The 1,113,484-nt window shown below is 42.4% G+C and overlaps 26 protein-coding genes, 5 long non-coding RNA genes, 1 other non-coding gene and 1 pseudogene across 56 annotated transcripts; 17 read left to right on the top strand and 16 right to left on the bottom strand.

Annotated features, from left to right (window-relative positions):
- Window positions 1-266: 266 nt before the first annotated feature.
- LOC106564205 (uncharacterized) lies at window positions 267-17,973 on the bottom strand. 2 transcript variants are annotated; one of them, XM_014130252.2, is made up of 20 exons: window positions 17,931-17,973; window positions 17,341-17,429; window positions 13,408-13,486; window positions 13,251-13,297; window positions 12,727-12,805; window positions 12,209-12,482; window positions 11,622-11,788; window positions 8,878-9,157; window positions 8,494-8,663; window positions 8,068-8,362; window positions 7,728-7,846; window positions 6,956-7,586; window positions 6,827-6,858; window positions 6,657-6,715; window positions 6,347-6,561; window positions 5,901-6,158; window positions 5,615-5,749; window positions 5,350-5,497; window positions 3,841-3,855; window positions 267-2,666 (listed from the first exon to the last, which is right to left on the bottom strand). In XM_014130252.2, the coding sequence occupies exons 1-16, from the start codon at window positions 17,943-17,945 to the stop codon at window positions 5,956-5,958; spliced, it is 2,754 nt and encodes a 917-aa protein (XP_013985727.2). In that variant the 5' UTR covers window positions 17,946-17,973; the 3' UTR covers window positions 267-2,666; window positions 3,841-3,855; window positions 5,350-5,497; window positions 5,615-5,749; window positions 5,901-5,955. The 2 variants fall into 2 exon arrangements, with proteins under 2 accessions (XP_013985727.2, XP_045566084.1); XM_045710128.1 differs by having other exon boundaries at window positions 5,604-5,749.
- A 3,031-nt stretch (window positions 17,974-21,004) lies between these two features.
- On the bottom strand, window positions 21,005-34,311 carry LOC123731439 (uncharacterized). The gene is made up of 4 exons (XR_006762551.1): window positions 33,183-34,311; window positions 30,500-31,726; window positions 30,310-30,381; window positions 21,005-21,539 (listed from the first exon to the last, which is right to left on the bottom strand). It is a non-coding gene; the product is annotated as an uncharacterized lncRNA (long non-coding RNA).
- Window positions 34,312-36,432: 2,121 nt separating this feature from the next.
- On the bottom strand, window positions 36,433-42,350 carry LOC106564213 (uncharacterized). Its single transcript, XR_001319431.2, has 3 exons — window positions 42,228-42,350; window positions 39,397-39,458; window positions 36,433-39,242 (listed from the first exon to the last, which is right to left on the bottom strand). It is a non-coding gene; the product is annotated as an uncharacterized lncRNA (long non-coding RNA).
- Window positions 42,351-45,712: 3,362 nt separating this feature from the next.
- LOC106564203 (zinc finger protein 239) lies at window positions 45,713-55,414 on the bottom strand. 3 transcript variants are annotated; one of them, XM_014130247.2, is made up of 5 exons: window positions 54,660-55,414; window positions 51,927-52,046; window positions 48,184-48,303; window positions 47,097-47,418; window positions 45,713-47,003 (listed from the first exon to the last, which is right to left on the bottom strand). In XM_014130247.2, the coding sequence occupies exons 2-5, from the start codon at window positions 52,030-52,032 to the stop codon at window positions 46,286-46,288; spliced, it is 1,266 nt and encodes a 421-aa protein (XP_013985722.1). In that variant the 5' UTR covers window positions 52,033-52,046; window positions 54,660-55,414; the 3' UTR covers window positions 45,713-46,285. The 3 variants fall into 3 exon arrangements, with proteins under 3 accessions (XP_013985722.1, XP_045566099.1, XP_013985721.1); XM_045710143.1 differs by lacking the exon at window positions 51,927-52,046 and having other exon boundaries at window positions 54,660-55,412; XM_014130246.2 differs by lacking the exon at window positions 54,660-55,414 and having other exon boundaries at window positions 51,927-54,038.
- Window positions 55,415-68,271: 12,857 nt separating this feature from the next.
- LOC106564202 (zinc finger protein 239-like) lies at window positions 68,272-76,084 on the top strand. Its single transcript, XM_014130245.2, has 2 exons — window positions 68,272-68,519; window positions 74,094-76,084. Exon 2 carries the CDS (start codon window positions 74,198-74,200, stop codon window positions 75,347-75,349), a length of 1,152 nt encoding a protein of 383 aa, XP_013985720.1. The 5' UTR covers window positions 68,272-68,519; window positions 74,094-74,197; the 3' UTR covers window positions 75,350-76,084.
- Window positions 76,085-80,931: 4,847 nt separating this feature from the next.
- Window positions 80,932-83,694, top strand: LOC106564201 (trichohyalin). Of its 3 annotated transcripts, XM_045710167.1 has the most exons (3): window positions 80,932-81,010; window positions 81,720-81,995; window positions 82,041-83,685. In XM_045710167.1, exons 2-3 carry the CDS (start codon window positions 81,726-81,728, stop codon window positions 83,025-83,027), a joined length of 1,257 nt encoding a protein of 418 aa, XP_045566123.1. In that variant the 5' UTR covers window positions 80,932-81,010; window positions 81,720-81,725; the 3' UTR covers window positions 83,028-83,685. The 3 variants fall into 3 exon arrangements, with proteins under 3 accessions (XP_045566123.1, XP_045566116.1, XP_045566120.1); XM_045710160.1 differs by having other exon boundaries at window positions 81,720-83,687; XM_045710164.1 differs by having other exon boundaries at window positions 80,943-81,199; window positions 81,720-83,694.
- Window positions 82,111-100,094, top strand: LOC123723916 (trichohyalin-like). 3 transcript variants are annotated; one of them, XM_045710172.1, is made up of 2 exons: window positions 82,111-82,151; window positions 98,234-100,094. In XM_045710172.1, the coding sequence occupies exon 2, from the start codon at window positions 98,452-98,454 to the stop codon at window positions 99,280-99,282; it is 831 nt and encodes a 276-aa protein (XP_045566128.1). In that variant the 5' UTR covers window positions 82,111-82,151; window positions 98,234-98,451; the 3' UTR covers window positions 99,283-100,094. The 3 variants fall into 3 exon arrangements, with proteins under 3 accessions (XP_045566128.1, XP_045566125.1, XP_045566127.1); XM_045710169.1 differs by lacking the exon at window positions 82,111-82,151 and adding an exon at window positions 97,122-97,200 and having other exon boundaries at window positions 97,910-100,094; XM_045710171.1 differs by lacking the exon at window positions 82,111-82,151 and adding an exon at window positions 97,133-97,389 and having other exon boundaries at window positions 97,910-100,094.
- On the top strand, window positions 90,323-92,221 carry LOC123731441 (zinc finger protein 239-like). The gene has a single exon (XM_045710157.1). It carries the CDS (start codon window positions 90,436-90,438, stop codon window positions 91,585-91,587), a length of 1,152 nt encoding a protein of 383 aa, XP_045566113.1. The 5' UTR covers window positions 90,323-90,435; the 3' UTR covers window positions 91,588-92,221.
- Window positions 100,095-119,451: 19,357 nt separating the features above from the next.
- On the top strand, window positions 119,452-127,910 carry LOC106591926 (zinc finger protein 135-like). Its single transcript, XM_014183193.2, has 3 exons — window positions 119,452-119,515; window positions 120,203-120,536; window positions 126,458-127,910. The coding sequence occupies exons 1-3, from the start codon at window positions 119,513-119,515 to the stop codon at window positions 127,474-127,476; spliced, it is 1,356 nt and encodes a 451-aa protein (XP_014038668.1). The 5' UTR covers window positions 119,452-119,512; the 3' UTR covers window positions 127,477-127,910.
- A 26,876-nt stretch (window positions 127,911-154,786) lies between these two features.
- Window positions 154,787-176,422, top strand: LOC106564211 (myosin heavy chain, fast skeletal muscle). The gene is made up of 41 exons (XM_045710200.1): window positions 154,787-154,813; window positions 155,221-155,266; window positions 155,398-155,625; window positions 156,060-156,206; window positions 158,280-158,436; window positions 158,765-158,792; window positions 159,253-159,367; window positions 159,453-159,545; window positions 159,722-159,782; window positions 159,953-160,051; window positions 162,532-162,635; window positions 163,071-163,209; window positions 163,437-163,555; window positions 163,690-163,839; window positions 163,934-164,104; window positions 164,335-164,638; window positions 165,263-165,327; window positions 165,423-165,510; window positions 165,627-165,744; window positions 166,447-166,570; window positions 166,794-166,930; window positions 167,457-167,712; window positions 167,936-168,178; window positions 168,509-168,685; window positions 168,782-168,927; window positions 169,079-169,169; window positions 169,890-170,279; window positions 170,401-170,527; window positions 170,715-170,833; window positions 170,981-171,177; window positions 171,302-171,485; window positions 171,633-171,798; window positions 172,117-172,241; window positions 172,406-172,714; window positions 172,935-173,138; window positions 173,276-173,401; window positions 173,539-173,709; window positions 174,933-175,037; window positions 175,134-175,229; window positions 175,555-175,686; window positions 176,290-176,422. Exons 3-41 carry the CDS (start codon window positions 155,410-155,412, stop codon window positions 176,308-176,310), a joined length of 5,820 nt encoding a protein of 1,939 aa, XP_045566156.1. The 5' UTR covers window positions 154,787-154,813; window positions 155,221-155,266; window positions 155,398-155,409; the 3' UTR covers window positions 176,311-176,422.
- Window positions 176,423-195,775: 19,353 nt separating this feature from the next.
- Window positions 195,776-257,348, top strand: LOC106593100 (myosin heavy chain, fast skeletal muscle). Of its 3 annotated transcripts, none has more exons than XM_045710194.1 (40): window positions 195,776-195,827; window positions 195,961-196,188; window positions 196,547-196,693; window positions 196,904-197,060; window positions 197,335-197,362; window positions 197,627-197,741; window positions 197,864-197,956; window positions 198,132-198,192; window positions 198,308-198,406; window positions 198,743-198,846; window positions 199,251-199,389; window positions 199,667-199,785; window positions 199,961-200,110; window positions 200,205-200,375; window positions 200,605-200,908; window positions 201,237-201,301; window positions 201,397-201,484; window positions 201,601-201,718; window positions 201,948-202,071; window positions 204,812-204,948; window positions 208,309-208,564; window positions 208,748-208,990; window positions 209,342-209,518; window positions 209,615-209,760; window positions 210,232-210,322; window positions 210,672-211,061; window positions 211,183-211,309; window positions 212,583-212,701; window positions 213,828-214,024; window positions 214,362-214,545; window positions 214,682-214,847; window positions 215,160-215,284; window positions 215,445-215,753; window positions 215,970-216,173; window positions 216,325-216,450; window positions 216,578-216,748; window positions 219,409-219,513; window positions 219,609-219,704; window positions 219,823-219,954; window positions 220,426-220,554. In XM_045710194.1, exons 2-40 carry the CDS (start codon window positions 195,973-195,975, stop codon window positions 220,444-220,446), a joined length of 5,820 nt encoding a protein of 1,939 aa, XP_045566150.1. In that variant the 5' UTR covers window positions 195,776-195,827; window positions 195,961-195,972; the 3' UTR covers window positions 220,447-220,554. The 3 variants fall into 3 exon arrangements, with proteins under 3 accessions (XP_045566150.1, XP_045566148.1, XP_045566146.1); XM_045710192.1 differs by lacking the exons at window positions 196,904-197,060; window positions 197,335-197,362; window positions 197,627-197,741; ... (32 more) ...; window positions 219,823-219,954; window positions 220,426-220,554 and adding exons at window positions 236,857-237,013; window positions 237,294-237,321; window positions 237,582-237,696; ... (32 more) ...; window positions 256,646-256,777; window positions 257,220-257,348 and having other exon boundaries at window positions 195,805-195,827; XM_045710190.1 differs by lacking the exons at window positions 195,776-195,827; window positions 195,961-196,188; window positions 196,547-196,693; ... (35 more) ...; window positions 219,823-219,954; window positions 220,426-220,554 and adding exons at window positions 235,760-235,779; window positions 235,912-236,139; window positions 236,510-236,656; ... (35 more) ...; window positions 256,646-256,777; window positions 257,220-257,348.
- Window positions 257,349-266,269: 8,921 nt separating this feature from the next.
- On the top strand, window positions 266,270-289,050 carry LOC106595831 (myosin heavy chain, fast skeletal muscle). The gene is made up of 41 exons (XM_045710195.1): window positions 266,270-266,379; window positions 267,286-267,331; window positions 267,464-267,691; window positions 268,062-268,208; window positions 268,415-268,571; window positions 268,852-268,879; window positions 269,140-269,254; window positions 269,377-269,469; window positions 269,646-269,706; window positions 269,861-269,959; window positions 270,297-270,400; window positions 270,806-270,944; window positions 271,212-271,330; window positions 271,505-271,654; window positions 271,749-271,919; window positions 272,131-272,434; window positions 272,742-272,806; window positions 272,900-272,987; window positions 273,111-273,228; window positions 273,376-273,499; window positions 275,578-275,714; window positions 276,256-276,511; window positions 276,696-276,938; window positions 277,226-277,402; window positions 277,499-277,644; window positions 278,112-278,202; window positions 278,550-278,939; window positions 279,061-279,187; window positions 280,358-280,476; window positions 281,579-281,775; window positions 281,913-282,096; window positions 282,222-282,387; window positions 282,731-282,855; window positions 283,016-283,324; window positions 283,546-283,749; window positions 283,900-284,025; window positions 284,163-284,333; window positions 287,949-288,053; window positions 288,149-288,244; window positions 288,363-288,494; window positions 288,918-289,050. The coding sequence occupies exons 3-41, from the start codon at window positions 267,476-267,478 to the stop codon at window positions 288,936-288,938; spliced, it is 5,820 nt and encodes a 1,939-aa protein (XP_045566151.1). The 5' UTR covers window positions 266,270-266,379; window positions 267,286-267,331; window positions 267,464-267,475; the 3' UTR covers window positions 288,939-289,050.
- An 8,849-nt stretch (window positions 289,051-297,899) lies between these two features.
- On the top strand, window positions 297,900-828,673 carry LOC106564162 (myosin heavy chain, fast skeletal muscle). Of its 4 annotated transcripts, none has more exons than XM_045710181.1 (41): window positions 297,900-298,009; window positions 298,914-298,959; window positions 299,092-299,319; window positions 299,690-299,836; window positions 300,033-300,189; window positions 300,466-300,493; window positions 300,754-300,868; window positions 300,991-301,083; window positions 301,260-301,320; window positions 301,481-301,579; window positions 301,917-302,020; window positions 302,426-302,564; window positions 302,832-302,950; window positions 303,125-303,274; window positions 303,369-303,539; window positions 303,751-304,054; window positions 304,370-304,434; window positions 304,528-304,615; window positions 304,739-304,856; window positions 305,004-305,127; window positions 307,205-307,341; window positions 307,883-308,138; window positions 308,323-308,565; window positions 308,853-309,029; window positions 309,125-309,270; window positions 309,738-309,828; window positions 310,175-310,564; window positions 310,686-310,812; window positions 312,034-312,152; window positions 313,255-313,451; window positions 313,590-313,773; window positions 313,899-314,064; window positions 314,401-314,525; window positions 314,686-314,994; window positions 315,216-315,419; window positions 315,569-315,694; window positions 315,832-316,002; window positions 319,617-319,721; window positions 319,817-319,912; window positions 320,031-320,162; window positions 828,541-828,673. In XM_045710181.1, the coding sequence occupies exons 3-41, from the start codon at window positions 299,104-299,106 to the stop codon at window positions 828,559-828,561; spliced, it is 5,820 nt and encodes a 1,939-aa protein (XP_045566137.1). In that variant the 5' UTR covers window positions 297,900-298,009; window positions 298,914-298,959; window positions 299,092-299,103; the 3' UTR covers window positions 828,562-828,673. The 4 variants fall into 4 exon arrangements, with proteins under 4 accessions (XP_045566137.1, XP_045566140.1, XP_045566133.1 ...); XM_045710184.1 differs by lacking the exon at window positions 828,541-828,673 and adding an exon at window positions 571,855-571,972; XM_045710177.1 differs by lacking the exon at window positions 828,541-828,673 and adding an exon at window positions 320,528-320,661.
- Window positions 331,482-337,197, bottom strand: LOC106593213 (uncharacterized). The gene is made up of 3 exons (XR_001325818.2): window positions 337,023-337,197; window positions 335,498-335,590; window positions 331,482-334,142 (listed from the first exon to the last, which is right to left on the bottom strand). It is a non-coding gene; the product is annotated as an uncharacterized lncRNA (long non-coding RNA).
- LOC106593196 (myosin heavy chain, fast skeletal muscle-like) lies at window positions 359,761-377,732 on the top strand. Its single transcript, XM_045710203.1, has 39 exons — window positions 359,761-359,988; window positions 360,365-360,511; window positions 360,711-360,867; window positions 361,135-361,162; window positions 361,338-361,452; window positions 361,583-361,675; window positions 361,835-361,895; window positions 362,009-362,107; window positions 362,444-362,547; window positions 362,876-363,014; window positions 363,280-363,398; window positions 363,565-363,714; window positions 363,809-363,979; window positions 364,156-364,459; window positions 364,821-364,885; window positions 364,981-365,068; window positions 365,184-365,301; window positions 366,136-366,259; window positions 367,973-368,109; window positions 368,806-369,061; window positions 369,322-369,564; window positions 369,904-370,080; window positions 370,177-370,322; window positions 370,503-370,593; window positions 370,936-371,325; window positions 371,447-371,573; window positions 371,761-371,879; window positions 372,027-372,223; window positions 372,366-372,549; window positions 372,686-372,851; window positions 373,161-373,285; window positions 373,449-373,757; window positions 373,978-374,181; window positions 374,339-374,464; window positions 374,600-374,770; window positions 376,456-376,560; window positions 376,657-376,752; window positions 377,168-377,299; window positions 377,615-377,732. The coding sequence occupies exons 1-39, from the start codon at window positions 359,773-359,775 to the stop codon at window positions 377,633-377,635; spliced, it is 5,820 nt and encodes a 1,939-aa protein (XP_045566159.1). The 5' UTR covers window positions 359,761-359,772; the 3' UTR covers window positions 377,636-377,732.
- LOC106593078 (myosin heavy chain, fast skeletal muscle-like) lies at window positions 396,238-418,411 on the bottom strand. The gene is made up of 40 exons (XM_045710208.1): window positions 418,395-418,411; window positions 418,034-418,261; window positions 417,553-417,699; window positions 417,203-417,359; window positions 416,042-416,069; window positions 415,674-415,782; window positions 415,470-415,562; window positions 415,242-415,302; window positions 414,951-415,049; window positions 414,524-414,627; window positions 413,981-414,119; window positions 413,121-413,239; window positions 412,803-412,952; window positions 412,538-412,708; window positions 412,019-412,322; window positions 411,596-411,660; window positions 411,421-411,508; window positions 411,195-411,312; window positions 410,922-411,045; window positions 408,442-408,578; window positions 407,727-407,982; window positions 407,281-407,523; window positions 406,836-407,012; window positions 406,594-406,739; window positions 406,323-406,413; window positions 405,679-406,068; window positions 405,431-405,557; window positions 405,096-405,214; window positions 404,628-404,824; window positions 404,306-404,489; window positions 404,004-404,169; window positions 403,649-403,773; window positions 403,176-403,484; window positions 402,751-402,954; window positions 401,059-401,184; window positions 400,753-400,923; window positions 397,601-397,705; window positions 397,409-397,504; window positions 396,865-396,996; window positions 396,238-396,357 (listed from the first exon to the last, which is right to left on the bottom strand). Exons 2-40 carry the CDS (start codon window positions 418,247-418,249, stop codon window positions 396,337-396,339), a joined length of 5,814 nt encoding a protein of 1,937 aa, XP_045566164.1. The 5' UTR covers window positions 418,250-418,261; window positions 418,395-418,411; the 3' UTR covers window positions 396,238-396,336.
- Window positions 490,083-507,732, top strand: LOC106593154 (myosin heavy chain, fast skeletal muscle). Its single transcript, XM_045710209.1, has 40 exons — window positions 490,083-490,128; window positions 490,260-490,487; window positions 490,819-490,965; window positions 491,161-491,317; window positions 491,658-491,685; window positions 491,927-492,035; window positions 492,200-492,292; window positions 492,470-492,530; window positions 492,679-492,777; window positions 493,113-493,216; window positions 493,743-493,881; window positions 494,116-494,234; window positions 494,403-494,552; window positions 494,647-494,817; window positions 495,017-495,320; window positions 495,682-495,746; window positions 495,840-495,927; window positions 496,044-496,161; window positions 497,208-497,331; window positions 497,755-497,891; window positions 498,539-498,794; window positions 499,035-499,277; window positions 499,618-499,794; window positions 499,891-500,036; window positions 500,216-500,306; window positions 500,649-501,038; window positions 501,159-501,285; window positions 501,473-501,591; window positions 501,820-502,016; window positions 502,162-502,345; window positions 502,456-502,621; window positions 502,932-503,056; window positions 503,217-503,525; window positions 503,747-503,950; window positions 504,092-504,217; window positions 504,338-504,508; window positions 506,193-506,297; window positions 506,394-506,489; window positions 506,936-507,067; window positions 507,615-507,732. The coding sequence occupies exons 2-40, from the start codon at window positions 490,272-490,274 to the stop codon at window positions 507,633-507,635; spliced, it is 5,814 nt and encodes a 1,937-aa protein (XP_045566165.1). The 5' UTR covers window positions 490,083-490,128; window positions 490,260-490,271; the 3' UTR covers window positions 507,636-507,732.
- LOC106593162 (myosin heavy chain, fast skeletal muscle-like) lies at window positions 549,716-705,506 on the top strand. 3 transcript variants are annotated; one of them, XM_045710217.1, is made up of 41 exons: window positions 675,391-675,488; window positions 675,910-675,954; window positions 676,086-676,313; window positions 676,652-676,798; window positions 677,010-677,166; window positions 678,137-678,164; window positions 678,413-678,521; window positions 678,680-678,772; window positions 678,948-679,008; window positions 679,148-679,246; window positions 679,583-679,686; window positions 680,057-680,195; window positions 692,059-692,177; window positions 692,345-692,494; window positions 692,589-692,759; window positions 692,988-693,291; window positions 693,656-693,720; window positions 693,811-693,898; window positions 694,015-694,132; window positions 695,238-695,361; window positions 695,808-695,944; window positions 696,404-696,659; window positions 696,898-697,140; window positions 697,468-697,644; window positions 697,739-697,884; window positions 698,064-698,154; window positions 698,460-698,849; window positions 698,971-699,097; window positions 699,285-699,403; window positions 699,819-700,015; window positions 700,163-700,346; window positions 700,457-700,622; window positions 700,932-701,056; window positions 701,218-701,526; window positions 701,748-701,951; window positions 702,093-702,218; window positions 702,339-702,509; window positions 704,198-704,302; window positions 704,399-704,494; window positions 704,941-705,072; window positions 705,388-705,506. In XM_045710217.1, exons 3-41 carry the CDS (start codon window positions 676,098-676,100, stop codon window positions 705,406-705,408), a joined length of 5,814 nt encoding a protein of 1,937 aa, XP_045566173.1. In that variant the 5' UTR covers window positions 675,391-675,488; window positions 675,910-675,954; window positions 676,086-676,097; the 3' UTR covers window positions 705,409-705,506. The 3 variants fall into 3 exon arrangements, with proteins under 3 accessions (XP_045566175.1, XP_045566171.1, XP_045566173.1); XM_045710219.1 differs by lacking the exons at window positions 675,391-675,488; window positions 675,910-675,954; window positions 676,086-676,313 and adding exons at window positions 549,716-549,756; window positions 621,802-622,029; XM_045710215.1 differs by lacking the exons at window positions 675,391-675,488; window positions 675,910-675,954; window positions 676,086-676,313; ... (36 more) ...; window positions 704,941-705,072; window positions 705,388-705,506 and adding exons at window positions 621,616-621,668; window positions 621,802-622,029; window positions 622,361-622,507; ... (35 more) ...; window positions 639,721-639,852; window positions 640,222-640,337.
- Window positions 549,890-571,788, top strand: LOC106593187 (myosin heavy chain, fast skeletal muscle-like; annotated as a pseudogene).
- On the bottom strand, window positions 578,879-580,686 carry LOC106593093 (partner and localizer of BRCA2-like). Of its 2 annotated transcripts, none has more exons than XM_045710292.1 (3): window positions 580,368-580,686; window positions 579,394-579,545; window positions 578,879-579,278 (listed from the first exon to the last, which is right to left on the bottom strand). In XM_045710292.1, the coding sequence occupies exons 1-3, from the start codon at window positions 580,494-580,496 to the stop codon at window positions 579,068-579,070; spliced, it is 492 nt and encodes a 163-aa protein (XP_045566248.1). In that variant the 5' UTR covers window positions 580,497-580,686; the 3' UTR covers window positions 578,879-579,067. The 2 variants fall into 2 exon arrangements, with proteins under 2 accessions (XP_045566248.1, XP_014039904.1); XM_014184429.2 differs by having other exon boundaries at window positions 580,374-580,682.
- LOC123731463 (uncharacterized) lies at window positions 581,846-582,207 on the bottom strand. Its single transcript, XR_006762597.1, has 2 exons — window positions 582,137-582,207; window positions 581,846-581,921 (listed from the first exon to the last, which is right to left on the bottom strand). It is a non-coding gene; the product is annotated as an uncharacterized lncRNA (long non-coding RNA).
- On the top strand, window positions 742,762-772,774 carry LOC106593179 (myosin heavy chain, fast skeletal muscle-like). Its single transcript, XM_045710304.1, has 41 exons — window positions 742,762-742,780; window positions 743,202-743,246; window positions 743,378-743,605; window positions 743,945-744,091; window positions 744,303-744,459; window positions 745,431-745,458; window positions 745,707-745,815; window positions 745,974-746,066; window positions 746,242-746,302; window positions 746,442-746,540; window positions 746,877-746,980; window positions 747,351-747,489; window positions 759,349-759,467; window positions 759,635-759,784; window positions 759,879-760,049; window positions 760,278-760,581; window positions 760,945-761,009; window positions 761,100-761,187; window positions 761,304-761,421; window positions 762,503-762,626; window positions 763,073-763,209; window positions 763,669-763,924; window positions 764,163-764,405; window positions 764,733-764,909; window positions 765,006-765,151; window positions 765,331-765,421; window positions 765,727-766,116; window positions 766,238-766,364; window positions 766,552-766,670; window positions 767,086-767,282; window positions 767,430-767,613; window positions 767,724-767,889; window positions 768,199-768,323; window positions 768,485-768,793; window positions 769,015-769,218; window positions 769,360-769,485; window positions 769,606-769,776; window positions 771,465-771,569; window positions 771,666-771,761; window positions 772,209-772,340; window positions 772,656-772,774. Exons 3-41 carry the CDS (start codon window positions 743,390-743,392, stop codon window positions 772,674-772,676), a joined length of 5,814 nt encoding a protein of 1,937 aa, XP_045566260.1. The 5' UTR covers window positions 742,762-742,780; window positions 743,202-743,246; window positions 743,378-743,389; the 3' UTR covers window positions 772,677-772,774.
- Window positions 828,674-834,110: 5,437 nt separating the features above from the next.
- On the bottom strand, window positions 834,111-850,123 carry LOC106593073 (partner and localizer of BRCA2). Of its 6 annotated transcripts, XR_006762574.1 has the most exons (15): window positions 849,210-850,123; window positions 848,941-849,027; window positions 848,765-848,824; window positions 848,390-848,573; window positions 847,553-848,183; window positions 840,584-841,104; window positions 838,926-840,478; window positions 838,637-838,789; window positions 837,767-837,849; window positions 837,434-837,583; window positions 837,224-837,340; window positions 836,767-836,860; window positions 835,799-835,950; window positions 835,418-835,683; window positions 834,111-835,210 (listed from the first exon to the last, which is right to left on the bottom strand). XR_006762574.1 is itself a non-coding variant. In XM_045710227.1 (14 exons), exons 2-14 carry the CDS (start codon window positions 848,986-848,988, stop codon window positions 835,473-835,475), a joined length of 3,927 nt encoding a protein of 1,308 aa, XP_045566183.1. In that variant the 5' UTR covers window positions 848,989-849,027; window positions 849,210-850,123; the 3' UTR covers window positions 834,111-835,472. The 6 variants fall into 6 exon arrangements, 5 of the variants coding, with proteins under 5 accessions (XP_045566183.1, XP_045566180.1, XP_045566182.1 ...); XM_045710227.1 differs by having other exon boundaries at window positions 834,111-835,683; window positions 848,420-848,573; XM_045710224.1 differs by having other exon boundaries at window positions 834,111-835,683.
- A 2,691-nt stretch (window positions 850,124-852,814) lies between these two features.
- On the bottom strand, window positions 852,815-866,752 carry LOC106593117 (oocyte zinc finger protein XlCOF6). 4 transcript variants are annotated; one of them, XM_014184474.2, is made up of 4 exons: window positions 866,584-866,752; window positions 865,290-865,417; window positions 858,566-859,317; window positions 852,815-856,428 (listed from the first exon to the last, which is right to left on the bottom strand). In XM_014184474.2, the coding sequence occupies exons 3-4, from the start codon at window positions 859,245-859,247 to the stop codon at window positions 854,873-854,875; spliced, it is 2,238 nt and encodes a 745-aa protein (XP_014039949.2). In that variant the 5' UTR covers window positions 859,248-859,317; window positions 865,290-865,417; window positions 866,584-866,752; the 3' UTR covers window positions 852,815-854,872. The 4 variants fall into 4 exon arrangements, with proteins under 4 accessions (XP_014039949.2, XP_014039944.2, XP_014039930.2 ...); XM_014184469.2 differs by having other exon boundaries at window positions 866,518-866,752; XM_014184455.2 differs by lacking the exon at window positions 865,290-865,417.
- A 12,149-nt stretch (window positions 866,753-878,901) lies between these two features.
- LOC106593144 (zinc finger protein 883) lies at window positions 878,902-892,120 on the bottom strand. Its single transcript, XM_045710251.1, has 3 exons — window positions 891,905-892,120; window positions 885,465-886,219; window positions 878,902-881,378 (listed from the first exon to the last, which is right to left on the bottom strand). The coding sequence occupies exons 2-3, from the start codon at window positions 886,147-886,149 to the stop codon at window positions 879,991-879,993; spliced, it is 2,073 nt and encodes a 690-aa protein (XP_045566207.1). The 5' UTR covers window positions 886,150-886,219; window positions 891,905-892,120; the 3' UTR covers window positions 878,902-879,990.
- On the bottom strand, window positions 888,667-888,741 carry trnav-uac (transfer RNA valine (anticodon UAC)). The gene has a single exon. It is a non-coding gene; the product is annotated as a tRNA-Val (tRNA).
- Window positions 892,121-905,698: 13,578 nt separating the features above from the next.
- Window positions 905,699-928,244, bottom strand: LOC106593107 (zinc finger protein 239). The gene is made up of 4 exons (XM_045710288.1): window positions 928,175-928,244; window positions 926,524-926,718; window positions 925,571-925,687; window positions 905,699-907,259 (listed from the first exon to the last, which is right to left on the bottom strand). Exons 2-4 carry the CDS (start codon window positions 926,654-926,656, stop codon window positions 906,391-906,393), a joined length of 1,119 nt encoding a protein of 372 aa, XP_045566244.1. The 5' UTR covers window positions 926,657-926,718; window positions 928,175-928,244; the 3' UTR covers window positions 905,699-906,390.
- On the top strand, window positions 928,173-932,074 carry LOC106586285 (zinc finger protein 883). Its single transcript, XM_014173416.2, has 2 exons — window positions 928,173-928,389; window positions 928,831-932,074. The coding sequence occupies exon 2, from the start codon at window positions 928,941-928,943 to the stop codon at window positions 930,780-930,782; it is 1,842 nt and encodes a 613-aa protein (XP_014028891.1). The 5' UTR covers window positions 928,173-928,389; window positions 928,831-928,940; the 3' UTR covers window positions 930,783-932,074.
- Window positions 932,075-938,177: 6,103 nt separating this feature from the next.
- On the top strand, window positions 938,178-956,723 carry LOC106586284 (zinc finger protein 883). 2 transcript variants are annotated; one of them, XM_014173414.2, is made up of 3 exons: window positions 938,178-938,445; window positions 948,599-949,350; window positions 952,908-956,723. In XM_014173414.2, the coding sequence occupies exons 2-3, from the start codon at window positions 948,669-948,671 to the stop codon at window positions 954,170-954,172; spliced, it is 1,947 nt and encodes a 648-aa protein (XP_014028889.2). In that variant the 5' UTR covers window positions 938,178-938,445; window positions 948,599-948,668; the 3' UTR covers window positions 954,173-956,723. The 2 variants fall into 2 exon arrangements, with proteins under 2 accessions (XP_014028889.2, XP_014028890.2); XM_014173415.2 differs by having other exon boundaries at window positions 938,178-938,375.
- A 1,875-nt stretch (window positions 956,724-958,598) lies between these two features.
- LOC106586085 (myosin heavy chain, fast skeletal muscle) lies at window positions 958,599-976,720 on the bottom strand. The gene is made up of 40 exons (XM_045710314.1): window positions 976,703-976,720; window positions 976,342-976,569; window positions 975,849-975,995; window positions 975,500-975,656; window positions 974,981-975,008; window positions 974,608-974,716; window positions 974,362-974,454; window positions 973,852-973,912; window positions 973,127-973,225; window positions 972,700-972,803; window positions 972,166-972,304; window positions 971,785-971,903; window positions 971,483-971,632; window positions 971,218-971,388; window positions 969,919-970,231; window positions 969,158-969,216; window positions 968,975-969,062; window positions 968,741-968,858; window positions 968,488-968,611; window positions 967,755-967,891; window positions 967,027-967,282; window positions 966,565-966,807; window positions 966,029-966,205; window positions 965,787-965,932; window positions 965,517-965,607; window positions 964,822-965,211; window positions 964,574-964,700; window positions 964,270-964,388; window positions 963,741-963,937; window positions 963,434-963,617; window positions 963,158-963,323; window positions 962,872-962,996; window positions 962,402-962,710; window positions 962,093-962,296; window positions 961,821-961,946; window positions 961,512-961,682; window positions 960,008-960,112; window positions 959,810-959,905; window positions 959,278-959,409; window positions 958,599-958,722 (listed from the first exon to the last, which is right to left on the bottom strand). Exons 2-40 carry the CDS (start codon window positions 976,555-976,557, stop codon window positions 958,702-958,704), a joined length of 5,817 nt encoding a protein of 1,938 aa, XP_045566270.1. The 5' UTR covers window positions 976,558-976,569; window positions 976,703-976,720; the 3' UTR covers window positions 958,599-958,701.
- LOC106591215 (uncharacterized) lies at window positions 967,864-970,018 on the top strand. Its single transcript, XR_006762596.1, has 3 exons — window positions 967,864-967,945; window positions 968,377-968,433; window positions 969,934-970,018. It is a non-coding gene; the product is annotated as an uncharacterized lncRNA (long non-coding RNA).
- A 35,202-nt stretch (window positions 976,721-1,011,922) lies between the features above and the next one.
- On the bottom strand, window positions 1,011,923-1,032,759 carry LOC106593408 (myosin heavy chain, fast skeletal muscle). Its single transcript, XM_045710222.1, has 40 exons — window positions 1,032,718-1,032,759; window positions 1,032,362-1,032,589; window positions 1,031,265-1,031,411; window positions 1,030,912-1,031,068; window positions 1,030,551-1,030,578; window positions 1,030,178-1,030,286; window positions 1,029,932-1,030,024; window positions 1,029,508-1,029,568; window positions 1,029,210-1,029,308; window positions 1,027,978-1,028,081; window positions 1,027,444-1,027,582; window positions 1,027,069-1,027,187; window positions 1,026,767-1,026,916; window positions 1,026,502-1,026,672; window positions 1,024,665-1,024,968; window positions 1,024,269-1,024,333; window positions 1,024,086-1,024,173; window positions 1,023,852-1,023,969; window positions 1,023,565-1,023,688; window positions 1,022,983-1,023,119; window positions 1,022,258-1,022,513; window positions 1,021,831-1,022,073; window positions 1,021,327-1,021,503; window positions 1,021,085-1,021,230; window positions 1,020,815-1,020,905; window positions 1,020,021-1,020,410; window positions 1,019,773-1,019,899; window positions 1,019,468-1,019,586; window positions 1,017,027-1,017,223; window positions 1,016,707-1,016,890; window positions 1,016,405-1,016,570; window positions 1,016,118-1,016,242; window positions 1,015,623-1,015,931; window positions 1,015,198-1,015,401; window positions 1,014,919-1,015,044; window positions 1,014,620-1,014,790; window positions 1,013,107-1,013,211; window positions 1,012,915-1,013,010; window positions 1,012,372-1,012,503; window positions 1,011,923-1,012,055 (listed from the first exon to the last, which is right to left on the bottom strand). Exons 2-40 carry the CDS (start codon window positions 1,032,575-1,032,577, stop codon window positions 1,012,035-1,012,037), a joined length of 5,814 nt encoding a protein of 1,937 aa, XP_045566178.1. The 5' UTR covers window positions 1,032,578-1,032,589; window positions 1,032,718-1,032,759; the 3' UTR covers window positions 1,011,923-1,012,034.
- Window positions 1,032,760-1,080,577: 47,818 nt separating this feature from the next.
- LOC106593387 (myosin heavy chain, fast skeletal muscle) lies at window positions 1,080,578-1,100,734 on the bottom strand. The gene is made up of 40 exons (XM_045710212.1): window positions 1,100,718-1,100,734; window positions 1,100,362-1,100,589; window positions 1,099,264-1,099,410; window positions 1,098,911-1,099,067; window positions 1,098,550-1,098,577; window positions 1,098,177-1,098,285; window positions 1,097,931-1,098,023; window positions 1,097,507-1,097,567; window positions 1,097,220-1,097,318; window positions 1,095,988-1,096,091; window positions 1,095,454-1,095,592; window positions 1,095,079-1,095,197; window positions 1,094,778-1,094,927; window positions 1,094,513-1,094,683; window positions 1,092,487-1,092,790; window positions 1,092,071-1,092,135; window positions 1,091,888-1,091,975; window positions 1,091,654-1,091,771; window positions 1,091,375-1,091,498; window positions 1,090,796-1,090,932; window positions 1,090,066-1,090,321; window positions 1,089,627-1,089,869; window positions 1,089,125-1,089,301; window positions 1,088,883-1,089,028; window positions 1,088,613-1,088,703; window positions 1,087,818-1,088,207; window positions 1,087,570-1,087,696; window positions 1,087,264-1,087,382; window positions 1,085,703-1,085,899; window positions 1,085,383-1,085,566; window positions 1,085,100-1,085,265; window positions 1,084,813-1,084,937; window positions 1,084,349-1,084,657; window positions 1,083,935-1,084,138; window positions 1,083,660-1,083,785; window positions 1,083,361-1,083,531; window positions 1,081,768-1,081,872; window positions 1,081,576-1,081,671; window positions 1,081,027-1,081,158; window positions 1,080,578-1,080,695 (listed from the first exon to the last, which is right to left on the bottom strand). Exons 2-40 carry the CDS (start codon window positions 1,100,575-1,100,577, stop codon window positions 1,080,675-1,080,677), a joined length of 5,814 nt encoding a protein of 1,937 aa, XP_045566168.1. The 5' UTR covers window positions 1,100,578-1,100,589; window positions 1,100,718-1,100,734; the 3' UTR covers window positions 1,080,578-1,080,674.
- Window positions 1,100,735-1,113,484: the final 12,750 nt, after the last annotated feature.

Consider the following 1,113,484-nt stretch of genomic DNA (forward strand, 5'->3'; position numbering starts at 1 on the left):
AGCTTCATGAGGAATGCTTTTCCAACAGTCTTGAAGGAGTTCTCACATATGCTGAGCACTTGTTGGCTACTTTTCCTTCACTCAGTAACAAAAACATTATATCCCATTTAGACAACTTCCTGATCAAAACATTTCAGTGCAATAGTGAAGGTGTAAACTTGGCAGTAGAAAGCCTAACAGTATATTATACCTTTCAGCTTCCCTATCAAATGCCACAGAAAGTATTTGACTCTATCGACAAAATTAAGGAAATTAAAAGCGGGGGGGGTCGGCAGGGGAGAAAATGGCCTTGCCCCCATGAATGTCAACTAACCAGATTGCAACCAGGTAAAGATGATAAAATAAAGAGCAATATACAATTTCTAAGACATCGTTTAACAAACAAACAATCAGAAACATTGTGGGGATGGGACCAAGTGAGCAGGTTGAGGAATAATTAGCCCATAAAAAAAATAAACCTACATTAGGATTATTGTTTTATTGAGAAATTATCATTATTTAACTGTCTACATCATTTCAAGGGCTACGCTATCAAGGACGGTTCTCAGTTTGTCAGCAAGTTGTGGTTCTAGTTGTGTGAAGGAAAGATGATGACAGTCAACATATAAACAAGGAACTGAACTTCTAAAGAACAGACTAATTGTTCCCTACTGTTTCACCTCTCTAACTTAGCCAGATCATTCTGGTTCCTCCTCCTCAGGGTCTTCAGTGTGATCTCCACAGCTCCCTCAGGACCGTATCTCTCCACCATCTGATCCACTGTGACCTGACTGTCAGCATTCCTCAATTGCCAAACAGCCAGCCCCTAATCGGGTACAGATTTTTAGATAAAGGATATACAGTATTTGTAATCTCAAGAGCGAGTTGCGTCTATATTTCCTGAACAATCACAAAAGGAGACCACTAGTCCCTATTGTTGTAAAATAATGTCATTACATTTTAAAAGATGCTCTTAAAAATACCATTATATAAACATATACACTATATCTAAACAGAGATATATCTGGTGTTCAGCCAGTACAGCTGTCCATATACACTATATCTAAACAGAGATATATATGGTGTTCAGCCAGTACAGCTGTCCATATACACTATATCTAAACAGAGATATATCTGGTGTTCAGCCAGTACAGCTGTCCATATACACTATATCTAAACAGAGATATATCTGGTGTTCAGCCAGTACAACTGTCCATATACACTATATCTAAACAGAGATATATCTGGTGTTCAGCCAGTACAGCTGTCCATATACACTATATCTAAACAGAGATATATCTGGTGTTCAGCCAGTACAGCTGTCCATATACACTATATCTAAACAGAGATATATCTGGTGTTCAGCCAGTACAGCTGTCCATATACACTATATCGAAACAGAGATATATCTGGTGTTCAGCCAGTACAGCTGTCCATATACACTATATCTAAACAGAGATATATCTGGTGTTCAGCCAGTACAGCTGTCCATATACACTATATCTAAACAGAGATATATCTGGTGTTCAGCCAGTACAGCTGTCCATATACACTATATCTAAACAGAGATATATCTGGTGTTCAGCCAGTACAGCTGTCCAAATACACTATATCTAAACAGAGATATATCTGGTGTTCAGACAGTACAACTGTCCATATACACTATATCTAAACAGAGATATATCTGGTGTTCAGCCAGTACAGCTGTCCATATACACTATATCTAAACAGAGATATATCTGGTGTTCAGACAGTACAGCTGTCCAGTACAAGTCAGTTGTCTGGTAGATGTTAACTCTCACATGTTGTTTCCTGAGACCTGTCCAAGATGATTCAACATTCACCATGTTCCAGATAGAAATTCAATAATCTTGTAGTCTGTAGCCAGTTTACCAGAGTAACACAGGTAGGTTGTCTGGTAGACAGTAGCCCTGATCTTGTAGTCTGTAGCCAGTGTACCAGAGTAACACAGGTAGGTTGTCTGGTAGACAGTAGACCTGATCTTGTAGTCTGTAGTCAGGGTACCAGAGTAACACAGGTAGGTTGTCTGGTAGACAGTAGCCCTGATCTTGTAGTCTGTAACCAGTGTACCAGAGTAACACAGGTAGGTTGTCTGGTAGACAGTAGCCTAAACTACAGACTGATGGGAGTGCTGGTGAGAATGGTGACCAATCACATTACACACCAACCACCTTTGGTCAGGATGGCTCCTCCTCAAAGTACTGCTCTCTGTCTCTGATAAATGATTTGATATCTTCTGAGGTTGTGAGGTGGTATCCATGGCTACCTCTGTCTGTCTGTCTCTTTCAGAGCATGTATTAGTATAGTGCTATAATATATCCTGATGTTGTTGTATCAGTGGCACTCGTCTCAGACGGGCAGCTCTTCCAGGTCTTCAACCAGGCAGGGATCTACTTCCTTCAGGACCTGGTAGAAGTGTTCCTGGGCGCGAGCCCCCTTCCTCACCACCATATCCAGCAGGGCTTGGTTCTGTAGGGTCTTGGTGGATTTACTGACCACCTCCTCCCTCTCCTCGTCATTCAGAACCCCACAATCCTGGAGACCACGGAATAAGGACTGTAAGAGTCCCAGGCGAGTCTCTAGAGCCATCCTCTGTCTTCTGATGAAGGCTCTACCAGGGGGGGCAGAGGGGTTGGCAGGAGGGGCTGCAGGGGAAACAGCTGAAACTGGGAGGGGGAAATTATGTATTAAAACCCTATCTAAGATGACAAGATACTGTCTAGGATTAACTTTAGTTTGTTATTGAGAGGTTTATAATGGTGATGAATCTCTAGTTTGTTATTGAGAGGTTTATAATGGTGGTGAATCTCTAGTTTGTTATTGAGAGGTTTATAATGGGGATGATCTCTAGTTTGTTATTGAGAGGTTTATAATGGTGGTGAATCTCTAGTTTGTTATTGAGAGGTTTATAATGGTGGTGAATATATAGTTTGTTATTGAGAGGTTTATAATGGTGGTGAATCTCTAGTGTGTTATTGAGAGGTTTATAATGGGGTGAATCTCTAGTTTGTTATTGAGAGGTTTATAATGGTGGTGAATCTCTAGTTTGTTATTGAGAGGTTTATAATGGTGGTGAATCTCTAGTTTGTTATTGAGAGGTTTATAATGGTAGTGATTCTCTAGTTTGTTATTGAGAGGTTTATAATGGTGGTGAATCTCTAGTTTGTTATTGAGAGGTTTATAATGGTGGTGAATCTCTAGTTTGTTATTGAGAGGTTTATAATGGTGGTGAATCTCTAGTTTGTTATTGAGAGGTTTATAATGGTAGTGATTCTCTAGTTTGTTATTGAGAGGTTTATAATGGTGGTGAATCTCTAGTTTGTTATTGAGAGGTTTATAATGGTGATGAATCTCTAGTTTGTTATTGAGAGGTTTATAATGGGGATGATCTCTAGTTTGTTATTGAGAGGTTTATAATGGTGATGAATCTCTAGTTTGTTATTGAGAGGTTTATAATGGTAGTGATTCTCTAGTTTGTTATTGAGAGGTTTATAATGGTGGTGAATCTCTAGTTTGTTATTGAGAGGTTTATAATGGTGGTGAATCTCTAGTTTGTTATTGAGAGGTTTATAATGGTGGTGAATCTCTAGTTTGTTATTGAGAGGTTTATAATGGTAGTGATTCTCTAGTTTGTTATTGAGAGGTTTATAATGGTGGTGAATCTCTAGTTTGTTATTGAGAGGTTTATAATGGTGGTGAATCTCTAGTTTGTTATTGAGAGGTTTATAATGGTGATGAATCTCTAGTTTGTTATTGAGAGGTTTATAATGGTGGTGAATATCTAGTGTGTTATTGAGAGGTTTATAATGATGGTGAATGTCAGTGGAAGGTCAACAGTACCTGTAGAGATGACATCTGTTGGTGAGGATGAAAAGAGAAGGTGTTTTACTATCTGATAAAAGGTACATTCATTATAACCAACCATAATCATATGATATAATATATGTTTTAATTCAGGGCTCATCTGTAAAAGAGACCTTGGTCTCAGTATGACTCCCTGATAAAATAAAAGGTAAAAAAAAATTAAATAATAATTAAAAAATGACAAAAACGACCACTACCGCTGCTACTACCACTGTTGCTACCACTACAACTGCCACTAACACCCCTACTACTACCACTGCTACTGCCACTACTACTACCGCTGCTACTGCCACTACTACTACCACCACTACTACTACCGCTGCTACTACCACTGCTACTACCACCACTACTACTACCGCTGCTACTACCACGGCTTCTACCACTACTACTGCCACTACCACCACTACTACTACTGCTGCTACTACCACTGCTACCACTACCACCACTACTACTACCGCTGCTACTACCACTGCTACTACTACCACTGCTACTACCACTGCTACCACTACCACTGCTGCTACCACTACCACTGCCACTACCACCACTACTACTACCGCTGCTACTACCACTGCTTCTACCACTACTACTGCCACTACCACCACTACTACTACCGCTGCTACTACCACTGCTACTACCACTGCTACCACTACCACTGCTGCTACCACTACTACTGCCACTACCACCACTACTACTACCGCTGCTACTACCACTGCTTCTACTGCTGCCACTACCACCACTACTACTACCGCTGCTACTACCACTGCTTCTACCACTACTACTGCCACTACCACCACTACTGCCACCACTACTACTACCGCTGCTACTACCACTGCTACTACTACCGCTACCACTACCACCACTGCTACCACCACTGTTACCACTACTACTGCTGCTACTACCACTGCTACTACCACTGCTACCACTACTACTGCCACTACCACCACTACTACTACCGCTGCTACTACCACTGCTGCTACTACCACCGCTGCTACTACCACCGCTGCTACTACCACCGCTGCTACTACCGCTGCTACTACCACCGCTACTACCACCACTACTACCACCACTGCTACCGCTACCACCACTGCTACCGCTACCACCACTACTGCTACCACCACTACTACTACCGCTACCACCACTACTACTACTACCACTACCACCACTACTACTACTACCACTGCTACCACTACTACTACCACCACTACTACTACCACTGCTACCGCTACCACCACTACTACTACCACCACCGCTACTACTACTACTACCACTACGACCTCTACTACTACCACTGCTACCGCTACCACCACTACTACTACCACTGCTACTGCTACCACCACCACCACTACTACTACCACCACTACTACTACCACTGCTACCGCTACCACCACTACTGCTACCACCACTACTGCTACTACCACTACTACTGCTATTGCTACTGCTATTGCTACTGCTACTACTACTGCTACTACTACTACTTTGTGTTACCTGGAAGCCAGACAAGTCTTTCCCAGACAGATTCTTCACCACCATTGTCTTTCAGAAGAAGATTAAGTTGTTCAACAACAGTTTGTATGAACAACTGAAATGTTGGGAAGTAGTTTCCATGGGATTCAAAATCCACAAATTCTGCATCCTGGTAGAAAGATAAAGTGTTAGTCTATCAATGATATAATAATGAAATATATAAAGGTAACAACATCATAAGATCATGTGCATGCAATGCCTCTTCTCTCTCTTACTCAGATATCACCTGTGGTTGAATTAGATATCCATCTGTAAGATCTGTGGAGAGCTCGTATTCTGTATTTGGAGTTAGTTGGCAGCGAGGATTTGTTTCAATATAGATGTATTTGTCTATATTCCTTCTTTTCCACTCCTCCTGCACCTTGTTTTCACAAAATCACATGTTATTATTTGTTTAAATCAGAAAACATTGTCCAAGCAATAACATTAACGAAACATGAATTCATGGTTTAATGTCCTGTGTGCTTGATTGAATTCAGCCAAAGTAGAGTTGACATTTCAGATAGTCTTACCTCCCTGATCACAACATTTCTGGGAAGCAACAACACATTCAGGATGGACCTAATTTTAGGAACAACTGGGGGGGTTGTAGAACAACAAGACAAGTGCTCTTATAGGAACGGTGAGTGAGTCTTCATCCTTGACGTTTCCATAAGCAGAGAATCCACTGATGTTTATTATGATGTGTGTTTCTGTTATCTCACAGGGAGGGATAAACTCTATGATGTCATCAGTCACATGGGCTACAGACAGAAAGTCACATCCACCACCTGGTAAAGAAAGAGAACATTTAGAGCTGTCTCTGACCAACAAGACAAACATAACAATGCTGAGACTAAAGCAGAAAATAAAATCACAATAATTAGTAAATGAATAAGCAAATAATGAGAATATGATCTTTCAGAAGAGTCCTGAAACATGAAAAGTGAAATTAACCCTTCATGATATGATTACTCACTATTGTAGATCTCACAGTGTGGGAGGTGTAGTTGACAGACAGACCCCTTAAGGCATGTAAACTTGAACAGGGGTCCTGCAGGTCTCTTGCCATTCTGGGCTAGAAGCCTCCAGTCCCAGGGGACTGTCCTATAGAGCACCTCTCCCTCTCCCTCCATCCTAAACACCAGGCCTGTTATACTGCACTGGAACAGACCTGCACGGGGGCACTCTAACCTGTAGAACAAACAAGGATTTCATTTTGTGAGATTTTCCTGGATTTAAGGTTTTATACAAACTACCAATGAGAAACATTAAATATATCAAGTTACCGGTACTCTCCCCTGTTGTCCTGATCATGGATTTTAGGTGTAAATTCATCTGGAGAACTCTAAAATGTAGAAACAATAGATACTGTAATTCAACCAGTAGTGTGAAGAATAGTTTTTAAATTCAAATGTTCTCTCCTTCAGTCTTTCTCTCTTTACACTGAGGGTCTTACCATGTGATGGTGATCCAGGAAGAGAGGAGAATCTAAAGAGAACCAGATAAACATCAATCATCATGTTTTACTATACAACTTCAACTTCATCATTGTTCCAGATTAAGATGTTTGCTGTATAGCTGTTACCCCTTTCTCTTCCCAACTCCTCATCCATCCTCTGGGTGTTCTCCTGGGTGTTCTCCTGGGTGTTCTCCTGGATGTTCTCCTGGGTGTTCTCCTGGGTGTTCTCCTGGATGTTCTCCTGGGTGTTCTCCTGGGTGTTCTCCTGGATGTTCTCCTGGGTGTTCTCCTGGGTGTTCTCCTGGATGTTCTCCTGGGTGTTCTCCTGGACATTCTCCTGGATGTTCTCCTGGATGTTCTCCTGGACGTTCTCCTGGATGTTCTCCTGTGTGTTCTCCTGGACGTTCTCCTGGACGTTCTCCTGGATGTTCTCCTGGGTGTTCTCCTGGACGTTCTCCTGGATGTTCTCCTGGATGTTCTCCTGGATGTTCTCCTGGATGTTCTCCTGTGTGTTCTCCTGGACGTTCTCCTGGATGTTCTCCTGGGTGTTCTCCTGGACATTCTCCTGGATGTTCTCCTGGATGTTCTCCTGGGTGTTCTCCTGGACATTCTCCTGGATGTTCTCCTGGATGTTCTCCTGGGTGTTCTCCTGGATGTTCTCCTGGGTGTTCACAGATACCTCTGTGTTGAGACTGTTAGCCATCTCCAGTGGTCTCTCCAGGATGGGAGGACAGTCCATCTCCAGCTTTGGGATTTTCTAGATTCAAATCAACAGAATAGATAGAGACATACTTCTATAATAGCAACATGTTCTATGTTAATTTGACCCGTCTTATGTTCTATTGTGAACATGTTGGTCACCATGGCAGCAGTGAGAAGGGCAGGGACAATCAGGCACCTTATGTTTGATGAAGAACGGGGCTCTGTCAGTCAGTGGGACACAATCCTCCTCAATCTTTTCGCCCCTAGAAACTAGACCAGGCCAGGATGGTTTCTCACTTGTTCTCCTTTTCTTTCCTGCAGGGATCATCAAAAAGAGAGAGAAAGAAAGTGTAGAGTGAAAAGAGGGAGAGAAAGAGAGAGTTTAAAGTGTTGTTAGCTGGTTAACATACCAACAGGCTAGTGTAATAGTCAGTTAAGAAACAGTCAACAGGCTGTGCGGGATCTTTGTGTGAATCTCTATCACTCAATATCCCAGATCTGAGTGTAATGATAAATCTATCGTCTGGTTGTGTTACCTCTACTGTGATATCTCTCAAACTTCTCTGCCACATCTACCCGCTTCATCATCCTCAGGATCCTCTGTGTGAGCTCCACAGCTCCCTCAGGGCCGTATCTCTTCACCATCTGATCCACTGTGACCTGTCTGTCAGCGTTCTCCAGCTGACTCTCTGGGATGGGAGGAAAGCCAGTCAGGTAAGGTGGAAGCTGTTTGCTTGGAGTCAGTTCCTGCTGAAATATCTTCAGCTCGTCTGTGCTCAGCTCCTCCAGAGTGGCCAGCAGCAGAGCTTCTCTTTTCTTCTCTGCAGGTTTCTAAGAAAACAACAACAGAACAGATATAATTTTAATTTGGTGACAACCCTTTCTTTCTGTCAGTATATCTGTCTCCATGTCTTTTACCAGGTGTGGGCTATGTGAACCTAAACATCCCCTCTCTTCCTCACCGTGACCAGTTCATATTTGTCCTTTCTGATTCCAGTGTCTTTGCTGCCTGCTGCCTCTCTGTACAAGGCTCTAGAACTTCTAGCCAGATGGACATGTTTGTCCTCTCTCTTTTCATCACTGCCAGTGTCTGATGAGTCGCTCCACCATTTTGTTTCTGTTATAGATACAGCTATAGAAGATGAAGTGAAGAGAGATAATGGTGTTATTGTCTCATTACATTTTCCTGTTTATCTACAATTATCATTCTACATCATGTTGTCTTCGTTTAAGCAATTACAATGAGCCTGTCCTCCTATAACTCCCCCAACCAGCCTCCTCTGGCTTAGACCTACACTGAACTGTGGTTGTGATGTATAGATTGATGTACATTCTTGTTATATTACCTCTAGTGTGATCTCTCTCTAAGTTCTCTGCTAGGTCTACCCGCGTCATCCTCCTCAGGGTCCTCAGTGTGTTCCTCACAGCTCCCTCAGGGCCGTATCTCTCCACCATCTGATCCACTGTGACCTGTCTGTCAACGTTCTCCAGCTGGCTCTCTGGGATGGGAGGAAAGCCAGGCAGCTGGACCGTAGTCAGGTGAGACTGAAATGTCTTCAGCTGTTCTTCAGTGAGCTCCTCCAGAGTGGTCATTTGCAGAGCTGGAACATCCAACATGGAGGATCTCTAAAATAACAAAGACGACAAGTTAGAAATAAAGGGATAGAAATACAGACTACTGATATAAAATAAAGAACATGAACATAGCCACACACACATACAAACAACGTGATACAGGAATATATTTTACGTACTGCTACTCTCTGTTTGTCATATATGCAGTCACTTTAACCATACCTACATGTACATACTACCTCAATTAGCCCAACTAACCAGTGTCTGTATATAGCCTCGCTACCGTATGTAGCCTCCCTACTGTATATAGCCTCGCTACCGTATATAGCCTCGCTACCGTATATAGCCTCGCTACCGTATATAGCCTCACTACTGTATATAGCCTCGCTACCGTATATAGCCTCGCTACCGTATATAGCCTCGCTACCGTATATAGCCTCGCTACCGTATATAGCCTCACTACTGTATATAGCCTCGCTACCGTATATAGCCTCGCTACTGTATATAGCCTCGCTACCGTATATAGCCTCGCTACCGTATATAGCCTCGCTACCGTATATAGCCTCACTACTGTATATAGCCTCGCTACCGTATATAGCCTCACTACTGTATATAGCCTCGCTACCGTATATAGCCTCACTACTGTATATAGCCTCGCTACCGTATATAGCCTCACTACTGTATATAGCCTCACTACTGTATATAGCCTCGCTACCGTATATAGCCTCACTACTGTATATAGCCTCGCTACCGTATATAGCCTCACTACTGTATATAGCCTCACTACTGTATATAGCCTCGCTACCGTATATAGCCTCGCTACCGTATATAGCCTCACTACTGTATATAGCCTCACTACCGTATATAGCCTCGCTACCGTATATAGCCTCACTACTGTATATAGCCTCACTACTGTATATAGCCTCGCTACCGTATATAGCCTCGCTACCGTATATAGCCTCGCTACTGTTATTTTTCACTGTCTTTTTACTGTTGTTTTTATTTCTTTACTTATCTATTGTTCACCTAATACCTATTTTTTACTTAAAAATTGCACTGTTGGTTAGAGCCTGCTAGCAAGCATTTCACTGTAAGGTCTACACCTGTTGTATTCGGCGCACGTGACAAATAAACTTTGATTTGATTCACAGCTTTTTTTGTCTGATGGTGTGTGTAGGGATGCCGCCTGACCCCCACCACTCATAGCGTATGTGTGTACTGTACATTTCATACTGTAGAACTGACTATGACAGTGAGTACAGGTGATGTAACATATGAGGGTAGAACTGTAGAACTGACTATGACAGTGAGTACAGGTGTTTAACATATGAGGGTAGAACTGTAGAACTGACTATGACAGTGAGTACAGGTGATGTAACATATGAGGGTAGAACTGACTATGACAGTGAGTACAGGTGTTTTAACATATGAGGGAAGAACTGTAGAACTGACTATGACAGTGAGTACAGGTGTTGTAACATATGAGGGTAGAACTGTAGAACTGACTATGACAGTGAGTACAGGTGTTTTAACATATGAGGGTAGAACTGTAGAACTGACTATGACAGTGAGTACAGGTGTTTTAACATATGAGGGTAGAACTGACTATGACAGTGAGTACAGGTGATGTAACATATGAGGGTAGAACTGTAGAACTGACTATGACAGTGAGTACAGGTGTTTAACATATGAGGGTAGAACTGTAGAACTGACTATGACAGTGAGTACAGGTGATGTAACATATGAGGGTAGAACTGTAGAACTGACTATGACAGTGAGTACAGGTGTTTAACATATGAGGGTAGAACTGTAGAACTGACTATGACAGTGAGTACAGGTGATGTAACATATGAGGGTAGAACTGACTATGACAGTGAGTACAGGTGTTTTAACATATGAGGGAAGAACTGTAGAACTGACTATGACAGTGAGTACAGGTGTTGTAACATATGAGGGTAGAACTGTAGAACTGACTATGACAGTGAGTACAGGTGTTTTAACATATGAGGGTAGAACTGTAGAACTGACTATGACAGTGAGTACAGGTGTTTTAACATATGAGGGTAGAACTGACTATGACAGTGAGTACAGGTGATGTAACATATGAGGGTAGAACTGTAGAACTGACTATGACAGTGAGTACAGGTGTTTAACATATGAGGGTAGAACTGTAGAACTGACTATGACAGTGAGTACAGGTGATGTAACATATGAGGGTAGAACTGTAGAACTGACTATGACAGTGACTACAGGTGATGTAACATATGAGGGTAGAACTGACTATGACAGTGAGTACAGGTGTTTTAACATATGAGGGTAGAACTGTAGAACTGACTATGACAGTGAGTACAGGTGTTTAACATATGAGGGTAGAACTGTAGAACTGACTATGACAGTGAGTACAGGTGTTTAACATATGAGGGTAGAACTGTAGAACTGACTATGACAGTGAGTACAGGTGTTTAACATATGAGGGTTGAAGTGTTCCAACACATTTATCTAACCGTCCTCTTACCTGTGAGATGAGCTGTCCTGAACTACCAGCAGAATCTAACGACAACAACTCCTTAGACGAACCAGAGAAGGAAGGAGGGGGCGCTGGAGTGAAAGGAGCCCATGAAGGGTAACAGAAGGATATGGGCCTGAGTTGAAATAAGGACAAGTAGGAGGGTGAGGCAGTACCTGAGAAAGAGGGGGAAACATGGGAAATAGAGGGGAAGATAGGAGGGGGGATAGAGAGTCAGTTAGGGTTCTTGTCTACAATCCTACTTCTCTGATCTCTCTAACTTCTCTGCCAGATCATTCTGGTTCATCTTCCAGATTAGGAAGCTCAGGAAGAGATATACAGTCATGATTAGAAAGTCTCATCTGTTTGTGAAATCTTCCCTACTGTATTGGTGATTGTATGTATGGAATGTAATGCATGTTGGATTGTTGTTTAATCATAATGGGGTCACCTGGATACATCATGAATAAAAATGATAAAAGAGGGGTCTGCTGAATGTTATTATAAAGTCAGTTGAATGTTGTTTCTGGTTAGACCTACACTGAACTGTGGATGTGATGTATAGATTGATGTACTGTACATTCTGGTTATGTTACCTTCTCCATGAGCTCTCTCTAACTTCTCTGCTAGGTCTACTCGATTCATCCACTTCAGGGTCATAAGTGTGATCTTCACAGCTCTCTCAGGGCCATATCTCTTCATCATCTGATCCACTGTGACCTGTCTGTCAGTGTTCTCCAGCTGACTCTCTGGGATGGGAGGACAGCAAGGCAGCCAGGCCCTATACAGGTACCACTGAAATGTCTTCAGCTCGTGTGGGTTCATCTCCTCCAGAGTGGTCAGTAGCACAGCTGGAACAGCCAACATTCTCTAAAACAACAAAGGTGAGGAAGGAATAGAAAACCTGACTACTGATATAAAATAAAGACCATGAATATATTCATATTGTTAAGACATACTAGAATATTTCTACTGGTCTCTCAATATCACATATCATCATGAAATAGATGACTAAATACTTTAACACACACGCACACACACACACACACACACACACAGTATGTGGTTTGATCACAATGACATTTGACCTCTCAGACATGACCACTATTGTTACCTTCATGAACCTCCGCTTCTCCTTCAGACTAGAGATCTCAGTCTCCAGATCACGACACTCCTCCTCAGACAGGGTCAAACTGGACACAAGAAACAGTCACACACTGTTCTGTTCCCCTACAGCACCACCACATGCTGTGGTCACTACACTGTTCTGTTCCCCTACAGCACCACCACATGCTGTGGTCACTACACTGTTCTGTTCCCCTACACCACCACCACATGCTGTGGTCACTACACTGTTCTGTTCCCCTACACCACCACCACATGCTGTGGTCACTACACTGTTCTGTTCCCCTACACCACCACCACCACATGCTGTGGTCACTACACTGTTCTGTTCCCCTACACCACCACCACATGCTGTGGTCACTACACTGTTCTGTTCCCCTACACCACCACCACATGCTGTGATCACTTCACTGTTCCATATTAATTTCACAGGTCATGAGGATGATTTCATAAAATATGTTATGGTACAGTTGTTAATATCAGACTCATAATACTTTTATTATGTCCACTCACCTTCCAGAAGAGGTGCTGGCAGACTGCTCATCCCTGTTGGCCACTGCCTGCAACACAAACACCCATAAACAAACACACACAGTATTCTTCAGAGAATACTGTGATCTGCTGTATGTGGTTTGCTCACATTGACTTTAGACATGGCCACTAGTCTTACCTTCAGCACCTCCAGGTTTCCCTCCAGCCTAGAGATCTCAGTCTCCAGAACACAATACTTCTCTCCAGACGGGGTCAACCTGGACACAGGAAACAGTCACAAACTACTCTGTTCCCCTACACCACCACCACATGCTGTGGTCACTACACTGTTCTACACTGTTCTAGAAACCAGTGGAGGCTGCTGAGGGGAGGACGGCTCATAGTAAAGCCTTGAATAAAGTCAATGGAATGGTATCAAACATGTGGTTTCCATTCCATTGACTCCATTCCAGCCTTTACTATGAGCCGTCCTCCCCTCAGCAGCATCCGCTGGTTTCTTCCTAGGTTCCTGCCTTTCTCGAGAGTTTCTGCATTTAATGCTCTGAGGGGTGGTCAGTCCTCTTCCAAATCAAATCAAATCAAATGTTATTGGTCACATAGACGTGGTTAGCAGATGTTAATGCGAGTGTAGCGAAATGCTTATGCTTCTAGTTCCGACTATGCAGTAACATCTAACAAGTAATCGAACAATCTACCTTATACACACAAATGTAAAGGGATGAATAAGAATATGTACATATAAATATATGGATGAGCGATGGCTGTGTGGCATAGGCAAGATGCAGTAGACGGTATAGAATACAGTATATACTGTACATATTAGTAATGTAGGATATGTAAACATTATTAAAGTTGCGTTATTTAAAGTGACTAGTGATACCTTTATAATGTCCATTTATTTAAGTGGCCAGAGATTTGAGTCTGTATGTAGGCAGCAGTCTCTCTATGTTAGTGACGGCTGTTTAACAGTCTGATGGCCTTGAGATAGAAGCTGTTTTTCAGTCTCTTGGTCCCAGCTTTGATGCACCTGTATTGACCTCGCCTTCTGGATGATAGCGGGGTGAACAGGCAGTGGCTAGGGTGGTTGTTGTCCTTGATGATCTTTTTGACCTTCCTGTGACATCAGGTGCTGTTGGTGTCCCGGAGGGCAGGTAGTTTGCCCCCGGTGATGCATTGTGCAGACCGTACTACCCTCTGGAGACCCTTGCGGTTGAGGGCGGTGGAGGGAGCAGCCCCCTATCCACATCGACGGGACAGCAGTGTAGAAGGTAGAAAGTTATAAGTTCCTCAGCGTACACATCACAGACAAACTGAAATGGTCCACCCACACAGACAGTGTGGTGATGAAGGCGCAACAGCGCCTCTTCAACCTCAGGAGGCTGAAGAAATTTGGCTTGTCACCTAAAACCCTCACAACTTTTACAGATGCACAATTGAGAGCATCCTGTCGGGCTGTATCACTGCCCCGCCCACAACCGCATGGCTCTCCAGAGGGTGATGCGGTCTGCACAACACATCACCGGGGGCAAACTACCTGCCCTCCGGGACACCTACAGTACCCGATGTCACAAGAAGCCCAAAAAGATCATCAATGACAACAACCACCCAAGCCACTGCCTGTTTACCCCGCTACCATCCAGAAGGCGAGGTCAATACAGGTGCATCAAAGCGGAGACCGAGAGACTGAAAAATAGCTTCTATCTCAAGGCCATCAGACTGTTAAACAGCCATCATTAACATAGAGAGGCTGCTGCCTACATACAGACTTGAAATCATTGGCCACTTTAATAAATAGATCACTAGTCACTTTAATAATGCCACTTTAATAATGTTTACATATCTTGCATTACTCATCCCATATGTATATACTGTATTTTATACCATCTATTGCATCTTGCCTATGCCACTCGGTCATCGCTCATCCATATATTTATATTTATATGTATATATTTTTATTCCATCCCTACTTAGATTTTTGTGTATAAGGTAGTTGTTGTGGAATTGATAGATTACTTGTTAGATATTACTGCACGGTCGGAACTAGAAGCAAACGCATTTTGCTACACTCACAATAACATCTGCTAACCATGTGTATGTGACCAATACATTTGATTTGAAGTGGATCTATGTAATATTTAAAGCAGCTCAGCTGATGCAGAAATCCAGCACCTTTGAGTGGACAGAACCAAATTCTTTAGAATTCTACAGTGGACAGAACCAAATTCTATAGAATTCTACAGTGGACAGAACCAAATTCTATAGAATTCTACAGTGGACAGAACCAAATTCTATAGAATTCTACAGTATACCATTTGTGGACAGGGAGACGGTCCACTCATAGCCTTACTTATTTTCTAATGGTCAAAGTTTGAGTCCGTTTTTATTTACATTTTCTCTTGTTGCCTTTTCTACATAGAGTAGAAAAGTTTGATTTTTGTTGCATTTAAGGGAGTTAATGTCTTATTAACGTCTTATTCAGGGGAGCTGAGCCCCGTAATTCACATCCTGGATTAATATACTCTATGTCCACTCATATCCACTCTGAGAGGTGTCCCTGGCTGCACCAGGTAGATAATATACTCTATGTCCACTCATATACACTCTGAGAGGTGTCCCTGGCTGCACCAGGTAGAGAATAGATAATATACTCTATGTCCACTCATATCCACTCTGAGAGGTGTCCCTGGCTGCACCAGGTAGATAATATACTCTATGTCCACTCATATCCACTCTGAGAGGTGTCCCTGGCTGCACCAGGTAGAGAATAGATAATATACTCTATGTCCACTCATATCCACTCTGAGAGGTGTCCCTGGATGCACCAGGTAGATAATATACTCTATGTCCACTCATATCCACTCTGAGAGGTGTCCCTGGCAGCACCAGGTAGAGAATAGATAATATACTCTATGTCCACTCATATCCACTCTGAGGGGTGTCCCTAGCTGTACCAGGTAGAGAATAGATAATATACTATATGTCCACTCATATCCACTCTGAGGGGTGTCCCTAGCTGTACCAGGTAGAGAATAGATAATATACTCTGTCCACTCATATCCACTCTGAGGGGTGTCCCTGGCTGTACCAGGTAGAGAATAGATAATATACTCTATGTCCACTCATATCCACTCTGAGGGGTGTCCCTGGCTGTACCAGGTAGAGAATAGATAATACACTCTATGTCCACTCATATCCACTCTGAGGGGTGTCCCTGGCTGTACCAGGTAGATAATATACTCTATGTTCACTCATATCCACTCTGAGAGGTGTCCCTGGCTGCACCAGGTAGAGAATAGATAATATACTCTATGTCCACTCATATCCACTCTGAGGGGTGTCCCTGGCTGTACCAGGTAGATAATAGAGAATATAATCTATGTCCACTCATATCAACTCTGAGAGGGGTCCCTGGCTGTACCAGGTAGATAATAGATAATATACTCTATGCCCACTCATATCCACTCTGAGGGGTGGTCCTGGCTGTACCAGGTAGATAATAGATAATATACTCTATGTTCACTCATATCCACTCTGAGGGGTGGTCCTGGCTGTACCAGGTAGATAATAGATAATATACTCTATGTTCACTCATATCCACTCTGAGGGGTGTCCCTGGCTGCACCAGGTAGATAATATACTCTATGTCCACTCATATCCACTCTGAGGGGTGTCCCTGGCTGTACCAGGTAGATAATAGATAATATACTCTATGTCCACTCATATCCACTCTGAGGGGTGTCCCTGGCTGTACCAGGTAGATAATAGATAATATACTCTATGTTCACTCATATCCACTCTGAGGGGTGGTCCTGGCTGTACCAGGTAGATAATAGATAATAGACTCTATGTTCACTCATATCCACTCTGAGGGGTGTCCCTGGCTGTACCGGGTAGATAATAGATAATAGACTCTATGTCCACTCATATCCACTCTGAGGGGTGTCCCTGGCTGCACCAGGTAGAGAATATAATCTATGTTCACTCATATCCACTCTGAGGGGTGTCCCTGGCTGTACCAGGTAGAGAATATAATCTATGTTCACTCATATCCACTCTGAGGGGATAGGACCACCCCTCAGAGTGGTAGATAATATACTCTATATTCACTCACATTCCAGAAGAGGTGCTGGGGAGTTCGCTGGACGGCTCTTCACTCTCCTCCCCTGCTGGCTTCTTTTCCTTTTCAGAGGCAGCTACCTCCTGCACACACCACACACAACTTTATGGATGAAACAGTCATTGTTGAGAACACTGTCTGTTGTCATGTCTCTTGCCAACATCTCTTGAATGAGATGGTATGCGATTGAAATCAAAAAAGTTTACCAAGTACAATGCAGATTATAACATATTTCAGCCTTATTCAGTCCTTTGAATGACGTGCAAAGTACTAGCTATGAATTCATAGGATATGACTGTGAATTCATAGCTAGATTATAACCTATACATTTTAATGTAGGCCTATGAACTATTAACTCACATGTCGTTACATTTCATCATGCAAGTCACTTTTCCCCATTATTCCCATTACTTTCATCGAGTCAATCTCGCACTTTCATGTTACTGTAATTGAAATATGAAATGGATACAATGTAGCCAACTGTACTGTTTATTAAAAACACCATTTTCCCGGGATATTTACAGATAAATGTAATATCCATGAAAGAACTGCATACTTAGTTTTCCGTCAAACTATTTTCTTACCCTGAATCCGTCCATTTTCACACACTACAGGCGCAGCCAGCTGACTGGTAAATAATGAAGCCTGACAGCAGAGCGCTACAGTTTCCTTTAGTTTTCAGCAGCCCAGCCCATCCTGTGGTGCATCCTCCCTATTGTCTCCAGCAAGCACAGGATGCCGCGCGGTGAAACACCACTTCCCATTCATTTTAATGGAAGGAAAGCGGTGAGAAACGGAGAGGGCGGGGGACCTTTGGGCGGTACGAAGGTGGCCCGGGAGGCGGTAAAAAATATAAACTTTTTCCAACTTTATTGTAATGCCCTGGCCATAGAGAGGGGTTTTTGTTCTTTATTTTGGTTAGGCCAGGGTGTTACATTGGGTGGGCGTTTTATGTGCATTTTCCTATGTTGGTTTGTTTCATTGATTTTGGCCGTGTTGCTTCCAATCAGGCACAGCTGTAGAGTGTTGTTGCTGATTGGGAGTCACACATAAGGAGCATGTTTTTCTTTTGGGTTTTGTGGGTAATTTTTTCTGTTTAGTGTTTGCACCTGACAGGACTGTTTGGCTGTCGGTTTCTTGTTTTTGTCTAACGTGTTCTTTCTTTAACCTGTTATGGCTAGGGGGCAGTATTTTCACGGCCGGATAAAAAACGTACCCAATTTAATCTGATTATTACTCCTGCCCAGAAACTAGAATATGCATATAATTATTAGCTTTGGATAGAAAACACTCCAAAGTTTCTAAAACTGTTTGAATGGTGTCTGTGAGTATAACAGAACTCATTTGGCAGGCCAAAACCTGAGAAGATTCTGTACAGGAAGTACCCTGTCTGACCATTTCTTGGCCTTCTTGATTATCTCTATCCAATACAGGGGATCTCTGCTGTTACGTGACACTTCCTACGGCTCCCATGGGCTCTCAGAAGGCGGCAAAAAGCTGAATGATATCGAGGCAGCCCCTGGCTGAAAAACATTAGCGCGTTTGGATAGTGGCCAGTCACAGTACTATGAGACTCAGGCTCGTGCACGAGGGGATCCCATGCTTTTATTTTCTCTCTCTTTTGTACGTAAACACGCTTTCCCGGTCGGAATATTATCGCTTTTTTATGAGAAAAATGGCATAAAAATTGATTTTAAACAGCGGTTGACATGCTTCGAAGTACGGTAATGTAATATTTAGATTTTTTTTGTCACGAAATGCGTCGTGCGCGTGACCCTTATTTACACTTCGGATAGTGTCTTGAACGCACGAACAAAACGCTGCTATTTGGATATAACAATGGATTATTTGGAACCAAACCAACATTTGTTATTGAAGTAGCAGTCCTGGGAGTGCATTCTGACGAAGAACACCAAAGGTAATCAAACTTTTCTAATAGTAAATCGGAGTTTGGTCAGGGCTAAACTTGGTGGGTGTCTAAATAGCTAGCCGTGATGGCTGGGCTATCTACTCAGAATATTGCAAAATGTGCTTTCACCGAAAAGCTATTTTAAAATCGGACACCTCGATTGCACAAAGGAGTTCTGTATCTATAATTCTTAAAATAATTGTTATGTTTTTTGTGAACGTTTATCGTGAGTAATTTAGTAAATTCACCGGAGGTTTGTGGGGGGTATGCTAGTTCTGAACGTCACATGCTAATGTAAAAAGCTGGTTTTTGATATAAATATGAACTTGATTGAACAAAACATGCATGTATTGTATAACATAATGTCCTAGGAGTGTCATCTGATGAAGATCATCAAAGGTTAGTGCTGCATTTAGCTGTGGTTTAGTTTTTTGTGACATTATATGCTAGCTTGAAAAATGGGTGTCTGATTATTTCTGGCTGGCTACTCTGCTGACAATCTAATGTTTTGCTTTTGCTGTAAAGCCTTTTTGAAATCGGACAGTGTGGTTAGATAAAGGAGAGACTTGTCTTTAAAATGGTGTAAAATAGTCATATGTTTGAAAAATTGAAGTTTTTGTATTTTTGAGGAATTTGTAATTCGCGCCACGCCTATCATTGGATATTGGAGCAGGTGTTCCGCTAGCGGAACGTCTAGATGTAAGAGGTAAATAAATTCCTGAAGATGAACACATCCTCCACTGCACCTTGATCTGATTTGAACGACGGCCGTTACATTTATGCAAATCACCAGCGGCGACCGCTGGGCGATGACCAATCATATCGAGTGGTTCCCATGAGGAATTTGACGCTATGCGACCCAAGGCTGGAGACTTTCTTCAGCAAAGATGGCTGACAAAAATATTAGGATGGAAGCAAATGTTAGTGATTATAACGTCGTAACGAATCATGCAACAACAAAAAATTTACAGTTGGGAGGAATATGTTACTTAATGTAGAGACAAACGATTATGCATATTTTTTATCGTAAAGTTCATTGACGAAAATTGCGATTTAGCAAGCTAGCTGACTAGCTAACATTAGCCAGCTAGCTGGCTAGCTTTATGGGTTTTGACATGAGTATGAAATTGTAACGTTAATTCTAGTTGTTAAATGTTTTAGGGACTCCTGAAACAACCAGCAAACCAGGCTGTTGTCTTGTGAGCTGAGCAAATTGAATGTACAATTTTGTAAGCTTGCCTTGCTGATATTTGCCATGCAATGCAGATTGAATGTACAATTTTGTAAGCTTGCCTTGCTGATATTTGCCATGCAATGCAGATAGATGAAATAACGTAGCTAGAGCTATGTTCTTGACTATTGTCCAGTGGAGGATAACAATACCTGTATGCCTATGGATGTGTAGCTAGCTATCTAGCCAATCTGTGTATGTACCCAAACGGTTGGTATACATATTAATTCAGAACCTAGCTATGAACCTCGGCTATCATTAGCAGTTGTATCAACTTCAAAACAGTCTGAATGACATTAATGAAGCCTATGGATTGAGTGGAATATAATATAACTTTGTGCCTGTCAAGGATGCAAGTCATATATACATGTAGTTATTACAATGCAAGAGATCCACACATTGTAGCCTGTACATTTAATATATTAACTGATCATGTACTCTACCTTGGCAAATACAGGTGCAGTTCAGGTATGAATGTCTTTGAAATTATTTTTCAGTCATATCCAATACCAGGAGTATCAAATTCCAGTCTTTGAATGATGCTGTGTCTGCATGTATGTTTTACAATTTAACACTTCAACAGTGTTTACCAATCTTGGTCCTGGGACATCAATGGTTACACATTGTAACTAATAGACTAGAAAAAGGATTTAACTAGTAAAAGGCTGATCTGTAATTCATATTTACAGAAATATATATATTTTTAAAACAGTACACTACACTTCCTATGCATCATGTAAATAATCTAAAACTGCTTCAATAAATATTATAAATACAAGTTCAATCTGTACTTCAATGCACATATGGTGTGCATTATAAAAAAAAGAGGAAGAAAGGAGGTGGGTAGAGACGTGTAAAAGACAGAAAGGGAAAGAGGTAAGAACATAGGAGTAGGGAAGACAGCATATGATTAATGAATCACAGTGCTACCCAAATATTCACTCAGTTCATCACAATTACATAAGTGTCTCTAGTTGGCCTGAAGGTTATCTTAAAAGTGGGTGAGGTGGCTGATGGGACTGGGGGTTGGCATCCTCTCACATGAAAACATATCTGCAGACAAGAGACAGATGGAGAGAGAGCATGTTTAAGCCTTGTTTTTATTTTTTATTCTAACATTATTAGTCATCATAATAATCAGGAGGTGAAATGCAAAACTGACCTGGATCATTAACTCTGGAAGTACTGCATCTCTATCTGTATTTCAATGTAAAACATCTCTTTAACCTCTCTAGGGTAGGGGGCAGTATTTTCACATCCGGATAAAAAACGTACCCGATTTAATCTGGTTATTACTACTGCCCAGAAACTAGAATATGCATATAATTGTTTGATTTGGATAGAAAACACCCTAAAATTTCTAAAACTGTTTGAATGGTGTCTGTGAGTATAACAGAACTCATATGGCAGGCCAAAACCTGAGAAGATTCTGTACAGGAAGTGCCCTCTCTGACCATTTCTTGGCCTTCTATACCCTCTTTATCGAAAACAGAGGATCTCTGCTGTAACGTGACATTTTCTAAGACTCCCATAGGCTCTCAGAAGGCGCTAGAATGTTGAATGATGACTCTGCAGTCCCTGGCTGAAAAACAGTAGCGCATTTGGATAGTGGTTGATCTGAGAACAATGACACGTGCGCGCGTGAAGAGTCCATTTTCTTCTTTCAGTCTTTGAACAAAAAAGACGTCTCCCGGTCGGAATATTATCGCTATTTTATGAGAAAAATCGCATAAAAATTGATTTTCAACAGCGTTTGACATGCTTCGAAGTACGGTAATGGAATATTTTGAATTTTTTTGTCACGACATGCGTCCGCGTGTCACCGTTCGGATAGTGTCTTGAACGCAAGAACAAAACAGAGGATATTTGAACATAACTATGGATTATTTTGAACCAAAACAACATTTGTGGATGAAGTAGAAGTCCTGGGAGTGCATTCTGACAAAGAACAGCAAAGGTAATCCAATTTTTCTTAAAGTAATTCTGAGTTTAGTGAACGCCAAACTTGGTGGGTGTCAAATTAGCTAGCCCGTGATGGCGAGCTATCTACTCAGAATATTGCTGTCACGATTCCCACCGACGGTGGCGCCCCCTCCTGCTCGGGTGGCGCTCGGCGCTCGTCGTCACCGGCCTATTAGCTGCCACCGATTCCCTTTTGCTTTTCTCTTTTTTATTTTAGACACCTGTGGTCAATTAGCCATTAGAGGGGCTATTTAGTTTAGCTGGCCCGCTCCTTGTTGTGCAGGATTAATTGTTGTATATCGACTGTCTTGTTCGTGTCGGGTTGGCATTGTCGCACATTGTATTTATTCCCCTGTGTTTGGGAACTTTGTTTTTCCTTCAAAGTGTTATTAAAAACACCACTCCCTGTGCTAGTTGCTTCCTGCGCCTCATTCCTACAAACGCGACTACCAACGCCGTTACAGAATCCCGCACCATCGTAAAGGCATGGAATCAGCGGGAGCAGTGGGCACTCCTCTGCCCTCGATGGAGGAATGCGTGCTCCACCACACGACAGTCCTACATCGCATCGGATCGGCAATGGACTAGATGATGGAGAGGATGGACCAATGGGAGAGAAGTGGTATCCTCTCTCCACCTCCACCTCCCCCGATACAGCCATCTTTGCCTCCCACTACGTCTGGCTCTGGCGCGCTTCGTTTGGCGCTACCGAGGGAGTACGATGGGGCGGCGGCTGGGTGCCAGGGGTTTTTGCTCCAGCTTGAGCTGTACCTGGCCACCGTCAGACCTGCTCCCACGGGGGAGGAGAGCGTGAGTGCCCTCATTTCCTGCCTGACGGGCCGAGCTCTGGAGTGGGCTAATACGGTCTGGAACGGTCCAGACTCAGCGAGGGACCACTACCCAGAGTTCACCCGCCGCTTTCGGGCCGTGTTCGACCACCCTCCGGAAGGAAGAGCGGCGGGTGAACGGCTGTTCCACCTCAGGCAGGAGACGAGGAGTGCACAGGACTTCGCGCTGGAGTTCAGGACCTTGGCTGCTGGGGCGGGGTGGAACGACAGGGCCCTCATAGACCACTACCGCTGCAGTCTCCGGGCGGACGTCCGCAGGGAGCTGGCCTGTCGGGACACAGCTCTGTCCCTGGACGAGCTGATAGACATGTCCATACGTCTGGACAATTTGCTGGCTGCCCGCGGCGTTCGGAGAGGGTCCTGCCCGTTCCACCCCCATGCACCCCCGCCCCTACCCCTATGGAGGTAGGGGGGCCGTGCCAAGGGGCACCGGAGGAGGTGGCTCCTCCTGCACCAGCTGTGGTCGGAGAGGACACACGGCCGACCGGTGCTGGAGGAGCCAGTCTGGTAGTCGAGAGGGCAGGCAGAACACTTCTCGGTCACCTCAGGTGAGTCAGCACCAGATTCACCCAGAACCCCCTGTTGGTCACGTGTTTTTACCTGTTTTGTTGACTACATTTTTTCCCTCTTCCCAGCATAGGGCACTAGTCGATTCAGGCGCAGCTGGGAACTTTATGGACCGTAGACTTGCCATTAAGCTGGGCATTCCGCGGGTGCCGATAGATTCCCCTTTCCCCGTGCACTCCCTAGATAGCCGACCATTAGGGTCAGGGCTAGTCAGGGAGTCTACGGTGCCACTGGACATGGTAACGCAGGGGAATCATATGGAACGCATTAGTTTTTTCCTTATTGATTCGCCTGCGTTTCCGGTGGTGCTGGGGGTCCCCTGGCTGGCTGGTCACAATCCCCGTATTTCGTGGAAACAGGGGGTTCTCCAGGGGTGGTCAGAGGAGTGTTCAGGGAGGTGTCTAGGAGTTTCCATAGGTGCCACGTCGGTGGAAAGTCCAAACCAGGTGTCCACCGTGCGCATTCCCCCTGAATACGCCGATTTGGCGATCGCTTTTTGTAAAAAGAGGGCGACTAAATTACCACCTCATCGACAGGGGGATTGTGCGATAGATCTCCAGGTTAACGCTGCGCTTCCCAGGAGTCACATGTACCCCTTGTCACAGGAGGAGACGGCGGCTATGGAGACATATGTCACGGAATCCCTGGGACAGGGGTACATTCGGCCCTCCATCTCACCCGCTTCCTCAAGTTTCTTTTTTGTGAAGAAAAAGGAGGGAGGTCTGCGTCCGTGCATTGATTACAGAGGTCTAAACGCTATCACGGTGGGGTTTAGTTACCCACTACCTCTCATCGCTACGGCGGTGGAATCATTTCACGGAGCACAGTTCTTCACAAAACTGGATCTCAGGAGCGCGTATAATCTGGTGCGTATCAAGAAGGGAGACGAGTGGAAAACCGCCTTTAGTACCACATCAGGCCATTATGAGTACCTCGTCATGCCGTATGGGTTGAAAAATGCTCCAGCCGTCTTTCAATCCTTTGTTGACGAAATTCTCAGGGACCTGCACGGGCAGGGCGTGATTGTCTATATCGATGACATTCTGATATATTCCGCCACCCGCTCCGCGCATGTGTCCCTGGTGCGCAAGGTGCTTGGTAGACTGCTGGAGCATGACCTATACGTTAAGGCTGAGAAGTGTGAGTTTTCCAAACGAGCCGTCTCCTTTCTGGGTTATCGCATTTCCACCACGGGGGTGGTGATGGAGTGTGACCGCGTTAAGGCCGTGCGTAATTGGCCAACTCCAACCACGGTGAAGGCGGTGCAGCGGTTCTTAGGCTTTGCCAATTACTACCGGAGGTTTATCCGGGGTTTTGGCCAGGTAGCGGCTCCCATTACCTCACTGCTGAAGGGGGGCCGGTGCGTTTGCGATGGTCGACGGAGGCGGACGGAGCCTTCAAGAAGTTGAAGACGCTGTTCACCGACGCACCCGTGTTGGCGCACCCGTACCCGTCTTTAGCGTTCATAGTGGAGGTGGACGCATCCGAGGTTGGGGTGGGTGCCGTGCTATCACAGCGCTCGGGTACGCCATCGAAACTCCGCCCCTGCGTTTTCTTTTCGAAGAAGCTCAGTTCGGCGGAGCGTAACTACGATGTGGGGGACAGGGAGTTGCTAGCGGTGGTCAAAGCCCTGAGGGTGTGGCGGCACTGGCTTGAGGGGGCTAAGCACCCCTTTCTCATCTGGACCGACCACCGAAACCTGGAGTACATCCGGGCAGCGAGGAGACTGAATTCACATCAGGCGAGGTGGGCCATGTTCTTCGCCCGGTTTAGGTTTACCATCTCCTATAGACCGGGTTCCCTGAATACTAAAGCCGACGCGCTGTCCCGTCTCTATGACACGGAGGACCGGCCCATCGATCCAACTCCCATCATTCCAGCGTCTAGGCTGGTGGCACCAGTGGTATGGGAGGTGGACGCGGACATCGAGCGGGCATTGTTGTTGTTGGAACCTGCGCTACCTACTGGGGTCCCGTGTGGCTCAGTTGGTAGAGCATGGTGTTTGCAACGCCAGGGTTGTGGGTTCGATTCCCACGGGGGACCAGTACGAAAAAAAAATGTATGAAATGTATGCATTCACCACTGTAAGTCGCTCTGGATAAGAGCGTCTGCTAAAAGACTAAAAATGTAAAATGTACTGCGGGTCATCCTGGTGAGGCGAGGACAGTGCGGAGTCTAAGGGGGAAGTACTGGTGGCCCACCTTGGCTAAGGACGTGAGGTCCTATGTCTCTTCCTGTTCGGTGTGTGCCCAGAGTAAGGCTCCTAGGCATCTACCGAGAGGGAAGTTACAGCCCCTCCCCGTTCCACAACGACCATGGTCGCACCTGTCCATTGACTTCTTGACAGATCTTCCCCCCTCTCAGGGGAACCCGGCGATTCTGGTGGTTGTGCCCGTTACAGCCCGTCCTGCCGTCTCCTCCCATTGCCCGGTCTCCCTACGGCCCTGCAGACTGCGGAGGCCCTATTTACCCACGTCTTCCGGCACTACGGGGTGCCGGAGGACATTGTCTCTGATCGAGGTTCCCAGTTCACATCCAGGGTCTGGAGAGCGTTTATGGAGCGGCTGGGGGTCTCGGTCAGTTTGACCTCCAGTTATCACCCCGAGAGAAATGGGCAGGTGGAGAGGGTGAACCAGGAGGTGGGCAGGTTCCTGAGGTCGTATTGCCAGGACCGGCCAGGGGAGTGGGCGAGGTATATTCCCTGGGCTGAATTAGCCCAGAACTCACTTCGCCACTCCTCTACTAACATATCACCCTTTCAGTGTGTGTTAGGTTACCAGCCGGTCCTGGCACCATGGCACCGGAGCCAGACCGAGGCTCCTGCGTTGGAGGACTGGGTCCAGCACTCCAAGGAGACCTGGAGAGCCATCCAGGACTCACTAAAGGAGGCCAGTGCGCGGCAGAAGAGGAGTGCTGACCGCCACCGCAGTGAGGCACCCGTGTTCGCACCGGGAGACAGGGTCTGGCTCTCGACCCGGAACCTGCCCCTCCGCGTGCCCTGCCGGAAGCTGGGGCCGCAGTATGTGGGGCCCTTCAAAGTCCTGAGGAGGATAAACGAGGTGTGTTATCGGTTGCAACTCCCTTCCTATTACCGTATTAACCCCTCGTTTCATGTGTCTCTCCTCACGCCGGTGGTAGCTGGTCCCCTTCAAGAAGATGAGGTGCCGGAGGTCCCTCCGCCCCCTCTGGACATCGGGGGTCCCCGGCGTACAGCATACGGGCCATTCTGGACTCGAGATGCCGGGCGAGGGGCCTGCAGTACCTTGTGGACTGGGAGGGGTACGGCCCGGAGGAGAGGTGCTGGGTGCCGGCGGAGGACCTCCTGGACCCATCTATGTTGAGGGATTTCCACCACCTCTTTCCGGATCGCCCTGCGCCTCGCCCTCCGGGTCGAACTCGAGGCCGGTGTCGGCGCGCTGCGGGAGCCGCGCGTCAGGAGGGGGGTACTGTCACGATTCCCACAGACGGTGGCGCCCCCTCCTGCTCGGGTGGCGCTCGGCAGTCGTCGTCACCGGCCTATTAGCTGCCACCGATTCCCTTTTGCTTTTCCCTTTTTTTATTTTAGACACCTGTGGTCAATTAGCCATTAGAGGGGCTATTTAGTTTAGCTGGCCCGCTTCTTGTTGTGCAGGATTAATTGTTGTATATCGACTGTCTTGTTCGTGTCGGCTTGGCATTGTCGCACATTGTATTTATTCCCCTGTGTTTGGGAACTTTGTTTTTCCTTCAAAGTGTTACTAAAAACACCACTCCCTGTGGTAGTTGCTTCCTGCGCCTCATTCCTACAAACGCGACCACCAACGCCGTTACAATTGCAAAATGTGCTTTTGCCGAAAAGCTATTTAACCCCTCTAGGGTAGGGGGCAGTATTTGCACGGCCGGATAAAAAACTTACCCGATTTAATCTGGTTATTACTACTGCCCAGAAACTAGAATATGCATACATATAATTATTGGCTTTGGATAGAAAACACCCTAAAGTTTCTAAAACTGTTTGAATGGTGTCTGTGAGTATAACAGAACTCATATGGCAGGCAAAAACCTGAGAAGATTCCTTACAGGAAGTGGCCTGTCTGACAATTTCTTGGGCTTCTACACTCTCTTTATTGAAAACTGAGGATCTCTGCTGTAACGTGACACTTCCTACGGCTCCCATAGGCTCTCAGAAGGCGGCAAAATGGTGAATGATGTCTTTGCAGGCCCTGGCTGAAAAACAGTAGCGCATTTGGATAGTGGTCAATCAGAGAACAATGAGACTGGGGCACGTGCACGAGGCGACACCATGTTTTTATTTTTTCATCTTTGAACGAAAACAGGGTTTCCCGGTCGGAATATTATCGCTTTTTTACGAGAAAAATCGCATAAAAATTGATTTTAAACAGCGGTTGACATGCTTCGAAGTACGGTAATGGAATATTTAGAAATGTTTTGTCACGAAACGCGTCGGGCGCGTCACCCTTCGTCACCCTTCCGATAGTGTCTTGAACGCACGAACAAAACAGAGGATATTTGAACATAACTATGGATTATTTTGAACCAAACCAACATTTGTTATTGAAGTATAAGTCCTGGGAGTGCATTCTGACGAAGAACAGCAAAGGTAATCAAATTTTTCTAATAGTAAATCGGAGTTTGGTGAGGGCCAAACTTGGTTGGTGTCAAAATAGCTAGCCCGTGATGGCTGGGCTATCTACTCAGAATATTGCAAAATGTGCTTTTGCCGAAAAGCTATTTTAAAATCGGACATAGCGATTGCATAAAGGAGTTCTGTATCTATAATTCTTAAAATAATTGTTATGTTTTTTGTGAACGTTTGCGGTGGGTATTCTAGTTCTGAACGTCACATGCTAATGTAAAAAGCTGTTTTTTGATATAAATATGAACTTGATTGAACAAAACATGCATGTATTGTATAACATAATGTCCTAGGAGTGTCATCTGATGAAGATCATCAAAGGTTAGTGCTGCATTTAGCTGTGGTTTGGGTTTATGTGACATTATATGCTAGCTTGAAAAATGGCTGTCTGATTATTTCTGGCTGGGTACTCTGCTGACATAATCTAATGTTTTGCTTTCGTTGTAAAGCCTTTTTGAAATCGGACAATGTGGTTAGATTAACGAGAGTCTTGTCTTTAAAATGGTGTAAAATAGTCATATGTTTGAGAAATTGATGTAATAGCATTTCTAAGGTATTTGAATAACGCGCCACGGGATTCCACTGGCTGTTGAGTAGGTGGGACAATTTCGTCCCACATACCCTAGAGAGGTTAAAAATCGGACATAGCGATTGCATAAAGGAGTACTGTATCTATAATTCTTAAAATAATTGTTATGTATTGTTTCAACGTTTATCGTGAGTAATTTAGTAAATTCACCGGAAGTTTTCGGTGGGTATGCTAGTTCTGAACATCACATGCTAATGTAAAAAGCTGTTTTTTGATATAAATATGAACTTGATTGAACAAAACATGCATGTATTGTATAACATAATGTCCTAGGAGTGTCATCTGATGAAGATCATCAAAGGTTAGTGCCGCATTTAGCTGTGGTTTGGGTTTATGTGACATTATATGCTAGCTTGAAAAATGGGTGTCTGATTATTTCTGGCTGGGTACTCTGCTGACATAATCTAATGTTTTGCTTTCGTTGTAAAGCCTTTTTGAAATCGGACAATGTGGTTAGATTAACGAGAATCTTGTCTTTAAAATGGTGTAAAATAGTCATATGTTTGAGAAATTGATGTAATAGCATTTCTAAGGTATTTGAATAACGCGCCACGGGATTCCACTGGCTGTTGAGTAGGTGGGACAATTTCGTCCCACATACCCTAGAGAGGTTAAAAATCGGACATAGCGATTGCATAAAGGAGTACTGTATCTATAATTCTTAAAATAATTGTTATGTATTGTGTCAACGTTTATCGTGAGTAATTTAGTAAATTTACCGGAAGTTTTCGGTGGGTATGCTAGTTCTGAACATCACATGCTAATGTAAAAAGCTGTTTTTTGATATAAATATGAACTTGATTGAACAAAACATGCATGTATTGTATAACATAATGTCCTAGGAGTGTCATCTGATGAAGATCATCAAAGGTTAGTGCTGCATTTAGCTGTGGTTTTGGTTTTTGTGACATTATATGCTAGCTTGAAAAATGGGTGTGTGATTATTTCTGGCTGGGTACTCTCCTGACATAGTCTAATGTTTTGCTTTCGTTGTAAAGCCTTTTTGAAATCGGACAATGTGGTTAGATTAACGAGAGTCTTGTCTTTAAAATGGTGTAAAATAGTCGTATGTTTGAGAAATTGAAGTAATAGCATTTTTAAGGTTTTTGAATATCACGCCACTCGATTCCACTGGCTGTTGATTAGGTGGGACGATTTCGTCCCACATACCCTAGAGAGGTTAATAATACTTCCTGTTGACCTGACCAAGTGACCTCTCACCTCTGATCATGCTGTGTCCTCTACGTAGCCAGTTCAGATGCGGGCGGTGTTCACCGACACAGCTGATATAACCTAGAGGATTTAGGGAGAAGAGGAGAGAGGGATAAAGTGAAGGAGAGAGACTGTTTTTGAGAAAAATAAGGTAGTTAAAGAGACCGTGTTCAACAGGAATCTGTGTGTGTGGCCTCACCTGATGTCTACACTAAGTGGCTGCAGAGTACTCTGCTGAAAAACATGTACAGACAGACGAGGACAAACAATACAGTGTAGTTATAGAAATAATGAAGTGTCTTAGAATTCTCCATGGTTGGCCCTCTTGCCTATTCTTTGAAGGTGGAAGGAGCCACAGTTATACAACTGAGCCTCCTTACTGCACAACGCAATCCATCAATCAGATTGATACATGAGTGTGTAGGTGTGGGTTATAGGGTGTCTAATTGTTTACATTTTTCTAATATGGGTGACTTAAAATAGCCCGTTTTGTTTTTTACAGACATCACACCCTTACCTAAATAGCACCCTCATCTGAGAAGTAGGAATAAAAGGGAGAAAAACTGGGATTTGAATAACTGCAGATGACATAAGTAAATGGAAGAATACTCTTATTGCAATGTGGATGGCTCTTAAAAGAGCCTTTTGTTATGCATAGTGTAGTCTATGGTGTTGTCAGGGAACAGCACCCTCTTCGTAGAAGTAGGAGGTGAAGATCTCCTGCACACGGATTGCCTCTCTTGCTGCGTTGTTGGCCCCCATCCTTGAAACATCCTGCAGAGCAGCAGACTTCTCCTCTGGCACACGGCGGCGAGCTGCAAATCCCCTCCTGGTCCTCGTCTCCATCCTCATGAAGTTATGCAGGACACAGGTAGCCTTCACACACCTGAATTCCTCCAGTAGGCAGTCCCAGATGACCCTGGTCACCCAACCTTGCAGTGCCCGACACGGTAACTGTAGGCAATTGTTTTGAAGGAATCTCCAGTTACAAGGTATCTGTAGAAATATGGAAGATCATGTCATTATTAGACTTTTACATCACCAGGTCATTGTGGATTACTAAAGTATAATATCCCTGAACCTGTCTGGGCTAGGGGGCAGTATTTTCACGGCCGGATAAAAAACGTAACCGATTTAAACTGGTTACTACTCTTTCCCAGAAACGAGAATATGCATATTATTAGTAGATTTCGATAGAAAACACTCGGAAGTTTCTAAAACTGTTTGACTGGTGTCTGTGAGTATAACAGAACTCATATGGCAGGCTAAAACCTCCATGCAGGAAGTGGCCTGTCTGGAATCTGCAAAAGGTTAGTTCTTTATTCAGAGAGCTCTGAATATCATACAATGTACACAGACTTTTATACCTAACATTTGGTCATAACATATGTCATACTCCTTACAAATGCCCCTCCTCTTCTTTAACCTGTTGAGGGTAGGGGGCAGTATTTGCACGGCCGGATAAAAAACGTACCCGATTTAATCTGGTTATTACTACTGCCCAGAAACTAGAATATGCATATAATTATTGGCTTTGGATAGAAAACACCCTAAAGTTTCTAAAACTGTTTGAATGGTGTCTGTGAGTATAACAGAACTCATATGGCAGGCAAAAACCTGAGAAGATTCTGTACAGGAAGTGCCCTCTCTGACCATTCCTTGGGCTTCTTGACTCTTTTTATTGAAAACTTAGGATCTTTGCTGTAACGTGACACTTCCTATGGCTCCCATAGGCTCTCAGAACCCGGGAAAAAGCTGAATGATGTCTTTGCAGCCCCTGGCTGAAAAACATTAGCGCCTTTGGTAAGTGGTCTATCAGAGGACAATGAGACTGAGGTGCATGCACGAGGCGACCCCATGTTTTTATTTTCTCTCTCTTTGAACGTAAACACGGTTTCCCGGTCGGAATATTATCGCTTTTTTACGAGAAAAATGGCATAAAAATTGATTTTAAACAGCGGTTGACATGCTTCGAAGTTTCCTAATGGAATATTTTGACATTTTTTGTCACGAAACGCGTCGGGCGCGTCACCCTTCTTTACACTTTGGATAGTGTCTTGAACGCACGAACAAAACAGAGGATATTTGAACATAACTATGGATTATTTTGAACCAAACCAACATTTGTTATTGAAGTAGAAGTCCTGGGAGTGCATTCTGACGAAGAACAGCAAAGGTAATAACATTTTTCTTATAGTAAATCTGACTTTGGTTAGGGCTAAACTTGGTGGGTGTCTAAATAGCTAGCCCTGTGATGCCGGGCTATCTACTCAGAATATTGCAAAATGTGCTTTCACCGAAAAGCTATTTTAAAATCGGACATAGCGAGTGCATACAGGAGTTCTGTATCTATAATTCTTAAAATAATTGTTATGTTTTTTGTGAACGTTTATCGTGAGTAATTTAGTAAATTCACCGGCAGTTTGCGGGGGGTATGCTAGTTCTGAACGTCACATGCTAATGTAAAAAGATGTTTTTTGATATAAATATGAATTTGATTGAACAAAACATGCATGTATTGTATAACATAATGTCCTAGGATTGTCATCTGATGAAGATCATCAAAGGTTAGTGCTGCATTTAGCTGTGGTTTGGGTTTATGTGACATTATATGCTAGCTTGAAAAATGGGTGTCTGATTATTTCTGGCTGGGTACTCTGCTGACATAATCTAATGTTTTGCTTTCATTGTAAAGCCTTTTTGAAATCGGACAGTGTGGTTAGATTAACGAGAGTCTTGTCTTTAAAATGGTGTAAAATAGTCATATGTTTGAGAAATTGAAGTAATAGCATTTCTAAGGTTTTTGAATATCGCGCCACGGGATTACACTGGCTGTTGTGTAGGTGGGACGATTTCGTCCCACCTACCCTAGAGAGGTTAACACTGTCAATGCTTATTTACAAGTCTTCTCCATCACATACATTGCTTATTATATCCTGCCCCATGTTACATAATCTACTGCAAGCCCAATGGTTTCTCCCCTCCCTGGGTGGGGAGACCTCTTTCCTGTTATCAGTTTCACAGTGGTCACAAGTTGTCTGCTGTCTGTTAACAGTTCCCCTTTTCCTTGAATGTCTTACTTACATTGCTAAATCATTAAGCTTAAACTTTTCCTACACACACATTAGTACATTCATCTTATAATCACTTGGTTATACATTTTCAGGGTGATATCATTTAGTTAAACCTTTAATCATATAATTTCCATTACAATCCACCCTATTGGCTAAATATTTCACATACACTATAACACATCTATTTATTTCCATTGAGTGGAAAGGGGATGGTTGTCAACTGAGGTTTGGCTGTTGCGCAGGCATAACATTCTTCTCTAGCTACTGATCTAGCTGTACACTGAATCCATTCCAGCCCAAGGTTGGAATCCCCAAACCAAGTCTCCACCTCAATCACTTCCTTAAGATCTTTTGTCTGAATTATTCTTACCGGTCCTTGACTCTGGACAGCACCATGGGGGACATCCATGTCCTCAGGGGTTGTGCTTGTATTCTGGCTAGTCACGGAACCATCTCCCACCTCAAGCTTTCCTACTCTGAATGATACCCGAGTGTCAACTGAAGTCTGGTCAAATCCCACAAACCATAACCCTAAATCCTCTTTCTTTACGCTTCTAATGGCTATTCGTACCTTTATGCAATACTTCACTTGCTCTGGATTGCAGTCAAAAACCCTGACCTTTACTATGATCCATCTGTTTCTATATTGGGTGTGTGGATTGACATAGCCCTCTCTTTCTGTGTGAGCTATGACCTGATTCCATGATTTACATGGGGATTTGCACAGATATCTTCCCCATGAAGTCAGAGTCCTAGACTGCCAGGAGGTTAGGGACCCCATTTGATCTACATAGAACTCTATTGAGACATCCTTCCCTAACTCTACTCTCACTTCCTTTTTATCCAGATCGAGTGACATGTTGTACTTAGGTAATACAAAAGCCTCCTTTTCTACACTATGGGTTAAAATAATTGTTACTGCCCCCTATTCTGAGTACATAGCCCGGCATCACAGGGCTAGCTATTTAGACACCCAGCAAGTTTAGCCTTCACCAAATGCCGATTTACTATTAGAAAAGTTTGATTACCTTTGGTGTTCTTCGTCAGAATGCACTCACAGGACTGCTACTTCAATAACAAATGTTGGTTTGGTTCAAAATAATCCATAATTATATCCAAATAGCGGCGTTTTGTTCGTGCGTTCAAGACACTATCCGAAGTGTAAATAAGGGTCACGCGCACAACGCATTTCGTGACAAAAAAAATTCAAAATATTTTATTACCGTACTTCGAAGCATGTCAACCGCTGTTTAAAATCAATTTTTATGCCATTTTTCGCGTAAAAAAGCGATAATATTCCGACCGGGAGTGGTGGTTTTCGTTCATAGAGAAAGAAAGTAAACAATGGAGTCGACTCGTGCACGCGCCTCAGTTTCATAGTACTGTGACCGGCCACTATCCAAACGCGCCAATGTTTTTCAGCCAGAGCCTGCAAAGCCACGATTCAGCTTTTTGCCGCCTTCTGAGAGCCCATGGGAGCCGTAGGAAGTGTCACGTAATAGCAGAGATCCCCTGTATTGGATAGAGATAATCAAGAAGGCGATGAAATGGTCAGAGAGAGCGCTTCCTGTTTGGAATCTTCTCAGGTTTTGGCCTGCCAAATGAGTTCTGTTATACTCACAGACACCATTCAAACAGTTTTAGAAACTTTGGAGTGTTTTCTATCCAAAGCTAATAATTATGTGCATATTCTAGTTTCTGGGCAGGAGTAATAATCAGATTAAATTGGGTACGTTTTTTATCCGGCCGTGAAAATACTGCCCCCTAGCCATAACAGGTTAATATAGCTTTGTCTATGTTTACTTCCTTTTTTAATAACTGCTGTGTCGACGGCTGCGGTTTAAGACCTGCCTTTTTCGCTTCCGCATCTGCTTTCCTAGTCCATTCTATCTTATCTCTGGCTGCCATAGCTTTACCATATATCAACTCACTGAGCTTTCCGGTATATAATGCAAAGTGGGATATCCACGCACAACAATAGTTAATCATTCCAAGAAAACTCATCATCTGTTTCTTATTAAGTAGTTTAGGTACTTCTAAAATGGCTGCTTTTCTGGTAGAGTTAAGTGTTCTCCCTTCCTGTGCTATGGTGTGTCTTAGATAGATAACTTCCCTTTTTCATAGTCGCAACTTCTTCTTTCTTACTTTGTGTCCCTGTTCTGCCAAAAACATTAATAGTCCTAACGTCTCTGCCTTACAGCCCTCCTGAGAAGGATTCGTAAAATATCATTTTCATAAATCAAAATTTAGCTTCCCTCTGGGGGCTCAAATTTTCCTAAATTACTAATAATTACTTTTAATAAAATCTATAATTTGACTTCAGGATTACTTATCCTAAAATAACTCCTTTAATTAACCCCACATCAACGGGTCCTTGGTACCAAAACACGGAGGGTACAGCTTCTAACTCTTCTTCCTGTGCCCAAGTTAAAAATAAATCATCCTGTCATTAATCATATGCTGCTCTCCACTCAGTAACTGTTATCTAACCATTCTGTATCACTTCTATCTTCTCTCAATCCTGGCTTATTATGAGATTCTTACCTTCTGCTCTGTATCTTGCTCTCCTCCTGGCACCCCCTCTTCCTACTAGTGCAGGGGAGCCCTTCTCCTTCTGCTTTTCCCTCTATCTTTCTTAGGTATCTTTTCTTTCCCATAAAAGTCAGTGTCAAATATATTTAGGAGTACCAGTTACAGGTAAAACTGCTTTAATAAATCCCCCATCTGTCACTCATTTTAACCATAACATTTTCGGTATTCCTGTGTCTAGCTTGAAACTTTCTTTTTGCTCTCTCTATGGCTCTATCACTTTCTTCTCAATGGTTCAAATGACAAATATGTCAAAGAACTATAAACTCCATCATAATTATCATTTACACAAATTACCTTAAAACCAGTATTACAAATGACCTTAAATTCACTATCCAAATGGCCCTCCCATGAGGCTGATCAGACCACAAAGGGGAGCCATGATAGAGGTCAAAAGTGTTAACCACCCTTTCAAAACAGTGTTTCTTATTATATTAGACAAATTAAAGAAAAACCATCACACATTTTCTCCATGTTGGATCCCAGAACATTCCCTTATCACATATTTAATTAAAACTCAGAAAATAAAACTTCTAAAATTCCATGTGTGCATGCCCCTTTAAGATATCGTGGCTTCTAGGAAACATTCCACAGAGACAATGAAGCACTCTTTTTCCCAGAAAAAGACAACCACTTGGTCAGCATTTCATTATACTACACCGATTCAGAAACCCAAAAGTTGACTACAAACAAAACCTAATAATACTTATAATTCCATTGTACTCCCCCCAATCATTAGTTTTCAACTTCCTCACTGGTTATGTGATTGAACCTGAGCTACCCTTGGATACAATACTGTACCTTAAATCTATGAAACTCCCATACCTAATATACTCCTTGACTAGTTTGGCCCAAGCTTGCTTTACAACATTAAAACCCATTCAGTCTGTAAACAGTCTCTCAAAGTGCTTGATAGGAAGCCCCATAGCCATCATCACTGTTACATTCTCAAAAAGCATGAACTCCTGAATTGAAAGAATATATCTTAGGCAATACACTGACGCATGTCTTGTATACAGGATTCTAAATGTCCAGGCTTCCCCTCCACTCAGAAGTTTTGTTAGACGGAAAACCCAAACCTTACGGCCGCAGATCCACAAGGTCCACCATGAGAGATGACTGTATAATTCCCTTAAGGAAAATCACCTTTAGTCAATCTGCTTTCAGTGTAAGAGCTTCCCCTTTCTGGAATACTTAGACACACACTACTGTGATTAATGTACACCGTCCCTGTAAAATAAAAATTAACTCAACCTGCAATCCACTTTACTGACCTGACATTGTTCCACGTAATGGAAACAGATTATAATGTTAGAATACATTAACTTCCTGCTCAAATTCACTATTGTTAGCTAAACAATCCCATTACTGTCAATATCAAATATGGTTTCTGTTCCTGTTGTAATGCTAGGTCAATGGTTGCCAATTCAACACCTCACAGTCTGTGTCCTCTGAATCCTCACTGTCATTCCCCTCATCTTTGTCTACTGTTACTTGGTGGGGCCTAACAATCCTCTGGCATGTGGCCTGTTTTATTGCAGTTGTAGCACTTTCTGTCCTGGGGTTCTATCCACTTTCTACTCTCCCTGTTTCCCCCTTTCTTTTTAAAATCTTTCCTGCTCTTTCCTGCAATTTCCCCAAGAGTGGCGATCAAATATTCTGCTCCTGTCTGTTCTTTCTTACTTTTCTTTTCCTTGCCATTATGCTCATGGTGTATAGCATACCTCTTTACTTCGGCCAATGTGGCTGTTCCCCACCCTATCAGAGTCTTTTTTATGATCTGGCAAATTTCAGGCTTCATACCACTCAAGAAGGCTATTTTTAACTGTTGGTGGTAAGGTCCGTTGTCTCCCTGTCTAGGATCTACCAGTCCACTGTTAGCATTGAACACGTCTCTCAGTCTCTCTAAATACTGGCTAACAGTTTCCCCATCCCCTTGTTTACACTCATGTATCTTTGAAAAGTCCGCATGTCTATGGTAATAGTCCCTAAGATTATTACAGAGCTGTGTCAATTTGTCTGCATAATCCCCATCTCCTGCATATGGTTAAACTGGTTCTCCTCCTTGCCCTGGAACCCAGGCTCCCCTCACTGCTGCCCAGTCTTTCCCCACTATCTGTTGGACAGCCCTTTCCAATTCTCCTGTATTTAGTTTAAAACTCTCGGTCAGTCCCTCCATATCTCTTCTAAACCCTTCTATTCCTGTTTTTGGATGTACCATTCCCTCAACTGCTCTTGCTACATCTCTCTGAGTCCAGGGTCGATACACTTGTAAGGTATCTGATTGATCAGCTTCGCCGGCCCTAGGATTAGGAAGCTCTATGAGAGGACACTGATCCTCCTCCCAACCTAATTGAATCTCCCTCAGCCCTGGCTTATTATACGGTGCTAATCGCTTTTTAAGGTTAGACTCTTGGTTCTGGCTCTTCTTTCCTCTCCCTGGCTATGGCTTGCTCTCTCTGTTCGTGTTCATATCTTTCTCTCTCTCTCTCTCTCTCTCTTAGACAGCTCTGGAACCGGTGGACATGATCAGAAGTATTATTACAGATGTATGGAAGTATGATTTATACAGGATTTATACAGGATCATGTGTCATCTGTCAAATTCTACTTGACATCTTCAGTTCAGAAACAGTCATCAAGATGGGTGATCTTTGTGTGAATATAATCTCTCTCTCTCTCATTATAAACTGGGTGGTTCGAGCCCTGAATGCCGATTGGCTGACAGCTGTGGTATATGAGACCGTATACCATGGGTATGACAAAACATTTATTTTTACTGCTCTAATTACATTGGTAACCAGTTTATAATAGCAATAAGACACCTCGGGGGTTTGTGGTATACTGCCAATATATTGCCAAGGGCTGTATCCAGGCACTCCGAGTTGCATCGTGCATATGAACAGTCCTTAGCTGTGGTATATTGGCCATAAACAACACCTCCTTTGGCCTTAATGCTTAACTATACCATCATGGAACCGATCGTCTTGCTGTGTTACCACCTACAGAGGTGGACCTCTAACTTCACTGCCAGAACATGCTGATTCATTTCTCTCAGGATCTCCACTGTGATCCCCACAGCTCCCTCAGGGCTGTATCTCTTCACCATCTGATCCACTTTGACCTGTCTGTCAGTGTTCTCCAGCTGGCTCTCTGGGATGGGAGGACAGTCAGGCAGCTGGAACGTAGTCAGGTAAAACTTTAATGTCTTCAGCTGTTCTTCAGTGAGCTCCTCCAGACTGGTCAGCAGCAGAGTTGAACCAGCCAAATATTTGGGTCCCTAAAATAACAAAGATGATAAGATATAAGAGAATAGAAATACTGACTACTGATCTAAAACAAAGAACATGAATATATTCATATTGGTAGGAAATACTAGAATCTTCCCACTGGCCTCTCAATATCTCATTCTCATATCTTGCACACACACTTACTGCTCTTCATTGGTCTGATCTTTCTCAGCATCTCATCAGCATTCTCCTCAGACTCGGTCAACCTGGACACAGGAAACAGTCACACACTGCTCGGTTCCCCTACAGCACCACCATATGCTGTGGTCACTACACTGTTCTGTTCCCCTACAGCACCACCACATGCTGTGGTCACAACACTGTTCTGTTCCCCTACACCACCACCACATGCTGTGGTCACTACACTGTTCTGTTCCCCTACACCACCACCACATGCTGTGGTAACTACACTGTTCTGTTCCCCTACACCACCACCACATGCTGTGGTCACTTCACTGTTCTGTTCCCCTACACCACCACCACATGCTGTGGTCACTTCACTGTTCTGTTCCCCTACACCACCACCACATGCTGTGGTCACTTCACTGTTCTGTTCCCCTACACCACCACCACATGCTGTGGTCACTTCACTGTTCTGTTCCCCTACACCACCACCACATGCTGTGGTCACTACACTGTTCTGTTCCCATACACCACCACCACCACATGCTGTGGTCACTACACTGTTCTGTTCCCCTACCCCACCACCACCACATGCTGTGGTCACTACACTGTTCTGTTCCCCTACACCACCACCACATGCTGTGGTCACTACACTGTTCTGTTCCCCTACACCACATGCTGTGGTCACTACACTGTTCTGTTCCCCTACACCACCACCACATGCTGTGGTCACTTCACTGTTCTGTTCCCCTACAGCACCACCACATGCTGTGGTAACTACACTGTTCTGTTCCCCTACACCACCACCACCACATGCTGTGGTCACTACACTGTTCTGTTCCCCCACACCACCACCACATGCTGTGGTCACTACACTGTTCTGTTCCCCTACACCACCACCACATGCTGTGGTCACTACACTGTTCTGTTCCCCTACACCACCACATGCTGTGGTCACTACACTGTTCAGTTCCCCTACACCACCACCACATGCTGTGGTCACTACACTGTTCTGTTCCCCTACACCACCACATGCTGTGGTCACTACACTGTTCTGTTCCCCTACACCACCACCACCACATGCTGTGGTCACTTCACTGTTCTGTTCCCCTACACCACCACCACATGCTGTGGTCACTACACTGTTCTGTTCCCCTACACCACCACCACATGCTGTGGTCACTACACTGTTCTGTTCCCCTACACCACCACCACATGCTGTGGTCACTACACTGTTCTGTTCCGCTACACCACATGCTGTGGTCACTTCACTGTTCTGTTCCCCTACACCACCACCACATGCTGTGGTCACTACACTGTTCTGTTCCCCTACACCACCACCACATGCTGTGGTCACTACACTGTTCTGTTCCCCTACACCACCACCACATGCTGTGGTCACTTCACTGTTCTGTTCCCCTACACCACCACCACATGCTGTGGTCACTACACTGTTCTGTTCCCCTACACCACATGCTGTGGTCACTACACTGTTTTGTTCCCCTACACCACCACCACATGCTGTGGTCACTTCACTGTTCTGTTCCCCTACAGCACCACCACATGCTGTGGTAACTACACTGTTCTGTTCCCCTACACCACCACCACCACATGCTGTGGTCACTACACTGTTCTGTTCCCCTACACCGCCACCACCACATGCTGTGGTCACTACACTGTTCTGTTCCCCTACACCGCCACCACATGCTGTGGTCACTACACTGTTCTGTTCCGCTACACCACATGATGTGGTCACTTCACGGTTCTACATTAATTTCACAGGTCATGAAAATTATGCTGTAGAATAAAATGTTAAAAGGACAAGTTCACTTTTTTTTTTTACAAAATCTGTACTTGGATGTAAATCACATGTAAACTGATTACTTTTTAATTTTTAATTTCACTTGGTTATGAGAAACGTACCCCATCAGTGATAGACTTCCTCATGCGCATTCTACAGTTGCAGGGGGCACAGATAAAACACGAACAAATGCTCCAAAAACACCCAAATATGTCGTTTTTGAAACGGCAACTCTGCGCGGAAGTATCGCTCAAGTCAAGTACAACCTTGTAGATAAAGTTAAGAATGACACAATTTCATGTATAGGCCTACAGCACCTAAAGACCCGCATCACTATACCGAGAGCATTGCCATTTCTAAAAAGGACATATTTGGGTGATGAAAACGTTAACTTATTCTTTAAAGGGACAATTCACTACTTTTAAAATGTATCATTATCTATCCAGCACCATACCATTAGACATATATACAATCTCACCAGTGACTACATTGTTTTTTATATTCAATTTCCACTCGCATCCTGTTTCCTGTCAGAAGCAGCCCACACACATTTGGCACTGCTTACATATCGGTGTCTAAGCCTGTAATAAAACGTTATGGATGAGTTATGAGTTAAGTGCTAGCAGCTATAGCTATTACAACGTTATGAATTCATAGCAAGATTATAACCTAGACATGTTATGGAGGCTTATAAACACTAACGTCACGTTGTTGCATTATTTCACCATGCATGTTATTAATAAAGACATCCTGTTACTTCTCCCACTTCCCTTTGTTGAAATATGAAACTTAAGAGGGACCTGTGTTTTAGTTAATCATGTCAGATGACCTAGATTTTTACTTTTATTTAAAGCTTTTTTATCAAACTGTCCCCTTTTCTTTTTATGTCAGATGGTCCAGACCCATCCTCAGACAATATGGTCTAATTCAAATTTCTGGAAAAAGCTCAAAATGAAAAGGTTAAAATACAGGTAAACCAAAACACAACGGGCCCTATAATTTACCCATGAAGTAACAGCATACTCAGTTTTCCTTTAAAAATGGTTCTTACCATCGAAGGGTGCATTTTTGGACACCAGGAATCTATGCGCAGCCAGCCGACTGGAACATAATGCCTGCTAGCACAAAGCTTCAGTTATCAGCAGCCCATCCTAGCCCATCCCAGCCCATCCCATTGTGCATTCTCCCTTGTTCTCTGGTAGTGCGTCACCCTCTTGTGGACAAACTGACACCAAACCAACTTAACATTAAGCTTTATTTTAAATCAGCTGTGTAGTGCTAGGGCAAAACCAAAAAGGTACCCTTGGGATGCCCAGGACCGACTTTGGGAAACACTGAGTGTTTCCTAATCCAGGTCCAGTCCTCCTGGGGAAAGTGCCCTGGCACATTAACAAACCTGATTCAAATAATCAAAAGGCTTAATGTTGAGTTGATTAGTTGAAGCAGTTGTGTGGTGATAGGGCAAAAACAGAAAAGTGAACCTTTTGGGTCCCCAGGATCAGGATTAACAAACACTGGTCTAGAGATCATGGTCTGACATTCTAGCGATGAAGTCGATAAAACATCTCTGATATGATCTTGTTCTTTATGTTTCCAGTTGTATCACAGGTTGCATTTGTAATGAAACAATATTCTGACCCCTTTAATGGGTTTGTAGGATTTATTTAAATATATACACCACCATTCAAAAGTTTGGGGTCACTTAGAAATGTCCTTGTTTTAGAAAGAAAAGCACATTTTTTTGTCCATTAAAATAACATCAAATTGATCGGAAATACAGTGTAGACATTGTTAATGTAGTAAATGACTTTTGTAGCTGGAAACTGACAATTTTTTATTGAATATCTACATAGAGGCCCATTATCAGCAACCATCACTCCTGTGTTCCAATAGCACGTTGTGTTAGCTAATCCAAGTTTATAATAAAAAAAAGGCTAATTGATCATTAGAAAACCCTTTTGCAATTATGTTAGCACCGCTGAAAACTGTTGTTCTGATTCAAGAAGCAATACACCTGGCCTTCTTTAGACTAGTTGAGTATCTGGAGCATCAGCATTTGTTGGTTCGATTACAGGCTCAAAATGGCCAGAAACAAAGAACTTTCTTCTGAAACTCGTCAGTATATTCTTGTTCTGAGAAATGAAGGCTATTCCATTCGAGAAATTGCCAAGAAACTGAAGATCTCGTACAACGCTGTGTACTACTCCCTTCACAGAACAGCGCAAACTGCCTCTAACCAGAATAGAAAGAGTGGGAGGCCCCGGTGCACTACTGAGCAAGAGGACAAGTAAATTAGAGTGTCTAGTTTGAGAAACAGACGCCTCACAAGTCCTCAACTGACAGCTTCATTAACTGGTACCCGCAAAACACCAGTCTCAACGTCAACAGTGAAGAGGCGATTCCGGGGTGCTGGCCTTCTAGGCAGTAAACTATCAGAGTATATCCTAGAATCCAGTAGAATCATGTTACCCATCAGAGTATATCCTAGAATCATTATGTAACCTATCAGAATACATTCTAGAATCATGTTACCTGTCAGAGTATATCCTAGAATCTAGTAGAATCATAATGTAACCTATCACGAGTATATCCTAGAAACCAGTATAATCATAATGTAACCTATGAGTATATCCTAGAATCTAATAGAATAATAATATAAACTATCAGAGAATATACTAGAATCCAGCATACTGTAATCATAATGTAACGTATCAGAGTATATCCTAGTGTCTAAAGAATAAAGTATACCCTACCATACAAAGTATATCATTGTATACTTATAGAATGACTGGGGCAAGGCAAGGGTAGCCTATAATATAGGGTCGATTGGCAACAGTGATGGTCTAGTCCATCTTTAAAACCTCCGTTTAGATTTTGAAGCCGAAAAATAACATGCCTAGCTAACAGCTAGATGTTGTTTTTACTTTCTATTCTAATTTCGAGGCTCCACATGTTGTCATGGAAAATATGAATGTTATTTCCAACAACCAAGGAGCAACTCCGCCGTAAATCCAGTGCATATTGAACACTGAGAATGCTGAAAGCATAGAAATAAGAATGAATAGAATGGGCTTGGAAGCTCTAACCCTGGCAAACTCATGGGTACACTCGCAAATAATGGCTGCCTTCTATTGTGATGCAATAATGTTCATGGTATTTTGGAATGTTCTATCAACTGATGCTGGGTTGCCATGGTAATGTAAAATGTTCATTCAAATGATACTAACTGATGTGGCTCATGCAATGGAATGTATTATTTATTTTTACGTCAGTTTAGTTCACTCAACAAATCACAGCACAGATTAAAGGGTACACTTCCTGCTTTTACTTCCTGGCATGGATACACTCAAAATGGCTGCCAGTCCACCCATTATGCCGTCATTGACTTGAATGGAGACACCTTTCTATTCATTCTTTTATCTATGGCTGAAAAGCCAGTCTCTTTGGTAATGACGAGGAGTGGCATGTTAGCTGAAGAGACTGGTACCCAGACTACATATAATGGGCTTTATTGCAGGACTTTTTGGGGACCAACAATTGATTCCCATTCAAAATCCTATTTTTCCTAACCCCTAAACAATAACCCCTAACCCTAACTGTAAACTAACCCATAAACAACAACCCCTAACCGTAACTGTACACTAACCCCTAAACAATAACTCCTAACCCTAACTGTACACTAACCCCTAAACAATACGTATAAAGAGCATTGTTCAGTGTTCATTAAAATGGGACAAGGCATAGACCAGAGGGGTTTTACTACAAAGCAGATTCAATGAGTTAGCTAGCCAGCTTGTCTAAATATTCTGATATGACCTTTTCTTTTTTTAGAAAGATAAGCTTGGAATTGGCATTGGCAACACTCTACTCAGCCAACTGGATGCAGTCTATCACAGTGCCATCCGTTTTGTCACCAAAGCCCCTTATACCACCCACCACTGCGACCTGTATGCTCTAGTCGGCTGGCACTCGCTACATATTTGTCGCCAGACCCACTGGCTCCAGGTCATCTATAAGTCTATGCTTGGTAAAGCTCCGCCTTACCTCAGCTCACTGGTCACGATAAGAACACCCACCCGTAGCACACGCTCTAGCAGGTATATCTCACTGGTCATCCCCAAAGCCAACACCTCCTTTGGCCGCATTTCCTTCCAGTTCTCTGCTGCCAATGACTGGAACAAATTGCAAAAATCGCTGAAGCTGGAGACTTATATTTCCCCCACTAACTTTAAACATCAGCTATCTGAGCAGCTAACCGATCGCTGCAGCTGTACATAGTCCATCTCTAAATAGCCCACCCAATCTACCTACCTCATCCCCATATTATTTTGATTTACGTTTCTGCTCTTTTGCACACCAGTGTTTCTACTTGCACATCACCATCTGCTCATCTATCACTCCAGAGTTAATTTGCCAAATTGTAATTACTTCGCTACTATAGCCTATTTATTCCCTTACCTCCTCATGCCATTTGCACACACTGTATATAGATTTAAATTTTTTTAATTGTGTTATTGACTGCATGCTTGTTTATTCCATGTGTAACTCTGTTGTTGTATGTGTCAAACTGCTTTGCTTTATCTTGGCCAGGTCGCAGTTGTAAATGAGAACATGTTCTCAACTAGCCTACCTGGTCAAATAAAGGTGAAATAAAAATACAAAAATTGTTTAACTGACTCAACCAAAAACGCATATCTAATTTTGAATTTATTAATTAGACAGAAAATCAATAGATATTTCTGGTTGCTTACCAAAGTTACCTGGATAACTAATTGATCCTGCTTTGTAGTATACCCCCTCTGTACACATATGTCATTTGAATACTCACAAGCAGATCCCTACTACAAGCTATTAAAGTGAATTTAATTATTTTTGTTGGTTCTGGATTGCTGAGATTAATAATAATAATAGTCATTTAGCAGATGCTTTTCTCCAAAGCAACTCACAGTCAGTCAGTCATGCATGCACACATTCACGTATGGGTGGTCCCAGGAATTGAACACAGAATTCTAGTATTAGTAGCAGTAGTAGAACACTACAGTTGCTGCTCTTTCAAAGCATACAGAGACGTCCAGCGTGTCCGGCGTGTGTGCTAGTCCGGTGTCTATGTTAGTCCGGTGTGTGTGTGTGTGTCTTCTGGTGTTTTCTGAGTCTCCAGATGTGCAGAAAGCATTTGCCACAGACCAGACACTGGAAGGGCCTCTCTCCTGTGTGAATGAGCTGATGCTCTTTTAAACTAGAAGATGTGGAGAGACTGGCCCCGCAGTCGGCACAGTGGTGAAGTTTCTCCCCTGTGTGAGTCCGATGGTGTGCCCTCATGTTACCCCTCTGTGAGAAACCCTTCCCACACACGGGACAGTGGAAAGGTTTCTCTCCTGTGTGAATCCGCTGGTGGGATTTCAACTGCTGCAAGTCGATGAAGCTTTTCCCACAATCGGCGCAGAGGTGAGGTCTCTCCCCAGTGTGGATGAGAAGGTGCCTCTTCAGAGTCTCTGACCGGGAATAGGCCTTCCCACAGTCAGGGCAGCGGTGCGGTTTCTCTCCCGTATGTGCACGTTGGTGCCGTCGAAGCTCGGATGGTTTGGGGAAGCAGATCCCGCAGTCAGCGCAGCGGTGGGGTCTCTCCAGCTTCCCTTGGTGAGCCTGCTCGTGCACTTTCCGGTGACGGTTGTCAGCAAAGCTCTTCCCGCACTGGGAGCAAGGAAACGGTTTCTCTCCGGTGTGTCCTCGCTCGTGCAGAACCAGGCCGGATAACTTCTTGAAGGTTTTGCCACATTTAGGACAAGGGTGGTCCATCCTCTTTCTCCTCTGGTGTATGGGCTGGTGCCTTAGATTAGAACACTATTGTTATTGTCTACACAGTTAATCGTCCATTAACTTTTTAACAGAACAGAAATGGATCTTTGGTGTTCTGGCTTACCTTCTGAGGCGCGATAGCTTCTCAAACGTCTTGCCACATTGTTGACACTGGTGAGTCAGCTTCTCGGTGCTCTTGTGTGTTGCACTGTGTTTCTTCAGGACTGAGAGGTTGCCAAAAGACTGGTTGCAGTCAGGGCACGGGTGCTTGCTCTTCCTCAAGTGTGATGGCTCGTGCCTCTTCAGACGCGACAGCCTCTCAAAGGTTTTACCACAGTCGGGGCACTGGTGAAGTTTCTTTACTGTGTTCTTATTCTTCGTTGGTGGTTTGGGTTCTCCCACCTTCACTACCACAGTGGGACTAGGTGTGTAGTCGGAGTCTGAACCTAGACAGACAATGGAATAGATTTAGCCTGGTTAAAACATTGGTTAGTGTCTGGATTAACAAGGCTAGAATTGTTCAGTTTAGAGTAAACAAAAAGTGTGAGTGAGTGAGAGACGAGACACAGGTAGTCATTGGGCGGGCGGGCGGTCACTCAATGTCGGGCATATTACACAATGTGACATATACTATTAAAAGGTCCAATGCAGCCATTTTTGACTGAATATCAAATAATTTCTCTGTAACAATTAAGTACTTTACTGTAATAGTTTCCCATTAAAGTTGTCAAAAAGAAAAAAATAGCTTTTTAGCAACAAAAAAAATGTAATGCAAGAATTTTGCTAGTTCTGTCTGGGAGTGGTCTGAGTGAGGGTCCTAATTGGGGGCCGAATGGGAGGGAAATGTCACCTGAAAACTATCTGCTATTGGCAGAGAGGTTTGGGACTCTTATTGGTCTATTAACTCCACCCACACAAAACCTGCTGATTAGGTGTATATCAGGGGTGGGCAACTCCAGTCCTGTGACACCAATCAGGCCCTTGAGGACTGGAATTGCCCACCCCTGGTGTAGATGGCATTTTCAACCAGCAACTATCAAGAAATAACACTGATCATATATATATTTTTTACACTTTTACAGTGTTAGTTTCATCAGCTGTTGTATAAATATGACACAAAACAAAGAAACTAAATTTTGACCGCAACTGGGCCTTTAACACAATGCTACCGACATTACTATGAAACTGCTAATGTTCTCCCCAAACCCAACCTCGGTCAACCATGTCCTCATCCTCCTCATCCTCTTTGACAATCACATTGAATGTTGGTTTTCTTGCTTCACTGAGCCCTGGAAGGTCCTCTGGTTCCAACTCAGACTTACCAACAGCACCTGGGGATGGAATAGAATTAGGTTCATTTCTAAATCCCCTTAACAAAATCCCAGTTGGAAGAATCTCAGAATCAGGTGAGAAGCAGGAAATCTGTGAATCCTCCAACTAAGATTTCTGGGAATTTTTGGAGTTATGGGAATTGTGCCTAACCGGCCTTATTGTCAACACTAGCTAGGTTTGTTACAATAGGGCATTTCCATGGTAATGGAATGACACAGACTCAAATTTTTCACTTAAAAAATGTATGCCTAACAAACACCATTGATTTCAAAGTTTAACAAACCATACCACTCTATTTTTAACACTGAACATTTTACTATAAAACACATTTACTAGAAGAACTGTTCAGATCCAAAGTTGGGTAACAGAATTTTGGTAAAATCTCCCTCTGTTTTTTTTATGTAACCAAGATAAAGTTTGATCATAAAGTTACTGTTCCCCTTCCCCACTTGGATTCATTATTAAGGGGCCATCACCATAACTCTCATTTTAATACACCAATAGTAACATGATATTCTCTTACTTAATTTAAATAAGTACCGCCTTGTAACCAACATCAGAAAAGGCACGTTTTCAGAGTGGCGTGGTTTATATAGCTCGATCACAGTAGGCTGCTGAGGGGAGAACGGCTCATAATAATGGCAGGAACAGAGCAAATGGAATGACATCAAACACCTGGAGATTTGATACCATTCCACTGATTACGCTCCAGTCATTGCCACGAGCCCGTTCTCCCTAATTAAGGTACCACCAACCTTCTGTGAGCTAGATAGCTACTCTACTGGTGCCAAAATGTGACTGTAGGATGTCAGCAAATATTATGAAAAGTGGACCCTGTTCATCTATGGCAAAGATACTTCTACATTTCCCCTTTCATCTGTGTCAGTTTGATGCTAACTAGGTATTCAGCCAGCATGGAACAAAGGAGGGGAGGGGAGGGGGGGGTCGTTCCAACCTCTGACACAGTTGTCATGTCAACACATTCGTCAGTGCTGCTGTGAACCGCATCACAAGAGACATACCAAATGGGAGATGTAAAAAAATGTAAAGCTAATATTGGTGATTTCCCGCCACCTGCAGCGTTGCAGTCTTGTCATTTATTTACTGTAGCCACTAGATGGCGGCGATAGAGCTTAAACCCATTTACGAACTATAGGCAACCCAATTTGAAGAAGGCTCACAATCATAGAGAATGATAGAGGCCTCTAGTGGCCAAAAGGCTTTGTTAGTATGGGCAGCACCATTGAGGGCTTCTACCATTTGAATATAGTCAACTGGGTGGGACTTCCAACTATATTGGCTAATCCCTCCTGTTGAAGTCATGTCCAACCGGGTCATCAGGAGGGATCAGCCAATCGTGAAGAAGAAAATGGACTACTTCACAAAAGGGAGATTGCCCATGCAAAGGTGCGTCCTCCATCTCTCTCTATGCTCCCAACCCATAGGAATCCCCACCCATAGGAATCCCCACCCAGAGGAATCCCCACCCAGTTGACTATTTTAAAAAATGGTGGAAGCCCTCAATGGCAACGTCCATGCTAAAAACGGGTGATATACATCTAGAGTCCATCTGTGGTTTGAGCAGAAATCAAAACTTTGCTTTTTCCTAATATTAAGGATATAAAATGGTTGGGGAAAGTATACAGTTGAAGTCGGAAGTTTACATACACCATAGATAAATACATTTAAAACTCAGTTTTTCACAATTCCTGACATTTAATCCTAGTAAAAATTCCCTGTCTTAGGTCAGTTAGGATCACATTTTATTTTAAGAATGTGAAATGTCAAAATAATAGTAGAGTGAATGATTTATTTCAGCTTTTATTTCTTTCATCACATTCCCTGTGGGTCAGAAGTTTACATACACTCAATTAGTATTTGGTAGCATTGCCTTTAAATTGCTAACTTGGGTCAAACTTTCAGGTAGCCTTCCACAAGCTTCCCACAATAAGTTGGGTGAATTTTGGCCCATTCCTCTTGACAGAGCTGGTGTAACGGAGTCAGGTTTGTAGGCCTCCTTGCTCGCACACGCTTTTTCAGTTCTGCCCACAAATGTTCTATAGGATTGAGGTCAGGGCTTTGTGTTGGCCACTCCAATACCTTGACTTTGTTGTCCTTAAGCCATTTTTCCACAACGTTGGAAGTATGATTGGGGTCATTGTCCATTTGGAAGACCCATTTGTGACCAAGCTTTAACTTCCTGACTGATGTGTTGAGATGTTGCTTCAATATATCCACATAATTTTCTTCCCTCATGATGCCATCTATTTTGTGAAGTGCACCAGTCCCTCCAGCAGCAAAGCACCCCCACAACATGATGCTGCCACCCCCGTACGATCTTTGTCCCCATGTGCAGTTGCAAACCGTAGTCTGTCGTTTTTATTGCGGTTTTGGAGCAGTGGCTTCTTCCTTGCTGAGCGGCCTTTCAGGTTATGTCGATATAGGACTCGTTTTACTGTGGATATAGATACCTCTGTACCTGTTTCCTCCAACATCTTCACAAGGTCCTTTGCTGTTGTTCTGGGATCGATTTGCACTTTTCGCACCAAAGTATTCATCTCTAGGAGACCGAACGCATCTCCTTCCTGAGCGGTATGATGGCTGCATGGTCCCATGGTGTTTATACTTGCGTACTATTGTTTGTACAGATGAACATGGTATCTTTAGGCATTTGGAAATTGCTCCCAAGGATGACCAGACAATTTTTTTAACTGAGGTCTTGGATGATTTCTTTTGATTTCCCCATGATGTCAAGCAAAGAGGCACTGAGTTTGAAGGTAGGCCTTGAAATACATCCACAGGTACACCTCCAATTGACTCAAATGATGTAAATTAGCCTATCAGAAGCTTCTAAATCTATGACAACATTTTCTAGAATTTTCCAAGCTGTTAAAAGGCACAGTCAACTTAGTGTATGTAAACTTCTGACCCACTGAATTATAAGTGAAATAATCTGTCTGTAAACAATTGTTGGAAAAATTACTTGTGTCAAGCACAAAGTAGATGTCCTAACCAATTTGCAAAAACTACAGTTTGTTAACAAGAAATTTGTGGAATGGTTGAAAAACGAGTTTTAATGACTCCAACCTAAGCGTATGTAAACTTCTGACTTCAACTGTATATGCCTTAATTTCTCCAAAATATAGACTCAGCTTTCATTTGACACCAGATTTCACATTCTCCTATGACCTTTACATGTTGGTGCTCATGGGTCCTTTTACATGGAAATGAGACATGTGGTCTAGGGTGGTCTAGCAGTCTAAGTCGCTGGCTCCAGAACAAATATACCGTCGGTGGTGTTCCGGCCCGACTAGCTGCGCAGGCGTTGCGACAACCAATGGTTTCGTGCCACATCATCGACTGCTCTGGCATCAAATTGCTATATCACATGATGTGGTTAGCTGGTATGTTAAACACCCATCCAGCCGTTGTGAGATCTGACATGTTGGCATGTTTTCAGGCAGTAACATCCCACCACCGTGTACTCCAGTAGAATTCAGAACTCTTTCCTCTCTACTCTATCCTACCCAATGAAACAGAACATATGAGAGGAGTAGCACTGCCCCACTTCTTAAACACTTTTAAAGTAGGATTTTTTTTATTTTTATATATCCTAGTTTACCTTCATGACTGTAGTCCATTTGTGAGGGCTGGACAGGGTTGCACCAGCTGTGTGTAACGTCATCATCACTAGTGGGTTCGTCTTTAACACTGATATGAGGATCCATATACAGTGCTTTATCTGTAGGTACGATGGCACGTACACACACACAAAATGAAGTGAAATGTTTAGTTTTGGCGAAAGTAGGCAGGTTTCCATTGACCCAGCAATGTCGCAAAAAATATAATTGCGACATGTGTAATGGAAACGGCAGATCTAGGAGAACTTTTGTAAACAACAACATTTGTATCTGTTCGACATGGGTAGATTTGTCTTTTGACAAACTTTCTTTACTACGAGACATGATGAAAGTGTTTTTTTTCAAAGAAATTATAGCAGGATAATGTTGAAGGTACGCGGGGCACGTTATGTCATCACGTAACTATATATAAAACTCCACATTTAATTGTAAATCCCTACTGCCTGCAAAAACCATTTTTTCAACTAAAAATTACATTTATTTTTAGGACTGATTTTCCTAACAGTTCAAGAATGCCTGAATTGCTTTGCCTTGCTTTTCTGGTTGGCTGGCAAGTTTCGCCATCCAATTATTTAGGATCTACAGGAGAGCAAGTTACCCAATGATCTACAGTATATATTTTTACACACACACTAGATGACAATAGAGGCCCATACATAGCATCAGCAATCCAGCGTTTACATACACATCATTGCACTTACCCCATTCATAGACGCCAACTGCTTTTGCTCCTATTTATGATAGTATCTTCTGACCGAGGGAGTTTTGTTAAGAGCCTAGCTTAAGGTACCGTTTTGGAAACATAAATAACTTATTAAAAAAAAACCTTCATAGGATTAGTGGTCCCACATGGCCATATTATATCCATGTTACAGCGTTTGTTTACAGAAAACAGAGGTGACCACCTGTGCTACATTGCTATGCTTTGAACACACCGACACAATGAAACGTTGAGTTTGCCTTGCAGCATAGGGTTGCGGAGGCAGTTGCAGTGCGTTCGGTGTGGTGCATACGTTGAACGTATGCGTCAAACTGTAAGTGTAGACGGCTTGACAGAAATGGTAGCAGAAGGTCAATGTTGAACTTTATCCAGATGATGCTGCATACCATTTTGCGCAATGACACGGTCGGTGTGTTCGAAGCGTATATGGGAGGCACCCATATCTGTATGAATCTGTGCAAATTCTTTTTTATTTAAAGTATTTTTTTCTCGCTAATGAAAGGGCCATATGTTTCGAGAGCGATGATTATCAAATCGTATTAGTCACATGCACCGAATACAACAGGTGAAATGCTTACTTACAAGCCCGTAACCAACAATGCAGTTTAAAAAATAAGAATAAGAGAAAAGTAACAATTAAAGAGCAGCATGAAATAACAGGGAGACTAAACAGGGCGGTACCGATACAGAGTCAATGTGCAGGGGCGTGGTTATTTGAGGTGGTAAGTACATGTAGAGTTATTAAAGTGACAATGCATAGATGACAGAGTAGCAGTGGTTGTTGTTTCTAAACGTTAAAACACAGTGTCGAGATTGTAGTTCACACGAACCAGTTGTTAGAGACGCTAATCACTGGAACATGTAGGGAGAAGGCAGAATGCCACCTAGAGTTAGAGAGAGCTGCATGGACCATAGCGATATGTTGGCACATTAATTATTAGAATATGGCAAATATTAGTCAATTCTTGCATTCTATCCATGCTGGCTTTCACGGGCTACCTGAGACATGAAACATATAGGTGGGTATACGGGCTGTCGACAACTTATTAATGCGCAACTTGCTTAAATGGGTAATGGAAACACAAACCACTTCATTTTTATTCGACACTGTAGGTTTTAGCGAAAGTGTTAAACAAAAGTGTGAAGTCATTATGTCCAGCTGTTTTTCTCGACAAGACAAGATAGTTGAATGGAAACGCACCATAACAGGCAATTGTCGCATTTGCCTGGAAACCCAACATGGAATTGGTTAGAATTCTATGTCAGCAAGAAATTAGGCTTTGAATCAGGAATGTTTCCTCTCACGACCTCCATTTTATTTTACTAGGCAAGTCAGTTAAAAACAAATTATTATTTTCAATGACGGCCTAGGAACAATGGATTAACTGCCTTGTTCAGGAGCAGAACGACAGATTTTTACTTTGTCAGCTCGGGGATTCGATCTTGCAACCTTCCGGTTACTAGTCAAACGCTATGCTACCTGCCGCCCCGCTATAGGCCAGAATGATGAATACAATTACATTTTATGTAATTATACTTTCCTATCTATGTCTCACATTCCTACCGCCAAAAGGACCAACTGCACGGACAACCGGTAGACCTACCTTAAAATATAATTGTATTCAACATTCGTGAGAGGAAACTTTCCTGATTCAAACGCTCATTTCGGATGGACGTAGAATTCTAGGGAATTCAATGTCGGGTTTCCAGGCAACTGTCGCATCTATTTTCTATGCGAACTTTGTAAATGTCGACAAATCACTGGACAAGTCCATGGAAACATAACTAGTGACAGGCAGAGGCATAATGTAGGCAGAGGCATAATGGTAGGCAGAGACAATGTTTAACGTTATTACAGATCTGATGTTTACAGACATACAAGACAGAGGGCTACCATTAGCAATGACATGTGGAGGCACAGGTGACATGATGACAACGGTGGAAATATCACGGTTTATTTCTGTGAACATGTTGCCACTATTTCAGCACTCACCAATAAAGGCCAGCTTCTGACGTTAACAGCACTGCAGGAAACAAAACAGCCACCCACCTATGCTAACGATGCTAGTACTGCTGTTAGCTTGCTCTCTCTGTGACTGTCCTTTTCATAGAGTTCTAGCTATTTAAATTATCTCGCATTCTAGTAGTGTCAGTAATCCTTAAATCAGCAACGTATCAAGTCACGTCTCATATATACATATATTTATTTTAACTTGGAAAACGCGGAGTTGCTAGCTACCTACCTGATGGCAGCACAAATATTACGCCACTTCCGGTTTTAGTACGGAACGGAAGTTTACTGTCCTACTGGAGCTCAACTTTTTCTCACCCAAACGATTAATAGCAAGGATGTGAGTTTAGGAGTTGATGAATAATGTGCGACTAAAGCTTGCATGGCGCACAGTAAACATTAGGCCTACTGCAGTTAGCTAGCTGCTAACCAAAGGTAGCTTTTTCTATTATTAGCTAACTTTAGCTAGCTGCACCAGTATCTTGTTAGAGGAAATGTTGAATTTGACGAATCTCCTCTCTTGTCCGGTAATGTACAATCTATTGCCCCAAAAGACAACTCTGCAACCGTTATAATGTCAAAATACATTCGCTCCGATTTGGAAAATCGTTTTGAACAGTCATCCAATTCGGAATTCCAAGACGGACACTATGGCATCTTTCTAGATCTCCGACATGAAGTTCACTAACGTCATTATTTAACCTCGTTTCAGTTGTCCTGAAAGCACCAGTACTTTCAAAAAAAGGTCGCTGCCGCTCAATATGGCGAGTGTGTGTGTCGAAAGCGCTCCGGTTTTGATTGAGCGTTTTTTTTCCCTCTTCCGTTTCTTACCACGCAATACTGTACATTGACCTAATGTACAGTGAGAGTTTGGATTTCTGTTTTGAAGCCAGAGGATGAGTCCGAGTCGCATTTCACTGTTAGTTTTATACAAACAATCACAAATGGGAAAGGGGGATACCTAGTTAGTTGTACAACTGAAATGTGTCTAATGCATTTAATCCAACCCCTCTGCTTCACGAGTTGTATGCATGTGCAGACTATGACTATCACCCTGAAACTAGGTAGCTACTTCCCACACCATTGCCGGACAGTAGTGTTTGTCAAGCAGGAGAGAAGGCCACTGTGTCCCGGTGTTGTTGCCATTCATGGCCTCCCCATTGAGTCGAATGTATCAAGGTGACAACAAGATGGTTATCAATATTAACTATCTAGACTGACACTACAGGAGTGTCAAGGCAAAAACAGACTGGCGAATAGCTTCTACCCCCAGACCATTTGGGCTCCCGAGTGGCGCAGCGGTCTAAGGCACTGCATCTCAGTGCAAGAGGTGTCACTACAGTCCCTGGTTCGAATCCAGGCTGTATCACATCTGGCCGTGATTGGGAGTCCCATAGAACACCGGTGCACTAGTCTACGGCTTATTGACTCGTTGTGCAGCCCAATCAGCCACACAAAATGGTCTTGAGTGGCAACAAATCTGCCCAATTAGCCGATTCGCTTTCCATACACCCACTCCTTTCGACACACCCACCCACACTGCAGCTGCAGCTACCCATACTTGCTCAATTCTTTGTCATCTTTGTCTTCTTCTTCGGTGGGGTTTTAAGGCAGACTACAACCTGAAAAGTTGTATTCCTGCCCTCTACATGATTCAGAAAACAAAGGGTGGAAATCCAAAATAGAAAAGGGGAAAAAAACTAAAACTTAACCCCCTCAAACATCTGAAAAACAACATACAAAACAAAAAAGTAATCCTCAGTCATTCAAATTCACTCGGAGCCCTACACAGATCTGGGGACCTGAGAGGACGGAACTGCTCCAGCCAGTATTCCATGCAGCTGTCAAGGTCCCCTGTCGAGCATCGCCACCTTGCTGTCAAAGGTCTAAAGAAAAATGTAGAAAACAACTATGTAACGTAGCTTGAGCTACCACCAGGGGGGGAGTAAGGCGGTACGACGTCCCCGGCAAAATAAATAGTGGGGGTAACGCCGTACCGGTAAAACATGAGCCTTTCACAATTATTAAAACATGAGCCTTTCACAATAACTAAAACAAAATGTCAAACTGTAGGCTAGTAGACCACTATTTATCACTACTGCCTGTCAGAGGCATGAACAACGAGCCAATGGCCTTAAACGGGTGGTGTAGCCTACGCTCTATAATGTCAGTGTTCTCGTCTGACCTCATCACATTTTGCCAAGGCAGAGATGAGTGGCTGACACGAGACTCATGCGGACAGCAGTGGACGCATAAATTCTGGCATGACAATCGCCAAATGTCATTACACTTTCTGGTGTTTTGTTTAACAGATGTCTCTTTCCATTCATGACTGTAGCCTAATAAAGCAGACCTTTTGAAGTGATTGTTTGACAATCAGATGAAAACATCATGACTGGTTGAGTTTATGCCACAATAAAAGGTAATACATTTATAAAGTCAAATGACAACTCTTTATGACTCAGAGAGATGCTATTGAATAAAAAGGGATTCTATATGTAATTATATGACTAGGCCCACAGAGATGCTATCGGAATTAAAAGGGATTCTATATGTAATTACAGTGGGGGGAAAAAGTATTTGATCCCCTGCTGATTTTGTATGTTTGCCCACTGATAAAGAAAGGATCAGTCTATAATTTTAATGGTAGGTTTATTTGAACAGTGAGAGACAGAATAACAACAAAAAAATCCAGAAAAACGCATGTCTAAAATGTTATAAATTGATTTGCATTTTAATGAGGGAAATAAGTATTTGACCCCCTCTCAATCAGAAAGATTTCTGGCTCCCAGGTGTCTTTTATACAGGTAACGAGCTGAGATTAGGAGCACACTGTTAAAGGGAGTGCTCCTAACCGCAACTTGTTACCTGTAAAAAAGACATCTGTCCACAGAAGCAATCAATCAATCAGATTCCAAACTCTCCACCATGGCCAAGACCAAAGAGCTCTCCAAGGATGTCAGGGACAAGATTGTAGACCTACACAAGGCTGGATTGGGCTACAAGACCATCACCAAGCAGTTTGGTGAGAAGGTGACAACATTTGGTGCGATTATTCGCAAATGGAAGAAACACAAAAGAACTGTCAATCTCCCTCAGCCTGGGGCTCCATGCAAGATCTCACCTCGTGGAGTTGCAATGATCATGAGGACGGTGAGGAATCAGCCCAGAACTACACAGGAGGATCTTGTCAATGATCTCAAGGCAGCTGGGACCATAGTCACCAAGAAAACAATTGGTAACACACTACGCCGTGAAGGACTGAAATCCTGCAACGCCCGCAAGGTCCCCCTGCTCAAGAATACATATACATGCCCGTCTGAAGTTTGCCAATGAACATCTGAATGATTCAGAGGACAACTGGTGAAAGTGTTGTGGTCAGATGAGACCAAAATGGAGCTCTTTGGCATCAACTGAACTCGCCGTGTTTGGAGGAGGAGGAATGCTGCCTATGACCCCAAGAACACCATCTCCACCGTCAAACATGGAGGTGGAAACATTATGCTTTGGGGGTGTTTTTCTGCTAAGGGGACAGGACAACTTCAATGCATCAAAGGGACGATGGACAGGGCCATGTACCGTCAAAACTTGGGTGAGAACATCCTTCCCTCAGCCAGGCTCATTGAAAATGGGTCGTGGATGGGTATTCCAGCATGACAATGACCCAAAACACACAGCCAAGGAGTGGCTCAAGAGGAAGCACATTAAGGTCCTGGAGTGGCCTAGCCAGTCTCCAGACCTTAATCCCATAGAAAATCTGTGCAGGGAGCTGAAGTTTCGAGTTGCCAAACGTCAGCCTCGAAACCTTAATGACTTGGAGAAGATCTGCAAAGAGGAGTGGGACAAAATCCCTCCTGAGATGTGTGCAAACCTGGTGGCTAACTACAAGAAACGTCTGACCTCTGATTGCCAACAAGGGTTTTGCCACCAAGTACTAAGTCATGTTTTGCAGAGGGGTCAAATACTTATTTCCCTCATTAAAATGCAAATAATTTTCTAACATTTTTGACATGCGTTTTTCTGGATTTTTTTTTGTTATTCTGTCTCTCTTATTCTGTAAAATGTTCAAATAAACCTACCATTCAAATTATAGACTGATCATTTCTTTGTAAGTGGGCAAACGTACAAAATCAGCAGGGGATCAAATACTTTCCCCCCCACTGTATATGACTAGGCCCACAAAGATGCTATTGAATTAAAAGGGATTCTATATGTAATTATATGATTAGTCCCATTAATTATTTTGGTGCATGCACAAGCGTGTGTACATATAGGAGGTCCCATACTGGAAATAAATGAAATATACATTCACCCCTGCCTATCACATAGCTAGCAAACACTATGGAATGCAGTGTGTACAGCCGTGGCCAAAAGTTTTGAGAATGACACAAATATTAATTTACACAAAGTTTGCTGCTTCAGTGTCTTTAGACATTTTTGTCAGATGTTACTATGGAATACTGAAGTATAATTACAAGCATTTCATAAGTGTCAAAGGCTTTTATTGACAATTACATGAAGTTGATGCAAAGAGTCAATATTTGCAGTGTGGACCCTTCTTTTTCAACACCTCAGCAATCCGCCCTGGCATGCTGTCAATTAACTTCTGGGCCACATCCTGACTGATGGCAGCCAATTCTTGCATAATCAATGCTTGGAGTTTGTCAGAATTTGTGGGTTTTTGTTTGTCCACCCGCCTCTTGAGGATTGACCACAAGTTCTCAATGGGATTAAGGTCTGGGGAGTTTCCTGGCCATGGACCCAAAATATCGATGTTTTGTTCCCCGAGCCACTTTGTTATCACTTTTGCCTTATGGCAAGGTGCTCCATCATGCTGGAAAAGGCAATGTTCGTCACCAAACTGTTCCTGGATGGTTGGGAGAAGTTGCTCTCGGAGGATGTGTTGGTACCATTCTTTTTTCATGGCTGTGTTCTTAGGCAAAATTGTGAGTGAGCCCACTCCCTTGGCTGAGAAGCAACCCCACACATGAATGGTCTCAGGATGCTTTACTGTTGGCATGACACAGGACTGATGGTAGCGCTCACCTTGTCTTCTCCGGACAAGCTTTTTTCCAGATGCCCCAAACAATCGGAAAGGGGATTAATCAGAAATGACTTTACCCCAGTCCTCAGCAGTCTAATCCCTGTACCTTTTGCAGAATATCAGTCTGTCCCTGATGTTTTTCCTGGAGAGAAGTGGCTTCTTTGCTGCCCTTCTTGACAACAGGCCATCCTCCAAAAGTCTTCGCCTCACTGTGCGTGCAGATGCACTAACACCTGCCTGCTGCCATTCCTGAGCAAGCTCTGTACTGGTGGTGACCCGATCCCGCAGCTGAATCAACTTTAGGAGACGGTCCTGGCGCTTGCTGGACTTTCTTGGGCACCCTGAAGCCTTCTTCACAACAATTGAACCGCTCTCTTTGAAGTTCTTGATGATCCGATAAATGGTTGATTTAGGTGCAATCTTATTGGCAGCAATATCCTTGCATGTGAAGCCCTTTTTGTGCAAAGCAATGATGACGGCACGTGTTTCCTTGCAGGTAACCATGGCTGACAGAGGAAGAACAATGATTCCAAGCACCACCCTCCTTTTGAAGCTTCCAGTCTGTTATTCAAACTCAATCAGCATGACAGAGTGATCTCCAGCCTTGTCCTCGTCAACCCTCACACCTGTGTTAACGAGAGAATCACTGACATGATGTCAGCTGGTCCTGTTGTGGCAGGGCTGAAATGCAGTGGAAATGTTTTTGGGGGATTCAGTTCATTTGCATGGCAAAGAGGGACTTTGCAATTAATTGCAATTCATCTGATGACTCTTCATAACATTCTGGAGTATATGCAAATTGCCATCATACAAACTGAGGCAGCAGACTTTGTGAAAATGAATATTTGTGTCATTCTCAAAACTTTTGGCTACGACTGTACAAGCTAGCTACCACATAGCTTGCAAACACTATAGAATGCAGCGTGTACTAGCTAGCTACCACATAGCTTGCAAACACTCTATGGAATGCAGCGTGTACTAGCTAGCTATCACATAGCTAGGTAGCAAACAACTTGGAAAAAATAACTAATGCAATATACAGTTTATTAGGTACACCCATCTAGTACCGGGTCATCTAGTATTGTTTCCTTGGCTTCCTTACTTCCTAGAATCGCGACAACACTAGACCACCGTTGTACTGCTCCATTATGATACTGTCGTCCGTGAAAAGCCAAGGAGGCCGGCCGTTTCTGAGATATTGGAACTGGCGCGCCTGGCACCGGCGATCATACCACGCTCAAAGTCGCTTAGGTCACTCATTTTGCCAATTGCAACATTCAATTGAGCAGTAACTGAATGCTGCCATACCTGTCAGCTTGCTTTATATAGCAAGCCACGGCCACATGACTCACTGTCTGTAGGAGCTAACCATTTTTGTGAACTGGGCGGTGTACCTAATAAACTGGCCACTGAGTGTATATTTATATCAGCTAGCCACCACATAGCAAACCACTCCATGGAATGTGGCTTGTACTGGTAGCTACCACATTTTAAATGTTACCTTTATTTAACTAGGCAAGTCAGTTAAGAACAAATTCTTATTTACAATGACGGTTTACCCCGGCCATACCCTAACCCGGACGATGCTGGGCCAATTGTGCGCCGCCCCATGGACCTCCCAATCACAGCCGGTTGTGATACAGCCTGGAATTGAACCAGGGTCTGTAATGACACCTTTAGCACTGAAATACAGTGCCTTAGACCGCTGCGCGACATAGTGAGGTAGCAAACAACTTTAAATTGTGCCAAGACTTTTTTCTGTTTCTCCAGTTTTGCCTTTTGCCTCCAGCACCTTCACAAATCTGCTCTGGTTGTGCAGTAGGTTCTACCCATTATCTACTAGCAAGCGACTTTAGAAAACCACTCTGTAATGTAGCTTGTACTATGTAGCTATGTGGAATTCACCTTCTGCTGTTTGGGCCTCTTGATCATACTAGCTACGGATCCACCTCATGGCCTAACACGTCTGAAGAGGAGGAGAAGATGGAAGTTAAAGAAGAGGAGAAGATGGAAGTCAAAGAGGAGGTGGAGGAGAGAGCAGTCAAAGAGGAGGTGGAGGAGAGAGCAGTCAAAGAGGAGGTGGAGGAGAGAGCAGGAAAAGAGGGGGTGGAGGAGAGAGCAGTCAAAGAGGAGGTGGAGGAGAACGCAGTCAAAGAGGAGGTGGAGGAGAACGCAGTCAAAGAGGAGGTGGAGGAGAATGCAGTCAAAGAGGAGGTGGAAGAGAACGCAGTCAAAGAGGAGGTGGAGGAGAGAACAGTCAAAGAGGAGGTGGAGGAGAGAGGAGTGAGAGAGGAGGTGGAGGAGAGAGGAGGTGGAGGAGAGAGGAGTGAGAAAGGAGGTGGAGGAGAGAGCAGTCAAAGAGGAGGTGGAGGAGAGAGCAGTCAAAGAGGAGGTGGAGGAGAGAACAGTCAAAGAGGAGGTAGAGGAGAGAGGAGGTGGAGGAGAGAGGAGGTGGAGGAGAGAGGAGTGAGAAAGGAGGTGGAGGAGAGAGCAGTCAAAGAGGAGGTGAAGGAGAATGCAGTCAAAGAGGAGGTGGAGGAGAAAGCAGTCAAAGAGGAGGTGGAGGAAAACGCAGTCAAAGAGGAGGTGGAGGAGAACGCAGTCAAAGAGGAGGTGGAGGAGAAAGCAGTCAAAGAGGAGGTGGAGGAGAGAGGAATGAGAGAAGAGCAGGAGGAAGAGATCAAAGAAGCGGGGGATATGAGCATTAAAGAGGAGGAGGAGAGACTAGTCAAAGAAGAAGAGGAGAACAGGGAAGTGTCTGCTCCAGGTCTAGAGGAAGAGGAAGAAGAAGTAGATAGTATCAGTGACACAGGTAAGTTCAAGTGTGGAATAGGGAGAGAGAGGTTGGTGCCTTGGTGGCCATAGGGGATTCCAAAACTATTGTAGTGCTTCTGCTTGCATCCAGTCAAGTTTTCAGTGCTCTGTTCCTGATTCTAACCCCATATATGTCCATATTCCCACAGGAGAGATCTCCAACCCAGGTTCAGACAGTGAGCCCAGTTCCACAGCATCAGGAAACAATAAACAACACAGACAGAGGAACTCAAGACAGAAACATCACCACTGCATGGACTGCTTCACTAGTTTCTATGAGCCAGAGGAGTTGAGAAGACACACTTGTAGGCCCCACCCCTGTTCAAATTGCAGAGGCAGCTTTATTTGTCCGACTCACCTGAAATTACACCAACAGACTCTCAATAGAAAGAAAACTTACCCGTGTGGTCAATGTGGAAAGAGTTTTCAGGCACCAAGCAAACTAAAGACACACCAGCTAACGCACACAGGATAAAAACATTACCACAGCTCTCAGTGTGGGAAGAGTTTCAGTCAGGAAGGAGATCTAAAGAAACATCTGCGAATACACAGTGGAGTGAAGCCTTACCACTGCTCCCAGTGTGGCAAGACTTTCATTCAATCATCAGATCTGAAGAAACACCATAGAACTCACACAGGAGAGAAGCCTTTCCACTGCTCTCAGTGTGGGAAGAGTTTCAGTCAGTCATCAAATCTGAAGACACACCAGCTAACTCACACAGGTAAGAGGACTTACCCTTGCTCTCAATGTGGGGATAGTTTGACTAGTTTATATTTTCTGAAGAAACACCAGAAAATGCACACAGGAGAGAAGCTTTACCACTGCTCCCAATGTGGGAAGAGCTTCAGTGTTGAAGGAAGTCTAAAGCAACATCAGAAAATACACAGTGGAGTGAAGCCTTACCACTGCTTCCAGTGTGGGAAACGTTTCAGTCGGGTAGGAGACCTAAAGAAACATTATAGAATACACAGCTGAGAGAAGCCTTACCACTGCTCTCATTGTGGGAATGAGAACTCTTGAGTCATCTGAGAATACACATAGGAGACAAGGCATACTGCTGTGATTAGTGTAGGAAATGTTTTAAATGGGACAGAGGCCTGAAAGAACATCAAAGGCAAAGGACAGCAGTGCCCAATACTGATCTTACAATGGCGTTACCAAACTGGTCAACCTCATATCTAACTAATATTGACTGCCAGTTATTTTTCATTATTCTGTAAAAAAAAAAAAAAATTATAAATGTTTTAAGTTTAACATTTTATTCAGACAGCTGGAAACAGAGGGGGAGACAGGCAAGTGGGAGATCAATAGGAAGGACACAGGGATTGATCCCCGGTCTCAGGTGGGGAGTAGAGTACACGTGACTCAATGTGAGCGTTAACGCTAGACCACGGGCTCTGCACATTATTCTGTGAAACCTGATGTTCTTTTTCAGTATTCTCATATGAAAATGTACTAAAGAGTATTAATTATGCCAAGAGGGTCACATTTGAATTAAAGTGTATTTTCTTCCAGACAATCAGTTCAGTTTCAATCTGCAAAAATCAATACTATAAATATTACAGTAGTACTTAAGAAGGTAACATAACAAATAACTTTTTGAATTTAAGTAATAAAAACTATAGCCACTGTAGTTAGCAATGCTTTACTTTCAGAATATATAGTAATTATCTGTAAGGTCCCTTAGTCGAGCAGTGAATTTCAAACATAGATTCAACCACATAGATCAGGGAGGTTTTCCAGGTTTTCTCAAAGAAGGTCACCTATTGGTAGATGGGTAAAACAAAACAAAAATCATACATTGAATATCCATTTGACATGGTGAAGTTATAAACTACACTTTGGAAGGTGTAAGGATACATCCAGTCACTACTAAGATACAGGCGTCCTTCCTAACGTTTCTGTAGAGGAAGGAAACCGCTCAGGGATTACACCATGAGATCAATGGAGACTTTAAAACAGTGACTGAGTTGAATGGCTATGATAGGAGAAAACTGAGGATGGATCAACAACATTGTAGTTACTCCACAATACTAACCTAATTGACAAAGTGAAAAGAAGGAAGCCTTTACAGAATAAAAAAATATTCCAAAACATGCATCCTGTTTACAACAAGGCACTAAAGTAAAACTGCAAAAAATGTGGCAAAAGCAATTCCCGAATACAAAGTGTTATGTTTGGGGCAAATCCACTACAACGCGTTACTGAAGACCACTCCATATTTTCAAGAAAAGTGGTGGCTGCATCATTATATGGGTGGGATTGTAATCGTTAAGTACTGAGGACTTTTTTAGGATAAAGAAATGGGTTGGAGCTAAGCACAGGCAAAATCGTAGAGGAAAACCTGGTTCAGTCTGCTTTCCACCAGACGCTGGGAGATGAATTCACCTTTCAGCAGGACAATAACCTAAAGCACAAGGCCAAATCTACACTGGAGTTGTTTACCAAGAAGACAGTGAATGTTTGTGAGTGGCCTAGATACAATTTTGACTTAAATCTGCTTGAAAATCAATGGAAAGACTTGAAAATGGCTGTCTAGCAATGATCAACAACCAATTTGACAAAACTTGAAAAATTCTGAAAAGCATAATGGGCAAATATTGTACAATCCAGTTGTGCACTGCTGTAATTGTTATCAAAGGTCATTCTAACATGTATTGACTCAGGGGTGTGAATACTTATGGAAATGAGATATTTATGTATTTCATTTCCAATCAATATGCAAACATTTCTGAAAACATGTTTTCACTTTTTCATTATGGGGTATTGTGTGTAGATAGGTTAGAAATACAACGATTTACAATACAACAAAATATGGTATAAGTCAAGGGGTATGAATACTTTCTGAAGGCACTGTACATATCTACCTAATATTGACTGACTGTTTTTGTCATTATTCTGTTAAACCTTTTATGTGTGTGTTTTACATTTAGCTTTTTTTTTTTTACAATGACGCTGTGAGTCGAGAAGTAGGTGCAGGTGAAACGTTTAATTAAACAACAAACAAATTTGCTTTCGCCGTAAAGCCTTTTTGAAATCTGACACTGTGGCTGGATTAACAAGAAGTTCATCTTTAAACCGGTGTATAACACTTGTATGATTGATAAATTATTATTATGAGTATTTCTGTTTTTGAATTTGGCGCGCTGCTATTTCAAATCAATCCCGTTAACGGGATTGGCGTGCGAATGGATCACTAAGAAGTTAAACCTTTTATGTGTGTGTTTTACATTTAGCTTTTTGTTTTACAATGACGCTGTGAGTCGAGAAGTAGGTGCAGGTGAAACATTTAATAAAACAACAAACATGAAAACGAGACAGCGTAACAGTGGCGATATAGCATGAACACAGGAACAATACCGACAGAGGAAGATGGTTAGTATTCCGGCGACGTCGAACGCTGGAGGGGAGAGGTAGACGTGACAATTTTATTCAGACTGCTGGAAACAGAAAGGAGATCATTAGGAAGGACACAGGGTTGAACTCCGGTCTCCAGTGGGGGAGTAATGTCGTTTACGCAGAACTACATTTCTCTCACAAATTTTGTCATTTCCTGTTTTACTTCTGGGGGGAATACCATTAACAATTGTGATTACCATTGTGTAATGGAAGGAAGCGAAGTCTCTTCCCTCGCGAAAGGGGTTCTTCAAAGAACTTATAGGGGTTCCCCCACAGTTTACATTTGAAGAGCCCCTAAAGGATACTCCAGGAACCTCTTCTTTTTAGATTGTATGGCGTGTGCCAAGTTTATAAATCTCATAATTTTTTATATGTGTGCAGATTTGTCAGAAATGGTGCATGCAGATATTTACTGTTAGATTTACGCAACAGTTATGAACGAGGCCCCTGTGAGTAGTAGAATTTTGCCAGTACAGAGTGACGTGCTTCAGTACGGTTGGCTAAGTTTGTCTTTTTAGTGTTCATTGCCATGGTTATCAACTGTACACTCTAAAAAGAAAAGGTTCCTTGTGTATCCTTTAGGAGTTCATCAAATTGAAACTGTGGGGGAACCCCTATAAGTTCTTCAAATAACCTTTTAAATAACCTTTTGGGGTAAAAATGTAACCCCCTCCCCCATATTATTATTAATATGCATAACAATAACACAATATTTTAGTTCTCAGTGTTAATTATGATTTTAGTGGCAAAGCAGAATAAAAATAATCGAAATATGAGGTTAACTCCCAGCAGAGCTCCAAGTCCAGTGGGTAAATCCTCTGGTGTGTTGATGTTAATGTGTTGATGTTCTCTGTATATAGCCAGAATGATTTTTCAGTGCATGGTGATTGAACAGGTTTCCTGTTATATTCAGAGGTGTAGGGAGTTTGAAGTCTGTGAATCCAAAAAATTCAAATGTATGTTAATTGGTATTGGTATTTTATGCATATAAAATGTACCATCCTCCTTCCTTACCTTACCAATTAATATCCCATAGGCCTCTACATTATGGACAATGTATGTGTATGAAAACCATTATCAAAAAATATTTTTTCATTCACATTCACCACAAAAACCAAGGTATGATGAATATAACAGGAAACTTCTTCCATCACCATACACTGCAAAATCATTAGGCTATGGATACGGAGAACATCAAAACATTAACAACATCAAAACATTAACATCAACAATAGTTATCAGGGTAATTTGTATTTTTCTATCACAAAGTATAATGGCTATATTCTCCAGTCCAGTTGGTGGCGCTAATGCAACATTATATTGGATGCCAACCGCCGTTAAACCCCACCAAAGAAGAAGGAGTTACGCTGTCTAGAACAACAACAGCTGCCAGTTCAATGTCAAGTGTCAAGGTAAGATCTAGATTTCTAATATTCTGTAACGTTTCCATATGTAAACATTAGTAGTCGGATTATTTGTCCACGTCCACCAAATGATGTGTAAACAATAGCCATTTGAGCAAACGTTAGCTAGTTTACTCACTGGCCATTAAAATGCCTACTCAAGCTAACTGACGTTTCTATCTATCGATCGATCATACCAAGCAACTCTTAAATATGCTCTTGTGAATGATACCGTTATTTGTTATTAAGACAGCAATGTCAACTGTGTTATGTGTGAATTGTCCATCTTCAAGATGGCATAAATCTATTGGCAACCCTTAGCTAGTAAGTTAGCATGGCTAGTTAGCTAGGCTGTTTCTAAGGCTGGCTAGCTAGCAAGCTAGTTAATTTAATTTCAGTATCTAATCACTAGCTAACTGGTCATTTTGTGAAACTCACCTTACGTTTTCGATTGTGCCTCTTTTGAATCCTACTATAGCCTTCCATGTCTGAACCCAAGTCCCTGGGTTCTTACTGTGGCTTTCCAGCACAGAGAAGCTCACAGTGGGGTCCAGAGATGGTCTTAGTGAAGCTGGAGGACTGTAGTCAACCACTGGAACTCAATGTGATAGTCAAAGGGGAAGAGGAGGAGAGGGAAGTCAAAGAAGAGGAGATAGGGATTAAAGAGGAGGAGGAGATAGGGATTAAAGAGGAGGAGGAGATGGGGATTAAAGAGGAGGAGGAGATAGGGATTAAAGAGGAGGAGGAGATTGGGATTAAAGAGGAGGAGGAGATAGGGATTAAAGAGGAGGAGGAGATGGGGATTAAAGAGGAGGAGGAGATGGGGATTAAAGAGGAGGTGGAGGAGATAGGGATTAAAGAGGAGGTGGAGGAGATAGGGATTAAAGAGGAGGAGGAGGCGGAGGAGATAGGGATTAAAGAGGAGGAGGAGGTGGAGGAGAGAGCATTCAAAGAGGAGGTGGTGGCGGAGGAGCGCGCATTCAAAGAGGAGGAGGCGGAGGAGAGAGCATTCAAAGAGGAGGTGGTGGCGGAGGAGCGCGCATTCAAAGAGGAGGAGGAGGCGGAGGAGAGAGCAGTCACAGCAGAGCAGAGAGCAGTCACCGAGGAGGCGGAGGAGAGAGCAGTCACAGAAGTGGAGAACAGGGAAGAGGAGGAAGAAGTAGATGGTAACACTGACCCAGGTAAATTCAGTTGTGTAGGATGGAGAGGTTGGTGCATTGACAGCCACAGGGGATTCCAGAACTTTTATTGAGTCTTTACACCAATCCCTAATATAGGGATTGAAGTAGGCTCTATCCGCCAATTAGGGCTGTGTATGTAAATGTATCAACATGCACAGAAGATCAGAACGAGCATTTCAATGGCAAATGGAGGCTCAGGGAAATCAATGATAACAAATATATTTGAAGTTTCATGAAATAAAAACACGCAGTGATTTATTAGACACAGTGATGATTTTAAAATACTGCTTGGGGGCTTTAACATTCTGGGCCTGTTTTCAGCTGGCGATTAGGAGGCCCAAGTGTCAAACACACGTTAGTTTTGAATTTCCTCATGTAAGAACATGAGCGGTGGCATTTTCCGGCCCTAACGCCAGGTTCAGCAATGTACCTGTCTAACATCAGCTCACTTGTGCTGAGGTGGGAGGGGTGGCAATATTTCAGACGTGTCATTAAAAACATGCAAAATTGACAGTTACATGCAGCACTAAAAGGAACATTTCAGACCCACAAACAGCAGGTCTTCTAGGTAATGCAGTTAATTTTGAGAGTGGAACCACAGCCTATCCAGCCATGACACACAGTGCCCATGGTAGAGAGATGTTCATTTTGTGTCGGTGAATCTCGTATATAGAAACACAGCCTACCCTACTCCTAAGTCCTGGCTGGTTTAGCAGCATCACATAGGTGTCTTTTTATCCTGGCCATTAGCCCAGTAGCCTAATAATAAAGGGCTTTTAAATGGTCTACTGAGAGAGCCTTGAAATATTTGCCTTAATGTTTTTTCATTATTCACAATTCACATACCAGTATACTTAATTTTCCTTGTTTTTGAGAAAGCTATCCAGCTTTATTTTCTGATTACCAAATACATGGGCGCTCCTCCAAACTATTCCATCCTCCTATAATGCCATGAACTATTGGTAGCAGCCGAGTATTTTGTAAAGACGTGTAAATGTTACGTGTAAAGACATTTAGGCGTGTGCACAGAGAAGCCATTTATGAGTTGATGTTTCTGACCCAATCCTATTTAGAAATATTGTTGTTGGTTTAACAAGTAGATTTTTTTGTTTGTTTAATTTGATTAAAACCCCAAACTTATTAGAAAGAGTCAGCATCCATGGGTTTATGGTGAGATTGTACATGGCTCCAATGCAATGCAATTTCCCCTTCTATTTATGGAAAAGTGCAAATTTGATCTGATAGATGGTTGAATGATGTTTATGAAACATAACATTACAGCAGTATAACGGTGAGTGGACATTCCCCGTCTCTCTATATTGGATCTTTATCCAGCTCCTGTGAAAAGTTTCTATGTAAAACCCTCCATAGTCTATCTTGTCTGTATTAAACGCACAGGGAACAATTTATGGTGCCTGTAACTGTATTTAGGCAGCCTATTTTGATTAGAATTATACACTGTCTTTTTAGGCCTTATCAATAGCCTGGTGAATTTAATCTTGCTTATTGACTGTTTGGCATGTCCAGACTGCAATTTAAAGTAGGCCTAGCCCCTATATCAGTGTTAATGCTATAGCCTATGTTTAATCATGTATTTCCATATTGAGACAATGCAATAAGAACAATGTTGACTGCAAACATGTTCAACGTATTTAGCAAGCAATTTAATGAACTAGGTTGTAAACGGACTAATATACGAATTGGAGTTGATGACAACGCAATAAATAAAACTGTAAATACACAACATGAAGGAACCACATATTTAGCCATGGAGCACTTACTGATTGGCCAGTGAGGGGCCAAGTCTCCAACCCCCACAACTTGTTTATTCAGCAAAACCCAGCTCTTTCACGCCACCACAAGCTACTGCGTCCATCATTTCGGTTCTGAAAATAGCACAATATTTACCATTGTGTTAGGTTTGTTAAAATAGAGCCCTCTGTCAAATTTGTAGTTCTGGAGTGGCCTATTCAAAGTCCAGACCTAATCCCAATTAATAGAGAAAATCAGAAAGGGGGCAAATACTTTTTCACGGCACAGTATGGGTAACAGGGTTGACGTGTTATTCTAAACCACTCAGTTTTCCACCACAAAACACCACAAAATGGCCATAAAGAGTAGAACCAGCTCATCTGCTTTTACATAAAGAGTAGAACCAGCTCACCTGCTTTTACATAAAGAGTAGAACCAGCTCACCTGCTTTTACATAAAGAGTAGAACCAGCTCACCTGCTTTTACATAAAGAGTAGAACCAGCTCACCTGCTTTTACATAAAGAGTAGAACCCTCTCATCTGCTTTTACATAAAGAGTAGAACCAGCTCACCTGCTTTTACATAAAGAGTAGAACCAGCTCACCTGCTTTTACATAAAGAGTAGAACCCTCTCATCTGCTTTTACATAAAGAGTAGAACCCTCTCATCTGCTTTTACATAAAGAGTAGAACCAGCTCACCTGCTTTTACATAAAGAGTAGAACCAGCTCACCTGCTTTTACATAAAGAGTAGAACCAGCTCACCTGCTTTTACATAAAGAGTAGAACCCTCTCACCTGCTTTTACATAAAGAGTAGAACCCGCTCACCTGCTTTTACATAAAGAGTAGAACCAGCTCACCTGCTTTTACATAAAGAGTAGAACCAGCTCATCTGCTTTTACATAAAGAGTAGAACCCTCTCATCTGCTTTTACATAAAGAGTAGAACCCTCTCATCTGCTTTTACATAAAGAGTAGGACCAGCTCATCTGCTTTTACATAAAGAGTAGAACCCTCTCATCTGCTTTTACATAAAGAGTAGAACCCTCTCATCTGCTTTTACATAAAGAGTAGGACCAGCTCATCTGCTTTTACATAAAGAGTAGAACCCTCTCATCTGCTTTTACACTATGATTTGACTATTAGATGGTCAATGTTTCTGTTGAAAAAAAAAATATTTAGAAGGAATAGTGTCTTTGTTTTATTTAAGCAAGGTTAAAGATCAATGTTTCAGCCTACATTGGCCTTCATCAGAATAATCCCACAATGGGAAGTGCCAGTGTTATGCCTTTTCTTTTGCAATGATGATACGGTTTTTTTTAGGTCGCACCTCCTCTTCTTTCCAAAAAGGAATAGTTTCACCATCTTAAAACGAGAGTTCAGTTTACATAACAGGGTTGACCTTAAAATGAGGGACGGTCGTAAATGAGTCACTAATCACATGAAATAAATAATAATGTTCAGAAATGACTTTCTATAAGCATCAACATCACTAGGGCTTTACAATGATGGTGAAAATGTTGATACATTTTGGTGTTAGATGGGTTAACATCTTCCACGATGCCACTGAGGTGCACAGGAGGGACATGTCAAAATGCTACATATCTCCACTTCTCTGTGGTCCTTTAATATAACAAGCTTTAAAATGTCATTATTGGTGCACAATTTCTACTTAAAATATCATGCGACGCAAAAGACACATTTTTCCTGGAACAACCATATTGTGGTTGTTTGTTTAAAGGGGCGGCCGGTAGCCTAACGGTTAGAGGTGAGCCAGCGACCAAGGATTGCCAGTTTGAATTCCGGGTCCTGCAGAGAAGTTGGTGCATTGGCAGCCCCAGGGGATTCCAAAACTCTGTCGGGAAGTGAGCTGTGCAACTGGAAGGTTGCTGGTATCTGATATCAAATCCTAGATGTCATCACCCGCTGTTGTGCCCTTGAGTAAGGCACTTAACCCTCCACAACAACTGCTCCACAGGCGCCATAGTATGGACGTCCCCTGCTCCAACCTGTGTGTGTGTCTTTCAGGGATAAAGCAGAAGTTAACATTTTCATTGGGCAAATTCTTAAATCTAGAGTCCTTAGTTGCTACATCCATTTTTAGACTTTGAAATTAATGATATATACCCATTGATTCTTGAAGAATGTAACTTAGAAATGGCCCATGAGCGTAGTTCAACAGTCGCTCCCCATCAGAACCCAACATACAAGCTTGTTTTACTCCAATATTTGTAAACAATGTTAAATGTAACCAAACACTGTATAGCCCCTAAACATGGTTAAAACTGTCATTTTGATATCATGCATGGTCAGTTCTTGCATCTTCAGATCTGTCTATATCATTTGAGAGTGGTTACATTTCTCAAAGCCTATCCCTCAGAGTTTTACCAAAACAGAGATGGGGTGTTTCTTTGTTATTGGTTTTATATCATTTTGTAAGACAGCTGATGAAACTAACACTGTAAAAGTGTGATTTAAAAATAATAGAGTTATTTCCTGTTAGTTGCTGTTTTACACAGGACCTTGTAATCAGCAGACTTGCATGGGTTGGAGTTTAGGCTTTCTATGGTGATATCACCATGTGGTAAATCGTGCAAAGTTCTTGGTGGAGAAATTGTTTTTTTGCTAAAAATGATTTTTTTCAATGGAAATCTACACTGAACAAAAATGTAAACACAACGTGTAAAATATTGGTCCAATGTTTCATGAGCTGAAATAAAAGATCCCAGAGATGTTCCATATGCACAAAAAGTTTATTTAAATTTGGGACACAAATTTGTTTATATTCCTGTTAGTGAGCATTTCTCCTTTGCAAAGAGAATCCATCCACCTGACAGGTGTGGCATATCAAGAAGCTGATTAAACGGCATGATCATTACACTAGTGCCCATGGAACTGAGGACAATAAAAGGCCACTCTAAAATGTGCAGTTTTGTCACGCAACACAATGCCAAAGATGTCTCAAGTTTTTAGGGAGCAGTTGGCATGCTGACTGCAGGAATGCCCACCGGAGCTGTTGCTAGATAATTTAATGTTAAATTCTCTATTATAAGGACGCTGGAGAAGTGTGCTCTTCACGAATGAATCCCGGTTTCAACTGTACCGGTCAGATGGCAGAAAGCATGTATGGTGTCGTGTGGGCGAGCGATTTGCTGATAACGTTGTGAACAGAGTGGTAATGATAGCGGTGGGGTTATGTTATGGGCAGGCATAAGCTACGGATAATTAATAACATTGCATTTTATTGATGGCAATTTGAATGCACTGGGATACCGTGACGAGATCCTGAGGCCCATTGTTGTGCCATTCATCCACCGCCATCACCTCATGTTTCAGCATGATAATGCACGGCCCCATGTCGCAAGGATCTGTACACAATTCCTGTAAGCTGAAAATGTCCCAGTTCTTCCATGGCCTGCATACTCACCAGACATGTCACCCATTGAAGATGTTTGGGATGTTCTGGGTCGACGTGTGTAACAGCGTGTTCCAGTTTCCGCCAATATCCAGCAACTTCGCACAGTCATTGAAGAGGAGTGGGACAATGTTCCACAGGCCACAATCAACATCCTAATCAACTCTATGCATAGGAGATGTCGCTCTGCATGAGGCAAATGGTGGTCACACCAGATACTGACTGGTTTTCTGATCCACGCCCCCTTGAAATTGTTGCTTCTTGCGTTTAGATTTTTTTTCAGTGTATTCAAGTAAAGTACTTAATTGTTACCCAATAAATGGTTTGATATTGATATAAAAATGGCTGTTAAAGACCATTTCAATGTTGTTCTTGATTCTAACCCCATATCTGTTCATATTCCCACAGGAGAGAGCTCCAACCCAGGTTCAGACAGTGAGCCCAGTTCCCCAGCATCAGGAAACCATAAACAACACAGACGGAGGAACTCAAGACAGAAACATCACCACTGCATGGACTGCTTGACTAGTTTCTATGAGCCAGAGGAGTTGCGAAGACACACTTGTAGACCCCACCCCTGTTCAGATTGCAGAGGTGGCTTTATTTGCCCAACTCACCTCAAATCAAAACTGACTCAAAAAATGTTGCCGACATACCCGTGTGGTCAATGTGGGATGAGATGTGAAACACCAAGCAAACTAAAGACGCACCAGAGAACTCACACAGGAGAGAAGCCATACCAATGCACTGTTTGTGGAAAGGGTTGCAGTCATTCGGACCATCTAAAGACGCACCAGAGAACTCACACAGGAGAGAAGCCTTACCACTGCTCCCAATGTGGAAAGAGTTTCAGTCAGTTAACAACTTTGAGAAACCACCACCTAACTCACACAGGACAGAAGTCTTACCGCTGCTCTCATTGTGGGAAGAGTTTCAGTCAGTTAGCCAACCGAAATACACACCAGTTAATTCACACAGGAGAGAAGCCATACCACTGCTCTCAGTGTGGGAAGGATTTCAGATCTCCAAGAGAATTAAAGTCACACATGAGAACTCACACAGGAGAGAAGCCATTTCACTGCTCCCAATGTGGAAAGAGTTTCAGTCAGTTATCAAGTCTGAAAAGACACCAACTAACTCACACAGGAGAGAAGCCTTACCTTTGCTCTCAATGTGGGAAAAGTTTCACCACGTTATCTGAACTGAAGCCACACCAGATAACTCACACAGGAGAGAAGCCTTACCTCTGCTCTCAATGTGGGGATAGTTTCACCAGTTTATATTTCCTAAAGAAACACCACCTAACTCACACCGGAGAGAAGCCTTATCTCTGCTCTCATTGTGGGAAGAGTTTCAGTCAGTTAGCCAACCTAAATACACACCAGTTAATTCACACAGGAGAGAAACCTTACCACTGCTCTCAATGTGGGGATAGCTTCACCAGTTTATATTTCCTAAAGAAACACCAGCTAATTCACATGGGTGGAAAGCTGTTCCAATGCTCCCAGTGTGGTAAGAGTTTCAGTCATTCATCAACTCTGAAGAAACATCAGATAACTCACACAGGGGAGAAACCTTACCACTGTTCTCATTGTGGAAAGAGTTTCAGTCTGGTAGGAAACCTGAAGAGACACCAGCTAACCCACACTGTAGAGAAGCCTTAACGATGCCCTCATTGTGGGAAGTGTGTCAGTAATTTACACCACCTAAAGTCCATTTAATTCACACAGGAGAGAAACCATACCACTGCTCTGTGTGGGAAGAGTTTGTCAATCAGCAAATTTGAAAAAGCATTTGGGAATTCACACAGGAGAAAAGCTGTGTCATTAGATCTAAAGACACAAGTTTGTTCACATAGGGGAAAAGCCTTAACTCTGCTATCAATGTGGGGATAGTTTCACCAGTTTATTTCCAAAAAAACACCAGATAATTATGACTAATAGTAACTTACCTGGTTAGTTAAAAGGGGTAAAAAAAAATACTTGCAAAGGAGTGTGGCAGCTTCTCCCAGTCAGTGAACAAATTTGAAGACCCACCATTTCACTGGCACAGTGTGAGGAAAAGATTCAGTCCCCTAGGCGACCTAAAGAAACACCAGCTAACTCGCACTGGAGAGATTCCTTACCATGTTCTTAAAATAAAGCTGGTGTGATAACGCTTTATTGTGAACATATCCCTATTTGAGGAATCACCAAAAAGGCAAAAAACTCAGTGAAGTTGACATTGTGGAATCCATAGCTAATATCTGTCCATAGAGAATCCTGAGTAATCGCAGACATCATATATTCAATTTGGATTTCTATAATCACTTTTTTTTTAATATAAAATAGAATTTAGTCACGAAAAATGTATACAACAAAAACTTCTAAATGGCTGAAAATAAATACAACTATTGTAAGTATCCTTGTTGAAGAGTCATTATTTCTGGTGCTTTACAGGTAGGCTATACTGTAAGTAAGGCAGTGGCGGTTGGTGCTGTTTTAAGACGAGAAGGAATATATTTTAAAAAAAATGTATGAGCCTTATTTCTATTACAGCATACTGGATGACTGTCATTCATATTCCATTCATCCAGATCAATGTAACATCGATAGGTTTAGGCTACTACATGATACTCACATTTTCCCTATACCCAACATGAGGTTGCTTCAACCTGGCCTATGATTTAAAGTTTAAAACATAGGTGCACAGGTCGAGATAATTTTGAGTAGTCATGGTGACAGACAGTGACACATTCAATACTGCCTTGCACACTTGCCTGCATCTAGCTGATCTAGGGTTTAATCATTAGTCATTAGTCCAACAGTTGCACATTAGAGTTTCTGTTGGACAAAGGTAAGTTTATCCCTGTTTTGTTCCATTTGCTTCCGTTTAAGAAAAGTTTTTCAACAGAATGTGTGGAATGAACACACCACTGATCACACTTAAACAGTTCACTTTCATAGCAGCCACATAAAAACAGCATGATCACTTTGCTTGTTGAATACATTTTACATTTACATTTTAGAATACAGTACCAGTCAAGTTTAGACACACCGACTCAAGGGTTTTTCTATATTTGTACTATTTTATACATTGTAGAATAATAGTGAAGACATCAAAACTGTCAAATAACACATATGGAATCATGTAGTAACCAAAAAAAGTGTTAAACAACTCAAAATATATTTTTGATTTTTCAAAGTAGCCACCCTTTGCCTTGATGACAGCTTTGCACACTCTTGGCATTCTCTCAACCAGCTTCATGAGGAATGCTTTTCCAACCGTCTTGAAGGAGTTTCCACATATGCTAAGCACTTGTTGGCTGCTTTTCCTTCACTCTGCGGTCCAAGTCATCCCAAACCATCTCAATTGGGTTGAGGTTGGGGGATTGGAGGCCAGGTCATGTGATGCAGCACTCTATCACTCTCCTTCTTGGTCAAATAGCCCTTACGCAGCCTGGAGGTGTGTTTTGGATCATTGTCCTGTTGAAAAACATGATAGTCCCACTGTGATTCCCACCGTGAAGCACGGAGGAGGAGGTGTGATTGCGTGGGGGTCATTTGCCTGTGATTTATTTAGAATTCAAGGCACGCTTAACCAGCATGGCTACCACAGCATTCTGCAGCGATACGCTATACCATCCGTTCACCTACTCTGCGTCTCACAAAGACACGGGGGTTGGAACCAGAAGTCTCAATTTTGGACTCATCAGACCAAAGGACATATTTCCACCGGTCTAATGTTCATTGCTCGTCTTCCTTGGCTCAAGCAAGGCTCTTCTTTTTATTGGTGTCCTTTAGTAGTGGTTTCTTTGCAGCAATTCGACCATGAAGGCCTGATTTACACGGTCTCCTCTGAACAGTTGATGTTATGATGTGTCTGTTACTTGAACTCTGTGAAGCATTTATTTGGGCTGCAATCTGAGGTGCAGTTAACTCTAATGAACTTATCCTCTGTAGCACAGGTAAGTCTGGGTCTTTCCTTCCTGTGGCGGTCCTCATAAGAGCCAGTTTTATCATAGCACTTGATGGTTTTTGCGACTGCACTTGAAGAAACTTTCAAAGTTCTTGAACATTTCCGGATTGACTGACCTTCATGCCATTTGAGCTGTCATAATATGGACTTGGGTCTTTTACCAAATAAGGCTATCTTCTGTATACCACCGCCTACCTTGTCACAACACAACTGATTGGCTCAAACGCATTAAGAAGGAAAGAAATTCCACAAATTAATTAACAAGGCACAGCTGTTAATTGAATTCATTCCAGGTGACTACCTCATGAAGCTCGTTGAGAGAATGCCAAGAGTGCGCAAAGCTGTCATCAAGGCAAAGGGTGGCTACTTTGAAGAATCTCAAATAAAATATATTTTGATTTATTAATCATTTTTTTGGTTACTACATGATTCTGTACAGTATGTGTTATTTCATAGTTTTGATGTCTTCACTATTATTCTACAATGTAGAAAATAGTCAAAATAAAGAAAAACCCTTTAATAGTAGGCTTGTCCAAACTTTTGACTGACACTGTATATATATACTTTTTTTCTGAGTGTAGTGTAAGATGGTAGAGTATTTGTTTATACATTTTTTCAAGCAAAGTATAATGGAGATATTCTCCATTCTAGTAGGTGGCTGTAATGCAATATTTATTGGATGCCAACCTCTGTTAAATCTCATTGGATAAGTTAAACCCTGGGATGACACTAGGGATGATGGCGGAAGCAGAAGTGTTGTGCTGAAAGTACATTGAGTACCAGTTAGCAAGAATGATGAGTGGACAACAGTGAAGTCCAAGAATGGAACAAAAAGGGAACAAATTGTTGTGGAAAATGAGTCTGATGAATCGTTACTTGTTGGAGTATGTTTTTTGGATAATGATGTTTATTTTGGAAACTCTTTTGAAGTCATGAGGATGGTGAAGAAGGCTTTGGGAAAAGTGGAAGCAGTCAAAGTAACCAGGAGTTGTATGGTGTTGATATCGTGTAGTCATAGTAACCAGGAGTGGTATGGTGTTGATATGGGGATGTGTTTGTGTAGTCATAGTAACCAGGAGTGGTATGGTGTTGATATGCAATATAGAGTGGGTATGGGTGGGTAGTGGGTATAGAGTGGGTATGATATGATAATTGGAGTGGGTCTAGGGTTTATGGGATAATGGTGTTGATGTGAGCCATGATCAGCCTTTCAAAGCACTTTATGGCTACAGACGTGAGTGCTACGGGTCGGTAGTCATTGAGGTAGGTTACCTTCGTGTTTTTGGGCACAGGGACTATGGTGGTCTGTTTGAAACATGTTGGTATTACAGACTCAGTCAGGGACAGGTTGACTGCACCACAGTCACTGTGGGGACGACGTCGTCAATGCACTTGATTGATGAAGCCAATGACTGATGTGGTGTACCCCCTCAATGCCATGGGAAGAATCCTGGAACATATTCCAGTCTGTGCTAGCAAAACAGTCCTGTAGCTTAGCATCTGCATCATCTGACCACTTCTTTATTGACAGAGTCACTGGTGCTTCCTGCTTTAATTGTTGCTTGTAAGCAGGAATCAGGAAGATAGAATTATGGTCAGATTTGCCAAATGGAGGGCAAGGGAGGGCTTTGTATGCATCTCTGTGTGTGGAGTAAAGGTGGTCTAGTTTTTTTTCCCCCTCTGGTTGCACATTTAACATGCTGGTAGAAATTAGGTAAAATGGATTTAAGTTTCCCTGCATTAAAGTCCCCGGCCACTAGTAGCGCCGCCTCTGGATGAGCGTTTCCCTGTTTGCTTATGGCCTTATATAGCTTGTTGAGTGCGGTCTTAGTGCCAGCATCGGTTTTGTTGGTAAATAGACAGCTACGAAAAATATAGATGAAAACTCTCTTGGTAAATAGTGTGGTCTACAGCTTATCATGAGATACTCTACCTCAGGCGAGCAAAACCTCAAGACTTCCTTACTATTAGATTCATGCACCAGCTGTTGTTTACAAATATACACAGACTGCCACCCCTTGTCTTACCGGAGGAGGCTGTTCTATCTTGCCGATGCAGCTTAAACCCCCCTAGCTGTATGTTATTCATGTCGTTGTTCAGTCACAACTTTGTGAAACATAAGATATAACAGTTTTTAATGTCCCGTTGGTAGGATATACGTGATTGTAGATCATCTCTTTTGTTATCCAATGATTGTACGTTGACAAATAAGACTGATGGAAGAGGCAGATTACCCACTCGCTGTTGGATCCTTACAAGGCACCCCAACCTATGTCCCTGATATCTCCAATATCTATCTTTCTCATGCGAATCACACTGTCCTGATATCTAGAAGCTATTTTCGGTCATAAGAGAAGGTGGCAGAAACATTATGTACAAAATAAGTTACAAATAACGTGAAAAAACACACACAATAGCACAATTGGTTAGGAGACCGTAAAACGGCAGCCATCTCCTCCGGCGCCAATGGCGTCCCGTTGGACATTGATAATCAATATTTCAGACCAAATATTCCAGGATTAGTTCATGCACGTTGCTTGACTCTTTTGGAGAATGGGGAAAAGGAGCTACGTTTATCTGTATTATTGATGTTTGATGAGCATTTACCACCCTATGTAAAGTTGGGATATATAAGATACACGGTAAGATCGTTCGTGAAAAACCCGATGCAATGCAAGAAGTGTAAAAAGTTTGGCCATGTGTCAAGTGTTTGCAGATGGAAGGAATATGTTATTGAAGAGTGTGAATGTAACATGTTGCAACTGTGGTGGGGATCATATTTCTGAATTCCCTGAGTGCCCTGTTAGGGTGCAAGAGCATTGAAGGTTGAAGAAGCCACAGTTCTGAAGAAGATATGGCGAAGGATGCACCACAACCAGTTGCCAATGTTATTCGTCAATCCAGTGATCTGGATACGCTTATTGTGAAGAAGGTGGATTTTGTAGCTTTCATAGCAACGGCTATTAATTGGACTGCACAAGTGTCCAAGAAGCTGGACATCATATCTGCAAGCGAGAGGTTTTTGGGCCTCCAAGACTTAACGGCAGATGCACTACATGGACTACTGTTGCCAGGACATGTCCTGCCATCACAGGATCCTTATGGGCCTGTGTAGGAACCTGATTAAACAGAAAAGCAGGCTGATTTAGTTTAATTAACATTTCGTTACTCATAGTTTTTTGTATACGTTTTATTTTTTACCTCGCATTTTTTCCCTTTTTGGATCCTTATTATCCACCTGTACAGTAGGTGGCGGAACGCACATATAATTGTTGCGAACGCCATTATACCAAAGAAGAAGTTAACCCTCACCGAATAAGTTACGCTAGATAGCTAGAACAACAAGAGTTGCCAATTCCAGTGTCAATGTAAGATCAAGATTTCTAACATATTCTTTAATTTTTCCTTAGGTTAACATTAGTAGTGGGATTATTTGTCCACGTCCACCAGATCGTGTGTAAACAATATCCATTTGAGCTAACGTTAGTTAGCTTTCTTACTAAGTTACTCATTAAAACGGCTAGCCAAGCTAACTAGCTATCTGTCATACCGAGAAAGTGAGTTTGTCTTCAAAACTTTGTTGTGAATGATAACGTTGCTATCTTAATAACAACTAATGTCAACTATGTGATGTCCATATTTTTTAAATGGCATAAATCAATTGGCATCCCTTATCTAGTAAGTTAGCATGGCTAGTTAGCCAGCTTTAGATAGCTACTGAAATTAAGTTCGTTAACGTTAATCATTAGCTAACTGTTCATTTAGAGATTACAAATGAAATTACATTTTGGTTCGCGATTGCGTCAAGCAAACTTCTTGCTGGTAAATTGTCTATCTAGCTAGATCGTTTCATCCTAGTGAGAAAGGTGACATTTGAATTCGTCTGTAAGTTAAAGCTAAACTAACTAACTTGACACTGTCAACGCTAGCTGTACCATTGCCACAGCAATGCCAGCTAGCAAAATGTATTAGTATATTCCAAGTGGATGGAATATGTCTTTGTTAGATAAACTGTTTCAGTATTTTGTGAAACTCATCTTACATTTTTGTTTGTGCCTCTTTTGAATCCTACTATAGCCATCCATGTCTGAACCCAAGTCCCTGGGTTCTTACTGTGGCTTTCCAGCACAGAGAAGCTCACAGTGGGGTCCAGAGATGGTCTTAGTGAAGCTGGAGGACTGTAGTCAAGCACTGGAACTCAATGTGATAGTCAAAGAGGAAGAGGAGGGGAGGGAAGTCAAAGAAGAGGTAGAGATTAAAGAGGAGGAGGAGGCGGAGGAGATGGCCCTCAAATTGGAGGAGATGGCCCTCAAAGAGGAGGAGGCGGCGGAGGAGATGGGCCTCAAATTGGAGGAGGAGGCGGAGGAGATGGCCCTCAAATTGGAGGAGGAGGCGGAGGAGATGGCCCTCAAAGAGGAGGAGGCGGCGGAGGAGATGGGCCTCAAATTGGAGGAGATGGCCCTCAAAGAGGAGGAGGCGGCGGAGGAGATGGGCCTCAAATTGGAGGAGATGGCCCTCAAAGAGGAGGAGGCGGCGGAGGAGATGGGCCTCAAATTGGAGGAGATGGCCCTCAAAGAGGAGGAGGCGGCGGAGGAGATGGGCCTCAAATTGGAGGAGGAAATGGAGGAGATGGCCCTCAAAGAGGAGGAGGCGGCGGAGGAGATGGGCCTCAAATTGGAGGAGGAAATGGAGGAGATGGCCCTCAAAGAGGAGGAGGCGGCGGAGGAGATGGGCCTCAAATTGGAGGAGGAAATGGAGGAGATGGCCCTCAAAGAGGAGGAGGCGGCGGAGGAGATGGGCCTCAAATTGGAGGAGATGGCCCTCAAAGAGGAGGAGGCGGCGGAGGAGATGGGCCTCAAATTGGAGGAGATGGCCCTCAAAGAGGAGGAGGCGGCGGAGGAGATGGGCCTCAAATTGGAGGAGGAAATGGAGGAGATGGCCCTCAAAGAGGAGGAGGCGGCGGAGGAGATGGGCCTCAAATTGGAGGAGGAAATGGAGGAGATGGCCCTCAAAGAGGAGGAGGCGGCGGAGGAGATGGGCCTCAAATTGGAGGAGGAAATGGAGAAGATGGCCCTCAAATTGGAGGAGGCGGAGGAGGAGATGGCCCTCAAATTGGAGGAGATGGCCCTCAAAGAGGAGGAGGCGGCGGAGGAGATGGGTCTCAAATTGGAGGAGATGGCCCTCAAAGAGGAGGAGGCGGCGGAGGAGATGGGCCTAAAATTGGAGGAGGAAATGGAGAAGATGGCCCTCATATTGGAGGAGGCGGCGGAGGAGATGGGCCTCAAATTGGAGGAGATGGCCCTCAAATTGGAGGAGGAGGCGGAGGAGATGGCCCTCAAATTGGAGGAGGAGGTGGAGGAGATGGCCCTCAAATTGGAGGAGTGATACATTTGTATCAACATGCCCACAAGATCAGACGGAGGATGTCAATGGCAAAAAGAGGCTCAGGGAAATCAATGATAACAAATAATATATTGGAAGTTATTTTCATGAAATAAACAGTGATGTATTAGACATACAGTGATTTAACCATTCTGCCATCACACTGGCCACCAATGCTCCTTATAGGACACATCACTGCACTCTATACTACTCTGCAAACTGGTCATCTCTGTATACCTGTCGCATGATGCACTGGTTGATGCTTCTTTAGAAAACCCTCTTTTGCCTCACTCCTCCTTATCTGAGATACCTACTGCAGCCCTCATCCTCCACATACAACACCCGTTCTGCTAGTCACATTCTATTAAAGGTCCCCAAAGCACACTCCTCTTGTCAGTTCGCTGCAGCTAGCGACTGGAATGAGCTGCAAAAAAAAACCTCAAACTGGACTGTTTTATCTCCATTTCTTCATTCAAACACTCGGTCATGGGCACTCTTACTGACAGTTGTGGCTGCTTCGCGTGATGTGTTGTTGTCTCTACCTTCTTGCCCTTTGTGCTGTTGTCTGTGCCCAATAATGTTTGTACCATGTTTTGTGCTGCTGCCTTGTTGTGTTGCTACCATGTTGTCATGTTGTATTGCTACCATGCTGTGTTTTCATGTGTCGCTGCCATGCTATGTTGTTGTCTTAGGTCTCTCTTTATGTAGTGTCTTGATGTGTATTTTGTTCTATGTTTTTTTATATCCCAGCCCCTATCCCCACAGGAGGCCTTTTACCTTCTGGTAGACTGTCATTGTAAATAAGAACTTGCTCTTAACTGACTTGCCTAGTGTCGTGTCTTTGGCTTTGCCGGATTAAGTGATATGACATGCTATTCTATAAAATCCTTTCTCTGTAATTAATATTACCTGATTGAGCTAATCATGTAAATGTAATTAACTAGAAAGTCGTGGCACCACGAAAGAGTGTTTATAGAGCTGTTATCTTCCGAATAAATTCTTAAAGACCTAGTAATATTTTATATCAATAGCAGTCAATATTAATCGTCACCTTATTTCACTCTCATCTGAAAGTTGTAAATTCTTGGTTATCTTCACGAACCATGGCTAACAAGTTGAATCAGCAATACAAAATTGGGTTTAATTATTTATTTACTAAATACCTAACTAATCACACAGAATTACATATACACAGAATGCAAATTATGTCATACAGGAAACGTCCCTGGTGGACGGAGCCGACATGACGGCTGGTTACACAAAGGAAAGGGGGTTGGGTTTGAGTGAAAGAGCGGGAAGACTGAGGAACAAAGGGGAAAAGCTATGCAATCGTAAATACAGTATCTTATGCATTCTAAATTACCGCCCATTTGGAAAAGGAAAATGCAATAAATATTTACTCTGAGCTGCGCTTCGGTAGGTTGGTCGTAGATGCTGGCCATGTTGGCCAACAGAGATCTTCCTGTCCTCGTCGTTGTGTGTTAGAATGGATACGTCGTCCGTCCTTTCCTAACCCACGTTTACAGCAGCTGCTGCTAACTCAACGGCTAGGAGGTATCACTTCTGTAGTGAATAAGAGTTCAAAGTTCATACCATTCGCTTAATTCTGTAGTTATTATCTGAATCCTTCTGACATCAGACTGTCACCCTAATGTACCCGGAACAACTTATTATCTGAATCCTTCTGACATCAGACCATCGCCCTAATGTACCCGGAACAGGAGGTTGCATTTTCGTCAAGGGCTTATATAGTGGAGGGAGAGAAGGGTGTGTTTCATAGTTTATAACCCATGTCTCTTCACAGGGGCGGGCCACTGATTGAGCAGAGCTCTAACCTTATGAAAACCCAATTCTCTCATTTGAAATTACATTTAATCTTTTCACAAATAGTTTCATATTTAAAATTTTAAATTGCACAACAATTCCATGTGAATCTGATAACTAGAATGTGTAGACTTTCCCAGATACAGTTTATGTCGTCCTGTCATCAGTCATAATGTCTCAGATGACAACCGAACTGACATCATATTCATTAAGTACCAACGCATATTTTCCACTGGTTGGATTACAGAAATATGGTTCCTTTCCCCCCACCGTTTGATGTTCCAAGACTCTCTATGTTTAACAAAGGCTATTCAAGAGTCCTTCAGTAGAATCAAGAGAGAGAGGGGAGAAAGGTATTTATGGGGGGTCATAAACCTTACCCACAGGCCAACATCATGACACTAGTTGAATAAAAACATTAAAAAAATGAAATTACTGCATGGGGGTTTTAACGTTCTGGGCCTGTTTTCAGCTGGCAATTAGGAGGCCCAAGTGTCAAACACACTTTAGTTTTGAATTTCCTCATGTAAGAACATGAGCGCTGGCATTTTCCGGCCCTAACGCCAGGTTTAGCAATGTACCTGTCTAACATCAGCTCACTTGTGCTGAGGTGGGAGGGGTGGCAATATTTCAGACGTGTCATTAAATACACAGGCAAAAATGTCCGTTTCATGCAGCACTAAAAGGAACATTTCAGACCCACAAACAGCAGGTCTTCTAGGTAATGCAGTTAATTTTGAGAGTGGAACCACAGCCTATCCAGCCATGACACACAGTGCCCATGGTAGAGAGATGTTCATTTTGTGTCGGTGAATCTCGTATATAGAAACACAGCCTACCCTACTCCTAAGTCCTGGCTGGTTTAGCAGCATCACATAGGTGTCTTTTTATCCTGGCCATTAGCCCAGTAGCCTAATAATAAAGGGCTTTTAAATGGTCTACTGAGAGAGCCTTGAAATATTTGCCTTAATGTTTTTTCATTATTCACAATTCACATACCAGTATACTTAATTTTCCTTGTTTTTGAGAAAGCTATCCAGCTTTATTTTCTGATTACCAAATACATGGGCGCTCCTCCAAACTATTCCATCCTCCTATAATGCCATGAACTATTGGTAGCAGCCGAGTATTTTGTAAAGACGTGTAAATGTTACGTGTAAAGACATTTAGGCGTGTGCACAGAGAAGCCATTTATGAGTTGATGTTTCTGACCCAATCCTATTTAGAAATATTGTTGTTGGTTTAACAAGTAGATTTTTTTGTTTGTTTAATTTGATTAAAACCCCAAACTTATTAGAAAGAGTCAGCATCCATGGGTTTATGGTGAGATTGTACATGGCTCCAATGCAATGCAATTTCCCCTTCCATCTATGGAAAAGTGCAAATTTGATCTGATAGATGGTTGAAGGATGTTTATGAAACATAACATTACAGCAGTATAACGGTGAGTGGACATTCCCCCTGTCTCTTTATATTGGATCTTTATCCAGCTCCGTGAAAAGTTTCTATGTAAAACCCTCCATAGTCTATCTTGTCTGTATTAAAGGCACGGGGAACAATTTATGGTGCCTGTAACTGTATTTAGGCAGCCTATTTTGATTAGAATTATACACTGTCTTTTTAGGCCTTATCAATAGCCTGGTGAATTTAATCTTGCTTATTGACTGTTTGGCATGTCCAGACTGCAATTTAAAGTAGGCCTAGCCCCTATATCAGTGTTAATGCTATAGCCTATGTTTAATCATGTATTTCCATATTGAGACAATGCAATAAGAACAATGTTGACTGCAAACATGTTCAACGTATTTAGCAAGCAATTTAATGAACTAGGTTGTAAACGGACTAATATACGAATTGGAGTTGATGACAACGCAATAAATAAAACTGTAAATACACAACATGAAGGAACCACATATTTAGCCATGGAGCACTTACTGATTGGCCAGTGAGGGGCCAAGTCTCCAACCCCCACAACTTGTTTATTCAGCAAAACCCAGCTCTTTCACGCCACCACAAGCTACTGCGTCCATCCTTTCGGTTCTGAAAATAGCACAATATTTACCATTGTGTTAGGTTTGTTAAAATAGAGCCCTCTGTCAAATTTGTAGTTCTGGAGTGGCCTATTCAAAGTCCAGACCTAATCCCAATTAATAGAGAAAATCAGAAAGGGGTCAAATACTTTTTCACGGCACAGTATGGGTAACAGGGTTGACGTGTTATTCTAAACCACTCAGTTTTCCACCACAAAACACCACAAAATGGCCATAAAGAGTAGAACCAGCTCATCTGCTTTTACATAAACAGTAGAACCAGCTCACCTGCTTTTACATAAAGAGTAGAACCAGCTCACCTGCTTTTACATAAAGAGTAGAACCAGCTCACCTGCTTTTACATAAAGAGTAGAACCAGCTCACCTGCTTTTACATAAAGAGTAGAACCAGCTCACCTGCTTTTACATAAAGAGTAGAACCAGCTCACCTGCTTTTACATAAAGAGTAGAACCCTCTCATCTGCTTTTACATAAAGAGTAGAACCAGCTCACCTGCTTTTACATAAAGAGTAGAACCAGCTCACCTGCTTTTACATAAAGAGTAGAACCCTCTCATCTGCTTTTACATAAAGAGTAGAACCCTCTCATCTGCTTTTACATAAAGAGTAGAACCAGCTCACCTGCTTTTACATAAAGAGTAGAACCCTCTCATCTGCTTTTACATAAAGAGTAGGACCAGCTCATCTGCTTTTACATAAAGAGTAGAACCCTCTCATCTGCTTTTACACTATGAGTTGACTATTAGATGGTCAATGTTTCTGTTGAAAAAAAAAATATTTAGAAGGAATAGTGTCTTTGTTTTATTTAAGCAAGGTTAAAGATCAATGTTTCAGCCTACATTGGCCTTCATCAGAATAATCCCACAATGGGAAGTGCCAGTGTTATGCCTTTTCTTTTGCAATGATGATACGTTTTTTTTTAGGTCGCACCTCCTCTTCTTTCCAAAAAGGAATAGTTTCACCATCTTAAAACGAGAGTTCAGTTTACGTAACAGGGTTGACCTTAAAATGAGGGACGGTCGTAAATGAGTCACTAATCACATGAAATAAATAATAATGTTCAGAAATGACTTTCTATAAGCATCAACATCACTAGGGCTTTACAATGATGGTGAAAATGTTGATACATTTTGGTGTTAGATGGGTTAACATCTTCCACGATGCCACTGAGGTGCACAGGAGGGACATGTCAAAATGCTACATATCTCCACTTCTCTGTGGTCCTTTAATATAACAAGCTTTAAAATGTCATTATTGGTGCACAATTTCTACTTAAAATATCATGCGACGCAAAAGACACATTTTTCCTGGAACAACCATATTGTGGTTGTTTGTTTAAAGGGGCGGCCAGTAGCCTAACGGTTAGAGGTGAGCCAGCGACCAAGGATTGCCAGTTTGAATTCCGGGTCCTGCAGAGAAGTTGGTGCATTGGCAGCCCCAGGGGATTCCAAAACTCTGTCGGGAAGTGAGCTGTGCAACTGGAAGGTTGCTGGTATCTGATATCAAATCCTAGATGTCATCACCCGCTGTTGTGCCCTTGAGTAAGGCACTTAACCCTCCACAACAACTGCTCCACAGGCACCATAGTATGGACGTCCCCTGCTCCAACCTGTGTGTGTGTCTTTCAGGGATAAAGCAGAAGTTAACATTTTCATTGGGCAAATTCTTAAATCTAGAGTCCTTAGTTGCTACATCCATTTTTAGACTTTGAAATTAATGATATATACCCATTGATTCTTGAAGAATGTAACTTAGAAATGGCCCATGAGCGTAGTTCAACAGTCGCTCCCCATCAGAACCCAACATACAAGCTTGTTTTACTCCAATATTTGTAAACAATGTTAAATGTAACCAAACACTGTATAGCCCCTAAACATGGTTAAAACTGTCATTTTGATATCATGCATGGTCAGTTCTTGCATCTTCAGATCTGTCTATATCATTTGAGAGTGGTTACATTTCTCAAAGCCTATCCCTCAGAGTTTTACCAAAACAGAGATGGGGTGTTTCTTTGTTATTGGTTTTATATCATTTTGTAAGACAGCTGATGAAACTAACACTGTAAAAGTGTGATTTAAAAATAATAGAGTTATTTCCTGTTAGTTGCTGTTTTACACAGGACCTTGTAATCAGCAGACTTGCATGGGTTGGAGTTTAGGCTTTCTATGGTGATATCACCATGTGGTAAATCGTGCAAAGTTCTTGGTGGAGAAATTGTTTTTTTGCTAAAAATATTTTTTTTCTCCCCAATTTCAATGGAAATCTACACTGAACAAAAATGTAAACACAACGTGTAAAATATTGGTCCAATGTTTCATGAGCTGAAATAAAAGATCCCAGAGATGTTCCATATGCACAAAAAGTTTATTTAAATTTGGGACACAAATTTGTTTATATTCTTGTTAGTGAGCATTTCTCCTTTGCAAAGAGAATCCATCCACCTGACAGGTGTGGCATATCAAGAAGCTGATTAAACGGCATGATCATTACACTAGTGCCCATGGAACTGGGGACAATAAAAGGCCACTCTAAAATGTGCAGTTTTGTCACGCAACACAATGCCAAAGATGTCTCAAGTTTTTAGGGAGCAGTTGGCATGCTGACTGCAGGAATGCCCACCGGAGCTGTTGCTAGATAATTTAATGTTAAATTCTCTACCATAAGGACGCTGGAGAAGTGTGCTCTTCACGAATGAATCCCGGTTTCAACTGTACCGGTCAGATGGCAGAAAGCGTGTATGGTGTCGTGTGGGCGAGCGATTTGCTGATAACGTTGTGAACAGAGTGGTAATGATGGCGGTGGGGTTATGTTATGGGCAGGCATAAGCTACGGATAATTAATAACATTGCATTTTATTGATGGCAATTTGAATGCACTGGGATACCGTGACGAGATCCTGAGGCCCATTGTTGTGCCATTCATCCACCGCCATCACCTCATGTTTCAGCATGATAATGCACGGCCCCATGTCGCAAGGATCTGTACACAATTCCTGTAAGCTGAAAATGTCCCAGTTCTTCCATGGCCTGCATACTCACCAGACATGTCACCCATTGAAGATGTTTGGGATGTTCTGGGTCGACGTGTGTAACAGCGTGTTCCAGTTTCCGCCAATATCCAGCAACTTCGCACAGTCATTGAAGAGGAGTGGGACAATGTTCCACAGGCCACAATCAACATCCTAATCAACTCTATGCATAGGAGATGTCGCTCTGCATGAGGCAAATGGTGGTCACACCAGATACTGACTGGTTTTCTGATCCACGCCCCCTTGAAATTGTTGCTTCTTGCGTTTAGATTTTTTTTCAGTGTATTCAAGTAAAGTACTTAATTGTTACCCAATAAATGGTTTGATATTGATATAAAAATGGCTGGTAAAGACCATTTCAATGCTGTTCCTGATTCTAACCCCATATCTGTTCATATTCCCACAGGAGAGAGCTCCAACTCAGGTTCAGACAGTGAGCCCAGTTCCACAGCATCAGGAAACCATAAACAACACAGACGGAGGAACTCAAGACAGAAACATCACCACTGCATGGACTGCTTGACTAGTTTCTATGAGCCAGAGGAGTTGCGAAGACACACTTGTAGACCCCACCCCTGCTCAGATTGCAGAGGTGGCTTTATTTGCCCAACTCACCTCAAATCAAAACAGACTCAAAAAATGTTGCCGACATACCCGTGTGGTCAATGTGGGATGAGATGTGAAACACCAAGCAAACTAAAGACGCACCAGAGAACTCACACAGGAGAGAAGCCATACCAATGCACTGTTTGTGGAAAGGGTTGCAGTCATTCGGACCATCTAAAGACGCACCAGAGAACTCACACAGGAGAGAAGCCTTACCACTGCTCCCAATGTGGAAAGAGTTTCAGTCAGTTAACAACTTTGAGAAACCACCACCTAACTCACACAGGACAGAAGTCTTACCGCTGCTCTCATTGTGGGAAGAGTTTCAGTCAGTTAGCCAACCGAAATACACACCAGTTAATTCACACAGGAGAGAAGCCATACCACTGCTCTCAGTGTGGGAAGGATTTCAGATCTCCAAGAGAATTAAAGTCACACATGAGAACTCACACAGGAGAGAAGCCATTCCACTGCTCCCAATGTGGAAAGAGTTTCAGTCAGTTATCAAGTCTGAAAAGACACCAACTAACTCACACAGGAGAGAAGCCTTACCTTTGCTCTCAATGTGGGAAAAGTTTCACCACGTTATCTGAACTGAAGCCACACCAGATAACTCACACAGGAGAGAAGCCTTACCTCTGCTCTCAATGTGGGGATAGTTTCACCAGTTTATATTTCCTAAAGAAACACCACCTAACTCACACCGGAGAGAAGCCTTATCTCTGCTCTCATTGTGGGAAGAGTTTCAGTCAGTTAGCCAACCTAAATACACACCAGTTAATTCACACAGGAGAGAAACCTTACCACTGCTCTCAATGTGGGGATAGCTTCACCAGTTTATATTTCCTAAAGAAACACCAGCTAATTCACATGGGTGGAAAGCTGTTCCAATGCTCCAAGTGTGGTAAGAGTTTCAGTCATTCATCAACTCTGAAGAAACATCAGATAACTCACACAGGGGAGAAACCTTACCACTGTTCTCATTGTGGAAAGAGTTTCAGTCTGGTAGGAAACCTGAAGAGACACCAGCTAACCCACACTGTAGAGAAGCCTTAACGATGCCCTCATTGTGGGAAGTGTGTCAGTAATTTACACCACCTAAAGTCCATTTAATTCACACAGGAGAGAAACCATACCACTGCTCTGTGTGGGAAGAGTTTGTCAATCAGCAAATTTGAAAAAGCATTTGGGAATTCACACAGGAGAAAAGCTGTGTCATTAGATCTAAAGACACAAGTTTGTTCACATAGGGGAAAAGCCTTAACTCTGCTATCAATGTGGGGATAGTTTCACCAGTTTATTTCCAAAAAAACACCAGATAATTATGACTAATAGTAACTTACCTGGTTAGTTAAAAGGGGTAAAAAAAAATACTTGCAAAGGAGTGTGGCAGCTTCTCCCAGTCAGTGAACAAATTTGAAGACCCACCATTTCACTGGCACAGTGTGAGGAAAAGATTCAGTCCCCTAGGCGACCTAAAGAAACACCAGCTAACTCGCACTGGAGAGATTCCTTACCATGTTCTTAAAATAAAGCTGGTGTGATAACGCTTTATTGTGAACATATCCCTATTTGAGGAATCACCAAAAAGGCAAAAAACTCAGTGAAGTTGACATTGTGGAATCCATAGCTAATATCTGTCCATAGAGAATCCTGAGTAATCACAGACATCATATATTCTAGTTGGATTTCTATAATCACTTTTTTTTTTTTTATAAAATAGAATTTAGTCACGAAAAATGTATACAACAAAAACTTCTAAATGGCTGAAAATAAATACAACTATTGTAAGTATCCTTGTTGAAGAGTCATTATTTCTGGTGCTTTACAGGTAGGCTATACTGTAAGTAAGGCAGTGGCGGTTGGTGCTGTTTTAAGACGAGAAGGAATATATTTAAAAAAGAATGTATGAGCCTTATTTCTATTACAGCATACTGGATGACTGTCATTCATATTCCATTCATCCAGATCAATGTAACATCGATAGGTTTAGGCTACTACATGATACTCACATTTTCCCTATACCCAACATGAGGTTGCTTCAACCTGGCCTATGATTTAAAGTTTAAAACATAGGTGCACAGGTCGAGATAATTTTGAGTAATCATGGTGACAGACAGTGACACATTCAATACTGCCTTGCACACTTGCCTGCATCTAGCTGATCTAGGGTTTAATCATTAGTCATTAGTCCAACAGTTGCACATTAGAGTTTCTGTTGGACAAAGGTAAGTTTATCCCTGTTTTGTTCCATTTGCTTCCGTTTAAGAAAAGTTTTTCAACAGAATGTGTGGAATGAACACACCACTGATCACACTTAAACAGTTCACTTTCATAGCAGCCACATAAAAACAGCATGATCACTTTGCTTGTTGAATACAGTACCAGTCAAGTTTAGACACACCGACTCAAGGGTTTTTCTATATTTGTACTATTTTATACATTGTAGAATAATAGTGAAGACATCAAAACTGTCAAATAACACATATGGAATCATGTAGTAACCAAAAAAAGTGTTAAACAACTGAAAATATATTTTTGATTTTTCAAAGTAGCCACCCTTTGCCTTGATGACAGCTTTGCACACTCTTGGCATTCTCTCAACCAGCTTCATGAGGAATGCTTTTCCAACCGTCTTGAATGAGTTTTCACATATGCTAAGCACTTGTTGGCTGCTTTTCCTTCACTCTGCGGTCCAAGTCATCCCAAACCATCTCAATTGGGTTGAGGTTGGGGGATTGGAGGCCAGGTCATGTGATGCAGCACTCTATCACTCTCCTTCTTGGTCAAATAGCCCTTACGCAGCCTGGAGGTGTGTTTTGGGTCATTGTCCTGTTGAAAAACATGATAGTCCCACTGTGATTCCCACCGTGAAGCACGGAGGAGGAGGTGTGATTGCGTGGGGGTCATTTGCCTGTGATTTATTTAGAATTCAAGGCACGCTTAACCAGCATGGCTACCACAGCATTCTGCAGCGATACGCTATACCATCCGTTCACCTACTCTGCGTCTCACAAAGACACGGGGGTTGGAACCAGAAGTCTCAATTTTGGACTCATCAGACCAAAGGACATATTTCCACCGGTCTAATGTTCATTGCTCGTCTTCCTTGGCTCAAGCAAGGCTCTTCTTTTTATTGGTGTCCTTTAGTAGTGGTTTCTTTGCAGCAATTCGACCATGAAGGCCTGATTTACACGGTCTCCTCTGAACAGTTGATGTTATGATGTGTCTGTTACTTGAACTCTGTGAAGCATTTATTTGGGCTGCAATCTGAGGTGCAGTTAACTCTAATGAACTTATCCTCTGTAGCACAGGTAAGTCTGGGTCTTTCCTTCCTGTGGCGGTCCTCATAAGAGCCAGTTTTATCATAGCACTTGATGGTTTTTGCGACTGCACTTGAAGAAACTTTCAAAGTTCTTGAACATTTCCGGATTGACTGACCTTCATCCCATTTGAGCTGTCATAATATGGACTTGGGTCTTTTACCAAATAGGGCTATCTTCTGTATACCACCGCCTACCTTGTCACAACACAACTGATTGGCTCAAACGCATTAAGAAGGAAAGAAATTCCACAAATTAATTAACAAGGCACAGCTGTTAATTGAATTCATTCCAGGTGACTACCTCATGAAGCTCGTTGAGAGAATGCCAAGAGTGCGCAAAGCTGTCATCAAGGCAAAGGGTGGCTACTTTGAAGAATCTCAAATAAAATATATTTTGATTTATTAATCATTTTTTTGGTTACTACATGATTCTGTACAGTATGTGTTATTTCATAGTTTTGATGTCTTCACTATTATTCTACAATGTAGAAAATAGTCAAAATAAAGAAAAACCCTTTAATAGTAGGCTTGTCCAAACTTTTGACTGACACTGTATATATATACTTTTTTTCTGAGTGTAGTGTAAGATGGTAGAGTATTTGTTTATACATTTTTTCAAGCAAAGTATAATGGAGATATTCTCCATTCTAGTAGGTGGCTGTAATGCAATATTTATTGGATGCCAACCTCTGTTAAATCTCATTGGATAAGTTAAACCCTGGGATGACACTAGGGATGATGGCGGAAGCAGAAGTGTTGTGCTGAAAGTACATCGAGTACAGTTAGCAAGAATGATGAGTGGACAACAGTGAAGTCCAAGAATGGAACAAAAAGGGAACAAATTGTTGTGGAAAATGAGTCTGATGAATCGTTACTTGTTGGAGTATGTTTTTTGGATAATGATGTTTATTTTGGAAACTCTTTTGAAGTCATGAGGATGGTGAAGAAGGCTTTGGGAAAAGTGGAAGCAGTCAAAGTAACCAGGAGTTGTATGGTGTTGATATCGTGTAGTCATAGTAACCAGGAGTGGAATGGTGTTGATATTGTGTAGTCATAGTAACCAGGAGTGGTATGGTGTTGATATGCAATATAGAGTGGGTATGGGTGGGTAGTGGGTATAGAGTGGGTATGATATGATAATTGGAGTGGGTCTAGGGTTTATGGGATAATGGTGTTGATGTGAGCCATGATCAGCCTTTCAAAGCACTTTATGGCTACAGACGTGAGTGCTACGGGTCGGTAGTCATTGAGGTAGGTTACCTTCGTGTTTTTGGGCACAGGGACTATGGTGGTCTGTTTGAAACATGTTGGTATTACAGACTCAGTCAGGGACAGGTTGACTGCACCACAGTCACTGTGGGGACGACGTCGTCAATGCACTTGATTGATGAAGCCAATGACTGATGTGGTGTACCCCCTCAATGCCATGGGAAGAATCCTGGAACATATTCCAGTCTGTGCTAGCAAAACAGTCCTGTAGCTTAGCATCTGCATCATCTGACCACTTCTTTATTGACAGAGTCACTGGTGCTTCCTGCTTTAATTGTTGCTTGTAAGCAGGAATCAGGAAGATAGAATTATGGTCAGATTTGCCAAATGGAGGGCAAGGGAGGGCTTTGTATGCATCTCTGTGTGTGGAGTAAAGGTGGTCTAGTTTTTTTTCCCCTCTGGTTGCACATTTAACATGCTGGTAGAAATGAGGTAAAATGGATTTAAGTTTCCCTGCATTAAAGTCCCCGGCCACTAGTAGCGCCGCCTCTGGATGAGCGTTTCCCTGTTTGCTTATGGCCTTATATAGCTTGTTGAGTGCGGTCTTAGTGCCAGCATCGGTTTTGTTGGTAAATAGACAGCTACGAAAAATATAGATGAAAACTCTCTTGGTAAATAGTGTGGTCTACAGCTTATCATGAGATACTCTACCTCAGGCGAGCAAAACCTCAAGACTTCCTTACTATTAGATTCATGCACCAGCTGTTGTTTACAAATATACACAGACTGCCACCCCTTGTCTTACCGGAGGAGGCTGTTCTATCTTGCCGATGCAGCTTAAACCCCCCTAGCTGTATGTTATTCATGTCGTTGTTCAGTCACAACTCTGTGAAACATAAGATATAACAGTTTTTAATGTCCCGTTGGTAGGATATACGTGATTGTAGATCATCTCTTTTGTTATCCAATGATTGTACGTTGACAAATAAGACTGACGGAAGAGGCAGATTACCCACTCGCTGTTGGATCCTTACAAGGCACCCCAACCTATGTCCCTGATATCTCCAATATCTATCTTTCTCATGCGAATCACACTGTCCTGATATCTAGAAGCTATTTTCGGTCATAAGAGAAGGTGGCAGAAACATTATGTACAAAATAAGTTACAAATAACGTGAAAAAACACACACAATAGCACAATTGGTTAGGAGACAGCCATCTCCTCCGGCGCCAATGGCGTCCCGTTGGACATTGATAATCAATATTTCAGACCAAATATTCCAGGATTAGTTCATGCACGTTGCTTGACTCTTTTGGAGAATGGGGAAAAGGAGCTACGTTTATCTGTATTATTGATGTTTGATGAGCATTTACCACCCTATGTAAAGTTGGGATATATAAGATACACGGTAAGATCGTTCGTGAAAAACCCGATGCAATGCAAGAAGTGTAAAAAGTTTGGCCATGTGTCAAGTGTTTGCAGATGGAAGGAATATGTTATTGAAGAGTGTGAATGTAACATGTTGCAACTGTGGTGGGGATCATATTTCTGAATTCCCTGAGTGCCCTGTTAGGGTGCAAGAGCATTGAAGGTTGAAGAAGCCACAGTTCTGAAGAAGATATGGCGAAGGATGCACCACAACCAGTTGCCAATGTTATTCGTCAATCCAGTGATCTGGATACGCTTATTGTGAAGAAGGTGGATTTTGTAGCTTTCATAGCAACGGCTATTAATTGTACTGCACAAGTGTCCAAGAAGCTGGACATCATATCTGCAAGCGAGAGGTTTTTGGGCCTCCAAGACTTAACGGCAGATGCACTACATGGACTACTGTTGCCAGGACATGTCCTGCCATCACAGGATCCTTATGGGCCTGTGTAGGAACCTGATTAAACAGAAAAGCAGGCTGATTTAGTTTAATTAACATTTCGTTACTCATAGTTTTTTGTATACGTTTTATTTTTTACCTCGCATTTTTTCCCTTTTTGGATCCTTATTATCCACCTGTACAGTAGGTGGCGGAACGCACATATAATTGTTGCGAACGCCATTATACCAAAGAAGAAGTTAACCCTCACCGAATAAGTTACGCTAGATAGCTAGAACAACAAGAGTTGCCAATTCCAGTGTCAATGTAAGATCAAGATTTCTAACATATTCTTTAATTTTTCCTTAGGTTAACATTAGTAGTGGGATTATTTGTCCACGTCCACCAGATCGTGTGTAAACAATATCCATTTGAGCTAACGTTAGTTAGCTTTCTTACTAAGTTACTCATTAAAACGGCTAGCCAAGCTAACTAGCTATCTGTCATACCGAGAAAGTGAGTTTGTCTTCAAAACTTTGTTGTGAATGATAACGTTGCTATCTTAATAACAACTAATGTCAACTATGTGATGTCCATATTTTTTAAATGGCATAAATCAATTGGCATCCCTTATCTAGTAAGTTAGCATGGCTAGTTAGCCAGCTTTAGATAGCTACTGAAATTAAGTTCGTTAACGTTAATCATTAGCTAACTGTTCATTTAGAGATTACAAATGAAATTACATTTTGGTTCGCGATTGCGTCAAGCAAACTTCTTGCTGGTAAATTGTCTATCTAGCTAGATCGTTTCATCCTAGTGAGAAAGGTGACATTTGAATTCGTCTGTAAGTTAAAGCTAAACTAACTAACTTGACACTGTCAACGCTAGCTGTACCATTGCCACAGCAATGCCAGCTAGCAAAATGTATTAGTATATTCCAAGTGGATGGAATATGTCTTTGTTAGATAAACTGTTTCAGTATTTTGTGAAACTCATCTTACATTTTTGTTTGTGCCTCTTTTGAATCCTACTATAGCCATCCATGTCTGAACCCAAGTCCCTGGGTTCTTACTGTGGCTTTCCAGCACAGAGAAGCTCACAGTGGGGTCCAGAGATGGTCTTAGTGAAGCTGGAGGACTGTAGTCAAGCACTGGAACTCAATGTGATAGTCAAAGAGGAAGAGGAGGGGAGGGAAGTCAAAGAAGAGGTAGAGATTAAAGAGGAGGAGGAGGCGGAGGAGATGGCCCTCAAATTGGAGGAGATGGCCCTCAAAGAGGAGGAGGCGGCGGAGGAGATGGGCCTCAAATTGGAGGAGGAGGCGGAGGAGATGGCCCTCAAATTGGAGGAGGAGGCGGAGGAGATGGCCCTCAAAGAGGAGGAGGCGGCGGAGGAGATGGGCCTCAAATTGGAGGAGATGGCCCTCAAAGAGGAGGAGGCGGCGGAGGAGATGGGCCTCAAATTGGAGGAGATGGCCCTCAAAGAGGAGGAGGCGGCGGAGGAGATGGGCCTCAAATTGGAGGAGATGGCCCTCAAAGAGGAGGAGGCGGCGGAGGAGATGGGCCTCAAATTGGAGGAGGAATGGAGGAGATGGCCCTCAAAGAGGAGGAGGCGGCGGAGGAGATGGGCCTCAAATTGGAGGAGGAAATGGAGGAGATGGCCCTCAAAGAGGAGGAGGCGGCGGAGGAGATGGGCCTCAAATTGGAGGAGGAAATGGAGGAGATGCCCCTCAAAGAGGAGGAGGCGGCGGAGGAGATGGGCCTCAAATTGGAGGAGATGGCCCTCAAAGAGGAGGAGGCGGCGGAGGAGATGGGCCTCAAATTGGAGGAGATGGCCCTCAAAGAGGAGGAGGCGGCGGAGGAGATGGGCCTCAAATTGGAGGAGGAAATGGAGGAGATGGCCCTCAAAGAGGAGGAGGCGGCGGAGGAGATGGGCCTCAAATTGGAGGAGGAAATGGAGGAGATGGCCCTCAAAGAGGAGGAGGCGGCGGAGGAGATGGGCCTCAAATTGGAGGAGGAAATGGAGGAGATGGCCCTCAAAGAGGAGGAGGCGGCGGAGGAGATGGGCCTCAAATTGGAGGAGGAAATGGAGAAGATGGCCCTCAAATTGGAGGAGGCGGAGGACGAGATGGCCCTCAAATTGGAGGAGATGGCCCTCAAATTGGAGGAGGCGGAGGACGAGATGGCCCTCAAATTGGAGGAGATGGCCCTCAAAGAGGAGGAGGCGGCGGAGGAGATGGGCCTAAAATTGGAGGAGGAAATGGAGAAGATGGCCCTCATATTGGAGGAGGCGGCGGAGGAGATGGGCCTCAAATTGGAGGAGATGGCCCTCAAATTGGAGGAGGAGGCGGAGGAGATGGCCCTCAAATTGGAGGAGGAGGTGGAGGAGATGGCCCTCAAATTGGAGGAGTGATACATTTGTATCAACATGCCCACAAGATCAGACGGAGGATGTCAATGGCAAAAAGAGGCTCAGGGAAATCAATGATAACAAATAATATATTGGAAGTTATTTTCATGAAATAAACAGTGATGTATTAGACATACAGTGATTTAACCATTCTGCCATCACACTGGCCACCAATGCTCCTTATAGGACACATCACTGCACTCTATACTACTCTGCAAACTGGTCATCTCTGTATACCTGTCGCATGATGCACTGGTTGATGCTTCTTTAGAAAACCCTCTTTTGCCTCACTCCTCCTTATCTGAGATACCTACTGCAGCCCTCATCCTCCACATACAACACCCGTTCTGCTAGTCACATTCTATTAAAGGTCCCCAAAGCACACTCCTCTTGTCAGTTCGCTGCAGCTAGCGACTGGAATGAGCTGCAAAAAAACCCCTCAAACTGGACTGTTTTATCTCCATTTCTTCATTCAAACACTCGGTCATGGGCACTCTTACTGACAGTTGTGGCTGCTTCGCGTGATGTGTTGTTGTCTCTACCTTCTTGCCCTTTGTGCTGTTGTCTGTGCCCAATAATGTTTGTACCATGTTTTGTGCTGCTGCCTTGTTGTGTTGCTACCATGTTGTCATGTTGTATTGCTACCATGCTGTGTTTTCATGTGTCGCTGCCATGCTATGTTGTTGTCTTAGGTCTCTCTTTATGTAGTGTCTTGATGTGTATTTTGTTCTATGTTTTTTTATATCCCAGCCCCTATCCCCACAGGAGGCCTTTTACCTTCTGGTAGACTGTCATTGTAAATAAGAACTTGCTCTTAACTGACTTGCCTAGTGTCGTGTCTTTGGCTTTGCCGGATTAAGTGATATGACATGCTATTCTATAAAATCCTTTCTCTGTAATTAATATTACCTGATTGAGCTAATCATGTAAATGTAATTAACTAGAAAGTCGTGGCACCACGAAAGAGTGTTTATAGAGCTGTTATCTTCCGAATAAATTCTTAAAGACCTAGTAATATTTTATATCAATAGCAGTCAATATTAATCGTCACCTTATTTCACTCTCATCTGAAAGTTGTAAATTCTTGGTTATCTTCACGAACCATGGCTAACAAGTTGAATCAGCAATACAAAATTGGGTTTAATTATTTATTTACTAAATACCTAACTAATCACACAGAATTACATATACACAGAATGCAAATTATGTCATACAGGAAACGTCCCTGGTGGACGGAGCCGACATGACGGCTGGTTACACAAAGGAAAGGGGGTTGGGTTTGAGTGAAAGAGCGGGAAGACTGAGGAACAAAGGGGAAAAGCTATGCAATCGTAAATACAGTATCTTATGCATTCTAAATTACCACCCATTTGGAAAAGGAAAATGCAATAAATATTTACTCTGAGCTGCGCTTCGGTAGGTTGGTCGTAGATGCTGGCCATGTTGGCCAACAGAGATCTTCCTGTCCTCGGAAGCATGTCTCTGGTGGTAAATTGGATACGTTGTAGTATCGTCGTTGTGTGTTAGAATGGATACGTCGTCCGTCCTTTCCTAACCCACGTTTACAGCAGCTGCTGCTAACTCAACGGCTAGGAGGTATCACTTCTGTAGTGAATAAGAGTTCAAAGTTCATACCATTCGCTTAATTCTGTAGTTATTATCTGAATCCTTCTGACATCGGACTGTCACCCTAATGTACCCGGAACAACTTATTATCTGAATCCTTCTGACATCAGACCATCGCCCTAATGTACCCGGAACAGGAGGTTGCATTTTCGTCAAGGGCTTATATAGTGGAGGGAGAGAAGGGTGTGTTTCATAGTTTATAACCCATGTCTCTTCACAGGGGCGGGCCACTGATTGAGCAGAGCTCTAACCTTATGAAAACCCAATTCTCTCATTTGAAATTACATTTAATCTTTTCACAAATAGTTTCATATTTAAAATTTTAAATTGCACAACAATTCCATGTGAATCTGATAACTAGAATGTGTAGACTTTCCCCAGATACAGTTTATGTCGTCCTGTCATCAGTCATAATGTCTCAGATGACAACCGAACTGACATCATATTCATTAAGTACCAACGCATATTTTCCACTGGTTGGATTACAGAAATATGGTTCCTTTCCCCCCACCGTTTGATGTTCCAAGACTCTCTATGTTTAACAAAGGCTATTCAAGAGTCCTTCAGTAGAATCAAGAGAGAGAGGGGAGAAAGGTATTTATGGGGGGGTCATAAACCTTACCCACAGGCCAACATCATGACACAAAAAATGAAATTACTGCATGGGGGTTTTAACGTTCTGGGCCTGTTTTCAGCTGGCAATTAGGAGGCCCAAGTGTCAAACACACTTTAGTTTTGAATTTCCTCATGTAAGAACATGAGCGCTGGCATTTTCCGGCCCTAATGCCAGGTTTAGCAATGTACCTGTCTAACATCAGCTCACTTGTGCTGAGGTGGGAGGGGTGGCAATATTTCAGACGTGTCATTAAATACACAGGCAAAAATGTCAGTTTCATGCAGCACTAAAAGGAACATTTCAGACCCACAAACAGCAGGTCTTCTAGGTAATGCAGTTAATTTTGAGAGTGGAACCACAGCCTATCCAGCCATGACACACAGTGCCCATGGTAGAGAGATGTTCATTTTGTGTCGGTGAATCTCGTATATAGAAACACAGCCTACCCTACTCCTAAGTCCTGGCTGGTTTAGCAGCATCACATAGGTGTCTTTTTATCCTGGCCATTAGCCCAGTAGCCTAATAATAAAGGGCTTTTAAATGGTCTACTGAGAGAGCCTTGAAATATTTGCCTTAATGTTTTTTCATTATTCACAATTCACATACCAGTATACTTAATTTTCCTTGTTTTTGAGAAAGCTATCCAGCCCTATTTTCTGATTACCAAATACATGGGCGCTCCTCCAAACTATTCCATCCTCCTATAATGCCATGAACTATTGGTAGCAGCCGAGTATTTTGTAAAGACGTGTAAATGTTACGTGTAAAGACATTTAGGCGTGTGCACAGAGAAGCCATTTATGAGTTGATGTTTCTGACCCAATCCTATTTAGAAATATTGTTGTTGGTTTAACAAGTCGATTTTTTTGTTTGTTTAATTTGATTAAAACCCCAAACTTATTAGAAAGAGTCAGCATCCATGGGTTTATGGTGAGATTGTACATGGCTCCAATGCAATGCAATTTCCCCTTCCATCTATGGAAAAGTGCAAATTTGATCTGATAGATGGTTGAAGGATGTTTATGAAACATAACATTACAGCAGTATAACGGTGAGTGGTCATTCCCCGTCTCTCTATATATTGTATCTTTATCCAGCTCCTGTGAAAAGTTTCTATGTAAAACCCTCCATAGTCTATCTTGTCTGTATTAAACGCACAGGGAACAATTTATGGTACCTGTAACTGTGTTTAGGCAGCCTATTTTTGATTAGAATTAGATTAGAATTATACACTGTTTTTTTTAGACGTCATGTGAACAGAGTGGTAATGATGGCGGTGGGGTTATGGTATGGGCAGGCGTAAGCTACGGACAATTAACACGATTGCATTTTATCGATGGCAATTTCAATGAACAGAGATGCCATGACGATCCTGAGGCCCATTGTCGTGCTATTCATCCACCGCCGTCACCTCGTTTCAGCATGATAATGCATGACACAAGGATCTGTACACAATTCCTGTAAGCTGAAAATGTCCCAGTTCTTCCATGGCCTGCATACTCACCAGACATGTCACTCATTGAACATGTTTAGGATGCTCTGGATTGATGTGTATGACAGCTTGTTCAAGTTCCCACCAATATCCAGAAACTTCGCACAGCCATTGAGGAATGGGACAACGTTCCACAGGCCACAATCAACATCCTAATCAACTCTGCGAAGGAGATGTTGCTCTGCATGAGGCAAATTATGGTCATGCCAGATACTGACCGGTTTTCTGATACACACCCCTACCTTTTTTTAAAGGTTTCTGTGACCAACAGATGCATACAGTGGGGGAAAAAAGTATTTGATCGCCTGCTGATTTTATACGTTTGCCCACTGACAAAGAAAGGATCAGTCTATAATTTGAATGGTAGGTTTATTTGAACAGTGAGAGACAGAATAACAACAAAAATATCCAGAAAAACGCATGTTTGAAATGTTATAAATTGATGTGCATTTTAATGAGAGATATAAGTATTTGACCCCCTCTCAATCAGAAAGATTTCTGGCTCCCAGGTGTCTTTTATACAGGTAATGAGCTGAGATTAGGAGCACACTTAAAGGGAGTGCTCCTAACCGCAGCTTTTTACCTGTAAAAAAGACACCTGTCCACAGAAGCAATCAATCAATCAGATTCCAAACTCTCCACCATTGCCAAGACCAAAGACCTCTCCAAGGATGTCAGGGACAAGATTGTAGACCTACACAAGGCTGGAATGGGCTACAAGACCATCGCCAAGCAGCTTGGTGAGAAGGTGGCAACATTTGGTGCGATTATTCACAAATGGAAGAAACACAAAAGAACTGTCAATATCCCTCGGCCTGGGGCTCCATGCAAGATCTCACCTCATGGAGTGGCAATGATCATGAGAACGGTGAGGAATCAGCCCAGAACTACACGGGAGGATCTTGTCAATGATCTCAAGGCAGCTGGGACCATAGTCACCAAGAAAACAATGAGTAACACACTACGCCGTGAAGGACTGAAATCCTGCAGCGCCCGCAAGGTCCCCCTGCTCATGAATACATATACATGCCCGTCTGAAGTTTGCCAATGAACATCTGAATGACTCAGAGGACAACTGGTGAAAGTTTTGTGGTCAGATGAGACCAAAATAGAGCTCTTTGACATCAACTCAACTCGCCGTGTTTGGAGGAGGAGGAATGCTGCCTATGACCCCAAGAACACCATCTCCACCGTCAAACATGGAGGTGGAAACATTATGCTTTGGGTGTGTTTTTCTGCTAAGGGGACAGGACAACTTCACCGCATCATTTGACGGGGCCATGTACTGTCAAATCTTGGGTGAGAACATCCTTCCCTCAGCCAGGGCATTGAAAATGGGTCGTGGATGGGTATTCCAGCATGACAATGACCCAAAACACACGGCCAAGGCAACAAAGGAGTGGCTCAAGAAGAAGCACATTAAGGTCCTGGAGTGGCCTAGCCAGTCTCCAGACCTTAATCCCATAGAAAATCTGTGGAGGGAGCTGAAGGTTCGAGTTGCCAAACGTCAGCCTTGAAACTTTAATGACTTGGAGAAGATCTGCAAAGAGGAGTGGGACAAAATCCCTCCTGACATGTGTGCAAACCTGGTGGCCAACTACAAGAAACATCTGACCTCTGTGATTGCCAACAAGGGTTTTGCCACCAAGTACTAAGTCATGTTTTGCAGAGGGGTCAAATACTTATTTCCCTCATTAAAATGCAAATCATTTTATAACATTTTTGACATGAGTTTTTCTGGATTTTTTTGTTGTTATTCTGTCTCTCACTGTTCAAATAAACCTACTATTAAAATTATAGACTGATCATTTCTTTGTAAGTGGGCAAACATACAAAATCAGCAGGGGATCAAATACTTCCCCCCCCCCCACTGTATCTGTATTTCCAGTTGTGAAATCCAAAGATTAGGGCCTAAATCTACTGATTTCCTTTTGAGTATAATTTTGAAAATTATTGCTTCTTCCGTTTTGTTTTTGTTCAGTGTATTGAAGTAAGGTACTTAATTGTTACCCAGTAAACAGTTTGATATTGATATAAAAACATCTGCATTAGGCCTTTAAACAAGTATTTCAAAGACCATTTCAATGCTGTTCCTGATTCTAATCCCATATATGTTCGTATTCCCACAGGAGAGATCTTCAACCCAGGTTCAGACAGTGAGCCAAGTTCCACAGCATCAGGAAACAATAAACAACACAGACAGAGGAACTCAAGACAGAAACATCACCACTGCATGGACTGCTTCACTAGTTTCTATGAGCCAGAGGAGTTGAGAAAGCACACTTGTAGGCAGAGGCAGTTTTATTTGTCCATCTCACCTCAAATCAAAACAGACTCAAAAAAGGATTATGACATACCCGTGTGGTCAATGTGAGAAGATATGTGAAACACCAAGCAAACTCAAGATGCATCAGATAACTCACACAGGAGAGAAGCCATACCACTGCTCTGTTTGTAGAAAGGGATGCAGTCATTCGGATCAACTAAAGACACACCAGAGAACTCACACAGGAGAGAAGCCTTACCATTGCTCCCAATGTGGAAAGAGTTTCAGTCAGTTATCAACTCTGAGAAAACACCACCTAACTCACACAGGAGAGAAGCCTTACCTCTGCTCTCATTGTGGGAAGAGTTTCCGACAGTTAGCCAACCTAAATACACACCAGTTAATTCACACAGGAGAGAAGCCATACCACTGCTCTCAGTGTGGGAAGGATTTCAGACATCCAAGAGACTTAAAGTCACACCAGAGAACTCACACAGGAGAGAAGCCTTAACACTGCTCCCAATGTGGGAAGAGTTTCAGTCAGTTATCAACGCTGAAAAAACACCAGCTACCTCTGCTCTCAATGTGGGAAGAATTTCAGCAGGTTATGTGAAATGAAGGCACACCAGATAACTCACATAGGAGAGAAGCCTTACCACTGCTCTAAATGTGGGGATAGTTTCACCAGTTTATATTTTCGAAAGAAACACCAGCTCATTCACACAGGGAAAAAGTCATTCCACTGCTCCCAGTGTGGGAACAGTTTCAGTCAGTCATCAACTCTGAAGACACCAGATAACTCACACAGGAGAGAAGCCGTTCCACTGCTGTCAGTGTGGGAAGAGTTTCAGTCATTTATCAACTCTGAAGACTCATCAGATAACTCACACAGGAGATAAGCCTCACGTCTGCTCTCAGTGTGGGAAGAGTTTAAGTCTGGTAGGAAACCTTAAGCGACACCAACTATCCCACACAGTAGAGAAGCTTTACCGCTGCTCTCATTGTGGGAAGAGTTTCGGTCAATCATCAGCTTTAAAGAAACATCAGAGAACTCACACAGGATAAAAGCTGGGTCATTAAATCTGAAGACACCAGTTTGCTCACATAAGCCTTAACTCTACTATCAATGTGGGGGTAGTTTCACCAGTTTATATTTCCCCCAAAAAACACCAGCTGTGGAAAGGTTCTGTAATGAATGAAATGTTCTTTGTGCATCTTATCTTTGATGTCATGAACTGGTACTTAGATGCATCTAAGTTTGACTGTGACCTCTCGAGCTTGCTGACAATAAAGGGTGATTCATTTAATATTGACTTTGAGTGTCCCAGTGTAAGAATTTCCACAACCCTTCAGTCAGTCATCAAATGTGAAGACCTACCTTTTCACTGGCGCAGTAGAGAAGCTGTACCTCTGCTCTGTGTGAGGATAAGGTTCAGTTGCCTAGGAGACCTAAAGAAACACCAGCTAACACACTGGAGAGAATCCTTACCAAGTTCTTGAGTTTGAATATTGTTTATTGAAATAAAGCTGGTATCATGATTAGGGGTTATTTTGAACATATCACTATTTCAGGCATCACCAATAAGGACTGCAGAGAAAAGGCAGTTTTACAGAAACTATATTTATTTTATTGGTGATTACGGGACATGGTTTGTCATTGTCAGTATTTCCACTAAACAGCTGTCTGTTTGGGAATGCAATACTTCTATACCTGCAGACCTTCAGCAGAGAACATCCAGATGATTTTCTAGAGGACGCTGCCACAATGGACTATTGATAAGAGAATTATCTAATAAAGGTAAATGAATCAATAAACCATGATGAATTATTAGTCATACAGCATGGTTAATGAATAATCAATGTAATGATCAATGTAGTGATCGATTGGTCTGATTAGTCCCAGAAAGTCCAGGAACCACTGGAGAGGGAAAGAAATGTGTGTATGTAATTAGTGTAGAGAGCAGGGGACAAATGGTAAAGGGAGTAAAACTTCAAAGGGTTCCTAACCTTGAGGGAAAGGAACAGGCTGAGCTAGGTAGTGATAAATAGTGTAGGAAGTCAATGGGGGATGCAGGTCACCAACAGTTTGTGTGTAAATGCATGTGCGTAAGTAAGCAAGAACTATAAAATGACTGTTTTGTTATCCTGACCTCAGAACGTTCTCTGAGTAAAGCTTGCCTAATTATTTAACCCATTGTCTTACAAACCTTGGGCATTAGTCAAGGCGAATTGATTATTGATTATTATCATCAAGATATCAAATGATTCTATCAACTATTCAGTGAAGTTGTATTTCGTGGTGGAATCCAGAGCTAATCTCTTGTAGTTGGATTTCTATAATCGCTCTTTTTTTCTTTCTTTTCAAGTTTAAAAAATACATTTTTATTTAGTCACCAAAAATATATGCAACATAAATGGCTGAAAATAAACAAAAATTAAAAAACATATTGTAGGCTCAGTCTCCTGTCTCCTGTTATTATGGAGGGTTGAAGGTGTGAAGGAAATTGTATTGTGTGAAGAGAGAGCCTTTGAAAATGTTAATCTTGTCTTTGGTGTCATTAACAATCCTTGGTTCCTGCCTGTGCATGGTAAAGATATGGGGGGGGTCCTGACCCCCATGACCCCCCCCCCCTCCCCCCCACACACACACATCCTGACTGATGGCAGCCCATTCTTGCATAATCAATGCTTGGAGTTTGTCAGAATTTGTTTTTGTTTGTCCACCCACCTCTTGAGGATTGACCACACGTTCTCAATGGGATTAAGGTCTGGGGAGTTTCCTGGCCATGGACCCAAAATATCGATGTTTTGTTCCCCGAGCCTTATGGCAAGGTGCTCCATCATGCTGGAAAAGGCATTGTTCATCACCAAACCAAAATTGTGTGTGAGCCCACTCCCTTGGCTGAGAAGCAACCCCACACATGAATGGTCTCAGGATGCTTTACTGTTGGCATGACACAGAACTGGTAGCGCTCACCTTGTCTTCTCCGGACAAGCTTTTTTCCGGATTCCCCAAACAATCGGAAAGGGGATTCACCAGAGAAAATGACTTTACTCCAGTCCCCAGCAGTCCAATCCCTGTACCTTTTGCAAAATATCAGTCTGTCCCTGATGATTTTTTTGGAGAGAAATGGCTTCTTTGCTGCCCTTCTGGACACCAGGCCATCCTCCAAAAGTCTTCGCCTCACTGTGCGTGCAGATGCACTCACACCTGCCTGCTGCCATTCCTGAGCAAGCTCTGTACTGGTGGTGCCCCGATCCCGCAGCTAAATCAACTTTAGGAGACGGTCCTGGCGCTGCTGGACTTTCTTGGGCGCCCTGATACCTTCTTCACAACAATTGAACCGCTCTCCTTGAAGTTCTTGATGATCCGATAAATGGTTGATTTAGGTGCAATCTTACTGGCAGCAATATCCTTGCCTGTGAAGCCCTTTTTGTGAAAAGCAATGATGACGGCACGTGTTTCCTTGCAGGTAACCATGGCTCACAGAGGAAGAACAATGATTCCAAGCACCACCCTCCTTTTGAAGCTTCCAGTCTGTTCTTCAAACTCAATCAGCATGACAGAGTGATCTCCAGCCTTGTCCTCGTCAACACTGTGTTAACGAGAGAATCACTGACATGATGTCAGCTGGTCCTTTTGTGGCAGGGCTGAAATGCAGTGGAAATGTTTTTGGTTGGATTCAGTTCATTTGCATGGCAAAGAGGGACTTTGTAATTAATTGCAATTCATCTGATCACTCTTCATAACATTCTGGAGTATATGCAAATTGCCATCATATAAACTGAGGCAGCAGACTTTGTGAAAATTAATATTTGTGTCATTCTCAAAACTTTTGGCCACTACTATACGGCTTTATGTAAGGAAGGCCCTTTTAGAGCTCACTTCAGACCAGTACTTATGCATCTAAGTTTGACTGTGACCTCTCCAGCTTGCTGACAATGAAGGGTGATTCATTTAATATTGACTGAGTTTCCCAGTCTTGAATTTCCAACACAATTTGGCATCACAAACTGGATCAGTGATCCCACCTGTGGAGCATCCTAGTGAAGGTCTGCGAGGGAGACACCGGTGTCGCGTTCCCTAGTGGGAAGCGTAAGGGAGTTTCCCGTCTGACCAAAGATTACGTGGACCCGCCCAGACCAGACTTTTACTGAGAGCTGCCCGGGGGAAGATACCTGATCCTCGAACCTCTGAGGGACATGTCTTCTGAATTTCAGTAAGTGAATTTAAATGAATCTGTATAAAAATAAATGATAAATAAAATTAAGGCGAGTAACGCATAAAAAGGTACCCATAGTCTTGTAGAGAGAAGGCTATTCACTAGTCATGAGAAGACTAGAGTGAGGGCGTAACTACTATGGAAAGCCCCGTTGACAGCTGTCTGTAGGCATTCATAACAAGTGTCTATGTGGTCTGCAGCCACTACAAATAAGACAAAGTGTTTTTGAATATGGGTGTTATTTAAATGTATACGAAGTAGCGGCAAGAGAACCATTGAAGATGCATATGGTACAAAGCAAGTAACGACAAGATAATTATTGAAGATGCACATGGGGTAAAAAGGGAGATCCTAAATATTTCTTGTGCTTTACAGGTAGGCTGTACTGTATGTAAACTCTGCAAAAAAAGAAACGTCCTCTCACTGTCAACTGCGTTTATTTTCAGCAAACTTAACATGTGTAAATATTTGTATGAACATAAGATACAACAACTGAGACATAAACTGAACACGTTCTACAGAAATGTGAGTAACAGAAATTGAATACTGTTTCCCTGAACAAAGGGGGGTCAAAATCAAAAGTAACAGTCAGTATCTGGTGTGGCCACCAGTTGCATTAAGTACTGCAGTGCATCTCCTCCTCATGGACTGTACCAGATTTGCCAGTTCTTGCTGTGAGATGTTACCCCACTCTTCCACCAAGGCACCTGCAAGTTCCCGGACATTTCTGGGGGGAATGGCCCTAGCCCTCACCCTCTGATCCAACAGGTCCCAGACGCACTCAATGGGATTGAGATCTGGGCTCTTTGCTGGCCATGGCAGAACACTGACATTCCTGTCTTGCAGGAAATCACGCAGAGAACGAGCAGTATGGCTGGTGGCATTGTCATGCTGGAGGGTCATGTCAAGATGAGCCTGCAGGAAGGGTACCACATGAGGATGTCTTCCCTGTAATGCACAGCGTTGAGATTGCCTGCAATGACAACAAGCTCAGTCCGATGATGCTGTGACACACCGCCCCAGACCATGACGGACCCTCCACCTCCAAATCGATCATGGCCTTATTTATATTACAGCATGTTGGATGACAGTCATTCATATTCCATTCACCCAGATCAATGTAACATTGATTGCTTTAAGCTACTACATGATACTAAAATTTTCCCTCTACCCATCATGAGGTTCCTACAACCTGGCCTATGAATGAAAGTTTAAAACATCGGTGCACAGGTCGAAGTGAAAGTAAAATAAAAATACAACCAGATATAGCTAGCTCTCCCTCTCGCTCACTTCTCCTTAATTTTTAAATAAATTAATTTGTTCAAAACTGTTTAAATATTGTCTTTCTCTCTCTTTGAGTCAACTACTCACCACATTTTATGCACTGCAGTGCTAGCTAGCTGTAGCTTATGCTTTCAGTACTGGATTAATTATCTGATCCTTTGATTGGATGAACAACATGTCAATACATGCTGCAAGAGCTCCGATATGTTGGAGGACATCCTCCAGACGGTGTCATAATTACTGTGTAAGTCTACGGAAGGGGGTGAGAACCATGAGCCTCCTAGGTTTTGTATTGAAGTCAATGTACCCAGAGGAGGACGGAAGCTAGCTGTCCTCTGGCTACACCATGGTGCTACCCTACAGAGTGCTGTTGAGGCTACTGTCGACCTTCATTGCAAAACAGTGTTTTAATCAATTATTTGGTGACGTGAATATATTTTGTATAGATTTACCTATAATGTTTCATTATTTACATTTTTATGAAATTCACTGAGGTGGCTCTTCCCTTCCTCCTCTGAGGAGCCTCCACTGCTCTCTGGGTTATAAACTTCCTTCTTATCCTGTTAACCTCTAACCACTTCTGAAGGCACTTTCTAACCGACGCTTAATATTGTATACTAGCCTCATAAAGTACATTTCTGTCCTACAAACACATTCGAAAGGTAAGAACTGTGGAATTCAGATAAAGAGCCCGAAATACAACAGATACTAAGATGTTTGAAAGTCTAGGTTTGAGATCAAATATGTCATCAATTAGTGTTCCAAAAGGAATTAAAAATATATTATTTTACCTAATGGTGGCACTCTAAACATGTGCAAATTCCCCTTGAAACACAGCCATTTGAAAAGTGCAGGGCTTGTGCAACGTCTAACAGGGATGATATACAGACGAGGAGAAAGCTGAAGTCTACTTATCCATTTATGTAAATATATCCTCTGTCTGATTCCCAGTTTGTCCACTAGATGGCAGTAGCAGATCACATGACATATCTTGGTCACTTTTTTTATTTATTTTGTAACTTTTTATTGCAACAATAATACCAATATTAAGTGTCAATACAGGGACATTCCTGTGAATACAATTACTAAATAAAATAGTAAAACACCAGGTGAACCATAGCACATGTCAATAGCACATGATGTATGGCCTTTATGGGGGTGGATTCTTATGACATTGCAGCAGTAAAATTTGAGTTTGATTTCTAAAATGACAAGGCCTGTAGCTTTCAAATGATATGTCACTTTCAAATATATTTTTTAAATAGTTATATTTTTTTATATTAGGGTGTCACAGGATGATTATTAATTTAGTCCATAATGAGGTACCATGACAAGTTACACTTTGTATTTCAGTAATAATAACAACAGTTACTACTTTAATGGATTTTAATGTAGGTAAAGTGGTGATAATCAACAGTTGTGTATCCTGAATGATACATAAACCCAGAACTAAGAAGCATTAAAAACATAACAGTAATGTAATACACCTTTTAATTGCATTTTACATAAAATAACGCAATTATAGAATATTTCCCAAATTAATGAAGAGAAAGATGTCTTGATTGCGTCTTGTCTTCAAACGCAAGAGTTAATACTGTGTGGAAGCACCTTTGGCAGCCATTACAGCTGTGAATCATTTTGCATAAGATTCTAATGACTTTGCACAACTCTAAGGGCAACATATATCCATCGTTTTTGTAAAAATGGCTCAAGCTCAATATATTTGGTTGGGATATATGGGGCAACAGGTAGCCTGGCATTGGGCCAGTTACTGAAAGGTTGCTAGTTCAAATCCCTAACTGTCTAGGTGTAAAATCTGTCCTAGAGCAAGACGTAACCGTAATTGCTCCAAGGTCGCCATCAATAATGGCTTATCCCTGGCCGTGACCCCACTCTTTCAGGGTGTCTCAGGTGGCGTGGGATGTACAAAAAAATTATCTATTTCACACCACACGCCGTACATATGTGAAACAGGACAAATAAACGCACCACCTATTTGACCTTGATACATTGATTAACAACAATATTCAAACTTTTTTCAGAACTTTGCTCCTTTCATATTTATTTTTATCCTGACAAACTCCTCAGTCCCTGACAGTGACAAGCATGCCCATAACATGATGCTGCCATCACAATACTTTCACTCTGTGTTGTGTTGTATTGGATTTAACCCAAGCCTGCAAGACATGGCAAACAAATTACCTTTTTGACCTGCAGTATTACTTGTTGCAAATGGAATTGATGATTTTGAGTGGATTTTTTTTTTTTACACAGGCTTCCTTCTTTTCACTTTGTCATACAGGCCAGTAATGTGGAGTGAATGCAATGTTGTTGATCCTCTGTATATTCTGGCTGGTGGACAAGATTACGTTAGTATATAATGCAAGACTAAAATGTACAGAACACACAAAGCTGCATACGGCATTTTAACCTATCAAAGACACATGCCTGACAAACTTGAGTAATTTGAAAGGTGGTTTACCAAACACAGATGAAGCATAATCCTGAACTGAACAGCATTTTCAATGGAGACGTCCCATTCATTTAGCTTTTTAGTCCTGGACTACAATAAAGCTTTGCTGAAATGAAGGGGTTTGTTGAATAAGACAATTGCAAGTGTTTAACCTTCCCAGCTCCTTCAGATCTACAAACACCAACATCTCAATGGGGTTTAGTTGAAGTTAGTTTCTGGACCGGACCATAGTTATATTCCAACGGTCAGTTATGAGGACAATGTGTTTGAGTGTGTCTGTTGGTCATGGGAAGAACACTCCTGTGGTCCTTGGAGCTCCATGGCTGGGGGTGGAGGCGGGTCAGGGGCTGGAGAGAACCCTGGGGCTGGGTGGGGGTCTGGAGGGAGGGGAGAGGGTACTACAGGAGGAACCCCTCCAGGAGACTGGTCACACTGGGTACCAGGTCAGCCCACAGCTCCCCCATCTGGAGAGAGAGGAAATTACAACAACACTCAGTGAATAGCACAGTCAATTCTATTTGTGTGTGTGTGTGTGTGTGTGTGTGTGTGTGTGTGTGTGTGTGTGTGTGTGTGTGTGTGTGTGTGTGTGTGTGTGTGTGTACTAAAGATCATGTTAAGAATTTCATGGCAGGTTGAATATACAGTGCCTTTGGAAAGTATTCAGACCCCATGACTTTTTACACATTTTGTTACGTTACACCGTTATTCTTAAATGGATAAAATAAAAAATGTTCCTCAGCAATCTACACACAATACCCCATAAACAGGTTTAGAATTGTTTGCCCATTTATTAAAAATAAAAAACAAATACCTTACTCAAAATTGAGTTCAGGTGCATCCTGTTTCCATTGATCATCCTTGAGATGTTTCTACAACTTGATTGGAGTCCACCTGTGGTAAATTCAATTGATTGGACATGATTTGGAAAGGCACACATCTGTCTAAATAAAGTCCCACAGTTGACAGTGCATGTCAGAGCAAAAACCAATCCATGAAGTCGGAGGAATTGTCTATAGAGCTCCAAGACAGTGTTGTGTCGAGGCACAGATCTGGGGTAGGGTACTTCCAGCACTGAAGGTCCCCAAGAGCACTGTGGCCTCTATCATTCTTAAATGTAAGAAGTTTGGAACCACCAAGACTCTTCCTAGAGCTGGCTGCCCGGCCAAACTGAGCAATCTGGGAGAAGGCCCTTGGTCAGGGAGGTGACTAAGAACCCGATGGTCACACTGATAGAGCTCTAGAGTTCCTCTGTGGAGATGGGAGAAGGTTCCAGAAGGACAACCATCTCTGCAGCACTCCACCAATCAGGCCTTTATGGTAGAGTGGCCAGACTGAAGCCACTCCTCAGTAAAAGTCATATGAAAGCCCACTTGTAGTTTTCCAAAAGGCACCTAAAGACTCTCAGACCATGAGAAACAAGAGTATCTGGTCTGATGAAACCAAGATTGAAATCTTTGGCCTGAATGCCAAGCATCACATCTGGAGGAAACCTGGTACCATCCCTAAGGTGAAGCATGTTCGTGGCCGCATCATGCTGTGGGGATGTTTTTCAGCTGCAGGGACTGGGAGACTAGTCAGGATCGAGGAAAAGATGAATGGAGCAAAGTACTTGAGAGATCCTTGACGAAAACCTGCTGCAGAGCGCTCAGGACCTCAGCCTGGAATCAGAAGGGTCCAGTGCAAGAGAAGCAGGTTGAGGTTGCCAGGGTCAGAGTTGTGGAGAAGGTGTCTTTTGCTGAGGCACTGAAGAAAGTAGAGGAAGATGGGTCAAGGGTGTGGCATCCTAAGGCGCTCCAGGGTCCTCATTTATAAACCCTTCATATGTACAAAATACACCCCAAAATGTGTGTGCGCCAGTTTTCACAGAAAAGTTAGAATTTATAAAAACACAACTTGGCATGAGAATGTGCTTTACTCCCTACAAACCATCCGTACACACAGTTACCAGTGGTTGAAGTATTGCATTGCAAGAAGGCAAAAGTAGCCTAGTAGCCTTGTGCAAATGGGGAATATATGACACTCTTATTCATAACAACAACAAAAAACAGGTAGCTAAATATAATAAGTAGATGAGATCATTTGCAATTAGTGAGAGGAGCGAAAATTGATACATTTTATTTTTGCATTCTAAAATAATTAGAAATAGGCATCTACTTCCTATTATTTATTTAATTTCCATGACCACTGAAGAATACATTCCTCACCTTCACTGGTTGTCATGGTTTCATACTCGCAACATAGTCTATAGGCCTACAACAAGATAGGATAGGCTACCTACCATTCGTCCCATCTCTAATTGGACCTACTTCACAGTAGTAAATAGAATAGTAGTAAACAGATAAGCTATTTCAAGTATTTAGCTCTATATAGCTCCGATCTGAAGTTAAACAGTAAAACAGACAGTTCACCTTTTACATTGACGTTTGTAGGCTACGTCTGAATACTGTAATGTCAAATTTATCAAGTAGACAATATTTCATTTATAAACATAATACATTATACATATATCATAATCAGGGGCGGAAATCCCGGGGGGGACGGGGGGGACACGACCCCCCTATCATGGGAAAAATATGATTTGTCCCCCCCAATATATAACTGAAACATAACTATGTAATTTAAATAATATTAATAATACGCAATGAAAGCAATTGTGCTGATTATAGACACGTAATAGCGCGTTTTTAAGTTTCAAAAGATTGCGACCCCCCCACCCTTTGCCTCACAATGGTTTGATCCACTGCCAGTTTCTTAGTTGGCAAGCTAACAGAGGGGTCGTATCTACTGTCTGAAAGGCACTCAACGAACGTAACTGACGTAAGGTTAATCCAGTCAATCGCGCACACACACTAGCTGAATATGCAGAGCTAGCGCGCAAATATGAACTATTAAGCTAGCTAGTACCTATTCCATTTATGTGGCCTCGTCAAAGATGGAATCTTTGCTATCGTAAATTTATTCCAAGAGCAGCATGCAGATGATGTAAGTTAGTGCTTCAAAGTCCCTATGATGAGGTTAGCGATAAACTGAAGTCCAAACTGAACAGAACTACACTCTCTTCTACCATTGTCTTAAATATATTTAATGGTCTCGTTGCAAAAGCTAAATTGTCGCAAGGGAACTTTTATTTATTTATTTTATTTAACCCGGGTAGCAAAGATTATAGCAAACACCACTGAAACGGAATTGGTGCTCGCTAGCTTTGCAAATTCAGCTATTGTTGGAAGCCAGCCAATATGAAACAAACTATTAAAATTACAAAAGGTTGCAGCATATGTTGTGTAAATGGTGAACTCATACAGCTGTCAACTCTTGTCATTTTAATCCGTTTCACATTTGCTAGCTACCTTTTAGATCGAAGCTCAAATAGAATGATAAAAGATAAGATGATAGAAGCCCATCTCCTACTGTAAATAACCTACACACTGTGTGTGTGTGTAGCCAGCCAGCCAGCCAGCCAGGTAGAAAAATGGCAGAAAAATAAAAGACGGACATCAGAGTATTTTTCAGTACACCAAAACGCAAAGTAAGAACCCTAGTAGCCTAATATCTCAAAGACTAGTTGATAAAATGTTCATAAGAAAGAAATCAAATTCTAATGGAAATGTTTCACAATGATGTCATTGGGCAGAGCAGGCAACAGATGGCACACAGACAGCAGAGTTGGGGACAGATATGCAGGGACAGACTGGCAGAGACAGGGAGTCTCAAGTAAGTTTGTTGAGTCTTTGTTTGGCAACATTATGAAAGGTTCTCCATTTTTTTGACTTGTAAAATAGGAACATAATTGGAAAATGCCATGGATACCCCCACTCTCAACTTAAACTGGTGACTGAACTAAGATTTGTTAAAGGCAATGGTATTGCTGTTGTGATTAGTTGTGTAGTTTTGGGTACCGGTAGTAAGGAGTACGGCAAACACATTATTTCTTTGGTTCCTCAATATACATTTACCATATTACAATGTAGGCTATGTGTTACAGGACTACTTTTGGTGTCCCCCTCAGGAATTGCTCTTGAGAAAATTTCATGTAATTGTCCCCTCCAAAGTTGATATCAGATTTTCGCTCCTGATCATAATCATTGCAGAATAATTTCCTCACCTTTTCTGGCCATGAGTTCATATTCCTGAAGTAGCCATACAACAAATGACCATACACATCTCCCATCTAATTGGGCCTATTAGATAGACTATTATAATTTCTAGTTTTTGCTTTATGCATTGCTTTATGCTTGTGTGGTCTACCACTTCGGGGATGAGCTGTTGTTGCTCCTAGATGTTTCCACTTCACAATAACAGCACTTACAGTTGACCGGGGCAGCTCAAGCAGAGCAGAAATTTGACGAACTGACTTGCTGGAAAGGTGGCATCCTATGGCTGTGCTACGTTGAAAGTCACTGAGCTCTTCAGAATGGGCCATTCTACTGCCAATGTTTGTCTATAGAGATTGCATCGCTGTGTGCTTGATTTTATACACCTTTCAGCAAATGGTGTGGCTGAAATAGCCATATCCACTAATTTGATCCACTAATTTGAAGGAGTGTCCACATACTTTTGTATATATAGTGTATGTCCTTGTCTTCTCCTTAGTTGATTTAGGGGGCATCTTATAGAAACATTGTAAGTCACATAAATAGACATCAAAATCACTTAATCATCCTAACATAATACATGTAATGGTCTTATTTAGTAAATAAGTGTTCAATTTCAACTTAACCATGATCATATGCAATTTGTTTGTCTTTTCAGGTCCCCTTAAGGATCCGCCCCTTTTTTTCAATTTTCGCCTAAAATGAAATTCCCAAATCTAACTGCCTGTAGCAAGGATATGCATATTCTTGATACCATTTGAAAGGAAACACTTTGAAGTTTGTGGAAATGTGAAATGAATGTAGGAGAATATAACACATTAGATCTGGTAAAAGATAATACAAAGAAAAAAACATGCGTTTTTTTGTATTTTCTTTGTACCAACGTCTTTGAAATGCAAGAGAAAGACCATAATGTATTATTCCATCCCAGGCGCAATTAACATTTTGGCCACTGGCAGCAGTGTATGTGCAAAGCTTTAGACTGTTCCATTGCATTTCTGTTCAAAATGTTGTATCAAGACTGCCCAAATGTGCCTAATTGGTTTATTAATAACTTTTCAAGTTCATAACTGTGTACTCTCCAAACAATAGCATGGTATTATTTCACTGTAATAGCTACTGTAAATTGGACAGTGCAGTTAGATTAACAAGAATTTAAGCTTTCTGCCAATATCAGATATGTCTATGTCCTGGGAAATGTTCTTGTTACGTAAGTCAAAATGTATGAACTAATGCATTTTGTCATTACCACCACATTCTGTCCTTACCATCACAGTTCATTATGTGGTGGCAATGACCTGTGGTGAGAATTGCATTTTTGCTGTATTTGGTCATAAATAGCAGGGATTCTAGCATGCTAACTCCAGTTGGACAGCTAGCATACAATGTATCCTAAATACACATAATTAAAACAATTTCAAAATCTGAAATAATTTGAAGAAATTAGCTAAATATCTTTTTATACTTGTGCAAATCTTTCTAAGGCCGAAAATGGAGACAATTCAATGGATATCAATCAACAAAGCGGTAAGAATATGTAGGTTATAAGAATATGTTGAAGGCTAGCTGTATTGGGTGCAGATGACTGAACTGCTCAGTTTTGTGTCTGTGTCTGCAGGTATACAGACGAGGAGGCATACAAAGTTATGTCAATTGGTATTGGTATGTTATGCAGATCACATGTACCATCCTCTTCCCTTACCTCTTCACTGAATATCCCATAGGCCTCTACATTATGGACAAGGCATGTGTATGAAAACCATTATCAAAACAAGTTTTCATTCACATTCACCACAAAAACCAAGGTATGAATACTGTCGTATGCATGTTTTGTTAATCATCTATATAATGACATTTTTTGGGGGATTCACAGACTTCACCCTCCCTAAACCTCTGAATATAACAGGCCATCTTTTCGATCACCATGCATTGCAAAATCATTCAGGCTATGGATACGGAGAACATCAACACATTAACATCAACAATAGTTGGCAGGGTAATTTGTATTTTTCTATCACAAAGTATAATGGCTATATTCTCCAGTCCAGTTGGTGGCGGTAATGCAACATTATATTGGATGCCAACCGCCGTTAAACCCCACCAAAGAAGAAGGAGTTACGCTGTCTAGAACAACAACAGCTGCCAATTCAAAGTCAAGTGTGATGGTAAAATCAAGATTTCTAACATATTCTGAAACATTTCCATATGTAAACATTAGGAGTTGATTATTTGTCCACCAGATCATGTGTAAACAATAGCCATTTGTGCTAACGTTAGCTAGCCAGTAAAATGGCTACACAAGCTAACTATCTATCCTACCAAGCAAATGTGTTTATCTTCAAGACACTGTTGTGAATGATAACGTTATTCGTTACTGAGACAGCATTGTGAATTGTCCATCTTCAAGATGTCATAAATATATTGGCACCCTTAGCTAATAAGTGAGCATGACTAGTTAGCGTGGCCGTTATCTAAGGCTGGCTAGCTAACTAGTTAATTTACTTTCAGTATCTAATCATTAACTAACTGGTCATTTATAGATTACAAATCAAATGTTATTTTGGTTCGCCGTTGCTTCAAAATAACTTCCTGCTGGTAATTTGGTTATCTAGCTAGATCGTTTCATCCTAGTGAGAAAGGTGTCAGTGAGCTAACTAGCTCAACATTGCTAAGGCTAGCTGTACGATTACCACAGCAATGCTAGCTAGCTAAATGTATTAGTAGATTCCTAGTGGTTGGAATATTTAGTTATATTCCTTTATCAACTAAGCTGTTCCAGTTGTGAAACTCACCTTACATTTTGTTTGTGCCTCTTTGGAATCCTACTATAACCTTCCATGTCTGAACCCAAGTCCCCGGGTTCTTACTGTGGTGTTCCAGCACAGAGAAGCTCACAGTGGGGTCCAGAGATGGTCTTAGTGAAGCTGGAGGACTGTAGTCAACCACTGGAACTCAATGTGATAGTCAAAGAGGAAGAGGAGGAGAGAGAAGTCAAAGAAGAGGAGATGGGGATTAAAGCGGAGGAGGAGGAGAGAGCATTCAAAGAGGAGGAGACGGAGGAGAGCGCATTCAAAGAGGAGGAGATGGAGGAGAGCGCATTCAAAGAGGAGGAGGCGGAGGAGAGAGCAGTCACAGAAGTGGAGAACAGGGAAGAGGAGGAAGAAGTAGATGCTAACACTGACCCAGGTAAGTTCAGTTGTGTAGGATGGAGAGGTTGGTGCATCGACAGCCACAGGGGATTCCAGAACTCTTTCCACCAATCTGGTGCCTCTTTCTGAAGAGTAACTTGCTTTCAACTAATTTTAAAGGGGCAGTGCAGTTAAAAATGTGACGTTCCTGTTTTGAAAATAATTCCTGGAATTTCAGCCTGTTCAGGTGGAATGGAGTTTTTGGCCCAGATCATGACATCACAATCTGATCTGAATGACCAGTCATCTTTTATTTGCACTTGTATCCTCCTACTTTGAAGGGGTTAGTGTGGTAGGCTCTGTCCACCAATCAGGGCTGTGTGTGTAAATATATTTTAATTTCTATCAACATGCCCACAAGATCAGACTGAGCATTTCAATGGCAAAAGGAGGCTCAGGGAAATCAATGATAACAAATATATTTGGAGTTATTTTCATGAAATAAGAACATAGTGATTTATTAGACACAGTGATGATTTTAAAATACTGCTTCGGGGCTTTAACATTCTGGGCCTGTTTTCAGCTGGCGATTAGGAGGCCCAAGTGTCAAACACACGTTAGTTTTGAATTTCCTCATGTAAGAACATGAGCGCTGGCATTTTCCAGCCCTAACGCCAGGTTCAGCAATGTTCCTGTCTAACATCAGCTCACTTGAGGTGGGAGGGGTGGCAATATATGAGACGTGTCCTTAAAAACATGCAAAATTGACAGTTTCATGCAGCACTAAAAGGAACATTTCAGACCCACAAACAGCAGGTCTTCACAATTGATTTTGAGAGTGGAAGCGCAGCCTATCCATGACACCAATGGTAGAGAGATGTTAATTTTTTTGCTGGTGAATCTCATATTTAGATAACATCAAAACATTTTTGGTTTCACCCCCATTTTGTTTAATTTGACTAAAAACCAATCATAGCCTACCCCCCCCCCAATCATGGCTGGTTTAGCAGCATCACATACAGTACCATTCAAAGGTTTTTTCACCTACTCATTCTTTATTTTTTTTATTTGTACTATTTTCTACATTGTAGAATAATAGTGAAGACATCAAAACTATGAAATGACACATGAAATCATGTAGTAACCCCCAAAAAATATTAATATATTTTATATATGAGATTATTCAAAGTACTTTGTCTTGATGACAGTTTCCACACTCTTGGCATTCTCTCAAACAGCTTCACCTGGAATGCTTTTCCAACAGTCTTGAAGGAGTTACCACATATGCTGAGCTGTTGTTGGCTGCTGTTGGCTGCTATTCCTTCACTCTGCGGTCCAGCTCATCCCAAACCATCTCAATAGGGTTGAGGTTGGGTGATTGTGGAGGCCAAGTCATCTGATGCAGCACTCCATCACTCTCCTTCTTGGTCAAATAGCCCTTACACAACCTGGAGGTGTGTTGGGTCATTGTCCTGTTGAATAACATATGATAGTCCCACTAAGCGCAAACCAGATGGCGTATCGTTGTAGAATGCTGTGGTAGCCATGCTGGTTAAGTGTGCCTTGAATTCTAAATAAATCACAGACAGCATCACCAGCAAAGCACCATCACACCTCCTCCTCCATTCTTCACGGTGGGAACAACACATGCGGAGATCATCCGTTCACCTACTCAGCGTCTCACAAAGACATGACGGTTGGAACCAAAACGCTCAAATTTGGACTCATCAGACCAAAGGACAGATTTCCACCAGTCTAATGTCCGTTGATTGAGTTTCTTAGTCCAAGCAAGTCTCTTCTTATTGGTGCCCTTTTAATAGTGGTTTCTTTGCAGCAATTCGACCATGAAGGCCTGACTCATGCAGTCTCCTGTGAACAGTTGATGTTGAGATGTGTCTGTTACTTGAACTCTGTGAAGCATTTATTTGGACTGTAATTTCATGGGCTGGTAACTCGAATTATCTTATCATGTGCAGCAGAGGTAACTCTGGGTTTTCCTTTCCTGTGGCGGTCCTCATGAGAGACCGTTTCATCATAGCACTTGATGGTTTTTGCGACTGCAAGTTCTTGAAATGTTGCATATTGACTGACCTTCATGTCTTAAAGTAATGATGGACTGTCGTTTCTCTTTGCTTATTTGAGCTGGTCTTGCCATAATATGGACCTGGTCTTTTACCAAATAAGGATAACTTCTGTATACCAGCCCTACCTCTTGTCACAACACAACTGATTGGCTCAAACGCATTAAGAAGGAAAGAAATTCCACAAATTAACTTTTAACAAGGCACACCTTTTAATTGAAATGCATTCCAGGTGACTACCTCATGAAGCTGGTTGGTAGAATGCCAAGAGTGTGCAAAGCTGTCATCAAGGCAAATGGTGGCTACTTTGAAGACTCTCAAATAAAACATATATTTTGATTTATTTAACACTTTGTTTTGGTTACTACATGATTCCATATGTGTTATTTCATAGTTTTGACGTCTTCACTATTATTCTACAATGTAGAAAATAGTAACAAATGAAGAAAACCCCTGCAATAAATAGGTGTGCACGGGGCATTGTCATGCTGAAACAGGGAAGGACCTTCTTCATACTATTGCCACAAAGTTGGAAGCACAGAATCGTCTAGAATGTCATTGTATGCTGTAGCATTAAGATTTCTCTTCACTGGAACTAAGGGGCCGAGCCCAAACCATGAAAAATAGCCCCAGACCATTATTACTCCTCCACTAAACTTTACAGTTGGCACTATGCATTTGGGCAGGTAGCGTTTTCTTGGCATCTGCCAAACCCAGATTCGTCCATCGGACTGCCAGATGGTGAAGCGTGATTCATCACTTCAGAGAACGTGTTTCCACTGCACCAGAGTCCAATGGCGTCAAGCATACACCACTCCAGCCGACGCTTGGCATTGCACATGGTGATCTTAGGCTTGTGTGTGGCTGATCGGCCCTCAACCCATTTCATGAAGCTCCCGACGAACGGTTCTTCTGCTGATGTTGCTTCCAGACACAGTTTGTAACCCGGTAGTGAGTGTTGCAACCGAGGACAGATTAATTTTACGCACTTCAGCACTCTGTGGTCCTGTTCTGTGAGCTTGTATGGCCTACCACTTTGTGGCTGAGCCGTCTATTACCTGTCTTTTCATTTGAGTGGTTACATATCTCAAAGCCCATCCCTCAGCTTTTTACCAAAACAGAGAAGGGGTTTGTTATTGGTTTAATTTAAGGATTCTAGCTATAAAGACCAAGTGCAAAACATTCAGTTTTTCCTGTGTTGTATATGATATTTTACAACGGGATGAAACTAAAGCTGTAAAAGTGTGATTTAAAAAAAATCTGTTACACAGGACCTTCTAATCAGCAGACCTGCGTGGGCGGGAGTTTAGGCTTTCTATGGTGACATCACCATGTGGTAAATTGTGGCAAACTTCTTGCTGGAGAAATAGTTTTTTTCTGTCCTAAAAAGCAATTATTTTCCCCATTTATAATGGAAATCTACGCTGAACAAAAATATAAACTCAACATGTAACATTTTGGTCCCATGTTTCATGAGCTGAGATACCAGGAATTTTTCATATGCACGAAAAGCTTATTTCTCTGAAATTTAGGGCACAAATTTGTTTACAGCCCTTTTAGTGAGCATTTCTCCATAGCCAAGATATTCCATCCATCTGACAGACGTGGCATATCAAGAATCTGATTAAACAGCATCATTACACAGGTGCACCTTGTGCTGGGGACAATAAAAGGGCCCTCTATAATGTGCACTTCTGTCACGCAACACAATGCCGCAGATGTCTGCAATTTTGAGGTAGTGTACCGTTGGCATGCTGACTGCAATTATGTTCACGAGCTGTTGCCAGAGAATGTAATGTTAATTTCTCTACCGTAAGCCACCTCCACAGTCATTTTAGAGAATTTGGCATTATGTTCAACCGGCCTCACAACCACAGACCACATGTAACCACGCCAGCCCAGGACCTCCACATCCGGCTTCTTCACCTGCGGGATCGGCTGAGACCAGCCACCCAGACAGCTGATGAAAATGTGGGTTTGCACAACCAAAGAATTCTGCACAAACTGTCAGAAATGCATGCTCGTTGTCCTCATCAGGGTCTTGACCTGACTGCATTTTGGCGTCGTAACTGACTTCAGTGGGAAAATGCTCACCTTTGATGGCCACTGGCACGCTGGAGAAGTGTGCTCTTCACAGATTAATCCCGGTTTCAACTGTACTGGGCAGATGACAGACAGTGTGTATGGGGTCGTGTGGGCGAGCGGTTTTCTGTTGTGAACGCAGTGCCCCATGATGGCGGTGGGGTTACGATATGGGCAGGCATAAGCTACGGACAATTAACACTATTGCATATTATTGACGGCAATTTGAATGCAGAGAGATACCGTGACGAGATCCTGAGGCCCATTGTCGTGCCATTCATCCACCGCCATCACCTCATGTTTCAGCATGATAATGCACGACCCCATGTCGCAAGGACCTGTACACAGTTCCTGGAAGCTGAAAATGTCCCATTTCTTTCATGGCCTACATACTCACCAGACATGTCACCCACTGTACATGTTTGAGATGCTCTGGATCGATGTGTATGACAGCGTGTTCTGTTCCCGCCAATATCCAGAAACTTTGCATAGCCTTTGAAGAGGAGTGGGACAATGTTCCACAGGCCACAATCAAGAAACTCTCCCTCAACGTCAACAAAACAAAGGAGCTGATCGTGGACTTCAGGAAACAGCAGAAGGAGCACGCCTCTATCCACATCGATGGACCACAGTGGAGAATGTGGAAAGCTTCAAGTTCCTCGGCGTACACATCACTGACAATCTGAAATGGTCCACCCACAACGCGTCTTCAACCTCAGGAGGCTGAAAAAATGTGGCTTGGCCTCTAAGACATTAACAAAGTTTTACAGATGAACTATTGAGATTATCCTGTCGGGCTGTATCACCGCTTGGTACGGCAACTGCACCGCCCGCAACCGCAGGGCTCTCCAGAGGGTGGTGCTGTCTGCCCAACGCATCACCGGGGCACACTGCCTGCCCTCCAGAACACCTATAGCACCCAATGTCACAGGAAGTCCAAAGCCACGGCCTGTTCACCTACCATCCAGAAGGTGAGGTCAGTACAGGTGCATCAAAGTTGGGACTGAGAGACGAAAAACAGCTTCTATCTGAAGGCTATCAGGCTATCAGACTGTTAAATGGCCATCACTACCCGGCTACCACCCGATTACTCAACCCTGCACCTTAGAGGCTGCTGCCCCATTTACCTAGATGGAATCACTGGTCACTTTAATAATGGAACACTAGTCATTTTAATAATGTTTACATACTGCTTTACTCATTTCATGTATTTTTGTCAATGCTACTCCGACATTGCTTTTCCTAATATTTATATATTTCTTAATAACATTGTTACTTTTACATTTGTGTGTATTGTTGTGAATTATTAGATACTACTGCACTGTTGGAGCTAGGAACACAAGCATTTCGCTACACCCGAAATAACATCTGCTAAATAGGTGTATGTGACCAATTTGATTTGAACAGCCTAATCAACTTATGCAAAGGAGATGTTGCTCTGCATGAGGCAAATGGTGGTCATGCCAGATACTGCCTGGCTTTCTGATGCACACCCCTACCTTTCTTAAAGGTTTCTGTGACCAACAGATGCATATCTGTATTCTCAGTCATGTGAAATCCATAGATTATGGCCTAATGATTTTTTTTCAGTTGACTGATTTCCTTATGAACTAAAACTAAGTATATTTTTTGAAATTGTTGCATGTTACATTTTTATATTTTTGTTCAATTTATTCAAGTAAAGTACTTAATTGTTACCTAATAAATGATTTGATATTGATATAAAATCTCTGCATTAGGCCTTTAAACAAGTATTTTAAAGACCATTTCAATGCTGTTCCTGATTCTAATCCCATATATGTTCGTATTCCCACAGGAGAGAGCTCCAACCCAGGTTCAGACAGTGAGCCCAGTTCCACAGCATCAGGAAACCATAAACAACACAGACGGAGGAACTCAAGACAGAAACATCACCACTGCATGGACTGCTTCACTAGTTTCAATGAGCCAGAGGAGTTGAGAAGGCACACTTGTAGGCCCCGCTCCTGCTCAGATTGCAGAGGCAGCTTTATTTGCCCAACTCACCTCAAATCAAAACAGACTCAAAAAAGGAGGAAGGTGTACCCATGTGGTCAATGTGGGAAGAGATTTCAAACACCAAGCAAACTAAAGACGCACCAGAGAACTCACACAGGAGAGAAGCCGTACCACTGCTCTGTTTGTGGGAAGGGTTTCAGTCAGTCGAACCACCTAAAGAGACACCAGAGAACTCACACAGGACAGAAGCCTTTCCACTGCTCTCAGTGTGGAAAGAGTTTCAGTTGGTTACACAGCCTGAAGACACACCATAGAACTCACACAGGGGAGAAGCCTTACCATTGCTCGCAGTGTGGAAAGCGTTTCAGTCTGGTAGGAAACCTAAAGAGACACCAGCTAACCCACACAGTAGAGAATCCTTACCTCTGCTCTCATTGTGGGAAGAGTTTCAGTCAGTTACACCATCTAAAGACACACCAGTTAATTCACACAGAAGAGAAGCCATATCACTGCTCTCAATGTGGGAAGAGTTTCAGTCATCCAAAAGACTTAAAGTCACACCAGAGAACTCACACAGGAGAGAAGCCATTCCACTGCTCCCAATGTGGAAAGAGTTTCAGTCAGTTATCAACTCTGAAAAAACACCAGCCAACTCACACAGGAGAGAAGCCTTACCATTGCTCGCAGTGTGGAAAGCGTTTCAGTCTGGTAGGAAACCTAAAGAGACACCAGCTAACCCACACAGTAGAGAAGCCTTACCTCTGCTCTCATTGTGGGAAGAGTTTCAGCCAGTCATCAACTTTGAAGAAACATCAGAGAACTCACTCAGGAGGAAAGCTGTGTCATCAGAGCTGTTGACACTAGCTTATTCACATGGAAGAAGCCTAAACTCTGCTGTCAATATGGGGATAGTTTCACCAGTTTATATTAATAAAATATAACACCAACTAATTATGACTAACAATAACTTTAACTGGTTACTTAAAGGGGGAAAACTTGCAAAGGAGTGTGGAACAAGATGTCTGTGTGGAAAGCTTCAGTCAGGCATCAAATTTGAAGACACACCATTTAAACCTGTTACGACACGAGTTTGACAATAGCCAGTGAAAAATCAGAGCGCCATATTCAAAACCACAAATCTAATCATTTCTATTTCTCAAACATAAGACTATTTTACACCATTTTATAGATACACTTCTCCTGAATGGAACCACGTTGTCCGATTTCAAAAAGGCTTTACAGCGAAAGCAAAACATTAGATTATGTTAGGAGAGTACATAGACACAAATAACCACACAGCCATTTTCAAAGCAACTACATGCATCACAAATACCCAAAACACAGCTAAATGAAGCACTAACCTTTGACGATCTTCATCAGATGACACTCCTAGGACATCATGTTACACAATACATGCATTTTTTGTTCGATAAAGTTCTTCATATTTATATATAAAAACAGCATTTTACATTGGCGCCTGACGTTCAGAAAATATTTTCCCTCAAATACTGCCGGTGAATCAGCACCACAATTTACAAAAGTACTTGTCATAAACGTTGATAAAATATTAAACTGTCATTCAAATTATAGATGAACATCTCCTTTATGCTAACGCTGTGAAAGATTTCAAAAAAGCTTCACGAGGAAAGCACTCTTTGCAATAATCTGAGTACTGAGCTCAGAAAAATACACTAGGCAATACAGACAGCCGCCATTTTGGGGTCATCTAAAATTATAAATTGCATTAGAAATATTCCCTTACCTTTGATGATCTTCATCAAAAGGCACTTCCAGGGATCCCAGGTCCACAATAAATGTTGTTTGGTTCGATAAACTCCATAATTTATGTCCAAATAACTCCTTGTTGTTCGCGCGTTCAGTTCAGCTACTCCAAATGTAGGAAGCGCGCGGAAAATGTGACGACGAAAAGTTTAAAAAAGTTGTTTTTACATTCGTTAAAACATGTCAAACGTTGTAAAACATCAATCTTTAGGGCCTTTAGAACGTGAAAATTCAGTAATATTCCAACCGGACCATTCCAGTGTCTTGAAAAACGTTTTGGAACAGAGCTACCTCTCGCGTGAATGCGCGCCAATGAAGTGATGTCCTTCCCTGGGTTACCAACTTCCCAGCCTTCTTGTTCGGTCTCTGTTCATCGTAGACGCCTCAAACAACTTTCTAAAGACTGTTGACATCTAGTGGAAGCCTTAGGAAGTGCACAATGATTACCACGTCACTGTGTGTTCAATAGGCAATGACTTGAAGCGAGCCCACGCATCCAGATTTCCACTTCCTGGTAGGATTTCTCTCAGGTTTTTGCTTGCCATATGAGTTCTGTTATACTCACATACATCATTCAAACAGTTTTAGAAACTTCAGAGTGTTTTCTATCCACATCTACTAATAATATGCATATCCTAGCTTCTGAGTTTGAGTAGGAGGCAGTTTAATATGGGCACATATTTTTTTCGAAATTGACAATACTGCCCCCTATCCCTAATGGCTGTACTCGCACAGTAGAGAAGCCTTACTGTGTTCTGGAGTTGTTTGAATATTGTTTATTAAAGTTAAGCTGGTATGTTCACAATAAGCCATTATCATCATATCACTTTTTCAGGAATCACCAAAAAGTCAGCACTGCAGAGAAAAGGCAGTTTTACAGAAACAGTATTTATTTTGTTGGTGCTTAACAGACATGGCTTGTCAATGTCAGTATTTCCACTATACAGCTGTCTTTTTGGGAATGCAATACTTTCTATACCAGCAGACCTTCAGCAGCCACAACGGACAGTTCGGTGAAGTTGTATTTGCCATTGTGAAATCCATAGCTAATATCTGTCCATAGAGATTCCTCAGTAATCAGACATCATATATTCTAGTTGGATTTCTATAATCATTTTTTTTTTTTAAGTTGAAAAAATTATATAATTTAGTCAGAAAAAATGTATGCAACAAAAACTTCTAATTAGTGTAATGTAACCAAAAATGAATAAACATATTGTATTTCAATTACTAAGCTCAGTCTGCTGTCTTAGTTTATTATGGAAGGTTGAAGGTTCATTATTTCTGGTGCTTTACAGGTAGACTATAATGTAAGTAAGGCAGTGGCGGTCGGTGCTGTTTTAAGATGAAGGTGATTAGAATTTGTATCTTTTTATGAGCCTTATTTCTATTACAGGATGATTTGTTTATGCCTTTTAGATGATATTGTCATTCATATTCCATTCACCCAGTTTAATGTAACATCGATAGGTTTAGGCTACTACATGATACTCATTTTCCCTGTACCCATCATGAGGTTGCTACAACCTGGCCTATGAATTAAAGTTTAAAACATACAGTCCCAGTCAAAAGTTTGAACACACCTACTCTTGGCAGTCACTCAACCAGCTTCAGGATGAATGCTTTTTCAACAGTCTTGAAGGAGTTCCCACATATGCTGAGCACTTGTTGGCTGCTTTTCCTTCACTCTGTGGTCCAACTCATCCCAAACCATCTCAATTGGGTTGAGGTCGGGTGATTGTGGAGGCCAGGTCATCTGATGTAGCATTCCATCACTCTCCTTCTTGGTCAAATAGCCCTTACACAGCCTGGATGTATGTTTTGGGTCATTGTCCTGTTGAAAAACAAATTATAGTCCCACTAAGCGCAAACCAGATGGGATGGCGTATCGCTGCAGAATGCTGTGGTAGCCATGTTGGTTAAGTGTGCTTGAATTCTACATAAATCACTGACAGTGTCAGTTGTCATTGGTAATGGTGAGAGGTTAGCATGTCTTGGGGATCCCCTGTTATTGGTAATGGTGAGATGTTAGCATGTCTTGGGGATCCCCTGTTATTGTAATGGTGAGAGGTTACCATATCTTAGGGATCCCCTGTTATTACAATGGTGAGATGTTAGCATGTCTTGGGGATCCCTTGTTATTGGTAATGGTGAGATGTTAGCATGTCTTGGGGATCCCCTGTTATTGGTAATGGTGAGATGTTAGCATGTCTTGGAGATCCCCTGTTATTGGTAATGAGATGTTAGCATGTCTTGGGGATCCCCTGTTATTACAATGGTGAGATGTTAGCATGTCTTGGGGATCCCCTGTTATTGGCAATGGTGAGATGTTAGCATGTCTTGGGGATCCCCTGTTATTGGTAATGGTAAGATGTTAGCATGTCTTGGGGATCCCCTGTTATTGGTAATGGTGAGAGGTTACCTTGTCTTGGGTATCCCCTGTTATTGGTAATGATGAGATGTTAGCATGTCTTGGGTATCCCCTGTTATTGATAATAGTGAGAGGTTAGCATGTCTTGGGGATCCCCTGTTATTGTAATGGTTAAAGGTTAGCATGTCCCCTGTTATTGGTGAGGGTGTGATCTTTGTACCATTTATATTTATCTTGTCTCAAATTAAAATATCACATTTTGCCATCTCCCAAAATAAATGCCATCTCCTCCATCTTGGGTTACAAACACTACACTGGTCCGTTCAGTGGCAGGGTAAGACTTCGTCTTGGGGATCCCCTGTTATTGCTACTGGTGAGGGGTTAGCATGTTTTGGGGTATGATCTTTGTGCCTCTAATTTTCACACTCACCATTATTATTCATTTGTTCAGGATGATCTGTAATCATGGTAGCATCCACATTAATGTAGAAGTGTTCAGAAACATATTCTATTATTTACAATAAGTGACTCCAAAATGAATCGTCATGTGTACTATGGTGCATTAAGTTTGTTGGAACCTCTCCAGCTTGCTGATAATAAAGAATGATTAATTTAAGATTGACTTCAGGTATCCCTGGTGGTAATTTCCACGACAATTCCTAAACGCTAAAACATATATGTATGAAAATACCCTCAAATAAAAGGTGACATTCTGTACTGTCGCCTCATATGAAACAATATACTGGAGTGTAGAGCCAAATGAAACGTTTTAGCTTCACTGTCAAATAAATAAATACGTAGGTGTGTATCGCAAATATCCAAACAACCGTGTATAGCAAATATCCAAACAACATGTAGTATCACTATTCTCCAATAAAGGGGAATAAACGCCCAGGCTAGAAGAGGCTACGCAAGGGGCCTTTTCTTGCCTGCCACTGCAAAGGTTGCTTAATGTCGTACAACTATCCGGAAGTCTCGCAAGCTTATGTTTTGTTTCGCTACATGGATTCCAGTGGTAATCAGTCTGGGCCCGGTTTCCCGATAGCGATGGAACTTAAGCCTCGTTCACATCACCCATAAACACTCCATTACATTGCCCTGGATTTCATGCATTTTAATGGGGACGTCCACAACGGAGTGAAAAAGCAACGCCCCCTTGTGGTTTAAGGTACCGTTGCGAGACGGACACGGCATACGTTGACATTTTTAAAACTTTTTGTTTGTTTTGTTGCTAGCTACAATGGTATCTTCAACCTAGCCTAGCTTTTAGCTAGCTAGCTGCTCTGCAATGCTCGCTGTGCCCTGAATTCCCCGTTTAACTTTTTTCACATTTTGGTGCCTTTAAAATTTAAATGTGAAAAATTATTCAATTAGACCATTTTTCCTACAGATTTACTCCATATTTTCAAAGTGAAAGAAGGTTATACAATTTTCCAAATTAAGAAAAAAATATATAGTAATTGGATAAGTCTCCACGCCCCTAAGTTAATACTTGGTGGAAGCACCTTTGTCAGCCATTACAGCTGTGAATCATTTGGAAAAAGATTTGACCAAATTTGCACAACTGTTAGGGCTACATATATCCATTGTTTTTGTCAAAATTGCTCAAGCTCATTCAATTTGGTTGGGAATCATTGATGGATTGCAGTATTCAAACCTAGTCTCTGATTTTTATTAAGCAAATTTAAATCAGGACTGAGACTAGACGATTCCAGAACACTTAACACCACTTGGAAATCCATTTTGGTGTGTCTTTGGCAAAAACATTTGTGTAATTGTCTGGCTGAAAAGTCGTATTCTATCCCAGGGTTTTCAGAAGACTGAGACTGGTTTTCCTCTAACTTTTTACCTTTCATATTTCATTGGATCCTGACAAACTCCCCACTCCCAGCCAACGGCAAGCATACCCATAACATGATGCTGCCACCACAATACTTGAAAATAGACTGTTTCAGTCTGTGTTGGATTGGATTTGACACAACCCTGTAGTTTTGTCTTGCAGGATTACTTAACAGCCTTGTTGCTAACAGAATGGGAGTGGATTCTTTAACACACGCTTCTTCCTTTTCACTTTGTCATACAGGCCAGTAACATGGAGTGAATCAAATCAAATTGTATGGGTCACATGGTTAACAGATGTTAATGCGAGTGTAGTGAATGCAATGATGTTGATCCCTTTTGGATTTTTTAAGTATTGTGGTGGCAGCATCATGTTACGTGTATGCTTGTCACCGGCAGGGAAGTGAATTATGAATAGGTTCTGAAAGAGGAAACATTAACTACTTGAGGAAGGAAGGTTAGCTAGAAAGTCACAGTCTGTATGCCACATTATTGTAGCTATTAGAAAGCTATTCATCACGAAACTTGAACAAAAATCGATTTAATCCACAGATGGGTCCTTTGGAGGAAGGATTGTTGACATATATTTGACATTTGTATTACATTTACATTTAAGTCATTTAGCAGACGCTCTTATCCAGAGCGACTTACAAATTGGTGCATTCACCTTATGATATCCAGTAGAACAACCACTTTACAATAGTGCATTTAGGGGGGGGGGGGGGTTAGAAGGATTACTTTATCCTATCCTAGGTATTCCTTAAAGAGGTGGGGTTTCAGGTGTCTCCGGAAGGTGGTGATTGACTCCGCTGTCCTGGCGTCGTGAGGGAGCTTGTTCCACCATTGGGGTGCCAGAGCAGCGAACAGTTTTGACTGGGCTGAGCGGGAACTGTGCTTCCTCAGAGGTAGGGGGGCCAGCAGGCCAGAGGTGGATGAGCGCAGTGCCCTCGTTTGGGTGTAGGGACTGATCAGAGCCTGAAGGTACGGAGGTGCCATTCCCCTCACGGCTCCGTAGGCAAGCACCATGGTCTTGTAGCGGATGCGAGCTTCAACTGGAAGCCAGTGGAGAGAGCAGAGGAGCGGGGTGACATGAGAGAACTTGGGAAGGTTGAACACCAGACGGGCTGCGGCGTTCTGGATGAGTTGTAGGGGTTTAATGGCACAGGCAGGGAGCCCAGCCAACAGCGAGTTGCAGTAATCCAGACGTGAGATGACAAGTGCCTGGATTAGGACCTGCGCCGCTTCCTGTGTGAGGCAGGGTCGTACTCTGCGAATGTTGTAGAGCATGAACCTACAGGATCGGGTCACCGCCTTGATGTTAGTGGAGAACGACAGGGTGTTGTCCAGGGTCACGCCAAGGTTCTTAGCACTCTGGGAGGAGGACACAATGGAGTTGTCAACCGTGATGGCGAGATCATGGAACGGGCAGTCCTTCCCTGGGAGGAAAAGCAGCTCCGTCTTGCCGAGGTTCAGCTTGAGGTGGTGATCCGTCATCCACACTGATATGTCTGCCAGACACGCAGAGATGCGATTCGCCACCTGGTTATCAGAAGGGGGAAAGGAGAAGATTAATTGTGTGTCGTCTGCATAGCAATGATAGGAGAGACCATGTGAGGATATGACAGAGCCAAGTGACTTGGTGTATAGCGAGAATAGGAGAGGGCCTAGAACAGAGCCCTGGGGGACACCAGTGGTGAGAGCACGTGGTGCGGCGACAGATTCTCGCCACGCCACCTGGTAGGAGCGACCTGTCAGGTAGGACGCAATCCAAGCGTGGGCCGCGCCGGAGATGCCCAACTCGGAGAGGGTGGAGAGGAGGATCTGGTGGTTCACAGTATCAAAGGCAGCAGATAGGTCTAAAAGGATGAGAGCAGAGGAGAGAGAGTTAGCTTTAGCAGTGCGGAGAGCCTCCGTGACAGAGAGAAGAGCAGTCTCAGTTGAATGACCAGTCTTGAAACCTGACTGATTTGGATCAAGAAGGTCATTCTGAGAGAGATAGCAAGAGAGCTGGCCAAGGACGGCACGTTCAAGAGTTTTGGAGAGAAAAGAAAGAAGGGATACTGGTCTGTAGTTGTTGACATCGGAGGGATCGAGTGTAGGTTTTTTCAGAAGGGGTGCAACTCTCGCTCTCTTGAAGACTGAAGGGACGTAGCCAGAGGTCAAGGATGAGTTGATGAGCGAGGTGAGGTAAGGGAGAAGGTCTCCGGAAATGGTCTGGAGAAGAGAGGAGGGGATAGGGTCAAGCGGGCAGGTTGTTAGGCAGCCGGCCGTCACAAGACGCGAGATTTCATCTGGAGAGAGAGGGGAGAAAGAGGTCAAAGCACAGGGTAGGGCAGTGTGAGCAGGACCAGCGGTGTCGTTTGACTTACCTCTTACATCTAGACGTTCCGCTAGCGGAACACCTGCTCCAATATCCAATGATGGGTGTGGCGCGAATTACAAATTCCTCAAAAATACAAAAACTTCAATTTTTCAAACATATGACTATTTCACAGCATTTTAAAGACGACTCTCCTTTATCTAACCACACTGTCCGATTTCAGAAAGGCTTTACAGCGAAAGCAAAACATTAGATTATGTCAGCAGAGTACCAAGCCAGAAATAATCAGACACCCATTTTTCAAGCTAGCATATAATGTCACAAAAACCCAGAAGACAGCTAAATGCAGCACTAACCTTTGATGATCTTCATCAGATGACAACCCTAGGACATTATGTTATACAATACATGCATGTTTTGTTCAATCAAGTTCATATTTATATCAAAAAACAGCTTTTTACATTAGCATGTGACGTTCAGAACTAGCATACCCCCCGCAAACTTCCGGGGAATTTGCTAACAATTTACTAAATTACTCACGATAAACGTTCACAAAAAGCATAACAATTATTTTAAGAATTATAGATACAGAACTCCTCTATGCACTCGATATGTCCGATTTTAAAATAGCTTTTTGGTGAAAGCACATTTTGCAATATTCTAAGTACATAGCCCAGACATCACGGGCTAGCTATTTAGACATCCGGCAAGTTTAGCACTCACCAATATCAGATTTACTATTATAAAAGTTTGATTACCTTTTGTTGTCTTCGTCAGAATGCACTCCCAGGACTGCTACTTCAATAACAAATGTTGGGTTGGTCCAAAATAATCCATTGTTATATCCGAATAGCGGCGTTTTGTTCGTGCGTCCCAGACACTATCCGAATGGTAAAGAAGGGTCGCGCGCATGGCGCAATTCGTGACAAAAAAAATCTAAATATTCCATTACCGTACTTCGACGCATGTCAACCGCTGTTTAAAATCAATTTTTATGCCATTTTTCTCGTAAAAAAGCGATAATATTCCGACCGGGAATGTCCATTTAGCTAAACAGAGGAAAGAAAACAAAGCTTTCGGTCGACGCGTGCACGAGCATGAGTCTCACAGTATTGTAACCAGCCACTACCCAAACGCGCTGCTTTGTTTCAGCCAGAGCCTGCAAAGCCACGATTCAGCGTTTTGCCGCCTTCTGAGAGCCTATGGCAGCCGTAGGAAGTGTCACGGGACAGCTAAGATCCTCACTCTTCAATAAACAGAGACAAGAAGAACGACACCTTGTCAGACAGGCCACTTCCTGCATGAAATCTTCTCAGGTTTTTGCCTGCCATATGAGTTCTGTTATACTCACAGACACCATTCAAACAGTTTTAGAAACTTTAGGGTGTTTTCTATCCAAAGCCAATAATTATATGCATATTCTAGTTACTGGGCAGGAGTAGTAACCAGATTAAATCGGGTACGTTTTTTTATCCAGCCGTGAAAATACTGCCCCCTAGCCATAACAGGTTAACAAACGAGGATCGGATGTCGTCGACCTTCTTTTCAAAATGGTTGACGAAGTCATCCGCAGAGAGGGAGAAGGGGGGGAGGAGGATTCAGGAGAGAGGAGAAGGTGGCAAAGAGCTTCCTTGGGTTAGAGGCAGATCCTTGGAATTTAGAGTGGTAGAAAGTGGCTTTAGCAGCAGAAACAGAAGAGGAAAATGTAGAGAGGAGTGAGTGAAAGGATGCCAGGTCCGCAGGGAGGCGAGTTTTCCCACATTTCCGCTCGGCTGCCCGGAGCCCTGTTCTGTGAGCTTGCAATGAGTCGTCGAGCCACGGAGCAGGAGGGGAGGACCGAGCCGGCCTGGAGGATAGGGGACATAGAGAGTCAAAGGATGCAGAAAGGGAGGAGAGGAGGGTTGAGGAGGCAGAATCAGGAGATAGGTTGGAGAAGGTTTGAGCAGAGGGAAGAGCTGATAGGATGGAAGAGGAGAGAGTAGCGGGAGAGAGAGTGCGAAGGTTGCGACGGCGCAATACCATCCGAGTAGGGGCAGAGTGAGAAGTGTTGGAGGAGAGCGAGAGGGAAAAGGATACAAGGTAGTGGTCGGAGACTTGGAGGGGAGTTGCAATGAGATTAGTGGAAGAACAGCATCTAGTGAAGATGAGGTCAAGCGTATTGCCTGCCTTGTGAGTAGGAGGGGAAGGTGATAGGGTGAGGTCAAAAGAGGAGAGGAGTGGAAAGAAGGAGGCAGAGAGGAATGAGTCAAAGGTAGACGTGGGGAGGTTAAAGTCACTCCGAACTGTGAGAGGTGAGCCATCCTCAGGAAAGGAACTTATCAAGGCGTGAAGCTCATTGATGAACTCTCCAGGGGAACCTGGAGGGCGATAAATGATAAGGATGTTAAGCTTGAAAGGGCTGGTAACTGTGACAGCATGGAATTCAAAGGAGGAGATAGACAGATGGGTCAGGGGAGAAAGAGATAATGTCCACTTGGGGGAGATGAGGATTCCAGTGCCACCACCCCGCTGGCCAGATGCTCTCGGGGTATGCGAGAACACGTGGTCAGACGAGGAGAGAGCAGTAGGAGTAGCAGTGTTATCTGTGGTAATCCATGTTTCCGTCAGCGCCAAGAAGTCGAGGGACTGGAGGGTAGCATAGGCTGAGATGAACTCTGCCTTGTTGGCCACAGACCGGCAGTTCCAGAGGCTGCCGGAGACCTGGAACTCCACGTGGGTTGTGCGCGCGGGGGCCACCAGGTTAGAGTGGCAGCGGCCACGCGGTGTGAAGCGTTTGTATGGCCTGTGCAGAGGGGAGAGAACAGGGATAGACAGACACATAGTTGACAGGCAACAGAAGAGGCTACGCTAATGCAAAGGAGATTGGAATGACAAGTGGACTACACGTCTCCAATGTTCAGAAAGTTAAGCTTACGTTGCAAAAATCTTATTGACTAAAATGACTAAAATGATACTGTACTGCTGGCTGGTGAAGTAGGCTAGCTAGTAGTGGCTGCGTTGTTGACTTTGTTTGAAAGTGTAGCTGGCTAGGTAACCTCGATAGTTTCAGTACTACACCTTTATCATGATACAAAGGCAACTATGTAGCTAGCTAACATAACACTAATCAAGACGTTCCTTTGTAATGTATTTAGTATCTACAATCCTGCTCGTCGGTAAAAGTTGGCTAGGTTTGGAAAATGGCGTCGCGGAGGACGAAAATAGCTGGCTAGCTAACCTCGATAATTACTCTAAACTACACAATTATCAAACTATGACAAAGACAACTATGTAGCTAGGTAACACTACACTAATCAAATCGTTCCGTTGTAATGTATTAGTTTCTACAGTGCTGCTAGTCGTATCTTAAAGCATATTTGAGAATAACTCATTGAAGTTGGAACATTCAGTAACAGCTGAACGGAACATGACGAGAGGCGGGGAGTGTGTTTGTGCACTTCCATTCAAGTTGATTGGCGAAGTTACATCGACATTGTTGTCATATTGGCTTAGATGTGATGGTAGAAAGACTCAAAGTTTATTTGTCACGTGCGCCGAATACAACAGGTCTAGACTTTACAGTGAAATGCTTACTTACAGGCTCTAACCAATAGTGCAAAAAAGGTATTAGGTGAACAATAGGTAGGTAAAGAAATAAAACAAAACAACAGTAAAAAGACAGGCTTTATACAGTAGTGAGGCTATAAAAGTAGCGAGGCTACATACAGACACCGGTTAGTCAGGCTGATTGAGGTCGTATGTACATGTAGATATGGTTAAATTGACTATGCATATATGATGAACAGAGAGTAGCAGTAGCGTAAAAGAGGGGTTGGCGGGTGGTGGGTGGGACACAATGCAGATAGCCCGGATAGCCACTGTGCGGGAGCACTGGTTGGTCGGCCCAATTGAGGTAGTATGTACATGACTGTATAGTTAAAGTGACTATGCATATATGATAAACAGAGAGTAGCAGCAGCGTAAAAAGAGGGGTTGGGGGGGGGAACAATGGAAATAGTCCGGGTAGCCATTTGATTACCTGTTCAGGAGTCTTATGGTTTGGGGGTAAAAACTGTTGAGAAGCCTTTTTGTCCTAGACTTGGCACTCCGGTACCGCTTGCCATGCGGTAGTAGAGAGAACAGTCTATGACTGGGGTGGCTGGGGTCTTTGACAATTTTTAGGGCCTTCCTCTGACACCGCCTGGTGTAGAGGTCCTGGATGGCAGGCAGCTTAGCCCCAGTGATGTACTGGGCCGTACGCACTACCCTCTGTAGTGCCTTGCGGTCAGAGGCCGAGCAGTTGCCGTACCAGGCAGTGATGCAACCAGTCAGGATGCTCTCGATGTTGCAGCTGTAGAACCTTTTGAGGATCTCTGGACCCATGCCAATCTTTTTAGTTTCCTGAGGGGGAATAGGCTTTGTCGTGCCCTCTTCACGACTGTCTTGGTGTGTTTGGACCATTCTAGTTTGTTGTTGATGTGGACACCAAGGAACTTCAAGCTCTCAACCTGCTCCACTACAGCCCCGTCAATGAGAATGGGGGCGTGCTCGGTGCTCCATTTCCTGTAGTCTACAATAATCGCCTTCTTAAGAAGCCGGTGGCCTCCAGCTTCTTGATGTTTTGTTACAGTGTACCTAATGAACACAACCATAATAAACACAACCCTGATTGTAATCCAACAAATGACATACAACATTATTGAGATAATTGCAATATTAAAGTTGACTGTTATTATGACTGTTTGAAATATTTTACTTTTTGGTACATGGCCCTGTTTGTGGGATTAATTGCAGAACTATAAAGCAGAGGCTCCTATCATCAGGTCTTCAGTCATCCCAGACATAACAGCTGCTATAGTCATCAAGGCTATTACCAAACCAGCAGTTAAACTGGACAACCTTCTATTCAACTCATTCACAGGCAGACATGATCATTTCTAATTTCCCCCTTGATTTAAATCAGTCTTTCAATTGTGCGACTGAATGTGAAGTCTTTCATTTCTAAACAGTGATCTTTGGTGCGGTCATCTAGTGGATTGGGCTGTCACTTGTCCTGACCCTTCAAAAGCCTTGGCAAGGAAGAGTCCCCTGCTCCCCCAGAGACAGACGCTTGTGTTCCAACAGCTGCAGCTGGAAGGAGGTTGTGGGATTTCCAGTTTTATTTACATTACATTTTACTCATTTAGGAGACGCTCTTATCCAGAGCGACTTTCATACATTTTTTTTATTATTATATTTATTTTCTATTTTTTCCATACTGGTCCCCCTTGGGAATCGAACCCACAACCCTGGCGTTGCAAACACCATGCTCTACCAACTGAGCCACACAGGACCAGTGCCACATGGTGATATTTATATTCTCTGTTATGGACTTTACTTATATTGTCCTTGACTGTGTCTTCCTGCAATCTCTGTTGTTTTTACATTTGAAAGTCTAAAAATAAAGCTGTCCAAAAAGAAGCAGGTATTTGACTGGTCCGTTTAATGGCCATATCAGTTATAAGTCTGTTTCATATATGGTCCTATCCTCTGGTGCACAGCTCAAATGGCATCAGATCTACCAATAAACCAATGACAAATTACCTGAGATATATTGCTGTGGAAGCTGGATGTATTTCTGATACACCCACTTCTGAACATGGACATATTGGGCTTGTAAATGATCTGTTGCTTTGGTACACTTGTGACTCTGCTATGGACTGTATGGGATCAAATTGGAGTTTCAAGAACAGCTCAGCAGGTTTGATACCATCTCTATGACGGAGGGTCATAAAGCAATCCTAAACGACTTTAGGCTGCATGTATTTCTGACACCCAGTTTTGGATCACGGCCATGTTTGGAGAAGGTTACTGACGGGGTAATAATTTGGACTACTTGTTGGTCCAAAGATCTGTACAGCTTGCTGAAAAACACAACAGCTCCCCATTTGATCCAAGTGTTTCTCCTTGTAAATGCATTAGATTCATATTAAATGTATCCCTCCATTGACTTCACACTGCATGCTGAAAGGTGAAGACCTCATACCTATACTGTAGACCACAGAGAGATCTGATACAGGCCAGCACATTATTTTGACTTTATTAGTCGACCATGAGGTCCTCACATTGCTGACACCGTAATAGATTTACAGTGAGATATGTGATCTGGGAAATAAGATCTGAATAAACGTAGCCAAGATTGGTTGTTTTGTGGATCCTTGCCACCTCATGTGACATTTCATTTCCAGATTTAGATTTTTACTGGCTGTGACATTTTAATGGATTGAATCATGTATAAATGTTGATGTGAGCCAAGGCACTGGGGTGTCTCAGGCAAACTCCTGTCTGTGGTGATAAAACTACTTTGCGAGCACAGACTGAGTAGTTTAAAGCACCCTTAAAATGTATTGGATCAAGAGTTACTATTCAATCCTCCCAAGGCCCTACTAAAATATATCAAATATGTACAATAACAGTTTTATAATGACAGTTTACTCAATTGCTTAATGACATCTGTCAGTTAATAACAGGATATCAGCGGCCTGTAACTGCTGTTCTGGACAGCCCATCCTCATGGTGTGCAGGCTCTTGTTACACACCAGCACCACAGCAGGTTCAGCTAAATCAGAGAGGAAGAGGCAAAGTGAGAGGTTTTCCTCCTCTCAAATCTGTCCACGAAGATAAGCCCACGAAGTAAGGAATTTTTGTATGGAGGTCAATGAGAGTGTCGAATTTGTGCATGCTGTCACAGATGCTTTAATGACACAAATAGATGTATGTATGTATGTATGTATGTATGTATGTATGTATGTATGTATGTATGTTAACCCTTATATTCATGCGCTCAGTTTATGCTAAATGCTATTGCTCCTTTCTTATGTTTATCCTGGTGGTCTCCTAAGTTTGTAGCTGTATGTTGCTGCAGTTGTAGCCCATTCCCTTTATCTAGTCACCTTGCGCCACCTTGGAATTCATTCACCTTTTACGTTGATGTGTTCCTAATATGTTTCCCTCTTGTTTATCTTCCAGACCACCACATCCTTCCACAACCTAACCTTCCTACCGGCCTTTCAAGCTCCAACTCTTAAACCCCAAACCTTAATCAAATTCCATTCCAAACCCTCCCCCATGTGCTCTGGGTTGGTGTTCAAATGTGTTTTATAAATACCATAAACCTGTATTCCTCCTCTCCATCTCCTCAATGCATTATTCTTGCCGATTCGCCATGTTGGCAGCAGAAATCCTAAACCAGTCAGTTATATAAAAAATGTCCTACTACATTTTGTTTTTAAACTCATAATCCTAAAAAAATCATCTTTAATGTAACGCTTAATTTCTTGAAATCAGGTTCAGTATGTTAGAAATACAATTCAGTTAATTCAGGAAATAAACTGAAATTAAAATCTTTCACAATACTTTGAAATGACAAGTACTTTTAGTTCTCTTCCTGAATTGACCTGAAATGACCCCAGCCCTGATCTCGATACAGTGCTCACTGCATTGTGAAGAGACCATGGTTGTAAAGTCAGTTGAGATCTTTGTGGCCAAATGCACAGTTGTCTAGTTGGGTATGACAGCTGTACATATTCCTCTGTCACTGATCTAAGGTCAGTTTTATCCCGGGGGGTAACTTCTGCCCAGAGCAAGTTTGGAGCTGAACATGCCCCTCAAATACAAAATCACAGGTCATATATCATGCAAGATCTTTGCACATTAAAATCAATATCATACATGTTTAGTCTGCATGGTGTGAATGTTCTCTCCATACACAAACACGTTAAGTAAATATCTTGTCGAATAACAGTGGCATAGGTGCCAGAATTAGGCAGATATACCAAACAATAAACCTTGGCTGCAATGAATATGAGAGCACAGTCCAAGAAATGAAAAGGCCTTGATGGGATCCTTCCAGATGGCCAGCCAGTATCCAGTAGCTCACCCATATTGGGCTTCTTGTGCTGATATGCTGGGTGGACACTGCACCCCAAACAAACAGGGTGTAGTCAGTGAGGTGAAATGTTCTGAACATTGCCGATAGAAATGTACTGACTAGAGCTGACATTATTACCTATTCTACCTGACTGACAGTCATAGTTGTTCTTCACAATGCATTTCTTTGTTTTTATAGTGAATGCAGATGATGTAAATCAGCTAATGAGTTAGGTAGTTAACTGTTAACTAGCTAACTGTTAACTATGCTGTTGTAACAATGTAACTACTCTTTACCAGTGATTGGAGGTAGCTAGCTAACAGTTAGCTATGCTGTTGTAACAATGTAACTAGTCTTTACTGTCACACCCTGATCTGTTTCACCTGTCTTTGTCACGTCCTGGCCAGTATAAGGGTTAATTAGTATTGTAGTTTGGTCAGGACGTGGCAGAGGGTATTCGTTTTATGTGGTTCGGGGTGGTGTGTTTGTTAAAGGGGTGTTTGATTTAGTATTTCCGGGTTTTGGTTTATGTATTTCGATGTTTAGTCTAGTGTGTCTGGTTCTATGTTGAGTTAATTGGGGTTGGACTTCCAATTGAAGGCAGCTGTTTGCTGTTGCCTTTGATTGGAAGTCCTATATTAGTTGGGTGTGTTTGTCTTGTATTTTGTGGGAGATTGTTCTGTGTTGAGCTTTATGCTTTGCCAGACTGTTTGTTGTTCGTTCGTTCTAGTTCTTTGTTATTTTGGTGTTCATTTTGTATTTATTAAAAAGCAAGATGAGCATACACATACCTGCTGCGTTTTGGTCCATTTCTACCGACGACAAGCGTGACAGAATCTCCCACCAACAAAGGACCGAGCAGCAGAGGAAAAGGGACTTCGAGTTGGACTGGCGGGAGAAGTGGACCTGGGAGGAAGTTCTGGACGGGGCCGGACCTTGGCACCAGACTGGGGATTATCGCCGCCCGCAGTGGGAAATTGAGGCAGCCAAGGCAGAGAGGCGGAGGTACGAGGCCATGGACGCGCTGAGGGAGAAGCACGAGAGGCACCCCCAATAATTTTTTGGGGGGGGGCACACGGGTAGTTTGGCTAGGCCTAGGAAGAGCCGGAAGCCAGCTACCCGTGGTTATATGGAGGAGCGTATGGGGTGGAGAGCGCCATGTTTCGCTGAGGAGCGCACTATCTCACCCATACGCACGCACAGTCCGGTGCGCGTTGTTCCAGCCCCTCGCAGGTGCCGTGCTAGAGCGGGCATCCAGCCTGGTAGGAGGATGCCTGCGCAGCGCATCTGGTCGCCGGTACGCCTCTGAGGACCAGGCTACCCAACTCCCGCCCTACGCACGGCTACCATCAGGCCCCTGCACAGCCCAGTCTGCCCTGTACCAGCACCCCGCTCGTACAGGGCTACTAGTTCCATCCAGCCAAGACGGGTTGTGCAGGAGGTAAGATCAAGACCGACTGTGCGCCTCCATAGCCCTGGGTTTCCAGCTCCTGTCTCTCATGCGGACCCGGAAGTGCGTCAACCCAGTCCGACTCGTCCTGTTCCCGCTCCCCGCACTAGCCTTCAAGTGCGTAAACCCAGCCACGCCAGTCAACAGTCACCGGAGCTACCCGCCAGTCAACAGTCATCATCAGAGCTGCCCGCCAGTCAACAGTCGTCATCAGAGCTGCCCGCCAGTCAACAGTCGTCATGAGAGCTGCCCGCCAGTCAACAGTCGTCATCAGAGCTGCCCGCCAGTCAACAGTCGTCATCAGAGCTGCCCGCCAGTCAACAGTCGTCATCAGAGCTGCCCGCCAGTCAACAGTCGTCATCAGAGCTGCCCGCCAGTCAACAGTCGTCGGAGCTGCCCGCCAGTCAACAGTCGCCGGAGTGGCCAGACTGCGCTGAACTGCCGGAGTGGCCAGACTGCGCTGAACTGCCGGAGTGGCCAGACTGCGCTGAACTGCCGGAGTGGCCAGACTGCGCTGAACTGCCGGAGTGGCCAGACTGCGCTGAACTGCCGGAGTGGCCAGACTGCCCTGAACTGCCGGAGTGGCCAGACTGCCCTGAACTGCCGGAGTGGCCAGACTGCCCTGAACTGCCGGAGTGGCCAGACTGCCCTGAACTGCCGCAGTTGCCAGACTGCCCTGACTGTCCCGAGTTGCCAGACTGCCCCGACTGTCCCGAGTGGCCAGACTGCCCAGACTGTCCTGAGTTGCCAGACTGCCCAGACTGTCCCGAGTTGCCAGACTGCCCAGACTGTCCCGAGTTGCCAGACTGCCCAGACTGTCCCGAGTTGCCAGACTGCCCAGACTGTCCCGAGTTGCCCGAACTGCCAGACTGGCTCCCGGCGATGCCAGAGTGGCCCGACTGCCCCCCGGCGATGCCAGAGTGGCCCGACTGCCCCCCGGCGATGCCAGAGTGGCCCGACTGCCCCCCGGCGATGCCAGAGTGGCCCGACAGCCTGGAACGGCCGGAACCAGAGCCACCTCCAGATATTGGTTGGGTTGGGGAGGGGGGGTGTAGCACAGTGCCGTCGTTGACGGCAGCCACCCTCCCTTCCCTCCCTTTAGTAGAGGAGAATTTTGGTTTTGTTGTTTGGGGTTGTTTTTTTTTGTTGTTGTTTTTTTAAGGTGCTTCCGAGGTTAGCACCTTTAAGAGGGGGGTACTGTCACGTCCTGGCCAGTATAAGGGTTAATTAGTATTGTAGTTTGGTCAGGACGTGGCAGAGGGTATTCGTTTTATGTGGTTCGGGGTGGTGTGTTTGTTAAAGGGGTGTTTGATTTAGTATTTCTGCGTTTTGGTTTATGTTTAGGTATTTCTATGTTTAGTCTAGTGTGTCTGGTTCTATGTTGAGTTAATTGGGGTTGGACTTCCAATTGAAGGCAGCTGTTTGGTGTTGCCTTTGATTGGAAGTCCTATATTAGTTGGGTGTGTTTGTCTTGTATTTTGTGGGAGATTGTTCTGTGTTGAGCTTTATGCTTTGCCAGACTGTTTGTTGTTCGTTCGTTCTAGTTCTTTGTTATTTTGGTGTTCATTTTGTATTTATTAAAAAGCAAGATGAGCATACACATACCTGCTGCGTTTTGGTCCATTTCTACCGACGACAAGCGTGACAGTCTTGTCGCCACCTCCCTCCAGGTGCCGCCCATCTTCCCCATTATCCCCAGTGTATTTATACCTGTGTTCTCGGTTTGTCTGTTGCCAGTTTGTCTTGTCTCGTCAAGCTTACCAGCATTTTTAACGTACTCCTCTTTTTTTTGCAGTACCTGTTTTCTAGTTTTCCCGGTTTTGACCATTCTGCCTGCCCTGAACCTGAGTCTCTCTGCCGTTCTGTACCTTGTGACACTGCCCTGGATTACTGACCTCTGCCTGCCCTTGACCTGTCGTTTGCCTGCCACCTGTTTTTTTAATAAACTTTTGTTACTTCAAACTGTCTGCATCTGGGTCTTCTCCTGAGCTGGCCCTGATGGACCCAGCAGACTCGGACCAGCTCCGCAAAGCCGTCTCCTCCCAATGAGTCACCATTGGAAGGCACGAGGAGTTACTTCGGGGTCTTATGTATGGGTTCCAGATCTTTGCCGAACGCCATGACCTCGCGTTGAACATGTTGCTGGAGCAATTTCGTGGGTTGTCTGTCTGGCAGCCTACCACGACCATAACCTCCCAGCCCCGTCCCAGCGTTCTGCCCTGGTCCTCAAGTTACACCCCTGCGCCTTCTTCTCCCATCATCTTAACACCACGGAGAGGAATTACAATGTGGGGAATAGTGAGACAGAACTGCCCCCACGCCTACCTCGGAAGTGTCCACCTCCACCACAAAGTATATTGTGGGATCTGGATGTTAAATCACTGGGGTGGAGGTGAAACGACCCTTGAGAAGACAGAAGGCCTCGTCGGCTTCTAGACCCCACACCAACCTACGGAGACCTCCCTTAAGGAGAGAGGTGAGAGGAGCGGCAACAGAGCTGAAATTCCTGATGATACAACGGTAGAAGTTGGCAAACCCCCAAAACCGGTGTAACCCTTAATGGTGGTTGGGACTGGCCATGACCTGACTGCATCTACCTTCTTGTCGTCCTTCTTCAGTTCCTGCGGCCTGATTTGGTAACCCAAGAAGGAAACAGCCTTCTGATGGAATTGACACTTCTCAGCCTTGACGAACAGGTGATTAGCCAGGAGGCGTTCCAGGACTGCTCGAACATGGGTGATGTGATCTTCAAGGTTGACCGAGTAGATCAAGATGTCATTGATGTATACGATCACCTGGCGTCCGAGTATGTCCCTGAACACCTCATTAACGAATGCCTGGAACACTGACGGAGCATTGGCTAAGCCAAAGGGCATCACCAAGTATTCGTAGTGACCAGACATCGTGCTGAACGCCGTCTTCCACTCATCCCCCTCCCGGATGAGGATGAGATTGTAGGCACTCCACAGGTCCAGTTTGGTGAAGAACCAAGCCCCGCAGAGCTGTTCAATGGCCGACGGCACCAACAGGAGATTTTATTTGATTTTATTAGGATCTCTTTTAGTCCTCATTTGGACTAATCTTCCAAGAGTCCTTAAACATTAAAATACAATTTATAATACGAACACATTTTCACATATACAGTGAGGGAAAAAAGTATTTGATCCCCTGCTGATTTTGTACGTTTGCCCACTGACAAAGAAATGATCAGTCTATAATTTTAATGGTAGGTTTATTTGAACAGTGAGAGACAGAATAACAACAAAAAGATCCAGAAAAACACGTCAAAAATGTTATAAATTGATTTGCATTTTAATGAGGGAAATAAGTATTTGACCCCCACTCAATCAGAAAGATTTCTGGCTCCCAGGTGTCTTTTATACAGGTAACGAGCTGAGATTAGGAGCATACTTTTAAAGGGAGTGCTCCTAATCTCAGTTTGTTACCTGTATAAAAGACACCTGTCCACAGAAGCAATTAATCAATCAGATTCCAAACTCTCCACCATGGCCAAGACCAAAGAGCCCTCCAAGGATGTCAGGGACAAGATTGTAGACCTACACAAGGCTGGAATGGGCTACAAGACCATCGCCAAGCAGCATGGAAGAAACACAAAAGAACTGTCAATCTCCCTCGGCCTGGGGCTCCATGCAAGATCTCACCTCGTGGAGTTGCAATGATCATGAGAACGGTGAGGAATCAGCCCAGAATTACACGGGAGGATCTTGTCAATGATCTCAAGGCAGCTGGGACCATAGTCACCAAGAAAACAATTGGTAACACACTATGCCGTGAAGGACTGAAATCCTGCAGTGCCCGCAAGGTCCCCCTGCTCAAGAAAGCACATATACATGCCCGTCTGAAGTTTTCCAATGAACATCTGAATGATTCAGAGGACAACTGGGTGAAAGTGTTGTGGTCAGATGAGACCAAAATAGAGCTCTTTGGCATCAACTCAACTTGCCGTGTTTGGAGGAGGAGGAATGCTGCCTATGACTCCCAAGAATACCATCCCCACCGTCAAACATGGAGGTGGAAACATTATGCTTTGGGGGTGTTTTTCTGCTAAGGGGACAGGACATCTTCACTGCATCAAAGGGACGATGGACGGGCCCATGTACCGTCAAATCTTGGGTGAGAACCTCCTTCCCTCAGCCAGGGCATTGAAAATGAGTCGTGGATGGGTATTCCAGCATGACAATGACCCAAAACACACGGCCAAGGCAACAAAGGAGTGGCTCAAGAAGAAGCACATTAAGGTCCTGGAGTGGCCTAGCCAGTCTCCAGACCTTAATCCCATAGAAAATCTGTGGAGGGAGCTGAAGCTTCGAGTTGGCAAACGTCAGCCTCGAAACCTTAATGACTTGGAGAAGATCTGAAAAGAGGAGTGGGACAAAATCCCTCCTGAGATGTGTGCAAACCTGGTGGCCAACTACAAGAAACGTCTGACCTCTGTGATTGCCAACAAGGGTTTTGCCACCAAGTACTAAGTCATGTTTTGCAGAGGGGTCAAATACTTATTTCCCTCATTAAAATGCAAATCATTTTGTAACATTTTTGACATGCGTTTTTCTGGATTTTTTTGTTGTTATTCTGTCTCTCACTGTTCAAATAAACCTACCATTAAAATTATAGACTGATCATTTCTTTGTCAGCCGGCAAACGTACAAAATCAGCAGGGGATGAAATAATTTTTTCCCTCACTGTAACACACTGTTACAAACAGACATAATACATTAACATATTGACCAGATAAACACTAACAGTCTAAAAAGATTGTTTCTTCATTTACCAATCTACCATGGTCCAGCACAACTTTCCTGGGGTACCGATACTTTGTGGTAATTTCATTGAGTCCTCTGTAATCAATGCAAGGACGTAATCCTCCATCCTTCTTGGCCACGAAGAAGAAACTAGCCAACGTGGGAGAACTGGACGTGCGGATGAAACCCTGTTGGAGCGCCTCTTGAATGTAATTCTCCATGGCCTGTTTCTCAGCCACAGACAGAGTGTAGATGCGTCTGCGAGGTGTTGCATCGGCAAGCAGGTCGATGGCACAGTCCCAGGGGTGATGAAGAGGGAGACAGGTGGCGCAGGTTTTGGAGAATACCTCCCGCAGGTCCTGGTATACCTCCGAGATGTTGGGCTGAAGGGCAACCACAGCACTCACAACCGACGTGGAACCGCAGGGAACAGGGAAGCAGGTCCTCTGGCATTCAGGTGACCAGTCTATGATTCTCATCCTCAACCATGAAATGGTGGGGTTATTGCGTTGAAGTCAAGGGAGGCCGAGGATGATCTTGTGACCTGGTGCACTGGTGATGAAGAAGGGGATGTTCTCCTGATGATTGGACTCCACGGTGAGGGTGAGTGGTTGACTGATGTGTGTAATGGTTCCGGATCCTAATGGCAATCGAGGCTTTGAACCGGAAAAGGAGAGGAGAGCGGGTATGAGGTAATATTGAGAGAGGAGGCAAGGGTCTGATCCATAAAGTTCCCCGTGGCACCGGAAACAGTCAACCAATGTGATGCGCACCAAAAGAGCCTAGCAGGAAGTGATGAAGATGGAATACTCACTCCTGTCCCAGGGAATGGAAGATCACGTGACCGTCCCTCTGTTCTAGGGAATCCTGGATTTGAAAGTGCCGGACACCACTGGAGCTTGTGCCCTCCTTGTACACAGTATAGACAGAGCCTCAGTTGTATCCATCTGCAGCGCTCCACCGCGGGGAGGCATGTGACCACTACCTCCATGGGTTCAGGCTCTGATCCTGAGTGTTCGCCGAAGGAGGGAGAGAAGTGATGAGAATGCCGGCGCTCCCGGAGAAGGTTATCTAGACGGATGACCATCGTAATGAGCGCATCCATGGTCAGGTTGTCGTCTCGACAGGCCAAATCCGTCTGGACCTCCTCACGCAGCCCTCTTCCAAATAGCGTATGAAGCGCCGGTTCATTCCATCCACTGGATGCTGCTACTGTCCAGAAGGTGAGTGCGTACTCAGCAGCCATCTTATCCCCCTGCCATACTTGAAGTAGAAGTAGACCTTCACCTCCCTCTCTGCCCTACGGGGGATGATCGAAGATACATTTAACAGACCCATGAACCCCTCATAGGAATCTAGCTCCTCCTCGCCTCCCTCCCAGATGGCCTTAGCCCATTCCAATGCCCTCCCCGTCAGCAGAGAAATAACCGTGGCAACCTTAGAGCTTTCGGTGGTGGGAGCTCCCATCTGGTGTGTAAAATAGAGGGAGTACTGAAGTAGGAAGCCACGGCGTTTGGATGGGGTACAATCATATTTCTCTGGCAGGGATAAACGGGTATCGCTGACCTGAGCGGGTTGCTGAATAGGCTGTTGTGCTGGCTCGCTGGGTAGGCTGGTTCTAGAGTATCCTCCGCTTGTAGGATGCAGCGCCTCCCGGGCATGTTCAAGACGCTGCAAACTGCCTCTTCCATGGCCGTCCCAGTTGTGCCAGTTGGTCATAGTGTTGACGCAGAAGGTAATCTTGTTCGTCGACCGTGTGAGAGATATCCGATTTTCCTGCTGCTTCCATTGTTTGAGTTGGTATTCTGTAATGAAGCCGCTGTGAGTCGAGAAACAGGTGCAGGTGAAACGTTTAATAAAACAACAACCAAGTAATTAGACAACAGAGGCGGAATACATGAACACAGGAATAATACCAACTGAGGAATGAATGGAGGGAGGGACCTATAAAGGGGAGGTAATGAGGACGGTAATGAAGTCCAGGTGTGAATCATGATGATGAGTGCCAGGTGTGCGTAATGATGAATTCCAGGATCGGTGGTTAGTATTCTGGCGATGTTGCCCGCCGGAGTAGACGTGACAGGTGCACATATTTCTCTGACACTATTCTATGGTCAGTTTTATCCTGGAGGGTAACTCCTACACTGGAGTTGCTTACCAAGAAGAGAGTGAATATTCCTGAGTAGCCGTATTACAGTTTTGACTTAAATCAGCTTTATAGTCTATGGCAAGACTCGACAATGGCTGTGTAGCAATAATCAACAACCAACTTGACAGAGCTTGAATAATTTTTTTAACAATAATGTACAAATATTGAGCAATCCAAGTGTGTAAAGCTCTTAGAGACATACCCATAAAGACTAATTGTTACATGTATTGACTCAGGGGTGTGAATACTTATATGAATTAGATATTTTTGTATTTCATTTTCAATTAATTTGCTAAAATTTCTAAAATATGTTTACACTTTGTCATTACTGTGTATTGTGTGTAGATGGTTGAGATAAAATTTTTTCCAATTTAATCCATTTTGAATTTTGTCTGTAACACAACAAAATGTTGACTAAGTCAAGTGGTATGGATACTTTGTTCAGGCACTGTTTCATGTAAGATCTTTGCACATTAAAATAACTTAATGTCATAAACATTTAGTCTGCATGGTGTGAATGTTCTCTCCACCCACAAACACGTCAAGTAAATATCTTGTCTAATAACAGTGGCATCGGTGCCAGAATAAAGCTGCGTTGGCAGATATACCAAACAATAAACCTTGGCTGCAGTGAAGACGAGAGCACAGTCCAAGAAATGAAAAGGCCTTGATGGGGTTCTTCCAGATGGTCAGAGCCCTGCTCAACTAGTGCATGCCTATGGAGGTTCTTGCACTGATGTGCTGGGTGGACTCTGCACCACAAACAAACAGGGTGTGTTCAGCAAGGTAAAATGTTCTGAACATTGCTGATAGAAATGTATTGAATAGAGCTGACATGATTCCATATTCTACCTGACAGACAGTCATATCCGTTTTTCACAATACATTTCTATCTAGACGTTTCACTCTATTGAGCAGTAGTTTAGCTGCACCATATTAGACACAACACACATTTAAACGACTATTTGAACTTAGAGTTTTGAAAACAGAAGAGGTGATCAACATTGAAGAATGTGAAATGCCTGACTTGAAAGAAGAACTTGCTCAGTTACATGTATTAAAATTAATTCGAACCAACGTCTCTGCTGATGGTGACTCCTTTACAAGTTCCGTGAGCTGTCTTTTAGAAAGATATACAAACTGTAATGTAAAGGATTAATCAGGCCAGGTCCTTGCTATTCTTCTTCCATAGATGAGACCAAAAAATGCTGCCCTTGCAAAAATAGAATCGTCCCAGTAAACGAAATTACGCTGAAAAGATGTCTAAAACACGTATTTTCCAGACGTTGAAGTTAGGCTCAACTTAGGTTCTGAATGAAAGTTGAAAAGGTATTTTCCATATGTTTAAAATACATATTTTACAGAACTTGAAAAGGCACATTTTCCAGAAGTTGAAAAATACGTATTTTCCGGACCTTGAAATCAGGTTTATTTTCGGTTCTGAATTAAAGTTGAAATATGTATTTTCTGGATGTTGAAATCAGGCTCATTTTTGGTTATGAATAAAAGTTCAAAATAAGTAATATATAGACATCTATGTTTGGGCCAAATCAAGGCTGGTCCAGAAAGAACAAAATCTGAACCAAATGTAGAAGTCTGTGATTGGTTCAGATTTGGTCCGGACCAGACCAAAAACCAATGTCTGTGGATGTGGAAATCAAGGCTGGTCTGGAACTTCACCAAAAAAATATTTTCAAAATGCATTGAGGTCGGTCTGTGCTTACTGAGATGTAGCCTACAGTGTTGCCCAAAATAGAATTTTATGAATGTCCAAGCCTACCGTTTGTAAAACACCAAAAAACGACGTCCAGACAGGACCAAAAAAAGACGTCCAAAAGACGTTGGCTCATTCGTACTGGGCTGTAGCCTACCGTGTCACCCTGCAATGGGATTTTATGAATGCCCATCCATGTGGTAGGCCCAGCGTTTGTAAAACAGGCCGTTACATTGGCTTTATTAATCCTGATTACTGTGACAAATCAATTTGGCTATTTAAGCTCTGAATATCAGCTACCCAACTTTATCAGGCGTCATCATGAGCCTATTTGCAATGTGTTTACACAGCGGGAAATCCAAAAGTAGTATATTTTTCGCTATGATCAGCTTACCACTGATCATGACAATGAGGTGAAACTCCTGGACAACAGTTGTTATTGTCAATTCCATATTGTCCATTTTACTTTGAACTGTCCTGTTTTTAGGATATGTTTGTTAACATGACAGCACATTTTTTTATTTGATTGAGCGCTATTTAAGTTAGCCTATTTGAAACCTGCATGATGTAAAAAGTGTCCCTCTTGTCATACAATTTGTTTCCAGCCAGTAGGCTACAGAAAAGGCCACATACTTTTTCTACCATGTCCTATATCTGCTACATGATTTATGTTAGATCATTTTTTTTAATGGAAAGTTGGCTTCTCTCCAAAAGAACCCTGGAGAGGCGCGCCCGGAATGGACAAGCAAAATATGTTGTGCCCCTGCCTTTGACAAAGTTGGCACTGGTTATCAAAGGGCGACATCAGAGCTCACCTAAAATGCCCATATGGCACTGGTTGAGAGAAATTGTCATGGTTTTTGTTGGAGGTACGTCTTGGTCAGTTTAGAAAATGCCGCCCTCGTCAATCTGCCAACATAGGCAGACGCCTAGTCCTGCCTAATGAGTGGGTCGGCGGGGGGATTCATTGAAACGTAATATAAATGTAAAGGAATCTGTTACTTTATTGTAACTATTCCCTATTCATTTTATATCAGTTTTATTGAAGTCAGCTCAGCTGCTAAGCGGTTAACCCCAGAGTGTAATTACAGTTTGAGGCAGATATATTGCTGTCAGCAATATGAGTGGATAAGATTATTGAAATACTGTACTGGTGTTATGTAAGTCATAAGAATCCTACTGGACAGTTTTAGCCAACTGAAATGTGAGACTAATAAAAGCACCTCCAGCATCTTCAATAGACCATACTGTAGATAAAAACTACACATTAGATTTAAAAGCTTTATAAGCTGATATAGAAAGCCTAAATGTTTCTGGTCTATATCTTTTAAATATTAATTTAATATGGTTCCACCAGGGTGATAAATCAAACTAAGCAAATCACGAGGTACCGGCCAACTCTGTCACAAGCATGAGGTGAGGAGACAGTTCAGATGTGTTTATAAGCTAAATAATATAAATAACAGGTGAACATATATATAAAGTTGTTGATGAGGATTAATGCCACTAAAATGGAACTAAATAAGGCAAGATTAGATTTTCATGAATTATTTTTGCGTAGTAGGGCAACATGGATTCCATTACAGTAGTTGTGTGGTAGTAACATTATAATCAGTTAAATGAATCAAACTTTTGATATTGTCATAATTATTAGGAATGACACCTCCAATTTATGTAAATTCAGTGAAATTCAATTCAGAGTCAAATAAAAAAAAGTCATGTAATGGGAATGTGGTGTTCCTGGAAGTGGGAGGTGCTGGTGAGAGACAGATAAACAAGTCTGGGGGGGAGGTCTCTCCTACAATCCATGTCCTTCCCCAGAGTGGTCCATAATTAACTTTTGCTTGGTTGCACTTCCAACCAGATATAAGGAGGCTGAGGCCCCAGCATCCATAAGTCAGATACCTTCTTCCTCTGTGGTAAGACCTCTCCACCTCGTTATATTTTTACATTTGTCTCATCTTTGTACTCAGCATCTGAGGCAGTAGCTAACTGCACTGTTTGAATTGACTTCTGCATTTCTCTTGTAAGATTTGACAATATGTAATCAAGTGGCATTGGTTTACACTGTCTTTTTTAAAGGTGTTTTACTCTAAATGTTTTACTTTAAATCAGTAACTTTCATTTACTGTCAAAAGTTGTGCTCCTGCACTTGTTTGTAAATTGAGGTGGTGTTCTAGAATGTAACTGGGTTTTCAGGGGTATTTATTTGAGTTATTTACAGAATGTGTAGTAAAGTGAGTTGCCACTAGGGAAATTAAAGTTATCAGTTGCACCTGTAATTGAATTGGACATGGCTGTAATGATTGAGTTAAATGTTTCACAGGGTCCTCTAAGAAGTACACATTCATCTGTAGGAGGGGAAAAAGAAGGTGAGACATGTTTTGAGTCTTCACATAAAAATGTATGAGAATGTTCTGAGAGATACCGCTCACCTAACTCTGTTGACTGGGGAGGAAGCACCACAGAGTCAATAATGTTTCTTGTTTCATCTCTTTCCTAGTTATCCGTCACCATGAGTACGGACGCGGAGATGCAAATCTACGGCAAGGCTGCCATATACCTTCGTAAGTCTGAGAAGGAGAGGATGGAGGCACAAGCCGCACCCTTTGATTCAAAGAACTCCTGCTATGTGACAGACAAGGTGGAGCTGTACCTTAAGGGTCTGGTCACTGCCAGGGCCGATGGGAAGTGTACTGTGACAGTCACGAAACCTGATGGCAGTAAGGAGGTAAGACTGATCTGAAAAGTATTTAAATTCAAGTCTGTGGAATTACTCTACTCATTGTAAAATCATCTAAGTTATGTAGAAAAAATGGCAATAGGCAATGAGACATAATTCGATTTGGGGAAAATGTAAGAAAAAAAGGATCCGATCCTAAGAAAAGATAGATTGAGAAGCGTTTAAAAAAAAAAAAAGAATTTAACTTTTTTTTTTATATTTTTTTTTTTATATATTCTTCATTTCTATTGCTGCTATTTAAAAATGACATGGAATTTCTCATGTTGACTAGTCAACAAACACCAGTTATGTGTCAGTGGGTGATCACAAAGTAGTTGGATTAAATGTGGATATGCATTTTTTAAATAGTTAAACTTGTATTTAATGAGCAAAAAGCATGTCTACTTTGATCTGCGTGTAATCTAGATTTCTGACTGTTTCAGGAAGGAAAAGAGTTCAAAGATGCAGACATCTATGAGATGAACCCCCCTAAGTACGACAAGATTGAGGACATGGCCATGATGACCTACCTGAATGAAGCCTCTGTGTTGTATAACCTCAAAGAGCGTTATGCAGCATGGATGATCTATGTAAGAAACCTGCACATAAAAACACACACATACATTAACACGAGATATACAGTGCATTTGGAAAATATTCAGACCCCTTGACTTTTTCCACATGTGTTTATGTTACAGCCTTATTCTAAAATGTATTCAATTGTTTTTCCCCTTGTCAATCTACACACAATACCCCATAGTGACAAAGCAAAAACAGGTTTTTAGAAATGTATTACAAATGAAAAACTGAAATATCACAGTTACATAAGTATTCAGACCCTTTACTCAGTCCTTTGTTGAAGCACCTTTGCCAGCGATTACAGCCTCAAGTCTTCTTGGGTATGATGCTACAAGCTTGGCACACCTGTATTTGGGGAGTTTCTCCCATTCTTCTCTGCAGATCCTGTTAAGCTCTGTCAGGTTGGATGGGGAGCATTGCTGCACAGCTATTTTCAGGTCTCTCCAGAGATGTTCGATCGGGTTCAAGTCTGGGCTCTGGCTGGGACACTCAAGGACATTCAGAGACTTGTCCCGAAGCCACTCCGGCATTGTCTTAGCTGTGTGCTTAGGGTCGTTGTCCTGTTGGAAGGTGAACCTTCGCCCCAGTCTGAGGTCCTTAGTGCTCTTGAGCAGGTTTTCATCAAGGATCTCTCTGTACTTTGCTTTGTTCATCTTTCCCTTGATCCTGACTAGTCTCCCATTCCTTGCCACTGAAAAACATCCCCACAGCATGATGCTGCCACCACCATGTATCACTGTAGGGATGGTGCCAGGTTTCCTCCAGATGTGACACTTGGCATTCAGGCCAAAGAGTTCAATCTTGGTTTCATCAGACCAGAGAATCTTCTTTCTCATGATCTGAGATTCCTTTAGCGGCCTTTTGGCAAACTGTCCTGTGCCTTTTACTGAGGAGTGGCTTACGTCTGGCCACTCGATCTTAAAGGCCTGATTGGTGGAGTGCTGCAGAGATGGTTGTCCTTCTGGAAGGTTCTTCCATCTCCACAGAGGAACTCTGGAGCTCTGTCAAATCAAATCAAATCAAAATGAATTAGTCACATGCGCCGAATACAACAGGCCTTACAGTGAAATGCTTACTTACGATCCCCTAACCAACAATGCAGTTAAAAAAATATATAAATAAGAATAAGAAATAAAAGTAACAAGTAATTAAAGTGCAGCAGTAAAATAACAATATCGAGACTATATACAGGGGGGCACCGGTACAGAGTCAATGTGCGGGCGCACCCGTTAGTTGAGGTAATTGAGGTAATATGTACATGTAGGTAGAGTAACCATCATGTTTTTGGTCATCTCCCTGACCAAGATCCTTCTCCCTCGATTACTCAGTTTGGCCGGGTGGCCAGCTCCAAGAAGAGTCTTGGTGGTTCCAAACTTCTGCCATTTAAGAATGATGGAGGCCACTATTTTCTTGGTGACCTTCAATGCTGTAGAAATGTTTTGGTACCCTTTCCAGGATCTGTGCCACGACACAATCCAGCCTCAGAGTTCTACGGACAATTCCTACGACCTCATGGCTTGGTTTTTGCTCTGACATGCACTGTCAACTTTGGGACCTTATATAGACAGGTGTGTGCCTTTCCAAATCATGTCCAATCAATTGAATTTACCACAGGTGGACTCCAATCAAGTTGTAGAAACATCTTAAGGATGATCAATAGAAACAGGACGCACCTGAGCTCAATTTCGAGTCTCATAGCAAAGGGTCTGAATACTTATGTATAAGGTATTTGTTTTTTATTTTTAATAGATTAGCAAAAATGTCTAAAAACCTGTTTTTTGCTTTGTCATTATGAAGCATTGTGTCTAGATTGATGAGGAAAAACATGTATTTAATTCATTTTAGAATAAGGCTGTAACGTAACAAAAAGGAAGGGGTCTGAAAGCTTTCCGAATGCACTGTATATGAACATAAGAAATACACACATACAGTACTACACATAAATGAATGGTAGAAACCAAAACATATCAATACAGTAAACCCACATCAGTATACCAAAGTACACCCACATCCTCACATAAATCCAGGTAAAAGTACATCTGACTTTACTAATCCCCTAATTTAATTTAATCACTTTCATCCAGACCTACTCTGGGCTCTTCTGTGCCACGGTGAACCCCTACAAGTGGCTCCCTGTGTACGACGCAGAGGTTGTCAACGCCTACAGAGGGAAGAAGAGAGTGGAGGCTCCACCCCATATCTTCTCTGTCTCTGACAACGCCTTTCAGTTCATGCTGATTGGTACGAGCTGTCATGGATGGATGGAGGAATGGATGGATGGATGGATTGTTGTGATTGATGGATGATGGATGTCCATAAGTGTATGTGGATCTCAAAGTCCATAAGTGTTTATGGATGGATGGATGGATGTGTCAATGGAAATTAAAATATGCTTCAGAGAGGTATCTACTGTTTTCTAGTCTAGGTAATAACAGTTTGCTGGGAATATCTGATTTACTACATTTGAGTGGAAAATGTTCCAAAATGAAATTCATGATGATACTATGAATTAAATAATGTCCTCATAATGTTGCTTGAGTATGATAAGCAATATGTTTTTGGGTTCCAGATAAGGAGAACCAGTCCGTCCTGATTACGTAAGTTGTTTACTAAAATGTCACTTTTAAAATATATTGGGTCACTTCCCACTGGGCACACACTGGTTAAATCAGTGTTGCTTCCAAGTCATTTCAAGGAAATGACGTGGAACCAACGTGGAACAGACGGTGAATTGACGTCGGTTCCCAATGCGATGAAAATAAATTATGTTTGGGGTTCGCTCAATAATGAGCCTATAAGCTATAAAATTTGTTCATTTAAGTTTTTGTCATTTAGTAGACACTCTTATCCAGAGTGACTTACAGTAGTGGGTGCATACATTTTCATACTGGTCCCCCATGGGAATTGAACCCACAACTCTGGCATTGCAAGCCACACAGGATTTACTTATGTTAGAAAACAGGTCAACAGTGTATTTTCTATGCTATTTCTTAGTGAAAGCCACTCTGACACTCAAACATGTAACTAAACCCCCTATTTCTCTGTCATATAAACCAGTGGAGAATCCGGTGCAGGAAAGACTGTCAACACCAAGCGTGTCATCCAGTACTTCGCCACCATTGCAGTGTCTGGTGGAGAGAAGAAGAAGGAAGCAGACCCCGGCAAAATGCAGGTAGGTTATTCTTATGTTTGCCATTTTAACACATTTCAAGCAATCAAGAAAAAATTACTGAGTAACTTGTGTTTGTCTCAATCAGGGGTCTCTTGAGGATCAGATCATTGCAGCTAACCCTCTGCTGGAGGCTTACGGTAATGCCAAGACAGTGAGGAACGACAACTCGTCTCGCTTTGTAAGTATGAAGGGCATACTGTGGAAGTTACCTTATATTGGAAAAATGTATTTCAGTGGTTCCCCATTGTTATGTCAATAAATGTCCAACAAACTGTAACATTTAAATTGGTCTATCAAAGTAAAAGTTTAGATTTATTTCGTTTACCTATTTCTAACCCCCATGCTCTACTATAGGGTAAATTCATCAGGATTCACTTCCAAGGTGGTAAACTGGCTAAAGCTGACATTGAGACCTGTGAGTTGGTATTGATTGTGTCTCAATGCTTTCCTAAATTCACACAGATTATTTTTTGGGAGATATCATCAAATTTAATATAATATTACAACCCCCCTCTTACTCTCTCTCTCGTTCTCGCTCTCCTCTTTCTCTTTGTGTCATTCACTCTCTCTCTCCTTCTCTCTCAGACCTGCTGGAGAAGTCCAGAGTGTCCTTCCAGCTGCCCGATGAGAGAGGCTACCACATCTTCTTCCAGATGATGACAGGCCATAAACCTGAGATAGTTGGTACGACAAAGTAGAGGTTCATGGGAAATTATTCCCACCCCCATCTATGGAATATATATATAATATTCATAGCCCGCACTAACAATGCTATTACAATGATTACATCCAAGGTAACAAGGCATCTAGACATGGGTCAGGTCTTTGGGAAATGTCTATCAAGTAATGCACTGTGATGCAGTAGTCCACAAATCTCAGTCCCCTCTTTTGATGCTATTTATTATATACTCAAATTAAATCAAATAAAATTGTATTAGTCACATGCGCCGAATACAAAAGGTGTAGACCTTATAGTGAAATGCTTACTTACAAGCCCCTAACCGAAAATGCAGTTTAAAAAATATGAATAAGAAATAAAAGTAACAAGCATTAAAGAGCAGCAGTAAAATAACAATAGCGAGACTATATACAGGGGGTACAGAGTGAGTGTGCAGGGATAATTGAGGTAATATGTAGATGTAGGTAGAGTTATTAAAGTGACTATGCAGAGATAATAACAGAGAGTAGCAGCGGCGTAAAAGGACGGGGGGACGGGGACGGGGGGCAATGCAAATAGTCTGGGTAGCCATTTGATTATGTGTTCAGGAGTCTTATGGCTTGGGGGTAGAAGCTGTTTAGAAGCCTCTTGGACCTAGACTTGGCGCTCCGGTACCGCTTGCCGTGCGGTAGCAGAGAGAACAGTCTTTGACTAGGGTGGCTGGAGTCTTTGACAATGTTTAGGGCCTTACTCTGACACCGCCTGGTATAGAGGTCCTGGATGGCAGGAAGCTTGGCCCCAGTGAGGTACTGGGCCATACACACTCCCCTCTGTAGTGCCTTGCGCCGGAGGCCAAGCAGTTACTATACCAGGCAGTTATGCAACCAGTCAGGATGCTCTCGATGGTGCAGCTGTAGAACCTTTTGAGGATCTGAGGACCCATGACAAATCTTTTCAGTCTCCTGAGGGGAAATATGTTTTGTCATGCCATCATCACAACTGTCTTGGTGTGCTTGGACCATGTTAGTTTGTTGGTGATGTGGACACCAAGGAACTTGAAGCTCTCAACCTGCTCCACTACAGCCCCGTCGATAAAAATGGGGGCGTAGTTCCTGTAGTCCACAATCATCTCTTTTGTCTTGATCACATTGAGGGAGAGGTTGTTGTCCTGGCACCACACGGCCAGGTCTCTGACCTCCCTATAGGTTGTCTCGTCGTTGTCAGTGTTAAGGCCTACCACTGTTGTGTCATCGGCAAACATAATGATGGTGTTGGAGTCGTGCCTGGCCGTGCAGTCATGAGTGAACAGGGAGTACAGGAGGGGATTGAGCATGCACCTCTGAGGGGCCCCTGTGTTGAGGATCGGCGTGGCGGATGTGTTGTTACCTTCCCTTACTACCTGGGGGCGGCCCATCAGGAAGTCCAGGACCTTAGCTTATTAATGAGCTTTGAGGGCACTATGAGCTGTAGTCAATGAATAGCATTCTCCACATTGTCCAAGTGGGAAAGTGCAGTGTGGAGTGCAATAGAGATAGCATCATCTGTGGATCTGTTAGGGCGGTATGCAAATTGGGGTCTAGGGTTTCTGGGATAATGATGTGAGCCATGACCAGCCTTTCAAAGCACTTCATGGCTACAGACGTGAGTGCTACGGGTCGGTAGTAATTTAGGCAGGTTACCTTAGTGTTCTTGGGCACAAGGACTATGGTGGTCTGCTTAAAACATGTTGATATTAGAGACTTGGACAGGGAGAGGTTGAAAATGTCAGTGAATACACTTGCCAGTTGGTCAGCGCATGCTTGCACGTCCTAGTAATCCGTTTGGCCTTGCGGCCTTGTGAATGTTGACCTGTTTAAAGGTCTTACTCACATCGGCTGCGGAGAGCGTGATCACACAGTTGTCCGGAACAGCTAGTGCTCTCATGCATGTTTCAGTGTTATTTGCCTTGAAGCGAGCATAGAAGTAGTTTAGCTCGTCTAGTAGGCTCGTGTCATTGGGCAGCTCTCGGCTGTGCTTCCCTTTGTTGTCTGTACACATCCGTCGAGCGTTGTACCTGGTTAGTACGATTCAATTTTAGTCCTATATTTACGCGTTGCCTGTTTGACGGTTCATCGGAGGGCATAGCGGGATTTCTTATAAGCTTCCGGGTTAGAGTCCCGCTCCTTGAAAGCGGCAGCTCTAGCCTTTAGCTCAGTGCGGATGTTGCCTGTAATCCATGGCTTCTGGTTGGGGTATGTACGTACGGTCAATGTGGGAACAACATCATCAATGCACTTATTGATGAAGTAAATGACTGATGTGGTGTACTCCTCAATGCCATCGGAAGAATCCCGGGAACATATTCCAGTCTGTGCTAGCAAAACAGTCCTGTAGTTTAGCATCTGCTTCATCTGACCACTTTTTGTTTATACTACATGTATCCAGTAAAGGAGGTAGAGATACTGTAAAGGTCAGACAGCACAGTTCTAAGAGATTTAACTGACAAGCTGTTCTCCATTGTCCACAGAAATGGCGCTCATCACCACCAACCCCTATGACTTCCCCATGTGCAGCCAGGGTCAGATCACTGTGGCCAGCATTGACGACAAGGAAGAGCTGGATGCCACAGATGTGAGTCAAACAAAGGGTTAACCAAACTCTGGATAGGGAATGGGTAGGACCACCATACACACTGAATGCACTGTGAAATTTCAACTTGGACGCAGCTGGGAATTTTCATGTATTTTTTTGTTTGATTCTAAGTGCCTTGTGTTATTTAGGCTTTTGACTCAAGTAACTCTTCATGCCTTCACACTTCGCCTTGAGGCACATACATTTAAGACATCCACAAGAGAGCGCCACTAAGTTTCCTGTGGAACTGTGAAAAACTCCTTTTGTGCTGCCATCTGCTAATGTATTGGCCAAGCGTTATCATGTGGAACAGAGAAGCCAGTCAAATCTATCCATCCCATTTGTTTTGAAGTCAGCACCACAGAACTGTAGTGTATTGTAACTGAGCAAACTATCGTTCAGTTCATCACTGTTGTAATTCCTCTTTAATGCCAGGATGCCATTACAATCCTGGGCTTCAGTAACGATGAGAAGATTGGCATCTACAAGCTGACAGGAGCTGTAGTGCACCATGGCAACATGAAATTCAAGCAGAAGCAGCGTGAGGAGCAGGCCGAGCCAGACGGCACAGAGGGTGAGTCCCACTCATAGATATACAATATGCAGAGCATTAGTCCCATTCCCAGTTCCCAAACATAGAAATAGAACACCTAAGACAGACAGTGCCTCATGAAAGTCAGGCATTTTTGGAGAACAAAATATTACCTTCAGATATGATTTGGCCAAACTATTTTGTCAGTGTAAAATCAGAAACTATTGATCTGGTGTCCCTGAGTCTGTTGTTGTTGCTTCTCTTTCCAGTGGCTGATAAAATCGCCTACCTGCTGGGCCTGAACTCAGCTGAGATGTTGAAAGCTCTGTGCTACCCCAGAGTGAAGGTCGGCAACGAGTATGTGACCAAGGGACAGACTGTGGCTCAGGTAAGACTGCTAAACACAGCACTGTAATTATTTTGAGGACGAGGGCATTGCTTTTGTTTTTCCCTAGCTCTTATCACCTTATCACTAGACATGTTCAATATCTCACGTATTAATTTGAGGTATTGTCATTGCAGGTTAATAACTCAGTCAGTGCTCTGGCCAAGTCTATCTATGAGAGGATGTTCTTGTGGATGGTCATCCGTATCAATGAGATGTTGGACACCAAGCAGCCAAGGCAGTTCTATATCGGTGTGCTCGACATTGCCGGGTTTGAGATCTTTGATGTGAGTATGACACCAGAACAAGACAATTAGTTGTGACTGAGATGGATTACAGCCTTGTATGATGAAATGATCCCTTTTAAAACTCCATCAACAGTACAACAGCATGGAGCAGCTGTGCATCAACTTCACCAATGAGAAACTGCAACAGTTTTTCAACCACACCATGTTCGTCCTGGAGCAAGAGGAGTACAAGAAGGAGGGAATCGTCTGGGCCTTCATTGACTTCGGCATGGACTTGGCTGCCTGCATTGAGCTTATTGAGAAGGTAAACTGTCTATGTGAGGAATTTAATGGACTGCAACAGCAAAGCTAATAGGGATCGCTGTGTGAGACATTATCACAGTGGCACAACACATCTGACTGTTGAGATCTCAATATGTTTCCTGTTATGTGCCTCTAAATGAATATAATCCTATAATAGCATGTTAACTAAAGGAATACATGTGATCCTTAATGGAAATATCTCTCATTTGATATACATCTCTTTTCGTAAAGCCATTGGGCATCTTCTCCATCCTTGAAGAGGAGTGCATGTTCCCCAAGTCTTCAGACACTACCTTCAAGGACAAGCTGTACTCCCAGCATCTTGGCAAAACACAGGCGTTTGAGAAGCCCAAGCCTGCCAAAGGCAAGGCAGAGGCCCACTTCTCCCTGGTGCATTACGCCGGTACTGTGGACTACAACATCACTGGGTGGCTGGAGAAGAACAAGGATCCCCTGAACGACTCAGTTTGTCAGCTGTACGGGAAGTCCGGAGTCAAAATTTTGGCTGCCCTGTATCCTGCTGCCCCACCTGAGGGTAAGACTAGTATTAAGTCAAAATATTCCATACATTTTCTCAGGGTTTATCACTGGGTTAATTTACTTATACACTTCGTAACTTTTTGGGTAGCCAGAAAAAATCCACATAGAAATTTGAGTTATAGATCTATCATTCTACTTGAACACAAGTCTAAGAAGCGGTAGATCTGTTATATTTGCGCTATTTTTATGCTTCCCATTAATACGTTTTGTTTTTGCTTCTTTTACTTGCGGTTATGTGCACCAGCTTTAATTAACAACAATATTTTTGGTTATGGAAAATATATTTCACAGCAGTTTAGCTGGTACAATGATTCTCTGCACTCTACTAGTTTATTTTGCCATGTATGTTTTTGCATCCAGGAAATGGCGGAGAGATTTCTGCATAGTGCAACTTTAATTGAATCATACAATAGGTGTTGTTTTAAACAATCTCCTTGGCAGCATTTGCCTCTTGATAATTGTGAAGTCAACCAGAGATTCTCTGGTTTATAATTAGTGTGCTTGCTGAAGACAAGACCACTCTAGATTTCTTACATACTCTTATTATTATTCTATTTATTCCACCCACTCTAAGAAATGTACTTTTCTAGTTATCTTTTACTTTTCCCCATTTTAACAGATACAACCAAGAAAGGAGGCAAGAAGAAGGGTGGTTCCATGCAGACTGTGTCCTCCCAGTTCAGGGTGAGCTTTTGAAAAGTGTATATTCAGTCCTTCAAAAGGTGCAATTATCATAAACTACAGTGTGTCTGAGAAAATGGTTTGTAACCCTCTTACAGGAGAACTTACATAAGCTGATGACCAATTTGAGGAGCACTCATCCTCACTTTGTGCGCTGCCTGATCCCCAACGAGTCAAAGACTCCAGGTACAAGAAATATTCAGTTAAATATGTCATCTTATCATTACAGTATCAGTAACCTTAACAATCCCAATCTTTAACCTGTTTATTAGTATTAAAATACATTTGGTTTGTTTTACCAGGTCTGATGGAGAACTTCCTGGTTATCCACCAGCTCAGGTGTAATGGTGTACTGGAGGGTATCAGGATCTGCAGAAAGGGCTTCCCCAGCAGAATCCTCTATGCTGACTTCAAACAGAGGTACATGCACCCAAATACATACACGTACACGTGCACATGTCAGGTCCAACATGACTGGCACTTTTGATAAAGATGACCAGAAAGGTAGCAAATATATAATAAAGATACTGAACTATATTGTATTGTCAAACATTTGTGACAATTATATTATTTTATACTATTACATTTGCTCAGAGAAAGAGATTTCAAATAATAATAATTTTGTTTGATTTGTTTAGTCTTTTTTTTCTCATCTTTCTCATTTTGACCTCACTGTATAACCAACCTACAATTGGAAAAAGTCAAGGGGTCTGAATACTTTCCGAATGCGCTGTGTATATTGTATAAAAAAGTACTACTTTGTTAAACAAAAGTCTCTTTCTCTGAGCATTTATATTAGTATAAAATAATAACAGCAATATGTTTGGGGGCATACATTTACATTTACATTTTGTCATTTAGCAGACGCTCTTATCCAGAGCGACTTACAGTAGTGAATGCATACATTTGATTTCATGCATTTAAAAAAAAATTGTATATATATATATATATATATATATATATATATATTTTTTTTTATTATCATTTTTTTTTTGTATTTGTATTATTTATTTTATACAGTCTTTTTTGCACATCTTTATCAAAGGTGCCAATCATTTTGGACCTGGCTGTATAACCAACCAATTAAAACTTCGCATATTTTAACACTGTCTCCTCATTCAGGTACAAAGTACTGAATGCCAGTGTCATCCCTGAGGGCCAGTTCATGGACAACAAGAAGGCTTCTGAGAAGCTGCTTGGGTCCATTGATGTGAATCACGAGGATTACAAGTTTGGACACACCAAGGTCAGTCAAATACCCCCAGCAAAATATGACAACAAAACACAACTTCAATGATAATTTAAACCCTACAACTTAGAAACAACCTATCCCATGGTTTGTTTGTAACCATTGCAGAAAAGTGAATGTTGTTTAAATCATTCTAGTGGTGTTGTTCCCCTCTTTTGATTCTACCCTTTCTGTCTGTCACCATCTGTGGTTCCATTGACCATGTTAACCTGCGTCTCAGGTGTTCTTCAAAGCCGGTCTGCTGGGTGTCCTGGAGGAGATGAGAGATGAGAAGCTGGCCACTCTGGTCGGCATGGTCCAGGCTCTCAGCCGTGGATTCCTCATGAGGAGAGAGTTTAGCAAGATGATGGAGAGGAGGTGAGGAATAGTAGACATCTTGGCAAAGCTTTCTGTCAACCACCTGTATCTAATGCATTATGATTACATACTGTATATGCTGTGAGTTGTTCAGAATGAGAAAGTACGTCTTATAATGGTCTATTAAATCTAGAATCATTAATTGAAACATTAACAAAGAGGGAACCCCGTCTCTGTTTTGGTAAACAGCTGAGGGATGGGCCTGGAGAAATGCAACTACTCTCAAATTGGTAGACACGACTGGTTATAGTTTAAAGCTTGTTTTGAGTCCATACAGTGTTTGTTTACATTTACATTGTTAACCAAAATTACAGTAAAACAAGCTTATTTTGGGGTTTAATTAATTTATAAGTCCAAAAAAGGATGTAGCAATTTAGGATTCTGCCTTTTATACCTGCAGTTTGGGATTTGCCTGTTCAATTGTCATTTAAAAGTTCGGGGTGTTCGGTTTTCTTGTTCTTCTAATCCCAGAATGAAGCTATAAGCATGCCACTCACCATGCCACTCTATCCTTTCTGTCGACCAGAGAATCAATTTACTCCATCCAGTACAACATCCGCTCATTCATGAATGTGAAAACCTGGCCATGGATGAAGTTGTACTTCAAGATCAAGCCCCTGCTGCAGAGCGCTGAGACTGAGAAGGAGCTGGCCAACATGAAGGAGAACTATGAGAAGATGACGACAGACCTGGCCAAGGCTCTGGCCACAAAGAAGCAAATTGAGGAGAAGTTGGTGGCCCTGACGCAGGAGAAGAACGACCTGGCGCTCCAAGTCGCATCTGTGAGTGAAAAACAGCCCTCAAATGTGTACATTTACACACAAATGAATACACACATGCACACACTGTGAAGTATGTAGCTAACTCACACATTTTTATTGCCCATGTTATATATTGTATATATTTCATGAATTTCTATTGATTTGCTCTGACCTTTTTGACTAAAATGTATATTTTGATACACAAAGTCAGGCCTATGATTTTTTTCTCCCGTTCCGAAACTAGGATTCAGAGAATCTGAACGATGCTGAGGAAAGGTGTGAGGGGCTCATCAAGAGCAAGATCCAGCTGGAGGCCAAACTCAAAGAGATGACCGAGAGGCTGGAGGATGAGGAGGAGATCAATGCTGAGTTGACTGCCAAGAAGAGGAAGCTGGAGGATGAGTGCTCTGAGCTGAAGAAGGACATTGATGACCTGGAGCTCACCCTGGCCAAAGTGGAGAAGGAGAAGCACGCCACTGAAAACAAGGTCTTGTGTCTTACCATAGGCAGTCTAACCAAACAATAATCCAATCAAAACATAGCTTAACAGAAATGGAATTCAAGTTGTACTGGGGGTGCTGGAAAAAGTAAGAAACAATAGTAGAATTTCAGTTACGTTGTACTCCCAACATTCATTGCATGTTCTGCTCCCCCTCATTTCTGACTTCAATTCTGTACACTGACATTGTGAACACTGCCATCTAGTGTTGAATATATAGTACAGTAATTGTTGATGCAGTTCTAATCTAAATGAGATATATAACAAACTAAATCTCCCCTTTATGGTGAAGTATAACTTTGTTGTGGCCATTTACAGGTTAAAAACCTGACAGAGGAGATGGCGTCTATGGATGAGAGTGTTGCCAAGCTGACCAAGGAGAAGAAAGCCCTCCAAGAGGCCCACCAGCAGACACTGGATGACCTGCAGGCAGAGGAGGACAAAGTCAACACTCTGACCAAGGCCAAGACCAAGCTGGAACAGCAAGTGGACGACGTGAGTGGAGTTGGACATTTTGGCCATGATAGTATGTAAAATGATATTATCTTCAGTTATTTAGATTTGAAGAATATATGTGCTTTTATCGTCTAGCTTGAAGGTTCTCTGGAGCAAGAGAAGAAGCTCCGTATGGACCTTGAGAGATCCAAGAGAAAGCTGGAGGGAGATCTGAAACTGGCCCAGGAGTCCATAATGGACCTGGAGAATGACAAGCAGCAAGCTGATGAGAAAATCAAAAAGTAAACACAAACAAATGACTACAGTATTACCTGCTATAATGTTTGTTCTTGACTAATTCTTGCAACTATGAATTACGAAAAGCAAAGTGAATCTTATGATACTCTCCCTTTTTCACTATCGAACGAAAATAAACATATTTGTGTTTCTTAGGAAGGAGTTTGAGACCACCCAACTCCTCAGTAAGATTGAGGATGAACAGTCTCTGGGAGCTCAGCTGCAGAAGAAGATCAAGGAACTCCAGGTACAGTACAGGATATAGGGATCTAAGCTCCAGACACACTGAATAATTTCCTGAAATAAACGGACACATTTGTTTGTGTGACTTCTGGTGGCTCAGTAGGTTTTTCTTGCTGGTGCTTCTTACCGTTGTAAAGAGGGTTATTCCATAGAGTTAGATAGAGGTCTCATCTTTGTATTTTTGCCATTATGGCGTTTGTGACAGAATAGACATCTCAGTTTTATAAGTAGTAAAAACATGTTTTTTGTGTGTTTGAAAAAAGTGTAAATTAATATTGGTGATTTACCTGAAGGGCTGGAGTCCTGTACCAAGTCTTGTGTGTCATTCCTTCATTGCGGCCATTAGATGGCGGTGATATAGCTTAAAGACATTTACTAACCATAGGAAATCAAATTTGAAGAAGTCAATAATCTGATCATTGGATGATTGCACCCAACCCATAGGAATCCCCACCCAGTTGATTACTTCATAATGGTAGAAGGCATCAATGACAATATTTACATCAAAATGGGTTATTAGAGTCCTCTGTCTAACTCTTTGGGAGTTTCTTACCATTGGAGGTTTGGCTCCTGCATGGGACACTGTCTCCTGAATATATTAGTTTAACTGGCTTTGCATTAAACACATTTATGCTAAATATACATACTATTATTATTTTGTGAGGTTCAATTGTTTCAACTATATTGTAGTGTTCATCCCCCCTGCTCCTACCCCCTGTTCTAGGCCCGTATTGAGGAACTGGAGGAGGAAATTGAGGCTGAGCGTGCTGCCAGGGCTAAGGTTGAAAAGCAGAGGGCTGATCTCTCCAGGGAACTTGAGGAGATCAGCGAGAGGCTGGAGGAGGCCGGAGGCGCCACTGCTGCTCAGATTGAGATGAACAAGAAGCGTGAGGCTGAGTTCCAGAAGCTGCGTCGTGATCTTGAAGAGTCCACCCTGCAACATGAGGCCACAGCCGCCGCTCTGCGCAAAAAGCAGGCCGACAGTGTGGCTGAGCTCGGGGAGCAGATAGACAACCTGCAGCGCGTCAAGCAGAAGCTGGAGAAGGAGAAGAGCGAGTACAAGATGGAGATTGATGACCTCTCCAGCAACATGGAGGCTGTCGCTAAGGCTAAGGTGAGTAGTAATGTTTTGGTCAAGCAGTGTTGAGGATGGTCAACTGCATTACCATTCAAGTGAACTGAAGTTGACAGAAGTCACATATATAAAGTAATGATGGTACATGTTTCACTAACAGGGCAATCTGGAGAAGATGTGCCGGACTCTTGAGGACCAGCTGAGTGAGCTCAAGACTAAGAATGATGAGAATGTTCGCCAGGTCAACGACATCAGCGGACAGAGGGCCAGACTCCTGACAGAAAATGGTACCATCAACAATGAACAACAAGCCAATGCTTTCCATCAGTAGAACACAGCATGTATTAAGGGCTATATCCACATAGTTTCTACTGTACTATTCACCACCTAACATTGCCCTATGATACCTCAAAATACATGTTCAATCTTAGAGAACAGAGACCTTATTAACAAGATGTCCCTCTGTCCCTGCAGGTGAGTTTGGTCGCCAGCTGGAGGAGAAGGAAGCCCTGGTGTCTCAGCTGACCAGAGGGAAACAGGCCTTCACCCAGCAGGTGGAGGAGCTGAAGAGGGCGATTGAGGAGGAGGTCAAGGTAAGGAACCCAAAATGGACTCCACCGACCAGAGTTTAGAGCTACATCTTCATATAGATGTTGACTACACCAACCTCAGAGTCTTCTACTCTCATTTGTTTGACTATCTCTCTAATCTATCGTTGTCTCTCTCTTTCTTTCTCACAGGCTAAAAATGCACTGGCCCACGGTGTCCAGTCTGCCCGCCATGACTGTGACCTCCTGAGGGAGCAGTTTGAGGAGGAGCAGGAGGCCAAGGCAGAGCTGCAACGCGGCATGTCCAAGGCCAACAGTGAGGTGGCTCAGTGGAGGACTAAGTATGAAACTGATGCCATCCAGCGCACAGAGGAGCTGGAGGAGGCCAAGTGAGTCGCACGCAACAGAAAAAACTAAAATACAGGGTATTGATGGTGAGGGGGGTATATGATGGGGTAAATATATGATGTACATTTCTTTCAAACTGTAAAACCGACCTCTGTCGTCCAACAGGAAGAAGCTGGCCCAGCGTCTGCAGGAGGCCGAGGAGACCATTGAGGCGACCAACTCCAAGTGCGCCTCCCTGGAGAAGACCAAGCAGAGGCTGCAGGGAGAGGTGGAGGACCTCATGATTGATGTTGAGAGAGCCAACGCATTGGCTGCCAACCTCGACAAGAAGCAGAGGAACTTTGACAAGGTGAAAATGAAAACCAAATTTTCTTCTGTATGATCAATTGTAGTAAGGTGATATGTTCTATCTGCTATATGATTAATTGTAGCATATATTTCGGAATCAAAACTGTTCATCTATGACTTCTACTGAAAATCCTATGGATTCCCCTAGGTTCTGGCAGAGTGGAAGCAGAAGTATGAGGAGGGCCAGGCTGAGCTGGAAGGAGCTCAGAAGGAGGCTCGCTCTATGAGCACTGAACTCTTCAAGATGAAGAACTCCTACGAGGAGGCTCTGGATCATCTGGAGACTCTGAAGAGAGAGAACAAGAACCTGCAACGTGAGCATTGACAGCAGTTCTATTTGGGTCATGATTGACTAGTGTTTTGAAAATGGAGGGAACTGCAATCATCAAAACTACTATCACACCATTTCAGAGTTTTCATGTACAGTTCAAAATATATATATATTTTTTTACTTGTGATCACTATTCCTTTGAACAACCCAAGGATGTGGAGGGCAATTAGATTTGCAAGACCGTATGAAGTGCTGTTAATTAATTAACGGTTACTATGATTCAATGTCAACTTCAGTACATTGGTGATTTCCACTGAAAATCACATGAGTCTTAACCACTCCTGTGTGTGTGTGTGTGCAGAGGAGATCTCTGACCTGACTGAGCAGATTGGAGAGACTGGCAAGAGCATCCATGAGCTGGAGAAGGCCAAGAAGACCGTGGAGACAGAGAAGTCTGAGATCCAGACCGCTCTGGAGGAGGCTGAGGTACAAACTACAGCTGTTTGATGGGGAAAGCAGTGTTACACTAGCCAACACCAGCTACAGTCCAATGATCCCTGTATTGGAGTTTATTGTAGTCACACTGTTTAAATAACTCCTACATCCAAATGTATCGAACACAATTGGCCTGACTGCTTCTGTTTGTCCAGGGAACACTGGAGCACGAGGAATCCAAGATTCTGCGTGTGCAGCTGGAGCTGAACCAGATCAAGGGTGAGGTGGACAGGAAGATCGCTGAGAAGGACGAGGAGATGGAGCAGATCAAGAGGAACAGCCAGAGGGTGGTTGACTCCATGCAGAGCACCCTGGACTCTGAGGTCAGGAGCAGGAATGATGCCCTGAGGGTGAAGAAGAAGATGGAGGGAGACCTGAACGAGATGGAGATCCAGCTGAGCCACTCCAACAGGCAGGCCGCTGAGGCCCAGAAACAGCTGAGGAACGTCCAGGGACAACTCAAGGTAAAGGGACTGGGACATCAGGCTCAAAAATCTGAACATAGCTAGAGATTTGTTTCTGAATTGGAGAAAAGAATAGAACAGAGGATTTGAATAGAGTGGTTCATGTACTAAAGGTAGCGATACTGGGGAAATTCTTACCAATGAACATTTCTATCACTGATCGATCCTATCACCTCTACTTCCACAAGTCCTAATGAACGTATGTCCTTGTGAACCCCAGGATGCCCAATTGCACCTTGATGATGCTGTCCGTGCTGCAGAGGACATGAAGGAACAGGCAGCCATGGTGGAGCGCAGAAACGGTCTGATGGTGGCTGAAATCGAGGAGCTGAGAGTTGCTCTGGAGCAGACAGAGAGAGGCCGCAAAGTGGCTGAGACTGAGCTGGTAGACGCCAGCGAGCGTGTTGGACTGCTGCACTCCCAGGTATGGGTCAAATGCCATTTCTAATTAAATGCAACCAAGCATACCATTTAAACACATCTGGAATACAACAGTCCTTGCTTTCAGACTTTCATAATTTCAGCCATGTGATCTCTTGATCGTCCTGTTTCATCCTTCAGAACACCAGCCTTCTGAACTCCAAGAAGAAGCTGGAGACTGACCTGGTGCAGGTGCAGGGAGAGGTGGACGACATCGTCCAGGAGGCCAGGAATGCAGAGGAGAAGGCCAAGAAGGCAATAACTGACGTGAGTCCTTGAATTACATCAACTTGATTTGTCCCCAAGGGTCAATGGTAGCTGGGCTGGTTAAGCACAACAAAGGTCTCAGAAGGACGTTATGATTGGTGCCAATTGGTGCATACATTTTACAAACTACTTTCCAGGCGGCCATGATGGCTGAGGAGCTGAAAAAGGAGCAGGACACCAGTTCTCACCTGGAGAGGATGAAGAAGAACCTGGAGGTCACAGTCAAGGACCTGCAGCACCGCCTGGATGAGGCTGAGAATCTGGCCATGAAGGGAGGCAAGAAACAGCTCCAGAAACTGGAATCCAGGGTGAGTTACCAGCAGGGTGGATTGAAAGACTGATTGCTGGAAATGTATGAAATCTTGTAAGGACCCTTTTTGTGATAGTGAATTCATCAGGGACCCCCTCATAATATCACAACACAACTCCTACTTTAGTGTGATAACCTGTCTCGATGCAGGTTTACTGTTACTTCTGCAGTGCATGGCTGGACTAGTGTTGGCCCCTGGGAGAGCACATTTTAAAGTCACCTCTTGGAATCAGAAACAACATTTAGCCGTTTTAAAGCTAATTTCCTGTAATTCTACACACTTTGCCATTGGGCAAAGGCATCATTTCAATGTCTATTCCACATTGGTTCAATGCAATTTCATTCAAATTACGTGGAAACAACATTGATTCAACCATTGTTTGCCCAGTGGGCTATTTCTTGCAATTCTACACATTTTTGCAATGGGGAGGAGAGAACATTTTGCAGTTTTAAAGATTAAATGACGGTGAATTTATATTCCAAACAAAACATTTGTGGAACATGTTATATATTATTTAGTGGAGTTGAGAAGAGTTGGAGACAAGACCTTCGATATAAAAAGTTTACTAATCGAGTTCTTCATTCAGGCTTGTACGGTTGTCTTGGATGACTCCTAAACTGCCATTTTATTCAAATCAAATCAAATGTTATTGGTCACATACACATATTTAGCAGATGTTATTGCGGATGTAGCGAAATGCTTGTGTTCCTAGCTCCAACAGAGCAGTAATATCTAACAATTCACAACAACACACATAAATCTAAAAGTAAAGAATGAGTTCAGGCGTCCTCTAGTGGCCATACTGGTACTCCCCCATACACTGAGAAATGCATGCCGAAATGGATATAGAAGTACAATTAGAATTGAGTTAGAAAAAAAGTATCATTGATGGAGTACTGTGCCTACCAATATCCCTGTGAGCCTCCTACACCCATGTTGTACATTTAAGGGTTAAGAACGTAAATAGTGGATTAATAATATTACATTGTATTGTGTTGGACTTTCTAATCTTGTTCCACATATCCTTGGTAGTTTCATCTGTTGTTGCTAGCAATATTCATGAACAAATTTAAATGTAAATCCCACTTTGGGAACCACTTGTAAAAGTACATAGTGAAAGACAACAATTGTGCCTCCTTGACTGGGTAGAAGACTCTATCTCTGTTTTACAAAGATTTGTTTCACCACCTCAAATGCCTAAATGTATTTGTTCCACAAAGGTGCGTGAGCTCGAGACTGAGGTGGAGGCCGAGCAGAGAAGAGGTGTAGACGCAGTAAAGGGAGTCCGCAAGTATGAGCGCAGAGTCAAGGAGCTCACTTACCAGGTAAGAGAAAGTGCATCCTTCACACACTTGACACTAACACAGATAGGTTTGTGTATAAAACTATACTGACATTGATTCTTTGATCTTCTCTCACAGACTGAGGAGGATAAGAAGAATGTTGGCAGACTTCAGGACCTGGTAGATAAGCTGCAGATGAAAGTGAAGGCCTACAAGAGGCAGGCTGAGGAAGCGGTGAGTCACTGACTTAGTCAAATACTCTGAAAGCATACATTCTAAAACATTTATTTTCCCCCTACAAAACTTAATGTCCATACAGTTTAGTTGAAGTGCTACTTCACATTGCTGTACTAGGGGCTGGTCTAGTGATTGTGCTGGAGGCAGCGTTTTGATCCCCCGTTCTGCCACTCACTTCCTCTGCTGTATCATCTATCTTCCTGTATACATTGTTATCCTAAATCTGTCAGTATCTGTTTTGTTAAAAATATTTGAATTTGCTACCTGAAGCTCCAAACTTTAAGTGCTGATGTTCTGCTCTCCCTCTCTTTTCCTCACCCAGGAGGAAGCAGCAAACCAGCACATGTCTAAGTTCAGGAAGGTTCAGCATGAGCTGGAGGAGGCTGAGGAGCGTGCTGACATCGCTGAGACTCAGGTCAACAAGCTCAGAGCCAGGACCCGTGACTCTGGAAAGGTACAGAACTGCTGCTAAACCTGTACCTGACTCATGTTCAGATATGACCACATCAACACCACCTATGATTCAGTCTTCTCAGAGGTCAATACTGACCTTTTACACTCAACTGTATTGAAGATCTCTAAGAAGAACATTTCAGGAAGGGCTAAACAATCTAATAAGAGTAATTCAGTTAGAACTTCAACATCTAAAATCCAAGCTGAGCACTGAGCATTAAAGACTTGATCCATTATATTCTATCCAAGTCTATCCATATATTTATCATGTTCATTATTATTACTGATCCATTATATTCTACCCATATATTTATCATGTTCATTATTATTACTGATCCATTATATTCTATCCATATATTTATCATGTTCATTATTATTACTGATCCATTATATTCTATCCATATATTTATCATGTTCATTATTATTACTGATCCATTATATTCTATCCATATATTTATCATGTTCATTATTATTACTGATCCATTATATTCTATCCATATATTTATCATGTTCATTATTATTACTGATCCATTATATTCTATCCATATATTTATCATGTTCATTATTATTACTGATCCATTATATTCTATCTTTCTTCTTACAGGGAAAAGAAGCTGCTGAGTAAACAAGACCAAAGTAGTGAAGATCAAAGTCTTACCATTTTCCTGTGTTGCATAAAATATGATTTTCATGGTGAAATGTTGAGCATTGATTAAAAACATGTGGATCTACATACACTTCCTTTGTGACTGTGGACTTATTACTCAGCAAACAGCTTTTTAATACCATAAAAAATATTGTACTTTAAATAATGGAGCAATCTGGGAATCCAACTGCAACAAAGTGGTACCCCAACAAAGCGTTCACATCAGCTGAGGGATTAGGCTGGAAAAATGTAACCACTCTCAAATTCATAGACAGCTATGGATGTGATGACTGACTGTCCAAAACATCAAAATTATAGTTTTAACTCTTTACACTTGGAGGAATTGGCGAGAGCAGTCAAAGAGCAGGTGGAGGAGAGAGCATTCAAAGAGGAGGTGGAGGAGAGAGCAGTCAAAGAGCAGGTGAAAGAAAGAGCAGTCAAAGAGCAGGTGGAGGAGAGAGCAGTCACAGAGAAGTTGGAGGAGAGAGCAGTCACAGAAGTTGGAGGAGAGAGCAGTCACAGAGAAGTTGGAGGAGAGAGCAGTCAAACAGGGGGTGGGGGAAAGAGGAGTCAAAGAGGAGGTGGATGAGGGGAGTCAAAGAGGAGGTGGAGGAGAGAGGAGTCACGGAGGGGCTGGAGGAGAGAGGAGTAAAAGAGAAGTTGGAAGAGAGAGCAGTCAGAGAGGAGGTGGAGGAGAGAGGAGTCACAGAGGCGGTGGAGGAGAGAGGAGTGAAAGAAGGGGAAGAAGATTGACCTGCCAAGGAAGAAGAGGAGGACTCTGAACAAAGAAGTAAATACATTAGAAACCTCCCTTACCAGAGGGGTCTATATGAGAGCTGTTTTAATATATTTGTATATAATGTGAGACCTCTGAGGGGTCTACTACACAGCAGAATCAATGAGTTAGCCAGCTAACTTTGATAACCGACAAGACCTACTGATTTTCAAGTTAATTAAGAAAGATAAACTTCAATATGTGTTTTTGGTTGTTGAGTAATTTAGACCATCCCAATTTCACGCTTATCTTTCTAAAAAATGTTAAATCATTAATACTGCTAAGTAGTATACCCCTCAGAGCTCTCACATTTCTTAAAAACAATATTAAAAACAGCAACAAAGTTCAGGACAAACACACACATATCACCTATAACGACAACCTGCCATTAAATTCTTTATGTGACCTTTACTATATACACACGCACACATACACACGCATGAATAGAATAGAAATTGACTGTATTGACTGTGTTGACTGAGTGTTGTAATTCTCTCTCTCTCCAGGTGGGGGAGCTGTGGGCTGACCTGGTACCCAGTGTGACCAGTCTCCTGGGGGTCCTCCTGTAGTAACCAATGGACAAATCTCCATTGAAAATTATTTTAAGGCTTAACTTGTGGTTGGTAAACCGCCCTTTCAAGTTAGTCAGGTTTGTCAGGCATATGTTTTCGATAGGTTTAAATAGCGTACTGTGTATTCAGCCGTACTCAGCGCCCCTCCCAGACCCTGTGTTCTCTCCAGCCACAGACCCCTCTCCCAGACCCCCTCCCACCCCTAGACCCCCACCCAGCACCCTCTCCCAGACCCCCTTCCACCTCCAGTCATGGAGCTCCCAGGACCGCAGGAGTGTTCTTCCCATGACCAACAGACACACTCAAACACATTCTCCCCATAACTGACAGTTTAAGTTTGGGCATCATTCAGGATACCTGTTGTTTGTATTATCACCACCTAACCTACTTGAAGAGACATCAGTGAAGTTGAGATGAATGAAATGGGTGATAATAGTGGCTATTCTGACACAGACTGAGTTACCCCCCCCCAAAAAAAAAGATGGAACCATGACCCCTAATAAAAAGAAGTGCAATAACTTGCATTATTTTTTTATTTAACTAGGCAAGTCAGGTAAGAACAAATTCTTATTTACAACAGTGGTGACGTGACGAACTATTAAAACGGTCTTCAAGCCGTTTCACATCCGATCTGAAAATCCGATCCGATCTGAATAATACCATAACCTCCAAACAACTGGGTAAAATAGAATATTATCCCAGAACGATTTAGTGAAGTTCCACAATGATCGCATCGTATGTTAGGCAGCCATGACGGTCTTGAGAACATGACTGTATCCTTGCTATCACGGCACATATCGTTCTGGGCCAGGGTTTCCAAAAGCATCTTAAGGCTAAATTCATCGTTATAACCTTCGTAGGAGCATCGTTAAATCTACTAACGGTTTCCCAAAATCATCGTTATTAAAGTTACACTTGAAAATGCTCGTAATATAACGACTGCCTCCGAACACTGGAACAACAGCTAATTACATCGTTAGATGTTTGTTTGACCCTTCTGCATCACTTTATACACATCTCGGGTAAACATAGAATCATCGTTTATCAGTTTCTCTGTGACCGATGATAACTACACAACAAAGTTGACTACAAATACAAAGTTGGCAATGTCTTTTCAATTTACACAAACAAACAACATATAAAACGACGCTTCAAATGAAAATCGAGATTACTGCATTCAAATATAAATAGTGTGCGGAAATAGGCCCATTTCAATCATATTGATATACATTTCATGTTCAATCAATTGAGTTCTATTTTGCTACTTGTAGGCTACTGTCTGTAATTTGTCTTAATTTATTTCATGATGGGTAGCCTAACATGTGCGCAAAGATGTGCCAAATCGGTGATTTAGTTCCGTTTTATTGGGTAAGCATTACAATAAGCCACATCAAAAGTTGCAGCCATAGGTGGAAATATCTCTCTAGTAGCCTATCCGTCGTCGGTATTGTGAAATAATTGTAATGTAAAGGTAAGATTTGAATGGAGAAAACTGATCCGAGAGCAGTGCTCCCTTTCGTCCGGTCCTATATCAGTATCCACACACGCTCCAAAGGACGCACTTAGCGACCGTCCTCTCTGCGTGGTGTTTTGTGAAACGCATTTTTACATTTCGGCCGTTGTAGGAAAGATGCATCATTAAAACACCCCTAAGCCTAAATTCCATCGCTATCAGGAAACTGGACCCTGAGCATTTCAATGGCAAAAGGAGGGTCAGGGAAATAAATAGTAAAAAAAAAATGTATTTGGAGTTATTTTCGTTAAATGAACAAAATGATGATTTGAAAATAAAAAAGTGTGTGTGGGCTTTAACATTCTGTCATAAGAAGCACATGTTCAACTTCATACAAAAGAAGTTTTCCAATCTCAAGAGGTTAAATTGAAAAATAAATACTATAGTATGTGCCTAGTATGTGCCAAATAAAGTAACAGGTTTGACTGTAATAGAGTTGACTGTAATAGAGTTGACTGTAACAGAGTTGACTGTTACAGAGTTGACTGTTACAGAGTTGACTGTTACAGGGTTGACTGTAACATGGTTGACTGTAATAGAGTTAACTGTAACAAAGTTGACTGTTACAGGGTTGACTGTAAAATAGTTGACTGTAACAGGGTTGACTGTAAAAGAGTTGACTGTAACAGGGTTGACGATTTCATCTTAAATCAGCCATAAATCCCCTTGTGAAGCTTGTTGTGTGCAACAGGGTGTCACGTCCTGACCAGTAAAAGGGGTTATTTGTTATTGTAGTTTGGTCAGGGCGTGGCAGGGGGTGTTTGGTTTGTGTGTTTCGGGGGTTTTTGGGTTATGTTCTGTTAGTCTATTTCTATGTTTATTCTATGTTGTCTATGTCTAGGTTGGGATTGGTCTCTAATTGGAGGCAGCTGTACCTCGTTGCCTCTGATTAGAGACTATATTTAAGTAGGGTTTTTTTTTCTCATTGTGTTTGTGGGTGGTTATTTTCTGTTCAGTGTTTCGTGTACCTGACAGTACTGTTTGGCTGTCGTGGTTTTTCTTGTTTTGTTTAGTGTTCTAATAAAGTTAATTATGAGCACTCAACCCACTGCGCCTTGGTCTACTCCCTTCAACGGCCGTTACACAGGGAGTGGGAATTGAATGCAAGCTGCACATTTTTTGTTGTTGAAATTGTAAAAAAATTCTAGCCTGTATATCTATGGGTAACAGGGTTGACGTATTATGCTCAACCCACTCAGTTTTCCACCACAAACCACCAGTAATTTTAACCAGTTCACCTGTTTAGAAATAGTTCAATTGGTTTAACACTATGACTTGACTATTATACAGAAAAAAATATAGAAACGCTTCATGTAAATTATTGGTCCCATGTTTCATGAGGTGAAATAAAACATCCCAGAAATGTTTCATATGCACAAAATCGTATTTCTCTCACATTTTGTGCACAAATGTGTTTACATTCCTGTTAGTGAGAATTTCGCGTTTGCCAAGATAATCCATCCACCGGACAGGTGTAGCATATCAAGAAGCTGATTAAACAACATGATCATTACACAGGTACACTTTGTGCTGGGGACAATAAAAGGCTACTCTAAAATGCTAGTCCACACCTGTTGTTTCTCTCTGCATTGCTGGGAAAGGCCCATAAGTAAGAATTTCATGGCTAGTCCACACCTGTTGTTTCTCTCTGCATTGTTGGGAAGGGCCTGTAAGTAAGCTTTTCACTGCTAGTCCACACCTGTTGTTTCTCTCTGCATTGTTGGGAAGGGCCGTAAGTAAGCATTTCACAGCTAGTCCACATTTGTTGCTTCTCTCTGTTTTGTTGGGAAGAGCAAGTAAGTAAGCTTTTCACTGCTAGTCCACACCTGTTGTTTACGATGCATGTGATGAATAAAACATTTGATTTGATTGAGAGTAGGGTTGAAGTGGCAGAATTAGGAGGGAGAATGATTTAGCAGAAGGGAGAGATAATAGGATAGAGGAGAGTAGTGGGAGAGAGAGCGCGAAGATTGCAATGGCGCATGCCCATCTGGGTTGGGGCTAAGTGGGTAGGGGCCGGGGGGGTTAGGGGTTGAGTGGGTAGGGTCTGAGTGGGTAGGGGCTGAGTGACAGTGACAGCATGGAATTCAAATGAGGAGATTGACAGGAGAGAGAGGGAAAAGAAAATCTCCATTTAAGTAATCCATGTCTCTGTCGTGGACCAAAAAGGGCAGCATAGGCTGAAATGACCGCAGATGACCGCAGATCGACAGTTCCAAACACTGCCTGAGGCCAGGAATTGCGCGCAGGGTACACTAAATTAGAAGGGTTGGCAGCCACGGGCAGTGGGGCGCCATGGACGTCTGTAAAACCTAAAGTAGAGGAAAGAACAGAGATAGAAAACACACACATAGTTGACAAAGCTACAATATAGCCAAAATTATATAACCTAAAAATAACGAAGATACTCAAGTGAGAGAGCCTTCCCCTCTTTCCTTCCTCTGAATAACTCTGTACATCTTTGAATAACTCAGAACATCTTTGTTTTGGAGACAGTCTTAGTTTTGGCGACAACACCGCCGCTTGACAAGACCACCGCTTACAGCTGCTGCTGAAAAAACAAGGGAGACACTAAGTACTCAGTCTAATTGCCGATTGCCTAGCAGAGGTGAAGAAAAATACCCCCTTGATGACAACAGGCCTACGAATTAGCACGACAATTACATAAACAGGCCTGAAAACTATCTATGTCCACAGCAACAGTCACAAGTACTGACCAATCAGACAGCTCAAACAACAATTATTAAGTAGGCTACTAGGTAGAGGATCGGAACTTGAATTCAATTGCCCTAGCAACAACTTACTGAATCAAAAAAGACACTTGATACTCTTGAAGGAGCTGATGTCCTTAGATGAGACTGGGGCACAGCGACTGGGGCACAGAGACTGGGGCACAGAGACTGGAGCCAAGTGAGTCTCATGAAATAGTCAGGGAAGACAGGTGAGGACAGTCCCTCTTAAAACACCCAACACTTACCAAGACTATAACACAAATTGTCCTAAAATGTTTCTTACATATCTGCTGCTCATCCTCCCCCTTCTGCACATTTCTCTCTTTAATCCCCCTCTTCTGAACTGTGAACCGATATGATCGACACGATGATGTAGCTGATGTCTCAACCCTCAACCGATTTGATCAACACGATGATGTAGCTGATGTCTCAACCCTCAAATGATATGATCAACACGATGATGTAGGATGATGTAGCTGATGTCTCAACCCTCAACTGATATGATCAACACAATGATGTAGCCAATGTCTCTGCCTCATATTTCTGAACAGCAGAAAGAACAACCCTGTGGCTATTTGAATGAACATTCCAAAAATAAATCTATTTTCTAGGCTAATTTAGGATGTAGGCTACAACCTTTGTCTGTTTTCAGTAAGGATATTGCAGTAGCAGAAGCAGGGCTCAGTCTACACATTGCATTGGGGCAAAACAATCTGCCTTTTAACTAGACGTTTACATTTGTGATGATGCTGTAGTATTTATATCGTAGCCTGAGTTGCTGAGTACCACATGATTTGATAGACTGTGCATGATTGAAATTCACCAGAGTAGCTGTTCCAACTCTGGGCAGCTGAAGCGTGTAGCCGCAAACCAGAGTTTGATAGTGGGCGAGTTCATTTTGGAACAGGCCCAGTGCCTACTGTTATTTGACATATCGTAGCCTGAGTTGCTGAAAAAAAGAACACAACCTACTTTGAATGGCCTGTCTGTCTCATCTTAAACCAATGTGTGCAATGAATGAAAAAATAAAATGTAATTGCTGTTTAGACTGCCTGTCTGTGTCTTGCTTGTGTTTGATATGCTAACTATAAATAGCTTGCCTAAATAGACTGCCTGTTATTTGTGTCATACGTATGTTAGCAATAGCCTACTGTTACAACAGACAAAGAAGTTTGTAGACTATGCTAAACTAGACAAAGGTGTCCGATCATTTTTGCTGGGAGGAAGGATGGGGAAGCGGTAGCAGAGTGAGCAGCAGCTAGTTAAAAAATCTACCTAGAGAATCCCGCAGACGCGCAGAAGCTTCCAAGACTTTTAGCTGGTCAGCAGAAGAAATAAAAAGGTCAGGGAAAAGTCTGATCTGCAACCACTCCGAAGAAAATATGACTTGTTCAAAAAATATCTATCTCTGAGCAAGTGAATTAGTATAAAATATGAACATTTCCCAAAATGTTTTTTTGCATTCAACATAGCTCAGTATTTGAATTATTTATTTTATACAGTATTTTTGCTCATTTTTTTATCAAGGGTGCCAATCATTTTGAACCACGTCTAAAGGATGTCAGGCTGCTTGGCGAGTACTGACTGCCCTCCTGAAACATATTACCCTGTCACGCCGCCCAAAACCTATCTATTCAGCCGAGACACATCAGGCTGAGAGATCCTCATCTGCTACATTCACCCCCCAAACTCACACTACCGTGACCCCCTAGATAGCTCCGTGACCCCCTAGATAGCTTCGTCAGCATAGCGGAGGCTTCACACATAGCAGATGCTTCACACTTTTATGAGACGGCTATAAATAGAATCCACAGACTGTTTGGCCTTTAGGTTGGAATAAAGGCCACACAGTCAGTGAAAACAGACTAGATACATGGTGTCAGAAGGCAGTCATGGAGCAGTGAGCAGTTACCCACTCTGTCAGATTACTTTAGTTGCAGGTTTTGTGAAATCTGTGGTTCTTAAGCAAATGGCCACCATCCAAGCTGACTACATTGCAGATGAATGCCAGATCTCAGAACGCCTGGACTGATGTTTAGGGATAGTTCACCCAAATGACAAAATTACACATTGGTTTTCTAACCCTGTAAGAATTATATGGACAAGGTATGACAGCAATCCATGCTTGGGTTTAGTTTCCCTGGCACTGTTTCCAAATGCTAGAGTTTTAGCATTTGTGTCACAATTTCCATTCAAGTCATAGGACCGATTTTAGCATTTTTCAGGCATCATGTCCAAATCATTTGAAAGTATAAAAAATGTATTGTGAAGCTCAACAAAGTCACTTATAGATGTTAATGCTTGAAAAGTGTCAAAGTCATGTCTGTGGTGATAAAACCATTTGAAGCACCCTTAAAATATATTGGATCAGGAGTTACTGTCTGATCCTCCCAAGGCCCTGCTAAAATACGTCAAATATGTACAATAACAGTTTTATAATGACAGTTTACTCAACTTCTTGTTGACATCTGACAGTTAATAACAGTATATCAGGGGCCTGGAACTCCAGTTCTGGACAGCCCATCCACATGGGGTGCAGGCTTTTATTCCAGCCCAGCACTAACACAGTGGGTTCAGGCTGCGTTTAGATAGCCAGCCCAATACTGATCTTTTTTTTCTCAATAATTGGTCTTTTGACCAATTCAGACAAGCTCTGAAAAAAGATCTGATGTGAAAAGATGTGATTGGTTAAAAGACCAGTGAGGGAGTTCTATTACTGTCCCGGGCATGCCCCGGGGGAAGCATGTTAGTGTCTACTCCCGTGTGTGAACCAGATGCCCCGTTATGGCTGATGGCGAAGTTGGCTCCAAGTAAAAGTGACATAGGTTGAGTAATGAGTAGAATTCTGCGGTTTCACAATGCAAAAGTGATTGCTTTTGAGTAAAAAAAGCTTTGTCTTCCTTCCCAATGAAAATGAGTTTGAACGCTCGAACATGTATTTTATTGGCATGCCATGTTGACAACATGGCATGAGATTAATGATAAATAACATTTAGCGCTCCATAGGCTTCACACTGCATGCTGAAAGGTGAAGACCTCATACCTATACTGTAGACCACAGAGAGATCTGATACAGGCCAGCACATTATATTGACCTTATTAGTCGACCAGAAGGTCCTCACATTGCAGACACCGTAATAGATTTACAGCGAGATATGCGATCTGGAAAATAAAATCGGAATTAGCCAAGCTTGGTTGTCATGTGGATACATGCCACAGCATGACCCCGCCTCTCCACAGCATGTGACATTTCACATCCAGATTTAGATTTTTACTGGCTGTGACAAGTTAATGGATTGAATGATGTAAAAAAAATGCTGACGTGAGCCAAGGCTCTGGGGTGTCTAAGCCAAACTCCTGTCTGTGGTGATACAACTACTTTGTGAGCACAGACTGAGTTGTTTAAAGCTCCCTTAAAATATATTGGATCAAGAGTTACTATCCGATCCTCCCAAGGCCCTGCTAAAATACGACAAATATGTATAATAACAGTTTTATAATGACAGTTTACTCAACTGCTTAATGACATCTGACAGTTAATAACAGTATATCAGGGACCTGAAACTCCTGTTCTGGACAGCCCATCCACATGGTGTGCAGGCTTTTATTCCACCCCAGCACTAACACAGCAGCTTCAATTACTAGAAATCAGGTTCAGTATGTTAGGCTGCGTATAGACAGGCAGACAAATTCAGATCTTTTTTTTCAAAAATTGGTCTTTTGACCAATAAGAACAGCTCTGAAAAGGATCTAATGTGAAATTGTCTGATGTGATTGATTAAAAGACCAGTGAGGGAGTTCTATTAATGTCCAGGGCATGCGGGTTAGGGTTGATTGCATTCTTTTTGGAACCAGGCTGCTTCTTGTGCATGAGCCAGGTGCCCCGTTTTGGCCGATGGCAACGTTGGCTCAAAACTAACATAGGTTAAGCATGTGGAGTAATGAGTAGGATTATGTGTTTTCACATACGAAAGTGATCGCTTTATCTGAAGTCTTTATCTGCCTTCCCAGTGAAAACTAGTTTGAAAATTCAAACATATATTTTATGGAAAAGAGAGGAGATGGCTCATTCGAAAATTCTGGGGTGGGGTTTGTTGGCAGTTGTTTTTGTGCAGCTGTGAGTGAGAGTGTAATTCCAGTTCATCTAATCTGTTGTGTCATGCCATTACATTTTATATACGATTATAGCCATTGACGGTGTCTTGTGAAAGACTCACGTATGGCCTTGTATCAATAGAGAACGGTTGACTAAGTCAGAGATTCTCAATTCTCTTCCCCCCACGGCGCTTTATTTTTGTATTTCTGACACACCCTTTTATGAACATGGCCATAATGGGCTTGTAAATGATCTGTTGCTTTAGCTTGCTTCCTGTAACTCTGTCATGGACTGTATGTGTATGAACAAGGAGAGGGACCGACTTCGGTGGAAGTCGTGACAGTACCCCCCCCTTGACACCGACCTCGGGGACGACCCGGAGGACGAGGCGCAGGGCGATCCGGATGGAGACGGTGGAACTCCCGCAGCAACGAAGGGTCCAAAACGTCCTCCACCGGCACCCAGCATCTCTCCTCCGGACCGTACCCCTCCCACTCCACGAGGTACTGAAGGCCCCTCGCCCGATGCCTCGAGTCCAGTATGGCACGAACAGCATACGTCGGGGACCCCTCGATGTCCAGAGGGGGTGGAGGAACCTCCCACACCTCAGACTCCTGGAGTGGACCAGCCACCACCGGCCTGAGGAGAGACACATGGAACGAGGGGTTAATATGGTAATCGGGGGGAAGCTGTAACCTGTAGCAAACCTCGTTCACTCTCCTCAGGACTTTGAATGGCCCCACAAACTGCGGGCCCAGCTTCCGGCAGGGCAGGCGGAGGGGCAGGTTTCGGATCGAGAGCCAGACACCGGGGCCTCACTGCGGTGGTGGTCGGTGCTCGCCTTCTGATGCCTCACGGCCCGTTGCAGGTGCACATGAGCGGCGTCCCATATCTCCTCCGAGCGCTTAAACCATTCATCCACCGCAGGAGCCTCGATCTGGCTCTGATGCCAAGGTGCCAGAACCGGCTGATACCCCAGTACGCACTGGAAGGGGGAGAGGTTAGTGGAGGAGTGGAGGAGTGGCGGAGCGAGTTTTGAGCCATCTCTGCCCAGGGGATGAACGCCGCCCACTCCCCCGGCCGGTCCTGGCAATAAGACCGCAGAAACCTACCCACATCCTGGTTTACTCTCTCCACCTGCCTGTTACTCTCGGGGTGAAAACCCGAGGTAAGGCTGACCGAGACCCCCAGACGTTCCATGAACGCCCTCCAGACCCTTGACATGAACTGGGGACCTCGATCAGACACTATATCCTCAGGCACCCCGTAGTGCCGGAAGACGTGTGTAAACAGGGCCTCCGCAGTCTGTGGGGCCGTAGGGAGACCGGGCAAAGGAAGAAGACGGCAGGACTTAGAGAACCGATCCACAACGACCAGGATCATGGTGTTACCCTGTGAGGGAGGAAGATCTGTGAGGAAGTCCACCGATAGGTGCGACCACGGCCGTTGTGGAACGGGTAAGGGATGTAACTTCCCTCTGGGCAGGTGCCTTGCACTGGGCGCACACCAAGCAGGATGAAACATAAACCCTCACGTCCTTGGCCAAAGTGGACCACCAGTACTTCCCACTAAGACAGCGCACTGTCCAACCGATGCCAGGATGACCAGAGGAGGGTGACGTGTGGGCCCAATAGATCAAACGCTCACGGACAGCAGACGGAACGTATAGATGCCTAGCTGGACACTGGAGGGGAGTGGGCTCTGTACGTAACGCCCGCTCGATGTCCGCGTCCAGCTCCCACACCACCAGTGCCACCAGGCAAGAGGCCGGAAGTATGGGAGTGTGATCTATGGACCGCTCCTCTGTGTCATACATCCGGGACAGTGCGTCTGCCTTAGCGTTCTGGGAACCTGGTGTGTAGGTCAGGGTGAAAACAAAATGGGTAAAGAACATGGCCCACCTTGCCTGGTGAGGGTTCAGTCTCCTCGCCGCCCGGATGTACTCCAGATTGCGGTGGTCAGTCCAGATGAGAAAAGGGTGTTTAGCCCCCTAAAGCCAATGTCTCCACGCCTTCAGAGCCTTGACAACAGCCAACAGCTCCCGGTTCCCCACATCATAGTTTTGCTCCACCGGGCTGAGCTTCTTCGAAAAGAAAGCCCAGGGGCGGAGCTTTGGTGGCGTACCTGAGCGCTGAGAGAGCACGGCTCCTATCCCAGCCAATTACGCACGGCTGAAATGCGGTCACTCTCCATCTCCACCCCTTAAGTGGAAATGCGGTACCCTAGGAAGGAGATGGACTGTTGGAAGAACAGACATTTCTCAGCCTTGACGTACAGGTCATGCTCCAACAGTCGACCAAGCACCCTGCGCACCAGGGACACATGCTCGGCGCGTGTAGCGGAGTATATCAGAATGTTGTCGATATACACCACTACACCCTGCCCGTGCAGGTCCCGGAAAATCTCGTTTACAAAGGCCTGGAAGACTGATGGAGCATTCATCAACCCGTACGGCATGATGAGGTACTCATAGTGCCCTGAGGTGGTACTAAATGCCGTCTTCCACTCGTCCCCCTCCCGGATACGCACCAGGTTATCAAGAAGCGCGCCCCATGCATTGACTCTATCGCACTGGCTATGAGAGGCAGCGGGTAGCTGTACCTCACAGTGATTTGGTTGATACCTCGATAGTCAATGTAAGGGCGCAGACCTCCATCCTTCTTCTTCACAAAAAAGAAACTCGAGGAGGCAAGTGAAGTGGAGGGCCGAATGTACCCCTGCCCCAGGGATTCAGAGACATATGTTTCCATAGCCGCCATCTCCTCCTGTGACAGGGGATACACGTGACTCCTGGGAGGTGCTGCGTCTACCAGGTGATTTATTGCACAATCCCCCTGTCGATTGGGTGGTAATTGAGTCGCCCTCTTCTTACAGAAGGCGAGAGCCAAATTGGCATATTCAGAGGGGATGCGCACGGTGGAGACCTGGTCTGGACTTTCCACCGTAGTAGCACCGACGGAAACCCCTAAACACCTCCCTGAGCACCTTCGTGACCACCCCTTGAGAGCCCTCTGTTGCCACGAAATAGTGGGGTCATGACAGGCCAACCAGGATAGGCCCAGCACCACGGGAAACGCAGGAGAATCAATAAGGAAAAAACTAATTCTCTCCTTGTGACCCTCATGCGTAACCATGCCCAGTGGAGCAGTGGCCTCCCTAATTAGCCCTGACCCTAATGGTTGACTATCTAGGGTGTGCACAGGGAAGGACATATCCACAGCAACAATGGGGATCCCTAAACTATGGGCAAATGCTCTGTCAATAAAATTCCCAGCTGCGCCTGAATCTACAAGCGCCTTATGCTGGGAATGCGGGAAAAACTCAGGAAAATGTATAAACAAAAACATGTGAGTAACAGGGGGCTCTGGGTGAGCCTGGTGCCGACTCACCTGGGGTGACACGAGAGTGCCCTGCCTGCTTCCTCGACTCCCAGAGGAACCTCCCCAGCACCGACCAGCAGTGTGCCCTCTGTGGCCACAGATGGTACAGGGAACGGCCCCTCCTCCGGTCACCCTAAGCGCAGCACCTCCCAGCTCCATAGGCGTCAGAGCGGTGGTGCTGGGGGATGGAACTGACAGGCCCCGATCCGGACGTCTGCAGGTAACCAGCAGGTTATCCAGCCGGATGGACAGGTCCACCAGCTGGTCAAACATAAGAGTGGTGTCCCTGCAGGCCAACTCCCAACGGACGTCCTCGCGCAGACTGCACTGGTAGTGATCGATCAGGGCCCTGTCGTTCCATCCCACGCTGGCGGCCCCTGCCTCAGGTGGAACAGACGTTCACCCGCCGCTCTACCCTCGCTCAACTGCCCGAAAGCGGCGGGTGAACTCCGCATAATGGTCCAACACCACTTCTCCTTCCCCCCATACAGCGTTGGCCCACTCCAGGGCTTCCCTGAGACAGGAGACGAGGGCGGACACGCTCTCACGTCCCAAAGGAGCCTGGTGGACGGTCGCCAGGTAGAGTTCCAGCTGGAGTAGGAACCCCTGGCATCCGGCAGCCGTCCCATCATACTCCCTCGGGAGCGCGAGCCGAATCCCACTGGGACCGGGTGAAGGAGGGGTGAACAGTGGTGCCTGTTGTAGTGGTGCCGGTGGAGGCGCTGGAAGAACTCCTCCTGTCTCCCATCGGTCCATCGTCTGCAGCACGCAATTCATGGCGGCGCCGAGACGTTGCAACATGGTCGCCTGCTGCTGGACGCGCTCCTCGATCACCAAAGGGGGGTTGTCTGCTCCTGCTGACTCCATTTTTGAGGTGCGTGATTCTGTAGTGGTCTGGGTGTAGCTGGTGCAGAGGAGTCAGGCGCAGGACAGCAGAGATGAGTAACACAAGTAACTCTCCTCAAATATTCCAATAACATGTCGTAATACCGAGCTCACAATAACGGACCGAACATACATAAAACAATCGCACAAAAACCATGGGGAAAACAGAGGGTTAAATAATGAACATGTAATTGGGGAATTGAAACCAGGTGTGTAAAAGAAAGACAAAACAAATGGAAAATGAAAAGTGGATCGGCGATGACTAGAAGGCCGGTGACGTCGACCGCCGAACGTCGCCCGAACAAGGAGAGGGACCGACTTCGGCAGAAATCGTGACAGTATGGGATCAAATTGGAGTTTCAAGAACAGTTCAGAAGATGTGGTTTGATACCATCTCTATGACGGAGGGTCATGAAGCAATCCTAAACTACTTTAGGCTGCATGTATTTCTGACAGCCAGTTTTGGATCATGGCCATGGTTGGAGAAGGTCACTGACAGAGGGTAAAACTGTTGACGACATCTTGTAACTGCCATTTATGTCATTTAGTATGTTTGTCCAAAGATCTGTACAGCTTGCTGAAAAACACAACAGCTCCCCATTTGATCCAAGTGTTTCTCCTTGTAAATGTATTAGATTAATATTACATTTATCCCTCCATTGACTTCACACTGCATGCTGAAAGGTGAAGACCTCATAACCTATCAGCAGCGGCGTGTGGGTAAAAATCACTGGGGAAGCCAAGCCGGGAACAAAAAGCCATATTACAACCAATGTGTTGTGATAATTGCGTTGTTTGCTCTATAACCTGTTAGTTCATATGCCTTGCCACCGTGATATATAGGCCTAAGGCCGAGACAATAAGAAGACACAGTGGCAGAATAAATTCAACCACACCTTTGTTTAATCATGAAACCGGAGAGCAACATCTGTCCCGTGGAGTCGACAAAGCATATTGCATGTACAGTAATAGACAATTACATGACCTACAGCACGGTCAAGCAAGTTCATTTTTCCGACATTTTTGGACTACTAAACAACTATTGATTTAGAACCACAGAGAGTTACCTCAAGTCGCAAAGAAAACAGGAGCTGCCTCCCTCCAATATTCCAGCACCATTTCAACTTCAACATACAGTGACAACTAAAAGGTTGACACTTTGTTTTGGTGCGCCAGGACAATTCACATTTGAACTCACTCAGTTTAGCTCAACGCTGATTGGCTATTATTGTATGAAAAAAAATATCAAGGGAGGCCAAATGCTTGCTGGCTCCCCTTGCATTCAATGCTACGGGTCGCAACATTATCATACTCTTTTTGACCAGACAGCATCAGATAGAAGGCCTACACATACAGAGACAGAGGGGCGCTGTTTTGCTCGCTTGGATGCTTTCTCTGGTGAGATACATTCAGCCTCTTGCAAGTTGAAGGAAAATTATGAAAACACAGAGAGATGAAAGATAAATTATGTTATATGTTTACAAAAAAATGTATAGAATTTTTTTTTGGGGGGGGAAGCCTGGTTTCCCTTGGCATCCATGAATACACGTCACTGTAACCTATACTATGGAATACAGAGAGATCCGGTACAGGCCAGCACATTATTTTGACCTTATTAGTCACATTGCTGACACCATAATAGATTTACAGAGAGACATGTGACCTGAAAAATAAGATCTGAATGAACCTAGCCAAGCTGGGTTGTTTTGTGGATCCATGCCAAAGCATGTGACATTTCATATCCAGATTTAGATTTTTACTGGCTGTGACATTTGAATGGATTGAATCATGTAAATAAAATGCTGACGTGAGCCAAAGCGCTGGGGTGTCTCAGGCAAACTCCTGTCTGTGGTGATAAAACTACTTTGTGAGCACATACTGAGTCGTTTAAAGCACCCTTGAAATGTATTGGATCAAGAGTTGTTATCCTCCCAAGGCAATGCCAAAATACGTCAAATATGTACAATGCATTTTATAATGATAGTTTTCTCAACTGCTTAATAACGTCTGGCAGTTAATAACAGTATATCAGGGGCCTTCAACTCCTGTTCTGGACAGCCCATCCTCATGGTGGGCAGACTCTTATTCCACCCCAGCAATAACACGGCAGGTTCAGCTGAATCAAATTATCAAAAATATTGCCCTTAATTACTTGAAATCCGATTCAGTATGTTAGGCTGCATTTAGACAGGCATTTAGACAGATTTTTTTTTCAATCATTGGTATTTTGACCAATCAGATCAGCTCTTAAAAAGATTGGTCAAACTACCAGTGAGGGAGTTCTATTCATTAATGTCCACTGCATGCCCCGGGTCAAAGGGGTTAGTGTCTATTGCATTCATTTTGGAACCAGGCTGCCTCCCGGGTGTGAGCCAGGTTCCCCATTTTGTCCGACAGCGAAGTCGTCTCAAAACAAAAGTGAATGAATTAAGCACGTGGAGTGATGAGTACAATTCTGTGTTTTTACATACAAAAAAAGGCTTTATCTGCCTTCCCAATGAAAACTAGTTTGAAAACTCAAACAAATTTTATGGAAAAGAGAATCACGTTGCCTTGTTGACAACATGACCGAGGGGCGCAGATTACTGTTAGATTTGAGAAGGGCGCTCCTCCCTCACCGCTTTTGCCTGTTCACATCACATCTGACTGTCGCTATTGGCTGCAATAAAACAATAAAAACAAACAGGTCTTTCCTTGCTGACCTCTAACTCCCAACTATTCAACAAACATTTAAACACATGAGTTGCGTTCAGTTCGCTTGATCGTTTGCTACGTTGCGGAATGGTTTGTACTGAACGACATGTAGAGAAATGTTGCAGTTTTAAAGCTGAGAGATACTTTTTTGCTCTTTTAAACAAATGTCTTGCAATTCGAAACATTTTGCCATGACTTATGCCATGTTAATGATATCTGAGTGAGATTGTTTAACAAAATCAATAGGGGCCCCCCTGGAGTTCAGGGGTCCTCGGCACGTGCCCCACATGCCAGGTCGGTATTTGGCCATGATTATTACAAGTTTAGATAGCTGGCTAGACTAACTTACCAATCAAAAAAATGTTATCGGACATGTATAGTTGAGTGATTGTCAGTAACTGACATAACAAGAGAAAAACTGCTGATGCACAATCACATTTATAACTTGCACCTTATTACACTATTGTAACTCTTAACAGTAAGTTGAGACCCTGACTGAATCCCCCTAGCAACCCCTGGAGCCCCCTGAGCAACCACATTGGTCACTTACACTTGGAGCCGGCCCTGCAGGTGTACGTATTCCATTTTTGCACATTAAAATAACTTAATATCATAAACGTTTAGTCTGCATGGTGTGAATGTTCTCTCAACCTACAAACACGTCAAGTAAATATCTTGTCTAATAACAGTGGCATCTGTGCCAGAATTTGGCGGTGTTGGCAGATATGTCAAACAATAAACCTTGGCTGAAGTGAAGACGAGAGCACAGTCCAAGAAATGAAAAGTCCTTGATAGGGTCCTTCCAGATGGTCACCCTGTTCATCTAGTGTATCCAGCAGCTCCCCCCTATGGGGCTTCTTGTACTGATGTGCTGGATGGACACTGAACCTGAACAAACAGGGTGTATTCAGTGAGGTGATATGTTCTGAACATTGCTGATAGAAATGCATTGAATAGAGCTGACACGATTCCCTGTTCTACCTGACAGACAGTTCTATCTGTTCTTGACAATACATTTCTATCTGAACGTTCTGTAAGGTTTCACCCTATTGAACATTAATTTAGCTGCACCATATTATACACAAATAGCATTTAAACAACAATTTGAATGCAAAGGTTTGAAATCAGAAAAGATGTGATCAACATTGAAGAATGTGAAATGCCTGACTTGATAAAAGAACTTGCTCAACTGCTTAAAAAATTATTTCTCTCTACAAGTGGCTAGAGCTGTCCTTTCTAAAAGTTATAAAAACTGTTATGTAAAGGATTGATTGAAATGTAATGTAAATGAAAAGGAATCTGTTACTTTATTGTAACTATTCCCTATTCATTTGATATCAGTTTTATTGAAGCCCAGCTGCTAAGCGGTGAACTTCAGAGTGTTATAAAAGTTTGAGGCAGCTATATCGCTGTCAGCAATATGAGTGGGATAAGATTATTGAAATACTGGTATGGTGTTATGTAAGTCATAAGAATCCTACTGGACCGTTTTAGCCAACTGAAATGTGAGACTAATAAAAGCGCCTCCAGCATCTTCAATATGTCATACTGTAGATAAAAACTACACATTAGATTTAAAAGCTTTATAAGCTGATATAGAAATGTTTTCGTTCTAGCTTTTAAATATTAATTTAATATGGTTCCACCAGGATGATAAATCAAACTAAGCAAAGCACAAGGTAACGGCCAACTCCATCACAAGCATGAGGTGAGGAGACAGTACAGATGTGTTTACAAGCTAAATAATATAAATAATAGGTGAACATGTATATAAAGTTGTTGATGAGGATTAATGCCACTAAAATGGAACTAAATAAGGCCTGATTAGGTTTAATGAAAACTATTTTAGTGTTGGTTTGGCAACATGGACTCACCCCATTACAGTATTTGAGGGTCAGTGGAAGTAATACTGGAATCAATTTGATAAATCAAACTTTTGATATTGTTATAACTATTAGTAATCAAATCTTGCTTCAGAGATAAATATGACATTAAAAAATAATGTCATGGGAGTGTGGTGCTCCTGCAAGTGGGAGGTGCTAGTGAGACACAGACACACAGAGGTCTCTCATCCAATTCATTTCCTTTCCCAGAGTGGTCCATAATTAACTTTTGCTTGGTTAGCACTTCCAACCAGATATAAGGAGGCTGAGGCCCCAGCATCCATAAGTCAGATACCTTCTTCCTCTGTGGTAAGACCTCTCCACCTCCTTAGATTTTTACGTTTGTCTCATCTTTGCACTAACCATCTGAAGCAGTAGCTAACTGCACTGTTTGAATTTAATTCTGCATGTCTCTTGTATGTAAAATTTGACAATATGCAATCAAATGGGATTGGTTTACAATGGTATATTTGTTTTTACTTTAAATCTGTAACTTTCATTTATGGTGTTGTTTGTAAATTGAGGGGGTGGTCTAAAATGTAACTGGGTTTTCAGTGGTATTCATTTTAATAAAAATAAAGTGAGTTGCCCCTAGGAAAATGAAAGTCACAAGTTGCACCTGTAGTTGAATTGGACATGGCTGTAATGATTGAGATAAATGCTTTCTAGTCCTTTGTAGACTAGATGATGAGGCTTTGGACCACAGGAGGATGGTGGTACCTTAATTGGGGAGGATGGGCTCGTGGTAATGACTGGAGAGGAAAAGGTGGAATGCTATCAAATACATAAAACACATGGTTTCCAGGTGTTTGATGCCATTCCATTTGCTACGCTCCAGTAATTACTATGAGCCCTCCTCCCCTCAGCAGCTTCCACTGGTTTAGACTTGTGTGTTTTCACAACACTCTCATGTTTCACAGGGTCCTCCAAGAAGTACACATTCATCTGTAGGAGGGGAAAAAGAAGGTAAGACATGGTTTGAGTCTTCACATAAAAACTGATGAGAATATTCTGTGAGCGATACCGCTCACCTAACTCTGTTGACTGGGGAGGAAGCACCACAGAGTAAATCATGTTCCTTGTTTCATCTCTTTCCTAGTTATCCGTCACCATGAGTACGGACGCGGAGATGCAAATCTACGGCAAGGCTGCCATATACCTTCGTAAGTCTGAGAAGGAGAGGATGGAGGCACAAGCCGCACCCTTTGATTCAAAGAACTCCTGCTATGTGGCAGACAAGGTGGAGCTCTACCTTAAGGGTCTGATCACTGCCAGGGCCGATGGGAAGTGTACTGTGACAGTCACGAAACCTGACGGCACTAAGGAGGTAAGTCTGATCTGAAAAGTATTAAAGTTTGTGTAATTACTCAATTTCTGGAAAAATCATCAACATTTCAATATAAAATCTTTAACAAAATAAATATTATGAAGGATTTCTTGTTTTTTGTAAGCAGAATATAACCTTCAAACACATCATCTTTAACACAGCGATTTAAAAATTGAAAATAATTTTTGTTATTGACTAGTCAAAAATCACCAGTTATGTGTCAGAGGGTGATAACTAAGTAGTTGGATTAAATGTGGATGTACAATTTTTTAAAGATTCAACTTGTATTTAATGAGCAAAAAGCATTCAGTCCTGTCCAGTTTGATCTGCGTGTAATCTATATGTCTGACTGTTTCAGGAAGGAAAAGAGTTCAAAGATGCAGACATCTACGAGATGAACCCCCCTAAGTACGACAAGATTGAGGACATGGCCATGATGACCTACCTGAATGAAGCCTCTGTGTTGTATAACCTCAAAGAGCGTTATGCAGCATGGATGATCTATGTAAGACACCTGCACATACAAACACACACATACATGAACATAATAAATACACACATACAGTACTACACATAAATGAATGGTAGAAACCAAAACATATCAATACAGTAGACCCACATCAGTATACCAAAGTACACCCACATCCTCACATAAATCCAGGTAAATGTCAATCTGACTTTACTAATCCCCTAATTTAATTATTATTTCATCCAGACCTACTCTGGGCTGTTCTGTGCCACGGTGAACCCCTACAAGTGGCTCCCAGTGTACGACGCAGAGGTTGTAAACGCCTACAGAGGGAAGAAGAGAATGGAGGCTCCACCCCATATCTTCTCCGTCTCTGACAACGCCTTTCAGTTCATGCTGATTGGTACGAGCTGTCATGGATGGATGGAGGAATGCATGGTTGGATGGATGAAGGATGGATGGTTGGATGGATGGATGAAGGATGGATGGATATTAAAATATGCTTTAGAGAAGTATCTACTGTTTTCTAGTCTAGGTTAGAACAGTTTGCTGGTAATATCTCATTTCACTACCCTTGAATGGAAAATGTTCCAAATTGAAATTCATGATGATTCTATGAATGAAATAATGTCCCCATAATGTTTTGAGTATGATAAGCAATATGTTTTTGGTTCCAGATAAGGAGAACCAGTCCGTCCTGATTACGTAAGTTGTTTACTAAAATGTCACTTGAGAAAGTGTTTCTATTGTAATAAGTTGGGTCACTTGGTGTGATGAAATACATGACATTATGAATGGATTAGAGCATTAGGCTATGTGTATGAATGAGCTGATGAGAAGGAGTATTTGTTAAAGACTTGTATCAGAAAACAGGTTAACAGTTTATTTTTCTATGCTATTTCTTGGTGAAAGCCAATCTGAGACTCAAACATGTAACTAAAACCCCTCATTCTCTGTCATACAAACCAGTGGAGAATCCGGTGCAGGAAAGACTGTCAACACCAAGCGTGTCATCCAGTACTTCGCCACCATTGCAGTGTCTGGTGGAGAGAAGAAGAAGGAAGTAGACCCCAGCAAAATGCAGGTAGGTTGTTCTTATGTTTGCCTTTTTATTTCAGTTTGGTTGAATCGTGTTTCAAGAAAAGTGATAATTCGAGAAAAATGTGCTTTACCAGTTTCTGAGCAACTTGTGTTTGTCTCAATCAGGGGTCTCTTGAGGATCAGATCATTGCAGCTAACCCTCTGCTGGAGGCTTACGGTAATGCCAAGACAGTGAGGAACGACAACTCGTCTCGCTTTGTAAGTATGAAGGGCATACTGTGGAAGTTACCTTATATTGGGAAAATGTAAATAAGTAGTTCCCTATTGTTATATGAATAGATGTCCAACAACCTGTAACATTTAAATTGGTCTATCAAAGTAAAAGTTTAGATTAATTTGTTGACCTATTTTTAACCCCCATGCTCTACTATAGGGTAAATTCATCAGGATTCACTTCCAAGGTGGTAAACTGGCTAAAGCTGACATTGAGACCTGTGAGTTGGTTTTGATTATTTCTCAATGCTTTCCTAAATTCACACAGATTTTTTTTGGGAGATCATATCATCAAATTGAATCTAATATTATAATCTTTCTCTCTTTCAACCTCAGACCTGCTGGAGAAGTCCAGAGTGTCCTTCCAGCTGCCCGATGAGAGAGGCTACCACATCTTCTTCCAGATGATGACAGGCCACAAACCTGAGATAGTTGGTACGGAAAAGTAGAGGTTCATGGGAAATTATTCCCACCCCCATCTGTGGAACTTATTAAAAATATTCATAGCCCGCACTAACAATGCTATTACAATCATTACATCCAAGGTAACAAGGCATCTAGACATGGGTCAGGTCTTTGGGAAATATCTATAAAGTAATGCACTGTGATGCACTAGTCCACAAGTCTCAGTCCCCTCTTTTGATGCTTTTTATTATATACTACATGTATTACTGAGTCCATCTGTTAAGTAAAGGAGGGAGAGATACTGTAACGGTAGGACAGCAGAATTCTAAGAGATTTAACTGACAAGCTGTTCTTCGTTGCCCACAGAAATGGCACTCATCACCACCAACCCCTACGACTTCCCCATGTGCAGCCAGGGTCAGATCGCTGTGGCCAGCATTGACGACAAGGAAGAGCTGGATGCCACAGATGTAAGTCAAACAAAGGGTTAACCAAACTCTAGATAGGGAATGGGTAAGGCCACGAAACACACTGAATGTGCTGTACAATTCCAACTTGGTGGCAGCTGAGAATTTTCATGTGTTTTATGTTTGATTCTAAATGCCTTGTGTTAGTTAAGCATGAACGTAAATTAACTCTTCATGCCTTCACACTTTGCCTTGAGGCACATACATTTAAGACATCCACAAGAGAGCACCACTAAGTGCCCTGTGGAACTGAGTAAAACTCCTTTTGTGTTGCCATCTACTAATGTGTTGGCCAAGAGTCAAATCTATCCATCCCATTTGTTCTGCAGTAAGTAGAACAGAACTGTAGTGTAACTGAGCGAAGTACCGTTCAGTTCATCACTGTTGTACTTCCTCTTTAATGCCAGGATGCCATTACAATCCTGGGCTTCACTAATGATGAGAAGATTGGCATCTACAAGCTGACAGGAGCTGTAGTGCACCATGGCAACTTGAAATTCAAGCAGAAGCAGCGTGAGGAGCAGGCCGAGCCAGACGGCACAGAGGGTGAGTCCCACTCATAGATATACAATATGTAGAGCATTAGTCCCATTCTCAGTCTCCAACATAGAAATAGAACACCTAAGACAGACAGTGCCACATGAAAGTCAGGCAGGAGATCATTTTTGGAGAACAAATCACAACCTCCACAAATGATTTGAAATGATGGATGTGGGTGAATCAAAACCTAACCCACAAAGAAGTTATGCAAACTATTTTGCCAGTTTGACATCATAAAAAAGCGATCTTGTGTGCTTGAATCTGTTGTTTTTTTCCTCTTCAGTGGCTGATAAAATCGGCTACCTGCTGGGCCTGAACTCAGCTGAGATGTTGAAGGCTCTGTGCTACCCCAGAGTGAAGGTTGGCAATGAGTATGTGACCAAGGGACAGACTGTGCCTCAGGTAAGGCCAAACAAAGCCAAACAAAGCATTTACCATTATCTGTGGACCGGAATAATTTTGGGGAGAGTGCATTGCTTTTTTTTTAATAGTGTTGTTGTTTTCCCAAATGTATCATCACCTTATCACTGGACATGGTCAATATCTCATGTATTAATTTGGGGTATTATCATTGCAGGTTAATAACTCAGTCATGGCTCTGGCCAAGTCTATCTATGAGAGGATGTTCTTGTGGATGGTCATCCGTATCAATGAGATGTTGGACACCAAGAATCCAAGGCAGTTCTATATCGGTGTGCTTGACATTGCCGGGTTTGAGATCTTTGATGTGAGTATGAGACCAGAACAAGACAATTAGTTGTGATTCAGATTGATTACAGCCTTGTATGATGAAATTATCCCTTTTAAAACTCCATCAACAGTACAACAGCATGGAGCAGCTGTGCATCAACTTCACCAATGAGAAACTGCAACAGTTTTTCAACCACACCATGTTCGTCCTGGAGCAAGAGGAGTACAAGAAGGAGGGAATCGTCTGGGCCTTCATTGACTTCGGCATGGATTTGGCTGCCTGCATTGAGCTTATTGAGAAGGTAAACTGTCTGTGTGAGGAATATAATAGACTGCAACAGCAAAGCTAATAGGGATCGCTGTGTGAGACATTATCACAGTGGCACAACACATCTGACTGTTGAAAACTCAATATGTTTCCTATTATGTGCCTCTAAATGAATATAATCCTATTGTAGCATGTTTACTAAAGGAATTAATGCGATCCTAAATGTTAATATCACTCATTTGATATACATCTCTTTCATAAAGCCATTGGGCATCTTCTCCATCCTTGAAGAGGAGTGCATGTTCCCCAAGTCTTCAGACACTACCTTCAAGGACAAGCTGTACTCCCAGCATCTTGGCAAAACACAGGCGTTTGAGAAGCCCAAGCCTGCCAAAGGCAAGGCAGAGGCCCACTTCTCCCTGGTGCATTACGCCGGTACTGTGGACTACAACATCACTGGGTGGCTGGAGAAGAACAAGGACCCCCTGAACGACTCAGTTTGTCAACTGTACGGGAAGTCAGGAGTCAAAATCTTGGCTGCCCTGTATCCTGCTGCCCCACCTGAGGGTAAGACTAGCATCACGTCAAATGATTTAATTTAGCACTAGTTACAATTTTCTTTAAAGTCTTCGAATATATCACCATTTCTCAGGGTTTATTACTGGGTTATTTAATATTGTACACATACAATAGGTGTTACTCAACACAATCTCATTGGCAGCATTTGCCTCTAGATAAGTGTGAAGTTAACCAGAAATTCTCCGGTTTATAATTAGTGTGCTTGCTGAAAACAAGACTCTAGATTTCTTACATACTATTTTTATTATTTTTTTTAATCCACCCCCTCTAGGAAATGTACTTTTCTAGTTATCTTTTACTTTCCCCATTTTAACAGATACAACCAAGAAAGGAGGCAAGAAGAAGGGTGGTTCCATGCAGACTGTGTCCTCCCAGTTCAGGGTGAGCTTTTGAAATCTGCATATTTAGTCCTTCAAAAGGTGCAATTATCATAAATTACAGTAGGTCTGAGAAAATGGTTTGTAACCCTCCTACAGGAGAACTTACATAAGCTGATGACCAACTTGAGGAGCACTCATCCTCACTTTGTGCGCTGCCTGATCCCCAACGAGTCAAAGACTCCAGGTACAAGAAATATTGAGTTAAATATGTCATCTTATCAGTACAGTATCAGTAACCTTAACAATCCCAATCTTTAACCTGTTTATTAGTATCAAAATAGACTTGGTTTGTTTTACCAGGTCTGATGGAGAACTTCCTGGTTATCCACCAGCTCAGGTGTAATGGTGTACTGGAGGGTATCAGGATCTGCAGAAAGGGCTTCCCCAGCAGAATCATCTATGCTGATTTCAAGCAGAGGTACATGCACACACATACACATACACAGACACAGACACACACACACACACACACACACACACACACACACACACACACACACACACACACACACACACACACACATACATACACAACCACAGACATATCTGCTCCAAGGGTTTTCCCAGCATCAGAATAGGCTGACCTTTTACGTAATATAACCAAACAAAAACAACTTGACATATATTACACATTTCTCCTCATTCAGGTACAAAGTACTGAATGCCAGTGTCATCCCTGAGGGCCAGTTCATGGACAACAAGAAGGCTTCTGAGAAGCTGCTTGGGTCCATTGATGTGAATCACGAGGATTACAAGTTTGGACACACCAAGGTTAGTCAAATCAAATTAATCAAATCACATTTTATTTGTCACATGCACATGGTTAGCAGATGTTAATGCGAGTGTAGCGAAATGCTTGTGCTTCTAGTTCCGACCATGCAGTATTATCTAACAACTAATCTAACCTAACAATTTCACAACAACTACCTTACACACACAAGTGTAAAGGAATGAATAAGAATATGTACACAAAAATACATGAATGAGCGATGGCCGAACGGCATAGGCAAGATGCAGTAGATGGTATAGAGTGTGAGATGAGTAATGTAGGGTATGTAAACATGATATAAAGTGCCATTGTTTAAAGTGGCTAGTGATACATTTAGTACATCAACTTTTCATTATTAAAGTGGCTAGAGATGAGTCAGTATGTTGGCAGCAGCCACTTAATGTTAGTGATGGCTGTTTAACAGTCTGATGGCCTTGAGATAGAAGCTGTTTTTCAGTCTCTCGGTCTCCGCTTTGATGCACCTGTACTGACCTCGCCTTCTGGATGACAGCGGGGTGAACAGGCAGTGGCTCGGGTGGTTGTTGTCCTTGATGATCTTTTTGGCCTTCCTGTGATATCGGGTGGTGTAGGTGTCCTGGAGGGCAGGTAGTTTGCCTCCGGTGATGCGTTGTGCAGACCTCACTACCCTCTGGAGAGCCTTGCGGTTGTGGGCGGAGCAGTTGCCGTACCAGGCGGTGATACAGCCCAACAGGATGCTCTCGATTGTGCATCTGTAAAGGTTTGTGAGTGTTTTTGGTGACAAGCCGAATTTCTTCAGCCTCCTGAGGTTGAAGAGGCGCTGGTGCGCCTTCTTCACCACGCTGTCTGTGTGGGTGGACCATTTCAGTTTGTCTGTGATGTATATGCCGAGGAACTTAAAACTTTCCACCTTCTCCACTACTGTCCCGTCGATGTGGATAGGGGGCTGCTCCCTCTGCTGTTTCCTGAAGTCCACGATCATCTCCTTTGTTTTGTTGACATTGAGTGTGAGGTTATTTTCCTGACACCACACTCCGAGGGCCCTCACCTCCTCCCTGTAGGCCGTCTCGTCGTTGTTGGTAATCAAGCCTACCACTGTAGTGTCATCTGCAAACTTGATGATTGAGTTGGAGGTGTGCATGGCCACGCAGTCATGGGTGAACAGGGAGTACAGGAGAGGGCTGAGAACGCACCCTTGTGGGGCCACAGTGTTGAGGATCAGCGGGGTGGAGATGTTGTTACCTACCCTCACCACCTGGGGGCGGCCCGTCAGGAAGTCCAGGACCCAGTTGCACAGGGCGGGGTCGAGACCCAGGGTCTCGAGGTTAATGACGAGTTTGGAGGGTACTATGGTGTTAAATGCTGAGCTGTAGTCGATGAACAGCATTCTTACATAGGTATTCCTCTTGTCCAGATGGGTTAGGGCAGTGTGCAGTGTGATTGCGATTGCGTCGTCTGTGGACCTATTGGGGCGGTAAGCAAATTGGAGTGGGTCTAGGGTGTCAGGTAGTGTGGAGGTAGGGTGGAGGTGATATGGTCCTTGACTAGTCTCTCAAAGCACTTGATGATGATGGAAGTGAGTGCTACGGGGTGGTAGTCATTTAGCTCAGTTACCTTAGCTTTCTTGGGAACAGGAACAATGGTGGCCCTCTTGAAGCATGTGGGAACAGCAGACTGGGATAAGGATTGATTGAATATATCCGTAAACACACCAGCCAGCTGGTCTGCGCATGCTCTGAGGACGCAGCTGCCGATGCCGTCTGGGCCGGCAGCCTTGCGAGGGTTAACACGTTTAAATGTTTTACTCAAGTTGGCTGCAGTGAAGGAGAGCCTGCAGGTTTTAGGTAGCGGGCCGTGTCAGTGGCAATGTGTTGTCCTCAAAGCGAGCAAAGAAGTTGTTTATTTTGTCTGGGAGCAAGACATCGTGGTCCGCGACGGGGCTGGTTTTCCTTTTGTAGTCCGTGATTGACTGTAGACCCTGCCACATACCTCTCGTGTCTGAGCCGTTGAATTGCGACTCTACTTTGTCTCTATACCGACGCTTAGCTTGTTTGATTGCCTTGCGGAGGGAATAGCTACGCTGTTTGTATTCGGTCATGTTTCTGGGCACCTTGCCCTGATTAAAAGCAGTGGTTCGCGCTTTCAGTTTTGCATGAATGCTGCCATCAATCCACGGTTTCTGGTTGGGGAATGTTTTAATAGACGGAGTGGGCACTTGCTAAAAAACTTGCTCACCGAATCAGCGTATTCATCAATGTTATTGTCCGACGCTATGCGGAACATATCCTGGTCCACGTGATCAAAGCAATCTTGAACCGTGGAATCCGATTGTTCGGACCAGCGTTGAACAGACCTGAGCACGGGCACTTCCTGTCGAAAAACTACTTCAATGATAATTTAAAATCTTTTCAGTTGGTATATCCATTATTTTCTTCTATCTTCTTCAGTTAACTAATGGACAAGGTGGAAAAACATTGTAGTGTTTTTCTTCAAATTCATGCATGACAAGTATAGAAGAGAAACTAAACTCATTTTCGTGTGCATTGTGTTACATTGGTATGGTTGCAGATATCTGTATCTGTGTACATTATTAATCTACAACTGTACAATAACTAACAACTTAGAAACAACATATCCCATGGTATGTTTGTAACTGTTGCAAAGTTAATGTTGTTTAAATAATTCTAGTGGTGTTGTTCCCCTCTTTTCATTCAATCCTTTCTATCTGTCACCATCTGTGGTTCCATTGACCATGTGTCTCAGGTGTTCTTCAAAGCCGGTCTGCTGGGTGTCCTGGAGGAGATGAGAGATGAGAAGCTGGCCACTCTGGTCGGCATGGTCCAGGCTCTCAGTCGTGGATTCCTCATGAGGAGAGAGTTTAGCAAGATGATGGAGAGGAGGTGAGGAATAGTAGACATCTTGGCAAAGCTTTCTGTCACCCAGCTGTATCTAATGCATTATGATTACATACTGTATATGCTGTGAGCTGTTCAGAATGAGAAAGTACGTCTTATAATGGTCAACTAAAGCTTTTGGGTTAATTCATTTAGTCCAGAAATGGATGTAGCAACTAAGGTTTCTGGCTTTATAGCTGCAGTTTGGGATTTGGCTGTTCAACTGTCATATTGTCACGTTCCTCGTATTCTCCCTCATCGGAAGATATGTCGAAATCACTCGATGACCAACACGCAGCAGGTTGACTGTTCCACATCATATTTATTTTAGATGGAAACGACAAAACAAAATAAACACTCAGAGGAGAAAGGTGACAGTTTCACAGGTGAAACGAAACCAGTGCAAAATTACAATTACCCACAAAAATCAAACAAACACACCCCACTATATGGGACTCTCAATCAAAGGCAGATAGACAACACCTGCCTTCAACTGAGAGTCCCAACCCCAATTAACCAAACAAACATACACTCACTAAACTCCACATAGAAATACCTAACCTAGAACCTACCCCAACACTCACAACCCCACTATACCATAACCAAACATAACTGCCACGTCCTGACCAAATATAATACAAAAAACCTAAGTATATGGTCAGGACGTGACATTACCCCCTAAAGGTGCATACACTGAATGCACAAAACCAACAGAAAAAAACAAAACAAAAAAAACAACACACAATTAACCTCCTAACTAAAGGGAGGGAAGGGAGGGTGGCTGCCGTCAACGACGGCACAGTGCTACACCCCCCTCCCCAACCCACCTCTATTGGAGGTGGCTCCGGTTCTGGCCTACTGTCCAACAGACCGTAGACAGACCTGTTGGGCTTAGGACAGTAGGCAGACTTCTTTGGTTCTGGTTCGTGGGCCGACTCCGTCGGTCCCAAGCTGTAAGCAGACTCCTTCGGTTCTGGGTTGTAGGCAGAATCATCACAGTCATAGTTAATCAACTTTATTTTAGAATTGTGACCAGACTCACCCGGTTCTGGGTCACAGGCAGCTCCCCTCAGTCCCGGGTCGCAAGAGGTTGTCGGATACTCTGGTCCGCACCCCGGTGTCGGATCCTCTGGGCCGCACCCCGGTGTCGGATCCTCCGACGGCCCTGACCCAGGATTCACCAGGCTGGGGAGACATGATGGATGCCTGGCCCTGGGCACAGGCACAGGACTCACCAGGCTGGGGAGACCCACTGAAGGCCTGGTCCTGGGAGGTGGCACAGGACGCACCAGGCTGGGGAGACCCACTGGAGGCCTGGTCCGAGGAGGTGGCACAGGACGGACCAGGATGGGGAGACCCACTGGAGGCCTGGTCCTGGGAGGTGGCACAGGACGAACCAGGATGGGGAGACCCACTGGAGGCCTGGTCCTGGGAGGTGGCACAGGATGAACCAGGATGGGGAGACCCACTGGAGGCCTGGTCCGAGGAGGTGGCACAGGACGGACCAGGATGGGGAGACCCACTGGAGGCCTGGTCCTGGGAGGTGGCACAGGATGAACCAGGATGGGGAGACCCACTGAAGGCCTGGTCCTGGGAGGTGGCACAGGATGAACCAGGATGGGGAGACCCACTGAAGGCCTGGTCCTGGGAGGTGGCACAGGACTCACCAGGCTGGGGAGACCCACTGAAGGCCTGGTCCTGGGAGGTGGCACAGGACTCACCAGGCTGGGGAGACCCACTGAAGGCCTGGTCCGAGGAGGAGGCACAGGATAAACCGGGCTGTGGGGGAGCACTGGAGTTCTGGTACGGACACTCTTTACCCACACTCCAGGCTGAATGCCCACTTTGGCCCGGCACGGGCGGAGAGCAGGCATTGGGCGAACTGGACCCTCCCAGCGCTCTGGAGACACAGTGCGCAACGCCGGCGCAGGATAACCTGGACCGAGGAGGCGCACTGGAGACCAGACGCGCTGAGCTGGCACCATCCGCCCTGGCTCGATGCCTGCACTCGCATGGCACTTGCGGGGGGCTGGTATGTAGCGCACCGGGCTTTGAACGCGCACTGGGGACACCGTGCGCTCCACAGCATAACACGGTGTCTTACCAGTACCACGCTGCTTCCGGTAAGCACGGGGAGTTGGCTTAGGTCTACCACCTGACTCCGCCAATCTCCCCGTGTGCCCCCCCCAAAAAAATTGTGGGGCTGCCTCCCGTGTCCGTTGCGCTCCCTCTCCTCATACCAGCGCCTCTCAGCTCTCGCCGCCTCGATCTCCCACTGTGGGCGGCGATAATCGCCAGCTTGAGTCCATGGTCCTTTCCCGTCCAGGATTTCCTCCCAAGTCCATGACTCCAGATAGCTTTTCTCCTGGTGCCTCTCCTTGTGCTGCTCCTTCCTCTGCTGCTTGGTCCGTTGTAGGTGGGTAATTCTGTCACGTTCCTCGTATTCTCCCTCATCGGAAGATATGTCGAAATCACTCGATGACCAACACGCAGCAGGTTGACTGTTCCACATCATATTTATTTTAGATGGAAACGACAAAACAAAATAAACACTCAGAGGAGAAAGGTGACAGTTTCACAGGTGAAACGAAACCAGTGCAAAATTACAATTACCCACAAAAATCAAACAAACACACCCCACTATATGGGACTCTCAATCAAAGGCAGATAGACAACACCTGCCTTCAACTGAGAGTCCCAACCCCAATTAACCAAACAAACATACACTCACTAAACTCCACATAGAAATACCTAACCTAGAACCTACCCCAACACTCACAACCCCACTATACCATAACCAAACATAACTGCCACGTCCTGACCAAATATAATACAAAAAAACCTAAGTATATGGTCAGGACGTGACACATATAAATTTGTGATATTTATCCATTCATTCTTGAAGAATAGACAATTCCTCATGAGCTTAGCATGACTGTCAGTTGTTGCATCTAGAGAGCTGTCTATGAGAGGGGTTACATTTCCCTACACCGATTCCTCAGCTGTAAACAAAAAGGGGCAGAGGTTTTGTTGTTCTTCGACTCCAAGAATGTCGCTTTTTTAAGCATCCCAATAGGCAAAAAACTTGTTGAATCACGTTACATCTACGTCATTTCAACCAGAAAATTCAATGTGATGATATTGAAAAAACCGTGGATTTCAAAAATATCATCAACCTTAGGGAATTTCAGATTTTTTTCACCCAACTTTTAACTTAAAACATGGTGAAATGTTTTGCTGATTTCACGTTGAATTCACGTTAGTTGACAACTCAACCAAATGTAAATCAAAACTAGATGTTGAACTGACGTCTGTGCCCAGTGGGATGTCACTCACCATGCCACTCTATACTTTCTGTTTGACCAGAGATTCCATCTTTACCATCCAGTACAACATCCGCTCATTCATGAATGTGAAAACCTGGCCATGGATGAAGTTGTACTTCAAGATCAAGCCTCTGCTGCAGAGTGCTGAGACTGAGAAGGAGCTGGCCAACATGAAGGAGAACTATGAGAAGATGACAGCAGACCTGGCCAAGGCTCTGTCTACAAAGAAGCAAATGGAGGAGAAATTGGTGGCCCTGATGCAGGAGAAGAATGATCTGGCACTCCAAGTCGCATCTGTGAGTCAGAAACGACCTTCATAAGGGCACATTTACACACACAAAACACACAGACACACGAACACTGTTATTGCCCATGTTATTTATATATTTCATGATTTGGTCTGACCTATTTGAATAAATTAAGTCTATATTTCATACACAAAGTTAGGCCGCTGATATTTTCTCCTGTTCTGAAATCAGGAAGGAGAGAGTCTGAACGATGCTGAGGAAAGGTGTGAGGGGCTCATCAAGAGCAAGATCCAGCTGGAGGCCAAACTCAAAGAGACGACCGAGAGGCTGGAGGATGAGGAGGAGATCAATGCTGAGTTGACTGCCAAGAAGAGGAAGCTGGAGGATGAGTGCTCTGAGCTGAAGAAGGACATTGATGACCTGGAGCTCACCCTGGCCAAAGTGGAGAAGGAGAAGCACGCCACTGAAAACAAGGTCTTGTGTCTTACCATAGACAGTCTAACCAAACAATAATCTAAACAATAATCAACTCAAAACATAGCTTAACAGAAATGGAATTCAAGTTGTACTGGGGGTGCAGGAAAAATGAAGAAACAATAGTGGAATTTCAGTTACGTTGTACTCCCCAACATTCATTGCATGTACTGCTCCCCCTATTTATGACTTCCATTCAGTACACTGGCATGGTGAACACTGCCATTTAGTGTTGAATCTATAGTACAGTAGTTGTTGATGCAGTTCTAATCTAAATTAAATGAATGCAATAATATAACAAACTAAATCTCCCCCTTTATAGTGAAGTAATTATGTTGTGGCCATTTACAGGTTAAAAACCTGACAGAGGAGATGGCGTCTATGGATGAGAGTGTTGCCAAGCTGACCAAGGAGAAGAAAGCCCTCCAAGAGGCCCACCAGCAGACACTGGATGACCTGCAGGCAGAGGAGGACAAAGTCAACACTCTGACCAAGGCCAAGACCAAGCTGGAACAGCAAGTGGACGACGTGAGTGGGGTTTTACATTTTGGCCATGATAGCATGTAAGATGATATTATCTTCAGTTATTTAGATTTGAACAATATATGTGTTTTTATCTTCTAGCTTGAGGGTTCGCTGGAGCAAGAGAAGAAGCTCCGTATGGATCTTGAGAGAGCCAAGAGAAAGCTGGAAGGAGATCTGAAACTGGCCCAGGAGTCCATAATGGACCTGGAGAATGACAAGCAGCAAGCTGATGAGAAAATCAAGAAGTAAACACAAACAAATGACTAAAGTATTATCCGCTATAATGGTTGTTTTTGGCTAATTATTGTAATTGCGAATCAGCGTATACATGTGATTCTTAATTAAAGGAATACTTCCGGATTTTGGAAGCCCTTTATCTACTTCCCCAGAGCCAGATGAACTCGTGAATGCCATTTTTATGTCTCTGCATGCAGTTTGAAGTTGCTAACTGTTAGCGCAATGACTGGAATTCTATGGTAACTGCTAGCATGCTAGTAAGCATTGGCTCGCAAAACTACTTCTAACTGCCTTCATACTGGATGCAGAGACATAAAAATGGTATCCACAAGTTCATCTGACTCTGGGGAAGTAGATACAGGGCTTCATTGTCAAAATGCTGAAGTATCCCTTTAAAAGCAATGTGAATGGTATAATACTCTCCCTTTACACTATCGAACCAAAACTAACTCTGTAATTGGCGAATTTGTGTTTCTCAGGAAGGAGTTTGAGACCACCCAGCTCCTCAGCAAGATTGAGGATGAGCAGTCTCTGGGAGCTCAGCTGCAGAAGAAGATCAAGGAACTCCAGGTATAGTACATCTAGGGATCTAAGCTCCAGACTCACCCAGGTACAAAGCTCCAGAACAAAAAAAACACAGACATGAAAAACATTATTCTGGTAGCACACATTTTCCCGGTAGATTCTGATGGCTGAAAAAGTTGGAAGATGGTGCTTCTTGCTAGTGTTTTTTACCGTTGTAAAGACGGTGCTTCAAAATGGTAGTTTGGTTCCTGCATTGGACACTCTACTGAAAATATTAACTGTCTTTGTATTAACACATTAATGCAAAATATACATACTATTATTACTTTGTGAGGTTCGATTGTTTCAACTGTATTGTAGTATTCATTCCCCCTGCTCCTGCCCCCTGTTCTAGGCCCGTATTGAGGAGCTGGAGGAGGAAATTGAGGCTGAGCGTGCTGCCAGGGCTAAGGTTGAGAAGCAGAGGGCTGATCTCTCCAGGGAACTTGAGGAAATCAGCGAGAGGCTGGAGGAGGCCGGAGGCGCCACTGCTGCTCAGATTGAGATGAACAAGAAGCGTGAGGCTGAGTTCCAGAAGCTGCGTCGTGATCTTGAAGAGTCCACCCTGCAGCATGAGGCCACAGCCGCCGCTCTGCGCAAGAAGCAGGCCGATAGTGTGGCTGAGCTCGGGGAGCAGATCGACAACCTGCAGCGCGTCAAGCAGAAGCTGGAGAAGGAGAAGAGCGAATACAAGATGGAGATTGATGACCTCTCTAGCAACATGGAGGCCGTCGCCAAGGCTAAGGTGAGTAGTAATGTTTTGGTAAAGCAGTGTTGAGGAGGGTCAACTACATTACCATTCAAGTGAACAAAAGTTGACAGGAGTCCCATATATAAAGTAATGATGGAACGTGCTTCACTAACAGGGCAATCTGGAGAAGATGTGCCGTACTCTTGAGGACCAGCTGAGTGAGCTCAAGACTAAGAATGATGAGAATGTTCGCCAGGTCAACGACATCAGCGGACAGAGGGCCAGACTCCTGACAGAAAATGGTACCATCAGCAATGAACAACAAACTAATGCTTTACTTCAGTAGAACACAATAAAATGTGTTGGGGATTTATGTCCATAGTCCACATTAGTGCCGGTCGGTGATGTTTAAGATGAAGGAGGACTGTCATTTCTTTTAGGAGCTTGGCCTTATTTCTATTACAGCATATTGGATGACTCCTTCATATTCGATTCACCCAGTTCAATTTAACATCGATAGGTTTAGAGTACTACATGATGCTCAAAATGTTCCATATACCCATCATGAGATTGCTACAACCTAGCCTATGAATGACAGTTTACAATGTATGTGCACAGGCCGAGAGAAAAATTTGAGTAATCGAGGTGAGAGACCCTGACACATTCAATACCGCCTTGCACACTCTTGCCTGCATCTAGCTGATTTAGGTTGTAATCAATAGTCCAACAGTTGCAAACAAGAGTTTCTATTGGACAGGTATGTTTATCCAAATTTTGTTCCATTTGCTTCCGTTTAAGAAAGGTTTTCAACAGATTAGACGGAATGAATACCCTGATCACACGCAAACACAGTTCACTTTCATAGAAGCCACATACAAACAGCATGATCATTTTGCTCGTTGTATAATTCCTTCTCGCATCTACGTGCTCTCCTCGTCTCACCTTTTCCCTTCTGGACTTCAGTGCAAACACATCAGCTATCTGTGATCAGGCAAAAAAAAAACATCATAGCATAACCACTAACCGCTACACAGAGCCTACATCGATGTCACCATATTAGCTAACGTCATAGCTAGTCAACGTAGCTACTGTAACTAACGCTTTAGTAAACCCGCTACAATAATGCAGTACAGTCAGCAAGCAGTTTAATATGTTAAACTATGTTCTTTCTCTCTCTTTGAGTCAACTACTCACCACATTTTATGCACTGCAGTGCTACCTAGATGTAGCATATGCTTTCTGTACTAGATTCATTCTCTGGTCCTTTGATTGAGTGGACAACATGTCAGTTCATGCTGCAAGAGCTATGATAGGTTGCAGTATGTCGTCATTATTACTGTGTAAGTCTCTGGAAGGGGGTAAGAACCATGAGCCTCCTTGGTTTTGTATTGAAGTCAATGTAATTTCACTGAGGAGGATGATCCTCCCGTTCCTCTTCTGAGGAGCCTCCACTGGTCCACATAGTTTCTATTGTACTATTCACCACCGAACAACATTCCCTATGATACATTAAAATACATTTTCCATCTTAGAAAACAGAGACGTCATTAACAAGATATCTCTCTATCCCTGCAGGTGAGTTTGGCCGCCAGCTGGAGGAGAAGGAGGCCCTGGTGTCTCAGCTGACCAGAGGAAAACAGGCCTTCACCCAGCAGGTGGAGGAGCTGAAGAGGCTGATTGAGGAAGAGGTCAAGGTAAGGGACCCAAAATGGAATCCACTGACCCTAGAGTTTAGAGCAGGGATCTTCAACTTGATTCAGCCATGTGCTGATTTTTTTTCTTGAGTGGATGGTCAGGACATAATTACATATAATTTGTAGACTGCCAATTTAACGGAAGAAGCACAATCATATATAATATTTGACTAAAACATTATAATTTCAAACCTTGCATGTATGCGATCACATACAGGGGACGTCATGCACCCAAAACAAAAATCTGATGGGTGACAAAGTATGAGATGGTGGCTGGGGGTGCGTTCCTGAGGGGGGTGACGGGGGGTGGGGGTAGGCCCCCGTCCTCAAGTTGGAGATTTTTGCATTTTTCCTTTTTCCTGCAATCTATAGCCATAATCTTTATACTTAATTCAATGTAAAAAAAAAATCTGTTTTTCGACATATCTAAGCATACCTCTTCAGCTGTCTGTATCTTCCTGACTGGTGGTTATTTTTTTTAAAGAAACTAAATATGCTTCTCTTCATCTCTGCTAAAATCTGGGTAAAAGATTGAAAGGAATTTGAGACTCATTCAGAACATTTAGTTATTGCTTGCTTTTCTTAAGTCTACCAGCCTTTCCAGCAGGCATGTCAGCTAAGATAGTTAGACAAGCTAGCCACTACCTTGATTGATAGCCTAAAATGGCTTCTTGGTAGGTAGTTATGAGGTTGGGATTTTGGGAACCAGCAGTATTGGGGCTGACTAAAGCCAACTTCATAAAATTGCAAGGTGGCTAGTAGTATGAAAGAGAAACAACAGGCCAAATCTGAGGGGGCATGTGCCCCTGTGCCCCCTATGGGCATGATGCCTCTGATCACATATATCTGTCTGTCTGTGCATGGGAATACTTTGGAACAGATTTCCAAAATTAAAATCACTTGGAGCAGATTTGTTGGTGTTTTTACAGTCTTTTATGGTCCCCCCCACCAAAATATTATTTTATTCAGAAAACTTGAGGGGCCAAATAAAAATCGCACCCCGCCAGTTGGAGAACTCTGGTTTAAAAACATATCTTCATATACATGGTGACGACACCATCCTCAGAGAGTTCTACAATAATTTGTTTGACTCTCTCCAATCTCTCTTTGTATTTCTCTCTCACAGGCTAAAAACGCATTGGCCCACGGTGTCCAGTCTGCCCGCCATGACTGTGACCTCCTGAGGGAGCAGTTTGAGGAGGAGCAGGAGGCCAAGGCAGAGCTGCAACGCGGCATGTCCAAGGCCAACAGTGAGGTGGCTCAGTGGAGGACTAAGTATGAAACTGATGCTATCCAGCGCACAGAGGAGCTGGAGGAGGCCAAGTGAGTCGCATGGAACAGCAAAAACTAAAAAATGCACCTTTATTTAACCAGGTAGGCAAGTTGAGAACAAGTTCTCATCTACAACTGCGACCTGGCCAAGATAAAGCAAAGCAGTTCGACACATATAACAACACAGAGTTACACATGGAGTAAAACAAACATACAGTCAATAATACAGTAGAAAAATAAGTCTATATACAATGTGAGCAAATGAGGTGAGATAAGGTAATATAGGGTATTGATGGTGAGGGTGGTAGTGGGCTCTGAGAAAATGTTACATCAACATGTATTGTAACATATCTTTCACTCCATTAAACCTACCTCTGTTGTCCAACAGGAAGAAGCTGGCCCAGCGTCTGCAGGAGGCTGAGGAGACCATTGAGGCGACCAACTCCAAGTGCGCCTCCCTGGAGAAGACCAAGCAGAGGCTGCAGGGAGAGGTGGAGGACCTCATGATTGATGTTGAGAGAGCCAACACATTGGCCGCCAACCTCGACAAGAAGCAGAGGAACTTTGACAAGGTGAAAATGAATAAACCTCACCATAGGCTGATATTTACTGTCTGCTATATGATTAATTGTAGTATAATTGTAGCATATTTATAATTCAAAACTCTTCATCAATGACTTCTGATGAAAATCCCATGGATTCCCCTAGGTTCTGGCAGAGTGGAAGCAGAAGTATGAGGAGGGTCAGGCTGAGCTGGAAGGAGCTCAGAAGGAGGCTCGCTCTATGAGCACTGAACTCTTCAAGATGAAGAACTCCTACGAGGAGGCTCTGGATCATCTGGAGACTCTGAAGAGAGAGAACAAGAACCTGCAACGTGAGCATTTGACAGCAGTTCTATTTGGCTCATGTTTGACTAGTGTTTTGAAAATGGAGGGAACTGCAATCATCAAAACTACTATTACACAATTTCAGAGCTTTCATGTACAGATCAAAATATATAGATTTTTTAACCTGTGATCACTATTCCTTTGAACAACCAAAGGATGTGGAGGGCAATTAGATTTGCAAGACCATATGAAGTGCTGTTAATTAATTAACGGTTATTATGATTCAATGTCAACTTCAGTACATTGACATATCCACTTAAAATCCTCCAAGTCTAAACTGCTCCTGTGTGTGTGTGCAGAGGAGATCTCTGACCTGACTGAGCAGATCGGAGAGACTGGCAAGAGCATCCATGAGCTGGAGAAGGCCAAGAAGACCGTGGAGACAGAGAAGTCTGAGATCCAGACGGCTCTGGAGGAGGCTGAGGTACAAACTACAGCTGTTTGATGGGAAAGCAGTGTTACACTAGCCAATGCCAGCTACAGTCCAATGATCCCTGTATTGGAGTTTATTGTAGTCATATATATTTAATTCCTACATCCAAATATATTGAACACAATTGGCCTGACTGCTTCTGTTTGTCCAGGGAACACTGGAGCACGAGGAATCCAAGATTCTGCGTGTGCAGCTGGAGCTGAACCAGATCAAGGGTGAGGTGGACAGAAAGATCGCGGAGAAGGACGAGGAGATGGAGCAGATCAAGAGGAACAGCCAGAGGGTGGTTGACTCCATGCAGAGCACCCTGGACTCTGAGGTCAGGAGCAGGAATGATGCCCTGAGGGTGAAGAAGAAGATGGAGGGAGACCTGAACGAGATGGAGATCCAGCTGAGCCACTCCAACAGGATGGCCTCTGAGGCCCAGAAACAGCTGAGGAACGTCCAGGGACAGCTCAAGGTAAAGGGACTGGGACATCAGGTTCAAACACCTGAACATGGAGAGGGATTTGTTGGTGAATCTGTAGATTAGAACATAGGAATTGAATACATTGAACTATATACTGTAGAATGGTAGGGATATTGAGTAAATTCTTCCCATTGAACATTTCTATCACCCATCCTATCACCCCTACTTCCACAAGTCCTAATGATCGTATGTCATTGTGAATCCCAGGATGCCCAATTGCACCTTGATGATGCCGTCCGCGCTGCTGAGGACATGAAGGAGCAGGCAGCCATGGTGGAGCGCAGAAACGGCCTGATGGTGGCTGAAATCGAGGAGCTGAGAGTTGCTCTGGAGCAGACAGAGAGAGGCCGCAAAGTGGCTGAGACTGAGCTGGTAGACGCCAGCGAGCGTGTTGGACTGCTGCACTCCCAGGTATGGGTCAAATGCCATTTCTAATGAAACTCAACCAAGCATACCGTTTACACACACCTGGAATTCGACAGTCCTTGCTTTTAGATTTTCAGATTTTCAGCCTTGTAAGTTCTCTTGAGAGTCAAACAAATCGTCTTGTTTCCTCCTTCAGAACACCAGCCTTCTGAATACCAAGAAGAAGCTGGAGACTGATCTGGTGCAGGTACAGGGAGAGGTGGAAGACATTGTCCAGGAAGCCAGGAATGCAGAGGAGAAGGCCAAGAAGGCCATCACTGATGTGAGTACATGAATTACATCAATTTGATTTGTCCTCAGGGGAAATGGTAGCTGGGCCGGTTAACCACAATAAAGATGTCAGAGGCATGTTATGATTGGTGCATAAATTAAACAAACTACCATTCCAGGCGGCCATGATGGCTGAGGAGCTGAAGAAGGAGCAGGACACCAGCTCTCACCTGGAGAGGATGAAGAAGAACCTGGAGGTCACAGTCAAGGACCTGCAGCACCGCCTGGATGAGGCTGAGAATCTGGCCATGAAGGGAGGCAAGAAGCAGCTCCAGAAACTGGAGTCCAGGGTGAGTTATCAGCAGGGTGGATCAGGGTGGATTGAAGGACTGATCGCTGGACATGTATTTGATCATATAAAATTACACAGGAGACTCTATCTCTCAATTAAAAAATATGTTTTATTGTCATATACACCGGATAGGTGCAAATTAGGGTTAAGTTCCTTGGACATCAACACATTTTTTCACGTTGAAGGCTCAGATATTTGAACCAGCAACATTTAACTGCTAGGATACCTGCCACCCTAAACCACCTCGATCAAGGGTCTCCAAACGTTTTGAAACGGGACCCCTTTTGTGATAGAAAATTCATTAGGGACCCCTCATAATATCAGAATAAAATTCCTACCTAAGAGTTCAGTAAAAATAGCATCCAGGTAGTTTTACCACAGTGTTTCTAAACCCAGAGGTGCAACATTGCAAGACTTCCGGGAACGCTTGCGATTCAGACCAGACCAGGGTTTGTGATGTCTATGGGAGAAGGGAAAAATTCATCCTTGGTTGTTAATTTTCTTGAAATCTAAAGGCAAGACCTAGATTTGAGCCAATGTCTTAAGATAATGGAGTCTAACTTTAAGTAGCTGAAACTGTCATTACTACACCCTAGTGAAAGTAACAAACTGACACGTTTTAAATTTAATCAAAAACTATATACCAAAGGAGTGCTTTTGACGGCATAAACATGTGCAGTTCAGCACAACTGTTAGACCCGATGATGTGTTTCTGTGCATGAGCTTAGCTAGCTAAGGTCGCAATGGGATTGTCTACAAGTCTTCATTTTTAGATTTGCTATGACTTCTCCAGTGTACGGCCCCTGGGAAAGAAAATGTTTAAGTCACCTTTTGGCATCAGAAACAACATTTTGCAGTTTTAAAACAAATGTTCAGCTACTCTATTCATTTTGCCTTTGGACAGAAATAACATTTGGTAATTTTAGAGCTAATTTCTTGAAATTCTACACATTTTGCCATGTGGCTGAGAGAAAATGTAGCAGTTTTAAAAGCTTAATTCAGGATGCATTTATGTTCAAAATCAACATTTTGGGGAATATGTTACACTTGAATAAATATATATATATATCCACCTTTATTTAACCGGGTAGGCTAGTTGAGAACAAGTTCTCATTTAAATTGGTGACCTGGCCAAGATAAAGCAAAGCAGTGCGACACAAACAACAACACAGAGTTACACATGGAATAAACAAACATACAGTCAATAACACAATAGAGAAAAAGTATATATACAGTGTATGAAAATAAGGCAAGATAAAATAGGTAGGCAATAAATAGGCCATAGTGGCGAAATAATTACAATTTAGCAATTAAACACTGGAGTGATAGATGTGCAAAAGATGAATGTGCAAGTAGAGATACTGGGGTGCAAAGGAGCAAAAAATAAAATAAAAAAAGAACAGTTTGAGGATGAGGAAGTTGGATGGGCTATTTACAGATGGGCTATGTACAGGTGCAGTGATCTGTGAGCTGCTGGTGCTTAAAGTTAGTGAGGGAGATATGGGTCTCCAGCTTCACTGATTTTTGCAACTCACTTTATTGAAGTTGAGAAGAATTGAAGCCAATACCTTAAAATAAAGATATACAAATGTATTTATCTAGTTGCTTCGTTCAGGCATGTACAGTTGTCTTGGCAGACTTCTTCTAAACTGCCATTTCATTCATAATAATAATAATACAAATTCTAAATAAATATCAACACACGGTATAATATATGTACATGCATCCAATCCATCTCATTGTAATCATTTGTTAGGCTTCATCTAGTTACATTGTTTAATTTCTCTCTCTCTAGATCGCTAGCTACTTGACTCATTCACTGCTGCAAAGGGGCTGTTGCTAGGGAAGCTAGCGTTGCTATGTGGGGCTACCAGCAAGAAGGCTAAATTAGCTTGTAGGTTAGCGGATTTTCATAAGTTCATAAAAACGTGAAAATACAACATAACATCTCAACAAATATTTGTACATACTCCGGAAACATTACTGTCTTTAATATGGTGCTTTCCCACTTACCTTCAAAATGAATTTATGTCGGTGCTTCTGTCTCGCTGTTGACTTACTTGGCAAACGTCTCTTAACTGCCGAAGACAATGTTTCTACCATGGGGAGCTCGTGCTATCTGTGGTGGAAGCAACCTCACAACATTAAAACAGGCGAGTGTCGGGCCTCTAGAGGCCATATGGTTACTGAACTATACACTGCTAAATACATGCCACAATGTATAAATAGTAATATACAGTATATTACAAATACAAGATGAATTGACTTGGGAAAAAATTATAATTGATGGAGTACTGTGGATACCAATATCACTGTGAGCCTCCCAGGCCCATGTTGTGCAACTAAGGGTTAAGAACATCAATTGTGGGTTAATATTATTACATTGTATTGCACACATTTTCCACAGATCCCTGTTAGTTTAATCTGCTGTTGCTATAAATATTCATAACATTTGAAATATAAATTCCACTTTGGGAACCACTGACCTAGATAATGAAAAGTTGTTATAATAACAGACGACTTTGATAAAAATTGTGAAAAGGAACAGACAACAATTGTGCCTCCTTGACTAGGTAAAAGATTACCTGTGTTACAAAGATTTGTTACATCTGATTTCACCAGCTCAAACAAATGCCTACGTTTATTTTTTTCACAAAGGTGCGTGAGCTCGAGACTGAGGTGGAGGCCGAGCAGAGAAAAGGTGTAGACGCTGTCAAGGGAGTCCGCAAGTATGAGCGCAGAGTCAAGGAGCTCACTTACCAGGTAAGAGAAAGTGCATCCTTCACACACTTGACTCTAACACAGACAGGTTTGTGTATATAACTATGGGACATTGATTCTTTGCTCTTCTCCCACAGACTGAGGAGGATAAGAAGAATGTTGGCAGACTTCAGGACCTGGTAGATAAGCTGCAGATGAAAGTGAAGGCCTACAAGAGGCAGGCTGAGGAAGCGGTGAGTCACTGACTTAGTCAAATACTCTGAAAGCATACATTCGAAAACATATTTATCTTTAGAAAAAATTATATAATGAATGCTGATGTTCTGCTCTCCCTCTCTTTTCCTCACCCAGGAGGAAGCAGCAAACCAGCACATGTCTAAGTTCAGGAAGGTTCAGCATGAGCTGGAGGAGGCTGAGGAGCGTGCTGACATCGCTGAGACTCAGGTCAACAAGCTCAGAGCCAAGACCCGTGACTCTGGAAAGGTACAGAACTGCTTCTAAACCTGTACCTGACTCATGTTCAGATATGAACACATCAACACCACCTATGATTCAGTCTTCACAGAGGTCAATACAGACCTTTTACACTCACTCAACTGTTTCGAAGATCTCTAAGAAGCACATGTCAGGTAGGGCAAAAAAATATGATTATTTCAAACTAAGCTGGTACTTAAAAGTTGAAAATGCTTGTTCCATTATACAGTGTTCTTTCCAAGTGTTCATTATTATTGATTATTATTGATTATTTCAAACTAAGCTGGTATTTAAAAGTTGAAAATGCTTGTTCCATTATACAGTGTTCTTTCCAAGTGTTCATTATTATTACTGATCCATTATATTCTATCCATATATTTATCATGTTCATTATTATTACTGATCCATTATATTCTATCCATATATTTATCATGTTCATTATTATTACTGATCCATTATATTCTATCTTTCTTCTTACAGGGAAAAGAAGTTGCTGAATAAACAAGACCAAAGTATTGAAGATCAAAGTCTTATAATTTTCCTGTGTTGCATAAAATATGATTTTCATGGTGAAATGTTGAGCATTGATTAAAAACATGTGGATGTTCACTTCCTTTGTGACTGTGGACGTATTACTCAGCAAACAGCTTTTTCATGACTGTGGACTTACTCAGCAAAACAGTTTTTTCATATCATAACAATATTGTACTTTAATTAAACAAGCAATCTGGGTTCCCAACAACAACAAAGGGGTCACTTTTTTTTGGTAAACAGCTGAGAGATGAGGCTGGAGAAATGTAAACACTCAAATTCATAGACTGAGCTATGGATGTAAGGACTGACCATCCAAAACATCAGAATGATAGTTTTAACCCTTTACACTTGCAGAAATTGGCTTACATGGACTGGCCCAAATTGAAATGCTTCTAAAAGAAATAAAAATACGAGAAGCACATGCATAACCGTGGTAGCAATTGAAAGGGGAACAGATTTTTGCATTTTGATCTTGTCACAGATTATGCGCACATTAATCACTCGTGGAAAGACTTTGTAAAAAATAAATGTTAATTGCGCATCTGAAACAATTATGTGAGAGTATATTTCTGTATTTAACTGATATTATGCGCCAAATTTTCCAATTTGGATTACAAATAGATTTTTGGGGCATATATACACTTCCGTAATGATTAGCCCTCTAGTGGTGGAATTTCGGTAATACACATTACAACCACAGAAATACACATTATAAACACGGTAATACACAAACACAGTAACAAACATTATAAACACGGTAATATACATTATGAACACAGTAATACACATTATAAAGCAGGTAATACACATCAACAGACAAAATACATTGCTCTCTTTCTGTTCCTCCGAAAATTACGTTATTTTCCGGTTTTTGGTTCTGTACCCTGAACCGGTTAAAACCCGTAATATAATATACTGTTGCAAGTACTAGCTAGCTATTACATACAGTTGAAGTCGGAAGTTTACATACACCTTAGCCAAATACATTTAAACTCAGTTTTTCACAATTCCTGACATTTAATCCTAGCAAAGATTCCCTGTCTTAGGTCAGTTAGGATCACCACTTTATTTTAAGAATGTGAAATGTCAGGATAATAGCAGAGAGAATGATTTATTTCAGCTTTTATTTCTTTCATCACATTCCCAGTGGGTCAGAAGTTTACATACACTCAATTAGTATTTGGTAGCATTGCCTTTAAATGGTTTAACTTGGGTCAAACATTCCGGTAGCCTTCCACAAGCTACCCACAATAAGTTGAGTGAATTTTGGCCCATTCCTCCTGACAGAGCTGGTGTAACTGAGTCAGGTTTGTAGGCCTCCTTGCTCGCACATGCTTTTTCAGTTCTGCCCACACATTTTTTATAGGATTGAGGTCAGGGCTTTGTGATGGCCAATCCAATACCTTGACTTTGTTGTCCTTAAGCAATTTTGACACAACTTTGGAAGTATGCTTGGGGTCATTGTCCATTTGAAAGACCCATGTTCGACCAAGCTTTAACTTCCTGACTGATATCTTGAGATGATGCTTCAATATATCCACATCATTTTCCTCCATCATGACGCCATCTATTTTGTGAAGTGCACCAGTTCCTCCTGCAGCAAAGCACCTCCACAACATGATGCTGTCACCCCCGTGCTTCACAATTTGGATGGTGTTCTTAGGCTTGCTAGCCTCCACTTTCTCCTCCAAACATAACGATGGTAATTATAGCCAAACAGTTCAATTTTTGTTTCATCAGACCAGAGGACATTTCTCCAAAAAGAACGATCTTTGTCCCCATGTGCAGTTGCAAACCGTAGTCTGGCTTTTTTATGGCGGTTTTGGAGCAGTGGCTTCTTCCTTGCTGAGCGGCCTTTCAGGGTATGTTGATATAGGACTCGTTTTACTGTGGATATAGATATTTTTGAACCTGTTTCCTCCAGCATCTTCACAAGGACCTTTGCTGTTGTTCTGGGATTGATTTGCACTTTTCGCACCAAAGTATGTTCATCTCTAGGAGACAGAACCCGTCTCCTTCCTGAGCGGTATGACGGCCGCATGGTCCCATGGTGTTTATACTTGCGTACTATTGTTTGTACAGATGAACGTGGTACCTCCAGGTGTTTGTAAATTGCTGAATGAACCAGACTTGTGGAGGTCTACACTTTTTTTTCTGAGGTCTTGGCTGATTTCTTTTCATTTTCCCATGATGTCAAGCAAAGAGGCACTGAGTTTGAAGGTAGGCCTTGAAATACATCCACAGGTACACCTCCAATTAACTTAAATGATGTCAATTAGCCTATCAGAAGCTATTAAAGCCATGACATAATTTTCCTTTTTGTTCCAAGCTGTTTAAAGGCACAGTCAACTTAGTGTATGTAAACTTCTGACCCACTGGAATTGTGATACAGTGAATTATAAGTGAAATAATCTGTCTGCAAACAATTGTTGTAAAAATGACTTGTGTCATGCATGTCCTAACCGACTTGCCAAAACTATGGTTTGTTAACAAGAAATTTGTGGAGTGGTTGAAAAACGAGTTTTAATGACTCCAACCTAAGTGTATGTAAACTTTCGACTTGAACTGTATGTAATTATGAAAAATTATAAATAACATTCCACCCATGAGGTCACTACACGGCGATATGGTCATTTGACTGCAGGAAAGGCTACACACAATGGCCACCCTCCATGCTGACTACATTGCAGATGAATGCCAGATCTCAGAACGCCTGGATTGATGTTTAGGATAGTTCACCCAAATTGCAAAATTACACAGGTTTGATGACACTAAGCAGTCTATGGACAAGGTATGACAGCAATGTATGCTTGGGTTTAGTTTCCCTTGCAATGTTTCCAAATGCTAACATTTTAGCAATTGTGACACAAAGTCATGGGACCGATATTAGCGTTTTTTTACACAACATTTCCAAATAATTTGAAAGTATCAAAAATGTATTGTGATGCTCAACAAAGTCCCTTATCGCTGAATTGAACATGATGCGCGAAAAATGCTAATATCTGTGTCATGACATGAATGGGATTTGTGCCACAAATGCTAAAACGTTTGCATTTGGAAACGATGCCAGCAAATGTTTCCTTTTGGCACTGAGCAAATTTCAGGTCTGCTGAGTGCAAACTTGAACATTAGGAAAATTCAGTGCAACTTCCAGCGCACGTTTACTGTGAACAGGCTGTACCCGCTTTAAGTTACAGTTGTAACAGTGGCCAAGTAGACTACTGTGGCTATTTGATCATAATGTTGGCCTACCAGAGTGGTCTACCTTCAAAAAACCAAAAAACAATGCATCCCATAACATTTTAACATGGAAATAGCTGTTCTATCATTCAGCCTACAGTAGCAGCCAGTCGGAGGTGTTTAATGTACGACTACATTCCATGAGACGTTTGAAAAAGAACATGCAGGGCTTGACATTATCCTGGAGGTGACTGAAAATGTTGTGTTTGATGCAAGAAACCATTTTACCAAATAAAATGTATTACTATTCCCACACCAGTATTACAGAGAATCAGACAAAGTATGCTACCCTCTGCCTATTAGCTACTTAACTTATTGAAGCCTGTCTCAAAATTAAACACTGCCCCTTTAAGACAAAAAAAGCTCTATACCTGACTCACTTTTCAAAGATGTCTAGAAATGTACACGTTTTGTGCTCTTGTAGGAAGCAATCACTCCCCTATTGTTGACTATAAATGATCTGTAACTGGGCTAATCACTCACTAAGTAGCAAAGGATATGAGCAAAATGTGCACACGTGGCAACATAAAGCTCTCTTGAAAGTGTCTAATATTGTGTTCATTCGATCACAATTGCAACAGTAAAAGGAAACGTTGATAGTGTTAACTAACAGGGAAAACTCTAGAAAGCTGACAGCATTAGTTCAATCTCGTGCTTCTCTCTGTGGGCTGATATTTCTTCTGCGTGGCAGTCCCGGGGAGCTGCGCAGCAGTCTACTGCACACCTGTGCAGCTTAGAGGGAATGTTGGTGCCAGCCACTGCCAGGGAAACTAATCTAAAGGATTGCAGTCATACTTTGTCCATAGACTGTTTATAGGGTAAGGAAACCAGTGTGTTAATTTGTAATTTGGGTGAACTATCCCTTTAACATATCAGCTAACCACATCATATGGTATAGTAATATGTGGTTCTCATTAACGGCTGAATAGAACATGACGAGAGGCGGGGAGTGTGTTGTGTCCCTCCATCCAAGTTGATTTGCTAAGTGTAATTCAAATTGTTGTCATATTACCTTAGATGTGATCCTAGAAAGTTTTGAATTTAAAATTGAGCATTGAACAATGCCTTCCTCTACAGCAATGGTTCCCAAACTTTATATAGTCCCGTACCCCTTCAAACATTCAACCTCCAGCTGCGTACCCCCTCTAGCACCAGGGTCAGCACACTCTCAAATTATGTTTTTTGCCATCATTGTAAGCCTGCCACACACACACACACACTATACAATAAATGTATTAAACATAAGAATGAGTGTGAGTTTTTGTCACAACCCGGCTCGTGGAAAGAGACAAAGAGATCATATAGGCAGGGGCGAAAATCTGATATCAACTTTGGAGGGGACAATTACATGAAATTTTCTCAAGAGCAATTCCTGAGGGGGACACCAAAAGTAGTGCTGTAACACATAGCCTACATTGTAATATGGTAAATGTATATTGAGGAACCAAAGAAATAAGGTGTTTGCCGTACTCCTAACTACTGGTATCCAAAACTACACAACAGCAATACCATTGCCTTTAACAAATCTTAGTTCAGTCACCAGTTTAAGTTGAGAGTGGGGGTATCCATGGCATTTTCCAATTATGTTCCTATTTTACAAGTCAACATTTTTTACAACCTTTCATAATGTTGCCAAACAAAGACTCAACAAACTTACCTGAGACTCCCTGTCTCTGCCAGTCTGTCCCTGCATATCTGTCCCCAACTCTGCTGTCTGTGTGCCATCTGTTGCCTGCTCTGCCTAATGACATCATTGTGAAACATTTCCATTAGAATTTCATTTCTTTCTTATGAACATTTTATCAACTAGTCTTTGAGATATTAGGCTACTAGGGTTCTTACTATGCGTTTTGGTGTACTGAAAAATACTCTGATGTCCGTCTTTTATTTTTCTGTCATTTTTCTACCTGGCTGGCTGGCTACACACACACACACACACACACACACAGTGTGTAGGTTATTTACAGTAGGAGATGGGCTTCTATCTTCTTATCTTTTATCATTCTATTTGGGCTTCGATCTAAAAGGTAGCTAGCAAATGTGAAACGGATTCAAATGACAAGAGTTGACAGCTGTATGAGTTCACCATTTACACAACATATGCTGCAACCTTTTGTAATTTTAATAGTTTGTTTCATATTGGCTGGCTTCCAACAATAGCTGAATTTGCAAAGCTAGCGAGCACCAATTCCGTTTCAGTGGTGTTTGCTATAATCTTTGCTACCCGGGTTAAATAAAGGTGAAATTAAATAAATAAAATTTCACTTGCGACAATTTAGTCTTTGCAACGAGACCATTAAATATATTTAAGACAATGGTAGAAGAGAGTGTAGTTCTGTTCAGTTTGGATTTCAGTTTATCGCTAACCTTATTACAGGGACTTTGAAGCACTAACTTACATCATCTGCATGCTGATTCCATCTTTGACGACGCCACATAAATGGAATAGCCTCTCTGGGCTAGGCGGGACGAATTCGTCCCACCTACGTAACAGCCAGTTGAATCCTGTGGCGCGATTTTCAAAACCTTTGAAATACTATTACTTCAATTTCTCAAACATATGACTATTTTACAGCTATTTAAAGACAAGACTCTCATTAATCTAACCACACTGTCCGATTTCAAAAAGGCTTTATAACGAAAGCAAAACATTAGATTATGTCAGCAGAGTACCAAGCCAGTAATAATCAGACACCCATTTTTCAAGCTAGCATATAATGTCACAAAAACCCAGAAGACAGCTAAATGCAGCACTAACCTTTGATGATCTTCATCAGATGACAACCCTAGGACATTATGTTATACAATACATGCATGTTTTGTTCAATCAAGTTCATATTTATATCAAAAACCAGCTTTTTACATTAGCATGTGACGTTCAGAACTAGCAAACTTCCGGGGAATTCGCTAACAATTTACTAAATTACTCACGATAAACGTTCACAAAAAGCATAACAATTATTTTAAGAATTATAGATACAGACCTCCTCTATGCACTCGATATGTCCGATTTTAAAATAGCTTTTTGGTGAAAGCACATTTTGCAATATTCTAAGTACATAGCCCAGGCATCACGGGCTAGCTATTTAGACACCCGGCAAGTTTAGCACGCACCATAATCAGATTTACTATTATAAAAGTTTGATTACCTTTTGTTGTCTTCATCAGAATGCACTCCCAGGACTGCTACTTCAATAACAAATGTTGGTTTGGTCCAAAATAATCCATCGTTATATTCGAATAGCGGCATTTTGTTCGTGCGTCCCAGACACTATCTGAAATGGTAAATCAGGGTCGTGCGCATGGCGCAATTTGTGACAAAAAAAATCTAAATATTCCATTACCGTACTTCGAAGCATGTCAACCGCTGTTTAAAATCCATTTTTATGCAATTTTTCTCGTAAAAAAGCGATAATATTCCGACCGGGAATGTCCATTTAGCTAAACAGAGGAATGAAAACAAACCTTTCGGTCGACGCGGGCACGAGCCTGAGTCTCACAGTACTGTAACCAGCCACTACCCAAACGCGCTACTTTTTTTCAGCCAGAGCCTGCAAAGCCACAATTCTGCGTTTTGCTGCCTTCTGAGAGCCTATGGCAGCCGTAGGAAGTGTCACGGGACAGCTAAGATCCTCACTCTTCAATAAACAGAGACAAGAAGAACGAAACCTTGTCAGACAGGCCACTTCCTGCATGAAACCGTCTCAGATTCTTGCCTGCCAAATGAGTTCTGTTATACTCACAGACACCATTCAAACAGTTTTAGAAACTTTAGGGTGTTTTCTATCCATATGTAATACCTATATGCATATTCTAGTTACTGGGTAGGAGTGGTAACCAGATTAAATCGGGTACGTTTTTTATCCGGCGGTGTAAATACTGCCCCCTAGCCCTAACAGGATAGGTACTAGCTAGCTTAATAGTTAATATTTGCGCGGTAGCTCTGCATATTCAGCTAGTGTGTGTGCGCGATTGACTGGATTAACCTCACGCCAGTTACGTGCATTGAGTGCCTTTCAGACAGTAGATACGAACTCTCTGTTACCTAGCAAGCTAAGGAACTGGCAGTGGATCAAACCATTGTGAGGCAAAGAGTGGGGGGGTTGCAATCTTTTGAAACTTAAAAATGCGCTATTAAGTGTCTATAATCAGCACAATTGCTTTCATTGCGTATTATTAATATTATTTAAATTACATAGTTATGTTTCAGTGATATATTGGGGGGGACAAATCATATTTTTCCCAGGATGGGGGGGTCGTGTCCCCCCGGTCCCCCCCGGGATTTCCGCCCCTGCATATAGGACAAGGGCACAAGTAATAATATAACAATAATCAATCATTTTGATCTTTATTTAACCATCTTACATATAAAACCTTATTTGTTCATTGACAATTGTGACTAACTCAACACAGGTTAATAAGAAGGGTGTGCTTGACAAGATGCACATAACTCTGCAATGTTGGGATGTATTTAGTTTTCATGGTAGTGAGGGCCCAGAATCCACTCTCACATAGGTACGTGGTTGCAAAGGACATCATTGTCTTACATCTAGACGTTCCGCTAGCGGAACACCACTCCAATATCCAATGATAGGGCGTGGCGCGAAATACAAACTCCTCGAAAATCCGAATACTTCAATTTTTCAAACATATGACTATTTTACACCATTTTAAAGACAAGACTCTCCTTTATCTAACCACACTGTCCGATTTCAAAAAGGCTTTACAACGAAAGCATAACATTAGATTATGTCAGCAGAGTACCCAGACAGAAATAATCAGACACCCATTTTTCAAGCTAGCATATAAGTTCTGTTATACTCACAGACACCATTCAAACAGTTTTAGAAACTTTGGAGTGTTTTCTATCCAAAGCTACTAATTATATGCATATTCTAGTTTCTGGGCAGGAGTAATAACCTGATTAAATCGGGTACGTGTTTTATCCGGCCGTGAAAATACTGCCCCCTATCCATAACAAGTTAACAGAGCGATTTGCTAAGGCAGGAAACTCCGAGCGCAGCCCAATCCAGATATCTGGCAGTGGCTTCTGATTAAATAAAACTTTCACAGAACCGCTGGCTGTAATTTTGATGAGGCTCTCTTGTTCAGATATTGGTAAGTGGACTGGAGGCAGGGCATGAAAGGGATAAAGAATCCAGTTGTTTGTGTCATCCGTTTCGGGAAAATACCTGCGTAATTGCGCACCAAACTCACTCAGGTGCTTCGCTATATCACATTTGACATTGTCCATAAGCTTTAGTTCAGTTGCACACACAAAATCATACAATGATGGAAAGACATGTCTGTTGTACTTGTTAATGCAGACAGAGAAGATCTCCAACTTCTTAGTGATAGCCTCAATTTTGTCCCGCACATTAAATCTAGTTGTGGAGAGTCCCTGTAGTCCTTAGATTTAGATCATTCAGGTGATAAATACATCACCCAGATAGGCCAGTCGTGTGAGAAACTCGTCATCATGCAAGCGGTCAGACAAGTGAAAAGGATCAGAAAAGAAAACTTAAAGCTAGTCTCTCAATTAAAAAAAAAATGTGTCGATACTTTGTCCCTTGATAACAAGCGCACTTCTGTATGTTGTGAAAGCGTTACACGGTCGCAGCCCATACCATTGCAGAAAATACACGAGTTTAGGGGTCTTGCTTTAACAAAGTTAACAATTTTCACTGTAGTGTCCAAAACGTCTTTCAAGCTGTCAGACATTCCCTTGGCAGCAAGAGCCTCTCGGTGGATGCTGCAGTGTACCCAAGTGGTGTCGGGTGCAACTGCATACACGCGCGTTACCACTCCACTATGTCTCCCTGTCATGGCCTTTGCGCCATCAGTAAAGATACGAACATGAGCAGCAGCTACTTTAGGCTACATACGGACCGTTAGTGGAATTCCCGCTAGAGAGTAACGGTTAATGTGATTGGAACTTAATTAAATATTTGACTAGGCTACATGTATTTGACATTGTGTTGTTATTTCGCTGAACACTAGTTGGTTTAATTTTATTTTTGTCTGTGAAACAAGGCTACTCAGGCAAGAAAAAAAACTCACCCAAATGTATAGCCTCGTTGGAAATATAAATATACACATATATTTTAAATTTTATTTGCTGTATGCGTACCCCAGTTTGGGAATACCTGCTCTACAGGATCGGTGTCCCCCCTGCGGTACGGTTGAGCTAACATGCGCTAATGTGATTGGCATGATGTTGTAAGTAACAAGAACATTTCCCAGAACATAGACATATCTGATATGGGCAGAAAGCTTAAATTCTTGTTAATCTAACTGCACTGTCCAATTTACAGTAGCTATTACAGTGAAATAATACCATGCTATTGTTTGAGGAGAGTGCATAGTTATGAACTTGAAAATGTATTAATAAACCAATTAGGCACATTTGGGCAGACCTGATACAATTTTCTTTACAGAAATGCAATGGTTCATTGGGTCAGTCTAAAACTTTGCACATACACTGCTGCCATTTTGTGGCCAAAATCTAAATTGCGCCTGGGCTGGAATAATACTTTATGGCCTTTCTCTTGCATTTCAAATATGATGGTACATAAAAGGAAATAAAAAAACTAAAATATATATTTTTTTTTCTTTGTATTATCTTTTACCAGAGCTAATGTGTTATATTTTCCTACATTAATTTAACACTTCCACAAACTTCAAAGTGTTTCCTTTCAAATGGTGTCAAGAATATGCATATCCTTGCTTCTGGTCCTGAGCTACAGGCAGTTAGATTTGGGTATGTCATTTTAGCCGAAAATGGAAAAAAAGGGCATACGTTTGGCTACATACGGACCGTTAGTGGAATTCCCCCGAGAAAGTAATGGTTAATGTGATTGGATGTTAATTATTTGTTAATTATTTCGCATTATGTTGTTATTTTGCTGAACACTAGAGGGTCAAATTTGATTTTTGCCAGTGTAACGAGGCTACTCAGACGAGAAAAAAAACCTCACCCAAATGTATAGCCCCGTTGGAAAATATAAATGGACTGTTTGAAAACGTGAAGATTACAAAAAAAATAATAATGATTTAAAAAAGTAATGTTTGATGTGAATCATGTTTTAATTTGGCGTACCCCCGACGACATTGTGCGTACCCCTTGTGGTACGTGTACCCCAGTTTGGGAATACCTGATATAGTGGATTGGTCTGTCACTTGTCCTGACCCTTCAAAAGGCTTAGCTAGGAAGAGTCCCCTGCTCCCCCAGACGCTTGTGTTCCAACAGCTGCAGCTGAAGGGAGGTTGTGGGATTCCCAGTTTTATTTATGTTCTCTGTTATGGACCTGACTGTGTCTTCCTACTATCTATATCATATATGGTCATATCCTCTGGTGCACGGCTCAAATGGAAGCAGCTCTGCTGATGAAGCAATAAAGCAATGTCAAATTAACAATAGATATATTGCTGTGGAAGCTGGGATTATTTCTGACATAACCATTTCTGAACATGTCCATATTGGGCTAGTACATTATCTGTGGCGCTTGTACATTATCTGTGGCTTTGGTAACTCTGCTATGGACTGTATGGGATCAAATTGGAGTTTCAAGAACAGTTCAGAAGATGTGGTTTGATACCATCTTTATGACGGAGGGTCATAAAGAAATCCTAAACTACTTTAGGCTCCATGCATTTCTGAAACCCAGTTTTGGATCATGGCCATGGTTGGAGGTCACTGACAGGGAGTAATAATTTGGACTACAAAGTGTTTATCCGTGTAAATGTATTAGATCCTTGTAAATATTACATTTAGCCCTCCATTGACATGAGTAGAATTCTGCGGTTTCACAATGCAAAAGTGATTGCTTTTGAGTAAAAAAAGCTTTGTCTTCCTTCCCAATGAAAATGAGTTTGAACGCTCTAACATGTATTTTATTGGCATGCCATGTTGACAACATGACATGAGATTAATGATAAATAACATTTAGCGCTCCATTGACTTCACACTGCATGCTGAAAGGTGAAGACCTCATACCTATACGGTAGACCACAGAGATCTGATACAGGCCAGCACACTATTTTGACCTTATTAGTCAACCATGAGGTCCTCACATTGCTGACACCATAATATATTTAGAGCGAGATATGTGACCTGGAAAATAAAACCTTAATTAGCCATTCTTGGTTGTCATGTGGATCCATGACACAGCATGACCCCGCCTCTCATATCCAGATTTAGATTTTTACTGGCTGTGACATTTGAATGTATTGAATCATGTAAATAAAATGCTGACGTGAGCCAAGGCACTGGGGTGTCTCAGGCAAACTCTTGTCTGTGGTGATAAAACTACTTTGTGAGCACATACTGAGTCGTTTAAAGCACCTTTAAAATTGATTGGATCAAGAGTTGCTATCGTCCCAAGGCAATGCCAAAATACGTCAAATATGTACAATGAATTTTATAATGATAGTTTGCTCAACTGCTTAATAATGTCTGGCAGTTAATAACAGTATATCAGGGGCCTTCAACTCCTGTTCTGGACAGCCCGTCCTCATGGTGTGCAGGCTTTTATTCCACCCCAGCACTAACACAGTGGGTTCAGCTGAATCAAATTATTATGATCTAAATTTAGCCCTTAATTATTTGAAATCAGATTCAGTATGTTAGGTTGCATTTAGACAGGCAGCCCAAGTCTGAACTTTTTTTCAATCATTGGTATTTTGACCAATCAGATCAGCTCTTAAAAAGGTTGGTCAAAATACCAGTGAGGGAGTTCTATTAATGTCCACTGCATGCCCCGGGTCAAAGGGGTTAGTGTCTATTGCATTCATTTTGGAACCAGGCTGCCTCCAGGGCGTGACCCAGGTTCACCATTAGTCCGACAGCGAAGTCGTCTCAAAACAAAAATGAATTAATTAAGCACGTGGAGTGATGAGTACGATTCTGTGTTTTTACATACAAAAGTGATTACTTTTGATAAAAAGGCTTTAATTTCCTTCCCAATGAAAACTAGTTTGAAAATTCAAACATATCTTATGGAAAAGAGACGTTGTATGTTTCTGAACTATGAATCACGTTGCCTTGTTGACAACATGACCTTTGCGGCACAGATTACTGTTAGACATGGGGCAGAGATAATTTTTTTGCTCTTTTAAGCTAATTTCCTTAAATTCTATTCATTTTTCCTTAGGTGGAGAGAATTTTTTACCTTTATTTAACTCAGCAAGTCAGTTAAGAACAAATTCTTATTTACAATGACAGCCTACTGGGGAACAGTGGGTTAACTGCCCCTTTCAGGGGCAGAACGACTGAGTTTTACCTTGTCAGCTCAGGGATTCGATCCAGCTACCTTTCGGTTACTGGTCCAATGCTCTATCCACTAGGCTACCAGTTCGACACATTTTGCCATGGGGCAGAGAATTTATTTTGCTCTTTTATGCCAATTTCTTGCAATTCTACACATTTTGCCATGATTTATTCCATGTTAATGATATCTGAGTGAGATTGATTAACAAAATCAATAGGGGCCCCCCTGGAGTTCAGGGGTCCTCGGCACATGCCCCACATGCCAGGTCGGTATTTGGCCATGATTACTACAAGTTTAGATAGCTGGCTAGACTAACTTACCAATCAAAAAAATGTTATCTGACATGTATAGTTGAGTGATTGTCAGTAACTGACATAACAAGAGAAAAACTGCTGATGCACAATCACATTTATAACTTGCATCTTATTACACTATTGTAACTCTTAACAGTATGTTGAGACCCTGACTGAATCCCCCTAGCAACCCCTGGGGCCCCCTATTGACCGCATTGGTCACTTATGCTTGGAGCCGGCCCTGCAGGTGTACGTATTCCATTTTTGCACATAAAAATAACTTAATGACATAAACGTTTAGTCTGCATGGTGCTAATGTTCTCTCAACCTACAAACACGTCAAGTAAATATCTTGTCTAATAATAGTGGCATCTGTGCCAGAATTTGGCGGTGTTGGCAGATATGTCAAACAATAAACCTTGACTGAAGTGAAGATGAGAGCACAGTCCAAGAAATGAAAAGGCCTTGATGGGATCCTTCCAGATGGTCACCCTGCTCAACTAGTGTATCCAGCAGATATGGGGCTTCTTGTACTGATGTGCTGGGTGGACACTGAACCTGAACAAACAGGGTGTATTTAGGGAGTTCAAATGTTCTGAACATTGCTGATAGAGATGTATTGAATAGAGCTGACATGCTTCCCTGTTCTACCTGACAGACAGTCATAACTGTTCTTCACAATACATTTCTCAGCTGCTAAGCGGTTAACTTCAGAGTGTAATTAAAGTTTGAGGCAGTTCATTCGCTGTCAGCAATATGAGTGGATAAGATTATTGAAATACTGTACTGGTGTTATGTTAGTCATAAGTGTTAACCAACTGAAATGTGAGACAAATAGAACAAGCCTCCAGCATCTTCAATATATCATACTGTAGATAAAAACGACACATTCAATTTTAAAGTTTTATGAACTGAAATTGAAATAGTTCCATTCTATCTTTTAAATATTCATTTAATATGGTTCCACCAGGGTGATACATCAAACTAAGCAAAGCACGGGGTAACAGCCAACCTCATTACAAGCATGAGATGAGGAGACAGTACAGATGTGTTTACAAGCTAAATAATATAAATAACAGGTGAACATATATATATATAAAGTTGTTGATGAGGATTAATGCCACTAAAATGGAACTAAATAAGGTCAGATTAGATTTAATGAAAACTATTTTAGTGGTAGTGGGGAAACATGGACTCAGTCCATTACAGTATATGAGGTTCAGTGGTAGTAACATTGAAATCAATTTGATAAATCAAACTTTTGATATTGTTAGAACAATTAGTAATGAAATCTTGCTGAAGTAAATTCAGTGAAATTTAATTCAGACAATTACAACATTAAAAAGTAATGTAATGGAAGTGTGGTGCTCCTGCAAGTGGGAGGTGCTAGTGAGAGACAGAAACACAGGTCTGGGGGTAGGTCTCTCCTACAATTCATTTCCTTTCCCAGAGTGGTCCATAATTAACTTTTGCTTGGTTAGCACTTCCAACCAGATATAAGGAGGCTGAGGCCCCAACATCCATAAGTCAGATACCTTCTTCCTCTGTGGTAAGACCTCTACACCTCCTTATATTTTTACATTTGTCTCATCTTTGCACTCAGCATCTGAGGCAGTAGCTAACTGCACTGTTTGAAGTGACTTCTGCATGTCTCTTGTAAGATTTGACAATATGCAATCAAATGTAACATTTGTTTTTTACTTTAAATGTTTTACTTTAAATCTCTAATTTTAATTTGTTTGTAAATTGAGGGGTCTAGAATGTAACTGGGTTTTCAGTGGAATTCATTTTAATCAAATAAAAAATTGTAGTAAAGTGTGTTGTCATTAGGAAAGTGAAAGTTACCAGTGGCACCTCAGCTCCTGAGTGGCACAGCAGTCTTTCTTTCACCTTAATTTAACCAGGTAGGCTAGTTGAGAACAAGTTCTCATTTGCAACTGCGACCTGGTCTAAGTCACCGCATCTCAGTGCCAGAGGCGTCACTGCAGGCCCTGGTTCGATTCCGGGCTGTATCACAACAGGCTGTGATCGGGAGTCCCATAGGGCGGCACACAACTGGCCCAGCGTTGCCCGGGTTAGGGGAGGGATTGGATAGGCTGTCATTGTAAAATAAGTATTTGTTCTTAACTGACTTGCCTAGTTAAATAAAGGTATAAAAGTTGAATTGGACATGGCTGTAATGATTGAGACAAATGCTTTCTAGCCCTTCGAGGACAAAATGATGAGGCTTTGGACCACAGGAGGATGGTGGTACCGTAATTGGGGAGGATGGGCTCATGGTAGTGACTGGAGAGGAAAAGGTGGAATGGTATCAAATACATAAAACACATGGTTTCCAGGTGTTTGATGCCATTCCATTTGCTACGCTCCTGCCATTATTATGAGCCGCCCTCCCCTCAGCAGCTTCCACTGCTTTAGACTTGTGTATTTACACATCACCTTATGTTTCACAGGGTCCTCTAAGAAGCATACATTCATTTGTAGGAGGGGAAAAGAAGGTGAGACATGGTTTGACTCTTCACATAAAAGTGATGAGAATATTCTGAGAGAGATACCACTCACCTAACTCTGTTGACTGGGGAGGAAGCACCACAGAGTCAATCATGTTTCTTGTTTCATCTCTTTCCTAGTGATCCGTCACCATGAGTACGGACGCGGAGATGCAAATCTACGGCAAAGCTGCCATATACCTTCGTAAGTCTGAGAAGGAGCGGATGGAGGCACAAGCCGCACCCTTTGATTCAAAGAACGCCTGCTATGTGGCAGACAAGGTGGAGCTGTACCTTAAGGGTTTAGTCACTGCCAGGGCCGATGGGAAGTGTACTGTGACAGTCACGAAACCTGACGGCACTAAGGAGGTAAGGCTGATCTGAAAAGTATTCAAGTTTGTGCAATTACTCAATTTCTTGAAAAATCATTGAAATGATCAAAAACATTGCAATATAAAATATTTAACAAAATATATATTATGAAGCATTTCTTCTTTTTTGTAAGATGAATATAACCTCAAACACATCATCTTTAACGCAGCTACTTAAAAATGGCAAGGATTTTTTGATATTGACTAGTCAGGAATCACCAGATATTTGTCAGTGGGTGATAATAAAGTAGTTGGATTAAATGAGGATATGAATTTTTTTAAAGATTCAACTTGTATTTAAATGAACAAAAAGCATTCAGTCCTGTCCAGTTTGATCTGCGTGTAATCTATATGTCTGACTGTTTCAGGAAGGAAAAGAGTTCAAAGATGCAGACATCTACGAGATGAACCCCCCTAAATACGACAAGATTGAGGACATGGCCATGATGACCTACCTGAATGAAGCGTCTGTGTTGTATAACCTCAAAGAGCGTTATGCAGCATGGATGATCTATGTAAGAAACCTGCACATACAAACACACACACACACACACACACACGAACTTAATAAATACATACATACAGTACTACACATAAATGAATGGTAGAAACCAAAACATATCAATACAGTAGACCCACATCAGTATACCAAAGTACACCCACATCCTCACATAAATCTGATTTTGTTAATCCCTTAATTTAATTATTCATCCAGACCTACTCTGGGCTCTTCTGTGCCACGGTGAACCCCTACAAATGGCTCCCAGTGTACGACACAGAGGTTGTCAACGCCTACAGAGGGAAGAAGAGGGTGGAGGCTCCACCCCATATCTTCTCCGTCTCTGACAACGCCTTTCAGTTCATGCTGATTGGTACGAGCTGTCATGGATGGATGGATGGATAAATGGATGGATGGTTGGATGGATGAATGGATGGACGGATGATTGGATGATGGATGGATGATTGCATGGATGGTTGATTGGATGGATGGATGGATGGTTTGTTGAATGGATAGATGGATGGATATTAAAATATATTAAAATATATAAAATAATAAAATAATATAAGATATTAAATTCATGATGCTATGAATGAAATAATGTCCCCATAATGTTGCTTGAGTATGATAAGCAATATGTTTTCTGGTTCCAGATAAGGAGAACCAGTCTGTCCTGATTACGTAAGTTGTTTACTAAAATGTCACTTGAGAAAGTGTTTCTATTGTAATAAGTTTGGTCAGTTGGTGTGATGAAATACATGACATTATGACTAGATTAGAGCATTAGGCTATGTGTAATAACAAGTCGATGAGAAGGAGTATTTGTTAAAGACATGTCAGAACACAGGTTAACAGTATATTTATCTATGCTATTTCTTAGTGAAAGCCAATCTAACACTCAAACGTAACTAAACCCCCTCTTTCTCTGTCATATAAACCAGAGGAGAATCCGGTGCAGGAAAGACTGTCAACACCAAGCGTGTCATCCAGTACTTCGCCACCATTGCAGTGTCTGCTGGAGAGAAGAAGAAGGAAGTAGACCCCAGCAAAATGCAGGTAGGTTGTTCTTATGATTGCCTTTTTATTTCAGTTTGGTTGAATCATGTTTCAAGAAATGTGATCAATCAATAAAAATGTGTTTTACCAGTTTCTGAGCAACTTGTGTTTGTCTCAATCAGGGGTCTCTTGAGGATCAGATCATTGCAGCTAACCCTCTGCTGGAGGCTTACGGTAATGCCAAGACAGTGAGGAACGACAACTCGTCTCGCTTTGTAAGTATGAAGGGCATACTGTGGAAGTTACCTTAAATTGAAAAAATGTAATTCAGTAATTCCCTATTGTCATATCAATAGATGTCCAACAAACTGTAACATTTAAAGGGGTCTATCAAAGTAAAAGTTTAGATTTATTTTGTTTACCTATTTTTAACCCCCATGCTCTACTATAGGGTAAATTCATCAGGATTCACTTCCAAGGTGGTAAACTGGCTAAAGCTGACATTGAGACCTGTGAGTTGGTTTTGATTGTTTCTCAATGCTTTCCTAAATTCACACAGTTGTTTTTTGGAGATCATATAGACAAATGTTATCTAATATTATAATCTCTCTCTCTCTCTCTCTCCCTCTCTCACCCTCACTCACACTCTCACCCTCACCCTCACCCTCAGACCTGCTGGAGAAGTCCAGAGTGTCCTTCCAGCTTCCCGATGAGAGAGGCTACCACATCTTCTTCCAGATGATGACAGGCCACAAACCTGACATAGTTGGTACGACAAAGTAGAGTTTCAGGGGAAATATTCCCACTCCCATCTGTGGAACTTATTTTAAAAAATGTCATAGCCCACACTATTAATGCTATTACAATGATTACATCCAAGGTAACAAGGCATCTAGACACAGGTCAGGTCTTTGGGAAATATCTGTAAAGTAATGCACTGTGATGCACTAGTCCACAAGTCTCAGTCCCCTCTTTTGATGCTATTTATTATATACAACATGTATCATTGAGACAATCTATTGAGTAAAGGAGGGAGAGATACTGTAAAGGTAGGACAGCAGAATTCTAAGAGATTTAACTGACAAGCTGTTGTCCATTTTCCACAGAAATGGCACTCATCACCACCAACCCCTACGACTTCCCCATGTGCAGCCAGGGTCAGATCGCTGTGGCCAGCATCGACGACAAGGAAGAGCTGGATGCCACAGATGTGAGTCAAACAAAGGGTTAACCAAACTATAGATATAGAATAGGTAGGACCACCAAACACACTGAATGCGCTGTGAAAATCCAACTTGGTGGCAGCTGGGAATTTTCATGTATTTTCTGTTTGATTCTAAATGCCTTGTGTTAGTTAGACATGTGCCTCAAGGAACTCTTCATGCCTTCACACTTCACCTTGAGGCACATACATTTAAGACATCCACAAGAGAGCTCCACTAAGTGCCCTGTGGAACTGTGTAAAACAGATTTTGTGTTGCCATCTACTAATGTGTTGGCCAGGAGTCAAATCTATCCATTCCATTTGTTCTGCAGTAAGCAGCACAGAACTGTAGTGTAACAGACCAAAACTACTGTTCAGTTAATCACTGTTGTACTTCATCTTTAATGCCAGGATGCCATTACAATCCTGGGCTTCACTAACGATGAGAAGATTGGCATTTACAAGCTGACAGGAGCTGTATTGCACCATGGCAACTTGAAATTCAAGCAGAAGCAACGTGAGGAGCAGGCCGAGCCAGACAGCACAGAGGGTGAGCCCACTCTAAAAACATATACAATATGTAAAGTATTAGTCCCATTCCCAGTCCCATACATAGAAACAGAAACCCTAAGACAGACAATGCCACATGAAAATCAGGCAGGAGATAAAGTACAACCTCCACAAATGATTTGAAATGATGGATGTGGGTGAATCAAAACCTAATCTACAAAGAAGTTGGACAAACTATTTTGCCAGTTTAACATCAGAAACAAGTGATCTTGTGTGCTGAATCTGTTGTTGTTGGTTCTCTCTTCAGTGGCTGATAAAATTGGCTACCTGCTTGGCCTGAACTCAGCTGAGATGTTGAAGGCTATGTGCTACCCCAGAGTGAAGGTCGGCAATGAGTATGTGACCAAGGGACAGACTGTGCCTCAGGTAAGGCCAAACAAAGCCAAACAAAGCATTTACCATTATCTGTGGACCGGAATAATTTTGGGGAGAGTGCATTGCTTTATTTGAGTAGTGTTGTTGTTTTCCCAAATTTATCATCACCTTATCACTGGACATGGTCAATATCTCATGTATTAATTTGAGGTATAATCATTGCAGGTTAATAACTCAGTCAGTGCTCTGGCCAAGTCCATCTATGAGAGGATGTTCTTGTGGATGGTCATCCGTATCAATGAGATGTTGGACACCAAGAATCCAAGGCAGTTCTATATCGGTGTGCTTGACATTGCCGGGTTTGAGATCTTTGATGTGAGTATGAGACCAGAACAAGACAATTAGTTGTGATTCAGATTGATTACAGCCTTGTATGATGAAATGATCCCTTTTAAAACTCCATCAACAGTACAACAGCATGGAGCAGCTGTGCATCAACTTCACCAATGAGAAACTGCAACAGTTTTTCAACCACACCATGTTCGTCCTGGAGCAAGAGGAGTACAAGAAGGAGGGAATCGTCTGGGCCTTCATTGACTTCGGCATGGACTTGGCTGCCTGCATTGAGCTTATTGAGAAGGTAAGCTGTCTGTGAAGATTGTAATGGACCATTAGGTAGCTCTGTTTGAGATATTATCAGTGGTAAAATGTATCTGACTGTTGAGATCTCAATATGTTTCCTATTATGTGCCTCTAAATGAATATAATCCTATAATAGCATGTTTACTAAAGGAATGAATGTGATCTAAGTGTAAATATCACTAATTTGATATACATCTCTTTTTGTGAAGCCATTGGGCATCTTCTCCATCCTTGAAGAGGAGTGCATGTTCCCCAAGTCTTCAGACACTACCTTCAAGGACAAGCTGTACTCCCAGCATCTTGGCAAAACAAAGGCGTTTGAGAAGCCCAAGCCTGCCAAAGGCAAGGCAGAGGCCCACTTCTCCCTGGTGCACTACGCCGGTACTGTGGACTACAACATCACTGGGTGGCTGGAGAAGAACAAGGACCCCCTGAACGACTCAGTTTGTCAACTGTACGGGAAGTCAGGAGTCAAAATTTTGGCTGCCCTGTATCCTGCTGCACCACCTGAGGGTAAGACTAGCATCACGTCAAATGATTTAATTAAGCACTAGTGACAATTTTCTTTAAAGTCTTTCAATGTATCACGTTTCATTACTGGGTTAATTTACTCATACAATAGGTGTTATTCTACACAATCTCATTGGCAGCATTTGCCTCTAGATAAGTGTGAAGTTAACCAGAGATCATCTGGTTTATAGTTAGCGTGTTTGCTGAAGACAAGACCACTCTAGATTTCTTCCATACTCTTATTATAATTCTATTTATTCCACCCCCTCTAGGAAATGTACTTTTGTAGTTATCTTTAACTTTTCCCCATTTAAACAGATAAAGCCAAGAAAGGAGGCAAGAAGAAGGGTGGTTCCATGCAGACTGTGTCCTCCCAGTTCAGGGTGAGCTTTTGAAATCTGCATATTCAGTCTTTCAAAAGTTGCATTGATTATCATAAATGATTTCTGTGAAAATGGTTTGTTACCCCCTTACAGGAGAACTTACAAAAGCTGATGACCAATTTGAGGAGCACTCATCCTCACTTTGTGCGCTGCCTGATCCCCAATGAGTCAAAGACTCCAGGTAAAAGAAATATTGAGTTAATTATGTAAAAGGTGATCTTATCAATACAGTATCAGTGACTTTAACAATCCCAATCTTTAACCTGTTTATGAGTATTAAAAGAGACTTGGTTTGTTTTACCAGGTCTGATGGAGAACTTCCTGGTTATCCACCAGCTCAGGTGTAATGGCGTACTGGAGGGTATCAGGATCTGCAGAAAGGGCTTCCCCAGCAGAATCATCTATGCTGACTTCAAGCAGAGGTACAGGCACACAAACAACTGCACAGACGCACAATCACAGAAAGATCTGCTCCAATTGTTTTCCCAGCATCAGAATAGTCTTACCTTTTATGTAATATATCCAACTTAATTCAACTTGACATACTTTAAAACTGTCTTCTCATTTAGGTACAAAGTACTGAATGCCAGCGTCATCCCTGAGGGCCAGTTCATGGACAACAAGAAGGCTTCTGAGAAGCTGCTTGGGTCCATTGATGTGAATCACGAGGATTACAAGTTTGGACACACCAAGGTCAGTCAAATACCCACAGGAAAAGATGACAAAACACAACTACTATGATAATTTAAAATCTCTTTAATTGGTCTACCCATCATTTTAATGCTTTTTCTTCATTTAACTAATGTAAAAATTTGAAAAACATTATAGTTTTTTTCTTCAGTCATTCATTACAAGTTTGGAAGAGAAACTAAACTCATTATCATGTGCATGGTGTTAGAGTGGTATGGCTGCAGTTATCTGGATCTCTGTACATTTTTTATCAACAGTGCCTTAAGAAAGTATTCACACCCCTTTACTTTTTCAAAAAAAAATGTGTGAAAAGTTGGGATTTAAATGGATTTAATTGGGATTTATTGTCAATGAGCTACACAAAATATTTGAATATCATTGTGGAAGAAAAATTTGAACATTTGTAAAAAACAATTATGAAAAATAAAACACTAATATATCTTGATTATTCAACGCTCTGATCCAACACATGTTAGACTTCCTTTTGGCAGCGATTACAGCTGTGAACCTTTCTGGGTAAGTCTTTAAGAGCTTTCCACACCTGGATTGTACAATATTTGACCATTATTCTTTAAACAATTCTTCAAGCTCTGTCAAGCTGGTTGTTGATCATTGCTAGATGATGTGTCTGTTTTCAGCCATACTCAATTCTTGCCATAGATTTTCATGCCGATTTAAGTCAAAACTGGAACTTGGCCACTCAGAAACATTCAGTGTCGTCTTGGTAACAACTCCAGTGTATATTTGGCCTTCTGCTTTGGTTTATTGTCCTGCTGAAAGGAGAATTTGTCTCCCAGTGTCTGTTGTAAAGCAGGCTGAACCAGGTTTTCCTTTAGGGTTTTTGCCTGTGCTTAGCTCTACTCAGTTTCTTTTTATCGTAAAAAAACTCCCTCGTTTTTGTCAATGACAAGCATAGCTACAACATGATGCAGTAACCACCATGCTTGGAAAAATGAAGAGTGGTGTTGTATTTGCCATAACGCGCTGTATTCAGGACTTAAAGTACATTTCTTTGCCACATTCTTTTGCAGTTTTACTTTTGTGCCTTATTGCAAACAGGATGCATGTTTTTGAATATTTTTAATCTGTACAGGCTTCCATTTTTTTCACTCTGTCATTTATGTTACTGTTGTGGAGTAACTACAATTTTGTTACTCCATCCTCAGTTTCTCCTGTCACAGCCGTTAAATTCTGTTTTAAAGTCACCATTCGCCTCATGGTGAAATCCCTGAGAGGTTTCCTTCCTCTCTGGCAACTGAGTTAGGAAGGATGCCTATATCTTAGTAGTGACTGCGTGTATTGATACATCATCCAAAATGTGATCAATAACTTCACCCTGCTCAAAGGGTTACTCAATGTCTTTTTTTCACACATCTACCAATAGGTGCCTTTCTTTGCGAGTCATAGGAAAAACCTCCCTGGTCTTTGTGGTTGAATCTGTGTCTGAAATTCATTGCTCGACTGAGGGACCTAACAGATAATTGTATGTGTGGGGTACAGAGATGAGGTAGTCATTCAAAAATCATGTTAAACACTATTATTGCACACAGAGTGAGTTCATGCAGCTTATTATGCGACTTGTTAAGCACATTTTTACCTCTGAACTTATTTAGGCTTGCCATAACAAAGTGGTTGGATACCTATTGACTGAAGACATTTCAGCTTTTAATTTCAAATTAATGAATTTGAAAAATGTGTCTAAAAATATAATTCCACTTTGTCATTATGGGCTATTGTGTGTAGGCCAGTGACACAAAATCTCAAAGTAATCAATTTTAAATTCAAGCTGGAAAAATTTGAGGGCTGTGAATACTTTCTGAAGGCACTGTACAACAGTACAATAACTAACAACTTAGAAACAACCTATCCCATGGTTTGTTTGTAACCATTGCAGCAAAGTTAATGTTGTTTAAATCAATCTAGTGGTGTTGTTCCCCTCTTTTGATTCAACCCTTTCTATCTGTCACCATCTGTGGTTCCATTGACCATGTTAACCTGCGTCTCAGGTGTTCTTCAAAGCCGGTCTGCTGGGTGTCCTGGAGGAGATGAGAGACGAGAAGCTGGCCACTCTGGTCGGCATGGTCCAGGCTCTCAGCCGTGGATTCCTCATGAGGAGAGAGTTTAGCAAGATGATGGAGAGGAGGTGAGGAATAGTAGACATCTTGGCAAAGCTTTCTGTCAACCAGCTGTACCTAATGCATTATGATTACATACTGTATATGCTGTGAGCTGTTCAGAATGAGAAAGTACATCTTATAATGGTCTACTAAAGCTTTTGGGTTAATTAATTTAGTCCAGAAATGGATGTAGCAACTAAGGATTCTAGCTTTATAGCTGCAGTTTGGGATTTGGCTGTTCAACTGTCATTTAAATTTGTGATATGAACCCATTCATTTTTGAAAAATATCAAATGCTTGTTGAGCTTAGCATGCATGACCTGTCAGTCCTTGCATCTAGAGAGCTGTCTATGAGTTTAAGATGGGTTACATTTCCCTACACCGATTCCTCAGCTGTATACAAAAGGGGCAGAGGATTTGTTGTTCTTCGACTCCGACTTCGATTTCACGTTGAATTCACGTTAGTTGACAACAACCAAATGTAAATCAAAACTAGATGTTGAACTGACGTCTGTGCCCAGTGGGATGTCACTCACCATGCCACTCCATCCTTTCTGTCGACCAGAGAATCAATTTACGCCATCCAGTACAACATCCGCTCATTCATGAATGTGAAAACCTGGCCATGGATGAAGTTGTACTTCAAGATCAAGCCTCTGCTGCAGAGCGCTGAGACTGAGAAGGAGCTGGCCAACATGAAGGAGAACTATGAGAAGATGACAGCAGACCTGGCCAAGGCTCTGTCCACAAAGAAGCAAATGGAGGAGAAGTTGGTGGCCCTGACGCAAGAGAAGAATGACCTGGCGCTCCAAGTCACATCTGTGAGTCAGCAACGACCTACATAAGGGCACATTTACACGCACAAAAACATACACACACACGCACACTGTCATTGCCCATGTTATTTATATATTTCATGATTTGGTCCGACATATTGACTAAATGAAGTCTGTATTTTCATACACAAAGTTAGGCAGCTGATATTTTCTCCTGTTCTGAAACCAGGAAGGAGAGAGTCTGAACGATGCTGAGGAAAGGTGTGAGGGGCTCATCAAGAGCAAGATCCAGCAGGAAGCCAAACTCAAAGAGACAACCGAGAGGCTGGAGGATGAGGAGGAGATCAATGCTGAGTTGACTGCCAAGAAGAGGAAGCTGGAGGATGAGTGCTCTGAGCTGAAGAAGGACATTGATGACCTGGAGCTCACCCTGGCCAAAGTGGAGAAGGAGAAGCACGCCACTGAAAACAAGGTCTTGTGTCTTACCATAGGCAGTCTAACCAAACAATAATCCAAACAATAATCAACTCAAAACATAGCTTAACAGAAATGGAATTCAAGTTGTATTGTGGGTATGTTCTGCTCCCCCTCATTTATGACTTCCGTTCAGTACACTGGCATGGTGAACACTGACATCTAGTGTTGAATCTATAGTACAGTAATTGTTGATGCAGTTCTAATCTAAATGAAATAAATGCAATATATAATAAACTAAATCTCCCGTTTATGGTGAAGTATAATTATGTTGTGGCCATTTACAGGTTAAAAACCTGACAGAGGAGATGGCGTCTATGGATGAGAGTGTTGCCAAGCTGACCAAGGAGAAGAAAGCCCTCCAAGAGGCCCACCAGCAGACACTGGATGACCTGCAGGCAGAGGAGGACAAAGTCAACACTCTGACCAAGGCCAAGACCAAGCTGGAACAGCAAGTGGACGACGTGAGTGGAGTTGGACATTTTGGCCATGATAGTATGTAAGGTGATATTATCTTCAGTTGTTTAGATTTGAAGAATATACTTTTTTTATCTTCTAGCTTGAAGGTTCGCTGGAGCAAGAGAAGAAGCTCCGTATGGATCTTGAGAGAGCCAAGAGAAAGCTGGAGGGAGATCTGAAACTGGCCCAGGAATCCATAATGGACCTGGAGAATGACAAGCAGCAAGCTGATGAGAAAATCAAGAAGTAAACACAAACAAATGACTACAGTATTATCTGCTTTAATTGTTGTTGTTTGCTAATTATTGTAATTGTGAATCAGCATATTCATGTGATTCTTAAAGGGAGACTTCAGGATTTTGGAAGCCCTTTATCTACTTCCCCAGAGCCAGATGAACTCGTGAATGGCATTTTTATGTCTCTGCATGCAGTTTGAAGTAGCTAACTGTTAGCGCAATGACCAGAAGTCTATGGTAACTGCTAGCATGCTAGTAAGCATTGGCTTGCAAAACTACTTCTAACTTCCTTCACACTGGATGCAGAGACATAAAAATGGTATCCACAAGTTCATCTGACTCTGGGGAAGTAGATACAGGGCTTCATTGCCAAAATGCTGAAGTATTCCATTAAAAGCAATGTGAATGGTATAATACTCTCCCTTTACACTATCGAACCAAAACTATCTCTGCTGTCGGCATATTTGTTTTTCTTAGGAAGGACTTTGAGACAACTCAGCTCCTCAGCAAGATTGAGGATGAGCAGTCTCTGGGAGCTCAGCTGCAGAAGAAGATCAAGGAACTCCAGGTACAGTACAGGATCTAGGGATCTAAGCTCCAGACTCACCCAGGTACAAAGCTCCAGAACAGAAAAGCACAGACTTGAAAAACATTATTCTGGTAGCACACATTTTTCCCGGTGGCTTCTGATGGTTGAATAGGTTGGAAGATGGTGCTTCTTGCTAGTGCTTCTTACCGTTGTAAAGACGGTGCTTCAAAATGGTAGTTCGGTTCCTAAATTGGACACTGTCTACTGAATATATTAATTGTCTTTGTATTAAACACATTTATGCAAAGTACACATACTATTATTATTTTGGGAGGTTCAATTGTATTGTAGTGTTCATTCCCCCTGCTCCTGTCCCCTGTTCTAGGCCCGTATTGAGGAGTTGGAGGAGGAAATTGAGGCTGAGCGTGCTGCCAGGGCTAAGGTTGAGAAGCAGAGGGCTGATCTCTCCAGGGAACTTGAGGAGATCAGCGAGAGGCTGGAGGAGGCCGGAGGCGCCACTGCTGCTCAGATTGAGATGAATAAGAAGCGTGAGGCTGAATTCCAGAAACTGCGTCGTGATCTTGAAGAGTCCACCCTGCAGCATGAGGCCACAGCCGCCGCTCTGCGCAAGAAGCAGGCCGATAGTGTGGCTGAGCTCGGGGAGCAGATTGACAACCTGCAGCGCGTCAAGCAGAAGCTGGAGAAGGAGAAAAGCGAATACAAGATGGAGATTGATGACCTCTCTAGCAACATGGAGGCCGTCGCCAAGGCTAAGGTGAGTAGTGATGATTTGGTCAAGCAGTGTCGAGGAGGGTCAACTACATTACCATTCAAGTGAACTGAAGTTGACAGGAGTCACATATATAAAGTAATGATGGAACATGTTTCACTAACAGGGCAATCTGGAGAAGATGTGCCGTACTCTTGAGGACCAGCTGAGTGAGCTCAAGACTAAGAATGATGAGAATGTTCGGCAGGTCAACGACATCAGCGGACAGAGGGCCAGACTCCTGACAGAAAATGGTACCATCAGCAATGAACAACAAACTAATGCTTTACTTCAGTAGAACACAATAAAATGTTTTGGGGATTCTTGTCCATAGTCCACATTAGTGCCGGTCGGTGATGTTTAAGATTCTTTTTTTATTTTAGGAGCTTGGCCTTATTTCTATTACAGAATATTGGATGACTCTTTCATATTCGATTCACCCAGCTCAATGTAACATCGATAGGTTTAGAATACTACATGATACTCAAATGTTCCCTAGACCTATCATGAGGTTGCTACAACCTAGCCTATGAATGACAGTTTACAATGTATGTGCACAGGTCGGGAGAAAAATTTGAGTGATCGAGATGAGAGACCGTGACACATTCTATACTGCCTTGCACACTCTTGCCTGCATATAGCTAATCTAGGTTGTAATCATTAGTCCAACAGTTGCAAACAAGAGTTTCTATTGGACAAATTCAGGTACGTTTATCCTCATTTTGTTCCATTTGCTTCCGTTTAACAAAGGTTTTCAACAGAATCGGTGGAATGAATACTACCCTGATCACACGCAAACACAGTTCACTTTCATAGAAGCCACATACAAACAGCATGATCATTTTGCTCATTCTATAATTCCTTCTCGCATCTACGTGCTCTCCTCGTCTCACCTTTTCCCTTCTGGACTTCAGTGCAAAACACATCAGCTGTCTGTGATCAGGCGAAAACAATCATCATTCGCTAGTCCTTTGATTGAGTGGACAACATGTCAGTTCATGCTGCAAGAGCTATGACAGGTTGCAGTACGTCGTCATTATTACTGTGTAAGTCTCTGGAAGGGGGTGAGAACCATGAGCCTCCTTGGTTTTGTATTGAAGTCAATGTACCTGAGGAGGATGGAAACTAGCTGTTGAATGGAAACATGGCTACACCATGGTGCTACCCTAGAGAGTGCTGTTGAGGCTACTGTAGACCTTCATTGCATAACATTGTGTTTTAATCAATTTTTTGGTGACGTGAATATATTTTGTATAGTTTTATATAACTTTTTTTAATGTTTCACAATTTAATTTTATCTAAATTTCACCAAGGAGGATGGTCCTACCCTTCCTCTTCTGAGGAGCCTCCACTGGTCCACATAGTTTCTATTGTACTATTCACCACCAAACAACATTGCCCTATGATACATTAAAATACATTTTCAATCTTAGAAAACTGAGACCTCATTAACAAGATGTCCCTCTATCCCTGCAGGTGAGTTTGGCCGCCAGCTGGAGGAGAAGGAAGCCCTGGTGTCTCAGCTGACCAGAGGAAAACAGGCCTTCACTCAGCAGGTGGAGGAGCTGAAGAGGCTGATTGAGGAAGAGGTCAAGGTAAGTGACCCAAAATGGACTCCATCGACCCCAGAGTTTCGTGCAGGGATCTTCAACTAGATTCAGCCGCGTGATTATTTTTTTTGAGCGGACGGTCAGGACATAATTGCATATAATTTGTAGACTGCCAATTGAATGCAAGAAGCACAAACAGATATAATATTTGACTAAAACATTATCATTTCAAACCTTGCTTACATTTGCATGCGATCACATACAGTGATGTCATGCACCTAAAACAAAAAATCTGGTGGGTCACAAAGTACATGAGGGTGGCTGGGGGGGTGGTCCTGAGGTTGGAGATTTTTGCATTTTTCAAACACCTGACACAGCTTTTTCCTGCAATCTATACTTAATTCATTGTAAAAAACATTTATGTTTTTCGACATATCTAAGCATACCTCTTCAGCTGTCTGTGTCTTCCTGACTGGTGGTTATTTTGTTTAAAGAAATTAAATATGCTTCTCTTTATCTCTGCTAAAATCTGGGTAAAAGATTGAAAGGACTTTGAGTCTTATTCAGTACATTTAGTTATTGCTTGCTTTTCTTAAGTCTACCAGCCTTTCTAGCAGGCATGTCAGCTAAGATAGTTAGACTAGCTAGCCACTCTACCTTGATTGATAGCCTAAAATGCCTTCTTGGTAGCAGGTTATGAGGTTGGGATTTTGGGAACCTACAGTATCGGGGCTGACTAAAGCCAACTTCATAAAATTGCAAGGTGGCTAGTAGTATGAAAGAGAAACAACAGGCCAAATCTGAGGGGGCATGTGCCCCTGTGCCCCCTATGGGCATGATGCCTCTGATCACATTTATCTGTCTGTCTGTGCATGGGAATACTTTGGAACAGATTTCCAAAATTAAAATCACTTGGAGCAGATTTGTTGGTGTTTTTACAGTCTTTTATGGTCCCCCCCACCAAAATATTATTTTATTCAGAAAACTTGAGGGGCCAAATAAAAATCGCACCCTGCCAGTTGGAGAACTCTGGTTTAAAGACATATCTTCATATACATGGTGATGACACCATCCTCAGAGAGTTCTACTATAATTTGTTTGACTCTCTCCAATCTCTCTTTGTATTTCTCTCTCACAGGCTAAAAACGCATTGGCCCACGGTGTCCAGTCTGCCCGCCATGACTGTGACCTCCTGAGGGAGCAGTTTGAGGAGGAGCAGGAGGCCAAGGCAGAGCTGCAACGCGGCATGTCCAAGGCCAACAGTGAGGTGGCTCAGTGGAGGACTAAGTATGAAACTGATGCTATCCAGCGCACAGAGGAGCTGGAGGAGGCCAAGTGAGTCGCACGGATCAGCAAAAACTAAAATATAGGGTATTGATGGTGAGGTTGGTAGGGGGCTCTGAGAAAATGTTACATCAACATGTATTGTAACATTTGTTTCAGCTCATTAAACCTCCCTTTGTTGTCCAACAGGAAGAAGCTGGCCCAGCGTCTGCAGGAGGCCGAGGAGACCATTGAGGCGACCAACTCCAAGTGCGCCTCCCTGGAGAAGACCAAACAGAGGCTGCAGGGAGAGGTGGAGGACCTCATGATTGACGTTGAGAGAGCCAACGCATTGGCCGCCAACCTCGACAAGAAGCAGAGGAACTTTGACAAGGTGAAAACAAAGAAACCTCACCCTAGGGTGATATTTTCTGTCTGATATATGATTAATTGTAGCATATTTCAGATTCAAAACTCTTCATCAATGACTTCTAAAGACAATCCCATGGATTCCCCTAGGTTCTGGCAGAGTGGAAGCAGAAGTATGAGGAGGGTCAGGCTGAGTTGGAAGGAGCTCAGAAGGAGGCTCGCTCTATGAGCACTGAACTCTTCAAGATGAAGAACTCATACGAGGAGGCTCTGGATCATCTGGAGACTCTGAAGAGAGAGAACAAGAACCTGCAACGTAAGCATTTGACAGCAGTTCTATTTGGCTCATGTTTGACTAGTGTTTTGAAAATGGAAGGAACTGCAATCATCAAAACTACTATTACACAATTTCAGAGTTTTCATGTACAGATCAAAATATATCGATTTTTTAACCTGTGATCACTATTCCTTTGAACAACCAAAGGATGCGGAGGGCAATTAGATTTGCAAGACCATATGAAGTGTTAGTTATTAATTAACTGTTATTATGATTCAATGTTAACTTCAGTACATTGGCGATATCCACTTAAAATCTCCCAAGTCTAAACTGCTCCTGTGTGTGTGTGTGTGTGTGTGTGTGTGTGTGTGTGTGTGTGTGTGTGGTCAGAAGAGATCTCTGACCTCACTGAGCAGATCGGAGAGACTGGCAAGAGCATCCATGAGCTGGAGAAGGCCAAGAAGACCGTGGAGACAGAGAAGTCTGAGATCCAGACCGCTCTGGAGGAGGCTGAGGTATAAACTACAGCTGTTTGATGGGAAAGCAGTGTTACACTAGCCAACGCCAGCTACAGTCCAATGATCCCTGTATTGGAGTTTATTGTAGTCATATATATTTAATTTCTACATCTAAATATATTGAACACAATTGGCCTGACTGCTTCTGTTTGTCCAGGGAACACTGGAGCACGAGGAATCCAAGATTCTGCGTGTGCAGCTGGAGCTGAACCAGATCAAGGGTGAGGTGGACAGGAAGATCGCTGAGAAGGACGAGGAGATGGAGCAGATCAAGAGGAACAGCCAGAGGGTGGTTGACTCCATGCAGAGCACCCTGGACTCTGAGGTCAGGAGCAGGAATGACGCCCTGAGGGTGAAGAAGAAGATGGAGGGAGACCTGAATGAGATGGAGATCCAGCTGAGCCACTCCAACAGGATGGCTTCTGAGGCCCAGAAACAGCTGAGGAATATCCAGGGACAGTTCAAGGTAAAGGAACTGGGACATCAGGCTCTAAAATCTGAACATGGCTAGGGATTTGTTTGTGAATCTGTAGAAAATAATAGAACAGAGGAATTGAATAGATTGAACTATATACTGCAGAAAGGTAGGGATATTGAGTAAATTCTTACCAATTAACGTTTCTATCACCCATCCTATCACCCCTACTTCCACAAGTCCTAATGAACGTATGTCATTGTGAATCCCAGGATGCCCAATTGCACCTTGATGATGCCGTCCGTGCTGCAGAGGACATGAGGGAGCAGGTAGCCATGGTGGAGCGCAGAAACGGTCTGATGGTGGCTGAAATCGAGGAGCTGAGAGTTGCTCTCGAGCAGACAGAGAGAGGCCGCAAAGTGTCTGAGACTGAGCTGGTAGACGCCAGCGAGCGTGTTGGACTGCTGCACTCCCAGGTATGGGTCAATAGCCATTTCAAATGAAACTCAACCATAATAACATTTACACACACCTGGAATTTGACGGTCCTTGCTTTTAGATTTTCAGAATTTCAGACTTGTATGTTCTCTTGAGAGTCAAACAAATCATCTTGTTTCCTCCTTCAGAACACCAGCCTTCTGAATACCAAGAAGAAGCTGGAGACTGATCTGGTGCAGGTGCAGGGAGAGGTGGACGACATCATCCAGGAAGCCAGGAATGCAGAGGAGAAGGCCAAGAAGGCCATCACTGATGTGAGTACATGAATTACATCAATTTGATTTGTCCTCAAGGGAAATGGTATCTGGGCTGGTTAACCGCAATAAAGATGTCAGAGGGATGTTATGATTTGTGCCAATTGGTGAATAAAATAAAGAAACTACCATTCCAGGCGGCCATGATGGCTGAGGAGCTGAAGAAGGAGCAGGACACCAGTTCTCATTTGGAGAGGATGAAGAAGAACCTGGAGGTCACAGTCAAGGACCTGCAGCACCGCCTGGATGAGGCTGAGAATCTGGCCATGAAGGGAGGCAAGAAGCAGCTCCAGAAACTGGAATCCAGGGTGAGTTACCAGCAGGGTGGATTAAAAGAATGATTGCTGAACATGTATTCGATCATATAAAATTACACAGGAGACTCTATCTCTCAATTAAAAATTACGTTTTATTGTCATGTACACCGGATAGGTACAAATTAGGGTTAAGTGCCTTGGACATCAACACATTTTTCACATTGAAGGCTCAGGTATTTGAACCAGCAACATTTAACACAATCAAGGGTTCCCAAACTTTTTGACACGGGACCTCTTTTGTGATAGAAAATTCATTAGGGACCCCTCGTAATATCAGAATAAAATTCCTACCTAAGAGTTCAGTAAAAATAGCATCCATCTAGTTTTCCCACGGTGTTTCTAAACCCTGAGGTGCAACATTCGAAGACTTCCGGGAATGCTTGCGATTCAGACCAGACCAGGGTTTGTGATGTCTATGGGAGAAGTGAAAAATTCATCCTTGGTTGTTAATTTTCTTGAAATCTAAAGGCAAGACCTAGATTCGAGCCAATGTCTTAAGATAATGGAGTGCATCTTTAAGTAGCTGAAACTGTCATTACTACACCCTAGTGAAAGTAACAAACTAACACGTTTTAAATTTCATCAAAAACAATTTTCTACCAAAGGAGACTAATCATGTCTCGGCCCCTGGGAAAGAACATTTTAAAATCACCTTTTGGCCTCAGAAACAACATTTTGCAGTTTTAAAACAAATGTTCAGCTATTCTACACATTTTGCCTTTGGACAGAAATAATATTTTGTAATTTTAGAGCTAATTTCTTGAAATTCTACACATTTTGCCATGTGGCGGAGAGAAAATGTTGCAATTTTAAAAGCTTAAATCAGGGTGCATTTCTGTTCAAAATCATCATTTTGGGGAATATGTTACACTTATTTAGTGGACTTGAGAAGAATTGTAGCCAAGACCTTAACCTGTTGAGGACAGACGTTCCGCTAGCGAAACCCCGTTCCGCCTGCGGAACCCCTAGCCAACAGCCAATGGCATCGCACGGCGCGAAATACAAAACCAACTAAATTACCACAATTCAATTTTCTCAAACAATCAACTATTTTACACCATTTTAAAGATAAGACTCTCGTTAATCTAACCACATTGTCCGATTTCAAAAAGGCTTTACAGCGAAAGCAAAACATTAGATTATGTTAGGAGAGTACATAGACACAAATAATCACACAGCCATTTTCCAAGCAAGCATATATGTCACATGAACCCAAACCACAGCTAAATGCAGCACTAACCTTTGATGATCTTCATCAGATGACACTCCTGGGACACTATGTTATAAAATACATGCATGTTTTGTTCAATCAAGTTCATATTTATATAAAAAAACAGCTTTTTAGCATGTGATGTTCAGAACTAGCATACCCACCGAAAACTTCCGGTGAATTTACTAAATTACTCATGATAAACGTTCACAAAAAACATAACAATTATTTAAAGAATTATAGATATAGAACTCCTTTATGCAATCGCGGTGTCAGACTTTAAAATAGCTTTTCGGCGAAAGCACATTTTGCAATATTCTGAGTACATAGCTCGGCCATCACAGCTAGCTAATTTGACACCCACCAAGTTTGGGGCTCACTAAACTCAGAATTACTATTAGAAAAATTGGATTACCTTTGCTGTTCTTCGTCAGAATGCACTCCCAGGACTTCTACAACAAATGTTGTTTTGGTTCCAAATAATCCATAGTTATATTCAAATAGCTCCGTTTTGTTTGTGCGTTCAGGTCACTATCCGAAGGGTGACGCACGAGCGCATTTCGTGACAAATAATTTCAAAATATTCCATTACCGTACTTAGAAGCATGTCAAACGCTGTTTAAAATCAATTTTTATGCTATTTTTCTCATAAAATAGCGATAATATTCCAACCGGGCAACATTGTATTCATTCAAAGGCTGAAAGAAAAAAATGGAGTAGTCTTGTGAACGTGCATCTCAGTCTCATTGTCCCCAGGCTGACCACTTACATATTCTGCTGCTGTTCTTCGCCCAGAGACAGCAGACACCCCATTCCACTTTCTGGCGGCTTTAGAGAGCCAATGGAAGCCTTAGAAAGTGTCACGTTACAGCACAGATGCTGTATTTTCGATAGAGATGCAACAGAAGGACAACAAATTGTCAGACAGGGCACTTCCTGTATGGAATCTTCTCAGGTTTTGGCCTGCCATATGAGTTCAGTTATACTCACAGACACCATTCAAACAGTTTTAGAAACTTTAGAGTGTTTTCTATCCAAATCTACTAATTATATGCATATTCTAGTTTCTGGGCAGGAGTAGTAACCAGATTAAATCGGGTACGTTTTTTATCCGGCCGTGAAAATACTGCCACCTATCCCAAAGAAGTTAAAATAAAGATATTCAAACGTCTTAATCTAGTTGCTCCATTCAAGCTTGTACAGTTGTCCTGGCAGATTTATTCTAAACTGCCATTTCATTCATAATAATAATAATAAAAATGTTAAATAAATATCAACACACGGTATAATATACTGTACATGCATCCAATCCATCTCATTGTAATCATTTGTTAGGCTTCATCTAGATACATTGTTTAATTTCTCTCTCTCTAGATCGCTAGCTACTTGACTCATTCACTCTGCTGCAAAAAAGGCTGTTGCTAGGAAGCTAGCGTTGCTATGTGGGGCTACCAGCTAGAAGGCTAAATTAGCTTGTAGGTTAGCGGATTTTCATAAGTTCATAAAAACGTGAAAAAACAACATAACATCTTAACAAACACATGTACATACTCTGGAAACATTACTTTAATATTCTGCTTTCCCACTTACCTTCAAAATGAATTAATTTCGGTGCTTCTGTCTCACTTTTGACTTACTTGGCAAACGTCTCTTAACTGCCGAAGAAAATGTTTCTACCATGAGGAGCTCGTGCTATCTGTGGTGGAAGCAACCTCACAACATTAAAACAAGCGAGTGTCGGCCTCTAGAGGCCATATTGGTACTGAACTAAACACTGTTAAATACATGCCAAAATGTATAATAGTAATATACAGTATATTACAAATACAAGAAGAATTGAGTTGGGGGAAAAAAATTATCAGTGATGGAGTACTGTGGATACCAATATCACTGTGAGCCTCCCAGGCTCATGTTGTGCATCTAAGGGTTAAGAACATCAATTGTGGGTTAATATTATTACATTGTATTGGACACATTTTCCACAGATCCCTGTTAGTTTAATCTGCTGTTGTTATCAATATTCATAACATTTGAAATGTAAATTCCACTTTGGGAACCACTGACCGAGATAATGAAAAGTTGTTATAATTATAGACCCCTTCAATAAAAATTGTAAATAGTACATAGGAACAGACAACAATTGTGCCTCCTTGACTAGGGAGAACACTCTACCTGTTTTACAAGGATTTGTTACATCTGATTTCACCAGCAAAACAAATGCATATGTTTCTTTTTTTCACAAAGGTGCGTGAGCTCGAGACTGAGGTGGAGGTCGAGCAGAGAAGAGGTATAGACGCAGTCAAGGGAGTCCGCAAGTATGAGCGCAGAGTCAAGGAGCTCACTTACCAGGTAAGAGAAAGTGCATCCTTCACACACTTGACTCTAACACAGGTAGGTTTGTGTATATAACTATGGGACATTGATTCTTTGCTCTTCTCCCACAGACTGAGGAGGATAAGAAGAGCGTTGGCAGACTTCAGGACCTGGTAGATAAGCTGCAGATGAAAGTGAAGGCCTACAAGAGGCAGGCTGAGGAAGCGGTGAGTCACAGACTTAGTCAAATACGAGTCATTCGTATTTAGTCATTCGAAAATATAATTATCTTCAGAAAGAAGTATTTAATGAATGCTGATGTTCTGCTCTCCCTCTCTTTATCTCACCCAGGAGGAAGCAGCAAACCAGCACATGTCTAAGTTCAGGAAGGTTCAGCATGAGCTGGAGGAGGCTGAGGAGCGTGCTGACATCGCTGAGACTCAGGTCAACAAGCTCAGAGCCAAGACCCGTGACACTGGAAAGGTACAGAACTGCTGCTAAACCTGTACCTGACTCATGTTCAGATATGAACACATCAACACCACCTATGATTCAGTCTTCACAGAGGTCAATACAGACCTTTTACACTCACTCAACTGTTTCGAAGATCTCTAAGAAGCACATGTCAGGTAGGACAAAAAAATATGATTATTTCAAACTAAGCTGGTACTTAAAAGTTGAAAATCCAAGCTGAGGACTGAGTCTTAAAATGCTTGTTCCATTATACAGTGTTCTTTCCAAGTGTTCATAATATATTTATCATGTTCATTATTATTACTGATCCATTATATTCTATCCATATATTTATCAGGTTCATTATTATTACTGATCCATTATATTCTATCTTTTTTTTATTATTTTCCATATATTATAATTTCTTATTATATTATTACTGATCCATTATATTCTATCTTTCTTCTTACAGGGAAAAGAAGTTGCTGAATAAACAAGACCAAAGTATTGAAGATCAAAGTCTTATAATTTTCCTGTGTTGCATAAAATCTGATTTTCATGGTGAAATGTTGAGCATTGATTAAAAACATGTGGATGTTCACTTCCTTTGTGACTGTGGACTTATTACTCAGCAAACAGCTTTTTCATGACTGTGGACTTACTCAGCAAAACAGTTTTTTTCATATCATAACAATATTGTACTTTAATTAAACAAGCAATCTGGGTTTCCAACAACAACAAAGGGGTCACTTTTTTTGGTAAACAGCTGAGAGATGAGGCTGGAGAAATGTAAACACTCAAATTCATAGACTGAGCTATGGATGTAAGGACTGACCATCCAAAACATCAGAATGATAGTTTTAACCCTTTACACTTGCAGAAATTGGCTTACATGGACTGGCCCAAATTGAAATGCTTCTAAAAGAAATAAAAATACGAGAAGCACATGCATAACCGTGGTAACAATTGAAAGGGGAACAGATTTTTGCATTTTGATTTTGTCACAGATTATGCGCACATTAATCACTCGTGGAAAGACTTTGTAAAAACTAAATGTTAATTGCGCATCTGAAACAATTATGTGAGAGTATATATCTGTATTTAACTGATATTATGCGCCAAATTTTCCAATTTGGATTACAAATAGATTTTTGGGGCATATATACACTTCCGTAATGATTAGCCCTCTAGTGGTGGAATTACGGTAATATACATTACAACCACAGAAATACACATTATAAACACGGTAATACACAAACACAGTAACAAACATTATAAACACGGTAATACACATTATGAACACAGTAATACACATTATAAAGCAGGTAATACACATCAACAGGCAAAATACATTGCTCTCTTTCTGTTCCTCCGAAAATTACGTTATTTTCCGGTTTTTGGTTCTCTTCCCTGAACCGGTTAAAACCACTAATATAATATACTGTTGCAAGTACTAGCTAGCTATTACATACAGTTGAAGTTGGAAGTTTACATACACCTTACTCAAGTACATTTAAACTCAGTTTTTCACAATTCCTGACATTTAATCCTAGCAAAGATTCCCTGTCTTAGGTCAGTTAGGATCACCACTTTATTTTAAGAATGTGAAATGTCAGAATAATAGTAGAGAGAATGATTTATTTCAGATTTTATTTCTTTCATCACATTCCCAGTGGGTCAGAAGTTTACATACACTCAATTAGTATTTTGTAGCATTGCCTTTAAATGGTTTAACTTGGGTCAAACATTCTGGTAGCCTTCCACAAGCTACCCACAATAAGTTGAGTGAATTTTGGCCCATTCCTCCTGACAGAGCTGGTGTAACTGAGTCAGGTTTGTAGGCCTCCTTGCTCGCACATGCTTTTTCAGATCTGCCCACAAATTTTCTATAGGATTGAGGTCAGGGCTTTGTGATGGCCAATCCAATACCTTGACTTTGTTGTCCTTTAGCAATTTTTCCACAACTGTTGTTGTCCCTCCATCCAAGTTGATTTGCTAAGTGTAATTCAAATTGTTGTCATATTACCTTAGATGTGATGCTAGAAAGTTTTGAATTTGACATTGAGCATTGAACAATGCCTTCCTCTACAGCAATGGTTCCCAAACTTTATATAGTCCCGTACCCCTTCAAACATTCAACCTCCAGCTGTGTACCACCTCTAGCACCAGGGTCAGCGCACTCTCAAATGATGTTTTTGCCATCATTGTAAGCCTGCCACACACACACTATACAATACATTTATTAAACATAAGAATGAGTGTGAGTTTTTGTCACAACCCGGCTCGTGGGAAGTGACAAAGAGATCATATAGGACAAGGGCACAAATAATAATCTAACAATAATCAATAATTGTGCTCTTTATTTAACCATCTTACATATAAAACCTTATTTGTTCATTGACAATTGTGACTAACTCAACACAGGTTATTAAGAAGGGTGTGCTTGAAAAGATGCACATAACTCTGAAATGTTGGGTTCTATTTCATTTTCATGCTAGTGAGGGCCGAGTGTCCACTCTCACATAGATACATGGTAGCAAAGGGCATCATTGTCTTAACAGCGCGATTTGCTAAGGCAGGAAACTCCGAGCGCAGCCCAATGGTGGCTTCTGATTAAATATAATTTTCACAGAACCGCCTGCTGCAATTTCGATGAGGCTCTCTTGTTCAGATATTGTTAAGTGGACTGGAGGCAGGGCATGAAAGGGATAACGAATCCAGTTGTTTGTGTCATCCGTTTCGGGAGAATACCTGCGTAATCGCTATATCACATTTGACATTGTCCTTAAGATTTAGTTCATTTGCACACACAAAATCATACAATGATGGAAAGACATGTCTGTTGTCCTTGTTAATGCAGACAGAGAAGATCTCCAACTTCTTAGTGATAGCCTCAATTTTGTCCCGCACATTAAATCTAGTTGTGGAGAGTCCTTGTAGTCCTTGATTTAGATCATTCAGGTGAGAAATAACATCACCCAGATAGGCCGGTCGTGTGAGAAACTCGTCATCATGCAAGCGGTCAGACAAGTGAAAATGATCAGAAAAGAAAACTTAAAGCTAGTCTCTCAATTTAAAAAAAACGTGTTGATACTTTGTCCCTTAATAACCAGCGAACTTCGGTATGTTGTAAAAGTGTTACATGGTCGCTGCCCATACCATTGCATAATGCAGAAAATACTTGAGTTCAGGGGCCTTGCTTTACCAAAGTTAACAATTTTCACTGTAGTGTCCAAAACGTCTTTCAAGCTGTCAGACATTCCCTTGGCAGCAAGAGCCTCTCGGTGGATGCTGCAGTGTACCCAAGTGGCGTCGAGTGCAACTGCATACACACCCATTACCACTCCACTATGTCTCCCTGTCATGGCCTTTGCGCTGTCAGTACAGATACCAACATGAGCAGCAGCTACTTTAGGCTACATATCGGACCGTTAGTGGAATTCCCGCTAGAGAGTAACGGTTAATGTGATTGGAACTTAATTCATTATTTGACTAGGCTACATGTATTTGACATTGTGTTGTTATTTCGCTGAACACTAGTTGGTTGAATTTTATTTTTGTCAGTGAAACAAGGCTACTCAAGTGAGAAAAAAACCTCACCCAAATGTATAGCCCCGTTGGAAAATATAAATATACACATATATTTTAAATTTGAATCACATTTTTATTTGGTGTACGCGTACCCCAGTTTTGGAATACCTGCTCTACAGGATTGGTGTCCCCCCCGCGGTACGGTTGAGCTAACGTGCGCTAATGTGATTAGCATGATGTTGTAAGTAACAAGAACATTTCCCAGGACATAGACATATCTGATATGGGCAAAGCTTAAATTCTTGTTAATCTAACTGCGCTGTCCAATTTACAGTAGCTATTACAGTGAAATAATACCATGCTATTGTTTGAGGAGAGTGCATAGTTATGAACTTGAAAATGTATTAATAAACCAATTAGGCACATTTGGGCAGACCTGATACAATTTTCTTTACAGAAATGCAATGGTTCATTGGGTCAGTCTAAAACTTTGCACATACACTGCTGCAATCTAGTGGCCAAAATCTAAATTGCGCCTGGGCTGGAATAATATTTTATGGCCTTTCGCTTATATTTCAAAGATGATGGTACATAAAAGGAAATAAAAAACTAAAATAAAAAATGTTTTTTCTTTTTATTATCTTTTTCCAGAGCTAATGTGTTATCCTGTTAGGGCTAGGGGGCAGTCTTTACACGGCCGGATAAAAAAACGTACCCGATTTAATCTGGTTATTACTACTGCCCAGAAACTAGAATATGCATATAATTATTGGCTTTGGATAGAAAACACCCTACAGTTTCTAAAACTGTTTGAATGGTGTCTGTGAGTATAACAGAACTCATGTGGCAGGCAAAAACCTGAGAAGATTCTGTACAGGAAGTACCCTCTCTGACCATTCCTTGGGCTTCTTGGCTCTGTTTATTGAAAACTTAGGATCTTTGCTGTAACGTGACACTTCCTACGGCTCCCATAGGTTCTCAGAACCCGGGAAAAAGCTGAATGATGTAATTCCAGCCCCAGGCTGAAACACATTAGCGCCTTTGGTAAGTGCTCTATCAGAGGACCATCAGACTGAGGCGCATGCACGGGGCGACACCATGTTTTTATTTTCTCTCTCTTTGTACTAAAACACGATTTCCCGGTCGGAATATTATCGCTTTTTTACGAGAAAAATTGCATAAAAATTGATTTTAAACAGCGGTTGACATGCTTCAAAGTACGGTAATGGAATATTTAGACAATTTTTGTCACGAAACGCGTCGTGGGAGTGCATAGAGGAGTTCTGTATCTATAATTCTTAAAATTCTTAAAATAAATGTTATGTTTTTTGTGAACGTTTATCGTGAGTCATTTAGTAAATTCACCGGAAGTTTGCGGGGGGTATGCTAGTTCTGAACGTCACATGCTAATGTAAAAAGCTGGTTTTTGATATAAATATGAACTTGATTGAACAAAACATGCATGTATTGTATAACATAATGTCCTAAGATTGTCATCTGATGAAGATCATCAAAGGTTAGTGCCGATTTGGGTTTATGTGACATTATATGCTAGCTTGAAAAATGCTTGTCTGATTATTTCTGGCTGGGTACTCTGCTGACATAATCTAATGTTTTGCTTTCGTTGTAAAGCCTTTTTGAAATCGGACAGTGTGGTTAGATTAACGAGAGTCTTGTCTTTAAAATGGTGTAAAATAGTCATATGTTTGAGAAATTGAAGTAATAGCATTTCTAAGGTATTTGAATAATGCGCCACGGGATTCCACTGGCTGTTACGTAGGTGGAACGAAATCGTCCCACTGGCCCTAGAGAAGTTAAATTCTCCTACATTAATTTAACACTTCCACAAACTTCAAAGTGTTTCCTTTCAAATGGTATCAAGAATATGCATATCCTTGCTTCAGGTCCTGAGCTACAGGCAGTAAGAATTGGGAATGTCATTTTTGACGAAAATGGAAAAAAAGGGCATACTTTTGGCTACATACGGACCGTTAGTGGAATTCCCGCGAGAGAGTAATGGTTAATGTGATTGGATGTTAATTATTCGTTAATTATGTTAATTATTTGACTAGGCCACCTGTATTTGACATTGTGCTGTTATTTTGCTGAACACTAGAGGGTCAAATTTTATTTTTGCCAGTGTAACGAGGCTACTCAGACGAGAAAAAAACCTCACCCAAATGTATAGCCCCGTTGGAAAATATAAATGGACTGTTTGAAAATGTGAAGATTACAAAAAAAAATAATAATGATTTAAAAAAGTAATGTTTGATGTGAATCATGTTTTAATTTGGCGTACCCCCGACGACATTGTGCGTACCCCTTGTGGTACGTGTACCCCAGTTTGGGAATACCTGATATAGTGGATTGGTCTGTCACTTGTCCTGACCCTTCAAAAGGCTTGGCTAGAATGAGTCCCCTGCTCCCCCAGAGACGCTTGTGTTCCAACTGCTGCAGCTGAAGGCAGGTTGTGGGATTCCCAGTTTTATTTATGTTCTCTGTTATGGACCTGACTGTGTCTTCCTACTATCTACATCATATATGGTCATATCCTCTGGTGCACGGCTCAAATGGAAGCAGCTCTGCTGATGAAGCAATAAAGCAATGCCAAATTACCTTAGATATATTGCTGTGGAAGCTGGGATTATTTCTGACACAACCATTTCTGAACATGTCCATATTGGGCTAGTACATTATCTCTTGCCCTTGTACATTATCTGTGGCTTTGGTAAATTGGAGTTTCAAGAACAGTTCAGAAGATACCGTCTCTTTGACGAAGGGTCATAGAGCAATCCTAAATTACCTCAGCCTGCATGCATTTCTGAAACCCAGTTGTGGATCATGGCCATGGTTGGAGGTCACTGACAGGGAGTAATAATTTGGACTACAAAGTGTTTATCCGTGTAAATGTATTAGATCCTTGTAGATATTACAATTAGCCCTCCATTGACTTCACACTCTATCCTGAAAGGTGAAGACCTCATACCTATACGGTGGACCACAGAGATCTGATACAGGCCAGCACACTATTTTGACCTTATTAGTCGACCATAAGGTCCTCACATTGCTGACACCATAATATATTTATAGCGAGATATGTGACCTGGAAAATAAAACCTTAATTAGCCATTCTTGGTTGTCATGTGGATCCATGACACAGCATGACCCCGCCTCTCATATCCAGATTTAGATTTTTACTGGCTGTGACATTTGAATGTATTGAATCATGTAAATAAAATGCTGACGTGAGCCAAGGCACTGGGGTGTCTCAGGCAAACTCCTGTCTGTGGTGATAAAACTACTTTGTGAGCACAGACTGAGTCGTTTAAAGCACCTTTAAAATGTATTGGATCAAGAGTTGTTATCCTCCCAAGGCAATGCCAAAATACGTCAAATATGTACAATGCATTTTATAATGATAGTTTGCTCAACTGCTTAATAATGTCTGGCAGTTAATAACAGTATATCAGGGGCCTTCAACTCCTGTTCTGGACAGCCCATCCTCATGGTGTGCAGGCTTTTATTCCACCCCAGCACTAACACAGTGGGTTCAGCTGAATCAAATTATCATAATCTAAATTTAGCCCTTAATTATTTGAAACCAGATTCAGTATGTTAGGTTGCATTTAGACAGGCAGCCCAAGTCTGAACTTTTTTTCAATCAATTGTATTTTGACCAATCAGATCAGCTCTTAAAAAGGTTGGTCAAAATACCAGTGAGGGAGTTCTATTAATGTCCACTGCATGCCCCGGGTCAAAGGGGTTAGTGTCTATTGCATTCATTTTGGAACCAGGCTGCCTCCAGGGCGTGACCCAGGTTCACCATTAGTCCGACAGCGAAGTCGTCTCAAAACAAAAATGAATTAATTAAGCACGTGGAGTGATGAGTACGATTCTGTGTATTTACATACAAAAGTGATTACTTTTGATAAAAAGGCTTTATCTTCCTTCCCAATGAAAACTAGTTTGAAAATTCAAACATATTTTATGGAAAAGAGACGTTGTATGTTTCTGAACTATGAATCACGTTGCCTTGTTGACAACATGACCTTTGCGGCACAGCTTACTGTTAGACATGGGGCAGAGATAATTGTTTTGCTCTTTTAAGCTAATTTCCTTAAATTCTATTCATTTCTCCTTCGGTGGAGAGATTTTTTTACCTTTATTTAACTCGGCAAGTCAGTTAAGAACAAATTCTTATTTACAATGACAGCCTACTGGGGAACAGTGGGTTAACTGCCTTGTTCAGGGGCAGAACGACTGAGTTTTACCTTGTCAGCTGAGGGATTCGATCCAGCTACCTTTCGGTTATTGGTCCAATGCTCTATCCACTAGGCTACCAGTTCGACACATTTTGCCATGGGCCAGAGAATTTATTTTGCTCTTTTAAGCCAATTTCTTGCAATTCTACACATTTTGCCATGATTTATTCTACGTCAATGATATCTGAGTGAGATTGATTAACAAAATCAATAGGGGCCCCCCTGGAGTTCAGGGGTCCTCGGCACATGCCCCACATGCCAGGTCGGTATTTGGCCATGATTACTACAAGTTTAGATCGCTGGCTAGACTAACTTACCAATCAATTTTTTTTTATCTGACATGTATAGTTGAGTGATTGTCAGTAACTGACATAACAAGAGAAAAACTGCTGATGCACAATCACATTTATAACTTGCACCTTATTACACTATTGTAACTCTTAACAGTAAGTTGAGACCCTGACTGAATCCCCCTAGCAACCCCTGGGGCCCCCTATTGACCGCATTGGTCACTTATGCTTGGAGCCGGCCCTGCAGGTGTACGTATTCCATTTTTGCACATAAAAATAACTTAATGACATAAACGTTTAGTCTGCATGGTGCTAATGTTCTCTCAACCTACAAACACGTCAAGTAAATATCTTGTCTAATAACAGTGGCATCTGTGCCAGAATTTGGCGGTGTTGGCAGATATACCAAACAATAAACCTTGACTGAAGTGAAGATGACAGCACAGTCCAAGAAATGAAAAGGCCTTGATGGGATCCTTCCAGATGGTCACCCTGCTCAACTAGTGTATCCAGCAGATATGGGGCTTCTTGTACTGATGTGCTGGGTGGACACTGAACCTGAACAAACAGGGTGTATTTAGGGAGTTCAAATGTTCTGAACATTGCTGATAGAGATGTATTGAATAGAGTTGACATGCTTCCCTGTTCTACCTGACAGACAGTCATAACTGTTCTTCACAATACATTTCTCAGCTGCTAAGCGGTTAACTTCAGAGTGTAATTAAAGTTTGAGGCAGTTCATTCGCTGTCAGCAATATGAGTGGATAAGATTATTGAAATACTGTACTGGTGTTATGTTAGTCATAAGTGTTAACCAACTGAAATGTGAGACAAATAGAACAAGCCTCCAGCATCTTCAATATATCATACTGTAGATAAAAACGACACATTCAATTTTAAAGTTTTATGAACTGAAATTGAAATAGTTCCATTCTATCTTTTAAATATTCATTTAATATGGTTCCACCAGGGTGATACATCAAACTAAGCAAAGCACGGGGTAACAGCCAACCTCATTACAAGCATGAGGTGAGGAGACAGTACAGATGTGTTTACAAGCTAAATAATATAAATAACAGGTGAACATATATATATATAAAGTTGTTGATGAGGATTAATGCCACTAAAATGGAACTAAATAAGGTCAGATTAGATTTAATGAAAACTATTTTAGTGGTAGTGGGGAAACATGGACTCAGTCCATTACAGTATATGAGGTTCAGTGGTAGTAACATTGAAATCAATTTGATAAATCAAACTTTTGATATTGTTAGAACAATTAGTAATGAAATCTTGCTGAAGTAAATTCAGTGAAATTCAATTCAGACAATTACGACATTAAAAAGTAATGTAATGGAAGTGTGGTGCTCCTGCAAGTGGGAGGTGCTAGTGAGAGACAGAAACACAGGTCTGGGGGTAGGTCTCTCCTACAATTCATTTCCTTTCCCAGAGTGGTCCATAATTAACTTTTGCTTGGTTAGCACTTCCAACCAGATATAAGGAGGCTGAGGCCCCAACATCCATAAGTCAGATACCTTCTTCCTCTGTGGTAAGACCTCTACACCTCCTTATATTTTTACATTTGTCTCATCTTTGCACTCAGCATCTGAGGCAGTAGCTAACTGCACTGTTTGAAGTGACTTCTGCATGTCTCTTGTAAGATTTGACAATATGCAATCAAATGTAACATTTGTTTTTTACTTTAAATGTTTTACTTTAAATCTCTAATTTTCATTTGTTTGTAAATTGAGGGGTCTAGAATGTAACTGGGTTTTCAGTGGAATTCATTTTAATCAAATAAAAAAATTGTAGTAAAGTGTGTTGTCATTAGGAAAGTGAAAGTTACCAGTGGCACCTCAGCTCCTGAGTGGCACAGCAGTCTTGCTTTCACCTTAATTTAACCAGGTAGGCTAGTTGAGAACAAGTTCTCATTTGCAACTGCGACCTGGTCTAAGTCACCGCATCTCAGTGCTAGAGGCGTCACTGCAGGCCCTGGTTCGATTCCGGGCTGTATCACAACAGGCTGTGATCGGGAGTCCCATAGGGCGGCACACAACTGGCCCAGCGTTGCCCGGGTTAGGGGAGGGATTGGATAGGCTGTCATTGTAAAATAAGTATTTGTTCTTAACTGACTTGCCTAGTTAAATAAAGGTATAAAAGTTGAATTGGACATGGCTGTAATGATTGAGACAAATGCTTTCTAGCCCTTCGAGGACAAAATGATGAGGCTTTGGACCACAGGAGGATGGTGGTACCGTAATTGGGGAGGATGGGCTCATGGTAGTGACTGGAGAGGAAAAGGTGGAATGGTATCAAATACATAAAACACATGGTTTCCAGGTGTTTGATGCCATTCCATTTGCTACGCTCCTGCCATTATTATGAGCCGCCCTCCCCCTCAGCAGCTTCCACTGCTTTAGACTTGTGTATTTACACATCACCTTATGTTTCACAGGGTCCTCTAAGAAGCACACATTCATTTGTAGGAGGGGAAAAAGAAGGTGAGACATGGTTTGACTCTTCACATAAAAGTGATGAGAATATTCTGAGAGAGATACCACTCACCTAACTCTGTTGACTGGGGAGGAAGCACCACAGAGTCAATCATGTTTCTTGTTTCATCTCTTTCCTAGTGATCCGTCACCATGAGTACGGACGCGGAGATGCAAATCTACGGCAAAGCTGCCATATACCTTCGTAAGTCTGAGAAGGAGCGGATGGAGGCACAAGCCGCACCCTTTGATTCAAAGAACGCCTGCTATGTGGCAGACAAGGTGGAGCTGTACCTTAAGGGTTTAGTCACTGCCAGGGCCGATGGGAAGTGTACTGTGACAGTCACGAAACCTGACGGCACTAAGGAGGTAAGGCTGATCTGAAAAGTATTCAAGTTTGTGCAATTACTCAATTTCTTGAAAAATCATTGAAATTATCAAAAACATTGCAATATAAAATATTTAACAAAATATATATTATGAAGCATTTCTTCTTTTTTGTAAGCAGAATATAACCTCAAACACATCATCTTTAACGCAGCTACTTAAAAATGGCAAGGATTTTTTGATATTGACTAGTCAGGAATCACCAGATATTTGTCAGTGGGTGATAACAAAGTAGTTGGATTAAATGAGGATATGAATTTTTTTAAAGATTCAACTTGTATTTAAATGAACAAAAAGCATTCAGTCCTGTCCAGTTTGATCTGCGTGTAATCTATATGTCTGACTGTTTCAGGAAGGAAAAGAGTTCAAAGATGCAGACATCTACGAGATGAACCCCCCTAAATACGACAAGATTGAGGACATGGCCATGATGACCTACCTGAATGAAGCGTCTGTGTTGTATAACCTCAAAGAGCGTTATGCAGCATGGATGATCTATGTAAGAAACCTGCAATTACAAACACACACACACACACACACACACACACACGAACTTAATAAATACACACATACAGTACTACACATAAATGAATGGTAGAAACCAAAACATATCAATACAGTAGACCCACATCAGTATACCAAAGTACACCCACATCCTCACATAAATCTGATTTTGTTAATCCCCTAATTTAATTATTCATCCAGACCTACTCTGGGCTCTTCTGTGCCACGGTGAACCCCTACAAATGGCTCCCAGTGTACGACACAGAGGTTGTCAACGCCTACAGAGGGAAGAAGAGGGTGGAGGCTCCACCCCATATCTTCTCCGTCTCTGACAACGCCTTTCAGTTCATGCTGATTGGTACGAGCTGTCATGGATGGATGGATGGATAAATGGATGGATGGTTGGATGGATGAATGGATGGACGGATGATTGGATGATGGATGGATGATTGGATGGATGGTTGATTGGATGGATGGATGGATGGTTTGTTGAATGGATAGATGGATGGATATTAAAATATATTAAAATATATAAAATAATAAAATAATATAAGATATTAAATTCATGATGCTATGAATGAAATAATGTCCCCATAATGTTGCTTGAGTATGATAAGCAATATGTTTTCTGGTTCCAGATAAGGAGAACCAGTCTGTCCTGATTACGTAAGTTGTTTACTAAAATGTCACTTGAGAAAGTGTTTCTATTGTAATAAGTTTGGTCAGTTGGTGTGATGAAATACATGACATTATGACTAGATTAGAGCATTAGGCTATGTGTAATAACAAGTCGATGAGAAGGAGTATTTGTTAAAGACATGTCAGAACACAGGTTAACAGTATATTTATCTATGCTATTTCTTAGTGAAAGCCAATCTAACACTCAAACGTAACTAAACCCCCTCTTTCTCTGTCATATAAACCAGAGGAGAATCCGGTGCAGGAAAGACTGTCAACACCAAGCGTGTCATCCAGTACTTCGCCACCATTGCAGTGTCTGCTGGAGAGAAGAAGAAGGAAGTAGACCCCAGCAAAATGCAGGTAGGTTGTTCTTATGATTGCCTTTTTATTTCAGTTTGGTTGAATCATGTTTCAAGAAATGTGATCAATCAATAAAAATGTGTTTTACCAGTTTCTGAGCAACTTGTGTTTGTCTCAATCAGGGGTCTCTTGAGGATCAGATCATTGCAGCTAACCCTCTGCTGGAGGCTTACGGTAATGCCAAGACAGTGAGGAACGACAACTCGTCTCGCTTTGTAAGTATGAAGGGCATACTGTGGAAGTTACCTTAAATTGAAAAAATGTAATTCAGTAATTCCCTATTGTCATATCAATAGATGTCCAACAAACTGTAACATTTAAAGGGGTCTATCAAAGTAAAAGTTTAGATTTATTTTGTTTACCTATTTTTAACCCCCATGCTCTACTATAGGGTAAATTCATCAGGATTCACTTCCAAGGTGGTAAACTGGCTAAAGCTGACATTGAGACCTGTGAGTTGGTTTTGATTGTTTCTCAATGCTTTCCTAAATTCACACAGTTGTTTTTTGGAGATCATATAGACAAATGTTATCTAATATTATAATCTCTCTCTCTCTCTCCCTCTCTCACCCTCACTCACACTCTCACCCTCACCCTCACCCTCAGACCTGCTGGAGAAGTCCAGAGTGTCCTTCCAGCTTCCCGATGAGAGAGGCTACCACATCTTCTTCCAGATGATGACAGGCCACAAACCTGACATAGTTGGTACGACAAAGTAGAGTTTCAGGGGAAATATTCCCACTCCCATCTGTGGAACTTATTTTAAAAAATGTCATAGCCCACACTATTAATGCTATTACAATGATTACATCCAAGGTAACAAGGCATCTAGACACAGGTCAGGTCTTTGGGAAATATCTGTAAAGTAATGCACTGTGATGCACTAGTCCACAAGTCTCAGTCTCCTCTTTTGATGCTATTTATTATATACAACATGTATCATTGAGACAATCTATTGAGTAAAGGAGGGAGAGATACTGTAAAGGTAGGACAGCAGAATTCTAAGAGATTTAACTGACAAGCTGTTGTCCATTTTCCACAGAAATGGCACTCATCACCACCAACCCCTACGACTTCCCCATGTGCAGCCAGGGTCAGATCGCTGTGGCCAGCATCGACGACAAGGAAGAGCTGGATGCCACAGATGTGAGTCAAACAAAGGGTTAACCAAACTATAGATATAGAATTGGTAGGACCACCATACACACTGAATGTACTGTGAAAATCCAACTTGGTGGCAGCTGGGAATTTTCATGTATTTTCTGTTTGATTCTAAATGCCTTGTGTTAGTTAGACATGTGCCTCAAGGAACTCTTCATGCCTTCACACTTCACCTTGAGGCACATACATTTAAGACATCCACAAGAGAGCTCCACTAAGTGCCCTGTGGAACTGTGTAAAACAGATTTTGTGTTGCCATCTACTAATGTGTTGGCCAGGAGTCAAATCTATCCATTCCATTTGTTCTGCAGTAAGCAGCACAGAACTGTAGTGTAACAGACCAAAACTACTGTTCAGTTCATCACTGTTGTACTTCATCTTTAATGCCAGGATGCCATTACAATCCTGGGCTTCACTAACGATGAGAAGATTGGCATCTACAAGCTGACAGGAGCTGTATTGCACCATGGCAACTTGAAATTCAAGCAGAAGCAACGTGAGGAGCAGGCCGAGCCAGACAGCACAGAGGGTGAGCCCACTCTAAAAACATATACAATATGTAAAGTATTAGTCCCATTCCCAGTCCCATACATAGAAACAGAAACCCTAAGACAGACAATGCCACATGAAAATCAGGCAGGAGATAAAGTACAACCTCCACAAATGATTTGAAATGATGGATGTGGGTGAATCAAAACCTAATCTACAAAGAAGTTGGACAAACTATTTTGCCAGTTTGACATCAGAAACAAGTGATCTTGTGTGCTGAATCTGTTGTTGTTGGTTCTCTCTTCAGTGGCTGATAAAATTGGCTACCTGCTTGGCCTGAACTCAGCTGAGATGTTGAAGGCTATGTGCTACCCCAGAGTGAAGGTCGGCAATGAGTATGTGACCAAGGGACAGACTGTGCCTCAGGTAAGGCCAAACAAAGCCAAACAAAGCATTTACCATTATCTGTGGACCGGAATAATTTTGGGGAGAGTGCATTGCTTTATTTGAGTAGTGTTGTTGTTTTCCCAAATTTATCATCACCTTATCACTGGACATGGTCAATATCTCATGTATTAATTTGAGGTATAATCATTGCAGGTTAATAACTCAGTCAGTGCTCTGGCCAAGTCCATCTATGAGAGGATGTTCTTGTGGATGGTCATCCGTATCAATGAGATGTTGGACACCAAGAATCCAAGGCAGTTCTATATCGGTGTGCTTGACATTGCCGGGTTTGAGATCTTTGATGTGAGTATGAGACCAGAACAAGACAATTAGTTGTGATTCAGATTGATTACAGCCTTGTATGATGAAATGATCCCTTTTAAAACTCCATCAACAGTACAACAGCATGGAGCAGCTGTGCATCAACTTCACCAATGAGAAACTGCAACAGTTTTTCAACCACACCATGTTCGTCCTGGAGCAAGAGGAGTACAAGAAGGAGGGAATCGTCTGGGCCTTCATTGACTTCGGCATGGACTTGGCTGCCTGCATTGAGCTTATTGAGAAGGTAAGCTGTCTGTGAAGATTGTAATGGACCATTAGGTAGCTCTGTTTGAGATATTATCAGTGGTAAAATGTATCTGACTGTTGAGATCTCAATATGTTTCCTATTATGTGCCTCTAAATGAATATAATCCTATAATAGCATGTTTACTAAAGGAATGAATGTGATCTAAGTGTAAATATCACTAATTTGATATACATCTCTTTTTGTGAAGCCATTGGGCATCTTCTCCATCCTTGAAGAGGAGTGCATGTTCCCCAAGTCTTCAGACACTACCTTCAAGGACAAGCTGTACTCCCAGCATCTTGGCAAAACAAAGGCGTTTGAGAAGCCCAAGCCTGCCAAAGGCAAGGCAGAGGCCCACTTCTCCCTGGTGCATTACGCCGGTACTGTGGACTACAACATCACTGGGTGGCTGGAGAAGAACAAGGACCCCCTGAACGACTCAGTTTGTCAACTGTACGGGAAGTCAGGAGTCAAAATTTTGGCTGCCCTGTATCCTGCTGCACCACCTGAGGGTAAGACTAGCATCACGTCAAATGATTTAATTAAGCACTAGTGACAATTTTCTTTAAAGTCTTTCAATGTATCACGTTTCATTACTGGGTTAATTTACTCATACAATAGGTGTTATTCTACACAATCTCATTGGCAGCATTTGCCTCTAGATAAGTGTGAAGTTAACCAGCGATTATCTGGTTTATAGTTTGCTGAAGACAAGACCACTCTAGATTTCTTCCATACTCTTATTATAATTCTATTTATTCCACCCCCTCTAGGAAATGTACTTTTGTAGTTATCTTTAACTTTTCCCCATTTAAACAGATAAAGCCAAGAAAGGAGGCAAGAAGAAGGGTGGTTCCATGCAGACTGTGTCCTCCCAGTTCAGGGTGAGCTTTTGAAATCTGCATATTCAGTCTTTCAAAAGTTGCATTGATTATCATAAATGATTTCTGTGAAAATGGTTTGTTATCCCCTTACAGGAGAACTTACAAAAGCTGATGACCAATTTGAGGAGCACTCATCCTCACTTTGTGCGCTGCCTGATCCCCAATGAGTCAAAGACTCCAGGTAAAAGAAATATTGAGTTAATTATGTAAAAGGTGATCTTATCAATACAGTATCAGTGACTTTAACAATCCCAATCTTTAACCTGTTTATGAGTATTAAAAGAGACTTGGTTTGTTTTACCAGGTCTGATGGAGAACTTCCTGGTCATCCACCAGCTCAGGTGTAATGGCGTACTGGAGGGTATCAGGATCTGCAGAAAGGGCTTCCCCAGCAGAATCATCTATGCTGACTTCAAGCAGAGGTACAGGCACACAAACAACTGCACAGACGCACAATCACAGAAAGATCTGTTCCAATTGTTTTCCCAGCATCAGAATAGTCTTACCTTTTATGTAATATATCCAACTTAATTCAACTTGACATACTTTAAAACTGTCTTCTCATTTAGGTACAAAGTACTGAATGCCAGCGTCATCCCTGAGGGCCAGTTCATGGACAACAAGAAGGCTTCTGAGAAGCTGCTTGGATCCATTGATGTGAATCACGAAGATTACAAGTTTGGACACACCAAGGTCAGTCAAATACCCACAGGAAAAGATGACAAAACACAACTACTATGATAATTTAAAATCTCTTTAATTGGTCTACCCATCATTTTAATGCTTTTTCTTCATTTAACTAATGTAAAAAAAAATCTTCAAAGTCATTCATTACAAGTTTGGAAGAGAAACTAAACTCATTATCATGTGCATGGTGTTAGAGTGGTATGGCTGCAGTTATCTGGATCTCTGTACATTATTTATCAACAGTGCCTTAAGAAAGTATTCACACCCCTTTACTTTTTCAAAAAAAATGTGTGAAAAGTTGGGATTTAAATGGATTTAATTGGGATTTATTGTCAATGAGCTACACAAAATATTTTAATATCATTGTGGAAGAAAAATTTGAACATTTGTAAAAAACAATTATGAAAAATAAAACACTAATATATCTTGATTATTCAACGCTCTGAGCCAACACATGTTAGACTTCCTTTTGGCAGCGATTACAGCTGTGAACCTTTCTGGGTAAGTCTTTAAGAGCTTTCCACACCTGGATTGTACAATATTTGACCATTATTCTTTAAACAATTCTTCAAGCTCTGTGAAGCTGGTTGTTGATCATTGCTAGATGATGTGTCTGTTTTCAGCCATACTCAATTCTTGCCATAGATTTTCATGCCGATTTAAGTCAAAACTGTAACTTGGCCACTCAGAAACATTCAATGTAGCCATTTTCAATTCTTGCCATAGATTTTCATGCCGATTTAAGTCAAAACTGGAACTTGGCCACTCAGAAACATTCAGTGTCGTCTTGGTAACAACTCCAGTGTATATTTGGCCTTCTGCTTTGGTTTATTGTCCTGCTGAAAGGAGAATTTGTCTCCCAGTGTCTGTTGTAAAGCAGGCTGAACCAGGTTTTCCTTTAGGGTTTTTGCCTGTGCTTAGCTCTACTCAGTTTCTTTTTATCGTAAAAAAACTCCCTCGTTTTTGTCAATGACAAGCATAGCTACAACATGATGCAGTAACCACCATGCTTGGAAAAATGAAGAGTGGTTCTCAGTGTTGTGTTGTATTTGCCATAACGCGCTGTATTCAGGACTTAAAGTACATTTCTTTGCCACATTCTTTTGCAGTTTTACTTTTGTGCCTTATTGCAAACAGGATGCATGTTTTTGAATATTTTTAATCTGTACAGGCTTCCATTTTTTTCACTCTGTCATTTATGTTACTGTTGTGGAGTAACTACAATTTTGTTACTCCATCCTCAGTTTCTCCTGTCACAGCCGTTAAATTCTGTTTTAAAGTCACCATTCGCCTCATGGTGAAATCCCTGAGAGGTTTCCTTCTTCTCTGGCAAGTGAGTTAGGAAGGATGCCTATATCTTAGTAGTGACTGCGTGTATTGATACATCATCCAAAATGTGATCAATAACTTCACCCTGCTCAAAGGGTTACTCAATGTCTTTTTTTCACACATCTACCATTAGGTGCTTTTCTTTGCGAGTCATAGGAAAAACCTCCCTGGTCTTTGTGGTTGAATCTGTGTCTGAAATTCACTGCTCGACTGAGGGACCTAACAGATAATTGTATGTGTGGGGTACAGAGATGAGGTGGTCATTCAAAAATCATGTTAAACACTATTATTGCACACAGAGTGAGTTCATGCAACTTATTATGAGACTTGTTAAGCACATTTTTACTCCTGAACTTATTTAGGCTTGCCATAACAAAGTGGTTGGATACTTATTGACTGAAGACATTTCAGCTTTTAATTTCAAATTAATGAATTTGAAAAATGTGTCTAAAAATATAATTCCACTTTGTCATTATGGGCTATTGTGTGTAGGCCAGTGACACAAAATCTCAAAGTAATCAATTTTAAATTCAAGCTGGACAAATTTGAGGGCTGTGAATACTTTCTGAAGGCACTGTACAACAGTACAATAACTAACAACTTAGAAACAACCTATCCCATGGTTTGTTTGTAACCATTGCAGCAAAGTTAATGTTGTTTAAATCAATCTAGTGGTGTTGTTCCCCTCTTTTGATTCAACCCTTTCTATCTGTCACCATCTGTGGTTCCATTGACCATGTTAACCTGTGCCTCAGGTGTTCTTCAAAGCCGGTCTGCTGGGTGTCCTGGAGGAGATGAGAGACGAGAAGCTGGCCACTCTGGTCGGCATGGTCCAGGCTCTCAGCCGTGGATTCCTCATGAGGAGAGAGTTTAGCAAGATGATGGAGAGGAGGTGAGGAATAGTAGACATTTTGGCAAAGCTTTCTGTCACCCAGCTGTATCTAATGCATTATGATTACATACTGTATATGCTGTGAGTTGTTCAGAATGAGAAAGTACATCTTATAATGGTCTACTAAAGCTTTTGGGTTAATTCATTTAGTCCAGAAATAGATGTAGCAACTAAGGATTCTAGCTTTATAGCTGCAGTTTGGGATTTGGCTGTTCAACTGTCATTTAAATTTGTGATATGAACCCATTCATTTTTTTAAAATATCAAATACTTGTTGAGCTTAGCATGCATGACCTGTCAGTCCTTGCATCTAGAGAGCTGTCTATGAGTTTAAGATGGGTTACATTTCCCTACACCGATTCCTCAGCTGTATACAAAAGGGGCAGAGGATTTGTTGTTCTTCGACTCCGACTTCGATTTCACGTTGAATTCACGTTAGTTGACAACTCAACCAAATGTAAATCAAAACTAGATGTTGAACTGACGTCTGTGCCCAGTGGGATGTCACTCACCATGCCACTCCATCCTTTCTGTCGACCAGAGAATCAATTTACGCCATCCAGTACAACATCCGCTCATTCATGAATGTGAAAACCTGGCCATGGATGAAGTTGTACTTCAAGATCAAGCCCCTGCTGCAGAGCGCTGAGACTGAGAAGGAGCTGGCCAACATGAAGGAGAACTATGAGAAGATGACAGCAGACCTGGCCAAGGCTCTGTCCACAAAGAAGCAAATGGAGGAGAAGTTGGTGGCCCTGACGCAAGAGAAGAATGACCTGGCGCTCCAAGTCACATCTGTGAGTCAGCAACGACCTACATAAGGGCACATTTACACGCACAAAAACATACACACACACGCACACTGTCATTGCCCATGTTATTTATATATTTCATGATTTGGTCCGACATATTGACTAAATGAAGTCTGTATTTTCATACACAAAGTTAGGCAGCTGATATTTTCTCCTGTTCTGAAACCAGGAAGGAGAGAGTCTGAACGATGCTGAGGAAAGGTGTGAGGGGCTCATCAAGAGCAAGATCCAGCAGGAAGCCAAACTCAAAGAGACAACCGAGAGGCTGGAGGATGAGGAGGAGATCAATGCTGAGTTGACTGCCAAGAAGAGGAAGCTGGAGGATGAGTGCTCTGAGCTGAAGAAGGACATTGATGACCTGGAGCTCACCCTGGCCAAAGTGGAGAAGGAGAAGCACGCCACTGAAAACAAGGTCTTGTGTCTTACCATAGACAGTCTAACCAAACAATAATCCAAACAATAATCAACTCAAAACATAGCTTAACATAAATGGAATTCAAGTTGTATTGTGGGTATGTTCTGCTCCCCCTCATTTATGACTTCCGTGCAGTACACTGGCATGGTGAACACTGATCTAGTGTTGAATCTATAGTACAGTAATTGTTGATGCAGTTCTAATCTAATTGAAATAAATGCAATATATAATAAACTAAATCTCCCGTTTATGGTGAAGTATAATTATGTTGTGGCCATTTACAGGTTAAAAACCTGACAGAGGAGATGGCGTCTATGGATGAGAGTGTTGCAAAGCTGACCAAGGAGAAGAAAGCCCTCCAAGAGGCCCACCAGCAGACACTGGATGACCTGCAGGCAGAGGAGGACAAAGCCAACACTCTGACCAAGGCCAAGACCAAGCTAGAACAGCAAGTGGACGACGTGAGTGGAGTTGGACATTTTGGCCATGATAGTATGTAAGGTGATATTATCTTCAGTTGTTTAGATTTGAAGAATATACTTTTTTTTATCTTCTAGCTTGAAGGTTCGCTGGAGCAAGAGAAGAAGCTCCGTATGGATCTTGAGAGAGCCAAGAGAAAGCTGGAGGGAGATCTGAAACTGGCCCAGGAATCCATAATGGACCTGGAGAATGACAAGCAGCAAGCTGATGAGAAAATCAAGAAGTAAACACAAACAAATTACTACAGTATTATCTGCTTTAATTGTTGTTGTTGGCTAATTATTGTAATTGTGAATCAGCATATTCATGTGATTCTTAAAGGGAGACTTCAGGATTTTGGAAGCCCTTTATCTATTTCCCCAGAGCCAGATGAACTCGTGAATGGCATTTTTATGTCTCTGCATGCAGTTTGAAGTTGCTAACTGTTAGCGCAATGACCGGAAGTCTATGGTAACTGCTAGCATGCTAGTAAGCATTGGCTTGCAAAACTACTTCTAACTTCCTTCACACTGGATGCAGAGACATAAAAATGGTATCCACAAGTTCATCTGACTCTGGGGAAGTAGATACAGGGCTTCATTGCCAAAATGCTGAAGTATCCCTTTAAAAGCAATGTGAATGGTATAATACTCTCCCTTTACACTATCGAACCAAAACTAACTCTGCTGTCGGCATATTTGTTTTTCTTAGGAAGGACTTTGAGACAACTCAGCTCCTCAGCAAGATTGAGGATGAGCAGTCTCTGGGAGCTCAGCTGCAGAAGAAGATCAAGGAACTCCAGGTACAGTACAGGATCTAGGGATCTAAGCTCCAGACTCACCCAAGTACAAAGCTCCAGAACAGAAAAGCAAAGACTTGAAAAACATTATTCAGGTAGCACACAATTTTTCCCGGTGGCTTCTGATGGCTGAATAGGTTGGAAGATGGTGCTTCTTGCTAGTGCTTCTTACCGTTGTAAAGACGGTGCTTCAAAATGGTAGTTCGGTTCCTAAATTGGACACTGTCTACTGAATATATTAATTGTCTTTGTATTAAACACATTTATGCAAAGTACACATACTATTATTATTTTGGGAGGTTCAATTGTATTGTAGTGTTCATCCCCCCTGCTCCTGTCCCCTGTTCTAGGCCCGTATTGAGGAGTTGGAGGAGGAAATTGAGGCTGAGCGTGCTGCCAGGGCTAAGGTTGAGAAGCAGAGGGCTGATCTCTCCAGGGAACTTGAGGAGATCAGCGAGAGGCTGGAGGAGGCCGGAGGAGCCACTGCTGCTCAGATTGAGATGAACAAGAAGCGTGAGGCTGAATTCCAGAAACTGCGTCGTGATCTTGAAGAATCCACCCTGCAGCATGAGGCCACAGCCGCCGCTCTGCGCAAGAAGCAGGCCGACAGTGTGGCTGAGCTCGGGGAGCAGATCGACAACCTGCAGCGCGTCAAGCAGAAGCTGGAGAAGGAGAAGAGCGAATACAAGATGGAGATTGATGACCTCTCTAGCAACATGGAGGCCGTCGCCAAGGCTAAGGTGAGTAGTGATGATTTGGTCAAGCAGTGTCGAGGAGGGTCAACTACATTACCATTCAAGTGAACTGAAGTTGACAGGAGTCACATATATAAAGTAATGATGGAACATGTTTCACTAACAGGGCAATCTGGAGAAGATGTGCCGTACTCTTGAGGACCAGCTGAGTGAGCTCAAGACTAAGAATGATGAGAATGTTCGGCAGGTCAACGACATCAGCGGACAGAGGGCCAGACTCCTGACAGAAAATGGTACCATCAGCAATGAACAACAAACTAATGCTTTACTTCAGTAGAACACAATAACATGTTTTGGGGATTTATGTCCATAGTCCACATTAGTGCCGGTCGGTGATGTTTAAGATTCTTTTTTTATTTTAGGAGCTTGGCCTTATTTCTATTACAGAATATTGGATGACTCTTTCATATTCGATTCACCCAGCTCAATGTAACATCGATAGGTTTAGAATACTACATGATACTCAAATGTTCCCTAGACCTATCATGAGGTTGCTACAACCTAGCCTATGAATGACAGTTTACAATGTATGTGCACAGGTCGGGAGAAAAATTTGAGTGATCGAGATGAGAGACCGTGACACATTCTATACTGCCTTGCACACTCTTGCCTGCATATAGCTAATCTAGGTTGTAATCATTAGTCCAACAGTTGCAAACAAGAGTTTCTATTGGACAAATTCAGGTACGTTTATCCTCATTTTGTTCCATTTGCTTCCGTTTAACAAAGGTTTTCAACGGAATCGGTGGAATGAATACTACCCTGATCACACGCAAACACAGTTCACTTTCATAGAAGCCACATACAAACAGCATGATCATTTTGCTCATTCTATAATTCCTTCTCGCATCTACGTGCTCTCCTCGTCTCACCTTTTCCCTTCTGGACTTCAGTGCAAAACACATCAGCTGTCTGTGATCAGGCGATAAAAATCGTCATTCGCTAGTCCTTTGATTGAGTGGACAACATCTCAGTTCAGTCTCTGGAAGGGGGTGAGAACCATGAGCCTCCTTGGTTTTGTATTGAAGTCAATGTACCCGAGGAGGATGGAAACTAGCTGTTGAATGGAAACATGGCTACACCATGGTGCTACCCTAGAGAGTGCTGTTGAGGTTACTGTAGACCTTCATTGCATAACATTGTGTTTTAATCAATTTTTTGGTGACGTGAATATATTTTGTATAGTTTTATATAACTTTTTTAATGTTTCACAATTTTATTTTATCTAAATTTCACCAAGGAGGATGGTCCTACCCTTCCTCTTCTGAGGAGCCTCCACTGGTCCACATAGTTTCTATTGTACTATTCACCACCAAACAACATTGCCCTATGATACATTAAAATACATTTTCAATCTTAGAAAACAGAGACCTCATTAACAAGATGTCCCTCTATCCCTGCAGGTGAGTTTGGCCGCCAGCTGGAGGAGAAGGAAGCCCTGGTGTCTCAGCTGACCAGAGGAAAACAGGCCTTCACTCAGCAGGTGGAGGAGCTGAAGAGGCTGATTGAGGAAGAGGTCAAGGTAAGTGACCCAAAATGGACTCCACCGACCCCAGAGTTTAGTGCAGGGATCTTCAACTAGATTCAGCCGCGTGATGATTATTTTCTTGAGCGGACGGTCAGGACATAATTGCATATAATTTGTAGACTGCCAATTGAATGCAAGAAGCACAAACAGATATAATATTTGACTAAAACATTATCATTTCAAACCTTGCTTACATTTGCATGCGATCACATACAGTGATGTCATGCACCTAAAACAAAAATCTGGTGGGTCACAAAGTACATGAGGGTGGCTGGGGGGGTGGTCCTGAGGTTGGAGATTTTAGCATTTTTCAAACACCTGACACAGCTTTTTCCTGCAATCTATAGCCATAATCGTTATACTTAATTCATTGTAAAAACCATTTCTGTTTTTCGACATATCTAAGCATACCTCTTCAGCTGTCTGTGTCTTCCTGACTGGTGGTTATTTTGTTTAAAGAAATTAAATATGCTTCTCTTTATCTCTGCTAAAATCTGGGTAAAAGATTGAAAGGACTTTGAGTCTTATTCAGTACATTTAGTTATTGCTTGCTTTTCTTAAGTCTACCAGCCTTTCTAGCAGGCATGTCAGCTAAGATAGTTAGACTAGCTAGCCACTCTACCTTGATTGATAGCCTAAAATGCCTTCTTGGTAGCAGGTTATGAGGTTGGGATTTTGGGAACCTACAGTATCGGGCTGACTAAAGCCAACTTCATAAAATTGCAAGATAGCTAGTAATATTACAGAGAAACAACAGTAGGACAAATCTGAGGGGACACATGCCCCCTATGAGCATGACGCCTCTGATGAGATATATCTGTCTGTTGTGCATGGGAATACTTTGGAACAGATTTCCAAAATTAAAATCACTTGGAGCAGATTTGTAGGTGTTTTTACAGTCTTTTATGGTCCCCCACGCCAAAATATTATTTTATTCAGAAAACTTGAGGGGCCGAATAAAAATCGCACCCCGCCAGTTGGAGAACTCTGGTTTAAAGACATATCTTCATAAACATGGTGATGACACCATCCTCAGAGAGTTCTACTATAATTTGTTTGACTCTCTCCAATCTCTCTTTGTATTTCTCTCTCACAGGCTAAAAACGCATTGGCCCACGGTGTCCAGTCTGCCCGCCATGACTGTGACCTCCTGAGGGAGCAGTTTGAGGAGGAGCAGGAGGCCAAGGCAGAGCTGCAACGCGGCATGTCCAAGGCCAACAGTGAGGTGGCTCAGTGGAGGACTAAGTATGAAACTGATGCTATCCAGCGCACAGAGGAGCTGGAGGAGGCCAAGTGAGTCGTACGGATCAGCAAAAACTAAAATATAGGGTATTGATGGTGAGGTTGGTAGGGGCTCTGAGAAAATGTTACATCAACATGTATTGTAACATTTGTTTCAGCTCATTAAACCTCCCTTTGTTGTCCAACAGGAAGAAGCTGGCCCAGCGTCTGCAGGAGGCCGAGGAGACCATTGAGGCGACCAACTCCAAGTGCGCCTCCCTGGAGAAGACCAAACAGAGGCTGCAGGGAGAGGTGGAGGACCTCATGATTGACGTTGAGAGAGCCAACGCATTGGCCGCCAACCTCGACAAGAAGCAGAGGAACTTTGACAAGGTGAAAACAAAGAAACTTCACCCTAGGGTGATATTTTCTGTCTGATATATGATTAATTGTAGCATATTTCAGATTCAAAACTCTTCATCAATGACTTCTAAAGACAATCCCATGGATTCCCCTAGGTTCTGGCAGAGTGGAAGCAGAAGTATGAGGAGGGTCAGGCTGAGTTGGAAGGAGCTCAGAAGGAGGCTCGCTCTATGAGCACTGAACTCTTCAAGATGAAGAACTCATACGAGGAGGCTCTGGATCATCTGGAGACTCTGAAGAGAGAGAACAAGAACCTGCAACGTAAGCATTTGACAGCAGTTATTTTTGGCTCATGTTTGACTAGTGTTTTGAAAATGGAAGGAACTGCAATCATCAAAACTACTATTACACAATTTCAGAGTTTTCATGTACAGATCAAAATATATAGATTTTTTAACCTGTGATCACTATTCCTTTCAACAACCAAAGGATGCGGAGGGCAATTAGATTTGCAGACCATATGAAGTGCTAGTTATTAATTAACTGTTATTATGATTCAATGTTAACTTCAGTACATTGGCGATATCCACTGAAAATCTCCCAAGTCTAAACTGCTCCTGTGTGTGTGTGTGTGTGTGTGTGTGTGTGTGTGTGTGTGTGTCAGAAGAGATCTCTGACCTGACTGAGCAGATCGGAGAGACTGGCAAGAGCATCCATGAGCTGGAGAAGGCCAAGAAGACCGTGGAGACAGAGAAGTCTGAGATCCAGACCGCTCTGGAGGAGGCTGAGGTACAAACTACAGCTGTTTGATGGGAAAGCAGTGTTACACTAGCCAACGCCAGCTACAGTCCAATGATCCCTGTATTGGAGTTTATTGTAGTCATATATATTTAATTCCTACATCTAAATATATTGAACACAATTGGCCTGACTGCTTCTGTTTGTCCAGGGAACACTGGAGCACGAGGAATCCAAGATTCTGCGTGTGCAGCTGGAGCTGAACCAGATCAAGGGTGAGGTGGACAGGAAGATCGCTGAGAAGGACGAGGAGATGGAGCAGATCAAGAGGAACAGCCAGAGGGTGGTTGACTCCATGCAGAGCACCCTGGACTCTGAGGTCAGGAGCAGGAATGACACCCTGAGGGTGAAGAAGAAGATGGAGGGAGACCTGAATGAGATGGAGATCCAGCTGAGCCACTCCAACAGGATGGCTTCTGAGGCCCAGAAACAGCTGAGGAATATCCAGGGACAGTTCAAGGTAAAGGAACTGGGACATCAGGCTCTAAAATCTGAACATGGCTAGGGATTTGTTTGTGAATCTGTAGAAAATAATAGAACAGAGGAATTGAATAGATTGAACTATATACTGCAGAAAGGTAGGGATATTGAGTAAATTCTTACCAATTAACGTTTCTATCACCCATCCTATCACCCCTACTTCCACAAGTCCTAATGAACGTATGTCATTGTGAATCCCAGGATGCCCAATTGCACCTTGATGATGCCGTCCGTGCTGCAGAGGACATGAGGGAGCAGGTAGCCATGGTGGAGCGCAGAAACGGTCTGATGGTGGCTGAAATCGAGGAGCTGAGAGTTGCTCTCGAGCAGACAGAGAGAGGCCGCAAAGTGGCTGAGACTGAGCTCGTAGACGCCAGCGAGCGTGTTGGACTGCTGCACTCCCAGGTATGGGTCAATAGCCATTTCAAATGAAACTCAACCATAATAACATTTACACACACCTGGAATTTGACAGTCCTTGCTTTTAGATTTTCAGAATTTCAGACTTGTATGTTCTCTTGAGAGTCAAACAAATCATCTTGTTTCCTCCTTCAGAACACCAGCCTTCTGAATACCAAGAAGAAGCTGGAGACTGATCTGGTGCAGGTACAGGGAGAGGTGGACGACATCATCCAGGAAGCCAGGAATGCAGAGGAGAAGGCCAAGAAGGCCATCACTGATGTGAGTACATGAATTACATCAATTTGATTTGTCCTCAAGGGAAATGGTATCTGGGCTGGTTAACCGCAATAAAGATGTCAGAGGGATGTTATGATTTGTGCCAATTGGTGAATAAAATAAAGAAACTACCATTCCAGGCGGCCATGATGGCTGAGGAGCTGAAGAAGGAGCAGGACACCAGTTCTCATTTGGAGAGGATGAAGAAGAACCTGGAGGTCACAGTCAAGGACCTGCAGCACCGCCTGGATGAGGCTGAGAATCTGGCCATGAAGGGAGGCAAGAAACAACTACAGAAACTGGAGTCCAGGGTGAGTTACCAGCAGGGTGGATTAAAAGAATGATTGCTGAACATGTATTCGATCATATAAAATTACACAGGAGACTCTATCTCTCAATTAAAAATTACGTTTTATTGTCATGTACACCGGATAGGTACAAATTAGGGTTAAGTGCCTTGGACATCAACACATTTTTCACATTGAAGGCTCAGGTATTTGAACCAGCAACATTTAACACAATCAAGGGTTCCCAAACTTTTTGACACGGGACCTCTTTTGTGATAGAAAATTCATTAGGGACCCCTCATAATATCAGAATAAAATTCCTACCTAAGAGTTCAGTAAAAATAGCATCCATCTAGTTTTCCCACGGTGTTTCTAAACCCTGAGGTGCAACATTCGAAGACTTCCGGGAATGCTTGCCATTCAGACCAGACCAGGGTTTGTGATGTCTATGGGAGAAGTGAAAAATTCATCCTTGGTTGTTAATTTTCTTGAAATCTAAAGGCAAGACCTAGATTCGAGCCAATGTCTTAAGATAATGGAGTGCATCTTTAAGTAGCTGAAACTGTCATTACTACACCCTAGTGAAAGTAACAAACTAACACGTTTTAAATTTCATCAAAAACAATTTTCTACCAAAGGAGTGCTTTTGACGGCATGAACATGTGCAGTTCAGCACAACTGTTAGACCCGATGATGTGTTTCTGCGCATGAGCTTAGTTAGCTAAGGTCACAATGGGATTGTCGACAAGTCTTCATCTTTGGATTTGCTACGACTTCTGCAGTGCATGGCTGGACTAATCATGTCTCGGCCCCTGGGAAAGAACATTTTAAAATCACCTTTTGGCCTCAGAAACAACATTTTGCAGTTTTAAAACAAATGTTCAGCTATTCTACACATTTTGCCTTTGGACAGAAATGATATTTTGTAATTTTAGAGCTAATTTCTTGAAATTATACACATTTTGCCATGTGGCGGAGAGAAAATGTTGCAGTTTTAAAAGCTTAAATCAGGGTGCATTTCTGTTCAAAATCATCATTTTGGGGAATATGTTACACTTATTTAGTGGACTTGAGAAGAATTGTAGCCAAGACCTTAACCTGTTGAGGACAGACGTTCCGCTAGCGAAACCCCGTTCCGCCTGCGGAACCCCTAGCCAACAGCCAATGGCATCGCACGGCGCGAAATACAAAACCAACTAAATTACCACAATTCAATTTTCTCAAACAATCAACTATTTTACACCATTTTAAAGATAAGACTCTCGTTAATCTAACCACATTGTCCGATTTCAAAAAGGCTTTACAGCGAAAGCAAAACATTAGATTATGTTAGGAGAGTACATAGACACAAATAATCACACAGCCATTTTCCAAGCAAGCATATATGTCACATGAACCCAAACCACAGCTAAATGCAGCACTAACCTTTGATGATCTTCATCAGATGACACTCCTGGGACACTATGTTATAAAATACATGCATGTTTTGTTCAATCAAGTTCATATTTATATAAAAAAACAGCTTTTTAGCATGTGATGTTCAGAACTAGCATACCCACCGAAAACTTCCGGTGAATTTACTAAATTACTCATGATAAACGTTCACAAAAAACATAACAATTATTTAAAGAATTATAGATATAGAACTCCTTTATGCAATCACGGTTTCAGACTTTAAAATAGCTTTTCGGCGAAAGCACATTTTGCAATATTCTGAGTACATAGCTCGGCCATCACAGCTAGCTAATTTGACACCCACCAAGTTTGGGGCTCACTAAACTCAGAATTACTATTAGAAAAATTGGATTACCTTTGCTGCTCTTCGTCAGAACGCACTCCCAGGACTTCTACAACAAATGTTGTTTTGGTTCCAAATAATCCATAGTTATATTCAAATAGCTCCGTTTTGTTTGTGCGTTCAGGTCACTATGCGAAGGGTGACGCGCGAGCGCATTTCGTGACAAATAATTTCAAAATATTCCATTACCGTACTTAGAAGCATGTCAAACGCTGTTTAAAATCAATTTTTATGTTATTTTTCTCATAAAATAGCGATAATATTCCAACCGGGCAACATTGTATTCATTCAAAGGCTGAAAGAAAAAAATGGAGTAGTCTTGTGAACGTGCATCTCAGTCTCACTGTCCCCAGGCTGACCACTTACATATTCTGCTGCTGTTCTTCTCCCAGAGACAGCAGACACCCCATTCCACTTTCTGGCGGCTTTAGAGAGCCAATGGAAGCCTTAGAAAGTGTCACGTTACAGCACAGATGCTGTATTTTCGATAGAGATGCAACAGAAGGACAACAAATTGTCAGACAGGGCACTTCCTGTATGGAATCTTCTCAGGTTTTGGCCTGCCATATGAGTTCAGTTATACTCACAGACACCATTCAAACAGTTTTAGAAACTTTCGAGTGTTTTCTATCCAAATCTACTAATTATATGCATATTCTAGTTTCTGGGCAGGAGTAGTAACCAGATTAAATCGGGTACGTTTTTTATCCGGCCGTGAAAATACTGCCACCTATCCCAAAGAAGTTAAAATAAAGATATTCAAACGTCTTAATCTAGTTGCTCCATTCAAGCTTGTACAGTTGTCCTGGCAGATTTATTCTAAACTGCCATTTCATTCATAATAATAATAATAAAAATGTTAAATAAATATCAACACACGGTATAATATACTGTACATGCATCCAATCCATCTCATTGTAATCATTTGTTAGGCTTCATCTAGATACATTGTTTAATTTCTCTCTCTCTAGATCGCTAGCTACTTGACTCATTCACTCTGCTGCAAAAAAGGCTGTTGCTAGGAAGCTAGCGTTGCTATGTGGGGCTACCAGCTAGAAGGCTAAATTAGATGGTAGGTTAGCGGATTTTCATAAGTTCATAAAAACGTGAAAAAACAACATAACATCTTAACAAACACATGTACATACTCTGGAAACATTACTTTAATATGGTGCTTTCCCACTTACCTTCAAAATGAATTAATTTCGGTGCTTCTGTCTCACTTTTGACTTACTTGGCAAACGTCTCTTAACTGCCGAAGAAAATGTTTCTACCATGAGGAGCTCGTGCTATCTGTGGTGGAAGCAACCTCACAACATTAAAACAAGCGAGTGTCGGCCTCTAGAGGCCATATTGGTACTGAACTAAACACTGTTAAATACATGCCAAAATGTATAATAGTAATATACAGTATATTACAAATACAAGAAGAATTGAGTTGGGGGGAAAAAATGATCAGTGATGGAGTACTGTGGATACCAATATCACTGTGAGCCTCCCAGGCTCATGTTGTGCATCTAAGGGTTAAGAACATCAATTGTGGGTTAATATTATTACATTGTATTGGACACATTTTCCACAGATACCTGTTAGTTTAATCTGCTGTTGTTATCAATATTCATAACATGTGAAATGTAAATTCCACTTTGGGAACCACTGACCGAGATAATGAAAAGTTGTTATAATTATAGACCCCTTCAATAAAAATTGTAAATAGTACATAGGAACAGACAACAATTGTGCCTCCTTGACTAGGGAGAACACTCTACCTGTTTTACAAAGATTTGTTACATCTGATTTCACCAGCAAAACAAATGCATATGTTTCTTTTTTTCACAAAGGTGCGTGAGCTCGAGACTGAGGTGGAGGTCGAGCAGAGAAGAGGTATAGACGCAGTCAAGGGAGTCCGCAAGTATGAGCGCAGAGTCAAGGAGCTCACTTACCAGGTAAGAGAAAGTGCATCCTTCACACACTTGACTCTAACACAGGTAGGTTTGTGTATATAAGTATGGGACATTGATTCTTTGCTCTTCTCCCACAGACTGAGGAGGATAAGAAGAGCGTTGGCAGACTTCAGGACCTGGTAGATAAGCTGCAGATGAAAGTGAAGGCCTACAAGAGGCAGGCTGAGGAAGCGGTGAGTCACAGACTTAGTCAAATACTCTGAAAGCATACATTCGAAAATATAATTATCTTCAGAAAGAAGTATTTAATGAATGCTGATGTTCTGCTCTCCCTCTCTTTATCTCACCCAGGAGGAAGCAGCAAACCAGCACATGTCTAAGTTCAGGAAGGTTCAGCATGAGCTTGAGGAGGCTGAGGAGCGTGCTGACATCGCTGAGACTCAGGTCAACAAGCTCAGAGCCAAGACCCGTGACTCTGGAAAGGTACAGAACTGCTTCTAAACCTGTACCTGACTCATGTTCAGATATGAACACATCAACACCACCTATGATTCAGTCTTCACAGAGGTCAATACAGACCTTTTACACTCACTCAACTGTTTCGAAGATCTCTAAGAAGCACATGTCAGGTAGGACAAAAAAATATGATTATTTCAAACTAAGCTGGTACTTAAAAGTTGAAAATCCAAGCTGAGGACTGAGTCTTAAAATGCTTGTTCCATTATACAGTGTTCTTTCCAAGTGTTCATAATATATTTATCATGTTCATTATTATTACTGATCCATTATATTCTATCCATATATTTATCATGTTCATTATTATTACTGATCCATTATATTCTATCCATATATTTATCATGTTCATTATTATTACTGATCCATTATATTCTATCTTTCTTCTTACAGGGAAAAGAAGTTGCTGAATAAACAAGACCAAAGTATTGAAGATCAAAGTCTTATAATTTTCCTGTGTTGAATAAAATATGATTTTCATGGTGAAATGTTGAGCATTGATTAAAAACATGTGGATCTACATACACTTCCTTTGTGACTGTGGACTTATTACTCAGCAAACAGCTTTTTCATGACTGTGGACTTACTCAGCAAAACAGTTTTTTCATATCATAACAATATTGTACTTTAATTAAACAAGCAATCTGGGTTTCCAACAACAACAAAGGGGTCACTTTTTTTGGTAAACAGCTGAGAGATGAGGCTGGAGAAATGTAAACACTCAAATTCATAGACTGAGCTATGGATGTAAGGACTGACCATCCAAAACATCAGAATGATAGTTTTAACCCTTTACACTTGCAGAAATTGGCTTACATGGACTGGCCCAAATTGAAATGCTTCTAAAATAAATAAAAATACGAGAAGCACATGCATAACCGTGGTAGCAATTGAAAGGGGAACAGATTTTTGCATTTTGATTTTGTCACAGATTATGCGCACATTAATCACTCGAAAGACTTTGTAAAAAAAAAATGTTAATTGCGCATCTGAAACAATTATGTGAGAGTATATTTCTGTATTTAACTGATATTATGCGCCAAATTTTCCAATTTGGATTACAAATAGATTTTTAGGCATATATACACTTCCGTAATGATTAGCCCTCTAGTGGTGGAATTACGGTAATACACATTACAACCACAGAAATACACATTATAAACACGGTAATACACAAACACAGTAACAAACATTATAAACACGGTAATACACATTATGAACACAGTAATACACATTATAAAGCAGGTAATACACATCAACAGGCAAAATACATTGCTCTCTTTCTGTTCCTCCGAAAATTACGTTATTTTCCGGTTTTTGGTTCTCTTCCCTGAACCGGTTAAAACCACTAATATAATATACTGTTGCAAGTACTAGCTAGCTATTACATACAGTTGAAGTCGGAAGTTTACATACACCTTAGTCAAGTACATTTAAACTCAGTTTTTCACAATTCCTGACATTTAATCCTAGCAAAGATTCCCTGTCTTAGGTCAGTTAGGATCACCACTTTATTTTAAGAATGTGAAATGTCAGAATAATAGTAGAGAGAATGATTTATTTCAGATTTTATTTCTTTCATCACATTCCCAGTGGGTCAGAAGTTTACATACACTCAATGAGTATTTTGTAGCATTGCCTTTAAATGGTTTAACTTAGGGTCAAACATTCTGGTAGCCTTCCACAAGCTACCCACAATAAGTTGAGTGAATTTTGGCCCATTCCTCCTGACAGAGCTGGTGTAACTGAGTCAGGTTTGTAGGCCTCCTTGCTCGCACATGCTTTTTCAGATCTGCCCACAAATTTTCTATAGGGTTGAGGTCAGGGCTTTGTGATGGCCAATCCAATACCTTGACTTTGTTGTCCTTTAGCAATTTTGCCACAACTGTTGTGTCCCTCTGTCCAAGTTGATTTGCTAAGTGTAATTCAAATTGTTGTCATATTACCTTAGATGTGATGCTAGAAAGTTTTGAATTTGACATTGAGCATTGAACAATGCCTTCCTCTACAGCAATGGTTCCCAAACTTTATATAGTCCCGTACCCCTTCAAACATTCAACCTCCAGCTGTGTACCCCTTCTAGCACCAGGGTCAGCGCACTCTCAAATGATGTTTTTGCCATCATTGTAAGCCTGCCACACACACACTATACAATACATTTATTAAACATAAGAATGAGTGTGAGTTTTTGTCACAACCCGGCTCGTGGGAAGTGACAAAGAGATCATATAGGACAAGGGCACAAATAATAATCTAACAATAATCAATAATTGTGCTCTTTATTTAACCATCTTACATATAAAACCTTATTTGTTCATTGACAATTGTGACTAACTCAACACAGGTTATTAAGAAGGGTGTGATTGAAAAGATGCACATAACTCTGAAATGTTGGGTTCTATTTAATTTTCATGCTAGTGAGGGCCGAGTGTCCACTCTCACATAGATACATGGTTGCAAAGGGCATCATTGTCTTAACAGCGCGATTTGCTAAGGCAGGAAACTCCGAGCGCAGCCCAATGGTGGCTTCTGATTAAATATAATTTTCACAGAACCGCCTGCTGCAATTTCGATGAGGCTCTCTTGTTCAGATATTGTTAAGTGGACTGGAGGCAGGGCATGAAAGGGATAACGAATCCAGTTGTTTGTGTCATCCGTTTCGGGAGAATACCTGCGTAATCGCTATATCACATTTGACATTGTCCTTAAGATTTAGTTCATTTGCACACACAAAATCATACAATGATGGAAAGACATGTCTGTTGTCCTTGTTAATGCAGACAGAGAAGATCTCCAACTTCTTAGTGATAGCCTCAATTTTGTCCCGCACATTAAATCTAGTTGTGGAGAGTCCTTGTAGTCCTTGATTTAGATCATTCAGGTGAGAAATAACATCACCCAGATAGGCCAGTCGTGTGAGAAACTCGTCATCATGCAAGCGGTCAGACAAGTGAAAATGATCAGAAAAGAAAACTTAAAGCTAGTCTCTCAATTAAAAAAAAACGTGTTGATACTTTTTCCCTTAATAACCAGCGAACTTCGGTATGTTGTAAAAGTGTTACATGGTCGCTGCCCATACCATTGCATAATGCAGAAAATACTCGAGTTCAGGGGCCTTGCTTTACCAAAGTTAACAATTTTCACTGTAGTGTCCAAAACGTCTTTCAAGCTGTCAGACATTCCCTTGGCAGCAAGAGCCTCTCGGTGGATGCTGCAGTGTACCCAAGTGGCGTCGAGTGCAACTGCATACACACCCATTACCACTCCACTATGTCTCCCTGTCATGGCCTTTGCGCCGTCAGTACAGATACCAACATGAGCAGCAGCTACTTTAGGCTACATATCGGACCGTTAGTGGAATTCCCGCTAGAGAGTAACGGTTAATGTGATTGGAACTTAATTCATTATTTGACTAGGCTACATGTATTTGACATTGTGTTGTTATTTCGCTGAACACTAGTTGGTTGAATTTTATTTTTGTCAGTGAAACAAGGCTACTCAGGTGAGAAAAAAACCTCACCCAAATGTATAGCCCCGTTGGAAAATATAAATATACACATATATTTTAAATTTGAATCACATTTTTATTTGGTGTACGCGTACCCCAGTTTTGGAATACCTGCTCTACAGGATTGGTGTCCCCCCCGCGGTACGGTTGAGCTAACGTGCGCTAATGTGATTAGCATGATGTTGTAAGTAACAAGAACATTTCCCAGGACATAGACATATCTGATATGGGCAAAGCTTAAATTCTTGTTAATCTAACTGCGCTGTCCAATTTACAGTAGCTATTACAGTGAAATAATACCATGCTATTGTTTGAGGAGAGTGCATAGTTATGAACTTGAAAATGTATTAATAAACCAATTAGGCACATTTGGGCAGACCTGATACAATTTTCTTTACAGAAATGCAATGGTTCATTGGGTCAGTCTAAAACTTTGCACATACACTGCTGCAATCTAGTGGCCAAAATCTAAATTGCGCCTGGGCTGGAATAATATTTTATGGCCTTTCGCTTATATTTCAAAGATGATGGTACATAAAAGGAAATAAAAAACTAAAATAAAAAATGTTTTTTCTTTGTATTATCTTTTTCCAGAGCTAATGTGTTATCCTGTTAGGGCTAGGGGGCAGTCTTTACACGGCCGGATAAAAAACGTACCCGATTTAATCTGGTTATTACTACTGCCCAGAAACTAGAATATGCATATAATTATTGGCTTTGGATAGGAAACACCCTAAAGTTTCTAAAACTGTTTGAATGGTGTCTGTGAGTATAACAGAACTCATATGGCAGGCAAAAACCTGAGAAGATTCTGTACAGGAAGTACCCTCTCTGACCATTCCTTGGGCTTCTTGGCTCTGTTTATTGAAAACTTAGGATCTTTGCTGTAACGTGACACTTCCTACGGCTCCCATAGGTTCTCAGAACCCGGGAAAAAGCTGAATGATGTAATTCCAGCCCCAGGCTGAAACACATTAGCGCCTTTGGTAAGTGCTCTATCAGAGGACCATCAGACTGAGGCGCGTGCACGGGGCGACACCATGTTTTTATTTTCTCTCTCTTTGTACTAAAACACGATTTCCCGGTCGGAATATTATCGCTTTTTTACGAGAAAAATGGCGAGTGCATAGAGGAGTTCTGTATCTATAATTCTTAAAATTCTTAAAATAATTGTTATGTTTTTTGTGAACGTTTATCGTGAGTAATTTAGTAAATTCACCGGAAGTTTGCGGGGGGTATGCTAGTTCTGAACGTCACATGCTAATGTAAAAAGCTGGTTTTTGATATAAATATGTACTTGATTGAACAAAACATGCATGTATTGTATAACATAATGTCCTAAGATTGTCATCTGATGAAGATCATCAAAGGTTAGTGCTGCATTTAGCTGTGATTTGGGTTTATGTGACATTATATGCTAGCTTGAAAAATGGGTGTCTGATTATTTCTGGCTGGGTACTCTGCTGACATAATCTAATGTTTTGCTTTCGTTGTAAAGCCTTTTTGAAATCGGACAGTGTGGTTAGATTATCGAGAGTCTTGTCTTTAAAATGGTGTAAAATAGTCATATGTTGAGAAATTGAAGTAATAGCATTTCTAAGGTATTTGAATAACGCGCCACGGGATTCCACTGGCTGTTACGTAGGTGGGACGAAATCGTCCCACTGGCCCTAGAGAAGTTAAATTCTCCTACCTTAATTTAACACTTCCACAAACTTCAAAGTGTTTCCTTTCAAATGGTATCAAGAATATGCATATCCTTGCTTCAGGGCCTGAGCTACAGGCAGTAAGATTTGGGAATGTCATTTTTGACGAAAATGGAAAAAAAGGGCATACTTTTGGCTACATACGGACCGTTAGTGGAATTCCCGCGAGAGAGTAATGGTTAATGTGATTGGATGTTAATTATTCGTTAATTATGTTAATTATTTGACTAGGCCACCTGTATTTGACATTGTGCTGTTATTTTGCTGAACACTAGAGGGTCAAATTTTATTTTTGCCAGTGTAACGAGGCTACTCAGACGAGAAAAAAACCTCACCCAAATGTATAGCCCCGTTGGAAAATATAAATGGACTGTTTGAAAATGTGAAGATTACAAAAAACCAAAAAAAAAGATTTAAAAAAGTAATGTTTGATGTGAATCATGTTTTAATTTGGCGTACCCCCAACGACATTGTGCGTACCCCTTGTGGTACGTGTACCCCAGTTTGGGGATACCTGATATAGTGGATTGGTCTGTCACTGTCACTTGTCCTGACCCTTCAAAAGGCTTGGCTAGAATGAGTCCCCTGCTCCCCCAGAGACGCTTGTGTTCCAACAGCTGCAGCTGAAGGCAGGTTGTGGGATTCCCAGTTTTATTTATGTTCTCTGTTATGGACCTGACTGTGTCTTCCTACAATCTACATCATATATGGTCATATCCTCTGGTGCACGGCTCAAATGGAAGCAGCTCTGCTGATGAAGCAATAAAGCAATGCCAAATTACCTTAGATATATTGCTGTGGAAGCTGGGATTATTTCTGACACAACCATTTCTGAACATGTCCATATTGGGCTAGAACATTATCTGTTGCCCCTGTACATTATCTGTGGCTTTGGTAAATTGGAGTTTCAAGAACAGTTCAGAAGATACCGTCTCTTTGACGAAGGGTCATAGAGCAATCCTAAATTACCTCAGGCTGCATGCATTTCTGAAACCCAGTTTTGGATCATGGCCATTGTTGGAGGTCACTGACAGGGAGTAATAATTTGGACTACAAAGTGTTTATCCGTGTAAATGTATTAGATCCTTGTAGATATTACAATTAGCCCTCCATTGACTTCACACTCTATCCTGAAAGGTGAAGACCTCATACCTATACGGTGGACCACAGAGATGTGATACAGGCCAGCACATTATTTTGACCTTATTAGTCGACCATAAGGTCCTCACATTGCTGACACCATACTATATTTACAGCGAGATATGTGACCTGGAAAATAAAACCTTAATTAGCCATTCTTGGTTGTCATGTGGATCCATGACACAGCATGACCCCGCCTCTCATATCCAGATTTAGATTTTTACTGGCTGTGACATTTGAATGTATTGAATCATGTAAATAAAATACTGACGTGAGCCAAGGCACTGGGGTGTCTCAGGCAAACTCCTGTCTGTGGTGATAAAACTACTTTGTGAGCACAGACTGAGTCGTTTAAAGCACCTTTAAAATTGATTGGATCAAGAGTTGCTATCGTCCCAAGGCAATGCCAAAATACGTCAAATATGTACAATGAATTTTATGATGATAGTTTGCTCAACTGCTTAATAATGTCTGGCAGTTAATAACAGTATATCAGGGGCCTTCAACTCCTGTTCTGGACAGCCCATCCTCATGGTGTGCAGGCTTTTATTCCACCCCAGCACTAACACAGTGGGTTCAGCTGAATCAAATTATCATAATCTAAATTTAGCCCTTAATTATTTGAAACCAGATTCAGTATGTTAGGTTGCATTTAGACAGGCAGCCCAAGTCTGAACTTTTTTTCAATCATTGGTATTTTGACCAATCAGATCAGCTCTTAAAAAGGTTGGTCAAAATACCAGTGAGGGAGTTCTATTAATGTCCACTGCATGCCCCGGGTCAAAGGGGTTAGTGTCTATTGCATTCGTTTTGGAACCAGGCTGCCTCCAGGGCGTGACCCAGGTTCACCATTAGTCCGACAGCGAAGTCGTCTCAAAACAAAAATGAATTAATTAAGAACGTGGAGTGATGAGTACGATTCTGTCTTTTTACATACAAAAGTGATTACTTTTGATAAAAAGGCTTTATCTTCCTTCCCAATGAAAACTAGTTTGAAAATTCAAACATATCTTATGGAAAAGAGACGTTGTATGTTTCTGAACTATGAATCACGTTGCCTTGTTGACAACATGACCTTTGCGGCACAGATTACTGTTAGACATGGGGCAGAGATAATTTTTTTCTCTTTTAAGCTAATTTCCTTAAATTCTATTAATTTTTACTTAGGTGGAGAGAATTTTTTACCTTTATTTAACTCGGCAAGTCAGTTAAGAACAAATTCTTATTTACAATGACAGCCTACTGGGGAACAGTGGGTTAACTTCCTTGTTCAGGGGCAGAACAACTGAGTTTTACCTTGTCAGCTGAGGGATTCGATCCAGCTACCTTTCGATCCAGCTACTGGTCCAATGCCCTGTCCACTAGGCTACCAGTTCGACACATTTTGCCATGGGGCAGAGAATTTATTTTGCTCTTTTAAGCCAATTTCTTGCAATTCTACACATTTTGCCATGATTTATTCCATGTTAATGATATCTGAGTGAGATTGATTAACAAAATCAATAGGGGCCCCCCTGGAGTTCAGGGGTCCTCGGCACATGCCCCACATGCCAGGTCGGTATTTGGCCATGATTACTACAAGTTTAGATAGCTGGCTAGACTAACTTACCAATCAAAAAAATGTTATCTGACATGTATAGTTGAGTGATTGTCAGTAACTGACATAACAAGAGAAAAACTGCTGATGCACAATCACATTTATAACTTGCACCTTATTACACTATTGTAACTCTTAACAGTAAGTTGAGACCCTGACTGAATCCCCCTAGCAACCCCTGGGGCCCCCTATTGACCGCATTGGTCACTTATGCTTGGAGCCGGCCCTGCAGGTGTACGTATTCCATTTTTGCACATAAAAATAACTTAATGACATAAACGTTTAGTCTGCATGGTGCTAATGTTCTCTCAACCTACAAACACGTCAAGTAAATATCTTGTCTAATAACAGTGGCATCTGTGCCAGAATTTGGCGGTGTTGGCAGATATGTCAAACAATAAACCTTGACTGAAGTGAAGATGAGAGCGCAGTCCAAGAAATGAAAAGGCCTTGATGGGATCCTTCCAGATGGTCACCCTGCTCAACTAGTGTATCCAGCAGATATGGGGCTTCTTGTACTGATGTGCTGGGTGGACACTGAACCTGAACAAACAGGGTGTATTTAGGGAGTTCAAATGTTCTGAACATTGCTGATAGAGATGTATTGAATAGAGCTGACATGCTTCCCTGTTCTACCTGACAGACAGTCATAACTGTTCTTCACAATACATTTCTCAGCTGCTAAGCGGTTAACTTCAGAGTGTAATTAAAGTTTGAGGCAGTTCATTCGCTGTCAGCAATATGAGTGGATAAGATTATTGAAATACTGTACTGGTGTTATGTTAGTCATAAGTGTTAACCAACTGAAATGTGAGACAAATAGAACAAGCCTCCAGCATCTTCAATATATCATACTGTAGATAAAAACGACACATTCAATTTTAAAGTTTTATGAACTGAAATTGAAATAGTTCCATTCTATCTTTTAAATATTCATTTAATATGGTTCCACCAGGGTGATACATCAAACTAAGCAAAGCACGGGATAACAGCCAACCTCATTACAAGCATGAGGTGAGGAGACAGTACAGATGTGTTTACAAGCTAAATAATATAAATAACAGGTGAACATATATATATATAAAGTTGTTGATGAGGATTAATGCCACTAAAATGGAACTAAATAAGGTCAGATTAGATTTAATGAAAACTATTTTAGTGGTAGTGGGGAAACATGGACTCAGTCCATTACAGTATATGAGGTTCAGTGGTAGTAACATTGAAATCAATTTGATAAATCAAACTTTTGATATTGTTAGAACAATTAGTAATGAAATCTTGCTGAAGTAAATTCAGTGAAATTCAATTCAGACAATTACGACATTAAAAAGTAATGTAATGGAAGTGTGGTGCTCCTGCAAGTGGGAGGTGCTAGTGAGAGACAGAAACACAGGTCTGGGGGTAGGTCTCTCCTACAATTCATTTCCTTTCCCAGAGTGGTCCATAATTAACTTTTGCTTGGTTAGCACTTCCAACCAGATATAAGGAGGCTGAGGCCCCAACATCCATAAGTCAGATACCTTCTTCCTCTGTGGTAAGACCTCTACACCTCCTTATATTTTTACATTTGTCTCATCTTTGCACTCAGCATCTGAGGCAGTAGCTAACTGCACTGTTTGAAGTGACTTCTGCATGTCTCTTGTAAGATTTGACAATATGCAATCAAATGTAACATTTGTTTTTTACTTTAAATGTTTTACTTTAAATCTCTAATTTTCATTTGTTTGTAAATTGAGGGGTCTAGAATGTAACTGGGTTTTCAGTGGAATTCATTTTAATCAAATAAAAAATTGTAGTAAAGTGTGTTGTCATTAGGAAAGTGAAAGTTACCAGTGGCACCTCAGCTCCTGAGTGGCACAGCAGTCTTGCTTTCACCTTAATTTAACCAGGTAGGCTAGTTGAGAACAAGTTCTCATTTGCAACTGCGACCTGGTCTAAGTCACCGCATCTCAGTGCTAGAGGCGTCACTGCAGGCCCTGGTTCGATTCCGGGCTGTATCACAACAGGCTGTGATCGGGAGTCCCATAGGGCGGCACACAACTGGCCCAGCGTTGCCCGGGTTAGGGGAGGGATTGGATAGGCTGTCATTGTAAAATAAGTATTTGTTCTTAACTGACTTGCCTAGTTAAATAAAGGTATAAAAGTTGAATTGGACATGGCTGTAATGATTGAGACAAATGCTTTCTAGCCCTTCGAGGACAAAATGATGAGGCTTTGGACCACAGGAGGATGGTGGTACCGTAATTGGGGAGGATGGGCTCATGGTAGTGACTGGAGAGGAAAAGGTGGAATGGTATCAAATACATAAAACACATGGTTTCCAGGTGTTTGATGCCATTCCATTTGCTACGCTCCTGCCATTATTATGAGCCGCCCTCCCCTCAGCAGCTTCCACTGCTTTAGACTTGTGTATTTACACATCACCTTATGTTTCACAGGGTCCTCTAAGAAGCACACATTCATTTGTAGGAGGGGAAAAAGAAGGTGAGACATGGTTTGACTCTTCACATAAAAGTGATGAGAATATTCTGAGAGAGATACCACTCACCTAACTCTGTTGACTGGGGAGGAAGCACCACAGAGTCAATCATGTTTCTTGTTTCATCTCTTTCCTAGTGATCCGTCACCATGAGTACGGACGCGGAGATGCAAATCTACGGCAAAGCTGCCATATACCTTCGTAAGTCTGAGAAGGAGCGGATGGAGGCACAAGCCGCACCCTTTGATTCAAAGAACGCCTGCTATGTGGCAGACAAGGTGGAGCTGTACCTTAAGGGTTTAGTCACTGCCAGGGCCGATGGGAAGTGTACTGTGACAGTCACGAAACCTGACGGCACTAAGGAGGTAAGGCTGATCTGAAAAGTATTCAAGTTTGTGCAATTACTCAATTTCTTGAAAAATCATTGAAATTATCAAAAACATTGCAATATAAAATATTTAACAAAATATATATTATGAAGCATTTCTTCTTTTTTGTAAGCAGAATATAACCTCAAACACATCATCTTTAACGCAGCTACTTAAAAATGGCAAGGATTTTTTGATATTGACTAGTCAAGAATCACCAGATATTTGTCAGTGGGTGATAACAAAGTAGTTGGATTAAATGAGGATATTAATTTTTTTAAAGATTCAACTTGTATTTAAATGAACAAAAAGCATTCAGTCCTGTCCAGTTTGATCTGCGTGTACTCTATATGTCTGACTGTTTCAGGAAGGAAAAGAGTTCAAAGATGCAGACATCTACGAGATGAACCCCCCTAAGTACGACAAGATTGAGGACATGGCCATGATGACCTACCTGAATGAAGCCTCTGTGTTGTATAACCTCAAAGAGCGTTATGCAGCATGGATGATCTATGTAAGAAACCTGCACATACAAACACACACACACACACACACGAACTTAATAAATACACACATACAGTACTACACATAAATGAATGGTAGAAACCAAAACATATCAATACAGTAGACCCACATCAGTTTTCCAAAGTACACCCACATCCTCACATAAATCTGATTTTGTTAATCCCCTAATTTAATTATTCATCCAGACCTACTCTGGGCTCTTCTGTGCCACGGTGAACCCCTACAAATGGCTCCCAGTGTACGACACAGAGGTTGTCAACGCCTACAGAGGGAAGAAGAGGGTGGAGGCTCCACCCCATATCTTCTCCGTCTCTGACAACGCCTTTCAGTTCATGCTGATTGGTACGAGCTGTCATGGATGGATGGATGGATAAATGGATGGATGGTTGGATGGATGAATGGATGGACGGATGATTGGATGATGGATGGATGATTGGATGGATGGTTGATTGGATGGATGGATGGTTGGTTGAATGGATAGATGGATGGATATTAAAATATATTAAAATATATAAAATAATAAAATAATATAAGATATTAAATTCATGATGCTATGAATGAAATAATGTCCCCATAATGTTGCTTGAGTATGATAAGCAATATGTTTTCTGGTTCCAGATAAGGAGAACCAGTCTGTCCTGATTACGTAAGTTGTTTACTAAAATGTCACTTGAGAAAGTGTTTCTATTGTAATAAGTTTGGTCAGTTGGTGTGATGAAATACATGACATTATGACTAGATTAGAGCATTAGGCTATGTGTAATAACAAGTCGATGAGAAGGAGTATTTGTTAAAGACATGTCAGAACACAGGTTAACAGTATATTTATCTATGCTATTTCTTAGTGAAAGCCAATCTAACACTCAAACGTAACTAAACCCCCTCTTTCTCTGTCATATAAACCAGAGGAGAATCCGGTGCAGGAAAGACTGTCAACACCAAGCGTGTCATCCAGTACTTCGCCACCATTGCAGTGTCTGCTGGAGAGAAGAAGAAGGAAGTAGACCCCAGCAAAATGCAGGTAGGTTGTTCTTATGATTGCCTTTTTATTTCAGTTTGGTTGAATCATGTTTCAAGAAATGTGATCAATCAAGAAAAATGTGTTTTACCAGTTTCTGAGCACCTTGTGTTTATCTCAATCAGGGGTCTCTTGAGGATCAGATCATTGCAGCTAACCCTCTGCTGGAGGCTTATGGTAATGCCAAGACAGTGAGGAACGACAACTCGTCTCGCTTTGTAAGTATGAAGGGCATATTGTGGAAGTTACCTTAAATTGAAAAAATGTAATTCAGTAATTCCCTATTGTCATATCAATAGATGTCCAACAAACTGTAACATTTAAAGGGGTCTATCAAAGTAAAAGTTTAGATTTATTTTGTTTACCTATTTCTAACCCCCATGCTCTACTATAGGGTAAATTCATCAGGATTCACTTCCAAGGTGGTAAACTGGCTAAAGCTGACATTGAGACCTGTGAGTTGGTATTGATTGTTTCTCAATGCTTTCCTAAATTCACACAGTTGTTTTTTGGAGATCATATAGACAAATGTTATCTAATATTATAATCTCTCTCTCTCTCTCTCTCTCCCTCTCTCACCCTCACTCACACTCTCACCCTCACCCTCACCCTCAGACCTGCTGGAGAAGTCCAGAGTGTCCTTCCAGCTTCCCGATGAGAGAGGCTACCACATCTTCTTCCAGATGATGACAGGCCACAAACCTGACATAGTTGGTACGACAAAGTAGAGTTTCAGGGGAAATATTCCCACTCCCATCTGTGGAACTTATTTAAAAAAATGTCATAGCCCACACTATTAATGCTATTACAATGATTACATCCAAGGTAACAAGGCATCTAGACACAGGTCAGGTCTTTGGGAAATATCTGTAAAGTAATGCACTGTGATGCACTAGTCCACAAGTCTCAGTCTCCTCTTTTGATGCTATTTATTATATACAACATGTATCATTGAGACAATCTATTGAGTAAAGGAGGGAGAGATACTGTAAAGGTAGGACAGCAGAATTCTAAGAGATTTAATTGACAAGCTGTTGTCCATTTTCCACAGAAATGGCACTCATCACCACCAACCCCTACGACTTCCCCATGTGCAGCCAGGGTCAGATCGCTGTGGCCAGCATCGACGACAAGGAAGAGCTGGATGCCACAGATGTGAGTCAAACAAAGGGTTAACCAAACTATAGATATAGAATTGATAGGACCACCATACACACTGAATGTACTGTGAAAATCCAACTTGGTGGCAGCTGGGAATTTTCATGTATTTTCTGTTTGATTCTAAATGCCTTGTGTTAGTTAGACATGTGCCTCAAGGAACTCTTCATGCCTTCACACTTCACCTTGAGGCACATACATTTAAGACATCCACAAGAGAGCTCCACTAAGTGCCCTGTGGAACTGTGTAAAACAGATTTTGTGTTGCCATCTACTAATGTGTTGGCCAGGAGTCAAATCTATCCATTCCATTTGTTCTGCAGTAAGCAGCACAGAACTGTAGTGTAACAGACCAAAACTACTGTTCAGTTCATCACTGTTGTACTTCATCTTTAATGCCAGGATGCCATTACAATCCTGGGCTTCACTAACGATGAGAAGATTGGCATCTACAAGCTGACAGGAGCTGTATTGCACCATGGCAACTTGAAATTCAAGCAGAAGCAACGTGAGGAGCAGGCCGAGCCAGACAGCACAGAGGGTGAGCCCACTCTAAAAACATATACAATATGTAAAGTATTAGTCCCATTCCCAGTCCCATACATAGAAACAGAAACCCTAAGACAGACAATGCCACATGAAAATCAGGCAGGAGATAAAGTACAACCTCCACAAATGATTTGAAATGATGGATGTGGGTGAATCAAAACCTAATCTACAAAGAAGTTGGACAAACTATTTTGCCAGTTTAACATCAGAAACAAGTGATCTTGTGTGCTGAATCTGTTGTTGTTGGTTCTCTCTTCAGTGGCTGATAAAATTGGCTACCTGCTTGGCCTGAACTCAGCTGAGATGTTGAAGGCTATGTGCTACCCCAGAGTGAAGGTCGGCAATGAGTATGTGACCAAGGGACAGACTGTGCCTCAGGTAAGGCCAAACAAAGCCAAACAAAGCATTTACCATTATCTGTGGACCGGAATAATTTTGGGGAGAGTGCATTGCTTTATTTGAGTAGTGTTGTTGTTTTCCCAAATTTATCATCACCTTATCACTGGACATGGTCAATATCTCATGTATTAATTTGAGGTATAATCATTGCAGGTTAATAACTCAGTCAGTGCTCTGGCCAAGTCCATCTATGAGAGGATGTTCTTGTGGATGGTCATCCGTATCAATGAGATGTTGGACACCAAGAATCCAAGGCAGTTCTATATCGGTGTGCTTGACATTGCCGGGTTTGAGATCTTTGATGTGAGTATGAGGCCAGAACAAGACAATTAGTTGTGATTGAGATGGATTACAGCCTTGTATGATGAAATGATCCCTTTTAAAACTCCATCAACAGTACAACAGCATGGAGCAGCTGTGCATCAACTTCACCAATGAGAAACTGCAACAGTTTTTCAACCACACCATGTTCGTCCTGGAGCAAGAGGAGTACAAGAAGGAGGGAATCGTCTGGGCCTTCATTGACTTCGGCATGGACTTGGCTGCCTGCATTGAGCTTATTGAGAAGGTAAGCTGTCTGTGAAGATTGTAATGGACCATTAGGTAGCTCTGTTTGAGATATTATCAGTTGTAAAATGTATCTGACTGTTGAGATCTCAATATGTTTCCTATTATGTGCCTCTAAATGAATATAATCCTATAATAGCATGTTTACTAAAGGAATGAATGTGATCTAAGTGTAAATATCACTAATTTGATATACATCTCTTTTTGTGAAGCCATTGGGCATCTTCTCCATCCTTGAAGAGGAGTGCATGTTCCCCAAGTCTTCAGACACTACCTTCAAGGACAAGCTGTACTCCCAGCATCTTGGCAAAACAAAGGCGTTTGAGAAGCCCAAGCCTGCCAAAGGCAAGGCAGAGGCCCACTTCTCCCTGGTGCATTACGCCGGTACTGTGGACTACAACATCACTGGGTGGCTGGAGAAGAACAAGGACCCCCTGAACGACTCAGTTTGTCAACTGTACGGGAAGTCAGGAGTCAAAATTTTGGCTGCCCTGTATCCTGCTGCACCACCTGAGGGTAAGACTAGCATCACGTCAAATGATTTAATTAAGCACTAGTGACAATTTTCTTTAAAGTCTTTCAATGTATCACGTTTCATTACTGGGTTAATTTACTCATACAATAGGTGTTATTCTACACAATCTCATTGGCAGCATTTGCCTCTAGATAAGTGTGAAGTTAACCAGCGATTATCTGGTTTATAGTTAGCCTGTTTGCTGAAGACAAGACCACTCTAGATTTCTTCCATACTCTTATTATAATTCTATTTATTCCACCCCCTCTAGGAAATGTACTTTTGTAGTTATCTTTAACTTTTCCCCATTTAAACAGATAAAGCCAAGAAAGGAGGCAAGAAGAAGGGTGGTTCCATGCAGACTGTGTCCTCCCAGTTCAGGGTGAGCTTTTGAAATCTGCATATTCAGTCTTTCAAAAGTTGCATTGATTATCATAAATGATTTCTGTGAAAATGGTTTGTTATCCCCTTACAGGAGAACTTACAAAAGCTGATGACCAATTTGAGGAGCACTCATCCTCACTTTGTGCGCTGCCTGATCCCCAATGAGTCAAAGACTCCAGGTAAAAGAAATATTGAGTTAATTATGTAAAAGGTGATCTTATCAATACAGTATCAGTGACTTTAACAATCCCAATCTTTAACCTGTTTATGAGTATTAAAAGAGACTTGGTTTGTTTTACCAGGTCTGATGGAGAACTTCCTGGTCATCCACCAGCTCAGGTGTAATGGCGTACTGGAGGGTATCAGGATCTGCAGAAAGGGCTTCCCCAGCAGAATCATCTATGCTGACTTCAAGCAGAGGTACAGGCACACAAACAACTGCACAGACGCACAATCACAGAAAGATCTGTTCCAATTGTTTTCCCAGCATCAGAATAGTCTTACCTTTTATGTAATATATCCAACTTAATTCAACTTGACATACTTTAAAACTGTCTTCTCATTTAGGTACAAAGTACTGAATGCCAGCGTCATCCCTGAGGGCCAGTTCATGGACAACAAGAAGGCTTCTGAGAAGCTGCTTGGATCCATTGATGTGAATCACGAGGATTACAAGTTTGGACACACCAAGGTCAGTCAAATACCCACAGGAAAAGATGACAAAACACAACTACTATGATCATTTAAAATCTCTTTAATTGGTCTACCCATCATTTTAATGCTTTTTCTTCATTTAACTAATGTAAAAAAAAATCTTCAAAGTCATTCATTACAAGTTTGGAAGAGAAACTAAACTCATTATCATGTGCATGGTGTTAGAGTGGTATGGCTGCAGTTATCTGGATCTCTGTACATTATTTATCAACAGTGCCTTAAGAAAGTATTCACACCCCTTTACTTTTTCAAAAAAAATGTGTGAAAAGTTGGGATTTAAATGGATTTAATTGGGATTTATTGTCAATGAGCTACACAAAATATTTTAATATCATTGTGGAAGAAAAATTTGAACATTTGTAAAAAACAATTATGAAAAATAAAACACTAATATATCTTGATTATTCAACGCTCTGAGCCAACACATGTTAGACTTCCTTTTGGCAGCGATTACAGCTGTGAACCTTTCTGGGTAAGTCTTTAAGAGCTTTCCACACCTGGATTGTACAATATTTGACCATTATTCTTTAAACAATTCTTCAAGCTCTGTGAAGCTGGTTGTTGATCATTGCTAGATGATGTGTCTGTTTTCAGCCATACTCAATTCTTGCCATAGATTTTCATGCCGATTTAAGTCAAAACTGTAACTTGGCCACTCAGAAACATTCAATGTAGCCATTTTCAATTCTTGCCATAGATTTTCATGCCGATTTAAGTCAAAACTGGAACTTGGCCACTCAGAAACATTCAGTGTCGTCTTGGTAACAACTCCAGTGTATATTTGGCCTTCTGCTTTGGTTTATTGTCCTGCTGAAAGGAGAATTTGTCTCCCAGTGTCTGTTGTAAAGCAGGCTGAACCAGGTTTTCCTTTAGGGTTTTTGCCTGTGCTTAGCTCTACTCAGTTTCTTTTTATCGTAAAAAACTCCCTCGTTTTTGTCAATGACAAGCATAGCTACAACATGATGCAGTAACCACCATGCTTGGAAAAATGAAGAGTGGTTCTCAGTGTTGTGTTGTATTTGCCATAACGCGCTGTATTCAGGACTTAAAGTACATTTCTTTGCCACATTCTTTTGCAGTTTTACTTTTGTGCCTTATTGCAAACAGGATGCATGTTTTTGAATATTTTTAATCTGTACAGGCTTCCATTTTTTTCACTCTGTCATTTATGTTACTGTTGTGGAGTAACTACAATTTTGTTACTCCATCCTCAGTTTCTCCTGTCACAGCCGTTAAATTCTGTTTTAAAGTCACCATTCGCCTCATGGTGAAATCCCTGAGAGGTTTCCTTCTTCTCTGGCAAGTGAGTTAGGAAGGATGCCTATATCTTAGTAGTGACTGCGTGTATTGATACATCATCCAAAATGTGATCAATAACTTCACCCTGCTCAAAGGGTTACTCAATGTCTTTTTTTCACACATCTACCATTAGGTGCTTTTCTTTGCGAGTCATAGGAAAAACCTCCCTGGTCTTTGTGGTTGAATCTGTGTCTGAAATTCACTGCTCGACTGAGGGACCTAACAGATAATTGTATGTGTGGGGTACAGAGATGAGGTAGTCATTCAAAAATCATGTTAAACACTATTATTGCACACAGAGTGAGTTCATGCAACTTATTATGAGACTTGTTAAGCACATTTTTACTCCTGAACTTATTTAGGCTTGCCATAACAAAGTGGTTGGATACTTATTGACTGAAGACATTTCAGCTTTTAATTTCAAATTAATGAATTTGAAAAATGTGTCTAAAAATATAATTCCACTTTGTCATTATGGGCTATTGTGTGTAGGCCAGTGACACAAAATCTCAAAGTAATCAATTTTAAATTCAAGCTGGACAAATTTGAGGGCTGTGAATACTTTCTGAAGGCACTGTACAACAGTACAATAACTAACAACTTAGAAACAACCTATCCCATGGTTTGTTTGTAACCATTGCAGCAAAGTTAATGTTGTTTAAATCAATCTAGTGGTGTTGTTCCCCTCTTTTGATTCAACCCTTTCTATCTGTCACCATCTGTGGTTCCATTGACCATGTTAACCTGTGCCTCAGGTGTTCTTCAAAGCCGGTCTGCTGGGTGTCCTGGAGGAGATGAGAGACGAGAAGCTGGCCACTCTGGTCGGCATGGTCCAGGCTCTCAGCCGTGGATTCCTCATGAGGAGAGAGTTTAGCAAGATGATGGAGAGGAGGTGAGGAATAGTAGTCATTTTGGCAAAGCTTTCTGTCACCCAGCTGTATCTAATGCATTATGATTACATACTGTATATGCTGTGAGTTGTTCAGAATGAGAAAGTACATCTTATAATGGTCTACTAAAGCTTTTGGGTTAATTCATTTAGTCCAGAAATAGATGTAGCAACTAAGGATTCTAGCTTTATAGCTGCAGTTTGGGATTTGGCTGTTCAACTGTCATTTAAATTTGTGATATGAACCCATTCATTTTTAAAAAATATCAAATACTTGTTGAGCTTAGCATGCATGACCTGTCAGTCCTTGCATCTAGAGAGCTGTCTATGAGTTTAAGATGGGTTACATTTCCCTACACCGATTCCTCAGCTGTATACAAAAGGGGCAGAGGATTTGTTGTTCTTCGACTCCGACTTCGATTTCACGTTGAATTCACGTTAGTTGACAACTCAACCAAATGTAAATCAAAACTAGATGTTGAACTGACGTCTGTGCCCAGTGGGATGTCACTCACCATGCCACTCCATCCTTTCTGTCGACCAGAGAATCAATTTACGCCATCCAGTACAACATCCGCTCATTCATGAATGTGAAAACCTGGCCATGGATGAAGTTGTACTTCAAGATCAAGCCCCTGCTGCAGAGCGCTGAGACTGAGAAGGAGCTGGCCAACATGAAGGAGAACTATGAGAAGATGACAGCAGACCTGGCCAAGGCTCTGTCCACAAAGAAGCAAATGGAGGAGAAGTTGGTGGCCCTGACGCAAGAGAAGAATGACCTGGCGCTCCAAGTCACATCTGTGAGTCAGCAACGACCTACATAAGGGCACATTTACACGCACAAAAACATACACACACACGCACACTGTCATTGCCCATGTTATTTATATATTTCATGATTTGGTCCGACATATTGACTAAATGAAGTCTGTATTTTCATACACAAAGTTAGGCAGCTGATATTTTCTCCTGTTCTGAAACCAGGAAGGAGAGAGTCTGAACGATGCTGAGGAAAGGTGTGAGGGGCTCATCAAGAGCAAGATCCAGCAGGAAGCCAAACTCAAAGAGACAACCGAGAGGCTGGAGGATGAGGAGGAGATCAATGCTGAGTTGACTGCCAAGAAGAGGAAGCTGGAGGATGAGTGCTCTGAGCTGAAGAAGGACATTGATGACCTGGAGCTCACCCTGGCCAAAGTGGAGAAGGAGAAGCACGCCACTGAAAACAAGGTCTTGTGTCTTACCATAGACAGTCTAACCAAACAATAATCCAAACAATAATCAACTCAAAACATAGCTTAACAGAAATGCAATTCAAGTTGTATTGTGGGTATGTTCTGCTCCCCCTCATTTATGACTTCCGTGCAGTACACTGGCATGGTGAACACTGATCTAGTGTTGAATCTATAGTACAGTAATTGTTGATGCAGTTCTAATCTAATTGAAATAAATGCAATATATAATAAACTAAATCTCCCGTTTATGGTGAAGTATAATTATGTTGTGGCCATTTACAGGTTAAAAACCTGACAGAGGAGATGGCGTCTATGGATGAGAGTGTTGCAAAGCTGACCAAGGAGAAGAAAGCCCTCCAAGAGGCCCACCAGCAGACACTGGATGACCTGCAGGCAGAGGAGGACAAAGCCAACACTCTGACCAAGGCCAAGACCAAGCTAGAACAGCAAGTGGACGACGTGAGTGGAGTTGGACATTTTGGCCATGATAGTATGTAAGGTGATATTATCTTCAGTTGTTTAGATTTGAAGAATATACTTTTTTTATCTTCTAGCTTGAAGGTTCGCTGGAGCAAGAGAAGAAGCTCCGTATGGATCTTGAGAGAGCCAAGAGAAAGCTGGAGGGAGATCTGAAACTGGCCCAGGAATCCATAATGGACCTGGAGAATGACAAGCAGCAAGCTGATGAGAAAATCAAGAAGTAAACACAAACAAATTACTACAGTATTATCTGCTTTAATTGTTGTTGTTGGCTAATTATTGTAATTGTGAATCAGCATATTCATGTGATTCTTAAAGGGAGACTTCAGGATTTTGGAAGCCCTTTATCTACTTCCCCAGAGCCAGATGAACTCGTGAATGGCATTTTTATGTCTCTGCATGCAGTTTGAAGTTGCTAACTGTTAGCGCAATGACCGGAAGTCTATGGTAACTGCTAGCATGCTAGTAAGCATTGGCTTGCAAAACTACTTCTAACTTCCTTCACACTGGATGCAGAGACATAAAAATGGTATCCACAAGTTCATCTGACTCTGGGGAAGTAGATACAGGGCTTCATTGCCAAAATGCTGAAGTATCCCTTTAAAAGCAATGTGAATGGTATAATACTCTCCCTTTACACTATCGAACCAAAACTAACTCTGCTGTCGGCATATTTGTTTTTCTTAGGAAGGACTTTGAGACAACTCAGCTCCTCAGCAAGATTGAGGATGAGCAGTCTCTGGGAGCTCAGCTGCAGAAGAAGATCAAGGAACTCCAGGTACAGTACAGGATCTAGGGATCTAAGCTCCAGACTCACCCAAGTACAAAGCTCCAGAACAGAAAAGCAAAGACTTGAAAAACATTATTCAGGTAGCACACAATTTTTCCCGGTGGCTTCTGATGGCTGAATAGGTTGGAAGATGGTGCTTCTTGCTAGTGCTTCTTACCATTGTAAAGACGGTGCTTCAAAATGGTAGTTCGGTTCCTAAATTGGACACTGTCTACTGAATATATTAATTGTCTTTGTATTAAACACATTTATGCAAAGTACACATACTATTATTATTTTGGGAGGTTCAATTGTATTGTAGTGTTCATCCCCCTGCTCCTGTCCCCTGTTCTAGGCCCGTATTGAGGAGTTGGAGGAGGAAATTGAGGCTGAGCGTGCTGCCAGGGCTAAGGTTGAGAAGCAGAGGGCTGATCTCTCCAGGGAACTTGAGGAGATCAGCGAGAGGCTGGAGGAGGCCGGAGGAGCCACTGCTGCTCAGATTGAGATGAACAAGAAGCGTGAGGCTGAATTCCAGAAACTGCGTCGTGATCTTGAAGAATCCACCCTGCAGCATGAGGCCACAGCCGCCGCTCTGCGCAAGAAGCAGGCCGACAGTGTGGCTGAGCTCGGGGAGCAGATCGACAACCTGCAGCGCGTCAAGCAGAAGCTGGAGAAGGAGAAGAGCGAATACAAGATGGAGATTGATGACCTCTCTAGCAACATGGAGGCCGTCGCCAAGGCTAAGGTGAGTAGTGATGATTTGGTCAAGCAGTGTCGAGGAGGGTCAACTACATTACCATTCAAGTGAACTGAAGTTGACAGGAGTCACATATATAAAGTAATGATGGAACATGTTTCACTAACAGGGCAATCTGGAGAAGATGTGCCGTACTCTTGAGGACCAGCTGAGTGAGCTCAAGACTAAGAATGATGAGAATGTTCGGCAGGTCAACGACATCAGCGGACAGAGGGCCAGACTCCTGACAGAAAATGGTACCATCAGCAATGAACAACAAACTAATGCTTTACTTCAGTAGAACACAATAACATGTTTTGGGGATTTATGTCCATAGTCCACATTAGTGCCGGTCGGTGATGTTTAAGATTCTTTTTTTATTTTAGGAGCTTGGCCTTATTTCTATTACAGAATATTGGATGACTCTTTCATATTCGATTCACCCAGCTCAATGTAACATCGATAGGTTTAGAATACTACATGATACTCAAATGTTCCCTAGACCTATCATGAGGTTGCTACAACCTAGCCTATGAATGACAGTTTACAATGTATGTGCACAGGTCGGGAGAAAAATTTGAGTGATCGAGATGAGAGACCGTGACACATTCTATACTGCCTTGCACACTCTTGCCTGCATATAGCTAATCTAGGTTGTAATCATTAGTCCAACAGTTGCAAACAAGAGTTTCTATTGGACAAATTCAGGTACGTTTATCCTCATTTTGTTCCATTTGCTTCCGTTTAACAAAGGTTTTCAACAGAATCGGTGGAATGAATACTACCCTGATCACACGCAAACACAGTTCACTTTCATAGAAGCCACATACAAACAGCATGATCATTTTGCTCATTCTATAATTCCTTCTCGCATCTACGTGCTCTCCTCGTCTCACCTTTTCCCTTCTGGACTTCAGTGCAAAACACATCAGCTGTCTGTGATCAGGCGATAAAAATCGTCATTCGCTAGTCCTTTGATTGAGTGGACAACATCTCAGTTCATGCTGCAAGAGCTATGACAGGTTGCAGTACGTCGTCATTATTACTGTGTAAGTCTCTGGAAGGGGGTGAGAACCATGAGCCTCCTTGGTTTTGTATTGAAGTCAATGTACCCGAGGAGGATGGAAACTAGCTGTTGAATGGAAACATGGCTACACCATGGTGCTACCCTAGAGAGTGCTGTTGAGGCTACTGTAGACCTTCATTGCATAACATTGTGTTTTAATCAATTTTTTGGTGACGTGAATATATTTTGTATAGTTTTATATAACTTTTTTAATGTTTCACAATTTTATTTTATCTAAATTTCACCAAGGAGGATGGTCCTACCCTTCCTCTTCTGAGGAGCCTCCACTGGTCCACATAGTTTCTATTGTACTATTCACCACCAAACAACATTGCCCTATGATACATTAAAATACATTTTCAATCTTAGAAAACAGAGACCTCATTAACAAGATGTCCCTCTATCCCTGCAGGTGAGTTTGGCCGCCAGCTGGAGGAGAAGGAAGCCCTGGTGTCTCAGCTGACCAGAGGAAAACAGGCCTTCACTCAGCAGGTGGAGGAGCTGAAAAGGCTGATTGAGGAAGAGGTCAAGGTAAGTGACCCAAAATGGACTCCACCGACCCCAGAGTTTAGTGCAGGGATCTTCAACTAGATTCAGCCGCGTGATGATTATTTTCTTGAGCGGACGGTCAGGACATAATTGCATATAATTTGTAGACTGCCAATTGAATGCAAGAAGCACAAACAGATATAATATTTGACTAAAACATTATCATTTCAAACCTTGCTTACATTTGCATGCGATCACATACAGTGATGTCATGCACCTAAAACAAAAATCTGGTGGGTCACAAAGTACATGAGGGTGGCTGGGGGGGTGGTCCTGAGGTTGGAGATTTTAGCATTTTTCAAACACCTGACACAGCTTTTTCCTGCAATCTATAGCCATAATCGTTATACTTAATTCATTGTAAAAACCATTTCTGTTTTTCGACATATCTAAGCATACCTCTTCAGCTGTCTGTGTCTTCCTGACTGGTGGTTATTTTGTTTAAAGAAATTAAATATGCTTCTCTTTATCTCTGCTAAAATCTGGGTAAAAGATTGAAAGGACTTTGAGTCTTATTCAGTACATTTAGTTATTGCTTGCTTTTCTTAAGTCTACCAGCCTTTCTAGCAGGCATGTCAGCTAAGATAGTTAGACTAGCTAGCCACTCTACCTTGATTGATAGCCTAAAATGCCTTCTTGGTAGCAGGTTATGAGGTTGGGATTTTGGGAACCTACAGTATCGGGCTGACTAAAGCCAACTTCATAAAATTGCAAGATAGCTAGTAATATTACAGAGAAACAACAGTAGGACAAATCTGAGGGGACATGTGCCCCCTATGAGCATGACGCCTCTGATGAGATATATCTGTCTGTTGTGCATGGGAATACTTTGGAACAGATTTCCAAAATTAAAATCACTTGGAGCAGATTTGTAGGTGTTTTTACAGTCTTTTATGGTCCCCCACGCCAAAATATTATTTTATTCAGAAAACTTGAGGGGCCAAATAAAAATCGCACCCCACCAGTTGGAGAACTCTGGTTTAAAGACATATCTTCATAAACATGGTGATGACACCATCCTCAGAGAGTTCTACTATAATTTGTTTGACTCTCTCCAATCTCTCTTTGTATTTCTCTCTCACAGGCTAAAAACGCATTGGCCCACGGTGTCCAGTCTGCCCGCCATGACTGTGACCTCCTGAGGGAGCAGTTTGAGGAGGAGCAGGAGGCCAAGGCAGAGCTGCAACGCGGCATGTCCAAGGCCAACAGTGAGGTGGCTCAGTGGAGGACTAAGTATGAAACTGATGCTATCCAGCGCACAGAGGAGCTGGAGGAGGCCAAGTGAGTCGTACGGATCAGCAAAAACTAAAATATAGGGTATTGATGGTGAGGTTGGTAGGGGGCTCTGAGAAAATGTTACATCAACATGTATTGTAACATTTGTTTCAGCTCATTAAACCTCCCTTTGTTGTCCAACAGGAAGAAGCTGGCCCAGCGTCTGCAGGAGGCCGAGGAGACCATTGAGGCGACCAACTCCAAGTGCGCCTCCCTGGAGAAGACCAAACAGAGGCTGCAGGGAGAGGTGGAGGACCTCATGATTGACGTTGAGAGAGCCAACGCATTGGCCGCCAACCTCGACAAGAAGCAGAGGAACTTTGACAAGGTGAAAACAAAGAAACCTCACCCTAGGGTGATATTTTCTGTCTGATATATGATTAATTGTAGCATATTTCAGATTCAAAACTCTTCATCAATGACTTCTAAAGACAATCCCATGGATTCCCCTAGGTTCTGGCAGAGTGGAAGCAGAAGTATGAGGAGGGTCAGGCTGAGTTGGAAGGAGCTCAGAAGGAGGCTCGCTCTATGAGCACTGAACTCTTCAAGATGAAGAACTCATACGAGGAGGCTCTGGATCATCTGGAGACTCTGAAGAGAGAGAACAAGAACCTGCAACGTAAGCATTTGACAGCAGTTATTTTTGGCTCATGTTTGACTAGTGTTTTGAAAATGGAAGGAACTGCAATCATCAAAACTACTATTACACAATTTCAGAGTTTTCATGTACAGATCACAATAGATAGATTTTTTAACCTGTGATCACTATTCCTTTCAACAACCAAAGGATGCGGAGGGCAATTAGATTTGCAGACCATATGAAGTGCTAGTTATTAATTAACTGTTATTATGATTCAATGTTAACTTCAGTACATTGGCGATATCCACTGAAAATCTCCCAAGTCTAAACTGCTCCTGTGTGTGTGTGTGTGTGTGTGTGTGTGTGTGTGTGCAGAAGAGATCTCTGACCTGACTGAGCAGATCGGAGAGACTGGCAAGAGCATCCATGAGCTGGAGAAGGCCAAGAAGACCGTGGAGACAGAGAAGTCTGAGATCCAGACCGCTCTGGAGGAGGCTGAGGTACAAACTACAGCTGTTTGATGGGAAAGCAGTGTTACACTAGCCAACGCCAGCTTCAGTAAAATGATCCCTGTATTGGAGTTTATTGTAGTCATATATATTTAATTCCTACATCTAAATATATTGAACACAATTGGCCTGACTGCTTCTGTTTGTCCAGGGAACACTGGAGCACGAGGAATCCAAGATTCTGCGTGTGCAGCTGGAGCTGAACCAGATCAAGGGTGAGGTGGACAGGAAGATCGCTGAGAAGGACGAGGAGATGGAGCAGATCAAGAGGAACAGCCAGAGGGTGGTTGACTCCATGCAGAGCACCCTGGACTCTGAGGTCAGGAGCAGGAATGACGCCCTGAGGGTGAAGAAGAAGATGGAGGGAGACCTGAATGAGATGGAGATCCAGCTGAGCCACTCCAACAGGATGGCTTCTGAGGCCCAGAAACAGCTGAGGAATATCCAGGGACAGTTCAAGGTAAAGGAACTGGGACATCAGGCTCTAAAATCTGAACATGGCTAGGGATTTGTTTGTGAATCTGTAGAAAATAATAGAACAGAGGAATTGAATAGATTGAACTATATACTGCAGAAAGGTAGGGATATTGAGTAAATTCTTACCAATTAACGTTTCTATCACCCATCCTATCACCCCTACTTCCACAAGTCCTAATGAACGTATGTCATTGTGAATCCCAGGATGCCCAATTGCACCTTGATGATGCCGTCCGTGCTGCAGAGGACATGAGGGAGCAGGTAGCCATGGTGGAGCGCAGAAACGGTCTGATGGTGGCTGAAATCGAGGAGCTGAGAGTTGCTCTCGAGCAGACAGAGAGAGGCCGCAAAGTGGCTGAGACTGAGCTCGTAGACGCCAGCGAGCGTGTTGGACTGCTGCACTCCCAGGTATGGGTCAAAGCCATTTCTAATGAAACTCAACCATAATAACATTTACACACACCTGGAATTTGACAGTCCTTGCTTTTAGATTTTCAGAATTTCAGACTTGTATGTTCTCTTGAGAGTCAAACAAATCATCTTGTTTCCTCCTTCAGAACACCAGCCTTCTGAATACCAAGAAGAAGCTGGAGACTGATCTGGTGCAGGTGCAGGGAGAGGTGGACGACATCGTCCAGGAAGCCAGGAATGCAGAGGAGAAGGCCAAGAAGGCCATCACTGATGTGAGTACATGAATTACATCAATTTGATTTGTCCTCAAGGGAAATGGTATCTGGGCTGGTTAACCGCAATAAAGATGTCAGAGGGATGTTATGATTTGTGCCAATTGGTGAATAAAATAAAGAAACTACCATTCCAGGCGGCCATGATGGCTGAGGAGCTGAAGAAGGAGCAGGACACCAGTTCTCATTTGGAGAGGATGAAGAAGAACCTGGAGGTCACAGTCAAGGACCTGCAGCACCGCCTGGATGAGGCTGAGAATCTGGCCATGAAGGGAGGCAAGAAGCAGCTCCAGAAACTGGAATCCAGGGTGAGTTACCAGCAGGGTGGATTAAAAGAATATTTGCTGAACATGTATTCGATCATATAAAATTACACAGGAGACTCTATCTCTCAATTAAAAATTACGTTTTATTGTCATGTACACCGGATAGGTACAAATTAGGGTTAAGTGCCTTGGACATCAACACATTTTTCACATTGAAGGCTCAGGTATTTGAACCAGCAACATTTAACACAATCAAGGGTTCCCAAACTTTTTGACACGGGACCTCTTTTGTGATAGAAAATTCATTAGGGACCCCTCATAATATCAGAATAAAATTCCTACCTAAGAGTTCAGTAAAAATAGCATCCATCTAGTTTTCCCACGGTGTTTCTAAACCCTGAGGTGCAACATTCGAAGACTTCCGGGAATGCTTGCGATTCAGACCAGACCAGGGTTTGTGATGTCTATGGGAGAAGTGAAAAATTCATCCTTGGTTGTTAATTTTCTTGAAATCTAAAGGCAAGACCTAGATTCGAGCCAATGTCTTAAGATAATGGAGTGCATCTTTAAGTAGCTGAAACTGTCATTACTACACCCTAGTGAAAGTAACAAACTAACACGTTTTAAATTTCATCAAAAACAATTTTCTACCAAAGGAGTGCTTTTGACGGCATGAACATGTGCAGTTCAGCACAACTGTTAGACCCGATGATGTGTTTCTGCGCATGAGCTTAGCTAGCTAAGGTCACAATGGGATTGTCGACAAGTCTTCATCTTTGGATTTGCTACGACTTCTGCAGTGCATGGCTGGACTAATCATGTCTCGGCCCCTGGGAAAGAACATTTTAAAATCACCTTTTGGCCTCAGAAACAACATTTTGCAGTTTTAAAACAAATGTTCAGCTATTCTACACATTTTGCCTTTGGACAGAAATAATATTTTGTAATTTTAGAGCTAATTTCTTGAAATTATACACATTTTGCCATGTGGCTGAGAGAAAATGTTGCAGTTTTAAAAGCTTAAATCAGGGTGCATTTCTGTTCAAAATCATCATTTTGGGGAATATGTTACACTTATTTAGTGGACTTGAGAAGAATTGTAGCCAAGACCTTAACCTGTTGAGGACAGACGTTCCGCTAGCGAAACCCCGTTCCGCCTGCGGAACCCCTAGCCAACAGCCAATGGCATCGCACGGCGCGAAATACAAAACCAACTAAATTACCACAATTCAATTTTCTCAAACAATCAACTATTTTACACCATTTTAAAGATAAGACTCTCGTTAATCTAACCACATTGTCCGATTTCAAAAAGGCTTTTCAGCGAAAGCAAAACATTAGATTATGTTAGGAGAGTACATAGACACAAATAATCACACAGCCATTTTCCAAGCAAGCATATATGTCACATGAACCCAAACCACAGCTAAATGCAGCACTAACCTTTGATGATCTTCATCAGATGACACTCCTGGGACAGTATGTTATAAAATACATGCATGTTTTGTTCAATCAAGTTCATATTTATATAAAAAAACAGCTTTTTAGCATGTGATGTTCAGAACTAGCATACCCACCGAAAACTTCCGGTGAATTTACTAAATTACTCATGATAAACGTTCACAAAAAACATAACAATTATTTAAAGAATTATAGATATAGAACTCCTTTATGCAATCGCGGTGTCAGACTTTAAAATAGCTTTTCGGCGAAAGCACATTTTGCAATATTCTGAGTACATAGCTCGGCCATCACAGCTAGCTAATTTGACACCCACCAAGTTTGGGGCTCACTAAACTCAGAATTACTATTAGAAAAATTGGATTACCTTTGCTGCTCTTCGTCAGAATGCACTCCCAGGACTTCTACAACAAATGTTGTTTTGGTTCCAAATAATCCATAGTTATATTCAAATAGCTCCGTTTTGTTTGTGCGTTCAGGTCACTATCCGAAGGGTGACGCGCGAGCGCATTTCGTGACAAATAATTTCAAAATATTCCATTACCGTACTTAGAAGCATGTCAAACGCTGTTTAAAATCAATTTTTATGTTATTTTTCTCATAAAATAGCGATAATATTCCAACCGGGCAACATTGTATTCATTCAAAGGCTGAAAGAAAAAAATGGAGTAGTCTTGTGAACGTGCATCTCAGTCTCACTGTCCCCAGGCTGACCACTTACATATTCTGCTGCTGTTCTTCGCCCAGAGACAGCAGACACCCCATTCCACTTTCTGGCGGCTTTAGAGAGCCAATGGAAGCCTTAGAAAGTGTCACGTTACAGCACAGATGCTGTATTTTCGATAGAGATGCAACAGAAGGACAACAAATTGTCAGACAGGGCACTTCCTGTATGGAATCTTCTCAGGTGTTGGCCTGCCATATGAGTTCAGTTATACTCACAGACACCATTCAATCAGTTTTAGAAACATTAGAGTGTTTTCTATCCAAATCTTCTAATTATATGCATATTTTAGCTTCTGGGCAGGAGTAGTAACCAGATTAAATCGGGTACGTTTTTTATCCGGCCGTGAAAATACTGCCACCTATCCCAAAGAAGTTAAAATAAAGATATTCAAACGTATTAATCTAGTTGCTCCGTTCAAGCTTGTACAGTTGTCCTGGCAGACTTCTTCTAAACTGCCATTTCATTCATAATAATAATAATAAAAATTCTAAATAAATATCAACACACGGTATAATATACTGTACATGCATCCAATCCATCTCATTGTAATCATTTGTTAGGCTTCATCTAGTTACATTGTTTAATTTCTCTCTCTCTAGATCGCTAGCTACTTGACTCATTCACTCTGCTGCAAAAAGGCTGTTGCTAGGAAGCTAGTGTTGCTATGTGGGGCTACCAGCTAGAAGGCTAAATTAGCTTGTAGGTTAGCGGATTTTCATAAGTTCATAAAAACGTGAAAAAACAACATAACATCTTAACAAACACATGTACATACTCTGGAAACATTACTTTAATATGGTGCTTTCCCACTTACCTTCAAAATGAATTAATTTCGGTGCTTCTGTCTCACTTTTGACTTACTTGGCAAACGTCTCTTAACTGCCGAAGACAATGTTTCTACCATGAGGAGCTCGTGCTATCTGTGGTGGAAGCAACCTCACAACATTAAAACAAGCGAGTGTCGGCCTCTAGAGGCCATATTGGTACTGAACTAAACACTGTTAAATACATGCCAAAATGTATAATGGTAATATACAGTATATTACAAATACAAGAAGAATTGAGTTGGGGGGGAAAAATTATCAGTGATGGGGAACTGTGGATACCAATATCACTGTGAGCCTCCCAGGCTCATGTTGTGCATCTAAGGGTTAAGAACATCAATTGTGGGTTAATATTATTACATTGTATTGGACACATTTTCCACATATCCCTGTTAGTTTAATCTGCTGTTGTTATCAATATTCATAACATTTGAAATGTAAATTCCACTTTGGGAACCACTGACCGAGATAATGAAAAGTTGTTATAATTATAGACCCCTTCAATAAAAATTGTAAATAGTACATAGGAACAGACAACAATTGTGCCTCCTTGACTAGGTAGAACACTCTACCTGTTTTACAAAGATTTGTTACATCTGATTTCACCAGCTAAAACAAATGCATAAGTTTCTTTTTTCACAAAGGTGCGTGAGCTCGAGACTGAGGTGGAGGGCGAACAGAGAAGAGGTATAGACGCAGTCAAGGGAGTCCGCAAGTATGAGCGCAGAGTCAAGGAGCTCACTTACCAGGTAAGAGAAAGTGCATCCTTCACACACTTGACTCTAACACAGGTAGGTTTGTGTATATGACTATGGGACATTGATTCTTTGCTCTTCTCCCACAGACTGAGGAGGATGAGAAGAGCGTTGGCAGACTTCAGGACCTGGTAGATAAGCTGCAGATGAAAGTGAAGGCCTACAAGAGGCAGGCTGAGGAAGCGGTGAGTCACAGACTTAGTCAAATACTCTGAAAGCATACATTGGAAAATATATTTATCTTCAGAACGAAGTATTTAATGAATGCTGATGTTCTGCTCTCCCTCTCTTTATCTCACCCAGGAGGAAGCAGCAAACCAGCACATGTCTAAGTTCAGGAAGGTTCAGCATGAGCTGGAGGAGGCTGAGGAGCGTGCTGACATCGCTGAGACTCAGGTCAACAAGCTCAGAGCCAAGACCCGTGACACTGGAAAGGTACAGAACTGCCGCTAAACCTGAACCTGACTCATGTTCAAATTTGACCACATCAACAGCACCAATGATTAATTATTCACAGAGATCAATACAGATCTTTTACACTGTATTGAAGATCTGCGAGAAGCACATGTCAAGTAGGGGAAAAAACTTGATTATTTCAATCTAAGCTGGTACTTAAAAGTTGAAAATTCAAGCTGAACACTGAGTCTTAGAATGCTTGTTCCATTATACAGTGTTCTTTCCAAGTGTTCATAATATATTTATCATGTTCATTATTATTACTGATCCATTATATTCTATCCATATATTTATCATGTTCATTATTATTATTGATCCATTATATTCTATCTTTCTTCTTACAGGGAAAAGAAGCTGCTGAATAAACAAAGACTAAAGTATTGAAGGTCAAAGTCTTATAATTTTCCTGTGTTGCATAAAATATGATTTTCATGGTGAAATGTTGAGCATTGATTAAAAACATGTGGATCTACATACACTTCCTTTGTGACTGTGGACTTATTACTCAGCAAACAGATTTTTCATATCATAACAATATTGTACTTTAATTAAACAAGCAATCTGGGTTTCCAACAACAACAAAGGGGGCACTTTTTTTGGTAAACAGCTGAGGGATGAAGCTGGAGAAATGTAAACACTCAAATTCATAGACTGAGCTATGGATGTAAGGACTGACCATCCAAAACATCAAAATTATAGTTTTAACCCTTTACATCTGCAGAAATTGGCTTACATGGACTGGTCCAAATGCAAATGCTTCTAAAATAAATAAAAAATATGAGTAGCACATGCATAACCGTGGTAGCAATTGAAAGCGAACACTTGTGTGGAAAGTTTCAGGTAACAATAGATCAGATTTTTGCATTTTAATTTAGTCACAGATTATGCGCACAGTAATCACTCGTGGAATGACTATGTAAAAAATAAATGTTAATCGAGCATTTGAAAAAAATAGGTGAGAGTTTATTTCTGTGTTTAACTGAAATGTGCCAATTTTCCAATTTGGATTACCAACAGATTTTTATCTGTCTCTCACTGTGGGAAGAGCTTTAAAGAACACCAGAAGGCAATGCACAGTGCAATGCCCTATACTTACAATGGAGTTTCCAAGTGCAATGTCGTGTGTGTAGGTGGCAGGGAAGTCAGGCGCAGGAGAATCGAACTTGGTATAAATGGAGTAGTTTAATAGCGTTTAACCTCTCTTGGGAAGGGGGCAGTATTTTCACGGCCGGACGAAAAACGTACCCAGATTAAACGGCCTACTACTCGGGCCCAGGAACTAGAATATGCATATTATTAGTAGATTTGGATAGAAAACACTCTGAAGTTTCTAAAACTGTTTGAATGATGTCTGTGAGTATAACAGAACTCATATGGCAGGCAAAAACCTGAGAAAAATCTAACCAGGAAGTGGGAAATCTGGTGCTTGTAGTCCTTTCAAGTCATTGCCTATCGAACACACAGTGACTTAGGGTTCATTTTGCACTTCCTAAGGCTTCCACTAGATGTCAACAGTCTTTAGAAAGTTGTTTGAGGCGTCTATGGTGAACAGAGAGCGAACAGAGGATGATGTCCTAGGAGTGTCATCTGATGAAGATCGTCAAAGGTTAGTGCATAATTTTAGCTGGTTTTCTGGTTTTTGTGACGCCTGTCCTTGCTAGGAAAATGGATGTGTGGTTTTTCTTGTGTTGGAACTGTCCTAACATAATCTAACTTTATGCTTTCGCCGTAAAGCATTTTTGAAATTGGACAATGTGGTTACATTAAGGAGACGTGTATCTTTAAAATGGTGTAAAATAGTCGTATGTTTGAGAACTTTAAATTATGACATTTTGTGGTTTTGAATTTGGCGCTCTAATTTTTCACTGGCTGTTGAATAGTGTGAACCGTGGGTGGGACGCTAGCATCCCACCTCCCCAAGAGAGGTTAACAAAACTCCAAAACCCAAAGTACATAATAAATAAAAGTGGGTACAAGAACCCGTCGCGCACCAATCCATAATTCACAAGCATACAAACAAAACAATCTGACAAGGACATGAGGGGAAACAGAGGGTTAAAAAATACACAACATGTAATGAATGGGATTGGAACCAAGTGTGTAGGAAGACAAGACAAAACCAATGGAAAATGAAAAATGGATCAATGATGGCTAGAAGACCGGTGACGTCGACCGCTGAGCACCGCCCGAACAAGGAGAGGCATCGACTTCGGCAGAAGTTGTGACAGTATCTAACACGTCCTCCACCGGAACCCAGCATCTCTCCTCCGGACCATACCCCTCCCAGTCCACGAGGCACTGAAGGCCCCTCGCCCGACATCTCGAATCCAGGATGGATCGAACGGAGAATGCCGGGGCCCCCTCGATGTCCAGAGTGGGCGGAGGAACCTCTCGCACCTCAGCCTCCTGGAGCAGGCCAGCTCCAGGAGGCTGAGGTGCGAGAGGTTCCTCCGCCCTGAGGAGAGACACATGGCCTGAGGAGAGACACATGGAACGAGGGGTTAATGCGGTAATCGGGGGGAAGCTGTAACCTATAACATACCTCGTTCACTCTCCTCAAGACTTTAACCTCTATGGGCTAGGTGGGACGCTTGCGTCCCACCTACTCAACAGCCAGTGTAATCCCGTGGCGCGATATTCAAATACCTCAAAAATGCAAAAACTTCAATTTTTCAAACATATGACTATTTTACACCATTTTAAAGACAAGACTCTCATTAATCTAACCACACTGTCCGATTTCAAAAAGGCTTTACAACGAAAGCAAAACATTAGATTATGTCAGCAGAGTACCCAGCCAGAAATAATCAGACACCCATTTTTCAAGCTAGCATATAATGTCACATAAACCCAAACCACAGCTAAATGCAGCACTAACCTTTGATGATCTTCATCAGATGACAACCCTAGGACATTATGTTATACAATACATGCATGTTTTGTTCAATCAAGTTCATATTTATATCAAAAACCAGCTTTTTACATTAGCATGTGACTAGCATGTGACTAGCATTCTGACCGAACACTGCCGGTGAATTTACTAAATTACTCACGATAAACGTTCACAAGAAACATAACAATTATTTTAAGAATTATAGATACAGAACTCCTCTTTGCACTCGATATGTCCGATTTTAAAATAGCTTTTCGGTGAAAGCACATTTTGCAATATTCTGAGTAGATAGCCCAGACATCACGGCTAGCCATTTAGACACCCACCAAGTTTAGCCCTGACCAAACTCCGATTTACTATTACAAAAGTTTGATTACCTTTGATGTTCTTCGTCAGAATGCACTCCCAGGACTGCTACTTCAATAACAAATATTGGTTTGGTCCAAAATAATCCATCGTTATATCCAAATAGCGGCGTTTTGTTCGTGCGTTCAAGACACTATCCCAAGTGTAAATAAGGGTCACGAGCATGGCGCAATTCGTGACAAATAAATTCTAAATATTCCATTACCGTACTTCGAAGCATGCCAACCGCTGTTTAAAATCCATTTTTATGCCATTTTTCTCGTAAAAAAAGCGATAATATTCCGACCGGGAATCTGCGTTTAGGTAAACAGAGGAAAGAAAACAAAGCATTCGGTCGACGCGGGCACGCGCCTGTGTCTCACAGTACTGTAACCAGCCACTATCCAAACGCGCTACTTTTTTTCAACCAGAGCCTACAAAGCCACGATTCAGCTTTTTCCCGGGCTCTGAGAGCCTATGGGAGCCGTAGGAAGTGTCACGTTACAGCTAAGATCCTCACTCTTCAATAAACAGAGACAAGAAGAACGACACCTTGTCAGACAGGCCACTTCCTGCATGAAATCTTCTCAGGTTTTTGCCTGCCATATGAGTTCTGTTATACTCACAGACACCATTCAAACAGTTTTAGAAACTTTAGGGTGTTTTCTATCCAAAGTCAATAATTATATGCATATTCTAGTTACTGGGCAGGAGTAGTAACCAGATTAAATCGGGTACGTTTTTTATCCAGCCGTGTCAATACTGCCCCCTAGCCCTAACAGGTTAACTTGTCTGGGCGTACCTGATTTAAACTGGTTACTACTCTTTCCCAGAAATGAGAATATGCATATTATTAGTAAATTTGGATAGAAAACACGCTGAAGTTTCTAAAACTGTTTGAATGGTGTCTGTGAGTGTAACAGAACTCATATGGCAGGCAAAAACCTGAGAAAATTACAAGCAGGAAGTGGCCTGTCTGTGATTTTGTAGTTCTCCCTTTGCTTCTCTATCGAAACTACAGTGCCCGTGGGGTTATTTAGCACTTTCTAAGGCTTCCATTGGCTCTCTAAAGCATTCAAAAAGCCGATTGGCGCGTCTCCTGTCTCCGGGCAGAGTACAGGAGCACAGTTTGTCAGTGGACTGCCTGGTGGCTAAGAGATGGGAAATGCGGGTTCACGAGACCTCGCCATTTTTCCTCTTCCTTTTTGAATGAATACAGCATTGTCCGCTTGGAATATTATCGCTATTTTACGAGAAAAATACCATAAAAATTGATTTTAAACAGCGTTTGACATGCTTCTAAGTGTTGTAAAGGAACATTTTGAAATCTTTGGTCTCGAAATGCGCTTGCGCGTTACCCTTTGGATAGTGACCTGAACGCACGAACAAAACGGGGATATTTGCACATAACTATGGATTATTTGGAACAAAAACAACATCAGTTGTGGAAGTAGCAGTCCTGGGAGTGCATTCTGACGAAGAACAGCAAAGGTAATCCAATTTTTCTAATAGTAATTCTGAGTTTAGGTTGCCACGAACTTGGCGGGTGTCAAATTAGCTAGCCGTGGTGGCTGAGCTATGTACTCAGAATATTGCAAAATGTGCTTTCGCCGAAAAGCTATTTTAAAATCTGACAAAGCGATTGCATAAAGGAGTTCTGTATCTATAATTCTTAAAATAATTTTGCTGCAATCCTTTATGCAATCGCGGTGTCAGATTTATTATAGCTTTTCGGTGAAAGCACATTTTGCAATATTCTGAGTAGATAGCCCGGCCATCACGGCTAGCTAATTTGACACCCACCAAGTTTGGCCCTCACCAAACTCAGATTGACTATAAGAAAAATTGGATTACCTTTGCTGTTCTTCGTCAGAATGCACTCCCAGGACTTCTACTTCAACAACAAATGTTGTTTTGGTTCGAAATAATCCATAGTTATATCCAAATAGCTCCGTTTTGTTCGTGCGTTCAAGTCACTATCCGAAGGGTGACGCGCCGGCGCATTTCGTGACAAAAAGTTTCCAAATATTCCATTACCGTACTTCGAAGCATGTCAAACGCTGTTTAAAATAAATTTGTATGCTATTTTTCTCGTAAAATAGCGATAATATTCCAACCGTGCGACGTTGTATTTGTTCAAACACTGAAAGAAAAAAATGTTGTCGTCTCGTGCACGCGCGCCTCTGTGTCATTGTTCCCAGAAGGACCACTCACAAAAACCCCTGCTGTTTTTCGCCCAGAGACTGAAGAGCTCTCATTCCACTTTCTGGCGCCTTCCTAGAGCCAATGAAAGCCTTAGAAAATGTCACATTACAGCAGAGATGTTGTATTTTTGATAGAGATGCCCTAGAAGGACAAGGAATGGTCAGACAGGGCACTTCCTGTATAGAATCTTCTCAGGTTTTGGCCTGCCATATGAGTTCTGTTATACTCACAGACACCATTCAAACAGTTTTATAAACTTTAGAGTGTTTTCTATCCAAATCTACTAATTATATGCATATTCTAGTTTCTGGGCAGGAGTAGTAACCAGATTAAAATCGGGTACGTTTTTTTATCCGGCCCGTGAAAATACTGCCCCCTATCCCAAACAGGGATAGGGTGCAGTATGCCCAAAGGAGCGGTGGCCTCCCTGCCCAAATGAGCGGTGGCCTCCCTGATAAACCCTGACCCTAATGGTCGACTAGCTAAGGCGTGAACAGAGAAGGGCACACCCACGGGAACAATGGGGGTCCCTAAACTATGAGCTAACGCTCTATCAATGAAATTCCCAGCCGCGCCTGAATCTACGAGCGCCTTATGCTGGGAACGCGGGGAAAATTCAGGAAAAGTGACAGACAAACATATGTGCAACAGAGGGCTCTGGGTGAGAATGGTGCCGGCTCACCTGGGGTGACGCCAGAGCAACCTGCCTGCTGCCTCGATTCCCAGAGGAACCAACCCAGCATCGACCAGCAGTGTGACCTCTGCGGCCACAGATGGTGCACGAGCGGGAACCCCCTCCGGTCTCCCTGCGCACCGCCCCTCCCAGCTCCATGGATATCAGAGAGGGGGTGCGGGAGGATGGAACCACCAGACCCCGATCTAGATGTCCACGAGTAGTCAGCAGGTTGTCCAGCCGGATGGACATGTCCACCAGCTGGTCGAAAGTGAGGGTGGTGTCTCTGCAGGCCAGCTCCCAACGGACGTCCTCGTGCAGACTGCAGCGGTAATGATTGATCAGGGCCCTGTTCCATCCCGCGCCGGCAGCCAGGGTCCTAAACTCCAGGGCAAACCCATGGGCGCTTCTCGTCTCCTGCCTCAGATGGTAGAGGCGCTCACCCGTCGCTCTGCCCGCAGGTGGGTGGTCGAAGACTGCACGGAAACGGGGGGTGAACTCCTCAAAATGGTCCATCTCCCCCTCTATACACAGCGTTGGCCCACTCCAGGGCTTTCCCGGTGAGGCACGAGACGAGGGCGAAACCCTTCTCACGGTCCGATGGAGCTGGGTGGACCGTGGCCAGATAGAGGTTTAGTTGGAGGAGGAAACCCTGGCAGTTGGCAGCACTCTCGTTGTACCACTGTGGCATGGAGAGACGGATCCCACTGGGTTCAGGCGGGAAAGGGGTGCTCAGGATAGACCCTGGTTGTGCTGGTGGAGGCGCTGGAAAAACTCCGTCTCTCCTAGCAGTCCATGGCGGCACCCAGATGGTCAAGCATTTCCGTATGCTCCTGGATGCGCTCCTCCCCCTCCATGGCCGGGGTAGCTTCTCCTGCTGACCCCAGAGATTCTGTAATGTCGTGTGTGTAGGTGGCAGGGAAGTCAGGCGCAGAAGAATCTAACTTGGTATAAATGGAGTAGTTTAACAGCGTTTAACAAAACTCCAAAACCAAAGTACATAATAAATAAAAGTGGGTTCAAGAACCCGTCGCGCACCAATCCATAATTCACAAGCATACAAACAAATCTCTGACAAGGACATGAGGGGAAACAGAGGGTTAAATACACAACATGTAATGAATGGGATTGGAACCAAGTGTGTAGGAAGACAAGACAAAACCAATGGAAAATGAAAAATGGATCAATGATGGCTAGAAGACCGGTGACGTCGACCGCCGAGCACCGCCCGAACAAGGAGAGGCATCGACTTCAGCAGAAGTCGTAACACCAAGCTGGGCAACTACATATCTAACTAATATTGATTTTTTTCCCTTTAGTCTGTGAAACCTAAAGTACATTCATAATATTCTCATAGGAAAGTGTACTAAAGAGTGAAATCTGACATGAGGATCACATTTTAATTAAAGTGTATATTCCTCCAGAAATGTATTCAATTTCTATCTGCATAAATCAATACTTAATAAGCTAACTTTCATTATCTCAATTCAACCAGTCAGACACTCCTTTTGGTTAGCAATGTGTTACCTTCATAATATATTTGCTGGGTTGTTTTTCCATGAAACCGTAGTTTGCAGGTAAATACATGATTAACCTTACTCAATCATTTATCAACTTTTGTCAGGCGGTGGGTGTAGCTGGTGCATGAAGTCAGGCACAGGAGAGCAGAGATGAGTGAACAATGCACTTTACTTAAGAAAATAGCACAAAGTAACAATACCAATGTGCGAACAATAATGGTTGCAAACAGCACCCGGAAAAAACCAGCCGGAAACATACGGACCTTGACAATAAACAATCACACACAAATACATGGGGAAAATAGAGGGTTAAATACATGACCAGTAATTGGGAAATGAAAACCAGGTGTGTGGGAAACAAAGACAAAACCAATGGAAAATGAAAAGTGGATCGGTGATGGCTAGAAGACCGACGACGTCGACTGCCGAACACCGCCCGAACAAGGAGAGGAACCGACTTCGGCGGAAGTCGTGACAACTTTGATAAACAACCAGAGATAACTACTCATTTTCAGGTTAATTAAGAAAGCTTAACTTAGATATGTGTTTTTGGTTGTGTGTTTTTGGTTGTCAGTTAGACCATGCCTATCTCATGTTTGCTTATCTTACAAATTTGTTTTGAAGTTATTTGAGAATATATAGGCAAGTTATATACTCCTCAGAGCTCTCACATTATTTGAAAACAATATTAAAAACAGCAACAAAGTTCAGGACAAACACACATATCACCTATAACGTCAACCTGCCATTAAATTCTATATGTGATCTTTACGATATACACACGCACGCATAAACACACGCATGAATAAAATAGAATTTGACTGTATTGACTGTGTTATTGACTGGGGGGTGGGGGGTCCTGTAGTACCCTCTCCCCTCCCTCCCTCCAGCCCCAGACCCGCTCCCAGACCCCTGGTTCTCTCCAGGCCCAGACCCCCCTCCCAGACCCCCTCCACCCCCAGCCATGGAGCTGCAAGGACCACAGGAGTGTTCTTCCCATGACCAACAGACACACTCAAACACATTGTCCTCATAACTGAAAGTTGGAATACAACTATGGTCCGGTCCAGAAACTAAGTTCAACTAGACCCCATTGTAATGTTGGTGTTTGTAGATCTGAAGGAGCTGGGAAGGTTAAACACTTGTAATTGTCTTATTCAACAAACCCTTTCATTTCAGCAAAGCTTTATTGTAGTCCAGGTCTAAAAAGCTAAATGAATGGAACCTCTCCATTGAAAATGCTGTTCAGTTCAGGATTAGGCTTCATCTGTGTTTGGTAAACCACCTTTCAAATTAGTCAAGTTTGTCAGGCATATGTCTTTGATAGGTTTAAATACCGTATGGCGTATGCAGCTTTGTGTGTTCTGTGCATTTTAGTTTCTGTCATTATAATCATTTATATATATACTGTATGTAACAACATATGCCATTCAGCAGATGCATACTCTACCAACTGAGTCATACAGAACCACATACAGGACCAGTGCTCAGCATATGTGGGAACTCCTTCAAGACTGTTGAAAAATCATTCCAGGTAAAGCTGGTTGAGAGACAATGCCAAGAGTATGCAAAGCAGTCATTAAGGCAAATGTTGGCTGCTTTGAAGAATCTCAAATATAAAACATATTTTGATTTGTTTAACACTTCTTTTGGTTACTACATCATTCCAGGTGTGTTATTTCATATTTTTGATGTCTTCACTACTTTTCTACAATGTAGAAAATAGTAATAATAAAGAAAAACCATGGAATGAGTAGGTGTGTCCAACTTTGTCTCTCTGAACCTATACGCTGTGCAAATCGATCCATGTGCCTACGCGGGCCACCAGTTGCCCATCCCTGATCTAACACGTTCTATACAGTAATTGAAGTTGTGATGAATGCAATGGATTTAGTAGCTCCATTCAACCAATAGATGGCACTATCGACCCAAAATAAAATAAAAACAGCATGTGCAAGAAATAGCTTTCTTCTAATCAGTTAACATTATTAGCATAGACCTAGGGGATGGATTATTTATTAGCTAAACTATTCCAGTACATTGTGAAACTCACCCTGTTTGTGAAACTCACCTTTCAATTTTTTTGTTTTACCTCATCTTTTGAATCCATCCGTACCCGGCTCCAGAACGATTCAGTTGGACGGGCCTTTGATTTCAGCTTACATTGGCCTTCATCAGAATAATCCCACAAAGGGAAGTGCCAGTGTTATGATTTTCCTTTGCAATGATGATTTATTTTTTAGATTGCACCTCGACTCACGTTGATTGAGCGCCCTCCTCTTCTTTCCAAAAGGGAATAGTTTCACCATTTTAAAACAGGGTTAACCTTAAAATGAGGGACAGTCGTAAATGAATCACTAATCACATAAAATAAATAATCATCTTCAGAAATGATAGCTTGCTGAATTTGCATGATATTTGTATTAATTTTGTTTTCGGCACCAATAAAAATGTGGCACTGACTCGCCCTCGGATTGATGTTTCAGCATTGTCTTAATGAAGAATTCAACATTCGACTAGCGCATCCACCGTCGTAGTACAGATTAATCTTGACATGGAATGTGAAGCTAACTGAAGCTGGCTAGCTTTATAAAAGCCTGAGTATATCTAGCTTGCTTCATAGTGTAACACTCTGATTTTAACCCCATATGTGTCCATATCCCATTTACATTACATTTTACATTTTAGTCATTTAGCTCTTATCCAGAGCGGCTTACACTAGTGAATGCATACATTTCATATATATTTTTTTCTCTGTACTGGTCCCCCATGGGAAACAAACCCACAACCCTAGCGTTGCAAACACCATGCTCTACCAACTGAGCCACACGGGTACAGTACAGACAGTAAGCTCAATTCCACAGCATCAGGAAACCATAAACCACAAAGACATAGGAACTCAATACGGAAAACACCATCACTGCCTCACTAGTTTCTATGAGCCAGAGGAGTTGAGAAGGCACAATTGTAGACCCCACCCCTGTTCAGATTGCAGAGACAGTTTTATTTGTCCAACTCACCTGAAATCACACCAGCAGACTCTCAAAAGAAAGAAAACATACCTGTGTGGTCAATGTGGGAACAGATTTCAGACACCAAGGAAACTAAACACGCACCAGCTAACTGACACAGGAGAGAAGTCTTCCCACTGTTCTGTTTGTGGGAAGGGTTTCAGTCAGTCAAACAAACTACAGACACACCAGAGAACTCACAGGAGAGAAGCCATACCAACTCTCTCAGCGTGGAAACCATTTCAATTGTCCAAAAGACTTAGTCATACCAGAGAACACACACAGGTGATATGCCTTTCTACTGCTCCCAATGTGGGAAAAGTTTCAGTCAGTTAACAACTCTGAAAAAACATCACCTAACTCACAAGGGAGAGAAGCCTTACCAATGTAAGGCTCTCAATGTAGGGATAGTTTCACCAGTTTATATTTCCTAAAGAAACACCAGCTCACACAGGAAAGAAGCCGTTACAATGCCCTCAGTGTGGGAGGAGTTTCTGTCATTCATAAACTCTGAATACACATCAGTTAACTGACACAGTAGGGAAGCGGTACCACTGCTCTCAGTGTGGGAAAAGGTTCAGTTGATCAAACTACCTAAAGAAACACCAGCTAACTCAAAGGAGAGAAGCCTTATCATGTTCTGCAGTTGTGTTTGAATATTGTTTATTGAAATAAAGCTGATTTGATAAGGGTTTATTTTGAACATATCACTATTTCAGGAATCACCAAAAAGGACTCCAGAGAAAAGACAGTTTTACAGAAACTGTATTTATTTTATTGGTGTTTCGGGGACATGGTTTGTCATTGTCAGTATTTCCACTAAACAGCTGTCTGTTTGGGAATGTAATACTTCTATACCTGCAGACCTTCAGCAGCAGACATCCAGAGGATTTTCTAGAGGCCGCGGCCACAACGGACTATTCAGTGAAGTTGTAGTTGACATTGTGGAATCAATAGCTAATACAGTGCCTTCCGAAATCATTAACACCCCTTTACTTTTTCCACATTTTGCTGTGTTACAGCTTGAATTTAAAATGGATTAAATTGAGATTTTTTGGGGTCGCTGGACTACACACAATATAAAATATTTGCAAAGAGGAATTATGTTTTTCGAAATGTGTAAAATGTATAATAAATTTCTTAAGTCAATAAGTATTCAACTACTTTGTTATCGCAAGCCTAAATAAGTTCAGGAGTAAAACTGTACTTAACAAGTCACATAAGTTGCACGGACTCACTCTGTGTGCAATAATAGTGCTTGACATGATTTTTGAATGACTACCTCATCTCTGTACCCCACACATACAATTATCTTTAAGGTCCCTCAGTCAAGCAGTGAATTTAAAACACAGATTTAACCACAAAGACCAAGGAGGTTAACCAATGCCTCGCAGAGAAGCACACCTATTGGTAGATGGGTAAAAAAAAGCAGATATTGAATATATCCCTTTGAGCATGGTGAAGTTATTATTTACACTTTGGATTGACTATCATTACACACAGTCACTACAAAGATACAGGCGTCCTTCCTAACTCAGTTGCCGGAGAGGAAGGAAACCTCTCAGGGAATTCACCATGAGGCCAATGGTGATGTTTAAACAGTTACAGAGTTTAATGGCTGTGAAAGAAGAAAACTGAGGATGTACAGTATCCACAACATTGTAGTAACTCCACAATACTAACCTAATTGACAGAGTGAAAAGAAGGAAGCCTGTACAGACTACAAATATTCAAAAATATGCAGCCTGTTTGCAAAAAGGCACTAAAATAATACTGCAAAAAAAGTGTAAAAACGAGGAACTTTTTGTCCTGAATACAAAGTGTTATGTTGGGGGCAAATCCAGTACAGCACATTACTGCATACCACTCTCCATATTTTCAAGCATAGTGGTGGCTGCATCATGTTATGGGTATGCTTGTAATCGTTAAGGACTGGGGAGTTGTCCGAGTAAAATGAAACGGAATGGAGCTAAGCACATCAAAATCCAAGAAGAAAACCTGGTTCAGTCTACTTTCCACCAGATACTGGGAGATACTAAATTCACCTTTCTGCAGGACAATAACCTAAAACACAAGGCCAAATATACACTGGAGTTACTTACCAAGAAGACAGGGAACATTCCTGAGTGGCCGAGATACAGTTTTGACTTAAATCTGCTTGAAAGTCTATGGCAAGACCTGAAAGTGGTTGTCTTGCAATGATCATCAACCAATTTGATAGAGCTTTAAGGATTTTTTAAATAATAATGGGAAAATGTTGCAAAATCCAGGTGTTGAAAGCGCTTAAAGACTTACCCAGAAAGACTCACAGCTGTAATTGCTGCCAAACATGATTCTAACATGTATTGACTCAGGGGGTTGGATGTTACGTTATCAAGATATGTAAGTGTTTTGTTTTTCATATGTTTTTTTTTTTACAAATGTTAAAATGTTTCTTCCACTTTAATGAGTATTTTGTGTAGATTGTTGACAGAAAAATTACAATTGAATCCCACTTTGTTACACAACAAAATGTGGAAAAAGTCAAGGGGTGTGAATACTTCCTGAAGGCACTGTATCTGTCCATATTCCCACAGGAAATTCATCAATCACAGACATCATGTCTTTAAGTAGGATTTCTATAATCACACATTTATTTTTCTCAAGTAATTAAAAAAAAAATCCTGTCACTAATGTAGACCCACCAGCTGACTGTATTTTTTTATGACTGTTTTTAAAAACAGTTGTTTCAGAGGGAAATGTATGAAACAAAAACGTCTAAATAGAAAAATGAATAAACATACTGTATGTCGATTACAAAGCTCAGTCTCCTGTCTCACTTTATTATGGAAGCTTGAAGATTGATAATTTCGGGTGTTTTATAAGTAGGCTATACTGTAAGTATAATATACACTATGGGTAATACACTTCCTTCTTAAGGCCTTTTCACACCAATAGAGTTGTGTTTGAATTGGTGAGAAAGGGCCTTTAGAGGTGGAGGAATTCATCTGGTCTCATACTGGGTGTGGAGGACTGAGATTGGAAAGTAGTCTAATGTCTGACCAAACTATACAAATATGTGGAATAGCTCAAGTCACTGCTTTGATGTTTGAGGAAAACGACAGGGTGTTGTTCAGGGTCAAGCCAAGGTTCTTTATACTCTGGGGGTGAGACACTGTGGAGTTGGCAACCACGATGGAGAGGTCTTGGAGCGGGCAGGCCTTCCCCCAGGAGGAAAATCAGTTTCATCTTGTCGATGTTGAGCTTGAGGTGGTGGGCCAACATCCAAGTTAAGATATCTGCAGGCACTCAGAGATGTGTGTCGCCACCTGGCTGTCAGAAGGGGGGAGGGAAAGCAATTGAGTGTCATCCGCATAGCAATGATAGGAGAGACCATGAGAGGATATGACTGAGCCAAGTGACTTGGTGTAAAGACAAATAAGGAGAACACCAGTAAACAAATTGACAACAGCCTTTCAGTGTGCTTATAGGGAAGGATATTCAAAAAGCACAGCACTTACACAAATGACTGATGATTGGCTGAGAGAAAATGATGATAAAAAGATTGTGGGGGCTGTTTTGTTAGACGTCAGTGCTGCTTTTGACATTATTGATCATAGTCTGCTTCTGGAAAAACGTAGTGTTATGGCTTTACACCCCCTGCTATATTGTGGATAAAGAGTTACCTGTCTAACAGAACACAGAGGGTGCTCTTTACCTTCTTAACAGCACTATTAACAAGGCTGATACTACAGGCCCTAGTTTTGTCGCACCTGAACTACTGTGTGGTCAGGTGCCAGAAAAAAAGGACTTAGGAATATTACAATTGGCTCAGAACAGGGCAGCACGGCTGGCCCTTGGATGTACACAGAGAGCTAATATAAATAATATGCATGTCAATCTCTCCTGGCTCAAAGTGGAGGAGAGATTGACTTCATCTCTAGTTGTTTATGAGCGGTATTGACATGTTGAATGCACTGGGTCCTGAGGGCACACAGTGTGTTGTGAAACAGAGGAGATAGATCTAGCTTTGGCAGTACGGAGAGCCTCCATGACACAGAAGTGACCCGTCTTGAAGCCTGACTGGTTAGGGTCAAGAAGTTAGTTCTGAGAGAGATAACGAGAGAGTTACTCAGACACAGAACGCTCAAGTGTTTTGGAAAAGAAAAGAAAGAAGGGATACTGGTCTGTAGTTTTTAATGAGGGGTCGTGGATTGATTTATTGAAAACGGGAGCGACTCTGGCTATCTTGAAGCCAGTGGTCAGGGATGAGTTGATGAGGGAAGTGAGGAATGGGAGAAGGTCTCCAGAGATGGTCTGGAGAAGGGAGGAAGGGATGGGAAAGGGGGCAGGTTGTCGGGCTGCCAAACATCACTAGTCGCAGGATTTCATCTGGAGAGAGAGGGTAAAATGAGGTCAAGGCGTAGGGTAATTCTAAGTGAGTGGGACTAGTGGACTCAATACGCTCAGTGAATGAGGAGCGAATTTCGTCAACCTTCTTTTCAAAGTGATTAGCAAAGTAATCTGCAGAGAGGGAGGAGGGGAGGGGAGGTGGATTAAAGAGGGAGGAGAAGGTGGCAAAGATTTTCCTAGGGTTAGAGGCAAATGTAGAAATTTAGAGTGAGAGAAAGTGGCTTTAGCAGCTATAAAAGGCAAAGAGAAGGTAAAGAGAATTGCGTTAGAATTACCGCAGCACTGAGGTTGAAGTTGCCCAGTACGATGAGTGGTGAGCCATTAGCTTATCAAGGTATCAAGCTTCTTGATGAACTCTTCCAGGGCACCTGGTGGGCGGTAGATGACAACAATGTTAAGCTTGAGTGGACAAGTGACAGTGAGAGCATGGAATTAAAATGAGGAGATGGACAAGAGAGAGAGAAGGAAAAGAGAAAATCTCCTCTCATCAGAAATGAGTAGCCCTGTGCCACCACCGCAACAACGAGATACTCTCTGAATATGAGAGAACATGTAGTCAGATGAAGAGAGAGCAGTCAGAGTGGCAGTATTCTCAGGGGTAGTCCATGTCTTAGTGAGGGTCAAAAACTCTAAGGACTGAAGGGCAGCATAGGCTGAGATGAACTTGGCCTTGTAAACCGCAGATCGGCAGTTCCAAACGCTGCTGGAGACCAGGAATTCCACATGGGCTGTGCCTGCAGGGTACTCTAAATTAGAAGGGTTGGGCAACTGTAAAACCTTCTGAAGCGTCTTACCCAGTCGCGCCACCAAAAAGCTAATTATTCGGAAGGACAAGTGAACACACTTCAGGCTGATTCAGAATCCCATCTGCTGTACAAGCAATAACAAGTCTATACCCGTTTAGGAAAAAAGCATTTTAATGTATTATGTAATACTAGTTAGATAGCTTTGTCAGCATAGCGAAGGCTTAACACATAGCAGAGGCTTCAGACTTTTATGAAATGGCTATAAATATAATCTACAGTGGTGGGAGAGGTTGGAATGAAGGTCAAACAGTCAGTTAACACAGACTAGATACATGTTGTCAGAAGGCAGTCAAGGAGCAGTGAGCAGTGAGCAGTTACCCACTCTGTCAGCTTACTTTAAGTTGCAGGTTTTGTGACATCTGTGGTTCTTAACAACCTTTTATTGCAGTGGGCTAAATCATGGTCAAACAGAGTGTTTCTTGGTAGTCTTAAACCAATCTACATTGAAACAAAAGTATTCACCTCACACACATGGTTATGAGATTAAAAAAGACACCTGTACCATGTCAGATATAGAGTTGAAATGTATTCCATTTTCAGTTTGCATCCCAATATTACACTTTATATACATCACAGAAGACTGAAATATAATAAAACCATTTTAAATAGAAAAACTGGATTTTCATTGGATTAAAAAAATTATGTTTATTAATTATGAAATTATGAAAAATTATGAATAACATTCCACCCATGAGGTCACTACAGAGTGATTTGGTCATTTGACTGCAGGAAAGGCTACACACAATGGCCACCCTCCAAGCTGACCACATTGCAAAAAAAAACATGCAGGGCTTAACATTATCCTGGAGGTGACTGAAAATATTGTCTTGTTTGATGCAAGAAACCACTTTACAAAATAAAATGCATTACTATCCCATACAATTATTACAGATAATCAGACAAATTATGCTACCATCTGCCTATTGTCTAGTTAACTTATTGAAGCCTGTCTCAAAATGAAACACTGCCCCTTTAAGACAAAAAAAGCTCTTACCTGACTCGCTTTTTAAAGATGTCTAGAAATGTACACATTTTGTACTCATGTGTGGGCTGATATTCCTACTGCGCAGCAGTCCCGGGGAGCTGCGTGGCAGTCTACTGAACATCCGTGCACATGCGCAGCTTAGAGGGAACATTGGTGCCAGCCACTGCCAGGGAAACTAATCCAAAGGATTGCTGTCATACCTTGTCCATAGACTGCTTACAGGGTAAGGAAACAAATGTGTAAGTTTGTAATTTTGGGTGAACTATCCCTTTAACGTATCAGCTAACCACATCATATGGAATAGCAATATGACGTGGCATGCAACCATATGTTGATGCAATGAAACCAATAATAGACTCTGGAATCATGATCCTATATGACCTCTATTATATAGAGCCATGATCGCTTGGAACTCCATCTCAAATTACAGTGAATTAGCTTTAAAAAAACGAATGAAACAACATCTCACAGCACAATGCCACTTTAGCAACAGCTAGTGGGGATCCTAATAACCTCTTACATCTAGACGTTCCGCTAGCGGAACACCTGCTCCAATATCCAATGATGGGCGTGGCGCGAAATACAAATTCCTCTAAAATCCGAAAACTTCAATTTTTCAAACATATGACTATTTTACAGCATTTTAAAGACAAGACTCTCGTTAATCTAACCACACTGTCCGATTTCAAAAAGGCTTTACAGCGAAAGCAAAACATTAGATTATGTCAGCAGAGTACCCAGCCAGAAATAATCAGACTACCCATTTTTCAAGCCAGCATATAATGTCACAAAAAACAAAACCACAGCTAAATGCAGCACTAACCTTTGATGATCTTCATCAGATGACAACCCTAGGACATTATGTTATACAATGCATGCATGTTTTGTTCAATCAAGTTCATATTTATATCAAAAACCAGCTTTTTTACATTAGCATGTGACGTTCAGAACTAGCATACCCCCCGCAAACCTCCGGTGAATTTACTAAATTACTCACGATAAACGTTCACAAAAAACATAACAATTATTTTAAGAATTATAGATACAGAACTCCTCTATGCACTCGATATGTCCGATTTTAAAATAGCTTTTTGGTGAAAGCACATTTTACAATATTCTCAGTAGATAGCCCGGCATCACAGGGCTAGCTATTTAGACACCGACCAAGTTTAGCACTCACCAAAATCAGATTTACTATTAGAAAAGTTTGATTACCTTTGATGTTCTTCGTCAGAATGCACTCCCAGGACTTCTACTTCAATAACAAATGTTGGTTTGGTCCAAAATAATCCATCGTTATATCCAAATAGCGGCGTTTTGTTCGTGCGTTCCAGACACTATCCGAATGGGAAATAAGGGTCGCGCGCATGGCGCATTTCGTGACAAAAGATTTCTAAATATTTCATTACCATACTTCGAAGCATGTCAACCGCTGTTTAAAATCAATTTTTATGCCATTTGTCTCGTAAAAAAGCGATAATATTCCGACCGGGAATCTGCGTTTCGGTAAATAGAGGGAAAAACAGAAAGACGGGGGCAGCCAGTGCACGCGCCTAAGCCCACTGTCCCCTGATCGGCCACTTGACAAACGCGATAATGTGTTTCAGCCAGGGCTTTGAATTACGTCATTCAGCTTTTTCCCGGGCTCTGAGAGCCCATTGGAGCCGTAGGAAGTGTCACGTAACAGCAGAGATCCTTTGTAATGGATAGAGATGACAAAGAAGGCCAAGAAATGGTCAGACAGGGTACTTCCTGTACAGAATCTTCTCAGGTTTTGGCCTGCCAAATGAGTTCTGTTATACTCACAGACACCATTCAAACCGTTTTAGAAACTTTGGAGTGTTTTCTATCCAAAGCTAATAATTATATGCATATTCTAGTTACTGGGCAGGAGTAATAATCAGATTAAATCGGGTACGTTTTTTATCCAGCCGTGAAAATACTGCCCCCTAGCCATAACAGGATAAACTACAAATCCTAGAAGGGTCTTTTGGAGGAAGGGTTGTTGACATATATTTGACATTTGTATCTTAAAGCATACTTGAGAAATAATTAACTGAAGTTGGAACACTGGTGACATTTAACGACCCTGTAAAACATCCGTTATCTGGTTCTCAGAAACAGAAGCAGGTGAGTGTGTTATGAACCTCCATCCAACCTGATTTGCTAAGTTTAATCAAAATTGTTGTCATATTGCCTTAGATGTGATCCTAGAAAGATTTTAATTAAACATTGAGCATTGAACAATGCCTTCTTAAGAAGCTGGTGGCCACCGGCTTCTTAATGTTTAGTTACGGTGCGCCTAATGAACACAACCCTGATTCTGATCCAACAAATTACATACAACATCACTGAGGGGAGTGTGACATTAAAGTTGACTATGACAGTTTGACACAGTTGAAGTCGGAAGTTTACATACACTTAGGTTGGAGTCATTAAAATGTCTTGTTAACAAACTATAGTTTTGGCAAGTCGGTTAGGACATCTACTTTGTGCATGACACAAGTAATTTTTCCAACAATTGTTTACAGACAGATTATTTCACTTATAATTCAAGTGTACCACAATTACAGTGAGTCAGAAGTTTACATACACTAAGTTGACTGTGCTTTTAAACAGCTTGGAAAATTCCAGAAATTGATGTCATGGCTTTAGAAGCTTCTGATAGGCTAATTTACATAATTTGAGTCAATTGGAGGTGTACCTGTGGATGTATTTCAAGGCCTACCTTCAAACTCAGTGCTTCTTTGCTTGACCTAATGGGAAAATGAAAAGAATTCAGCCAAGACCTCAGAAAAAAAATCTGGTTCATCCTTGGGAGCAATTTCCAAATGCCTGAAGGTACCACATTCATCTGTACAAACAATAGTATGCAAGTATAAACACCATGGGACCATGCAGCCATCATACCGCTCAGGAAGGAGACGCTTTCTGTCTCCTAGAGATGAATGTACTTTGGTGCGAAAAGTGCAAATCAATCCCAAAACAACAGCAAAGGACCTTGTGAAGATGCTGGAGGAAACAGGTACAAAAATATCCATATCCACAGTAAAACGAGTCCTATATCGACATAACCTGAAAGGCCGCTCAGCAAGAAAGAAGCCACTGCTCCAAAACCGCCATAAAAAAGCCAGACTACGGTTTGCAACTGCACATGGGGACAAAGATCGTACTTTTTGGAGAAATGTCCTCTGGTCTGATGAAACAAAAATAGAACTGTTTGGCCATAATGACCATTGTTATGTTTGGAGGAAAAAGGGGGAGACTTGCAATCCAAAGAACACCATCCCAACCGTGAGGCATGGGGGTGGCAGCATCATGTTGTGGGGGTGCTTTGCTGCAGGAGGGACTGGTGCACTTCACATAATAGATGGCATCATGAGGCAGGAAAATTATCTGGATATATCAAATCAAATCAAATGTATTTATATAGCCCTTCTTACATCAGCTGATACCTGAAAGTGCTGTACAGAAACCCAGCCTAAAACCCCAAACAGCAAGCAATGCAAGTGTAGAAGCACAGTAGCTAGGAAAAACTCCCTAGAAAGGCCAAAACCTCGGAAGAAACCTAGAGAGGAACCAGGCTATGAGGGGTGGCCAGTCCTCTTCTGGCTGTGACGGGTGGAGATTATGACAGAACATAGCCAAGATGTTCAAATGTTCATAAATGACCAGCATGGTCAAATAATAATAATCACAGTTGTCGAGGGTGCAACAAGTCAGCACCTCAAGAGTAAATGTCAGTTGGCTTTTCATAGCCGATCATTGAGAGTATCTCTACCGCTCCTGCTGTCTCTAGAGAGTTGAAAACAGCAGGTCTGGGACAGGTAGCACGTCCGGTGAACAGGTCAGGGTTCCATAGCCGCAGGCAGAACAGTTGAAACTGGAGCAGCAGCACGGCCAGGTGGACTGGGGACAGCAAGTAGTCATCATGTCAGGTAGTCCTGAGGCATGGTCCTAGGGCTCAGGTCCTCCGAGAGAGAGAAAGAAAGAAAGAGAGAAAGAGAGAATTAGAGAGAGCATACTTAAATTCACCCAGGACACCGGATAAGACAGGAGAAATACTCCAGATATAGCAGACTGGCCCTAGCCCCCCGACACATAAACTACTGCAGCATAAATACTGGAGGCTAAGACAGGAGGGGTCAGGAGACACTATGGCCCCATCCGACGATACCCCCGGACAGGGCCAAACAGGAAGGATATAACCCCACCCACTTTGCCAAAGCACAGCCCCCACACCACTAGAGGGATATCTTCAAACACCAACTTACCATCCTGAGACAAGGCCGAATATAGCCCACAAAGATCTCCGCCACGGCACAACCCAAGGGGGGGCGCCAACCCAGACAGGAAGACCACGTCAGTGACTCAACCCACTCAAGTGACGCACCCCACCTAGGGACGGCATGGAAGAACACCAATAAGCCAGTGACTCAGCCCCTGTAATAGGGTTAGAGGCACAGAATCCCAGTGGAGAGAGGGGAACTGGCCAGGCAGAGACAGCAAGGGCTGTTCGTTGCTCCAGAGCCTTTCCGTTCACCTTCACACTCCTGGGCCAGACTACACTCAATCATAGGACCCACTGAAGAGATGAGTCTTCAGTAAAGACTTAAAGGTTGAGACCGAGTCTGCATCTCTCACATGGGTAGGCAGACTATTCCATAAAAATGGAGCTCTATAGGAGAAAGCCCTGCCTCCAGCTGTTTGCTTAGAAATTCTAGGGACAATGAGGAGGCCTGCGTCTTCTGACCCTAGCTTACGTGTAGGTATGTACGGCAGGACCAAGTCGGAAAGATAGGTAGGAGCAAGCCCATGTAATGCTTTGTAGGTTAGCAGTAAAACCTTGAAATCAGCCCTTGCCTTAACAGGAAGCCAGTGTAGGGAGGCTAACACTGGAGTAATATGATCAATTTTTGGGGTGCTAGTCAGGATTCTAGCAGCCGTATTTAGCACTAACTGAAGTTTATTCAGTGCTTTATCCGGGTAGCCGGAAAGTAGAGCATTTTAGTAGTCCAACCTCGAAGTAACAAAGGCATGGATTAATGTTTCTGCATCATTTTTGGACAGAAAGTTTCAGATTTTTGCAATGTTGCGTAGATGGAAAAAAACTGCCCTTGAAACAGTCTTGATATGTTCTTCAAAAGAGAGATCAGGGTCCAGAGTAACGCCGAGATCCTTCACAGTTTTATTTGAGACGACTGTACAACCATCCAGATTAATTGTCAGATTTAACAGAAGATCTCTTTGTTTCTTGGGACCTAGAACAAGCATCTCTGTTTTTGTCCGAGTTTAAAAGTAGAACGTTTGCAGCCATCCACTTCCTTATGTCTGAAACACAGGCTTCTAGCGAGGGCAATTTTGGGGCTTCACCATGTTTCATTGAAATGTACAGCTGTGTGTCATCCGCATAGCAGTGAAATGTAACATTATGTTTTCAAATGACATCCCCAAGAGGTAAAATATATAGTGAAAACAATAGTGGTCCTAAAACGGAACCTTGAGGAACACCGAAATGTACAGTTGATTTGTCAGAGGACAGACCATTCACAGAGACAAATTGATATCTTTCCGACAGATAAGATCTAAACCAGGCCAGAACTTGTCCGTGTAGACCAATTTGGGTTTCCAATCTCTACAAAAGAATGTGGTGATCGATGGTATCAAAAGCAGCACTAAGATCTAGGAGCACGAGGACAGATGCAGAGCCTCGGTCTGACATCATTAACCTCTTACATCTAGACGTTCCACTAGCGGAACACCTGCTCCAATATCCAATGATAGGCGTGGCGCGAATTACAAATTCCTCAAAAATACAAAAACTTCAATTTTTCAAACATATGACTATTTCACAGCATTTTAAAGACAAGACTCTCCTTTATCTAACCACACTGTCCGATTTCAAAAAGGCTTTACAACGAAAGCAAAACATTAGATTATGTCAGCAGAGTACCAAGCCAGAAATAATCAGACACCCATTTTTCAAGCTAGCATATAATGTCACAAAAACCCAGAAGACAGCTAAATGCAGCACTAACCTTTGATGATCTTCATCAGATGACACACCTAGGACATTATGTTATACAATACATGCATGTTTTGTTCAATCAAGTTCATATTTATATCAAAAAACAGCTTTTTACATTAGCATGTGACGTTCAGAACTAGCATACCCCCCGCAAACTTCTGGAGGAATTTGCTAACAATTTACTAAATTCCTCACGATAAACGTTCACAAAAAGCATAACAATTATTTTAAGAATTATAGATACAGAACTCCTCTATGCACTCGATATGTCCGATTTTAAAATAGCTTTTTGGTGAAAGCACATTTTGCAATATTCTAAGTACATAGCCCAGCATCACAGGGCTAGCTATTTAGACACCCGGCAAGTTTAGCACTCACCAATATCAGATTTACTATTATAAAAGTTTGATTACCTTTTGTTGTCTTCGTCAGAATGCACTCCCAGGACTGCTACTTCAATAACAAATGTTGGTTTGGTCCAAAATAATCCATCGTTATATCCAAATTGCGGCGTTTTGTTCGTGCGTTCCAGACACTATCTGAAAGGGTAAATAAGGGTCGCGCGCATGGTGCAATTCGTGACAAAAAAAATCTAAATATTCCATTACCGTACTTCGAAGCATGTCAACCGCTGTTTAAAATCCATTTTTATGCCATTTTTCTCGTAGAAAAGCGATAATATTCCGACCGGGAATGTCCATTTAGCTAAACAGAGGAAAGTAAACAAAGCTTTCGGTCGACGCGGGCACGAGCCTGAGTCTCACAGTATTGTAACCAGCCACTACCCAAACGTGCTACTTTTTTTCAGCCAGAGCCTGCAAAGCCACGATTCAGCTTTTTACCGCCTTCTGAGACCCTATGGCAGCCGTAGGAAGTGTCACGGGACAGCTAAGATCCTCACTCTTCAATAAACAGAGAGAAGAAGAACGACACCTTGTCAGACAGGCCACTTCCTGCATGAAACCTTCTCAGTTTTTTGCCTGCCAAATGAGTTCTGTTATACTCACAGACACCATTCAAACAGTTTTAGAAAACTTAGGGTGTTTTCTATCCATATGTAATAAGTATATGCATATTCTACTTACTGGGTAGGAGTGGTAACCAGATTAAATCGGGTACGTTTTTTATCCAGCCGTGAAAATACTGCCCCCTAGCCATAACAGGTTAAAAGGTAATTTACCACCTTCACAAATGCAGTCTCAGTGCTATGATGGGGTCTATAACCAGACTGAAGCGTTTCGTATACATTGTTTGTCTTCAGGAAGGCAATGAGTTGCTGCGCAACAGCTTTTTCGAACATTTTTGAGAGGAATGGAAGATTCGATATAGGCCGATAGTTTTTTATATTTTCTGGGTCAAGGTTTGGCTTTTTTACTGCCTCTTTTAATGAGTTTGGTACACATCCGGTGGATAGAGAGCCGTTTATTATGTTCAACATAGGAGGGCCAAGCACAGGAAGCAGCTCTTTCAGTAGTTTAGTTGGAATAGGATCCAGTATCCAGCTTGATGTTTTAGAGGCCATGATTATTTTCATCATTGTGTTAAGAGATATAGTACTAAAACACTTTAGTGTCTCCCTTGGTCCTAGGTTCTGGCAGAGTTGTGCAGACTCAGGACAACTGAGCTTTGGAGCATATTGAAGCAACATCTCAAGACATAAGTCAGGAAGTTTCAGCTTGGTCGCAAATGGGTCTTCCAAATGGACAATGACCCCAAGCATACTTCCAAAGTTGTGGCAAAATGGCTTAAGGACAACAAAGTCAAGGTATTGGAGTGGCCATCACAAAGCCCTGACCTCAATCCTATAGAAAATGAGTGGGCAGAACTGAAAAAGCGTGTATGAGCAAGGAGGCCTACAAACCTGAATGAGTTACACCAGCTCTGTCAGGAGGAATGGGCCAAAATTCACCCAACTTATTGTGGGTAGCTTGTGGAAGCCTACCCTGAACGTTTGACCCAAGTTACACAATTTAAAGGCAATGCTACCAAATACTAATTGAGTGTATGTAAACTTCTGACCCACTGGGAATGTGATGAAAGAAATAAAAGCTGAAATAAATCATTCTCTCTACTATTATTCTGACATTTCACATTCTTAAAATAAAGTGGTGATCCTAACTGACCTAAGACACAGAATTATTACTAGGATTAAATGTCAGGAATTGTGAAAAACGCAGTTTAAATGTATTTGGCTAAGGTGTATGTAAACTTCCGACTTCAACTGTAAGTCCCTCATCACATGGCCCTGTTCATGGGATAATTTGCTGGACTATAAAGCAGAGGCTTCTATCGTCAGGTCTTCAGTCATCCCACATATAACAGCTGCTAATGTCAAGGATATTACCAAAGCAGCAGATAAACTGGACAACCTTCTATTCAACACCTTGTATTCAACTCATTCACATGCAGACTGGATCAGGATTCCCATTTTTCCCATGATTTAAATCAGTCTTCCAATTGTGCGACTTGATGTGAAGTGTTTCACTTCTAAACATTGACTCGTTGGCTCCCGAGTGGTGCAGCAGTCTAAGGCACTGCATCACAGCGCAAGAGGCGCCACTACAGTACCTGTTTGAATCCAGGCTGCATCACATCCGGCTGTGATTGGGAGTCCCATAGGGCAACACACAATTGGCCCAGCATTGTCTGGGTTTGGCCTGGGTAGGCCGTCATTGTAAATAATCATTTGTTTATTTAAATAAAAGTAAAATAAAATCATAATAAATATATATAAATTGTGTGGGTCCATCTAGTGGATTGGGCTGTCACTTGTCCTGACCCTTCAAAAGGCTTGGCTGGAATGAGTCCCCTGCTCCCCCAGAGACGCTTGTGTTCCAACTGCTGCAGCTGAAGGCAGGTTGTGGGATTCCCAGTTTTATTTATGTTCTCTGTTATGGACCTGACTGTGTCTTCCTACTATCTATATCATATATGGGCATGTCCTCTGGTGCACGGCTCAAATGGAAGCAGATCTGGAGATGAAGCAATAAAGCAATGCCAAATTAACTTAGATATATTGCTGTGGAAGCTGGGATTATTTCTGACACAACCATTTCTGAACATGTCCATATTGGGCTAGTACATTATCTGTGGCGCTTGTACATTATCTGTGGCTTTGGTATCTCTGCTATGGACTGTATGGGATCAAATTGGAGTTTCAAGAACAGTTCAGAAGATGTGGTTGGATATAATTTATTTGACGGAGGGTCATAGAGCAATCCTAAACTACTTTAGGTTGCATGTATTTCTGACATTCAGTTTTGGATCATGGCCATGTTTGGAGAAGGTTACTGACAGTGGGTAATAATTTGGACTGCTTGCTGGTCCAAAGATCTGTACAGCTTGCTGAAAAACACAACAGCTCCCCATTTGATCCAAGTGTTTCTCCTTGTAAATGTATTAGATTAATATTACATTTAGCCCTCCATTAACTTCACACTGCATGCTGAAAGGTGAAGACCTCATACCCATACTGTAGACCACAGAGAGATCTGATACAGGCCAGCACATTGTTTTGACCTTATTAGTCGACCATGAGGTCCTCACATTGCTGACACCGTAATAGATTTACAGCGAGATATGTGGCCTGGAAAATAAGATCTGAATGAACTGAGCCAAGCTTGGTTGTTTTTTGCATCCATGCCACAACATTTGACAATTCACATCCAGATTTAAATTTCTACTGGCTGTGACATTTGAACGGTTGAATCATGTAATAAGAAATGCTGCTGTGAGCCAAGGCCCTGGGTTGTCTCAGGCAAACTCCTGTCTGTGGTGATAAAATTACTTTGCTAGCACAGACTGAGTAATTTAAAACACCCTTAAAGTGGCAGTCCAGGCTCCTTTTCACCTCATTTAACACCTAATTTACTTAAAAGGCACATCTTAATAGGTGGTTCAGGTAAGTCATGATATAGCACAAGTAGCTCAAAACAGACACTACTGTACATGATCAAAAGTATGTGGACACCTGCTCGTCGAACATCTCATTTCAAAATCATGGGCATTAATATGGGGTTGTTCCCCTCTTTGCTACTATAACATTCTTCACTCTTCTTGGAAGGCTTTCTACTAGATAATGGAACATTGCTGTGTGGACTTGCTTCCGTTCAGCCGCAAGAGCATTAGTGAGGTTGGCAACTGGTGTTGGGCGATTTGGACTGGCTCGCAAAGCATTCCAATTCATCCCAAAGGTGTTAGATGGGGTTGAGATCAGGGCTCTGTGCAGGCTGGTCAAGTTCTTCAACACCAATCTCGACAAACCATTACTGTCTGGACCTCGTTTTCTGCACGGTGGCATTGTCATGCTGAAACAGGAAAGGGCCTTCCCCAAACTGTAGCCACATAGTTGGAAGCATAGAATCATCTAGAATGTCATTGTATGTTGTAGTGTTTAGTTTTCCCTTCCCTGGAACTAAAGGGCCTAGCTCCACCACCAAACTTTACAGTTGGCGCTATGCATTGGGGCAAGTAGGGAGTTCTCCTGGGATCCACCAAACCCAGATTCGCAAGATGGTGAATCATTATTCATCACTCCAGAGAACGCGTTTCCACTGCTCCAGAGTCCAATGGCGGCGAGCTTTACACCACTCCAGCCGACACTTAACATTGCGCATGGTGATCTTATGCTTGTGTGCGGCCATGGAAACTAATTTCATGAAGCTCCTGATGAACAGCTCTTGTGCTGATGTTGCTTCCAGAGGCAGTTTGCAACTCGGTAGTGAGTGTTGGAACCAAGGACAGATGATTTTTACGCGCTTCAGCATTTGGCGGTCCTGTTCTGTGAGCTTGTGTGGCCTACCACTTCGCGGCTGAGCTGTTGTTGCTCCTAGACGTTTCCACGTCACAATAACAGCACTTACAGTTGACCGGGGCAGCTCTAGCAGGGCAGAAATTTGACAAAATGACTTGTTGTAAAGGTGGAATCTTATGACGGTGTCACGTTAAAAGTCACTGAGCTCTTCGGTAAGGCCATTCTACTGCCAATGTTTGTCTGAGGAGATTACATGGCTGTGTGCTCAATTGTATACACCTGCCAGCAACTGGTGTGGCTGAAATAGCTGAATCCACTCATTTGAAGGGGTGTCCACATACTTTTGTATATACACTACCGTTCAAAAGTTTAGGGTCACTTATACATGTCCTTGTTTTTGAAAGAAAAGTACATTTGTTATCAATTAATATAACATCAAATTGATCTGAAATACAGTGTAGACATAGTTAATGTTGTAAATGACTATTGTAGCTGGAAACTGCAGATTTCTTATGGAATATCTACATAGGTGTACAGAGGCCCATTATCAGCAACCATCACTCCTGTGTTCCAATGGCACGTTGTGTTAGCTAATCCAAGTTTCTCATTTTAAAAGGCTAATTGATCATTAGAACACCCCTTTGCAATTATGTTAGCACAGCTGACAACTGTTGTTCTGATTAAAAAAGCAATAAAACTGGCCTTCTATAGACTAGTTGAGTATCTGGAGCATCAGCATTTGTGGGTTCGATTACAGGCACAAAATGACAAGAAACAAATAACTTTCTTCTGAAACTCGTCAGTCTATTCTTGTTCTGAGAAATGAAGGCTATTCCATGCCAGGAATTGCCAAGAAACTGAAGATCTCGTACAACACTGTGTACTACTCCCTTCACAGAACAGCTCAAACTGGCTCTAACCAGAATAGATCGCTTTAAGAAATTTACTGCACTACAAAAGTCATATTGAATTGTGTATTGCTGACAACGCAACCAAATATCAACATTTAACCCCCTAGAGTCGATGTCCGCGCCCGTGAAAATTAAATTAGCATAATAAATCAGTTTCAGCTAACGATGTGTTTTTTTGCATTGGATGCGTCTTAATCCTGAGAAGCTTTTACAGATGCACAATCGAGAGCATCCTGTCGGGCTGTATCACCACCTGGTATGGCAACTGCACCGCCCTCAACCGCAAGGCTCTCCAGAGGGTCGTGCGGTCTGCACAACGCATCACCAGGGGCAAAGTACCTGCCCTCTAAGACATCTACAGCACCCGATGTCACAAGAAGCCAAAAAGATAATCAAGGACAACAACCACCTGAGCCACTGCCTGTTCACCCCGCTGCCATCCAGAAGGCAAGGTCAATACAGGTGCATCAGAGCTGGGACCGAGAGACTGAAAAACAGCTTCGACCTCAAGGCCATCAGACTGCTAAACAGCAATCACTAACTCAGAGAGGCTGCTGCCTACATAGAGACTCAAATCACTGGTCACTTTAATAAATGGATCACTAGTCACTTTAAACAATGCCACTTTAATTATGTTAACATATCTTACATTACTCATCTCATATGTATATGCTGTACCTTATACCATCTATTGCACCTTGCCTATGCCGCTCGGCCATTGTGGTACATATTCTTATTCCACCCCTTTAGATTTGTGTGTGTTACGTAGTTGTTGGGGAATTGTTAGATTACTTGTTAAATATTACTGCACTATCAGAACTAGAAGCAAAAGCATTTCGCTACACTCGCATTAACATCTGCTAACCATGTGTATGTGACCAATACAATTTGATTTGATTTGAATCAAAGCATCTGCCGATGTCGCACTTCCTCATCTGGAGGTGAAAGGTGACAGAGCTAGAGCGTTGTTTTTCAGACCAAGAGACATGCCGAAAATCGGTCTTCTCACAAAATAGTCTCTAGCGTCCGAACAGTTTGGACTACACAGTAATATGTGGAAAGGTGAGACTCTCACAAGTACTTACATGTTGGTTATTTCACTCTAGGACGCCCACCGGCCTCACAAGACTCGTCTGAAGGTACCAGTTGAAACAAAGTTATGGAAGTACACTATATATGGAGACTGTTAAGTAAAGAAAACTAAGGGGTTAAATACACACACACACACACACACACACACACACACACACACACACACACACACACATATATATATAAAGACATCAAAACTATGAAATAACACATATGGAATCATGTAACCAAAAAAAGTGTTAAACAAATCCAAATATATTTCATATTAAGATTCTTCAAAGTAACCACCCTTTGCCTTGATGACAGCTTTGCATACCCTTGGAATTCTCTCAACCAGCTTCATGAGGTACAGTAGTCACCTGGAATGCATTTCAATTAACAGGTATACCTTGTTAAAAGTTAATTTGTGGAATTTCTTTCCTTCTTAACGCATTTGAGCCAATCTGTTGTGTTGCGGACAAAGTAGGGTTGGTATACAGAAGATAGCCCTATTTGGTAAAAGAGCAAATCCATATTATGTCAAGAACAGCTCAAATATCAAACAGAAATGACAGTCCATCAGTACTTTAAGACATGAAGGTCAGTCAATCCGGAAAATGTCAGGAACTTTGAAAGTTTCTTTAAGTGCAGTCGCAAAAACCATCAAGCGCTGTGATGAAAATGGCTCTCGTGAGGACCGCCACAGGAAAGGAAAACCCAGAGTTACCTCTGCTGCAGAGGATAAGTTCATTAGAGTTAACTGCACCTCAGATAGCTGCCCAAATAAATGCTTCACAGAGTTCAAGCAACAGTCACGTTTCAACATCAACTGTTCAGAGGAGACTACGTGAATCAGGCCTTCGTGGTTGAATTGCTGCAAAGAAACCACTACTAAAGGATACCAATAAGAAGAAGAGACTTGCTTAGGCCAAGAAACACGAGCAATGGACATTAGACCAGGGGAAATCTGTCCTTTGGTCTGATGAGTCCAAATGTGTGATTTTTGGTTCCAACCGCCGTGTCTTTGTGGGACGCAGAGTAGGTGAATGGATGATCTCCGCATGTGTGGTTCCCATCGTGAAGCATGGAGGTGGAGGTTTGATGGTGTGGCATATTTAACCAACATGGCTACCACAGCATTCTGCAGTGATATGCCATCCCATCTGGTTTGTGCTTAGTGGGACTATCATTTGTTTTTCAACAGGACAATGACCCAAAACACATCGCCAGGCTGTTTAAGGGCTATTTTACCAAGGAGAGTGATGGAGTGCTGCATCAGATGACCTGGCCGCCACAATCACCCAACCTCAACCCAATTGAGATGGTTTGGGATGAGTTGCACCGCAGAGTGAAGGAATATATATATATATATATATATATATATATATATATATATATTGTAACGCCTGTCGTTAGAATTAGACCAAGGTGCAGTGGAGGATGTGTATTCATTATTAAAGATTTTAATGAACAAAACACTCTATACCAAACACGAAAAGAAACGACAGCAAACAGTCCTGTCTGGTCCCAAATGAACACAACAGAAAACAATCACCCACAAAATCCAAAGGAAAATAGGCTACTTATGTGTGACTCCCAATCAGCAACAACGAACTTCAGCTGTGCCTGATTGGGAGCCACACACACACACACACACGGCCCAAAACAAAGAAATACAAAAACATAGAAAAATTAACATAGAACGCCCACCCAATGTAACACCCTGGCCTAACCAAAAATAAAGAACAAAAACCCCTCTCTATGGCCAGGGCGTTACATATATATATATTTTTTTTTTTTTATTTCTTTTTTAATACTTCAAAGACTCTTACAATTCTAATTCAAATTGCAAAATGATCTTTGGTATGACTTTAAAACAATTTCATATAGTTTAGGCTAGCACATGTGAAACACCTTCTGAGTAACGAGATGGACAAGCCAGCACAGGTGTAACACATACTGACTAATGAGGTGACACCAATCCCTACGTGCTAATGTGCTATATGTCCAACATCAAAACATAAAAAAATTACTTACTAAAAACCTGTAACAATATGAATTATTCATTTGTAGACAAACAGGAATTAGAGCCATACTTAGTCAGTGGCACAGATGGAGCTACCCAAGCAAAATATATATCTCGTTAAAATGTCAATATTTGGTTGCGTTGACAACCAAACACAATTCAAAATCTATTTTATAGTACCTTCAAAAAGTATGGCAAACCTAAATAAGTTCAGGAGTGAAAATGTGTGCAAGTCACATAACTCATTTTGTGTGCTATAATAGTGTTTAACATGCATTTTGAATGACTACCTCATCTCTGTATCCCACACCTGCAATTACCTGTAAGGCCCCTACAGTATGTCGAGCAGGGAATTTCAACCACAAAGAGCAGGGCGGTTTTCCAAAGCCTCGCAAAGAATGGCAGCTATTGGTAGATGGGTAAAAAAAAGCAGACATTGAATATCATTTTGAGCTTGGTGAAGTTATTAATGACACTTTGGATGGTGTATCAATACACCCAGTCACTACAAAGATACAGAAGGCCTTCCTAACTCAGTTGCCGGAGAGGAAGGTAACCGCTCAGCGATTTCACCATCAGGTCACCAAATCGCCTACTAAAGATACATCATAACATGGTTCTAACAATGATCTTAACACTACAAAAGCTCTGGGAAATGAGGCCCTGTTGCTTTGGTAACGAGGCCCCACGCTTCTTGTAACTCTGCCTTTGACTGTATGGGATCAAATTGGAGTTTCAAGAACAGCTCAGCAGATGTGGTTTGATACCATCTCTAACACGGAGGGTCATAAAGCAATCCCAAAATGTATTTCTGACTCCCGGTTTCGGAACATGGCCATTGGCCATGAGAAGGTCACTGACAGGGGGTGACATTTTTAACTACGTTTTGCAACTCTGCTGTTTATGCCACAACAGCTCCTCATTTGATCCAAGTGTTTTTCATTGTAAATGCATTAGATTATTTTACATTTAGCCCTCCATTGACGTCCCACTGCATGTTGAAATGTGAAGACCTCATAACCTATAATGTGGAACAGAGATCCGATACAGGCCAGCACATTATTTGGACCTTATTAGTCGACCTTGAGGTCCTCACATTGACCACCACCGTAATAGATTTACAGCGAGATATGTGACCTGGAAAAAGATCTGAATTATCCGAGCCAAGCTTGTTGTTTTGTGGATCCATGCCACAGCATGTGACATTTCATATCCAGATTTAGATTTTTACTGGCTGTGACATTTGAATGGTTTGAATCGTAAAAAAAAATGCTGATGTGAGCCAAGGCTCTGGGGTGTCTCAGGCAAACTCCTGTCTGTGGTGATAAAACTACTTTGCTAGCACAGACTGAGTAGTTTAAAGCACCCTTAAAATGTATTGAATCAAGAGTTACTATTCAATCCTCCTAAGACCCTGATAAAATGTATCAAATATGTACAATAACAGTTTTATAATGACAGTTTACTCAACTGCTTAATGACATCTGTCAGTTAATAATAGCATATCAGGGGCCTTCAACTCCTGTTCTGGACAGCCCATCTACATGGTGTGCAGGCTTTTATTCCAGCCCAGCACCACAGCAGGTTCAGCTAAATCAGACAGGAAGAGGCAAAGTGAGAGGTTTACTCTGCACAAAAGCTGTCCACGAAAATAAGCCCACGAAGTGAGGAATTTTTGTATGGTCAAAGGTCAATGAGAGAGTGTCAAATTTGGTCAACAAAAACTGGAATTGCTAATATGCTACATGAGGCTTATTTGATGGAATAGAAGTTTCGTAATGGTTAGGTTGTTGCGAATCCACACATTTTGGCAACTTTTTAAAAACTTCTTTATATTGGAGTTGTGCCTGTTGTCATAGAGATAGATAGAGGACGAATCATGGCTACAACCCATGGACATTGCCATTGAGGGCGTACACCATTTTAAAGTAGTCAACAATGAAGAATACAACTGACTAGTTTAAAATGGAGATAGCCTCAATGGCGCTGGCCATGCTCTCACAGATACTATAATGGCACAGATACTAATATGAGTCCTCTATCTAGCTCTATGGCCTGTTGTTCACACGTGTATCTGCTCTCTCATTGGATAAAAGGGCCCCACCTGATCTTGCCTCCCCTGCCTTCCATCTTTGAGGACACATATTTCCATTGTTAGAGTGGTCACTCAAATATCTTGTCAATATAATAGACTTTGGCTAAATCAACTTGTTTTGAAGGGTCATGCCTAATGCCCCTAGGCCTCGCCCCTTCCCTCCACACCTGTTCCCTCTCCATAATCACCTCTCCTCTGCTTTTTTTCAACCCTTTCATTTCCCATATAAGCAGTATACTTCTACATGAGTTATAGTTATTGCTTGGTGATGCCATGGGGCGGCCTGATTCCTTCTGTCCTTCCTTTGTGTGTGACATGAGAAAATAAGTGCCTTTGTAGATATTGTAGCACTAAATCCTATATATAATGCTGCCTTTAACTTGCCCTATGTTAATCCTTATATTAATACCCTCAGTTTATGCTAAATGCTATTGCTCCTATGTTAATCCTTTTGGGGCGGCAGGTAGCCTAGTGATTAGAGCATTGGGCCAATAACCGAAAGGTTTCTGGATCGAATCCCCGAGCTGACAAGGTAAAAATCTGTCGTTCTGCCCCTGAACAAGGCAGTAAGCCGTCACTGTAAATATGAATTTGTTCTTAATTGACTTGCCTAGTTTAAAAAATATAATAATAAAAACCTTATATTCATGCCCTCGGTTTATGCTAAATGCTATTGCTCCTGATGTTAATCCTGGTAGTCTCCTAAATTTGTAGCTATATGTTGCTGAAGCTATAAACCCCTTCCCATTATCTAGTAGGCACACAACATAGGGCGGTGCACAATTGTCCCAGCGTCGTCCAGGTTTGCCAGGGTAGGCCATCATTGTAAATAAGAATGTGTTCTTAACTGACTATCCTAGTTAAGTAAGGGTTAAATAAAACTCTAGTCACCTGGCACTACATTGTAATTCATTCACCTTTATGTTGATGTGTTCCTAATATGTTTCCCTTCCAGATCACCACATCCTTCCACAACTTAACTTTCCTAAAGGCCTTACAAGCCCCAACTCTTAAACCCTAATCAGCCTCCCTTCTTAACCCTCCCCAATGTGCTGTGTTCCTGTTCAACTGTGTGTAATAAATACTAAATTTGGATTCCTCATCTCCATCTCCTCATTGCATTCTGACCAATGAGCCATAGTATCAGCAGAAACTCTAAACCAGTCAGCTATTGGAAACATCCTAATACAGCCCTTCCTATGTTTTACAACTGATCATCTTAAACAAGCTTTAATTGAGCTCTTAATTACTTGAAATAAGGTTCAGTATGGTAGAAATACAATTCCATTAAATCACACTGCTTTTAAATGAGAAATCAATTCAGTTTACTTCCTGAAATGACTTGCAATGACCGCAGCCCTGATCTCGATACAGCCACAACAAAGAGAAGGCTGCTACAGGATTGCTATTTTACCATTAAAACGTACTGTATGATACCAATATAATTATTAGCTAACTAGATTACTGAACTGGCTAGAGTCTGATTCGATTTTTAGTTAGCTAATTAGCTAAAAGCCAATTATTGTTATATGCCTTATTCTAATCAGACTTTTTTATTCAAATTTTCTATGTAACTTGCACTTGTGTTTTCAGGCTGATTTATTTCCCTCAAAGTTATTTCATTAAAGTTTGCGATTTCTTAATATTATATTACTAGTGTACGTCTTTCCTTAACATATGTAAGATTAAATGCCATTTGTAATATGTTTTGTTACAGATGTGGTTAATATACAATCCACATTTTTAAAAAGTGTTTATTCCATAGAATTCTAGAAAAACACTACAATTCACTAAAACGTCTGTAACTCATTCACAGTAAAAGGTATTAATATTCTGATTTCAATCCTTACAAAATAAGGAAGACTCGATATGCTCTAAGTTTGTCTCTATATTAATTAGGAAGTTGTGTAAATGGTAGTTGTTTGGGGAAAAACATTGATTTTCTTATAAGATACACATTTTCACAGGTGTTTTTTCTTGACTGATTACCATTTGATTGATGTGGTGCTATTTTATGTCATATATTAAAAAAAGGCTGTTTCTCAGTTTTCAAAATATGCATAATGTTTTCATATATGGTTTCGCACCAGCAAATTCTGCTCATTAATGCACGCAGTGTTCATGGCCTTTCAGCCATTTTTGGGAAATCCTGCCAGTGATGCAACAATGCCAATATGGCGATTTACAGATAGCTAGTGTTCTAAAGCCTAGTGTTTCTATTCCTCTTTAATTACAAGTACCCCTACACTTCATTTTTACTAGCTAAATCCAGTGTAACACCTAGTAATTACATTGTACTTAGGCAGATATTGCATGCACTCTGTGGTGTACTGGTGTGTTAATCCTCACACTTGGATGGCAAGGAGGTTCAAGTTGTCATAATGGGTAACGTACACATGAATTCACAGGTAGGTAATTAAAGCCTATTGAGCCACCAACTTTTGTAATTTTGGACACCCAGTACATCTGTACATTAGAGATGACAAACTTGTGACAGTTGTTACTGAATCAAATGCAGCCAAGAAGAAAGGAAACAGTAAATTAATGAATTTAGAGAGAACTTGCACATTTGTAACAAACATGGTAACAAGCAATCGTTCTTACACCTCTTTAATTACAGACTACAATTACATCCAGTTGTATGTTGTTATTACAGTGTAACTAAGTTATTACAATTAATGACAATACTTGTATTTACAATGTAAAAAGGACCCCTTAAAATGAAGTTATTTGTGCTTAGTGGGACTATCATTTGTTTTTCAACAGGACAATGACCCAACACACCTTCAGGCTGTGTAAGGGCTATTTTGACCAAGAAGCAGAGTGATGGAGTGCTGCATCAGATGACCTGGCCTCCACAATCACCCGACCTCAACCCAATTGAGATGGTTTGTGATGAGTTGGACCGCAGAGTGAAAGAAAAGCAGCTAACAAGTGCTCAGCATATGTGGGAACTCCTTTTTAAAAATATTTTATTTCACCTTTATTTAATTAGGTAGGCAAGTTGAGAACAAGTTCTCATTTACAATTGCGACCTGGCCAAGATAAAGCAAAGCAGTTCGACACATACAACAACACAGAGTTACACATGGAGTAAAACAAACTTACAGTCATTAATGCAGTACAAAAATAAGTCTATATACAATGTGAGCAAATGAGGTGAGATAAGGGAGGTAAAGGCAAAAAAGGCCATGGTGGCAAAGTAAATACAATATACCAAGTAAAACACTGGAATGGTAGATTTGTAGTGGAAGAAAGTGCAAAGTAGAAATAGAAATAATGGGGTGCAAAGGAGCAAAATAAATAAATAAATAAATAAATACAGTAGGGGAAGAGGTAGTTGTTTGGGCTAAATTATAGATGGGCTATGTACAGGTGTAGTGATCTGTGAGCTGCTCTGACAGCTGGTGCTTAAAGCTAGTGAGGGAGATAAGTGTTTCCAGTTTCAGAGATTCTTGTAGTTCGTTCCAGTCATTGGCAGCAGAAAACTGAAAGGAGAGACGGCCAAAGGAGGAATTGGCTTTGGGGGTGACCAGAGAGATATACCTGCTGGAGCGCGTGCTACAGGTGGGTGCTGCTATGGTGACCAGTGAGCTGAGATAGGGGGGGACTTTACCTAGCAGGGTCTTGTAGATGACCTGGAGCCAGTGGGTTTGGCGACGAGTATGAAGCGAGGGCCAGCCAACGAGAGCGTACAGGTCGCAGTGGTGGGTAGTATATGGGGCTTTGGTGACAAAACGGATGGCACTGTGATAGACTGCATCCAGTTTATTGAGTAGGGTATTGGAGGCTATTTTGTAAATGACATCGCCGAAGTAGAGGATCGGTAGGATGGTCAGTTTTACGAGGGTATGTTTGGCAGCATGAGTGAAGGATGCTTTGTTGCGAAATAGGAAGCCAATTCTAGATTTAACTTTGGATTGGAGATGTTTGATGTGAGTCTGGAAGGAGAGCTTACAATCTAACCAGACACCTAGGTATTTGTAGTTGTCCACATATTCTAAGTCAGAACTGTCCAGAGTAGTGATGCTGGACAGGCGGACAGGTGCAGGCAGCGATCGGTTGAAGAGCATGCATTTAGTTTTACTTGTATTTAAGAGCAGTTGGAGGCCACGGAAGGAGAGTTGTATGGCACTGAAGCTCGTCTGGAGGGTAGTTAACACAGTGTCCAAAGAAGTATACAGAATGGTGTCGTCTGCGTATAGGTGGATCAGAGACTCACCAGCAGCAAGAGCGACATCATTGACGTATACAGAGAAGAGAGTTGGCCCAAGAATTGAACCCTGTGGCACCCCCATTGAACCCTGTGGCAACCCTGTGGCACCCCCACTCCAGCTTCACAAAGACATTCCTTGTGAAGCTGGTTGAGAGAATGCCAAGAGTGTGCAAAACTGTCATCAAGGCAAAGGGTGGCTACTTTGAAGAATCTAAAATCTAAAATATATTTTGATTTGTTTAACACTTTTTTGGTTACTACATGTGTTATTTCATAGTTTTGATGTCTTCTCTATTATTCTACAATGTAGAACATAGTAAAAAATTAAGAAAAACCCTTGAAAGAGTAGATGTGTCCAAACTTTTGACTGGTACTGTATAACCTGTTCTTGAAAGCCTACATGTTTCTGTTCAAGCTTTTAAATATTAATTTAATATGGTTCCACCAGGGTGATAAATCAAACTAAGCAAAGCACGAGGTAACGGCCAACTCCGTCACAAGCATGAGGTGAGGAGACAGTTCAGATGTGTTTACAAGAAAAAAAATAGAAAACAATTGATGAACATATATGTATATATATATATATAAAGTTGTTGATGAGGATTAATGCCACTAAAATGGAATTAAATAAGGTCTGATTAGATTTCATGGAAACTATTTTAGTGTTATTGTGGCAACATGGACTCACTCCATTACACTATACGAGGTTCAGTAGAAGTAACATTGGAATCTATTTGATAAATCTAACTTTTGATATTGTCATAATTATTAGTAATGACATCTCTCATTCACGTAAAACTCAGTGAAATTCAATTCAGAGACAAGTATGACATTAAAAAGTAATGTAATGGGAGTGTGGTGCCCCTGGAAGTGGGAGGTGCTAGTGAGACACAGACACACAAGTCTGGGGGGGAGGTCTCTCCTGCAATCCATGTCCTTCCCCAGAGTGGTCCATAATTAACTTTTGCTTGGTTAGCACTTCCAACCAGATATAAGGAGACTGAGGCCACAGCATCCATAAGTCAGATACCTTCTTCCTCTGTGGTAAGACTCTCTCCACCTCCTTAGATTTTTACATTTGTCTCATCTTTGCACTCAGCATCTGAGGCAGCAGCTAACTGCACTGTTTCAATTGACTTCTGCATGTCTCTAAGATTTGCATGTCTCCTTCAACATTTGTTTTACTTCTGTAACATCCTTTTATGGTAAAAAGTGGTGTTCCTGCAATTGTTTGTAAATTGATGAGGTGGTCTAGAATGTAACTGGGTTTTTAGGGGTATTTATTTGAATTCTTGACAGAACGTGTAGTAAAGTGAGTTGCCACTAGGAAAATGAAAGTTACCAGTTGCATCTGTAATTGATTTGGATATGACTGTAATGATTCAGTTAAATGTTTTCTAGCCCTTCGGGGGCTAAATGATAAAGCTTTAGACCTGTACCTTTTTCAAAACACCCTAATGTTTCACAGGGTCTTCCAAGAAGTACACATTCATCTGTAGGAGGGGAAAAAGAAGGTGAGACATGATTTCAGTCTTCACATAAAAAGTGATGAGAATATTCTGTGAGAGATACTGTTCACCCAACTCTGTTGAATGGGGAGGAAGCACCACAGAGTCAATCATGTTTCTTGTTTCATCTCTTTCCTAGTTATCCGTCACCATGAGTACGGACGCAGAGATGGAAATCTACGGCAAGGCTGCCATATACCTCCGTAAGTCTGAGAGGGAGAGGATGGAGGCACAAGCCATGCCCTTTGATTCAAAGAACTCCTGCTATGTGACAGACAAGGTGGAGCTGTACCTTAAGGGTCTGATTACTGCCAGGGCCGACGGGAAGTGTACTGTGACAGTCACAAAACCTGACGGCACTAAGGAGGTAAGCCTGATCTGATATTCAAGTTTAAGTTTGTGTAATTACTCAATTTCTTGAAAAATCATTGAAATGATCCAAACAATGTCTATAGGCAATAAGAAATCAGTAATAAAAAATATATTAAGAAGCATTTCATCGTTTTTTTGTGGGCAGTTTAACCTTCAAACGAAATGTTTATTGCTGCTATTTAAAAATGACATGGAATGTCTCATGTTGACTAGTCAAGAATCTCCAGTTATGTGTCAGTGGGTGATAACAAAGTAGTTGGATTAATGTGGATATACATTTTTTTTAAGATTCAACTTGTATTTAATGAACAAAAGGCATTCTGTTATGTCCACTTTGATCTGCGTTTAATCTAGATTTCTGACTGTTTCAGGAAGGAAAAGAGTTCAAAGATGCAGACATCTATGAGATGAACCCCCCTAAGTATGACAAGATTGAGGACATGGCCATGATGACCTACCTGAATGAAGCCTCTGTGTTGTATAACCTCAAAGAGCGTTATGCAGCATGGATGATCTATGTAAGAAACCTGCACATACAAACACACACATACATGAACATAAGAAATACACACATAAATGAATGGTAGAAACCAAAACATATCAATACAGTAGACCCACATCAGTATACCAAAGTACACCCACATCCTCACATAAATCCAGGTAAAAGTACATCTGACTTTACTAATCCCCTAATTTAATGTAATCACTTTCATCCAGACCTACTCTGGGCTCTTCTGTGCCACGGTGAACCCCTACAAGTGGCTCCCAGTGTACGACGCAGAGGTTGTCAACGCCTACAGAGGGAAGAAGAGAGTGGAGGCTCCACCGCATATCTTTTCTGTCTCTGACAACGCCTTTCAGTTCATGCTTATTGGTACGAGCTGTCATGGATGGATGGATGGATGTGATGGATGTCCATAAGTATATATGAATCTTAAAGTCCATAAGTGTTAATGGATAGATGGATGTATCAATGGAAGTTAAAATATAGTTCCGAGCGGTATCTACTGTTTTCTAACAGTTTGCTGGTAATATCTGATTTCACTACCATTGAATGGAAGATGTTCCAGATTCTATGAATTAGATAATGTCACCATAATGTTGCTTGAGTATGATAAGCAATATTTTTTTTGGGTTCCAGATAAGGAGAACCAGTCCATTCTGATTACGTAAGTTGTTTACTAAAATGTCATTACATTATGAAAGGATGAGGACTTTACAGAATAATGAGACGATGAGTGGAAACAGGTCAATAGTGTATTTTTCAATGCTATTTCTTGGTGTAAGCCAATCTGACACTCAAACATGTAACTAAAACCCCTCTTTCGCTGCCATATAAACCAGTGGAGAATCCGGTGCAGGAAAGACTGTCAACACCAAGCGTGTCATCCAGTACTTCGCCACAATTGCAGTGTCAAGTGGAGAGAAGAAGAAGGAAGTAGACCCCAACAAAATGCAGGTTGGTTGTTCTTATGTTTGCCTTTTTAACACATTTCAGTTTGCTTGGTTGTGTGAACTTTTTTTTCCAGCGGTGAATCAAACTTTACTACTTTTCCAGTTTCTGAGCAACTTGTGTTTATCTCAATCAGGGGTCTCTTGAGGATCAGATCATTGCAGCTAACCCTCTGCTGGAGGCTTACGGTAATGCCAAGACAGTGAGGAACGACAACTCGTCTCGCTTTGTAAGTATAAAGGGCAAACTGTGGAAGTTACCTTATATTGGAAAAATGTAATTCAGTAGTTCCATATTGTTATATCAATAGGTGTACATAAAACTGTAACATTTAAAGGGGTCTATCAAAGCAAAATGTTAGAATTAATTTGTTCACTAATTTCTATAGGGTAAATTCATCAGGATTCACTTCCAAGCTGGCAAACTGGCTAAAGCTGACATTGAGACATGTGAGTTGGTTTTGATTGTTTCTCGATGCTTTCCTAAATTCACACGGATTATTTTGTGGAGATTATATCATTAAATGTATTTCATGTTCTCTCTCTCTCTCTCTCTCTCTCAGACCTGCTGGAGAAGTCCAGAGTCTCCTTCCAGCTGCCAGATGAGAGAGGATACCACATCTTCTTCCAGATGATGACAGGCCATAAACCTGAGATAATTGGTACGGCAATGTAGAGGTCCAGAGGAAATTATTCCCACCCCCATCTATGGAATATATAAAAAATATTCATAATTCACACTAATAATACTATTACAATGATTACATCCAAGGTAACAAGGCATCTAGACATTTGGAAGGTCTCTGGGAAATATCTATCAAGTAATGCACTGTGAAGCACTAGTCCACAAGTCTCAGTCTCCTCTTTTGATGCTATTTATTATATACTACATGTATCATTGAGTCCATCTATTGAGTAAAGGAGGGAGAGATACTGTAAAGGTAGGACAGCAGAATTCTAAGAGATTTAACTGGCAAGCTATTCTCCGTTGTCCACAGAAATGGCGCTCATCACCACCAACCCCTACGACTTCCCCATGTGCAGCCAGGGTCAGATCACTGTGGCCAGCATCGACGACAAGGAAGAGCTGGATGCCACAGATGTGAGTCAAACAAAGGGTTAACCAAACTCTATATATGGATAGGACCACCATACTGTGCAATGTACTGTGCAATTCCAACTTGGTAGCTGCTGGGAATGTTCTTGATTTGTTTTACTTTTACTCTAAATGCCTTCTGTTACTGTGTCTCAAGGCACTTCACATTTTTATGTTTTTTTTGGGGGGGGGTGCTGCAAAAATATTTTTGCCTGCACTAGAGATGCTATATTGGTCTGCTAAAACAGCACTACTAAAGGTCCAGTACACTACTTTTGTGAGTAACCAAACTACCTTTCAGTTCATGACTGTTGTATTTCGTCTTTAACGCCAGGATGCCATTACAATCCTGGGCTTCACTAATGATGAGAAGATTGGCATCTACAAGCTGACAGGAGCTGTAGTGCACCATGGAAACTTGAAATTCAAGCAGAAGCAGCGTGAGGAGCAGGCCGAGCCAGACGGCACAGAGGGTGAGTCCCACTCATAGATATACAATATGTAAAGCATTAGTCCCATTCCCCAACATAGAAATAGAACACCTAAGACAGACAGTGCCACATGAAAGTCAGGCAGGAGATCATTTTTGGAGAACAAAATACTACCTTCAGATATGATTTGAAATTATGGATGAGGGTGAATCAAAACATAACGAACAAAAAAGTTGGCCAAAAAATGTGACATCAGAAACAAGCAATCTTGTGTCCCTGAGTCTGTTGTTGTTGGTTCTCTCTCCAGTGGCTGATAAAATCGCCTACCTGCTGGGCCTGAACTCAGCTGAGATGTTGAAGGCCCTGTGCTACCCCAGAGTGAAGGTCGGCAACGAGTATGTGACCAAGGGACAGACTGTGGCTCAGGTAAGGCAGCCAAACACAGCATCTACCATTTTCTGAGCACTGGAATATTTTTGGGGACGAGTGCGATGCTTTAATTGAATAGTGATGTTTTCTTCCAAGCTCGTATCACCTTATCACTGGACATGGTCAAGATCTCACATATTAATTTGAGGTATTATCATTACAGGTTAATAACTCAGTCAGTGCTCTGGCCAAGTCCATCTATGAGAGGATGTTCTTGTGGATGGTCATCCGTATCAATGAGATGTTGGACACCAAGAATCCAAGGCAGTTCTATATCGGTGTGCTCGACATTGCCGGGTTTGAGATCTTTGATGTGAGTATGACACCAGAACAAGACAATTAGTTGTGATTCAGATTGATTACGGTCTTGTATGATGAAATGATCCCTTTTAAAACTCCATCAACAGTACAACAGCATGGAGCAGCTGTGCATCAACTTCACCAATGAGAAACTGCAACAGTTTTTCAACCACACCATGTTCGTCCTGGAGCAAGAGGAGTACAAGAAGGAGGGAATCGTCTGGGCCTTCATTGACTTCGGCATGGACTTGGCTGCCTGCATTGAGCTTATTGAGAAGGTATAATGGACCTCAACAGCAAAGCTCTTTGGGACCATTATTATCACTGTGGTGCAATGCATCGGACTGTTGAGAACTCAATGTTTCCTGTTATGTGCCCCTAAATGAATATAATCCTATATTGTTTACTAAAGATGTGATGTATATGTTTATACTGTACCTTACTTTTCATAAAGCCATTGGGCATCTTCTCCATCCTTGAAGAGGAGTGCATGTTCCCCAAGTCTTCAGACACTACCTTCAAGGACAAGCTGTACTCCCAGCATCTTGGCAAAACAAAGTCGTTTGAGAAGCCCAAGCCTGCCAAAGGCAAGGCAGAGGCCCACTTCTCCCTGGTGCACTACGCCGGTACTGTGGACTACAACATCACTGGCTGGCTGGAGAAGAACAAGGACCCCCTGAACGACTCAGTTTGTCAGCTGTACGGGAAGTCAGGAGTGAAAATTTTGGCAGCCCTGTATCCTGCTCCCCCACCTGAGGGTAAGACTAGCATCAAGTCTAATTATTTAATTAAGCATTAGCTCCAACTCAGACCCACATTTTCTTTAAAGTCTGACTGTATCGCCATTTTTAAGGGTTCATCTATGTGTGAATATAATCATGCTGTACATTCAGTTAATTTAATCATACATTAGGTGTTATTCTACACAATCTCATTGGCAGGATTTGCCTCTAGATAAGTGTGAAGTCAATCAGTGATTCTCTGGTTTATAATTAGTGTGCTTGCTGAAGAGAAGACCACTCTAGATTTCTTACATAATCTTGTTATTATTTTATTTATTCCACCCACTCTAGGAAATGTACTTTTCTAGTTATCTTTAACTTTCCCCCATTTTAACAGATACATCCAAGAAAGGAGGCAAGAAGAAGGGTGGTTCCATGCAGACTGTGTCCTCCCAGTTCAGGGTGAGCTTTTGAAATGTGTATATTCAGTCCTTCAAAAGGTGCAATTATCATAAATTACAGTATGTCTGAGAAAATGGTTTGTAACCCTCTTACAGGAGAACTTACATAAGCTGATGACCAACTTGAGGAGCACTCATCCTCACTTTGTGCGCTGCCTGATCCCCAACGAGTCAAAGACTCCAGGTACAAGAAATATTGAGTTAAATATGTAATCTTATCAGTACAGTATCAGTGATTTTAACAATCACAATCTTTAACCTGTTTATGAGTATTAAAAGAGACTTGTTTGTTTTACCAGGTCTGATGGAGAACTTCCTGGTTATCCACCAGCTCAGGTGTAATGGTGTACTGGAGGGTATCAGGATCTGCAGAAAGGGCTTCCCCAGCAGAATCCTCTATGCTGATTTCAAGCAGAGGTATGTACACGCGCGCACACACACACACACACACACACACACACACACACACACACACACACACACACACACACACACACACACACACACACACACACACACACACACACACACACACACACAGAATGATCTTGTCCAAGGGTATTCCAGCATCAGAATAGTCAGAATATTCATATATTTTGTTACGTTACAGCCTTTTTCCAAAATTGATGACCCCTCCCCTCTCAATCTACACACAATACCCCATAATGACAAAGCAAAAACAAGACATTTTTGCAAATTTCTTAAAAATAAAATACTGAAATATCACATGTACATAAGTATTCAGACCCTTTACTCAGTACTTTGTTGAAGAACCAACGGCAGCTATTAATACAGTCTCGGGTCTTCTTGGGTATGACGTTACAAACTTGGCACACCTGTATTTTGGGAGATTCTCCCATTCTTCTCGGCAGATCCTCTCAAGCTTGGAAGGTGAACCTTCGCCCCAGTTCGAGGTCCTGAGCGCTCTGGTGCAGGGTTTCATCAAGGATCTCTCTGTATTAAGCTCCGTTTATCTATCCCTCGATACTGACTAGTCTCCCAGTCCTAACCGCTGAAAAACATCCCCATAGCATGATGCTGCCACCACCATGCTTCACCATAGAGATGGTACCAGGTTTCCTCCAGATGTGACGCTTGGCATTCAGGCCAAAGAGTTTAATCTTGGTTTCATCAGACCAGAGAATCTTGTTTCTCATGGTCTGAGAGTCTTTAGGTGCCAATCATTTTAGACCTCGCTGTATAACCAACCAATTACAACTTTGCATATTTTAAAACTGTGTTCTCATTCAGGTACAAAGTACTGAATGCCAGTGTCATCCCTGATGGCCAGTTCATGGACAACAAAAAGGCTTCTGAGAAGCTGCTTGGGTCCATTGACGTGAATCACGACGATTACAAGTTTGGACACACCAAGGTCAGTCAAATACCCCCAGTAAAAGCTGATAACTTCAAAGATAATTTATTATTGGATGAAACATTGAATTTGGCATTACTGCTATTAGCCAATTGAAACACATTGAATAACAGATTCACTAAATGGAATTTGGAACATGTATTTATCCTCTTATATTAAGAACTAAACTTTCTCCATATAGACTTCCAATTATAATTTTTGAACTGGTACTGGGGACCTTCATATGAGTCTTGTGAGGCGTGTGGGGTGGTAATACTCTAGGCCAAACCGCTCAGATGCTACAGATGTTTTTGTCAGAAGACCGGTTTGTGGGATGTCTCATGGTCTGACAAACACCTCTCTAGCTCTGCCTGCCACCTTTCACCACTGATGCAGAAGAGCGGCATTGGTGGATGCAGTGGATTGAGATGCAAACTGATATCTCTAGCTTAAACAGATGGATTTTGATAGGGATATTTGTATTATTTACATTTTTTTTTTACATTTACATTTTAGCAGATGCTCTTATCCAGAGCAACTTACAGTAGTGAATGCATACATTTCACAAATTTTTTTTCTTCTCCGTACTGGTCCCCCGTGGGTATCGAACCCACAACCCTGGCGTTGCAAACACCACGCTCTACAAACTGAGCACATGGGAACTCAAGAGATGCCAAACGCTTCCTCTACTGTCGCTTTTATCAGCTGTGCTTCTAGTCTTCAACTCTGAAATGTTTTTTATTTTTACACCGTTAACCGCGACTGTCTGGTGTTGCTATTTTAAATGCCTTTTATTTTTACACCGTGAACCGCGACTGCCTGGTGTTGCTATTTTAAATGCCCTGTAAATAAAGTGTGATGTAGAATATTCAGTCATCATTACTGAGTTATATAGCGTAACATAACTGCGGGAAGGGGGTGCTGAGAGTGAAGTCTGAAATTTAAAAAATATTAAATAAAAAAATATTATTAATTAAATAAAAATAATTCCCAAAAGTACTGGGCCTTTACTAGTCCTGTATTAGCTTACCACCCTATTTTCTAATAACGGCTTTGTGAGTGTGTACGGTAAGTCACTTTAGTAACACTGTCTGTAATCAAATAACGCATTTTAGTGAACCACACAAATAGTATTCTGTAGCCTATTACATGACTGTTAATCAATGTGCCATTTTTGTCAAATGCTCCATGTAGGCCTTTGCAGCTATAATGTTCGTATTTTTTGTATTATGTTAATTAGCTTTAGAAATAATAGGCTAAGCAATGAATGCATGTAATTGAAACACCAAGGTCAGTCAAATTGCCCCAGCAAAAGCTGACAACAAAACACAACTTCAATAATAATTTAAACCCGTACCATATAAAATCTCTCCAGGTGATCTATCCATCCTTTTGTTCTTTCTTCTTCATTTCACTAATGGAAAAGGTGGAAAAACAGTGTAGTGTTTTTTTCGTCAGTCATTCATCACAAGTATAGATGAGAAACTAAACTCATTATCATTTGCATTGTGTTAGAGTGGTATGACTGCAGTTATCTGATTCTGTGTACATTATTAATCTACAACTGTACAATACCTAACAACTTAGAAACAACCTATCACATGGTTTGTTTGCAACAATTGCAAAGTTAATGTTGTTTAAATCAATCTAGTGGTGTTGTTCCCCTCTTTTGATTCAACCCTTTCTATCTTTCACCATCTGTGCTTCCATTGACCATGTTAACCTGTGTCTCAGGTGTTCTTCAAAGCCGGTCTGCTGGGTGTCCTGGAGGAGATGAGAGATGAGAAGCTGGCCTCTCTGGTCGGCATGCTCCAGGCCCTCAGCCGTGGATTCCTCATGAGGAGAGAGTTCACCAAGATGATGGAGAGGAGGTGAGGAATAGTCGACATCTTGGTAAAGCTTTCTGTCAACAACCTGTATCTAATGCATTATGATTACATACTGTATAAGCTGTGAGCTGTTCAGAATGAGAAAGTACGTCTTATAATGGTCTACTAAAGCTTTTGGGTTAATTAATTTAGTCCAGAAATGGATGTAGCAACTAAGGATTCTAGCTTTATAGCTGCAGTTTGGGATTTGGCTGTTCAACTCTCATTTAAATGTGTGGTATTTACCCATTCAATCTTAAAGAATATAAAATGTCTCATGAGCTTAGCATGACTGTCAGTCCTTGCATCTAGACTGCTGTCTATGAATTTAAGAGGGGTTACATTTCCCTAGCCCCATTACTCAGCTGTATACAAAAAGTGGTGGGGGTTCCAGTTTGTTATTCTTCAACTCCCGGAAACATCCCACTGGTCATTACCAACTAATTTCAACACAAAAGTTATATGTAATGACGTTGAATCAACGTGGATTTGAAAAAAGTTATCAACGTAAGGGAATTTCTTCTTTTTTTTCACTCAACTTTTAACCATAATCCAATAACACGGTGACTAATTTTGATTGTCACGTTGAATTCAAGTTAGCCAATTCAACCAAATGTAAATCAAAACTAAACGCTGAACTGACGTCTGTGCCTAGTGGGATGTAACTCACCATGCCACTCTGTCCTTTCTGTCGACCAGAGAGTCCATCTTCGCCATCCAGTACAACATCCGCTCATTCATGAATGTGAAAACCTGGCCATGGATGAAGTTGTACTTCAAGATCAAGCCCCTGCTGCAGAGCGCTGAGACTGAGAAGGAGCTGGCCAACATGAAGGAGAACTATGAGAAGATGACAGCAGACCTGGCCAAGGCTCTGGCCACAAAGAAGCAAATGGAGGAGAAGTTGGTGTCCTTGACGCAGGAGAAGAACGACCTGGCACTCCAAGTCGCATCTGTGAGTCAGCAACAACCTTCTTAGGGGCAAATTTACACACGCGCACACACACACACACACACACACACACACACACACACACACACACACACACACACACACACACACACACACACACACACACACACACACAAGTATATGGCTATCTCACAAATTGTTATTGCCCATGTTATTTATTTAATGAATTTCTATTGATTTGCTCTGAACTTGAATACACAAAGTGAGGCCGCTGATGTTTCTTTCTTCTGCTCTGAAACCAGGAAGGAGAGAGTCTGAACGATGCTGAGGAAAGGTGCGAGGGGCTCATCAAGAGTAAGATCCAGCTGGAGGCCAAACTCAAAGAGATGACCGAGAGGCTGGAGGATGAGGAGGAGATCAATGCTGAGTTGACTGCCAAGAAGAGGAAGCTGGAGGATGAGTGCTCTGAGTTGAAGAAGGACATTGATGACCTGGAGCTCACCCTGGCCAAAGTGGAGAAGGAGAAGCACGCCACTGAAAACAAGGTCTTGTGTCTTACCATAGACAGTCTAACCAAAAAATAATCAACTCAAAACATAGCCTAACAGAAATGGAATTCAAGTTGTATTGTGGGAGAAGGAAGAATTAAGAAACAATAGTAGAATTTCAGTTGTGCGGCACTCCCAACATTCATTGCATGTTCTGCTCCCCCTCATTTATGACTTCCATTCAAAACACGGGCATGAAGAATACTGCTATCTAATGTTGAATCTATAGTACAGTAATTGTTGATGCAGTTCTAATCTAAATGAAATGAATGCAATATATAACAAACTAAATCTCCCCTTTATGGTGAAGTATAATTATGTTGTGGCCGTTTACAGGTTAAAAACCTGACAGAGGAGATGGCATCTATGGATGAGAGTGTTGCCAAGCTGACCAAGGAGAAGAAAGCCCTCCAAGAGGCCCACCAGCAGACACTGGATGACCTGCAGGCAGAGGAGGACAAAGTCAACACTCTGACCAAGGCCAAGACCAAGCTGGAACAGCAAGTGGATGACGTGAGTGGAGTTTGACATTTTGGCCATGATAGCATGTAAGACAATATTATCTTCAGTTATTTAGATTTGACAAATATATGTGTTTTTATCTTCTAGCTTGAGGGTTCTCTGGAGCAAGAGAAGAAGCTCCGTATGGACCTTGAGAGATCCAAGAGAAAGCTGGAGGGGGATCTGAAACTGGCCCAGGAGTCCATAATGGACCTGGAGAATGACAAGCAGCAAGCTGATGAGAAAATCAAGAAGTAAACACAAACAAATGGCTACAGTATTACCTGCTATAATGGTTGTTCTTGACTAATTATTGTAATTATGAATTAGCATTTCCATGGAGATTCTTACAAGCAAAGTGAATGATATGATCCTCTCCCTTTACGCTATCGAACCAAAACAAACTCTGCAATTGAGATATTTGTGTTTCTTAGAAAGGAGTTTGAGACCACCCAGCTCCTCAGCAAGGTTGAGGATGAGCAGTCTCTGGGAGCTCAGCTGCAGAAGAAGATCAAGGAACTCCAGGTACAGTAGAGAACATAAACTCCAGTACAGAAAAGCAGAGACTTTAATCATTTCCTGAAAAACATTGTTCTGGTAGCACACATTTCTCACGGGGGCTTCTGATGGCTGAGTAGGTTGGAAGATGGTGTTCCTTGCTGGTGATTCTAACTGTTTTAAAGACGGTGCTTCTTAACATTGTGGTTTTGGTTCGCACAATGGGACACAGTGCACTGAATATATTGGTGTAACTGTCTTTGTATTAAACACATTTATGCAAAATATATATACTATTATTATTTTGTGAGGTTCAATTGTTTCAACTGTATTTTAGAATTCATCCCCCCTGCTCCTGCCCCGTTCTAGGCCCGTATTGAGGAGCTAGAGGAGGAAATTGAGGCTGAGCGTGCTGCCAGGGCTAAGGTTGAGAAGCAGAGGGCCGATCTCTCCAGGGAACTTGAGGAGATCAGCGAGAGGCTGGAGGAGGCCGGAGGCGCCACTGCTGCTCAGATTGAGATGAACAAGAAGCGTGAGGCTGAGTTCCAGAAGCTGCGTCGTGATCTTGAAGAGTCCACCCTGCAGCATGAGGCCACAGCTGCCGCTCTGCGCAAGAAGCAGGCCGACAGTGTGGCTGAGCTCGGGGAGCAGATCGACAACCTGCAGCGCGTCAAGCAGAAGCTGGAGAAGGAGAAGAGCGAGTACAAGATGGAGATTGATGACCTCTCTAGCAACATGGAGGCCGTCGCCAAGGCTAAGGTGAGTAGTGATGTTTTGGTAAAGCAGTGTTGAGGAGGGTCAACTACATTACCATTCAAGTGAACTGAAGTTGACAGAAGTCACATATATAAAGTAATGATGGAACATGTTTCACTAACAGGGCAATCTGGAGAAGATGTGCCGTACTCTTGAGGACCAGCTGAGTGAGCTCAAGACTAAGAATGATGAGAATGTTCGCCAGGTCAACGACATCAGCGGACAGAGGGCCAGACTCCTGACAGAAAATGGTACCATCAACAATGAACAACAAGCCAATGCTTTCCTTCAGTAGAAGCCAACATGTATTAAGGGCTAAATCCACATAATTTGTACTGTACTATTCACCACCTAACATTGCCCTACGATACCTCAAAATACATGTTCAATCTTAGAGAACAGAGACCCTATTAGCAAGATGTTCTTCTGTCCCTGCAGGTGAGTTTGGCCGCCAGCTGGAGGAGAAGGAAGCCCTGGTGTCTCAGCTGACCAGAGGAAAGCAGGCCTTCACTCAGCAGGTGGAGGAGCTGAAGAGGGCTATTGAGGAGGAGGTCAAGGTAAGGAACCCAAAATGGACTCCACCGACCAGAGTTTAGAGCTACATCTTCATATAGACGGTGACTACGTCACCCTCAGAGACTTCTACTGTCTTTTGTTTGGCTATCTCTCTAATCTATCGTTGTCTCTCTCTTTCTTTCTCACAGGCTAAAAACGCACTGGCCCACGGTGTCCAGTCTGCCCGCCATGACTGTGACCTCCTGAGGGAGCAGTTTGAGGAAGAGCAGGAGGCCAAGGCAGAGCTGCAACGCGGCATGTCCAAGGCCAACAGTGAGGTGGCTCAGTGGAGGACTAAGTATGAAACTGATGCCATCCAGCGCACAGAGGAGCTGGAGGAGGCCAAGTGAGTCACACACAACAGAAAAAGAAATCTAATATAGGGTTCGGATGAAAAGGGTGGTAGTGGGGCTCTAAGAAAATGTCACATCAATATGTATTGTAACGTTTGTTTTCACACCATAAAACCACCGTCTGTTGTCCAACAGGAAGAAGCTGGCCCAGCGTCTGCAGGATGCCGAGGAGACCATTGAGGCGACCAACTCCAAGTGCGCCTCCCTGGAGAAGACCAAGCAGAGGCTGCAGGGAGAGGTGGAGGACCTCATGATTGACGTAGAGAGAGCCAACGCATTGGCCGCCAACCTCGACAAGAAGCAGAGGAACTTTGACAAGGTGAAAATGAATAAACCTCACACAACAGTGATATTTTCTGTCCAGTATATGATTAATTGTAGTATAAGTGTAGCATATTTCTGATTCAAAACTCTTCATCTATGACTTCTAATGAAAATCCCATGGATTCTCCTAGGTTCTGGCAGAGTGGAAGCAGAAGTATGAGGAGGGTCAGGCTGAGCTGGAAGGAGCTCAGAAGGAGGCTCGCTCTATGAGCACTGAACTCTTCAAGATGAAGAACTCCTATGAGGAGGCTCTGGATCATCTGGAGACTCTGAAGAGAGAGAACAAGAACCTGCAACGTGAGCATTTGACAGTAGTTCTATTTGGCTCATGTTTGACTAGTGTTTTGAAAATGGAGGGAACTGCAATCATCAACATTAATATTACACCATTTCAGAGCTTTCAACTGCAGTTAAAAAAAAAAATGGAACATGTAATCGCTATTGCTTTTAACAACCCAAGGAAGATGAGGGCAATTAGCTTTGCAAGACCGTAGGAAGTGCTGTTAATTAATTACTGTTATCATGATTCAATGTCAACTTCAGTGCATTGGCGATATCCACTGAAAATCTCCCAAGTCTAATCTTCTCCTGTGTGTGTGTGTAAAGAGGAGATCTCTGACCTGACTGAGCAGATCGGAGAGACTGGCAAGAGCATCCATGAGCTGGAGAAGGCCAAGAAGACCGTGGAGACAGAGAAGTCTGAGATCCAGACCGCTCTGGAGGAGGCTGAGGTACAAAGTACAGCTGTTTGATGGGAAAGCAGTGTTACACTAGCCAACGCAAGCTACAGTCCAATGATCCCTGTATTGGAGTTTATTGTAGTCATACTGTATATATAATTCTTACATCCAAAAGTATCGAACACAATTCTCCTGACTGCTTCTGTTTATCCAGGGCACACTGGAGCACGAGGAATCCAAGATTCTGCGTGTGCAGCTGGAGCTGAACCAGATCAAGGGTGAGGTGGACAGGAAGATCGCTGAGAAGGACGAGGAGATGGAGCAGATCAAGAGGAACAGCCAGAGGGTGGTTGACTCCATGCAGAGCACCCTGGACTCTGAGGTCAGGAGCAGGAATGATGCCCTGAGGGTGAAGAAGAAGATGGAGGGAGACCTGAACGAGATGGAGATCCAGCTGAGCCACTCCAACAGGCAGGCCGCTGAGGCCCAGAAACAGCTGAGGAACGTCCAGGGCCAGCTCAAGGTAAAGGGATGGGGACATCACTCTCAAAAATCTGAACTTGGGGGGATTTGTGAATCTGTAGAAAATAATAGAACAGAGGAATTTAATAGAATGGACTATGTACTGTAGAAAAGTAGGAATATATGGGGAAAATCTTACCAATTAATATTTCTATCACTGATCCCACTGCGCCTACTTCCTAATAAAGTCTTAATTGAACCTATGTCATTGTGAACTCCAGGATGCCCAATTACACCTTGATGACGCAGTCCGCGCTGCAGAGGACATGAAGGAGCAGGCAGCCATGGTGGAGCGCAGAAACGGTCTGATGGTGGCTGAAATCGAGGAGCTGAGAGTTGCTCTGGAGCAGACAGAGAGAGGCCGCAAAGTGGCTGAGACTGAGCTGGTAGACGCCAGCGAGCGTGTTGGACTGCTGCACTCCCAGGTATGGGTCAAAGCCATTTCTAATGAAACTCAACCAAGCATACTGTTTACACACACCTGGAATACAACAGTGCTTGCTCTTAGACTTTTATAATTTCAGTCTTGTGACTAGTAACTCCTCTTGAGAGTCAAACAAATCATCTTGTTTTCTTCTTCAGAACACCAGCCTTCTGAACACCAAGAAGAAGCTGGAGACTGACCTGGTGCAGGTGCAGGGAGAGGTGGACGACATCGTCCAGGAGGCCAGGAATGCAGAGGAGAAGGCCAAGAAGGCCATCACTGACGTGAGTCCTTGAATTACATCAACTTGATTTGTCCCTAAGGCCAATGATAGCTGGGCTGGTTAAGCACAACAAAGATCTCAGAGACGTTATGATTGGTGCCAATTGTTGCATGAATTAAACAAACTACTTTTCCAGGCGGCTATGATGGCTGAGGAGCTGAAGAAGGAGCAAGACACCAGCTCTCACCTGGAGAGGATGAAGAAGAACCTGGAGGTCACAGTCAAGGACCTGCAGCACCGCCTGGATGAGGCTGAGAATCTGGCCATGAAGGGAGGCAAGAAACAACTCCAGAAACTGGAGTCCAGGGTGAGTTATCAGCAGGGTGGATTAGGGTGGATTGAAAGACAGTTTGCTGGAAATGAATTTGATCATATAAAATACACAGAAGCATTGTTTAATTACTTTTTCTCTCAATGAACCCCCTCGATCAGGGGTTGTACACATTTCGCCATGGTGTAGAGAGAACATTGTGCAGTATTACATCTTAAATTACAGTGCATTTATGTTCAAAACCAAAACATGTAATATGTTACACTTCTGTAGTGGAGTTGAGAAGAACTGGAGCCAAGACCATTCATAATAATAATAATCAAATAATAATAATAATAATACAGATTCAAAATAAATATCAACACATAATATAATATCCATCCAATTCCTCTCATAGTAATAATTTGCTATATTTGTTTAATTTCTCTCTCTCTATATATCGCTAACGTTAGCTATGGCAGTATTCATAAATGCACTCTGCCTATCTACTCCGATTTCAGAGCACCTCGTCTGAGAGTGCCAGAGCGCAGAATAACTGATGAATTGACGAACGCTCAACACCTGTTCAGTATGACTGGTGTCGGTTAACGTCTGCAAAAAAAAGGCGTAATTAAATTGTTGCCAGCAGCCAACGCTCTGGATAACATGAAAACAGCCTAACCAGCTCTGTCTGCAAGGGCGAGTAAAATGGTCAGAGTGAAGTGTTCTCTCATTTGTGTCTGAAAGTAGAAAGTAAGCTAGCCAACGTTGGCCAGTTAGCTCGGGTGCTTGACTGCCGTTGTGAGGTCAGAATGCTCGGATCAACCCTACTCTCCGGCCAGATCTGCCAGTGTGCGCTCTGAACGCTCCTAGCGCGAAACACTCTGAGCACTGTGGCACTCCAGGTTTAATTTACGAACACACCCTACATGTCTCATTGATCTGCTAAAAAAGGCCGTTGCTATGGAAGCTAGCGTTGCTATGCTGGGCTACTAGCTAGCAGGCTATCGTCTAAATTAGTTTATAGGCTAGCGGACTTGAATAAAACGTGAAAACACAACATAACATCTTACCAAGTATATGTACATACTCCAGAGACATTAGTTTCTTGAATATGGTGCTTTTCCACTCGCTTATCTTCAAAATAAAGACATACAAATGTATTTATGTCAGTGCTTCTGTCTTGCTGTTGACTCACTTTGCAAACTTCTCTCAACTGCCATGGCGCGAGACCGACATAGTAAAAGAAACATCACAACATTAAAAAAGGCAAGTGGCCATACTGGTACTGCACCATGCAGTTCTAACTGCATAACAAAATGAATAAATTGTCATATTACAAATACAAGAAGAAATTACTTTTTTTTTTTTTAAATGGATCATTGATGGAATACGGTGTCTCTCAGAACCATATTTATCTATGGTATAAGAACATAAATTGTGGTTTAATAATATTACATAGTATTGTACCCTCGAAACATTTTCCACAGATCACTCGTAGTCTAATATGTTATTGCTATAAATATTCATAAAAATTGAAATGTAAATTCCACTTTGGGAACCACTTATGTAGAAATAATTACAGACCCCTTCAATTAAAATGGTGAAAGTACATAGAAACAGACAACAGTTGTGCCTCCTTGGCTGGGTAGAAGACTACTGTATATCTCTGTGTTACAAATATTTGTTATGTCTGATTTCCCCACCTCCAACAAATACCTACATTTATTTCTTCCACAAAGGTGCGTGAGCTTGAGACTGAGGTGGAGGCCGAGCAGAGAAGAGGTGTAGACGCAGTAAAGGGAGTCCGCAAGTATGAGCGCAGAGTCAAGGAGCTCACTTACCAGGTAAGAGAAAGTGCCTTCTTTACATACTTGACACTAACAATGACAGGTTTGTGTATAAAACTATACTGACATTGATTCTTTGATCTTCTCCCACAGACTGAGGAGGATAAGAAGAATGTTGGCAGACTTCAGGACCTGGTAGATAAGCTGCAGATGAAAGTGAAGGCCTACAAGAGGCAGGCTGAGGAAGCGGTGAGTCACTGACTTAGTCAAATACTCTGAAAGCGTACATTAAAAAAAATCCCTAGTAGACAATACAAAACGTAATATCCATACAGTTTTGTTGAAGTAAGTGTTACTATGGCACATCAGTCAACAATGAATTATGCACATTTCTGAGTGCCTCCTATGCCTATGTGTTACCAACTTAAAGGAGAGGGGGTTGAATATTAATTTGCTGTGCTGGGGGCTGGTCTAGTGATAGTGCTGGAGGCAGCGCCACTCACTTAATCTGTTGTATCATCTATCTCCCTATATACATTGCTATCCTAAATCTGTCAATATTTTTGTTGTTTAAAATACCTTTAAAAACATATTTTAATTTGCTGCCTGAAGCTTCAAATTTTAAATACTGATGTTCTGCTCTCCCTCTCTTTTCCTCACCCAGGAGGAAGCAGCAAACCAGCACATGTCTAAGTTCAGGAAGGTTCAGCATGAGCTGGAGGAGGCTGAGGAGCGTGCTGACATCGCTGAGACTCAGGTCAACAAGCTCAGAGCCAAGACCCGTGACACTGGAAAGGTACAGAACTGCTTCTAAACCTATACCTGACTCATGTTCAGATATGACCACATCAGCACCACCTATGATTCAGTCTTCTCAGAGGTCAATACTGACCTTTTACACTCAACTGTATTTAAGATCTCTAAGAAGCACATTTCAGGAAGGGCTAAACAATCTAATAAGAGTAATTCAGTTAGTACTTCAACATCTAAAATCCAAGCTGAGCACTGAGCATTAAAGACTTGATCCATTATATTCTATCCAAGTCTATCCATATATTTATCATGTTCATTATTATTACTGATCCATTATATTCTATCTTTCTTCTTACAGGGAAAAGAAGCTGCTGAATAAACAAATACCAAGTCTTATCATTTTCCTGTGTTGCATAAAATATGATTTTCATGGTGAAATGTTGTGCATTGATTAAAAACATGTAGGCCTACATACACTTCTTTTGTGACTGTGGACTTATTACTCAGCAAACAGCTTTTTAATACCATAAAAAATATTGTACTTTAGTTAAAGGAGCAATCTGGGAATCCAACAACAACAAAGTGGTACCACAACAAAGCAGTCACTTTTTTTGTTAAACAGCTGAGGGATTAGGCTGGAGAAATGCAGGTTATTTTCTAAATGTAATCCATTACAGTTACTAGTTACCTGTCCAAAATTGTAATCAGTAACGTAACTTTTGGATTACCCAAAATCAGTAACGTAATCTGATTACATTTTGTTACTTTTAGATTACTTTCCCCTTAAGTGGCATTAGAAAAATACAAAAATGCATGTTACCAATTGAACGACATCTATTGCAGGACAAATCAGTGTTAGTGTTTACATAGCTGGCCATATATGGATGTTCAATTTTACTTTGTGGTGGTTATGTAGGCTTCTTCTAACCCATCGCTTTCCACTACATATAATAATACGATTACATTTTATCTTTACATTAAAATCCAAAGCATATCAGAATTCCAGTCATTCCAATAATGTTATACCCCTTGATCTTCAAGAATAGGACTTGGAAATATGGGAGTATAGATTAGCCAAATTGTTTATCCTGAGCATAACCCCAAAACGAAGGACTTATTAGCCAGCCCTACTCTGTTGTTTATGATTTTGTTGTCATGGAGGACTGATTGGGCTCATTGATTCAAGTTGAAAAAGAAATGCTCCGTTCATGGAATGCCATGCTTTGAGCTCTACTGAAAAGTGCTATTTACATGTGAGAAATGAATGCCATATGCTGCATTTGCTATAGGCCTATTGCTTACCTTTTTGTTGGTGACATTTTGATATCTTGATAATATGCAGCTTTTCAAAGGGAAAATCGACAGATGAAACAATATCAAAACGGCCACCCTGCCTCTGTTTTGGTAAAATGTAACCACTCTCAGATTAATAGACAGCCATGAATGCAAGTACTGACCATCCATGACATCAAAAGTATTGTTTTATCCATGTTATGAGGCTCTCACAGTGTTTGTTTACATTAACAATGTTTACAAACATTGGAATAAAACAAGCTTATATTTTGGATTCTCATGGAGTGTGACAGTTGAACTAAGCTCATGAGGCATTTCTAAGTTATATTCTTCAATAATAAATGTATATATATATAATATGTGTAATATGTAATATATATATATATATATATATATATATATCATGTATGTAGATGTAAGAACTACAGATTGCCCCTTTAAGTCTATCAAAAGTGTCGGAGTTTGAGCATGTGTCCATTAGGCCTATGGGATATATTTTTTTTTATCAGCATGAATTAGATTGAGCAATAAAAGCCTCACTTTTATTCTATAGACTGGGATCCGCACTATGCACCTGTTGCAAGAACGCATTTTTCACTGGCAATCCACTGGTTTCAAAAACAATTATTGATAGGCAACTTAAACTTCTTGAATTCAACCATTATTGGGTTCAAATGCACATTTAGATTTGTGAACAGCCATCCAGAACACCCACAATCCGTAAGGCGCAAATAGCTAAATGAGAGCGCAGCAGTGTGATTCACATCAATATGCTATGAAGATATCAATAATAAGTGATATCCGTATCGCCGTAGACTACACCACTGCTGTCATCCTTACCTACAAGCGTTTATATAAGCTCTTTTCCCCGATCCGTCAAACACATTTGTTGTGTCATCATAGTGGTCTCTGAGTCATGATCAGACTCGCTCATGTTGAACACATTTAAACTTGTGCCTTTTTTCAATGTTGATTTGAATGTCATTTAGAAAGCAGTAGTGTCAAAGATTTTTTCTGAATTTAAAAGTAATCATCTAGTTTTTCAAAAGAATCTAATCTGATTACAATATTTTTGCTGGTAATGTAACCGAATACAATTACAGTTATTTTGTCTCGTTCTTCGAAAGGAGCGAACCAAGGCGCAGCGTGCATATAATCCACATACTTTATTTCAAAGTGAAACTTAACAAAAACAACAAAGAATAAACGAACGTCCAGTACAGAGCGCACTTAGGCACTAACTGAAAACAATATCCCACAACACAGGTGGGAAAAATGGGCAACTTAAGTATGATCCCCAATTAGAGACAACAATAATCAGCTGCCTCTAATTAGGAACCATACCAAAACACCAACATAGAAATATAATGACTAGAACACACCCGAGTCACACCCCGAGGGCTCTCTATGGTCAGGGCGTGACAGTACCCCCCCCCCCCCCAAAGGTGCGGACTCTGGCCGCACAACCTGAAACCAGATGGGGAGGGTTAGGGGGGTGACTAGTGTCGGTGGCGGCTCCGGTGCGGGTCTTAGCACCCGCCCAGACCACGGATCCGGCCATTGAGCCGGGCTGAACGCTGTGCCCAACTGGGCACCGGAGCAGAGGAAAGCTCCGGCCATGGAGCTGGACTGGATGCCGTGCCTGGACTGGGCACCGGCGCAGAAGAAGATTCCGGCTATGGAGCTGGGTTGGACACCGTGCCTGGACTATGCACCGGCGCAGAGGAAGGCTCCGGCCTTGGGAGTGGGACTGGACACCGTGCCTGGACTGGGCACCGGCGCAGATGAAGGCTCCGGCCCTGGAGCGGGACTGGATGCCGTGCCTGGACTGGGCACCGGCGCAGAGGAAGGCTCGGCCCTGGAGCGGGACTGGACGCCATGCCTGGACTGGGCATCGGGGCAGAGGAAGGCTCCTGCCATGGAGCGAGACTGGATGCCGTGCCTGGACTGGGCACCGGCGCAGAGGAAGGCTCCGGCCTAGGAGCGGGACTGGACACTGAGCCTGGACTGGGCATCGGCGTAGAGGAAGGCTCCGGCCATGGAGATGGGTTGGACGCCGTGCTCCGAATCGTTGACCGTCACTGGAAGCTCCGAACCATTGACCGTCGCTTGAAGGCTCCGGACCGTTGACCGTCGCTGAAGGCTCTGGACCGTTGACCGTCGCTGGAAGCTCTGGACCGTGAACCGTCGCTGAAAGCTCCGGACCGTGAACCGTCGCTGAAAGCTCCGGACCGTGAACCGTCGCTGGAAGCTCCAGACCGTGAACCGTCGCTGGAAGCTCCGGACCGTGAACCATCGCTGGCAGCTCTGGACTGTGAACCGTCGCTGGAGGTTCCGGGCTGTAGACCGTCGCTGGAAGCTCCGGACCGTGAACCGTCGCTGGCAGCTCTGGACTGTGAACCGTCGCTGGAGGTTCCGGGCCGTAGACCATCGCTGGAAGCTCCAGACCGTGAACCGTCGCTGGAAGCTCTGAACTGTGAACCGTCGCTGGAGGTTCCGGACTGTTGACCGTCACTGGAAGTCTCCGAACCATTGACCGCTTCGGACGAGTGCTGGCCCGTTGACCGCTGGACGCTCTGGACCGTACGCGGAAGCCGGACCGACCGTCGCAGCTGCCCGGACCGTGAACCGTCGCTGGAAGCTCCAGACCGTGAACCGTCGCTGGAAGCTCCGGACCGTGAACCATCGCTGGCAGCTCTGGACTGTGAACCGTCGCTGGAGGTTCCGGGCTGTAGACCGTCGCTGGAAGCTCCGGACCGTGAACCGTCGCTGGCAGCTCTGGACTGTGAACCGTCGCTGGAGGTTCCGGGCCGTAGACCATCGCTGGAAGCTCCAGACCGTGAACCGTCGCTGGAAGCTCTGAACTGTGAACCGTCGCTGGAGGTTCCGGGCTGTAGACCGTCACTGGAGTCTCCGGACCATACACACGCACTGGTGGACGAGTGCTGGGAGCCGGCACAGGACGTACCGGGCTGGAGAGGCGCACTGGAGGCCTGGTGCGTGGAGCCGGCACAGGTGGCACTGGACTGGGGAGGCGCACTGAAGGCCTGGTGCGTGGAGCTGGCACAGGTGGCACCGGACTGGGGAGGCGCACTGAAGGCCTGGTGCGTGGAGCCGGCACAGGTGGCACCGGACTGATGACACACTCTTCAGGGCGAATGCGAGGAACCGGCACAGGACGTACCGGGCTGGGGAGGCGCACTGGAGACCTGGTGCGTGGAGCCGACACAGGTGGCACCAGACTGATGACACGCTCTTCAGGGCGAGTGCAAGGAACCGGCACAGGACGTACCGGGCTGGGGAGGCGCACTGGAGTCCTGGTGCGTGAAGCCGGCACAGGTGGCACCGGACTGATGACACGCTCTTCAGGGTGAATGCAAGGAACTGGCACAGGTGGCACTGGACTGCAGAGGCACACTGGAGACCTGGTGCGTGGAGCCGGCACAGATGGCACCAGACTGATGACGTGCTCTTCAGGGTGAGTGCGAGGAACCGGCACAGGTGGCACCGGACTGGGGAGGCGCACTGGAGACCTGGTGCATGGAGCCGGCACAGATGACACCGGACTGATGACACGCTCTTCAGGGCGAATGCGGTGCAGAACACACCTACATAGCATTGCTCTCCTTTCTCTCTCCTCCAACTGCTCCATCAGCTCACCGACGGTCTCTGGTCTCTCTGAGGCTCGACCGACAGCCCTTTGTGCCCCCCCCCCAAAAAAATATTGGGGTTTCTGTGGCCGCGGACCACGGCGTCATCGCTGTCCTTCCAACTTCCTTGGTGTCTCCTTCCAAGGAAGGGTCTCACATCCTCCCAGGATTTTCTCCCATGTCCAAAACTCCTTAACCTCCTTAACACGCTGCTTGGTCCTGCATTGGTGGGATATTCTGTCACGTTCGTCGAAAGGAGCGGACCAAGGCGCAGCGTGTGTATAGTTCCACATACTTTATTTCAAAGTGAAACTGAACAAAAACAACGAAGAATAAACAAACGTCCAGTACAGAGCGCACTTAAGCACTAACTGAAAACAATATCCCACAATACAGGTGGGAACAATGGGCAACTTAAATATGATCCCCAACTAGAGACAACGATAATCAGCTGCCTCTAATTGGGAACCATACCAAAACACCAACATAGAAATATAACGACTAGAACACCCCCGAGTCACGCCCTGACCTAAAGCACCATAGAGAACCCAGAGGGCTCTCTATGGTCAGGGCGTGTCATATTTAGTATTCCGTTACTCCCCAACCCTGGAGAAATGTAACCACTCTCCAGTTCTCAGACTCAGGATGTAAAAACTGACCATCCAAAATAGGGTTGAATATTTTCCCTGTTCCATCCCGAGAATAAATCATTTTTCTCCCGGGTAACCCAGTATTTTCAACCCAAACCGAAAGTGTCATTCTAAAGGATAGTCTATAATGGATATAATATGTCTGGATTTGATTAGAGATTTGACCTACATGAAAATTCAAGCCTGATGCTACCTGAGCCTGATAAGCCATACATTAAATAATTTTTTTAGCTCAAGCCCCAAAAAGTCCAAAATGACTGTGCCGTTATCCCACTGAGTGTACAAAACATTAAGGACACCTGCTCTCTCCATGACATAGACTGACCAGGTGAGTCCAGGTGAAAGATATGTCCCTTATTGATGTCACTTGTTAAATCCACTTCAAATCAGTGTAGATGGTGCTGCCAGACCCATGGTAGAGTGGGCGTATACACCGCTAGGTAACCATTGCCTCTTGCTGCTCTATGCCACGGAGATAGCCTCCACAATCCAGTGGGAGAGATGCTGCTTAGAGAGCGACTTGCCGCAAACTGGATTAGCAAAACAGACAAAAGGTTGGTCACATAAATGGATATCCCGTGTCCGTTCAATGTACGTGTGTAAATCTCCCACCGGACACAGGGCATGTAACTTCTGCTGCTCTTCAGAAGCCAAAGGAAGAGTCAAAAATGGAAATAGCTGAAAAGCTAAAGACCTGTAGGACATAGCCATGACGTTCGGGTAAAGGACGCATTTGGACGAACTGCGTACAAGAAGGGTGAACGGGTAACGCTGAGACAGTGGCCATGTACACTTTTAACAGAAAGGAATCAAATCAAATGCGCCGAATACAACAGGTGCATACCTTACCATGAAATGCTTACTTACAAGCCCCAACAATGCAGTTCAAGAAAGAGTTAAGAAAATATTTACTAAATTAACTAAAGTAAAAAATAATAAAAATTAACACAATAAAATAACAATAACGTGGCTCTATTCAGGGGATACTGGTACCGAGTCAATGTGCAGGGGTACAGGTTAGTCGAGATAATTTGTACATGTAGGTATGGGTAATGTGAATATGCATAGATAATAGACAGCGTGTCAATCTAAATAGTCCGGTGGCCATTTGATTAATTGTTACAGCAGTCTTATAGCTTGGGGGTTGAAGCTGCTAAGGAGCCTTTTGGTCCTAGACTTGGCGCTCCGGTACCGCTTGCTGTACGGTAGTAGAGAGAACAGTCTATGACTTCGGTGACTGGAGTCTTTGACAATTTTTTGGGCCTTCCTCTGTCACCGCCTAGTATATAGGTCCTGGATGTCAGGAAGCTTGGCCCCAGTGATGTACTGGGCCGTACACACAACCCTCTGTGGCGCCTTGTGGTCAGATGCCGAGCAGTTGCCATACCAGGCGGTGATGCAACTGGTCAGGAGGCTTTCAAATTTTTTGAGCATCTGGGGACCCATGCCAAATCTTTTCAGTCTCCTGAGGAGGAAAGGTGTTGTTGTGCCCTCCTCACGACTGTCTAGGTGTGTTTGGACCATGATAGTTTGTTGGTGATGTGGACACCAAGGAACTTTAATCTCTCGACCCGCTCTGCTACAGCCCCGTCGATATTAATGGTAGCCTGTTTGGCCCGCTTTTTCCTGTAGTCCACGATCAGCTCCTTTGTCTTTCTCACGTTAAGGGAGAGGTTGTTGTCCTGGCACCACACTGCCAGGTTTCTGACCTCCTCCCTGTAGGCTGTCTCATTGTTGTTGGTGATCAGGCCTACCACTGTTGTGTCGTGAGCAAACTTAGTGATGGTGTTGGAGTCGTGTTTGACCACGCAGTCGTGGGTGAACAGGGAGTACAGGAGGGGACTAAGCATGCACCCCTGAGGGGCCACAGTGTGGAGGATCAGCGTGGCAGACGTGTTGTTGCCTACTCTTACCACCTGTGGGCAGCCCGTCAGGAAATCCAGGATCCAGTTGCAGAGGGAGGTGTTTAGTCCCAGGGTCCTTAGCTTAGTGATGAGCTTTGAGGGCACTATGGTGTTGAACGCTGAGCTGTAGTCCACGAACAGCATTCTCACATAGGTGTTCCTTTTGTCCAGGTGGGAAAGGGCAGTGTGGAGTGTGATTGAGATTGCGCCGTCTGTGGATCTGTTGGGGCGATATGCGAATTGGAGTGGGTCTAGGGTTTCCGGGATGATGGTGTTGATGTGAGCCATGACCAGCCTTTCAAAGCACTTCACGGCTACCGACGTGAGTGCTATGGGGCAGTAATCTTTTAGGCAGGTTACCTTCGCTTCCTTGGGCACAGGGACTATGGTGGTCTGCTTGAAACATGTAAGTATTACAGACTTGGTCAGGGAGAGGTTGAAGACATTTGCCAGTGTACGAGGCCACTGGTGCGCCAGAGTGTCCGTTCCCAACAGGTCCCTAATTATTTAGTAGGGAGAGAGACAGAGTCTGTTGATACACGCCACCATTGACAAACATGAGAGTTCTGACCAGTACCAGCCGGCCCGACAAAAACTCTGGGTAATGACATGCAGTGCGCTCCGCACCAGTGTCCGATCCCCCAAATCGAGTTGCTTTCGAACCATCTATGTTTCGGCTAACGTCTTCGCTTAACAAGACCGAAAGTTACAGCTGCCACTGAAAAAAACAGGGGAGACTGAAGTAGTCATACTAAATGCTAATTGTTTAAGACCCCCCCCCACACACACACACACAACACAACAGGCCTTAGAATTTGCAAGACAATTGTAGAAATAGGACTGAAATAGACCCGTTTAGGGGGGGAAAAAAAACATTTTTATGCATTCTGTAATGTTATTCTTATCCAGATTTACCAGAGGGTTCAAATTTCAATGAGTTAGAGGCTAGATAGCTTTGTCAGCAGAGGCTTCACACTTATGAGATGGATATAAATATACTGCTCAAAGAAATAAAGGGAACACTTAAACAACACATCCTAGATCTGAATGAAAGAAATCATCTTATTAAATACTTTTTTCTTTACATAGTTGAATGTGCTGACAACAAAATCACACAAAAATAATCAATGGAAATCCAATTTATCAACCCATGGAGGTCTGGATTTGGAGTCACACTCAAAATTAAAGTGGAAAACCACACTACAGGCTGATCCAACTTTGATGTAATGTCCTTAAAACAAGTCAAAATGAGGCTCAGTAGTGTGTGTGGCCTCCACGTGCCTGTATGACCTCCCTACAACGCCTGGGCATGCTCCTGATGAGGTGGCGGATGGTCTCCTGAGGGATCTCCTCCCAGACCTGGACTAAAGCATCCGCCAACTCCTGGACAGTCTGTGGTGCAACGTGGCATTGGTGGATGGAGCGAGACATGATGTCCCAGATGTGCTCAATTGGATTCAGGTCTGGGGAACGGGCGGGCCAGTCCATAGCATCAATGCCTTCCTCTTGCAGGAACTGCTGACACACTCCAGCCACATGAGGTCTAGCATTGTCTTGCATTAGGAGGAACCCAGGGCCAACCGCACCAGCATATGGTCTCACAAGGGGTCTGAGGATCTCATCTCGGTACCTAATGGCAGTCAGGCTACCTCTGGCGAGCACATGGAGGGCTGTGCGGCCCCCCAAAGAAATGCCACCCCACACCATGACTGACCCACCGCCAAACCGGTCATGCTGGAGGATGTTGCAGGCAGCAGAACGTTCTCCACGGCATCTCCAGACTCTGTCACGTCTGTCACGTGCTCAGTGTTAACCTCCTTTCATCTGTGAAGAGCACAGGGCGCCAGTGGCGAATTTGCCAATCTTGGTGTTCTCTGGCAAATGCCAAAAGTCCTGCACGGTGTTGGGCTGTAAGCACAACCCCCACCTGTGGACGTCGGGCCCTCATACCACCCCCATGGAGTCTGTTTCTGACCGTTTGAGCAGACACATGCACATTTGTGGCCTGCTGGAGGTCATTTTGCAGGGCTCTGGCAGTGTTTCTCCTGCTCCTCCTTGCACAAAGGCGGAGGTAGCGGTCCTGCTGCTGGGTTGTTGCCCTCCTACGACCTCATCCACGTCTCCTGATGTACTGGCCTGTCTCCTGGTAGCGCCTCCATGCTCTGGACACTACGCTGACAGACACAGCAAACCTTCTTGCCACAGCTCGCATTGATGTGCCATCCTGGATGAGCTGCACTACCTGAGCCACTTGTGTGGGTTGTAGACTCCGTCTCATGCTACCACTAGAGTGAAAGCACCGCCAGCATTCAAAAGTGACCGAAACATCAGCCAGGAAGCATAGGAACTGAGAAGTGGTCTGTGGTCCCCACCTGCAGAACCACTCCTTTATTGGGGGTGTCTTGCTAATTGCCTATAATTTCCACCTGTTGTCTATTCCATTTGCACAACAGCATGTGAAATTTATTGTCAATCAGTGTTGCTTCCTAAGTGGACAGTTTGATTTCACAGAAGTGTGATTGACTTGGAGTTACATTGTGTTGTTTAAGTGTTCCCTTTATTTTTTTGAGCAGTGTATAATCCACAGTGACGGGGGAGGTTGGAATGAAGGCCAAACAGTCAGTCAGACTAAATACATGGTGTCAGAAGGCAGTCATGGAGCAGTGAGCAGTTACCCACTCTGTCAGATTACTTTAGTTGCAGGTTTTGTGACATCTGTGGTTCTTAAACACAATTGCAGATGCATGCTAGGTCTCATAACGATTGGATTGATGTTTACAAAACTACAAAATTACACATTAGTTTTCTTACACTGTATGACAGCAATGCATACTTTGGTTTAGTTTCCTTGGCACTGTTTCCAAATGCTAACGTTTTAGAATTTGTGGCACTGTCACGCCCTGACCTTAGATCCTTTTATGTCTCTATTTTGGTTGGTCAGGGCGTGAGTTGGGGTGGGCATTCTATGTCCTTTTTTCTTTGTTACCGGACAGAACTGTTTGGCTGTTGTCTTTTGTTTATTTGTAAAGTGTTCTCTTTTTCCATTAACTTCTTTTTTTTACGGCCGGATAAAAAACGGACCCGATTTAATCTGGTTACTACTCCTGCCCAGAAACTAGAATATGCATATAATTAGTAGATTTGGATAGAAAACACTCTAAAGTTTCTAAAACTGTTTGAATGGTGTCTGTGAGTATAACAGAACTCATATGGCAGGCCAAAACCTGAGAAGATTCCATGCAGGAAGTGCCCTGTCTGACAATATGTTGTCCTTCTGTTGCATCTCTATCAAAATTACAGCATCTGTGCTGTTACGTGACACTTTCTAAGGCTTCCATTGGCTCTCTAAAGCCACCAGAAAGTGGAATGGGGTGTCTGCTGTCTCTGGGCAAAGTATAGGAGCAGAGTTTGTAAGTGGTCAGCCTGGGGACAGTGAGACTGGAGATGCGCGTTCACGAGAACTCGCCATTTTTTTCTTTCTCTCTTTGAATGAATACAACGTTGCCCGGTTGGAATATTATCGCTATTTTACGAGAAAAATAGCATAAAAATTGATTTTACACAGTGTTTGACATGCTTCTAAGTACGGTAATGTAATATTTTGAAATGTTTTGGCACGAAATGTGCTCGCGCGTTACCCTTCGGATAGTGACCTGAACGCACGAACAAAACGGAGGTATTTGGATATAAGTATGGATTATTTGGAACCAAAACAACATTTGTTGTTGAAGTAGAAGTCCTGGGAGTGCATTCTGACGAAGAACAGCAAAGGTAATCCAATTTTTGTAATAGTAATTCTGAGTTTAGGTGACCCCGAAGTTGGCGGATGTCAAAATAGCTAGCCGTGATGGCCGAGCTATGTACTCAGAATATTGCAAAATGTGCTTTTGCCGAAAAGCTATTTTAAAATCGGACATAGCGATTGCATAAAGGAGTTCTGTATCTATAATTCTTAAAATAATTGTTATGTATTTTGTCAACGTTTATCATGAGTAATTTAGTAAATTCACTAGAAGTTTTCGGTGGGTATGCTAGTTCTGAACGTCACATGCTAATGTAAAAAGCTGGTTTTTGATATAAATATGAACTTGATTGAACAAAACATGCATGTATTGTATAACATAATGTCCTAGGAGTGTCATCTGATGAAGATCATCAAAGGTTAGTGCTGCATTTAGCTGTGGTTTGGGTTTATGTGACATATATGCTTGCTTGGAAAATGGCTATGTGATTATTTGTGTCTATGTACTCTCCTAACATAATCTAATGTTTGCTTTCGCTGTAAAGCCTTTTTGAAATCGGACAATGTTGTTAGATTAACGAGAGTCTTATCTTTAAAATGGTGTAAAATAGTTGATTGTTTGAGAAAATTGAATTGTGGTATTTTAGTTGGTTTTGTATTTCGCGCCATGTGATGCCATTGGCTGTTGGCTAGGGGTTCCGCTGGTGGAACGGGGTTCCGCTAGCGGAACGTCTAGATGCAAGAGGTTAAATTACAATGATGAGCACTAACCACACTGCGCCTTGGCCTACTTCTTCAGACAGCCGTTACAGAACCACCCACCACAAGCGGACCAAGCAGCGTGGAGAGGAGGACTGGACATGGGAGGACATCCTGGACGGCAAGGGATCGTACACTTCGGAAGAGATCCTGGTCGGAAGGGATCGCCTCCCATGGGAACAGGTAGAGGCACTCAGAAGAGCAGAGGCAGCAGGAGAAAAGGACCAATGGCAATGGTATGAGGGAACACGGCTGGCAAGGAAGCCCGAGAGGCAGCCCCAAAAAATGTTTGGGTGGGGCACACGGGGAGTGTGGCAGAGTCAGGTTGGAGACCTGAGCCAGCTCCCCGTGCTTACCGGAAGCAGCGTGGTACTGGTCAGGCACCGTGTTATGCTGTGAAGCACACGGTGTCTCCAGTGCGCGCTCATAGCCCGGTGCGCTATAGGCCAGCCCCCCGCAAGTGCCATGCTAGAGTGGGCATCGAGCCAGGACGGGTTGTGCAGGCCGTGCGCTCCAGACCTCCAGTGCGTCTCCAGGACTCGGTCTATCCGTGCCTGCTCCCAGAGCCAGGCCTCCTGCATGTCTCCCCAGCCTGGTGAGTCCTGTGCCTGCACCCAGAGCCAGGCCTCCTGCATGTCTCCCCAGCCTGGTGAGTGCTGTGCCTGCGCCCGGAACACTGGTGACATTTAATGACCCCGTTAAAAATCAGGTGGTTCTCGGAAGCTGCTGAACAGAACATGGCGAGAGGCGGGGAGTGTGTTGTGTAATTTGGCCACCAGCTTCTTAAAGTTTTGCTACACTGTGCCTAATGAACACAACCCTGATTCTGATCCAACAAGTTGAGTACAACATTATTTAGATGACTGCGATATTAAAGTTGACTTTTAATATGACTGTTTGACATATTATGACTTTTTGGTACATGGCCCTGTTTGTTGGATAAATTGCAGGACTATAAAAGAGAGGCTCCTATCATCAGATCTTCAGTCATCCCAGATATAACAGCTGCCATAGAGGTCAAAGATATTACCAAAGCAGCAGTTAAACTGGACAACTTTCTATTCAACACCTTATATTCAACTCATTCACAGGCAGACAGGAACACTCCATTTTTCCCATGATTTAAATCCATCTTCCAATTAATAGTTTCTAAACATTGATCATTGGTGGATTGGTCTGTCACTTGTCCTGACTCTTCAAAAGCCTTGGCTAGAATGAGTCCCCTGCTCCCCCAGAGACGCTTGTGTTCCAACAGCTGCAGCTGATGGCAGGTTGTGGGATTCCCAGTTTTATTTATGTTCTCTGTTATGGACCTGACTGTGTCTTCCTACAATCTACATCATATATGGTCATATCCTCTGGTGCACGGCTCAAATGGAAAAGCAATAAAGCAAAGCCAAATTAATTTAGATATGTTGCTGTGGAAGCTGGATGTATTTCTGACACACCCACTTCTGAACATGGCCATATTGGGCTTGTAAATGAGCTGGTGCTTTTTGGTACACTTCTTGTAACTCTGCCATCGACTGTATGGGATCAAATAGGAGTTTCGAGAACAGTTCAGCAGATGTGATTTGATACCATCTCTATGACGGAGGGTCAGAAAGCAATCCTAAACAACTGCATGTATTTCTGACACCAATTTTCAGGTTGGAGAAGGTCACTGACAGTAATAATTTTGACTACTTGTTTGTCCAAAGAGCTGTAAAGCTTGCTAAAAAACACAACTCCCCATTTTATCCAAGTGTTCAACCTTGTAAATGTATTAGATTATTTTACATTTAACCCTCCGTTGACGTCACACTGCGTGTTGAAAGGTGGACCACAGAGAGATTCGATACAGGCCAGCACATTATATTGACTTTATTAGTCGACCTTGAGGTCCTAACATTGCTGACACCGTAATAGATTTACAGCGAGATATGTGATCTGGAAAATAAGATCTGAATTAACTGAGCCAAGCTGGGTTGTTTTGTGGATCCATGCCATAGCATTTGACATTTCACATCCAGATTTAAATTTGTACTGGCTGTGACATTTGAACAGTTGAATCATGTAAAGAAAATGCTGCTGTGAGCCAAGGCGCTGGGGTGTCTCAGTCAAACTCCTGTCTGTGGTGATAAAGCTACTTTGCGGCACTCCAGTCTCCTTTTCACCTCATTTAACACCAAATTGACTTACCAAAAGTCACATCTCAATAGGTGGTTCAGGCAAGTCATGAGATAGCACACGTTTGTGTGTGTGTGTGGGGGGGGTTTTCCTCTTTTGTTCTATATTGCTCCTCTATTGAAGGGGGGAGGCCGATGACATCAGGACTTCCAATCAAACCAACTCATTGAATGCCCTACTCCTTGAAGTTTGCATTTGTGTCTAAAAAATACTAAAATGCTAAAAACATATTTTGTTCAAACCTTCAGTGTGTCCTTTACTGTGTTTATATACTGCTCAAAAAAATAAAGGGAACACTAAAATAACACATCCTAGATCTGAATGGATGAAATAATCTTATTAAATACTTTTTTCTTTACATAGTTGAATGTGCTGACAACAAAATCACACAAAAATAATCAATGGAAATCCAATTTATCAACCCATGGAGGTTTGGATTTGGAGTCACACTCAAAATTAAAGTGGAAAACCACACTACAGGCTGATCCAACTTTGATGTAATGTCCTTAAAACAAGTCAAAATGAGGCTCAGTAGTGTGTGTGGCCTCCACGTGCCTGTATGACCTCCCTACAACGCCTGGGCATGCTCCTGATGAGGTGGTGGATGGTCTCCTGAGGGATCTCCTCCCAGACCTGGACTAAAGCATCCGCCAACTCCTGGACAGTCTGTGGTGCAACGTGGCGTTGGTGGATGGAGCGAGACATGATGTCCCAGATGTGCTCAATTGGATTCAGGTCTGGGGAACGGGCGGGCCAGTCCATAGCATCAATGCCTTCCTCTTGCAGGAACTGCTGACACACTCCAGCCACATGAGGTCTAGCATTGTCTTGCATTAGGAGGAACCCAGGGCCAACCGCACCGGCATATGGTCTCACAAGGGGTCTGAGGATCTCATCTCGGTACCTAATGGCAGTCAGGCTACCTCTGGCGAGCACATGGAGGGCTGTGCAAAGAAATGCCACCCCACACCATGACTGACCCACCGCCAAACCGGTCATGCTGGAGGATGTTGCAGGCAGCAGAACGTTCTCCACGGCGTCTCCAGACTCTGACACGTCTGTCACGTGCTCAGTGTGAACCTGCTTTCATCTGTGAAGAGCACAGGGCGCCAGTGGTGAATTTGCCAATCTTGGTGTTCTCTGGCAAATGCCAAACGTCCTGCACGGTGTTGGGCTGTAAGCACAACCCCCACCTATGGACGTCGGGCCCTCATACCACCCTCATGGAGTCTGTTTCAGACCGTCTGAGCAGACACATGCACATTTGTGGCCTGCTGGAGGTCATTTTGCAGGGCTCTGGCAGTGCTCCTCCTGCTCCTGTTGCACAAAGGCGAAGGTAGCGGTCCTGCTGCTGGGTTGTTGCCCTCCTACGGCCGAATCCACTAATTTGAAGGGGTGTCTACATACCTTTGACTATATAGTGTATTTAAACTCCACACTCCGACATTGCTCGTGCTAATATTTATATAAATATGTGTAAGCAACCAATACAATTTTATTTTATTTGGCTCAAATTTCCCCCTTCAAAACAACAGTTTACGTCATTGAAGACTTAAAAAAAAAACAGTATATTTCCCACTTAGATTCCATGTTGTAATACGTTGACAAATTACAACATTGATTCAACCAGTTTGTGCCCAGTGGGATGGCTGTAAAGTCAGTTGAGGTCTTTGTGGCCAAATACACAGTTGTCTAGTTCAGAATGTCTGGAGGTGTATATCAGGCACATTAAAATAACTTGAGTGTCATAAACTCTTAGACTGCATGGTGCGAATGTTGTCTCGCACCCACAAACACGCCAAGTGATTATATTCTGTCTAACAGCAGTGGCATTGTTGTCAGAATTAGGCTGTGTGGGAATGTTGGTATATATACACGCACTCCAAACAATAACCCTTGGCTGCAATGAAGACGAAAGCACAATCCAAGAAATTAAAAGGCTTTGATGGGGTCCTTCCAGATGGTCAGCCCAGCCTCCTGCTCAACTAGAGCATCCAGAATCTCCCTGGGGATTTATTTAGGTATTTCTGACACACCCATTTCTGAACATGGCTATAGAGGGCTTGTAAATTATGTGTTGCTTTGGAACGCTTCCTGTAACTCTGGACTGTATGGGATCAAATTGGAGTTTCAAGAACAGCTCAGAATATGTTTGATACCACCTCTATGACGGAAGGTCATAAAGCAATCGTAAAATGTATTTCTGACTCCCAGTTTCGGAATATGGCCATTGGCCATGAGAAGGTCACTTACAAGGGGTGACATTTTTAACTACGTTTTGTAACTGCTATTTATGCCATTTAATATGTTTATCCAAAGATCTGTAAAACACAACAGCTCCTCATTTGATCCAAGTGTTTTATCTTTGTAAATGTATGAGATTAATTTTACATTTTGCCCTCCATTGACTTCACACTGCATGCTGAAAGGTGAAGACCACATGACCTACACTGTGGAACACAGAGAGATCCAATACAGGCCAGCACATTATTTTGACCTTATTAGTTGAACATGAGGTCCTGACATTGCTGACACCGTAATAGATTTACAGCGAGATATGTGACCTGGAAAATAACATCTGAATGAACCTAGCCAAGCAGGGTTGTTATGGGAATCCATGACACAACATGACTCCGCCTCTCCACAGCATGTGACGTTTCACATCCAGATTTAGATTTTTACTGGCTTTGATATTTGAATGGATTGAATCATAAAAATATATTTCTGATGTGAGCCAAAGCTCTGGGGTGTCTCAGGCAAACTCCTGTCTGTGGTGATACAACTACTTTGTGAGCACAGACTGAGTTGTTTAAAGCTCCCTTAAAATCTATTGCATCAAGAGTTACTATCTGATCCTTCCACAACCCTGCTAAAATACGTAAAATATGTACAATAACAGTTTTATAATGACAGTTTACTCAACTGCTTAATGACATCTGGCAGTTAATAACAGTATATCAGGAGCCTGTAACTCCTGTTCTGGACAGCCCATCCACATGGTATGCAGGCTCTTGTTCCATCCCAGCACTAACACAGCGGGTTCAGCTAAATCAGAAAGAAAGAGTTGAAGCGAGAAGTTTAACTTCTCCTAAAATGTGTCTATGAAAATAAGCCCACGATGAGAGTGTGTCGAATTTGGTCAACAAAAAAATGTAATTGCTCATGGCACAGTGATGCCATCTGTTGGTAAATGTTAATTACTGCAACACCAGTGTTTTTACTGGTGTGCTTGAAATACCCGGATGTTTTGCAATATACTGAACAAGACTGGTTACTCGCATCAATGCCTCTGTCTCATCGTTTACATTCAAACAGCCTTCCCTCGTCACGCGCATCAACAATATTGGACTCATTCATCACCTGTTTATTTCCTCCCCTATATTTGTCAGTTCCCTTGCTCTGTTCCCTGCTGCTGCATCGATTGTTTTTTTGTCTGTGTTACCTGTTTGCTGACGCTGTTACTGTCTCGGTCCATGGCCGTTCTATATTAGATGTTTTACTCCCCGTACCTGCTTCGTCTCTCCAGTGTTATTCAATGTGACAACGTGAGGCTTATTTGATCGAATAGAAGTTTCGTAATGCTAAGTTTGTAGCGAATGCACTGATATAAGTGGATGCAAGCTAAGCTGATGGAAATATTTTCTTGTTTATTGAATTTACGGATAGCCAGAGGCACACCAACACTCAGACATGATTTACAAACAAAGCGTTCGTGTTTAGTGAGTCCGCCAGATCAGAGGAAGTAGGGAGGAGCAGGGATGTTCTCTTAAGTATGTGAATGGGACCATTTTCTTGTCCTGATAAGCATTCAAAATGTAACAAGTACTTTTGGGTGTCAGGGAAAATGTATGGAGTAAAAAGTAAACTTTTCTTTAGAAATGTAGTGGAGTAAAAGTAAAAGTTGTAAAAAATATAAATAGTAAAGTACAGATACCCCCCAAAAATACTTAAGTAATACTTAAAGTATTTTTACTTAAGTACTTTACATCACTGATAAATGTGCTTTAGCCATCCCCCTGGCCTGATATTGGCTACACTGTCTAGCTACTTCCCATTCTTTACTGAGGAAAGCAGGAGCTAAGGACACTGTGCCTGCCCCATGTCATTGTGTTGCCGGTGCAAACTCTCCCCATTGAGCAGTGTAGACTGTATCACCGTGGCATTCAAATGGTGACCAGTATTACAAGTATTTTCTTGTGTAAACTAGCCTGACGACTCACACTAAATTCTTCCGCTGATCTGTTGTTTGCTAGATACTTCATTGCGGAGAAAAAACTCGCGTCCATGGACGTGGCGTAGTGTTTGGCCGGAGCAAGGAGTCTGGGAAGCTAAGCAGCCCACATGTTGCCATCTTACTCTAAATAAAATCAAGTGGGATGGAACAAATTGAAGATAGTGACTAAAATATCACTGTAAGCCTCCCAGAGCCGTTGTTCCTCTAAGTGTTAAAAACTAACATTGTGGATTAATTATATTGAATTGTATTGCATTGCACTCTGAACTTTTTCCAGAGATCATATATTGTTCTTACAGAAACATTTCAATTTGGGTCTATCAATATAGGCCAATTCCCCTGACTGTAAAGGGTTAAAACTACAATTTAGATATTTAGCTGGTCAGTCCTTACATCCATAGCTCAGTCTATGAATTTGAGCGTTTACATTTCTCCATTCTAATCCCTCAGCTGATGTGAACGCTTTGTTGTTGTTGGAATCCCAGATTGCTCCTTTAATTAAAGTACCATTTTTTATGGTATTAAGAAGCTGTTTGCTGAGTAATAAGTCCACAGTCACAAAGGAAGTGTATGTAGGCCTACATGTTTTTAATCAATGCTCAACATTTCACCATGAAAATCATATTTTATGCAACACAGGAAAATGGTAAGACTTTGATCTTCAATACTTTGGTCTTGTTTACTCAGCAGCTTCTTTTCCCTGTAAGAAGAAAGATATAATATAATGGATCAGTAATAATAATGAACATGATAAATATATGGATAGAATATAATGGATCAGTAATAATAATGAACATGATAAATATATGGATAGAATATAATGGATCAGTAATAATAATGAACATGATAAATATATGGATAGAATATAATGGATCAGTAATAATAATGAACATGATAAATATATGGGTAGAATATAATGGATCAGTAATAATAATGAACATGATAAATATATGGATAGACTTGGATAGAATATAATGGATCAAGTCTTTAGTGCTCAGTGCTCAGCTTGGATTTTAGATGTTGAAGTACTAACTGAATTACTCTTATTAGATTGTTTAGCCCTTCCTGAAATGTTCTTCTTAGAGATCTTCAATACAGTTGAGTGTAAAAGGTCTGCATTGACCTCTGAGAAGACTGAATCATAGGTGGTGCTGATGTGGTCATATCTGAACATGAGTCAGGTACAGGTTAAGCAGCAGTTCTGTACCTTTCCAGAGTCACGGGTCTTGGCTCTGAGCTTGTTGACCTGAGTCTCAGCGATGTCAGCACGCTCCTCAGCCTCCTCCAGCTCATGCTGAACCTTCCTGAACTTAGACATGTGCTGGTTTGCTGCTTCCTCCTGGGTGAGGAAAAGAGAGGGAGAGCAGAACATCAGCACTTAAAGTTTGATGCTTCAGGTAGCAAATTAATATTCTGTTATTAAATGTATTTAAAAATAAAATAACAGATTTAGGATAACAATGTATACAGGGAGATAGATGATACAGCAGAGAAAGTGAGTGGAAGAACGGGGGATCAAACCGCTGCCTCCAGCATGATCACTAGACCAGCCCCCGGTGCAGCAAATTAATATTCAACCCCTCTTCTTTAAGTTGGTAACACATAGGAATAGGAGGCACTCAGAAATGTGTATAATTTCATCAGCAATTACTTGCACTATCAATTGTCCCTGTTGACTGATGTGCTGTAGCAACACTTACTTCAAACTATATTTTATGGACATTAAGTATTTGACTAAGTCTGTGACTCACCGCTTCCTCAGCCTGCCTCTTGTAGGCCTTCACTTTCATCTGCAGCTTATCTACCAGGTCCTGAAGTCTGTTAACATTCTTCTTATCCTCCTCAGTCTGTGGGAGAAGATCAAAGAATCAATGTCAGTATAGTTTTATACACAAACCTGTCTGTGTTAGAGTCAAGTGCGTGAAGGATGCACTTTCTCTTACCTGGTAAGTGAGCTCCTTGACTCTGCGCTCATACTTGCGGACTCCCTTGACAGCATCTACACCTCTTCTCTGCTCTGCCTCCACCTCAGTCTCGAGCTCACGCACCTTTGTGGAACATATACATTTAGGCATTTGTTTGAGGTCTAGAATCAGACGTAACAAATCTTTGTTAAACAGGTATAGTCTTCTACCCAGTCAAGGGGGCACAATTGTTGTCTGTTCCTATGTAATTTTACAAGTGGTTCCCAAAGTGCAATTTCAATTTTACATTTGTTTATTTTACATTTACTTATGTTTGCTAGCAACAACAGATGAAACTACCAAGGATCTGTGGAACAAGATTAGAAGGTCCAATACAATACAATGTAATATTATTAATCCACTATTTATGTTCTTAACCCTTAAATGTACAACACGGGCATGGGAGGCTCACAGGGATACTGGGAGGCACAGTGTTACAACAATGACCAATTGTTTCAACTCAATTCCCATTTTATTTGTAATACATATGACTTTTTCTACATTTTGGCATGCATTTAGCGGTATATGAAGCAGTACCAGTATGACCACTGGAGGCCACTGTTTAAATGTTGTGAGCAGGGTTTGCCATGTTGCGATTTTCCAACAAAATTTGTCTACTTTGAAAATGATGTTGTGGGGTTTTGGGTTACTTCTAAATTACATCGCGGCAGCCATAGCATTTTTCTTTAAAATATATAGATGTAAACCAGGAGCTCCCGATTGGCGCAGCGGTCTAAGGCACTGCATCTCAGTGCTTGAGGCGTTACTACAGACACCCTTGTTCGATTCGAGGCTGTGTCACAACGGGCCGTGATAAGGAGTCTCATAGCCTTTTGGTAGGCTGTCATTGTAAATAAGAATATGTTCTTAACTGACTTGCCAAGTTAAATAAAGGTTATATATATATTTTTTAACTAAACATGTTTCCCATATCAATAAAGCCCTTTGAATTGAATTGAGTGGTGGGGAGGTGGAGGGACAGATGGGTGTGTCGGCACGTCATAACAACTTCTTACCAGTTGTAGGTAGGCAATTTAGATTGTCATTATGGGGACACCTATTTCCAACCCTTTTCCCATAAAACATATTAACGCGTTAGAACTGATGTGCATCAAGAAATAAGGCGACAAAGCACAGGAAAACGACTTTAGGCGCTCTAGAGCGCATTAGATACATTTGGTCGGAGGTGGTTTAAACAGCATTATAATGTCGGCTTTATTTATAACAAGCAACATATTTTACGCATGTACAGTTCTTGGGTCTGGAGTGCTGCGCGAGTGGACATTTTAGATTAAAGTTATGGAAATACGTGCCTCTGTAAAGGGGAAAAGTCCACAATGAAACTGACAGTAATGTGGCCATTAATTAGCCTATTAATTTCTATGCCTATGTAGGATACTGTAGCCTACCATTTGATACAATAAATATGTTGAAATGATGACATCACTGGAGTAATTGCAAATCTTGTGTAGCCTGCCTGGTGCTGGCAAAATAATTAATAAATAGCGTTGTGTTCCTATTCAATTATTAATTACCATGTTTAGTTACTGAAATTGGATGTTGAAAATCGTGATCAGGGTCACAGTTCTATAGTAATTGCCAATTAGCTGTTGTGAGAATGCATTACACTGAAGGTAACAGATTAGATTACAGGTAAAAAATAAAGTTCTCTCAATTTTCATCCCTCAAACTCTACTGTTGGAATGATCTATAGTTATGCACATACACATAAGGGATTTATTGACAATCATAGAAGTCAAACAAGTTAACATCTATTGATTGAAAATTACCTGGCGAGTATAATTATATTTTCTCTTGCAACATATTCAAATTCCTTTATCAGTCACATTAGCTCACAAGAATGATGATTTAAATGTACGAACTCCTCTCTTGCTGTTGATTTTTTTTGGGGGGGTGGGCTAGTTTTCAGGACTTATGGGCGGGTTTTGTGTTGTCATTGGTCTAGCAATTTTATCTGGACCTGGTAACCCTGGTTGTGACATTACTTCAATTATGGGCTCGCGCTGTTGACGGAAGTTTGTCAAGTGAGTCAACAGCAAGACAAAAGCAGCTAAATGAATACATTTTGATGTATTTATTTTGAAGGTAAGCGAATGGAGAAGCACCATATCCCAGAGTGTAATGTTTCCGGGGTATGTACATCTGTTTGTTAAGATGTTATGTTTTCATGTTTTTATGAAATTATGAAAGTCCTCCAGCCTACAAGCTAATTTAGCCGTTAGAGTGCTAGCTGGTAGCCCCGCATAACAACGCTAGCTTCCCTAGTAACGGCCCTTTTGCAGCAGAGTGAATGAGACATGTAGCTGATAGCGATCTGGAGAGAGAAATTAAACATGTGACTAGATGTAAATAAAATATTACTATGAGATGAATTGGATCAATGTGTGTTTATGTATCAGAACTTGTATTATTATTTGTATTATAATTAATATTGATTATATTAATTGAATAGCAGTTTAGAAGACATGTCCAAGCCTAAATGAAACAACTAGATAAATACATTTTTATATCTTCAATTTATTTGAAAGTCTTGGCTCCAATTCTTCTCAACTCCACTACATAAGTGTAACACATTCCCAACGTTTTTGATTTGAACATAATTGCACTGTATTTTATTTTGTATTTATTTAACCTTTATTTAACTAGGCAAGTCAGTTAAGAACACATACTTATTTACAATGACGCCCTACCAAAAGGCAAAAGACCTCTGCGGGGACAGGGGCTGGGATTAAACATAAAAAAATGAATAACATATAAATATAGGACAAAACACATCACGACAAGAGAAACAACACAACGCTACATAAAGAGAGACAAATTTAAGCTTTATAATGTTCTTTACCAGGGTCCGAGACTTGATTAGTCTAACCATGCACTGCAGAAGTAATAGTAAAACTGCTTGGATGCTATTTTTTATCACACTAATGTAAGAGTTGTGTTCTGATGTTATGAAGGGGTCCCCGATGCAAAGAAGTTTGGGATCCCCTGATCTAGGTGGTTCATTGAGAGAAAAAGTACTTAAACAGTGCTTCTGTGTATTTTACATGATCAAATACTTTTCCAGCAATCAGTCTTTCAATCCACCCTAATCCACCCTGCTGATAACTCACCCTGGACTCCAGTTTCTGGAGCTGTTTCTTGCCTCCCTTCATGGCCAGATTCTCAGCCTCATCCAGGCGGTGCTGCAGGTCCTTGACTGTGACCTCCAGGTTCTTCTTCATCCTCTCCAGGTGAGAGCTGGTGTCTTGCTCCTTCTTCAGCTCCTCAGCCATCATAGCCGCCTGGAAAAGTAGTTTGTTTAATTCATGCAACAATTGGCACCAATCATAACGTCTCTGAGATCTTTGTTGTGCTTAACCAGCCCAGCTATCATTGGCCTTAGGGACAAATCAAGTTGATGTAATTCAAGGACTCACGTCAGTTATTGCCTTCTTGGCCTTCTCTTCTGCATTCCTGGCCTCCTGGACGATGTCGTCCACCTCTCCCTGCACCTGCACCAGGTCAGTCTCCAGCTTCTTCTTGGTGTTCAGAAGGCTGGTGTTCTGAAGGAGGAAACAAGACGATTTGTTTGACTCTTAATAACTCTTATTGGTAGGGGGCAGTATTTTCACGTTCGGATGAAATACGTGCCCATATTAAACTGCCTCCTACTCAAACTCAGAAGCTAGGATATGCATATTATTAGTAGATTTGGATAGAAAACACTCTGAAGTTTCTAAAACTGTTTGAATGATGTCTGTGAGTATAACAGAACTCATATGGCAGACAAAAACCTGACGAAAAATCCTACCAGGAAGTGGAAATCTGATGGGTGGACTCTTTTCAAGTCATTGCCTATCGAACACACAGTGACTCAGTAATCATTGTGCACTTCCTAAGGCTTCCACTAGATGTCAACAGTCTTTAGAAAGTTGTTTGAGGCGTCTATGATGAACAGAGACCGAACAAGAAGGCTGGGAAGTTGATGACCCATCAGTTCATTGGCGCGCGTTCACGCGAGAGGTAGCTCTGTTCCAAAACGTTTTTCAAGACACTGGTTTCGTCCGGTTGGAATAATACTGAATTTTCACGTTCTAAAGGCCCTAAAGATTGATGTTTGACATGTTTGAACAAACGTAAATAGAATTTCTTTTGACTTTTCGTCGTGAAATTTTCCGCGCGCTTCCTACATTTGGAGTAGCTGAACTGAACGCGCAAACAACATGGAGTTATATGGACATAAATGATGGAGTTTATCGAACAAAACAACATTTGTTGTGGACCTGGGATTCCTGGAAGTGCCTTCTGATGAAGATCACCAAAGGTAAGTGAATATTTCTAATGCTATTTAATATTTTAGATGACTCCAAAATGGCGGCTATCTGTATAGCGTAGTGTATTTTTCTGAGCGCAGTACTCAGATTTTTGCAAAGTGTGCTTTCCCAGTAAAGTTATTTTGAAATCTTTCACAGCGTTAGCATAAAAGAGATGTTCATCTATAATTCTTTGAATGACAGTTTAATATTTTATCAACGTTTATGATGAGTATTTTTGTAAATTGTAGTGCTGATTCACCGAGGGAAAATATTTTCTGAACGTCGCGCGCCAATGTAAAATGCTGTTTTTAGATATAAATATGAACTTTATCGAACAAAACATGCATGTATTGTGTAACATGATGTCCTAAGAGTGTCATCTGAAGAAGATCATCAAAGGTTAGTGCTTCATTTAGCTGTGTTTTGAGTTTATGTGACATATATGCTTGCTTGGAAAATGGCTATGTGGTTATTTGTGTCTATGTACTCTCCTAACATAATCTAATGTTTTGCTTTCGCTGTACAGCCTTTTTGAAATTCGACAACGTGGTTCGATTCAGGAGAAGTGTATCTATAAAATGGTGTAAAATAGTCCTATGTTTGAGAAATTGAAATTATTAGATTTGTGGTTTTGAATCTGGCGCTCTGATTTTTCACTGGCTATTGTCGAACTCAGTCCCGTTGACGGGATCTGTAGTAGTAAGAACCTACAAGCACAAGCCTGAAATTATGAAAGTCTAAGAGGAAGAACTGTTGATGTGTTTAAACGATATGCTTGGTTGATTTTCATTAGAAATGGCTTTTGACAGATACCTGGGAGTGCAGCAGTCCAACGCGTTCGCTGGCGTCTACCAGCTCAGTCTCAGCCACTTTTCGGCCTCTCTCTGTCTGCTCCAGAGCAACTCTCAGCTCCTCGATTTCAGCCATCATCAGACCGTTTCTACGTTCCACCATGGCTGCCTGCTCCTTCATGTCCTCTGCTACGCGAACGGCATCGTCAAGGTGCAATTGGGCATCCTGGGGTTCACAATGACATAGGTTCATTAGGACTTGTGGTTGAAGGGGTGATAGAATGGGCGGTAAAAATTTTCATTAGGAAGAATTTACTCAATATCCCTACCTTTTTACAGTATATAGTTCAATCTATTCAATTCCTCTGTTCTACTCTTTTATACAGATTCACCAACAAATCCCTCTCCATGTTCAGGTGTTTGAGCCTGATGTCCCAGTCCCTTTACCTTGAGCTGTCCCTGGACGTTCCTCAGCTGTTTCTGGGCCTCAGAGGCCATCCTGTTGGAGTGGCTCAGCTGGATCTCCATCTCGTTCAGGTCTCCCTCCATCTTCTTCTTCACCCTCAGGGCATCATTCCTGCTCCTGACCTCGGAGTCCAGGGTGCTCTGCATGGAGTCAACCATCCTCTGGCTGTTCCTCTTGATCTGCTCCATCTCCTCGTCCTTCTCAGCGATCTTCCTGTCCACCTCACCCTTGATCTGGTTCAGCTCCAGCTGCACACGCAGAATCTTGGATTCCTCGTGCTCCAGTGTTCCCTGGACAAACAGAAGCAGTCAGGCCAATTGTGTTCAATACATTTGGATGTAGGAATTATATATACAGTGTGACTACAATAAACTCCAACACAGGGATCATTGGACTGTAGCTGGCATTGGCTAGTGTAACACTGCTTTCCCCATCAAACAGCTGTAGTTTGTACCTCAGCCTCCTCCAGAGCGGTCTGGATCTCAGACTTCTCTGTCTCCACGGTCTTCTTGGCCTTCTCCAGCTCATGGATGCTCTTGCCAGTCTCTCCGATCTGCTCAGTCAGGTCAGAGATCTCCTCTGCACACACACACACACACACACACACACACACACACACACACACACACACACACACACACACACACACACACACACACACACACACACACACACACGAGAAGTTTAGACTTTGGCGATATCCACTGAAAATCTCCCATGTTGACATTGAATCATGATAACAGTTTATTAACAGCAAATCATCTTGCTAATAAAACATAAGCCAAATAGAACTGCTGCCAAATGCTCACGTTGCAGGTTCTTGTTCTCTCTCTTCAGAGTCTCCAGATGATCCAGAGCCTCCTCGTAGGAGTTCTTCATCTTGAAGAGTTCAGTGCTCATGGAGCGAGCCTCCTTCTGAGCTCCTTCCAGCTCTGCCTGACCCTCCTCATACTTCTGCTTCCACTCTGCCAGAACCTAGCGAAATACATGGGATTTTCATCAGAAGTCATTGATGAAGAGTTTTAAATTAGAAATATGCTACAATTATACTACAATTGATCATATAGCAGTCAGTAAATATCAGCCTATGGTAAGGTTTATTCATTTTCACCTTGTCAAAGTTCCTCTGCTTCTTGTCGAGGTTGGCAGCCAATGCGTTGGCTCTCTCAACATCAATCATGAGGTCTTCCACCTCTCCCTGCAGCCTCTGCTTGGTCTTCTCCAGGGAGGCGCACTTGGAGTTGGTCGCCTCAATGGTCTCCTCAGCATCCTGCAGACGCTGGGCCAGCTTCTTCCTGTTGGACAACAGAGGATGGTTTTATGTTGCGAAAACAAATGTTACAATACATATTGTTGACATCACATTTTCTCAGAGCCCCCTACTACCCTCATAATCACACCATATCTGAGTTTTTCTGTTGTGTGCGACTCACTTGGCCTCCTCCAGCTCCTCTGTGCGCTGGATAGCATCAGTTTCATACTTAGTCCTCCACTGAGCCACCTCACTGTTGGCCTTGGACATGCCGCGTTGCAGCTCTGCCTTGGCCTCCTGCTCCTCCTCAAACTGCTCCCTCAGGAGGTCACAGTCATGGCGGGCAGACTGGACACCGTGGGCCAGTGCGTTTTTAGCCTGTGAGAAAGAAAGAGAAAATGCAAAGAGAGATGAGAGAGATAGTCAAACAAGTGAAAGTAGGAGTCTTTGAGGATGGGGAGACAGTAGGGGTCTCTGAGGGTGGGGAGACAGTAGGGGTCTCTGAGGGTGGGGAGACAGTAGGGGTCTCTGAGGGTGGGGAGACAGTAGGGGTCTCTGAGGGTGGAGAGACAGTAGGAGTCTCAGAGGGTGGTTTAGTCACCGTCTATGTAAAGAAATGGCTCTAAACTTTCCATCTTGGGTCCCTTACCTTGACCTCCTCCTCAATCACCCTCTTCAGCTCCTCCACCTGCTGGGTGAAGGCCTGTTTTCCTCTGGTCAGCTGAGACACTAGGGCTTCCTTCTCCTCCAGCTGGCGGCCAAACTCACCTGCAGGGACAGAGGGACATCTTGTTAATGACATCTCTGTTTTCTAAGATTGAAAATGTATTTTAATGTATCATAGGGCAATGTTGTTCGGTGGTGAATAGTACAGTAGAAACTATGTGGACCAGTGGAGGCTCCTCAGAAGAAGTGGATACAGCCCACAATACTTTGTGTTTTACTGAAGGAAAGCATTGGGTTGCTGTTCATTGTTGATGGTACCATTTTCTGTCAGGAGTCTGGCCCTCTGTCCGCTGATGTCGTTGACCTGGCGAACATTCTCATCATTCTTAGTCTTGAGCTCACTCAGCTGGTCCTCAAGAGTACGGCACATCTTCTCCAGATTGCCCTGTTAGTGAAACATGTACCATCATTACTTTATATATGTGACTTCTGTCAACTTCAGTTCACTTGAATGGTAATGTAGTTGACCCTCCTCGACACTGCTTGACCAAAACATTACTACTCACCTTAGCCTTGGCGACGGCCTCCATGTTGCTAGAGAGGTCATCAATTTCCATCTTGTATTCACTCTTCTCCTTCTCCAGCTTCTGCTTGACGCGCTGCAGGTTGTCGATCTGCTCCCCGAGCTCAGCCACACTGTCGGCCTGCTTCTTGCGCAGAGCGGCGGCTGTGGCCTCATGCTGCAGGGTGGACTCTTCAAGATCACGACGCAGCTTCTGGAACTCAGCCTCACGCTTCTTGTTCATCTCAATCTGAGCAGCAGTGGCGCCTCCGGCCTCCTCCAGCCTCTCACTGATCTCCTCAAGTTCCCTGGAGAGATCGGCCCTCTGCTTCTCAACCTTAGCCCTGGCAGCACGCTCAGCCTCAATTTCCTCCTCCAGCTCCTCAATACGGGCCTAGAACAGGAGGCAGGAGCAGGGGGGATCAACACTGCAATACAGTTGAAACAGTTGAACCTCACAAAATAAAAACACAATGTTAATAAGCACCAGCTTTACAACATTTGGAAGCACCAGCAAACAGCATCACCTTCCAACCTACTCAGCCATCAGGAGCCACCGGGAATTTTTTTTGCTACCAGAGTAATGTTTCACATGAAATGATTCAGGTGTTTGCTTTTCTGTACTGGAGCTTATATCCTGTACTGTACCTGGAGTTCCTTGATCTTCTTCTGCAGCTGAGCTCCCAGAGACTGCTCATCCTCAATCTTGCTGAGGAGCTGGGTGGTCTCAAACTCCTTCCTAAGAAACACAAACACGTTGATTGCAGAGTTCGTTTTGGTTTGATATTATTAAGGCAGAGTATTATACCATTCACTTTGTTTGTAAGAATCTCCATGGAAATGCTAATTCATAATTACAATAATTAGTCAAGAACAACCATTATAGCAGCTAATACTGTAGTCATTTGTTTGTGTTTACTTCTTGATTTTCTCATCAGCTTGCTGCTTGTCATTCTCCAGGTCCATTATGGACTCCTGGGCCAGTTTCAGATCTCCCTCCAGCTTTCTCTTGGATCTCTCAAGGTCCATACGGAGCTTCTTCTCTTGCTCCAGGGAACCCTCAAGCTATAAGATAAAATCACATATATTGTTAAAATCTAAATAACTGAAGATAATATCATCTTACATACTATCATGGCCAAAATGTCCAACTCCACTCACGTCGTCCACTTGCTGTTCCAGCTTGGTCTTGGCCTTGGTCAGAGTGTTGACTTTGTCCTCCTCTGCCTGCAGGTCATCCAGTGTCTGCTGGTGGGCCTCTTGGAGGGCTTTCTTCTCCTTGGTCAGCTTGGCAACACTCTCATCCATAGACGCCATCTCCTCTGTCAGGTTTTTAACCTGTAAACGGCCACAACATAATTACACTTCACCATAAAGGGGAGATTTAGTTTGTTATATATTGCATTCATTTAATTTAGATTAGAAATGTGTCAACAATTACTGCACTATAGATTCAACACTAGATGGGAAGTTCCCCACAACTGAAATTCTACTATTGTGTCTTCATTTTTCCTGCACCCATAATACAACTTGAATTCCATTTCTGTTAGGCTATGTTTTGAGTTGATTATTTTTTGGTTAGACTGTCTATGGTAAGACACGAGACCTTGTTTTCAGTGGCGTGCTTCTCCTTCTCCACTTTGGCCAGGGTGAGCTCCAGGTCATCAATGTCCTTCTTCAGCTCAGAGCACTCATCCTCCAGCTTCCTCTTCTTGGCAGTCAACTCAGCATTGATCTCCTCCTCATCCTCCAGCCTCTCGGTCGTCTCTTTGAGTTTGGCCTCCAGCTGGATCTTGCTCTTGATAAGCCCCTCGCACCTTTCCTCGGCATCGTTCAGACTCTCTCCTTCCTGGTTTTAGAACAGGAGGAAGAATCAGAGGCCTCACTTTAGTGAAAGATGTCAGAGAAAATCAATAGAAATTCATGAAACATATACAGCATATAACATGGGCAATAGAAATGTGAGTTAGCCACATACTTTAAAGAGTGTTTATGTGTGTGTGTATTCATGTGTGTGTAAATGTTCCCATTTGAGGGTAGTTTTTCACTCACAGATGCTATTTGGAGTGCCAGGTCGTTCTTCTCCTGCGTCAGGGCCACCAACTTCTCCTCCATTTGCTTCTTCGTGGCCAGAGCCTTGGCCAGGTCTGCTGTCATCTTATCATAGTTCTCCTTCATGTTGGCCAGCTCCTTCTCAGTCTCAGCGCTCTGCAGCAGGGGCTTGATCTTGAAGTACAACTTCATCCATGGCCAGGTTTTCACATTCATGAATGAGCGGATGTTGTACTGGATGGAGTAAATTGATTCTCTGGTTGACAGAAAGGACAGAGTGGCATGGTGAGTGACATGCTTGAAGCTACATTCTGTGATTAGATGAACAACAAAACAGAACCACCTGCCACTGTTTGTTTACAGTTGAGGAATGGGGCTAGGGAAATGTAACCCCTCTTAAATTCATAGACAGCTCTCAAGATGCAAGGACTTACGGGTCATGAGGCATTTTATTTACTTCAAGAATGGATATTTAAATGCCACACATTTAAATGACAATTGAACAGCCAAATCCCAGACTGCAGCCATAAAGCTAGAATCCTTAGTTGCTACATCCATTTCTGGACTAAATTAATTAACCCAAAAGCTTTAGTAGACCATTATAAGATGTACTTTCTCATTCTGAACAACTCACAGCATATACAGTATGTAATCATAATGCATTAGATACAGGTGGTTGACAGAAAGCTTTGCCAAGATGTCTACTATTCCTCACCTCCTCTCCATCATCTTGCTGAACTCTCTCCTCATGAGGAATCCACGGCTGAGAGCCTGGACCATGCCGACCAGAGTGGCCAGCTTCTCATCTCTCATCTCCTCCAGGACACCCAGCAGACCGGCTTTGAAGAACACCTGAGACACAGGTTAACATGGTCAATGGAACCACAGATGGTGACAGATAGAAAAGGTTGAATCAAAAGAGGGGAACATCACCACTAGATTGATTTAAACAACATTAACTTTGCAATGGTTACAAACAAACCACGTGATCGGTTGTTTCTAAGTTGTTAGTTATTGTACAGTGCCTTCAGAAAGTATTCACAGACCTCAACTTTTTCCAGCCTGAATTTAAAATGGATTACATTGAGATTTTGTGTCACTGGCCTTCACACAATAGCCCATAATGTCAAAGTGGAATTATGTTTTTAGAAACATTTTTACGAATTAATTAATTTGAAATGAAAAGCTGAAATGTCTTCGGTCAATAAGTATCCAACCCCTTTGTTTTGGCAAGCCTAAATAAGTTCAGGAGTAAAAATGTGCTTAACAAGTCACATAATAAGTTGCATGGACTCACTCTGTGTGCAATAATAGCGTTTAACATGATTTTTTAATGACTACCTCATCTCTATACCCCACACATACAATTATCTGTAAGGTCCCTCAGTCAAGCAGTGAATTTCAAACACAGATTCAACCACAAAGACCAGGGAGGTTTAACCAATGCCTCGCAAAGAAAGGCACCTATTGGTAGATGGGTAAAGTTATCGATTACACTTTGGATGGTGTATCAATACACCTAGTAACTGCAAATATATAGGCATCCTTCCTAACTCAGTTGCCAGAGAGGAAGGAAACCGCTCAGGGATTTCACCATGAGGGGAATGGTGACTTTAAAACAGAGTTTAATGGCTGTGATAGGAGAAAACTGAGGATGGATCAACAAAATTGTAGTTACTTCACAACGCTAACGTAAATGACAGAGTGAAAAGAAGAAAGCCTGTACAGATTAAAAATATTCCAAAACATGCATCCTGTTTGCAATAAGGAACTAAAGTAAAACTGCAAAAGAATGTGGCAAAGAAATGTACTTTAAGTCCTGAATACAAAGCATTATGTTTGGGGCAAATCCAACACAACACAACACTGAGTACCACTCTTCATTTTTTTCAAGCATGGTGGTGGCTGCATCATGTTGTGGGTATGCTTGTTGTTGACAAAAACTAGGGAGTTTTTTTTTACGATAAAAAGTAACGGACCACAGGCAAAAACCCTACAGGAAAATCTGGATCAGTCTGCTTGCCAAAAGGCACTGTGTCACATCCTGACCATAGTAAGATGTGATTTTCTATGGTAGAGTAGGTCAGGGCGTGATAGGGGGTGTTTTGTTTTTCTATGTTTTCTATTTCTATGTTTAAGTTCTAGTTTTTCTATTTCTATGTTGTTGTTTTTTGGGTTGATCTCCAATTGGAGGCAGCTGGTCCTCGTTGCCTCTGATTGGAGATCATATTTAAGTAGGGTTTTTTTCCACCTGTGTTTGTGGGCAGTTATTTTCTGTTTAGTCTTTGTACCTGACAGAACTGTATTTCTGATCGTTTGCTTTTTGTTATTTTGTCTTTAGTATTTTTGAGTTAATAAATATCATAATGAGCACTCAACACGCTGCGTTTTGGTCCCCTCTATACAACACCTGTTACACACTGGGAGACAAATTCACCTTTCAGCAGGACAATAACCCAAAGCAGAAGGCAAAATCTACACTGGAGTTGTAACCAAAACGACATTGAATGTTCCTGAGTGGCAAAGCTACAGTTTTGACTTAAATCGGCATGAAAATATATGGCAAGACTTGAAAATGGCTGTCTAGCAATGATCAACAACCAGCTTGACAGAGCTTGAAGAATTGTTTAAAGAATAATGTACAATCCAGGTGTGGAAAGCTCTTAGAGACTTACCCAGAAAGGCTCACAGCTGTAATCGCTGCCAAAAGTAAGTCTAACATGTGTTGGCCCAGAGGGTTGAATACTTACGTAATCATGTTTTATTTTTCATAATTGTTATTTACAAACGTTCAAATTTTTCTTACACTTTGACATTAGAATATTTTGTGTCGCTCATTGACAATAAATCCCAATTAAATCACAGTTAAATCCCAACTTTTCACACAACAAAATGTGGAAAAAGTCAAGGGGTGTAATACTTTCTGAAGGCACTGTAGATAAATAATGTACACAGATACAGATAACTGCAGCCATACGACTATAACAAAATGCAAATGATAATGAGCTTAGTTTCTCTTCTATACTTGTCATGTATGACTTTGAAGAAAAAAACACTACAACGTTTTTCCACCTTTTCCATTAGTTAAATGAAGAAGAAAGAACAAAAGGATGGATAGATCACCTGGAGAGATTTTATATGGTACTGGTTTAAATTATTATTGAAGTTGTGTTTTGCTGGGGGTTTTTGACTGACCTTGGTGTGTCCAAACTTGTAATCCTCGTGATTCACATCAATGGACCCAAGCAGCTTCTCAGAAGCCTTCTTGTTGTCCATGAACTGGCCCTCAGGGATGACACTGGCATTCAGTACTTTGTACCTGAATGAGAAGAGAGTTTTAAAGTATGTGAAGTTGTAATAAGTTGGTTATATTACATAAAAGGTAAGCCAATTCTGATGCTGTGAAAAACCTTGGAGCAAATCTTTCTGTGTTTGTGCGTGTGTGCAGTTGTGTTTGTTTGCGTGTACCTCTGCTTGAAGTCAGCATAGATGATTCTGCTGGGGAAGCCCTTTCTGCAGATCCTGATACCCTCCAGTACACCATTACACCTGAGCTGGTGGATAACCAGGAAGTTCTCCATCAGACCTGGTAAAACAAAACAAGTCTCTTTTAATATGCATACACTGGTTAAAGATTGGGATTGTTAAAGTCTGTACTGATGAGATGTAAAATTTAACTCAATATTTCTTGTACCTGGAGTCTTTGACTCGTTGGGGATCAGGCAGCGCACAAAGTGAGGATGAGTGCTCCTCAAGTTGGTCATCAGCTTATGTAAGTTCTCCTGTAAGAGGGTTACAAACCATTTTCTCAGACATCATTAATCAATGCACCTTTTGAAGGACTGAATCTACACATTTCAAAAGCTCACCCTGAACTGGGAGGACACAGTCTGCATGGAACCACCCTTCTTCTTGCCTCCTTTCTTGGCTTTATCTGTTAAAATGGGGAAAAGTTAAAGATAACTAGAAAAGTACATTTCCTAGAGTGGGTGGAATAAATAGAATAATAATAAGAGTATGTAAGAAATCTAGAGTGGTCTTGTCTTCAGCAAGCACACGAATTATAAACCAGAGAATCTCTGGTTACCTTCACACTTATCTAGGGGCAAATGCTGCCAATTAGATTGTGTAAAATAAGACTAATTGTATGATTAAATTAACCGAGTGTATGAGTAAATCAACCCAGTGATTAACCCTGAGAAATTGTGATACATTCAAAGACTTTAAAGAACATTTAGGTCTGAGTTGTAACTAGTGCTTAATTAAATCTTTTGACGTGATGCTGGTCTTACCCTCAGGTGGGGCAGCAGGATACAGGGCAGCCAGAATTTTGACTCCTGACTTCCCGTACAGCTGACAAACTGAGTCGTTCAGGGGATCCTTGTTCTTCTCCAGCCAGCCAGTGATGTTGTAGTCCACAGTACCGGCGTAGTGCACCAGGGAGAAGTGGGCCTCTGCCTTGCCTTTGGCAGGCTTGGGCTTCTCAAATGCCTTTGTTTTGCCAAGATGCTGGGTGTACAGCTTGTCCTTGAAGGTAGTGTCTGAAGACTTGGGGAACATGCACTCCTCTTCAAGGATGGAGAAGATGCCCAATGGCTTTATGAAAGAAATGTATATCAAATGAGTTATACTAACATTTAGGATCACATTTATTCCTTTAGTAAACATGCTACTGTAGGATTATATTCATTTAGAGGCACATAATAGGAAACATATTGAGATCTCAACAGTCAGATGCTGATAATATCTCACACAGCGCTCCATTTGAGCTTTGCTGTTGAGGGCAATTATAATCCTCACAGACATCTTACCTTCTCAATAAGCTCAATGCAGGCAGCCAAGTCCATGCCGAAGTCAATGAAGGCCCAGACGATTCCCTCCTTCTTGTACTCCTCTTGCTCCAGGACGAACATGGTGTGGTTGAAAAACTGTTGCAGTTTCTCATTGGTGAAGTTGATGCACAGCTGCTCCATGCTGTTGTACTGTTGATGGAGTTTTAAAAGGGATCATTTCATCATACAAGGCTGTAATCCATCTCAATCACAACTAATTGTCTTGTTCTGGTCTCATACTCACATCAAAGATCTCAAACCCGGCAATGTCGAGCACACCGATATAGAACTGCCTTGGATTCTTGGTGTCCAACATCTCATTGATACGGATGACCATCCACAAGAACATCCTCTCATAGATGGACTTGGCCAGAGCACTGACTGAGTTATTAACCTGTAATGATAATACCTCAAATTAATATGTGAGATATTGACCATGTCTAGTGATAAGGTGATACGAGCTTGGGAAAAACAACAACACTATTCAAAAAAAGCATAGCACTCATCTCCACGAAAATTCCTGTGCTCAGAAAATGGTAGATGCTGTGTTTAGCAGTCTTACCTGAGCCACAGTCTGTCCCTTGGTCACATACTCGTTGCCGACCTTCACTCTGGGGTAGCACAGAGCCTTCAACATCTCAGCTGAGTTCAGGCCCAGCAGGTAGCCAATTTTATCAGCCACTGGAGAGAGAAACAACAGACTCAGGGACACAAGATCGCTTTCTGGTGTCACACTGACAAAACAGTTTGGCTAACTTCTTTGTGGGTTAGGTTTTGATTCACCCTCATCCATCATTTCAAATAATTTCTGGAGGTGGGAATTTGGTCTCCAAAAATGATCTCCTGCCTGGCTTACTTTTGTTTATAAATATATATATATATCATTAGTTTCTTTCCATTTTTTTACCCCTTTTTTCCCCAATTTCGTGATATTCAGTTTGTAGTTACAGTCTTGTCCCAGCGCTGCAACTCCCCTATGGACTCGGGAGAGGTGAAGGTCGAGAGCTGTGTGTCCTCCGAAACAAGACCCTGCCAAGCCGCATTGCTTCTTCACATACTGCTCACTTAACCCGGATGTGTCGAAAGGAACACCATCCAGCTGGCATTCGAAGTCAGTTTGCAGGCACCCGGCCCGCCGCTAGGAGTCGCTAGAGTGCGATAGGACAAGGAAATCCCGGCCGGCCAAACCCTCTCCTAACCTGGACGATTGTGCGCCGCCTCATGGGTCTCCCGGTCACGGCCAGCTGTGACACAGCCTGGGATCGAACCCAGGGCTGTAGTGGCACCTCAAGCACTCTGATGCCTTAGACCACTGCACTGATTTTCATGTGGCACTGTCTGTCTTAGGTGTTATATTTCTATGTTGGAGACTGAGAATGGGACTAATGCTCTACATATTGTATATCTATGAGTGGGACTCACCCTCTGTGCCGTCTGGCTCGGCCTGCTCCTCACGCTGCTTCTGCTTGAATTTCATGTTGCCATGGTGCACTACAGCTCCTGTCAGCTTGTAGATGCCAATCTTCTCATCATTAGTGAAGCCCAGAATTGTAATGGCATCCTGGCATTAAAGAGGAAGTATAAAAGTGATGAACTGAACGATAGTTTGGACAGTTACACTACAGTTCTGTACTGCTCACTCCAGAACGAATGGGATAGATAGATTTGACTCTTGGCCAACACATTAGTCAATGGCAGCACAAAATGAGTTTTACACAGTTCCACAGGGCACTTAGTGGAGCTCTCTTGTGGATGTCTTAAATGTATGTGCCTCAAGGCGAAGTGTGAAGGCATGAAGAGTTCCTTGAGGCACATGTCTAACTAACACAAGGCATTTAGAATCAAACAAAAAATACATGAAAATTCCCAGCTGCCACCAAGTTGGATTTTCACAGCGCATTCAGTGTGTTTGGTGGTCCTACCTATTCTATATGTAGAGTTTGGTTAACCCTTTGTTTGACTCACATCTGTGGCATCCAGCTCTTCCTTGTCGTTGATGCTGGCCACAGCGATCTGACCCTGGCTGCACATGGGGAAGTCGTAGGGGTTGGTGGTGATGAGCGCCATTTCTGTGGACAACGGAGAACGGCTTGTCAGGTAAATCTCTGTCCTACTTTACAGTATCTCTCCCTCCTTTACTCAATAGATGGACTCAAGGATACATGTTGTATATAATAAAAAGCATCAAAAGAGGAGACTGAGACTTGTGGACTAGTGCATCACAGTGCATTACTTGATAGATATTTCTCAGAGACCTGACCCATGTCTAGATGCCTTGTTACCTTGGATGTAATCATTGTTATATTATTCATATTGTGGATTATGAATATTTTGTATATAATCCATAGATGGGGGTGGGAAAGAATTCCTCTGAACCTCTACTTTGCCGTACCAACTATGTCAGGTTTGTGGCCTGTCATCATCTGGAAGAAGATGTGGTAGCCTCTCTCATCGGGCAGTTGGAAGGACACTCTGGACTTCTCCAGCAGATCTGAGAGAGAAAGGCAGTGAGTGAGTGAGTGAGTGAGTGAGTGAGTGAGTGAGTGAGTGAGTGAGTGAGTGAGTGAGTGAGTGAGTGAGTGAGTGAGTGAGTGAGTGAGTGACGAAATGAAATGATAAGATTTCCAAAAAATAATCTGTGTGAATGTAGGAAATCATTGAGAAACAATCAATACCAACTCACAGGTCTCAATGTCAGCTTTAGCCAGTTTACCAGCTTGGAAGTGAATCCTGATGAATTTACCCTGTAGTAGAGCATGGAGGTTAGAAATAGGTCAACAAATAAATCTAACATTTTACTTTGATAGACCCCTTACAGTTTGTTGGACAGTTATTGACATCACTATAGGGAACTACTGAAATATATTTTTCCAATATAAGGTAACTTCCACAGTATGCCCTTCATACTTACAAAGCGAGACGAGTTGTCGTTCCTCACTGTCTTGGCATTACCGTAAGCCTCCAGCAGAGGGTTAGCTGCAATGATCTGATCCTCAAGGGACCCCTGATTGAGACAAACACAAGTTACTCAGAACATGATTCACCACTGAAATGTCTTTTTCCACAGGAAACCAAACTGAAATGTGTTAAAAAGGCAAACATAAGAACAACCTACCTGCATTTTGTTGGGGTCTGCTTCCTTCTTGCCACCAGACACTGCAATGGTGGCAAAGTACTGGATGACACGCTTGGTGTTGACAGTCTTTCCTGCACCGGATTCTCCACTGGTTTATATGACAGAGAAAGAGGGGTTTTAGTTACATGTTTGTGTGTCAGATTGTCTTTCACCAAGAAATAGCATTGAAAAATACCTATTTTCTAACATAAGTAAATCATTAACAGATATTCCCTTTCATCGACTCGTTATTACACATAGCCTAATGCTCTAATCTATTCATATTGTCATGTATTTCATCACACCAACTGACCCAACTTATTACAATAGAAACACTTTCTCAAGTGACATTTTATTAAACAACTTACGTAATCAGGACGGACTGGTTCTCCTTATCTGGAACCAAAAAACATATTGCTTATCATACTCAAGCAACATTATGGGGACATTATTTAATGCATAGCATCATCATTAATTTCACTTTGGAACATTTGCCATTCAAGGGTAGTGAAATCAGATATTCCCAGCAAACTGTTATTACTTAGACTAGAAAATAGTAGATACCTCTCTGAAGTATATTTTAATGTATCTATCTATCTATCTATCTATCTATCTATCTATCTATCTATCTATCTATCTATCTATCTATCTATCTATCTATCTATCTATCTATCTATCTATCTATCTATCTATCTATCGGCACTTGTGGACATTTTTATGTTTTGGTCTGTCTATCCATGTGAGAGACGCAGACTCTGTCTCAACCTTTAAGTCTTTACTGAAGAACAGGGCTTGGGTCAGTCTGTCTTATCTGGTATCCTGTGTGAACTTAAGTATTCTCTCTCTCTCTCTCTCTGAGGACCTGAGCCCTAGGACCATGCCTCGGGACTATCTGGCCTGATGACTCCTGGCTGTCCCTAGTCCACCTAGATGTGCTGCTGCGACAGTTTCAACGGTTCTGCCTCCGGCTATGGAACCCTAACCTGTTCACCGGATGTGCTACCTTGTCCTTGACCTGCTGTTTTTCGACTCTCTCTCTCTCCCGCACTCTCTCTCTCTCTCACGCCCTCTCTCTCTCTCGCCCTCTCTCTCTCTCTCTCTATACCGCACCTGCTGTCTCAACCTCTGAATGCTCGGCTATGAAAATCCAACTGACATTTACTCCTGAGGTACTGACCTGTTGCACCCTCTACAACCACTGTGATTTTTATTTGACCATGCTGGCCATCTATCAATGTTTGAACATCTTGAAGAACAATCTGGCCTTAATGGCCATATACTCTTATGATCTCTACCCGGCACAGTCAGAAGAGGACTGGGCACCCCTCAGAGACAGATTCCTCTCTAGGTCCTGCCTTTCTATGGAGTTTTTCTAGCAACAGTGCTTCTACATTTGCTTTGCTTGCTGTTTGGGGTTTTAGGCTGGGTTTTTGTATAAGCACTTTCTGACATCTGCTTATGTAAAAATCGTTTTATAAATAAATGTGATTGATTGATCCATCCATCCATCCATCCATGAGATATTGTACCAATCATCATGAACTGAAAGGCGTTGTCAGAGACGGAGAAGATATGGGGTGGAGCCTCCATCCTCTTCTTCCCTCTGTAGGCGTTGACAACCTCTTCGTCGTACACTGGGAGCCACTTGTAGGGGTTCACCGTGGCACAGAAGAGCCCAGAGTAGGTCTGGATGAAAGCATAATTACATTTGTGGATTAGTAAAGTCAGATGTTCTTTTACCTGGATTTATGTAAGGATGTGGGTGTACTTTGGTATACTGATGTGGGTCTATTGAATTGATATCTTTTTGTTATACCATTCATTTATGTGTGTATTTCTTATGTTCATGTATGTGTGATTGTATGTGCAGGTTTCTTACATAGATCATCCATGCTGCATAACGCTCTTTGAGGTTATACAACACAGAGGCTTCATTCAGGTAGGTCATCATGGCCATGTCCTCAATCTTGTCGTACTTAGGGGGGTTCATCTCATAGATGTCTGCATCTTTGAACTCTTTTCCTTCCTGAAACAGTCAGACATATAGATTACACGCAGATGAAGTAGACATGACTGAATGCATTTTGCTCATTAAATACAAGTTTAATCAGTAACAAAATGCATACCCACATTAATCCAACTACTTTGTTATCAACCACTGACACATAACTGGTGGTTTTTTACTAGTCAATAACAAAAAATCCATGCCATTTTTAAATAGCAGTGATAAAAATGATGTCCTTGAAGGTTATATTCTGCTTACAAAAAACATAGGTATTTCTTTGTTGATGCATTTAGTAGATTTTACAAGAATTAGAGTACACAAACTTGAAATTGAATACTTTTAAGATCAGGCTTACCTCCTTAGTGCCGTCAGGTTTCGTGACTGTTACAGTACACTTCCCGTCGGCCCTGGCAGTGACTAAACCCTTAAGGTACAGCTCCACCTTGTCTGCCACATAGCAGGCGTTCTTTGAATCAAAGGGTGCGGCTTGTGCCTCCATCCTCTCCTTCTCAGACTTACGAAGGTATATGGCAGCCTTGCCGTAGATTTTCATCTCAGCGTCCGTACTCATGGTGACGGATCACTAGGAAAGAGATGAAACAAGAAACATGATTGACTCTGTGGTGCTTCCTCCCCAGTCAACAGAGTTAGGTTAGCTGTATCTCTAACAGAATATTCTCATCACTTTTTATGTGGAGACTCAAACCATGTCTCACCTTCTTTTTCCCCTCCTACAGATGAATGTGTACTTCTTAGAAGGGCTAGAAAACATGTAACTCAATCATTACAGCCATGTCAAATTCAACTACAGGTGCAACTGGTAACTTTTATTTTCCTACTGGCAACTCACTTTACTAAGCATTCTTTCAGGAATTCAAATAAATATCCCTGAAAACCCAGTTACATTCTAGAACACCCTTTCAGGTGCAGGAGCACCACTTTTTACTGTAAATGAAAGTTACAGATTTGAAAAAAAAAACACATTTAAAGTAAAACACATAATACAATATATATATATATTTTTATAAATGCCACTTGATTGCATATTGTCAAATCTTACAAGAGACATGCAGAAGTCAATTCAAACAGTGCAGTTAGCTACTGCCTCAGATTCTACAAAGATGAGACAAATGTAAAAATCTAAAGAGGTGTAGAGGTCTTACCACAGTGGAAGAAGGTATCTGACTTAAGGATGCTGGGGCCTCAGCCTCCTTATATCTGGTTGGAAGTGCCAACCAGGCAAAAGTTAATTATGGACCACTCTGGGAAAGGAAATGTATTGACTGAGAGACCTCTGTGTGTCTGTGTCTCACTAGCACCTCCCACTTCCAGGAGCAGCACACTCCCATTACATTACTTTTTAATGTCATATTTGTCTCTGAATAAGATTTCACTGAATTACTAATAATTATGACAATCAGAAATGTTTTATTTCTCAAACTGATTCCAATGTTACTACCACTGACCCTCAAATACTGTAATGGAGTGAGTCCATGTTGCTCCACTACCACTTATACAGTTTTCATGAAAATCTAAGCCTTATTTAGTTCAACTTTAGTAGCAATAATCCTTATCAACCACTTCATATATATACAGTACTTACAGTACCAGTCAAACGTTTGGACACACCTACTCATTACAGGGTTTTTCTTTATTTTTACTATTGTCTACATTGTAGAATAATAGTGAAGACATCAAAACTATGAAATAACACATATGGAATCATCTAGTAACCAAAAAAGTGTTAAACAAATCAAAATATATTTTAGATTTGAGATTCTTCAAAGTAGCCACCCTTTGCCTTGATGACAGCTTTCATACTCTTGGCATTCTCTCAACCAGCTTCATGAGGTAGTCACCTGGAATGCATTTCAATTAACAGGTGTACCTTGTTAAACGTTAATTTGTGGAATTTCTTTCCTTCTTAATGTGTTTGAGCCCATGAGTTGTGTTGTGACAAGGTAGGGGTGGTATACAGAAGATAGCCCTATTTGGTAAAAGACCATGTCCATATTACGGCAAGAGCATCTCAAATAAGCAAAGAGAAATGACAGCCTATCAATACTTTAAGACATCCAGGTCAGTCAATACAGAAAATGTCAAGAACTTTTCAAGTCTCTTCAAGTGCATTCACTAAAACCATCGAGCTGTGATGAAACTAGCTCTCATGAGGACCGCCACAGGAGAGGAAGACCCAGAGTTACCTCTGCTTCAGAGAATAAGTTCATTAGAGTTACCAGCCTCAGATTGGAGCCCAAGTAAATGCTTCAGAGTTCAAGTAACAGACACATCTCAACATCAACTGTTCAGAGGAGACTGTGTGAATCAGGCCTTCATGGTCGAATTCCTGCAAAGAAACCACTACTAAAGGATACCAATAAGAAGAAGAGACTTGCTTGGGCCAAGAAACATGAGCAATGGACATTAGACCAGTGGAAATCTGTCCTTTGGTCTGATGAGTCCAAATTGGAGATTTTTGGTTCCAACCGCCGTGTCTTTGTGAGACGCAGAGTAGGTGAACGGATGATCTCCGCATGTGTGGTTCCCACCATGAAGCATGGTATTGAGTGTAGATTGATGAGGGACCTTTTTTTAATCAATTTTAGAATAAGGCTTAAACGTAACATAATCTGGAAAAAGGGAAAGGGTCTGTAAGGGCTGTCGTGAGAGAGAGTAGACCAAGGTGCAGCGGAGTTAGTGTTCATCATTGCATTTAATAATAGAAAGAACACTATACAAAACAAAACAAAACAAGAAAACCGACAGCCAAACAGTCCTGTCAGATGCAAACACTAAACAGAAACAATTACCCACAAAACCCAAAGGAAAAACATGCTCCTTATGTGTGACTCCCAATCAGCAACAACGAGCTTCAGCTGCGCCTGATTGGGAGCCACACACGGCCCAAAACAAAGAAATACAAAAACATAGAAAAAGGAACATAGAACGCCCACCCAATGTAACACCCTGGCCTAACCAAAATAAAGAACAAAAACCCCTCTCTATGGCCAGGGTGTTACAGGGTCTGAAAACTTTCTGAATGCACTGTATATACAAAAGTATTTGGACATCCTTCAAATTTGTGGATTCGGCAATTCACCCACACCCATTGCTTACAGGTGTATAAAATCGAGCATACAGCCATGCAATCTCCATAGACAAACATTGACAGTAGAATGGCCTTACTGAAGAGCTCATTGACTTTCAATGTGGCACCCTCATAGAAATCCAACTTTCCAACAAGTCAGTTTGTCAAATTTGTGCCCTGCTAGAGCTGCCACGGTCTGGAAGTAAAGTCAGCACAAGAACTGTTCGTCGGGAGCTTCATGAAATGGGTTTCCATGGCCGAGCAGCTGCACACAAGCCTAAGATCACCATGCCCAACGCCAAGCGTTGGCTGGAGTTGTGTAAAGATTGCCGCCATTGGACTCTGGAGCAGTGGAAGCGCATTCTATGGAATGATGAATCACGCTTCATCATCTGGCAGTCCGACAGACTAATCTGAGTTTGGCGGAACGCTACCTGCCCGAATGCTTAGTGCCAACTGTAAAGTTTGGTGCAGGAGGAATAATTGTCTGGGGCTCTTTTTCATGGTTCGGGCTAATGATTTTTGGAATTAGATGGTCGAAGGCAGTCCACATACTTTTGGTCATTTAGTGTATTGCTCTTGTTTTGAATCTCTCCATGTTCATTATTATTAAGCTCACAACTATACCTGCTTCCTGACTCCCTGCATCTCTGTTAAAACTCTCGTTTTAATATGATGAATCTATTCCTTTTTAAATATTTTTTTTCAAAGCAAACATTAAACATCTTATAGTCAAAGCTTGGTGTAAAAGCAGGTGAGTTGGTTCTACTCTTTTTGTTTTGTGGTGGAAATCTAAAGGGGTCAAGAATTACATGTCAAGCCTCTTACCATAGATAAACAGGCTAGAAATGTTATACTTTTTTTATTTTTTATTATGAAGCTTACATTCAATTTCCCTTCCCTGTTGCACACAACAAGCTTCCATACCCCCTGTCACGAGGGGATTTATGGCTGATTTCAAACCTCAACCCTGTTCAGGTCCACCCTGTTACCTTATTTGGCACTTACTATAGTATTTTTTTTATTTAACCTCTTGAGATGGTTAAACATGTGTTTTATTAAGTTGAACATGTGCTGTCTATGAAGGAATGTTAAACTTAGGCAAAATAAAATGTTTTCATTCGCCAAGTTTCACTACCCAAAAGGGACTCATTTCGTGGAATGACTCATGATCTATTAAAGATTCCCAAGGTGCTTTTATTTGTCTCACATTTCAGTTTGCTAAAACGGTCCAGTAGGATTCTTATGACTTACATAACACCAGTACAGTATTTCAACAATCTTTTCCACTCATATTGCTGACAGCGATATAACTGCCTCAAACTTTTATTACACTCTGAAGTGAACTACTTAGCAGCTGAGCTGACTGCAATAATGACCTTTATTTATGACCTTTTCTGTTGGCCATACATTTTCTGAGTGATAACTGAGCTTCCCTCAGGGCAAAATATGCATACCCTACAAAGGGCTAAATGTATGAAAATAAATGTGCCACAATATTCTCTATGCTCTGAAATGGCACACTGAGAGAACTCATCAAAACTCTGCTTGGATTTCGAGAGACACAATTTGATTGATACGAGTGGTATGAAACATTTTGTGATGTCATATATTCTGAAATGGGGGGAAATGATGTGAATAAAGATTACACCCCCAAGTCAGGAAAGTTTACAAGCTGAACAAACATTAATGGAATGATGAGTTAAGGGACCTGTGGTCTGTAATGTGCAGAGCGGAGAACTTATTTATACAGTGTAAAGATAGGAATACAAGTGGCCATCTAAGAAAGGAATAAGATAAAGATAAAAGACTGCCTATTCTAACAGATATCAGAGAGGGCAGTTATTACACCTTGAGTAGATAAAGACATGAAATACTCTACAGTTATGGAACCTAATAAGTTAGGAACAAAACAACACAAGAAAGTCCAGGATGAGTGGGGGGGGGGTACTTAATGAAGAGCAGGGGGGTTAAACTCTGATAACACACAGGTACTTCATGAAGAGCAGGGGGGTTAAACTCTGATAACACACAGGTACTTCATGAAGAGCAGGGGGTTGAACTCTGATAACACACAGTTACTAAATAAGTGTCATGTACTTAATGAAGAGCGGGGGGGTGAACTCTGATAACACACAGTTACTTAATGAAGAGCAGGGGGGTTGAAATCTGATCACACAGGTACTTAATGAAGAGCAGGGGGGGTTGAACTCTGATAACACACAGGTACTTAATGAAGAGCAGGGGGGGTTGAACTCTGATAACACACAGGTACTTAATGAAGAGCAGGGGGGGTTGAACTCTGATAACACACAGGGACTTCATGAAGAGCAGGGGGGTTGAACTCTGATAACACACAGGTACTTAATGAAGAGCAGGGGGGGGTTGAACTCTGATATCACCATCTGGCAGTCCGACAGACTAATCTGAGTTTGGCAGATGCCAAGAGAACGTTACCTACCCGAATGCATAGTGCCAATTATAAAGTTTGGTGGAGGAGGAATAATGGTCTGGGGCTGTTTTTCATGGTTCGGGCTAGGCCCCTTAGTTCCAGTAAAGGGAAATCTTAAACTACAGCATACAATGACATTCTAGACTATGCTGTGCTTACAACTTTGTGGGAACACTTTGGGGATGGCCCTTTCCTATTTCAGCATGACAATGCCCCCATGCATAAAGCGAGGTCCGTGTGGTGTGGAGACCGGTGTGGAAGAACTTGACTGGCCTGCACAGAGCCCTGACCTCAACCCCATCGAATACCTTTGTGATGAATTGGAACGCCGACAGCGAGCCAGGCCTAATCGCCCAACATCAGTGCCAGACCTCCCTAGTGCTCTTGTGGCTGATTGGAAGCAAGTCCCTACAGCAATGTTCCAACATCTAGCGGAAAACCTTCCCAGAAGAGTGGAGGCTGTCATAGCAGCAAAAGGGGACCAACTCCATATTAATGCCCATGATTTTGAAATGAGATGTTCGACGAGCAGGTGTCCACATACTTTTGGTCATCTAGTGCATATTATGTACAACCTACCTAAAAGCAAAATACGCAATGTGCACAGGTAAGATCAGGGACATTTCCCCTGCATATTGAAACAGGTAAGATCAGGGACATTTCCCCTGTGTATTGAAACAGGTAAGATCAGGGACATTTCCCCTGCGTGAAACCGGTCGATATTGTGGTGAGATATCTGTTGTGACCTCATAGAGAATGAAATACATGTATCCTTACTGCAGAAAGCCCACCATGTATACCCTAGCATTATGTGGCTGAGCCGTGAGAGGAAGCCCACCATGTATACCCTGGCATTATGTGGCTGAGCCGTAAGGGGAAACCCACCATGTATACCCTGGCATTATGTGGCTGAGCCGTGAGGGGAAGCCCGCCATGTATACCCTGGCATTATGTGGCTGAGCCGTAAGGGGAAGCCCACCATGTATACCATGGCATTATGTGGCTGAGCCGTGAGGGGAAACCCACCATGTATACCCTGGCATTATGTGGCTGAGCCGTGTGGGGAAGCCCACCATGTATACCCTGGCATTATGTGGCTGAGCCGTGAGGGGAAGCCCACCATGTATACCCTGGCATTATGTGGCTGAGCCGTGAGGGGAAAGGCCTTTTCATTTCTTGGACTGTGCACTCCTCTTCACTGCAGCCAAGGTTTATTGTTCGGTATATCTGCCAACGCAGCTTTATTCTGGCACCGACCCCACTGTTATTAGACAAGATATTTACTTGACGTGTTTGTGGGTGGAGAGAACATTCACAGCATGCAAACTAAACGTTTATGACATAAAGGTTTTAATGTGCAAAGATCTTGCATGATCTATGACCTGTGTTTTTGTATTTGAGGGATATGTTCAGCTCCAAACTTGCTCTTGGCAGAAGTTACCCTCTGGGATATAACTGACCTTAGATCAGTGTCAGAGGAATATGTACAGCTGTCATACCCAACTATTCAACTGTGAATTTTGCCACAAAAACCTCGACTGACTTTACAGCCATGGGTCTCCTCAGATCAGGGGTCATTTCAAGTCAATTCAGGAATGGACTGAAATAAAAAAAATTTTAACGCATTGTGAAAATATTTAATTTCAGTTTACTTCCTGATCGAACGGAATTGTATTTCTTCCACTCCAGCACCAACATACTGGACCTGATTTCAAGTAATTAAGGGCTAAATTTAAAATTATTATTAGTTGTAAATCACATTTTATTGGTCGCGTAACAGATATTTTGCAGACGTTATCACAGGTGCAGCGAAATGCTTATGTTCCTAGCAGTGCAGTAATACCGAACAATTCAATACAGGCAAATCCCCCAAAATAAAGGAATAAATATAGAACAAAGGATTTATTGTAGTAGAATGTTTTCATTGGTCAGAATGCAATGAGGAGATTGAGATTAAGAATCCAGGTTCAGTATTTATTACACAGTGGAACAGGAAGAGAGAGCACATGAGGGGAGGGTTTGATTAAGGTTGATTAAGGTTTAGGAGTTGGGGCTTGTTAAGGCCGATAGGAAGGTTAGGTTGTGGAAACATGAAGTTGTATTTTAAAACGTTAGACAAAACACTTCCCATGAGACAATAGCTTGTCATTTAGTAGGTTAGGCCAATAGTCCACCCTTTTGCAGTGTGACTTATCAAGGAAACTTATCAAGTGTGTACAACTGGTGTTGGGATTTTATTAGGGGTGCAGTGAAATCAAATGGTACGTTTATCCTAACTGAGTGCAGTGACCCACTTCTATATATCAGTAAGACTTGGCCTATCTCTATATTTGAGTCTAGCAACTCATTGGAATCAAGCTATTTGTGGTTTTGTACATGAAATATTTCCCTATCAAAGATCAGCACTTAACCATTACTCATCAAAAGAGTAATATTACAAATAAAAGCTATTTTCTGGTATTTTGGTGTACTTCTATCATTCATTTGGAAGGCATGTGTTGGGAACCTTATGTCTTAGCATTTTGGAGCTCCACTTTGCTCCTGTGTAAATCAAGGAGAGGCATAGTATGGCCACTGTCTTTCAAGTCATAGACATTACATAGGAGCAATAGCATTTAGCATTAACTGACTGCATGAATATAAGGATTAACATAGGGAAAGTTAAAGGCAGAATTACATATAGGATGTACTGCTAAAATGTATTTTAATATAAAGGAACTTATGCTGCATTTACACAGGAAACCCAATTCTGATCTTTTGCTGAATTATTGGCAATAAACTCGATCTGATTGGTCAAAAGACCAATTAGTGAAAAAACATCTGAATTGGGGTGACTGTGTAAATGCAGCCTTACTTTCTCATGTCCCACACAAAGGACAGACAGAATCGGGCATCAACAAGCATGAACTAGTATTCAGGTAGAAGCATGCTGCTTCTACCTGAGGTGGAAGGGGCAGGGGTGGAAAAGGGGGGTGGAAAAGGGCAGCAACAGGTGATTAGGGAGTGGGAAGAGGTGTGGAGGGAAGGGGCGTGGCGTAGGGTAATTAGGAGCAATTGGGAGTCCTGTAGGAGTGGCATGACTCTTCACAAAAAGTTGATTTATCCAAAGATTGTATACTATATTGACAAGAAATTAGAGTCACCACTCTAACAATGAAATACATGTCCTTAAAGATGGAAAGCAGGTGGGAGGAGGCGAGATTAGGTGGGAACATTTTAGCCAATGAGAGGGCAGATACGTGTGTTAACAACAGATTGATAGAGGAGTCATATTTGTATCTGTGCCATTATAGTGTCTGTGACAGCATGGGCAGTGCCATTGAGGCACTGATCTCCATTTTAGAGTAGTCAATTATATTCTTCTTCATTGGCTGATGGCTCCCAACTCATAGGAATCCCAACCTGATTTCAAGTAATTAAGGGCTAAATTGAAGGTTATGATCATTTGATTTAGCTGAACCCATTGTGTTAGTGCTGGGGTGGAATAAAAGCCTGCAGCCCATGTGGATGGGCTGTCCAGAACAGGAGTTGCAGGTCCCTGATATACTGTTATTAACTATCAGATGTCATTAAGCAGTTGAGTAAACTGTCATTATAAAACTGTTATTGTACATTTGTATTTTAGCAGGGCTTTGGGGGTGGGGGGGGATCAGATAGCAACTGTTGATCCAATGCATTTTGTTCTGTAAAACGACCCGCAAAGTAGTTGGCCTGAGACACCCCAGTGCCTTGGCTCACGTCAGCATTTTTTTTACATGATTCAATCCATTAAAATGTCATACCCATTAAAAATCTAAATCTGGGAGTGAAATGTCACATGCTGTGGCATGGATCCACAAAACCAACAAGCTTGGCTCGGATAATTCAGATCTTATTTTCCAGGTCACATATCTCTCTTTAAATCTATTATGGTGTCAGCAATGTGAGGACCTCATGGTTGACTAATAAGGTCAAAATAATGTGCTGGCCTGTATCAGATCTCTGTGGTCTACAGTATAGGTATGAGGTCTTCACCTTTCAGCATGCAGTGTGAAGTCAATGGAGGGCTAAATGTAATACGAATCTAATACATTTACAAGGAGAAACACTTGGATCAAATGGGGAGCTGTTCTGTTTTTCAGCAAGTTGTACAAATCTTTGGACAAACACGTCCACAATTACTTTCCCCTGCAAGTGACCGTCTCCAACCATGGCCATGATCCAGAATTGGCTGTCAGAAATACAGACAGCCTAAAGTCATTTGGGATTTCTTCATGACACTGCGTCATAAAGATGGTATCAAACCACATTTGCTGAGCTGTTCTTGAAACTCTAATTTGATCCCATACAGTCCATGGCAGAGATTCAGGAAGAAAACTAAAGCAGATCATTTACATGCCCAATATGTCCATGTTCAGAAAGGCTGTGTCAGAAATACATTCAGCCTCCACATGAATAAAGTACATTCAGAAAGTATTCAGACCCCTTGACTTCTTCCACATTTTGTTAAGTTACAGCCTTGTTGAAAAATGTATTAAATAGTTGTTTTTCCTCATCAATCTACACACAATACCCCATAATGACAAAGCAAAAACAGGTTTTTTGATTTATACATTTGTTTACAAAAAATAAAAAACTGAAATATCACATTTACATAAGTATTCAGACCCTTTACTAAGTACTTTGTTGAGGCACCTTTGGCAGCGATTACAGCCTCCAGTCTTCTTGGTTATAACGCTACAAGCTTGGCACACCTGTATTTGGGGAGTTTCTCCCATTCTTCTTTGCAGATCCTCTCAAGCTCTGTCAGGTTGGATAGGGAGCGTCGCTGCACAGCTATTTTCAGGTCTCTCCAGAGATGTTTGATCTATGGCCGGGCAACTCAAGGACATTCAGAGACTTGTTCCAATGCCACTCCTGTGTTGTGTTAACTGTGTGCTTAGGGTTGTTGTCCTGTTGGAAGGTTAACCTTCGGCACAGTCTGAGGTCCTGAGTGCTCTGGAGCAGGTTTTCATCAATGCTCTGTACTTTGCTCTGTTCATTTTTCCCTGGATCCTGACTGGTCTCCCAGTCACTTCCGCTGAAAAATATCCCCACAGCATGATGCTGCCACCACCATGCTTCACCGTAGGGATGGTGCCAGGTTTCCTCCAGACGTGACACTTGGCATTCAAGCCAAAGAGTTCAATTTTGGTTTCATCGGACCAGATAATGTTGTTTCTCATTGTCTAAGAGTCTTTAGTTGCCTTTTGGCAAACTCCAAGCAGGCTGTCATGTTCCTTTTACTAAGGAGTGTCTTCCGTCTGGCCACTCTACAATAAAGGCCTGATTGGTGGAGTGCTGCAGAGATGGTTGTCCTTCTGGAAGGTTCTCCCATCTCCACAGAGGAACTCTGGAGCTCTTTCAGAGTGACCTTTGGGTTCTTGGTCACCTCCCTGACCAAGGTCCTTCTCCCCCGATCGCTCAGTTTGGCCGGGCAGCCAGCTCTAGGAAGTGTTTTAGTGGTTCTAATCTTCTTCCATTCAAAAATGATGGAGGCCACTGTGTTCTTGGGGACCTTCAACGCTGCAGACATTTTTTGGTACCCTTCCCCAGATCTGAGTCTCGACACAATCCTGTCTCGGAGCTCTACAGACAATTCCTTCAACCTCATGACTTGTTTTTTTGCTCTGACATGCACTGTCAACTGTGGAACCGTATATAGACAGCCGTGTGCCTTTCCAAATCATGTCCAATCAATTTAATTTACCACAGGTGGACTCCAAGTTGTAGAAACATCTCAATTTTAGAATAAGGCTCTAACATAAAAAATGAAGAAAAAGGGAATGGGTCTGAATACTTTATGAATGCACTGTATATCTCAGGTAATTTGGCTTTGCTTTACTGGCAGATTTGCTGCCATTTGCACCAGAGGATATGACCATATAAACTCCACTAGATGACCCAACCAATAATCAATGTTTAGAAGTGAAACACTTTGCATCCAGTCGATTATTTGGACGACTGACTTAAATCATGAAAATATGTTAAATGATTCTGTCTGCCTGTGAATGAGTTGAACAGAAGGTGTTGAATAGAAGGTTGTCCAGTTTAACTGCTGCTTTGGTAATAGCTTTGACCTCTATGGCAGCTGTTATATCTGGGATGACTGAAGACCTGATGATAGGAGCCTCTGTTTTATAGTCCTGCAATTTATCCCACAAACAGGGCCGTGTACCAAAAAGTCATAATATATCAAACAGTCATAATAACAGTCAACTTTAATATCGCAGTCATCTAAATAATGTTGTACTCAACTTGTTGGATCAGAATCAGGGTTGTGTTCATTAGGCACAGTGTAGCAAAACATTAAGAAGTTGATGGCCACCAGATTCTTAAGAAGGTATTGATCAATGCTCAATATAAAATAAAATAAAAACACATCTAAGCCAATATGATAACAATTTCGATGTGACTTTGCCAATCAACTTGGACGTAGATACAAAACACACTCTCCGCCTCTCGTCATGTTCCGTTCAGCCGTTACTGAATGTTCCAATGGCCGCCTCTAATAATCCACAAAACAATGGTATTTTTTTCCGTTGTAGTTTGGTGAGGAATCACCCCACCCACACAACCTAGCCACCCCTCAGGGAAAAATTCCTGTGGCCGCCACTGCGTCACACTCTCTCTGCTCCTTTTAGTACACCATGGTAACGTATTAAAAATATTCTCTTACCAAATGTAAATATCCACCGTCTTGTAACCATCATCACCATGTTTGCAGACGGCATTGTTTAGATAGCTAGCTAGTCTACTGGTGACTGCAGGGTGTTAGCAAAGATACGGAGACTGTTTCCTTTATTCATCTGGGAAGATAATGCTTTCCCGTATTCATCTGGGGTGAATGATTTTGTCAATCAATATCATGCAAATACATTTAAAATTGGTTAATTCATTTAAACACTGAGTTATGAATATCTTTAAAATATATAATTTATTTTAATTGCATGCTGGTTATTTTTTAAGTGTTTTTAATTGTTTTTTTTACCATCTGTTTTATATTTGATAACATTGAGTTTTTATTGCATATATCTGGTGATTTGTTCCCACAGATTTACAGGTTTGCAGATTGTCTGGCAGGTTAGCTCTTTATTGCTTGGCTAGCTAGCTAGCTTCTGTTTTTGTTTGAATGACGCATCTGGACACAGTACCAGTTTCTTGGTTCTATTGTAGTGATCCCCTGCCTGTTTCCTAAAGATAACACACACCATGGTAGTCCATACATATTGCCAGCTAGCCCAGGGGAAGCACTTCTTGAGTACTGCAGTGATCCCCAGTTTCCTAAAACTCTCACACACATTGTCTATTTAAGCTAGCCAAACAACTGTCAGGGAAACCCTCACTACATGCCAACTTAAACAACAGTCAGGGTGGAGAGGTTAACTGTGGTTATTATTAACTGTTTGTTTTGGCAATGCTTTAGGCTCCTCCGATTCCCCAATGCTTTAGGCTCCTCCGACTCCCCTCTAGGATCTTTCAGGCACCTCCAATAACATTTGCAGTGGCAGGCATAAAAACGCCCTTTGTTGCCCCCTATTGATGAGTAGTTACTACATGAATGAATGAATGAATAAATGAATGAAATTTTGTTTTTGTGTCAAATTGCCAATTGACAACCCATCCCTTATGAGATTAATCAAACAAAAGGTTCTCAATTTGGGTTTATGATTCATCTCCAACAGTTGTTTTTTAATGATATCTATGTCTCCCTTAACTTGGTTTTCATACAGATGTTCACAGTCAGACTGTTGAAATAGATCAGACATTTCAGTTGCCCAGGCTCCGCCTATGGATAGATCCCATTGAAAAACGTTACTAGCTATTCTGGCAGTTGGCATATCCAACAGTCTATTCTAAAGTCTCACCATACACGCCTTCCATCTCACCTCACAGGGTTCCCACCCCATATCCAACAGTCTATTCTAAAGTCTCACCATACACGCCTTCCATCTCACCTCACAGGGTTCCCAGCCCATATCCAACAGTCTATTCTAAAGTCTCATCATACACACCTTCCATCTCACCTCACAGGGTTCCCAGCCCATGTCCCCAGTTATTGCAAGTTTAGGTGCAAACTTGTGGACACCTAAAAAGTTATGTACAGCTCTGTTATGAACATGTTGGTTTTTAAAATACCTCGTAGCACACCACACTCCTGCTGAATAGTCCAGAACAGGCCACACACATGATACAGTTTGGAATACGTGGCATAACCAAGATCTTTGAGTGTTTTCCTTTTTTCCTTTTACTTTTTCCATCAATAAAATAAAATAATATATTTATAAATGCTACTAAACTCCAGAATGTCTTCACCAAAACAAAACTGAATAGCACTTTTCTTAGTAGCTGGTTTTCTGAAAGTCATTATCTGTGTTTTAGTCTGGTTGATCATGAGTCTCCATCTTTTACACCAAGTCATTATCTGTGTTTTTGTCTGGTTGATCATGAGTCTTCATCTTTTACACCAAGTCATTATCTGTGTTTTTGTCTGGTTGATCATGAGTCTTCATCTTTTACACCAAGTCATTATCTGTGTTTTTGTCTGGTTGATCATGAGTCTTCATCTTTTACACCAAGTCATTATCTGTGTTTTTGTCTGGTTGATCATGAGTCTCCATCTTTTACACCAAGTGACTGCACATAATAACATGTTCTGTAGGTCTTGTTCAGTTTCTGCCATGAAAATAACATCATCAGCATATAAAAGAATACTTAGCATTTCATCATCATATCTTACTCCAATATTTAACTGTTTAATTTATTTTGCCAAATCATCCTTGTTTTACACCCAAGGGTGTTGTTTGGAGATTTGCAATAAATAGCAAGGGTCTTGAGGTGGGTCATGTTCATTAATACTTCCCAACCCTCTCCTCGGGGACAACCAGATGTTTCACAAATGTGTTGTAGCCCTGAACTGGCAGGCTTGATTCCATTAGTCAAGGACTTGGAGATAGTTGGCTATTGGAATCAGCTGTACCAGTTTGAGGTTACAACAAATATATGAAACGTCAGGTGGTCCCCGAGGAGACGGTTGGGAAACCCTGCATTAGAGCACGCAATGAAAAACATCTTCAAACATTTTGCAAAGGTAAACTAAAATGTATGGTTAGCCCCTGTCAATAGAATATCAGAAAGTTATGCAACATCATGGAAAAATAATCCCTATGTACCTTTTTTGACCCCAGAGATCTGCTAATGAATTCTCAGCCTGCTGACTTCATCCCATCTCCACAATGTTTCTGATTGTTTACCAGACAACTTGAACATTGTATACTACTCCTTGTTTTATCACCTTTACCTGGTTGTAATCTGGTTAGTTGATATATATACAACCAGAAAAACTCCCTCTCTCGGCGTATGTTTTTGTTGTATATATAAACGCCAGCCACTGTTCTTTGTAATGTGTTTATATACTGAACAAAAATGTAAATGCAACATGCATTTACATTTTCCAAATTTCAAAGATTTTACAGAGTTACAGTTAATATATAAGGGATATCAGTCAATTGAAATAAATTCCTTAGGCCTTAATCTATGGACATCACAACGGTTGGTCACAGATACCTTAAAAAAAAGGGAGGGGCGTGGATCAGGAAACCAGTCAGTATCCGGTGTGACCACCATTTGCCTTGTGTATGCGACACATCTCCTTCACATTGAGTTGATCAGGCTGCTGTGTGTGGCCTGTGGAATGTTGTCCCACTCCTCTTCAATGGCTGTGCGAAGTTGCTGGATATTGGTGGGAACTGGAACATACTGTCGTACACGTTGATCCAGAGCATCCCAAACATGCTCAAAGAGTGACATGTCTTGTGAGGTGATGGCGGCGTATTAAAGGCACGACAATGGGTCTCAGGATCTCGTCACGGTATCTCTGTGCATTAAAATTGCCATTGATAAAATCCATTTGTATTTGTTGTCCGTAGCTTATGCCTGCCCATACCATAACCCGACCTCCACCATAGGGCACTCTGTTCACAACATTGACAGCAGCAAACCGCTCACACATACAACGCCATACACGTGGTCTGGCTGGTTGGACAAACTGCCAGATTCTCTAAAACAATGTTGGAGGCGGCTTATGGTAGAGAAATTAACATTCAATTATCTGGCAACAGCTCTGGTGGACATTCCTGCAGTCAGCATGCCAATTGCACGCTCCATCAAAACTTGATACATCTGTGGCATTGTGTTGTGTGACGAAACAGCACATTTTAGTGTGGCCTTTTATTGTCCCCGGCACAAGGTGCACCTGTGTAATGATCATGCTGTTTAATCGTTCTAAACTGTCATTATAAAACTGTTATTGTACATATTTGACTTATTTTAGCAGGGCCTTGGGAGGATCGGATAGTAACTCTTGATCCAATATATTTTGTTATGTAAAAGTAGTTGGCCTGAGACACCCCAGTGCCTAGGCTCACGTTAGCATTTTTTTTTTACATGGTTCAATCCATTAAAATGTCAAAGCCAATAAAAAATCTATAACTGGATTTGAAATGTCACATGCTGTGGTATTGATCCACAAAACAACCAAGTTTGGCTAGGTGAATTCAGAACTTATTTTCCAGGTCACATATCTCGCTGTAAATATATTATGGTGTCAGCAACGTGAGGACCTCATGGTTGACTAATAAGGTAAAAATAATGTGCTGGCCTGTATCAGATCTCTGTGTTCCACAGTAAAGGTATGAGGTCTTCACCTTTCAGCATGCAATGTGAAGTCAATGGAGGGATCAATGTAATATTAATTTAAAAAACTGTACAGGGATTAAAATCTTGTATCAGGGGAGCTGTTGTGTTTGTCAGCAAGCTTTATATCTGGACAAACAAGTAGTCCAAATTATTACCCCCTGTTAGTAACCTTCTCCAACCATCAAAACTGGCAGTCATAAATAAATGCAGCCTGAAGTCGTTTAGGATTGCTATATGACCCGTCATAAAGATGGTAGCAGACCGCATCGCTGAGCTGTTTGTGAAACTCAAATTTGATCCCATACAGTTGAGTCACAAGTGTACCAAAGCAACAGATCATTTACAAGCCCAATATGTCCATGTTCAGAAGTGGGTGTGTCAGAAATACATCCAGCTTCCACAGCAATATATCTCAGGTAATTTGTCATTGGTTTATTGGTAGATCTGATGCCATTTGAGCTGTGCACCAGAGGATAGGACCATATATGAAACAGACTTATAACTGATATGGCCATTAAACGGACCAGTCAAATACCTGCTTCTTTTTGGACAGCTTTATTTTTAGACTTTCAAATGTAAAAACAACAGAGATTACAAGAAGACACAGTCAAGGATAAAAAAAAAAGCAAAGTCGATAGCAGAGAACATAAATAAACTGGGAATCCCACAACCTCCTTTCAGCTGCAGCTGTTGGAACACAAGTGTCTCTGGGGGAGCAGGGACACTTCCTAGCCAAGCCTTTTGGAACAGAAAAGACACGTGACAGCCCAATCCACTAGATGACCCCACCAACGATCAATGTTTAGAAGTTAAACCCTTCACATCCAGTCGCACAATTGGAAGACTGATTTAAATCATGCGGAAAATGGGAAGTGTTCCTGTCTGCCGGTGAATGAGTTGAATAGAAGGTGTTGAATAGAAGGGGATGAAAATAATGTGTTGAATAGAAGGTGATGAATAGGTGTTGAATAGGTATTCTACACCTTCTATTCAACACCTTCTATTCTACACCTTCTGTTCTATACCTTCTATTAAACACCTTCTATTCTATACCTTCTATTAAACACCTTCTATTCTATACCTTCTATTCATCACCTTCTATTCATCACCTATTCAACACCTTCTATTCTACACCTTCTATTCAACACCTTCTATTAAACACCCTCTATTCAACACCTATTCATATTCAACACCTTCTATTCTATACCTTTTATTAAACACCTTCTATTCTATACCTTCTATTAAACACCTTCTATTCTATACCTTCTATTCTACACCTTCTATTCAACTCCTTCTATTCTACACCTTCTATTCAACACCTTCTATTCTACACCTTCTATTAAACAACTTCTATTCTATACATTCGATTAAACACCTTCTATTCTATACCTTCTATTCAACACCTTCTATTCATATTCAACACATTCTATTCTATACCTTCTATTAAACACTTTCTATTCTATACCTTCTATTCAACACCTTCTATTCAACTCCTTCTATTCAGCACCTTCTATTAAACACCCTCTATTCAACACCTTCTATTTATATTCAACACCTTCTATTCTATACCTTTTATTCAACACCTTCTATTCAACACCTTCTATTCAACACCTTATATTCTATACCTTCTATTAAACACCGTCTATTCAACTGCTTCTATTCTACACCTTCTATTCTACACCTTCTATTCAGCACCTTCTATTCTATACCTTCTATTCAACACCTTCTATTCATATTCAACACCTTCTATTCAACACCTTCTATTCAATCTATTTTATTGGTGGGGAGCCTTTATTCCAACTATGAAGCAGACATCATGTGTGTTGGAGCACGGAAACAGCTTCCTTTTCTAATGACAAAATTACATGAATACCCCAAAATACCCCAACCACCAAGACACACAGGGAAATTAAGAAAACATCAGTAGCCTAAACATGATTATAAGTGCTAAGTGAACTTGATAAATAGTGAAAACCAGCACAAAAGCAATATAGGCATGATCATGAATATAAGTGTCAATATGACGGGAGTCAATTATTTATATGTCGGATACCATGACGAATTTGTCTGTTTCCAGGCGTCGCGTTCTCATTGTTCTGTCATCAAAACGGAGGTAACGCATGATCTCTCTGAAGCGCTCATCAACAGACAGATCCCAGGCAGTCTCGTTCTCTGTGCACCTCAGCCACAGTACATTCCCTGAAGTTGGTGAAAGCTCTCGCAGTGATGACAGTTTGTGCTGATAATCGTCCCGTAGCATTGCCTTTAGCTTGATCTATTCAAACGTTGCCAGCCCTTCCTCCCATTCTGGCTTTTTTGTTGTTGCTTTTTTTGCTCTTCTAAAACTGGTTATAACTCCAGTTCTGTTGGTGATACTAAGATTCTAACAATGGCAGTGTGTTATATAGACTTATTTAGGAAACGTCAAGGACGGAGGGGGGCATGACTTAATAAATGGCAGAGTAATACAAATTATTTAATTAATGAGCAGTTCTACTGTTTTATTAAAGGGTGACTGCACTTCCTGATTTGGTCTCTTTTTCATCAATGCCCATTAAGAAATGCTAGCGGCCATAACTGAAGGCAAAGGAGTTGTTTTGGGGATGTAGTTTGATGTGGGTGTTCTTGGCTGCGTCTTTGCCATTCAATCACAACAAACAAATGCAGTAGTGAGTACAGTGAGATAAGCTAAGTTAGCTTTGCTATGGAGAGAACAAAGTTTTGATGTTGAGGACTTGTCCCCTCCTGACTGACTCGGCATCTCAAGATGGTCAGCTAATTTAGTTCTATGTGTAGGCTAAAGCCTGCACTGACCTTGTGTTTAGTCAAGTTGATAGCAACTAGCTAGCATAGCTTGGTGATACTGTAACTGCAGTTGGCTATCCTATCTACCTGATATTTCTCTGTCAAATCAGTTATGGCAAGATAGCAAGAGCCATATTGGATGCTTCCTTATTGACTATTCCAATAAGAGGGTGAGATGGTTGACTAAAGATAGTTCATTGGTGGACTGAAGCATGTAATAAGGACATCATAGATCATCATCATGCTTTTAAAACTTTGAAGAATAATTTGACATTTAATAGCATGATAGTCTTTCAGAGAAAGAAAGTGTTGGCTAGGAAGTCATTAAAAATGCAAAGAAAGGTGCATGGCGGGAATTATGTTCTTCGTCAGGAAGGGAAACACAACTGGGGAATGTGTGGAAAATGTTAAAGAGGATGACGGGGAAAGACAGTAGAGATACCTGTGTTAGCTGAGGAAGATGTTATGACTGTTTCAAACAAAGAAAAAGCAGACACTCTAGGAAGAGCTTTTGGAAGAGTGATGAACGTAAAAGACATTAGGAAGAAAAGCTAAGAATGCATGAAGATGAATACCGTAAGAAGTGTGATTCTGGAGAATCACTTGATGCTGAATTCACCATGTTTGAAATAACAAGGGCTTTGGAGGGGTGTGTTGGTCGCACTGCTCTGGGTGAGGAGAGATTATGCTACATACACAGTGTTTAAACAGAAGTTTTGGGAAAGATTTTCAGTTTTATTTAACAAAATATGGAGGACAGGAGTGCTACTATCAGGATGGAAACGTGCTGTGTTGTTGCCTTTTGTGAAGCCTGGTAAAGATCCATCCAGTCCTGCTCGGTATAGTCCTAATGCACTTTGATCAAATCTCTGTAATGGTCTATTAAGTCCATACCAGAGTGGATTCAGAAAAGGAAGGACTTGAGGGGGAGACAGAACCAGTGGATGCAGTAACAGGCAGGTAGCAGGTAGAGTGGGGCCAGGTAGGATTGGGCCAGGCACATCCAGGTGTCAGGCCAGAGGGTACTCAGTCACGGTCCATAAACAGCGCCACACGCAGGCAGAGAACGGAATGTTCTATTCTCAGCCAGGCACAACTAATTATATCTCTATTTGAGCAAAATAAGTAGTTTTGATGGGATCACAAGAAAATCTGAATAATTCAGGTAAAGAGCCCCCCTGAATGTTATATCATAAAGTCAGAACAATTAGTTTCCCTGGCTTATATGGCTTCTACTTAGAAGTAATATGAATACATTTATAGACGACATTCACTGCTATAAACCTGTCTCAAATATAATCGCATAACTAACACAGACCCACCGCGGACCTTTGCGTAAAAAGACGTTCCATGGTCTGTTTTGTCAATGAGCTCCATGTATTCCAAACACTTGTGGCGACCAGATATTCCCAACAATTTAGGTAGTCTAGTAAACGATGCCCCCCTCTGGTATGTTCTATTGAGAACTGTCTGGGAATTGTTGCTGTTTCCCTGTTAACTATTCAAATATATTGTGCTGTTTAAGTCAAAGACTGAATTAACTGCAATACACTGGTCTCAAATATATTAGCATAACTAGGCTACACAGAACCATTACGGACCCACTGTAAAATTAGAGGCTTTTTATGGTATTAAAACCCCTGTCCATGTCCAACATGGCTAGCTCTGCCCACTGGAGCGTGGCTTACGGAGCGTTCTCTGAACTGCTTTGAACACACTGACTGCGCTATTTGGCATTTTGGTACACCAGAATTACATTCATTTCCAATTAAACGCTGCGTTTGCCTTGCAACATTGCGCTGCAGAGGCAGTTGCAGTGCGTTCGGTGTGGTGCATACGTTGGATTTATCGAACGTATGCGTCAAACTGTATGGGTGAATGTTGAATTTATGTTGCATACATATCTAGATAATGCTGCGTACTATTTTGCGCATAACACTGTCGGTGTGTTTGAAGCGTAAGTGCTCGTATCGTCGTATTCCACCGCATCACGCCGGCATTTTAAACGCACTTCCAGGTTTTCCGATCAATTCCGATTACGAGTATGAAGTGGGATAAAAGGATACCATTACTAATACGAGATCAGCACACCGCTAGTTAATATGCAAAGGGAGGGATGAATTGTTGACATACAGTAATTGTAATCCAAACCCAACCTTCATTTACCCGTTGTTACGCAGTCACTTACTAAACTCAGTTTTGGACGAGACTGACTTTATGAACAAAATTATCCTAGTTACACTTTGTAGTCAATTTTGACACTAGAGTAAATGTTTCTGACTCATTTCATGCCACATAGGCCGTTTCCCAAAGGAGAAGTTGGTTTTAAAGGGCAGTCGACCTTTAACTGCTGATTCGGTAATATCCTTGACGTCTATAGCAGCTGTTATGTCTGGGATGACTGAAGACCTGATGATAGGAGCCTCTGCTTTATAGTTCTGCAATTTATCCCACAAACAGGGCCATGTACCAACAAGTCATAATATATCAAACAGTCCTAATAACAGTCAACTTTAAAATTGCAATCATCTCAATAATGTTGTATGCGGCCACTGGCTTCTTAGGCACAGATCAGTGTTCAATGTTAAATTCAAATCATTCTACCATCACATCTAAGCCAATATGACAACAATTTGGATGAAACTTTGCCAATCAACTTGGATAGAGGTACACAACACACTCCCGCCTCTCACCACTGTTCCATTCAGCCACTATCGAGAACCACATACCAGATTCTTAACATGGTCGTTAAATGTCACAACTTCAATTAATTATTTTCTATTTTCTGCTTTAAGATACGAATTTTGAAATCATATGTTGACCATTTTCATTAGAATGTTTTGTATAGTGGGCGTTTTGTTTTTGTGTTGTTACTTGTTACTGAAAAAAAATATACAAATGACAACTATATGTCAACAATCCTTCCTCCAAAGGACCCTTCTATGGATTACATTTTGTGAAAATCCCCAAAGTCTTGCTATGTTCTAGTTGAGGAATCACCCTAATAGCTTCTCTAATACAATAATGTGGCACACAGACTGACTTTCTAGATAACCTTCCTTCTTCCAGTAGTTAATGCTTCCTCTTTCAGAACCTATTCATAATCCACTTCCCTCTTCCTATTTAGATGTTCAACTCTAAATCTGTTCAAAATCACAACATGGAAGTGACATCAGTGTGGAACCAATGTGTCTGATCAACTTTACCTCACACTCCATGACCCTGGGGCAGGATCTTTCTCTTTAGGTTATATAGGATCATGATTCCAGAGTCTCTTATTGGTTGCGTTGCATCAAGCAATAGTTGTGTGCCACGTCAGATTGCTATATCATATGATGTAGTTAACTGATCTGTTAATAAACATCAAATCCATGCGTTCTGAGATCTGGCATTCGTCTGCAATGTAGTCAGCAAGGAGGGTGGCCATTGTGTTTAAGAACCACAGATGTCACAAAACCTGCATCTAAAGTAAGCTGATAGAGTGGGTAACTGCTCACTGCTCCAAAAACTGCCTTCTGATACCATGCATCTGGTCTGTGTTGACTGACTGTTTGGCCTTCATTCCAACCTTTCCCGCCACTGTGAATTATATTTATAGCCTTCTCATAAAAGTGTGAAGCCTCGGCTATGTGTGAAGCCTCCGCTATGCTGACAAAGCTATCGAGCATCTAACTCAATGCAATTTGAACCCTCTGGTAAATCTGGATAAGTATAACATTACCAAATACATTGAAATGCTTTTTTCCTGAATGGGAATAGACTTGTTATTGCTTGTTTAGCAGATGGGGATCTGTGAAACCCACTCCTCAACCTGCAGCATCTCCACTTGTGTTGCTGAATAGTTACATTTGCTTTTTGGTGGCGCAACTGGGTAAGATGCTTCAGGAGGGTGGTCATATTTGAGGTAGAGTTCCTGGTTCGAGCCACGATAATGAGCCTAATAAGGAGGAAGCGGTATTCACTAAGCAAGCAGCATGACTCCTTTACAGTTGTGCTCAGCTCAACATTGGGGTCGCTATGGAGTTAGTTTTGGGGTGTGAATGTAAGAGATGGGTATCTGTGAAACTCACTTGTCAGCCTAAAGTGCTGCCGAATAGCTAGCAGTTCCTCTGTTGCTTCTTACATTCTGTAACGTCCTGACTGGCACAGTAGTAGTTCTTACATTCTGTAACATCCTGACTGGCACAGTAGTAGTTCTTACATTCTGTAACGTCCTGACTGGCACAGTAGTAGTTCTTACATTCTGTAACGTCCTGACTGGCACAGTAGTAGTTCTTACATTCTGTAACGTCATATCTGGCACATTAGTTGTAAATCCAGGCATTGTAGCCCTTTTTTTGCAGTCAATGACCAAAAGCACTCTCTTTTCGCATCATGGGTGGAATGTTATTTATATTTTTCAGAATACATAAAAAAGATGCTTCAGGAGAACTGGCATGTGTGCTATACAAATACAATTGCTCAGAGAAAGAGATTTTTCTCTCAAAAAGATGGGTGTCAAAATTATTGGCACCCCTACAAATTCTTATAAATACAATCAAACAAAATAAAATCTGCATTCAAATTCTACTTTTTAAAGTTAATGTCAGGAACTGTGTTGTTTGCTTCCATGGCTTCCTGTTTCTATCGCGGTTGTCGTAGGATGAAGTGCAGCGTGATTATCGTTCCACATATTTTATTGAACTGTGAAACTATGCAATACATACAAAATAAACGGAATAAACAAAACAAAATGTGACGAAGAGTTAACCTGTTGGGGATAGGGGGCAGTATTTGCACGGCCGGATAAAAAATGTACCCGATTTAATCTGGTTACTACTCCTGCCCAGTAACTAGAATATGCATATAATTGTTTGATTTGGATAGAAAACACCCTAAAGTTTCTAAAACTGTTTGAATGGTGTCTGTGAGTATAACAGAACTCATTTGGCAGGCCAAAAGCTGAGAAGATTCCAAACAGGAAGCGCTCTCTCTGACTTTTTCTTGGCCTTCTTCATCATCTCTAACCAAAACAGGGGATCTCTGGCATGACGTGACATTTTCTAACACTCCCATAGGCTCTCAGAAGGCGCCAGAACGATGAATGGTGGCTTTGCAGGCCCTGGCTGAAAAACAGTAGCGCATTTTGTAAGTGGTCGATCTGAGGACAATGAGACTGGAGGCGCGTGCACGAGCCGACACCATGTTTACTTTCTCTCTCTTTGAACGAAAACAACGACTTCCGGTCGGAATATTATCGCTTTTTACGAGAAGCGTTTGACATGCTTCAAAGTACGGTAATGGAATATTTTGAATTTTTTGGTCACGAAACGCGTCGGGCGTGTCACCCTTCTTTACCCTTTCGGATAGTGTCTTGAACGCACGAACAAAACGCCGCTATTTGGATATAACTATGGATTATTTGGAACCAAACCAACATTTGTTATTGAAGTAGAAGTCCTGGGAGTGCATTCTGACGAAGAACAGCAAAGGTAATCAAACTTTTCTAATAGTAAATCGGAGTTTGGTGAGTACCACACTTGGTGGGTGTCAAAATAGCGAGCCTGTGATGGCCGGGCTATCTACTCAGAATATTGCAAAATGTGCTTTCACCGAAAAGCTATTTTAAAATCGGACATAGCGAGTGCATAAAGGAGTTCTGTATGTATAATTCTTAAAATAATTGTTATGTTTTTTGTGAACGTTTATCGTGAGTAATTTAGTAAATTCACCGGAAGTGTTCGGTGGGAATGCTAGTCACATGCTAGTCACATGCTAATGTAAAAAGCTGTTTTTTGATATAAATATGAACTTGATTGAACAAAACATGCATGTATTGTATAACATAATGTCCTAGGATTGTCATCTGATGAAGATCATCAAAGGTTAGTGCTGCATTTAGCTGTGGTTTGGGTTTATGTGACATTATATGCTAGCTTGAAAAATGGGTGTCTGATTATTTCTGGCTGGGTACTCTGCTGACATAATCTAATGTTTTGCTTTCGTTGTAAAGCCTTTTTGAAATCGGACAGTGTGGTTAGATTAACGAGAGTCTTGTCTTTAAAATGGTGTAAAATAGTCATATGTTTGAGAAATTGAAGTAATAGCATTTCTAAGGTATTTGAATATCGCGCCACGGGATTACACTGGCTGTTGAGTAGGTGGGACGCCCCACTGGCAGAGAGGCTTTAGTACCGTTTTAAAATGTAATTTTTATTAGGGGGTAGATCAGCGTTACTATTGCAGATAGATTGTAGCTTCCATCAATCCATCAAGTACTATGTACGTAACCACCCACCCACGCACGCACGCACACACACACACACACATAGTAGAGATTTGATATAAATAGCAAGGCCCATGAGGTAGGTAGGAAAGAGTGGTATACCACAGTTATTCAGCACACTACTATGATACACATCCCATCCCTAGGGGCCAGTGGAGGCGGGGCCAGTTATTCAACACACTACTATGATACACATCTCATCCCTAGGGGCCAGTGGAGGAGGGGTCAGTTATTCAACACACTACTATGATACACATCCCATCCCTAGGGGCCAGTGGAGGCGGGGCCAGTTATTCAACAAACTACTATGATACACATCCCATCTCTAGGGGCCAGTGGAGGAGGGGTCAGTTAATCAACACACTACTATGATACACATCCCATCAGCGGAATCAGAGAGGTGCTGGGAAGCTCTGGTCTGCATTAGAGGTCTGTGGTATGCACAGCTGGGAGGGATTACTGAGCTAATCAGCTGAACCAGCTCCCACCAGCAGGGCTTTTATTTTGTATCTTTCTTTTGACATCCCTTTTACAGTGTTCCATATTATTATTTATCGTTTGTCACCAACTGAACATGAATGACCCGCTTGAGCTGGCCTGACCACGGAGTCACACCAGAGCCGGTAAGCAAATCCGCTGTCCCCACACACACCCAACACGGTCCACACACTCATACTTACATGTTTATGCACACACCAAGTCAGGTTAAATAACAATAAGCCAAACCTAGGTCCCCTAGACAATGTGAATGTAGTGAAACAGTAAGGTTGTCTAAAAGGTTCCTTAACAATTACAATAAATAATAATTACCCTTTTATTTTAGCATACAATATTGCTCAGAATTTGTAGTATTTATTTTACAAATCTTTATAAAGGGTGCCAATAATTTAGAAGTTGACTGTACACTGAGTGTACAAAACATTCAGAACACCTTCGAAATATTGAGTTGCATCCCACCCCCCTTTCGCCCTCAAAACAGCCTAAATTCGTCAGTGCATGGAGTCTATAAGGTGTCGAAAGCGTTCCAAAGGGATGCTGGCCCATGTTGACTCCAATGCTTCCCACAGTTGTGTCAAGTTGCCTGGATGTTTTTTGGGTGGTGGACCATTCTTGATACACACGGGAAACTGTTGAGTTCTTGCCACAAACCGGTGTGTCTGGCACCTACTGCCATACCACGTTCAAAGGCACTTAAATCTTTTGTTATGCCAATTCCCCCTCTTAATGGCACACATACACAATCCATGGCTGCAGTCCAAACACTTAAAAGACACCCTATCCCCTCAGCCCTTAAATGAAGTGGACACTTCTGATGATGTATCATGACATCTGACGAGTGTACACTTGCAAAGCAAGGGGCGAGGGAGGAAGGAATGATTTTTAAATGGACCACCCTCCAAGATGGCGACAGGGATTCCACCAAGGGCATAAGGCGAGGGTAAGTCTTTCTAAGTGTTTGGACTGCAGGCTATGTTCTCTCCGGGGCCTGAAACTCCCCATTATTCAATTTGCGACGATTGTACATGCGCTAAGAAAAGTCCGAGAAAACTTAAAAACAACATCAATGAAGAACTCAACATACAGGTGTCAGTAAAAACAAATGCAAATAAGTTAGAAATTTTGCGACTACGTAAAAAGTAGATATGTTTTGGTTTGGTTATCTTTTGGAAATTGTAGAAATAAAACATTTTCCTTCTTCAGAAGTTCCAGCTAGGCAGCCTAACGTCAATTAGCTAATTCATTTGCTAGATATCATAGAGTAGGCGTATATTAATAAATATTTATTTGATATATTTATTTTTATTTCACCTTTATTTAACCAGGTAGGCAAGTTGAGAACAAGTTCTCATTTACAATTGCGACCTGGCCAAGATTGTCACGGTTATCGTCGGTGAAGGAGGACCAAAATGCAGCAGGACTGTGTTTGTTCATTTTGAACATTTATTAAAACAAAATGAACACAAAAACAACAAAACGAACTCACGATATACCGACAGTCTTCTCAGGCTCATACATGCTAGACAAGAAACAATCTCCCACAAATACACAGACAAACACACCCAACTAATATAGGACTTCCAATCAAAGGGAACACCACACAGCTGCCTTCAATTGGAAGTCCACCCCAATTAACCAAACATAGACATACAACCAACTAGATCAACATAGAAATACGTAGACAAGGAACAGTGCCCAAAAACCCCGGAATACTAAATCAAATGCCCTTTTTAGAAAAACACCACCCCGAGCCACATAAAACAAATACCCTCTGCCACGTCCTGACCAAACTACAATAATAATTAACACTTATACTGGCCAGGACGTGACAAAGATAAAGCAAAGCAGTTCGACAACATACAAAAACACAGAGTTACACATGGAGTAAAACAACATACAATCAAAGATACAGTAGACAAAAATAAGACTATATACAATGTGAGCAAATGATGTGAGATAAGGGAGGTAAAGGCAAAAAAAGGCCATGGTGGCAAAGTAAATAAAGTATAGCAAGTAAAACACTAGAATGGTAGAATTATAATTTGAAGAAAGTTCAAAGTTAAAATATAAATAATATGGTGCAAAGGAGCAAAATAATAAATAAAATAAATAAATACAGTAGGGGAAGAGGTAGTAGTTTGGGCTAAATTATAGATGGGCTATGTACAGGTGCAGTGATCTGGGAGCTGCTCTGATAGCTGGTGCTTAAAGCTAGTGAGGGGGATAAGTGTTTCCAGTTTCAGAGATTTTTGTAGTTCGTTCCAGTCATTGGCAGCAGAGAACTGGAAGGAGAGACGACCAAAGGAGGAGTTGGCTTTAGGGGTGACCAGAGAGATATACCTGCTGGAGCGCGTGCTACAGGTGGGTGCTGCTATGGTGACCAGTGAGCGGAGATAAGGGGGGACTTTACCTAGCAGGGTCTTGTAGATGACCTGGAGCCAATGTGTTTGGCAACGATTATGAAGCGAAGGCCAGCCAACGAGAGCGTACAGGTCGCAGTGGTGGGTAGTATATGGGGCTTTGGTGACAAAACGGATGGCACTGTGATAGACTGCATCCAGCTTGTTGAGTAGGGTATTGGAGGCTATTTTGTAAATGACATCGCCGAAGTCGAGGATTGGTAGGATGGTCAGTTTTACGAGTGTATGTTTGGCAGCATGAGTGAAGGATGCTTTGTTGCGAAATAGGAAGCCAATTCTAGATTTAACTTTGGATTGGAGATGATTGATGTGAGTCTGGAAGGAGAGTTTACAGTCTAACCAGACACCTAGGTATTTGTAGTTATCCACAAATTCTAAGTCAGAACCGTCCAGAGAAGTGATGCTGGACAGGCGGGCAGGTGCAGGCAGCGATCGGTTGAAGAGCATGCATTTAGTTTTACTTGTATTTAGGAGCAGTTGGAGACCATGGAAGGAGAGTTGTATGGCATTGAAGCTCGTCTGGAGGGTTGTTAACACAGTGTCCAAAGAAGGGCCCGAAGTATACAGAATGGTGTCGTCTGCGTAGAGGTGGATCAGAGATTCACCAGCAGCAAGAGCGACATCATTGATGTATACAGAGAAAAGAGTTGGCCCAAGATTGAACCCTGTGGCACCCCCATAGAGACTGCCAGAGGTCCGGACAGCAGGCCCTCCGATTTGACACACTGAACTCTATCAGAGAAGTAGTTGGTGAACCAAGCGACGCAATCGTTTGAGAAACCAAGGCTACTGAGTCTGCCGATGAGGATGTGGTGATTAACAGAGACAAAAGCTTTGGCCAGGTCAATGAATACGGCAGCACAGTATTGTTTCTTATCGATGGCGGTTACGATGTCGTTTAGGACCTTGAGCGTGGCTGAGGTGCACCCATGACCAGCTCTGAAACCAGATTGCATAGCGGAGAGGGTGCGGTGGGATTCGAAATGGTCGGTAATCTGTTTGTTGACTTGGCTTTCGAAGACCTTAGAAATATATATTTAATATAAGTAGACATGGACCCTATAATTGACTGTAGGCAATGTAGAGCAACCACAAGCTACCGGTGGCTGAAAACACAATCATCACGGGATGAACGAGTGACGAATTTCCAGCCAAGTGTGGTCCATTTAAAAATCATTCCTTCCTCCCTCGGCCCTTGCCCTGCAAGTGTATACTTGTCAGACGTCATCAGAAGTGTCCACTTAATTTGAGGGCTGAGGGGATAGGGTGTGTCTTTCAAGTGTTTGGACCGCAGCCATAATTGTACACTCGCAAAGCCAACTAAAAACGAGGGCTGAGGGGCTTATGTTGCAAACTTCCCTTGCTTGGCTAATCATTTGGACCACCCTCCAAGATGGCGATGGGGATTCCCCCAAGGGCATAAGGCAAGGGTACGTGGACGAGGGTGTGTCTTTTAAGTGTTTGGACCACAGCACGTCTCAATTGTCTCAAGGCTTAAAGATCCTTCTTTAACTTGTCTCCTCCCCTTCATCTACACTGATTGTAGTGGATTTAACAAGTGATTACAGATTATAGCTTTCACCTGGTCAGTCTGTCATGGAAAGAGCAGGTGTTCCTAATGTTTTCTACACTCAGTGTATATACTATGTACTTACCATACTACCAGTATATTATATTTACAACATACTGTATAGTAAAAATATATGCATTAAGTGGCCAATATATACATACTAGGCTTTTCCAAACATAGAAGAGATGATCTAACGAAGGCTATGGCGTGCGACATAGTTCAATGCACCTGTACATTTGCTGAATCTACTTTGTCAGTTTTTCTAATCGCTGCCATCTTGGAGCTTGAATTGTTATCAAGTTTACTGTGCTAATACAACAAAGGGAATAATGGAGAGGAATCTACAATAAGTTCACTGACCAGGAATCTAGTGAACTTATCAAAAGAGTGAAAAGACAATTCTGTTCCTCAATAGTGTGCAGTGATTTCATACTAGATTAAACCCTTAAAATGGTATGACATCCTGGCATTAATAAAACAATCCTGTTATTATGAAACAAATTACAAACAAGCATCAATGTAATGCAATAAACCTAATTAATCCCTGAGGAGCAATACTTTATGGCAGGCATACGACAGTTCAAAGGCAGTAATAATACACATTTTGAAAAATGTTCCATTGTGTTTCCTTCTACATACACACGTATCTACGGCGGTGATCCCCTGCCTGTTTCCTAAAGCGCGTGCACACACACACACCGTAGTCCATAAATACTCCCTGCCAGCCCAGGGGAAGCCCTTGCTGACCTCTGCCGTGATCACACCTTTCCTAAAACACTCACACCTGTTGTCTATAAATATGCTAGCCAACCAACTGTCAGGGAAACCCTCACTACATGCCAACTTAACAACAGTCAGGGTGGAGAGGTTAACTATGGTTATTATTAACAGTTTGTTTTGACAAGGATTTAGGCTCCTCCGATTCCCCAATGCTTTAGGCTCCTCCGATTCCCCAATGATTTAGGCTGCTCCAAATCCCAAATGCTTTAGTCTCCTCCGATTCCCTTCCAGGATCTCTTTCATGCACCTCCACTAACCTTTGCAGTGGTGGGCAAAAAAAGCACCCTTGCGTTGCCTCTTCTAACCTTGGTGTTTAGCGCCCTCTATTGGAGAGTAGTTTATACTACATGATGTTTGGACATTTAATATAAATACAAAGGCCCATGAGGTGGGTCATGTTCATTAAGACATTAAGACAAAAACATCTGCAAATCTTGTAACATCATGGAAATATTTGTACAGTTAAATAATGTTTGGACAAAGCTATAATCCTGATTTACCTTTTTTGACAAGAGAACTGCTAATTAATCCTCATCCTGCTGACTTTATCCCATCCCCACAATGTTTCTGATTGTTTGCCAGATGAGGTCTTGGAAATTGTATACTGCTCTTTGCTTTACCGTCTTTACCTGTTTGTAAAAATGTGATGCACAACAATTCTCTCTCTCTCACACCATAAAGGAAAAAAAAATATTTTGATCCTATCATTATAGTAGTGTTGGTCAGTTTCTTCAACAGATGGTCAGGTCTATATAATTATCAAACATACATTAGTAATAGAAAGGAAACACAGACTCGTTGTTTAAGTGTTAAAAAAAATACTCCTTTGTAGGCAGAAGTTGGTACAGAGTACAGTATAACAGTATATGATAGTTTCTCCCCAAAATGCAAAATGTCTAAGACATCCTGAAACTCATTTAGCCTCCCCAATCCCCCTTACGTAACTTTCTCTGGCAACAACATTTTAATAAATCTAACCTCCCACTGACAGCAGAAACCATCTTATCAGCAAGTAAAAACTCAGAAGTGGGTTTGACCGAAACATGACCTTTCATCACAGGTATAGGGTTATGACAAGGTGAACGAGTGTAAGCATCTTCTGACAGGTGGCTGGTTTCATCAGGTCTGTGGCAGCCTTGTGTTCTCAGAAAACCAGATAACCACGGTCGGATCCAGAAAGGAGGAGTCTGAATGTAGACGCCTTCTGATAGTGTCTGAAGGTCACAACACTCAATACAGGTTTTAACACACACACAGAGGTCTCCTGAAGATCATAACATAATATATTAACCCTCTAAAAGGTACAAGGCCTTGGTTTAACCCTCTTTAATAGTGTTTAAAAACATATTCTATAATTATTTACAATAAAAGCTACTTCAAAATGACACAAATTATATACAATTCCTTTCTATTGGGCACAATATAATCTGAAAAAACAAACCAAAACAAACTGAAAATGTATCCAACAAGCTGTAGAGTCAAAGGTTGATGTGGTCTTTGCGTGCTTTTGACTAAATAAGTGAATTTGTCCAAATACTTATACATTCAAATGGGGGGACTAGATACATAAAGTGCTTTCATTTCTAAACAGTAAAACAGATATGTATGAAAATACCCTCAAATAAAAGGTGACATTCTGTACTGTTGCCTATATACAGGAAGTTTACATACACTTAGGTTGGACTCATTAAAACTCGTTTTTCAACCACCTCAAATTTCTTGTTAACCTGTTAGGGCTAGGGGGCAGTATTTGCATGGCTGGATAAAACAATGTACCCGATTTCATCTGGTTACTAATCCTACCCAGTAACTAGAATATGCATATACTTATTATATATGGATAGAAATCACCCTAAAGTTTCTAAAACTGTTTGAATGGTGTCTGTGAGTATAACAGAACTCATTTGGCAGGCAAAACCCTGAGACATTTTCTGACAGGAAGTGGATACCTGATGTGTTGTATTACCTTTAAACCTATGCCATTGAAAAACACAGGGGCTGAGGAATATTTTGGCACTTCCTATTGCTTCCACTAGATGTCACCAGCCTTTCCAAAGTGTTTTGAGTCTTCTGGAGGGAGATCTGACCGAACAAGAGCCATGGAACGATGATGGCCCATTAGACACCTGGCGCGCGAGTTCATGTTGGGTACCCTCGTTCCAATACGTTATAAAAGAGAATGCATTCGTCCACCTTGAATATTATTCATGTTCTGGTTAAAAAAGGCCCTAATGATTTATGCTATACAACGTTTGACATGTTTGGACGAACGTAAATATATTTTTTCCCCTCGTTCATGAAGTGAAGTCCGGCGGGCTTAGATCATGTGCTAACAAGACGGAGATTTTTGGACATAAATGATGAGCTTTTTTGAACAAAACTACATTCGTTATGGACCTGTGATACCTGGAAGTGACATCTGATGAAGAGAATCAAAGGTAATGGATTATTTACATAGTATTTTCGATTTTAGATCTCCCCAACATGGCGGCTAGTCTGTATCGCAACGCGTATTTTTCTGGGCGCAGTGCTCAGATTATTGCAAAGTGTGATTTCCCAGTAAGGTTATTTTTAAATCTGGCAAGTTGATTGCGTTCAAGAGATGTAAATCTATAATTCTTTAAATGACAATATAATATTTTACCAATGTTTTCTAATTTTAATTATTTAATTTGTGGTGCTGACTTGAATGCCGGTTATTGGAGGGAAACGATTTCCTGAACATCAACGCCACAGTAAAACGCTGTTTTTGGATATAAATATGAACTTGATAGAACTAAAAATGCATGCATTGTCTAACACAATGTCCTAGGAGTGTCATCTGTTAGAGATTGTAAAAGGTTAGTGCATAATTTTAGCTGATTTTATGGTTTTGGTGACGCCTGTCTTTGAATTGGCACAACATTACACACAACTCTTGTAAATGTACTGTCTTAACATACTCTAAATTTATGCTTTCGCCGTAAAACCTTTTTGAAATCGTAAAACGTGGTTAGATTAAGGAGATGTTTATCTTTCAAAGGGTGTAAAATAGTTGTATGTTTGAAAAATTAGAATTTTGACATTTATTTGGATTCAAATTTGCCGCTCTTGAAATGCACCTGCTGTTGATGGAGTGCACCACGGGTGGGACGCTTGCGTCCCACCTAGCCCATAGAGGTTAAATTCTACATCTTGATCTTCGTATGATTAGTACCGGAAGGTGGTGGATCTGACTATGATGCAGCTCAGAGTCTCTACTCTTCCCAAAAACCGCCAACCCTCTCCTGCCCTTAGTCGCTCTGCTAGCTACCACCCCATACTCACACCTCTAGGAGCACACACAGTGATGAACGGTCGGGATAGGGAATCTTTGTTAAGGAGGTAACCCCCGGACCCTGTTGGTACTCGGTTCTTCTCCTAACTCTGTGTGTGATCAGCAGTGCTCATATGTGTACATACTTTCTTGCAGTGGATAACGTGAACCCAAGTGACTCTCTCAGCTTTTCTAATGGCAAAGGCAATGGTTTAACAGAACCTGGTATGGGCCTTCCCAACGGGGCTGCTTCCAGTCTTTTCTCCTCAGGGACTGGATCCACACCCAGTCTCCTGGTTGGATTGAGTGAATCACCTTCTCCTGTAATTCACCTGTTGGACACAAAATCTTGGACATACGGGTTTGGTTAACCTGTAGGGGCTAGGGGGCAGTATTGAGAATTTTGAAAAAAATATGTGCCCATTTTTAACTGCCTCCTACACCAACTCAGAAGCTAGAATATGCATATTATTGTTCAGGTTTGGATAGAAAACACTCTGAATTTTCTATAACTGTTTGAATGGTGTCTGTAAGTATAACAGAACTCATATGGCAGTCAAAACCCTGAGACAAATTCTGACAGGAAGTGGATACCTGATGTGTTGAATTACCTTTAAGCCTATGCCATTGAAACACACAAGGGCTTATTAATCTTTGAGCACTTCCTATGGCTTCCACTAGATGTCACCAGTCTTTACAAAGTGTTTTGAGTCTTATACTGTGAGATCTGACCGAACAAGAGCCTTGGAACGGTGGTGGCCGATTAGACTCTGGCGCACGAGTTCATGTTGGGTACTCTCGTTCCAATACGTTTTAAAAGAGAATGCAATCGTCCGCCTTGAATATTATTCATGTTCTGGTTAAAAAAGGCACTAATGATTTATGCTATACAACGTTTGACATGTTTGAACGAACGTAAATATTTTTTTCCCCCTCGTTTAACCTCTCTGGGCTAGGCGGGACGAATTCGTCCCACCTACGTAACAGCCAGTTGAAGCCTGTGGCGCGATTTTCAAAACCTTAAAAATCCTATTACTTCAATTTCTCAAACATATGACTATTTTACAGCTATTTAAAGACAAGACTCTCGTTAATCGAACCACACTGTCCGATTTCAAAAAGGCTTTACAACGAAAGCAAAACATTAGATTATGTCAGCAGAGTACCAAGCCAGAAATAATCAGACACCCATTTTTCAAGCTAGCATATAATGTCACAAAAACCCAGAAGACAGCTAAATGCAGCACTAACCTTTGATGATCTTCATCAGATAACAACCCTAGGACATTATGTTATACAATACATGCATGTTTTGTTTAATCAAGTTCATATTTATATCAAAAACCAGCTTTTTACATTAGCATGTGACGTTCAGAACTAGCATACAGAACTAGCATTGAAGTAATAGGATTTTTAAGGTTTTGAAAATCGCGCCACAGGCTGCAAGTGGCTGTTACGTAGAGGTTAAAGATCTGACTATCCCCTTATAGTCTGTTGACCCTTTTTTACGTTATCAGGTCTCACCATAAGCGCTAACTTAGTTTTATGCAGTGGCCACAGTTGCCCAGGGTCATTACGGACCCTGTTTCGCCGTTTTTTAATTTACAACTAATTCCTGTCTTCCATTCGCACAGAATACTTGGTTCCCTTTATTAAAACATTTTTCTCTATGCGAACTTATAAAGACAGGTCACCAGCTATAAACTTCCCCGTCCGGATATTTCCAGCGTCTAACACCCAGAGTACATTAAAATCCTCTAATCGCTCCCGCCTTTCACTCTCACATCAATCACTTTTGCCTTTCACTCGCACATCAATAGCTTTTCATAATTGAATGCAAACATACAGCTGCTATCACTCATTCATCATTTAATGTAATTATACAGGTGCTATCTCCCCAAAAACTGAATAAAGCGCACTGACCTTGTTATTTGCAGGTGAGATTTCAATTTGGTAAAATCTCGTCACCGCCTCTGTCGCATACCAGTTTGCCACAGGCCTGTAAAGAACCCTCAGCAAGGGGCCAGGTCTTTAATCTACGGATATTTTATCCGCCCGTGCAGGTTTCGGTGTCTCCCTGGACCGACAGAGGCAGATATTGAGATCCGGCTCGAAGGACCGGTTGTCAAAGGAATTTTCTATCCTAATGCTATAAATTAACAATCAATAAACCTTGACTATTCCCCAGGGTTTGTAAGACACTGGGTTAATAATTAGGCAAGGACTCAGCTTTCTGCAAAAGGTCTTGTACAGTTTATTCAGAGAACGTTCTGCCCAACATACACAAAGATGTTCATTTTATCCTCTCTCCGCTTACGCACACACATCCACACCCAAAAGTAGATAACCTATGCACACACATACGCACAGACAGTAGGTGAACAGTATCTCTTCCTTGACCTGCTACCACTGTTCCAGCACTGCCTGTTCCTTTCCCCATAGATTAGGAGGACCTTGAAGGCTCCTCTCGGTATCTCACACACCCATGTCTAGACTTGATGGGACTAACGTTATGCACATTGACTTACAGTTTTTTATCCATGCTACATAACTACTAATTCATAATGGATTATTGATTCATTTACCTTCATTAGATAATTCTCTTATCATTACAATACTGGTAGGATGGAAAGAAAGATGGCGCTGCTCTCGGTTTAGCTTTCTTCATTCAAATCTTACTGAAACATTATAATTATTTAAAAAACGAATGGACAGTAGCCAACAATTAGCAAATTAGAACTGAATTGTTAGATTGTGGAATTGTGTATATATATATATTTTTTTTGTATATTTTTTTTGACCTTTTTTTTTTTGTTGTTGTTGTTGTTACTTTTACCCCGTTTTCGTGGTATCCAATTGGTAGTTACAGTCTTGTCTAATTGCTGCAACTCCAGTACAAACTCGGGTGAGGCGAAGGTCGAGACCCGTGCATCCTCCAAAACACAACATAACCCTCCACACTGCTTCTTGACACAATGCCCACTTAACCCGGAAACCAGTCGCACCAATGTGTCGGAGGAAACACCGTGCACCTAGCAACCGTGTCAGCCTGCACTGCGCCCGGCCTGCCACAGGAGTCACTAGTGCGTGATGGGACAAGGACATCCCTTCCGGCCAAACCCTCCCCTAACCCGGATGACGCTGGGCCAATTGTGTGCCGCCACATGGGTCTCCCCGTCGCGGCCGGCTGCGACAGAGCCTGGACTCGGACCTAGAATCTCTAGTGGCACAGTTAGCACTGCGATGCAGTGCTTTAGACCACGTGAAATTGATTTTAATAGTAGACCTACTGTGTTTATCTTTTAACACAGTCATCTCGGTTTTTATCTGAAGCATCTTTTTATCATTTGCTTGTTTGTAGAGAGAGAAAAAGAGCGAGAGACACATTGTCACTGACTGAATAATACCCCAGAAGGCAACATTTGGCTTAGTGAAGCCTGTTTCTAGTTGTTAACTGGTTTTCTAGATGTTTATATTTCAACAAACCAGATTACAACAAAATAAAGGCTATTTAAAACAAATAGCAGTATACCATTTTCATGACATCATCTGGCAAGCAATCAGAAACATTATGGGGATGGGATAAGAATTGGGGATGGGATTGGGGATGGGATTGAGAATTAATTAGCAGATCTCTTGTCAAAAAAGATACATCAAGATTATAGATTTGTACAGAAATTATTTAGCTGTACAAATGTTTTCAACATTTTTCCATTATGTTACAAGATTTTGTAGATATTATATTTATTTATTTGCACCAAAGAAAACAAGTGAGATACAACAATACAGATTAAAATAATAATTTCTAAAAAATATATATATTTTTTAAATTGTGTGCATGTGTGGCTGGAAGCCCAAGGGCTGATATGAAACCACACCACAAAAACTATATACAAAACATAAGTACAAAAATAAAAAAGATTTGTTAAAACATAACAAAACCTACTAATTATAAATGTAAAGGTCCAATTATCGAACGTTGTGGCAAACCACAGGATATGTTGATGCACAGCCGTTTGCATAAACACATTGTTCTCTACCATAAACATAACTATATAAACAATTATATGTATAATCATAAAAAACGTAATAATTTAGAAAGTAATGTTTCATGATCAAGCGTTTCTAACGCTTTGGATAAAATGAAAAACATACCAAGAGCATATTCATTGTTCAGGGCTGTAAAGATTTGATTTCCAAGGGCTAACTATTAACCCTCTAGTCTAGAGTCTAGAGCAGCCTTTCTTAAAGTATGGGTCGTGGACCTGTTCATGGTGGGTCGCGACGTGTTAGATTAAATGTATAATTATTTCATGAACTCCTGGAATTGGTTTGGCCAAGTGCAACAGCGCTCTCTGTTCAGTGCGCTATCTGCTTAGCAGAGGTGTCAGTTTGGCAGCTGAGTGAGTGGGAGGGAGATGCCCGTGTTCTTCGCGGTTTACCAGAACTTTTTTCTGCAGTTTTCTTGAAGATCACTCAGCGACCCAAACGCTGCAGCGCTGTCTTCAGCAGCAGATGATACGCTGTCAGCTATTGACTTGTCATTCCCACTCGCCGCTGCCTAAGTTCTGACTGAGATCAATCGCCATGAAACGCAAATACAGCGATGTTTTTCTCTTTCTTCGTTTCATACAAACTTTGAGAAATAACGACGAGCGCCCACAATGTGTTTTGTGTGCTTAGTAATGAGTAAATCAAAACGAACAAATTAAAACGACACGTCCTGACCAAACATCCACAGCATGACCAGGGTTGCCATGTTTGCGGTTTTCACTCAAGTGGGCAACTCTGAAAACAATTTTGTGAGTGAAAATGTATTGGTGGCAGGTTTTGGGGCTACTTCTAAATTGCACCGCGCCCGCCATGGCATTCTCTTTAAAAACATAAAATAATAATATATATTTAACTATAACCTGCTGCTGCTGACTATCAGGCAGTGAGCAGCTTGTTACTGAGTGAGTGAGATGGGAAGGGGGGAAGGGGGGGGGGGGGGTGCGTTGAGAGAGTGCTGCAGCAGAGGCAGCTGTGTCAAGGAGTAGTAGCAGCACAGTGTTGCCAACTCCTCAGTAAGGAAAGTAGCTATTGGCTGCCCTAAAAGTTGCTAGAAGCCGCAAAATGACGTCATCACTTAATTTGCAAAGTTGGCCATGTGCATGTAATTGTGATGGACGCTGTAGGAGAGAGGAATAACGTCGTGGGGGGGAGACAAAAAGTGAGTAAAAAACACCCTAAATATGTTTAGAACTACAAATGAGCAAGCTGCAGAGAGTGGCACACACAGTGAATAAGAACCAGATGTTTGAGGCCATACTCCTCCTTCAGCACTTTATGGACGCCATTCTTAACCCCTGTCCCTATCCCCAGGAGTTTCTCTTTTTCAAGACAACACTTCTCGAGGAAAGCCACAACAGCACGGGCTATAGATTTGGCATCTCCTCCCTCCAACTCAACAAGCCCCAGAAATATTGATACAATTGTCTGCTTGGTGTCACTAAAGTATCTTATCACAACCCCCAGGTACTTAGAAACACTTACATCCGTGCACTCATCGAGGAGGAGGCTGAAACGCTGGTCACCCACATCTGCACATCTCGTATGGTGCTAGAACACCATTAATCATTTCTGCACTTTGTCCTGTGCATTTTGAAGTGGGTAGCAGCAGTGGAGTCTGAGAAAGCAGCTCTACATGCTTCTCCAACAGTGTTCAGCGATAGCTAATGCCATGGTGGCCTCAGCCTTCTTTGCAGAGTCAATTTTTTTAACCATAAATGGCAGCTTGTTTTGGGTGGAACTGTTATAAGGCTTTGCCTTTTGAGTATGTTTTTGAGTTGTCATGTGTTTTTTCATCACTAAGTTTGGTGTAGAAATCAGCCATACAATACAGGCAGTATGCCCGTGTATCATCTCCAATAAATGGCTTCAACCAGCCTTTGAATTCAGGGTTTGATTCCCACTCCTTTCTGTATTTCTGAGTGTACAGTTTAGACTGAAACATGATGAGCTAGCCAGCTAGATGTTTAGCTTATGTCACAGAGTGGCACACACACAGTGGACAAGGTGAGTAAGTGACTGAGGCTGTGTGAGTCAAATGCAGTGATTTATTTTTGTGCCGTGATTTAGTTTAGACAAAGAACATTTTACATTTACATCCAGCCAGGGCGGGATCAGCCAGTGGCGGCTTCCCACATGCGCAATTCATGTGCAGTCTGGACTCGGAGGGATGAACATCTCCTGCTCTTGACTGCAACTGGGAGGGACTGCTGCGCGAGGACTGGGCCGCCTGTGAGTTCTTTGGGACGGGTGTGGGGTGGGCGGCAGCACCCGCTGCTCGTTGAGAAGAGTAAGAACGATACCTGCTTTCAAGAGTCTCCAATAACATCAGAAAAAGTCGCTAGATTTTGTCGCTAGTCGATTTTTTGAAAATGTGTCACTAGAGGGGTCTGAATACTCGCTAAATATAGCGACAACATCGCTAAGTTGTCAACACTGGCAGCACATCATGACAACTTTTTACCATTTGTAGGTAGGCTATTTCTATTGGTCATTATGGAGACACCCCTTTTCCGTATAACATTAATGCGCTTGAACTGATAACAGCGACAAAGCATTGGAAAATGACTTTTGACGCACTATAACTCTTTAGATAAATAAGCTCACAGGTGGTTTAAAGTAAATTGCATTCAAATGTTGACTTGTTATGGATAACCGTATCAAGCGAAAGGTTTTACTCATGCTCAGTTCTAGGGCCAGGAGCGCTGCGCGAGTCGACATTTGAAATGGAAGTTATGGAACTCCCTCAAGTGCTTCTGTTATGGGGAAACATTGGAAGTTATCAATTGTGATCATGGTCACAGCTCTATCGCGAATGTTTTCTTCTCCACATTTAATGTCAGTTTCATTGTGGACTTTTCCCTGAAATTAGATGTTGGCCTTTTCAGGGGCTATAGGCTACCTGCATCTAGCTCAGCAAACCAAGGCAAAGTTGAACTATAATTTGAAACCCCGATTTTAGTCAGTATGCCTAGCCTATTCCAATTGAAATAAGTCAATCTCGCAAATAGGCCATTCATAACGGTTTGTAGTCTTAACATCTGGCATTTGAAAATAACCTAAAATTCGATTGTTTTTTAAACTTCATCCAAGTGTTTCTTGCACAGAGATTGAGATGCTCTGACCAACTTTCATCACTTTAACTCTCCTGTTGGATTTATCTATAGTTATGCACATTTATTTAAGCAATAAGGCCAGAGGAGGTGTGGTATATGGCCAATATAACAAGCCTAATGGCTGTTCTTACTCACCACGCAACACAGTGTCTGGACACAGCCTGTAGTGGTATATTGGCCGTATATCACAAACCCCTGAGGTGCCTTATTGCTATTATAAACTGGTTACCAACAAAATTAGAGCTGTACAAATAAATGTTTTGTCATATCTGTGGTATACATACCACAGCTGTCAGCCAATCAGCATTCAGGGCTCCACCCACCCAGTTTACAATTACAATTATAAACTGAGTGGTTTAAAATAGCAATAAGGCTCCTCAGGGTTGTGTGGTATATGGCCAATATACCACGGCCAAAGGCTATGTCCAAAGAACAGCCATTAACCGTGGTATATTGGCCATACACCACACCTCCTAGGGCCTTATTGTTTAATCATAGTAGTCAAAACAAGTTGAATTGGCATCCATTGATAGAAAATGATCTGGAGAGTTTAAGGGCGATTTATCTTTTGTCTTGCGACATATTCTTAAACTTGCAAGAATTATTACTTTGATGGAAAAATGAATTTTGCTTCTTAGCCTACATCGTTAAACGTAGATATTCCTTAATTATCTCAAAAACGTTATGGAAAAATGGTTTCATGGATAAATGTGACAACTCCTCTCTTGCTGCAATTTTTTTTTTTGGGGGGGGGCTAGTTTTCAGGCCTTGTGTGTGGGTTTTCAGAGGTCATTGAGATATAAATTTTAGCTGGACCTGGCAACACTGAGCATGACAGTAAATCCTGGATGTTCTTTCAGAACAGGGCCGAATGCATCAGAAAACAATGCTTGACAGTGGAAAAGTTAGTCAGCTAGCAAGGCATTGTTATAATTTTTTAATAGATGATGATCAGCAGAAATAAGGGAGTACCATCTCTCATAGAAGTAGATGTGTTTCTCTTTCAAACAATCCCCTTGTACACAGCTAATAGCTAGCTAGCTAAACTTAGCCAGCTAAAGTTAGCCAAAGCAAGCTAGCTAACTACTGATAGTGAAACCTTAAGTAACAGTACATATGAAGATGAAAAAATGATCAAGCCTACTGTACATCTTATTGTATAAATGATTGGAGAAAACAAGTCTAGGTTGGAACTATTTCTGTTAAAATACAAGTAAAAAAAAATTTATTCTGAACTGGAATAAACTGATTGAAGGGAGATGCTTTTTGAGGAAAACCCACTCACACTGTTCTGGGTTGCTCATCTACAGCAGGAAGTGGTATCCTGCCTGACTGAGAAAGCAGTAGATGTTCTGATCCAGTTTGGCACCACATAGTCAGGGTTCTAAACTCGGGCATACTTTAAAAAAAAACAAGTACAGAAACAGTGTCAATGCTGAGCATGACCTCGGTGTTGTACTGTCAGAAACTGAGTCCAGAATTGACCTGCTTGTTGAAGCTTCAGCCACACACCTCTCATTAGGGCTTTGTGTTTGTTTTCTGCTCTACATCTGTTTGATGTGATCAATCAGTTTATTCCAGTTCAGAATTAAAATGATTTATTGTATTTTAACAGCAACAGTTCCAACCTAGACAGTGTTTATCATGTGGGAAAATAAACATGAATAGCTATTTATATTTAATTTCATTGTTATTTGTCTTTATTGCATTTGTTTTAGGCTGGCATAAGGGTAATAAAATGAACCGATATTTACGTATAGTTGCATGTTTTCATAAGCTTGGGTTCCAGGAAAACACAGAATTTCTCATTTGGGTCCCAGGCTGAAAAAGTTTAAGAACCGCTGATCTAGAGAGTCTAAGCCCTGTCTATGCCGGGGGAGGGGGGTTCAATGTTAACATATTCAATTGTTTTAAGATGATCCTACCAAGGATGATTTAGCTATTTGAATTTTAAGACCACTTTAAGGTATTAAAAAAATATATAGAAAGATTATTGGATTCAATATTTAATTTGAAATGACTGCTTAGCCAATAGAAAGGCATTTGAATAACCAACACACACAATCTCACATTCAATTCATGCATATACAGTGCCTTGCGAAAGTATTCGGCCCCCGTGAACTTTTCGACCTTTTACCACGTTTCAGGCTTCAAACATAAAGAGATAAAACTGTAATTTTTTGTGTGAAGAATCAACAAGAAGTGGGACACAATTATGAAGTGGAACGAAATTTATTGGTAATTTCAAACTTTTTTAACAAATAAAAAACTGAATAATTGGCCGTGCAAAATTATTCAGCCCCTTTACTTTCAGTTCAGAAAACTCTCTCCAGAAGTTCAGTGAGGATCTCTGAATGATCCAATGTTGACCTAAATGACTAATGATGATAAATAGAATCCACCTGTGTGTAATCAAGTCTCCGTATAAATGCACCTGCTCTGTGATGTCTCAGAGGTCCGTTTAAAGCGCAGAGAGCATCATGAAGAACAAGGAACACACCAGGCAGGTCCGAGATACTGTTATGGAGAAGTTTAAAGCCGGATTTGGATACAAAAATATTTCCCAAGCTTTAAACATCCCAAGGAGCACTGTGCAAGCGATAATATTGAAATGGAAGGAGTATCAGACCACTGCAAATCTACGAAGACCCGTCCGTCCCTCTAAACTTTCAGCTCACGGCTTTTGTGGCGCGATGGGTAACGATGCTTCGTGGGTGTCAGTTGTTGATGTGTGCAAGGGTCCCTGGTTCGAGCCCAGGTTGGGGCGAAGAGAGGGACGGAACCTACACTGTTACACTAGAGCACTTTCTCTTCTTTTGACTCTGTACTCTAAACGTTTGGAGTAAAGAGTATAGATTTGAAATCAAATAATGACTTCAATTTGAGGGTATTTTCATCCATATCTGGTGAACTGTTTAGACATCTTAGGGGAGCACAAGTATTTAGACAAATTCACTTGCATGTTTATTAAAGTAATGAAAAGTTTAGTATTTGTTTCCATATTCATTGCACACAATGACTACATCAAGCTTGCGATGTTTACAAATGTGTTGGATGCATTTGCTCTTTGTTTGGTTGTGTTTCAGATTATTTTGTGCCCAATTAAATGGTAAATAATGAAGATTATTTTTTTTACAGATTTCCGGGATGTCTGATGGTTGGACAAACACCTCTCTAGCTCGGCCCCCTTTCACAGCAGATGCGGAGGGCGATAATGGCGGATGTGTTGGATTGAGAGACATATAGCCCATGCAGAAAAACATGAAGTATCTAGTTTAAATTGACGGATTTTGATGTGAATTTTTTTTAATTATGTTAGATTTCTGCGGGGCTGCGGAATATGTAGGCAAAGGGTTAATGTTTTGTTTTCCACTGCAAATTGTTTTGAATATGTTTTTGTTGCATGCCTTAATGAACATGACCCGCCTCATGGGACTTGCTATTTATTGCAAATCTCCAAACAACATTTAGTATAACTCTTCTCCAATAGAGGGTGCTGAACACCAAGGTTAGAAAACACAGGGGTCCTTTCATTTGCCTGCCACTGCTAAGGTTTGTGGAGGTGTCGGAAAGAGATCCTGGCGGGGAGTGGGAGGAGCCTAAAGAATTGAGGAATCGGAGGAGCCTAAAGCATTGTCAAAACAAACAGTTAATAATAACCACAGTTAACCTCTCCACCCTGACCGTCTGTGAGTCATCATGTAGTGAGGGCTTTCCCTGACAGTTGGTTGGCTAGCATATTTATAGACAACATGTGTGAGTTTTTTAGGAAACTGGGGATCAACGGCTGTACTCAGCAAGGGCTTCCCCTGGGCTGGCTGGCAGGAAGTATGTATGGTCTACCGTGGTGAGTGTGTGTGTATGTGTGCTCTTCAGGAAACAGGCAGGGGATCGTCGCAGTAGATAATTGTGTGTAGAAGGAAGCACAATGGAACATCTTTCAAAATGTTTATCTTAAGTGTATGATTATTGCCTTTTAACTGTCCTATGCCTGCCAGAAATGATTGCCCTTCAGGGCTGAATGACCTTTATTGCATTGAATTGATTGTTTGTAATTCATGTTACATAATAAAAAATATATTTTACAATGCCAGGATGTCATACTAATTGAGGCTTTTCATCTAGTATGAATTCACTGCACACTGTTGAAGAAGATAATCGTCTTTTCAGACTCAAAATATTGACACGTTGAACCATGTCACAGACTGTAGTTTAAAAACAATGATGTGTGACATCTATTCTATTCTGCCATCTTGATGCATGTTCCCCATAGCCTTCATTAGATCATGCCTTCTCATTATGGACGAGCCTAGTGTGTTGATATTTGCCACTTAATGCATGTTGTAAATATAATATACTGGTAGTATGGTAAGTACATAACATATACATTGAGTGTACAAAACATTAGGAACACCTACCTGCTCTATCCACAACAGACTGACCAGGTGAAAACTATAATCCCTTATTGATGTCACTTGTTTAATCCACTTCAATCGGTGTAGATGAAGGGGAGGAGACAGGTTAAAGAAGGATTTTTAAGCCTTGAGACAATTGAGACATGGATTGTGTATGTGTGCCATTCAGAGGGTGAATGGGCAAGACAAAATATTTAAGTGCCTTTCAACAGGGTATGGTAGTAGGTGCCAGGCGCACCGATTTGTGTGAAGAACTGCAACGCTGCTGGGGGTTTACACACTCAACAGTTTCCTGTGTGTATCAAGAATGGTCCACCGCCCAATACACATCCAGCCAACTTGACACAACTGTGGGAAGCATTGGAGTCAACATGGGCCAGCATTCCAGTGGGACACTTTCTACACCTTGTAGAGTCCATGCCCTGACGAATTGAGGCTGTTGTGAGGGCAAAAAAGGGGGTGCAACTCAATATTAAGGTGTTCTTATTGTTTTGTACACTCAGTGTACAGTCAACTTCTAAATTATTGGCACCCTTCATAAAGATTTGTACAATAAATAATACAAATATTGAGAAATATTGTACGCTAAAAATAATGTGAGCATTTTATTATTTCTTGTAATTGTTACGGAACCGTTAGAAAAACCTTAGTGTTTCACTATACTCACATTGTCTAGGGGACCAAGGCTTGTTGTTCTGTAACCTGACTAGGTGTGTGCATGAACATGAAAGTATGAGTGTGTGGACTGTGTTGAGTGTGTGTGTGGGGACAGTGGATTTTCTTACCGACTCTGGTGTGACTCCATGGTCAGGCCAGCTCAAGAGGGTCGTTGATGTTCAGTTGGTGACAAAGAATAAATAATGATACAGAAAACTCTAAAAGGGGATGTCTGAAGAAAGATACAAAATAAAAGCCCTGCTGGTGGGAGATGGTTCAGCTGATTAGCTCAGTAATCCCTCCCAGCTGTGCTTACCACAGACCTCTAATGCAGACCAGAGCTTCCTTGCCTGGCCCCGCTACCACTGGCCCCTAGGAAGGGGATGTGTATCACAGTAGTGTGTTGAATAACTGGCCCCGCCACCACTTGGATGTGTATCATAGTAGTGTGTTGAATAACTGGCCCCGCCACCACTGGCCCCTAGGGATGGGATGTGTATCACAGTAGTGTGTTGAATTACTGGCCCCTCCTCCACTGGCCCCTAGGGATGGGATGTGTATCACATTAGTGTGTTGAATAACTTGCCCCTCCTCCACTGGCCCCTAGGGATGGGCTGTGTATTACAGTAGTGTGCTGAATAACTGGCCCCTCCTCCACTGGCCCCTAGGGATGGGATGTGTATCACAATAGTGTGTTGAATAACTGGCCCCTCCTCCACTGGCCCCTAGGGATGGGATGTGTATCACAGTAGTGTGTTGAATTACTGGCCCCTCCTCCACTGGCCCCTAGGGATGGGATGTGTATCACAGTAGTGTGCTGAATAACTGTTGCCTACCACTCCTTTTACCTACTTCATAACACAATTGCTCAGAGAAAGAGATTTTTGTTTAACAAGGAATACACATTTTTCAAAATACTCAAAACTCCGCCACCTAAAAGGTCCTGGTATTTTATTTAATTTGTTAAAATATTTTTTTGAACCTTACTAACAACCTTTATGCAAATCAAGATCATCAGCATTTACATTTGTTGGATGCTCTCTATAAGGATTGTTTCTGGAAACTCTTTAAAAAAAAAGATGCAGTGCATTAGACCACTGTGTGACACGGGAACCCTTCCAAAGAGCCTATTGGTGTGGAAGTGGCGTCTAATTGTAGATTTGGAGACTTGGTTACCTGAAGATGCGACCAAGTGTTGTTATTCTCCAACTTCGGCCCTTGGATATTTCTTAGCTTCCCGAAACATCTTCCTGACTGTGTGTGGGAATAACATTCACTTGTGCAACAGAATATTTGTACTAATTGTGCTGTCAATGTTCACTTGAACCAAGTGTAAAGGACGTCATGCTGCTTGCTTAGCGATCAACGCTTCCTCCTGATTCGGCACATACGGTGCATTCGGAAAGTATTCGGCCCCCTTTCGCAGCATTGAAGGTCCCCAAGAACACAGTGGCCTCCATCATTCTTAAATGCAAAAAGTTTGGAAGGACCATGACTCTTTCTAGAGCTGTCCATGTGGCCAAGCTGAGTAATCGGGGGAGAAGGGCCTTGTTCAGAGAGGTGACAAAGAACCCGATGTTCACACTGACAGAGCTCCAGATCTCCAGAGTTCAAGGTCAACCATCTCTGCAGCACTCCACCAATCAGGCCTTTATGATAAAGTGGCCAGACGGAAGCCACTCTTCAGTAAAAGGAGACCACTTCGAGTTTGCCAAAAGGCACCTAAAGGACTCTCAGTCCATGAGAAACAACATTCTCTGGTCTGATTAAACCAAGATTGAACTCTTTGGCCTGAATGCCAAGCGTCACGTCTGGAGGAAACCTGGCACCACCCCTACGGTGAAGCATGGTGGTGGCAGCATGTCACGAGAATTTTCAACCACAATGATAATAACTAACAATTAATAAGCTTTGACCAATCCCCGAGGTTTGTAAGACCCTGGGTTTAATAATAATTAGGCAAAGACTCAGCTTATGCAAAAGGTTCGTACAGTTTAATCACGAGAACGTTCTGAAGTCCATAATACAAAGACATCCATTTTATAACTCACTCCCTACTTACGTACATACCTCCACACAAAAAGTAGATATCCTACGCACATACATACACATGAACAGCAGGTGAGTTGTATCCACTGTTTATCACTACCAAGCCGGCAGTTCCATTCCCCCGAGATTAGAGTTACCTTGAAAGGACTCCCTGTCCTATCGTACGTTTCTCAGAGTTCTAGGAAGGTCAGGTCATACACAGTTGAATTGTCCTCGGTATCTTAGTCACACACACACACACACACACACATTTCTCTCCCTCACATGTCTCTACCGAACCTTATTTGACTTACGTTTAATACTTTAATTATTCATTATACATGCTACATAAACTAATAATCACTAATAGTTAAGTTTCAGGGTGGAATACTTTAATCATTACCTTTAACCTGTTGGGGCTCGGGGGCAGTATTGAGACATTTTGAAAAAAATATGTGCCCATTTTTAACTGCCTCCTACACCAACTCAGAAGCTAGGATATGCATATTATTAACACATTCGGATAGAAAACACTCTGAATTTTCTAAAACAGTTTGAATGGTGTCTGTAAGTATAACAAAATTCATATTGCAGGCAAAAACCTGTGAAAAATAGATAAAAAAAAATGTGAATTTTGTGACTGTACTATTTAGTGTCATTGTTTTATAGATACCATAGTGAGAAAGGATTCATTTCGCAACACCTACGGCTTCCACTAGATGTCAACGATCTTTATAAAGTTGTTTGAAGCGTCTATGATAAACAGAGAGCAAATTAGAATCCAAGGAAGTTGACATGTCATCACTTCATTTTTTTGCGCCTGCGCATAAATCTGAGAAACGTGAGTTTTGTCTTCATTGTTTATCTAGACATAGGATAGGTTGTGTGAAAATATTACTGATGTTTAACGTTAAAAATGGACCAAAAGATTAATGCTAAACAACATTTGACATGTTTGAACGAACATAAATAGATTATTTACTAGGTTTTTTTAGCTTTTCGGCGTGATTTTACAGTCCCCCCACCACGTTTTGTGGGAGCATAATGAACGCTAAGTACTTGGTGTTATTTGGACATAAATTATGAACTTTGTCAAAAGAAACCACATTTGTTCCGGACCTGGGATGCCTTCCGGACCTGGGATGCCTGCCTTCTGATGGAGATAATCAAAGGTAAGGGGATATTTACAATGTTATTATCGATTTTAGATGATGCTAACTGTATAGCATAGCCTGTTGTTCTTAGCATAGCACCCCGTTTATTGCAAAATGTGATTTCCCAGTAAAGTTATTTTGAGATCTGGCCATTCGGTAGCAATTACGAGATGATAATATATTATTCTTTGAATGACAATATTATAATTTACCAATGTTTTCGAATAGTAATTTTGTTATGTTCACCGGAAGCATTTCAGAGAAGAAAAAATCTGAATTTCACGCTACTGTAAAATGCTGTTTTTGGATATAAATATGAACTTGATGGAACAAAAAATGCATGTATTGTATAACATAATGTCCTAGGAGTGTCATCTGATGGAGATTGACAAAAGTTAGTGCATAATTCAAGCTGGTTTCTGCTTTTGGTGACGCCTGACCTTGAATTGAAAATGGATGTTTGTACTTTTGTGGCTATGTACTGTCCTAACATAATCTAACTTTATGCTTTTGCCGTAAAGCCTCTTTGAAAATCAAACAATGTGGATAGATTAAGGAGATGTTTATCATTTAAATTGTGTAAAATAGTTGATTGTTTGAGAAATTGAAATTATTCGATTTTTGATGTTTTGAATTTCCAGCCTTGTTAGCAATCCCGGCTCGGGGTTCATTGCTAACCTGTAGCCCCAACAGGTTTTAAGCATATAAATTCCCTTATCACAGCATCATGCTGTGGGGATGTTTTTCAGCGGCAGGGACTGGTAAAATAGTCAGGATCGAGGGAAAGATGAAAGGAGCAAAGTAAAGAGAGATCCTTGATAAAAACTTGCTCCAGAGCGCTCAGGACCTCAGACTGGGGCAAAAGTTCACCTTCCAACAGGACAATGACCCTAAGCACACAGCCAAGACAATGCAGGAGTGGCTTCGGAACAAGTCTCTGAATATCCTTGAGTGGCCCAGCCAGAGCCGGGACTTGAACCCCATCAAACATTTCTGGAGAGACCGGAAAATAGCTGTGCAGCGACGCTCCCCATCCAACCTGACAGAGCTTGAGAGGATCTGCAGAGAAGAATTGGAGAAACTCCCCAAATACAGGTGTGCACGAGCTTGTAGTGTCATACCCAAGAAGACTCGAGGCTGTAATTGCTGCCAAAGGCGCTTCAACAAAGTACTGAGTAAAGTGTCTGAATACTTATGTAAATGTGATATTTCCATTTTTTGTTTTTGTTGTAATGTGCAAATATTTCTAAAAACATGTTTTTGCTGTGTCGTTATGGGGTATTGTGTGTAGATTGATGAGGAGGATTTTTTTTATCCATTATAGAATAAGGCTGTGACATAACAAAATATGGAAAAAGTCAAGGGGTCTGAATACTTTCCGAACACACTCTAACAAGGCTCAAACCCAGGAAGTCTCTCACAAACACATTATCTCATGAAGCGTCTTAGCCAGTCGCGCCACCAAAAAGTGAACTATTCAGCAGCACAAGTGGAGATGCTGCTGGCTGAGGACTGAGTTTCACAGATCCCCATCTGCTACACAAGCAATAACAAGTCCATACCCGTTTAGGAAATAAGCATTTTAATGTAGGGTTCAAATTGCAAGGAGTTAGATGCTAGATAGCTTTGTCAGCATAGCGGAGGCTTCACACTTTTATGAGAAGGCTATAAATATAATCTACAGTGGCGGGAAAGGTTGTAATGAAGGCCAAAGAGTCAGTCAACACAGACTAGATACATGGTATCAGAAGGCAGTTTTTTGGAGCAGTGAGCAGTTACTCACTCCGTAACCTTACATTAGTTACAGGTTTTGTGACATCTGTGGTTCTTAAACACAATGGCCACCCTCCATGCTGACTACATTGCAGACGAATGCCAGATCTCAGAACGCATGGATTTGATGATTGTTAACCTCTTGACGGTCGCCTAGGATAGGGGGCGCCACAGCGCATTTTGAAAGAAATTCGTGCCCATTTTAAACGGCCTACTACTCAAACTCAGAAGCTAGGATATGCATATAATTAATAATTGTGGATAGAAAACACCCTAAAGTTTCTAAAACTGTGTGAATGGTGTCTGTGAGTATAACAGAACTCATATGGCAGTCAAAACCCCGAGACAGATCGAAACAGGAAGTGGAATTCTGAATTGCGGACTCAACTTCATCACGTTGCCTATTAATCACACCGTGAGCTATGGTTCATTGAGCACTTCCTATTGCTTCCACTAGATGTCCCCAGTCTTTACAAAGTGATTTGAGTCTCCTACTGTGAAAACTGACAGAATGACACGCTGTGGAACGTGGTCACACGGAGAGGGCCATCACCATTATGACGCCGGCGCCCCTGGCTACCCTCCCCTTTCGAAGCGTTTATAAAGACAATGCAATCGTCCCCCTTGAATCTTATTGGAGCTCTGGTTGAAAAAGGCCCTAAAGATTTATGTTATACAACGCTTGACATGTTTGAACGAACCTAAATAAGAAAAAAATGCATTTTGTTGTGGACCTGGGATTCCTGGAAGTGCCTAAGGATGAAGATAATCAAAGGTAAGGGATTATTGACAATAGTATACAAGACTAGATTTGATATGCGATTGTTCCAAGATGGCGCTGATCTGTATTGCTAGCCTATTGTTCTGAGTATCGCATCCCCTTTTATCGCAAAGTGTGATTACCCAGTAAAGTTATTTTTAAATCTGGCATTACAGGTGCTTTCGAGAGATATTCATCTATAAATCTTAGAATGACAATATTACATTTTAAAAATGTTTTCGAATAGTAATTTAGTAAATTGTAGCGCTGTTTCATCGGATGCATTTGAGGGAAAATAGTTAGTCAACGTTACGCACCGATGTAAAATGCTGTTTTTATATATAAATATGAACTTTATCGAACAAAAGAATGCATGTATTGTGTAACATGATGTCCTAGGTGTGTCATCTGATGAAGATTGTCAAAGGTTAGTGCTGCATTTAGCTGTTTTTTGGTTATTTGTGATGCATGTGGTTGGTCGGAAAATGGCTATGTGGCTACTTTTACGATATACTCCTCTAACATAATCTAATGTTTTGCTTTTGCTGTAAAGCCTTTTTGAAATCGGACAACGTGGTTCGATTCAGGAGAGGTGTATCTATAAAACGATATAATTTGAAAAACAAAATTTAAAAAAAAAAATTATTACATTTTGTTATGCTAATGGCGATAGGATTTTTCGCTGGATGTCCGAGGCCGCACAGGGGTTAACAGATCACTTAACTACATCAAATGATATAGCAATCTGACGTGGCACACAACTATTGCTTGATGCAACGCAACCAATAAGAGACTCTGGAATCATGATCCTATATAACCTAAAGAGAAAGATCCTGCCCCAGGGTCATGGAGTGTGAGGTAAAGTTGATCAGACACATTGCTTCCACACTTCCATGTTGTGATTTTGAACAGATTTAGAGTTTAACATGTAAATAGGAAGAGGGAAGTGGATTATGAATAGGTTCTGAAAGAGGAAGCATTAACTACTGGAAGAAGGAAGGTTATCTAGAAAGTCAGTCTGTGTGCCACATTATTGTATTAGAGAAGCTCTTAGGGTGATTCCTGAAGAAACTAGAGCAAAAAAAACAATCATTATTTTGTGAATTTTCACCACATTTAATCCATAGAAGGGTCCTTTGGAGGAAGGATTGTTGACATAAATTTTACATTTGTTGAACTTTTTTTCAGGGGTGGGTGGGTTTGAAATGTTTTGTTTCACAAATATGTTGTTCCACCAGCAGGGCTTTTATTTTGTATCTTTCCTTTTAGAGTTTTCTATATTATTATGGATAATAACAAAATAAAATTCTCCATATCCTTTAAGATACCGTTTTGTCCGAGTACTCGGTACACCCTTATTCTACAGTATTATGTGAAGGATGGTTTATTCCAAATGGAACTGTTACACTTGTAAGTTATCAAAACAATTTTGTTTAGAATATCTACATAAGTTACTCTGTAGGCTATATCCCACATGGAATATTATGTTCTCCATGTTCTCCACCCCTCCTGCCACCTGACTACACATGAGAGCAGGTCCTACATCTCAGCAACGCACTCATCAGCTTTCACTTGTGTAGGGGACACATTGACTCTGCACCGGTACCTGCTGTATATAGCCTCGCTACTGTTATTTTATTGTTACTCTTTAATTATGTGGTATTTTTCAATTTTAATGTTTTATTTTTTTTTACTTCAGATTATTTTAGTAAATACTTTCTTAAAACTTATTGTAGGACGCTAGCGTCCCATCTCGATAACTTCCGGTGAAATTGCAGAGTGCGAAATTCAAATGACAGAAATAGTCATATTTAACATTCATTGAAATACAAGTGTCATACATCAGTTAAAAGCTTAACTTTTGTTAATCCAGCCGCTGTGTCAGATTTCAAAAAGGCTTTACGGCGAAAGCACACCATGCGATTATCTGAGGACAGCGCCCAGCACACAAAAGCATTAAAAACATTTTCCAACGAGGCAGATGCACCACGAAAGTCAGAAATAGCGATAAAATAAATCACTTACCTTTGAAGATCTTCTTCTGTTGGCACTCCAAAAGGTACCAGCTACATCACAAATGGTCGTTTTGTTCGATAAAGTCCTTCTTTATATCCCCAAAAACTCAGTTTACCTGGCGTGCTTCATTCAGTAATCCACCGGTTTCCCTCCTTCAAAATGCATACAAAATGAATCCCAAATGTTACCAATAAACTTCTCCAAACAAGTCAAACCTCAGGTACCCTAATACGTAAATAAACGATAACATTTAAGATGGAGAATCATTATTGTCATAACTGAATGCGTAACAAACACTACAGCCAAAATGGGAGCCACTTAGAAAAACGACAAATTCTAGCTCATTTTTCAAAAACAAGCCTGAAACTCTTTCAAAGATATTTAGTGGAAGCCCTAGGATTTTTTTGACATCTAGTGGAAGCCCTAGGAACTGCAATCTGGGAGGTATTCCCTTCATATTAAAAATAACAGCCGTTGGAATCATTGGTGGGCTGATATTTTTTTTCTGGATGGTTTGTCCTCAGATTTTCGCCTGCCATATCAATTACGTTATACACACAGATATTATTTTAACTGTTCTAGAAACTTCAGAGTGTTTTCTATCCAAATCTACCAATTATATGCATATCCTAGCTTCTGGGCCTGAGTAACAGGCAGTTTACTTTGGGCACACTTGTCATCAAGACCACATATTTTTCTTAACTGCATTGTTGGTTAAGGACTTGAACTGTAAGTAAGCATTTCACTGTAAGGTCTTCACCTGTTGTATTCGGCGCATGTGACAAATAAAATGTGATTTGACTTGATTTTATTTTTAAGTGACATGGACATTCTACTACAGCACATCCGGTACTGTGTTTAAGGTGCACAATGAGCTGGGATCTGTCTGTTGATGATCTAGAAGCGTTTCTTTAAATCCTTTATGGTAATTTCAATGTCCAGTGGAGCATTCGAAGGAAAGAGCGTGACCAGCTTCTGGTCAGACATTTATGGGATACCTTTCTTTGGAGAAACCATGGCATGGGATCGCTTCAGAGATCATGCGTTACCTCTGTTTTGATGACAAAGAAACGACAACGCGATGTCTGGAAACATATCCATCATATAAAATGATGACTATTTTTGACTGCAGTCATATGGACACTGATATTCATTAAAATGCCATTATTGCTTTTGTGCTGGTTTTCACTATTTAAGAAGTTCACTTAGCACCTATAATCATGTTTAGGCTACTGATGTTTTCATAGTTGTAACAAAGGCACTCCACTAATAAAGTAGATTGAACATTTGAATTTTACTTTTGCATATATCCCTCAGTAGCCTAACATAAACTAATGAAAATGCTATTGTGTTATTTGAAAATACATATTTTTCAGATTCTAACGTTACCTTCATAAACACAACCAAATTATAATTTTTGTGATAGTATATCTGAAATGTATTAATTACACTGTTAGAAAGTTGCAGTCAGAATGGGGGAAGGTTCCCTCGATGGCCCAACGGTTCTGGTGTTAAACTGGACAACCTTCTATTCAACTCCTTCTATTCAGCACCTTCTATTGAACACCTTCTATTCAAGAACTTCTATTCAACTCCTTCTATTCAGCAGCTTCTATTGAACACCTTCTATTGAACACCTATTCAACTCCTTCTATTGAGCACCTTCTATTGAACACCTTCTATTGAACATAACTTCTATTCAGCACCTTCTATTCAGCCCCTTCTATTCAACACCTTCTATTGAACATACCTTCTATTCAACACCTATTCAACACCTTATATTCAACTAATTTACAGGCAGACAGGAACACTTTCCATTTTTCAAATCGGTCTTACAATAGAGCGACTATTTGTGAAGTTGATTGGTGGGCTTGGCTAGGAAGAGTCCCCTGCTCTCCCAGATACGCTTGTGTTCCAACAGCTGCAGCAGAAGGGAGGTTGTGGGATTCCCAGTTTTATTGATGTTCTCTGTTATGGACTTTACTTATATTGTCCTTCACTGTGTCTTCCTGCAATCTCTGTTGTTTTTACATTTGAAAGTCTAAAAATAAAGCTGTCCAAAAGAAGCAGGTATTTGACTGGTCCGTTTAAATGCCATATCAGTTATAAGTCTGTTTCATTTATGGTCCTATCCTCTGGTGCACAGCTCAAATGGCAGCAGATCTGCCAATAAACCAATGTCAAATGACCTGAGATACATTGCTGTGGAAGCTGGATGTATTTTTGACACACTCGTTTCTGAACATGGCCATATTGGGATTGGAAATTATCTGTTGCTTTGGCACACTTCTTTTAAATTTACCATGGACTGTATGGGATCAAATTGGAGTTTCAAGAACAGCTCAGCAGGTTTGATACCATCTCTATGATAGAGGGTCATAAAGCAATCCTAAACGACTTTAGGCTGCATGTATTCCTGCCATCTATGGTTGGAGAAGGTTACTGACAGGGAGTAATAATTTGGACTACTTGTTGGTCCAAAGATCTGTAAAGCTTGCTGAAAAACACAACAGCTCCACATTTGATCCAAGTGTTTCTCCTTGTAAATGCATTAGATTAATATTACATTTATCCCACCATTGACTTCACACTGCATGCTGAAAGGTGAAGACCTCATACCTATTCTGTAGACCACCCTAGTCATAGACTGTTCTCTCTGCTACCGCAAGGCAAGCTGTACCGGAGCACCAAGTCTAGGTCCAAAAGGCTTCTTAACAGCTTCTATCCCAAGCCATAAGACTCCTGAAGAGCTAATTCAAGGCATACCCAGACACCTCTTTTACGTTGCTGCTACTCTCTGTTTATTATCTATGCATGGTCACTTTAACTCTACCTACATGTAAATATTACCTCAATTACCTCAACTAACCGGTTAAGGGCTTGTAAGTAAGCATTTCACTGTAAGGTCTACACCTGTTGTATTCGGCGCATATGACGAATACAATTTGATTTGATTAGTTGACCATGAAGTCCTGACATTGCTGACACCGTAATATATTTACAGAGAGACATGTGACCTGGAAAATAAGATCTGAATAAACCGAGCCAAGCTTGTTGTTGTTTTGTGGATCCATGCAACAGCATGTGACATTTCATATCCAGATTTAGATTTTTACTGGCTGTGACATTTTAATAGATGAAAAAAAATGCTGACGTGAGCCAAAGCTCTGCGGTGTCTCAGGCAAAACTACTTTGTGAGCACAGACTGAGTCATTTTTACAGGACAAAATATATTGGATGAAGAGTTACTATCTGAACCATGCAAGGCCCTGCTAAAATACTTCAAATATGTACAATAACAGTTTCATAATGACAGTTTATTGAACTGCTTAATGACATCTGACAGTTAATAACAGTATATCAGGAGCCTGTAACTCCTGTTCTGGACAGCCCATCCACATGGTATTTCAGTTTCAAGTTTTAATGTCACGTGCACAAGTACAGTGAAATGCCTTTCTTGCACACTCTAAACACAACGATACAGTAATCAATAAACAAATAAGAAATAAGAACACGACCAAGTAAGAAGTCATAAAATATACAGGGTCAGAAAGTTCCAGTACCATATTTACAATGTGCAGGGATACTGGAGTGATAGAGGTAGATATGTATAGTGGTAAGTTGACTAGACATCAGGATACAGTATATAATAAAAAACAGAGGAGCAGCAGCGTATATGAGGATTGTACGTGAGTGGGTGTGTGTGTAGAGTCAGAATAAATGTATGTGCATATTATGTGTGTGTAGGCAAATTATGGAGTGAGTGTTTGTGTGTTTGGGGCATCACTACTTGGTAGGGCAATAGCACCGCCCTCGATCACATGGCGCTACAGAGGGTGGTGCAGACAGCCCAGTACTCCCTGCCATCCAAGACCTCTATATCAGGCGGTGTGAAAGGAAGGCCCGGAAAATCGTTTTTTTATCATATACTGTATCCTGATGTCTAGTCAACTTACCACTATACATATGCCTGTGCATAGAGACAGTGCAAAAAAATACAATGTCAAGGGTCAACTCAGATAGCTATTTAGCAGCCTGTTGGTGTCAGAATTGATGCACCGGTACCAGTTGTCGTGCGGAAACAGAGAGAGAAGTCTATGGCTAGGGTTGCTGGAGTCTTTAACGATTTTCCGGGCCTTCCTTTCACACCACCTGATATAGAGGTCTTGGATGGCAGGGAGTACTGGGCTGTCTGCACCACCCTCTGTAGCGCCATGTGATCGAGGGCGGTGCTATTGCCATACCAAGTAGTGATGCAGCCAGTCAAGATGCTCTCAATGGTACAGCTGTAGAACCTTTGTAGGATTTCAGGGCCCATGCCAAACCTTTTCAACCTCCTGAGGTAGAAGAGACACGAGTGTGCTCGTGTGTGTGGACCATTTAAAATCCTTAGTGATTTGGACGCCGAGGACCTGAAGCTATCAACCCGCTACACTGCTCGCCCCACGTTTTCTGTAGTCCGCGATCAGCTCCTTGGTGTTACTCACGTTGCGGGAGAGGCTGTTGTCCTGACTCCACAATGCGAAGTCTCTGATCTCCTCCCTATAGGCTGTGTCATTGCCATCAGTGATCAGGCCTACCACCGTCGTGACGTCAGCAAACTTGATGATGGTGTTGGAGTCGTTCGTGGCCACGCATTCGTGGGTGAACAGAGAGTACAGGAGGGGACTAAGCACACACCCGTGTGGAGCCACCGTGTTGAGGGTCAGCGTGACAGAAGTGACATTGCCTACCCTGATCACCTGGGGTTGGCCCGTCAGGAAGTACAGGATCCAGTTGCAGAAGGAGGTGTTCAGTCCCAGGGTCCTAAGCTTGGTGACAAGCTTGGATGGGACAGTTGGGGTTGAACGCTGAGTTATAGTCAATGAAAAGCATTTTCACATAGATACAGCGCATTCAGAAAGTATCCTTCCCTTTTTCCACAAAAAGTCTGAATGCTCTGTATATCTCTTATCTAGGTGGGTGAGGGCAGTGTGGAGTGCAATTGATATTGTGCCGTCTATGGATCTGTTGGGGTGGTATGCAAATTGGGGTGGATTTAGGGTGTCTGGGATGTTGAAATTGATGTGTGCCATAACCAGTCTCTCAAAGCACTTCATGATTACAGATGTGAGTGCTTGGAGTTGTTGTGAACAGGAATGATGATGATCATCTTAAAACACATGGGGATGAAAAGAGGTTGAAAATGACCATGAATCTGCCTGTCAGCTGTTCTGCACACGCTCTGAGAATGCACCCTGGAATACCGTCGGGCCCTGTGGCCTGGCGGGTGTTGACCTAATTGAAGACCTTACTCACGTTGGCCTCAGAGAGAGATCACCCTATCCTCTGGGTCGATGGCTACCCTCACACTCGACACCATGTTGTTATTGTCGAAGCGTGCATAAAATGCATTGAGTTCGTCTGGTAGACCCACAGAAGCAACAAGGGTCAACTCCCTAATCAAGGGCACGTCAACAGATCTCCCACAAAGTCAAAAATGGTGACCCGAACCAGCGACCTATCAGCTCCCAACCACCAGGCCACCAGCCCTTCAAGATCCCCCCACAGTTCCCCGAGAGATGCCCCTCAACCACCCAAGATCCCCCCCACAGTTCCCCGAGAGATGCCCCTCAACCATCCAGGACCCCCCCCCTGCCGAAATAATAATAATAAAATAAAATAATTCCATTCCCCCCAAGCCCCTGTCCCCCAATGCACCAACAACCAACAAAATGAACAAAAGAGAAAAAAGAGAAAGACAAAGGAAAACAGAAAACATCAATGCAAAAAACAAAAGACATCAAGGACAACAGAAATCATAACAGCAAGACCAACTATTCACATCGACGGGACCGCAGTGGAGAAGGTGAAAAGCTTCAAGGTCCTCGGCGTACACATCACCGATAATCTGAAATGGTCCACCCACATAGACAGTGTGGTGAAGAAGGCGCAACAGCTCCTCTTCGACCTCAGGAGGCTGAAGATATTCAGCTTGGCCCCTAAGACTTGCACAAACATTCACAGATGTTCAATTGAGAGCATCCTGTCGGGCTGTATCACCGCCTGATACGACAACTGCATCGCCCACAACCGCAGGGCTCTCCAGAGGGTGGTGCAGTCTGCCCAACACATCACCGGAGGCACATTGCCTGCCCTCCTGGACACCTACAGCACCCGATGTCACAGCAATGCCAAAGCCGATGCCAAAAAAGATCATCAAGGACATAATCCAACGGAGCCACGTCCTGTTCACCCCGCTTCCATCCAGAAGGTGAGGTCAGTACAGGTGCATTCAAAGCTGGGATAGATAGACTGAAAAAACAGCTTCTATCTCAAGGCCATCAGACTGTTAAATAGCCATCACTAGCCGGCTACCTCCCGGTTACTCAACCCTGCACCTTAGAGGCTGCTGCCCTATGTACATAGACATGGTATTCCTGGTCACTTTAAATGGAACACTAGTCACTTTAATAATGTTTACATACTGCTTTACTCATTTCATATGTATATACTGTATTCTACTGTGTTTTAGTCCATGTCACTCAGACATTGCTCACCCTGTTGGCATTTCTCCTTTGCCAAGATATTCCATCCACCTGACAGGTGTGGCATATCAGGAAGCGGATTTAACAGCATGTTCATTACACAGGTGTACCTTGTGCTGGGACAATAAAAGGCCACTCTAAAATATGCGGGTTTGTCACACAACACAATGCCACAGTTTTGAGGGAGCGTGCAATTGGCATGCTGACTGCAGGTATGTCCGTCAGAGCTGTTGCCAGAGAATGTCACCTGTCAGAGACCAGCCACCCAGACAGATGATAAAACTGTGGGTTTGCACAACCAAAGAATCTCTGCACAAACTGCTAATCTGTGTGCTCGTTGTCCTCACCAGGGTCTTGACCTGACTGCAGTTCGACTTCGTAACGAACTTCAGTGGGCAAATGCTCACCTTAGATGGCCTCTGGCACGGTGTCAAGTTTTGGCAGTATGTCCAACAAGCCTCACAACCGCAGACCACGTGTAGGGCGTCGTGTGGGTGAGCGGTTTGCTGATGTGCCCAATGGAGGCAGTGGAGTTATGGTATGACAGCATAACCTACGGACAACGAAGACATTGCATTTTATCGATGGCAATTTGAATGCACAAAGATACCGTGACGTGATCCTGAGGCCCATTGTCATTGTCCTTGTCCTGAGGCCCACAAGACATGTCACTCATTGAGCATGTATGACAGACCGCATGTTCCAGTTCCCGCTAATATCCAGCAAATTCGCACCGCCATTGAAGAGGAGTGGGACAGCATTCCACAGGCCGCAGTCAACAGCCTGATCAACAATATGTGAAGGAGATGTGTTGTGCTGCATGAGGCAAATTGTGGTCACACCAGATACTGACTGGTTTTCTAGTATTCAATGTCCATGACGTCTGGCAAACAATCAGAAACATGATGTTGCACAACTTTCTGATATTCTATTGACAGGGGCTAACCATACATTTTAGTTTACCTTTGCAAAATGTTTGAAGATGTTTTTCATTGCGTGCTCTAATGCAGGGTTTCCCAACCGTCTCCTCAGGGACCACCTGATGTTTCATATATTTGTTGTAACCTCAAACTGGTACAGCTGATTCCAATAGCCAACTATCTCCAAGTCCTTGACTAATGGAATCAAGCCTGCCAGTTCAGGGCTACAACACATTTGTGAAACATCTGGTTGTCCCCGAGGAGAGGGTTGGGAAGTAGTAATGAACATGACCCACCTCAAGGGCCTTACTATTTATTGCAAAATCTCCAAAGAACATGTAGTAACTACTCATCAATAGAGGGTTCTAAAGTCCCAGGGCCTTTTTATACCTGACACTGCAAAAGTTATTGGAGGTCCCTGAAAGAGATCCTTGAAGGGAATCGGAGGACTCTTAAAGCATTGGGGAATCGGAGGAGCCTAAATCATTGGGGAATCGGAGGAGCCTAAAGTATTGGGGAATCGAAGGAGCCTAAATCATTGGGGAATCAGAGAAGCCTAAAGCATTGCCAAAACAGTTAACCTCTCCACCCTGACCATCTGTGAGTCAGCATGTAGTGAGGGCTTTTCCTGACAGTTGGTTGGCTAGCATATTTATAGACCGCTCGATTAGGGCAGGAATTTGACGGTGCCACATTGAAAGTCACTGAGCTCTTCAGTAAGACCATTCTTCTGCCATTGTTTGTCTATGGAGATGACATTGCTGTGTGTTCGATTTAATTCACCCGTCCAAAACGGGTGTGGCTGGAATAGCCGAATCCACTAATTTGACAGTAACAGTCAAAAGTTTGGACACACCTACTCATTCAAGGGTTTTTCTTTATCTTTACTATTTTATTAATCGTAGAATAACAGTGAAGACATCACAACTATGAAATAACACATACTGTATGGAATCATGTTGTAACCAAAAAAGTGTTAAACAAATCAAAACATATTTTATATTTGAGATTCTTCAAAGTAGCCACGCTTTGCCTTAATGACAGCTTTGCACAATCTTGGCATTCTCTCAACCAGCTTCATGAGATAGTTACCTGGAATGCAGCAAGAGGGATGTGGATTATGAATAGGTTGAAAGAGGAAGCATTAACTACTTGAGAAAGGAAGGTTAGCTAGAAAGTCACAGTCTGTACGCCACACTGTTCTAGCTATTAGAAAGCTATTAGGGTGATTCCTCACCAAACTAGAACAAAAAAAGACCATGATATTGGGGGATTATCACACCATTTAATCCATAGTAGGGTCCTTTGGAAGAAGGATTGTTGACATATATTTGACATTTGTATCTTAAAGCATAGTTGAGAAATAAATCATTTAAGTTGTAACATTTTTTACATTTAATGACCCTGTTAAAAATCTGGTATGTGGTTATCGAAAACGTTTGAACAGAACATGACGAGAGGCGGGGATTGTTTTGTATAACTCCATACAGGTTAATTTTCTAAGTTTCATTGAAATTGCTGACATATTGGCTTAGATGTGATGGTAGAAAGATTTTGTATATAACACTGAGCATTGATCAATGCCTTCAAAAGAAGCCGGTGGCCACCAGCTTCTTAATGTTTTGCTACACTGTGCCTAATGAACACAGCCCTGATTCTGATCCAACAAGTTGAGTACAACATTATTTAGATGATTGCGATATTAAAGTTGACTGTTATTATGACTGTTTAACATATTATAACTTTTTGGTACACTGCCCTGTTTGTGGTATAAATTGCAGCACAATGAAGCTGAGGTTCCTACTATAGAGATTAAGGCTACTACCAAAGCAGCAGTTAAACTGGACAACCTTCTATTCAACACTTATTCAACTCATTCACATGCAGACAGGAACACTTTCCAAATTTCCCCATGATTTAAATGAGTCTTCCAATTTGGCTACTGAATGTGAAGTGTTCCACTTCTAAACATTGATCATTGGTGGGTCCATCTGGTGGAATCTATATGGTCATATCCTCTGGTGCAAATGGCAACAGATCTTCCAATAAAGCAAAGCCAAATTAATTTAGATATGTTGCTGTGGAAGCTGGATGTATTTCTGACACACCCGTTTCTGAACATGGACATATTGGGCATGTAAACTATCTGTGGCTTTAGTTTGCTTCGACTGTATTGGGATCAAATTGGAGTTTCAAGAACAGCTCAGCAGATGTGGTTTGATACTATCTCTATGACACAGGGTCATAAAGCATGAAGAAATCCCAAATGACTTTAGGCTGCCAGTTTTGGATCACGGCCATGTTTGGAGAAGGTCGCTGACGGGGTAATCATTGTGGAGTTGTTTGTCTACAGATCTGTAAAACACAACAGCTCCCCATTTGATCCTAGTGTTTCTCCTTGTAAATGTATTAGATGAATATTACATTTAGCCCTCTATTGACATCACACTGCATGCTGAAGAGTGAAGACCTCATACCTATACTGTAGACCACAGATATCTGATACAGGCCAGCACATTATTTTGACCTTATTAGTCGACCAGAAGATCCTCACATTGCTGACACCATAATAGATTTACAGACAGACATGTGATCTGGAAAATAAAATCTGAATTAACCGAGCCAAGCTTGGATGTTTTGTGGGTCCATGCCACAGCATGTGACATACCACATCCAGATTTAGATTGGTTGTGGCTTTGACATTTTAATGGATTGAATCATGTAAAAAAAATGCTGATGTGAACCAAGGCGCTGGGGTGTCTCAGGCCAACTACTTTGCAGGTCGTTTTATATCGTAAAATGTATTGGATCAGCAGTTACAATCCAATCCTCCCAAAGCCCTGATAAAATAAAAATATACAATAACAGTTTTATAATGACAGTTTACCCAACTGCTTAATGACATCTGACAGTTAATAACAGTATATCAGGGACCTGCAACTCCTGTACTGGACAGCCCATCCACATGGGGTGCAGGCTTTTATTCCACCCCAGCACTAACACAGTGGGTTCAGCTAAATCAAATGATCATAACCTTCAATTTAGCCCTTAATTACTTGAAATCAGGTTGGGATTCCTATGAGTTGGGAGCCATCAGCCAATGATGAAGAATAGAATAAACTACTCTAAAATGGAGATATCCTCAATGGCACTGCCCATGCGGTCACAGACACTATAATGGCACAGATACAAATTTGAGTCCTCTATCTGTTATTAACACGTGTATCTGCCCTCTCGTTGGCTAAAATGGTCCCACCTAATCTTGCCTCCTCCCACCTGCCTTCCATCTTTGAAGACATGCATTTCCATTGTTAGAGTGGTCACTCAAATATCTTGTCAATATAATAAACAATCTTTGGCAAAATCAACTTTGGCAAAAGGACTCCCAATTGCTCCTAATTACGCACCAATCCTCTAAATCTGTTACCACTCCCCAATCACCTCTCCTCTGCCTTTTTACACCCCTTACATTTCCATATAGAAGTGGTTCACTGCACTCAGTTAGGATAAATGTCCCACTTGATTTCACTGTACATGTAATAAAGTCCCAACACCAGTTGTACACACTTGATAAGTTTCCTTGATAAGTCACACTGCAAAAGGGTGGACTATTAGCCTAACCCACTAAATGACAAACTATTGTCTCATGGGAAGTGGTTTGTCTAACGTTTTAAAATACAACGATACAGTGCTCACTGCAGTGTGAGAAGACCATGGCTGTAAAGTCAGATGAGGTCTTTGTTGCCAAATGCACAGTTGTCTAGTTTGGTATGACAGCTGTACATATCCTGGAGGGTAACTTCTACCCAGAGCAAGTTTGGAGCTTAGAGAAACATCGCCCTAAAATACAAAAACACAGATCATAGATCATGCAAGATCTTTGCACATTAAAATAAATGTCATAAACATTTAGTTTGCATGGTGCTAATGTTCTCTCCACCCACAAACACGACAAGTAAATATATTGTCTAATAACAGTGCCAGAATTAGGCCGTGTTGGCAGATATACCAAACAATAAACCTTGGCTGCAGTGAAGATGAGAGCAGAGTCCAAGAAATGAAAAGGCCTTGATGGGGTCCTTCCAGATGGTCAGCCCCTTGCTCAACAAGTGTATCCAGCAGCTCCCCCCTATGAGGCTTCTTTAAGGCTATCCAAGCAATAACAATAACCTCAGACAGGTAACAAATACATACAGTGCATTCGGAAAGTATTCAGACCCCTTGACTCTTTCCACATTTTGTTACGTTACAGCCTTATTCTGAAATGGATAAAATACGTTTTTTGCCTCATCAATCTACATACAATACCCCATAATGACAAAGTCAAAACAGGTTTTTAGAATTTGTTCCACATTTATTAAAAACACTAAAACAGAAATACCTTAGATAAGTATTCAGACCCTCTGCTATGAGACTCGATATTGAGCTCAGGTGCATCCTGTTTCCATTGATCATCCTTGAGCTGTTTCTACAACTTGATTGGAGTCCACCTGTGGTAAATTCAATTGATTGGACATGATTTGGAAAGGCACATGCCTGTCTATATAAGGTCCCACGGTTGACTGTGCATGTCAGAGCAAATACCAAGCCATGAGGTCGAAGGAATTGTCTATAGATCTCAGAGACAGGATTGTATTGAGGCACAGATCTGGGGAAGGGTACCAAAAAGGTACCCAAGAACACAGTGGCCTCCATCATTCTTAAATGGAAGAAATTTGGAACCACCAAGACTCTACCTAGAGCTGGTTGCCAGGCCAAACTGAGTAATCGGGGGAGAAGGTCCTTGGTCAGGGAGGTGACCAAGAACCCAATGGTCACTGACAGATCAACAATACAACAATCTCTGCAGCACTCCACCAATCAGGCCTTTATGGTTGAGTGGCCAGACAGAAGCCTCTCCTCAGTAAAATGCACATGACAGCCCGCTTGGTGTTTGCCAAAAGGCAACAAAAGGACTCTCAGACCATGGGAAACAAGATTCTCTGGTCTGATGAAACCAATATTGAATTCTTTGCCATGAATTCCAAGCTTCACGTCTGGAGGAATACTGGCACCATCCCTGCGGTGAAGCACAGTGGTGGCAGCATCATGCTGCGGGGATGTTTTTCAGCGGCAGGGACTGGGAGACTAGTCAGGATCGAGGGAAAGATCAACGGAGCAAAGTACAGAGAGATCCTTGATGAAAACCTGCTCCAGAGTGCTCAGGACCTCAGACTGGGGTGAAGGTTCACCTTCCAACAGGACAACGCCCCTAAGCACTCAGCCAATACAATGCAGGCGTGGCTTCGGGACAAGTCTCTGAATGTCCTTGAGTGGCCCAGCCAGAGCCTGGACTTGGACCCAATCTAACATTTCTGGAGAGACCTGAAAATAGCTGTACAGCGACGCTCCCCATCCAACCTGACAGAGCTTGAGAGGATCTGCAGAGAAAAATGGGAGAAACTCCCCAAATACAGGTGTGCCACGCTTGTAGCGTCATACCCAGGAAGACTCGAGGCTGTAATCACTGCTAAAGGTGCTTCAATCAAGTACTGAGTAAAAGGTCTGTAAATGTAAATGTGATATTTCAGCATTATATTTTTCATACATTTTTTTGCTTTGTCATTATGAGGTATTGTGTGTAGATTGATGAGAGGGGGAAAAACAATGTAATCAATTTGACAATAAGGCTGTAAACGTAGCAAATGTGGAAAAAGTCAAGTGGTCTGAATACTTTCCGAATGCACTGTAAATACATACAAGAATACAAATAAATGAAATGGATGGCGATTAAACCCATTCTGACATAAAAAGAAGAGTCAGACGTGAAAGACAGAGACCTACACAATCTATACATACATGCACTTTGCTATATGTCCCCAGTTACTGCCAATATAGGCTCAAACTTGGTAACACCTGTACACGGGCGTCGTAAGGATTGGACCAAGGTGCAGCGGGAACATGTATACTCATCTTCTTTATTAAATCAAAAGAAGGAAAAAAAAAATTTAAAATCACGTATACAAAGCAAAGAACGACACTAATCAGTCCTGTCAGGTGCACAGACAAAAACAAAAAAACACCCCTGTACATAGGACCTTCAATCAGAAGCAACGAGGAGCAGCTGCTTCCAATTGAAGGTCAACCCCATTAACTAAACATAGAAATAGAAAGACTAGAACTAACATAGAAATAAACTGACAAGAACATAGCCCAACACACCCCGAAACACTCTAAACAAACACCCCCTGCCACGTCCTGGCCAAACTGCAATAACAAATAACCCCTTATACTGGTCAGGACGTGACAACACCTAAAAAATAATTTCCTTCTCTGTTAAAACCTTTTCCAGAACAGGACACATGCATGTCTGATGCGGTTTGGAATACGTGGCATAACCAATATCATTCAGTGTTTTTGTTTTTCCTGTAACCCCCCCAAAAAGTGCCCTTCAATCTGGGATTTAAAATCATCAATCAGAGTAAAATGATCCAGCTTTAAATCCTTTTGCAAAATGGTCCACGATGATGAGGCATCAAAGCTAAAAGCACCTGTGTGTTATCAGAGTTCAACCTCCCCCCTGCTCTTCATTAAGTACCTGTGTGTTATCAGAGTTCAACCCCCCTGCTCTTCATGAAGTGCCTGTGTGTTATCAGAGTTCAACCTCCCCCTGCTCTTCCAGGATTTCCAATGGAATTTTTTGTGTTGTTTTGTTCCAAACTTATTAGGTTCCAAAACAGTAGAGTATTTCATATCTGTATCTACTCAAGGTGTAATAACTGCCCTTTCTGATATCTGTGTTAGAATAGGCAGTCTTTTATCTTAAATTCCTTTCTTAGATGGCCTCTTGTATTCCTATCTTTACACTGTATAAATAAGTTCTCCGGTCTGCACATTACAGACCACAGGTCCCTTAACTCATCATTCCATTAATGTTTGTTCAGCTTGTAAACTTTCCTGACTTGGGGGTGTATTCTTTATTCACATCATTTCCCCCCATTTCAGAATATATAACATCAGAAAATGTTTCACACCACTTGTATAAATCTAATTGTGTCTCTCGAAATCCAAGCTGTCATTTGATGAGTTCTAACAGTGTTCTGTGTGCCATTTCAGACCAGAGGAAATCATTTGGCATATTTATTTTCTAACATTTATCCCTTTGTAGGTTATGTATATTTTGCGATGAGGGAAGCTCAGTAGTCGCTCAGAAAATTAATGTCCAACAGAAAAGGTCATAAATAAAGGTCATCATTGAAGTCAGCTCAGCTGCTAAGCAGTTAACTTCAGAGTGTAATAAAAGTTTGAGGCAGTTATATCGCTGTCAGCAATATGAGTGGATAAGATTATTGAAATACTGTACTGGTGTTATGTAAGTCATAAGAATCCTACTGGACCGTTTTAGCAAACTGAAATGTGAGACTAATAAAAGCGCCTCCAGAATCTTCAATAGAACATGGGTTGTTCCACATAATGAGTCCCTTTTGGGTAGTGAAACTTGGCGAATGAAAACATTTTATTTCACCTAATTTTAACGTTCCGTCATAAAGGGCACATGTTCAACTTAATCAAACACATTTTTTCCCATCTCAAGAGGTTCAACTAAATAAATACTATAGTAAGAGACTCTTAAGTGCCAAATAAGGTAACAGGGTTGAGGTTGTCATCTGAAATCAGCCATGAATCCCCTCGTGACAAGCTTGCTGTGTGCAACAGGGAAAGGCAATTGAATGCAAGCTTCACAAAAATGTTTTTATTGTTGAAATTTTTCTAGTCTCTATCTAAGGGTAACGTGTTATGCTCGACCCATTCCGTTTTCCACCACAAAATGGCCAAAAACAGTAGAACCAGCTCACCTGCTTTTACACAAAGATTTGACTATTAGATGTTCAATGTTTGCTTTGAAAAACAGATTCATCATATTAAAACATTCAGTTCAAATTTTTCTTAAAATTAATCACATGAAATGAATAATAATCTTCCAACATGTATTTGTCAGAGCAACAAAACAACTAGAAATGATAAAATTATTGTGGTTAAGGGGGTTAAAAATCTTCCTAGATTTCACAGAGGGTGCACAGAGGGACTGTCACGCCCTGACCTGAGAGAGAGGGTTTGTTTCTCTATGTGGTTAGGTCAGGGTGTGGGGTGGGCATTCTATGATGTCTATTTCTTTGTTTTGAGCCGAGTATGGTTCCTAATCAGAGGCAGCTGTCTATCGTTGTCTCTGATTAGGAATCATTCTTAGGCAGCCTTTCCCCACCTCAAGTTGTGGGATCTTTATTTGTGTACTGCTTGTTAAGCCTGCAAGAAGTTATGGTCGTTGTTTATTGTTTTGTTGGTAGTGTTCTGATTTATAATTAAATACAAAGATGAACACTCACCACGCTGCACCTTGGTCTGCTCCCTTTGATGGTCGTGACAGGGACATTCCAAAATGCATGAATTTTGGCACATTAGCAAGTCTTTATTTATATTACAAATCAGAGCATTTCATTTAATATAACAGGATTTTAAAAAGCAATATTGGTGCACAAGTTCTACTTAAAATGTCAAAGGGATGCTAAAGGGACTCATTACGACTATCAAACTGGTGAGAAATACACTACATGACCAAAAGTAAGTGGACACCTGCTCGTCGACCATCCCATTCCAAAATCATGGGCATTAATATGGAGTTGGTCTCCCCTTTGCTGCTATAACAGCCTCCACTCTCCTGAGAAGGCTTTCCACTAGATGTTGGAACATTGCTGCGGGGATTTGAGGTTGGGAAATTAGCCCTGGCTTGCAGTCGGCGTTCCAATTCATCCCTAAGGTGTTCGATGGGGTTGAGGTCAGGGCTCTGTGCAGGCCAGTCAAGTTCTTCCACAGCCATCTTGACAATCCACTTCTGTATGGACCTCGCTTTGGGCACGGGGTCATTGTCATACTGAAACAGGAAAGGGCATTCCCCAAACTGTTGCCACAGCCCGAACCATGAAAGAGAGCCCCAGACCATTATTCCTCCTCCACCAAACTTTACAGTTGGCACTATGCATTCAGGCAGGTAGCGTTCTCCTGGACTCCTCCAGATTCGTCTGTCAGACTGACAGATGGTGACACATGATTCAACACTTCAGAAAACACTTTTCCTCCAATGTCGACGATCTTTACACCACTCCAGCCGACGCTTGGCATTGTGCATAGTGATCTTAGGCTTGTGTGCGGCTGCCATGGAAACCCATTTCATGACCAGCCGAAATAACAGTTATTGTGCTGACGTTGCTTCCAGATGCAGATTGGAACTCGGTAGTGAGTGTTGCAACCGAGGACAGACTATTTTTACTCACTTCAGCACTCAGCACCCTCGTTCTGTAAACTTGTGTGGCCTACCACTTTGCGGCTGAGCCGTTGTTGCTCCTAGACGTTTCCAATTCACAATAACAGCACTTGTTGACCGGGGCAGCTCTAGCAGGGGAGAAACTTCGTGAACTGACTTGTTGGAAAGGTGGCATCCTGTGACTGTGTCACATTGAAAGTCACAGAGCTCTTCAGTGAGGCCATTCTACTGCCAATGTTTGTCAAAAGAGATTTCTGTAATGGCTGTCTTCAGGTAGAGAGGACCAAAACGCAGCAGTAATGTGGATGGTCATCTTGAATATTTATTTTAAATAAAGGGACCGACAGTTTAACAGGCTATACTACTACAGCAGTGCTAAAGACAACAACCCTAAGAGAAAAATACACACCTAATATATGACTCCCAATCAGGAACAACGATATCCAGCTGTTCCTGATCGGGAGTCACACAGACTAACACAGAAACAGAACAACTAGAAACTACATACAACACACAACCTCTGCCACGTCCTGACCAATACTAAACAACACTCCCTCTGCTGGTCAGGACGTGACAGTTTCATGGTTGTGTTCTCGATTTTATACATCTGTCAGCATTGGGTGTGGCTGAAATAGCCGAATGCATTCATTTGAACGGATGTCCACATATTTGAATGTATGTATATGGATAGTGTAACAACACATTACATTTAACAGTTTTATGAGCTTTAATTGACAGCCTAAATGTTTATTTTCTAGATTTTAAATATTCATTAAATATGGTTCCACCAGGGTGATAAATCAAACTAAGCAAAGCACGGGGTAACGGCCAACTCCATCACAAGCACGAGGTGAGGAGACACTTCAGATGTGTTTACAAGCTAAATAATAGAAATAACTGGTGAACATATATATAAAGTTGTTGTTCAGGATTAATGCCACTCAAATGGAACTAAATAAGGCCAGATTAGGTTTAATGAAAACTATTTTAGTTGTAGTGGGGCAACATGGACTCATTCCATTACAGTATATGAGGTTCAGTAGAAGTAACATTGGGATGAATCAAACTTTTGATAATGTCATAATTATTGGAAATGACATCTCTCATTTACATAAATTCTGTGAAATTTAATTCAGAGACAAATATGATATTAAAAAGTAATGTAATGGGAGTGTGGTGCTCCTGGAAGTGGGAGGTGCTAGTGAGACACAGAAATAAACAGGTCTCTCATCCAATTCATTTCCTTTCCCAGAGTGGTCCATAATTAACTTTTGCTTGGTTAGCACTTCCAACCAGATATAAGGAGGCTGAGGCCCCAACATCCATAAGTCAGATACCTTCTTCCTCTGTGGTAAGACCTCTTCACCTCCTTAGATTTTAACATTTGTCTCATCGTTGTACTCAGCATCTGAGGCAGTAGCTAACTGCACTGTTTGAATTGACTTCTGCATTTCTCTTGTAAGATTTGACAATATGCAAACAAGTGGCATTTATTTAAAAATATGTATTTCTTTATTATGTGTTTTACTTCAAATCTGTAACTTTAATTTACAGTAAAAAGTGGTGCTCCGGCACTAGAAAGGGTGTTCTAGAATGTAACTGGGTTTTCAGGTATTTATTTGAATTCCTGAAAGAATGCTTGGTAAAGTGAGTTGCCAGTAGGAAAATTAAAGTTACCAGTTGCACCTGTAATTAAATTGGACATGGCTGTAATGCCCCTTCGGGGCTAAATGATAAGGCTTTAGATATGTGTGTTTTCACAACACTCGAATGTTTCACACTTCCCACTTCCCTGTCACAGGGTCCTCCAAGAAATACACATTCATCTGTAGGAGGGGAAAAAGAAGGTGAGACATGGTTTGAGTCTCCACATAAAAAGTGATGAGAATATTCTGTGAGCGATACCGCTCACCTAACTCTGTTGACTGGGGAGGAAGCACCACAGAGTCAATCGTTTCTTGTTTAATCTCTTTCCTAGTTATCCGTCACCATGAGTACGGACGCGGAGATGCAAATCTACGGCAAGGCTGCCATATACCTTCGTAAGCCTGAGAGGGAGAGGATTGAGGCACAAGCCGCACCCTTTGATTCAAAGAACTCCTGCTATGTGACAGACAAGGTGGAGCTGTACCTTAAGGGTCTAATCACTGCCAGGGCCGACGGGAAGTGTACTGTAACAGTCACGAAACCTGACGGCACTAAGGAGGTAAGCCTGATCTGAAAAGTATTCAAGTTCATGTTCGTGTAATTACTCTAATTCTCCATTCAAGTAAATATACACATTGGCATTTGTTTTCTTGCTAACAGAATATAACCTTCAAGCACATCATTTTTATCGGTGCTATTAAAAAATGGCATGGAATGTCTTATGTTGACTAGTCAACAATCACCAGTTATGTGTCAGTGGGTGATAACAAATTAGTTGGATTAATGTGGATATGCATTTTTTAAACAATTATTCTTGTACTTAATGAACAAAAAGCATTCGGTCATGTCTACTTTGATCTGTGTGTAATCTAGACTTCTGACTGTTTCAGGAAGGAAAAGAGTTTAAAGATGCAGACATCTATGAGATGAACCCCCCTAAGTACGACAAGATTGAGGACATGGCCATGATGACCTACCTGAATGAAGCCTCTGTGTTGTATAACCTCAAAGAGCGTTATGCAGCATGGATGATCTATGTAAGAAACCTGCACATACAAACACACACATACACGAACATAAGAAATACACACATAAATGAATGGTATAACAAAAAGATATCAATTCAATAGACCCACATCAGTATACCAAAGTACACCCACATCCTCACATAAATCCAGGTAAAAGTACATCTGACTTTACTAATCCCCTAATTTAATTATGCTTTCATCCAGACCTACTCTGGGCTCTTCTGTGCCACGGTGAACCCCTACAAGTGGCTCCCAGTGTACGACGCAGAGGTTGTCAACGCCTACAGAGGGAAGAAGAGAGTGGAGGCTCCACCCCATATCTTCTCCGTCTCTGACAACGCCTTTCAGTTCATGATGATTGGTACGATATCTCATGGATGGATGGATGGATGGATGGATGGATGGATGGATGGATGGATGGATGGATGGATGGATGGATGGATAGTTGTGATTGATGGATGTCCATAAGTGCATATGGATCTCAAAGTCCATGAGTGCTTACGGATAGATGGATGGATTTATCAATGGAAATTAAAATATGCTTCAGAAAGGTATCTACTGTTTTCTAACAGTTTGCCTGGAATATCTGATTCACTTGAAAGGAACATTTTCCTAAATTACATTTTTGATGATGCTATGAATGAAATAATGTCCCCATAATGTTGCTTGAGTATGATAAGCAATATGTTTTCTGGTTCCAGATAAGGAGAACCAGTCCATTCTGATTACGTAAGTTGTTTACTAAAATGTCACTTGAGAAAGTGTTTCTATTGTAATAAGTTGGGTCACTTGGTGTGAGGAAGTACATTACATTATGAATGGATTAGAACATTAGGCTATGTGTAGTAACGAGTCAATGAGTGGGAATATTTGTTCATTACGGTGTAATTTCAATGCTATTTCTTAGTGAAAGCAAATTTTAATCTCAAACATGTAACTTAAACCCCTCTATCTTTGTCTTATAAACCAGTGGAGAATCCGGTGCAGGAAAGACTGTCAACACCAAGCGTGTCATCCAGTACTTTGCCACCATTGCAGTGTCTGGTGGCAAGAAGGAAGCAGACCCCAACAAAATGCAGGTAGGTTGTTCTTATGTTTGCCTTTTAATCACATTTAAGTATGGTTGGATATGTACACTTTTATCCAGCTGTGAATCATGTTTCAAGAAATGTGTTCAAGCAATCGAGTGAAAACAAACTAACACTTTACCAGTTTCTGAGCAACTTGTGTTTATCTCAATCAGGGGTCTCTTGAGGATCAGATCATTGCAGCTAACCCTCTGCTGGAGTCTTACGGTAATGCCAAGACAGTGAGGAACGACAACTCGTCTCGCTTTGTAAGTATGAAGGGCATACTGTGGAAGTAACCTTAAATTGGAAAAAAATGTATTTCAGTAGTTTCCTATTGTTATATCAATAGATGTCCAACAAACTGTAACATTTAAAGGGGTCTATTAAAGTAAAATGTTAGATTTATTTGTTGAACTATTTCTAACCCCCACGCTCTACTATAGGGTAAATTCATCAGGATTCACTTCCAAGCTGGTAAACTGGCTAAAGCTGACATTGAGACCTGTGAGTTGGTTTTGATTGTTTCTCAATTCTTTCCTCAATTCAAATTATTTTGGGGGGAGATTATATCATAAAATGTTATCTCATGTTCTCTCTTTCTTTCTCACTCTCCTTGTGTCACTAAAACTTTCTCTCTCTCTTTCATCCTCAGACCTGCTGGAGAAGTCCAGAGTGTCTTTCCAGCTGCCCGATGAGAGAGGCTACCACATCTTCTTCCAGATGATGACAGGCCACAAACCTGAGATAGTTGGTACGGAAAAGTAGAGGTTCATGGGAAATTATTCCCACCCCCATCTATGGATATATATAAAATATTCATAATCCACACTAATAATACTATTACAATGATTACATCCAAGGTAACAAGGCATCTAGACATTTGGAAGGTCTCTGGGAAATATCTATCAAGTAATGCACTGTGAAGCACTAGTCCACAAGTCTCAGTCTCCTCTTTTGATGCTATTTATTATATACTACATGTATCATTGAGACAATCTATTGAGTAAAGGAGGGAGAGATACTGTAAGGGTAGGACAGCAGAATTCCAAGAGATTTCACTGGCAAACTGTTGTCCATTGTCCACAGAAATGACGCTCATCACCACAAACCCCTACGACTTCCCCATGTGCAGCCAGGGACAGATCACTGTGGCCAGCATCAACGACAATGAAGAGCTGGATGCCACAGATGTGAGTCAAACAAAGGGTTAACCAAACACTAGATATGGAATAGGTAGGACCACCATACATACAGTGCAATTAAAAGTTGGTAGCAGCTGAGAATTAATGATTTTTTATTTACAGTATATTTACATTTTAGTAATTTAGGAGACTACATTATCCAGAGCGACTTACAGTAGTGAGTGCATACATTTTCATACTGGTCCCCTGTGTAGATTTGAACCCTCAACCTTGGCGTAGCAAGTGTCCTGCTCTACCAACCGAGCTACACGGGACAAATTACTTGTGTTAGTTAGGCATGTGCCTCAAGCCAATCTTCATAACTTCACATTTCGCCATGTAAGGCATCCACAAGAGAGCGCAACTAAGTGCCCTTTGGAACTGTGTAAAACTCCTTTTGTGTTTCCATCGCTAGTGTGATGGCCAAGAGACAAATCTATTAATCCCATTCGTTCTGGAGTGAGCCCAGAACTGTTGTGTAACTGAGCAAACTATCATTCAGTTCATCACTGTAGTACTTCTTCTTTAATGCCAGGATGCCATTACAATCCTGGGCTTCACTAATGAAGAGAAGATTGGCATCTACAAGCTGACAGGAGCTGTAGTGCACCATGGCAACTTGAAATTCAAGCAGAAGCAGCGTGAGGAGCAGGCCGAGCCAGATGGCACAGAGGGTGAGTCCCACTCATAGATATACAACATATAGAGCATTAGTCCCATTCCCAGTCCCCAACATAGAAATATAACACCTAAGACAGACAGTGCCACATGAAAGTCAGGCAGGAGATCATTTTTGGAGACCAAAATACCACCTTCAGATATGATTTGGCCTAACTGTTCTGTCAATGTGAAATATGAAACAAGTGATCTTGTGTCCCTGAGTCTGTTGTTGTTGGTTCTCTTTCCAGTGGCTGATAAAATCGCCTACCTGCTGGGCCTGAACTCAGCTGAGATGTTGAAAGCTCTGTGCTACCCCAGAGTGAAGGTCGGCAACGAGTATGTGACCAAGGGACAGACTGTGGCTCAGGTAAGACTGCTAAACACAGCATCTACCATTTTCTGAGAACAGGAATTTTGGTGGGGATGAGTGGTATGCTTTTTTTGAATAGTGATGTTGTTTTTCCCAAGCTCGTATCACCTTATCACTAGACATGGTCAATATCTCATGTTGTAATTTGAGGTATTGTCATTACAGGTTAATAACTCAGTCTCGGCTCTGGCCAAGTCCATCTATGAGAGGATGTTCTTGTGGATGGTCATCCGTATCAATGAGATGTTGGACACCAAGAATCCAAGGCAGTTCTATATCGGTGTGCTTGACATTGCCGGGTTTGAGATCTTTGATGTGAGTATGAGACCAGAACAAGACAATTAGTTGTGATTCAGATTGATTACAGCCTTGTATGATGAAATGATCCCTTTTAAAATTCCATCAACAGTACAACAGCATGGAGCAGCTGTGCATCAACTTCACCAATGAGAAACTGCAACAGTTTTTCAACCACACCATGTTCGTCCTGGAGCAAGAGGAGTACAAGAAGGAGGGAATCGTCTGGGCCTTCATTGACTTCGGCATGGACTTGGCTGCCTGCATTGAGCTTATTGAGAAGGTATAATGGACCGCCACAGCAAAGCTCTTTGGGACCATTATTATCACTGTGGTGCAATGCATCGGACTGTTGAGAACTCAATGTTTCCTACTATGTGCCCCTAAATTAATATAATCCTATAATAGCATGTTTACTAAAGGAATAAATGTGATCCTTAATGGAAATATCACTCATTTGATATACATCTCTTTTCGTGAAGCCATTGGGCATCTTCTCCATCCTTGAAGAGGAGTGCATGTTCCCCAAGTCTTCAGACACTACCTTCAAGGACAAGCTGTACTCCCAGCATCTTGGCAAAACAAAGTCGTTTGAGAAGCCCAAGCCTGCCAAAGGCAAGCAAGAGGCCCATTTCTCCCTGGTGCATTACGCCGGTACTGTGGACTACAACATCACTGGCTGGCTGGAGAAGAACAAGGACCCCCTGAATGACTCAGTTTGTCAGTTGTACGGGAAGTCAGGAGTCAAAATTTTGGCTGCCCTGTATCCCCCTCCCCCTCCTGAGGGTAAGACCAGCATCACGTCACAATATTTAACTAAATAATAGTTATAACTCAGACCGAAATGTTCTTTAAAGCCTTTCAATGTATCACCATTTCTCAGGGTTTATCACCTGGTTGATTTACTCATACACTCAGTTAATTTAATTATACATTAGGTCTTATTCTACGCAATCACATTGGCAGCATTTGCCTCTAGATAAGTGTGAAGTCAACCAGAGATTCTCTGGTTTATAATTAGTGTGCTTGCTGAAGACAATACCACTCTAGATTTCTTACATACTCTTATTATTATTATTATATTTATTCCACCCACTCTAGGAAATGTACTTTTCTAGTTATCTTTTACTTTCCCCCATTTTAACAGATAAAGCCAAGAAAGGAGGCAAGAAGAAGGGTGGTTCCATGCAGACTGTGTCCTCCCAGTTCAGGGTGAGCTATTGAAATGTGTAGATTCAGTCCATCAAAAGGTGCACTGATTATCATAAATGATGTCTGAGAAAATGGTTTGTAACCCTCTTACAGGAGAACTTACATAAGCTGATGACCAACTTGAGGAGCACTCATCCTCACTTTGTGCGCTGCCTGATCCCCAACGAGTCAAAGACTCCAGGTACAAGAAATATTGAGTTAGATATGTAATCTAATCAGTACAGTATCAGTAACCTGAACCCTTCCAATCTTTAACCTGAATATGAGTATTAAAAGAGACTTGGTTTGTTTTACCAGGTCTGATGGAGAACTTCCTGGTTATCCACCAGCTCAGGTGTAATGGTGTACTGGAGGGTATCAGGATCTGCAGAAAGGGCTTCCCCAGCAGAATCCTCTATGCTGATTTCAAACAGAGGTACACACACACACACACACACACACACACACACACACACACACACACACACACACACACACACACACACACACACACGCACACACACACAAATACACACACACACACAGAGAGAGAAATGATTGGCACTCTTGATAAAGATGAGCAGAAAAGACTGTATCAAATAAATAACACTGATACTGAGCTATATTGTATGGTCTAACATTTGTAACAATTATATTATTTTATACTAATACAAATGCTCAAAGAAAGAGATTTTGTTTAACAATTCATATTTTATTTCAAGATAGGGCTTATAATTATTGACACCACTGTTTTCAATATAAGGATAATGGCACTGAGTCTTTCTCTATAATGTTGTATGAGATTGGAGATTACATTGGGAGGGATCTTTGACCATTCCTCCATACAGAATCCTTCCAGATCCTTGATATCCATCGTCTGCACTTATGGACTGCCCTCTTCAATACCACAGGTTTTCAATGGGGTTCAAGTCTGGAGACTGAGATGGCCATAGTAAAATGTTGATTATGTGGTTGATTAACCATTTCCTTGTGGATTTTGATGTGTGCTTGGGGTTATTGTCTTGCTGTAATACCCACCAGTGGCCACATTTCAGCTTGCTGGCTGAGGGTAGCAGGATTTTGGCTAAAATGTCATGGTACTGGGTAAAGTGATACCGTTGACCTTAACGAGGGCCCCCAGATCAGTTGACGTAAAGTAGCCCCATAACATCAAAGATCCACCACCATATTTTACAGTAGGTATGGGGGTTATTATCCTCATATACATATTTTACAGTAGTTATGGGGTTATTTTCCTCATACATATTTTAAGGTAGGTATGGGTTTATTTTCTTTATACACATATTTTCTTCGAAGCCAAAAAGTATTTTTACCATACAATATAGCTCAGTATTTGTATTATTCATTTTATACAGTCTATTTTGCTCATCTTTATCAAGGGTGCCAATCATTTTGGACCTCACTGTATAACCAACCAACCAATTACAACTTGGCAGATTTTAAAACTGGCCTCTCATTCAGGTACAAAGTACTGAATGCCAGTGTCATCCCTGAGGGCCAGTTCATGGACAACAAGAAGGCTTCTGAGAAGCTGCTTGGGTCCATTGATGTGAATCACGAAGATTACAAGTTTGGACACACCAAGGTCAGTTAAATACCCCCAGCAAAAGCTGACAACAAAACACAACTTCAATGCTAATTTAAACCCGTACCATATAAAATCTCTCCAGGTGATCTATCCATCCTTTTGTTCTTTCTTCTTCATTTAACTAATGGAAAAGGTGGAAAGACATTGTAGTGTTTTTCTTCAAAGTCATTCATCACAAGTATAGAAGAGAAACTAAACTCATAAAAATTGTGCTTTGTGTTAGAGTGGTATGGCTGCAGTTATCTGTATCTGTGTAGATTATTAAGCTACAACTGTACAATAACTAACAATTTATAAACAACCCATCACATGGTTTGTTTGCAACCATTGTAAAGTTAATGTTTAAATCAATCTAGTGGTTTGATCCTTTATGTCTGTCACCATCTGTGGTTCCATTGACCATGTTAACCTGTGTCTCAGGTGTTCTTCAAAGCCGGTCTGCTGGGTGTCCTGGAGGAGATGAGAGATGAGAAGCTGGCCACTCTGGTCGGCATGGTCCAGGCTCTCAGCCGTGGATTCCTCATGAGGAGAGAGTTTAGCAAGATGATGGAGAGGAGGTGAGGAATAGTCGACATCTTGGCAAAGCTTTCTGTCAACCACCTGTATCTAATGCATTATGATTACATACTGTATATGCTATGAGTTGTTCAGAATGTGAAAGTATTTCTTATAATGGTCAACTAAAGCTTTTGGGTTAATTAATTAATTAAAAAGTCCAAAAAATGTATTTAGCAACTAAGGATTCTAGCTTTATAGCTGCAGTTTGGGATTTGGCTGTTCAATTGTCATTTAAATGTGTGGTATTTACCTGTACATTGTTGAAGAATATAAAAAATCTCACGAGCTTTGCATGACTGTCAGTCATGGCCCCCTTCCCCAGCTGTAAACAAACAGTGGTGGGGGTTCCATTTTGTTATTATTCAACTCCCGGAATGTAGCTTTATGAAACATCCCACTGGTCATTTCCATGTAACTTCAACCCCAAAATTAAATGTGATGACGTTGAAACAACCTGGATTTAAAAAAAGTTATCAATGCAAGGGAATTGTCTTTTTTTTTCACTCAGCTTTTAATCTAAATCCAATAACATCGTGACATTTTTGTTGATTTAACGTTGAATTCACGTTAGACCAAAAGTAAATCAAAACTAGACGTTGAACTGGGATGTCACTCACCATACCACTCTGTCCTTTCTGTCGAACAGAGAGTCCATCTTCGCCATACAGTACAACATCCGCTCATTCATGAATGTGAAAACCTGGCCATGGATGAAGTTGTACTTCAAGATCAAGCCCCTGCTGCAGAGCGCAGAGACTGAGAAGGAGCTGGCCAACATGAAGGAGAACTATGAGAAGATGAAGACAGACCTGGCCAAGGCTCTGTCTACAAAGAAGCAAATGGAGGAGAAGTTGGTGTCCCTGACGCAGGAGAAGAACGACCTGGCACTCCAAGTCGCATCTGTAAGTCATCAACTACCCTCGCTTGGGCACATTTACATACACATGAATACACACACACATACACACACATATGAACACACTGTAAATTATGTGGCTAACTCACACATTTGTATTGCCCATGTTATATATTGTATATATTTCATGAATTTCTATTGATTTGCTCCAACCTCTTTGAGTAAAATGTATATTTTGATACACAAGGTGAGGCCTCTGATTTGTTTACTCCTTTTCTGAAACCAGGAAGGAGAGAGTTTGAACGATGCTGAGGAAAGGTGCGAGGGGCTCATCAAGAGCAAGATCCAGCAGGAGGCCAAACTCAAAGAGACGACCGAGAGGCTGGAGGATGAGGAGGAGATCAATGCTGAGTTGACTGCCAAGAAGAGGAAGCTGGAGGATGAGTGCTCTGAGCTGAAGAAGGACATTGATGACCTGGAGCTCACCCTGGCCAAAGTGGAGAAGGAGAAGCATGCCACTGAAAACAAGGTCTTGTGTCTTACCATAGACAGTCTAACCAGACAATAATCCAATCAAAACATAGCTTAACAGAAATGGAATTCAAGTTGTATTGTGGGTGCAGGAAAAATTAAGACACAATAGTGGAATTTCAGTTGCGGGGTACTCCCAACATTCATTGCATGTTCTGATCCCCCTCATTTATGACTTCCATTCAGTTCACTGACATTGTGAACACTGCCATCTAGTGTTGAATCTTTAGTACAGTAATTGTTGATAAAAAAATATATCGAAATGAAATGAATGCAATATATAACAAACTAAATCTCCCCTTTATGGTGAAGTGTAATTATGTTGTGGCCATTTACAGGTTAAAAACCTGACAGAGGAGATGGCGTCTATGGATGAGAGTGTTGCCAAGCTGACCAAGGAGAAGAAAGCCCTCCAAGAGGCCCACCAGCAGACACTGGATGACCTGCAGGCAGAGGAGGACAAAGTCAACACTCTGACCAAGGCCAAGACCAAGCTGGAACAGCAAGTGGACGACGTGAGTGGAGTTGGACATTTTGGCCATGATAGTATGTAAAATGATATTATCTTCAGTTGTTTAGATTTGAACAATATATGAGTTTTTATCTTCTAGCTTGAGGGTTCTCTGGAGCAAGAGAAGAAGCTCCGCATGGACCTTGAGAGATCCAAGAGAAAGCTGGAGGGAGATCTGAAACTGGCCCAGGAGTCCATAATGGACCTGGAGAATGACAAGCAGCAAGCTGATGAGAAAATCAAGAAGTAAACACAAACAAATGACTACAGTATTACCTGCTATAATGGTTGTTCTTGACTAATTATTGTAATTATGAATTAGCACTTGAATTGTATTCTTAAAAGCAAAGTGAATGGTATAATACTCTCCCTTTACACTATCAAACAAAAACCAACTCTGCAATCAATGTATTTGTGTTTCTTAGGAAGGAGTTTGAGACCACCCAGCTCCTCAGCAAGGTTGAGGATGAGCAGTCTCTGGGAGCTCAGCTGCAGAAGAAGATCAAGGAACTCCAGGTACAGTACAGGATATAAGCTCCAGTAAAGAAAAGCACAGACTTGAATAATTTCCTGAAAATCATTATTTTGGTAGCACACATTTTTCCCAGTGGCTTCTGATGGCTGAGTAGGTTGGACGATGGTGCTTCTTGTTGGTGATTCTAAACATTGTAAAGATGGTGCTTCTTACCATTGTGATTTTGGTTCCTGCATGGGACACTGTCTACTGAATATATAAGTGTAACTGGCTTTGTATTAAACACATTTATGCTAAATATACATACTATTATAATTTTGTGAGGTTCAACTGTTTCAACTGTATTGTAGTGTTCATCCCCCTGCTCCTGCCCCCTGTTCTAGGCCCGTATTGAGGAGCTGGAGGAGGAAATTGAGGCTGAGCGTGCTGCCAGGGCTAAGGTTGAGAAGCAGAGGGCCGATCTCTCCAGGGAACTTGAGGAGATCAGCGAGAGGCTGGAGGAGGCCGGAGGCGCCACTGCTGCTCAGATTGAGATGAACAAGAAGCGTGAGGCTGAGTTCCAGAAGCTGCGTCGTGATCTTGAAGAGTCCACCCTGCAGCATGAGGCCACAGCCGCCGCTCTGCGCAAGAAGCAGGCTGACAGTGTGGCTGAGCTCGGGGAGCAGATCGACAACCTGCAGCGCGTCAAGCAGAAGCTGGAGAAGGAGAAGAGCGAGTACAAGATGGAGATTGATGACCTCTCTAGCAACATGGAGGCTGTCGCCAAGGCTAAGGTGAGTAGTAATGTTTTGGTCAAGCAGTGTTGAGGAGGGTCAACTACATTACCATTCAATTTAACTGAAGTTGACAGGAGTCACATATATAAAGTAATGAAAGTACATGTTCACTAACAGGGCAATCTGGAGAAGATATGCCGTACTCTTGAGGACCAGCTGAGCGAGCTCAAGACTAAGAATGATGAGAATGTTCGCCAGGTCAACGACATCAGCGGACAGAGGGCCAGACTCCTGACAGAAAATGGTACCATAAACAATGAACAACAAGCCAATGCTTTCCTTCAGTAGAAGCCAACATGTGTTAAGGGCTAAATCCACAAAGTTTCTACTGTACTATTCACCACCTAAAATTGCCCTACGATTCCTCAACATACGTTTTCAATCTTAGAGAACAGAGACCTTATTAACAAGATATTCCCCTGTCCCTGCAGGTGAGTTTGGCCGCCAGCTGGAGGAGAAGGAAGCCCTGGTGTCTCAGCTGACCAGAGGCAAACAGGCCTTCACCCAGCAGGTGGAGGAGCTGAAGAGGGCGATTGAGGAGGAGGTCAAGGTAAGGGACTCAAAATGGACTCCACCGTCCACAGAGTTTAGAGCTATATCTTCATATAGACAGTGACTACGCCACCCTGAAAGATTCCTACTGTCTCTCCACCCTCAGAGACATCAACTGTCTCACCACCCTCAGAGACTCCTACTGTCTCTCCACCCTCAGAGACTGATACCATAATTTGTTTTATTATCTCTCTCATCACTCTTTGTCTTTCATTCTTTCTCACAGGCTAAAAATGCACTGGCCCACGGTGTCCAGTCTGCCCGCCATGACTGTGACCTCCTGAGGGAGCAGTTTGAGGAGGAGCAGGAGGCCAAGGCAGAGCTGCAACGTGGCATGTCCAAGGCCAACAGTGAGGTGGCTCAGTGGAGGACTAAGTATGAAACTGATGCTATCCAGCGCACAGAGGAGCTGGAGGAGGCCAAGTGAGTCGCACGCAACAGAAAAAACTCAGATATGGTGTAGATGGTGAGGGTGGTAGGGGGCTCTGAGAAAATGTTACATCAAGATGTATTGTTTGTCAAAATGTAAAAAAATTACACCATAAAACCACCGTCTGTTGTCCAACAGGAAGAAGCTGGCCCAGCGTCTGCAGGATGCCGAGGAGACCATTGAGGCGACCAACTCCAAGTGCGCCTCCCTGGAGAAGACCAAGCAGAGGCTGCAGGGAGAGGTGGAGGACCTCATGATTGATGTTGAGAGAGCCAACGCATTGGCCGCCAACCTCGACAAGAAGCAGAGGAACTTTGACAAGGTGAAAATGAATAAACATAAACATTTTATCAATTGTATAATTGTTGCATATTTCTAATTTAAAAACTCTTCATCTACGACTTCTAATGAAAATCCCATGGATTATCCTAGGTTCTGGCAGAGTGGAAGCAGAAGTATGAGGAGGGTCAGGCTGAGCTGGAAGGAGCTCAGAAGGAGGCTCGCTCTATGAGCACTGAACTCTTCAAGATGAAGAACTCCTACGAGGAGGCTCTGGATCATCTGGAGACTCTGAAGAGAGAGAACAAGAACCTGCAACGTGAGCATTTGACAGCAGTTCTATTTGGCTCATGTTTGACTAGTGTTTTGAAAATGGAGGGAAATGCAATCATCAAAACTATTATTACACCATTTCAGAAATGTCATGTTCAGCATAATTTGTATATATTGTTTTACTTGTAGACAGTATTCCTTTGAATATTTCAAATAAGTGGTAGGCAATTATATTTGCAAGATGCTATGAGGTAATGTTAGTTAATGATCTATTAATATGATTCAATGTCAAATTCAGCGCACTGGCATATCCACTGAAAATCTCCCAAGTCTAAACTTCTTGTGTGTGTGTGCAGAGGAGATCTCTGACCTGACTGAGCAGATCGGAGAGACTGGCAAGAGCATCCATGAGCTGGAGAAGGCCAAGAAGACCGTGGAGACAGAGAAGTCTGAGATCCAGACCGCTCTGGAGGAGGCTGAGGTACAAACTACAGCAGTTTGATGGGAATGCAGTGTTACACTAGCCAATGCCAGCTACAGTTCAATGATCCCTGTATTGGAGTTTATTGTGGTCATATATATTTAATTCCTACATCCAAATGTATTGAACACAATTGGCCTGACTGCTTCTGTTTGTCCAGGGAACACTGGAGCACGAGGAATCCAAGATTCTGCGTGTGCAGCTGGAGCTGAACCAGATCAAGGGTGAGGTGGACAGGAAGATCGCTGAGAAGGATGAGGAGATGGAGCAGATCAAGAGGAACAGCCAGAGGGTGGTTGACTCCATGCAGAGCACCCTGGACTCCGAGGTCAGGAGCAGGAATGATGCCCTGAGGGTGAAGAAGAAGATGGAGGGAGACCTGAATGAGATGGAGATCCAGCTGAGCCACTCCAACAGGCAGGCCACTGAGTCCCAGAAACAGCTGAGGAACGTCCAGGGACAGCTCAAGGTAAAGGGACTGGGACACCAGGCTCAAAAACCTGAACATGGAGAGGGATTTGTTTGTGAATCTGTAGAAAAGAATAGAACAGAGGAATTGAATAGAGTGGACAATGCACTGTAGAAATGTAGGGATACTGGGTAAATTCTTCCCAATGAACGTTTATATCACCCATCCTATCACCCCTATTTCCAGAAGTCCTAATGAACGTATGTCATTGTGAAAATTAGGATGCCCAATTGCACCTTGATGACGCCGTCCGTGTCGCAGAGGACATGAAGGAGCAGGCAGCCATGGTGGAGCGCAGAAACGGTCTGATGATGGCTGAAATTGAGGAGCTGAGAGTTGCTTTGGAGCAGACAGAGAGAGGCCGCAAAGTGGCTGAGACTGAGCTGGTAGACGCCAGCGAGCGTGTTGGACTGCTGCACTCCCAGGTATGGGACAAAAGCCATTTCCAACCAAGCATACTGTTTAAACACACCTTGAATTCAACAATGCTTGCATTGAGAGTTTAATCATTTCAGCCTTGTAAATTCTCTTTAGAGCTAAACAAATCATCTTGTACCCTCCTTCAGAACACCAGCCTTCTGAACACCAAGAAGAAGCTGGAGACTGACCTGGTGCAGGTGCAGGGAGAGGTGGATGACATCGTCCAGGAGGCCAGGAATGCAGAAGAGAAGGCCAAGAAGGCTATCACTGACGTGAGTCCTTGAATTACATCATCTTGATTTGTCCCTAAGCGCCAATGGTAGCTGGGCTGGTTACAAACAACAAATATCTCAGAGGAACGTTATGATGAATTAAACAAACTACTTTTCCAGGCGGCAATGATGGCTGAGGAGCTGAAGAAGGAGCAGGACACCAGCTCTCACCTGGAGAGGATGAAGAAGAACCTGGAGATCACAGTCAAGGACCTGCAGCACCGCCTGGATGAGGCTGAGAATCTGGCCATGAAGGGAGGCAAGAAACAACTTCAGAAACTGGAATCCAGGGTGAGTTAATAGCAGGGTGGATTTGGGGTTGGATTAAAAGACAGTTTGCTGGAAATGATATTTGATCATGTAAAATACACTGGAGCATTTTGTAATTACTTGTTCTCTCATTAACCCACCTTAATCAGGAGTTCCCAAATGTCTTTGCATCAGGGACCCCTTCATAATATCAGAACACAAATCTTACATTAGAGTGCGATATAAATAGCATCCACACAGTTTTACTATAACTTCAGCAGTGCATGGTCGGCCAAAGTCTTGGCCCCTGGGAAAGAACATTTGAAAGTCTTGGCATCAGAGGGAATATTTTCCAGTTTTAAAGCATAAATTACAGTACAATTATGTTCAAAACAAAAACATTGGGAATATGTTACACTTATGTTATGAAGTTGAGAACAATTGGAGCCAAGATATAAAAATGTATTTATCTAGTTGTTTCATTTAGGCTTGTACAATTCTTCTAAACTGCTGTCACGCCCTGACCATAGAGAGCCCTTGGTTCTTTATGGTGTTTAGGTCAGAGCATAAGTAGGGGGGTGTTCTAGTCATTCTATTTCTATGATGGTTACTTGTATGGTTCCCAATTAGAGGCAGCTGTTAATCGTTGCCTCTAATTGGGGATCATATTTAGGAAGACCTTTCTCCCACCTGCTTTGTGGGATATTGTTTTGTGTCTGTGCATGTAGCGCCACTGTGGTCACGGTTTCGTTGTTGGTTATTTGTTTTTTGGTAGTTTCACTTTGAATAAAGATGTGGAACTCAACTCACGCTGCGCCTTGGTCCGCTCTGTACGACGATCGTGACAACTGCAAGTTAATTAATAAATTCAATAATAATAATATAAATTCATGATACATGAACACACATTCATCCAATTCATCTCAAAGTAATATTTAATTTCTCTCTCTCTGTAGATCGCTATCTACATGTCTCATTCACTCTGCTGCAAAAGGGCCGTTACTAGGAAAGCTAGCATTGCTATGCGGGGCTACCAGCTAGAAGGCTAATGGCTAAATTAGCCTGTAGGCTACAGGAGTTGCATAAGTTCATGAAAACATAACATCTTAACAAACATTACTCTCTAGAATATGGTGCTTTTCCACTCGCTTACCTTAAAAATAAAGACATAAAAATGTATTTATGTCGGTGCTTCTGTCTTGCTGTGGCAAACTTCGTAATCCCCCATAACAGAAGCAAACTCATAACATTAAAAGAGGCGATTGGCGGCCTCTATTGGCCATACTGGTACTGCAACATGCACTGCTAAATGTACGACAAAATCCGTCAAATAAAAAAAGAGTCCTATATATTAGTACTACAAGAAGAATTTAGTTTAAAAAAAAATGAAATTGTTGGAATAGTGTGCCTACCAATATCCCTGTGAGCCTCCCACACCCATGTTGTACATCTAAGGGTTAAGAACATAAATAGTGGATTAATAATATTACATTGTATTGTATTGGACCTTCTAATCTTGTTCCACAGATCCTTGGTAGTTTCATCTGTTGTTGCTAGCAATATTCATGAACAAATGTAAATGTTAATCACACTTTGGGAACCACTTGGAAATGTACATAGTGAAAGACAACAATTGTGCTTCCTTGACTGGGTAGAAGACTCTACCTCTGTTTTACAAAGATTTGTTTCACCACCTCAAATGCCTAAATGTATTTGTTCCACAAAGGTGCGTGAGCTCGAGACTGAGGTGGAGGCAGAGCAGAGAAGAGGTGTAGATGCGGTAAAGGGAGTCCGCAAGTATGAGCGCAGAGTCAAGGAGCTCACTTACCAGGTAAGAGAAAGTGCATTCTTCACACACTTGACACTTACACAGATAGGTTTGTGTATAAAACTATACTGACATTGATTATTTGATCTTCTCCCACAGACTGAGGAGGATAAGAAGAACGTTGGCAGACTTCAGGACCTGGTAGATAAGCTGCAGATGAAAGTGAAGGCCTACAAGAGGCATTCTGAGGAAGCGGTGAGTCACATACTGAGTTAAATACCCTGAATGCATAAATTCAACTTTTTTTTTATAAAATCCCCCGTAAACATTACAAAACTTAATGTCCATACAATTTAGTTTGAAGTAAGTGTTGCTACAGCATATCAGTCAACAGGGACAATTGATAGTGCAAGTAATTGCTGATGAAATTATACACATTTCTGAGTGCCTCCTATTCCTATGTGTTACCAACTTAAAGGAGAGGGGGTTGAATATGAATTTGCTGGTCCAGTGATCGTGCTGGAGGCGGTTTGATCCCCCGTTCTGACACTCACTTCTTCTGTTGTATCATCTGTCTACCTTTATAGATTGCTATCCTAAATCTGTCTTTTTTTTATTTTGAAAAATTGACAGAATATTAATTTGCTACCTGAAGCATCAAACTTGAAATGGTGATGCTCTGCTCTCTTTTCCTCACCCAGGAGGAAGCAGCAAACCAGCACATGTCTAAGTTCAGGAAGGTTCAGCATGAGCTGGAGGAGGCTGAGGAGCGTGCTGACATCGCTGAGACTCAGGTCAACAAGCTCAGAGCCAAGACCCGTGACTCTGGAAAGGTACAGAACTGCTGCTAAACCTATACCTGACTCATGTTCAGATATGACCAGATCAACACCACCTATGATTCAGTCTTCACAGAGGTCAATACTGACCTTTTACACTTGTTCAGCTGTATTTAAGATCACCAAGCAGCACATTTCAGGAATTGCTAAAAAAGAAATGTTAATTCTGTTGGTAGTTCAAAATTGAAAATCCAAGCTGAGCACTGAGCATTAAATACTTGATCTATTATATTCTGTCCAAGTCTATCCATATATTTATCATGTTCATTATTATTACTGATCCATTATATTCTATCCAACTCTATCCATATATTTAAAATGTTCATTATTATTACTGATCCATTATATTCTATCCAATTCTATCCATATATTTAGCATGTTCATTATTATTACTGATCCATTATATTCTATCCAAGTCAACCCATATATTTATCATGTTCATTATTATTACTGATCCATTATATTCTATCCAAGTCTATCCATATATTTATCATGTTCATTATTATTACTGATCCATTAAATTATTTATTTCTTCTTACAGGGAAAAGAAGTTGCTGAATAAACGAAGACCAAAGTCTTATCATTTTCCTGTGTTGCATAAAATATGATTTTCATGGTGAAATGTTGAGCATTGATTAAAAACGTGGATCTACATACAATTCCTTTGTGACTGTGGATTTATTACTCAGCAAACAGATTTTTCAAATAATAAAATAGTGTACTTTAATTAATGGAGCAATTTGGGATTCCAAAAACAACAAAGCAGACACAACAACAAAGTGGTAACTTTTTTTGGTAAACATCTGAGGGATGAGGATGGAGAAATGTAACCACTATCAAATTCTCAGACTGAGCTATGGATGTAAGGACTGACCATCCATAACATAAAAATTATGAGGTTGAACAGGCTAGTAATAGTGGGTGTGTCACAGGATCCAACGAAAGTGGCGCCCCTCCTCGGTCGGGCGGCGCTCGGCGGTCGTCGTCGCCGGCCTATTAGCTGCCACCGCTCGTTGTTTCTGTGTCGTTTAGTTTTGTCTGTCTGTTCCGCACCTGTTTTGTGTATGTCATTAGTGGGGACTTATTTAATGTGTGTTTTCAGTTGGGATTTTGTGCGGGATTGTTTATTGTCCACGTTGTGTGATCGACAGTTTTTTTGTAGAAGGATTTACCGGGCTGCGCTCCTTGCCTTAGGAATTATATTTTGTGCTGTACGGGCGCAGTTAACAAATACTGGAACTTTGTATAGCGCCCTGTGCTTTTCGGCGTGTGTGTGAATAAGGATTATTAAAAGACACTCACCTCCAGCACCTCTGTCTCCGGCACTTGATTCCACCTATCAGCCAGTCCAAGTCCGACGTGACAGGGTGCAACAATTTCAGCAGATCATTTTAGAAAGAGGGTCCAGATTGTCTAGCCCGGCTGATTTGTAGGGGTCCAGATTTTGCAGCTCTTTCAGAACATCAGCTATCTGGATTTGGGTGAAGGAGAAATGGGGGAGGCTTCGGCGAGTTGCTGTGGGGGGTACAGGGCAGTTGACCAGGGTAGGGGTAGCCAGGTGGAAAGCATGGCCAGCTGTAGAAAAATGCTTATTGAAATTCTCAATTATCGTGGATTTATCGGTGGTGACAGTGTTTCCTAGCCTCAGAGCAGTGGGCAGCTGGGAGGAGGTGCCCTTATTCTCCATGGATTTTACAGTGTCCCAGAACTTTCTTGAGTTTGTGCTACAGGATGCAAATTTCTGTTTGATAAAGCTAGCCTTAGTTTTCCTAACTGCTTGTGTATTTTGGTTCCTAACTTCCCTGAAAAGTTGCATATCACGGGGGCTATTCGATACTAATGCAGTACGCCACAGGATGTTTTTGTGCTGGTCAAGGGCAGTCAGGTATGCTGTGAACCAAGGGCTATAGCTATTCCTGGTTCAATGTTTTTTGAATGAGGCATGCTTATTTAAGATGGTGAGGAAGGCACTTTTAAAGAATAACCAGGCATCCTCTACTGACGGGATGAGGTGAATATCCTTCTAGGATATCCGGGCCAGGTCGATTAGAAAGGCCTGCACGCTGAAGTGTTTTAGGGAGTGTTTGACAGTGATGAGGGGTGATGAGGGGTGGTCGTTTGACCACAGACCCTCACTTCCCTCACTTCAAGTACGAAAAAAAAAATGTATGAAATGAAAATGTATGCATTCACTACTGAAAGTCACTCTGGATAAGAGCGTCTTCTAAAATTACCAAAAAAAAAGTAATTGCGGATGCAGGCAATGAGGCAGTGATCACTGAGATCTTGGTTGAAGACAGCAGAGTTGTATTTGGAGGGCAAGTTGGATAGGATGATATCTATGAGGGTGCCTGTCTTTACAGATTTGGGCTTGTACCTTGTAGGTTCATTGATAATTTGTGTGAGATTGAGGGCATCAAGTTTAGATTGTAGGATGGCCGGGGTGTTAACCTGTTAGTGACCCCTTAACACGCGAATCCCATTAGCGATTTGACAACAGCCAGTGAAATAGCACAGCGCCAAATTCAAAAAACTAAAATCTAATAATTCAAATTTCTCAAACATACGACTATTTTACACCATTTTAAAGATACACTTCTCCTTAATGCAACCACATTGTCCGATTTCAAAAAGGCTTTACAGCGAAAGCAAAACATTAGATTATGTTAGCACACCACCTAAACATGAAAAGCCACAAAGCCAAACCAGAAATACAGCTAAAATTAAGCACTAACATTTGACGATCTTCATCAGATGACACTCCCAGGACTCAATGTTAGACAATACATGTATGTTTTGTTCGATGAAGTTCATATTTATATCCAAAAACAGCATTTTACGCTGATTTTAAAATAGCTTTTCGGCGAAAGCACATTGGCGCGTGATGTTCAGAAAATGTTTGCCTCCCAAAACATCCGGTGAATGTGCACATTAATTTACAGAAATACTCATCATAAACGTTGACAAAATATATAACAATTATTTAAAGAATTATAGATATACTACTCCTTAATGCAACCGCTGTGTCAGATTTTAAAATAGCTTTTCGGCGAAAGCACATTTTTCAATATTCTGAGTACATAGCTCAACCATCAAAGCAAGCTGTACAGCTACCCGGCAAGTCTTGGCATCAATAAAACTCTAAATTAATGTTAAAAATCTTTCCTTACCTTTGCTGATCTTCGGCGGAATGCACTCGCAGGATTTCCACTTCCACAAGAAATGTTAATTTGTTCGATAAAGTCCATAATTTATGTCCAAATACCGCCGTTTTGTTGGAGCGTCCAGAACACTATTCCGAAGGCACGATGCGGGTGTCACGTCCTGACCAGTAAAGGGGTTATTTGTTATTATAGTTTGGTCAGGATGTGGCAGGGGGTATTTGTTTTATATGGTTTTGAGTGTGTGTTTATGTAGAGGGGCGTTTTATTTATGTTTCCGGGGTTTTTGGTTTAGTTCTATGTTGTACAGTTCTATGTCTGTTTCTAGGGTGTTTATTTCTATGTTTAGTAATTGGGATTGGGGTCTTCAATTGGAGGCAGCTGGTTATCATTGCCTCTGATTGAAGGTCCTATAATTAGGAGTTTGTTTGTTTTGGGGATTGTGGGAGATTGTTCTTTGTATTGCTGTGTGAGCCTACAAGACTGTTTGTCGTCCGTTCATCGTTTTCTTGTTTTGTTTCGTGTTTAATAAAAATGAGCATTCACATACCCGCTGAGCCTTGGTCCAATTCATACGACGGCCGTGACAGCGGGAGCGCAAATAAATAGACGAAAAGCTCAAAGGTTCCATTACCATTTGTAGAAACATGTCAAACGATGTTTACAATCAATCAAGCCTTAGGGTGTTTTTAGCATACAAAGCCCATAATATTCCAACCAGACAAAAATTATAAACATGGCAACACACATCACAAACACATTAATACACATCACAAACACGTTAATACACATTACAAACATGGTAATACACATTATAAACATGGTAATACACATTATAGACATGGTAATCGTCATACATCATACTTCAGGGTCATTTCCCCTAATCTTTTGAATGGGCTCGACGATTATGTCATCAAATGTTTTAAAATGCAGTCATTTAAGATATATACTGAATAAAAATATAAACACGCAACAATTTCAAAGATTTTACTGAGTTACAGTTCACATAAGGAAATCAGTCAATTGAAGTAAATAAATTAGGCTCTAATCTATGGATTTCACATGACTGGGAGTACAGATATGCATCTGTTGGTCACAGATACCTTTATTAAAACAAAAGGTTGTGGCGTGGATCAGAAAACCAGTCAGTATCTGTTATGACCACCATTTGCCTCATGCAGCACAACACAACTCATTCACATAGAGTTGGTCAGGCTGTTTATTATGGCCTGTGGAATGTTCTCCCACTCCTCTCCAATGGCTGTGCGAACTTGCTGGATATTGGCGGGAACTAGAACACGCTGTCATACACGTCGATCCAGAGCATCCCAAACTGGCTCAATGAGTGACATGTCTGGCATGCAGGCCATGGAAGAACTGGGACATTTTCAGCTTCCAGGAATTGTGTACAGATCCTTGCAACATGGGGCCATGCATTATCATGCTGAAACATGAGTTGATGGCGGCAGATGAATGACAAGACAATGGGCCTCAGGATCCCGTCACGGTATCTTTGTGCATTCAAATTGCCATCGATAAAATGCGATTGACATTGTAGTCCATAGCTTATGCCTGCCCATACCATAACCACACCGCCACCATGGGACACTCTGTTCACAACGTTGACATCAGCAAGCACAGAACGGCTTACACGTCATCTTCGGTTGTGTGGGCGATTGGAAGTACTGCCGAATTCTCTAAAAAGATGGAGGCGGCTTATGAATATGAAATGAACATTAAATTCTCTAGCAACAGCTCTGCTGGACATTCCTGCAGTCAGCATACCAGTTGCAAACTCCCTCAAAACTTGAGGCATCTGTGGCATTGTGTTGTGTGACAAAACTGAACATTTTAGAGTGGCCTTTTATTGTCCCCAGCACAAGATGCACCTGTGTAATGATCATGCTGTTTAATCAGCTTCTTGATATGCCACACTTGTTAGGTGGAAGGATTATCTTGGCAAAGGAGAGAAATGCTCACTAACAGAGATGTAAACTTAATAATTTGTGATTTGAGAAATAAGCTTTTTGTGTGTGAGGGAACATTTTTGAGTGTATCCGGTCGTACACAGATCGTATGTTTAGCATAACTGATGCTTTTCTAATAACCAACTCTTATGGGTTCATGCGAGTGACTGAATGATTGTACACAGTGATTGATTGAACATGGGAGGAATCCTCTCTATCGCTGTATTAGCAATTTGGCAGTACGCCCAGAACATTGCTCTGGGAACCAAGAGGAGTATCAAGGTCTCATCTTAGAGAGAAGACGCCTCCTGAGGTATCGGTCAGTTAGACGCAGGAACCAACGTCAATAATGAATCATGCAAATCATGCTTATAAACTCAGTCAAAAAATAAATGTCCTCTCACTGTAAGCTGCGTTTATTTTCAGCATTCTTAACATGTGTAAATATTTGTATGAACATAACAAGATTCAACAACTGAGACATAAACTGAACAATTTCCACAGACATGAGACTAACAGAAAGGGAATAATGTGTCCCTGAACAAAGGGGGGGTCAAAATCAAAAGTAACAGTCAGTATCTAGTGTGGCCACCAGCTGCATGAAGAACTGCAGTGCATCTCCTCCTCATGGACTGCACCAGATTTGCCAGATATTGCTGTGAGATGTTACACCACTCTTCCACCAAGGCAGTAAAGGGAGAGCCATCTAATAAGTAGTCAGGACTGCAGTAGATTGAGTGGGTGGAGGACAGCAGTAAAGTGAGAGCCAGCTAGTAGGTAGTCAGGACTGCGGTAGATTGACTGGGTGGGGGATAACAGTAAAGTGAGAGCCATCTGGGTGCCACCCAGTCAGCAACAATGTTTTAGGCTCTCTGCTGTGTCTCTCCCCCATGTTCTCAGTTGTCAGTACTTCATGTCCCACTTCTCATCAGTTTGATGGCTCTTTACAGTGATGTATGACAGCATGTTAATAGACGTCCAACAATCTGTTGTTAACGCCACATATGGTGATTGTAGAGCTTGTGCTTTGTACTTGCAGAGCAGTCGTTGTGTAATTTCTCCAACAGGACGGTCACGGTTTTTCTACATGACATCTTGTAGTCTGGTTCTAGATATAGCCAACTATATGTATAATCATGTATAATCAAGCCGGGGGAGGGGGGTTTTAAGCTAACATTTGACATTGTTTTAAGATGGTCATGCCAAGGACGATTTAGCTATTTTATTTTTAATTTTAAGACCACTTCTTAAGGATCTGACCCTTTTTTTCAATTTTCGCCTAGTATAACATACCCAAATCTAATTGCCTGTAGCTCAGGACCTGAAGCAAGGATAGGCATATTCTTGATACCATTTGAAAGAAAACACTTTGAAGTTTGTGGAAATGTGAAATGAATGTAGGAGAATTTAACACATTAGATCTGGTAAAAGACAATACAAAGAAGAAAACAAGCGTTTTCAATTAATAATTGTTTTCATCATCTTTGAAATGCAAGAGACAAGCCATTATTACACTTAGGAGTCTAGGCACAATTTAGATTTTGGCCACGAGATGGCAGCAGTATATGTGCAAAGTTTTAGACTGACACAGCAGGGGGTTGAAACTGTAGAACCCAGTTTCTACATTTGAATAAAAAAAATGATTTTATCGAACAAAACCATGCTACAATTTATCTCTGGGACCCTCAGGACGACATATCAGAGCAAGTTTACTGAATGTAAGTACATTATTTACCTTCAGAGGTGAATGTATCAAACCAGTTGCCATGATAAAAGTTTTTTGTTGTTGTGCACTCTCCTCAAACAATATCATGGTATTTGTTTCACTGTAATAGCTACAGTACATTGGACAGTGTAGTTAGGGTAACAAGAATGTAAGCTTTCTGATCATATAAGACATATCAATGTTTTGGGAAATGTTCTTGTTACTTACAACATCATGCTAATCACATTAGTGCACGTTAGCTCAACCGTCCCGCGGGAGGACACCGATCCCATAGAGAATGAACCCCTTTTTTTCAATTTTTGCCTAAAATGACATACCCAAATCTAACTGCCTGTAGCTCAGGCCCTGAAGCAAGGATATGCATATTCTTGGTACCATTTGAAAGGAAACACTTTGAAGCCTTTCTTTTGCCTGCCACTGCAAAGGTTAGTGGAGGTGCCTGAAAGAGATCCTGGAGGGGAATCGGAAGAGTCTAAAGCATTGGGGAATCGGAGGAGCCTAAAGCATTGGGGAATCGGAGGAGCCTAAAGTATTGAGGAATCGCAGGAGCCTATAGCATTGCCTAAACAAACAGTTAATAATAACCACAGCTAACCTCTCCACCCTGACCGTCTGTGAGTCATCATGTAGTGAGGGCTTTCCCTGACAGTTGGTTGGCTAGCATATTTATAGACAACATGTGTGAGTGTTTTAGGAAACTTGGGATCAACGGCTGTACTTAGCAAGGGCTTCCCCTGGGCTGGTAGGCAGGAAGTATTTATGGACTACTGTTGTGTGTGTGTGTGTGCACTTTAGGGGGATCACCGCAGTAGATGCATGTGTTTAGAAGGAAACACAATGGGAAATCTTTCAAAATGTTTCTATCTTAAGTGTATGATTATTGCCTTTTAACTGTGTCCCATCCCTGCCAGAAATGATTGCCCTTCAGGGCTGAATGACCTTTATTGCATTACATTGAATTGATTGTTTGTAATTTATGTTACTTTAAGGTATCAAAAAAAATAAAGGAAAATTATTGGATGAAACATTGAATTTGGCGTTACTGCTATTAGCCAATAGAAACACGTTCAATAACAGATTCACTACATGGAACAACAAATAATCCCCGCAAAAAAATCTAAAATTAGTTTGTTTCTGAAGTGTCTGTGCTATATATGAGAGATATAAGAAAGATCAGGAAATTCACATTAAGACCACAAGATGTCACCATAAAAATATTCCCAACACTTTCCCTGGCTGCCACTGCTCTTACTCAACAAAAATGTCCTTTGTTTCTTCACAACTTTTGGAGATATTTCATTAAAATGATTTTGTGGTAAGTTGATCAAATCTTTTTACATTTTGAAAAGTTGTTGATATATTCCAATGTTAGATCTTTAACCGTTTCTTAAATATGCAAGTAAGAAAGCCTTAAGATAATTAATCCACTTGTTTAGAGAGGGACAGTTACCCTAGTACATAAAAAAACACCCCTTTCCTAAAAACAACATTTCATGAAATAACAAAAAAAATAGTCAACTGTAGGCATGTATTTCCCTTTATAGTTTCTCTTAGCATGACATTCATCCACATATTTTTTTCTCCAAAGGTTGCTTTTTTGTGTCAGCAATTAGACATTACTAGTTACCCTCTAGTACACTATTTATTCCCTTATTTTAGTTTAGTGCCTATCTCCATAAAAACATACATTTAACATTTTTTACTGGCACCGGGGACCTTCAGACGAGAATTGTGAGGCTTGTTGACGGAGAACGCCATCGTGTTCGGGATGTCTCATGGTCTGACAAACATCGCTCTAGCTCTAACAAGTTTCACCGCAGATGCGGAAGGGCGATATCGGCAGATGCGTTGGATTGAGACATGCAGCCCATGCAAAAAAAACAGATCAAGTATCTCTAGCTTAAATTGACAGATTTTGATGGATATTTGTTCAATGTTAGATTTCCGCAGAAATTGTAGGCGAAGGGTTAATGTTTTGTTTTCCAGTGCAAAATGTTTTGAATATGTTTTTGTTGCATGCCTTAATGAACATGAGTCGCCTCATGGGCCTTGCTAATTATTGCAAATCTCCAAACAACATTTAGTATAACTCTTCTCCAATAGAGGGCGCTAAATGCCCAGACCAGAAAACGCTACAGAAGGGGCCTTTCTTTTGCCTGCCACTGCAAAGGTTAGTGGAGGTGCCTGAAAGAGATCCTGGAAGGGAATCGGAGGAGCCTAAAGTATTGGGGAATCGGAGGAGCCTAAAGCATTGGGGAATCGGAGGAGCATTAAGCATTGAGGTATCGCAGGAGCCTAAAGTATTGAGGAATCGGAGGAGGCTAAAGCATTGAGGAATCGGAGGAGACTAAAGCATTGGGGAATCGGAGGAGCCTAAAGCATTGGGGAATCGCAGGAGCCTAAACCACTGCCTAAACAAACAGTTAATAATAACCACAGTTAACCTCTCCACCCTGACCGTCTGTGAGTCATCATGTAGTGAGGGCTTTCCCTGACAGTTGGTTGGCTAGCATATTTATAGACAACATGTGTGAGTGTTTTAGGAAACTGGGGATCAACGGCTGTACTTAGCAAGGGCTTCCCCTGGGCTGGCAGGCAGGAAGTATTTATGGACGACTGTGGTGTGTGTGTGTGTGTGTGTGTGTGTGTGTGTGTGTGTGTGTGTGTGTGTGTGTGTGTGTGTGTGTGTGTGTGTGTGTGTGCTCTTTAGGGGGATCACCGCAGTATACACAGTGGGGGGGAAAAAGTATTTGATCCCCTGCTGATTTTGTACATTCGCCCACTGACAAAGGAATGATCAGTCTATAATTTAATGGTAGGTTTATTTGAACAGTGAGAGACAGAATAACAACAAAAAAATCCAGAAAAACGCACGTCAAAAATGTTATAAATTGATTCGCATTTTAATGAGGGAAATAAGTATTTGACCCCCTCTCAATCAGAAAGATTTCTGGCTCCCAGGTGTCTTTTATACAGGTAACGAGCTGAGATTAGGAGCACACTCTTAACCTGTTAGGTCTAGGGGGCAGCATTTGCACGTCTGGATAACATTTTTTTACCCGATTTAATCTGGTTACTAATCCTACCCAGTAACTAGAATATGCATATACTTATTATATATGGATAGAAAACACTCTAAAGTTTCTAAAACTGTTTGAATGGTGTCTGTGAGTATAACAGAACTCATTTGGCAGGCAAAACCCTGAGACATTTTCTGACAGGAAGTGGATACCTGATGTGTTGTATTGACTTTAAACCTATCCCATTGAAAAACACAGGGGCTTAGGAATATTTTGGCACTTCCTATTGCTTCCACTAGATGTCACCAGCCTTTACAAAGTGTTTTGAGTCTTCTGGAGGGAGATCTGACCGAACAAGAGCCATGGAACGATGATGTCCCATTAGACACCTGGCGCGCGAGTTGATGTTGGGTACCCTCGTTCCAATACGTTATAAAAGAGTATGCATTCGTCCACCTTGAATATTATTCATGTTCTGGTTAAAAAGGCCCTAATGATTTATGCTATACAACGTTTGACATGTTTGAACGAACGGAAATATATTTTTTCCCCTCGTTCATGACGAGAAGTCCGGCTGGCTTACATCATGTGCTAACGAGACGGAGATTTTTGGACATAAATGATGAGCTTTTTTGAACAAAACTACATTCGTTATGGACCTGTGATACCTGGAAGTGACATCTGATGAAGAGAATCAAAGGTAATGGATTATTTACATAGTATTTTCGATTTTAGATCTCCCCAACATGACGTCTAGTCTGTATCGCAACGCGTATTTTTCTGGGCGCAGTGCTCAGATTATTGCAAAGTGTGATTTCCCAGTAAGGTTATTTTTAAATCTGGCAAGTTGATTGAGTTCAAGAGATGTAAATCTATAATTCTTTAAATGACAATATAATATTTTACCAATGTTTTCTAATTTTAATTATTTAATTTGTGACGCTGACTTGACTGCCGGTTATTGGAGGGAAACGATTTCCTCAACATCAATGCCATAGTAAAACGCTGTTTTTGGATATAAATATGAACTTGATAGAACTAAAAATGCATGCATTGTCTAACATAATGTCCTAGGAGTGTCATCTGATGGAGATTGTAAAAGGTTAGTGCATCATTTTAGCTGGTTTTATGGTTTTGGTGACCCTGTCTTTGACTTGACAAAACATTACACACAACTCTTGTAAATGTACTGTCCTAACATACTCTAAATGTATGCTTTCGCCATAAAACCTTTTTGAAATCGTAAAACGTGGTTAGATTAAGGAGATGTTTATCTTTCAAATGGTGTAAAATAGTTGTATTTTTGAAAAATTTGAATTTTGACATTTATTTGGATTCAAATTTGCCGCTCTTGAAATGCACCTGCTGTTGATGGAGTGCACCACGGGTGGCACGCTAGCGTCCCACCTAGCCCCAAGAGGTTAAAGGGAGTGCTCCTCATCTCAGCTTGTTACCTGTATGAAAGACATCTGTCCACAGAAGCAATCAATCAATCAGATTCCAAACTCTCCACCATGGCCAAGACCAAAGAGCTCTCCAAGGATGTCAGGGACAAGATTGTAGACCTACACAAGGCTGGAATGGGCTAAAAGACCATCGCCAAGCAGCTTGGTGAGAAGGTGACAACATTTGGTGCGATTATTCGCAGATGGAAGAAACACAAAAGAACTGTCAATCTCCCTCGGCCTGGGGCTCCATGCAAGATCTCACCTCGTGGAGTTGCAATGATCATGAGAACGGTGAGGGATCAGCCCAGAACTACACAGGAGGATCTTGTCAATGATCTCAAGGCAGCTGGGAACATAGTCACCAAGAAAACAATTGGTAACACACTACGCCGTGAAGGACTGAAATCCTACAGCGCCCGCAAGGTCCCCCTGCTCAAGAATATATATACATGCCCGTCTGAAGTTTGCCAATGAACATCAGAATGACTCAGAGGACAACTGGTGAAAGTGTTGTGGTCAGATGAGACCAAAATTGAGCTCTTTGGCATCAACTCAACTCGCCGTGTTTGGAGGAAGAGGAATGCTGCCTATGACCCCAAGAACATCATCTCCACCGTCAAACATGGAGGTGGAAACATTATGCTTTGGGGGTGTTTTTCTGCTAATGGGACAGGACAACTTCACCGCATCAAAGGGACGATGGACGGGGCCATGTACCGTCAAATCTTGGGTGAGAACCTCCTTCCCTCAACCAGGGCATTAAAAATGGGTCGTGGATGGGTATTCCAGCATGACAATGACCCAAAACACATGGCCAAGGCAAAAAGGAGTGGCTCAAGAAGAAGCACATTAAGGTCCTGCAGTGGCCTAGCCAGTCTCCAGACCTTAATCCCATAGAAAATCTGTGGAGGGAGCTGAAGGTTCGAGTTGCCAAACGTCAGCCTCGAAACCTTAATGACTTGGAGAAGATCTGCAAAGAGGAGTGGGACAAAATCACTCCTGAGATGTGTGCAAACCTGGTGGCCAACTACAAGAAACGTCTGACCTCTGTGATTGCCAACAAGGGTTTTGCCACCAAGTACTAAGTCATGTTTTGCAGAGGGGTCAAATACTTTTTTCCCTCATTAAAATGCAAATCATTTTGTAAAATTTTTGACATGCGTTTTTCTGGATATTTTTGTTGTTATTCTGTCTCTCACTGTTCAAATAAACCTACCATTAAAATGATCGACTGATCATTTCTTTGTAAGTGGGCAAATGTACAAAATCAGCAGGGGATCAAATACTTTTTTCCCCCACTGTACATGTGTTCTGATCCAAACACAATGGAAAATCTTTCAAAATGTTCAGCGTATGATTATTGCCTTTTAACTGTGTCCCATGCCTGCCAGAAATGATTGCCTTTCAGGGCTGTATGACCTTTATTGCATTACATTGAATTGATTGTTTGTAATTTATGTTACTTAAAACCTCTTTAGGATCCGCCCTTTTTCAAAACAAATTGCCTAAATTGACATACCCAAATCTAACTGCCTGTAGCTCAGGCCCTGAAGCATGGATATGCATATTCTTGGTACCATTTGAAAGGAAACACTTTGAAGTTTGTGGAATTTGAATGTTGTATGTGCAATGTTTTAGACTGATCCAATGAACAATTGCATTTCTGTTCAAAATGTTGTATCAAGACTGTCTAAATGTGCCTAATTTGTTTATTAATAACTTTTCATATTCAAAATTGTGCACTCTCCTCGAACAATAGCATGGTATTCTTTCACTGTAATAGCTACTGTAAATTGGACAGTGCAGTTAGAATAACAAGAATTTAAGCTATCTGCCAATATCAGATATGTCTATTTCCTGGGAAATGTTCTTGTTTCTTACAACCTCATGCTAATCGCATTAGCATACGTTAGCTCAACCTTCCCGTGGACGGGACACTGATCCCGAAGAAGATAATGCAGTTATATTTTACAATGCCAGGATGTCTTACTCATTCACGCTTTTCATCTAGTATGAATTCACTGCACACTATTGAAGAAGAGAATCATCTTTTCAGACTCAAAGTATTGACACATTGAACCATGTCACAGACTGTAGTTTAAAAACAATGATGTGACATCTATTCTATTCTGCCATCTTGATACACGTTCCCCATAGCCTTCATTAGATCATGGCTTCTCAGTATGGATGAGCCTAGTGTGTTGATATTTGCCGCTTAATGCATGTTATAAATATAATAAACTGGTAGTATGGTAAGTACATAACATATACATTGAGTGTACAAAACATTAGGAACACCTGCTCTTTCCACAACAGACTGACCAGGTGAAAGCTATAATCCCTTATTGATGTCACTTGTTAAATCCACTTCAATCGGCGTAGATGAAGGGGAGGAGACAGGTTAAATAAGAATGTTAAGCCTTGAGACATGGATAGTGTACGTGTGCCATTCAGAGAGTGAATGGGCTAGACAAAATATTTAAGTGCCTTTCAACAGGGTATGGTAGTAGGAGCCAGGAGCACCGGTTTGTGTCAAGAACTGCAACGCTGCTGGAATTTTCACACCCAACAGTTTCCTGTGTGTATCAAGAATGGCCTACCACCCAAACGACATCCAGAGAACTTGACACAACTGTGGGAAGCATTGGAGTCAACATGGGCCAGCATCCCTGTGGAACGCTTTCTACACCTTGTAGAGTCCATTCCCTGACGAATTGAAGCTGTTCTGAGGGCAAAAGGGGGGGTGCAACTCAATATTAGAAGGTGTTTTGTACATTCATTAATGTTTTGTACACTCATTCAACTTCTAAATTATTGGCACCCTTTATAAGGATTTGTAAAATAAATCATTCAAACACTGAGCAGAACAGTATGATAAAAATAATGGGAACATTTTTTTAAAATTATTGTAATTGTTAAGGAACCTTTTACACAACCATGCTGTTTCACTACATTCGCATTGTGAAGGGGACCTAGGCTTGCTTTATTGTTCTGTAACCTGACTAGTTGTGTGCATAAACATGTAAGTATGAGTGTGCGGACGGTGTTGAATGTGTGTGGGGAGATTGTGGATTGTGCAGATGATTACGGGTCTCGTCCCGTGTGTTAATTATTGTGCAGATGATTACGGGTCTAGTCCCGTGTGTTAATTATTGTGCAGATGATTACGGGTCTCGTCCCGTGTGTTAATTATTGTGCAGATGATTACGGGTGTTGTCCCGTGTGTTAATTATTGTGCGCTAGTGATATTTATTTGAGGTTCTCCTCGCTCTTTTGTTTTTGTTTCAACCCTGTGTTTTGTTACGTGTTTGTTTGGTCTTCGTCCCCGTGCCTTTACAGGGACTTAGTAAAAAACCCTATTACGCATTCCTGCATCTGTCTCCGGAATCTCTTCATGCCAGCGTGACAGGCGCAAGGACCAGTGGAATCAAAACAGCCCCATAACAAAGATCCATTACCACATTGAACAGTAGGTTCTGTTCTGCATCTTTCTTTCAACACCAAACCCACTACTGGTGGGCGTGGCAAAATAGCATTTAATTTTTTCTGGCAACCCTTCCAAAAAGCCTATTGGCATGGACGTGGCGTCTAGTTGTAGATTTGGAGACTTGGTGACCCGAAGATGCGACCAGGTTCTGTTATTCTCCAACTTTCGACTATGGATATTTCTTTCCTTCCCGAACCATCTTCCTCACTGTGTGTGGGGGTAAGATTCACTTGGCAATAGAATATTTGTACTAATTGTGATGTCAATGTTCACTTGAACCAAGTGTAAAGGACGCCATGCTTAGCGATCACCACTTCCTCCTTATTCGGAACATACCGAAGCTCAAACCCAGGACCTCTAGCTCACAAACACATTATCTCCTGAAGCGTCTTAGCCAGTCGCGCCACCAAAAAGCGAACCGTTCAGCAGCACAAGTGGAGACGCTGCAGGCTGAGGAGTGAGTTTCACAGATCTCCATCTGTTACACAAGCAATAACAAGTCCAGACCCGTTTAGGAAGAAGTATTTTAAGGTATTCGGTAATGTTACACATATCCAGATTTACTAGAGGGTTCAAATTTCAATGAGTTAGAGGCTCGATAGCTTTGTCAGCATAGCAGAGGCTTCACACTTTTATGAGATGGATATAAATATAATTCACAGTGACGGGAGAGGTTGGAATGAAGGCCAAACAGTCAGCCAACACAGACTAGATACATGGTGTCAGAAGGCAGTCATGGAGCAGTGAGCAGTTACCCACTCTGTCAGATTACTTTAGTTGCAGGTTTTGTGAAATCTGTGGTTCTGAAACCCAATGGCCACCCTCCATGCTGACTACAGTGAAGACGCATGCCAGATCCCAGAATGCCTAGATTTTATGTTTATTAACAGATCACCTGACTACATCATATGGTATAGCAATCTGACGTGGCACACAACCATTGGTTGATGCACTGCAACCAATAAGAGTCTCTGGAATCATGATCCTATATGACCTTAAGAGAAAGGTCCTGCCTCGGGCCATGGAGTGTGAGGGCAAGTTGAACAAACATGTCACGGTTGTCGTCGGTAATGGAGGACCAAAACGCAGCAGGTATGTGTACACTCATCTTGACGTTTATTAACTTTCCAAAATGAACACCAAAATAACAAAACAAGTGAACGAACGATATACAGACAGTCTGGCAAGGCACAAGGCTAAACACAGAACAATCTCCCACAAACACACAGACAAACACACCCAACTAATATAGGACTTCCAATCAAAGGCAACACCACACAGCTGCCTTCAATTGGAAGTCCACCCCAATTAACTCTACATAGAAACACACTTACTAGACTACACATAGAAATACATAAACATAGACCATAAACCAAAAACCCGGAAATACTAAATCAAACACCCTTTTACCAAAACACCACCCCGAACCACATAAAACAAATACCCTCTGCCACGTCCTGACCAAACTAAAATAACAATTAACCCTTATACTGGCCAGGACGTGACAGTACCCCCCCCTTAAAGGTGCTAACCCCGGAAGCACCTTAAAAAAACAAAAAAAACAACAACCCCAAACAACAAAAACAAAAATTCCCCCCTACTAAAGGGAGGGAAGGGAGGGTGGCTGCCGTCAACGATGGCACTGTGCTACACCCCCCCTCCCCAACCCACCTATATCTGGAGGTGGCTCCGGTTCTGGCCGTTCCAGGCAGTCGGGCCACTCTGGCAGCTCGGGGCAGTCTGGCCAGTCTGGCAGCTCGGGGCAGTCTGGCAGCTCGGGACAGTCTGGCAGCTCGGGGCAGTCGGGGCAGTCTGGCAGCTCGGGGCAGTCTGGCCACTCTGGCAGCTCGGGGCAGTCTGGCCACTCTGGCAGCTCGGGGCAGTCTGGCCACTCTGGCATCTCCGGGCAGTCTGGCCGCTCTGGCAGCTCCGGGCAGTCTGGCCACTCTGGCAGCTCCTGACTAGTGGGTGGCTCTGGCGACTCTTCACTGACGGGCGGCTCTGGCGATTCCTCACTGACGGGCGGCTCTGGCGATTCTTGACTGACGGGCAGTTCTGGCGACTCTTGACTGACGGGCAGTTCTGGCGACTCTTGACTGACGGGCAGTTCTGGCGACTCTTGACTGACGGGCAGTTCGGGCGACTCTTGACTGACGGGCAGTTCGGGCGACTCTTGACTGACGGGCAGTTCGGGCGACTCTTGACTGACGGGCAGTTCGGGCGACTCTTGACTGACGGGCAGTTCGGGCGACTCTTGACTGACGGGCAGTTCGGGCGACTCTTGACTGACGGGCATTTCGGGCGACTTCGGACTGGGATGACGCACTTGAAGCCTGGTGCGTGGTGCTGGTACTGGACGTACCAGACTGGGAACACGCACCTCCAGGCTAGTGCGGGGAGCGGGAACAGGACGAGTCGGACTGGGCTGACGTACTTCCGGGTCCGCACGAGAGACAGGAGCTGGAAACCTAGGGCTATGGAGGCGCACAGTCGGTCTTGATCTTACCTCCTGCACAACCCGTCTTGGCTGGATGGAACTAGTAGCCCTGTACGAGCGGGGTGCTTGTACAGGGCAGACTGGGCTGTGCAGGGGCCTGATGGTAGCTGTGCGTAGAGCGGGAGTTGGGTAGCCTGGTCCTCGGAGGCGTACCGGCGACCAGATGCGCTGCGCAGGCATCCTCCTACCAGGCTGGATGCCCGCTCTAGCACGGCACCTGCGAGGGGCTGGAATAACGCGCACCGGACTGTGCGTGCGTATGGGTGAGATGTTTCGCTGAGGAGCGCACTATGGCGCTCTCCACCTCATACGCTCCTCCATATAACCACGGGTAGCTGGCTTCCGGCTCTTCCTATGCCTAGCCAAACTACCCGTGTGCCCCCCCAAAAATGTTTTATTGGGGGTGCCTCTCGTGCTTCAACGCCAGTCGTGTTCCTCGGAAACGTTCCCGGTCCATACCAGCCTTTCGCCTTTCCTCTCTCTCTCTCTTACCACCTGTCCCCATGGAAGGCAATCTTTTCCTGATTGGATCTCCTCCCAAGTGTAGGAGCCCTCTCCCTTCAAGATCTCCTCCCAAGTCTATCTCTCACCATAGTCCAACTCAAAATCCCACTGCTCCTTCCTCTGCTGCTTGGTCCTGGTTTGGTGGGAGATTCTGTCACGGTTGTCATCGGTAATGGAGGACCAAAACGCAGCAGGTATGTGTACGCTCATCTTGACGTTTATTAACTTTCCAAAATGAACACCAAAATAACAAAACAAGTGAACGAACGATATACAGACAGTCTGGCAAGGCACAAGGCTAAACACAGAACAATCTCCCACAAACACACAGACAAACACACCCAACTAATATAGGACTTCCAATCAAAGGCAACACCACACAGCTGCCTTCAATTGGAAGTCCACCCCAATTAACTCTACATAGAAACACACTTACTAGACTACACATAGAAATACATAAACATAGACCATAAACCAAAAACCCGGAAATACTAAATCAAACACCCTTTTACCAAAACACCACCCGAACCACATAAAACAAATACCCTCTGCCACGTCCTGACCAAACTACAATAACAATGAACCCTTATACTGGCCAGGACGTAAACAAAACACATTGGTCCCACATTGATGTCACTTCCATGTTGTGATTTTGAACATATTTAGTGTTGAATAGGTTCTGGAAGAAGAAAGATGAAGCATTAACTATTTGAGAAAGAAGGTTACTTAGAAAGTCACAGTCTGTATTCCACGTTATTGTAGGTATTAGTGGTGTTTCCACAAGAAACAAGAACAAAAACAAGACCATGATGTTGGGGATTATCACAACATTTAATCCATAGAGGGTCCTTTGGAGGAAGGATTGTTGACATATATTTGACATTAGTTTGTTTTTTGGGGGGGCTAATATTTTTTTTCACAAACAACACGAAAACAGAACACCAACTATACAAAACATTCTCTCAGATGGTCAACATACAATTTCTAAATTCGGATCTTAATTAAAGCATAACTGAGAAATAATTAAATGAAGTTGGATCATATGTGACATTTAACGGCCCTAAAAATCAGGTATGTGGTTCTCGGTAATGGCTGAATGGAACATGACGAGAAGCGGGGAGGGGAGTGTGTTGTGTGTCTCCATACAAGTTGATTTTCTAAGTTTCATCTACAGTCAATTGTTGTCATATTGGCTTAGATCTGATGGTAGAAAGATTTTAATTGAACATTGAGCGATATTAAAGTTGACTGTTATTATGACTGTTTGATATATTATGACTTGTTGGTACATGGCCCTGTTTGTGGGATAAATTGCAGAACTATAAAACAGAGGCTCTTATCATCAGGTCTTCAGTCATCCCAGACATAACAGCTGCTATAGACGTCAAGGATATTACCAAAGCAGTAGTTAAAGATCGACTGCCCTTTAAAACCAACTTCTCCTTTTGAAAACGACCAATGTGGCTTGATATGAGGCAGAAACATTTACTCTAGTGTCAACATTGACTACAAAGTGTAAATAGGAAAATTAGGAGAAATATAGGAGAAATAATAATTCTGGTGTTGTGAAGGACAGCACTGTGACAGGGATCAACATCCCACAGCTGGTTTGGACTGGATTATGGTACTGTCACGTTTGTCGTATGATGAAGGAGACCAAGGCGCAGCATGTGTATCGTTCCACATTTTATATTAACTGTGAAACTATGCAAGACATACAAATAAACTAATAAACAAAACAACAAACCGTGACGAAGAGGTGCAACATACACTAACTCAAAATAATCTCCCACAAAACCTAGTGGGAAAAACAACAACTTAACTATGATCCCCAATTAGAGACAACAATGACCAGCTGCCTCTAATTGGAGATCATCCCAAAAAAACAACATAGAAAAACAGAAACTAGAACCACACAACATAGAACATTTTTACTAGACAAAATCCCCTGTCACGCCCTGACCTACTCTACCATAGAAAATAAAAGCTTTCTATGGTCAAGACGTGACAGTACCCCCCCCCCCCAAAGGTGCAGACTCCAAACGCAAAACCTGAAACAACAATAAAAAACAGGGAGTGTTAGGGTGTGTGTCTAATGTCGGTGGCGGCTCTGGTGCAGGACGAAGAACCTTCTCATCCCGCGGATCCTCCTGCATCGGAGAAGGTTCTGGTGCGGGACGAAGAACCCTCTCATCCTGCTTATCCGCCAGCATAGGAGGCGGTCCGCCAACTGATCCCTGCGCTTTTGTGTCATCAGACCGTGGATCATTGCCGGAGGCTCTGGACTGCAGACTGCCGCTGGAGACTCCAGACTGGGGGACGTCGATGGAGGCTCCGGACTGGGGGACATCGCTGGAGGCTACGGACTGGGGGACGTCGCCGGAGGCTGCGGACTGGGGGACGTTGCTGGAGGCTGCGGACTGTGGGCCGTCTCAGGAGGTTCCGGACTGTGGGCCGTCTCAGGAGGTTCCGGACTGTGGGTCGTCTCAGGAAGTTCCGGACTGTGGGCCGTCTCAGGAGGTTCCAGACTGTGGGCCATCTCAGGAGGTTCCGGACTGTAGGCCGTCTCAGGAGGTTCCGGGCTGTAGGCTGTCGCTGGAAGCTCCACACTGGGAACTGTCGCCGGAAGCTCCGGACAGGGAACTGTCGCCGGAAGCTCTGGACTGGGAACTGTCGCCGGAAACTCTGGACTGGGAACTGTTGCTGGAAGCCGGGAACTGTCGCCGGAAGCTCTGGACTGGGAAGGCGCACTGGAGGCCTGATGCTTGGGGCTGGCACAGGTGGCGCCAGACTGGTAACATGCACCTCAGGGCGAGTGCGGAGAGCAGGAACAGGACACACCGGACTGGGCAGATGCACTGGAGGCCTGATGCGTGGGGCTGGCACAGGTGGCGCCAGACTGGTAACACGCACCTCAGGGCAAGTGCGAGGAGCAGGCACAGGGCGTACCAGGCTGGATAGACTCACTGGAGGCCAGGTGCATGGGGCAGGTACAGGATATACTGGGCCGTGGAGGCGCACCGGAGGTCTCGAACGTACAGCTGGCACAACCAGTCTTGGCTGGATGCTTACTTTCGCCCGGCAAATGCGGGGCGCTGGCACAGGATGCACTGGGCTGTGAATGCGCACTGGTGACACAGTGCGCAGAGCCGGCGCAGGATATCCTGGACCGAGGAGGCATACTGGAGACCAGGAGCGCTGAGCTGGCACCACCCTTCCTGGCTGAATGCTCACTCTAGCCCGGCAAATGCGGGGCGCTGGCAGCGAGCGCACCGGGCTGTGAATGCGCCCTGGAGATACAGTGCGCATCTCCGCAAAACACGGTGCCCGACTGATATTGATATTGTTCTTGTACATACTGTATATTGTTTTATTTATATTGACACTATCCATTTCTGATATTGCTACTATGCAAGTAACCATTTGGCTATACTGTTTACACCTTCTGTGGAGACCCATCCACTTGGCAAGATGTTGCTGGGGGTTATAGCATTTCTTTCACATGACCCATCAATTTAGACAAGTGTGTCGGAAAGCATCATCTAATATTTATAAAATATTTTTATCTGGACACTTTCTGTTTACCTGGAATTGTCCCTTATTGTAGGCTACTACTTTTACCACTTTTAGTCTTAATCTTTACTACACTACTCACTGTTTGGCACAAGATCTCACATGTGAATTCTTAAACAGGTGGGTGGGACTGGCATAAGAGGGTGTGAACAATGCTGGGTGTAGACAACAGGGTGTAGACAAAGAAGAGCTCTCCAATAGGTACCAAAACATTCAAAGGCCATTTTCACAAAAGTGAGATTACAAGTTTATCAACTTTGAAAGCAGAATTACTTTCCCATTGTTCCTAAAAATGCAGTGTATGGTATACCATTTTGTAGCTCTGAGTCTCTGCTTTTATCCAATGTAAAAAACACAATTTCAGATTTTGCTACATAAGACCGATTTGAGCAGGTCGGTCACATATTATGTTTCACTGAGTCGTGGCTGAACGACGACACAGATAATATAGAGCTGGCTGGGTTTACTGTGCATCGGCAGGACAGACAAGCTACATCTGGTAAGACGAGGGGCGGGGGTGTGTGTCTATATGTCAATAACAGCTGGTGCGCAATGTCTAATATTAAAGAAGAAGTCTCGAGGTATTGCTCGCCTGAGGTAGAGTACCTCATGATAAGCTGTATACCACACTATCTACCAAGAGAGTTCTCATCTATATTATTCGTAGCCATCTATTTACCACCACAAACCGATGTTGGCACTAAGACCGTACTCAACATGCTGTATATGGCCATAAGCAAACAAGAAAATGCTCATCCAGAAGCGGTGCTCCTAGTGGCCGAGGACTTTAATGCAGGCAAACTTAAATCCGTTTTAGCTCATTTCTACCAGCATGTCACATGTGCAACCAGAGGAAAAAAACTCTAGACCACCTTTACTCCACACACAGAGACGCATACAAAGCTCTCCCTCGACCTCCATTTGGCAAATCTGACCATAATTATATCCTCCTGATTCCCGCTTACAAGCAAAAGCTAAAGCAGGAAGTACCAGTGACTTGCTCAATACGGAAGTGGTCAGATGACGCGGATGATACGCAACAGGACTGTTTTGCTAGCACAGACTGGAATATCTTCCGGGATTCACCCAATGGCATTGAGAAGTATACCACCTCAGTCACCGTCTTAATCAATAATTTATCGACGACGTTGTCCCCACAGTGATCGTACGTACATATCCTAACCAGAAGCTATGGATTACAGGCAACATCCGCATCCAGCTAAAGGCTAGAGCTTCCGCTTTCAAGGAGTGGGACACTAATCCGGACACTTATAAGAAATCCCGCTACGCCCTCATACGAACCATCAAACAGGCAAAGCGTCAGTACAGGATTAAGATTGAATCCTACTACATCGGCTCGTCGTATGTGGCAGGACTTGAAAACAATTACGGACTACTAAGGGAAATCCAGCCGCGAGCTGCGCAGTAAAGTGAGCCTACCATAAATGGCTAAATGCCTTTTATGCTTGCTTCGAGGCAAGCAACATTGAAGCATGCATGAGAGCACCAGCTGTTCCGGGTGATTGTGTGATCATGCTCTCCGTAGCCAATGTGAGCAAGACCTTTAAACAGATCAACATTCACAAAGCTGCGGGGCAGGACAGATTACCAGGACGTGTACTCAAAGCATACACGGACCAACTGGCAAGTGTCTTCACTGACATTTTCAAACTCTCCCTGACTGAGTCTGTAATACCTACATGTTTCAAGCAGACCACCACAGTCCCTGTGCCTAAGGAAGTGAAGGTAACCTGCCTAAATGATTACCGCCCCGTAGCACTCACATCGATAGACATAAAGTGCTGTGAAAGGCTGGTCATGACTCACATCAACACCATCATCGCAGAAACAGCAATCGCAATTCCACTCCATACTGCTCTTTCCCACCTGGACAAAAGGAACACCTATATGAGAATGCTGTTCATTGACTACAGCTCAGCGTTCAACACCATAGTGCCCTCAAAGGTCATCACTAAACACCTCCCTCTGCAACTGGATCCTGGACTTCTTGACGGGCCACCCCAGGTGGTAAGGGTAGGCAACAACACATCTGCCAAGCTGATCCTTAACACTGGGGCCCCTCACAAGTATGTGCTTAGTCCCCTCCTGTACTCCCTGTTCACCCATGACTGCGTGGCCAAACATGACTCCAACGCCATCATTAAGTTTGCTGATGACACAACAGTGGTAGGCCTGATCACTGATAACGATGAGACAGCCTATAGGGAGGAGGTCAGAGACCTGGCAGTGTGGTGCCAGGACAACAACCTCTCCCTCAGTGTGAGAAAGACAAAGGAGCTGATCGTGGACTACAGGAAAAGGCGGGCCGAATAGATCCCCTTTAACATTGACGGGGCTGTAGTGGAGCGAGTCAAGAGTTTCAAGTTCCTTGGTGTCCACATCACCAACGAATTATCATGGTCCAAACATACCAAGACAGTCGTGAAGAGGGCACGACAACAGCTTTTAGCCCTCAGGAGACTGAAAGATTTGGCATGGGTCCGCAGATCCTCAAAAAGTTCTACAGCTACACCATCGAGAGCATCCTTACCGATTGCATCACCGCCTGGTATGGCAACCGTAAGGCGCTACAGAGGGTAGTGCGTACGGCCCAGTACATCACTGGGGCCAAGCTTCCTGCCATCCAGGACCTATATACTAGGCGGTGTCAGAGGAAGGCCCAAAAAATTGTCAAAGACTCCAGTCACCCAAGTCATAGACTGTTCTCTCTGCTACCGCACTACAAGCGTTGACAGAGCGCCAAGTCTAGGACCAAAAGGCTCCTTAACAGCTTCTAACCCCAAGCCATAAGACTGCTGAACAATTAATAAAATGGCCACTCGGACTATTTTCATTGACCCCCCCCATTTGTTTTTACACTGCTGCTACGCTCTGTCTAATATCTATTATCTGTGCATAGTCACTTTACCCATACCTACAGGTACAAATTACCTAGACTAACCTGTATCCCCGCACATTGACTCCGTACCGGTACCCCATCTATATAACCTTGTTATTGTTATTGTATTGTGTTACTTTTTATAATTTTTGACTACTACTATCAGGTATGAAGGTAAGATCCAGATGCAGACAACGTCGAATAAATCATAATCCAACAGGGGCAGGCAATAGACAGGTCAAGGCAGACAGGGGTCTGTAAACCAGAGGTGGGGCAACAGTACCTGGCGGCAGGCAGGGTCAGGGTTAGGCAGACGTCAGTAATCCAGAGGGGGGCAAAGGTACAAGTCGGCAGGCAGGGTCAGGGGCAGGCAGAGTGGTAGGCTGGCGGGCTCATAGTCAGGACAGGCAAGGTTCAAAAACAGTAGGACAAGAAAAGAGAGATTGCGAAAAGCTGGAGCTGAGACACAAAACGCTGGTTGACTTGAACAAACAAGATGAACCTGCAACAGACACACAGAGAAAACAGGTATAAATACACAGGGGATATTGGGGAAGATGGACGAGACTTGGAGGGGGGTGGAGACAATCACAAAGACAGGTGAAACAGATAAGGTTATTTCCTTCTGGTTTGCGCCTAGTGGGACTATCATTTGTTTTTCAACAGGACAATGATCCAACACACCTCCAGGCTGTTTAAGAGCTATTTGACCAAGAAGGAGAGTGATGGAGTGCTGCATCAGATGACCTGGCCTCCACAATCACCTGACCTCAACCCAATTGAGATAGTTTGGGATGAGTTGGACCGCAGAGTGAAGGAAAAGCAGCCAACAATTGCAATATGTGTGAACTCTCTGAAGACTGTTGGAAAAAATATTCCAGGTGAAGCTAGTTGAGAGAATGTCAAGCGTGTGCAAAGCTGTCATCAAGGGAAAGGGTGGCTACCTTGAAGAATCTCAAATATATGTTTAACCCTTTTTTGGTTACTACATGATTCCATATGTGTTATTTCATAGTTTTGATGTCTTCACTGTTATTCTACATCCAGAGATGTTTGATCGGGTTCAAGTCCATTCTTTGACAGGGCCACTCAAGAACATTCAGAGACTTGTCCCAAAGCCACTCCCGCATCTTGGCTGTGTGCTTAGGGTCGCTGTCCTGTTAGAAGGTGAACCTCACCCCAGTCTGAGGTCCTGAGCACTCTGGAGCAGGTTTTCATCAAGGATCTCTCTGTACTTTGCTCCGTTCATCTTTCCATACAAACCTGACCCGTCTCCCAGTCCCTAATGCTGAAACATCCCACAACAGCATGCTTACACCACCATGCTTCACCGTAGGGATGGTGCCAGGTTTCCTCCAGACCAGAGAATCTTGTTTCCCATGGTCTACGAGTTTTTATATGCCTTTTGGCGAACTCCAAGCAGCTTTCGTATGCCTTTTACTGAGGAGTGACTTCCATCTATGCCACTCTACCATAAAGGCCTGATTGGTGGAGTGCTGCAGAGATGTTTGTCCTTCTGGAAGGTTTTCCCATCTCTACAGAGGAACTCTAGAGCTCTGTCAGAGTGACCATCAGGTCTTGGTCACCTCCCTGACCAAGGCCCTTCTCCCCCGATTGCTCAGTTTGGCCGGCCGGCCAACTGTAGGAAGAGTCTTGCTGATCCAGACTTCTTCCATTTAAGAATGATGGAGGCCACTGTGTTCTTGGGGACCTGCAATTCTGCAGAAATGTTTTGGTACCCTTCCCCAGATTTGTTCCTCGAAACAATCCTGTCTCGGAGCTCAACGGACAATTACTTCATCCTCATGGCTTGGTTTTTGCTCTGACATGCACTGTCAACTGTGAGACCTTATATAGACAGGTGTGTGCCTTTCCAAATCATGTTCAATCAATTGAATTTACCACAGGTGGACTCCAATCACGTTGTAGAAACATCTCAAGGATGATAAATGGAAACAGGATGCATCTGAGCTCAATTTCGAGTCTCATTGCAAAGGGTCTGAATACTTATGTAAATAAGGTATTTTTTTTATAGATTTGGTAAAATTTCAAAAAACCTGTTTCCACTTTGGCATTATGGGATATTGTGTGTAGATTGATGAGGAATTTACTTGATTTTATCCATTTTAGAATAAGACAGTAACTTAACAAAATGTGGAGAAATGGAAGGGGTCTGAATAATTTCCCAAGGCACTGCATTGCTGTGGAAGCTGGATGTATTTCTGACACACTTGTTTCTGAACATGGACATATTGGGCTTGTAAATTATCTGTTGATTTAGTTTGCTTCCTGTAACTCTGCCATCGACTGTATGGGATCAAATTTGAGTTTCAAGAACAGTTCAGCAGATGTGGTTTGATACCATCTCTATGACGCAGGGTCATGAATCAATCCCAAACTACTTTAGGCTGCATGTATTTCTGACACCCAGTTTGGATCATGGTTGGAAAAGGTCACTAGGCAGGGGGTAATAACTGTGGACTTGTTTGTCCAAAGATCTGTACAACTGAAAAACACAACAACTCCCCATTTGATCCAAGTGTTTATCCTTGTAAATGTATTAGATGAATATTTCATTGACATTACACTGTATGCTGAAAGGGGGGGCACAGAGAGATCCGATACAGGCAAGCACATTATTTTGACCTTATTAGTCAACCATGAGGTCCTCACATTGCTGACACCGTCATAGATTTACAGCAAGATATGTGACCTGGAAAATAAGATCTGAATTAACCGAGCCAAGATTGGATGTTTAGTAGGTCCATGCCGCAGCATGTGAAATTTCAAATCCAGATATAGATTTGAGTGGCTTTGACATTTTAATGGATTGAATCATGTAAACAAAATGCTGACGTGATCCAAGGCTCTGGGGTGTCTCAGGCCAACTACTTTGCAGGTCGTTTCACAGAACAAAATGTATTGGATCAACAGTTGCTATCTGATCCCCCCCAAAGCCCTGATAAAATACAAATGTACAATAACAGTTTTATAATGACAGTTCACTCAACTGCTTAATGACATCTGACAGTTAATAACAGTATATCAGGGACCTGAAACTCCTGTTCTGGACAGCCCATCCACATGGGGTGCAGGCTTTTATTCCACCCTAGCACTAACACAGTGGGTTCAGCTACATCAAATGATCATAACCTTCAATTTAGCCCTTAATTACTTGAAATCAGGTTGGGATTCCTATGAGTTGGGAGCCATCAGCCAATGAAGAAGAATAGAATTGACTACTCTAAAATGGAGATAGCCTCAATGGCACTGCCCATGCGGTCACAGACACTATAATGGCACAGATACAAATATGAGTCCTCTATCTATCTGTTGTTAACACACAGTATCTGACCTCTCATTGGCTAAAATGGTCACACCTAATCTCACCTCCTCCCATTTCCATTATTAGAATGGTCTTTAAAATATATTGTCAATATAATAAACAATCTTTGGCAAAATCAACTTGTTGTGAAGGGTCATGCTACTCCTACAGGACTCCCAATTGCTTCTAATTACCCTAGGCCACGCCCCTTCCCTCCACACCTGTTACCACTCCCTAATAATCTCTCCACTGCCTTTCTACAACCCTTTCATTTCCATTTAGAATTGGTGAGTAGATGGCGGCATGCACATTCAAATTGTGTCAACGCCTTTATACCATAGAAGAGAATTGGAGATGGCGGAAACTGAGGATTTGTTTGAAAATGCTTGTGAGTCGAGTGAAGCTAATAGTACAGAAAGTGAGAATGAGTGGGTTACCGTGGCGAAGAAAAAGGGTAACAAGAGAAGCAAAGCTGTGGTGGAAAAAAGACTCTTTTTTAGTCGGAGTGAGGTATTTTAGATCAATGCTACTTGGGAAATCCGTTTAACATCTCCAGGAATATTTGGAACGTGTTGGAGGAAAGTGTGGAGTCGGTGAGAGTCACAAGAAGTGTTCTTATTTTTTTTTGTGTGTGTGTCTGCGGAGCAGAATAAGCATATATAGAGTTCAGTGTGTCAAATCGGAGGGCCTGTTGTCCGGACCTCTGGCAGTCTCTAAGGGGGTGCCACAGGGTTCAATTCTCGGGCCGACTCTCTTCTCTGTATACATCAATGATGTCGCTCTTGCTGCTGGTGATTCTCTGATCCACCTCTACGCAGACGACACCATTCCGTATACTTCTGGCCCCCTTTTCGACACTGTGTTAACTAACCTCCAGACAAGCTTCAATGCCATACACTCTCCTTCCGTGGCCTCCAACTGCTCTTAAATGCAAGTAAATCTAAATGCATGCTATTCAATCGATCACTGCCCGCACCTGCCTGCCCGTCCAGCATCACTACTCTGGACGGCTCTGACTTAGAATACGTGGACAACTACAAATACCTAGGTGTCTGGTTAGACTGTAAACTCTCCTTCCAGACTCACATTAATTAAGCATCTCCAATCCAAAATTAAATCTAGAATCGGCTTCCTATATCGCAACAAAGCATCCTTCACTCATGCTGCCAAGCATACCCTCGTAAAACTGACCATCCTACCGATCCTCGACTTTGGTGATGTCATCTATAAAATAGCCTCCAACACTCTACTCAACAAATTGGATGCAGTCTATCACAGTGCCATCCGTTTTGTCACCAAAGCCCCATACACTACCCACCACTGCGACCTGTACACTCTCGTTGGTTGGCCCTCGCTTCATACTCGTCACCAAACCCATTGGCTACAGGTTATCTACAAGACTCTGCTAGGTAAAGCCCCGCCTTATCTCAGCTCACTAGTCACCAACTCGTAGCACGCGCTCCAGCAGGTATATATCACTGGTCACCCCCAAAGCCAATTCCTCCTTAGGTCGCCTTTCCTACCATTTCTCTGCTGCCAATGACTGAAACGCACTGCAAAAATCACTGAAGCTGGAGACTCATATCTCCCTCACTAGCTTTAAGCACCAGCTGTCAGAGCAGCTCACAGATCCCATCTGTAAACAGCTCATCTATCTACCTCATCCCCATACTGTATTTATTTTATTTATCTTGCTCCTTTGCACCCCAGTATCTCTACTTTCACATTCATCTTCTGCACATCTAACATTCCAGTGTTTAATTGCTATATTGTAATTACTTCACCACCATGGCCTATTTATTGCCTTAACTTCCTTATCTTACCTCATTTGCGCTCACTGTATATCTACTTTTTGTTTTCTTTTTTCTATTGTATTATTGACTGTATGTTTTGTTTATTCCATGTGTAACTCTGTGTTGTTGTATGTGTCGAATTGCTATGCTTTATCTTGGCCAGGTCGCAGTTGCAAATGAGAACTTGTTAGTCAAAGACTCCAGTCACCCAAGAGATATTTTGTTTTTTAAATATATACATTTTAGAGTGGAATTTTTCCTCTATGGATTGTCGTACTAGGCTGCCTATAGAGGGGGTTATTTCTGGGGTGGCGCAATAAATAAAGGAAGAAGATAAAACTGAAGATATATCGATGGAGTGGTTGGTGTTTGTCGATTGACCTGTATGGTGGATGGGGAAAAGAAATGAACTTCATCCATGCTACTGTTCTTTGATGAGTCTCTCCCTTCTCATTTAAAGTTAGGATTCATGAGATACCCTCTTGGAGCTTTTGGTCACAAACCCCTTTAGTGTCATAAATGGAACCCCCATCGAAGAATGTAGAAGTGGTTCACTGCACTCAGTTAGGATAAATGTTACACTCCATTTCACTGCATATCTAATAAAGTCCCAACATCATTTGTACACACGTGGTACATTTCCTTGAGAAGTCACACTGCAAAAGGGGAAACTATCGGCCTAACCCACTAAATGACAAGCTAATGTCTCATAGGCAGTTGTTTGTCTAACGTTTTAAAATACCATTTTATGTTTCTACATTTCCACAACCTAACCTTCCTATCAGCCGTTACAAGCCCCAACTCCAACTCCTAAACCTTAATCAATCTTAATCAAACCCTCCCCTCATGTGCTCTCTCTTCCTGTTCCGCTGTGTAATAAATACTGAACCTGGATTCTTAATCTCAATCTCCTCATTGCATTCTGACAATGAAAACATTCTACTACAATAAATCCTTTGTTCTATATTTATTCCTTTATTTTGGGGGATTTGCCTGTATTGAATTGTTCGGTATTACTGCACTGCTAGGAACATAAGCATTTCGCTGCACCTGTGATAACATCTGCAAAATATGTGTTAAGTGACCAATAACATTTGATTTACAACTAATCATGATCTTCAATTTAGCCCTTAATTACTTTAAATCAGGTCCAGTACGTTAGTGCTGGAGTGGAAGAAATACAATTAGTTCAATCAGGAAGTAAACAAAATTCAAAAATTTCACAATGCTTTTAAATAGACATCATTTCAGTTCACTTCCTGAATTTACTTGAAATGACCCCTGATCTGAATTGTAAGAAGACCCATGGCTGTAAAGTCAGATGAGGTCTTTGTAGCCAAATGCACAGTTGTCTAGTTGGGTATGACAGCTGTACATATTCCTCTGACACTGATCTAAGGTAAGTTATATCCTAGAGGGTAAATTCTGCCCAGAGCAAGTTTGGAGCTAAACATGTCCCTCAAATACAAAAACGCAGGTCATAGATCATGCAAGATCTTTGCACATTAAAATGAATATCATAAATGTTTTGTCTGCATGGTGCTAATGTTCTCTCCACCCACAAACATGGCAAGTAAATATCTTGTCTAATAACAGTGGGGTCGGTGCCAGAATAAAGCTGCGTTGGCAGATATACCGAACAATAAACCTTGGCTGCAGTGAAGATGAGAGCACAGTCCAAGAAATGAAAAGGCCTTGATGGGATCCTTCTAGATGGTCAGTGTACTAGTGTATCCAGCAGATATGGGGCTTCTTGTACTGATGTGCTGGGTGGACACGGCATAAAGAATGAATCAATATTAATATATAATAGTAGATAAGGTAATCCAAGCAATAACAATAACCCTAGAGCGGTAACAAATAAATAAAATGGATGGCATTTAAACCCATTCTGACACAAAGAGAAGAGTCAGGTGTGAGAGATTGTGTAGGTCTCTATCTATACATACATGCACTTTGCTATATGTTCCCTGCCTATGTCCCCAGTTACTGCCAATATAGGCGTAAACTTTTGAACACCAAAAAAAGAACGCCCTTCTCTGTTATGGACATATTAATTTGTTTCATACCTTTTAGAACCCCACCCTCTGTCACGTCCTGACCAGCAGATGGAGCTAGTGTTTTAGTTTTGGGGTCAGGACGTGGCATGTTTGTGTTGGTTAAATGTTGGGTGGATGATTGGGACTTCCAATTGAAGGCAGGTGTGTATAGTTGCCTTTGATTGGAAGTCCTATATAGGTGTGTGTGTTTTTCTTTGGGGTTGTGGGTGGTTGTTTTTGCACTGCGTTTCTAGCCTGCAGAACTGTAGCTGTTGTCACTTCGTTTGTATTGTTAAGTGGATGCTTTACTCCTTTATTTTAATTAAAGATGAGTATTCACATACCTGCTGCGCCTTGGTCTTCTCTCCATGACAACTTGCGTTACAGAACCACCCACCAAAGGACCAAGCAGCAGAAGAGGAGGAAGCCACAGGAGAAGAAAATGGAGGAATGGACCTGGCAGGACGAAAGAAAATTCTGGGCGGACAAGTTAAGGGAGCTAAGGGAACCCGAGAGGCAGCCCCAAGATTTTTTTTGGGGGGGGCACACGGGTAGTTTGGCCAGGCCAGGGAAGAGCCGTAAGCCAGCTACCCGTGACTACAGGGAGGTGCGTACGAGGTGGAGGGCGCCATGTTACGTTGAGGTGCGCACCATCTCGCCTATACGGACGCACAGCCCAGTTCGCCCAGTACCAGCGCCCCGCAGGTGCCAGGGCAAGGGGAGCATTGAGCCGGAAGGGGTGATGCCAACCCTGCACTCAAGACCGCCAGTGCGCCCTTTCGGTCCGGTGTTTCCCGCTAGACACACTAGCATGGAGGTGCGTGTCTCCAGGCTGGTACGTCCAATACCTGCCCCACGCATCAGGAGTCAAGGGCGTAAACCCAGCCTCGCCAGTCAACAGTCACCAGAGCTGCCCGCCAGTCAACAGTCACCAGAGCTGCCCGCCAGTCAACAGTCGTCAGAGCTGCCCGCCAGTCAACAGTCGTCGGAGCTGCCCGCCAGTCAACAGTCGTCAGAGCTGCCCGCCAGTCAACAGTCGTCGGAGCTGCCCGCCAGTCAACAGTCGTCAGAGCTGCCCGCCAGTCAACAGTCGTCGGAGCTGCCCGCCAGTCAACAGTCGTCGGAGCTGCCCGCCAGTCAACAGTCGTCGGAGCTGCCCGCCAGTCAACAGTCGCCCGAGTGGCCAGACTGCGCTGAACTGCCGGAGTGGCCAGACTGCGCTGAACTGCCGGAGTGGCCAGACTGCGCTGAACTGCCGGAGTGGCCAGACTGCGCTGAACTGCCGGAGTGGCCAGACTGCCCTGAACTGCCGGAGTGGCCAGACTGCCCTGAACTGCCGGAGTGGCCAGACTGCCCTGAACTGCCGGAGTGGCCAGACTGCGCTGAACTGCCGGAGTGGCCAGACTGCGCTGAACTGCCGGAGTGGCCAGACTGCCCTGAACTGCCGGAGTGGCCAGACTGCCCTGAACTGCCGGAGTGGCCAGACTGCCCTGAACTGCCGGAGTGGCCAGACTGCGCTGAACTGCCGGAGTGGCCAGACTGCGCTGAACTGCCGGAGTGGCCAGACTGCGCTGAACTGCCGGAGTGGCCAGACTGCGCTGAACTGCCGGAGTGGCCAGACTGCCCTGAACTGCCGGAGTGGCCAGACTGCGCTGAACTGCCCGGAGTGGCCAGACTGCGCTGAACTGCCCGAGTGGCCCTCCTGCCCTCCGGCCCAGCCCGAGTGGCCCTCCTGCCCTCCGGCCCAGCCCGAGTGGCCCTCCTGCCCTCCGGCCCAGCCCGAGTGGCCCTCCTGCCCTCCGGCCCAGCCCGAGTGGCCCTCCTGCCCTCCGGCCCAGCCCGAGTGGCCCTCCTGCCCTCCGGTCCAGCCCGAGTGGCCCTCCTGTCCCCCGGCCCAGCCCGAGGGGCCCTCCTGTCCCCCGGCCCAGCCCGAGGGGCCCTCCTGTCCCCCGGCCCAGCCTGAGGGGCCCTCCTGTCCTCCGGCCCAGCACGAGTGGTCCGTCTGCCAGGGTCAGCCCAAGTGGCCCATCTGCCCGGCGCAGCTAGCAGCGCCACCGAAGTGGGCTACGCCGACGGTGGAGCAAGGTCCACGCCCTGCACCTGAGCCACCTCCAGGATAGGTGGGTTGGGGAGGGAGGGTGTAGCACAGTGCCGTCGGTGACGGCAGCCACCCTCCCTTCCCTCCCTTATTGTTTTAGGGTTATTGTTTATGGGTTTTGTGTTGTTTTTTTTTTGTTGGTAGGTGCATTCCGGGGTCTGCGCCTTGAGGGGGGGGTACTGTCACGTCCTGACCAGCAGATGGAGCTAGTATTTTAGTTTTGGGGTCAGGACGTGGCATGTTTGTGTTGGTTAAATGTTGGGTGGATGATTGGGACTTCCAATTGAAGGCAGGTGTGTATAGTTGCCTTTGATTGGAAGTCCTATATAGGTGTGTGTGTTTTTCTTTGGGGTTGTGGGTGGTTGTTTTTGCACTGCGTTTCTAGCCTGCAGAACTGTAGCTGTTGTCACTTCGTTTGTATTGTTAAGTGGATGCTTTACTCCTTTATTTTAATTAAAGATGAGTATTCACATACCTGCTGCGCCTTGGTCTTCTCTCCATGACAACTTGCGTTACACCCTCCTGCTGAATACGTGGCATAACCAATGTCTTCAGTGTTTTTGTTTCTCCTATAACTCCCAAGGGGTCTTACTAATCACACCACACAACCCAAAAGTACCCAAAACAACCCCAAACAGCTACCCAACAGAACCCAAAAGAACCACAAACAAGCCCACTGTAAGAGGATTGCAGTAACCCGCCATCTATAACCGTACTTCATCGAATTTCTTCACTTTGACGTGGTTTGAGTGTGATCGCGGGTGGGTACGTTCCTTCGAATATCATCAAGTTAACATTCAGTCGAACCACACCCAGGCGAGAACGAGTCTATAACGGATACATTGTTTAAGATTTGGGAATGGGATTCACTATGGACTTACACCAAGCATATGGCAGTATACTGTACTCAAAACGTATTAGGATCAAACCATGTAGAACTTCAGTCAATTCAGGGATTTTAAGACTTCATTAGACAGTTCGTCAATCATTTAGTTACGGGTTACAGATATTTGTATTTATCCTTTATGTAACTTGAGAAAGTCACATCGAGATTGACAATGAGCCATGGACTAGAAAGCAGCATTCATATAGTAAACATATGAAACACAACACAACATACAGTGCCTTTGGAAATCTTTCAGACCCCTTGACTTTTTCCACATTTTGTTACATTACAGCCTTATTCTAAAATGGATTAAATAAATGTTTTTCCTCAGAAATCTGCACACAATACCCCTGATGAAAAACTGAAAACAGGTTTTAGACATTTTTGCAAATGTATTAAAAAAAACAAAAAAAAATACCTTATTTACATAAGTATTCAGACCCTTTGCTATGAGACTTGAAATTGAGCTCAGGTGCATCCTGTTTGCATTGATCATTCATTGGAGTCCACCTGTGGTAATTTCAATTGATTGAACATGATTTGGAAAGGCACACCCCTGTCTATATAAAGTCCCACAGTTGACAGTGCGTCAGAACAAAAATGAAGCCATAATGTTGAAGGAATTGTCCGTAGAGCTCAGACAGGATTGTGTCGAGGCACAGATCTGGGGAAGGGTACCAAGAAATGTCTGCAGCATTGAAGGTCCCCAAGAACACAGTGGCCTCCATCATTCTTAAATGGAAGAAGTTTGGAACCAGCAAGACTCTTCCTAGAGCTGGGCGCCCGCCCAAACTGAGCAATTGGTGTAGAAGTGCCTTGGTCAGGGAGGTGACCAAGAACCCGATGGTCACTCTGACAGAGATCTAGAGTTCCTCTGTGGAGATGGGAAAACCTTCCAGAAGGACAACCATCTCTGCAGCACTCCACTAATCAGGCCTTTATGGTAGAGTGGCTAGATGGAAGCCACTCCTCAGTAAAAGGCACATGACAGCCCGCTTGGAGTTTGCCAAAAGGCACCTAAAGACTCTCAGACCATGAGAAACAAGATTCTCTGGTCTGATGTCATTGACCTGAGTGCGAAGCGGCAGGTCTGGAGGAAACCTGGCACCATCCCTACGGTGAAGCATGGTGGTGACAGCATCATGCTATAGGGATGTTTTTCAGCGTTAGGGACTGGGAGACTAATCAGGATCGAGGCAAAGATGAACGGAGCAAAGTACATAGAGATCCTTGATGAAAACCTGCTCCAGAGCACTCAGGACCACAGACTGGGGTGAAGGTTTACCTTCCAACAGGACAACAACCCTAAGCACACATCCAAGACAACGCAGGAGTGGCTTCGGGACAAGTATCTGAATGTCCTTGAGTGGCCCAGCCAGAGCCAGCACTTGAACCCGAACGAACATCTCTGGAGAGACATGAAAATAGCGGTGTAAAATGTTCCACGATAATAGTTCAGCAAAGCTAAAAGCACTCCTACCGAACTCTGTTCTTTTGTAGGGAACATTGTATAAAATGACTTCCTACCAAACTCTGTTTTTGTATTTGGAACATTATATAAAATGACTCCCTACCTAACTCTGTTTTTATATTTGGAACATTATATCACAGGGGGGACGCGCTTGTAGTAATGGATGGAGTGGGATGGGTGCAATGGTTCCAAATACAGCAAACACATGGATTCCATGCGTTTGATGCCATTCAATTTGCTCCTTTCCAGTTATTATTATGAGCTGCCCTCCCATCCACAGCCTCCACTGCATTATATAAATTGGCTTCCTACCAAACTTTGTTCTTGTGTTGGGAACATGATATAAAATGACTTCCTATCAAACTCTGTTCTTGTGTTGGGAACATTGTATAAAATGACTTCCTACCAAACTCTGTTCTTGTGTTGGGAACATTAAATAAAATAAAATAAAATGCTACATATAAGAGGTCTCTGACATTCTTTTTTTCAAGTTTAGTTTTCAGTGAACATGTGGCTTTATAAAATTCTTCCTCAAAATATGCCACATTTTCATTACTTGAGAACAAATTAGCAAACCCCTTCTACCACTCATTAAGTACCTGTGTGTTATCAGAGTTTAACCCCCCCTGCTCTTCATTAAGTATCTTTTTGCTATCAGAGTTCAACCCCCCCCCCACCACACCGCTCTTCCCAGGCTTCCAATTGAACTTTTTTGTTGTTGTTTTGTTGTTCCTAACTTATTAGGTTCCATAACTGTAGAGTATTTCATATCTGTATCTACTCAAGGTGTAATAACTGCCCTCTGTTATGTGTTAAGATGGCCTCTTTTTTTTCCTATCTTTGCACTGTGTAAATAAGGGCTCCTCACATTACAGACCACAGATCCCTTAACTCATCATCCCAAAATGGCTCATTTAGCTTATTTCAGGTAATATTCTTTATTCAAATCATATTTTCCCATTTCATTTAAGTCATTTGGCAGATGCTCTAATCCAGAGGGATTTACAGTAGTGAGTACATACATTTTCATATTTGTTTGTATTGGTCCCCCTAGAGGAATTGAACCCACAGCCCTGGCATTGCAAGTGCCATGCTCTACCAACTGAGCCACACGGGACCAAATTATAGCACAAAATGTTTCATACCACACGTCTAAAGTTTCAATGAGTTCTAACAGTGTTCTGTGTGCCATTTCAGACCAAAGGAAATCATTTGCCATATTTATTTTCTTACATTTATCCCTTTGCAGGGTATGTGTATGTTGCCCCGAGTGATGCTCAGTGGTCTCTCAGAAAATTCATGGCCAACAGAAGAGGCCAGAAATAAAGGTCATCGTTGAAGCCAGCTCAGCTGCTAAGCAGTTTATATCAGAGTGTAATAAAAGTTTGAGGCAGTTATATCGCTGTCAGCAATATGAGTGGATAAGATTATTGAAATACTGTACTGGTGTTATGTAAGTCATAAGAATCCTACTGGACCGTTTTAGCCAACTGAAATGTGAGACTAATAAAAGCGCCTCCAGAATCTTCAATAGGATATAGCTCGTTCCACATAATGAGTCCCTTTTGGGTAGTGAAACTTGGCGAATAAAAACATTTGATTTCACCTAATTTTAACATTCCGTCGTAAAGAGAACATGTTCAACTTAATAAAACACGTTTCCCATCGAAAGAAGTTCAACAAAAATAATACTATAGTTGTCACGCCCTGACCTGAGAGAGACTGTTTATTTCTCTACTTTGTTAGGTCAGGGTGTGGGGTGGGCATTCTATGGTTTATATTTCTATGTTTTGGCCAGGTATGGTTTCCAATCAGAGGCAGCTGCCTATCGTTATCTCTGATTGGGAACCATACTTAGGCAGCCCTTTTTCCTCCTTGAGTTGTGGGATCTTTTTTATGTACTGCTTTGTAAAGCCTGCAAGACGTGATGGTCGTTTTCCATTGTTTATTATTTTGTTTAAGTGTTCAGAGTTAACATAAATATCAAGATGAACACATACCACGCTGCACCTTGGTCTACTCCTTTGGACAACCGTTACAGAAGACCCCACCACCAAAGGACGAAGCAGCGTGGGCAGGATGACTGGACCTGGGAGGAAATCCTGGATGGGGCAGGACCCTGGACAAGTTCTGGGGAGTATCGCCGTCCGCAAGAGGAGATAGAGGCAGCGAAAGTGGAACGGCGATACTGGGAGGAACAGGCAAGGCAACAACGGAACCCGAGAGGCAGCGCCAAAACATTTTGGGGGGGGGGCACACGGGGAGATTGACGAAGTCAGGGTTGAGACCTGAGCCAACTCCCCGTGCTTACTGTGGGGAGCGAGTGACCGAGCAACCACCGTGTTATGCTGTGACAGTGTGCACTCACAGCCCGGTGCGCTCGGTGCAAGCTCCTCACCATTGCCGTGCTAGAGTTGGCCGTCAGCCAGGAAGAAGTGTGCCGGCTCAGCGTTCCTGGTCTCCAGTGCATCTCTTCAGCCCAGGTTATCCTGCGCCAGCTCTACGCACGGTACAGCCCGTTTGTCCTGTGCCAGCGCGCCGCCCTTGCTGGGCTAAAATAACCATCCAGCCAGGACGAGGTGTGCCAGCCCTAAGCTCCAGACCTCCAGTGCGCCTCCACGGCCCAGTATAACCTGTGCCTCCTCTGCGCACCCAGTCTCCTGTGCATCTCCCCAGTCCGGTGAGACCGGTTCCAGCTCCACGTAGGAAGCCTCCAGTGATGATCTATGGTCCGAAACCTCCAGTGATGATCCATGGCACGAAGCCTCCAGTGATGATCCATGGCACGAAGCCTGTAGTGATAACCCATGGCACGAAGCCTCCAGTGATGATCCATGGCCCGAAACCTGTAGGGATGATCCATGGCACGAAGCCTCCAGTGATAATCCATGGACCGGAGCCTGTAGGGATAATCCATGGCAAGAAGCCTGTAGGGATGATCCATGGCCTGGAGCCTGTAGAGATGATCCATGGCACAAAGCCTCCAGTGATAATCCATGGCCCGGAGCCTCCAGTGATGATCCATGGCACTAAGCCTCCAGTGATGATCCATGGCACAGAGCCTGCAGTGACGGTCCCCAGTCTGGGACCTACAGCGATGCTCCCCAGTCCAGAGCCTTCAGCGACGCTCCCCAGTCCGGAGCCTTCAGCGACGCTCCCCAGTCCGGAGCCTCCAGCGACGCTCCCCAGTCCGGAGCCTCCAGCAACGCTCCCCAGTCCAGAGCCTCCAGCGACGCTCCGCAGCCCGGAGCCTTCAGCGATAGTCCGCAGCCCCGAGTCTTCAGCGACGGTCCGCAGCCCCGGTGACCCGCAGCCCCGAGTCTTCAGCGGCGGCCCGCAGCCCAGAGTCTTCAGCGGCGGTCGGCAGTTCAGAGCCTCCGGCGATGATCCATGGTCTGGTTCCTCCGGCGACACTGAACGGGGGGATCAGCGGGTGGTGTGGGGGCTATGCCCCGAACCAGAGCCGCCGCCAAGTATAGATGCCCACCCGGACCCTCCACTATAGGTTCGGGTTTGCGGCCGAGAGTCCGCACCTTTGGGGGGGTACTGTTACGCCCTGACCTGAGAGAGATGGTTTATTTCTCTACTTTGTTAGGTCAGGGTGTGAGGTGGGCATTGTATGGTTTATATTTCTATGTTTTGGCCAGCTATGGTTTCCAATCAGAGGCAGCTGCCTATCGTTGTCTCTGATTGGGAACCATACTTAGACAGCCCTTTTTCCTCCTTGAGTTGTGGGATCTTATTTTTGTACTGCTTTGTAAAGCCTGCAAGACGTGACATTCGTTTTCCCTTGTTTATTATTTTGTTTAAGTGTTCAGAGTTCAAATAAATATGAAGATGAACACACCACGCTGCACCTTGGTCTACTCCTTTGGACAACCGTTACAATAGTAAGTGCCTCTACATTAAGTGCAGAATAAGGTAACAGGATGGATCGTAACAGGGTTGAGGTTTTTATCTGAAATCAGCCATGAATCCCCTTGTGACAGGCTTGCTGTGTGCAACAGGGAAGGGCAATTGAATGAAAGCTTTACAAAACAAATGTAATTCTTAAAACATTTCTAGCCTCTATGTCTAAGGGTAACAGGGTTGACGTGTTATTCTTGACCCGCTCATTTTTCCACCACAAAGTGGCCAAAAAGAGTAGAACCAGCTCACCTGCTTTTACACCAACATTTGACTATTAGATGTTCAATGTTTGCATTGAAAAAAATATTTACAAAGGAGAAGGATTCATCATATTAAAACAGGAGTTCAGATCACATTGACCTTAAAATGAATCACTAATCACATGAAATAAATAATAATCTTCCAACATGTATTTGTCAAAGCAACAAAACAACTAGCAATGATAAAATGACTGGGGTTAAGGGGGTTAAAATCTTCCTAGAAGTCACAGAGGGTTCACAGAGGGACATTCCTAAATGCATGAATTTTGCCACTTTAGCAAGTCTTTATTTATATTACAGATCAGAGCATTTCATTAACTATAACAGGCTTTTAAAATGCAATATTGGTGCACAATTTCTACTTAAAATGTCAAATGGATGCTAAAGGGACTCATTTAGTGGAACGACTATCATACTGTTGATAAACTACATGACCAAAAGTATATGGACACCTGCTCGTCGAACATCTCATTCCAAAATCATAGGTATTAATATGGATTTGGTCCCGCCTTTGCTACTATAAAAGCCTCCACTCTTCTGGGAAGGCTTTCCACTACATGTTGGAACATTACTGTGGAGACTTGCTTTCATTCAGCCACAAGAGCATTAGTGAGGTCGGGCACTGATGTTGGGCGATTAGGCCTGGCTCGCAGTCGGCGTTCCAATTCATCCCAAAGGTGTTCGATGAAGTTGAGGTCAGGGCTCTGTGCAGACCAGTCAAGTTCTTCCACACCGATCTCGACAAACCATTTCTGTATGGGCCTCGCTTTGTGCACGGGGCATTGTCATGCTGAAACAGGAAAGGGCCTTCCCGAAACTGTTGCCACAATGTTGAGAGCACAGAGTTGTCTAGAATATCATTGTATGCTGTATCGCTAAGATTTCTTTTCACTGGAACTTAGGGGCCGGGCCTGAACCATGACAAAGAGCCCCAGACCATTATTCCCACTCCACCAAACTTTACAGTTGGCACTACACATTCGGGCAGGTAGCTTTCCTCCAAACCCAGATTTGTCCGTCAGACTGCCAGATGGTGAAGCGTGATTCATCACTCCAGAGAACGTATTTCCACTGCTTCTAAGTTCCACGGCAGCAAGCTTTACACCAATCCAGCTGGCGCTTGGCATTGGGCATTTTGATCTTAGGCTTGTGTGCGGCTGCTCGGCCATGGAAACCCATTTCATTAAGCTTCCGACAAACAGTTATTGTGCTGACAAAGGCAGTTTGGAACTCGATAGTGAGTGATGCAACCGAGGACAGACGATTTGTACGTGCTTCAGCTCTCAGCAGAAATTTGATGAGCTGACTTGTTGGAAAGGTGGCATCCTATGACAGTGCCACGTTGAAAGTCACTGAGCTCTTCAGCAAGGCCATTCTACTGCCAATGTTTGTCTATGGAGATTGCATGGCTGTGTGCTCGAATTTATACACCTGTCAGCATTGGGTGTGACTGAAATAGCCGAATCCATTCATTTGAAGGGGTGTTCACATACTTCTATGTATGTTTATATATAGTTTATCTAAACATTATATTTAACAGTTTTATGAGCTGTAATTAAAAGCCTAAATGTTTCCGTTCTAGCTTTTAAATATTAATTTAATATGGTTCCACCAGGGTGATAAATCAAACTAAGCAAGGCACGAGGTAACGGCCAACTCTGTCACAAGCATGAGGTGAGGAGACAGTTCAGATGTGTTTACAAGCTAAATAATATAAATAAAAGGTGAACATATATAACAAGTTGTTGATGAGGATTAATGTCAGTAAAATGGAAATAAATAAGGTCAGATTAGATTTAATGAAAACTATTTCAGGGTGTTGGGGCAACATGGATTCCACTACAGTATTTGAGGGTCAGTGGTAGTAACATTGGAATCAATTAGATTATACAAACTTTTGATATTGGTAATGAAATCTCTCATGTATGTTAATTCACTGAAATTCAATTCGGAGACAAACATTAAAAAGTAATGTAATCGGAATGTGGTGCTCCTGGAAGTGGGAGGTGCTAGTGATACACAGAAATAAACACCTCTCTCATCCAATTCATTTCCTTTCCCAGAGTGGTCCATAATTAACTTGTGCTTGGTTAGCACTTCCAACCAGATATAAGGAGGCTGAGGCCCCAACATCCTTAAGTCAGATACCTTCTTCTTCTGTGGTAAGACCTCTCCACCTCCTTAGATTTTTAAATGTGTCTCGTCCTTGCACTCAGCATCTGAGGCAACTGCACTATTTGAATTGAGTTCTGTAAGATTTTACAATATTAAATCAAGTGGCATTAAAAATAATGTTGTTTTATTATGTGTTTTACTTCAAATCTGTAACTTTCATTTACAGTAAAAAGTGGTGCTCCTGCACTTGAAAGGGTGTTCTAGAATGTAACTGGGTTTTCAGGGGTATTTATTTGAATTCCTAACAGAATGTGTGGATGTGTAGTAAAGGAAAGTTACCAGTTGCACCTGTAGTTGAATTTGAAATGTAATGATTGAGTTAAATGTTTTCTAGCCCTTTAGGGGATAAATGATAAGGCTTTAGACTTGTGTGTTTTCACAACACCCTAATGTGTCACAGGGTCCTCCAAGAAGTACACATTCATCTGTAGGAGGGGAAAAGAAGGTGAGACATGGTTTCAGTCTTCACATAAAAAGTGATGAGAATATTTTGTGAGAGACATCGCTCACCTAACTCTGTTGACTGGGGAGGAAGCACCACAGATTCAATCATGTTTCTTATTTAATCTCTTTCCTAGTTATCCATCACCATGAGTACGGACGTGGAGATGCAAGTCTACGGCAAGGCTGCCATATACCTTCGTAAGTCTGAGAAGGAGAGGATGGAGGCACAAGCCATGCCCTTTGATTCAAAGAACTCCTGCTATGTGACAGACAAGGTGGAGCTGTACCTTAAGGGTTTAGTCACTGCCAGGGCCGACATGAAGTGTACTGTGACAGTTACCAAACCTGACGGCAGTAAGGAGGTAAGCCTGATCTGAAAAGTATTCAAGTTCAAGTTTGTGCAATCACTATAATTCTTGAAAAGTCAACTAAGTGCAAAAACAAACTTCCAATGTTTTTTGTAAGCAGAATATAATCTTCAAAGACATCAATTTTATTGCTACTATTTAAAAATTATATGGAATTTCTCATGTTGACTAGTCAATAATCTCCAGTTATGTGTCAGTGGGTGATAACAAAGTAGTTGGATTAATGTGGATGTACATTTTTTTAAATGATTAAACTTGTATTTAATGAGCAAAACGCATTCAGTCATGTCTACTTTGATCTGCGTGTAAACTAGGTTTCTGACTGTTTCAGGAAGGAAAAGAGTTCAAAGATGCAGACATCTATGAGATGAACCCCCCTAAGTATGACAAGATTGAGGACATGGCCATGATGACCTACCTGAATGAAGCCTCTGTGTTGTACAACCTCAAAGAGCGTTATGCAGCATGGATGATCTATGTAAGAGGCCTGCACATATACATACACACATACATGAACATAATAAATACACACATACAGTACTAGACATAATTAAATGGTAGAAACCAAAACATATCAATACAGTAGACCGCACATCAGTATACCAAAGTACACCCACATCCTCACATAAATCCAGGTAAAAGTACATCTGATTCTGTTAATCCTTTAATTTAATTATGCTTTCATCCAGACCTACTCTGGGCTCTTCTGTGCCACGGTGAACCCGTACAAGTGGCTCCCAGTGTACGACGAAGAGGTTGTCAACGCCTACAGAGGGAAGAAGAGGGTGGAGGCTCCACCCCATATCTTCTCCGTCTCTGACAACGCCTTTCAGTTCATGATGATTGGTACAATATTTCATGGATGGATGGATGGATCAATCAATTTATTTATACATAAGCAGATGTCAATAAGTGCTTATACAGAAACCCAGCCTGAAAACCTAGACACCAAGCAATGCATACCATAACAAAATACCTAGAGAGAAACCATGCTCTGAGGGGTGGCCAGTCCTCTTCTGGCATGAGATTATAGGAGTATATGTCCATGAAGTCCATACAAAATGTTCAAACGTTCATAGATGACATGCAGGGTCAAATAATTATCACAGTGGCTGTGGAGTGCGCAATAGGTCAGCACCTCAGGAGTAAATGTCAGTTGGATTTTCATAGCCGAGCATTCAGAGGTCAAGACAGCAGGTGCGGTAGAGAGAGAGAGATAGGGAGAGTCAAAAAACAGCAGGTAGCACGTCAGGTGAACAGATCAGTGCTCCAAAGACGCAGGCAGAACAGTTGAAACTGGAGCAGCAGCACGACCAGGTGGACTGGGGACAGCCAGGAGTCATCAAGCCAGCTAGTCTGTGGCATGGTCCTAGGGCTCTGGTCCTCATAGATAGAGAGAGAATACTTAAGTTCATACAGGAACCCAGCTAAGACGGGAGAATTTCACCAGACTTAAAGGTTGAGACCGAGTCGTCGTCTCTCACACGGATAGACAATCCATAAAAATTTTGCTCTATGGATGTCCATAACTGCATATAGATCTCAAAGTCCATAAGTGATAATGGATGGATGGATGGATGGATGGATGGATGGATAGATAGATAGATAGTTGGGTGTCAAATCAAATCAAATTCAAATATGCTTTAGAGTTTTCTCATCTAGGTTAGAACAGTTTGCTGAGAATGTCTGATTTCAGTATCCATGAATGGTAAATGTTCCAAAATTAAATTCATGATTATATGAATGCAATAACGTACACATAATGTTGCTTGAGTATGATAAGCAATATGTTTTTTGGTTCCACATAAGGAGAACCAGTCCGTCCTGATTACGTAAGTTGTTTACTAAAATGTCACTTGAGAAAGTGTTTCTATTGTAATACGTTGGGTCACTTGGTGTGATGAAATACATGACATTATGAATGGATTATGACATTAGGCCATGTGTAATAACATGTTGATGAAAGGGAATATTTGTTAATGATTTACTTATGTTAGAAAACTGGTATTTTTCAATGCTATTTCTTGGTGAAAGCCAATCTGACACTCAAACATGTACCTAAAACCCCTCTTTCTCTGTCATATAAACCAGTGGAGAATCCGGTGCAGGAAAGACTGTCAACACCAAGCGTGTCATCCAGTACTTTGCCACCATTGCAGTGTCTGGTGGCAAGAAGGAAGCAGACCCCAACAAAATGCAGGTAGGTTGTTCTTATGTTTGCCTTTTAATCACATTTCAGTTTGGTTTTCTGAGCAAACTTTTTTCCAGCTGTGAATCATGTTTCAAGAAAAGTGTTCTTAAGAAAAACAAACTTTACCACTTTTCCCGTTTCTGAGCAACTTGTGTTTATCTCAATCAGGGGTCTCTTGAGGATCAGATCATTGCAGCTAACCCTCTGCTGGAGTCTTACGGTAATGCCAAGACAGTGAGGAACGACAACTCGTCTCGCTTTGTAAGTATGAAGGGCATACTGTGGAAGTAACCTTAAATTGGAAAAAATGTATTTCAGTAGTTTCCTATTGTTATATCAATAGATGTCCAACAAACTGTAACATTTAAAGGGGTCTATTAAAGTAAAATGTTAGATTTATTTGTTGACCTATTTCTAACCCCCATGCTCTACTATAGGGTAAATTCATCAGGATTCACTTCCAAGCTGGTAAACTGGCTAAAGCTGACATTGAGACCTGTGAGTTGGTTTTGATTGTTTCTCAATGATTTCCTAAATTCACACAGATTATTTTTTGGAGATCTTAACATCAAATTTGATTTCATCTTATGTTTTCTCTCTCTTTGTGTCACTCGCGCTCTCTCTTTCACCCTCAGACCTGCTGGAGAAGTCCAGAGTGTCCTTCCAGCTGCCCGATGAGAGAGGCTACCATATCTTCTTCCAGATGATGACAGTCCACAAACCTGAGCTAGTTGGTACGACAAAGTAGAGTTTCAGGGGAAATTATTCCCACCCCCATCTGTGTAACTTGTTAAAAATATTCATAGTACACACTAATAATACTATTACAATGAGTACATCCAAGGTAACAAGGCATCTAGACATTTGGAAGGTCTTTGGGAAATATCTATCAAGTAATGCACTGTGAAGCACTAGTCCACAAGTCTCAGTCTCCTCTTTTGATGCTATTTATTATATACTACATGTATCATTGAGTCCATCTATTGAGTAAAGGAGGGAGAGATACTGTAAAGGTAGGACAGCAGAATTCTAAGAGATTTAACTGACAAGCTGTTCTCTGTTGTCCACAGAATTGGCGCTCCTCACCACCAACCCCTATGACTTCCCCATGTGCAGCCAGGGACAGATCACTGTGGCCAGCATCAATGACAATGAAGAGCTGGATGCCACAGATGTGAGTCAAACAAAGGGTTAACCAAACAGTAGATATAGAATGGGTAGGACCACCATACACACTGAAGGTCTGTGAAATTCCAACTTGCTAGGAATTTTCATAGATTTTTTGTTTGATTCTAAATGCCTTGTGTTAGTTAAGCATGAACGTAAAGGAACTCTTGATGCCTTCACACTTCGCCTTGAGGCACATACATGTAAGACATCCACAAGAGAGCGCCACTAAGTGCCCTGTGGAACTGTGTAAATCTTTTAATGTGTTGGCCAAGAGTCAAATCTATCCAACCCATTCGTTCTGGAGTGAGCACAGAACTGTAGCGTAACATCACTTTTGTACGTCTTCTTTATTGCCAGGATGCCATTACAATCCTGGGCTTCACTAATGAGGAGAAGCTTGGAATATACAAGCTGACAGGAGCTGTAGTGCACCATGGCAACATGAAATTCAAGCAGAAGCAGCGTGAGGAGCAGGCCGAGCCAGACGGCACAGAGGGTGAGTCCAACTCATAGATATACATTATGTAGAGCATTAGTCCCACTCCCAGTCCCAAACATAGAAATAGAACACCTAAGACAGACAGTGCCGCATGAAAGTGTAATGGAAATTCTCCACTAAGGATGCACACTCAATGTAAATTAATCCATCTTTATTAAAACCTCTTGAGGATACCCTAGGATAGGGGGCGCCACAGCGCATTTTGAAAAAAATTCGTTCCCATTTTCAACTGCCTACTAATCAAACTCAGAAGCTAGGGCATGCATATACTTATTATATATGGATAGAAAACACCCTAAAGTTTCTAAAACTGTTTGAATGGTGTCTGTGAGTATAACAGAACTCAAATGGCAGTCAAAACCCCGAGACCGATTGAAACAGGAAGTGGAATTCAGAATTGTGGACTCGACTTCTCATCTTTCCCTATAAATCACACCGTTAACCATGGTTCAGTGAGCACTTCCTATTGCTTCCACTAGATGTCGCCAGTCTTTTCACAGTGGTTTGAGCCTTATACAGTCGAAACTCAGTGAATGAGACGCGTTGGAAATTGGTCACAGGGGATGGGCCATCACCATTATGACGCCGGCGGCCATGTCTACCCCCACCTTTGGAAACGGTTTTAAAGGCAATGAAATCATCCCCCTCGAATCTTATTGGCTCTCTTGGTGTTACAGGCCCTGAAGATTAATGTTTTACAACGTTTGACATGTTTGAACGAACCTACAGGCGGGAGAATCTCATTTTATCCGGAACTTCAGCCCTGCGCTTGGAGAGAGCCCTAGGACGCGCTACCAACAGCAGGCTAATGGAACGTGAAGTATGGACTTTTTCGACCGAAAATACATCTGTTGTGGACCTGGGATGCTTTCTGATGAAGACAACTAAAGGTAGGCGATTATTGACAATATTATACAAGATGAGATGTGACATGCGATTGTTTCCAAGATCGCGCCGAGCTCTGTATATTAGCTCATTTTCTGAGTATCGCATCTCCTTTTATCGCAAAGTGTGATTACCCAGTAAAGTTAATTTAAAATCTGGTATGACAGGTGTTCTCAAGAGATATTCATCTATAAATGTTAGATTGACAATATAAATTTAAAAAATCGTTATCGGATAGTAATATAGGGAATTGTAGCATTGTTTACCGGGACGCATTTGAGGGGAAATTATTTAGTCAACGTCAGACGCCGATGTAAAATGCTGTTTTTATATATAAATATGACCTTTATTGAACAAAAGAATGCATGCATTGTATAACATGATGTCCTAGGGGTGCCATCTGATGAAGTTTGTAAAAGGTTAGTGCTGCATTTAGCTGTTTTTTGATTATATGTGATGCAAGTGGTTGGTCGGAAAATGGCTATGAAGCTGCTTTTTACGATGGACTCATCTAACATAATCTAATGATTTCCTTTTCCTGTAAAACCTTTTTGAAATCGGACGACGTGGGTCGATTCAGGAGAGGTGTATCTATAAAAAAAAAATATATATATTATTATTTATTTTTTTAAATTATTATTTTTTTTTAATGCTAATTGGCGATATGATTTTTCGCTGGATTTTGATCCCGCTGACGGGATGAGACGCTGGGGTTGAGGGTCACACTGTTTTCGGTGGAATGATCCCTTCCATGCATCTAGATACCATCTGTGGCCACCTTCGCCATAACCTCGAGAGAGAGGACAGACCAGAAACACAGTTTAGGCTATTTCTGATTCAGGAAATCCAGAATAACTATTCACTGCATGACAAATTATTACATTCCCAATATTCTTAATTCAAATTTCAAAGAGAATCACAACTGTTCAAACCATTTCAAATGTCAAAGAGAATCACAACTGTTTGCAAATTGGCTAATACTCCCCTGTCATTTTGGCAACGTCATGGCAGAGTTACAGGATCAGGGAGTCAGAGAACAGCAGACCCAATCTGGTGAGATGTGTATTGAAGCCAAACAACAACAGCAATACACTACTTAATAGCATTTACCAGCCTTTACATATTATACTGAAATCTCACCCAGTGTCTCTAGCATTTGAGTGATCAGGCCTCACCAGAAAGTCAGAGCAAAGGTCATTCAACACCATTAAGTGAGTGTTCTTTCCCCTTTCAGAAGAACATGGGTTATCAGTTTCCTTCAACTAGGACATAGCTCTTTCCAGTAGGAAAACCCTCTAAATCACTACTGCTAATACACATGGATCACTCTCAAACAATGTTCAACTTTTACCCCTATTGTAAGGTTGAGAAACATGCAAAACAAACATGATAACTTTCTCCTTATTGGAAGGCATTGTTTTCATTTTAGTCTAACAATGTTACTCTTAATAAAGAAGGATTAATTTACATTGAGTGTTCGTCTTTAGTGGATAATTTCCATTACAAAGTCATGCAGGAGAGTTTTTGGAAACCAAATTCCCACCTCCAGAAATGATTTGAAATTATGAATATGGAAGAAAATCAAAACCTAACTCAGTGTGACATCAGAAACAAGCGATCTAGTGTCACTGAATCTGTTGTTGTTGGTTCTCTCTCCAGTGGCTGATAAAATCGCCTACCTACTGGGCCTGAACTCAGCTGAGATGTTGAAAGCTCTGTGCTACCCCAGAGTGAAGGTCGGCAACGAGTATGTGACCAAGGGACAGACTGTGGCTCAGGTAAGACTGCAAAACACAGCATCTACCATTTTCTGAGCACCGGAATTATTTGGGGACGAGTGCATCGCTTTTTTAAATAGTGATGTTGTTTATCCCAAGGTCTTATCACCTTATCACCAGACACGGTCAATAGCTAATGTATTAATTTGAGGTATTATCATTGCAGGTTAATAACTCAGTCTCGGCTCTGGCCAAGTCCATCTATGAGAGGATGTTCTTGTGGATGGTCATCCGTATCAATGAGATGTTGGACACCAAGAATCCGAGGCAGTTCTATATCGGTGTGCTTGACATTGCCGGGTTTGAGATCTTTGATGTGAGTATGAGACCAGAACAAGACAATTAGTTGTGATTGAGATGGATTACAGCCTTGTATGATGAAATGATCCCTTTTAAAACTCCATCAACAGTACAACAGCATGGAGCAGCTGTGCATCAACTTCACCAATGAGAAACTGCAACAGTTTTTCAACCACACCATGTTCGTCCTGGAGCAAGAGGAGTACAAGAAGGAGGGAATCGTCTGGGCCTTCATTGACTTCGGCATGGATTTGGCTGCCTGCATTGAGCTTATTGAGAAGGTAAGCTGTCTGTGAAGATTGTAATGGACCGCAAAAGCGAAGATCATAGTGAGTCCTCTGTGAGATATTATCACAGTGGTACAACGTATCTGACTGTTGAGAACTCAATATGTTTCCTATTATGTACCCCAAAATGAATATAATCCTATAATAGCATGTTAACTAAATGTAAATATCACTAATTTGATATACATCTCTTTTCGTAAAGCCATTGGGCATCTTCTCCATCCTTGAAGAGGAGTGCATGTTCCCCAAGTCTTTAGACACTACCTTCAAGGACAAGCTGTATGCCCAGCATCTTGGCAAAACAAAGGCGTTTGAGAAGCCCAAGCCTGCCAAAGGCAAAGCAGAGGCCCACTTCTCCCTGGTGCATTACGCCGGTACTGTGGACTACAACATCACTGGGTGGCTGGAGAAGAACAAGGATCCCCTGAACGACTCAGTTTGTCAACTGTACGGGAAGTCAGCAGTCAAAATTTTGGCTGCCCTGTATCCCCCTCCCCCTCCTGAGGGTAAGACTAGCATCACGTCACAATATTTAATTAGGCACTAGTTACAACTCAGACCCAAATGTTCTATAAAGTCTTAGAATGAATCACAATTTCTCAACGTTTATTACTAGGTTGATTTACTCATAGACTTGGTTAATTTAATCATGCATTAGGTCTTATTTAACATAATCTCATTGGCAGCATTTGCCTCTAGATAAGTGTGAAGTTAACCAGAGATTCTCCGGTTTATCAAATCAAAATCAAATCAAATCAAATGTATTTATATAGCACTTCGTACATCAGCTGATATCTCAAAGTGCTGTACAGAAACCCAGCCTAAAACCCCAAACAGCAAGCAATGCATGTGAAAGAAGCACGGTGGCTACGAAAAACTCCCTAGGAAAAACTCCCTAGAAAGGCCAAAAACCTTGGAAGAAACCTAGAGAGGAACCAGGCTATGAGGGGTGGCCAGTCCTCTTCTGGCTGTGCCGGGTGGATATTATAACAGAACATGGTCAAGATGTTAAAATGTTCATAAATGACCAGCATGGTCAAATAATAATAATCATAGTAGTTGTCGAGGGTGCAACAAGCACGTCCGGTGAACAGGTCAGGGTTCCATAGCCGCAGGCAGAACAGTTGAAACTGGAGCAGCAGCACGGCCAGGTGGACTGGGGACAGCAAGGAGTCATCATGCCAGGTAGTCCTGAGGCATGGTCCTAGGGCTCAGGTCCTCCGAGAGAAAGAAAGAAAGAGAGAATTAGAGAGAGCATATTTAAATTCACACAGGACACCAGATAAGACAAGAGAAATACTCCAGATGTAACAGACTGACCTTAGCCCCCTGACACATAAACTACTGCAGCATAAATACCGGAGGCTGAGACAGGAGGGATCAGAAGACACTGTGGCCTCATCCGATGATACCCCCGGACAGGGCCAAACAGGCACAGCCCCCACACCACTAGAGGGATGTCTCAAACCACCACCAACTTACCGTCCTAAGACAAGGCCGAGTATAGCCCACAAAGATCTCAGCAAGTGTGCTTGCTGAAGACAAGACCACTCTAGATTTCTTATATAAATGTGTTATTATTCTATTTATTCCACCCACTCTAGGAAATGTACTTTTCTAGTTATCTTTTACTTTTCCCCCATTTTAACAGATAAAGCCAAGAAAGGAGGCAAGAAGAAGGGTGGTTCCATGCAGACTGTGTCCTCCCAGTTCAGGGTGAGCTATTGAAATGAGTATATTCAGTCCTTTAAAAGGTGCAATTATTATAAATTATTTCTGAGAAAATGGTTTGTAACCCTCTTACAGGAGAACTTACATAAGCTGATGACCAACTTGAGGAGCACTCATCCTCACTTTGTGCGCTGCCTGATCCCCAACGAGTCAAAGACTCCAGGTACAAGAAATATTGAGTTAAATATGTCATCTTATCAGTACAGTATCAGAAACATTAGCAATCCCAATCTTTTACCTGTTTATTAGTATTAAAAGACACTTGGTTTGTTTTACCAGGTCTGATGGAGAACTTCCTGGTTATCCACCAGCTCAGGTGTAATGGTGTACTGGAGGGTATCAGGATCTGCAGAAAGGGCTTCCCCAGCCGAATCATCTATGCTGATTTCAAACAGAGGTACATACGCGCAAGTGCACACACACACACACACACACACACACAAATGATTGGCACTCTTGATAAAGATGAGCAGAAAAGACTGTATCAAATAAATAACACTGATACTGAGCTATATTGTATGGTCTAACATTAGTAACAATTCTATTATTTTATACTAATACAAATGCTCAAAGAAAAATATTTTGTTTAACAATTCCTATTTTATTTCAAGATAGGGCTCATAATTATTGACACCCCTGTTTTCAATACGGGGATAATGGCACAGAGTCTTTCTCTAGAATGTTGTATGAGATTGGAGATCACACGGGGAGGAATCTTGGACCATTCCTCCTTATAGAATTCTTACAGATCATTGATATCCATCATTCAAACAACAGGTTTTCAATGGGGTTCAAGTCTGGAGACTGAGACGGCCATAGTAAAATGTTGATTTTGTGGTCGATTAACCATTTCGTTGTGGATTTTGTGTGCTTGGGTTTATTGTCCTTCTGTAATACGCACCTGTGGCCACGTTTCAGCCCGCTGGCTGAGGCAACCGAGTTTTTGGCAAAAATGTCATGGTACTGGGTAAAGTTCATGATGCCGTTGACCTTAACGAGGGCCCCCGGATCATTTGATGTAAAGTAGCCCCATAACATCAAAGATCCTCCACCATATTTTACAGTAGGTATGGGTTTATTTTCCTCATATACATATTTTACAGTAGGTATGGGGGTTATTTTCCTCATATACATATTTTTTTCAAATCCAAAAAGCATTTTGACCATACAATATATCTCAGTATTTGTATTATTCATTTTATACTGTCTATTTTGCTCATCTTTCTCAAGGGTGCCAATAATTTTGAACCTCACTGTATAACCAATCAATCAATTACAACTTGGCAGATTTTAAAACTGTCCTCTCGTTCAGGTACAAAGTACTGAATGCCAGTGTCATCCCTGAGGGCCAGTTCATGGACAACAAGAAGGCTTCTGAGAAGCTGCTTGGGTCCATTGATGTGAATCATGAGGATTACAAGTTTGGACACACCAAGGTCAGTCAAATTGACCCAGCAAAAGCTGACAACAAAACACAAGTTCAATAATAATTTAAACCTGTACCATATAAAATCTCTCCAGGTGATCTATCCATCCTTTTGTTCTTTCTTCTTCATTTAACTAATGGAAAAGGTGGAAAATTTTTTTAGTGTTTTTCTTCAAATTCATGCATCACAAGTATAGAAGAGAAACTAAACTCATTACCAGGTACATTGTGTTAGAGTGGTATGGCTTCAGTTATCTGATTCTGTGTAGATTATTAATACAACTGTACAATTACAAAAATTTAGAAACAACCTATCCCATAGTTTGTTTGTAACCATATCAAAGTTAATGTTGTTTAAATCAATCTAGTGGTGTTGTTCCCCTCTTTTGATTCAAACCTTTCTGTCTGTCACCATCTGTGGTTCCATTGACCATGTTAACCTGTGTCTCAGGTGTTCTTCAAAGCCGGTCTGCTGGGTGTCCTGGAGGAGATGAGAGACGAGAAGCTGGCCTCTCTAGTCGGCATGCTCCAGGCTCTCAGCCGTGGATTCCTCATGAGGAGAGAGTTTAGCAAGATGATGGAGAGGAGGTGAGGAATAGTAGACATCTTGGCAAAGCTTTCTGTCACCCACCTGTATCTAATGCATTATGATTACATACTGTAAATGCTGGGAGCTGTTCAGAATGAGAAAGTACATCTTATAATGGTCTACTAAAGCTTTTGAGTTAATTCATTTAGTCCAGAAATGGATGTAGCAACTAAGGATTCTAGCATTATAGCTGCAGTTTGGGATTTGGCTGTTCAACTGTCATTTAAATGTGTGGTATTTACCTTTTAATTCTTGAAGAATATAAAATACATCATGAGCTTAGCATAACCTGTCAGTCCTTGCATCTAGTCCGCTATCTGTGAATTTAGGAAGGGTTACATTTCCCTAGCCACCTTGCTCATCTGTAAACAAACAGTGACAGGTGGTTCTGTTGTTGTTGTTCATCTAATTCCATCATCTAATGACTCACCATGCCACTCCATCGTTTCTGTCGACCAGAGAATCAATTTACGCCATCCAGTACAACATCCGCTCATTCATGAATGTGAAAACCTGGCCATGGATGAAGTTGTACTTCAAGATCAAGCCCCTGCTGCAGAGCGCTGAGACTGAGAAGGAGCTGGCCAACATGAAGGAGAACTATGAGAAAATTAAGACAGACCTGGCCAAGGCTCTGTCTACAAAGAAGCAAATGGAGGAGAAGTTGGTGTCCCTGACGCAGGAGAAGAACGACCTGGCACTCCAAGTCGCATCTGTGAGTCATTAACTACCCTCGTATGGGCACATTTACATACACATGAATACACACACATACACACACATATGAACACACTGTAAAGTATGTGGCTAAATCACACATTTTTATTGCCCATGTTATATATTGTATATATTTTTTTAATTTCTATTGATTTGCTCTGACCTCTTTGAGTAAAATGCATATTTTGATACACAAAGTGAGGCCTCTGATTTGTTTACTCCTTTTGTGAAACCAGGAAGGAGAGAGTCTGAACGATGCTGAGGAAAGGTGCGAGGGGCTCATCAAGAGTAAGATCCAGCAGGAGGCCAAACTCAAAGAGACGACCGAGAGGCTGGAGGATGAGGAGGAGATCAATGCTGAGTTGACTGCCAAGAAGAGGAAGCTGGAGGATGAGTGCTCTGAGCTGAAGAAGGACATTGATGACCTGGAGCTCACCCTGGCCAAAGTGGAGAAGGAGAAGCACGCCACTGAAAACAAGGTCTTGTGTTTTACCATAGACAGTCTAACCAACAACAATCAACTCAAAACGTAGCTTAACAGAAATGGAATTCAAGTTGTATTGTGGGTGCAGGAAAAATTAAGAAACAATAGTAGAATTTCAGTTGCGTGGTACTCCCAACATTCATTGCATGTTCTGATCCCCCTCATTTATGATTTCCATTCAGTACACTGACATTGTGAACACTGCCATCTAGCGTTGAATCTTTAGTACAGTAATTGTTGATAACATTTTTTATCGAAATTAAATTAATGCAACATATAACAAACTAAATCTTCCCTTCATGGTGAAGTGTAATTACGTTGTGGCCATTACAGGTTAAAAACCTGACAGAGGAGATGGCATCTATGGATGAGAGTGTTGCCAAGCTGACCAAGGAGAAGAAAGCCCTCCAAGAGGCCCACCAGCAGACACTGGATGACCTGCAGGCAGAGGAGGACAAAGTCAACACTCTGACCAAGGCCAAGACCAAGCTGGAACAGCAAGTGGACGACGTGAGTGGAGTTGGACATTTTGGCCATGATAGTATGTAAAATGATAATATCTTCAGTTGTTTAGATTTGAACCATATATGTGCTTTTATCTTCTAGCTTGAGGGTTCTCTGGAGCAAGAGAAGAAGCTCCGTATGGACCTTGAGAGATCCAAGAGAAAGCTGGAGGGAGATCTGAAACTGGCCCAGGAGTCCATAATGGACCTGGAGAATGACAAGCAGCAAGCTGATGAGAAAATCCCACGGGGGGCCAGCACAGAAAAAAATGTATGAAATTGTATGAAATGTATGCATTCACTACTGTAAGTCGCTCTGGATAAGAGCGTCTGCTAAATGACTAAAATGTAAAAAAATGTAAATGTAAAATCAAGAAGTAAACACAAACAAATGACTACAGTATTACCTGCTATAATGGTTGTTCTTGGCTAATTCTTGTAATAATGAATTAACACTTGAATGGTATTCTTAAAAGCAAAGTGAATGGTATGATTCTCTCCCTTTACAACTAACTAAGCAATCGATGTGTTTGTGTTTCTTAGGAAGGAGTTTGAGACCACTCAGCTCCTCAGCAAGGTTGAGGATGAGCAGTCTCTGGGAGCTCAGCTGCAGAAGAAGATCAAGGAACTCCAGGTATAGTACAGGATATAAGCTCCAGTACAGAAAAGCACAGACTTGAATCATTTCCTGAAAACATTATTCTGGTAGCACACATGCTTCCCGGTGGTTTCTGATGGCTGAGTAGGTTGGAAGATGGTGGTTTTGAACATTGTTGTTTTGGTTCCTGCATGGGACACTGTTTACTGAATATATTAGTGGAACTGGCTTTGTATTAAAGACATTTATGCTAAATATATATACTATTATAATTTTGTGAGGTTCAATTGTTTCAACTGTATTGTAGTGTTCATCCCCCCTGCTCCTGCCCCCTGTTCTAGGCCCGTATTGAGGAACTGGAGGAGGAAATTGAGGCTGAGCGTGCTGCCAGGGCTAAGGTTGAGAAGCAGAGGGCTGATCTCTCCAGGGAACTTGAGGAGATCAGCGAGAGGCTGGAGGAGGCCGGAGGCGCCACTGCTGCTCAGATTGAGATGAACAAGAAGCGTGAGGCTGAGTTCCAGAAGCTGCGTCGTGATCTTGAAGAGTCCACCCTGCAGCATGAGGCCACAGCCGCCGCTCTGCGCAAAAAGCAGGCCGACAGTGTGGCTGAGCTCGGGGAGCAGATCGACAACCTGCAGCGCGTCAAGCAGAAGCTGGAGAAGGAGAAGAGCGAGTACAAGATGGAGATTGATGACCTCTCTAGCAACATGGAGGCTGTCGCCAAGGCTAAGGTGAGTAGTGATGTTTTGGTAAAGCAGTCTTGAGGAGGGTCAACTACATTACCATTCAAGTGAACTGAAGTTGACAGAAGTCACATATATAAAGGAATGATGGAACATGTTTCACTAACAGGGCAATCTGGAGAAGATGTGCCGTACTCTTGAGGACCAGCTGAGTGAGCTCAAGACTAAGAATGATGAAAATGTTCGCCAGGTCAACGACATCAGCGGACAGAGGGCCAGACTCCTGACAGAAAATGGTACCATCAACCATGAACAACAAGCCAATGCTTTCCTTCCGTAAACCACAATAACGTGTTGGAGGCTAAATCCACATAATTTCTACTGTACAATTCACCACCTAACATTGCCCTACGATACCTCAGAATTCATTTTCAATCTTAGAAAACAGAGATGTTATTAACAAGATGTCCCTCCGTCCCTGCAGGTGAGTTTGGCCGCCAGCTGGAGGAGAAGGAAGCCCTGGTGTCTCAGCTGACCAGAGGAAAACAGGCCTTCACCCAGCAGGTGGAGGAGCTGAAGAGGGCGATTGAGGAGGAGGTCAAGGTAAGGGACCCGAAATGGACTCTCCATCCTCAGAGACTTCTACTGTCTCTAAACCCTCACTGACTCCTACTGTCTCACCACCCTCAGAGACTTCTACTGTCTCTCCACCCTCAAAGACTCCTACTGTCTCTCCACCCTCAGAGACTTTTACCGTAATTTGTTTGACTATCTCTCTAATCATTCTCTGTCTTTCTCTTTCTTTCTCACAGGCTAAAAATGCACTGGCCCACGGTGTCCAGTCTGCCCGCCATGACTGTGACCTCTTGAGGGAGCAGTAGGAGGAGGAGCAGGAGGCCAAGGCAGAGCTGCAACGCGGCATGTCCAAGGCCAACAGCGAGGTGGCTCAGTGGAGGACTAAGTATGTAACTGATGCTATCCAGCGCACAGAGGAGCTGGATGAGGCCAAGTGAGTCGCACGCAACAGAAAAACTCAGATATTGTGTGGATGGTGAGAGTGGTAGGGGGCTCTGACAAAATGTTACATCAACATGTATTGTAACATATCATTCACACCATAAAACCTCCCTCTCTTGTCCAACAGGAAGAAGCTGGCCCAGCGTCTGCAGGATGCCGAGGAGACCATTGAGGCGACCAACTCCAAGTGCGCCTCCCTGGAGAAGACCAAGCAGAGGCTGCAGGGAGAGGTGGAGGACCTCATGATTGATGTTGAGAGAGCCAACGCATTGGCCGCCAACCTCGACAAGAAGCAGAGGAACTTTGACAAGGTGAAAATTAATAAACCTATATTTGTTATCAATTGTATAATTGTTGCATATTTCTAATTTAAAAACTCGTCATCTTTGACTTCTAATGAAAATTCCATGGATTTCCCTAGGTTCTGGCAGAGTGGAAGCAGAAGTATGAGGAGGGCCAGGCTGAGCTGGAAGGAGCTCAGAAGGAGGCTCGCTCTATGAGCACTGAACTCTTCAAGATGAAGAACTCCTACGAGGAGGCTCTGGATCATCTGGAGACTCTGAAGAGAGAGAACAAGAACCTGCAACGTGAGCATTTGACAGCAGTTCTATTTGGCTCATGTTTGACTAGTGTTTTGAAAATGGAGGGAAATGCAGTCATCAAAACTATTATTACACCATTTCAGAAATGTCATGTTCAGCATAATTTTTCTATATTGTTTTACTTGTAGACAGTATTCCTTTGAATATTCCAAATAAGTGGTTGGCAATTATATTTGCAAGATGCTATGAGGTAATGTTAGTTAATGAACTATTAATATGATTCAATGTCAAATTCAGCGCACTGGCATATCCACTGAAAATCTCCCAAGTCTAAACTTTGTGTGTGTGTGTGTGTGTGCAGAGGAGATCTCTGACCTGACTGAGCAGATCGGAGAGACTGGCAAGAGCATCCATGAGCTGGAGAAGGCCAAGAAGACCGTGGAGACAGAGAAGTCTGAGATCCAGACCGCTCTGGAGGAGGCTGAGGTACAAACTACAGCTGTTTGATGGGGAAATCAGTGTTACACTAGCCAATGCCAGCTACAGTCCAATGATCCCTGTATTGGCGTTTATTGTGGTCATATATATTTAATTCCTACATCCAAATGTATTGAACACAATTGGCCTGACTGCTTCTGTTTGTCCAGGGAACACTGGAGCACGAGGAATCCAAGATTCTGCGTGTGCAGCTGGAGCTGAACCAGATCAAGGGTGAGGTGGACAGGAAGATCGCTGAGAAGGACGAGGAGATGGAGCAGATCAAGAGGAACAGCCAGAGGATGGTTGACTCCATGCAGAGCACCCTTGACTCTGAGGTCAGGAGCAGGAATGATGCCCTGAGGGTGAAGAAGAAGATGGAGGGAGACCTGAACGAGATGGAGATCCAGCTGAGCCACTCCAACAGGCAGGCCGCTGAGGCCCAGAAACAGCTGAGGAACGTCCAGGGACAGCTCAAGGTAAAGGGACTGGGACATCAGGCTCAAAAACTTGAACATGGCTAAGGATTTGTTTGTGAATCACCCCTACTTCCACAAGTCCTAATGAACGTATGTCATTGTGAACCACAGGATGCCCAATTGCACCTTGATGACGCTGTCCGTGTCGCAGAAGACATGAAGGAGCAGGCAGCCATGGTGGAGCGCAGAAACGGTCTGATGGTGGCTGAAATTGAGGAGCTGAGAGTTGCTCTGGAGCAGACAGAGAGAGGCCGCAAAGTGGCTGAGACTGAGCTGGTTGATGCCAGTGAGCGCGTTGGACTGCTGCACTCCCAAGTATGGGTCAAAGCCATTTCTAATGAAACTCAACCAAGCATACAGTTTAAACACACCTTGAATTCGACAATGCATGCTTTGAGAGTTTCATTATTTCAGCACTGTAAGTTCTCTTGAGAGTCAAACAAATCATCTTGTTTCCTTCTTCAGAACACCAGCCTTCTGAACACCAAGAAGAAACTTGAGACTGATCTAGTGCAGGTGCAGGGAGAGGTGGACGACATCGTCCAGGAGGCCAGGAATGCAGAGGAGAAGGCCAAGAAGGCCATCACTGACGTGAGTCCTTGAATTACATCAACTTGATTTGTTCCTAAGGTCCAATGGTAGCTGTGGTGGTTAAGAACAACAAAGATCTCAGAGGGATGTCATGATTGGTGCCAATTGGTGCATAAATTGAACACCAATTTATGCTCTGCGGTGAAACGTCCAGATAGGAACCAATATACACAGGCAGTTAGGAAAGCAAAGGCTAGCTTTTTCAAACAGAAATTTGCATCCTGTAGCACAAATTCCAAAAAGTTCTGGGACACTGTAAAGTCCATGGAGAATAAGAGCATCTCCTCCAAGCTGCCCACTGCACTGAGGCTAAGAAACACTGTCACCACCGATAAATATGCAATAATCGAGAATTTCAATAAGCATTTTTCTACAGCTGGCCATGCTTTCCACCTAGCTACTCATACCCCGGTCAACTACCCTGTACCCCCCACAGCAACTCACCCAAGCCTCCCCCATTTCTCCTTCACCAAATCCAGATAGCTGATGTTCCGAAAGAGCTGCAAAATCTGGACCCCTACAAATCAGCCGGGCTAGACAATCTGGACCCTCTCTTTCTAAATTATCCGCCACAATTGTTGCAACCCCTATTACTGGCCTGTTCAACTTCTCTTTCGTATCGTCTGAGATCCCTAAAGATTGGAACGCTGCCGCAGTCATCCCCCTCTTCAAAGGGGGATACAGTCTAGACCCAAACTGTTACAGACCTATATCTATCCTACCCTGCCTTTCTAAAGTCTTCGAAAGCCAAGTTAACAAACAGATCACCGACCATTTCGAATCCCACCGCACCTTTTCCGCTATGCAATCTGGTTTCCAAGCTGGTCATGGGTGCACCTCAGCAACGATCAAGGTCCTAAATGATATCATAACCGCCATCGATAAAAGGCAGTGCTGTGCAGCCGTCTTCATTCACCTGGCCAAGGCTTTCGACTCTGTCAATCACCACATTCTTATCGGCAGACTCATCAGCCTTGGTTTCTCAAATGACTGCCTCGCCTGGTTCACCAACTACTTCTCAGATAGAGTTCAGTGTGTCAAATCGGAGGGCCTGTTGTCCGGACCTCTGGCAGTCTCTGTGTGCCACAAATCTCGGGCCGACTCTTTTCTCTGTATACATCAATGATGTCGCTTTTTCTGCTGGTGATTCTCTGATCCACCTCTACGCAGACGACACCATTCTGTATACTTCTGGCCCTTCTTTGGGCACTGTGTTAACAAACCTCCAGACGAGCTTCAATGCCATACACACTCCTTCCGTGGCCTCCAACTGCTTTTAAATGCAAGTAAAACTAAATGCATGCTCTTCAACCGATCAGTTCCCACACCTTCCCGCCCGTCTAGCATCACTACTCTAGACGGTTCTGACTTAGAATATGTGGACAACCACAAATACCTAGGTGTCTGGTTAAACTGTAAACTCTCCTTCCAGACTCACATTAAGCATCTCCAATCCAAAATTAAATCAAGAATCGGCTTCCTATTTCGCAACAAAGCATCCTTCACTCATGCTGCCAAACATACCCTCGTAAAACTACCGATCCTTGACTTCGGCAATGTCATTTACAAAATAGCCTCCACTCAGCAAATTGGATGTAGTCTATCACAGTGCCATCTGATTTGTCACTAAAGCCACATATGCTACCCACCACTGTGACCAGTATGCTCTCGTTTGCTGGCCCTTGCTTCATATTTGTCACCAAACCCACTGGCTCCAGGTCATCTATAAGTCTTTGCTAGGTAAAGCCCCGCCTTATTACATTTTAGTCATTTAGCAGACGCTCTTTTCCAGAGCGACTTACAGTAGTGAATGCATACATTTTTTATTTTTCTTTCGAACTGGCCCCCCGTGGGAATCGAACCCACAACCCTGGCATTGCAAACACCATGCTCTACCAACTGAGCTACAGGGAAGGCCTGTAGTTCAGCTCACTGGTCACCATTGCAGCACCCACCCGTAGCACGCGTTCCAGCAGGGTTATTTCACTGGTCATCCCCAAAGCCAATTCCTCATTTGGCCGCCTTTCTTTACAGTTCTCAGCTGCCAATGACTGGAACGAATTGTAAAAATCACTGAAGCTGGAGTCTTATATCTCCCTCACTAACTTCAAGCATCAGCTGTCATAGCAGCTTACCAATAATTGCACCTGTACATCTGTAAATAGCCCACCCAACTACCTCACTCCCATATTGTTATTTTTTTTTTGCTGCTTTGCACCCCAGTTCCTCTACTTGCACATTCATCTTCTGCACACCTGTCACTCCAGTGTTTAATTGCTAAATTGTAAATATTTCGCCATTATGGCCTATTTATTGCCTTAACTTCCTAATCTTACTACATTTGCACACACGGTATATAGACTTTTCTATTGTGTTATTGACTGTACGTTTGTTTTTCCCATGTGTAACTCTGTGTTGTTTGTGTCGCACTGCTTTGCTTTATCTTGGCCAGGTCGCAGTTGTAAATGAGAACTTGTTCTCAACTGGCCTACCTGGTTAAATAAAGGTGAAATAAAAAATACAAAATAATTTTCCAGGCGGCCATGATGGCTGAGGAGCTGAAGAAGGAGCAGGACACCAGCTCTCACCTGGAGAGGATGAAGAAGAACCTGGAGGTCACAGTCAAGGACCTGCAGCACCGCCTGGATGAGGCTGAGAATCTGGCCATGAAGGGAGGCAAGAAACAACTACAGAAACTGGAGTCCAGGGTGAGTTATCAGCAGGGTGGATTTGGGGTTGGATTAAAAGATAGTTTGCTGGAAATGTATTTGATCATGTAAAATACACTGGAGCATTATGTAATGACTTTTTCTCTCATTAACCCACCTAGATCAGGGGTTCCCAAATGTCTTTGCATCAGGGAGCCCTTCACAATATCAGAACACAAATCTTACAATAGAGTGCGATATAAATAGCATCCACACAGTTTTACTATGACTTCAGCAGTGCATGGTCGGACTAATCAAGTCTTGGCCCCTGGGAAAGAACATTTGAAAATCCCCTCTCTTGGCATCAGAGGGAATATTTTCCCGTTTTAAAGCATAAATTACAGTGCAATTATGTTCAAAACAAAAACATTGGGAATATGTTACACTTATGTTATGGAGTTGAGAAGAAATGGAGCCAAGAACTTGAAATAAAGTCAAGATATAAAAATGTATTCATCTAGTTGTTTCATTTAGGCTTGGCAAACTTCGCGATCCCCCATTACAGAAGCAAACTCGTAACATTAAAACAGGCGAGTGGCGGCCTCTATTGGCCATACTGGTACTGCAACATGCACTGCTAAATGCACGACAAAATCGGTCAAATAAAAAAAGAGTCCTATATATTATAACTACAAGAAGAATTGAGTTAAAAAAATGTACAATTGTTGGAATAGTGTGCCTAACAATATCCCTGTGAGCCTCCCACACCCATGTTGTACATCTAAGGGTTAAGAACATAAATAGTGAATTAATTATATTACATTGTATTGTATTGGACCTTCTAATCTTGTTCCACAGATCCTTGGTAGTTTCATCTGTTGTTGCTAGCAATATTCATGAACAAATTTAAATGTTAATCCCACTTTGGGAACCCCTTGGAAATGTACATAGTGAAAGACAACAATTGTTGGTAGTCTCTTACCCAATCCTTGACTGGGTAAGAGACTACCTCTGTTTTCACCACCTCAAACAATTTCCTAAATGTATTTGTTCCACAAAGGTGCGTGAGCTCGAGACTGAGGTGGAGGCAGAGCAGAGAAGAGGTGTAGACGCTGTCAAGGGAGTCCGCAAGTATGAGCGCAGAGTCAAGGAGCTCACTTACCAGGTAAGAGAAAGTGCATCCTTCACACACTTGACTCTAACACAGATAGGTTTGTGTATAAAACTATACTGACATTGATTATTTGATCTTCTCCCACAGACTGAGGAGGATAAGAAGAACGTTGGCAGACTTCAGGACCTGGTAGATAAGCTGCAGATGAAAGTGAAGGCCTACAAGAGGCATTCTGAGGAAGCGGTGAGTCACTGACAAAACTTAATGTCCATACAATTTAGTTTGAAGTAAGTGTTGCTACAGCACATCAGTCAACAGGGACAATTGATAGTGCAAGTAAATGCTGATGAAATTATACACATTTGTGAGTGCCTCCTATTCCTATGTGTTACCAACTTAAAGAAGAGGGGTTGAATATTAATTTGCTGCACCGGGGGCTGGTCTAGTGATCATGCTGGAGGCAGCGGTTTGATCCCCCATTCTGCCACTCACTCTCTCTGCTGTATCATCTATCTCCCTGTATACATTGTTATCCTAAATCTGTCTTTTTGTATTTATTTAAAAAAAAACCTTTAAAAACAGAATATTAATTTGCTACCTGAAGCACCAAACTTGAAATGCTGATGTTCTGCTCTCCCTCTCTTTTCCTCACCCAGGAGGAAGCAGCAAACCAGCACATGTCTAAGTTCAGGAAGGTTCAGCATGAGCTGGAGGAGGCTGAGGAGCGTGCTGACATCGCTGAGACTCAGGTCAACAAGCTCAGAGCCAGGACTCGTGACTCTGGAAAGGTACAGAACTGCTGCTAAACCTGTACCTGACTCGTGTTCAGATATGACCACATCAACACCACCTATGATTCAGTCTTCTCAGAGGTCAATACAGACCTTTTACACTCAACTGTATTTAAGATCTCTAAGAAGAACATTTCAGGTAAGGCTAAAAAAGGAAGTTTAGATCTATCCATATATTTATCATGTTCATTATTATTACTGATCCATTAAATTATTTATTTCTTCTTACAGGGAAAAGAATCTGCTGAATAAACAAGACCAAAGTCTTACCATTTTCCTGTGTTGCATAAAATATGATTTTCATGATGAAATGTTGAGCATTGATTAAAAACATGTGGATCTACATACACTTCCTTTGTGACTGTGGACTTATTACTCAGCATACAGATTTTTCATACCATAAAATATTGTACTTTAAAGGAGCAATCTGGGATTCCAACAACAGCAAAGCGTTCACATCAGCTAAGGGATTAGAATGGAGAAATGTAAACACTCAAATTCATAGTCTGAGCTATGGATGTAAGGACTGATAAGCCAAACACCAAAATTGTAGTTTTAACCATTTACACTCAGGGGAATTGGCCTTTTTGGACAGGCCCAAATGTAAATGTTTCTAAAAGAAAAAGATATGAGAAGCATATGCATAACCATGGTAGCAATTGAAAGGGATCACTTTGGAGATGAGATTTTTATTTCTTTTTTTAAGTGACCGAATTTTTGTATTAGAAATTTGAAACAGATTATGCACACATTAATTTGTTGTGGAAACACTATGTAAACACAAATGGAGATTTTAGTTATAGGTTAACCAATATTATGTAAACCAGAGGCTAGTGGGAGGAGCTATAGGGCAACGGGCTCATTGTAATGGCTGGAATGGAATTAATGGAACAGCGTCAAACATGTTGTTTCCATAGGTTTGATATCTTTCCAATTATTCCATTCTAGCCATTATGATGAGCCTGTCCTCCTATAGCTCCTCATTCCTGGAAAATGTCACTTTCATAGGGTATAGAATAGTCTGATTATGCTGCGTTCAAAACAACTGGGAACTCGAAAATCTCTGACTTCAATTGTCATGTTTATAACTAGGACAGAAGAATTTATAACTGATTTTTTCAGACATAAGATAGGTACAGCAGATCCCATTATTGTATGGGACACTTTTAAATGTGCCTTTAGAGGCCATGCAATTCAGTACTCATCTATAAAACAAAGGCAGTTTAGATCAAAAGAGTCCATATTAACAAAGGAAATTGAAGGACTAACAGTACAGTTAGATAGCAATAAAAACTGTACCACAGCAACCAGACAGTTGAACCATGTCATTTATCTGTAGATACATATCCTGTTAGGGCTAGGGGGCAGTATTGACACGGCCGGATAACTGTCTGGTTCCTGAGTCTGTGTTCCATATACTCTCTGGGCTAGCGTCCCACCTACTCAACAGCCAGTGTAATCCCGTGGCGCGATATTCAAATACCTCAAAAATGCAAAAACTTCAATTTTTCAAACATATGACTATTTTACACCATTTTAAAGACAAGACTCTCGTTAATCTAACCACACTGTCCGATTTCAAAAAGGCTTTACAACGAAAGCAAAACATTAGATTATGTCAGCAGAGTACCCAGCCAGAAATAATCAGACACCCATTTTTCAAGCTAGCATATAATGTCACATAAACCCAAACCACGGCTAAATGCAGCACTAACCTTTGATGATCTTCATCAGATGACAACCCTAGGACATTATGTTATACAATACATGCATGTTTTGTTCAATCAAGTTCGTATTTATATAAAAAACCAGCTTTTTACATTAGCATGTGACTAGCATGTGACTAGCATTCCGACCGAACACTGCCGGTGAATTTACTAAATTACTCACGATAAACGTTCACAAAAAACATAACAATTATTTTAAGAATTATAGATACAGAACTCCTCTATGCACTCGATATGTCCGATTCTAAAATAGCTTTTCGGTGAAAGCAAATTTTGCAATATTCTAAGTAGATAGCCCGGCATCACAGGGCTAGCTATTTAGACACCCAGCAAGTTTAGCACTCACCAAACTCAGATTTACTACAAGAAAAATTGGATTACCTTTGCTGTTCTTCGTCAGAATGCACTCCCAGGACTTCTACTTCAATAACAAATGTTGGTTTGGTCCCAAATAATCCATTGTTATATCCAAATAGCGGCGTTTTGTTCGTGCTTTCAAGACACTATCCGAAGTGTAAAGAAGGGTGACGCGCCCGACGTGTTTCGTGACAAAAAAATTCTAAATATTCCATTACCGTACTCGAAGCATGTCAACCGCTGTTTAAAATCAATTTTTATGCCATTTTTCTCGTAAAAAAGCGATAATATTCCGACCGGGAAACCGTGTTTTAGTTCAAAGACAGAGAAAATAAAAACATGGGGTCGCCTCGTGCACGCGCCTCAGTCTCATTGTACTCTGATAGACCACTTACCAAAGGCGCTAATGTTTTTCAGCCAGGGGCTGCCCAGACATCATTCAGCTTTTTCCCGGGTTCTGAGAGCCTATGGGAGCCGTAGGAAGTGTCACGTTACAGCAAAGATCCTAAGTTTTCAATAAAGAGAGTCAAGAAGCCCAAGGAATGGTCAGAGAGGGCACTTCCTGTACAGAATCTTCTCAGGTTTTTGCCTGTCATATGAGTTCTGTTATACTCACAGACACCATTCAAACAGTTTTAGAAACTTTAGGGTGTTTTCTATCCGAAGCCAATAATTATATGCATATTCTAGTTTCTGGGCAGTAGTAATAACCAGATTAAATCGGTACGTTTTTTTATCCGGCCGTGTAAATACTGCCCCCTATCCCTAACAGGTTAATGAACCAGAAAATCAATAGTTATTTCTGGTTGCTTATCAAAGTTAGAGCGCTAACTCATTGATCCTGCTATGTAGTATACCCTTCTGGGCTGCATTCAGTTGGATAACCTCAGATAGAAATGTGTTTGGTAGAACAAACATGCCTCTCTGGCATGTATAACAGTAGTTCAGAGTGGTCTATAGTGGGTCAGTTGTGGTTCAGAGTGGTCTACAGCGGTCTGTAGTAGTTCAGAATGGTCTATAGCGGTCTGTAGTTGTTCAGAGTGGTCTATAGTGGTCTGTAGTTGTTCAGTGGTCTGTAGTTGTTCAGAGTGGTCTATAGTGGTCTGTAGTTGTTCAGAGTGGTCTATAGTGGTCTATAGTGGTTCAGAGTGGTCTATGGTAGTTCAGAATGGTCTCTAGCGGTCTATAGTAGTTCAGAGTGGTCTGTAGTGGTTCAGAGTGGTCTATAGTGGTTCAGAGTGGTCTGTAGTAGTCTATAGTGGTTCAGAGTAGTCTGTAGTAGTTCAGAGTGGTCTGTAGTTGTTCAGAGTGGTCTATAGTGGTCTGTAGTTGTTCAGAGTTGTCTGTAGTAGTTCAGAGTGGTCTATAGTGGTCTGTAGTTGTTCACAGTGGTCTGTAGTTGTTCAGAGTGGTCTATGGTAGTTCAGAATGGTCTATAGCGGTCTGTAGTTGTTCAGAGTGGTCTATAGTGGTCTGTAGTTGTTCAGAGTGGTCTGTAGTAGTTCAGAGTGGTCTATAGTGGTCTGTAGTTGTTCACAGTGGTCTGTAGTTGTTCAGAGTGGTCTATAGTGGTTCAGAGTGGTCTATGGTAGTTCAGAATGGTCTCTAGCGGTCTACAGTAGTTCAGAGTGGTCTGTAGTGGTTCAGAGTGGTCTATAGTGGTTCAGAGTGGTATGTAGTGGTCTATAGTGGTTCAGAGTAGGCTGTAGTAGTTCAGAGTGGTCTATAGTGGTCTGTAGTTGTTCAGAGTGGTCTATGGTTGTCTGTAGTAGTTCAGAGTGGTCTGTAGTAGTTCAGAGTGGTCTATAGTGGTCTTACTTTGCTACCTGACGGTTTTTTACTTTTTCATTACCGTATATTTTTACTTTTTCCCTCACTCAACTTTTTTCATTCAACTTTTTCACCCCGGAGGTTTTATCTGGACATGGTTCGTCAGGACTTCAAACAGCCAAAGCTAAGTAACATTAACATGATGCCTTCTAATTGCAGTCGTTGTACTTATAATATACAGGAGAACGATCGCCTTACGGCAAGGATAGCTGTGCTGCAAGCTTGGAAAGACAGTACCGTGCAGTATCGAAGAGCCCTCACTGCTGCTCGATCATCCTATTTTTCCAACTTAATTGAGGAAAATAAGAACAATCCGAAATTTCTTTTTGATACTGTCGCAAAGCTAACTAAAAAGCAGCCTTCGCAAATGGAGGATGGCTTTCACTTCAGCAGTAATAAATTTATGAACTTCTTTGAGGAAAAGATCATGATCATTAGAAAGCAAATTACAGACTCCTCTTTAAATCTGGGTATTCCTCCAAAGCTCCATTGTCCTGAGTCTACACAACTCTGCCAGGACCTAGGATCAAGGGAGATACTAAAGTGTTTTAGTACTATATCTCTTGACGCAATGATGAAAATAATCATGGCCTCCAAACCCTCAAGCTGCATACTGGACCCTATTCCAACTAAACTACTGAAAGAGCTGCTACCTGTGCTTGGCCCTCCTATGTTGAACATAATAAACGGCTCTCTATCCACCGGATGTGTACCAAGCTCACTAAAAGTGGCAGTAATAAAGCCTCTCTTGAAAAAGCCGAATCTTGATCCAGAAATTATAAAAAACTATCGGCCTATATCGAATCTTCCATTCCTCTCAAAAATTTTAGAAAAAGCTGTTGCACAGCAACTCACTGCCTTCCTGAAGACAAACAATGTATACGAAACGCTTCAGTCTGGTTTTAGACCCCATCATAGCACTGAGACTGCACTTGTGAAGGTGGTAAATGACCTTTTAATGACGTCAGACCGAGGCTCTGCATCTGTCCTCGTGCTCCTAGATCTTAGTGCCGCTTTTGATACCATCGATCACCACATTCTTTTGGAGAGATTGGAAACCCAAATTGGTCTACATGGACAAGTTCTGGCCTGGTTTAGATCTTATCTGTCGGAAAGATATCAGTTTGTCTCTGTGAATGGTTTGTCCTCTGATAAATCAATTGTAAATTTCGGTGTTCCTCAAGGTTCCGTTTTAGGACCACTATTGTTTTCATTATATATTTTACCTCTTGGGGATGTTATTCGAAAACATAATGTTAAATTTCACTGCTATGCGGACGACACACAGCTGTACATTTCAATGAAACATGGTGAAGCCCCAAAATTGCCCTCGCTAGAAGCCTGTGTTTCAGACATAAAGAAGTGGATGGCTGCAAACTTTCTACTTTTAAACTCGGACAAAACAGAGATGCTTGTTCTAGGTCCCAAGAAACAAAGAGATCTTCTGTTGAATCTGACAATTAATCTGGATGGTTGTACAGTTGTCTCAAATAAAACTGTGAAGGACCTCGGTGTTACTCTGGACCCTGATCTCTCTTTTGAAGAACATATCAAGACTGTTTCAAGGACAGCTTTTTTCCATCTACGTAACATTGCAAAAATCAGAAATTTTCTGTCCAAAAATGACGCAGAAAAATTAATCCATGCTTTTGTTACTTCTAGGCTGGACTACTGCAATGCTCTACTTTCCGGCTACCCGGATAAAGCACTAAATAAACTTCAGTTAGTGCTAAATACGGCTGCTAGAATCCTGACTAGAACCAAAAAATTTGATCATATTACTCCAGTGCTAGCCTCCCTACACTGGCTTCCTGTTAAGGCAAGGGCTGATTTCAAGGTTTTACTGCTAACCTACAGAGCATTACATGGGCTTGCTCCTACCTATCTTTCCGATTTGGTCCTGCCGTACATACCTACACGTACGCTACGGTCACAAGACGCAGGCCTCCTAATTGTCCCTAGAATTTCTAAGCAAACGGCTGGAGGTAGGGCTTTCTCCTATAGAGCTCCATTTTTATGGAATGGTCTGCCTACCAATGTGAGAGACGCAGACTCAGTCTCAACCTTTAAGTCTTTACTGAAGACTTATCTCTTCAGTAGGTCCTATGATTAAGTACATTTACATTTTACATTTAAGTCATTTAGCAGACGCTCTTATCCAGAGCGACTTACAAATTGGTGCATTCACCTTATAATATCCAGTGGAACAACCACTTTACAATAGTGCATCTAAATCTAGTCTGTCTGTATAAGTATAGTCTGGCCCAGGAGTGTGAAGGTGAACGGAAAGGCTGGAGCAACGAACCGCCCTTGCTGTCTCTGCCTTGTCGGTTCCCCTCTTTCCACTGGGATTCTCTGCCTCTAACCCTTTTACAGGGGCTGAGTCACTGGCCTTCTGGTGTTCTTCCATGCCGTCCATGGGAGGGGTGCGTCACTTGAGTGGGTTGAGTCACTGACGTGGTCTTCCTGTCTGGGTTGGCGCCCCCCCTTGGGTTGTGCCATGGCGGAGATCGTTGTGGGCTATACTCGGCCTTGTCTTAGGACGGTAAGTTGGTGGTTGGAGACATCTCTCTAGTGGTGTGGGGGCTGTGCTTTGGCAAAGTGGGTGGGGTTATATCCTGCCTGTTTGGCCCTGTCCGGGGGTATCATTGGATGGGGCCACAGTGTCTTCTGATCCCTCCTGTCTCAGCCTCCAGTATTTATGCTGCAGTAGTTTATGTGTCGGGGGGCTAGGGTCAGTCTGTTACATCTGGAGTATTTCTCTTGTCTTATCCGGTGTCCTGTGTGTATTTAAACATGCTCTCTCTAATTCTCTCTTTCCCTCTTTCTGTCTTTCTCTCGGAGGACCTGAGCCCTAGGACCATGCCTCAGGACTACCTGGTATGATGACTCCTTGCTGTCCCCAGTCCACCTGGCCGTGCTGCTGCTCCAGTTTCAACTGTTCTGCCTGCGGCTATGGAACCCTGACCTGTTCACCGGACGTGCTTGTTGCACCCTCGACAACTACTATGATTATTATTATTTGACCATGCTGGTCATTTATGAACATTTTAACATTTTAACATCTTGACCATGTTCTGTTATAATATCCACCATGCACAGCCAGAAGAGGACTGGCCACCCCTCATAGCCTGGTTCCTCTCTAGGTTTCTTCCTAGGTTTTTGGCCTTTCTAGGGAGTTTTTCCTAGGGAGTTTTTCCTAGCCACCGTGCTTCTTTCACATGCTTTGCTTGCTGTTTGGGATTTTAGGCTGGGTTTCTGTACAGCACTTTGAGAATATCAGCTGATGTACGAAGGGCTATATAAAAATAAATTTGATTTGATTTGATTTTGAAGTAGTTCAGAGTGGTCTATAGTAGTCTATAGTTGTTCAGAGTGGTCTATAGTGGTCTGTAGTTGTTCAGAGTGGTCTATAGTTGTTCAGAGTGGTCTATAGTGGTCTGTAGTTGTTCAGAGTGGTCTATCGTGGTCTGTAGTTGTTCAGAGTGGTATATAGTGGTCTGTAGTTGTTCAGAGTGGTCTATAGTAGATCAGAGTGGTCTGTAGCGGTGTAAGCAGACGTCTCCATTGAGGTGTGCCATCAGGACAGTTCCCTGCGGCCCCCAACGGGCGAGCTGACACCCCAGCTCTGGGAACCAGACCCCCTCCTGGGCCTGACGCCTCCCAAGCTGCCACACACACACGGAGCCAGACCGGAAAACCCCAACAACACTGGAGCCATGGACATCAACCTCCACCAGCCTAGGGAGAAAACACACACACACACACAGAATACACACACACCCACAAATGAGAGAGAGGTTAACACACAATTCCCTCTTCCTGCCAACTCTCCCCTTCCTCCTCCCCTTCTCACCTCCCGGTGCAGGCTTTGGGGAGGCCTAGTCTGGTTGCCAGGGTGACGGTGCCAGTCAGAGGGTTGGTGGCGACCAGCGAGAACAGAGCCCCTCCCTCTTCCTCCTCCACAGCACACAGGGACGGGTGTTGCAACAGGACAAACAGCACCCCCTGTAGGACGAACGGGGACATGACAAATCAAAATTCATTCAAAGTGTCTTTCTCCAGGTCTCAACACACTTCACAGAATAAATAAATAAAAAATAAAAACAAGAAACAAACAATAAATCAGGACAACATCATGACTATACATACCATCACTATATCTACAAAGGTACCCCCGCACATTGACTCGGTACCGGTTCCCCCTGTTTTTAGCCTCGTTATTGTTATGTAAATGTCCTCTTTTACTTTTTGATTGATTTGATCTTTTTTTTTACTTTAGTTTATTTAGTAAATATTTTATTAACCATTTCTTGAACAGCATTATTGGTTAAGGGCTTGTAAGTAAGCATTTCACGGTAAGGTCTACACACCTGTTGTATTCGGCGTATGTCATAAATACAATTTGAGTTACACATTGACTGTCTAAATTCTCTGTACTCTCACAATACACTTGTTCACTGCTCTACATGGATTTAGAAGGAAAGTAGTGGACACTCCCTCTAACCAATGGCTGGGTTTTGGACAGTAATGATTTTAAATGTGTGTGGGAGAGAGTGCACATAGAGAAAGGGCAGAGAATTGTGTGGTTTGGGACGCAGACACTGGGAGGTTTCGTAGGACGGAATGGGACATGACAACATCATCACTATTCAGTCAAGGTGGGTGGAGGCTGTTGGTTAGACATGGGGAATAACATGGTGAGAATACACAAACAACGATCAGAAATTCTCCCATGTCCTGTAGGTTCTCTCACACATTATAGTAGGAACGAACACACTCTTCCTGGTACAGATACTACACACACACACACACACACTAAATACGCACACTCACGCAGAGGGAGTATCCTCGGAGGCAGAGCGTATCCGTGAAACCATCTCCCAGAGTGATGCGCTGCAGCAGCTGCCCCGTCGTCACGTTCCTGACACACACACAGTTAACGGAGAAGATTCTCATTCAACTGTAAACAGGTTTGAGAAGGCATTTAGCAGATGCTCTTATCCAGAGAGAGACTTACAGTCAGTGCATTCCACTAAGATAGGTGAGAAAAGCACATATTACAGTCATTGGAAGTAAAAGCGTTCCTCGATTAAGCAGCTGTCTACAAAACCAGTGCAAGTGTCTTTGAAAACCTTTCAATCAGAGCATCCTGGTCCTGGGGACCTAAAGGGTTTTTTTGCCCTAGAACTACACCACTTATTAAAATAACCTCATGGGCGCCCCCGTTTAGGTCCCCAGCACCAGGAAGCACTGAATTAGCTACGTTCTCTTGCTCACCACAGAAACACATGTCCGCCGTGGGTGGAGCCAATCAGAGCGTCAGTCTGTCCCTCCACCACCGCCACGGCCCGCACGCGCTCAGTAGGACAGACCAAAGACAGGCAGGCCTGCAGCCTGAGAGAGGTCGGAAAGACATAAACACAGACATAGAGTACACACACACACACACAGCATTAACCATGCCAGACGAGTGAAGACCCTGGTCACCCGTGGTTACCTGCCATCCTGTGTCAGTGTGTAGACCTGCAGCGGGGTTGTGGCGACAGAGTAGGAGGAGCTAACCAGTCTTCGGTTGGACATGCCCACCACCATCTGGACCTCCCCCTCACACAGCACCGCCTGGGACAGTCTAGAGCAGCACAGTACCCTACACACACAGAGATACATGTGCACAGACACACACACACAGACACAAATATTAATAGAAACACTTACAGACGCATGAACACAGAGACAAGCAAAGAAGAGGGAGAGAGAGGAGAAGGAAGAACAGGGAAGAAAAAGAGGGATGGGGAGTGGTAGCAGTGTGTGTGTGAGTGTACACACAATGTACACTCACTGGACAGTTTATAAGGTACACCCATTTAGTATCGGTCGGACCCCCCATTGCACCCAGAACACGCTGAATTATTTGGGGTATTCTACAAGGTGTGGGAAACGTTCCACAGGGATGTTGGTCCATGCTGACGTGATGTCATCACGCAGTTGCTGCTGATTGGACGGCGGTACATTCATGCCAGCAACAGCCCATTACATCTCATCCCACAGATGCTCTATAGGGTTGAGGTCTGGGGACTGACCAGGCCACTCAAGTAAACGGAACTTGCTGTCATGTTCCAGGCGATGTTTTTCCACTCCTCTTGACCAGTGTTGGTGACGGTGTGCCCACCGGAGCAGCTTATTCTTGTTTTAAGCTGATAGGAGTGGAACCCGGTGTGGTCGTCTGCTGCAATAGCCAATCAATGACAAGGATCCACGAGTTGTGTGTTCTGAGATGCCGTTCTGCGCTGTTATTTGTCTGTTTGCAGCCCGCCTGTTAGTTTGCACGATTCTTGTCACTCTCCTACTCCTTCAAGGGTTTTTCTTTATTTGGTCTATTTTCTACATTGTAGAATAATAGTAAAGACATCAAAACTATGAAATAACACATATGGAATCATGTAGTAACCAAAAAAAGGGTAAACAAATCAAAAGAGAGAATGCTAAGAGTGTGCAAAGCTGTCATCAAGGCAAAGGGTTGATACTTTGAAGAATCTCAAATATAAAATATGTTTGTTTTTATATTGATCTGTTTAAGACACACAACACAAAGTTACTTCTATGAAGGTCCAGGTGTGCAGTCGTCTCCAGTGTGGGGGGTTGGTCTGACCCCAAACACACACCTCCCACCGCTACACATACACCTACTGACTGCCACGACACACAGCACACATCCACCAGGCTGCCCATACCAAGAGGATATTCTTTGTTCAGGGCTGTAAAGATTTGATTTCCAAGGGCTAACTATTAACCCTCTAGTCTAGAGCAGCCTTTCTTAAAGTATGGGTCGCGGACCTGTTCATGGTGGGTCACGACGTGTTTGATTAAATGTATAATTATTTCATGAATTACTGGAATTGGTTTGGCCAACTGCAACAGCGCACTCTGTTCAGTCTTGTTAAAGTTGCGTCCTGTTCGTTTCTGGTATCAGAACAAAATAGTCAGCACATAGTAACTTCTGATTTAGCTGTACTTGAATTAATGCAAACACGTGTATGGTAAATATGTCGTTCGTATACGGTCTCTCTGTGACACCTCGCAGGGCAGACAAAGAGAGCGTCACATTCTATTGTTCTCTCTTATATACTCTGACAGAGATAGTTCCCGCTCAATGCTGGCCTGTCAGAGGGAGGAGGAGCGTGGTTTAAACTTGCTCATCCTAACGTCGGCGTGCAGGCAGGTCCCAGCCTAGTGACGCACTTCCTGTCGCCGGGTGTCGTTCTTCCTGTCTTCAGCAGTTGATTTATCCGCAGTTCATATACTTAATATTGTAGCATAGCTTCCCCAGTATATTATATAAGTTATGCAAACAAATAGCCAGTTCAACCCTAACAGTCTGCTTAGCAGCGGTGTCAGTTTGGCAGCTGAGCGAGTGGGAGGGAGATGCCCGTGTTCTTCGCGGTTTACCAGATCTTTTTTTCTGCAGTTTTCTTGAAGATCACTCAGCGACCCAAACGCTGCAGCGCTGTCTTCAGCAGCAGATGATACGCTGTCAGCTATTGACTTGTCATTGCCACTCGCCGCTGCCTAAATTCTGACTGAGATCAATCGCCATGAAACGCAAATACAGCGATGTTTTTCTCTTTCTTCGTTTCAAACAAACTTTGAGAAATAACGACGAGGGCCCACAATGTGTTTTGTGTGCTTTGTAATGAGTAACTCAAAACGAACAAATTAAAACGACACGTCCTGACCAAACATCCACAGCATGACCAGGGTTGCCATGTTTGCGGTTTTCACGAAATTGGGCAGCACTGAAAACAATGTCGTGAGTGAAAATGTATTGGTGGCGGGTTTTGGGGTTACTTCTAAATTGCACCGCGCCCGCCATGGCATTCTCTTTAAAAACATAAAATAATAATATATATTTAACTATAACCTGCTGCTGCTGACTATCAGGCAGTGAGCAGCCTGTTACTGAGTGGGAGGGGGTTCGTTGAGAGAGTGCTGCAGCAGAGGCAGCTGTGTCAAGGAGTAGTAGCAGCACAGTGTTGCCAACTCCTCAGTAAGGAAAGTAGCTATTGGCTGCCCTAAAAGTCACTAGAAGTCGCAAAATAACGTCATCACCTAATTTGCAAAGTTGGCCATGTGTATGTAATTGTGATGGACGCTGTAGGAGAGAGGAATAAAGTCATGGGAGAGACAAAAAGTGAGTAAAAACAGCCTAAATATGTTTAGAACTACAAATGAGCAAGCTGAAGAGAGTGGCACACATAGCGAATAAGAACCAGATATTTGAGGCCATACTCCTCCTTCAGCACTTTATGGACCCCATTGTTAATCCCCGTCATAACAGAGGCATTGTCAGTCCCTATCCCCAGGAGTTTCTCTTTTTTTAAGACAACACTTCTCGAGGAAAGCCACAACAGCACGGGCTATAGATTTGGCATCTCCTCCCTCCAACTCAACAAGCCCCAGAAATGTTGATACAATTGTCTGCTTGGTGTCACTAAAGTACCTTATCACAACCCCCAGGTACTTAGAAACACTTACATCCGTGGACTCATCGAGGAGGAGGCTGAAACGCTGGTCACCCACATCTGCGAACACCATTATTCATTTCTGTGCACTTTGTCCTGTGCATTTTGAAGTGGGTAACAGCAGTGGAGTCTGAGAAAGCAGCTCTACATGCTTCTCCAACAGTGTTCAGCGATAGCTAATGCTATGGTGGCCTCAGCCTTCTTTGCAGAGTAAATGTTTTTTAACCATAAATGGCAGCTTGTTTTGGGTTAGAAGGCTTTGCCTTTTGAGCATGTTTTTGAGTTGTCATGTTTTTTTTTCATCACTAAGTTTGGTGTAGAAATCAGTTTTACAATACAGGCAGTATGCCCGTGTATCATCTCCAATAAACGGCTTCAACCAGCCTTTGTATTCAGGGTTTGAGTCCCACTCCTTTCTGTATTTCTGAGTGTACAGTTCAGACTGAAACATGATGAGCTAGCCAGCTAGATTTTTAGCTTATGTCACAGAGTGGCACACACACAGTGGACAAGGTGAGTAAGTGACTGAGGCTGTGTAAGTCAAATGCAGTGATTTATTTTTGTGCCGTGATTTAGTTTAGACAAAGAACATTTTACATTTACATCCAGTCAGGGCGGGATCAGCCAGTGGCGGCTTCCCACATGCGCAATTCATGTGCAGTCTGGACTCGGAGGGATGAACATCTCCTGCTCTTGACTGCAACTGGGAGGGACTGCTGCGCGAGGACTGGGCCGCCTGTGAGTTCTTTGGGACGGGGGTGTGGTGGGCGGCAAGGCGGCAGCACCCGCTGCTCGTTGAGAAGAGTAAGAACGATACGTGCTTTCACGTCAGTCTCCAAAAGTCTCCAATAACACCAGAAAAGTCGCTAGATTTGTCGCTAGTTGATTTTTTGAAAATGTGTTGCTAGAGGGGTCTGAATAATCGCTAAATATAGCGACAACGTCGCTAAGTTGTCAACACTGGCAGCACAACGTGACAACTTTTTACCATTTGTAGGTAGGCTATTTCTATTGGTCATTATGGAGACAGACCCCTTTTCCGTATAACATTAATGCGCTAGATAACAGCGACAAAGCATTGGAAAATGACTTTTGGTGCACTATAACTCTAGATAAGTTCGCTCACAGGTGGTTTAATAGTAAATTGCATTCAAATGTTGACTTGTTATGGATAACCGTATCAAGCGAAAGGTTTTTGTTGGTGCTGACATCTTCAGGACAGGAATACCGGTTTACTTAACGGAGGAATAAACACACATGTTCATCATTGGTGTTTTAACCAGAACGGGGGAAAATGCACTTTATTTATTTTCGCACATGCGCAGTCATACATCTCTCATAGGGCATGACTGTACCAGTGTAAGAACACAACTCAACAACATATTAGTCCACATGCCAACACCCCCACTTGCTCTTATACTGTACAAGTCGTATTCAACCTAACTTTATCAACACATTTAGCTTACAGTTATTCATCTCACAAATGTCAGTTTATATTCCAAACATGTAACCCAAGAATTTTTCATTTTTGAACTTCGTTACAGGTTTAGTCAAAACATCTGCAGCCATGTCTGCCGTTGGACAATATTCAATACTTATTTTACCATCACTGAGTGCAGATCGAATGAAATGATATCTGATGTCGACATGTTTACATCTCTGACGACATACTGGGTTCTTTGACAGAGCAATTGCACCTTGGTTATCTTCAAAGATTGTTACTGGTGTATATTGGCACTCAATATCCATCTCGCCCAATAACAGTACAAGGTACAAACTTTCTTGTGTAGTAGCAGCCAGTGCCATGTACTCTGCTTCACATGTAGATAAAGCTACTGTTGGCTGCTTCTTAGACCTCCATGAAATGACAGGTCCACATTTAGTTAAACTAAAACAATACCCTGTTATGCTTCGTCTGTCACTTTGATCTGCTGCCCAATCAGCATCACTATATGCTACGAGGTTGAGTTTTTCCACCCCCTTTTTGTAACACAACTCCTGATTCATTGTTCCCTTCAAGTACCTCAACACATGTTTAGCTGTTATCCAGTGTTGCTCTTTTGGTTCTGATAGGTATTGTGACAGCTTGCTGACAATCCAACTGATATCCGGTCTTGTACATGTCATCACATATATCAAGCTGCCTATCACTTCACGATACCTTTTTGAATCAATAAGTTCACCATCACCATCAAAGTTTAGTTTTTGTTCACATGGTGTTGACCTTGTCTTACAGTCTGACATACCAAACCTTTCCAGTATCTTTGTTATGTACCTTGTTTGGTTCATCGTTATTTTCCCTTCACTTTGTGTAAAATCAATGCCTAGGAAATGTCCAAGCCTCCCAAGATCTTTCATCTTAAATTTTTCACTTAACATTTCTTTTACACTTGTGAGTGAGTCACTATCACTAGCAGCGATAATTAGATCATCGACCCAAATTATCAAAATGATCCTTTCTGTTGCAGTTTGTTTGTTATAAACACAGTGATCAGCTGGGTTCTGTGTAAAACCATTTTCACTAAGGTGATCATGCAACATTTTGTTCCAGTTCCTTCCTGACTGTTTCAGGCCGTACAATGACTTGTTCAGTTTACAGACTAGTTGCTCACCTGTATCTGACCTGACTTCGAAACCCTCTGGTTGCTCCATGTACACTTCACAGTCAATAGGAGCATGTAGATATGCTGTTTTGACATCCATCTGATGTAACTCTAAGTCATACTGAGCTGCTAGCTGCATCAAACAGCGTACTGATGTCATATTTGCAGTTGGAGAAAAAGTCTCCTTATAGTCTATTCCTGCCACTTGACTATACCCCTTTGCAACATATCTTGCCTTGTATGTCTCAGTCTCATCTGAATTGTTTTTGACCGCATAGACCCACCTGCCCCCCACTGCATTTTTACCCTCTGGCAGTGTGGTTAATGTGAATGTATCATTTTCCCTAAGGGAATCCATCTCCTCCTTCATAGCAGTAGCCCAAATCTCTGATTTTGGTGAAATCATTGCTTCTTTGAAGGTTTGTGGTGCATTGCACATTACTCTGTAGCAGTAGTCAACACTAGGTGGTATCTGGTCATCACATTTCACTTTACACTCATAGTCTTTTAAGTACTGGGGTTTCTTCCTCGCTCTGTCTGGATAGCGTGGACTCTGACCATCTGAAGTCTCAATTTGCACATCTTGTGTCTCTTCTGAGTTTTGATCTGCCATCTTGGCTTTCGGCATGGGGTTTTCAAATCTCTCCCCATGAAGATCATCACTGTTTTCCAAATCTGTCTGAGTTTGGTGTTCGACTACACCTTTTGTAACACACTTGACTAATCTGTTTTTAAGAACTTTCCCAGTGTCTGGGTAGTAGACTAGGTATGCTGGACTATTTTTATCATACCCGACAAAAATACCCTTTTCACATCTTGAGTCTAACTTTTTCTTGTTCTGTCTATATGCATAGCAAACAGATCCAAATTCTTTCATCTTTGAAAGATCAGGCTTTCTCCCAGTAAACATGTAGTGTGGAGTCTGTCCTACACGCTTATTGTAACACCTATTGCGAATTACTGCAGCAGTCATTACAGCATATGTCCACAAGTTCTTTGGTAGGTTGCTTTCAAGTAGCATGCATCTTGCCATTTCGAACAGTGTTCTCCAATTTCTCTCAGCGGTCCCATTTTGATGGGGTGAGTAAGGGGCTGAAGTTTCATGTCTTATGGCGTTCTTACTGAGCAGTGACTGGAACTCTTTGGCTGTGAATTCTGTGCCATTATCTGACCTGACACACTTTATTTTCCCATAAGGGGCCACATCAGCAATAAACTTCTCAGTAGCTTTTACAGTATCACTCTTTGCTTTTAGGAAATACACAAAAACTGCCCCTGAATAATCATCCGTAAATGCTAGAGTATATCTGAACCCATCTTTCGCCTCTGGCTCAATAGGGCCAGCCAAATCAGTGTGCACAAGCTCAAGAGCCGCTTTTGCCTTTTCATCAGGCTCTCTGTTTCTGCTCTGAACAAATTTTCCCTGAGTGCAGATTTCACAGTTGAGGGTAGATTTGTCAATCTTACCTGTGATTTTCATTCCCTCTGTCACATTTTCTAACTTTGACACATCCTCAAAATTACAGTGGCCAAGAATTTTGTGCCATGTGTGAATATCATAGCACCCATGACATCCATCATCATTTTCATCACTTACAGTGTTAAGATAGTAAAGTCTATCGTACTCCTCGATGTCAAAAGCGGTACCGTTCTTGTGGATGAGCTTGTTACACCCCTGTCGAAAGTTGACTGAAGCTCCGTTGGCTGTCGCTGCTTTAACAGAGAAAATGTCCTGTGGAAACGACGGCACGTACAGCGCCTTCGTCAGCGTTGTTTTTACCCGACGACCCGTGTTGTCTCTCAGGTAAACCTCCGCTGCACCTCTCCTCTCCGCGACACCATTCGTTCTTGTTCCGTCAGCCAGCTCCACGGAATGTTTTTCCGGTTTGAAAGTCTCGTCAAACTCCTTAAACTTCCCGATGTCCGTGACTATATGTGACGTTGCTCCCGTATCAACCATCAGCCCTTTCTGTTTCAGTCCACTAACCTGACAGTCACTTATTCTGAATGCAAATGTGTGGCTTTCAGCATCTGTTGCTTGTTTCACATTGTCTCTTCTTTTTCGTCTGCAATTTGCGTCAGTATGAGTGGAGCTCTTGCAAAAACTACACCACTGTCTCCGTTCTTTGCGCTCTCCAGTAACGGTACATTCCCGGGCCTTGTGCCCTTTCTGGCCACAGTTGAAGCAGGTTATCTCGGTCCCTTTATCTCTCCCTCTTGGCAAGCTAACTTTAATGTTACTTGCCTTCATCACGTTGTCAGTGGAAATGGCGCTAAACTTCTCGGTGCTTTCATAGCTCCTCAACTTGGTTTTGAACTTGCCAAAAGTTGTCGGCTCGTCACTCTGCGTAATGTGGATGGCAAACTGCTTAAATGATTCGGGCAAACCTTTCAGAATCATTGCAATCAACAGCCCGTCACTTAAAGTCTCTTCAGCATTTCTCAGTGCTGTAATAGCCGTCTCAGCACGAATGATATAGTCCGTAACACTTTTGTCAGCGGCTTTCTGAAGAGAAGTTAGTTCAGTGTAGAGGCTAATCACACGTGGCTTCCCTTTACCTGCATAATGTTCCCTCAATATCTTCAACGCTTTTCTCCCATCATCTGCTGCTTCTCTCATTATCAGGGAAAGACTTTTATCATCCAAAACCTGTATCAATTCGGCGTAGGCTTCTTCATTTTTCTCTCCGTCTTCTTCATCTTCATCCACGCTCAATATGGCGGCCTTTAGCCCAAGCAAACGCAAGTGCCCCAAAAACTTTGTCTCCCATAACTCGTAGTTTTTTTAATCTCCGTCGAAATATAATCTATTCCATCGGCTTCCATGTTCCCTCCTGGGCCCATAACCTGTTGGTGCTGACATCTTCAGGACAGGAATACCGGTTTACTTAACGGAGGAATAAACACACATGTTCATCATTGGTGTTTTAACCAGAACGGGGGAAAATGCACTTTATTTATTTTCGCACATGCGCAGTCATACATCTCTCATAGGGCATGACTGTACCAGTGTAAGAACACAACTCAACAACATATTAGTCCACATGCCAACAGTTTTACTCATGCTCAGTTCTAGGGCCAGGAGCGCTGCGCGAGTCGACATTTGAAATGGAAGTTATGGAACTCCCTCAAGTGCTTCTGTTATGGGGAAAAATTGGAAGTTATCAATTGTGATAACACAGCTCTATCGCGTATGTATTCTTCTCCACATTTAATGTCAGTTTCTTTGTGGACTTTTCCCTGAAATTAGATGTTGGCCTTTTCAGGGGCTATAGGCTACCTGCATCTAGCTCAGCAAACCAAGGCAAAGTTGAACTATAATTTGAAACCCCGGTTTTAGTCAGTATGCCTAGCCTATTCCAATTGAAATAAGTCAATCTCGCAAATAGGCCATTCATAACGGTTTGTAGTCTTAACATCTGGCATTTGAAAATAACCTAAAATTTGATAAAAAAAAAAAAAAAACTTCATCCAAGTGTTTCTTGCATAGAGATTGAGATGCTCTGACCAACTTTCATCACTCAAACTCTCCTGTTGGATTTATCTAAAGTTATGCACATTTATTTAAGCAATAAGGCCAGAGGAGGTGTGGTATATGGCCAATATAACACGCCTAAGGGCTGTTCTTACTCACCACGCAACACAGTGTCTGGACACAGCCTGTAGTGGTATATTGGCCATATATCACAAACCCCTGAGATGCCTTATTGCTATTATAAACTGGTTACCAACAAAATTAGAGCAGTACAAATAAATGTTTTGTCAGATCCGTGGTATACATACCACAGCTGTCAGCCAATCAGCATTCAGGGCTCCACCCACCCAGTTTACAATTACAATTATAAACTGGGTGGTTTATAATAGCAATAAGGCTCCTCAGGGTTTTGTGGTATATGGCCAATATACCACGGCTAAGGGCTATGTCCAAAGAACAGCCATTAACCGTGGTATATTGGCCATATACCACACCTCCTAGGACCTAATTGTTTAATCATAGCAGTTAAAACAAGTTAAATTGGCATCCATTGATAGAAAATGATCTGGAGAGTTTAAGGGCGATTTATCTTTTGTCTTGCGACATATTCTTAAACCTGCAAGAATTATTTCTTTGATGGAAAAACAAATTTTGCTTCTTAGCCTACGTCGTTAAAAAATTACGTAGATTTTCCTTAATTATCTCAAAAACGTTTTGGAAAAATGGTTTCATGGATAAATGTGACATCTCTCTTGCTGCAATTTTTTTTTTGTTGGGGGGGGGCTAGTTTTCAGGCCTTGTGTGTAGGTTTTCAGAGGTCATTGGGATATACATTTCAGCTGGACCTGGCAACACTGAGCATGACAGTAAACCCAGGGAGTTATTTCAGAACAGGGCAGAATGCTTCAGAAAAGGCATTGTTATAATTTTATAACAGATGATGATCAGCAGAAATAAGGGAGTACCATCTCTCATAGAAGTAGATGTGTTTCTCTTTCAAACAATCCCCTTGTACACAGCTAATAGCTAGCTAGCTAAAGTTAGCCAAAGCAAGCTAGCTAACTACTGATTGTGCAACCTTAAGTAACAGTACATATGAAGATGAAAAAATGATCAAGCCTACTGTACATCTTATTGTATAAATGATTGGAGAAAACAAGTCTAGGTTGGAACTATTTCTCTTAAAATACAAGTAAAAAAAAATATTCTGAACTGGAATAAACTGATTGAAGCGAGATGCTTTTTGAGGAAAACCCACTCACACTGTTCTGGGTTGCTCATCTACAGCAGGAAGTGGTATCCTGCCTGACTGAGAAAGCAGTAGATGTTCTGATCCAGTTTGGCACGACATAGTCAGGGTTCTAAACTCTGGCATACTTAAAAAAAAAAAACAAGTACAGAAACAGTGTCAATGCTGAGCATGACCTCAGTGTTGTACTGTCAGAAACTGAGTCCAGAATAGACCTGCTTGTTGAAGCTTCAGCCACACACCTCTCATTAGGGCTTTGTGTTTGTTTTCTGCTCTACATCTGTTTGATGTGATCAATCAGTTTATTCCAGTTCAGAATTAAAATGATTTATTGTATTTTAACAGCAACAGTTTCATCCTAGACAGTGTTTATCATGTGGGAAAATAAACATGAATAGCTATTTATATTTAATTTCATTGTTATTTGTCTTTATTGCATTTGTTTTAGGCTGGCATAAGGGTAATAAAATGAACCGATATTTACGTATAGTTGCATGTTTTCATAAGCTTGGGTTCCAGGAAAACACAGAATTTCTAATTTGGGTCCCAGGCTGAAAAAGTTTAAGAACCGCTGATCTATAGAGTCTAAGCCCTGTCTAAGCCGGGGGAGGGGGGTTCAATGCTAACATATTCCATTTTTTTAAGATGATCCTACCAAGGATGATTTAGCTATTTGAATTTTAAGACCACTTTAAGGTATTAAAAAAATATATAGAAAGATTATTGGATTCAATATTTAATTTGAAATGACTGCTTAGCCAATAGAAAGGCATTTGAATAACCAACACAATCTCACATTCAATTCATGCATATATGTACATAATGCATTTCAGCATATGTCGTGCATTCACTTAATGAAACAACAGTGAAGTTTTTTCTGAAGAGTCTGTCCTATATCTGAGAGATATAAGAATGATCAGCAAACTATATATATATATATTGTATTTATCCCCTTATTTTAGGCATTATTTCCTTATATACTATCATTCATTTTTTTCAACTGGTACTGGGGGACTTTCAGATGAGACTTGTGGGCGAAATAGAGTGATCATAATAGTTCGTAGGCCAAACCGTTCGGACCATACAGACGTTTTGGTGAGAAGACCCATTACTTATTTCCCTCATTAAAATGCAAATCAATTTATAACATTTTTGACATGCGTTTTTCTGGATTTTTTATTTTATTCTGTCTCTCACTGTTCAAATAAACCTACCATTAAAATTATAGACTGATCATTTCTTTGTCAGTGGGCAAACACACAAAATCAGCAGGGGATCAAATACTTGTTTTGCTCACTGTATATAAAGCAACCACCTCTGAACAGAGCACATTTCCACTGAGTGCAACAAAAATCCACAAGTGATCAGAACACAATCAACGGCTAACAGCCTGTGAGAGAGAATAGTGTAAATCAAATGAATGCAGCTATCGGTTGTTCCCTTATCTCATAATACAACTGGGTTAAATGTGGAGGAGTGTATGTGGCTGTCAGTGGAGAGGCATCCTCCTCCTCCCTCTCTTTGAGGACAAAGGATTTATTATGTATATAGCTGATTATTCTATCTTAATTACAGACTAGATACAGATTTCTGTGTGGAGCATATACAATGTCAAATATTGGTCAACTTTAAAAAGTTACCCTGTTTTACCCTGCTGCCTTAAACATATTTCATCAAGTCCAATCAAAATTTCATGTTGAGTTCAATTCATCTAAGTTACTTCAACCTAGTAAGTGAAAGTGAACATTTTGGTGGGGCACGCAGTACAGACGGCTATATCAGTCCTCTAATACAGGACTAACTAGTAAAGGCCCAGTGCACTTTGTTTTTTCATTATATCATTTTTTATTCCGATTTTTCAGGGGTGCTAGAGCACTTTCTCTTCTTTTGACTCTGTACTCCAAATGTTTGGAGTATAGAGTATAGATTTGAAATCGAATAATGTCTTTAATTTGAGGGTATTTTCATCCATATCTTGTGAACCGTTTAGACATCTTAGGGGAGCAAAAGTATTTAGACAAATTCACTTACATGTGTATTAAAGTAATGAAAAGTTTAGTATTTGTTCCCATATTCATTGCACACAATGACTACATCAAGCCTGCGACGTTTACAAATGTGTTGGATGCATTTGCTCTTTGTTTTGGTTGTGTTTCAGATTATTTTGTGCCCAATTAAATGGTAAATAATGAAGATAATTTTTTTTTACAGATTTCCGGGACGTCTGATGGTCGGACAAACACTTCTCTAGCTCGGCCCCCTTTCACAGCAGATGCGGAGGGCGATAATGGCGGATGTGTTGGATTGAGAGACATATAGCCCATGCAGAAAAACATAAAGTATCTAGCTTAAATTGACGGATTTTGATGGGGAATTTTAAAAATTATGTTAGATTTCCGCGGGGCTGCAGAATTTGTAGGCAAAAGGTTAATGTTTTGTTTTCCACTGCAAATTGTTTTGAATATGTTTTTGTTGCATGCCTTAATGAACATGACCCGCCTCATGGGACTTGCTATTTATTGCAAATCTCCAAACAACATTTAGTATAACTCTTCTCCAATAGAGGGTGCTGAACACCAAGGTTAGAAAACACAGGGGTCCTTTTGTTTGCCTGCCACTGCTAAGGTTTGTGGAGGTGTCGGAAAGAGATCCTGGCGGGGAGTGGGAGGAGCCTAAAGCATTGAGGAATCGGAGGAGCCTAAAGCATTGCCTAAACAAACAGTTAATAATAACCACAGTTAACCTCTCCACCCTGACCGTCTGTGAGTCATCATGTAGTGAGGGCTTTCCCTGACAGTTGGTTCGCTAGCATATTTATAGACGAAGTGTGTGAGTGTTTTAGGAAATTGGAGGATCATGGCTGTACTCAGCAAGGGCTTCCCCTAGGCTGGCTGGCAGGAAGTATGTATGGTCTACCGTGGTGAGTGTGTGTGTATGTGTACTCTTCAGGAAACAGGCAGGGGATCATCACAGTAGATAATTGTGTGTAGAAGGAAGCACAATGGAACAACTTTCAAAATGTTTATCTTAAGTGTATGATTATTGCCTTTTAACTGTGTCCCATCCCTAAAATAAATGATTGCCCTTCAGGGCTGAATGACCTTTATTGCATTGAATTGATTGTTTGTAATTCATCTTACATAATAAAAAGTATATTTTACAATGCCAGGATGTCATACTCATTCAGGCTTTTCATCTAGTATGAATTCACTGCACACTATTGAAGAAGAGAATCGTCTTTTCAGACTCAAAATATTGACACATTGAACCATGTCACAGACTGTAGTTTAAAAACAATGATGTGTGACATCTATTCTATCCTGCCATCTTGATGCACGTTCCCCATAGCCTTCATTAGATCATGGCTTCTCAGTATGGATGAGCCTAGTGTGTTGATATTTGCCACTTAATGCATGTTGTAAATATAATATACTGGTAGTATGGTAAGTACATAACATATACATTGAGTGTACAAAACATTAGGGACACCTGCTCTATCCACAACAGACTGACCAGGTGAAAGCTATAATCCCTTATTGATGTCACTTGTTTAATCCACTTCAATCGGTGTAGATGAAGGGGAGGAGACAGGTTAAAGAAGGATTTTTAAGCCTTGAGACAATTGAGACATGGATTGTGTATGTGTGCCATTCAGAGGGTGAATGGGCAAGACAAAATAATTAAGTGCCTTTCAACAGGGTATGGTAGTAGGTGCCAGGCGCACTGGTTTGTGTCAAGAACTGTAATGCTGCTGGGGGTTTACACACTCAACAGTTTCCTGTGTGTATCAATAATGGTCCACCGCCCAATACACATCCAGCGAACTTGACACAACTGTGGGAAGCATTGGAGTCAACATGGGCCAGCATTCCAGTGGGACGCTTTCTACACATCGTAGAGTCCATGCCCTGACAAATTGAGGCTGTTGTGAGGGCAAAAAAGGGGGTGCAACGCAATATTAGAAGGTGTTCTTAATGTTTTGTACACTGTGTACAGTCAACTTCTAAATTATTGACACCCTTCACAAAGATTTGTACAATAAATAATACAAATACTGAGAAATATTGTTCGCTAAAAATAATGGGAGCATTTTATTATTTATTGTAATTCTTACGGAACCGTGTCAACAACCTTAGTGTTTTACTATACTCACATTGTCCAGGGGACCAAGGCTTGTTGTTCTGGAACCTGACTAGGTGTGTGCATGAACATGAAAGTATGAGTGTGTGGATTTGCTTACCAACTCTGGTGTGACTCCGTGGTCAGGCCAGCTCAAGAGGGTCGTTCATGTTCAGTTGGTGACAAACAATAAATAATTATACAGAAAACTCTAAAAGGGGATGTCTGAAGAATGATACAAAATAAAAGCCCTGCTGGTGGGAGATGGTTCAGCTGATTAGCTCAGTAATCCCTCCCAGCTGTGCTTACCACAGACCTCTAATGCAGACCAGAGCTTCCTTGCCTGGCCCTGTTACCACTGGCCCCTAGGAAGGGGATGTGTATCATAGTAGTGTGTTGAATAACTGGCCCCTCCTCCACTGGGATGTGTATCATAGTAGTGTGTTGAATAACTGGCCCCTAGGGATGGGATGTGTATCACAGTAGTGTGTTGAATTACTGGCCCCTCCTCCACTGGCCCCTCGGGATCAGATGTGTATCATAGTAGTGTGTTGAATTACTTGCCCCTCCTCCACTGGCCCCTAGGGATGGGATGTGTATCATAGTAGTGTGTTGAATTACTGGCCCCTCCTCCACTGGGCCCTAGGGATGGGATGTGTATCACAGTAGTGTGCTGAATAACTGGCCCCTAGAGATGGGGTGTGTATCATAGTAGTGTGCTGAATAACTGGCCCCTAGAGATGGGATGTGTATCACAGTAGTGTGTTGAATTACTGGCCCCTCCTCCACTGGCCCCTCGGGATCGGATGTGTATCACAGTAGTGTGCTGAATAACTGTTGCCTAATAACTGTTGCCTACCACTCTTTTTATCTACCTACCCATCATAACACAATTGCTCAGAGAAAGATATTTTTGGTTAACAAGTAATACACATTTTTCAAAATACTCAAAACTCCGCCACCTAAAAGGTCCTGGTATTTTATTTAATTTGTTAAAATATTTTTTTGAACCTTACTAACGACCTTTTTGCAAATGAAGATCATCAATATTTACATTTGTTGGATGCTCTCTATAAGGATTGTTTCAGGAACCCTTCCAAAGAGCCTATTGGCGTGGAAGTGGCGTCTAATTGTAGATTTGGAGACTTGGTTACCTGAAGATGCGACCAGGTGTTGTTATTCTCCAACTTCGGCCCTTGGATATTTCTTAGCTTCCCGAAACATCTTCCTGACTGTGTGTGGGAATAACATTCACTTGTGCAACAGAATATTTGTACTAATTGTGCTGTCAGAGTTCACTTGAACCAAGTGTAAAGGTCGTCATGCTGCTTGCTTAGCGATCAACGCTTCCTCCTGATTCGGCACAAGTGCATTCGGAAAGTATTCGGCCCCCTTTCGGCAGCATTGAAGGTCCCCAAGAACACAGTGGCCTCCATCATTCTTAAATGCAAAAAGTTTGGAAGGACCAGGACTCTTCCTAGAACTGTCCGCACGGCCAAGCTGAGTAATCGGGGGAGAAGGGCCTTGTTCAGAGAGGTAACAAAGAACCCGATGTTCACACTGACAGAGCTCCAGAGTTCAAGCACAACCATCTCTGCAGCACTCCACCAATCAGGCCTTTATGATAAAGTGGCCAGACGGAAGCCACTCTTCAGTAAAAGGAGACCACTTCGAGTTTGCCAAAAGGCATATAAAGGACTCTCAGTCCATGAGAAACAGCATTCTCTGGTCTGATTAAACCAAGATTGAACTCTTTGGCCTGAATGCCAAGCGTCACGTCTGGAGGAAACCTGGCACCACCCCTACGGTGAAGCATGGTGGTGGCAGCATGTCACGAGAATTTTCAATCCCAATGATAATAACTAACAATCAATAAGCTTTGACCAATCCCCGAGGTTTGTAAGACCCTGGGTTTAATAATAATTAGGCAAAGACTCAGTTTATGCAAAAGGTTGATACAGTTTAATCACGAGAACGTTCTGAAGTCCATAATACAAAGACATCCATTTTATTACTCACTCCCTACTTACGCACATACCTCCACACAAACAGTAGATATCCTACGCACATACATACACACGAACAGTAGGTGAGTTGTATCTACTGTTTATCACTACCAAGCCGGCAGTTCCATTCCCCCGAGATTAGAGGAACCTTGAAAGGACTCCCTGTCTTATCGTAAGTTTCTCAGAGTTCTAGCAAGGTCAGGTCATACACAGTTGAATTGTTCTCGGTATCTTAGTCACACACACACACACACACACACATTTCTCCCCCTCACATGTCTCTACCGAACCTAATTGGACTTATGTTTAGTACTTTAATTATTCATTATACATGCTACATAAACTAATAATCACTAATAGTTAAGTTTCATGGTGGAATTCTTTAATCATTACCTTTAAGCATATAAATTCCCTTATCACAGCATCATGCTGTGGGGATGTTTTTCAGCGGCAGAGACTGGTAAAATAGTCAGGATCGAGGGAAAGATGAAAGGAGCAAAGTAAAGAGAGATCCTTGATAAAAACTTGCTCCAGAGCGCTCAGGACCTCAGACTGGGGCAAAAGTTCACCTTCCAACAGGACAATAATCCTAAGCACACAGCCAAGACAATGCAGGAGTGGCTTTGGTACAAGTCTCTGAATGTCCTTGAGTGGCCCAGCCAGAGCACGGACTTGAACCCCATCAAACATTTCTGGAGAGACCTGAAAATAGCTGTGCAGCAACGCTCCCCATCCAACCCGACAGAGCTTGAGAAGATCTGCAGAGAAGAACTGGAGAAACTCCCCAAATACAGGTGTGCCAAGCTTGAAGTGTCATACCCAAGAAGACTCTAGGCTGTAATCGCTGCCAAAGGTGCTTCAACAAAGTACTGAGTAAAGGGTCTGAATACATATGTAAATGTAATATTTCCATTTTTTGTTTTTGTTGAAATGTGCAAATATTTCTAAAAACATGTTTTTGATGTGTCATTATGGCGTATTGTGTGTAGATTGATGAGGAGGGAAAAAAACAATTTAATCCATTATAGAATAAGGCTGTGACATAACAAAATATGGAAAAAGTCAAGGGGTCTGAATACTTTCCGAACACACTCTAACAAGGCTCAAACCCAGGAAGTCTCTCACAAACACATTATCTCATGAAGCATCTTAGCCAGTCGTGCCACCAAAAAGCGAACTATTCAGCAGCACAAGTGGAGACGCTGCAGGCTGAGGAGTGAGTTTCACAGATCCCCATCTGCTACACAAGCAATAACAAGTCCATACCCGTTTAGGAAATAAGCATTTTAATGTAGGGTTCAAATTGCAATGAGTTAGATGCTAGATAGCTTTGTCAGCATAGCGGAGGCTTCACACTTTTATGAGAAGGCTATAAATATAATCCACAGTGGCGGGAAAGGTTGTAATGAAGGCCAAAGAGTCAGTCAACACAGACTAGATACATGGTATCAGAAGGCAGTTTTTGGAGCAGTGAGCAGTTACTCACTCTGTAAGCTTACATTAGTTGCAGGTTTTGTGACATCTGTGGTTCTTAAACACAATGGCCACCCTCCATGCTGACTACATTGCAGAAGAATGCCAGATCTCAGAACGCATGGATTTAATGATTATTAACAGATCAGTTAACTACATCAAATGATATAGCAATCTGACGTGGCACACAACTATTGCTTGATGCAACGCAACCAATAAGAGACTCTGGAATCATGATCCTATATAACCTAAAGAGAAAGATCCTGCCCCAGGGTCATGGAGTGTGAGGTAAAGTTGATCAGACACATTGGTTCCACACTGATGTCACTTCCATGTTGTGATTTTGAACAGATTTAGAGTTTAACATGTAAATAGGAAGAGGTAAGTGGATTATGAATAGGTTCTGAAAGAGGAAGCATTAACTACTGGAAGAAGGAAGGTTATCTAGAAAGTCAGTCTGTGTGCCACATTATTGTATTAGAGAAGCTCTTAGGGTGATTCCTGAAGAAACTAGAGCAAAAAAAAAAAATCATTATTTTGTGGATTTTCACCACATTTAATCCATAGAAGGGTCCTTTGGAGGAAGGATTGTTGACATCAATTTTACATTTCTTTAACTTTTTTTCGGTGGTGGGTGGGGTTGAAATGTTTTGTTTCACAAATATTTTGTTCCACCAGCAGGGCTTTTATTTTGTATCTTTCTTTTGACATCCCCTTTTAGAGTTTTCTATATTATTATGGATAATAACAAAAGAAAATTCTCCATATCCTTTAAGATACCGTTTTGTCCGAGTACTCGGTACACCCTTATTCTACAGTATTATGTGAAGGATGGTTTATTCCAAATAGAACTGTTACACTTGAAAGTTATCAAAACAATTTTGTTTAGAATATCTACATAAGTTACTCTGTAGGCTATATCCCACATGGAATATTATGTTCTCAATGTTCTCCACCCCTCCTGCCACCTGACTACACATGAGAGCAGGTCCTACATCTCAGCAACGCACTCATCAGCTTTCACCTGTGTAGGGGACACATTGACTCTGCACCGGTACCTGCTGTATATAGCCTCGCTACTGTTATTTTATTGTTACTCTTTAATTATGTGGTATTTTTCAATTTTAATGTTTTTTTTTTTTTACTTCAGATTATTTTAGTAAATACTTTCTTAAAACTTATTGTAGGACGCTAGCGTCCCATCTCGATAACTTCCGGTGAAATTGCAGAGTGCGAAATTCAAATGACAGAAATAGTCATATTTAACATTCATTGAAATACAAGTGTCATACATCAGTTAAAAGCTTAACTTCTTGTTAATCCAGCCACTGTGTCAGATTTCAAAAAGGCTTTACGGCGAAAGCACACCATGCGATTATCTGAGGACAGCGCCCAGCACACAAAAGCATTAAAAACATTTTCCAACCAGGCAGATGCACCACGAAAGTCAGAAATAGCGATAAAATAAATCACTTACCTTTGAAGATCTTCTTCTGTTGGCACTCCAAAAGGTTCCAGCTACATCACAAATGGTTTTTTTGTTCGATAAAGTCCTTCTTTATATCCCCAAAAACTCAGTTTAGCTGGCGCGCTTCATTCAGTAATCCACCGGTTTCCCTCCTTCAAAATGCATACAAAATGAATCCCAAACATTACCAATAAACTTCTCCAACAAGTCAAACCTCAATTCTCCATTTAAGATGGAGAATTGTTATTGTCATTACTGGAGATAAACAACAAAGTACGCGCATTCACCAGAACGCGTAACAACACTACAGCCAAAATGGGAGCCACTTAGAAAAACGACAAATTCTAGCTCATTTTTCCCAAAACAAGCATGAAACTCTTTCTAAAGACTGTTGACATCTAGTGGAAGCCCTAGGAACTGCAATCTGGTAGGTATTCCCTTCATATTAAAAATGACAGCCATTGGAATCAATGGTGGGCTGATTTCTTTTTTCTGGATGGTTTGTCCTCGGGTTTTCGCCTGCCATGTCAGTTATGTTATACTCACAGACATTATTTTACCCGTTTTAGCAACTTTCTAGTGTTTTCTATCCAAATCTACCAATTATATGCATATCCTAGCTTCTGGGCCTGAGTAACAGGCAGTTTACTTTGGGCATGCTTGTCATCCAGATGTCAAAATACTGCCCCCAAGCCCACATATTTTTCTTAACTGCATCATTGGTTAAGGACTTGAACTGTAAGTAAGTAAGCATTTGACTGTAAGGTGAAATACCTGTTGTATTCGGCACATGTGACAAATAAAATGTGATTTGACTTGATTTTATTTTTAAGTGACATGGACATTCTACTACAGCACATCCGGTACTGTGTTTAAGGTGCACAATGAGCTGGGATCTGTCTGTTGATGATCTAGAAGCGTTTCTTTAAATCCTTTATGGTAATTTCAATGTCCAGTGGAGCATTCGAAGGAAAGCGCGTGACCAGCTTCTGGTCAGACATTTATGGGATACCTTTCTTTGGAGAAACCATGGCATGGGATCGCTTCAGAAAGATCATGCGTTACCTCTGTTTTGATGACAAAGAAACGACAACGCGATGTCTGGAAACATATCCATCATATAAATGGATGACTATTTTTGACTGCAGTCATATGGACACTGATATTCATTAAAATGCCATTATTGCTTTTGTGCTGGTTTTCACTATTTAAGAAGTTCACTTAGCACCTATAATCATGTTTAGGCTACTGATGTTTTCATAGTTGTAACAAAGGCACTCCACTAATAAAGTAGATTGAACATTTTAATTTTACTTTTGCATATATCCCTCAGTAGCCTAACATAAACTAATGAAAATGCTATTGTGTTATTTGAAAATACATATTTTTCATATTCTAACGCTACCTTCATAAACACAACCGAATTATACCTTTTGTGATAGTATATCTGAAATGTATTAATTACACTGTTAGAATGTTGCAGTCAGAATGGGGGAAGGTTCCCTCGATGGCCCAGCGGTTCTGGTGTTAAACTGGACAACCTTCTATTGAACACCTTCTATTCAGCACCTTCTATTGAACACCTTCTAATCAAGAACTTCTATTCAACTCCTTCTATTCAGCACCTTCTATTGAACACCTTCTATTCAACACCTTCTATTGAACACCTTCTATTGAACATAACTTCTATTCAAGATTTTCTATTAAACTCCTTCTATTCAGCACCTTCTATTGAACACCTTCTATTGAACATAACTTCTATTCAAGATTTTCTATTCAACTCCTTCTATTCAGCACCTTCTACTGAAAATCTTCTATTGAACATCTTCTATTCAACACCTTCTATTGAACACCTTCTATTTAACACCTTCTATTGAACACCTTCTATTCAACACCTTCTATGCAACACCTTCTATTGAACATAACTTCTATTCAACACCTTCTATTCAGCACCGTCTATTCAACACCTTCTATTGAACATACCTTCTATTCAACACCTATTCAACTAATTTACAGGCAGACAGGAACAGTTTCCATTTTTCAAATCGGTCTTACAATAGAGCGACTGTTTGTGAAGTTGATTGGTGGGCTTGGCTAGGAAGAGTCCCCTGCTCTCCCAGAGACACTTGTGTTCCAACAGCTGCAGCTGAAGGGAGGGTGTGGGATTCCCAGTTTTATTGATGATCTCTGTTATGGACTTTACTTATATTGTCCTTGACTGTGTCTTCTTGTAATCTCTGTTGTTTTTACATTTGAAAGTCTAAAATATAGCTGTCCAAAAGAAGCAGGTATTTGACTGGTCCGTTTAATGGCCATATCAGTTATAAGTCTGTTTCATTTATGGTCCTATCCTCTGGTGCACAGCTCAAATTGCAGCAGATCTGCCAATAAACCAATGTCAAATGACCTGAGATACATTGCTGTGAAAGCTGGATGTATTTTTGACACACTCGTTTCTGAACATGGCCATATTGGGATTGGAAATTATCTGTTGCTTTGGCACACTTCTTTTAAATTGACCATCGACTGTATGGGATCAAATTGGAGTTTCAAGAACAGCTCAGCAGTTTTGATACCATCTCTATGACAGAGGGTCATAAAGCAATCCTAAACGACTTTAGGTTGCATGTATTCCTGACATCTATGGTTGGAGAAGGTTACTGACAGGGAGCAATAATTTGGAACACTTGTTGGTCCAAAGATCTGTACAGCTTGCTGAAAAACACAACAGCTCCCCATTTGATCCAAGTGTTTCTCCTTGTAAATATATTAGATTAATATTACATTTATCCCTCCATTGACTTCACACTGCATGCTGAAAGGTGAAGACCTCATACCTATACTGTAGACCACCCTAGTCATAGACTGTTCTCTCTGCTACCGCAAGGCAAGTGGTACCGGAGCACCAAGTCTAGGTCCAAAAGGCTTCTTAACAGCTTCTACCCCCAAGCCATAAGACTCCTGAACAGCTAATTGAAGGCATACCCAAACACCTATTTTACGTTGCTGCTACTCTCTGTTAATGCATGGTCACTTTAACTCTACCTACATGTAAATATTACCTCAATTACCTCGACTAACCGGTTAAGGGCTTGTAAGTAAGCATTTCACTGTAAGGTCTACACCTGTTGTATTCGGCGCATGTGACAAATACAATTTGATTTGATTAGTCGACCATGAAGTCCTGACATTGCTGACACCGTAATATATTTACAGAGAGACATGTGACCTGGAAAATAAGATCTGAATAAACCGAGCCAAGCTTGGTTGTTTTGTGGATCCATGCAACAGCATGTGACATTTCATTTCCAGATTTAGATTTTTACTGGCTGTGACATTTTAATAGATGAAATAAAATGCTGACGTGAGCCAAAGCTCTGGGGTGTCTCAGGCAAAACCACTTTGTGAGCACAGACTGAGTCATTTTTACAGGACAAAATATATTGGATGAAGAGTTATTATCTGAACCATGCAAGGCCCTGCTAAAATACTTAAAATATGTACAATAACAGTTTCATAATGACAGTTTATTGAACTGCTTAATGACATCTGGCAGTTAATAACAGTATATCAGGGGCCTGCAACTCCTGTTCTGGACAGCCCATCCACATGGTATTTCAGTTTCAAGTTTTAATGTCACGTGCACAAGTGCAGTGAAATGCCTTTCTTGCACACTCTAAACACAACGATACAGTAATCAATAAACAAATAAGAAATAAGAACACGACCAAGTAAGAAATCATAAAATATACAGGGTCAGAAAGTTCCAGTACCATATTTACAATGTGCAGGGATACTGGAGTGATAGAGGTAGATATGTATAGTGGTAAGTTGACTAGACATCAGGATACAGTATATGATAAAAAACAGAGAAGCAGCAGCGTATATGAGGATTGTACGTGAGTGGGTGTGTGTGTAGAGTCAGAATAAATGTATGTGCATATTATGTGTGTGTAGGCAAATTATGGAGTGAGTGTTTGTGTGTTTGGGGCCCTGTGCCTGTGCATAGAGACAGTGCAAAAAAATACAATGTCAAGGGTCAACTCAGATAGCTATTTAGCAGCCTGTTGGTGTCAGAATTGATGCACCGGTACCAGTTGTCATGCGGAAACGGAGAGAGAAGTCTATGGCTAGGGTTGCTGGAGTCTTTAACGATTTTCCGGGCCTTCCTTTCACACCGCCTGATATAGAGGTCTTGGATGGCAGGGAGTACTGGGTTGTCTGCACCACCCTCTGTAGCGCCATGTGATCGCGGGCGGTGCTATTGCCATACCAAGTAGTGATGCAGCCAGTCAAGATGCTCTCAATGGTACAGCTGTAGAACTTTTGTAGGATTTCAGGGCCCATGCCAAAACTTTTCAACCTCCTGAGGTAGAAGAGACACGAGTGTGCTCGTGTGTGTGGACCATTTAAAATCCTTAGTGATTTGGACACCGAGGACCTGAAGCTATCAACCCGCTACACTGCTCGCCCCACATTTTCTGTAGTCCGCGATCAGCTCCTTGGTGTTACTCACGTTGCGGGAGAGGCTGTTGTCCTGACTCCACAATGCGAAGTCTCTGATCTCCTCCCTATAGGCTGTGTCATTGCCATCAGTGATCAGGCCTACCACCGTCGTGTCGTCAGCAAACTTGATGATGGTGTTGGAGTCGTTCGTGGCCACGCATTCGTGGGTGAACAGAGAGTACAGGAGGAGACTAAGCACACACCCGTGTGGAGCCGCCGTGTTGAGGGTCAGCGTGGCAGAAGTGACATTGCCTACCCTGATCACCTGGGGTTGGCCCGTCAGGAAGTACAGGATCCAGTTGCAGAAGGAGTTGTTCAGTCCCAGGGTCCTAAGCTTGGTGACAAGCTTGGATGGGACAATTGGGGTTGAACGCTGAGTTATAGTCAATGAACTGCATTTTCACATAGATACAGCGCATTCAGAAAGTATCCTTCCCTTTTTCCACATTTTGTTACGTTACATCCTGGTTACAAATAAAAACAGAAATACCTTATGTACATAAGTATTCAGACTCTTTGCTATGAGTGTCACGTCCTGACCAGTAAAGGGGTTATTTGTTATTGTAGTTTGGTCAGGACGTGGCAGGGGTGTGTTTGTTTAGAGTGTTTCGGGGTTTGTTGGGCTATGTTCTTTTTTAAGAGGGGTGTTTGTTTAGAGTGTTTCGGGGTTTGTTGGGCTATGTTCTATGTTAGAATATTTCTATGTTTATCTAGTATGTCTAGTTCTATGTTTAGTTAATGGGGTTGACCTTCAATTGGAAGCAGCTGCTCCTAGTTGCTTCTAATTGAAGGTCCTATTTAAGAGGGGTGTTTTTCTCTGGGATTTTGTGGGTAGTTGTTCCTTGTATAGCTGTAAGCCTTTCAGGACTGTTCGTCGTCGTTGTTTTTTGTATACATGTGTTTTTGTTTTTGTTTTCCTTCTTTCTACCTAATAAAAAGAAGATGAGTATACATATTCCCGCTGCACCTTGGTCCAATCCTTACGACGCCCGTGACAGAACTACCCACCACAAACGGACCAAACAGCGGAGCATGGAGCAGCAGCAGAGCTCCCCGAGAGGCAAGTGAGAGAGGCAGCCCCTAACATTTTTGGGGGAGGGGCACACAGGTAGTTTGGCTGGGCCTAGGGTAAGCCCTAAGCCAACTTCCCGTGTTTATTATGGGGAGCGTCTGGCAGTGAGAGCACCGGTGTATGCGGAAGTGCGCACGATCTCGCCCATGCGCACGCAAAGTCCGGTGCAAGCGATCCCAGCTCCTCGCAAGTGCCGTGCTAGAGTGGGCATCCAGCCTGGGAGGAGGATGCCTGCGCAGCACATCTGGCCACCAGTACGCCTCCTAGGTCCAGGCTACCCTACGCCTGCTCTACGCACGGCAGCCATCAGGCCTCTGCACAGCCCAGTTCGGCCTGTGCCAGGACTCCGCTTGTGCAGGGTTATTATTACCATCCAGCCAGGACGGGTTGTGCAGGAGGTGCGCTCCAGACCTCCAGTGCCTACTCATGGCCCGGTGTATCCAGTTCCTGCTTCTCGCACTAGCCCTGAGGTGCGTGTCTCTAGTCTGGTGCCTCCAAAGCCAGCACCACGCACCAGGCCTGCAGTGCGTCAGCCCAGTCCAGCTCGTTCTGCTCCTGCTCCTCGCACTAGCCCTGAGATGCGTGTCCCTAGTCTGGCTCCTCCTAAGCCAGCCCCACACATCAGGCCTTCAGTACGCAGGCCCTGTCCAGAGTATCCGGCAACAGTGCCCCATCCAGAGTGTCCAGCAACAGTTCCCCGTCCAGAGTGTCCGGCAACAGTTCCCCGTCCAGAGTGTCCGGCAACAGTGCCCCGTCCAGAGCTTCCGGCGACAGTGCCCCGTAGAGAGACGGCCCACAGTCCGGAGCCAGCAGAGCCGGCCCACAGTCCGGAGCCAGCAGAGATGGCCCACAGTCCGGAACCGAGAGAGACGGCCCACAGTCCGGAACCGAGAGAGACGGCCCACAGTCCGGAACCGAGAGACGGCCTACAGTCCGGAACTGAGAGAGATGGCCTACAGTCTGGAACCGAGAGAGACGGCCTACAGTCCGGAACCGCCAGAGTCGCCCTACAGTCTGGAATCGGCGCAGCCAGAGTCTCCCTACAGTCCGGAATCGGCGCAGCCAGAGTCGCCCTTCAGTCCGGAATCGGCGCAGCCAGAGTCGCCCTACAGTCCGGAATCGGCGCAGCCAGAGTCGCCCTTCAGCCCGAGGTCTCCAGCGACGCGCATCAGGCCGAGGTCTCCAGTGACGCACATCACCCCGAGGTCTTCAGCGATGCGCCAAAAGCCCAGAGACTTCGGGAGGGGTAAAATGTAATAAGTATTTAGCGGGTGTGGACAGGTTAGGTTGGGGAGTAAGGCCGGAGCCTGAGCCACCTCCGTAGTAGGAGGTTGGGAGGGGGGGGGTGTAGCACAAGAACCGTCGGTGACGGTGGCCACCCTCCCTTCCCTCCCTTTAGTTAGGATTAATTGTTGTTTTGTTTTTTATTTTAAATGTTGTGTTTATTTTTGTGTTAGGTGCATGCATCCGGGGTCTGCACATTTGGAGGGGGGGGTACTGTCACGTCCTGACCAGTAAAGGGGTTATTTGTTATTGTAGTTTGGTCAGGACGTGGCAGGAGTGTGTTTGTTTAGAGTGTTTCGGGGTTTGTTGGGCTATGTTCTTTTTTAAGAGGGGTGTTTGTTTAGAGTGTTTCGGGGTTTGTTGGGCTATGTTCTATGTTAGTATATTTCTATGTTTATCTAGTATGTTTAGTTCTATGTTTAGTTAATGGGGTTGACCTTCAATTGGAAGCAGCTGCTCCTAGTTGCTTCTTATTGAAGGTCCTATTTAAGAGGGGTGTTTTTCTCTGGGATTTTGTGGGTAGTTGTTCCTTGTATAGCTGTAAGCCTTTCAGGACTGTTCGTCGTCGTTGTTTTTTGTATACGTGTGTTTTTGTTTTGGTTATCCTTCTTTCTACCTAATAAGAAGAAGATGAGTATACATATTCCCGCTGCACATTGGTCCAATCCTTACGACGCCCGTGACAATGAGACTTGAAATTGAGCTCAGGTGCATCCTGTTTCCATTGATCATCCTTGAGATGTTTCTACAACTTGATTGGAGTCTACCTGTGGTAAATGCAATTCATTGGACATGATTTGGAAAGAGACACACCTATCTATATAAGGTCCCACAGTTGATAGTGCATGTCACAGCAAAAACCAAGCCATGAGGTTAAAGGAATTGTCCGTAGAGCTCTGAGACCGGATTATGTCAAAGGACAGATCTGGAGAAAGGTAAAAAGCATTCTGCAGCATTGAAGGTCCACAAGAACACAGCGGCCTCCATCATTCTTAAATGGAATAATTTTGGAACCACCAAGATTCTTCCTAGAGCTGGCTGCCTGGCCAAACTGAGCAAGTGGGGGAGAAGAACAAGAACCCGATGGTCACTCTGACAAAGCTCCAGAGTTCCTCTGTGGAAATGGGAGAACCTTTCAGAAGGACAACCATCTCTGCAGCACTCCACCAATCAGGCCTTTGTGGTAGAGTGGTCAGAAAGAAGTGACTCCTCAGTAAAAGACACATGACATCTCGCTAGGAAGAACACCTAAAAGACTCTCAGACCGTGAGTAACAAGATCTGGAGGAATCGTGGCACCATCAAGCATTGTGGTGGCAGTCAGGATTGAGGGAAAGATGAACGGAGCAAATTACAGAGAGATTCTTTATGAAAATCTGCTCCAGAGCACTCAGGACCTCAGACTGATACAAGTCTCTGAATGTCCTTGAGTGGCCCAGCCAGAGCCTGAATTTGAACCCGATCGAACATCTCTGGCGAGACCTGAAAATAGCTGTGCAGCAATGCCCCCATCCAACCTGACAGAGCTTGAGAAACATATTTTATATTTGAGATTCTTCAAAGTAGCCACAGCTTTGCACAATCTTGGCATTCTCTCAACCAGCTTCATGAGATAGTTACCTGGAATGCAGCAAGAGGGATGTGGATTATGAATAGGTTGAAAGAGGAAGCATTAACTACTTGAGAAAGGAAGGTTAGCTAGAAAGTCACAGTCTGTACGCCACACTGTTCTAGCTATTAGAAAGCTATTAGGGTGATTCCTCACCAAACTATAACAAAAAAAGACCATGATTTGGGGGGATTATCACACCATTTAATCCATAGTAGGGTCCTTTGGAAGAAGGATTGTTGACATGTATTTGACATTTGTATCTTAAAGCATAGTTGAGAAATAAATCATTTAAGTTGTAACATTTTTTACATTTAATGACCCTGTTAAAAATCTGGTATGTGGTTATCAAAAACGGCTGAACAGAACATGACGAGAGGCGGGGAGTGTTTTGTATAACTCCATACAGGTTAATTTGCTAAGTTTCATTGAAATTGTTGACATATTGGCTTAGATGTGATGGTAGAAAGATTTTGTATGTAACACTGAGCATTGATCAATGCCTTCATAAGAAGCCGGTGGCCACCAGCATCTTAATGTTTTGCTTCACTGTGCCTAATGAACACAATCCTGATTTGAATCCAACAAGTTGAGTACAACATTATTTAGATGATTGCGATATTAAAGTTGACTGTTATTATGACTGTTTAACATATTATAACTTTTTGGTACACTGCACTGTTTGTGGTATAAATTGCAGCACAATGAAGCAGAGATTCCTACTATAGAGATTAAGGCTACTACCAAAGCAGCAGTTAAACTGGACAACCTTCTATTCACACTTATTCAACTCATTCACATGCAGACAGGAACAATTTCAAATTTCCCCATGATTTAAATCAGTCTTCCAATTTGGCTACTGAATGTGAAGTGTTCCACTTCTAAACATTGATCATTGGTGGGTCCATCTGGTGGAATCTATATGGTCATATCCTCTGGCGCAAATGGCAACAGATCTTCCAATAAAGCAAAGCCAAATTAATTTAGATATGTTGCTGTGGAAGCTGGATGTATTTCTGACACACCCGTTTCTGAACATGGACATATTGGGCATGTAAACTATCTGTGGCTTTAGTTTGCTTCGACTGTATTGGGATCAAATTGGAGTTTCAAGAACAGCTCAGCAGATGTGGTTTGATACTATCTCTATGACGCAGGGTCATAAAGCATGAAGAAATCCCAAATGACTTTAGGCTGCCAGTTTTGGATCACGGCCATGTTTGGAGAAGGTTGCTGACGGGGTAATCATTGTGGAGTTGTTTGTCTACAGATCTGTAAAACACAACAGCTCCCCATTTGATCCAAGTGTTTCTCCTTGTAAATGTATTAGATGAATATTCCATTTAGGCCTCTATTGACTTTACACTGCATGATGAAAGGTGAAGACCTCATACCTATACTGTGGAACACAGAGAGATCTGATACAGGCCAGCACATTATATTGACCTTATTAGTTGACCAGAAGGTCCTCACATTGCAGACACCGTAATAGATTTACAGCAAGACGTGATCTGGAAAATAAAATCTGAATTAACCGAGCCAAGATTGGATGTTTTGTGGGTCCATGCCACAGCATTTGACATTTCATATCCAGATTTAGAATTTTACTGGCTGTGACATTTGAATGGATTGAATCATGAAAATAATTCTGATGTGAACCAAGGCGCTGGGGTGTCTCAGGCCAACTACTTTGCAGGTCGTTTTATAGAGTAAAATGTATTGGATCAGCAGTTACAATCCAATCCTCCCAAAGCCCTGATAAAATACAAATGTACAATAACAGTTTTATAATGACAGTTCACTCAACTGCTTAATGACATCTGATAGTTAATAACAGTATATCAGGGACCTGCAACTCCTGTTCTGGACAGCCCATCCACATGGGGTGCAGGCTTTTATTCCACCCTAGCAATAACACAATGGGTTCAGCTAAATCAAATGATCATAACCTTCAATTTAGCCCTGAATTACTTGAAATCAGGTTGGGATTCCTATGAGTTGGGAGCCATCAGCCAATGAAGAAGAATAGAATTAACAACTCTAAAATGGAGATATCCTCAATGGCACTGTCCATGCGGTCACAGACATATAATGGCACAGATACAAATATGAGTCCTCTATCTATCTGTTATTAACACGTGTATCTGCCCTCTCGTTGGCTAAAATGGTCCCACCTAATCTTGACTCATCCCACCTTCCTTCCATCTTTGAAGACATGTATTTCCATTGTTAGAGTGGTCACTCAAATATCTTGTCAATATAATAAACAATCTTTGGCAAAATCAACTTTGGCAAAATGACTCCCAATTCCTCCTAATTACGCACCTATCCTCCAAATCTGTTACCACTCCCCAATCACCTCTCCTCTGCTTTTTTACACCCCTTACATTTCCATATAGAAGTGGTTCACTGCACTCAGTTAGGATAAATGTCCCACTTGATTTCACTGTACATGTAATAAAGTCCCAACACCAGTTGTACACACTTGATAAGTTTCCTTGATAAGTCACACTGCAAAAGGGTAGACTACTGGCCTAACCCACTAAATGACAAGCTATTGTCTCATGGGAAGTGGCTTGTCTAACGTTTTAAAATACAACGATACAGTGCTCACTGCATTGTGAGAAGACCATGGCTGTAAAGTCAGATGAGGTCTTTGTGGCCAAATGCACAGTTGTCTAGTTTGGTATGACAGCTGTACATATCCTGGAGGGTAACTTCTGCCCAGAGCAAGTTTGGAGCTTAGAGAAACATCGCCCTAAAATACAAAAACACAGATCATAGATCATGCAAGATCTTTGCACATTAAAATAAATGTCATAAACATTTAGTCTGCATGGTGCTAATGTTCTCTCCACCCACAAACACGACAAGTAAATATATTGTCTAATAACAGTGGTATCGGTGCCAGAATTAGGCCGTGTTGGCAGATATACCAAACAATAAACCTTGGCTGCAGTGAAGATGAGAGCACAGTCCAAGAAATGAAAAGGCCTTGATGGGGACCTTCCAGATGGTCAGCCCCTTGCTCAACAAGTGTATCCAGCAGCTCCCCCCTATGAGGCTTCTTTAAGGTTATCCAAGCAATAACAATAACCCTAGAGAGGTAACAAATACATACAGTGCATTCGGAAAGTATTCAGACCCCTTGACTCTTTCCACATTTTGTTACGTTACAGCCTTATTCTAAAATTGATAAAATATTTTTTTTTGCCTCATCAATCTACACACAATACCCGATAATGACAAAGTCAAAACAGGTTTTTAGAATTTGTTGCCGCTTTTATTAAAAACACTAAAACAGAAATACCTTAGATACGTATTCAGACCCTCTGCTATGAGACTCGATATTGATCTCAGGTGCATCCTGTTTCCATTGATCATCCTTGAGCTGTTTCTACAACTTGATTGGAGTCCACCTGTGGTAAATTCAATTGATTGGACATAATTTGGAAAGGCACATGCCTGTCTATATATGGTCCCACAGTTGACTGTGCATGTCAGAGCAAATACCAAGCCATGAGGTCGAATGGATTGTCTATAGATCTCCGAGACAGGATTGTATTGAGGCACAGATTTGGGGAAGGGTACCAAAAAGGTACCCAAGAACACAGTGGCCTCTATCGTTCTTAAATGGAAGAAATTTGGAACCACCAAGACTCTACCTACAGCTGGTCGCCAGGCCAAACTGAGTAATCGGGGGAGAAGGTCCTTGGTCAGGGAGGTGATCAAGAACCCAATGGTCACTGACAGATCTCCAGAGTTCCTCTGTGGAACCTTCCAGAAATACAACAATCTCTGCAGCACTCTACCAATCAGGCCTTTATGGTTGAGTGGCCAGACAGAAGCCTCTCCTCAGTAAAATGCACATGACAGCTCGCTTGGAGTTTGCCAAAAGGCACCAAAAGGACTCTCAGACCATGAGAAACAAGATTCTCTGGTCTGATGAAAGCAATATGGAATTCTTTGCCATGAATGCCAAGCTTCACGTCTGGAGGAATACTGGCACCATCCCTGCGGTGAAGCACGGTGGTGGCAGCATCATGCTGCGGGGATGTTTTTCAGCGGCAGGGACTGGGAGACTAGTCAGGATCGAGGGAAAGATCAACGGAGCAAAGTACAGAGAGATCCTTGATGAAAACCTGCTCCAGAGTGCTCAGGACCTCAGACTGGGGTGAAGGTTCACCTTCCAACAGGATAACAACCCTAAGCACACAGCCATGACAATGCAGGCGTGGCTTCGGGACAAGTCTCTGAATGTCCTTGAGTGGCCCAGCCAGAGCCTGGACTTGGACCCAATCTAACATCTCTGGAGAGACCTGAAAATAGCTGTACAGTGACACTCCCCATCCAACTTGACAGAGCTTGAGAGGATCTGCAGAGAAAAATGGGAGAAACTCCCCAAATACAGGTGTGCCACGCTTGTAGTGTCATACCCAAGTACTCAGTACTTTGTTGAAGCACCTTTGGCAGCGATTACAGCCTTGTAATCGCTGCCAAAGGTGCTTCAACAAAGTACTGAGTAAAAGGTCTGAATACTTATGTAAATCTGATATTTCAGTTTTATATTTTTTATACATTTTTTTTGCTTTGTCATTATGAGGTACTGTGTGTAGATTGATGAGAGGGGGGAAAACAATGTAATCAATTTGAGAATAAGGCTGTAACGTAGCAAAATGTGGAAAAAGTCAAGTGGTCTGAATACTTTCCGAATGCACTGTAAATACATACAAGAATCCAAATAAATGAAATGGATGGCGTTTAAACCCATTCTGACATAAAGAGAAGAGTCAGGTGTGAAAGACAGAGACCTTGTCACGCGCTGACCTTAGAGAGACGTTTTATTCCTCTATTTGTTAAGTCAGGGTGTGATGTGGGGTGGGCATTCTATGTTGTATATTTCTTTGTTTTGACCGAGTAGGGTTCCCAATCAGAGGCAGCTGTATATCGTTGTCTCTGATTGGGAATCATACTTAAGCAGCCTTTTCCCACCTGTGTTTTGTGGGTAGTTATTTTCTGTTTAGCTTATGTGCCTGACGGAACTGTGCGTTTTCGTTTTTTCCCTTTTGTTATTTTGTTTGAGTGTTTCTTGAAAATAAATATCATGAACACTTACCACGCTGCGTTTTGGTCCACTTCTTCTTCAACTATAAACGACGACCGTTACAGAACTACCCACCACAAAAGGACCAAGCAGCGTGGTCAGGTAGAATGGACCTAGGAGGAAATCCTAGACGGGATAGGATCCTGGAGGCAGGATGGGGAGTTTCGCCGTCCGAAGGAGGAAATAGAGGCAGCGAGAGCAGAACGGCGACGCTATGAAGAACTAGCACGGCAACAACGGAAGCCCGAGAGGCAGCTCCAAATATTTTTTGGGGGGGCCACACGGGGAGATTGGTGGAGTCAGGGTTGAGACCTGAGCCAACTCCCCATGCTTACCGTGGGGAGCACGTGGCCAGTCAGGCACCATGTAATGCTGTGATGTGCACTATATCTCCAGTGCGCATTCATAGCCCGGTGCGCTCTGTGCCTGCGCCCCGCATTTGTCGTGCTAGAGTGGGCATTCAGCCACGACGGATTGTGCCGGCTCAGCGCTCCTGGTCTCCAGTACGCCTCCTCGGTCCAGGATATCCTGCGCCAGCTCTACGCACTGTGTCGCCAGTATGCCTTCACAGCCCAGTTTGTCCTGTGCCAGCGCTCCGCACTTGCCGGGTTAAAGTGAGCATCCAGCCAGGACGGGTTGTGCCAGCCCTACGCTCTAGACCTCCAGTGTGCCTCCACGGCCCAGTATATCCTGTGCCAGCTCCGCGCACCCGGTCTCCAGCGAGTCTCCCCAGCCCGGTACGTCCGGTGCCTGCTTCACATACCCGGCCTCCAGTGCGTCTCCCCAGTCTGGTGAGACCTGTTCCGGCTCCACGTAAAAAGCCTCCAGTGATGATCCATGGCCCGGAGCCTGTAGTGATAATCCATGGCCCGGAGCCAACAGTGATAATCCATGGCATGAAGCCTCCAGTGATGAACCATGGCCCGGAGCCTGTAGTGATGATCCATGGCACGAAGCCTCCAGTGATAATCCATGGCCCGGAGCCTCCAGCGGCGGTCTGCAGTCCAGAGTCTCCAGCAGCGGTCTGCAGTCCAGAGTCTCCAGCGGCGGTGTGCAGTCCAGAGTCTCCAGTGGCGGTCTGCAGTCCAGAGTCTCCAGCGGCGGTCTGCAGTCCAGAGTCTCCAGCGGCGGTCGGCAGTCCAGAACCTCCAGCGTGGGTTCCCAGTTCAGAGCCTCCGGCGATGATCCACGGTCCGGTTCCTCCGGCGACAATCCATGGTCCGGTGACACAAAAGCGGAGGGATCAGCGGGTGGAGCGGGGGCTACGCCCCGAACCGGAGCCGCCACCAAGGGTAGATGCCCACCCGGACCCTCCCCTATAGGTTCAGGTTTGCGGCCGGGAGTCCGCACCTTTGGGGGGGGGGTACTGTCACGCCCTGACCTTAGAGAGACGTTTTTTTCCTCTATTTGTTAGGTCAGGGTGTGATGTGGGGTGGGCATTCTATGTTGTATATTTCTTTGTTTTGACTGAGTAGTGTTCCCAGTCAGAGGCAGCTCTATATCGTTGTCTTTGATTGGGAATCATACTTAGGCAGCCTTTTCCCACCTGTGTTTTGTGGGTAGTTATTTTCTGTTTAGCTTATGTGCCTGACGGAACTGTGCGTTTTCGTTGTTCCCTTTTGTTATTTTGTTTGAGTGTTTCTTGAAAATAAATATCATGAACACTTACCACGCTGCGTTTTGGTCCACTTCTTCAACTACAAACGACAACCGTTACAGACCTACACAATCTATACATACATGCACTTTGCTATATGTCCCCAGTCACTGCCAATATAGGCACAAACTTGGGAACACCTAAAAAATAATTTCCTTCTCTGTTATGGACATGTAAAAAAAATGTATACCATTTTTTTTAAACCTTTCCCAGAACAGGACACATGCATGTCTGATGCGGTTTGGAATACGTGGCATAACCAATATCTTTCAGTGTTTTTGTTTTTCCTGTAACCCCCCCAAAAAGTTCCCTTCAATCTGGGATTTAAAATCATCAATCAGAATAAAATGATCCAGCTTTAAATCCTTTTGCAAAATGTTCCACGATGATGAGGCATCAAAGCTAAAAGCACCTGTGTGTTATCAGAGTTTAACCCCCCTGCTCTTCATTAAGTACCTGTGTGTTATCAGAGTTTAACCCACCCTGCTCTTCATTAAGTAACTGTGTGTTATCAGAGTTTAACCCCCCTGCTCTTCATTAAGTAACTGTGTGTTATCAGAGTTCAACCCCCCTGCTCTTCACGAAGTACCTGTGTGTTATCAGAGTTCAACCCCCCTGCTCTTCATTAAGTACCTGTGTGTTATCAGAGTTAAACCTCCCCACTGCTCTTCATGAAGTGCCTGTGTGTTATCAGAGTTCAACCTCCCCCCTGCTCTTCCTGGACTTCCAATGGAATTTTTTGTGTTGTTTTGTTCCAAACTTATTAGGTTCCAGAACTGTAGAGTATTTCATATGTGTATCTACTCAAGGTGTAATAACTGCCCTCTCTGATATCTGTGTTAGAATAGGCAGTCTTTTATCTTAAATTCCTTTCTTAGATGGCCTCTTGTATTCCTATCTTTACACTGTATAAATAAGTTCTCCACTCTGCGCATTACAGACCACAGTTCCCTTAACTCATCATTCCATTAATGTTTGTTCAGCTTGTAAACTTTCCTGACTTGGGAGTGTATTCTTTATTCACATAATTTTTTACCATTTCAGAATATATGATATCACAAAAGGTTTCATACCACTCTTATAAATCAAATTGTGTCTCTCAAAATCCAAGCTGTCATTTGATGAGTTCTAACAGTGTTCTGTGTGCCATTTCAGACCAGAGGAAATTATTTGGCATATTTATTTTCTTACATTTATCCCTTTGTAGGGTATGTATATTTTGCCCTGAGTGAAGCTCAGTGGTCTCTCAGAAAATTCATGTCCAACAGAAAAGGTCATAAATAAAGGTCATCATTGAAGCCAGCTCAGCTGCTAAGCAGTTCACTTCAGATTGTAATAAAAGTTTGAGGCAGTTATATCGCTGTCAGCAATATGAGTGGATAAGATGATTGAAATACTGTACTGGTGTTATGTAAGTCATAAGAATCCTACTGGACCGTTTTAGCAAACTGAAATGTGAGACAAATAAAAGCGCATCCAGCATCTTCAATAGAACATGGGTTGTTCCACATAATGAGTCCCTTTTGGGTAGTGAAACTTGGCGAATAAAAACGTTTTATTTCACCTAATTTTAACGTTCCGTCATAAAGGGCACATGTTGAACTTAATCAAACACATGTTTTCCCATCTCAAGAGGTTCAACTAAATAAATACTATAGTAAGAGACTCTTAAGTGCCAAATAAGGTAACAGGGTTGAGGTTGTCATCTGAAATCAGCCATGAATCCCCTCGTGACAAGCTTGCTGTGTGCAACAGGGAAAGGCAATTGAACGCAAGCTTCACAAAAATGTGTTTATTGTTGACATTTTTCTAGTCTCTCTATCTAAGGGTAACGTGTTATGCTCGACCCATTCCGTTTTCCACCACAAAACACCACAAAATGGCCAAAAAGAGTAGAACCAGCTCACCTGCTTTTACACAAAGATTTGACTATTAGATATTCAATGTTTGCTTTCAAAAACAGATTCATCATATTAAAACATTCAGTTCAAATTTTCCTTAAAATTAATCACATGAAATAAATAATAATCTGCCAACATGTATTTGTCAGAGCAACAAAACAACTAGAAATTATAAAATGATTGTGGTTAAGGGGGTTAAAATCTTCCTAGATTTCACAGAGGGTGCACAGAGGGACATTCCAAAATGCATGAATTTTGGCACATAGCAAGTCTTTATTTATATTAGAAATCAGAGCATTTCATTTAATATAACAGGCTTTTAAAAAGCAATATTGGTGCACAAGTTCTACTTAAAATGTCAAAGGGATGCTAAAGGGACTCATTACGACTATCAAACTGGTGATAAATACACTACATGACCAAAAGTAAGTGGACACCTGCTCGTCGACCATCTCATTCCAAAATCATGGGCATTAATATGGAGTTGGTCTCCCCTTTGCTGCTATAACAGCCTCCATTCTTCTGAGAAGGCTTTCCACTAGATGTTGGAACATTGCTGCAGGGATTTGAGGTTGGGAGATTAGCCCTGGCTTGCAGTCAGCGTTCCAATTCATCCCTAAGGTGTTCGATGGGGTTGAGGTCAGGGCTCTGTGCAGGCCAGTCAAGTTCTTCCACACCCATCTCGACAATCCACTTCTGTATGGACCTTGCTTTGTGCACGGGGTCATTGTCATACTGAAACAGGAAAGGGCATTCCCCAAACTGTTGCCACAGCCCGAACCATGAAAAAGAGCCCCAGACCATTATTCCTCCTCCACCAAACTTTACAGTTGGCACTATGCATTCAGGCAGGTAGCGTTCTCCTGGACTCCTCCAAATCCAGATTTGTCCGTCAGACTGACAGATGATGACGCGTGATTCAACACTTCAGAAAACGCTTTTCCTCCAATGGCGGCGATCTTTACACCACTCCAGCCGACGCTTGGCATTGTGCATAGTGATCTTAGGCTTGTGTGCGGCTGCCATGGAAACCCATTTCATGACCAGCCGACAAACAGTTATTGTGCTGACGTTGCTTCCAGATGCAGATTGGAACTCGATAGTGAGTGTTGCATCCGAGGACAGACTATTTTTACTCACTTCAGCACTCAGCAGCCTCGTTCTGTGAACTTGTGTAGCCTACCACTTTGCGGCAGAGACGTTGTTGCTCCTAGACGTTTCCAATTCACAATAACAGCACTTGTTGACCGGGGCAGCTCTAGCAGGGGAGAAACTTCATGAACTGACTTGTTGGAAAGGTGGCATCCTGTGATGCTGTCACATTGAAAGTCACAGAGCTCTTCAGTGAGACCATTCTACTGCCAATGTTTGTCAAAAGAGATTGCATGGTTGTGTTCTCAATTTTATACACCTGTCAGCATTGGGTTTGGCTGAAATAGCCGAATGCATTCATTTGAACGGATGTCCACATATTTGTATGTATGTGTATGGATAGTGTAACAACACATTAGATTGAACAGTTTTATTAGCTTTAATTGACAGCCTAAATGTTTATTTTCTAGATTTTAAATATTCATTTAACCTGTATAGGATAGGGGGCAGTATTTTCACGGCCGGATAAAAAACGTACCCAATTTAATCTGGTTATTACTCCTGCCCAGAAACTAGAATATGCATATCATTATTTGATTTGGATAGAAAACACCCTAAACTTTCTAAAACTGTTTGAATGGTGTCTGTGAGTATAAAAGAACTCATATGGCAGGCCAAAACCTGAGAAGATTCTATATGGGAAGTGCCCTGTCTGACCATTTCTTGGCCTTCTGTAGCCTATTTATCGAAAATAGAGGATCTCTGCTGTAACGTGACATTTTCTAAGGCTCCCATAGGCTCTCAGAAGGCGCCAGAACGTGGAATGATAACTCTGCAGTCCCTGGCCGAAAAACAGTAGGGCTTTTGGAAAGTGGTCGTTCTGAGAACAATGACACTGGCGCACGCGTGCATGTGAAGACTCCATTTTCTATTTTCAGTGTTTGAACGAAAACAACGTCTCCCGGTTGGAATATTATCGCTATTTTACGAGAAAAATCACATAAAAAATTATCTTAAACAGCGTTTGACATGCTTCGAAGTACGGTAATGGAATATTTAGAATTTTTTTGCCACGATATGCGCCGGCGCGTCACGCTTCGGATAGTGTCTTGAACGCAAGAACAAAACACAGCTATTTGGATATAACTATGGATTATTTGGAACCAAAACAACATTGGGTGTTGAAATAGAAGTCCTGGGAGTGCATTCTGACAAAGAACAGCAAAGGTAATCCAATTTTTCTTATAGTAAATCTGAGTTTGGTGAGTGCCAAACTTGGTGGGTGTCAAAATAGCTAGCCATGATGGCGGGGCTATCTACTCAGAATATTGCAAAATGTGCTTTCACCGAAAAGCTATTTTAAAATCGGACACCGCGATTGCATAAAGGAGTTCTGTATCTATAATTCTTAAAATAATTGTTATGTTTTTTGTGAACGTTTATCGTGAGTAATTTAGTAAATTCACCGGAAGTTTTCGGTGGGTATGCTAGTTCTGAACAAAACATGCTAATGTAAAAAGCTGGTTTTTGATATAAATATGAACTTGATTGAACAAAACATGCATGTATTGTATAACATAATGTCCTAGGAGTGTCATCTGATGAAGATCATCAAAGGTTAGTGCTGCATTTAGCTGTGGTTTTGGTTTTTGTGACAGCATATGCTAGCTTGAAAAATGGGTGTGTGATTATTTCTGGCTGGGTACTCTGCTGACATAATCTAATGTTTTGCTTTTGTTGTAAAGCCTTTTTGAAATCGGACAATGTGGTTAGATAAAGGAGAGTCTTGTCTTTAAAATAGTGTAAAATAGTCATATGTTTGAAAAATTTAAGTTTTTGCATTTTTGAGGTGTTTGTAATTCGCTCTACCATTGGATATTGGTGAGGCGTTCCGCTAGCGGAACATCTAGATGTAAGAGGTTTAATATGGTTCCACCAGGGTGATAAATCAAACTAAGCAAATCACGAGGTAACGACCAACTCCATCACAAGCACGAGGTGAGGAGACACTTCAGATGTGTTTACAAGCTAAATAATAGAAATAACTGGTGAACATATATATAAAGTTGTTGATGAGGATTAATGCCACTAAAATGGGACTAAATAAGGTCAGATTAGATTTAATGAAAACTATTTTAGTTGTAGTGGGGCAACATGGACTCATTCCATTACAGTATATGAGGTTCAGTAGAAGTAACATTGGGATGAATCAAACTTTTGATAATGTCATAATTATTAGAAATGACATCTCTCATTTACATATATTCTGTGAAATTTTATTCAGAGACAAATATGACATTAACAAGTAATGTCAAGGGAGTGTGGTGCTCCTGGAAGTGGGAGGTGCTAGTGAGACACAGAAATAAACAGGTCTCTCATCCAGTACATTTCCTTTCCCAGAGTGGTCCATAATTAACTTTTGCTTGGTTAGCACTTCCAACCAGATATAAGGAGGCTGAGGCCCCAACATCCATAAGTCAGATACCTTCTTCCTCTGTGGTAAGACCTCTCCACCTCCTTAGATTTTAACATTTGTCTCATCTTTGCACTCAGCATCTGAGGCAGTAGCTAACTGCACTGTTTGAATTGACTTCTGCATTTCTCTTGTAAGATTTGACAATATGCAAACAAGTGGCATTTATTTAAAAATATGTATTTCTTTATTATGTGTTTTACTTCAAATCTGTAACTTTCATTTACAGTAAAAAGTGGTGCTCCTGCACTAGAAAGGGTGTTCTAGAATGTAACTGGGTTTTCAGGTATTTATTTGAGTTCCTGAAAGAATGCTTAGTAAAGTGAGTTGCCAGTAGGAAAATGAAAGTTACTAGTTGCACCTGTAATTAAATTGGACATGGCTGTAATGCCCCTTCGGGGCTAAATGATAAGGCTTTAGATATGTGTGTTTTCACAACACTCTAATGTGTCACACTTTCCACTTCCCTGTCACAGGGTCCTCCAAGAACTACACATTCATCTGTAGGAGGGGAAAAAGGTGAGACATGGTTTGAGTCTCCACATAAAAAGTTATGAGAATATTCAGTGAGAGATACCGCTCAGCTAACTCTGTTGACTGGGGAGGAAGCACCACAGAGTCAATCATGTTTCTTGTTTCATCTCTTTCCTAGTTATCCGTCACCATGAGTACGGACGCTGAGATGCAAATCTACGGCAAGGCTGCCATATACCTTCGTAAGTCTGAGAAGGAGAGGATGGAGGCACAAGCCGCACCCTTTGATTCAAAGAACGCCTGCTATGTGGCAGACAAGGTGGAGCTGTACCTAAAGGGTTTAGTCACTGCCAGGGCCGATGGGAAGTGTACTGTAACAGTCACGAAACCTGATGGCAGTACGGAGGTAAGCCTGATCTGAAAAGTATACAAATTCAAGTTTGTGCAATTACTCGAACTCTCCAATCAAGTAAATATACACATTGGCATTTGTTTTCTTGCTAACAGAATATAACCTTCAAGCACATCATTTTTATCACTGCTATTAAAAAATGGCATGGAATGTCTTATGTTGGCTAGTCAACAATCACCAGTTATGTGTCAGTGGGTGATAACAAATTAGTTGGATTAATGTGGATATGCATTTTTTAAATGATTAAACTTGCACTTAATGAACAAAAAGCATTCAGTCATGTCTACTTTGATCTGTGTGTAATCTAGATTTCTGACTGTTTCAGGAAGGAAAAGAGTTCAAAGATGCTGACATCTATGAGATGAACCCCCCTAAGTATGACAAGATTGAGGACATGGCCATGATGACCTACCTGAATGAAGCCTCTGTGTTGTATAACCTCAAAGAGCGTTATGCAGCATGGATGATCTATGTAAGAAACCTGCACATACAAACACACACATACATGAACATAATAAATTCACACATACAGTACTACACATAAATGAATGGTAGAAACCAAAACATATCAATACAGTAGACCCACATCAGTATACCAAAGTACACCCACATCCTTACATAAATCCAGGTAAAAGAACATCTGACTTTACTAATCCACAAATGTAATTATGCTTTCATCCAGACCTACTCTGGGCTCTTCTGTGCCACGGTGAACCCCTACAAGTGGCTCCCAGTGTACGACGCAGAGGTTGTCAACGCCTACAGAGGGAAGAAGAGGGTGGAGGCTCCACCCCATATCTTCTCCGTCTCTGACAATGCCTTTCAGTTCATGATGATTGGTACGAGCTGTCATGGATGGATGAATGGATGGATGGATGGATGGATGGATGGATGGATGGATGGATGGATGGATGGATGGATGGATGGATGGATGGATGGATGGATGGATGGATGGATGGTTAGATGTATTGTTTGGTTGGATGGATGGATGGATAGTTGTGATTGATGGATGATGGATGTCCATAAGTACATATGGATCTCAAAGTCCATAAGTGCTTACAGATAGATGGATGGATGTATCAATAGAAATTAAAATATGCTTCAGAAAGGTATCTACTGTTTTCTAACAGTTTGCCTGGAATATCTGATTCACTTGAATGGAACATTTCCTAAATTACATTTTTGATGATGCTATGAATGAAATAATGTCCCCATAATGTTGCTTGAGTATGATAAGCAATATGTTTTCTGGTTCCAGATAAGGAGAACCAGTCCATTCTGATTACGTAAGTTGTTTACTAAAATGTCACTTGAGAAAGTGTTTCTATTGTAATAAGTTGGGTCACTTGGCGTGATGAAGTACATTACATTATGAATGGATTAGAGCATTAGGCTATGTGTAGTAACAAGTCAATGAGTGGGAATATTTGTTAATTACGGTGTAATTTCAATGCTATTTCTTAGTGAAAGCAAATTTTAATCTCAAACATATAACTAAAACCCCTCTTTCTCTGTCATATAAACCAGTGGAGAATCCGGTGCAGGAAAGACTGTCAACACCAAGCGTGTCATCCAGTACTTTGCCACCATTGCAGTGTCTGGTGGCAAGAAGGAAGCAGACCCCAACAAAATGCAGGTAGGTTGTTCTTATGTTTGCATTTTAATCACATTTCAGTATGGTTGGATGTGTAAACTTTTTTCCAGCCGTGAATCATGTTTCAAGAAATTTGTTCAAGCAATCGAGCGAAAACAAACTAACACTTTACCAGTTTCTGAGCAACTTGTGTTTGTCTCAATCAGGGGTCTCTTGAGGATCAGATCATTGCAGCTAACCCTCTGCTGGAGTCTTACGGTAATGCCAAGACAGTGAGGAACGACAACTCGTCTCGCTTTGTAAGTATGAAGGGCATACTGTGGAAGTTACCTTATAGTGGAAAAATGTATTTCAGTAGTTCCCTTTTGTTATATCAATAGATGTCCAACAAACTGTAACATTTAAAGGGGTCTATCAAAGTAAAATGTTTATTTATTTGTTTACCTATTTCTAACCCCCATGCTCTACTATAGGGTAAATTCATCAGGATTCACTTCCAAGCTGGTAAATTGGCTAAAGCTGACATTGAGACCTGTGAGTTGGTTTTGATTGTTTCTCAATTATTTCCTAAATTCAAATTATTTGGGGGGGAGATTATATGATTAAATGTTATCTCATGTTCTCTCTCTCTTTCTCACTCTCCTTGTGTCACTAAAACTTTCTCTCTCTCTTTCATCCTCAGACCTGCTGGAGAAGTCCAGAGTGTCTTTCCAGCTGCCCGATGAGAGAGGCTACCACATCTTCTTCCAGTTGATGACAGGCCACAAACCTGAGATAGTTGGTGCGACAAAGTAGAGGTTCAGGGGAAATTATTCCCATCCCCATCTATGGAATATATATAAAATATTCATAATACACACTAATAATACTATTACAATGATTACATCCAAGGTAACAAGGCATCTAGACATGGGTCAGGTCTTTGGGAAATATCTATCAAGTAATGCACTGTGATGCACTAGTCCACAAGCCTCAGTCCCCTCTTTTGATGCTATTTATTATATACTACATGTATTACTGAGTCCATCTGTTGAGTAAAGGAGAGAGAGATACTGTAAGGGTAGGACAGCAGAATACTAAGAGATTTAACTGACAAGCTGTTGTCCATTGTCCACAGAAATGACGCTCCTCACCACCAACCCCTACGACTTCCCCATGTGCAGCCAGGGTCAGATTGCTGTGGCCAGCATCAACGACAATGAAGAGCTGGATGCCACAGATGTGAGTCAAACAAAGGGTTCACCAAACACTAGATATGGAATAGGTAGGACCACCATACATACTGAATGTACTGTGCAATTAAAAGTTGGTAGCAGCTGAGAATTTGATTTTTTATTTACAGTATATTTACGTTTTCGTCATTTAGGAGACTCCATTATCCAGAGTGATTTAGTGAGTGCATATATTTTCATACTGGTCCCCCATGGGATTTGAACCCTCAACCTTGGTGTAGCAGGTGTCCTGCGCTACCAACCGAGCTACACGGGACAAATTACTTGTGTTAGTTAGGCATGTGCCTCATGCCAATCTTCATAACTTCACATTTCGCCATGTAAGGCATCCACAAGAGAGCGCAACTAAGTGCCCTGTGGAACTGTGTAAAACTCCTTTTGTGTTTCCATCACTAGTTTGTTGGCCAAGAGTCAAATGTATTCATCCCATTCGATCTGGAGTTAGCCCAGAACTGTAGTGTAACTGAGCAAACTACTGTTCAGTTCATCACTGTTGTACTTCCTCCTTAATGCCAGGATGCCATTACAATCCTGGGCTTCACTAATGATGAGAAGATTGGCATCTACAAGCTGACAGGAGCTGTAGTGCACCATGGCAACTTGAAATTCAAGCAGAAGCAGCGTGAGGAGCAGGCCGAGCCAGATGGCACAGAGGGTGAGTCCCACTCATAGATATACAATATGTAGAGCATTAGTCCCATTCCCAGTCCCCAACATAGAAATAGAACACCTAAGACAGACAGTGCCACATGAAAGTCAGGCAGGAGATCATTTTTGGAGACCAAAATACCACCTTCAGATATGATTTGGCCTAACTGTTCTGTCAATGTGAAATCAGAAACAAGTGATCTTGTGTCCCTGAGTCTGTTGTTGTTGGTTCTCTCTCCAGTGGCTGATAAAATCGCCTACCTGCTGGGCCTGAACTCAGCTGAGATGTTGAAGGCTCTGTGCTACCCCAGAGTGAAGGTCGGCAACGAGTATGTGACCAAGGGACAGACTGTGGCTCAGGTAAGACTGCTAAACACAGCATCTACCATTTTCTGAGAATAGGAATTTTCATGGGGATGAGTGGTATGCTTTTTTTTAATAGTATTGTTGTTTTTCCCAAGCTCGTATCACCTTATCACTAGACATGGTCAATATCTCACATATTAATTTGAGGTATTATCATTGCAGGTTAATAACTCAGTCAGTGCTCTGGCCAAGTCCATCTATGAGAGGATGTTCTTGTGGATGGTCATCCGTATCAATGAGATGTTGGACACCAAGAATCCAAGGCAGTTCTATATCGGTGTGCTCGACATTGCCGGGTTTGAGATCTTTGATGTGAGTATGAGACCAGAACAAGACAATTAGTTGTGATTGAGATGGATTACAGTCTTGTATGATGAAATGATCCCTTTTAAAATTCCATCAACAGTACAACAGCATGGAGCAGCTGTGCATCAACTTCACCAATGAGAAACTGCAACAGTTTTTCAACCACACCATGTTCGTCCTGGAGCAAGAGGAGTACAAGAAGGAGGGAATCGTCTGGGCCTTCATTGACTTCGGCATGGACTTGGCTGCCTGTATTGAGCTTATTGAGAAGGTATAATGGACCTCAACAGCAAAGCTCTTTGGGACCATTATTATCACTGTGGTACAATGCATCTGACTGTTGAGAACTCAATATGTTTCCTGTTATGTGCCCCTAAATGAATATAATCCTATATTGTTTACTAAAGATGTGATGTTCTATATACTGTACCTCTCTTTTCATAAAGCCATTGGGCATCTTCTCCATCCTTGAAGAGGAGTGCATGTTCCCCAAGTCTTCAGACACTACCTTCAAGGACAAGCTGTACGCCCAGCATCTGGGCAAAACAAAGTCTTTTGAGAAGCCCAAGCCTGCCAAAGGCAAGCAGGAGGCCCACTTCTCCCTGGTGCATTACGCCGGTACTGTGGACTACAACATCACTGGGTGGCTGGAGAAGAACAAGGATCCCCTGAACGACTCAGTTTGTCAGCTGTACGGGAAGTCAGGAGTCAAAATCTTGGCTGCCCTGTATCCCCCTCCCCCTCCTGAGGGTAAGACTAGCATCATGTCACAATATTTAACTAAATAATAGTTATAACTCAGACCCAAATGTTCTTTAAAGGCTATCAATGTATACCAATTTCTCAGGGTGTTTTCACCAGGTTAATTTATTCATACACTTGATTAATTCAGATCATACAATAGGTGTTATTTTACACAATGACTTTGGCAGCATTTGCTTCTTCATAAATGTGAAGTTAACCAGATATTCTCTGGTTTATAATTAGTGTGCTTGCTGAAGACAAGACCACTCTAGATTTCTTACATAAATGTGTTATTATTATATTTATTCCACCCGCTCTAGGAAATGTACTTTTCTAGTTATCTTTTACTTTTCCCCATTTTAACAGATAAAGCCAAGAAAGGAGGCAAGAAGAAGGGTGGTTCCATGCAGACTGTGTCCTCCCAGTTCAGGGTGAGCTTTTGAAATGTGTATATTCAGTCCTTTAAAAGGTGCAATTATCATAAACTACAGCATGTCTGAGAAAATGGTTTGTAACCCTCTTACAGGAGAACTTACATAAGCTGATGACCAACTTGAGGAGCACTCATCCTCACTTTGTGCGCTGCCTGATCCCCAACGAGTCAAAGACTCCAGGTACAAGAAATATTCAGTTAAAAATGTAATCTTATCATTACAGTATCAGTAACCTCAACCATTCCAATCTTTAACCTGAATATGAGTATTAAAAGAGACTTGGTTTGTTTTACCAGGTCTGATGGAGAACTTCCTGGTTATCCACCAGCTCAGGTGTAATGGTGTACTGGAGGGTATCAGGATCTGCAGAAAGGGCTTCCCCAGCAGAATCCTCTATGCTGATTTCAAACAGAGGTACACACACACACACACACACACACACACACACACACACAGAGAAATGATTGGCACTCTTGATAAAGATGAGCAGAAAAGACTGTATCAAATAAATAACACTGATACTGAGCTATATTGTATGGTCTAACATTTGTAACAATTCTACTATTTTATACTAATACAAATGCTCAAAGAAAGAGATTTTGTTTAACAATTCATATTTTATTTCAAGATAGGGCTCATAATTATAGACACCCCTGTTTTCAATACGAGGATAATGGCACTGAGTCTTTCTCTAAAATGTTGTATGAGGTTGGAGATCACATTGGGAGGGATCTTGGACCATTCCTCCTTACAGAATCCTTCCAGATCCTTGATATCCACCGTCTGCACTTATGGACTGCCGTCTTCAATTCAAACCACAGGTTTTCAATGGGGTTCAAGTCTGGAGACTGAGATGGCCTTAGACTGAGATTAACCATTTCCTTGTGGATTTTGATGTGTGCTTGGGGTTATTGTCTTGCTGTAATACCCACCAGTGGCCACGTTTCAGCCTGCTGGCTGAGGGTAGCAGGATTTTGGATAAAATGTCATGGTACTGGGAAAGTTCATGATGCCATTGACCTTAACGAGGGCCCCCAGATCATTTGACGTAAAGTAGCCCCATAACATCAAAGATCCACCACAATATTTTACAGTAGGTATGGGTTTATTTTCTTCATACACATATTTTTTTCGAAGCCAAAAAGTATTTTTACCATACAATATAGCTCAATATTTGTATTATTAATTTTATACAGTCTATTTTGCTCATCTTTATCAAGGGTGCCAATCATTTTGAACCGCACTGTATATCCAACCAACCAATTACAACTTGGCATATTTTAAAACTGTCCTCTCATTCAGGTACAAAGTACTGAATGCCAGTGTCATCCCTGAGGGCCAGTTCATGGACAACAAGAAGGCTTCTGAGAAGCTGCTTGGATCCATTGATGTGAATCATGAGGATTACAAGTTTGGACACACCAAGGTCAGTCAAATACACCCAGCAAAGCTGACAACAAAACACAAGTTCAATAATAATTTAAACCTGTACCATATAAAATCTCTCCAGGTGATCTATCCATCCTTCTGTTTTTTCTTCTTCATGTAACTAATGGAAAAGGTGGAAAAACTTTGGACTGTTTTTCTTCAAAGTCATTCATCACAAGTATAGAAGAGAAACTAAACTCATTATCATGTGCATTGTGTTAGAGTGGTATGGCTGCAGTTATCTGTATCTGTGTAGATTATTAAGCTAGAACTGTACAATAACTAACAACTTAGAAACAACCTATCACATGGTTTGTTTGCAACCATTGCAAAGTTAATGTTTAAATCAATCTAGTGGTTTGATCCTTTCTATCTGTCACCATCTGTTCTTCCATTGACCATGTTAACCTGTGTCTCAGGTGTTCTTCAAAGCCGGTCTGCTGGGTGTCCTGGAGGAGATGAGAGATGAGAAGCTGGCCTCTCTGGTCGGCATGCTCCAGGCCCTCAGCCGTGGATTCCTCATGAGGAGAGAGTTTAGCAAGATGATGGAGAGGAGGTGAGGAATAGTAGACATCTTGGCAAAGCTTTCTGTCAACCAGCTGTACCTAATGCATTATGATTACATACTGTATCTGCTGTGAGTTGTTCAGAATGAGAAAGTACGTCTTATAATGGTCAACTAAAGCTTTTGGGTTAATTAATTAAAAAGTCAAAAAATGGATGTAGCAACTAAGGATTCTAGCTTTATCGCTGCAGTTTGGGATTTGGCTGTTCAACTGTCATTTAAATGTGTGGTATTTACCCATTCATTCTTGAAGAATATAAAATATCTCATGAGCTTTGCATGACTGTCAGTCCTGGCCCCCTTCCTCAGCTGTAAACAAACAGTGGTGGGGGTTCCATTTTGTTATTATTCAACTCCCGGAATGTAGCTTTATGAAACATCCCACTGGTCATTTCCATGTAACTTCAACCCCAAAATTAAATGTGATGACGTTGAAACAACCTGGATTTAAAAAAAAGTTATCAATGCAAGGGAATTGTCTTTTTTTTCACTCAGCTTTTAATCTAAATCCAATAACATCGTGACATTTTTGTTGATTTCACGTTGAATTCACGTTAGACCAAAAGTAAATCAAAACTAGATGTTGAACTGGGATGTAACTCACCATGCCACTCTGTCCTTTCTGTCGAACAGAGAGTCCATCTTCGCCATCCAGTACAACATCCGCTCATTCATGAATGTGAAAACCTGGCCATGGATGAAGTTGTACTTCAAGATCAAGCCCCTGCTGCAGAGCGCTGAGACTGAGAAGGAGCTGGCCAACATGAAGGAGAACTATGAGAAAATGAAGACAGACCTGGCCAAGGCTCTGTCTACAAAGAAGCAAATGGAGGAGAAGTTGGTGTCCCTGACGCAGGAAAAGAACGACCTAGCACTCCAAGTCGCATCTGTGAGTCAGCAACTACCCTCGTATGGGCACATTTACATACACATGAATACACACACATACACACACATATGAACACACTGTAAAGTATGTGGCTAACTCACACATTTTTATTGCCCATGTTATATATTGTATATATTTCATGAATTTCTATTGATTTGCTCTGACCTCTGAGTAAAATGTATATTTTGATACACAAAGTGAGGCCTCTGATTTGTTTACTCCTGTTCTGAAACCAGGAAGGAGAGAGTCTGAACGATGCTGAGGAAAGGTGTGAGGGGCTCATCAAGAGCAAGATCCAGCAGGAAGCCAAACTCAAAGAGACGACCGAGAGGCTGGAGGATGAGGAGGAGATCAATGCTGAGTTGACTGCCAAGAAGAGGAAGCTGGAGGATGAGTGCTCTGAGCTGAAGAAGGACATTGATGACCTGGAGCTCACCCTGGCCAAAGTGGAGAAGGAGAAGCACGCCACTGAAAACAAGGTCTTGTGTTTTACCATAGACAGTCTAACCAGACAATAATCAACTCAAAACGTAGCTTAACAGAAATGGAATTCAAGTTGTATTGTGGGTGCAGGAAAAATTAAGACACAATAGTGGAATTTCAGTTGCGGGGTACTCCCAACATTCATTGAATGTTCTGATCCCCCTCATTTATGATTTCCATTCAGTACACTGACATTGTGAACACTGCCATCTAGTGTTGAATCTTTAGTACAGTAATTGTTGATTACATTTTTTATCGAAATGAAATGAATGCAATATATAAAAAACTAAATCTCCTCTTTATGGTGACGTGTAATTATGTTGTGGCCATTTACAGGTTAAAAACCTGACAGAGGAGATGGCGTCTATGGATGAGAGTGTTGCCAAGCTGACCAAGGAGAAGAAAGCCCTCCAAGAGGCCCACCAGCAGACACTGGATGACCTGCAGGCAGAGGAGGACAAAGTCAACACTCTGACCAAGGCCAAGACCAAGCTGGAACAGCAAGTGGACGACGTGAGTGGAGTTGGACATTTTGGCCATAATAGTATGTAAGATGATATTATCTTCAGTTGTTTAGATTTGAACCATACATGTGTTTTTATCTTCTAGCTTGAGGGTTCTTTGGAACAAGAGAAGAAGCTCCGTATGGACCTTGAGAGATCCAAGAGAAAGCTGGAGGGAGATCTGAAACTGGCCCAGGAGTCCATAATGGACCTGGAGAATGACAAGCAGCAAGCTGATGAGAAAATCAAGAAGTAAACACCAACAAATGACTACAGTATTACCTGCTATAATGGTTGTTCTTGACTAATTATTGTAATTATGAATTAGCACTTGAATTGTATTCTTAAAAGCAAAGTGAATGGTATAATACTCTCCCTTTACACTATCAAACAAAAACAAACTCTGCAATCGATGTATTTTTGATTCTTAGGAAGGAGTTTGAGACCACCCAGCTCCTCAGCAAGGTTGAGGATGAGCAGTCTCTGGGAGCTCAGCTGCAGAAGAAGATCAAGGAACTCCAGGTACAGTACAGGATATAAGCTCCAGTACAGAAAAGCACAGACTTGAATAATTTCCTGAAAAACATTATTTTGGTAGCACACATTTTTCCCAGTGGCTTCTGATGGCTGAGTAGGTTGGACGATGGTGCTTCTTGTTGGTGATTCTAAACATTGTAAAGATGGTGCTTCTTACCATTGTGATTTTGGTTCCTGCATGGGACACTGTCTACTGAATATATAAGTGTAACTGGCTTTGTATTAAACAAATTTATGCTAAATATACATACTATTATAATTTTGTGAGGTTCAATTGTTTCAACTGTATTGTAGTGTTCATCCCCCCTGCTCCTGCCCCCTGTTCTAGGCCCGTATTGAGGAGCTGGAGGAGGAAATTGAGGCTGAGCGTGCTGCCAGGGCTAAGGTTGAGAAGCAGAGGGCCGATCTCTCCAGGGAACTTGAGGAGATCAGCGAGAGGCTGGAGGAGGCCGGAGGCGCCACTGCTGCTCAGATTGAAATGAACAAGAAGCGTGAGGCTGAGTTCCAGAAGCTGCGTCGTGATCTTGAAGAGTCCACCCTGCAGCATGAGGCCACAGCCGCCGCTCTGCGCAAGAAGCAGGCCGACAGTGTGGCTGAGCTCGGGGAGCAGATCGACAACCTGCAGCGCGTCAAGCAGAAGCTGGAGAAGGAGAAGAGCGAGTACAAGATGGAGATTGATGACCTCTCTAGCAACATGGAGGCCGTCGCCAAGGCTAAGGTGAGTAGTGATGTTTTGGTTAAGCTGTGTTGAGGAGGTTCAACTACATTACCATTCAAGTGAACTGAAGTTGACAGGAGTCACATATATAAAGTAATGAAGTTACATGTTCACTAACAGGGCAATCTGGAGAAGATATGCCGTACTCTTGAGGACCAGCTGAGCGAGCTCAAGACTAAGAATGATGAGAATGTTCGCCAGGTCAACGACATCAGCGGACAGAGGGCCAGACTCCTGACAGAAAATGGTACCATCAACAATGAACAACAAGCCAATGCTTTCCTTCAGTAGAAAACAACATGTATTAAGGGCTAAATCCACAAAGTTTCTACTGTATTATTCACCACCTAACATTGCCCTACGATTCCTCAACATACGTTTTCAATCTTAGAGAACAGAGACCTTATTAACAAGATATTCCCCTGTCCCTGCAGGTGAGTTTGGCCGGCAGCTGGAGGAGAAGGAAGCCCTGGTGTCTCAGCTGACCAGAGGCAAACAGGCCTTCACCCAGCAGGTGGAGGAGCTGAAGAGGGCGATTGAGGAGGAGGTCAAGGTAAGGGACTCAAAATGGACTCCACCGTCCACAGAGTTTAGAGCTACATCTTCATATAGACGGTGACTATGCCACCCTCATAGACTCCTACCATAATTTGTTTTATTATCTCTCTCATCTCTCTTTGTCTTTCTTTCTTTCTCACAGGCTAAAAACGCACTGGCCCACGGTGTCCAGTCTGCCCGCCATGACTGTGACCTCCTGAGGGAGCAGTTTGAGGAGGAGCAGGAGGCCAAGGCAGAGCTGCAACGCGGCATGTCCAAGGCCAACAGTGAGGTGGCTCAGTGGAGGACTAAGTATGAAACTGATGCTATCCAGCGCACAGAGGAGCTGGAGGAGGCCAAGTGAGTCGCACGCAACAGAAAAACTCAAATATGGTGTGGATGGTGAGGGTGGTACGGGGCTCTGAGAAAATGTTAATTCAATATGTATTGTTTGTCAAAATGTAAAAAAAATTACACCATTAAACCACCGTCTGTTGTCCAACAGGAAGAAGCTGGCCCAGCGTCTGCAGGATGCCGAGGAGACCATTGAGGCGACCAACTCCAAGTGCGCCTCCCTGGAGAAGACCAAGCAGAGGCTGCAGGGAGAGGTGGAGGACCTCATGATTGATGTTGAGAGAGCCAACGCATTGGCCGCCAACCTCGACAAGAAGCAGAGAAACTTTGACAAGGTGAAAATGAATAAACCTATATTTGTTATCAATTGTATAATTGTTGCATATTTCTAATTTAAAAACTTCATCTTCGACTTCTAATGAAAATCCCATGGATTCTCCTAGGTTCTGGCAGAGTGGAAGCAGAAGTATGAGGAGGGCCAGGCTGAGCTGGAAGGAGCTCAGAAGGAGGCTCGCTCTATGAGCACTGAACTCTTCAAGATGAAGAACTCCTACGAGGAGGCTCTGGATCATCTGGAGACTCTGAAGAGAGAGAACAAGAACCTGCAACGTGAGCATTTGACAGCAGTTCTATTTGGCTTATGTTTGACTAGTGTTTTGAAAATGGAGGGAACTGCAGTCATCAAAACTACTATTACACCTTTTCAGAAATGTCATGTTCAGCATAATTTTTATATATTGTTTTACTTGTAGACAGTATTCCTTTGAATATTCCAAATAAGTGGTTGGCAATTATATTTGCAAGATGCTATGAGGTAATGTTAGTTAATGAACTATTAACTTCTCTGGGCTAGGTGGGACGTGACCGTCCCACACTATTCAACAGCCAGTGAAATGGCATGGCACGAAATACAAAACAGCAAAAATCTCATAATTTCATTTTCTCAAACAATCAACTTTACACCATTTTAAAGATAAGACTATTGTTAATCTAACCACATTGTCCGATTTCAAAAAGGCTTTACGGCGAAAGCATAAAATTAGATTATGTTAGGACATAAACTTCACAAGAAAATCCACACAGCCATTTTCCAAGCAAAGACATGCATCACAAAAACCAAAAGTACAGTGAAAATATTCACTAACCTTTGATGATCTTCATCAGATGGCACTCATAGGACTTCATGTTATACAATACATGTATGTTTTGCTCGATAAAGTTCATATTTATATCCAAAAACAGCATTTAACATTGGCGCGTGATGTTTAGAAAATGTATTCCCACCAAAACTACCGGTGAATGTGCACATCAATTTATAAAAATACTCATCATAAACGTTGATAAAATTTACAACAGTTATTGAAAGAATTAAAGATACACTACTCCTTGACGCAACCGCTTTGTCAGATTTCAAAATAACTTAATGGAGAAAGCACAGTGTTTAATATTCTGAGTACATAGCTCAGCCATCGAAGCAAGCTATACAGCGAGCCGCCAAGTTCTGGCATCAACAAAACTCTGAATTAGTATTATAAATATTCTCTTACCTTTGCTGATCTTCGTCAGAATGCACTCCGAGGACTCCTTCTTCCACAAGAAATGTTCGTTTTGTTCGAAATACTCCATATTTATGTCCAAATACCTCCGTTTTGTTCGTGCGTTCAGATCACTATCCAAAGGCATAACGCACGAGCGCAGTACCAGAGACGAAAAGTCAAAATGTTCCATTACCGGTCGTAGAAACATGTCAAATGTTGTTTACAATCAACCCTTAGGGTATTTTTTAACATAAAACGTAGATAATATTCCAACCGGACAATAGCGTATTCATTACAGGAGAAAAAGAAGGAACGGCGCACTCGCGGGATCGCACATCACCAAGCCCTTTGTCCATAGGCAGTCCACTCATTGACTGAGCTACTATTCTCTGCCCAGTAACATGAGAATGATGAAAAAACGTTCTAAAGGCTGTTGACAGCCAATGGAAGCCTTAGGAAGTGCAACGTGACCCCACAGACACTGCAGTTTCGATAGGGATTCAAAAGAAGAACTACAATTCTCAGAATTCCACACTTCCTGGTTGGATTTTTCTCAGGTTTTTGCCTGCCATATGAGTTCTGTTATACTCACAGACATCATTCAAACAGTTTTAGAAACTTCAGAGTGTTTTCTATCCAAATCTACTAATAATATGCTAATATTTGGCTCTGGGTCAGAGTATTAGGCAGTTTACTCTGGGCACGCTTTTCATCTGAAATCGAAAATACTGCCCCCTATACACTAAAAAGTTAATATGATTCAATGTCAAATTCAGCGCACTGGCATATCCACTGAAAATCTCCCAAGTCTAAACTTCTTGTGTGTGTGTGTGTGTGCAGAGGAGATCTCTGACCTGACTGAGCAGATCGGAGAGACTGGCAAGAGCATCCATGAGCTGGAGAAGGCCAAGAAGACCGTGGAGACAGAGAAGTCTGAGATCCAGACCGCTCTGGAGGAGGCTGAGGTACAAACTACAGCTGTTTGATGGGGAAAGCCGTGTTACACTAGCCAATGCCAGCTACAGTCCAATGATCCCTGTATTGGAGTTTATTGTAGTCATATATATTTAATTCCTACATCCATATGTATTGAACACAATTGGCCTGACTGCTTCTGTTTGTCCAGGGTACACTGGAGCACGAGGAATCCAAGATTCTGCGTGTGCAGCTGGAGCTGAACCAGATCAAGGGTGAGGTGGACAGGAAGATCGCTGAGAAGGATGAGGAGATGGAGCAGATCAAGAGGAACAGCCAGAGGATGGTTGACTCCATGCAGAGCACCCTGGACTCTGAGGTCAGGAGCAGGAATGATGCCCTGAGGGTGAAGAAGAAGATGGAGGGAGACCTGAACGAGATGGAGATCCAGCTGAGCCACTCCAACAGGCAAGCCGCTGAGGCCCAGAAACAGCTGAGGAACGTCCAGGGACAGCTCAAGGTAAAGGGACTGGGACATCAGGCTCAAAAACCTGAACATGGAGAGGGATTTGTTTGTGAATCTGTAGAAAACAATAGAACAGAGGAATTGAATAGAGTGGACAATGCACTGTAGAAATTTAGGGATACTGGGTAAATTCTACCCAATGAACATTTATATCACCCATCCTATCACCCCTATTTCCACAAGTCCTAATGAACGTATGTCCTTGTGAGCCACAGGATGCCCAATTGCACCTTGATGACGCCGTCCGTGTCGCAGAAGACATGAAGGAGCAGGCAGCCATGGTGGAGCGTAGAAACGGTCTGATGGTGGCTGAAATCGAGGAGCTGAGAGTTGCTCTGGAGCAGACAGAGAGAGGCCGCAAAGTGGCTGAGACTGAGCTGGTAGACGCCAGCGAGCGTGTTGGACTGCTGCACTCCCAGGTATGGGTCAAAAGCCATTTCCAACCAAGCATTCTGTTTAAACTCACCTTGAATTCAACAATGCTTGCATTGAGAGTTTAATCATTTCAGCCTTGTAAATTGCCTTTAGAGCTAAACAAATGGTCTTGTTTCCTCCTTCAGAACACCAGCCTTCTGAACACCAAGAAGAAGCTGGAGACTGACCTGGTGCAGGTGCAGGGAGAGGTGGATGACATCGTCCAGGAGGCCAGGAATGCAGAAGAGAAGGCCAAGAAGGCTATCACTGATGTGAGTCCTTTAATTACATCATCTTGATTTGTCCTTAAGGGCCAATGGTAGCTGGGCTGGTTACGAACAACAAAGATCTCAGAGGAACGTTATGATGAATTAAACAAACTACTTTTCCAGGCGGCAATGATGGCTGAGGAGCTGAAGAAGGAGCAGGACACCAGCTCTCACCTGGAGAGGATGAAGAAGAACCTGGAGATCACAGTCAAGGACCTGCAGCACCGCCTGGATGAGGCTGAGAATCTGGCCATGAAGGGAGGCAAGAAACAACTCCAGAAACTGGAATCCAGGGTGAGTTAACAGCAGGGTGGATTTTGGGTTGGATTAAAAGACAGTTTGCTGGAAATGTATTTGATCATGTAAAATACACTGGAGCATTTTGTAATTACTTTTTCTCTCATTAACCCACCTAAATCAGGAGTTCCCAAATGTCTTTGCATCAGGGATAAATAGCATCCACACAGTTTTACTATGACTTCAGCAGTGCATGGTCGGACTAATCAAGTCTTGGCCCCTGGGAAAGAACCTTTGTAAGTCCCCTCTCTTGGCATCAGAGGGAATATTTTCCAGTTTTCAAGCATAAATTACAGTGCAATTATATTCAAAACAAAAACATTGGGAATATGTTACACTTATGTTATGGAGTTCAGAACAATTGGAGCCAAGATATAAAAATGTATTTATCTAGTTGTTTCATTTAGGCTTGTACAATTCTTCTAAACTGCTGTCACGCCCTGACCATAGAGAGCCCTTGGTACTCTATGGTGTTTAGGTCAGAGCGTGAGTAGGGGGGTGTTCTAGTCATTCTATTTCTATGTTGGTGACTTGTATGGTTCCCAATTAGAGGCAGCTGGTAATCGTTGCCTCTAATTGGGAATCATATTTAGGAAGCCCTTTCTCCCACCTGCTTTGTGGGATATTGTTTTGTGTCTGTGCATGTAGCGCCACTGTGGTCACGGTTTCGTTGTTGGATATTTGTTTTTTGGTAGTTTCACTTTGAATAAAGATGTGGAACTCAACTCACGCTGCGCCTTGGTCCGCTCTATACGACGATCGTGACAACTGCAAGTTAATTAATAGATTCAATAATAATAATACAAATTCATGATACATGAACACACATTCATCTAATTCACCTCAAAGTAATATTTAATTTCTCTCTCTCTCTAGATCGCTAGCTACATGTCTCATTCACTCTGCTGCAAAAGGGCCGTTACTAGGAAAGCTAGCGTTGCTATGCGGGGCTACCAGCTAGAAGGCTAACGGCTAAATTAACTTGTAGGCTACAAGATTTTCACAAGTTCATGAAAATATAACATCTTAACAAACATTACTCTCTAGAATATGGTGCTTTTCCACTCGCTTACCTTAAAAATAAAGACATAAAAATGTATTTATGTCGGTGCTTCTGTCTTGCTGTGGCAAACTTCACAATCCCCTATAAGAGAAGCAAACTCATAACATTAAAACACCCGAGTGGTGGCCTCTATTGGCCATACTGGTACTGCAACATGCACTGCTAAATGCACGACAAAATCGGTCAAATAAAAAAAGAGTCCTATATATTAGTACTACAAGAAGAATTGAGTTTAAAAGAAAATTGCAATTGTTGGAATAGTGTGCCTACCAATATCCCTGTGAGCCTCCCACACCCATGTTGTACATCTAAGGGTTAAGAACATAAATAGTGGATTAAGAATATTACATTGTATTGTATTGGACCTTCTAATCTTGTTCCACAGATCCTTGGTAGTTTCATCTGTTGTTGCTAGAAATATTCATGAACAAATTTAAATGTTAATCCCACTTTGGGAACCCCTTGGAAATGTACATAGTGTAAGACAACAATTGTGCCTCCTTGACTGTGTAGAAGACTCGACCTCTGTTTTACAAAGATTTGTTCCACCACCTCAAATGCCTAAATGTATTTGTTCCACAAAGGTGCGTGAGCTCGAGACTGAGGTGGAGGCAGAGCAGAGAAGAGGTGTAGACGCGGTAAAGGGAGTCCGCAAGTATGAGCGCAGAGTCAAGGAGCTCACTTACCAGGTAAGAGAAAGTGCATTCTTCACACACTTGACACTAACACAGATAGGTTTGTGTATAAAACTATACTGACATTGATTATTTGATCTTCTCCCACAGACTGAGGAGGATAAGAAGAACGTTGGCAGACTTCAGGACCTGGTAGATAAGCTGCAGATGAAAGTGAAGGCCTACAAGAGGCACGCTGAGGAAGCGGTGAGTCACATACTGAGTTAAATACTCTGAATGAATAAATTAAAACATTTTTAAAATAAAATTCCCCGTAAACATTACAAAACTTGTACATACAATTTAGTTTGAAGTAAGTGTTGCTACAGCATATCAGTCAACAGGGACAATTGATAGTGCAAGTAATTGCTGATGAAATTATACACATTTCTGAGTGCCTCCTATTCCTATGTGTTACCAACTTAAAGGAGAGGGGGTTGAATATGAATTTGCTGGTCCAGTGATCGTCCTGGAGGCGGTTTGATCCCCCGTTCTGACACTCACTTCTTCTGTTGTATCATCTGTCTACCTTTATAGATTGCTATCCTAAATCTGTCTTTTTTTTATTTTGAAAAATTGACAGAATATTAATTTGCTACCTGAAGCATCAAACTTGAAATGGTGATGCTCTGCTCTCTTTTCCTCACCCAGGAGGAAGCAGCAAACCAGCACATGTCTAAGTTCAGGAAGGTTCAGCATGAGCTGGAGGAGGCTGAGGAGCGTGCTGACATCGCTGAGACTCAGGTCAACAAGCTCAGAGCCAAGACCCGTGACTCTGGAAAGGTACAGAACTGCTGCTAAACCTATACCTGACTCATGTTCAGATATGACCACATCAACACCACCTATGACTCAGTCTTTACAGAGGTCAATACTGACCTTTTACACTCAACTGTATTTAAGATCTCTAAGAAGAACATTTCAGGAATTGCTAAAAAATAAAGGTTCATTCTGTTGGTACTTAAAAATTGAAAATCCAAGCTGAGCACTGAGCATTAAATACTTGATATATTATATTCTGTCCAAGTCTATCCATGTATTTATCATGTTCATTATTATTACTGATCCATTATATTCTATACAAGTCTATCCATATATTTATCATGTTTATTATTATTACTGATCCATTAAATTATTTATTTCTTCTTACAGGGAAAAGAAGTTGCTGAATAAACGAAGACCAAAGTCTCATTTTCCTGTGTTGCATAAAATATGATTTTCATGGTGAAATGTTGAGCATTGATTAAAAACATGTGGATCTACATACACTTCCTTTGTGACTGTGGACTTTCTGGATTTTTCAAACAATAAAATATTGTACTTTAATTAATGGAGCAATTTGGCATTCCAAAAACAACAAAGCAGACACCCCAACAAAGCGGTAACTTTGTTTGGTAAACATCTGAGGGATGAGGATGGAGAAATGTAAACACTATCAAATTCTCAGACTGAGCTATGGATGTAAGGACTGACCATCCATAACATAAAAATGATGAGGTTGAACAGGCTAGTAGTAGGGGTTGCAACAATTTCGGCAGATCATTTTAGAAAGAGGGTCCAGATTGTCTAGCCCGGCTGATTTAGAGGGGTCCTGATTTTGCAGCTCTTTCAGAACATCAGCTATCTGGTTTTGGGTGAGGGAGAAATGGGGGAGGCTTGGGCGAGTTGCTGTGGGGGGTACAGGGCAGTTGACCAGGGTAGGGGTAGCCAGGTGGAAAGCATGGCCAGCTGTAGAAAAATGCTTATTGACATTCTCAATTATCGTGGATTTCTCGGTGGTGACAGTGTTTCCTAGCCTCAGAGCAGTGGGCAGCTGGGAGGAGGTGCTCTTATTCTCCATGGACTTTACAGTGTCCCAGAAATTTCTTGAGTTTGTGCTACAGGATGGAAATTTCTGTTTGATAAAGCTAGCCTTAGCTTTCCTAACTGCTTGTGTATTTTGGTTCCTAACTTCCCTGAAAAGTTGCATATCACGGGGGCTATTCGATACTAATGCAGTACGCCACAGGAAGTTTTTGTGCTGGTCAAGGGCAGTCAGGTATGCTGAGAACCAAGGGCTATAGCTATTCCTGGTTTAAAAAAAATTGAATGAGGCATGCTTATTTAAGATGGTGAGGAAGGCACTTTTAAAGAACAACCAGGCATCCTCTACTGACGGTATGAGGTCAATATCCTTCCAGGATACCCGGGCCAGGTCGATTAGAAAGGCCTGCTCGCTGAATTGTTTTAGGGAGCGTTTGACAGTGATGAGGGGTGGTCGTTTGACCACAGACCCATTACGGATGCAGGATATGACGCAGTGATCACTGAGATCTTGGTTGAAGACAGCAGAGTTGTATTTGGAAGGCAAGTTGGATAGGATGATATCTATGAGGGTGCCTGTCTTTACGGAGTTGGGCTTGTACCTTGTAGGTTCATTGATAATTTGTGTGAGATTGAGGGCATCACGCTTAGATTGTCGGATGGCCGGGGTGTTAACCTGTTAGTTACCCCTTAACACGCGAATCCCGTTAGCGGGATCGATTTGACAACAGCCAGTGAAATAGCACAACGCCAAATAAAAAAAACAAAAATCGAATTATTCAAATTTCTCAAACATACGACTATTTTACACCATTTTAAAGATACACTTCTCCTTAATGCAACCACATTGTCCGATTTCAAAAAGGCTTTACAGCGAAAGCAAAACATTAGATTATGTTAGTACACCACCTAAACAAGAAAAGCCGCACAGCCATTTTCCTAGCAAGGAGAGGCGTCACAAAAAACAGAAATACAGCTAAAATGAACCTCTTACATCTAGACGTTCCGCTAGCGGAACACAAGCTCCAATATCCAGTGATGGGCGTGGCGCGAAATACAAAGTCCTCGAAAATCCGAAAACTTCCATTTTTCAAACATATGACTATTTTACACCATTTTAAAGTCAAGACTCTATTTTATCTAACCACACTGTCCGATTTCAAAAAGGCTTTACAGCGAAAGCAAAACATTAGATTATGTCAGCAGAGTACCCAGCCAGAAATAATCAGACACCCATTTTTCTTCATCAGATGACACTCCTAGGACATTATGTTATACAATACATGCATGTTTTGTTCAATCAAGTTCATATTTATATCAAAAAAAAGCTTTTTACATTAGCATGTGACGTTCAGAAGTAGCATTCCCACCGAACACTTCCGGTGAATTTACTAAATTACTCACGATAAACATTCACAAAAACATAACAATTATTTTAAGATTTATAGATACAGAACTCCTTTATGCAATCGCGGTGTCCGATTTTAAAATAGCTTTTCGGTGAAAGCACATTTTGCAATATTCTGAGTAGATAGCCCGCCCATCATGGCTAGGTATTTTGACACCCACCAAATTTGGTACTCACCAAACTCAGATTTACTATAAGAAAAATTGGGTTACCTTTGCTGTTCTTCGTCAGAATGCACTCCCAGGACTTCTACTTCATCACCCAATGTTGTTTTGGTTCCAAATAATCCATAGTTATATCCAAATAGCGGCGTTTTGTTGTGCGTTCAAGACACTATCTGAAGGGTAACGAAGGGTGACGCGCCCGGCGTTTCGTGACAAAAAAATTCAAAATATTCCATTACCGTACTTCGAAGCATGTCAAACGCTGTTTAAATCAATTTTTATGCGATTTTTCTCGTAAAAAAGCGATAATATTCCGACCGGGAGTCGTTGTTTTCTTTCAAAGACAGAGAAAGTAAACTGGACTCTTCTCGTGCATGCGCGCACCAGTCTCATTGTTCTCAGATCGACCACTATCCAAATGCGCTACTGTTTTTCAGCCATGGCCTGCAAAGTCATCATTCAACGTTCTGGCGCCTTCTGAGAGCCTATGGGAGCGTTAGAAAATGTCACGTTACAGCAGAGATCCCCTGTTTTGGATAGAGATGATCAAGAAGGCCAAGAAATGGTGAGAGAGTGCACTTCCTGTTTGGAATCTTCTCAGGTTTTGGCCTGCCAAAAGAGTTCTGTTATACTCAAACACACCATTCAAACAGTTTTAGAAACGTTGGAGTGTTTTCTATCCAAAGCTAATAATTATATGCATATTCTAGTTTCTGGGCAGGAGTAATAATCAGATTAAATCGGGTACGTTTTTTATCCGGCCGTGAAAATACTGCCCCCTATCCATAACAAGTTAAGCACTAACCTTTGACGATCTTCATCAGATGACACTCCCAGGACTCAATGTTAGACAATACATGTATGTTTTTTTCGATCAAGTTCATATTTATATCCAAAAACAGCATTTTACATTGGCGCGTGATGTTCAGAAAATGTTTGCCTCCCAAAACATCCGGTGAATGTGCACATTAATTTACAGAAATACTCATCATAAACGTTGACAAAATATATAACAATTATTTAAAGAATTATAGATATACTACTCCTTAATGCAACCGCTGTGTCAGATTTTAAAATAGTTTTCGGCGAAAACACATTTTTCAATATTCTGAGTACATAGCTCAACCATCAAAGCAAGCTATACAGCTACCCGGCAAGTCATGGCATCAATAAAACTCTAAATTAGTGTTATAAATCTTTCCTTACCTTTGCTGATCTTCGGCGGAATGCACATGCAGGATTTCCACTTCCACAAGAAATGATCATTTGTTCGATAAAGTCCATCATTTATGTCCAAATACCTCCGTTTTGTTGGCGCGTACAGAACACTATTCCAAAGGCATGATACGGGAGCGCAATTTTTTTTACGAAAAGCTCAAAAGTTCCATTACCGTTTGTAGAAACATGTCAAACGATGATTACAACCAATCCTTAGGGTGTTTTTAACATACAAAGTCGATAATATTCCAACCAGACAATAGCGTATTCATTCCAGAAGGACTAGAACAAACGGCGAGCGGGCTCGCGCATCACCAAGTCCTTTGTCTTCAGACAGGCCACTGATTGACTGAGTTCCTATTCTCTGTCCAGTAACCGGAGAAGGATGATAAAAGTTTCTAAAGGCTGTTGACAGCCAATGGAAGCCTTAGCAAGTGCAACGTGACCCCACAGACACTGTAGTTTCGATAGGGATTCAAAAGAAGAACTACAATTCTCAGATTTCCCACTTCCTGGTTGGATTTTTCTCAGGTTTTTGCCTGCCATATGAGTTCTGTTATACTCACAGACATCATTCAAACAGTTTTAGAAACTTCAGAGTGTTTTCTATCCAAATCTACTAATAATATGCATATCCTACCTTCTGAGTCTGAGTAGGAGGCAGTTTAATTTGGGCACGTTTTCATCCGAACGTGAAAATACTGCCCCCTATCCTTAACAGGTTGCATGTCCCAGTTTAGGTCACCTAGCAGCACGAGCTCTGAAGATAGATGGGGGCAATCAATTCACATATGGTGTCCAGGGCACAGCTGGGTGCAGAGGGTGGTCTATAGCAAGCGGTAACGGTGAGAGACATGTTTCTGGAAAGGTGGATTTTTAAAAGTAGAAGCTTGAATTGTTTGGGTACAGAGCTGGATAGTAAGACAGAGCTCTGCAGGCTATTTCTGTAGTAGATTGCCACACCGCCCCCTTTGGCAGTTCTATCTTGTCGGAAAATATTATAATTAGGGATGGAAATTTCAGGGTTTTTGGTGGTCTTCCTAAACCAGGATTCAGACATGGCTAGGACATCCGGGTTGGCAGAGTGTGCTAAAGCAGTGAATAAAACAAACTTGGGGAGGAGGCTTCTAAATGTTAACCTCTTACATCTAGACGTTCCGCTAGCGGAACACCTGCTCCAATATCCAATGATAGGCGTGGTTCGAATTACAAATTCCTCAAAAATACAAAAATTTCCATTTTTCAAACATATGACTATTTCACAGCATTTTAAAGACAAGACTCTCCTTTATCTAACCACACTGTCCGATTTCAAAAAGGCTTTACAGCGAAAGCAAAACATTAGATTATGTCAGCAGAGTACCAAGCCAGAAATAATCAGACACCCATTTTTCAAGCTAGCATATAATGTCACAAAAACCCAGAAGACAGCTAAATGCAGCACTAACCTTTGATGATCTTCATCAGATGACACACCTAGGACATTATGTTATACAATACATGCATGTTTTGTTCAATCAAGTTCATATTTATATCAAAAAACAGCTTTTTACATTAGCGTGTGACGTTCAGAACTAGCAAACTTCCGGTGAATTTGCTAACAATTTACTAAATTACTCACGATAAACGTTCACAAAAAGCATAACAATTATTTTAAGAATTATAGATACAGAACTCCTCTATGCACTCGATATGTCCGATTTTACAATAGCTTTTTGGTGAAAGCACATTTTGCAATATTCTAAGTACATAGCCCAGCCATCACGGGCTAGCTATTTAGACACCCGGCAAGTTTAGCACTCACCAATATCAGCTTTACTATTATAAAAGTTTGATTACCTTTTGTTGTCTTCGTCAGAATGTACTCCCAGGACTGCTACTTCAATAACAAATGTTGGTTTGGTCCAAAATAATCCATCGTTATATCCGAATAGCGGCGTTTTGTTCGTGCGTCCCAGACACTATCCGAAATGGTAAATCAGGGTCGTGCGCATGGCGCAATTCGTGACAAACAAAAATCTAAATATTCCATTACTGTACTTCGAAGCATGCCAACCGCTGTTTAAAATCCATTTTTATGCAATTTTTCTCGTAAAATAGCGATAATATTCCGACCGGGAATGTCCATTTCGCTAAACAGAGGAAAGAAAACAAAGCTTTCGGTCGACGCAGGCACGAGCCTGAGTCTCACAGTACTGTAACCAGCCACTACCCAAACACGCTACTTTGTTTCAGCCAGAGCCTGCAAAGCCACAATTCAGCGTTTTGCCGCCTTCTGAGAGCCTATGGCAGCCATAGGAAGTGTCACGGGACAGCTAAGATCCTCACTCTTCAATAAACAGAGACAAGAAGAACGACACCTTGTCAGACAGGCCACTTCCTGCATGAAATCTTCTCAGGTTTTTGCCTGCCATATGAGTTCTGTTACACTCACAGACACCATTCAAACAGTTTTAGAAACTTTAGGGTGTTTTCTATCCAAAGCCAATAATTATATGCATATTCTAGTTACTGGGCAGGAGTAGTAACCAGATTAAATCGGGTATGTTTTTTTATCCAGCCGTGAAAATACTGCCCCCTAGCCATAACAGGTTAACATGCATGAAACCAAGGCTTTTACAGTTACAGAAGTCAGCATAAGAGAGCGCCTGGGGAATGGGAGTGGAGATAGGCACTGCAGGGCCAGGATTAACCTCTACATCACCAGAGGAACAGAGGAGGAGTAGGGTAAGGATACGGCTAAAGGCTATAAGAACTGGTCGTCTAGTACGTTCGGTGCAGGTTTCTGGGCGTGATAGAATGGATTCAAGGCATAATGTACAGACAAAGGTATGGTAGGATGTGAATACAGTGGAGGTAAACCTCGGCATAGAGTGACAATGGGAGAGATATTGTCTCTAGAAACATCATTTAAACCAGGTGATGTCACCGCATGTGTGGGAGGTGGAACGGAAGGGTTAGCTAAGGCATATTGAGCAGGGCTAGAGGCTCTACAGTGAAATAAGATAATAATCACTAACCAGAACAGCAATGGACAAGGCATATTGACATTAGGGAGAGGCATGTGAAGCCGAGTGATCATAGGGGTCCAGTGAGTAGTTAAGCTGGCTGGAGACATGGCGATTCAGACAGCTAGCGGGCCGGGGCTAGCAAGCTAGCAGAAGGGCCTTAGAGGGACGTCGCGATGGAAGAAGTCTGTTGTAGCCTCCTCGTACGGAGCCTCCTCGTGTGGTTCCGTCGGCAGACCAGCCGTGATGGACTAGTAGGGTTCGGTATAGTAAAGGGGCCCAGTCCTATTGGCAAAATAGGTATAGTGGCCCAAGAAATTGGCCGATGGACCAATTCAGCTAACAGTCCGATATGCTCTAGACAGCTAGCGGGCCACAGAGAGCAGGCTAGCAGATGGGCATTCAGGGGACGTCGCGACAGAGGGGCCTGTTGGAAGAAAAAACACCCTCAGGCAGATTACGTCGGTAGTCCAGTCGTGATGGATTAGCAGGGCTTCGTGTAGTAAAAGGAGTCCAGGCCAATTGGCAAAATAGGTATTGTAGCCCAAGGAGTGGCTGATGGACCTCTTCAGCTAGCCGGGAGATGGGCCTAGTGTCACGTCCTGACCCTAGTAAGATGTAATTTTCTATAGTAGAGTAGGGCAGGGCGTGACAGGGGGGGATTTGGGATGTTCTATGTTTTCTATTTCTATGTTTAAGTTCTAGTTTGTCAATTTCTATGTTGGGATTGTTTGGGGTTGATCTCTAATTGGAGGCAGCTGATCCTAATTGCCTCTGATTAGAGATCATATTTAAGTAGGGGTTTTTCTCTTCCTGTTTGTGGGTTATTATCTTTTGAGTTGTGTGTTTTCCTCTCTGCGTCACGGTTTGTTGTTTTGTGTTTCAAGTTATTTATGTATTGCATTAAGTTTCACGTTTAATAAATATGTGGAACTACAAGCACGCTGCATTTTGGTCCGCTCCTTCCGACGCCCGTGACACCTAGCATAGGCTAGCTCCAGGCTAATTGGTGCTTGTTTCGGGACAGAGACATTAGCCAGGAGTAGCCACTCGGATTGCAGCTAGCTAGCTGCGATGATCCAGGTGAAATGATTCAGAGCTTGCGGTAGGAATCCGGGGATATGGAGAGAAAATAGGTCCGGTATGCTCAGGTTTGAATCGCGTTGTTCAAACTGGCGAGAGTTTTCCGAGCTAGAGGTTAGCGATTGACCGCTAGCCGTGGTTAGCTGACTACTAGCTAGTAGCTAGTTAGCTGGCTAGCTTCTGTTGGGGGATTCGAAAGTAAAGAAAAATACTTTAGACAATAGCAGATCCATACCGCATTGGGTGAGGCAACCTGCCTCGCAGGAGAGTATTTAAATTTTTTCACAGATTATGCAAATATGAATCTGTTGTGGACACACTACGTAAACATTAATGGTGATAGAGCATCTGACCAAATTACTCAAGATTTTATTTCTTGTTTTTACTGATATTATGGGCATATAAATGAGAAAATAAATGACAAATGTGACATTGTTTTATCATTAGCCAGTTTGCATTTGCAAAGAAACCTTTTCAGCAGATATACACTTCTGTAATGATTAGAGTTCTTATGGTAATACAATTTCATATGATTTCTAAGATAAATTATGGTAATACACATTATAAACATGGTTTTACACATTATAAACACGGTTTTACACATAAACACAGTAATACACATTATAAACACTGCAATACACATTATAAACACAGCAAACGCATTATAAACACCTTAATATACATTATAAACACGGTAATACAAAAAATGGTTATATACATTATAAACACAGTAACATACATTATAACCACGGTAATACATTATAAACATGGTAATACACATTATCAACTTAGTAATACACATTATAAACACAGTAATACACATTCACACGGTAACACACATCATTAACATGTTAATAAAAATTATAAACATGGCAACACACATCACAAACACGTTAATACACATCATAAACATGGTAATACACATTATAAACATGGTAATACACATTATAAACATGGTAACCGTCCTACATCATACTTCAGGGTCATTTCCCCTAATCTTTTGAATGGGCTCGACGATTATGTCATCAAATGTTTTAAAATGCAGTCATTTAAGATATATACTGAATAAAAATATAAACGTAACATGCAACAATTTCCAAGATCTTACTGAGTTACAGTTCACATAAGGAAATCAGTCAATTGAAGTAAATAAATTAGGCTCTAATCTATGGATTTCACATGAATGGGAGTACAGATATGCATCTGTTGGTCACAGATACCTTTATTAAAACAAAAGGTTGTGGCGTGGATCAGAAAACAAGACAGTATCTGTTATGACCACCATTTGCCTCATGCAGCGTGACACAACTCATTCGCATAGAGTTGGTCAGGCTTTTTATTACTGCCTGTGGAATGTTGTCCCACTCCTCTCCAATGGCTTTGCGAACTTTCTGGATATTGGCGGGAGCTCGAACACGCTGTCATACACGTTGATCCAGAGCATCCCAAACTGGCTCAATGGGTGACATGTCTGGCATGCAGGCCATGGAAGAACTGGGACATTTTCAGCTTCCAGGAATTGTGTACAGATCCTTGCAACATGGGGCCATGCATTATCATGCTGAAACATGATTTGATGGCGGCAGATGAATGACAAGACAATGGGCCTCAGGATCCTGTCATGGTATCTTTGTGCATTCAAATTGCCATCGATAAAATGCGATTGGCATTGTAGTCCATAGCTTATGCCTGCCCATACCTTGACCACACCACAACCATGGGACACTCTGTTCACAACGTTGACATCAGCAAGCACAACACGGCTTACACGTCATCTTCGGTTGTGTGGGCGATTGGAAGTACTGCCGAATTCTCTAAAAAGATGGAGGTGGATTATGAACATGAAATGAACATTAAATTCTCTAGCAACAGCTCTGCTAGCATACCTGCAGTCAGCATACCAGTTGCAAACTCCCTCCAAACTTGAGGCATCTGTGGCATTGTGTTTTGTGACAAAACTGAACATTTTAGAGTGGCCTTTTATTGTCCCCAGCACAAGATGCACCTGTGTAATGATCATGCTGTTTAATCAGCTTCTTGATATGCCACACCTGTCAGGTGGAAGGATTATCTTGGCAAAGGAGAGAAATGCAGTTATGTAAACTTAATAATTTGTGATTTGAGAAATAAGCTTTTTGTGTGTGAGGGAAAATGTTTGAGTGTATCCGGTCGTACACAGATCGTATGTTTAGCATAACTGCTGCTTTTCTAATAACCAACTCTTTTGGGTTCATGCGACAGACAGAATGATTGTACACAGTAGATTGATTGAACATGGGAGGAATCCTCTCTATCACTGTATTAGCAATTTGGCAGTACGCCCAGAACATTGCTCTGGGAACCAAGAGAAGTATCAAGGTCTCAGCTTAGAGAGAAGATGCCTCGTGAGGTATCGGTCAGTTAGACGCAGGAACCAACATCAATAATGAATAATGAATAATGTAAATCATGCTTATAAAGTCAGAAGAAAAAAAAAACGTCCTCTCACTGTCATCTGCGTTTATTTTCAGCAAACTTAACATGTGTAAATGTTTGTATGAATATAACAAGATTCAACAACTTAGACATAAACTGAACAATTTCCACAGACATGTGACTAACAGAAATTGAATAATGTGTCCCTGAACAAAGGGGGGGTCAAAATCAAAAGTAACGGTCAGCATCTGGTGTGGCCACCAGCTGCATTAAGTACTGCAGTGCATCTCCTCCTCATGGTCTGCACCAGATTTTCCAGTTATTGCTGTGAGATGTTACACCACTCTTCCACCAAGGCAGTAAAGGGAGAGCCATCTAATAAGTAGTCAGGACTGCAGTAGATTGAGTGGGTGGGGGACAACAGTAAAGTGAGAGCCAGCTGGTAGGTAGTCAGGACTGCAGTAGATTGAGTGGGTGAGGGACAGCAATAAAGTGAGAGCCAGCTGGTAGGTAGTCAGGACTGCAGTAGATTGACTGGGTGGGGGACAGCAAGAAAGTGAGAGCCAGCTGGTAGGTAGTCAGGACTGCAGTAGATTGACTGGGTGAAGGACAACATTAAAGTGAGAGCCATCTGGGTGCCACCCAGTCAGCAACAACGTTTTAGGCTCTCTGCTGTTTCTCCATGTTCTCAGTTGTCAGTACTTCATGTCCCACTTCTCATAAGTGTGATGGCTCTTAACAGTGATGTATGACAGCGTGTTAATAGACGTCCAACAATCTGTTGTTAACGCCACATATGGTAATTGTAGAGCTTGTGCTTTGTACTTGCAGAGCAGTCGTTGTGTAATTTCTCCAACAGGACCATCACGGTTTTTCTACATGGCATCTTGTAGTCTGGTTCTAGATATAGCCAATTATATGTATAATCATGAAAACCGTAATAATGCAATTTAGAAAAGTAATACTTCATAATCAACCTTGTCAAATGCTTTGGATAAATCGAAAAAGATGCCAAGAGCATGTTCATTGTTCAGGGCTGTAAAGATTTGATTTCCAAGGGCTAACCATTTACCCTCTTGAGTCTAAGCCCTGTCTAAGCCGGGGGAGGGGGGTTTTAAGCTAACATATGAAATTGTTTTAAGATGGTCATGCCAAGGATGATTTAGCTATTTTATTTTTAATTTTAAGACCACTTTAAAATTCTTAAGGATCAGACCCTTTTTTTCAATTTTCGCCTAATATGACATACCCAAATCTAATTGCCTGTAGCTCAGGACCTGAATCAAGGATAGGCATATTCTTGATACCATTTGAAAGAAAACACTTTGAGGTTTGTGGAAATGTGAAATGAATGTAGGAGAATATAACACATTAGATCTGGTAAAAGACAATACAAAGAAGAAAACAAGCGTTTTCTATTAATAATTGTTTTCATAATCTTTGAAATGCAAGAGAAAAGCCATTATTACACTTAGGAGTCTAGGCACAATTTAGATTTTGGCCACGAGATGGCAGCAGTGTATGTGCAAAGTTTTAGACTGACAGCAGGAAGTTGAAACTGTAGAACCCAGTTTCTACATTTCAATAAAAAAAATGATTTTATCTAACAAAACCATGCTACAATTTATCTCTGGGACCCTCAGGATGACATATCAGATCAAGATTACTGAATGTAAGTACATTATTTACCTTCAGAGGTGAATGTATCAAATCAGTTGCCATGATAAAAGTTTTTTGTTGTTGTGCGCTCTCCTCAAACAATAGCATGGTATTTGTTTCACTGTAATAGCTACTGTACATTGGACAGTGTAGTTAGGTTAACAAGAATGTAAGCTTTCTGATCATATAAGACATATCAATGTTTTGGGAAATGTTCTTGTTCCTTACAACATCATGCTAATCACATTAGTGCACGTTAGCTGAACTGTCCCGCGGGGGGACACCGATCCCATAGAGGATTAACCCCTTTTTTTAAATTTTCGCCTAAAATGACATACCCTAATCTAACTGCCTGTAGCTCAGGCCCTGAAGCAACGATATGCATATTATTGGTACCATTTGAAAGGAAACACTTTGAAGCCCTTCTTTTGCCTGCCACTGCAAAGGTTAGTGGAGGTGCCTGAAAGAGATCCTGGAGGGGAATCGGAGGAGCACAAAGCATTGGGGAATCGGAGGAGTCTAAAGCATTGGGGAATCGGAGGAGCCTAAAGCATTGGGGAATCGGAGGAGCCTAAAGCATTGGGGAATCGAAGAAGCCTAAAGTATTGGGGAATCGGAGGAGCCTAAAGCATTGGGGAATCAGAGGAGCCTAAAGCATTGGGGAATCGGAGGAGCCTAAAGCATTGGGGAATCGAAGAAGCCTAAAGTATTGGGGAATCGGAGGAGCCTAAAGCATTGCCTAAACAAACAGTTAATAATAACCACAGCTAACCTCTCCACCCCGACTGTCTGTGAGTCATCATGTAGTGCGGGATTTCCCTGACAGTTGGTTGGCTAGCATATTTATAGACAACATGTGTGAGTGTTTTAGGAAACTGGGGATCAACGGCTGTACTTAGCAAGGGCTTCCCCTGGGCTGGCTGGCAGGAAGTATTTATGGACTACCGTGGTGTGTGTGCTCTTTAGGGGGATCACCGCTGTAGATACCTGTGTGTAGAAGGAAACACAATGGGAAATCTTTCAAAATGTTTCTATCTTAAGTGTATGATTATTGCCTTTTAACTGTGTCCCATCCCTGCCAGAAATGATTGCCTTTCAGGGCTGAATGACCTTTATTGCATTACATTGAATTGATTGTTTGTAATTTATGTTACTTTAAGGTATCAAAAAAAATAAAGGAAAATTATTGGATGAAACATTGAATTTGGTGTAGTGAATCTGTTCAACAACAGATTCACTACATGGAACGACAAATAATCCCCCCCAAAAATCTAAAATTAGTTTGTTTCTGAGGTGTCTGTGCTATATATGAGAGATATAAAAAATAACAGGAAATTCACATTAAGACCACAAGATGTCACCATAAAAATATTCTCAACACTTTCCCTGGCTGCCACTGCTCTTACTCAACAAAAATGTCCTTTGTCTCATCACAACTTTTGGAGATATTTCATTAAAATGATTTGTTGGTAAGTTGATCAAATCTTTTTACATTTTGAAAAAGTTGTTGATATATTCCAATGTTAGATCTTTAACCGTTTCTTAAATATACAAGTAAGAAAGATAATTAATCCACTTGTTTAGAGAGGGGCAGTTACCCTGGTACATTAAAAAAACACCCCTTTCCTAAAAACAACATTTCATTAAATAACTAAAAAATAGTTAACTGTAGCCATGTATTTCCCTTTATAGTTTGTCTTAGCATGACATTCATCCACATATTTTATTTCTCAAAAGTTGTTTTCTTGTGTCAGCAATTAGACATTACTAGTTACCCTCTAGTACACTATTTATTCCCTTATTTTAGTTTAGTGCCTATCTCCATAAAAACATACATTTTAATTTTTTTACTGGCACCGGGGACCTTCAGACGAGTATTGTGAGGCTTGTGGGAATCCAAGAGCAAAACAGAGAACACAGCTGTCTACAGAGGGGTCATATAAGTGTAGCCAAAACCGTTCTCACGCTACAGACAGAAGTTGGCAAAAGAGGCTGCACCGACTTCAGACGAGTCTTGTGAGGCTTGTTGACGGAGAACGCCATCGTGTTCAAGATGTCTCATGGTCTGACAAACATCGCTCTAGCTCTAACAATTTTCACCGCAGGTGCGGAAGGGCGATATCGGCAAATGCGTTGGATTGAGACATGCAGCCCATGCAAAAAAACTGATAAAGTATCTCTAGCTTAAATTTACGGATTTTGATGGATATTTGTTCTATGTTAGATTTCCGCGGAAATTGTAGGCGAAGGGTTAATGTTTTGTTTTCCAGTGAAAAATGTTTTGAATATGTTTTTGTTGCATGCCTTAATGAACATGAGTCGCCTCATGGGCCTTGCTAATTATTGCAAATCTCCAAACAACATTTAGTATAACTCTTCTCCAATAGAGGGCGCTAAATGCCCAGACCAGAAAAGGCTACACAAGGGGCCTTTCTTTTGCCTGCCACTGCAAAGGTTAGTGGAGGTGCCTGAAAGAGATCCTGGAAGGGAATCGGAGGAGCATAAAGCATTGAGGAATCGGAGGAGCCTAAAGCATTGGGGAATCATAAAAGCCTAAAGCATTGGGGAATCGGAGGAGCCTAAAGTATTGGGGAACTGGAGGAGCATTAAGCATTGAGGTATCGCAGGAGCCTAAAGCATTGAGGAATCGGAGGAGGCTAAAGCATTGAGGAATCGGAGGAGGCTAAAGCATTGAGGAATCGGAGGAGACTAAAGCATTGAGGAATCGGAGGAGGCTAAAGCATTGAGGAATCGGAGGAGGCTAAAGCATTGAGGAATCGGAGGAGACTAAAGCATTGAGGAATCGGAGGAGGCTAAAGCATTGAGGAATCGGAGGAGCCTAAAGCATTGAGGAATCGGAGGAGCCTAAAGCATTGGGGAATTGCAGGAGCCTTAAGCATTGCCTAAACAAACAGTTAATAATAACCACAGTTAACCTCTCCACCCTGACCGTCTGTGAGTCATCATGTAGTGAGGGCTTTCCCTGACAGATGGTTGGCTAGCATATTTATAGACAACATGTTTGAGTGTTTTAGGAAACTGGGGATCAACGGCTGTACTTAGCAAGGGCTTCCCCTGGGCTGGCAGGCAGGAAGTATTTATGGACTACTGTGGTGTGTGTGTGTGTGCTCTTTAGGGGGATCACCACAGTAGATACATGTGTTTAGAAGGAAACACAATGGAAAATCTTTCAAAATGTTAAGCGTATGATTATTGCCTTTTAACTGTGTCCCATGCCTGCCAGAAATGATTGCCTTTCAGGGCTGAATGACCTTTATTGCATTACATTGAATTGATTGTTTGTAATTTATGTTACTTAAAACCTGATCCGCCCTTTTTTTCAATTTTTGCCTAAAATGACATACCCAAATCTAACTGCCTGTAGCTCAGGCCCTGAAGCATGGATATGCATATTCTTGGTACCATTTGAAAGGAAACACTTTGAAGTTTGGGGAATTTGAATGTTGTATGTGCAATGTTTTAGACTGATCCAATGAACAATTGCATTTCTGTTCAAAATGTTGTATCAAGACTGTTTAAATGTGCCTAATTTGTTTATTAATAACATTTCATATTCAAAATTGTGCACTCTCCTCAAACAATAGCATGGTATTCTTTCACTGTAATAGCTACTGTAAATTGAACAGTGCAGTTAGATTAAGAAGAATTTAAGCGATCTGCCAATATCAGATATGTCTACTTCCTGGGGAATGTTCTTGTTACTTACAACATCATGCTAATCGCATTAGCATACGTTAGCTCAACCTTCCCGTGGACGGGACACTGATCCCGAAGAAGATAATGCAGTTATATTTTACAATGCCAGGATGTCTTACTCATTCACGCTTTTCATCTAGTATGATTTCACTGCACACTATTGAAGAAGAGAATCGTCTTTTCAGACTCAAAATATTGACACATTGAACCATGTCACAGACTGTAGTTTAAAAACAATGATGTGACATTTATTCTATTCTGCCATCTTGATACACGTTCCCCATAGCCTTCATTAGATCATGGCTTCTCAGTATGGATGAGCCTAGTGTGTAGATATTTGCCGCTTAATGCATGTTGTAAATATAATATACTGGTAGTATGGTAAGTACATAACATATACATTGAGTGTACAAAACATTAGGAACACCTGCTCTTTCCACAACAGACTGACCAGGTGAAAGCTATAATCCCTTATTGATGTCACTTGTTAAATCCACTTCAATCGGTGTAGATGAAGGGGAGGAGACAGTTTAAATAAGAATGTTAAGCCTTGAGACATGGATAGTGTACGTGTGCCATTCAGAGAGTGAATGGGCTAGACAAAATATTTAAGTTTCTTTCAACAGGGTATGGTAGTAGGAGACAGGAGCACCGGTTTGTGTCAAGAACTGCAACACTGCTGGAATTTTCACCACCAACAGTTTCCTGTGTGTATCCAGAATGGCCTACCACCCAAAGGACATCCAGCGAACTTGACACAATGTGGGAAGCATTGGAGTCAACATGGGCCAGCATCCCTGTGGAACACTTTCTACACCTTGTAGATTCCATTCCCTAACGAATTGAAGCTGTTCTGAGGGCAAAAAGGGGGGGGGGGCAACTCAATATTAGGTGTTTTGTACATTCATTAATCTTTTGTACACTCATTCAACTCCTAAATTATTGGCACCCTTTATAAGGATTTGTAAGATAAATAATTAAAATACTGAGCAGAACAGTATGATAAAAATAAATGGGAACATTTTATAAAAATTATTGTAATTGTTAAGGAACCTTTTAGACAACCCTACTGTTTCACTACATTCGCATTGTCATGGGGACATAGGCTTGCTTTATTGTTCTGTAACCTGACTAGGTGTGTGCATAAACATGTAAGTATGAGTGTGCGGACGGTGTTGAGTGTGTGTGGGGAGAGTGTGTATTGTGCAGATGATTACGGGTCTCGTCCCGTGTGTTAATTATTGTGCAGATGATTACGGGTCTAGTCCCGTGTGTTAATTATTGTGCAGATGATTACGGGTCTCGTCCCGTGTGTTAATTATTGTGCAGATGATTACGGGTCTCGTCCCGTGTGTTAATTATTGTGCAGATGATTACGGGTCTCGTCCCGTGTGTTAATTATTGTGCAGATGATTACGGGTCTAGTCCTGTGTGTTAATTATTGTGCAGATGATTACGGGTCTAGTCCCGTGTGTTAATTATTGTGCGCTAGTGATATTTATTTGAGGTTCTCCTCGCTCTTTCGTTTTTGTTTCAACCCTGTGTTTTGTTACGTGTTTGTTTGGTCTTCGTCCCCGTGCCTTTACACGGCACGCCGTAATTTGGGGCTTAGTAAAAAACCCTATTACGCATTCCTGCATCTGTCTCCGGAATCTCTTCATGCCAGCGTGACAGGCCCAAGGACCAGTGGAATCAAAACAGCCCCATAACAAAGATCCATTACCACATTGAACAGTAGGTTCTGTTCTGCATCTTTCTTTCAACACCAAACCCACTACTGGTGGGCGTGGCCAAACAGCATTTAATTTTTTCTGGCAACCCTTCCAAAGAGCCTATTGGCATGGACGTGGCGTCTAGTTGTAGATTTGGAGACTTGGTGACCCGAAGACGCGACCAGGTTCTGTTATTCTCCAACTTTCGACTATGGATATTTCTTTCCTTCCCGAACCATCTTCCTCACTGTGTGTGGGGGTAAGATTCACTTGGCAATAGAATATTTGTACTAATTGTGCTGTCAATGTTCACTTGAACCAAGTGTAAAGGACGTCATGCTGCTTGCTTAGCGATCACCACTTCCTCCTTATTCGGAACATACCGAAGCTCAAACCCAGGACCTCTAGCTCACAAACACATTATCTCCTGAAGCGTCTTAGCCAGTCGCGCCACCAAAAAGCTAACTATTGGAGACGCTGCAGGCTGAGGAGTGAGTTTCACAGATCCCCATCTGCTACACAAGCAATAAAAAGTCCAGACCCGTTTAGGAAAAAGTATTTTAAAGGTATTCGGTAATGTTACACATATCCAGATATACTAGAGGGTTCAAATTTCAATGAGTTAGAGGCTAGATAGCTTTGTCAGCATAGCAGAGGCTTCACACTTTTATGAGATGGATATAAATATAATCCACAGTGACGGGAGAGGTTGGAATGAAGGCCAAACAGTCAGTCAGACTAAATACATGGTGTCAGAAGGCAGTCATGGAGCAGTGAGCAGTTACCTACTCTGTCAGATTACTTTAGTTGCAGGTTTTGTGAAATCTGTGGTTCTGAAATCCAATGGCCACCCTCCATGCTGACTACAGTGAAGACGCATGCCAGATCCCAGAACGCCTGGATTTTATGTTTATTAACATATCGGCTGACTACATCATATGGTATAGCAATCTGACGTGGCACACAATTGGTTGATGCACTGCAACCAATAAGAGACTCTGGAATCATGATCCTATATGACCTAAAGAGAAAGGTCCTGCCTCGGGCCATGGAGTGTAAGGGCAAGTTGATCAGACACATTGGTCCCACATTGATGTCACTTCCATGTTGTGATTTTGAACATATTTAGTGTTGAATAGGTTCTGAAAGAAGAAAGATGAAGCATTAACTATTTGAGAAAGAAGGTTACTTAGAAAGTCACAGTCTGTATTCCACGTTATTGTAGGTATTAGTGGTGATTCCTCAAGAAACTAGAACCAAAACAAGACCATGATGTTGGGGATTATCACAACATTTAATCCATAGAGGGTCCTTTGGAGGAAGGATTGTTGACATATATTTGACATTAGTTAGTTTTTGGGGGGGCCTTGTAACAGGTGTCGTAATGATTGGACCAAGGTGCAGCGGGAACGTGTATACTTATCTTCTTTAATTGGTTAAAAGAAGGAAAAAACTAACAAAACACGTATACAAACACAACGAACTACACTAACAGTCCTGTCAGGTGCTCAGACACTAAACAAGGAGACAACTACCCACAATTCCCATTACAAACACACCCCTATACATAGGACCTTCAATCAGAGGCAACGAGGAACAGCTGCCTCCAATTGAAGGCCAATCCCAATAAACTAAACATAGAACTAAACAACCTAGATCTAACATAGAAATACACTAACCTAGAACATAACCCAAAAACCCCGGAAAACTCTAAACAAACACCCCTCTACATAACACATAGCCCAACAAACCCTGAAACACTCTAAACAAACACCCCCCTCTTACATAATAACATAACCCAACAAACCCCGAACCACATAAAGCAAACACCCCCTGCCACGTCCTGACCAAACTACAATAACAAATAACCCCTTTACTGGTCAGAACGTGACAGGGCTAATATTTTTCACAAACAACACGAAAACAGAACACCAACTATACAAAACATTCTTTAAGATGGTCAACATACAATTTCTAAATTCGGATCTTAATTAAAGCATCATTGAGAAATAATTAAATGAAGTTGGATCATATGTGACATTTAACGGCCCTAAAAATCAGGTATGTGGTTCTCGGTAATGGCTGAATGGAACATGACGAGAAGCGGGGAGGGGAGTGTGTTGTGTGTCTCCATACAAGTTGATTTTCTAAGTTTCATCTACAGTCAATTGTTGTCATATTGGCTTAGATCTGATGGTAGAAAGATAATAATTGAACATTGAGCATTGATCAATGCCTTCTTAAGAAGTCGGTGGCCGCCGGCTTAATGTTTTGCCACGCTGTACCTAATGAACACAACCCTAATTCCAATCCAACAAATTGAAAAAAAAATACAACATTATTGAGATGACTGAGATATTAAAGTTGACTGTTATTATGACTATTTGATATATTATGACTCTTTGGTACATGGCCCTGTTTGTGGGATAAATTGCAGAACTATAAAACAGAGGCTCCTATCATCAGGTCTTCAGTCATCCCAGACATAACAGCTGCCATAGAGGTCAAGGATAATACCAAAGCAGCAGTTAATAGTCGGTCGACTGCCCATGAAAACCAACTTCTCCTTTTGAAAATGGCCAATGTGGCATGGTATGAGTCAGAAACATTTACTCTAGTGTCAAAATGAACTACCAAGTGTAAATAGGATAATTAGGAGAAATATAGAATAAATAACAATTCTGGTGTTGTGAAGGACAGCACTGTGACAGGGATCAACATCCCACAGCTGGTTGGACTGGAGGATGGTACTGTCACGTTTCTCGTATGATGAAAGAGACCAAGGCGCAGCGTGTGTATCGTTCCACATTTCATTTTAACTGTGAAACTATGCAAGACATACAAATAAACTAATAAACAAAACAACAAACCGTGACGAAGAGGTGCAACATACACTAACTCAAAATAATCTCCCACAAAACCTAGTGGGAAAAACAACAACTTAAATATGATCCCCAATTAGAGACAATGATGACCAGCTGCCTCTAATTGGAGATCATCCCCCCACAAAAACATAGAAAAACAGAAACTCAAACCACACAACATAGAAAATTTAAACTAGACAAAACCCCCTGTCACGCCCTGACCTACTCTACCATAGAAAATAAAAGCTTTCTATGGTCAGGACGTGACAGGTACGGTGCTGGTGGAAAGCTATGGCTGGCAACAACACCTGACTCCGTACTTCAGGCCGCTGCCACAGTTCAAGCAGTACCAGCATTTCAGGTGAATATCATTTTCATTGCATTGTGTGAGGTTATTCTTCTTACACAAACTTGGGAGGTGAATTGATGTTGTGGAAGGTTGTAATGTCTTCTACATTATTTTGTTATTTCCTGTTTTACAGCTTCGATGCTCTGGAGCCTGGTGTTATTGTCACCAAGGAGCGTTCGGACTCAGTCAGGACCAGGTTTCATTTGCAGCGCAACGCTGACATCCTTCCTCCCATAGATGGTCTGCCTGTACAAGCACCACTTGGACTGGACACAGCTAGACAAACTTATGTTTTTGAGAAGATCAGGGAGTTTTGCGACAAAGAGGCTATGGACATCACATGCCCTGCACCAAAGTCAAGGGCAGGACAGAAACATGCTTTCCGAATATAGATTCCCTTGTTCATGCGTGGTTCGGACGGACCAGTCATCAGCACTATCTGCAGTGCCTCTATTCAAATGATTCTCCAAAAACTCTCCTGCTGCTCAGCCACTTTACCACTGATTGTGTGCATATAACTACCTCATCTATCACTGATATTGTTATTGATATTGTTCTTGTACATACTGTATATTGTTTTATTTATATTGACACTATCTATTTCTTATATTGCTATTATGCAAGTAACCATTTGGCTGTACTGTTTACACCTTCTGTGGAGAACCATCCACTTGGCAAGATGTTGCTGGGGGTTATAGCATTTCTTTCACATGACCCATCAATTTAGACAAGTGTGTCTGGGAAAGCGTCATCTAATATTTATAACATATTTTTATCTGGACACTTTCTGTTTACCTGGAATTTTCCCTTATTGTAGGCTACTACTTTTACCACTTTTAGCTGGTGTCTAACATTAAAGAAGTCTTGAGGTATTGCTCGCCTGAGGTAGAGTACCTCATGATAAGCTGTAGACCACACTATCTACCAAGAGAGTTCTCATCTATATTATTCGTAGCCATCTATTTACCACCACAAACCGATGCTGGTACTAAGACCGTACTCAACATGCTGTATATGACCATAAGCAAACAAGAAAATGCTCATCCAGAAGCGGCGCTCCTAGTGGCCGGGGACTTTAATGCAGGCAAACTGAAATCCGTTTTAGCAAATTTCTACCAGCATGTCACATGTGCAACCAGAGGATAAAAACTCTAGACCACCTTCACTCCACACACAGAGATGCATACAAAGCTCTCCCTCGACCTCCATTTGGCAAATCTGACCATAATTATATCCTCCTGATTCCTGCTTACAAGCAAAAACTAAAGCAGGAAGTACCAGTGACTCGCTCAATACAGAAGTGGTCAGATGATGTGGATGATATGCTACAGGACTGTTTTGCTAGCACAGACTGGAATATGTTCCGGGATTCACCCAATGGCATTGAGAAGTATACCACCTCAGTCACCGGCTTAATCAATAATTTATCGACGACGTTGTCCCCACAGTGATCGTACGTACATATCCTAACCAGAAGCTATGGGTTACAGGCAACATCCGCATCCATCTAAAGGCTAGAGCTGCCGCTTTCAAGGAGTGGGACACTAATCCGGACACTTATAAGAAATCCCGCTACGCCCTCATACGAACCATCAAACAGGCAAAGCATCAGTACAGGATTAAGATTGAATCCTACCACATCGGCTCTGACGCTCGTCGTATGTGGCAGGACTTGAAAACTATTAGGGACCACTAAGGGAAATCCAACTGTGAGCTGCACAGTAACGTGAGCCTACCATAAAAGGCTAAATGCCTTTTATGCTTGCTTCGAGGCAAGCAACATTGAAGCATGCATGAGAGCACCAGCTGTTCCGGGTGATTGTATGATCACGTTCTCCGTAGCCGATGTGAGCAAGACCTTTAAACAGGTCAACATTCACAACGCTGCGGGGCAGGACAGATTACCAGGACCCATACTCAAAGCATACGCGGTTCAACTGGCAAGTGTCTTCACTGACATTTTAAAACTCTCCCTGCCTGGGTCTGTAATACCTACATGTTTCAAGCAGACCACCATAGTCCCTGTGCCCAAGGAAGTGAAGGTAACCTGCCTAAATGATTACCGCCCCGTAGTACTCACGTCGATAGACATAAATTGCTGTGAAAGGCTGGTCATGACTTACATCAACACCATCATCCCGGAAACCGCAATCGCAATCGCACTCCATACTGTTCTTTCCCACCTGGACAAAAGGAACACCTATATGAGAATGCTGTTCATTGACTACAGCTCAGCGTTCAACACCATAGTGCCCTCAAAGCTCATCACTAAGCTAAGGACCCGGGGACTAAACACCTCCCTCTGCAACTGGATCCTGGACTTCCTGACGGGCCACCCCAGGTGGTAAGGGTAGGCAACAACACATCTGCCAAGCTGATCCTTAACACTGAGGCCCCTCAGAAGTATGTGCTTAGTCCGCTCCTGTACTCCCTGTTCACCCATGACTGCGTGGCCAAACATGACTCCAACACCGTCATTAAGTTTGCTGACGACACAACAGTGGTAGGCCTGATCACCGATAACGATGAGACAGCCTATAGGGAGGAGGTCAGAGACCTGGCATTGTGGTGCCAGGACAACAACCTCTCACCTCAGTGTGAGCAAGACAAAGGAGCTGATCGTGGACTACAGGAAAAGGCGGGCTGAATAGGTCCCCTTTAACATTGACGGGGCTGTAGTGGAGCGAGCGAAGAGTTTCAAGTTCCTTGGTGTCCACATCACCAACGAACTATCATGGTCCAAACATACCAAGACAGTCGTGAAGAGGGCATAACAACACTTTTTACCCCTCAGGAGACTGAAAAGATTTGACATGGGTCCCCAAATCCTCAAAAAGTTCTACAGCTACACCATCGAGAGCATCCTAACCGATTGCATCAACGCCTGGTATGGCAACCGCAAGGCGCTTCAGAGGGTAGTGCGTACGGCCCAGTATATCACTGGGGCCAAGCTTCCTGCCATCCAGGACCTATATACTAGGCGGTGTCAGAGGAATGCCTGAAAAATTGTCAAAGACTACAGTCACCCAAGTCATAGACTGTTCTCTCTGCTAACGCTCTACAAGCGTTACCGGAGCGCCAAGTCTAGGAACAAAAGGCTCCTTAACAGCTTCTAACCCCAAGCCATAAGACTGCTGAACAATTAATAAAATGGCCACCCGGACTATTTCATCAAGGGTCTCTCTGGACTTTGCTCCGTTCATCTTTCCATACAAACCTGACCAGTCTCCCAGTCCCTAACGCTGAAAACATCCCACAACCGCATGCTTACACCACCATGCTTCACCGTAGGGATGGTGCCAGGTTTCCTCCAGACGTGACGTTTTGCATTCAGGCCAAATAGTTACATCTTGGTTTCATCAGACCAGAGAATCTTGTTTCTCATTGTCTAAAGGCCTGATTGGTGGAGTGCTGCAGAGATGTTAGTCCTTCTGGAAGGTTCTCCCATCTCCACAGAGGAACTCTAGAGCTCTGTCAGAGTGACCATCAGGTCTTGGTCACCTCCCTGACCAAGGCCCTTCTCCCCCGATTGCTCAGTTTGGCAGGCCGGCCAACTGTAGGAAGAGTCTTGCTGGTTCCAGACTTCTTCCATTTAAGAATGATGGAGGCCACTGTGTTCTTGGGGATCTGCAATGCTGCAGACATTTTTTGGTACCCTTCCCCAGATTTGTGCCTCGAAACAATCCTGTCTCGGAGCTCTACGGACAATTACTTCGTCCTCATGGCTTGGTTTTTGCTCTGACGTGCACTGTCAACTGTGAGACCTTATATAGACAGGTGTGTGCCTTTCCAAATCATGTTCAATCAATTGAATTTACCACAGGTGGACTCCAATCAAGTTGTAGAAACATCTCAAGGATGATAAATGGAAACAGGATGCATCTGAGCTCAATTTCGAGTCTCATTGCAAAGGGTCTGAATACTTATGTAAATATGACTTTTTTAATACATTTGGTAATATTTCAAAATACCTGTTTCCACTTTGTCATTATGGGATATTGTGTGTAGATTGATGAGGAATTTACTTGATTTTATCCATTTTAGAATAAGACTGTAACGTAACAAAATGTGAAAAAATGGAAGGGGTCTGAATACTTTCCGAAGGCACTGTATTAGTGTGGAAGCTGGTGGTATTTCTGACACACTTGTTTCTGAACATGGACATATTGGGCTTGTAAATGATCTGTTGATTTAGTTTGCTTCCTGTAACTCTGCCATCGACTGTATGGGATCAAATTGGAGTTTCAAGAACAGTTCAGCAGATGTGGTTTGATACCATCTCTATGACGCAGGGTCATGAATCAATCCAAAACTACTTTAGGCTGCATGTATTTCTGACACCCAGTTTGGATCATGGTTGGAGAAGGTCACTAGTCAGGGGGTAATAACTGTGGACTTGTTTGTCCAAAGATCTGTACAACTTGCTGAAAAACACAACAACTCCCCATTTGGTCCAAGTGTTTATCCTTGTAAATGTATTAGATTAATATTTCATTGACATTACACTGTATGCTGAAAGGGGGAGCACAGAGAGATCCGATACAGGCCAGCACATTATTTTGACCTTATTAGTCAACCATGAGGTCCTCACATTGATGACACCGTAACAGATTTACAGCAAGATATGTGACCTGGAAAATAAGATCTGAATTAACCGAGCCAAGATTGGATGTTTAGTAGGTCCATGCCGCAGCATGTGACATTTCAAATCCAGATATAGATTTGAGTGGCTTTGACATTTTAATGGATTGAATCATGTAAAACAAAATGCTGACGTGATCCAAGGCTCTGGGGTGTCTCAGGCCAACTACTTTGCAGGTCGTTTTACAGAACAAAATGTATTGGATCAACAGTTGCTATCTGATTCCTCCCCAAGGCCCTGATAAAATACAAATGTACAATAACAGTTTTATTATGTCAGTTTACTCAACTGCTTAATGACATCTGACAGTTAATAACAGTATATCAGGGACCTGAAACTCCTGTTCTGGACAGCCCATCCACATGGGGTGCAGGCTTTTATTCCACCCCAGCACTAACACAGTGGGTTCAGCTACGTCAAATGATCATAACCTTCAATTTAGCCATTAATTACTTGAAATCAGGTTGGGAGTCCTATGAGTTGGGAGCCATCAGCCAATGAAGAAGAATAGAATTAACTACTCTAAAATGGAGATAGCCTCAATGGCACTGCCCATGCGGTCACAGACACTATAATGGCACAGATACAAATATAAGTCCTCTATCTATCTGTTGTTAACATACAGTATCTGCCCTCTCATTGGCTATAATGGCCACACCTAATCTCACCTCCTCCCATTTCCATCATTAGAGTGGTCACAAAAATATATTGTCAATATAATAAACAATCTTTGGCAAAATCAACTTGTTGTGAAGGGTCATGCTACTCCTACAGGACTCCCAATTGCTTCTAATTACCCTAGGCCTCGCCCCTTCCCTCCACACCTGTTACCACTCCCTAATCATCTCTCCACTGCCTTTCTACACCCCTTTCATTTCCATTTAAAATTGGTGAGTAGATGGCGGCATGCACATTCAAATTGTGTCAACGCCTTTATACCATAGAAGAGAATTGGAGATGGCGGAAACTGAGTTTTTGTTTGAAAATGCTAGTGAGTCGGGTGAAGCTAATAGTACAGAAAGTGAGAATGAGTGGGTTACCGTGGCAAAGAAAAAGGGTAACAAGAGAAGCAAAGCTGTGGTGGAAAAAAGGTAATCACGAGACTCGTTTTTAGTCGGAGTGAGGTATTTTAGATCAATGCTACTTGGGAAATCCGTTTAACATCTCCAGGAATATCTGGAACGTGTTGAAGGAAAGTGTTGAGTCAGTGAGAGTCACAAGAAGTGGTCTTATATTTTGTGTGTGTGTGTGTCTGCGGAGCAGAAGAAGCATATATAGAGTTCAGTATGTCAAATCGCAGGGCCTGTTGTCTAGACCTCTGGTAGTCTCTATGGGGGTGCCACAGGGTTCAATTCTCGCTCTTGCTCTTGCTGCTGGTGATTCTCTGATCCACCTCTACGCAGACGACACCATTCTGTATACTTCTGGCCCCTCCTTGGACACTGTGTTAACTAACCTCCAGACAAGCTTCAATGCCATACAACTCTTCTTCCGTGGCCTCCAACTGCTCTTAAATGCAAGTAAAACTAAATGCATGCTATTCAATTCACTGCCCGCACCTGCCTGCCCGTCCAGCATCACTACTCTGGACGTCTCTGACTTAGAATATGTGGACAACTACAAATACCTAGGTGTCTGGTTAGACTGTAAACTCTCCTTCCAGACTCACATTAAGCATCTCCAATCCAAAATTAAATCTAGAATTGGCTTCCTATATCGCAACAAAGCATCCTTCACTCGTGCTGCCAAGCATACCCTCGTAAAACTGACCATCCTACCGATCCTCGACTTCGGCGATGTCATCTATAAAATAGCCTCCAACACTTTACTCAACAAAATGGATGCAGTCTATCACAGTGCCATCCGTTTTGTCACCAAACCCACATACACTACCCACCACTGCGACCTGTACACTTTCGTTGTTTGGCCCTCGCTTCATACTCGTCGCCAAACCCATTGGCTACAGGTTATCTACAAGTCTCTGCTAGGGAAAGCCTCGCCTTATCTCAGCTCACTGGTCACCATAGCAGCACCCACTCGTAGCACGCGCTCCAGCAGGTATATCTTACTGGTCACCCCCAAAGCCAAGTCCTCCTTTGGTCGCCTTTCCTTCCATTTCTCTGCTGCCAATGACTGGAACGAACTGCAAAAATCACTGAAGCTGGAGACTCATATCTCCCTCACTAGCTTTAAGCACCAGCTGTCAGAGCAGCTCACAGATCACTGCACCTGTACATAGCCCATCTGTAAACAGACCATCTATCTACCTCATCCCCATACTGTATTTATTTTATTTATCTTGCTCCTTTGCACCCCAGTACCTCTACTTTCACATTCATCTTCTGCACATCTACCATTCCAGTGTTTAATTGCTATATTGTAATTACTTCGCCACCATGGACTATTTATTGCCTTAACTTACCTCATTTGCGCTCACTGTATATAGACTTTTTCTTTTCTTTTCTTCTACTGTATTATTGACTGTATGTTTTGTTTATTCCATGTGTAACTCTGTGTTGTTGTATGTGTCGAATTGCTATGCTTTATCTTGGCCAGGTCGCAGTTGCAAATGAGAACCTGTTCTCAACTAGCCTACCTGGTTAAATAAAGGTGAAATATATATATTTTAAAATATATACTTTTTGGTGTGGAATTTTTCCTCTATGGATTGTCGTAGTAGGCTGCCTATAAAGGGTGTTATTTCTGGGGTGGCGCAAGAAATAAAGGAAGAGGATATAACTGAAGATATATCGATGGAGTGGTTGGTGTATGTCGATTGACCTGTATGGTGGATGGGGAAAAGAAATGAACTTCATCCATGCTACTGTTCTTTGATGAGTCTCTCCCTTCTCATTTAAAGTTAGGATTCATGAGATACCCTGTTGGAGCTTTGTTCACAAATTCCTTCAGTGTCATAAATGGAACCCCAATCGAAGAATGTAGAAGTGGTTCACTGCACTCAGTTAAAATAAATGTTACACTCCATTTCACTGCATATCCAATAAAGTCCCAACATCATTTGTACACACGTGGTACATTTCCTTGAGAAGTCACACTGCAAAAGGGGAAACGATCGGCCTAACCCACTAAATGACAAGCTAATGTCTCATAGGCAGTTGTTTGTCTAACGTTTTAAAATACCATTTTATGTTTCTACATTTCCACAACCTAACCGTCCTATCAGCCATTACAAGCCCCAACTCCAACTCCTAAACCTTAATCAACCTTAATCAAACCCTCCCCTCATGTGCTCTCTCTTCCTGTTCCACTGTGTAATACATACTGAACCTGGATTCTTAATCTCAATCTCCTCATTGCATTCTGACCAATGAAAACATTCTACTACAATAAATCCTTTGTTCTATATTTAATTCCTTTATTTTGGTGGATTTGCCTGTATTGAATTGTTCGGTATTACTGCACTGCTAGGAACACAAGCATTTCGCTGCACCTGTGATAACATCTGCAAAATATGTGTTACGTCACCAATAACATTTGATTTACAACTAATCATGATCTTCAATTTAGCCCTTAATTACTTTAAATCAGGTCCAGTACGTTAGTGCTGGAGTGGAAGAAATACAATTCAGTTCAATCAGGAAGTAAACAAAATTCAAAAATGTCACAATGCTTTTAAATAGACATAATTTCAGTTCACATCCTGAATTTACTTGAAATGACCCCTGATCTGCATTGTGAGAAGACCCATGGCTGTAAAGTCAGATGAGGTCTTTGTAGCCAAATGCACAGTTGTCTAGTTGGGTATGACAGCTGTACATATTCCTCTGACACTGATCTAAGGTCAGTTATATCCCGGAGGGTAACTTCTGCCCAGAGCAAGTTTGGAGCTAAACATGTCCCTCAAATACAAAAACGCAGGTCATAGGTCATGCAAGATCTTTGCACATTAAAATGAATATCATAAATGTTTCGTCTGCATGGTGCTAATGTTCTCGCCACCCACAAACATGGCAAGTAAATATCTTGTCTAATAACAGTGGGGTCGGTGCCAGAATAAAGCTGCGTTGGCAGATATACCGAACAATAAACCTTGGCTGCAGTGAAGATGAGAGCACAGTCCAAGAAATGAAAAGGCCTTGATGGGATCCTTCCAGATGGTCACCCTGCTCAACTAGTGTATCCAGCAGATATGGGGCTTCTTGTACTGATGTGCTGGGTGGACACTGGGCATAAAGAATGAATCAATATGAATATATAATAGTACATAAGGTAATCCAAGCAATAACAATAACCCTAGAGCGGTAACAAATAAATTAAATAGATGGCATTTAAACCCATTCTGACACAAAGAGAAGAGTCAGGTGTGAGAGATAGAGACCTACACAATCTATAGATACATGCACTTTGTTATATGTTCCCTGCCTATGTCCCCAGTTACTGCCAATATAGGCGTAAACTTTTGAACACCAAAAAATAACACCCTTCTCTGTTATGGACATATTCATTTGTTTCATACCTTTTAGAACCCCACCCTCCTGCTGAATAGTTCAGAACAGGACACACACACAACGCCAGGACAGCGGAGTCAATCACCACCTTCCGGAGACACTTGAAACCCCACCTCTTTATGGAATACCTGGGATAGGATTAAGTAATCCTTCCTAATAAACATATTAGGATCAAACCATGTAGAACTTTAGTCAATTCAGGGATTTTAAGACTTCATTAGACAGTTCGTCAATCATTTAGTTACGGGTTACAGATATTTGTATTTCTCCTTTATGTAACTTGAGAAAGTCATATCGAGATTGACAGTGAGCCCTGGACTGGAAAGCAGCATTCATATAGTAAACATATGAAACACAACACAACATACAGTGCCTTTGGACATTTTTCAGACCCCTTGACTTTTTCCACATTTTGTTACATTACAGCCATTTTCTAAAATTGATTAAATAAATGTTTTTCCTCAGCAATCTGCACACAATACCCCTGATGAAAAACCGAAAACAGGTTGTAGACATTTTTGCAAATGTATTAAAAATTAAAAATACAAAATACCTTATTTACGTAAGTATTCAGACCCTTGGCTATGAGACTTGAAATTGAGCTCAGGTGCATCCTGTTTGCATTGATCATTCATTGGACTCCACATGTGGTAATTTCAATTGATTGAACATGATTTGGAAAGGCACACACCTCTCTATATAAAGTCCCACAGTTGACAGTGCGTGTCAGAACAAAAATGAAGCCATAAGGTTGAAGGAATTGTCCGTAGAGCTCAGACAGGATTGAGTCGATGCACATATCTGGGGAAGGGTACCAAAAAATGTCTGCAGCATTGAAGGTCCCCAAGAACACAGTGGCCTCCATCATTCTTAAATGGAAGAAGTTTGGAACCAGCAAGACTCTTCCTAGAGCTGGGCGCCCGCCCAAACTGAGCAATTGGGGGAGAAGGGCCTTGGTCAGGGAGGTTACCAAGAACCCGATGGTCACTCTGACAGAGATCTAGAGTTCCTCTGTGGAGATGAGAGAACCTTCCAGAAGGACAACCATCTCTGCAGCACTCCACTAATCAGGCCTTTATGGTAGAGTGGCTGGATGGAAGCCATTCCTCATTAAAAGGCACATGACTTTGCCAAAAGGCACCTAAAGACTCTCAGACCATGAGAAACAAGATTCTCTGGTCTGATGAAACCATGGTTAAACTCATTGGCGTGAGTGTGAAGCATCACAGCTGGAGCAAACCTGGCACCATCCCTACGGTGAAGCATGGTGGTGGCAGCATCATGCTGTAGGGATGTTTTTCAGAGTTAGGGACTGGGAGACTAGTCAGGATCGAGGCAAAGATGAACGGAGAAAAGTACATAGAGATCCTTGATGAAAACCTGCTCCAGAGCACTCAGGACCTCAGACTGGGGTGAAGGTTCACCTTCCAACAGGACAACAACCCTAAGCACACATCCAAGACAACGCAGGAGTGGCTTCGAGACAAGTATCTGAATGTCCTTGAGTGGCCCAGCCAGAGCCAGCACTTGAACCCGAACGAACATCTCTGGAGAGACATGAAAATTGCTGTGTAAAATGTTCCACGATGATAGTTCAGGAAAGCTAAAAGCGTTCCTACCGAACTCTGTTCTTTTGTTGGGAACATTGTATAAAATGACTTCCTACCAAACTCTGTTTTTGTATTTGGAACACTATATAAAATGACTTCCTACCAAACTCTGTTCTTGTGTTGGGAATATTATATAAAATGACTTCCTACCAAACTCTGTTTTAATATTGGGAACATAATATCACAGGGGGGACGCGCTTGTAGTAATGGATAGAGTGGGATGGGTGCAATCATATCAAATACAGCAAACACATGGATTCCATGCATTTGATACCATTCAATTTGCTCCTTTCCAGTTATTATTATGAGCCATCCTCCCATCCGCAGCCTCCACTGCATTATATAAATTGGCTTCCTCCCAAACTCTGTTCTTATGTTGGGAACATTATATAAAATGACTTCCTTCCAAACTCTGTTCTTGTGTTGGGAACATTGTATAAAATTACTTCCTACCAAACTCTGTTCATGTGTTGAGAACATTATATAAAATGTCTTCCTACCGAACTCTGTTCTTGTGTTGGGAACATTATATAAAATTACTTCCTACCAAACTCTGTTCTTGTGTTGGGAACATTGTATTAAATGACTTCCTACCAAACTCTGTTATTGTGTTGGGAATATTAAATAAAATGCTGGATATAAGAGGGCTCTGACATTGTTTTTTCAAGTTTAGTTTTCAGTGAACATGTGGCTTTATAAAATTCTTCCTCAAAATATGCCACATTTTCATTACTTGAGAACAAATTAGCAAACCCCTTCTACCACTCATTAAGTACCTGTGTGTTATCAGAGTTCATCCCCCCCCCCCACACCGCTCTTCCCAGACTTCCAATTGGACTTTCTTGTGTTGTTTTGTTGTTCCTAACTTATTAGGTTCCATAACTGTAGAGTATTTCATATCTGTATCTACTCAAGGTGTAATAACTGCCCTCTCTGATATGTGTTAGAATAGGCAGTATATTTTATAAAACACATACTTTCTAAGATGGCCTCTTCTTGTCCTATCTTTACACTGTGTAAATAAGGGCTCCTCACATTACAGACCACAGGTCCCTTAACTCATCATCCCAACATGGCTCATTCAGCTGATTTCAGGTAATATTCTTTATTCAAATCATATTTTCCCATTTCATTTAAGTCATTTGGCAGATGCTCTAATCCAGAGGGATTTACAGTAGTGAGTACATATATTTTCATATTTGTTTGTATTGGTCCCCCTAGAGGAATTGAACCCACAGCCCTAGCATTGCAAGTGCCATGCTCTACCAACTGAGCCACACGGGACCAAATTATAACACAAAATGTTTCATACCACACGTCTAAAGTTTCAATAAGTTCTAACAGTGTTCTGTGTGCCATTTCAGACCACAGGAAATCATTTGCCATATTTATTTTCTTACATTTATCCCTTTGCAGGGTATGTGTATGTTGCCCCGAGTGATGCTCAGTGGTCTCTCAGAAAATTCATGGCCAACAGAAAAGGTCATAAATAAAGGTCATCATTGAAGCCAGCTCAGCTGCTAAGCAGTTCACTTCAGAGTGTAATAAAAGTTTGAGGCAGTTATATCGCTGTCAGCAATATGAGTGGATAAGATTATTGAAATACTGTACTGGTGTTATGTAAGTCATAAGAATCCTACTGGACCGTTTTAGCCAACTGAAATGTGAGACTAATAAAAGCGCCTCCAGAATCTTCAATAGAACATGGGTTGTTCCACATAATGAGTCCCTTTTGGGTAGTGAAACTTGGCGAATAAAAGCATTTAATTTCACCTAATTTTAACGTTCCGTTGTAAAGAGAACATGTTCAACTTAATAAAACACATGTTTTCCCATCGAAAGAAGTTCAACAAAAATAATACTATAGTAAGTGCCTCTACATTAAGTGCCAAATAAGGTAACAGGATGGATCGTAACAGGGTTGAGGTTTTTATCTGAAATCAGCCATGAATCCCCTTGTGACAGGCTTCCTGTGTGCAACAGGGAAGGGCAATTGAATGAAAGCTTTACAAAACAAATGTAATTGTTAAAACATTTCTAGCCTGTATGTCTAAGGGTAACAGGGTTGTCGTGTTATTCTTGACCCGCTCAGTTTTCCACCACAAAGTGGCCAAAAAGAGTAGAACCAGCTCACCTGCTTTTACACCAACATTTGACTATTCAATGTTTGCATTGAAAAAATATTTAGAAAGGAGAAGGATTCATCATATTAAAACAGGAGTTAAGATCACGTTCACCTTAAAATGAATCACTAATCACACGAAATAAATAATAATCTTCCAACATGTATTTGTCAAAGCAACAAAACAACTAGCAATGATAAAATCACTGGGGTTAAGGGGTTAAAATATTCCTAGAAGTCACAGAGTGTTCACAGAGGGACATTCCTAAATGCATGAATTTTGCCATTTTAGCAAGTCTTTATTTATATTTGAGAACAGAGCATTTGATTTACTATAACAGGCTTTTAAAATGCAATATTGGTGCACAATTTCTTCTTAAAATGTCAAATGGATGCTAAAGAGACTCATTTAGTGGAACGACTATCATACTGTTGATAAACTACATGACCAAAAGTATATGGACACCTGCTCGTCGAACATCTCATTCCAAAATCATAGGTATTAATATGGATTTGGTCCCCCCTTTGCTACTATAAAAGCCTCCACTCTTCTGGGAAGGCTTTCCACTACATGTTGGAACATTACTGTGGAGACTTCCTTTCATTCAGCCACAAGAGCATTAGTGAGGTCGGGCACTGATGTTGGGCGATTAGGCCTGGCTCGCAGTCGGCGTTGTAATTCATCCCAAAGGTTTTCGATGGAGTTGAGGTCAGGGCTCAGTGCAGACCAGTCAAGTTCTTCCACACCGATCTCATCAAACCATTTCTGTATATGCCTCGCTTTGTGCACGGGGGCATTGTCATGCTGAAACAGGAAAGGGCCTTCCCCAAACTGTTGCCACAATGTTGAGAGCACAGAGTTGTCTAGAATATCATTGTATGCTGTATCGCTAAGATTTCTCTTCACTGGAACTTAGGGGCCGGGCCTGAACCATGACAAAGAGCCCCAGACCATTTTTCCTACTCCACTAAACTTTACAGTTGGCACTACACATTCGGGCAGGTAGCTTTCCTCCAAACCCAGATTTGTCCATCAGACTGCCGGATGGTGAAGCGTGACTCATCACTCCAGAGAACGTATTTCCACTGCTTCAGAGTTCAACGGCAGCGAGCTTTACCCCAGTCCAGCTGGCTCTTGGCATTGGGCATTGTGATCTTAGGCTTGTGTGCGGCTGCTCGGCCATGGAAACCCATTTCATTAAGCTTCCGACAAACAGTTATTGTGCTGACAAAGGCAGTTTGGAACTCGATAGTGAGTGTTGCAACCGAGGACAGACGATTTGTACGTGCTTCAGCTCTCGGCAGAAATTTGATGAGCTGACTTGTTGGAAAGGTGGCATCAGATGACAGTGCCACGTTGGAAGTCACTGAGCTCTTCAGTAAGGCCATTCTACTGCCAATGTTTGTCTATGGAGATTGCATGGCTGTGTGCTCGAATTTATACACCTGTCAGCATTCGGTGTGGCTGAAATAGCCGAATCCATTCATTTGAAGGGGTGTTCACATACTTGTATGTATGTTTATATATAGTTTACCTAAACATTATATTTAACAGTTTTATGAGCTGTAATTAAAAGCCTAAATGTTTCCATTCTAGCTTTTAAATCTTAATTTAATATGGTTCCACCAGGGTGATAAATCAAACTAAGCAAGGCACGAGGTAACGGCCAACTCTGTCACAAGCATGAGGTGAGGAGACAGTTCAGATGTGTTTACAAGCTAAACAATATAAAAGTAGGTGAACATATATATAAAGTTGTTGATGAGGATTAATGCCACTAAAATGGAACTAAATAAGGTCAGATTAGATTTAATGAAAACTATTTCAAGGTGTTGGGGCAACATGGATTCCACTACAGTATTTGAGGGTCAGTGGTAGGAACATTGGAATCAATTAGATTAAACAAACTTTTGATATTGGTAATGAAATCTGTCATTTATGTTAATTCACTGAAATTCAATTCGGAGACAAACATTAAAAAGTCATGTAATGGGAGTGTGGTGCTCCTGGAAGTGGGAGGTGCTAGTGATACACAGAAATAAACAGGTCTCTCATCCAATTCATTTCCTTTCCCAGAGTGGTCCATAATTAACTTTTGCTTGGTTAGCACTTCCAACCAGATATAAGGAGGCTGAGGCCCCAACATCCTTAAGTCAGATACCTTCTTCTTCTGTGGTAAGACCGCTCCACCTCCTTAGATTTTTAAATGTGTCTCGTCCTTGCACTCAGCATCTGAGGCAGTAGCTAACTGCACTATTTGAATTTAGTTCTGTAAGATTTTACAATATTAAATCAAGTGGCATTAAAAATAACGTTGTTTTTATTATGTGTTTTACTTCAAATCTGTAACTTTCATTTACAGTAAAAAGTGGTGCTCCTGCACTTGAAAGGGTGTTCTAGAATGTAACTGGGTTTTCAGGGGTATTTATTTGAATTCCAAACAGAATGTGTGGATGTGTAGTAAAGGAAAGTTACCAGTTGCACCTGTAGTTGAATTTGACATGTAATGATTGAGTTAAATGTTTTCTAGCCTTTTAGGGGATAAATGATAAGGCTTTAGACTTGTGTGTTTTCACAACACCCTAATGTGTCACAGGGTCCTCCAAGAAGTACACATTCATCTGTAGGAGGGGAAAAGAAGGTGAGACGGTTTCAGTCTTCACATAAAAAGTGATGAGAATATTCTGAGAGAGATACCACTCACCTAACTCTGTTGAATGGGGAGGAAGCACCACAGATTGAATCATGTTTCTTGTTTCATCTCTTTCCTAGTTATCCGTCACCATGAGTACGGACGCGGAGATGCAAGTCTACGGCAAGGCTGCCATATACCTTCGTAAGTCTGAGAAGGAGAGGATGGAGGCACAAGCCATGCCCTTTGATTCAAAGAACGCCTGCTATGTGACAGACAAGGTGGAGCTGTACCTTAAGGGTTTAGTCACTGCCAGGGCCGACGGGAAGTGTACTGTGACAGTTACCAACCCTGACGGCAGTAAGGAGGTAAGCCTGATCTGAAAAGTATTCAAGTTCAAGTTTGTGCAATCACTCTAATTCTTGAAAAGTCAACTAAATGCAAAAACAAACTTCCAATGTTTTTTGTAAGCAGAATATAATCTTCAAAGACATACATTTTATTGCTGCTATTTAAAAATTATATGGAATTTCTCATGTTGACTAGTCAAGAATCTCCAGGTATGTGTCAGTGGGTGATAACAAAGTAGTTGGATTAATGTGGATATGCATTTTTTTTAAATTATTAAACTTGTATTTAATGAGCAAAAAACATTCAGTCATGTCCACTTTGATCTGCGTGTAAACTAGGTTTCTGACTGTTTCAGGAAGGAAAAGAGTTCAAAGATGCAGACATCTATGAGATGAACCCCCCTAAGTACGACAAGATTGAGGACATGGCCATGATGACCTACCTGAATGAAGCCTCTGTGTTGTATAACCTCAAAGAGCGTTATGCAGCATGGATGATCTATGTAAGAGGCCTGCACATATACATACACACATACATGAACATAATAAATACACACATACAGTACTAGACATAATTAAATGGTAGAAACCAAAACATATCAATACAGTAGACCGCACATCAGTATACCAAAGTACACCCACATCCTCACATAAATCCAGGGAAAAGTACATCTGATTTTGTTAATCCTTTATTTTAATTATGCTTTCATCCAGACCTACTCTGGGCTCTTCTGTGCCACGGTGAACCCCTACAAGTGGCTCCCAGTGTACGACGAAGAGGTTGTCAACGCCTACAGAGGGAAGAAGAGGGTGGAGGCTCCACCACATATCTTCTCCGTCTCTGACAACGCCTTTCAGTTCATGATGATTGGTACGAGCTGTCATGGATGGATGGATCAATCAATCAAATTTATTTATAAAGCCCTTTTTACATAAGCAGATGTCACAAAGTGCTTATACAGAAACCCAGACTGAAACCCTAGACACCAAGCAATGCAGACCCTAAGAAAAAACCTAGAGAGGAACCATGCTCTGAGGGGTGGCCAGTCCTCTTCTGGCTTGAGATTATAGGAGTATATGGCCATTATGGCCATACAAAATGTGCAAACGTTCATAGATGACATGCAGGGTCAAATAATTATCACAGTGGCTGTGGAGTGTGCAATAGGTCAGCACCTCAGGAGTAAATGTCAGTTGGCTTTTCATAGCCGAGCATTCAGAGGTCGAGACAGCAGGTGCGGTAGAGAGAGAGAGATAGGGAGAGTCAAAAAACAGCAGGTAGCACGTCAGGTGAACAGATCAGTGTTCCATAGCCGCAGGCAGAACAGTTGAAACTGGAGCAGCAGCACGACCAGGTGGACTGGGGACAGCCAGGAGTCATCAAGCCAGGTTGTCCTGTGGCATGGTCCTAGGGCTCTGGTCCTCAGAGATAGAGAGGGAGAATACTTAAGTTCATACAGGAACCCAGCTAAGACAGGAGAATTTCAACAGACTTAAAGGTCGAGAACGAGTCGTCGTCTCTCACACGGATAGACAATCCATAAAAATGGAGCTCTATGGATGTCCATAACTGCATATAGATCTCACAGTCCATAAGTGCTAATGGATGGATGGATGGATGGATGGCTGGATGGATGGATGGTTGGGTGTAAAATCAAATCAAATCAAATTCAAATATGCTTTAGAGTTTTCTCGTCTAGGTTAGAACAGTTTGCTGGGAATGTCTGATTTCAGTATCCATGAATGGAAAATGTTCCAAAATTAAATTCATGACTATTCAAATGCAATAATGTACCCATAATGTTGCTTGAGTATGATAAGCAATATGTTTTTGGTTCCAGATAAGGAGAACCAGTCCGTCCTGATTACGTAAGTTGTTTACTAAAATGTCACTTGAGAAAGTATTTCTATTGTAATACGTTGGGTCACTTGGTGTGATGAAATACATGACATTATGAATGGATTATGACATTAGGCTATGTGTAATAATGAGTCGATGAAAGGGAATATTTACTTATGTTAGAAAACAGGTATTTTTCTATGCTATTTCTTGGTGAAAGCCAAGCTGACACTCAAACATGTACCTAAAACCCCTCTTTCTCTGTCATTTAAACCAGTGGAGAATCCGGTGCAGGAAAGACTGTCAACACCAAGCGTGTCATCCAGTACTTTGCCACCATTGCAGTGTCTGGTGGCAAGAAGGAAGCAGACCCCAACAAAATGCAGGTAGGTTGTTCTTATGTTTGCCTTTTAATCACATTTCAGTTTGGTTTTCTGAGCAAACTTTTTGTGAATCATGTTTCAAGAAAAGTGTTCAAGTCATAGAGAAAAACAATCTTTACCACTTTTCCCATTTCTGAGAAACTTGTGTTTATCTCAATCAGGGGTCTCTTGAGGATCAGATCATTGCAGCTAACCCTCTGCTAGAGTCTTACGGTAATGCCAAGACAGTGAGGAACGACAACTCGTCTCGCTTTGTAAGTATGAAGGGCATACTGTGGAAGTTACCTTATATTGGAAAAATGTATTTCAGTAGTTCCCTATTGTTATATCAATAGATGTCCAACAAACTGTAACATTTAAAGGGGTCTATCAAAATAAAATGTTAGATTTATTTGTTGACCTATTACTAACCCCCATGCTCTACTATAGGGTAAATTCATCAGGATTCACTTCCAAGCTGGTAAACTGGCTAAAGCTGACATTGAGACCTGTGAGTTGGTATTGATTGTTTCTCAATGATTTCCTAAATTCACACAGATTATTGTTTGGAGATCTTAACATCAAATTTGATTTCATCTTATGTTTTCTCTCTCTCTTTGTGTCACTCGCGCTCTCTCTTTCACCCTCAGACCTGCTGGAGAAGTCCAGAGTGTCCTTCCAACTGCCCGATGAGAGAGGCTACCACATCTTCTTCCAGATGATGACAGGCCACAAACCTGAGCTAGTTGGTACGACAAAGTAGAGGTCCAGGGGAAATTATTCCCACCCCCATCTGTGGAACTTGTTAAAAATATTCATAGTACACACTAATAATACTATTACAATGATTACATCCAAGGTAACAAGGCATCTAGACATTTAGAAGGTATTTGGGAAATATCTGTAAAGTAATGCACTGTAATGCACTAGTCCACAAGTCTCAGTCTCCTCTTTTGATGCTATTTATTATATACTACATGTATCCTTGAGTCCATCTATTGAGTAAAGGAGGGAGAGATACTGTAAAGGTAGGACAGCAGAATTATAAGAGATTTAACTGACAAGCTGTTCTCCGTTGTCCACAGAATTGGCACTCCTCACCACCAACCCCTACGACTTCCCCATGTGCAGCCAGGGTCAGATTGCTGTGGCCAGCATCAACGACAATGAAGAGCTGGATGCCACAGATGTGAGTCAAACAAAGGGTTAACCAAACTATAGATATAGAATGGGTAGGACCACCATACCCACTGAAGGTCTGTGAAATTCCAACTTGCTAGGAATTTTCATGTATTTTTGTTTGATTCTAAATGCCTTGTGTTTGTTAAGCATGAACATAAAGGAACTTTTCATTCCTTCACACTTCGCCGTGAGGCACATACATGTAAGACATCCACAAGAGAGTGCCACTAAGTGCCCTGTGGAACTGTATAAAACTCATTTTGTGTTGCCATCTGCTAATGTGTTGGCCAAGAGTCAAATCTATCCATCCCATTCGTTCTGGAGTGAGCACAGAACTGTAGCGTAACGTCATTTTTGTACTTCTTCTTTATTGCCAGGAAGCCATTACAATCCTGGGCTTCACTAATGAGGAGAAGCTTGGAATATACAAGCTGACAGGAGCTGTAGTGCACCATGGCAACTTGAAATTCAAGCAGAAGCAGCGTGAGGAGCAGGCCGAGCCAGACGGCACAGAGGGTGAGTCCCACTCACAGATATACAATATGTAGAGCATTAGTCCCATTCCCAGTCCCAAACATAGAAATAGAACACCTAAGACAGACAGTGCCACATGAAAGTGTAATGGAAATTCTCCCCTAAGGATGCACACTCAATGTAAATGAATCCATCTTTATTAACCCCTGGTCGGGCTCCGTCCCGTATGCGGGACAGACATCCAGCGAAGAATCCTATCGCCATTAGCATAACAAAATGTAATATATATTTTTTTCAAATATAGGACTATGTTATATCGTTTTATAGATACACCTCTCCTGAATCGAACCATGTTGTCCGATTTCAAAAAGGCTTTACAGCAAAAGCAAAACATTAGATTATGTTAGAGGAGTATATCGTAAAAGTAGCCAGATAGTCATTTTCCGACCAACCACATGCATCACAAATAACCAAAAAACAGCTAAATGCAGCACTAACCTTTGACAATCTTCATCAGATGACACTCCTAGGACATCATGTTACACAATACATGCATTCCTTTGTTCGATAAAGTTCATATTTATATAAAAAATACAGCATTTTACATCGGCGCGTGACGTTGACTAACTATTTTCCCTCAAATGCATCCGGTGAAACAGCGCTACAATTTACTAAATTACTATTCGAAAACATTTTTAAAATGTAATATTGTCATTCTAAGATTTATAGATGAATATCTCTTGAAAGCACCTGTAATGCCAGATTTAAAAATAACTTTACTGGGTAATCACACTTTGCGATAAAAGGGGATGCGATACTCAGGAAAATAGGCTACCGTTACAGGTCAGCGCCATCTTGGAACAATCGCATATCAAATCTACTCTTGTATACTATTGTCAATAATCCCTTACCTTTGATTATCTTCCTCAGAAAGCACTTCCAGGAATCCCAGGTCCACAACAAATGTATTTTCGTTCAAAAAAGTTAATCCTTGACGTCCCAATAGCTTGTTCTTGTTAGCGCTTTCTGAAGGCTGCTCCAAAACCTCCGTCGAATGCGGGACTCCTCTTTCAATAAAATGCATTTTTTTTAATTTAGGTTCGTTCAAACATGTCAAACGTTGTATAACATATATCTTTAGGGCCTTTTTCAACCAGAGCTCCAATAATATTCAAGGGTAGCCAGGGGCGCCGGCGTCATAATGGTAATGGCCCTCCTCATGTGACCACTTTCCACAGCGTCTCATTCAGTCAGTTTTCACAGTAGGAGACTCAAACCACTTTGTAAAGACTGGGGACATCTAGTGGAAGCAATAGGAAGTGCTCAATGAACCATTGCTCACGGTGTGATTAATAGCCAAAGTGATGAAGTTGAGTCCGCAATTCAGAATTCCACATCCTGTTACAATCGGTCTCGGGGTTTTGACTGCCATATGAGTTCTGTTATACTCACAGACACCATTCAAACAGTTTTAGAAACTTTAGGGTGTTTTCTATCCACAAGTATTAATTATATGCATATCCTAGCTTCTGAGTTTGAGTAGGAGGCCGTTTAAAATGGGCACGAATTTTTTTCAGAAATCGCTGTAGCGCCCCCGATCCTAGGCGACCGTCAAGAGGTTTTAACAGTTAACTGGAGAATTTCACAAACTCAATACAAGCTTGATGAAAACTCTGACAAGGGCGTACCCTTTCAGTCCTTATATACTGCTACACAAACAAGTCATATCAGCATGATTTACCTTATTCATTATTAATGGTGGTTCCTGCATGTGACTGACCCATACCTCACGAGGCTTCTTCTCTCAAAGCTGAGACCTTGAAACTGAGATACTCCTCTTGGTTCCCAGAGCAATGTTCTAGGCATACTGCCAAATTGCTTATACAGTGATAGTGAGTACAATCAGTCACTCGAATGAACCCAACAGAATTGGTAATAAGAAAAAGCATTTTAAGAAAAAGCAGCATTGATCTGAAAACACACAAACATAAAATGTTCCATCACATTCCCTCCTTTTATCACTTCCGTTATAATTATTGTAACATGTTAAGGTGAGCATTAGATTATGGCTTAAACTAGCAAAGGAGGTTCTATCAAAATACTTCTATAAAAGTAAGTGAAATCAACACATAAAGTGACACTTTATCCTTTCAAACCCTTCATTCTGGGTTATACAATCTAACTAATAACTTATCCTTATTCCATAGGTCTAACACTTGTAAAACCATTGAAGTAGAATGGTTTAACTTAACCTCTATGGGCTAGGTGGGACGCAAGCGTCCCACCCGTGGTGCACTCCATCAACAGCAGGTGCATTTCAAGAGCGGCAAATTTGAATCCAAATAAATGTCAAAATTCCAATTTTTCAAACATACAACTATTTTACACCCTTTGAAAGATAAACATCTCCTTAATCAAACCACGTTTTACGATTTCAAAAAGGTTTTACGGCGAAAGCATAAATTTAGAGTATGTTAGGACAGTACATTTACAAGAGTTGTGTGTAATGTTTTGTCAATTCAAAGACAGGGTCACCAAAACCATAAAACCAGCTAAAATGATGCACTAACCTTTTACAATCTCCATCAGATGACACTCCTAGAACATTATGTTAGACAATGCATGCATTTTTAGTTCTATCAAGTTCATATTTATATCCAAAAACAGCGTTTTACTATGGCATTGATGTTGAGGAAATCGTTTCCCTCCAATAACCGGCAGTCAAGTCAGTACCACAAATTAAATAATTAAAATTAGAAAACATTGGTAAAATATTATATTGTCATTTAAAGAATTATAGATTTACATCTCTTGAACGCAATCAACTTGCCAGATTTAAAAATAACCTTACTGGGAAATCACACTTTGCAATAATCTGAGCACTGCGGCCAGAAAAATACGCGTTGCGATACAGACTAGACGTCATGTTGGGGAGATCTAAAATCGAAAATACTATGTAAATAATCCATTACCTTTGATTCTCTTCATCAGATGTCACTTCCAGGTATCACAGGTCCATAACGAATGTAGTTTTGTTCAAAAAAGCTCATCATTTATGTCCAAAAATCTCCGTCTTGTTAGCACATGATCTAAGCCAGCCGGACTTCTCGTCATGAACGAGGGGAAAAAATATATTTACGTTCGTTCAAACATGTCAAATGTTGTATAGCATAAATCATTAGGGCCTTTTTTAACCAGAACATGAATAATATTCAAGGTGGACGAATGCATTCTCTTTTATAACGTATTGGAACGAGGGTACCCAACATGAACTCGCGCGCCAGGTGTCTAATGGGCCATCATCGTTCCATGGCTCTTGTTCGGTCAGATCTCCCTCCAGAAGACTCAAAACACTTTGTAAAGGCTGGTGACATCTAGTGGAAGCAATAGGAAGTGCCAAAATATTCCTCAGCCCCTGTGTTTTTCAATGGCATAGGTTTAAAGGTAATACAACACATCAGGTATCCACTTCCTGTCAGAAAATGTCTCAGGGTTTTGCCTGCCAAATGAGTTCTGTTATACTCACAGACACCATTCAAACAGTTTTAGAAACTTTAGAGTGTTTTCTATCCATATATAATAAGTATATGCATATTCTAGTTACTGGGTAGGATTAGTAACCAGATTAAATCGGGTACATTTTTTTTTATCCAGCCGTGCAAATACTGCCCCCCTAGCCCTAACAGGTTAAGACCTTCCTTTCACACAGGTACACACATGTTTCATTACATAAGTTTATTAATAGAAACATCATAAGCGGCAGGGGAGAACTGGAGCTTTGGACTTTCTCTTCAACCTTCTGGTTCCTAAGAGACTTGAAAAGAAAAAGAAAAAAGTGAATATGACCAGTGTTAGTAATAGCCTAGCCTGACTCTAGGCTAACTCTATACCTGATAACATGATGATTCCCACTCTCCCCTAGCCTGACTGACTCTATACCTTTAGGATACTGTTCTGCTGGGGTCCATAAAAAATGAAGGATCTAAAAACGCTGACTCATGCTTTCACCTAGGTTTCCTCATCAGGCAACAGGAGAGGTGTTCCCACATCATGTCATCCTCACTTCGCCTCTATTTTTCATGCAAATATGCAGTCAACAAGTATAATGATTATTTTCCCAAGTATAATTATTGTTTTCCCAAACAAGCCCTCTCCCCTTCTGAGTCTAGGATGTACAATGAATCTCTGTGGCTATTCAGGTGGTGTCTCCCAGTCTTGATATCAGTCAGGAGAAGCCTTCAGATTAGGAAGTCCACGTTCTTGCAGCCTGCCTCAGTCCTTTGTTAATTACCCAGACTCATACACAAACAGCTATTTGAGATTAAGCAATTTATATAATGATATAAAACAGTGAAGCTATCAGACAGTTTTATACGGCAATAGTTTATAATCTATATAGTTAGCTCTACGATATGACTCCTATCTCACTCTTGTGGAAACATTCTGTCTCAGAGACATGCCCCCTTTGTACTTTGCCACCGGCCACAAATACAGTTGCACAGAGATCATTCCATCTAACCCATAACACATGAATTACTGCTACTAGGCCACTTTAACCTCTATGGGCTAGGTGGGACGCTTGCCACACTGTCCGATTTCAAAAAGGCTTTACAACGAAAGCAAAACATTAGATTATGTCAGCAGAGTACCCAGCCAGAAATAATCAGACACCCATTTTTCAAGCTAGCATATAATGTCACATAAACCCAAACCACATCTAAATGTAGCACTAACCTTTGATGATCTTCATCAGATGACAACCCTAGGACATTATGTTATACAATACATGCATGTTTTGTTCAATTAAGTTCATATTTATATCAAAAACAGCTTTTTACATTAGCATGTGACGTTCAGAACTAGCATACCCCCCGCAAACTTCTGGCGAATTCACTAACAATTTACTAAATTACTCACGATAAACGTTCACAAAAAGCATAACAATTATTTAAATAATTATAGATACAGAACTCCTCTATGCACTCGATATGTCCGATTTTAAAATAGCTTTTCGGTGAAAGCACATTTTGCAATATTCTCAGTAGATAGCCCGGCATCACAGGGCTAGCTATTTAGACACCCAGCAAGTTTAGCACTCATCAAAGTCAGATTTCCTATAAGAAAAATGTTATTACCTTTGCTGTCTTCGTCAGAATGCACTCCCAGGACTTCTACTTCAATAACAAATGTTGGTTTGGTCCAAAATAATCCATCGTTATATCCAAACAGCGGCGTTTTGTTTGTGCGTTCAAGACACTATCCGAAAGGGTAAATAAGGGTTACGAGCATGGCGCAATTCGTGACAAAAGATTTCTAAATATTCCATTACCGTACTTCGAAGCATGTCAACCGCTGTTTAACCTCTATGGGCTAGGTGGGACGCTAGCGTGCCACCCGTGGTGCACTCCATCAACAGCAGGTGCATTTCAAGAGCGGCAAATTTGAATCCGAATAAATGTCAAAATTCAAATTTTTCAAACATACAACTATTTTACACCCTTTGAAAGATAAACATCTCCTTAATCTAACCACGTTTTACGATTTCAAAAAGGTTTTACGGCGAAAGCATAAATTTAGAGTATGTTAGGACAGTACATTTACAAGAGTTGTGTGTAATGTTTTGTCAATTCAAAGACAGGGTCACCAAAACCATAAAACCAGCTAAAATGATGCACTAACCTTTTACAATCTCCATCAGATGACACTCCTAGGACATTATGTTAGACAATGCATGCATTTTTAGTTCTATCAAGTTCATATTTATATCCAAAAACAGCGTTTTACTATGGCATTGATGTTGAGGAAATCGTTTCCTCCAATAACCGGCAGTCAAGTCAGCGTCACAGATTAAATAATTAAAATTAGAAAACATTGGTAAAATATTATATTGTCATTTAAAGAATTATAGATTTACATCTCTTGAACGCAATCAACTTGCCAGATTTAAAAATAACCTTACTGGGAAATCACACTTTGCAATAATCTGAGCACTGCGCCCAGAAAAATACGCGTTGCGATACAGACTAGACGTCATGTTGGGGAGATCTAAAATCGAAAATACTATGTAAATAATCCATTACCTTTGATTCTCTTCATCAGATGTCACTTCCAGGTATCACAGGTCCATAACGAATGTAGTTTTGTTCAAAAAAGCTCATCATTTATGTCCAAAAATCTCCGTCTTGTTAGCACATGATCTAAGCCAGCCGGACTTCTCGTCATGAACGAGGGGAAAAAATATATTTCCGTTCGTTCAAACATGTCAAACGTTGTATAGCATAAATCATTAGGGCCTTTTTTAACCAGAACATGAATAATATTCAAGGTGGACGAATGCATACTCTTTTATAACGTATTGGAACGAGGGTACCCAACATGAACTCGCGCGCCAGGTGTCTAATGGGCCATCATCGTTCCATGGCTCTTGTTCGGTCAGATCTCCCTCCAGAAGACTCAAAACACTTTGTAAAGGCTGGTGACATCTAGTGGAAGCAATAGGAAGTGCCAAAATATTCCTCAGCCCCTGTGTTTTTCAATGGGATAGGTTTAAAGGTAATACAACACATCAGGTATCCACTTCCTGTCAGAAAATGTCTCAGGGTTTTGCCTGCCAAATGAGTTCTGTTATACTCACAGACACCATTCAAACAGTTTTAGAAAATGTAGGGTGTTTTCTATCCATATGTAATAAGTATATGCATATTCTAGTTACTGGGTAGGAGTGGTAACCAGATTAAATCGGGTATGTTTTTTTATCCAGCCGTGTCAATACTGCCCCCTAGCCCTAACAGGTTAAAATCAATTTTTATGCCATTTTTCTCACAAAAAAAGCGATAATATTCCGACTGGGAATCTGCGTTTAGGTAAACAGACAAAAGAAAAGAAAGCATTCGGTCGACTCGGGCACGCGCCTAAGCCCATAGTACTCTGAGCGGCCACTTGCCAAAAGCGATAAAGTGTTTCAGCCAGAGCCTGCCTCGATATCCTTCAGCTTTTTCCCGGGCTCTGAGAGCCTATGGGAGCCGTAGGAAGTGTCACGTTATTGCAAAGATCCTCAGTCTTCAATAAAAAGAGCCAAGATAAAACACACCTTGTCAGACAGGCCACTTCCTGCATGGAATCTTCTCAGGTTTTGGCCTGCCATTTAGGGTGTTTTCTATCCAAAGCCAATAATTATATGCATATTCTAGTTACTGGGCAGGAGTAGTAACCAGATTAAATCGTGTACGTTTTTTATCCGGCTGCTTCAATACTGCCCCCTAGCCCTAACAGGTTAAGAAACATACTAAAACGCGGCCAAGTCAAATAATTAGTCCCTCATCTGGAACGGTGATCACTCACATGTTCCACACCACCTAGAATACATATTGCCTTGAACTGGGAAGATAGAGAATACATGGTTAATCATTTTCTCTCCTTCTCGGCTTTTCGAATCATTCTTTAAACTACTGATAAATGATCCCATGCTTCTTGAATCTATGACTTTACTTTAACCTCTATGGGACCGGCGGGACGAATTCGTCCCACCTACGTAACAGCCACTGCCAGCCTGTGGCGCGATTTTCAAAATCTTCAAAATCCTATTACTTCAATTTCTCAAACATATGACTATTTTACAGCCATTTAAAGATAAGACTCTCGTTAATCTAACCACACTGTCCGATTTCAAAAAGGCTTTACAACGAAAGCAAAACATTAGATTATGTCAGCAGAGTACCAAGCCAGAAATAATCAGACACCCATTTTTCAAGCCAGCATATAATGTCACCAAAACCCAGAAGACAGCTAAATGCAGCACTCACCTTTGATGATCTTCATCAGATGACAACCCTAGGACATTATGTTATACAATACATGCATGTTTTGTTCAATCAAGTTCATATTTATATCAAAAACCAGCTTTTTACATTAGCATGTGACGTTCAGAACTAGCATACCCCCCGCAAACTTACGGGGAATTCGCTAACATTTTACTAAATTACTCACGATAAACGTTCACAAAAAGCATAACAATTATTTTAAGAATTATAGATACAGACCTCCTCTATGCACTCGATATGTCCGATTTTAAAATAGCTTTTTGGTGAAAGCACATTTTGCAATATTCTAAGTACATAGCCCAGGCATCACGGGCTCGCTATTTAGACACCCGGCAAGTTTAGCACTCAACATAATCATATTTACTATTATAAAAATGTCATTACCTTTTGTTGTCTTCGTCAGAATGCACACCCAGGACGTCTACTTCAATAACAAATGTTGGTTTGGTCCAAAATAATCCATCGTTATATCCGAATAGCGGCGTTTTGTTCGTGCGTTCCAGACACTATCCGAAATAGTAAAGAAGTGTCGCGCGCTTGGCGCAATTCCTGACAATAAAATTCAAAGTATTCCATTGCTGTACGTCGAAGCAGGTCAACCGCTGTTTAAAATCAATTTTTACGTCATTTTTCTCGTAGAAAAGCGATAATATTCCGACAGGGAATCTCCTTTTCGGCAAACAGAGGAAAAAATCCCAAAGGCGGGGGCGGTCGGGGTCACGCGCATAAACTAGTGTCTCTTGATGGGCCACTTGAGAAAGGCGATAATGTGTTTCAGCCTGGGGCTGGAATGACGACATTCTCTTTTTTCCCGGGCTCTGAGAGCCTATGGACGACGTGGGAAGTGTCACGTTAGAGCAGAGATCCTTAGTAAATGATAGAGATGGCAAAGAAGTTCCAGAAATGGTCAGACAGGCCACTTCCTGTAAAGGAATCTCTCAGGTTTTGACCTGCCATTTGAGTTCTGTTATACTCACAGACACCATTCAAACAGTTTTAGAAAATTTAGGGTGTTTTCTATCCATATGTAATAAGTATATGCATATTGTAGTTACTGAGTAGGAGTGGTAACCAGATTAAATCGGGTATGTTTTTTATCCAGCCGTGTCAATGCTGCCCCCTAGCCCTAACAGGTTATTAAGTCTCTCAACTTAGCACACACCGACACTGGCAGAATGTACATCTAAAGACATGGGTGTGTACATGTACTACATGTCAACATATCTTTGTCCTTGTCTTATACTGTTCACCAGTGGCATGTTAGTGACAGATCGGTATCTCAATGCATTTCTATTCTAAATTACTAAATAACATTTCACAGTGTGCAGACCCCCACAATCAACCTAATACCCCCAAATAAACAATTTTGGACAATCCTAAATCAATTACGGGTAACGGTTGACCACTCCTCCTCTCTCCCAGCACTCTTCTGGAGTCTCTTTGTTTTCTTCTTAAGATAGCGTTGCAGTTCATCCTCAGAATGGTACACATGGAACTCATGCCTGTCAGTGTGGATGGCCCTTGATAATGTCCCGATTTCAATATCCCCAAGCAGACGAAACACTCACCTGAGCCACCACCCTTTGTGGTCCATTCTGTCTTATCCGTTTTCCGGCCAGTGCACAAGCAGCATGAGATACGTTTGGAGGGGTTGAGGGTCACAATGTTCTTGGCGGAATGATCCCTTCCATGCATCTAGATACCATCTGTGGTCACCTTCGCCATAACCCCGAGAGAGGACAGACCAGAACAACAGTTTAGACTATTTCTGATTCAGGAAATCCAGAATAACTATTCACTGCATGACAAATTATTACATTCCCAATATTCTTAATTCAAATTTCAAAGAGAATCACAACTGTTCAAACCATTTCAAATGTCAAAGAGAATCCCAACTGTTTGCAAATTGGCTTATACTCCCCTGTCATATTGGCAACCTCGTGGCAGAGTTACAGGGTCAGGGAGTCAGAGAACAGCAGTCCCAATCTGGTGAGATGTGTTGAAGCCAAGCAACAACAGCAATACACTACTTAATAGCATTTACCAGCATTTACATATTACACTGAAATCTCACCCAGTGTCTCTAGCCTTTGAGTGATCAGGCCTCACCAGAAAGTCAGAGCAAAGGTCATTCAACACCATTAAGTGAGTGTTCTTTCCCCTTTCAGAAGAACATGGGTTATCAGTTTCCTTAAACTAGGACATAGCTCTTTCCAGTAGGATAACCCTTTCAATCACTACTGCTAATACACATGGATCACTCTCAAACAATGTTCTGCTTTTACCCCTATTGTAAGGTTGAGAAACATGCAAAACAAATATGATAACTTTCTCCTTATTGGAAGGAATTGTTTTCATTTTAGTCTAATAATATTACTCTTAACCTCTCTAGGGTCGGCGGGACGAAATCGTCCCACCTACGTAACAGCCAGTGGAATCCTGTGGCGCGTTATTCAAACACCTTAGAAATGCTATTACTTCAATTTCTCAAACATATGACTATTTTACACCATTTTAAAGACAAGACTCTCGTTAATCTAACCACACTGTCCGATTTCAAAAAGGCTTTACAACGAAAGCAAAACATTAGATTATGTCAGCAGAGTACCCAGCCAGAAATAATCAGACACCCATTTTTCAAGCTAGCATATAATGTCACATAAACCCAACCCACAGCTAAATGCAGCACTAACCTTTGATGATCTTCATCAGATGACACACCTAGGACATTATGTTATACAATACATGCATGTTTTGTTCAATCAAGTTCATATTATTATCAAAAAACAGCTTTTTATATTAGCATGTGACGTTCAGAACTAGCATACCCCCGCAAACTTCTGGTGAATTTACTAAACATTTACTAAATTACTCACGATAAACGTTCACAAAAAGCATAACAATTATTTTAAGAATTATAGATACAGAACTCCTCTATGCACTCGATATGTCCGATTTTAAAATAGCTTTTCGGTGAAAGCACATTTTGCAATATTCTGAGTAGATAGCCCGGCATCACAGGGCTAGCTATTTAGACACCCAGCAAGTTTAGCACTCACCAAAGTCAGATTTACTATAAGAAAAATGTTATTACCTTTGGTGTTCTTCGTCAGAATGCACTCCCAGGACTTCTACTTCAATAACAAATGTTGGTTTGGTCCCAAATAATCCATAGTTATATCCAAATAGCGGCGTTTTGTTCGATGCGTTCAAGACACTATCCGAAAGGGTAAATAAGGGTTACGCGCACAACGCATTTCGTGACAAAAGAATTCTAAATATTCCATTACCGTACTCCGAAGCATGTCAACCGCTGTTTAAAATCAATTTTTATGCCATTTTTCTCGTAAAAAAGCGATAATATTCCGACCGGGAATTAGTGTTTAGGTTCAGAGACGAACGAAAATAAAAACATGGGGTCGACTCATGCACGCGCCTCAGCCCATTGTTCTCTGATAGAGCACTTGCCAAAAGCGCTAATGTGTTTCAGCCTGGGGCTGGAATTACATCATTCAGCTTTTTCCCGCCTTCTGAGAGCCTATGGGAGCCGTAAGAAGTGTCACGTTACAGCAAAGATCCTCAGTCTTCAATAAACAGAGTCAAGAAGCTCAAGGAATGGTCAGACAGGCCACTTCCTGTAAGGAATCTTCTCAGGTTTTTGCCTGCCATATGAGTTCTGTTATACTCACAGACACCATTCAAACAGTTTTAGAAACGTTAGGGTGTTTTCTATCCAAAGCCAATAATTATATGCATATTCTAGTTACTGGGCAGGAGTAGTAACCAGATTAAATCGGGTACGTTTTTTATCCGGCCGTGCAAATACTGCCCCCTATCCCCAACAGGTTAATAAAAAAGGATTCATTTACATTGAGTGTTCGTCTTTAGTGGAGAATTTCCATTACAGAAGTCTTGTAGGAGAGTTTTTGGAAACCAAATTCCCACCTCCAGAAATGATTTGAAATGATGAATATGGGAGAAAATCAAAACCTCACCTTAAAGTTATCCAAACTATTTTGTCAGTGTGACATCAGAAACAAGCGATCAAGTGTCATTGAATCTGTTGTTGTTGGTTCTCTCTCCAGTGGCTGATAAAATCGCCTACCTGCTGGGCCTGAACTCAGCTGAGATGTTGAAAGCTCTGTGCTACCCCAGAGTGAAGGTCGGCAACGAGTATGTGACCAAGGGACAGACTGTGGCTCAGGTAAGACTGCAAAACACAGCATCTACCATTTTCTGAGCACCGGAATTATTTGGGGACGAGTGCATTGCTTTTTTTAAATAGTGATGTTGTTTATCCCAAGGTCTTATCACATTATCACCAGACACGGTCAATAGCTAATGTATTAATTTGAGGTATTATCATGGCAGGTTAATAACTCAGTCAGTGCTCTGGCCAAGTCCATCTATGAGAGGATGTTCTTGTGGATGGTCATCCGTATCAATGAGATGTTGGACACCAAGAATCCAAGGCAGTTCTATATCGGTGTGCTTGACATTGCCGGGTTTGAGATCTTTGATGTGAGTATGACACCAGAACAAGACAATTAGTTGTGATTGAGATGGATTACAGTCTTGTATGATGAAATTACCCCTTTTAAAACTCCATCAACAGTACAACAGCATGGAGCAGCTGTGCATCAACTTCACCAATGAGAAACTGCAACAGTTTTTCAACCACACCATGTTCGTCCTGGAGCAAGAGGAGTACAAGAAGGAGGGAATCGTCTGGGCCTTCATTGACTTCGGCATGGATTTGGCTGCCTGCATTGAGCTTATTGAGAAGGTAAGCTGTCTGTGAAGATTGTAATGGACCGCAAAAGCGAAGATCATAGTGAGTCCTCTGTGAGATATTATCACAGTGGTACAACGTATCTGAATGTTGAGAACTCAATATGTTTCCTATTATGTACCCCAAAATGAATGTAATCCTCAAATAGAATGTTTACTAAAGGAATGATTGTGATCCTAAATGGAAATATCACTAATTTGATATACATCTATTTTCGTAAAGCCATTGGGCATCTTCTCCATCCTTGAAGAGGAGTGCATGTTCCCCAAGTCTTCAGACACTACCTTCAAGGACAAGCTGTACGCCCAGCATCTTGGTAAAACAAAGGCGTTTGAGAAGCCCAAGCCTGCCAAAGGCAAGGCAGAGGCCCACTTCTCCCTGGTGCATTACGCCGGTACTGTGGACTACAACATCACTGGCTGGCTGGAGAAGAACAAGGACCCCTTGAACGACTCAGTTTGTCAACTGTATGGGAAGTCCGGAGTCAAAATTTTGGCTGCCCTGTATCCCCCTCCCCCTCCTGAGGGTAAGACCAGCATCACGTCACAATATTTAATTAGGCACTAGTTACAACTCAGACCCAAATGTTCTTTAAAGTCTTAGAATGTATCACAATTTCTCAACGTTTATTACTAGGTTGATTTACTCATAGACTTGGTTAATTTAATCATGCAGTAGGTCTTTTTTAACATGATCTCATTGGCAGCATTTGCCTCTAGATAAGTGTGAAGTTAACCAGAGATTCTCCGGTTTATAATTAGTGTGCTTGCTGAAGACAAGACCACTCTATATTTCTTACATACTCTTATTATTATTATTATTATATTTATTCCACCCACTCTAGGAAATGTACTTTTCTAGATATCTTTTACTTTTCCCCATTTTAACAGATAAAGCCAAGAAAGGAGGCAAGAAGAAGGGTGGTTCCATGCAGACTGTGTCCTCCCAGTTCAGGGTGAGCTATTGAAATGTGTATATTCAGTCCTTTAAAAGGTGCAATTATTATAAATTATTTCTGAGAAAATGGTTTGTAACCCTCTTACAGGAGAACTTACATAAGCTGATGACCAACTTGAGGAGCACTCATCCTCACTTTGTGCGCTGCCTGATCCCCAACGAGTCAAAGACTCCAGGTACAAGAAATATTGAGTTAAATATGTCATCTAATCAGTACAGTATCAGTAACCTCAACCATTCCAATCTTTAACCTGTTTATGAGTATTAAAAGAGACTTGTTTTGTTTTACCAGGTCTGATGGAGAACTTCCTGGTTATCCACCAGCTCAGGTGTAATGGTGTACTGGAGGGTATCAGGATCTGCAGAAAGGGCTTCCCCAGCAGAATCATCTATGCTGACTTCAAGCAAAGGTACATACGTGCATGCACACACACACACACACACACACACACACACACACACACACACACACACACACACACATACACATACACACACACACACACACACACACACACACACACACACACACACACACACACACACACACACACACACACACACACACACACACAGAAATTATTGGCACTGTTGATAAAGATGAGCAGAAAAGACTGTATCAAATAAATAACACTGATACTGAGCTATATTGTATGATCAAGCATTTGTGACAACTATATTATTTTATACTCAGAGAAAAATATTTTGTTTAATAATTCATATTTTATTTCAAGATAGGGCTCATAATTATTGACACCCCTTTTTTCAATAAGAGGATCATGGCACTGAGTCTTTCTCTAGAATGTTGTATGAGATTGGAGATCACATTGGGAGGGATCTTTGACCATTCCTCCATACAGAATTCTTCCAGATCCTTGATATCCATCGTTCAAACCACAGGTTTTCAATGGGGTTCAAGTCTGGAGACTGAGACGGCCATAGTAAAATGTTGATTTTGTGGTCGACTAATCATTTCTTTGTGGATTTTGATGTGTGCTTGGGGTTATTGTCTTGCTGTAATACACACCTGTGGCCACGTTTCAGCCTCCTGGCTGAGGCAACCGAGTTTTGGCAAAAATGTCATGGTACTGGGAAAGTTCATGATGCCGTTGACCTTAGCGAAGGCCCCCGGATCATTTGATGTAAAGTAGCCCAATAACATCAAAGATCCTCCACCATATTTTACAGTAGGTATGGAGTTATTTTCCTCATATACATATTTTACAGTAGGTATGGGGGTTATTTTCCTCATATACATATTTTTCAGTAGGAATGGGGGTTATTTTCCTCATAAACATATTTTACAGTAGGTATGGGGTTATTTTCCTCATATACATATTTGTTTCGATTCCCAAAAACATTTTGACCTTATCATATATCTCAGCATTTGTATTATTCATTTTACACAGTCTATTTTGCTCATCTTTATCAAGGGTGCCAATCATTTTGAACCGCACTGTATAACCAACCAACCAATTACAACTTGGCATATTTTAAAACTGTCCTCTCATTCAGGTACAAAGTACTGAATGCCAGCGTCATCCCTGAGGGCCAGTTCATGGACAACAAGAAGGCTTCTGAGAAGCTGCTTGGATCCATTGATGTGAATCACGAGGATTACAAGTTTGGACACACCAAGGTCAGTCAAATACCCACAGCAAAAGCTGACAACAAAACACAACTTCAATGATAATTTAAACCAGTACCATATAAAATCTCTCCAGGTGATCTATCCATCCTTTTGTTCTTTCTTCTTCATTTAACTAATGGAAAAGGTGGAAAACATTGTAGTGTTTTTCTTCAAATTCATGCATCACAAGTATAGAAGAGAAACTAAACTATTTTTCATGTACATTGTGTTAGAGTGGTATGAATGCTGTTATCTGTATCTGTGAACATTATTAATCTATAACTATTAATTTATAACTAACAACATAGAAACAACCTATCACATGGTTTGTTTGTAACCATATCAAAGTTAATGTTGTTTAAATCAATCTAGTGGTGTTGTTCCCCTCTTTTGATTCCAACATTTCTATCTGTCAGCATCTGTTGTTCCATTGAAGATGTTAACCTGTGTCTCAGGTGTTCTTCAAAGCCGGTCTGCTGGGTGTCCTGGAGGAGATGAGAGATGAGAAGCTGGCCTCTCTAGTCGGCATGCTCCAGGCTCTCAGCCGTGGATTCCTCATGAGGAGAGAGTTCACCAAGATGATGGAGAGGAGGTGAGAAATAGTAGACATCTTGGCAAAGCTTTCTGTCAACCAGCTGTATCTAATGCATTATGTTTACGTACTGTAAATGCTGGGAGCTGTTCAGAATGAGAAAGTACATCTTATAATGGTCTACTAAAGCTTTTGGGTTAATTCATTTAGTCCAGAAATGGATGTAGCAACTAAGGATTCTAGCATTATAGCTGCAGTTTGGGATTTGGCTGTTCAACTGTCATTTAAATGTGTAGTATTTACCTTCTAATTCTTGAAGAATATAAAATACATCATGAGCTTAGCATAACCTGTCAGTCCTTGCATCTAGTCCACTATCTGTGAATTTAGGAGGGGTTACATTTCCCTAGCCACCTTGCACATCTGTAAACAAACAGTGACAGGTGGTTCTGTTTTGTTGTTCATCTAATTCCATCATCTAATGACTCACCATGCCTCTCCATCGTTTCTGTCGACCAGAGAATCAATTTACTCCATCCAGTACAACATCCGCTCATTCATGAATGTGAAAACCTGGCCATGGATGAAGTTGTACTTCAAGATCAAGCCCCTGCTGCAGAGCGCTGAGACTGAGAAGGAGCTGGCAAACATGAAGGAGAACTATGAGAAAATGAAGACAGACCTGGCCAAGGCTCTGTCTACAAAGAAGCAAATGGAGGAGAAGTTGGTGTCCCTGACGCAGGAGAAGAACGACCTGGCACTCCAAGTCGCATCTGTGAGTCAGCACCTACCCTCGTATGGGCACATTTACATACACATGAATACACACACACATACACACAAATATGAACACACTGTAAAGTATGTTGTTAACTCACACATTTTTATTGCCCATGTTATATATTGTATATATTTCATGAATTTCTATTGATTTGCTCTGACCTCTTTGAGTAAAATGTATATTTTGATACACAGTGAGGCCTCTGATTTGTTTACTCCTGTTCTGAAACCAGGAAGGAGAGAGTCTGAACGATGCTGAGGAAAGGTGCGAGGGGCTCATCAAGAGCAAGATCCAGCAGGAGGCCAAACTCAAAGAGACGACCGAGAGGCTGGAGGATGAGGAGGAGATCAATGCTGAGTTGACTGCCAAGAAGAGGAAGCTGGAGGATGAGTGCTCTGAGCTGAAGAAGGACATTGATGACCTGGAGCTCACCCTGGCCAAAGTGGAGAAGGAGAAGCACGCCACTGAAAACAAGGTCTTGTGTCTTACCATAGACAGTCTAACCAAAAAATAATCCAATCAAAACATAGCTTAACAGATATGGAATTCAAGTTGTATTGTGGGTGCAGGAAAAATTAAGACACAATAGTGGAATTTCAGTTGTGGGGTACTCCCAACATTCATTGAATGTTCTGATCCCTCTCATTTATGACTTCCATTCACTACACTGACATTGTGAACACTGCCATCTAGTGTTGATGAGATTTGTTAGCGAAATGAAATGAATGCAATGTATAACAATATATAACAATCTAAATCTCCCATTTATGGTGAAGTGTAATTATGTTGTGGCCATTTACAGGTTAAAAACCTGACAGAGGAGATGGCATCTATGGATGAGAGTGTTGCCAAGCTGACCAAGGAGAAGAAAGCCCTACAAGAGGCCCACCAGCAGACACTGGATGACCTGCAGGCAGAGGAGGACAAAGTCAACACTCTGACCAAGGCCAAGACCAAGCTGGAACAGCAAGTGGACGACGTGAGTGGATTTGGACATTTTGGCCATGATAGTATGTAAAATGATATTATCTTCAGTTGTTTCGATTTTAACAATATGTGTTTTTATCTTCTAGCTTGAGGGTTCTCTGGAGCAAGAGAAGAAGCTCCGCATGGACCTTGAGAGATCCAAGAGAAAGCTGGAGGGAGATCTGAAACTGGCCCAGGAGTCCATAATGGACCTGGAGAATGACAAGCAGCAAGCTGATGAGAAAATCAAGAAGTAAACACAAACAAATGACTACAGTATTACCTGCTATAATGGTTGTTCTTGACTAATTCTTGTAATTATGAATTAACACTTGAATGGTATTCTTAAAAGCAAAGTGAATGGTATGATTCTCTCCCTTTACACTATCAAACAAAAACTAACTAAGCAATCGATGTGTTTGTGTTTCTTAGGAAGGAGTTTGAGACCACTCAGCTCCTCAGCAAGGTTGAGGATGAGCAGTCTCTGGGAGCTCAGCTGCAGAAGAAGATCAAGGAACTCCAGGTATAGTACAGGATATAAGCTCCAGTACAGAAAAGCACAGACTTGAATCATTTCCTGAAAACATTATTCTGGTAGCACACATGCTTCCCGGTGGTTTCTGAAGGCTGAGTAGGTTGGAAGATGGTGGTTCTGAACATTGTTGTTTTGGTTCCTGCATGGGACACTGTCTACTGAATATATTAGTGGAACTGGCTTTTTATTAAACACATTTATGCTAAATATACATACTATTATAATTTTGTGAGGTTCAATTGTTTCAACTGTATTGTAGTGTTCATCCCCCCTGCTCCTGCCCCCTGTTCTAGGCCCGTATTGAGGAACTGGAGGAGGAAATTGAGGCTGAGCGTGCTGCCAGGGCTAAGGTTGAGAAGCAGAGGGCTGATCTCTCCAGGGAACTTGAGGAGATCAGCGAGAGGCTGGAGGAGGCCGGAGGCGCCACTGCTGCTCAGATTGAGATGAACAAGAAGCGTGAGGCTGAGTTCCAGAAGCTGCGTCGTGATCTTGAAGAGTCCACCCTGCAGCATGAGGCCACAGCCGCCGCTCTGCGCAAGAAGCAGGCCGACAGTGTGGCTGAGCTCGGGGAGCAGATCGACAACCTGCAGCGCGTCAAGCAGAAGCTGGAGAAGGAGAAGAGCGAGTACAAGATGGAGATTGATGACCTCTCCAGCAACATGGAGGCCGTTGCCAAGGCTAAGGTGAGTAGTAATGTTTTGGTAAAGCAGTGTTGAGGAGGGTCAACTACATTACCATTCAAGTGAACTGAAGTTGACAGGAGTCACATATATAAAGTAATGATGGTACATGTTCCACTAACAGGGCAATCTAGAGAAGATGTGCCGTACTCTTGAGGACCAGCTGAGCGAGCTCAAGACTAAGAATGATGAGAATGTTCGCCAGGTCAACGACATCAGCGGACAGAGGGCCAGACTCCTGACAGAAAATGGTAACATCAACAATGAACAACAAGCCAATGCATTCCTTCAGTAGAACACAACATGTATTAATTGCTAAATCCACATAGTTTCTACTGTACTATTCATCACCTAAAATTGCCCTACGATTCCTAAACATACATTTTCAATCTTAGAGAACAGAGACCTTATTAACAAGATATTCCCCTGTCCCTGCAGGTGAGTTTGGTAGGCAGCTGGAGGAGAAGGAAGCCCTGGTGTCTCAGCTGACCAGAGGCAAACAGGCCTTCACCCAGCAGGTGGAGGAGCTGAAGAGGGCGATTGAGGAGGAGGTCAAGGTAAGGGACTCAAAACGGACTCCACCGTCCACAGAGTTTAGAGCTATATCTTTATATAGACAGTGACTACGCCACCCTCAGAGATTCCTACTGTCTCTCCACCCTCAGAGACTTCGACTGTCTCTCCACCCTCAGAGACTTCTACTGTCTCTAAACCCTCATAGACTTCTACTGTCTCTAAACCCTCAGAGACTCCTACTGTCTCTCCACCCTCAGAGACTTCTACTGTCTCACCACCCTCAGAGACTTCTACTGTCTCACCACCCTCAGAGTCCTGTCTCACTTCCCTCAGAGACTCCTACTGTCTCTCCACCCTCAGAGACTGCTACTGTCTCACCACCCTCAGAGACTTCGGCCATAATTTATTTTATTATCTCTCTCATCTCTCTTTGCATTTTGTCTTTCTTTCTCACAGGCTAAAAATGCACTGGCCCACGGAGTTCAGTCTGCCCGCCATGACTGTGACCTCCTGAGGGAGCAGTTTGAGGAGGAGCAGGAGGCCAAGGCAGAGCTGCAACGCGGCATGTCCAAGGCCAATAGTGAGGTGGCTCAGTGGAGGACTAAGTATGAAACTGATGCCATCCAGCGCACAGAGGAGCTGGAGGAGGCCAAGTGAGTCGCACGCAACAGAAAAAAACTCAGATATGGTGTAGATGGTGAGGGTGGTAGGGGGCTTTGAGAAAATGTTACATCAATATGTATTGTTTGTCAAAATGTTAAAAAAATTACACAATAAAACCACCGTCTGTTGTCCAACAGGAAGAAGCTGGCCCAGCGTCTGCAGGATGCCGAGGAGACCATTGAGGCGACCAACTCCAAGTGCGCCTCCCTGGAGAAGACCAAGCAGAGACTACAGGGAGAGGTGGAGGACCTCATGATTGATGTTGAGAGAGCCAACGCATTGGCCGCCAACCTCGACAAGAAGCAGAGGAACTTTGACAAGGTGAAAATTAATAAACCTATATTTGTTATCAATTGTATAATTGTTGCATATTTCTAATTTCGACTAATTTCATCTTCGACTTCTAATGAAAATCCCATGGATTCTCCTAGGTTCTGGCAGAGTGGAAGCAGAAGTATGAGGAGGGTCAGGCTGAGCTGGAAGGAGCTCAGAAGGAGGCTCGCTCTATGAGCACTGAGCTCTTCAAGATGAAGAACTCCTACGAGGAGGCTCTGGATCATCTGGAGACTCTGAAGAGAGAGAACAAGAACCTGCAACGTGAGCATTTGACAGCAGTTTTATTTGGCTCATGTTCGACTAGTGTTTTGAAAATGGAGGGAACTGCAATCATCAAAACTACTATTACACCATTTCAGAAATGTTGTGTTCTGCATAATTGTATATATTGTTTTACTTGTAGACAGTATTCCTTTGAATATTCCAAATAAGTAGTAGGCAAATATATTTGCAAGATGCTATGAGGTAATGTTAGTTAATGAACTATTAATATGACTCAATGTCAAATTCGGTGCACTGGCATATCCACTGAAAATCTCCCAAGTCTAAACTTCGTGTGTGTGTGTGCAGAGGAGATCTCTGACCTTACTGAGCAGATTGGAGAGACTGGCAAGAGCATCCATGAGCTGGAGAAGGCCAAGAAGACCGTGGAGACAGAGAAGTCTGAGATCCAGACCGCTCTGGAGGAGGCTGAGGTACAAACTACAGCTGTTTGATGGGGAAAGCAGTGTTACACTAGCCAATGCCAGCTACAGTCCAATGATCCCTGTATTAGAGTTTATTGTAGTCATATATATTTAATTCCTACATCCAAATGTATTAAACACAATTGGCCTGACTGCTTCTGTTTGTCCAGGGCACACTGGAGCACGAGGAATCCAAGATTCTGCGTGTGCAGCTGGAGCTGAACCAGATCAAGGGTGAGGTGGACAGGAAGATCGCTGAGAAGGACGAGGAGATGGAGCAGATCAAGAGGAACAGCCAGAGGATGGTTGACTCCATGCAGAGCACCCTGGACTCTGAGGTCAGGAGCAGGAATGATGCCCTGAGGGTGAAGAAGAAGATGGAGGGAGACCTGAACGAGATGGAGATCCAGCTGAGCCACTCCAACAGGCAGGCCGCTGAGGCCCAGAAACAGCTGAGGAATGTCCAGGGACAGCTCAAGGTATTGGGACTGGGACATCAGGCTCAAAAACCTGAACATGGAGAGGGATTTGTTTGTGAATCTGTAGAAAAGAAAAGAACAGAGGAATTGAATAGAGTGGACTATGCACTGTAGAAAGTTAGGGATACTGGGGAAATTCTTCCCAATGAACGTTTATATCACCCATCCTATTACCCCTATTTCCACATGTCCTAATGAACGTATGTCCTTGTGAACCACAGGATGCCCAATTGCACCTTGATGATGCCGTCCGTGTCGCAGAGGACATGAAGGAGCAGGCAGCCATGGTGGAGCGCAGAAACGGTCTGATGGTGGCTGAGATCGAGGAGCTGAGAGTTGCTCTGGAGCAGACAGAGAGAGGCCGCAAAGTGGCTGAGACTGAGCTGGTAGACGCCAGCGAGCGTGTTGGACTGCTGCACTCCCAGGTATGGGTCAAAAGCCATTTCCAACCAAGCATTCTGTTTAAACACACCTTGAATTCAACAATGCTTGCATTGAGAGTTTAATCATTTCAGCCTTGTAAATTCTCTTTAGAGCTAAACAAATCATCTTGTTTCCTCCTTCAGAACACCAGCCTTCTGAACACCAAGAAGAAGCTGGAGACTGACCTGGTGCAGGTGCAGGGAGAGGTGGACGACATCGTCCAGGAGGCCAGGAATGCAGAAGAGAAGGCCAAGAAGGCAATCACTGATGTGAGTCCTTGAATTACATCATCTTGATTTGTCCCTAAGCGCCAATGGTAGCTGGGCTGGTTAAGAGCAACAAAGATCTCAGAGGAACGTTATGATGAATTAAACAAACTACTTTTCCAGGCGGCAATGATGGCTGAGGAGCTGAAGAAGGAGCAGGACACCAGCTCTCACCTGGAGAGAATGAAGAAGAACCTGGAGATCACAGTCAAGGACCTGCAGCACCGCCTGGATGAGGCTGAGAATCTGGCCATGAAGGGAGGCAAGAAACAACTCCAGAAACTGGAATCCAGGGTGAGTTATCAGCAGGGTGGATTTGGGGTTGGATTAAAAGACAGTTTCCTGGAAATGTATTTGATCATGTAAAATACACTGGAGCATTTTGTAATTACTTTTTCTCTCATTAGCCCCCCTAAATCAGGAATTCCCAAATGTCTTTGCATCAGGGACCCCTTCATAATATCAGAACACAAATCTTACAATAGAGTGCGATATAAATAGCATCCACACAGTTTTACTATGACTTCAGCACTGCATGGTCGGACTAATCAAGTCTTGGCCCCTGGGAAAGAACATTTGAAAGTCCCCTCTCTTGGCATCAGAGGGAATATTTTCCAGTTTTCAAGCATAAATTACAGTGCAATTATGTTCAAAACAAAAACATTGGGAATATGTTACACTTATGTTATGGAGTTGAGAACAATTGGAGCCAAGATATAAAAATGTATTTATCTAGTTGTTTCATTTAGGCTTGTACAATTATTCTAAACTGCTGTCACACCCTGACCATAGAGAGCCCTTGGTTCTCTATGGTGTTTCGGTCAGAGCGTGAGTGGGGGGTGTTCTAGTCATTCTATTTCTATGTTGGTGACTTGTATGGTTCCCAGTTAGAGGCAGCTGGTAATCGTTGCCTCTAATTGGGGATCATATTTAGGAAGCCCTTTCTCCCACCTGCTTTGTGGGATATTGTTTTGTGTCTGTGCATGTAGCGCCACTGTGGTCACAGTTTTGGTGTTGGTTATTTGTTTTTTGGTAGTTTCACTTTGAATAAAGATGTGGAACTCAACTCACGCTGCGCCTTGGTCCACTCTGTACGACGATCGTGACAACTGCAAGTTAATTAATAGATTCAATAATAATAATACAAATTCATGATACATGAACACACATTCATCTAATTCATCTCAAAGTAATATTTCATTTCTCTCTCTCTCTAGATCGCTAGCTACATGTCTCATTCACTCTGCTGCAAAAGGGCCGTTACTAGAAAGCTAGCGTTGCTATGCGGGGCTACCAGCTAGAAGGCTGACGGCTAAATTAGCTTGTAGGCTACAGGATTTTCATAAGTTCATGAAAATATAACATCTTAACAAACATTACTCTCTAGAATATGGTGCTTTTCCACTCGCTTACCTTAAAAATAAAGACATAAAAATGTATTTATGTCGGTGCTTCTGTCTTGCTGTGGCAAACTTCGCAATCCCCTATAACAGAAGCAAACTCATAACATTAAAACAGGCGAGTGGCGGCCACTATTGGCCATACTGGTACTGCAACATGCACTGCTAAATGCACGACAAAATCAGTCAAATAAAAAAGAGTCCTATATATTATAACTACAAGAACAATTGAGTTTAAAAAATGTGAAATTGTTGGAATAGTGTGCCTACCAATATCCCTGTGAGCCTCCCACACCCATGTTGTACATCTAAGGGTTAAGAACATAAATAGTGGATTAAGAATATTACATTGTATTGGACCTTCTAATCTTGTTCCACAGATCCTTGGTAGTTTCATCTGTTGTTGCTAGCAATATTCATGAACAAATTTAATGTTAATCCCACTTTGGGAACCACTTGGAAAAGTACATAGTGAAAGACAACAATTGTGCCTCCTTGACTGGGTAGAAGACTCTACCTCTATTTTACAAAGATTTGTTTCACCACCTCAAACAAATGCCTAAATGTATTTGTTCCCCAAAGGTGCGTGAGCTTGAGACTGAGGTGGAGGCTGAGCAGAGAAGAGGTGTAGACGCGGTAAAGGGAGTCCGCAAGTATGAGCGCAGAGTCAAGGAGCTCACTTACCAGGTAAGAGAAAGTGCATTCTTCACATACTTGACTCTAACACAGACAGGTTTGTGTATAAAACTCTTGTGACATTGATTCTTTGCTCTTCTCCCACAGACTGAGGAGGATAAGAAGAATGTTAACAGACTTCAGGACCTGGTAGATAAGCTGCAGATGAAAGTGAAGGCCTACAAGAGGCACGCTGAGGAAGCGGTGAGTCACATACTGAGTTAAATACTCTGAATGCATAAATTCAACAATTTTGTTTTATAAAATCCCCCGTAAACATTACAAAACTTAATGTCCATACAATTTAGTTTGAAGTAAGTGTTGCTACAGCACATCAGTCAACAGGGACAATTGATAGTGCAAGTAATTGCTGATGAAATTATACACATTTCTGAGTGCCTCCTATTCCTATGTGTTACCAACTTAAAGGAGAGGGGTTGAATTTGAATTTGCTGGTCTAGTGATCGTGCTGGAGGCGGTTTGATCCCCCGTTCTGCCACTCACTCCTTCTGTTGTATCATCAATCTCCCTTTATAGATTCCTATCCTAAATCTGTCTTTTTTTATTTAAAAAAATTGACAGAATATTAATTTGCTACCTGAAACATCAAACTTGAAATGCTGATGCTCTGCACTCTTTTCCTCACCCAGGAGGAAGCAGCAAACCAGCACATGTCTAAGTTCAGGAAGGTTCAGCATGAGCTGGAGGAGGCTGAGGAGCGTGCTGACATCGCTGAGACTCAGGTCAACAAGCTCAGAGCCAAGACCCGTGACTCTGGAAAGGTACAGAACTGCTGCTAAACCTATACCTGACTCATGTTCAGATATGACCACATCAACACCACCTATGACTCAGTCTTCACAGAGGTCAATACTGACCTTTTACACTTGTTCAGCTGTATTTAAGATCACCAAGCAGCACATTTCAGGAATTGCTAAAAAAGAAAGGTTAATTCTGTTGGTAGTCCAAAATTGAAAATCCAAGCTGAGCACTGAGCATTAAATGCTTGATATAATATATTTTGTCCAAGTCTATCCATATATTTATCATGTTCATTATTATTACTGATCCATTGTATTATTTCTTTCTTCTTCCAGGGAAAAGAAGTTGCTGAATAAACGAAGACCAAAGTCTTTTCATTTTCCAGTGTTGCATAAAATATGATTTTCATGGTGAAATGTTGAGCATTGATTAAAAACATGTTGGCCTACATACACTTCCTTTGTGACTGTGGACTTATTACTTAGCAAACAGATTTTTAATACCATAGAATATTGTACTTTATTTAATGGTGCAATTTGGGATTCCAAAAACAACAAAGCAGACACCCCAACAAAGCGGTAACTTTTTTTGGTAAACATCTGAGGGATGAGGATGGAGAAATGTAACCACTATCAAATTCTCAGACTGAGCTATGGATGTAAGGACTGACCATCCATAACACAAAAATTATAGTTTTAACTCTTTACACTCTTTACGCTGGAATTGTAGGGATATTCTCAGAACTATGTTCTCAGAAAACAACAAACCAGAATTTGGCATTTTTTTCAATTTAATTTAATTTCACCTTTATTTAACCAGGTAGGCTAGTTGAGAACAAGTTCTCATTTAAACTGCGACCTGGCCAAGATAAAGCAAAGCAGTTCGACACATACAACAACACAGAGTTACACATGGAATAAACAAACATACTGTCAATAATACAGGAGAAAAAAGTCTATATACAGTGTGTGCAAGTGAGGTAGGTTAAGGGAGGTAAGGCAATAAATAGGCCATAGTGGCAAGGTAATTCTGGTATAGCAATTAAACACTGGAGTGATAGATGTGCAGAAGATCAATGTGCAAGTATAGATAGTGGGGTGCAAAGGAGCAAAATAAATAAATACAGTAAGGGGATGAGGTAGTTGGATGAGCTATGCACAGGTGCAATGATCTTTGAGCTGCTCTGACAGCTGGTGCCTGAAGTTAGTGAGGGAGATATGATTCTCCATCTTCAGTGATTTTTGTAGTTCGTTCCAGTCATTGGCAACAGAGAACTGGAAGGAAATGCGGCCAAATTAGGAATTGGCTTTGGGGTGACCAGTGAAATATACCTGCTGAAGCACGTGCTGCGGATGGGTGCTGCTATGGTGACCAGTGAGCTGAGATAAGGCGAGGCTTTACCTAGCAAAGACTTGTAGATGACCTGGAGCCAGTGGGTTTGGCGACGAGTATGAAGCGAGGGCCAGCCAACGAGAGCATACTGGTCGCAGTGGTGGGTAGTATATGGGGCTTTGGTGTCAAAACAGATGGCACTGTGATAGACTGCATCCAATTTGTTGAGTAGAGTGTTGGAGGCTATTTTGTAACTGACATCGCCGAAGTCGAGGATTGCTAGGATGGTCAGTTTTACGAGGGTATGTTTGGCAGCATCAGTGAAGGATGCTTTGTTGCGAAATAGGAAGCCGATTCCAGATTTAATTTTGGATTGGAGATGCTTAATGTGAGTCTAGAAGGAGAGTTTACAGTCTAACCAGACACCTAGGTATTTGTAGTTGTCCACATATTCTAAGTCAGAACCGTACAGAGTAGTGATGCTGGAAGGGCGGGCTGGTGCGGGCACTGATCGGTTTAAGAGTATGCATTTAGTTTGACTTGCATTTAAGAGCAGTTGGAGGCCATGGAAGGAGAGTGGTATGGCATTGAAGCTCGTCTGGAGGTTAGTTAATTAACACAGTGTCCAAAGAAGGGCCAGAAGTATACAGAATGGTGTCGTGTGCGTAGAGGTGGATCCGAGAATCACCAGCAGCAAGACCGACATCATTGATTTATACAGAGAAGAGAGTCGGCCCGAGAATTGAAACCTGTGGCACCCACATAGATACTGCCAGAGGTCTGGACAACAGGCCCTCCGATTTGACACACTGAACTCTATCTGAGAAGTAGTTGGTGAACCAGGCGAGGCAGTCATTTGAGAAACCAAGGCTGTTGAGTCTGCCGATAAGAATGTGGTGATTGACTGGTCGATGAATACGGCTGCACAGTATTGTCTCTTATCGATGGCGGCTATGATATCGTTTAGGACCTTGAGCGTGGCTGAGGTGCACCCATGACCAGCTCGGAAACCAGATTGCATAGCGGAGAAGGTACGGTGGGATTCGAAACGGTCTGTGATCTGTTTGTTAACTTGGCTTTCGAAGACCTTAGAAAGGCAGGGTAGGATAGATATAGGTTTGCAGCAGTTTGGGTCTAGAGTGTCTACCCCTTTGAAGAGGGGGATGACCGCAGCAGCTTTCCAATCTTTGGGGATCTCAGACGATACGAAAGAGAGGTTGAACAGGCTAGTAATAGGGGTTGCAACAATTTCGGCAGATCATTTTAGAAAGAGAGGGTCCAGATTGTCTAGCCCGGCTGATTTGGAGGGGTCCAGATTTTGCCGCTCTTTCAGAACATCAGCTTTCTGGATTTGGGTGAAGGAGAAATGGGGGAGGCTTGGGCGAGTTGCTATGGGTGTTACAGGGCAGTTGACCAGGGTAGGGGTAGCCAGGTGGAAAGCATGGCCAGCTGTAGAAAAATGCTTATTGAAATTCTCAATTATCGTGGATTTATCGGTGGTGACAGTGTTTCCTAGCCTCAGAGCAGTGGGCAGCTGGGAGGAGGTGCTCTTATTCTCCATGGACTTTACAGTGTCCCAGAACTTTCTTGAGTTTGTGCTACAGGATGCAAATATTTGTTTGAAAAAGCTAGCCTTAGCTTTCCTAACTGCTTGTGTATTTTGGTTCCTAACTTCCTTGAAAAGTTGCATATCACGGGAGCTATTCGATGCTAATGCAGTACGCCACAGGATGTTTTTGTGCTGGTCAAGGACAGTCAGGTCTGAAGTGAACCAAGGGCTATATCTATTCCTGGTTCAATTTTTTTTGAATGAGGCATGCTTATTTAAGATGGTGAGGAAGGCACTTTTAAAGAATAACCAGGCATCCTCTACTGACGGGATGAGGTCAATATACTTCTAGGATACCCGGGCCAGGTCTATTAGAAAGGCCTGCTCGCTGAAGTGTTTTAGGGAGCGTTTAACAGTGATGAGGGGTGGTCGTTTGAACACGCAGACCCATTACGGACGCAGGCAACAGGCAGTGATCACTAAGATCTTGGTTGAAGACAGCAGAGTTGTATTTGGAGGGCAAGTTGGATAGGATGATATCTGAGGGTGCCTGTCTTTCCGAATTTGGGTTGTACCTTGTAGGTTCATTGATAATTTGTGTGAGATTGAGGGCATCGAGCTTAGATTGTAGGATGGCCGGGGTGTTAAGCATGTCCCAGTTTAGGTCACCTAGCAGCACGAGCTCTGAAGATAGATGGGGGCAATCAATTCACAAATGGTGTCCAGGGCACAGCTGGGGGCAGAGGGTGGTCTATAGCAAGCGGTAACGGTGAGAGACTTGTTTCTGGAAAGGTAGATTTTTAAAAGTAGAAGCTCCAATTGTTTGGGTACAGATCTGGATAGTAAGACAGAGCTCTGCGGGTTATCTTTGTAGTAGATTGCAACACCGTCCCCTTTGGCAGTTCTATCTTGTCAGAAAATGTTATAGTTAGGGATGGAAATTTCAGGGTTTTTGGTGGTCTTCCTAAGCCAGGATTCAGACATGGCTAGGACATCCGGGTTGGCAGAGTGTGCTAAAGCAGTGAATAAAACAAACTTGGGGAGGAGGCTTCTAATGTTAACATGCATGAAACCAAGGCTTTTTCGGTTACAGAAGTCAGCAAATGAGAGCGCCTGGGGAATGGGAGTGGAGATAGGCACTGCAGGTTCTGGATTAACCTCTACATCCCCAGAGGAACAGAGGAGGAGTAGGATAAGGGTACGGCTAAAGGCTATAAGAACTGGTCGTCTAGTACTTTCGGAGCAGGTTTCTGGGCGTGATAGAATAGATTCAAGGCATAATGTACAGACAAAGGTATGGTAGGATGTGAATACAGTGGAGGTAAACCTAGGCATAGAGTGACGATGAGAGAGATATTGTCTCTAGAAACATCATTTAAACCAGGTGATGTCATCGCATGTGTGGGAGGTGGAACGGAAGGGTTAGCTAAGGCATATTGAGCAGGGCTAGAGGCTCTACAGTGAAATAAGATAATAATCACTAACCAGAACAGCAATGGACAAGGCATATTGACATTAGGGAGAGACATGCGAAGCCGAGTGATCATAGGGGGTCCAGTGAGTAGTTAAGCTGGCTGGAGACACGGCGATTCAGACAGCTAGCGGGCCGGGGCTAGCAAGCTAGCAGAAGGGCCTTAGAGGGGCGTTGCGACGGAAGAAGTCTGTTGTAGCCTCCTTGTGCGGAGCCTCCTCGTGTGGTTCCATCGGCAGACCAGCCGTGATGGACTAGTAGGGTTCGGGACAGTAAAGGGGCCCAGTCCAATTGGCAAAATAGGTAAAGTGGCCCAAGAAATTGGCCGATGGACCTATTCAGCTAACAGTCCGATATGCTCTAGACAGCTAGCGGGCCACGGACAGCAGGCTAGCAGATGGGCATTCAGGGGACGTCGCGACGGAGGGACCTGTTGGAAGAAAAAAAAAACTCAGGCAGATTACGTCGGTAGTCCAGTCGTGATGGATTAGCAGGGCTTCGTGTAGTAAAAGGAGTCCAGGATAATTGGCAAAATAGGTATTGTAGCCCAAGGAGTGGCTGATGGACCTCTTCAGCTAGCCAGGAGATTGGCCTAGCATGGGCTAGCTCCAGGCTAATTGGTGCTTGTTTCGGGGCAGAGACGTTAGCTAGAAGTAGCCACTCGGATTGCAGCTAACTAGCTGTGATGATCCAGGTGAAATGGTTCAGAGCTTGCGGTAGGAATCCGGGTATGTGGAGAGAAAATAAGTACGGTATGCTCTGGTTTGAATCGCGTTTGAACTGGTGAGAGTTTTCTGAGCTAGAGGTTAGCGATTGACCGCTAGCAGTGGTTAGCTGACTACTAGCTAGTAGCTAGTTAGCTGGCTAGCTTCTGTTGGGGGATTCGAAAGTAAAGAAAAATACTTTAGAAAATAGCAGATCCATACCGCATTGGGTGAGGCAACCCGCCTCGCGGGAGAGTATTTTATTTTTTCACAGATTATACAAATATGAATCTGTTGTGGACACACTACGTAAACATTAATGGTGATAGAGCATCTGACCAAATTACTCAAGATTTTAGTTCTGGGTTTTACTGATATTATGTGCATATAAATGAGAAAATAAATGACAAATGTGATTTTTTTTTATCATTAGCCAGTTTGCATTTGCAAAGAAACCCTTTCAGCAGATATACACTTCTGTAATGATTAGAGTTCTTATGGTAATACATTTTCGTATGATTTCTTAGATAAATTATGGTAATAAACATTATAAACATGGTTTTACACATTATAAACACGGTTTTACACATTATAAACACAATAATACACAAAATAAACACAGTAATACACATTATAAACACAGCAAACACATTATAAACACGGTAATATACATTATAAACACGGTAATACAAAAATGGTTATATACATTATAAACACAGTAGCATACATTATAAACACGGTAATACATTATAAACATGGTAATACACATTATCAACTAAGTAATACACATTATAAACACAGTAAAACACATTAACACGGTAACACACATTAACACATTAATAAAAATTATAAACATGGCAACACACATCACAAACACGTTTATACACATCACTAACACGTTAATACACATCATAAACATGGTAATACACATTATAAACATGGTAATACACATTATAAACATGGTAATCGTCCTACATCATACTTCAGGGTCATTTCCCCTAATCTTTTGAATGGGCTCGACGATTATGTCATCAAATGTTTTAAAATGCGGTCATTTAAGATATATACTGAATAAAAATATAACCGCAATACGCAACAATTTCAACGATTTTACTGAGTTACAGTTCACATAAGGAAATCAGTCAATTGAAGTAAATAAATTAGGCTCTAATCTATGGATTTCGCATGACTGGGAGTACAGATATGCATCTGTTGGTCACAGATACCTTTATTAAAACAAAAGGTTGTGGCGTGGATCAGAAAACCAGTCAGTATCTGTTATGACCACCATTTGCCTCATGCAGCACAACACAACTCATTCGCATAGAGTTGGTCAGGCTGTTTATTATGCCTGTGGAATGTTGTCCCACTCCTCTCCAATGGCTGTGCGAACTTGCTGGATATTGGTGAGAACTAGAACACGCTGTCATACACGTCGATCCAGAGCATCCCAAACTGGATCAATGGGTGACATGTCTGGCATGCAGGCCATGGAAGAACTGGGACATTTTCAGCTTCCAGGAATTGTGTACAGATCCTTGCAACATGGGGCCATGCATTATCATGCTGAAACATGAGGTGATGGCGGCAGATGAATGACAAGACAATGGGCCTCAGGATCCCGTCACAGTATCTTTGTGCATTCAAATTGCCATCAATAAAATGCGATTGGCATTGTAGTCCATAGCTTATGCCTGCCGATACCATAACCACACCACCACCATGGGGCACTCTGTTCACAAAGTTGACATCAGCAAGCACAGAACGTCTTACACGTCATCTTCGGTTGTGTGGCCGATTGGAAGTACTGCCAAATTCTCTAAAAAGATGGAGGGGGCTTATGAACAGGAAATGAACATTAAATTCTCTAGCAACAGCTCTGCTGGACATTCCTGCGGTCAGCAAACCAGTTGCAAACTCCCTCAAAACTTGAGGCATCTGTGGCATTGTGTTGTGTGACAAAACTGAACATTTTAGAGTGGCCTTTTATTGTTCCCAGCACAAGATGCACCTGTGCAATGATCATGCTGTTTAATCAGCTTCTTGATATGCCACACCTGTCAGGTGGAAGGATTATCTTGGCAAAGGAGAGAAATGCTCACTAACAGGGATGTAAACTTAATAATTTGTGATTTGAGAAATAAGCTTTTTGTGTGTGAGGGAAAATGTTTGAGTGTATCCGGTCATACACAGATCGTATGTTTAGCATAACTGCTGCTTTTCTAATAACCAACTCTTTTGGGTTCATGCGAGTGACTGAATGATTGTACACAGTGATTGATTGAACATGGGGGGAATCCTCTCTATCACTGTATTAGCAATTTGGCAGTACGCCCAGAACATTGCTCTGGGAACCAAGAGGACTATCTCAGTTTCAAGGTCTCTGTCACGTCCTGACCCTGGTATGAGGTCATTTTTCCCTAGTAGATTGGTCAGGGCGTGACAGGGGGGTGTTTTGTCTATGTGTTTTGGGTTTTCTGTTTTCTATGTGGGTTGTCTAGAGTTTCATTCTATGTTGTCATTTTCTATGTTGTGGCCAGGTATGGTTTCCAATCAGAGGCAGCTGTCTATCATTGTCTCTGATTGGAAGCCATACTTAGGCAGCCTGTTTTTCATGGGGTTTTGTGGGTGGTTGTTTCCGTTTAGTCTAGAGTACCTGACGGGACTGTTGTTGGTGATTTTATTGTTTGTTTGTTGAAGTGTTTCCTTATAAGTTTAAAAATGAGCACTATACACGCTGCGCCTTGGTCTCCATTCAACGACCCCTGTGACAGTCTCAGCTTAGAGAGAATACGCCTCGTGAGGTATCGGTCAGTTAGACGCAGGAACCAACGTCAATAATGAATAATGAATCATGTAAATCATGCTTATGAACTCAGCAAAAAAATAAACGTCCTCTCACTGTCAACTGCGTTTATTTTCAGCAAACTTAACATGTGTAAATATTTGTATGAACATAACAAGATTCAACAACTTAAACTTAAACAACTTAAACAACTTAAACTGAACAATTTCCACAGACATGTGACTAACAGAAATGGAATAATGTGTCCCTGAACAAAGGGGGGGTCAAAATCAAAAGTAACAGTCAGTATCTGGTGTGGCCACCAGCTGCATTAAGTACTGCAGTGCATCTCCTCCTCATGGACTGCACCAGATTTGCCAGTTATTGCTGTGAGATGTTACACCACTCTTCCACCAAGGCAATAAAGGGAGAGCCATCTAATAGGTAGTCAGGACTGCAGTAAATTGACTGGGTGGGGGACATCAGTAAAGTGAGAGCCAGCTGTTAGGTAGTCAGGACTGCGGTAGATTGACTGGGTGGGTGACAACAGTAAAGTGAGAGCCATATGGGTGCCACCCAGTCAGCAACAACGTTTTAGGCTCTCTGCTGTGTTTCTCCATGTTCTCAGTTGTCAGTACTTCATGTCCCACTTCTCATCAGTGTGATGGCTCTTAACAGTGATGTATGACAGCGTGTTAATAGACGTCCAACAATCTGTTAACGCCACGTATGGTGATTGTAGAGCTTGTGCTTTGTACTTGCAGAGCAGTCATTGTGTAATTTCGTTGTGTAATGGCATCTTGTAGTCTGGTTCTAGATATAGCCAATTGTATGTATAATCATGAAAACCATAATAATGCAATTTAGAAAAGTAATATTTCATGATCAACCATGTCAAAGGCTTTGGATAAATCAAAAAAGATGCCAAGAGCATGTTCATTGTTCAGGGCTGTAAAGATTTGATTTCCAAGGGCTAATCATTTACCCTCTAGAGTCTAAGCCCTGTCTAAGCCGGGGGGGGTTAAGCTAACATATGAAATTGTTTTAAGATGATCATGCCAAGGATGATTTAGCAATTTTATTTTTAATTTTAAGACCACTTTAATATTCTTAAGGATCAGACCCTTTTTTCAATTTTCGCCTAAAATGAAATACCCAAATCTAATTGCCTGTAGCTCAGAACCTGAAGCAAGGATCGGCATATTCTTGATACCATTTGAAAGAAAATACTTTGAAGTTTGTGGAAATGTGAAATGAATGTAGGAGAATATAACACATTAGATCTGGTAAAAGATAATACAAAGAAGAAAACAAGCGTTTTCTATTATTACCGAAATTTCCGGACTATTAAGAGCACCTGAATATAAGCCGCACCCACTGAATTTAAAAAAAAATATTATTTTGAACATAAATAAGCCGCACATGTCTATAAGCTGCAGGTGCCTACCGGTACATTGAAACAAATTAACTTTACACAGGCTTTAACGAAACACGGCTTGTAACAAAAATGAATAGGCTTTAATGGAACACGGCTTGTAACAAAAATAAATAGGCTTTAACGAAACACGGCTTGTAACAAAAAATAAAAAATGAGCAGTAAGCTTTAGTTGTCTTTTTGCACTGAGTCAATTCCTCATGCTGCTGTTTCCAACGTCTTATCATCGACTCATTAAGACCAAGCTCCCGTGTAGCAGCTCTATTTCCTTTTCCAACAGCCAGATCAATCACCTTCAACTTGAAAGCTGCATCATATGCATTTCTCTGTGTCTTTGCCATGATGAGGGTGACAAAATGACTACCATAATCAGAATGATGGGAAGTTTGAGAGCGCTTGATTTAATCTAAACAGTAAACTAAAAAGTTGTTTGACCTTAACCCGTTCGGCAATTTCATTGGTCTAATGAAAGCTTCATGCCGCCAAAAAACTGAGCACATCACAGAATGTGTTTTTTTGGAGAAAAAAAAATTGAAAGCGGGAAAAATCCATATATTAGACGCGTCATTGTTTAAGCCGCGAGGTTCAAAGTGTGGGAAAAAAGTTGCGGCTTATAGTCCGGAATTTACGGTAATTGTTTTCATAATCTTTGAAATGCAAGAAAAGCCATTATTACACTTAGGAGTCTAGGCACAATTTAGATTTTGGCCACGAGATGGCAGCAGTGTATGTGCAAAGTTTTAGACTGACACAGCAGGGGGTTGAAACTGTAGAACCCAGTTTCTACATTTGAATAAAAAAATGGATTTTATCGAACAAAACCATGCTACATTTTATCTCTGGGAGCCTCAGGATGACATATCAGTGCAAGATTACTGAATGTAAGTACATTATTTACCTTCAGAGGTGAATGTATCAAACCAGTTGCCATGATAAAAGTTTTTTGTTTTTGTGCACTCTCCTCAAACAATAGCATGGTATTTGTTTCACTGTAATAGCTACTGTACATGGTGGTTCCGTGTGGCTCAGTTGGTAGAGCATGGTGTTTGCAACGCCAGGGTAGTGGGTTCGATTCCCACGGGGGACCAGAATGGAAGAAAAACAACAACAACAAAAAGTATGAAAATGTATGCACTCACTACTGTAAGTCGCTCTGGATAAGAGCGTCTGCTAAATGACTAAAATGTACATTGGACAGTGTAGTGAGGTTAACAAGAATGTAAGCTTTCTGATCATAAGACATATCTATGTTTTGGGAAATGTTCTTGTTACTTACAACATCATGCTAATCACATTAGTGCACGTTAGCTCAACCGTCCTGTGGGGGGACACCGATCCCATGGAAGATTAACCCCTTTTTTCAATTTTCACCTAAAATGACATACCCAAATCTAACTGCCTGTAGCTCAGGCCCTGAAGCAACGATATGCATATTATTGGTACCATTTGAAAGGAAACACTTTGAAGCCCTTCTTTTGCCTGCCACTGCAAAGGTTAGTGGAGGTGCCTGAAAGAGATCCTGGAGGGGAATCGGAGGAGCCTAAAGTATTGGGGAATCGGAGGAGCCTTAAGCATTGAGGAATCGGAGGAGCCTAAAGCATTGGGGAATCGCAAGAGCCTAAAGCATTGCCTAAACAAACAGTTAATAATAACCACAGTTAACCTCTCCACCCTGACTGTCTGTGAGTCATCATGTAGTGAGGGCTTTCCCTGACAGTTGGTTGGCTAGCATATTTATAGACAACATGTGTGAGTGTTTTAGGAAACTGGGGATCAACGGCTGTACTTAGCAAGGGCTTCCCCTGGGCTGGTAGGCAGGAAGTATTTATGGACTACCGTGGTGTGTGTGTGTGTGTGTGTGTGTGTGTGCTCTTTAGGGGGATCACCGCAGTAGATGCATGTGTTTAGAAGGAAACACAATAGAAAATCTTTCAAAATGTTAAGCATATGATTATTGCCTTTTAACTGTGTCCCATGCCTGCCAGAAAAATTGCCTTTCAGGGCTGAATGACCTGTATTGTATTAGATTGAAATGATTGTTTGTAATTTATGTTACTTAAAACCTCTTAACCTCTATCAGTATCCCCTGATAGAACTACCCAATCCCCAAGCTGGGGTGGGGGATAATGAACCTACTGTTCGGGTCTACAGGCCCTGGACACAGAGAGATATAGAGAAGGCAGTGGAAGGGATTCCCCACCCAAAGACAGGAATGGCTGGATTTGAGAGAGATTTGAACGGGCTAGCGTCCAGTTTTAGATTAAACACAGGGAAGATAGAGAGAGCAGTCAGAACTATTGTAGGTAAGGATGTGTCAAATTAGCTAGCCTGTGATGGCCGAGCTATGTACTCAGAATATTGCAAAATGTGCTTTCGCCGAAAAGCTATTTTAAAATCGGACATAGCGATTGCATAAAGGAGTTCTGTATCTATAATTCTTAAAATAATTGTTATGTATTTTGTCAATGTTTATCATGAGTAATTTAGTAAATTCACCGGAGGTTTTCGGTGGGTATGCTAGTTCTGAACATCACATGCTAATGTAAAAAGCTGGTTTTTGATATAAATATGAACTTTATTGAACAAAACATGCTTGTATTGTATAACATAATGTCCTAGGAGTGTCATCTGATGAAGATCATCAAAGGTTAGTGCTGTATTTAGCTGTGGTTTGGGTTTATGTGACATATATGCTTGCTTGGAAAATGGCTGTGTGATTATTTGTGTCTATGTACTCTCCTAACATAATCTAATGTTTTGCTTTCGCTGTAAAGCCTTTTTGAAATCGGACAATGTGGTTAGATTAACGAGAGTCTTATCTTTAAAATGGTGTAAAATAGTCGATTGTTTGAGAAAATTGAATTGTGGTATTTTAGTTGGTTTTGTATTTCGCGCACTGCAATGCCATTGGCTGTTGGCTAGGGGTTCCGCAGGCAGAACGGGCTTCCACTAGCGGAACGTCTGTCCTCAACAGGTTAACCTATTAGGCAGGGATGTAATGACTAGATTGAATGTGGCCGTTATTCCCACTGAGAGGGGTATGAAAGCATACATAGTCCGGGATAATATGGTTGTCTGTGGGGATGGGGAACCATGTTATTGCTACAGTCAAGATCTACTGAGGGGGGGGGGGGTTAACCGACATTCCCAAAACTTTGATGGAACTCGCTGATGATGTAGAATCAGGACCCACTAAGATGTCCCCCGATGATTTACACTGTACTCTCTGGTATAACAAGTACCCAGGTCCAGACCCAGTGTATGAGGAAGTTTTGTTTAAAACAGCAGAAAGAACTATTGGTTTGAAGTGGTTTCACTATGACAGTACACACGCTGCAGTTGAAGTAGAATTGTTACCTCAGACTAAGAAGCTGTTCAGGGAGAGGTGGAGTGCGCATGTATCTCTCGCCAAAGAGCCGTCAGAGGGGTGGGAGGACATGAGACAGTGGGACAGTGGGTATCCAAGGGAAAGAGAATTACAGATTGGATAGACAGGATGAATGGAGATCAGCACAGCCCCTCCACTGATCGGTCTGCAGCCTCTACGTTAGAAGGACACACATCAAGTACAGAACTAAGCCAACCTCGGCGTGAGCTTTGGTGGCGAATGGTATGAACTTTGAGCTTATTCACTACAGAAGTGATACTTCCTAGCCGTTGAGTTAGCAGCGGCCGCTGTAGACGTGGGCAAGGAAAGGACGGACGACGGATCCAGTCTAACAAACAGACGAAGATACCACCACGTATCCAATGTACCACCAGAGACATTCTTCCGAGGACAGGAAGATCTGTTGGCCAACCCGGCCAGCATCTACGACCAATCTACCGAGCGCAGCTCAGAGTAAATATTTATTGCATTTTCCTTTTCCAAATGGGCGGTAATTTAGAATGCATAAGATACTGTATTTACGATAGCATAGCTGCTGTTTCTTTGTTCCTAAGTCTTCCCGCTCTTTCCTTCAAGCCCAACACCCTTTCCTTTGTGTAACCAGCCATCATACAGGTTCCGTCCACCAGGGATGTTTTCTGTATGACATAATTTGTATTCTGTGTATTTGTAATTCTGTGTGATTAGTTTAGGTATTTAGTAAATAAATAATTAAACCCAATTTTGTATTGCTGATTCAACTTGTTAGCCAGGGTTCGTGAAGATAGCCAAGAATTTACAGCTTTCATTATGAGACTGAAAATAAGATAAGGGTTAATATTGACTGCTATCGATGTAAAATATGACTAAGTATTTTAAGAGTTTATTCGGAAGATAACGGCTCTATAAACGTTCTTCCGTGGTGCCCCGACTTTCTAGTTAATTACATTTACATGATTAGCTTAAGGAACCTTTTAGACAACCCTACTGTTTCACTACATTCGCATTGTCTAGGGGACCTAGGCTTGCCTTATTGTTCTGTAACCTGACTAGGTGTGTGCATAAACATGTAAGTATGAGTGTGCGGATGGTGTTGAGTGTGTGTGGGGAGAGTGTGGATTGCGCAGATGATTACGGGTCTCGTCCTGTGTATTAATTATTTTGCGCTAGTAATATTTATTTAAGGTACTCCTCGCTCTTTCGTTTTAGTTTCAACCCTGTGTTTTTGTTACGTGTTTGTTTGGTCTTCGTCCCCGTGCCTTTACACAGCAAGCCATAATTTGGGGCTTAGTAAAAAAAACTATTACGCATTCCTGCATCTGTCTCCGGAATCTCTTCATGCCAGCGTGACAAGCCCAAGGACCAGTGGAATCAAAACAACCCCATAACAAAGATCCATTACCACATTGAACAGTAGGTTCTGTTCTGCTTCTTTCTTTCAACACCAAACCCACTACTGGTGGGCGTGGCCAAATAGCATTTAATTTTTTCTGGCAACCCTTCCAAAGAGCCTATTGGCATGGACGTGGCGTCTAATTGTAGATTTGGAGACTTGGTGACCCGAAGATGCGACCAGGTTCTGTTATTCTCCAACTTTATACTATGGATATTTCTTTCCTTCCCGAACCATCTTCCTCACTGTGTGGGGGGGGGGTAAGATTCACTTGGCAATAGAATATTTGTACTAATTGTGCTGTCAATGTTCACTTGAACCAAGTGTAAAGGACATCATGCAGCTTGCTTAGCGATCACCACTTCCTCCTTATTCGGAACATACCGAAGCTCAAACCCAGGACCTCTAGCTCACAAACACATTATCTCCTGAAGCATCTCATCCAGTCGCGCCACCAAAAAGCGAACCGTTCAGCAGCACAAGTGGAGACGCTGCAGGCTGACGACTGAGTTTCACAGATCCCCATCTGCTACACAAGCAATAACAAGTCCAGACCAATTTAGGAAAAAAGTATTTTAAGGTATTCGGTAATGTTACACATATCCAGATTTACTAGAGGGTTCAAATTTCAATAAGTTAAAAGCTAGATAGCTTTGTCAGCATAGCAGAGGCTTCACACTTTTATGAGATGGATATAAATATAATTCACAGTGACGGGAGAGGTTGGAATGAAGGCCAAACAGTCAGTCAGACTAAATACATGGTGTCAGAAGGCAGTCATGGAGCAGTGAGCAGTTACCTACTCTGTCAGATTACTTTAGTTGCAGGTTTTGTGAAATCTGTGGTTCTGAAACCCAATGGCCACCCTCCATGCTGACTACAGTGAAGACGCATGCCAGATCCCAGAACGCCTGGATTTTATGTTTATTAACATATCGGCTGACTACATCATATGGTATAGCAATTTGACGTGGCACACAACCATTGGTTGATGCACTGCAACCAATAAGAGACTCTGGAATCATGATCCTATATAACCTAAAGAGAAAGATCCTGCCCCAGGGTCATGGAGTGTGAGGGCAAGTTGATCAGACACATTGGTCCCACATTGATGTCACTTCCATGTTGTGATTTTGAACATGTTTAGTGTTGAATAGGTTCTGAAAGAAGAAAGATGAAGCATTAACTATTTGAGAAAGAAGGTTACTTAGAAAGTCACAGTCTGTATTCTACATTATTGTAGGTATTAGTGGTGATTCCTCAAGAAACTAGAACCAAAACAAGACCATGATGTTGGGGATTATCAAATCAAATTTCAAATCAAATCAAATGTATTTATATAGCCCTTCGTACATCAGCTGATATCTCAAAGTGCTGTACAGAAACCCAGCCTAAAACCCCAAACAGCAAGCAATGCATGTGAAAGAAGCACGGTGGCTAGGAAAAACTCCCTAGGAAAAACTCCCTAGAAAGGCCAAAAACCTAGGAAGAAACCTAGAGAGGAACCAGGCTATGAGGGGTGGCCAGTCCTCTTCTGGCTGTGCCAGGTGGATATTATAACAGAACATGGTCAAGATATTAAAATGTTCATAAATGACCAGCATGGTCAAATAATAATAATCATAGTAGTTGTCGAGGGTGCAACAAGCACGTCCGGTGAACAGGTCAGGGTTCCATAGCCGCAGGCAGAACAGTTGAAACTGGAGCAGCAGCACGGCCAGGTGGACTGGGGACAGCAAGGAGTCATCATGCCAGGTAGTCCTGAGGCATGGTCCTAGGGCTCAGGTCCTCCGAGAGAAAGAAAGAAAGAGAGAAAGAGAGAATTAGAGAGAGCATATTTAAATTCACACAGGACACCGGATAAGACAAGAGAAATACTCCAGATGTAACAGACTGACCCTAGCCCCCCGACACATAAACTACTGCAGCATAAATACTGGAGGCTGAGACAGGAGGGATCAGAAGACACTGTGGCCCCATCCGATGATACCCCCGGACAGGGCCAAACAGGCAGGATATAACCCCACCCACTTTGCCAAAGCACAGACCCCACACCACTAGAGGGATGTCTCCAACCACCAACTTACCGTCCTAAGACAAGGCAGAGTATAGCCCACAAAGATCTCCGCCACGGCACAACCCAAGGGGGGGGGGGGGGGGGAGGGCGCCAACCCAGACAGGAAGACCAGTGACTCAACCCACTCAAGTGACGCACCACTCCCATGGACGGCATGGAAGAACACCAGTAAGCCAGTGACTCAGCGGGTTAGAGGCAGAGAATCCCAGTGGAGAGAGGGGAACCGGCAAGGCAGAGACAGCAAGGGCGGTTCGTTGCTCCAGCCTTTCCGTTCACCTTCACACTCCTGGGCCAGATTATACTTAATCATAGGACCTACTGAAGAGATAAGTCTTCAGTAAAGACTTAAAGGTTGAGACTGAGTCTGCGTCTCTCACATGGGTAGGCAGACCATTCCATAAAAATGGAGCTCTATAGGAGAAAGCCCTACCTCCAGCCGTTTGCTTAGAAATTCTAGGGACAATTAGGAGGCCTGCGTCTTGTGACCGTAGCGTACGTGTAGGTATGTACGGCAGGACCAAATCGGAAAGATAGGTAGGAGCAAGCCCATGTAATGCTTTGTAGGTTAGCAGTAAAACCTTGAAATCAGCCCTTGCCTTAACAGGAAGCCAGTGTAGGGAGGCTAGCACTGGAGTAATATGATCACATTTTTTGGTTCTAGTCAGGATTCTAGCAGCCGTATTTAGCACTAACTGAAGTTTATTTAGTGCTTTATCCGGGTAGCTGGAAAGTAGAGCTTTGCAGTAGTCCAGCCTAGAAGTAACAAAAGCATGGATTAATTTTTCTGCGTCATTTTTGGACAGAAAGTTTCAGATTTTTGCAATGTTACGTAGATGGAAAAAAGCTGTCCTTGAAACAGTCTTGATATGTTCTTCAAAAGAGAGATCAGGGTCCAGAGTAACGCCGAGGTCCTTCACAGTTTTATTTGAGACGACTGTACAACCATCCAGATTAATTGTCAGATTCAACAGAAGATCTCTTTGTTTCTTGGGACCTAGAACAAGCATCTCTGTTTTGTCCGAGTTTAAAAGTAGAAAGTTTGCAGCCATCCACTTCTTTATGTCTGAAACACAGGCTTCTAGCGAGGGCAATTTTGGGGCTTCACCATGTTTCATTGAAATGTACAGCTGTGTGTCGTCCGCATAGCAGTGAAATTTAACATTATGTTTTCGAATGACATCCCCAAGAGGTAAAATATATAGTGAAAATAATAGTGGTCCTAAAACGGAACCTTGAGGAACACCGAAATTTACAATTGATTTGTCAGAGGACAAACCATTCACAGAGACAAACTGATATCTTTCCGACAGATAAGCTCTAAACCAGGCCAGAACTTGTCCATGTAGACCAATTTGGGTTTCCAATCTGTCCAAAAGAATGTGGTGATTGATGGTATCAAAAGCAGCACTAAGATCAACAAATATCACAACATTTAATCAATAGAGGGTCCTTTGGATGAAGGATTGTTGACATATATTTGACATTAGTTTGTTTTTTGGGGGGGCTAATATTTTTTTCACAAACAACACGAAAACAGAACACCAACAATACAAAAATTCTCAAAGATGGTCAACATACAATTTCTAAATTCGGACCTTAGCCTCTTACATCTAGACGTTCCGCTAGCGGAACACCTGCTCCAATATCCAATGATAGGCGTGGCGCGAATTACAAATTCCTCAAAAATACAAAAACTTCAATTTTTCAAACATATGACTATTTTACAGCATTTTAAAGACAAGACTCTCCTTTATCTAACCACGCTGTCCGATTTCAAAAAGGCTTTACAGCGAAAGCAAAACATTAGATTATGTCAGCAGAGTACCCAGCCAGAAATAATCAGACACCCATTTTTCAAGCTAGCATATAATGTCACAAAAAACAAAACCACAGCTAAATGCAGCACTAACCTTTGATGATCTTCATCAGATGACACGCCTAGGACATTATGTTATACAATACATGCATGTTTTGTTCAATCAAGTTCATATTTATATCAAAAACCAGCGTTTTACATTAGCATGTGACGTTCAGAACTAGCATTCCCACCGAACACTTCCGGTGAATTTACTAAATTACTCACGATAAATGTTCACAAAAAACATAACAATTATTTTAACAATTATAGATACAGAACTCCTTTGTGCAATCGAGGTGTCCGATTTTAAAATAGCTTTTCGGTGAAAGCACATTTTGCAAAATTCTGAGTAGATAGCCCAGCCATCACGGCTAGCTATTTTGACACCCACCAAGTTTAGCCCTGACCAAACTCCGATTTACTATTAGAAAAGTTTGATTACCTTTGGTGTTCTTCGTCAGAATGCACTCCCAGGACTTCTACTTCAATAACAAATGTTGGTTTGGCTCAAACTAATCCATAGTTATATCCAAATAGCGGCGTTTTGTTTGTGTGTTCAAGACACTATCCAAGGGTGACGAAGGGTCACGCGCACGACGCATTTCGTGACAAAAAAATTCTAAATATTCCATTACCGTACTTCGAAGCATGTCAACCGCTGTTTAAAATCAATTTTTTATGCAATTTTTCTCGTAAAAAAGCGATAATATTCCGACCGGGAGTGGTGGTTTTCGTTCAAAGACGAAAGAATAAAAACATGGAGTCGACTCGTGCACGAGCCTGAGTCTCATAGTACTGTGACCGGCCACTATCCAAACGCGCTACTGTTTTTCAGCCAGACCCTGCTTTTTGCCGCCTTCTGAGAGCCCATGGGAGCCGTAGGAAGTGTCACGTAACAGCAGAGATCCCCTGTATTGGATAGAGATAATCAAGAAGGCCAAGAAATGGTCACACAGGGTACTTCCTGTACAGAATCTTCTCAGGTTTTGGCCAGCCAAATGAGTTCTGTTATACTCACAGACACCATTCAAACAGTTTTAGAAAATTTGGTGTGTTTTCTATCCAAAGCTAATAATTATATGCATATTCTAGTTTCTGGGCAGGAGTAATAATCAGATTAAATCGGGTACGTTTTTATCCGGCCGTGAAAATACTGCCCCCTAGCCATAACAGGTTAAAGCATAATTGAGAAATAATTAAATGAAGTTGGATCATATGTGACATTTAACGGCCCTAAAAATCAGGTATGTGGTTCTCGGTAATGGCTGAATGGAACATGACGAGAAGCGGGGAGGGGAGTGTGTTGTGTGTCTCCATACAAGTTGATTTTCTAAGTTTCATCTATAGTCAATTGTTGTGATATTGGCTTAGATCTGATGGTAGAAAGATTTTAATTGAACATTGAGCATTGATCAATGCCTTCTTGTCACGTCCTGACCAGCAGATGGAGCTAGTGTTTTAGTTTTGGGGTCAGGACGTGGCATGTTTGTATTGGTTAAATGTTGGGTGGATGATTGGGACTTCCAATTGAAGGCAGGTGTGTATAGTTGCCTTTGATTGGAAGTCCTATATAGGTGTGTGTGTTTTTCTTTGGGGTTGTGGGTGGTTGTTTTTGCACTGCGTGTTGTGTGCCTGCAAAACTGTTCCTGTCGTATATATTGTTTGAATTGTTAAGTGGATGCTCTACTCCTTTATTTTAATTAAAGATGAGTATTCACATACCTGCTGCGCCTTGGTCCATTTCTACAGAAGACAGCCGTTACAGAACCACCCACCAAAGGACCAAGCAGCAGAAGAGGAGGAAGCCACAGGAGAGAAAAAGGGAACAATGGACATGGGAGGACGTCCTGGACGGCAAGGGAGCCTACACCTGGGAAGAGATCCTGGCCGGAAGGGATCGCCTCCCATGGGAACAGGTGGAGGCACTCAGGAGAGTGGAGGCAGCTGGACAGAGGAACCATCGGGAACGTTACGCTGGAACACGGTTGGCTAGGAAACCCGAGAGGCAGCCCCAAGATTTCTTTGGGGGGGGGCACACGGGTAGTTTGGCCAGGCCAGGGAAGAGCCGTAAGCCAGCTACCCGTGACTACAGGGAGGTGCGTACGAGGTGGAGGGCGTCATGTTACGCTGAGGTGCGCACCATCTCGCCTATACGGACGCACAGCCCACTTCGCCCAGTACCAGCGCCCCGCAGGTGCCAGGGCAAGGGGAGCATCGAGCCGGAAGGGGTGATGCCAACCCTGCACTCAAGACCGCCAGTGCGCCCTTTCGGTCCGGTGTTTCCCGCTAGACACACTAGCATGGAGGTGCGTGTCTCCAGGCTGGTACGTCCAATACCTGCACCACGCATCAGGAGTCAACAGTCGTCATCAGAGCTGCCCGCCAGTCAACAGTCACCAGAGCTGCCCGCCAGTCAACAGTCACCAGAGCTGCCCGCCAGTCAACAGTCGTCAGAGCTGCCCGCCAGTCAACAGTCACCAGAGCTGCCCGCCAGTCAACAGTCGTCAGAGCTGCCTGCCAGTCAACAGTCGTCGGAGCTGCCCGCCAGTCAACAGTCGTCGGAGCTGCCCGCCAGTCAACAGTCGTCGGAGCTGCCCGCCAGTCAACAGTCGTCGGAGCTGCCCGCCAGTCAACAGTCGTCGGAGCTGCCCGCCAGTCAACAGTCGTCGGAGCTGCCCGCCAGTCAACAGTCGTCGGAGCTGCCCGCCAGTCAACAGTCGTCGGAGCTGCCCGCCAGTCAACAGTCGCCGGAGTGGCCAGACTGCGCTGAACTGCCGGAGTGGCCGGACTGCGCTGAACTGCCGGAGTGGCCGGACTGCGCTGAACTGCCGGAGTGGCCGGACTGCGCTGAACTGCCGGAGTGGCCGGACTGCGCTGAACTGCCGGAGTGGCCGGACTGCGTTGAACTGCCGGAGTGGCCGGACTGCCCTGAACTGCCGGAGTGGCCGGACTGCCCTGAACTGCCGGAGTGGCCGGACTGCCCTGAACTGCCGGAGTGGCCGGACTGCCCTGAACTGCCGGAGTGGCCGGACTGCCCTGAACTGCCGGAGTGGCCGGACTGCCCTGAACTGCCGGAGTGGCCGGACTGCCCTGAACTGCCGGAGTGGCCGGACTGCCCTGAACTGCCGGAGTGGCCGGACTGCCCTGAACTGCCGGAGTGGCCGGACTGCCCTGAACTGCCGGAGTGGCCGGACTGCCCTGAACTGCCGGAGTGGCCGGACTGCCCTGAACTGCCAGAGTGGCCGGACTACCCTGTTCTGCCAGAGTGGCCGGACTGCCCTGTTCTGCCAGAGTGGCCGGACTGCCCTGTTCTGCCAGAGTGGCCGGACTGCCCTGTTCTGCCAGAGTGGCCGGACTGGCCTGTTCTGCCAGAGGTGCCCGCCTGCCCTGATCTGCCAGGGTGCCCGGCCTGTCAGGATCAGCCCGAGTGGTCCTCCTGCCCTCCGGTCCAGCCCGAGTGGTCCTCCTGCCCTCCGGCCCAGCCCGAGTGGCCCGCATGCCTTCCGGCCCAGCCCGAGTGGCCCTCCTGTCCCCCGGCCCAGCCCGAGGGGCCCTCCTGTCCCCCGGTCCAGCCCGAGGGGTCCTCCTGTCCTCCGGCCCAGCACGAGTGGTCCGTCTGCCAGGGTCAGCCCAAGTGGCCCATCTGCCCGGCGCAGTTAGCAGCGCCACCGAAGTGGGCTACGCCGACGGTGGAGCAAGGTCCACGCCCTGCACCTGAGCCACCTCCAGGATAGGTGGGTTGGGGAGGGAGGGTGTAGCACAGTGCCGTCGGTGACGGCAGCCACCCTCCCTTCCCTCCCTTATTGTTTTAGGGTTATTGTTTATGGGTTTTGTGTTGTTTTTTTTTTTGTTGGTAGGTGCATTCCGGGGTCTGCACCTTGAGGGGGGGGGTACTGTCACGTCCTGACCAGCAGATGGAGCTAGTGTTTTAGTTTTGGGGTCAGGACGTGGCATGTTTGTATTGGTTAAATGTTGGGTGGATGATTGGGACTTCCAATTGAAGGCAGGTGTGTATAGTTGCCTTTGATTGGAAGTCCTATATAGGTGTGTCTGTTTTTCTTTGGGGTTGTGGGTGGTTGTTTTTGCACTGCGTGTTGTGTGCCTGCAAAACTGTTCCTGTTGTATATATTGTTTGAATTGTTAAGTGGATGCTCTACTCCTTTATTTTAATTAAAGATGAGTATTCACATACCTGCTGCGCCTTGGTCCATTTCTACAGAAGACAGCCGTTACACTTCTTAAGTGGTGGCTGCCGGCTTAATGTTTTGCTACGCTGTACCTAATGAACACAACCCTAATTCCAATCCAACAAATTGAAAAAAAATACAACATTATTGAGATGACTGTGATATTAAAGTTGACTGTTATTATGACCGTTTGACATATTATGACGTGGTACATGGCCCTTTTATGGGATAAATTGCAGGACTATAAAACAGAGGCTCCTATCATCAGGTCTTCAGTCATCCCAGACATAACAGCTGCTATAGAGGTCAAGGATATTACCAAAGCAGCAGTTAATAGTCGGTCGACTGCCCTTTAAAACCAACTTCTCCTTTTGAAAATGGCCAGTGTGGCTTGATATGAGTCAGAAACATTTACTCTAGTGCCAAATTGACAACAAAGTGTAAATAGGATAATTAGGAGAAATATAGGAGAAATAATCATTCTGGTGTTGTGAAGGACAGCACTGTGACAGGGATCAACATCTCACAGCTGGTTGGACTGGAGGATGGTACGGTGCTGGTGGAAAGCTATGGCTGGCAACAACAACTGACTCCGTACTTCAGGCCGCTGCCACAGTTCAAGCAGTACCAGCATTTCAGGTGAATATAATTTTCATTGCATTCTGTGAGGTTATTCTTCTGATACAAACTTGGGAGGTGAATTGATGTTGTGGAAGGTTGTAATGTCTTCTACATTTTTTTTGTTATTTCCTGTTTTACAGTATCGATGCTCTGGAGCCTGGTGTTATTGTCACCAAGGAGCTTTCGGACTCAGTCAGGACCAGGTTTCATTTGCTGCGCAACGCTGACATCCTTCCTCCCATAGATGGTCTGCCTGTACAAGCACCACTTGGACTGGACACAGCTAGACAAACGTATGTTTTTGAGAAGATCAGGGAGTTTTGCGACAAAGAGGCTATGGACATCACATGCCCTTCACCAAAGTCAAGGGCAGGACAGAAACATGCTTTCCGAATATAGATTCCCTTGTTCATGCGTGGTTCGGACGGACCAGTCATCAGCACTATCTGCAGTGCCTCTATTCAAATGATTCTCCAAAAACTCTCCTGCTGCTCAGCCACTTTACCACTGATTGTGTGCATATAACTACCTCATCTATCACTGATATTGTTATTGATATTGTTCTTGTACATACTGTATATTGTTTTATTTATATTGACACTATCTATTTCTTATATTGCTATCATGCAAGTAACCATTTGGCTGTACTTTTTACACCTTCTGTGGAGAACCATCCACTTGGCAAGATGTTGCTGGGGGTTATAGCATTTCTTTCACATGACCCATCAATTTACACAAGTGTGTCTGGGAAAGCGTCATCTAATATTTATAACATATTTTTATCTGGACACTTTCTGTTTACCTGGAATTTTCCCTTATTGTAGGCTACTACTTTTACCACTTTTAGCTGGTGCGCAATGTCTAACATTAAAGAAGTCTTGAGGTATTGCTCGCCTGAGGTAGAGTACCTCATGATAAGCTGTAGACCACACTATCTACCAAGAGAGTTCTTATCTATATTATTCGTAGCCATCTATTTACCACCACAAACTGATGTTGGTACTAAGACCGTACTCAACATGCTGTATATGGCCATAAACAAACAAGAAAATGCTCATCCAGAAGCGGCGCTCCTAGTGGCCGGGGACTTTAATGCAGGCAAACTGAAATCCGTGCAACCAGAGGATAAAAACTCTAGACCACCTTCACTCCACACACAGAGATGCATACAAAGCTCTCCCTCGACCTCCATTTGGCAAATCTGACCATAATTATATCCTCCTGATTCCTGCTTACAAGCAAAAACTAAAGCAGGAAGTACCAGTGACTCGCTCAATACAGAAGTGGTCAGATGATGTGGATATTATGCTACAGGACTGTTTTGCTAGCACAGACTGGAATATGATCCGGGATTCACCCAATGGCATTGAGAAGTATACCACCTCAGTCACCGGCTTAATCAATAATTTATCGACGACGTTGTCCCCACAGTGACCGTACGTACATATCCTAACCAGAAGCTATGGATTACAGGCAACATCCGCATCCAGCTAAAGGCTAGAGCTGCCGCTTTCAAGGAGTGGGACACTAATCCGGACACTTATAAAAATCCCGCTACGCCCTCATACGAACCATCAAACAGGCAAAGCATCAGTACAGGATTAAGATTGAATCCTACCACATCGGCTCTGACGCTCGTCGTATGTGGCAGGACTTGAAAACTATTAGGGACCACTAAGGGAAATCCAACTGTGAGCTGTACAGTAACGTGAGCCTACCATAAAATGCTAAATGCCTTTTATGCTTGCTTCGAGGCAAGCAACATTGAAGCATGCATGAGAGCACCAGCTGTTCCGGGTGATTGTATGATCACGTTCTCCGTAGCCGATGTGAGCAAGACCTTTAAACAGGTCAACATTCACAAAGCTGCGGGGCAGGACAGATTACCAGGACCTATACTCAAAGCATACGCGGTTCAACTGGCAAGTGTCTTCACTGACATTTTAAAACTCTCCCTGCCTGAGTCTGTAATACCTACATGTTTCAAGCAGACCACCATAGTCCCTGTGCCCAAGGAAGTGAAGGTAACCTGCCTAAATGATTACCGCCCCGTAGCACTCACGTCGATAGACATAAATTGCTGTGAAAGGCTGGTCATGACTTACATCAACACCATCATCCCGGAAACCGCAATCGCAATCGCACTCCATACTGTTCTTTCCCACCTGGACAAAAGGAACACCTATATGAGAATGCTGTTCATTGACTACAGCTCAGCGTTCAACACCATAGTGCCCTCAAAGCTCATCACTAAGCTAAGGACCCGGGGACTAAACACCTCCCTCTGCAACTGGATCCTGGACTTCCTGACGGGCCACCCCAGGTGGTAAGGGTAGGCAACAACACATCTGCCAAGCTGATCCTTAACACTGAGGCCCCTCAGAAGTATGTGCTTAGTCCCCTCCTGTACTCCCTGTTCACCCATGACTGCGTGGCCAAACATGACTCCAACACCGTCATTCAGTTTGCTGACGACACAACACTGGTAGGCCTGATCACCGATAACGATGAGACAGCCTATAGGGAGGAGGTCAGAGACCTGGCATTGTGGTGCCAGGACAACAACCTCTCACCTCAGTGTGAGCAAGACAAAGGAGCTGATCGTGGACTACAGGAAAAGGCGGGCTGAATAGGTCCCCTTTAACATTGACGGGGCTGTAGTGGAGCGAGCGAAGAGTTTCAAGTTCCTTGGTGTCCACATCACCAACGAACTATCATGGTCCAAACATACCAAGACAGTCGTGAAGAGGGCATAACAACACTTTTTACCCCTCAGGAGACTGAAAAGATTTGGAATGGGTCCCCAAATCCTCAAAATGTTCGACAGCTACACCATCGAGAGCATCCTAACCGATTGCATCAACGCCTGGTATGGCAACCGCAAGGCGCTTCAGAGGGTAGTGCGTACGGCCCAGTATATCACTGGGGCCAAGCTTCCTGCCATCCAGGACCTATATACTAGGCGGTGTCAGAGGAAGGCCCAAAAAATTGTCAAAGACTCATGTCACCCAAGTCATAGACTGTTCTCTCTGCTAACGCTCTACAAGCGTTACCGGAGCGCCAAGTCTAGGAACAAAAGGCTCCTTAACAGCTTCTAACCCCAAGCCATAAGACTGCTGAACAATTAATAAAATGGCCACCCGGACTATTTCATCAAGGGTCTCTCTGTACTTTGCTCCGTTTATCTTTCCATACAAACCTGACCAGTCTCCCAGTCCCTAACGCTGAAAACATCCCACAACAGCATGCTTACACCACCATGCTTCACCGTAGGGATGGTGCCAGGTTTCCTCCAGACGTGACGTTTTGCATTCAGGCCAAATAGTTAAATCTTGGTTTCATCAGACCAGAGAATCTTGTTTCTCATTGTCTAAAGGCCTGATTGGTGGAGTGCTGCAGAGATGTTTGTCCTTCTGGAAGGTTCTCCCATCTCCACAGAGGAACTCTAGAGCTCTGTCAGAGTGACCATCAGGTCTTGGTCACCTCCCTGACCAAGGCCCTTCTCCCCCGATTGCTCAGTTTGGCAGGCCGGCCAACTGTAGGAAGAGTCTTGCTGGTTCCAGACTTCTTCCATTTAAGAATGATGGAGGCCACTGTGTTCTTGGGGATCTGCAATGCTGCAGCCATTTTTTGGTACCCTTCCCCAGATTTGTGCCTCGAAACAATCCTGTCTCGGAGCTCTACGGACAATTACTTCGTCCTCATGGCTTGGTTTTTGCTCTGACGTGCACTGTCAACTGTGAGACCTTATATAGACAGGTGTGTGCCTTTCCAAATCATGTTCAATCAATTGAATTTACCACAGGTGGACTCCAATCAAGTTGTAGAAACATCTCAAGGATGATAAATGGAAACAGGATGCATCTGAGCTCAATTTCGAGTCTCATTGCAAAGGGTCTGAATACTTATGTAAATACAATTTTTTTTAATACATTTGGTAAAATTTCAAAATACCTGTTTCCACTTTGTCATTATGGGATATTGTGTGTAGATTGATGAGGAATTCACTTGATTTTATCCATTTTAGAATAAGACTGTAACGTAACAAAATGTGGAAAAATGGAAGGGGTCTGAATACTTTCCGAAGGCACTGTATTGCTGTGGAAGCTGGTGGTATTTCTGACACACTTGTTTCTGAACATGGACATATTGGGCTTGTAAATGATCTGTTGATTTAGTTTGCTTCCTGTAACTCTGCCATCGACTGTATGGGATCAAATTGGAGTTTCAAGAACAGTTCAGCAGATGTGGTTTGATACCATCTTTATGACGCAGGGTCATGAATCAATCCAAAACTACTTTAGGCTGCATGTATTTCTGACACCCAGTTTGGATCATGGTTGGAGAAGGTCACTAGTCAGGGGGTAATAACTGTGGACTTGTTTGTCCAAAGATCTGTACAACTTGCTGAAAAACACAACAACTCCCCATTTGGTCCAAGTGTTTATCCTTGTAAATGTATTAGATTAATATTTCATTGACATTACACTGCATGCTGAAAGGGGGAGCACAGAGAGATCCGATACAGGCCAGCACATTATTTTGACCTTATTAGTCAACCATGAGGTCCTCACATTGCTGACACCGTAACAGATTTACAGCAAGATATGTGACCTGGAAAATAAGATCTGAATTAACCGAGCCAAGATTGGATGTTTAGTAGGTCCATGCCGCAGCATGTGACATTTCAAATCCAGATATAGATTTGAGTGGCTTTGACATTTTAATGGATTGAATCATGTAAAACAAAATGCTGACGTTATCCAAGGCTCTGGGGTGTCTCAGGCCAACTACTTTGCAGGTCGTTTTACAGAACAAAATGTATTGGATCAACAGTTGCTATCTGATTCCTCCCCAAGGCCCTGATAAAATACAAATGTACAATAACAGTTTTATTATGTCAGTTTACTCAACTGCTTAATGACATCTGACAGTTAATAACAGTATATCAGGGACCTGAAACTCCTGTTCTGGACAGCCCATCCACATGGTGTGCAGGCTTTTATTCCACCCCAGCACTAACACAGTGGGTTCAGCTACGTCAAATGATCATAACCTTCAATTTAGCCATTAATTACTTGAAATCAGGTTGGGAGTCCTATGAGTTGGGAGCCATCAGCCAATGAAGAAGAATAGAATTAACTACTCTAAAATGGAGATAGCCTCAATGGCACTGCCCATGCGGTCACAGACACTATAATGGCACAGATACAAATATGAGTCCTCTATCTATCTGTTGTTAACACACAGTATCTGCCCTCTCATTGGCTACAATGGTCACACCTAATCTCACCTCCTCCCATTTCCATTATTAGAGTGGTCACAAAAATATATGGTCAATATAATAAACAATCTTTGGCAAAATCAACTTGTTGTGAAGGGTCATGCTACTCCTACAGGACTCCCAATTGCTTCTAATTACCCTAGGCCACGCCCCTTCCCTCCACACCTGTTACCACTCCCTAATCATCTCTCCACTGCCTTTTTACACCCCTTTCATTTCCATTTAAAATTGGTGAGTAGATGGCGGCATGCACATTCAAATTGTGTCAAAGCCTTTATACCATAGAAGAGAATTGGAGATGGCGGAAACTGAGGTTTTGTTTGAAAATGCTAGTGAGTCGAGTGAAGCTAATAGTACAGAAAGTGAGAATGAGTGGGTTACAAGGGAAAGGGTAACAAGAGAAGCAAAGCTGTGGTGGAAAAAAGGTAATCACGAGACTCATTTTTAGTCGGAGTGAGGTATTTTAGATCAATGCTACTTGGGAAATCCGTTTAACATCTCTAGGAATATCTGGAACGTGTTGAAGGATAGTGTGGAGTCAGTGAGAGTCACAAGAAGTGGTCTTATTTTTTGTGTGTGTGTATCTGCAGAGCAGAAGAAGCATATATAGAGTTCAGTATGTCAAATCGCAGGGCCTATTGTCTAGACCTCTGGCAGTCTCTATGGGGGTGCCACAGGGTTCAATTCTCGCTCTTGCTCTTGCTGCTGGTGATTCTCTGATCCACCTCTACGCAGACGACACCATTCTGTATACTTCTGGCCCCTCCTTGTACACTGTGTTAACTAACCTCCAGACAAGCTTCAATGCCATACAACTCTTCTTCCGTGGCCTCCAACTGCTCTTAAATGCAAGTAAAACTAAATGCATGCTATTCAATGGATCACTGCCCGCACCTGCCTGCCCGTCCAGCATCACTACTCTGGACGTCTCTGATTTAGAATATGTGGACAACTACAAATACCTAGGTGTCTGGTTAGACTGTAACCTCTCCTTCCAGACTCACATTAAGCATCTCCAATCCAAAATTAAATCTAGAATTGGCTTCCTATATCGCAACAAAGCATCCTTCACTCGTACTGACAAGCATACCCTCGTAAAACTGACCATCCTACCGATCCTCGACTTCGGCGATGTCATCTATAAAATAGCCTCCAACACTTTACTCAACAAAATGGATGCAGTCTATCACAGTGCCATCCGTTTTGTTACCAAACCCACATACACTACCCACCACTGCGACCTGTACACATTCGTTGGTTGGCCCTCGCTTCATACTCGTCGCCAAACCCATTGGCTACAGGTTATCTACAAGTCTCTGCTGGGGAAAGCCTCGCCTTATCTCAGCTCACTGGTCACCATAGCAGCACCCACTCGTAGCACGCGCTCCAGCAGGTATATCTTACTGGTCACCCCCAAAGCCAAGTCCTCCTTTGGTCGCCTTTCCTTCCATTTCTCTGCTGCCAATGACTGGAACGAACTGCAAAAATCACTGAAGCTGGAGACTCATATCTCCCTCACTAGCTTTAAGCACCAGCTGTCAGAGCAGCTCACAGATCACTGCACCTGTACATAGCCCATCTGTAAACAGACCATCTATCTACCTCATCCCCATACTGTATTTATTTTATTTATCTTGCTCCTTTGCACCCCAGTACCTCTACTTGCACATTCATCTTCTGCACATCTACCATTCCAGTGTTTAATTGCTATATTGTAATTACTTCGCCACCATGGACTATTTATTGCCTTAACTTACCTCCTTTCCACTCACTGTATATAGACTTTTTCTTTTCTTTTCTTCTACTGTATTATTGACTGTATGTTTTGTTTATTCCATGTGTAACTCTGTGTTGTTGTATGTGTCGAATTGCTATGCTTTATCTTGGCCAGGTCGCAGTTGCAAATGAGAACCTGTTCTCAACTAGCCTACCTGGTTAAATAAAGGTGAAATATATATATTTTAAAATATATACGTTTTGGTGTGGAATTTTTCCTCTATGGATTGTCGTAGTAGGCTGCCTATAAAGGGTGTTATTTCTGGGGTGGCGCAAGAAATAAAGGAAGAGGATATAACTGAAGATATATCGATGGAGTGGTTGGTGTATGTCGATTGACCTGTATGGTGGATGGGGAAAAGAAATGAACTTCATCCATGCTACTGTTCTTTGATGAGTCTCTCCCTTCTCATTTAAAGTTAGGATTCATGAGATACCCTGTTGGAGCTTTGTTCACAAATTCCTTCAGTGTCATAAATGGAACCCCAATCGAAGAATGTAGAAGTGATTCACTGCACTCAGTTAAAATAAATGTTACACTCCATTTCACTGCATATCCAATAAAGTCCCAACATCATTTGTACACACGTGGTACATTTCCTTGAGAAGTCACACTGCAAAAGGGGAAACGATCGGCCTAACCCACTAAATGACAAGCTAATGTCTCATAGGCAGTTGTTTGTCTAACGTTTTAAAATACCATTTTATGTTTCTACATTTCCACAACCTAACCGTCCTATCAGCCATTACAAGCCCCAACTCCAACTCCTAAACCTTAATCAACCTTAATCAAACCCTCCCCTCATGTGCTCTCTCTTCCTGTTCCACTGTGTAATACATACTGAACCTGGATTCTTAATCTCAATCTCCTCATTGCATTCTGACCAATGAAAACATTCTACTACAATAAATCCTTTGTTCTATATTTAATTCCTTTATTTTGGTGGATTTGCCTGTATTGAATTGTTCGGTATTACTGCACTGCTAGGAACACAAGCATTTCGCTGCACCTGTGATAACATCTGCAAAATATGTGTTACGTCACCAATAACATTTGATTTACAACTAATCATGATCTTCAATTTAGCCCTTAATTACTTTAAATCAGGTCCAGTACGTTAGTGCTGGAGTGGAAGAAATACAATTCAGTTCAATCAGGAAGTAAACAAAATTCAAAAATGTCACAATGCTTTTAAATAGACATAATTTCAGTTCACATCCTGAATTTACTTGAAATGACCCCTGATCTGCATTGTGAGAAGACCCATGGCTGTAAAGTCAGATGAGGTCTTTGTAGCCAAATGCACAGTTGTCTAGTTGGGTATGACAGCTGTACATATTCCTCTGACACTGATCTAAGGTCAGTTATATCCCGGAGGGTAACTTCTGCCCAGAGCAAGTTTGGAGCTAAACATGTCCCTCAAATACAAAAACGCAGGTCATAGGTCATGCAAGATCTTTGCACATTAAAATGAATATCATAAATGTTTCGTCTGCATGGTGCTAATGTTCTCGCCACCCACAAACATGGCAAGTAAATATCTTGTCTAATAACAGTGGGGTCGGTGCCAGAATAAAGCTGCGTTGGCAGATATACCGAACAATAAACCTTGGCTGCAGTGAAGATGAGAGCACAGTCCAAGAAATGAAAAGGCCTTGATGGGATCCTTCCAGATGGTCACCCTGCTCAACTAGTGTATCCAGCAGATATGGGGCTTCTTGTACTGATGTGCTGGGTGGACACTGGGCATAAAGAATGAATCAATATGAATATATAATAGTACATAAGGTAATCCAAGCAATAACAATAACCCTAGAGCGGTAACAAATAAATTAAATAGATGGCATTTAAACCCATTCTGACACAAAGAGAAGAGTCAGGTGTGAGAGATAGAGACCTACACAATCTATAGATACATGCACTTTGTTATATGTTCCCTGCCTATGTCCCCAGTTACTGCCAATATAGGCGTAAACTTTTGAACACCAAAAAATAACACCCTTCTCTGTTATGGACATATTCATTTGTTTCATACCTTTTAGAACCCCACCCTCCTGCTGAATAGTTCAGAACAGGACACACACACAACGCCAGGACAGCGGAGTCAATCACCACCTTCCGGAGACACTTGAAACCCCACCTCTTTATGGAATACCTGGGATAGGATTAAGTAATCCTTCCTAATAAACATATTAGGATCAAACCATGTAGAACTTTAGTCAATTCAGGGATTTTAAGACTTCATTAGACAGTTCGTCAATCATTTAGTTACGGGTTACAGATATTTGTATTTCTCCTTTATGTAACTTGAGAAAGTCATATCGAGATTGACAGTGAGCCCTGGACTGGAAAGCAGCATTCATATAGTAAACATATGAAACACAACACAACATACAGTGCCTTTGGACATTTTTCAGACCCCTTGACTTTTTCCACATTTTGTTACATTACAGCCATTTTCTAAAATTGATTAAATAAATGTTTTTCCTCAGCAATCTGCACACAATACCCCTGATGAAAAACCGAAAACAGGTTGTAGACATTTTTGCAAATGTATTAAAAATTAAAAATACAAAATACCTTATTTACGTAAGTATTCAGACCCTTCGCTATGAGACTTGAAATTGAGCTCAAGTGCATCCTGTTTGCATTGATCATTCATTGGACTCCACATGTGGTAATTTCAATTGATTGAACATGATTTGGAAAGGCACACACCTCTCTATATAAAGTCCCACAGTTGACAGTGCGTGTCAGAAAAAAAATTAAGCCATAAGGTTGAAGGAATTGTCCGTAGAGCTCAGACAGGATTGAGTCGATGCACATATCTGGGGAAGGGTACCAAAAAATGTCTGCAGCATTGAAGGTCCCCAAGAACACAGTAGCCTCCATCATTCTTAAATGGAAGAAGTTTGGAACCAGCAAGACTCTTCCTAGAGCTGGGCGCCCGCCCAAACTGAGCAATTGGGGGAGAAGGGCCTTGGTCAGGGAGGTTACCAAGAACCCGATGGTCACTCTGACAGAGATCTAGAGTTCCTCTGTGGAGATGAGAGAACCTTCCAGAAGGACAACCATCTCTGCAGCACTCCACTAATCAGGCCTTTATGGTAGAGTGGCTGGATGGAAGCCATTCCTCATTAAAAGGCACATGACTTTGCCAAAAGGCACCTAAAGACTCTCAGACCATGAGAAACAAGATTCTCTGGTCTGATGAAACCAAGGTTAAACTCATGTGCCTGAGTGCAAAGCGTCACGTCTGGAGGAAACCTGGCACCATCCCTACGGTGAAGCATGGTGGTGGCAGCATCATGCTGTAGGGATGTTTTTCAGCGTTAGGGACTGGGAGACTAGTCAGGATCGAGGCAAAGATGAACGGTGCAAAGTACATAGAGATCCTTGATGAAAACCTGCTCCAGAGCACTCAGGACCTCAGACTGGGGTGAAGGTTCACCTTCCAACAGGACAACAACCCTAAGCACACATCCAAGACAACGCAGGAGTGGCTTCGAGACAAGTATCTGAATGTCCTTGAGTGGCCCAGCCAGAGCCAGCACTTGAACCCGAACGAACATCTCTGGAGAGACATGAAAATAGCTGTGTAAAATGTTCCACGATGATAGTTCAGGAAAGCTAAAAGCGTTCCTACCGAACTCTGTTCTTTTGTTGGGAACATTGTATAAAATGACTTCCTACCAAACTCTGTTTTTGTATTTGGAACACTATATAAAATGACTTCCTAACAAACTCTGTTTTAATATTGGGAACATAATATCACAGGGGGGACGCGCTTGTAGTAATGGATAGAGTGGGATGGGTGCAATCATATCAAATACAGCAAACACATGGATTCCATGCATTTGATACCATTCAATTTGCTCCTTTCCAGTTATTATTATGAGCCATCCTCCCATCCGCAGCCTCCACTGCATTATATAAATTGGCTTCCTCCCAAACTCTGTTCTTATGTTGGGAACATTATATAAAATGACTTCCTTCCAAACTCTGTTCTTGTGTTGGGAACATTATATAAAATTACTTCCTACCAAACTCTGTTCTTGTGTTGGGAACATTATATAAAATTACTTCCTACCAAACTCTGTTCTTGTGTTGGGAACATTATATAAAATTACTTCCTACCAAACTCTGTTCTTGTGTTGGGAACATTGTATTAAATGACTTCCTACCAAACTCTGTTCTTGTGTTGGGAATATTAAATAAAATGCTGGATATAAGAGGGCTCTGACATTGTTTTTTCAAGTTTAGTTTTCAGTGAACATGTGGCTTTATAAAATTCTTCCTCAAAATATGCCACATTTTCATTACTTGAGAACAAATTCGCAAACCCCTTCTACCACTCATTAAGTACCTGTGTGTTATCAGAGTTCATCCCCCCCCCACACCGCTCTTCCCAGACTTCCAATTGGACTTTCTTGTGTTGTTTTGTTGTTCCTAACTTATTAGGTTCCATAACTGTAGAGTATTTCATATCTGTATCTACTCAAGGTGTAATAACTGCCCTCTCTGATATGTGTTAGAATAGGCAGTATATTTTATAAAACACATACTTTCTAAGATGGCCTCTTCTTGTCCTATCTTTACACTGTGTAAATAAGGGCTCCTCACATTACAGACCACAGGTCCCTTAACTCATCATCCCAACATGGCTCATTCAGCTGATTTCAGGTAATATTCTTTATTCAAATCATATTTTCCCATTTCATTTAAGTCATTTGGCAGATGCTCTAATCCAGAGGGATTTACAGTAGTGAGTACATATATTTTCATATTTGTTTGTATTGGTCCCCCTAGAGGAATTGAACCCACAGCCCTAGCATTGCAAGTGCCATGCTCTACCAACTGAGCCACACGGGACCAAATTATAACACAAAATGTTTCATACCACACGTCTAAAGTTTCAATAAGTTCTAACAGTGTTCTGTGTGCCATTTCAGACCAAAGGAAATCATTTGCCATATTTATTTTCTTACATTTATCCCTTTGCAGGGTATGTGTATGTTGCCCCGAGTGATGCTCAGTGGTCTCTCAGAAAATTCATGGCCAACAGAAAAGGTCATAAATAAAGGTCATCATTGAAGCCAGCTCAGCTGCTAAGCAGTTCACTTCAGAGTGTAATAAAAGTTTGAGGCAGTTATATCGCTGTCAGCAATATGAGTGGATAAGATTATTGAAATACTGTACTGGTGTTATGTAAGTCATAAGAATCCTACTGGACCGTTTTAGCCAACTGAAATGTGAGACTAATAAAAGCGCCTCCAGAATCTTCAATAGAACATGGGTTGTTCCACATAATGAGTCCCTTTTGGGTAGTGAAACTTGGCGAATAAAAGCATTTAATTTCACCTAATTTTAACGTTCCGTTGTAAAGAGAACATGTTCAACTTAATAAAACACATGTTTTCCCATCGAAAGAAGTTCAACAAAAATAATACTATAGTAAGTGCCTCTACATTAAGTGCCAAATAAGGTAACAGGATGGATCGTAACAGGGTTGAGGTTTTTATCTGAAATCAGCCATGAATCCCCTTGTGACAGGCTTCCTGTGTGCAACAGGGAAGGGCAATTGAATGAAAGCTTTACAAAACAAATGTAATTGTTAAAACATTTCTAGCCTGTATGTCTAAGGGTAACAGGGTTGTCGTGTTATTCTTGACCCGCTCAGTTTTCCACCACAAAGTGGCCAAAAAGAGTAGAACCAGCTCACCTGCTTTTACACCAACATTTGACTATTCAATGTTTGCATTGAAAAAAATATTTAGAAAGGAGAAGGATTCATCATATTAAAACAGGAGTTAAGATCACGTTCACCTTAAAATGAATCACTAATCACACGAAATAAATAATAATCTTCCAACATGTATTTGTCAAAGCAACAAAACAACTAGCAATGATAAAATCACTGGGGTTAAGGGGGTTAAAATATTCCTAGAAGTCACAGAGTGTTCACAGAGGGACATTCCTAAATGCATGAATTTTGCCATTTTAGCAAGTCTTTATTTATATTTGAGAACAGAGCATTTGATTTACTATAACAGGCTTTTAAAATGCAATATTGGTGCACAATTTCTTCTTAAAATGTCAAATGGATGCTAAAGAGACTCATTTAGTGGAACGACTATCATACTGTTGATAAACTACATGACCAAAAGTATATGGACACCTGCTCGTCGAACATCTCATTCCAAAATCATAGGTATTAATATGGATTTGGTCCCCCCTTTGCTACTATAAAAGCCTCCACTCTTCTGGGAAGGCTTTCCACTACATGTTGGAACATTACTGTGGAGACTTCCTTTCATTCAGCCACAAGAGCATTAGTGAGGTCGGGCACTGATGTTGGGCGATTAGGCCTGGCTCGCAGTCGGCGTTGTAATTCATCCCAAAGGTTTTCGATGGAGTTGAGGTCAGGGCTCAGTGCAGACCAGTCAAGTTCTTCCACACCGATCTCATCAAACCATTTCTGTATATGCCTCGCTTTGTGCACGGGGGCATTGTCATGCTGAAACAGGAAAGGGCCTTCCCCAAACTGTTGCCACAATGTTGAGAGCACAGAGTTGTCTAGAATATCATTGTATGCTGTATCGCTAAGATTTCTCTTCACTGGAACTTAGGGGCCGGGCCTGAACCATGACAAAGAGCCCCAGACCATTTTTCCTACTCCACTAAACTTTACAGTTGGCACTACACATTCGGGCAGGTAGCTTTCCTCCAAACCCAGATTTGTCCATCAGACTGCCGGATGGTGAAGCGTGACTCATCACTCCAGAGAACGTATTTCCACTGCTTCAGAGTTCAACGGCAGCGAGCTTTACCCCAGTCCAGCTGGCTCTTGGCATTGGGCATTGTGATCTTAGGCTTGTGTGCGGCTGCTCGGCCATGGAAACCCATTTCATTAAGCTTCCGACAAACAGTTATTGTGCTGACAAAGGCAGTTTGGAACTCGATAGTGAGTGTTGCAACCGAGGACAGACGATTTGTACGTGCTTCAGCTCTCGGCAGAAATTTGATGAGCTGACTTGTTGGAAAGGTGGCATCAGATGACAGTGCCACGTTGGAAGTCACTGAGCTCTTCAGTAAGGCCATTCTACTGCCAATGTTTGTCTATGGAGATTGCATGGCTGTGTGCTCGAATTTATACACCTGTCAGCATTCGGTGTGGCTGAAATAGCCGAATCCATTCATTTGAAGGGGTGTTCACATACTTGTATGTATGTTTATATATAGTTTACCTAAACATTATATTTAACAGTTTTATGAGCTGTAATTAAAAGCCTAAATGTTTCCATTCTAGCTTTTAAATCTTAATTTAATATGGTTCCACCAGGGTGATAAATCAAACTAAGCAAGGCACGAGGTAACGGCCAACTCTGTCACAAGCATGAGGTGAGGAGACAGTTCAGATGTGTTTACAAGCTAAACAATATAAAAGTAGGTGAACATATATATAAAGTTGTTGATGAGGATTAATGCCACTAAAATGGAACTAAATAAGGTCAGATTAGATTTAATGAAAACTATTTCAAGGTGTTGGGGCAACATGGATTCCACTACAGTATTTGAGGGTCAGTGGTAGGAACATTGGAATCAATTAGATTAAACAAACTTTTGATATTGGTAATGAAATCTGTCATTTATGTTAATTCACTGAAATTCAATTCGGAGACAAACATTAAAAAGTCATGTAATGGGAGTGTGGTGCTCCTGGAAGTGGGAGGTGCTAGTGATACACAGAAATAAACAGGTCTCTCATCCAATTCATTTCCTTTCCCAGAGTGGTCCATAATTAACTTTTGCTTGGTTAGCACTTCCAACCAGATATAAGGAGGCTGAGGCCCCAACATCCTTAAGTCAGATACCTTCTTCTTCTGTGGTAAGACCGCTCCACCTCCTTAGATTTTTAAATGTGTCTCGTCCTTGCACTCAGCATCTGAGGCAGTAGCTAACTGCACTATTTGAATTTAGTTCTGTAAGATTTTACAATATTAAATCAAGTGGCATTAAAAATAACGTTGTTTTTATTATGTGTTTTACTTCAAATCTGTAACTTTCATTTACAGTAAAAAGTGGTGCTCCTGCACTTGAAAGGGTGTTCTAGAATGTAACTGGGTTTTCAGGGGTATTTATTTGAATTCCAAACAGAATGTGTGGATGTGTAGTAAAGGAAAGTTACCAGTTGCACCTGTAGTTGAATTTGACATGTAATGATTGAGTTAAATGTTTTCTAGCCTTTTAGGGGATAAATGATAAGGCTTTAGACTTGTGTGTTTTCACAACACCCTAATGTGTCACAGGGTCCTCCAAGAAGTACACATTCATCTGTAGGAGGGGAAAAGAAGGTGAGACGGTTTCAGTCTTCACATAAAAAGTGATGAGAATATTCTGAGAGAGATACCACTCACCTAACTCTGTTGAATGGGGAGGAAGCACCACAGATTGAATCATGTTTCTTGTTTCATCTCTTTCCTAGTTATCCGTCACCATGAGTACGGACGCGGAGATGCAAGTCTACGGCAAGGCTGCCATATACCTTCGTAAGTCTGAGAAGGAGAGGATGGAGGCACAAGCCATGCCCTTTGATTCAAAGAACGCCTGCTATGTGACAGACAAGGTGGAGCTGTACCTTAAGGGTTTAGTCACTGCCAGGGCCGACGGGAAGTGTACTGTGACAGTTACCAACCCTGACGGCAGTAAGGAGGTAAGCCTGATCTGAAAAGTATTCAAGTTCAAGTTTGTGCAATCACTCTAATTCTTGAAAAGTCAACTAAATGCAAAAACAAACTTCCAATGTTTTTTGTAAGCAGAATATAATCTTCAAAGACATACATTTTATTGCTGCTATTTAAAAATTATATGGAATTTCTCATGTTGACTAGTCAAGAATCTCCAGGTATGTGTCAGTGGGTGATAACAAAGTAGTTGGATTAATGTGGATATGCATTTTTTTTAAATTATTAAACTTGTATTTAATGAGCAAAAAAACATTCAGTCATGTCCACTTTGATCTGCGTGTAAACTAGGTTTCTGACTGTTTCAGGAAGGAAAAGAGTTCAAAGATGCAGACATCTATGAGATGAACCCCCCTAAGTACGACAAGATTGAGGACATGGCCATGATGACCTACCTGAATGAAGCCTCTGTGTTGTATAACCTCAAAGAGCGTTATGCAGCATGGATGATCTATGTAAGAGGCCTGCACATATACATACACACATACATGAACATAATAAATACACACATACAGTACTAGACATAATTAAATGGTAGAAACCAAAACATATCAATACAGTAGACCGCACATCAGTATACCAAAGTACACCCACATCCTCACATAAATCCAGGGAAAAGTACATCTGATTTTGTTAATCCTTTATTTTAATTATGCTTTCATCCAGACCTACTCTGGGCTCTTCTGTGCCACGGTGAACCCCTACAAGTGGCTCCCAGTGTACGACGAAGAGGTTGTCAACGCCTACAGAGGGAAGAAGAGGGTGGAGGCTCCACCACATATCTTCTCCGTCTCTGACAACGCCTTTCAGTTCATGATGATTGGTACGAGCTGTCATGGATGGATGGATCAATCAATCAAATTTATTTATAAAGCCCTTTTTACATAAGCAGATGTCACAAAGTGCTTATACAGAAACCCAGACTGAAACCCTAGACACCAAGCAATGCAGACCCTAAGAAAAAACCTAGAGAGGAACCATGCTCTGAGGGGTGGCCAGTCCTCTTCTGGCTTGAGATTATAGGAGTATATGGCCATTATGGCCATACAAAATGTGCAAACGTTCATAGATGACATGCAGGGTCAAATAATTATCACAGTGGCTGTGGAGTGTGCAATAGGTCAGCACCTCAGGAGTAAATGTCAGTTGGCTTTTCATAGCCGAGCATTCAGAGGTCGAGACAGCAGGTGCGGTAGAGAGAGAGAGATAGGGAGAGTCAAAAAACAGCAGGTAGCACGTCAGGTGAACAGATCAGTGTTCCATAGCCGCAGGCAGAACAGTTGAAACTGGAGCAGCAGCACGACCAGGTGGACTGGGGACAGCCAGGAGTCATCAAGCCAGGTTGTCCTGTGGCATGGTCCTAGGGCTCTGGTCCTCAGAGATAGAGAGGGAGAATACTTAAGTTCATACAGGAACCCAGCTAAGACAGGAGAATTTCAACAGACTTAAAGGTCGAGAACGAGTCGTCGTCTCTCACACGGATAGACAATCCATAAAAATGGAGCTCTATGGATGTCCATAACTGCATATAGATCTCACAGTCCATAAGTGCTAATGGATGGATGGATGGATGGATGGCTGGATGGATGGATGGTTGGGTGTAAAATCAAATCAAATCAAATTCAAATATGCTTTAGAGTTTTCTCGTCTAGGTTAGAACAGTTTGCTGGGAATGTCTGATTTCAGTATCCATGAATGGAAAATGTTCCAAAATTAAATTCATGACTATTCAAATGCAATAATGTACCCATAATGTTGCTTGAGTATGATAAGCAATATGTTTTTTGGTTCCAGATAAGGAGAACCAGTCCGTCCTGATTACGTAAGTTGTTTACTAAAATGTCACTTGAGAAAGTATTTCTATTGTAATACGTTGGGTCACTTGGTGTGATGAAATACATGACATTATGAATGGATTATGACATTAGGCTATGTGTAATAATGAGTCGATGAAAGGGAATATTTACTTATGTTAGAAAACAGGTATTTTTCTATGCTATTTCTTGGTGAAAGCCAAGCTGACACTCAAACATGTACCTAAAACCCCTCTTTCTCTGTCATTTAAACCAGTGGAGAATCCGGTGCAGGAAAGACTGTCAACACCAAGCGTGTCATCCAGTACTTTGCCACCATTGCAGTGTCTGGTGGCAAGAAGGAAGCAGACCCCAACAAAATGCAGGTAGGTTGTTCTTATGTTTGCCTTTTAATCACATTTCAGTTTGGTTTTCTGAGCAAACTTTTTGTGAATCATGTTTCAAGAAAAGTGTTCAAGTCATAGAGAAAAACAATCTTTACCACTTTTCCCATTTCTGAGAAACTTGTGTTTATCTCAATCAGGGGTCTCTTGAGGATCAGATCATTGCAGCTAACCCTCTGCTAGAGTCTTACGGTAATGCCAAGACAGTGAGGAACGACAACTCGTCTCGCTTTGTAAGTATGAAGGGCATACTGTGGAAGTTACCTTATATTGGAAAAATGTATTTCAGTAGTTCCCTATTGTTATATCAATAGATGTCCAACAAACTGTAACATTTAAAGGGGTCTATCAAAATAAAATGTTAGATTTATTTGTTGACCTATTACTAACCCCCATGCTCTACTATAGGGTAAATTCATCAGGATTCACTTCCAAGCTGGTAAACTGGCTAAAGCTGACATTGAGACCTGTGAGTTGGTATTGATTGTTTCTCAATGATTTCCTAAATTCACACAGATTATTGTTTGGAGATCTTAACATCAAATTTGATTTCATCTTATGTTTTCTCTCTCTCTTTGTGTCACTCGCGCTCTCTCTTTCACCCTCAGACCTGCTGGAGAAGTCCAGAGTGTCCTTCCAACTGCCCGATGAGAGAGGCTACCACATCTTCTTCCAGATGATGACAGGCCACAAACCTGAGCTAGTTGGTACGACAAAGTAGAGGTCCAGGGGAAATTATTCCCACCCCCATCTGTGGAACTTGTTAAAAATATTCATAGTACACACTAATAATACTATTACAATGATTACATCCAAGGTAACAAGGCATCTAGACATTTAGAAGGTATTTGGGAAATATCTGTAAAGTAATGCACTGTAATGCACTAGTCCACAAGTCTCAGTCTCCTCTTTTGATGCTATTTATTATATACTACATGTATCCTTGAGTCCATCTATTGAGTAAAGGAGGGAGAGATACTGTAAAGGTAGGACAGCAGAATTATAAGAGATTTAACTGACAAGCTGTTCTCCGTTGTCCACAGAATTGGCACTCCTCACCACCAACCCCTACGACTTCCCCATGTGCAGCCAGGGTCAGATTGCTGTGGCCAGCATCAACGACAATGAAGAGCTGGATGCCACAGATGTGAGTCAAACAAAGGGTTAACCAAACTATAGATATAGAATGGGTAGGACCACCATACCCACTGAAGGTCTGTGAAATTCCAACTTGCTAGGAATTTTCATGTATTTTTGTTTGATTCTAAATGCCTTGTGTTTGTTACGCATGAACATAAAGGAACTTTTCATTCCTTCACACTTCGCCGTGAGGCACATACATGTAAGACATCCACAAGAGAGTGCCACTAAGTGCCCTGTGGAACTGTATAAAACTCATTTTGTGTTGCCATCTGCTAATGTGTTGGCCAAGAGTCAAATCTATCCATCCCATTCGTTCTGGAGTGAGCACAGAACTGTAGCGTAACGTCATTTTTGTACTTCTTCTTTATTGCCAGGAAGCCATTACAATCCTGGGCTTCACTAATGAGGAGAAGCTTGGAATATACAAGCTGACAGGAGCTGTAGTGCACCATGGCAACTTGAAATTCAAGCAGAAGCAGCGTGAGGAGCAGGCCGAGCCAGACGGCACAGAGGGTGAGTCCCACTCACAGATATACAATATGTAGAGCATTAGTCCCATTCCCAGTCCCAAACATAGAAATAGAACACCTAAGACAGACAGTGCCACATGAAAGTGTAATGGAAATTCTCCCCTAAGGATGCACACTCAATGTAAATGAATCCATCTTTATTAACCCCTGAGTCGGGCTCCGTCCCGTATGCGGGACAGACATCCAGCGAAGAATCCTATCGCCATTAGCATAACAAAATGTAATATATTTTTTTTCAAATATAGGACTATGTTATATCGTTTTATAGATACACCTCTCCTGAATCGAACCATGTTGTCCGATTTCAAAAAGGCTTTACAGCAAAAGCAAAACATTAGATTATGTTAGAGGAGTATATCGTAAAAGTAGCCAGATAGTCATTTTCCGACCAACCACATGCATCACAAATAACCAAAAAACAGCTAAATGCAGCACTAACCTTTGACAATCTTCATCAGATGACACTCCTAGGACATCATGTTACACAATACATGCATTCCTTTGTTCGATAAAGTTCATATTTATATAAAAAATACAGCATTTTACATCGGCGCGTGACGTTGACTAACTATTTTCCCTCAAATGCATCCGGTGAAACAGCGCTACAATTTACTAAATTACTATTCGAAAACATTTTTAAAATGTAATATTGTCATTCTAAGATTTATAGATGAATATCTCTTGAAAGCACCTGTAATGCCAGATTTAAAAATAACTTTACTGGGTAATCACACTTTGCGATAAAAGGGGATGCGATACTCAGGAAAATAGGCTACCGTTACAGGTCAGCGCCATCTTGGAACAATCGCATATCAAATCTACTCTTGTATACTATTGTCAATAATCCCTTACCTTTGATTATCTTCCTCAGAAAGCACTTCCAGGAATCCCAGGTCCACAACAAATGTATTTTCGTTCAAAAAAGTTAATCCTTGACGTCCCAATAGCTTGTTCTTGTTAGCGCTTTCTGAAGGCTGCTCCAAAACCTCCGTCGAATGCGGGACTCCTCTTTCAATAAAATGCATTTTTTTTAATTTAGGTTCGTTCAAACATGTCAAACGTTGTATAACATATATCTTTAGGGCCTTTTTCAACCAGAGCTCCAATAATATTCAAGGGTAGCCAGGGGCGCCGGCGTCATAATGGTAATGGCCCTCCTCATGTGACCACTTTCCACAGCGTCTCATTCAGTCAGTTTTCACAGTAGGAGACTCAAACCACTTTGTAAAGACTGGGGACATCTAGTGGAAGCAATAGGAAGTGCTCAATGAACCATTGCTCACGGTGTGATTAATAGCCAAAGTGATGAAGTTGAGTCCGCAATTCAGAATTCCACATCCTGTTACAATCGGTCTCGGGGTTTTGACTGCCATATGAGTTCTGTTATACTCACAGACACCATTCAAACAGTTTTAGAAACTTTAGGGTGTTTTCTATCCACAAGTATTAATTATATGCATATCCTAGCTTCTGAGTTTGAGTAGGAGGCCGTTTAAAATGGACACGAATTTTTTTTCAGAAATCGCTGTAGCGCCCCGATCCTAGGCGACCGTCAAGAGGTTTTAACAGTTAACTGGAGAATTTCACAAACTCAATACAAGCTTGATGAAAACTCTGACAAGGGCGTACCCTTTCAGTCCTTATATACTGCTACACAAACAAGTCATATCAGCATGATTTACCTTATTCATTATTAATGGTGGTTCCTGCATGTGACTGACCCATACCTCACGAGGCTTCTTCTCTCAAAGCTGAGACCTTGAAACTGAGATACTCCTCTTGGTTCCCAGAGCAATGTTCTAGGCATACTGCCAAATTGCTTATACAGTGATAGTGAGTACAATCAGTCACTCGAATGAACCCAACAGAATTGGTAATAAGAAAAAGCATTTTAAGAAAAAGCAGCATTGATCTGAAAACACACAAACATAAAATGTTCCATCACATTCCCTCCTTTTATCACTTCCGTTATAATTATTGTAACATGTTAAGGTGAGCATTAGATTATGGCTTAAACTAGCAAAGGAGGTTCTATCAAAATACTTCTATAAAAGTAAGTGAAATCAACACATAAAGTGACACTTTATCCTTTCAAACCCTTCATTCTGGGTTATACAATCTAACTAATAACTTATCCTTATTCCATAGGTCTAACACTTGTAAAACCATTGAAGTAGAATGGTTTAACTTAACCTCTATGGGCTAGGTGGGACGCAAGCGTCCCACCCGTGGTGCACTCCATCAACAGCAGGTGCATTTCAAGAGCGGCAAATTTGAATCCAAATAAATGTCAAAATTCACATTTTTCAAACATACAACTATTTTACACCCTTTGAAAGATAAACATCTCCTTAATCAAACCACATTTTACGATTTCAAAAAGGTTTTACGGCGAAAGCATAAATTTAGAGTATGTTAGGACAGTACATTTACAAGAGTTGTGTGTAATGTTTTGTCAATTCAAAGACAGGGTCACCAAAACCATAAAACCAGCTAAAATGATGCACTAACCTTTTACAATCTCCATCAGATGACACTCCTAGAACATTATGTTAGACAATGCATGCATTTTTAGTTCTATCAAGTTCATATTTATATCCAAAAACAGCGTTTTACTATGGCATTGATGTTGAGGAAATCGTTTCCCTCCAATAACCGGCAGTCAAGTCAGTACCACAAATTAAATAATTAAAATTAGAAAACATTGGTAAAATATTATATTGTCATTTAAAGAATTATAGATTTACATCTCTTGAACGCAATCAACTTGCCAGATTTAAAAATAACCTTACTGGGAAATCACACTTTGCAATAATCTGAGCACTGCGCCCAGAAAAATACGCGTTGCGATACAGACTAGACGTCATGTTGGGGAGATCTAAAATCGAAAATACTATGTAAATAATCCATTACCTTTGATTCTCTTCATCAGATGTCACTTCCAGGTATCACAGGTCCATAACGAATGTAGTTTTGTTCAAAAAAGCTCATCATTTATGTCCAAAAATCTCCGTCTTGTTAGCACATGATCTAAGCCAGCCGGACTTCTCGTCATGAACGAGGGGAAAAAATATATTTACGTTCGTTCAAACATGTCAAATGTTGTATAGCATAAATCATTAGGGCCTTTTTAACCAGAACATGAATAATATTCAAGGTGGACGAATGCATTCTCTTTTATAACGTATTGGAACGAGGGTACCCAACATGAACTCGCGCGCCAGGTGTCTAATGGGCCATCATCGTTCCATGGCTCTTGTTCGGTCAGATCTCCCTCCAGAAGACTCAAAACACTTTGTAAAGGCTGGTGACATCTAGTGGAAGCAATAGGAAGTGCCAAAATATTCCTCAGCCCCTGTGTTTTTCAATGGCATAGGTTTAAAGGTAATACAACACATCAGGTATCCACTTCCTGTCAGAAAATGTCTCAGGGTTTTGCCTGCCAAATGAGTTCTGTTATACTCACAGACACCATTCAAACAGTTTTAGAAACTTTAGAGTGTTTTCTATCCATATATAATAAGTATATGCATATTCTAGTTACTGGGTAGGATTAGTAACCAGATTAAATCGGGTACATTTTTTTTATCCAGCCGTGCAAATACTGCCCCCTAGCCCTAACAGGTTAAGACCTTCCTTTCACACAGGTACACACATGTTTCATTACATAAGTTTATTAATAGAAACATCATAAGCGGCAGGGGAGAACTGGAGCTTTGGACTTTCTCTTCAACCTTCTGGTTCCTAAGAGACTTGAAAAGAAAAAGAAAAAAGTGAATATGACCAGTGTTAGTAATAGCCTAGCCTGACTCTAGGCTAACTCTATACCTGATAACATGATGATTCCCACTCTCCCCTAGCCTGACTGACTCTATACCTTTAGGATACTGTTCTGCTGGGGTCCATAAAAAAATGAAGGATCTAAAAACGCTGACTCATGCTTTCACCTAGGTTTCCTCATCAGGCAACAGGAGAGGTGTTCCCACATCATGTCATCCTCACTTCGCCTCTATTTTTCATGCAAATATGCAGTCAACAAGTATAATGATTATTTTCCCAAGTATAATTATTGTTTTCCCAAACAAGCCCTCTCCCCTTCTGAGTCTAGGATGTACAATGAATCTCTGTGGCTATTCAGGTGGTGTCTCCCAGTCTTGATATCAGTCAGGAGAAGCCTTCAGATTAGGAAGTCCACGTTCTTGCAGCCTGCCTCAGTCCTTTGTTAATTACCCAGACTCATACACAAACAGCTATTTGAGATTAAGCAATTTATATAATGATATAAAACAGTGAAGCTATCAGACAGTTTTATACGGCAATAGTTTATAATCTATATAGTTAGCTCTACGATATGACTCCTATCTCACTCTTGTGGAAACATTCTGTCTCAGAGACATGCCCCCTTTGTACTTTGCCACCGGCCACAAATACAGTTGCACAGAGATCATTCCATCTAACCCATAACACATGAATTACTGCTACTAGGCCACTTTAACCTCTATGGGCTAGGTGGGACGCTTGCCACACTGTCCGATTTCAAAAAGGCTTTACAACGAAAGCAAAACATTAGATTATGTCAGCAGAGTACCCAGCCAGAAATAATCAGACACCCATTTTTCAAGCTAGCATATAATGTCACATAAACCCAAACCACATCTAAATGTAGCACTAACCTTTGATGATCTTCATCAGATGACAACCCTAGGACATTATGTTATACAATACATGCATGTTTTGTTCAATTAAGTTCATATTTATATCAAAAACAGCTTTTTACATTAGCATGTGACGTTCAGAACTAGCATACCCCCCGCAAACTTCTGGCGAATTCACTAACAATTTACTAAATTACTCACGATAAACGTTCACAAAAAGCATAACAATTATTTAAAGAATTATAGATACAGAACTCCTCTATGCACTCGATATGTCCGATTTTAAAATAGCTTTTCGGTGAAAGCACATTTTGCAATATTCTCAGTAGATAGCCCGGCATCACAGGGCTAGCTATTTAGACACCCAGCAAGTTTAGCACTCATCAAAGTCAGATTTCCTATAAGAAAAATGTTATTACCTTTGCTGTCTTCGTCAGAATGCACTCCCAGGACTTCTACTTCAATAACAAATGTTGGTTTGGTCCAAAATAATCCATCGTTATATCCAAACAGCGGCGTTTTGTTTGTGCGTTCAAGACACTATCCGAAAGGGTAAATAAGGGTTACGAGCATGGCGCAATTCGTGACAAAAGATTTCTAAATATTCCATTACCGTACTTCGAAGCATGTCAACCGCTGTTTAACCTCTATGGGCTAGGTGGGACGCTAGCGTGCCACCCGTGGTGCACTCCATCAACAGCAGGTGCATTTCAAGAGCGGCAAATTTGAATCCGAATAAATGTCAAAATTCAAATTTTTCAAACATACAACTATTTTACACCCTTTGAAAGATAAACATCTCCTTAATCTAACCACGTTTTACGATTTCAAAAAGGTTTTACGGCGAAAGCATAAATTTAGAGTATGTTAGGACAGTACATTTACAAGAGTTGTGTGTAATGTTTTGTCAATTCAAAGACAGGGTCACCAAAACCATAAAACCAGCTAAAATGATGCACTAACCTTTTACAATCTCCATCAGATGACACTCCTAGGACATTATGTTAGACAATGCATGCATTTTTAGTTCTATCAAGTTCATATTTATATCCAAAAACAGCGTTTTACTATGGCATTGATGTTGAGGAAATCGTTTCCCTCCAATAACCGGCAGTCAAGTCAGCGTCACAGATTAAATAATTAAAATTAGAAAACATTGGTAAAATATTATATTGTCATTTAAAGAATTATAGATTTACATCTCTTGAACGCAATCAACTTGCCAGATTTAAAAATAACCTTACTGGGAAATCACACTTTGCAATAATCTGAGCACTGCGCCCAGAAAAATACGCGTTGCGATACAGACTAGACTTCATGTTGGGGAGATCTAAAATCGAAAATACTATGTAAATAATCCATTACCTTTGATTCTCTTCATCAGATGTCACTTCCAGGTATCACAGGTCCATAACGAATGTAGTTTTGTTCAAAAAAGCTCATCATTTATGTCCAAAAATCTCCGTCTTGTTAGCACATGATCTAAGCCAGCCGGACTTCTCGTCATGAACGAGGGGAAAAAATATATTTCCGTTCGTTCAAACATGTCAAACGTTGTATAGCATAAATCATTAGGGCCTTTTTAACCAGAACATGAATAATATTCAAGGTGGACGAATGCATACTCTTTTATAACGTATTGGAACGAGGGTACCCAACATGAACTCGCGCGCCAGGTGTCTAATGGGCCATCATCGTTCCATGGCTCTTGTTCGGTCAGATCTCCCTCCAGAAGACTCAAAACACTTTGTAAAGGCTGGTGACATCTAGTGGAAGCAATAGGAAGTGCCAAAATATTCCTCAGCCCCTGTGTTTTTCAATGGGATAGGTTTAAAGGTAATACAACACATCAGGTATCCACTTCCTGTCAGAAAATGTCTCAGGGTTTTGCCTGCCAAATGAGTTCTGTTATACTCACAGACACCATTCAAACAGTTTTAGAAAATGTAGGGTGTTTTCTATCCATATGTAATAAGTATATGCATATTCTAGTTACTGGGTAGGAGTGGTAACCAGATTAAATCGGGTATGTTTTTTTATCCAGCCGTGTCAATACTGCCCCCCTAGCCCTAACAGGTTAAAATCAATTTTTATGCCATTTTTCTCACAAAAAAGCGATAATATTCCGACTGGGAATCTGCGTTTAGGTAAACAGACAAAAGAAAAGAAAGCATTCGGTCGACTCGGGCACGCGCCTAAGCCCATAGTACTCTGAGCGGCCACTTGCCAAAAGCGATAAAGTGTTTCAGCCAGAGCCTGCCTCGATATCCTTCAGCTTTTTCCCGGGCTCTGAGAGCCTATGGGAGCCGTAGGAAGTGTCACGTTATTGCAAAGATCCTCAGTCTTCAATAAAAGAGCCAAGATAAAACACACCTTGTCAGACAGGCCACTTCCTGCATGGAATCTTCTCAGGTTTTGGCCTGCCATTTAGGGTGTTTTCTATCCAAAGCCAATAATTATATGCATATTCTAGTTACTGGGCAGGAGTAGTAACCAGATTAAATCGTGTACGTTTTTTATCCGGCTGCTTCAATACTGCCCCCTAGCCCTAACAGGTTAAGAAACATACTAAAACGCGGCCAAGTCAAATAATTAGTCCCTCATCTGGAACGGTGATCACTCACATGTTCCACACCACCTAGAATACATATTGCCTTGAACTGGGAAGATAGAGAATACATGGTTAATCATTTTCTCTCCTTCTCGGCTTTTCGAATCATTCTTTAAACTACTGATAAATGATCCCATGCTTCTTGAATCTATGACTTTACTTTAACCTCTATGGGACCGGCGGGACGAATTCGTCCCACCTACGTAACAGCCACTGCCAGCCTGTGGCGCGATTTTCAAAATCTTCAAAATCCTATTACTTCAATTTCTCAAACATATGACTATTTTACAGCCATTTAAAGATAAGACTCTCGTTAATCTAACCACACTGTCCGATTTCAAAAAGGCTTTACAACGAAAGCAAAACATTAGATTATGTCAGCAGAGTACCAAGCCAGAAATAATCAGACACCCATTTTTCAAGCCAGCATATAATGTCACCAAAACCCAGAAGACAGCTAAATGCAGCACTCACCTTTGATGATCTTCATCAGATGACAACCCTAGGACATTATGTTATACAATACATGCATGTTTTGTTCAATCAAGTTCATATTTATATCAAAAACCAGCTTTTTACATTAGCATGTGACGTTCAGAACTAGCATACCCCCCGCAAACTTACGGGGAATTCGCTAACATTTTACTAAATTACTCACGATAAACGTTCACAAAAAGCATAACAATTATTTTAAGAATTATAGATACAGACCTCCTCTATGCACTCGATATGTCCGATTTTAAAATAGCTTTTGGTGAAAGCACATTTTGCAATATTCTAAGTACATAGCCCAGGCATCACGGGCTCGCTATTTAGACACCCGGCAAGTTTAGCACTCAACATAATCATATTTACTATTATAAAAATGTCATTACCTTTTGTTGTCTTCGTCAGAATGCACACCCAGGACGTCTACTTCAATAACAAATGTTGGTTTGGTCCAAAATAATCCATCGTTATATCCGAATAGCGGCGTTTTGTTCGTGCGTTCCAGACACTATCCGAAATAGTAAAGAAGTGTCGCGCGCTTGGCGCAATTCCTGACAATAAAATTCAAAGTATTCCATTGCTGTACGTCGAAGCAGGTCAACCGCTGTTTAAAATCAATTTTTACGTCATTTTTCTCGTAGAAAAGCGATAATATTCCGACAGGGAATCTCCTTTTCGGCAAACAGAGGAAAAAAATCCCAAAGGCGGGGGCGGTCGGGGTCACGCGCATAAACTAGTGTCTCTTGATGGGCCACTTGAGAAAGGCGATAATGTGTTTCAGCCTGGGGCTGGAATGACGACATTCTCTTTTTTCCCGGGCTCTGAGAGCCTATGGACGACGTGGGAAGTGTCACGTTAGAGCAGAGATCCTTAGTAAATGATAGAGATGGCAAAGAAGTTCCAGAAATGGTCAGACAGGCCACTTCCTGTAAAGGAATCTCTCAGGTTTTGACCTGCCATTTGAGTTCTGTTATACTCACAGACACCATTCAAACAGTTTTAGAAAATTTAGGGTGTTTTCTATCCATATGTAATAAGTATATGCATATTCTAGTTACTGAGTAGGAGTGGTAACCAGATTAAATCGGGTATGTTTTTTATCCAGCCGTGTCAATGCTGCCCCCTAGCCCTAACAGGTTATTAAGTCTCTCAACTTAGCACACACCGACACTGGCAGAATGTACATCTAAAGACATGGGTGTGTACATGTACTACATGTCAACATATCTTTGTCCTTGTCTTATACTGTTCACCAGTGGCATGTTAGTGACAGATCGGTATCTCAATGCATTTCTATTCTAAATTACTAAATAACATTTCACAGTGTGCAGACCCCCACAATCAACCTAATACCCCCAAATAAACAATTTTGGACAATCCTAAATCAATTACGGGTAACGGTTGACCACTCCTCCTCTCTCCCAGCACTCTTCTGGAGTCTCTTTGTTTTCTTCTTAAGATAGCGTTGCAGTTCATCCTCAGAATGGTACACATGGAACTCATGCCTGTCAGTGTGGATGGCCCTTGATAATGTCCCGATTTCAATATCCCCAAGCAGACGAAACACTCACCTGAGCCACCACCCTTTGTGGTCCATTCTGTCTTATCCGTTTTCCGGCCAGTGCACAAGCAGCATGAGATACGTTTGGAGGGGTTGAGGGTCACAATGTTCTTGGCGGAATGATCCCTTCCATGCATCTAGATACCATCTGTGGTCACCTTCGCCATAACCCCGAGAGAGGACAGACCAGAACAACAGTTTAGGCTATTTCTGATTCAGGAAATCCAGAATAACTATTCACTGCATGACAAATTATTACATTCCCAATATTCTTAATTCAAATTTCAAAGAGAATCACAACTGTTCAAACCATTTCAAATGTCAAAGAGAATCCCAACTGTTTGCAAATTGGCTTATACTCCCCTGTCATATTGGCAACCTCGTGGCAGAGTTACAGGGTCAGGGAGTCAGAGAACAGCAGTCCCAATCTGGTGAGATGTGTTGAAGCCAAGCAACAACAGCAATACACTACTTAATAGCATTTACCAGCATTTACATATTACACTGAAATCTCACCCAGTGTCTCTAGCCTTTGAGTGATCAGGCCTCACCAGAAAGTCAGAGCAAAGGTCATTCAACACCATTAAGTGAGTGTTCTTTCCCCTTTCAGAAGAACATGGGTTATCAGTTTCCTTAAACTAGGACATAGCTCTTTCCAGTAGGATAACCCTTTCAATCACTACTGCTAATACACATGGATCACTCTCAAACAATGTTCTGCTTTTACCCCTATTGTAAGGTTGAGAAACATGCAAAACAAATATGATAACTTTCTCCTTATTGGAAGGAATTGTTTTCATTTTAGTCTAATAATATTACTCTTAACCTCTCTAGGGTCGGCGGGACGAAATCGTCCCACCTACGTAACAGCCAGTGGAATCCTGTGGCGCGTTATTCAAACACCTTAGAAATGCTATTACTTCAATTTCTCAAACATATGACTATTTTACACCATTTTAAAGACAAGACTCTCGTTAATCTAACCACACTGTCCGATTTCAAAAAGGCTTTACAACGAAAGCAAAACATTAGATTATGTCAGCAGAGTACCCAGCCAGAAATAATCAGACACCCATTTTTCAAGCTAGCATATAATGTCACATAAACCCAACCCACAGCTAAATGCAGCACTAACCTTTGATGATCTTCATCAGATGACACACCTAGGACATTATGTTATACAATACATGCATGTTTTGTTCAATCAAGTTCATATTATTATCAAAAAACAGCTTTTTATATTAGCATGTGACGTTCAGAACTAGCATACCCCCGCAAACTTCTGGTGAATTTACTAAACATTTACTAAATTACTCACGATAAACGTTCACAAAAAGCATAACAATTATTTTAAGAATTATAGATACAGAACTCCTCTATGCACTCGATATGTCCGATTTTAAAATAGCTTTTCGGTGAAAGCACATTTTGCAATATTCTGAGTAGATAGCCCGGCATCACAGGGCTAGCTATTTAGACACCCAGCAAGTTTAGCACTCACCAAAGTCAGATTTACTATAAGAAAAATGTTATTACCTTTGGTGTTCTTCGTCAGAATGCACTCCCAGGACTTCTACTTCAATAACAAATGTTGGTTTGGTCCCAAATAATCCATAGTTATATCCAAATAGCGGCGTTTTGTTCGTGCGTTCAAGACACTATCCGAAAGGGTAAATAAGGGTTACGCGCACAACGCATTTCGTGACAAAAGAATTCTAAATATTCCATTACCGTACTCCGAAGCATGTCAACCGCTGTTTAAAATCAATTTTTATGCCATTTTTCTCGTAAAAAAGCGATAATATTCCGACCGGGAATTAGTGTTTAGGTTCAGAGACGAACGAAAATAAAAACATGGGGTCGACTCATGCACGCGCCTCAGCCCATTGTTCTCTGATAGAGCACTTGCCAAAAGCGCTAATGTGTTTCAGCCTGGGGCTGGAATTACATCATTCAGCTTTTTCCCGCCTTCTGAGAGCCTATGGGAGCCGTAAGAAGTGTCACGTTACAGCAAAGATCCTCAGTCTTCAATAAACAGAGTCAAGAAGCTCAAGGAATGGTCAGACAGGCCACTTCCTGTAAGGAATCTTCTCAGGTTTTTGCCTGCCATATGAGTTCTGTTATACTCACAGACACCATTCAAACAGTTTTAGAAACGTTAGGGTGTTTTCTATCCAAAGCCAATAATTATATGCATATTCTAGTTACTGGGCAGGAGTAGTAACCAGATTAAATCGGGTACGTTTTTTATCCGGCCGTGCAAATACTGCCCCCTATCCCCAACAGGTTAATAAAAAAGGATTCATTTACATTGAGTGTTCGTCTTTAGTGGAGAATTTCCATTACAGAAGTCTTGTAGGAGAGTTTTTGGAAACCAAATTCCCACCTCCAGAAATGATTTGAAATGATGAATATGGGAGAAAATCAAAACCTCACCTTAAAGTTATCCAAACTATTTTGTCAGTGTGACATCAGAAACAAGCGATCAAGTGTCATTGAATCTGTTGTTGTCGGTTCTCTCTCCAGTGGCTGATAAAATCGCCTACCTGCTGGGCCTGAACTCAGCTGAGATGTTGAAAGCTCTGTGCTACCCCAGAGTGAAGGTCGGCAACGAGTATGTGACCAAGGGACAGACTGTGGCTCAGGTAAGACTGCAAAACACAGCATCTACCATTTTCTGAGCACCGGAATTATTTGGGGACGAGTGCATTGCTTTTTTTAAATAGTGATGTTGTTTATCCCAAGGTCTTATCACATTATCACCAGACACGGTCAATAGCTAATGTATTAATTTGAGGTATTATCATGGCAGGTTAATAACTCAGTCAGTGCTCTGGCCAAGTCCATCTATGAGAGGATGTTCTTGTGGATGGTCATCCGTATCAATGAGATGTTGGACACCAAGAATCCAAGGCAGTTCTATATCGGTGTGCTTGACATTGCCGGGTTTGAGATCTTTGATGTGAGTATGACACCAGAACAAGACAATTAGTTGTGATTGAGATGGATTACAGTCTTGTATGATGAAATTACCCCTTTTAAAACTCCATCAACAGTACAACAGCATGGAGCAGCTGTGCATCAACTTCACCAATGAGAAACTGCAACAGTTTTTCAACCACACCATGTTCGTCCTGGAGCAAGAGGAGTACAAGAAGGAGGGAATCGTCTGGGCCTTCATTGACTTCGGCATGGATTTGGCTGCCTGCATTGAGCTTATTGAGAAGGTAAGCTGTCTGTGAAGATTGTAATGGACCGCAAAAGCGAAGATCATAGTGAGTCCTCTGTGAGATATTATCACAGTGGTACAACGTATCTGAATGTTGAGAACTCAATATGTTTCCTATTATGTACCCCAAAATGAATGTAATCCTCAAATAGAATGTTTACTAAAGGAATGATTGTGATCCTAAATGGAAATATCACTAATTTGATATACATCTATTTTCGTAAAGCCATTGGGCATCTTCTCCATCCTTGAAGAGGAGTGCATGTTCCCCAAGTCTTCAGACACTACCTTCAAGGACAAGCTGTACGCCCAGCATCTTGGTAAAACAAAGGCGTTTGAGAAGCCCAAGCCTGCCAAAGGCAAGGCAGAGGCCCACTTCTCCCTGGTGCATTACGCCGGTACTGTGGACTACAACATCACTGGCTGGCTGGAGAAGAACAAGGACCCCTTGAACGACTCAGTTTGTCAACTGTATGGGAAGTCCGGAGTCAAAATTTTGGCTGCCCTGTATCCCCCTCCCCCTCCTGAGGGTAAGACCAGCATCACGTCACAATATTTAATTAGGCACTAGTTACAACTCAGACCCAAATGTTCTTTAAAGTCTTAGAATGTATCACAATTTCTCAACGTTTATTACTAGGTTGATTTACTCATAGACTTGGTTAATTTAATCATGCAGTAGGTCTTTTTAACATGATCTCATTGGCAGCATTTGCCTCTAGATAAGTGTGAAGTTAACCAGAGATTCTCCGGTTTATAATTAGTGTGCTTGCTGAAGACAAGACCACTCTATATTTCTTACATACTCTTATTATTATTATTATTATATTTATTCCACCCACTCTAGGAAATGTACTTTTCTAGATATCTTTTACTTTTCCCCATTTTAACAGATAAAGCCAAGAAAGGAGGCAAGAAGAAGGGTGGTTCCATGCAGACTGTGTCCTCCCAGTTCAGGGTGAGCTATTGAAATGTGTATATTCAGTCCTTTAAAAGGTGCAATTATTATAAATTATTTCTGAGAAAATGGTTTGTAACCCTCTTACAGGAGAACTTACATAAGCTGATGACCAACTTGAGGAGCACTCATCCTCACTTTGTGCGCTGCCTGATCCCCAACGAGTCAAAGACTCCAGGTACAAGAAATATTGAGTTAAATATGTCATCTTATCAGTACAGTATCAGTAACCTCAACCATTCCAATCTTTAACCTGTTTATGAGTATTAAAAGAGACTTGTTTTGTTTTACCAGGTCTGATGGAGAACTTCCTGGTTATCCACCAGCTCAGGTGTAATGGTGTACTGGAGGGTATCAGGATCTGCAGAAAGGGCTTCCCCAGCAGAATCATCTATGCTGACTTCAAGCAAAGGTACATACGTGCATGCACACACACACACACACACACACACAAACACACACACACACACACACACACACACACATACACATACACACACACACACACACACACACACACACACACACACACACACACACACACACACACACAGAAATTATTGGCACTGTTGATAAAGATGAGCAGAAAAGACTGTATCAAATAAATAACACTGATACTGAGCTATATTGTATGATCAAGCATTTGTGACAACTATTTTATTTTATACTCAGAGAAAAATATTTGGTTTAATAATTCATATTTTATTTCAAGATAGGGCTCATAATTATTGACACCCCTTTTTTCAATAAGAGGATCATGGCACTGAGTCTTTCTCTAGAATGTTGTATGAGATTGGAGATCACATTGGGAGGGATCTTTGACCATTCCTCCATACAGAATTCTTCCAGATCCTTGATATCCATCGTTCAAACCACAGGTTTTCAATGGGGTTCAAGTCTGGAGACTGAGATGGCCATAGTAAAATGTTGATTTTGTGGTCGACTAATCATTTCTTTGTGGATTTTGATGTGTGCTTGGGGTTATTGTCTTGCTGTAATACACACCTGTGGCCACGTTTCAGCCTCCTGGCTGAGGCAACCGAGTTTTGGCAAAAATGTCATGGTACTGGGAAAGTTCATGATGCCGTTGACCTTAGCGAAGGCCCCCGGATCATTTGATGTAAAGTAGCCCCATAACATCAAAGATCCTCCACCATATTTTACAGTAGGTATGGAGTTATTTTCCTCATATACATATTTTACAGTAGGTATGGGGGTTATTTTCCTCATATACATATTTTTCAGTAGGAATGGGGGTTATTTTCCTCATAAACATATTTTACAGTAGGTATGGGGTTATTTTCCTCATATACATATTTGTTTCGATTCCAAAAAACATTTTGACCTTACAATATATCTCAGCATTTGTATTATTCATTTTACACAGTCTATTTTGCTCATCTTTATCAAGGGTGCCAATCATTTTGAACCGCACTGTATATCCAACCAACCAATTACAACTTGGCATATTTTAAAACTGTCCTCTCATTCAGGTACAAAGTACTGAATGCCAGCGTCATCCCTGAGGGCCAGTTCATGGACAACAAGAAGGCTTCTGAGAAGCTGCTTGGATCCATTGATGTGAATCACGAGGATTACAAGTTTGGACACACCAAGGTCAGTCAAATACCCACAGCAAAAGCTGACAACAAAACACAACTTCAATGATAATTTAAACCAGTACCATATAAAATCTCTCCAGGTGATCTATCCATCCTTTTGTTCTTTCTTCTTCATTTAACTAATGGAAAAGGTGGAAAACATTGTAGTGTTTTTCTTCAAATTCATGCATCACAAGTATAGAAGAGAAACTAAACTATTTTTCATGTACATTGTGTTAGAGTGGTATGAATGCTGTTATCTGTATCTGTGAACATTATTAATCTATAACTATTAATTTATAACTAACAACATAGAAACAACCTATCACATGGTTTGTTTGTAACCATATCAAAGTTAATGTTGTTTAAATCAATCTAGTGGTGTTGTTCCCCTCTTTTGATTCCAACATTTCTATCTGTCAGCATCTGTTGTTCCATTGAAGATGTTAACCTGTGTCTCAGGTGTTCTTCAAAGCCGGTCTGCTGGGTGTCCTGGAGGAGATGAGAGATGAGAAGCTGGCCTCTCTAGTCGGCATGCTCCAGGCTCTCAGCCGTGGATTCCTCATGAGGAGAGAGTTCACCAAGATGATGGAGAGGAGGTGAGAAATAGTAGACATCTTGGCAAAGCTTTCTGTCAACCAGCTGTATCTAATGCATTATGTTTACGTACTGTAAATGCTGGGAGCTGTTCAGAATGAGAAAGTACATCTTATAATGGTCTACTAAAGCTTTTGGGTTAATTCATTTAGTCCAGAAATGGATGTAGCAACTAAGGATTCTAGCATTATAGCTGCAGTTTGGGATTTGGCTGTTCAACTGTCATTTAAATGTGTAGTATTTACCTTCTAATTCTTGAAGAATATAAAATACATCATGAGCTTAGCATAACCTGTCAGTCCTTGCATCTAGTCCACTATCTGTGAATTTAGGAGGGGTTACATTTCCCTAGCCCCCTTGCTCATCTGTAAACAAACAGTGACAGGTGGTTCTGTTTTGTTGTTCATCTAATTCCATCATCTAATGACTCACCATGCCTCTCCATCGTTTCTGTCGACCAGAGAATCAATTTACTCCATCCAGTACAACATCCGCTCATTCATGAATGTGAAAACCTGGCCATGGATGAAGTTGTACTTCAAGATCAAGCCCCTGCTGCAGAGCGCTGAGACTGAGAAGGAGCTGGCCAACATGAAGGAGAACTATGAGAAAATGAAGACAGACCTGGCCAAGGCTCTGTCTACAAAGAAGCAAATGGAGGAGAAGTTGGTGTCCCTGACGCAGGAGAAGAACGACCTGGCACTCCAAGTCGCATCTGTGAGTCAGCACCTACCCTCGTATGGGCACATTTACATACACATGAATACACACACATACACACAAATATGAACACACTGTAAAGTATGTGGTTAACTCACACATTTTTATTGCCCATGTTATATATTGTATATATTTCATGAATTTCTATTGATTTGCTCTGACCTCTTTGAGTAAAATGTATATTTTGATACACAAAGTGAGGCCTCTGATTTGTTTACTCCTGTTCTGAAACCAGGAAGGAGAGAGTCTGAACGATGCTGAGGAAAGGTGCGAGGGGCTCATCAAGAGCAAGATCCAGCAGGAGGCCAAACTCAAAGAGACGACCGAGAGGCTGGAGGATGAGGAGGAGATCAATGCTGAGTTGACTGCCAAGAAGAGGAAGCTGGAGGATGAGTGCTCTGAGCTGAAGAAGGACATTGATGATCTGGAGCTCACCCTGGCCAAAGTGGAGAAGGAGAAGCACGCCACTGAAAACAAGGTCTTGTGTCTTACCATAGACAGTCTAACCAAACAATAATCCAATCAAAACATAGCTTAACAGATATGGAATTCAAGTTGTATTGTGGGTGCAGGAAAAATTAAGACACAATAGTGGAATTTCAGTTGTGGGGTACTCCCAACATTCATTGAATGTTCTGATCCCTCTCATTTATGACTTCCATTCAGTACACTGACATTGTGAACACTGCCATCTAGTGTTGATGAGATTTGTTAGCGAAATGAAATGAATGCAATGTATAACAATATATACCAATCTAAATCTCCCATTTATGGTGAAGTGTAATTATGTTGTGGCCATTTACAGGTTAAAAACCTGACAGAGGAGATGGCATCTATGGATGAGAGTGTTGCCAAGCTGACCAAGGAGAAGAAAGCCCTACAAGAGGCCCACCAGCAGACACTGGATGACCTGCAGGCAGAGGAGGACAAAGTCAACACTCTGACCAAGGCCAAGACCAAGCTGGAACAGCAAGTGGACGACGTGAGTGGATTTGGACATTTTGGCCATGATAGTATGTAAAATGATATTATCTTCAGTTGTTTCGATTTTAACAATATATGTGTTTTTATCTTCTAGCTTGAGGGTTCTCTGGAGCAAGAGAAGAAGCTCCGCATGGACCTTGAGAGATCCAAGAGAAAGCTGGAGGGAGATCTGAAACTGGCCCAGGAGTCCATAATGGACCTGGAGAATGACAAGCAGCAAGCTGATGAGAAAATCAAGAAGTAAACACAAACAAATGACTACAGTATTACCTGCTATAATGGTTGTTCTTGACTAATTCTTGTAATTATGAATTAACACTTGAATGGTATTCTTAAAAGCAAAGTGAATGGTATGATTCTCTCCCTTTACACTATCAAACAAAAACTAACTAAGCAATCGATGTGTTTGTGTTTCTTAGGAAGGAGTTTGAGACCACTCAGCTCCTCAGCAAGGTTGAGGATGAGCAGTCTCTGGGAGCTCAGCTGCAGAAGAAGATCAAGGAACTCCAGGTATAGTACAGGATATAAGCTCCAGTACAGAAAAGCACAGACTTGAATCATTTCCTGAAAACATTATTCTGGTAGCACACATGCTTCCCGGTGGTTTCTGAAGGCTGAGTAGGTTGGAAGATGTTGGTTCTGAACATTGTTGTTTTGGTTCCTGCATGGGACACTGTCTACTGAATATATTAGTGGAACTGGCTTTTTATTAAACACATTTATGCTAAATATACATACTATTATAATTTTGTGAGGTTCAATTGTTTCAACTGTATTGTAGTGTTCATCCCCCCTGCTCCTGCCCCCTGTTCTAGGCCCGTATTGAGGAACTGGAGGAGGAAATTGAGGCTGAGCGTGCTGCCAGGGCTAAGGTTGAGAAGCAGAGGGCTGATCTCTCCAGGGAACTTGAGGAGATCAGCGAGAGGCTGGAGGAGGCCGGAGGCGCCACTGCTGCTCAGATTGAGATGAACAAGAAGCGTGAGGCTGAGTTCCAGAAGCTGCGTCGTGATCTTGAAGAGTCCACCCTGCAGCATGAGGCCACAGCCGCCGCTCTGCGCAAGAAGCAGGCCGACAGTGTGGCTGAGCTCGGGGAGCAGATCGACAACCTGCAGCGCGTCAAGCAGAAGCTGGAGAAGGAGAAGAGCGAGTACAAGATGGAGATTGATGACCTCTCCAGCAACATGGAGGCCGTTGCCAAGGCTAAGGTGAGTAGTAATGTTTTGGTAAAGCAGTGTTGAGGAGGGTCAACTACATTACCATTCAAGTGAACTGAAGTTGACAGGAGTCACATATATAAAGTAATGATGGTACATGTTCCACTAACAGGGCAATCTAGAGAAGATGTGCCGTACTCTTGAGGACCAGCTGAGCGAGCTCAAGACTAAGAATGATGAGAATGTTCGCCAGGTCAACGACATCAGCGGACAGAGGGCCAGACTCCTGACAGAAAATGGTAACATCAACAATGAACAACAAGCCAATGCATTCCTTCAGTAGAACACAACATGTATTAATTGCTAAATCCACATAGTTTCTACTGTACTATTCATCACCTAAAATTGCCCTACGATTCCTAAACATACATTTTCAATCTTAGAGAACAGAGACCTTATTAACAAGATATTCCCCTGTCCCTGCAGGTGAGTTTGGTAGGCAGCTGGAGGAGAAGGAAGCCCTGGTGTCTCAGCTGACCAGAGGCAAACAGGCCTTCACCCAGCAGGTGGAGGAGCTGAAGAGGGCGATTGAGGAGGAGGTCAAGGTAAGGGACTCAAAACGGACTCCACCGTCCACAGAGTTTAGAGCTATATCTTTATATAGACAGTGACTACGCCACCCTCAGAGATTCCTACTGTCTCTCCACCCTCAGAGACTTCGACTGTCTCTCCACCCTCAGAGACTTCTACTGTCTCTAAACCCTCATAGACTTCTACTGTCTCTAAACCCTCAGAGATTCCTACTGTCTCTCCACCCTCAGAGACTTCTACTGTCTCACCACCCTCAGAGACTTCTACTGTCTCACCACCCTCAGAGTCCTGTCTCACTTCCCTCAGAGACTCCTACTGTCTCTCCACCCTCAGAGACTGCTACTGTCTCACCACCCTCAGAGACTTCGGCCATAATTTATTTTATTATCTCTCTCATCTCTCTTTGCATTTTGTCTTTCTTTCTCACAGGCTAAAAATGCACTGGCCCACGGAGTTCAGTCTGCCCGCCATGACTGTGACCTCCTGAGGGAGCAGTTTGAGGAGGAGCAGGAGGCCAAGGCAGAGCTGCAACGCGGCATGTCCAAGGCCAATAGTGAGGTGGCTCAGTGGAGGACTAAGTATGAAACTGATGCCATCCAGCGCACAGAGGAGCTGGAGGAGGCCAAGTGAGTCGCACGCAACAGAAAAAAACTCAGATATGGTGTAGATGGTGAGGGTGGTAGGGGGCTTTGAGAAAATGTTACATCAATATGTATTGTTTGTCAAAATGTTAAAAAAATTACACCATAAAACCACCGTCTGTTGTCCAACAGGAAGAAGCTGGCCCAGCGTCTGCAGGATGCCGAGGAGACCATTGAGGCGACCAACTCCAAGTGCGCCTCCCTGGAGAAGACCAAGCAGAGACTACAGGGAGAGGTGGAGGACCTCATGATTGATGTTGAGAGAGCCAACGCATTGGCCGCCAACCTCGACAAGAAGCAGAGGAACTTTGACAAGGTGAAAATTAATAAACCTATATTTGTTATCAATTGTATAATTGTTGCATATTTCTAATTTCGACTAATTTCATCTTCGACTTCTAATGAAAATCCCATGGATTCTCCTAGGTTCTGGCAGAGTGGAAGCAGAAGTATGAGGAGGGTCAGGCTGAGCTGGAAGGAGCTCAGAAGGAGGCTCGCTCTATGAGCACTGAGCTCTTCAAGATGAAGAACTCCTACGAGGAGGCTCTGGATCATCTGGAGACTCTGAAGAGAGAGAACAAGAACCTGCAACGTGAGCATTTGACAGCAGTTTTATTTGGCTCATGTTCGACTAGTGTTTTGAAAATGGAGGGAACTGCAATCATCAAAACTACTATTACACCATTTCAGAAATTTTGTGTTCTGCATAATTGTATATATTGTTTTACTTGTAGACAGTATTCCTTTGAATATTCCAAATAAGTAGTAGGCAAATATATTTGCAAGATGCTATGAGGTAATGTTAGTTAATGAACTATTAATATGACTCAATGTCAAATTCGGTGCACTGGCATATCCACTGAAAATCTCCCAAGTCTAAACTTCGTGTGTGTGTGTGCAGAGGAGATCTCTGACCTTACTGAGCAGATTGGAGAGACTGGCAAGAGCATCCATGAGCTGGAGAAGGCCAAGAAGACCGTGGAGACAGAGAAGTCTGAGATCCAGACCGCTCTGGAGGAGGCTGAGGTACAAACTACAGCTGTTTGATGGGGAAAGCAGTGTTACACTAGCCAATGCCAGCTACAGTCCAATGATCCCTGTATTAGAGTTTATTGTAGTCATATATATTTAATTCCTACATCCAAATGTATTAAACACAATTGGCCTGACTGCTTCTGTTTGTCCAGTGCACACTGGAGCACGAGGAATCCAAGATTCTGCGTGTGCAGCTGGAGCTGAACCAGATCAAGGGTGAGGTGGACAGGAAGATCGCTGAGAAGGACGAGGAGATGGAGCAGATCAAGAGGAACAGCCAGAGGATGGTTGACTCCATGCAGAGCACCCTGGACTCTGAGGTCAGGAGCAGGAATGATGCCCTGAGGGTGAAGAAGAAGATGGAGGGAGACCTGAACGAGATGGAGATCCAGCTGAGCCACTCCAACAGGCAGGCCGCTGAGGCCCAGAAACAGCTGAGGAATGTCCAGGGACAGCTCAAGGTATTGGGACTGGGACATCAGGCTCAAAAACCTGAACATGGAGAGGGATTTGTTTGTGAATCTGTAGAAAAGAAAAGAACAGAGGAATTGAATAGAGTGGACAATGCACTGTAGAAAGTTAGGGATACTGGGGAAATTCTTCCCAATGAACGTTTATATCACCCATCCTATTACCCCTATTTCCACATGTCCTAATGAACGTATGTCCTTGTGAACCACAGGATGCCCAATTGCACCTTGATGATGCCGTCCGTGTCGCAGAGGACATGAAGGAGCAGGCAGCCATGGTGGAGCGCAGAAACGGTCTGATGGTGGCTGAGATCGAGGAGCTGAGAGTTGCTCTGGAGCAGACAGAGAGAGGCCGCAAAGTGGCTGAGACTGAGCTGGTAGACGCCAGCGAGCGTGTTGGACTGCTGCACTCCCAGGTATGGGTCAAAAGCCATTTCCAACCAAGCATTCTGTTTAAACACACCTTGAATTCAACAATGCTTGCATTGAGAGTTTAATCATTTCAGCCTTGTAAATTCTCTTTAGAGCTAAACAAATCATCTTGTTTCCTCCTTCAGAACACCAGCCTTCTGAACACCAAGAAGAAGCTGGAGACTGACCTGGTGCAGGTGCAGGGAGAGGTGGATGACATCGTCCAGGAGGCCAGGAATGCAGAAGAGAAGGCCAAGAAGGCAATCACTGATGTGAGTCCTTGAATTACATCATCTTGATTTGTCCCTAAGCGCCAATGGTAGCTGGGCTGGTTAAGAGCAACAAAGATCTCAGAGGAACGTTATGATGAATTAAACAAACTACTTTTCCAGGCGGCAATGATGGCTGAGGAGCTGAAGAAGGAGCAGGACACCAGCTCTCACCTGGAGAGAATGAAGAAGAACCTGGAGATCACAGTCAAGGACCTGCAGCACCGCCTGGATGAGGCTGAGAATCTGGCCATGAAGGGAGGCAAGAAACAACTCCAGAAACTGGAATCCAGGGTGAGTTATCAGCAGGGTGGATTTGGGGTTGGATTAAAAGACAGTTTCCTGGAAATGTATTTGATCATGTAAAATACACTGGAGCATTTTGTAATTACTTTTTCTCTCATTAGCCCCCTAAATCAGGAGTTCCCAAATGTCTTTGCATCAGGGACCCCTTCATAATATCAGAACACAAATCTTACAATAGAGTGCGATATAAATAGCATCCACACAGTTTTACTATGACTTCAGCACTGCATGGTCGGACTAATCAAGTCTTGGCCCCTGGGAAAGAACATTTGAAAGTCCCCTCTCTTGGCATCAGAGGGAATATTTTCCAGTTTTCAAGCATAAATTACAGTGCAATTATGTTCAAAACAAAAACATTGGGAATATGTTACACTTATGTTATGGAGTTGAGAACAATTGGAGCCAAGATATAAAAATGTATTTATCTAGTTGTTTCATTTAGGCTTGTACAATTCTTCTAAACTGCTGTCACACCCTGACCATAGAGAGCCCTTGGTTCTCTATGGTGTTTCGGTCAGAGCGTGAGTGGGGGGTGTTCTAGTCATTCTATTTCTATGTTGGTGACTTGTATGGTTCCCAGTTAGAGGCAGCTGGTAATCGTTGCCTCTAATTGGGGATCATATTTAGGAAGCCCTTTCTCCCACCTGCTTTGTGGGATATTGTTTTGTGTCTGTGCATGTAGCGCCACTGTGGTCACAGTTTTGGTGTTGGTTATTTGTTCTTTGGTAGTTTCACTTTGAATAAAGATGTGGAACTCAACTCACGCTGCGCCTTGGTCCACTCTGTACGACGATCGTGACAACTGCAAGTTAATTAATAGATTCAATAATAATAATACAAATTCATGATACATGAACACACATTCATCTAATTCATCTCAAAGTAATATTTCATTTCTCTCTCTCTCTAGATCGCTAGCTACATGTCTCATTCACTCTGCTGCAAAAGGGCCGTTACTAGAAAGCTAGCGTTGCTATGCGGGGCTACCAGCTAGAAGGCTGACGGCTAAATTAGCTTGTAGGCTACAGGATTTTCATAAGTTCATGAAAATATAACATCTTAACAAACATTACTCTCTAGAATATGGTGCTTTTCCACTCGCTTACCTTAAAAATAAAGACATAAAAATGTATTTATGTCGGTGCTTCTGTCTTGCTGTGGCAAACTTCGCAATCCCCTATAACAGAAGCAAACTCATAACATTAAAACAGGCGAGTGGCGGCCTCTATTGGCCATACTGGTACTGCAACATGCACTGCTAAATGCACGACAAAATCAGTCAAATAAAAAAAGAGTCCTATATATTATAACTACAAGAACAATTGAGTTTAAAAAATGTGAAATTGTTGGAATAGTGTGCCTACCAATATCCCTGTGAGCCTCCCACACCCATGTTGTACATCTAAGGGTTAAGAACATAAATAGTGGATTAAGAATATTACATTGTATTGGACCTTCTAATCTTGTTCCACAGATCCTTGGTAGTTTCATCTGTTGTTGCTAGCAATATTCATGAACAAATGTAATGTTAATCCCACTTTGGGAACCACTTGGAAAAGTACATAGTGAAAGACAACAATTGTGCCTCCTTGACTGGGTAGAAGACTCTACCTCTATTTTACAAAGATTTGTTTCACCACCTCAAACAAATGCCTAAATGTATTTGTTCCCCAAAGGTGCGTGAGCTTGAGACTGAGGTGGAGGCTGAGCAGAGAAGAGGTGTAGACGCGGTAAAGGGAGTCCGCAAGTATGAGCGCAGAGTCAAGGAGCTCACTTACCAGGTAAGAGAAAGTGCATTCTTCACATACTTGACTCTAACACAGACAGGTTTGTGTATAAAACTCTTGTGACATTGATTCTTTGCTCTTCTCCCACAGACTGAGGAGGATAAGAAGAATGTTAACAGACTTCAGGACCTGGTAGATAAGCTGCAGATGAAAGTGAAGGCCTACAAGAGGCACGCTGAGGAAGCGGTGAGTCACATACTGAGTTAAATACTCTGAATGCATAAATTCAACAATTTTGTTTTATAAAATCCCCCGTAAACATTACAAAACTTAATGTCCATACAATTTAGTTTGAAGTAAGTGTTGCTACAGCACATCAGTCAACAGGGACAATTGATAGTGCAAGTAATTGCTGATGAAATTATACACATTTCTGAGTGCCTCCTATTCCTATGTGTTACCAACTTAAAGGAGAGGGGGTTGAATTTGAATTTGCTGGTCTAGTGATCGTGCTGGAGGCGGTTTGATCCCCCGTTCTGCCACTCACTCCTTCTGTTGTATCATCAATCTCCCTTTATAGATTCCTATCCTAAATCTGTCTTTTTTTATTTAAAAAAATTGACAGAATATTAATTTGCTACCTGAAACATCAAACTTGAAATGCTGATGCTCTGCACTCTTTTCCTCACCCAGGAGGAAGCAGCAAACCAGCACATGTCTAAGTTCAGGAAGGTTCAGCATGAGCTGGAGGAGGCTGAGGAGCGTGCTGACATCGCTGAGACTCAGGTCAACAAGCTCAGAGCCAAGACCCGTGACTCTGGAAAGGTACAGAACTGCTGCTAAACCTATACCTGACTCATGTTCAGATATGACCACATCAACACCACCTATGACTCAGTCTTCACAGAGGTCAATACTGACCTTTTACACTTGTTCAGCTGTATTTAAGATCACCAAGCAGCACATTTCAGGAATTGCTAAAAAAGAAAGGTTAATTCTGTTGGTAGTCCAAAATTGAAAATCCAAGCTGAGCACTGAGCATTAAATGCTTGATATAATATATTTTGTCCAAGTCTATCCATATATTTATCATGTTCATTATTATTACTGATCCATTGTATTATTTCTTTCTTCTTCCAGGGAAAAGAAGTTGCTGAATAAACGAAGACCAAAGTCTTTTCATTTTCCAGTGTTGCATAAAATATGATTTTCATGGTGAAATGTTGAGCATTGATTAAAAACATGTTGGCCTACATACACTTCCTTTGTGACTGTGGACTTATTACTTAGCAAACAGATTTTTAATACCATAGAATATTGTACTTTATTTAATGGTGCAATTTGGGATTCCAAAAACAACAAAGCAGACACCCCAACAAAGCGGTAACTTTTTTTGGTAAACATCTGAGGGATGAGGATGGAGAAATGTAACCACTATCAAATTCTCAGACTGAGCTATGGATGTAAGGACTGACCATCCATAACACAAAAAAATTATAGTTTTAACTCTTTACACTCTTTACGCTGGAATTGTAGGGATATTCTCAGAACTATGTTCTCAGAAAACAACAAACCAGAATTTTGCATTTTTTTCAATTTAATTTAATTTCACCTTTATTTAACCAGGTAGGCTAGTTGAGAACAAGTTCTCATTTAAACTGCGACCTGGCCAAGATAAAGCAAAGCAGTTCGACACATACAACAACACAGAGTTACACATGGAATAAACAAACATACTGTCAATAATACAGGAGAAAAAAGTCTATATACAGTGTGTGCAAGTGAGGTAGGTTAAGGGAGGTAAGGCAATAAATAGGCCATAGTGGCAAGGTAATTCTGGTATAGCAATTAAACACTGGAGTGATAGATGTGCAGAAGATCAATGTGCAAGTATAGATAGTGGGGTGCAAAGGAGCAAAATAAATAAATACAGTAAGGGGATGAGGTAGTTGGATGAGCTATGCACAGGTGCAATGATCTTTGAGCTGCTCTGACAGCTGGTGCCTGAAGTTAGTGAGGGAGATATGATTCTCCATCTTCAGTGATTTTTGTAGTTCGTTCCAGTCATTGGCAACAGAGAACTGGAAGGAAATGCGGCCAAATTAGGAATTGGCTTTGGGGTGACCAGTGAAATATACCTGCTGAAGCACGTGCTGCGGATGGGTGCTGCTATGGTGACCAGTGAGCTGAGATAAGGCGAGGCTTTACCTAGCAAAGACTTGTAGATGACCTGGAGCCAGTGGGTTTGGCGACGAGTATGAAGCGAGGGCCAGCCAACGAGAGCATACTGGTCGCAGTGGTGGGTAGTATATGGGGCTTTGGTGTCAAAACAGATGGCACTGTGATAGACTGCATCCAATTTGTTGAGTAGAGTGTTGGAGGCTATTTTGTAACTGACATCGCCGAAGTCGAGGATTGCTAGGATGGTCAGTTTTACGAGGGTATGTTTGGCAGCATCAGTGAAGGATGCTTTGTTGCGAAATAGGAAGCCGATTCCAGATTTAATTTTGGATTGGAGATGCTTAATGTGAGTCTAGAAGGAGAGTTTACAGTCTAACCAGACACCTAGGTATTTGTCGTTGTCCACATATTCTAAGTCAGAACCGTACAGAGTAGTGATGCTGGAAGGGCGGGCTGGTGCGGGCACTGATCGGTTTAAGAGTATGCATTTAGTTTGACTTGCATTTAAGAGCAGTTGGAGGCCATGGAAGGAGAGTGGTATGGCATTGAAGCTCGTCTGGAGGTTAGTTAATTAACACAGTGTCCAAAGAAGGGCCAGAAGTATACAGAATGGTGTCGTCTGCGTAGAGGTGGATCCGAGAATCACCAGCAGCAAGACCGACATCATTGATTTATACAGAGAAGAGAGTCGGCCCGAGAATTGAAACCTGTGGCACCCACATAGAGACTGCCAGAGGTCTGGACAACAGGCCCTCCGATTTGACACACTGAACTCTATCTGAGAAGTAGTTGGTGAACCAGGCGAGGCAGTCATTTGAGAAACCAAGGCTGTTGAGTCTGCCGATAAGAATGTGGTGATTGACTGGTCGATGAATACGGCTGCACAGTATTGTCTCTTATCGATGGCGGCTATGATATCGTTTAGGACCTTGAGCGTGGCTGAGGTGCACCCATGACCAGCTCGGAAACCAGATTGCATAGCGGAGAAGGTACGGTGGGATTCGAAACGGTCTGTGATCTGTTTGTTAACTTGGCTTTCGAAGACCTTAGAAAGGCAGGGTAGGATAGATATAGGTTTGCAGCAGTTTGGGTCTAGAGTGTCTACCCCTTTGAAGAGGGGGATGACCGCAGCAGCTTTCCAATCTTTGGGGATCTCAGACGATACGAAAGAGAGGTTGAACAGGCTAGTAATAGGGGTTGCAACAATTTCGGCAGATCATTTTAGAAAGAGAGGGTCCAGATTGTCTAGCCCGGCTGATTTGGAGGGGTCCAGATTTTGCCGCTCTTTCAGAACATCAGCTTTCTGGATTTGGGTGAAGGAGAAATGGGGAGGCTTGGGCGAGTTGCTATGGGTGTTACAGGGCAGTTGACCAGGGTAGGGGTAGCCAGGTGGAAAGCATGGCCAGCTGTAGAAAAATGCTTATTGAAATTCTCAATTATCGTGGATTTATCGGTGGTGACAGTGTTTCCTAGCCTCAGAGCAGTGGGCAGCTGGGAGGAGGTGCTCTTATTCTCCATGGACTTTACAGTGTCCCAGAACTTTCTTGAGTTTGTGCTACCGGATGCAAATATTTGTTTGAAAAAGCTAGCCTTAGCTTTCCTAACTGCTTGTGTATTTTGGTTCCTAACTTCCTTGAAAAGTTGCATATCACGGGAGCTATTCGATGCTAATGCAGTACGCCACAGGATGTTTTTGTGCTGGTCAAGGACAGTCAGGTCTGAAGTGAACCAAGGGCTATATCTATTCCTGGTTAAATTTTTTTTGAATGAGGCATGCTTATTTAAGATGGTGAGGAAGGCACTTTTAAAGAATAACCAGGCATCCTCTACTGACGGGATGAGGTCAATATACTTCTAGGATACCCGGGCCAGGTCGATTAGAAAGGCCTGCTCGCTGAAGTGTTTTAGGGAGCGTTTAACAGTGATGAGGGGTGGTCGTTTGAACACGCAGACCCATTACGGACGCAGGCAACAGGCAGTGATCACTAAGATCTTGGTTGAAGACAGCAGAGTTGTATTTGGAGGGCAAGTTGGATAGGATGATATCTGAGGGTGCCTGTCTTTCCGAATTTGGGTTGTACCTTGTAGGTTCATTGATAATTTGTGTGAGATTGAGGGCATCGAGCTTAGATTGTAGGATGGCCGGGGTGTTAAGCATGTCCCAGTTTAGGTCACCTAGCAGCACGAGCTCTGAAGATAGATGGGGGCAATCAATTCACAAATGGTGTCCAGGGCACAGCTGGGGGCAGAGGGTGGTCTATAGCAAGCGGTAACGGTGAGAGACTTGTTTCTGGAAAGGTAGATTTTTAAAAGTAGAAGCTCCAATTGTTTGGGTACAGATCTGGATAGTAAGACAGAGCTCTGCGGGTTATCTTTGTAGTAGATTGCAACACCGTCCCCTTTGGCAGTTCTATCTTGTCAGAAAATGTTATAGTTAGGGATGGAAATTTCAGGGTTTTTGGTGGTCTTCCTAAGCCAGGATTCAGACATGGCTAGGACATCCGGGTTGGCAGAGTGTGCTAAAGCAGTGAATAAAACAAACTTGGGGAGGAGGCTTCTAATGTTAACATGCATGAAACCAAGGCTTTTTCGGTTACAGAAGTCAGCAAATGAGAGCACCTGGGGAATGGGAGTGGAGATAGGCACTGCAGGTTCTGGATTAACCTCTACATCCCCAGAGGAACAGAGGAGGAGTAGGATAAGGGTACGGCTAAAGGCTATAAGAACTGGTCGTCTAGTACTTTCGGAGCAGGTTTCTGGGCGTGATAGAATAGATTCAAGGCATAATGTACAGACAAAGGTATGGTAGGATGTGAATACAGTGGAGGTAAACCTAGGCATAGAGTGACGATGAGAGAGATATTGTCTCTAGAAACATCATTTAAACCAGGTGATGTCATCGCATGTGTGGGAGGTGGAACGGAAGGGTTAGCTAAGGCATATTGAGCAGGGCTAGAGGCTCTACAGTGAAATAAGATAATAATCACTAACCAGAACAGCAATGGACAAGGCATATTGACATTAGGGAGAGACATGCGAAGCCGAGTGATCATAGGGGTCCAGTGAGTAGTTAAGCTGGCTGGAGACACGGCGATTCAGACAGCTAGCGGGCCGGGGCTAGCAAGCTAGCAGAAGGGCCTTAGAGGGGCGTTGCGACGGAAGAAGTCTGTTGTAGCCTCCTTGTGCGGAGCCTCCTCGTGTGGTTCCATCGGCAGACCAGCCGTGATGGACTAGTAGGGTTCGGGACAGTAAAGGGGCCCAGTCCAATTGGCAAAATAGGTAAAGTGGCCCAAGAAATTGGCCGATGGACCTATTCAGCTAACAGTCCGATATGCTCTAGACAGCTAGCGGGCCACGGACAGCAGGCTAGCAGATGGGCATTCAGGGGACGTCGCGACGGAGGGACCTGTTGGAAGAAAAAAAAACTCAGGCAGATTACGTCGGTAGTCCAGTCGTGATGGATTAGCAGGGCTTCGTGTAGTAAAAGGAGTCCAGGATAATTGGCAAAATAGGTATTGTAGCCCAAGGAGTGGCTGATGGACCTCTTCAGCTAGCCAGGAGATTGGCCTAGCATGGGCTAGCTCCAGGCTAATTGGTGCTTGTTTCGGGGCAGAGACGTTAGCTAGAAGTAGCCACTCGGATTGCAGCTAACTAGCTGTGATGATCCAGGTGAAATGGTTCAGAGCTTGCGGTAGGAATCCGGGTATGTGGAGAGAAAATAAGTACGGTATGCTCTGGTTTGAATCGCGTTTGAACTGGTGAGAGTTTTCTGAGCTAGAGGTTAGCGATTGACCGCTAGCAGTGGTTAGCTGACTACTAGCTAGTAGCTAGTTAGCTGGCTAGCTTCTGTTGGGGGATTCGAAAGTAAAGAAAAATACTTTAGAAAATAGCAGATCCATACCGCATTGGGTGAGGCAACCCGCCTCGCGGGAGAGTATTTTATTTTTTTCACAGATTATACAAATATGAATCTGTTGTGGACACACTACGTAAACATTAATGGTGATAGAGCATCTGACCAAATTACTCAAGATTTTAGTTCTGGGTTTTACTGATATTATGTGCATATAAATGAGAAAATAAATGACAAATGTGATTTTTTTTTATCATTAGCCAGTTTGCATTTGCAAAGAAACCCTTTCAGCAGATATACACTTCTGTAATGATTAGAGTTCTTATGGTAATACATTTTCGTATGATTTCTTAGATAAATTATGGTAATAAACATTATAAACATGGTTTTACACATTATAAACACGGTTTTACACATTATAAACACAATAATACACAAAATAAACACAGTAATACACATTATAAACACAGCAAACACATTATAAACACGGTAATATACATTATAAACACGGTAATACAAAAATGGTTATATACATTATAAACACAGTAGCATACATTATAAATACGGTAATACATTATAAACATGGTAATACACATTATCAACTAAGTAATACACATTAACACGGTAACACACATTAACACATTAATAAAAATTATAAACATGGCAACACACATCACAAACACGTTTATACACATCACTAACACGTTAATACACATCATAAACATGGTAATACACATTATAAACATGGTAATACACATTATAAACATGGTAATCGTCCTACATCATACTTCAGGGTCATTTCCCCTAATCTTTTGAATGGGCTCGACGATTATGTCATCAAATGTTTTAAAATGCGGTCATTTAAGATATATACTGAATAAAAATATAACCGCAATACGCAACAATTTCAACGATTTTACTGAGTTACAGTTCACATAAGGAAATCAGTCAATTGAAGTAAATAAATTAGGCTCTAATCTATGGATTTCGCATGACTGGAAGTACAGATATGCATCTGTTGGTCACAGATACCTTTATTAAAACAAAAGGTTGTGGCGTGGATCAGAAAACCAGTCAGTATCTGTTATGAACACCATTTGCCTCATGCAGCGCGACACAACTCATTCGCATAGAGTTGGTCAGGCTGTTTATTATGCCTGTGGAATGTTGTCCCACTCCTCTCCAATGGCTGTGCGAACTTGCTGGATATTGGTGAGAACTAGAACACGCTGTCATACACGTCGATCCAGAGCATCCCAAACTGGATCAATGGGTGACATGTCTGGCATGCAGGCCATGGAAGAACTGGGACATTTTCAGCTTCCAGGAATTGTGTACAGATCCTTGCAACATGGGGCCATGCATTATCATGCTGAAACATGAGGTGATGGCGGCAGATGAATGACAAGACAATGGGCCTCAGGATCCCGTCACAGTATCTTTGTGCATTCAAATTGCCATCAATAAAATGCGATTGGCATTGTAGTCCATAGCTTATGCCTGCCGATACCATAACCACACCACCACCATGGGGCACTCTGTTCACAAAGTTGACATCAGCAAGCACAGAACGTCTTACACGTCATCGTCGGTTGTGTGGCCGATTGGAAGTACTGCCAAATTCTCTAAAAAGATGGAGGGGGCTTATGAACAGGAAATGAACATTAAATTCTCTAGCAACAGCTCTGCTGGACATTCCTGCGGTCAGCAAACCAGTTGCAAACTCCCTCAAAACTTGAGGCATCTGTGGCATTGTGTTGTGTGACAAAACTGAACATTTTAGAGTGGCCTTTTATTGTTCCCAGCACAAGATGCACCTGTGCAATGATCATGCTGTTTAATCAGCTTCTTGATATGCCACACCTGTCAGGTGGAATGATTATCTTGGCAAAGGAGAGAAATGCTCACTAACAGGGATGTAAACTTAATAATTTGTGATTTGAGAAATAAGCTTTTTGTGTGTGAGGGAAAATGTTTGAGTCTATCCGGTCATACACAGATCGTATGTTTAGCATAACTACTGCTTTTCTAATAACCAACTCTTTTGGGTTCATGCGAGTGACTGAATGATTGTACACAGTGATTGATTGAACATGGGGGGAATCCTCTCTATCACTGTATTAGCAATTTGGCAGTACGCCCAGAACATTGCTCTGGGAACCAAGAGGACTATCTCAGTTTCAAGGTCTCTGTCACGTCCTGACCCTGGTATGAGGTCATTTTTCCCTAGTAGATTGGTCAGGGCGTGACAGGGGGGTGTTTTGTCTATGTGTTTTGGGTTTTCTGTTTTCTATGTGGGTTGTCTAGAGTTTCATTCTATGTTGTCATTTTCTATGTTGTGGCCAGGTATGGTTTCCAATCAGAGGCAGCTGTCTATCATTGTCTCTGATTGGAAGCCATACTTAGGCAGCCTGTTTTTCATGGGGTTTTGTGGGTGGTTGTTTCCGTTTAGTCTAGAGTACCTGACGGGACTGTTGTTGGTGATTTTATTGTTTGTTTGTTGAAGTGTTTCCTTATAAGTTTAAAAATGAGCACTATACACGCTGCGCCTTGGTCTCCATTCAACGACCCCTGTGACAGTCTCAGCTTAGAGAGAATACGCCTCGTGAGGTATCGGTCAGTTAGACGCAGGAACCAACGTCAATAATGAATAATGAATCATGTAAATCATGCTCATGAACTCAGCAAAAAATAAACGTCCTCTCACTGTCAACTGCGTTTATTTTCAGCAAACTTAACATGTGTAAATATTTGTATGAACATAACAAGATTCAACAACTTAAACTTAAACAACTTAAACAACTTAAACTGAACAATTTCCACAGACATGTGACTAACAGAAATGGAATAATGTGTCCCTGAACAAAGGGGGGGTCAAAATCAAAAGTAACAGTCAGTATCTGGTGTGGCCACCAGCTGCATTAAGTACTGCAGTGCATCTCCTCCTCATGGACTGCACCAGATTTGCCAGTTATTGCTGTGAGATGTTACACCACTCTTCCACCAAGGCAATAAAGGGAGAGCCATCTAATAGGTAGTCAGGACTGCAGTAAATTGACTGGGTGGGGGACATCAGTAAAGTGAGAGCCAGCTGTTAGGTAGTCAGGACTGCGGTAGATTGACTGGGTGGGTGACAACAGTAAAGTGAGAGCCATATGGGTGCCACCCAGTCAGCAACAACGTTTTAGGCTCTCTGCTGTGTTTCTCTATGTTCTCAGTTGTCAGTACTTCATGTCCCACTTCTCATCAGTTTGATGGCTCTTAACAGTGATGTATGACAGCGTGTTAATAGACGTCCAACAATCTGTTAACGCCACGTATGGTGATTGTAGAGCTTGTGCTTTGTACTTGCAGAGCAGTCATTGTGTAATTTCGTTGTGTAATGGCATCTTGTAGTCTGGTTCTAGATATAGCCAATTGTATGTATAATCATGAAAACCATAATAATGCAATTTAGAAAAGTAATATTTCATGATCAACCATGTCAAAGGCTTTGGATAAATCAAAAAAGATGCCAAGAGCATGTTCATTGTTCAGGGCTGTAAAGATTTGATTTCCAAGGGCTAACCATTTACCCTCTAGAGTCTAAGCCCTGTCTAAGCCGGGGGGGGGTTAAGCTAACATATGAAATTGTTTTAAGATGATCATGCCAAGGATGATTTAGCAATTTTATTTTTAATTTTAAGACCACTTTAATATTCTTAAGGATCAGACCCTTTTTTCAATTTTCGCCTAAAATGAAATACCCAAATCTAATTGCCTGTAGCTCAGAACCTGAAGCAAGGATCGGCATATTCTTGATACCATTTGAAAGAAAATACTTTGAAGTTTGTGGAAATGTGAAATGAATCTAGGAGAATATAACACATTAGATCTGGTAAAAGATAATACAAAGAAGAAAACAAGCGTTTTCTATTATTACCGAAATTTCCGGACTATTAAGAGCACCTGAATATAAGCCGCACCCACTGAATTTAAAAAAAAATATTATTTTGAACATAAATAAGCCGCACATGTCTATAAGCTGCAGGTGCCTACCGGTACATTGAAACAAATTAACTTTACACAGGCTTTAACGAAACACGGCTTGTAACAAAAATGAATAGGCTTTAATGGAACACGGCTTGTAACAAAAATAAATAGGCTTTAACGAAACACGGCTTGTAACAAAAAATAAAAAATGAGCAGTAAGCTTTAGTTGTCTTTTTGCACTGAGTCAATTCCTCATGCTGCTGTTTCCAACGTCTTATCATCGACTCATTAAGACCAAGCTCCCGTGTAGCAGCTCTATTTCCTTTTCCAACAGCCAGATCAATCACCTTCAACTTGAAAGCTGCATCATATGCATTTCTCTGTGTCTTTGCCATGATGAGGGTGACAAAATGACTACCATAATCAGAATGATGGGAAGTTTGAGAGCGCTTGATTTAATCTAAACAGTAAACTAAAAAGTTGTTTGACCTTAACCCGTTCGGCAATTTCATTGGTCTAATGAAAGCTTCATGCCGCCAAAAAACTGAGCACATCACAGAATGTGTTTTTTTGGAGAAAAAAAAATTTAAAGCGGGAAAAATCCATATATTAGACGCGTCATTGTTTAAGCCGCGAGGTTCAAAGTGTGGGAAAAAAGTTGCGGCTTATAGTCCGGAATTTACGGTAATTGTTTTCATAATCTTTGAAATGCAAGAAAAGCCATTATTACACTTAGGAGTCTAGGCACAATTTAGATTTTGGCCACGAGATGGCAGCAGTGTATGTGCAAAGTTTTAGACTGACACAGCAGGGGGTTGAAACTGTAGAACCCAGTTTCTACATTTGAATAAAAAAATGGATTTTATCGAACAAAACCATGCTACATTTTATCTCTGGGAGCCTCAGGATGACATATCAGTGCAAGATTACTGAATGTAAGTACATTATTTACCTTCAGAGGTGAATGTATCAAACCAGTTGCCATGATAAAAGTTTTTTGTTTTTGTGCACTCTCCTCAAACAATAGCATGGTATTTGTTTCACTGTAATAGCTACTGTACATGGTGGTTCCGTGTGGCTCAGTTGGTAGAGCATGGTGTTTGCAACGCCAGGGTAGTGGGTTCGATTCCCACGGGGGACCAGAATGGAAGCAAAACAACAACAACAAAAAGTATGAAAATGTATGCACTCACTACTGTAAGTCGCTCTGGATAAGAGCGTCTGCTAAATGACTAAAATGTACATTGGACAGTGTAGTGAGGTTAACAAGAATGTAAGCTTTCTGATCATATAAGACATATCTATGTTTTGGGAAATGTTCTTGTTACTTACAACATCATGCTAATCACATTAGTGCACGTTAGCTCAACCGTCCTGTGGGGGGACACCGATCCCATGGAAGATTAACCCCTTTTTTCAATTTTCACCTAAAATGACATACCCAAATCTAACTGCCTGTAGCTCAGGCCCTGAAGCAACGATATGCATATTATTGGTACCATTTGAAAGGAAACACTTTGAAGCCCTTCTTTTGCCTGCCACTGCAAAGGTTAGTGGAGGTGCCTGAAAGAGATCCTGGAGGGGAATCGGAGGAGCCTAAAGTATTGGGGAATCGGAGGAGCCTTAAGCATTGAGGAATCGGAGGAGCCTAAAGCATTGGGGAATCGCAAGAGCCTAAAGCATTGCCTAAACAAACAGTTAATAATAACCACAGTTAACCTCTCCACCCTGACTGTCTGTGAGTCATCATGTAGTGAGGGCTTTCCCTGACAGTTGGTTGGCTAGCATATTTATAGACAACATGTGTGAGTGTTTTAGGAAACTGGGGATCAACGGCTGTACTTAGCAAGGGCTTCCCCTGGGCTGGTAGGCAGGAAGTATTTATGGACTACCGTGGTGTGTGTGTGTGTGTGTGTGTGCTCTTTAGGGGGATCACCGCAGTAGATGCATGTGTTTAGAAGGAAACACAATAGAAAATCTTTCAAAATGTTAAGCATATGATTATTGCCTTTTAACTGTGTCCCATGCCTGCCAGAAAAATTGCCTTTCAGGGCTGAATGACCTGTATTGTATTACATTGAAATGATTGTTTGTAATTTATGTTACTTAAAACCTCTTAACCTCTATCAGTATCCCCTGATAGAACTACCCAATCCCCAAGCTGGGGTGGGGGATAATGAACCTACTGTTCGGGTCTACAGGCCCTGGACACAGAGAGATATAGAGAAGGCAGTGGAAGGGATTCCCCACCCAAAGACAGGAATGGCTGGATTTGAGAGAGATTTGAACGGGCTAGCGTCCAGTTTTAGATTAAACACAGGGAAGATAGAGAGAGCAGTCAGAACTATTGTAGGTAAGGATGTGTCAAATTAGCTAGCCTGTGATGGCCGAGCTATGTACTCAGAATATTGCAAAATGTGCTTTCGCCGAAAAGCTATTTTAAAATCGGACATAGCGATTGCATAAAGGAGTTCTGTATCTATAATTCTTAAAATAATTGTTATGTATTTTGTCAATGTTTATCATGAGTAATTTAGTAAATTCACCGGAGGTTTTCGGTGGGTATGCTAGTTCTGAACATCACATGCTAATGTAAAAAGCTGGTTTTTGATATAAATATGAACTTTATTGAACAAAACATGCTTGTATTGTATAACATAATGTCCTAGGAGTGTCATCTGATGAAGATCATCAAAGGTTAGTGCTGTATTTAGCTGTGGTTTGGGTTTATGTGACATATATGCTTGCTTGGAAAATGGCTGTGTGATTATTTGTGTCTATGTACTCTCCTAACATAATCTAATGTTTTGCTTTCGCTGTAAAGCCTTTTTGAAATCGGACAATGTGGTTAGATTAACGAGAGTCTTATCTTTAAAATGGTGTAAAATAGTCGATTGTTTGAGAAAATTGAATTGTGGTATTTTAGTTGGTTTTGTATTTCGCGCCGTGCAATGCCATTGGCTGTTGGCTAGGGGTTCCGCAGGCAGAACGGGCTTCCACTAGCGGAACGTCTGTCCTCAACAGGTTAACCTATTAGGCAGGGATGTAATGACTAGATTGAATGTGGCCGTTATTCCCACTGAGAGGGGTATGAAAGCATACATAGTCCGGGATAATATGGTTGTCTGTGGGGATGGGGAACCATGTTATTGCTACAGTCAAGATCTACTGAGGGGGGGGGGGGGTTAACCGACATTCCCAAAACTTTGATGGAACTCGCTGATGATGTAGTATCAGGACCCACTAAGATGTCCCCCGATGATTTACACTGTACTCTCTGGTATAACAAGTACCCAGGTCCAGACCCAGTGTATGAGGAAGTTTTGTTTAAAACAGCAGAAAGAACTATTGGTTTGAAGTGGTTTCACTATGACAGTACACACGCTGCAGTTGAAGTAGAATTGTTACCTCAGACTAAGAAGCTGTTCAGGGAGAGGTGGAGTGCGCATGTATCTCTCGCCAAAGAGCCGTCAGAGGGGTGGGAGGACATGAGACAGTGGGACAGTGGGTATCCAAGGGAAAGAGAATTACAGATTGGATAGACAGGATGAATGGAGATCAGCACAGCCCCTCCACTGATCGGTCTGCAGCCTCTACGTTAGAAGGACACACATCAAGTACAGAACTAAGCCAACCTCGGCGTGAGCTTTGGTGGCGAATGGTATGAACTTTGAGCTTATTCACTACAGAAGTGATACTTCCTAGCCGTTGAGTTAGCAGCGGCCGCTGTAGACGTGGGCAAGGAAAGGACGGACGACGGATCCAGTCTAACAAACAGACGAAGATACCACCACGTATCCAATGTACCACCAGAGACATTCTTCCGAGGACAGGAAGATCTGTTGGCCAACCCGGCCAGCATCTACGACCAATCTACCGAAGCGCAGCTCAGAGTAAATATTTATTGCATTTTCCTTTTCCAAATGGGCGGTAATTTAGAATGCATAAGATACTGTATTTACGATAGCATAGCTGCTGTTTCTTTGTTCCTAAGTCTTCCCGCTCTTTCCTTCAAGCCCAACCCCCTTTCCTTTGTGTAACCAGCCATCATACAGGTTCCGTCCACCAGGGATGTTTTCTGTATGACATAATTTGTATTCTGTGTATTTGTAATTCTGTGTGATTAGTTTAGGTATTTAGTAAATAAATAATTAAACCCAATTTTGTATTGCTGATTCAACTTGTTAGCCAGGGTTCGTGAAGATAGCCAAGAATTTACAGCTTTCATTATGAGACTGAAAATAAGATAAGGGTTAATATTGACTGCTATCGATGTAAAATATGACTAAGTATTTTAAGAGTTTATTCGGAAGATAACGGCTCTATAAACGTTCTTCCGTGGTGCCCCGACTTTCTAGTTAATTACATTTACATGATTAGCTTAAGGAACCTTTTAGACAACCCTACTGTTTCACTACATTCGCATTGTCTAGGGGACCTAGGCTTGCCTTATTGTTCTGTAACCTGACTAGGTGTGTGCATAAACATGTAAGTATGAGTGTGCGGATGGTGTTGAGTGTGTGTGGGGAGAGTGTGGATTGCGCAGATGATTACGGGTCTCGTCCTGTGTATTAATTATTTTGCGCTAGTAATATTTATTTAAGGTACTCCTCGCTCTTTCGTTTTGGTTTCAACCCTGTGTTTTTGTTACGTGTTTGTTTGGTCTTCGTCCCCGTGCCTTTACACAGCAAGCCATAATTTGGGGCTTAGTAAAAAAAACTATTACGCATTCCTGCATCTGTCTCCGGAATCTCTTCATGCCAGCGTGACAAGACCAAGGACCAGTGGAATCAAAACAACCCCATAACAAAGATCCATTACCACATTGAACAGTAGGTTCTGTTCTGCTTCTTTCTTTCAACACCAAACCCACTACTGGTGGGCGTGGCCAAATAGCATTTAATTTTTTCTGGCAACCCTTCCAAAGAGCCTATTGGCATGGACGTGGCGTCTAGTTGTAGATTTGGAGACTTGGTGACCCGAAGATGCGACCAGGTTCTGTTACTCTCCAACTTTATACTATGGATATTTCTTTCCTTCCCGAACCATCTTCCTCACTGTGTGGGGGGGGGTAAGATTCACTTGGCAATAGAATATTTGTACTAATTGTGCTGTCAATGTTCACTTGAACCAAGTGTAAAGGACATCATGCAGCTTGCTTAGCGATCACCACTTCCTCCTTATTCGGAACATACCGAAGCTCAAACCCAGGACCTCTAGCTCACAAACACATTATCTCCTGAAGCATCTCATCCAGTCGCGCCACCAAAAAGCGAACCGTTCAGCAGCACAAGTGGAGACGCTGCAGGCTGACGACTGAGTTTCACAGATCCCCATCTGCTACACAAGCAATAACAAGTCCAGACCAATTTAGGAAAAAAGTATTTTAAGGTATTCGGTAATGTTACACATATCCAGATTTACTAGAGGGTTCAAATTTCAATAAGTTAAAAGCTAGATAGCTTTGTCAGCATAGCAGAGGCTTCACACTTTTATGAGATGGATATAAATATAATTCACAGTGACGGGAGAGGTTGGAATGAAGGCCAAACAGTCAGCCAACACAGACTAGACACATGGTGTCAGAAGGCAGTCATGGAGCAGTGAGCAGTTACCTACTCTGTCAGATTACTTTAGTTGCAGGTTTTGTGAAATCTGTGGTTCTGAAACCCAATGGCCACCCTCCATGCTGACTACAGTGAAGACGCATGCCAGATCCCAGAACGCCTGGATTTTATGTTTATTAACATATCGGCTGACTACATCATATGGTATAGCAATTTGACGTGGCACACAACCATTGGTTGATGCACTGCAACCAATAAGAGACTCTGGAATCATGATCCTATATAACCTAAAGAGAAAGATCCTGCCCCAGGGTCATGGAGTGTGAGGGCAAGTTGATCAGACACATTGGTCCCACATTGATGTCACTTCCATGTTGTGATTTTGAACATGTTTAGTGTAGAATAGGTTCTGAAAGAAGAAAGATGAAGCATTAACTATTTGAGAAAGAAGGTTACTTAGAAAGTCACAGTCTGTATTCTACATTATTGTAGGTATTAGTGGTGATTCCTCAAGAAACTAGAACCAAAACAAGACCATGATGTTGGGGATTATCAAATCAAATTTCAAATCAAATCAAATGTATTTATATAGCCCTTCGTACATCAGCTGATATCTCAAAGTGCTGTACAGAAACCCAGCCTAAAACCCCAAACAGCAAGCAATGCATGTGAAAGAAGCACGGTGGCTAGGAAAAACTCCCTAGGAAAAACTCCCTAGAAAGGCCAAAAACCCAGACAGGAAGACCACATCAGTGACTCAACCCACTCAAGTGACGCACCCCTCCCATGGACGGCATGGAAGAACACCAGTAAGCCAGTGACTCAGCGGGTTAGAGGCAGAGAATCCCAGTGGAGAGAGGGGAACCGGCAAGGCAGAGACAGCAAGGGCGGTTCGTTGCTCCAGCCTTTCCGTTCACCTTCACACTCCTGGGCCAGATTATACTTAATCATAGGACCTACTGAAGAGATAAGTCTTCAGTAAAGACTTAAAGGTTGAGACTGAGTCTGCGTCTCTCACATGGGTAGGCAGACCATTCCATAAAAATGGAGCTCTATAGGAGAAAGCCCTACCTCCAGCCGTTTGCTTAGAAATTCTAGGGACAATTAGGAGGCCTGCGTCTTGTGACCGTAGCGTACGTGTAGGTATGTACGGCAGGACCAAATCGGAAAGATAGGTAGGAGCAAGCCCATGTAATGCTTTGTAGGTTAGCAGTAAAACCTTGAAATCAGCCCTTGCCTTAACAGGAAGCCAGTGTAGGGAGGCTAGCACTGGAGTAATATGATCACATTTTTTGGTTCTAGTCAGGATTCTAGCAGCCGTATTTAGCACTAACTGAAGTTTATTTAGTGCTTTATCCGGGTAGCCGGAAAGTAGAGCTTTGCAGTAGTCCAGCCTAGAAGTAACAAAAGCATGGATTAATTTTTCTGCGTCATTTTTGGACAGAAAGTTTCAGATTTTTGCAATGTTACGTAGATGGAATAAAGCTGTCCTTGAAACAGTCTTGATATGTTCTTCAAAAGAGAGATCAGGGTCCAGAGTAACGCCGAGGTCCTTCACAGTTTTATTTGAGACGACTGTACAACCATCCAGATTAATTGTCAGATTCAACAGAAGATCTCTTTGTTTCTTGGGACCTAGAACAAGCATCTCTGTTTTGTCCGAGTTTAAAAGTAGAAAGTTTGCAGCCATCCACTTCTTTATGTCTGAAACACAGGCTTCTAGCGAGGGCAATTTTGGGGCTTCACCATGTTTCATTGAAATGTACAGCTGTGTGTCGTCCGCATAGCAGTGAAATTTAACATTATGTTTTCGAATGACATCCCCAAGAGGTAAAATATATAGTGAAAATAATAGTGGTCCTAAAACGGAACCTTGAGGAACACCGAAATTTACAATTGATTTGTCAGAGGACAAACCATTCACAGAGACAAACTGATATCTTTCCGACAGATAAGCTCTAAACCAGGCCAGAACTTGTCCATGTAGACCAATTTGGGTTTCCAATCTGTCCAAAAGAATGTGGTGATTGATGGTATCAAAAGCAGCACTAAGATCAACAAATATCACAACATTTAATCAATAGAGGGTCCTTTGGATGAAGGATTGTTGACATATATTTGACATTAGTTTGTTTTTTGGGGGGGCTAATATTTTTTTCACAAACAACACGAAAACAGAACACCAACAATACAAAAATTCTCAAAGATGGTCAACATACAATTTCTAAATTCGCACCTTAGCCTCTTACATCTAGACGTTCCGCTAGCGGAACACCTGCTCCAATATCCAATGATAGGCGTGGCGCGAATTACAAATTCCTCAAAAATACAAAAACTTCAATTTTTCAAACATATGACTATTTTACAGCATTTTAAAGACAAGACTCTCCTTTATCTAACCACGCTGTCCGATTTCAAAAAGGCTTTACAGCGAAAGCAAAACATTAGATTATGTCAGCAGAGTACCCAGCCAGAAATAATCAGACACCCATTTTTCAAGCTAGCATATAATGTCACAAAAACAAAACCACAGCTAAATGCAGCACTAACCTTTGATGATCTTCATCAGATGACACGCCTAGGACATTATGTTATACAATACATGCATGTTTTGTTCAATCAAGTTCATATTTATATCAAAAACCAGCGTTTTACATTAGCATGTGACGTTCAGAACTAGCATTCCCACCGAACACTTCCGGTGAATTTACTAAATTACTCACGATAAATGTTCACAAAAAACATAACAATTATTTTAACAATTATAGATACAGAACTCCTTTGTGCAATCGAGGTGTCCGATTTTAAAATAGCTTTTCGGTGAAAGCACATTTTGCAAAATTCTGAGTAGATAGCCCAGCCATCACGGCTAGCTATTTTGACACCCACCAAGTTTAGCCCTGACCAAACTCCGATTTACTATTAGAAAAGTTTGATTACCTTTGGTGTTCTTCGTCAGAATGCACTCCCAGGACTTCTACTTCAATAACAAATGTTGGTTTGGCTCAAACTAATCCATAGTTATATCCAAATAGCGGCGTTTTGTTTGTGCGTTCAAGACACTATCCAAGGGTGACGAAGGGTCACGCGCACGACGCATTTCGTGACAAAAAAATTATAAATATTCCATTACCGTACTTCGAAGCATGTCAACCGCTGTTTAAAATCAATTTTTTATGCAATTTTTCTCGTAAAAAAGCGATAATATTCCGACCGGGAGTGGTGGTTTTCGTTCAAAGACGAAAGAATAAAAACATGGAGTCGACTCGTGCACGAGCCTGAGTCTCATAGTACTGTGACCGGCCACTATCCAAACGCGCTACTGTTTTTCAGCCAGACCCTGCTTTTTGCCGCCTTCTGAGAGCCCATGGGAGCCGTAGGAAGTGTCACGTAACAGCAGAGATCCCCTGTATTGGATAGAGATAATCAAGAAGGCCAAGAAATGGTCACACAGGGTACTTCCTGTACAGAATCTTCTCAGGTTTTGGCCAGCCAAATGAGTTCTGTTATACTCACAGACACCATTCAAACAGTTTTAGAAAATTTGGTGTGTTTTCTATCCAAAGCTAATAATTATATGCATATTCTAGTTTCTGGGCAGGAGTAATAATCAGATTAAATCGGGTACGTTTTTTATCCGGCCGTGAAAATACTGCCCCCTAGCCATAACAGGTTAAAGCATAATTGAGAAATAATTAAATGAAGTTGGATCATATGTGACATTTAACGGCCCTAAAAATCAGGTATGTGGTTCTCGGTAATGGCTGAATGGAACATGACGAGAAGCGGGGAGGGGAGTGTGTTGTGTGTCTCCATACAAGTTGATTTTCTAAGTTTCATCTATAGTCAATTGTTGTGATATTGGCTTAGATCTGATGGTAGAAAGATTTTAATTGAACATTGAGCATTGATCAATGCCTTCTTGTCACGTCCTGACCAGCAGATGGAGCTAGTGTTTTAGTTTTGGGGTCAGGACGTGGCATGTTTGTATTGGTTAAATGTTGGGTGGATGATTGGGACTTCCAATTGAAGGCAGGTGTGTATAGTTGCCTTTGATTGGAAGTCCTATATAGGTGTGTGTGTTTTTCTTTGGGGTTGTGGGTGGTTGTTTTTGCACTGCGTGTTGTGTGCCTGCAAAACTGTTCCTGTTGTATATATTGTTTGAATTGTTAAGTGGATGCTCTACTCCTTTATTTTAATTAAAGATGAGTATTCACATACCTGCTGCGCCTTGGTCCATTTCTACAGAAGACAGCCGTTACACTTCTTAAGTGGTGGCTGCCGGCTTAATGTTTTGCTATGCTGTACCTAATGAACACAACCCTAATTCCAATCCAACAAATTGAAAAAAAAATACAACATTATTGAGATGACTGTGATATTAAAGTTGACTGTTATTATGACCGTTTGACATATTATGACGTGGTACATGGCCCTTTTTGCGGGATAAATTGCAGGACTATAAAACAGAGGCTCCTATCATCAGGTCTTCAGTCATCCCAGACATAACAGCTGCTATAGAGGTCAAGGATATTACCAAAGCAGCAGTTAATAGTCGGTCGACTGCCCTTTAAAACCAACTTCTCCTTTTGAAAATGGCCAGTGTGGCTTGATATGAGTCAGAAACATTTACTCTAGTGCCAAATTGACAACAAAGTGTAAATAGGATAATTAGGAGAAATATAGGAGAAATAATCATTCTGGTGTTGTGAAGGACAGCACTGTGACAGGGATCAACATCTCACAGCTGGTTGGACTGGAGGATGGTACGGTGCTGGTGGAAAGCTATGGCTGGCAACAACAACTGACTCCGTACTTCAGGCCGCTGCCACAGTTCAAGCAGTACCAGCATTTCAGGTGAATATAATTTCATTGCATTCTGTGAGGTTATTCTTCTGATACAAACTTGGGAGGTGAATTGATGTTGTGGAAGGTTGTAATGTCTTCTACATTTTTTTTGTTATTTCCTGTTTTACAGTATCGATGCTCTGGAGCCTGGTGTTATTGTCACCAAGGAGCTTTCGGACTCAGTCAGGACCAGGTTTCATTTGCTGCGCAACGCTGACATCCTTCCTCCCATAGATGGTCTGCCTGTACAAGCACCACTTGGACTGGACACAGCTAGACAAACTTATGTTTTTGAGAAGATCAGGGAGTTTTGCGACAAAGAGGCTATGGACATCACATGCCCTGCACCAAAGTCAAGGGCAGGACAGAAACATGCTTTCCGAATATAGATTCCCTTGTTCATGCGTGGTTCGGACGGACCAGTCATCAGCACTATCTGCAGTGCCTCTATTCAAATGATTCTCCAAAAACTCTCCTGCTGCTCAGCCACTTTACCACTGATTGTGTGCATATAACTACCTCATCTATCACTGATATTGTTATTGATATTGTTCTTGTACATACTGTATATTGTTTTATTTATATTGACACTATCTATTTCTTATATTGCTATTATGCAAGTAACCATTTGGCTGTACTTTTTACACCTTCTGTGGAGAACCATCCACTTGGCAAGATGTTGCTGGGGGTTATAGCATTTCTTTCACATGACCCATCAATTTACACAAGTGTGTCTGGGAAAGCGTCATCTAATATTTATAACATATTTTTATCTGGACACTTTCTGTTTACCTGGAATTTTCCCTTATTGTAGGCTACTACTTTTACCACTTTTAGCTGGTGCGCAATGTCTAACATTAAAGAAGTCTTGAGGTATTGCTCGCCTGAGGTAGAGTACCTCATGATAAGCTGTAGACCACACTATCTACCAAGAGAGTTCTTATCTATATTATTCGTAGCCATCTATTTACCACCACAAACTGATGTTGGTACTAAGACCGTACTCAACATGCTGTATATGGCCATAAACAAACAAGAAAATGCTCATCCAGAAGCGGCGCTCCTAGTGGCCGGGGACTTTAATGCAGGCAAACTGAAATCCGTGCAACCAGAGGATAAAAACTCTAGACCACCTTCACTCCACACACAGAGACGCATACAAAGCTCTCCCTCGACCTCCATTTGGCAAATCTGACCATAATTATATCCTCCTGATTCCTGCTTACAAGCAAAAACTAAAGCAGGAAGTACCAGTGACTCGCTCAATACAGAAGTGGTCAGATGATGTGGATATTATGCTACAGGACTGTTTTGCTAGCACAGACTGGAATATGTTCCGGGATTCACCCAATGGCATTGAGAAGTATACCACCTCAGTCACCGGCTTAATCAATAATTTATCGACGACGTTGTCCCCACAGTGACCGTACGTACATATCCTAACCAGAAGCTATGGATTACAGGCAACATCCGCATCCAGCTAAAGGCTAGAGCTGCCGCTTTCAAGGAGTGGGACACTAATCCGGACACTTATAAAAAATCCCGCTACGCCCTCATACGAACCATCAAACAGGCAAAGCATCAGTAGAGGATTAAGATTGAATCCTACCACATCGGCTCTGACGCTCGTCGTATGTGGCAGGACTTGAAAACTATTAGGGACCACTAAGGGAAATCCAACTGTGAGCTGCACAGTAACGTGAGCCTACCATAAAATGCTAAATGCCTTTTATGCTTGCTTCGAGGCAAGCAACATTGAAGCATGCATGAGAGCACCAGCTGTTCCGGGTGATTGTATGATCACGTTCTCCGTAGCCGATGTGAGCAAGACCTTTAAACAGGTCAACATTCACAAAGCTGCGGGGCAGGACAGATTACCAGGACCTATACTCAAAGCATACGCGGTTCAACTGGCAAGTGTCTTCACTGACATTTTAAAACTCTCCCTGCCTGAGTCTGTAATACCTACATGTTTCAAGCAGACCACCATAGTCCCTGTGCCCAAGGAAGTGAAGGTAACCTGCCTAAATGATTACCGCCCCGTAGCACTCACGTCGATAGACATAAATTGCTGTGAAAGGCTGGTCATGACTTACATCAACACCATCATCCCGGAAACCGCAATCGCAATCGCACTCCATACTGTTCTTTCCCACCTGGACAAAAGGAACACCTATATGAGAATGCTGTTCATTGACTACAGCTCAGCGTTCAACACCATAGTGCCCTCAAAGCTCATCACTAAGCTAAGGACCCGGGGACTAAACACCTCCCTCTGCAACTGGATCCTGGACTTCCTGACGGGCCACCCCAGGTGGTAAGGGTAGGCAACAACACATCTGCCAAGCTGATCCTTAACACTGAGGCCCCTCAGAAGTATGTGCTTAGTCCCCTCCTGTACTCCCTGTTCACCCATGACTGCGTGGCCAAACATGACTCCAACACCGTCATTCAGTTTGCTGATGACACAACACTGGTAGGCCTGATCACCGATAACGATGAGACAGCCTATAGGGAGGAGGTCAGAGACCTGGCATTGTGGTGCCAGGACAACAACCTCTCACCTCAGTGTGAGCAAGACAAAGGAGCTGATCGTGGACTACAGGAAAAGGCGGGCTGAATAGGTCCCCTTTAACATTGACGGGGCTGTAGTGGAGCGAGTCGAGAGTTTCAAGTTCCTTGGTGTCCACATCACCAACGAACTATCATGGTCCAAACATACCAAGACAGTCGTGAAGAGGGCATAACAACACTTTTTACCCCTCAGGAGACTGAAAAGATTTGGAATGGGTCCCCAAATCCTCAAAATGTTCGACAGCTATACCATCGAGAGCATCCTAACCGATTGCATCAACGCCTGGTATGGCAACCGCAAGGCGCTTGGGTAGTGCGTACGGCCCAGTATATCACTGGGGCCAAGCTTCCTGCCATCCAGGACCTATATACTAGGCGGTGTCAGAGGAAGGCCCAAAAAATTGTCAAAGACTCCAGTCACCCAAGTCATAGACTGTTCTCTCTGCTAACGCTCTACAAGCGTTACCGGAGCGCCAAGTCTAGGAACAAAAGGCTCCTTAACAGCTTCTAACCCCAAGCCATAAGACTGCTGAACAATTAATAAAATGGCCACCCGGACTATTTCATCAAGGGTCTCTCTGTACTTTGCTCCGTTTATCTTTCCATACAAACCTGACCAGTCTCCCAGTCCCTAACGCTGAAAACATCCCACAACAGCATGCTTACACCACCATGCTTCACCGTAGGGATGGTGCCAGGTTTCCTCCAGACGTGACGTTTTGCATTCAGGCCAAATAGTTAAATCTTGGTTTCATCAGACCAGAGAATCTTGTTTCTCATTGTCTAAAGGCCTGATTGGTGGAGTGCTGCAGAGATGTTTGTCCTTCTGGAAGGTTCTCCCATCTCCACAGAGGAACTCTAGAGCTCTGTCAGAGTGACCATCAGGTCTTGGTCACCTCCCTGACCAAGGCCCTTCTCCCCCGATTGCTCAGTTTGGCAGGCCGGCCAACTGTAGGAAGAGTCTTGCTGGTTCCAGACTTCTTCCATTTAAGAATGATGGAGGCCACTGTGTTCTTGGGGATCTGCAATGCTGCAGCCATTTTTTGGTACCCTTCCCCAGATTTGTGCCTCGAAACAATCCTGTCTCGGAGCTCTACGGACAATTACTTCGTCCTCATGGCTTGGTTTTTGCTCTGACGTGCACTGTCAACTGTGAGACCTTATATAGACAGGTGTGTGCCTTTCCAAATCATGTTCAATCAATTGAATTTACCACAGGTGGACTCCAATCAAGTTGTAGAAACATCTCAAGGATGATAAATGGAAACAGGATGCATCTGAGCTCAATTTCGAGTCTCATTGCAAAGGGTCTGAATACTTATGTAAATACAATTTTTTTTATACATTTGGTAAAATTTCAAAATACCTGTTTCCACTTTGTCATTATGGGATATTGTGTGTAGATTGATGAGGAATTCACTTGATTTTATCCATTTTAGAATAAGACTGTAACGTAACAAAATGTGGAAAAATGGAAGGGGTCTGAATACTTTCCGAAGGCACTGTATTGCTGTGGAAGCTGGTGGTATTTCTGACACACTTGTTTCTGAACATGGACATATTGGGCTTGTAAATGATCTGTTGATTTAGTTTGCTTCCTGTAACTCTGCCATCGACTGTATGGGATCAAATTGGAGTTTCAAGAACAGTTCAGCAGATGTGGTTTGATACCATCTTTATGACGCAGGGTCATGAATCAATCCAAAACTACTTTAGGCTGCATGTATTTCTGACACCCAGTTTGGATCATGGTTGGAGAAGGTCACTAGTCAGGGGGTAATAACTGTGGACTTGTTTGTCCAAAGATCTGTACAACTTGCTGAAAAACACAACAACTCCCCATTTGGTCCAAGTGTTTATCCTTGTAAATGTATTAGATTAATATTTCATTGACATTACACTGCATGCTGAAAGGGGGAGCACAGAGAGATCCGATACAGGCCAGCACATTATTTTGACCTTATTAGTCAACCATGAGGTCCTCACATTGCTGACACCGTAACAGATTTACAGCAAGATATGTGACCTGGAAAATAAGATCTGAATTAACCGAGCCAAGATTGGATGTTTAGTAGGTCCATGCCGCAGCATGTGACATTTCAAATCCAGATATAGATTTGAGTGGCTTTGACATTTTAATGGATTGAATCATGTAAAACAAAATGCTGACGTTATCCAAGGCTCTGGGGTGTCTCAGGCCAACTACTTTGCAGGTCGTTTTACAGAACAAAATGTATTGGATCAACAGTTGCTATCTGATTCCTCCCCAAGGCCCTGATAAAATACAAATGTACAATAACAGTTTTATTATGTCAGTTTACTCAACTGCTTAATGACATCTGACAGTTAATAACAGTATATCAGGGACCTGAAACTCCTGTTCTGGACAGCCCATCCACATGGTGTGCAGGCTTTTATTCCACCCCAGCACTAACACAGTGGGTTCAGCTACGTCAAATGATCATAACCTTCAATTTAGCCATTAATTACTTGAAATCAGGTTGGGAGTCCTATGAGTTGGGAGCCATCAGCCAATGAAGAAGAATAGAATTAACTACTCTAAAATGGAGATAGCCTCAATGGCACTGCCCATGCGGTCACAGACACTATAATGGCACAGATACAAATATGAGTCCTCTATCTATCTGTTGTTAACACACAGTATCTGCCCTCTCATTGGCTACAATGGTCACACCTAATCTCACCTCCTCCCATTTCCATTATTAGAGTGGTCACAAAAATATATTGTCAATATAATAAACAATCTTTGGCAAAATCAACTTGTTGTGAAGGGTCATGCTACTCCTACAGGACTCCCAATTGCTTCTAATTACCCTAGGCCACGCCCCTTCCCTCCACACCTGTTACCACTCCCTAATCATCTCTCCACTGCCTTTCTACACCCCTTTCATTTCCATTTAAAATTGGTGAGTAGATGGCGGCATGCACATTCAAATTGTGTCAAAGCCTTTATACCATAGAAGAGAATTGGAGATGGCGGAAACTGAGGTTTTGTTTGAAAATGCTAGTGAGTCGAGTGAAGCTAATAGTACAGAAAGTGAGAATGAGTGGGTTACAAGGGAAAGGGTAACAAGAGAAGCAAAGCTGTGGTGGAAAAAAGGTAATCACGAGACTCATTTTTAGTCGGAGTGAGGTATTTTAGATCAATGCTACTTGGGAAATCCGTTTAACATCTCCAGGAATATCTGGAACGTGTTGAAGGAAAGTGTTGAGTCAGTGAGAGTCACAAGAAGTGGTCTTATATTTTGTGTGTGTGTGTGTCTGCGGAGCAGAAGAAGCATATATAGAGTTCAGTATGTCAAATCGCAGGGCCTGTTGTCTAGACCTCTGGTAGTCTCTATGGGGGTGCCACAGGGTTCAATTCTCGCTCTTGCTCTTGCTGCTGGTGATTCTCTGATCCACCTCTACGCAGACGACACCATTCTGTATACTTCTGGCCCCTCCTTGTACACTGTGTTAACTAACCTCCAGACAAGCTTCAATGCCATACAACTCTTCTTCCGTGGCCTCCAACTGCTCTTAAATGCAAGTAAAACTAAATGCATGCTATTCAATGGATCACTGCCCGCACCTGCCTGCCCGTCCAGCATCACTACTCTGGACGTCTCTGATTTAGAATATGTGGACAACTACAAATACCTAGGTGTCTGGTTAGACTGTAACCTCTCCTTCCAGACTCACATTAAGCATCTCCAATCCAAAATTAAATCTAGAATTGGCTTCCTATATCGCAACAAAGCATCCTTCACTCGTACTGACAAGCATACCCTCGTAAAACTGACCATCCTACCGATCCTCGACTTCGGCGATGTCATCTATAAAATAGCCTCCAACACTTTACTCAACAAAATGGATGCAGTCTATCACAGTGCCATCCGTTTTGTTACCAAACCCACATACACTACCCACCACTGCGACCTGTACACATTCGTTGGTTGGCCCTCGCTTCATACTCGTCGCCAAACCCATTGGCTACAGGTTATCTACAAGTCTCTGCTGGGGAAAGCCTCGCCTTATCTCAGCTCACTGGTCACCATAGCAGCACCCACTCGTAGCACGCGCTCCAGCAGGTATATCTTACTGGTCACCCCCAAAGCCAAGTCCTCCTTTGGTCGCCTTTCCTTCCATTTCTCTGCTGCCAATGACTGGAACGAACTGCAAAAATCACTGAAGCTGGAGAATCATATCTCCCTCACTAGCTTTAAGCACCAGCTGTCAGAGCAGCTCACAGATCACTGCACCTGTACATAGCCCATCTGTAAACAGACCATCTATCTACCTCATCCCCATACTGTATTTATTTTATTTATCTTGCTCCTTTGCACCCCAGTACCTCTACTTGCACATTCATCTTCTGCACATCTACCATTCCAGTGTTTAATTGCTATATTGTAATTACTTCGCCACCATGGACTATTTATTGCCTTAACTTACCTCCTTTCCACTCACTGTATATAGACTTTTTCTTTTCTTTTCTTCTACTGTATTATTGACTGTATGTTTTGTTTATTCCATGTGTAACTCTGTGTTGTTGTATGTGTCGAATTGCTATGCTTTATCTTGGCCAGGTCGCAGTTGCAAATGAGAACCTGTTCTCAACTAGCCTACCTGGTTAAATAAAGGTGAAATATATATATTTTAAAATATATACGTTTTGGTGTGGAATTTTTCCTCTATGGATTGTCGTAGTAGGCTGCCTATAAAGGGTGTTATTTCTGGGGTGGCGCAAGAAATAAAGGAAGAGGATATAACTGAAGATATATCGATGGAGTGGTTGGTGTATGTCGATTGACCTGTATGGTGGATGGGGAAAAGAAATGAACTTCATCCATGCTACTGTTCTTTGATGAGTCTCTCCATTCTCATTTAAAGTTAGGATTCATGAGATACCCTGTTGGAGCTTTGTTCACAAATTCCTTCAGTGTCATAAATGGAACCCCAATCGAAGAATGTAGAAGTGGTTCACTGCACTCAGTTAAAATAAATGTTACACTCCATTTCACTGCATATCCAATAAAGTCCCAACATCATTTGTACACACGTGGTACATTTCCTTGAGAAGTCACACTGCAAAAGGGGAAACGATCGGCCTAACCCACTAAATGACAAGCTAATGTCTCATAGGCAGTTGTTTGTCTAACGTTTTAAAATACCATTTTATGTTTCTACATTTCCACAACCTAACCGTCCTATCAGCCATTACAAGCCCCAACTCCAACTCCTAAACCTTAATCAACCTTAATCAAACCCTCCCCTCATGTGCTCTCTCTTCCTGTTCCACTGTGTAATACATACTGAACCTGGATTCTTAATCTCAATCTCCTCATTGCATTCTGACCAATGAAAACATTCTACTACAATAAATCCTTTGTTCTATATTTAATTCCTTTATTTTGGTGGATTTGCCTGTATTGAATTGTTCGGTATTACTGCACTGCTAGGAACACAAGCATTTCGCTGCACCTGTGATAACATCTGCAAAATATGTGTTACGTCACCAATAACATTTGATTTACAACTAATCATGATCTTCAATTTAGCCCTTAATTACTTTAAATCAGGTCCAGTACGTTAGTGCTGGAGTGGAAGAAATACAATTCAGTTCAATCAGGAAGTAAACAAAATTCAAAAATGTCACAATGCTTTTAAATAGACATAATTTCAGTTCACATCCTGAATTTACTTGAAATGACCCCTGATCTGCATTGTGAGAAGACCCATGGCTGTAAAGTCAGATGAGGTCTTTGTAGCCAAATGCACAGTTGTCTAGTTGGGTATGACAGCTGTACATATTCCTCTGACACTGATCTAAGGTCAGTTATATCCCGGAGGGTAACTTCTGCCCAGAGCAAGTTTGGAGCTAAACATGTCCCTCAAATACAAAAACGCAGGTCATAGGTCATGCAAGATCTTTGCACATTAAAATGAATATCATAAATGTTTCGTCTGCATGGTGCTAATGTTCTCGCCACCCACAAACATGGCAAGTAAATATCTTGTCTAATAACAGTGGGGTCGGTGCCAGAATAAAGCTGCGTTGGCAGATATACCGAACAATAAACCTTGGCTGCAGTGAAGATGAGAGCACAGTCCAAGAAATGAAAAGGCCTTGATGGGATCCTTCCAGATGGTCACCCTGCTCAACTAGTGTATCCAGCAGATATGGGGCTTCTTGTACTGATGTGCTGGGTGGACACTGGGCATAAAGAATGAATCAATATGAATATATAATAGTACATAAGGTAATCCAAGCAATAACAATAACCCTAGAGCGGTAACAAATAAATTAAATAGATGGCATTTAAACCCATTCTGACACAAAGAGAAGAGTCAGGTGTGAGAGATAGAGACCTACACAATCTATAGATACATGCACTTTGTTATATGTTCCCTGCCTATGTCCCCAGTTACTGCCAATATAGGCGTAAACTTTTGAACACCAAAAAATAACACCCTTCTCTGTTATGGACATATTCATTTGTTTCATACCTTTTAGAACCCCACCCTCCTGCTGAATAGTTCAGAACAGGACACACACACAACGCCAGGACAGCGGAGTCAATCACCACCTTCCGGAGACACTTGAAACCCCACCTCTTTATGGAATACCTGGGATAGGATTAAGTAATCCTTCCTAATAAACATATTAGGATCAAACCATGTAGAACTTTAGTCAATTCAGGGATTTTAAGACTTCATTAGACAGTTCGTCAATCATTTAGTTACGGGTTACAGATATTTGTATTTCTCCTTTATGTAACTTGAGAAAGTCATATCGAGATTGACAGTGAGCCCTGGACTGGAAAGCAGCATTCATATAGTAAACATATGAAACACAACACAACATACAGTGCCTTTGGACATTTTTCAGACCCCTTGACTTTTTCCACATTTTGTTACATTACAGCCATTTTCTAAAATTGATTAAATAAATGTTTTTCCTCAGCAATCTGCACACAATACCCCTGATGAAAAACCGAAAACAGGTTGTAGACATTTTTGCAAATGTATTAAAAATAAAAAATACAAAATACCTTATTTACGTAAGTATTCAGACCCTTGGCTATGAGACTTGAAATTGAGCTCAAGTGCATCCTGTTTGCATTGATCATTCATTGGACTCCACATGTGGTAATTTCAATTGATTGAACATGATTTGGAAAGGCACACACCTCTCTATATAAAGTCCCACAGTTGACAGTGCGTGTCAGAAAAAAAATTAAGCCATAAGGTTGAAGGAATTGTCCGTAGAGCTCAGACAGGATTGAGTCGATGCACATATCTGGGGAAGGGTACCAAAAATGTCTGCAGCATTGAAGGTCCCCAAGAACACAGTAGCCTCCATCATTCTTAAATGGAAGAAGTTTGGAACCAGCAAGACTCTTCCTAGAGCTGGGCGCCCGCCCAAACTGAGCAATTGGGGGAGAAGGGCCTTGGTCAGGGAGGTTACCAAGAACCCGATGGTCACTCTGACAGAGATCTAGAGTTCCTCTGTGGAGATGAGAGAACCTTCCAGAAGGACAACCATCTCTGCAGCACTCCACTAATCAGGCCTTTATGGTAGAGTGGCTGGATGGAAGCCATTCCTCATTAAAAGGCACATGACTTTGCCAAAAGGCACCTAAAGACTCTCAGACCATGAGAAACAAGATTCTCTGGTCTGATGAAACCAAGGTTAAACTCATGTGCCTGAGTGCAAAGCGTCACGTCTGGAGGAAACCTGGCACCATCCCTACGGTGAAGCATGGTGGTGGCAGCATCATGCTGTAGGGATGTTTTTCAGCGTTAGGGACTGGGAGACTAGTCAGGATCGAGGCAAAGATGAACGGTGCAAAGTACATAGAGATCCTTGATGAAAACCTGCTCCAGAGCACTCAGGACCTCAGACTGGGGTGAAGGTTCACCTTCCAACAGGACAACAACCCTAAGCACACATCCAAGACAACGCAGGAGTGGCTTCGAGACAAGTATCTGAATGTCCTTGAGTGGCCCAGCCAGAGCCAGCACTTGAACCCGAACGAACATCTCTGGAGAGACATGAAAATTGCTGTGTAAAATGTTCCACGATGATAGTTCAGGAAAGCTAAAAGCGTTCCTACCGAACTCTGTTCTTTTGTTGGGAACATTGTATAAAATGACTTCCTACCAAACTCTGTTTTTGTATTTGGAACACTATATAAAATGACTTCCTACCAAACTCTGTTTTAATATTGGGAACATAATATCACAGGGGGGACGCGCTTGTAGTAATGGATAGAGTGGGATGGGTGCAATCATATCAAATACAGCAAACACATGGATTCCATGCATTTGATACCATTCAATTTGCTCCTTTCCAGTTATTATTATGAGCCATCCTCCCATCCGCAGCCTCCACTGCATTATATAAATTGGCTTCCTCCCAAACTCTGTTCTTATGTTGGGAACATTATATAAAATGACTTCCTTCCAAACTCTGTTCTTGTGTTGGGAACATTGTATAAAATTACTTCCTACCAAACTCTGTTCATGTGTTGAGAACATTATATAAAATGTCTTCCTACCGAACTCTGTTCTTGTGTTGGGAACATTATATAAAATTACTTCCTACCAAACTCTGTTCTTGTGTTGGGAACATTGTATTAAATGACTTCCTACCAAACTCTGTTATTGTGTTGGGAATATTAAATAAAATGCTGGATATAAGAGGGCTCTGACATTGTTTTTTCAAGTTTAGTTTTCAGTGAACATGTGGCTTTATAAAATTCTTCCTCAAAATATGCCACATTTTCATTACTTGAGAACAAATTAGCAAACCCCTTCTACCACTCATTAAGTACCTGTGTGTTATCAGAGTTCATCCCCCCCCCCACACCGCTCTTCCCAGACTTCCAATTGGACTTTCTTGTGTTGTTTTGTTGTTCCTAACTTATTAGGTTCCATAACTGTAGAGTATTTCATATCTGTATCTACTCAAGGTGTAATAACTGCCCTCTCTGATATGTGTTAGAATAGGCAGTATATTTTATAAAACACATACTTTCTAAGATGGCCTCTTCTTGTCCTATCTTTACACTGTGTAAATAAGGGCTCCTCACATTACAGACCACAGGTCCCTTAACTCATCATCCCAACATGGCTCATTCAGCTGATTTCAGGTAATATTCTTTATTCAAATCATATTTTCCCATTTCATTTAAGTCATTTGGCAGATGCTCTAATCCAGAGGGATTTACAGTAGTGAGTACATATATTTTCATATTTGTTTGTATTGGTCCCCCTAGAGGAATTGAACCCACAGCCCTAGCATTGCAAGTGCCATGCTCTACCAACTGAGCCACACGGGACCAAATTATAACACAAAATGTTTCATCCCACACGTCTAAAGTTTCAATAAGTTCTAACAGTGTTCTGTGTGCCATTTCAGACCACAGGAAATCATTTGCCATATTTATTTTCTTACATTTATCCCTTTGCAGGGTATGTGTATGTTGCCCCGAGTGATGCTCAGTGGTCTCTCAGAAAATTCATGGCCAACAGAAAAGGTCATAAATAAAGGTCATCATTGAAGCCAGCTCAGCTGCTAAGCAGTTCACTTCAGAGTGTAATAAAAGTTTGAGGCAGTTATATCGCTGTCAGCAATATGAGTGGATAAGATTATTGAAATACTGTACTGGTGTTATGTAAGTCATAAGAATCCTACTGGACCGTTTTAGCCAACTGAAATGTGAGACTAATAAAAGCGCCTCCAGAATCTTCAATAGAACATGGGTTGTTCCACATAATGAGTCCCTTTTGGGTAGTGAAACTTGGCGAATAAAAGCATTTAATTTCACCTAATTTTAACGTTCCGTTGTAAAGAGAACATGTTCAACTTAATAAAACACATGTTTTCCCATCGAAAGAAGTTCAACAAAAATAATACTATAGTAAGTGCCTCTACATTAAGTGCCAAATAAGGTAACAGGATGGATCGTAACAGGGTTGAGGTTTTTATCTGAAATCAGCCATGAATCCCCTTGTGACAGGCTTCCTGTGTGCAACAGGGAAGGGCAATTGAATGAAAGCTTTACAAAACAAATGTAATTGTTAAAACATTTCTAGCCTGTATGTCTAAGGGTAACAGGGTTGTCGTGTTATTCTTGACCCGCTCAGTTTTCCACCACAAAGTGGCCAAAAAGAGTAGAACCAGCTCACCTGCTTTTACACCAACATTTGACTATTCAATGTTTGCATTGAAAAAAATATTTAGAAAGGAGAAGGATTCATCATATTAAAACAGGAGTTCAGATCACGTTCACCTTAAAATGAATCACTAATCACATGAAATAAATAATAATCTTCCAAAATGTATTTGTCAAAGCAACAAAACAACTAGCAATGATAAAATGACTGGGGTTAAATAAGGGGGTTAAAATATTCCTAGAAGTCACAGAGGGATCACAGAGGGACATTCCTAAATGCATGAATTTTGCCATTTTAGCAAGTCTTTATTTATATTTGAGAACAGAGCATTTCATTTACTATAACAGGCTTTTAAAATGCAATATTGGTGCACAATTTCTTCTTAAAGTGTCAAAGGGATGCTAAAGAGACTCATTTAGTGGAACGACTATCATACTGTTGATAAACTACATGACCAAAAGTATATGGACACCTGCTCGTCGAACATCTCATTCCAAAATCATAGGTATTAATATGGATTTGGTCCCCCCTTTGCTACTATAAAAGCCTCCACTCTTCTGGGAAGGCTTTCCACTACATGTTGGAACATTACTGTGGAGACTTGCTTTCATTCAGCCACAAGAGCATTAGTGAGGTCGGGCACTGATGTTGGGCGATTAGGCCTGGCTCGCAGTCGGCGTTGTAATTCATCCCAAAGGTGTTCGATGGAGTTGAGGTCAGGGCTCTGTGCAGACCAGTCAAGTTCTTCCACACCGATCTCAACAAACCATTTCTGTATATGCCTCGCTTTGCGCACGGGGGCATTGTCATGCTGAAACAGGAAAGGGCCTTCCCCAAACTGTTGCCACAATGTTGAGAGCACAGAGTTGTCTAGAATATCATTGTATGCTGTATCGCTAAGATTTCTCTTCACTGGAACTTAGGGGCCCGGGCCTGAACCATGACAAAGAGCCCCAGACCATTTTTCCTACTCCACCAAACTTTACAGTTGGCACTACACATTCGGGCAGGTAGCTTTCCTCCAAACCCAGATTTGTCCATCAGACTGCCAGATGGTGAAGCGTGACTCATCACTCCAGAGAACGTATTTCCACTGCTTCAGAGTTCAACGGCAGCGAGCTTTACACCAGTCCAGCTGGCTCTTGGCATTGGGCATTGTGATCTTAGGCTTGTGTGCGGCTGCTCGGCCATGGAAACCCATTTCATTAAGCTTCCGACAAACAGTTATTGTGCTGACAAAGGCAGTTTGGAACTCGATAGTGAGTGTTGCAACCGAGGACAGACGATTTGTACGTGCTTCAGCTCTCGGCAGAAATTTGATGAGCTGACTTGTTGGAAAGGTGGCATCCTATGACAGTGCCACGTTGAAAGTCACTGAGCTCTTCAGTAAGGCCATTCTACTGCCAATGTTTGTCTATGGAGATTGCATGGCTGTGTGCTCGAATTTATACACCTGTCAGCATTCGGTGTGGCTGAAATAGCCGAATCCATTCATTTGAAGGGGTGTTCACATACTTGTATGTATGTTTATATATAGTTTACCTAAACATTATATTTAACAGTTTTATGAGCTGTAATTAAAAGCCTAAATGTTTCCATTCTAGCTTTTAAATCTTAATTTAATATGGTTCCACCAGGGTGATAAATCAAACTAAGCAAGGCACGAGGTAACGGCCAACTCTGTCACAAGCATGAGGTGAGGAGACAGTTCAGATGTGTTTACAAGCTAAACAATATAAAAGTAGGTGAACATATATATAAAGTTGTTGATGAGGATTAATGCCACTAAAATGGAACTAAATAAGGTCAGATTAGATTTAATGAAAACTATTTCAAGGTGTTGGGGCAACATGGATCCCACTACAGTATTTGAGGGTCAGTGGTAGGAACATTGGAATCAATTAGATTAAACAAACTTTTGATATTGGTAATGAAATCTGTCATTTATGTTAATTCACAGAAATTCAATTCGGAGACAAACATTAAAAAGTCATGTAATGGGAGTGTGGTGCTCCTGGAAGTGGGAGGTGCTAGTGATACACAGAAATAAACAGGTCTCTCATCCAATTCATTTCCTTTCCCAGAGTGGTCCATAATTAACTTTTGCTTGGTTAGCACTTCCAACCAGATATAAGGAGGCTGAGGCCCCAACATCCTTAAGTCAGATACCTTCTTCTTCTGTGGTAAGACCGCTCCACCTCCTTAGATTTTTAAATGTGTCTCGTCCTTGCACTCAGCATCTGAGGCAGTAGCTAACTGCACTATTTGAATTTAGTTCTGTAAGATTTTACAATATTAAATCAAGTGGCATTAAAAATAATGTTGTTTTTATTATGTGTTTTACTTCAAATCTGTAACTTTCATTTACAGTAAAAAGTGGTGCTCCTGCACTTGAAAGGGTGTTCTGGAATGTAACTGGGTTTTCAGGGGTATTTATTTGAATTCCAAACAGAATGTGTGGATGTGTAGTAAAGGAAAGTTACCAGTTGCACCTGTAGTTGAATTTGACATGTAATGATTGAGTTAAATGTTTTCTAGCCTTTTAGGGAATAAATGATAAGGCTTTAGACTTGTGTGTTTTCACAACACCCTAATGTGTCACAGGGTCCTCCAAGAAGTACACATTCATCTGTAGGAGGGGAAAAGAAGGTGAGACGGTTTCAGTCTTCACATAAAAAGTGATGAGAATATTCTGAGAGAGATACCACTCACCTAACTCTGTTGAATGGGGAGGAAGCACCACAGATTCAATCATGTTTCTTGTTTCATCTCTTTCCTAGTTATCCGTCACCATGAGTACGGACGCGGAGATGCAAGTCTACGGCAAGGCTGCCATATACCTTCGTAAGTCTGAGAAGGAGAGGATGGAGGCACAAGCCATGCCCTTTGATTCAAAGAACGCCTGCTATGTGACAGACAAGGTGGAGCTGTACCTTAAGGGTTTAGTCACTGCCAGGGCCGACGGGAAGTGTACTGTGACAGTTACCAACCCTGACGGCAGTAAGGAGGTAAGCCTGATCTGAAAAGTATTCAAGTTCAAGTTTGTGCAATCACTCTAATTCTTGAAAAGTCAACTAAATGCAAAAACAAACTTCCAATGTTTTTTGTAAGCAGAATATAATCTTCAAAGACATACATTTTATTGCTGCTATTTAAAAATTATATGGAATTTCTCATGTTGACTAGTCAAGAATCTCCAGGTATGTGTCAGTGGGTGATAACAAAGTAGTTGGATTAATGTGGATATGCATTTTTTTTAATTATTAAACTTATATTTAATGAGCAAAAAGAATTCAGTCATGTCTACTTTGATCTGCGTGTAAACTAGGTTTCTGACTGTTTCAGGAAGGAAAAGAGTTCAAAGATGCAGACATCTATGAGATGAACCCCCCTAAGTACGACAAGATTGAGGACATGGCCATGATGACCTACCTGAATGAAGCCTCTGTGTTGTATAACCTCAAAGAGCGTTATGCAGCATGGATGATCTATGTAAGAGGCCTGCACATATACATACACACATACATGAACATAATAAATACACACATACAGTACTAGACATAATTAAATGGTAGAAACCAAAACATATCAATACAGTAGACCGCACATCAGTATACCAAAGTACACCCACATCCTCACATAAATCCAAGTAAAAGTACATTTGATTTTGTTAATCCTTTATTTTAATTATGCTTTCATCCAGACCTACTCTGGGCTCTTCTGTGCCACGGTGAACCCCTACAAGTGGCTCCCAGTGTACGACGAAGAGGTTGTCAACGCCTACAGAGGGAAGAAGAGGGTGGAGGCTCCACCACATATCTTCTCCGTCTCTGACAACGCCTTTCAGTTCATGATGATTGGTACGAGCTGTCATGGATGGATGGATCAATCAATCAAATTTATTTATAAAGCCCTTTTTACATAAGCAGATGTCACAAAGTGCTTATACAGAAACCCAGACTGAAACCCTAGACACCAAGCAATGCAGACCCTAAGAAAAAACCTAGAGAGGAACCATGCTCTGAGGGGTGGCCAGTCCTCTTCTGGCTTGAGATTATAGGAGTATATGGCCATTAAGGCCATACAAAATGTTCAAACGTTCATAGATGACATGCAGGGTCAAATAATTATCACAGTGGCTGTGGAGTGCGCAATAGGTCAGCACCTCAGGAGTAAATGTCAGTTGGCTTTTCATAGCCGAGCATTCAGAGGTCGAGACAGCAGGTGCGGTAGAAAGAGAGAGATAGGGAGAGTCAAAAAACAGCAGGTAGCACGTCAGGTGAACAGATCAGTGTTCCATAGCCGCAGGCAGAACAGTTGAAACTGGAGCAGCAGCACGACCAGGTGGACTGGGGACAGCCAGGAGTCATCAAGCCAGGTTGTCCTGTGGCATGGTCCTAGGGCTCTGGTCCTCAGAGATAGAGAGGGAGAATACTTAAGTTCATACAGGAACCCAGCTAAGACAGGAGAATTTCAACAGACTTAAAGGTCGAGAACGAGTCGTCGTCTCTCACACGGATAGACAATCCATAAAAATGGAGCTCTATGGATGTCCATAACTGCATATAGATCTCACAGTCCATAAGTGCTAATGGATGGATGGATGGATGGATTGTTGGGTGTAAAATCAAATCAAATTCAAATATGCTTTCGAGTTTACTCGTCTAGGTTAGAACAGTTTGCTGGGAATGTCTGATTTCAGTATCCATGAATGGAAAATGTTCCAAAATTAAATTCATGATTATACAAATGCAATAATGTACCCATAATGTTGCTTGAGTATGATTAGCAATATGTATTTTGGTTCCAGATAAGGAGAACCAGTCCGTCCTGATTACGTAAGTTGTTTACTAAAATGTCACTTGAGAAAGAATTTCTATTGTAATACATTGGGTCACTTGGTGTGATGAAATACATGACATTATGAATGGATTATGACATTAGGCTATGTGTAATAACGAGTCGATGAAAGGGAATATTTACTTATGTTAGAAAACAGGTATTTTTCTATACTATTTCTTGGTGAAAGCCAATCTGACACTCGGACATGTACCTAAAACCCCTCTTTCTCTGTCATATAAACCAGTGGAGAATCCGGTGCAGGAAAGACTGTCAACACCAAGCGTGTCATCCAGTACTTTGCCACCATTGCAGTGTCTGGTGGCAAGAAGGAAGCAGACCCCAACAAAATGCAGGTAGGTTGTTCTTATGTTTGCCTTTTAATCACATTTCAGTTTGGTTTTCTGAGCAAACTTTTTGTGAATCATGTTTCAAGAAAAGTGTTCAAGTCATAGAGAAAAACAAACTTTACCACTTTTCCCATTTCTGAGCAACTTGTGTTTATCTCAATCAGGGGTCTCTTGAGGATCAGATCATTGCAGCTAACCCTCTGCTGGAGTCTTACGGTAATGCCAAGACAGTGAGGAACGACAACTCGTCTCGCTTTGTAAGTATGAAGTGCATACTGTGGAAGTTACCTTATATTGGAAAAAATGTATTTCAGTAGTTCCCTATTGTTATATCAATAGATGTCCAACAAACTGTAACATTTAAAGGGGTCTATCAAAATAAAATGTTAGATTTATTTGTTGACCTATTACTAACCTCCATGCTCTACTATAGGGTAAATTCATCAGGATTCACTTCCAAGCTGGTAAACTGGCTAAAGCTGACATTGAGACCTGTGAGTTGGTATTGATTGTTTCTCAATGATTTTCTACATTCACACAGATTGTTTTTTTTGGAGATCTTAACATCAAATTTGATTTCATCTTATGTTTTCTCTCTCTTTGTGTCACTCGCTCTCTCTCTTTCACTCTCAGACCTGCTGGAGAAGTCCAGAGTGTCCTTCCAGCTTCCCGATGAGAGAGGCTACCACATCTTCTTCCAGATGATGACAGGCCACAAACCTGAGCTAGTTGGTACGACAAAGTAGAGGTCCAGGGGAAATTATTCCCACCCCCATCTGTGGAACTTGTTAAAAATATTCATAGTACACACTAATAATACTATTACAATGATTACATCCAAGGTAACAAGGCATCTAGACATTTGGAAGGTCTTTGGGAAAGATCTATCAAGTAATGCACTGTGATGCACTAGTCCACAAGTCTCAGTCTCCTCTTTTGATGCTATTTATTATATACTACATATATCCTTGAGTCCATCTATTGAGTAAAGGAGGGAGAGATACTGTAAAGGTAGGACAGCAGAATTCTAAGAGATTTAACTGACAAGCTGTTCTCCGTTGTCCACAGAATTGGCGCTCCTCACCACCAACCCCTACGACTTCCCCATGTGCAGCCAGGGTCAGATTGCTGTGGCCAGCATCAACGACAATGAAGAGCTGGATGCCACAGATGTGAGTCAAACAAAGGGTTAACCAAACAATAGATATAGAATGGGTAGGACCACCATACACACTGAAGGTCTGTGAAATTCCAACTTGCTAGTAATTTTCATGTATTTTTGTTTGATTCTAAATGCCTTGTGTTAGTTAAGCATGAACATAAAGGAACTTTTCATGCCTTCACACTTCACCTTGAGGCACATACATGTAAGACATCCACAAGAGAGCGCCACTAAGTGCCCTGTGGAACTGTGTAAAACTCATTTTGTGTTGCCATCTACTAATGTGTTGGCCAAGAGTCAAATCTATCCATCCCATTCGTTCTGGAGTGAGCACAGAACTGTAGCGTAACGTCATTTTTGTACTTCTTCTTTATTGCCAGGAAGCCATTACAATCCTGGGCTTCACTAATGAGGAGAAGCTTGGAATATACAAGCTGACAGGAGCTGTAGTGCACCATGGCAACTTGAAATTCAAGCAGAAGCAGCGTGAGGAGCAGGCCGAGCCAGACGGCACAGAGGGTGAGTCCCACTCATAGATATACAATATGTAGAGCATTAGTCCCATTCCCAGTCCCAAACATAGAAATAGAACACCTAAGACAGACAGTGCCACATGAAAGTGTAATGGAAATTCTCCACTAAGGATGCACACTTAATGTAAATGAATCCATCTTTATTAACAGTAACTGGAGAGGTTCACAAACTCAATACAAGCTTGATGAAAACTCTGACAAGGGCGTACCCTTTCAGTCCTTATATACTGCTACACAAACAAGTCATATCAGCATGATTTACCTTATTCATTATTAACGGTGGTTCCTGCATGTAACTGACCCATACCTCACGAGGCTTCTTCTCCCAAAGCTGAGACCTTGAAACTGAGATACTCCTCTTGGTTCCCGGGGCAATGTTCTAGGCGTACTGCCAAATTGCTTATACAGCGATAGTGAGTACAATCAGTCACTCGCATGAAACCAACATAATTGGTAATAAGAAAAAGCATTTTTAGAAAAAGCAACATTAATCTGAAAACACACAAACATAAAATGTTCCATCACATTCCCTCCTTCTATCACTTCCGTTATAATTATTGTAACATGTTAAGGTGAGCATTAGATTATGGCTTAAACTAGCAAAGGAGGTTCTATCAAAATACTTCTATAAAAGTAAGTGAAATCAACACATAAAATGACACTTTATCCTTTCAAACCCTTCATTATGGGTTATACAATCTAACTAATAACTTATCCTTATTCCATAGGTCTAACACTTGTAAAACCATTGTAGTAGAATGGTTTAACTTAAGCCCTTCCTTTCATACAAGTACACACATGTTTCATTACATAAGTTTATTAATAGAAACATCATAAGCGGCAGGGGAGAACTGAAGCTTTGGACTTTCTCTTCAACCTTCTGGTTCCTAAGAGACTTGAAAAGAAAAAGAAAAAGTGAATATGACCAGTGTTAGTAATAGCCTAGCCTGACTCTAGGCTGACTCTATACCTGATAACATGATGATTCCCACTCTCCCCTAGCCTGACTGACTCTATACCTTTAGGATACTGTTCTGCTGGGGTCCATAAAAAAATGAAGGATCTAAAAACGCTGTCTCATGCTTTCACCTAGGTTTCCTCATCAGGCAACAGGAGAGGTGTTCCCACATCATGTCATCCTCACTTCGCCTCTATTTTTCATGCAAATATGCAGTCAACAAGTATAATGATTATTTTCCCAAGTATAATTATTGTTTTCCCAAACAAGCCCTCTCCCCTTCTGAGTCTAGGATGTACAATGAATCTCTGTGGCTATTCAGGTGGTGTCTCTCAGTCTTGATATCAGTCAGGAGAAGCCTTCAGATTAGGAAGTCCACGTTCTTGCAGCCTGCCTCAGTCCTTTGTTAATTACCCAGACTCATACACAAACAGCTATTTGAGAATAAGCAATTTATATAATGATATAAAACAGTGAAGCTATAAGACAGTTTTATACGGCAATAGTTCATAATCTATATAGTTAGCTCTACGATATGACTCCTATCTCACTCTTGTAGAAACATTCTGTCTCAGAGACATGCCCCCTTTGTACTTTGCCACCGGCCACAAATACAGTTCCACATAGATCATTCCATCTAAACCATAACACATGAATTACCGCTACTAGGCCACTTTAAGAAACATACTAAAACGCGGCCAAGTCAAATAATTAGTCCCTCATCTGGAACGGTGATCACTCACATGTTCCACACCACCTAGAATACATATTGCCTTGAACAGTGAAGATAGAGAATACATGTTTAATCATTTTCTCTCCTTCTCAGCTTTTCGAATCATTCTTTAAACTACTGATAAATGATCCCATGCTTCTTGAATCTATGACTTTAATTTAAGACTCTCAACTTAGCACACACCGACACTGGCAGAATGTACATCTAAAGACAAGGGTGTGTACATGTACTACATGTCAACATATCTTTGTCCTTGTCTTACACTGTTCGCCAGTGGCATGTTAGTGACAGATCGGTATCTCAATGCATTTCTATTCTAAATTACTAAATAACATTTCACAGTGTGCAGACCCCCACAATCAACCTAATACCCCCAAATAAACCAGTTTGGACAATACTAAATCAATTACGGGTAACGGTTGACCACTCCTCCTCCCTCCCAGCACTCATTCTTCTGGCGTCTCTTTGTTTTCTTCTTAAGATAGCGTTGCAGTTCATCCTCAGAATGGTACACATGGAACTCATGCCTGTCAGTGTGGATGGCCCTTGATAATGTCCCGATTTCAATATCCCCAAGCAGACGAAACACTCACCTGAGCCGCCGCCACCACCCTTTGTGGTCCATTCTGTCTTATCCGTTTTCCGGCCAGTGCACAAGTAGCATGTGATAAGTTTGGAGGGGTTGAGGGTCACACTGTTTTCGGCGGAATGATCCCTTCCATGCATCTAGATACCATCTGTGGTCACCTTCGCCATAACCCCGAGAGAGGACAGACCAGAACAACAGTTTAGGCTATTTCTGATTCAGGAAATCCAGAATAACTATTCACTGCATGACAAATTATTACATTCCCAATATTCTTAATTCAAATTTCAAAGAGAATCACAACTGTTCAAACCATTTCAAGTGTCAAAGAGAATCCCAACTGTTTGCAAATTGGCTTATACTCCCCTATCATATTGGCAACCTCATGGCAGAGTTACAGGGTCAGGGAGTCAGAGAACAGCAGACCCAATCTGGTGAGATGTGTATTGAAGCCAAACAACAACAGCAATACACTACTTAATAGCATTTACCAGCATTTACATATTATACTGAAATCTCACCCAGTGTCTCTAGCCTTTGAGTGATCAGGCCTCACCAGAAAGTCAGAGCAAAGGTCATTCAACACCATTAAGTGAGTGTTCTTTCCCCTTTCAGAAGAACCTGGGTTATCAGTTTCCTTCAACTAGGACATAGCTCTTTCCAGTAGGAAAAGCCTCTCAATCACTACTGCTAATACACATGGATCACTCTCAAACAATGTTCTGCTTTTACCCCTATTGTAAGGTTGAGAAACATGCAAAACAAACATGATAACTTTCTCCTTATTGGAAGGCATTGTTTTCATTTTAGTCTAACAATGTTACTCTTAATAAAGAAGGATTCATTTACATTGAGTGTTCGTCTTTAGTGGAGAATTTACATTACAAAAGTCATGCAGGAGAGTTTTTGGAAACCAAATTCCCACCTCCAGAAATGATTTGAAATGATGAATATGGGAGAAAATCAAAACCTAACCTAAAAGTTATCCAAACTATTTTGTCAGTGTGACATCAGAAACAAGCGATCTAGTGTCACTGAATCTGTTGTTGTTGGTTCTCTCTCCAGTGGCTGATAAAATCGCCTACCTGCTTGGCCTGAACTCAGCTGAGATGTTGAAAGCTCTGTGCTACCCCAGAGTGAAGGTCGGCAACGAGTATGTGACCAAGGGACAGACTGTGGCTCAGGTAAGACTGCAAAACACAGCATCTACCATTTTCTGAGCACCGGAATTATTTGGGGACGAGTGCATTGCTTTTTTAAATAGTGATGTTGTTTATCCCAAGGTCTTATCACCTTATCACCAGACACGGTCAATAGCGAATGTATTAATTTGAGGTATTATCATTGCAGGTTAATAACTCAGTCAGTGCTCTGGCCAAGTCCATCTATGAGAGGATGTTCTTGTGGATGGTCATCCGTATCAATGAGATGTTGGACACCAAGAATCCAAGGCAGTTCTATATCGGTGTGCTTGACATTGCCGGGTTTGAGATCTTTGATGTGAGTATGACACCAGAACAAGACAATTAGTTGTGATTGAGATGGATTACAGTCTTGTATGATGAAATGATCCCTTTGAAAACTCCATCAACAGTACAACAGCATGGAGCAGCTGTGCATCAACTTCACCAATGAGAAACTGCAACAGTTTTTCAACCACACCATGTTCGTCCTGGAACAAGAGGAGTACAAGAAGGAGGGAATCGTCTGGGCCTTCATTGACTTCGGCATGGATTTGGCTGCCTGCATTGAGCTTATTGAGAAGGTAAGCTGTCTGTGAAGATTGTAATGGACCGCAAAAGCGAAGATCATAGTGAGTCCTCTGTGAGATATTATCTTGAGAACTCAATATGTTTCCTATTATGTACCCCAAAATGAATGTAATCCTCAAATAGAATGTTTACTAAAGGAATGATTGTGATCCTAAATGGAAATATCAGTAATTTGATATACATCTATTTTCGTAAAGCCATTGGGCATCTTCTCCATCCTTGAAGAGGAGTGCATGTTCCCCAAGTCTTCAGACACTACCTTCAAGGACAAGCTGTATGCCCAGCATCTTGGCAAAACAAAGGCGTTTGAGAAGCCCAAGCCTGCCAAAGGCAAGGCAGAGGCCCACTTCTCCCTGGTGCATTATGCCGGTACTGTGGACTACAACATCACTGGCTGGCTGGAGAAGAACAAGGACCCCTTGAACGACTCAGTTTGTCAACTGTATGGAAAGTCCGGAGTAAAAATTTTGGCTGCCCTATATCCCCCTCCCCCTCCTGAGGGTAAGACTAGCATCATGTCACAATATTTAATTAGGCACTAGTTACAACTCAGACCCAAATATTCTTTAAAGTCTTAGAATGAATCACAATTTCTCAACGTTTATTACTAGGTTGATTTACTCATAGACTTGGTTAATTTAATCATGCAGTAGGTCTTATTTAACACAATCTCATTGGCAGCATTTGCCTGTAGATAAGTGTGAAGTTAACCAGAGATTCTCCAGTTTATAATTAGTGTACTTGCTGATGACAAGACCACTCTAGATTTCTTACATACTCTTATTATTATTATTATTCTATTTATTCCACCCACTCTAGGGAATGTACTTTTCTAGTTATCTTTTACTTTTCCCCATTTTAACAGATAAAGCCAAGAAAGGAGGCAAGAAGAAGGGTGGTTCCATGCAGACTGTGTCCTCCCAGTTCAGGGTGAGCTATTGAAATGTGTATATTCAGTCCTTTAAAAAGTGCAATTATTATAAATTGTTTCTGAGAAAATGGTTTGTAACCCTCTTACAGGAGAACTTACATAAGCTGATGACCAACTTGAGGAGCACTCATCCTCACTTTGTGCGCTGCCTGATCCCCAACGAGTCAAAGACTCCAGGTACAAGAAATATTGAGTTAAATATGTCATCTTATCAGTACAGTATCAGTAACCTCAACCATTCCAATCTTTAATGACCTGTTTATGAGTATTAAAAGAGACTTGTTTTGTTTTATCAGGTTTGATGGAGAACTTCCTGGTTATCCACCAGCTCAGGTGTAATGGTGTACTGGAGGGTATCAGGATCTGCAGAAAGGGCTTCCCCAGCAGAATTATCTATGCTGACTTCAAGCAAAGGTACATACATGCAAGCATACACACACACACACACACACACACACACACACACACACACACACACACACACACACACACACACACACACACACACACACACACACACACACACACACACACACACACACACACACATACACACACACACACACACACACACACACACACACACACACACACACACACACACACACACACACACACACACACACAGAAATTATTGGCACTGTTGATAAAGATGAGCAGAAAAGACTGTATCAAATAAATAACACTGATACTGAGCTATATTGTATGATCAAGCATTTGTGACAACTATATTATTTTATACTCAGAGAAAAATATTTTGTTTAATAATTCATATTTTATTTCAAGATAGGGCTCATAATTATTGACACCCCTTTTTTCAATAAGAGGATCATGGCACTGAGTCTTTCTCTAGAATGTTGTATGAGATTGGAGATCACATTGGGAGGGATCTTTGACCATTCCTCCTTACAGAATTCTTCCAGATCCTTGATATCCATCGTTCAAACCACAGGTTTTCAATGGGGTTCAAGTCTGGAGACTGAGACGGCCATAGTAAAATGTTGATTTTGTGGTCGATTAACCATTTCTTTGTGGATTTTGTTGTGTGCTTGGGGTTATTGTCTTGCTGTAATACACACCTGTGGCCACGTTTCAGCCTCCTGGCTGAGGCAACCGAGTTTTTGGCAAAAATGTCATGGTACTGGGTAAAGTTCATGATGCCGTTGACCTTAACGAGAGCCCCCGGATCATTTGATGTAAAGTAGCCCAATAACATCAAAGATCCTCCACCATATTTTACAGTAGGTATGGAGTTATTTTCCTCATATACATATTTTACAGTAGATATGGGGGTTATTTTCGTCATATACATATTTTACAGTAGGTATGGGGGTTATTTTCCTCATATACATATTTTACAGCAGGTATGGGGGTTATTTTCCTCATATACATATTTTACAGTAGGTATGGGGTTATTTTCCTCATATACATATTTGTTTCGAATCCAAAAAGCATTTTGACCATACAATATATCTCAGCATTTGTATTATTAATTTTATACAGTCTATTTTGCTCATCTTTATCAAGGGTGCCAATCATTTTGAACCTCACTGTATAACCAACCAACCAATTACAACTTGGCATATTTTAAAACTGTCCCCTCATTCAGGTACAAAGTACTGAATGCCAGTGTCATCCCTGAGGGCCAGTTCATGGACAACAAGAAGGCTTCTGAGAAGCTGCTTGGATCCATTGATGTGAATCACGAGGATTACAAGTTTGGACACACCAAGGTCAGTCAAATACCTACAGCAAAAGCTGACAACAAAACACAACTTCAATGATAATTTAAACCCGTACCATATAAAATCTCTCCAGGTGATCTATCCATCCTTTTGTTCTTTCTTCTTCATTTAACTAATGGAAAAGGTGGAAAAACATTGTAGTGTTTTTCTTCAAATTCATGCATCACAAGTATAGAAGAGAAACTAAACTATTTTTCATGTACATTGTGTTAGAGTGGTATGAATGCTGTTATCTGTATCTGTGAACATTATTAATCTATAACTATTAATTTATAACTAACAACATAGAAACAACCTATCACATGGTTTGTTTGTAACCATATCAAAGTTAATGTTGTTTAAATCAATCTAGTGGTGTTGTTCCCCTCTTTTGATTCCAACATTTCTATCTGTCAGCATCTGTTGTTCCATTGACCATGTTAACCTGTGTCTCAGGTGTTCTTCAAAGCCGGTCTGCTGGGTGTCCTGGAGGAGATGAGAGATGAGAAGCTGGCCTCTCTAGTCGGCATGCTCCAGGCTCTCAGCCGTGGATTCCTCATGAGGAGAGAGTTCACCAAGATGATGGAGAGGAGGTGAGAAATAGTAGACATCTTGGCAAAGCTTTCTGTCAACCAGCTGTATCTAATGCATTATGTTTACATATTGTAAATGCTGTGAGCTGTTCAGAATGAGAAAGTACGTCTTATAATGGTCAACTAAAGCTTTTGGGTTAATTAATTTAGTCCAGAAATGGATGTAGCAACTAAGGATTCTAGCTTTATAGCTGCAGTTTGGGATTTGGCTGTTCAACTGTCATTTAAATGTGTGGTATTTACCTTCTAATTCTTGAAGAATATAAAATACATCATGAGCTTAGCATAACCTGTCAGTCCTTGCATCTAGTCCACTATCTGTGAATTTAGGAAGGGTTACATTTCCCTAGCCACCTTGCTCATCTGTAAACAAACAGTGACAGGTGGTTCTGTTTTGTTGTTCATCTAATTCCATCATCTAATGACTCACCATGCCACTCCATCGTTTCTGTCGACCAGAGAATCAATTTACTCCATCCAGTACAACATCCGCTCATTCATGAATGTGAAAACCTGGCCATGGATGAAGTTGTACTTCAAGATCAAGCCCCTGCTGCAGAGCGCTGAGACTGAGAAGGAGCTGGCCAACATGAAGGAGAACTATGAGAAAATGAAGACAGACCTGGCCAAGGCTCTGTCTACAAAGAAGCAAATGGAGGAGAAGTTGGTGTCCCTGACGCAGGAGAAGAACGACCTGGCACTCCAAGTCGCATCTGTGAGTCAGCACCTACCCTCGTATGGGCACATTTACATACACATGAATACACACACATACACACAAATATGAACACACTGTAAAGTATGTGGTTAACTCACACATTTTTATTGCCCATGTTATATATTGTATATATTTCATGAATTTCTATTGATTTGCTCTGACCTCTTTGAGTAAAATGTATATTTTGATACACAAAGTGAGGCCTCTGATTTGTTTACTCCTGTTCTGAAACCAGGAAGGAGAGAGTCTGAACGATGCTGAGGAAAGGTGCGAGGGGCTCATCAAGAGCAAGATCCAGCAGGAGGCCAAACTCAAAGAGACAACCGAGAGGCTGGAGGATGAGGAGGAGATCAATGCTGAGTTGACTGCCAAGAAGAGGAAGCTGGAGGATGAGTGCTCTGAGCTGAAGAAGGACATTGATGACCTGGAGCTCACCCTGGCCAAAGTGGAGAAGGAGAAGCACGCCACTGAAAACAAGGTCTTGTGTCTTACCATAGACAGTCTAACCAAACAATAATCCAAACAATAATCAACTCAAAACATAGCTTAACAGAAATGGAATTCAAGTTGTATTGTGGGTGCAGGAAAAATTAAGACACAATAGTGGAATTTCAGTTGAATGTTCTGATCCCTCTCATTTATGACTTCCATTCAGTACACTGACATTGTGAACACTGCCATCTAGTGTTGATGAGATTTGTTAGCGAAATGAAATGAATGCAATGTATAACAATATATAACAATCTAAATCTCCCATTTATGGTGAAGTGTAATTATGTTGTGGCCATTTACAGGTTAAAAACCTGACAGAGGAGATGGCGTCTATGGATGAGAGTGTTGCCAAGCTGACCAAGGAGAAGAAAGCCCTCCAAGAGGCCCACCAGCAGACACTGGATGACCTGCAGGCAGAGGAGGACAAAGTCAACACTCTGACCAAGGCCAAGACCAAGCTGGAACAGCAAGTGGACGACGTGAGTGGAGTTGGACATTTTGGCCATGATAGTATGTAAGATGATATTATCTTCAGTTGTTTAGATTTGAACAATATATGTGTTTTTATCTTCTAGCTTGAAGGTTCTCTGGAGCAAGAGAAGAAGCTCCGTATGGACCTTGAGAGATCCAAGAGAAAGCTGGAGGGAGATCTGAAACTGGCCCAGGAGTCCATAATGGACCTGGAGAATGACAAGCAGCAAGCTGATGAGAAAATCAAGAAGTAAACATAAACAAATGACTACAGTATTACCTGCTATAATGGTTGTTCTTGACTAATTCTTGTAATTATGAATTAACACCTGAATGGTATTCTTAAAAGCAAAGTGAATGGTATGATTCTCTCCCTTTACACTATCAAAAAAAAAAACTAACTAAGCAATCGATGTGTTTGTGTTTCTTAGGAAGGAGTTTGAGACCACTCAGCTCCTCAGCAAGGTTGAGGATGAACAGTCTCTGGGAGCTCAGCTGCAGAAGAAGATCAAGGAACTCCAGGTATAGTACAGGATATAAGCTCCAGTACAGAAAAGCACAGACTTGAATCATTTCCTGAAAACATTATTCTGGTAGCACACATGCTTCCCGGTGGTTTCTGATGGCTGAGTAGGTTGGAAGATGGTTGTTCTGAACATTGTTGTTTTGGTTCCTGCATGGGACACTGTCTACTGAATATATTAGTGTAACTGGCTTTTTATTAAACACATTTATGCTAAATATACATACTATTATAATTTTGTGAGGGTCGATTGTTTCAACTGTATTGTAGTGTTCATCCCCCTGCTCCTGCCCCCTGTTCTAGGCCCGTATTGAGGAGCTGGAGGAGGAAATTGAGGCTGAGCGTGCTGCCAGGGCTAAGGTTGAGAAGCAGAGGGCTGATCTCTCCAGGGAACTTGAGGAGATCAGCGAGAGGCTGGAGGAGGCCGGAGGTGCCACTGCTGCTCAGATTGAGATGAACAAGAAGCGTGAGGCTGAGTTCCAGAAGCTGCGTCGTGATCTTGAAGAATCCACCCTGCAGCATGAGGCCACAGCCGCCGCTCTGCGCAAGAAGCAGGCCGACAGTGTGGCTGAGCTCGGGGAGCAGATCGACAACCTGCAGCGCGTCAAGCAGAAGCTGGAGAAGGAGAAGAGCGAGTACAAGATGGAGATTGATGACCTCTCTAGCAACATGGAGGCCGTCGCCAAGGCTAAGGTGAGTAGTAATGTTTTGGTAAAGCAGTGTTGAGGAGGGTCAACTACATTACCATTCAAGTGAACTGAAGTTGACAGAAGTCCCATATATAAAGTAATGATGGAACATGTTTCACTAACAGGGCAATCTGGAGAAGATGTGCCGTACTCTTGAGGACCAGCTGAGCGAGCTCAAGACTAAGAATGATGAGAATGTTCGCCAGGTCAACGACATCAGCGGACAGAGGGCCAGACTCCTGACAGAAAATGGTACCATCAACAATGAACAACAAGCCAATGCTTTCCTTCAGTAAAACGCAATAACGTGTTGGGGGCTATATACACATCATTTCTACTGTACTATTCACCACCAAACATTGCCCTACGATACCTCCGAATCCATTTTCAATCTTAGAGTACAGAGACCCTATTAACAAGATGTCCCTCTGTCCCTGCAGGTGAGTTTGGTCGCCAGCTGGAGGAGAAGGAAGCCCTGGTGTCTCAGCTGACCAGAGGCAAACAGGCCTTCACCCAGCAGGTGGAGGAGCTGAAGAGGGCGATTGAGGAGGAGGTCAAGGTAAGGGACCCAAAATGGACTCCCAGTCCACAGAGTTTAGAGTTATATCTTCATATAGACGGTGACTACGCCACCCTCTGAGACTCCTACTGTCTCTAAACCCTCAGAGACTTCTACTGTCTCTAAACCCTCACAGACTCCTAATGTCTCTCCACCCTCAGAGACTTCTACTGTCTCTAAACCCTCACAGACTCCTACTGTCTCTCCACCCTCAGAAACTTCTACTGTCTCTCCACCCTCAGAGAATTCTACTGTCTCTAAACCCTCAGATAATTATACTGTCTCTCCATCCTCAGAGACTTCTACAGTCTCTAAACCCTCAGAGAATTCTACTGTCTCTCCACCCTCAGAGAATTCTACTGTCTCACCACCCTCGGAGACACTCCTGTCTCTCCACCCTCAGAGAGTTCTACTGTCTCTCCACCCTCAGAGAATTCTACTGTCTCACCACCCTCAGAGACTCCTACTGTCTCTCCACCCTCAGAGAATTCTACTGTCTCACCACCCTCGGAGAATTCTACTGTCTCTCCACCCTCGGAGAATTCTACTGTCTCTCCACCCTCAGAGAATTCTACTGTCTCACCACCCTCAGAGACTCCTACTGTCTCTCCACCCTCAGAGAATTCTACTGTCTCTCCACCCTCAGAGACTCCTACTGTCTCTCCACCCTCAGAGACTCCTACTGTCTCTCCACCCTCAGAGAATTCTACTGTCTCTCCACCCTCAGAGACTTCTACTGTCTCTCCACCCTCAGAGACTTCTACTGTCTCACCACCCTCAGAGACTTTCACCGTAATTTGTTTGACTATCTCTCTAATCATTCTTTGTCTTTCTCTTTCTTTCTCACAGGCTAAAAACGCACTGGCCCACGGTGTTCAGTCTGCCCGCCATGACTGTGATCTCCTGAGGGAGCAGTTTGAGGAGGAGCAGGAGGCCAAGGCAGAGCTGCAACGCGGCATGTCCAAGGCCAACAGTGAGGTGGCTCAGTGGAGGACTAAGTATGAAACTGATGCCATCCAGCGCACAGAGGAGCTGGAGGAGGCCAAGTGAGTCGCACGCAACAACAAAAAACTCAGATATGGTTTGGATGGTGAGGGTGGTATAAGGCTATGAGAAAATGTTACATCAATATGTATTGTAACATATCTCTCACTCCATAAAACCGACCTCTGTTGTCCAACAGGAAGAAGCTGGCCCAGCGTCTGCAGGATGCCGAGGAGACCATTGAGGCGACCAACTCCAAGTGCGCCTCCCTGGAGAAGACCAAGCAGAGGCTGCAGGGAGAGGTGGAGGACCTCATGATTGACGTTGAGAGAGCCAACGCATTGGCAGCCAACCTCGACAAGAAGCAGAGGAACTTTGACAAGGTGAAAATGAATAAACATAAACATTTTATCAATTGTATAATTGTTGCATATTTCTAATTTAAAAACTCTTCATCTACGACTTCTAATGAAAATCCCATGGATTCTCCTAGGTTCTGGCAGAGTGGAAGCAGAAGTATGAGGAGGGCCAGGCTGAGCTGGAAGGAGCTCAGAAGGAGGCTCGCTCTATGAGCACTGAACTCTTCAAGATGAAGAACTCCTACGAGGAGGCTCTGGATCATCTGGAGACTCTGAAGAGAGAGAACAAGAACCTGCAACGTGAGCATTTGACAGCAGTTCTATTTGGCTCATGTTTGACTAGTGTTTTGAAAATGGAGGGAACTGCAATCATCAACATTAATATTACAACATTTCAGAAATATCAAGTACAGTATAATTTGTATATATTTTACTTGTAGTTGGTATTCCTTTGAATATTCCAAATAAGTGGTCGGCGATTAGATTTGCAAGATCCTATGAAGTGCTGTTAATTAATTAACTGTTAATATGATTTAATGTCAAATTCAGCGCACTGGCATATCCACTAAACCCCCCTAAGTCTAAACTTATTGTGTGTGTGTGTGTGTGTGCAGAGGAGATCTCTGACCTTACTGAGCAGATCGGAGAGACTGGCAAGAGCATCCATGAGCTGGAGAAGGCCAAGAAGACCGTGGAGACAGAGAAGTCTGAGATCCAGACTGCTCTGGAAGAGGCTGAGGTACAAACTACAGCTGTTTGATGGAAAAGCGGTGTTACACTAGCCAACGCCCCAGCTACAGTCCAATGATCCCTGTATTAGAGTTTATTGTAGTCATATATATTTAATTCCTACATCCAAATGTATTGAACATGATTTTCCTGACTGCTTCTGTTTGTCCAGGGAACACTGGAGCACGAGGAATCCAAGATTCTGCGTGTGCAGCTGGAGCTGAACCAGATCAAGGGTGAGGTGGACAGGAAGATCGCTGAGAAGGACGAGGAGATGGAGCAGATCAAGAGGAACAGCCAGAGGATGGTTGACTCCATGCAGAGCACCCTGGACTCTGAGGTCAGGAGCAGGAATGATGCCCTGAGGGTGAAGAAGAAGATGGAGGGAGACCTGAACGAGATGGAGATCCAGCTGAGCCACTCCAACAGGCAGGCCGCTGAGGCCCAGAAACAGCTGAGGAACGTCCAGGGACAGCTCAAGGTAAAGGGACTGGGACATCAGGCTCAAAAGCCTGAACATGGAGAGGGATTTGTTTGTGAATCACCCCTACTTCCACAAGTGCTAATGAACGTATGTCATTGTGAACCACAGGATGCCCAATTGCACCTTGATGATGCTGTCCGTGTCGCAGAAGACATGAAGGAGCAGGCAGCCATGGTGGAGCGCAGAAACGGTCTGATGGTGGCTGAAATTGAGGAGCTGAGAGTTGCTCTCGAGCAGACAGAGAGAGGCCGCAAAGTGGCTGAGACTGAGCTGGTAGATGCCAGCGAGCGTGTTGGACTGCTGCACTCCCAGGTATGGGTCAAAGCCATTTCTTATGACACTCAACCAAGCATCCAGTTTAAACACACCTGGAATTTGCCAGTGTTTTAGACTTTCATAATTTCAGTCTTGTGACTTGCAAGTTCTCTTGAGAGTCAAACAAATCATCTTGTTTCCTCCTTCAGAACACCAGCCTTCTGAACACCAAGAAGAAGCTGGAGACTGACCTGGTGCAGGTGCAGGGAGAGGTGGACGACATCGTCCAGGAGGCCAGGAATGCAGAAGAGAAGGCCAAGAAGGCAATAACTGATGTGAGTCCTTGAATTACATCATCTTGATTTGTCCCTAAGGGCCAATGGTAGCTGGGCTGGTTACGAACAACAAAGATCTCAGAGGAACATTATGATTGGTGCCAATTGGTGCATAAATTAAACAAACTACTATTCCAGGCGGCCATGATGGCTGAGGAGCTGAAGAAGGAGCAGGACACCAGTTCTCACCTGGAGAGGATGAAGAAGAACCTGGAGGTCACAGTCAAGGACCTGCAGCACCGCCTGGATGAGGCTGAGAATCTGGCCATGAAGGGAGGCAAGAAGCAGCTCCAGAAACTGGAGTCCAGGGTGAGTTATCAGCAGGGGGGATTAGGGTGGATTGAAAGACAGATTGCTGGAAATGTATTTGATAATGTAAAAATACACAGGAGCATTTTGTAATTACTTTTTCTCTCAATAACCCATCTAGATCAGGGGTTCCCAAACGGTTTTGTTGCAAGGACCACTTTTGTGATAGCGAATTCATCAGGGACCCCCTCATAATATCAGAACACAACTCTTACTTTAAAGTGCGATAAAAATAGCATCCACACAGATTTACTATGACTTCTGCAGTGCATGACTGGACTAATCAAGTCTCAGGCCCTGGGAAATAACATTTTTAAGTCCCCCCTCTTTGCATCAGAGAGAAAATGTTGCAGTTTTAAAGCTTACATTACAGTGCATTTATGATCACAACAAAACCAATTATAATAATTGTACACTTATTTAGTGGAGTTGATCCAAGACCTTTAAATAAATTAAAATGTATTCATCTAGTTGCTTCGTTCAGGCTTAAACTGTTGTCTCAGCAGACTTCTTCTAATCTACCATTTCATTCATAATAATAATAATAATAATAATAATAATTCACAATAAATGTCAACACACAATACAATACACATTCATCTGATTAATGTCATAGTAATAATTTATCTCTTTATAGTTACGTCTCATTCACCGGCCGTTGCTAGGGAAGCTAGCGTTGCTATGCGGGGCTACCAGCAAGCGGGCTAATGGCTGAATTAGCTTGTAGGCTAGCGGACTTTAATAAGTTCATAAAACCTGAAAACACAACATATCATCTTAACAAACATATGCACACACTCCAGAAACATTATCGTCTTAAATATGGTGCTTTTCCACTCGCTTACTTTCAAAATAAAGATATACATATGTATTTATGTCGGTGTTTCTGTCTTGCTGTTGGCTCACTTGGCGAACTAATTTCAACTGCCATAGCGCGAGCTCCATAATGGAAGAAATGTCCCAAAATTAAAACATGCGAGTGGCGGCCTCTAGTCGCCATATTGGTACTGCACCATACACCACTAAACCCATGACCACAAGGATAGTCATGTTACATAAACAAGAAGAATTTGAGTTGTGAGACTCCCAGATCCGTTGTTTATCTAAGAGTTAATAACATAAATTGTGGATGAATAATATTACATTGTAATGTATTGCACCCTCTAAACATTTTCCAAAGATCCCTGGCGGTTTAATCTGTTCTTGCTATAAAAATTCATAAACACATTGAAATTTAAATTCACTTTGGGAACCACTGACCCAGATATTGAAAATGTGATATTATTACAGACCCCTTCAATTAAAATAATAAAATGACTTGACTGAGTAGAAGACTATACCTCTGTTTTACAAATAGATGTTACGTCTGATTTCACCACCTCAAACAAATGCCTACATGTATTTCTCCACAAAGGTGCGTGAGCTCGAGACTGAGGTGGAGGCCGAGCAGAGAAGAGGTGTAGACGCGGTCAAGGGAGTTCGCAAGTATGAGCGCAGAGTCAAGGAGCTCACTTACCAGGTAAGAGAAAGAGAAAGTGCCATCTTCACACACTTGACACTAACAGACAGGTTTGTGTATAAAACTATTGTGACATTGATTCTTTGCTCTTCTCCCACAGACTGAGGAGGATAAGAAGAATGTTGGCAGACTTCAGGACCTGGTAGATAAGCTGCAGATGAAAGTGAAGGCCTACAAGAGGCATTCTGAGGAAGCGGTGAGTCAGACTTAGTCAAATACTCTGGAGAAAAAAGAAAAAAAAATCCGTACAAAACGTAATGTCCATGTGGTTTAGTTGAAGTGTTGCTACAGCACACCAGTCAGCAATGACTCAATTGATATTACAAGTAATTGCTTAAGAAAATATCAACATTTCTGAGTGTTTGCTGCGCTGGGGGCTGGTCTAGTGGTAGTGCTGGAGGCAGCGGTTTGATCCCCATTTCCGCTAACTCACTTACTCTACTGTATCATCTATCTCCCTGTATACATTACTATCCTAAAGCTGTCTTTTTTTGTATTTATTTTTTTAAATACCTTTAAAAACAGAATATTAATTTGCTGCCTGAAGCTTCAAACTTTAAATGCTGATGTTCTGCTCTCCCTCTCTTTTCCTCACCCAGGAGGAAGCAGCAAACCAGCACATGTCTAAGTTCAGGAAGGTTCAGCATGAGCTGGAGGAGGCTGAGGAGCGTGCTGACATCGCTGAGACTCAGGTCAACAAGCTCAGAGCCAAGACCCGTGACTCTGGAAAGGTACAGAACTGCTGCTAAACCTATACCTGACTCATGTTCAGATATGACCACATCAGCACCACCTATGATTCAGTCTTCACTGAGGTCAATACTGACCTTTTACACTCAACTGTATTTAAGATCTCTAAGAAGAACATTTCAGGAAGGGCTAAACAATCTAATAAGAGTTATTCAGTTAGTACTTCAACATCTAAAATCCAAGCTGAGCACTGAGTATTAAAGACTTGATCCATTATATTTGATCCAAGCCTATCCATATATTTATCATGTTCATTATTATTACTGATCCATTATATTCTATCCATATATTTATCATGTTCATTATTATTACTGATCCATTATATTCTACCCATATATTTATCATGTTCATTATTATTACTGATCCATTATATTCTATCCATATATTTATCATGTTCATTATTATTACTGATACATTATATTCTATCCATATATTTATCATGTTCATTATTATTACTGATCCATTATATTCTATCTTTCTTCTTACAGGGAAAAGAAGCTGCTGAGTAAACAAGACCAAAGTAGTGAAGATCAAAGTCTTACCATTTTCCTGTGTTGCATAAAATATGATTTTCATGGTGAAATGTTGAGCATTGATTAAAAACACGTAGGCCTACATACACTTCCTTTGTGACTGTGGACTTATTACTCAGCAAATAGCTTCTTAATACCATAAAAAATGGTACTTTAATTAAAGGAGCAATCTGGGATTCCAACAACAGCAAAGCGTTCACATCAGCTGAGGGATTAGAATGGAGAAATGTAAACGCTCAAATTCATAGACTGAGCTATGGATGTAAGGACTGACCAGCTAAACATCAAAATTGTAGTTTTAACCATTTACACTCAAGGGAATTGGCCTATATGGGCAGGCCCAAATGTAAATGTTTCTAAAAGAAAAAGATATGAGAAGCATATGCATAACCATGGTAGCAATTGAAAGGGATCACTTTGGAGATGGGATTATTATTATTTTTGTAATTTTTTTAAGTGACCGAATTTTTGTATTAGAATTTTGTAACAGATTATGCACACATTAATTTGTTGTGGAAACACTATGTAAACATAAATGGAGATTTCACTTCTGGGTTAACCAATATTATGTAAACCAGAGGCTAGTGGGAGGAGCTATAGGGCAACAGATTCATTGTAATGGCTGGAATGGAATTAATGGTACAGCGTCAAACATGTTTCCATAGGTTTGATACCGTTCCAATTATTCCATTCTAGCCATTACGATGAGCCTGTCCTCCTATAGCTCCTCATTCCTGGAAAATGTCACTTTCATAGGGTATAGAATAGTCTGATTATGCTGCGTTCACAACAACTGGGAACTCGAAAATCTCTGACTGCAGTGCATTCAAAACAACTGGGAACTTGGTTTGAACATCCAACTTGGAATTCCAAGTCAGAAACTCTGGCATCTTTCTAGAGCTCCGACTTTCCAACCTGAAGATCACTGACGTCATGATTTGACCAAAATGTTTTTTCAAGTTCCCAGTTGGAAGCACCATAAGTCCTCAATAAATCAATTAGCTATCTCATTAATCATAATTTATTTGATAAAAGAACACTGTAGTCACTTGATGATAACTTAACTATACATGGACAACCTTATCACAAAATCAACATCATAACTCCTCTTCTCTGTACATTATAATTCATCTGTAACTGTCAAGTGAAACAAAGCTTTAAACCATGTTTAAGTGAACCCAAATCCAGAAAATGGAAAGTGAAGTCACTTCCTGACATGGTAGACTCCTCCTCACCATTCTATCATCCCTGCATTCTGTCATTCAGGGACGACTGATACTACAGCAGTCATGTGTATATTCCACACCTAAACCTTTTGTGGAACACTTCCTTTATCATTTTCATTGACACAATGGGACCACTCTTGAGCTATGTAGCGAAGTCAGACTGTATCTGGGGAAGGGTAGTTTCAGGTGGAGTGATGATGTCGACGCTGGCCACACGGAGGCCATATACAGGCATTTCCACTTTGTCTTTGGTGTTTAACCGCTGCTCTTCAAAACAGAAACACTGGGAGGTGGAAAGAGATGTGCTTATTAAACATCAGAAAAAACAGACTCAATACGTTTTGATCACATCTTTACTAAAAATTGTATCGTTGTGAGGGATGTGGCAAAAGGAATGGAAAATAAGACTGGCTGCACAACCGATTGGTAAAAATACTGCAAATTGAGAAATCGTGACTAAAATGAAGAAACTACACTATGAAACAAAGATAAAAGACAAAGAATGATAGTAAAAAGCTTTGGAGCACATTCAATGACATTTTCAAAAAAAAGGCAAACTCAGTTGTATTTTTCAATGAATCAGATGGCTCATTCATCACAAAACCAACTGATATCACCAACTACTTTAATTATTTTTTCATTGGCAAGATTAGCAAATGTAGGCATAACATGACAACAACAAACGCTGACACTACACATACAAGTATATCTGACCAAATGTATGAAAGACAATAATTGTAACTGAATTCCGTAAACTGAGTGTGAAGAGGTGAAAAAAATATTGTTGTCTATCAACAATAACAAGCCACCGGGATCTGACAACTTGGATGGAAAATAACTGAGGATAATAGCGGACGATGTAGCCAAACCTATTTGCCATATCTTCAATTTAAGCCTACTAGAAAGTGTGTTCCCTCAGGCCTGGAGGGAAGGAAAAGTCAATCCACCACCTAAACATTTACTTTTCTTATTTACAATAAGTGACTCCAAAATAACAAAATACATTATACACCATTCAGTTTCTGTTGGGAAAAACACAACCAAAACAAACTGCAAATGTATCCAACAAGTTCGTAGTCACAAGATTGATGTGGTCGGCTTTGCATGCTAGAATTATGAGGCCAACGACTAAACTTTTGACTACTTTAATAAACTATAAGTGAATTTGGCCAAATACTTCTTCAAATAGGCGAATTAGATACATAAACTGCTTTCATTTCTAAAACGGTATATATATGTAAATACCCCCCCCCCCCCAAAACAAAGTGACATTCTGTACTGTCGCCTCATATGAAACATTTGATCTCAAATCCAAAATTCCAGAAAATAGAGCCACATTTAAGAAAAGGTATGGGATTTAATCCGATCGCGCTTTGTTCACAATGAACATTTAAAAGGCAATGTCCAATTTAAAAGGCAATGTCCAATTAAAGCATTGTGTGAGGTATAAAAACACTAAATACATTTAATAAAAATACCTGAAGTGAGGAGTTCCCTTTACATGTAGTATTGTTGCTTTACACTCGGACATTCAGAGACGGGACATATTATCGTGGCCCTGGTGGATTTTTAATATATATATATATATATATATTTAATGGTTGTATATAATACACATCGAGGTGAGGGTGATGGAAATGCATTTGGCAATTGACCTGCTTCTGCTCAATGGGTGGCACTGTGTGCTCTTTTCAAAGGATGGGTTCTGGTCTCTCCGGGGCTATGGGATCCAGGGGGTCGGGGGTGGTCTGCCGGGCATTGGGATGACAACCCAACTCGGGATGAGGAGGGCTTTTAGCGGGTGGAATAGTGGGGACCAATTGGAGGTTTACTTAGTAGCAATGCAAATATCATGGTACAGCTATATAGACACAAAATCATCATGTTACTTTTTAATGGTATGTTTAAAAACATTTATTTGATAAATAGAATTGAAACTTGTGTCTCATTATGATAAGTGGTGAAATAAGTATAGCCAGTTATAATTGTAATGGCCTAGCAGATAACAAAAGACTATCAGTATTTACCTGGCTAAAAGAGAAGGAATGTAATATCTATTGTTTACAGGAAACTCATTTACCAATTTTAAATTAAGTTTTGTAGAAAAGGGACAGGGGGGGCGAAATATATTTCTCCCATGGGCAAAGAAATTCAAAAGGGGTGATTACATTAATTAACAGTAATTTTGATCCAAATGTGCAAATTGTCCAAACAGATCATCAAGGTAGATGGATTATTTTAAATATGTTATTGGACAATAAACAGATATGGCTTATTAACTGATATGGTCCAAATAATGATGATCCAAGCTTCTTTGAAAATATTTATAAGAATTGATTAACTTTACAAGCAACACTGGACTCTATTATTGTGGGAGATTTTATTGAATCATGAATGCCATGGATATATTGGAATTAGTGGATATATGGAGGCTTAAATACCCTGACCTAGTGAGAGATACATGGCGGAGGCTTAATCAAGCTTGTCAACTTGATTACTTTCTTATGCCATTCTCTCTGGCACCAAAAGTTTAAGTGTTGATAGGAGACAGAATGCGGTCAGATCATCACATAATTGGCATAAATATTACTCTTACAGACTTACCACGTAGGCGAGGATATAGGAAATGTAATCAAAGCCTACTGGATAACTTGTTTATAACTAGGATAGAAGAATTTATAACAGATTTTTTCAGACATAAGATAGGTACAGCAGATCCCATTATTGTATGGGACACTTTTAAATGTGCCTTTAGAGGCCATGCAACTCAGTACTCATCTATAAAACAAAGGCAGTTTAGATCAAAAGAGTCCATATTAACAAAGGAAATTGAAGGACTAACAGTACAGTTAGATAGCAATAAAAACTATACCACAGCAACCAGACAGTTGAACCACGTCATTTATATGTAGGTACATATGGAACACAGACTCAGGAACCATGTCATTTATATGTAGGTACATATCCTGTTAGGGCTAGGGGGCAGTATTGACACGGCCGGATAAAAAACGTAGCCGATTTAATCTGGTTACTACTCCTGCCCAGAAACTAGAATATGCATATAATTATTAGCTTTGGATAGAAAACACTCCAAAGTTTCTAAAACTGTTTGAATGGTGTCTGTGAGTATAACAGAACTCATTTGGCAGGCCAAAACCTGAGAAGATTCCATGCAGGAAGTGCCCTGTCTGACAATTTCTTGCCCTTCTTGATTATCTCTATCCATTACAGAGGATCTCTGCTGTTACGTGACACTTCCTACGGCTCCCATGGGCTCTCAGAAGGCGGCAAAAAGCTGAATCGTGGCTTTGCAGGCTCTGGCTGAAAAAAAGTAGCGCGTTTGGGTAGTGGCTGGTTACAGTACATGCTTCGAAGTACGGTAATGTAATATTTACACATTTTTTGTCACGAAATGCGCCATGCTCGTGACCCTTATTTACACTTCGGATAGTGTCTTGAACGCACTAACAAAACGCCGCTATTTGGATATAACGATGGATTATTTTGGACCAAACCAGCATTTGTTATTGAAGTAGCAGTCCTGGGAGTGCATTCTGACGAAGAACACCAAAGGTAATCAAACTTTTGTAATAGTAAATCGGAGCTTGGTCAGGGCTAAACTTGGTGGGTGTCTAAATAGCTAGCCGTGATGGCTGGGCTATGTACTCAGAATATTGCAAAATGTGCTTTCACCGAAAAGCCATTTTAAAATCAGACACCTCGATTGCACAAAGGAGTTCTGTATCTATAATTCTTAAAATAATTATGTTTTTTGTGAACGTTTATCGTGAGTAATTTAGTAAATTCACCGGAGGTTTGCGGGGGGTATGCTAGTTCTGAACGTCACATGCTAATGTAAAAAGCTGTTTTTTGATATAAATATGAACTTGATTGAACAAAACATGCATGTATTGTATAACATAATGTCCTAGGGTTGTCATCTGATGAAGATCATCAAAGGTTAGTGCTGCATTTAGCTGTGGTTTGGGTTTATGTGACACTATATGCTAGCTTGAAAAATGGGTGTCTGATTATTTCTGGCTGGGTACTCTGCTGACATAATCTAATGTTTTGCTTTCGTTGTAAAGCTTTTTTGAAATCGGACAGTGTGGTTAGATTAACGAGAGTCTTGTCTTTAAAATGGTGTAAAATAGTCATATGTTTGAGAAATTGAAGTAATAGCATTTCTAAGGTATTTGAAAATCGCGCCACGGGATTACACTGGCTGTTGCGTAGGTGGGACGATTTCGTCCCACCTAGCCCAGAGAGGATATGGAACACAGACTCATGAACCAGACAGTTGAACCACGTCATTTATATGTAGGTACATATGGAACACAGACTCAAGAACCATGTCATTTATATGTAGGTACATATGGAACACAGACTCATGAACCAGACAGTTGAACCCTGTCATTTATATGTAGGTACATATGGAACACAGACGCATGAACCCTGTCATTTATATGTAGGTACATATGGAACACAGACGCATGAACCATGTCATTTATATTTAGGTACATATGGAACACAGACTCAGGAACCAGACAGTTGAACCATGTCATTTGGATGTGGTAGAAAGTGATTCAGAAGAATCAGAATCAAAATGTGATTCAGCACCAGAGAGGTCACGGTCGCAGGTGTTTACTACAAAGCAAGAGCAATGTGTTATCCAGCTAACTTGCCTAAATATTCTGAAATAACTTGTTTTATAGAAATATATAAAGTGCATGGCATAATAAAACAACCAAAAACACATATCTAAGTTTAGCTTTCTTAATGAACAAGAAAATCAATAGTTATTTCTGGTTGCTTATCAAAGTTAGTGCTCTAACTCATTGATCCTGCTATGTAGTATACCCTTCTGGGCTGCATTCAGCAGGACACGTTGGATAACCTCAGATAGAAATGTGTTTGGTAGAACAAACATGCCTCTCTGGCATGTATAACAGTAGTTCAGAGTGATCTATAGTGGGTCAGAATGGTCTATAGCGGTCTGTAGTAGTTCAGAGTGGTCTATGGTAGTTCAGAATGGTCTATAGCGGTCTGTAGTAGTTCAGAGTGGTCTATAGTGGGTCAGTTGTGGTTCAGAGAGGTCTATAGTGGTTCAGAGTGGTCTGTAGTAGTTCAGAGTAGTCTATAGTGGTCTGTAGTTGTTCAGAGTGGTCTATAGTGGTCTGTAGTTGTTCAGAGTGGTCTATAGTGGTCTGTAGTTGTTCAGAGTGGTCTATAGTAGATCAGAGTGGTCTATAGTGGTCTGTAGTTGTTCAGAGTGGTCTATAGTAGATCAGAGTGGTCTATAGTGGTCTGTAGTTGTTCAGAGTGGTCTATAGTGGTCTATAGTTGTTCAGAGTGGTCTATAGTTGTTCAGAGTGGTCTATAGTGGTTCAGAGTGGTATATAGTGGTCTGTAGTTCAGAGTGGTCTATAGTAGATCAGAGTGGTCTATAGTGGTCTGTAGTTGTTCAGAGTGGTCTGTAGTTGTTCAGAGTGGTCTATAGTGGTCTGTAGTTGTTCAGAGTGGTCTATAGTGGTCTGTAGTTGTTCAGAGTGGTCTATAGTGGTCTGTAGTTGTTCAGAGTGGTCTATAGTGGTTCAGAGTGGTATATAGTGGTCTGTAGTTCAGAGTGGTCTATAGTAGATCAGAGTGGTCTATAGTAGATCAGAGTGGTCTGTAGCGGTGTAAGCAGACGTCTCCATTGAGGTGTGCCGTCAGGACAGTTCCCTGCGCCCCCCAACGGGCGAGCTGACACCCCAGCTCTGGGAACCAGACCCCCTCCTGGCCCTGACGCCTCCCAAGCTGCCACACACACACGGAGCCAGACCGGAAAACCCCAACAACACTGGAGCCATGGACATCAACCTCCACCAGCCTAGGGAGAAAACACACACACACACACAGAATACACACACACCCACAAATGAGAGAGAGGTTAACACACAATTCCCTCTTCCTGCCAACTCTCCCCTTCCTCCTCCCCCTCTCACCTCCCGGTGCAGGCTTTGGGGAGGCCTAGTCTGGTTGCCAGGGCGACGGTGCCAGTCAGAGGGTTGGTGGCGACCAGCGAGAACAGAGCCCCTCCCTCTTCCTCCTCCACAGCACACAGGGACGGGTGTTGCAACAGGACAAACAGCACCCCCTGTAGGACGAATGGGGACATGACAAATCAAAAGTCATTCAAAGTGTCTTTCTCCAGGTCTCAACACACTTCACAGAATAAATAAATAAAAAATAAAAACAAGAAACAAACAATAAATCAGGACAACATCATGACTATACATACCATCACTATATCTACAAAGGTACCCCCGCACATTGACTCGGTACCGGTTCCCCCTGTATTTAGCCTCGTTATTGTTATGTAAATGTGCTCTTTTACTTTTTGATTGATTTGATCTTTTTTTTTTAACTTTCGTTTATTTAGTAAATATTTTATTAACCATTTCTTGAACAGCATTATTGGTTAAGGGCTTGTAAGTAAGCATTTCACGGTAAGGTCTACACACCTGTTGTATTCGGCGTGTGTCACAAATACAATTTGAGTTACACATTGACTGTCTCAATTCTCTGTACTCTCTGTTCACTTCCCTTCATGGATTTAGAAGGAAAGTAGTGGACACTCCCTCTAACCAATGGATGGGTTTTGGACAGTAATGATTTTAAATGTGTGTGGGAGAGAGTGCACATAGAGAAAGGGCAGAGAATTGTGTGGTTTGGGACGCAGACACTGGGAGGTTTCGTAGGACGGAATGGGACATGACAACATCATCACTATTCAGTCAAGGTGGGTGGAGGCTGTTGGTTAGACATGGGGAATAACATGGTGAGAATACACAAACAACGATCAGAAATTCTCCCATGTCCTGTAGGTTCTCTCACACATTATAGTAGGAACGAACACACTCTTCCTGGTACAGATACTACACACACACACACACACACACTAAATACACACACTCACGCAGAGGGAGTATCCTCGGAGGCAGAGCGTATCCGTGAAACCATCTCCCAGAGTGATGCGCTGCAGCAGCTGCCCCGTCGTCACGTTCCTGACACACACACACACACAGTTAACGGAGAAGATTCTCATTCAACTGTAAACAGGTTTGAGAAGGCATTTAGCAGATGCTCTTATCCAGAGAGAGACTTACAGTCAGTGCATTCCACTAAGATAGGTGAGAAAAGCACATATTACAGTCATTGGAAGTAAAAGCGTTCCTCGATTAAGCAGCTGTCTACAAAACCAGTGCAAGTGTCTTTGAAAACCTTTCAATCAGAGCATCCTGGTCCTGGGGACCTAAAGGGGTGTTTTTGCCCTAGAACTACACCACTTATTAAAATAACCTCATGGGCGCCCCCGTTTAGGTCCCCAGCACCAGGAAGCACTGAATTAGCTACGTTCTCTTGCTCACCACAGAACAACATGTCCGCCGTGGGTTGAGCCAATCAGAGCGTCAGTCTGTCCCTCCACCGCCGCCACGGTCCGCACGCGCTCAGTAGGACAGACCAAAGACAGGCAGCCCTGCAGCCTGAGAGAGGTCGGAGAGACAGAAACACAGACAGAGTACACACACAGCATTAACCATGCCAGACGAGAGAAAACCCTGGTCACCCGTGGTTACCTGCCATCCTGTGTCAGTGTGTAGACCTGCAGCGGGGTTGTGGCTACAGAGTAGGAGGAGCTAACCAGCCTTCGGTTGGACATGCCCACCACCATCTGGACCTCCCCCTCACACAGCACCGCCTGGGACAGACTAGAGCAGCACAGTACCCTACACACACAGAGATACATGTGCACAGACACACACACACACACACACAAATATTAATAGAAACACTTACAGACGCATGAACACAGAGACAATCAAAGAAGAGGGAGAGAGAGAAGGAAGAACAGGGAAGAAAAAGAGAGATGGTGAGTGGTAGCAGTGTGTGCGTGTGGGAGGGGGTAGTACCTGGCCTCTCTGATTTCCAGCTGGCCCAGAGTCACACACAGAAGTCCAGGAGCGTCCGGCACAGGAAACACTGACATCACTGACTTAAACACACACACACAATGTACACTCACTGGAAAGTTTATTAGGTACACCCATTTAGTACCGGTCAGACCCCCCATGGCACCCAGAACAGTCTGAATTATTCGGGGTATTCTACAAGGTGTGGGAAACGTTCCACAGGGATGTTGGTCCATGCTGACGTGATGTCATCACGCAGTTGCTGCTGATTGGACGGCGGTACATTCATGCCAGCAACAGCCCATTACATCTCATCCCACAGATGCTCTATAGGGTTGAGGTCTGGGGACTGACCAGGCCACTCAAGTAAACTGAACTTGCTGTCATGTTCCAGGCGATGTTTTTCCACTCCTCTTGACCAGTGTTGGTGACGGTGTGCCCACCGGAGCAGCTTATTCTTGTTTTAAGCTGATAGGAGTGGAACCCGGTGTGGTCGTCTGCTGCAATAGCCAATCAATGACAAGGATCCACGAGTTGTGTGTTCTGAGATGCCGTTCTGCGCTGTTATTTGTCTGTTTGCAGCCCGCCTGTTAGTTTGCACGATTCTTGTCACTCTCCTACTCCTTCAAGGGTTTTTCTTTATTTGGTCTATTTTCTACATTGTAGAATAATAGTAAAGACATCAAAACTATGAAATAACACATATGGAATCATGTAGTAACCAAAAAAAGGGTAAACAAATCAAAAGAGAGAATGCTAAGAGTGTGCAAAGCTGTCATCAAGGCAAAGGGTTGATACTTTGAAGAATCTCAAATATAAAATATGTTTGTTTTTATATTGATCTGTTTAAGACACACAACACAAAGTTACTTCTATGAAGGTCCAGGTGTGCAGTCGTCTCCAGTGTGGGGGGTTGGTCTGACCCCAAACACACACCTCCCACTCTCCTGCCACCGCTACACATACACCTACTGACAGCCACGACACACAGCACACATCCACCAGGCTGCCTCCTGCAGGGGTCTACACACACACACACACACACACACACACACACACACACACACCAGATTATTATTACACACACAGACATTCTCTGAAGTGAGTTGTGACATGGATGTTGAAATACACAACAATGGCTTGACATCACAGTACTGACCTTCAGTGTGTGAGAGAACATTAAGACACCCTCTGTCATCCCATCCCTCTTCTCTTCTTTCTTCCTCCACGCTCTCTCCTCCTCCCCTTCTCCTCTCTCCTCTGTGGCCTGTCTGGTTGAGTGGAGAGAGGGAGCTGGCTGGCAAAGAGGCTGGGTAGGGGGCAATGGAGGGGGTGTATTTGGGTTTGGAGGGAGAGATTGAGGCAGTAGTAGAGGAGTGGGAGGGAGCAAAAGTTGGGGCAGGGAATCAACCAGGCTGAGGTGGCAGGGAGCGAGGGAGGGAGGGGAGGTGGAGAGAGGGATGGCAGGAGAGGGGCAGGGAGAGAGGGAGGGCGGAGAGAGGGCTTGGGTGGAGGGACTAGAGGGGAAGGGGAGGGTCAGAGTGGGGGGGCAGGGAGGGCAGGAGAGGGGGAGGGTCAGAGAGGGGGGGCAGGGAGGGCAGGAGAGGGGGAGGGTCAGAGAGGGGGGGCAGGGAGGGCAGGAGAGGATGTGAGTCACCGCCTCTAAAGAAGATAATGGGGAGCTGTCAGGGAGGGAGAGGGGTATGTTGGGGTTAGGGGTCAAGGGGTTAGGGGTCATCCCTAAGGAAGGTAAGGGGGGACTGGAGGAGAGGGGAAGGGAGAGGGTCTGTCCGCGAGGGGTGTGGCTGGTTAGTGAGGGGCTAAGGAGGAGCAGCGAGGGGCTGGGGGGGACAGCACACTCTACATCTGTCTCCGTCCGGAGGGAAGGGCACTCAGTAGTGCACACGGATGGACATTTGGTAAGGCACTCGACAGAGAACTTCGTAGGACACGTAGAAAGGCACTTAGTCTTTGTGTGGAAGGATGGACACTCGGGAGGGCACTCGGTCTTTGTTTCAGTTTGAAGGGAAGGGCACTCAGTAGTGAGTCGGCCTGTCTGCTGGTCTACTGAAGGAAAGTCTATAGACTGGCCAACTAAAACGGTAAGCTGATGGCCTATAGGCTGGTCTACAGGATGGTCTGTAGACTGATGGCCTATAGGCTGGTCTGTAGACTGATGGCCAGTAGGCTGGTCTACAAGGTGGTCTGTAGACTGATGGCCTATAGGCTGGTCTACAAGGTGGTCTGTAGACTGGCAAACTGAATGGTACTCTGAATGGAGGTCTGTAGAATGGTCTAGTGCGTCTGTAGACTGCTGGCCTATTGGGTGGTCTATAAGATGCTGGCCTATAGATCTGTCTATAGACTGTTCTACCGGAGTGACACAGTCTGTGACTGGAGGGGTGAGGCTGAGAGGGAGGGGCTCAGGCGTAGGCGCTTTAGACATCAGACCGCCTGTGTCGCCGTGGAGACCGTGGACCGAGCCTCTGCTGCGGCGACGACGCATGTTGTAAGGTGAGAAGGGTTCCGGTTCTGGGACGGCGACGGCAGACGAGGCGCGAAGCTTCTGGAGCTTTAGCTGTCCGAACTGGTCGTCGGGGAGATGGAAATCCTGGAGGTCAAAGGTTGAGATGACGCGGCCCAGACTCCCAGGGTGCACTGCTGGTCCTCCAGGGGAGAGGGAGGAGGGCAGGAGGAGAGACCACACACTCTCTACACACACACAGAACACGAGTGAAAGGATGAAAATGTTAGTTAATAATTGAAGTCACAGTGAAACGTAACAGCCTTCAGATACACCACACTGCTCAGTCCCACCTTTGCTCTGCTTTGGTGTGTGAATGAGGGGAGACACACAGCTCCTTCTGAAGATGGGATAAAACTGTTCCTCCACACCTCCAGAGAGAGGCCAGCGCTCTGGACATCCACCCCCAGGGAGAGGCTGTGAGGCTGGGCTAATAGCGGCCGGGGTCTGGGTGTTGTCTGGGCCTGGTGCTGGAGGATCTGAGTCCAAACTTAGAGAGCGGCCCAGTCTCGGCCTCCTTCCTCTCCTCCTCCGACCTCTGATAGGCCGAACACTGCAGGCTCTGGAAGGTAAACGCTCACTCTGATTGGTCCCTGACTCAGAGGTAAGCATCTGATTGGCTGATGGCTCCTCGACCGGTGTGCGATTGGTCGGTGAGTTTGAGGTCAGTTGACTTGAGCACTGGCGGTGATTGGAGGGTTGTGCTAGTGAGTCGGAGTGTGAAGTTGAGAGTGAGTGTGGGTTAGACATCCGGCCCCTGCTCCTTCTGTGGCGCCCCCTGTTGAGTTGGTTCAGAATGACAGCCTGCAGGTCTCTGAAAGTAGCATTAACAAAACATGTTACATTAGATTTGTTAACCACAGACGAGACGGAGTAGGCTCACATTCAAATTACTGATACGGCGTTCAGTTGACGGTGGTGGAAAACGCTAAATGATGGAATTTCACGTGGACGAATGGTTATGCATCCCTCCAATAGAGTTCCAGACACTTAAAGAATCTTTACCAAGGCGCATTTGAAGCAGTTCTGGTGGCTCGTGGTGTCCACAAAGCTTTATGTTGGCGTTCCCTTTGTTTTACCTATAATACAGTGCATTCATCAAGTATTCAGACCCCTTGACTTTTTCCACACTTTTTGTTACGTTACAGCTAGAGTTGAAACGGTATGAACATTTCATATCACTATTATAGTGACCAAAATGATCACGGTTATCAGTATTGTCAGTGTTAACTGTATTGTCAGTATTATTGCAGTTATCAGTATTATCTGTATGGTCAGTATTATCGCGGTTATCAGTACTATCAGTATTATCAGGGTATTGTTAAGATGTGCTGGAAATGTTCAAAATGTACTGATACACTGAAAACATTTCAAGGTTTATATTGAAAACCAACAAACAACAAACACAATTAGCAGCACTATGCACTTTTTAAAATAATATCATTAACATTAAAGATGGTGCCATGTGGCCATGCACTAAGTTTCCTTAAGGTTGTGTTCATTAAAACCTGCACTAAGTAAGCAAATCAAAATGTCCATATAAAAGCAACACAAGTAAAGCAATGTGCATGTAAGAACAATACAACCATATGTAAACACATCCAATGTGCAGGTGATAACATTAAAATAACACAATATGTAAACAAATCAAAAAGAACAACACTGATTGTATGTCCGTTCTCTCCTTCATAAAGAAACAAGGTGCTGCTGGCCTAACATCCTGTATATATGTTCTCTCCTTCATAAAGAAACAAGGTGCTGCTGGCCTAACATCCTGTATGTATGTTCTCTCCTTCACAAAGAAACAACATCCTGTATGTATGTTCTCTCCTTCATAAAGAAACAACATCCTGTATGCATGTTCTCTCCTTCATAAAGAAACAATCTCTGCCAACATCCTGTATGTATGTTCTCTCCTTCATAAAGAAACAAGGTGCTGCTGGCCTAACATCCTGTATGTATGTTCTCTCCTTCATAAAGAAACTACATCCTGTATGTATGTTCTCTCCTTCATAAAAAAACAACATCCTGTATGTATGTTCTCTCCTTCATAAAGAAACAACATCCTGTATGTATGTTCTCTCCTTCACAAAGAAACAACATCCTGTATGCATGTTCTCTCCTTCATAAAGAAACAACATCCTGTATGTATGTTCTCTCCTTCATAAAGAAACAACATCCTGTATGTATGTTCTCTCCTTCATAAAGAAACAACATCCTGTATGCATGTTCTCTCCTTCATAAAGAAACAACATCCTGTATGTATGTTCTCTCCTTCATAAAGAAACAATCCAACATCCTGTATGTATGTTCTCTCCTTCATAAAGAAACAAGGTCTGCCTAACATCCTGTATGTCTGTTCTCTCCTTCATAAAGAAACAACATCCTGTATGTATGTTCTCTCCTTCATAAAGAAACAACATCCTGTATGCATGTTCTCTCCTTCATAAAGAAACAAGGTGCGTGGCCAACATCCTGTATGTATGTTCTCTCCTTCATAAAGAAACAAGGTGCTGCTGGCCTAACATCCTGTATGTATGTTCTCTCCTTCATAAAGAAACAAGGTCCTGTGTCTGACCTAACATCCTGTATGTATGTTCTCTCCTTCATAAAGAAACAACATCCTGTATGTATGTTCTCTCCTTCATAAAGAAACAAGGTCCTGTTGTAGTTCTGTCCTTCATACAACATCCTGTATGTATGTTCTCTCCTTCATAAAGAAACAAGGTGCTGCTGGCCTAACATCCTGTATGTATGTTCTCTCCTTCATAAAGAAACAAGGTGCTGCTGGCCTAACATCCTGTATGTATGTTCTCTCCTTCATAAAGAAACAAGGTCTGCTGGCCTAACATCCTGTATATATGTTCTCTCCTTCATAAAGAAACAAGGTGCTGCTGGCCAACATCCTGTATGTATGTTCTCTCCTTCATAAAGAAACAAGGTGCTGCTGGCCTAACATCCTGTATGTATGTTCTCTCCTTCATAAAGAAACAGTGCTCTGCCTAACATCCTGTATGTATGTTCTCTCCTTCATAAAGAAACAACATCCTGTATGTATGTTCTCTCCTTCATAAAGAAACAACATCCTGTATGTATGTTCTCTCCTTCATAAAGAAACTACATCCTGTATGTATGTTCTCTCCTTCATAAAGAAACAAGGTGCTGCTGGCCTAACATCCTGTATGTATGTTCTCTCCTTCATAAAGAAACAAGGTGCTGCTGGCCTAACATCCTGTATGTATGTTCTCTCCTTCATAAAGAAACAACATCCTGTATGCATGTTCTCTCCTTCATAAAGAAACTACATCCTGTATGCATGTTCTCTCCTTCATAAAGAAACTACATCCTGTATGTATGTTCTCTCCTTCATAAAGAAACAAGGTGCTGCTGCATCCTGTATGTATGTTCTCTCCTTCATAAAGAAACAATGCTCCAACATCCTGTATGTATGTTCTCTCCTTCATAAAGAAACAATTAACATCCTGTATGTATGTTCTCTCCTTCATAAAGAAACAAGTCTCCCATCCTGTATGTATGTTCTCTCCTTCATAAAGAAACAAGGTGCTGCCATCCTGTATGTATGTTCTCTCCTTCATAAAGAAACAAGTCCATCCTGTATGCATGTTCTCTCCTTCATAAAGAAACAATTCATCCTGTATGTATGTTCTCTCCTTCATAAAGAAACAAGTGCTGCGCCATCCTGTATGTATGTTCTCTCCTTCATAAAGAAACAACATCCTGTATGTATGTTCTCTCCTTCATAAAGAAACAACATCCTGTATGTATGTTCTCTCCTTCATAAAGAAACAAGGTGCTGCTGGCCTAACATCCTGTATGTATGTTCTCTCCTTCATAAAGAAACAACTCCTAACATCCTGTATGTCTGTTCTCTCCTTCATAAAGAAACAAGCATCCTGTATGCATGTTCTCTCCTTCACAAAGAAACAACATCCTGTATGTCTGTTCTCTCCTTCATAAAGAAACAATCTTACATCCTGTATGTATGTTCTCTGCTTCATAAAGAAACAACATCCTGTATGTATGTTCTCTCCTTCACAAAGAAACAACATCCTGTATGCATGTTCTCTCCTTCATAAAGAAACAAGGTGCTGCTGGCCTAACATCCTGTATGCATGTTCTCTCCTTCATAAAGAAACAAGGTGCTGCTGGCCTAACATCCTGTATGTATGCATCTTTGTTCACTTGAAACTGAAATGTAAAAAATGTCAACATATTTACATTGTCCGGTTTAAGTCGTAATCTGCGAGGGGAGACAATGTGCCCGCTGGCACTGAACACGCTCTCTGATGGCACGCTGGTTGCTGGGATGCACAAAAGCTTCTGCTGCCTTGAGGTAATCCTTCTCAGCAACCCAGCCAGGCCTTTCCCCTCCGATGCAGCTGTGGGGGTGTTGGAGGTGCTGCTGGTGCTTTGTGGTTCTTCCCTGACTTGTGCAGCTGCCAGCTTCAAGGCCTCCTGGACACGGCTGTCAGTGTCAACTTTTGCAGCCTCAGGCTCATCTAACAAGCTCCTTTTGAAGCAGGGGTCAATGAAACAAGGCATGTGCATGACTCTTTGCCTTCTCGGTGTATCTGTTGTTAAGGTCTTCTCTCATTACCCTTTTCATCTCCTTGGTCAGGGATGGCTCCGTATCCGTTTCCACCAGAACATCACGGGTGATGTGGTCCAGGACATATTCTCAAAACTCTCTGATGTTGTGAGCTGAGTGATCTTCTGGGAAGAACTGTGTTTCCAGGCAGTTTGATTCCTGTTGCCAGTTTGGGGTGAGGTAATGGATAGTGAAGCTGATGTAGGGTTAACCACCACCTGCTTTCACTGGTCCAGAGGTCAGTAGTTGGTCCAGAGGTCAGTAGTTGCAGCGAACCATGTGCCTTGAGCCAAACTTTTTCCAACATCGGCTTTAACCTGGTTGTACAGGTTTGGGATTTCAGTCTTAGAAAATAATGTTGGTGATGGCACTTTGTAGTGAGGCACAGCAACCTTCATCAGCCTCAGAAATCCAGGCCTCTCAACAATATGAAATGGCATGTCCTTTGCAATGTAATATGAAAGGGCTGCAGTGAGGTCTTGAGCATGTTTTGACGTGGGTGCATAAGCAGCCTGCCTATTAAATGCTTGCAAGTTAGACAGACAAACCATGACATTTCCCCCAATCCCAAAGTCCCCACATCATGCATTGAGCTAAAAGTTAACTTACCTTGCATTCGCTATAAAGTAGTGGGTGGTGGTCACGAAGATGACTCGAGAGATTTGAAGTGTTGCCCCCTTTCGCAGCAATTATTTTGTTGCATGTTCTGCAGACAGGGTGACCATCTTCGATTAAGTTTCCCTCAGCACCCTTGTAAAACCCAAAATACAACCACAGTTCAGATTTGGTCCTCTTAGAAGGCTGAAAAATCTCCAGAGCGCCGTCACTGCCTTCCGCCATGTTTTCACACAAAACAAAACCCACGTTGCAACTGCATGCATCAGACTGTTGCTAACTTTGGTTGATGCTGGACAGTATTTACCACAAGTTTTGCAAACCGCGGTAATCAAACACGGTTTTAATGATAATATAAATTTGAAACGATAATACTAACCGCCGGGAATTTTACAGTGGTTAATCGTGAAACCGGTAACCGTTTCATGCCTAGTTACAGCCTTACTCTAAAATGTATTAAATCATTTCCCCCCCCCACCCTCATCAATCTACACACAATATCCCATAAAGACAAAGCAAAAACTGGTTTAGACATTTTTCTACATTTCTATAAAACATAAAAAAAAAAAAATTGATATCACATTTACATAAGTATTCAGACCCTTTACTCAGTACTTCGTTGAAGCACCTGTGGCAGCGATTACAGCCTCACATCTCCATGGCACATCTGTATTTGGGGAGTTTATCCCATTCTTCTCTGCAGATCCTCTCAAGCTCTAGCAGGTTGGATGGGGAGCATCGCTGCACAGCTATTTTCAGGTCTCTCCAGGGATGTTCGATCGGGTTCAAGTCCGGGCTCTGGCTGGGCCACTCAATGACATTCAGAGACTTGTCCCGAAGCCACTCCTGTGTTGTCTTGGCTGTGTGCTTAGGGTCATTGTCCTGTTGGAAGGTGAAGCTTCAACCCAGGCTGAGGTCCTGAGCGCTCTGGAGCAGGTTTTCATCAAGGATCTCTGTATTTTGCACCGTTCATCTTTCCCTCCATCCTGACTAGTCTTCCAGTTCCTGCAGCTAAAACACATCCCTTCAACATGATGCTACCACCACCATGCTTCAGCATAGGGATGATGCCAGGTTTCCTCCAGACGTGATGCTTGGCATTCAGGCAAAATAGTTGAAACTTGGTTTCATAAGACCAGAAAATCTTGTTTCTCATGGTCTGAGAGTCCTTTAGGTGCCTTTTGGCAAACTCCTAGCAGGCGGTCGTGCCTTTTACTGAGGAGTGGCTTCCATCTGCCACTCTACTATAAAGGCCTGATTGGTGGAGTGATGCAGAGATGGTTGTCCTTCTGGAAGGTTCTCCCATCTCCACAGAGGAACTCTGGAGCGTTGTCAAAGCTTGGTCACCACCCTGACCAAGGCCCTTCTCCCCCGACTGCTCAGTTTGGCCGGGCGGCCAGCTATAGAAAGAGTCTTGGTGGTTCCAAACTTCTTCCATTTAAGAATGATGGAGGACACCGTTCTTGGGGACCATCAATGCTGCAGAAATGTTTTGGTACCCTTCCCTGGATCTGTGCCTCAACACAATCCTGTCACAGAGCTGCACAGGCAATTACTTCGACCTCATGGCTTGGTTTTAGCACTTCTGGACCCCACAAGAATAGTTCTTTATTTTAATCTTATTATTATCTATCCTGATGCCTAGTCACTTTACCCTGCCTTCATGTACATACAGTATCTACCTCGTACCTCTGCACAGTGATCTGGTACTGGTACTCCCTGTATATAGATGCAGTGATCTGGTACTGGTACTCCCTGTATATAGCTGCACAGTGACCTGGTACTCCCTGTATATAGCTTAATTCTTCTGTATTTTATTCCTTGTGTTACTATTTGTATTTTTCTTATCTTATTTTTAACTGTGCATCATTGGGAAGGGCTTTCAAACTTTTATTTGATTATTGGTCTAAAAAGGAGCTAAAACAGCCAATTTCATCATGAAATGGTTTGTGATACAAATGTAAAAAGCATATCAAACATCCTTAGAGTACAATACAATCAAGTATAACAACAACAGATATTAAAGGTGACCACTAACCTGTGGCTCTGTGAAGAGGCCATGCGTCTTGTTGTTCTGATGTAGTATTCTACAGGGAACGGCAGACCTTCCACCAGAGTGCACGAGTCCAGGACCCCCCCAGTGTTACACAACCCAACAGCCCCTAACACGGAGGCTCCCACAGCTCCTGAATCACCTCCCTCTTCTCTCTCTCCATCTCTCCTCAGGTTCACCCCTTCCTTCTCTCTCTCCTTCTGTCCATATGTCCTCTGTTCTTCTCTCTCCTCTCCATCTCTCTGTTTCATTGCCTCTTTATCTGGAGTTTCCCTCTCATTCTCCTCCCTCTCTAGCTCTTTCTTCTCACCCTCCTTCTCTTCCCCCATCTTTCTCTTCTCTCCGTCCTCTTCTTTCTCTGTCCGTGCGTCCAGCTCCAGCCCGTCCTCGCTGGTCTCTGTGTCGTACCTCCCCTCTGCCCCCTCGCCCCTCCCCGTCCGCTCCCAGCACAGCCGGCTTCTCCGTGACCTCAGCCGGAGGGAGTGGCTTCGTCTGTGAGGGTTAAGGTCAGGTGTCCGAGGGCAAGAGTTATCGACAGGGATGAGGAAGCGGATGGACGGACTACTCCGCCTGGTGTTCTCAGATTCCACCGGACACGATGCCACCACAGTCGAGTCTGCACACATACACTACAACGTCATTTCCAATACACATTACAACCTGGATATAACCTGAACATACATACACACTACGACATAATTTACAATACACATTACAACCTGAACACACACACACACTACAACCTTAATAATATAATAGCGGTAATATGCTAAGGTCACAAAACTCTTTACAGCACTTAGTTTCTAATACAGGCAGACAGACCTCCAGCGGGGCCTAGCGGTAAGGCTGAACCTGGGGCTGTCCTAGCAGGGCTACCAAGGGAGAGGGGGGGTAGAGCTGGGTTGGGAAAGGTGTTGGCTGGGACTGGGTCTGTCTGGTCCTGAAGGTTCTGCTCAGAGATCCGGCTCCTCACATGCTTCCGCACGGCATCTGAACGCTCAGCTCGCTGTGTGTGTATAGGGGGGATAATGTACATCAATGTGGTCAAACACGTGCAGTATCACACAACACAGATATCAGTCATGATTGTGGTGTTTACTACACAAACTACTAACCCACCAGTGCATACACCCCCCCACACACACCTGCTATCGCCTTTACACACCTGCTATCGCCTTTACACACCATATCTCTCACCTGTAATCTCTGAACTGTCCTGGAGTACTCCCTCTGTAGCAAGGCCAGTTTCCGCCTCAACTGGGGAGGGACACACACACACTTATCATGCTACTTGAGAAGGAAGGTAGACATAGCTACATGACATTTTAAGACCGCTTACACAGGGCCCCACTATATGTAAACAATACACCTACCTCCTCCTTGTCATCGCAATGGAGCACGCTCTCCAAATTATCCTCCATTCTTGTCACGCGATCCTAACGGTCACCTTTGACAGTTAGCTAAAACACAAGAGGTTTTCAAAAATAAACTATAGATTTAGCAAGCGAACAAGAATCATACCTAGCGTTAGCTGACAAACTAGCTAGTTAGCTAACTAGTGTTAGCTGACAAACTACTGTAACGTTAACTACCTCACATTTTCAGAATAGTAGCTAGTAGCTAACTATTTGATAAAACGTACCATTCAAAGCCTTTTGTTTCTGTATTTATCGGCGTCAATATGCTAGCTAGTCACGTTTTTTTGGGGGGGGACAGGAAGAATTCCAATCCAGTCGCTGTTTTTTCTGGTTCAATCAATGAACTAAGCAGACCAGACCCAGCTGCTATCGCATTGGTGTCTATGGGAGCGCCACCCTTTTAAGCAGACCGTAAATTGATACCTTTTTTAAACGGCCTGAGTGAACTCCATTTATTTCTCCACCATTTTTGTCCAAACTCTCCCGCGACTTCACGGTCCAGACAAGACCAATGGATAACCGAAAATGCAACAGCCGGTTGACCGACTGCTTCTCAGGAAGGAATGCTGGCTGGCGAGGGTGGAGTATATCTTCTTCTTTGGCATCATGGCGTTCACACATTTTGTTTGTGCATACCGCCACCTACTGGGCGATAGTGTGTGTTCAATCACGTTACATTTGTGATACAAACAGAGGGAGAAAAAAATTGGCCACCAACCAACCCGACACCTGTATAGCACAGAGGAGGCTGGTGGGAGGAGGACGGGCTCATTGTAATGGCTGGAATGGAATAAATGGGACGTTATCAAACATATAGAAACCACAGCTTGTTTGAATACTACACAATGAGTACATACTATTAGTTAATTTTAGGATACTGTAAACGAAGGATACTAGCACTTTGCCTGTCTACTGGAAGTTGATGCTGTTGCTATGCAACTTCTTGCTAGCTTGTTAGCATAACAAATAACTAGCTGACATTTGACGATTTTGGGTGTGTTTGTCAATTCAATCTGGAGTGCCAGAGTGCGCTCTGGGCCTTTTCGTAAATCAGGAGTACGGTGAGTTCTGACCTCACAATGGCAGTCAAGCACCCAAGCTAACTGGTTAGCTATTTCCAGACACAAATGAGAGAACACCTCACTCTGACCATTTTACTTACCCTAGCAGAGCTGGTTAGGCTGTTTTCATGTTATCCTGAGCGTTGGTGAATGTAACTGTGCTACTGGAAACAATTTAATTACGCTTTTTTTTTGGCCTACTTTTATTAACACCGGCCATATATTCAATATATTCAAGGTGTTGAGCTGCACACTCAAACAAGAGTGCTCTGAAATCGGAGTAGATAGCCAGAATTATGTATTCGATGTATTAGTAGCCAACTAACATACAGGTACGTACTGATGTAATGCTATGCGGTTCGTAAGGATAGCTTAGCTAACAAATTGTCAGCCAACATAACGTGTAACTTATTTGACAAGTCATTACTTTATTACATTACTCAACATTTTCTTAACATTTGTCATAATTGGTTAAAGCAATGAATTTGTATCCGCTCTCATCAGACTTCGGCTGCATATTTTATTTAATTTTCTTCAAATCTGAAAACATTGTGAAGCCACGCCTATTTTCGGAAGAATTGCATTATGGGCCCTAAAAGCACGGAAATAGTGTCCACTGCTTGTATAGTTCCTATTTTGGCAAATTTAGTACGACATCTGGGAACTTTTAGCATACTAACTATATCCATACTATGACCAAAAAACATACTACATACTCAATTTACATCGCAAATAGTATGGTTAGTGCGGTTAGTATGAGTATTCGAACAAAGCTCACGTTTGACTCCGTTCCCTTTATTCCAGTCCAGCCATTACAATGAGCCCGTCCTGCTATAGCTCCTCCCACCAGCCTCCACTGGTATCCCACAATTTCATATAAATCTCATTAACATATAAAACTCTTCTTTAGTAAAATGTCATACACCCATGTAATTCATTCGTTCATCCACCTCTGGCCTGCTGGCCCCCCTACCTCTGAGGAAGCACAGTTCCCGCTCAGCCCAGTCAAAACTGTTCGCTGCTCTGGCACCCCAATGGTGGAACAAGCTCCCTCACGACGCCAGGACAGCGGAGTCAATCACCACCTTCCGGAGACACCTGAAACCCCACCTCTTTAAGGAATACCTAGGATAGGATAAAGTAATCCTTCTAACCCCCCCCTCCCCCCTTAAAAGATTTAGATGCACTATTGTAAAGTGGTTGTTCCACTGGATATCATAAGGTGAATGCACCAATTTGTAAGTCGCTCTGGATAAGAGCGTCTGCTAAATGACTTAAATGTAATGTAAATGTAATTCCCTGCAGCTTCCACTTCCACTCATTAAAAACCTACTAGCCCATTCAACTACTTTGACAATATCTGCTCCTGCACCATGCCAACGGCCTGGGAGGACGGGACACTACCTCTCAACACACCCTGGAACTCTTTGGAAGTCAAATCTCGTTCACTCCCTCCCTCCCTCCCTCCCTCCCGCTCTCTAGACTGACACCCCTCCCTCACTCTCTAGACTGACACCCCCTCCCTCCCTCCCTCTCTCTCTAGACTGACACCCCTCCCTCTCTCTAGACTGACACCCCTCCCTCACTCCCTCTCTCTAGACTGACACCCCTCCCTTCATCGCTCTCTCTAGACTGACACCCCTCTCTCTAGACTGACACCCCTCTCTCCCTAGACTGACACCCCTCTCTCCCTAGACTGACACCCCTCCCTCTGTCTCTCTCTAGACGACACCCACCCCTCCCTCCCTCTCTAGACTGACACCCCTCCCTCTAGACTGACAACAAAGTCCTTTCCCATTATTGATGTGTATTCTATTAACTATCTGTGTTGATTGTTGTGTGTGTTTTAGTGTTATCTTGTCCACAGACTTATTACAGTGTAAGGAAACCAGTATGTCATTTTGTTATTAGGGTGAACTAACTTTCTTAAAACTACGTCTTTGTTGATTGTAATTGTGTGTTATCATAATCTGATGGCTCATAGAAATTGTTACTTTGTTACTTTTTTAAATTGTGTCTTTTCCACAGCAGTACAAGTGAAAAATAAAAAAATCTGTACTCACAGAAATATCCTTTATGTTTGAAGGTCTTTTTAAGCAGCAGCGGTCAGGAAACGGCTGTGTTTCTGCGACAGCCTTCGTCAGACATGAAAACTTAAAGAACAGCCTTTCCAGTATATACATGCCTTTTAAACCCCGCAGCCGAAGACATTTTGTTACTGTATAGTTTTGAGTTGAGCACGCCAGTTCCTCATTCTAGTACGGGTGATGTGCAATGTGATGGATGCTGCCTCTCATAGCTACAGTAATATTGGTTTACACCTCAAATGTTAACATTGATATCGACTGTATGCAGATATGACCTGTATTTACCGTTTGTCTGATGTTCCCGTTCATACAGGAGAGAGACGTGACTATTGTGGATCCTCTGGGAAGCCTCAACAACGTCATGAAGCTGACAAGGCAGAGAAGAGTCTCTCGATTCCCACCGGGGACCAGTATGAAATATTGTGAAAAATGTATGTACTCACTACTGTAAGTCACTTTGGATAAGAGCGTCTGCTAAATGAGTTAAATGTAAATTGTAAGCCTGACCTCTGCTCTGTCTGTGGGGAAATGATTTGCTCAATCAACACATTTTTTAAGTACACCAGCGCACACAAGAGAGAAGACATAAGGTTGCCATAGTCACCATTGAAAACACACGTGAATTTTGTAATGATTTGGGGGTGAAGGGGGTCACTAGATACTTACACATCCATAAATCACTTACAGTTCTCATCTTATTTAATGTAAGCCTACTGAAATGTATACATATACACAATGTCAGTCCAGAGTTCACGCCAGTCAAACTCAATCAAGCCCAGATAAAGTATTTGAAATGATTTCAGTCACAATGTACACAATGTTAACAATGTAATACTAAGTATGTTTAAGCAATGTAAAAAACAAATAAAAGCTTGTACAACACATAATTGTTATCAGTAATTATGAGCTGTCTTTTGCCATGTGCTTTCATTCTTTAATTGAGTCTGCATGTACGTGTGTGTGTGCATACATGCATGTTTATGTGTGTGGTTGCGTGTACATGCATGTGTGGTGCAATGCATACATGTGTGCGTGTTCTCTGATATATACAGGTAACTGCCAAAATAAAGGAAACACTAAATGAGGCAAGGTATATAGAAAGCAGATGCTTCCACAGGTGTGTTTTTTGTTAGTTAATTATCATATAAAAATTAGCATTATTTGGGCTACAAGAGATCTCCGTGACTTTGATAGAGGGGTCTCCAAGGAGCACAGAGGGGGGTTAAAGTGTGTGTGTCAGTCATCAAATCACAACCGAATTTAACACTTATGAGAGATTCTGTAGTGGCGCCTGAGAAAGCGTTTTCCACCACCATCAACAAAACCCAAATGATGGAATTCCTCGTGACAGAACGGTGTCACATCCCTCCAATAGAGTTCCAGACATTTGTAGAATCTATGCCAAGGAGCAGTGAAAATGTTCTGGTTGCCGCAAAGCCTCATGTTAGTGTTTCCTCAATTATACCTGTATATGTACTACTACTACTACTCTCTACATACATAAACAATGTATATAACAACATATTTATACAACCATATAGAATTAAGAGGACTGGAGCCTAGGGCTTTAACATGCCATAGACCGAGGCTACACAGGTTACCTATAACCTAATTCCACTTGTGACCTATAAAACAGATTTCAGATAAGACATGTATTTTCATTTAATTACACCTTTAAAACTTCACGTTTCATTGATAAAGATTTATGTCTTGCAATAAAGGAATTTATTTCAAATGTTCACATGAAATCTGCATGAAGATTTAAGTTACCATGGAAACATATTTAGTCCTAAATATTCTGAAATAACTTAACCATACTGGTAAAGGAATATAAGGACTTGAAATTGGCATGGTGGAATTGACTCCTGCGTTACTGTGACTGGGAGCAGCGGCGAGTTCCAGAGACCAGATCCTTAAACCATTTGATCTCTTAAATCAGGGGTTTATTTTGAAAGCTAAACATGAACATGTGTTGCTGGTTTCAAGTTAATGACACCATGCCAATTTCAAGTCTATATTTGTCCCTAAAAAAATGATACTTCAGAATATTTAGTAGAGTAACTCAATGAATCTGCCATCTGGAACAGCCCCCAGGGAAGGGGAAAGTGTTGGGTGAAGTTGCCCCTAGATGCTGATCTTGTAGCATTTTTTTGCCACTAATGCTTAATAATAGGATTTGGGGAGGAGAACCTGATCCTATACCTGTCAGGTGTGTATGCATAAAACACAACACTGTGATTTCAGACAATTTAAAAGCCACAAATCCTTGTTTTGTGATTCAGTCCAATGCGGAGGAAACATAGTAACTACTCTCAAAAACCTTGGTAACCACTCTCAAAAACCACTCTGTGCTCCCGATTCCTCTGGGTGGAAAGGAAATTAGGGATAACTAGCCAGTTGCACAACTAAATGCCTTCAACCTTCCGCATCTGAACCCTCTGAATCACAGAGGTGCGGCGGGCTGCCATAATCCACTTCATATGTGCCCGGGGAGGAGTTGACGGGGGCTAACTGGCTTGCTCAAGGGCAGAACAGCACATTTTCTTCCTAACCTTTGCCGGCTCGGGGATTGGAACCGGCGATCTTTCGGTTACCGGGCAAACGCTCTTAATTGCAAGGCTACCTGCCGCCCTCTGGGTTTGTCTGCGTGTGAGAGTGTTTGTGTGTCTCTCTCTGTTAGATTGTAAGTAAAACGACAAATTGATGAGGTCTTCTGCAAGTTACAACACAAAGTTATCTCTATTCATAAACAGAGCTAGAATCATCCTGAGGCCATTCAGCACAGAGAACATCACCTGCAGGATGTCCATGTCCTTTCTTATGTTTCAACATGGCTACTAAATAGGTGAACCTCTCCTTGCATATATCACAGCTGTAAGGCTTCTCTCCAGTGTGGGTGCGCTTGTGTACAGCCAGTGCGTCGGTTCGGGAAAACCTCTTCCCACACTGATCACAGGCGTGAGGCTTCTCTCCAGTATGAGTTCTCTTGTGTGCAGCCAGGTTTTGTGACCGACTGAAGCTCTTCCCACAGACAAAGCATGGGTAAGGTCTCTCCCCAGTGTGTGTTCGCTGGTGAATCACCAAAGAATTGTACTGAGAAAACCTCTTTCCACATTGATCACAGACGTAAGGCAGCTCTCCGGTGTGCACACGCTGGTGTGTTGTTAAACCTTGGCGGAATACGAAGCTCCTGCCACAGTCGGAGCAGTGGTACGGTTTCACTCCTTGGTGTATCTTCATGTGCGTTTTGAAGTTGCTTGGATGGTTGAAGGTCTTCCCGCACAGGTCGCAGACAATGGACTTCTCTTTACTGTGCCTTTTCTGGTGTTTCTTCAGATATATCGGATGAGAGAAACAATGCCCACACTCAGAACAGCGGTAAGTTCTCTCTCCCCGGTCGTGGGTCAGCTGGTGAAATTTAAGATTACCTTTTGTAGTAAAACACGCCCCACATTTAGAGCAGTGGAAGGGCCTTTCGGCAGAGGGCTTGTGTTTATGTTTGTGTGCTTTCAGTAAACTGGCGTGAATGAACCGCATTCCGCAGACGGAACATTGGAATGGTTTTTCTTCAGTATGCATTCTCATATGGAAATTAAAGGATGCCGAAATACAAAACTTCTTGTCACAGAATAGGCATTGGTAAGGCCTTTCTGCAGCAGGCATGTGTGTTTGCTCGTGGGCTTTTAGAGTGGATTTCTGAGCAAAACTTTTCTCGCACTTGGAGCATTGGAATGGTTTCTCTCCTGTGTGTTTTCTTTGGTGGTTTTTGAAGGTTGATAAAAAACTGTAGCTCTTCCCGCAGTCAGAGCAGTGGTAAGACCTTTCTGTGGGAGGCTCATGTACTGTTTTCTCATGTATTTTTCGATAGTGGTTGTTTGCAAAACCTTTCCCACACTTGGAGCATTGGAATAGTTTATTTTCAGTGTGGGTGCTTTGATGGATTTTCAAGCTTGATAAAACACTGAAACTCATTCCGCAGTCAGAGCAGTGGTGAGGTTTCTTCCCAGTGTGCATCTGCTGGTGAATCTTAAGAGTAATTTTTTGACTGAAAGTCTCCCCACACTGTGAGCAGCGGTAAGGTTTCTCTCTTGTATGGATTCTTCTGTGCATTTTGAGAGTCGCTGGACAGCCGAAAGTCTTCCCACACTCAGAGCAGCAGTGGTGTGGTTTCTTCCCTGTATGTCTCTGTGGTTGTTTATTGAGGTGTTTTGATGTGGGGAGACTCCAGTCTGTGTTGTCAGCATGAGGTTGTTGTTGAGACTCCCCAGAAGATCCACGGTTGCCACGTCTCTCTCCTGTGTGAAAGAAACAAACAAAACAGTGAATACAGTTTGTCCAACAGAAGAAAGTGACATCATATTGAGGTATTAGTCCCTTCCAAAAGTATTCCCACCCCTTGATTTTTTCCCACATGTTGTTGTGTTACAGCCTGAATTTACACACATATACCCCATAATATCAAAGTGGAATTATCTTTTAAGAGATTTTTACAAATTAATAAAAACAAGAAAAGGTGAAATGTCTTCAGTCAAGTATTCAACCCATTTGTTATGGCAAGCCTAAATAAGTTCAGGAGTATAATTATTTTTTTTTAACATAAAACAGACCTTGAATAACCCTTGGAGCCTGGTGAAGTTATTAAATACACTTTGGATGGTGCATCAATACACCCAGTCACTACAAATATACAGGAGTCTTTCCTAACGCTGTTGCCGGAGAGGAAGGAAACTGCTCGGGAATTGAAGACTTTAATGGCTGTGACAGGAGAAAACAGAGTGAAAAATAGGGACCCTGTACAAGGCTCTGCATCTGTCCTGGTGCTCCTAGACCTTATTACCGCTTTTGACACCGATCACCAGATTATTTTGGAGAGATTGGAAACCCTAATTGGTCTAACATGGACAAGTTCTTGCTTGGTTGTCAGAAATATATAATTTTGTCTCTGTGGATGGTTTGTCCTCTGACAAATCAATTGTAAGTTTCGGGGTGTTAGTCAAGGTTTTGTTTTAGGACCAGTATTTATTCTACTTCTTGGTGATGTCATTCGGAAACAAACACTCAGAACAGCGGTAAGTTCTCTCTCCCCGGTCGTGGGTCAGCTGGTGAAATTTAAGATGACCTTTTGTAGTAAAACACTGCTTTTTTCACTGCTATGCGGAGAACACATAGCTATAAATTTCAATGAAACATGTTGAAGCATCAAAATTGCTTACCCTGGAAGCGGATGGTGGCAAATGTTTTACTTTTAAACTGTGACAAAACGAAGATGCTAGTTCTAGGTCCCAAGAAACAAAGAGATCTGCTGTTTGATCTGACAATTAATCTTGATGGTTGTACAGTCGTCTCAAATAAAACAGCAGGACCTCAGCGTTACTCTAGACCCTGACATTTCTTTTGACGAACACATAAAAAATATTTCAAGGGCAGCTTTTTCCCCCCCCATCTTTGTAACATTGCCACCCAGATAAGCACTAAATGCACTTCAGTTAGTGCTGCTAATCACTGTGGTGGAAATGTAATATTCATTATGTACTATACTGTTTAATTAGACATACTATGCTGTTTTACTTAGAGATTTGTCCATTGTTATATGTTAGTATTTTTACGGATACATGCTAGTCTTGTGCTAGTCTTGTGTGACTTCGTCATTAATCTGAGAATACAGATTAATGAGCTGCTTGGGTGCAACCGCATTATGCAACTTCCTGTGTTTACGATCGGCAGGAATTTAGCTATGTGGGAAGCGCAGGGAGGAACAGAGAATGGTGGCGATATCAGCTATCTTGATCTACACAGACAAGCTAAATTACTTTTTACAACTCTGTTCCCAGGGCCTGATTCTACACATCTGCTAACTGTCACAAAGATTAAAGGATGTACTTTCTTTAAGAGGAGAGAGACAACTTTGTTCATTGAGCTTTCAACTCTTAACTATTCTTAGTGATGGTTGATTGCTTCATTTTTGCAAATCTTATACTAAATGTTTTTTTAAGAATCTGCAGTATCTCTTCCAAGAGAATGTCTGCGACACCACGGCTGCTAGAATCTTGACTAGAACCAAAAAAATAACTATCATATTACTCCAGTGATAGCCTCTACACTGGCTTCCTGTTAAGGCTAGGTAATGGAGTGATGTGAGAGTGGGAGGATAGACAGAGAGATGGGGCAGAGGCAGAGAGAGGTAATGGAGTGATGTGAGAGAGGGAGGATAGACAGAGAGATGGGTCAGAGGCAGAGAGAGGTAATGGAGTGATGTAAGAGGGCAGAGGGGTGCATTGCAAGTCGCTGTGCTCTATGTTTAACGATTCTACAATGAAAAAAGGTATTGATGCAACTTACAAAACGTTGATATCAGACTGCACTGTAATGTTAGACAACAACACTTCACAATGGTACTTAGAACCAAAACAAAAGGTATCCTGCTGCACTTACTTTGATGAATCATGTCTCCTTCCTCCTCCTCGTCTCCTCCAGCAGTTCCTCTCAACCCTGGTGTTTTCCTGCAGTCGACCAGCCACACAGACACCCTCTTCAGACCCAGCAGTAAGGCATTACCAGGAGAGGACAGAGAGGGGGACCCACTCACGCTCTCCTCCCTCTGCTCTGGTGTGTGTCTCTCTGGTGCTGACTCCACCTCCAGCCCTTTGCTACGCAACAAATCCCTGTCCTCCTCATCCCATTCTTCATCACAGTCTGCAGCGTCATCATCAAATGATTGGCTGGGACTCATGGGTTCCACCTCCAGCCTTTTGCTAGGTAACCAATCCATGTCCTTCTGGTTCCCTTCTTCATCACAGTCTACAGCATCATCATCAATGGATTGGCTGGGACTCAAAGGTGCACCGATACAATCCTCCTGTATCTTTCTGATGTCCTCTTTCAGTCGGAGTAACCAAGACATTCCCTGCTCCTCCGATTCCATTGAATCTGCATTTTTCCCAAGTTCCTCCAGGATTTTACGGCACAATGAGTGATGGTGATTCTTTCCTTGAACATCAGAGCCATCCTTGCCACCTATTCCACTGCGTTCACACAGGCAGCGTAAACTGTCGTTGGTTAAAGTGTATAAACTCTGTTCCATTTCATCCATCAACGTTTCCCTCTCTCCACTCATATTGTCCTGCTCACGTGGCAACAACAGCAATGAAGTCAATGTCAAGACAGATATAGTTCAGTTAGATGACCTGTAATGAAAATGAAAGATTAGAACACATTAACGATTGCATCTGTCATTTCACCCTAAAATGTTGTTTCTTTTTACTTTGAGTGTTAAATTGGTTTAGGAATATTCAGGCATCTTTAAAATTAAATATTAATGTTGGTATAGTCACAAAATGACATGAAAAGGCTATGCATGTCAAGATGAGATGGTGGTTTACGTCTGTTGTGTTTTGCCTTAGTTGGATTAATACCTAGGAACTAAGATGATATCATATAGGGAGATCTGTGGAAGGGAGCCATTTCAATTACGGCGGGCATGGGGTCCCTACTTGCAGATCTTCACAGAGGAACCCAGGCAGTGGGAGAGCAGGGTTTGGGATACATGTTCCTCAGTTTCAGATACACCAGGGGAGGCAGATGTCTGATGCAGTTTCAGTCTTCTCTGCTGTGTTGTTGGCACTAGTCTGGGCATTGGGGTGGGTGGATGAAGTGGGGCCTAAAAGGGTTACTTTGTGTTCAGACTGCCGCTGTCCTGGTCACGCTGAGAGAAGGGAAGTCTAGAGCACAACCAGACTTGTTAATCGAGCTGTTGATGGCGCTTAATAGGGTGGAAAGCTTCTCTGTCAAATGGCACCTCCTGCTCTCTGCTGCAGCAGATATTTGAAAGGTCCATTGGATTTACTCATATTTTCATCATGGACAACATGTAACGTGTAGCTACAGCTTTCCATACCAGTGTTGTCCTGAATACAGCTGCTGGTATCGACGCAGCTCTGTCTTTTGTGGCTAAAGCAGTCTGGACTGGTTGAAGCCGAGTGGGAAGGATTATTTTGAAAGTGTTTCAGTCTGCCGTGAATCATCATTATCCATAGTTCGCTATATAGCTAGTTAAATAGACAGTTGCATACAGGTAAAGTTATAGCCAGCTAGCTAGCTGAGCTGGCCAGCTGCATTCTGCTGTTAAGGTTGATAGCTGATGTGCTAAGCCCTGCATGACGATCCTCTTTTTCATGTTTGTCATTTTCAACTAGCTAGCTACTGAAAATAGCCACTGTGGTGTGAATGCTAATCAAACCCCATTTTAAGTGATTAGGGACACATGCTAAGTTGGTTAGTTAGCGAGCCACAATGAAATGATCGCTAGCTAGCTAGCTATTGGACAATAGATTAAGGTCATTTTTCCTTGCATGTTCAACTAGCTAGATGAATACCACTTACATTACATTTGACATTTTAGTCATTTAGCAGACGCTCTTATCCAGAGCAACTTACAGTAGTGAATGCATACATTTTTTCCCCCGTAATGGTCCCCCGTGGGAATCGAACCCACAACCCTGGCCTTGCAAACACCATGCTCTACCAACTGAGCCACTCCTATACCTTGACTTTATTGTCCTTAAGCCATTTTGCCACAACTTTGGAAGTATGCTTGGGGTCATTGTCCATTTGGAAGACCCATTTGCGACCAAGCTTTAACTTCCTGACTGATGTCTTGACATGTTGCTTTAGTATATGCACATAATTTTCCTCCCTCATGATGCCATCTATTTTGTGAAGTGGACCAGTCCCTCCTGCAGCAAAGCACCCCCACAATATGATGCTGCCACCCCCATGCTTCACGATTGGGATGGTAATCTGGTAATTATGAAGCTAAATGTTTGCTAAATCTAGCTAGTAATCTTGTGTCTGCACTGCCATTGTTGGACTGGAAGCAGGTTAAGTGTGTACAGGACGTTTTAGTACAGCTGTAGAGGTCAACAGGAAATAACAATCTATAACAGATTAATTCATTGATGTTTCAACACCTTTTTCAGTAATTTGTCTTTCAGCATAAACCTGCTCTCCACCATCAGTACAAGGAGATGATCGAGGGTGAACAAGAAACACTTCAGCTATTTTGTCTTTGTACTGCCCTCTTAGGCCTCCCTCTCCCCATCTGAGATATCTACCCTCATCCCCCACATACAACACCCGTTCTGCCAGTCACATTCTGTTAAAGGTCCCCAAAGCACACACATTCCTGGGTCGATCTTGTTTTCAGTTTGCTGTGCCTAGCAACTGGAACAGGCTGCAACAAACACTCAAACTGGACAGTTTTATCTCAATGTCTTCATTCAAAGACTCAATCATGGACACTCTTACTAACAGTTGTGGCTGCTTTGCGTGATGTATTGTTGTCTCAACCTTCTTGCCCTTTGTGCTGTTGTCTGTGCCCAATAATGTTTGTACCATGTTTTGTGCTGCTACCATGTTGTGTTGTCATGTGTTGCTGCCAATGTTGTTGTCTTAGCTCTCTCTTTATGTAGTGTTGTCTTGTCTCTCGTCGTGATGTGTTTTGTCCTATATTTACATGTTATTTATTTGTAATCCCAGCCCCCGTCCTCGCAGGTCTTTTGCCTTTTGGTAGGCCGTCATTGTAACTAAGAATTTGTTCTTAACTGACCTGCCTAGTTAAATAAAGGTTAAATAAAAAAAATAAAAAACGTATTGCTTGGACTTGGGGGTTAATTAATGTTATTTCTGGTATGCAAGGTTTGAATGTCTTGTCTATTTTAGTCTGCTTTCGTCCTTTACAGGTTTAATTGTCTGAAGCCTGGTGTTGTTGTGGCCAAGGAGCTTTCCCTCAGATGGAACCAGGTTTCAGCTGCTGTGCAATGTTGACGTCCTTCCTCCCAGAGATGTGAAAACATCCCCAGGACTGGACACAACCCAGCAAACATTTGAGAAGATCAGGACTTTTGCAATGAAAATGCCATGGACATTACATGTCCTGCTCCAAAAGGGCAGGACAGAAATATGCTCTCAGGCTAGATTGCTTTGTCCATATCATAACCTTTAGTACTTGAAGTTAATACAGGAAGGCTGTATAGTTTAACACCATCTGTTCTAATTTGCTCACAAAACAGTAATTCAATCAGATCTAAATGCATATGTAAATGCTGCCAAATGGTTTTATTCATGTAGGCTACACTGTTCCACAATTTGCCTGCAAAATGATCCTGTTGTCCTGCATGTAGGTATTTTAAATGTGGTCACCCTAGGCATGTGTCTGTACAGTTTCGCTCTGTTGTGTGCAGTAAACAGACACATGAAAGCCATTGAAGTTAAATTCATCGATGGGAGCGGATCAGGCTGTAATTTCATAAAGTTGATGACTCAACTGTTGACTCATTTATACTCGCTTGGGTAACCGATTAGTAGTAATTTATACCCACGTGTCAATTTTTGATAACCAACATGACCTTTTCTGTAGGCTACAGCAATAACTCGTTGGAACCGAAACTTGGACATTTAAACTTTCTGTCCGGTAGAAGATTTGGTCAGTGCCAGTAGTATTGATATGATACAGTGCACTCGTGTGTGGGACAATGCACTGCCTTTTGACGTGAGGCAGGTTGGCAGTGCTTGCTGTGACTTGCAGTGCAGCACATCGCAGCCTAATGGGGGAACTTGAGATAATGTTCAGAGAATCAATTTTGGCAAAAGTATTCATTTTCTAATTCTTTTACCCACCTTTTTCTCCCCAATTTCGTTTCCATCCAATTACGATCGAGTCATGAATCCTCCGAAACACGACCCGCCAAACAGCGCTCCTAAACACGCCAGCCACACCAATGTGACGGAGGAAACACTGTTTAGCTGACAACCGAAGTGGTGGGCCACAAAGAGCCACTAGAGCGCGATGTGACCCGGGTTCGAGCCAAGTAACAGCTTTGTATCAACATTAAATCTTATTCAAATCTGTTCATATACAGTCGTGGTCAAAAGTATTGAGAATGACACAAATATTAATTTTCACAAAGTCTGCTGCCTCAGTGTCTTTAGATATTTTTGTCAGATGTTACTATGGAATACTGAAGTATAATTACAAGCATTTCATAAGTGTCAAAGGCTTTTATTGACAATTACATGAAGTTGATGCAAAGACTCAATATTTGCAATGATGGCCCTTCTTTTTCAAGACCTCTGTAATCCGCCCTGGCATGCTGTCAATTAACTTCTGGGCCACACCCTAACTGATGGCAGCCCATTCTTGCATAATCAATGCTTGGAGTTTGTCAGAATTTGTGGGGTTTTGTTTGAGGATTGACCACAAGGAACAAAATATCGATGTTTTGTTCCTCGAGCCACTTAGTTATCACTTTTGCCTTATGGCAAGGTGCTCCATCATGCTGAAAAAGGCATTGTTCGTCACCAAACTGTTCCTGGATGGTTGGGAGAAGTTGCTCTCGGAGGATGTGTTGGTACCATTCTTTATTCATGGCTGAGAAGCAACCCCACACATGAATGGTCTCAGGATGCTTTACTGTTGGCATGACACAGGACTGATGGTAGCGCTCACCTTGTCTTCTCCGGAAAAGCTTTTTTCCGGATCCCCCAAACAATCGGAAAGGGGATTCATCAGAGAAAATGACTTTACCCCAGTCCTCAGCAGCCCAATCTCTGTACCTTTTGCAGAATATCAGTCTGTCCCTGATGTTTTTCCAGGAGAGAAGTGGCTTCTTTGCTGCCCTTGACACCAGGCCATCTTCCAAAAGTCTTCGCCTCACTGTGAGTGCAGATGCATTCACACCTGCCTGCTGCCATTCCTGAGCAAGCTCTAATGGTGGTGCCCCGATCCCGCAGCTGAAGCAACTTTAGGAGACGGTCCTGGCGCTTGCTGGACTTTCTTGGGCGGCCTGAAGTCTTCTTCACAACAATTGAACCGCTTTCCTTGAAGTTCTTGATGATCCAATAAATGGTTGATTTAGGTGCAATCTTACTGGCAGCAATATCCTTGCCTGTGAAGCCCTTTTTGTGCAAAGCAATGATGACGGCACGTGTTTCCTTGTAGGTAACCATGGTAGACAGAGGAAGAACAATGATTCCAAGCACCACCCTCCTTTTGAAGCTTCCAGTCTGTTATTCGAACTCAATCAGCATGACAGAGTGATCTCCAGCCTTGTCCTCGTCAACACTCACACCTGTGTTAACGAGAGAATCACTGAAGTGATGTCAGCTGGTCCTTTTGTGGCAGGGCTGAAATGCAGTGGAAATGTTTTTTGGGGGGGATTCAGTTCATTTGCATGGCAAATAGCAGACTTTGTGAAAATTAATATTTGTGTCATTCTCAAAACTTTTGGCCATGACTGTACACCCCCAGGAAGAATTACACTTTTTCAATTACAATTCTGACAAGCGAGCACTTAGATATGATCATTTTCATAGCCTGGTTCACCAACTACTTCGCAGACAGATCAGTGTGTCAAATCGAAGGGCCTGTTGTCTGGACCTCTGGCAGTCTCTATGGGGGTACCACAGGGTTCAATTCTCGGGCCGACTCTTTTCTCTGTATATATCAACGATGTCGCACTTCCTGCGGGTGATTCCCTGATCCACCTCTACGCAGACGACACCATTCTGTATACATCTGGCCCTTCTTTGGACACTGTGTTAACTAACCTCCAAACGAGCTTCAATGCCATACAACACTCCTTCCGTGGCCTCCAACTGCTCTTAAAACGCTAGTAAAACCAAATGCATGCTTTTCAACCGTTCGCTGCCCGCACCCGCCCGCCCGACCTGCATCAATTCTCTGGACGCTTCTGACCTAGAATATGTGGACACCTACAAATATCTAGGTGTCTGGCTAGACTGTAAACTCTCCTTCCAGACTCATATCAAACATCTCCAATCCAAAATCAAATCTAGAATTGGCTTTCTATTTCGCAACAAAGCCTCCTTCACTCACACCGCCAAACTTACCCTAGTAAAACTGACTATACTACTGATCCTCGACTTCGGCGACGTCATCTACAAAATAGCTTCCAATACTCTACTCAGCAAACTGGATGCAGTCTATCACAGTGCCATCCGTTTTGTTACCAAAGCCCCTTATACCACCCACCACTGCGACCTGTATGCTCTAGTCGGCTGGCCCTCGCTACATATTCGTCGCCAGACCCACTGGCTCCAGGTCATCTATAAGTCTATGCTAGGTAAAGCTCCGTCTTACCTCAGCTCACTGGTCACGATAACAACACCGACCCGTAGCACGCGCTCCAGCAGGTATATCTCACTGGACGTCCCCAAAGCCAGCACCTCCTTTGGGAGCCTTTCCTTCCAGTTCTCTGCTGCCAGTGACTGGAACAAATTGCAAAAATCGCTGAAGCTGGAGACTTACATTTCCCTCACTAACTTTAAACATCAGCTATCTGAGCAGCTAACCGATCGCTACAGCTGTACATAGTCCATCTGTAAATAGCCCACCCAATCTACCTACCTCATCCCCATATTGTTTTTTACTTTTCTGCTAATTTGCACACCAGTATCACTACTTGCACATCATCCTCTGCTCATCAATCACTCCAGCGTTAATCTGCTAACTTGTAATTACTTCGCTAATATGGCCTATTTATTGGCTTACCTCCTCATGCCATTTGCACACATTGTATATAGACTTCCTTTTTTCTATTGTGTTATTGACTGTTATTGCTTGTTTATTCCATGTGTAACTCTGTGTTGTTGTTTGTGTCGCACTGCTTTGCTTTATCTTGGCCAGGTCGCAGTTGTAAATGAGAACTTGTTCACAACTAGCTTACCTGGTTAAATAAAGGTGAAAAAAAAATAATAATAATAATAATAGAATGTTTGGGAATGATGTAGAATAAGGCATATGTGAAAATTCCTAAGCAATATATTCAGCTGGTGTTGCGTGTTGGTAAATCCATCAACTATTCTGCATCACGCGCACACAGACCAGAGTGCTCTGAAATCCGAGTAGACAGCCAGAGTGACTTTTAAGAACGCTAGAGACATGCTAACTGGATAACAGTCGTTCAAGTTCAGCATAGCTAGTTAGCAAAGCGAATCACATTTCTTGCTAGCTAACCAAATAACACCTGGATCTAGTTGTAGCCACCGAAAAACGATATGAGGGGTTAAAAATCGGTCACTCGCCCACACCTCCACCTCCAATGACATCCACCCAGCAGCTAGCTAATATGAGGCTCCGTGCTTCAAGCTTGCCACACAAACAGATGCGCTAGCCTATTAGCCACGTCATAACTGACTTGTGATCATTGCCCTTGCTAGTTTGATTGTATTGACATTCCCAGCATTAGTTACATTCGTCCGTTTTTGTCCAAAATATTGAGTAATTGAAACTGAAACGGTGCATTCTGAATAAAGGCAGCAAACAATATACCAGGCCAGCTGTGATTAAAAGAACATTTGCTACCTACCAGGTACAGTAGAAAGGCTAGCTAGCACGTCTCTGTCCAACATGACCAAGTGGGAAAGAAGTATACCTCGTGACTTTCGCTTGATGTTCCTTCGATAACGTTGTTTTGAGATCAGTTTTAAGCTGTATTTTGGAGATTGAATGTAGAAATTCCCACAATGTTGGAAGACTAATCTATTTAGGGCTAGCTCATTCTTTGCTTGGTTCCAATGTATGCTATGCCGTCATCACACACAGACCAGACCAATCGAGTATCGATATATCAATGGTAAACCCTATTGCTAGAGCAGTTGTGGCTGATGATGCTTCGCGTAATCTCACTTCAGGATACATTTTGGTGCATTTAGAATGTTCTCAGGCAAATGTAAATTGTGAAAAAAATCTTTTTTAAGTTCAGATGAGCTTTTTCTGTGATTTTATTAACATACAGGCTTAGTTGTCTAAGGCTTACTACGTACTTCTTAACATGAAAAAAAGGCGTGCACAGTTAAAACATGTAATCAAAACACTAACATATTACTCAATTCTACCTTATAGATGTTTTCTATAGATCCTTTATTTAGAGATCTGGAACTGACCACTAGGTGTTTTCTGTCAGGTGGATGGATTATCTTGGCAAAGGAGAAATACTCACTAACAGGGATGTAAAACAAAACGTTGTGAATAACATTTTAGAGAAATAAGCTTTTTTGTGTTTGGAACATTTCTGGGATATTTTATTTCAGCCCATGAAACATGGGACCAACACTTTACATGTTAAGTTTATATTTTTTGTTCAGTGTAGATCACAGCTATAAGGTTTCTCTCCAGTGTGTACACGCTTGTGTTAAGTCAGCATTCTTGTATGAGCAAAGCTCTTCCCCAAATCAAGGTGGGCTAAGGCCTCTATCCCCTATATGAAGTCTCTCAGATTAGATTTTATGGTGTTAGATGCAGCGAAACTATTCCTTTGCTGAGAGAGTCTGTAAGGTTTCTCTCCTGTATGGATTATTCGTTGTACTTCAAGATCCGCTGGGCTGGAAAAATAACCCTCTCCAGTCAAAGCAGCAGCGATGAGGGTCCTTCCCTATACGTCTCCGCAGATGCTTCTTTGGGTGTCTCTGACCACATCGTTATGTTGAGGCTCCCCAGAGGATAAGCCCCTCCCACTGAGAGTGCGAAGGCTAGAGCTGTCTCCTATGAAACAAAGACTAATTAGGTTCTGCAAATATGGGCCCATGAACAAAACATGATGGTCAGTATTTATTATTAATCAATGAACTGTCACAGAAGCAGACTGTGGTTTTATCCACACATACTAATTGTTCTTACTTTATGAAATATAAATTCCTCTTCTCGCCGTTCCACTCCACCCCAGTTGTTTTCCTAAAGTCGACCAGCCGCACAGACACACTCTTCAGATCTAGCAGTAAGGCACTACCGGTAGAGGTGGTATCTGGGAGGGTGGATGGAGATGTGCTAGGTTTGTCCTGGTGACCCCAGAAAGTATTCTACATAGAGAATATCATTCGACCAAACATTTGATTACTTTAGTCTATTTAATCTTTATTTAGCTAATCATGTTAGTCTCGTTGAGATAAAAAATATTTTTGAATAGAGACTTGGACCTAGTAGGATCTTATTGTGAAGGACAATAAATCCCAATAACTTCTCTCACCCTGGTTTCTACTGTCCAACCATTTAAAACTAGGCGCAATGAGCAATCAGGCATTGATCCAGTTGTCTGCTATCATCTACTTTTACCTGACAGCTATACTAAACAAAAATATAAACAACATGTAGTGTTGGTCCCATGTTTCATGAGCTGAAATAAAATATCCCATAGATTTTACAGACACACAAAAAGCTCATTTCAAATATTGTGCACATCCCTGTAAGTGAGCATTTCTTCTTTGCCAAGCTAATCCATCTTCCTGACAGGTGTGGCATATCAAGAAGCTGATTAAACAGCATGATCATTACACAGGTGCACCTTGTGCTGGTGACAATAAAAGGCCACACTAAAATGTGCAGTTGTGTCACACAACACAATGCCACAGATATCTAAAGTTTTGAGGGAGCGTGGAATTGGCATGCTGACTGCAGGAATGTCCACTAGAGCTGTTGCCAGAGAATTGAATTTCTCCACCATAAGCCGCCTCCAAAGTCATTTTAGAGAATTTGGCCAGCCTCATTTTAGAGAATTCAATCAGCCTCACAACCGCTGACCACGTGTAACCACGCCAGCTCAGGCCCTCCACACCCGGCTTCTTCACCTGCGGGAGCATCAGACACTTCAAAACTGTGTTTTGACATTGGGCAATTTATCAAAAGTTATTGTCAATGGGAAGCACCAACAGCATAATTTTCAAATTATGTTAGAGGAATATAAATGGAACTTTCAACATTAATTTCCAATAGAATTCTACTTAATTTGGTAAAAACTACTGAATGAGTCCAAAAACGTGTTGTGATTTATTTATTTTGGTGATCTATCAGGAATCATAAAAACGGGTTTGACTTGCCTATAATAAAAGGCAGATATATTTAGCGATAACAAATAAGATAAACATTTGTCATCTGCTATAACAATAGTGACAAAAAAATCTACTCAAATGGCTATAACTTAGCTAGCTAGTCAGCTGACAGGCAACATGTGTCTAACAGTAGTTTCTTAGCTAGCTAGCTAGTCAGCTGACAGGCAACATGTGTCTAACAGTAGTTTCTTAGCTAGCTAGCTAGTCAGCTGACAGGCAACATGTCTAACTATAGTTTCTTAGCTAGCTAGCCTATCAGCTGACTGGCAATATGTGTCTAACAGTAGCTGACTAGCTAGCTAGCTAGCTAGCTAAGAACCTGACAGGCAACATGTGTCTAACAGTGGTTTCTTAGCTAGCATAAACACTAGTGCATAAAATGCTATACAATGACAAAAATATGACAAATCAAATTATATTTGTCACATGTGTAACAGTATAGCTTCCGTCCCTCTCCTCGCCCCTACCTGGGCTCCTCTGCACACATCAACAACTGCCTCCCACGAAGCATCATTACCCATCGCTCCACAAAAGCCGCGGCCCTTGCAGAGCAAGGGGCAAAACTACTTCAAGGTCTCAAAGCGAGTGACGTCACCGATTGAAACGCTATTAGCGCACACCCCGCTAACTAGCTAGCCATTTCACAATCGGTTACACATGCACCGAATACAACAGGTGTAGACCTTACAGTGAAATGCTTACTTACAAGCCCTTAGCCAACAATGCAGTTTTAAGAAAATACCCCCAAAAAGTAAGAGATAAGAATAACAAATAATTGAAGTGCAGCAGTAAATAACAATAGCGGGGCTATATACAGGGGGTACCGGTACAGAGTCAATGTCAATGTGCGGGGGCACCGGTGTCGAGCTAATTGAGGTAATATGTACATGTAGGTAGAGTTATTAAAGTGACTATACGTAGATGATAACAGAGAGTAGCAACAGCGTTCTGGGGGGTAGAAGCAACTTAGACTATGCAAATAGTTTGGGTAGCCATTTGATTAGCTGTTCAGGAGTCTTATGGCTTGGGGGTAGAAGCTATTTAGGAGGCTCTTGGACCTAGACTTGGCGCTCCGGTACCGCTTGCCGTGCGGTAGCAGAGAGAACAGTCTATGACTAGGATGGCTGGAGTCTGACAATTTGTAGGGCCTTCCTCTGACACCGCCTGGTATAGAGGTCCTGGATGGCAGGAAGCTTGGCCCTGGTGATGTACTGGGCCGTATAAACTACCATCTGAAGTGCCTTGCGGTCGGAGGCTGAGCAGTTGCCATACCAGGCAGTGATGCAACCCGTCAGGATGCTGTCGACAGTGCAGCTGTAAAACCTTTGAGGATCTGAGGACCCATGCCAAATCTTTTCAGTCTCCTGAGGGGGAATAGGTTTTGTCGTGCCCTCTTCACGACTGTCTTGGTGTGCTTGGACCATGTTATTTTGTTGGGGATGTGGACACCAAGGAACTTGAAGCTCTCAACCTGCTCCACTACAGCCCCGTTGATGAGAATGGGGGCATGCTCAGTCCTTCTTTCCTGTAGTCCACAATCATCTCCTTTGTCTTGATCACGTTGAGGGAGAGGTTGTTGTCCTTGCACCACACGGTCAGGTCTCTGACCTCCTCCCTGTAGGCTGTCTCATCGTTGTCGGTGATCAGGCCTACCACTGTTGTGTCATCAGCAAACTTAATGTTGGTGTTGGGAGTCGTGCCTGGCTGTGCAGTCATGAGTGAACAGGGAGTACAGGAGGGGGCTGAGCACGCACCCTTGAGGGGCCACTGTGTTGGGGATCAGCGTGGCAGATGTGTTGTTGCCTACCCTTACCACCTGGGGGCGGCCCGTCAGGAAGTCCAGGATCCAGTTGCAGAGGGAGGTGTTTAGTCCCAGGGTCCTTAGCTTAGTGATGAGATTTGAGATTGCATCATCTGTGGATCTATTGGTGTGGTATGCAAATTGGAGTGGGTCTAGGGTTTCTGAGATAATGGTGTTGATGTGAGCCATGATCAGCCTTTCAAAGCATTTCATGGCTACAGACTTGAGTGCTATGGGTCGGTAGTCATTTAGGCAGGTTACCTTAGCGTTCTTTGGCACAGGGACTATGGTGGTCTGCTTGAAACATGTTGGTATTACAGACTCAGACAGGGAGAGGTTGAAAATGTCAGTGAAGACACTTGCCAGTTGGTCAGCGCATGCTCAGAGTATCCATCTGACCCTGCAGTCTTGTGAATGTTAACCTGTTTGAAGGTCTTACATGCTGACCATGCTGCTCGCGTCGCGTGCGTGAGCGTTGCAAAATAAATGTAAACGTACATTTTATTCAATTATTGCGCGCCAACGAGCGTCTGCTTTGCCAAGAGCTAAAATAGAAGTCAGTTCTATTTGTGATGCCGAACACGGTGCAAGTCCTGCCTCTCCCATCTCCTCATTGGTTTATAGAAGCAGATACCCACGTGCCATCTCCTCATTGGTTATACCCACGTGGGTGACAAAGATGAACTGAGTTTGGTAGGTCGTCGTGGTAACACCAATCACCATATAAAGTCCAAAGAAGAAAAGCCTGGAAGGAGGAGAGATGACTAGAAACGATTCGGTTGACCGTTTCATGTGTGGATTAATTGTCGGAGTAGAGGACCTTGTGCATTTTAGGTAAAATAACAACTCAACAGCAAATCAGCTAGCAACAGCAAGCTAGCTAGCTAAATTGCCATACATTTTTTATGCTTTTCGACCTGTCCCCAAATTAATAATTGGTTCAGAGTTTGTTTTGATATTTTAACCTGCGTGTTGTGATCGCGTTTGGCGTTGGGGGACAAAATCAATTTGCGCACAATGGTGCACATGCACGGCTGGTTTGGGTACGGTGTTCCTCACATCGGCTGCAGAGAGCGTGATCACACAGTCATCCGGAACAACTGATGCTCTCATGCATGTTTCAGTGTTACTTGCATAGAAGTTATTTAGCTCGTCTGGTAGGCACGTATCACTGGGCAGCTCTCGGCTGTGCTTCCCTTTGTAGTCTGTAATAGTTTGCAAGCCCTGCCACATCCAACGAGTGTCAAAGCCAGTGTAGTACGATTCGATCTTAGTCCCGTATTGACGCTTTGCCTATTTGATGGTTCGTCGGAGGGCATAGCGAGATATCTTATAAGCTTCCGGGTTAGTCTTGCTCCTTGAAAGCGGCAGTGCGAATGTTGCCTGTAATCCTGGCTTCTGGTTGGGGTATGTACGTACAGTCACTGTGGAGACGACGTCCTCGATGCTCTTATTGATAAAGCCAGTGACTGATGTGGTGTACTCCTCGATGCCATCAGAAGAATTCCAGAACATATTCCAGTCTGCGCTAGCAAAGCAGTCAGATGAAGCAGATGCTTCATCTGACCACTTTTCTATAGACCCAGTCACTGGTGCTTCCTGCTTTAACTTTTGCTTGTAAGCAGGAATCAGGAGGATAAAATTATTGACAACTTAGTCAGGAAACAAATGCTGTATTCAAAGTTCTTGTATTCACGCACAGTGAAGGATAAAACACTTATAAAACCAGAGATTCTCTGTACAGCCACAGGTAGCTAGCTGAACTTGGGGGTTAATTAACACTGCAAGCCTGTGCTAGCTGTGACTCTTAAAGGGACGGGCTTTTTTACAGGTAAATAAAACAGAAATTAATATAGAACTGTTGTTTCCGATCAACAAAAATGTTGTAATTCATGTTGTTGTATTGTACTGGAATTTATGACAAAAATATATAATTGAATGGGTTCAATTTTTATTTATTTTACCTTTATTTAATTAGGCAAGTCAATTAAGAACAAATTCTTATTTTCAATGACAGCCTAGGAACAGTGGGTTAACTGCCTTGTTCGGGGACAGAATGACAGATTTTTTACTTTGTCAGCTCAGGGATTCGATCTTGCAACCTTTTGGTTACTAGTCCAACGCTCTAACCATTAGTAGTAGGAATGTATTCAACTGCCTGCCACCCCCCAATTAAGAAACAATATTTATAGGATTCTGATTGCGGTGACTTATCAAAAAGACTTTTCAAAAACATAAGATCCAATTGAATTATTTTTGATTCCCAATAGGAAAAAACGGGTCTAATAGAATTCCAATAGGATTCTGATAGGGGTGACACAAATCCTATAGTATTGTGAGAATGCAATTGGGGGAAAAAATCACTAATCCTATACAATATTTTGACTAAGGCAATTGAATACATTCCTACTATTGTTACAACATAATCTACATTAACCCTATTTAATTAATAATAGGAGAATATGAAAGAACATAGTGCTGAACAACTTGAACTTCCCTAAACTGTTACAGTAATCTTCCATCATGTTGTGTGCCAGACCAGACAATGACCCTCACACGGGAGTGAATATGCAGCTGCTTACACAGGATACAAGGCAGAGAACATAACATATTGACCATATACAGGCAGACAACTGTTCTCCTGTAACAAGAAGCTCATGTTTTATGACAGAAAGATTGATACACCACCCCAGGCCATAGAGATCGAGGAAACTTCACTTTGTACTAGTCTTTGCATCCTAATGTGACGGTTTGTACCCACTGTGAAAGCACCTTGGATCCTTAACAGCTTCTATCCCCAAGCCATTAGACTACTAAACAGTTAATCAAATGGCTACCCCGACAATTTGCATTGACCCCCTTTTTTACACTGCTGCTACTCGCTGATAATTATCTACAGTGAGGGAAAAAAGTATTTGATCCCCTGCTGATTTTGTACGTTTGCCCACTGACAAAGAAATTATCAGTCTATAATTTTAATGGTAGGTTTATTTGAACAGTGAAAAACAGAATAACAACAAAAGAAATCCAGAAAAACACATGTCAAAAATGTTATAAAATGATTTTCATTTTAATGAGGGAAATAAGTATTTGACCTCCTCTCAATCAGAAAGATTTCTGGCTCCCAGGTGTCTTTTATACAGGTAATGAGCTGAGATTAGGAGCACACTCTTAAAGGGAGTGCTCCTAATCTCACCTTGTTACCTGTATAAAAGACGCCTGTCCACAGAAGCAATCAATCAATCAGATACCAAACACTCCTCCATGGCCAAGACCAAAGAGCTCTCCAAGGATGTCAGGGACAAGATTGTAGACCTATACAAGGCTGGAATGGGCTACAAGACCATCACCAAGCAGCTTGGTGAGAAAGTGACAACAGTTGGTGCGATTATTCGCAAATGGAAGAAACACAAAAGAACTGTCAATCTCCCTCGGCCTGGGGCTCCATGCAAGATCTCACCTCGTGGAGTTGCAATGATCATGAGAACATTGAGGAATCAGCCTAGAACTACATGCGAGGATCTTGTCAATGATCTCAAGGCAGCTGGGACCATAGTCACCAAGAAAACAATTGGTAACACACTACACCGTGAAGGCCTGAAATCCTGCAGCGCCCGCAAGGACCCCCTGCTCAAGAAAGCACATATACATGCCCGTCTGAAGTTTGCCAATGAACATCTGAACGATTCAGAGGACAACTGGGTGAAAGTGTTGAGGTCAGATGAGACCAAAATGGAGCTCTTTGGCATCAACTCAACTCGCCGTGTTTGGAGGAGGAGGAATGCTGCCTATGACCCCAAGAACACCATCCCCACCGTCAAACATGGAGGTGGAAACATTATGCTTTGGGGGTGTTTTTCTGCTAAGGGGACAGGACAACTTCACCGCATCAAAGGGACGATGGACGGGGCAATGTACCGTCAAATCTTGGGTGAGAACCTCATTCCCTCAGCCGGGCATTGAAAATGGGTCGTGGATGGGTATTCCAGCATGACAAATGACCCAAAACACACGGCCAAGGCAACAAAGGAGTGGCTCAAGAAGAAGCACATTAAGGTCCTGGAGTGGCCTAGCCAGTCTCCAGACCTTAATCCCATAGAAAATCTGTGGAGGGAGCTGAAGGTTCGAGTTGCCAAACGTCAGCCTCGAAACCTTAATGACTTGGAGAAGATCTGCAAAGAGGAGTGGGACAAAATCCCTCCTGAGATGTGTGCAAACCTGGTGGCCAACTACAAGAAACGTCTGACCTCTGATTGCCAACAAGGGTTTTGCCACCAAGTACTAAGTCATGTTTTGCAGAGGGGGTCAAATACTTATTTCCCTCATTAAAATGCAAATCATTTTATAACATTCTTGACATGCGTTTTTCTGGATTTTTTGTTGTTGTTATTCTGTCTCTCACTGTTCAAATAAACCTACCATTAAAATTATAGACTGATCATTTCTTTGTCAGTGTGCAAATGTACAAAATCAGCAGGGGATCAAATACTTTTTTCCCCTCACTGTACATTGTGAAACAAAACCTATGCCCTATTCCATAGGTTCAAAGAATGTTGAAAATGCTTTTCTGTATTCACCCACCCAACTGTAACTTGTTAGGTAGAGACTTGTTAACTAAACTTAATGCTACAATTTATTGTATCCGAGGTGGAGTTTTCGTTGATATCCCAAACGATGAGATATTAAACCAATGAGTAAGCAGGCAAATTGAACCACTCCCCCAGGAGGAGTGGGGACTGTTTCCCAGTCTATTCTGTCTCAGGTGCCAGACTCATTATGGACAGAGCACTCTAATGATAGCAGACTGATAGGCAGTGCTAGCCCAGTTATAATAACTGTTGATCCCAGAAAGAAACTCTAGTCTCGAGAGTTACCTTAAAAAGGAAGCTCCCTCCAAAGTTTACATCTCCCCTTCTGAATTGGCTGGTGTATTTTATAATTTCGGTACATTACATATCAATCTCAAAATAAGACATTTAATAAGTGCGAATCACAAAGTAACATTGTTAGACTAAAATGCAAACAATGCCTTCCAATAAGGAGAAAGTTATGTTTGTTTTGTTTGTTTTTGAACCTTACAATAGGGGTAAAAGCAGAACATAGTTTTAGTGTGATCTATGTGCATTAGCAGTAGTGATTGAGAGGGTCTTTCCTATTGGGAAGAAAGGGAGGGTCCTGGTTGAAGGAAAAATATATGGAGACTAGTGAAAGTAACAAAGTGAATGGTAATATTAGCGGCTTTCAGATAGCACTCTAATAATGCAATATCTTAGTAATTTGAAGAAGTAAATGTTTCAATAGAAGGTCACATGACAAACAGAGGGATTGAGCATTGGGACTGATATTACACTAGAGGCTGCCATCTGGTGTTTGGGTTAAAGATAAGCTTCCTGTGGACAAATAAATAAGCCGCCAGTGAAAGTGAATGGTACTTACTGAACTCAAACAGGCTGTAAGGAACAGTGGGAAAATTTGGGGCAGATAAAAGATACGTTTTTGACCATTTCCAATTATTATTATTCAATTTGATAGTTTGAATATACTAGTGATATAAATAAGAAGGCAATGTCATCTAAAACAATAATCTGTTTCTGTTACGTGGAACACTGTCCAGAATTGGAGTAGATCCAAGTAAATGTTTTAGTACCGAATACTGAGCTGATAAGTCAGCGGCAACTTTTTGAAGGCCCTATTGTATTTGTTAAACAACAGGTTTTACATTTTGACTAGTTGACGTCATAGGGAGTTAAGTACAGAACGGTTCAATGCAAACCCGATTGTGGTAAGAGCTTTGGAAACAAGACATTCCCTGCTCCTCTGATTCCATTGAATCGGCATTTTCCCCAAATTCCTCCAGGATTTTACAGCGCAATGAGCGATGGTGATTATTTCCTTGAACATCGGAGCCTATCTTGCCACCTACTTACACATCCATAATCACTTGCAGTCCTTATCTTATTTTACAACTATACATACGCCAGTCAAACTCAATCAAGTCCAGATAAAGTATTTGAAATGATTTCAGTCACAATGTCCACAATGTTAACAATGTAATACTAGGTAGGTTTAAGCAATGTAAAAACAAAAATAAAAAGTTTGCTCATCAATTAATTGTTATCAGTAGTTATCAGCCAGCTTTTGCCATGTGCTTTCATTGTTTAATTGTGTGTGAATGTACAGTGCATTCGGAAAGTATTCAATTCCCCTGATTTTTTCACGTTATGTCACAGCCTTACTCTAAAATGGATTAAATAAAATATGTTCCTCATCAACCCACACACAATACCCCATAATGACAAAGCGATAACAGGTTTTAGAAATCTTTGCAAATATATTTAAAAAAAATAAAAAACAGAAATACCTTATTTACATAAGTATTCAGACCCACTGCTATGAGACTCGAAATTGAGCTCAGGTGCATCCTGTTTCCATTGATCATCCTTGAGATGTTTCTACAACTTGATTGGAGTCCACCTGTGGTAAAATCAATTGATTGGACATGATTTGGAAAGGCACACACCTACCCATGTAAGGTCCCACAGTTAACCTGTTGGGTCTAGGGGGCAGCATTTGCACGTCTGGATAAAAAAAATGTACCCGATTTAATCTGGTTACTAATCCTACCCAGTAACTAGAATATGCATATACTTATTATATATGGATAGAAAACACTCTAAAGTTTCCAAAACTGTTTGAATGGTGTCTGTGAGTATAACAGAACTCATTTGGCAGGCAAAACCCTGAGACATTTTCTGACAGGAAGTGGATACCTGATGTGTTGTATTGACTTTAAACCTATCCCATTGAAAAACACAGGGGTTTAGGAATATTTTGGCACTTCCTATTGCTTCCACTAGATGTCACCAGCCTTTACAAAGTGTTTTGAGTCTTCTGGAGGGAGATCTGACCGAACAAGAGCCATGGAACGTTGATGTCCCATTAGACACCTGGCGCGCTAGTTCATGTTGGGTACCCTCGTTCCAATACGTTATAAAAGAGTATGCATTCGTCCACCTTGAATATTATTCATGTTCTGGTTAAAAAGGCCCTAATGATTTATGGTATACAACGTTTGACATGTTTGAACGAACGGAAATATATTTTTTCCCCTCGTTCATGACGAGAAGTCCGGCTGGCTTACATCATGTGCTAACGAGACGGAGATTTTTGGACATAAATGATGAGCTTTTTTGAACAAAACTACATTCGTTATGGACCTGTGATACCTGGAAGTGACATCTGATGAAGAGAATCAAAGGTAATGGATTATTTACATAGTATTTTCGATTTTAGATCTCCCCAACATGACGTCTAGTCTGTATCGCAACGCGTATTTTTCTGGGCGCAGTGCTCAGATTATTGCAAAGTGTGATTTCCCAGTAAGGTTATTTTTAAATCTGGCAAGTTGATTGCGTTCAAAAGATGTAAATCTATAATTCTTTAAATGACAATATAATATTTTACCAATGTTTTCTAATTTTAATTATTTAATTTGTGACGCTGACTTGACTGCCGGTTATTGGAGGGAAACGATTTCCTCAACATCAATGCCATAGTAAAACGCTGTTTTTGGATATAAATATGAACTTGATAGAACTAAAAATGCATGCATTGTCTAACATAATGTCCTAGGAGTGTCATCTGATGGAGATTGTAAAAGGTTAGTGCATCATTTTAGCTGGTTTTATGGTTTTGGTGACCCTGTCTTTGACTTGACAAAACATTACACACAACTCTTGTAAATGTACTGTCCTAACATACTCTAAATTTATGCTTTCGCCGTAAAACCTTTTTGAAATCGTAAAACGTGGTTAGATTAAGGAGATGTGTATCTTTCAAATGGTGTAACATAGTTGTATTTTTGAAAAATTTGAATTTTGACATTTATTTGGATTCAAATTTGCCGCTCTTGAAATGCACCTGCTGTTGATGGAGTGCACCACGGGTGGCACGCTAGCGTCCCACCTAGCCCCAAGAGGTTAACAGTGCATGTCAGAGCAAAAACCAAGCCATGAGGTCGAAGGAATTGTCCGTAGAGCTCATAGACAGGATTGTGTGGAGGCACAGATCTGGGGAAGGATACCAAAAAATGTCTGCAGCATTGAAGATCCCCAAGAACACATTGGCCTCCATCATTCTTAAATGGAAGAAGTTTGGAACCACCAAGACACTTCCTAGAGCTGGTCACCTGAACAAACTGAGGTCGGGGCAGAATGGCGTTGGTTTCGGAAGTGATCAAGAACCCGATGGTCACGCTGACAGAGCTCCAGAGTTCCTCTGTGGTGATGGGAGAACCTTCCAGAAGGACAACCATCTCTGCAGCACTCCTTTATGTTAGTGGCCAGATGGAAGCCACTCCTTCCTGTATATGTACTACTACAACTACTACTACGCCAATTTCAAGTCTATATTTGTCAAAAAAATTATGATAGTTGAGAATATTTAGGACAGTACCTCAATGAATCTGCTATTTGGAACAGCCCCCAGGGAAGGGGCAAGTGTAGGGTCCTAGATGCCCCTAGATGCTGATCTTGTGTCAGTTTAGCATTTTCACCACTAATGCTAAAAGACGGGATTTGGGGGAGAGGAACTTGATCCTACACTTGTCAGGTGTGTATGTATACAACACAACACTATGATTTCAGACTATTTAAAGCCACAATCCTTGCTTTCAAAAACCACAGTAACCAGAGACCATAGTAACTACTCTAAAAAAAATCATAGTAAACACTCTCAAAAATCACTCTGTGCTCCCAATTCCTCTGGGTGGAAAGGAAATTAGGCATAACTAGCCAGTTGCACAACTAAATGCCTTCAACCTTCCGCATTTAACCCCTCTGTATTATAGAGGTGCGGGGGGCTGCCTTAATCCACATCCACATAATATGTGCCCAGGGAGCAGTTTTGGTTGGGGGCTAACTGGCTTGCTCAAGGGCAGAACAGCAGATTTTCTTCTAACCTTTGCCGACTCTGGGATTCGAATGAGCGATCTTTCAGTTACTGGTCGAACGCTCTTAACCGCTAGGCTACCTGCCGCCCTCTGGGTTCTTCTGCATGTGTGAGAGTGTTTGTGTCTCTCTCGCTCTCTCTCTGGGGGTTAGATTGTAAGTAAAACGACAAATTGATGTCTTCTGCAAGTTAAACAAAGTTTTCTTCTCTATTCATAGACAGAGCTGGAATCGTCCTGAGGCCATTCAGCACAGAGAACATCACCTGCAGGATGTCCATGTCCTTTCTTATGTTTCAACATGGCTACTAAATAGGTGAACCTCTCCTTGCATATATCACAGCTGTAAGGCTTCTCTCCAGTGTGAGTGCGTTTGTGTACAGCCAATGCGTCGGTTCGGGAAAACCTCTTCCCACACTGATCACAAGCGTGAGGCTTCTCTCCAGTATGAGTTCTCTTGTGTGCAGTCAGGTTTTGTGACCGACTGAAGCTCTTTCCACAGACAAAGCATGGGTAAGGTTTCTCCCCAGTGTGTGTTCGCTGGTGAGTCACCAAAGAATTGGACTGAGAAAACCTCCTCCCACATTGATCGCAGACGTAAGGCATCTCTCCTGTGTGCACACGCTGGTGTGTTGTTAAACCTTGGCGGAATATGAAGCTCCTGCCGCATTCGGTGCAGTGGTACGGTTTCACTCCTCGGTGTATCTTCATGTGAGTTCTGAAGTTGCTTGGATGGTTGAAGGTCTTCCCGCACAGCTCACATACAATGGACTTGTCTTTACTGTGCCTCTTCTGGTGTTTCTTCAGATATATCGGATGAGAGAAACAATGACCACACTCAGAACAGCGATATGATCTCTCTCCCGGGTTGTGCATCAGCTGGTGAAATTTGAGACTACCTTTCGTGGCAAAACCCGTCCCACATTCTGAGCAGCTGAAGGGCTTTTCTTCGGTGGGCTTGTGTTTAAACTTGTGTGATTTCAGTAAGTAGGCTTGAATGAACCGCATTCCACAGACGGAACATTGGAATGGTTTCTCTTCGGTATGCATTCTCATATGGAAATTAAAGGACGCCGAAATACAAAACTTCTTCTCGCAGTAGGAGCATTGGTAAGGCCTTTCTGCGGCAGGCATGTGTGTTTGCACGTGTGCTTTTAGAGTGGATTTCTGAGCAAAACTTTTCTTGCACTTGGAGCATTGAAATGGTTTCTCTCCTGTGTGTATCCTTCGATGATTTTTGAACATTGATAAAAAACTGTAGCTCTTCCCGCAGTCAGAGCAGTGGTAAGACCTTTCTGTGGGAGGCTCATGTACTGTTTTCTCATGTATTTTTCGATAGTGGTTGTTTGCAAAACCTTTCCCACACTTGGAGCATTGGAATGGTTTATTTTCGGTGTGGGTGCTTTGATGGATTTTCAAGCCTGATAAAACACTGAAACTCTTTCCGCAGTCATAGCAGTGGTGTGGTTTCTTCCCTGTATGTCTCTGTGGTTGTTTGTTGAGGTGTTTTGATGTGGCGAGACTCCAGTCTGGGTCGTCAGCATGATGAGGTTGTTGTTGAGGCTCCCCAGAAGATCTACGGTTTCCACGTCTCTCTCCTGTGTGAAAGAGACAATCAAACAAACAGTGAATACAGTTTGTCCAAACAGAAGTGACATCATATTGAGGTATTACAGTGCCTTCGGAAAATATTCAGACCCCTTGACTTTTTCCACATTTTGTTACGGTACAGAAATATTCTAAAATAGATTCAATAAATAAACAATCCTCAGCAATCTACACACACACAATACCCCATAATGACCAAGCGAAAACAGGTTGGCATTTTTGCACATTTATTAAAAATAAAACAGAAATATCTTATTTACATAAGTATTCAGACCCTTTGCTATGAGACTTCAAATTGAGCTCACGTGCATCCTGTTTCCATTGATCATCCTTGAGCTGTTTCTACAACTTGGAGTCCACTTGTGGCAAATTCAATTGATTGGACATGATTTGGAAAGGCACACATCGGTCTATATAAGGTCCCACAGTTGACAGTGCATGTCAGAGAAAAAAACCAAGCCATGAGGTCGAAGGAATTGTCCATAGAGCTCCGAGACTGTGTCGAGGCATAGATCTGGGGAAGGGTACCAAAAAATGTCTGCAGCATTGAAGGTCCCCAAGAACACAGTGGCCTCCATTCTTAAATAGAAGAAATTTGGAACCACCAAGACTCTTCCTAGAGCTGGACGCCCAACCAAACTGAGTAATCGGGGCAGAAGCGCCTTGGTCAGGGAGGTGACCAAGAACCCAATGGTCACTGACAGAGCTCTAGAGTTCCTCTGTGGAAATGGGAGAACATTCCAGAAGGACAACCATCTCTGCAGCACTCCTCAGTAAAAGGCACATGACAGCTCGCTTGGAGTTTGCCAAAAGGCACCTAAAGACTCAGACCATGAGAAACAAGATTTTCTGGTCTGATGAAACTCTTTGGCCTGAATGCCAAGTGCCACGTCTGGAGGAAACCTAGCCACATCCCACGGTAAAGCATGGTGGTGGCAGCATCATGCTGTGGGGGGGATGTTTTTCAGCGGCAGGGACTGGGAGACTAGTCAGGATCGAGGCAAAGTACAGAGAGATCCTTGATGACAACCTGCTCCAGAGCTCTCAGGACCTCAGACTGGGGAGAAGGTTCACCTTACAACAGGACAACGACCCTAAGCACACAGCCAAGACAATGCAGGAGTGGCTTCGGGACAATTCTCTGAATGTCCTTGAGTGGCCCAGCCAGAGCCCGAACTTGAAAAAATAAATGAGCCAACATTTCTAATAAGCTGTTTTGCTTTGTCATTATGGGGTATTGTGATGTCATTATGGGGTATTGTGTGTAGATTGATGAGGGAAAAAATGATTTAATCAATTTCAGAATAAGGCTGTAACCAAACATAATTTGGAAAAAGTTGAGGGGTCTGAATACCTTCAGAAAGTATTCACACCCTTTATCTTTTCCACATTTTTTGTGTTACAGCATGAATTCACACACAATACCCCATAATGACATCACAATACCCCATAATGTCAAAGTGGAATTATCTTTTTAGAGGTTTTTACAAATTAATTTAAAATGAAAAGCTTAAAATGTCTTCAGTCAATAAGTATTCAACCAATTTGTTATGGCAAGCCTAAATAATTTTAAGAATAAAAATATTTAAATAAATAAATAAATAATACCAGTAATTGAATGTCCCTTTGAGCCTGGTGAAGTTATTAATTACACTTTGGATGGTGTATCAATACACCCAGTCACTACACCACTACAGTGGTGGAAAAAGTACCCAATTTTCATACTTGAGTAAAAGTAAAAGATACCTTAATAGAAAATGACTCAAGTAAAAGTCACCCAGTAAATTACTACTTCAGTAAAAGACAAAGTATTTTGTTTTAAATATACTTAAGTATCAAGAGTAAAAGTATGAGTAATTTAAAATTCCTTATTTTAAGCAAACCAGACGGCAGAATGTTGTTGTTTTTTGTAATTTACGGATAGCCAGGGGCACACTCCAACAGTCAGACATAATTTACAAACGATGCATTTGTGTTTAGAGAGTCCGCCAGATCAGAGGCAGTAGGTATGACCAGGGATGTGTGAATTGGACCATTTCCTGTCCTACTAAGCATTCAAAATGTAACAAGTACTTTTGGGCGTCAGGGAAAACGTAAGGAGTAAAAAGTACATTATTTTCTTTAGGAATGTAGTGAAGTAAAAGTAAAAGTTGTCAAAAATATAAAATAGTAAAGTACAGATACCCCAAAAAAACAACTTAAGTAGTACCTCAAAGTATTTTTACACAAAATACTTTACACCACTGACAAATATACAGGTGTCCTTCCTAACGCGGTTGCCGGAGAGGAAGGAAACTGCTCAGGGATTTCACCATGAGGCCAATGGTGATTTTAAAACAATGACTGTGATAGGAGAAAACTGAGGATTGATCAACAACATTGTAGTTACTCCATAATACTAACCTAAATGACAGAGTGAAAAGAAGGAAGCCTGCACAAGTCCTCGTGCTCCTAGACCTTTTTGCCGCTTTTGACACCATCGATCACCAGATTATTTTGGAGAGATTGGAAACCCTAATTTGTCTACATGGACAAGTTCTTGCTTGGTTGTCGGAAAGAATTGTAATTTTCGTTGTTCCTCAAGGTTCCATTTTAGGACCACTATTTTTTTCACTATATATTCTATTTCTTGGTGATGTCATTCGCAAACACAATGTCAACTTTCACTGCTATGCTGACGACACACAGCTGTACATTTTGGTGAAACATGTTGAAGCTTTATGTAGTACTGTGCGCCTCCCATAGTCTGTTCTGGACTTAGGGACTGTGAAGAAACCTCTGGTGGCATGTCGAGGGGTAAGCATGGAATGTCCGAGCTGTGTGCTACTAGTTTTTAAAAAAGACACCTCGGTGCATTCAGCACGTCACCAATTCTTACAAAAACAAGTATGACTTCATCACATCTCTCTGAACAGTAGTCCAGGTGCCTTACCAGGAGGGGGGTGCAGTGGCAGAAAGGGAGGGCAGACCGAGTCACGGTAGAGATATAAAAAGTGGGAGACAACGGAGCAAAAGTGAGGGAGGATAGACAGAGAGATGGGGCAGAGGCAAAGAGAGAGAGGTAATGGAGTGATTTGAGAGAGGGAGGTTAGACAGATGGGCAGAGGCAAAAAGAGAGTTAATGGATATATTGAGAAAGGGAGGATAGACAGAGAGAAGGGGCAGAGGCAGAGAGAGAGGTAATGGAGTGATGTTAGAGAGGATAGACAGAGAGAGAGGTAATGGAGTGATGTTAGAGAGAGTGATGTGAGAGAGGTAATGGAGTGATGTCAGAGAGGGATAATGGAGTGATGTCAGAGAGAGAGAGGGGGAGGTAATGGAGTGATGTCAGGGAGAGAGGGGTAATAGAGTTATGTCAGAGAGAGAGAGGGGTAGTAGAGGGATGTCAGAGAGAGAGAGAGAGAGAAAGAGAGGTAATGGAGTGATGTCAGAGAGAGAGAGAGAGAGAGAGAGAGAGGTAATGGAGTGATGTCAGAGAGAGAGAGAGGTAATGGAGTGATGTCAGAGAGAGAGAGGTAATGGAGTGATGTCAGAGAGAGAGAGGTAATGGAGTGATGTCAGAGAGAGAGAGGTAATGGAGTGATGTCAGAGAGAGAGAGAGAGAGAGAGAGAGAGAGAGAGAGAGAGAGAGAGAGAGAGGAGGGGTAATGGAGTGATGTTAGAGAGAGAGGTAATGGAGTGATGTTAGAGAGAGAGGTAATGGAGTGATGTTAGAGAGAGAGGTAATGGAGTGATGTTAGAGAGAGAGGTAATGGAGTGATGTTAGTTTGCAGGGGGAGTGCATTACATGTCGCTGTCCTCTATGTTTTACGATTCTACAATGAAGGCATTAAATGAAAACCTTTGCATTTTAAGTAAGCATTTCACAGTAATACCTGTTGTATTCGGCGTGTGTGAAAAATACATTTGATATGTCACTATCCTCTTAAAGATTCTACAATGTTACACACAAAGGTGTTGATGCAACTTACAAACGTTGATATCAGAGGCCCCTGGACTGCACTGTAATGTTAGATAACAACTCAACTTCACAATGGTACTTAGAACCAAAACAAAAGGTATCCTGCTGCACTTACTTCGATGAATCACGTCTCCTTCCTTCTCCTCCTCGTCTCCTCCAGCAGTTCCTCTCAACCCTGGTGTTTTCCTGCAGTCGACCAGCCACACAGACACCCTCTTCAGACCCAGCAGTAAGGCATTACCAGGAGAGGACAGAGAGGGGGACCCACTCACGCTCTCCTCCCTCTGCTCTGGTGTGTGTCTCTCTGGTGCTGACTCCACCTCCAGCCCTTTGCTACGCAACAAATCCCTGTCCTCCTCATCCCATTCTTCATCACAGTCTGCAGCGTCGTCATCAAATGATTGGCTGGGACTCATGGGTTCCCCCTCCAGCCTTTTGCTAGGTAACCAATCCATGTCCTTCTGGTTCACTTCTTCATCACAGTCTATAGCATCATCATCAATGGATTGGCTGGGTCTCAAAGGTGCACCGATACAATCCTCCTGTATCTTTCTGATGTCCTCTTTCAGTCGGAGTAACCAAGACATTCCCTGCTCCTCCGATTCCATTGAATCTGCATTTTTCCCAAGTTCCTCCAGGATTTTACGGCACAATGAGTGATGGTGATTCTTTCCTTGAACATCAGAGCCATCCTTGCCACCTATTCCACTGCGTTCACACAGGCAGCGTAAATTGTCGTTGGTTAAAGTGTATAAACTCTGTTCCATTTCATCCATCAACGTTTCCCTCTCTCCACTCATATTGTCCTGCTCACGTGGCAACAACAGCAATGAAGTCAATGTCAAGACAGATATAGTTCAGTTAGATGACCTGTAATGAAAATGAAATGAAAGATTAGAACACATTAGAGCTGACTCCATTTAGTCGACTGGTCCATTGTTTGGCTGTTGGTCAACAGAGATTTCTTTAGTTGAGCAGTAGCAAAAAAATTATAATAATCATGGTGTACAAGACACCTTTCTGATTGGCCCCTGTCTGAGTGGACTGATCTATTGATTGTGGAGGCCGTGAGGATGGTACAGTCCATCAGTCTAAGACATGTGTTACTGTAATTGTATATGGTTATTTTGTCAGAACAACGGAACACTAATAAAAAATCTTATTTTGTAACAAATGCGGTCGCTCTCCGCGGTTCTGAATCAAATCAGCGCGCTGTTGAATTGGCGCCTTTTCCTAGAGCATGTTGTTATGTGCATAATAGCAAAGTTAACCAGCATTTTGGTGTTGAGAACAATGCGGTGGAGTTAGGAGATGAGAAAACAGCCCTTTCCTTAATGGTCTAAGAACAGTGAGGAAACCCCAACTTAATTAGGTCTATAATCAACAGCCTAAATGTTAAATGTGCCTGGCTTTATACATCATACATATACTGTACCAGTCAAAAAGTTTGGACACACCTACTCATTCAAGGGTTTTCTTTATTTTTTATTATTTCCTACACTGTAGAACAACAGTAAAGATATCAAAACTATGTAATAACACATATGGAATCATGTAGTAACCAAAAAAAGTGTTAAACAAATCAAAATAGATGTTATATTTGAGATTCTTCAAAGTAGCCACCCTTTACCTCATGAAGCTGGTTGAGAGAATGCCAATAGTGTGCAAAGCTGTCATCAAGGCAGTCACCTGGAATGCATTTCAATTAACATGTGTGCCTTGTTAAAAGTTAATTTGTGGAATTTATTTCCATCTTAATGCGTTTGAGCCAATCAGTTGTGTTGTGACAAGGTAAGGGTGGTATACAGAAGATTTGGTAAAAGATCAAGTCCATATTATGGCAAGAACAACTCAGATAAGCAAAGAGAAACGACAGTCCATCATTACTTGAAGACATGAAGGTCAGTCAATTCCGGAAAATGTCAAAACATTTGAAAGTTTCTTCAAGTGCAGTCACAAAAACCATCAAGCGCGATGATGAAACTGGTTCTCATGAGGACCGCCACAGGAAAGGATGACCCAGAGTTATCACTGCTGCAGAGGATAAGTTCATTAGAGTTACCAGCATCAGAAATTGCAGCCCAAATAAATGCTTCAGAGTTCAAGTAACAGACACATCTCAACATCAACTGTTCAGAGGAGACTGTGTGAATCAGGCCTTCATGGTTGAATTGCTGCAAAGAAACCACTTCTAAAGGACACCAATAAGAAGAAGAGACTTGCTTGGGCCAAGAAACAATAGCAACGGACATTAGACCGGTGGAAATCTGTCCTTTGGTCTGATGAGTTCAAACTTCAGATAATTTTTGTTGTTGTTGCAACCACCGTGTCTTTGTGAGACCAGAGTAAATGAATGGATGATCTCCGCATGTGTGGTTCCCACCGTGAAGCATGGAGGAGGAGGTGTGATGGTGTGGGGGGCCTTTGCTAGTGACACTGTCTGTGATATATTTAGAATGCAAGGCACACTTAACCAGCATGGCTACCACAGCATTCTGCAGCAATACACCATCCCATCTGGTTTGCACTTAGTGGGACTATCATTTGTTTTTCAACAGGACAATGACCCAACACATCTCCAGGCTGTGGAAGGGCTATTTTACCAAGAAGGTGTGATGGAGTGCCGCATCAGATTACCTGGCCTCCACAATCCCCCGACCTGAACCCAATTGAGATGGTTTGGGATGAGTTGGACCGCAGAGTGAAGGAAAAGCAGCCAACAAGTTCTCAGCATATGTGGGAACTCCTTCAAGACTATTGGGAAAGCATTCCAGGTGAAGCTGGTTGAGAGAATGCCAAGAGTGTGCAAAGCTGTTATCAAGGCAAAGGGTGGCTACTTTGAAGAATCTCAAATATATTTTGATTTGTTTAAAACTTTTTTGGTTACTACATGATACCATATGTGTTATTTCATAGGTTTGATGTCTTCACTATTATTATACAATGCAGAAAATAGTAAAAATAAATAAAAACCCTGGAATGAGGTGTGTTCAAACTTTTGACTGGTACTGTACATTATCAAGCATTTCACACATTATCCAGATACTGACTGTTAGCACTTGAATGGGCTTTAGAAAGGACAGGGTGTGGTCTATGGTGGCAAAATTGCAGGATTATGTTAAAATACTTGTATTGCATCATGGTTGTTTTATTCAACAGAACAGACTATTCTTAACTATTGTGTGTTCTACTGAGGATGGGCCTCTGGGAGATAACACTGACAGGAGATTTACATTCACATTTTAGTCATTTAGCAGACGCTCTTATCCAGAGCGACTTACAGTAGAGTGCATACATTTTTTTACATTTTAAATACTGGCCCCCCGTGGGAATCGAACCCACAACCCTGGTGTTGTAAGCGCCATGCTCTACCAACTGAGCTATAGTGGGACTACAATGTCTTTTGGGAGATAAAACCTAAAGAGCATTCCAGAACATGAGTTAATGTTTCTGTTCTATACCGTACCAGGGAGAGATGGTTCCAGTTTGGAGTTGGAGGGACAGACACAGGTCTATACAATAAAAACAGTTGACACAGCAGATACTGTCTGCTATGTATTATAGGCATCTTTCATACAAACCTTAACCTTGTGACCCATTCTATATATCTGTTGTTTGTCATGTAGGTTGAAAGGGGTGTATCTTGGCTATAAAATACCTTTATATTGTCTCGGGGCTCTCAACGGATCATCATTAGAGACATTGATTCGTCGACCAGCCATCGCTATTACAAAGCTCTCACTATTAAAGATTTAGTTTAAGTATAACTCTGACTTGTGTGAAAAGTTTGTCTCTCGTCATTTGATAGTAAAGGAATTAACCACCACAGGTTGATCTTTGGTTTATACAACGGGTGGGTCTAATCCTGAATGCCGATTGGTTGAAACCGCCGTACAGCCGGTGTCTATTCCACAGTTTACCACCATCTAAATCTATGCCGTTAAAATGCCTATTTACTCTGTTCCATCTGACTGTGCAATCCAATGTCTCATCAGCCCAGCCAGGCAATTTATAAACTTGATCCACTACAAAAAGCATCAAGACATTATCTCACATTTCTTTTAGACTGACATTTAGTTTTCAACAGCAGAGATTTGTATAAACCCTGCTGTCTGTCTCTCTCACATTTGCATCATTGTTGCAATGTGTGTAGGGGGTCGGGAGTCTGGAGGAGACAGGCAGAGAGCTTTTCTCAGCCAGTAGAAATCATAAATCAGCTGGCATCATTTTTATGGATATATACAAAGAAATGTCTATTAAAACAAGGTACAACAAAGCCAGTGTTTGGAGGATATATTGGCATGGTTTGCCAGCCCAAGATGACACCTATGCCAATATATCCTCCAAACACCGGCTTCTCTGACATTATCACTTCATTAGTTATACAAATCTTTGGCTACAGTTGAAGTCGGAAGTTTACATGCACCTTAGCCAAATACATTTAAACTCAGTTTTTCACAATTCCTGACGTTTAATCTGAGTAAACATTCCCTGTCTTAGGTCAGTTAGGATCACCACTTTATTTTAAGAATGTGAAATGTTAGAATAATAGTAGAGAGAATGATTTATTTCAGCTTTTATTTCCTTCATCACATTCCCAGTGGGTCAGAAGTTTACATACACTCAATAAGTATTTGGTAGCATTGCCTTTAAATTGTTTAACTTGGGTCAAACGTTTCGGGTAGCCTTCCACAAGCTTCCCGCAATAAGTTGGGTGAATTTTGGCCCATTCCTCCTGACAGAGCTGGTGTAACTGAGTCAGGTTTGTAGACATCCTTGCTCGCACATGCTTTTTCAGTTCTGCTCACAAATTTTCTTTGGGATTGAGGTCGGGGCTTTGTGATGGCCACGCCTTGACTTTGTTATCCTTAAGCCATTTTGCCACAACTTTGGAAGTATGTTTTGGGTCATTGTCCATTTGGAAGACCCATTTCCAACCAAGCTTTAACTTCCTGACTGATGTCTTGAGATGTTGCTTCAATATATCCACATAATCATGAGGAAGGAAAATTCCAAGTATTTTGTGAAGTGCACCAGTCCCTCCTGCAGCAAAGCACCCCCACCCCCGTGCTTCACGGTTGGGATGGTGTTATTCGGCTTGCAAGCATCCCCCTTTTTCCTCCAAACATAACGATGGTCATTATGGCCAAACAGTGCTATTTTTGTTTCATCAGACCAGAGGACATTTCTCCAAAAAGTACGATCATCATCCCCATGTGCAGTTGCAAACCGTAGTATGGCTTTTAATGGCGCTTTTGGAGCAGTGGCTTCTTCCTTGCTGAGCGTCCATTCAGGTTATGTCGATATAGGACTCGTTTTACTGTGGATATAGATACTTTTGTACCTGTTTCCTCCAGCATCTTCTCAAGGTCCTTTGCTGTTGTTCTGGGATTGATTTGCACTTTTCGCACCAAAGTACATTCATCTCTAGGAGACAGAACGCGTACCCTTCCTGAGTGGTATGACGGCAGCGTGGTCCCATGGTGTTTATACTTGCGTACTACTGTTTGTACAGATGAACGTGGTACCTTCAGACGTTTGGAAATTGCTCCCAAGGATGAACCAGACTTGGCTGATTTATTTTGATTTTCCCATTATGTCAAGCAAAGAGGCACTGAGTTTGAAGGTAGGCCTTGAAATACATCCACAGGTACACCTACAATTGACTCAAATGATGTAAATTAGCCTATCAGAAGCTTCTAAAGCCATGACATTTTCTGGAATTTTCCAAGCTGTTTAAAGGCACAGACAACTTAGTGTATGTAAACATCTGACCCTCTGGAATTGTGATACGGTGAATTATATGTGAAATAATCTGTCTGTAAACAACTGTTGGAAAAATGTGTTGTGTCATGCACAAAGTAAATGTCCTTACCGACTTGCCAAAACTATAATTTGTTAACAAGAAATTTGTGGAGTGGTTGAAAAATTAGTGTTAATGACTCTGGTTGTTATTTGAACTGGCTAGCCAGCTAGTTAGCAAGTAACGAACCTGGCTGACATTTACTGAAAGTGTTTTTAAACGGATGGTTTTATTGGTGTTAAAATGGAGAAAGTATGTTATTTGGAGCACAGGGCTGCTGATGTCATGCAGAGGCTGTCGTTTTGTGTTTACACTTTTTCAGAACGAAAAGTTTGATGTCGGACGACAATATAATGTTCATGATGTTACGACAATTGTGTACACAGACATATCGATAGACGGACTGTAAACCAGCCTTTATGCTTTTGGCAGATTTCATAACATAGCGTTCAACAATGTAATGTCGACATGAAAATAAAAGTTATTCGGTTCAGCGTAAAAGTTTAAATAGAGGTTTTTTCCAATCTTCTAGAGTTATTTGGATAGTTATCTACGTTAGCTAGCAACTTTCAACAATACTTTTCGGGTGATTGTCGCCCTGTCGGCACCTCACAAACCGGGAATTAAACAAGTTATCAAATGAAAGCCCTGAACATTAGCTAATCGTAAAAGGGGTTAATAATATGATTCGTGGTGTACAAAAACATAAACTCGGCTGCAGTATAACTGTGGCCATAATCTTTGCTACCTACCTGATACAGTAGCTAGCTAGCGGACTAGCACGTCTCTGTCCACGTGGGAAAGAAGTATATCTCCTGACTTTCGTTTGATGTTCCTTTGACAACGTTGTTCTAATGTCAGTTTTACGTTGTAGTTCGAAAGTAAAGTAGAATATCCAGCTATGCTTGAAGACTAATCTAGATAGCTAACTTTTCCTTGTCTAACGTTACTTCCAACATAATCAGACCAGAGTAGTAGAGTATCGATAGCTATAACCATGATTAAAAGCTTCTTCTTTGGGTTTTATGATGAACTACATGCAAAAAGGTGTGTTTTTGCCACAAACTGGATGAAAATAAAATGTCACTAAATTGATATGGATAAAATCATACTGACTACCCAAAAATCACTCATCAACATACTCCTTGCTTTATCTGTTAAAATCAATAAATCGGATCATTCCTACCGTATGGTTGCTTTTGGACCTCATAGAAGAAAAAAAAAAATATATATATATATATATATATATATATATATATATATATATATATATGTGTTATCTGAAAAAAGACGTTTGACTTTCAGAAAAACATATTGGTCAAGCTCAGGCACTTTTTATTATTTTTATTTACTTATTATGTGCATAATCCTAACAGGCTGGAAATTTGGAGCCCAAATTAGCCATAGCACTGTGAGTAAGCAAGATTGAGCTAGCATAATGGTGAACACTTGAACATGATTTTAACTTCTCTATCAAACATTTGGTTAATTTTCTCTATAATTGAGAGTAACAGGGTGTAAACATATGAGTTGGATGTACAGACTAACATCATGAAACATGGACAAAAAGATACAACTGAGTGTTTATATTTATTTAGTTTTGCACCATTGTTTTCCAACCAAAGAAATAATAACACTTTCTGAATGTGGTGTCATTTTAGGAAGGGTTTGCTTTCTTAAAGGATAATTACAACACTTCCTGAATGTGGTGTCATTGTAGGAAGGGGTTGTTTTCTTAAAGGAGAATTACAACACTTCCTGAATGTGGTGTCATTTTAGAAAGGGGTTGTTTTCTTCAGTAGAGCATTACAAAAAAACTAACAGCGTGGAAAGTGATATCAGGGACACATAGAACATCTTAAATAAAATGATAATAAATATAATAATTATGATAAAAGAACTATTGATGAGCGAGAATTTAACTAGGACTATAAAATAATGAAGAAAGATTTTAAGTATGTTATTATTTTAAGGCTTATATTTCTCGTGGAAGTTGATTAATAACACCAGTGGCAAAAACACCTACGTCCACTGAAAAAACGTTTTCAAAATGCATAAAATTCACTTTTAAGGTCCATATTTTTGTGTTTTTAAGGTAAAGGACACCTGACCTTATATTTAAAGCCTTTTGGAATTCTAATTTTACACTAAATAAGAAGTGATATTTCCTGAGGACAGAAAAGGCACTGCATTGTAGGAATGACCCTATCCATGTCTGATCCCTAAACAGGCTCAGGAGCCTGCGAGGGAGGCACCTATAATCCTTGTAAATGTTCTGCTGTGAATTCCTGAAGCCCCAGATACTTTCCTGCTGCAGCCACAATGAAGTCCAATTTCTTTGATTTCCTTTCTACTTGAGCCGTGCAGTTTATCACAGTTGCAATGAACACCACTAAATCCACTTTCTTTACATACAGCATATCCGGTTCTCTTGGTTGACAAATAGGGCTATTCACTATGGGCATTCACTACCATTTCTTCAATTTCACCTGTTCTTCTTTTGATTGCTTCCGCATAGGATATATCCAATGGACCACCCTCACTTTTGCCCACTCAACCTCCTTTACCCTTACAGGGCACTCCAGGAACTCTGGGTCATGATCCCCACCACAATTGCAACATGGCCATTCTTCAATCCGATCTTCTGTATACTCCACCCGTCTACACACACTTGAAACACGGCCAAATCCTTTAAAAGTTGTACACTGTAATGGTTTGGTTTCTGCGTACCTCATATACCTCAGCTTACCATGTGTAGGGAAGTGCTCATCATTCAAAAAAAACAATAGAACCACATTTTTTGTTTCCCTTTCTTCCTTCCACCATGCAGGTCAAACGATGGGCACTAACCACACCTGGGATTCCTGTCGAAAGGTTTTCCTCCTTAACTTCCATTGACACCGCGGAGATGACTCCCTTAACAGGTGCCCTACTCCAGAGCACAAAGCACGATACTTCAGTTGACTCGATTATAATGGCGCTGATGTTTTACGGGCTCCTAACCAAATGTGCTTTTTTTTCACGTTGTTTGTAACTTTTTTTTAAACTTATTTTGTAGATAATGTTGCTGCTACCGTGTCCTATGACTGAAAAGAGCTTCTGGACATTTTTCTTTAACGAATCCGACGCGAAGGATATACTGCTTTCTAGAGACCAGGCCCAAGAAAAGACAGAGAAAAAGGGGTAGGAGGTCGGGCTGCCTTCTAAGAATTCGTAGGCGAGTGAGTGAACCTCCACCACCACGCAAACTATTGGTCAACATGCAATCATTGGAAAATAAAATGGATGATCTACGATTAAGACTATCCCACCAACGGGACATTAAAAACTGTAATATCTTATGTTTCACAGAGTCGTGGCTGAACGACAACACAGATACTATAGAGCTGGCTGGGTATTCAGTGCATCGGCAGGACAGAGAAGCTACGTCTAGTAAGGGGTGTGTGTCTATTTGTAAATAACAGCTGGTGCGCAATTTCTAATATTAAAGAAGTCTCGAGGTATTGCTCACCTGAGGTAGAGTACCTCATGATAAGCTGTAGACCACACAATTGTTTTATTTAACTAGGCAAGTCAGTTAAAAACAAAATCTTATTTACAATGATGGCCTACCCCAACCAAACCTGGTCGACCCTGTGCCAATTGTGCGCCGCCCTATGGGACTCCCAATCACGGCTGGATGTGATACAGCCAGAATTCGAACCAGGTACTGTAGTGACGCCTCTTGCACTGAGATTCAGTGCCTTAGACCACTGCGCCACTAGAGTTCTCATCTATATTATTTGCAGCCAGCTATTTACCACTACAAGTCGATGCGGGCACTAAGACCACACTCAACGAGCTGTACAAGGCCATAAGCAAACAAGAAAATGCTCATCCAGAAGCTGCGCTCCTTGTGGCCCGAGTACTTTAATGCAGGCAAACTTAAATCCGTTTGACCAAATTTCTATCAACTTGTCACATGTGCAACCAGAGGGGGAAAAAAACTATAGACAACCTTTACTCCACATACAGAAACGCATACAAAGCTCTCCCTACATTTGGCAAATCTGACTATAATTCTATCGTCCTGATTCCTGCTTACAAGCAAAAACTAAAGCAGGAAGTACCAGTGACTCGCTCAATACGGAAGTGGCCAGAAGACGCGGATGCTACGCTACAGAACTGTTTTGCTAGCACAGACTGGAATATGTTCCGGGATTCATCCAATGGCATTGAGGAGTATACCACTTCAGTCACCTGCTTAATCAATAAATGCATCAACGACTTCGTCCCCACAGTGACCGTACGTACATATCCCAACCAGAAGCCATGGATTACAGGGAACATCCGCATCGAGCTAAAGGCTAGAGCTGCCGCTTTCAAGGAGTGGGACACTAATCCGGATGCTTATAAGAAATCTCACTATGCCCTCAGACAAACCATCAAACAGGCAAAGCATCAATACAGGACTAAGATTGAATCCTACTACACCGGCTCTGATGCTCGTCAGATGTGGCACGGCTTGAAAACTATTACGGACTACAAAGGGAAACCCAGCCGCGAGCTGCCCAGTGAAGCGAGTCTACCAAACGGGCTAAATGCCTTTTATGCACGCTTCGAGGTAAGCAACACTGAAGCATGTATGAGAGCACCAGCTGTTCCGGATGACTGTGTGATCATGCTCTCGGTAGCCGATGTGAGCAAGACCTTTAAACAGGTCAACATTCACAAAGCCGCGGGGCCAGACAGATTACCAGGACGTGTTCTCAAAGCATGCGCAGACCAACTGGTGAGTGTCTTCACTGACATTTATTAACCTCTCCCTAACCGAGTATGTAATACCTACATGTTTCAAGCAGACCACCATAGTCCCTGTGCCCAAGGAAGCGAAGGTAACCTGCCTAAATGATTCCCGCCCCATAGCACTCACGTCGGTAGCCATGGTAGTCATGAAAGGCCAATCCTTATTGTGGCTAGCTACGCATAGGTTGGGCGTTCTAAGTTACACTAGCTAGCTACAACAACAAGAGCTGTCAACTTTCAAAATCAAGTGTTAAGGTAAACTCAAGCATTTAACATATTATACAACGGGTGGGTGTAATCCTGAATGCTCATTGGTTGAAACAGCATACCAGCCGGTGCTATTCCACAAGTTACCACCGGCTAAATGTATGTCACGTCCTGACCAGCAGATGGAGCTAGTGTTTTAGTTTTGGGGTCAGGACGTGGCATGTTTGTATTGGTTAAATGTTGGGTGGATGATTGGGACTTCCAATTGAAGGCAGGTGTGTATAGTTGCCTTTGATTGGAAGTCCTATATAGGTGTGTGTGTTTTTCTTTGGGGTTGTGGGTGGTTGTTTTTGCACTGCGTGTTGTGTGCCTGCAGAACTGTAGCTGTTGTCACTTTGTTTGTATTGTTAAGTGGATGCTCTACTCCTTTATTTTAATTAAAGATGAGTATTCACATACCTGCTGCGCCTTGGTCCATTTCCACAGAAGACAGCCGTTACAGAACTACCCACCACCAAAGGACCAAGCAGCAGAAGAGGAGGAAGCCACAGGAGAGAAAAAGGGAACAATGGACATGGGAGGACGTCCTGGACGGCAAGGGAGCCTACACCTGGGAAGAGATCCTGGCCGGAAGGGATCGCCTCCCATGGGAACAGGTGGAGGCACTCAGGAGAGTGGAGGCAGCTGGACAGAGGAACCATCGGGAAAGTTACGCTGGAACACGGTTGGCTAGGAAACCCGAGAGGCAGCCCCAAGATTTTTTTGGGGGGGGGGCACACGGGTAGCTTGGCCAGGCCAGGGAAGAGCCGTAAGCCAGCTACCCGTGACTACAGGGAGGTGCGTACGAGGTGGAGGGCGCCATGTTACGCTGAGGTGCGCACCATCTCGCCTATACGGACGCACAGCCCAGTGCGCCCAGTACCAGCGCCCGCAGGTGCCAGGGCAAGGGGAGCATCGAGCCGGAAGGGGTGATGCCAACCCTGCACTCAAGACCGCCAGTGCGCCCTTTCGGTCCGGTGTTTCCCGCTAGACACACTAGCATGGAGGTGCGTGTCTCCAGGCTGGTACGTCCAATACCTGCCCCACGCATCAGGAGTCAACAGTCGTCATCAGAGCTGCCCGCCAGTCAACAGTCACCAGAGCTGCCCGCCAGTCAACAGTCACCAGAGTTGCCCGCCAGTCAACAGTCGTCAGAGCTGCCCGCCAGTCAACAGTCGTCGGAGCTGCCCGCCAGTCAACAGTCGTCGGAGCTGCCCGCCAGTCAACAGTCGTCGGAGCTGCCCGCCAGTCAACAGTCGTCGGAGCTGCCCGCCAGTCAACAGTCGTCGGAGCTGCCCGCCAGTCAACAGTCGTCGGAGCTGCCCGCCAGTCAACAGTCGCCGGAGTGGCCGGACTGCGCTGAACTGCCGGAGTGGCCGGACTGCGCTGAACTGCCGGAGTGGCCGGACTGCGCTGAACTGCCGGAGTGGCCGGACTGCCCTGTTCTGCCGGAGTGGCCGGACTGCCCTGTTCTGCCGGAGTGGCCAGACTGCCCTGCTCTGCCAGAGTGGCCGGACTGCCCTGTTCTGCCAGAGTGGCCAGACTGCCCGGTTCTGCCAGAGGTGCCCGCCTGCCCTGATCTGCCAGGGTGCCCGGCCTGTCAGGATCAGCCCGAGTGGTCCTCCTGCCCTCCGGCCCAGCCCGAGTGGTCCTCCTGCCCTCCGGCCCAGCCCGAGTGGCCCGCATGCCTTCCGGCCCAGCCCGAGTGGCCCGCATGCCTTCCGGCCCAGCCCGAGTGGCCCGCATGCCTTCCGGCCCAGCCCGAGTGGCCCGCATGCCCTCCGGCCCAGCCCGAGGGGCCCTCCTGCTCTCCGGCCCAGCCCGAGGGGCCCTCCTGCTCTCCGGCCCAGCCCGAGGGGCCCTCCTGCGCTCCGGCCCAGCCCGAGGGGCCCTCCTGCTCTCCGGCCCAGCCCGAGGGGCCCTCCTGCCCTCCGGCCCAGCCCGAGGGGCCCTCCTGCCCTCCGGCCCAGCCCGAGTGGCCCTCCTGCCCTCCGGTCCAGCCCGAGTGGCCCTCCTGCCCTCCGGCCCAGCCCGAGTGGCCCTCCTGTCCCCCGGCCCAGCCCGAGTGGCCCTCCTGTCCCCCGGCCCAGCCCGAGTGGCCCTCCTGTCCCCCGGCCCAGCCCGAGGGGCCCTCCTGTCCCCCGGTCCAGCCCGAGGGGTCCTCCTGTCCTCCGACCCAGCACGAGTGGTCCGTCTGCCAGGGTCAGCCCAAGTGGCCCATCTGCCCGGCGCAGTTAGCAGCGCCACCGAAGTGGGCTACGCCGACGGTCTCTCCGACATTTGCAACATTGTTTTTATATTCAAATTCGATCTCCAGCTGTTGCATAGTAATCTTGAACGTGTCAGGCAGGAGTCGGGATGAGACAGACAGGCAGGCAGCTTTTCTCAGCCAGTAAAAATCCTGAATCATTGTAATTTATATTGATATATACAAAGAAATATCAATAGAAAACGATAAAATTAAACGAAGTCCAGCTAGCTTGCAGTCTTTCCAGCTTCAGTTTGAAGTTATTGTGTTAGTTGTGTTGTTGGCTAGCTCCTCTGAACAACAGTGTCCTGCTGAGAGAGCTCATTTTCAATGCCAGGTGAAATCGCGCATCATTAGCTCATTGTTATGGATGTATCCAAATACATTTCACTAGAAAACAGCTTAAACAAATGCAAATGAAGCTACTTTGCTGTTATTCTGGCTGCACTGTTTTACTTGACTGTAAGTTAGCTGAAGTTGGCTAGCTAGCAAGCAAGAGATAAGAACCTTTCCAGCCAGTATGGCAATAGAACATTCACACCAACCTCATCTCAAATCACACCAACAGACACACAAAAGAAAGAAGCATACCAACCTTTATTTAACTAGGCAAGTCAGTTAAGAACAAATTCTTATTTACAATGCCGGACAACCAATGCTCCCAGTATGGTTATGCTTTTTGTCAGTTATTAACTCGGAAGATACATCAGCTATCTCACACAGGAGAGAAGCATTTCCACTGCTCCCAATGTGGGGAGAGTTTCAGGCAGTCATCAGCTCTGAAGAAACGCTAGGGAACTCACAACAAAGTTCCCCAAACACTTTGAAGATGCAAGAGTAACATGTTATAATCATTGAGTATCCTGTAATAAACCCTGGATGTCTGGTAATAAATAGTGGTAGTGAAAGAAGAATTTCTGTTTAAATATTGTATATTGAATAGGGTGACAACCTTTTAAAATTTCTATCATGTTATAAACACTGTAGCTATTATAAAATAAAAATGATGGTGGTGAAAGAAGAGTCAAAGTCATGCTCTGGGGTTGTGTTTGAATGTTATTTATTTAAATAAAGTTGGCACAGCTATCACATAGCCCGTGGGGCAAAAGCGGTATGAGAGGAGCACCCTTCTCAATCGAACAGTAATCTGTGCCACATGTTGTCATCAAGGCATCATGATGCATCGTTCAGAAACATACATCTCTTTTCCATGAAATGTGTTTGGATTTTCAAACTAGTTTTCATTGGGAAGGCAGACAAAGCCTTTTATCAAAAGTAATCACTTTTGCATGTGAAAACCCGGAATCCTACTCATTACTCCACTTTCTTAACCTACCTCACTTTTGTTTTGAGCAGACTTCACCCTCGGCCAAAACGGGGCACCCGGCTTACTCCCGGGAGGCAACCCGGTTCCAAAACGAATGCAATCAACGCTAACCTGGTTCATCCTGGGCATTAATCAAATCCCCTCACTGTTCGTGTTGTTGCCCTTTGTCTAGGATTTTCCGAGACTAGTATAGCACCGCAGCAAGCAAAACAAAAGCCCCACACCTATGCTAAAACTCTCATTTTCATAGAGTAAAGCTATTTTGTTATCTAGCGTTCTGGTAGTGGCAGTAATGCGTGGCTGAACAATGTATCAAGTATATATCACTTTCAATTGCTTTAAATATTTTATTTATTGGTAAAACGTTGCGTTGCTAGCTACATAGCTAGCTCACTGATGGCAGCACAAATGTCACTTCCGGTTTTAGAACGCGGGCTGAAGTTTATATTATAGATGTTTTTCCTGGAGTATCCTTTTCAACTTTTAAAGGTGAGTTTATGGTCTCGTTAACTACTTGTCAGGGTGACCAAAGGCATGACTTCCATTGTCAATTGTCAGTGATTCACACAAAAACAGTCTCGAAATAAAGAAGACTTACCCGTGAGATCAATGTGGCCAAGATTTTTTAGACACCAAGAAAATGAAATAGACACAAGCTTACTCTTACAGGAGAGAAGCCTTTCCACTGCTGTTTGTGGGAAAAGTTTTTCCTCTTTTACAAACCTTAAATAGACACCAGTTTACTCACAAAGAAGCCTTACCACTGCTGTCAGTGTTGGAAGAGCTTCAGCCTGTTACATTTACATTTACATTTACATTTAAGTCATTTAGCAGACGCTCTTATCCAGAGCGACTTACAAAATGGTGCATTCACCTTATGATATCCAGTGGAACAACCACTTTACAATAGTGCATCTAAATCTTTTAGGGGGGGGGTTAGAAGGATTACTTTATCCTATCCTAGGTATTCCTTAAAGAGGTGGGGTTTCAGGTGTCTCCGGAAGGTGGTGATTGACTCCGCTGTCCTGGCGTCGTGAGGGAGCTTGTTCCACCATTGGGGTGCCAGAGCAGCGAACAGTTTTGACTGGGCTGAGCGGGAACTGTGCTTCCTCAGAGGTAGGGGGCCAGCAGGCCAGTGGTGGATGAACGCAGTGCCCTTGTTTGGGTGTAGGGCCTGATCAGAGCCTGAAGGTATGGAGGTGCCGTTCCCTTCACAGCTCCGTAGGCAATCACCATGGTCTTGTAGCGGATGCGAGCTTCAACTGGAAGCCAGTGGAGAGAGCGGAGGAGCGGGGTGATGTGAGAGAACTTGGGAAGGTTGAACACCAGACGGGCTGCGGCGTTCTGGATGAGTTGTAGGGGTTTAATGGCACAGGCAGGGAGCCCAGCCAACAGCGAGTTGCAGTAATCCAGACGGGAGATGACAAGTGCCTGGATTAGGACCTGCGCCGCTTCCTGTGTGAGGCAGGGTCGTACTCTGCGAATGTTGTAGAGCATGAACCTACAGGATCGGGTCACCGCCTTGATGTTAGTGGAGAACGACAGGGTGTTGTCCAGGATCACGCCAAGGTTCTTAGCACTCTGGGAGGAGGACACAAGGGAGTTGTCAACCGTGATGGCGAGATCATGGAACGGGCAGTCCTTCCCCGGGAGGAAGAGCAGCTCCGTCTTGCCGAGGTTCAGCTTGAGCTGGTGATCCGTCATCCACACTGATATGTCTGACAGACATGCAGAGATGCGATTCGCCGCCTGGTTATCAGAAGGGGGAAAGGAGAAGATTAATTGTGTGTCGTCTGCATAGCAATGATAGGAGAGACCATGTGAGGATATGACAGAGCCAAGTGACTTGGTGTATAGCGAGAATAGGAGAGGGCCTAGAACAGAGCCCTGGGGGACACCAGTGGTGAGAGCGCATGGTGCGGAGACAGATTCTCGCCACGCCACCTGGTAGGAGCGACCTGTCAGGTAGGACGCAATCCAAGCGTGGGCCGCGCCGGAGATGCCCAACTCTGAGAGGGTGGAGAGGAGGATCTGATGGTTCACAGTATCAAAGGCAGCAGATAGGTCTAGAAGGATGAGAGCAGAGGAGAGAGAGTTAGCTTTAGCAGTGCGGAGAGCCTCCGTGACACAGAGAAGAGCAGTCTCAGTTGAATGCCCAGTCTTGAAACCTGACTGATTAGGATCAAGAAGGTCATTCTGAGAGAGATAGCAGGAGAGCTGGCCAAGGACGGCACGTTCAAGAGTTTTGGAGAGAAAAGAAAGAAGGGATACTGGTCTGTAGTTGTTGACATCGGAGGGATCGAGTGTAGGTTTTTTCAGAAGGGGTGCAACTCTCGCTCTCTTGAAGACGGAAGGGACGTAGCCAGCGGTCAAGGATGAGTTGATGAGCGAGGTGAGGAAGGGGAGAAGGTCTCCGGAAATGGTCTGGAGAAGAGAGGAGGGGATAGGGTCAAGTGGGCAGGTTGTTGGGCGGCCGGCCGTCACAAGACGCGAGATTTCATCTGGAGAGAGAGGGGAGAAAGAGGTCAAAGCACAGGGTAGGGCAGTGTGAGCAGGACCAGCGGTGTCGTTTGACTTAGCAAACGAGGATCGGATATCGTCAACCTTCTTTTCAAAATGGTTGACGAAGTCATCCGCAGAGAGGGAGGAGGGGGGGAGGGGGAGGAGGATTCAGGAGGGAGGAGAAGGTAGCAAAGAGCTTCCTAGGGTTAGAGGCAGATGCTTGGAATTTAGAGTGGTAGAAAGTGGCTTTAGCAGCAGAGACAGAAGAGGAGAATGTAGAGAGGAGTGAGTGAAAGGATGCCAGGTCCGCAGGGGAGGCGAGTTTTCCTCCATTTCCGCTCGGCTGCCCGGAGCCTTGTTCTGTGAGCTCGTAGTGAGTCGTCGAGCCACGGAGCAGGAGGGGAGGACCGAGCCGGCCTGGAGGATAGGGGACAGAGAAAATCAAAGGATGCAGAAAGGGAGGAGAGGAGGGTTGAGGAGGCAGAATCAGGAGATAGGTTGGAGAAGGTTTGAGCAGAGGGAAGAGATGATAGGATGGAAGAGGAGAGAGTAGCGGGAGAGAGAGAGCGAAGGTTGGGACGGCGCAATACCATCCGAGTAGGGGCAGAGTGAGAAGTGTTGGATGAGAGCAAGAGGGAAAAGGATACAAGGTAGTGGTCGGAGATTTGGAGGGGAGTTGCAATGAGATTACATAATACATAAACTAAAGACTCACCAGCTAACTTGCACAGGCAACAGGCCTTACCATTGCTCTCTGCATGTGGTTAGTTTCAGTGATGTATGAAACTTAAGATATGTTCTGGAACTTTTTAGCCAATAGTTATGAAAGTAGCTCTTGAGCCAAAAGTAGTCCCCAAAAATTGCATACTACGTCACATATGTGCACCAAGTAATTTCGCACTCTCGCTTTGCTGTGTGTGCATCTTGCTAGCTGTCCCTCAAATAGCGAGGGACTGAAGCATATTGGCTGGAACTCGAATCGCTAGGGGGCTGGTCCACGTTGGGGAAAATGTGGAGAAAACAGTTCCTTTCCAACTAGGACAGTAATTATTCTCATAGATTAAGCATGTATGAACTACACATTGACACATCCAGCCCATAGTGGGAGGTTTTATAAATACTTATGTTGTCGCCAAAGTTCCAGAGCATGTCTTTAACGGCTCACCAGAGAACTCACATAGGAGAGAAAAAAAGAAACATCAGCTAATTCAGCAGAGAAGCTTTACAACTGCTCTTAGTGTGGGAAGAGTTTTAAATTACTGAAAGAACATCAAAAGGCAATACACAGTGCAGTGCCAAATACTGGGACCGTATCCACAATGTGTATCAGAGTAGAAAATGTGTTGTAAGTGCTGAAAATAGAGAAATTTTACTCATACTCTTATGGGTAAGAATCAAATCTATGCATGAAGCCTCTTTAGTCATGAGTTCCACCTAGTGGACAGATATTTAGGAGACCTCATGAGCTGTCCTGACCAGTTAAGAGTTACCAGCAGGTGTCTTGGTAATAGAAAAAGGCAGTGGGTCAGTGGTTCCTGCACCACATACGATTGGTTTGGAGTTGTTCAAAGAATGTAATGATATTTCTATATGATCAATCCAGAAATAATCTAGACCTACATGCAACAGTATTTCTTGCTCTTTATACAATGATTTCACAAGGCCTATTTCTTTGTTTTTGTAAGTTTCACATGATATGCCTAAATATTTATAACCACTAGGCTAATTAAACATGGTTTTCTTTCGATTATTGAATTACCTACATCATGTTATTTATTCCAAGTAATCCCTTTGGAGCACAATATCACATTATAAAAAAAAAAAAAGCCTATAAATTGGGCAATTGAAGGCATCTAGGGTTTATGTTAAAGACGCAATATGAGTTGATTTTGTATCCACAATGTGTATCACATTTTGAAAATATATGAGTTGATTTTACTCTGGGCTCAGTTTGACTGGGCAGTGTCCTAACATCATCCTAAAACTTCCTCTGAGCTGGGAGTTTTTAAGTCTTAACAGGTTTTAAAAGGATTCCTAGGACATTTTCTGAGATGTCTTGTGGATACAGACCCTGATCTCATAATGGTGTTTGTTGCCAAGCTGGTCAATTATGTGCGTATCTAACTAATGTTGACAGACTATTTTTTTCCTCTTCATGAAACCTGAAGTACATTTTTCTTCTCTAATATGAAAATGTACTAAAGAGTATGAATTATGACGAGGGTCACATTTGCATTAAATTGTCTTATTCCTCCAGAAATCCATTCACTTTCTATCTGCATATATCAATACTTTCTAAACCAAACTTCAATTGTCGCAATTTAACCAGCCAGACACGCTCCTCTTGGAAACGTTTTATTTATGCATATTGCTGTCCATTTCACCAGGGTTGTGGGTTAACTTGTCAGTAACATAATGTGGTACAATAATATTATTACTTGAATCAGTAACAAGGTATCATAACTAATTACACTTTGTATTTGAGTAACAATAACTATAGTTAGCAATGCGTTACTTTCAGAATATACAGTGCATTCAGAAAGTATTCAGACCCTTTCCCTTTATGCAGATTCTGTTACGTTACAGCCTTATTCTAAAATTGATTAAATGTCATGTTTTTCCTCACCAATCTACACACAATACCCCATAATGACAAAGCAAAAACAGTGTTTATAGATTTTTGCAAAATCTGAAAAAAATAAACTGAAATACCTTATTCAGACCCTTTGCTATGAGACTTGAAATTGAGCACAGGTAAATCCTGTTTCCATTTATCATCCTTGAGATGTTTCTACAACTTGATTGGAGTCCACCTGTGGTAAACTCAAATGATTGGACATGATTTGGAAAGGCACACACCTGTCTATATAAAGGTCCCACAGTTGATAGTGCATGTCAGAGCAAAAACCAAACCGTGAGGTTGAAGGAATTGTACGTAGAGCTCCGAGACAGGATTGTGTCAAGGCACAGATCTGGGGAAGGGTACCAAAAACATGCCTGCAGCATTGACGGTCCCCAAGAACACAATGGCCTCCATCATTCTTAAATGGAAGAAGTTTGGAACCACCAAGACTCTTCCTAGAGCTGGCTGCCCTGGCCAAACTGAGCAATCGGGGGAGAAGGGCCTTGGTCAGGGAGGTGACCAAGAACCCGATGGTCACTCTGACAGAGCTCCAGAGTTCCTCTGTGGAGAACCTTCCAGAAAGACAACTATCTCTGCAGCACTAGACCAATCAGGCCTTTATGGTAGAGTGGCCAGACGGAAGCCACTTCTCAGTTAAAGGCACATGACAGCCCACTTGGAGTTTGCCAAAAGGCACCTAAAGGACTCTCAGACCATGAAAAACAAGATTATCTGGTCTGATGAAACCAAGCGTCACGTCTGGAGGAAACCTTGCACCATCCCTACGGTGAAGCATGGTGGTGGCAGCATGAAGCTGTGGGGATGTTTTTCAGCAGCAGGACTGTGAGACAGGCCTTTTTGCGTTGTCATTATGGGGTATTGTGTATAGATTGAGGGGGAACAATTTAATCAATTTTAGAATAAGGCTGTAACATAACAAAATGTGGAAAAAGTAGTGCTTAAATGATCTGAAGAGACTTTGCCTACCAGGAGAGGCCGAAACTGTGGTTTACAGGTAACTAACTACATTAGAAACCTTACTCACCAGAGCTCTCACATTATGAAAACCACCCAAAAAGTTCAGGACAAAGACACACTATATATATATATATATATATATATATATACACACACACACACACACACACACACACACACACACACACACACACACAACAACCTGCCAAATAAATTCTATACAATGTTTTGATTAAAACAGTGGAACAGGCCAATGGGCACCCTCTGCTCTATATAGGTTTGACCTTTGACCCGGTAGTGCACCATATAGGGAACAGGGTGTCATTTGCGACACAGTATGGAAAGAGGAGTGTTGAGGGCGGAGCTTCACGGGGGAGCTTCCCTTACCCTCACTCTCTCAGGACTTTTACAATGTCTTTTATTTTTTGTTCTTCGTCCGTTTCATTGTAGTTCATGATTATTTGCAAATAAAATATACTTCAGTAAGCTCATGAGTGTGTCACGTGTGTGTTTGGATATGTGTGTTATCCTAAGTGTTGTTTTTTGGTATGTGTGTTTTCTGGTGTCTTCCGAGGTGCCCGGATAGAATAAACCTCTTGCCGCAGACGGGGCAAGGGAAGGGTCTCTCTCCTGTGTGAATGCGCCGGTGTATCTTTAAATAGTTAGAATGGGCGAAGTTGGCCCCGCAGTCAGCACAGCTGTAAGGCCTTTCCCCCGAGTGAGACCGTTCATGAGCCCTCATGTTCCCCCTCTGTGCGAAACCCTTCCCGCACACGGAGCAGCAGTGTGGTTTCTCTCCGGTATGGGTCAAGTGGTGGACTTTCAGGTCCCCAGAGCTGAAGAAGCTTTTCCCACAGTCGGAGCAGAGGTATGGTCTCTCTCCCGTGTGGCTTAGCCAGTGAGTCTTTAGGCCTCCTGACCGAGCAAAGGTCTTCCCACATTCGGTGCAGCAATACGGTTTCTCACCTGTGTGTGTGCGTTGGTGCCGTTGCAGCTTGGACTGGTTGAAGAAGCCTATCCCGCAGTCATCGCAGGTGTACGGTCTCTCTTCATTGTGCGTCAGCTCGTGGCTCTTCCGGTGTCCCGGCTCAGCGAAGCACTTCCCACACTTGCAGCAAGAGTAGGGTTTCTCTCCGGTGTGTCCTCGCTCGTGCCGAGCCAGCTTTGACGGTTTAGCGAAGATCTTGCCACAGTAAGAACAAGTGTAGTTGGGGGCCAGCTTCTTGATTCTGGTGTGGGTATTCTCATGTCTCTCTAGGTGTGATGGTCTGTCAAATGTCTTCCCACAGTCAGGACATGGATGAAGCTTCTTTGCGGCCTTCTTCTTCTGGTGTTGTGGGTTCCCTGTTGCCACGGTCACTTTTGGAAGATAGTCTGGGTCCGACTTTATCCTCTCCCCTATACAGATTGAATAAGACAGAGAAATAGATAAATACTTCATTTTTATTGAAGACCGTTCAGCAAGAGGAGACAGACAAGCACCTGGGGAGAACACTGAGAAAGGATTGTCGCGGGTGGGGATTAAACCCTGGTATCCATTGGGGAGAACAGTGAGAGGGGATTAAACCCTGGTCTCCATTGGGGAGAACAGGGAGAGAGAGGGGATTAAACCCTGGTCTCCATTGGGGAGAACAGGGAGAGAGAGGGGATTAAACCCTAGTCTCCATTGGGGAGAACAGGGAGAGAGAGGGGATTAAACCCTAGTCTCCATTGGGGAGAACAAGGAGAGAGAGGGGATTAAACCCTAGTCTCCATTGGGGAGAACAGGGAGAGAGAGGGGATTAAACCCTAGTCTCCATTGGGGAGAACAGGGAGAGAGAGGGGATAAAACCCTGGTCTCCATTGGGGAGAGAGGGGGGATTAAACCCTGGTCTCCATTGGGGAGAACAGTGAGAGGGGATTAAACCCTGTTCTGGAGAGGGGATTAAACCCTGGTCTCCATTGGGGAGAATTTAGAAAGCGGATTAAACCCTGGTCTCCATTGGGGAGAACAGTGAAAGGGGATTAAACCCTGGTCTCCATTGGGGAGAACAGTGAAAGGGGATTAAACACTGGTCTCCATTGGGGAGAACAGTGAAAGGGGATTAAACCCTGGTCTCCAGTGGGGAGAACAGTGAAAGGGGATTAAACCCTGCTATCCAGGGAGGAGAACAGTGAAAGGGGATTAAACCCTGCTATCCAGGGGGGAGAACAGTGAAAGGGGATTAAACCCTGGTCTCGAGTGGGGAGTCATACATGTGAGGTCCCGGGAGTTTTGCCACTCAATCATGGCTATGCCCAGATTATTACTTTATTGTTCCTAGAGGGGGGTAATGTTGTACGGTGTACAGAAACATCTGTACTATATGAAAAACGGTTCGGTACTAGAATTTTTGGACCTTTCGGTACTTCTGCCATGTGTTTCATGTGTGTACTGATTGAGAGGCTTGAGTAGTAATGTGTCTGAATCTTCTCACGGCCTCAGTAGCTAGCTAGGCTACCTGCGCATGTGATGGGGAGTCACCTAACACCGCGCAAGCCACTTTTGAGAAGTGGAGAGAGAGAGAGAATGCCAACAGCATGGCTTCTTTTAACAAAAACATCAAACCGGTATCTCCACGCCCACAACTTGTTGACAAAACTGACTCTGGACTCAAACTGGGAATCCTTTGTTTACAGAGCAGATGAGGGCCAGCCCAATGAAACATCTAAGCAAAAAGTGTTACAAAACAGAGCAGTGCAAGGGAGGTTTACTTCCAAAATGACCAGGGGTTGAATTGGGCTGGGTCCCACCTATGATCCAAATGAGAGCCAGATGGAGCTGAGACCCTTGGGTACCAGGGGACAACTGGCCACCTGGGGTAACTGGCCCCGCCCGCTGTAATTCACATTAAGACCATAAGATGTCACCAAATTATTTTCCCACTGCTCTTGCTCAACAAAAAATGTCCTCTGTCATCACAACTTTGAGATACTTAAACAAAAATGATTTTGTGGTAAGTTGATCTAATTTTTGTACATTTAAAAAAAAGTTGTAGATATATTCCAATGTTAGATCTATAATTGTTTAGAAAAAAATACAAGTAGGAAAGCCTTGAGATATAGTGCCCTCCACTAATATTGGCACCCTTGTTAAATATGAGAAAAGCGGGCTGTGAAAAAAAATAGGAATTGTTTATCCTCTTGGTCTTTCATTAAAAATATTCACAAATCTAACCTTTAAAGTAAAATAATTGAAAGAAAAAAATAAAATTCTTATCATAAAACAAATATTCTCAAATATGTGTGCCACAATTATTGCCACCATTTCTTTCAATACTTTGTGCAACCTAACCTGTGCCAAGATAACAGCTCTGAGTCTTCTCCGATAATGTGTAATGAGGTTAAAGAACACATGGCAAGGGATCTGAGACCATTCCTCCATATAGAATCTCTCCAGATCCTTCAGATTCGAGGTCCACGCTCGTGGACTCTCCTCTTCAGCTCATCCTACAGGTTTTCTATGGGGTTTAGGTCAGGACACTGGTATGGCCATGGTAAAACCTTGATTCTGTGGTCAGTGAACAATTTGTGTTGATTTTGAGTTGTGCTTTGGTTCATTGTCCTGTTGGAAGATCCAACCACGGCCCAGTTTAAGCTTCCTAGCAGAGACAGTTAGGTTTTGATTTAATATCTGCTGGTACATGATGGAGTCCATGATATCATGTATCCTAACAAGTTGTCCATGGCCTTTGGATGAAAACCAGCCCCACAACATCAAAGATCCACCACCATACTTCACAGTGGGATGAGGTACTTTTCTGCATGGATATCTTTCTGTCTACGCCAAACCCACCTCTGGTGTTTGTTTCCAAAAACCTCTATTTTGGTCTCATCTGACCATAGAACTCAGTCCCACTGAAAGTTTCAGTAACTTTTGGCAAATTGTAGGCGCTTGAGTTTGTTTGATGACAGCAAAGGCTTTTTTATGGCAACTCTCCCAAACAACTTGTGGTTATGTACTGTAAGGGAAAAAGTATTTGATTCCCTGCTGATTTTGTACGTTTGCCCACTGACAAAGACATGATCAGTCTATCATTTTAATGGTAGGTTTATTTGAACAGTGAGACAGAATAACAACAAAACAATCCAGAAAAACGCATGTCAAAAATGTTATAAAATGATTTGCATTTTAATGAGGGAAATAAGAATTTGACCCCCTCTGCAAAACATGACTTAGTACTTGGTGGCAAAACCCTTGTTGGCAATCACAGAGGTCAGACGTTTCTTGTAGTTGGCCACCAGGTTTGCACACATCTCAGGAGGGATTTTGTCCCACTCCTCTTTGCAGATCTTCTCCAAGTCATTAAGGTTTCGAGGCTGACGTTTGGCAACTCGAACCTTCAGCTCCCTCCACAGATTTTCTATGGGATTAAGGTCTGGAGACTGGCTAGGCCACTCCAGGACCTTAATGTGCTTCTTCTTGAGCCACTCCTTTGTTGCCTTGGCCGTGTGTTTTGGGTCATTGTCATGCTGGAATACCCGTGAAGTTGTTCTGTCCCCTTAGCAGAAAAACACCCCCAAAGCATAATGTTTCCACCTCCATGTTTGACGGTGGGGATGGTGTTCTTAGGGTCATAGGCAGCATTCCTCCTACTCCAAACACGGCGAGTTGAATTGATGCCAAAGAGCTCCATTTAGGTCTCATCTGACCACAACACTTTTACCCAGTTGTCCTCTGAATCATTCAGATGTTCATTGGCAAACTTCAGACGGGCATGTATATGTGCTTTCTTGAGCAGGGGGACCTTGCGGGTGCTGCAGGATTTCAGTCCTTCACGGTGTAGTGTGTTACCAATTGTTTCCTTGGTGACTATGGTCCCAGCTGCCTTGAGATCAGTGACAAGATCCTCCCGTGTAGTTCTGGGCTGATTCCTCACCGTTCTCATGATCATTGCAACTCCACGAGGTGAGATCTTGCATGGAGCCCCAGGCCGAGGGAGATTGACAGTTATTGTGTTTCTTTCATTTGCGAATTATCGCACCAACTGTTGTCACCTTCTCACCAAGCTGCTTGGCGATGGCCTTGTAGCCCATTCCAGCCTTGTGTAGGTCTACAATATTGTCCCTGACATCCTTGGAGAGCTCTTTGGTCTTGGCCATGGTGGATAGTTTGGAATCTGATTGATTGATTGCTTCTGTGGACAGGTGTCTTTTATACAGGTAACAAACTGATATTAGGAGCACTCCCTTTAAGAGTGTGCTCCTAATCTCAGCTCGTTACCTGTATAAAAGACACCTGGGAGCCAGAAATCTTTCTGATTGAGAGGGGGTCAAATACTTATTTCCCTCATTTAAATGCAAATCAATTGATAACATTTTTGACATGCGTTTTTCTGGATTTTTTTGTTGTTATTCTGTCTCTCACAGTTCAAATAAACCTACCATTAAAATTATAGACTGATCATTTCTTTGTCAGTGGGCAAACGTACAAAATCAGCAGGGGATCAAATACTTTTTCCCCCTCACTGTAGGTGGTGTCTGATCGTAATTTGAGACTTTCTGACCCCAAGACCCAATTAAGGTCTGCAATTCTCCAGCGTTGATCCTTGGAAATTTTTGGGCCACTCGAACCATCCTCCTCACTGTGCGTGGGGTCAATTTAGAAACACGTCCTCTTCCAGGCCGATTTGTTAACATCTCCAGTTGCTTTAAACTTCTTAATTATTGCCCTGATAGTGGAAATTGCCATTTTCAACCATTGAGCTATTTTCTTATAGCTATTTCCTGATTTGTGCAGCTCAACAACCTTTTGTGGTTACGTAGCACTTTCTAAGGCTTCCATTGGCTCTCTAAAGCCTTCAGAAAGTGGATTGAGGCGTCTTCTGTCTCTGGGCAGAGTATAGTAGCTCAGTTTGTCAGTGGTCTGCCTGGTGACAAAGAGATTGGATATGCGCATTCACGTGAGCACGCTGTTTTTTCTTTTCCTCTTTGAATGAATACACTATTGTCCGGTTGGAATATTATTGCTATTTTACGAGAAAAATACCATAAAAATTGATTTTAAACAGCGTTTGACATGCTTCCAAGTGCGGTAATGGAACATTTTGAATTTTTTTGTCTCGAAATGCACGCACGCGTTACCCTTTGGATAGTGACCTGAACGCACGAACAAAACGGAGGTATTTGGACATAACTATGGATTATTTGGAACAAAAACATTTCTTGTGGAAGTAGCAGTCCTGGGAGTGCATTCTGACGAAGATCAGCAAAGGTAATACCATTTTTCTAATAGTAATTCTGAGTTTAGTGAGCCCCGAACTTGGCGGGTGGCAAAATAGCTAGCCGTGATGGCTGAGCTATGTACTCAGAATATTGCAAAATGTGCTTTCGCCGAAAGCTATTTTAAAATCTGACATAGCGATTGCATAAAGGAGTTCTGTATCTATAATTCTTAAAATAATTGTTATGTATTTTGTCAACGTTTATGATGAGTAATTTAGTAAATTCACCGGAAGTTTTGGGTGGGAATGCATGTTCTGAACATCACATGCCAATGTAAAAAGATGTTTTGGGATATAAATATGAACTTGATTGAACAAAACATGCATGTATTGTATAACATAATGTCCTAGGAGTGTCATCTGATGAAGATCAAAGGTTAGTGCTTCATTTAGCTGTGTTTTGGGTTTTTGTGACTTTTTTTTTTGTCATTTAGCAGACGCTCTTATCCAGAGCGACTTACAGTAGTGAATGCATACATTTAATTTAATTTCATGCATTTTTTTTTTGTACTGACATATATGCTTGCTTGGAAAATGGCTGTGTGATTATTTGTGTCTATGTACTCTCCTAACATAATCTAATGTTTTTCTTTCGCTGTAAAGCCTTTTTGAAATCGAACAATGTGGTTACATCAAGGAGAAGTGTATCTTTAAAATGGTGTAAAATAGTTGTACGTTTGAGAAAGTTGAATTATGACATTTTGTTGTTTTTGAATTTGCCGCCCTGATATTTCACTGGCTGTGTCCCGCAGGTGGGACGCTAGCGTCCCACGTAGCCCATAGAAGAGCGAGAATATTTATATTTGTCAAATGGCAGTCAAGTATTCACCAGGATAAGACCCTCTATGTATTGGAAAGGAGCTCATCACCGTGCACTTTCACCACCCTGTTCATAACTTACCTCGCCTAATAAATTGCATGGTTTCCTGAGTCATAGTGAGAGGACCACACACCATATCATCACGTGACTCCAAGTTTACTACGATATGGTTGTTATATAAATATTTGCGCATAAAGGCGTTTCCACTGCCATTTCGCACATAATTAACTTTACCGACACAAAACGATCCCACCATGTCGAAAGAACAAATTATCTGTCTGCATTTATAAAATTGTAACAAAACTTCCTGTTTCCATCAGAGCTGTCGTGGGGCTAAATGTAACAAGGGTCAGGTGTAACAGGTAGAAGGGTCAGGTGTAACAGATAGGTCTATATTATATTCACTGTCCTTGGTTGGCTGAGTGCCAGTGGACATTTTTTTGGGGGACATTCAAGTCATCAATATTTATTTATTTTTATTTTACCTTTATTTAACTAGGCAAGTCAGTTAAGAACAAATTCTTATTTACAATGATGGCCCAGGCAAAAGGCCTCCTACGGGGACCTAGGCTGGGATTAAACATTTAAAAATATATAGGACAAAACACACATCAAGACACCACAACTCTACATAAAGAGAGACCTAAGACAACAACACAGCATGACAGCAACACAACATGACAACAACATGGTAGCAACACAACATGGTAGCAGCACAAAACATGGAACAAACATTATTGGGCACAGACAATACATCACATGTAGCAACAAGACCCCTTGACTTTTTCCACATTTTGTTATGTTACAGCCCTATCCTAAAATTGATAAAATAAATAAAAACCTCAGCAATCTACACACAATGCCCCATAGTGACAAAGCGAAAACAGGGTTATACATTTTTGCAAATGTATTAAATAAAAAACAGAAATACATTATTTACATAAGTATTCAGACCCTTTCCTATGAGACTTGAAATTGAGCTCAGGTGCATCCTGTTTCCATGGATCATCCTTGAGATGCTTCTACAACTTGATTGGAGTCCACCTGTGGTAAATTCAATTGATTGGACATGATTTGGACAGGCACACACCTGTCTATATAATGTCCCACAGTTGACAGTCCATGTCAGAGCAAAAACCAAGCTATGAGGTCGAAGGAATTGTCCGTAGAGCTCCGAGACTGTGTCGAGGCACAGATCTGGGGAAGGGTACCAAAAAATGTCTGCAGAAATAAAGGTCCCCAAGAACACAGTAGCCTCAATCATTCTTAAATTGAAGAAGTTTGGAACCACCAAGACTCTAACTAGAGCTGGCCACCCGGCCAAACTGAACAATCTGAACAATCCTCTGTGGAGATGGGAGAACCTTCCAGAAGGACAACCATCTCTGCAGCACTCCACCAATCTGGCCTTTATAGTAGAGTGGCCAGACGGAAGCCACTCTTCAGTAAAAGGCACATGACAGCTCTCTTGGAGTTTGCCAAAAGGCCCCTAAAGACTCTCAGACCATGAGAAACAAGATTCTATGGTCTGATGAAACCAAAATTGAACTCTTTGGCCTGAATGCCAAGCAACACGTCTGGAGGAAACCTGGCACCATCCCTACGGTGAAGCATGGTGGTGGCAGCATCAAGCTATGGGGATGTTTTTCAGTGGCAGAGACTGGGAGACTAGTCAGGATCGAGGCAAAGATGAACAGCGCTAGGTACAGAAAGATCCTTAATGAAAACCTGCTCCAGAGCGCTCAGGACCTCAGACTGGGGCGAAGTTTCACCTTCCAGCAGGACAACGACCCTAAGCACACAGCCAAGATAACGGAGGAGTGGCTTCGGGACAAGTCTCTGAATGTCCTTGAGTGGCCCAACCAGAGCCCAGACTTGAACCCGATCGAACATCTCTGGTGAGACCAGAAAATAGCTGTGCAGCAATGCTCCCCATCCAATCTGACAGAGTTTGAGAAGATCTGCAGAGAAGAATGGGAGAAACTCCCCAAATACACGTGTGCTAAGCTTGTAGCGTCATACCCAAGAACACTTAAGGCTGTAAATCGCTGCCAAATGTGCTTCAACAAAGTACTGAGTAAAGGGTTTGAATAATTATGTAAATATAATATCATTATTTACATTTTTTACATTTTTAAACAGTTTTCTTTGTCATTATGGGGCATTGTGTGTAGATTGATGAGGGGAAAAAAGAGTTTAATACATTTTAGAATAAGGCTGTAACCTAACAAAATTTGGAAAAAGTCAAGGGGTCTGAATACTTTCCGAAGGCATTGTATGTGCTTTTGTCAGTATTATATTGTTTAGGCTAGTATATTATATCATGAAAATAAAGGAGAGCCGCACACTCTAGGAGCTCAGATGCAAAAATTGAATTACCAACGTTTCGACATCCAAGCTGTCTTCATCAGGGTATATTACATTTACATTTACATTACATTTAAGTCATTTAGCAGACGCTCTTATCCAGAGCGACTTACAAATTGGTGCATTCACCTTATGATATCCAGTGGAACAACCACTTTACAATAGTGCATCTAAATCTTTTAAGGGGGGGAGGTTAGAAGGATTACTTTATCCTATCCTAGGTATTCCTTAAAGAGGTGGGGTTTCAGGTGTCTCCGGAAGGTGGTGATTGACTCCGCTGTCCTGGCGTCGTGAGGGAGCTTGTTCCACCATTGGGGTGTCAGAGCAGCGAACAGTTTTGACTGGGCTGAGCGGGAACTGTGCTTCCTCAGAGGTAGGGGGGCCAGCAGGCCAGAGGTGGATGAACGCAGTGCCCTTGTTTGGGTGTAGGGCCTGATCAGAGCCTGAAGGTATGGAGGTGCCGTTCCCTTCACAGCTCCGTAGGCAATCACCATGGTCTTGTAGCGGATGTGAGCTTCAACTGGAAGCCAGTGGAGAGAGCGGAGGAGCGGGGTGACGTGAGAGAACTTGGGAAGGTTGAACACCAGACGGGCTGTGGCGTTCTGGATGAGTTGTAGGGGTTTAATGGCACAGGCAGGGACCCCAGCCAACAGCGAGTTGCAGTAATCCAGACGGGAGATGACAAGTGCCTGGATTAGGACCTGCGCCGCTTCCTGTGTGAGGCAGGGTCGTACTCTGCGAATGTTGTAGAGCATGAACCTACAGGATCGGGTCACCGCCTTGATGTTAGTGGAGAACGACAGGGTGTTGTCCAGGATCACGCCAAGGTTCTTAGCACTCTGGGAGGAGGACACAAGGGAGTTGTCAACCGTGATGGCGAGATCATGGAACGGGCAGTCCTTCCCCGGGAGGAAGAGCAGGTCCGTCTTGCCGAGGTTCAGCTTGAGGTGGTGATCCGTCATCCACACTGATATGTCTGACAGACATGCAGAGATGCGATTCGCCGCCTGGTTATCAGAAGGGGGAAAGGAGAAGATTAATTGTGTGTCGTCTGCATAGCAATGATAGGAGAGACCATGTGAGGATATGACAGAGCCAAGTGACTTGGTGTATAGCGAGAATAGGAGAGGGCCTAGAACAGAGCCCTGGGGGACACCAGTGGTGAGAGCGCATGGTGCGGAGACAGATTCTCGCCACGCCACCTGGTAGAAGCGACCTGTCAGGTAGGACGCAATCCAAGCGTGGGCCGCGCCGGAGATGCCCAACTCGGAGAGGGTGGAGAGGAGGATCTGATGGTTCACAGTATCAAAGGCAGCAGATAGGTCTAGAAGGATGAGAGCAGAGGAGAGAGAGTTAGCTTTAGCAGTGCGGAGAGCCTCCGTGACACAGAGAAGAGCAGTCTCAGTTGAATGCCCAGTCTTGAAACCTGACTGATTAGGATCAAGAAGGTCATTCTGAGAGAGATAGCAGGAGAGCTGGCCAAGGACGGCACGTTCAAGAGTTTTGGAGAGAAAAGAAAGAAGGGATACTGGTCTGTAGTTGTTGACATCGGAGGGATCGAGTGTAGGTTTTTTTCAGAAGGGGTGCAACTCTCGCTCTCTTGAAGACGGAAGGGACGTAGCCAGCGGTCAAGGATGAGTTGATGAGCAAGGTGAGGTAGGGGAGACGGTCTCCGGAAATGGTCTGGAGAAGAGAGGAGGGGATAGGGTCAAGTGGGCAGGTTGTTGGGCGGCCGGCCGTCACAAGACGCGAGATTTCATCTGGAGAGAGAGGGGAGAAAGAGGTCAAAGCACAGGGTAGGGCAGTGTGAGCAGGACCAGCGGTGTCGTTTGACTTAGCAAACGAGGATCGGATATCGTCAACCTTCTTTTCAAAATGGTTGACGAAGTCATCCGCAGAGAGGGAGGAGGGGGGAGGGGGAGGAGGATTCAGGAGGGAGGAGAAGGTAGCAAAGAGCTTCCTAGGGTTAGAGGCAGATGCTTGGAATTTAGAGTGGTAGAAAGTGGCTTTAGCAGCAGAGACAGAAGAGGAGAATGTAGAGAGGAGGGAGTGAAAGGATGCCAGGTCCGCAGGGAGGCGAGTTTTCCTCCATTTCCGCTCGGCTGCCCGGAGCCCTGTTCTGTGAGCTCGTAGTGAGTCGTCGAGCCACGGAGCAGGAGGGGAGGACCGAGCCGGCCTGGAGGATAGGGGACAGAGAAAATCAAAGGATGCAGAAAGGGAGGAGAGGAGGGTTGAGGAGGCAGAATCAGGAGATGGGTTGGAGAAGGTTTGAGCAGAGGGAAGAGATGATAGGATGGAAGAGGAGAGAGTAGCGGGAGAGAGAGAGCAAAGGTTGGGACGGCGCAATACCATCCGAGTAGGGGCAGAGTGAGAAGTGTTGGATGAGAGCAAGAGGGAAAAGGATACAAGGTAGTGGTCGGAGATTTGGAGGGGAGTTGCAATGAGATTAGTGGAAGAACAGCATCTAGTAAAGATGAGGTCAAGCGTATTGCCTGCCTTGTGAGTAGGGGGGGAAGGTGAGAGGGTGAGGTCAAAAGAGGAGAGGAGTGGAAAGAAGGAGGCAGAGAGGAATGAGTCAAAGGTAGACGTGGGGAGGTTAAAGTCACCCAGAACTGTGAGAGGTGAGCCATCTTCAGGAAAGGAACTTATCAAGGCGTCAAGCTCATTGATGAACTCTCCAAGGGAACCTGGAGGGCGATAAATGATAAGGATGTTAAGCTTGAAAGGGCTGGTAACTGTGACAGCATGGAATTCAAATGAGGAGATAGACAGATGGGTCAGGGGAGAAAGAGAGAATGTCCACTTGGGAGAGATGAGGATTCCAGTGCCACCACCCCGCTGGCTCGATGCTCTAGGGGTATGCGAGAACACGTGGGCAGACGAAGAGAGAGCAGTAGGAGTAGCAGTGTTATCTGTGGTAATCCATGTTTCCGTCAGCGCCAGGAAGTCTAGGGACTGGAGGGTAGCATAGGCTGAGATGAACTCAGCCTTGTTGGCTGCAGACCGGCAGTTCCAGAGGCTGCCGGAGACCTGTAACTCCACGTGGGTCGTGCGCGCTGGGACCACCAGGTTAGAGTGGCAGCGGCCACGCGGTGTGAAGCGTTTGTATGGCCTGTGCAGAGGGGAGAGAACAGGGATAGACAGACACATAGTTGACAAGCTACAGAAGTGTTGTTTCTTGTATTATTGTCTCTTGTGTCTTTAGAGAACTGTTTCACTTTGATATCCTTTTTCTTCTGTCCTGATTTTCTCTTTCTTTTCTTCTGTTAACTAGATATTCTTTGTTGTTCTTCGTTAGCTAGCTAGCTTCTTCCAAAAGAGTCCCTAGCAACTGCTTAGCAACTGGTAAACAATTCAGCTAGCTAAGATAACTACAATTATATGAAAAATAGTTATTTTTCAAAAGCCTATCTTCTTTGTTTGTTGCTTGTTTTTTCTCCTCTTCAGTCTTGCAGTTTTCTTTTGCTTTTTTCCGATGTACTTCACTCTAAAAACCATGTAAATTTCAATATTTGTAGGAGCTCATTTATATAGTATAGTGCATGCTCTTCAACCGATCGCTGCCTGCACCTGCCTGCCCGTCCAGCCTCACTACTCTGGACGGTTCTGACTTAGAATATGTGGACAACTACAAATACCTAGGTGTCTGGTTAGACTGTAAACTCTCCTTCCAGACTCACATCAAACATCTCCAATTTACAAAATAGCCTCCAATACCCTACTCAATAAATTGGATGCAGTCTATCACAGTGCCATCCGTTTTGTCACCAAAGCCCCATATACTACCCACCACTGCGACCTGTTCGCTCCTGTTGGCTGGCCCTCGCTTCATACTCGTCGCCAAACCAACTGGCTCCAGGTCATCTACAAGACCCTGCTAGGTAAAGTTCCCCCTTATCTCAGCTCGCTGGTCAACATAGCAGCACCCACCTGTTGCACGCGCTCCAGCAGGTATATCTCACTGGTACCCCCAAAGCCAATTCCTCCTTCGGCCGCCTCTCCTTCCAGTTCTCTGCTGCCAATGACTGGAACGAACTACAAAAATCTCTAAAACTGGAAACACTTATCTCCCTCACTAGCTTTAAGCACCAGCTGTCAGAGCAGCTCACAGATTACTGCATCTGTACATAGCCCATCTATAATTTAGCCCAAACAACTACCTCTTCCCCTACTGTATTTATTTATTTATTTTGCTCCTTTGCACCCCATTATTTCTATTTCTACTTTGCACTTTCTTCCACTGCAAATCTACTATTCCAGTGTTTTCCTTGCTATATTGTATTTACTTCGCCACCATGGCCTTTTTTGCCTTTACCTCCTGTCATGACGTTGGCCTGTGGGTAAGGTTTATGACCCCCCCATAAATACCTTTCTCCCTTCCCCTCTCTTTCTGACCCTACTGAAGGACTTGAATAGCCTGTGTTAAATATAGAGAGTCTGGGAACATCAAACAAATGGGGAAAAGGAACCATATTTTGGTAATAAAACCAGTTGGAAATATGCTTGGGAACGTAATGAGTATGGTTGTCATCTGAGACATTATGACTGATGACAGGACGACATAAACTGTACCTGAGAAAGTATACACCCTCTAGTTATCAGAGTAACATGGAATTGTTATGCAATTGAAATGTTTGATATTGAAATTGTTTGTTAGGAGATTAAATGTAATTTTAGCTTCCAAATGAGAGAATTGGGTTTTCATAAGGAAAGTGCCCTGCTTGATCAGTGGCCCATCCCTGTGAAGAGACAGGGGTTATAAACGATGAAACACATCCTTCCCCCTCTCCACTATATAAGCCTTTGACGAAAAGATAACCATGGTTCCAGTACGTGAGGTCTGCAGCCTCTACGTTAGAAGGACACACGTCAAGTACAGAACTAAGCCAACCTCGGCGTGAGCTTTGGTGGCGAATGGTATGAACTTTGAGCTTATTCACTACAGAAGTGATACTTCCTAGCCGTTGAGTTAGCAGCGGCCGCTGTAGACGGGGGCTAGGAAAGGACGGACGACGGATCCAGTCTAACAGACAGACAAAGATACCACCACGTATCCAATTTACCACCAGAGACATTCTTCCGAGGACAGGAAGATCTGTTGGCCAACCCGGCCAGCATCTACGACCAATCTACCAAAGCACAGCTCAGAGTAAATATTTATTGCATTTTCCTTTTCCAATTGGGCGGTAATTTAGAATGCGTAAGATAATGTATTTACGATAGCATAGCTGCTGTTTCTTTGTTCCTAAGTCCTCCCGCTCTTTCATTCAAGCCCAACCCCCTTTCCTTTGTGTAACCAGCCATCATGTATGACATCATTTGTATTCGGTGTATTTGTAATTCTGAGTGATTAGTTTAGGTATTTAGTAAATAAATAATTTTGTATTGCTGATTCAACTTGTTAGCCAGGGTTCGTGAAGATAGCCAAGAATTTACAACTTTCATTATGAGACTGAAAATAAGACAAGGGTTAATATTGACTGCTATCGATGTAAAATATTACTAAGTATTTTAAGAGTTTATTCGGAAGATAACGGCTCTATAAACGTTCTTCCGTGGTGCCCCGACATTCTAGTTAATTACATTTACATGATTAGCTTAATCAGGTAATATTAATTACAGAGAAAGGATTTTATAGGTTAGCATGTCATATCACTTCATCCGGCATAGCCAAAGACACGACACTCCCTTATCTCACCTCATTTGCTCACTTTGTATATAGACTTATTTTTCTACCATATTATTGACTGTATGTTTGTTTTACTCCATGTGTAACTCTGTGTTGTTGTATGTGTCAAACTGCTTTGCTTTATCTTGGCCAGGTCGCAATTGTAAATGAGAACTTGTTCTCAACTTGCCTACCTGGTTAAATAAAGATTAAATAAATAAAATAAATAAAAATAATCACAAACACTGCGGGATGACTCATTTTTATAGTGTCAAAAGACACACAGGTGTCTGTAATCATGGCCAAGTGTGGCCTAATATCATTGGTTAATTCTCAAATATTAAAATGGCATACAAACAACAGCATACCAAAAACAAATGGATAGCATACGATCATAGATTCATTTTAGACTACACACGCTTACAAACAATTACAATGGCAAAGTCACAATAATCACAAGAATGGCTTCAGATCAAAGTCTGAATGGCTTCAGACCGAAGGGTGCAAGGGTCTTTAAATTAAAGATCCAGGCAGCCTCTCGTTTTAACAATAAATTATCAAGGTCACCCCCTCTCCTAGGGATGGTGACATGTTCGATGCCAATATAACGCAGAGACAAAATCGAGTGGTTTGCTTCCAAAAAGTGGGCCGCAACTGGGTAAGTCGAGTTTTTGCACCTAATGGTGCTACGATGCTCTGAGATACGTACGTACTTTTAATTCGCGCTTTGTTTTACCCACAATTTTTACCACAAGGACAAGTTATAAGATAAATAACTGCCTTAGTGGAGCATGTAATAACACCTTTTGATAGGGATCGATTTCCCTGTTTGAGTGTTTGAAGGATCTACATTTGAAAGTGCCATTTGTAATGGCATCCAGTAGGGGCGCAAATAGACGTTGTTCGGGAATATCTTGGGGTGGTAAATCAGAGTGTACCAATTGATCTCTGAGATTTCTGCCCCGCGAGAATACGACCAAGAGAAGGTCCGAAAACACATTACCGAGACTATCATCTGATTTTAGAATGTGCCAATGTTTGTGAACGATTCCCTTAATTTGTTCAGAGCACTTTGAATAGCGGGTAGTGAGAACGCAAGAATGCGTCTTTTTGTGAGACTGACCTTGAAAAAGGTCATGTCTCGTTTTGTTTTGAATTTTCTCAATTGCAATATTAATCTGATCATTTTTGTACCCCCTCTCCTTGAATTTTCTTTGCGTCTCAGCCATATTTCTGTCGAAATCTGATTGTTTAATGCAAATTCTTTTGATTCGACAGAATTGGCTGTAGGGCAAACTATTTTTCAAGGGAAGTGGGTGACAACTGTCAGCCCTCAACAAACTGTTAGGATCAGTAGGTTTCCTGTAAAGATCAGTGGGTGACATCTATCAGCCCTCAACAAACTGTTAGGATCAGTAGGTTTCCTGTAAAGATCAGTGGGTGACATCTATCAGCCCTCAACAAACTGTTAGGATCAGTAGGTTTCCTGTAAAGATCAGTGGGTGACATCTTATCAGCCCTCAACAAACTGTTAGGATCAGTAGGTTTCCTGTAAAGATCAGTGGGTGACATCTATCAGCCCTCAACAAACTGTTAGGATCAGTAGGTTTCCTGTAAAGATCAGTGTATAGAACATTGTCTTCACACAAGATCAGAAGATCAAGAAAACTGATTTGACGTGAATCAGATTGCATAGTAAATCTCAAATGTTAAGAAAAGCATAAAACGCCTGGAACTGTTTTGCATCACCCCTCCATAGAACAAAAATATCATCAATATACCGTTTCCAAATAATGATGTTAGGCAAGAAAACATTTTTGAGAGGATTAAAAATAGACTGTTTCTCCATGTAACCCACATACAAATGAGCATAGTTAGGAGCCATGGGGGATCCCATAGCAGTACCCTTTGTCTGAATAAAGAAGTAATTTAGAAACATGAAATAGTTGTGTGAGTACTATTTCAGCCAATGTTATAATGCAGGCACTGGAAGGTAGTTCATTCGGGTCACGTTGCAGAAGAAAATGTTCCATAGCTTCAATACTGCGCTCGTGTGGAATATTTGTGTATAACGACTCAACATCAAAAGTAACTAACAAAGTATTCTCAGGGAGAGGATCAAGAGATTCAATGATAGAGATCATACTGCTGGTGTCCTTTACAAAGGATGGGAGCTGTTCTGAGATCATACTGCTGGTGTCCTTTACAGAGGGGAGCTGTTCTGCAAGTGGTCTAATAAAAAAGTCAACAAAAGTCGATACAGGGGCTGTTACTGCATCAATACCCGCTACAATAGGGCGCCCTAGAGGTTTTGTAACATTCTTGTGTAATTTCGGCAAAGTATAGAAAGTGGCAATTTTGGGGTGTTGAATAGCCAGAAAGTTGTGTTCTTTTTGGTTATCTGACCAGAACTTAAATACCTATCTAGGACAGTAAAGATAGTATTCTGAAATTGGGAAGTGGAATCACTTCTGAGTTTCTTGTAAAAGCTGTTGTCAAGTAGTTGTCCATGACACTCATTTACATAAGCTATCCTATCCATGAGTACAACCGACACACCCTTATCAGCAGGACCAATAAGGACTGACGTATCGGATTGTAAATCAAGCAAAGCTTGTTTTTCATCCTGAGGTAAATGATGGAAAGATGTGGACTCCTGTTTGTTAAGGAAATGAGCAACATCTTTTCAACAAGTCTGCAATACGTTTCAATAGAGTGACTGTGATTGGCTGGATGTACAAAATAACTGTTACTTCTAAAAGGAGTCAGAGTATGTGCAGGTGAGTAACCTACTGGTTCAATAGAAATGCCACGATTAGGGGAGCTAAAGTATTCCCTTAAACGGATGTTTCTAAAAAACTTAAACATGTCTACCTAAACATCAAAATCATTGCACTGTGTTGTAGGCACAAAAGATAACCCTTTATTAAGCAAAGAGACATGGGCAGGGCTCAATATCTTGCTTGATAAATTAAAGACACTCAGTCCCGTGGGTTCTGGGACCGTGTGAACGGTCCCCTCTGCCTCTGATAGTCGTTTCTTCTTACCCCGTCGGGTGCGGCATCTCGTCGGTGCGCGTGCCTGCGGCCACCTCCGCCCAGTCTCTCGTTGAATAAAAAACTGCCACTGGAAGCCGATGAGGCGCTGGTTGTAGACTGTTGGTCAGACGGGGGTGGATGGAAGTAAGCGTCATCCCTCCTGCGTCTGCCATGGAGAGGAGGAGCAGGACCTCCTCTGTCAGGGTTTCTCCAGAAGTAGACTTTATCCCTGGCCTGGTCTTTTTTGTCTTGGTTGAATTTCTTGATTTGAAGTTCCTTTATTTCTGTAGACAACTTGTCCTGGAGTGCTTGGTTAGTTTTCATCAGTTCATTGAATATGCCATCATCATTAACAGCTATTTGTACAGCTGTGCGTTTGTCTTTAATCGTGTTATCCATTTCAATAAAATCCACCAGTTTTGTTTTTTAATTGCAGACAGCACCTTGCTGTTTTGTATTTCAACGAACATTGCATGGAAAATATGGGAAAATCCAACTGACAAATCACACTGTCATTCAGTAGAGGCTGCTGATGGGAGTACGGCTCATAATAATGGCTGGAACGGAGCCAATGGAATGGCATCAAACACATAGAAACCATGTGTTTGATTTATTTGATACCATTCCACTGATTCTGCTCCAGCAATTACCACGAGCCCATCCTCCCCAATTAAGGTGGCACCAACCTCCTGTGCTGTCATCGTATCTTTGGACTCCCTGACGATGGCCATGCTGCCGAAACACGCCAAGGTTTTAAATCTTTGTTCTATTGAACATGCCGTAACAATAAATGCATTTTAATGATATAAAGAGTGCCTTGGTCCTTCTTGTTTCTTTGATGACAAATTAACCGCTCTACCAAAGAGCGCCCATCTAACCGCTCTACCAAAGAGCGCCTATCTAACCGCTCTACCAAAGAGCGCCTATCTAACCGCTCTACCAAAGAGCGCCTATCTAACCGCTCTACCAAAGAGCGCCCATCTAACCGCTCTACCAAAGAGCGCCCATCTAACCGCTCTACCAAAGAGCGCCCATCTAACCTCTCTACCAAAGAGCGCCCATCTAACCGCTCTACCAAAGAGCGCCCATCTAACCGCTCTACCAAAGAGCGCCTATCTATAGAGACCTACTATTGTGTATCCTAGCAACCCTTCCTTCCTTCGTCACAAATCACACTGTATCGATCATGATGTTGTTGTGATATGAACATTATTATGACACTAGCTTTCTCCCGACACCCCACAGGCCCACCCTATAACGGGTGGATTCAGTGACATAAAACAATCTGAACGTTGCAGATAGAAATGGAATGAAAGGAGCTGACGTGATTCCCTATTCCCCCTCAAGGTCAACTCTGGACCTCGAAGCCAGTTCCACTGCTTGTTTTCATTTTCCCCCTCTAACCAGGGTAGTTGAATTATCCGGTAGAACAGAAGACCAGCAGGCTCCGGACCTCGTAGGGTAAGAGTTGAATACCCCTGCTTATTCAATCTGACAGGCAATCATTTCTGTTCGACACCATAGATTTCTACCTGATCCGAACTTACATCCTCTGAACAGGCCTCTGGACTTACCTGGGTAAACCATTTCATCTTCCTCTGCTTCTGCTTCATCATCTTCCTCCTCCTCTTCTTCTTTGATAATCATATTAAATCTGGGTCTTTCTGCCACGGTGAGACCTGGGAGGTGGTCTGAAATAACCAAACCAATATAATTAATTGCCAGCTAATACTGTAATGCTGGAGATGCACCGTTGGGGCCCTATGTTCCACTAGCAACTGAAGGGAATAAGTAAGGGAGAATCTCAGTTTAATTTGCTTGATTCCTTGTGTCCTCCTTGCTTCTTTCTCAAAACCCATTGGATGAGTTCAGAGGTCCCTCCCCTCTGACCTTTACATCCGATAATTTTTCAGAAGGAGAGAGGATGCGAGGAATCAAGGAAATGTAATTGAGATACTCCCTAAGTCAACATAATGCTCTGGTTAGGCCTACCTCTAGGTGGGATTCTCCCTAAGTCAACATAACGCGCTGATTATTTATTTATTTATTTAACCTGTATTTAACTAGGCAAGTCAGTTATGAACAAATTCTTATTTACAATGACGGCCTACACCGACCAAACCCAGACGAAGCTGGGCCAATTGTGTGCCGCCCTATGGGACTCCCAATCACGGCCGGTTGTGATACAGCCTGGATTCAAACCAGGGTGTCTGTAGTGACGCCTCTAGCACTGAGATGCAGTACCTTAGACCGCTGCGCCACTCGGGAGGCCAAGTGGTTAGGTTTACCTCTAGGTGCCTCTACTGTTATCTTTGATCAGTCCCGGATCCAACTCTTTTTTTCATAGTATTCCATTCATAATCATTTTGTTCACTGCTTTATATTTTTTACACTACTAACCTCTCTCTCCCATAGGTACAGATCTAGGATTAGCCTAATCTCCCCCAAGCCTCTCTCATTGGTGTGAGAAATGCAAAACTGACCCAAGATCAGTGTCTAGGGCCAACTTCACGCAACATGGACTCACCTGGGTCAGCCATGTCACTATCTCCCTCCTCTTCCTCTTCCTTCACAGTCACACTGGGTTCAGGTTCTGGGGCAGTGGGACTAGGAAGGTAGTCTGATTCTGACTCAGACCCGGGGTTCTCGACAAAATCCATTTCTGAATCCTGCTCTGCTTTTGGGCTTGTAATTGTGTATTCTAGTGTAGATCCATGATTATCTGTGGGTTCAATGACACGTACACACAATGATGTGAGGTTATTTAACACAGGGTTTCCCAAACTGGGTCCTGGGGCCCCCCATGGGGGCACGTTTAGATTTTTTTGCCCTGGCACTACACAGCTGATTCAAGTATTTGTGCTAGGGCAGAACCAAAACCTGCATCCGGGGGGCCCCAGGACCCAGTTTGGGAAACCCTGGTTTAACAGGCATGCACTCTTAAACCACAGCCTCATGGCCTGTTAACACAGGTGTGCCTTATTGTTAATTAAGGGCGTGGCATCAGGTATAAATGTTTGGCCATCAGTTCAGTCAGGGGATTCCCTTGCTGGTGTTGGTTGGTGCGCCCTGGAAGGATGGGAGTGGTGATGGCATGCATGCGTGCGTGCATGCATTTATTTATTTATTTAAATCCGTTGTTTTATAGCAATGCTCTTATTCCACCTAGAACCGGTCTTCTGTGGACACGCCCTGGACACTGTCAAGGCTGCTAATAAGGACTACTTGCATTGACTGTTTTTTTTAAACTAACACCCTTTCACTGACTATACACACACTCACCACATAAGCTGCTGCTACAGCTCAGTCTTATGTATCTTGATGCCTAGTCATTTTATCACCTTACCAGTATGTACATAATTTACATGGTATCCCTGCACATCGACTTGGTACTGGTACTTCCTGTATATAGCAATGTTAATGTTATTCACTGTATTTATTCCTTGTGTCACTATTTTTATAGGACCCCGTAAGTAAGCATTTCGCTGTTAGAGGCAGGTGACAAATCACATTAGGATGTCTTGTTTGTTGATTTAAAGCAAATTGTCAGCAACTGTCTCTAACCTTGGTCACTGTCTTATAGGCATACTACAAAAATTGATTTATTTTTATTTTACCAGGTAAGTTGACTGAGAACACTCATTTACAGCAACAACCTGGGGAATAGTTACAGGGGAGAGGAGATGAATGAGCCAATTGTAAGCTGGGGGTGATTATTGTGCATTTGAGAATGAACAAAAAACGAAAATTGTTTTTGCAGCATATCTTTGAATTTTCATGCTCCACCCCTGATGAGAACCTGTTGTGCAATTGCTTAGTGCTAGTTATTTACCAGAGGACCTCGCCTCATTAAACAGGGGGCGTAGATCGGCTAGCTTCAAAGTTTCATAGTGTTACAAATGCAGGTTTTTGACCGTCACACTCTAATTTACATGTGATTGTATTATCATAGACACAAGGAGAGAAAAGACGCTAAACAAGATTTATAGTGGTGATGCTACACAATATTAGCTAACTGATCTAGCTCTCGCCGAAACTGACCCGTCCTTTTCGTAGCATTAGACATCTAGCGTTCTGGTATGTAGTGGGTTGGGTGAGCACCTTTTCAATATAGCTGCGTACACTTAATTGCCCGTTAAAACAAAATTAGTTAACTAGCCAGCTAGCTAGTTACTCACCTCGACTTCTATAGCGGATGTTTAGACTGGAGATCTACGTCGACATTCGATTGTTCTGGCCTGAGAGCGCAGACATACAGGAAGTTGTTGCCTTGTCGTCGATTCCTCTAGACTGCAACTGTATTTTTCTCTCAATATACAATGTAAAACGCAAAAACTTGAGCAACAAGACAACTTTATCTGGACGCACAGAAGAACCACTAAGCGAAAATAAGGTGATAATATTTTAATGCCACGCAATATAGTCGTAGAGATAATTGCTAGCTAGGCTGGCTAGCTAGCCAGCTAGCTATAACTACCGACAATGGGTCCGAGTAGCTATAGCTACCAACGTTTATAACCGATATCTAACTCGAACCCTACATTGAATCCCGAATTAACCCATAGCTCATTATGCACTTAGCTATGTAGCTAGAACTGAGAGGATTGGATAGGAGTCTGTTTGCAATACAGCAATAATTCCACCAGCCTGGCCTTTCTAAGGGCGAGATAGAGTACAGTAGTAGAGCTACTAGGCTATATTGCTTAGCTGCAACACCTATCAGATCAACACACGTCTAAGGGGTATCTTGTCTAACAATCACCTGCAGTTGGGCCCATGACAAAGTATTTATTTAATGGTAATTAAAGGAGTATCAAATTATTTTATTCTTCAGGAACAGAGGACAACGAGTGAAAGACCTTGGAGTAGCTTACTAGAGAGCACCGAACGAATTTCAGCTGTTCAACAACTTCATCGTTTCTGATACCGCGTGAGCAGGACAATATGAATCGTGAAAGAGAAACGTTGATGGATGAAATCGAAGAGAGTTTATGGACTTTAACAGAGGACAATTTACGCTCCCTTTGTGAACGCAGTGGAATAGGTGGCAAGGATGGATCCGAAATGAAAGGAAAGAATCAACGAGCACTACGGCGTAAAATCATGGAGGAAACATGGGAAAATGAGGATTTAATGAAATCTGAGGATCGGGGAATGTCATGGTTACTCCAACTGAAAGAGGACATCAAAAGGATACAGGATGCTGGGGGTGTGGCTTCCAGACAATCAGCGTCAGTGCATGTGGACAACGGTGCACAAGGAAGCTGCGATGCAGAACGTAAAGAGGATGGAGGGAATCTTTATAGTTACCAGAACAACCCTCGCCTGTCCCCCTTCCCAGAGTCCCCGGGTAGTGCTTCACTTGGACTCGAAAGCAGGAAAACACCGGGGCTGAGTGGAACGGTGAAAGGAGGAGAAGAGGAGGAGGAGGAGGAGGAAGAAGATTTGATTGAGGCAGCAGAGAAGAGTGTTAAAAAACGCCAGCCGAAACGCACAGTGAAGAAACCCCACTGCTGCTCAGACTGTGGCAAAAGCTTCAGTCACAAAAGTCATTTGACTGTCCACCAGCACACGCACACCGGAGAGAAGCCTTACCACTGTACGCAGTGCGAGAACAGTTTCTACTGCTCGTCTTATCTGATATCACACATGCGAACGCACACCGGTGAAAAGCCCTACCGCTGTTCCGACTGTGGGAAAAGGTTTGGCCAATCGAACGCCCTTAAGCTACACCGCATGCGAAGGCACACCGGCGAGCTGCCATTCTCTTGTTTAGAGTGTCCGAAACGTTTCGTCACGTCGGCACACTTGAAATCCCACCAGAGAGTCCACACGGGAGAGAAGCCCTACCACTGCTCGGACTGCGGGAAGAATTTCTCCCACTCGAGCGCCCTGAGACTCCACCAGAAAACCCACAGTGGAGAGAAACCTTTCATATGCGAATGTGGAAAGAGCTTCATTAACTGGGCCCACTTAAACTCCCATCAAAGATCCCACACCGGTGAGAAGCCTTACTGCTGCGAGCAGTGTGGCAAGTGTTTCTCTGAATCCGGCACCCTGTCAAATCATCAGAGAACCCATACTGGGGAGAAGCCTTACAGCTGTGATCAGTGTGGGGAGAGGTTCGCTCAGTCGGGATCTCTGACGATCCACCAGAGGACACACACAGGAGAGAAGCCCTACGCCTGCGATCAGTGTGAGAAGAGGTTCATTACCTCTAGCCACCTGAGACGCCACCAGAGGACTCACACTGGAGAGAAGCCTCACCTCTGTGATGAATGTGGCAAGAGCTTCACGCGGGCCGGAGCCCTGGCGAGTCACCGCAAAACACACACCGGAGAGAAACCCTACAGCTGTGATCTGTGCGGGAAGAGTTTTGTTCAGTCTGGGCAGCTGACGAGCCACCAGCGCACACACACAGGAGCCAAACCGTATGGCTGCGATCAGTGTAGCGAAAGATTCACTCAATCAGCCACCCTAGCCAATCATCAACGAACACACACGGGAGAGAAGCCCTACGGATGTAATCTGTGCGAGAAGAGCTTCGCTCAATCGGGGCACCTAAAAAGTCACCAGAAAGCCCACGCCAGAGGAGGAATGTGTCCTCTTCCAACCCTCTCCTCTCCGGCGTCTGTTCCGGTACCTTCTGTAAGTTCTAAATGGTCCAAAACTCAGCTGCCGGACTCCTCAGCCACACCAAGTTCTGAAACCACACCACCAGTGTTCTATGTGAACACTGGCTACCCGCTACACACAGCACCTTCTACTACTAAACCCCCTTATTGACCTGTTTTCTGCACCAGTGGGTGTCAAACCTCTCCTCAGGGATGTTTCGGGTATTTGATCTATTCCAGAACTAGTACATCTGATTCAACTAGTCAACTAATCATCAAGCCTTTGACTAGGTGAATCAGGTGAGCTAGTTCAGGAATACAACAAAGTTGTGAAACGTCTGCGGGGTGTCCAAGGAGAGGTTTGAAAAACACTGCTCAACACTGTGGACACTATGGGGCGGTTTCCCGGACACAGATTATAATTTAAAAAATAATTTAATAGAGATTCTCCATTGAGCTTGTTTTTTAGTTTTGGGCTAGTGTAGTGGGGTAATATTTATCATAGATGCATATATTATATATACCTCACATGCGACTTGTAATAAGACCACAACAACAACAAAAAGCATTTAGTTATCTGACTCCATAAGATAAATGGCAATATGCAAGAGACTATAGTTAGTGTTACAAGACATTCTTCAAGGCATGGTCAGAGAGAGAAAGAGGGAGACAAAGAAACCATGACCCATAGCTCATGGGAGAGAGAAAGAAATTGAGAGAGTATCTCACCACAGCAGTTCAGGAACCAAAAAAGAGAGAGGCAATGAATGTAAGACCTTTTATAATGTCAGAGTTGTTTGAATTCAAAATCTGAGTTGTTCACCATTAAAGGAAACATATTCACTTCCTCAATGCTCTTTATTAAAGAGTGTTTCTTTTAGCTTTTTGTAAAGCTAACCTCCAATCAGATATCATACCTACAGACCTGTAAAGACAACAGAACCTCTGCTTGTCAGAGGTCTGACAATGGGGTTGGAGAATAACACAGAGAAGATGACACAGAGGACATTCTGGCTTGCAGTTGATAAGAAGGGTCTCTTCTGGGGCAGGCCTGCCCTGAACTAGTATTAAGCGTTGTCTCGGAAACCGGCTCTATGGGCTCAACAACATCATACTGACCTGTTTCAATGTCATAGACCATGTCATAGTGAACTGTGTGTGGAGTGGTGGATGTTTGGGTGAGTGGGGGGGGGGGGGTGTTGAGGGTTGTATCTTTCATGTACTCCCATTATCAATTAAATTGTTATAATGTAGAATGTTTTAACAATAGTAGGTATGTATTCATGTATTCAATTGATCAATAAATTCAACCCATTATCTTCTCAACAATGTCAGCTTATCACCTTAATTGTTTAGTATACTTAATATATATAATCTGTTTTAATATAAGTGCATTGAGTGTGGGAAATGTGCTCTACAAAATATAATTATTGTTATTAAAAAATTATGAAACGACTCGTAAAACTGGAATAAAGGATTCATCTCATAATAATATACAAGGTCAAGCACTTTTCATGCTTTGTCTTCACCCGATAAAAACGTCAGGACTCTGAGACATTCGTGTTCCAAGTGGGTGTCAGGTAAAAGTAGACAATGGCAGACAACAGGATTCTTAGTGAAAGGGCTGTTGTTGAATGTGTTCTTGACTTATAGATCCGGTAAAATCTTATCCAGGATCTTTCTGAAGTAAGATTAGCCTAATGAGACGCTTATTTGTCACTACTTAAATCAAGTTTTTATATCTAAATCAACGTTTGATTGCTCTGCTATTTGAGCGCATCAGACTTGAGATCTTGGAATTATTTCCCAGAAACCCCCTAATCTTTATCTAAAGGCTGTGACTAACAAAGTAAATGTAGCATACTTACTTCTTTGTCATGTGAATAAACTCTGAAGAAACAATATCTTCCACAATGGATCAGGTGAGTTTGTATGCTTTTCAACAGCATAGGCATGCTGTTCTGTATAAAATGTTGTTTCAAATATGTTTATTTGTAGAGCAGAGGAAAAATGGATACAAATGTACATTTTGTTGTGAGCAATTATTTTTACATAAATGACATGAACATACAAAACATCAGTATAATACAGCTGGAGATCAAAGTTAACACATTTAAACAAAATGAATACATCAAAAACGGTATGAAGAGAAAAGGAAAAACTGAGACTCAAGACAAAGTCACTGAAAAGAAACCTCCTGCACCTTGTTCTGTGGACAATAAAAGGCCACTCTACAATGTGCAGTTTTCACATGCAACCCAATGCCACAGATGTCTCATGTTGAGGGAACGTGCAATTGGCATGCTGACTGCAGGAATGTCCACCAGAGCTGTTACCAGATAATTTAATGTTAATTTCTCTACCATAAGCCATGGTAGAGATGACGTTTTATATTTTTGTTCAGTATTCAATAACATTTTCGGTAATGGTTACAGAAATATTTTTTTCTTCTTAACTGTGATGCTGTTTATCTACATTAGTTGAATGCACTGACTATGTCACTCTGGATAAGAGCTCCTGCTGAATGACCAAACTGTAAAAGTAAAAACAAACATGTTCAAAGTGTGCTGGGTATTATTCTAATGAGCTCCGCCCCCCAAAAAAGCTAAACATTTGTTCGGTCTGGACCAGACCAAATCTGAACTAATTATAGACATCTTGGCTATGTTTCACAAGTTTCAACAGCACAGTTCAGTACGGTGCAGGACGGTAGAGTTTTAGTCAGTAGAGTACAGTACGGTACAGTAAAGTTTAATTCAGTTGTGTACATTAGAGTAAAGTAGTGTACAATACAGTACATTACACTGGACTATTCTACTGTACTGAACTATACTTTACTTTCCTGTACTGTGCTGCTCTCTACTGGACTGTGCAGTACTGTGCTGTCCAAACTTATGAAACATAGATGTCTATGTTTGGGTCAAATCAAGGCCGGACCGTACCAACAACACATGGCCGGAAGACATTGGCGTCGGTCCGTGCTTAGTGGAATAATCTATCCAGCCTTGTCTAGCGTATTTTGTTTTGTTGACATTTGGAAAGTCTACTGACAAGTTTTCTGTTTCCATCAGGCTTGTTATTACATGCATTTTATTCGCATAAGGTTAGATAGAAACCTGGTTACTGACTTGCAGTGGCAACCCATCATTCAGGGCAGAGACCCACATTTTTAGCAACATTTAATTATATTTTTGGGACTTGCCTGTTTTGCATGTTGTTTTGCATTAATATGTGTTACATATCTGTTTGCAAACAATGTTAAAAAAATATATATATAATTGAGCTAATAAAACCTCATACAAACATGGTCTCTGGTTTGTTTTCTTGAGTAAGGCAGCTCCAAAATGCAGGAGTTTCAGCCTAGCTCAGTGCTTTCTGTGGTGGTGGCGCAAGTGTTCTGTCACTCATTGGGACACTACGTCACCACCAAGTCTAAGGGTAGAACTCGAAAATTCAAGCCCCTTGGAGGCTGCCATAGAGTTACATTAGAAGTGGCCATCTAAGAAGGCTCAAGGTCATTGACCACAGAGATAATGACATTAAATCACATTATATCTATAGTAGCTTTGATTGGACTGATCATGTCAACATCATACTTTCGAAATCTTAGCTAGCAGTCATCATCATATATCAAGTTGACAATCTACTGGCAAATCCTTTTTAATCCTTGTCATATGAAGATAAATAATGAAGAGAAATTATAGATAAAACGTATTGGTTCTCATCGGCTATTGGACAAAAACATTACACAACAAGTTGGAAATCGCAAATTCAACAATGAGTGCTTTGGAAGGAATAAGTGGCTAACTGCAAGCATTACAAAGCAATCATTAGCCTGCTATTTAGTGGAGTGGCTGTGTGGTCCCAAGTCTAAGATTAAGGGTCTCTTTTCCTTGTTTAAAATTATAAACATTCAACATTGGCCATGCTGTCAATGAAGCATGATTTGTGCCACGCTCAAAACAACTGTTAACTCGGAACTACAAAATCTGACTTTAGTGAGCTCAAGACAACTGGGAACTCGGGGGAAAACGAGCTACGATTGGGAAAATATGTTTTGAACTTTCATCAACTCGGAATTGTAAATCGGGAACTCGGGCCTCTTTCTAGCGCTACGACCTGAAGATCACTGACGTCATTATGATTCAACGTTTTTTTCTTTCTTCGAGTTCCCAGTTGTCTTGAAAGCACCATAAACCCAGAGAATACCAGACATTGATTACAAAGATTGATGACAAAATTTTCCCACGAAGGACCGCCGCGCCACCTTCCTGTTCAAGTGAGCACAGCACAAGGTGAGTCCAAAAATGTATTGTATGCTGCTGCATAAATGATGTAATATGCCAGGGAGATATGTATACTGTAGCTAAGGAAGTACTACTAAGTGTATGTTGTGTAGTAAGCTGTTAGTAGACCATGTGACTCACCCTAATTTGGTCTATCTTCACCTCTTAATTTCGCCTACTGTTCTGACTTGGTGGTGCACATGTAGCCTATAACCTGTTTTTGAGAAATGTAATCATTGAATATTGTAAGAGCTTTCATTGTCTGCTTATGTGTCCCCTTTATTTATCCTACGGTTCTGACTTAGTGTACAGGGAGAACACTGTAACAACGGCCCATGTTCTGAATTCTGTCACTGTACATTTCAAAAGTGCTGAACAAATAGTTATATTGACTACGTCCGTCCTAGCTCACTCAGTATTGTCTAAATTGAAATTACGGATTGCCTCTTATCCACTTGTCGTCCGCTTATGCCATAGTTTGTACATCTCAATTGCCTGTATAACCAACATTTGTTTAAGCAAGTCAGCCATATCAGCTATGTTTTTTTAAAAGGCAGTAAATGAGGCTGAATGTTTTGCTGCCAGACAAGGCTCAGCTGATAGCCAGGTGTAGGAGTGGTAAGGTGTTGGGACTGCTGTTGGGACTCTGTTGTTGGGACAGCTTTATGTAGTACCTAACAGTTTGTGGGAACCATTTGTCACCGTTATAGTGCAATTAATGTATTGTTTAGTGTTGTGTTGTATTGTGTAGTGCCCCACCAAGATGTACATGCTAAAATCGCCACTGCTGGAAAGGTAATGATTGGTATTTAAAATAAAAAATAAAAACTCCCACTAGCCCATGTCTCCACCAATCCAATGATTTTAGATTTGTGGGAAGTAGAATGATTGCACACTTAAGGAGATATTATAACAATGCACCCAATCAAGCAGAGGCCAATGAAAACATCTGTACTCTCAACGAGAACTTTGTGGTCCAAGTATACGGAAATATAAACGTAACATGTAAAGTGTTGGTCCCATGTTTCATGAACTGAAATAAAAGATCCCAGAAATTTTCCAGACACAAAAAGCTTATTTCTCCAAAATGTTGTTCACAACTTTTTTTTACATCCCTGTTAGTGAGTATTTCTCCTTTGCCAAGATAATCCATCCACCTGACAGAAAACACCTAGTGGTCGGTTCCAGATCTCTAAATAAAGGATCTATAGAAAACATCTAGTGAAGAGGTTCCAGATCTCTAAATAAAGGTTCTATAGAAAACATCTCATGAAGAGGTTCCAGATCTCTAAATAAAGGTTCTATAGAAAACATCTCGTGAAGAGGTTCCAGATCTCTAAATAAAGGTTCTATAGAAAACATCTAGTGAAGAGGTTCCAGATCTCTTATTTAAGGTTCTATAGAAAACATCTAGTGAAGAGGTTCCAGACCCCTAAATAAAGGTTCAATGCACTGGTTTACAGGACACGTTGAAGGGGGTTTGTGCTCCCGATGGGTTATCTTATTTCATATACTTTCCCACACGTAAAAATAATATATTGACATATTTTCTATGTTTAATTCAATTTTATTTAAATATATTCCAATATATAATTTTTCCATATGGGTTTATCATTTGATGCATGCTATAAAGTTGAATTTAGTAATATATGTTAGTGTTTTGATTACATTTTTTACCTATGCACGCCTTTTTTCATGTTAAGAAATACGTAGTAAGCCATAGACAAGTAAGCCTCGTAATGTTAATAAAATCACAGAAAAAGCTCTCTCCTCTGAACTTCAAAATTCATTTTTTTCACACTTTATATTCGCCTGAGAACATTCTAAATGCAGCAAGAAAGTTTCCTGAAGTGAGATTACACGAAGCATCATCAGTCATATCTGCTCTAGCCATAGAGTTTAGCATTGGTGGGGAGAAAGAGAGTGTCCAAGCTAATGGTGGATGACGTACAGAGCTGGTGGAAAGAAGTCAAAATTGTAAAGTGTCGCAGTAGCTTAAAATAAAAAATAACATCAAGAATAAGCAGCTGCATTATAAGTGGGATGCGCTGTTGAGCGCTACATCCCGAGGGGTTCGTGCTGATTGTACAGAGATTGTGACAGCCGGTTAAATGGCGTCCCTTGAGAAAGCAAGAACAAGATGTATGTCAGGAGAAGTGCAGTATTATCATAAGGAGACGTATGCTTGGAATAAGGAGGAGGAATGCAGGGGAAAAGAGAGGCAGAGGAGGTCTAAGAAAGAGAGAGGGAGGAAGATGGTGAGCTTGAGTCGGTTAAAAATGGCGGGAAAAAGGGAGATTCTTTGTTAAAGAAGAATGGTAGAAAGTGTAAGCAGAGGGAGCTGAAGACAGGAGGAGAATTGGAAGTGAATGAGGGCGAAGAATCGGAGGTGGTAGGTGTGGTGAAGTTCTCAGGCGCCCGAGGCTTGAACCGAGGGTCAGGATGAAGATGAGCCTATGACAGTAGGAGTGAAGTTTTTGGAGAAAGTGGACCCTTGCCTTTTTGCTGATCCATTTGTGGTTTCATTGTGGGTGAAAACAGAGTTGGGTGCCTTGAAATCGTTGAGGGTAATGAGAAGTGGTCTTGTGATAATTGTTTGTGTTTCTGCTGGTCAGAGGGAGAAGGCGCTCGGAGTTAAACGAATGGGGGCAAGAAATGGGAATTGTTTTGCTCTCAAGAGAAGGGTGCCATTGAAAGGAGTGATTACTGGGGTAGCAGTAAATGTAAGAGGAAGATTCCCGGTGTTTGTGATGCTCGTTGTTTGCTGCGAGGCAGAGTGATGAAACAGAAGAGTCATTGTCTGTTCTTTTGAGTTTTGATGTTGAGTCTTTGCCCGACAAAGTGATGTTAGGATATATAAGTTAACCTGTGCAAGCTTTTGTACCGAATACATTATGTTATTACAGGTGTCAAGCTTATGGGCATGTGGCAGCAGTGTGTAGGAGGGAGGTTCCTAGGTATGAGAAGTGTGCAGAAGGGCATGAGACAAAGGAATGTGTAGCATTGGGGAATGTAGTGGTATGTGTTAATTGTAGGTGTCCCCATGTGGCTGGGGATCAGAAATGTCCCATGCGAGAGAAATATTTATATTTAATTTATTTGTAGATTTTTTTTCGTGAGTCTAGTGTTAGATGGTAGGGTATTTGAAAATATTATATAAAAAAAAAAAAAATCAAGCAAAGTATAAAGAAGTTGTACTCCAGTCTAGTAAATTGCGGTAATGCAACATATTGGATGCCAACCGCCGTTAAACCTCATCGAATAAGAAGTTTACCGTTTATATATCGATACTCGATTGGTCTGGTCTGTCTGTGATGACGGGCATGGCATACATTGGAATCAAGCAAAGAATGAGGAGCTAGCCCTAACAAGATTAGTCTTCCAACATTGTGGGAATTTCTACATTCAATCTCCAAAATACAGCTTAAAACTGATCTCAGAACAACGTTATCGAAGGAACATCAAGCGAAAGTCACGAGGTATACTTCTTGTTCAGGTTGGACAGAGACGCGCTGGCCTGTTAGCTAGCTAGCCTTTCTACTGTACCTGGTAGGTAGCAAATGTTACTAGCACTTCTACTGGAGCCAGTTTGTTGTTTTTGTACACCGCCAACCCTGTGAACGATTAGCTAATGTTTAGGGCTTTGGTTTGATAATAACTTGCTTAACCCTAAAGTGGAACCGACAGCGTTTTAACTACTTTGCAGATATGAAACAAACAGAATCATATCAGTCTAAAATATCAAATTCCCAGTGTATGCTACACAACCAACTTTATAAGAGGTTTTATAAATAGGTACGATTTGACTCAATTCAATGACGTATAGTAAGAATGCAATTCAATGCATGATCGATATAATTCACCAATACATTTCTTGCTATTCCAAAAAATATTGATATCAGGTTGTAAATCACAGCTGGACTGGTACATTGTTTGCTGCATCCATTCGGAATGCACCGTTTCAGTTTCAATGACTCAATATTTCAGACAAAAACGGACGAATGTAACAAAGGCTGGGAATGTCAATACTGTAACGACCCGGTATTGTGTTCTGTGTTTGTGGGTGTGTTATGGTTCTCATGGCTACTAGCAGGGGTTAAATATGTCAGGCCTGGACTGTGGGTGTCCGGCGTGGGTAGCAGCGGTGCAGGACCCCTGTATACTGGGAATGGACTTTTTGAAAAACTGTGGGGCTCAGTTGGACTTAGCGTCGGGCACTTTGAGGCTGTCGGGGGCCCACAGTGGGAATGTCGCCTTCGGGAGGGCCAGCAGGGGGCAGGGCTGTCCCTCCGTCTTCCTCCAAGCTTGCAGAAACTCCACCGGTCATCCCGGCTGCTCCCTTGGTCGTTGTGCCATTCCAGCAGCTGTCTCCGGCGGCGACGGCCTTCACTCCCCATCATGGTGCAAGCACAGGCAGCTCAGTAGCCCAAAACACACTGGCTCCTTCACCCCATCAGCCCGACGGGGGGAAGGAGGAAGCTATCGACGCCGTCGAGGCTGTATGGCTGAAGAACTGTCAGGGTCTGGATGAGAGACAACAGAGACAGTTAAAGCAGCTGCTGTTGGACTTTAAAGATAGCTTCGCTTGGGGGGAAGATGAGGTAGGACAAACGCACCTAGTTCAGCACGAAATAGACACTGGGGACGCCCGACCCATTAAAATTCGGCCCTGTCGTATTCCCCTTGCCAGGAGGGAAGCAGCAGACACAGCTATTGTTGACATGTTGCGGGCTGATTTCATTGAGCCATCAGATAGCCCATGGTCCGCGCCGGTTGTCATGGTGCCTAAGAAAGGGGGTAAACTTAGGTTTTGTGTTGACTACAGGGGCCTAAATTCTGTCACCACTAAAGACTCTTATCCCCTACCGAGGATTGATGAGTCGCTAGACCACGTGAGAGGGTCCTCGTGGTTCTCCTCCCTTGATCTGCGCAGTGGCTACTGGCAGGTGCCCCTCTCGCCAGGGGCACGTGAAAAAATGGCCATCTCCACAGATAGGGGCCATTGGCAGTTCAAGGTGCTGTGCTTCGGGCTCTGTAATGCTCCTGCCACCTTTGAGAGGCTCATGGACAGAGGCGTCGGCAGGAGGAGGACGCAGAGCTGCGTCCTGTGCTGCGGTGGGTGAAAGAGAGAAGACGACCGCCGTGGGGGGAAGTAGCCCCTCTATCACCAGTCACCAAGGGACTGTGGGCTAAATTCACAGTCCTTAGAGTGGCTGAGGGAGTGCTCCAGAGGGGGTGGAAAAAGCCAGCGACTGGAGAAATTACGTGGCAGGTAGTGGTGCCCAAAAGGCTGCAGGGGAGCGTGTTACAGCAGCTTCATGGGGGAGTTGGCGCAGGGCATTTTGGGGTCTCCAAAACGTTAAAGCACGTGCGTAAAGGCTTCTATTGGGCCAGGCACAGGAGGGATGTTGAGGACTTTTGTAGGCAGTGCGACAAGTGTGTTGCTAAAAAAGGACCTCCAGGTCAGTCACACGCCCTCCTACAACAATTCCCAGTAGGGGAGCCCATGGAGAGACTGGGGGTAGACATAGTGGGGCCGTTTCCAACCACAGACAGCGGTAACAGGTGGATTCTAACCGCTATGGACTACTTCACCAAGTGGCCGGAGGCTTACGCTCTCCCAGACCAGGAGGCAGAGACAGTAGCTGATGCGTTGGTGGGGGGAATAATCAGTCGGTTTGGGGTGCCACAGTCTATTCACAGCGACCAGGGGAGAAACTTCGAGTCACGGGTGTTCTCAGAGTTGTGTAGACGTTTAGGCGCGGAGAAGACGCGCACTACTCCGCTTCACCCCCAGAGTGATGGGCTGGTGGAAAGATTTAACAGAACATTAGCACAGCAGCTGGCCATCGTTACCTCAAAACACCAGAGAGATTGGGACACCCACTTACCGTTTATTCTTATGGCATGTAGGTCGGCTGTTCAAGAATCGACTGCGTGCTCCCCAGCGCTACTAATGTTAGGTCGTGAGTTGCGCACCCCAGCCGAACTGACGTTTGGCCACCCTCCTGATGATGACGACGGGGTTTTGCCTGGCCCGAACTATGTGTGTCGTCTGCAGAACCGGTTAGAAGCGGCTCACACCTTCGCAAGAGAGCAACTCGAGAACGCAGGGGTGCGCCAAAAGCACCACTACGACTCGCGCGCTAGGGGGAGGCACTTTGGGGCGGGAGAATGTGTGTGGCTTCACAACCCCACGCGCAAGAAGGGGCGGTGCCCAAAGCTGGACAATGCATGGGTGGGGCCGTGTCTGGTGATAGAGAGAGTGGGGGAGGTGACGTACCGGGTGGAGGTCCCCCCACGGAGCAGGAAGGTGGTGGTCCACCGGGACCGATTGGCACCCTACAGAGGGAGGAAAACGGTAGGAAATGGGAGTGAGGTCTCTGATGTGAGCCCACGGGGACAGTCTAACAAGGAGACTCTAGCGCAACCTGAGCCTGGGATGGGGGCTGCTTCTTCGGAGGGCGCTGGAAATGACATTGGGGCAGATGAGTGTTCTGGGGGTTCACCGGTGAGAGCCACGGGGAGGCCCAAGAGACTGATGCGACCTCCGGGTCGTTTTAACCTCTATGGGCTATGTGGGACGCAAGCGTCCCACCCCTGGTACACCCTATCAACAACAGGTGAAATATCAAGAGCGCCAAATTTGAAAACAATTAAATGTCATAATTCAAATTTCTCAAACATACAACTATCTTACACCCTTTGAAAGATAAACATCTCCTTAATCTAACCACGTTGTCCGATTTCAAAAAGGCTTTACGGCAAAAGCATAAAGTTAGATTATGTTAGGAGAGTACATTGACAATAGCTGTGTGTAATGTTTTGTCAATTCAAAGACAGGCGTCACCAAAAGCAGAAAACCAGCTAAAATGATGCACTAACCTTTGACAATCTCCATCAGATGACACTCCTAGGACATTATGTTAGACAATACATGCATTTTTTGTTCTATCAAGTTCATATTTATATCCAAAAACAGCGTTTTACTATGGCGTTGATGTTGAGGAAATCTTTTCCCTCCAATACCGCCAGTCAAATCAGCACAACAAATTAAATAATTACTATTCGAAAACATTGGTAAAATATTATATTGTCATTCAAAGAATTATAGATTTACATCTCTTGAACGCAACCGGATTGCCAGATTTAAAAATAACCTTACTGGGAAATCACACTTTGCAATAATCTGAGCACTGCGCCCAGAAAAATACGCTTTGCGATACAGACTAACCGCCATGTTGGAGAGATCTAAAATCGAAAATACTATGTAAATAATCCATTACCTTTGATTCTCTTCATCAGATGTCACTTCCAGGAATCCCAGGTCCATAACAAATGTAGTTTTGTTCGAAAAAGCTCATAATTTATGTCCAAAAAGCTCCGTGTTGTTAGCACATGATCTATGCCCGCCGGACTTGTCTTCATGAACGAGGGGGAAAAAATATATTTACGTTCGTTCAAACATGTCAAACGTTGTATAGCATAAATCATTAGTGCCTTTTTCAACCAGAACATTAATAATATTCAAGGCGGACGATTGCATTCTCTTTTAAAACGTATTGGAACGAGAGTACCCAACATGAACTCGCGCGCCAGAGTCTAATCGGCCACCACCGTTCCAAGGCTCTTGTTCGGTCAGATCTCACAGTAGCAGATTCAAACCACTTTGTAAAGACTGGTGACATCTAGTGGAAGCCAAAGGAAGTGCTCAACCATTAAGCCCCTGTGTGTTTCAATGGCATAGGCTTAAAGGTAATTCAACACATCAGGTATCCACTTCCTGTCAGAATTTGTCTCAGGGTTTTGACTGCCATATGAGTTCTGTTATACTTACAGACACCATTCAAACAGTTTTAGAAAAGTGTTTTCTATCCAAACCTGAACAATAATATGCATATTCTAGCTTCTGAGTTGGTGTAGGAGGCAGTTAAAAATGGGCACACATTTTTTTCAAAATTCTCAATACTGCCCCCTAGCCCCAACAGGTTTTAAGGATTTTGTTGTGTAACCCTAGGGGCTAGGGTTTAGAAAGAGGGGGGCTATGTAACGACCCGGTATTGTGTTCTGTGTTTGTGGGTGTGTTATGGTTCTCATGGCTACTAGCAGGGGTTAAATATGTCAGGACAGAGGGAAAGGTTGAGGGGGGTATGATGGGTAATCCCGCGGGATTTGGAAATGCATAAATAGGGATTACTGTCTCATCTTTCTTTCTTTTCTGTTGGGGGCCTTGATCTGTTCCTATGGGAGTGCCCCTTAACTCGACATGGTATAATTGTGTACGTTCGGCATTTAGCGGCGTGGGCTGTGGCCTGAACAATAGCCTAGTTTAGGAATAAACCTGTGTTCTGACCTGCACACCTAGAGTCCGTCTCTTTTCCCTTTATGACCCAGCCGGGTCATTACAATACAATCAAACTAGCAATGGCAATGATCACAAATCAGTCATAACGTGGCTAATAGGCTAGCGCATCTATTTATTTAACAAGTTAAAAGCACGGAACCTAACATTAGCTAGCTGCTGGGAGGATGTCATGTTATTGGAGGAGTGGGTGAGTGACCGACTTTTTCCCCCTCATATCGTTTTTCGGTGGCTACAACAAGATGCAGGTGTCATTTGGTTAGCTAGAAATAAATTTGAATCGCTTTGCTAGCTAGCTATGCTGAACTTGAACGGCTCTTATCCAGTTACAATATCTCTTGCGGTCGTAAAAGTCATTCTTGCAATCTACTCCGATTTCAGAGCACTCTGGTCTGTGTGCGCCTGATGCAGAATAGGTGAATTTACCAATACGCAACACCAGCTGAATATATTACTTTAGAATTTTCACAAATGCCTTATTCTACATCAGGAGTCGCCAACCCGTCGATCGTGGTCGACAAGTCGATATTGGAAGCATTCCAAGTCGATCGGGAGGAGTTTTCAAAATCAGAGAAAGAAAATCATAAATGTTTTAATTCATTCATTATTTTTTAAGGAGGCTTTTATCACCTTGTTACTATTAAAAGGGAGGACAAGAGGTGAGAACATTTACAACGAGTTTAAACGTTATGTGCATGATAACAGCATTCCCATTCATAAGCTGGTAGCGACATCACTACAAACCGGGCACCGGCAATGCGTGGGGTTCATTCGGGCTTCGTTGCAGTGTGCCGCCGTGATCCCGATTTCTCCAAGTTTTTGAACTGTCACTGTGTGATCCATCAGCAAGCACTAGCTAGTAAAGTAGTGGACTTGTCTCATATCATGACACCTGTTATGATTGTTAATTCGATTCGCGCAAATGGACTTCAGCACCGCTTGTTTAAATCTTTATTAGATGAGCTTGACGCCGCATATGGTGACTTGATTCTCCACGCTTGCGTAAGGTGGATAAGTCGCGGGAAAGTACTGCAGCAATTTGTTGACTTGCTGCCCGAGATCAAATCATTTCTGGAGTCACGAAATGAGGAGTATGAGGAATTGTCTGATGATGCATGACTGCTAGACTGAGGTTGCCTCACGGATATAACAGCCAAACTGAACGAGCTCAACTATGAGCTTCAGGGAAAAGACAAAGACGTGGCACACATGATCAGCGCTGTCAATGCCTTTAAGGCCAAGGTGGGTGTGCGGGGCTCTCAGCTGAGGAATGGAAGGCTGGTGCACTTCCCAAACCTGGAGAAAATGTAGCAACACATCGGAAACAAAGATGCTTTTCTCCAGCAAGAATTCTGTTCCCACCTGGAGAAACTGGCATCTGAATTCAACAGGCGTTTTCCGGAGTTCAATGACGTAGGAGAGGTTGTTGCATTCATCTCAAACCCTTTCCTCCCCATTGAGATTGAGGAGGTGTCTGCCAAATTCCAGCAAGTATTTGCTTTACAAATCTGAGTTGACATGGAGATAATTTAATTGCAAAAGGACATAGAGTTGAAAGCAAGATCAAGAGACAGTGACTCTTGGGTTCTTGTAAACACTGAAAAGTTTCCCCTCCTTTCATCCTGCACACTTAAGGTGAAGGCCTACTTTGGATCAACATATCTCTATGAGATGGCCTTTTCACAGATGAAAATGATAAAGTCAAAGAGCAGGTCTTGTCTAACTATTAGACGTCTCATGCAGTGTCAGACTTGCTGTGTCAAACTATGAGCCAGACTACAAAGCACTTGCTGATCGTGTGCCATCACATTGAATGTGTGTGTGTGGGGAGGGGATCTCATCCACAGCCATCAGTGAGTGAGTATTGCCAGTTTGAAATCTGTTGTAGGCTATATTGTTTACAAAAGGTTATGATCTGTGTTGTATGCTGTTCAAAAAAGGGAAAGTGAAACAGTACTGTACATGATTGGTTTAGGCCTGTAATTGACTGATTATTGAGGTTATAAATGAATGGTAGTAGGCCTGTAATTGACTGATTATTGAGGTTATAAATGAATGGTAGTAGGCCTGTAATTGACTGATTATTGAGGTTATATATGAATGGTAGTAGGCCTGTAATTGACTGATTATTGAGGTTATATATGAATGGTAGTAGGCCTGTAATTGACTGATTATTGAGGTTATATATGAATGGTAGTAGGCCTGTAATTGACTGATTATTGAGGTTATATATAAATGGTAGTAGGCCTGTAATTGACTGATTATTGAGGTTATATATAAATGGTAGTAGGCCTGTAATTGACTGATTATTGAGGTTATATATGAATGGTAGTAGGCCTGTAATTGACTGATTATTGAGGTTATATATGAATGGTGAATGAGTAATAGGCCTGTGGAAATATTGAACAATGTAATATGACTGTTATAAAATGTTGAATGATAGTTGCACTTCTGATTATACTATTTGCATAATTAAATGAATACTTTGCTTGTGACTGACAGGTAACAAAATAAAGAATGTCAAAGTGGAACTACATTGTGGCCTTGTGTTTTCGTAATTCTTTTGCAAGTGGTAGATCTTGGTTTACATTTGGATTTGTGATGTGATCTTAGGCTTGAAAAGGTTGGGGAACACTGTTCTACATCGTTCCCAAACATTCTATGAATTCAGGAAAATGATCATATCTAAGTGCTCACTTGTCAAATGTGAAGGGGAAAAAAACAGTGTCATTCTTCCTGGGGGTGTAGTGAATACTACATGAATAAAACCATTTGGCAGCATTTGCATATGCATTTAGATCTTCTTGAATTACGGTTTTGTGAGAAAATTTGAAAAGATGGTGTAAAACTAAACAGCCTTCCTGTATTTTGTTTCAATCAAAGCACGTTCTGCCTGCTGGCGCACACTGTTATCTAACCTTACTAAAGGAGCACCATTGTGAGAAGTGGCGGAGCTCTGGCAGCACTACACACCCGCAGCCTGCTGCACTGAACCAGCAGTTGAAGTCTAGCCATTTATTTTGCCTTGTGCAAAATTTGGGGATGCAGAAACGAGACCACACGTTTAGCTGTTATATGAACATCTGGGAATATTTGTCCAAGGAAGTATTTCTGGTTGGTCTCAGGGAATGTAAAACAGTTAGGATGGGAGACGTTTAAAATTGAGTGAAGTAGCAGAAATGTTAAATGACAACTATTGAGCATGGAGAGCCTCTCAAGTTTGACAAAATGAACTTATATCTTTCAGTCTAATTTGGCTTTTTGTAGCTCTTACTCAGAAGCTTGCTTTTTGGGAGGCCTAACTGTCCTCTCCAAGTTCAGCTGGAATTTAGCCCGAATAGATTGGAGAAATATTGGTTGACGATAGGCCTATGTACAGCATCCTATGTACATAAATGGACATTATAAAGGGACATATTTTTTTCAAATACAGCAATGGCAGTTGGGGTTGCATGCAATGTAATGTAATGTCCATGGCATTTTCATTGCAAAAGTCCTGATCTTCTCAAATGTTTGCTGGGTTGTGTCCAGTCCTGGGGATGTTTTCACATCTCTGGGAGGAAGGACGTCAACATTGCACAGCAGCTGAAACCTGGTTCCATCTGAGGGAAAGCTCCTTGGCCACAACAACACCAGGCTTCAGACAATTAAACCTGTAAAGGACGAAAGCAGACTAAAATAGACAAGACATTCAAACCTTGCATACCATAAATAACACTAATTGACCCCCAAGTCCAAGAAATAAGCTCAAAGACAAAATAGCTGAAGTGTTTCTTGTTCACCCTCGATCATCTCCTTGTACTGATGGTGGAGAGCAGGTTTATGCTGAAAGACAAATTACAGAAAAAGGTGTTGAAACATCAATGAATTAATCTCTTATAGATTGTTATTTCCTGTTGACCTCTACAGCTGTAATAAAGCACCCTTTACACACTTAACCTGCTTCCCGTCCAACAATGGCAGTGCAGACACAAGATTACTAGCTTGATTTAGCAAACATTTAGCTTCATAATGACCAGCTGGCTAGATGTAAGTGGTATTCATCTAGCTGGCCAGCTAGTTGAACATGGGGAAAAAAAATACCTTAATCTATAATCTAATAGCTAGCTATTTAGCTATCATTTTATCGTGGCTCGCTAACTAGCCAACTTAGCATGTGTACCTAATCACTTAAAATGGGGTTTGATTAACTTGATAATCGATTAGCATTCGCACCACAGTGGCTATTTTCGGTAGCTAGCTCGTTGATCAAACATTAAAAATATTTTCATAATGTCATGCGTGGCTTAGCACATCAGCAATCAACATTAACAGCAGAATGCAACTGGTCAGCTCAGCTAGCTAGCTGGCTATAGCTTTACCTGTATGCAACTGTCTATCTAGCTAGCTATATAGCTAACAATTTTTTTTAAAACAGTTTGGATACAGTTGAGACAATAACATATGTTGAATTATGTATCTGTCTTAGCATTTTAACTGTAGACTCTTACCGGTGTATGGATAATGATAATTCACGTCAGACTGAAACACTTTTTCAAAATAATCCTTCCCACTCGGCTTCAACCAGTCCAGACTGCTTTAGCCACAAAAGACAGAGCTGCATCGATACCAGCAGCTGTATTCAGGACAACACTGGTATTGAAAGCTGTAGCTACACGTTACATGTTGTCCATGATGAAAATATGAGTAAATCCAATGGACCTTTCAAATATCTGCTGCAGCAGAGAGCAGGAGGTGCCATTTGACAGAGAAGCTTTCCACCCTATTAAGCGCCATGAACAGCTCGATTAACAAGTCTGGTTGTGCTCTAGACTTCCCTTCTCTCAGCGTGACCAGGGCAGCGGCAGTCTGAACACAAAGTAACCCTTTTAGGCCCCACTTCATCCACCCACCCCAATGCCCACACTAGTGCCAACAACACAGCAGAGAAGACTGAAACTGCATCAGACATCTGCCTCCCCTGGTGTATCTGAAACCGAGGAACATGTATCCCAAACCCTGCTCTCCCACTGCCTGGGTTCCTCTGTGAAGATCTGCAAGTAGGGACCCCATGCCCGCCGTAATTGAAATGGCTCCCTTCCACAGATCTCCCTATATGATGTCATCTTAGTTCCTAGATATTAATCCAACTAAGGCAAAACACAATAGACGTAAACCACCATTTCATCTTGACATGCATAGCCATTTTGTGACTATACCAAAATTAATATTTAATTTTAAAGATACCTGAATATTCCTAAACCAATTTAACACTCAAAGTAAAAAGAAACAAAATCCTAGGGTGAAATGACAGATGCAATCACTAATGTGTTCTAATCTTTCATTTTATTTTCATTACAGGTCATCTAACTGAACTATATCTGTCTTGACATTGACTTCATTGCTGTTGTTGCCACGTGAGCAGGACAATATGAGTGGAGAGAGGGAAACGTTGATGGATGAAATGGAACAGAGTTTATACACTTTAACCAACGACAATTTACGCTGCCTGTGTGAACGCAGTGGAATAGGTGGCAAGGATGGCTCTGATGTTCAAGGAAAGAATCACCATCACTCATTGTGCCGTAAAATCCTGGAGGAACTTGGGAAAAATGCAGATTCAATGGAATCGGAGGAGCAGGGAATGTCTTGGTTACTCCGACTGAAAGAGGACATCAGAAAGATACAGGAGGATTGTATCGGTGCACCTTTGAGTCCCAGCCAATCCATTGATGATGACGCTGTAGACTGTGATGAAGAAGTGAACCAGAAGGACATGGATTGGTTACCTAGCAAAAGGCTGGAGGGGGAACCCATGAGTCCCAGCCAATCATTTGATGACGACGCTGCAGACTGTGATGAAGAATGGGATGAGGAGGACAGGGATTTGTTGCGTAGCAAAGGGCTGGAGGTGGAGTCAGCACCAGAGAGACACACACCAGAGCAGAGGGAGGAGAGCGTGAGTGGGTCCCCCTCTCTGTCCTCTCCTGGTAATGCCTTACTGCTGGGTCTGAAGAGGGTGTCTGTGCGGCTGGTCGACTGCAGGAAAACACCAGGGTTGAGAGGAACTGCTGGAGGAGACGAGGAGGAGGAAGGAGACATGATTCATCAAAGTAAGTGCAGCAGGATACCTTTTGTTTTGGTTCTAAGTACCATTGTGAAGTTGAGTTGTTATCTAACATTACAGTGCAGTCCAGGGGCCTCTGATATCAACGTTTTGTAAGTTGCATCAACACATTTTTTCATTGTAGAATCCTTAAACATAGAAGAGAGCAACATGTTGCCAATGGTTTTGATACAATTAACGTATAACCGTGTATCTGACCGTTGTGGCTGAAGACCGAGACCCAGCATGCTTTGAACGTGTTTTGTTTTTACTTTTACATTTTGGTCATTCAGCAGGAGCTCTTATCCAGAGCAACTTACAGTCAGTGCATTCAACTAATGTAGATAAACAACATATCACAGTTGTAACAATAAAAATATATTTCTGTAACCGTTACTGAGAATGTTATTGAATACTGAACAAAAATATAAAATGCAACAGGCCCTGCCAGTCAGAGTTAGTTTTTCCCCATAAAAAGGCTTTATTACAGACAGAAATACTCAGTTTCATAAGCTGTCTGGGTGGCTAGTCAGACAATCCTGCAGATGAAGAAGCCGGATGTGGATGGCTTGGTCTGGCATTGTTACACATGATTTTCAGTTGTGAGGCCGGTTGGACGTACTGCCAAATTCTGTAAAACGACTGTAAAACGCCTAGAAGGCTAGCATCCCGGAGTCGCCTCTTCACTGGTGTCGTTGAGACTGGTGTTTTGCGGGTACTATTTAATGAAGCTGCCAGTTGAGGACTTGTGAGGTGTCTGTTTCTCAAACTAGACACTCTAATGTACTTGTCCTCTTGCTCAGTTGTGCACCGGGGCCTCCCACTCCTCTTTCTATTCTGGTTCGAGACAGTTTGCGCTGTTCTGTGAAGGGAGTAGTACACAGCGTTGTACGAGATCTTCAGTTTCTTGGCAATTTCTCGCATGGAATAGCCTTCCTTTCTCAGAACAAGAATAGACTGATGAGTTTCAGAAGAAAGTTCTTTGTTTTTGGCCATTTTGAGCATGTAATTGAACCCACAAATACTGATGCTCCAGATACTCGTCTAAATAAGGACAGTTTTATTTCTTCTTTAATCAGGACAACAGTTTTCAGCTGTGCTAACATAATTGCAAAAGGGGTTTCTAATGATCAATTAGTCTTTTTTTAAATGATAAACTTCGATTAGCTAACACAATGTGCCATTGGAACACAAGAGTGATGGTTGCTGATAATAGGCCTCTGTACGCCTATGTAGATATTCCATTAAAAATCATTCGTTTCCAGCTACAATAGTCATTTACAACATTAACAATGTCTACACAGTATTTCTGATCAATTTGATGTTATTTTAATGGACAAAAAATGTTGCTTTTCTTTCAAAAACAAGGACATTTCTAAGTGACCCTAAACTTTTGTACGGTGGTGTATAAGTCAAGCAAACGTTCAACAACAGCCCTTTCGCTAAGAATCCTGTTGTCTGCTATCGTCTACTTTTACCTGACACCCACTTGAAACACAAAGGTCTGAGTCCAGATGTTTTTATCGGGTGAAGACTAAACATGAAAAGTGCTTGACCTTGTATATTATGAGATGTATCCTTTATTCCAGTTTTGTGAGACCTTTTATAATTTTTTAAATCCTAATTATGATTTGTAAAGCACATTTCCCACACTCAATGCGCATACATTAAAACATATTATTATACTTAAAAAATATATACAGTACCAGTCAAAAGTTTTAGAACACCTACTTATTCAAGGGTTTTCGTTATTATTACTGTTTTCTACATTGTAGAATAATGGTGAAGACATCAAACCTATGAAATAACACACATGGAATCATGTAGAAACCTAAAATGTGTTAAACAAATATTGATGACAGCTTTGCACTCTTGACATTCTCTCAACCAGCTTCATGAGGTAGTCACCTGGAATGCATTTCAATTAACAGGTGTGTTTGTGTGTTTGTGGAATTATATTCCTTCTTAACGCGTTTGTGTCAATCAGTTGTGTTGTGACAACGTAGGGGTAGTATACAGAAGATTTGGTAAAAAACCAAGTCCATATTATGACGACAACAGCTCAAATAAGCAAAGAGAAACAACAGTCCATCATTACTTTAAGACATGAAGGTCAGTCAATCCGGAAAATTTAAAGAACTTTAAAAGTTTATTCTAGTGCAGTCGCAAAAACCATCAAGCGCTATGATGAAAATGGCTCTCATGAGGACCGCCACAGGAAAGGAAGACCCAGAGTTACCTCTGCTGCAGAGGATAAGTTCATTACAGTTAACTGCACTTCAGATAGCAGCCCAAATGAATGCTTCACGGAGTTCAAGTAACAGTCAGATCTCAACATCAACTGTTCAGAGGAGACCGCGTGAATCAGGCCTTCATGGTCAAATTGCTGCAAAGAAACCCCTACTAAAGGACACCAATAATAAGAAGAGACTTGCTTTGGCCAAGAAACACTATCAATGGACATTAGACCGGTGGAAATCTGTCCTTTGGTCTGATGAGTCCAAATTTGAGATTTTTGGTTCCAACTGTTGTGTCTTTGTGAGACGCAGAGTAGGTGAACGGATGATCTCCGCATGTGTGGTTGCCATCGTGAATCACGAAGGAGGAGGTGTCATGGTGTGGGGGTGCTTTGCTGGTGACACTGTTGGTGATTTTTATTGAGAATTCAAGGCACACAACCATTATGGCTACCACAGCATTCTGCAGCAATACGCCATCCCATCTGGTTTGCGCTTTGTGGGACCATCATTTGTTTTTCAACAGGACAATGATCCAAAACACATCTCCAGGCTGTGTAAGGGCTATTTGACCATGGAGAGTGATGGAGTGCTGCATCAGATAACCTGGCCTCCACAATCCCCCGACCTCAACCACTTTTAGATGGTTTGGGATGAGTTGGACTGCAGAGTGAAGGTAAAGCAGCCAACAAGTGCTCAGCGTATGTGGGAACACCTTCAAGACTGTTGGAAAAGCATTCCTCATGAAGCTGGTTGAGTGTGCAAAGCTGTCATTAAGGCAAAGTGTGGCTACTTTGAAGAATCTAAAATTACACTTTTTTGGCTACTACATGATTCCATATGTGTTCATAAATTTGATGTTTTCACAATTATTCTACAATATAGTGTCCCGTGTGGCTCAGTTGGTAGAGCATGGTGTTTGCAACGCCAGGGTTGTGGGTATGAAATGTATGCATTCACTACTGTAAGTCGCTCTGGATAAGAGCGTCTGCTAAATGACTAAAATGTAAATGTAAAATAGTAAAAAATAAAGAAAAACCTTTGAGTGAGTACGTGTGTCCAAACCTTTGACTGGTACCGTGTATGTATATATCTTGATTTTTGTTGAATAACGGCCTATAACCGTTATTCAAAATTCCAGGAGCTATTTGATAACAATACTTCTCAAGGACTGGTTTTGCATGAAGAAGATTTTTTTTTTATCCTAAGTTACAGTGCAGTCTAAGGAATTCTATTATCTGATGAATGGTTTTGACAATACCTCACTATGATGTAACTTCTCTAGGACGATATTCAATGTTTTGATTGTTTTTCCTTGTTCACACAGGAAAAAGACGTGGCTATTGTCGATCCTCTGGGGAGCCTCAACAACATCATGATGCTGATGACCCAGACTGGAGTCTCTCCAAATCAAAACACGTCAACAAACAACTGCAGAGACGTAAAGGGAAGAAACCTCACTACTGCTGCACTCAGTGTGGGAAGAGTTTAGCTGGTCCAGCGCAACTTAAAATGCACCAGAGAATCCATACAGGAGAGAAACCTTACCGTTGCTCACAGTGTGGAAAAAGTTTCAGTCTAAAAGGTAATTTTGAAATGCACCAGAAAACACATACAGGGGAAAAAATTCACCACTGCTCTGACTGCGGGAAAAGTTTTGCACAAAACTCCACTTTAAAAGCACACAAGCAAACACACAAGCCTTCTGCAGAAAGGCCTTACCAATGCTCCTTCTGCGAGAAGAGGTTTTGTATTTTGGCAACCTTTAATTTCCATATGAAAATGCACACCGAAGAGAAACCGTTCCGATGTTCTGACTGCGGAATGCGGTTCATTCATTTCAGTTTACTGAAATCACATGAACATAAACACAAGCCCTCCACCGAAAGGCCCTTCCACTGCTCTGAATGCGGGGCGCGTTTTACTACAAAAGGTAATCTTAAATTTCACCAGCTGACGCACAACCGGGGAGAGAGACCTTACCGCTGCTCTGAGTGTGGGAACTGTTTCTCTCATCCGGTGTATCTGAAGAATCACCAGAAAAGGCACAGTAAAGAGAAGTCTGTTGTCTGCGACCTGTGTGGAAAGACCTTCAACCATCCTGACGACTTCAGAATTCACATGAAGATACACCGAGGAGTGAAACCATACAACTGCTCCGACTGCGGCAGCAGCTTCATATTCCACCGCCGTTTAATAACACACCAGCGTGTGCATACTGGAGAGATGCCTTATGTCTGCAATCACTGTGGGAGGAGGTTTTCACTGTCTCGTACTCTGGTGAATCACCAGCGAACGCACACTGGGGAGAAACCTTACCACTGTTCTTTCTGCGGGAAGAGCTTCAGTCGGTCACAAAACCTAGCTGCACACAAGAGAACTCATACTGGAGAGAAGCCTCACGCCTGTGATCAGTGTGGGAAGAGGTTTTCCCGAACCGACGCATTGGCTGTACACAAACGCACTCACACCGGAGAGAAGCCTTACAGCTGTGATATATGCGGGGAGAGGTTCACCTATTTAGTAGCCATGTTGAAACATAAGAAAGGACATGGACATCCTGCCGATGCACTCTATGCTGAACAGCCTTAGAATGATCGAAGCTCTATGAATAGACTTTATTGTCCATTGTTTTACTTTTAAACTAAAGTGATTTGTCTTTTTGCTTACAATCTACCCCTCTAGAGAGACACAAGCACACAGGGTGGCAGGTAGCCTAGCGCTTAGAGCTTAGGGCCTGTAACCGAAAAGTCACTTGTTCTAATCCCCGAGCCGATAAGGTGAAAAATCTGTTGCTGTGCCATTGAGCAAGGCACCTAACACTAATTGCTCCTGGGTCGCCGTTGATAATGGCTGACCCTGGCCGCGACTCCACTCTCCGATGGCGTCTCAGGGGAAGTTGGGATATGCAAAAAACACATGACCAATTCACACGTGTGTATATAAGACACACTTGTACATGTGTGAAATAAGGACAATATAAACACCAAATTATTATTATTATTGTTACAAACACACAGGAAGACACACACACACACACACAAACACACACGGGTTGGGAGCAGAGGGTCCGCAGCTTTGCATTTGAGAGTGGTTACGTTTCCTCAGCCCCGTCCCACAGCTGCCGTTGGACTGAAACACAAAGCCAGGATTGTGACTTTAAACTGCCTGAAATTACAGGGTTGTGTACATACATTCAGTATCTGACAGGGAGACCTAACCTCTGAGGCTCTCCTAGTCCTGGGTGGAGTTTCCTATAGCTACAGATCTATATAGGATCAGCTTCTTCCCCACAAATCCTAGCCTTAAAGCCCCTGTCAGTCTTTGTAATTTTACACTATGAGGTCGAAAGAACACTCTGAAATTGTGAAAATTATGATAATGCACATTTTGTGTAAGTGCATTTTATTTATTTATCAAAATGCCTTTTTGGGCAGAAATGCCTTCTGGAACATGTGAACTTTCATGTGCCTTAATAACAAACTTGTATTCCATCCATAAATATGAATAAAATTGTTAAATTACGAGCCTAGTTGGTTCAACCACGGAAAAAGACAGGAACCTTCCCGGTAGCCATGATTGGCTGAGATAATGGATGGGCTGGACATGCCGGGAGATGAGTGTGGATTGGTCTGCCATGTAGCATGCTTCTGTCTATAACGTGAGCTGTTCAGTATGTCTTGATAGTCCTTTCTACCGTGCCGTTTTTGAAAGATATAACGTTAGCCATCGAGAACTACGAAACTTTTGCTACTTTTCTCAACAACATTAATGCCCTGAATTTAGCAGGTGCTATCGACAAATCAGTTGGAAAAAGTGATGGGCTACTTTCTGCACACGCCATGGTCAGTGTGAACCAGAGTGACTTGACACAACGCTGGCCAAACAGGATGTAGCTACAAATAAAAGGGAGTTAAATGGTTCCAGTAGTCCGTGAAGCATCTATGTATACGGGTAAGAGTCTAGCTCCATTTTCAGACACAAGTTTCTAATTTTGTCAGAAAGTCGCTTTATTGCAAGTTAAAGCGTACCGTTAGTTAGCTAGCGAACGATAGCTTGCTGGCTCTCTAGCTAACGTTACGTGTATGATCTGTGAAGTAACATTCGAATCAGAAAACCATTTGCATTGCTAGGTATAGCCTAATGCAACCTAGCTAACATTGAACCTAGTTTGTTAGCTTTAGCTACCTGCCGATTCATACCACAGCTAGCTACATGTCTGAACAAAAGACTCCACTTCAGCCAGATTATTACACGACCCATCAAATTAGCCAGGTGTGTCTGGGGGTGATTATGGCCATCTATTGTATTTCATAAACATGTGTACATGTCTAGACAAAAGTGACCCATCCACTTAGCTAGATGTGGCTGGGGAGTGGTTTAGCATTTCTTTCACATGACCATCAATTTAGATAAATGTGTCGGGTAAGCGTCATCTAACAATTACAAAATATTTAAAATATTTTTTATCTGGACACTTCCTGTTTTTGATATTGTTACTATGCAAGTAACCATTTCACTGTACCGTTAACACCTGCTGTATGCTGTGCATGTGACAAATAAACTTTTTGATTTGATATAGCGTGTGTTAAGGACATTGCCCACCCATCCTTTATAAAGAGCACACAGTGCTACAGAACAGAAACAGATTAACTGACAAAAGCATTTCCAACGCACTCCCCTCGGTTGAGTTAGATACAGTTATTTAAAAATATGCATATATATTAAAACATCTTGCATATCTTAATTTATTTCCACAATTAACAAATAATAAGCATAATAAAGTTGGCAGTTCATACAAAGGATTGTTACCTATAACCTATAGTGTAAGGAAACCAATGTTATTTTGTCTTTCTTAACTATGTCTTTGTTGATTGTAATTGTGTGTTATCCTAATCTGATAGCAGTGCAAGTGATGTCCAATGTGATGGTTGATGCTGCTACTCTCATAGCTACAATAATATTGGTTTACACTTCAAATGTTGCATTGATATCAACTGTATGCAGATATGACCTGTATTTACTGTTTGTCTGATGTTCTCGTTCATTAACAAAGAACTTCAGTTAGTTTCAGAATGGGTGGCGAGGAATAAGTTAGTCCTAAATATTTCAAAAACTAAAAGCAATGTATTTGGGACAAATCATTCACTATACCCTAAACCTCAACTAAATCTTGTAATAAATAATGTGGAAATGGAGCAAGTTGAGGTGACTAAACTGCTTGCAGTAACCCTGGATTGTAAACTGGCATGGTCAAAACATGAGTGTCACAATCTTCACCATTATCTGACCAATACGCAGCGGCTTGCGTGCTCCACATCATTTTATTTAAATTATGATGGACACGGACAAAGCAATAAATGACTAGACAGTTTCACAGGCTATGTACTTACAAACAGCAGTGCAAAATAAAACAACCCACAAAAACCAGGTGACAAACACACTCCTAATATATGACTCCCAATCAGGAACAACGATAACCAGCTGTCCCTGATCGGGAGCCACACAGACCAACATAGAAACAGAAATACCAGAAAAACACATACAACACAGTACTTCTGCCACGTCCTGACCAAAAATACTAAACAACTACTCCCTCTGCTGGTCAGGACGTGACATTGAGTCAACAGTAGCTAAGATGGGGAGAAGTCTGTCTATAATAAAGCGCTTCTCTACCTTCTTAACAACACTATCAACAAGGCAGGTCCTACAAGCTCTAGTTTTGTCGCACCTAGACTACTGTTCAGCCACAAAGAGGGACTTAGGAAAATTGCAATTGGCTCAGAACGGGGCATCATGGCTGGCCCTTGGATGTACCCAGAGAGCAAACATTAATAATATGCATGTCAATCTCTCCTGGCTCAAAGTGGAGGAGAGATTGACTTCATCACTACTGGTATTTGTGAGAGGTGTCTGTTTAAACGACTAGCACACAGCTCAGACACCCGTACATACCCCACAAGACATGCCACCAGAGGTCCCTTCACAGTCCCTAAGTCCAGAACAGACTATGGGAGGCGCAAAGTACTATGTAGAGCCATGACTACATGGAACTCTGTTCCACATCAGGTAACTGATGCAAGCAGTAGAATCAGATTTAAAAACAGATGAAAATACACCTTATGGGGCTCCCGAGTGGCTTAGCGGTCTAAGGCACTGCATCTCAGTGCTAGAGGCGTCACTTCAGACCCTGGTTCGATTCCAGGCTGTATCACAACTGGCCGTGATTGGGAGTCCTATAGGGCGGCGCACAATTGGCCCAGCGTCGTCCGGGTTAGGGTTTGGCCGGGGTAGGCCGTCATTGTAAATAAGAAATTGTTCTTAACTGACTAGCCTAGTTAAAGGTTAAGTAAGGAACAGCAGGGACTGTGAAGCAACACAAAAAAGGCACAAACACATGCATACACACATGATAACAGATTTTGTGTCGGAGATATGTGGTAGTGGAGTAGGGGTCTGAGGGAACACACTTAGTGTGTTGTGAAATCTGTTATGAATGTATTGTAATTTTTTTAAATTGTATAACTGCCTTAATTTTGCCAGACCCCAAGAAGAGTGGCTGCTGCCTTGGCAGGAACTAATGGTGATCCATAATAAATACAAGTACAAAATAAACGGCTCGGGGTAAGGCTCGAAATTGACATGCATATTTAGCCAGTGTCAGATTTTTACACACTAGAGTCATTATTTCCAATGGCAATATACCAGCATTACCTTGTATAAAGAAGCAGCTTAAATGCTGAGGCTTGCTAAACTACATTGAATTCAATAAGTGTGACTAAGCAAGAACAAAGTTGCAGTCCTTGCATCCATACCTCAGTCTGATAATTTGAGAGTGGTTACATTTTTCCAGCCTCATCCCTCAGCCTTTTACACAAAAAACGGACTGCTTTTTCGGGGTGACCACTTTTGCTGTTGGAATCCCAGATTGCTCCATTATTTAAAGTACAATATTTTATGGTATGAAAAAGCTGTTTGCTGAGTAATAAGTCCACAGTCACAAAGGAAGTGTATGTAGATCCACATGTTTTTAATCAATGCTCAACATTTCACCATGAAAATCATATTTTATGCAACACAGGAAAATGGTAAGACTTTGATCTTCAATACTTTGGTCTTGTTTACTCAGCAGCTTCTTTTCCCTGTAAGAAGAAAGATAGAATATAATGGATCAGTAATAATAATGAACATGATAAATATATGGATAGAATATAATGGATCAGTAATAATAATGAACATGATAAATATATGGATAGAATATAATGGATCAGTAATAATAATGAACATGATAAATATATGGGTAGAATATAATGGATCAGTAATAATAATGAACATGATAAATATATGGATAGAATATAATGGATCAGTAATAATAATGAACATGATAAATATATGGATAGAATATAATGGATCAGTAATAATAATGAACATGATAAATATATGGATAGGCTTGGATAGAATATAATGGATCAAGTCTTTAATGCTCAGTGCTCAGCTTGGATTTTAGATGTTGAAGTACTAATCGAATTACTCTTATTAGATTGTTTAGCCCTTCCTGAAATGTTCTTCTTAGAGATCTTAAATACAGTTGAGTGTAAAAGGTCAGTATTGACCTCTGAGAAGACTGAATCATAGGTGGTGTTGATGTGGTCATATCTGAACATGAGTCAGGTACAGGTTTAGAAGCAGTTCTGTACCTTTCCAGAGTCACGGGTCTTGGCTCTGAGCTTGTTGACCTGAGTCTCAGCGATGTCAGCACGCTCCTCAGCCTCCTCCAGCTCATGCTGAACCTTCCTGAACTTAGACATGTGCTGGTTTGCTGCTTCCTCCTGGGTGAGGAAAAGAGAGGGAGAGCAGAACATCAGCATTTAAAGTTTGAAGCTTCAGGTAGCAAATTAATATTCTGTTTTTAAAGGTATTTAAAAAACTAAATACAAAAAAAAAGACAGCTTTAGGATAGCAATGTATGCAGGGAAATAGATGATACAGCAGAGGAAGTGAGTTAGCAGAACGGGTGATCAAACCGCTGCCTCCAGCACTACCACTAGACCAGCCCCCAGCGCAGCAAACACTCAGAAATGTTCATATTTTCTTAAGCAATTACTTGTAATATCAATTGAGTCATTGCTGACTGGTGTGCTGTAGCAACACTTCAACTAAACCACATGGACATTACGTTTTGTAGGGAAAAATATTTTTTTTCAGAGTATTTGACTGTCTGTGACTCACCGCTTCCTCAGAATGCCTCTTGTAGGTCTTCACTTTCATCTGCAGCTTATCTACCAGGTCCTGAAGTCTGTTAACGTTCTTCTTATCCTCCTCAGTCTGTGAGAGACGAGCAAAGAATCAATGTCACAATAGTTTTATACACAAACCTGTCTGTGTTAGTGTCAAGTGTGTGAAGAAGGCACTTTCTCTATCTCTTACCTGGTAAGTGAGCTCCTTGACTCTGCGCTCATACTTGCGGACTCCCTTTACTGCGTCTACACCTCTTCTCTGCTCGGCCTCCACCTCAGCCTCGAGCTCACGCACCTTTGTGGAGAATAACATGTAGGCATTTGTTTGAGGTGGTGAAATCAGACGTAACATCTATTTGTAAAACAGAGGTATAGTCTTCTACTCAGTCAAGTCATTTTATTATTTTAATTGAAGGGGTCTGTAATAATAACATCAACTTTTCAATATCTGGGTCAGTGGTTCCCAAAGTCAATTTAAATTTCAATGTGTTTATGAATTTTTATAGCAAGAACAGATTATTAAACAGCCAGGGATCTTTGGAAAATGTTTAGAGGGTGCAATACTGTACAATGTAATATTATTAATCCACAATTTATGTTATTAACTCTTAGATAAACAACGGGCCTGGGAGGCTCACAACTCAATTATTCTTGTATTAGTAATATGACTGTCGATGTTGTCATGCGTTTAGCAGTGTATGGTGCAGTACCAGTATGGCGACTAGAGGCCGCCACTCGCATGTTTTAATGTTGTGACATTGCTTCCATTATGGAGCTCGCGCTATGGCAGTTGAGAGTAATTTGCCAAGTGAGCCAACAGCAAGAGAGAAGCACCGACGTAAATACATTTGTATATTTTTATTTTGAAAGTAAGCGATTGGAAAAGCAACATATTTAAGACGGCAATGTTTCTGGAGTGTGTACATATGTTTGTTAAGATGTTATGTTGTATTTTCAGGTTTTATGAACTTATTAAAGTCCGCTAGCCTACAAGCTAATTCAGCCATTAGCCCGCTAGCTGGTAGCCCCGCATAGCAACGCTAGCTTCCCTAGCAACGGCCAGTGAATGAGAGGTAACAAGAGAGAGAAATGATTACTATGACATTAATCGGATGAATGTATATTATATTGTGTGTTGATATTCATTGTGAATTATTATTATGAATGAAATGGCAGATTAGAATAAGTCTGCTGAGACAACAATTTAAGCCTGAAGGAAGCAACTAGAGTAATACATTTGCGTTTATTTAAAGGTCTTGGATCAACTCCACTAAATAAGTGTAAAATTGTTATAATTGGTTTTGTTGTGATCATGAATGCACTGTAATGTAAGCTTTAAAACTGCAACATTTTCTCTCTGATGCAAAGAGTGGGGACTTAAAATGTTTTTTTTCCCAGGGCCTGAGACTTGATTAGTCCAGTCATGCACTGCAGAAGTCATAGTAAATCTGAGTGGATGCTATTTTTATTGCACTTTAAGTAGAAGTTGTGTTCTGATATTATGAGGGCGTCCCTGATGAATTCGCTATCACAAAAGGGGTCCTTGCAACAAAACCGTTTGGGAACCCCTGATGTAGATGGGTTATTGAGAGAAAAAGTAATTACAAAATGCTCCTGTGTATTTTTACATGATCAAATACATTTCCAGCAATCTGTCTTTCAATCCACCCTAATCCACCCTGCTGATAACTCACCCTGGATTCCAGTTTCTGGAGCTGCTTCTTGCCTCCCTTCATGGCCAGATTCTCAGCCTCATCCAGGCGGTGCTGCAGGTCCTTGACTGTGACCTCCAGGTTCTTCTTCATCCTCTCCAGGTGAGAGCTGGTGTCCTGCTCCTTCTTCAGCTCCTCAGCCATCATGGCCGCCTGGAATAGTAGTTTGTTTAATTTATGCACCAATTGGCACCGATCATAACGTTCCTCTGAGATCTTTGTTGTTCTTAACCAGCCCAGCTACCATTGGCCCTTAGGGACAAATCAAGATGATGTATTTCAAGGACTCACATCAGTGATTGCCTTCTTGGCCTTCTCTTCTGCATTCCTGGCCTCCTGGACGATGTCGTCCACCTCTCCCTGCACCTGCACCAGGTCAGTCTCCAGCTTCTTCTTGGTGTTCAGAAGGCTGGTGTTCTGAAGGAGGAAACAAGATGATTTGTTTATCTCTCAAGAGAACTTGCAAGTCACAAGGCTGAAATTATGAAAATCTAAGGCAAATTCCAGGTGTGTTTAAACTGTATGCTTGGTTGAGTTTCATTAGAAATGGCTTTGACCCATACCTGGGAGTGCAGCAGTCCAACACGCTCGCTGGCATCTACCAGCTCAGTCTCAGCCACTTTGCGGCCTCTCTCTGTCTGCTCCAGAGCAACTCTGAGCTCCTCGATTTCAGCCACCATCAGACCGTTTCTGCGCTCCACCATGGCTGCCTGCTCCTTCATGTCTTCTGCGACACGGACGGCGTCATCAAGGTGCAATTGGGCATCCTGTGGTTCACAATGACATACGTTCATTAGGACTTGTGGAAGTAGGGGTGATTCACAAACAAATCCTTAGCCATGTTCAGGTTTTTGAGCCTGATGTCCCTTTACCTTGAGCTGTCCCTGGACGTTCCTCAGCTGTTTCTGGGCCTCAGCGGCCTGCCTGTTGGAGTGGCTCAGCTGGATCTCCATCTCGTTCAGGTCTCCCTCCATCTTCTTCTTCACCCTCAGGGCATCATTCCTGCTCCTGACCTCAGAGTCCAGGGTGCTCTGCATGGAGTCAACCACCCTCTGGCTGTTCCTCTTGATCTGCTCCATCTCCTCGTCCTTCTCAGCGATCTTCCTGTCCACCTCACCCTTGATCTGGTTCAGCTCCAGCTGCACACGCAGAATCTTGGATTCCTCGTGCTCCAGTGTGCCCTGGACAAACAGAAGGAGTCAGAAAAGTTTTGTTCAGTACATTTGGATGTAGGAATTAAATATATATGACTACAATAAACACCAATACAGAGAGCCTTTCACTGTAGCTGGCATTTGCTAGTGTACCACTGCTTTTCCCATCAAACAGCTGTAGTTTGTACCTCAGCCTCCTCCAGAGCGGTCTGGATCTCAGACTTCTCTGTCTCCACGGTCTTCTTGGCCTTCTCCAACTCATGGATGCTCTTGCCAGTCTCTCCGATCTGCTCAGTCAGGTCAGAGATCTCCTCTGCACACACACACACAGGAGCAGTTTAGACTTGGGGGATTTTAAGTGGATATGTCAATGTACTGAAGTTGATATTGAATCATGATTACACTTATTTAATGAACAGCAATTCATCTTGCTAATCAAACATAAGCCAAATAGAATCGCTGTCAAATAATCACGTTGCAGGTTCTTGTTCTCTCTCTTCAGAGTCTCCAGATGATCCAGAGCCTCCTCGTAGGAGTTCTTCATCTTGAAGAGTTCAGTGCTCATAGAGCGAGCCTCCTTCTGAGCTCCTTCCAGCTCTGCCTGACCCTCCTCATACTTCTGCTTCCACTCTGCCAGAACCTAGGAGAATCCATGGGATTTTCATCAGAAGTCTTTGGTGAAGAGTTTTGAATTATAAATATGCAACAATTATAAAATTGATAAAAAAATATAGCTTTATTCATTTTCACCTTGTCAAAGTTCCTCTGCTTCTTGTCGAGGTTGGCGGCCAATGCGTTGGCTCTCTCAACATCAATCATGAGGTCCTCCACCTCTCCCTGCAGCCTCTGCTTGGTCTTCTCCAGGGAGGCGCACTTGGAGTTGGTCGCCTCAATGGTCTCCTCAGCATCCTGCAGACGCTGGGCCAGCTTCTTCCTGTTGGACAAGAGAGGGAGGTTTTATGGAGTAAAAGATATGTTACAATACATATTGATGTAACATTTTGTCAGAGCCACCTACCACCATCACCACGAGTTTTTTCTGTTGCGTGTGACTCACTTGGCCTCCTCCAGCTCCTCTGTGCGCTGGATGGCATCAGTTTCATACTTAGTCCTCCACTGAGCCACCTCACTGTTGGCCTTGGACATGCCGCGTTGCAGCTCTGCCTTGGCCTCCTGCTCCTCCTCAAACTGCTCCCTCAGGAGGTCACAGTCATGGCGGGCAGACTGGACACCGTGGGCCAGTGCGTTTTTAGCCTGTGAGAAAGAAAGACAAAGAGAGATTAGAGAGATAGTCAAACAAATTATGGTCGAAGTCTCTGAGGGTGGCGAGACAGTAGGAGTCTCTGAGGGTGGCGAGACAGTAGGAGTCTCTGAATGTGGTGATATAGTAGGAGTCTCTGAATGTGGTGATATAGTAGGAGTCTCTGAATGTGGTGATATAGTAGGAGTCTCTGAGGGTGGAGAGACAGTAGAAGTCTCTGAGGGTGGAGAGACAGTAGGAGTCTCAGAGGGTGGCGTAGTCACCGTCTATATGAAGATATAACTCTAAACTCTGTGGACGGTGGAGTCCATTTTGGGTCCCTTACCTTGACCTCCTCCTCAATCGCCCTCTTCAGCTCCTCCACCTGCTGGGTGAAGGCCTGTTTTCCTCTGGTCAGCTGAGACACCAGGGCTTCCTTCTCCTCCAGCTGGCGACCAAACTCACCTGCAGGGACAGAGGGACATTTTGTTAATAGGGTCTCTGTTCTCTAAGATTGAAAATCTATTTTGAGGTATTGTAGGGCAATTGGGCAGCGAATAGTACAGTAGAATCTGTGTGGATACAGCCCACAACAAGTTTTGTTTTCTACTAAAGGAAAGCATTGGCTTGTTGTTCATTGTTGATGGTACCATTTTCTGTCAGGAGTCTGGCCCTCTGTCCACTGATGTCGTTGACCTGGCGAACATTCTCATCATTCTTAGTCTTGAGCTCGCTCAGCTGGTCCTCAAGAGTCCGGCACATCTTCTCCAGATTGCCCTGTTAGTGAAACATGTTCCATCATTACTTTATATATGTGACTTCTGTCAACTTCAGTTCACTTGAATGGTAATGTAGTTGACCCTCCTCAACACTGCTTTACCAAAACATTACTACTCACCTTAGCCTTGGCAACGGCCTCCATGTTGCTGGAGAGGTCATCAATCTCCATCTTGTACTCGCTCTTCTCCTTCTCCAGCTTCTGCTTGACGCGCTGCAGGTTGTCGATCTGCTCCCCGAGCTCAGCCACACTATCGGCCTGCTTCTTGCGCAGAGCGGCGGCTGTGGCCTCATGCTGCAGGGTGGACTCTTCAAGATCACGACGCAGCTTCTGGAACTCAGCCTCACGCTTCTTGTTCATCTCAATCTGAGCAGCAGTGGCACCTCCGGCCTCTTCCAGCCTCTCGCTGATCTCCTCAAGTTCCCTGGAGAGATCGGCCCTCTGCTTCTCAACCTTAGCCCTGGCAGCACGCTCAGCCTCAATTTCCTCCTCCAGCTCCTCAATACGGGCCTAGAACAGGGGTAGGAGCAGGGGGATGAACACTACAATATAGTTGAAACAATTGAACTTCACAAAATAATAATAGTATGTATATTTTGCATAAATGTTGTTTAATACGAAGCCAGTTACACTAATATATTCAGTAGACAGTGTCCCATGCAGGAGCCAAAACCACAATGTTAAGAAACACCATCTTCCAACCTACTCAGCTATCAGAAGCCACCTGGAAAAATGTGTGGTACCAGAATAATGTTTTTCAAGAAATTATTCAAGTCTGTGCTTTTCTGTACTGGAGCTTATATCCTGTACTATACCTGGAGTTCCTTGATCTTCTTCTGCAGCTGAGCTCCCAGAGACTGCTCATCCTCAACCTTGCTGAGGAGCTGGGTGGTCTCAAACTCCTTCCTAAGAAACACAAACACGTTGACTGCAGAGTTGGTTTTGCTTTGATAGTGAAATGGCAGAGGATCATACCATTCACTTTGCTTTTAAGAATAACATGTAAATGCTAATTCATAATTACAAGAATTAGTCAAGAACAACCATTATAGCAGCTAATACTGTGGTCATTTGTTTGTGTTTACTTCTTGATTTTCTCATCAGCTTGCTGCTTGTCATTCTCCAGGTCCATTATGGACTCCTGGGCCAGTTTCAGATCTCCCTCCAGCTTTCTCTTGGATCTCTCAAGGTCCATACGGAGCTTCTTCTCTTGCTCCAGAGAACCTTCAAGCTAGAAGATAAAAACACACATATTGTTCAAATCTAAATAACTGAAGATAATATCATTTTACATACTATCATGGCCAAAATGTCCAACTCCACTCACGTCGTCCACTTGCTGTTCCAGCTTGGTCTTGGCCTTGGTCAGAGTGTTGACTTTGTCCTCCTCTGCCTGCAGGTCATCCAGTGTCTGCTGGTGGGCCTCTTGGAGGGCTTTCTTCTCCTTGGTCAGCTTGGCAACACTCTCATCCATAGACGCCATCTCCTCTGTCAGGTTTTTAACCTGAAAACGGCAAAATTTGTCTTTTGTCACTTCACCGTAAATGGGAGGTTTAGTTTAATATACCATATATTGCATTAATTTCATTTAAATTAGAAATGTGTCTACAGTTACTGTACTATAGATTCAACACTAGATGGAAGTGTACACCATGCCAGTGTACTGAATGGAAGTCATAAATGAGGGGGATCAGAACATGCAATGAATGTTGGGAGTACCCCGCAACTGAAATTCCACTATTGTGTCTTAATTTTTCCTGCACCCACAATACAACTTGAATTCCATTTCTGTTAAGCTATGTTTTGAGTTGATTATTGTTTAGATTATTGTTTGGTTAGACTGTCTATGGTAAGACACAATACCTTGTTTTCAGTGGCGTGCTTCTCCTTCTCCACTTTGGCCAGGGTGAGCTCCAGGTCATCAATGTCCTTCTTCAGCTCAGAGCACTCATCCTCCAGCTTCCTCTTCTTGGCAGTCAACTCAGCATTGATCTCCTCCTCATCCTCCAGCCTCTCGGTCGTCTCTTTGAGTTTGGCCTCCTGCTGGATCTTGCTCTTGATGAGCCCCTCGCACCTTTCCTCAGCATCGTTCAGACTCTCTCCTTCCTGGTTTCAGAACAGGAGAAAAGAAATCAGAGGCCTCACTTTGTGTATTGAAGGTCAGAGTAAATCAATAGAAATTCATGGAATATATAACATGGGCAATAAAAATGTGTTAAACACATGCTTCACAGTGTGTTCATATGTGTTTGTGGGTTTGTATGTATGTCTTTGTGTGTATTTGTGTGTGTAGATGTGCCCTTATGAAGCTTGTTGCTGTCTCACAGATGCTACTTGGAGCGCCAGGTCGTTCTTCTCCTGCGTCAGGGCCACCAACTTCTCCTCCATTTGCTTCTTTGTGGCCAGAGCCTTGGCCAGGTCTGTCGTCATCTTCTCATAGTTCTCCTTCATGTTGGCCAGCTCCTTCTCAGTCTCAGCGCTCTGCAGCAGGGGCTTGATCTTGAAGTACAACTTCATCCATGGCCAGGTTTTCACATTCATGAATGAGCGGATGTTGTACTGGATGGCGTAAATTGATTCTCTGGCCGACAGAAAGGATACAGTAGCATGGTGAGTGACATGCTTAAATCTACATTCTGTGACTCGAAGAACAACATAATGGGGCCCCACACCACTGTTTGTTTACAGCTGAGGAATGGGGCTAGGGAAATGTAAACCCTATTAAATTCATAGTGAGTGACCTAGATGCAACGACTGACAGACTTGCTAAGCTCATGAGACATTTTATATTCTTCAACAATTAATGGATCTGTACCACAAATGTAAATGCCAATTGAACAGCCAAATCCCAAACTGCAGCTATAAAGCTAGAATCCTTAGTTGCTACATCCATTTCTGGACTTATAAATGAATTAACCCAAAAGCTTTAGTAGACCATTATAAGATGTACTTCCTCATTCTGAACAGCTCACAGCATATACAGTACGTAATCATAATGCATTAGATACAGGTGGTTGACAGAAAGCTTTGCCAAGATGTCTACTATTCCTCACCTCCTCTCCATCATCTTGCTAAACTCTCTCCTCATGAGGAATCCACGGCTGAGAGCCTGGACCATGCCGACTAGAGAGGCCAGCTTCTCATCTCTCATCTCCTCCAGGACACCCAGCAGACCGGCTTTGAAGAACACCTGAGACACAGGTTAACATGGTCAATGGAACCACAGATGGTGACAGACAGAAAGGTTTGAATCAAAAGAGGGGAACAACACCACTAGATTGATTTAAACAACATTAACTTTGCAATAGTTGCAAACATACCATGGGATATGTTGTTTCTAAGTTGTTAGTTATTGTACAGTTGTAGATTAATAATGTACACGGATACAGATAACTGCAGCCTTCCCTGTAGCTCAGTTGGTAGAGCATGGTGTTTGCAACGCCAGGGTTGTGGGTTCGATTCCCACGGGGGGCCAGCAAAAAAAATGTATGAAATTGTATGAAATGTATGCATTCACTACTGTAAGTCGCTCTGGATAAGAGCGTCTGCTAAATGACTAAAATGTAAATGTAATACCACTCTAACACAATGTACATGATAATGAGTTTAGTTTCTCTTTTGTGATGAATGACTGAAGAAAAAAACACTACACTGTTTTTCCACCTTCTCCATTAGTGAAATGAAGAAGAAAGAACAAAAGGATGGATAGATCACCTGGAGAGATTTTATATGGTACGGGTTTAAATTATTATTGAAGTTGTGTTTTGCTGGGGGTTTTTGACTGACCTTGGTGTGTCCAAACTTGTAATCCTCGTGATTCACATCAATGGACCCAAGCAGCTTCTCAGAAGCCTTCTTGTTGTCCATGAACTGGCCCTCAGGGATGACACTGGCATTCAGTACTTTGTACCTGAATGAGGAGACATTTTTAACATGTCAAGTTGTAATATGTTGGTTATATTTCGTAAAAGGTCAGCCAATTCTGATGCTGGGAAAACCCTTGGAGCAGATATTTTCTGTGGTGTGTGCGTGCGTGTACCTCTGCTTGAAGTCAGCATAGATGATTCTGCTGGGGAAGCCCTTTCTGCAGATCCTGATACCCTCCAGTACACCATTACACCTGAGCTGGTGGATAACCAGGAAGTTCTCCATCAGACCTGGTAAAACAAACCAAGTCTCTTTTAATACTCATAAACAGGTTAAAGATTGGAATGGTTGAGGTTACTGGTACTGTACTGATAAGATTCCATATTTAACTCAATATTTCTTGTACCTGGAGTCTTTGACTCGTTGGGGATCAGGCAGCGCACAAAGTGAGGATGAGTGCTCCTCAAGTTGGTCATCAGCTTATGTAAGTTCTCCTGTAAGAGGGTTACAAACCATTTTCTCAGACCTACTGTAGTTTAGGATAATTGCACCTTTTGAAGGACTGAATCTACACATTTCAAAAGCTCACCCTGAACTGGGAGGACACAGTCTGCATGGAACCACCCTTCTTCTTGCCTCCTTTCTTGGCTTTATCTGTTAAAATGGGGAAAAGTAAAAGATAACTAGAAAAGTACATTTCCTAGAGCGGGTGGAATAAATAGAATAAAACACGATTATGTAAGAAATCTATAGTGGTCTTGTCTTCAGCAAGCACACTAATTATAAACCAGAGAATCTCTGGTTATGTCACGACTTCCGCCGAAATCGGCTCCTCTCCTTGTAGGGCGGTGTTCGGCGATCAACGTCACCGGCTTTCTAGCCATCGCCGCTCCATTTTTCATATTCCCATTTGTTTTGTCTTGTTCCATACACACCTGGTTTTCATTCCCTAGTCACACTGAATGTATGTCTTTGTGTGAAATTGTTTTGATGTTATGTGGGTATTGTTATGCGCCAGACTTTGGCTGTGTTTTGGACACGTTATATGTACTTATGTGCTTTCGTTTGGACTGGAATAAAAAGTGTGCCTGTTAACTACACTCTGCTCTCCTGCACCTGACTTCGCCTCCAGTACACACCCTTAACAAGTTAACTTCACACTTATCTAGAGGCAAATGCTGCCAATGTCATTGTGTAAAATAACACCTATTGTATGATTTGAAAAAAACAAGTGTATGAATAAATTAACCTGGTGAAAACACCCTGAGAAATTGGTATACATTCAAAGACTTTAAAGAACATTCAGTCTAAGTTATAAGTAGTGCTTAATTAAATCATTTGACTCGATGCTATTCTTACCCTCAGGTGGAGGAGCAGGATACAGGGCAGCCAGAATTTTGACTCCGGACTTCTGGTACAGCTGACAAACTGAGTCGTTCAGGGGATCCTTGTTCTTCTCCAGCCACCCAGTGATGTTGTAGTCCACAGTTCCGGCGTAGTGCACCAGGGAGAAGTGGGCCTCTGCCTTGCCTTTGGCAGGCTTGGGCTTCTCAAACGCCTTTGTTTTGCCAAGATGCTGGGCGTACAGCTTGTCCTTGAAGGTAGTGTCTGAAGACTTGGGGAACATGCACTCCTCTTCAAGGATGGAGAAGATGCCCAATGGCTTTACGAAAAGAGATGTATATCAAATTAGTGATATTTACACTTAGATCACATTCATTCCTTTAGTAAACATGCTATTATAGGATTATATTCATTTAGGGACACATAATAGGAAACATATTGAGTTCTCAACAGTCAGTGGCATATATTAATGGGTGCCAAGGGAAGCGAGGTTTCCCCCAAAAATGGACATATAATATAATGTATGTTTCGTCTCGCTTAGCAATAGGCTGAATGTGTCTCACCAGGTAAAGCAAAACTGCGCTCCTCTGTCTCTGTATTTGTAGCCCTTCTATCTGATGCTGTCTGGTCACTCTACAAGTAGGGTGAGTCAACATGTTTTTTCTACTCGCATAAATTAGTACCATGGACACCCACATAATATTTAGCTGACATTGATTGGAATAAACTCGTTTTTGGAATCTTTTAGTTGTCACTGTATTAGACTAAGCATAGGTTATTTGATGACATTGAAAGGTTGAAGTTGAAATGGTGCCAGAATAGTGGAGGGAGGCAGGTCCTGTTTTCTTTGCGACTTGCAGTAACTCTCCGTGGTTCTAAATCAATACATGTTTAGTGGTCCGAAAATGACAGAGAAATGTACTTGACTGACCATGCTGTAGGTCATGTAACTGTTTGTTACATGCATTATGCTTTGTGGACTCCACGGGACAGATGTTGCTCTCCGGTTATGTGATGAATCAAAGATGTGGTTGAATTTATTCTGCCACTGTGTCTTCTTATTGTCTCAGCCTTAGGCCTATATATCATGGTGGCAAGGCATATAAACTAACAGGTTATAGAGCAAACAATGCAATTATCACAACACATAGGTTGCAATATGGATTTATTTTGACTGGTTTGGCTTTCCCAGTCATTTAAACGTTACGCTGCTACTGTATGTTGTACCACAGTGATAATATATCACACAGCGCTCCATATGAGCTTTGCTGTTATGGTCCATTAAAATCCCCACAGACAGCTTACCTTCTCAATAAGCTCAATGCAGGCAGCCAAGTCCATGCCGAAGTCAATGAAGGCCCAGACGATTCCCTCCTTCTTGTACTCCTCTTGCTCCAGGACGAACATGGTGTGGTTGAAAAACTGTTGCAGTTTCTCATTGGTGAAGTTGATGCACAGCTGCTCCATGCTGTTGTACTGTTGATGGAGTTTTAAAAGGGATCATTTCATCATACAAGACTGTAATCCATCTCAATCACAACTAATTGTCTTGTTCTGGTCTCATACTCACATCAAAGATCTCAAACCCGGCAATGTCAAGCACACCGATATAGAACTGCCTTGGATTCTTGGTGTCCAACATCTCATTGATACGGATGACCATCCACAAGAACATCCTCTCATAGATGGACTTGGCCAGAGCACTGACTGAGTTATTAACCTGTAATGATAATCCCTCAAATTAATATGTGAGATATTGACCATGTCTAGTGATAAGGTGATACAAGCTTTGGAAAATCAAAAGTAATGCACTCGCCCCAACAATAATTCCAGTGCTCAGAAAATGGTAGATTCTGTGTTTGGCCGCCTTACCTGAGGCACAGTCTGTCCCTTGGTCACATACTCGTTGCCGACCTTCACTCTGGGGTAGCACAGAGCCTTCAACATCTCAGCTGAGTTCAGGCCCAGCAGGTAGGCGATTTTATCAGCCACTGGAAAGAGAACCAACAACAACAGACTCAGGGACACAAGATCACTTGTTTCTGATTTCACACTAACAAAATAGTTTGGTTAACTTCTTTGTGGGCTAGGTTTTGATTCACCCACATTTTGGAGGTTGGAATTTGTTCTCCAAAAATGATCTCCTGCCTGACTTTCATGTGGCACTGTCTGTCTTAGGTGTTCTATTTCTATGTTGGGGACTGGGAATGGGACTAATGCTCTACATATTGTATATCTATGAGTGGGACTCACCCTCTGTGCCGTCTGGCTCGGCCTGCTCCTCACGCTGCTTCTGCTTGAATTTCAAGTTTCCATGGTGCAATACAGCTCCTGTCAGCTTGTAGATGCCAATCTTCTCTTCATTAGTGAAGCCCAGGATGGTAATGGCATCCTGGCATTAAAGAGGAAGTACAACAGTGATGAACTGAACGGTAGTTTGCTCAGTTACACTACATTTCTGTGCTGCTCACTGCAGAAGAAATGGGATGGATAGATTTGACTGGCTTCTCTGTTCCACATGATAACACTTGGCCAACACATTAGTAGATGGCAGCACAAAATTAGTTTTACACAGTTCCACAGGGCACTTAGTGGTGCTCTCTTGTGGAAGGCACAGAGATTTCCTTGAGGCACATGCCTAACTAACACAAGGCATTTAGAATCAAACAAAAACATACATGAACATTCCCAGCTGCCACCAAGTTGGAATTTCACAGTACATTCAGTGTGTATGGTGGTCCTATCAATTCCATATCTAGAGTTTGTTTAAACCTTTGTTTTACTCACATCTGTGGCATCCAGCTCTTCATTGTCATTGATGCTGGCCACAGTGATCTGTCCCTGGCTGCACATGGGGAAGTCGTAGGGGTTAGTGGTGATGAGCGCCATTTCTGTGGACAACGGAGAACAGCTTGTCAGGTAAATCTCTTAGAATTCTGCTGTCCTACCTTTACAGTATCTCTCCCTCCTTTACTCAGTAGATGGACTCAATGATACATGTAGTATATAATAAATAGCATCAAAAGAGGAGACTGAGACTTGTGGACTAGTGCATCACAGTGCATTACTTGATAGATATTTACCAAAGACCTGACCCATGTCTAGATGCCTTGTTACCTTGGATGTACTCATTGTAATATTATTATTACTGTGGATTATGAATATTGTATATATATTCCATAAATGGGGATGGGAATAATTTCCTCTGGCGTACCAACTAGCTCAGGTTTGTGGCCTGTCATCATCTGGAAGAAGATGTGGTAGCCTCTCTCATCGGGCAGCTGGAAGGACACTCTGGACTTCTCCAGCAGGTCTGAGGGAGAGAGAGTGAATGACACAAAGAGAAAGAGTAGAGAGAGAATGACACAAAGAGAAAGAGTAGAGAGAGAATGACACAAAGAGAAAGAGTAGAGAGAGAGAGAATGAGAGAGAGAAGGACACAAAGAGAAAGTAGAGAGAGAGAGAATGACACAAGGAGAAAGAGTAGAGAGAGAGAGAATGACACAAGGAGAAAGAGTAGAGAGAGAAGGACACAAAGAGAAAGAGTAGAGAGAGAATGACACAAGGAGAAAGAGTAGAGAGAGAAGGACACAAAGAGAAAGAGTAGAGAGAGAATGACACAAAGAGAAAGAGTAGAGAGAGAATGACACAAAGAGAAAGAGTAGAGAGAGAAGGACACAAAGAGAAAGTAGAGAGAGAATGACACAAAGAGAAAGAGTAGAGCGAGAATGACACAAAGAGAAAGAGTAGAGAGAGAGAGAGAGAAAGAGACAGAGAGAGACACAGAGAGAGAATGACAAAGAGAAAGAGTAGAGAGAGAGCGAGAATGACACAAAGAGAAAGTAGAGAGAGAATGAGATCATTTGTTGGATATCATTACATTTAAATGTATCTGTGTGAATTTAGGAAAGCATTGAGACACAATCAAAACTAACTCACAGGTTTCAATATCAGCTTTAGCCAGTTTGCCAGCTTGGAAGTGAATCCTGATGAATTTACCCTATAGTTGAGCATGGGGGTTAGAAATAGGTCAACAAATAAATCTAACATTTTACTTTAATAGACCCCTTTAAATGTTACAGTTTGTTGGACATATGTTGGATCTATTGATACAGATGTAGGATATTGATGTAGGATCCAGTTTGCTACAGCAGGAAAACAAATCCTGCAGCAACAGGAAATGTGAATTATTATGTGGATTATAAATAATGGATTTTATGATTTTTTTTTTGTTCTTTTGTAGGGGTTGATGAAACAAAAATAATACAGCAAATCAAATCTGACATTTTAAAGAGGAAATTGCAAACTTTAGAACCTTGAAAACACAACAAGTTTGAATTTCAAATTTTCAGCAATGGAAAATATCTTAAATGTGTATAACAATAGGGAACTACTGAATAATAATTTTCCAATATAAGGTAACTTCCACAGTATGCCCTTCATACTTACAAAGCGAGACGAGTTGTCGTTCCTCACTGTCTTGGCATTACCGTAAGACTCCAGCAGAGGGTTAGCTGCAATGATCTGATCCTCAAGAGACCCCTGATTGAGACAAACACAAGTTGCTCAAAAACTGGTAACATTGTCAAGTTAGTTTTTCTCAATTGCTTGAAAGAGGATTCACCACTGGAAAAAAGGTTTACACAACCAACCAAACTGAAATGTGATTTAAAGGCAAACATAAGAACAACCTACCTGCATTTTGCCAGGTTCTGCTTCCTTCTTGGCCCCAGACACTGCAATGGTGGCAAAGTACTGGATGACACGCTTGGTGTTGACAGTCTTTCCTGCACCGGATTCTCCACTGGTTTATATGACAGAGAAAGAGGGGTTTTAGTGAAAGCCAATCTGACACTCAAACATGTAACTAAGAAATAGCATAGAAAAATACACTGTTAACCTGTGTTCTGACACAAGTCTTTAACAAATACTCCTTCTCATCGACTCGTTATTACACATAGCCTAATGCTCTAATCCATTCATATTGTCATGTATTTCATCACACCAAGTGACCCAACTTATTACAATAGAAACACTTTCTCAAGTGACATTTTAGTAAACAACTTACGTAATCAGGACGGACTGGTTCTCCTTATCTGGAACCAGAAAACATATTGCTTATCATACTCAAGCAACATTATGGGGACATTATTTCATTCATAGCATCATCATTAATTTCACTTTGGAACATTCTATTCAAGGGTTAGTGAGATCAGATTTTCCCAGCAAACTGTTCTAACCTAGACTAGAAAACAGTAGATACCTCTCAAAAGCATATTTGAAATTCTATTGATACATCCAGCCATCCATCCATCCATCTATACGCACTTATGGACTTTGAGATCCATGCGCATTTATGGACATCCATCCAATCATCCCTCCCTCCCTCCCTCCCTCCCTCCCCCTCCCTCCCTCCCTCCCTCCCTCCCTCCCTCCCTCCCTCCCTCCCCTCCCTCCCTCCCTCCCTCCCTCCCTCCCTCCCTCCAATCATCTGTCCCTCCATCCATCCAATCATCTGTCCATCCCTCCATCTGTCCATGCCTCCCTCCATCCAACCAGCCATCCATCCATCCATGACAGCTCGTACCAATCATCATGAACTGAAAGGCGTTGTCAGAGACGGAGAAGATATGGGGTGGAGCCTCCACCCTCTTCTTCCCCCTGTAGGCGTTGACAACCTCTGCGTCGTACACTGGGAGCCACTTGTAGGGGTTCACCGTGGCACAGAAGAGCCCAGAGTAGGTCTGGATGAAAGCATAATTAATTTAGGAGATTAACAAAATCAGATTGACTTTTACCTGGATTTATGTGAGAATGTGGGTGTACTTTGGTATACTGATGTGGGTCTACTGTATTGATATCTTTTGGTTTCTACCATTCATTTATGTGTGTATTTCTTATGTTCATGTGTGTGTTTGTATGTGCAGGTTTCTTACATAGATCATCCATGCTGCATAACGCTCTTTGAGGTTATACAACACAGAGGCTTCATTCAGGTAGGTCATCATGGCCATGTCCTCAATCTTGTCGTACTTAGGGGGGTTCATCTCATAGATGTCTGCATCTTTGAACTCTTTTCCTTCCTGAAACAGTCAGAAATCTAGATTACACGCAGATCAAACTGGACATGACAGAATGCTTTTTTCTGACAGAATGTATATCCACATTAATCCAACTACTTAGTTATCACCCACTGACACACAACTGGTGGTTCTTGACTAGTCAACATTCTATGTCATTTTTAATTAGCAGCAATAACAATGATGTGTTTGAAGGTTATATAATGTCTGCAAAAAACAATGAAATGCTTCTTTATATATTTTCTGTTAGTGATTTCTTATTGCCTATAGACATTGTTTGGATCATTTCAATGATTTTTCAAGAATTAGAGTAATTGCACAAACTTGAAACTTTTCTGATCAGGCTTACCTCCTTAGTGCCGTCAGGTTTCGTGACTGTTACAGTACACTTCCCGTCTGCCCTGGCAGTGACCAGACCCTTAAGGTACAGCTCCACCTTGTCTGCCACATAGCAGGAGTTCTTTGAATCAAAGGGTGCGGCTTGTGCCTCCATCCTCTCCTTCTCAGATTTACGGAGGTATATGGCAGCCTTGCCGTAGATTTGCATCTCAGCGTCCGTACTCATGGTGACGGATAACTAGGAAAGAGATGAAACAAGAAACATGATTGACTCTGTGGTGCTTCCTCCCCAGTCAACAGAGTTAGGTGAGTGGTATCTCTAACAGAATATTCTCATCACTTTTTATGTGAGGACTCAAACCATGTCTCACCTTCTTTTTCCCCTCCTACAGATGAATGTGTACTTCTTGGAGGACCCTGTGAAACATGAGAGTGTTGTGAAAACACACAAGTCTAAAGCCTTATCATTTATCCCCTAAAGGGCTAGAAAACATTGAACTAAATAATTACAGCCATGTCAAATTCAACTACAGGTGTAACTGATAACCTTCATTTTCCAAGTGGCAACTCACTTTACTACACATTCTGTAAATAATTCAAATAAATACCCCTGAAAACCCAGTTACATTCCAGAACACCACCTCAATTTACAAACAATTGCAGGAGCACCACTTTTGACCGTAAATGTAAGTCACAGATTTAAGGTAAAAAATATGTCATTTTTATTTATTTTTTACTTATTAAACCAATGCCACTTGATTGCATATTGTCAAATCTTACAAGAGACATGCAGAAGTCAATTCAAACAGTGCAGTTAGCTGCTGCCTCAGTTGCTGAGTGCAAAGATGAGACAAATATACAACTTTAAGGAGGTGGCGAGGTCTTACCACAGAGGAAGAAGGTATCTGACTTATGGATGCTGGGGCCTCAGCCTCCTTATATCTGGTTGGAAGTGCCAACCAAGCAAAAGTTAATTATGGACCACTCTGGGTAAGGAAATAAATTGGATGAGAGACCTGTTTATTTCTGTGTCTCACTAGCACCTCCCACTTCCAGGAACACCACACTCCATTACTTTTTAATGTCATATTTGTCTCTGAATTAAATTTCACTGAACTTTACGTAAATGAGAGATGTCATTGCTAATAATTATGACAATATCAAAAGTTTGATTCATCCCAATGTTACTTCTACTGAACCTCATATACTGTAATGGAATGAGTCCATGTTGCCCCACTACAACTAAAATAGTTTTCATTAAACCTAATCTGACCTTATTTAGTCCCATTTTAGTGGCATTAATCCTCATCAACAACTTTATATATATGGTGACCAGTTATTTCTATTATTTAGCTTGTAAACACATCTGAACTGTCTCCTCACCTCATGCTTGTGACGGAGTTGGCCGTTACCTCGTGCTTTGCTCACTTTGATTTATCACTCTGGTGGAACCATATCAAATTAATATTTAAAATCTAGAACAGAAACATTTAGGCTTTCAGTAACAGCTTATAAAACTGTTCAATCTAATGTGTTATTTATCTACAGTGTGATCTAATGAATTCTGGAGGCGCATTTATTAGTATCACATTTCAGTTGGCTAAAACAGTCCAGTAGGATTCTTATTACTTACATAACTCCAGTACAGTATTTCAATAATCTTATCCACTCATATTGCTGACAGTGATATAGCTGCCTCAAACTTTAATTACACTTTAAAGTTAACCACTTAGAAGCTGAGCTGGGTTCAATAAAACTGATATAAAATGAATAGTTACAATAAAGTCATTCCTTTACATTTACAATACGTTTAAATGAATCCATTACATTACAGTGTTTATATCCTTCTAAAAGACAGCTCTAGCAACTTGTAGAGAAATTGGTTTATATCATTTTTAATACATGTAATTGAACAAGTTTCACATTCTTCAGTGTCGATCCCATCTCTTCTGCTTTCAAACCTTTGCATTCAAATCATTGTTTCAATGCTATTTGGGTCTAATATGGTGCAGCCAAATTCATCTTTAATAGGGTGAATCCTTACAGAACATTCAGATAGAAATGTATTGTGAAGAACCGATATGACTGTCTGTTAGGTAGAACAAAGAATCATGTCAGCTCTATTTAATACATTTCTATCAGCAATGTTCAGAACATTTCACCTCCCTGAATACACCCTGTTTGTTCAGGTTCAGTGTCCACCCAGCACATCAGTACAAGAAGCCCCATATCTGCTGGATACACTAGTTGAGCAGGGTGACCATCTGGAAGGATCCCATCAAGGCCTTTTCATTTCTTGGACTGTGCTCTCATCTTCACTGCAGCCAAGGTTTATTGTTTGGTATATCTGCCAACACAGCCTAATTCTGGCACCGATACCACTGTTATTAGACAATATATTTACTTGCCATGTTTGTGGGTGGAGGGAACATTAGCACCATGCAGACATTCAAGTTATTTTAATGTGCAAAGATCTTGCATGATATATGACCTGTGTTTTTGTATTTGAGGGACATGTTTAGCTCCAAACTTTCTCTGGGCAGAAGTTACCCTCCAGGATAAAACTGACCTTAGATCAGTGTCAGAGGAATATGTACAGCTGTCATACCCAACTAGACAACTGTGCATTTTTCCCCAAAGACCTCAACTGACTTTACAGCCATGGTCTCCTCACAATGCAGTGATCACTGTATCGAGATCAGGGCTGGGGTCATTCCAGGTCAGTTCAGGAACCAAACTGAAATTATTTCTGATTTAAAAGCCTAGTGAACATTTTTCATTTCAGTTTACTTCCTGAATTAACTGAATTGTATTTCTTCCTCTTCAGCACTAACATACTGGACTTGATTATGATCAGTTGTAAAATGAAGGAAGTATTAGGATGTTTTCTATAGAACTGACTGTTTTAGGATTTCTGCTGGAGTTGGGGCTTGTAAAGGAAACATATACAACACTCCTTCCGTGGCCTCCAACTGCTCTTAAACGCTAGTACAGCCAGCTGCATGCTTTTCAACCGTTCGCTGCCCGCACCCGCCCGCCCGCTTGACTAGCATCACTACTCTGGACGGTTCTGACTTAGAATATGTGGACAACTACAAATACCTAGGTGTCTGGCTAGACTGTAAACTCTCCTTCCAGACTTATATTACACATCTCCAATCCAAAATTAAATCTAGAATCGGCTTCATATTTCGCAAAAAAGCCTCCTTCACTCACACCACCAAACATACCCTTGTAAAACTGACTATCCTACTGATCCTTGACTTCGGCGATGTAATTTACAAAATAGCTTCCAATACTCTACTCAGCAAACTGAATGCAGTCTATCACAGTGCCATCCGTTTTGTCACCAAAGCCCCTTTTACCACCCACCACTGCGACCTGAATGCTCTAGTCGGCTGGCCCCCGCTACATATTCGTCGCCAGACCCACTGGCTCCAGGTCATCTATAAGTCTATGCTAGGTAAGCTCCGCCTTATCTCAGTGTAACCGATGTGAAATGGCTAGTTAGTTAGCGGTGGTGCGCGCTAATAGCGTTTCAATCGGGTGACGTCACTCGCTCTGAGACCGTCACTCGCTCTGCAAGGGCCGCGGCTTTTGTGGAGCGATGGGTAACGATGCTTCGTGGGTGTCAGTTGTTGATGTGTGCAGAGGGTCCCTGGTTCAAGCCCAGGTTGGGGCGAGGAGAGGGACGGAAGCTATACTGTTACATCAGCTCACTGGTCACGATAACAACACCCACCCGTAGCACGCGCTCCAGCAGGTATATCTCACTGGTCACCCCCAAAGCCAATTATTCCTTTGGCCGCCTTTCCTTCCAGTTCTCTGTTGCCAATGACTGAAACGAATTGCAAAAATCACTGAACCTGGAGATTTATATTTCCCTCACCAACTTTAAGCACCAGCTGTCAGAGCAGCTCACAGATCACTGCACCTGTACATAGCACATCTGTAAATAGCCCATCCAACAACCTCATCCCCATACTGTATTTATTTATTTATTTATCTTGCTCCTTTGCACCCCAGTATCTCTACTTGCACATTCATCTTCTGCACATCTACCATTCCAGTGTTTAATTGCTATATTGTAATTACTTCGCCACCATGGCCTATTTATTGCCTTACCTCCCTTATCCTACCTCATTTGCACATACTGTATATAGACTTTTTTCTCCTGTATTATTGACTGTATGTTTGTTTATTCCATGTGTAATTCTGTGTTGTTGTATGTGTCGAACTGCTTTGCTTTATCTTGGCCAGGTCGCAGTTGCAAATGAGAACTTGTTCTCAGCGAGCCTACCCGGTTAAATAAAGGTGAAATATCAAAATTGTATAGGATACAGTATATACATATGAGATGGGTAATACAAGATATGTAGACATTATTAAAGTGACTAGTGTTCCATTTATTAAAGTGGCTAATGATTTCAAGTCTATGTATATAGGCAGCAGCCTCTATGTGCTAGTGATGGCTATTTAACAGTCTGATGGCTTTCAGATAGAAGCTGTTTTTCACTCTCTCGGTCCCAGCTTTGATGCACCTGTACTGAACTCGCCTTCTGGACGAGATATAAATCTCTTGGCTGAGGTCCATATCCGGATCTTGATATGCTTTATGATATGCTGACAATGAGGAGGATTTCTGAGTTTTCAGCACATGCTCAGTAATTTGACAAATATGAAATCAAAAAGGTCTACATAGTATATTTTCTCAGCACATGTACAATGCATATGCTCTTGGCTGAGGTCTATATCAGGATCTTGATATGCATTTTGATATGGTAGATAAGGACAATTTCTGCTGCTTATTTGAGTTTTGAGGACATGCTCAATAATTTGACAAATATTAAATCCATATCATTCCTTCTAGATAAAGGTGCACGCAAACCGCAAGCTATAAGCAATGTAACTGATTTATACATTGGATTGTTTACGGACATATTCAATCTTTCCCTATCACAGTCTGATGTCCCCACTTCAACATGTCCACCATTGTTCCTGTATCCAAGAAAGCGAAAGTAACTGAACTAAATTACTATCACCAAGTAGCACTTCTGTCATCATGAAATGCTTTGAGAGGCTAGACCATATCACCTCCACCTTACCTGACACCCTAGATCCGCCATTTGGTCCTATGTCTGAACCCCTTCATGTGCTACTGAGTCCTAGACTTGCTGATGGGCCGACCCCAGGTGGTGAAGGTAGGCAACAATACCTTCACCACGCTGATTCTCAACACAGGGGCACCACAGCGATGAGTTCTCAGCCCCCTCCTGTACCCTCACATGACTGTGTGGATACGAATGACTCCAACTCCAATCATCAAGTTTTCTGACAACACAACAGTGGTAGGCCTGATTACCAAAAACGGCAAGAGTACAGGGACGAGGTGAGCGCCCTGGCAGAGTGGTGCTAAGGAAATAATCTCTCCCTCAACATCAACAGAATGAAGGAGATGATCGTGGACTACGGGAGACAGCAGAGAGTGCAGGACCTGAAATGGTCCCTCAACCCGACACCAAAATTCGGCTTGGTTCCTACTCACAGACTTCTACAGATGCACCATGGAGATTATTGTGTTGGACTGTATCACTCCCTGGTACGGCAACTTCCCCTCCCGCAACCGCAGGGCTCTCCACACACCACGCATTTATATCCCAGACTCTGACATTGCTTGTTCTGATTTTTCTTTTTTTCCTTGGGATTATTTGTGGATTAGTATTGTACTGTTAGACATTTACTGCTGGAGCTAGAAACACAATAATTTACTGCACTGCTGGAGCCAGGAACACAATCATTTACTGCACTGCTGGAGCTAGAAACACAATCATTTACTGCACTGCTGGAGCTAGAAACACAATCATTTACTGCACTGCTGGAGCTAGAAACACAATCATTTACTGCACTGCTGAAACACAATCATTTACTGCACTGCTGAAACATAATCATTTACTGCGCTGCTGGAGCTAGGAACACAATCATTTACTGCACTGCTGGAGCTAGAAACACAATCATTTACTGCACTGCTGGAGCTAGAAACACAATCATTTACTGCACTGCTGGAGCTAGGAACACAATCATTTACTGCACTGCTGGAGCTAGAAACAAAAGCATTTCGCTGCACTGCTGGAGCTAGAAACACAATAATTTACTGCACTGCTGGAGCTAGGAACACAATCATTTACTGCACTGCTGGAGCTAGAAACACAATAATTTACTGCACTGCTGGAGCTAGGAACACAATCATTTACTGCACTGCTGGAGCTAGGAACAAAAGCATTTCGCTGCACTTGCTTAAGCATCTGCCAATTTGTGTACACAACAAATAAACTTAGATTTTCATTTGATTGGATTTAGAAGACAACGAAACCAAAACAAACATTGTTTTCCATTGGAATTTGGTTGTGCTTTTTGATGCATAGTGATAACACATTGGGAATTCAACAAAATTCTGTCTGTGTTTTAGATTGGGCGAAAAGAGGTTGAAATAGTGTTACTCAACACCGGTGTTAACGTCACTGGTGTTACACAATAGACCATACACATATCTGTTTTAAAGTAAATTATTGCTAATCAAAATATTTTCTTAATATTATCATTAACCTTTTCTGTCTTTGATTATACAGTGCCTTTACGTTATAGCCTTATTCTAAAATTGATTAAATTGTCTTCCATTTAATAATGATGGAGGCCACTGTGTTCTTGGGGACCTTAAATGCTGCAGACATTTTTTTGGTACCGTTTCCAAGATCTGTGACTCGACAACCCGAGACAGGATAAAATTAAATTCTTAAATGGAATTGTTTTGGAACCACTAAGACTCTTCTTAGAGTTGGCAGAGTTCCTCTATGGAGATGGGAGAACAGTCCAAAAGGACACCCATCTCTGCAGCACTCCACAAATCAGGCCTTTATGGTAGGGTGGCCAGACAGAAGCCACTCCTCAGTAAAAGGCACATGACAGCCCGCTTGGAGTTTGCCAAAAGACACCTAAAGGACTCTCAGACCATGAGAAACAAGATTCTCATGTCTAATGAAACCAGGATTGAACTATTTGGCCTGAATGCCAAGCATCATGTCTGGAGGAAACCTGGCACCATCCCTACGGTGAAGCATAGTGGTGGCAGTATCATGCTGTGGGGATGTTTTTCAGAGGCAGGGACTGGGAGACTAGTCAGGATCGAGGGAAAGATGAACAGAGCAAAGTACATAGAGATCCTTGATGAAAACCTGCTCCAGACCGCTCAGGACCTCAGACTGGGGCGAAGGTTCACATTCCAACAGGACAACGACCCTAAGCACACAGCCAAGACAACGCAGGAGTGGCTTCGGGACAAGTCTCTGAATGTCCTTGAGTGGCCCAGCCAGAGCCCGGACTTGAACCCGATCGAACACCTCTGGAGAGACCTGAAAATAGCTGTGCAGTGACACTCCCCATCCAACCTGACAGAGCTTGCAAGGATCTCTAGAGAAGAATGGGAGAAACTCCCAAAATATACGTGTGCCATACCCAAGAAGACTCGAGGCTGTAATCGCTGCCAAAGGTGCTTCAACAAAGTACTGAGTAAAGGGTCTGAATACTTATGTACATTTGATATTTCCGTTTTTTATATTGTATACGTTTTAAAAATAACGTTTTTTTGCTTTGTCATTATGGGGTATTGTGTGTAGATTGATGAAGGAAAAGAACAATTTAATCAATTTTAGAAAAAGGCTGTAAGGTAACAACATTTTTTTAAAGTCAAGAGGTCTGAATACTTTCCGAAGGCACTGTAGGTTACATCAGTGACAACAAGGCAGTGGAGGCATAAAACATTTGTAAAAATATGAAAATGCATTAAGTTGTCATTTATATTGTTTTCTAATGCTAAGTGATTAACTACTATCATTTTGTAAAGAATCCACTTGGCTAACATACGGCTGGCTATCTTTCATTTGGACAGTTAAACATCCCAGAAAGCATACATTTTTTGTCCCAAAACCAATCTTGAAATATTTTTTGGGGATATATTAGATGTTCGGTAGTGACACTACTGAAAAATACATGAAGATTTAACAACTTGCTCACAAATGTTCTCCAAAATGTTGGCAGACACACTACTCACGATGTGGCCATCCTGGAGAGGGATCAAATCCCATCACCTTTTGATATTTGTAGGGGCGTGGCTTAAGGCACATTCATTCGACAGTCTTTTAATGTTTGTTTCAGTAGTGACATCAAAAGGGGACAGCATTTAAAAAAATATATGTTACTAAATAAACCAAACTATTAATAAGATTAGTATCTTTCAATGTAATAATAGAACAGTCCTGTAGGAGTGGCATGACCCTTCACAACAGGTTGATTCAGCTGGAGCCACTGTGTTAGTGCTGGGGTGGAACAAGAGCCCTGCACACCATGTAGATGGGCTGTCCAGAGCAGGAGTTGAAGGCCCCGGATATACTGTTAACTGCCAGATGTCATTAAGCAGTTGAGTAAACTGTCATTATAAAATTGTTATTGTACATTTCTTTACTTATATTAGGGTATTGGAAGGATTGGACAGTAACTCTTGATCCAATACATTTTATGGGTGCTTTAAACGACTCTGTCTGTGCTGGCAAAGTAGTTTTATCACCACAGACAGGAGTTTGACCTGAGACACCCCAGCACCTTGGCTCACATCAGAATTATTTTCATGATTCAATCCATTCATATGTCACAGCCAGTAAAAATCTAAATCTGGATATGAAATGTCAAATGCTGTGCCATGGATCCACAAAACAACCAATCTTGGCTTGGTTAATTGAGATCTTATTTTCCAGGTCACATATCTCACTATAAATCTATTACGGTAGTAGCAATGTGAGGACCTGCTGGTCGACTAATAAGGTCAAAATAATGTGCTGGCCTGTATCAGAACTCTCTGTGGTCTACAGTATAGGTATGAGGTCTTCACCTTTCAGCATGCAGTGTGAAGTTAATGGAGGGCTAAATGTAATATTAATCTAATACATTTACAAGGAGAAACACTTGGATCAAATGCGGAGCTGTTGTGTTTTTCAGCAAGCTTCACAGATCTTTAGACAAACAACTCCAAAATTATTACCCCCTGTCAGTAACCTTCTCCAAACATGGCCGTGATCCAAAACTGGGTGTCAGAAATACATGCAGCCTAAAGTCGTTTAGGATTGCTTTATGACCCTCCGTCATAGAGATGGTATCAAACCTGCTGAGCTGTTCTTGAAAGTCCAATTTGATCCCATACAGTCAAAGATAATGTTACAAGAAGCGAGCCAAAGTAAGACATAATTTACAATCCAAATATGGCCATGTTGAAAAACGGGTGTGTCAGAAATACAACAAGCTTCCACAGCAATATATCGAAGGTAATTTGGCATTGCTTTATTGGCAGATATACTGCCATTTGAGCTGTGCACCAGAGGATATGACCATATACAAAACAGACTTATACCTGATATGGCTATTAAATGGACCAGTCAAATACTGGAAATCCCTCAACCTCCCTTCAGCTGCAGCTGTTGGAACACAAACGTCTCTGGGGGAGCAGGGGACTCGTCCTAGCCAAGCCTTTTGAAGGGTCAGGACAAGTGACAGTCCAATCCACTAGATGACCCCACCAACGATCAATGTTTAGAACAGGGTCGTTAAAACCTGTTGTGGGGGCCCCCCGAGTGGCGCAGCGCTCTACGGCACTGCATCTCAGTGCTAGAGGTGTCACTAAAGACCCTGGTTCGATTCCAGGCTGTATCACAACCGGCCATGATTGGGAGGCTCATAGGGTTTAGTCGGGCTAGGCCGTCATTGTAAATAAGAATTTGTTCCTTACTGACTTGCCTGTTTAAATAAAATAAAAAGTCAGAATTTTCAAACTTTTATTCATTAGTTCTCAATTATGCTTTAAGATATAAATGTCAAATATATGTCAACAATCCTTCCTCCAAAGGACCCTTCTCTGATTTGAAAATTCCCAAATCTGTATTTTGTTGTTGTTGTTTGGTGAGGAATCACCCCAATAACATTCTAATAGCTACAATAATGTGGCATACAGATTGACTTTCTAGATAACCTTCCTTTCTCAAGCAGTTAATGTTTCTTCTTTCAGAACCTGTTCATAATCCACTTCCCTCTTCCTATTTACATGTTGAACACTAAATCTGTTCAAATTCACAACATTGAAATGACATCAGTGTGGAACCAATGTGTCTGATCAACTTTACCTCACACTCCATGGCCCTGGGACAGGATCTTTCTCTTTAGGTCACATAGAATCATGATTCCAGAGTCTCTTATTGGTTGCGTTGCATCAATGATTGGTTAAGTGCCACGTCAGATTGCTATACCATATGACGTAGTTAACTGATCTGTTAATGAACACCAATCCAGGCATTGTGAGATCTGGCATGCTTCTCCAATGTAGTCAGCATGGAGGGGGGCCATTGTGTTTCAGAACCACAGATTTCACAAAACCTGAAACTAAAGTAATCTGACAGAGTCGGTAACTGCTCACTGCTTCAATAACAACCTTCTGACACCATGTATCTAGTCTGTGTTGGCTGACTGTTTGGCCTTCATTCCAACCTCTCCCGCCACTGTGGATTCTATTTATAGCCTTCTCATAAAACTGTGAAGCCTCCGTTATGTGATTGGTAGGCCTATGCTGACAAAGATATCTAGCATCTAACTCATTGCAATTTGAACCCTCTGGTAAATGTGGATAAGTGTAACATTACCGAACACATGAAATGCTTTTTTCCTAAACGGGTATGGACTTATTGCTTGTCTAATAATATATTATTGAATTATTGTAAGCAACCCTACGCAACAACCAAGCCACCCTCTGTGAAAAAGTGTTGGTGTTGCCACTGCGTCACATGCTATCTACTCCTTTCAATACACCAATGGTAACGTATTAAAAATATTATCTTACCAAATTTAAATATCCACCACCTTGTAACCATCATCACTAGGTACTGTAGTCTACTGGTGTGAAAACCTGACTGTAGGGTGTTAGCAAAGATACTTCGCAAAGATACAGTGAGGGGAAAAAGTATTTGATCCCCTGCTGATTTTGTATGTTTGCCCACTGACAAAGAAATGATCAGTCTATAATTTTAATGGTAGGTTTATTTGAAGAGTGAGAGACAGAATAACATTAAAAAAATCCAGAAAAACACATGTCAAAAATGTTATACATTGATTTGCATTTTAATGAGGGAAATAAGTATTTGACCCCCTCTCAATCAGAACGATTTCTGGCTCCCAGGTGTCTTTTATACAGGTAACGAGCTGAGATTAGGAGCACACTCATAAAGGGAGTGCTCCTAATCTTAGTTTGTTACCTGTATAAAAGACACCTGTCCACAGAAGCAATCAATCAATCAGATTCCAAACTCTCCACCATGGCCAAGACCAAAGAGCTCTCCAAGGATGTCAGGGACAAGATTGTAGACCTACACAAGGCTGGAATGGGCTACAAGACCATCGCCAAGCAGCTTGGTGAAAAGGTGACAACAGTTGGTGCGATTATTCGCAAATGGAAGAAACACAAAAGAACTGTCAATCTCCCTCGGCCTGGGGCTTCATGCAAGATCTCACCTCGTGGAGTTGCAATGATCATGAGAACGGTGAGGAATCAGCCCAGAACTACACGGGAGGATCTTGTCAATGATCTCAAGGCAGCTGGGACCATAGTCACCAAGAAAACAATTGGTAACACATGAAGGACTGAAATCCTGCAGCGCCCGCAAGGTCCCCCTGCTCAAGAAAGCACATATACATGCCTGTCTGAAGTTTGCCAATGAACATCTGAATGATTCAGAGGACAACTGGGTGAAAGTGTTGTGGTCAGATGAGACCAAAATGGAGCTCTTTGGCATCAACTCAACTCGCCGTGTTTGGAGGAGGAGGAATGCTGCCTATGACCCCAAGAACACCATCCCCACCGTCAAACATGGAGGTGGAAACATTATGCTTTGGGGGTGTTTTTCTGCTAAGGGGACAGGACAACTTCATCGCATCAAAGGGACGATCGACGGGGCAATGTACCGTCAAATCTTGGGTGAGAACCGCCTTCCCTCAGCCAGGGCATTGAAAATGGGTCGTGGATGGGTATTCCAGCATGACAATGACCCAAAACACACGGCCAAGGCAACAAAGGAGTGGCTCAAGAGGAAGCACATTAAGGTCCTGGAGTGGCCTAGCCAGTCTCCAGACCTTAATTCCATAGAAAATCTGTGGAGGGAGCTGAAGGTTCGAGTTGCCAAACGTCAGCCTCGAAACCTTAATGACTTGGAGAAGATCTGCAAAGAGGAGTGGGACAAAATCCCTCCTGAGATGTGTGCAAACCTGGTGGCCAACTACAAGAAACATCTGACCTGTGATTGCCAACAAGGGTTTTGCCACCAAGTACTAAGTCATGTTTTGCAGAGGGGTCAAATACTTATTTCCCTCATTAAAATGCAAATCAATTTATAACATTTTTGACATGCGTTTTTCTGGATGTTTTTGTTGTTATTCTGTCTCTCACTGTTCAAATTAACCTACCATTAAATTTATAGACTGATCATTTCTTTGTCAGTGGGCAAACATACAAAATCAGCATCAAATACTTTTTTCCCTCACTGTACTGCCTCAGATGCTGAGTGCAAAGATGAGACACATTTACAAATCTAAGGAGGTGGAGAAAGTCTTACCACAGTGGAAGAAGATATCTGACTTATGGATGCTGGGGCCTCAGCCTCCTTATATCTTGTTGGAAGTGCCAACCAAGCAAAAGTTAATTATCGACCACTGTGGGGAAGGACATGGATTGGATGAGAGACCTCTGTGTGTCTGTGTCTCACTAGCACCTCCCACTTCCAGAAGCACCACATTCCCATTAAATTACTTTTTAATGTCATATTTGTCTCTGAATTGAATTTCACTGAGTTTACATACATGAGAGATGTCATTACTAATTATTATGACAATATCAAAAGTTTGATTCATTAAATTGATTATAATGTTACAACCACTGAAACTCAAATACTGTAATGGAATCCATGTTGCCCCACTATCCTAAAATCATTTAATGAAAATCTAATCTCACTTTATTTCGTTCCATTTTAGTGGCATTAATCCTCATCAACAACTTTATATATATATGTTCACCTGTTATTTCTATTATTTAGCTTGTAAACACATCTGTACTGTCTCCTCACCTCATGCTTGTAATGAGGTTGGCTGTTACCCCGTGCTTTGCTTAGTTTGATTTATCATCCTGGTGGAACCATAATAAATTAATATTTATAAGCTAGTTCAGAAACATTTAGGCTTTCAATTACAGCTTATAAAACCGTTAAATCTAATGTGTTATTTATCTACAGTGTGATCTAATGAATTCTGGAGGCGCTTTTATTTGTCTCACATTTCAGTTGGCTAAAACGGTCCAGTAGATTCTTATTACTTACATAACTCCAGTACAGTATTTCAATAATCTTATCCACTCATATTGCTGACAGCGATATAACTGCCTCAAACTTTTATTACACTCTGAAGTGCACCGCTTAGCAGCTGGGTTGGCTTCAATAAAACTGACATAAAATGATTATTTACAATATAGTAACAAATTATTTTATATCAGGGGAGCCTGCTGAGGGGAGGATGGCTCATAATAATGGCTGGAACGGAGCAAAGGGAATGGCATCAAACACATGGAAACCATATGTTGGATGTATTTGATACCATTCCACCAATTCCGCTTCAGCCATTACCACAAGCCCGTCCTCCCCAATTAAGGTGCCACCAACCTCCTGTGCTTTACATTTACAATACGTTTAAATGAACCCTTTACATTACAGTGTTTATATCCTTCTAAAAGACAGCTCTAGCAACTTGTAGAGAAATTGGTTTATATCATTTTTAATACATGTAATTTAACACATTTCACATTCTTCAATGTTGATCAATGTTTTCAAACCTTTGCATTTAAAATTGTTATTTAAATGCACTTTGTGTCTAATATGGTGCAGCTAAATTAATCTTTAATATGGTGAAACCTTAGAGAACGTTCAGATAGAAATGTATTGTGAAGAACAGATATGACTGTCTGTCAGGTAGAACAAGGAATCATGTCAGCTCTATTAAATACATTTCTATCAGCAATGTTCAGAACATTTCACCTCCCTGAATACACCCTGTTTGTTCAGGTTCAGTGTCCACCCAGCACATCAGTACAAGAAGCCCCATATCTGCTGGATACACTAGTTGAGCAGGGGGCGGACCATCTGGAAGGACGGGTCAAGGCCTTTTCATTTCTTGGACTGTGCTCTCGTCTTCACTGCAGCCAAGGTTTATTGTTTGGTATATATGCCAAAACAGTCTAATTCTGGCACCGATACCACTGTAATTAGACAATATATTTACTTGCCATGTTTGTGGGTGGAGGGAACATTAGCACCATGCAGACATTGAAGTTATTTTAATGTGCAAAGATCTTGCATGATATATGATCTGTGTTTTTGTATTTGAGGGGCATGTTTAGCTCCAAACTTTATCTGGGCAGAAGTTACCCTCCGGGATAAAACTGACCTTAGATCAGTGTCAGAAGAATATGTACAGCTGTCATACCCAACTAGACAACTGTACATTTTGCCACAAAGATCTCAACTGACTTTACAACCATGGTCTCCTCACAATGCAGTGATCACTGTATCGAAATCAGGGCTGGGGTCATTCCAGGTCAATTCAGGAAGCGAACTGAAATTATTTCTCATTTAAAATCAGTTTACTTCCTGAATTAAATTAATTGTATTTCTTCCATTTCAGCACTAACATACTGGACCTTATTTCAAGTAATTAAGGGGCAAATTGAATATTATGATCAGTTGTAAAATGAAGGAAGTATTTAGATGTTTTCTATAGAACTGACTGGTTTAGGATTTCTGCTGCCACCATGGCGCATTGGTCAGAATGAAATACCTCTGTAACCCTATAAAATGGAATCGGCCATTTCAAATCGAATCAAATTGTATTGGTCACATACACATGTTTAGCAGATGTTATTGCGGGTGTAGCAAAATGCTTGTGTTTCTAGCTCCAACAGTGCAGTAATATCTAACAATTTCACAACAGTACACACAAATCTAAAGTAAAGGAATGGAATTAAGAATATACAAATATGTGGACGAGCAATGTCGGAGCGGCATAGACTAAAATACAGTAGAATAGAATACAGTATATACATATGAGATGAGTAATGCAAAATATGTAAACATTATTAAAGTGACTAGTGTTCCATTATTAAAGTGGCCAGTGATTTCAAGTCTATGTATTTCGGGCAGCAGCCTGTGGTTGTGGGCGGTGCAGTTGCCATACCAGGTGGTAATACATCCTGACAGGATGCTCTCAATTGTGCATCTGTAAAAATTTGTGAGGGTTTTCGGTGCCAAGCCAAATTTCTTCAGCCTACTGAGGTTGAAGAGGCGCTGTTGCGTCCTCTTCACCACACTGTTTGTGTGGGTGGACCATTTCAGTTTGTCAGTGATGTGTATCCCGAGGAACTTGAAGCTTTCCACCTTCTCCACTGCTGTCCCATCGATGTGGATAGGGGGGTGCTCCCTCTGCTGTTTCCTGAATTCCACGATCAGCTCCTTTGTTTTGTTGACGTTGAGTGAGAGGTTATTTTCCTGGCACCAGACTTCCAGGGCCCTCACCTCCTCCCTGTAGGCTGTCTCGTCATTGTTGGTAATCAAGCCTACTACTGTTGTGTCGTCTATAAACTTGAGGTTTGAGTTGGTGGCGTGTGTGGCCACGCAGTCATGGGTGAACAGGGAGTACAGGAGGGGGCTGAGCACACACCCTTGTGGGTCCCCTGTGTTGAGGATTAGCGAAGTGGAGTTGTTTCTTACCTTCACCACCTGGGGGCTTTCCCGTCAGGAAATCCAAGACCTAGTTGCACAGGGCAGGGATCAGACCCAGGTCCCCAAGCTTAATGATGAGCTTGGAGGGTACTATGGTGTTGAATAATGAGCTATAGTCAATGAACAGCATTCTTACATAGGTATTCCTCTTGTCCAGATGGGATAGGGCAGTGTGCAGTGCGAAGGTGATTGCATCGTCTGTGGATCTATTGGGGCGGTAAGCAAATTGAAGTGGGGGCTTAGTTCAGATACCTTTGCTTTATTTTGTACAGTAACAATGGTACACATATTAAAGCATGTAGGGATAGCAGACAAGGATAGGGAGAGATTGAATATGTCTGTAAACACTCCAGCCAGCTGGCCTACACATGCTCTGTGGACGCGTCTATGGATGGCTTCTGGGCCGTCAGCCTTGAGGGTTAACACACTTAAATGTCTTACTCACGTCTGCCACGGAGAAGGAGAGCCCACAGTCCTTGGTAGCTGGCCAGTGCCACTGTGTTATCTTCAAAGCGGGCTAAAAAGTTTTTTAGCTTATCCGGAAGCATGACGTCAGTGTCCACGATGTGGCTGGTTTTCCCTTTGTAGTCCGTGATTGTCTATGGACACCACCACATACGTTTTGTGTCTGAGCCATTGAATTGCGACTCCACTTTGTCTCTGTACTGACGTTTTGCCTGTTTGATTACATTACGGTGGGAATAACTACACTGTTTGTATTCAGCCATATTCCCAGTCACCTTGCCATGGTTAAATGCAATGGTTCGCGCATTCAGTTTTGCGCGAATACTGCCATCTATCCACGGTTTCTGGTGTGGGTAGGTTTTAATAGTCACGGTGGGTATAACATCTCCTATACATTTCCTGATAAACTCAGTCCCTGTATCCGGTCGATATATCATCAATATTACTCTGAGGCTACCCAGGAACATATCCCAGTCCGTGTGATCAAAACAATCTTGAAGCATGGATTCCAAATGGTCAGACTAGTGTTGAATAGTCCGTAGCACAGGTACTTCCTGTTTTGAGTTTCTGACTATAGGAAGGGAGGAGCAAAATATCGTGATCTGATTTGCCAAAGGGAGGGCGGGGGAGGGCCTTGTAGGTGTTTCAAGAAGTTGTGCAGCAGTAGTCCAATGTTTTTTCAGAGCGAGTGCTACAGTCAATGTGTTGCTAGAAATTCATTGGCGTTTTCTTCAGATTTGTTTTGTTAAAATCCCCGGCTCCAATAAATGCGGCCTCAGGATATGTGTTTTCCAGTTTGCATAGAGTCCAGTGTAGTTCTTTGAGGGCCGTCATAGTATCGGCTTGAGGAGAAATGTACACGGATGTGACTTTAACCGAAGAAAATTCTCTTGGGAGGTAATACGGTCGGCATTTGATTGTGAGGTATTCTAGGTTGGGTGAACAAAAGGACTTGAGTTTCTGTATGTTATCACACTCACACCATGAGTAGTTAATCATGAAACATCTTGGAAGCCATCTTCCCTCATTCTGTTGGGCCATGTGATGTGTGTCTGTAGTTTTACGTGTCATGTTGGAAGGTAGGCCTTAATTCATCTGCAATTCTATTTGTATGATTGAGATTCTGTAATCAATGTATCTGACATGTCTTGTCATTTTCTAGATGTTGATGAACACTTTGGGACAGACTTGAGAACCCTTGTTAAAGTAAAGATGACCTATTTGTATGTTTTCAAGTAAACTTTGACAGCTTTATTGTGATTAATGGTAAAGCTTCTTAAGGCATATTTTGTTATTGGATTGAAGATAAAAAGGCAACTCCAGCCACTGTTCTTTGTCCATTGTTTTTAGTATAGAAACATCCCACTGGGCACAAACTGGTTGAATCAATGTTGTTTCCAACGTAATTTGCCAAAGTCATCAACGTAAACTGTTGTTTAACACTAGTTAGGACATAGACCGTCACACTATCCAGGTTCCACACCATTTCCCCAGGGGGCAGCAGCAACCTTATCCATGTGCGAGCTGGTTGATAAGCACATCAGGTGCTGCCAATAAATGGAGCTACATGTAGAATTGTTGCACTGTAATTTCAGATAAACTAAAATAAGGACGATTTCTGATGCATTTCTGAGTTTTTAGCACATGCTCAATAATTTGACAAATATGAAATCAAAAAGGTCTACATAGTATATTTTCTAAGCACATGTACAATGCATATTCTCTTGGCTGAGGTCTATATCAGGATCTTGATATGCATTTTGATATGGTAGATAAGGGCTAGCTAGGCTTGATACGGGGTAAAGCTACCTGGTAGCCTAGCTAGCTAACAAAAATGTTCTTCCCTGAAGGGAATTTCGATATTTGTTAGCTAGCTAGGCTACCAGGTAGCTTTACCCCTGTATCAAGCCTAACAAATATCGAAATTCCCTTCAGGGAATAACATTTTTACCCTCTATCAACCCTCAAGGTGACAGCTAACATTTTAAAACATTTAGGTATATTTTGTATTACTGCTTAATATAGGTTAACTAGCTGGCAACTTGGCTAGCTAGCTAGTTCCAGTTAGTTTTCTTGTCATGAATGAAGCAGGTAACGTAAACTCACCCCATTCCGTACAAATGTGCGCAACCGCGACATTGAAACGAGGCTGCAAAGAAAACTAATGGGACTGTAGCGACCGTGTTGACTTCAAAATCTGGAGTGTGATCTAAGTTTCTATTCAAGCGTTGTTTGACATGGTAATGGCTCTATAGTATTGGAGAAAAGTTGAAAAAACTGACCCTCCGTTACATCGTGACGTGTCATGCCATAACGTACAGCATGCATAAAGCAACTATTTCTGTCTTACAATCTCTCTCCACCAGGTGTAGCACTTCTCTCATCGTTTAAAAACAAGAAATGGACAGTGACGGGGTAAGGGGGGGGATACCTAGTAATTTTTTGTGTCATCACTGTAAGCGATCATGACTCTCAAAGCCGCTGTTTACTTCTGAAGATCACTTTAGCACCGCCCTAAAAACCGATTCAAATTCGACACAAACCTTCAAATGGGTATGTAATGACACATTATATAAACTCTTTATAGTGTTTTATTTACATTTTAGAGGCGATAAGGTGATAAGTTGGACAGATCGAGTGAAAAAAAGTTGTTTTCCCACACATATCCTCTCCTCACTACCACGCATTAGTTTCGCTTCCCCACCCGCCATTTTTAAAAAGACCCGACGGAGCTCATTGCCTTCTTGAATAATGCAGAAACGGGCAGCTTGGAGGTCATGTCATTAAATTTGTTGGAAAGGCGAGAAATTGTGGTTTACAATGGTATTGACATTACAGTTGGTCTGGAAGTATTACGTTTTTGGGACGCTAAAATAAGGTCAATTGTACGGACCAAGGCAATGTACAAAAGTGAGTGAGTTTACGTTAGCTACCTTGTGGTATGGTTATGTGAAATTACAATATTTTCTTGCAAAATTGACACATTTTGATTTATGATTTATACATTGGATTATTTACGGACATATTCAAACTTTCCCTATCCCAGTCTATTGTCCCCACTTGCTTCAAGGTGTCCACCATTGTTCCTGTATCCAAGAAAGCGAAAGTAACTGAACTAAATTACTATCACCACATAGCAATTCTGTCATCATGAAATGCTTTGAGGGGCTAGACCATATCACCTACACCTTACCTGACACCCTAGACCCACTACAATTTGCATACCGCACCAACAGATCCGCGGAATCGCCATTAGGTCATATGTCTGAACCCCTTCCTGTGCAACTGGGTCCTAGACTTCCTGATGGGCCAACCCCAGGTGATGAAGGTAGCAAACAATACCTCCACCACTTTGATCCTCAACACAGGGGCACCACAGCGGTGAGGTCTCAGCCCCCTCCTGTACCCTCACATGACTTTGTGGATACGCACGACTCCAACTTAATCATCTAGTTTGCTGACGACACAACAGTGGTAAGCCTGATTACCAGTAACAACAAGAGTACAGGGACAAGGTGAGCACCCTGGCAGAGTGGTAATTGGAAAATAACCTCTACAGGAGACCGCAGAGAGAGCCCACCTCCAAATCCAAAATCGGGAACCCCTAAAAAACTGCCTCCAAATGCAAAATCTGGACCCCTACAAATCAGCTGGGCTTGACAATCTGGACCCTTTCTTTCTAAAATTATCTGCCGAAATTATTGCAACCCCTATTACTAGCCTGTTCAACCTCTCTTTCGTGTCGTCTGAGATTCCCATAGATTGGAAAGCAGCTGCTGTCATCCCCCTCTTCAAAGGAGGTGACACTCTTGACCCAAATTGCTACAGACCTATATCCATCCTACCCTGCCTTTCTAAGGTCTTCGAAAGCCAAGTCAACAAACAGATTACCGACCATTACGAATCCCACCGCACCCTCTCCGCTATGCAATCTGGTTTCAGAGCTGGTCATGGGTGCACCTCAGCCACGCTCAAGGTCCTAAACGACATCGTAACTGCCATCGATAAGAAACAATACTGCGTTGCCGTATTCATTGACCTGGCCAAAGCTTTTGACTCTGTTATTCACCACATCCTCATCGGCAGACTCAGTAGCCTTGGTTTCTCAAACGATTGCGTCGCCTGGTTCACCAGCTACTTCTCTGATAGAGTTCAGTGTGTCTAATCGGAGGGCCTGCTGTCCGGACCTCTGGCAGTCTCTATGGGGGTACCACAGGGTTCAATTCTTGGGCCAACTCTTTTCGCTGTATACATCAATGATGTCGCTCTTGCTGCTGGTGAATCTCTGATCCACCTCAACGCAGACGACACCATTCTGTATACTTCTGGCCCTTCTTTGGACACTGTGTTAACAACCCTCCAGACGAGCTTCAATGCCATACTACTCTCCTTCCGTGGTCTCCAATTGCTCCTAAATACAAGTAAAACTAAATGCATGCTCTTCAACCGATCGCTGCCTGCACCTGCCCGCCTGTCCAGCATCACTTCTCTGGACGGTTCTGACTTAGAATTTGTGGACAACTACAAATACCTAGGTGTCTGGTTAGACTGTAAACTCTCTTTCCAGACTCACATCAATCATCTCCAATCCAAAGTTAAATATTGAATTGGCTTCCTATTTCGCAACAGAGCATCCTTCACTCATGCTGCCAAACATACCCTCGTAAAACTGACCATCCTACCAATCCTCGACTTCGGCGATGTCATTTACAAAATAGCCTCCAATACCCTACTCAACAAGCTGGATGCAGTCTATCACAGTGCCATCCGTTTTGTCACCAAAGCCCCATATACTACCCACCACTGCGACCTGTACGCTCTCGTTGGCTGGCCTTCGCTTCATAATCGTCGCCAAATACATTGGCTCCAGGTCATCTACAAGACCCTGCTAGGTAAAGTCCCCCCTTATCTCCGCTCACTGGTCCCCATAGCAGCACCCACCTGTAGCACGCGCACCAGCAGGTATATCTCTCTGGTCACACCTAAAGCCAACTCCTCCTTTGGTCGTCTCTCCTTCCAGTTCTCTGCTGCCAATGACTGGAACGAACTACAAAAATCTCTGAAACTGGAAACACTTATCTCCCTCACTAGCTTTAAGCACCAGCTATCAGAGCAGCTCCCAGATCACTGCACCTGTACATAGCCCATCTATAATTTAGACCAAACTACTACCTCTTCCTCTACTGTATTTATTTATTTTATTTATTATTTTGCTCCTTTGCACCATATTATTTATATTTTAACTTTGAACTTTCTTCAAATTATAAATCTACCATTCCAGTGTTTTACTTGCTATACTTAATTTACTTTGCCACCATGGCCTTTTTTGCCTTTACCTCCCTTATCTCACATAATTTGCTCACATTCAAATCAAATCAAATCAAATCAAATGTATTTATATAGCCCTTCGTACATCAGCTGATATCTCAAAGTGCTGTACAGAAACCCAGCCTAAAACCCCAAACAGCAAGCAATGCATGTGAAAGAAGCATGGTGGCTAGGAAAAACTCCCTAGGAAAAACTCCCTAGAAAGGCCAAAAACCTAGGAAGAAACCTAGAGAGGAACCAGGCTATGAGGGGTGGCCAGTCCTCTTCTGGCTGTGCCGGGTGGATATTATAACAGAACATGGTCAAGATGTTAAAATGTTCATAAATGACCAGCATGGTCAAATAATAATAATCATAGTAGTTGTCGAGGGTGCAACAAGCACGTCCGGTGAACAGGTCAGGGTTCCATAGCCGCAGGCAGAACAGTTGAAACTGGAGCAGCAGCACGGCCAGGTGGACTGGGGACAGCAAGGAGTCATCATGCCAGGTAGTCCTGAGGCTTGGTCCTAGGGCTCAGGTCCTCCGAGAGAAAGAAAGAGAGAGAGATAATTAGAGAGAGCATATTTAAATTCACACAGGACACCGGATAAGACAAGAGAAATACTCCAGATGTAACAGACTGACCCTAGCCCCCCGACACATAAACTACTGCAGCATAAATACTGGAGGCTGAGACAGGAGGGATCAGGAGACACTGTGGCCCCATCCGACAATACCCCCGGACAGGGCCAAACAGGCAGGATATAACCCCACCCACTTTGCCAAAGCACAGCCCCCACACCACTAGAGGGATGTCTCCAACCACCAACTTACCGTCCTAAGACAAGGCCGAGTATAGCCCACAACGATCTCCGCCACGGCACAACCCAAGGGGGGGGCGCCAACCCAGACAGGAAGACCACGTCAGTGACTCAGCCCACTCAAGTGACGCACCCCTCCCATGGACGGCATGGAAGAGCACCAGTACGCCAGTGACTAAGCCCCTGTAATAGGGTTAGAGGCATAGAATCCCAGTGGAGAGAGGGGTACCGGCAAGGCAGAGACAGCAAGGGCGGTTCGTTGCTCCAGCCTTTCCATTCACCTTCACACTCCTGGGCCAGACTATACTTAATCATAGGACCTACTGAAGAGATAAGTCTTCAGTAAAGACTTAAAGGTTGAGACTGAGTCTGCGTCTCTCACATGGGTAGGCAGACCATTCAATAAAAATTGAGCTCTATAGGAGAAGCCCTACCTCCAGCCATTTGCTTAGAAATTCTAGGGACAATTAGGAGGCCTGCGTCTTGTGACCGTAGCGTACGTGTAGGTATGTACGGCAGGACCAAATCGGAAAGATAGGTAGGAGCAAGCCCATGTAATGCTTTGTAGGTTAGCAGTAAAACCTTGAAATCAGCCCTTGCCTTAACAGGAAGCCAGTGTAGGGAGGCTAGCACTGGAGTAATATGATCACATTTTTTGGTTCTAGTCAGGATTCTAGCAGCCGTATTTAGCACTAACTGAAGTTTATTTAGTGCTTTATCCGAGTAGCCGGAAAGTAGAGCATTGCAGTAGTCCAGCCTAGAAGTAACAAAAGCATGGATTAATTTTTCTGCGTCATTTTTGGACAGAAAGTTTCTGATTTTTGCAATGTTACGTAGATGGAAAAAAGCTGTCCTTGAAACAGTCTTGATATGTTCTTCAAAAGAGAGATCAGGGTCCAGAGTAACGCAGAGGTCCTTCACAGTTTTATTTGAGACAACTGTACAACCATCCAGATTAATTGTCAGATTCAACAGAAGATCTCTTTGTTTCTTGGGACCTAGAACAAGCATCTCTGTTTTGTCCGAGTTTAAAAGTAGAAAGTTTGCAGCCATCCACTTCTTTATGTCTGAAACACAGGCTTCTAGCGAGGGCAATTTTGGGGCTTCACCATGTTTCATTGAAATGTACAGCTGTGTGTCGTCCGCATAGCAGTGAAATTTAACATTATGTTTTCGAATGACATCCCCAAGAGGTAAAATATATAGTGAAAACAATAGTGGTCCTAAAACGGAATCTTGAGGAACACCGAAATGTACAATTGATTTGTCAGAGGACAAACCATTCACAGAGACAAACTGATATCTTTCCGACAGATAAGATCTAAACCAGGCCAGAACTTGTCCATGTAGACCAATTTGGGTTTCCAATCTCTCCAAAAGAATGTGGTGATCGATGGTATCAAAAGCGGCACTAAGATCTAGGAGCACGAGGACAGATGCAGAGCCTCGGTCTGACGTCATTAAAAGGTCATTTACCACCTTCACAAGTGCAGTCTCAGTGCTATGATGGGGTCTAAAACCAGACTGAAGCGTTTCGTATACATTGTTTGTCTTCAGGAAGGCAGTGAGTTGCTGTGCAACAGCTTTTTCTAAAATTCTTGAGAGGAATGGAAGATTCGATATAGGCCGATAGTTTTTTATAATTTCTGGGTCAAGATTCGGCTTTTTCAAGAGAGGCTTTATTACTGCCACTTTTAGTGAGCTTGGTACACATCCGGTGGATAGAGAGCCGTTTATTATGTTCAACATAGGAGGGCCAAGCACAGGAAGCAGCTCTTTCAGTAGTTTAGTTGGAATAGGGTCCAGTATGCAGCTTGAGGGTTTGGAGGCCATGATTATTTTCATCATTGTGTCAAGAGATATAGTACTAAAACACTTTAGTATCTCCCTTGATCCTAGGTCCTGGCAGAGTTGTGCAGACTCAGGACAATGGAGCTTTGGAGGAATACCCAGATTTAAAGAGGAGTCCGTAATTTGCGTTCTAATGATCATGATCTTTTCCTCAAAGAAGTTCATAAATGTATTACTGCTGAATTGAAAGCCATCCTCCATTTGCGAATGCTGCTTTTTAGTTAGCTTTGCGACAGTATCAAAAATAAATTTCGGATTGTTCTTATTTTCCTCAATTAAGTTGGAAAAATAGGATGCTCGAGCAGCAGTGAGGGCTCTTCGATACTGCACGGTACTGTCTTTCCAAGCTAGTCGGAAGACTTCCAGTTTGGTGTGGCGCCATTTCCATTCCAATTTTCTGGAAGCTTACTTCAGAGCTCGTGTATTTTCTGTATACCAGGGAGCTAGTTTCTTATGACAGATGTTTTTCATTTTTAGGGGTGCAACTGCATCTAGGGTATTGCGCAAGGTTAAATTGAGTTCCTCGGTTAGGTGGTTAACTGATTTTTGTCCTCTGACGTCCTTGGGTAGGCAGAGGGAGTCTGGAAGGGCATCAAGGAATCTTTGGGTTGTCTGAGAATTTATAGCACGACTTTTAATGCTCCTTGGTTGGGGTCTGAGCAGATTATTTGTTGCAATTGCAAACGCAGTAAAATGGTGGTCCGATAATCCAGGATTATGAGGAAAAACATTAAGATCCACAACATTTATTCCATGGGACAAAACTAGGTCCAGAGTATGACTGTGGCAGTGAGTAGGTCCAGAGACATGTTGGACAAAACCCACTGAGTCGATGATGGCTCCGAAAGCCTTTTGGAGTGGGTCTGTGGACTTTTCCATGTGAATGTTAAAGTCACCAAAAATTTGAATATTATCTGCTATGACTACAAGATCCGATAGGAATTCAGGGAACTCAGTGAGGAACACTGCATATGGCCCAGGAGGCCTGTAAACAGTAGCTATAAAAAGTGAGTGAGTAGGCTGCATAGATTTCATGACTAGAAGCTCAAAAGACGAAAACGTCATTGTTTTTTTTTTTGTAAATTGAAATTTGCTATCGTAAATGTTAGCAACACCTCCGCCTTTGCCGGATGCTCGGGGGGTATGGTCACTAGTGTAACCAGGAGGTGAGGCCTCATTTAACACAGTAAATTCATCAGGCTTAAGCCATGTTTCAGTCAGGCCAATCACATCAAGATTATGATCAGTGATTAGTTCATTGACTATAACTGCCTTGGAAGTGAGGGATCTAACATTAAGTAACCCAATTTCGAGATGTGAGGTATCACAATCTCTTTCAATAATGGCAGGAATGGAGGAGGTCTTTATACTAGTGAGATTGCTAAAGCGAACACCGCCATTTTTAATTTTGCCCAACCTAGATCGAGGCACAGACACGGTCTCAATGGGGAAAGCTGAGCTGACTACGCTGACTGTGCTAGTGGCAGACTCCACTAAGCTGGCAGGCTGGCTAACAGCCTGCTGCCTGGCCTGCACCCTATTTCATTGTGGAGCTAGAGGAGTTAGAGCCCTGTCTATGTTCGTAGATAAGATGAGAGCACCCCTCCAGCTAGGATGGAGTCCGTCACTCCTCAACAGGCCAGGCTTGGTCCTGTTTGTGGGTGAGTCCCAGAAAGAGGGCCAATTATCTACAAATTCTATCTTTTGGGAGGGGCAGAACACAGTTTTCAACCAGCGATTGAGTTGTGAGACTCTGCTGTAGAGCTCATCACTCCCCCTAACTGGGAGGGGGCCAGAGACAATTAATCGATGCCGACACATCTTTCTAGCTGATTTACACGCTGAAGCTATGTTGCGTTTGGTGACCTCTGACTGTTTCATCCTAACATCGTTGGTGCCGACGTGGATAACAATATCTCTATACTCTCTACACTCGCCAGTTTTAGCTTTAGCCAGCACCGTCTTTAGATTAGCCTTAACGTCGGTAGCCCTGCCCCCTGGTAAACAGTGTATGATCGCTGGATGATTAGTTTTAAGTCTAATACTGCGGGTAATGGAGTCGCCAATGACTAGGGTTTTCAATTTGTCAGAGCTAATGGTGGGAGCCTTCGGCGTCTCAGACCCCACAACGGGAGGAGTAGAGACCAGAGAAGTCTCGGCCTCCGACTCCGACTCGCTTAATGGGGAGAACCGGTTGAAAGTTTCTGTCGGCTGAATAAGCGACACCGGTTGAGCATTCCTACAGCGTTTCCCTCCAGAAGCCATGAGAAAGATGTCTGGCTGCGGGGACCGTGCGAGGGGATTTATACTACTATCTGTACTTACTGGTGGCACAGACGCTGTTTCATCCTTTCCTACACTGAAATTACCCTTGCCTAACGATTGCGTCTGAAGCTGGGCTTGCAGCACAGCTATCCTTGCCGTAAGGCGATCGTTCTCCTGTATATTATAAGTACAACGACTGCAATTAGAAGGCATCATGTTAATGTTACTTAGCTTCGGCTGTTTGAAGTCCTGACGAACCATGTCCAGATAAAACCTCCGGGGTAAAAAAAGTTGAATGAAAAAAGTTGAGTGAGGGAAAAAGTAAAAATATACGGTAATGAAAAAGTAAAAACCGTCAGGTAGCAAAGTAAGATCGGCAACAAAAACGCACAGCAACGTAAACAAGTCTGCATTGTATATAGTCTTATTTTTGTCTACTGTATCATTGATTGTATGTTGTTTTACTCCATGTGTAACTCTGTGTTTTTGTATGTTGTCGAACTGCTTTGCTTTATCTTGGCCAGGTCGCAATTGTAAATGAGAAATTGTTCTCAACTTGCCTACCTGGTTAAATAAAGGTGAAATAAAATAAATAAAATAAAATCGGCAGGCACATCACTGAGGACCGGAAATGGTCCCTCTACTGCGACACCAAATATTCGGCTTGGTTCCTAAGAACCTCACAAACTTCTACTGATGCACCATCGAGATTATTCTGTTGGGCTATATCACTCCTTGGTAAGGCAATTGCACTGCCCGCAAGCACAGGGCTCTCCAGAGGGTGGTGCAGTCAACCCAACGCATCACCAGAGGCACACTTCATGCCCTCCGGGACATCTACAGTACCCGGTGTCACAGGAAGGCCAAGAAGATCAAGGACCTCAGCCACCCGAGCCAAGGCCTGCTCACCCTGCTACCATCTACAGTGCCTTCTGAAAGTATTCAGACCCGTTGACTTTTTCCACATTTTGTTATGTTACAGCCTTATTCTAAAATGGATTAAATAAATAGAAAATCAGAGCCTTTGCTATGAGACTCTGAATTGAGCTCAGCTGCATCCTGTTTCCATTGATCATCCTTGAGATGTTTCTACAACATGATTGGAGTCCACCTGTGGTAAATTCAATTGATTGGACATGATTTGGAAAGACACACACCTGTCCATATAAGGTCCCACCATTGACAATGCATGTCAGAGCAAAAACCAATCCATGAGGTCGAAGGAATTGTCCGTAGAGTTTCGAGACAGGTTTGTGTTGAGGCACAGATCTAGGGAAGGGTAATAAAAGCATCATTAAAGGTCCCCAAGAAAACAGTGGCCTCCATCATTCTTAAATGGAAGACTTGGAACCACCGAAACTCTTCCTAGAGCTGGCCGCCCTGGCAGAGCTCTAGAGTTCCTCTGTGGAGATGGGAGAACCAGAAAGAAGCCACTCCTCAGTAAAAGGCATATGAGAGCCCGCTTGGAGTTTGCAAAAAGGCACCTAAAGATTCTCAGACCATAAGAAACAAGATTCTCTGGTCTGATGAAACCAAGATTGAACTCTTTGGCTTGAATGCCAAGCCTCACGTCTGGATGAAACCTGGCACCATCCCAACGGTGAAGCATGGTGATGGCAGCATCATGCTGTGGGGATGTTTTTCAGCGGCAGGGACTGGGAGACTAGTCGGGATCGAGGAAAAGATGAACGGAGCAAAGTACAGAGAGATCCTTGATGAAAACCTGCTCCAGAGTGCTCAGGATGTCAGACTGGAGCAACGATTCACCTTCCAACAAGACAACGGCCCTAAGCACACAGCTAAGACAATGCAGGAGTTGCTTCGGGACAAGTCTTTGAATGTCCTTGAGAGGCCCAGCCAGAGCCCGGACTTGAACCCAATGAAACATCTTTGGAGAGACCTGAAAATAGCTGTGCAGCGACGCTCCCCATCCAACCTGACAGAGCTTGTGAGGATCTGCAGAGAAGAATGGGAGAAACTCCACAAATACAGCTGTGCTAAGCTTGTAGAATCATACCCAAGAAGACTCGAGGCTGTAATCGCTGCCAAAGGTGCTTCAACAAAGTACTGAGTAAAGGGTCTGAATACTTACATAAATGTGATTTTTCAGTTTTTAATGTTGTGTAAATTTGCAACAATAAAAAAAAAACGGATTTTGCTTTGTCATTATGGGGTGCAGATTGATGAAGGAAAAAAACGATTTAATACATTTTAGAATAAGGCTGTAACGTTCAAGATGTGGAAACAGGTAATACTTTCCGAAGGCAATGTGGGTTACATCAGTGACAACAAGGCAGTGGAGGCATAAAACATTTGTAAAAATATCAAAATACATTAAGTTGTCATTTATGTTGCTTTATAATGCTAAGTGTTTAACTACTATCATTTTGTAAAAAATCCCCTTGGCTAACATATGGCTGGTTATCTTTCATTTGGACAGATGAACATCCCAGAAAACATACATTTTAGTCCCAAAACCATACTTTACATATTTTTCGATATATTAGATGTTCGGTAGTGACACTACTGAAAAATACATGAAGATTTACAAACTTGCTCACAAATGTTCTCCAAAATGTTGGCAGACACACTACTCACAGTGTGGCTATGCTGGAAATTGTTTCAGATGTCATTAAGCAGTTGAGTAAACTGTCATTATAAAACGTATTATACATTGTTTACATATTTTAGCAGAGTATTGGAAGGATTGGATAGTAACTCTTGATCCAATACATTTTAAGGGTGCTTTAAATGACTCTGTCTGTGCTCACAAAGTAGTTTTATCACCAGGAGTTTGACCTGAGACACCCCAGCACCTTGGCTCACATCAGAATTATTTTCATGATTCAATCCATTCAAATGTCACAGCCAGTAAAAATCTAAATCTGGATATGAAATGTCACATGCTGTGCCATGGATCCACAAAACAACCAATCTTGGCTCGGATAATTCAGATCTTATTTCCCAGGTCACATATCTCGCTGTAAATTTATTATGGTGTCAGCAATATGAGGACCTCATGGTCGACTAATAAGGTCAAAATAATGTGATGGCCTGTATCAGATATCTCAGTATAGGTATGTGGTCTTCACTTTTCAGATTACGGTGTGAAGTTAATGGATTGCTAAATGTAATATTAATCTAATACATTTACAAGGAGAAACACTTGGATCAGATGGGGAGCTGTTGATCTACAGATCAACTCCAGTGAGATCTACAGATCAACTCCAAAAGTATTACCCCCTGCCAGTGACCTTTTCCAAACATGGCCTTGTTCCAAAACTGGGTGTCAAAAATACATGCAGCCTAAAGTAGTTTGGGATTGATTCATGACCCTGCGTCATAGAGATGGTATCAAACCACATCTGCTGAACTGTTCTTGAAACTCCAATTTGATCCCATACAGTCGAAGGTAAAGTTACAAGAAGAGTGCCAAAGCAACACATCATTTACAATCCCAATATGGCCATGTTCAAAAACGGGTGTGTCCGAAATACATCCAGCTTCCACAGCAATATATCTCAGGTAATTTGTCATTGGTTTATTGGCAGATCTGATGCCATTTGAGCCGTATACCAGAGGATAGGACCATATATGAAACAGACGTATAACTGATATGGCCATTAAATAGACCAGTCAAATACCGGAAATCCCACAACCTCCCTTCAGCTGTAGCTGTTGGATCACAAGTGTCTGGGGGAGCAGGGGACTCATTCTAGCCAAGCCTTTTGAAAGGTCAGGACAAGTGACAGCCCAATCCACTATATCCACCAACGATCACTGTTTAGAACAGGGTTGTTAAAAGTCACAAATGTTCCAACTTGAATTAATTAATTATGTTCTAAGATATAAATGTCCAATATATGTCAACAATCCTTCCTCCAAAGGACCCTTCTATGGATTAAATTATTTGAAAATTCCCAAATCTGTACTTTGTTGTTCTAGTTTGGTGAGGAACCACCCCAATAGCTTTCTAATAGCTACAATAATGTGGCATACAGACTGTGACTTTCTAGTTAACCTTCCTTTCTCAAGTAGTTAATGTTTCCTCTTTCAGAACCTATTCATAATCCACTTCATTTTTACATGTTGAATGCTAAACATGTTCAAAATCACATTGAAGTGACGTTAGTGTGGAACCAATGTGTCTGATCAACTTGCCCTCACACTCCATGACCCTGGGGCAGGACCTTTCTCTTTAGGTCATATTGGATCATGATTCCAGAGTCTCTTATTGGTTGCATTGCATCAACATATGGTTGCGCGCCACGTCAGATTGCTAAAACATATGATGTGGTTAGCTGATATGTTAATGAACATCAATCCAGGCGTTCTGGGATCTGGCATGCGTCTTCAATGTAGTCAGCATGGAGGGTGGCCATTGTGTTTAAGAACCACAGATTTCACAAAACCTGCAACTAAAGTAATCTGACAGAGTGGGTAACTGCTCACTGCTTCAATAACAACCTTCTGACCCCATGTATCTAGTCTGTGTTTGCTGACTGTTTGACCTTCATTCCAACCTCTCCCGCCACTGTAATTTATATTTATAGCCTTCTCATAAAACTGGGAAGACTCTGTTACGTGTTTGATAGGCCTATGCTGAAAAAGCTATCTTGCCTCCAACTCATTGTAATTTGAACCCTCTGGTAAATGTATAACATTACCGAAGACATTAACTGTTTTTTTTCTAAACGGGTATGGACTTGTTATTGCTTGTCTGATAATATATTATTGAATTATTGCAAGCACCCCTACTCAATGACCAAGCCAACCCTCAGGGAAATATTCCTGGTGCCGCCACTGCGTCACATGCTCTCTGCTCCTTTTAATACACCAATGGTAACATTAAAAATATTATCTTAACAAATTTAAATATGCACTGCCTTGTAACCATCATCACATGTCCGCAGAAGGCGTTGCTTATGTAGCTAGCTAGTCTACTGGTGTGAAAACCTGACTGCAGGATGTGAGCGAAGATACTGGTTTCCCCATATCTGTGCTGAATGGTGTAGTCATCACTGATTCATGAATTTAAACACTGAGTAATGTTACGCATATCACAAAATGTATATTTTCTCATTGAATTGCACAATCTCTGTAAATATTTACATGTGTAACCTTAATTTAACTAGGCAAGTCAGTTAAGAACACATTCTTATTTGCAATGACAGCCTAGCCCAGACAACACTAGGCCAATTGTGCACCGTCCTATGGGACTTCCAATCACAGCCAGATGTGATGCAGCCTGGATTTGAACCAGGGATTACAGTGAAACCTCTAGCGCTGAGATGCAGCACCTTAGACCACTACACCACTCAGGATGTTTAAGTGTTTTTAATAGTTATATGTTTAGGTATTTTGTTTTTGGTAACATGTAGTTTTTATTGCATATATCTGGTGGTTTTCACCCACAGATTTGCAGATTGTCTGGCAGGTTAACTCTTTATTGCTAGCAAGCTGTCTTATGTTTTTGTTTAAATTATGCATCTGGACACAGTACCAGCTTCTTGTTTCACCTGGCTGCTGGTTCCTTCATTTGAGGAGTCACCTGAAGCTTGAGAGGAATAGGAACTCCAGTAGGAATGCAGTGCTGAGGCACAGGGCTCAGTGAGGACGACTGGCTACTACTCTGAACTGTATATGTGGAGAGCTTTCTGGCACCCAGAGCTGCTGAGGCAGAGGGCTCAGTGAGGACGACTGGCTACTACTCTGAACTGTATATGTGGTGAGCTTTCTGGCACCCAGAGCTGCTGAGGCAGAGGGCTCAGTGAGGACGACTGGCTACTACTCTGAACTGTATATGTGGTGAGCTTCCTGGCACCCAGAACTGCTGAGGCAGAGGGCTCAGTGAGTACGACTGGCTACTACTCTGAACTGTATATGTGGTGAGCTTTCTGGCACCCAGAGCTGCTGAGGAATCACCAAAGTGGGTGCTACACATTGCGAAGGAAGAGAATTCCAGTGGCTACATGACTCAGGCTGGTTCCCAGAGTAGCCCTCTACAAGGTCGTCACTAGACTCCATCTTCATCAACCATCTCTCTGACCACCTTCCTCTGATCAAGCCAGGAACTGTCTCTCTCCATGCATGCACCAAAAGACTTGGCCTCTATTGGTTGACCTAGCTAGCTATAGCTAGGATACTCATGATTGGTTGACCTACCTATGATGTATTGGTTGACCTAACTATCTATAGCTAAGCTACTCATGATTGTGTATTGGTTGACCTAGCTAGCATAGCTAAGCTACTCATGATGATGTATTGGTTTACCTAGCTATCTATAGCTATGCTACTCATGATGATGTATTGGTTCTATAGAAGTTTAATATATTAATTATTATTATTATTATTATTATTATTCATAATTATTACCCGTTTGCACTGCTCATGCTAATTAAGATTTTAAAAAACTGGGTGGGAAAATAATTCAATTTCCTTCTATGTACACACGTACAGCGGTGATCCCCTGTCTGTTTCTTAAAGAGCACACTCACCACGGTAGACCATAAATACTGCCAGCCAGCCTAGGGGAAGCCCTTGCTGAGTAAAGCCGTGATCCCCAGTTTCCTGAAACACTCACACATGTTGTCTATAAATATGCTAGCAACCAACTGTCAGGGAAAGCCCTCACTACATGCTGACTCACAGACGGTCAGGGTGGAGAGGTTAACTGTGGTTATTATTAACCGTTTGTTTTGTCAATGCTTCAGGCTCCTCCGATTCCACAATGCTTTAGGCTCCTCTGATTACCCTCCAGGATCTCTGTCAGACACCTCCAGAAACTTTGCAGTGGCAGGCAAAAAAAGGCCCGTCATGTAGCTTCTTCTAACCTTGGTGTTTTAGTGCCCTCTATTGGAGAATAGTTATACTACAGGTGTTTGGCGATACTTGTAGACACCATAGACTTCCAGTCATTGCGCTAACGCTAGTTGGCATTGTCTTGCGAAACTCTAAGTTCCTTTATACTGGATGTATAGACATATTAATGGTATCCATGAGTCATTTGACTCTGGGGAAGTAGACAAAGTGCTTCATTGTCAAAATTCTGAAGTATCCCTTTAAGTTGAGGTTTAGGGTAAGGGCAGGGGTCAGTCTCAGGGTTTAGGGCTGGAGTCAAGGTCAGGGTAATGGTAGGGGTCAAGGTCAGGTTTAGGGTAGGGAAGTCCCAAGGATCCCGGATAGCACTGACCTAAATAAGGCCCATGAGCAAGGTCATGTTCATTAGGGCATGCAACGAAACACATCTTGAATCATTTTGCAATGGAAAACAATAATTAGAAGGCAAGACCACTAGATTTCCACTAGAATGCTTACTTACAAGCCCTTAACCAACAATGCAGTTTTAAGAAAAATATGTGTCAAGAAAGTATTTAAAATAACAGATTTAAAAAACAGATAAAAATTCACCTTATTGAACAGCGGGGACTGTGAAGCAACAAATCATTACATTTTTTTACATTTTAGTCATTTAGCAGACGCTCTTATCCAGAGCGACTTACAAATTGGTGCATTCACCTATAATATCCAGTGGAACAACCACTTTACAATAGTGCATCTAAATCTTTTAAGGGGGGGTTAGAAGGATTACTTTATCCTATCCCAGGTATTCCTTGAAGAGGTGGGGTTTCAGGTGTCTCCGGAAGGTGGTGATTGACTCCGCTGTCCTGGCGTCGTGAGGGAGCTTGTTCCACCATTGGGGTGCCAGAGCAGCGAACAGTTTTGACTGGGCTGAGCGGGAACTGTGCTTCCTCAGAGGTAGGGAGGCGAGCAGGCCAGAGGTGGATGAACGGAGTGCCCTTGTTTGGGTGTAGGGCCTGATCAGAGCCTGAAGGTACGGAGGTGCCGTTCCCCTCACAGCTCCGTAGGCAAGCACCATGGTCTTGTAGCGGATGCGAGCTTCGACTGGAAGCCAGTGGAGAGAGCGGAGGAGCGGGGTGATGTGAGAGAACTTGGGAAGGTTGAACACCAGACGGGCTGCGGCGTTCTGGATGAGTAGTAGGGGTTTAATGGCACAGGCAGGGAGCCCAGCCAACAGCGAGTTGCAGTAATCCAGACGGGAGATGACAAGTGCCTGGATTAGGACCTGCGCCGCTTCCTGTGTGAGGCAGGGTCGTACTCTGCGAATGTTGTAGAGCATGAACCTACAGGATCGGGTCACCGCCTTGATGTTGGTGGAGAACGACAGGGTGTTGTCCAGGGTCACGCCAAGGCTCTTAGCACTCTGGGAGGAGGACACAAGGGAGTTGTCAACCGTGATGGCGAGATCATGGAACGGGCAGTCCTTCCCCGGGAGGAAGAGCAGCTCCGTCTTGCCGAGGTTCAGCTTGAGGTGGTGATCCGTCATCCACACTGATATGTCTGCCATATGTCTGTGTCACAGACACATGATAATAGATTTTGTGTTGTAGATATGTGGTAGTAGAGTAGTGGCCTGAAGGCACACAGTGTGTTGTGAAATCTGTTATGAATGTATTGTAATGTATTTCAAATTATATAACTGCCTTAATTTTGACGGATGCCAGGAAGAGTGGCTGCTGCCTGGGCAGGAAGTAATGGGGATCCATAATAAATACGTACAAAATAAATGGCTGGGGGTAAGGCTCAAAATTGACATGCATATTTAGCCAGTGTCAGATTTTTACACACTAGAGTCATTATTTCCAATGGCAATCTACCAGCATTACCTTGTATAAAGAAGCAGCTTAAATGCAGAGGCTGGCTGAACTACATTGAATTCAATAAATAAAGACTCAGCAAGAACAAACTTGCTGTCTTTGCCTCCATAGCTCAGTCTGAGAATTTGAGAGTGGTTAAATTTCTCCAGCCTCATTCCTCATCTGTTTACTCAAAAAACGGACTGCTTTGTCTGGGTGACTTTTGCTGTTGGAATCCCAGATTGCTCCATTATTTAAAGTACAATATTTTATGGTATTAAAAATCTGTTTGCTGAGTAATAAGTCTACAGTCACAAAGGAAGTGTATGTAGGCCTACATGTTTTTAATCAATGCTCAACATTTCACCATGAACATCATATTTTATGCAACACAGGAAAATGGTAAGACTTTGATCTTCAATACTTTGGTCTTGTTTATTCAGCAACTTCTTTTCCCTGTAAGAAGAAAGATAGAATATAATGGATCAGTAATAACAATGAACATGATAAATATATGGATAGACTTGGATAGAATATAATGGATCAAGTCTTTAATGCTCAGTGCTCAGCTTGGATTTTAGATGTTGAAGTACTAACTGAATAACTCTTATTAGATTGTTTAGCCCTTCCTGAAATGTTCTTCTTAGAGATCTTCAATACAGTTGAGTGTAAAAGGTCTGCATTTACCTCACAGTAAGACTAAATCATAGGTGGTGCTGATGTGGTCATATCTGAACATGAGTCAGGTATAGGTTTAGCAGCAGTTCTGTACCTTTCCAGAGTCACGGGTCTTGGCTCTGAGCTTGTTGACCTGAGTCTCAGCGATGTCAGCACGCTCCTCAGCTTCCTCCAGCTCATGCTGAACCTTCCTGAACTTAGACATGTGCTGGTTTGCGGCTTCCTCCTGGGTGAGGAAAAGAGAGGGAGAACAGAACATCAGCATTTAAAGTTTGAAGCTTCAGGTAGTAAATTAAAATATTATTTTCCACAAAACACATTGTCAGATTTAGGATAGCAATGTATATAGGGAGATAGAAGATACTGCAGAGAAAGTGAGTGTCAGAACTGGGGATCAAACCGCTGCTTCCAGCACTACCACTAGACCAGCAAATTCATATTCAACCCCCTCTCCTTTAAGTTAGTAACACATAGGAATAGGAGGCACTCAGAAATGTGTGTAATTTCTTCAGCAATTACCTGTAATATCAATTCAGTCATTGTTTACTGGTGTGCTGTAGCAACACTTCAGCTAAACTGTATGGACATTACGTTTTGTAGAGAAAAACTACGTTTTCGATTGCCCTCTGTGACTCACCGCTTCCTCAGAATGCCTCTTGTAGGCCTTCACCTTCATCTGCAGCTTATCTACCAGGTCCTGAAGTCTGTTAACGTTCTTCTTATCCTCCTCAGTCTGTGAGAGAAGAGCAAAGAATCAATGTCACAATAGTTGTATACACAAACCTGTCTGTGTTAGAGTCAAGTGTGTGAAGGATGCACTTTCTCTTACCTGGTAAGTGAGCTCCTTGACTCTGCGCTCATACTTGCGGACTCCCTTGACCGCGTCTACACCTCTTCTCTGCTCGGCCTCCACCTCAGTCTCGAGCTCACGCACCTTTGTGGAAGAAATAAACGTAGGAGTTTGTTGGAGGTCGTGAAATCAGACGTAACAAATATTTGTACTGGGAAGAAGACTATACCTCTTCTACCCAGTCAAGGGGGCACAATTGTTATCTGTTCCTAGGTACTCTTTTAAAATGTTAATTGAAGGGGGCTGTAAAAATAACAACAACTTTTCAATATCTGGGTCAGTGTTTCTCAAAGTGGAATTTACCTTTCAATTTGTTTATGTATATTTCTAGCAAGAACAGATTAAACAGCCAGGGATCTTTGGAAAACGTTTAGAGGGTGCAATACTGTACAATGTAATATTATTCATCCACAATTTATGTTATTAACTCTTCGATAAACGACGGGTCTGGGATGCTCACATCTCAATTCTTCATGTATTAGTAATATGACTGTCGATGTTGTCATGCGTTTAGTGGTGTATGGTGCAGTACCAGTATGGCGACTAGAGGCCGCCACTCGCATGTTTTAATGTTGGGACATTTCTTCTATTATGGGAGCCTCGAGCTTTGGCAGTTGAGAGTAATTTGCTTAGCGAGCCAACAGCAAGACAGAAGCACCGACATACATTTTTATATATTTATTTTGAAGGTAAGCGAGTGTAACATCACTATATTCAAGAAGGTAATGTTTCTGGAGCATGTACATATGTTTGTCGAGATGTTATGTTGTATTTTCAGGTTTTATGAACTTATTAAAGTCCGCTAGCCTAAAAGCTAATTCAGCCATTAGCCTGCTAGCTGGTAGCCCCGCATAGCAACGCTAGCTTCCCTAGCAACGGCCGGTGAACGAGACGTAACTATAGAGAGATAAATTATTACTATGACATTAATTCGATGAATGTATATTATATTGTGTGTTGATATTTATTGTGAATTATTATTATTATTATTATTATGAATGAAATGGCATATTAGAAGAAGTCTGCTGAGACAATGAAGCAACTAGATGAATGCATTTAAATTTATTTAAAGGTCTTGGATCAACTCCACTAAATAAGTGTACAATTATTAGAATTTGTTTTGATCATAAATTCACTGTAATTTAAGCTTTAAAACTTCAATATTTTCTCTCTGATGCAAAGAGTTAAAAATGTTATTTCCCAGGGCCTGAGACTTGATTAGTCCAGTCATGCACTGCAGAAGTCATAGGAAATCTGCGTGGATGCTATTTTTATCGCACTTTAAAATAGGAGTTGTGTTCTGATATTAAGAGGTGCGTCCCTGATGAATTCGCTATCACAAAAGGGGTAATAAGTTTGGGAACCCCTGATCTAGGTGGGTTATTGCGAGAACAAGTCATTAAACAATGCTCCTGTGAATTTGTATATGATCAAATACATTTCCAGCAGTCAGTCTTTCAATCCACCCTAATCCACCCTGCTGGTAACTCACCCTGGACTCCAGTTTCTGGAGCTGTTTCTTGCCTCCCTTCATGGCCAGATTCTCAGCCTCATCCAGGCGGTGCTGCAGGTCCTTGACTGTGACCTCCAGGTTCTTCTTCATCCTCTCCAGGTGAGAGCTGGTGTCCTGCTCCTTCTTCAGCTCCTCAGCCATCATGGCCGCCTGGAATAATGGTTTGTTTAATTTATGCACCAATCATAACGTCCCTCTCAGATCTTTGTTGTTCTTAACTAGCCCTGCTACCATTGGCACTTGGGGACAAATCAAGATGATGTATTTCAAGGACTCACGTCAGTGATTGCCTTCTTGGCCTTCTCCTCTGCATTCCTGGCCTCCTGGACGATGTCGTCCACCTCTCCCTGCACCTGCACCAGGTCAGTCTCCAGCTTCTTCTTGGTGTTCAGAAGGCTGGTGTTCTGAAGGAGGAAACAAGACGATTTGTTGGACTCTGAAGAGAACTTGTAAGTCACAAGACTGAAATTATGAAAATCTAAGGCACTGTGAAATTCCAGGTGTGTTTAAAATGTATGCTTGGTTGAGTTTCATTTGAAATGGCTTTTGACCCATACTTGGGAGTGCAGCAGTCCAACACGCTCGCTGGCGTCTACCAGCTCAGTCTCAGCCACTTTGCGGCCTCTCTCTGTCTGCTCTAGAGCAACTCTCAGCTCCTCGATTTCAGCCACCATCAGACCGTTTCTGCGCTCCACCATGGCTGCCTGCTCCTTCATGTCTTCTGCGACACGGACGGCGTCATCAAGGTGCAATTGGGCATCCTGTGGTTCACAAGGACATACGTTCATTAGGACATGTGGAAATAGGGGTAATAGGATGGGTGATATAAACGTTCATTGGGAAGAATTTCCCCAGTATCCCTAACTTTCTACAGTGCATTGTCCACTCTATTCAATTCCTCTGTTCTTTTCTTTTCTACAGATTCACAAACAAATCCCTCTCCATGTTCAGGTTTTTGAGCCTGATGTCCCAGTCCCAATACCTTGAGCTGTCCCTGGACATTCCTCAGCTGTTTCTGGGCCTCAGCGGCCTGCCTGTTGGAGTGGCTCAGCTGGATCTCCATCTCGTTCAGGTCTCCCTCCATCTTCTTCTTCACCCTCAGGGCATCATTCCTGCTCCTGACCTCAGAGTCCAGGGTGCTCTGCATGGAGTCAACCATCCTCTGGCTGTTCCTCTTGATCTGCTCCATCTCCTCGTCCTTCTCAGCGATCTTCCTGTCCACCTCACCCTTGATCTGGTTCAGCTCCAGCTGCACACGCATAATCTTGGATTCCTCGTGCTCCAGTGTGCCCTGGACAAACAGAAGCAGTCATGCCAATTGTGTTAAATACATTTGTATGCATATAACAAAGGACGTAAATGTATGTGTATATATATATATATGACTACAATAAACATCATTACAGGGATCATTAGACTGTAGCTGGCGTTGGCTAGTTTAACTCTGCTTTTCCCATCAAACAGCTGTAGTTTGTACCTCAGCCTCCTCCAGAGCTGTCTGGATCTCAGACTTCTCTGTCTCCACGGTCTTCTTGGCCTTCTCCAGCTCATGGATGCTCTTGCCAGTCTCTCCAATCTGCTCAGTCAGGTCAGAGATCTCCTCTGCACACACAAACACAAGAGCAGTTTAGACTTGGGACATTTTTAGTGGATATTGCCAATCCGCTGAAGTTGACATTGAATCATAATATCAGTGAATTTATTAACAGCAATTAATATTGCTAATGAAACATGAGCCAAATAAAATTGCCGTCAAATGCTCACGTTGCAGGTTCTTGTTCTCTCTCTTCAGAGTCTCCAGATGATCCAGAGCCTCCTCGTAGGAGTTCTTCATTTTGAAGAGTTCAGTGCTCATAGAGCGAGCCTCCTTCTGAGCTCCTTCCAGCTCAGCCTGGCCCTCCTCATACTTCTGCTTCCACTCTGCCAGAACCTAGGGGAATCCATGGGATTTTCATCAGAAGTCATTGATGAAGAGTTTTGAATTAGAAATATGCTACAATTATACTACATTTGATCATCTTTCAGACAGTAAATATCAGACTAAGGTGAGGTTTATTCATTTTCACCTTGTCAAAGTTCCTCTGCTTCTTGTCGAGGTTGGCGGCCAATGCGTTGGCTCTCTCAACATCAATCATGAGGTCCTCCACCTCTCCCTGCAGCCTCTGCTTGGTCTTCTCCAGGGAGGCGCACTTGGAGTTGGTCGCCTCAATGGTCTCCTCGGCCTCCTGCAGACGCTGGGCCAGCTTCTTCCTGTTGCACAACAGAGGGTGGTTTTGTGAAGTGAGAGATATGTTACAATACATATTGATGTAACATTTTCTCAGAGCCCCCTACCACTCTCACCATCCACACAATATCTGAGTTTTTTCTGTTGCGTGCGACTCACTTGGCCTCCTCCAGCTCCTCTGTGCGCTGGATGGCATCAGTTTCATACTTAGTCCTCCACTGAGCCACCTCACTGTTGGCCTTGGACATGCCACGTTGCAGCTCTGCCTTGGCCTCCTGCTCCTCCTCAAACTGCTCCCTCAGGAGGTCACAGTCATGGCGGGCAGACTGAACACCGTGGGCCAGTGCATTTTTAGCCTGTGAGAAAGAAGACAAGGAGAGATGAGTGAGAGTCAAACAAATTATGTGGACTTGTTTACGTGAAGCTATGTGGTTTGTTGCTATCGTTATTTTGCTACCTGCCAAAATTACGGTTTTACTTTTTAATTACCATTTTGTTTAATTACCATTTGACTTTTTACATTCAACTTTTTCACCCCTGACGCTTTATCTGGACATGGTTCTACACGACCTCCACCAGCCAAAGCTAAGTAGTAACATTAACATTATGCCTTCTAATTGCAGTCGCTGTACTCATAATATACAGGAGAACGATCGCCTTATGGTGAGGTGCTGCAAGTGCTGCAAGCCCAGCTTCAGACGCAATCGTTAGGCAAGGGTAATTTAAGTGTAGGAAAGGATGAAACAGCGTCTGTGCCACCAATAAGTACAGATAGTAATATAAATCCCCTCGCACAGTCACCGCAGCCGGACAACTTTCTCATGGCTTCTGGAAGGAAATGCTGTAGGAATGCTCAACCGGTGTCACTCATTCAGCCGACAGAAACTTTAAACCGTTTTTCCCCATTAAAATAAGCAACGAGTCGGAGTCGGAGGCCAAGCCTTCTCTGGTCTCTCCTCCACCCGTTACGGGGTCTGAGCCTCGAAGCCTCCCACCATTAGCTCTGACAAATTGAAAACCCTAGTCATTGGCGACTCCATTACCCGCAGTATTAGAGTTAAAAAGAATCATCCAGCAATCATACACTGTTTACCAGGGGGCAGGGCTACCGACGTAAAAGCTAATCTGAAGATGGTGCTGGCTAAGGCTAAAACTGGCGAGTGTAGAGAGTATAGAGATAATGTTATCCACGTCGGCACCAACGATGTTAGGATGAAACAGTCAGAGATCACCAAGCGCAACATAGCTTCAGCGTGTAAATTAGCTAGAAAGATGTGTCGGCATCGAGTAATTGTCTCTGGCCCTCTCCCAGTTATGGGGAGTGATGAGTCTCACAACTCAATCGCTGGTTGAAAACTTTTTTCTGCCCCTCCCAAAAGATAGAATTTGTAGATAATTGGCCCTCTTTCTGGGACTCAACCACAAACAGGACCAAGCCTGGGCTGCTGAGGAGTGATGGATTCCATCCTAGCTGGAGGGGTGCTTTCATCTTATCTATGAACATAGACAGGGCTCTAGCTCCACAATGAGATAGGGTGCAGGCCAGGCAGCAGGCTGTTAGCCAGCCTGTCAGCTTAGTAGAGTCTGCCTCTAGCACAGTCAGTGTAGTCAGCTCAGCTATCCCCATTGAGACCGTGTCTGTGCCTTGATCTAGGTTGGGCAAAACTAAACATGGCGGTGTTCGCTCTAGCAATCTCACTGGAATGAAGACCTCCATTCCTGTCATTATTGAAAGAGATTGTGATATCTCACATCTCAAAATAGGGCTACTTAATGTTAGATCCCTCACTTCCATAGTCAATGAACTAATCACTGATCATAATCTTGATGTCATTGGCCTGACTGAAACATGGCTTAAGCCTGATGAATTTACTGTGTTAAATGAGGCTTCTCCTCCTGCTTACACTAGTCTCTGAGGGTGGAAAGACAGTAGGAGTCTCTGATGATGGAGAGACAGTAGGAGTCTCTGAGGGTGGAGAGACAGTAGGAGTCTCTGAGGGTGGAGAGACAGTAGGAGTCTCTGAGGGTTTAGAGACAGTAGGAGTCTCTGAGGGTGGAGAGACAGTAGAAGTCTCTGAGGGTGGAGAGACAGTAGGAGTCTCTGAGGGTGGAGAGACAGTAGGAGTCTCTGAGGGTGGAGAGACAGTAGGAGTCTCTGAGGGTGGAGAGACAGTAGGAGTCTCTGAGGGTTTAGAGACAGTAGGAGTCTCTGAGGGTGGAGAGACAGTAGAAGTCTCTGAGGGTGGAGAGACAGTAGGAGTCTCTGAGGGTGGAGAGACAGTAGGAGTCTCTGAGGGTGGAGAGACAGTAGGAGTCTCTGAGGGTGGAGAGACAGTAGGAGTCTCTGAGGGTGGAGAGACAGTAGGAGTCTCTGAGGGTGGAGAGACAGTAGGAGTCTCTGAGGGTGGAGAGACAGTAGGAGTCTCTGAGGGTGGAGAGACAGTAGGAGTCTCTGAGGGTTTAGAGACAGTAGGAGTCTCTGAGGGTGGAGAGACAGTAGGAGTCTCTGAGGGTGGAGAGACAGTAGGAGTCTCTGAGGGTGGTGTAGTCACCGTCTACGTAAAGATATAGCTCTAAACTCTCCATTTTGGGTCCCTTACCTTGACCTCCTCCTCAATCGCCCTCTTCAGCTCCTCCACCTGCTGGGTGAAGGCCTGTTTTCCTCTGGTCAGTTGAGACACGAGAGCTTCCTTCTCCTCCAGCTGGCGACCAAACTCACCTGCAGGACAGAGGAGCATCTTGTTAATAGGGTCACTGTTTTCTAAGATTGAAAATGTATTTTGAGGTATCGTAGGGCAATATTAGTTTCTACTGTACTATTCACCACCTATGTGGATACAGCCCACAACATGTATTGTTGTCTACTAAAGGTAAGCATTGGCTTGTTGTTCATTGTTGATGGTACCATTTTCTGTCAGGAGTCTGGCCCTCTGTCCGCTGATGTCGTTGACCTGGCGAACATTCTCATCATTCTTAGTCTTGAGCTCACTCAGCTGGTCCTCAAGAGTACGGCACATCTTCTCCAGATTGCCCTGTTAGTGAAACATGTATCATCATTACTTTATATTTGTGACTCCTGTCAACTTCAGTTCACTTGAATGGTAATGTAGTTGACCATCCTCAACACTGCTTGATCAAAACATTACTACTCACCTTAGCCTTAGCGACAGCCTCCATGTTGCTAGAGAGGTCATCAATCTCCATCTTGTATTCGCTCTTCTCCTTCTCCAGCTTCTGCTTGACGCGCTGCAGGTTGTCGATCTGCTCCCCGAGCTCAGCCACACTATCGGCCTGCTTCTTGCGCAGAGCGGCAGCTGTGGCCTCATGCTGCAGGGTGGACTCTTCAAGATCACGACGCAGCTTCTGGAACTCAGCCTCACGCTTCTTGTTCATCTCAATCTGAGCAGCAGTGGCGCCTCCGGCCTCCTCCAGCCTCTCGCTGATCTCCTCAAGTTCCCTGGAGAGATCGGCCCTCTGCTTCTCAACCTTAGCCCTGGCAGCACGCTCAGCCTCAATTTCCTCCTCCAGCTCCTCAATACGGGCCTAGAACAGGGGTAGGAGCAGGGGGGATGAACACTACAATACAGTTGAAACAATTGAACCTCACAAAGTAATAATAGTATATTTTTCATAAATGTGTTTAATACAAAGCCAGTTACACTAATATATTCAGTAGACAGTGTCCCATGCAGGAGCCAAACCCTCAAAGGTAAGAAGTTAGACAGAGGACTCTAGATGGATATAAGCCATTTTAACATGGATATTGTCATTGAGGGCTGAGTGGGGATAGTAAGAAGCACCAACAAGAAACACCATCTTCCAACCTACTGAGCCATCAGAAGCCACCTGGAAAACTGTCTGCTGCCAGAAAAAGTGTGCTTCTTTTTTTAAAGGAAATTATTCAAGTCTGTCCTTTTCTGTACTGGAGCTTATATCCTGTACTACACCTGGAGTTCCTTGATCTTCTTCTGCAGCTGAGCTCCCAGAGACTGCTCATCCTCAATCTTGCTGAGGAGCTGGGTGGTCTCAAACTCCTTCCTAAGAAACACAAACACGTTGACTGCAGAGTTGGTTTTGCTTTGATAGTGAAATGGCAGAGGATCATACCATTCACTTTGCTTTTAAGAATCACATGCACATGCTAATTCATAATTACAAGAATTAGTCAAGAACAACCATTATAGCAGGTAATACTGTAGTCATTTGTTTGTGTTTACTTCTTGATTTTCTCATCAGCTTGCTGCTTGTCATTCTCCAGGTCCATTATGGACTCCTGGGCCAGTTTCAGATCTCCCTCCAGCTTTCTCTTGGATCTCTCAAGGTCCATACGGAGCTTCTTCTCTTGCTCCAGGGAACCCTCAAGCTATAAGATAAAAACACATACATTATTAAAATCTAAACAACTGAAGATAATATCATCTTACATGCTATCATGGCCAAAATGTCCAACTCCACTCACGTCGTCCACTTGCTGTTCCAGCTTGGTCTTGGCCTTGGTCAGAGTGTTGACTTTGTCCTCCTCTGCCTGCAGGTCATCCAGTGTCTGCTGGTGGGCCTCTTGGAGGGCTTTCTTCTCCTTGGTCAGCTTGGCAACACTCTCATCCATAGACGCCATCTCCTCTGTCAGGTTTTTAACCTGAAAACGGCAACATCAAAATTAGTCTTTGGTCACTTAAAGGGGAGATTTAGTTTGTTATATATTGCATTCATTTCATTTAGATTCGCACTGCATCAACAATTACTGTACTATATATTCAACACTAGATGTCAGTGTTCATCATGCCAGTGTGCTGAATGGAAGTCATAAATCAGGGGGAGCAGATCATGCAATGAATGTTGGGAGTACCCCACAACTGAAATTCTACTATTGTACAAGTGAATTCCATTTCTGTTAAGCTATCTTTTGATTTGATTATTGATTTGATTATTGTTTGGTTAGACTGTCTATGGTAAGACACAAGACCTTGTTTTCAGTGGCGTGCTTCTCCTTCTCCACTTTGGCCAGGGTGAGCTCCAGGTCATCAATGTCCTTCTTCAGCTCAGAGCACTCATCCTCCAGCTTCCTCTTCTTGGCAGTCAACTCAGCATTGATCTCCTCCTCATCCTCCAGCCTCTCGGTCGTCTCTTTGAGTTTGGCCTCCTGCTGGATCTTGCTCTTGATGAGCCCCTCGCACCTTTCCTCAGCATCATTCAGACTCTCTCCTTCCTGGTTTCAGAACGGGGGAAAAAAATCAGAAGCCTCACTTTGTATATTGAAGGTCAGAGTAAACCAATCGAAATTCATGAGATATATAAAGTATATAACATTAGTAATAAATAGGTGTGTACATATGTACGTTTATTCATGTGAATGTAAATTTGACAGTAATGAAGGTTGTTTTTTCACCCACAGATGCGACTTGGAGCGCCAGGTCGTTCTTTTCCTGCGTCAGGGCCACCAACTTCTCCTCCATTTGCTTCTTTGTGGCCAGAGCCTTGGCCAGGTCTGTCGTCATCTTCTCATAGTTCTCCTTCATGTTGGCCAGCTCCTTCTCAGTCTCAGCGCTCTGCAGCAGGGGCTTGATCTTGAAGTACAACTTCATCCATGGCCAGGTTTTCACATTCATGAATGAGCGGATGTTGTACTGGATGGCGTAAACTGATTCTCTGGTCGACAGAAAGGATAGAATGGCATGGTGAGTGACATGCTTAAAGCTACAGACTGTGATTAGATGAACAACAAAATGGGCCCCCCACCACTGTTTGTTTACAGCTGAGGAATGGGGCTAGGGAAATGTAACCCCTCTTAAATTCATAGACGGCTCTCTAGATGCAAGTACTGACAGGTCGTGCATGCTCATGAGGCATTTTATATACTTCAAGAATAAATGGGGAAATACCACACATTTAAATGACAATTGAACAGCCAAATCCCAAAATCCAACTATAAAGCTAGAATCCTTTAGTTGCTACATCTATTTCTGGACTAAATGAATTAACCCAAAAGCTTTAGTAGACCATTATAAGATGTACTTTCTCTTTCTGAACAACTCACAGCATATACAGTATGTAATCATAATGCATTAGAAACAGCTGGTTGACAGAAAGCTTTGCCAAGATGTCTACTATTCCTCACCTCCTCTCCATCATCTTGCTAAACTCTCTCCTCATGAGGAATCCACGGCTGAGAGCCTGGACCATGCCGACCAGAGTGGCCAGCTTCTCATCTCTCATCTCCTCCAGGACACCCAGCAGACCGGCTTTGAAGAACACCTGAGACACAGTTTAACATGGTAAATGGAACCACAGATTGCGACGGACAGAAAGGGTTGCATCAAAAGAGGGGAACAACACCACTAGATTGATTTAAACAACATTAACTTTGCAATGGTTAGAAACAAACCATGGGATATGTTGTTTCTAAGTTGTTAGTTATTGTACAGTTGTAGATTAATAATGTACAGATACAGATACCTGGAGCCATACCACTCTAACACTATGCACATGGTAATGAGTTTAGTTTCTCTTCTATACTTGTGATGAATGACTTTGGAAAAAAAAAACAGTCCAATGTTTTTCCGCCTTTTCCATGAGTTAAATGAAGAACAAAGAACAAAAGGATGGATAGATCACCTGGAGAGATTTTATATGGTACGGGTTTAAATTATCATTGAAGTTGTGTTTTGTTGTCAGCTTTTGCTGGGGGTATTTAACTGACCTTGGTGTGTCCAAACTTGTAATCTTCGTGATTCACATCAATGGACCCAAGCAGCTTCTCAGAAGCCTTCTTGTTGTCCATGAACTGGCCCTCAGGGATGACGCTGGCATTCAGTACTTTGTACCTGAATGAGGAGACATTTTTAACATGTGAAGTTGTAATATCTTAATTATATTTCGTAAAAAGTAAGCCTATTCTGATGCTGGGAATACCCTTGGAACAGATATTTTCTGTGGTGTGTGTGCATTTGTATGTGCGTGTGTGTGTGCGTGCTTGCGTGTGTGTACCTCTGTTTGAAATCAGCATAGATGATTCTGCTTGGGAAGCCCTTTCTGCAGATCCTGATACCCTCCAGTACACCATTACACCTGAGCTGGTGGATAACCAGGAAGTTCTCCATCAGACCTGGTAAAACAAACCAAGTCTCTTTTAATACTAATAAACAGGTTAAAGATTGGGATTGTTAAGGTTACTGATACTGTAATGATAAGATTACATTTTTAACTGAATATTTCTTGTACCTGGAGTCTTTGACTCGTTGGGGATCAGGCAGCGCACAAAGTGAGGATGAGTGCTCCTCAAGTTGGTCATCAGCTTATGTAAGTTCTCCTGTAAGAGGGTTACAAACCATTTTCTCAGACATCCTGTAGTTTATGATAATTGCACCTTTTAAAGGACTGAATATACACATTTCAAAAGCTCACCCTGAACTGTGAGGACACTGTCTGCATGGAACCACCCTTCTTCTTGCCTCCTTTCTTGGCTTTATCTGTTAAAATGGGGAAAAGTAAAAGATATCTAGAAAAGTACATTTCCTAGAGTGGGTGGAATAAATAGAATAATAATAATAAGAGTATGTAAGAAATCTAGAGTGGTCTTGTCTTCAGCAAGCACACTAATTAAACTTCACACTTAGCTAGAGGCAAGTGAGATTGTTTAAAATAACACCTATTGTATGATTAAATTAACCAAGTATATTAGGAAATCAACCCAGTGATAAACCCTGAGAAATTCTGATACATTGAAAGACTTTAAAGAACATTTGTGTCTGAGTTATCACTAGTATTTAGTTAAATATTGTGACGTGATGCTAGTCTTACCCTCAGGAGGGGGAGGAGGATACAGGGCAGCCAAAATTTTGACTGAGGACTTCTGGTACAGCTGGCAAACTGAGTCGTTCAGGGGATCCTTGTTCTTCTCCAGCCAGCCAGTGATGTTGTAGTCCACAGTACCGGCGTAATGCACCAGGGAGAAGTGGGCCTCTGCCTTGCCTTTGGCAGGCTTGGGCTTCTCAAACGCATTTGTTTTGCCAAGATGCTGGGCATACAGCTTGTCCTTGAAGGTAGTGTCTGAAGACTTGGGGAACATGCACTCCTCTTCAAGGATGGAGAAGATGCCCAATGGCTTTACGAAAAGAGATGTATGTCAAATTAGTGATATTTCCATTTAGGATGACATTTATTCCGTTAGTAAACATGCCATTATAGGGTTATATACCTTTAGGGACACATAATAGGAAACATATTGAGTTCTCAACAGTCAGTGGCATATATTAATGGGTGCCAAGGGAAGCGAGGTTTCCCCAAAAAATTGACATATAATATAATGTATGTTTCGTCTCGCTTAGCAAGAGGCTGAATGTGTCTCACCAGGTAAAGCAAAACTGCGCTCCTCTGTCTCTGTATGTGTAGCCCTTCTATCTGATGCTGTCTGGTCAAAAAGAGTATGATATTGTAGCATTGAATGCAAGAGAAGCCAGAGAGCATTTGGCCTCCCTTTATATATATATTTTTTATACAAAAACAGCAAATCAGAGTTGAGCTAAACTGAGTGAGCTAATCTGTGAATGGTCCTGGTGCACCAAAAAATTTGTCAAGGAAAGACAGTTTGGATTTGGCTTCACACCAAATCAAGCCAAACGTCATTGACAGAAAGAAAAACTTCAATTGTTGCATCTCATTGTGTTGTTGTCCTCTGGAGGATAGGCATCTAGCTAAAATGGGCCCTTTCCTAAGTTGGCCGTGGATGGAGATAGGGACTTGTATTCATAGTTTTACTTAATTCCCCGTACTGGACAATGATTCTAACACCAATTCTGACCCAACCATAAATTAATACATTGTGCTTTTGGTCTGAGAGGATGGAAGTTCAATGTGTAGCTAGATGTAGTAGGTTAATGTTTACTAGCTAATTGTTGCCCAGGAAAGGAAGTTAGAATAGCGAGCAAGCATTTTATTCAAGTAGCCTAGGACAAAAAAAATGTATAGCGTTTTCTGCAACATGAAAGAGAGGAGGATGGCGTTTCCATGTATTTTCTACTTTCTCACACAAACACAGAAATTATTACCATGGACAGCCACATGATATTTAGCTTACGTTGATTGGACTAAAATCGTTTTTGGAATCTTTTAGTTGTCACTGTATAAGACTAAGCATAGGTGATTTGTTGAAATTGAAATGGTGCTGGAATATTGGAGGGAGGCAGCTCCTGTTTTCTTTGCGACTTGCGGTAACTCTCTGTGGTTCTAAATCAATAGATGTTTAGTGGTCCGAAAATGGCAGAGAAATGTACTTGACTGACCATGCTGTAGGTCATGTAACTGTTTGTTACATTCATTATGCTTTGTCGACTCCATGGGACAGATGTTGCTCTCCGGTTTTGTGATGAAACAAATATGTGGATGAATTTATTCTGCCACTGTGTCTTCTTATTGCCTTAGGCCTATATATCACGGTGTCAAAGCATATAAACTAACAGGTTATAGAGCAAACAATGCAATTATAACAACACATTGGTTGTTATGGATTTTTTGGACTCGATTGGCTTCCCCAGTGATTTTAATACTGTATACGTTGTACCACTGTGATAATATATCACACAGCGCTCCATATGAGCTTTGCTGTTATGGTCCATTAAAATCCCCACAGACAGCTTACCTTCTCAATAAGCTCAATGCAGGCAGCCAAGTCCATGCCGAAGTCAATGAAGGCCCAGACGATTCCCTCCTTCTTGTACTCCTCTTGCTCCAGGACGAACATGGTGTGGTTGAAAAACTGTTGCAGTTTCTCATTGGTGAAGTTGATGCACAGCTGCTCCATGCTGTTGTACTGTTGATGGAGTTTTAAAAGGGATCATTTCATCATACAAGACCGTAATCAATCTGAATCACAACTAATTGTCTTGTTCTGGTCTCATACTCACATCAAAGATCTCAAACCCGGCAATGTCAAGCACACCGATATAGAACTGCCTTGGATTCTTGGTGTCCAACATCTCATTGATACGGATGACCATCCACAAGAACATCCTCTCATAGATGGACTTGGCCAGAGCACTGACTGAGTTATTAACCTGTAATGATAATCCCTCAAATTAATATGTGAGATATTGACCATGTCTAGTGATAAGGTGATACAAGCTTTGGAAAATCAAAAGTAATGCACTCGTACCCAAAATAATTCCAGTGCTCAGAAAATGGTAGATTCTGTGTTTGGCCGCCTTACCTGAGGCACAGTCTGTCCCTTGGTCACATACTCGTTGCCGACCTTCACTCTGGGGTAGCACAGAGCCTTCAACATCTCAGCTGAGTTCAGGCCCAGCAGGTAGGCGATTTTATCAGCCACTGGAGAGAGAACCAACAACAACAGACTCAGGGACACAAGATCACTTGTTTCTGATTTCACACTAACAAAATAGTTTGGTTAACTTCTTTGTGGGCTAGGTTTTGATTCACCCACATTTTGGAGGTTGGAATTTGTTCTCCAAAAATGATCTCCTGCCTGACTTTCATGTGGCACTGTCTGTCTTAGGTGTTCTATTTCTATGTTGGGGAATGGGACTAATGTTCTACATATTATATATCTATGAGTGGAACTCACCCTCTGTGCCGTCTGGCTCGGCCTGCTCCTCACGCTGCTTCTGCTTGAATTTCAAGTTTCCATGGTGCAGTACAGCTCCTGTCAGCTTGTAGATGCCAACCTTCTCATCATTAGAGAAACCCAGGATTGTAATGGCATCCTGGCATTAAAGAGGAAGTACAACAGTGATGAACTGAACTGTAGTTTGGTCAGTTACACTACAGTTCTCTGCTGCTCACTGCAGAACAAATGGGATGGATAGATTTGACTGGCTTCTCTATTCCACATGATAACGTTTGGGCAACACATTAGTAGATGGCAGCACAAAATTAGTTTTACACAGTTCCACAGGGCACTTAGTGGTGCTCTCTTGTGGAAGGCACAGAGATTTCCTTGAGGCACATGCCTAACTAACACAAGGCATTTAGAATCAAACAAAAACATACATGAAAATTCCCAGCTGCCACCAAGTTGGAATTTCACAGTACATTCAGTGTGTATGGTGGTCCTACCTATTCTATATCTATAGTTTGGTTAACCCTTTGTTTGACTCACATCTGTGGCATCCAGCTCTTCATTGTCATTGATGCTGGCCACAGTGATCTGACCCTGGCTGCACATGGGGAAGTCGTAGGGGTTGGTGGTGATGAGTGCCATTTCTGTGGACAACAGAGAACAGCTTGTCAGTTAAATGTCTTAGAATTCTGCTGTCCTACCTTTACAGTATCTCTCCCTCCTTTACTCAGTAGATGGACTCAAGGATACATGTAGTATATAATAAATAGGGGCCACAGTGTCTCCTGACCCCTCCTGTCTCAGCCCCAGTATTTATGCTGCAGTAGTTTATGTGTCGGGGGGCTAGGGTCAGTCTGTCACATCTGGAGTATTTCTCTTGTCTTTTCCGGTGTCCTGTGTGAATTTAAATATGCTCTCTCTAATTCTCTCTTTTTCTTTCTTGCTTTATCTCTCTCGGAGGACCTGAGCCCTAGGACCATGCCTCAGGACTACCTGGCTTGATGACTCCTTGCTGTCCCCAGTTCACCTGGCCGTGCTGCTGCTCCAGTTCCAACAGTTCTGCCTGCAGCTATGGAACCCTGACCTGTTCACCGGACGTGCTACCTGTCCCAGACCTGTTGTCCCAGACCTGCTGGAACCCTGACCTATTCACCGGATATGCTACCTGTCCCAGACCTGCTGTTTTCAACTCTCTAGAGACAGAACTAGCGGTAGAGATACTCTCAAAGATCGGCTATGAAAAAGCCAACTGACACTTACTCTTGTGTTACTGACTTGTTGCACCCTCGACAACTACTATGATTATTATTATTTGACAATGCTGGTCATTTATGAACATTTGAACATCTAGCCCATGTGCTGTTATAATCTCCACCCGGCACAGCCAGAAGAGGACTGGCCACCCCTCATAGCCTGGTTCCTCTCTAGGTTTCTTCCTAGGTTTTGGCCTTTCTAGGGAGTTTTTCCTAGCCACCGTGCTTTTACACCTGCATTGCTTGCTGTTTGGGGTTTTAGGCTGGGTTTCTGTACAGCACTTTGTGATATCAGCTGATGTAAGAAGGGCTATATAAATAAATTTGATTTGAAATAGCATCAAAAGAGGAGACTGAGACTTGTGGACTATTTCCCAGAGACCTTCCAAATGTCTAGATGCCTTGTTACCTTGGATGTAATCATTGTAATAGTATTATTAGTGTGTACTATGAATATTTTTAACAAGTTTCACAGATGGGGGTGGGAAAGAGTTCCTCTGAACCTCTACTTTGTCGTACCAACTAGCTCAGGTTTGTGGCCTGTCATCATCTGGAAGAAGATGTGGTAGCCTCTCTCATCGGGCAGTTGGAAGGACACTCTGGACTTCTCCAGCAGGTCTGAGGGTGAGTGAGAGAGAGAGAGAGAGAGAGAGAGAGAGAGAGAGAGCGTGAACGACACAAAGAGAGAGAGAGAGGAAAAAGGAGAGAGATCGAGAGAACAAGAGCGAGAACATGAGATACATTTAAATTGAATGATCTCCCCCAAAATTCTGTGTGCATTTAGGAAAGCATTGAGAAACAATCAAAACTAACTCACAGGTTTCAATATCAGCTTTAGCCAGTTTACCACCTTGGAAGTGAATCCTGATGAATTTACCCTATATCAGAGCATGGGGGTTAGAAATAGGCCAACAAATCTAACATTTTACTTTGATAGACCCCTTTAAATGTTACAGTTTGTTGGACAGATGTTGGATCTATTGATACAGATATAGGAGCTTGATGTAGGATCCAGTTTGCTACAGCAGGAAAATAATCCTGCAGCAACAGGAAATGTGAATTATGATGAAATTTTAAAGATGAAAATTACAATTTTAGAACTTCGAATACACTACAAGTTCGAATTTTCAGCAACAAATCAGTGATCAAAATAAAATTGTAAATCTGTATAACGAAAGGGGACTACTGAATAACATTTTTCCAATATAAGGTCATTTCCACAGTATGCCCTTCATACTTACAAAGCGAGACGAGTTGTCGTTCCTCACTGTCTTGGCATTACCGTAAGACTCCAGCAGAGGGTTAGCTGCAATGATCTGATCCTCAAGAGACCCCTGATTGAGACAAACACAAGTTACTCAAAAACTGGTAACATTGTCAAGTTAGTTTTTCTCAATTGCTTGAAAGAGGATTCACCACTGGAAAACAAGTTTACACAGCCAACCAAACTGAAATGTGTTAAAAAGACAAACATAAGAACAACCTACCTGCATTTTGCCAGGTTCTGCTTCCTTCTTGGCACCAGACACTGCAATGGTGGCAAAGTACTGGATGACACGCTTGGTGTTGACAGTCTTTCCTGCACCGGATTCTCCACTGGTTTATATGACAGAGAAAGAGGGGTTTTAGTTACATGTCCGAGTGTCAAATTGGCTTTCACTAAGAAATAGCATAGAAAAATACACTGTTAACCTGTGTTCTGACATAAGTCTTTAACAAATACTACTTCTCATCGACTCGTTATTACACATAGCCTAATGCTCTAATCCATTCATATTGTCATGTATATCATCACACCAATTGACCCAACTTATTACAATAGAAACACTTTCTCAAGTGACATTTTAGTAAACAACTTACGTAATCAGGACGGACTGGTTCTCCTTATCTGGAACCAGAAAACACATTGCCTATCATACTCAAAACACATGGGGACATTATTTAATTCATAGCATCATCATCAATTTGAATTTGGAACATTTTCCATTCAAGGGTAGTGAAATCAGATATTCCCAGCAAACTGTTATTACCTAGACTAGAAAACAGGAGATACCTTTCTGATGCATAATTGAATTTCCATTGATGCATCCATCCATCTATCTATCTATGAGCACTTAATGGACATCTATCCAACCAACCAACCATCCATCCCTCCGTCCATCCATCCAACCATCCATTCCTCCATCCAACCATCCATTCCTCCATCCATGACAGCTCGTACCAATCATCATGAACTGAAAGGCGTTGTCAGAGACGGAGAAGATATGGGGTGGAGCCTCCATCCTCTTCTTCCCTCTGTAGGCGTTGACAACCTCTGCGTCGTACACTGGGAGCCACTTGTAGGGGTTCACCGTGGCACAGAAGAGCCCAGAGTAGGTCTGGATGAAAGCATAATTACATTTGTGGATTAGTAAAGTCAGATGTTCTTTTACCTGGATTTATGTAAGGATGTGGGTGTACTTTGGTATACTGATGTGGGTCGACTGTATTGATTTGTTTTGGTTTCTACCATTCATTTATGTGTGTATTTATTTTGTTCATGTATGTGAGTGTTTGTATGTGCAGGTTTCTTACATAGATCATCCATGCTGCATAACGCTCTTTGAGGTTATACAACACAGAGGCTTCATTCAGGTATGTCATCATGGCCATGTCCTCAATCTTGTCGTACTTAGGGGGGTTCATCTCGAAGATGTCTGCATCTTTGAACTCTTTTCCTTCCTGAAACAGTCAGGAATATAGATTACACACAGATAACGGCCCAGTACATCACTGGGGCCAAGCTTCCTGCCATCCAGGACCTATATAATAGGTGGTGTCAGAGGAAAGCCCAAACAATTGACTCCAATCTCCCAAGTCATTGACTGTTTTCTCTACTACCGCACGGCAAGTGGGACCGGAGTGCCAAGTCAAGGACCAAAAGGCTCCTTAACCGTTTCTACCCCCAAGCCATAAGACTACTGAACAATTCATCAAATGGCCACCGGACTATTTAAATTGCACCCCCCCCCCCTCCCCATTTGTTTTGTACACTGCTGCTACTCGCTGTTTATTATCTATGCAAAGTCACTTCACCCCTACCTACATGTACAAATTACCTTGACTAACCTGTACTCCCACACATTGACTCGTTACCAGTACCCCCTGTATATAGCCTTGTTATTGTTATTTTATTGTGTTACTTTTTATTATTTGTTTTACTTTAGTTTAGTTGGGAAATATTTTCTTATCTCTTCTTGAACTGCGCTGTTGGTTAAGGGCTTGTAAGTAAGCATTTCACGCTAAGGTCAACACTTGTTGTATTCGGCGCATGTGACAAATAAAGTTAGATTTGATTTGATCAAAGTGGACATGACTGAATGCTTTTTGCTCATTAATATTACAGTTCAATCCAACATTTAATCCAACTACTTAGTTATCACCCACTGACACATACATGGTGATTCTTGACTTGTCAATATCAAAAGTTCCATGGCAATTTTAAATAGCAGCTTTAAACATGATGTGTTTGAAGGTTATATTCTGCTTACAAAAACAAATACATGTTCAATCTATCTGTTGTTACTGATTACATATTGTCTATTGAAATGTTTTTCATCATTTTGATGATTTTTCATGAAACAGAGTAATTACACGAACTTGAACTTGAATACTTTTCAGATCAGGCTTACCTCCTTAGTGCCGTCAGGTTTCGTGACTGTTACAGTACACTTCCCGTCGGCCCTGGCAGTGACCAGACCCTTAAGGTACAGCTCTGCCTTGTCTGTCACATAGCAGGAGTTCTTTGAATCAAAGGGTGCGGTTTGTGCCTCAATCCTTTCCCTCTCAGGCTTACGGAGGTATATGGCAGCCTTGCCGTAGATTTGCATCTCAGCGTCCGTACTCATGGTGACGGATAACTAGGAAAGAGATGAAACAAGAAACATGATTGACTCTGTGGTGCTTCCTCCCCAGTCAACAGAGTTAGGTGAGTGGTATCTCTCAGAATATTCTCACTTTTTATGTGAAGTCTCAAACCATGTCTCACCTTCTTTTTCCCCTCCTACAGATGAATGTGTACTTCTTGGAGGACCCTGTGAAACATGAGAGTGTTGTGAAAACGCAAAAGTCAAAAGCCTTATAATTTTAACCCCAGAATGTCTAAAAAAAACATTTAAGTAAATAATTAAAACCATGTCAATTTAAACTACAGGTCCAACTGCTAACTTTCATTTTCCTAATAGCATCTCACTTTTCTACTGAAATAAATACTCCTGAAAACCCAGTTGCATTCTAGACTACTCCCTTAATTTACAAACAGGTGCTGGAGCACCACTTTAGACCATAAAAGGAAGTTACAGATTTGAAGTAATGCACGTTTAAAGAAAACCAATGGCACTTGATTGCATATTGTCAAATCTTACAAGAGACATGCAGCACTCAATTTAAACAGTGCAGTTAGCTACTGCCTCAGTTGCTGAGTAAAGATGAGACAAATATACAAATCTAAGGAGGTGGAGAGGTCTTACCACAGAGGAAGAAGGTATCTGACTTATGGATGCTGGGGCCTCAGCCTCCTTATATCTGGTTGGAAGTGCCAACCAGGCAAAAGTTAATTATGGACCACTCTGGGAAAGGAAATGAATTGGATGAGAGACCTCTGTGTATCTGTCTCACTAGCACCTCCCACTTCCAGGAGCACCACACTCCCATGACATTATTTTTTAATGTCATATTTGTCTCTGAATTGAATTTAGCTGAATTTATGTAAATGAGAGATGTCATTACTACTAATTATGACAATATCAAAAGTTTGATTCACCCCAATGTTACTTATACTGAACCTCATATACTGTAATGGAGTGAGTCCATGTTGCCCCACTACAACTAAAATAGTTTTCATTAAACCTAATTTGGCCTTATTTAGTTCCATTTTAGTGGCATTAAGCCTCATCAACAACTTTATATATATGTTCACCTGTTATTAATACTATTTAGCTTGTAAATACATCTGAAGTGTCTCCTCACCTCATGCTTGTGACGGAGTTGGCCGTTACCTCGTGCTTCACTTCATTTGATTTATCACCCTGGTGGAACCATATTAAATTCATATTTAAAATCGAGAACAGAAACATTTAGGCTTTCAATAACAGCTTATAAAACCGTTAAATCTAATGTGTTATTTATCTACAGTATGATCTATTAAAAAGATTCTCGAGACGCTTTTATTTGTCTCACATTTCAGTTGGCTAAAACAGTCCAGTAGGATTCTTATGACTTACATAACATCATACCAGTATTTCAATCATCTTATCCACTCATATTGCTGACAGCGATATAGCTGCCTCAAACTTTTATTACACTCTGAAGTTAACCGCTTAGCAGCTGAGCTGACTTCAGTAAAACTGTTATAAAATGAGTAGGGAATAGTTACAATAAAGTAACAGATTCCTTTACATTTATGTTGCATTTTCACCACCTGAATACACCCTGTGTGTTTGGGGTGCTGTGTCCACCCAGCACATTAGTAGGGAGACCGGGGTTGGTTGTCACTTTTTACTCTGGTGTGTATTTCTCATCACCAGTATATCTGTCACGGATCCCTCCGGAACTGTCATTATGCAGACCTGGTTCCTATTCCCAGTGATTAGTAATTGTATAAGTATGCCTTGGGTTTACCAGTGTCCTGTCGATTATTGTCACAATGTCCGTTGGTTCGTGTGAGTACCTGTGCTATGTTGTGTTGGCTTTCGTGCCATTGTTATTGTGCAGATGATTACGGTTTTCGTCCCGTGTGGAATCATTGTGTGCGTGTGTGTTACGGGTTTCGTCCCGGTGTATTTATTCAATGTAAATCTCTTTTGTTAGGGTCTCAACCCTGTGTTTTGTATACGTGTTTGTTTGGTCTTCGTCCCCGTGCCTTAAACATGGCACGCTGTCATTTGGGAAATTAAAACCCCTATTACGCATTCCTGCGCCTGTCTCCCGATCCTTCATACCAACGTGACAACATTTTATGAGGAAACCAATGTCTTGGGTTGAAATGGGGACCCTTTTTATCCTCATATCTTATTCCAACATGGAGTTATGAGTCATCAAACACACTCTGTCCACTTGTGACAACCAGCCCCATCGCAGGGGCAGTATTATTCCACAATACTGATGATGTCACACAGTATGGGGTTATTCTTGTGGTAAGAGAAAGTGATGCAATAGAGCAAACAGAATCTTAGCAATAGCCATGTCTTTCTTTGATTGAACAATATTCCTAACAAAATGCAGAATTTTATGCTTTAAGTAAAGCATATGACATTTTGATCTTGGCATTTAATGTATACTGGCAGTATACTCTATACATTACTGTATACCCCCCATGGCTTGACCTAGGAAGTCAGAAAATAGGTGTGAAATATAGCTCTCCCTTTCTTCTTTTCAACAAGCACAATTCATGGATTCTCTCATAGTTCGAACATTTACAAAAAAGCATACATTTTACATTTAGATTTACGTAATTTAGCAGACGCTCACATCAATGTTTTGTCATGCTCACATGAATTGCCCAGGGCCTCGTTTCCCAGTTGCGATGTAACTTAAGCATTACAATTATCGCACTAGATGCAGCGTTATATTGAAAGCCAATTTTTTAAGAGTGTTTCCCAAACAAGCACGTAGAGAAAGCGTTTGCTAAGTGCATCGTTAGACCATTTGTCGATTCTGATAGGATGGAAAGAATTATTCCACAATACTGATGACAGATCAGCTCCTAGAGAGATATTATCACCTATGGCTGCAAATAGGCAATTGAGGTGGCTTATTATGCTTACCCAATAATAATGCACTAAATCACAGATTGGGAACATAATTTGCACACATGGTGTTGCACATCATGAAACACAGAGGCAAAAATTACAGATAGTAGCCTGGTCGCAAAATAGACTTCAGTTGATTGAACATTACATTTATTTCAATATGACTGAATAGCCTATCATTTTATCCTTCACTTGTTTATAACAATTTAAAGTTCCTTGGCAACTTTGTATTTGTAGTCAACTTTGTTCTGAAGTTATCTGCAGTCACAGTCAGACAGATAACCCAAACTTCTTGATTCTATGTTTAGCGGAGATCTGTGAATAACAATGCACTTTGGCTGCTCTACGAGTGGTCACTCGTAGATGTGCAAAGCTTCTTAAGAGACATGTTACTAACAAAGGCTCTGGGAAACACCTTGACTATTAAGGAGACATTGTAAGAAGGTTCTAAAGATTATCTTAATGCTACGAAAGCTCAGAGAATTCACACATTTGAACCTTAAAAATATTACACAGCGCCATTTAGATTGGGAATAATTAGCACTCTGACAACCAACCCGTGAGACAACCAACCCCATTCTCCCCTACAAGAAGCCCCAAAGGGGGGGAGCTACTGGACACACTAGATGAGCAGGGAGCTGACCATCTGGAAGAACCCCATCTAGGCCTTTTCATTTCTTGGACTGTGCTCTCATCTTCATTGCAGCCAAGATTTATTGTTTGATATATCTGCCAAAGCAGCCTAATTCTGGCACTGATGCCACTGTTATTAGACAAGATATTTACTTGCCATGTTTGTGGTTGGAGAGAACATTAGCACCATGCAAACTAAATGTTTATGACATTAAGGAATTTCTCACAGAGGGTGGCTTGGTTGTTGCGTAGGGGTGTTTGCAATAATTCAATAATATATTATTAGACAAGCACTAACAAGTCTATACCCGTTTAGGAAAAAAGCATTTCATGTATTCGGTAATGTTACACTTGTCCACATTTACCAGAGGGTTCAAATTGCAATGAGTTAGATGCCAGATAGCGTTGTCAGCATAGGCCTACCAAACACATAGGCTTCACAGTTTTATGAGCAGGCTATAAATATAATCTACAGTGGCGGGAGAGGATGGAATGAAGGTCAAACAGTTAGTCAACACAGACTAAATACATGGTGCCAGAAGGCAGTTTTTGGAGCAGTGAGCAGTTACCCACTCTGTAAGCTAACATTATAGTTTCAGGCTAGATGGGATACAGCTTTAAGTTGAAACATTTTGCATTTTAGCTAACCCTAACCCTTTTCCTAACCTTAACCAAATTTTCCTAAGCTGCTGTGTAAATTCTAAAAATTCATTCTGACATAGAGCTGTATACCATCTAGTCAAAACCAAAGAGAAAGGTCCAGGACCATGGAGTGCGAGGGGAAGTTGATCAGACACATTGGTCCCACACTAATGTCACCTCAATGTGATTTTGAACATATTTAGCGTTCAACATGTAAAAATGAAGTGGATTATGAATAGGTTCTGAAAGAGGAAACATTAACAATTTGAGAAAGGAAGGTTAGCTAGAAAGTCACAGTCTGTATGCCACATTATTGTAGCTATTAGAAAGTTATTGGGGTGGTTCCTCACCAAACTAGAAAAAAAAAAGATTTGGGGATTTTCACATTTAATCCATAGAAGGGTCCTTTGGAGGAAGGATTGTTGACATATATTTCACATTTGCATCTTAAAGCACAATTGAGAAATAAACCATTTAAGTTGGAACATTTGTGACATTTAACGACCCTGTTTATAAATCAGGTATGTGGTTCTCGTTAACGGCTGAACAGAACATGACGAGAGGATGGGGAGTGTATTGTGCACCTCCATACAAGGTAATTTGCTATGTGTAATTGAAATTGTTGTTATATTGACTTAGATGTGATGGTATAAAGATGTGATGGTATAAAGTATTGAACAATGCCTAATTAAGAAGCCGGTGGCCACTAGCTTCTTAATGTTTTGCTACACTGTACCTAATGAACACAGCCCTGATTCTGATCCAACAAGTTTAGTACAACATTATTTAGATGATTGCGATACTAAAGTTGACTGTTATTATGACTGTTAGACATGTTATCACTTTTTGGTTCATAAATTGCAGGACTATAAAGCAGGGGCTCCTATCATCAAGTCTTCAGTCATCCCAGATATAACAGCTGCTATAGACGTCAAGGATATTACCAAAGCAGCAGTTAAACTGGACAACTTCTATTCAACACCTTCTATTCAACTCATTCACCGGTAGACAGGAACACTTCCCATTTCCCCCATGATTTAAATCAGTCTTCCAATTGTGCGACTGGATATGAAGGGTTTAACTTCTAAACAGTGATCCTTGGTGTGGTCATCTAGTGGATTGGGATGTCAAGTGTCCTGACTCTTCCAAAAGCCTTGGCTAGGAAGAGTCCCCTGCTCTCCCAGAGACGCTTGTGTTCCAACAGCTGCAGCTGAAGGGAGGGTGTGGGATTCCCAGTTTTATTGATGTTCTCTGTTATGGACTTTACTTATATTGTCCTTGACTGTGTCTTCCTGCGATCTCTGTTGTTTTTTCATTTTAAAGTCTAAAATATAGCTGTCCAAAGAGAAGCAGGTATTTGACTGGTCCGTTTAATGGCCATATCAGTTAAACGTCTGTTTCATATATGGTCATATCCTCTGGTGCACAGCTCAAATGGCATCAGATCTGCCGATAAACCAACGCCAAATTACTTTAGATATATTGCTGGGGAAGCTGGATGTATTTCTGATACACCCACTTCTGAACATGGCCATATTGGGCTTGTAAATGATCTGTTGCTTTGGCACACTTCTTGTAACTTTGCCATGGACTGTATGGGATAGATTTTTTGTTTCAAGAACAGCTCAGCAGATATCATGAAGCAATCCCACAGGGTCATAAATCAATCCCAATTGACTTCAGGCTGCAAGTATTTCTGACACAGTTTCATATCATGGCAATGGTTGGAGGTCACTGAAAGGGGTAATAATTTGAATAATTTGGACTTAAGATCTGTCTAAAGATCTGTACAGCTTGCTGAAAAACACAAAAGCTCCCCATTTGATCCAAGTGTTTATCCTTGTAATGTCACACTCGTCGTAGTGAGGGGACCAAGATGCAGCGGGTATGTGAATCATCTTCTTGTTTATTAAAGAAATGAACACTGAACAAAAGCACGACGAAAACAGCCCTGTAAGGTACACAGACAATACATGGAAACAACCACCCACAAAACACAAGCTGTTAAACCCCAACTTAAATATGCCCTCCAATTAGAGGCAACGAAGAACAGCTGCCTCCAATTGAAGGCCAAACCAAAACCCTGAACATAGAAATAGAACTGGAAATACAAACATAGAAATACATGACATAGAACTGTACCCAAAAATCCCAACAACACAAAACAAACACACCCCTGCCACGTCCTGACCATACTACAATAACAAAATGACCCCTTTACTGGTCAGGACGTGACAGAACCCCCCCCCAAAGGTGCAGACCCCGAATGCACCTGAGAAAAAAAAACTCACAAAAACAATAACCCCAAACTAAAGGGAGGGTGCCCACCGTCACCGACGGTTCTTGTGCAACACCCCTCCCCCCCCTTCCCAATCCTTCCCCCTACGGAGGTGGCTCAGGAGCGGGACGCAGACCCCGCTCCACCACTGGCTCACCCCACTTTGGTGGCGCCACTAGAGCGAGGTCCCTCGCCGCCGACCCCGGACTGGGGACCCTCGCAGCGGGCGACTCTGGCAGCGCCGGACAGGCGGTGGCTCTGGCTGCGCCGGACAGGCGGGCGGCTCTGGCTGCGCCGGAACAGGCGGGCGGCTCTGGCGGCTCCAGGCGGCCGGCTCTGGCGGCTCCGGACAGGCGGGCGGCTCTGGCGGCTCCGGACAGGCGGACGGCTCTGGCGGCCCCGGACTGGCGGGTGGCTCTGGCGGCTCCAGACAGTTACACATGGAGCAAGGATGAGCCAGACTTGTGGAGGTCTACAATTGTTTTTCTGAGGTCTTGGCTGATTTCTTTTGATTTTCCCATGATGTCAAGCAAAGAGGCACTGAGTTTGAAGGTAGGCCTTGAAATACATCCACAGGTACACCTCCAATTGACTCAAATTATGTCAATTAGTCTATCAGAAGCTTCCAAAGTCATGACATAATTTTCTGGAATTTTCCAAGCTGTTTCAAGGCACAGTCAACTTAGTGTATGTAAACTTCTGACCTACTGGAATTGTGATACAGTGAATGATAAGTGAAATAATCTGTCTGTAAACAATTGTTTGATAAATTACTTGTGTCATGCACAAAGTAGATGTCCTAACCGACTTGCCAAAACTATAGTTTGTTAACAAGAAGTTTGTGGTGTGGTTGAAAAACTAGTTTTAATGACTCCAACCTAAGTGTATGTAAACTTCCGACTTCAACTGTACATATCCCAACCAGAATCACGGATTACAGGCAACATCCGCACTGAACTAAAAGCTAGAGCTGCTGCTTGAAATGGAGCAGGACACTGATCCGGACGCAGATAAGAAATCCCACTACACCCTCCGATGGACCATCAAATGGGCAAAGCATTAATACAGGACCAAGATCTAATCCTACAACACTGGTTCTGACGGTAGTCGGATGTGGCAGGGCTTGCAAACTATCATAGATTACCAAAGGAAACCCAGCCGCGAGCTGCCCAGTGACGCGACCTTACCAGATGAGCTAAATACCTTCTATGCTCACTTCGAGGCAAGCAACACTGAACCATGCAATAGACCACCAGCAGTTCCGGATGACTGTGTGATGACTGCTCTCCGTAGCCGATGTGAGTGAGACCTTTAAACATATGTATGTACGGTCACAGGGCCAGACGGAATAGCTACAGAGCATGCGCTTACCTGCTGGCAAGTCTACTTGATTAGAAGGCCTAGACTACTTCACCCTAATGTAAGCCTAATGCATTGGATACAAAACAAACACTGGCATATTGTAAAGGAGAATGTCCAATTTAATTATACGCATGCATATCAAACAGATAATACAGTGCATTCAGAACGTATTTAGACCCCTTCACTTTTTCACATTTTGTAACATTACAGCCTTATTCTAAAATTGATTAAATTGTTTTTTTCTTCATCAATCTACACACAATGCCCCATAATGTCAAAGCAAAAACAGGATTTTAGAAATGTTTGCACATTTAAAAAACAACAACTGAAATATACATTTACATAAGTATTCAGACCCTTTACTCAGTACGTCGTTGAAGCACCTTTGGCAGCGATTACAGCCTTGAGTCTTCTTGGGTATGACGCTACAAGCTTGGCACACTTGTATTTGTGGAGTTTCTCCCATTCTTCTCTGCAGATCCTCTCAAGCTCTGTCAGGTTTTGGGGGAACGTTGCTGCACAGCTATTTTCACGTCTCTCCAGAGACGTCCAGAGACGTTTGATCGGGTTCAAGTCCGGGCTATGGCTGGGCCACTCAAAGACATTCAGAGACTTGTCCCGAAGCCACTCCTGCATTGCCTTGGCTGTGTGCTTAGGGTCATTGTCCTGTTGGAAGGTGAAACTTCACCCCAGTCTGAGGTCTTGAGTTCTCGGGAGCAGGTTTTCATCTTGTTTCTCATGATCTGAGAGTTCTTTAGGTGCCTTTTGGCAAACTCCAAGCGGGCTGTCATGTGCCTTTTACTGAGGAGTGGCTTCTGACTGGCCACTCTACCATAAAGTTCTGATTGGTGGAGTTCTGCAGTGATGGTTGGCCTTCTAGAAGGTTCTCCCATCAGAGGAACACAGAGGAACTCTGGAGCTCTGTCAGAGTGACCATTGGGTTGTTGGTCACCAAGGCCCTTTTCCCCCGATTGCTCAATTTGGCCAGACGGCCAGCTCTTGGTGGTTTCAAATATCTTCCATTTAAGAATGATGGAGGCCGCAGTCAGCCGCGACCAGGAGACCCATGAGGCGACACACAATTGGCCCAGCGTCGTCCTAGTTAGGGGAGGGTTTGGCCGGCCGGGGTGTCCTTGTCCCATCGTGCTCTAGCGACTCCTTGTGGCGGCCCGGGCGCATGCACACGTACTTCGGTCGCCAATTGTAATGGGTTTCCTCCGACACATTGGTGCGGTTGGCTTCTTGGTTAAGCGAGCGGTGCACTTATTAATGAAGCTGGTGACTGACGTGATAAATTCCTCAATGCCATCGCATTTTTTTATGTCTTAACCCTTTTATTGTTTTTCCTGCATCTGTGCATGGATCCTTAGAACACAGTCCAATGTACAAAATAAGTCAGGTGTCAAGTTTTATTAGTCGTATGTACATGATACACATGGTCGAAAGAAATGCTTACCTGCAGGTTCGTTCTTGACAATGTAACGACAATAACAAATAAGAAAAGATAATACCAACTTCAAGAAAATGGTTCAGTAGATTAGAAAACATCTCCAAGTGAGGGATATCAAGGAGATTTACATTAAAAAATCTTGTTCAGTACACCTCATTCAACTAACTGTGGTCTAAATTGTAGACGATGAATAGCTGAACAAGGTGTAGACTAGGCAGATAATCACCCACGTCTGTATTTTACAACGACCGTCATATGTTACAATGAGCTGACAATTCTGCATGAAAGAGAATAAAGTGTGGATCTACTTTTAACATAGTGACGTTGCACACTGCTGAATAAACTCCTGGGATAGGGTGATTTTCCTAGTGGATGGGTGGTTCCCAAGTTCTTTACATTTTAGTCATTTAGCAGACGCTCTAATCCAGAGCGATTTACAGTAGTGAATGCATACATTTCATTAAAAAAAAATCCATACTGGTCCCCCGTGGGAATCGAACCCACAACCCTGGCGTTCGCAAACACCATGCTCTACCAACTGAGCCACACAGGACCACGGGACCACAGCTGTCTGGGTGATGGGGTGGGATGTGCTTCAACCTGAGGAAAACAGAGGGAGAAACATAAAGGCCAAGGGAGGAGAAATTAACCTCACTGCACATTTCAGTGTTGGTTCAAGTTGCTGCGAACCACACCTACCTTTGTTAATGTGCAATGGTTTAGTAAACAGTTTTGCATATTCATAGGCTTGATCAAGTTGTCACTGATTTACTTTCAATTGAGAATTTCATTATTTATATGCAATGTTGAAACACGAGGGGCGGGGAAAGTGACAAGTGGAAATGTTAGGTAAACATACACTGCATGCATGTATTGACTGATCATGTAAGAATGCACAAATAACTTGGCTGGCTAGTAATCCGAGATTAAACACAACACAGCTAGCTGCATTTCCTATGTTTTTAATCAGATGTTAAAATGTCTTACCTCCAAACCAGTCGGGCACGACTCTTTTGTCCTGCCACGCCAATGCCATTGAGTGAAATGAATGCATCAGTTACCATTTGTCCCTGAAAACAAATTGAAATTAGCTGGCTAGCAAGTTCACCTTTTCAGGATAAAAAAACTGTCAACATTGCTGATTTTATGTTTAGTTCATTTAGTTGTTCATTCCTAAACAGCTGATAACTAGGACAAGATCGCCTGCTAGATAGCTAGCTAGCTAGCCATCGCATCTGACGAGCTATCTTTGCTTGGCTAGCGGGCTGATACACAGCAGTGACTTAACATTTGAATTCAATATGAAAGTAATAAATAAACATAATACTTACAAAGTTATTCATTATTCCTCAGGAATATTTTCTCCCAGTGTCTTCAGTCTGCCATTGATACAGAAGTTTTGGGAATTTTCGCTGTGTCGCAAGGTGTCATGGGATAGCTTCCCCATCAAAGGGAACGAAAAGGTATGCTGCCATGCGTGCTTTGTTTGCAGCTCTCTCAAGTACGCTTAAAGAACTTCCGGTAAACTTAGTACATACTTGCCTTTTTGCGTTCCTATGTTTGGAATAACACTTCAAAAGTGACAGTTGACTTCCATACCCCCTTTGTATGCATTTTAGAACACAGCCCTCCCACAGGTGGTGAGGGTAGGCAACAACACATTCGCCAAACTAACCCTTAACACCGGGGCCCCTCAGGGGTATGTCCTTAGTCCCGTCCTGTACTCCCTGTTCACCCACAACTGCTTGGCTGTGCACGACTCCAACACCCTCATTAAGCTTGCCCACAACACGACAGTGTTAGGCCTGATCACCGATGACAATGAGACAGCCTACAAGGAGAAGGTCAGAGACCTGGCAGTGTGGTGCCAGGACAACAACCTCTCCCTTAACGTCAGTGACACCAAGGAAACGGTGGGCCAAGCACGCCCCCATTCAAATCAACGTGGCTGTAATGGAGTGGGTCGAGAGCGTCAAGTTCCTCGGTGTCCACATGACTAAGGACCTATCATGGTTCGAACACACCAACACAGGAGGCTGAAAAGATTTGGTGTGGGCCCTCAGATCCTCTCAAAGTTCAACAGCTGCACCATCGAGAGCATCTTGACTGGCTGCATCACCGCTTGCCATCCAAAATCTCTATCACAGGCGGTGTCAAAGACTTTTCACACATACTGCTGCTACTGTGTTTATTATCTATCCTGATTGCCTAGTCACTTTTACCCCTACCTACATGTACATAGTACCTCAATTACCTCAACTACCTCATACCCCTCGGTACCGGTACTCCTTGTATATAGCCTCGTTATTATTATTTTATAGTGTTACTATTTCTTTTTTTTAAATTAGTATTTATTTATTTGCTCATCTTTTCTTACTTTTTAACTCTGCATTGTTGGGAAAGGGCCCGTAAGTAAGCATATCATGGTAAAGTCTACACCTGTTGTATTCAGCGCATGTGACATTTTTATTTTATTGATTTGAGTTTTTCCTAGCCACTGTGCTTATACATCTGCATGGCTTGGTCTGTGGGGCTTTAGGCTGGTAAAGTATAGCACTTTGAGACAACAGCTGATGTAAAAAATGGATTTAGAAAATACACTTGATTGAAATGTCATGTAAACATATTTAAAGATTTTTCATTTTGTGTCCTTTTACACACACACACACTTTGGTGATCCACTGTCTGTTTCCTAAAGAGCACACACACCACGGTAGTCCATAAATCCTGCCAGCCAGCCCAGGGGAAGCCCTTCTTGAGTACTGCCTTGATCCCCTGTTTCCTAAAATACTTGCACATGTTGTCTATAAATAGGCCAACCAACTGTCAGGGGAAGCCCTACATGCTGACTCAAAGACAGACAGTCAGTCAGGGTGGAGACGATAATTGTGGTTATTTAACAGTTTGTTTTGGCAAAGCTTTAGGCTCCTCCAATTTCCCTATGCTTTATGCTCCTCCGATTCCCCTCCAGGATCTCTTTCAGACACCTCCAATAAACTTTGATGTGGCAGGCAAAAAAAGCCCCTTGCGTTGCCTCTTCTAGCCTTGGCGTTTAGTGCTCTCTATTGAAGAATAGTTATACTACATCAATCAAATCAATCAAATGTATTTACAAAGCCCTTTTTACATCAGCAGATGTCACAAAGTGCTTATACAGAAACCCAGCCTAAAACCCCAAACAGCAAACAGTGCAGAAGTAGAAGCATGGTGGCAAGGAAAAACTCCCTAGACAGGCAGGAACCTAGAAAGAAACCTAGAGAGAAACCAGGCTCTGAGGGGTGGCCATTCCTCTTCTGGCTGTGCCGGGTGGAAATAGTACACGGCCATTAATTAAGGCCACATTATTCTTCAAGATGTTCAAACGTTCGTAGATGACGAGCCGGGTCAAATAATAATCACAGTTGTTGTAAAGGGTGCCACGGGTCAGGACCTCAGGAGTAAATACCAGTTGGCTTTTCATAGCCGAGCATTCAGAGGTCGAGACACCAGGTAAAGTAGAGGGAAAGACACAGGGAGAGTTGAAAAGAGCAGGTCCGGGACATTCTGGTTAGAGCCAGTTTGCGCTGTTCTGTGAAGGGAGTAGTACACAGCGTTGTACGAGATCTTCATTTTCTTGGCAATTTCTTGCATGGAATAGCCTTCCTTCAAAGTTGCCACCCTTTGCCTTGATGACAGTTTTGCACACTCCCAGAATGATGCAGAAAAGCTAATCCATGCTTTTGTCACTTCTAGATTAGACTACTGCAATGCTCTACTCTCTGGCTACCCTGATAAAGCACTAAATTATACTTCAGTTAGTGCTAAATACGGCTGCTAGAATCTTGACTAGAACCACAAAAATGTATCATATTACTCCAGTGCTAGCCTCTCTACCAATCCTGTTAAGGCTAGGGTGATTAAGGTTTTACTGGCTTCCTTATTGTCCCTAGAATTTCTAGGCAAACAGCTAGAGGCAGGGCTTTCTCCTATAGAGCTCAATTTTTATGGAATGGTCTGCTTATCCATGTGAGAGACTTAGACTCGGTCTTGATCTTTTAAGTCTTTACTGAAAACTCATCTCTTCAGTTGGTCCTAAGATTTGAGTGTAGGCTGGCCCAGGGCTGCGAAGGTGAACGGCAAGGCACTCTAATGACAAACTGCCCTTGCTGTCTTGCCTGGCTGGCTCCCCTCTCTCCACTGTGATTCTCTGCCTCTGACCCTATTATGGGGCGGAGTCACTAGCTTACTAGTGCTCTTCCATGCCGTCCCTAGTAGGGGTGCGTCACGTCGTGCCAGTCTATTTTCTGCTATACTCGACTTGACTGGGTTAAGTCACTGACGTGATCTTCCTGTCTGGTCTTGCGCCTCCTCGGGCTCGTGAAGTGGAGCTCTTTGTGGACTACACTCAGCCTTGTCTCAGGGTAGTAAGTTGGTGGTCTGTTGATATCCCTCTAGTGGTGTGGAGGTTGTGTTTTGGCAAAGTTGGTGGGGTTATATACTGCCTGGTTGGCCCTGTCCCTTGTCTCAGCCTCCAGTATCTATGCTGCAATAGTTTATGTGCCTGAGGGCTAGGGTCAGTCTGTTATATCTGGTATCATTCTCCTGTCTTACCTGGTGTCCTGTGTGAATTCTAATTCTCTCTTTCTCTCCCTCCCGGAGGACCTTAGCCCTAGGACCATGCCTCAGTCGGATGTTTACATACACTTAGGTTGGAATCATTAAAACTAGTTTTTCAACCACTCCACAAATTTATTGTTAACAAGCTATAGTTTTGGCAAGTCGGATAGGACATCTACTTTGTGCATGACACAAGTCATTTTTCCAACAATTGTTTACAGACAGATTATTTCAGTTGTAATTGTCACGCCCTGACCTGAGAGAGACGTTTTCTTTCTCTATTTTGGTTAGGTCAGGGTGTGATTTGGGTGGGCATTCGAGATTTGTAGTTCTTTGTTCTATTCTATGTTTTATATTTCTAAGTTGTCAGGTTCTAGTTTGGTATTTCTATGTTGGGTTTTGTTTGGGATGATCTCCAATTAGAGGCAGCTGGTCCTCTTTGTCTCTAATTGGAGATCATACTTAAGTAGGTGTTTTTTCCACCTGGGTTTGTGGGAGATTGTTTTTGAGTAGTGTATGTTTCACCTCTGCGTCAGGGTTTGTTGTTTTTTGTCATTCAGCTTATTTATGTGTTGCATAGTTTCACAGTATAAATAAAATGTGGAACGACACACACGCTGCACTTTGGTCCGCTCATTCCTACGACAGCCGTGACAGAATCTCCCACCAAAGGACCAAGCAGCGTGGTATGGACCAGAGGACTATTGAGGAGATAAGGAGGACTATATCAAGGGCTTTGGAGGATTTAGGGGCAAGAGAAAAGCGCCTCCCATGGGAACAGGTGGAGGCAGCGAGAGCGCAGCAACAAGGGAAGCACGAGAGGCAGCCTCAAAGGAAATTGGGGGGCGGGCACACAGGGAGATTGGCAGAGTCAGGTTGGAGACCTGATCCAACTCCTCGTGCTTACCGTGAGGTGCGTGTCACCAGTCTGGCGCCACCTGTGCCAGCCCCACTCATCAGGTCTCTAGTGCGCCTGCCCAGTCCGGTGTGTCCTGTTACAAGTCTGGTGCCACCTGTGCCAGCTCCATGCATCAGGCCTCCAGTGTGTCTTCCCAGTCCAGAGCTTCCGGCGACGTCCCCCAGTCCGGAGCCTTCCAGCGACGTTCCCCAGTCTGGTGAGACCTGTTCCGGCTCCACGTAAGAAGCCTCCAGTGATGATCCATGGTCCAAAGCCTCCAGTGATGACCCATGGCACGAAGCCTGTAGGGATGATCCATTGCACGGAGCCTGTAGGGATAATCCATTGCCCGGAGCCTGTAGGGATAATCCATGGCAAGAAGCCTCCAGCGGTGATCCATGGCGCGGAGCCTGCAGCGACGGATCCATGGCACGGAGCCTGCAGCGACGGTCCCAAGTCCGGAACCTCCTGAGACGGCCTGCAGTCCGGAACCTCCTGAGACGGCCTGCAGTCCGGAACCTCCTGAGACGGCCTGCAGTCCGGAACCTCCTGAGACGGCCTGCAGTCCGGAACCTCCTGAGACGGCCTGCAGTCCGGAACCTCCTGAGACGGTCCGCAGTCCAGAGTCTTCAGCGGCGGTCCGCAGTCCAGAGTCTTCAGCGGCGGTCCGCAGTCCAGAGTCTTCAGCGGCGGTCCGCAGCCCAGAACCTCCAGCGGCGGTCCGTAGCCCAGAGCCTCCAGTGGCGGTCTGCAGTCCAGAACCTCCGGCGATGATCTACGGCCCGGTTCATCCAGCGACGATCCACGGTTCAGAGCTTCCGGTCATGATCCACGGTCTGGTTCCTCTGCGACACAAAAGCAGAGGGATCAGCGGGTGGAGCGGGGGCTACGCCCCGAACCGGAGACGCCACCATAGGTAGATGCCCACCCGGACCCTCCCCTATAGGTTCAGGTTTGCGGCCGGGAGTCCGCACCTTTGGGGGGGGGTACTGTCACGCCCTGACCTGAGAGAGACGTTTTCTTTCTCTATTTTGGTTAGGTCAGGGTGTGATTTGGGTTGGCATTCGAGATTTGTAGTTCTTTGTTCTATTCTATGTTTTCTATTTCTAAGTTGTCAGGTTCTAGTTTGGTATTTCTATGTTGGGTTTTGTTTGGGATGATCTCAAATTAGAGGCAGCTGGTCCTCGCTGTCTCTAATTGGAGATCATACTTAAGTAGGATTTTTTTCCACCTGGGTTTGTGGGAGATTACTCAAAAACAGTGTATGTTTCACCTCTGCGTCACGGTTTGTTGTTTTTTGTCATTCAGTTTATTTATGTATTGCATAGTTTCACAGTATAAATAAAATGTGGAATGATACACACGCTGCACTTTGGTCCGCTCATTCCTACGACAACCGTGACAGTAATTCACTGTATCACAATTCCAGAGGGTCAGAAGTTTACATACACTAAGTTGACTGTGTCTTTAAACAGCTTGGAAAATTCCAGGAAATGATGTCATGGTTTTAGAAGCTTCTGATAGGCTAATTGACATCATTTGGGTCAATTGAAGGTGTACCTGTGGATGTATTTCAAGGCCTACCTTCAAACTCAGTGCCTCTTTGCTTGACATCATGGGAAAATCTAGAGAAATCAGCCAAGACCACATAAAAACAATTGTAGACCTCCACATGTCTGGTTCATCCTTGGAAGCAATTTCCAAATGCCTGAAGGTACCACGTTCATTTGCACAAACAATAGTATGCAAGTATAAACACCATGGGACCATGCAGCCGTCATACCGCTCAGGAAGGAGACGCGTTCTGTCTCTTAGAGACGAATGTACTTTGGTGCTAAAAGTGCAAATCAATCCCAGAACAACAGCAAAGGACCTTGTGAAGATGCTGGAGGAAACAGGTACAAGAGTATCTATAACCACAGTAAAACGAGTCCTATATCGACATAACCTGAAAGGCCCCGCAGCAAGGAAGAAGCCACTGCTACAAAACCGCCATAAAAAAGCCAGACTACGGTTTGCAACTACAGTCATGGCCAAAAGTTTTGAGAATGACACAAATATTAATTTCCACAAAGTTTGCTGCTTCAGTGTCTTTAGACATTTTTGTCAGATGTTACTATGGAATACTGAAGTATAATTACAAGCATTTCATAAGTGTCAAAGGCTTTTTTGACAATTACATGAAGTTGATGCAAAGAGTCAATATTTGCAGTGTTGACCCTTCTTGTTCAAGACCTCTGCAATTCGCCCTGGCATGCTGTCAATTAACTTCTGGGCCACATCCTGACTGATGGCAGCCCATTCTTGCATAATCAATGCAAGTTTGCAGTTTGTCAGAATTTGTGTTTTTTTTGTTTGGTCCACCCGCCTCTTGAGGATTGACCACAAGTTCTCAATGAGGAGTTTTCTGGCCATGGACCCAAAATATCAATGTTTTGTCCCCGAGCCACTTAGTTATCACTTTTGCCTTATGGCAGGGTGCTCTATCATGCTGGAAAAGGCATTGGTCGTCACCAAACTGTTCCTGGATGGTTGGGAGAAGTTGCTCTCGGAGGATGTGTTGGTATCGTTCTTTATTCATGGATGAGTTCTTAGGCAAAATTGTGAGTGAGCCCACTCCCTTGGCTGAGAAGCAACCCCACACATGAATGGTCTCAGGATGCTTTACTGTTGGCATGACACAGGACTGATGGTAGTGCTCACCTTGTCTTCTCCGGACAAGCTTTTTTCCGGATGCCCCAAACAATCGGAAAGGGGATTCATCAGAGAAAATGACTTTACCCCAGTCCTCAGCAGTCCAATCCCGGTACCTTTTGCAGAATATCAGTCTGTCCCTGATGTTTTTCCTGGAGAGAAGTGGCTTCTTTGCTGCCCTTCTTGACACCAGGCCATCCTCCAAAAGTCTTCGCCTCACTGTGCATGCAGATGAACTCCCACCTGCCTGCTGCCATTCCTGAGCAAGCTCTGTAACGGTGGTGCCCCGATCCCGCAGCTGAATCAACTTTAGGAGACGGTCCTGGCGCTTGCTGGACTTTCTTGGGCGCCCTGAAGCCTTCTTCACAACAATTGAACCACTCTCCTTGAAGTTCTTGATGATCCAATAAATGGTTGATTTAGGTGCAATCTTACTGGCAGCCTGTGAAGCCCTTTTTGTGCAAAGCAATGATGACGGCAAGTGTTTCCTTGCAGGAAACCATGGTTGACAGAGGAAGAACAACGATTCCAAGCACCACCTTCCTTTTGAAGCTTCCAGTCTGCTTTTCAAACTCAATCAGCATGACAGAGTGATCTCCAGCCTTGTCTTCTTCAACACTCACACCTGTGTTAACGAGAGAATCACTGACATGATGTCAGCTGGTCCTTTTGTGGCAGGGCTGAAATGCAGTGGAAATGTTTTTTGGGGATTCAGTGTCACGAGTGCTGTCTTCGAATTCCCTGTCATAAATCAGCTAAGGCGCAGCGTGCCGATAGTTCCACATATTTTATTTGTGAACTCGAACAAAACAATAAACAGGTGAAACTGAAACAAACGTGACGTTCTGGGGCTGCACAAACACAGCTGCACAAAAACAAGATCCCACGAAAACACAGGGAAAAACAGGCTGCCTAAGTATGGCTTCCAATCAGAGACAACGAATGACAGCTGCCTCTGATTGGAAACCATACCCAGCCAAAACATAGAACACAAAACATAGAATGCCCACCCACCTGTCACACCCTGACCAAACTAAACAGAGAAAACACAGCTCTCCTAGGTCAGAGTGTGACATTCAGTTCATTTGCATGGCAAAGAGGGACTTTGCAATTAATTGCAATTCATCTGATCACTCTTATTAACATTCTGGAGTATATGCTAATTGCGATCATACAAACTGAGGCAGCAGACTTTGTGAAAATTAATATTTGTGTCATTCTCAAAACTTTTGGCCATGACTGTACACAAGGGGACAAAGATCATACTTTTTGGAGAAATGTCCTCTGGTCAGATGAAACAAAAATAGAACTGTTTGGCCACAATGACCATCGTTATGTTTGGAGCAAAAAAGGGGAGGCTTGCAAGCCGAAGAACACCATCCCAACCGTGAAGCACGGAGTTGCCAGCATCATGTTGTGGGGGTGCTTTGCTGCAGGAGGGACTGGTGCACTTCACAAAATAGGTTTTCCAAATGGACAATGACCCCAAGCATACTTCCAAAGTTGTGGCAAAATGGCTTAAGGACAACAAAGTCAAGGTATTGGAGTGGCTATCACAAAGCCCTGACCTCAATCCCATAGAAAATTGTGGGCAGAACTGAAAAAGTGTGTGCGAGCAAGGAGGCCTACAAACCTCAAACCTCAAACCCCAAAATTCACCCACCTTATTGTGGGAAGCTTGTGGAAGGCTATCCGAAACGTTTGACCCAAATTAAACAATTTAAAGGCAATGCTACCAAATACTAATTGAGTGTATATAAACTTCTGACCCACTGGGAATGTGATGAAAGAAATAAAAGCTGAAAGAAATCATTCTCTCTACTATTATTCTGACATTTCACATTCTTAAAATAAAGTGGTGATCCTAACTGACCTAAGACAGGACATTTTTACTAGGATTAAATGTCAGGAATTGTGAAAAACTGAGTTTAAATGCATGTACATTTCCGACTTCAACTGTATATATATATATATTTGAGGTCGTCCGATTATGATTTTTCAACGCCGATACCGATTATTGGAGGACCAAAAAAAAGCAGTTTATATATATATATATATATAGTAATGACAATTACAACAACACTGAATGATCAATGAACACTTTTATTTTAACTTAATATAATACATAAATAAAATCTATTTAGTCTCAAATAAATAATGAAACAGGCTTAATTTGGTTTAAATCATGCAAAAACACAGTGTTGGAGAAGAAAGAAAAAGTGCAATATGTGCCATGTAAAAAAGCTAACGTTTAAGTTCCTTGCTCAGAACATGAGAACATATGAAAGCTGGTGGTTCAAAATTCCCAGTTCTTCAATTTTCCCAGTTAAGAAGTTTTAGGTTGTAGTTATTATAGGAATTATGACGCGTTGACTATTTCTCTCTATACCATTTGTATTTCATATACCTTTGACTATTGGGTGTTCTAATAGGCTCTTTAGTATTGCCAGCCTAATCTCAGGAGTTGATAGGCTTGAAGTCATAAACAGCGCAATGCTGAAAGCACAGCAAGAGCTGCTGGCAAACGCAGTAAATTTTGAATTAATTCTTATGAGCCTGCTGCCGCCTACCACCGCTCAGTCAGACTGCTCTATCAAATCATAGACGTAATTATGATATAATAAACACAGAAATACGAGCCATTAGTCATTAATATGGTCAAATCCGGAAACTATCATTTCGAAAACAAAACGTTTATTCTTTCAGTGAAATACGGAACCGTTCCGTATTTTATCGAACGGGCGGCAACCCTAAGTCTAAATATTGCTGTTACATTGCACAACCTTCAAAGTTATGTCATAATTATGTAAAATTCTGGCAAATTAGTTCGCAACTAGCCAGGCGGCCCAAACTGTTGCATATACTCTGACTCTGCGTGCAATGAACGCAAGAGAATTGACACAATTTCCCTAGTTAATATTTCCTGCTAACATGAATTTCTTTTAACTAAATATGCAGGCTTAAAAAATATATACTTCTGTGTATTGATTTTAATAAAGGCATTGATGTGTATGGTTAGGTACATTCGTGCATCGATTGTGCTTTTTTCACGAATGCGCTTTTGTTAAATCATCCCCCGTTTGGCGAAGTAGGCTGTGATTCGATGATAAATTAACAGGCACCGCATTGATTATATACAACGAATGACAAGCTAGTTAACCTAGTAATATCATCTACCATGTGTAGTTAACTAGTGATTATGTTAAGATTGATTGTTTTTTATAAGATAAGTTTAATACACTCGCGTAACAGGTGGTCAGCCTGCCACGCAGTCTCCTCGTGGAATGCAATGTAATCGGCTATAATCGGCACCCAAAAATGCCGATTGTTATTACCGATTGTTATGAAAACTCGAAATCGGCCCTAATTAAATCGGCCATGGCCAACTAATCGGTCGACCTCTAATATATACACACACATACATATATATATATATATATATATATATATACATATATATATATATATATATATATATATATATATATATATATATATATATATATATATATATACATATACATATACATATATATATACATATACATATATATATATATATACATACATACATACATACATATATATATATATATATATACATATATACATATACATATATACATATACATATATACATATATATATATATATATATATATATATATATATGTGTGTGTGTATATTAGACTATATATTAGGCCTAGAGTGAATCTGTGCTATGAAAGACAGAGACAACAAAATATATCCGACAGAGTTTACCCTGTCGATTTAGATAAACGCCCCCAAGACTCCCTCCACATCAAGCAGAGCACATTACTGTAGACAGTGTCTCAAAAATCCTTCGACAAAGCTGTGGTGAAGTATGTAGTCCAAGGGCTCCAACCATTCAATGTTGTAGAACAAGAACCGTTCAGAGAGTTTGTCAAGGATCTGCAGCCTAACTCAAAGATCTTATCACTGTGCTCCAGGATTGATGAAGCCTCCAAAGAAATGAAGAAGGTGACTGAGGCCATGAGAGGAGTTGACCACATCACCACCACCACCGACTGCTGGTCTGCAAGAAGACGGAGCTTCATTGGTGTTACAGCCCACTGGATAGACCCTGACAGTCTCAACAGATGCTCTGAAGCACTGGCCTGTAAACGGTTGAGAGGATCGCACACCTCTGATGTGTTGGCAGGTGCCCTAAATGACATTCATTCTAAGTTTGAAATCCGGGTTAAGATTGTGAGAATAACAACAGACAACGGCTCTAACTTCTTGAAAGCTTTCTAAGTTTTTAGAGAAGATGAAAAGAACAAGGTAAACTAGGTCGTGCTGCTAGGTGACCTAAACTGGGACATGCTTAACACCCCGGCCATCCTACAATCTAAGCTTGATGCCCTCAATCTCACACAAATTATCAATGAACCTACCAGGTACAACCCCAAATCCGTAAACACGGGCACCCTCATAGATATCATCCTAACTTACTCGCCCTCCAAATACACCTCTGCTGTTTTCAATCAAGATTTCAGCGATCACTGCCTCATTGCCTGCATCCGTAATGGGTCTGCGATCAAATGACCACCCCTCATCACTGTCAAACGCTCCCTAAAACACTTGTGCGAGCAAGCCTTTCTAATCGACCTGGCCGGGGTATCCTGGAATGACATTGACCACAACCCGTCAGTAGAGGATGCCTGGTTATTCTTTAAAAGTGCCTTCCTCGCCATCTTAAATAAGCATGCTCCATTCAAAAAATGTAGAACCAGGAATAGATATAGTCCTTGGTTCACTCCAGACCTGTCTGCCCTTGACCAGCACAAAAACATCCTGTGGCGTTCTGCATTAGCATCGAATAGCCCCCGCGGTATGCAACTTTTCAGGGAAGTTAGGAACAAATATACACAGGCAGTTAGGAAAGCTAAGGTTAGCTTTTTCAAACAGAAATTTGCATCCTGTAGTACAAACTCAAAAAAGTTTTGTGACACTGTAACGTCCATGGAAAATAAGAGCACCTCCTCCCAGCTGCCCACTGCTCTGAGGCTAGGAAACAATGTTACCACCTATAAATCCACTATAATTGAGAATTTCAATAAGCATTTCTCTACGGCTGGACATGCTTTCCACCTGGCTACCCCTACCCCGGTCAACTGCTCGACACCCTCCACAGCAACCCGCCCAAGCCCCCACCATTTCTCCTTCACCCAAATCCAGATAGCTGATGTTCTGAAAGAGCTGCAAAATCTGGACCCCTACAAATCAGCCGGGCTAGACAATCTGGACCCTCTCTTTCTAAAATTATCTGCCAAAATTGTTGCAACCCCTATTACTAGCCTGTTTCGTATCATCTGAGATTCCCAAAGATTGGAAAGCAGCCGCGGTCATCCCCCTCTTCAAAGGTGGTGACACTCTAGACCCAAACTGCTATAGACATATATCTATCCTACCCTGTCTTTCTAAGGTCTTCGAAAGCCAAGTTAACAAACAGATTACCGACCATTTCGAATCCCACCGTACCTTCTCCGCTATGCAATCTGGTTTCAGAGCTGGTCATGGGTACACCTCAGCCACGCTCAAGGTCCTAAACGATATCATAACTGCCATCGATAAGAAACATTACTGTGCAGCCGTATTCATTGACCTGGCCAAGGCTTTCGACTCTGTCAATCACCACATTCTTATTGGCAGAGTCGACAGCCTTGGTTTATCAAATGATTGCCTCGCCTGGTTTACCAACTACTTCTCTGATAGAGTTCAGTGTGTCAAATCGGAGGGCCTGTTGTCCGGACCTCTGGCAGTCTCTATGGGGGTGCCACAGGGTTCAATTCTCGGGCTGACTCTCTTCTCTGTATACATCAATGATGTCGCTCTTGCTGCTGGTGATTCTCTGATCCACCTCTACGCAGACGACACCGTTCTGTATACTTCTGGCCCTTCGTTGGACACTGTGTTAACTAACCTCTAGACGAGCTTCAATGCCATACAACTCTCCTTCCGTGGCCTCCAACTGCTCTTAAATGAAAGTTAAACTAAATGCATGCAATTCAATCGATCACTGCCCGCACCTGCTCACCCGTCCAGCATCACTACTCTGGATGGCTCTGACTTAGAATACATGCATAATTACAAATACCTAGGTGTCTGGTGAGACTGTAAACTCTCCTTCCAGACTCACATTAAGCATCTCCAATCCAAAATTAAATCTAGAATCGGCTTCCTATATATATCGCAACAAAGCATCCTTCACTCATGCTGCCAAACATACCCTTGTAAAACTGACCATCCTACCGATCCTCGACTTTGGCGATGCCATCTATAAAATAGCCCCCAACACTCAACTCAACAAATTGGATGCAGTCTATCACAGTGCCATCCGTTTTGTCACCAAAGCCCCATACACTACCCACCACTGCGACATGTACGCTCTCGTGGGTTGGCCCTCGCTTCATACTCGTCGCCAAACCCACTGGCTACAGGTTATCTACAAGTCTCTGCTAGGTAAAACCCCGCCTTATCTCAGCTCACTGTTCACCATAGCACCACCCACTCGTAGCACGCGCTCCAGCAGGTATATCTCACTGGTCACCCCCAAAGCCAATTCCTCCTTTGGTCGCCTATCCTTCCAGTTCTCTGCTACCAATGACTGGAACGAACTGAAAAAAAAAAAAAAAAATCACTGAAGCTGGAGACTCATATCTCCCTCACTAGCTTTAAGAACCAGCTGTCAGAGCAGTTTACAGTTCCCTGCACCTGTACATAGCCGATTCTGTAAACAGCCAATCTATCTACCTCATCCCCATACTGTATTTATTTATCTTACTCCTTTGCACCCCAGTATCTCTACTTACACATTCATCTTCTGCACATCTACCATTCCAGTGTTTAATTGCTATACTGTTATTACTTCGCCACCGTGGCCTATTTTTTTGCCTTAACCCCCTTATCTTACCTCATTTGCACTCACTGTATATAGACTTTTTATTTTCTTTTGTTCTACTGTATTATTGACTGTATGTTTTGTTTTTTCAAGGTGTAACTCTGTGTTGTTGTATGTGTTGAATTGCTATGCTTTATCTTGGCCAGGTCGCAGTTGCAAATGAGAACTTGTTTTCAACTAGCCTACCTGGTTAAATAAAGGTGAATACATTTTTAAAAAACACTATCATTGATCCATTTAGTCAACTACTCATCCAGGCATTGATTAAAGTAGTTAAGTTAGGTGAAATAGTTAGTGGTCCCCTTTGTATAGGGTTAGGAAACACAGTATTATTATACTTTTTTTTTCATTGGTTCAATCCAGCTGAACTCGCCTTCCTCACAAAGTATGCTGCCACCATGAGCCCAGTCACAAAGACCATCAACGTCCTGCAGGCTGAAACCAATGTCCAGATGGGGTGGCTACTTCCAACTACCAACCTGCTGATCACAAAACTTGACCGAATCAAGTTGTCCCTGAAGTACTGTAAGCCCCTGGTGGATGTGCTACAACTGGGATGGAAGAAGTGCTTCAGCCACATGTTTCATGACCCTGAGCTGATAGCAGCTGCAATCCTTCTTCCCAAATTCAAAACAATGTGAACAAAGGATGACGCCACTATCAGAATGGGTAAGACACAATGTGGTTTATTAACAGTATTTTATTATTCATAAACAAATGTGTATGGTGTACATTTTGATACTTCAAAGATTTGAGAAACACCCATTTAAACTACAATCCTGACTTTGTGGTTCAGTCCAATGGGTAGCCTACTGTTTATATTGTTGGGTTCTGAGAATATGAAATATACTTATTCATGTCACTGAGGGAGAGAGGGTAATGTATAACGTTTACATTATGTCAGGATATGTTATTGTTAGCCATCAGGGATCCTATGGGAGGGATCCTCTGGGAGGAGAAGAGACACAGTTTGGTAGCAGGCACCATGACAGCCGTGTGTTGAGTGCAGGGAAGCGATCACATGTGGCAGACATTGATAAGGGGAGAGAGCCATGGATTAGTGATGGAGGGGGTCGAGATCAGGTCAAGTCACATTAAGGGAGAAATAAAAGTTTATGGCCCGTATTACTTAGTGCCTAGCAGTAAAGAAAGATGTTTGTCCAGATGTGTAGGAGGAGACTCAACCTATGAGGAACGTTTAATCATCAGTGCTTGTGTGAAAATATTTTTTGTCTAATGCAGCTGTATTGATCCTCTGGGAAGAGAAAACTTGGTTAAGCTTTCATAGTGTTTATTGAATGAATTGTTTACTCTGAGAATTAGAACCTAACAATATATATGGGGGATGGATTAATGTAGGCTCATAACTTCATGATTTCTATTGTCATCTTCCTTGTATTTCAGGAATGGACTACATCAAGGACCACCAAAATTCACAAGTTATAGGTGTCCTTGTTACAAAGGCATGACCCGACATACTGATTTCTAATACAGTTCCATCAGTGGTGATGTCCTTATATTCCTACAGTGAGTGTGTGCAGTTCTGTACATGTACTTTGATGAGCTCATAAAACATTTAATTTTTATGTGTAGGGTTCTATTATAGGATGTTTTTTCTAAAGCAAAGTGACTGATTGTAAGTGCTTACGTTTACTGGCTATATTCCTTCATTATTAAGGCGTAATTCTATTTTGTCTGTAAGAGATGTATTTTGAAGTGTTGCCTATTTGAGAATCCACTTTTTTTATCTGAGTTCTTCTTGCATCCGTAAGACTGTATCCCTTCAGAAAAGCTCAAACCAAATAAAAGGTCTGGCTATTTTGCTTTTTTGATTTACGGTTCTTAAAACCTCTATGGGCTAGGTGGGACGCTAGCGTGCCACCCGTGGTGCACTCCATCAACAGCAGGTGCATTTCAAGAGCGGCAAATTTGAATCCAAATAAATGTCAAAATTCAAATTTTTCAAACATACAACTATTTTACACCCTTTGAAAGATAAACATCTCCTTAATCTAACCACGTTTTACGATTTCAAAAAGGTTTTACGGCGAAAGCATAAATTTAGAGTATGTTAGGACAGTACATTTACAAGAGTTGTGTGTAATGTTTTGTCAAGTCAAAGACAGGGTCACCAAAACCATAAAACCAGCTAAAATGATGCACTAACCTTTTACAATCTCCATCAGATGACACTCCTAGGACATTATGTTAGACAATGCATGCATTTTTAGTTCTATCAAGTTCATATTTATATCCAAAAACAGCGTTTTACTATGGCATTGATGTTGAGGAAATCGTTTCCCTCCAATAACCGGCAGTCAAGTCAGCGTCACAAATTAAATAATTAAAATTAGAAAACATTGGTAAAATATTATATTGTCATTTAAAGAATTATAGATTTACATCTCTTGAACGCAATCAACTTGCCAGATTTAAAAATAACCTTACTGGGAAATCACACTTTGCAATAATCTGAGCACTGCGCCCAGAAAAATACGCGTTGCGATACAGACTAGACGTCATGTTGGGGAGATCTAAAATCGAAAATACTATGTAAATAATCCATTACCTTTGATTCTCTTCATCAGATGTCACTTCCAGGTATCACAGGTCCATAACGAATGTAGTTTTGTTCAAAAAAGCTCATCATTTATGTCCAAAAATCTCCGTCTTGTTAGCACATGATCTAAGTCAGCCGGACTTCTCGTCATGAACGAGGGGAAAAAATATATTTACGTTCGTTCAAACATGTCAAACGTTGTATAGCATAAATCATTAGGGCCTTTTTAACCAGAACATGAATAATATTCAAGGTGGACGAATGCATACTCTTTTATAACGTATTGGAACGAGGGTACCCAACATGAACTCGCGCGCCAGGTGTCTAATGGGACATCATCGTTCCATGGCTCTTGTTCGGTCAGATCTCCCTCCAGAAGACTCAAAACACTTTGTAAAGGCTGGTGACATCTAGTGGAAGCAATAGGAAGTGCCAAAATATTCCTCAGCCCCTGTGTTTTTCAATGGGATAGGTTTAAAGGTAATACAACACATCAGGTATCCACTTCCTGTCAGAAAATGTCTCAGGGTTTTGCCTGCCAAATGAGTTCTGTTATACTCACAGACACCATTCAAACAGTTTTAGAAACTTTAGAGTGTTTTCTATCCATATATAATAAGTATATGCATATTCTAGTTACTGGGTAGGATTAGTAACCAGATTAAATCGGGTACATTTTTTTATCCAGCCGTGCAAATGCTGCCCCCTAGCCCTAACAGTATCAAAACTAAAAGTACACGTTATGCATTAAATTCCTTATATTAAGCAGTGGTGGATGTACTTAAGTATCAAAAGTAAAAGTATGAAATGTAAGTACATCCACCACTGCTTAATATAAGGAATTTAATGTATAACATGTACTTTTACTTTGTTACTTTCACTCAAGTATGATGATTGAGTACTTTTTACACCACTGTACATAAGTACATTTAAAACCAGATACTTTTAGACTTTTACTCAAGTAGTATTTTACTTGGTGACTTTTACTTGAGTAATTTTCTATTAAGGTATCTTTATTTTACTCAAGTATAACAATTGAGTACATTTTCCACCACTGATGGTAACACTGACAGAGCTCCAGAGTTCCTCTGTGGAGATGGGAGAACCTTCCAGAAGGACAACCTTCCAGAAGGACAACCATCTCTGCAGCACTCTATCAATCAGGCCTATATGGTAGAGTGACCAGAAGGAAGCCACTCCTCAGTAAAAGGCACATAACAGTCTGCTTGGAGTTTGCCAAAAGGCACCTAAAGGACTCTCACCTAAAGGACCATGAGAAACAAGATTCTCTGGTTTGGTGAAACCAAGATTGAACGCTTTGGCCTGAATGACAAGCGTCACGTCTGGAGGAAATCTGGCACCATCCCCACGGTGAAGCATGGTGGTGGCAGCATCATGCTGTGTCTGAATACTTATGTTAATGTGATTTTTCTGTTCTTATTTATAACATGAAAAAAAATCTTTTTTTGCTTTGCCATTATGGGGTATTGTGTGTAGATTGATGAGGGGGTGAAAAACAATTTAATACATGTTGGAATATGGCTGTAACGTAACAAAATGTGGAAAAAGTCAAGGGGTCTGAATACTTTCCGAAGGCACGGTATGTGTGTTATGGTGCCCTATGACAGTGTTATGACCATAGAAATAGAATGATTAGAATGGTCCTGGAACCTCTGACCTTAGCAGTTTGACAGGTGAACTCAGGCACCATGTTTTGCGGTGATACGCACGGTGTCTCCAGTGCGCATTCACAGCCCAGTGCGTCCTGTGCCAGCGCCCTGCACTTGCCGGGCTAAAGTGAGCATCCAGCCAGGACGGATTGTGCCAGCCCTATGCTCCAGACCTCCAGTGCGCCTCCATAGCCCAGTACGCCCTGTGCCTGCTCCTCGCACTCACCCTGAAGTGCGTGTCACCAGTCTGGGGCCACCTGTCCCGGCTCCACGCACTAGGCCTTCAGTGACTCTCTCCAGTCTGGTGTGTCCTGTTCCTGCTCCCCGCACTCGCCCTGAGGTGTGTGTTACCAGTCTGGCGCCACCTGTGCCAGCCCCATGCATCAGGCCTCCAGTGCGCATTCCCAGTCCAGAGCTTCCGGCGACAGTTCCCAGTCCAGAGCTTCCGGCGACAGTTCCCAGTCCAGAGCTTCCGGCGACAGTTCCCAGGCCGGAGCTTCCGGCGACAGTTCCCAGGCCGGAGCTTCCGGCGACAGTTCCCAGTCCGGAGCTTCTGGCGACAGTTCCCAGCCCACAGTCCGGAACCTCCTGAGATGGCCCACAGTCCGGAGCCTCCTGAGACGGCCCACAGTCCGGAGCCTCCTGAGACAGCCCTCAATTCGGAGCCTCCTGAGACGGCCCACAGTCTGGAGCTTCCGGCGACGGCCCACAGTCCGGAACCTCCTGAGACGGCACACAGTCCGGAACCTCCTGAGACGGCCCACAGTCCGGATCCTCCTGAGACGGCCCACAGTCCGGAGCCTCCTGAGACGGCCCCCAGTCCGGAGCCTCCAGCTACGGCCCCCAGTCCGGAGTCTCCAGCGACGTCCCCCAGTCCGGAGTCTCCAGTGGCGGTCTGCAGTCCGGAGTCTCCAGCGGCGATCTGCAGTCCGGAGTCTCCAGCGGTGGTCTGCAGTCCAGAGCCTCCGGCAATGATCCACGGTCCGGTGACACGAAAGCGGAGGGATCAGCTGGCGGAGCGGGGGCTACGCCCTGAACCGGAGCCACCTCCTATGCTGGGGGATAAGCAGGAAGAGGGGGTTCTTCGTCCCGCACCAGAACCGCCTCCAATGCAGGAGGATCCGCGGGATGAGAAGGTTCTTCGTCCTGCACCAGAGCCGCCACCGACATTAGACACCCATCCTAACCCAAGCTGTTTTTTTTGTTTAGGGTCTTGCGTTCGGAGTCCGCACCTTTGGGGGGGGAGGTACTGTCACGTTCTGGCCATAGAAAGCTTTTATTTTCTATGGTAGAGTAGGTCAGGGCGTGACAGGGGGTTTTGTCTAGTTTATTTATTTCTATGTTGGTTCTAGTTTATTTTTTCTATGTTGGGTTTTGTCTAGTTTCTGTATTTCTATGTGGGATTCTAGTTTCTATATTTCTATGTAGTTTTTTGGGGATGATCTCCAATTAGAGGCAGCTGGTCAACGTTGTCTCTAATTGGGGATCATATTTAAGTTGTTGGTTTTCCCACTAGGTTTTGTGGAAGATTATTATGAGTAAGTGTATGTTGCACCTCTTCGTCACGGTTTGTTGTTTTGTTCATTAGTTTATTTGTGTCTTGCATAGTTTCACAGTTATAATAAAATGTGTAACGATACACACGCTGCGCTTTGGTCCCATTCTTCAGACAACCGGGACTTAGCAATAGCCAATTCTTTCTTTGAAAGAACAATATTCCTAACAAAATGCAGAATTTTATGCTTTAAGAAAAGCATATGACATTTTGATCTAGGCATTTAATGTATACTGGCTGTATACTCTATACATTAATGTATACCCCCCATGGCTTGACCTAGAAAGTCAGAAAATAGGTTTGAAATACAGCTCTCCCTTTCTTCTTTTCAACAAAGAGAATTCATGGATTTTCTCATAGTTCGAACATTTACGAAAAAACATAAATTCCCCTCACATCAATGTTTTGTCATGCTCACATGAATTGACCAGGGCCTCGTTTCCCAGTTGTGATGTAACTTAAGCATTGCGATGATCGCACCAAATGCATCGTTATTTTACGAGCCAATTTTTTAAGTGTTTCCCAAACAAGCACGTAGAGAAAACGTTGCATCGTTAGACCATTTGGGTACTAACACATTACTAACAAAGGCTCTGGGAAACACCTTGACTATTAAGGAGACATTGTAAGAAGGTTCTAAAGATTATCTTAATGTTACGAAAGCTCAGAGAATTCACACATTTGAACCTTAAAAATATTACACAGCGCCATTTAGATTGGGAATAATTAGCACTCTGACAACCAACCCGTGAGACAACCAACCCCAGTCTCCCCTACAAGAAGCCCCAAAAGGGGGGAGCAACTGGACACACTAGTTGAGCAGGGAGCTGACCATCTGGAAGAACCCCATCTAGGCCTTTTCATTTCTTGGACTGTGCTCTCATCTTCATTGCAGCCAAGGTTTATTGTTTGATATATCTGCCAACGCAGCCTAATTCTGGCACTGATGCCACTGTTATTAGACAAGATATTTACTTGCCGTGTTTGTGGGTGGAGAGAACATTAGCACTATGCAAACAAAATGTTTATGAGATTAAGTTATTTTAATGTGCAAATATCTTGCATGATATATGACCTGTCGTATACACCCGGCATGAGCTCCAAACTTGCTCTGGGCAGAAGTTACCCTCAGGGAAATAAACAAAATTTGAACTTTGATTGAAAATGCAGTGATAGACATTTGGGTGACATTAAACCATAAACCAGACATAATTTTTTCATTGGAATTTGGTTATGCTTTAATTAAGATGTTTGAAAGCATAATGATCACACATTGGAAATTCAACTATCTTTTGGCTGTCTTTATGAGTGAGTGAATATAGGTTGTAATCTCATTGATTAACATCTCAACCAAATATTACCCAATTATCCACGTTGAAATTATGTGGTGTGCCCAGTGGGATGACCCTTCACAACTTATTGATTTAGCTGAACCTGCTCAGTTAGTGCTTTGGGTGAAACAAGATCCTGCAAACCATGTGGATGGGCTGTCCAGAACAAGAGTTGCAGGCCCCTGATATACTGTTATTAACTGCCAGATGTCATTAAGCAGTCGAGTAAACTGTCATTATAAAACTTTGTATGTATTGGCACATGGAGGAATCGAAAAGTAACTCTTGATCCAATACATTTTAAGGGTGCTTTAAATGATCAGTCTATGCTTGCAAAGTAGTTGTATCACTATAGACAGGAGTTTGGCTGAGACACCCCAGCGCCTTGGCTCAAGTCAGCATTTCTTTTACATGAATCAATCCATTAAAATGTCACAGCCAGTAAAAATCTAAATCTGGACATGAAATGTCAGATGCTTGTGGCATGGATCCACAAAACATCCAATCTTGGCTCGGTTAATTGAGATCTTATTTTCCAGGTCACATATCTCACTATAAATCTATTACGGTAGCAGCAATGTGAGGACCGTCTGGTTGACTCATAAGGTCAGAATAATGTGCTGGCCTGTATCAGATCTCACTGTGGTCTACAGTATAGGTATGAGGTCTTTACTCTTCATCATGCAGTGTTACGTCAATGGAGGGCTAAATGTCATATTAATCTAATACATTTACAAGAAGAAAAACTTGGATCAAATGGGGAGCTGTTGTGTTTTTCCAGCAAGCTGTACAGATCTTTAGTCCAAATTATTACCCCCTTTCAGTGACCTCCAACCATGGCCATGATATGAAACTGCGTGTCAGAAATACATGCAGCCTGAAGTCAAATGGGATTGCTTTATGACCCTCTGGGATTGCTTCATGATACCTGCTGAGCTGTTGTTGAAACTAACATTTGATCCCATTCAGTCGATGGCAAAGTTACAAGAAGTGTACCAAAGCAACAGATCATTTACAAGCCCAATATGTCCATGTTCAGAAGTGGGTGTGTCAGAAATACATCCAGCGTCCACAGCAATATATCTAAGTTAATTTGGCATTGCTTTATTGGCAGATCTGCTGCCATTTGAGCCGTACACTAGAGGATATGGCCATAAAGGAAACAGACTTATAACTGATATGGCCATTAAACGGACCAGTCAAATACCTGCATCTTTTGGACAGCTTTATTTTTAGACTTTCAAATGTAAAAACAACAGAGATCGCAGGAAAACACAGTCATGGACAATATAAGTAAAGTCCATAACAGAGAACATCAATAAAACTGGGAATCCCACACCCTCCCTTCAGCTGCAGCTGTTGGAACACAAGTGTCTCTGGGAGAGCAGGGGACTCTTCCTAGCCAAGGCTTTTGGAACAGAAAAGACACGTGACATCCCAATCCACTAGATGACCCCTCCAAAGATCACTGTTTAGAAGTTAAACCCTTCACATCCAGTCGCACAATTAGAAGACTGATTTAAATCATGGGGGAAATGGGAAGTGTTCCTGTCTGCCAGTGAATGAGTTGAATAGAATGTGTTGAATAGAAAGTTGTCCAGTTTAACTGCTGCTTTGGTAATATCCTTGACGTCTATGGCAGCTGTTATATCTGGGATGACTAAAGACCTGATGATAGGAGCCTCTGATTTATAGTCCTGCGATTTATGAACCAAAAAGTAATAACATGTCAAACAGTCATAATAACAGTCAACTTTAATATTGCAATTATATAAATAATGTTGTACTCAACTTGTTGGATCAGAATCAGGGTTGTGTTCATTAGGTACACCGTAGCAAAACATTAAGAAGCTGGTGGCCACAGGCTTCTTAATAAGGCATTGTTCAATGCTCAATGTTAAATTAAAAATCTTTATACCATTACATCTAAGCCAATATGTCAACATTTTCAATGAAATTCAGCAAATGAACCAAATGGAGTTACACAAAACACTGCCCACCTCTCATGTTCTGTTCAGCCGTTAACGATAACCACATACCAGATTTTTAAACCGGATCGTTAAATGTCACAAATGTTCCAACTTAAATGGTTTATTTCTCAATTGTGCTTTAAGATGCAAATGTCAAATATATGTCAACAATCCTTCTTCCAAAGGACCCTACTATGGATTAAATGTGAAAATCCCCAAAACTTTTTTTTTTCTAGTTTGGTGAGGAACCACCCCAATAACTTTCTAATAGCTACAATAATGTGGCATACAGACTGTGACTTTCTAGTTAACCTTCCTTTCTCAAGTAGTTAATGTTTCCTCTTTCAGAACCTAATTCATAATCCACTTAATTTTTACATGTTGAACGCTAAATATGTTCAAAATCACATTGAAGTGACATTAGTGTGGGACCAATGTGTCTGATCAACTTCCCCTCGCACTCCATGGTCCTGAGGCAGGACCTTACTCTTTGGTTTGGATTGGTATACAGCTCTATGTCAGGTTTGAATTTTTGAAGCAGGTTAGAATTTACACAGCAGGTTAGGATAATTAGGTTAAGGTTAGGAAAAGAGTTAGGGTTAGCTAAAATGCAAAATGTTAAAACTTTTGATGTCATTTTGACATAAGCTGTATCCCATTGTAACGGTCATCGTACGTAATGGACCAAAGCGCAGCGGGTTGAGTGCTCATCTTAACTTTATTTGAACACATACGAAACAAAACAAGAAAACGATCGAACTAACAGTATTGTAGGCTACACACACAGCTATGCAACAACAACTTTCCACAAACCACAGGTGACAAAAGGGCTACCTAAGTATGACTCCCAATCAGAAACAACGATGTACAGCTGTTCCTGATTGAGAGCCATACCAGGCCAACAAAGAAATAACACAACATAGAAAACCATAGAAATACAAAACAAGAACATTACCCAAAAACCCCGAAACACATAAAACAAACACCCCTCTTACATAAATACAAATCCCAATAAACCCCGAACCACATAAAACAAATACCCCCTGCCACGTCCTGACCAAACTACAATAACCAATAACCCCTTATATTGGTCAGGACGTGACACCCATCTAGCCTGCAAATAATGTAAGCTTACAGAGTGGATAACTGCTCACTGCTTCAAAAACTGCCGAATGACACCATGTATCAAGTCTGTGTTGACTGACTGTTTGGCCTTCATTCCAACCTCTCCCGCCACTGTGGATTCTATTTATAGCCTTCTCATAAAACTGTGAAGCCCCAGTTACAGTGGGGGGAAAAAGTATTTGATCCCCTGCTGATTTTGTATGTTTGCCCACTGACAAAGAAATGATCAGTCTATAATTTTAATGGTAGGTTTATTTGAACAGTGAGAGACAGAATAACAACAAAAATATAGAGAAAAACGCATGTCAGAAATGTTATAAATTGATTTGCATTTTAATGAGGGAAATAAGTATTTGACCCCCTTCTCAATCAGAAAGATTTCTGGCTCCCAGGTGTCTTTTATACAGGTAACGAGCTGAGAATAGGAGCACACTCTTAAAGGGAGTGATCCTAATCTCAGTTTGTTACCTGTATAAAAGACACCTGTCCACAGAAGCAATCAATCAATCAGATTCCAAACTCTCCACCATGGCCAAGACCAAAGAGCTCTCCAAGGCTGGAATGGGCTACAAGACCATCGCCAAGCAGCTTGGTGAGAAGGTGACAACATTTGGTGCGATTATTCGCAAATGGAAGTGTTATATCTAGCCTAGCTGTAGAAGAACGCACATCTGCACAGTTTCACATTGTACATCACTCTGTCGTTTAATGACATGTGCCACTCATCCTGACAACCCATTCATCCGTAAAGCAGCACACTGTCGTAAACCATAACAACGTACAGTATGACGTACAGCACGTCGTACCATACATAACATTTCGCCGCCCCTTTCCAAAACCAGGGACTGGTACCATATATAAAATGTCCATAGAGCAAGAACCTAGAGTGATACCTGTAAGAAATAAAACATTAACCCTTAAACGGAAGAACTCTCCAAACTAGCCAGTTCAGTCCATTAACCTGAAGGTTGACTAAGACACCTACCGGAGCCTAAGAATGAAAAGAGGTTAAGTAGTCCCCCAGATGAGAAGGGCGATTTCGTGCCCGCATAGGCCTTTCTTCAACCGCCACCGCTTGTGGCTCTGGCCCTTGGGGAGCCCGCAGAGGCTGGGTCTCGGGTGGTAGTGGCGGGGGAGGTCCATCCGGTGGCGTCTCTGGCCTGCATGTCTGTTCTGTGTGCATTCGTATTCCTTGAGGGGCAGGGACTTTTCTGAGGCGGCTGGCGTGCCAGCGTGATCCATTGCTCAACATGAATGTGGCGGGCCCCAGTTGTCGACTGACCTGCAGGGGGTCCGACCAGAATGAGGCCATTTTGTTGCACCGCTGAGGCCGTCGGGCTCGGACCCAGTCAGACACTTGGATGATCGACTGCTTCACCCTGTGTGCCTTGTCAAAACGCTGTTTCATTTCTCTTTGGTGCCTGGTCACTGCCTGCTTTTCTTGGGTGCACCTAGTCGCCGGTTCTACTACTCTCTGTGTTCTGAGTCTGTCCAGTGGCAGTTCCATCTCACGACCTAGCATGAGGGATGCCGGGGAGACCTGTGTTGTTGTGTGTTTGCTTGCTCTGTAGTGCATTAGCGTTTGATTCAAAGCAGTTTGGAACGTGCACCCCTGGACCAGGTGTGCTCTGATGCCGTTCTTCAGCGTTTGGTTGAAGCGTCCCACCCCTCCGTTAGCTTGTGGGTTGTAGTAGGCCGTGCGGATGTGTTTGATTCCCTTGTTGCTGAGATATGAGGAGAACTCGGCAGAGATTAGCTGGGGCCCATTGTCCGTGGTAAGGGTGAGGGGCAGGCCCCACCTTGTGAACAGGCTGTCTAGGATGTCCACGATGGCCTGTGCTGTGACAGTTCCGACAGGAACCACTTCTGGCCACTTAGAGTGGAGGTCATACACCACCACCAGGAAGCGCTGATGGTGAGGGACTGCGTGACCATCGATCTCGCCACAGATGTCTAGTTGGATGTGCTCCCAGGGGCAGGACGGCCATGCGAGAGGCTGCAGGGGGGGTGGGGCGGACTGTCCTGTTTTCCCACTGAGGAGGCATGCAGCACAATCCCTGACCAGGGCTTCAATGTCGTGGTCGATGCCTGGCCACCACACAAGGTCTCGACATCGCTGTTTGACCTTCACTATGCCCAAGTACCCCTCATGCGCCATGGATAGAACACGCGCACGCAGACCACTTGGGACCACAGTGCAAAACCCTCGAGAGACACAGACTTCTTCCCAGCAAGACAGTTCGTGCTTCACCCTGGCGAAAGTCGCCAGCTCTTCCGACACGTGTGCTGGCCATCCAGTGCGTATGTAGGTGCGCAGGGTAGACAGTGTGGGATCCTGTTCCGATGCTTGCTTCAGCTCCTCCAGTGAGACGACTGACTGAAGAGGAGCGTAAAGCATTTGTACGAGCTCTGTTTCGTTGTCGTCTGGCAAGACGGTCGGAGTAGGAGCGTCAAAGGAGCGTGAGAGGAGGTCTGCCACCACATTATCCCTCCCTGGAGTGAACTTCAGCTGATAGTCGTACTGTCTGAGGCGGTCGGCCCATCTGTGCAGCCGAAGTGGCTTGTGGCCAGTTCCTGATGCCGACAGTAGCGTTGTGAGGGACTGGTGGTCGGTTCGGAGCGTGAACAGACGGCCATAGAGGTAGAGGTGCCACCTTTTGCACGCCCAGACACAGGCCAGTGCTTCTCGTTTGCCCACAGAGTACCGTTGTTCTGTGGGGCTCAGGGCCCTTGAGGCGAAGGCGACGGGCCTCTCAATGCCATTCTGCAGCTGTGAGAGGACAGCTCCTAGTGCTCCAGCTGAGGCGTCACATGTGACAATGGTGGGGCAGACGGGGTCAAAGTGAGCCAAGACTGAGGCTGTGGTGAGCTGGCTCTTCAGTGAGCGGACCGCGTCTGAGCAGGCTGCCGTCCAGGCCCATGGCTCATCCTTCTTGAGGAGCTGGCGAAGGGGCGCTGTGGTCTGGGAGTAGTGGGGCAGAAACCGGAGGTAGTTAGCTGTCATGCCCAAGAATGATGCCACCTGAGAGGCTGAGGTCGGTTCCGGGATCCTGTGGACAGCTTCAATGTTCGACATGAGTGGGGCGATGCCTTTGGCCGACAGGCGGAACCCCACAAACTCGACGGCTGGAGCTGCAAAGGTGCACTTTCCACCGTTAAGGTTCAGGTTGTTCTGCAGTAGAGTGCTGAATACTCTGTGGAGTCGATAATCATGGATGTGGAGGTCAGGGCCGTGGACCACGATGTCATCCAGATAGACCGCCACCCCAGGTATTCCAGCAAGGATGGTGCTCATCACCTTCTGGAAGCAGCTGGGGGCGGAGCTAAGTCCAAAAGGCATGCGTGTATATCTGAACACGCCAGCATGTGTGACAAAGGTAGTGAGATCTCTGCTAGCTGCATGGAGGGGTACCTGAAGATAACCCTGACGAAGGTCAAGCTTCGTGAAGATCGTGGAGCCATGGAATTGTGCGGTCAGCTCCTCAGCTGTAGGCAAGGGGTACTTATCCGGGACAACGGCCTTGTTCACAGCACAGAGATCCACGCAGGTCCGGATTCCACCTGACTTTTTGGTTGCAATGACTAAGTTTGAAATCCAGGGGGCAGTGTTGACTGGCTCAATGATGCCTGCATCCAACTGTGCCTGGAGATCTTTTGTGACGTCATCACGCAGTGCAAAGGGAATGCGCCGCAGGGGCTGCATGACTGGGGTCACTTTTTCCCCCACTGTATGTGTTTGGTAGTCCTATGCTGACAAAGTGATCTAGCCTCCAACTCATTGCAATTTGATCCCTTTGGTAAATGTGGATAAGTGTAACATTACCGAAGACATGAAATGCTTTTTTCCTAAAAGGGTGAAGACTTGCTACTGCTTGTCTAATAATAAATTATTGAATTATTGCATGAACCACTATACAACAACCAAGCCACCCTCTGTGAGAAATTCCTGCGGCTGCCATTGCGTCACATGCTCTCTGCTCCTTTTAATACACCAATGGTTCACAGAATTAGTTATTTACATAGCTAGCTAGTCTGGTGGTGACTGCAGAGTGTTAGCAAAGATACTTACATTGCCTTATTCATATGGGGAGAGTGGTGTAGTCGACACGGATGTATTAATTTAAATACTGAATAATGTTATGCATAGAATGAAATATAGATTTTCTCTTTGAATTGTATGCTGGTACAAGTTCTAAAAAATATGTATGCTCAGCACACGTGAGAAATTCTTCAAGACTGTTGGAAAAGCATTCCAGTTGAAGCTGGTTGAGAGAATGCCAAGAGTGTGCAAAGCTGTCATCATGGCAAAGGCTGGCGACATTGAAGAATCTCAAATATAAAATATACTTTTTTTGCTTACTATATGATTCCATATGTGTTATTTCATAGTTTGGATGTCTTCACTATTATTCTACAATGAAGAAAATATTCAAAATAATGAAAAACCCTTGAATGAGTAGGTGTGCCCAAACTTTTGACTGGTACTGTAAAAACAGTCATTGGTCCAGATACATCATTCGAACAAAAACAATTAGCCAGCTTGCTAGCTAGCCAGCCACACCATAAAGAGTTAACCTAACAGGCATCTGGTGTCATAGAAACAATTATTGGTACCATGATTGTCTTAAAGAAAGAATGTACACAAAGATTGACCATGAAGATCGATCTCCCCTGATCTGGACCCTGCGCCAGCTTTTTTGTTTCACCTGGCTGATGGTTCCTGATCTTTTGGACAGATAATAAAGTGCATTCAGAATGTATTCAGACCCCTTCACTTTTTCAAATGTTGGTACATTACAGCCTTATTCTAAAATGTATTACATCATTTTTTTCTTCATCAATCTACACACAATAACCCAAAATGTCAAAGCAAAAACAGGATTTTAGAAATGTTTGCACATTTAAAAAAACAACTGAAATATACTATTTACATAAGTATTCAGACCCTTTACTCAGTACTTCGTTGAAGCACCTTTGGCAGCGATTACAGCCTTGAGTCTTCTTGGGTGTGACGCTACAAGCTAGGCACAGTTGTATTTGCGGAGTTTCTCCCATTCTTCTCTGCAGATCCTCTCAAGCTCTGTCAGGTTGGATGTGGAGCGTTGCTGCACAGGTATTTTCAGGTCTCTCCATAGATGTTCGATCAGGTTCAAGTCCGGGCTATGGCTGGGCCACTCAAGGACATTCAGAGACTTGTCCCGAAGCCACTCCTCCATTGTCTTGGCTGTGTACTTAGGGTCATTGTCCTGTTGGAAGGTGAATCTTTACCACAGACGGAGGTCCTGAGCACTCTGGAGCAGGATTTCATCAAGGATCTTTCTGTACTTTGTTACGTTCATCTTTCCCTCGATCCTGACTAACCTCCCAGTCCCTGCCGCTGAAAAACATCCCCACAGCATGATGCTGCCACCACAATGCTTCATCGTAGAGATGGTGCCAGGTTTCCTCCAGATGTGATGCTTGGAATTCAGGCCAGAGAATCTTGTTTCTCATGATCTGAGAGTCCTTTAGGTGCCTTTTGGCAAACTCCAAGTGGGCTGTCATGTGCCTTTTACTGAGGAGTGGCTTCTGACTGGCCACTCTACCATGATGGTCTGATTGGTGGAGTGCTGCACAGATGGTTGTCCTTCTGGAAGGTTCTCCCATCAGAGGAACACAGAGGAACTTTGGAGCTCTGTCAGAGTGACCATTGGGTTGTTGGTCATCTCCCGGACCAAGGCCCTTCTCCCCCAATTGCTCCACAGGAATATTTTTTCCCCAAAAGTGTCTTCAGTCTGCCATTGATACAGAAGTTTTGGGAATTTTCGCTGTGTTGCAAGGTGCTATGGGATAGCTTCCCCATCAAAGGGAATGAAAAAGTATGCTCCCGTGCGCACTTTGTTTTCCAGCTCTCCCAAGTACGCTTATTGAACTTCCGGTAAACTTAGTACATACTTGCCTTTTCTCGTTCCTGTTTTTGGAATCCCACTTGAAAAGTGACAGATGACTTCCGTAATCCTTTTTACGCTCTAGATAGAACACAAGCATGCATTTTGGAACATCGCCGTGGACTTCCTGACGGGCCTCCCCAGGTGGTGAGGGTTTGCAACAACACATTCGCCACACTGACCTTCAACACGTGGGCCCCTCAGGGGTGCGTGCTTAGTCCCGTCCTGTACTCCCTGTTCACCCACAACTGTGTGTCTGCGCACGACTCCCAACACCCTCATTAAGTTCGCCGACAACACGCACACACACACACACACACACACACACACACACACACACACACACACACACACACACACACACACACACACACACACACACACACACACACACACACACACACGATCCACTGTCTGTTTCCTAAAGACCACATATACCACGGTAGTCCATAAATACAGCCAGCCAGCCCAGGGGAAGCCCTTCTTGAGTACTTTCTTGATCCCTTGTTTCCTAAAACATTTGAACCTGTTGTCTATAAATAGGCCAACCAACTGTCAGGGGAAGCCCTACATGCTGACTCAAAGACAGACAGTCAGTCAGGGTGGAGAGGTTAACTGTGGTTATTTAACAGTTTGTTTTGGCAACGCTTTAGGCTCCTCCAATTTCCCTATGCTTTATGCTCCTCCGATTCCCCTCCAGGATCTCTTTCAGACACCTCCAATAAACTTTGAAGTGGCAGGCAAAAAAAGGCCTGTCATGTAGCTTCTTCTAGCCTTGGTGTTTAGTGCCCTCTATTGAAGAATAGTTATACTACATCAATCAAATCAATCAAATGTATTTTTAAAGCCCTTTTTACATCAGCAGATGTCACGAAGTGCTTATACAGAAACCCAGCCTAAAACCCCAAACAGCAAGCAATGCAGATCTAGAAGCATGGTGGCTAGGAAAAACTCCCTAGAAAGGCAGAAACCTAGAAAGAAACCTAGAGAAGAACCAAGCTCTGGGGGGTGGCCATTCCTCTTCTGGCTGAGCCGGGTGGAGATAGTACATGGCCATTAAGGCCACATTATTCTTCAAGATGTTCAAACGTTCATAGATGACCAGCAGGGTCAAATAATAATCACAGTTGTTGTAGAGGGTGCTTCAGCTAGTGATTCAGACCCCATCATAGGGTTAGAGGCAGAGAATCCCAGTGGAGAGAGGGGAGCCGGCCAGGCAAGACAGCAAGGGCTTTTTGTCATTTGAGTACCTTGCCGTTCACCTTCGCATTCCTGGGCCAGACTACACTCAAATCTTAGGACCTACTGAAGAGACGAGTTTTCAGTAAAGACTTAAAAGGTCAATACCGAGTCTAAGTATCTCACATGGATAAGCAGACCATTCCATAAAAATTGAGCTCTATAGGGGAAAGCCCTGCCTTCAGCTGTTTGCTTAGAAATTCTAGGGACAATAAGGAGGCATGCGTCTTGTGACCGTAGCGTACGTGTAGGTATGTACGGCAGGATCAAATCGGAGAGATAGGTAGCAAGTCCATGTACTGCATTGTAGGTTAGCAGTAAAACCTTGATCACCCCTAGCCTTAACAGGAAACCAGTGTAGAGAGGCTAGCACTGGAGTAATATGATCATTTTTTGGGGTTCTAGTCCAGATTCTTGCAGCCGTATTTAGCACTAACTGAAGTATAATTTACTGCTTTATCAGGGTAGCCAGAGAGTAGAGCTTTGTAGTAGTCTAATCTAGAAGTGACAAAAGCATGGATTACCTTTTCCGCATCATTCTGGGAGCGTGCAAAACTGTCATCAAGGCAAAGGGTGGCTACTGTGGTGGTTTATTTCTTTACTATCAAATGAGGAGAGACAAACTTATCACACAAGTGAGAGTTATACTTAAACTATATCTTTAATAATAAGAGCTTTGCAATAGCAATGACTTGTCAACGATTCACCATTTCCTAATGATCCGTTGAGAGTGGCAACACAATGGCTACTGAGATCTTTTATAGCAAAGATCCACCCCCTAGTCGACATAACAAACCACAGATATTAGGAACAGTTCACAAAGTGAGACTTTATAAATGAGAAAGGAGTATCCCGTAGCCAGATAACATTCGCTATAAATTATCGTTCAGTTTGGCCCCTAAGACGAGGTTGCTATCTTGTTCCTTCCTTGTTACTCCTAGCAAAAAACACCAACTCATCCAATGGCATAAATCCATTGTCAGCTCTAGACACTACCACACACATCCCCCAAGGCCAAAGGAGGGAGTGACTGGTGCACAGACATTGTGGAAACCAGTAATTGGTTCCCCACTAATCACACCATCCCTTCACATGGTTTAACAGATATATTCACATATGAAGACAATGTTTCCTCCTGTCCTCTTCCCTTTCTGATATTCTGCATAGCACCAGGGACATGTAATAGACAAGCCTGACCTCAGCAGCTCAACCAGGACATGAAGATGGTGAAGAGGAAGAAGAACAGAGTGAAGAAGTGGAGTTTGTTGATCCTGAATGAAGATAATGGTTTTAAGTAACAACTGCCAAAGCACCAGCGCTGTGCTTGCCACCTACTCATCTTAGTATCTACAGTTGATGTCCTGAAAGCAACATCCAGTGAGGCTTACAAAAAAGTATCCCGTTCAACATTTGGCAAGTGCCAAGCACTTTGGAACAAATGTGGAAGATCCACACTTGGAGCCGAAACGGTTGAAGATGCTTGCGACCTCCAGCTGCTGCATCCAAATGCTACAAGGTGGAACTCCTGGTTCATGGCTGTAGAAAGACTCCTGAGGATCGTCAAAGGCAAAGGAGATGCGGCCGTCAGAGTTCTCTGTACAGACTTCGAGGTTCCAATGTAAGTAAGGATGATTGTATTATTTTGTCATAATTTAAGGTCTTGAATGTTGTCTAAATCTGTTGCAGTGTTTCCTGACCCTTTGCTTGGGGACTAATATCTGTTTCACATGTTGTAGCTATACACTATCATTGATCCATGTAGTTAACTACTCATCCAGCCATTGATTACTGTAGTTAAGTCAGGTGAAATGGTTAGTGGTCCCCTTTGTACAGGGTTAGGAAACACAGTATTATTATACATTTTTTTTCATTGGTTCAATCCAGCTGAACTCGCCTTCCTCACAAAGTATGCTGCCACCATGAGCCCAGTCACAAAGACCATCAACGTCCTGCAGGCTGAAACCAATGTCCAGATGGGGTGGCTACTTCCAACTATCAACCTGCTGATCACAAAACTTGACCGAATCAAGTTGTCCCTGAAGTACTGTAAGCCTCTGGTGGATGCGCTAAAACTAGGACTGAAGGACCGCTTCAGCCACATGTTTCATGACCCTGAGCTGATAGCAGCTGCAATCCTTCTCCCCAAATTCAAAACAACGTGAACAAAGGATGACGCCACTATCAGAATGGGTAAGACACAATGTGGTTTATTAACAGTATTTTATTATTCATAAACAAATGTGTATGGTGTACATTTTGATACTTCAAAGATTTGAGAAAACCCATTTAAACTACAATCCTGACTTTGTGGTTCAGTCCAATGGGTAGCCTACTTAGCCCTGTTGCTTGGTTTATATTGTTGGGTTCTGAGAATATGAAATATACATATTCATGTCACTGAGGGAGAGAGAGTAATGTATAACGTTTACATTATGTCAGGATATGTTATTGTTAGCCATCAGGGATCCTATGGAAGGGATCCTCTGGGAGGAGAAGAGACACAGTTTGGTAGCAGGCACCATGGCAGCCGTGTGTTGAGTGCAGGGAAGCGATAACATGTGGCAGACATTGATAAGGGGAGAGAGCCATGGATTAGTGATGGAGGGGGGTCGAGATCAGGTCAGGTCACGTTAAGGGAGAAATAAAAGTTTATGGCCCGTATCACTTAGTGTCCTGCCTAGCAGTAAAGAACGATGTTTGTACAGATGTGTAGGAGGAGACTCAGCCTATGAGGAACGTTTCAATAGTCTATCACAGTGCCATTAGTTTTGTCACCAAAGCCCCATATACTACCTACCACTGCGACCTGTATGCTGTTGTTGGCTGGCCCTCGCTTCATATTCGTCGCCAAACCCACTGGCTCCAGGTCATCTATAAGTCTTTGCTAGGTAAAGCCCCACCATATCTCAGCTCACTGGTCACCATAGCAGCTCCCACCCGTAGCACGTGTTCCAGCAGGTATATTTCACTGGTCACTCCTAAAGCTAAGTCCTCTTTCGGCCTCCTTTCCTTCCAGTTCTCTGCTGCCAATGACTGGAACAAACTGCAAAAATCACTGAAGCTGGAGACTCATATCTCCCTCACTAACTTTAAGCACCAGCTGTCAGAGCAGCTCACAGATAACTGCACCTGTACATAGCCCATCTGTAAATAGCCCATCCAGCTACCTCATCCCCATACTTATTTATTTCATTTATTTTGCTCCTTTGCACCTCAGTATCTCTACTTGCACACTCATCTTCTGCACATCTATCACTCCAGTGTTTAATTTCTATATTGTTATTATTTCGCCACTATGGCCTATTTATTGCCTTACCTCCCTTATCCTACCTCATTTGCACACACTGTATATATACTTTTTCTATTATATTATTGACTGTACGTTTGTTTATTCCTTGTGTAACTCTGTGTTGTTGTTTGTGTCGCACTGCTTTGCTTTATCTTGGCCAGGTCGCAGTTGTAAATGAGAACTTGATCTCAACTGGCCTACCTGGTTAAATAAAGGTGAAATAAAAATGTATAAAATAAATAAAAATCAGTGCTTGTGTGGAAATGTTTTTTGTCTAATGCAGCTGTATTGATCCTCTCGGAAGAATAAACTTGGTTAAGCTTTCATAGTGTTTGTTGATTTTTTTACTCTGAGAATTAGAACCTAACAACATATATTGAGGATGGATTAATGTTGGCTCATAACTGCATGATTTCTCATGTCATCTTCCTTGTATTTCAGGAATGGACTACATCAAGGACCACCTGGAAGAACCCTTGCTGCAGCTAGGTGATGGCACCAGTTCATCAGATGAGGAGGACTTCTTCTCTGCCATGAAAACATCTCAAGCACAAGAAAGCTCCAAACAGCTGGACGGACACCTGGCCTGTTCAGCTGATCATATGGAGTTGCTCAAGTCCTTCCCGGCAGTCTGTAAGCTGTCTCTGAGGTTAAACACACCCTTACCTGCATCAGCTGCCTGTGAAAGGCTGTTCAGCATTGCAGGACTTGTTTTCAGCCCCAGGAGAGCCAGGCTGGATTCCAGAAACTTTTAAAACAGCTTTTACTGAACATGAACCATAAATTCTTACGTTTACTGGCTATATTCCTTCATTATTAAGGCATAATTCTATTTTGTCTGTAAGAGATGTATTTTGAAGTGTTGCCTATTTGAGAATCCACTTATTTTTTTTAATCTGAGCTCTTCTTGCATCCGTAAGACTGTATCCTTTCAGAAAAGCTCAAACCAAATAAAAGGTCTGGCAATTTAGCTTTTTTGGATTTACGGCTCTTAAGTATCAAATTAAATTCCTTATATTAAGCAGTGGTGGAGGTACTTAAATAACAAAAGTAAAAGTATGAAACGTAAGTACATCCACCACTGCTTTAATATATGGAATTTAATGTATAACATGTACTTTTACTTTGTTACTTTTACTCAAGTATGATGATTGAGTACTTTTTACACCACTGTACATAAGTACATTTAAAACCAGATACTTTTAGACTTTTACGGAAGTAATATTTTACTTGGTGACTTTTACTTGAGTAATTTTCTATTAAGGTATCTTTACTTTTACTCAAGTATAACAATTGAGTACTTTTTCCACCATTGATGGTAACACTGACAGAGCTCCAGAGTTCCTCTGTGGAGATGGGAGAACCTTCCAGAAGGACAACCATCTCTGCAGCACTCTACCAATCAGGCCTTTATGGTAGAGTGGCCAGAAGGAAACCACTCCTCAGTAAAAGGCACATGACAGTCTGCTTGGAGTTTGCCAAAAGGCACCTAAAGGATTCTCACACCATGAGAAACAAGATTCTCTGGTTTGGTGAAACCAAGATTGAACGCTTTGGCCTGAATGACAAGCGTCACGTCTGGAGGAAACCTGGCACCATCCCCACGGTGAAGCATTGTGGTGGCAGCATCATGCTGTGGGGATGTTTTTCAGCGGCAGGGACTGGCAGATTAGTCAGGATCTAGGGAAAGATGAACGGAGCAAAGTACAGAGAGATACTTGATGAAAACCTGCTCCAGAACGCTCAGGACCTCAGACTCTGCCGAAGGTTCACCTTCCAACAGGACAACGACTCTAAGCACACAGCCAAGACAACACAGGATTGGCTTCGGGACAAGTCTCTGAATGTCCTTGAGTGGCCCGACCAGAGCCAGGAATTAAACCCGATCGAACATCTCTGGAGAGACCAGATAATAGCTGTGCAGCGACGCTTCCCATCCAACCTGACAGAGCATGAGAGGATCTGCAGAGAAGAATGTGAGAAACTCCCCAAATACTGGTGTGCCAAGCCAGTAGCATCATCCCAAGAAGACTCAAGGCTGTAATCGCTGCCAAAGGTGCTTCAACAAAGTACTGAGTAAAGGGTCTGAATACTTATGTAAATGCGATATTTCTGTTATTTTTTATAACATTACCAGGTATTGTGGGGTATTGTGTGTAGATTGATGAGGGGGAGAAAACCTTTTTTAATACATGTTGGAATAAGGCTGTAACGTAACAAAATGTAGAAAAAGTCAAGGGGTCTGAATACTTTCCGAAGGCACGGTATGTGTTGTGGTGCCCAATGACAATGTTATGATCATAGAAATAGAATGACTAGAATGGTCCTGGACCCTCTGACCTTAGTAGTTTGACTGGTGAACTCATGGCTGCACATACAATGGCAAATCTGGTACTGTGATGTAAAATGTAATTTAGAAAGTTTATACTAGGACTATTTGCTTCCTATCTTATTTGGATGTACAAATGTTGATTACATAAAGTATGTTCTCACTGACTTTTCTGTCAAGATATCAGTTAAATCAGTCTCTGTCAGCCATTGAATAGCCTTGTATTGTCAGACATCGCACCGTAAACGGCTGGGGGCAAGGCTAGAAATTGACATAAATATTTAGTCAGTGTCTGATTTTTACATACTAGTCATTCTCTCCAATGGCAATCTACCAGCATTACCTTGAAAAAAGCAGAAGCTTAAATGCAGAGGATGGCTGAACTACATTGAATTCAATAAAAGTAAGGCTAAGCAACAACAAACTTACATCCAAAGCTCAGTCTGAGAATTTGGGTGGTTACATTTCTTCAACCTCATCCCTCAGCTGTTTTCAAAAAACAAACTGCTTTGTCGGGTGGCCACTATTGTTGTTCAAATTCCAGATTGCTCCTTTAATTAAAGTAAAATATTTTATGGTATGAAAAATCTATTTGCTGAGTAATAAGTCCACAGTCACAAAGGAAGTGTATGTAGGCCTACTTGTTTTTAATCAATGCTCAACATTTCACCATGAAAATCATATTTTATGGAACACAGGAAAATGATAAGACTTTGGTCTTGTTTATTCAGCAACTTCTTTTCCCTGTAAGAAGAAAGACAGAATATAATGGATCAGTAATAATAATGAACATGATAAATATACGGATAGACTTGGATAGAAAATAATGGATCAGTAATAATAATGAACATGATGAATATATGGATCATACATTTAATGCTCAGTGCTCAGCTTGAAATGTTCAATTTTGAAGTACCAACTTGAAATAATATTTTGAAATGTTCTTCTTAGAGATCTTAAATACAGTTGAGTGTAAAAGGTCAGTATTGACCTCTGAGAAGACTGAATCATAGGTGGTGTTGATGTGGTCATATCTGAACATGAGTCAGGTATAGGTTTAGCAGCAGTTCTGTACCTTTCCAGAGTCACGGGTCTTGGCTCTGAGCTTGTTGACCTGAGTCTCAGCGATGTCAGCACGCTCCTCAGCCTCCTCCAGCTCATGCTGAACCTTCCTGAACTTAGACATGTGCTGGTTTGCTGCTTCCTCCTGGGTGAGGAAAAGAGAGGGAGAGCAGAACATCAGCATTTATAGTTTGAAGCTTCAGGTAGCAAATTAAAACATTATTTTCAACAAAACACATATTGGCAGATTTAGGATAGCAATGTATACAGGGAGATAGATGATACAGCAGAGAAAGTGAGTGGCAGAATGGGATCAAACCGCTGCCTCCAGCACAACCACTAGACCAGCAAATTCATATTCAACCCCCTCTCCTTTAAGTTGGTAACACATAGGCATAGGGGACACTCAGAAATGTGTATAATTTCTTCAGCATTTACTTGCACTATCAATTGTCATTGTTGACTGGCGTGCTCTGGCAACACTTCAACTAAATCATATGGACATTACGTTTTGTAGAGAAAAACGCCATTTTCGAATGTATGCTTTCAGAGTCTGACTCACCGCTTCCTCAGAATGCCTCTTGTAGGCCTTCACTTTCATCTGCAGCTTATCGACCAGGTCCTGAAGCCTGCTAACGTTCTTCTTATCCTCCTCAGTCTGTGGGAGAAGAGCAAAAAATCAATGTCACAATAGTTTTATACACAAACCTGTCTGTGTTAGTGTCAAGTGTGTGAAGAAGGCACTTTCTCTTACCTGGTAAGTGAGCTCCTTGACTCTGCGCTCATACTTGCGGACTCCCTTTACCGCGTCTACACCTCTTCTCTGCTCTGCCTCGACCTCAGTCTCGAGCTCACGCACCTTTGTGGAAGAAATAAACGTAGGCGTTTGTTGGAGGTCATGAAATCAGACGTAACAAATCTTTGTAAAACAGAGGTATAGTCTTCTACCCAGTCAAGGAGGCACAATTGTTATCTGTTCCTATGTACTCGTTTAAAACATTTATTGAAGGGGTCTGTAATAATAACAACTTTTCATTATCTAGGTCAGTGGTTCTCAAAGTGGAATTTACCTTTCAATTTGTTTATGTATATTTCTAGCAAGAACAGATTAAACAGCCAGGGATCTTTGGAAAACGTTTAGAGGGTGCAATACATTACAATGTAATATTATTAATCCACAATTTATGTTATTAACTCTTAGATAAACAACGGGTCTGGGAGGCTCACAACTCAATTATTCTTGTATTAGTAATATGACTGTCGATGTTGTCATGCGTTTAGTGGTGTATGGTGCAGTACCAGTAAGGCGACTAGAGGCCGCCACTCGCATGTTTTAATGTTGTGACATTGCTTCCATTATGGAGCTCGCGCAATGGCAGTTGAGAGAAGTTCGCCAATTGAGCTAACAGAAAGTCAGAAGTACCGACATAAATACATTTTTATATCTTTATTTTGAAGGTAAGCGAGTGTAACATCACTATATTCAAGACGGTAATGTTTCTGGAGTATGTACATATGTTTGTTGAGATGTTATGTTGTGTTTTTAGGAATTTATGAACTTATTAACGACCGCTAGCCTACAAGCTAATTCAGCCATTAGCCCGCTAGCTGGTAGCCCCGCATAGCAACGCTAGCTTCCCTAGCAACGGCCGGTAAATGAGACATAACTATAGAGAGCGAAATTATTACTATAAGATTAATTCGATGAATGTATATTATATTTTGTGTTGATATTTATTGTGAATTATTATTATTATTATTATGAATGAAATGACAGATTAGAAGAAGTCTGCTGAGACAATGAAGCAACTAGATGAATGCATTTAAATTTATTTAAAGGTCTTGGATCAACTCCACTAAATAAGTGTAAAAGTATTATAATTTGTTTTGTTATGATCATAAATTCACTTTAATTTAAGCTTTAAAACTGCAACATTTTCTTTTTGCCCCAAGGCAAAATGTGTAGAATGACATGATATGACCTTTAAAACTGCAACATTTTCTCTCTGATGCAAAGAGGGGGGACTTAAAAATGTTATTTCCCTGGGCCCCGAGACTTGATTAGTCCAGTCATGCACTGCAGAAGTCATAGGAAATCTGCGTGGATGCTATTTTTTATCGCACTTTAAAGTAGGAGTTGTGTTCTGATATTATGAGGGGGTCCCTGATGAATTCGCTATCACAAAAGGGTGGTCCCCGATGCAAAGAAGTTTGGGAACCCCTGATTTAGGTGGGTTATTGCGAGAACAAGTCACTAAACAATGCTCCTGTGTATTTTTATATGATCAAATACATTTCCAGCAATCAGTCTTTTAATCCATCCTAATCCACCCTGCTGGTAACTCACCCTGGACTCCAGTTTCTGGAGCTGCTTCTTGCCTCCCTTCATGGCCAGATTCTCAGCCTCATCCAGGCGGTGCTGCAGGTCCTTGACTGTGACCTCCAGGTTCTTCTTCATCCTCTCCAGGTGAGAGCTGGTGTCCTGCTCCTTCTTCAGCTCCTCAGCCATCATGGCCGCCTGGAATAATAGTTTGTTTAATTTATGCACCAATCATAACGTCCCTCTCAGATCTTTGTTGTTCATAACCAGCCCAGCTACCATTGGCACTTGGGGACAAATCAAGTGGATGTAATTCAAGGACTCACGTCAGTGATTGCCTTCTTGGCCTTCTCCTCTGCATTCCTGGCCTCCTGGACGATGTCGTCCACCTCTCCCTGCACCTGCACCAGGTCAGTCTCCAGCTTCTTCTTGGTGTTCAGAAGGCTGGTGTTCTGAAGGAGGAAGATGATTTGTTGGACTCTGAAGAGAACTTGTAAGTCACAAGACTGAAATTATGAAAATCTAAGGCACTGTGAAATTCCAGGTGTGTTTAAAATGTATGCTTGGTTGAGTTTCATTTGAAATGGCTTTTGACCCATACTTGGGAGTGCAGCAGTCCAACACGCTCGCTGGCGTCTACCAGCTCAGTCTCAGCCACTTTGCGGCCTCTCTCTGTCTGCTCTAGAGCAACTCTCAGCTCCTCGATTTCAGCCACCATCAGACCGTTTCTGCGCTCCACCATGGCTGCCTGCTCCTTCATGTCTTCTGCGACACGGACGGCGTCATCAAGGTGCAATTGGGCATCCTGTGGTTCACAATGACATCCGTTCATTAGGACTTGTGGAAGTAGGGGTGATGTGATAGAAATGTTAATTGGTAAGAATTTCCCCAGTATCGCTACCTTTAGTACATAAACTACTCTATTAAAAACCTCTGTTGTATTATTTTCTATAGTTTTACAAACAAATTCCTCTCCATGTTCAGGTTTTTGAGCCTGATGTCCCAGTCCCTTTACCTTGAGCTGTCCCTGGACGTTCCTCAGCTGTTTCTGGGCCTCAGCGGCCTGCCTGTTGGAGTGGCTCAGCTGGATCTCCATCTCGTTCAGGTCTCCCTCCATCTTCTTCTTCACCCTCAGGGCATCATTCCTGCTCCTGACCTCAGAGTCCAGGGTGCTCTGCATGGAGTCAACCACCCTCTGGCTGTTCCTCTTGATCTGCTCCATCTCCTCGTCCTTCTCAGCGATCTTCCTGTCCACCTCACCCTTGATCTGGTTCAGCTCCAGCTGCACACGCAGAATCTTGGATTCCTCGTGCTCCAGTGTTCCCTGGACAAACAGAAGCAGTCAGGTCAATTGTGTTCAATACATTTAGGAATTAAATATATATGACTACAATAAACTCAAATACAGACAACATTTCACTGTAACTGGCATTTGCTAGTGTACCACTGCTTTTCCCATCAAACAGCTGTAGTTTGTACCTCAGCCTCCTCCAGAGCGGTCTGGATCTCAGACTTCTCTGTCTCCACGGTCTTCTTGGCCTTCTCCAGCTCATGGATGCTCTTGCCAGTCTCTCCGATCTGCTCAGTCAGGTCAGAGATCTCCTCTGCACACACACACACAGGAGCAGTTTACACTTGGGAGATTTTCAGTGGATATCACCAAAGCACTGAAGTTGACATTGAATCATAATATCAGTGAATTTATTAACAGCAATTAATATTGCTAATGAAACATGAGCCAAATAGAATTGCTGTCAAATGCTCACGTTGCAGGTTCTTGTTCTCTCTCTTCAGAGTCTCCAGATGATCCAGAGCCTCCTCGTAGGAGTTCTTCATCTTGAAGAGTTCAGTGCTCATAGAGCGAGCCTCCTTCTGAGCTCCTTCCAGCTCAGCCTGGCCCTCCTCATACTTCTGCTTCCACTCTGCCAGAACCTAGGGGAATCCATGGGATTTTCATCAGAAGTCATTGATGAAGAGTTTTAAATTATAAATATACTACAATTATACTACAGTAAATATCAGCCTATGGTGAGGTTTATTCATTTTCACCTTGTCAAAGTTTCTCTGCTTCTTGTCGAGGTTGGCGGCCAATGCGTTGGCTCTCTCAACGTCAATCATGAGGTCCTCCACCTCTCCCTGCAGCCTCTGCTTGGTCTTCTCCAGGGAGGCGCACTTGGAGTTGGTCGCCTCAATGGTCTCCTCGGCATCCTGCAGACGCTGGGCCAGCTTCTTCCTGTTGCACAACAGAGGGTGGTTTTGTGAAGTGAGAGATATGTTACAATACATATTGATGTAACATTTTCTCAGAGCCCCCTATCACTCTCACCATCCACACAATATCTGAGTTTTTTCTGTTGCGTGCGACTCACTTGGCCTCCTCCAGCTCCTCTGTGCGCTGGATAGCATCAGTTTCATACTTAGTCCTCCACTGAGCCACCTCACTGTTGGCCTTGGACATGCCGCGTTGCAGCTCTGCCTTTGCCTCCTGCTCCTCCTCAAACTGCTCCCTCAGGAGGTCACAGTCATGGCGGGCAGACTGGACACCGTGGGCCAGTGCGTTTTTAGCCTGTGAGAAAGAAAGACAAGGAGAGATGAGTGAGATAGTCAAACAAATGATGTGGACTTGTTTACGTGAAGCTGTGCGGTTTGTTGCTAACGTTACTTTGCTACCTGCCAAAATTACGGTTTTACTTTTTAATTACCATTTTGTAGTTACATTTTTTCCCTCGCTCGATTTTTTACATTCAACTTTTTCATCCCTGACGCTTTATCTGTACATGGTTCTACACTACCTCCACCAGCCGAAGCTAAGTAGTAACATTAACATTATGCCTTCTAATTGCAGTCGCTGTACTCATAATATACAGGAGAACGATCGCCTTATGGTGAGGATAGCCGTGCTGCAAGCCCAGCTTCAGACGCAATCGTTAGGCAAGGGTAATTTAAGTGTAGGAAAGGATGAAACAGCGTCTGTGCCACCAATAAGTACAGATAGTAATATAAATCCCCTCGCACAGTCCCCGCAGCCGGACAACTTTCTCATGGCTTCTGGAAGGAAATGCTGTAGGAATGCTCAACCGGTGTCGCTCATTCAGCCGACAGAAACTTTAAACCGGTTTTCCCCATTAAAATAAGCAACGAGTCGGAGTCGGAGGCCGAGCCTTCTCTGGTCTCTCCTCCACCCGTTACGGGGTCTGAGCCGCCGAAGCCTCCCACCATTAGCTCTGACAAATTGAAAACCCTAGTCATTGGCGACTCCATTACCCGCAGTATTAGACTTATAAAGAATCATCCAGCGATCATACACTGTTTACCAGGGGGCAGGGCTACCGACGTAAAAGCTAATCTGAAGATGGTGCTGGCTAAGGCTAAAACTGGCGAGTGTAGAGAGTATAGGGATATTGTTATCCACGTCGGCACCAACGATGTTAGGATGAAACAGTCAGAGGTCACGAAGCGCAACATAGCTTCAGGGTGTAAATTAGCTAGAAAGATGTGTCGGCATCGAGTAATTGTCTCTGGCCCCCTCCCAGTTAGGAGGAGTGATGAATCTCACAACTCAATCGCTGGTTGAAAACTTTTTTTCTGCCCCTCCCAAAAGATAGAATTTGTAGATAATTGGCCCTCTTTCTGGGACTCAACCACAAACAGGACCAAGCCTGGGCTGCTGAGGAGTGACGGATTCCATCCAAGCTGGAGGGGTGCTCTCATCTTATCTATGAACATAGCTCCACAATGAGATAGGGTGCAGGCCAGGCAGTAGGCTGTTAGTCAGCCTGTCAGCTTAGTAGAGTCTGCCTCTAGCACAGTCACTGTAGTCAGCTCAGCTATCCCCATTGAGACCGTGTCTGTGCCTCGATCTAGGTTGAGGGTGGTGTAGTCACCGTCTATGTAAAGATATGGCTCTAAACTCCATTTTGGGTCCCTTACCTTGACCTCCTCCTCAATCGCCCTCTTCAGCTCCTCCACCTGCTGGGTGAAGGCCTGTTTTCCTCTGGTCAGTTGAGACACGAGAGCTTCCTTCTCCTCCAGCTGGCGACCAAACTCACCTGCAGGGACAGAGGAACATCTTGTTAATAGGGTCACTGTTTTCTAAGATTGAAAATGTATTTTGAGGTATCGTAGGGCATTGTTAGTTTCTACTGTACTATTCATCACCTATGTGGATACAGCCCACAACATGTATTGTTTTCTACTAAATGAAAGCATTGGCTTGTTGTTCATTGTTGATGGTACCATTTTCTGTCAGGAGTCTGGCCCTCTGTCCGCTGATGTCGTTGACCTGGCGAACATTCTCATCATTCTTAGTCTTGAGCTCACTCAGCTGGTCCTCAAGAGTACGGCACATCTTCTCCAGATTGCCCTGTTAGTGAAACATGTTCCATCATTACTTTATATATGTGACTCCTGTCAACTTCAGTTCACTTGAATGGTAATGTAGTTGACCCTCCTCAACACTGCTTTACCAAAACATTACTACTCACCTTAGCCTTAGCGACAGCCTCCATGTTGCTGGAGAGGTCATCAATCTCCATCTTGTATTCGCTCTTCTCCTTCTCCAGCTTCTGCTTGACGCGCTGCAGGTTGTCGATCTGCTCCCCGAGCTCAGCCACACTGTCGGCCTGCTTCTTGCGCAGAGCGGCAGCTGTGGCCTCATGCTGCAGGGTGGACTCTTCAAGATCACGACGCAGCTTCTGGAACTCAGCCTCACGCTTCTTGTTCATCTCAATCTGAGCAGCAGTGGCGCCTCCGGCCTCCTCCAGCCTCTCGCTGATCTCCTCAAGTTCCCTTGAGAGATCGGCCCTCTGCTTCTCAACCTTAGCCCTGGCAGCACGCTCAGCCTCAATTTCCTCCTCCAGCTCCTCAATACGGGCCTAGAACAGGGGTAGGAGCAGGGGGGATGAACACTACAATACAGTTGAAACAATTGAACCTCACAAAATAAGTATAGTATGTATATTTTTCATAAATGTGTTTAATACAAAGCCAGTTACACTAATATATTCAGTAGACAGTGTCCCATGCAGGAGCCAAACCCTCAAAGGTAAGAAGTTAGACAGAGAACTCTAGATGGATATAAGCCATTTTAACATGGATATTGTCATTGAGGGCTGAGTGGGGATAGTAAGATGCACCAACAAGAAACACCATCTTCCAACCTACTAAGTCATCAGAAGCAACCTGGAAAACTGTCTGCTGCCAGAAAAAGTGTGCATTTGTTTAAAAGGAAATTATTAAAGTCTGCTTTTCTGTACTGGAGCTTATATCCTGTACTATACCTGGAGTTCCTTGATCTTCTTCTGCAGCTGAGCTCCCAGAGACTGTTCATCCTCAATCTTGCTGAGGAGCTGAGTGGTCTCAAACTCCTTCCTAAGAAACACAAACACGTTGATTGCAGAGTTGGTTTTGCTTTGATAGTGAAATGGCAGAGGATCATACCATTCACTTTGCTTTTAAGAATCACATGCACATGCTAATTCATAATTACAATAATTAGTCAAGAACAACCATTATAGCAGGTAATACTGTGGTCATTTGTTTGTGTTTACTTCTTGATTTTCTCATCAGCTTGCTGCTTGTCATTCTCCAGGTCCATTATGGACTCCTGGGCCAGTTTCAGATCTCCCTCCAGCTTTCTCTTGGCTCTCTCAAGGTCCATACGGAGCTTCTTCTCTTGCTCCAGGGAACCCTCAAGCTAGATGATAAAAACACATATATTGTTAAAATCTAAACAACTGAAGATAATATCATCTTACATGCTATCATGGCCAAAATGTCCAACTCCACTCACGTCGTCCACTTGCTGTTCCAGCTTGGTCTTGGCCTTGGTCAGAGTGTTGACTTTGTCCTCCTCTGCCTGCAGGTCATCCAGTGTCTGCTGGTGGGCCTCTTGGAGGGCTTTCTTCTCCTTGGTCAGCTTGGCAACACTCTCATCCATAGACGCCATCTCCTCTGTCAGGTTTTTAACCTGTAAATGGTCACAACATAATTATACTTCACCATAAAGGGGCTATTTAGTTTGTTATATATTACATTCAATTAATTTAGATTAGAAATGCCTCAACAATTACTGTACTATATATTCAACACTAGATGTCAGTGTTCACCATGCCAGTGTACTGAATGGAAGTCATAAATGAGGGGGAGCAGAACATGCAATGAATGTTGGGAGTACCCCACAACTGAAATTCTACTATTGTACAACGTGAATTCCATATCTGTTAAGGTATGTTTTGAGTTGATTAGTGTTTGGATTATTGTTTGGTTAGACTGTCTATGGTAAGACACAAGACCTTGTTTTCAGTGGCGTGCTTCTCCTTCTCCACTTTGGCCAGGGTGAGCTCCAGGTCATCAATGTCCTTCTTCAGCTCAGAGCACTCATCCTCCAGCTTCCTCTTCTTGGCAGTCAACTCAGCATTGATCTCCTCCTCATCCTCCAGCCTCTCGGTCGTCTCTTTGAGTTTGGCCTCCAGCTGGATCTTGCTCTTGATGAGCCCCTCACACCTTTCCTCAGCATCGTTCAGACTCTCTCCTTCCTGGTTTCACAAAAGGAGTAAACAAATCAGAGGCCTCACTTTGTGTATCAAAATATACATTTTACTCAAAGAGGTCAGAGCAAATCAATAGAAATTCATGAGATATATAACATGGGCAATAAAAATGTGTGTTCATATGTATTTGTTTTAACGTGTATGTACATTTGCCCGTAATCATTGTTGTTTTTTCACTCACAGACGCGACTTGGAGCGCCAGGTCGTTCTTCTCCTGCGTCAGGGCCACCAACTTCTCCTCCATTTGCTTCTTTGTGGACAGAGCCTTGGCCAGGTCTGCTGTCATCTTATCATAGTTCTCCTTCATGTTGGCCAGCTCCTTCTCAGTCTCAGCGCTCTGCAGCAGGGGCTTGATCTTGAAGTACAACTTCATCCATGGCCAGGTTTTCACATTCATGAATGAGCGGATGTTGTACTGGATGGAGTAAATTGATTCTCTGGTTGACAGAAAGGATAGAGTGGCATGGTGAGTGACATGCTTGAAGCTACATTCTGTGATTAGATGAACAACAAAACAGAACCACCTGCCACTGTTTGTTTACAGCTGAGGAATGGGGCTAGGGAAATGTAACCCCCCTTAAATTCATAGACAGCTCTCTAGATGCAAGGACTGACAGGTCGTGCGTGCTAAGATCATGAGGCATTTTATATTCTTCAAGAATAAATGGGTAAATACCACACATTTAAATGACAATTGAACAGCCAAATCCCAAACTGCAACTATAATGCTAGAATCCTTAGTTGCTACATCCATTTCTGGACTATATGAATTAACCCAAAAGCTTTAGTTGACCATTATAAGACGTACTTTCTCATTCTGAACAGCTCACAGCATATACAGTATTTAATCTTAATGCATTAGATACAGCTGGTTGACAGAAAGCTTTGCCAAGATGTCTACTATTCCTCACCTCCTCTCCATCATCTTGCTAAACTCTCTCCTCATGAGGAATCCACGGCTGAGAGCCTGGACCATGCCGACCAGAGTGGCCAGCTTCTCATCTCTCATCTCCTCCAGGACACCCAGCAGACCGGCTTTGAAGAACACCTGAGACACAGGTTAACATGGTAAATGGAACCACAGATGGTGACAGATAGAAATGTTGGAATCAAAAGAGGGGAACAACACCACTAGATTGATTTAAACAACATTAACTTTGATATGGTTACAAACAAACCATGGGATAGGTTGTTTCTAAATTTTTTGTTATTCTACAGTAGATTAATAATCTACACAGATACAGATAACTGAAGCCATACCACTCTAACACAATGTACATGATAATGAGTTTAGTTTCTCTTCTATACTTGTGATGTATGACTTTGGAGAAAGAAACACCACCATGTTTTTCCATCTTTTCCATGAGTTAAACGAAGAAGAAAGAACAAAAGGATGGATAGATCACCTGGAGAGATTTTATATGGTACTGGTTTAAATTATCATTCAAGTTGTGTTTTGTTGTCAGCTTTGCTGGGTGTATTTGACTGACCTTGGTGTGTCCAAACTTGTAATCCTCGTGATTCACATCAATGGACCCAAGCAGCTTCTCAGAAGCCTTCTTGTTGTCCATGAACTGGCCCTCAGGGATGACACTGGCGTTCAGTACTTTGTACCTGAATGAGGAGACATTTTTAACATGTCAAGTTGTAATATGTTGGTTATATTTCATTAAAGGTCAGCCAATTCAGGTGCTGGGAAAACCCTTGGAGCAGATATTTTCTGTGGTGTGTGCATGTGTGTGTGCGTGTGCGTGCTTGCGCGTGTGTACCTCTGTTTGAAGTCAGCATAGATGATTCTGCTGGGGAAGCCCTTTCTGCAGATCCTGATACCCTCCAGTACACCATTACACCTGAGCTGGTGGATAACCAGGAAGTTCTCCATCAGACCTTGTAAAACAAAACAAGTCTCTTTTAATACTCATAAACAGGTTAAAGATTGGGATTGTTAAGGTTACTGATACTGTACTGATAAGATTACATATTTAACTCAATATTTCTTGTACCTGGAGTCTTTGACTCGTTGGGGATCAGGCAGCGCACAAAGTGAGGATGAGTGCTCCTCAAGTTGGTCATCAGCTTATGTAAGTTCTCCTGTAAGAGGGTTACAAACCATTTTCTCAGACATACTGTAGTTTATGATAATTGCACCTTTTGAAGGACTGAATATACACATTTCAAAAGCTCACCCTGAACTGGGAGGACACAGTCTGCATGGAACCACCCTTCTTCTTGCCTCCTTTCTTTGCTTTATCTGTTAAAATGGGGAAAAGTAAAAGATAACTAGAAAAGTACATTTCCTAGAGTGGGTGGAATAAATAGAATAATAATAATAAGAGTATGTAAGAAATCTAGAGTGGACTTGTCTTCAGCAAGCACACTAATTATAAACCAGAGAATCTCTGGTTAACTTCACACTTATCTACAGGCAAATGCTGCCAATGAGATTGTTTAAAATAACACCTATTGTTTTATTAAATTAACCGAGTGTATGAGTAAATCAACCCAGTGATAAACCCTGAAAAATTGTGATACATTAAAGAACATTTGAGTCTGAATTGTAACTATTATTTAGTTAAATATTGTGACTTGATACTAGTCTTACCCTCAGGAGGGGGAGGAGGATACAGGGCAGCCAAGATTTTGACTGAGGACTTCTGGTACAGCTGACAAACTGAGTCGTTCAGGGGATCCTTGTTCTTCTCCAGCCACCCAGTGATGTTGTAGTCCACAGTACCGGCGTAATGCACCAGGGAGAAGTGGGCCTCTGCCTTGCCTTTGGCAGGCTTGGGCTTCTCAAACGCATTTGTTTTGCCAAGATGCTGGGCGTACAGCTTGTCCTTGAAGGTAGTGTCTGAAGACTTGGGGAACATGCACTCCTCTTCAAGGATGGAGAAGATGCCCAATGGCTTTACGAAAAGAGATGTATATCAAATTAGTGATATTTTCATTTAGTTAACATGCTATTATAGGATTATATTCATTTAGGGACACATAATAGGAAACCTATTGAGTTCTCAACAGTCAGTGGCATATATTAATGGGTGCCAAGGGAAGCAAGGCTTCCCAAAGAAATGGACATAATATAATGTATCTTTCGTCTCACTTAGCAAGAGGCTGAATGTGTCTCACCAGGTAAAGCAAAACTGCACCCCTCTGTCTCTGTATGTGTAGCCCTTCTATCTGATGCTGTCTGGTCAAAAAGAGTATGATATTGTAGCATTGAATGCAAAAGAAGCCAGAGAGCATTTGGCCTCCCTTTATATATATATTTTTTATACAAAAACAGCAAATCAGAGTTGAGCTAAACTGAGTGAGCTAATCTGTGAATGGTTCTGGTGCACCAAAAAATTTGTCAAGGAAAGACAGTTTGGATTTGGCTTCACACCAAATCAAGCCAAACGTCATTGACAGAAAGAAAAACTTCAATTGTTGCATCTCATTGTGTTGTTGTCCTCTGGAGGGTAGCTAGCTAGCTAAAATTGTCCCTTTCCTAAATTAGCCATGGATGGAGATAGGGAGTTTTACTTAATTCTACGTACTGGCCAATGATTCTAACACCAATTCTGATACAACTATAAAATTAATACATTGTGCTTTGGCCAGAGAGTAAGGAAGTTCAATATGTAGCTAGATGTAGAAGGATAATGTTGACTACCTAATCGTTGCCCAGGAAAGGAAGTTAGAATAGCGAGCAAGTATTTTAGCCAGGTAGCTTAGAACAATTGTTTTTTAAGCTTTTAAGTTTCTGCAACATGAAAGAGAGGAGGGTGGCATTGGCGTTTCTCTGCAAGTAGGGTGAGTAAACATGTTTTTTCTACTTACTCACACAAACATTAGTAACATGGACAAACACATTTAGCTTAGGTTGATTGGACTAAAATCGTTTTTGGAATCTTTTCATTTTCACTGTATTAGACTAAGCATAGGTTATTTGATAATGTTGAAATTGAAATGGTGCTGGAATATTGGAGGGAGGCAGCTACTGTTTTCGATGCGACTTGCGGTAAATCTCTGTGTTTCTAAATCAATAGATGTTTAGTGGTCCGAAAATGGCAGAAAGATGTACTTGACTGACCATGCTATTGGTCATGTAACTGTTTGTTACATGCATTATGGACTCCACGAGACAGATGTTGCTCTCCGGTTTTGTGATGAAACAAAGGTGTTGTTGAATTTATTCTACCACTGTGTCTTCTTACTGTCTCGGCCTTAGGCCTGTATATATTTTACCCATATATAACTAAGCAAGTCAGTTAAGAAAAATTCTTATTTTTCAATGACAGCCTAGGAACAGTGGGTTAACTGCCTTGTTCAGGGGCAGAACAGCAGCTTTTTGCCTTTTCAGCTCGGGGATTCGATCTTGCAACCTTTCGGTTACTAGTCCAACACTCTAACCACTACGCTACCTGCCGCCCCATATCTCATTGTCAAAGCACATAAACTAACAGGTTATAGAGCAAACAACGTAATTATCACAACACAGGTTGTAATATGGATTTTTTTTACTCGATTGGCATCCCCAGTGGATTTAATACTGTATATGTTGTACCACTGTGATAATATAATCACAAAGCACTCCGTATGAGCTATGCTGTTATGGTCCATTATAATCCCCATAGACAGCTTACCTTCTCAATAAGCTCAATGCAGGCAGCCAAGTCCATGCCGAAGTCAATGAAGGCCCAGACGATTCCCTCCTTCTTGTACTCCTCTTGCTCCAGGACGAACATGGTGTGGTTGAAAAACTGTTGCAGTTTCTCATTGGTGAAGTTGATGCACAGCTGCTCCATGCTGTTGTACTGTTGATGGAGTTTTAAAAGGGATCATTTCATCATACAAGGCTGTAATCCATCTCAGTCACAACTAATTGTCTTGTTCTGGTCTCATACTCACATCAAAGATCTCAAACCCGGCAATGTCAAGCACACCGATATAGAACTGCCTTGGATTCTTGGTGTCCAACATCTCATTGATACGGATGACCATCCACAAGAACATCCTCTCATAGATGGACTTGGCCAGAGCACTGACTGAGTTATTAACCTGCAATGATAATACCTCAAATTAATATGTGTGATATTGACCATGTCTAGTGATAAGGTGATACAAGCTTGGGAAAAACAAAAGCAATGCACTCGCCCCAACAATAATTCCAGTGCTCAGAAATGGTAGATTCTGTGTTTGGCCGCCTTACCTGAGGCACAGTCTGTCCCTTGGTCACATACTCGTTGCCAACCTTCACTCTGGGGTAGCACAGAGCCTTCAACATCTCAGCTGAGTTCAGGCCCAGCAGGTAGGCGATTTTATCAGCCACTGGAAAGAGAACCAACAACAACAGACTCAGGGACACAAGATCACTTGTTTCTGATTTCACACTAACAAAATAGTTTGGTTAACTTCTTTGTGGGCTAGGTTTTGATTCACCCACATTTTGGAGGTTGGAATTTGTTCTCCAAAAATGATCTCCTGCCTGACTTTCATGTGGCACTGTCTGTCTTAGGTGTTCTATTTCTATGTTGGGGAATGGGACTAATGTTCTACATATTATATATCTATGAGTGGAACTCACCCTCTGTGCCGTCTGGCTCGGCCTGCTCCTCACGCTGCTTCTGCTTGAATTTCAAGTTTCCATGGTGCAGTACAGCTCCTGTCAGCTTGTAGATGCCAACCTTCTCATCATTAGAGAAACCCAGGATTGTAATGGCATCCTGGCATTAAAGAGGAAGTACAACAGTGATGAACTGAACTGTAGTTTGGTCAGTTACACTACAGTTCTCTGCTGCTCACTGCAGAACAAATGGGATGGATAGATTTGACTGGCTTCTCTATTCCACATGATAACGTTTGGGCAACACATTAGTAGATGGCAGCACAAAATTAGTTTTACACAGTTCCACAGGGCACTTAGTGGTGCTCTCTTGTGGAAGGCACAGAGATTTCCTTGAGGCACATGCCTAACTAACACAAGGCATTTAGAATCAAACAAAAACATACATGAAAATTCCCAGCTGCCACCAAGTTGGAATTTCACAGTACATTCAGTGTGTATGGTGGTCCTACCTATTCTATATCTATAGTTTGGTTAACCCTTTGTTTGACTCACATCTGTGGCATCCAGCTCTTCATTGTCATTGATGCTGGCCACAGTGATCTGACCCTGGCTGCACATGGGGAAGTCGTAGGGGTTGGTGGTGATGAGTGCCATTTCTGTGGACAACAGAGAACAGCTTGTCAGTTAAATGTCTTAGAATTCTGCTGTCCTACCTTTACAGTATCTCTCCCTCCTTTACTCAGTAGATGGACTCAAGGATACATGTAGTATATAATAAATAGGGGCCACAGTGTCTCCTGACCCCTCCTGTCTCAGCCCCAGTATTTATGCTGCAGTAGTTTATGTGTCGGGGGGCTAGGGTCAGTCTGTCACATCTGGAGTATTTCTCTTGTCTTTTCCGGTGTCCTGTGTGAATTTAAATATGCTCTCTCTAATTCTCTCTTTTTCTTTCTTGCTTTATCTCTCTCGGAGGACCTGAGCCCTAGGACCATGCCTCAGGACTACCTGGCTTGATGACTCCTTGCTGTCCCCAGTTCACCTGGCCGTGCTGCTGCTCCAGTTCCAACAGTTCTGCCTGCAGCTATGGAACCCTGACCTGTTCACCGGACGTGCTACCTGTCCCAGACCTGTTGTCCCAGACCTGCTGGAACCCTGACCTATTCACCGGATGTGCTACCTGTCCCAGACCTGCTGTTTTCAACTCTCTAGAGACAGAACTAGCGGTAGAGATACTCTCAAAGATCGGCTATGAAAAAGCCAACTGACACTTACTCTTGTGTTACTGACTTGTTGCACCCTCGACAACTACTATGATTATTATTATTTGACAATGCTGGTCATTTATGAACATTTGAACATCTAGCCCATGTGCTGTTATAATCTCCACCCGGCACAGCCAGAAGAGGACTGGCCACCCCTCATAGCCTGGTTCCTCTCTAGGTTTCTTCCTAGGTTTTGGCCTTTCTAGGGAGTTTTTCCTAGCCACCGTGCTTTTACACCTGCATTGCTTGCTGTTTGGGGTTTTAGGCTGGGTTTCTGTACAGCACTTTGTGATATCAGCTGATGTAAGAAGGGCTATATAAATAAATTTGATTTGAAATAGCATCAAAAGAGGAGACTGAGACTTGTGGACTATTTCCCAGAGACCTTCCAAATGTCTAGATGCCTTGTTACCTTGGATGTAATCATTGTAATAGTATTATTAGTGTGTACTATGAATATTTTTAACAAGTTTCACAGATGGGGGTGGGAAAGAGTTCCTCTGAACCTCTACTTTGTCGTACCAACTAGCTCAGGTTTGTGGCCTGTCATCATCTGGAAGAAGATGTGGTAGCCTCTCTCATCGGGCAGTTGGAAGGACACTCTGGACTTCTCCAGCAGGTCTGAGGGTGAGTGAGAGAGAGAGAGAGAGAGAGAGAGCGTGAACGACACAAAGAGAGAGAGAGAGGAAAAAGGAGAGAGATCGAGAGAACAAGAGCGAGAACATGAGATACATTTAAATTGAATGATCTCCCCCCAAAATTCTGTGTGCATTTAGGAAAGCATTGAGAAACAATCAAAACTAACTCACAGGTTTCAATATCAGCTTTAGCCAGTTTACCACCTTGGAAGTGAATCCTGATGAATTTACCCTATATCAGAGCATGGGGGTTAGAAATAGGCCAACAAATCTAACATTTTACTTTGATAGACCCCTTTAAATGTTACAGTTTGTTGGACAGATGTTGGATCTATTGATACAGATATAGGAGCTTGATGTAGGATCCAGTTTGCTACAGCAGGAAAATAATCCTGCAGCAACAGGAAATGTGAATTATGATGAAATTTTAAAGATGAAAATTACAATTTTAGAACTTCGAATACACTACAAGTTCGAATTTTCAGCAACAAATCAGTGATCAAAATAAAATTGTAAATCTGTATAACGAAAGGGGACTACTGAATAACATTTTTCCAATATAAGGTCATTTCCACAGTATGCCCTTCATACTTACAAAGCGAGACGAGTTGTCGTTCCTCACTGTCTTGGCATTACCGTAAGACTCCAGCAGAGGGTTAGCTGCAATGATCTGATCCTCAAGAGACCCCTGATTGAGACAAACACAAGTTACTCAAAAACTGGTAACATTGTCAAGTTAGTTTTTCTCAATTGCTTGAAAGAGGATTCACCACTGGAAAACAAGTTTACACAGCCAACCAAACTGAAATGTGTTAAAAAGACAAACATAAGAACAACCTACCTGCATTTTGCCAGGTTCTGCTTCCTTCTTGGCACCAGACACTGCAATGGTGGCAAAGTACTGGATGACACGCTTGGTGTTGACAGTCTTTCCTGCACCGGATTCTCCACTGGTTTATATGACAGAGAAAGAGGGGTTTTAGTTACATGTCCGAGTGTCAAATTGGCTTTCACTAAGAAATAGCATAGAAAAATACACTGTTAACCTGTGTTCTGACATAAGTCTTTAACAAATACTACTTCTCATCGACTCGTTATTACACATAGCCTAATGCTCTAATCCATTCATATTGTCATGTATATCATCACACCAATTGACCCAACTTATTACAATAGAAACACTTTCTCAAGTGACATTTTAGTAAACAACTTACGTAATCAGGACGGACTGGTTCTCCTTATCTGGAACCAGAAAACACATTGCCTATCATACTCAAAACACATGGGGACATTATTTAATTCATAGCATCATCATCAATTTGAATTTGGAACATTTTCCATTCAAGGGTAGTGAAATCAGATATTCCCAGCAAACTGTTATTACCTAGACTAGAAAACAGGAGATACCTTTCTGATGCATAATTGAATTTCCATTGATGCATCCATCCATCTATCTATCTATGAGCACTTAATGGACATCTATCCAACCAACCAACCATCCATCCCTCCGTCCATCCATCCAACCATCCATTCCTCCATCCAACCATCCATTCCTCCATCCATGACAGCTCGTACCAATCATCATGAACTGAAAGGCGTTGTCAGAGACGGAGAAGATATGGGGTGGAGCCTCCATCCTCTTCTTCCCTCTGTAGGCGTTGACAACCTCTGCGTCGTACACTGGGAGCCACTTGTAGGGGTTCACCGTGGCACAGAAGAGCCCAGAGTAGGTCTGGATGAAAGCATAATTACATTTGTGGATTAGTAAAGTCAGATGTTCTTTTACCTGGATTTATGTGAGGATGTGGGTGTACTTTGGTATACTGATGTGGGTCGACTGTATTGATTTGTTTTGGTTTCTACCATTCATTTATGTGTGTATTTATTTTGTTCATGTATGTGAGTGTTTGTATGTGCAGGTTTCTTACATAGATCATCCATGCTGCATAACGCTCTTTGAGGTTATACAACACAGAGGCTTCATTCAGGTATGTCATCATGGCCATGTCCTCAATCTTGTCGTACTTAGGGGGGTTCATCTCGAAGATGTCTGCATCTTTGAACTCTTTTCCTTCCTGAAATAGTCAGGAATATAGATTACACACAGATAACGGCCCAGTACATCACTGGGGCCAAGCTTCCTGCCATCCAGGACCTATATAATAGGTGGTGTCAGAGGAAAGCCCAAACAATTGACTCCAATCTCCCAAGTCATTGACTGTTTTCTCTACTACCGCACGGCAAGCGGTACCGGAGTGCCAAGTCAAGGACCAAAAGGCTCCTTAACCGTTTCTACCCCCAAGCCATAAGACTACTGAACAATTAATCAAATGGCCACCGGACTATTTAAATTGCACCCCCCCCCCCCTCCCCATTTGTTTTGTACACTGCTGCTACTCGCTGTTTATTATCTATGCAAAGTCACTTCACCCCTACCTACATGTACAAATTACCTTGACTAACCTGTACTCCCACACATTGACTCGTTACCAGTACCCCCTGTATATAGCCTTGTTATTGTTATTTTATTGTGTTACTTTTTATTATTTGTTTTACTTTAGTTTAGTTGGGAAATATTTTCTTATCTCTTCTTGAACTGCGCTGTTGGTTAAGGGCTTGTAAGTAAGCATTTCACGCTAAGGTCAACACTTGTTGTATTCGGCGCATGTGACAAATAAAGTTAGATTTGATTTGATCAAAGTGGACATGACTGAATGCTTTTTGCTCATTAATATTACAGTTCAATCCAACATTTAATCCAACTACTTAGTTATCACCCACTGACACATACATGGTGATTCTTGACTTGTCAATATCAAAAGTTCCATGGCAATTTTAAATAGCAGCTTTAAACATGATGTGTTTGAATGTTATATTCTGCTTACAAAAACAAATACATGTTCAATCTATCTGTTGTTACTGATTACATATTGTCTATTGAAATGTTTTTGATCATTTTGATGATTTTTCATGAAACAGAGTAATTACACGAACTTGAACTTGAATACTTTTCAGATCAGGCTTACCTCCTTAGTGCCGTCAGGTTTCGTGACTGTTACAGTACACTTCCCGTCAGCCCTGGCAGTGACCAGACCCTTAAGGTACAGCTCTGCCTTGTCTGTCACATAGCAGGAGTTCTTTGAATCAAAGGGTGCGGTTTGTGCCTCAATCCTTTCCCTCTCAGGCTTACGGAGGTATATGGCAGCCTTGCCGTAGATTTGCATCTCAGCGTCCGTACTCATGGTGACGGATAACTAGGAAAGAGATGAAACAAGAAACATGATTGACTCTGTGGTGCTTCCTCCCCAGTCAACAGAGTTAGGTGAGTGGTATCTCTCAGAATATTCTCACTTTTTATGTGAAGTCTCAAACCATGTCTCACCTTCTTTTTCCCCTCCTACAGATGAATGTGTACTTCTTGGAGGACCCTGTGAAACATGAGAGTGTTGCGAAAACGCAAAAGTCAAAAGCCTTATCATTTTAACCCCAGAATGTCTAAAAAAAACATTTAAGTAAATAATTAAAGCCATGTCAATTTAAACTACAGGTCCAACTGCTAACTTTCATTTTCCTAATAGCATCTCACTTTTCTACTGAAATAAATACCCCTGAAAACCCAGTTGCATTCTAGACTACTCCCTTAATTTACAAACAGGTGCTGGAGCACCACTTTAGACCATAAAAGGAAGTTACAGATTTGAAGTAATGCACGTTTAAAGAAAACCAATGGCACTTGATTGCATATTGTCAAATCTTACAAGAGACATGCAGCACTCAATTTAAACAGTGCAGTTAGCTACTGCCTCAGTTGCTGAGTAAAGATGAGACAAATATACAAATCTAAGGAGGTGGAGAGGTCTTACCACAGAGGAAGAAGGTATCTGACTTATGGATGCTGGGGCCTCAGCCTCCTTATATCTGGTTGGAAGTGCCAACCAGGCAAAAGTTAATTATGGACCACTCTGGGAAAGGAAATGAATTGGATGAGAGACCTCTGTGTATCTGTCTCACTAGCACCTCCCACTTCCAGGAGCACCACACTCCCATGACATTATTTTTTAATGTCATATTTGTCTCTGAATTGAATTTAGCTGAATTTATGTAAATGAGAGATGTCATTACTACTAATTATGACAATATCAAAAGTTTGATTCATCCCAATGTTACTTCTACTGAACCTCATATACTGTAATGGAGTGAGTCCATGTTGCCCCACTACAACTAAAATAGTTTTCATTAAACCTAATTTGGCCTTATTTAGTTCCATTTTAGTGGCATTAAGCCTCATCAACAACTTTATATATATGTTCACCTGTTATTAATACTATTTAGCTTGTAAATACATCTGAACTGTCTCCTCACCTCATGCTTGTGACGGAGTTGGCAGTTACCTCGTGCTTCCCTTCATTTGATTTATCACCCTGGTGGAACCATATTAAATTAATATTTAAAATCGAGAACAGAAACATTTAGGCTTTCAATAACAGCTTATAAAACCGTTAAATCTAATGTGTTATTTATCTACAGTATGATCTATTAAAAAGATTCTCGAGACGCTTTTATTTGTCTCACATTTCAGTTGGCTAAAACAGTCCAGTAGGATTCTTATGACTTACATAACATCATAGCAGTATTTCAATCATCTTATCCACTCATATTGCTGACAGCGATATAGCTGCCTCAAACTTTTATTACACTCTGAAGTTAACCGCTTAGCAGCTGAGCTGACTTCAGTAAAACTGTTATAAAATGAGTAGGGAATAGTTACAATAAAGTAACAGATTCCTTTACATTTACGTTGCATTTTCACCACCTGAATACACCCTGTGTGTTTGGGGTGCTGTGTCCACCCAGCACATTAGTAGGGAGAACGGGGTTGGTTGTCACTTTTTACTCTGGTGTGTATTTCTCATCACCAGTATATCTGTCACGGATCCCTCCGGAACTGTCATTATGCAGACCTGGTTCCTATTCCCAGTGATTAGTAATTGTATAAGTATGCCTTGGGTTTACCAGTGTCCTGTCGATTATTGTCACAATGTCCGTTGGTTCGTGTGAGTACCTGTGCTATGTTGTGTTGGCTTTCGTGCCATTGTTATTGTGCAGATGATTACGGTTTTCGTCCCGTGTGGAATCATTGTGTGCGTGTGTGTTACGGGTTTCATCCCGGTGTATTTATTCAATGTAAATCTCTTTTGTTAGGGTCTCAACCCTGTGTTTTGTATACGTGTTTGTTTGGTCTTCGTCCCCGTGCCTTAAACATGGCACGCTGTCATTTGGGAAATTAAAACCCCTATTACGCATTCCTGCGCCTGTCTCCCGATCCTTCATACCAACGTGACAACATTTTATGAGGAAACCAATGTCTTGGGTTGAAATGGGGACCCTTTTTATCCTCATATCTTATTCCAACATGGAGTTATGAGTCATCAAACACACTCTGTCCACTTGTGACAACCAGCCCCATCGCAGGGGCAGTATTATTCCACAATACTGATGATGTCACACAGTATGGGGTTATTCTTGTGGTAAGAGAAAGTGATGCAATAGAGCAAACAGAATCTTAGCAATAGCCATGTCTTTCTTTGATTGAACAATATTCCTAACAAAATGCAGAATTTTATGCTTTAAGAAAAGCATATGACATTTTGATCTTGGCATTTAATGTATACTGGCAGTATACTCTATACATTACTGTATACCCCCCATGGCTTGACCTAGGAAGTCAGAAAATAGGTTTGAAATATAGCTCTCCCTTTCTTCTTTTCAACAAGCACAATTCATGGATTCTCTCATAGTTCGAACATTTACAAAAAAGCATACATTTTACATTTAGATTTACGTAATTTAGCAGACGCTCACATCAATGTTTTGTCATGCTCACATGAATTGCCCAGGGCCTCGTTTCCCAGTTGCGATGTAACTTAAGCATTACAATTATCGCACTAGATGCAGCGTTATATTGAAAGCCAATTTTTTAAGAGTGTTTCCCAAACAAGCACGTAGAGAAAGCGTTTGCTAAGTGCATCGTTAGACCATTTGTCGATTCTGATAGGATGGAAAGAATTATTCCACAATACTGATGACAGATCAGCTCCTAGAGAGATATTATCACCTATGGCTGCAAATAGGCAATTGAGGTGGCTTATTATGCTTACCCAATAATAATGCACTAAATCACAGATTGGGAACATAATTTGCACACATGGTGTTGCACATCATGAAACACAGAGGCAAAAATTACAGATAGTAGCCTGGTCGCAAAATAGACTTCAGTTGATTGAACATTACATTTATTTCAATATGACTGAATAGCCTATCATTTTATCCTTCACTTGTTTATAACAATTTAAAGTTCCTTGGCAACTTTGTATTTGTAGTCAACTTTGTTCTGAAGTTATCTGCAGTCACAGTCAGACAGATAACCCAAACTTCTTGATTCTATGTTTAGCGGAGATCTGTGAATAACAATGCACTTTGGCTGCTCTACGAGTGGTCACTCGTAGATGTGCAAAGCTGCTTAAGAGACATGTTACTAACAAAGGCTCTGGGAAACACCTTGACTATTAAAGAGACATTGTAAGAAGCTTCTAAAGATTATCTTAATGCTACGAAAGCTCAGAGAATTCACACATTTGAACCTTAAAAATATTACACAGCGCCATTTAGATTGGGAATAATTAGCACTCTGACAACCAACCCGTGAGACAACCAACCCCAGTCTCCCCTACAAGAAGCCCCAAAAGGGGGGAGCAACTGGACACACTAGTTGAGAAGGGAGCTGACCATCTGGAAGAACCCCATCTAGGCCTTTTCATTTCTTGGACTGTGCTCTCATCTTCATTGCAGCCAAGGTTTATTGTTTGATATATCTGCCAACGCAGCCTAATTCTGGCACTGATGCCAGTGTTATTAGACAAGATATTTACTTGCCATGTTTGTGGGTGGAGAGAACATTAGCACTATGCAAACTAAATGTTTATGAGATTAAGTTATTTTAATGTGCAAATATCTTGCATGATATATGACCTGTCGTATACACCCGGCATGAGCTCCAAACTTGCTCTGGGCAGAAGTTACCCTCAGGGAAATAAACAAAATTTGAACTTTGATTGAAAGTGCAGTGATAGACATTTGGGTGACATTAAACCAAAAATCTGATATCATTTTTTCATTGGAATTTGGTTATGCTTTAATTAAGTTGTTTGAAAGCATAATGATCACACATTGGAAATTCAACTATCTTTTGGCTGTCTTTTTGAGTTGGTGAATATAGGTGGTAATCTCATTACCATCTCAACCAAATATTACCCAATTATCCATGTTTAAATGACGTGGTGTGCCCAGTGGGATGACCCTTCACAACAAGTTGATTTAGTTGAACCCGCTGAGTTAGTGCTTGGTGTGGAACAAGAGCCTGCAAACCATGTGGATGGGTTGTCCAGAACAAGAGTTGCAGGCCCCTGATATACTGTTATTAACTGCCAGATGTCATTAAGCAGTTGAGTAAACTGTCATTATAAAACTGTTTTGTACATATTGGCCCATGTGGGAATCGAATAGTAACTCTTGATCCAATACATTTTAAGGGTGCTTTAAACGATCAGTCTATGCTTGCAAAGTAGTTTTATCACTACAGACAGGAGTTTGGCTGAGACACCCCAGCGCCTTGGCTCAAGTCAGCATTTATTTTACATGAATCAATCCATTAAAATGTCACAGCCAGTAAAAATCTAAATCTGGAAATGAAATGTCAGATGCTGTGGCATGGATCCACAAAACAACCAATCTTGGCTCGGTTAATTCAGATCTTATTTTCCAGGTCACATATCTCACTATAAATCTATTACGGTGTCTGCAATGTGAGGACCGTCTGGTTAACTAATAAGGTCAAAATAATGTGCTGGCCTGTATCAGATCTCTGTGGTCCACAGTATAGGTATGAGGTCTTCACCTTTCAGCATGCAGTGTGACGTCAATGGAGGGCTAAATGTCATATTAATCTAATACATTTACAAGAAGAAACACTTGGATCAGAAGGGGAGCTGTTGGGTTTTACAGCAAGCTTTACATATCTTTAGTCCAAATTATTAAAATGATTACCCCCTTTCAGTGACCTCCAACCATGGCCATGATATGAAACTGCATGTCAGAAATACATGCAGCCTGAAGTCAAATGGGATTGCTTTTTGACCCTCTGGGATTGCTTCATGATATCTGCTGAGCTGTTGTTGAAACTAACATATGATCCCATACAGTCGATGGCAAAGTTACAAGAAGTGTACCAAAGCAACAGATCATTTACAAGCCCAATATGTCCATGTTCAGAAATGGGTGTGTCAGAAATACATCCAGCTTCCACAGCAATATATCTAAGTTAATTTGTCTTTGCTTTATTGGCAGATCTGCCAGCCATTTGAGCTGTGCACCAGAGGATAAGACCATGAAACAGACTTATAACTGATATGGCCATTAAACGGACCAGTCAAATACCTGCTTCTTTTGGACAGCTTCATTTTTAGACTTTCAAATGTAAAAACAACAGAGATTGCAGGAAAACACAGTCAAGGAAAATATCTGTAAAGTCCATAACAGAGAACATCAATAAAACTGGGAATCCCACACCCTCCCTTCAGCTGCAGCTGTTGGAACACAAGCGTCTCTGGGAGAGCAGGGGACTCTTCCTAGCCAAGGCTTTTGGAACAGAAAAGACACGTGACAGCCCAATCCACTAGATGACCCCACCAAAGATCACTGTTTAGAAGTTAAACCCTTCACATCCAGTCGCACAATTAGAAGACTGATTTAAATCATGGGGGAAATGGGAAGTGTTCCTATCTGCCAGTGAATGAGTTGAATAGAAGGTGTTGAATAGAAAGTTGTCCAGTTTAACTGCTGCTTTGGTAATATCCTTGACGTCTATGGCAGCTGTTATATCTGGGATGACTGAAGACCTGACGATAGAAGCCTCCGTTTTATAGTCCTGCAATTTATCCCACAAACAGGGCCATGTACCAACAAGTAATAATATATCAAACAGTCATAATAACAGTCAACTTTAATATTGCAATCATCTAAATAATGTTGTACTCAACTTGTTGGATCAGAATCAGGGTTGTGTTCATTAGGTACAGTGTAGCAAAACATTAAGAAGCTGGCGGCCACCGGCTTCTTAATTAGGCATTGTTCAATGCTCAATGTCAAATAAAAAATATTTATACCATCCTTCCTCCAAAGGACTCTTCAATGGATTAAATGTGAAAATCCCAAAATCTTTTTTTGTTCTAGTTTGGTGAGGAATCACCCCAATAGCTTTCTAATAGCTACAATAATGTGGCATACAGACTGTGACTTTCTAGTTAACCTTCCTTTCTCAAGTAGTTAATGTTTCCTCTTTCAGAACCTATTCATAATCCACTTCATTTTTACATGTTGAATGCTAAATATGTTCAAAATCACATTGAGGTGACATTAGTGTGGGACCAATGTGTCTGATCAACTTCCCCTCGCACTCCATGGTCCTGGACCTTTCTCTTTGGTTTTGACTAGATGGTATACAGCTCTATGTCCGAATTGAGTTTTTGAATTTACACAGCAGTTTAGTAGAATTAGGTTAAGGTTAGGAAAAGCGTTAGGGTTAGTTAAAATGCAAAATGTTCAAACTTAAAGCTGTATCTTATCTAGCCTGCAACTAATGTAAGCATACAGAGTGGGTAACTGCTCACTGCTCCAAAAACTGCCTTCTGGCACCATGTATTTAGTCTGACTGACTGTTTGGCCTTCATTCCATCCTCTCCCGCCACTGTGGATTCTATTTATAGCCTTCTCATAAAACTGTGAAGCCTCTATTATGTGTATGCTGACAAAGTGATCTAGCCTCCAACTCATTGCAATTTGAACCCTCTGGTAAATGTGGATAAGTGTAACGTTACCGAATACATGAAATGCTTTTTTCCTAAACGGGTAAAGACTTGTTACTGCTTGTCTAATAATATATTTTTGAATTATTGCAAGCAACACTACACAACATCCAAGCCACCTTCTGTGAGAAATTCCTGCTGCTGCCGCTGCGTCACATGCTCTCTGCTCCTTTTAATACACCAATGGTTCACAGAATTAGTTGTTTACATAGCTAGCTAGTCTGGTGGCGACTGCAGCATGTTAGCAAAGATACTTACGTTGCCCTATTTGGGGGAAATGGTGTAGTCGACACGGATGTATTAATTTAAACACTGAATAATGTTATGCATAGAATGAAATATAGATTTTCTCTTTGAATTGCATGCTGGTACAAGTTCTAAAAAAGATGAATGCTCAGCACACGTGGGAACTTCTTCAAGACTGTTGGAAAAGCATTCCAGTTTAAGCTGGTTGAGAGAATGTCAAGAGTGTGCGAAGCTGTCATCAAGACAAAGGGTGGCTACATTGAAGAATCTCAAATATAAAATATACTTTTTTTGGTTACTACATGATTCCGTATGTGTTATTTCATAGTTTTGATGTCTTCACTATTATTCTACAATGAAGAAAATAGTCAAAATAATGAAAAAACCTTGAATGAGTAGGTGTGCCCAAACTTTTGACTGGTACTGTATATACAGTCATTGGTCCAGATACATCATTCGAACAAAAACAATTTGCCAGCTTGCTAGCTAGCCAGCCACACCATAAAGAGTTAACCTAACAGACATCTGGTGTCATCGAAACAATTATTGGTACCATGATTGTCTTTAAAAAAAAATTACACAAAGATTGATCTCCCCTGATCTGGATACTGCGCCAGCTTTTTTGTTTCACCTGGCTGATGGTTCCTGATCTTTTGAAAACATAATTTGAAGCTTGAGAGGAATGGGAGATGCAGTACAGTGATGCAATGCTGAGGCAGAGGGCTCATAGTGAGGATGTCTGCCTACTACTCTGAATCTGAACTGTGTGTGGAGAGCTTTCTGGCGCCCAGAGCTGCTGAGGAATTACCCACGTGGGTGCTACAGATTGGGAAGGAGGAGAAGTCCTGTGGCTACATGACTCAGGCTGGTTCCCAGACTAGCCCTCTACAAGATCGTCACTACACTTTTCATCAACCACCTCTTTGATCACATTCCTCTAATGAAGGTTCTGACGGTTGTCGGATGTGGCAGCGCATGCAAACTATCACAGATTACCAAAGGAAACCCAGTCACGAGCTGCCCAGTGAAGCAAGCTTACCAGACGACCTTCTATGCTCACTTCAAGGCAAGCAACACTGAACCATGCAAGAGACCACCAGCAGTTCCAGATGACTGAGTGATCACGCTCTCCGTAGCTGATGTGAGTAAGACCTCTAAACGCATGTATGTACGGTCACAAGGCCACAGGGACAGACGGAATAGCTACAGCGCAAGCGCTGACCTGCTGGAAAGTCAACTTGATTAGGCCTAGACTACTTCATCCTAATGTATGCTAAATGCATTTGATACAAAACAAACACTGGCTAATTATAAAGGAGAATGTTCAATTTAATTATATGCATGCATATCAAACAGATAATACAGTGCATTCAGAAAGTATTCAGACCCCTTCACTTTTTCAAATTTTGTTATTTTACAGCCTTTTTCTAAAATGTATTAAAATCGTTTATTCCCTCATCAATCTAAACACACCCCATAATGACAAAGCAAAAAACAGGATTTTATAAATTGCACATTTATAAAAAATAAAAAAAACGGAAATATCACATTTACATAAGTATTCAGACCCTTTACTCAGTACTTTGTTGAAGCACCTTTGGCAGCGATTACAGCCTTGAGTCTTCTTGGGTATGACGCTACAAGCTAGGCACACTTGTATTGGGGGAGTTTCTCCCATTCTTCTCTGCAGATCCTCTCAAGCTCTGTCAGGTTGGATGTGGAGCGTTGCTGCACAGCTATTTTCAGGTCTCTCCATAGATGTTTGATCGGGTTCAAGTCCGGGCTATGGCTGGGCCACTCAAGGACATTCAGAGACTTGTCCCGAAGCCACTCCTCCATTGTCTTGGCTGTGTACTTAGGGTCATTGTCCTGTTGGAAGGTGAATCTTTACAACAGTCGGAGGTCCTGAGCGCTCTGGAGCAGGATTTCATGAAGGATCTCTCTGTACTTTGTTACGTTCATCTTTCCCTCAATCCTGACTAGTCTCCCAGTCCCTGCCGCTGAAAAACATCCCCACAGCATGATGCTGCCACCACCATGCTTCACCGTAGAGATGGTGCCAGGTTTCCTCCAGACATGATGCTTGGAATTCAGGCCAGAGAATCTTATTTCTCATGATCTGAGGGTCCTTTAGGTCCCTTTTGGCAAACTCCAAGTGGGCTGTCATGTGCTTTTTACTGAGGAGTGGCTTCTGACTGGCCACTCTACCATAATGGTCTGATTGGTGGAGTGCTGCAAAGATGGTTGTCCTTCTAGAAGGTTCTCCCATCAGAGGAACACAGAGGAACTTTGGAGCTCTGTCAGAGTGGCCGTTGGGTTGTTGGTCACCTCCCGGACCAAGGCCCTTCTCCCCCAAAAGCTCAGTATGGCTGAGCAGCTAGCTCTTGGTGGTTCCAAACTTCTTCCATTTAAGGATGATGGAGACAGCAGCCAGCCGCGACCAGGAGACCCATGAGGCGGCGCACAATTAGCCCAGCATCGTCCGGGTTAAGGGAGGGTTTGGCCGGCCAGGGTGTCCTTGTCTCGTCGTGCTCTAGCAAGTCCTTGTGGCGGGCCGGGCGCTGACTTTGGTCACCACTATTTTGTCCTACCACGCCAATGCCACTGAGTGAAATGAATGCATCACTTGCCATCTGTCCCTGAAAACAAATTGAAATTAGCTAGCTAGCAAGTTCACCAATTCAGGATTAAAAAAAACTGTCGACACTGCTGATTTTATGATTAGTTAATTTAGTTGTTCATCCCTAAACAGCTGATAACTAGGACGAGTTTGCCTGCTAGCTAGCTAGCGAGCCATTGCATCTGACGTGATAACTTTGCTTGGCTAACGGGGCTGATAAACAGCAATGACTTAACATTTGAATACAAAATTCATATGAAAAAGTAATTTGCTGAACATAATTTGGTGAATAAATAAACGTAATACTTATAAAGTTATTCCTTATTCCTCAGGAATATTTTTTCCCCAAAGGGGTCTTCATTCTGCCATTGAAACAGAAGTTTTGGGAATTTTTGCTGTGTCGCAAGGTGCTATGGGATAGCTTTCCATCAAAGGGAACGGAAAAGTATGCTCGCGTGCGTGCTTTGTTTTCCAGCTCTCCCAAGTACGCTTATAGAACTTCCGGTAAACTTAGTACATACTTGCCTTTTTGCGTTCCTGTGTTTGGAATCACACTTGAAAAGTGACAGATGACTTCCGTAACCCTTTCTACGCTCTAGATAGAACACAAGTATGCATTTTGGAACACTGCCCTGGACTTCCTGACGGGCCACGCCCAGGTGGTGAGGGTAGGCAACAACACATTCGTCACACTGACCCTCAACACGTGAGCCCCTCAGGGGTGCGTGCTTAGTCCCATCCTGTACTCCCTGTTCACCCACTACTGCGTGGCTGACTCCCAACATCCTCATTAAGTTTGCGGACAACACGACAGTGTTAGGCCTGATCACCAATGACAATAAGACAGCCTAAAAGGAGAAGGTCAGAGACCTGGCAGTGTGGTACCAGGACAACAACCTCCCCCTTAACGTCGGTGACACCAAGGAGCCGATCGCGGACCTCAGGAAACGGGGGGCCAAGCACGCCCCCATTCAAATCGACGTGGCTGTAATGGAGTGGGTCGAGAGCTTCAAGATCCTCGGTGTCCACATCACTAAGGACCTATCATGGTTCGAACACATCAACATAGGAGGCTGAAAAGATTTGGCATGGGCCCTCAAATCCTCTCAAAGTTCTACAGCTACACCATTGAGAGCATCTTGACTGGCTGCATCACCGATTGGTATGACAACAACTTGGCATCCTACCGCAAGGCGCTACAGAGTGTAGTGCGTATGGTCCAGTACATCACTGGGGCTGAGCTCCTTGCCATCCAAGACCTCTATAACAGGCGGTGTCAACGACTCCAGCCACAAGTCTGGGACCAAAATGCTCCTGAACAGCTTCTACCCCGAAGCCATAAGACTGCTGAACAGTTAATCAAATGGCGTCCCGGACTATTTGCGCTGAACCCCTTCTTGAAAAGTATGTATTTATATATATATATATATATATATATATATATATATATATATATATATATATATGCGGTCAGATGCCAAGTTGTTGTGATATATATATATATATACTGTGTTTATTATCTATCCTGATTGCCTAGTCACTTTTACCCTTTACCCTTTACCCTACATGTACATAGTACCTCAATTACCTCAACTACCTCGTACCCCTGCACATTGACTCGGTACCAGTACTGCTTGTATATAGCCTCTTAATTATTTTATTGTGTTACTATTTGTTTTTTAAATTAGTATTTATTTATTTGCTATTCATTTCTTACTTTTTAACTCTGCATTGTTGAGAAAGGGCTCGTAAGTAAGCATTTCAAGGTAAAGTCTGTTGTATTCGGCGCATATGACATCTTTTATTTTATTAATTTGAGTTTTTCCTAGCCACTGTTCTTATACATTTGCATGGCTTGGTCTTTGGGGCTTTAGGCTGGTAAAGTATAGCACTTTGAGACAACAGCTGATGTAAAAAGGGGTTTATAAAATACACTTGATTGAAATGTCATGTAAACATATTTAAAGATTTTTCATTTTGTTCCCTTTTACACACACACACACACACACACACACACACACACACACACACACACACACACACACACACACACGATCCACTGTCTGTTTCCTAAAGACCACACACACCACAGTAGTCCATAAATACTGCCAGCCAGCCCAGGGGAAGCCCTTCTTGAGAACTGCCTTGATCCCCTGTTTCCTAAAACACTTGCACATGTTGTCTATAAATAGGCCAGCCAACTGTCAGTGGAAGCCCTACATGCTGACTCAAAGACAGTCAGGGTGGAGAGGTTAACTGTGGTTATTTAACAGTTTGTTTTAGCAATGCTTTAGGCTCCTCCAATTTCCCTATGCTTTATGCTCCTCCAATTTCCCTCCAGGATCTCTTTCAGGCACCTCCAATAAACTTTGATGTGGCAGGCAAAAGAAAGCCCCTTGTATGCCTCTTCTAGCCTTGGCGTTTAGTGCCCTCTATTGAGGAATAGTTATACTACATCAATCAAATGTATTTATAAAGCCCTTTTTACATCAGCAGATGTCACAAAGTGCTTATACAGAAACCCAGCATAAAACCCCAAACAGAAAGCAAAGCAGATGTAGAGGCATGGTGGCTAGGAAAAACTCCCTAGAAAGGCAGGAACCTAGGAAGAAACCTAGAGAGGAACCAGGCTCTGAGGGGTGGCCATTCCTCTTCTGGCTGTGCCGGGTGGAGATAGTACATGGCCATTAAGGCCACATTATTCTTCAAGATGTTCACACGTTCATAGATGACCAGCAGGGTCAAATAATAATCACAGTGAGGGTGCAACAGGTCAGCACCTCAGGAGTAAATGCCAGTTGGCTTTTCATAGCCGAGCATTCAGAGGTCGAGACAGCAGGTACAGTAGAGAGAGAGAGAGACCGGGAAAGTTGAATACAGCAGGTCCGGGACAAGATAGCACATCCGGTGAACAGGTCGGGGTTCCATAGCAGCAGGCTGAACAGTTGAAACTGGAGCAGCAGCACGACCAGGTGGACTGGGGACAGCCAGGAGTCATCAGGCCAGGTAGTCCTGAGGCATGGTCGTAGGGCTCAGGTCTTCTGGGATGGGAGGGAGAGAAAGAGATAATTAGGAGGAGCATACTTAAATTCCCACAGGACACCAGATAAGACAGAAGAATTATACCAGATATAACAGACTGACCCTAGCCCCCCGGCACATAGACTATTGCAGCATAGATAATGGAGGCTGAGACGAGGGACAGGGCCAACCAGGCAGGATATAACCCCACCCACTTTGCTAAAGTACAACCCCCTCGCCACTAGAGGGATATCAACAGAACACCAATTTACTACCCTGAGACAGGGCTGAGTATAGTCCACGAAGATCTCCATCGCACGAGCCCGAGGGGGCCCAAGATCA

This window comes from Salmo salar, chromosome ssa02 (assembly GCF_905237065.1).
Source record: "Salmo salar chromosome ssa02, Ssal_v3.1, whole genome shotgun sequence".
NCBI classification, from domain to species: domain Eukaryota; kingdom Metazoa; phylum Chordata; class Actinopteri; order Salmoniformes; family Salmonidae; genus Salmo; species Salmo salar.

Excerpts from the sequence above, each read along its gene's own strand:
- LOC106564205 (XM_014130252.2), bottom strand. Across the intron at positions 11,789-12,208 it reads AGAGAGAGCTCATGGAGAAG|GTACTGCCTCACCCTCCTAC; the intron begins GTAACATAACCA and ends CCTCTTTCTCAG. Across the intron at positions 6,159-6,346 it reads ACACTGTGAGATCTACAATA|GTGGTGGATGTGACTTTCTG; the intron begins GTGAGTAATCAT and ends TTTCTTTACCAG.
- LOC106564203 (XM_014130246.2), bottom strand. The coding sequence starts at position 52,269 with ATGTCTCGTAGTAAAGAAAGTTTGTCAAAAGACAAATCTACCCATGTC. Across the intron at positions 48,304-51,926 it reads AATGGACTACAGTCATGAAG|GTGCTGTTGGTAAGTCTGAG; the intron begins GTAAACTAGGAT and ends TTCCATCCCCAG. Across the intron at positions 47,419-48,183 it reads TGAGGACATGGTTGACCGAG|GTTCAGACTCCGACTACACA; the intron begins GTTGGGTTTGGG and ends TTGTCTGTCTAG.
- LOC106564202 (XM_014130245.2), top strand. The coding sequence starts at position 74,198 with ATGGACTGCTTGACTAGTTTCTATGAGCCAGAGGAGTTGCGAAGACAC.
- LOC106564201 (XM_045710160.1), top strand. The coding sequence starts at position 81,726 with ATGTCTGAACCCAAGTCCCTGGGTTCTTACTGTGGCTTTCCAGCACAG.
- LOC123731441 (XM_045710157.1), top strand. The coding sequence starts at position 90,436 with ATGGACTGCTTGACTAGTTTCTATGAGCCAGAGGAGTTGCGAAGACAC.
- LOC123723916 (XM_045710172.1), top strand. The coding sequence starts at position 98,452 with ATGGAGGAGATGGCCCTCAAAGAGGAGGAGGCGGCGGAGGAGATGGGC.
- LOC106591926 (XM_014183193.2), top strand. Across the intron at positions 120,537-126,457 it reads AGATGCTAACACTGACCCAG|GAGAGAGCTCCAACCCAGGT; the intron begins GTAAGTTCAGTT and ends GTATTCCCACAG.
- LOC106564211 (XM_045710200.1), top strand. The coding sequence starts at position 155,410 with ATGAGTACGGACGCGGAGATGCAAATCTACGGCAAGGCTGCCATATAC. Across the intron at positions 168,928-169,078 it reads GCTGATGAGAAAATCAAAAA|GAAGGAGTTTGAGACCACCC; the intron begins GTAAACACAAAC and ends TGTGTTTCTTAG. Across the intron at positions 175,687-176,289 it reads GGACCCGTGACTCTGGAAAG|GGAAAAGAAGCTGCTGAGTA; the intron begins GTACAGAACTGC and ends TTCTTCTTACAG.
- LOC106593100 (XM_045710194.1), top strand. The coding sequence starts at position 195,973 with ATGAGTACGGACGCGGAGATGCAAATCTACGGCAAGGCTGCCATATAC. Across the intron at positions 201,302-201,396 it reads CTGTGTCCTCCCAGTTCAGG|GAGAACTTACATAAGCTGAT; the intron begins GTGAGCTTTTGA and ends ACCCTCCTACAG. Across the intron at positions 204,949-208,308 it reads AGCAAGATGATGGAGAGGAG|AGATTCCATCTTTACCATCC; the intron begins GTGAGGAATAGT and ends CTGTTTGACCAG.
- LOC106595831 (XM_045710195.1), top strand. The coding sequence starts at position 267,476 with ATGAGTACGGACGCGGAGATGCAAATCTACGGCAAAGCTGCCATATAC. Across the intron at positions 273,500-275,577 it reads ACAAGTTTGGACACACCAAG|GTGTTCTTCAAAGCCGGTCT; the intron begins GTCAGTCAAATA and ends CCTGTGCCTCAG. Across the intron at positions 282,856-283,015 it reads CCGCTCTGGAGGAGGCTGAG|GGAACACTGGAGCACGAGGA; the intron begins GTACAAACTACA and ends CTGTTTGTCCAG.
- LOC106564162 (XM_045710181.1), top strand. The coding sequence starts at position 299,104 with ATGAGTACGGACGCGGAGATGCAAATCTACGGCAAAGCTGCCATATAC. Across the intron at positions 304,055-304,369 it reads TCCTGCTGCACCACCTGAGG|ATAAAGCCAAGAAAGGAGGC; the intron begins GTAAGACTAGCA and ends CCATTTAAACAG. Across the intron at positions 320,163-828,540 it reads AGACCCGTGACACTGGAAAG|GGAAAAGAAGCTGCTGAGTA; the intron begins GTACAGAACTGC and ends TTCTTCTTACAG.
- LOC106593196 (XM_045710203.1), top strand. The coding sequence starts at position 359,773 with ATGAGTACGGACGCAGAGATGGAAATCTACGGCAAGGCTGCCATATAC. Across the intron at positions 364,460-364,820 it reads TCCTGCTCCCCCACCTGAGG|ATACATCCAAGAAAGGAGGC; the intron begins GTAAGACTAGCA and ends CCATTTTAACAG. Across the intron at positions 376,561-376,656 it reads TCAAGGAGCTCACTTACCAG|ACTGAGGAGGATAAGAAGAA; the intron begins GTAAGAGAAAGT and ends CTTCTCCCACAG.
- LOC106593078 (XM_045710208.1), bottom strand. The coding sequence starts at position 418,249 with ATGAGTACGGACGCTGAGATGAAAATCTACGGCAAGGCTGCCATATAC. Across the intron at positions 406,740-406,835 it reads TGGAACAGCAAGTGGACGAC|CTTGAGGGTTCCCTGGAGCA; the intron begins GTGAGTGGAGTT and ends TTTATCTTATAG. Across the intron at positions 406,069-406,322 it reads AGAAGATCAAGGAACTCCAG|GCCCGTATTGAGGAGCTGGA; the intron begins GTACAGTACAGG and ends CTCCTGTTCTAG.
- LOC106593154 (XM_045710209.1), top strand. The coding sequence starts at position 490,272 with ATGAGTACGGACGCGGAGATGCAAATCTACGGCAAGGCTGCCATATAC. Across the intron at positions 490,488-490,818 it reads AACCTGACGGCACTAAGGAG|GAAGGAAAAGAGTTTAAAGA; the intron begins GTAAGCCTGATC and ends TGACTGTTTCAG. Across the intron at positions 491,318-491,657 it reads CTTTCAGTTCATGATGATTG|ATAAGGAGAACCAGTCCATT; the intron begins GTACGATATCTC and ends TTCTGGTTCCAG.
- LOC106593093 (XM_045710292.1), bottom strand. The coding sequence starts at position 580,496 with ATGAGAATCTTCTCCGTTAACTGTGTGTGTGTCAGGAACGTGACGACG. Across the intron at positions 579,546-580,367 it reads GATACTCCCTCTGCGTGAGT|GGGGTGCTGTTTGTCCTGTT; the intron begins GTGCGTATTTAG and ends TTCGTCCTACAG. Across the intron at positions 579,279-579,393 it reads CCCAAAGCCTGCACCGGGAG|GCTGGTGGAGGTTGATGTCC; the intron begins GTGAGAAGGGGA and ends TTTTCTCCCTAG.
- LOC106593162 (XM_045710219.1), top strand. The coding sequence starts at position 621,814 with ATGAGTACGGACGCTGAGATGCAAATCTACGGCAAGGCTGCCATATAC. Across the intron at positions 676,799-677,009 it reads ATGCAGCATGGATGATCTAT|ACCTACTCTGGGCTCTTCTG; the intron begins GTAAGAGGCCTG and ends GCTTTCATCCAG. Across the intron at positions 695,362-695,807 it reads ACAAGTTTGGACACACCAAG|GTGTTCTTCAAAGCCGGTCT; the intron begins GTCAGTCAAATA and ends CCTGTGTCTCAG.
- LOC106593179 (XM_045710304.1), top strand. The coding sequence starts at position 743,390 with ATGAGTACGGACGCGGAGATGCAAGTCTACGGCAAGGCTGCCATATAC. Across the intron at positions 763,925-764,162 it reads TGGCACTCCAAGTCGCATCT|GAAGGAGAGAGTCTGAACGA; the intron begins GTGAGTCAGCAC and ends TTCTGAAACCAG. Across the intron at positions 768,794-769,014 it reads ATGTCCAGGGACAGCTCAAG|GATGCCCAATTGCACCTTGA; the intron begins GTATTGGGACTG and ends TGTGAACCACAG.
- LOC106593073 (XM_045710224.1), bottom strand. The coding sequence starts at position 848,988 with ATGGAGGATAATTTGGAGAGCGTGCTCCATTGCGATGACAAGGAGGAG. Across the intron at positions 837,850-838,636 it reads ACACCTGGACCTTCATAGAA|TCAGTGATGTCAGTGTTTCC; the intron begins GTAACTTTGTGT and ends TGTGTGTTTAAG. Across the intron at positions 835,684-835,798 it reads CCCAAAGCCTGCACCGGGAG|GCTGGTGGAGGTTGATGTCC; the intron begins GTGAGAGGGGGA and ends TTTTCTCCCTAG.
- LOC106593117 (XM_014184455.2), bottom strand. The coding sequence starts at position 859,247 with ATGAGTGGAGAGAGGGAAACGTTGATGGATGAAATGGAACAGAGTTTA. Across the intron at positions 856,429-858,565 it reads AGGAGACATGATTCATCAAA|GAGAGAGACGTGGCAACCGT; the intron begins GTAAGTGCAGCA and ends TCTTTCACACAG.
- LOC106593144 (XM_045710251.1), bottom strand. The coding sequence starts at position 886,149 with ATGAGTGGAGAGAGGGAAACGTTGATGGATGAAATGGAACAGAGTTTA. Across the intron at positions 881,379-885,464 it reads AGGAGACGTGATTCATCGAA|GAGAGAGACGTGGAAACCGT; the intron begins GTAAGTGCAGCA and ends TCTTTCACACAG.
- LOC106593107 (XM_045710288.1), bottom strand. The coding sequence starts at position 926,656 with ATGGATTTTGTCGAGAACCCCGGGTCTGAGTCAGAATCAGACTACCTT. Across the intron at positions 925,688-926,523 it reads TAGTGACATGGCTGACCCAG|ACCACCTCCCAGGTCTCACC; the intron begins GTGAGTCCATGT and ends TGGTTATTTCAG. Across the intron at positions 907,260-925,570 it reads AGATGAAATGGTTTACCCAG|GGGAGAGGATAAAGTCGGAC; the intron begins GTAAGTCCAGAG and ends CAATCTGTATAG.
- LOC106586285 (XM_014173416.2), top strand. The coding sequence starts at position 928,941 with ATGAATCGTGAAAGAGAAACGTTGATGGATGAAATCGAAGAGAGTTTA.
- LOC106586284 (XM_014173414.2), top strand. The coding sequence starts at position 948,669 with ATGAGTGGAGAGAGGGAAACGTTGATGGATGAAATGGAACAGAGTTTA. Across the intron at positions 949,351-952,907 it reads AGGAGACATGATTCATCAAA|GAAAAAGACGTGGCTATTGT; the intron begins GTAAGTGCAGCA and ends TTGTTCACACAG.
- LOC106586085 (XM_045710314.1), bottom strand. The coding sequence starts at position 976,557 with ATGAGTACGGACGCTGAGATGCAAATCTACGGCAAGGCTGCCATATAC. Across the intron at positions 975,009-975,499 it reads CTTTCAGTTCATGATGATTG|ATAAGGAGAACCAGTCCGTC; the intron begins GTACGAGCTGTC and ends TTCTGGTTCCAG. Across the intron at positions 966,206-966,564 it reads AGCACGCCACTGAAAACAAG|GTTAAAAACCTGACAGAGGA; the intron begins GTATTGTGTCTT and ends TGCCGTTTTCAG.
- LOC106593408 (XM_045710222.1), bottom strand. The coding sequence starts at position 1,032,577 with ATGAGTACGGACGCTGAGATGCAAATCTACGGCAAGGCTGCCATATAC. Across the intron at positions 1,023,120-1,023,564 it reads ACAAGTTTGGACACACCAAG|GTGTTCTTCAAAGCCGGTCT; the intron begins GTCAGTTAAATA and ends ACTGTGTCTCAG. Across the intron at positions 1,015,402-1,015,622 it reads ATGTCCAGGGACAGCTCAAG|GATGCCCAATTGCACCTTGA; the intron begins GTATTGGGACTG and ends TGTGAACCACAG.
- LOC106593387 (XM_045710212.1), bottom strand. The coding sequence starts at position 1,100,577 with ATGAGTACGGACGCTGAGATGCAAATCTACGGCAAGGCTGCCATATAC. Across the intron at positions 1,099,068-1,099,263 it reads ATGCAGCATGGATGATCTAT|ACCTACTCTGGGCTCTTCTG; the intron begins GTAAGAAACCTG and ends GCTTTCATCCAG. Across the intron at positions 1,090,322-1,090,795 it reads AGCAAGATGATGGAGAGGAG|AGAATCAATTTACTCCATCC; the intron begins GTGAGGAATAGT and ends TCTGTCAACCAG.